This window comes from Vulpes lagopus, chromosome 19, assembly GCF_018345385.1.
Source record: "Vulpes lagopus strain Blue_001 chromosome 19, ASM1834538v1, whole genome shotgun sequence".
NCBI lineage: Eukaryota > Metazoa > Chordata > Mammalia > Carnivora > Canidae > Vulpes > Vulpes lagopus.
The window spans coordinates 21,790,847-22,944,279 of NC_054842.1; the positions used below are offsets into that span (position 1 = coordinate 21,790,847).

At 35.8% G+C, this 1,153,433-nt stretch overlaps 1 protein-coding gene, 2 non-coding genes and 2 pseudogenes across 6 annotated transcripts; 3 read left to right on the forward strand and 2 right to left on the reverse strand.

Annotated features, from left to right (window-relative positions):
• The first annotated feature begins 8,029 nt into the window (after window positions 1–8,029).
• Window positions 8,030–885,528, forward strand: ZNF385D (zinc finger protein 385D). 4 transcript variants are annotated; one of them, XM_041733685.1, is made up of 9 exons: window positions 8,030–8,290; window positions 228,788–229,006; window positions 669,130–669,272; window positions 772,730–772,840; window positions 808,994–809,156; window positions 874,898–875,128; window positions 882,021–882,199; window positions 883,221–883,322; window positions 885,147–885,528. In XM_041733685.1, the coding sequence occupies exons 1-9, from the start codon at window positions 8,185–8,187 to the stop codon at window positions 885,378–885,380; spliced, it is 1,488 nt and encodes a 495-aa protein (XP_041589619.1). In that variant the 5' UTR covers window positions 8,030–8,184; the 3' UTR covers window positions 885,381–885,528. The 4 variants fall into 4 exon arrangements, with proteins under 4 accessions (XP_041589619.1, XP_041589621.1, XP_041589620.1 ...); XM_041733687.1 differs by lacking the exons at window positions 8,030–8,290; window positions 228,788–229,006 and adding an exon at window positions 419,105–419,138; XM_041733686.1 differs by lacking the exons at window positions 8,030–8,290; window positions 228,788–229,006 and adding an exon at window positions 593,695–594,019.
• On the forward strand, window positions 246,441–246,549 carry LOC121479190. Its single transcript, XR_005984691.1, has one exon. It is a non-coding gene; the product is annotated as a U6 spliceosomal RNA (small nuclear RNA).
• On the forward strand, window positions 399,093–399,169 carry LOC121479161 (annotated as a pseudogene).
• LOC121479017 lies at window positions 722,584–727,281 on the reverse strand (annotated as a pseudogene).
• On the reverse strand, window positions 856,656–856,762 carry LOC121479172. Its single transcript, XR_005984675.1, has one exon. It is a non-coding gene; the product is annotated as a U6 spliceosomal RNA (small nuclear RNA).
• Window positions 885,529–1,153,433: the final 267,905 nt, after the last annotated feature.

Consider the following 1,153,433-nt stretch of genomic DNA (forward strand, 5'->3'; position numbering starts at 1 on the left):
CTAAAAAAGTAGCCTTCACCACTCAGAGCTTTCAGAAGTAGGGGGTTTCTGATAGCCTAGAGGTTAGGGTAGAAGACAGAAAGTGATTAAAAATGGTTTTGAGATTCCAAGTCTGACAAGAATGAGATACCACTGCACTATAAGCAAAAGAGAAGTCAGTGGGAGGAGATGTTGCTGAAGAAGACACACAGAGTTTGAGGTGATGGGGATTTATGAGTGACCATGTTCATTTTTTTAAACATTCAGGATAGCAATGCTTTCAAAAAACCAAGAGTACAAATTTCTGTATATCTCCCTGAGATATGAACAAGCTGAAATATACATAATTTATGCATATATATTTGAGAGAAACATCACTCTCTGCTAATTTACACAACTATATAGCAATCAATACATTAGTTATGGAATAGATTTGTGTTTGGGTGGAAAAATAAAAGTGTTTTGAAGCATGATGGATTACATATTTAGCACGTCATGCTTTTATATGATTTTTCTTTTTCTGCAAAATGTTGTGATTTTATTACATACATACCACTCCATAAAGTTCCTTTATGTATGTAGTTCAGGTCATCCCTCCCATTCAATTGGTTTCAATAACATATCACTGTCTCAAGGCTGCGTCCTTGAAAATGGCTCCCACTGTGGGAGTGGTGTGTAGAACATTTCAAGGACAAGGAGAGGATGAGGAGCCTCTGATTGACTGAATCTAGCTCTCAGGTCAATCAGTGGTCACATCCTCTTGATGGCCTCCTCTAATGTAAATTCACTCCTTTGTGAGTTTATTCTTTTTCTTTTAACTTCTCATTCATTGATTGAAAAAGATCTAGGATCCCCAATCACAAATATGTTCTGTATTTGGCCATTACATTGATCTTCCGTAGTTAACATGTACTTAGACCTATTTTCTGTTGACCGTAGTCTCCTCTTCAATATCCAATCTTTAATTATTTTGAGCCAAGATTTTGTTGTAGTTTTATATGTTTTTTTTTCATTAGCACTTGCAGAATTTCACTAGTAATGGGGAAGAACTTTAAAGCAATTTTTTAACAGAAAATATTTTAATCACTGGCCCTTTTCTGATACCCTGTGAGGTTTTTACTGGGTATTTTTGTTTATCTCTTCCAGTAGAATAGATACATTGGTGCTGAGGCCACATATACAACAAATGGAAGGAAATTGGCATTAAAGGTTTTCTGAAAAAAAAATTAGAAATAATCTGATCCATATATCAGCATAGCATAATTCAGTGCTGTTGGGGCTCAGGGCAGGCTACCCCAAGATATGCCACTTTAGTGTATTGATGATTTTGAATTAAAGTTACTTAAGAAACAGCCAGTGCAGGAGGAACACTCTAACTCTCCTCTGTCTGCCTAAAATTAGGAAGTAATTACTCCAGGTGAAGGGTGTTCTCCCTGCACCTGGAGAGTAGAAGGCATTCTTACTACCACAGATGAAGCCAGGGCCCTGAAGCTCTGTAAGGAAGCCTTGTTGCTTCATTAATTTGCTACACCACGCTCAAGCTGCTTTGTCTTCCAGACTCTTCACAAATTGTTTCTTAATCTAAATGGTTTCAAAGCTGCCTGCTTTGGTCAGTTCTTTTGAGTTTTATATTTCTATGAGCACATACAAAAGCAAAATTTGTTTTTTTCTGCTGTTAACCTGCCTTGTGTCAATTTAATTATTAAACTAGCCGAAGAACCTAAAAGGGAAGAAAGGAAAAGTTTTCCCCTCCTGCAGTGCTGAGTCATTTGGTCAGAGACAGTTTGGAAAGATGTTAGTAGACAGCAGTCATACTCTTGAGAGTAGGGAGGAGAATTGCTTCAAGATATTCCCGAAAGATATTTGCTCCAGGAGTAAACTGTGTCACAGAAACACTACAGCAGTGACTCTCAAATTTGAGTGTACATCTGAAACTATACCTGGGGGGGGCTTATTAAAACAAGGGCTACTGGGACCTACAGAGTTTCTGGTTCAGTAGGTCACGGTGGATCCCAAGAATGTGCATTTCTAGTAAGTCCCCAGGTGATGGTGATACTGCTGGGCCAGGGACAACACTTTGAGAACTACTGCCTTACAACAGTGTCTAGAAAGATAGGTTAGTATTAGACAGGAACTAGAGAAATTTTTGCTTCCAATTTTTTTTAGTTGTACACAGGTTAATTTTCATAAAGCAGCACTTCATATTTCTAATTTGCTAAAAAATTTCACTATTTTCTGCTAAATAAAGTTATAATAATGAACTAGACATCAAAAATCATTAGCAGTGTCCCTAACCTTTGACCTATGTTCTTGACATACTAGTTCATTTGTTGGCCCTCAAAATAATTTCAGAGCCTTCATGCTTTACTCACCCAGAGTACCCATCACAGTACCTTGCAAATAATATTTATTAAAATAATTGCTGCATTTGAGATAGATTTCTTTGGGTTGCTATAAAGCAGTAATAAAGAAATACTCAAATACTTGGGCAGGTTTGTTCTATAGGCTTCTCTGTGAACAAAATTCTGATTATGAGGAATGACAGATGGATGTCACAGTACAAAGACCTGCTTCTCTGTCAGTTCAGGATAACTCTGAAGGTTCCATTCAGCCCAGAGCTCTTGTGGAATCCGTGGAGGCCTTTGTTGATACTGCATTGGAATTCAACTTCCCCTTTTTTACTCAGTTCTTCCTTTTCTTTCTCATAGGCTTGACCTCAAGGGCTCTCCCTAGTAAACTTCCTGCACAGAAATTTCCCTGTCTCCAGAGTCTGTTTCCTGAAGAACCCAACTTAAGACAAAAAGCACGGGGACTGACAGCATTTATTAACTCTATTTTGCTGTTTCAGAGACAACATTTTAAAGTGGAAATTTAATGTGCTTTCTAATCAGAGAGATTGAACTTTATTAGGTATCATCTCAGAGAAGTTGCTTTACCTCTCTGAACATGTTTTCTCATCTTGGAAGTGATTTTACTAGGTTGAAGACCATCCCACCGCAGGCACTCAGTACAGGGAGGCCTATAAGTGGCTAAAGCTGAATCACTACAAGGCTAAATATCTAGAGCATATTGTCTGAACTCCTCCCACATGTGCTTTTTATTTTTGCATTGTAATACTGTGTCTTGATTTGTAGTAAAGCTTCCTCTTAAAAGCCACATGAATTCCAAAATACTTAATATTCCAGGGATGAGATTTTTCCCCTCAATTTTGGGAGCAGGAGCAATTTTTATAACACGAGAGACTGAGATTTACAAATCTTCATCTCAGTGACAGTTGTGTCTCATTATTGACTCCTTCTCAGTGGCTTCTAAGGCTGAGAACCTGGCTCGTCGTTCATTCACAGTACTGGTGTTGACCTACTCTTTGCTGTCCTTCCTTGACCCAGTTTCCTCTTTCCATGATCTGATTTCATTGTTATGGTATTGGCATTTTATTATAACCATCATTTAGAAAGTGTTGGGCTAAGCATAAATTGATGTCCAGATTTTGATCTTGAATCTTTCCTACACTAAATACCATCTTTATTTTGGTGAACTTGATCAGACTCTCCCTATAATCCTTGTCCATTATTCACCTTTGTGTTTAATTTATAGCCTTTTAATCTTGAACTCTATATTCAGCTATCATACCTGAGGTGAGTACTAACCCTAAATACCAGCTACTGAGTATTTAGTACTTATTATGTATCAAACATAATATTAAATGCTTTACAACAGGGGTTTACAAAGAGCAGTCTCTAGGCCAGAAGCATCAGTATCCCTGGTAAACTTGTTAGAAACTCAAATTTCTGAGACTCCTCTAAGATCTAGTAATGCACACTCTAGGGGTGAGACTCAGCAATTTGTATTTTGACAAGCCCCCCAGGTGATTCTCCTGAATGCTCTAGTTTGAGAATCACTGCTTTGCCAATATTATTTTATTATGAAGGCCTATAACTGGAAGGAAAATAGTCTTATCCCTGTTTTACAGTTGAGGAAACTAAGAATCCGAGATATTAGGTGAATTGTGCAAGGTCTCACACATTCTAGATGGCAGCATGGCAAACTGACCTCAAGTCTGAAAGACTTTGAGAGTCCATCCTCCCAAGTTCTATTCCATGAAACTCCTCATTGTTTAATCTCATATAATTTCTACTTTGCTGATTACTAAACTTGGGTAAGCCATGCTGCATACTTTGCTTCTGTACGTTTGTCTCTGAATTTCACTAGGCAAACAACAAAAATGCTGGTTAACTTCATTTTAATAAATGTATATATTTTACCCCTGAGGTAGCTTCCCATATGGTAGGATCACTTGGTGATCTTTCTTCCCATCTCTTGTGGGTTCACTGTGTTATCCCTGTCAAAACTTGTTCCAGATATCCTCTACTTTTTTCAGGCTCACAGTGCTATTTCTTCAGTAGAATTCCCATTGCTGTTTTCCTAGAGATCCAGGGACAAGATAATGTAAGCCTTTCTTGTATCCTGCCATTCCACTTTAGAATCTCAGTACATCTTCTTGTTTCTATTCCTGTGTCGTTTCTTCTAAGGAACGGGTGACCCTTTTCTCTGTTAAGATTGATTACCTAAGTCCTGGTTCACTAGTTCTGTTTTTTTTCTTTTCAGATATTGCTCAATCAATTCTCCCCTTCTCTCACCTGGAACTTCTTTCCCACATATTTGGCCCTTTAACTTCATCAAAAAAGTATGTTTGGACTTTCCGTTTTCTTTTTTTTTTTTTTTTTTAATTTTTATTTATGATAGTCACAGAGAGAGAGAGAGAGAGGCAGAGACACAGGCAGAGGGAGAAGCAGGCTCCATGCACCAGGAGCCCGATGTGGGATTCGATCCCGGGTCTCCAGGATCACGCCCTGGGCCAAAGGCAGGTGCCAAACCACTGCGCCACCCAGGGATCCCGACTTTCCGTTTTCTAAAGAGGAACAACCTTACTCAATCCTGCTATCAGCCCTCTCTACCTCCAATCTCTGTCTTTTGTCTTCAGTTGATTGTCATAGTTCTTTAAAGAATAATCTAAAATTCTTCTTTAATTCCTTTGCCACTCATAATAGTGATACTTTTTGGTGAAACAGTACTCTTGAAAGTAATCAATTAACTTTTTGTTAAATCCTCCTCCCAAACAAACCCTTCTCCAAAATAAATCTACAACCTCCCTCAATGGCTTTAATGTTTCTCCTTTAATACCTCCGTCCCATTTGTTATCTGTTGTCCATTCTATCTCTGTAATAAAACTTTTCCCTAACTTGGTTTTCACAACACTGAAATAACAGAGCCCACTTAGCCATCTCTTCCCATCTTTTTCGTTGTGATTTGGTGTTTCTTATTCTATCAAATTATTAATTCATTCAGTGAACATTTTTAGAGGCTACTATGTGTCAGGTTAGTGCAAAAAATATATAAGTGAGAAAACAGTACATTATCTCAGTCCTTAAAACTGCCTTATGCAGAGAGTACTGTTATCCATATTTCATGGATGCTGATTCTGAGTAACAGGAAGTGACATAGTTCTAAGCTTCTGTCCTAAACACTTTATGTTTCTTTCCCTACTCAACTTCACTAACTTTACAGTCTCCAAAAATTTAACTCTCTCTACATTCCCAGGGCTCTAAAAAATGAAAGTGAACACAAGCTCTAACCCGGAATTTATTTCCTCAAAGCAAGGCTTCTATTCCTAACTATGTAATCATCCACACCTGAACATCTCCCCAAACCTCTGACTAAAAGTATCCAAAGAGAATTGATTATCTGATAGGCTTTCCCCAATAAACATAAAAATATAACAAACTGTAAGTTTCGTTTTTGACTTGTCAGTTCTTAATGGTACTATTTCTAGTACTGCAGGCACAAAACCTTAGAGATCTCTTGAATAAATCTCTCTCCTCCACACAATTGCTATGTAATACTGTTAATTATGTCTCCTTTTAAAGATCTTTATGTTTCATTTCCCACAACTGGTATCATTGTTTGTATCTTTATGATCTCTTACCTGTGGCTTCCACTGCCTCCCAAGTGTTTTCTACAAATCTATTTTCTGTTTATTAGTTCATTCCATTATCTTCTTTTAAAATCAAGTCTTCTTGCTGTATTTTTTATTATGGTGGTCCCTTGCTCAACCCTTCTAAAGTGAAGTACGAACTGCTAAGGGTAGCAGTCATAGCACCTGCTAACCTTTCAGGCTGTTGCTTCCACCTTCTTCCATGCAGTGTATGTTTGGACCAAGGGGTCCACTACTCCCCATACTTTGCTGCTCTTACACTTTCACCTTAAATGTTTACTTCTGCCTGATGGAATCATATCACATTTAAAGGTTTGTCTAGACTGACTTTTTTTCTATGAAGTCTCTTCAGACCTTGCTGCCTTTTAAACTGCTAATGTGTTTGGTATTCTCTTGTAGTACCGTAGACTGCCTAATATGATGTTTATTGGTGTATGTCAAATTGTTCTTTCAAAGCAGGAACTGTGTCATATTCTATTCACCCCAAGAAAGGCCTTCATCATGGCAAAGACTTACTAACACTTGCTGAACTGAAATGATAGGATGAGTATTTAAATCCAGACAAAAACATGTGGAGAGAGAGGATCAAACCAAGCTAACATAGTCATGCTAAGTAGTTCTCTTTTTATTTCTTCTAGGCATTTACTCTTCTTGTTTTTTTTTTTTTTTTTATTAGCTTGAGAAGTGATTTAACTTCTTGATAGTACATACTTGACCAGTGCTGCATATCTGCTAAAGTCAACAACTGGCTCAGAGGATGAATAGACTACACTTGAGAGGGTGTTACTTAGGATTTTCTTTCTAAATGTGTTTGTGCAGTGGTCACTGCTGATTATTTTTGAGAACTTATCTTAAGAACATATAGCAAATTACCATTATCTTTATACATTTTCTTCAGCGTTAGTATTCCTAATAATTTTCTCAACAGCAATGATTAATGGCAATAATGACAGTGTTGTATATGTGGCACACTTTATACTTTGCACTCTGCTCATCTTTATGTTATTTGGCCTTCACAGCATGCTGAAACCCCATGAAAGACAGTGTCTCGGTAACTTGTTATTTCAGATCCTCTTACAAATAGTGGCTCAGCTGATATTAGAAAGCAAGTTTATACTGTTTGTGTTTTGCAACTCAAACTGTGGTCCTTGGATCTGCTGCCTCTGCCACACCATTAGACCTGGAGGGAATCTCCGGCCCTACTCCAGACCTACTTATTTGAAGAGAATCTGAACTTTTCACCAGAGTCCCTAGATGATTAGTGTGCACAGCAAAGTTTGAGAAACACCCCTCTACCTCCTAAGAAAGGACAACAGAGGGTGTGTTTTCATCCCCAGGGTACTATAGTTGGGGGGGGGGGGGAGGTTAGGGGTAAGGGTAGAGAGAGAGGCAGGGAGGGAGAAATAGGAGGAGGCATTTGGTCAAGGAAGAAAAAATCCCAGTAGGGCTTGGGTCCTTCAGGAGAGGTGAGAACTGGGGTTTTGTGGAGGAGGGACTTTCCAGTGTATTTTCAGTGTCTTCACCCTATCACTTTGTATCTGCACCCAGGTTGGAGGCTCACTGTTAAAAAAAAAAAAAAAAAAAAAAAAGGCGGAGTGGGGTAGAAGTGAGGGTGGGGAGTGGAGCTGTTTTCAGGTAGAACAACGCAACCCGGGAGGATAAAGGACCTAAGCCAAAAAGGAAAGCCCCTTTACTGAGCCTCCTGGAGCAGCTCAACGAGCTCATTTCTAATCCCTCTAGTTTCTGGGTGCATTTCTCTTCCTCACGTTTGCCCCTACACACCCAGGATCCGCTCACCCCATTGAAGCTAGTTGCTCGCCTCTGGGCTGCTTCCCCTCTCCGCAGTCTCGGTCTTTCCCCGGCACCCCGGGCCGGCCCCTCCCTCCGCGCCCGCTCGCACCTCTCCACCCGCTGCACCTGCGGCTCGGGCCGGGGCTGGGGCTGGGGCTCGGGCCGGGGCTCGGGCGCAGGCTCAGGCTCGGGCTGGGGCTCGGACGCGTGCTGAGCGCCGCGGGGCGAGGCGGAGGCAGAGGCGCGCCGGCAGCCACCCCCGCGCCAGCCCGCGCCTGGGGGCAGCCCGCGTGGCGCTCGCCTCGGGGACTGTTCCCGGCGGCCGCCGCCGCCCACGCCGCGCGGAGAGCATCGGTGCCGGAGCTGCAGGCGGGCAGCTGCGCGCCCCCGGGGCCGGCCAGCCCGGGCGGCCGCTCCTCCCGATGCCGGGGCCGGGGCGCCGGGCGGCTGCGGGCAGGAGGATGAAGGGCTCGGCGGGAGGAAGGAGAGAGAAGCTGCTGGGGCCCACGAAAGCTCAGCCCAGCCACGGTAAGTTGAGCGCAAGAGAGGCGTCTCGGCTCGGGTGGCGGAGTTGGCTGGGCTGCTGGACGTGGTGCTGGGCTGGCGGCCCCGCGAGCCGCGAGGCGCACCAAGGGGCATCTGCCAGGTCCACGCCGGGACGCCCGCGTCCCCGTCCCCGTGCGCCCTGCCCTGGGTCTGCCCCGGTGCCTCTCCTGCTCCGCGCCCAGCAGCGACGTGAGCTGGGTGTAGGGGCCGAAGTGTAGGGCGCAGAGCTGGAGGGCCTCCGGCCACCCACCGGGCGCCCAGGGGACCGGGGGAGGGGGCGACCGGGTGAGCCCGGCTCAGGCTGGAGTCGCGGGCTGGGCCCCAGGATGGGCCTGTCTCCTAGTGGGTGTGTTGGGGGCGCGCTCCCTCCTCGGGAAACCTGGCGAAGTTGTTGGGATAAGAAGGCACAGCGGGCCAGCTTCGTGATTGTCTTTTCTTCTTATTTTCTCCCTTCTTCTTTGCCTTTATCTTCCCACCTTTCTTTTTTGGTTTCTTTTGAAGATCTTCAGGATGCACAGGATTTGCAAGCAGCGTGGGGAGCTGCTGTGGGGTAGGATGGCTTCCTCCAGGGGAATAATTTTAACTCTGTAGGTTGGAGTTGGGAGGTTAAGGGTAAATCCGTGCCCCTGGATCTGATTGCCCTCCTGGTCCAGGAGGCTGAGTTCGAAGAGACGGCACAGTTCGGGGTACCTTGTGACTTCTTGCGTTTGGGGAGAAGTTTTATTGCCTGTACACATTGGGGTCAGAGGAAACCTGCCGTGCCCACGACAGTGCCGCGCCTTGTGAAACGCCCTATTCCCTCTGTCCCCCGTACAGTTCAGGCTTGTCTGCATCGCACGTATTGCTGGAGATGATGTTTATGTCGGCTTTAGCCTGAGCTGCAGCTAAAGTAACAAGGGGTGTGATGTTCCTGGGTGTGTGAGCACCCCCAGATTCTGGAACCTTGGACTGACTTCAGAGACTATGTTCTGTAGTTACACTAAGGAAGGACCCTCGAGCTGGTGCTCTTGTAGGACATTCGTGTGGTGCTTTCTGGGGGATGTCATGGGGGGGGATTTCTCTCTTCTCTTGAGGCTGTTTGCTAGTTGTCTGTTTAAAGTGATTTTCATGTCCAGTCAATTCTGGTTCACCATGTTCTCTGAAACCAACTAGAAAAGTTTCTCTCTCTCTGGGTTTTCATATCACCCTTACTTGCTGGTACCGGTAGTTTAGTCACTATACTCTGGTCTGTAAGCATGAAAGGCAAATATGGGTCATTTCAAATTATGTAGATTGATGCAGCACAGCGTGTCTGGGGTTTGCTGCAATTTCTCCACATTTCCTTCCAGATGTTCCTCAGAAATTAACTTGCACACTCTATCCAGGAAGCTAAAACATAGACTGGGGGAATGGGCGATGTATTATCTTAGATTTCAGTAAATGAAGCGCTGGAAGCTCTCTGTTAGGAGAAAGGAACCTAAGCCAAAATATAGGGTGTCTGGACTATTTTTGCTCCGGGACAAAGTGGCTAAAGGACCTTTGAGGTTATTTGACAGCAACAAGAACAGTAGTAATAATGACATCTAACATTTTTTTCCCCATTCACTGCACACCAAGCAGTGAATTAAGGGCTTTACAGCTCCTGTAAATACCTAACAACCCCCAAAAGGCAACATCTGTACATCTCCATCGTGTAGATAAGGAAAAAGAAACCTTAGAGATGTAAAATTTGGAAAAAATTGAGTTAATGTTGTAGAACTGAGGATTGCAGGACTCCAAAATTGGTTTCTTTAGCCCCTACACAATCTTGTTGAACCTTATTTGAAACGTGTATTATCTGAGTCCTAAACTCGATGAAAAAATTAGTATGGCAATGACCACATCATAGATTGATTCATTCACAGCTATTTAAAATGTTTAATATAACAGAGATGTTGAACTCAGACTTCAAATCAAATGAAAACTGTGCGGCATTTATGTAATTTGGTCTGCCAACTCTAGAGAGAGCTAAATGCTGAGGTCTTGGTGTTCCTCTTGACAGTGTTCCTTCTTTGAGCCCCTTTATTGTAAATCAATAGTGTAGTATAGCCTCTCTCTTAACAATGTGTGATTTATAGCATCCAGCATACCTGGTGCTGACATCACGTTTGTATGACTCTCTAGAGTTATCCTGAGGTCTATCTGGACACTTCTATTTCAGCCAGTTTATAATTAATGCTCAGATCCTAACAAGATGTTGAATTTCTATTAGGAGATACTAGCAGCTTGTTTGAAAATTTCCTTTCTATTTTCAACAGTATTTTCAAAACAATTACACCCCCTGCTGTGATTTGCTATTTACTAGGTGCATCAAAAGTTCAGTAATGAAAAATGTTTGCAATTCAAAAAAACATAGTGTCTCATCTACCATAACAACTTCAGCTAAAAGATTCACATCCAATTTAGGGCTTATTTTATCTGAAGTTTAATTAAGATGTTGCATTTCTTCCTGCAAAGTGTATCAGGTAGTTGGGTATACATCTTCCACTATTTTCTTGTAATCTCCAACTTTATAAATTCATTAGTGATGAGTTCTTCAGATAATTTATGTTAGTACTCATCTAAAGATTTTGAGTTTTTAAAACTAAGAGCAAGAACAACAAATAAGATGCATGTGTCATATTTCTTCACAAGCTGTAATTATGCTTATCTGGGGAATAGTGATATATGTTAAGTCATAGATCTTATTTGCCTGCACATGAATGGAATTATCAGATGAAAGCATATAAATCCATTGGGATTCTAATAATATTCATACCCCAGATGTGAAAACTGCTTTGGAAAGTAGAGAATCTTTGAGAAGTTAAGCTATTTTACTATGTTTCATTGCACTTGCGTTGTATCTAATTGTTTTTTAATGAAACTACATTTCTCTATACTAGTAAACTAGTGGTTACTCCTATGATTTCTTTTGTTTTAGGGTTAAATTGTATTTTCTAGTAGTAACTTAGCATTGCATCAAATATATATTTGCGTCTTTTCTCTTGATATATTTGAAGCCTAAAAAAATAGTATTTTGTCTACCGTAAACACTACATTTCTGAGTACATGTGGGTTTTAGGAGGAATATAAAAATAGTGTAGTAATAACTTGCCTAGAGGTTTTACTTTTTAGAAGTAGATACCGAGGTTGCTATAATCCTTAACATATTTAATCTTAGTAATGAAGTATTGAAGCTAATTATGAATATGAATTGTTGAATTGCAAAATACTTTATAAAGAATGTCTTATAAATGGATTACCCTTATAATCACATGAACATCTGTTCTGTTTTCAAGTTTCATCTTTGCACAATAGGACTACTAGTTTATTTGATATTATTTGGTGATTTGAACAACCAGATCTCTGGAAAATGATTTAAACTCTATAAGCATCTGAGTCACATTGATATCACAAACTGAAGAAACTCATATTGGGGAACAATTTTAAATTTTGAATCTTTCAAGAGCTTAGAACACAAGGTAGGTGAGATTCCTTAGTTTTTTGACAAGTATTCTAAAGAGAGAGTCTGAGTAAAATATGGCTATGCGTTGAACATCAAGCAAGCACTTCAGTAGCCTCTTAGGAAACCTTGATTTGGCTCAAATGGGGTTATGTGCCTGAAATTCATTAGTGTAATTAATCTTTTGAACAAGTGAATAACATATTTGAGATCATATAAAAAATTCCAGTATATTAAAAATGTATTATATATTCTAGGGCCTGCTTAAAAAAATAGCAATAACCCCCCTTGTGGATTGATCCAGCATTAACTAAAAATAAAGTTTGATGACAGAGAACTTTCAGGATATTGAGAGGTAGAGATGAATTAAATTTCTTTATGAAGTTTTTGTCCCATTTTAAATTTGATTTTAATCATATCCAGATATTCTGTACCACTTTTAGTGTTTTACCCAGATTAAAGATGGGATTCAAAGAGTACCTCATTCCTTAACTTACTGATGAACTTGGTAGAGAATGCTAGAACAGCATTCTAGAGTGCAATAGGGAGCTCTAGACCATTTAATGATTTTATTACTTTGTCTATAGTGTCATCCAACCATGATTCTTTTTTTCCATTATCTGAAACTCAAAGGGGCAATTCTCCTGATCTGGAATTACATGTACCAAAGCAGGCAAAATACGCAGCATTCCTAAACTGGTCTTTTAAGTAAGAGGTTTGCAGTAAAGGAGAGTTCTTACTTTGCATGCATGTAGTTATGTAGCCCATCTTTCAGCAAATAGGACTAATCTTGGTATATCTTGATAAACCCTTAGATCTATATATCTCCATGAGAAGAACAAATACTAATACAGTGCAGTGTTAGGGAGGTCCATTTTAGGATTTAACTAAGGGTTTCTCATAACACGGGGTCAGATGTTCTCTGTTTAGTTTTTTTTTTTTTTTTGTAATCTTGTAATGTGTCCTTTTTTTTGTATCTAAAGAGTTAATCGCTGTTGTTTTTATAATTATTTAAAAATTATTAGAGATTTCTTTCTCCTTTAACAACCTTTCATCTACCCTCAATGGAATGGAAATAAAAAAAATAATGTAGTATTTACAGAGGAATACACTTGAAACTCCAGAAGGCATCCTGAAAAATCTAGATTTTAAAACTTTTTTGTGGAGAACAACTTTTATGAATTGGTCTCTGAGTACCAAATCTATCCAGATCACCTAGAATTTAAAGAATAAAGGTTCCAGGTACTAGATTGAGTTCTCAGGTAGTTAGACATTTAACATTCATAGTACAATTTGACATTAAAGTTATCGAGACAAAATTGTAATTTAACATGATGTAGCATTTAAGAATGTGAACTCAAGAACTAGAATGCCTATGTTCGAATCCTTGCTCTGTTACTTATAAACTATGAGAGTTTAGTAAACTTACTGTATGTTTCTTTGCCTTGTCTATAAAATGGTGATGCTATGTGACCTATATTGTAGGTTTATTGGACACTTAAGACGATACACGTGAAGTGCTTCAAATAGTGTCTAGTACAAAGTGAATATGCCATAGATATTAGCTATTTTTAATCACTGTCATGTATTAGTTTTCCACCAGATTGCCACAAACTTGGTGGCTTAAAATAACAGAAATGTGTTCTCTCATAATTCTGGAGGTCAGAAATCTGGCACCAGTATCATGAGGCTGAAATCGAGGTATCAGCAAGGCTGTGCATAGTCAGGAGCCTCTAGGGGAGAATCTGTACCCTGCCTCTTGCAGCTTCTGGTGGCTGTTGGCATTCCTTGGTTTGTGGTCACACCACTCTGATCTCTGTATTTGTCCACTACGTTCTCCTCTGTGAATCTAATTTTCCTCTGCTTTTCTCTCATAAGGACATTTATTTTATAAATTTATTTTTTATTGGTGTTCAAATTGCCAACATACAGAATAACACCCAGTGCTCATCCCAGCAAGTGCCCCCCTCAGTGCCTGTAACCCAGTCACCCCTACCCCCCTGCCCACCTCCCCTTCCACCACCCCTAGTTCGTTTCCCAGAGTTAGGAGTCTCTCATGTTCTGTCTTCCTTTCTGATATTTCCCACTCATTTTTTCTCCTTTCCCCTTTATTCACTTTCACTATTTTTTGATATTCCCCAAATGAATGAGACCATATAATGTTTGTCCTTCTCCGATTGACTTAGTTCACTCAGCATAATACCCTTCAGTTCCATCCACGTTGAAGCAAATGGTGGGTATTTGTCGTTTCTAATTGCTGAGTAATATTCCATTGTATACATAAACCACATCTTCTTTATCCATTCATCTTTCAATGGACACCGAGGCTCCTTCCACAGTTTGGCTATTGTGGACGTTGAGCTATAAACATTGGGGTGCAGGTGTCCCGGCGTTTCACTGCATCTGTATCTTTGGGGTAAATCCCCAGCAGTGCAATTGCTGGGTCGTAGGGCAGGTCTATTTTTAACTCTTTGAGGAACCGCCACACAGTTTTCCAGAGTGGCTGCACCAGTTCACATTCCCATCAACAGTGCAAGAGGGTTCCACTTTCTCTGCATCCTCTCCAACATTTGTTGTTTCCTGCCTTGTTAATTTTCCCCATTCTCACTGGTGTGAGGTGGTATCTCATTGTGGTTTTGATTTGTATTTCCCTGATGGCAAGTGATGTGGAGCATTTTCTCATGTGCTTATTGGTCATGTCTATGTCTTTCCTTTTCATGTCTTTTGCCCATTTCGTGATTGGATTGTTTCTTTGCTGTTGAGTTTAATAAGTTCTTTATAGGTCTTGGATACTAGCCCTTTATCTTATATGTCATTTGCAAATATCTTCTCCCATTTTTTAGGTTGTCTTTTAGTTTTGTTGACTGTATCTTTTGCTGTGCAAAAGCTTTTTACCTTGATGAAGTCCCAGTAGTTCATTTTTACTTTTGTTTCTCTTGCCTTCATGGATGTATCTTGCAAGAAGTTACTGTGGCCAAGTTCAAAAAGGGTGTTGCCTGTGTTCTCCTCTAGGATTTTGATGGAATCTTGTCTCACATTTAGCTCTTTCATCCATTTTGAGTTTATCTTTGTGTATGGTGCAAGAGTGGTCTAGTTTCATTCTTCTGCATGTGGATGTCCAATTTTCCCAACACCATTTATTGAAGAGACTGTCTTTTTTCCAGTGGATAGTCTTTCCTCCTTTGTCAAATATTAGTTGATCGTAAAGTTGAGGGTCCACTTCTGGATTCTCTATTCTGTTCCATTGTTCTATGTATCTGTTTTTGTGCCAGGACCACACTGTCTTGATGACCACAGCTTTGTAGTACAACCTAAAATCTGGCATTGTGATGCCCCCAGCTATGGTTTTCTTTTTTTAATATTCCCCTGGCTATTCGGGGTCTTTTCTAAAAGATTCCACACAAATCTTAAGATAATTTGTTCCAACTCTCTGAAGAAAGTCCATAGTATTTTGATAGTGATTGCATTGAATGTGTAAATTGCCCTGGGTAGCATTGACATTTTCACAATATTAATTCTTCCAATCCATGAGCCTGGAATATTTTGCCCTCTCTCAGTCCTGTCTCTAGAGCTTCTTTTTTTTTTTTTTAATTTTTATTTATTTATGATAGTCACAGAGAGATAGAGAGAGGGAGAGACACAGGCAGAGGGAGAAGCAGGCTCCATGCACCGGGAGCCCGACGTGGGATTCAATCCCAGGTCTCCAGGATTGGGCCCTGGGCCAAAGGCAGGCGCCAAACCGCTGCGCCACCCAGGGATCCCGTCTTTAAATGTTTGATAGAATTCCCCAGGGAAGCCACCTGGCCCGGACATTTGTGTCTTGGGAGGTTTTTGATGACCACTTCAATTTCCTCCCTGGTTATTGGCCTGTTCAGGTTTTCTGTTTCTTCCAGTTCCAGTTTTGGTAGTTTGTGGTTTTCCAGGAATGCGTCCATTTCTTCTAGATTGCCTAATTTATTGGCATATAGCTGTTCATAATATGTTTTTAAAATCGTTTGTATTTCCTTGGTGTTGGTAGTGATCTCTCCTTTCTCATTCATGATTTTATTGAGTCTTCTCTCTGTCCTTTTTATAAGGCTGGCTAATGGTTTATCTATCTTATTAATTCTTTCAAAGAACCAACTCCTAGTTTTGTTGATCTGTTCCACAGTTCTTCTGGTCTCTATTTCATTGAGTTCTGCTTGAATCTTTATTAACTCTCTTCTACTGGGTGCAGGATCTATTTGCTGTTTTTTCTCTAACTCCTTTAGGTGTAAGGTTAGCTTTTGTATTTGAGTTCTTTCCAGTTTTTGGATGGCTGCTTGTATTGTGATGTATTTCCCCCTCAGGACTGCTTTTGCTGTATCCCAAAGATTTTGAATGGTTGTATCTTCATTCTCATTAGTTTCCATGAATCTTTTAAATTCTTCCTTAATTTCCTGGTTGACCCTTTCATCTTTTAGCAGGATGGTCCTTAACCTCCACGTGTTTGAAATCCTTCCAAACTTCTTGTGATTTAGTTCTAATTTCAAAGCATAATGGTCTGAGAATATGCAGGAGATGATCCCCATCTTTTGGTATTGGTTAAGACCTGATTTGTGACCCAGGATGTGGTCTATTCTGGAGAAGGTTCCATGTGCACCTGAGAAGAATGTGTATTCAGTTGCATTTGGATGTAAAGTTCTGTAGATATCTGTAAAATCCATCTGGTCCAGTGTATCATTTAAAGCTCATGTTTCTTTGGGGATGTGCTTAGGAGACCTATCAATTGTAGAAAGCGCTACATTGAAATCACCAAGTATAAATGTATTATAATATAAGTATGTCTTAACTTTGGTTATTAATTGATTGATATATTTGGCAGCTCCCACATTCAGGGCATATATATTGATGATTGTTAAGTCCTCTTGTTGGATAGATCCTTTAAGTATGATATAGTGTCCCTCTTCACCTCACTAGTTTTTGGTGTAAACTATAGTTTATCTGATATAAGAATGGCTACCCCTGCTTTCTTTTGAGGACCATTTGAATGGTACATGGTTCTCCAACCTTTTATTTTCAGGCTGTAGGTGTCCTTCTGTCTAAAATGAGTCTCTTGTAGACAGCAAATAGATGGGTCCTGCTTTTTTATCCATTCTGAAACCCTGCGCCTTTTGATGGGGTCATTAAGCCCATTCACATTCAGAGTTACTATTGAAAGATATGAGTTTAGTGTCATCATGATACCTATTCAGTCCCTGTTTTTGTGGATTGTTCCATTGGACTTCCTCTTACAGAGGAATTTTAAGAGTCCCCCTTAATATTTCTTGCAGATCTGGTTTGGTGGTCACATATTCTTTAAGTTCCTGCCTATCTTGGAAGCTCTTTATCTCTCCTTCCATTCTGAATGAGAGCCTTGCTGGATAAAGTATTCTTGGTTGCATGTTCTTCTCATTTAGGACCCTGAATATATCCTGCCAGCCCTTTCTGGCCTGCCAGGTCTCTGTGGAGAGGTCTGCTGTTAATCTAATATTTCTCCCCATAAAAGTTAGAGATATCTTGTCTCTTGCTGCTTTAAGGATCTTCTCTTTATCTTTGGAATTTGCAAGCTTCACTATTAAATGTCGAGGTGTTGAGCGGTTTTTATTGATTTTAGGGGGGGATCTATTTCCTGGATCTGAATGCCTGTTTCCCTCCCCAGATTGGGAACGTTTTCAGCTATGATTTGTTCAAATACATATTTTGGACCTCTGTCCCTTTTGGTGCCCTCAGTACCCCAATTAAACGTAGATTTTTCTTTCTGAAGCTGTCATTTAATTCCCTTAATCTGTCCTCATGATCTTTTGTCTCTTTTTTCCTCAGTTTCCCCCTTTACCATCAACTTGTCTTCTATGTCACTCACTTGTTCTTCTACCTTGTTAACCCTCGTCGTTAGGACTTCTAGTTTGGATTGCATCTCATTTAGTTGATTTTTAATCTCCGCCTGATTAGATCTAAATTCTGCAGTCATGAAGTCTCTTGAGTCCTTTATGCTTTTTTCTAGAGCCACCAGTAGCTTTATAATAGTGCTTCTGAATTCGCTTTCTGACATTGAATTATAATCCAGATTTTGTAACTCTGTGGGAGAGAGGACTGTTTCTGATTCTTTCTTTTGAGGTGAGTTTTTCCTTCTAGTCATTTGCTCAGTGCAGAGTGGCCAAAAACAAGTTGTTTGGGAAAAGGAGAAAAAGAGAGAAGAGAAAGAAGAAAATAAAACAAAAAAGGAAAAAAGAAGGAAAAAAAAAGAAAAAAAGGGGGGGAGCAAATAGAAATCAAAAAACAAAAAACAAGGGGGAGTATCCTCTGATTCTGTATACTATAAATCCCTCGACTTCCCCTGGAACTTTCCAGTGCTGCTTGGTCAATAATTTGCTTTCCCCTGTCCATCTAGCTGGTCTTCTGGGGGAGGGGCCTGCTGTGCTGATTCTCAGGTGTGTGCACTTGGGGGAGCTGTTCAGTCCCCTGCCTGGTGCAGGGCTCAGTGAATGTTGTTTAACCTGTTTATCCGTTGAGGCCACTGTGAGGCTCAGTGGGGGTTGTTTATCCTGTGAGGCTACCCTGAAGCTCAGTGGGGGTTGTTTATCCTGTGAGGCCCCAGGAGGAACAACCGTGGCAGCGGCCAGCTCTCTAGCCCTAGAGTCAGCTCCCACAGTAGCTACAGAGCTCTCAGTCTGCAGGGGCCTGGATGCTCCGGTGGCCGGGCGCTGATCTGTTCAGCCTGGGGACGCCAGGGGGCAGGAATGTCCTTGCTGTCCTGTATAGTCCTGGCTTCTGCCTGTCCTGGGGGGGGGGGGGTGGCAGGCGGAGGCCGGATCTTGGGTTGTGTCCTCGCTGCCCTGTGCTCCGGGGACTGCGCTGTTGGAATCATGCTCCTGGCCAGGCAGCTCCCTCCCACGGAGCCTCCACCGGAGCCAGTCCGAGCTGCTCCTGGGACCGTGCAGCCCCCTCCACGCGGAGCCTCTGCCCGAGCCGCCGCCTAGCTGCTCCTGGGTCCGGCAGTGCTAGTGCTGCAGCCCTTTAGGGAGCTCGGCCGCGGGGTGTGGCATGCTCCCCCCCGGGGCGCAGGTGCTCTGTTAGTGTCCCTGGGAGCCTGACGGCATCCCCGCCCTTCCTGGGGTCCTGCTCTAACTCCCTACCAGCGTCTTAAGGACATTCATGACTGCCATTAGGGCCTATCCCGATAATCCAGAATAATTTCTTACTTTAAGATCCTTAGTGTAATCATATCTGCATTCTTTTTCCAAATAAGATGACATTATGGGTTATAGGGGTTAGGAACTGAGGGGCTGGAGTGGGGACAGCAGGGTTGGGTGCACATTATTTTGCCTATTATAATCATCATCCTCATATTCTTATACTGTGGTAGATGTATGAAAAGATGGCAGAACCAACATAATTAAGTTATGAAAAATATAGAAAGGATCAGAAATCTTATGTTTTTAAAGCAAATTGTCTTATGTTTCAAATTTTGACCAGATTTTTGGATCAAAGACTTCAGAGCAATTAATTATTTTCTGTTCACTTTAACATAATGTAGTCAGTAAATATTTGATGAGTGGTTACTATGTGCTTGTAGAGTACTGGTGCTTAGGATGTCTGTGTTGATGGGAAAAGCAAGGCCCTGGACTCGTGGAGCATTTAGTGTATTTAAAAGATAGCTAGACAGCTACTATCTTTTAACTAGTACTTTTATGAAGTACGTTTGGCCCTTTATGTTTAACCTCAAATTTTAGGAGCAAAGAATTACTATTAAAATCACTTTAGAGATAAAGGACTAAGCTAAGAAACATATATGCACATAGCTAGATGGGACAACTTTTGAACTATTCCTTCTGGTTGTACTTTATAAGCAACAAAATAAAAATCAGGAACAAATTTAACAAAATAAATAATACATTTTTAGCAATATAAACAGAATTTTGTCAACCACATAGTTAACTAGAATATCAACTAATAAGATATTATGGTTAATTTGACTTGGGTTTAGCTGACAAGAGGTTTTCCTTTGGAATTAATATATTTTACATTTTAAAAAAGTATTAGTTGATTTTCTGGCCTTAGTGAATTGACAGTATTTTAATTCTTTATCTTTTTAAAGAAAATTAATCGTAATAAAATACATAAAACATGAAAGTTACCATCTTAACCACTTCTAAGTGTACACTTCAGTGGCATTAAGAACACTCATATAGTTGTGTGACTGTCACCACCACACATATCCAAAACTCTTTTCTTCTTACAAAACTAAAACTATCCACTTTAAACAATAGCTCCACATTCTCCTTCCTCCCATTCCCTGGCAACCATCATTCTACTTTCTGCCTGTAAGATTTTGACCACTGTAAGTACCTCCTATAAGTTGAATCATATAGTATTTGTCTTTGTGTGACTGGCTTATTTCACTTAGCATAATGTCCTCAAAGTTAATTCATGTAGTAGCATGTATTAGAATATGTCTTTCCTAATATATATATATATAGATATATATCTATATATATATATATACACACACAAACACACACACACACACACCTTTTATATATATAAAATTCCCATTTTCTTATTATATATGTATTATATATCAGTGGGCACTTGAGTTGTTTCCACATTTTACCTGCTATGAATATGGATCTACAAACATCTCTTCCAGGCTGCTTTCTATACATTAGGAATATACTCAGAAGTGGAATTCCTGGATCATATAGTAATTCTATTTTTAACTTTTTGAGGAACTGCCATGTTTTCCTTAGTGACTGTGCCATTTTTCATTCCTAGTGCATAAGGCTTTCAGTTTCTCTGATTCTTGCCAAAACTCATTTTTCTTCTTTCTTTCTTTCTTTCTTTCTTTCTTTCTTTCTTTCTTTCTTTCTTTCTTTCTTTCTTTCTTTTCTTTTCTTTTCTTTTCTTTTCTTTTCTTTCTTTCCTTTCGTTTAAGTGGTAGCCATTTTAGTGGGTATGAGGTACTTTCTTTTGGTTGAGATGGTATATTTTGACTTGCATTTCCCTCATAATTAGTGTTTTGAAATCTTTTTGTGTGGTTTGTATATTGACCATTTGTATATCTTTGAAGAAATGTGTATTTAAGTCCTTTGCCCATTTTTGAGTTAGGTTGCTTGTATTGTTGTTGAGTTTTAAAAGTTCTCTATGTAGGGGTGCCTGGGTTATGCACTTGGTTAACTATCCAATTCTTGATTTTGGCTCAGATTGTGATCTCAGGGTCTTGAGAGTAAGCCCTGCATCGGGCGCTGTGCTCAGTGCAGAGTCTGTTTGAGAGTCTCTCTCCCTGTGCCTCTCCTTCTCCTGTTCTCTCACTCCCAAATAAATAAATAAATAATTGCTTAAAAAATGTTCTCTTTATATTCTGGTTAATCTCTTGTTTGGTATATGATTTTCAAGTTTTTTTCATTCTATGGGTATTTTTTTATTCTATTCATAGTGTTTTTTGATGTGCAAATTAAAAAAATTTTCAAAGTCTAATTTGTTCTTTTCTTGTTGTTTCCTGGACCTCTGGTGTCCTATTTAAGAAAACAATGTCTCTTATATACCTTTCTGGTATTTAGTTTGAGGTGTTTTAAAACAATGTAAAATATTGCTAAATTAAGTTTACAAAATAAGGAACTAGAATGAGAAAGAATAAACTATAGTTGCAGGCTAAAATGAGATTAATCTTACAAATGTGATATTGACCAACAAAGTCCAGAGAGTCCAAAAAGCCTTATTCCATTCACACAGAGTTCAAAACCAAGAAAAGCTAACTTATGAATACATCACAGTTGTCAGGGAGGAAGGGGGAAAGGTGCTGAAAATGTTGTTTCCTGATGTGAGTGTTGATTACATGGACTTATTCACTTGTAAAAATTTATCAAGCTGTACATATGATGTATGTACTTCTCTGTATTTGAATTACACTTAAGAAAGTTAAAAATCAATTTGTCATTCAGAAGCGCATAACAAAGAGAAATTTCCTTAGGAGTAGAAGAGGTAAGTAAAGAAATGCTCCAACCTGTTCGAAGGGTTTATCATTTGGAGGACTTGGTCCATAAATTTGGCCCTAAGTTTTTAAGCAGTAATCAGATCCATATACCCAGATACCATCAGAATTCTGTTCAAGAGAAAAACACCATTTCTGGGACCAAGACTGGAGGGAATTTTTCCCATGAATCTTTATGAAAAGGGAACTGAATTGTGTAGTGAACAACGTCTGTGTTGTTAAATGTGGCAGAGACTTTCATAGGTGTCTTTCCTACAAAGTGCAGAACAGTTTAGTTACTGGGTGCTTTCTGATTTGGCTTAACTTTAAACATTTCAGTTTCTAGAGGAATGGGAAAGCTATGTATCCCTTAGACATTACTTTATAAATTTTGCTCCCTTTAATGACACTTAGCCATAGTTCCATGGTAGTGAGCTTGAGCCCACTTACTCAGACAGATTCCTGGTGCTAATACTCTTTTTGATGAGTTAAAAAATGGCGTCACCTTGACTCTTTGGGGAACTTGAGAAAAATGGATACCTTCCAGGAATGAGAAGGTATGAGCAGTGGGCAAATTCGTATTTGCCTAAAGAATTAATAAGTAGGATACTGTGAACTAATTTGGATTTCTCTTGATAATTCTTCACAGTTCTTCACAGGACTTCCCAAGCATCAATAATCCAGGTAATGATAGCTGAAATCCCATAGAGAATAATTCCATTATAATGGGGACCATGTTGTATTAATCTTTCTACCTCTTCCAATGCTTGACAGTGCTGTGAACAAAGTAGGTATCCCAAAACATTGTTGAATGAGTAAATAATTGAATTTCACTCAGTGGTAGACACAGAATTTGTATAAAATTGAGCTAAATAATGATCAGGTTCTAAAAACATGCTGAAAATGGCCTCAAAAACAGCAAAATAATATATCAAATTTTGATATATTGTGTCATTTGCTCTCTCCAGAGTAGATACAGCTTAGTTATTGGTTAATTAATGGCTTTAGCACCTCATAAAGAAATTTTTTAGCACCTCATAAAGAAGAGCTTGACTTTAGGAAATTGCTTTCAAATTACATTTTTCTGTTCCTATGGATTTTGCTGAGCACTTTGTATTTGTAAAAATTCCTTATTAATTAGTGGCATAACTCTTAATTATTTATTAATCATAAATTATGTTTGATACCAATGCATACTTCTTTGACTCTTTGTAAATAAAAGACCAGAACAAGTAAACCTGAAGAGATAACAAAACTTAAAAAATATTTTCTCTTCTTAGATCACAAATTAGAACATGATTTCTTAAATATTCAAAACTTGAAGAAGAACCATTCAGAATTCTAAGGAAGTTCAAAGAAAGAATTTCTTTCTAAAGAGATTGCCTTTAACAAAGTAAAAATTTCCCTAATTAGAATGTTTTAGCATGCATGAGAAAGTTTGAGAAAAAATAAATACTATTCAGGGTATAAAATGTTGCCATTACAATGGTGAGTTTACATTTTTATGTCCATTTAGAGCAAGACTTCTTTTTCTATTAAAGCACATACTAAAATCTTACATTGAAATAGTGTTTCACAGAATACAGAAATGCTATCTGTATTTTCTCATTTGTTTCTTCCCACAAATTGGGGAGGGGGTGGGTAGATGTTACCATTAGCTACATTTACATTTTTTTAAGATAGGGAAACAAAAGGTCAAGTGATTTTGCAAGGCCAAATAAGTTGGAGGTAGCAAAGTTGGATCATGAACTCACCATGTCTGTCTCAAAGCCTGATGTTTTCTGTGCTATGCTGAATAGTTTCCTTTTCTTTTCACATACAAAGGGAAATAGCTTCTGTTAAGTCTATCATATATTCGAATGAATTACTGGGGACAATGATAGTATATGACTGGAATGGAAATGAGAACAATCAATAAATGACAGTATTAAGGGAGTACTAATGAAACTTTAATTTGAAAATTGCTCTGAAATGTATTCCAAGATAGGTTTTATAACCATACTCAGATTTGATGTGAAGATAAACTAATTTTATGCAAATGCTAAAGTGACTTTAACAGTTATGTTATATACCTTGATGTGGTCCTTAAGGAAATTGTCAGGACCATTAATAAGTTTCTAAATTGATTAGGCTAATTTGGTACTCCAAAAGGCATCTTCCTATAAATTAATGCTGCCTATTACATTCTGATTACAGCAAATTGCTTGCTTTCCATGCCCGAGTTTGAAAGTTTCCAGTCTCTGCATTTTTGTGCTTTCCCAGTCGCTGGCTTTCCATTTTGTCTTGCCACATCAGAACAATGAATCATCTTATCCATTAGCTGAGTTTGGAAATTCTGTGTTATTCAATGAATTTGTTTTTACTCCATCCCTTTGATAATTTGAAACCTGGCAACTTAACTACTTTCCCAAATGTGTTTGTGATGTAATGTCAACGAGTTTTGTTTTGAACAGCAAAAGACTGCAGAGTCGTTTTTTTTTATCCTTATAAATCAAGTGCAATATTTTAATAACTGACATTGTGTGTTTCAGAATAATAAAAGGTTTAAGGTAATAATAGCTAGTGATCTCTAGAGGGGAAGCATAATCAAATAATATTAGAAGGCTTTCAATTTTTATAACCTGATGGAAACAGAAATGTGCCAACTGAGTGATCACTCTGATTATCAGAGTCTCATAGGAATACACAGTTATTCATTTCTATTTCATGAATTTGTACTCAAGGAGAGTCAAAACATTAAAGTCAGAGTGTTATTTCTTTGTTTCTAACACTTAAAGCATGAGGTGAACAGAGGGACACACAGTGAGACAACGTATGTCAACACAATGTGCCTCTCATGCCCCCTACAGTGAACCGGGCATACAAGGACGATGGTGTTTGTTGATTTTGAAAGAATTTTTAAGACTGCATGTGATTGCATTGTTATTAAAATAAACATCACTGGATCTTGGAAGTTGGCTCTTACTGAAGCATGAGTAGAGTCTAGCAAAAATGATGGTAATAAATTTTTGAAATTTGGTTGTCATAATGTGTATAGAGAATACAGTGAAGTATGTCATTTAGGATACTGCCAACCACTGCACAATACTTATTGTGTTTGGAACTAGAATCATGGTGCTAATTCCATGAATATGGCTGTGTGTGTATGGGATTATAATATGTGTCCACAGACTAAAGCAGTTTGGAAGTCATTGAAAGGTTAATTTGAGGATGGCTTGGCATACTTTTATGGAAAGTTGTAAGAGTAGTTTGCTTTAAAAGAATAAAATTACCAGGCATATGTTTCAAAGAAAGAAATCATCCTCTTCCAATAGTCTAGTAAAGGTTTATTTAGCTCTTACTTTATTAGTTCCTGAAATTTTTCAGAAAATGAAACAAGTTGTAAGAGTTTAACTGTGAATATTTTCCAAGATAACATTGGAAATGTCCCCAGAGAGGATATTTGTTAAAGCTAGTCAGGTGGCTGTGATTTTAATAATCATGATAATCCCAACCTCACATGTCATGTTGTTTGTAGCTCTTCTTTTGCTTTATGTTCAGGTAAGAAAGTGGTCCCACAAACAAGTTTGAGAACTTAACTCTATGTCAAAAATACCTCTTCATTGATCATTATGCTGCCTTTAATACATATGTCTCATTCTCTTTGACAACATATAGCCAAGGAATAGAAATATTATACATTCATTTGTTTACACATGATTCATAACTAGTTTTCATGCCAGTGAGAAATTTACTGTCTCTATAGGGCATCATTTCTTGTCCTTTCTACTAGTTTTCCCATTGTCATCTCAAGCTGAGTTCATCAGTTTGCCCTTAAATTCAGCTTCACTTCTTCTTGACTTGACTTTTTCTTTCAACAGTGTTCTTTCAAGCAACACTGTTTTCTGAGTTTAACTATTTATGTACAGTAAATAGCAGATACCAATCTTGACTAACAATGACAGCGATTGCCTTATCATCTTATATAAATAATCATGAGAACCTAAAAAAGATCTTATAGTTAGTATCATTATATTTCTTTTTCAGATCTCACTATTAACTATGACTATTAAATTTCATGAATGTGCCCAAAGTAGCAGAGCATCTGCAAATACTCAAGTTTTTGGTTTATTTTTGAACAAAATGCAAAAACTGTCTATTTTTCCTTCTTGTAAAATGCTAATACCAGCTCATTTTTAAGGAGGTATTGGATTCTGCAAGACAGAAAAATCTCTTGAAAGTTGCATAATAATATTTCTATATATATTTTAAGTTACTTGAATCAATTCCAGCCTTCTCCTAGCATTACCTAATGATGACAGATCTAAAATGGCCACACTAAGAGAAACGTTCCACAATTACATTTTTATTTTATTCCCAGTAATTGGGTCAAAATGGACAAACATAGTTTCCTTTCCTTTCCTTTTTCTTATTTCTTTCCTTTCTCTCTCTCTTTCTTTCTGTTTTTGTACAAGAACTCAAAACATCACACTTGTTGCTAGATATCAGAAAGGGGTCATCTGCTTCCATTTCCTGGTTCTAAGCCTGGATTATGTAACCAGATGGTTTGTAGAATTATGATGTTGGGTCATTAAATCATATAGATGGTCTTATAACTTTGGAGATGAGTCTTTGCTTTTGCCATTTAAAATTTCAGTTCCAAGTGGACATCCATTCTCAATGCCACTCATTCTTCTAATGGTCAGTAGCTGCCTTCTTATAAAGACCGTTCTGAATTTTGTCCTGCCCTTAAGATTCTTGGTCCAGTGCCTACTCTTAAATTCAGAGTCTTATCTGGTTTCTGCTTCTCGGATGAAATAGAGATCATTAGACAGGCATGCCTTCAAATTTTCCTTCTTTCATTACTAGTCACAGCTTTATTTATAGCCATTTTGATTCACATCTTTATCTCAAAAGGATTGCTGTCCCAATGCCCGCTTATTTTATGACCCCACTTCCTCCTAGTACCTCTTAAACATTTTTTCAATTACTCATCCTATCTCTTAAAACTTCATTCTGTCTTTCCATCTACTCTCCCTCCAGATCTGCTGTACTCTCCTTTCTACATAGAATAACTTCCTTCAAGCTGCTGTCCTAAATCTCTCCTTGGAATCATGGTCAAACTTCTGGAAAGGGCAGTCTCCATGCTTTTCTTTCATTTCTTCACCTCAATTTGTCATACTTCTGAGACACTTTTCAAGGGTTACACATGAACTTTATGTCAAATCCAAAGGTCTCTTTTCAGTATTACTTAGTCCGGAACATGCTGAAATATCTGACTCCACTGACTGTTCTTGTTATTCATTCCACAAATACTAAGTACCCACTAGAACATAAGACACAAAACCTGGAAATATGGATAAGATTCAACATTTTATTTCCAGAAACTTAACTGGGATAGGAGGAAATAATTAAAAATGGAGCATATAGCGCTTGTAGTGATTAGATCTGTTTACCAATCACTTTGAAGGATTGTAATACTCCACTGCCCTGAGGTCAGGTTATAACATGTCATTTGCTTTGGCCAAGAAAATGTGATTTAAGGTCATTTGTCACTTTTTGGCAGATGTCTTTAAACACTGGTGTGTGTTATGTTAGGTTCCTATCCTCCCATCACAGAGACTGACAGTGTTTCAGATGGTGGGGGCTTTGATAGCTCATGACCCTGAGTGAGGATAATTTGCAGTGAAAGCCCTGCTGACCTGAGATGAACATGTTGTTGAGCAAAAAGTAAGTCTTTGTTTCCTTAAGTCTCTAAGATTTTAGGACTTTGTTAATGCAGTGTAACTTAGCATATCCTGACTGATGCACTACTACATGAAACGTAAAGTACTATGAAAATAGAACACTCCTCTTGCAGGTTTCTCCTAGACTTCAAGCAGTGTGTCCCAATGTCACCTTAAACTTGGCATGTTAAAAATAAGATTTCTTTAAAAAATGACAGTAATTGCTAAGCAGTTAGTGATGGAATTTAATTGTCTTGCCTCTAACTAAAAAGAGGTGGAGGGTCTTTGAGAAAATCAATTCACAACCAACTATATGCATTTTTTAATGTTCTTGTTATGCCTTTCAGGGCTACTCTGAAGTTTATATTTCCTCCCTACAAACTTCTTGAAACTTACAAACATTTCAAGTTCACTTAGAGATTTGGGGATAATGATATGCTTTGGTCTATTTTTCTTCCTATCTGAAAGCTTCATTGTGTTAAGGCTGGAAAAAGTACTGTGTAATTATGTGTGTGAACTTCTTGATAATCTCAATGATGGAATTTTCTTTTATGTGCAAATGCTTATTCCTGCACTTTTCATATAATTAATGTGCTCACAATAATATAGGACCTATTATAACTTGCTATCTCATTTTCTATACATACTGAAGAGAGGGCATTGTCTGGATGGTAAATGTTTTGCTCACTTAATGGTAGACTCTCATTTTGTTACCACCCTTACCTCTTGTTCTTGATATTTTATATCACCTTTTACTTTCTTATAATATCTCACCCAAAGACCTCACTTTGTAATACATCCAATAATACGTTTAACTGTGGATAACATTAAATGTAGCAAAGCTTTCGAATGGCCTTATCTTTGATTTGTGCTCATATACGTTACATTACTGCTCTGTCTTCATCCCTACAGAATTAAGCCATAACTGTCTCTGTTCTATTAATCTATGTAATCTAATTTTGATACTTGAAAACTATCTTTACATTTCCTTGAAAGTTTTCGTTTAAGAAAAATCAGTTGGGACACAGAATTTCAGCATTGACAGCCTGCTAACATCTGATTGAGACAGGAGTTTCTGTGGCCATGAGGAAGAATACCATGACGTTTGCCAGCTTTTTGCTTCTTTCCTCTTAGTTCCTTAGTCCTCCTCTCTTAATCTGGTGCCCCACCACCAAATATTTACCCCATGTAAAACACTTTCCTTAAGAAATAAAGGTGACACTGAAAAATCCCATATAAGTAACACTCAAAACAGCAGTGTATGTAAAATTTAACTCTCCGTATGCATCAAAATATACCTCCTATGGGATATGCTGGGTTTTTTTTGTGTGGACCATTTTACAAATGCTTAATAATAATGCCAAATAGGATATTTATGATGTATAGACAGATGCTTTGGTTAAATACTAATTGCACGGTTTGGTCTCTTGGTTTCCACCTCTGTCTAGTCATTGGAACTCAAAGTAATTAAATCTCAAGCTGCTTAACGCATGCACATGTGTTCACACAGGCATATATCCATATATGAAATAAGAGTTTTTATTATCCCAAATATGTTTTATACATGTTTGTTCTTTAGAAAGGAATTGGAACTATTTTCAACCTATATGCAGAAAAGAAAAAAATACTAAAAGGATAAGATAAAGTATTTACTGAATTGTCTATTTATTGTAATACAGCTTTTCATGTTTCATAGCTTCTGTACATCATGATTTGGAAATATATATTCCTAGGCTACAGGCTCCACCATTACATTTGTGATGCAGCTGTATTCTGGTACGCTAAAAATCCTTTATTTGTTCCTTGAGTTACACAAATGAATATTCTTTTCTTATATTCCATGGATGATTCAAGGTCATAATACATTTTTGTTTGCTTTATATTTGGTTATGATATTCTTGTGAGTTTAGAAAAAATTTTTTCCTGGAAGCTTCCTCCCCTCCCTCCCTCACTCCCTCCCTCCCTCCCTCCCTCCCCCCCTTCTGTCCTTCCTTCCTGGAGGATCTTTTTATTTGTCATCTTGCTAATGTTGTCCAGCTTTTTCTAATTTCTTGGAATCCATTTAATGATCTTTAGGTTTCATGAATTCACTGGCTTCTTGGTTTCCATTGTGCTCTGGACCTCTTAGACAGCTGCCACTATGAGATTTTATTTCATTTTTGTATTTTCTTATTTTCTTCTATTTCATATATCCCATGTCATCATTTTCCTGGATCTTACTGTCACTTTACTGGAATACATAACAAGTAACTTCTGTTAGAAAGGATATGTGTGATGTAAAATACATCTGAGTCTTTGCAAAATAATTTATAGCACATATTCAATGCTTTAAAAAATATATATCATTTGATACAACAAATAAACATGAGTTTTTTTCTAAAATGTATTTAATGAATGGGTGCCTGGGTGGTTCAGTGGTTAAGTGTCTACCTTTGGCTCAGGGCGTGATCCCGGGGTCCAGGGATCTAGTCCCACATCAGGCTTCCTGATGTGGGAGCCTGCTTCTCCCTCTGCCTATGTCTCTGCCTCTCTCTGTGTGTCTCTCATGAATAAAAAAATAAAATCTTTAAAAATGTGCTTAATGAAAATATTATACTATATGTAAAGACTTTATGATAAATTCATAGTTGCAAATTCCTTGCAAGACAATGAAGACTATATAAAGGACCTCAAAATGCATCTTAGCAACATAATGGGATACATGAGGTAACCAGAACATATCTATTGAGACTGAATTACACCTACTATATTGTGAATGAATAAAAAGAATCACAATCAAATGTAGATTTAATTTTATGTTCATTTTTATCATTATATGTGTAGAAATAAAGGTTATAGTCGGTGTTGTCCAGTAGAATTTTCTTGATTGAGGGTAATGTTCTATATCTGTTTTGTCCAATATTGTAGCCACTAGTCCCTTGTGGTTACTGAGCACTTGACATGTTATTAGTGTGACTGAGGAAATTAATTTTTAAGTTTGTTTAACTTAAATAACCAGAACATCATATTAGCATAAGTATAGAAAACTATTATATTCCAACATGTTATTGGTGATTATTTCTAGTAGGAAGTCATTGATTATAGGTGTTCTTACTTTTTAAAGTCTCATCTATATTTTTAAAATGAAATTTATGTTAAAAACACTTAGGAAGCTTTATTTTGAGGAAAACATGCTTGATAGATATTGTTAATCTATGAAAACCATGGCATCTAAATCATGATTTAAGATTTTAATATATAAACAAATTGTTCATTTCTTTCATATCAACATTTCTGCTATATTTCAGAAATAATTAAATTTTCATAAGGGATCTGCCTCTGTCTCTTGGATCAAGTTTGTGTTTTAAAGGACAGAAAAATATTTTTAATAATAGCAACAACAGCCAGCATTTATCAAGACTTACTAAGTGCCAGGAACTGATTAACATGTACTAACTCATTTAATTCTTTTGGTATATATTTGAAATATAGGATGATACTTTCCCCATCTTACATAAAGGATCTGAGGCATGGAGAATTTAAATAGGTTGTCCTAATTACTCAGGATACAGGGGTGTGGATGGCGAGAATCTGACTTTCAAACCCAGGCAGTATAAAAGCCCTATAATCATAACTCCATCCGTATTTAGCAGAAAGGTTGCTGGTGAGAAGGAGGTGTAGAGCATTAGATTTAAGAAAGAAGGTAAAGCAAGAGAAAGGTAAAGAAGTTGAGAGTTCATGTGTGTTTGTGATTAGAATGATTTTCCATGGTATTTAGGTGAATAAGATAGAAAATGAGAGCAGAGCAGAGCAAAGAGGAACATTGAAATGTGCTAGGAAGGGATAAAAAATCATGTCACTTCTGGTAGAGTGTGACATGGGATCAGGAAAGATAGGAGCTGGTAGTCAGTGGGATGTCAGATTAGATTTAGGAGGGGTTTCATGTATTTGCAGTTAACAGTAGAGTACAGAAAAAAGAGTATGTGGCTGGGGTAGGACAGAGGTAGGATTACTGCAGTAAGTTAAAGAATTGAGAGAACAAGGCTTTGGAAGGGTATCTACATGGATGAAATCACCATGACGTATGACAGGAATAGTTTTGGAAAGAGTGACTGTGAGCCAGGAACTAAAATCTTGCAGTGGTTTGTGGATGACCGTACCAAGGAAGGGGACTGGTGCTGCTAGTGTGCTGCAGTGTGACTCACGGCTACATCCTCTTGTTGATTCTAACACCAGGTTCTGGCACATAGTAAGAGGTTGCATCAGGGTGTCGAGAATTCTAATTGGGCCTCTTTCCCGCACCTGGTGGGGGGCTACCACAGAGACTACAAGGATAAATCAAGGAGGAGTAATTGTATATTTTTTAAAGACTTTTTAAACAATTTATTTATTCATGAGACACAGAGGGAGGCAGAGAGAGGCAGGGACATAGGCAGAGGGAGGAGAAGCAGGCTTCATGCAAGGAGACAGAAGTGGGACTTGATCCCTGGACTCCAGGGTCATGCCCTGAGCCGAGCAGACGCTGAACCACTGAGCCACCCAGGCGTCCCGGAGTAATTGTATCTTATATGCAAATTACTGAGCTGTTGACCTTGTTGAACATGATGCTGCTGGGGCATGGATATGGTCCAGGAGACATGGTGGAAGTCCTAGAAGGAATGCTGTGGGTGCAGCCTGTGTTTCCACTCTTAGCATGGTAGAGATAAATGAATTTCCATGGGTAGAGGGCCATCCGCTGGATGAGGAGACTCTAGCAGCAAGAGGCTTTGGCAGGGCTGATGGGTTCAGGTTTGACCAAATCACCCACACCAGAAAATCGTGTGAGGGGGCAGAAGTGTGGTATATAACAAGTGTAGCCCTTTTGGATGCTGTCCACATAGAGGGGATGAGCAGGAAGGAGTGTCTAAGCTCACTGTTGGCTTGTGAGGTTGTTCAGGTAAGGAAGAAACAATCATAAGGAGAAGACTGACGAATCTCCATGGGCTAGCACAAGAAAAAGATCTCTTCTTCCTCCTCTTCCTTCCTACCCCATCTCCAGCAGCATAGGAAACTTTCTGGAAAAGAAGAAGTTATGACATCAGCTGAGGCCTCATGTTCCTGCAGAACTCCAGAGCTTAGAGGAAGGAGGGGAGAAGGAGAGCAATTAACCCAATCCGAGTCTGAAGTCTTAAAATGGTTATGACTGACTCTTAGTGACTGGAACAAACTCCTAGGTTACAGAATTAGACTAAAATCTTGTTAGAGGAGACTGTTTCCTAAAGGAAAAGAAGACTTTAACAGAGAATATTTGGTAGCAGTTTTTAGAAAGCTGTGTATGCCCCAAATTTTTATTGAGTGAATTTTTGTGGAATGAATAACTCAGACTCTATTACAACTTGATATTATGTATTAAGACCTGAGATTTTTGTACATAGATATTTAGTGACAGGAAATTACGTAGACTTGGTGGCTAGGTCCTCTTCAGGCCAAGATGAAGCCACTCCTCTAAAAATGTGTTAGGAAATAATTATGTTGCAGGAATCAACGATCCAAAGAAATTTTTTTAATTTAGAATACAAGAATCTTAAGACAACTCTCCATCTGGGCTGTGAATTACACTTCTCACCTCAGAAAATGCAAGCCTCAGTCACACCATGTCACATACGGGAACAGGGTCATGTGTAATTGTGAAAATGGGGCTCTGCTAACCTCAATGGATAAAAACTATCACAAACACTTTACAATACTTTGAACTTTGATCCTGTGCATAACTGAATCTTGTCATTATCTTATTAGATGAAGAATGGAAGGAACTCATCATAGATTTTTAAGCAGAACTGGTAACTTCTGTCTTTTTTTCTTTTTTAGTTTTTAGTTTTTATTTCTTTTAGAAGAATGGAAGGAACTCATCATAGATTTTTAAGCAGAACTGGTAACTTCTGTTTTTTTTTCTTTTTTAGTTTTTATTTTGTATATGCTAAGAAAAGTAAAGATTGTAAACTCCCTTTAATTTTAAAGTTACTATAGACTTCTCAGGCTTGTAACAAGAAAGAAAGTCTGTGGTACCCATTGTGCTATGCAGTCACATCTTTCTTGCCTCTGGAAATGTCTGTGGCTGGCTCAGATAAGGAAACATTGACATATTCCTTTTATGTTGGCTACATGAATTATATGAGGTAATGATACAAAATATATATAAAAGTAAGCCCTCCTTAAGGGTCATTGAAAAGAAACAAGTAATTCTTTTCTTTCTCTACAAATTGGCACCATTTTCATTCCATATTTGGAAGGAAAAGTAGTTTAAAATCTGCCACTCATACTTAACCTGATTTTTAAATTACACTCTCCCTCCTTTTTTGGTAGAGAGGGAAGCAATTTAGATCTTTGGACTATGAATTCTGTGAATCCCATAATTGTGTCATTACTTGGAATCAATGTTGAAGATATGAGTTAATGTTAAATGTGCTTTGTGCTGATGGGTATTTATTTAGCCTTAAACCACTACCATTTTTCACTATTGGCTTGTTTGCATTGGATTTTCAGCTTATTCTGATTATATAGAGTTCTTGGATGTATTTGTATTTGAAGTAACTTAGTTATGGCAAACATACTACTTCTATTGCAGCTTGCTGTGTAAAAATCTGATTCAGATTTTTGAAATGACACTTGAAAAAATGTTTAGCCAGTCTGCTCAGGTGTTTTAGCAATTATGCTTGTTAACTTTTAGTAATCATATCTCTTGTGTCTGATTATCTCCATGAGCAGACTACTCATTCCTGGAATACAGATTGTTCTAGAAAGTTCTAAAAAAGAGTCGTCTAAGGACAAACCATAGTGAACATTATATTGCTGTGTTTTTCAGGGGAGGATTTTGATAGAATCTCATAGACTTTAGAATGCAGTATATTTGTTTAGCTAAATTAAAATTGCTATTTTTGTTGTCAAACAATTCTGACTACTTTGCATTTCTGTTTTATAACCAAGGTCGTTATTTTATCAGTCTAATTACTTTTTTAAATTAAACTTTTTATTTTGAGATAATTGTAGATACGTATGAAATTGTAAGAAATACTAATTACTTTTTGCTGATGTCAGTATAGCATTATGGGTAAGAATATGTGCGTAGTCAGAGAGAAGCAGATCTATTCAACCTGGTCTAACATGCCCTAGTTATGTGATCTTGTGCAGCCTCACTGAGAATTTTTTCATCAATTAAATATGAAAAATAATTTAGATCTCTCAGAATGATATTAAATGCACTCAGGGTATAGAGTGCACCTGCCACTCCTTAAACAGTGGTTATTATTAACAGTATCTTTAAAGTGTTGTGATGAATTACAGCTTTTTTTAAACTACAGAATACATCTCCCACATAGCGAAACACAATGGAAAGTATCCTTAGATTTATACACATGTACATTTAAATATTTACGCATTTAATATGGGTACTCTTTGAAGAAATGGATCCATTCCATAAAAGAAGCTATAATTATGGAAAAACTACAAATGTGTCTCTTACATATAAGATATATTATTTCTTGGAGTATTGTTACTTCAATATATGGTTATCTTTTCCACTGAATTATAAGGTCTATGAATATAATGGCTAAATAGGGAAATAGTGTTTGCACACAGTGTGTCTTCCAGAAATATTGATTAAGGTTTTGCCAAGGTCTGTTAAGCCTCAAATCAATAGCTTACACAAATAGATTTGCTTTGAGCTAATGGTTTAAATGCTCAGTGTTCTAAATGCTCTTTATTAATAGACTTTGACTAATTATGGAGAATAATTTTCATATTCAACATTCCATTAAGATTTTATCCACACTTGAGTTCAAGGATGAGTATGTAAACAGATGGGTAATGCCAATCTAAAGAGTTAGGCACAGTGAAATTTTTGCTGAGACATTTCCCAACTACACATGTCTTTCTTGTCCTTTTTAGAAAAAATAATAATGAATTTCAAGTGAGAAGACACTATAATAATGTAAAATGCAGACGCAATCATAAATAACAATTGATATAAGATGTTAGAACGGTTGTACATGTTTTTTTTTTTCTAGTCTAAATCATGAATAAGGAAAAAATAAATGCATGAAATCAGCTTGGCCTAGAGGCATGGGTAAGTGGTATAAGCGTATTGGACATCCAGAACTGAAGTATTGTGAATTCATTCATAGCATAGGAAAAAGTTTTAGTAAGTCCTACTGAATATTATGTAGTTATATCCTGAACAAATGAGCTCAACTTAAGTGAGTTCTCTTTTACTTATAATATATTCAAATTTTATTTCACATTTTACACAGTTGCATTATTATATTTCTAAATTCTCATTTAGTAATCTTATGCTTATATCTTGTGGTTGTATCTTACATTATTAATTGGTTAATGTCCTACTCTATAATTCAGAACACTAAAATAAAAATAATAGCAGTGTCTAGAAGTTTATAGAAGTTAATAGTTCTCAATAAACTTTGGAGCATCTTTTTCATTTTGTTCTTACAATAAGTGTGGTGAGACCCAGACTATAAATGCTATATTGGAAACTATATAAGAACTCAGGTGCCCTTTTAATTTATGGTCCAATGCATTTATTATCTTTCATCAATCCTTGTTCATAAGAGGCTTCTATTTTTAAAAATGAGGATATCAGACACAGTAAAGCATTGGGTTTGATCCCAGAAATGTCAAACCTCATAAAAGATGTTTTTAAAAATAGATGCATTTGCATTCTTTTGTTTATTTCTCACCCTTAGTACTAGCATGTGAGTTAAGAAAGGCAGATATCACCAGTGTACTACCTGAAGAATAGACAGGGAGCTAAATGATTTGCCCAAAGTTTGGCACTGCTATTGGAACTCATAACTTGTAGCTCCACACTGAACAGTCTTTCCACTAAATCACAGTGTTTCCACACAGGGGTTCCAGTTCCATCCATTGTTCACATTGTAACAGAGGATACAGTGAATGGGTAATTCATATCTAATTACCTCAGGTTAACTTGATGTTCTGCTGCTGTTATTCAGCCAAATGAGCATTTGTTCATTCATACAGATCTTCCTTGACCTACAGTGAGGTTACATCCTGATAAACCCATTGTAATATGAAAATATTCTAAATCAAAAATGCATTTAATAAACCTAATCTATGGAATCTCAGAGCTTATCCTAGCCTACCTTCAATGTACTCAGAGCACTTATGTTAGCCTACCGTTGGACAAAATCATCTCACACAAAGCCTATTTCATAGCAAAGTATTGAATACCTATGTAATTTGTTGAATACTGTACAGAGAGTGAAAGAGAATGTTTGCAAGTATATTAGTGGTTTGCCCTGGTGATAGTGTGGCTGCCTGAGAGCTATTGCTGCCACTGGCCAGCAGCACAGCAGAGGACTGTACCACATATTGCTAGCCTGGGGAAGGATCAACATTCAAAATTCAAGGTGTGGTTTCTGTTGAATGCATATTGCTTTTGCACCATGGTAAAGTCAAAAGATCATACGTGGGCCCATCGTAAGTTGGAGACCATCTGTACTTCATGGACTCATTCCACTCTTGAAGCATTTAATGTTTGTTAAACTCCATCCTAGGTACTCTGCCTGCTAAGACTATTAAATACTGTTTTTTTTTTCCTCCTGCAAAATCTATAATCTGGTGAAGGAGTCACAGGCTTCTAAATTTTAAGCAGCTATCAACCTAAAAGGAGATTAATTCCATAAATAAGATGGGAAGATTAATTACTTGATTCTTGAGTGTAGCAATTAGCATTTGCACTGGTTGGAATTATTTCCTCTCAGATAACTACCAAAGTAAACAAGTTTATGTATTTATATTATTTGATAACTAATTTTGTCTACATTTCCATATTAGTTTTTTTTTTTTTAGGACTGCCATAGCAAAGTACTATATATAAACCAGGTGGCTTAAACAACAGATATTTATTTTCTCATAGTTCTGCTAACCAAAACTCTGAGATTAAGGTCTCGGTAGGGTTGGTTTCTTTGAGGCTTCTTCCCCGGGTTTGTAGATATCTGCCTTTTCCTGGGTCTTCACATACATAATCTTCAACCTCTGTGTTCTAATTTTCTCTTCATATAAGGACACCAGGAATCACAGATGACCCTAATGACCTCATTTTAACTTGATTACGTCTTAAAAAAATTCTTTCTCTTCTTATAATCACATTGTGAAGCAGTGAGGGTGAAGGCTTTAATCTGTGAATTTGGGGGGGATAAACCCATAGCAATGTCTAACGATAGGCTTAAATTTTTTTAAAAAAGTCGATTAAAGTAGTTGCTTCTTTTCTCCTGTAAATTTAGGCTCCATGAAAGACATTCACTAGAGTAAAGAACATATATTATTAATGTTCTAAGTGTAGACTTTGTTTAGATTTCATACATGCTGCAATTGTCACAGAATGGCAAAAATAGGGATACACAATTTTCTCTGAAGTTTTTTCTTGTTTTAAATAAAATAAGACACAGCAATCATGTTGAAGGTAAGCTCCACATTTGTACATTCCATTTTACCCAGTTATTCGAGTGGTGGGTGAGTTTGTAAAAAAAAAAAAAAAAAAGAATTTCTTTTATTTATGTGCAAAATTTAAGTTTGAGACTATATACTCCAATATGAATGCAGTTTTAGAAATGTTGGTTTCTAAGATTTTGTGAGAGTTTATGACATCCCTTTGTGAAATCTATAGTATTATGGCACATAAAATTTGCTGGTTTAAAATAATTTTTTAAACTTAATAACAATTTGGTTTAACCTTTGTAGTGTTACTACCAAACAGAAAAGTCTGTTCTCATTTAACTTCCAACTCAGATTTTGATTTTGTTGAGCAGTGAATCACCCTCACTGCTGCTATGTCTCATTGTTTGAAATTGCATTTTTCTCATGTTAGATATCTTTCTCTTGGGCAGCCCGGGTAGCTTAGTGGTTTAGCATTGCCTTCGGCCCAGCTTGTGATCCTGGGGACCCTGGGATCTAGTCCCACGTCAGGCTCCCTGCATGGAGCCTGCTTCTCCCTCTGCCTGTGTCTCTGCCATTCTCTCTCTCTCTCTGTGTCTCTCATGAATAAATAAAATAAAATAAAATAAAAGATATCTTTCCCTCAAATTGACTTAGCATCAACTTTCCTTTTTCTTCTTTGGGGGCTATGGATGAAGTACAGTTTACTATTGTGATTCTAGGAGAGTCTTTTTGACTTCAGAACTGCATAGATCAAAACTCAAGGAGATAAATCTTTCTTCCTTGCAGGGTTTGACCTAAAATAACTGTTCCAATGTACTCATGATATATTTTCCTGTAAATTGTAGTTTTTTTTAACCTATTTTTAAAAAGAATATCTATGGTAAATTTAATTAAATGCATTACTCAAATATAAATGATTAAAATTTGAATAAATACATTGTGGACCAAACCACATGATTTTGGTCAGTAGCTCAAGATGAAGTAGATTTTGGGAAGGATAATAAAATACACTACGTAGTACACAATATACAGTGCCTCTCTCTTTTGTGTCACTTTCCTTTTTGTGAAGTCTTTTTTTTTTTTTTGTGAAGTCTTAATACTTGAAGTTTTACTTCTTGTTTCAACATATTTATATTAGGTGGGATTTAAAGTTTCAAATTGTCAATGCTTCATGTGAATATTTGGTTTTTGTATTGTCTCATTAGTGTATTAACAACATGTGACTGATAAAAAGTAGAACAGAATAAAAGAGAGTATTATAGTGGAGTGTGGCATTCTGGAGTAAAAAAGAAGAATTTCCTTTTTCTTTTTAAAGTAGGAAGAAGTGTCAGGTTGTATTTGAAATTTACACTTTTAAGAACTACCTTGTTGTCTTAGTATAAAATGTACTGGGTTTCTGGGACACCTGGGTGGCTCAGCAGTGGAGCATCTGCCTTAGCTCAGGTCATGATTCTGGGGTCCTGGAACTGAATCCAGCATTGGGCTCTTTGCGGGAGCCTGCTTCTCCCTCTGCCTATGTCTCTGCCTGTCTCTCTCTCTCTCTCTGTCTCTCTGTCTGTCTCTGTCTCTCATGAATAAATTTAAAAAATATATTTAAAAGAACAAAAAAATGTACTGGGTTTCTTTTGGAACCAGGGAAGAGAACGGGGTTTTTAAAATGTCACCTAACCCTTAGAATAGTTCTCAGTGGTACAAAAGACAACTCTAAATGGTCGCCAAGGGTCAAGTGTCCACTGTATGGGTTTAAATTAAAATTTTATCACTGACTGGATTTGGTGTTTTGGACACATTTATTTATACCTGATAAACTTCAGTTTTCCTTTTACTATAATGGGATAATAGTGATTTGTAAATCATGAAGTTTTTCTTAGGATAAAATAAGATAATGAATTTAGAGGCACTTATTTGAATCATAGCAAATGCTCTGTAAATGAACTATTCTATGATTGTTATTAAAACATTTTAGAATGAAGGGAGATTTCCAAGTATAGTGCCTCAAATAATCTAGATTCTCTTTTCTTCTAATGGATGTCATTATTTATATTTTACACAAATATTTTTGAAGAAGGCAATAAGTATTTTTACTATTACAGAGTCTGGCTTATAAATTAAATCATTCTATAAGCATAAAAGCTAATGGGAACAGGAGATAAATTCTGGTATGCAAGAGGATGCCAAGGGAGTCCAGCAGACATTCAATTTATGTTTCTAATACATTGTAGTTGGGATCCATGGGAAGCCGACTCTGGAAGGAGATTAGTGTGCAAAGAGTTTACTGTGTGAGGGAAGGGAAGAAAGAAGGACTGAGACAAGGGAGGAGCTGGATTAAGATGCAGTTACAAAAAGGATTCAGCCAAACTGTGAGCTCTGTGTCTAGGATGGTTCCTTAGGGATGTCCCAAGTTGGTGCAAGAGGCCAGACTTTATATCCTCACATTGACCAACCATTGGCTACAGGCTGTCCTGAAAAGGGGATGTGACTTTGGACCAGGGTGCTCTCTTCACCTGACTGAATAACAGGACAGGTATGACAGCCAGTAGTATTTCTGGAACCTGAAGGATCAAGTCTTGTGGGAATACCTGGGTGGTACAACACAGAGCCCACAACACAGTTTCTATCCTGTACAGAAATGTTTCATTTCTTCCATACATAACTTATATTAAGCATCCCTTTATTTACTTGGTTACTGTCTGTCTTTCCACTGGAATGAAAATCCCATGACAATAGGGATGAATCTGTCATGTGTATTTTCATTGCTTAAAATAGTATGCAGGACATTGTAGCCACTTATTGCCAAAAAAGATAATCCAAAAATATTCATTTAACAAAAGAATTTGAAGCCTTGTTATTGTAAAATAAGACATTTACTTCATGTGTGGTGAGGTGAGTAATTGCATAGCTTTTAATTATTAGACAAGTAGGTACATATATTTTTGAAGCCCAAACAAAGAAATTTATTATTGTAAGACAAATTGAAGAACTTTGGGAACTTTCTGTCTAAATCTATCATGATCTAGTCATGGAATTACCTGGACAGTAAAATAACTGGGTTAATAGAGAACTATCATAAAAGTAGTTCATAATAAAAATGCCTTTAATCATTATTAATATGGTTTGCACTTTTTACTATTATTGTTGTTATTATAGCTAATACTACATCACATAGCCTGTATCTTTTAAGTACCAGTGTGTGGGAAATCTTGTACTAGGATCCATGGTCATCATAAACAATTAAAATACTTGTAGAAACTTAGAGCTAATGCTCCTCACAGTAAGATCCTCAAAGCACCAGGACTGAATGACATAGGAGTCATGAAAAAGTAGAAATTATGATACCAGAGCATTTCACTGGGGTAGGACAGGGCAACTGCATTTTTCAAAATCTCCCTAGGTCATGCTCCTGCACTCAAATACTTTAGACCAATTGCTTAGTTGGTGAATTCATGGGTAGACCATAAAAGGGCAAGAAAAGAAACATAACCATCATTTATTCATCATTTGTTTTGCGTCAGGACTATGTTAGGTGTCATCTTCATTAGCTTTATTTAATTCTAATCAAAGAAAGGCTGAAAGATAGATAGTATTATTCTTGTTTTTAATTTTTCTATTTTTAAATATTTATTTGAGAGAGAGAGAGAGAGAGCGAGCACGCACAAGCAGAGGGAGCAGCAGGCAGAGGGAGAGGGAGAAGCAGGCTCCCAGCTGAGTAGAAAGCCTGAGGTGGGGCTCAATTCCAGGATCTTGGGATCATGACCTGAGCTGAAGGAAGATGCTTAACCAACTGAGCCACCCAGGTGCCCCTATTCTTGCTTTTTAAACATGAGACTGAGCTTAGAGGAATTAGTGATACTGTAGTTAGCAATGAGTGGAGATAAATTCCAATCCTGTTCTGACTTCAAAGCCCAGTTCCTTTCTGCTGGACTGTGAGGTTTCCTTTGTCATGTAATTTAAAACACACACACACACACACACACACACACACACACACACACACACGTATAAACATCCAGCAAAACACACAGAGAAAATAGAAGAGTTTGTTGCTCATCTTCACAGGAAGAGTATATATCATATGCAATAAAGTCCCTGAAAAGAGAAATCTGTCTTTCAGGAGGAAGGTATCATGAGGAGGGAGAGTCAAGTTGGATCTTAAAAATTGAGCGAGAAGTGGATAAGAAGAAAATAGTAGAAATAGTCTTCTTAGTTGTTTAGCCTTAAGGAAAAAATATATGTTGTAAAAGGTTACATAGAGGTTATATATGCTCTGAAGCGCTGCTACTCAAAGTGTGGTCCACAGACCAGCAACATCAGCATTTCCTGTGAGTTTATTAAAAGTGCAGAATCTGAGGCCCCACTCTGGATCTGCTGAATCAGAATCTTCATTTCAGCAGGATTCCTAGGTGAGTTGTGCACAGTAAAGCATAGGAAGCACAGCTCTGAAAGTAGTGGGCCGGTGTTGCTAGAAGCAAGAATATAAATGGACTAAATCAGCAAATATATATCTGAACCAGATTGTGAAGTACCAGTGCTTCAAGACTAACACATCAAGATCTTAATTGTTCAATACCCTATCAAAATCTGAAAACACTTAAGAAAGTTAAAAAAAAAATAGGAAAGAAAATGCTTTTTACTGAGAAGACCATTTAAAGGGAGCATCAGGAATAGTAATTATTTGAATTGTGGTTCCAAAAGTGTGGTCCCAGGAGCAGCAGCAGCAGCAGCAGCACTACCACCACCACCATGAACTTGTTAAAATGCAGATTCTCAGACCCCTTGCAAAATCAGGATCATTCTATATCAGAAACCATAGGGGTGGGACCCAGCAATCTGTGTGTTAAAGAAGTCCATCAGGTGATCTTGATAAAAATTCAAGTGTGAAAATGAATGATACTAGGGGCACTGAATGTAACATTGTTTTCTGCTGAAAAGAAAAAAAATAGTAAAGTATTCCAGATAGATTTTAAGGGTTCATAGATGCATGCATAACTTAAACTGGATGGGAATTTATTAGGAGGATTTTGGATAGCTCACAGAATCCATAAGATTACTAGGGAATGAACTGAAAGAAATAGGCAGAAGCCAAGGGTAGCAGAGAACATGGCCACCGTCAAGGTCAAGTAATGAGTACAATCAATAGGGTGCTTCATTGGTACTGACACAGATACTGTTGCCACTGGACATGTTTTGCTGTTCCCAGCAGGGTAGTCTATAGTAATTAGGTGCCTAGTTGTTCTGTCTCTTCAGTTCCAAAGCCCTGGGCAGGAGCTTCTAATTGGCTAAGCTGAAGGTGTATGTTTAACTCTAGATCCAGAGAATAAAGAGAGGGTGTATCTGGACATTTTTGGTTCCCATAGTGACAAATTCCCTAAAATGAGATAGTAGATATGCTATAATAATCTCTGGGTTGTTTTTTCTGTTTAGTGAATAGTTTTAAAGGTATTTTTTTCTTTGTCTTTACTGAGAAATAATTGACAAAAGTTGTGTATACTTAAGGTGTAAGAGTTGATGTTTTGATATCTATTGTAAAATGATCCCCACAAGTCAAGCTAATTGACATAATAATTACTTCACATATTTTCTTTATTTTTTGTATGATAAAAATCCTAGCAAATATTAAGTATATACAATATAAATTAAGTATATATTGTATTCACATTACTGAACATTTGATTCCATCTCTAGAACTATTCATCTTGTATAATTGAAACTTTGTACCCCTTGACCAATATCTTCCCATTTCCCCTTCATCATAGAAAAAGAAATAACAGGTACTCAAATCATAAAGGAAGAAGTGAAATTATCTCTGTTTGCCAGTGGCACAGTCTTTTATATGAAAACCCTAAGGATTCAAGAAAAAAAATCTTAAGTTTCTAAAGGACTTACTCAAGTAGAAGGAAAGGGAAACAATTCTAGATTCAGGGAGAAAAGTTTAGAGACTCAGAGTCATAAAGTTCCAGTAAATAAGCAGCAGAATTTGATTGTGGGTTTACAGGACATGTTAAAACCAATGATAGGACTGAGATTTTAACCTGAGTAACTGGCGAAATTAAATTATTGGTGGTAATCCGTTGAATGTTTTAACTCATTCATTAATTCAGCATAGGTTTGTGAAGTGTTTACTATGTACTTGGCACTATTCTGGGGGCTGGAGATACTACCATAATTAATAGTAATAGCTCAAATTTGTGGAATACTTATGTGTCTGAAATTGAGATGCGTGCTTTACACAAAATAATATTTTAAGGACTATAGTGTATTTCATACATTAGGAGATAGTGAATAAGTGGAAGAGCCAAGAGTATAACTTAGTTTGATTCCATTGGCAGTTATGAATTTGGTACTCATAACCACCATGGTTTATAGTCTTTAAAAGATAAGATTGCAACTCTGTATAATATTGATTTCCCTGGGACTTCTTCCTAAACAGAAGAAAGAATGGAAAGCCACTTTGCTATTCAGATAATGAATATGTATTTTGGGTTTGGTGGCACATCCAAATCTTGCTTAGTACAACAATTTTTTTAAACCATTCAGTCTAGTGATTTCAATTTTATTTTTTTAAACAATTTTTTAAAGAATTTATTTATTCATGAGACACACACACACACAGAGGGGGGGGGGACAGAAACATAGGCAGAGAGATAAGCAGGCTCCATGCAGGGAGCCCAATGTGGGACTCCATCCTGGGGCTCCAGGATCACTCCCTGAGCCGAAGGCAGACGCTCAACCGCTGAGCCACCCAGGTGTACGTCTTAGCACAAAAATTAGTCAAAGATATGGGATTGACTTCTGGAGAAATCAGAGGAGAATTTGTAGATTTGTTGGTCAGCAAACTATTTTTTTCTGGAAAAGGCCAGATAGCAAATATGTTGTGGTTTCTGAGCTGTATGGTCTTTATTGCAACTACTCAGCTCTCTCCCTGCAACAAAAGAGACCATAGGCTGCATGCCATATGTGGGTTGTGATTATGTTCCAAAATGTGTATTTACAAAAGCAAGTGGCAGGCCACATAGGCTTTAATTTGTGAATTCTGGTAAAGATAGAAATATTATATCATGTTGGAATTTGAAGAGAAATCATAATCATGAGATTTAATTTCCTCATTTTTGTAGGTGAGGAGAAAACAAGTGTAAAGAAAGCTGAAGATTTTTAAAATCATTGATACTGCTAGAAGTAGAATAAAAAGACATTATTTCCTTCACTTTTATCCTAGGTCTCTAACCCCTATACTTTGATACTCTGTTTTGAAAGATGTCAATTGTCACCGTCATGCTGTTGGAGTTATCTGCATGACAGGTCATGGCCTGGACCTGCCATTGACTTGGTAACATGGGAAGAAATAGATTATGAAAGAGAAATATGTTATAGTTGCACAGCAATGAGTTCCCTTATGTAATAGTAGGTAGAAATTAAGGCAGACAGTGGCTCCTCCCCTAGATTAAGGTATAAAAGAGTGTGACTCTGGATTCCTTTATCCTGGTGGGTTCCTTATTCCATGTGGGTACAATTGATCTCTCATTTGGTAGCATATTTGTATGGATCTAGAGAGACACTGAGAAAACTACGTCCTATTATGCCCTTGTATCTGTATCTTTTGCCCTTTTCATGTTTTTTTTTTTTTTTTGGATAAAAAATAAAAGAAAATTTGGATGGGTGTAAATTGACATTCATTCCAATTTTAAAAATATTTGTTTTCAAGGTAGCAACTTAACACCCAAGCTAATAATCTTTAAAATCTATCCTTCAGAAGAATTTGGAGATAAGCAAAATTCTAAATATCTCCCCAAAGATATAGAGTTCTGTCTCCATTCATAGATATTTAATATAGCTTTCTTTTTTTAAATGAAATTTTTGATTGAATTCTTGAAAATAGCTATTTTATGAAGCAGAGAGTGAATGAGTACTAGTACATAGCTAATAACTCAATTTTGAGAAATGTTCACAGAAAGTAGGACACTGGAGAAAGAACAAGAAATAGTATAGAGAAGAGCTCAGGAAACTGGGTACAGAAACCAAATAACTCAGGGAGCCAGACATTCAGGAGAAAGGGCTGGGCGGGAGTGAATGTTGAATAGTATCAAAAGCTACAGAAACTATCACTAGACTTGATACTTCAAGGTGACTGGTGACATTTTAGTGATGTTTCAATATGCTGACGCCAGAAACTAGTGTATAGATGTCTAAGCAGCAAGCAAATTGAGTAAGGAAGCATTAATTTCAGAAATTTGGACCACTAAAGAGGATTATGGAAGAGTAGCATGGATCATCAGATTGGTTGTTTTGACATGGAAGTTTTTGTTTATATCTGAACACTAAATGGAAGGGGCTAGTAGAAAAGTGATATATTAAATACCTAGCATTTACTGAAAGCGGGGTTTTCAGCTCAAGTTTATATAGTGCATATGTACTTTATTCCATATCTTTCATCTCTAATAACTTCTTGGGGGTAGATATATGGTTTATTAATCCTTAGGTATTCAGCACCTAACATGGTATATGGCAGAGAGTATGTGTTTAATAAATATTAGTTGAACTAAAAAGACTACTCACTGTTTACTAAGAAAGTGAGACAATGAGATGATGGAAAATAATGAGCTATACTAATATATTCATGAATAATTTCTAAATTTCCTAACTACATACTTGAGTAACTTCAGTTTCCTGTATTGTGCTTTTATGGTAGTTATTGGGCTTCAGTAAAAACTACTAAACTTTATAAATGATGGCAAAACAAAACTAAAAAGGGAAGGCCGGTTTCTAAATAAGGCAATGTCGCAGGAGCACATACTTTTTATGTTTATTATTTTTTAATATTTATTTATTTTAGAGAGCAAAAGCAGGGAGAGAGAGAGAAAGAGAGAAGCAGATTCCACGCTGAGCCCTATGTGGGGCTTGATCCCATAAACCTCAGATCATGACATGAGTCCAAAGCAAGAGCCAATACTTAACCAACTGAGCCACCCAGGTGCCCTAGGAACTCCTTCTTTCCTTTCTTTCAAGATTTCTACATATTTATTCATGAGAGAACACACACACACACACACACACACACAGAGAGAGAGAGAGAGAGAGAGAGAGAGAGAGAGAGGCAGAGACACAGGCAGAGGGAGAAGCAGGCTCCATGCAGGGAGCCCGATGCAGAACTCGATCCCGGGACTCCAGGATCACACCCTGGGCCAAAGGCAGGAGCTAAACTGCTGAGCCACCCAGGGATTCCCCCAGGAGCACATACTTTAAAACACATGCAAATATAATGTGCATGCATGTATGTGTGTGTACGTATTTATAAGGTATATAGATATGTCTAGATCTACACACATATCTAAACATTGACAATGTTTTCTTTCTTAAAAAAGTCCAATAAACATTGTTTTGTTGCACATTACCTTTGTCTTTACATTCTTTTTGTATTGGGTTATAGTGAATTTTAGTTCTAAAACTCTTGTTATATTCCATTCACAGAAAGCAGTTCTCAAAGTAGAGAGAGTGTACAAGAAACTACATCCTTGTATATTAAACTTATTCCTGAGTCAGCATCCATTTCTATTCACTCTATATTGAGATTTCTGTAATTTTTTGTTTATCCTTTGTAAACATCATACTTTTCACACTCCCTTCATACAGCAAACATGAACTCTGCATGTATACAGATTGTGGATTATTAGATTATACGTGGAATTCTATGTTATCAAAACTAAGATATTTTCTCTCATATGTTTGTCTCTATTTGAATTACTAAACCAGAAATTTATAGAGAAATCATATATTCACCAAACTTTTTCTCAGAAAATAGAATTTTCCCAATAGATAACTTTAATCACATTTTAAGTTTTTTTTTTTTTTTTAAGATTTTATTTATTCATGAGAGACAGAGAGAGGCAGGGGCCTAGGCAGAGGGAGAAGCAGGCTCCCCACAAGGACCCCGATGCAGGACTGAATCATGGACCCCGGGATTATGCTGAAGGCAGATGCTTGACAACGGAGCCACACAGGTGTCCCCCCCCCCTTTTTTAAGTTTAAATTTAAGTTTTTAATTATTTCTGCTATTTATTTCCATCAGTGTTAGTCTCATCCTAAAATCAACAAGCATTTATTATTTTTTTCTGGGATCTATCTTAGTATATTTTTCTTTTTAAAAAATTTTATTTGGGCATGCCTGGGTGGCTCAGCTGTTGAGCGTCTGCCTTCAGCTCAGGGCATGATCCTGGAGTCCCAGGATCGAGTCCCACATCAGGCTCCCTATATGAAGCCTGCTTCTCCCCCGCCTCTCTCTCTCTCTGTGTCTCTCCTGAATAAATAAATAAAATCTTAAAAAAGATAAAAAATTTTATTTAAATTGAATTAACACATAGTATGTTATTAGTTTCAGAGTTAAAGTTCAGTGGTTCATCAGTTGTGTATAACACCCAGTGCTCATCACATCATATGCCCTCCTTAATGTCCATCACCCAGTTACCCCGTCTCTCCCACCTCCCCCCACCAGCAACTACCAGTTTGTTTCCTATAGTTAAGAGTCTCTTATGGTTTGTCTCCCTTTCTGATTTCATCTTATTTTATTTTTTCCTCCCTTCTCCTATGATCCTCTGTCTTGTTTCTTAAATTCTACATATGAGTGAAATCATGATAATTGTCTTTCTCTAATTGACTTATTTCGGCATAGCACAGTACCCTCTAGTTCTATCCACATTTTTGCAAATGGCAAGATTTCGATGACTAATATTCCAGTGTGTGTGTGTGTGTGTGTACCACATCTTTATTTATTCATCTGTTTTTTTTTTTTAATTTTTTTTTATTTATTTATGATAGTCACAGAGAGAGAGAGAGGCAGAGACACAGGCAGAGGGAGAAGCAGGCTCCATGCACCGGGAGCCTGATGTGGGATTCGATCCCGGGTCTCCAGGATCGCGCCCTGGGCCAAAGGCAGGCGCCAAACCGCTGCGCCACCCAGGGATCCCTATTTATTCATCTGTTGATGAACATCTGGACTCTATAATTTGGCTATTGTGGACAATTGCTGCTATAAACATTGGGGTGCAGGTGCCCTTCTAGATCACTTTGTATCCTTTGGGTAAATACCTAGTGATGCAATTGCTAGGCCTTTGGGTAACTTTATTTTTAACTTTTTGAGGAACATCCATACTATTTTCCAGAGTGGCTGTACCAGCTTGCATTCCTACCAGCGGTCTAAGAGGGTTCCCCTTTCTCCGCATCCTCACCAACATTTTAACAAGCATTTCTAAAATCACGTCAAGTCTGTCCACATTTCTGTAACCATTGAATTAATTGGTCATTTTGGGTAGGTTGTAATACCAAGTGAGAATCTAAACTGTATTAGTTATGATAAAATGTGAAACTATCCATTCTTATTGTGAGTGTACACATTTGGAAAAAAATGTCATGGAAAAAGTTAAGCTTTATTTCCAAATGTTGAATGATTCATAGAGCATAATTAGAATGATTTGCAAAGTGTTACGAAATGTATAATTCTTAATGAATTTCTACTCTTCAGCAGCAAATAAATGAATGGGCTTTTAAGACTCAAATTGTAGGTAAAAAAAAAAAAAAGCTGCAAGATGTGTGCATTAATGGTGCATAATATATCCCTTCCCCATTAACATTAGGGTTTTTTTCCTTAGGAAAAAATAAAGACCTTTGCACAATGGTTTTGAGGTTGTCACTCATTACCATTATGTCTGTAAAAAACCATTTTAGGCACAGGTGGTATTTCCCTGAGCACTCTGGTCCTAACATATTAAAGCTTAGTGTGTTTCAAGATTACTCTTCCATATTGTGTTAAAGTTTGGTGTAAAATGTGGCTGTTTTTAGGAATGCTATAATTAGATTCTTTTTTTATTTAAAGATTTTATTTTATTTACTCATGAGAGATACAGAGCGAGAGAGAGAGGCAGAGACACAGGCAGAGGGAGAAGCGGGCTCCATGCAGGGAGCCTGATGTGGGACTCAATCCCTGGTCTCCAGGATCACACCCGGGACTGCAGGCGGCGCTAAACCACTGCGCCACTGGGGCTGCCCAAAATACTTGCTTTTTAAAATAGGTCTAATACAAAAACAAATTTGGTCTAGTTTAGTTTTTGAAATTATTTAATTTTACCAGTTGTAAATATGTATATTTGATGTGTAGTGAAATACTTGATAATATGCTCTGGAAAATAGCCATCATATGTGACAAGATAAAAATACTTCATCCATAGGTCACCAGCCTAACTTTGAAAATAACAACTTGGATTTCTTCAAAAAGTCACATGGAGTATATAAATAGCTTGTGTGTAATTAAGACAAAAAAAATCAGAAGGCACACTAATTTTGAGTTACTGCTGAATAAGTCCATTTCATAAAACTATTTCTGATACAGTTGGATGGTTTTTGAGTTCCAGCAAATAAAAACAAAATTGGGTTTTGGAATTATGCAACTTTTAATACTCCTTTACAGTTATTACCCTAGGAGGACAACTTTAAACATTTCACTTGAAGTTCCATAATATATTACAGTGAACTCTATCTTTGTTTATATGTTGAAAATTTCTGGATTTTACTTTATTCCTTACTATATATTTTCACCTCAAGTCAACAATTTTACCTGATAAGGCTTATCCAATGAGGAGACAAATATATCGTCTCAGTTTTTTTTGTAGGTAGTGTTTAGTTATAAACATTCATATTTCTTAATTAAATGTCTATAGTAATTCTATATATTTAGTCTATAACATCAGTGCTAGATCATTTTTAAGATATAATTGATTTGTTTTAGTGGACTTGGAATTCTGAGCACATGTACATTTTAGAAAATTCAGAAAAACCAAAGGTAAAACTATAAATCATCCAAACACTCACCACCCAGAGACTTAGCATTTTCATTTTTGCAGACAATGCAAAGATGACTACATGTTAAGCAAAAATACGTGAAAAGAGATGCTATGCACATTTATGCAATGTTATTTAATAAAAATTCACAAATTAACAATGTTAAGTCTTGATTTTTTTTTTAAGATTTTATTTATTCGTGACAGAGAGAGAGAGAGAGGCGCAGAGACACAGGCAGAGGGAGAAGCAGGCTCCATGCCGGGAGCCTGACGTGGGACTTGATCCTGGGGTCTCCAGGATCATGCCCTGGGCTGAAGGCGGCACTAAACTGCTGGGCCACCAGGGCTGCCCAAGCCTTGCTTTAATTTGCAAGAAAATATGTGTTTAACAGAAATCTGGAAGATAAAAGTAGAAGAAAAATCTTCAGAAATAATTGTGACAGACCTTTTGATTAATTTCCTTTGGTTTTACTTCTACACATATGCTTATCCAATGTCAGTGCCCTCCAGTAATGACCAGTAAGAACAGACCTTATGGTTTGAGCAAGTTAGATTTATTGCCCATTTTGGTGAGGAAGAATATGTTACATGAGGACTGTTACATAAGATAGTGTTAGGAGTATAACAGTGTACTGGAAAAGACTATAGGATTTAGGTTTTGGTTAGGTGATTTGGAGAAGAGTTTATGGAACTGAGGCTTTGCTTTGGATTGGGTGTTGTTAGGAAACGGGGCTAATGTGATTATGTTAATAAACCTATCTAGGAAAAGGGAAGACTATTGAGATTAATGCTATTGGTGAAGAAGCAACAATGACTCACATTAGCCTAGATAATGGAATGTTCAGTCATTTTTGTGGTTTGACAATGTTCATGATTTGTCTATTCAGGGATTGCAGAATGATCATATTTTTTGTCTGGAACCATCATGATCCTAAAGTAGCCTTTTCTGATGTTGATGTTCTGTGAAATTCTTTATGTTCCACAGGAGAACAAGACCTATCTGTGAAGGCCAGGCCAACTCATGATAACACGGAAGCTCTTTTGCTCCTGGATTATAGGGGCTGCTTTTCTCTTTCTCAGATATTATAATCATATTTTATATCCAATATAAAATATAATACTCTATGAAAGCAATAAACTTATTCCATTCATTATTCATATTTGCTTTTTACCAGTTTTATTACAATGTGCATCCATGGGGGCTTTTCTTTGTATTTCTTAGTATTTACAGTACGACCTGAATCTATGGCTTAATGTAGTTTATACATTTTGGAAAATTCTTAGTCAATATTTTTTCAGATGTTGCCACTGCTCTATCACAAGTTTCTTTTTTTTTTTTTTTCTTATAAGATTTATTTATTTATTTTAGAGAGAGAGAGAGTGAGAGTAGGGGGAGGAGCAGAAGAAAAGGACCAGAGAATCTTCAAGCCGACTCCCTGCTGACCATGGAGCCTGACACAGGGCTTGATCGCAGGACCAAGAGCTGAAATCAAAAGTCAGATGCTCAGCCAACTGAGCCACCCAAGTGTCCCTCTATCATGACTTTCTTACTGAGATCCAATTACACATTTATCCCACCTATTTATTGCATTTCACATATTTCTTATTCTCTTTTAAAACATAATCATGTAAGTTTTAAATATGATTGTGATCAGATTTTGTCATATCACTAATAATGTTTCTTTTAGCAGAATTTTGGAAAAATTAGGTGGATCAGTAGTGCTTCTCAAGTAATTCCTAGCAAATACAGAAAGAAGGCAATATAATTTGATTGTCTATCCCTGATACAAATTTTATTCTCTATTTTTCATTTAACAAATATGCATGCCCATACAATATGTCTGGCATTATTCTAGTGTCAAGTACACATTTACATAGACACAAATCCCTACTTGCAAAGGAGAGCATTTTATAGTGAAAAGCCTAGCTAGGAGAACCAAAATGAGAGGGAAAGTGGGAAGAGAAGTGACTGATGAGAAACAGATTTTATCAACTGATGTAGTTAATTACCAGGTAGCAGAGAAGGAGCTCTGCTTGAATTATATTATATATATATATTCTATATATTCTGTATATATTCTCTCTATATATATTCTCTCTATTCTATATATATGTATAGAATATATATAGAATATATATTATATATAGAATTATATATAGAATATATATAATATATTGTACCAATGTTCATGATTTGTCTGTGTTCAGGGATAATATATATTATATATATTATTATTATTGAATAATATTATATATATTATATCTATTCTTATATATATTATAAGACTTGAATTTCAACTAAGAATCCCAGGGATGGAGACAAACTCAAAAACTATTCTAAAAGGAGAGAATAAGAGTGAAGGTATTAATAAAAATAAACTCCTACTTAAATGATCCTCAAATCCAAATTCTAAATCAGTTGCATAATTTTAACTTTAAGAAAATAAAGATTAAAACAAAAACAAAAAAAAAGAAAAAAGGAAAAAAAAAACCCAAATCTCAACAATTAGTACCTAAATTCACTCCAGATAAAAGTGATGTTATGGAACAGTCTGACAAAGATTTTAAGTAAACATTTGAATGCTTGAATGGATACGTATAGGCTTAATTTCCCTTGAAAATTAAAAATATGAGATAAAAGCAGATGAATGATAAGAGAATAGTTCTTGGAAAGTGAACCAATTAGAAATTTTAGAAGTAAAACATACAGTCACTGACATAAAACTCAACAGTTTGGATAAATACAAGATTAAACTCAGTTTAAAGGTGAATCAGTCAGTTTGCCACCCAGATTGACAGGGAGACAAAGATATAAAAGAGCAGTTAAGGGAGGCCTGGATGGCTCAGTGCTTGGGCATCTGCCTTCAGTTCAGGTCATGATCAGGGAATCCCGGGATTGAGTCCTACATCGGGCTACCTGCATGTAGCCTGTTTCTCTCTCTGCCTGTGTCTCTGCCTGTGTCTCTGCCTCTCTCTCTCTCTCTCTGTGTGTCTCTCATGAATAAATAAAGTCTTTAAAAAAATAAAATAAAAGCAGTTAAGAAATACAGAGAATAGTTTGAGGGGTTATAACTTATGCTGATCTTATATGGTAGCTATTAAGTATAAGGGACAAGTAAGCAATTAAAATGTGGCTAGTCTCAATTGTTATGTTCTATAAATGTAAAATACACATCAGATTATAGGGACTTAGTTTAAAAGACAAGTGTGAGATATCTCTAATAATTTTTATTTTATTTTAAAGATTTTATTTATTTATTCATGAGAGACCGAGAGAGAGAGAGAGAGAAAGAGAGAGAGAGAGGCAGAAACACAGGCAGAGGGGGAACCAGGCTCCTTGCAGGGAGCCCAATGTGTGACTCAGTCCCAGGAACTCAGGATCATGACCTGAGCTGAAGGCAGACGCTCGACCATTGAGCCACCCAGGCATCCCTCTAATAATTTTTATATTGATCTTTAATCATTTTATATTGGTTTAGATTGATATATGGTAATATTTTGGATCTTCTGAGCTAAATAACAAATATTAAAATTAATGTCATATGTTTTTATTTTAATGTGGCTACATAAAATTTTAAGTTATATATGTGGCTTACATTACATTACTGGTGGGGAATGGTGGTCTGTATAGTATTTACTCTTATGCAAGAGTTCCAGGAAACAATATAGAGGAAATAGTGGAGAAAAAAATATTTGAACAGATAATAGTTAAATTTTTATACAATTGAAAAAAGATAATTACAGTCATATGGTACATTAGGCTATGTTAAGGATAAATAAAGACATACTCAAAGTTTATAATGAAGTTGTATAATAAGAACAATTTTAAAATTTGTAGTTTGCACCAATGGGTTACCTATAAAAAAACGGTTGGGTCAATAATAGACTCCTCTGGAGGTCACAGACAATGGAATAACATTCTTAAATTGATGAACAAAAATAGCTGACAATCTTTTTTTTTAAGATTTTATTTATTTATTCATGAGAGACACACAGAGAGAGAGAGAGAGAGAGAGGCAGAGACATAGGCAGAGGGAGAAGTAGGCTCTATGCAGGGAGCCTGATATAGGACTCCAAACTGGTTCCCCCAGGATCAGGCCCTGGGCTGAAGGCAGCTCTAAACCTCTGAGCCACCCGGGCTGCCCAATAGCGGATAATCTAAAAGCATTGTGCCAAAATAGATATACAAGTATAAGGAAAAAAGGAAAGGGGAAAATACATTTTCAAATAACAACATGTAGTTTACCATCCATGGGTCTTCACTAAGAGTTGTGGAGGAATGTGTATCAGCAAGGATAGTGGACCAACGGGAGGCATGGGATGCAAACAAGCCTAGAAAGTGAGAAAATATTAGTGATTTTAACTATCTTTTAGTAACTTCTTTTTGTTTGTTTCATAGCAGGTAAAGTAATGAAATGGATCAGACAAATGTTCAATGTCAAGTTAGAGGATGCTAACACTAGAAAAATAGAAATATTCATTGTCAAGAATATGAATTATGAAATTAACAGTAATCCTAAAAAAATAGAAATATAATGCATAGCTTCCAAAATAGAAAAATTCCTGAATTGCCAACAGGAATGTGAAGCGAAGGAGAAAAAGTGAGTGGGGGGGCGGGGGGGGGGGGAGGGAGGGTAGAGAACAGGAGGGGGAATTGGATAGGAAGGAAGAAATGGAACTTTTTTTTTTTAAGTCCAAATGGATCAGTAATCACATCATATATAAGTTGATTACTGATTAAAATCAGAAATCATCAGATAAAAAGAAATATAATCTAAGTAGAAAGCATTTGTAAAATATTTAGATAATATAAAACAAAAATAAAAAGGAAGAGAAAATAAATGTTTAGAAGAGTGCTTACCACATAGTAGGAATTCAATAAATGTTACTTATCACTTCACAGTTTTCTTCCAGATGATATATGTTTTCATATTAAAATGATCAGATTCTGTATTTCATATACCTCAAAATGTTGAAACGGAAACAATATGAAGAGAAATGCTTTAAGAAATAGGAATCTTCTTTTCTGTACAAGGTTAACATTTACAAAGCATAGGGGCGAAGGTGATAAATCACTGAACTATATGGTTCCCTGGCCTGGAGCTCAGTTTAAATACATGTCAGGGTCTTTTCATCTGCCAAGCAGTATGCAGTCTGCCACCAGGCGAGCAAAATAAGAAAACACTACTACAGCTCTGTGGAGATCATAGTCAGGCAAAGAAATTCTTAACTGAGTAGATGGTTCTAGTTTGAGATTCATGTGAACCTTCAGGAAATCTTTGGAATCTCTGAAATGATAGACAAAATGTAATTTTATGTATTTTGTCAGTGTGATAGGTCAGTAACTTTCATCACATTGGAAGAGTTGATATCTCCACAAAATTTAATATCACCATCCTAGGATTGATTAGCTAACGTGTGCCCATGGAAGTTAAAAGAAATGGAAAGGCAAGCTTTCACATTTTTTTATATTTCTCTTACTTACAATTTAACCTAGGAAATTAGATTTCTCATTTTATAGTAATTGTCCTCTGAAAGACACATTCCATACCCCCTATTCCCCCCCCCCCCCCCCCCCCCCCCCCCCCGCCCCTCTTTGGGCATAAAGTAGTTCTTACATTATTCAGCTTGTAAGGTTTAATGCTCCTGACAGCCAATTTCAAATTGACTTTTGTGGCCCATTCTCAATTATACTTGCAAATTAGTAAGGGTGGTTGAGTGATAAAAAGAAACCCTTGGATAATCTCCAAACCTCATTTTAGCCAATAATTTCTACATTTTTCTCATTCTTTTTTTTTTTTTTTTGCAAGAACTTCTTAAAATAGGTTTCAAAAATAAGTCATTTGGATTTTACTTCCATCTACTGTCCCTCTCTCCCCTGTAGGGAGTATGTTAATGACCCATAGCAAAAGACCTGGAACCTTGTAAATGGCTCAAGGAATTTAAACAGGAGGTAATTTCCTATTTTCTGGCACCCCAGCTGCTTTTATCAACTTGTTTTCAGCATTATGATAAATGTAGACACAGTTGTGAATAAATAATATTTTTCATGTGTTGTGGTCTCATAAGCTTGCTTATTTTCTTAGGCAAAATCAGGATAAAAGTTCATATAACATATATGTAATACATTAGAATTTTACTGTTTTTTTTAACATAATATGATATGTGGTCAGTTTTACAATAAGCAAAAACCTTGACTAAGGGAGGTTCTGTGATATTTATTAACCAAGCCACCCTAGATACACCTCTGAGATCAGTCCATTCTCAAGTTTAACTTTTGGTGATAATTTTATATTATGTTTTAGATTATAATACAGTTTGTTACAAGAAGAGTATCTTTTAGTGAGAACTGCTACTCATAATTAGAGTGACCTTGGGCAATTGACTTCGTTTTTCTAAGCCTTAGTTTTCCAGTTTCTAGAGTGGGTATTGATATCATCATCATCATCATCATCATCATCATAACTTACAGGGTCATTTCAAGGACAGAATGAGATTAATTCATGTAACAGGGTTAATGCAGGGGACACCTGGGTGGCTCAGCAGTTGAGCATCTGCCTTTGGCTCAGGGGTGTGATCATGGGGTCTGGAGTTGAGGCCTGCATCAGGCTCCCTGTAGGGAGCCCTTTTCTCCCTCTGCCTATGTTTCTGCCTCTTTCTCTGTCTCTCATGAATAAATACATAAAATCTTTTTTCAAAAAAAACAAGGTTAATACAGGCCCATTTTCCAGGAAGAGTATTTAATAAAAGAATACTTTTTCTCTTAAACATTCAAGGGCCATAAGTTCCTCAATTTTTCTACTTTAGCACAGCAAGTATAGTAATACTTTATTGGTTCCCTTTTCTCAAGTATTTTTGAGTATTACTAAAGAATGTTTTATTGATGCTGTAAAGCAATTACATGCAAACCAGGAAAAAACCCACAAGCAAAATACTGAGTGGACAGTGCCAAATACAGAAAATTACATACAATCAGATTCCATTCACCCTTTGCATAGGGCAGGTAGTGATTGGAAGACAGCAGAAGGGAAATTTCTGAGGTGCTAAGAATGTTTCTTTTTTTTGAACTGGGTGCTCCTAAGACAAATGTGTTTAATTTGTGAAAATTTATTAAGCTGAAAAAAAAATTTTTTTTTTTAGAGAGAAAGAGAGCTGAGTGAGGGGCAGAGGGAGAGGGAAAGAGGGAATTATTTTTTAAGATTTATTTATTTGAGAGAAAGAGCATACATGCACGAGTGGAAGGAGGAGCAGAGGAAGGAGAGAGAATCCTGAAGCAGACTCCCCACTGAGCACAGAGCCCAATGTAGCACTCGATCCCAGGACCCTGAGATCATGACCTGAACCAAAATCGGGAGTCGGATGCTCAACTGACTGAGCCACCAGCTGCCCCTAGCTGAAAACTTTTGAAAAATACATTTACAAAGGTAGATTTATTCACCAAAAAATTTTAAATGCTTTTTGTAAAAACACACCAGTCCATCTGGGTATTAGTTGTCCTACTTTTTGACCCATCCACGTGATGCTGAATGCTCCATTGTTGACTGATTTTTTTCTTGCCTTGTTACCTTGCCTCTACTTTGCCTGTTCGAACTTGTCCTGTGTGTGGGTTCAGACCTCTCCCTTTAGTCTTAAAGCATAGAGCAGAACAGACTGATAAAACTTTCCTCATGCTGTGCATGGAGCAGAAAAGAGTTGAACCAATGCAGCACATGCCTCAGAGATAAGCAGGAGTTGAAATGCATGGCCAGGACCCTCTGCATGAGTTCTTGGCTGGCTATCTATAAGCCCTTGGAGTCACCTTGTGCTGTGACCCAGACACTCCTTCACACTCCCTAGCTACAGGAGTTTGACATTACTCCCTCTTCTCTAGCCAGTATTCTGGGTCCCCATATTTCTCTGTGACTTGGGGAAAATGGTATTTTCTTCGTCTGAGACTCAAGACTACTACAAAGTCAGCCTAATCAACATAGACAGGAACTTTGACTACAGTGTATACACACTATTATATAAAGGAGAGCATAATAAAGTGTAAGTGTTCATGGCCTTGCCCCTTGTCAGGCAATGAGTGGAGATAAGACTCAAGTCCATATTCAGAGAAGCACAATTGAACCACATACTTTAGGAACTAACTGGAGGGAAAAGCAGAAGGGAAAGCAAGAAGGAGAAATGACCTACCTTTTCAATTGGGAACTAGAGATCACCCAAGGGGAAGGGAGACAGTGGATCGAGACTTTTCATGAAAAGGGGAAATGATTGAATCCCTATGAAGTACTGTGTTTTGGGAGAAAGAGATGAGTAATGATTATTAGGAAATTTTCCCTTGTGTGTCCTCTGTGCCACCTCTTGAGAACACTCTCAAGAACTTTTGGGCCTTTAGAGAAAAATGTGATTTATTTTGTTCCCTCATGATACTAAGATAAGTGTTGAGAGAGCAAGATGGCCCAGTGTAATCAGTTTGCATTAAATATATCAGTAAACAAAGTTGATTGCACAGTATTCCAGAACTTGTCATTTAGGGACTTTTTTTTTTTTTTGGTGTGTGTTTATTGTTGTGTAACAGAATGATCAATTCAAGAGCTTGTCCCACTGGCCCTCTCTCCCCACTAAACTAAGAACAAAGATATTCAATACCCTCAGCACCCCTAGCCAGATTTAAAAGTGCTGAAATTGGAGTTTCAAATTAGTTTATTTTTCATCCGAAATTTTAAAAATTCCTGGAACAGGTTTCTAACAAAATTCAAAACCAAAACACCTGGACTTCCTTTCCTTCAGAATTTGTTACAGTAATAATCATAACTTATACAACACTCTGTGACATGCACTGTACTAAGAACTTTACATTTCACTTATTTAATCTTTACAACAAACCTATGAAGTAGGTACTCCTAATTCTCATCTCCATTTTACTGAAGAAGAAACTGATGCACAGAGAGGGTGATTTGTTTAAGGTCACACAGCTGGTAATGATAGAGCTCTGATTCAAGCTCAGACGCTTTGCCTGTCCATTATCTCAGTTTTATTGTCTCTAAAAAGACCACTTTGTCAGTCTCATACCCAGCATAGATAATAGTGACAGTAAGTCAAAGAGGAGGCAGGATTGAAAGTCACATTTGTGAGTGGAGGTCAAGGTATGAAGGGGGCAATAAAAGATCTTTTTCCAAAATGTTCTTGCTCTATTTTATATTTCCTTTTCCAGTTGCACTTTAGAATTAGCTTGTCAAACTGCATTAAAGAATGCCATTGAAATTTTGGCTGGGGTTGTACTGAACATACAGATAATTTGGGGAGAACTGAAAGTTTTAAGATACCGAAACTACTATAGAATCATGAAATACTTTTCCATTTTATTTCTTTATATAAGTCAGCAAATGTGTATATTTTTTCATCTCAGTTGTACACATTTCTATAATTTCTGGGTTTTTTATGGCCGTGTTACTACTATGAATGGTCTTCCATCATATTATAAATCCTATTTTTGGGATATAGGAAAGTCATTAAATTCTGTTTATTTCACAAATGGACACCTTATTGAAATATCTTAATAGTTCTAAACAGTTGGGGGGATGATTCATATTCATCACTTAACACATTAACTGACTCATAAGTACATAATAAAGGTTATCTGCTATTTTTATTAGCAAACAGATTCAATTTATTATTTTACAAATGATTTTGTGTCTATATCCTAGATGAGATTTTGTAGAATTTTTGTGTTAACTTTGCTTTTTAAAAATTGATTTTTAATCATCTTTAAGAACGAAACAAAATTTAGTACTCCCTTGCTTAGAAATAAGAAATTTAGCCATCTTTGGGTAAATTGCACAGTTTCTCCCTTCTGCCTCCCAATTTTTTACTCTTGAGATTTCAAGTCTAGATGGTTGTTATAACTAAATATGTAAGCATTATAAGTCACAGGCATCAACTGGTGATCAGAAGTCAGACAAGGTCAGGGAATCTTGTGAATCAGCACTTCACCCACTTTTCACTCCATTCCCTAGTCTCATTATTATTAGGATCCCTAGGGGGCCTTATGACCATCAGAGATAATGGGAAATGTCTTCTCAGTTATGAGCTAGGCATCTCCCCATAGTAAAACTAGGACAAGGCCCAGGAAGGGGTATATCCTCAGAAGACCTTGACCCCAGGAAAAGCTGTGGGTCCTGAGCATGGGGATGATTGATAATAACCCCAAATGTTTGTGCCAGATTTCCCTGTAAGCCACAAAGAACTTGGGCATCCTTCTTGCCCCTGAGAGTACAGGAAGACCAGGAACCAAGAAGATACTTCTGCAGAGGCCGTTTACAAATTTTCTGGCTATGAGGGTAGAGACTGCGTCCTTTCAACCATCACTGGGACTATGGTCACTTAACAGTGTTATGGGTCCAGGTGAAAGGAAACAGAACAATAGAAGTCAATTTAAGATGCCCTAGCAATGAGAAAGAAGAGCAGAGCAAAAAGAACCCTTACCCAGGACTGCTGGCAGAGATAGATGGTAACCTGATTAAAAATAATAAAAAAGTACTTATATGAAGAATGCCTGTCTTGAACTTAAAAGAATTTATTTCTGACCTTATTACTTCAGAAGGCTTGAAGGAGAAAAAATAATCATCAAATGGCTGGGCAAATGGAAAGGTAAAGCATAAAGATGGATACTATGTGAGAAAATACAAGAAATGTGGAGAATATGTCCAATGGATATTACATGTATATAATGGTATTTCACTGGGAGAGGGGGGAGAAAACAGATGAAGGAAGGACAAAAATTAAATGATAGATTAAAATATCCCTGAACTGGAAAAATGGCAGATTGGGTAGACTGAAAGAGCAGGGTTGATGAAAAATGTCTGGGATGGGCTGGTAAAAGTCTTATGTTAAAGGGAAACCTTATGAAAATCCAGTCAAGTTTCCTAAAAAAAGAGTCACACTCACTGTACTTCTCTTTTATAGTACTGGGAGATAGAGCAGAGTGTGGTCGTGTCTAGACTTCAGAGAGAAAATTACTACAATGTCGTATTGCTGTACCAAGTCAAGATATCCTTCCACTGTTGAGATGAAAGGAAAAAATAATTCAGATGTAAGTAATTCAAAGAAGCGATCCTATGTCCTGTCCTCAGACAGTCTGAGCAAAGCATTTAAGAAAAGACCACAAAAAACAAACAGCACAGTTTAGGGAAAGATAAGGAAGTAAATAGTGCTGAGAAATGGTATATATGATATTCAGTAAAGATATATTGCCTGGAAATATTACAATATGTAAGTGAAGGACTCTAGAAAATATATATGCTAACCAAGATTAGTAATAGCTCAGACCTAAAGGGGATAAAGTATCTGGGGAAAAGCTATGAGATGGAGAAGGAAGAAAGTTTTCTAAAGATCTCAGTTTAGGGGTGCCTGAGTGGCTCAGAGGTTAAGCATCTACCTTTGGCTCAGGTCATGATTCTAGGGTCCTGGGATTGAGCCCTGCATCAGGCTCCCTACTCACAGGAGTCTGCTTCTCCCTCTTCCTCTGTCCAGCTCATTCTCTCTCTCTCTCTCTCTCTCTCTCTCTCTCTCTCTGTCTCTTAAATAAATAAATAAATAAATACATAAATAAATAAATAAATAAATAAATCCATTTATAGGGGATGTGAGAGGAATGACAGGCAGGGGAAAGTGATGAGTAACAGTGAGATAAACAGTTTTTGTAGAGAGGGGATATAGTAGTCCTAAAACTTAATTGTAGTATTGTCAAGACACTCAATAAGAGTATAGCTAGTAGAATAGAATGAAGACCATTAAAAGAATAGAAAAGCACAGCAGATCTTTCTATTTAGCAAGGGAAATAGTAAAAAGAATAGTATCATTAACATCAGCAAGTCAAAAAGGAAAAAAATGAAGAAACAACATTTAAATAAGTAATAAAGCTACTTGAAAGGAATAAAATACAGTATCAATCATATTAAATATAAATAGACTGAATTCCTGCATTAAAGTTTAGGGACTTGTAGAAAGGGTTAAAAAAAAGAATATATGTTATTTGCATTCCACACACTTAAAATGAAATAATGAAAAATGGGTAACAAAGTGGTGGTAAAAAATATACCAGAAAGTCAGAGGGGGAAAAAAAAAAAAAGAAAGAAGACCAGCAGTGTTAGTGTCAGATAAGGTGAAATTAGACTTAAGAAATCCAAACAGGATGAAATGTGATGTAAGCTATCATAATGAGAAAAGTAAAATTTGTGAAACAGTTATGAAAATCACGAGCTTATGCACCAAAGCAAATAGCATAATTTATTATGTTTTTCCACAAATTGACTTTAATTTCAATAAAATGCTTAATTTTATTATGATAACCAATTTTATTATAGTAACAGACAAATCTAAGCAATTAAAAAGTTATATTCAAAGTGTACAAAATTTAAATATATTTTCATCACAAATTGAAATAAGTGAAAATATTAAAAACTGAAGAATTAATTTACATAGCATCATTAAAATTATTTTCTCTTGAAACTATCTGAAGTTATCTATTAAGATTAAGGGACAAATTAATGATATTTTTTTAAGAGGCCAACATCTTAAAATTAGTTTTTAAAATTTAATTTCATTCTATTAAATATTTTATAAAAATAAAATTTCCCATTCTAGTGTGTTCTAGAATTCCAAGAATACCAGGGAAATGAATCTTGAGGCAGGAATTTATCATATTCATAACAACTGAAAGGAAGGATTTGGGACAAGTTAATTTGTCTTTCCCATTACTGGAGTATTAATCCCATTCAAATCCTCTTTGAGTTTTGAAGCAGTATTCATCTCTGATACTAGCTGAAGAACAACCTTAATGACATTAAGAAAGAGTTACCTTTATTTTTAGCACACTGGTTAGGAAATGTGCAGAAGTGTTTTCCCTGGGACCTCATCAGTAGTAAGTCAAAAGAATGGATGCTGAGGATGCACAGACCATCAGATCTCACATGAGGCACACATGTACTCTTTCAAAAAATGTTTGTGTGCATGTATTTTTGTGAGATGGAGACTCTTCCAAAAACAATGCCCAGGCAGGGGTCCTTTTTGCCTGTATCCAAGGTAGTTCTGATTATAAAATATCTCAAAATAATAAACAGAAAGCTTTTCAGGTTAAAATCTATGGAATAGTAACAGCTGCTCTCAAAGGAAAAAGTATAACTAAAATGCAATCACTTAAAAAATTCTGTCAGAAATTGAGAAAATTTCAAGACCAACTCCTTCATATCCAAGTTAATCAGAGTTGTCTGTGATATCAGTTTTCTGCTTGTGACCTTTTGATCCTTAATCTGCCCTTATCTTTTTGTATTGGATAATTTTGCTGATATTTTCATAAGATATCATCTAATTACTTTTTGGTAGCATAGCTTTTCACAGGAGAACATTGTGAGGTAGTATTCAGGGATTTACAAACTAGACCCAAAAACTATAGGGAAATCTGAGAATGCCCTAACATTGTAAGCAAAAATTTGCATTTATTCTTAATTACATTTTGCTTCTTCTACGTGGAGAAGATGTATGGCTTTTGTCATATTCTTTTAAAAAATAATTCCAGTATAATTAACTAACAGTGTTATTTTAGTTTTAGGCATACAATTCAATGATTCAGCAATTCTATACATTACTCAGTGCTCCATCATGATAGGTGTACTCTTAATCTCCACCGTTTTCACCCATTTCCCCATCTACTTCCCCTCTGGTAACCATTGGTTTGTTCTCTTTAGTTAACAGTCTGTTTCTTGATTTGCCTCTCTTTTTATGTTCCCTGTGATTGTTTTGTTTCTTAAATTGCACATATGAATGGAATCATATGGCATTTTTCTTTCTGTGACTGATTTCATATAGCATTATACCCTATACATCCATATATCCATCCCTATTGTTGCAAATGGCAAGATCTCATTATTTTTTGTGGCTGAGTAACATGTGATACACACATATATAAATAAACGCATCTTCTTTATCCATTCATCTATCGATGGACACATGGGCTGCTTCCATAATTTGGCTATTGTAAATAATGGTACAGTGAACATAGGGGTGCATATATCTTTCCAAATTAGTGTTTTTGTTTTCTTTAGGTAAATACCTAATAGTGGAATTACTGGATCATATGGTAATTCTATTTGTAATTTTTTGAGGAGCTTCCATACTGTTTTCCATGGTGGCTGCACGAGTTAACATTCTCATCGGTAGCATAGGAGAGTTTGTTTTTCTCTACATCCTCACCAACACTTGTTTCTTTTGTTTTTGATTTTAGCCATTCTGACAGGTATGAAGTGATATCTTACTGGTGTTTTTGATTTGCATTTCCCTAATGACAAGTGATGTTGAAAATCTTTTCGTGTGTCTGTTGGCCATCTGTATGTATTGTATGGAGAAATGTCATGGCCTCTGCCCATTTTTAGTTAGATTATTTAATTTTGATGTGTTGAGTTATATAAGTTCTTTATGTAATTTGTATGGTATGTCATTTGCATATCTTCTGCCATTCAGTAGGTTGTCTCATGGTTTTATTGATAATTTCCTGTGCAGTGCAGCAGCTTTTTATTTTGATGTAGTCCCAATAGTTTATTTTTCCTTTTGTTTCCCTGCCTCAGAAGACATAATAGATAAAAGTAGTTAGAGCTGACGTCAGAGAAATTACTGCCTGTGCTCTTCTCTAGGACTTTCATGGTTTTAGGTCTCATGTTTAGATCTTTAAGTTTATTTTTATTTATGGTATAAGAAAGTAGTCCAGTTTAATTCTTTTGCATGTTGCTGTCCATTTTTCCCAACACCATTTGTTGAAGAGAGAGTCTTTTTCCCATAGCAGATTCTTGCCTCTTTTGTTATAGATTAATTGATCATATACTCATGAGTGTATTTCAGGACTCTTTTCTGTTCCATTGATGTTCGTGTCTGTCTTTGTGCCAGTACCATACTGTTTCAATTGCTACAATTCTGTAGTATATATTGATAGCTGGGATTATGATACCTACAGTTTTTTCTTTCTCAAGCTTGTTTGGCAACTCAGGGTCTTTGGTGGTTGCGCATAAATTTTAGGGTTATTTGATCTAGTTCTGTAAAAACTACCGATAGTATTTTGATAGGGATTGCATTCAATATGTAGTATAGACATTTTAACATTGTTTTCTCAATCCATGAGCAGAGAATATCTTTCCATTTATTTGTGTCATCTTTAATTTCTATCAACAATGTTTTATAGTTTTCAAAGTACAGGTATTTCACCTCTGTGGTTAAGTTTATTTCTAGGTATTTTTTTTGGTGTAGCATAAATGGAACTATTTTATTAATTTATCTTTCTGCTACTTACTACTAGTGTATAGAAATGCAGTGGATTTCTGTATATTGATTTTGGATACCAAACCTTACTGAATCCATTTAAGTAGGTTTTTAGTGGAATCTTTAGTATGTTCTATATGTAGTATCACGTCATCTGCACATAAGGAAAGTTTTAGAATTCTAGTACAATATTGAATAAAAGTGATGAGAATGAACATCCTTGCCTCGTTCCTGATCTTAGGGGAAAAGCTTTCGGTTTTCCACCAGTGAGTATAATGTTAGCCGTGGGTTTTTTATATCTAGCCTTTATTATGTTGATGTATATTCCATCTGAAGCTTCTTTGTTGAAGGTTTTTTTTTTAAAAATCAGGAATGAATATTGTAGTTTGTCAGATGCTTTTTCTGCATCCATTGAAATGCTCATATGATTTTTATCCTTTCTCTTGTTGATGTGATGTATCACACTGATTGATTTGTGAATATTGAAACACTCTTGCATCCCAGAAATAAATCCCACTTGATCATGACAAATGATTTTTTTAATGTATTGTTGGATTTGGTTTGCTACTACCTTATTGAGGAATTTTGTGTCTATGTTCATCTGTGATCATGGCCTGTAGTTCTCTTTCTTAGTGGCCTCTTCATCTGGTTTTGCTATCAGGGTAACACTGGCCTTACAGAATGAATTTGGAAGTTTTTCTTCCTCTCCTGTTTTTTTTGGAATAGTTTAAGAAGTATACATATTAACTCTTCTTTAAATTTTTGGTAGAATTCACCTCTGAAGCTCTCTGGTCCCGGACTTTTTTTTTCATTGGGCACTTTTTGATTACTGATTAAATTTCAGTGCTGGTAATGTGTTTCCAAATTTTCTGTTACTTCCAAATTCAGTTTGGGGATGTTATATGTTTCTAGAAATATATCAATTTTTTTCTAGATTATCCCATTTGTTGGCATATGATTTGTATAATATTCTCTTATATTCCTTTGTGTTTTTGTGATGTCAGTTTTTATTTTCCTTCTTTCTGACTTTGTTTGAGTCCTCTCTCTCTTTTTGATATATCTGGCTAAAGGTTTATAATTTTTGTTGATTTTTTCAAAGAAGCAGCTCCTGGTTTCAATAATCTGTCCTATTTTTTTTTTTTTTAGTTTCTTTTACAGTGATTTCTGCTCCAATCTTTATTATTTCCTTCCTTCTATAGGTTCTGGGTTTTGTTTGTTCTTCTTATTCCAGCTTCTTTAGGTTGTTTATTTGAGATTTTTCCTACTTCTTGAGATAGGCCTGTGTTTCTATCAACTTTCCTCTTAGAACTACTTTTGATGCACCCCAAAGATTTTGGAACATTGTGTTTTCATTTTCATTTGTTTTCATATATTTTTTGATTTCCTCTTTGATTTCTTGGTTGATCATTCATTAGCAGCATGATATTTAACTTCCACCTATTTGTGATCTTTCCAGATTTTTTTCTTGCGGTTGATTTCTAGTTTCATAGCATTTTGGCAGAAAAGATGCATGGTATAATTTGATCTTTTTTAATTTGTTGAGACTTTCTTTGTAATCTAACATGTGATCTATTCTGGAGAATGATCCATGCATACCTGAAAAGAATGTGTATTCTGCTATTTTAGGATAGAATGTTCCAAGTATATCTATTAGTTCCATCTAGTCCAGTGTGTCATTCAAAGTTTCTATTTATTTGTTGATTTTCTGTTTGCATGACCTACCCATAGATATAAGTGGGGCATTAAAATTCTTTACTATTATTGTTATTATTATTATTCCCTTTATGTTTGTTATTAGCTGCTTTATGTATTTGGATGCTGCCATGCTGGGTGCTTAAATATTTACAATTGTTTTATATTATTGTTGAATTGTTCTCTTTTTGATTTTATAGTGTTCTGGGTCTTTTGTTACAGTCTTTGTTTTGAAGTCTATTTTGTCTATAAATATTGCTACTTCCACTATGTTTTCACTTCCATTTGCATGGTAAATGCTTTTCTGTCCTTTTACTTTGAATATCTGTGTGTTGTTCAGTCTGAAATGGGTCTCTTGTAAGCAGTATATTGATGGATCTTGCCTTTTTATCCATTCCATCACTGTGTGTCTTTTGATTGGAGCCTTCAGTCTATTTCTATTCAGTGAGTATTGATAGGTATATATTTATTGCCATTTTCTTACTTGTTTTATCATTGTTTTTTTTTAGTTCTCCTTTCTTCTCTTGTGGTTTGATGGCTTTCTTTAGTAATATAGTTAAATTCCTTTCTTTTTTTTGCATGTCTATTACTGGTTTTTTATTTGTGGTTACTACTAGGCTTATATATAATAATTTATGCATATAGCAATCTATATTAAGTTGGCAGTTGCATAAGTTTGAATCCATTCTATACTCCTCTCTCCCATATTTTAGGTATATGGTATCATACTTACATCCTTTCATTTTGTGAAAGCCTTGACTCTTGACTATTTTGTTTGTTTGTGTGTGTGCGTGTGTGTGTATTTAGAGAGGGATAGAGAGAGGAGGGGCAGAAGGAGAGGGAGAGAGAGAATCCTAAGCAGGCTCCATGCCCAAGGCAGAGCCCAATGAGGGGCTCTGAGCCAAAAGTGAGAGTCAGATGCTTAACTGACTGAGCCACCCAGGTACCCTTGCTTTTGCACTTCTTACTTTTCTTACTCCTGCTTATCTTTCCTTTCCACTTAAAGAATCCTCTTTAATATTTCTAGTAAGGCTGGCTTGGTGGTGTTAATTCCTTTAACTTTTGTTTGTCAGGTAAACTCTATATATCTCCTATTCCAAATGATAGCCTTGCTGGGTAGAGTATTCTTGGCTGCACATTTTTTTTTGTTCTTGTTCAGCACTTTGAATATATCATGCCATTCTCTCTGGCTTACAGAGTTTCTGTTGTTAAATCAATGATAGCTTTATGGGGCTTTCCTGTGTGTAACCATTTTATTTTCTCTTGCTGCTTTTAAAGTTTTCTCTTTATTGGGGCACCTGGGTGGCTCAGTAAGTTATGTCTGACTCTTGATTTTGGCTCAGGTCATTATCTCAGGTTTGTAAGATTGAGCCCTGTGTCAGGCTCCATGCTCAGAGTGGAATCAGCTTGAGATTCTCTCTCTCTTCTACTGCTTCTCCCCCTGCTCATACTGTCTCTCTCTATAATAAATAAATAAAATCTTAATAAAAAAATTCTCTCTTTATTGCCACTTTTTTTGCCATTTTAGTTTATATCTATTTGGACCTCCTTAGGATGATTTTACTGGAGGTTCTCTTTGTCTCCCTGATGTGAATTCTGTTTCTTCTCCAGATTTGGGAAGTTTTAAGTTACTATTTCTTCAAAAAAATTTCCAGTCCCCTTCTCTCTCCTTTTTTTTCTGGGATCCCTAAAATCTGAAAGTTATTATTCTTGATAGCATTACTGAATTACCTTAGTCTAGTTTCATTTTTTAACTATTGTTTCCTCTCTCATTCAGTTTGCTTGCTTTGCATTACTCTGTCCTCCAGGCCACTGATCTATTCTGCTTCTTCTAATCTACTATTCATTCCTTCTAGTGTATTTTTAGTTTAATTTATTGGTCCTTTATATATGATTGGTTCTTTTTTTAAGATTTTATTTATTTATTTGACAGAGAAAGAACAAGAGAGAGCACAAGCAGAGTGGGGGGCAGAGGGAGAAGCAGACTCCCTGATGAGCAGGGAGCCTGATATGGGGCTCAATCTTGGGACTTCAGGATCATGACCTGAGCTGAAGGCAGATGCTTAGCCAACTGAACCACCAGGAGCCACTGATTGGTTCTTTTTTATGTTTTCTCTCTCTTTTTTGAGAGTCTCACTGAGGTCTTCTATTCTTTTCTCAAGTCTAGTGACTGTCCTTATGAACATTCTTTAAGTTCTCCATTAAGCATTTTACTTATTACTGTTTTGTTTAGCTCTCTTGTGATTTTCTCCTGTTCTTTCATTTAGGACATACTTCTTTGCTTCTTCACTTTGTCTAACTTACTGTCTGTTTTGTGTAAGGAAAGTAAGTTACATTTCCTAATCTTGAAGAAGAGGTCCTGTAGTGCCTGGCAGTGCAGGATCCCCTGTTCACCAGGTTCTGGTTCTTCAGGGGCATCTCCAGTGTGTATTCCTTTGCCCTACTGTTGTAGCTGAGTCACATTTGCCTTCAGTCTAGTCATCTGCAATGGCTCTCTTTGCCTATTGTGATCAGGGTTTGGTCCCTGTGTTGTTAGTGGGCTGATCTAGGGCTGCCTTGGGCTTGAGTTAGGTCAACCTAGGCACTTGGAGAACTGTGGTTGTATCTATCTACAGGGTACTCTTCTGTGTTATTCCCAAAGGCTTTTGTTGGTGAATGGGGCCAATAGTCAGACCAGCTATCTGCCTCCAGCCTACTTCTGGGGCCACAAGCCAGTGTGCATGGTTATCTTCTTACCCCTGGGACACAAATCACTTTTGGACTGGTAATGGCCCCTGTTGGAGCTGCTTTGAATGGACACCTGCCAAGGGGTTGTGTGTGTATAAGGGAGTTATTATCCTCCAAGATAATGGCGGCCAGGCACTTGACTCCAGCAAGATCCATGCAAGTCCACTGTAGTAGGTGACCTGAAGTCACCCTAGAAAACTCCTGTGGGCCAGGATGGAGGGGGATGGTCTACAGAGTGCAGAGATGGAGTCACTGTTAGCAAGCTAGGTGGAGAGTGCTTGGACTGTGATGGTCCCTGCAGGTGTCAGTGTATCTAGGCTGGGAGAGAAGAGAGAAATAGAACCCTCCAGTTCTTTTGTTCATGGAGAAATTTCCCAATCAACCCTGCCACTCCAGCATATGTTCTGAGATTAGTTAACAAATCTTCCATCTTCAAACTGTTGCATCTATGCCTTATCTCAGCAGGGCTGTTTGTTGTACTGTCTCTTTAACAGTGGGGGCTCAATTTCCTATCACCCTCTAGCTTTCCTAGGGACTAGCTGATGATTTTTAGGGTTCTGGGTATTGAGACTTGTTGATTGTATGAACTCTTGAAGTTAGGCTCCTCTGGTTTTCAAAGCCAAATGTTATAGGGATTCATCTTCCCATTGTGGGTCCCCTATGCCTGCAGTGCCTTGTGTGGGGTCTACTCCTCTCCCTCCTCTGTCCTCATGGTGTCTCTCCCTACTGTGAACAGTCCTACAGTTCAGTTCCTTGGGTCAGTTTGGCTCCTGACTGCATCTCCAACCCTTCCTACCCTCTTCAAAGTGGACTTTTCTCTACATTTAGTTGTGGAGAGTTTGTTTTGCCAGTTTTCAGGTTATTCTCTGGATCATTTACACTGATGAGGGTTTTTTCTTGGTATCCATGGGATGAGGTGAGCCTAGAACCCTTCTACTCTACCATCTTCCCCCAAAATCTTCTATTGTATTCCTAAAGAGATCTATAAGGAGAAGTGCTACTATGAGTCTCTGTATGCATTTTATTAATATATCTTTTGATCCTAGTATTTGAAGAACATCATTCCTAATGTCCAGTATGGTCATTTAACACTTTACCCAAAGTTTATCAGTCAGTAGTCCTCTTGTTTTTAAAGTAATGTTAAATGCTACTTGAAAAAAAATAATTTAATGAAATTTTGGAATTTCTAGTGAATCCCTTTTGTAAAATATTCCTTTAATATTGCTTATTATTCTGTGTTATTTATTGTGACTTTAATAGACATGAATATCTATTCAAAAGAGCTCTTTGAATTAAATAATATTTATGTAACTAATGATAATTAATGTTCCAAATGATATTTTACAAAGCTTTGTAAAGATCTTTACATGTAATAAAGATTAGGTAAAAATATAGTTTTGGTCCTCTTTCCTCCATATGCCCTTAAAAAACTATTTGCCATCTAGTGTTCTCTATGGTGTTTATATTAGGCAGCTGCATGATAGTTATAAATTTAGCTTTTGCTTTGTGCTAATTTTTGGCATATTTTCTGGAATGGAACAATTTCTAAAAGGCTGCACTGCAGGCATTTAAGGTAAATTCTTTGGTCATTTATAAGGATAATACTCATGCTTTTAAAAAGCACAGTATTCTCTCTTTTAAAAATGCATTATAGAGAACTTAACCTCTGAATATTTCTTCTCTGACTAAAGCTACCATTTTCCTTATTTCTAATGATATTTATCTTCTCACCATGACCTCTAGCTCCTTAATCATTTTTTTCTACAATACATCTTCATTTCATATATTGTACTTGATTATTTCAGGAATGTTCAGTCCAGTAGGCTGTAATTCCTTTCTCTCAAAAATTGGAGAATTCCTGGGATCTTTTCCTTTTAGCCTTATGTTGCTGATCCTCAATCTTGGATACTTCCTGCTACTTAATGTCTGTTTTTCTGCTTGCTGCTTCCAGAATATTGCTGAAAAATGTCAGGCAGTGAGCCAGTTTATTTGACCACCAATTCACTTAGTGCTAATTCATCTTGGTTCCTCTCTCCATCAGAAACACTTATACTCAACTTTAATTTCTCTCCTCTTTATTCTTTATATCTCTAGCTCCATAATTTCCTATTTACCTCAAACCTCTGACCTGACTCTCTTCACTCAGGAGATGCACTTGTCTTATTCTTTATTGATTTATCAAGGTTATCTGATGTTTGCACTCTTCATGATTTTCTTTCCCACGTCAATTTTTCCCTGCATCTTCATCCACTTTCTCGATCTGGCCTCTTTGATAAAAAATGTTATTTCATCCTTAGGGCCTCCTTCCCACTGGGGCTCTCAGTGAATCTGTCTGCCTCCATTTTCACTATGTTAGGTAAGTTGTCCTCCTTTGCATGTTCAGTATCATTTTTTTCTCCGAATTCTTCCCTGCGGTTAAAAAAATAATAGCTGAACATTTTATGAGTACTCCTAATGTACTGACACTGTAGGAAATATTTCACATTAATTATTTTATCACGAAGATGATCTTGTGTGGCAAATACTATTAATAGTCCCATTTATAGATGAGCAAGCTGAGTCTTAGAGAATGTAGATCAAGGTCAAGAATGGGACTCAAATCTAAGCCTATGCGACTTCAAAACAAATACTCTTAAGCATCTAGTTCCTATATTATTACTTTCCTCCTTTTATCAAACTTATTGGGAGAAAAAGAATCTACTTTTGATTTCTTAAATGTTTCATTCTTAGTTTCCTGCTTAATCACAATGTGCCTCATGTATTGACATAGCCCACTTCATTTAAAATCCTGTCTTAATGCAAACTACAATGGTGTTTGACATTGTTGTCAGTGAGACAACTTCCACTTTTAATTTCTTTTCCCCCTATCCCTCTCTGATATTGTGGTCTACTGACACCACTGCCCTCACTTGTCTTTCCTTAGTATTTTTCTTTTTCTCTCCCCAGATAGTTTTCCCTAAAATTCTGTTATGTAATCTCTCTTCTGGGTATCTCATTGTCTTCCAAGGTTTCAAATAGCATCTAAAAGTCAGTGTGTCCCTATTATGAACATTAACTTTGAAGTCTCAGTTACCAGACCTGAATTTCCACCTGCCTTATGATCATCTTTAAGGGCAATCACAATATTCATAAACAAGTAATTATGTCTCTGAAACCTTCATTTACTCAGCTTGACTTCCCTTCATCAAAGGCATTGCCATCCACTCATTTGGCTAAGGGGTGTGGCTTCTACTTTTCTTTTATCCTCCATAATCAGTTGGTCACCAAATCCTACTGATTCTGTGTTAGTGAGGTTCAGTTTCCTTTTTCTCCTTTTTTTTTTTTTTTCCCTTTGGTCTCTGGCCTGTAGCCCTGATTTCATTATCTCTCTTTGTGAATATTACCTATCACAATAACCTTGATTGTTTGCCTTGAGTCATCCCCTTATTCAATTCAGTCTTTGCCTTGATAGCTTTGCATGAACAGGCCTTTCTTCAAAGCCTGGATGTGATGAACCTTTATTTTTTTAACCCATCCTTTATATCAGTTCATGTTCCTCTTGATCATAGTACTGTCAAATTCTCTTTGTTGCACAGTCCTTCCAACAATTGTTTTGTTTACCTGGAGCTGACTCTTTCCTCACCTGTAGGAGAGCACATGATTCAGGCCTGGCCAAGAGCAAATGGCCCTGATGATTGATTTAGAGATAAGAACACAGTTAGAGCCACTCAGACTTTGGGAGGAACATTATTCTCAATGGGGAATCTGCCCAAGGAAATGAAAATTGGTTCTTGTGGGACAGATTTTCATCTGTAACTTTTACAATGGTTTGTGGCCTTCTGGAGCTGAACCCTACTGTTAACACTACCTGACAAAATCTTATTTCTTAATTTCCTGAGGATGAGGACTGGGGAATGAGGTATGGCAATTAGGGAAAAAATGTGTTAAATGTCTCTATGGGGAAAGATAATTTAAAAATCTTGAGAAACACTAAACTAGAGTGTTTGAAAGAGAGGTAATCATCTCCTGTGGGACCAGCATCTGAAGAAAATACAGGTTCGATCTTCTGCAATCCTTTAATATTACAAAATAATAGAATGTCTGAGACTATAGCCAAAATGAGGAAGCACACTCAGGGATGAATATAAGAGAGTTGGATCCTGATGGCATCCTTTGTGCCTCTGAATCCTGTGATTTCTGAAGTGAGAATTATTGCTGGACTTAACTATGTAGGCAAATGCCTATTTCGGCTTAAGTGATTTTGAGTTGTTTTTATTTTTACTTTTTTAAAAATCAATTTCCAAGGTAATAGTCCTTAAGAATATTCTGATTCTGCCTTGTATTTATACATACTAACCTGCTATTCATCTTCTCTTTCAATTTTATTGTAAATTATACATTTATGCGTCTATTAGATTTTTTAAATTACAGTATAGTAAACAGTGTTATATTAGTTTCAGGTGTACAATATAGTGATTCAACACTTCCATACATCACTCAGTACTCACCACAGCAAGTGCATTTCTTAATCCCCATCACCTATTTCATCCATCTACTACCTACCTCCCCTCTGGTAACCATCAGTTTGTTCTCTATAGTTAGGAGTCTGTTTCTCGGTTTTCCTCCTCTCTTTCTCCTTTCTCTTGCTCATTTGTTTTGTTTCTTAAATTCCACATATGAGTGAAATCATATGGTATTTGTTTCTTTCTGACTGACTTATTTCACTTAGCATAATTGCTTATATATATATATACACACACACTGCTTTATTAATCTATCCATGAACACTGTTTCCATAATTTGTCTATTAAGTAAATAATGCTGCTATAAACATAGGGGTGCATGTATCCTTTTGAATTAGTGTTTTAATACTTTTTGGTAAATATCCAGTAGTATAATCACTAGGTCATAGGGTAGTTCTATTTTTAACTTTTTGAGGAACCTCCATACATTTTCCACATTGGCTGCACCACTTTGCATTCCCACCAGCAGTGCGGGAATGTTCCCGTCTGCACATCCTGGCCAACACTTGTTTCTTGTGTTGTTGTTTTTAGCCATTCTGACAGGTATAAGGTGATATCACATTGTAGTTTTCATTTGCATTTTTCTGATGATGAGTGATCTTGAGTGTCTTTTCGTCAGTCTGTTGTCCATCTGTATGTCTTCTTTGAAGAAATGTCTATTCATGTCTTCCACTACATTTACATATCTTTACATTAAGTTTTTTTTCTTATCCATTATGTTGTTTGTATTGTAAACTCCTCTTTTTAAGACATTAAAAATGATACCTATACCATAGTCCTCAATGGATTTTCTTCAAAGTATATTATAACAGAAATTTATCTGTAATTTAGTATTTTTGTGTTATATTTTTTTAAAAAATTGATGTGGCTATATTCTAATGAGATTATATGACCTTAGAGTTTTTATGAACATTGTCTTATTTAATTTTTTAATCTCCAGGTTCTAGTAGAGTGCTTTCAACATAAGAACTCCCTAATAAAATTGATTTAATTGCATTTTTACTTGTAGATTACTGTGCATACTTAATTTTTCTTCAGTGCTTCTGAAGAGAAGAGGGAAATTGATTATTAGAACAGTATCTACACAAGTCAAAGAAGTAAAACTTAACCCAAAGGGAAGAGAACCATAATTGCATAAATGATGAATTAACTGAGTCCCTACATACTCGGGCATTTTTGCCACATAGAGTCAGTGGAGTATAAGTGGATAGTGTGAGGACTTCACTACGGTCCAAAATGCTAGTTGGTATTGAAGAAAGGATAATTATAGGACTCCAATGCCCCAAGTGATGTCTTATTGCATAATGCATAAATCAGAGCTAATTTATGTCAGAACTAGCATCCTTCATCAGTCTAAAGGCAAGTATGCCACTTGACAAAATTGTAGGTATTTGGCAATACTGCTGGGAATACTGATTTCATAGCTTGATGGGGATGATAATGGTAAAAATTGGCGTATTTTATTGAAGAATCATTTGATTTTCTGAGACTTAAAAAAATGCCAAATTGTATCATATTATGAGACAGCAAAGCACCAATATTGTCTTCTTTTCTTCTGCTCTTTTGCATCATATCTTCAACCAGGATTTTTTTCCAGCTTTATTAAAATATAATTAAAATATGACATTGTATAAGTTCAAGGTATACAACACAGTACTTTTATGTATGTATATATTGCAAAATGATTACCATGAAAAGGTAATCTCATAAAGTTATAATTTTCTGTGTGCAGGGAGAACTTTAAAAAAATCCACTCTTTTTTTAATTGGAATAAATATAAGTTTAGATATGCCCAGTTTGTATAAAATTCTATAGAGTGTACTTCTATATATTTAGAATTTTTTCCTGATTTTTTTCCATCTGTTTTTCTTGGCCTTTGCCTAGGTTTGGATTTAAAACAAAATTTAGCTGAAAGAATAAGCAGATAAATATACCTGATATTACTTTTGAAGATAAGAAAGGGAAAATGTGCCCTCCTAGAAGTGAAAACACATTATAAAGATACCTTCATTATTAAAGTGATAGAGTATTAGAAATATTAACACCTAAAGCAACCTAATATGGTTTTTAAACATACTATGTCAAGAAGAGAAAAAATATCCTGTTTACATAAAATCAGATTATCTTTCTGTTTTTCATGATGTATAATTTTACTCACAATGAATTAAAGTTTTTAATATGAAACTAAAAGTATTAATATTTATGTAATCTTTTACATCTGGATATAGAAAATCTTTCCAAGCATAAAATCATTTTATGTAATAGAAAAGGCTGATAGTTTTGACTTCATGAAATATAACAACTCTTCAACATGAAAATCTTCATATATAAAATTAAAAGTTGGAACAATTGTGTTTAAATAATATTACGGACAGAACAAAAGCTCTTCTTATATAAATTGTACTTACAAATCAATGAAAAAATATTAATTAAAAGTAGATGAACCACATTATGCATTAATACTAAAATGAGAAGTAAGCCTATGAAAGGACTGTTGGACCTCAACAATACCAAAAGGGCTAAACATGTGAACAACATACTAATTTTCACTTGCAAAGTTTATAAGCATTATAGAAAATCTTTATGGTAAGATGACAAAGATAAATGACATGGAAGTCTAAATTCATTTTTATTTTCAAATAAGTAAGCCATTTGACAATAAATATTAAAATATTTGAAGAAGTTCATTTTTATTTTCTTTGGGTCACTAATTCTCTTTCCAGGAATTTTCCACAGGCAACTAATCAGTGATGCAGCTATGGAGTTAATTGCAGTAGTATTTGTAACAGTGAAAACGTGAAAATCGCTTAAATTTTTGAAGTTTAATAATAAATCAAAAACATATTATACTACAAAATATAAGCTTTCAATATTTTAGTTATGTAGTAATAGTGTTAATGATGTTACTGTGTAAAAGTTACACATTATACAGGAGGCTCTATGATAAGGACTTCAATGTAATAGCTTATGTTCTCACAGCCATCTGGGAAGGATAATTTTTCTGTTTTAAGCATAGTAAGATGAAGCTCAGAGAAGTTAAACTACTTGCTTTTGTTCATACTGTCACCAGAATGGTCAATGATCACAATCCAGTATTGTGAAAACAAATATGAGACTCTGCTTAATATAGTGTAAACTCCAGAGGAGCAGATGTGTTGATTCGTTGGGGTCTTTACTGCTTGCATCAACTCCTATCCCAGGGCAAAGGAACTCTAACTTCTTAAGGGAGAAACTGCTTGTTCAGTCTAATAGAGCATGAAGCCTCTGTGAATTCATTGGGGACTGGCAGGTTTTCTGCAGCTTATTTTGGGTCTTGTAATGTGTCCTTCTGGGGATGTAAAATTCCACCCTGATGGTCATTGGTACCTTATTCTCTGGGATATCAAAACTGGTTCAGAATGATAAGGTACCGAGATGTGTAGTAAGAAGGATATAAAGCTGAAGTATGAAGAGTGAATTTTGAAAAGCTAAAATAGATTAGATGATGACAGAGAAAGAAGGAATAATACTCTTTCCAAAGAATGATTAACCTTTTCAGCTTACCAAAAACAGGACATAATTCAGAAGTGAATTTGATCAGCATAATTTTCAACTCTGACCATTGACATTTTAATTATTTTAAAATATAAGAAAGCTATCTGGATGCCCCTTTAGTTTATTCTTGTCCTGGCCATGACTTATCTGGAAATTTGTCTTTTATGTTTAAACTTTACTTAAATATTTCAACTCTTGAATAGTATATATTTTTGCCCTTATATTTTTGCCCTTATATAAATACTCTCTTTATATATAGCCTAGACAAAAATAGTTCAATGTCCTTATTTTCACCTTTAAAAGTGAAAAACTGGGACAAGGTCATGCCCTCTTAAATCCAAGAAGTGTTTTATTTATACTTCCTTCTCCCCAACCTTTGAATGCTTTATTATAGGAAGGATTACCATATGAATAATTAAAGTTTTAAATGTACAGGGCAGAGATAAGTAAATAGTTACAGGCAAAAACTCATTTTTATTTAAAGTAAAAGCAACTGTGGAGGAGAATTTCAGATGGTACTACTTTCTTAAGAAAGGACAAATACCTTTTTACTTTTCACATTTTAGTGTACTTATTCAAAATGGTGACTAGCCTGGAGATTAACACAAGGACTGCTTTTCCTTTTTTGTTTCAGATCCATTAGTGGAATATCTTGGCACCCTTAGAGCTGCACAGTGTGATTTTCTGGGTTATTATTTCCTTTCTGGCAGTATTTTAATACAAGTACAGAAAATGGAAAAATTATCTGTATAACCTCCCATTTTATTGCAGAAGCAATGCAGGGATTAATCAATTTGCAGTTAGAAAAAAATTCCCTAAATTATTAAGCAAACTTTTGAAATTTATTAATTTGCAATTCACAGAAGGATTTTGGCTATATTTGTTTTCTGTGTTGCTGAGAGAAAATTGGAACCTTACATGAAAAATGGATTGGCCTCAAGTTCATATTCTTCATGGTAATATTTTTGTAAGTCCTTGTTAAAATCTCTACATTTTGATTCTCCAACATCGACTCTATATGTCACTACTTTTTTTTTTTCCAGAGTAATCCAAGTCTGGCATAGGTTCCCCTGTCAATAAATTCTAATATTCATAAACTCTAATCTCAGTTCTTTTTCCCCACACTGCCTCTCTCAGGAAGCCTCACCCATCTCTCTGCCTGTCTGAAAATGCCAGTGAGTGATCCATTGTCAGAGAACTTCTACCTTTTACATCTCTAAGTTTCCTTGGAAATCATGTAATAGAACTTAAGATAATGATGCCACTTTCTTTAAAAAGGTGTGTGTGCGTGCAAATTGTAGTGTTCCTACTGTTTTTTGTTTTAAGAATGTGATTTTCTTTAATTTACTTAGCAAGCATGGTAAACTGTGCTATTAATGCTTTTAAGTTTATATAAAGATAGTATGGAATTTGGAGGCACCTGGTTGGCTCAGTCAGGTAAGCATCTGCCTTCGGCTCAGGTCATGATCCCAGGGTCCTGGGATTGAGCCCTGCATTGTGCTCCCTGCTCAATGGCGAGTCTGCTTCTCCCTCTCCTCCCTGCTTATGCTCTCCCTCACTATCTCTGTCTCTCTTTCTCAAATAAATAGATAATTTTTTAAAAAAAGTATGGAATCCATATGAAGGAAAGAAAAAAGTGTGGGATTTTGTTTTGGTTTTGAATTGTGAAATTCCATTCAGAGAGCTGAGTTATAATCTGAATAAAAGACTAAAATTGAATTTGCAGGAGGGGAGGGGCAAGATGTAGAAGGAATAGGGGTCGGTCCTCAGCTCACCTGGCCCCACAAACTTACCTAGATAACTTTCAAAACATCCTGAACACCTACGAATTTGACCTGAGATTTAAAGAGAGAACAGCTGGAATGTTACAGAGAGAAAAGTTTTCGCTTCTAACAAGGTAGGAAGGTGGAAAAAAGTAAATGAATAAAAAAGAATAAAGTGGGGGAAGGGCATCGCGAATATCCCTGCTGAAAGGGAACAGCGAGAGCCTCTGGGACAGGAAAGCCCAGCCCTGGAGAAGTAGGGACTTTAAAAATCTGCACCAGATTTTTCCCAGATGGAAAAGTGCTTTGCAAGGAAATCCGGCCAAATCCCAGGAGGTGCAGTGAAGCCTCCAGATTCCCGAAGTCACTAGAAGAGGAGGGGCGCCTGGGGGAAGGTGCACTGCAAACGGTCGGATCTTGGTGCAGGGCTGGAGCTGTACCCCTCGGGGGCTTTTGGGAGAAGCCAGTGGGTTAGGCCCAGGGCTCCCAGGTGAAGGTGGCTGTGCCTGGTTTCCTGCAGGAGAGGCGGCCCCAGAGTGCAGATCCAGCGCCACAGGGCCCCGGATCACAGGGCATTGAGGGGACACAGCCCACAATCCTGCACTCGCCATAGGACAGGCAGAAGCAGGGAGAGCTCAGGACAGCAAGGACTCTCCTGTAGCTGGGCGCCCCTAAGCTGTGCAGATCAGCGCACCTGCGGGAGCACCTAGGCCAGTGTGGACTGGGAGCCGACTCCAGGGCTGGAGAGCTGGCCGAGGCCAGTGGTGTTGTTCCTCCTGGTGTCACCCTGTGCCTGGGAGGGACGGGGCTTCCAGGGAACAGGGACCTCACCAGGTAAACAGCAGCACTGAGCTCATACCAGGTGGGGGGCAGGGCACACACTTGAGAATCAGCACAGCAGGCCCCTCCTCCAGAAGACCAGCTGGAAGGACAGGGAGAGAGCAAATTCTTGACTGAGTAGCACTGGAAAGCTCCAGAATGGAGGGGGAAAACTGTGGGAAAGTAGTATAGAGAATTATAGGGTTTCCCCCCTTTTTTCCTTTGTCCATTACAACTCAATTTTATATCAGACTAAAAATTTCCAATATTTTTCTCTTTTCCTGCCTTAACTACAATATTTTACCAGCTCTTCATTTTTAAGTTTTTTCCTTTTTGACTTTCATATTTCTACAATAATATGTCTTAGATATATTTTTCACTTCTGGATTCCCTTCAACGTATTCAGATTAATTTGGGGAGATATACAAGATGTGGGTTTTTGTTTTGTGTTTTTGTTTTCTCTGCCTTGCTTTGTTCTACAATGGCAGAAGTTAATACCTTCTAAAACATGATCAACATACACCCAGAACCAAGTGTAATACTGTGCTGGTTCATTCCATGAGATTATATTCTTCATTGCCATTCTTCCCCCAACTTTTATCTTATGTTTTGGTGGTCAATATGGGGCTTTCTATAACTATTGCTGGTTTACATAAATTTGAGATTGAGCATCTTCTAACATACAGAACAAAATACATTCAGAACCAAGAAGATCACCTTCTAGGACTCCTCAGGTAGACTACATTCTCTCTCCACTACCACTTCTTCACCACCACCATCCCCCAGCACCCCCCTTTTTTCTTTTTTCTTTTTCCACTTTTATTTATTTCTTTTTCTTTTTTCTTCTTCTTTGGGGTTTTTGGCCTTTTACTTTTTACTACTTTGTTTTAAAATTTGTTTTTCACTATAGTGGTCCTTTTGTTTTATTTTGTTCTGATCTTCTTTTTAATTTTCTGGACTCTGACCTATTAAATCATGTAGGGTGGATTTTACTTAGGTCATGGTTGATATTTTTGACTCGACCCGCTCATACAGCCACTCCGTACAAACAAAATGACTGGAAGGAAAAATTCACCACAATAGAAAGAACTGGAAACAGTAATCTCAGCCACAGACTTACAGAATATGGATTTCAATTTGATGTCAGAAAGCTAATTCGGAAGCACAATTATAAAGCTACTGGTGGCTCTGAAAAATGCATAAAGAACTCTAGAGACTTTGTTACTGCAATATTGAAATCTTATCAGGCTGAAATAAAAAATCAATCGTATGAGATGCAATCCAAACTGGATGTCCTAACTGCTATGGTTAATGAGGTGGAAGAAAGAGTGATTGACAGAAGACAAATTGATGGTAAGGAAGGAAGCTGAGGAAAAAAGAGAAAAATAATTACGAGACCATGAGGTAAGCCTTAGGGAAATAAATGATAGCCTGAGAAGGAAGAAGTTACATAAAATTGGGGTTCCAGAAGAGGCCAAGAGGGAGAGAGGACCACAAAGTATATTTGAACAAATCATAGCTGAGAACTTCCCTAATTTGGGGAGGGGAAAAAGGCATTCAGATCCAAGATGTAGGTCCCCCACAAAAATAAACAAAAACCATTCAACCCCTCAACATTTAGTAGTGAAACTTGCAAATTCCAAAGATAAAGAGGAATATGAGACGAGAGTCTTAACTTATATGGGGAGAAATATTAGATTAACAGCAGACCTCTCCACAGAGACCTGGCAGGCCAGAAAGGGCTGGCAGGATATATTCAGGGTCCTAAATGAGAAGAACATGCAGCCAAGAGTACTCTATCCAGCAAGGCTCTCATTCAGAGAGATAAAGAGCTTCTAAGATAAGCAGGGACTGAATAGGTATTATGATGATACTAAATTCATATCTTTCGATAGTTATTTTGAATGTGAATGGGCTGAATGATCTCATCAAAAGACGCAGGTTTCAGACTGGATAAAAAAACCAAGACCCATCCATTTGCTGTCTATAAGAGACTCCTTTTAGACCTAAGGACACCTCCAGCCTGAAAATGAAAGGGTGGAAAACCATCTACCATTCTAATGGTTCTCAAAAGAAAGCTGGGGTAGCAATCCTCATATCAGATGAATTCAAGTTTATCCCAAAGAGTGTGGTATGAGATGAAGAGGAACACTATATCATACTTAAAGGATCTATCCAACAAGAAGAATTAAAAATGATGAATATTTATTCCCCTAATGTGGGAGCTGCCAAGTATATCAATCAATTAATAACCAAAGTAAAGACATACTTAGATAATAAAACACTAATACTGGGAGACTTAAACATGGTAGTTTCTGCAAATTACATATCTTCTAAGCAGAACATCATCAATGAAGCAACGGCCTTAAATGATACACTGGACCAGATGGATTTCACAGATATTTACAGAACTTTACATCCAAAAGCAGCTGAATACACAATCTCCTCAAGTGCACATAGGAACTTTCTCCAGAATAGACCACATACTGTGTCACAAATCAAGTCTCACCTGATACCAAAAGATTGGTATTGTCCCCTACATATTTCCAGACTACAATGCTTTGAAACTAGAGCTCAATCACAAGAAGAAATTTGGAAGAAATTCAAACACATGAAGATTAAGGAGCATCCAAGTAAAAGATGAATGGGTCAACCAAGAAATTAGAGAAATTAAAAAGACTCATGGAAACTAATGAAAATGAAGATATGGGGATCCCTGGGTGGCTCAGCAGTTTAGTGCCTGCCTTTGGCCCAGAGTGTGATCCTGGAGTCCGGGGATTGAGTCCCACATCAGGCTCCCTTCATGGAGCCTGCTTCTCCCTCTGCCTGTGTCTCTGCCTCTCTCTCTCTCTCTCTCTCTCTCTCTCTCTCTCATAAATAAATAAAATATATTTTAAAAAAAGAAAATGAAGATATGACTGTTCAAAATCTTTCGGATACAGCCAAAGCAGTCCTGAGAGGAAAATACATCTTAATACAAGCCTCCCTCAAAAAATTGAAAAAAACTCAAATACGAAAGCTAACCTCACACCTAAAGGAAATGGAGAAAGAACAGCAAATAAAATCTACACCAAGCAGAGAAAGGGAAATAATAAAAATTCGAGCAGAACTTAATGAAATAGAGACCAGAACTGTAGAATAGATCAACAAAACCAGGAGTTGGTTCTTTGAAAGAATTAATAAGATAGATAACCCCTAGCCAGCCTTATTAAAGAGAAAAAAGACTCAAATTAATAAAATGACGAATGAAAGAGGAAAGATCACAACCAATACCAAGGAAATACAAACAATTTTAAAAACATATTATGAACAGGTATATGCCAACAAATTAGGCAATCTGGAAGAAATGGATGCTTTTCTGGAAAACCACAAATTACCAAAACTGGAACAGGAAGAAATAGAAAACCTGAGCAGGCCAATAACCAGGGAGGAAACTGAGCAGTCATCAGAAACCTCCCAAGACACAAAAGTCCAGGGCAGGATGGCTTCCCAGGAGAATTCTATCAAACATTTAATGAGGAAATAATACATATTCTACTAAAGCTGTTTTGAAGGATAGAAAGGAAAGGAATACTTCCAAACTCATTTTATGAGGCCAGCATTACCTTGATTCCAAAACCAGACAAAGACCCCACCAAAAAGAAGAATTATAGACCAATATCCCTGATGAACATGAATGCAAAAATTCTCAACAAGATACTAGCCAATAGGATCCAACAGTATATTAAGAAGATTATTCACCATGACCAAGTGGGATTTATCCCTGGGATGCAAGGGTGGTTCAACACTTATAAAACACCAACGTGATAGATCACATCAATAAGAGAAAAAACAAGAACCATATGATCCTCTCAATAGATGCAGAGAAAGCATTTGACAAAATACAGCATCCATCCCTGATCAAAACTCTTCAGAGTGTAGGGATAGAGGGAACATTCCTTAGTATCTTAATAGCCATCTACAAAAAACCATTGATAATATTATCAATGTAGAAAAACTGAGAGCCTTTCCTCTAAGATCAGGGAAATGACAGGGATGTCTACTCTCACCATTGTTATTCAACATAGTACTAGAAGTCCTAGCCTTCTCAATCAGACAACAAAAAGAAGTAAACAGCATTCAAATTGGCAAAGAACAAGTTAAACCCTACCTCTTCACAGATGAAATGATACTATATAGAAAACCCAAAAGACTCCACTCCAAGATCACTAGAATTCATAAAGCAATTTGGCAATGTGTCAGGATACTAATTTGTATCAGTGGCATTTCTATACACTACCATGAGACTGAAGAAAGAGAAATTAAGGAGCCAATCCCATTTATAATTACACCCCAAACCATAAGATACCTAGGAAGAAACATAACCAAAGAGGTAAAGGATCTATACCCTAAAAACTACAGAACACTTTTGAAAGTAATTGAGGAAGACACAAAGAGATTGAAAAATATTCCATGCTCATGGATTGGAAGAATAAATATTGTGAAAATGTCTATGCTACCCAGGGCAATTTACACATTTAATGCAATCCCTATCAACATACCATGGACTTTCTTCAGAGAGTTGGAACAAATAATCTTAAGATTTGTATGGAACCAGAAAAGACCCCGAATAGCCAGGGGAATATTGAAAAAGAAAACCAATGCCAGGGGCATCACAATGCCAGATTTCAAGCTGTACTAGAAAGTGGTAATCATCAAGATAGTGTGGTACTGACATAAAAACAGACATATAGATCAGTGGAACAGAATAGAGAACCCAGAAATGGACCCTCAACTCTATGATCAACTAATATTTGACAAAGCAGGAAAGACTATCCACTGGAAAAAGGACAGTCTCAATAAATGGTGCTGGGAAAATTGGACAACCAGGCGTAGAAGAGAAGACCATTCTCTTACACCAGACACAAAGATAAACTCAAAATGTATGAAAGGTCTAAATGTGACACAGGAATCCATCAAAATCCTAGAGAACAACACAGACAACAACCTTTTTGATCTTGGCCACAGTAACTTCTTGCAAGATACATCTATGAAGGCAAAGGAAACTAAAGCAAAAACTAACTATTGAGACTTAATCAGGATAAAATACTTCCACACAGCAAAAGAAACTGTCAACAAAACTAAAAGACAACCTAACCTACAGAATGGAAGATGTTTGTAAATGACATATCAGATAAAGAGCTAGTATCCAAGATCTATAAAGAACTTATTAAACGCAACAGCAAACAAACAATCCAATCGTGAAATGGGCAGAAGACATGAACAGAATTTTCACCAAAGAAGACATACACATGGCCAACAAGCACATGAGAAAATTCTCTGTATCACTTGCCGTCAGGGAAATATAAATCAAAACCACTATGAGATACCACTTCATGCCAGTGAGAATGATGAAAATAACAAGACAGGAAATAACAAATGTTGGAAAGCATGTGGAGAAGGAGGAATCATCTTTCACTGTTGGTGGGAATGTGAACTGGTGCAGCTACATTGGAAAACAGTTTGAAGGTTCCTCAAAGAGTTAAAAACAGAACTACCCTACGACCCAGCAATTGCACTACTGGGGATTTACCTGAAAGACCCAGATGTAGTGAAACTCAGGGACACCTGCACCCCAATGTTTATAGCAGCAATGTCTACAATAACCAAACTGTGGAAGAAGCCGTGATGTCCTTCGACAGATGAATGGATAAAGAAGATATGGTATGTATACATATACAATTATCGGATATTACTCAGCCATTAGGACTAATACCCACCATTCGCTTCGACATGGATGGAACTAGAATGTATTATGCTGAGTGAAATAAGTCAATTGGAGAAGGACAATCATCATATTTTTCACTCATACAGGGAACATAAGAAATAGTGAAAGGGATTATAAAGGAAAGGAGGGAAAATGAGTGGGAAAAAATTAGAGAGGGTGACAAAACATGAGATACTTGTAACTCTGGGAAATGAACAAAGGGTAGTGGAAGGGGAGGTGGGTGAGGGGTTGGGGCAACTGGGTGACAGGCCTTGAGGAGGGCACTTGATGTGATGAACACTGGGTGTTATACTATATGTTGGCAAATTGAGCTTCAGTTAAAAGAATAAAATAAAATTCAATTTGCAGTAAATATTTTCTAAAATAATTATATATTTTTCTTCTGTAAGGTTTTATTTAAATTCCAGTTAATTTACAATGTAATATTAATTTCAGGTATAGGATTTAGTGATTAAACACTTCCATATAACACCCAGATGCTCATCACAGTAAGTGTGCTCCTTAATCGCCATTACTTACTTCTCTTATCTTTCCACCAACTTCCCCTCTGGTAACCATCAATTTATTTTTTATAGTTAATGGTCTATTTCTTGTTTTGCCTCTTTTTCCCCCCTTATGATCATTTGTTTTATTTCTTAAATTCCACATATGAGTGAAATAATATGATATTTGTCTTTCTCTGATTTACTCCAATTAGCATAATACTCTCCACATTGTTGCAAGTGGCAGGACTTCATTCCTTTCTTATGGCTGAATAATATTCTGTTGTGTCTGTGTGTGTGTGTGTGTGTGTGTGTGTGTGTGTGTATACACATAATAGCCAAATTATAGAAACAGCCCAGATTTCCATCAACTGTTTCCATAATTTGGCTATTGTAGATAATGCTGCTGTAAACCTTGGGGTGCATGTGTCCCTTTGAATTAGTGTTATTGTGTTCTTTGGGTAAATACCTAGTAGTGCAATCAGTCACTGGATCATAGGGTAGTTCTATTTTTAACTTTTTGAGCAACCTCCATACTATTTTCCATATTGGCTGCACCACATTGTATTTCCACCAGCAGTGCAGGAGGGTTCCCTATTCTCCACATCCTCACCAACACCTGTTCCCTGTGTTGTTGATTTTAGCATTTCTGACAGTTGTGAACTGACATCCTGTTGTTTTTGCTTTATTTTGCTTTTAAATATTTTATTTATTTATTCATGAGAGACACACAGAGAGAGGCAGAGACCTAGGCAGAGGGTGAAGCAGGCTGCTTGTAGGGAGCTGGATGTGGGACTTGATCCCTGGACCTGGGATCATGCCCAGAACTGAAGGCATATGCTAAACTGCTGAGCCACCCAGGAGTCCTGACATCCCATTGTTGTTTTGATTTGTATTTCCCTGATGATGAGTGATGTTGAATGTCTCTTCATGTGTCTCTTAGTCATCTGTATGTCTTTGGAAAATGTCTGTCCATGTCTTCAGGTATGTCCTTTGCAAATATCTTCTCCCATTAATAGGTTGTCTTTTGGTCTTATTGCTTCCTTCACTGTGCAGAAGTTTTTTATTTTAATGAAATCCAAATAATTTACTTTTGCTTTTGTTTTCATTGCCTCAGGCAACATATCTAATAAGTTGCTTTGGCCAATGTCAGAGAGGTTACTGCCTGTGTTGTCTTCTAGGATTTGTATGGTTTCATGTCTCACTTTTAGGTCTTTAATCCATTTTGAATTTATTTTTGTGTATAGTGTAAGAAAGTGGTAAAATAATTATTATTTTGATTTTTTTGGCATGTAAATGTAGATATTTTTTGTGTTTTAAATAATTTGCAATCTTTTTGAAGTTGCAGTAACTTAAGATCACCAGAGCTCTTTAATTACTATTTCAGTGCTTTAAATTGTGGTACTTCCTGCTCTATTCTTCTTACCTAAAAGTAAATAGAACTTTCAAGAGGCCTAAAATATAGCACAGAATTTGATTATACATTGAAAAAAATATGATTCAACTAGCTAAAAATTAAAGATAATTTAAATTTTATTTGACTTTAAAATACTTTGGTTTTATAATTTTCCCCTTAGCAACATATTCTGAGTTTGATATTATTAACCTTCCCTGCAAATAAGCACTTTACTTTTTTGCATATACATCTTATGTACTTGCCCTAAAACTTGCCTAGTTTAAATTATCTTAAGAAAACAATTTTTTTAATAAGCATAGAGAATAAATTCTGGACATGTTGATAATATGCTTTAAAGAAAGAAACAGATACCTTACGTCATACCTCTCGGTCAACACACACACACATACATGCACACACACCATATTCCACAAGAAGGTAAAGAGTCTACCCCAATGCATTTGTCACAGTTTCCCAAAAATACCACATATGTTACATCTGTGTGGTTGGCACATGCACACAGATACATACAGACAACACACACATACATAATATTTGTAAATTTTCCAAATAATCATATCTTTCCCATACCTTCAATTTTAATATACTGATGGATGGCTTTTAACCATTGCAGTCATGAAGGTGGCCAAAATCTATATCTGTATTCCAGTTTTGCTCCCAAACTTTAATTCTTTGATCAAAAACTATTACCTACTTTATTGAATTTAATGTCTTCATTGTGGCACTGAAGGCTTTTTGCATTATGACCTCAGTCTGTCATTAACAGAATTATCTTCTTTCTTTTCTTTCTTCTGCTCATTTGAGTTAAACTGACTTTTCTTGAAACATACTTCCCACCTAGAAGGACTTTTCTCAGGTAGTTACTGTGGTTTTTATTTACTTCTCTGTTCCATGCTCCAGGGTTCAACTCCCATGCTCAGAAGCCTTGGATCTATCCCAAAGTATAAACCCTAAACTCTAGAGGAATAAAAGAGGTTCATTTCCTTTATAAGGCTATCAAAGTCAATCTCTTCCATGGAGCCATCAATGAGATATGGTTCTTAGCTCCCTGGAGCTCTAATGCTCACTTATACAGAACCTCTGTAAACACTTCAAAGAGCTTTGTAGTCATTTCTAGAGTAGCATTTTCCCTTTCCAAAGTGAAGATACCTTGATGATGGCCAGTTCTTCTAAAATATAATGTCTGTTATTTAGCTCATTATCTTTATGTGTACACCTCTGCTTCTCTATTTCTAAAAATTTAGTAGGCCTAGTCTAGAATGCTGAATTCCATTCTTCCCTTATACCCACAACCAGTTATTAGTAAATCCCTTATCTCTGAATTATTTCAGACTCATTCAACTTACATTGCAGCTATATAAAAGATACGTACATGCAAAGGATTTCTCTTCAGTTAAGCTGCTGACACCTCACCATGCTAGAGCAGCAGCTTCCTGATCTGCCCCAATATCAGGCCCTTGTCTTTCTCCATCCATATGGACAGTCTGCTTCTTACTTGGTTCTGAAGGTAGTGTTTTAATGGAAGTGTAGTTTCCCCTCCATTTTCTTAGAAATATTAATGAACACACAAAAGAAAAGATGTGAATATAGACCAACCTTGGTAAAAAGAGTAACAACTTAATAATATGCCATTCTCCTGGAGGGACTTTTACAAATAGAGTGTGCTCCATGTGCTAAACAAGAACAACAGGTACAGAAGAAAGAGAACATTGTTTTTTAACCACAAGGAGAAAAGTTTACCCCACTTGATATCCATAGATCAGAGATTTAGAAGTGTCACTTGCCCCAAAACTGAAAAAGATTTATCTGTGCCACCCTTATAAAATTTATATACATGAGAATTGCTTATGGTAATGTAACACCAAAGGCACATTCTATGAAAGAAATAATTGTTAAGCTGTACTTCTTTAAAATTGAAAATTTTCAAAAAAATAAAATAAAATTGAAAATTTTCATTCTGCAAAAGACTGCCAAAAGAATGAGAAGACAAGGCACAGACTGAGAGAATATATTTGCAAAAACATATCTGATCAAGGACCGTTAACCAAAACATACAAAGAACTCTTAAAACTCAACAATAAAAACACAAATAATTCAATTAAAAATGGACCAAAGACCTTAACAGACATCTTACCAAAGAAGATATATAGATGGCAGATAAGCATATGAAAAGAAGCTCCACATAATATGTCACCAGAGAAATGCAAATTAAAACCATGATACACTTTTTAGAATGGACAGAATCCTGAACACTAACATTGAATACTAACAAGCCTGTGGAACAATAAGGACACTGATTCATTGTTGGTGGGAATGTTAAATGGTACAGTCACTTTGCAAGATAGTTAAGCAGTTTCTTATAGAACTACACATTCTCATATGATTTGATCCAGCACCTGTACTCCTCAATATCTACTCAAAGGATCTGAAAACTCATTTCCTCACAAAAATTTGCACAAGGATGTTTATAGCAGATTTATTCATAATTGCCAAACCTTGGAAGCAACCAAAATATCCTTTAGTAAGTGAATGGGTAAATAAATAAGCTGTAGTACATCCAGATAATGGAATATTGTTCAGCATTAAAAAGAAATGAGCTATTAAGCCATGAAATGACAGGGAGAACCTTTAAATGCATATTACTAAAGTGAAAGAAGCCAGTCTCTAAAGGCTGCACTGTGTGTATTTCCAACTATATGACAGTCTGAAAAAAGGCAAGACTGGCAACAGTAGAAAGAACAGAGTTTGGAGTGGGGCATGGAGGGATGAATAGGCAGGCATAACACAGGATTTTCTGGTCAGTGAAAAAAATCTGTATGATATATATCGTCATACATTTGTCTAAACCCTAGAAGGTACAACATCAAGAGTGAGACCTAAGGTAAAGTGTTGACTTGAGTAATTATGATGTGTCAGTAGATGTTCACTGATTATCACAAATAAACCACTTGGTGGAGAATGTTGATAATGAGGGAGGCCTTGCCTGTGTGGAAGCAGAGGGCATATAGGAAATCCCTGTACCTTCTGCTCAATTTTGCTGTGAATCTAAAATTGCTTTTAAAGTTTTTTTTTTTTTTAATTTCCTTAATGAAGTAGCCCAGGGTAACTTATGAAGACCTCCATCTCCATTCTCATCCTTATCACTAAGTAAGAATAACCTGAATTAAGAAGGAGAAAATATGAATGAGTAGTGGGGAACTTTGTCGTCGTTTCCTTGCCCTACTTTTACCAGGGAACAGCTGTAGACTTAAAAATATTGGATGGAGAGTGGACAGATTTGACCTCAACTTAGTAAAAGAAATAGCTAACAGCTACAAATCTTTATTTTAATCTTAAAAGAGTCTTTATTTCAATCTTTATCACATAAATGTATTACTAAGCTTGACAACCGGTCCTCTGACAACTGGTGACAGTCAACAAGATGGAGGCTTCATCACTCTGAAGTTCAGCAGAATGGTGACATGAAGAAAACCCAGTGCTGACTGTAATTTGCATATGTCATATAAACAAGAAGTCAGCTCATTTTGTTTTAAGCCACTAATATTTTAAGGTTGGTTGTTACTACATTAAAACCTCATATATTTGGTAAACCAAGAAATTTTACCTACCATATTCATGCAAGGATGAATGAATTTAAAGAAAAAAAATCTTTAGAACCTATGATAAATGACTTGAAACAACAAATAGCATAAAGTATCTAGGAGCAGATGAATAATATCATAGTTTGGGAGAAAATAATTATGTATACATTTAGAAAGCATCTGAATTGTATTTCCAATAAAATCTAATAAACTGCAATTCATGAAGAAAGACACTATAAAGAATAAAGTGATAAAAAAGATAAACCTGCCTAAGATGAAAGCTGAGATTAAGAGCTAGATGAGATAGGAAAATATTTGGAGATTAAAATGAAAAGTGAAACAGAAGTCTTTTTGAATACAATAACAAGCAAAATTAACACTGTAAAAAAAGAAAAATAATACTGTACTAAGGACTCGATTTTCTTATTATAAAATAAGTAAATGAACCAATGACTTTTACTAAAATGGAGAGAACTTCAACTGGATGACTATTGAGGCAGATATTAATTGAAATACAGGTAAACAAAGAGTTAGCAATGATAAATAAAATGCTTGGCTGCTTATAAATGAAAAATACTTTTTACATGCTTATGCATGTAAAGAGAGAGAGAATAGGAGATATTCAAAATATCAATAAGAAAAATATTTTAGCCATAATTATGAAAAATTTTTGAAAAGAATAATAGTTATAGTTGGAAATCTCATGGTAATCATTGTTCAAGGAAAGATAAATGATCAAAATTGGTTCTAGAAGAAATTATTAGGTGTGATTATATCACTAACCATGATCAAAGAATTATCTCCATGAGGGCCCCAGCCTCAGATGGATTTAAAGGTTGTTTCAAAATTTCTGTCATATAAAGAGAAAAGTCTCCAATACAGTTTACAACGTCCACACAGCATTGAAATTAATAACAGAAAACAAAAAAGAAAGCTGCACATCAATGTCAGCTTAAATATATGTATTCAAGAATGTTAAATAAAATGCAAATGATTTGAATTCAACAGTATATAAATCATTAACAAAAAGGAATTTGATTTTTTAAATATTGTATCTTAAATCACAAGGTATAATCTTATATTCAAAACACATTTCTGATAAAAAGTCATACATAATAGGAAAATGTATTAATAGGGACTTTGAGAAGAAGACAAGAAAGGCCTCCTCTTAGCATTTTTATTGAAAATTATACTGGAAGATCTATGGAAGAAAGAAATAGAAATAGGTGGCAAACTGGAAAGGAGGAAACAAAATTATTGAGGTTTTATGGTTTTCTACATTAAAACCATCAACTTACAACATAAAAAGACAAAATCAAGGTTTGACTTTAATTATAGAAATATGATTTAGTAGGTAAACTGTAAACTGTCCTGGGACAGAAAAGCTAAACGTAGTGCATGAACTCTGCTTTAAAAAATCACTTCAAGGAAAAAAAAAATAAATAAAAATAAAAATCACTTCAAGGGACACCTGGGTGGCTCAACGATGGAGTGTCTGCCTTCGGCCCAGGGCATGATCCTGGAGTCCCGGGATTGAGTCCCACATTGGGCTCCTTGCATGGAGCCTGCTTCTCCCTCTGTGTCTCTCATGAATAAATAGATAAAATGTTTTAAAAATAAAAATCACTTCAGATGTATAGACTAGCTGATAAATTAAAGAGAATCCTCATAAGCTGAAAAGGAATGAGTCAAGATAAGTGAAAGCACTGTAAAGCTAACAGCTGTCCTGGTCATACAGGCAGATCCTATATGTTTTATGTTTAGAAATTTGGCTTTTAATCAGTTATATACACATAGGGGAGAATTGGGCAGGGGATAGAACAAAGAGTTAATTTGCACTGATCATGTTATGTTCTCTTATCAGAATATAATTAATTTAGCAACATTAACAAAAAAGATTAACTATCACCTTTCAAATTTGGAAATTAGAGAATTAAAATTTTACACCTTTTCATAATTAAAACTCTTCTAATTTCATAATGAAAACTCTGTCATAGGTGTCTGACATTTTACTTGTTTCTTAGAGAAATAAGACAAAAATGTGTATTATTCCATTTGAAATAAAAAAGATATCAGGTAACTAAGAAATTTAATTTAAAAACTTGAGGCCTGGGATCCCTGGGTGGTGCAGCAGTTTGGCGCCTGCCTTTGGCCCAGGGCACGATCCTGGAGACCCAGGATCGAATCCCACGTCGGGCTCCCAGTGCATGGGGCCTGCTTCTCCCTCTGCCTGTGTCTCTGCCTCTCTCTCTCTCTCTCTCTGTGTGACTATCATAAAAAACAAAAACAAAAACAAAAACAAAAACAAAACAAAAAAAACCTCGAGGCCTTTTTGAAAAAAAACTATTTGGAAAGATATTAGAAAATATATAAATAAGCAAAGAGCTATTTACAAGGATATAGTGTTTAAAATTGTAAGGATTTTAATTCTCTACAAATTAATGTAGAAATTCATTGTAATTCAATTAAAAACCCACCAAACATGTTCTGAGTTGAAAATTTTATTCTGAATATATAGAGAAATAAATGCCATTATATATATTTAGTTTTACTATTGATTGGTAGAAATACAAATTAAAATCTACATTAAATTAAATTTAATTTTAAATACATTAAAAGCTTACAGAAAGCAGAATCAAAAATTATCAACTGTGGGGACACCTGGGTGGTTCAGTGGTTGAGCCTTTGGCTCAGGGCATGATCCCAGGGTCTGAGATCGGTTTTTTTTTTTTTTTAAGATGTTATTTATTCATGAGAGTCACAGAGAGAGGCAAAGAGAGACAGAGAGAGAGGCAGAAGCAGGCTCCACGTGGGGAGCCCCACATGGGACTCGATCCCAGGTCTCCAGGATCATGCCCTGGACCAAAGGTGGCGCTAAACTGCTGAGCCACCCGGGCTGCCCCGGGATTGGGCTTCTTATAGAGAGCTTGCTTCTCCCTCTGCCTAAGTCTTTGCCTCTCTCTCTCTCTCTCTCTCTCTCTCTCTGTGTGTGTCTCTCATGAATAAATAAATAAAATCTAAAAAAAAAAGATTGTAAAACTGTGGCAATATTAAGTGTTGTTAGGGACATGAAATAATAGAATCTCTCCCAGAGAGTTGATTATAGTGAAAATTGATACAGCAATTTTGGGGATAAATTTGTTAAGAGATAGTAAAATTGAAAATCTACATTCAATCCAACTGCACAGTTTAGAAAAACTGCTATATACTTTGAGACAGAAGTAAAAATGTTCATGTCACTGTTGTTTGCAAAGTATAAACATGGAAGCAACATAAGTGTAATGAATAGGAGAGTGAATAAAAAAGTATAAACTCTCAATAATGTTACATACCCTAGTAAATCAAATAAAAACCCACATGCTTCTGCACAGATAACAATCTCAAAAACCCAATAAAGAGAAAAAAGGCAAATTTCAGAGAATACATGCAGCGAATACCTGTTATGTAAGTTTTAAAATAAGTGAAACAATGGTGTATGTTGCAAAATAATACATATCTGTACATAATGCCAAATTCATATGCAGTAACTTGAAATGATAAACCCTAAATTCATAATAATGGTATCCTCCAGGTGCAAGAATGAGCAATGAGTCAGGGTAGAGGATTTAGCTTTTATTCTTCTTCTATATTTCACTTCCTAAGTTTGTTAAGTACAGAGACTTTTTTCTTTTTTGTATGCCTGAACTTTTTTACTCCAAAAAAAAGAAGTTCTTGTTTTAATTGGTATTCTTATAGAATTTTTTACTTTTGTTGTTTTTCAAATTATGGTTTGTTTCTTGTTACTCATGTATATTCTTCTGTTCTCTGTCCTTCTTCAAGTAGGGAATATTCTCAGCATTTGAGCTATTCACGGCCTATCCTAAAGTAATGACCTAAAGAGTTATTCTGAGAGTGGACTTCTTCAATTTGGATTTTTGGGTGTCAGTTATAGTAGCTACATTCTGAATTGTAATCATCATATAAATTATACTCTTAAAAGAACAGATAGTAATTTCTACCACAAACTTGTATAGATCTTAGTCATTTTATTGGTTATGAAAGTCACCATCAGCCTCTTTAATTTCCACAGATCCAGTGAACCCTGAAAGCAATTTGAGAAGAGATGCTAGTTCATTATTGATAGAAGCATATTCTTCTCTTGACACAAGCTCATAAAATTTGAATTATGGTGGAAACTGCTCCATAATATGTTTTAATCATAAAAGGACCTTGGCTCTGATAGTGTCCCCTCTGCCAAATCATGTTTTCCTGAAATTAAGTGGAATCAAAAGAATGTTGCAATTCTATTTTTAGAACTATCTAATATACTGTGGTTATAATTGCATGGGTTTGGTAGAAAAATAAAACGAAAGTTAAGCCCATGCTCAAGTATGCTCAGGAAACTTTTAAATAAAGTTGAGAAACATATTTACTGTTTCTCAGAGCCACTTATTGTTTTGACACAATGAAAACTGAATCCTGGAAATGATAATCTGATCAGAGTCTTTTGTTTTATATTTATTTTTTAATTTTAGGCCTGCCTACTAACACTATTTACAGTCAGCTTGAAATGCACTGATGTGACATGCGACGAGAAAAGAGAGCTATAGATGGTCACAGATGCTGCTTTTTCCTCTCTCTCCACTTGCTTTTTTTAAACCTCTGTCAACTTTACACCTCACTACTCTTTTTAAATGGCACACTGCAAAATGACCTTTAAGTCATCAAATCTGATGACCTTTCCTGCATTTTTATTCTCTTTGACTACTGTGTGTCTTTTGAAATCCTTAACAACCTTTTAAAAAATTCTACCTTTAATTGCTTCCATTTTTCTTCACTTTAAATTATTTGACTTAATTTTTTTAAACATGGAGAATTATCTGCGTGTTTTTAATAAATCAAATGATACACATGTGAGAAGCAGCTCAGAAATTCCCTTTTCAATCCTATTCTGTACCATCTACTGATCCCAAAAGTTATCTGTGTTAATAGGCTGGTAATTGTCACTGCTCTTGGCAAAGCCAAGTCACTACTCTTCTCAAAGCTATGGAAACATATTTATAGATGTGCAGATTATTTTTTGGTTTCACTATCTATAAATATTAGACTAAAATATACACTGCTTGTTAAACGTGCTTTTGAAATATTCTGTATTGTGTGCTTCTAGATCAATACAGATAGTCATGGCTATTCATTTTACTATTTATACTTTTATATATATATATATATATTTGTCAATACATTTAGAACTTATTTATATTATTTAAGAAAATGTTCAATTGTACATCCCCCACATGTGTTTACCTAGTTATGCTGTGTCAGAGAGGACTGTGAAAAGGAGACAGGAACATGAACCCACTTGGGGTCACTCTTGACACTTAAAGCTTATCACTCAGTATTGTCCGGATTAAGATGATTTCTACTCTGGGCTTTTTCTTTTGCGGAGCCCTGCTCTGGCAGTAGCTCCTACCTCTGTGAGGTAAGAAGTTTGCAGATCAAGGAGCTTGCTCTTTTATAATCCATGTCTGTCCCTTTAGACTTTGCTCTGGGTAGTCAGAATCCTGGATTCCTCCAGGATCTGTATGAGCCTCTACCCCAGGCCATCTTCCCAGTGGCAGACTCTGCCAAAGATCTGGACAAAAGTCTTTTTTTCAGATAAAGGGAGGGGTGGAGGATGTGAATGGGCTTGGGATAAGTTATCTGAGGTGTCTAGACATATGTGTGAGAGGCCCTACCTACTGGGTGGCCTGGGGTTGGCAATAATGCTGGCTGGTTCCTGTCTTGGAGCTGAGTACTAGGAACCAATTAGTCTCACCATGCCGCCACATTCTAGTGCAAAGATCTGAGAAATACGAGAGTTCTGAATTTGGACCCCGTCTTTCAGGTCCTTAGGAGATTGTATTTGTCAGGAGAATATAATTCATTTTACTAGTTTACTACTTTGATATATAACAGAAATATAATTAGTGGCTAAAATAATTAGGAAATGAGGGCTCCAATTAATATGGGTGCCTCAAGACCTGTGAATGTGAGGATGGGTCTGTCAGTGCTTCAGTGTAGATGGTCACTTTGGAGACTCTCACTGAACAAGGTTTCCTGGTATTTACATTCTTGTATAATCTCCTCCCCTTAAATATGGACTATCCCTTTGGTTTTCTTTCACCAATAGAGTATAGCAGAAGTGGCCCTCAGGAGAAGCCATACACTATGCCTGAGACATTTTCCTGTGGGAGGAAACTTAAGTTACCCATGTGGAGAAATCACATGTGGTTTCTTGTGGCATCCATGGAGGTGCCCATCCTTTAAGAAGGAACATTCTATTCAGCAAAGAGTGCAGTTGGCTGAGAGCTGCCAGCTGATGCTCCTTCAGCCTCTACCTCCATGTTCAAGCTGGAGCTGTGCTTTCTCAGTCAGCCCCCAGCCTATGACCAGGTAACGTGGGCACACCAGGTTCTGGCCACTGCCCAGCATGACAGTTTCTGTCGTGGAGCCCCATGATGAATTGATAAGACTTTGTTACCTGCACTGAAGTCCAAGGCTCTCCCTGCTGGATTGTTTTCTGCCTTCTTCATTTTATAAGCACCAAATCTGCATCATGCCCTAACGGCATTCTCAGCCCATTAGGCCTTCTCCCTCTTTTAACTTTCATGACATCACCCCACTTATCCTCCCAGGAAACTTCTGGCAATCCCAACTCCATCTCCGTATCTTCTTGCTGGAGGATCCAACTGACACAGCCACTGAGGCATGAGCCAGCAGCAAGAACCTAGGATTTAAGCAGGTGACACTAGAGGGAGTCATTTCCGCAGTCCCTAGCCATTCACATTACCCCAGTTCATGTCTCATGGAACAATGACAAGCTGTCTGCACTTAGTGCTGCCCACATTGCAGAATCCTGAACAAACAGGAACACCATGGTTTGAGACCTCTAAGTTTTGGAGTGGTTTGTAGCAATATATAATGAAACAGAAATTACTTGAAGTTAGTGACTTCATGACAGAAAGCTGACACATACAGCATTGGCTTGATTTATAACCTTTAAATGTTTAGATATTTAGATATACAGTGGGTGGACCTCCTTTTGTACTCTTGCTCCAGGCCTGCATATGTTGCAGTTGGGCCTGACATTAGTTACTGTGGAACTTTGCTATTTCTTTTCTTCTCCTTTGCCTTGAATATTCTTATGCACTTTGTCTTGTTTCTTTTTCCATTTTCAAAATGTCAGCCTCCTTCAAAGATTAGCCTTTGTACCTCTTAATCAGAAACCCAGTTTGGAGGGATCAGAAACCAGGGGTGGTGCTTTCTCTGATCACATCTTCCAAAGGTTATGGTTTTCAGCAGTTGCTGAGAGAGTGGTGGAAATTGTTAGATGAAAATTGTTAAGTAAGAGCCTGAGATATTAGAGGTCAAATTGTATGATTTGTAGACAAAGTACTAAAAAAAAAAAAAAAAAAAAGAAAAGGTGGCACATTTTCTTGTGTGTTCATCTTTTTCTAACAACTGAATGTTCAGGTCCATCTCCTTTACCCAGTTCAGTCCTGGGTCATCTCACTCATGACAGAAACTTCCTTCATGAAGGTTGAAATGCTTTCTGTGTGTTCTTACTGTGACTTTTTGGCGATTTGAGCCATACAGATAAACCTGTGTCCAGTTTTAAGTCTTTTCAGAGACTTATTTATTTTCCTTGATATATTTACCTTATGAGTCCTGGAGCCAGATAATAGCCTTTGGATGCATGTAAGTTAGACACATCAATTTCTCTTCCTAGTATGCGAACATTGTGTAGCCTACTCTATAGTCCATGTGTTTATATCAAAATTGAAATATTTTTCCTAGAAGATCACCTTGATTTTGTGCAAGCATTACACCCAAACATATTGGGGGTATTTTAAATACTACTTTACTAAAATTTATCCAGCCTCTAAAAGACTGCCACGTTTAGTTTAAGATTTTTTAGTTTATTATTCAAGTGTAAAGAAAGAATTTATTGTTAACTATGATATGTGATTCCAAACACATGTTACTGTTATTACCAGCAGAATGACTTTTCCATTAATAGGAACACTGGAGTTTTCATACTAATAGTAGAAATTAATGGGCCATAAGCAAACATTTTGAAACCAATTATTCTATAGTGAAAGATGTATGTGAGTATACATATAAATAGATAGACAAACATAGATAGTTATTTCTATGGTCCTATATTTGAAATCAGGTATATATTTTTTCTACTCCTTTGGATTAATTTGTTGAATACTTCTTTTAAGCTAAAGGAAATCTAATAGTATTAGCAGATTAAAGATTTACTGCTTAGTGACTTTGTAATAAGGGCCAAAGGCATTGAATTCCCACCAAGTCCTGATATCTTATTTATTTTGCTTTATTACAAACAAACTGTAATTTTGCATTTTTTTAATAGAGAAAGTAGAGTCTAAGAGATGTATATAGCTCACCCATCAACATACAGTTGATAACTGTTAGCATCAGTATCCACATCCTGCTCTCTCACCCTGAATTTCATGTTGTCTTTTTGTTATTTTAGCCTTGAAAAATTCAGTGGCTCTACTTAAAATCATCTCTTGATTTCATTGTTACTATAGAATTTTGATCCTACGGAGTAATGGAAGTAGAGAAGGGAGTCAACAGCAATAAATACCAGGAAAAGAATGGGACTGTAGCATATCCTTCATAATCTGTAACAATCAAATGTAGAAAAAAAATTATTATAGAAATAAAGCTCCATGCCACTGTTACATCTTACCCTTTTCCTTATCTCTTGAAGCCTTTAGATTTTTAAGTTGGCTGTGTAAAACTATAGATAAATCTAAGTTTTTCGTTTTGACACTCCTATGGACATGTTACTTTCTAATAAAAGTCTATGGAGTTTCTCGTGTACTTCTTTGTAATTGTTCTAGTGCTAGACAATAAAGTGCCATCCTCCATAAGAATGAGAGAACTAACAAAAATCCAAATTAAAGTACATAGTCTGTTCATCTATAAATAGACACAAAGTCTTGAACTTTTGTACTATACTTAATTCCAGACTACCTTGGAAAAGTATTTAAAGAAATATGAGATGAAAATATAATGATCCACATATACAGCATTTTATATGTTAAAAGCAAAATGTGAAAAAAATCTACATATATGTTAGGGCTCCAAGGAAAAACTTTCTGTATTCCCTTCCTGGAAAAATGACAACAACTTTCAAAAGCATATTGTAACTCAGTATATGATGTAATTAAAAATAGTAGAGGTAATAGAAAGTATATTAGATGCTGCAGAATTAATTAGAAACTGTCTAAATCATTTGGGCTATTCTGACACATACCGTAGATTAGGTGGCTTAACAAGTATATATTTTTCATAGTTCCGGAGTCTGAGAAGTCCACGACCAAGACAGTGTCAGATTCAGTGTCTGGTGAAGCCTACCTCCTGATTCATAGATCGATATCTTCTTTCTGTCACCTCACAAGGCTAAAGGGGTGAGGGAGCTTTCTGAGTTTCTTTATATGTGTGCACTAATCCCATTTAGGAGGGCTCCATCCTCATGACCTAATTACCTCTCCACAAGTTGACCTCCTAATACCATCACATTGGGGGTTGGGATATCAGCATATGAATTTTGGTTGGACACACAATTCAGTTTATAGCAGAAAACCAATATTAAGAATACACCCAGCTCTCAAGAAAAAAGAGATGAAAATTAAGGGGAGAAACTTCTCTTTTTTCAGGGAGATAACAGAGCACAAAGTATGATTATCTTGTATGAAGACTAACCAATTGATCTTATGAGTCCAGTGTTATTAAGATATGAAATCTGAGAAATATAATGGAGGAAAATGAAATTACTTAATTTAACATATGAAAATTGAAATTGTAAATAAAATATTAAAATTGAATTTTTACATCTTGAAAGAATGCACACAAATGAGTAGGCTAATCCTTAGAATGCAAAAGTGTTTCAGTATTATGAAATCTGTTATAAAGTACCACATAATTCAACAGAAAGGATTTCTAATAAAAAAAGCAAAGATTCCCATTTTCACAAACTTCACTATATGTAAAACAATTCAAAAAGTTATTGGTGATGCAAAAATGCAGTAAAGAGGTATAATAATTTTAACTATTGTAATGAATAATATAAAACTATCACTATTTGCAAATGTACTTAATCAACAAAAATTTGTTGTAAGTAAAGTTCAGTAGGGTACTCAATTATAGATGATATACAGGGAAGCTGAAATTCTTCTTCTTCCCTACCTATTCAGTGGGGATTAACATCAGGCCTTCAGTTTGGAGAAACTGTCAGTTGTGGTTGGTACAGTAACAAAATTCGACGTGCTCTGCCCAAAGCTGGAACATCAACAGGAGCATTAAGAAAAACATTTAGAGTCACTCACTAGCTAATTTTTACAGAAACATCAGAGATCAAATAAAAGGAGGAGGAAGAAGATAAAGATGGGAGAAAGAGGTACACAAAAGACAGAGAAGGAACAGAAAAGAGGGAAGAAGGGAAGAAGGAAGAAACAAAAGGAGAGAAGGAACAAGAGAAATAAAAGGCAGAAGGAAGGAAGAAAAGGAAAAAAGAAAAGAATTGTCAATTTAGAACTGTTCAGATGAATAGAAAAAAACCCTGGAAATGATTAGACTTTAGAATATGATAGAGAAGCTATTGAAATGAACACATACGATTTTTAGAAAATGGAACATGAATAATTAGAAAATTGATATTAGGAAGACAGAGTTGGAGCCCTATTTCGAGTTATATAGTCAAAGTAAAAAATGACAAAAATTTTGCAAAATATGTGACAAAAATCAGTAACTCTCAACATGTAAAGGCATCTTATAAATCACAAAAAGTCCAAACACTCACTGAGAAAAGTAGGCAAATGTAGTTAGTGTATGATTTGTGAAAGACAAATAGAGTCAGTATTGACATATGTAAAAAATATTTAGACTATAGTAATGGAGAAATGCAAACTGAAGTGTGAGTGAGCATGGTAACTTAGACTTGGGTACGTATGAACACACATGCAAACAACATTTTGGGAAAGATGTAAGGAAATGGGTTTTCATACAGTTTTTTTGCTATTGAGACATTTGTGGAAGGCAAATGGGAAATTTGTGTTGCCTTTGATATTTCTCTTTTAGGAATTTATGCTAAGAACACAATTACAAGGGCACACAAAAATATACATCTTGATTAGTGGAAGAATCATGGCAAATCAAATCATGTGATGGAATACTATATAACCATTAAAAACTCCTGAAGGTTTCAAAATATGAAATGGCCAGAACATATTGTATAGGGAATGGAAGTTGATTTCAAAAGAGCACACATGGGGGTATAGCTCAGGGGTAGAGCATTTGACTGCAAAACAGCACACATATTATATGCAGCATTTTTACTTGGTGCTCTGTGTGTACTCTTTTCATTTAAGAACATCTAGAATTTTCTTCATTATGAAGCTTTAACTTTGCTTCTTTTTTGTTTAACACATGTTTGAAATCTCTTCTCAAAGCTGCTGTAGGCATTTGTCACTTTAGGGATATCATGATGGGATTGTAGGGCTGACCTGAGACTTCTAGAAAGCCTACTGGTGCCTGCCTGAGGTGAATAGAGGGATGTAGAACATATGTGCAGATCACGTAATAATATCATGTGTTATGGCCATTGAACATTATTCAATGAAGGTAACTCTAAGGCTTCTGCTGACTCTAAAATTCTGTGGTTCTCTTGTAGCCTGTTCTTGTCTCTATTTCTAACCAGTTCTTCTTACTTTGGCTGTAGTACTGGAAATAGACGTAGTGCCACATATCCCCTTGCACCTGGTAGCAACTTTATTTCTTAACTAATAAGACCACTTTCTTTCCTGAGCATCTGGTCAGCTGTTTTGATTCTGGTCTTTCACACCTATCTATGATTCCTGTTTTGTTTACTTGCCTAAGAATCTATAAGTTCCTAAAATTGCTTTCATAAGTCTTAAGAAATAGTTCCAAAATTAGGAAGCCACCATACATAAGGTGGTTGGGGAGTTGTGGAATGTAATCTCATGGCCAAAGAAGTGTATGACATTCTGTGGGAAAATTGTAAGCTAATGTTTTTGCTGTCCCTTAAAGGATTTTATTCAAAGTTACCTAAATGGAAGCAACAAATACTCGAGTCTTTTTTTCAACTAGAGAGAATTACCATTTTTAAAAATAATTGCATGCTTTGCTGATGTAATACAAATTGTGTATTGTATGAAAATCATAAGTATGTTTGAATCTTTTCTGTGGATCATTGAATGGATTGTGCTGTCAGAAAAGGAAAGAAAATCCATACTTACAATGAGCCCTTATGTTTACTTTTATGATACTGAGGGAGTTTAAATACTTTGAATCATCAGAACAACAATATCAACCACAAAACTTCATTTATAGTCAACATATTCTTTTTGGGCATGAGAATCTACCATTATATTTTAAAATGCTGTTGACTGAGATGACTGACACAAAATGATCATTTCCAGAAAATTCAAGAATTCAGGACTCTTCTTTCTAGGAGTAGTTTTTAAACATCATTTTTTAAAGATTTTATTTATTCATGAAAGACACAGAGAAAGAGAGAGAGAGAGGCAGAGACACAAGCAGAGGGAGAAGCAGGCTCCATGCAGGGAGCCCGATGTGGGACTCTAGGATCATACCCTGAGCTGAAGGCAGATGCTCAACCACTGAGCCACCCAGGCAAATCCCTAAACATGTTCCATGTCCCTAAACATGATTTTGATTTTGTTCATTATGCTGTGTATAATTGTACAGGTATTAGTGCTTCACACATTGTAGAAGAAGAATTAGAAACATGTCAATTAGCTGATCTTAAACCCAAAATATGTTTCCCAGATTTTATTTATGTTGGTAAGTAATAAAGCTGAAAGCGTCCTACACCTTATAAAAAAAATCAATACATTGAATCAAGAGAGATAAGAGTAAGTGCTACCCTTACACCACTGTAGTTTATTTCAAACCTTTGAGTGAGTGTGTCCTTACCTCCTCTATTTACAAAGGAAATGGGTTTAAAAAGAAATGCTCTAGGCAGGTATTAAGATCTAGATGATTTCTAGGTAACAACCCACCTGAGTTTATGTGTAGCTTCTTTCTGTTTCTTTCTTTTTTAAAAGATTTTATTTATTTATTCATGAGAGACACACAGAGAGAGAGGCAGAGACACAGGCAGAAGGAGAAGCAGGCTCCATGCAGGGAGCCTGATGTGGGACTCGATCCCAGGACTCCAGGATCACGCCCTGGGCTGAAGGCAGATGCTGAATTGCTGAGCCACCCAGGCATCCCTCTTTCTGTTTCTTGATATAAAATTTACTTTATCCTCAATTTACTTTTTCCTCACTAAAGGAAAAATGGAATAAATAAAAACAAACCCTTTACTTACCAATGTGTCCAATATTTTTTAACCAACTAAATATAAAATAAGCATTTCCTATTTGTGACAGTCAGGTGTCTCTATTTAAGAGTTGGACATGAAAAGTTGAAGATAGGAATGTTCTGGAGGCTGAGAGATGGATGAGCCTCTTATCACCAAAAACATTGTGACTTAATCAGAAGCACTTACAGCATAGTCTATTTGAAGATACCTTCTCTAAGGATACTAATCTTTCTTTATAAGCAAATTGGTAATTCAGTTGGTTTGTCACAGAAACACTGCTTATAATCGCTATTGAAAAATTCCTTTTTCTATCTTTTGAGTTTGTGCATGGCCATTTATAATGGATTATTCAGCAACATCTAATTCATTGTTCAGTAAACCCAAGATATATTCTGTAATTTTTTCTCCTCTTTGCTTATTTTCCTTTGCATCTTGTTCCTTCCATATTCACTTTGCTGTGCCATTTTTCTTGTCTGCCCTTTTAATGTGATAAAATATTCTCTTATCTAAAATGATTTTGGCCTGTCAAAATAGTCTGTCTCAGAAAGGATTTTCTTTTTTAAGCATTCCAGATCCAGAATCTTCTCCTTTCCCCTGACATTCTTACATTATGATTGAATTCTCTTATTTCTTTCCATAAGAATGACTGATTCAAAGAATTTAGAATGCTGAAGCTGGAAGTAACTGTATTTGGATACACTATGTGGTTAGTTCATATTTGCTTTTATTTCACATGTAATAAAGAGGTTTTTCAATTTTAGCTGTATCTTTGAAATTAAAATTGGTCATAGCGGCTAATGGCTTTAGAAGCATTATTTATTCTTTGCAGTCTGCCCCACAGAATTTAGAATTGATGTATGATATGGAAAAGATTTGAGGTATTTAATAGTTATATTTACTGATTAAACTTATATATTTATTTATTTTTATTTTTATAAGATTTATTAATTTATTCTTGAGAGACACAGAGAGAGGCAGGGACAAAGGCAGAGGGAGAAACAGGCTCCCTGTGGAGAGCCCAACGTGGGACTTGATCCTGGAACTCCAGGATAATGCCCTGAGCCGAAGGCAGATGTTCAACCACTGAGCCACTCAGGTGCCCCTACACTTATATTTTTAAAGAAGATTCCTTTTGATTGGTGGATGTAGAATGGCACTCTTGTAGTATCTTGCTTCATGTTAGTATAAAAGGATATTGAATGTTAATTTTCTGTTGTCTAGGAATTATAGCCAAGTATCCACATATAATAAAGCCACCAGACATGTCATGAATGTCCTTATTAAGGAGTCACAGACCCAGTTATAGAACTATTAAACATCACTCACTCCCTACCCTTTTCTTAAAGAACAAGATGAATCTGAGGGAGAGAAGACATTAGGAATGCATTATTCCTGTTAAGGGAATTGCTCTCTTCCATATTTGGTAAAAGATAGAAGGTAATACCCGCCACTGAATTCAGGTCCCAAGGGACATATAATAGTAACTAGTATTTACTGAGTATTTTTTTTTTTATTTACTGAGTATTTGATGTGTGCCAGGAAGTAGACTAAACACATCACAGTTATCATGAACTCTTCTGCTGCTTCTCACAGCTACCTTCTGATGTAGGAACTGCTATTATCTCAAATTTACAAATAAGGAAATAGGAATACAGAAAACACCTTGCTCAAAGTTACACACAGCCTTCAGACTCTGGCTTCAACTCTATCCATATTTCCTGTATCCAGATGCTTTACTCATTAAAAGTTCTAGTACCTCTCACTGACAGGGATTTAAATTAAGGTAAGGAAAGAAGACTAGAACACTATTCTTAATTAGACATCTACTTAAACATCAGACTTGCGGGTTGGTGCTCTGTTCCCATTTAAAAAGAAAAGAAGGCATTAAAGAGAAACTCAGAGTGGTTGGAGATAGCACTACATTTCTACTATCTTGCCCAGCATTCATGTGTATCAAGTGAACACCACAGGAAGTAGAAAGTCTGGGTCAATGTTTCCAAAAACCTCTCCCACAGAGTCCCTAATCAGGCAAAGGCACCATGTGTAGGAGACATGGAGGATGCCAGTGCAGGAGGAAACTGGAGGGAGGATTGGGAAACAGCCATATCAATGTCATTTCCCATGCAAAGCTTATTAACCAAGACCCCATCAGAGATTCAGCATTTGGATTCCTGTCTAAAGGAGACAGTTGTTGACCAAGAGAAGACTACAATTTTAGTTTTTTTTTTTAAAAAAAATCAGGCATAATTGACATAACATTCTATTATTTTCAAGTGTAGAACATAACGACTCAGTATTTGTATAAACTATGGCATGTTTACCACAGTGTCTAGTTTCCCCATCACCACATAAAGTTACATGATATGCAGTGCAATATTGTTGACTACAGTCACCATGTTATATATGATGCATCTCCATGATTTATTTATTTCATGACTGGAAGTTTGTCCCCTGAGACCCCACCACCCCACCCGCCTAGCAACCACCAATTTGTTCTCTACATCTGAATTTTATTTTGTTCATTGGTTTTGTTTTTTAGATTCCATATATAAGTGACATCACAGGGTACTTGTCTTTCTCTGTCTGGCTTATTTCACTTAGCATAATATCATCAGGGTTCACTCATGTTGTCACACATGGCAAGATTTCATTCTTTTTTTAGGGCTGGGTAGTATTCTAGTGCATATATCTACCACATTTTCTTTATCTACTTATCTACCAGTAGATACTTAAGTTACTTCCACATCTTAGCAATTGTGTATAATGTTGCAATAAACATAGGGATGCATATATCTTTTTGAATTAGTTTTTGTTTTCCTTGGATAAATACTCAGTAGTGGAATTGATGGACTACCTGGTAGTTCTATTTTTACTTTTTTTGAGGAACCTCCATACAGTTTTCCATAATGGCTGTACCTATCTATATTTCCACAACCAGTGTACAAGGGTTCCCTTTCCTCCGCATCCTTGCCAATATTGTTATTTCTTGTCTTTTTTATATAAGCCATTCTGTCAAGAGTGAGATGATATCTCATTGTGATTTTGATTTGTATTTCTCTGATAATTAGTGATGTTAAACATTTTCACATGCCTGTTGGTCAACTGTATGTCTTCTCTGGAAAAATGTCTATTCAGATCCTCTGCCAATTTTAAAATAGAATTGTATTTTGTTACTAAGTTGTATGGGTTTTTTATGTATTGTGAATATTAACCCCTTACCAGATATATGATTTGCAAATATCTTCTCCCATTCAGTAGGTTGCCTTTTGTTTGTTGAAGGTTTTCCTTCACTGTGCAGAAGCTTTGTAGTTTGATGTGGTCTTATGTATTTATTTTTGCTTTTTGTTACCATTGCCTTTGGAGTCAGATCCAAAACACTATTGCCAAGAGCAATACCAAGAAGCTTTCTGCCTGTGTTTTTTTCTAGGAGTTTTATGGTTTCTGGCCTTATATCCAATTCTTTAATCCATTTTAAATTAATTTTTGTGTATGGTGTAAAATGTACACTTTCATTGTTTTGCACATGACCAGTTTTCCCAGCACCATTTATTGAAGAGACTATCATTTCCTACAATTAAATCTTTTAAGTAAAAGAAAAATTGCCATTTTCTCTGACCCTTATCTAAATCCCATCACTGAAAGTACTAGAGGAGAAACAGAGGTAGCAGGAGGGAAATGAAGAGCACAGATTTGCCTTCTCTAGCCTTTGACTTTAGGAAAGGGGTTGATGCCGGACTGAAGGAGAAAATTGGACAACTAAATTAGACATGAGATCAAATTTTGAATTGGGTTGTTCAATAGTTGAATTATTAGAAAGTTATTGGATTTTCCCAAGTTAATTTTAAGGTATAGAAAACAATAAACAGAAACAGATTATGGAGGGAAAAAGAATTGGGAAAAAAATAAACTCTTTCATGAGGTATATCTATGATTGTTCAGTAAATTAGCCACCTAAAACTCTAATTTCTTATAGTAGATAAGACACTGCTGGCTTCAGATTAGAAATACATTCACATGATCACAACAATGATACACTTGGGGCAGTACTAAATGGGAAGTTTTATCTTCTGTGACTTTGAGTACTTAATGACTACATTTATAACTGCTTTGTTTTTCTATCCAATAATAATATACTGAGTGTTTATCTTTTTGATATCATTGCAGGGAATGTGGTATATAAACACAAATGAGACATGTTCTATGCTTTCTAAGTAAATCAGTTATGCAGTGCAGAAAATGTAAGTAGGTAATGATCACAAAATCTAGTGAAGTACAGTGATGGAGACAGGTCAGGAGGCACAAATAAGGTCAGTCAGACAAGCTGGGAGAAATCAGGAAGGCTTCATGGAAGAGGTCTAGATCAAGATATAAAATGTGTTTTAGAGGTACTACTCCTCATTTTCTACACTGTTCTTTGAGCATATTAAGTCTTTATCCATATCAGGAAACTCCTTCATGTCTTGAACATTCTCAGTCTTCCCAAAATCTAATGCTTAGCCATTCTTAAGATTCAGATGAAATCTATTTTCTAAAGAAAGTTAGATTTTCTTTAGAAAAAAGTAACCTGAGCTGTAAATCTAAAATTTGCCTCCCTGTTATTTTGTCAGAGCTTGTTGATTCCTTTACATATCCTCATAAGTAATGCCTGTGTCAACTTTATTAATACGTTCATACCTCCAGGTAATTATAAGCTTCATGACACTGAGAATTCTGTTTTCTTTACTATTGTACTTCTGGCATCTTGTAGATACACGATAAATATTTGCTGCATTATTTTCATTGCCATTATGTAGTGAATCCTTAATCAGTATGTGATTATTTTGGCCTTTGGCACTCCTTTCTTCCTGCTGCTTCCTTGATTTTGGTGATTTTATTTTTCATGAGCTACCTAGGACCAATCTGAATGGGCCTGTTGCCTTTAACTACAATTTTCCAGACTTCAGCTCAAGTCTTTGCATTGCATCAAGGAATTCTTCTAGGCTCAGCCTCTTAAAGCTACATACTTCGTCTACTCTCAGTCTTTCTCTTTATATCCATTTATTTATCTCCTCTGGCTCCTTGAATCAAAAGCTCTGTATTTACTCTCACCAATGCTAATCTTGTGGCCTTTACACACCCTCCTTCTCTCAGGTCTGTGTGTGTATCTTCTTGCCACTCTTGTAAGCCATATGATATATAAAGACAAATGAGACATGTTCTGTACTTTTTACTTCTGGGCAAATTCCAAGGCAGTTTTGGTATGGAAAGAATTAAAACTGTTGTTTAGAATTAGAATTTTTATCTGCCTCATGCTTTGGAGGATAGAAAAATAAGCACAAATAAATGCAATGCAATGAAATGTGATGTTATATTTAAATAGTGCTTAGAGTTTCTATTTTTCATTACCAGCCTTTTAAAATAAAATATTAAGTGTGACCCCATTTGGTTGAAATAACTGGTCTTTTTGATAATTTTACTCATGCAACCTATTTTTAGGTACAATAACTTTAGAACAGAAAAGGAGGCTAAAATTTTACTCTATTATTTGGTTCCATTCTATATTTATTGCCCTTGACATCTGCACCAATAATTTTAGCTTCCATGAGAGTGCTATCCATATGTATCAAAAGCCAGTACAAAACAAAAAAGGGAGATGCAAATGTTCTGTGGTCTTTTCTGTCACCAATAGTGATACACATGGTAATAACTAGAAATATCACCTATCTTTGCTGTGATTTTCCCCCACATATCCCAAATTCATCTCTGCATTTAATCCATAAAGTAGCATTGTAATATAAGCTAAGAATGCATTACATGATCAATTTTCTTTTTTTTTTTTTTTTTAAGAGAAATTTTTTTTTTTTAATTTTTTATTTATTTATTTATGATAGTCACAGAGAGAGAGAGAGAGAGGCAGAGACACAGGCAGAGGGAGAAGCAGGCTCCATGCACCGGGAGCCTGATGTGGGATTCGATCCCGAGTCTCCAGGATCGCGCCCTGGGCCAAAGGCAAGCGCCAAACCACTGCGCCACCCAGGGATCCCCATGATCAATTTTCAAATATAAAATTTGTCTTAGCATCTTCAAATGCCTTACATGAGCTTATATGGCTAAAAGGTTTGTAGAACTGGGTCTCAAATACAGGTCTAGGTCCAGGCCTGTGTTTGTTAAACTTGTATTGCTTTGTGAGATTACTATGCCAAGTAAAGCATTGTTGAAGCATTTACTGAGTATACAAATAATAGTAGTAAGTATCATAAATTAATATCTAGTGGCAGTTAAAGTATGCACTTAGTGAAGGATGAATCTTTCTAATTAAAATTCTGAACTCCCATGCAAATGATTGGATCCAAGTGCTTCCCCTACTGATATCCCAGAAGTATTGAAATGTACACTACAAACAAAATTGAATTCATAATAAAGAAGTATTCTAATAAAGAAGCAATTTTCTTTTTATATGCCAGTGCCCATCATAACTGTCACCATTTCATTTCTCATAATTCTTTTTTTTATTTTTTTATTTTTATTTATTTATTTTTTTTTAATTTTTTTTAATTTTTTTAATTCTTTTTTTTAAAGATTTTATTTATTTATTCATGAGAAACACACAGAGAGATGCAGAGATACAGGCAGAGGAAGAAGCAGGTTCCCTGCAGGGAGCCAGATGAGGGACTTGATCCTGGACCCGGGATCACACCCTGAGCCAAAGGCAGATGCTCAACCACTGAGCCACCCAGGTGTCCCCATTTCTCATAATTCTTTAAAGAAAATGAGTATGCTAAATATTTGAAAGTGCTCACACTGGAATTTTGCCAGAGGTCTTCTGATATCACCCGATGTAAGGCTGTGGGTTTTCTGTCATTTTTAAAGTTGATAAAAATATTTTTATTACATTTTACCAATTCCAAACACTCATGCTATCAAAGGTGAAATTAAACTATTGTCTTATATAAGAACATTAATCTAACTTTTACCTTTTGGAAATGGAAAGCAAAGGCTACAATCCCAAGATTCGTAGAGACATACTGCTGTATTTTTACCACATCATAAGTGAACTGTGTCTTAAAAACACCTCAATTTTACCTTGATAAAAACAATATAAGGCTCAAATAACCATTGTACTCTGTAATTACCTTGATTAGAGAAGAATAAAAAAGGTTTCACGGCAATCAAAGGGCTCTCAAATTTTTATATGTTAACAGCCATTATCTCCCTGCTTCCAGTGTGCAGGTGGTAGTTGAAGTAAAGGACTAGTTATGCCCTACTGACAGCCTTTGATTAATCTCTCTCTTTTTTTTTATTCTGCAAAGAGCTAATCAAATTTTTAATTTGCTAATCAGGTTTCCTTCTGATTAATGCCACAGTAATCATTTAATGAAATAGAATACAATGTAAAATGTTCCTCCCTGGAAGTATGTGCTCACTAGTATAGCGGAAGCATTTATCTTTACTATGTGTTACTGTTGGGTGTTTGTGAGGCATACTCTTATCAAGTATTAAGAAATGACAATAAGAGTAATAATAGAACCTAGCTGACAAATGTGGCATATTTAATTCTAATTTTTAAATTAGTGATGACCATGGGTTCATGGAATCAACAAAAGAACCATTCAGTATGCATGACAGCTATCCACTGGTTTTATCTTATCTTCTAATTGATTGATTCACGCTGTATACTCATCCTGTTTCTTTACCCAAATTCAGATGTAATTTATTATGTTGATCTTAATAGTCTTAAAGATTTCAACATTATGGTGAGTGAAGTAAGTCAATCGGAGAAGGACAAACATTATATGTTCTCATTCATTTGGGGGAATATAAGTAATCGTGAAAGGGAATATAAGGGAAGGGAGAAGAAATGTGTGGGAAATATCAGAAAGGGAGACAGAATATAAAGACTCCTAACTCTGGGAAACGAACTAGGGGTGGTGGAAGGGGAGGAGGGCAGGGGGTGGGGGTGAATGGGTGACGGGCACTGAGGGGGACACTTGATGGGATGAGCACTGGGTGTTATTCTGTATGTTGGTAAATTGAACACCAATAAAAAATAAATTTACTAAAAAAAAAAATTTCACATTTTAACTAAAGACAATAGGAAGCAAGACTTTCAGAAAAATAATGATCAACTTTATTTGAATCCTAGTTGAACATTTCATTTCTACTAGAGGATTACATAGAAAAGATTATATTAAGTGCAGTGTTTCCTTTATACATGTTTCACTTATTTTTTTTCAAACAGTAAAATGAACATATTGATATCACTGACTGCTATTTTCACATTCAAACATTCAGACTGCTAGAAAGCCAGAGGAATTTAACATCTTGATTGCAATGCACTCTTGACCAACCTTGGTGAAACAGTTCACACATAAATGAAGTTAAGATGGTGAGCCATTAAAAATCATAGTGATTTATATGAAGTTGAATTATCCAGGTTTCCTTAGAGGCCTATACTGGACATTCTAAATAGTCTCTGTTAAACTTATTGTCTCAATCATTTTTTCCAGGCTTATGGTTTTCTATGAATCATTATTTTGTCCTCCATATAGGTTATTATGAGATATTATACTGTCCTTATGGTTATGTTATAATAAAAATGATATCTTCTTACATAAGGTCCATTTAGAAGACAAAACATTTGATTCTGGTTTTAGGGTAAGGGCAGACAAAGGTAATACAGTATCAGATGTCTTTGTTTCTTTCTCAGATGTTCTTTATTCTGATGGAATTTAAATTTTGTTGAGATGGAGGTAGAGAAAATTAAAAGAAAGTAATTTTTAGATGTGCATCTTCTAGATCAATTTGAGGAGATCCTTCAGTTAGAATAAATTTGAAATATTAAGTAAATATTATTCATAGTCTGACTAAATTAATTCTCTTAGTAAATATTACTACAAGGCTGGTAGAATGTACTTGGTCAATGGCACCATTTGATAGTGACCAATGTTTCTCTCTCTCCTTTCTGTAGGGACAAAAATAAAAGTGAACTTCAATGAAACACTATCCTTTGTCCATAGCATACCCCTCTGTCTTACCTGATTCTGCTTCAGTGGGGGGTATATGACAGTTCTGTATATTGTAGATAATTTCTATTGGCCCAATAGAGATTAAACTAAATTCCCTCCCTATCCTGTAGAAATGATAGTTTTACCTCCATTTGCACATTAATTTCATCTTCTTGATTGATGAACGTGTCTGCTTTTTGGAATCTCTTTTAAAACACTTATGATATCTGCTTGGTTTTCTCCTGATTGAAATAAATTCTTTAGGACTTGTATTTTTTATCTCTATCATAATTTTATAGTTTTTTGAAAATTATCATTGATCACTTCTCTCTTTAGAGCACATATTCTCAGTGTCAATATTTTTGGCATTTGGGGCCAGATAATTTTTTGTTGTGAGAGGTTGTTCTGTGCATTATGGGATATTTAGCAGCTTCTCTGGCTTTACATATTAGATGCTAGTAGCACCCTCTCATTTGTGGCAACCAGAAATGTCCCCAGGCATTGTCACATGTCTCATTTGAGAATATTTAAAATCACCCCTGATTGAGAACCACTACTCTAGGGTAAAATGATATGCTATAATCTTCTACAAAAATTAATGTCTTCTATTGATTTATTTATTTAACTAATGTTTATAGAATAACACATGTACACACACACACAATTGTGAATAAGACCAATCACACAAATTTGCGTATAGGATACTGATAGTTAATAACATTTTCATGGTCGTATCTTTTTTTAATGTAAATTCTTATTTTCCTTTTAGACCTTAAAAACATTCTTTGTTACTTCAGGAAAATTTTCTTATTTTACCTGCTTTCTTTGTTAATCCTATCTCTCTCTCTGACTTTTCATTTGTGAGTTAAATAATGACCCTAGTCATAGCATAACTGTATGCCATATATCAGTAAGTCAGCAATAGTTATGTAAGTGAAAATAGTTGCCATTAATTTGGTCATTTATTTTCCCTCAGAGTTCTTGGAAGTTTGCCATGGAGGTAACCCACAAGTAAAAGATTAAGTGGAAAACTATATGAACACTTAGAATATACTTTGGCACATTGTATGTAATAAATGTTAGAAAAGACATAGATATTTAAGACATATCTAAGATACTATAGTTGAGTTTACTGGTGACAGGGCCAGTCAAGGAATGCCATTATTATTTTTAAAGGTTTTATTTATTTATTTATTTATTTATTTATTTATTTATTTAAGTAAAGAGAGAGAGGGAGAGAGCACAAGCAGGGGAAGTGGCAGAGGAAGAGAAAGAAGCAGGCCCTCCACTGAACAGGGAGACCAATGTGGGACTTAATCTCAGGACCCTGAGATCATGACCCAAGCCAAAGGCAGATGCTTAACTGACTGAGCTACCCAGATGCCCCTGCAAGTATTTACACATGGTCTTTTTTTTTTTTTAAATATTTTTTTAATTTATTTTTTTATTTATGATAGTCACAGAGAGAGAGAGAGGCAGAGACACAGGCAGAGGGAGAAGCAGGCTCCATGCACGGGGAGCCCGACGTGGGATTCGATCCCGGGTCTCCAGGATCGCGCCCCGGGCCAAAGGCAGGCGCCAAACCGCTGCGCCACCCAGGGATCCCTACACATGGTCTTTAACAAAGAAATATGTTAGATCCTCAATACAATAAAATTTTGATAATTATCTCAAAAGGAAATAGAAAAAATATTTTGTGAGTTTAGGGTCATGGTAATGACACAGTGATAGATCATGTCTTCGGAATACCCTTACCTAAACCCAATAACAGTTTTTTTTTTTTTTTTAAGATTTTATTTATGAGAAACAGAGAGACAGAGAGGTAGAGACATAGGCAGAGGGAGAAGCAGACTCCATGCAGGGAGCCCAACATGGAACTCAACCCTGGGTCTCCAGGATCATGCCCTGGGCCAAAGGCAGCATTAAACCACTGAGCCACCCAGGCTGCTCCCAATCACAGGTTTTATAAGGTTGCTTCCATCAGTAAGAAATCATAAGGAACTGTTCCCTATGCACCCAGAGAATATGCTTCTGCAGGGCAGCATTAGAGGGGATATAATTATTAAGTTATGTCAGTCAGTATATATTTATTTGAGTGTGTTCTGGGTATGGTCCTAGGTATCAGGGATATAGAATTAAACTTTAAGACAGATATCCAACTCTCAAGGAGAGGATATCCTCAGGGAAACAGAAAGCTAGTAAATTAAATTATAAGATGAAAAATAAGATAATTCCAGCTATTGGAAAGTGCTAAGAAGATTTAAAGTAGGGTAAAATGATTGAGCCTGACTGGTGGTTTGATACATGGAGATGGGGAAATAGGGAGGCCTCTTGGAAATCAAAATATTTAAGAACACTTTAAATGATGAGAAGAAGGCAGACTAGAAGCTCTGGAGGAAAAGTGCTTTAAGCTTAATGAGCGAGTACAAAATTCTGAGGTGAGAATAAAGTTGCTACGTCTCAGGAAACACAAATCTGGAGCATGACTCAGGCATGGAGAAAGTTGGGGTGAATTTGGAAACATAGGGTGGAGTCAAATGAAGTGTGGGTTTGTAAGCCATGTTTAGACATCTATTTTTTGTCCCAATGGTAATTTTTTTCTCTGTGCAATCAGGTTCAGTTTTCTTGTCTTTATCTTCAAATTATTTGAGAAAGTTGTTGAAAGTTTGAAGGAAAAATGTTTGCAAGAGAAAAAAATTTTAGAGTAAAAAGAAATGTCTGTATAGAGATTGTGTGGAAAATGAACCCAAATTCATCTTCCCCAATAGATGTCTTTCTTAGACCTCTTTTCTTTCTCTTTTCTCCTCTTCCTCCTTTCCTTCCAATGCAGGAATGCTGTTACTGAGTATCATGACCTGAGTATCATGAGTATCATGATATGACCTGAGTATCCTGAGTATCATGACCCAAAATACAGTGCCCAGTGTATTAATTACCACGTGTCTTGAGTATCCTGAGTATCATGACCCAAAATACAGTGCCCAGTGTATTACCACGTGTCTTGAACATTTATTTTTTAAATTTTAAGAAGATTTTGTTTATTTATTTGGCACAGAGAGAGCACAAACATCAGGGGCAGCAGAGGGAGAGCGAGAAGCCCGCTCTCTGCTGAGCAGGGATCCCATGCTGGGCTTGATCCCAGGACCTGAGCTGAGCTAAAGGCAGATGCTTAACTGACTGAGCCACCCAGGTGCCCCCATTTTGAAAATTTCATAACAGTGGATATGAAGAAATGAATGAACAGATGATTGAATACATGAATAGATGGCAGGATCTCTGGTTCAGGGGAGAGAATGTCCCGGAAAACGTTTGCAGGGATGGGGCATTTCGGGGAGGTACTTGGGTAAAGAAATTCAAAGAGTGATACATAGATAACACTGAGAATGGAAACTGTCAAGAGGCAGAACCAACAAGGGTCACACTTGGAAATTAACAGAGAAATGGTCCAAGGTTAATACAATAAGATGTGTGTGTGTGTGTGTGTGTGTGAGATATAGGTTCTTTTTTTTTTTTTTTTTTAGATATAGGTTCTTGACTTCAGAATTTTACAGAGCATTTCAGGCTAGAGAAAGAAAATGGAAAAATTATATAAGGAATTCAATATAGTCATTAAAGGTGCATACATTTAAAGTAATTAAATTCTGGGTAAGATTCAAACCTTATTCAAGGGATTATTGGACTACTTTATAGTGAAAAAAATACCACAAATAATATAGGTTATTACCATAAATAATGCAATAATAACCAAGGTTTCACGTATAGCTTTATATTTTCTACATGCTTTCTTACTGTAACAATGGAACATTTAAATTTTATTATACCTGGACAGATATTTATATTGTCACTCATTCTGTATAATAATATGATTTAAAATGAGAGATAGGCATATCTTTTTAATTTAAATATTAGTATGCCCAAATATAAGTATTACATAAACATTTTCAAGTGAGTTAAAATAAAGAAAATTTGAGAAAAAAATGTGTTGTAGATTTTAGCTGAAGAGGAGTGAAACAGATAGGCTTCTCAATATCAAAATGAGAATGAAAAGCTGTATTCGAAAGCCTTGTTGGATAGCTTCAACTTTTTAAAACTCTAAGATACTGTCCTAAAATCCCTAACTGTACAAAATCATTTAGTCATTTGAAGAACAATGGAGATTAGTTCACGAAGAGAAAGTAGAAGGAGTAAGTGGCCACTAATATTCCATTTGAACTGTGAGCAAGAGAAGACCCTTTTCCAGGGAAAAGAACACAACGTTAGGCACAAAAGAAGAACTAAAGAAGAACTACTTCTCTGTAACTTTGCTCCTCAAAGTTGAGGAGCTCGCAGATTGGCAGCTTGTTAGAGACAGTTCTTAGACTACACCTTGTAACTAGAATCTACACTTGACCAGATGCCTGGATGCACTACATGCCTGTTCTAGTCTGAGAAGTGCCCCTGTATACCACGAAAAAAAAATGATGGAAGCTTGGGTTGTCTTGTCAGTACAGGATAAAATATCTCATTGCCAGATATTTAAGAAAGTGATGCAAGTGAGATCAAGCCAGGATTGCCACTTAAGGTTTATTGGTGTTCGGGGTTAGCACTGATATTTAAACAAGAAACAAGATTAAAGAATGTGAAAAGGGATCCCTGGGTGGCGCAGCGGTTTGGCGCCTGCCTTTGGCCCAGGGCGCGATCCTGGAGACCCGGGATCGAATCCCACATCAGGCTCCCGGTGCATGGAGCCTGCTTCTCCCTCCGCCTGTGTCTCTGCCTCTCTCTCTCTCTCTCTCTGTGACTATCATAAATAAATAAAAAAAATTAAAAAAAAAAAGAATGTGAAAAGATGATTCATGGCATTGTGTTTGGAGGTCATACTGACAGTCTACACCTACAAAAAAAAGTTCAACTTTATTTCTCTTTGGAGACTTTGAAGAAGCTGGAAAAATCCTTTTCCTCATGTTGTCATTTAATTCCAGTTCACCTTGCAATCTATGTCTTTTCTTGAAATACGTTTTATGTCTCTAATGGCCAGGGCTCCCTCCCCATTACTCAAAAATGTTCCTGACTTTCCATGCCCTCCAGAAAGTCATTCTGAAGTCATCAGATGGAGTCTGAACTTCCTTGGCTGTATCCTAGCCCTGACATTAAATTCCGTACAAGATACAGATTTGTCCTTGTTCTCAAGACACCCTTAAGTGCTCTAATTTCTAAGAAGTATCTGATGTTAGCACCTCACTGTGTAATCATGCCGCTTGCTTCTAGTTAACTCTCAAGGGCCTCTGTAATCCTTTGCTAACAGAGATGTCTCTGTTTGTTCTTCTGTTCATAGATTCATTCAGGTACTTCTTCCCTCATTCATTGCACATTTCCCAACTCTGTGTTAGATAGAAGTTTAGTTCTGGGGATACAGGATTAATAAGCCTCAGTCATGGCCCTTGGGAATTTAGGATGATTTGATGCATGTAGATTTCTCATATAGTGGCAGTGCATGCACACTTGTTTGTTTATTTATTTTCTAATCGCAAAGAAATGCTGGAAAATATGAACAGGCCCTTTCTTCTTGACAGGCTATATTGTGTAGAAATGAACCTTTATAATAATAGATACTGCTACTTAGTGCTTAGGACTTACCTCACATGCTTCTGAGTGGGTTATCTACCGTAACTCACTTAACCCTCACAGCAACCATATTCTCCTGCACCCCAAATTTTCCAGATGAGGAAGGAGAAAAGACAGAAGTAACTGGCATAGGCCACAAAGCTGGCAAGTGGAAGAGCTTGGATTCACATGGAGGTGATCTGGCTCCAGAGTCTTCACCTCATTAGGTTCACTTTGAAGCATATTGTTACCAATAACATAAAACACCTCTCAGTACCTTTTTGATAGATGAAAGTAATATCTCCCTCATTTTATGTTCCCATTCTCTCCTGTGCCAGAGGTCCACAACTTATGGCCCATGCCAAATTTATTTTTGTAAATAAAATTTTATTGGAATGTAGCCATGCCCATTTATTTGCATTTTGCCTATGACTGCTTTTGTGCTGAAGTGACATGGGGTGCACTATTGTGGCAGTAACCTTCTGCTTGAAAAGCCTAACATATTTATTATCTGGCTCTTCAGAATAAAATTTGCCAGCTCCTGTTCAAGCATAGTATAAAATCAATTCATACCTTACATATTACATAAAACAATTTGAACAGTAATGCTTTCTACACTGAATATAATATTTACAGTGAATCTTAATGGAAGAAAATAAAGGAACTATATTTATTTCAGGTATATAATTTTCAAATAATCTCAGTAAGAATTAAAGGGTTATCTTTCTTTCAAAGAAATGGCTGGTTTATGCCCTTCCTCAGTGCCTCTGTGGATGGCATCAATGACCCTGATGTTGGGAATATGCTTGCCATTTCCTTTTATTCTTGTTTCATGTCTCCAACTTCAATAATATTTTTTTTCTTAGCAATTATTTAGCACCATCTGAAACTGCAGAATGACTTTATGTAATAATTTCTCATGTAGGGATGCCTGGGTGGTTCAGTCAGTTAAGCGGTGGACTTTTGTTTCCGGCTCAGGTCATGATCTAAGGGCTGTGGAATTGAGCCCTGCTTTGGACTCTGCACTTAGAGGGTGTCTGTTTGTCCCTCTGTCTCTCTCTCTCTCTGCCACCTTGCTCACGTGCATGTGTTCTCTCTCCCTCAAATAAATAAAATTGTAATAAAAATAATTTCTTGTGTAGTGCATATTTACACTGCCGTTAGAAACGAGGAGAAAGAATATTTGTCTTATTTCAGTTATTGGAATGCCAAGACTTGTAAAAAAATTAAATCAGATTTATTCTTATTTTTTCACTTTAAGTGGGAATGTAGTCTTTATCTTGTTCCATCAGTGCTTATAATTGCCTTTTGTTTTGTTTCACATAAAATATGAAAAGTATGCTTTTAGTATTTTTTACTGCTTTAATTACTTAGAGCTTAATTAGTTTTTAATAATTTAATAGATAAAATCAAAATAGAGCATTTGATTGTATATGCATAGTTCTAATTTGGGAGTGCATTTAGGGAAGGCAATCATTTGCACAAAATCTTTTACATGACAAAGTAAAAGAAAGTGTAATTAAAATAAAAATTACAATGTTTTAATAAAGTTAAAAGGAATTTTTTTCTTAATCTTTCTGTTACTGTTCATCTGAGGTTGTGAACACATTTCTTATTGAGAAATAGTGATCATTCTTCATCTTATTTTCACTGAAACTGTATCTTTTGAAAGCAGAAAATTCAAATCTTTTCAACATAAGAATTATAATTTGACATGTACAAATTATTCTTTCTGTTTCTTAAAAATGGCTAAGTATGCAGTTTTTAAAATCCTGTTCTTTGGTAAAATATAATAAAAAACAGTTTTGTTAGAATTAGAAAGAGATTGATTATTTAGGTTATGACAAAGAAATAATGTATGGATTTCCATACGCATATATTTTACTTCAAGTGGCTAGACTCTTTGTTATTTATCCTTTGAAGCTTAATTGTTTAATTAATTTATACGTAGCTGCTTCTCAAATGCTTTTTCCCATGGACATTTTATACAAGTTCAACTGTCTTTTTGGGATTTTTATCTGAAAAGAAGCCATGACTTAGATTGGTTCATTTACTTATTTAAATAAGTGAATGGACTTCGTTATGTTCTACTAATTAAAATTCAGAACAGAGTAGCCTAGTTTATTTGTATTTTGCTTTAAATAATGCATGTAAGCTGTGGATATTTAGAATATTGTGTCAAAGCTTTGAGCACTCTATTGTCATTTCATATCCTTGGTAGGAAAATTTGTTTGTTTTGCTTAGTTTTGTGAATGGAATGATAATGATGGATGACATTGCTTTTCCCAGAAAAGAGAACCTGACTCTACTTGTGTATCTGTGCACCATCACATACTCAGGAACAGACTCTCTGATAATATTTGAGCAGCCTTAACAAATAATGATAAAGTTGAAAGCAGTGGCCAAGAAGAGTGCTGCTTTGGGACATGAAATATAAATATATATCAAATTGTAGAAATACTACTTTTGCAATCAGAATAAAAAATTTCCATTGCATACTGCTTACCTGTCCTAACTATCCCTTCTCAAAGAGGATGAAGAATGTTGATATTCAAGCCAGTCCTTTTGATTGCTGCTTCCTTTCATGTTCATAATGCTATCACTCAGTGAGTTTAGACTGCTGACTCAAAGGCCTGTGTCATAATCCTTTCGTGACAAAAATTGATTTGATAGTGTGTGTTAGGTTGATGGTGACAAGGTCAATTGAGTTCGATTTGCTTTCCTCTCTAAGTAATCAACTTTGTTCCTCTAGTATGTGGAGACCTTAAAAGGCCTGGAGAGTTTTAAATGTTTCTACTCTACAAATGTTTATTATTTAGATACAAAAGAGTTCATTTAACCTCCTTTGCCAATAATATGTTTTGCAAAAAGTGTTTGTAATTTTGTGATGAAAGCTTAAGTATTTTTGTTCATTTAAAAATGATTTTAGCACCGGCTTTTTCAAAAATCATAAAATATTTTTAGCTTAAACGTACCTCCACAGAGGTCTTTGCTAATCATATTATCTGAGTACACCACCCTGTAATTCTCTATCTTTGGCTGAAGTTTTTATCTTTCCATGATGCCGAGCATGATTTGCAATTGCATTTGTTAATGCTTACTTCTTTACTAATTTGTCAACTCTACGAATCGAGGCTGGGTCTATTTTGCTCATAATTATATCCCAAGCATCTAGTTGCAATCATGGCACATACATAGGAGATGTTTAATAAAGTATAGATGGAAAGAAAAACATTGTCTATTATCTGAGGAGTTTGGAATAGATAACAAGGAAATCCAGTTTTGATCATGAGACTTTTTTTATTATAATGCAATTCATTGCTATATAGACCTTTATTCATTAAGTCATTCAGCAAGCAGACCCTGTGTACCAAAACACTGTACACAGGTAGAGCTCTTTCTCTAGGAGATTTTATAGTGGGGAGACCCATATTAATCAAACAAACATTTTTGGGACATGTTACACATATGGTGGTGGTAATTATAATAAAGAAATCACATAGAAAATCTAACTTAAACTGTAGGAAGAAGAGTATCCCAGAAGCTCTTCCTGTGAACAGACAGGATCTTCTCCCCCACCATATTATGTCTCACTAGCCATTTTTCTCTGACCCTGGTTGTCATAGAACTCTTACTGGATTTATGCCTCACTGTGGTCAGATGATCCCTGTCCTTACCATATGGATACACTTCTGTCACTGACCCATTGTCTTGTGTCCTAGTAAGCATTTACCTTTCCCAATGGGATTGGTGCCCTTCCCTGCTACCCATCCGTTTTGCCTGGGACTCTGCCAACTTCCTATTTGCCAATCCTTTGTCCAAGGAAAAGCACACTGTTTCCTGTATAGTAGCTATTGGTTCACTTCTGTTCTCGATTAATTGAGAAACACTTTTGCTCTACTATTAGCTTCATCTTATCACACACTTCTTGCATTTCTGTCAGGACTTACCCAGAGTTATCTTAAAGGTGACTTGGATTTTGATCAGTCAAATTCCTCCAGTCTTCTTCCTCTTCGAGTCTTTTGTTCTATTTTCCTTACTCTATTTCTTACCCTTCTGGGTTCCATATTTTTATACTCAACTTGCTGATGATTATGAAATATGCTACACATATTTATATTTTTTAACCTTTCTGTTCAGAGTTTCTCATCCTCAACACTATTGACATTTTATAGCAGATAATTTTTTGCTCTGGGTATAGCCCTGTGCATTGTAGGAGGTTTGGAATCTCTCTCCCCGTTGCAAAAAAAAAAAAACAAACCTGTTTAAACATTGCTAAATATCCTCTGGGGTCAAAATTTTCCCAATTGAGAGCTAAATATGCTTTCAAGTAACCAAGGTATATTTCACTTAACCATTTATTCATTCTTCTACTTATTCAATAAATATTTATTGAGCACCTACGTGGTGTTGGAAGCTATTCAAGGCATTGGAAAAACCACTGTAATAAATGCAGATAAAACCTTTGCCCTTATAGAGCTCACATTTTTGTAGAAGGAAAATATAAAAAATAAACAATATAATGCAAATTCATGAAGCACACAATGAATTAAAGGAAAAAAAGCAAGGAAGTAGAACATTATTCTAGAGAGAATAGTCAAAGTCTTTCTGAAAAGACAACTTTTGAACAGAGACAGAAAGGAAGGGAAGTTGAGAGTTTCGTGAAGATCTTGGACAAAGTCATTGCATAAAGAAAGGAGCAGAAAGCAGAAAGTTCCTGAGTAGAAACAAGTTTGTTGTGATTGAGAACTAACAAAATGCCTTACGTGGTCAGAACTGAGGGAAGAATAACTGGATTGGAGTGACGGTCCTGGGGTATGATGAAAAGTCACTGGAAAGATTGAGCTGAATGGTAATGGAATCAGATTTTTAATCAGGAAGAGACATTCTGACTGCTCTGGGCAGAATTGACAGTAGTAAGGAAGGCAGGAACGGAATCAAGGAGAACCATTAGGAGTTTGCTGCAAGAGGATAAGTGAGAGAAGATGGAAGCTAGAACTGGGCTGATGATACTGGAGGTGGTGAGATGCCATTGTGGTAAGAGATGTCGTTTGAAGGAAGGCTTGGCTATACCTGCTGAGGGTTTGGATGTTGGATGTATGTAAGAAAAAAAAGAAAAGAGCAAGGCTGATCTGTAGGCATGGTGGCTATTGCTTCCATTTTCTGAAATGGCTAAGACTGGGAGAGGAGCAGGCTGGAGGTGATTAAGAGCTCCATTTTGTGTATTTTAAATCTGAAATGGCAGTTTTTGTGGATGCTGAGTATAATTACTTGTACTTGGATTACCTGGGATTTTTTTGTCACCTCAACACAAAAGTGTATATAGGTAGTTGGTGCAGACGTTTTTTCCCCTTTTAAATGAAAAGCTCAGAAATCTTGAGTAAGCCAGGATTTGCACACAAAAATTCAGACTCTAAATTTAAACTGTGAAGGAGTACCATTAATTAAAGCTGCCAGTGATTTTCTGATGTTTTAATGTTCAAACTCAAAAACAGCATTTTTTTACACTTTGCAGCAAATAAAAAGTAAGTGTAAGTCCAAACTGAAAATACATGTTTCTAAGACGCTTAAATATTTATTTCTGTATCTCTATTATTATTAAAATGAAGGATGAATTTATGGCAAAAATACCTGAATGATTGGATTTATATAACAAAATCTGATCAACTTCCTCCAAAGACCATTTTTGGGTCCTGGTTGTCGTCTTTTTTTTTTTTTTAACCTATTAATCAGTGTGTGTTAACTCCAAGGATCTGTTAGAAGGTTTTTATACATGTCACCTTCATAGTTAGTGTCTGTAGTATTAATAGTATTACTAAAAGTAGTTTCCACTTGCATGGAATATTTTTCATCTTTTCCCTTGTGTATGTATTTGTATTTAAAATGAGTCTCTTGTAGGCAGCACATCGATAAGTCTTATATTCATTCAGCCACTTTATATCTTTTGTGTGGAGCATTTGATTTAAAGTAATTATTGGTGGGTATGTGCTTTTTATCATTTTGTTAATATTTTCTTGCTGTTTTTGTAGTACCTCTGTTCCTTTCTTCTCTTGCTTTCTTTTTAGGTGGTGATGTTTTCTTCAGTGGTGTGCTTTCTCTTTTTCTTTTATGTATTTACTATAGGTTTTTGCTTCGCAATTACTATGTTTCTTACATATAACATCTCTATAGCAGTCTATTTTAGGTTGATAAAATCTTGAGTTTCACCCTATCATAAAACTCAACATTATTTCTCCCCTGCCGTGTTTTTTTTTATGTCACATTTACATCTTTTGTCTTGTGTATCCCTTCATTAATTATTGTAATCATATTTTACTACTTTTGTCTTTAAACCTTTATGCTAACTTTGTGATTTATCCACTACATTTACTATATATTTATCTTTGTTGTCAAGTATATTATTTCATATGTATTCTAATAACTAATTAGCACCTTTTCTTTCCTGTAAGGCCAATTTGGTGGTGAGGAAATCCTTTAGCTCTAGCTTTTCTGGAAGATTTATCTTTTCTTCACTTTTGAATAATTACTTTGCTGGCTGGAATATTTTTCGTTGGAAATGTTTTTCATTCAGCACTTTTCTGTATCTTACCATTCCAGTCTGGCCTGCATATTTATGCTGAAAAACTCATTAGTCTTATGGTGGTTTCTCTTTATATAACAAGTTGCTTTTCTATTGATGCTTTTAAGATTGTCTCCTTGTCTTTAACTTTTGACATTTTAATTATAATGTGTCTTGGTGTGGATCTCTTCAGATTCCTCTTATTAGGAACACTCTTTGCTTCTTGGATCTTCTTTTTCTAGATTAGGGATGTTTTCAGTTATTATTTCTTCAAATGAAATTTCTACCCCTTTTATTCGCTCTTCTTCTGATGCAAAGCTCTATGATGCAAATGTTTATTCTTTTGAATATTGTCCATAGTTTCTTAAACTACCCTTACTTTTTTTTTTTTTTCTTGTTCTTGCTCTAATTGGGTGAGTTCTACTCCTGTCTTTAAGTTGAATGATCCTAGATCCTGCTTCATCTAGTCTGTTTTTGAATCCCTCGAGTGTATTTTTCAGTTCAGTTGTTGTATTCTTTAGTTCTGTGACTTATATTTGGCATTTTCTTATATGTTCCATCTCTTTGTTGAAGTTCTCATTTTGTTCCTCCATTTTTCTCCCCAGTTTGGTGAGCACTTTTATGACCATTATTTTGAACTATTATCAGGTAAATTACTTCATTTTATTAAAGTTTTTTTCCCTGAAGTTTTATTTTTTTTCTTTCATTGGAAACAAATCCCCTTGCTTCTTCATTTTGCCTGATGCCCTGTGCTAGTTTCTCTACAGTAGATGAAACTACTCCCTCAAGTCTTGAAGTAGTGGCCTTGTGTAGGAGGTAAACCATGTCATTCAAACCTTCCTACACTCTTGCTTGTCTCTCAAACCATTGTGCTTAGCCCAAGCATCCTATTCTGTTTTTAATGACTCCAAGTAGTTGAGGACAGTCAACACTTGTCCATATCTAACAGAGAGAATCTCAGCTCCTCCAATAGATTCCCACTGACTGGAAGCCAGAGCCTCCAACAATAGCTTTTAAAAGCATACAAATAAAAAAAAATAAAAGTGTGCAAATATATATAGTCCTGTAGGATGCAAGATTAAGACCACTGGCCACTAAATACAGGTCATCAAGAGACATATCCCAGGTTGCAGCTGTAAAAATTAGGGCACCAGACTCATGCAAAAGCTCCCTTCCAGGTGACCCTGGTGCTCTGGAGTATAAAAACATGAAAAGCATGGCACGCACCAGTGTTTGTCCCTGGAGAGTGTTCTAGCAATCTCTTAGAAGTGTGTGTTAAATTACATACCTGTCCTTCAGACTGGTGCTTTAATATAAGCAGAAGAGCTTACTCCCTTTAAATTTGGGTGTGATCACCTCTCTCTGGAATGGGCCCTGGGGTGAGTGAGTTTAAGTGTGTGAGACCTTTTTTGGGGGAGAGGTAGGTGAGATGAAACACTTTTCTTAAAGTTTTTATTTTAATTCCAATTAGTTAACACACAATGGTTTATTAGTTTCAGGTGTACAATATAGTGATTCAACACTTCCATATAACACATGGTGCTAAATGCATGAGCCCTTTAAGAACAGTTTCTCAGATCTGTAGAATCTTGTGAGGCTTGGTATGTGAGTCTTATTGGTTTTCAAAATTAGAAGTTTTGGGGGCTCCTATCTCAAGTTATATCTTAATAATTGGATGCCTCATGTTGGGTTTGAATCCTTCATTCCCCAGAGGAAAGTTCAGGTTTTGAGTTCCCTCTAAGTTGTGGGTCATTGAATTTGAGGTGAGGTGTATGGTGATAATGTATCGAAGCTTCTACCTCCTCTGATGTTGTTTTCTTTTTGTCTAACATGTAGCTGTCACATGAATAGCCTTTAGGTTCTGAGAAAACTGTTTCATTTGTAACTGTAGACTCCTCTGTGGGAGGAGTTGAGTTCAGGATCTTTCTACATTGGGTAATTGAATAATTCAGAATATTATTTTTAAATACTTTATATGATAATCTACTGGAATTTTAAAAAATAAAATAATGGATCAATCTATTGTTCAGAGTTCATATATGGGGCACACTCAGGGTAATTGAGTAGAGAGTTTAATAAAAAGAGCAAGGTTGGGAAGGGAAAAGAAATGTGTGGGAAATATCAGAAAGGGAGACAGAACATAAAGACTCCTAACTCTGGGAAACGAACTAGGGGTGGTGGAAGGGGAGGAGGGTGGGGGGTGGGGGTGAATGGGTGATGGGCACTGAGGGGAGCACTTGACTGGGATGAGCACTGGGTGTTATTCTGTATGTTGGTAAATTGAACACCAATAAAAAGTAAATTTATTATTAAAAAAAGTTACTAGGGAAATAATGAATTTTGCAATGCTTTAAAATAAAATAAAATAAAATAATAAAAAAATAAAATAAAAATAAAATAAAATAAAATTAAATTAAATTAAAAAAAAAAAAAAAAAAGCAAGGTTGGACAGCCCCAGTGGCTCAGCGGTTTAGCACCACCTTCAGCCCAGGGCCAGATCCCGGAGACTGGGGATTGAGTCCCACATCGGGCTCCCTGCATGGAGCCTGCTTCTTCCCCTGCCTGTGTCTCTGCCTCTCTCTGTGTGTGTCTCTCATGAATAAATAAATAAAATCTTTAAGAAAAATAAAAAGAGCAAGGTTGAGATAAATCAGCAGGGAATGGAACACACCATAGGGCTAGAAGGATCTTGCCACTCTTAGACTTGATAGGAAACTGAAGGGATGTGTTTCAGAAACTTAAAGAGAATCCTGTTGGAAGATGCCGAAAGATGTCAACTATAACCTTTGGTAGATGAACACAATAAACTTGAAGCAACATAGCAGGGGCAATTGAAGATTTCAATCTCAATTTCCCCCACCCTCAGTCTCCATTGGGGCATATCATAAAAGTCAGGCTCCCAGGCGTGGAAAAGAGTGAAGAAGGGTGAAAGTCTCTGGAGGGGCAAATCCAGCATACACAATGATTCAGTTATTATTATAATTTTTTTTTATTTTTATTTTTATTTTTATTTTTTTTATTTTTATTTTTTTATTATAATTTTTAAGCAATATTAGATCCTGGAGTACTTCATACATCTTCATCTGTTCCTCTGAAACTATTTTGAATGTTTACTGCACGGACCTTACCAAGCTAATTCAACTACCTCTTATCAAACCAAATATCACTCAGCGTATTTGCATACCATTTTGTGTTATAAGCCTGAATTGTTTTCTTAATGTTATACTGCGCCATTTTCTACCTAGTCTTTAACTGTTACGTGACAGACTCTGGCCAGTTCTCTCTCTCTCTAACTACTTAAATATGTCCGTGGTCTGTTCTTACCTCTTTATTGTTAGAGGGGTGTGGAAGTGCAGGGACTGGAGGGTTATAGAGGTAGGAAGGTAGGGAGATAGAAATAGAAATAGATAAATAGATATTTCTGGGAAAAACACGATTGTTTCTAAATTAATTGCAGTTTATTTCTTATACATATTAATCAAATAATTACCCTCATTGAAATCATATTAAAATGCCATTTTAATTTTTAAATTTGTGAAGGATTCCATAATAAATATGTTTTAATGTAATTTTGAAATAATAGCATAATAACTAGATTTATTAAACATATTGCTTCACTAAAATTATTTCCACAGAAAAATTGATAAAAACATTTCTTTGGAATTAAAAATCTGGCTATAATTTTGAATTTGATAGATAGTAGGTATGTCACATTCAGTTTTTAAAATTAAAACCATAACTAAAAATTTATAGTTGAATTAGCATTTTTATATAGGATAAAATGAGAAGATATTTATTATGTTAAGTAAAAATGTTTCCTTTTTGACAGCAGGCAGATTTATAACCATTTTGCTAATGAAACCTTGTTCAGTATTAAATAGGAATCCTAAAATATCTAACTTTCAAATTTATGCTCATTTTATTCTTCCTACAAGGGATTACAAAATGATTTACAACCTATCAAAATCAATTCTAATGAAATTTTCATTTATTGGATACAATAATCACACCTTTTAATTAGAATATAATTTAATTTTCCATGAAAGTCTGTATTAGCACAGAAGGCCTGAATGAAACGTATTTGAATAACTTACTACTTAGAGTGGAGCACATTGAAAATAACCTGATTAATTGTGTCTTTACATGATTAATTGTACATACTAGTTGCTTATCTCTTTCACACATTGAATTTCTCTGAATTTCCTTTATCATCCTTTTATGCCACAACAGCCTTTCTCTCTCTTATGTGGATTTTAAGGTTCTCAAATAGAGAAGTACGAAGTTGATAATTCTCAGAGAGCGTGAGAAGGAAAAAAAATTACATAATAAAATTATGATTGTTATTTGCCTTTTTTTACTGTGTTGATGATTCTACTGGTGGTGAACAAAGGGAACAGTAGTAAAAATGCTGGCACTTTACACAAATCAAGGCAGTGGCACTAACTGTATTAGTGGTCATTGGCTTCTTCACATTATGTGCATTTAAAAATATATTATTAAGACTTTAATTTTTAGAGTAGTGTTGGGTTCACAGTAAAATTGAGGGGAAAGTTCAGAGATTTTCCTCCTGCCCCCACTTATATATCGACTTCCCCTTCCACTTCCACTCAACAGAGTGGTTTTTTGTGATAATTGGTGAACCTACACTGACACATCATAATTACCCAAAGTGCATAGTTTACATTATTATTCACTCATGATGTTATATATGCTATTGTTTTGGGAAAAATGTATAATAAAGGACGTGTATCCATCATTATGGTGTCATACAGAGTATTTTTACTGCCCTAAAAATCCTTTAGTTTTATTTAAGAAATTCTCTCCCATGAGCAGTAAAACATTTCTTGTATTAAAACTTAAATAATGACTATACTCATCTTTTTAATATTCTAGTGATAAAAACAGGAGGTACACATAAGATGTTTCTGCTACATACTGAAATATGACAGTTATCTCTGGGAAAAGTCTGGTGTGATTGTTTGAATTACAGGCTAACCTAGCAGCTTTTATCATGGAATGTCAATTGTACTTGAAAGAACAACTGGCAAACTATGATTATTCATATGTCAGTAATTGTCAGAATGAAGTGAACTTATCATTTCAAGGAAACTAACTCTCAGTGTTTTCTGCAAATGATAAAATTCAAGCTTTCAAGAGAAAATTAGAATTTTGGAAAACTTGAATCTACTACCATGAGTTTCCTGATTCTTAATGACTTTTCTAATGAGTTCAGTTGTAATTTTAACAAATGATATTTAAATACACACACATACACATATTATACAGTGAAATGCACCAAAATTTAGAAGATCAATATAACTCAGTAAGCCAATAGTTTCTAAATGATCTATGCATGATGTTATATAACCATTCATGAGAGATTTACCAAAGTGTAAGATAGACTATTTATAATACTTTATTGATAACATTTCAGAAACCATATAGCAACTAAGCTTTACAAACTATCGCATATTGAGTTCTATTGTAGAATATCCACCATTCTTTGGAAAAAGACTTTAAAGCCTCTTTACTTGTCCAAGTATATGCATTTAGGAGATGGGCTTTTCTTTGTATACTTAAAGCAGAGCAATACATTTTAACAGATTGAGAACCAAAATAGACTGGCATAATTATAAAACAATGCCACTCTTCTCCCTAATTTATTTTTGTTTTGGTAAATATAGATATTTTTCATATAACATGTTATGTTTTTTTAACATTCAATGGTATTATAATTATTATTTTTAAATGAATGGATAAACAAACTATTTCTCTACATTTTTATTTCTGATATGGAAAGTAACAGTAGCCATAATTCATATAAATAAAACCTCTTTGGGATTTTCAATACTTTTTTAAAACAATATTTTATTTATTTATTCATGAAAGACACAGAGAGAGGCAGAGACACAGGCAGAGAGGGAGAAGGCAGGCTCTATGCACGGAGCCCGAAGTGGGACTCGATCCCTAGCTTCCAGGATCAGGCCCTGGGCTGAAGGCAGTGCTAAACCACTGAGCCACCTGGGCTGCCCCTCAATACTTTTTTTAAAAGATTTTATTTTTAAGTAATCTTTATACCCAATGTGGAGATCAAACTCATGACAATCAAGAGTTACATACTTCATTGACTGAGCCAGACAGGCACCTCAAGAGTCTTGAAATCAAAAAGTTGGAGAACTTCTATAGTCGGTCAAAGTAGTTTGTCTGGTCTTAGATGCCTTTTTGGTGGGGGACCATTTTGAGTTCTGCCCAGAGAAAACTGTTGTTTTTGTTTTTGTCTTTCATTTAAAAGAACAAATTTAGTTGTAAAAGCAAAGCATTTTTCATAATACTATACAGAGTATATTGTGGGTCTCTTCCAAAATAGCAAGAAAAATATTTGTTTCACAACTTACTTTTGAACCAAACTCTATTTAAATATTCACAAATCCTAATTTGAGAAAACTGTGCAGTATTCTTTTTCCTCTTATTCTTCCTAATTTAATGTTGCATAAATGTGGCTGCATCAGCAGTTTCTTTTCTGTTTTTTTGGATGCCCCCTCCCTTTTAAAGCGAATGTTACCTCTAACATTTATAGCTTGTTCACAGTAGTAGACCGCAAGGCTTGCAAAACAAATTATTCTAATTAACTCTCTTTGGCAAGGTTTTTCCTAGACAGACTAAAAATAAGCTGCTTTAGTTATAAAGAGTAAACCTTTTTCCTACCCTGGATTGTAAACTCATCAGTTTATTTGATATCCCATTATAATTCTACAGGAAACATTTAGCACTGAGTCTGTCTTTAACACCTCTCCTTCATGAAGATGACTATATTACCCTTAAGTAGTGCTATATAACATAAACTAATTTCAAAAGATTAAATATAATATAAAATATTTTGTAGCATTTGCTGACCTGATTTTTCTTTTGCAAATATTAGTAGAAATTGACTAGATACCAAAGTATGTGATCTTGAGATGATCACTGTGAATTTTATATTTCTTTAGCATTTCAAGTTAGGTCTCTGATACAAACCTGAGTCAATGTAACAATAGTTGTATTCTCCACTCATTTACTTTATTAGGAGATACATGTTTCTTTCTTTATAGGATTCACTGTCTAGAAGAGAAGACCAATTTGCATAGATATGTGATTATAAGCATGCATGTACATAGTGATTAATTCAATATATAGGTTGTGTACAAAATTCAGATACAGCACAAAGAACAAATGATTTATTCTTTGGGGGATTGGAGGGATATTTGGAATGGCTCACCGAAGATGCTGGATCTTAGCACCATCTAGAAAGGTGAATAGAAATTTGGGAGGAAAATATATAGTGTGGATATTTTAGTAAGAGAAATAACATTTGTAGAGATCTTAGAATTATGAACCAGTATCTTTACACATTGATTTACAGGTTCCTCTGTATTAATGAAGCATCAGTTACTGAGTGAGGCTTGGATAAGAAATGGAGTTGAGAAACAAAGTAAGACCAGATTAGGGAAGAGTTTGACTTTATCCTTACAAGTACCTGTTGAGTCATAGAAGAGTTTAAAGAAAGGAGTGACTGAGAAATTTGAAGTTAGTACTACAGAAAAGAAGCATGGAGAGGTAAATGGCTGCAGTTGTCCAGAGTGCAGAGACAGTCTGAACTGAGAAAGTAGTAGTATTAGTGAAAAGAGTGCAATAGATTTAAAAAGAACTTTGGAAGGGAGATTGACAGGACTCCATTTTCACATCCTTTGCTCAGCTTTTGGTCAGAGTGGAAATATTCTTTATCTTTCTTCATTTCCAACATATACAAGTCTCTTAAAGTACATACTGTACATAGGTGAGAACTGCATCTGAAATCCTAGGAAAAATGTACATTGAAAACAAGAGCATAATAGAAGGTCATAGAGTAGAAGAGACACAGAAGGACTAACCAGAGAGTTAGAAGAGGAAATGACAATACAATTCCAGTTAAGGAACAAGAAAGTGTAAGACACATTGGGCAATTGGACAAAATGTAGAGAGGTCAGCTGTGATGCCTGAAAGGTGTTGATGGCTTTGTAGAATTTCTGAGAGTGATGATGTCTGGTGGTACTTTTCTTTAATTTGAAAAATCTAAAGAAATGGAAGATGTTCATATATTGAGTGTAGAATTGAAAGATTCTATTAAAGGACAGAAGACATGAGCACAGATAGAAGCTGAGCTAAGAAGTTTGTTAAAAGAGATTGAAAATATAGACTCAAGTTTTCCCCTGGTGGTGCTAAGAAGTCTATTGATTGTCATCGGACATTGCCTTTGAAAACTGGGAGGAAGCCTACTGAGGTCATGGCATTTTAATCTCATGAGTCTTCTGTGTGGTCTTGAAGTACATTACTGTTTCTGCTTCCCCAGGAATTTTATTCTTCCTTTTGACTGGAAAACACTTGTTCATTTATGAGGTATCAGGCCATGGATAGCTTTTTTTTCCAAAGAAGTCCTTTTTTTTTTTTTTTTTTTTTTTTCAAAGAAGTCCTTTTTAACCTGATTAATGTTCTTTATCCTTATGAACCTATTCTTTAACTCTTTAGGATCACAAAAATGTGCATTGACATTTACTTGTGTTAAGTCTGTTTTCACTAAGGAAATGTAAACCCCATGAAGATGGCACTGTTTTTGATTGATCACATAAGTCCAAGATTAGTGATAGAAATTGATGCATAATGACAGTCATTAAATATTAGTGGAATGAATACAAATATAAAGATGGCAACTGGAAATTTTGCTTATAGAAATATGGTCTTAAAAGACATTAGGCTAATCACTTATCAAGATGACTGCCACACTACAAACAATAATGACAGCATAGGTTGTGTGACACGCAGTACAGTATCACCATTTTATTTGTAGAAAGAAAGAGGGAAACTATATTATAAATTATATATATTTATATACCATATTGCTACCTTATGACTTATACCCACATAGGTTCTAAATCAAAGAAAATGTAGAAATACATACTCCAATTAGGGAATAATTATCTGAAATCTGACCCCATGGGCAGAAACTCAAAAGAAAATAAAGATCGATAAATTCTAATTTTGTGATTATTAATCATTACATATAGCAGTAACCAATAGCTTCCCCATTAACAAAGTTCAAATGTATGATAAGGCATAAAAACTAGTTGTGATATACTGGGAAGACTTTTATTAATAATGGAAGTATTCCTGTGGATCAATAAGGTGAATGTGCATCCCCCCAAAAAACCAAGTAAAGGATATGAAATTGAAACTCTCAAGAGAATAAATACAAACTAGTAGTCAACATGCATATAAAATCTTTGACTTCTCAAGGGAATGAACACTAAATGGATAAGAAAATACCAAGTGTTCTTATCAGAATAAGTGGCTTTTTAAAAAGTGTGATGTTATGGTATTCTTAAAGGCTGAAGATAGGTATGTAGTAGCATAAAGTGATATCACATTTTGGCAACTAATTAGCAATATTCATCCAAAAACCTTTGACAAAATTATTTTGCTGAGAATTTTTTCTTAAACAAATGAAAGTTCATAAAGAGATATACTTTCAATAATATTTATGTAGCCTTATTAAGAATAGAAAAAAAGAAATACTACAAACGCTGTCAAATGAAGTATTTAGATAAATTATTTCATCTCCATAATATGAAATATATCCTAAAGTAAAACAACACTATACATGTCTTTTTATTGATGCCCACATTATATAAAGGGAAGAGAAAATAGAGGTTTTAAAAACAGTCCGATAATATCCCATTTGTGGGAGAAAATCTTATATAACTGTAGAATCAGTGTCAGCATTGATTTGCTTCATGGCATTGGTGTATACAAAATTTGTTTTTACTTATTAGTATTTTGTTTATATAATGTTTACTTGTGTATTTAGGAAGTGATACATGTTTTATAATAAAAGGTATGAGGAAGTAGAAAAATAAATAACCTTAATATAAGCACAGAAGTGGCTTGCTGGGTCAAAGAAAACTCACAGACCTAATACTCTTGATAGAGATTGTCAAGTACTTCAGAAGGCTGTTCAGTGGAGGGTACATTGTTTATGCTGGGAAATAAAATTAAATATGTGTAATATACATTTGCCAGTTTAATAAGCACATTATCCATTACTTCTTTAATTTGCCTAATTACAGTTGCTAGTAAGATTTGAAAATTTTAACATGTTTATTACTTCTTTTATAAATTGTTTAGCATATCTTTTCTTCTATTTGTTTCTGGAGACTCTTGTGCCCTCTTTAAGTGACCATAAGGGAACTGTATAAATTAAGATCATTGATGCTTTTAGATTATACATATTGTAAATATTTCCCCCAGTTAATTATGTGCATTTAAATTTGTTTATGCTGTTTTCTTTAACATACAGAAAAAAATTAGCTTTTAGGTAGTTATAACTCCCAAAATGTCTACCTTTTTATGCTTAGAAAAGGATTTTTTAAAAGTTTAGTATGTCGGATGAGGGGACATCTAATTTTACTTTAATTTCCTGATAGTTAAACCAGCACAAATGGATAATGTTTTATTTTCCCACTGATTTGAAATGCTTTTCTTATCATATTTATGTTTGTTTCTGGATTTTCTCTCTTGATCTAACAATCTGTTCAGTCATTCTTGTGCCAGAGCTACACTGTTTTGGTACTTATATTTTCTAATATGTTTGCTTATATAATATTTCTAGATTGTTATTGTCTAATTATTAATCCAGATCAAACTTGGAATGATTGATAAAAATCCTAAAGTAACCTCATTTGAGATTTCAAATTAAATAGTATTAAACTATAAAATTTAATATAAGAAAATTGAGATCTTGTCATTGGTAATCTCCCCATATTATGGTAAGATGATGTTTTACCTTTAAGCAGATTTTTATTTCTCATCCTAACCATTATTAAAAGGAAAACTCTTACAATTATTATATTTGTTGCAGACACTCCAACCATTTTTAATTCCAATATAATTAACATACAGTGTTATATTAGGTGCAATATAGTGATTCAACAATTCTATACATTACTCAGGGCTCATCATGATAAGTGTACTCTTAATCCCCATATCCTGTTTCACCCATCCTCCCAAACACACCACCTCTGGTAATCATCACTTTGTTTCCTGTAGCTAACAGTTTGGTTTGTTTGTCTCTTTTTTTTATTTGTTTTGTTTCTTAAATTCTGCATATGAGTGAAATCATAGGGTATTGTCTTTCTCTGACTGATTATTTCATTTAGCATTATACCTCCTTAGATATATCTGTGTTGTTGCAAGATTTCATTCTTTTTTTAAAATTTAAATTCAAATAATTAACATACAGTGCATTGTTAGTTTTAGAGTTCAGTGTTTCATCAGTCTTATAGAATACCCAGTGTTCATTACATCATGTGCCGTTCTGAATGTCCATCATCCAGTTATCCCCCTACCTCTCTCTCCTCCAGCAACCCTCTGTTTGTTTCCTATGAAACAAAGTCTCTTATTTACCCTCTGGTTCCATCCATGTTTTTGCAAATGGCAAGATTTCAATTTTTTGTTGGCTAAGTAGTATTCCATTGTGTGTGTGTGTGTGTGTGTGTGTGTGTGTGTGTGTGTGTGTATTTTTTAATCTGTATGCTTGAGTCCCCTTTCCCGATTCCATGTGAGCCTGGGGCTGTCTCCACTTCATTGTTTTATTATGTACAAACGCTACAGAACGAGGGGAGCAGACATGTGTGGGGTAAGAGGGGCCCAGTGGGGGTAGTTCAGAGGGCAGATGGTGCACTGGGGCAGGGGGAGCAGCACGCAGGCCATATCTATAGGGCAGGGGGGCAGGAAGGGGTTAAAAACGAGATCCAAGCCAGCCAGATCAGAGGGAGTTGCAGGGGTGTCGTCCACCTTCTGATCTCCCCCCAAGGTCACAGTGTGTGTATACACACACACACACACACACATACCACATCTTTATTCATTCATCTATCAATGCACATATGGGCTCTTTCCATGGTTTGGCTATTGTGGACATTGGTGCCATAAACATAGGGGTGCAGGTGCCTCTTCAGATAACTACATTTGTATCTTTGGAGTATACCCCTAGTAGTGCAATTTCTGGATTGTAGGGTAGCTCTATTTTCAACTTTATGAGGAATCTGCATACTGTTTTCCCAAGTGGCTGCACCAACTTGCATTCCCACCAACGATGTAAGAGGGTTCCCCTTTCTCTGCATCCTTGCCAACATCTGTCATTTCCTGACTGGTTCATTTTAGCTGTCCTAACTGGTGTGAGGTCGTATCTCATTGTGGTTTTGATATGTGTTTCCCTGATGCTGAGTGATGTTGAACATTTTTTTTTTTTTTGAATTTTTTGCATTTGAACAGATTGCATCTGTTGAGCAATTTGTATGTCTCCTTTGGAGAAATGTCTCTTCATATCTTCTGCCCATTTCTTGATTGGATTATTTGTTCTTTGGGTGTTGAGTTTGATAAGTTGTTTATAAATTTCAGATACTAGCCCTCTCACTGATAAGATATTTGCAAATATCTTCTCACATTCTGTCAGTTATTTTTTGGTTTTGTCAACTGTTTCCTTTTCTGTGCAAAAGCTTTTTATCCTAACAAAGTCTCAATAGTTCAATTTTGCCTTTGTTTCTCTTTCCTTTGGAGACTTGTCTAATAAGAGGTTGCTGCAGCCGAGGTCACAGAGGTTGTCGTTTGTGTTCTCCTCTCGGATTTTGGTGGATTACTATCTCACATTTGGTCTTTCATCCATTTTGAATCTGTTTTCCTGTACAGTGAAAGAAAATGGTCCAGTTTCATTCCTCTGCATGTGGCTGTCCAATTTTCCCAACGTTTGTTGAAGAGACTGTCTTTTCCATTGGATATTCATTCCTACTTTGTTGAAGATTAGGTGACTGTAGAGTTGAGGTTCCATTTCTGGGTTCTCTATTCCATTCCTTTGATCTATGTGTCTGTTTTGTGCCTGTACCATACCAACTTGATGATTACAGCTTTGTAATACAGCTTGAAGTCCAAAATTGTGATACTACCAGCTCTGGTTTTCCTTTTCAACATTCCTTTGGTATTCAGAGTCTTCTCTGGTTCCATACAAATTTTAGGATTATTTGTTCCAACTCTGAAAAAAGTAGATGGTATTTTGATATGGATTGTATTGAATGTATAGATTGATCTAGGTAGCATAGACATTTTAACAATATTTGTTCTCCCAATCCATGAACATGGAATGTTTTCTATTTCTTTGTGCCTTCTTCATTTTCTTTTATGAGTGTTCTAGTTTTCAGTTTTTCAGAGTACAGATCCATTTCCTATTTTCAGAGTATAGATCCTTTACCTATTTGGATAGGTTTATTTCTAGATCTCTTATGTATTTTGGTACAATTGTAAATGGGATGAATTCCTTAATCTCTTTTTCTTCTGTCTCCTTGTCAGTGTGTAGAAATCCAACTGATTTCTGTGAATTGATTTTATACCTTGCCACTTTGCTGAACTCCTGTGTGAGTTCTCTCAATTTTGGGGTGGAGTCGTTTGGGTTTTCCACATAGAATATCATGTCATCTGTGAAGAAAGAGAGTTTGACTTCTTCTTTGCTGATTCAGATACTTTTTATTTCTTTTTATTGTCTGATTACTCAGGTTAGGACTTCTAGTACTATGATGAATAACAGTGGTGAGAGTGGATATCCCTGTCATGCTCCTGACTTTAGGGGAAAAGCTCTCAGTCTTTTGCCCATTGAGAATGATATTTGATGTAGGCTTTTGTATATGGCTTTTATGATGTTGAGGTATGTTCCCTCTATCCCTATACTGTGAAGAGTTTTAAAGAAAATTTGCTATACTTTGTCAGGTGCTTTTTCTGCATCTATTAAGAGGATCATAGGGTTCTTGTCCTTTCTTTTACTAATGTAGTGTATCACATTGATTTGCAGGTGTTGAACCACCCTTGCAGCCCACGGATAAAGCTCACTTGATTGTAGTGAATAATTTTCTTAATGTACTGTTGGATCCTACTGGGTAGTCTTTTGAGAATTATTGCATCCATGTTCATCAGGGATATTGGTCTGCAATTCTCCTTTTTGGTGGGATCTTTATCTGGTTTTGGGACCATGGTAATGCTGGTCTCATGAGTTTGGAAGTTTTCCTTCCATTTCTATTTTTTGAAACAGCTTCAGAAGAATAGGTATTAATTATTCTTTAAATGTTTGGTAGAATTCCCCTGGGAAGTCATCTGGCCCTGAACTCTTGTTTCTTAGGAGATTTTTGATTACTGCTTCAATTTGCTTGCTGGTTATGGATCTGTTAAGGTTTTCTATTTCTTCCTGTTTCAGTTGTGGTAGTTTATGTTTCTAGGAATGCATCTATTTCTTCTAAATTGCTGAATTTGTTGGCATATAGTCACTCATATTATGTTATTACAATTCTTTGTATTTCTTCAGTGTTGGTTGTGATCTGTCCTCTTTAATTCATGATTTTAATTATTATTATTTTTTTAAAGATTTTATTTATTTATTCATGAGAGATACAGAGAGAGAGAGGCAGAAACATAGGCAGAGAGAGAAACAGGCTCCATGCTAGGAGCCCAACGTGGGACTCGATCCTGGGACTTCATCCAAAAGCACACCCTGGGCTGAAGGCAGACACTCAACTGCTGAGCCACCCAGGTGTCCCATGATTTTAATTATTTAAAAATTATCTTTCTCTTTTTGATACCTCTGTCCTAGGGGGTTATTGATCTTACTTATTCTTTCAAAGAACCATCTCCTAGTTTCATTGTTTTTGCATTGTTCTTTTGGTTTTTATTTCATTTATTTCTGCTCTAATTCTTATGACTTCTCTTTTCCTGCTCAGTTTAGGCTTTATTTGCTTTTCAGTATTTATTTTGGTTTGTTTGTTAGAAAACTGGATCCCAAAATTGTAAAAAAAGAAAAATTTATATATGTATGGAAATAAAATTAAATGCTATGTTAGAATGTAACTGTAAAGGTGAAAATTTAAAAAGACTTAAAAAGGTTGATAAAATAAGAAATTGGCTGAAAAGGAAAGAGAAAAAAAATTAAAACTGAAAGGCTAAAGCATCGTGAGAAAAAAAACGCATGAATTCTATATACTATTTTCTCTAGGACTGGAGTTTTACAGTTCTGTGTGATTGGGAAACTTAATCTTAGCTGGATGTTTTTGCTGATCTTCTGGGGAGGGACCTTTTTTGCTGATTCTCAGGTGTTCTTGCCCTGGGTGGAATTGCACCACCCTTGCCAGGGGGGCAGGCTAAAGTGAAGGGCTCTGGTTTGTTCTATGTGACTTTTTTTACCTGAGGGCTTTCCATAGTGCTTTAGAGGATGAGAGTGAAAATGATGGCCTCCTGATCTCTAGCCCTGGAGCCCAAAGCTTACAACTCCCACTTCTCAGTGTGCCCTCATTGAAAAGCAGTCAATCATTCCTGTCTCCTGGTCTCCAACCATTCTGTACTCACTCAGCTTGTGACTGAGCATTTCCCTCTCAGGCATGCAACCCTGCTTCATGTCTCCAAACCCTGCAAACTCCTGTGGCTCGCTGCGCACTGCTCCTCCCTTGGGAGGCAAGGGTGTCTTGTCAAGAGTTCTGCTGCTTGTTGGGCCCGTGCTCAGAGAGAAGTCCTGCTGACACAATTTGCAGTTTATGGCCACAACAAGCCAAAAGCCCACTCCTGGGCTCACTGACTGCAGCCGGCTTCCCCACTCCAATACCTGGGAACTCTGCTGCACTCAGGCTCTCTCGTCCTTTCTGTGACCCCTGGAATCCTGAGATCACATTATCCTACCTAGATTTTCACCCCTCTTTACCATCTGAACACCTTTCAGGCAGGGTTGCCCCTCACTGGAGCTGACTTCTGAAAAGTTTTGATTTTGCACTCTACTGCTATATCACTTGCTGGTAGCTGGCTTATATCACCTTTGATTCACTTCTTAGTACCTCCTACTTTGTAGAAGGTGGTTGCTTTTTTATTTGTAGACTTGCAGCAATTCTTTTCTTAGTTCTCTGGTTGAATTCACAGATGTTCAGAATGATTTGATAGCTGTCTAGCTGAATTCCTGGGACCAGACAAAACTAAGGTCTCCTACTCCTCTACCATCTTAGAAAGTTGATTTCATTCTTTTTTATGGTTGAGAAATATTTCAGTGTGTTTGTGTGTGTGTGTGTGTGTGTGTGTGTGTGTCTATATCATATCTTCTTTATCCATTCATCTCTCGACGGATACTTGGGTTGTTCCCACAACTTGGTTATTATATAGAAATCATGCTGCAATAAATAACACTTTTAATAACAATATTTTTTTTCATCTTTGCTCCCATGGATTCTGTTTATACTTTTATAATATCACATCATGATATAATGATATACCTAAACACATCCATCCACCTCAACTTAGATTGATAAAGGAATAAGCTGCATCTTAAGCTTCTTTCTGTTGGGTTTATTTCCCCACAGCACAGTGACCCCTTACTCTTTTCTGATTAAAGAAATGAATATCAAATAAATTTCCAATGGAGGAAAGTTCAGCATATTGGTATGAAATCTAATTACCAGTATTCTCCCCTTCAATTTACCTTTACAAGAATAGACTAAAATACGTGCTAAGAAAGCATACAATTATTTAAACCTTCCTAACTCAGTATTTTGAAATTCTGAAGCCAGTAATATAATATCACAGTCTAAAATTCATATCCAAATGGAGGAAAACAAAAGTTTTTAGTTTTGGAAATATATCAGTCTCTTTCTTCCCTGAAATCATTATTTTCATTTTATTGATTTGAATTAGATTGCATTTCAATTGCGGTTTCTAAATAACATCTATTGAATGGTTAACATGTGCCAGGTACTAAGCTAAGCACTTTACACAAGTTATCCATTCAATCTTGACTGCAGTCCTATGACATAATCCTCATAAGCTCATAAATTTTACACAATTTTACAAAAGAGGAAATTGAACTTTAAAGAGGTGTGGATTTCCCCAGTCTATACAACATCCGAGTGACAGACATGGAACTAAAAATAGTATCCATAGGACACCAGGCACAAACTATGAACTCTTGTTCTGTTCACTTCATTGTTAGGCCTACTATAGTAGTTCTCAATGGAAATGTGTGGTGATTTTGCCCTGCAGAGGGTATTTGACAATGTCTGGACACATTTTTTTTTGGTTCATACAACTGAGAATAAGGATGCTACTGACAGCTAGTGGGTGGAAGGCAGAGTTCCTGTCCCAAAATAAAGCCCAAGACAGCTCTCTAAAACAAAATGTTATCTGGTCCAAATCATCAATATTGCTAAAGTTGAGAAACCCTGGTCTACAGTAAAGGCAGAAGAACTTTTAAGTTATGGAGACCCCTTCAGAAAATTCCCAGATAGACTAATGCTGAGGAAGGGGTTGCACCAATCAAGCCTTGCAATATATGTTACTAAATTTTATATAACAGATGGTAATATATGTCTATTTTTGTAAAAGATAAATGTTATGGAAATATGCTGCTGTGCTTATTTTTCTTATAGAATTTAAGAGATCCTTTTCTTAAATTGTTCAGTGAAGAATGATTGTAGTTGACATTTGTGTAAAGATGATAGTTAAGGAATAGTTAGTTTTACTTATGTACTTCAAAATATCAGATTTTCAGGGCTCATTAATTGTGGTCTTGGTTATTTTCACAAATGGCTATCAGTGAAGTTTTTGTAATTTGGTGTAGAAATTTTCTTACTCTGAATTAATATTGAAATTTCAAGTGGCTCAGTAATTGAACAAATCTTTGGGCTTTATATTTTCATTTTGCTGAAGCAAAAATGATTACTTGGCCTTTGCTCTGATCCCAAGACTTACACACTAAGGATCTTTAGATGGGTAAATGGGTATGGAAACCCATTTTACTGAAGTTTTTGGTAGATTTTCAAGATGTAATTAGTAAAGTTCTTGAGGGGTTTTTGGATTCCACAAATTAAAGTTTTCTTGGCAAGAATGATTAAATTTTAAAACGAGTAGGTACCCACAAATGGACACTTAACTCTCCGGTGACAGAACATTTTACCTTTTGCTCACTTAGTAACTGCTCTGTTTTTGCAATATTCTTTAAATACTTTGTGGCCAGGGCTGGCTTTATCTGTGTATGGAGCAGTGACAAGGACCCTATACTTTGAAGGGCTAACCCTATACTTTGTTTAATCCTCTTCTCTCCACATCTTGAAAGTCTTAACTTTTGAATCAAGGACCCACATTTTCATTTTGTGCTGAGTCCCAATATTATATAACTGGTTCTGTACAGCAAGTACATTTTGATTACATATTATTAAGTTGAATATGCAGAATATTGGGGGCAATATTTCCATACTAAAGGATCAATTCAAATAAAAGTCATTCTAATCTGAATAAATAACATTGATTTATTTATTTTTTTGCCAAGAAAAATAAAAGGGGAACAGTGGGGTAGCCTAGAGAGGTAGGTAATTAGGAATACACATGCCTGCAAAAAGTCATCAGTATACTTCATGTATATTAAAATCTAAATTGATAAATCTGTTTTAGTACCCTTTTAAAAATAAGAATTAAAACAATTAAAAGCCTTCTGTAATTAAAAATAAAACCTTGATACAACCCACTCAGGAAATAAAAGAAATTATTTTATGAATATATTTTAATTTTTTTTATATTTTAATTTTTTTCATTGTATCATATGACTGTATAACTGTTTTGCTGTATATAAATACAATTTGCGGAAAATAAGTTTATTATATCCTTGACTTATTCTTTCCAAAATTATAAATTTGGAAGTGAATATTTGTAAATACTTGGAAATTTAACTGCATGATATGAACATTGAGATTTGTTTTTCAGCAGAAGTTGCTTACCATTCTATGTACTTGCTCTGGATAATTTGTATAATATCCCCCAGAGAGAAAATGTGATGCCCAGTTAGCTTAGAAGGGGTGATCAATATCCTTATAGACTATGTGATAGAGAGGTCTCTTTGCAGAAGGGAAAAGCTGACATGGCATGTACATCCCTCTCTCGTTTCAGGTGGACTCTAGTGGACTTAGGTATAAATAGAGGTATGCTATTTTAGCTTCTGCCATTTAGAAATTGAGCATCAGCGTAATTTCAAATAGTGCACATTTGCACATTTCTCAGAGCTTTGAAAGGGTTTGTCAAAAACTATTGCTGTTGCTTTTCAGTTATTTATGGATTTATCTCTAGTATATCAATCTCCATCCTTAGAAATTCCCAGCATAACAAATCAGCCTGCTGACCCCATCCTTTGCCATTCGTGAAAATGCTGGTGGACAGAGTGAATATTATGCTAAGTGAAATAAGTCAGACTAAGAAAGACACATGTTTTATCATTTTACTCATATGTGGAATCTAAAAAAACTGAATAAACAAATAAAAAACTGAATCGGACTTAGATACACAGAGAACAAACTGATGGTTGCCAGAGGGAAGAAGAGGTAGGGAGGTGGGCAAAATGGGTGATGGGGAATGGGAGATACAGGCTTCCAGTTATGGAATAAATAAGTCATGGGGATGAAAGGCACAGCACAGGGAGTATAATCACTGATGCTGTGGTTGTGCTGTATGATGAGAGATGGTAGCTACACTTGTTTTGAGCACAGCAAAACATATAGAGTTGTTGAATCACTGTGTTGTATACCTGACACTAATGTAACATTGTGTACCAACTGTACCCCCCCCCAAAAAAGTTAAAAGAATCCACAATGGGAACATGACAGTCTCTTCAATAAATGTTGCTGGGAAGACTGCATATCCACATGTAAAAGAATGAAATTGGACCCTTATTTTATATAACACATAAAAACTAACTTGAAATAGATTAGAGTTAAATGAGACCTGAAACTATCAAACTGCTAGCAATGATTTTTTGGGAGATATGAGACTAAAAGCATAGTCAACAAAAGCAAAAAGAAACAAGTGAGATTACATGGAACTAAAATGTTTTTTTTTTTTTGTTTTTTTTTTTTTTTTTTGGAACTAAAATGTTTCTGGAGCATCTACTTTTAAATGACTTCTCTACTCATGTGAATGGTGGCTAGGTTGGAGTGTCTAGAGAATTTACAGATGAACTCTCCCAGTGACTTGGGCTTCTCTCAGCCTGGCACATGCCTTCTAAGAGGAAGCATCTAAGAGAGACAGGTATAGCTGTATAACCTTACTGACCTCACCTAAGGAGTAGAGTATCACTTCTACTTCTAACTGCTACACAAGTCCCAGGGGTCACTGCTAAGCTTTAAGTGAGGATACATAACTACTCATAATTTTAATGTTTTCATTCCCTCTCCCTGCCCCAAATACCATTTTAAATTGTAAAATATATATTGCAGTTGTCTCCACCGTACTTTCCTTGGAGTTCAAGGCTTTCCTAAGTAGTATCCGGGTCACCATTACTTAGAGCAGCACTTCACCTTCAGATGCCTGAAACCTCAGCCATAACAAAGGAGGGAGTAACTTGTAAAGAGCATTGTGATGCCACCAGCTCCACTCTTCAGTTTTCATGGGAGGCATGGAGAATACTTTTTCAAGATTGCACTTTGCAGTCCCCCGTAAAATGTCCACAAGTAGGAATTAGTTCCTGCCATAGCGTTCAGGAAGAAGAAACTAAAGAAGGTTGGAAAATGTGCCCAGGTTCACAGAGCAAGTAAATGACAACACCAGAATTCAAATCCAAAAGCCTGTGCCTCCTAAAGAGAAATGCCAGTTTAAAGAGTCACTGTTTATATTGCTTTTCATAACTGTAATTTTAATTTTATACATATAATTGTGTGATTTTTAAAAATGTTTTGTGTCCCCTTCAAACACTTCATGAAAGGTTGAGGACTGTGTTTATCTTCTTCCCTATATTCTCAAAGCACATATTAAGTGCTCAATAAATATTTGTTGAATTAAGGAATGGAAGTTCAGTTTCATCAAACTTGAATAAAACTTAGCTTATCTTTCCATACAGCTGTATGGTCCATGTTGCCATTATGTCCCTTGCAGACATAATTGGCAACTGTTGGATTTTTCTCCCACTAACTACCACGGGTAATGCTTGAGTAGAATAACCTTGATTACGTTGGGATGCTATACGTTGAGGTTTGCCTGATTTCAGAAAACAATCTTCAGAGAGCAAGTTTGTATAGTAATGATCATTGCATCAGCTGGACAGAGGACTATGAAATGATTTTGTCACTTTTTTGTAGACTTTTTTGTAGCTTTTTGTGAGCTTATTTTTTATAGAGTACACAGTAAAATTGTATTTTTTTTACAGATACTCTGGAATCTGTGGGAAGTCTGCCTTGCAAACTGTCATATTAGAAAATTGTGAAAATTTTGGTATATAAATAGCAATCTGTTAAATATTGGGAAATATATCAAGTAAGCCTAACCTGTGTGATTTTCAAAAATAACACTGGTTTCCAAAACATTTCTGAAAAATTTTCATCAACATATGCATTTTTTAAGCTCTCCTATTTTCATTGACATGATTGTTAGTATAAGTTACATGGAGCTTAAATTAGTCATCATCAACAATTATTCATGTGATTTAAAAATATGATTTTAAAGCTTAATATATTCCCATGCTAAACATGCACACTTTCTCCTAACTTTCACTTAAATTTTTAGACTTAATTTAAGGAAAAAATGTTTCTAGTTTTATAATTAGCAAAAAAATTTTCTTTCTACTAATGAGCAACCTAATATGTCAAATAATCAGCACTCTAAAGGACAAAGAAAATGGGAAATAGAACTGCATTTTTGTGTCCCAAGAAATTTGAATGAGATACTCAGCAATTCGAAATCTAACAGAGGGACACCAGGATAGCTCAGTGATTGAGCATCTGCCTTTTGCTCAGGTCATGATCAGGGGTCCTGGGATAGTCCTGCATTGGGCTCCCCATGGGGAACCCCCCCCTCTCCGTCTGCCTAAGTCTGCCTCTCTGTGTCTTTCATGAGTAAATAAATGAAATCTTTAAAAAAAAGAATCTAACAGAAAGGACAAATGAAACTCTGTAATATAAATAAAACTTTGTGAGTAGATAAATGAAATTGTGTATTGTGCATATGAATAAACTGAACTTGATGTGTATATTAATTGAATAGTGTGAGTGTTGTGTATATGCATATGATTGACAAAAGTGTGCAAAGATGTATGCTACAAATATACATAGACAGAGACTGTCAGTTCTGAAAAAAAAAATCAGTTAACCCTAAGAATTAGAATCACAGAATTTTGAAGGAAGCATGGTCATGGTTTATCAAAAAAAGTGGGGGGCGGGGGGGAGAAAAGCTTGAGAATAGGAGTATTTAAAACAAAATGAGAGAATTGGTAGAGTATCTCACAAAGTCATTTCTGAAAGGATTTTCTTTCTTCTTATCTTCATCATAGGATTAAAAAATGCAATAATCTTTTCCCCTCTTTGATCATACATTATGAAAACGAAAGCTACTGAAAGCTTTCTTTTTGTTGAATGATTTAGTGTGCATGTCAGGCGATTGAGAGACTAACCTCAAATTTATATCATAAAGTTAACTACCCTCTAGAGCATTTCAGTTAGTTTTATAACGAAGTATTTCTAGGTTTGAAGTGAGAGAAAAATGTATCTTTGGAGTTCATCAGTGTGGTTCAGAGTATGGCTCTTGTCATTTGAGTTTCCTTTAGCAAATGTGTCTATGTGGTTTTTGAGGACTATCTACGAGTAGTCATTTAATGTCTTCTGGTAGTGAGGAAAGTGTTCACAACACACAAGGTAAACCATTTTAGTTATGGCAGGTAAAATGCTTAAGAATAGACAGCGGTCAGCAAAAAGGTGTGTTTAGTCCTATATGAAAATCAAGGACTAAAAAAGAATTTTGCTAATGGCCATGGAAAGGCATAGATCCAACTAAGATATTCAAGAAAAGATGGAGAGTTAGATTTGAAAAGAAACATATTTCTTCTTGTGTGACCCATTAAAATAATTGTAATCAAATGCTTGAATGAAACTTTACATTTAAAACATTCTCTCATTATCCATGGTTTTGTGAATATGATCATAGTGTCTGTTATGCTATCCAAACCCATGGCCAAATGTTGTGTGTCAGAAAATAAAAGTGGCAGGCTGGTTTCATGGCACTGTCACTATCACTGAGCTTGTTTGGGATGGAGATTTCTCCTTCAAAAGGAGCTCAGATTGAGCCATGACACTTAAATCCAAACTACTTTGCAGATTTTCCTGGAACTGATTCAGAGTGAGTATTACTTGATTAGAGTAGTTCTTCATGTCACCTCCAATCATGTTTCCTTCCAATTCGTGGCAAACTCAGAAAGTTTGTCATCCTCCTGATAAGGCAGGTAGAAACTAAATATTTTCCACACCAATTGAAAAAAAAATTAAAAAAGAGAAAATGAACTCTGCTAAAGCATTTTCTTCTCTGCAGTTATCACTAAACCCATCGTAGTTGCTGTGTAGCACCTATCTCTCCTCTATCGTTGCAAGCTGTTAAAGCTAAAATGAACTTGCAATTTTAAAATTAAAATGCTTTCACCAGGTGGTTTTAAATTTTTTTTTAATTTTTTTTAATTTTTTATTTATGATAGTCATACAGAGAGAAAGAGAGAGAGGCAGAGACACAGGCAGAGGGAGAAGCAGGCTCCATGCGCCGGGAGCCTGATGTGGGATTCGATCCCGGGTCTCCAGGATCGCGCCCTGGGCCAAAGACAGGCGCCAAACCGCTGCGCCACCCAGGGATCCCACCAGGTGGTTTTAAAATGCTGATTAATGAAAATAGAAGAGGAGGAACCCCTGAGTGGCTCAGCAGTTGAACCATTGAAGGGCTGCCTTTGGCTCAGGGCATGATCCTGGGATCAGGGATCCAGTCCTGCATCAGGCTCCCTGTGGGGAGCCTCTGCTCTCCCTCTGCCTGTGTCTCTGCCTCTCTCTCTGTGTCTTTCATGAATAAATAAATAAATCTTAAAAAAAAAAAGAAAAAGAAATACAAGAGGAAATGTACTCTCAAATTTTTTGTTGTTACTTATCCTGGTTTTGGAAAATCAAATAGCTGAGTCACATTGCACGGCTTCTAAATATTTGGTAACACACTGGTTTATATAGAATTTGCTGCTGTGAAGCCAACAGTATGCTTTCCTTGGAACGCAGAAATCATAGCTCTACCAATCTCAGGATACATGTCACGTAGTAGGAATGTTGAGGCCAAAATGGTGGTGAAAAAAAAATCAATATATAAATCCCATCTATTTACTGTGATACCTCTTTATTAAAATATATATATATATCAAGAATAACTTGAAAACAAAGTAAAAAATAAAGTTACTAAAATCAATCTATTTATTATTTAGACTTTCTCCTCAAACTCTGGAACCTTAGTTTCCTTGAAGGCAATATACAATAAATTTTAGTTCAGGAGGCCATAATAGAATACTGTAGACTGAGTGGTTTGCACAACGTATATTTATTTCTCACAGTTCTGGAGGCTGGGAAGTCCAAGATTAAGATGCGGCAGATCTAGTGTCTGGTGCAGTCTGCTTCCTAGTTTGCAGATAGTCAACTTCTTGTATCCTACACGTGGGAACAGAGTGAGAGAAAACCCTTTTGTCTCTTGAATTCCATTAATGGGAGCTCCACCCTCATGACCTAATCATTTTCCAAAGTCCTCACCGCCCAATATCATCACCCTGAGGGTTAGGATTTCAACAGAGCAATCTTGTGGGGGCGGGGGGGGGGGAGGCACAAACATTTAGTTTGTAACAGTGTTTCTAGCTTGCATTGAGTTAGAACCAAAAAACAGAATTTCTTCTATTCACTTGCAAGTCATTTCCTCAGCAGTTTTGATGCAAGTGCAGACAATTTAAGAAGAATTAAGGTAGCCTGCTTTGGATCTGGGATATGCCAAGTTCCTCAAGCATAAATTTTGGAAATCATAGATGGTATTGAGACCTTGGAAGATTTGACAAGCTGATAGTTATTCATCTGGGCACATGGTAGTCCAAGTTGTACAGCGTATGTGCTAAAAAATCTATCACCCTAAAATTACCTAAAAAATAATAGCTATACCTAGAATGTTTTTAATCTTTGCTATTACTTTTAAATATGCCTGCAGGGCATGAAATGCTTGTATTTTGGAAGATCCCATGAAATAGTAAATTCAGCATAGAGTTATAGACTGTGAAGTCATTTGTATTTAAGGGGTATTAAACACACTTTGAAGCCTATCCTATTTCAAACTTATCAATTGTACTTTGGGAGCTGATGTGCCTGAAAGGGACATTAAATATTAATCATTCTGAGCCTCTCATTTTAGATTTTATGATCCTGATTCAAAGTAGTTAAGGGTTTCACTTTGATTGGAGTATTTGTTAAAAGCAAAAGCAAAAGAAAAGATCTAGTTCTTGGATTGATAATAAGAATATACATAATATTTATTATGCTTTTCTGCTTCTGATATGTTCAACTGTTTTCACTTCCAGTTGTCTGGTATCACTTTGCTTCAAAGCTGAGTAAGGAATGTCTCTTGAAACTCTCCGAAGACTAACACAATTTCAAGATAAATCATTTCACAAGTCTAAGGCAGTTATAACAAAGCAACACATTGTGCAAACCACAGGTATTATAAACCCTAGAGCAAAAATTTAATAACAGTTAATTTATTTTTTCACTTAGGAAGGTTCTTGCTCAGAGTATTAACACTTTTTTGAACTGTAGATTTTGTAGGGGTTTGTTGGCTTCATGGAAAAATAAAAAAAAATATCTCAAGAGATTTTTCAATAACTTTCTTTGTCCTGGTGGAGGAGTGGTAAGTCAATAAAGAGATTTACTCAATGAAAGATTGGCTGTTGTCATGAGTTACAAATTTCTTGTCATTATTATGAGAAATATATAACAGCTATATTTCAGACACAACTCTTGCCATTTTCTAAGCTTAAGTTTCATACTTTCAGCTGTCGATTGAATGCTCCATTTGATGGAGTGCTGAGCTCCAAGATCAAAGTTCTAAATATCTCCTCTTAAACTCAAACCCAGTTCTTCACCCCAGTTGTACATTCCTGGTAACACTGTCATTGTTTTGCCAGGCTTAAAACTTACCAGCTGCTTTGCCCTCTCCCATTTCAAACAATGCAGCCAGCCACACAGGTTAGCCTTTTCTTGCCTTTCACATACTCTGAAAACTTTTGACTTTCTTTTTCTTTCTTTAAAGGTTTTATTTATTTATTCATGAGAGACAGAGAGAGGCAGAGGCAGGTAGAGGGAGAAGTAGACTCCATGCAGGGAGCCTGACGTGGGACTCGATCCTCAGAGTTCGGGATCATGACCTGAGCCAAAGGCAGACGCTCAACAACTGAGCCACCCAGGCGTCCCTGAAACCTTTTGATTTTCATTTCCATTGCCCAAAATGATTGGGACAATGATTTATGGCATTTCTGTTGTCAGAGTAGTAGGCTCATTTCTTTTCCTGTTCCCTAACTCAACCTACCTTTCAATACACACTTTTTTTCTTATTCTCTTGCTCAGAAATCTTCAATGGTTCCCTTTTGCTATATAAGTGTATATTTTTAACTTTGAAGTCAGGGAGAGATTGCTTTTTTAAATTCTAATATCAAACCTTTCAAATCTAACCCTTGGCATCTCCCTGTACCTCTTTTCAAAGTATTTGGCCTCAGTAATTCAGATCATGCCAACTCACTAATCTATAGCATGGCCACAAGGTCTGTATATATAGGCAATGTCTACATATCTCACCATGTTAAGTGACCACTTAATGTCTGTCTTTGATGGTCTCAAGAGGGAAAGGCTGTTTTGAGTCATTCAAAAGGTTTACAAGCCAGCTAATATTTCCAGTAATGAGTATCATTCCAGTATCATCTTTGGATGATAATTTCCAGAGCTGGATTGGATGATGTGGCCATGTGGAGTGGGCTGCTGACTTACCTGATTTGAGGAAAGTTTTCAGATTACTTCTACATAGTAATGCTTTAGGCCTATGTTTATTTACTGAAGAGATACAAATTGCAGATGCACCTGCAAGGACTGATAGAAATACACTACTTCACTGAAGCTTTCTGTGGCACAGTAGGAAACTATGCACTTTGCTAATAAGGGACAATGCATTGAACATAGTGTGTAATGTTACTGAATTTATTTTGTACAGTCATGTAATATAGATAAATGATTTTAATGTATATTTTCCTAGTTTCCCAGGCATTTTGTCCACCTTGTAGAATGTTCTTTCTCTTACATAGTTATAAAATTTCTTTAATTTTTTTTAACTCTGTCTCCAAGTTGGTTTCTTGCATAAAATCTTTCTAGATAACTCAACTTGGAATAATTTGCTGCACTTCCACAGAAATTACTGTTTTGTCTATGGTGGAGTATTTGAAAGTATTATTTAGCAAAACTGATGTCTTTCTTATCAGTTGTAATTCTTTCCTTCGCTTTTACCCCAAACATCCCCTTCTTGCACATCTTGCTTAGAGAGTTAAATGTTAAGTGTCCAAATACTTTTCCAGATGACAGTCATTGTAGATAGAGCCACAGAATTTAAATCATGTAAGTATATTCTTACATGTAAGTATAAATGCTGGAGACTTGGATTTAAAAAAGAAATGTGTATACATTTGAAACATGAGTTATCCTTTTCTCACACTGGTTTATATTCTGTGGGCTGGGGAAAAGAGAGGTGATGTGGACTAGAGAGCAATCAGAAGCCCCCCTCAAGGTTTATGTCATTGTCATCCTAAGTGGGTTCTCTTTCTTAAGCAGCTGGCTTGTTACCTAGTGACCACTGGAGGGCATGAAGCCAATTTTTACCTTGAGATTTTTCTTACCATCTTGTTCTTTGAGCAAAATCTCTGTTCCAGTGGCCAAGAATCTAATATAATGATTCTCAAATCATCTGTAGTGAAATACCAGTTGTGTGTGTGTGGTGTGTGTAAAGTTTTCATTTCCAATCAATTACAGACTGATGTTTTGTAAAACATGATAAAAATGAATTACTAGAAAAATTACTAGATAAAAAAAGATATTCAAAAAAATCAAGCCCACATATCTTGTAAGAATCAACAGCTGAAATATTATTCAAATTACTATAGAGGTTTTTTTAAGTATTAGAGTGTCTAGGTTTATTTCATTATGGGCTTATAGCCAACAATGTCCAGACTCATCTGTGGAATACATGGAGTAACACTGTTCTAGTTAGTTTGGGCAGTCAAATGCGGAGCTGGGACAACCAGAGGTAGTAGGGAACTGAGAAAGCCACCACCCAGCACACTTCAATAACTATATATGTGGGAGAGGCTTGGCAAGCTGGTTAATTGAAACAACCCTGTCCTGAAGGAGTGACCTAGCAGATGCTCTATTCCCTTATCCTCGTCTCTACTCCACAGGCCATTTATTTAATAATTAGTCATGAAATAATCTCTTCACGGGAGGTCCATCATATTATGGTCTTAAAAGTTGTTTTGAAAATCAGGATGCCCAGATGGTTCAGTCAGTTGAGCAACTTATTCTTGATTTTGGCTCAGGTCATGATTTCAGGGTTGTGAGATGGAGCACTGCATCAGGCCTGCACTGGGCTTGAAGCCTGCTTATGAATCTCTCTCTCCTTCTCCTTTGTCCTTCCTCATGCTGCTTACACAGAAACTCTCTCTCTCTCTCTCTCTCTCTCAAAAAGAATTGTTTAAAAAATATATTAATATTTATTCTTCTAAGTTTACACTTTTCCCCCCAAGGATATTAAGATTCTTGGGGTTAGACAGTAAATTTTACTTTTCTTTGCATTTCCCACATTTTCTAGTTCAATGCCTTATATAATTGCCTGTAATAATTTATTTGTTCTGATTAAGCAAAAATGCCAATCAATTCCAAGGAAAACATAGCAAAATTTGCATTCTTTAGATAAGTTATAATAGCCCTTATTTTTGATATTCTGGATTGTCTCCTGCATTTATTTATTTTCATTAGGTGGAGTTATTTATTTAGGTTAATAGAGAAATAAGTGAAGTTATTTATTTAATAGGTTAGTAGAGAAATAAGAGGTCAAAAGGGACCTTGATGTTTCTAAACTTTAGTTCGTTTCCTTATCTTATGTATTACGCATACATAACAGCAGCTTTTTTCCTAGGTTACTTTGAAGGTTAAATACTACTTACAAAGTACCTAAACTATGCTTTGTACACAACAGTTACCCAAAAGTATTAGTTGTCCTTCTGTTAGTAGTGATCATTTTAATGCTTTGCTCTTGTTGCAACCAGTATGTAATATAGGATTGCTGATAAAACAACTTTATTTCCCTTTACATATTGATTCCATGTATGCAAATATAGCTACTTAATGGAAGAAAATAGTTCTTAAAATCTTAATTCTAGCTTTAAGGAGAAGTACAACTAGTTAATGAAAATGAGAATATACATTTCTTCCCTTTATTTTTAGTGGCAAGTTTATGATACTTTGCCTACATATATATTCCCTAAAGAATCTTGTATCCCTGAGGAAACTACACAAAAAAAGACACAAACTACACAAAAAGAGACACAAATACTGATTTTGCCTCAGGAAGCACTAGGAATGTGGACCAACATCTTCCCTGGAGGATTACCAACAAATTGCTAATGTTGACTTGCATCCTTAATTTAGCCAAGATCTCAGCATCTTAAAGTATATTTCTCATTACTTACTTGTTTTTAGTAAATAATTGAATTTGAATTTTCTATCTCATAAATTCACAATTCTAATTCAATGCTATGGTAGTGAGAGGGGAAAGGAGTGTTTATGTTCATTTCTTAGCTTTGAATTTGCTCTTAGGAGCAGTTAGACAAAACACAAAATCGAGAAAGTAACCTTCTGTTGTGTCATTGCTCTTTGTTCTTAGTGTTCTTTGTGTTTCACTAGTACTGTGAGTTTGTTAATTTATAGGTGTTGTTTTAAAGCTGTTCTGTATTTGCGAATAGAGCTTTTTAAACAACATATTATCATTTACACATTTAGGTATAATCTGGGGGTATTTTTCACTCATTTGCTTAGTCCCAGTGTAAATTTTCTCTTGTTCATATTCTAATTGGACTCTCTGTTCTAAATACCAATAGTCCTTTTTTCCTCCAAACCTGTGATTTGGCTTCATTACCACAAATTGGTTTGTATAGACTTTACCACTTCTCTTATGTTTTTGGACATAATGCATAATCTTTGATTTCCAAAGATTTTCTTTTGCTGCCAGTTTTTTCTTCTTTTGCTAATTAGTCATTATTTATTCTTTTGGATGAAGAAGCAACTCATTTGTATTTTCTAAGCTGAGGAGAGAGATTTTTCTCCCTTAATGGTGGAACTAGACCATTGCTTAGGCTGCTTGACTACTCAAAATTACTGATTACTTGCCCTGGTTTGCATGATCAGTCACTTTATGAACCATATTTTTAAATACATTTACACAATGTATAACTAAACTTGAAATCAGCAACACGAAATAATTCCCTGACACTTGTTGTTAGCAGACAATGCTTCTAGTATAAATCCTGAATTTTTAAAAAATATTTGAAATAATTTTAGGTTTTTAGAAGAGATATGCAGTAGGAACAGAAAGTTCCCATGTCCTTTCACCCAACTTCTCATATGTGACCATGCTATACAACCATGATACATTTTGGTATACTATTCTTAACTAGATTATAGTTTATTCAGATTGTATTAATTTTTCCAGTAATGTCCCATTTGTTTTCCAAGATCTAGTAGCAAATACTATATTTCATTGTGTTATCTCTGTAATCTCTTCCAATCTACAACAGTTCCTCTTTCCTTGTTATTATGACCTTGGCATTTTTCAAGAGTACCAGTCAGGTATTTTGTAGACTATTCCTTGTTTTGAGCTTGATGTTTTCTCATAATTACCCTAGGGTTATTAATTTGGAGGAGAATACCACAGAGGCCAAATGGCATTTTCATCACTCTCTATCAGGGTTGACACAATATCAATATGCCTTATTATGACGTTAATCTTTATGATTTGGATAATGTGTTTGCCAGATTCTCTACTATAGTTACTCTCCCCACTCCCGCACTACCCCATCCCAATTGTCTGTTCTTTAGAAGTGAATCACTAAGTCCAGCTCATGATCCAGGACAGTATAATTAACCTCTACCTTCTGGAAGGAAATCTATCAAAAAATTTATGAACATATGCTAAAGACACCACAGTAATTAATAATATTTTGGGGACATAATTTTTTTAAAGATTTGTTTACTTTAGAGTGAGAGAGCACACATGAGAGAGAGACCAAGTTGGGGAGAGGCAGAAGCAAACTCCCCAGTGAGAGCAGAGCCCCACACAGGGCTTCGTCTCACAACCTGAGATCATGACCTGAGCTGAAATCCGGAGCCTGCTGCTTAACTGACTGAGGGCCATAGGCACCCCTTAGGGGAGATCATTTAAAGAATAAACAAATATTCTGTTTCTCTTTAGAGTTTTACCTGTTGCTTTTATAATTAATTTGTGAATTTTCCCCACAGAAATTATTTCTTCATTGTTCCAATGGTGATTTTCAATTTTTCCCATTTCTTTTACATTTATTATTTGGAATTCTTCTTTAAGGAAAAGCTATTCCTTCTGCATTTATTCATTAATTCAATCATTTACTAAGATAAGTCTGCACAGTTGGATATCTACTTTATTCTTTGGATTATAGGCAATGCTATCATTATTAGTTTGTTTAGATTATTCCAGTTTGGGCAACAGAAAATTTTCAGGTTGTTCTCTGTCCCTTTTTGATATATTCTATCCTTTTTCATTCCTTTAAGCTTTCGCTTGTTTTCTGACACTATAAGATGCCTTATGATATCCTATCTTTGCCCTGTCCCAGGCCTGGAATCAGTGATTTCTCTAAAGGATCTGCTATAGATTGAATGTTTGTGTCCCTCCAAAATTCAAATGTTGAAATCTAATCCCCAATGTTATAATGGTATTTGGAGGTGGAACTTTTGGGAAGTAATTCGGTCACAAGAGTGGAATCCTCATGAATGAAATTAATGCCCTTATAGAAGGAGGCCAGAGAGCTGGCTTGCTGTCTTTCTGCCACGTGAGGATGTATTGAAAAGTTGTGTCTCCAACCAGAAAGAGGCTCTCACCAGAATCTGACCATGTTGGCACCCTGATTTCAGATTTTTAGTCTTCAGAACTGTGAGAAAAAAAAATTCTGTTGCTTATAAGCCATCTGGTCTATGGTACTGTGTTATATCTAGCAGCCCAATCTCACTAAGCCAGAGTCCCAGAACCTTTCATTGGAAAACACTTGGAAACCAAGATCTGGGTGCTGGGTGTGCTTGTAGTGTCATTACTTTTCGTCCTGCTCAGTGGACTGAGCTCAATTTCCTGGCCTAGAAAATGTATTTATGTATACTGAAGCAACATACATATATAACATCACTATTCATCCATTAAACTAATCTGATTTTGTGTTTATAGATCTGAGTCTAATTTAGCACCACAGAGTTTCTAGTCTTCCCCTTTTCCTTACTTATACCTTCTTTCTCTGATAGTGTAAAATATGTCTCACCTTAGCTACAATTTATATATACTTATTTGTTCAGTCATAAACTACATTAAAAGTAGTGTCAGAATTACTAACCCATATAATATTTATGTATAATTCATTTTATGGTTCGCTTTATTCAGTCAAAATATCATTTCCCAGAATTACTTCTAGCAGATCCTTTTCTTCCTCTTCAGTGAGGTTAGATGGAACATTTGTAATACAGTTAGATTCATTTGTAACATCTGCATCCTGTCCTGGGATCCCCTGCCATCTATTGATCAGAAATAGACTCATAAATACAGACAACAAACTGGTAGTTGCCAGAAGGAAAGAAGTTTGGGGATAGGAGAAATAGGAGAAAGGGTTAAGACTTTCCAGTTATAAAATAATCAAGTCATGGTGATGAAAAGTACAGCATAGGGAATAGTCAATAATATTGTAATAACTTTGGTGAGAGATAGTAACTGCACTAACACCTGAAATGAATATAACATAAATCAACTATATTTTAGTAAATTAAATGCATATGTTCATTCTTTGTGGTGTATAATTCTATGGAGTTTGACAAATATGTAAGCCTGTATTCACCACTACAACAGCATACAGAACTGTTCATTATCAGCATCCATCATCCTGATAATTCCTTTTTGTGGCCATTTTGTTGTCAACAATACTCTCCCAACTGTGGGCAACTACTATAGATGTGTTTTCACTATAATTTTGCCTTTTTAAAATGCCATATAAATGATTGCATGCAGCACCCTTTTGGGTCAGGCTTCTTTCACCTAGTAAAATTCATTTAAGATTTATCCATGTTGTTACATGAATAAATAGGAGTAGGATTGCTAGGTCATATAGTAAATGCGTGTTTATCTTTATTTTTGAAGTGCTTGTCCATTTTGTATTCTTAATCAGGAATGAATGAGAGGTCCTGTTGTTGTGGTATGTCACCAGCATTTCATAATGTCAGTTTTTGGTTGTTTGTTTTTAACCACTCTAAGAGGTATGCAGTTGTATCTCATTGTGGTTTTAATTTGCATTTTCCTAATAAGTGATGATAATGAGCAACTTTTCTTATGCTTATTTGTCATTAATTTATCATCTTTGGTGAGGTGTCTTTTAGATCATTTGCATATTTTCTTTAATTGGAGTTGTCTGTTTTCTTATTGTTGAGTTTTAAGCATTAATTATATATTCTGGATACAAGTCCTTTTTTTTTTGTTTGGTTTTTTTTTTTTTGGATACAAGTCCTTTACCTGGATATAATATGCAAATTTTTTTTTCTGGTTTGTAGCTTGTTTTTCCTTTCTCTTAATACTGTCTTTCATAGAATTGTTACAAAATGTGCTTAATATTGCCAAAGTCCAGTTCATCAATTTTTCTTCTCATGAGACATGCTTTTGATGTTTTATATAAACACTCATCACAATGATGTTCTCTTTCCTTCTCATAGTTTTATATTTTTACATATCACACTTAAGTCTATGATTATTTTTCAGTTAGTTTTCCTATAAAATGCCTGACGTGGGACTGGATCCCAGGACCCTGGGATTATGCCCTGAGCCAAAGGCAGACACTCAACCACTGAGCCACCCAGGTGTCCTCGATATGCTACTTCTTAGGTTGTATTTAAAACATCTGTTCCTCTTGTTTAAGTAAGTTCTTCTATATAAATATCACTGTGATAAAATACAAAAAGAAGTAGTATATTCAGAATATGTAAGAGTTATTAATGTAAGAGTACACTGTGTTTGGGATTGCAAGTTATGCACAATGCTTATAGAACATGTATTAACCACTGTGTAGGGGAAAAAAAAGTTTTCTTAAATATTCTTCATTTCAGCCTCAACCAAATTAAAAGAGTATGAAAGCATTCTTCCCTTCCTTTCTAGAAAAACAATGGATGTGGAAGGTAGCATCCTTTCTCAAGCCAAGAAGCTAGGTGAGTCCATTTAAGGCTAAAGGACTGTAGACTTAGAGATAATCAACTCAAAACTTGAAGTAGGCAAAACTCAAATGTCTGTAAGTGTCTAACGGGAGGGGTGCCTGGGTGGCTCAGTGGGTTAGGTGTCTTCCTTTGGCTCAGGTCATGATCCCAGGGTCCTGGAATTGAGCACTGAATCAGACTTCCTGCCCAGACTTCCTTTCCCTGTCAGCTGCTCCCCCTGCTTGTGCTCTCTTTCTCTGACTCTATGTCAAATGGAGAAATAAAATCTTCTTTTAAAAAAGGTGTCTAGAACACAAAAATAAATCTTGGCCATGTTTGGGAAACAGTCTGGGATGGACCAGTACCTAATCATCCAGACAATACAGAAATCCAGGTAAAGGTGAATAGAGAGCCTACATAAAATAGGCCAATATCAAAGACAAGATAGAATTGACAAGGGGATGAATTATGAGAAATAAGATGAGGAATTAGGGAGGAAGAGTGTGTGGGAACATTGCCCTCTAGAACACAGTTTCATTTATGAAGACCAAAGCCCTAACAACTTCCCTAGGATATTCAGCTTTCTCTCATTTTCAGTGTTGTGGGTGATTTCCTAAGAATATTATTTGGTACTTATTTTGAGGAGAGAGGGTAATGTCTCAGAGCCTTTAGGAGATTTGGGTTTCTTAGAATACAATATATACTGAATATCTGCTTCTCATGAGCACCTCATTGGGTATTCAGGACTCAAAAATGCATAAATTTACTTAATTGAGCAGACATTCACAAATGGCCTAAAGTATGTATGGGGTTGTGGAAGGTACTTATATAATCTAATAGAAACAATGGATGTGGATACAAACTAATTACACTTTGATAAGCAATAATAGAGGCATGCCCTTTATATGGAGGTACTACAGACAAATGATTAGTTCTGTGCAGGAAATGTTAGGGGAGGATTAGTCAAAGAAGGCTTCTGGGAGGAGATGGCATATGTATGTGCTGGTTGTTGATAGAATCTTTCCTGTACAGATTCATAGTCTGGAGACAGATAATCTAGTACTTATTGTTTCAATGTGGTGCAGTAAGGATCCTCGGAAATGAAATAGAAATTCAGAAGGATAAGGGAGAGAAGGAAGAAGGGAGAAAAGGAGGGAGGGAGGGAAGAAGAGAGGAAGGAAAACTAGAGAGTGACTAAAGGAGATATAACAAAATTTGAAAATTATTCTTGATTACTGGATTGTAAAATATTTTAAATATCTATATTTTGCTATGTTTCTGCTAATATGTATACCAGTTTTTGAATTGGGAGAATAGTAAAAGTTATTTCTTTAAAGTTTTGCCAGAACTTTTGCCTTTAAGATAGAGTGAAAAAGAATTCTTATTTTTAGGATGAGGATTATGGAGAATTTCTGGTTGCTTAGAGGAGAAAGGCAATTGACATTGTAATATTTTCTTTAAAAAAATCATAGACCCACATGCATGAATTCCACTATTATGCCAACTGTCAAACTCATCTTCATGATGAGAAAGATTATAGAAAAAATTTTAATCTGTTGAAATTCTTGCTAGGTTAGAGAGTGTAACTTAAGAGAGTTAAAGAAATGATGAAATCTGATTTAAATTGCCATTAAAATTCCTCTCTAAAGTACTAGTGTTGACTGGAGAAATTAAAAGCCAGTAAATGTTTCATCTTTTGAGCTTGGGAAGCCTGAAACTGGACAAGTTAGGTGGCATTTTGAAAATCAGGAAGTTTGCCAAGCCCTGAACACTGTGTACATTTACCAGACATCATTGGTCATGCTCAGTATTTTCTTTTTTTTTTCTTGTATTAGTTTCCTTTGTGCCTCTTATTGGTGTCTGTGTTTACACACACACACACACACACACACACACACAGTCTACAATTTTGATAAGAATAAAATTGTCTTGTAAACAAAACTTTAATTATTCTTAAAATAGTCTAGTTATGTATGAATGTGGAAGCAATAAAAACACAGTGAGGGTATTGAATTTTACTCTTGACTATTTTCACTTTTTGATACATTCTGCTTTTTTGTATTTACTATAAGTAAATATTAATAATTTTTTGCTTTATTGTATTTTTCCCTCTAAATGTAGGGAACGAAATGCTGGTAACTTTTTCTTTTTTTTAAACTCAAACAAAACCAACAACAAAAGGCTTGTGAAATGTTTGTAAAATTGAATGTAGTAAACCATGAAGCTTTGGTAAGAAGAGATAATAAAAATAGGGAAGTAAAATTATTCAAATTGTATAACTAAATATACTTCTTTTTTCATGTTTATTTATATGTTTCTTTTCAAATTAAGGCATAATTGACATACAATATCCCATTGGTTTCAGGTGTATATCATAGCAGTTTGGTATTTTTATATCTTACAACATGATCCTGATGATACATTTAGTTAACATCTGTCACCAAAGTTATCACAGTATCATTGACTATATTCCCCATACATGCTATATATTACATTCCCGTGATTTACATATTTTAAAACTGGAAGTTCATTCCACTTAATCCCCTTGACGTATTTCATCCACCCCCTAAATCTTCCGTCTGGTAGACAATCTTTTTTTTCCTGTGTCTATGAGTCTGTTTCCCTTTTCTTTCACTTGTTCATTTTCTTTTTAATGCAGTACATTCTTTTTTTCCTATTTTTTTAAGTTGAAGTGTACTTGATAAACAATGTTATATTAGTTTCAGGTGTACAACAAAACAACAGATCTGTGTTACGCTATACTCACTACCAGTGTAGCTGCATTCCGTCATCATACAATGCTATTACAATATTATTGACTTATATTTCCTGTGCTGTACCTACATCCTTGACTTACTCTCTAATTGAAGGTCTGTACCTCCAGCTTTCTTTCTCTCATTTTGCCCATCCTCTCCCTGCAATTTGTAACCATAAATTCTCTGTATTTATGAGTCGGTTTCTGTTTTGTTTTGTTTTTTAGATTCCACATATAAGTTAAATCACATGATATTTGTCTTTATCTGATTTATTTCATATAACATAATGCCTTCTAGGTTCACCCATGCTATTGCAAATGTCATATATGCCTCTTAAATATCTTAAAGATGTTGGAAGTAACTAGTTAATAGCTGTTGCCATCTTTAAGGGTCCAAGTGGTTTATTATTTGAAGTTAAATGCCCTCAATAAAATATAGATTTGTAATGTTGTGAAAACCCAAATAATATTATCGTTTTTAAAAATTGAGAAATATATAAATTTATTGAGAAGAATGTAAAATTTTGCGTCATTCTAATATCATTATTAATTGTACCAACCCTGAAGTTCTTAGAGTTAACTTTTGTGACTTTTCTCTAGTTTTCCGAACAAAGTTATAATAATTTATGTTAATCTATTCAACCACTGTTTAAAGAAATTTTTTAAAATAATGAGGTAGTGAAACATTACAAAAAAGTTATAAATATGATTAATTTTAAATGAAACTATGTGCTTGGATAAGCACATAAGAAGGAATAATGAATCCTCCTGGGAAGGCAGGTGTTCTATTTACTACTATTGTATAACAAAATATACTTAATAGTCTATTGCAATATCTTTTATTTTCCTCACAAGTTTTGGGTTAGATATTGGGGAATAGTTTGGTTGGGCCATTCTTTTACAGTCTTGTTTGATGTTGTAGTCAGATACTTGTTGGGGATATAGTAATCTGTATCAAGTTGAACTACATAATTTGTGGAGCCTAAAGTAAAATGAAATGGTGGGGCCCTTTATATAAAAAGTAGAAAACGCGCTGTTAAAGGTAATAAAAATAAAGCCTCCCTTTCTTACAGTCTCTTTCAAATTGTCACAATATATGTTATTTGCTGTTTAATGCTTTTCTAAGTAAAGAAAAATTAAAATGTTTTATTAGCATGAATTGTACCATTCATCTTTATGCTATACAAGTTATAAATACAAATATAAGAACATTTAACTCACATGTAACATCACTGAAATTAAATAATTCCTATTCCATGGTTTATATGTGTACATATATTTCAGTCTTACCAGAAAAATGAAACACTGCACAAAAGCAACAAAATTGCTGTTATTTCACTTCTTGAAAAACATACATTCTACTAATATTGTCTACTTTTGCCTTACTGAGTAAGTAAGTTCTGAAAGGAAAAGGAACTTTGAGTTGCCTTAGTTTCCCCTTTCTTTTGTCATTGTTTTTGTGGTAAGTGGTTGGCAAATGGAGGGAAGTACCATGAATAAGAAAGGATATGATAGTTTTCTTTGTTTGGTAGTGTTTCTGAATTCAAAGCAAATTCTAAAATTTTTATGGAATCACAAAAGACCCAGAATAGCCAAAGCAATTCTTAAAAAAGAAAAACAAAACTGCAAGCATTCCAGTTCCAGATTTCAAGCTGTATTACAAAGCTGTTGTCATCAAGACAGTGTGGTACTGGCACAAAAACAGACATATAGGTCAACGAAACAGAATGGAGAACCCAGAAATGGACCCTCAACTATTAATGGTCAAGTAATCTTTGACAAAGCAGGGAAGAATATCCAATGGAAAAAAAGTCTCTTCAACAAATGGTGTCTGGAAAACTGGACAGCAACATACAGAAGAGTGAAACTGGACCACTTTCTTACACCTACACAAAAATAAATTCAAAATGGATGTCAGACCTTAATGGGAGACAGGAACCCATCAAAATCCTACAGAGAACACAGGCAGAAACCTCTTTGACTTCAGCTTTAACCACTTCTTACTAGATATGGCAAGGGAAACAAAAGCAAAATGAACTTTTGGGACTTCATCAAGATAAAAAAAAGCTTTTGTACAGCAAAGGACACAATCAACAAAACTAAAAGGCAGCCTATGGAATGAAGGAAGATATTGCAAGTGACACATCAGATATGAGTTAGTATCCAAAATCTGTAAAGAACTTATCAAACTCAACACCCAAAGAACAAATAACCCAGTTAAGAAATGGGTAGAAGACCTCCGGATCCTGTAGCGAACTGCCCGCATTCGGATTTAGACAACCCTGGGCTGCCAGGCTGCTTTGGCACTGGCCAGCCCTCCAGGTGGGAGATGCTGGGAGGCAACTGTGGGGCTGGGAGCACGAGGCGGAGGGCTCGGACCGGCCGTGGAGGCGAGGGGCCAGTTTGGATATCCCAGTAAAGGGAATGGCTTGTGGACCAAGAGTAGGATGTTGGAGGATGCTTGTGGAGCTCACCCCAGTTAACCATTGGAAAAAGAAGCCAAAACTGTCAGAAAATCACACCTTAAAGCAGGAGAATAAAGGATGTCAGAGGCAGACACTCCCACCAGCCTCAGACTTAATTCTGACTTGGAAGATCACGCTCAGTGCATATGGCAGCTAGAATCCAGTCTCCTAAGAGCCAAGACCAAAGGATTGGACCCAATCAAAGAAAATAACGCTGCTGACTGTTAAAAGGAGCTGGCCATACATACATCAATGGGTTTAATCCTCACCGTGATCCTGTAAGATTGGGTGGTAGTAGAATCTTCTCGACCATGTTGCTGAGACACAGGTTAAAAACTGTGTTTAAAATCACAACTACTAGTGGCAGAAGTCCCTGTAAATGTTAAACTGGACACAGAGATGGTTTTTCAGGTTGTCTGGAATATTGACATATTGGAGACGCCTAATTCCCCTTCATCTTGGGGAATGGCTGGATTAACTATGGAATATCCAGTTATGGAATACTGTTGTACGAACATGGGAAGTTCCCCAGGACGTATTTTGGAGTGGAGAACAAAATGCATGCTGCAGAACAATATGTATTTAGTCATTCTTTTTGGCAAAAATAGGCCCTCAAAACAAAACAAACAAACAAAAAGAAATGGGCAGAAGACATGTACAGACACTTTTCCAAAAAGACACCCAGATGGGTAACAGACACATGAAAAGATGCTCAATATCACTCATCATCAGGGAAATACAAAATCTAAACCACAATGAGATATCATCTCACAGTCAGGATGGCTAAAATTAACAACACAAGAAACAGAAGGTATTGAAGATTCAGAGATTCTTGCACTATTGGTTGGAAATGCAAACTGGTGCAGCCATTCTGGAGAACAGTACAGACGGAGAGTCTTCAAAATGTTAAAAATATAGCTACTCTATAATCCTAGTACTACTAGGTATTTACCCAAAGGATTAAAAAAATACAGATTCAAAGGGACACATGCAATCCAATGATGTTTATAGCAGCATTATCAACAATAGCCCAACTATGGAGAGAGCCCAAATGACCATGAGCTGATAAATGGAAAAAAGTGGTTACACACACACACACACACACACACACACACACACACACACTAGAATATTAGTCATCAAAAAGAATGAAATCTTGCCATCTGCAATGACATGGATGGAGCTAGAATGTATTATGCTAAATGAAATAAGTCAGAGAGGGATAGGTAGGTACCATATGATCTCACTCATATGTGGAATTTAAGAAAGAAAACAGATGAATATATGGGAAGGGGGAAAAGAAAAAATGAAGAGAGGGTAACAAGTCATGAGAAACTCCTAATGATAGGAAACAAACTGAGAATTGATGGAGAGAGGTGGGTGGGTGGGTGGGCAATGGGCTATCTACATGACAGATATGAAGGAGGGCATTTATTATGATGAGCACCGGGTGCTGTATGACAGTGATTAATCGCTGAATTCTACTCCAGAAACCAATATTGCGCTATATGCTAACAACCTAAAATTTAAATAATAAAAAAAAAAGGACAAGTATGGCATTTTGGTCATGTTAGTCCCCATGCTTACTCAGTTGTACATATAACTTACTTATCTTTATTCACCTTGAGTCATTGAATTCCCATGCTTTGGTCCAACTATCCTGTGCTGTTGGGGAATCGTGAATGCTGTATACAAGTAGAATGGCAAGGGATAGCAGGTGCTCATAACTCTGTCTCCTGTGCTCACTCACATACTCCATTGTTCTAGTGGAATACACACACAAAACATAAGTTCATAGATAAAACCACTGAATTCTATGATGGTGACAGAAAAGCACTATGCCAAGGGTAGAGTTCTTTTAGTAGGGGGCCCTAGGTGATTGCACAAATAAAAAGTTGGTCCTGATCTGAAGGCTTTGCCTAGCAGAGCATCCAAACATGGCTCAATCACACAGCTGGCAGTTAACTGTTATCTAGAGTATTCACATATGGCCCTTCAAGCATGGTGGTGTCAAGATAAACTTATAAACTTCATACATGAGGTCTGGCTTTCCCCACGGCAAGATCCTCAATGAATCAGACATAAGTTGCATGGCCTTGTATGATCTAGCCTCAAACGTTATGTAGAGTAGCTTCCACCATAATTTACCAATCAAAGCAGTCATAATAGCACTCAGATTCAAGGGAAAGAAAAAGGACACCCACCTCTTAACAGAAAAAACATCAAAGAATTTGCATCTATTTTTTTAAAAGCCATTATAGCAGATGACCTGGCAAATTTTGAATGTAATATAGATATGATAATAGTAATAAAGCCTCGTATGATTACCATTAAAATTAAAAATCTCCTCTCTCTACTGGTCAACTTTCTAGTGTAATAGTTATCAATAATTTGAGATGCTTTTATATATAAGCAAAATATATGTGTATACATATTTAAACATGCACATATACAACAATATATACATTTACATATACACACATATATCATAAAATGTTGCTTTCCAAAAGATATAATTGCCTAAATGATTTCTTATGACTTGGCTTGCTTTATTTGCACTTAAAATTTTGTATTATTCTTTGTGCTGGCTGTATATTATTCTAGATATACCATGTACTCCTTTAAGTTTTTCCAGATTCCTTGCTATTACAATTAGTGTTGCAATGATTTCTGATGTTACATCTTGTCAATTTGGTAAACATCTGTCCATAGAAAATTTATGGAAGTGGAATTATTGGATCAAAAAACTTTTGCAGTTTTAAATTTTAATTCACCAATGTATATTTTCCACTTCTTGTTTGCTAGGCATTAAACTAGGCACTTACTTTAATGAATATTTTCATATTACTTTTCAATGAGATTGTACTAATTTGTCCTCCACAAGATTAAGTGTGAAATTATATTTCCTCTTGCCCTTGTTAGCACTGGATGTTGTTAAGCATATTAATTTTTGATAAGTATATAACCATAAAATGCTTTGATTTCCAATTTTTAACTCTGAATTTTGCTATTCCCCCCTCCTTTTTTTTAAGGAATTGCCTGCACGCCTCATTTGGCCACTTTTCTTTTGACTGACTATCTTTAAGAAAAATAAACTTTAAGAAAGTTTATTATGAAAACTTTCTGTTTACCAAAACAGTTGCATATCTCATCTCTAGTTATAACTTTTGCATTGTTTGAGGTATTTTGACCATGCTGAAAATTCTAAGATTTTGGTTATATCCATCTTTGAATGTTTTGCCATTTTAAAATGAATATTATCTTTACTCCTTTCCTTCCTATTAATTGGCCTTAATTTCCTTTCCTTCAAGATTAAATAAATTCACATTTAGTTTTTTCCAGGTTGATTTTTCACATTTGAATTTTTGTTGCAGTTAAAAATGAACAAACACCTTTAAAATCAAAGTACAAGACATGGATATTAAAATATGTGAAAGGCATAGATTTGGGTCTGACTGAAGGTATAATTCTGGGTTCTTATAAAAACAATTTATTTTTAAGTTAGATGCATATAGATTCATACATGTGCACATACACCATCTCATATATACCTAGAGACTGTCCTTAATCAACCTATTGGGAGTTCTTTTTACCAAAAATTGACTCACTATGTGTCTGTTTTTGTGCCAGTACCATACTGTCTTGATGACTACAGCTTTGTAGTACAACCTGAAATCTGGCATTGTGATGCTCCCGGCTCTGGTTTTTCTTTTTCAATATTCCCCTGGCTATTCAGGGTCTTTTCTGATTCCACACAAATCTTAAGATGATTTGTTCCAACTCTCTGAAGAAAGTCCATGGTATTTTGATAGGGATTGCATTAAATGTGTAAATTGCCCTGGGTAGCATTGACATTTTCACAATATTAATTCTTCCAATCCATGAGCATGGAATGTTTTTCTACCCCTTGTGTCTTCCTCAGTTTCTTTAAGAAGTGTTCTGTAGTTTTTACGGTATAGATCCTTTACCTCTTTGGTTAGGTTTCTTCCTAGTATCTTATGGTTGGGTGCAATTGTAAATGGAATCGACTCCTTAATTTCTCTTTCTTCAGTCTCATTGTTAGTGTATAGAAATGCCACTGATTTCTGGGCATTGATTTTGTATCCTGCCACACTGCCAAATTGCTATATGAGTTCTAGCAATCTTGGGGTGGAGCCTTTTTGGTTTTCTATGTGTAGTATCTTGTCATCTGCCAAAAGGGAGAGTTTGACTTCCCCTTGCCAATTTGAATGCCTTTTATTTCTCTTTGTTGCCTGATGCTGAGGCTAGGACTTCTAATACTATGCTGAATAGCAGTGGTGAGAGTGGACATCCCTGTCATGTTCCTGATCTTAGAGGAAAGGCTCCCAGTGCTTCCCCATTGAGAATGATATTTGCCATGGGCTTTTCATATGGCTTTTATGATGCTAAGGGATGTTCCCTCTATCCCTATACTCTGAAGAGTTTTGATCAGGAACGGATGCTGTATTTTGTCAATGCTTTCTCTGCATCTATTGAGAGGATCATATGGTTCTTGTTTTTTCTCTTGCTGATGTGATCTATCACATTAGTTGCTTTACAAATGTTGAACAGGCCTTGCATCCCAGGGATAAATCCCACTTGGTCATGGTGAATAATCTTAATATACTGTTGGATCCTATTGGCTAGTATCTTGTTGAGAATTTTTGCATCTGTGTTCATCAGGGTTATTGGTCTTTAATTCTCCTTTTTGGTGGGGTCTTTGTCTGGTTTTGGAATTAAGGTGATGCTGGCCTCATAAAGTGAGTTTGAAAGTATTCCATGCTTTTCTATCTTTCGGAACAGTTTTAGTAGAATAGGTATTGTTTCTTCTTTAAAAGTTTGAAAGAATTCCCCTGGGAAGCCATCTGGCCCTGGACTTTTGTGTCTTAGTAGGTTTTTGATGACGGCTTCAATTTCCTCTCTGATTATTGGCCTGTTCAGGTTTTCTATTTCTTCCTGTTCCAGTTTTGGTAGTTTGTGGTTTTCCAGAAATGCATTCATTTCTTCTAGATTGCCTAATTTGTTGGCATATAGCTGTTCATAATATGTTTTTAAAATCGTTTGTATTTCCTTGGTATTGGTGGTGATCTCTTCTTTTTCATTTATGATCTTATTCATTAGAGTCTTTTCTCTTTTGTTTTTAATAAGGCTGGCTAATGGTTTATCTATCTTACTAATTCTTTCAAAGAACCAACTCCTGGTTTTGCTGACTTGTTCCACAGTTTTTCTGGTCTCTATTTCATTAAGTTCTGCTCGAATCTTTATTAACTCTCTTCTTCTGTTAGGTGTAGGTTTTATTTGCTGTTCTTTCTCCATTTCCTTTAGGTGTAAGGTTAGCTTGTGTATTTGAGTTTTTTCCAATTTTTTGAGGGATGCTTGTATTGCAATTTATTTCCCTCTCAGGACTTCTTTTGCTGTATCCCAAAGATTTTAAACAGTTGTATCTTCATTCTCATTAGTTTCCATGAATCTTTTTAATTCTTCTCTAATTTCCTGGTTGACCCTTTCATCTTTTAGCAGGATGCTCTTTAACCTCCACGTGTTTGAATTTCTTCCAATTTTCTTCTTGTGATTGAGTTCAAGTTTCAAAGCATTATGGTTTGAAAGTATGCAGGGGACAATCCCAGTCTTTTTGTATCCGTTAAGACCTGATTTGTGACCAGTATGTGGTCTATTTTGGAGAAAGTTCCATGTGCACTTGAGAAGATTGTGTATTCAGTTGCGTTTGGATGTAAAGTTCTTTAAATATCTGTGTAATCCATCTGGTCCAGTGTATCATTTAAAGCTTTTGTTTCTTTGGTGATGCGCTTAGAATATATGTCGTTTGCAGAAAGTGCCGTGTTGAAGTCCCCCTGTATAAGTGTATTATTATCTAAGTATGTCTTTACTTTTGTTATTAATTGATTGATATACTGGCAGCTCCCACATTAGGGTATGAGTATTCATTATTGTTAGGTCCTCTTGTTGGATAAACCCATTAAGTATGTTATTGTGTCCCTCTTCATCTCTTACTACAGTCTTTGGGATAAACTTGAATTTATCTGATATGAGGATTGCTACCCCTGCTTTCTTTTGAGGACCATTTGAATGGTAAATGGTTCTCCACCCTTTCATTTTCAGGCTGGAGGTGTCCTTAGGTCTAAAATGAGTCTCCCCTCAGACAGCAAGTAAATGGGTCTTGCTTTTTTATCCAATCTGAAACCCTGTGTCTTTTGATTGGATCATTAAGCCCATTCACGTTCAGAGTTACTATTGAAAGATATGAATGTAGTGTCATCATAATATCTATTCGGTCCCTGTTTTTGTGAATTATTTCTTTGGGCTTCCTCTTTCTTTTACAGAGTCCCCCTTAATATTTCTTGCAGAGCTGGTTTGGTGGTCACATATTCTTTCAGTTTCTGCCTGTCTTGGAAGCTCTTTATCTCTCCTTCTATTCTGAATGAGAGTCTTACTGGATAGAGTATTCTTGGCTGCATGTTCTTCTCATTTAGGACCCTGAATATATCCTGCCATCCCTTTCTGGCCTGCCAGGTCTCTGTGGAGAGGTCTGCTGTTAATCTAATCTCTCTCCCCATATAAGTTAGGGATCTCTGGTCTCTTGCTGCTTTAAGGATTTTATCTTTATCTTTGGAATTTGCAAGTTTCACTATTAAATGTCCAGGTGTTGAACGGTTTTTATTGATTTGGGGGTGGGTGGGGAATCTCTCTATCTCCTGGATCTGAATGCCTGTTTCCCTACCCAGGTTAGGGAAGTTCTCAGCTATGATTTGTTCAAATATGCTTTCTGGTCCTCTGTCCTTTTGGTGCCCTCTGGAACCCCAATTAAATGTAGATTTTTTTCCCTCTGAGGCTATCATTTATTTCCCTTAACATTTCCTCATAGTCTTTTCATTGTTTTTCTCTTTTTTTCTCAGCTCCCTTCCTTGCCATCAGCTTGTCTCTATGTCACTCACTCTTTCTTCTACCTCATTAACCCTCATCGTTAAGACCTCCAGATTGGATTGCATCTCACTTAATTGATTTTTAATTTCGGCCTGATTATATCTAAATTCTGCAGTTATGAAGTCTCTAGAGTCCTTTATGCTTTTATTCCAGCGCCACCAGTAGCCTTATAATTGTGCTTCTGAATTGGCTTTCTGACAGCGAATTGTAATCCAAATTCTGTAACTCTGTGGCAGAGAGTACTGTTTCTGATTCTTTCTTTTGTGGTGATTTCTTCTTTCTAGTCATTTTGCTCAGTGCAGAGTGGCTAAAAACAAGTTGTACTGGAAAAGGAAGAAAAAAGGGAAAAAGAAAAGAAAAAACAAAACAAACAAAAAACAAGGAAGGGTACTCTCTCGTTCTATATTACTTAAATCCCTCAACTTCCCCTGGAGCTTTCTAGCACTGCTGGGTCAAGAACTTGCTCTCCCCTGTCCTTCCAGCTGGCCTTCTTGGGGAGGGGCTGCTGTGTTGATGCTCAGGTGTGTGCACCTGCCAGTTGCTGGGCTCAGGTGAGCTGTTTACCCGGTGAGGCCCCTGTTTCCTGGCAGCCCCACTCCGTCCCAGGCACAGGGTGACACCAGGAGGAACAACCCCACTGGCAGCGGCCAGCTCTCCAGCCCTGGAGTCAGCTCCCACAGTAACTACCGCAGCTCCTAGTGGGCACTGGCCTAGATGCTCCTGGGGCGGGGGCGCTGACCTGCACAGCTCCGGGGTGCCCGGTGGCAGGGACCTTCTCGCTGTCCTGCGCCCTCCCCGCCTCCGCCCATCCTGGGGGACCGCAGGATCCTGGGCTGTGTCCCCCGGTGCCCTGGGATCCAGGGCCTGCGGCACTGGAATCACGCCCCTGGGGCCGGGCTCCTGAAGGCATCAGGGCGCAGCCCCCTCCGCCCGGAGCCCCCGCCTGACCCACCCGCTTCTCCCGAGGCCCAGCCCGGCGCTCCAGCCCTTTACCGAGCTCCCACCAGGTGTGTGGGGCGCTCTCCCCGTGCCCTCCTCTGCCAGTGACCCCGGGATCCTGGAGGCCCCACTGCCCTCCTGCGGCTCTGCCCGGTTCCCTGCTGAGCACCTTTCCCTCTGGAAGAATCCAGGGCTGGGCTTTCTTGAACCGGGAGGCTTTTACCAGTGGCCCTAGTGGGCTCCTCACGGGGCCCCTCCCCCACTGGAATCTTTTTTTTTTTCTTTCGCCTTCCTACCGTGTTAGAAACACAAACTCTTTTCTCTATAGCTTCAAGCTGTTCTCTCTCTCTCTCTCTTTTTTTTTTTTTTTTAGAATTTTTTTTTATAGATTTATTTACTTATGACAGAGAGACAGAGACACAGGGGAGGGAGAAGCAGGCTCCATGCAGGGAGCCTGACGTGGGACTCAATCCCGGGACTCCAGGATCACGCCCTGGGCCAAAGGCAGGCGCTAAACCGCTGCGCCACCCAGGGATCCCAAGCTGTTCTCTCTTTAAATCTCAAGTTGAATTCATAGGTTTTCAGGATGATTTGAAAGTTCTCTAGGTAAGTTGGTGGGGACAGGTGACTTGGGGACCCTATTCCTCTGCCATCTGGCCCCGCCCTCCACAATATTTTATTATTTTTGATGCAGTTGTTGATGGGATTGTTTTCTTAATTTGTCTTTTTCCTAGTTCTTAGATCCACTATGACTCCTGATCTTGCAAGTGGTGGTCTTGTAGAGCAGAAGTTCTGTGAAGGTATAGTACAGCCCCCTTTGGTCATCAAAACCAGATGCTCCAAGGGTGTCCCTTATGTGGGCTGCATGTGCCCTCTTGTTAGACTGGGTTGTGACTACCAGCGTCTTGGTGGGTGTGACTGGCCCTCAGTCTGGCTGTCAGCAATGGTTGGCCATGACCATTGCAGGGGCACTGGTAGCAGGGCTTGCTTCCATGCAGCATCTGGGAGGACTGGCTATGGCTGCTGCATGTGTACTTGTAGGTGGGGCTAGCTACCGGTATAGCTGACTAAGAAGCCTTGTGGTAGATATTGCAGGCATGCTAGTGGTGGGGCTAACACATACTTCCCCAGAGCAAGAGTCACTCTGGAGGGCCACCAGTCCTGACTGACTGGCTATCAGGTGTGGCAGTGAAGCAATTATTCTGAGGATGCTCAGAGTATGCTCACTGGGCGAAGAAGGATAGGAGCCACTTTTGAGGGGTGCCTCCAAGGCTTCAGTCTCTGTGGGCTCTTTCTGCAAGGAAATGCTGGGGCAAGACAAGCGATATTAACAAGGTAGATGGAAGGCATCATAACTGCCTCCTGAAAGTGTTTGTGCAGCTAGCTTGATGAAAGGCAAGATAAAGGTGCCTGTCAGCACTACTGTTCTGGAGGAAGCTCCCTTCTTCTCTAGCATATATCCGAAAATTGGTAATAAATCTCCATCATATATAACTCAGGCGCTTTTTTTAAACTGCAGTTTCTGTGTTGGGTCAGGTGAGTGACATAGCCTGCTGGCCTCTTAAAAACAGAGACTCAGTTTGCTATAGTCCCCTGGCTCTCCTAGAGTTGTTTGCTATTTCTAAGGTATTATGGGGGCTCCTTTACTTGATGCAGGTTCTCAGGGCCAAGGGTTCTAAGTATCAGGCTAATTCCATTGTTCCTCTATGCCTATTTCATTTGTGGTTATATTTCTCTAACCTTGTGGGTTGGGAATTTGCTTCCCCAAAACATCTCAGTCCTTCCTACTCTTCTTAGTGTGGCTTTGTCTTTATGTCTTTAGCTGTGGAAGATCTGTTGTGCCAATCTGCAGGCCATATTCAGAATGAGTTTCATTACATGTAGTTGCCTCAGTGTGTCCATGGGAGAAGGTGAGCTCAGGATCTTCCTAATCCATTATCTTTCCCTATTCTTTTTTTTTTTAATCATTTATTTATTTGAGAGAGAAAGAGGGAGAGCACAGAGGGAGAGGGAGAAGCTGACTCCCTGCTCAGCAGAGAGCCTGACACGGAACTCCATCTCAGGACCCTAGATCATGAGCTGAGCCAAAGACAGGTGCTTAACTGACTGAGCCACCCATGCACCCCATCTTCCTCTATTCTTAGACTGGTTTGGTATTGGGATTTTAATATAACCATTAAATTGCTTCCAAATGTCAGAATAAAAGTAGAGGAGTACGATTTAGGGGAAGAGATATGGAAGGGATGTTTAAATAAGTAGGAGGATAATAAGCTCTTCCTCCCTGGAAATTGAAAAAAGAGAAAGTTTCAAGACGGTAGACATTGGGACTATATTTGTAACACTAGAGTAATTTCATTGAAGTAGTGTGAGCAAAGGCCAGATATCTTGGGGGTTAGTAATCTATTTTCGAGGTCATATACATAATAAGTGGGGAGTATTTTAAAATCAGCTTTATTGAAGTATAAATGACATGCAGTAATATGCATCAGTTTTAAGTATGCATTTCAATGAGTTTTTATGAATGTATACATACCACTACAATCAAGATATAGAATATTTTTATTATTATACAAAGTCCTTTTATGACCCTTCTCAATTCACGCCCTGACTTACTGCCCCAGGCAATCACTGATCTGCTTTCCTTCACTGCAGATTAGATCTGTCCTTTCTAGAATTTCTCATAAATGCAGTCATATAGTGCATAATCTTTTGTGTCTGGCCTTTTGCACTCAGCATGATTTTGATATTCTTTCATGTTGTTGTATGTGTCAGCAATTTGTTCTCTTTTATTGGTAGGTATGCAAAATATGTTTTTGAGCAGTTTTATTAGTGATATAAAGTATAGACCATAAAAGAGAAATATAAATAAATATCATACTTTTTTTTCAAATAGTGAAAATCTGAGAGTATTTTAAACAGATAAAAGAATTCAACAGAGAAACCAAATAGAGAATACTAAAAAGGAAATAATTTATTTAAAATATTCCAAAGAGGACTATAGGTCATAAAAGGAAAAAGGCCATGAAATGAAAGTATAAGTGGGGAAGTTAGCCTTAGAATTAAAATAAATAAACAAAACAAAGAACAGGTAGAAAATGTTTCTTTAAGCACAGTGAAGGAGATATGGTAAACTAAAAAGAAAAAATGAAAAAGTAAAATGAAAATTTTAAAATATAAAGAATATATCAGGAATTATGGTGGAGAGAAGATAGTGGTGAAAATTTACATCAAATAGCCTAGATTTTCCTCGTAAGAAAGTGAAACCATCCTCTGAGAATTAGAAATATGGAGTTGGAGTTGAAAATTTGAGGAATAAGGAATCTATTTTATTAACATGGCACATGGAATCAGCTGATGACTTCTCATATACTCAGCATATTTTTTATTTATTCTAGCAACAGTTGAAAAGAAGAAAGAGAGCATTGAGTATTGCAGAATAAGAAGGATCTGAAGCTGAGAAAGTGAAGGATTTCATTGTGTGAAGAAGTATAATTTAAAACACTAACTCGGGATCCCTGGGTGGCGCAGCGGTTTGGCGCCTGCCTTTGGCCCAGGGCTCGATGCTCCAGACCCAGGATCAAATCCCACGTCAGGCTCCCGGTGCATGGAGCCTGCTTCTCCCTCTGCCTGTGTCTCTGCCTCTCTCTCTCTCTCTCTCTCTCTCTGTGTGACTATCATAAATAAGTAAAAATTAAAAAAAAATTAAAAAAAAAATAAAACACTAACTCTGGTTATTGTAAATAATGCTGCAGTAAACATAAATGTGCATATATCTTTTCAAATCAATATTTTCATTGGGGGGGGAATACCCAATAGTGGAATTACTGTGTCATATGATATTTCTATTTTTAATATTTTGAGGAACCTCTATATAGTTTTCCAAGTGATTGCACCAACTCAAATTTCCACCAACAGTGCATGAAGGTTTCCTTTACTCAAGATATGGAAGCAACCCAAATGTCCATCGGTAGATGAATGGATAAAGAAAATGTGGTATACATACAATGGGGTATTACTGAGCCATAAAAAAAGAATGAGAAATTGTCATTTGTAACAACATGAATGGACCTAGAGGGAAGGTATTATGCTAAGTGAAATAAGTCAAACGGAGGAAGGCAAATAACATATGATATCACTTATGTGTAGAATCTAAGAAAAAAAACAAAGCAAATGAACAAACTCACAAAAAAATAAACAGCCTCTTAAAGAGAACAAACTGGTGATTACCAGAGGGGAGGTGGGTAGGTCAGATATTCACTGAGGTTTAAGAGGTACAAACTTGCAGTTATAAAATAAATATGGTATGGAGATGAAAAATACAGCATAAGGAATATAGTCAATAGTATTGTAATTACATTGTATAGTAACAGGTGGTGATTACACTTATTGTGGTGAGCTTTGAGTAATATATAGAATTATTGAATCAATGTGTTATACACTTGACAATATAACATTGTATGTCAGGTATACATAATAAATAAATTTTTAAACCCCACTAACACTGGAATCTAGAGTAAGGGCAAAGATAAATGGAGTGAGGGAAAGATGGTTTTGAATGTGAAAAAGTCTAATCCATTCGGCCTTGAGTAAATCTCATGATCCATACATTAGGGACCATTGTGTCCTCTCTTTAATATAAGGTCCTTTCGGTGATTAAGACTAGAATTCTCTGAAGACCCTTTGAACTAAGTAATTGTAATCACATGTACTTCCTCAGAAAAATTCTATATTGCTTTGCATTCTATCCACTTTCTTTTCTTTAATTTGGAGCTCCCAGAATGCCCTATGGTGGTGTGCTTTTTTTTTCTTTTCTACAAAGTCTTTGTAGTTTCTGCTCTAGGATTGACCCTGATCCAGTAATGAAATCCCCTAGTATAAAAATTTAAAACAGCCATAAATTCCACTTATTACCATCTATAATATGTATATTAAGACTTGTCAAGATTTAAACTTAATATGTATATTAAGACTTGTCAAGCTACATATGAATAATGTGAAGTCTTAATTAAATGCAAGTTCTGATTCAGTAGGTCTGAGCTCCACCTGAGAATGTACATTTCTAGCAAGCTACCACAATATGCTAATATGCTTGAATCATACTATCAGTAGCATAGATCTAGCCTATACCTCTCCATCTTGACCTTTGCAAGCACAAATATGTCAAGGAAGGATAATGTCAAAGATATGACTAAACACGTGGTAAGATTGAATGGAGTGAATATTTGAGGTCTTTGGAGTTGTCCGCATTGAACTATTAGGAGAAAACACAGATGCTAACTAATACCATATAATAAAATGACAGATGAAGTAGAGAGAAAAATAAGATAAGTGAAGAGGGTAAAAAAAATGTGATAAAAATAAAAACCTGACTGACAAGGAGGTGGAGAAGATGCTGTAAATGGATGACCTAGACTTTGAAAGAGGCAACTGTTGAAAGCTTGCCTAAGGAAAGAAAGTCATAATAAAGCACATCATAAACAAATGAAATTCATGTTCTGCTTGGTAACTTTAATTACAAATTCCTAAATAAACAAAGTAATTATTACACATGGGTTGCCAAGGTTACTGTTTTCACAATTTAAAAGTGTTTTCTCACCTATAGATGGGAAAACAAAAGAGTTGAGCTTTAGAAGATAACTTTTGATGGTTCTGTAAAACAATAATCTTGATATTCAAGTGTCCTCATCTAATTTCTTTTTTTTTAATTTTTATTTATTTATGATAGTCACAGAGAGATTGAGAGAGAGAGAGGCAGAGACATAGGCAGAGGGAGAAGCAGGCTCCATGCACCGGGAGCCCGACGTGGGATTCGATCCCGGGTCTCCAGGATCGCGCCCTGGGCCAAAGGCAGGCGCCCAACCGCTACGCCACCCAGGGATCCCTCCTCATCTAATTTCTGCTGAACTCTCTTCCCTTGTGCTGTGTAGCTTTCTCAAATGACAGTCCTTCTTATTTTCTGTTTATGATTCCAAGATTTCGTTGGCTGTCATGCTGGGGCTCTGTGCTTCTAAGCACCTTTACCACTGCTGAGAGCCTGCTTAAAATTTTTGTGTCCAGCTGTGGTAAAAGTGAATGTTGTTAAAAAAGGAACTGAGGGAGTTTTCTTTATATATTGATCAAACTTGGAAAAGGGAACATCAATATAAAATGAGCAATACTTAAATAACCTTTTTTCACTTCCATTTACTTTCGGAGAGATAAGTTAAGATTCTATTCCACTTATAGTTTCTTTTCATGTTGGAGACTACAGTGAAGGTACAATAACTATGCATATGGAAGTAGTCAGCAGGGTTTAATTTCAATGGGAATCAGAGTTGGGTTAAAATAGAGGGAGTGGTTTAAAGACTCCTCATGTTCTTTCAGGTACAGTAGAAACTACTGAAAAGTGGTATATGTGCAGAAGTCATTTTAGCTAAACACACTTGAAGGTGTTAGTATTACAGGCAAAGATCATTTGATAAATATTAACAAGATTACATTTGTTTAAGTCTGGCAGATTCTACATTTCAGATGATTGTGAAAATTTGCTTACTATATCTTAGTCTGGGTTCCTTCTGAGTTACCTGTGACAAGGATTTGAGGTGAAGTAGTTTTTGGGGGGTGTTGAATCCAAATACTCCAGAAAGAAATACACATGCTGGTAGTTGGGCATCAGACTCATGCACAGTGCAGTAATAGGGGTGACAAGTTCTGGATTGAGCACTGCCAATGTCTACTACATACTATGGTATATATGTGTCATCTTTTCTTACTAGTATATGTTATTCAATCAGAACTATTTTGAATCTAAAAGATAAAGGGAGTAAATGATTACTATATGAAATCAGAAATTTAAATATGTGAAAGTATGACAGAAGGCTTTTAGAATATAATTTTAGCTATAATTATAAATGTACACCATTGTTAATGGAATTAGAAATGTCATACTTTTTTCTTGACAATGAGTTCTACTAGGAACAGGAGCACCTGGGTGGCTCAGTGGTTGAGTGTTTGCCTTGACTCAGGTCGTGATCTGGGGATCCTGGAATCCAGTCCCACATCGGACTCTCCATGGGGAGCCTGCTTCTCCCTCTGCCTGTGTCTCTGTCTCTCTCTCTCTGGGCCTCTTATGAGTAAATAAAATTTAAAAAAATCTAAGAATACAGTATGTTCATTGAACAGATTTCCTCATGAATATATATGCCAAACTGTAATGAACAGAGGCGTACTGGTGGCTCTGAGAGTGGATTGGCCTGCCATGCCCTGCAACAGGAGCAGTGCCCGATAATTGAGTTTGGAAGTGTCCCAAGCTTCACCTACCTGTGGGTTGATCACATACACTGTGCAGAAATAAAGATTTGTTTCATTTCAGAGCCTTCTTTTTTAAACACTATACACGATAGCTCATAGTAGCTTATTTTACCGGAAGGTGTTTACTATACCTATGAAAATGACCAACCACTTCTGTAACAAACCATCCAGATCTAAAAAACATGAAGAAAAAAATAAGTACAACATATTGAAATTCTGATTAGTTGTCATACCTGATTCTCATTGACCCCCCTTGATTTAAATGAACTGAGGGCATTTATAATTAAACCCTAAATATTTGGTTATGAGATTTGGAGGAGGGGTAATGAGACACCAAAGAACTGAACTTAATATCATATTTTTTATATTCAAAACATTAAATGATATTGTACTGGAAATTATAGAGTGATAAAACTAACTTCTTAATATCTTTTAAAATGGAAATAATACCATATCTAACTAAACTGAGTTTGGAAAAAGGATGATTGCATTAGGGAAGACTTTAGGGATAATTACTAAATGATTAAAACAAACCACATAAAAAGGACAAATATATTAACTGGTTTATATAAAATCAACATGGAATGTTTAGATGAGCACTATCAGCAAAAATAAAAAAAACTTTAATACTCTCAAGATGTTCATTATCATTTTCAAAAGTCTTTTGTGGTTCTTATTTTGGTAGTGATACAGAGCGTTCTAAATTGCTGAATAAGTTGCCTAATAATAGATATAAAACTTACATTTTACTTAGAGCTTTATAATTTCCCAAACCACTTTTGCATCCATTCTTTCATTGGATCTTACACACTGTGAAAAGTGGGTTGCTACTATTTCTGTTTAATAGATGAAGAGGTTGAGGCTCAGAGCAGTAAGTGGTTTGCCCAAGTAGAAATAGCTAATCCATTCTTTTGCCCATTATGCAAGCCCAGTTCAATTCCAGCTTTACTAAAGCAAGTTCAAACTGAAGTTGACTGTCCCACTCCTTGCTGTCATTGTCCTTATGGATACATATGAAGAAATGAACTTTACCCTTGAGAACTCTTAATTTGAATATATTTGATCTCAGAACTTGCTGTATTTTTATGATGACTCTAATAAGTGGACACAAATTTTGTTTACTTACTAGGCTGTCATCCCAGACTTTTTTTCTTTTGTTTAATTTGGGGCTGGCTGGTGAAGACTATGTGATGAAGGACTATGGTTACCAGAGTTGAGGGTGGTTAATGAAATCTTCTGTATATCCAGTTTTGAAAAAGATCCTAGAAAACCAATGGCTTCTCTGTGTATTTATTGAGAGCATTCACTTTGGCTACTGGGTCATGGAGATATGTCTTTTATGGATATTGTAAAGGCTTTTATAAGTAAAGAAGACAAAGCTTAAATTGCATCAATCACACAAAAATGATGTAATTTATATTTAAATTAAATTCAGATTTTTAAAAATCTTTGTTCTAGCTTTATGTATATATACTCTGTAATTTAGTTCCTGTCAGCCATGCACCCTATATGCCATTAAGATGTCTGTATTCAGTTAAAAAGAATAAATGAGTTGTCTTTTTTATTAAAAAAGATAAAAACCACACAACTACAAAGAAATCTATTTTCTCGTAAGCCCTAAAGTGATTATAAATCACTATAAAGTAAGGCAAAATGAAATTAAACCATAATTTTTCAAAATTGCCTCTGTGAATTTGAACATCAGTGAAGATTTTTAGTCTTAACATTCTAAAACAATGCTTAATACAGAATGCCATATTTATGAATGAAATGTGCTGATGTCTAGGATTTGCTTCAAAATAAATGAGGTTGAGGGTAAGGAACTGCATGGGGTATACATGTAATAATATTGACTGTGAATTGGTAAATGTTGAAGCTTGGCAATGAATACAAGAGGTTCATCATAATTTTTTTGTTTCTAAAAAAGATAAAAAAAGAAAATAGTTTATTCTAATATTCCATATATCAAGTTCATATACATAATTTTTTATTTATATATAACTATGCATATATGGATGGTTATATATGCATGTATGGGAGGTAGGTATGCATGTGTATTTTTGCATATGCATGTATATATGCTTATACATATGCCCATAACACTTCTAACTAGAGAACATTCTAACTAGAATATTTGGGTTCTAGTTATATGCTATTGCTGCAGTGTTCTGGAAGAAATTAAGCTACCATATCTGTAAATGAAAGACTATTATTTTCCATTTTAGACATTACTTTGTCTATGTAAGAATCAGTGCTTTCCTAAGGAAAATTGAAAAATGCATTTTCCTGATTATGTCCATATGAAATATATATAATCTGTTTTTATGGTGATGGAAAAATATTAAATATTAAGTTCTGTGAAAAAATATAAGCCCTCAAATAGCTATTATAGTATAGTAGAAAATAGTAAAGTGATACTGGTAGGGGTGGTATGTGGAGGATTGGGATAGTTAAGGGCTTCAGGAATATAATATTAAATGAGTCTAAGAGTTTATGTGATTGAGAGGTAAAATAAAATTTCACACATAGAGAACCACATATGTGAACACCCAAAAGTATGAAAAAATGGTGTATATGGAATGTTTTAAGATTATTATGACTTGGGAATAGTATGTGTATTAAAAAAAATCAAAGAATATAGAAGAGAGATTCAGATGACCAAGGACTTCTATTTATGGAGGATGGGTTCCATCAATGGCTTTAAATTGAAAGACAGTACTTCCGGTTTAGTTTTACATGGTCACTTTTGCAATTATTGCTATGAAATTCTGATTGAAATTGGTTAGATTAGAGGCAGAAATAACTATTAAGAAATCATAACTGTCCAGATGAGAGGGACAAAAGTCTAAATAAGGCAGGAACAGTACAGAATAAATTAAAAAAATAACTAGGAAATGGAACTAACACATGTTAAATACAGTAGAAAAAGAGGAAGAGAGTATTAAAAAAAATCACTCTCAGGTTTCTAACTTTGGAAAAGGACTGTAGAGTACAGGTCCATAATCATTTATCTACAATTCCAAAATCTACATGTTCCTGATCAGAAAATTTTTTACCTCTTTTTTTTTTTAACCAAAATTCATTTAATGGCATACCATTTTTTTGAATTGATACGATTATTTTAAAAACTTTATTCTACTTACTATAAATATTCATACATCTGCTGCAGAAATATTTATAGCAGCATTATCTACAATAGCCAAATTATGGAAACAGCCTAAGTGTCCATTGACTGATAAATGAATAAAGAAGATACAGTATATGTATATAATGGAATATTACTCGGACATGAAAGGAATGAAATCTTGCCATTTGCATGGACATGAATGGAGCTAGAGAATATTATGCTGAGCAAAATAAGTCAATCAGAGGAAGAAAAAATACCATATGATTTCACTCCTATGCAGAATTTAAGAAACAAAACAAATGAGCAAGGAGAATGAAAGAGAGAAGCAAAACAAGAAACAGACTCATAACTATAAAGAACAAACTGATGGCTACCAGAAGGGAGGTGGGTGGAAATATAGGTTAAATAAGTGATGGGGATTAAGGAGTGCACTTGTGATGAACACCAGTGTTGTATGGATGTGCTGAATCACTATATCATACACCAATATTCTACTGTATGTTAACTAAATGGAATTTAAATACCGATATTATACTGTATGTTAACTAAATGGAATTTAAATAGAAACTTGAAAAAATGTATTTAATTATGAGCCATTGTCCTAGAAAAAGCTGAGATTATTATATAATACATGATATCAGCTCCTTATTATCTTTATAAAGTCTAAAATAATCTGAATATCAAAACATATCTAGTCCTCAAGGCTTCTGATAGAGATTATGGATTTGTTGTGCTATTTAATAAGATATAATTTATTAAAATGATATCACTTTGTCTCTTAAAAGGTAAAATAACTCTATAAAATTCAAGCATGACCTTTTGGGGCATTACCTGGAAAACAGGTTGTTAAATGAATGTTGTCAGCACAGTATGATTAATTTTTGACTCATATGTGGGTAGGGCAGAATGTAATGTAATTTTCCCATTTCTAGATTTCTATTGCTTAGCTTCTTTACATTTTCCTGACTAGAGTACATATGAAAACATAGAAGGGGGAACTCTGAAGTAGAAATATAAACAAAGACTAAAAATATCTGAGACATTGCTAGGAGAACCTTTTTTTTTTTTTTTCTTTTTCTTCTTTAATTTTTATTTATTTATGATAGTCACACAGAGAGAGAGAGAGAGAGAGAGAGGCAGAGACATAGGCAGAGGGAGAAGCAGGCTCCATGCACCGGGAGGCCGACATGGGATTCGATCCTGGGTCTCCAGGATCGTGCCCTGGGCCAAAGGCAGGCGCTAAACCGCTGCACCACCCAGGGATCCCTGCTAGGAGAACCTTGAAAGAGGAAGTTTTTTGTGAGCACACTAGTTCCTGATGTACCTTCGTAAAAAATTTATACCAAATTTATTAGAAATTATCAAAGAATAGCATTTTCATAGTTACTTCCAGGTTATATTAACCAGAAAAAAATATCACAGTAAAAAACATAGCCACAGTAAGTGCCAGCTGAACCTGAATTATGTTGAAACTGATGTAACATTGCCTACATGGTGTGTATCTATACATGAGTAATTGAACATAAAGCAAACTATGTAAATTTTCTTCCTTATACAATTTTTATTTTCTTACTTTTACAAATTGTACTAATTTTAAAGAAAAAATATTTTAAAATGTCAACTTTTTTCTCTTCTTCATGGAGCTTTTTACACTCCTTTATTCCCACTCCATTTTCTTCCTTCTCTGAAAACTTCTACAAATAATTATATATGAATATAATTACTGAATGAATATATATTTATGTATATACACATGGTGTATTACAAATAGATATGATGTACACAGAGAGAGACACATACTTCTTTACTTATATCTATAATGATGAGATTTTATTACTCCTTGAATTAAGTCACGATTTTATGGTGTAAGTAAAACCAGACATTAACTTTCACATAACTGATTTTTTTTTTATGTTTGAATTTAGAGTCAAGACTCTATAAATATTTGTTAGTTGGTTAGTAGAAATTTTGGACTAGTAATCATATTTCAAACATATATTCTCATATGACAAAACTCCAGGTCATCTAGAAAAGGCAAGCTAATTATCGCTTTTTTAATGTTTATCTTATGCTTGTTTTCTTCAGAAGTTAAAGAATTATGGAATGGCTGGTTTCATAGCACCAAAGCAGCACTAATATGACTCTATTCCTATATATTACCTTCCTGTACTTTAACATGTTAAAATTGTGTCTCTCTGAAGCCAATGACCATCATTTATGGGTTGCCGTGGAAAATTGTTAAGCATTCCACAGCAAAAAGCATGTACAAAGAGAAAGGAACAAACAGGTCTCTGGGTAACAGAGAGCATTTTCAGATAGCTTGGCTAATGTTTATGTGGTAAACTATAGCATCTTCAGTGCTTTTAGGACAGTGACCATGTCCATTTTATTTACCACTTTACCTCAGTGCCTAGTACACTATCTAGCTAGAAGTAGTCAATTAAAACTGTTTTTCATTGGATAAAATTTTATGTCTGGATAAAATGGGAAAGACTTAACTTATGTAAGTTTATCTGAAATTCCTTGTGACCTGCTTGCTATTGTCATCTTTTTTAGACTCTGGAGGTAGAGCTTTCCCTAGCTGCTGCTTTACAGATGCAGTTAAACCAATACCAATATCACTTACCAGCTGCTTTGGGTCGCTGCTAATTGTCTTAACTGCTATGTAAATAGTAGTCCAAAGAAGGGTCACCCTTCTGTTAAAGTTCCTAGGAGTTACAATTGCACCCACAGTGAGCTTGAAATGAAAATCAATTCTCATTTTGGGCATGCACATGTGTGAGAAAAGTTTTGTACTCCTCTAAGAATTTCATTTTTATAGCCCTGAGGGTCACAGTTAAGCTTTTTAATTCATCCAGCATGTCTAATATACAAAGAAAAAACCCTGCCTGCCCTAGTTGTTAAATATTTTAAATTTCACCTCTTTTGAGTGAGGATTTTTTACTAATTGAGTATTTCCATACTTGGTTGAGAATTTACTGTGCATTAGGTCCAGTTTAGACACCATTACCTTACTGCATCATCACAGCAATGCTGGGCCCTGGGTTTAACTATCTAGAGCATTTTCAGAATTTTCTCAAAGCCACATGGCTAGAATATGGCCAGGTCAAGACCAGGACCCTCTGATTTCATACCCCATTATGCTGCATACCAGAGTTCACCTATAGCCAGCATGTGAGTGCATAGCTTTACAAATTTTACCATACATAGGAGTTCCTTTGTTATATTTTCTTAGGATTTAAAACTGTCAGCTCTAGTGCTCTCTTCGACAGAACATATACTAAAACTGTCAGCTCTAGCATTCACAGAGCAGAAGAGACCAATCATTCAAGTCTAATTACAATTATTCAATAATTAAATAAAACCTATGACCATGACATAATCAGTCCTATTAAATACGCTTAAGAAATAAAGGTCCAAAAAATGTTTCTAACATATATTAAATTTAAAATTAGATTGACATTACTGGGTATTTACCCAAAGAATACAAGAACACTATTTCAAAGGGATACATGCACCCTTATATTTATAGTGGCATTATTTACAATAATCAAAAAATGGAAGCAGCCCAAGTGTCTGTCAATTGATGAATGAATAAGGAAGATGTGGTATATGTACATGATAGAATATTATTCAGCCATTAAAAAGGATGAGATCTTGCCATTTGCAACAACATGGATAGAATATTAAGCTAATAAGCAAAATAAGGCAGTCAGAGAAAGACAAATGCCATATGATTTCACTCCTATGTGGAATTTAAGAAACCAAACAGGCAAAAGGAGAAAAAATGAGAGAGACAAACCAAGAAATATAGACTCTTAACTACAGAGAACAAACTGTTGGTTGTCAGAGCGGAGGGGGGGTGGGTAATGGATTACGTAAGTGATGGAGATTAAGAAGTGCAATTATGATGAGCATAATTGTATGGAAGTGTGGAATCACTACATTGTATACCTGAAACTAACATAACACTGTATATCAACTAAAAATTTAAAATTAAATTTGGAATTAAAAACTTTAAGGGGCACCTGGGCAGCTCAGTGGTTGAGCCTTGGCCTTTGGCTCAGGTCATGATCTCAGGGTCCTGGGATCGAGTCCCTCATCAGGCTCTCTACAAGGAGCCTGCTTCTCCCTCTGCTTATGTCTCTGCCTCTATCTCTATATCTCTCATGAATAAATAAATAAAATCTTTTTTAAAAACTTTAAAATATAAAATAGTTTATAAAAATATAGCAGCTATGACCATAGTGTTTCCACAGTGTTTTTAAACAAATCTACTAGAACCAACACTTCAGAAAACAAATATATTGTAGTAAAAATGCTGGTAAGAGTCTAGAATAATAATGCCTAAAGTGTACAGGGTGTTTTCTAGAGTTTATAGCACTCTCATCTGATTTTCCTGACTTACTGAAATGGTGACATCAGCCTCTTCATCATTGTAGGTGAGGAACATGAGGCTCAGAAATGAGAGTTTACCTCCCAGAAGTCAGAGTTTGTTGCTCCAGAGCTTGAAATGTGGCTATTTGATCTAGGGTGCACTTCATTGTGCTGATTCCCAGGACATGACCAGGAGTTATTAGAGTTTTTGAATTTTTAATGAAAGTTCCTCAAAAAAAGATTTAGGTGTGTATCTTTCCTCTGCCCTTTGAGATGATAAGCTCTGTAAGCAGGGACTCTATGACCCACTTGTTTTTCTTACAACACCTTACACAGTATCTCCTTTGGAGAGAGTAGAAGTAAAATAAATGTTTGCTGAGTGACACCATAGTGTGAAGACATTGGAGGTTGCATTTGTTGGCTGGGACTGGAGTGACAAAGTACCACAACCTGGGTGGTTAAAAACAGAAATTTATTATTTCATGTTTCTAGAGGCTGGAAGTCTAAGATCAGGGTGTGATCAGGGTTCTTCTGAGGGCTCTAAGAGAGAATCTGTTCCATGCAGGTACATTTCTTCCTAGTAGTGACTTTGTAGCTCACCCATCTTCAGGATATGACTTCCAAATGACCATAGAAAGCAAAAGGGAATTGAAGAATCAGGCATAAGAGGTTTTTATGGACGAGGCCTGGAGCTGACTACATATTAGTCACATGGCCGCATCTAACTGCAGGGGTGACTGAGGAGTGTCATCCATCTGTTGCTTTAAAGAAAGAAGAAATGGGTTGGTGAGCTACAAGCAGTGCTTACTACATGACAGCCAATTTTTTCCATAATACTTTCCAATCTACTTTTCCGATTCATACTACCCACACATCCCTTTTATGAACTTGGTGTAAACCAAAATGAGATATTGTTTGTTCTCTATATGCTTACTTTATGTTTTCATATCTGGATGATGCTTAAAATTTCTTCTGTTCCCTACTTCTTCAATCTTAGGTCCCCATGAACAATGTTGCTTATCTTTAAAGACTTCACTCCAGTATCACTGCCATCAAGAAATGTCCTCTATACCTTCCATGATTTAAAATGAAAGGAGGGGGATCCCTGGGTGGCGCAGCGGTTTGGCGCCTGCCTTTGGCCCAGGGCGCGATCCTGGAGACCCGGGATCGAATCCCACATCAGGCTCCCAGTGCATGGAGCCTGCTTCTCCCTCTGCCTGTGTCTCTGCCTCTCTCTCTCTCTCTCTCTCTCTCTGTGACTATCATAAATAAATAAAAAAAATTAAAAAAAAAAAATAAAAAATAAAATAAAATGAAAGGAGGGGGCAGCCCGGGTGGCTCAGCGGTTTAGCACAGCCTTTGGCCCAGGGTGTGATCCTGGAGACCCAGGATCGAGTCCCATGTCGGGCTCCCTGCATGGAGCCTGTTTCTCCCTCTGCCTGTGTCTCTGCCTCTCTCTCTCTCTCTCTCTCTGATGAATAAATAAATAAAATATTTAAAAAAAAAAAAATAAAATAAAATGAAAGGAGGTTTCCTCCTTTTGGATTTCCATAGCAAGTTACCCATGAAGGCAGTGTTATAAACAAGCCATAAAAGTCTCCAGCGTACATTATTAATGGAATGGATGTTTATATTTCTGAAACTATAAATATTTTTATTAAGATTTTTATCAAATTATGAAATTTGGTAAATAAAATATGTTCTTTAATATAGGAAAAGATTATTCTGACAATAAGAATGAGCGATTCTATTTATTTTTTATTTATTTTTTGAGCGATTCTATTTAAAATCAGATTCTACTTAAATATCTAATCTATTTTAGGAGAAATTATCTATGCTTTAAGGACTAGAGGGGATGAGTCAGAGGGGATAAAGGGAGTAAACTCATCTGTTAGAAGGGATATATTTTGCTTGGAACATAAAAGATCCCAACATCGTAGGAGCAGAACTGTCAGCAACTCCTTAGCATTAAGAGTAATTTGCTCTGACTCACAGACTGCAGTTTTTACTCATGTTTGATTGATTAGTTCTTAATAATTGAAAAATCTGACTCAATAAACTAGTTACTCTAAGTCCATAATAAACAAAGAACCTTTTCTTCATAAATTGGTTTCTCATGTAAATCTGCCTGAAAATAGGAAAATCCACATGCCACAAAGATATAAACATTTAACATTAAGTCTCCTATGATTTTATTTAATGTTAATCTTCCTGTGACTTATCTCTGGTGTGCTGGTGAGACTGTTTCTTAAAAGTACCAGAAGCTGCTCCACAGAAAATTTGTCCTCTGAAACTTTTTGGAGTTATAGTGATCTAATGAACAATATGTGTACCACATCAATCACCTGAGTCTTTCCTCTGACATTCATCACTCTCTACTTTGTGTTATAGTTCAGTGGGTATAGTAAAATAAATTTGTCATACTAATTTTGAATATTACACCTAATGCTAAATTACCACAATATCTATAGTGCTTATTCAGTGTTTTGTTGGTGATAAACCATAAATTAATATATTTTTAAAATTAGGAGCCAATATGAATGTGAGATTACACATAGGAAGTATTCTACTTCCAGAGGAAAATTATATCTGGTTACATGAGAACTCAAGCACCATTTGCTTTAGAGTAACAAAGTATATCTTCTGGAGTAAATATGGTCTGTGGCTCGTTTTTGTTTTTTGTTTTGTTTTGTTTTAAAGATTTTATTTATTTACTCATGAGAGACACTGAGAGAGAGGCAGAGACATAGGCAGAGGGAGAAGCAGGCTCCATGCAGGAAGCCTGATGTGGGACTTGATCCTGGGACTGCAGGATAATGCCCTGGGCCGAAGGCAGATAGAACCTCAACCGCTGAACCACCCAGGCATCCCAGTGTGGCTTGTTTTTGTACTGTAAATGCACTAAGAGTGGTTTTTAACATTTTTTTTTAGAGCTTATAAATACAACAAACCAATAGAAACAAGGGAGAAAAGAATGTGAAACAAAGTGTATGTGGCCCACAGAACCTAAAATACTTAGTATCTAGCCTTTTATGGAATATATTTTTCTTCTTTTTTCTCTTTCTTTTCTTTTCCTTTCTTTCTTTATTTTCTTTTCTTTTTTTTTTTTTTTGAGAGTCAGTGTGGAGGGGAGCAGTGCACAGGAGACTCTGGCAGAGAAAGACAGAGAGAGAGAATCTAAAGCAGGCTTGATGCTCAGTGAACTCCATCTCATGACCCTGAGATCATGATCTGAGCCACAACCAAGAGTCAGACTCTTAACCAACTGAGTTACCCAGGAACTCCTGGAAAATATTTTTCAACTCCTCTCCCAGATTACCAAGCCGAACTGTGACATTATTATAATTTTATCTGACTTGTTTCCTGCAATTATATCTATTCCTTGAGAAATGTCCTTTCCAACTGAAAGGAACTTCTGAAAAGAATGTGATTTATAAACCTCCACAAATGAACCTATGTTTTATTCATCAGAAGCTAAAACAATTTTAGTTAGCATCTTACTACCTCCAAATAAAGGCACTCTAATCATTATGTGTAAACAGTCTTTCATTGGTTCCAAATTAACACATTTTGTTTTTTCACTTAAGTTAATATAATTAACTTGGGTGTGCTTCTTAGCCCAGTATCTTACAATTAAGTATTACGTAGTGATTTCTTCTCAGAAAGGCTATAAATAAGAGAACTAGTGAATGCTTTAAGTTTAGATAGTTGTATACTAATTGTAGCTATACCTGTAGCTTTGCCCTAATTTTACTTTTCTAATCATAAAAGAAAAGAAAAAACAGCATTTTTCTTACTTACTTTCGTAAAAAGAAAACCAGCATTATACCTTACTTAACTGTAAGATGTGCTTTCATTTGCCTTCACGTTTTCTCACCTAAGTCATTTTATATTGACATTAGAAATGGCCTTTTTGACTTATTTAAAATAGTCACTTGAAAGAGAAGCATATTAAGGCTGATTTGTTTAATGATGCAGGAATAAAACCTGACATTTTAAAGGCTTATTAGTTCCAAGAAAAGAGACTCTCTTAAGTGAAACATCACTAATGTGTTTCCAAAAGGTCAACAGTTTATTACCTTATAACAGGTGGATCAGAGCCACTTGATCTGGGCTTATCAGTTTCTTTTTTTCTTCCGTCTCCTTGATTTAAAAATCATTACAGGAAGACATGCATATAGAAATGTAGCAAAATGGCATGAAAAGATAGAAGTATAGTTTTGTTGTTGTTTTTGTCCTTGTGTGGAACAGGGATTGATACATGGTTAGAGCAAAGACTGAGCTGTGGTGAGCAGGTGGGATGGTGCTGTGTTTGACGGTCCACTGTCTTCTACCCATCTTGTCATCTTCCGTTTATGTTTTGCAGTCCACTGGGAATAACTGAACAAGAGACTGTCAGGTCTTTTTTTGTATTTGTGATTGAAAATACATATATATATATTGAAATTTTTGAAGGAGAAAGCTAGATATTGCATTGCTACTAAAACACTTTCTATTGCCACATCTTAGGAAATTACCATTTGTGCAGCAATAATCACCTCATATCTAAGAGAGTATTTGCAGGGTAGGGAAAATTGGGTAAGAATTATGAATGAAACATCGCTTAGGTATGTGTTGCCAGAGCCAGGAGTCATTTTGTTGAATTAAAAACAGTCAAACTAGCTTTAGAAAGGAAACAGGAGATGAAGGAATTTGCTGGAAGTATATAGAGTGATCTTGTAGACTCTAGTACAAGAAATTCAATCCTGTCGCTGTAAGAGTGGTCCCCCCAAAAATACATGACACTCAGAACCACTGGAACACTTTTTGCCCACTCCCACTCTGCACCACTATTTTCCATTACCCTCTGTTTTCCCATCATTCCTTCTGATCTTTCCTCCTGCTACTTTCTGCCTCAGAGCAGCATTCTCCTCTCTCTATATATAGATTTGATTTCTTGGTATCAAATACAGGAAGAACATACACAGTTGCTCCTTCTACTCTGTAGCTCCTCCTAGTTCAAACACCCAAGTGAAACTCTGTCTCTTCTCTGAATCTAGATTCCAAATGCTAACATTAGAGAATCAGATTGTCCTTTTTGAGCCAGCTGCCCACCTGTGACATGAATGAACTGCAATGTCTGGGGTGAAGTTACATAATTCACTGCCAGAAAATCCAGGAAACCACTTTATCTGAAGAGTTGGGAGACTAGGGTGAGAAGAGTAGCTACTGAGATTAACATATTTAAGACATTTATTTGGGGCACCTGGGTGGCTCAATCAATTAAGCATCTGCCTTTGGCACAGGTCATGTTCCTAGGGTCCTGGGATTGAGCCCCACATCAGGCTCCTGGCTCAGCAAGGATCCTGCTTCTCCCTCTCTGTCTGCCCTTCCTCCCTGCTCATGTTCTCTCTCTGTCTCAAACAAATATTTAAAAAAAATACATTTATTTGGTTTTCCAGTCATTGTGAACATTGAAGAATATTGAGCATCTGGTATGTGCTCGAGTTTTAACAATGAGTAAGATACAGTTGTTTCTTTTAAGGTTATAATCTGCTAGGAATGACAGCTCTGTAAACACTTTCTACTGAAATCAGTTCTTCTGCTGGGTGCACGCAGGGCACCTATGTGAGTTTTGAAGTACTCAAACAATTTCCTGGGAAAGCGATGAGACATAAACCACCTATTAAAAGATGTATAGAAATCAGGATGTAAGTCCATTTGATTAAAACTGATTTTAAAAAAGCACAATTTATCAAAAAGCCAATTCACCAACACATCAATTTGTCAAATTTGCCTGTTACCAAAACTTATTTTAAGGAATATCATCCTTTTAAAACTAATACAATCAATACATAGCAATATGAATATATTATGTTTATGAATACATAGTGAGTTTTATAATTTTACTTGATTGATTATTTGGTGAAATTGATATTTAGTAAATTTGAAATTCAGAGCATTGCCTTTGGGTTATTGGGGAGGAAAATCCTCCTCTGCCCTTCACAGTGCTTCTAGGTGGACTTAGGATCAAATTGACATGAGACAGATTAACAAGAGAAAATAAAATTTAATAGCATATGTACAGGGAATCTACACAGACAGATTCCAGAGAGAATGAGGCAAGATGAAGCTTATATGAGCTAAGGACTAGGGTAGGTCTGAGGGGAGTGAGGGAAGGAAGGCCATTAGCAGGAAGGTGAAATGATTTGTTTTGAAAAATAAAGATTGCTGTATTTTGCAGTAAGTTTCTTAGAAAAGGTGGAGTCTCTATTAATAGCTCTCTTCCTGGTACAGGCTCTCCTTTCCAATGTAAATTTAGGCTCTTGAGGACCAGGAAGAGAGCTGTTCCTGCATCTGCTGGGTTTTGATTACTTTTAATTCAAAATAATGTTTATGCCAAAGTGGCCCATCCTGGGGCACCCTGCCCTTGGCCCCTACAGAACATATTGGTCTGATTTCAAGCGCATAGATCCAGAGTTTGAGGGAAGAAGTTCTTGTTGCTCAGAGCTAGAGCATACAGTATGAACTGGGCAGAGGAAGATAGTTTGGGAGGGGGGAAAGAGGAAGGGGGGAAATGAATGATCTCTTAGTAAGCTTTCCTGTATTGACAAGAGTTAAAGTCTAAAAAATATGCATAATAAAAATATGCCAGACACATTATTTATATTGATTTTATATTTACCCATATCCATTTCATTCCAATGGATTGTAGGCTTCTCAAGATCAAGAATATTTTTTCTTAACCTAAATAATCTCTGATTTGTTATGGCATTTTAGAACACACACATATTCTTCTTTTTCAAGTTTATGAGTTCTTTGATCAGTAAATACATTTTAACTGACTAAGCCCTTATGCTCATTAACATTAGGTATAATTAGGGATCCCTGGGTGGCGCAGTGGTTTGGCGCCTGCCTTTGGCCCAGGGCGTGATCCTGGAGACCCAGGATCAAATCCCACGTTGGGCTCCCAATGCATGGAGCCTGCTTTCTCCCTCTGCCTGTGTCTCTGCCTCTCTCTCTCTCTCTCTCTCTCTCTCTGTATGTGTGTGTGTGACTATCATAAATAAATAAAAATTAAAAAAAAAACATTAGGTATAATTAGACTTTAATAATTCCCAGTTCACTTGCAGATGCCTCTGTTCTTTCAGAGATATAAGTATAGGACTGTTACACAAATTTCATTATTTTTTTAGTACTTTCTGAAATAGAAAAAAATTGTCCCTATTACAATAGCTACTTAAGATATTAATCATTGTAAAAGAATGACATGTATTTAACATGTGGAGCTACATCATATTGATTATTAATGTGGGTCTATAAATGAGTATTAAGCACAGCAAGCAGTTACCACTCAGTGACTCCTTCCCTTGACTTCTGCAGGATCTTTTCCCAGGTCTTAGTTGATACAAGTAGTTTGAAACTAGCTTTTTAGTTTTCTATAGATTTTTATCTTTCAAAACATCTTGATACTTAGGGAAATGTGATCCAGAATATGATACTTAAATTGAATAAAATGAATATAATTATGGATAAAGGGGTTTTTTAGGTATCTAGAAATTTATATCAGAAATTACCTATGTCCCATCACTATGGCAAACAGTTTTCCAAGGTGAATATGCTTATACACTCTCAGTGGTAAGGCTGAATATATAATTGCCTTATAACTCCACATCAACCTTTAGCTAACTTTTATGTGTGGGTCTGTACTGTTCCTTAGTTAAGTGAAAGACAAAGAAGAAATGATTGTTCTATTAAAGATTAAATCACAAGTGAAAGTCACAGACATCATGGTCGTAGTCTCTTTCTGACTGTCTCTCTCAAAAAAAAAAAAAAAAGGCAAGGGGTGTGTTTGGCTGGCTCAGTCACTTATGTGTCTGACTCTTGATCTTGGGTCAGGTCATGATCTCAGAGTTCTGGGATCGAGCCCCACATTGGGCTCCACACACTGAGGATAGAGCCTGCTTGAGATTCTCCCTTTACCTCTCCCTCTAAAAAATTAAAAGAATAATCAATCAATTAATCATGGTGGTAGGATAGCAGTAATTTGATGTTTTGCTAGAGTTTTCAAAAATAAATGTAAAGGAATAAAATTTTTTCAGGAACACTTCTCATGAATAATCTTGGGGGGAAAAGAAGAATTGCTAGTGCACAGGGAAAAAAAACGTGGCTTGCTTATAGTTTATGTTTATATTTTTCCTCCTCAAACCAACTTTATTATAAAAATATGCTAAATAAATAACATAAACCAGATGTAGAAAAGAGGAATTTAAAAGCATTAATAATGAAATATACACAATAATTCTACTAAATATGAATGCCTTTAGAGTGTTGGTATACTCTACAGTTGCATCAGTACCTATTGTGCTTGCCAGTCTCTTTAATTAGCTTCCACCAGTAAGTTTATTTTAACAGTTTATTTAATTTGTATTTATAAGACTAAACACAAATGTGAGCATTTGTGACATGTCTATGAGAAAATTCTGTTTTGTAGCTGTAAACTTTTCAAGGGAATGTGTCATATCTGTTCTTCTTCTTGTAACTATTCCAAGATATATATAGCACAATGTTTTATTCACATTGTGTCTTGAGTAAATATTATGTGCTGACTGAATGGATCTGAGAAGCAGAATGCTTTCATGTCCTGTACTTCTCCACTATAATACCATTGTCAATGACTCCAGGTGGCCATATCAAAGACTGAGACACTTAACATTTACAGTCTCATAAAATGGGATCACCTTGGAATCCGCAAGTGGAACTATACACTGGCAACAAACATTACAAAACTGGCAACGAAGATTCTCCAGTATCTCTTTACAAGGCCATCACATGATTCTCTGGGAGCCTTTTCAGCCGTAAGGACTGTGATTCAGCCCTGTGTTCTCCTTGGTTTTGCCAGCTTGTAAATTTTAGAAACTGCTGACCATTACTCATCTGGTGGCTGGTAACACCTATCAGAAAGCTATCATGCACAATAAGCAGTTTCAAGGACCTAAAGCCTTCGTTGTTTCTTACCTAACCCAGACACGCTTTCCTGGGTGGCACCAGGAGATTATGCTTCCGTTTCTTTGAAAAGTCCTTCCAACTTGCTTCTGATATGAAGGAGACATGGCTCAATCTGACCTCTTCCCCCCAGGAGATGTGCTACCAACTTTGTCCAAAGATCTTTGTCAGGAACAGTAGCAGAATCCAGGAAAAATGGTTTCAATAGAGTTTATTGGTAGGTTCTTCAGTTTTCTTAATGCTGTATTTTAATTGAGTTAATCCTTACCTGACAGCAGTAAAGTGTCTGTCGTTAACTATTATTGTACAGATTTTAAAAAATAAACCTTGGGGAGAAGGTAAATAATCAGTCTGCAGTTTGTAGATTCCTAGCTTGCTGGTCTTAAGTTGGGAAGAAAGACTTTTTGTATAAAAGCCACTAAGAGAACAACTTATTTATTTATTTATTTATTTATTTATTTATTTATTTATTTATTTTAAGTGAGAGAGATTGTGAAGCACCAGAAGGAGAGGAAGAGAGAGAGAAAATCTCAAACTGACTCTATGCTGAGCACAGAGCCCCAAGTGGGAGCTGAGAGCCCTCATGTGGGACAAAGGGCATAGAACCCAACCACAATCTCACAACCCTGAGATTGTGACCTGAGCTGAAACCAAGAGTCAAACACTTAACAGACTGAGCCACACAGGCACTTCTGTGAAGGCTCATTTAATATCTCAATTTATCTAACCCACTTTTTTGTTGTTGTTCTTTTTTCTGTGTAGTGACAGAGTAATTTTCTTTATACTCAAGTTCAAAGGAAAACTGTAAAAATAATTCCTTGTCATCAAAATTATCAAATTAAAATGATTTTATATTTCTTTTATCAGGGTGACTGCTTCTACTTTTTCCTTTTTCATATATGAATAAAAACTTTTATGGCTAGAAGAGTAGAAAAATAGTGTTTAGATATTATTTAAATTTCAAGAATTAAAAATGAGAAAGCAAAACATTTTAAACATCTCTTAGTTGACTATCATATTGCCATGATTAAAGCTGAATAAAAATTCATTAAAAATGAATATACCTCTTTTCCTTAACTTCCTAATCAAAGTTGTCAATGTAAATGCTTAAGGCTGTGTGGCATATTAGGGCATGGATTCTGGAGGTTCCAGTTCCCACTGTAACAACTTCTAATTGTATGATCTGGGTGGGCTTTCTGTGACCTCTTTCTATACAGTGTTTACCTACAAAATCAGAAAAATACTATTTTGTACTCTGTAGGGTTTCTTTGATGATTAAATGCATCAGGGCAGGTAAAGTCTTAAAAGAGTTTCTAGTATCTAATAAATATCCATAATGTTAATAGCTTTCGTTTTTAATTTGAATTTCCATAAAACTCCACATTTTATCCTTTTTCCTATTTAAAGTATAATCCATAAATCCTGCCTATATATGAAATATATGTATATCTTTGGTTATATATTAATTCTCTATAATTTTTGGCCTTAGAGTTAGCCATATCTCATTTAAGTCAAAACCCTGGCTTTAAAAAAAGGTTTTTTATTTTAGGAAATTTACTCGCAATTTTTGGCTTAGTATTCCCATCTGAACAATAAGGAAACAGTAAGACATGTCTTTGCAGATGAGTATAGCTCCTCTCCAGTTGTCAGAATGTGCATGTGTTTGTTCCCTTCTTCTTTCCCTTCTTCGGTATACATTATGCACTTTTATAATAATGCCAAATCTGAAGTCAGCAAGTCTAATTCCTTGACTATACAGAACCTGCCAAGTGAAACTTTAAACTTTGAATATTACCATGGCCTAGCATCTTATTATTTTTCAGGGACAAACACTCCCTTTTTGGATAGCTCTTGCATTCAGCCTATTGTCAATCATTGTTGTTAATGATGCTGCCTATTTAAGTATGCACTGAATAAAACATTCAAATCATGTTATTTATAACTTGTGCATTTCCTTCCACACATTTCTCTGATCTGAGATGTAAAATGTAATCTACATTGGGCAGACTATTACAGCTTGGTGAAACAAAGGGACAGAAAAGCAAAGGGAAAACACTCTAGACCATAAAATAATAAAAAGAATTGGAGATGGGATTGTGAGACTGTGATTATTTTGTGTAGTCAGTTTTGTTATACTTTTTTCAAATCTCAGAATTAAGAAATTCTAGGATTTTCAGAAGTTGGAGAGGAGAAGCAAGACATGTGAAATCTAGTCAATGAGGAGTGACACGTGTCCTGATCAATAATCATGACACGCGTTGAGCAGTAGATGGTATAAATTCATTTTTTGCGGATGTTAAAGAAGATAGATTTATTAAAATGTACAGCAACAAGGAAGTTTCTACTCTATTTTTCCCTCCATATGTAGCATAAGGACTACGTGGTAAATTTGGAAACCACTATTTTCTATTTCAAAGAAATGGTAAAATCTAACTTGAGAAAAGGAAGTTAGTGGTGGTGTACATTTTCATAAATTAAGACTGAGGAAAGGTTATTTGTTGAATTGTTTACTTTTGTATTAAATGTGTGCTTTATTGCAAGGTCTATCTGCTATGTATATATTTTAACAATAGTAATACAAGTATGTGGCCATTTGTTTAACTTTTGTGTTAGCATGAAATACAAGAGAGAAAAACAGTATAATAAACAGTATAATAAGTCTAAAAGGAAATTTTAAGCATGCCAAGCCAAAGCAATGCTTTTGTTGAGATAGCTTTTTTTTTTATTCCCTTGCTTTACAAACACTTGCAATTCAATAATACGACAAAACCTAACTCCTCTCATTTTCCCTATCTCTTCTCTGAAGGCTTATTTACACAAACAAGGACTCATCAATTATCTCCTATGTATAAAAGACTTAGAACTCTCTTTCACAATATGCTTAGTACCAGATCATTAATTATCCTAAAACTATCTCTCACTGAATGTCCTTTCACAAATCAAGCTTAATATGTCTTTGCTGCAAATATCAGTGATTGCCTCAACACTGTAAATTGAAAGAACTGTAGTCCTCTTGCTTGTAAATGTGAAATCAGTAAGTCTCTTCCTTATCTTTAAACTTAATCTTACTTTTTAAATTTACCAGGTGAACTTGTCAAATCCAGATATTAGGAGTTCTTTGTTCATTCTGGTTATTTTCTGTATCTTTGCTTAAGTATTCTCATATCTTTATGATTCTGTACACAATTTCTGCATCTTTTCCCCAGCCTTTTAATCTGGATTATTAAAACATTTTACTTTCCTTTACACATTGTATATAAGTACTCATGAATATATACTTCTTGAATAGCAACACATAAATATATTGGGTAAAATATAAAAGTAGATATCTTTTTCTATGACAGAGGAGTTAGTATCAAGCTAGTCTTCCCTTTAAGCATACCATGAAAGCAACATAAAGTCACAACAGAAGGCTGTTTGAAATCTGAACACAATAAAGAAAGGCAAGACTTCTGGAGGCAAGTTTGTGGAGAAAAGGAAACCAAAAACAAGTGAGACATATATTTTAAGAAGCCTTTGTTCATCAAGGCTTGTGTCTAATCCTGAACTGTGGGGAGTCATGAGTCCCAGAGACTGAACAGAATAAAGGTGCAGAGGCTGAAATTCTAAGGGGTGCTTCTGGCCACAGAGCTGGGACATAAACATGGGAATTCTGGAGAGAAACTCTGGTCTGGAGAGAAACTTTGGGTAGATCCCCCTACTTTCACCTGAGACTCCTAAAGACTTATACCCTACAAGTAAGGGCCAAAAGTCTGGACTCTCATGTCATTTTCTGACTTAGTCAAGAGAATCTGCCTCAATTCTAGTTGAACGCTGGAAGAGAAGTAATCTCTGAGGGAAACATATAGGACAAAAATGCCCCTATGTAAAAAAAAAATGCCCCTATGTATTTTTATATGCATTTCCTACCATTCAATAAAATTTTTCAGGTATATCAAGAAAAACTACCAAAAACCAAGAGGAAAGGTAGAGCCATAGACCAGAGATTATTCAGATATTGAGGGATAAAATATAACTGAAGGTAGTATGTGGACAAAAATAAATGATGTGAAGTTTCACCAAAGGACTAGGATCTATAAAACCAAGTCAAACTCAAATTTTAGAACAGAAATATATAATCTTTATGAGCTCAATTGATGGATTGACAAAACATTTGGTTAAAGCTTGAAGAGAGGTTTTGTTTTTGTTTTTTTAATTTCATCCAACTCAATACAAACATCTGAAATGGAGCATTGGTACAAAACAAAATTAGAAAAATGCAGGATAAAGAAGATGGAGATATATAGTTCACTGAGAAAAGTTTTAATGGTGGATGTATAGTCCTGGAAGGAGAGGAAAGAGAGTCTCAAGTAGAAATAATATAGATTTGGAGCGCCTGGGTGACTCAGTTGGTTGAGCATCCAACTTTTGGTTTCGGCTCAGGTAATGATCTCATGTAGGGCTCTGTGCAGAGTCTGTTTGTCCCTCTACCTTTGCCCCTCCCCCAGCTCTTTCTGTCAAATAAAATCTTTAAAAAATAATATAGATTAAAAACATTAAATTACTCGGAATATTTGGATCAGAGATCTCTAAATGTAAAATATAAAACTGTAGAACTTTTAGTAGAAATTATACAACATCTCTATGAATTAGGTCAAGATAAATGTTTTGAAACATGTTACCAGAAGCAGAGTCCGTTAAAGAAGAAATTGATAAATCCTACTTCATCAAAACTTAAAATCTTTGCTCTGTGAAAGACTGTGTTAAGAGAATGAAAATATATACCACAGACTGAGAAAATATTTTCAAAGCACATATCAATAAACAGTTCTGGCTGCATTTGCTATGTGGGTCCTGTGTAAAATGAAAACACAGGTCCCTTTTTCAAAAATCAGGAGAAAAATGTCTTTAGGTGTACTAAAAACTTGTCTCTATCTTCCATGGTTTCTCTCTCAATCTTCATAGTATTTTTTAAAAGACTTAATTTTTAAATTTTTTTAAGATTTTATTTATTTACTCCTGAGAGACACAGAGAGAGAGGCCGAGACAGGCAGAGGAGATGAAGGCTCCCTTGGGGAGCTGATGCGGGACTCTATCCTGGGATCATGCCCTCAGTTGGAGGCAGACATTCAAACACTGAGCCACCAGGTGTCCCGAGACTTAATTTTTTAGGGCAAATTTAAGTTCATAGCAAAACTGAAATGAAGGTACAGAGATTTCCCATATACTCCCTGTTCCCACACATGCATCATCTCCACTATTAAGCAATCCCTTCCAGACTGGTGCAGTGGGCTGCAATCAGTGGACTTGCAATGACACATCATGATCATCAAAGTCCTTAGTTTACCTTAGGGTTCACTCTTAGGGTTTAAACAAATGTATAATGACATGTATCCCTCATTATAGGATTATACGGAGTATTTTCAGTGCTCCCAAAGTCCTCTTCTCCATCTAATCATCCCTTCACTACCCCCTCCAACTCCTGGTGACTACTGATACTTATCCTGTCTCCATAATTTCGCCTCTTTCTAGAATGTCATATAGTGGGAATCATATAGTATGTAGCTTTCTAATATTGGGTTCTTTCAGTTAGTGATATGCATTAAAAGTTGCCTCCATGTATTTTCATGGTTTGATAGCTCATTTCTTTTTAGCACTGAGTAATATTCTATTTTCTGGATGTACCAGTTTGTTTATTTATCCATTTATCTACTGAAAGATATCTTGGTTGTGTTCATTTTTGGGCAATTATGAATAGAGCTGCTATAAATATCCACGTGCAGATTTTTGGGTGGACATAAGTTTTCAACTCCTTTGTGTAGATGACTGCTAGATCAAATGGCAAGAGTATATTTAATTTTGTGAAAAACTCTCAAACTTTCTTCCAAAGTGGCTATACCAGTGTGCATTCCCACCAACAATGAATGAGAGTCCCTGTGGCTCCACATCCTCACCAGCATTTAGTGGTGTCAGTGTTCTGGGTTCTGGCCATTCTAGTGAGGTTTTGTTGTTGTTTTACATTTTTTTTTAAATTTTTATTTATTTTTGATAGTCACAGAGAGAGAGAGAGAGAGGCAGAGACACAGGCAGAGGGAGAAGCAGGCTCCATGCACCGGGAGCCCCACGTGGGATTCGATCCTGGGTCTCCAGGATCGCGCCCTGGGCCAAAGGCAGGCGCCAAACCGCTGCGCCACCCAGGGATCCCTTGTTGTTGTTTTAACTTGCGATTTCCTTATGATATGTAATGTGGAGCTTCCTTTCATATGCTTATTTGTCATATTTGTATCTTCTTTGGTGAGATGTCCTTCAAGGCCTTTGGCCCATTTTTAAAACAGATTGTTTAGGTTCTTACTGTTGAGTTTTAAGAGTTATTTGTACATGCACACACATATGTATACATACACCTATAGTACATATATACATATACATGTGTGTGGATATACATAAATTTATACATATATTGGCTCTTTTATTACTTTTACTTATTTAAGGAATAATTGGAGGATTGCATGTAAACAGTGGGATTACTGATAATTATCAGAATAAATCCTTGGGCTTATTTAGAGAAGGATTTTATGTTTTTGTATCTTTCAGATAACAGTTATTTCTCATAATTATCTCTTGCAAATATTTTCATCTAGTCTGTGGCTTGTCTTTTCAATTTCCTGACATGGTCTTTCATAAAGCAGGAGTTTTTAAATTTAATGAAGTCCCATTTATCAATTATTTCTTTCACAGATTGTGCCTTTGTTGTCATATATAAAAATAATAGAGCAGTTTTCATGTATATGAATTTGAAGGGGATGGCAGTGAGGAGTCTTCTTTTCCAGATTTCTGGCAAGTGACACTTCTAATTCTCTTATCTATGGATGTTAAGTGGGGTAAACTCATATCCTTGTGGTTAAAAAAAATGTTCTCTCTTTAGTATCTGTTGTCCTGGTTTAGCATGTCAAACACAGGCTATTTTTAAACATTCCTTCAGGAGCATAGCATATTAAGTTGATATTCTTATTTACCAAGGGTGGTCTATATTCACATATCTTGTTTTGACTGTTCATTAACATTTCTAAGATGACTGAGAGGAAACTATGCTCCCACTAAATACCATCAGAACCAATTAAAAAGAAGCTGCCTGTCTATGTGGAGGGAAGAGGAGGTAGGCACTGATGTTGGAGCTGATCAGGAAGCTGCTGCTCCAACACAGGGAGGTGTCAGGAGCCTAACTGGAGGGAAATCCTTTGCTTGTATGTATCTTCTATATGGCTGCAGTGTAAGGTGAATGAGCATGAATGAGGTGAGAATCTTCTGTGCTCTCCCTATTTGTCCCTGCCCTGCTGTCATAGTAGTTTTATTTGTTAAAATCTCTTGCTCCCTTAGGAACCTACATACTATAATCTAGCTCAGGGTAGGGAAGGCAGTCTCTACTTTTCACAAGGCCACCACCCCAGCCCATGACAGAGGGCAATACCTAACAGATTGTAACATTGCTGGGGCATTCGGTTGAGGGATCAGTGAATTTGCTATGGCACTAGGAGTCAGAGTGGGATGGCCACCAATATTTTTAACTCAAGGTAAATCAGGGTACATGTGCCCAACCCTGACCATAACCTCCTTCAAGAGTTAGGGAAAAATACATCTCTTCCCTGCCAACACAAAATTGCTACTCTTGGTAGAGGGTGATGGCAGATGCATTGTGGGTTCAGGGAGGTGAAGGCAGGGCCTGGGCACCACAGACTGGGGGGTGGACAGCCAAGGACTCATCCTCGGGAGGCACATGGTGGCATCTAAGTAAAGGCCTAAGGTCCTACCTCCTTGACTTATGCTTCATCTCCCTAGTGGAGTTTACTTACAAAACACAAATTCAAAGACATAATTAAGAAAGTCATAACAATGACCACAGAACATTAAACTCCAAAAGTGGCGTCCTCCTGAATGTGAGGTCATGGAACTGCACAGGTTAAATGCCCTTGAAGCTAGACCTCCCAACAAAAGACTTGTTTCCAAAATATGTAAATATATAGTGTATGTGTGCATATTTTTACGTCTAAATTTCTTTTATATAACTCTGTTGTGAATATGATTAAAAAATATTCAGTTTATGAAACTATTGTCAAGTAGATTTAAGAGAGATGCAAATTTTGTGAGTTTTGATAATTACAACCAAATGGTTGTTCAAAGTTAACACAGCTTGTCCTGGGTGCTGACCCCAGCCCCCATCCATTGCTATAGTGGACTTATTTTATTTTCATGTTAGAAACAAAATATATTGATTTATGTCTAAGTTGTCTATTATTTGACATCCTTCTTACATAATTCACTACTCCACCTATCCAGTCTTCCACTTAGAGTTGACCTCAAATCTATAGGATTTTTGACCAATGGATTATGTCTAGTTAAATTAAGTTTAATATTTTTATTAGGCTATAAATAGAGATGACATCTTTTACATTATATACATGTATTCTCGAAACTCCAGACCATAGACTTGAACAGTTACTTCATCAAAGAGGATATATGGATGACAAACACATGAAAAGATATTAAACATCACTGGCCATTAGGAAAGTAGAAATTAAAATAATGATTTGATCTCAATAATTATCTATTAGAATGGCTAAAATAAAAAAATACTGATAATACTAAGGCTGGTGAAGATTTAGAGCAATTGGAACTCTCATAAATTGCTGATGGAAATTCAAAATGGTACAGTTTCTTTAGAAAACAGTTTGTAATTTCCTACACTTGCTTTGATACTGGTTCTGAGTATTTGCTTTAGAGAAATGAAAATATATGGGTGCACAAAAACCTGTACATGAATATTTCTTGAAGCTCTATTTATAATCAACCAAAACGTGGGAAAACCCAAGTATTCTTCAATAGGTGAATAGGTAAGCAAATTGTGGCACAATCATACAGTGGACTGCTTCCCAACAATAAAAAAGGAACAAATTATTGACACATGCAACAACTTAGAAGACTCTCAAAAGAATTATCTTGAGTTAAGAAGCCAGTCTCAAAAGGGTATACACCTTTTTATTCCTTTAATATTACATTCTTGAAAAGACAAAAAGTAGTGACAAAGAACATCAATAGCTGCTAGGAGTAATGAGTGCGACTATAAAGGAGTAACACAAGAGAGTTCTTTTGGAGTGTGAGAGTGTTTTATATGCTGATTATACTAATGGTTACCCAAATTTACATAGATGTTAAAGTTAATGAAATTTTACACAAATGAAATTCAGTTTTACTGAATGCTAAATAAAAACTAAAAAATATCAATGGATTAAAAACTAAAAATATAAATAGAAAAGTAAGATTATTTCAATAAATCTTTTTAGGATAACTGGCTAGTTATTTGGGGGAAAACTTTATTAGTTTAAGTCTTAACTCTGTACTATGCACCAGAAATACATTTCAAATGAAATTAAATTATAAATCAAAAAAATACTTAGGGTAAAATATAGTTTCCTAATATCTAAAATCTGGAAGGAATTACAAAAATGCACCTACATATATGACTACAATAAAACAAAACTTTAACTTTGTAAAAAATAGCTCATACAAAATTAAAATTAAAATAGCTAAACCTAATAGTTAATAGTCACTGAATAAGAGATTTTAAAACTACTTTTTTTTTTTTTTTTTTTTAATTAAGCTTCTTAGGGACACCTGGGTGGCTCAGTGGTTGAGCATCTGCCTTTAGCTCAGGGCATGATCCCTGGGTCCTGGGACTGAGTCCCTCATAGGCTCTTTGCAGGGAAACTTCCTCTCTCTCTACCTGTGTCTCTGCGCCTCCCTCTGTTGTCTCTCATGAACAAATAAATAAAATCTTTAATTAGGGCTCCTAAATTATCAGTTACATATGGATAAGGTATAGCAATATAAATTTCACAAAGGAAATTCTAATAAAAACATACAGAGGTGTCCTACATGCAAATAAAGTAAAAAATTCCATTTGTTATTACTTTTCATTCATTTCATTAGCAAAAAAAAAAAAAAAAAAAAAAAAAGGTATACTCTGGAGACACCATAAGTGATCACAGTAAGCAAAATAGTCCTAAAAAGGCAGTATAATAAACTATTTAAAAATATATTTAACTTAACTAATAATTATTTAACCCAATTAACAGTGAAGAAAATGATTTCTTTTATATGCTGCCTGTGTTAATAAAGAAAATAGAATGCTTTGCTTAATTCACTGTGTAATTAAAATAATTATATCCAATTTCACTAAAATTGGGCATATTTCTTTTTTTAAGATTTATTTATTTTTAGAGAGAGAGAGCAGGGGGAGGGGCACAGGGAGACAGAGCAAATCACAAGCCAACTCCCCACTGAGTGCAGAGCCCTACATGAGGCTGGATCCAAGGCTCTGAGATCATGACCTCAACTAAAATCAGACAGTCTCTTCAATAAATGGTGCTGGGAATATTGGACATCCACATGCAAAAGAATGAAACTAGACCACTCTCTTTCACCATACACAAAGATAAACTCAAAATGGATGAAAGATCTAAATGTGAGACAAGATTCCATCAAATCCTAGAGGAGAACACAGGCAACACCCTTTTTGAACTCGGCCACAGTAACTTCTTGCAAGATACATCCACGAAGGCAAAAGAAACAAAAGCAAAAATGAACTATTGGGACTTCATCAAGATAAGAAGCTTTTGCACAGCAAAGGATACAGTCAACAAAACTAAAAGACAACCTACAGAATGGGAGAAGATATTTGCAAATGACAAATCAGATAAAGGGCTAGTTTCCAAGATCTAAAAAGAATTTCTTAAACTCAACACCAAAGAAACAAACAATCCAATCATGAAATGGGCAAAAGACATGAACAGAAATCTCACAGAGGAAGACATAGACATGGCCAACATGCACATGAGAAAATGCTCTGCATCACTTGCCATCAGGGAAATACAAATCAAAACCACAATGAGATACCACCTCACACCAGTGAGAATGGGGGAAAATTAACAAGGCAGGAAACCTCAAATGTTGGAGAGGATGCGGAGAAAAGGGAACCCTCTTGCACTGTTGGTGGGAATGTGAACTGGTGCAGCCACTCTGGAAAACTGTGTGGAGGTTCCTCAAAGAGTTAAAAATAGACCTGCCCTACGACCCAGCAATTGCACTGCTGGGGATTTACCCCAAAGATACAGATGCAATGAAACGCCGGGACACCTGCACCCCGATGTTTATAGCAGCAATGGCCACAATAGCCAAACTGTGGAAGGAGACTCAGTGTCCATCGAAAGATGAATGGGTAAAGAAGATGTGGTTTATGTACACAATGGAATATTACTCAGCCATTAGAAACGACAAATACCCACCATTTGCTTCAACGTGGATGGAACTGAAGGGTATTATGCTGAGTGAAGTAAGTCAATCGGAATAGGACAAACATTATATGGTCTCATTCATTTGGGGAATATAAATAATAGTGAAAGGGAATAGAAAGGAAGGGAGAAGAAATGGGTAGGAAATATCAGAAAGGGAGACAAAACATGAAGACTCCTAACTCTGGAAAAGGAACTAGGGGTGGTGGAAGGGGAGGGGGGAGTGGGGGTGAATGGGTGACGGGCACTGAGGGGAGCACTTGACGGGATGAGCACTGGGTGTTATTCTGTATGTTGGCAAATTGAACACCAATAAAAAATAAATTTATTATTAAAAAATAATAAAATCAAGACAAAAATAAAAATTTAAAAAACAAAAAAGGAATCAGAATTTAACTGAGTCAATCACTCAAGTGCCCCCAAACTGGCATGTTTCTTGTAGATAAATAACAAGTCATGTAATTGAACAAAAAATCCTTGTTTGAATGTGAATTTTAGCTATTTTAAAACATTTTTTGTAGATTTTAGAATGTCATAGATCATCCTATGTAAATAGTCATTGTAAAATAATAGGTCATGTTCTTATTATTTTAACATAAGTAAATTATACCCAAAGTTACAAAAATGGAAAGCTATCTATACATAGAGAAAAAAAGCCCTGTATCTATGTCTAATTATTTATTATTTCTAATGGATGGATATGTTTCAAGGATTGCAATTTCATGAAAGAATGCCAGAGAAGCTTAAGGTAATTCAGAGAGATCAGTTTTATACATATAAATATTTAATTTTACCTCAATATCAAGTTGCCCCAGATAGTTCTTGCAAGCTTGTTCCAAATTTTAGGTTATTATTTATATAACTTTGATCATTTAAAACTCAGCAACAATTGCTTTATGAACTTGTACCTGCTAGACATTATGCTCAGTGACTACAACAAAATCCTTACCACATATGTTTGGAGAAATTACCTCTAGTCATTTCAAAAAGAACTTTTCACTAATTTGAAATGAAAACAAGGTTACCAATATAAGAATTAAACAAAATAAATTTATATAGAACTTTCCTCAAAAAACCTAATTGCTATACTTCATAAAAGCAACTATCATTACACAGGGCACAAGCCAGAATAAAATTAATACATGGTGTGGAATCTGAGCCCAGGGGATATGCCAAAACATGGAAAAAATGCCAGTCTGAACTTGAAATTTCCTGTTTTATAGATTTGCTTCTCAACTTTGACTGTATTTGAATATTATTAATATATTTGCCCACAAGTAATTGTTTTAGAAATTACTCCTCAGCAACAATATAAAATCTCAAACTGTGATGGCAACACTTGCCAAGAATACTGTTTTTATTGCTTCATTACACCCACTGGGCCATTTTTATTGTTGAATATAATGGGTAAGTGTTCATTTTCCAAACACTGCAAGCACATAGGGGCAAAAGTGTGTTAGAATTAGTAAAGAATAACAGATGGCATGTGATAGTTAGCATATACATAGCTCTGTAAGTAGAGCTCACTTTCTGGGATATCCTAATATCATTTGGAAGGTAGTGTTTGGTTAATGAACAATGGGACACTTTCAACGGGACACAAGGCAATATAGAAAAGTCTTAGGTTCCTGTCTGTTAACTGCTGCTTTTGTAGATTCCTGCAGAACAATTTTAAATTATTTAAATTTGTGTTATTGTCCTCTCCTGAAGAGAAACATGGAAGACAAATCTAAAAATGTGAGGTTCTGGTGGTGAGGAGGATAAAAATTGGTATTACTGCACCATATTTCTTTAGATAATGTGAACCAATTTATTCAGGTCTACAAACTCATGCAATTATCCAGTATTATCACAATTCCCTCCCTTCCTCTCTCTCTCTCTCTCCCTTTTTGGGTTTCCTGGCTTCTGATTCAAAATTCTGCTTAGGTGATTCTTTTCCTTTTATTTATTTATTTTTAAAAGATTTTACTTATTTATTCATGAGAGACAGAGAGAGACAGACAGACAGAGACAGAGACAGAGGCAGAAAGAGAAGCAGACTCCATGCAGGGAGCCCAATGTAGGACTTGATTCCGAAACTCCAGGATCACACCCTGAGCCAAAGGCAGATATTTAAACCACTGAGCCAATAAGGTGTCCTGGTTCTTTCTCCTTTAAAAGGAGGTTTGGCACAGGTCTGTGAAATTAAATATTATTTAGAATATGTAAATATCTAAATATTCCTCATGAGAGGAAAAGTGTTTCCTTCTCATTTCAGTACTTACTCCATTCTTCTTACAAATGAATTAAACATTTATGTAGTATTTAAAAAGTATGTTTATGTGTGTATATGTATAGAGAGACAAAGAGAGAAAGAAAGAGTTACTCTTTTCAAAGTTGATTTCACATTTTAAGAGTTGATTTTTGTAAATTAATTATGGTCTCAAATACTTTTAAGCCATTCAAAGTGGGCCCATTAGTTAGCATGAGCATGAGAAATAAGTATATATTACCAGTTAATTAAAAAACATATGTTGTTGATTAGTGCTTAGCTATCTTATTTTCATAGATCTCAATTAAATAAATGACTACAGTATATTCAGACTACAAGTTGCCAGTTAAAAGTTGATGCTAGAAAAAGGTACTGCACCAAGAAATGAAGAAATTTCAGTGAAGAACAGTCATATACTTTGTTAAGAATTTGCCTTTTCATATGTGAGAGATTGTACATTCCCTTTATTTTTTCAATCTAGATTGAAGATATCATTAGGCATTGGCTCTAGAGCCAGAGCCTCAATTCAAAATACAGCTCTGCTACTTATTGGCTGTGCCTCAGTTTTCTCATCTATAAATTTGGATTAATTATGGAATATAATATAACCCTCATTGCAAGTGTTTTAAGAATTAAATGCACTAATGTGGGATCCCTGGGTGGCGCAGCGGTTTAGCGCCTGCCTTTGGCCCAGGGCGCGATCCTGGAGACCCGGGATCGAATCCCACATCAGGCTCCCGGTGCATGGAGCCTGCTTCTCCCTCTGCCTGTGTCTCTGCCTCTCTCTCTCTCTCTGTGACTATCATAAATAAATAAAAAATTTAAAAAAAATGCACTAATGTTTATAAAGTGTTTCATCAGTGTATAGCCCTAGAAAAAAAGTGTTTCTAAATTATTAGTTTTTTGAAACACTTAAGAAGCCCTGACATTTTCATTAGTGTTGTAAAATACGAATTAATTTTGAGCACATTTCAAATATGATATTGGTGCCAATTACTCTGAACACTTGTTTTAAACAAGGCTTTTTTTTTTCAACACTGAGATGTAGTCCATCCAGCATGAGTGTGAAATGAAATAAGACATCGGGATTTCAGAAGGAATTGACTCCATGTGATCGAAAACATATCTGGTTCCTATGATCAGCTCATTTTGCCCTTATACACATCTCCCTTGCATACATATAAGGAAAGTCAGATCAAAGTGAAAAGGTTGCTTGCTAGTCACATAATTAGGATGGGTAGAGTTAAAGGACATTGAAACCTGCAATAGCTCTCACCACAGATATGATCATACCAGAAGCCAGTTCTTTTCTACAGGCATGGTCACCACTGAACAATGCATTCCTAGGTCCATGTGACCCTTGCCTCTCTGACTCTTTCACATGCTTTCCTGGTTGACAATTCTTGAAGTCAGTATTTCTTCATAAATCTGGATGTGTTTGTTCAAGTTATTTTAAGTTTTCTCTGAATTTATGCTGGCCTGGGAGCATTTTTTCCGAGGTGACTTTGCAGCTCTTTTCTGACCCATAATGTATCGATTTCATACTTTTCTTATTTTCAAGTTCCTGAAGAAGTCTCACTTTTTAACTGCAGCGTGTATTGAGTAAACTTGCTTAATTAAGCCACTGGAATATAAAACTAAGTTGAATTTTAAAATAGCTAGAAGTGTGACCTTTTGTCCAGGAATGTCTCAATTTAGGCCTATTTACAGTTTAGCAAAGTATTATTATTAAGAGTTGCATTAAAATAAGCTAGCAGGAGTTTAGTACAAATATATTCTAACATGCCAACTTTCCACTGTTGTCCTGTCTTTGATTAGAGAGGTAACTTAAAAGAGTTCTTAGGTTAACACATCATTAGATCGAGAACACAGTCAGTGACAATTTTTTTTTTTCCTGGACAGATTTCAGACACTACATAACCAACATCTCCCTTACAAGGGTGTTTTTCCAGGTGGGATAGGAGTCCTTAAAAAAAAAAAAAAAGGTGGGGGACATGAATGCTGAATGGTTTGCAACATATTTATTATTTGTGAATTGTTTTGAGGAAAAAAATGTCACCATGTATGCTTTTTGTACAGAATTGTAGTCTAGCTTGCACTAAGGTTGCAATAATAGTTGTTTTACTGATAAGCATCATTGAGTTAGAAATGAGTATGAGACTGAGAACTATAACATTTATCTATTATGGTGTTTCATTTGGCTAAAATGTTCTCCTAGTATTCTATTTCTTTCCTAGTCCATTGTACCTTCATTCCTCCAAATTTACAATTTTGAAGTTTCCACAGCCTTTTCCATTTTCATCACTGGCACTTTGGATCAGATAAACAGATCACTTTCCTGTTTGGTAAATTATGGTTATAATGAACTGAGGTTGATAGTAAATAATATTCAATGTATATAGCAACATATCTGCTGATTACAGCATCTGAAAGGAAAACCATCTTTATTTAAAACATTTTATTTTAAATATAACTCAAAATATAGGATTAAAACAAGGACTTGTTTCTCCTATTTAATAGCCACATAGCACTACCATAAGTTTAAAAATTAGAAGTATATGGCATGACAAATCTATAAAACCTTGAGTGTTAAGGGACTTCTTGGCAATCTCATGTACTTACCCATTCTTGACTCTTGGGCTATCAAGATTTTGCTTGAGTAGTTTAATTCTGAGATGTATCAATCAAGAGCAATAGTCTTTTGTTTTGAAATTTAAAAAAAATATTTGAGTATAGTTAACACAATGTTATATTAGTTCCAAGTATACAACATAGTGACTTTACAATGTTATACATTATGCTATGCTCACTCCAAGTGTAGCTACTGTCTGTCACAGTACAATGCTATTAAAATATCATTGACTATATTCCTTATGCTACACCTTTTATTTCCATGATGCATTCGTTCCCTAACTCCAGCAACCACTCATTTGTTCTTTTTTTATAGGTCTGATTCTGCTTTTTGTTTGTTTATTCATTTGTGGGTTTTTTTTTTTTTTTTTTAGATTTCACATATAAGTGAAATCAAATGATATTAGGCTTTGTCAATCGGACTTATTTCACTTACCATATTACATAGTAGATCCATCCATGTTGTCGCAAATGGCATAATCTTCTCCTTTATGGCTGTGTAATATTCCATTATATTTATATAATGGAATATATATGTATATTCCATTTTCCTTCATTCATCTATTATAAATGCCTAGGTTGCTTCCATGTTTGGGCTATTATAAACAATGCTGCAATAAACATAGTGGTGCATATATCTTTTTTAGTTAATATTTTCTTTTTTCCAGGTAAATACCCAGTGGTGGGATTATTGGATCATATGGTACTTCTTTTTTAAAATTTTTTTAGGAAACTCCATACTGTTTTCTGGAGTGGCTGTACTGATACATTCCTATCAACAGTGCATGAGGGTTCCTTTTTCTCCACATTCTCACCAAAAGGTGTTTCTTTTCTTCCTGATTTTAGCTATTCTAACAGTTATGAGGTGATATCTCATTGTGGTTTTGATTTACATTTTCCTGATGATTAGTGATGTTGAACATCTTTTCATGTGTCTTTTCACCATCTGTATGTTTTTGGGAAAAATGTCTATTCAGATCCTGTGGCCAATGTTTTAATTAGATGGTTTTTTTGTTGTTAAATTACGGGAGTTCCTTATTTTATTCGAATAGTAACCGCTTATTGGATGTGTCATCTGCACATATCTTCCCCATTCAGTAGGCTGTCTTTTTATTTTGTTGATGGTTTTCTTTTCTGTGTAGGAGCAAAAGCAGTTGTCTTATCAATTAATCAATTAAAATTAGTAGTCTTATCAATTAATATACAACATACATTGCTGAAGATTTGAGATCTGGCACAATTAGAGGAAAATTAATTGAGAAAATCTATGTGAAAATCATTTATCAACTCTTAAAGTCCATATAAGTGCCAGATTTAAAAATTTATTCTAAAGGCAAAACACAATGTTGCAATCAATAATGTGAGATCAATAATGGAAACATGAGTCTAAAATATCACTTTCTCAAACTGAGCTACATTTTGTAGCATTAGAAGGAAACAAATTATTTGCTCACCTCTTTCATTTTACAAATGTGGAAACAGACCCAGAGGGGTGAAGGATTTTTCTGGAGACTACACACCTGAAATATGTTAGAATAAGTATACTTTGATAAGTCTTGATCTTTATACTGTAAATTCATGTTCAGAACTCATTAAAATGATCTTTGGTTCATCAATTAGAATTAATATTTAGGTAAAATCCATGTATTGACAAAGTGAAACTTGTGGTTTTATACCCCATATTTCTTAAATAAATCTTAACCTAAATAAAATTTGGAACTTTATTTTTTTAACTTTTTCTGTATTATAAAAGTAAAATAACAAAAACATGAAATATGTATAATATTGAAAATTGAATTAAAGGAAAAACTCAAGCTACAAAGAAAGTGAAAAAAATCACTAATTGCTCTAAGAGCCAATATTTTGTTAAATTCCATTTCAATTCAAAAGCACATTCAAAGCGAGAATTATAATTTATAAATATAAATTATAAATTGTAATTATAATTTATTTGACTACTAAAATTTTTAAAATATTTTATTTATATTTTCATTATGTATATTATATATGTATACACATATATATGAGAGAGAGAGACAGACAGACAGAGAGTGTGTGCATGCAGGAGTCAGGGGAGGGTCGGAGGGAGAGGGAGAAGCAGATCCCCTGCTGAGCAGGGAGCCAGACTCAGGGCTTGATCCCAGGACCCTGGGATTATGACCTGAGAGGAAGGCAGATGCTTAACTGATTTAGCGATTCAGGTGTCCTGCCTACTAAAATGTTTTTAATGAAGAATACATGTTAATGGTGGAATATAAATATACTTTTAGACTAATTTTTTAAACAGATTTTTTATTTAATCATGAGAGACACAGAGAGAGAGACAGAGACATAGGAAGAGGGAGAAGCAGGCTTCCTATGCGGAGCCTGATGGCAGGACTCAATCCCAGGACCCAGGGATCATGACCTGAGCCAAAGACAGACGCTCAACCACTGAGCCACCCAGGCATCCCTAAATATACTTTTATAAGAAACTTTTCATTTCATAAAGTAACTTTGTTAGTGAAATTTTTCATTCTCTGGAGATCAGAACATTTGAAAAAAGCAGAATCCATCTTTTTATCTTTAAAACGATTTAATTTTAACTACCCTAGATGAATGAGAGTCTGTTAAAAAAAGAAAAGAAAAGAAAAACACCCAGCTAAAGAACTTTCTTTCTTATTGATGTTACTGTATGTAGCCTAAATTATTCATGCTGTAGTTTAAAGTCATGTAGTATTATTCTTTCATTAAGAGAAACGATAACTGCTTTCAATTTAATAATATTCCTTTATATATTTTAAGACTGTTATTAAGGTTCTTTTTAATCTTTTTTTTAGGTCTAAGAAACCTAATTTGTTATAATTTAAATTTATGAATCCGCTAACATTTAATGGTCTTTTACATCTCTTTTTAGACCTATATTCACATCTATCATGTCTCTGTTTGGAGTTCAAATCTGAATATAATGCATTTGAGGAACATGAGTATGATTAAATCTTTACTGAAATCTTCTACACACAAAAATCTCTCTCTTTATGTGTACAGTTATGTTCTGTCTTAAATTTACCACCCTGCAAAACTTTTTATTTATAATAACTGCTATAATTTGACAAAGTCATTTAAAACAGATTATTTTTACGAGTACAATTATTGAGTTCTACAAACTTATTTAACAATCTTCAAGCTAATCGTTCTTGTAATGGAAAAAATATGCTAAATGATACCATAGTATAAAATGAGTACTATTTAGTTTTGTCTTTTTTTTAATTTTTAATTTTTTAATTTTGTCTTATTTCTGAATCAATTTCTAAGTCAAATTTGTTTTTTTTTAAAGCTATCTGGCCTGATTGTGACCTGTCTTTCTTTTTTTTTTCTTAGTTTTTTTTTTTTAAGATTTTATTTATTTATTCATAGAGACAGAGAGAGAGAGGCAGAGACACAGGCAGAGGGAGAAGCAGGCAGTCCCACAGAGAGCCTGACGTGGGACTCCATCCAGGGTCTCCAGGATCACGCCCCGGGCTGCAGGTGGCGCTAAACCGCTGCGCCACCAGGGCTGCCCTCTAAGTCAGATTTGACAGTGATATGTTAGTCATTGTATTTTTATAGCAAATACAGTTTCATCTTATATGGCAAATCTGATCAATTTCTAGATTCCTACATTGAGATGTTGAGTGTGCAAAACCAAATTCAGGCTCAAAAGCCAAGAGTGTCATAATTAATTAGCAGTGTCTGCCATGGTTATAAGTCAGGTGATTTAGATCTTCATGGAGATCTAATCTAATCTAACCAAATCTAAATCTAAAATTATTTTTCTATTTGTTTTACTTGAATATGTTTTGTATGTGTAGAGTTCAGAGACAGCGAAGATATGTTTGTTAAATGGATATATTTAAGGAAGAAATGACTTAAACCTTTTTGAGAAAGCTGTGGTGGTAAGTTGTCAAGGAACTTTTTCTTAACAAACAAATATATTTCCTTAGAAGTTTGGGTTAATTCCTAATTTCACTGATAGAATATAGAAGACTTAGTTGATATATTAGTTATATAATGTTGCATAACATGATCATAGTGAACTAAATGGCTTAAGATAGCACAGGTTTATTATCTCATAGCTTCTGAGCATCAAGAATCCAGACATTGTTTAGCTTGTTTCTCTGGTTTGGCATTCATTAGAAGGAAACAAATTATTTGCTCACCTCTTTCATTTTACAAATGTGGAAACAGACCCTGTCTTCTGTCAGGTTGCAGCTGATGAGCAAAAAGAGAAAAGCTAAACATAAAATGTCTCTGATTGGCTAGTTAAAGTACTCTTACTCAGAGTCAAATTACTCAGTGGCATACCAATTACTTTGTGTAGGCTTATGAGTTTTGAAGCAAAACATCTCTAAACAAAACGTATCATCTGAGAGAACAGATGGCTATATGAAATACTGACTAAGAAAGCCAATGAAAGGAAGTGGTGGCAGATCTTTTGATTCCTTTAAGTTTGTAGGACTTGGTTATCAACTTATCAGCCAGGGCTCTGGTCTCATCTAAGGCTTGACTAGGGAAGAAACCACTTTCTCACTCATTTTGTTGGTAGCATTCAGCTGGTTATCATGGCCTCAGTTTCTCCATGGTTGTTGGTCATAGTCTACCCTAAGCTCCTTGCCAAGTGGACCTCTCCATAGGGAAGCTTATACTCAGCAACTTGCTTTTCCACAGCTACTAAGGGTAAGAAAGTCTCTTCAATTGATGGGCATTACAATCTCATCTCATGTAACATAATCATATTTACATAATTACATACATCCCATCACCTCTACCATATTCTATTGATAGAAACATGTTACAGGTTCTGTCTATACTCCAGGGGAGTCTGCATAGGTCTGACCGACTATGAGGTAGACACCACAGGGACTATCTTAGAGCATGTCTGCCACAGTTGGCATGTACGAATTATTTCAGGGGACTTTCTTGTGATATGAAACAATATTCTTCTGCAGTCTGAAGATTGTCTGAAATAACAGTAATATCTTCTCTAATCCTCTAATACTAGGGCAGGGGTGTATAAAAGGAAACATTGAACTAAAGGTAATTATGTCATTCATAAAACTGCATGCAGAATATCATGAGAAAGTCTGATTTACGAAAAAACTAGACGTAGACAATAGCCGAAATCACACAAATATGAAAATACATATTAAGAAGATAAAGTCTCTGAAAAAAAAGAAAAAAATCCTAGGACTTTAAGTATTATGAATAAGACAAAGGCAAAACTATTTCTTGAAATAAATGAACAACTCAAGCATCCAACTGCTAAATTTGCAAACTTAAATCTTAATTGCAATAAATACCACAGTTTTACTCTTTCTTGGCATGTAACATCATCAGGTTATCCTAAAGTCAGTATAATGAACATTTTCACCCTCTTCTCAAGTCTTCACAGAGGACTAGGATATTTGCTTTTTGGGAGTGCTAATATCCCAAGTGCCTAAAAGGGTGCTGCACACAGAGGAGGTGCTTTAAATATATTTGTCAAATCACCTTTACTGATCTTCTGAGTTTCTGGTTCCTTCCGTCACAGAACTTTTCACCAGATTTTTCTTTTTTTCACCAGATTTAAGCCAAAACAATCTCTCTCTAATTTGGGTGTTCAAAAGTTTTTCTGGGGCAAACCACTCTTAAATTTTATGTAAGCTGCTTTCCATGCAAAGTAGGACACAGATAAAAGCACAAAGCTATTTGGTGCATTCTCTATGGAACAGGGTTAATATTTAGAATAGCATCATAAAAAATATAGCCTGAGAACTCAGGAGCATGGCTCATAATCCGGCCTCAACACTCTGATAGCATGGTGAGGATACCGGATGGCATATATCCAGGGGGTCAGATTTTGCCCTGGAGGCCCTGACATCATGACTGACTTCAAAAGAGATTCTTGAAGTAAAATAATAATAATAGTAATAGTAATAATAATAATAATAATAATAATAATTTTAAAAGGCTAGAATATAGAAAAATGTCCATTTTAAAAATATAATAAAAAGTAGTTATGAAGTGTTTTTCATAGGACTTTGAAACATTAAGGGATGACATTAATTACATTGAAATTTAAGATGCAGGGATGTCTGGGTGACTCAGTGGTTGAGCGTTTGCCTTGGCTCAGGGCCTGATCCCAGCGACCTGAATCTAGTCCCACATCAGGCTCCCCATAGGGAGCCTGCTTCTCCCTCTGCTTATGTCTCTGCCTCTCTCTCTATGTTTCTCATGAATAAATAAATAAAATCTTAAAAAAAAAGAAATTTAAAATGCATCTACTGAATATTGGTTTTAATAGAATGCCTTTTATTAAAAAGACAAGACTTGCCTTTGGTTTTAGTTTTGCAGTTAAACTATGAGCTCTTGCTTGGTCTCAATGATTTTCCAGCTATGATTTCATGATGAGTCCCTTGAAGAGTAAGGTAGGATTTTCTTTATCTGAGAACTCAAACTAGAAATTCTGATTATGAGTTTACAATTTTTAAAGCCCACTGCCTAAGAAAGGGGGAAGAATATATATAAAAGTTTCATTCTATATTTTATCCTGACATTCCCAGTTTAATTTTTGTATGTGAATCCTTGAATATATAGTAAGCCTTTCTTCACCTTGTGAAAACCATAATCTTATTGAGACTGACAAATTTGGTTTAATGCCATGATGTAATAAAAACTGTAATTGAAGTAATAATCCATTAACCTTGACTTGTCTCATGTAATCTTCTATAATATCATTTTCCTATCATAAAAGTAAGATAGTACTAATTAAAATGTCCTCATTTTTAAAGTTCCACCGTGATATTTAAGTCAAAAAGCTATATAAAACAGTTGCTGCTCATTAATAGGGAACCTATAGTAACATGATGATTAGATTGATTTAGATTGTCTGATTTTCTATGATGTTTCTCCAATTTATTTTTAATGTCTTTCATAGCTAAATTTTGGTGAATTTATGTGGAATTAATTAGATGTACTATATATATGCATGCCACTAAAGCTGAATACTGTATATATGAATATGTGTGTGTTATATATTTATAAAGTTACAATAATACTATTTTTATGCCTAGTGATATGGGAATCTCCAGATACTGTAGTTTTAAATTTAAATTCATACTGCACTCTAGTGGGGAATGAGATCAATGCAAAATCGTTCTTATGTTGGTATTTTAAGGTAATTACGTAATTATGGACTCTTTATAGTTTTAAAAATGAAGTGTATAAGAATGTGATCTATAATTTTCTCAAAGGTAAAATGCTATAAATATAATTAATATATGATGCCTATAATATGTATGATTAATATTGGACCATTAGAGTAAAATATGATGTTTTTTAAATTAGTCTTGGGGATACCTGGGTGGCTCAGTGGTTGAGTGTCTGCCTTTGGCTCAGGGCATGATCCCAGGTCCAGGGATTGAGTCCCACATTAGGCTCCCTGCGAGAAGCCTGCTTCTCCCTCTATGTCTCTGCCTCTCTCTCTGTGTCTCTCATGAATAGATAAATAAAATCTTTAAAAAAATGAATTAGTCTTGAAAATAGAGGAAAATTGTCTACTGAGAGCGCTCACTTGATTTCTTGCAGAAATCCTAATTTAAGGAAATATCAAATAAAACTCAATCGCTCATTTTTTTCTACTAAGACGAGAAAAGAATAGCTAACTTTCTTCTATAAATTTCAAAAATGATGATTAGATTTTAAAATATTTGCTTGTTGGGGCATCTTGATGGCTCAGTTAAGTGTCTAACTCAGTTTCAGCTCAAGTCATGATCTCATGAATTATGGGATGGATCCCACAGTATTCGGCGCCTCAGTCAGCAGAGAGTCTGCTTGAAGTTTCTCTCCTTCTGCTCCTCCCTCCATTCATGCTCTTTCTCTCTCTCTCTTGAAATAAATAATCTTTTTTTAATTTTTAAATGTTTTATTTATTTATTCATGAGAGACACAGAGAGGCAGAGACAGAGGCAGAGGGACTTGATCCCAGGACCCCAGGATCATGACCTGAGCCAAAGGCAGATGCTCAACAACTGAGCCACCCAGGTGCCCTAAATAAATCTTCAAAAATATAAAATATTTGCTTGTTATACTTCATTGGTGGTCCTCATTTTAAGAAGCAACTTCATTGAAACTTTGGACAACAATTTTTGTCATCATTAAAATCACCTTTAAGATACCTAATAGCTGTTTTATTTTTTTAAAGTTATTTCAAATTAAATGAGTGCTTTTAAAATCCATTTATAATATTGTCTCTGGAAATTTTATTCCAAATAACCAGTATCCAATCATGTAATAGTAGTATAGTACCATTTTTCTAAGTATTTTGTTCTGTGAATACTTATTCAAGATGTTTATACCTTTCTCTGATTTTTTATTTGACCTTTGAGAGATTTCCTCAGAATGACATCTTACGGTTGTAGTTATGAGATTATATTCTCACAAATAATGATTAAATCTTTGTTGCATTGTTTTATCATCTTTTTTATTGAGTCAGGCAAGTAAAGTCATACAAGAGCAAATTACAAACTCCATTAGGATTTGTACAAATTGTACGAAGTAAAATTTCTCTTCAGTGAAATGGCCTAGAATTTCATGTCTTCCCCCAAAAGTACTTTTTTTCATAATAAAGCAATAGAGAAAGCTATTTGTGACAGACTCTAAAAGGAATTTAGGAACGGCTGGGTGGCTCAGCAGTTGAGATTCTGCCTTTGGCCCAGGGCATGATTCTGGAGTCCAGGGATCCAGTCCCACATTGGGCTTCCTGCATGGAGCCTGCTTCTCTCTGCCTGTGTCTCTGCTTCTCTCTCTCTCTCTTTCTCTCTCTCTGTCTCTCTCATGAACAAATAAAATCATAAGTAAACAAACAAATAAATAAATAATAAAAGCATTTAATATCAGATATCTCTTTTCAGAAAGATAATTTTTTAGAACAAAAGTTGTTTTACATTTGGACAGTATTTAGATGTTTGCTTTTATTTTCTCAAAGAAATTGATTTTGAAAGAAATAGGCAAAATTTATCACCTCTTGTCCTTGTATAAGTATTATTAAAAGTCAAGGAATTAAAGCTGCTTATCAATTGAATTTATGAGTTATATATTTTTAGTATTCCTAGCTGTTATCCACCTGAACAATTCATCTTTCATATCTATAATCAAATGTTTATTTTAATCTAAATGACAAATGACTGCTACATACATGGTCATGCCAAGGTCTCTAAAGGTATTTTTAGTGTTTGCTATTTAGTTATGCGACTATGTATGGAAGCAGGTCTGTACTAAATGTGTTCTGTATTTATAAGTCCCTATCTATTTCATTTTTAAAAATATTATGGCAGGAGAGGCCACTGAAAAAGCAATAATAGTTTATTTATGCCATTTACTATTGTATGATTTTATAGGTCATATAAAACTCTTTTTAGAGTATGGTTTATTGTGCTCTAAACTGCCTGTTGGTAGATGTTATCTACTGTCACTTCATATTATTGTAGACCCTTAAGATACCTGGAGATCTTAAAGCCTTATCATTTTGATAAGGTAGCAGATCCAAGAACAAGAGATAAAGGCAACCAGGGTCAAAACAATGGAACCTGGCTTGTTAACTTTGAAATAAAACACTGAAATTATCTATAGAGAAAGTTTTCCACTCAATCAAATTTCGTTTGTCAAATGATAGACGCTACTGTAAATGCTTCTAATTTTATATTAATGGTTGTTGATTGCTTTGGTAGGGTTGAAATTCTAACCAAAAATGGAGTTTCTGAATGCTTAATTATATGGAGATTGGTTAGATAACGCTGTGTGTGTGTGAATAGCTTATCCTTCATCCTGATTGGAACTTATAAATAGACTAAAGGCCTCAGTTAAGGTGTGCTATATTTTGGTTGGTTAGTTTTTAATAGGCAAATTAAATTTTTTAAAAAATGGCTTGGAACCATGATCTATATTGGATTTCCCACCCTTTCCTGTCTGAATTGCACTTACCTCCCCAGTCATATGCAGGGCAGCTGGAAAATTCTGGGCTTCCATTCAGGAATGTGAACCTTTACATTTTAAGTTAACATATGACAATTGGGAAGATAAGAAAATGTAATTTTTTAAAGTTTTATTTTTATTTAAGTAATCTCTACAACCAACATGCAGCTCAAATTCATGACCCTAAGATCAAGTCACATGCTCTTCCAACTGAGCCATCCAGTCCCCTCCAAAAATGTAATTTTAAAAGAATTTGAAATACCAAATTTCTCCTGAAATTTCACCATGTGTGTGGGCCACACATGTGGCAGTGATCCTTTCCCTCACCCTTCCAATCACACAATTTGTTTTTCTTGCTTGGGGATAAATGAGTGAGGATTGAAGAAAAGAAGAGAAGCTTCTTTCTTAGTTCTTTCTCGGTGTACAGAAGTTCCAGAGAAATTCTGGCTTGATGGATCAAGAAGAAAGAATGGACCCTGACCTTTCCCCAATCTAAAATATATATATTTTAGAAGAGTTCTAGATGTGTAGCAAAGTTGCCAAGTTAGTACAATTCCCATATACCTCATACAACAAGTTTCTTCTATTGTTGATAGGTTAATATGGTCCATTTATCAAAACTAATGGACTTGTAATAATATATTAATATTAATGAAACTGTGTATTTTATTATTATTTTTTACCTAGTGTTCTGAGTTTCAGAACCCTATCCTAGATACTATCTTTCATTTACTTTTAATGTTTCCTTTGGCTTCTCTGGGCTGTGATAATTTCTCAAACTTTGTTTTTGATGACCTTGACAGTTTTCAGGAGTAACAATCAGGTATTTTGTAGCATGTCCTTCATTTTGTTTTTGTCTCATGTATTTCTCATGCTATGACTTGGATTATGTGTTTTTGTGAGGAAAACACATAGAGGTGAAAAACCATTCTCAACACAGCATATCAAGGTTTACATGCTCTCAACATGACTTATCAATGTTGTTAGCCTTGATTACATAGCTGAGATAGTGTTTGTCAAGTTTCCCCATGATAGAGTTACTTTTTCTCCTCTTTCCGTACTTTATCATTTGGAAGCAAGTCACTAAGCAGATCCTGTTCTTAAGGGGTAGGGAGTTATGTCTCATCCCTCCTGAAGAAGGGTATTTATTTAAGTTATTTGGATCACTTCTTTTTAGGGGTTTGCATCTTCTTCCGCATTTACTTTTTAAAATATCAGTATGTATTCATTGATATTTTGTATTTAAAACGTAAAGTATTTTATACTTTGGACTATACCAATAATACGGTATTTAGTTGGTTGTTCCAGCATTGGTCATTAGAAGCTCCAGTTGGCTTTTGTGCCTATTACCCAACTTTTGATTATTAACAAGTTGAGTAACACCAAACTTTGGGTTCATTAGGTTTATGGGCTGTTACCCTGAACGTGGTATGGGGAAGAAAAGATAAGCAATTTTCGGGGCAGTCTTACACTAAAAGGCTGGTGCTGTGGTTCAAGAGGTGACATTTCAGCTTCTACCTCAAAAGTTTCTCAAGTGGGTCAAAACAATGTACTATAAATGAACTTCAAGAACCCTGTTGCTTCCCAGGGAAAATATTTTGTCCACTTTTATTTCTCAAATTATGCTCAGATATACGGTTTAATATAGCTTGTTAAAGATGAGTTCTCTTATGTACAGTACCTTTTATTTCTATGAATCATAGGATTAATTTAAACTTTTTGTCTACAAAATTTAAAACACCCACAAGCTGATACCTAATTCCTACAATAATCATCCCTATGATAACTCTAATCCTTGAACGTATTACACCACGAAGTCTAGATCCACATTATTGTGTAAAGCCACAGACTTTCATTGTCTTCAGTAGTTCTGAGGAACAGAGGTTAGGTGGAAAAAAAAAAAAAAAAAAAAAAAAGAATGTATCTATAAAATAGTTTGGGTTCCAAGCTAGTTACCTAAAGCCTATGTAGGACCACTGAATTTTCTGTCAGTGAAAGTCAAATGAGCAAAATTTCCCCTCCAGAATTTAAATGATAACTTTTACCATATTAGGAGTCAAAATTACCAATGTATATACTGCCTCCTACTTTAGAGAATGCCATTTGAAACATTGCTGTTTTCTTGCATATTCTATAAAAATTTTGCAATGTTACACCTCAGTCACCAAGATCGAGATTTCCTTTTTTCCTAATGTTCATGCCATAGTTAATATATCTTACTTTCTATTTCCTTTAAGAGTTATTTCCTTGCCTCTCCTTCTCCTAGTGCAAAATTAATTGTTGACTCTGGTGACCTAGTCTTCACTTTCTTTAGTGATCAGGGAACCCCTTATCTGTAAGCAAATAAATCTCATAGCCGTGATAGAAAATTTCATCTCCAGTATTTTCCTCTACTAAATTGTTGGCAGACATTCTTATTTTATAGGTCAAGGTGGAAATGTGAATCAAGAAAGAAAATGTTTCCTTCCAAACAAACGCATATATTTATTAAAAATGATGTGTCACAAGAGCTCATGCTCTGGGACTGTCTGTATAGTTTAGCCTAGTTCTGACAAACCTACCATTCATTCAGTAGGATACATATTCTCTTTTATGGCTTATTTCTTTCAAATATATTGATTTTTAAAGTAGTAAGTGTAGTAAGTGATTACCAGGTAAAATTTTGGAAATGAGGAAAAGATATAGAAAAAAAGCCAACTTTAATCTCACCATTCGGAATCAACTATTATCATTTTTTCGAAGTCTTGTTTGTGTTTTACATAGTTGTAAACATTTATAAATTTACATCTTATAGGTTTTTTTAATTATATAGAAAAAATTTCCCGTGTTATAAATTTTTCCAATCTATTTTATTGGCTATACAATATCACAATGATTAAATGTACCATCTTTTATTTAATCTTTTTCATTACTTAAAGATAGTTGAGATAAAAGACTTAAAAAATATAAATAAACTCTAGAAAAAAGTTTTGAAATATTCTGAATACAATCTGGAGTAGATACTAAAATTACTTATATATATATATAAAATAAGAAAAGCTAATATATTTAGTATATATTTTGCTATAACTTAAATTATTTAATCACTTCAAAAAATCTATTTTCTCTTCAATGTGACCACTTAAATTATATGTTTAATATTTTGTTATAGGGTCTACTTGAGTAAGAAAGAGTAAGCTTCCTTCTAAAGGGGAAGTTAATATATTTTAAATAAATTGGTCTTCCCCAAAGCATGATTTATATACTTATAATCTTTTATTCCTTTTGGAAATTAGATACTTCAATATTTTTTAAGAGATTCAAGTATTAGGTATTTGACCTGATTTATTAGGTAAATTTTTATTATTAAAATTATTTTGGCATTTGTTACCTCACTCACTTGATGCCAAAGCCTATCTTGTAATAACCATCTTATCATTATCAATAAGTTGAATAATGGTAAGGATCATCCTCATCTTGCTTATCAGTTTATCTCCAGCACCTACGGAGTTGCCTGTCACACAGTAGGCAGTTAATAAATTCATGCTAAAATAATTGTTGCTTTCGCCTGCCAATATTTTCAATGACAATGCAATAAATCCTTGAGGAACCTGTAAAACTGGAATGGAGAAATCAAATCTGGACCATAAGAGTTAGGCTGAGTCCTATGTAGTGAAAACACAGAAAGAATTTTGAAATGAGCCATTGTTTTAAGTAATTTGTAAATGAATAGCTAAATTTGTATTGCAGTAGTTACTTAATTATTACTATGGTAAAGCCAGTGGTACTGGAACTGTTAGTGGCACTTTTCTCTTGGATTTGAGTATACAAAGCATATATTTATCCAAAAATAATACATTCCAATGTAATCCATAGATAAGTTACACTTTTTGCACCTTACTTACAAAGGTATCTTCGGTATTCAGAATCTCTTTTGTGCTCCAGGTATAAAATATGAAATTTTAGGTACTGAAACAATTTCAGCATTTTTGTATATGTAGGATGTAAGTGACCTTACTTAATTGGCAAGGAATATAAAAACAAGAGAAAGTTATTTAATTGAATCAAAAAGATATTATCTACATTAATACATGCTAGAAAACAAGATGATGAACTTGGTATTTGGAGATTAATAAAATGGAATGCTTATCCTAACTATACCATTTATTTGCTGTGTGACCCTAGGTAAGTTTTTTAACTACTCTAAACCTTAGTTTCTTCAGGTATGAGACAGGAAAATCTATAGTTTCTATTCTACTGTCATAATGATTGAATGAGACAATGCATGCTAGACCTTTGTCAGACATTTGACACAGAAAAAACAAAATGAAATATTTCTCATTTGTATTCCATTAAGGAAGTGATATACTTTCAAAGAGTATGAAAGCAACGTGCTAAAAATGGAAGAAGTAGAAATTTTGAATTCTTATTATCTAGAACAGTGCTTATTTGCTATCCAATTCAGTACTATGAAAGAATCCAGAAGTCTTGATCAGCCTGTTCATTAATTCCTTTGTACCCCTAGATTTCACATGTGCACATGATGGAGAGAGTGAGGCTGAATTTTTACCTGATGACTTTGAAGACAAACCAGAAAGAGAAAAGAAACATACCAATTTCACTTTGTGCAACGTTTGTAACATTCAGCTGAATTCAGCTGCTCAAGCACAAATCCACTACAATGGCAAATCACATCAAAAGAGATTAAAACAACTGAGCAATGGGATGCTGAAAAATGACAATGGTAAGTTTTTCTAAAAATGTGTTAGCAATTTTACATCATCAACCTAAGTTATTTGTGTACCTGCAGATGTAAATATAAAAGAATGGACTAATTTATTTTTAAGACCCAGACAGAACACTACATAAAAGCTTGTCAGCATATCAAATTAAATAATCCCTCACAGCATTTTGGATGAAAACGGGAAATTTTGTTTGTTGTATATACTTAATTGTATTAGCATTGTGATCGTGACCCTCCAAGATATTTGCTATAATTTGAAAAAGTTGACATTAGAGTTCCTTGATGTTTGCCTTTAATGTAGATTTTGCAAATGGACATCCTTTTAAATATTACACAAAATGATATTTAGAGTTTTTGTTTTTGCATGATAGGGGCTTCAATAGGTAAGTAAGATTGCCGTTCAATTGAGAAAAATACATATCTTATGAACTACATGTTTTAACAATAAAGTATGATGTCAGTACTTACAGATTGTTTAAATTTGCTAGTGAAAATTTATGGTTTGCTTAATCATTTTAGAATACTTTTTGAAAGTGTATGCTGAGTTTTAGAGTAAACATTTTAAAAATAGCACTTTTGGAAACAATGGAACTGTTTTAGAAAAAACATGAGGAGTTGAGGCAGGAGAAGAGTGGATTCCTTTGGAAAGCTAAAACAATAGCAAACAAAATGTTACAATACTGAATTCTGGTTGGATGCTTCATGTTTGGTAAATAATATACATTTGTCTAAATTTTAAGGCTTTAATAATGAGACCAAATATTCATCTATGCTAATGTTTGACATCATGAAGTTTTTTTTTTTTAACATAAATTTGTAGTTTACTTCAAGGCTACCAAATAATGAGAAGAAAAACTCTACATTTTTAAAATCGAAATTATTTCTACCTTGCCTTGCGTTTTTATATGGCTAAGCTAAAGTAGTCTACTGGAAAGGACTCCGTATTTATGTTTCTGTTGTATGACTAATTGTTAATCTTGGATGTTGGTGGTCAAAAGACATGTAAAAAACAAAAATAGTCATCAGGGAGTGCCTGAGTAGCTCGGTGGTTGAGCTCTGCGTTCAGCTCAGGGTCTGGTCCTAGAGTGGTGAGATTGAGTCCCATGTCAGGATCCCCTCCAGGAGCCTGCTTCTCCCTCTGCCTATGTCTCTGCCTCCCTCTGTGCATCTCTCATGAACAAATAAATAAAATATTTTTTAAAAGTACTCATCAGAAAATGAGAACTACTAAATTCTACAGGTATAAAATGAACTAGTAAGACAAAAATGTATTTCTTAAGTCATGTTTAAAATATATATTTCACAGCCTCTATTTTGAACTACTTCACCTTATGTTTGACATTTGGGTAAAATCTTTTTTTTTAATTATTTGGGTAAAATCTTCTTAAGCACAGTATGATTAAATTTCAAATTGTTTTTCTTTAAGTCTGTATTATTGGAGGTAATGGTGACAAGTCTGGTGTTTTACTTTACCTACCTTTACATTTATAAAACTCTTTTGGGAGGAGTAATAAATGATATCATACAAGGAAACCAAGACAAAAGTCATGCCTAGCTTAGAAACTCAAATCAGAGCCAATCCCAAACAAAATTTAGAATGGTCAAAGGTTTTCAAATCCTAATACGAGGAATGATTTCCCTCAAATTGGTATTTTAAAATAATTTTATCAGTGCATTTATTATAGGGTAGTATTGTGATAAAATTTTTATGTGCGTTTTCTTGTTTAATTTTTCATTACAACCACAGAGATGTTGCTATCATATTTTTCTTATAAATGTGGAAATTGAGGGTAACATTGATTAAATAGTGTGATGAAGGTCACACAACTATTAAATGGTCAAACTAGCAATCAAACTCAGGTCTTATTCATTTACATACCTGCACTTCTGAAGTCTGCTGCCTCCTCAGAATGAATATTCTGTAGAAACTTGCCTTTCTTTATTCAAAGAGAGAAATCATTTTAGGAAAGATAAAAAAAAATCCTATCATATTTCAACAATGCATTGATCAATATGGTGCTTAACAAAATTTATTGCTACATTTTTCTATTCATATTTTTTTCCAAGGCTCTTTCTAGTAAGAGTCATTAAAAACAACCAAGAATTAATAAGAACACTTGGTTTAGGTCATATTAGTTTGGCCTGGAATGATACTTCAGAGGAAAGCCTCACCTTTTTGTACAGGTGGATGTTACTACAGGAAATCAACTTCGCAACTGACTTAGTTCCTCACATTAATATGGAGATATTATTTCTTATACATATTCCTCCATTTCCCCACTCTCAAAGTGTACTTTTTCAGACTTTTTCAGAATTAGAAAGAAGCCCCATTCCAAGCCTTATAGACCTATTACTTGTGATTCCTTTACCACACAGAAACCAAGCTAAAAATGGAATTTCTAATAATAAAGGATCCAAAAAAATTCTTAATTGAGAATATTATCATTTTTATTTGGAGAAATATAAATTGTTTTATTCTTCTTCTGGAATGTACACACTTGCAGAATGGACTGCTGTGAACTGTTTCCATCTTAGAAAATCTTCTCTTCAATCTAGATTTCAAATGGGGAATAATTTAATATAGTAGTGCCAAAAAAGGAATATGACAATAGAGATGTTTACCTGAATTCATCCAACCTTGTACTTAATTGATTTATTTTTAAGGATGCAAATAAAATAAATAGTAGACATGGAACTAATTATTATTCATTTGAGATTGTCTAAATGGAGAAAAACATACTATCATTTCTGACTTTACTGAACATAGAGCATCATTATAATTATATGCCTAAAGTCATATCCTAACAAATACTACAGAAGACAAGAGTGAACAAGAGTAGACAATCATCTAAAATTTGGTTTCTGCATTTTTAAGCAAAATATTGCATTTCTCATGTCATCTCACTTAATAGAGTAAGTGGTCATCTGAAGATCATAGTGAAAAAATGCATTAGGTGTACTAATTAATAGGCCACTGTTCCCACAGGTAAGACTTTTACATTTCTGATAGTGCTGTACTCTTTGGAGAAGTTGTTATATGGAACATGTGCTCCACACTTGGGTGCATGCTATCCTGAGTCTCCAAAGTCCCTCCTGCTGAGTTGGAAATGCTGCCTGCTGGGTTCTTCCCTAAGCATGCCCTCAGCCAAAGGGAGCTACCTCTCCTCTCTTGAACTTGTTCCTTTCTTGAGGGCAGCCTGAAGAAGCCCCAGCTCCTTGCCTCAAAAGTCGGTATACAGCTCTAAAAAGCTATTCCAGCTTCAGATTGCTGATGGTACTGTGGCAGTACTATCATATCCTTGCCTCAGCCCTTACCCAGTCCTGCTTTCCTCATGCCTCAGAGGTATAGAACCCTCATTCACCACTCGCCCACAAAATCATCTGAGTCTACTTCCTGGAAATCTACCTAAGACACCAGCGATGCTTGTTGTATCTTAAAGTGATATGTATAATATGCTTTGTGCAAAAGCAACAAAATTTAATACTTTTCCCCATCTATATTGTCTATTTGTTGCCTGAATATAAGTTTTGTCATAAAAAAATACAAAGAGAACAAAAAGTGAGCTAGCATTTATTATTCTGGGTGTCTTATATATACCATCTATGAAACCCCAGTCAACAGCTTTGCAAAGCACATATTATTCTATTTTATAAACAAGGTAGCCAAGAATCAAAGGGACTAAGACATTTGCCAAATAACTCAATGCATAAAGTTTCCTATGTCTCCATTATCGGCAGCATACAAATCCCCCTGGTAAACTTAAACTCTAGTGTCACAAAATTATGTCATGTATTTGGATGTATTCTTATGTTGTTGAGTTATGTTATTTTTTAAACAATCTACATTATTGCAGAATATCTAATGTTTCCATAAATTCTCTTTACCAACTGCTGAAAATATTTTGTGGAGAATAGTCATGTAAATAAGTCATTTTATAATCTATCACTATACATTCACTGTTACTCCAGAAATACATTTATTTTTGTTGCACATTTTTTAAGGTGAGAGGTACAGAAATAGCAAAAGGGTATTCTGTAGTAAAAAAATGCTTAAATGTGTAGCTTTATCATATTCCAGAAATTCCATGCCTCACCCTCTCATGAAAACTATAAACTAAAGAAATTTCAGTACAGACTGCATGGCTTACTAAGTTTTCTCTTTGGAAAACATCTTTCATTTTGTTTTTAATTAGAAGTTAAGTTCTGCAGAGAACCATTATTTTTTATGATGATATAAAATAATATTATCTCATTTGGGCTGTTCATAAATGTTCAAAACTAAAATAAAAAATCACAAGGGTTCTGCAAATGTAATTTCTTCTATATTGTCATGGTTCTACCAGGTATGAAAATAAATATGAGTAAGTAAAACTGAATGTACAGTATTACATGTATGATAATATAATAGTGTTTGCACAGTACCACCTTTTTATTAATGCATGCTTTAAAATTATTCTAAAGGAATTAATAATGGAATTGAGATTTATGGGTAAATGTTCAGATTTTGCTCACATTTGGCATTTTATGTTCTAATTATGTGATATATTCTGAATCATACTGGGATGAAGTATGATTGCTTCAAAATGAAGCATACTGGGATGCCTGGGTGGCTCAGCAGGTGAGTGATTGAGCGTCTGCCTTCAGCTCAGGGTGTGATCCTGGAATTCCAGGATCGAGTCCCACATCAGGCTCCCTGCGAGAAGCCTGCTTCTCCCTCTGCCTGTCTATGTGTCTCTCATGAGTAAATAAAAATCTTTTCAAAAAATTAATAAAATGAAGCATACTAAAAATATATAAGTATACTAAAAGTATACTTTTATCCAAAAACTGAAATTTGAAGATTAGTATAAAGATGCTCCTTTGATTGATTCTTAAGAGCATTTTGGAATACATGTAACAAGGGTAAAACTTTCTATGACCAACAAATTTAATTCAGTTCATGTGCTTACTCACCATGGTTAAGCTGTTGTTAAAAGCTCATTAAAGGATTGAGTAACAACTTGACCTATTGTGACAACTTTATTTTATTCAGAATACCTTTGTCATATTTGAGTTATTTTATTAAGCCTGGTTTTCTATTTTTATTGGGTTGAAACTGCTATCAAATAATTCAGTTTTATCTAATAGTATTCTAGAGTCTTTCGGTGCTCATTGTTTTGTAGCACATAAATCTAGAATATTGCCGCCCTTATCTATCCTCTTAGCATTAAATTTTCTTTTATTTAACAGAAAAGCTAAATAAAATTTTGCTTTCGAGCTCTCACTGATCTATTCTCTTTCCTCTTTCTATTGATTGTCCCAGACAAGTTTTAAAGTATCAGTAGGTTTTCAATTTATAAGAGGTGCCTTCTCTTGCAACATTGATAGTTAATAAAAATTCAAAATAGCTTCATAAAATTTTCTGTTATTTCAGGTCTTGATTTTATAATAAATTCCTCCTTTATATAAAAATTCATTTCATCTTTTGATTTCCAAGGACTATTTGTCCACAGACTAGTAAGAATTTACTAGGATATTTAAGGATTATAGTGATGCCTTTTGGGATTATTTTATTAAGTAATAATAACTTTCTTAATAATATTTTATCCATATGAGTATAAGACAAAATGTGATATGGCAATAAGGAATATTGTTTTTCTCAAACTTCTCTCTTCTTGACCATATCCTTTAGAAGGTTCAGTCTAGGGGAAACAATGAAAAAATGCTGATATTAAATTGTCCAACATTATGTAATAAGACATTTTGTTCTTGAGTGATCTAAGTTTCCTTTTTATTACTGAAAGATAAAAACATGGGAGAAAATGACAAATGTTAGTTTTATCATGTTCAGATTTTGAGATGGTTTTAGGCTTTGGTTATCAACTTTTTTTTTTTCTCCATAAAAGGAAAACACATTGATCATTTCAAACAGATGGAATTCTAGCTGCTAGCTACTGGACTCCACATTAATTTCATTGAACAAGCAGCATCTTTATCAACACAGGTATTTTTTTTATCCAGTCTGTATCTCTAAGAAAAATCCTCTTTACTGGAATAATAGTGATGTTTTATAATCTGAGGCTGATAATCCAGCATGACCCCCATCTGCATACCACATCAGTGGGCAACTGTGCCCTAAAAGAAGTATAGTCTAGCTCTTCAGGACTGTTGTCATTCACGAAAACTTAGGTGAAATATTTTTCACCTAAAAGAAACATTAAGAAAAAAAAGAATGAATTAAATACATGCCATTTAGTTTGAGAAAATAATTTTTTAAAAAAAATTTATTAATTTATTTGAAAGAGATAGCATGAGTAGGAAGGAGGGGCAGAGGGAGTAGGGGAAGCTGAGTCCCTGCTGATCAGGGAGCTGGATGTGAGACTCCATCCCAGGACCCTGGAATCATGACCTGATCCAGAGGCAGATGTTTAAATGACTGAGCCACCCAAGCATCCTGAGAATAGAATTTAAAGAGTTTTCTATTTGTAATTTTCTGTATGTATATTTGTGTGTTTCTTTGGGGATATTTGAAAAATTGGGAGCTCCTACCAGTGGTAGCATAAACTGGGGGTGCAGAAAAATGCATTTGTTCATCTGAACTCCAAATCTGTCTAGCACAGGTTGAACTTTCTCTTGTTTCCTCACCTTTGCCCTTTCAGTCAGTAACTCCTTCCACAGCAATATCTTCCAGTTCTAGTATTTGTATTCTCTAGTCTTAGGAAAATAATCACTTTAACTTTTCTATGTTTGAAAGTACATATTTTTTAATTTTCCTATTTTATTTATATTTCCCCTAAAAATAATTTGCTCATGGTAACAGAGCTAGTAGGTAATGGAAATTAGTAGGTAATGGAAATAAATTCCCCTTTCCTAAACAGGTTAGTTTACATGTGGAGGCCCACCATATTTAAATTGGCTTTGGGAAGTTTCTACAGCTTCAACTCAGGCATGGCATGCTTCATCATTTTGTATTTATCAGAAACACAAAACAGTAGTATGAGCATGTGTGTATGTATACGTGTGTATTTTTAAGTTGGCACTGTAATTCGTTAAATAGGCTTCCAAAATATTAATTTTAAGTCTTCAAATAAGAGGTAAGAAACTAATTTTCAAAAATAGCAACCTAGATACATCTATTTCCTCTTTTTGTTTTCAAAATTGCAATGATGTGACACAAGAAATTTGAGAACAAAAGTAAATAAATCCATAGCAGCATGGCACAGTGGAGAAGAATAAAATAGGAATTTCTGGAATATATAACAAAAATGTGATGAAAATTAGATAAAACCCTAAAGCTAAATACAAATACAGAAACCCACAGGGGTAGGAAAAAAGTGCTCTATAATTTTGATTTCCATCCAAACTTCAGAATACCTTTAAGATTAATCTGAAATAGCATTAAAAATGGGGCTCACTGTTAGATGAACATTGTGATGAATTTAGTTATGTTGGTTTACAGTTAGAGATGGGATATAACTGACATGCCCAACATAATTGTAGATAAGTGAAGAGCAAATGAGTTTGGAGACTAGGAGCCAGACAGGTCAGAAAGTGAATGTTGTCTTGGGGTCAGGGATAAGAGGATAGAAGGGACAGACTTCTGAGATTTTAATTTGTTAACTTTGTAATGTGTGCTGTAATTCTCTCTTGCTTCTCACCTGTGGAATCTTCAGTAAAGAATTCTGTTTCTTGACATTTTATATGCATTTAGTTTCTTCTTGGGGAACTAAAATGGGTGTTAAGACTAAACAGATTGAGGCTGACACAAGGCATACAGGTAGAAAGACAAGGGCATATTATATATGCATGTCCATTTCCAACTACTTGTATCAGGTACAATGTTGAAATCAGAAATGTGGGCAATACATATTTATTACTAACTTAAGATTTGCCAATCTTTAGAGAAGAGAAATGAATATAAATTTCAATTCAAGGTTTTACTTCAGAGAGAATATATGATGAAAAACATGATTTTCTGTTAATTTTATTTCGGTGGCTAAATAAAAATAATAGAAGTATAGAGAAGTGTATGAACTAATCAATGACTTACGGGTACAATAAGTGTAGTTTCAAAAAGAGAGGAATAAAAACAATCAAACTAAGAATATTTAAATTCATTAACATATATTAAACAAATGTGTGCATGCAATAGTAATTCTGATAAATAATTCATATTTCCCAATTCCAAAGAAGATTACAATCTTTTAACAAAGAAAATTGGTGCAATATATATAAATAGCAGGAGGAATAAAATAGTGAATACAGCTTGAATGAAGAATTAGCAAGGTTCTAGGTTAGAACTCTGTTGTATGCTGTGTGACTGTTAAATTAGTGTGGTTAAATGTTAAGACTGAACAGAGGAAAAGCTGACTGGAGGGGTAACAAAGATGATAATCTGACCTAGGTACTTATTCAGTTTGTGCTACTAAATGGAATTTTATCTCACTGATAAAAGAACTATAACTGAGGGAGTTATAAAATAGCCAAAAGAAATAAAGCAGTATTAAAATTTAATTCTTGTCCTGTAGGAGGAAGTGAAAGGGTACCCTAAGAAGATAATGAGGGTGTTAGAAATATAAATAATGAATAACATTTGTTTTGAATTTACTTTGTGCTAGATATGTAATTATACATATATTAAATCATATTTTTGTGAGTTACTATATTTTATTTGTGTCCATTATGTAGATCAGTAAGCTGTGACAGAGAAGGTGATTTGCCCAAGGCCTCTTAGCTCGAGAGAGGTGAATTCAGACTCTGAATCCTGGCAAGCTGGCTCCAGAGCCTATGCTTATATTCATGATGTTGAATCACCTCTTAAGCCTGGAGAACAACTAGGATTGCTTCAGGATTCAGATATCAAAGGAGGAAAGAGTTTCAGAAAAAGAATATGGTTAACCAGTGGGTTCTAAAGGCTTTTTTCAGAGAGATTGAGAAAGGTAACCTTATATTGGAGATCTGAAAATTGTAAAATGGCAGATATCTTTAAGGAATTATTTCAATTAAGTGGGAAAAGCTAAGCTGGTGTTTGAAAGGTAATGACTGTTTTTCTGTTGGTCTTTAGAACATGTGATTCAGAATCACCCTGAGTGTTTTCAATAAAAATTCAAATTCCCTGGGTATACATTCCAAGCTCCTTTAATTAGGATTCTCCAGGAACATTTAGTTAGAAGAAATAGAAAATCAGTAAGAGGGAAAGGAAGAGGAAGAGCAATGAGATGGTCATGGCGTAATTTGCATACTTCAGCAGCAAAAGCTCTGCTATAGAGACATTTTAGTGACCATCTGTTTTTATTTTAACATGTGTTGGGAAAAGATGAATTGCAAACCCAAGAGACTAATCAAAGTGTTTTCTTGTTATATTTTCAGCAATGTTTCAGGGCCTCTCATAGATCTGCAAGTCATGAAACCAAATGGCTATTTCCCACTAAATCTAGCTCTGGTGGTTGTGAGTGGGTCCTGATCATTGTAGGTAATTTGAGGAACAGATAATCCATCTGTGCAGGGGCAGGAGGGTTATGTACACCACAGTTTACATCTGGTCTTGCTCTTTTGTTTGGCATTCTCACCATGAAATTTTACAACTTAATCATGAAAAAAAGTCCAAGTGTATATACTTTATCCCAAACTACTTCTTTCAACAATATTTTGTACGTTTTTCCTTTTACTTGTTATATTTTCACTTGTTGAGAATGTTGTCTTCATATGGTGGTAATTTTTTCTCCTAGAAATACATTTACATTTTTACCTGAAAAATACCTATTGCATAATTATCAGTATTTGTTGATGGAAAGTACTCTGTTTTGTCTTTTTTTACCTTTTACCTTAATCAGCCACATATGTGCTAACGTCCCTATCTCAGGATATTCTTGTGCATGAGAGATTTACTGAGATAAGAGGTCTTAGATTTTTTTCTTATTCTCTCGTGTCTAAAATTCAAGGCTTACTTTATAAATTGATTTTTACCCTGGGCTAGGTGAATACTCTTTTTGAATACTGTTGCCTTTCCTTATGTCTAATTCATCTGTTGTTAAATGTAAAAGAAACTCAAATTTAAAAATGTCAATAACAAACCATAGTATTTTTATTTTATTTCAACAAATATGGAGGAACCTCTGCTACCATCGTTTTTTCCCAAGACAATTAGGGGGCTAGACTTAGTTTCTAATCTGAAAATTCATTTTTTAAATGTTGAAAAATCACAATTTTATGAATAGTAGTAGTGGTGTTTTCATTATTTAAATCTTTTAGTCAAGAGGTCAAATTTTGAGATAATAAATTAGAATAATGTCAGAACAACCTAACACATCTTATATAGGTACTCAATAAATATTAATTTGTTATAGTCTTATGAGACACATTTTACTTACTCAGACTATTCAAGGACCCTGTTTGCTAACATGACTAACAAAAGTGTTACAGTGTTTGAAATTCCTGCTATCGGGTTTTTTTTCCCTACTTCCATAAAATATTTTTCCTTCTTAAATAGAATTTTGTTAAGAAATTTCTTTAGTCCCAGAAGCATTTTTTTTTAAAGATTTTATTTATTTATTCATGAGAGACACAGAGCGAGAGAGAGAAGCAGAGACACAGGCAGAGGGAGAAGCAGGCTCCATGCAGGGAGCCCGATGTGGGACTCAATCCTGGGACTCGATCCTGAGCCTCCAGGATCACACCCTGGGCTGAAGGCAAGTGCTAAACCGCTGAGCCACCCAGGGATCCCCATAGTCCCAGAAGCATTTTAATAATGCTTTATAGAGAGAGATAATAATGCTTTATAGAGAATAGTATTCTCACTATTATAAACATCAGAGTCTATTTTAATTATATTGTATTTCTGAGGTGGAAATTTAAAAAAATCAAAGTGGAGATCCCTACATTCAATATATCTGACCCTAAAATGATTTCTTTACCTAACTATCAATTGTCATTGTCATCACATAATAAGATTGATTGAGTTATTTCATGATGCTTACAAATATCTTGTCTTCGATATGCTATTTAATGATTGCCTTTATTAGCTTAATATGAAAGCCCACCACAAATATCATATGCTATAACATAATTTCTCTGAGGTTCATAAAATTGTATAAACCAAACAACATACTCAACAAACAAATAAACAACATATTTCTTTTAACATCCTTGGAAGAGAAATGCTTTTTGTTTCCTTTGGAAATATGGCCTTAGTAATCAAACAGTTGAAGGATTTTAAAATTTAAGGCAGAATAAAGTGACCTAAAATATTTCTGTTACTTATTATTATGAACAATACCAGATATCTGTTTGTTCTATGTGATTCAGGGAGGTATTAAATTAAAAAGGGGAATAGGTATACAGGGAAACTGGAAATGAGGTAAGAAGTCTCACAGCGGGAAAATATATTAGAGGTATTTATAGAAACATCAAGGCTTAAAGAAACTTGGCTCATATTTCATTTAGAACTTATTCCAGAATAGTTCTACTTTGGTGAGTTTGTACCAAGTAAAAAAGATGAGAAAAAAGAGGGCTTGAGTTGCACACTATCGCTTTTCTTAGTTCTCTTCTGATAAGAAGAGAGACTCAGATATTTCCCTACATCTCCACATGGTGAAATCATACATAGCTGAGTTGCTATGGGGTCTGGTATGGTGAGAGGCAAGGAATGCCCACATCCTAGACTGAGTTTTGGTTTGATGATGTAGCAGAGCCTCAGAGTAGTTTGTAGCATTAACATGAATCTTTATAAGGTTGGATTAGCCAGGAAGATATTCTTGTTCCTCTTCCAGATATAAATGAAATGAGTTTTGGCCCAGGACTTTAGCAGCGTATATGGTAGAGTACCCTGAGATGGGTACCCAACCAACTCACCCAGTCAATATCAACCAGCATATTCTCAAAGACCATAATCATGAGGCCAGAGATGACCTCTACTCTGAATTTGTTCCCATAAGACTTGCTCCAACAAAAAAACCTTCTTGGACAGGAACAGAGAAAACAGATTAAGCTGAAAGACAATATTAAAACTGAAAGTGCCTGGATAATGCAAATAGGAACATTTGAATCAACACACAGCGAGAGCTACTGTGATTAGCACATTTAGATATTAATTTGTAACTCTGCTACATCTCCCATATGGTATTTTTCTACCTCTAGTTGTACATTTTTGCTCTCTGCAGTTCTCAGATTGATTTCTTGGGTGTTAAAAATGATTTGATGTTTATGTAGCTATGTTCAGAGGATGAGGCAAGCCTAGAGTACCCCTGCTCCTCTGGCATTTTAACTTTGCCTCCCGAGATCAGTATCATTGACCCTTGAGCAACATGATTTTGAACTGTGCAGGTCTACTTATATGTGGATTTTTTACATTACGGTACTATAAATGTATTGTCTCTTCCTTATGATTTTCTTAATAACATTTCCCCTTCTCTAGCATATTTTATTGTAAGAACATTGTTATAAGAAATATATAAAGCATGTGTTAATCAAATACTTATGTTATCAGTAAGGCTTCCAGCCAAGAGTAGCCTATTAGTTGTTAAGTTTTGGGAAAGTCAAAAGTTATACATAGATTTTTGACTGCACAATGGGTTCATGCCCCTAACCCTTATGTTGTTCAAGGGCCAACTCTATTTCTGTTTGGCTTATTTCACTTAACATAGTGTCCTCTAGGTTCATCCATGTTATCTCAAATAGCAGGATTCCCTTGTTTTTTAAGGCTGAAAAAAATTCCATTCTATATTTATAACCACACATATAATATATATATAATATATAATATATCATATATTACATATACATATATTATATATATCCGAACATATACACAGACATCACATTTTCTTTATTCATTCTTCTGTCTGTAGACACAGGTAGTTTCCGTATCTTGGCTATCATGAATAATGCTGCAATGAACACAGGAGTGTAAATAACCTTTTGAGATACTAATTTCATTTCCTTTGGTTATATACTCAGAAGTAGGATTTTTAGATTGTATGGTAGATGGATCCAAAGAGAACCACATGGAGACACATTATAGTCTAATTGTCAGAAGTTAAAGAGAGAATTTTGAAAGCAGCAAGAGAAAAGTCACTTGTATACAAGGAAGGCCCATAATATTATTAGCAGATATTTCAGCAGAATCCTTGAAGGCCAGAAGGGTGTGGGATGTATACCCTGCTAACCAAGCTGCTATACCTGGAAAACTTATCTTTCAAAAGGGAAGGGAAGATAAAGATAAATAGAAACTAAGGGAGTTCATCACCCCTAGACCTGCCTTACAAGAAATGGTAAGGAGAGTTTACCATAACAGTGGTGGGTAATCATTTTTAAATTTAGTATAAAAGTTAAAGGACAAAAGTGTGAAAAATAACTATAACTGAATTACGTTAGTTATGCTAATATTAATAGATGTAAATCGAGAATCCCTCTTTCCCTTCAGTGCTCCTCAAATGATTGATTTTTAGTCTCCTGTGAGATAAGCTTTCCCAGGAGGCTCACTGTTCAGTCACATCATCTCCTGAGGGACTAACCCCACACATGCTTTATAAGGTCTGCGTTTTTACATGAGTATAGCTGAGATTAAGTTAAAACCTCTGGTAGTTGTATTTACTTAAATTTTGTTCTGGATTCTCCTTTTCAAATGTAAAAATATTTCAAAAACTAATATGTGGATTCACAGCAGGCTTGTTAAGTCATGTTTTAACCACTGTCTCTATCCTTCTGTAGTTGAATGTGTTAGCAGACTAATTGTGTTAGTGGCCTGAAGGAAGAAATTAAAAATATTTATCTCTTACTTAATACACAGTGCAATGGGTATGCCTTCTTTGTAAATAATTCCTGTTCAGAACATAGGGGAGAAGAAAAGTAAGCATGAATTTTCACTACTAATTATTGATCTAAAACAACCTTTTTACTCATTTTTATGTTTCTAGGGATGCTATTCCAAGTATCTAACACATGATTTCTTTAGGTAAAATCTGATGTGAACACAACTCTTTCCAACTGAGAAATGTTTATAAATAAACAATAAAACTATGTGTATATAGAATACCCACACATATAACAATTACTGCATAGTTTTGAGATGTACATAAGGCCCTGTTTGAACATGTATAAAAATGGAAATATAGGGGCAGCCCAGGTGGCCTAGTGGTTTAGCGCTGCTTTAGGCCTAGGTTGTGATCCTGAAGACCCGGGATCAAGTCCCACATCGGGCTCCCTACGTGGAGCCTGCTTCTTCCTCTGCCTGTGTCTCTGCCTCTCTGTCTCTCTGTCTCTCTGTCTCTCTCTGTCTCTGTGTGTGTGTGTGTGTGTGTGTGTCTTTCATGAATAAATAAATACATTTTTTTTAAAAAATGGAAATATGGTTATTCTGAAGAGAGGATCGCCCTAAACTAAACAGAAGCAAATGAAGTAATGTAAATGGAAATATTTCAACAATCTCTTTTTCTTACAAAGATGTGAATTTAAACTAGTTATTTCTTTGAAGCGCCTCCTAGTTATTTGAACATAAAGGCCCCAAGAATTTAATAGGAACTTAATTCCATATTAAAATCTGAAGTAAGAGTCAAGGGAATAAACTCTGAGAGTTGGTGAAATTTCTGGACTGTTTCTTACACACAAAAATTACCCATCACTCTGCACTAATTAGCACTGATAACATCAAAGCCAAAACATTTGAGACTTAAGGACAGTCAGAAGGAGGAGGGAAGGGGAAAAGTACATTGTCTTTTGCAGGTGGCTTAAGAAAAGAGGCAGAATGAGCAGCGACAACTGTGAGAAGAAAGGGGGCCCAGAGAGAACCCCTCAGACTAGATAAATTTTTTTGACAAATAGCCTGCATCTGAGATGTGGACTCAGGTAGTTGAATGGACAGATCCTAATATTTGGGGCTTCTGCATTAGTGGTCCAATCAGCATCAGCTGAGTACTTGGCGAAACCCAGATCTTGGAAGCATATTCAAATTTATTGAATCAGAAACTCTGGTGTGTAGGCTGAGCAAACTGTTTCTTAAAGGAGCCCTTCAGGTGCTTCTGAATGAAGGCTCAAGTGTGAGAATCACTTCCTTGTGTCATAAATACATCTCGTAAGCAATAGTTTTAGGATAAAATAAAGTAATTTATGTAATTTATTTAGTGCAAGCACGCAATAAAATAAGCATTAGCTATAATTATGGTTAGTCCTTGTTATATTTGTAATCAGCTGACAGAAAAGTCAAGATTGGAAAAGTATATAGGCAAAGACTTTAGGAGTTAGTGTCCTTATAAGCATAATTCAGAGACCTCCGCCTATTGTGACCTGCCTACAAATCAACTGTGGATTGCAAATGCAGATTCTGATTCAGACAGGTCCAGGGCAGGGCCTGAGATTCAATATTTCTAACCAGCTCCCAGGTAGTGCTATTGCTACTAGTCCTGGTACCACACTTTGAGTAGTAACGATCTGTTATATGACACCTTTTACTTCTACCTCACAATTCTTTGCAGCCCCCAAAGCAATATGAAGCAGATGTTTGTGTATTCCTAAGAAAGCCAAAGAATAGAAGGTGAGTAGCAAGTTGGGACTCTTTGGGGTTCATGTGATCTACTCTCTTGAATTGTATCTTTTGTTTATCTTTCTTTAGGAAACAATAGTTCTTAGAAAAGAGAGTTTGGAAAGTAACCATAAATTCCTAAAGTTTTATGGTCATTTATTACATAATTTCAAATTGAGACAAATGGTACTGCTAGACTAAATAAAGGTTAGACAGATGTGCCAGATAAGCCATGTATAACTACCACCATGTAGATCTTACAAAACCATCTGGAAGGGCCCATCCTTCAGCTTCACTTAGTAAACCGTACACATTTTATTTTCAAAAACAGCTCCTTTTTTTAGTTTGTTTTTGAAGCTAAGCATAGTTTTAATTGTTGACTCATATCACCAAAAAGAATTTTTTAAAAAATATGTCTAATTGTGGTCATCCCTTTTCTTCTGTAGTTTTGAAGGTTTTCCAAAAATAATAGAAGATATGTCTACACTTTAATAAAGAAAGCTGAGTGGTGTTGAGTAAATGGTTCTGTTCTTTAACCAAAACAGTTCAGTATTTAAAAGTGTAGTATGACCAGAAATAGCACCTCTTATTTACATAGAATCCACTTAATGAAAGACTTTTCACTGTTTCTGGATTCTGCTCTTATAGGTTTAGTAAATTTGTACTTAATTGGATTTGATAGCTCCATTGTGCATGACTGAAGACAAATTTATAAAGCACAATTTCTAATTCAGTTGAGTTTCCTTGAATTATATGGTTTTATATGAAGGTTGTTATACAAATCTTATACAATTGGAATTCTATTCATGAAGCCCTTAGTCTAAAGTGGTATTGAATAATAAGAATAAGCTATATTCAAGCTATTTTTTATAATAAATAGTCATAAAACAATTATCACAGAAATGCAATATTTACTCAATGTCAGCCTCAGAAACTTTGTTTTTAAATCCTTGTCTCTCCGGTCAACCTTCTTCTTTGTTGAAGCCACCATTGCCAATAGCCCCAGGCTTCCATATTCTCAATTCTAAGTCCAATAAAAGAGAGTCCCTTTTGCCTGGGCGGCTCAGTGGTTGTTAAGTGTCTGCCTTTGGCTCAGGGCGTGATCCTGGAGTTCTGGGGTTGAGTCCTGCATCGGGCTCCCTGCTTGGAGCCTGCTTCTCCCTCTCCCTATGTCTCTGCCTCTCTATTTCTCTTTAGCTCTCATGAATAAATAATTTTTTTTTTTTAAAGAGAGTCCCTTTTTCTAGTTATTATAGGAAAAAGCCTCATTTATTACTGATTCTATGGCCGATGCAGGGCTGGGGATATGGTGAGTGGGATCTAAAGTCAACCCTGACTCACTGTGGAGGAAATATTCCCTGAAAGGAGGTACCTGAAAAACTGCAATTTTAAAGCTCTTATGAGTAATTACAGAAATTTAAAGGGTAATAAGCACTAGCTAAGCTCTTGCATGGATCAAAAGAATAAAATCTTTTTTGCCAAAAACTTATGTGAGAAAAATCTCGTAATTTCTACAAACTCAAAAAGGGTAGTTTGGCCTGTAAGAGAATTTTTAAAAATTTTAATTCCAATATAGTTAAGCATCCAGTGTCATATTAGTTTCAGATGTACAATATAATGATTTAAAGATTCTATACATTACTCACTGCTCATTAAGTGAGTGATGTATAGAATCTTTTTCACCTATTTCACCCATTAATCTCTTTTACCTATTTCACCCATCCCCCCACACAATTCCCCTCTGGTAACCACCAGTTTGTTCTCTTTCTTTATTGTGTTTCTTACATCTCACATATGAATGAAATCATATGTATTTGTCTTTCTGTGACTGACTCATTTAGCATTATACCTTCTACCTCTATCCATGTTGTTGCAAATGGCAAGATTTCATTCCTGGCCTATAATAGATTTTAAACATGCTTCTTAAAACATCAAATAACAGTGTTTGCTTTGGCAGCACATGTACTAAAATTGGAATGATACAGATAAGATTAGCACGGCCCCTGCATAGAGAGATTACACCCAAATCCATGAAGTGTTCCATATATATATATATATTTTTTTTTTTTTAAGAAAACAACTAAAAACTCTATCCAGTTATAATGTCAGTTTTATATACTTTGTAGGCAGGATTTGGTCTGATTGTTTGAATTTTAAAATAATTTGAACTTTTGCTAAGAAAATTAATTTTTTGAATATGGAAACAGTATATTGCCTGTTGTCCTTTTGTAAGTATAGATTTTAATATTTAGTACTTAAGAAGATACTTCTTTTTTTATCATAATGGAGAGCCCTACTAATAGGTAGGCTTAGTTTTCAATTTCACATTATTACCCCCACAAGGAATAATATGAATATTGGGATTTGTCATGTTCTGACTGCTTCAAAAATTCCATCCAAGACTCTTATCCAAGTACTTGACTATTAAGGGTGCCTTGGTGACTCAATCAGATAAGTGACCAATTCTTGATTTTGGCTCTAGTCATGACCTCAGAGTCATGCGATCAAGCTACACATTGGGCTTCATGTTCAGTGTAATCTGCTTAACATACACTTTTTATCTCTTCTTCTGCCCCTCCCCCTGCTCATACTCCCTCTCTCTAAATAAGTAAATAAATAAAACCTTAAAAAAATAGTACTCAACTAACTAGTTTGCTATAGTGTAAATAATAGCTAATATTACACAGACATGATCTATCCTATGTTAATTTTTTTGTTTAGTGGGCCAAGTTAGATAGTAGACCTATGTTATCTCAGCATACTTGTTCCTGTTCTCATTAATTACAGTGCTATTATTATTCAGAATTTTAATGACAAATGTAAAAAAAAATCTGACTTAAAAGGGGAGTGTATTGACTCGTTTAATGAAAAGTAGATAGGGATGCCTGGGTGGCTCAGCAGTTAGGTTTAGCACCTGCCTTCAGCTCAGGGCATGATCCTGGAGTCTCCAGATGAAGTCCTACATCGGGCTCCCTGCATGGAGCCTGCTTCTTTTTCTGCCTATGTCTCTGCCTCTCTCTCTTTGTGTCTCTCATGAATAAATAAATAAAATCTTAAAAAAGAAAAGAAAAAGAAAAGTCATAGATGGAGGTCAGAGAATGGGGTATGTGTGGTTTTATGCACAGCTGGATTTAAGAGCACAGCCTCTGTTGTATGTCCTGGTTCCACTGTTTACTAGCTATGATACTGCACACATTGACAGTTTTCTTAGCTATGTAGTGTGTATAATAATGTCATCTTTCTTTGAATGTTGTGTTAATAGACATGAGGTTGCTAGAATGAGACCTGACAGAGAGAAAACATGCAGTATAATCATAAACAGTCCATTTCACAATCTTCATTTTCTGGGGAGCTTTCCTCTGTATTGATAACATCATCCTTACCAGCAGGTCAAGGCTTCCATTTTCCCAACATTAAGTTCAGCAAAAAAGAAAATATCCCTTTCCTAGTTATTACAATAAAAGCTTCAGGATAACTTTCACCAAACTGACTGGGTTAGGGTCAGTCCCCATGGCCAGGAAGCATATGTCCTGCTCTGATAAACTAGCCATCTGTGGGTCACATGCCCATTCTGGGAGCTGAAATCAATCCAGCACAGGGATAGAGTAGGGGCTGGCGGTTTTGCAAGAAAAATTGAGATTCTCTTACCAGCAGGGAAGGAGGTAAATTTGGGGAGGCAGAAATAACTACTGTTTATTTTTAAAGTTCTTTGAACTCTGATTCTAACACTTTGGCTACATTGTTGTATTTGTTCTACATTGCTCGGTCTCTTTCTAATTATAAGCATTTACAAACTAGCAATAGGAATAATTACTACTGTAATTTTAATTCACTAACCATGAATGAAATACAGAATCACTAGCAACTAGCATGTAGCTTCTGGTTATCAAAACTGTCTTGTTTGAAAAGCCCTCTCTACTATTTTATTGTTTTGTCTCCTTTAAACAATGAAAGACAAAATAGTCTCTTGAAAATAAGCAAAAACCCAGAATAGTAAAAAACTTCACACAATGTGCTCGCTTCACAATTTATAAAAAATTCTAAATATACTGGCTTACAGATCCTCTTTATTTTATAACATTATCATTAAAAGGTGTCATTTTGATTTGCTTTGCAGTCTAGTGTTTTATTCATCTAAATTCTGTGAAGGGTTTTTTCAAAGTTGCACACATTTTTAGGTTTAAAGTCTCAGGAAAACCAGAAAACCAGAATCAACATGATCTAAGTGTAAACATAAAATATTTTATGTCACCTGCTATTCGTTCATTCAACAAATGTTATAGAAAACCTTTTATTTGTCAGGCAAAGATCTTTGCCTTCATGAAGTTTATAACTAGGCAAGTACAGAGAGACAATAAAAATCTACATCATAAAAAAGCACATTATAATGTAATGTCGGTATACTATAGAATGGGGACAAGGTAGATTTTATTTTAGGTACTCAGTGTGATTTGTTTCAGTCTAAAGCTTTAAGACAACAGGGAAAGACGTACAAAAATGTATTTTGTCTAACTCATTGTTATAGCCCTTTGGTTTATAATAGTTAATAATATTAATGGAGAACTCCTGTGGACTGCTTACACTTTTAGCATGCTTAATTAATAAAATAATTCTAACTGGAACTATTTCTCAAATATTACTGTTTATTCTACTTAAATGAAACATTTTAGAGATGTTAGATCAAATCCTATAAATAAAGTTGAATCCTTCCTCCTTTTTTTAGTAGACCAGATGATTCTCCCTCGGGCTAATTAATGCTTTCCTTGGATGCTCACAGGGCTTCATAAGCACTTCTATTCACTGTGCTCATTGCACTGCACAGTTTGCTTTGTTTCTGTCATGTGTGCATTTCATGGTCATCTGTCTTGCAGGTCACTGCTCCATTCTCCCTTCACTGAGTAGCCAAACTCTCCAGGCACAGTTTTCTAGCACTACATTTCTTTTACTCTAACATCCATAGCAAATCTCTCTGTTGTTTATCCCAGCTGGGTTGATTTTACTTCTTTATTGGGGAAAATGTTATCTTTTCTCTCATGTTCAACTACCTGGAGGTCTATCTCCCTCCAGCTTTCCTATTGACTTGGACCTAGTGGCCAGTATGGTCAATGACTAACACACAGTACTCCTTGTTGGGGAAACACTAGTCTCTAAATTATACTTTTAGACTATTACTCTGGATCATTATTAATACCTGGTCCAAATGCAGAATGACTGAATCTTTATTCTTATCAATGTGCTCTTTATATCTGAGTTCTTCTCTCCTGACTCCTTATCCCCACCTGATCAAGGCTAGTGTTTGAAACTTAAAACCCATAAATAGCATTTATTTGTTCTTTTTGTCCTATTGTATCTCCCTTGCTGTAGATATAAATCTGGAGATGATACATGAAGTAGGAAGACATAGCCAGAAGAAAAGCCCAAAATTATATTTCAGGAAAAATATTCTGATCTACTTCCCTACTAGACATTGAGTTTCTTTTGTAAGTGAAGAATCTTGCCTAGTGGGGAGGGAAACCATGGTGTAGTTCAAAGAGGAGGGGTTTAAATACAGAGGTCCTTACATTCATATAAAGTTCTATTTGCAAGCTCTGAGGGTTTGGGCTTTTTAATTTCTTAGCCTCTGTGGTTTCAACATTAGATCACAAAATGATAGCTTTATTCCAAGGTGGTTGTGAGGAATAAGGAAAACATATATATGTAAAGAATAAAATGTAATATTCACTCATTTTAAAAGCTATGTCATAGTTGTTAATATTAAAAGAAAATTCTCTAGTAACAGTTCAGATTTCATATACATATACACACTCATATATAATTGTGTAAAGAATAAAATGTAATATTCACTCATTTTAAAACGTATGTCATAGTTAATATTAAAAGAAAATTCTCTAGTAATAATTCAGATTTCATATACACATACACACACACTCATAATTGTGAGTTTAAATAAAATTGTTTAATGAAGAACAGCATGATGTTGAATAGTTTTTTAGAAAGTAACTTATCAGTCATATATATAGATATTCATTGCATCATTGTTGGTAACAATATAAAAGTTTAATAAATCTAAATATCATTAGGCAAATATTTAAAGGCAAGTGACAGATGAATATGCATCATATGATCTAAGCATACCATGAGAACAAATTATCTGCCAGTATGTGTATGCAAATGGATAGAAATAGATCTACTGCATACATAAGTAGTAGTTAATAGTTGCTCTTTCTGGGGATCATAGAAGTTTGGGGTATGGGAAAGTCTTTCACTCTACTTTGTGTTTGTTTTTATTGTTTTAAACTTAATGCATAAAACACATACTATATTAAATGAATTTCTCCCTCTCCATATAAATTTCATTATCACTGTCATCATTCATAACCCCAGAGGAAGCAAGTGACAAGCTCAAACTGGCAGACAGTGAGAAGTGAAATCTGATAATAGTGAGAAAACATTTAATAGTAAGGGATCACTACCACCATTCATGACAGAGTGAGGACACAGATATTTTAGGAACCCAGGGGAGTGAAAATCCTGTGGGGGAGGCTGTTCTGAGACCTGTGCCTGTTAACACAGTTAGACCCAGATGACCCCCAGGGAGAGAACTGGGAAATAAAACACTGCCATGCCCTTGACTGCACCAACCTCATTTCTCTCTCCTGCTCCCAGCTGTTGGGGCTCTCCATTGGCTTACGGCTGCCAGGAAGTAAGGACGCCTACTGAGATGGTCTGCACAGTTAAGTTTCTCAGGCTAGAGACCAGAGTAGAGAAGATGGAAAGAATAGCTACAGCATCAAACAAATGTAATAAATAAGAATTTAAATAAATGTTTATATGTACAGTTGTCCCTTGAACAACATGTGGGTTTTTTAAGACGAACCCCGTGCACAGTTAAAAATTCACATATAGGGACGCTTGGGTGCCTCTGTGGTTGAGTGTCTGCCTTCCGCTAGAGTGTGATCCCGGGTCTGGGGATCTCGTCCCCCATCGGGCTCCCAGCAAGGAGCTTGCTTCTCTCTCTGCCTGTGTTTCTGCCTCTCTGTGTGTGCCTCTTATGAATAAATAAATAAAGTCTTTAAAAAAAAGCACATGTAAATTTTGACTCCCCTCAAAACTTGACCACTAATAGACTACTATTACATGAAGACTTACTGTAACATAGTTAACATATTTTTTATGGTATATGTATTATATACTGTGTCACAATAAAGTAAGCTAGAAAAAATAAAATGTCAATAAGAAAATCCTAGAGAAGAGAAAATACATTTACAGGACTGTACTGTATTTATTTAAAAATCTGCCTATAAGTGGACATGCATACACACAGAGAAATTAATTTATAGATGCATTTTGTTTATAATTTCAGCCTAAATACTACATTTAATGGTTTGATTTGGTTTTCCATCACCAATTTAAATCTGGCATTTTTTAGACTGTAAGGAAAATGGCTATGGAGAGAAAAACAAAGGAACACCAACAGTTAAATTTGAAATGAAATCCAAAGGATAAAATTCATGAAATGTATAAACTTACAATAAAAAACTAGTAAATAAAAAACCCAAACAGTTTAGTTAAAAAAATGCTAAGCCAAATAAACATAGTTTAGTTAAAACAATTACTAAAAAACTTAGCAAAAATCATATTGAAAAAACATTGTATTAAAACCAAACAAACAAACAAAAAAACCCCAAAAACCAAAAACCACCAGCCAACTCACAATATTACTGTGGGCTAAACATTTTACCAGAAAGAATAGGCCTGGGTGTTTTCCAAATTTCCTTTAAGACCGAAGTCTTTTTGTGCCTGGGAATTATAGTGTTCTCATGTTTCAGTTACCCCAAATAAGCTGTCAACCTGATGATGCTTTTTAGCTATCTGTAAAATTGACTGTCATTTAGCCATGAATTCTGTGGATAAATGTTGAAATGCAGTCACTCGATGTCTTTTGATCTGTACATGTTATGAGGCAATAATATTCCACAAGTCAAGGAGTACTAGCTTTGAGGATAGAGATCTGAAATTGGCCTGGCTAATTGTCTGTCCTTGGTCAAGGTATTAACTGTTTCTTTTTTTTTTTTTTTTAAGATTTATTTATTTATTTGAGAGAGAGAGAGATTGAGAGAGAGAAGTGGAGGGACAGAGGGACAGAGAGAGAGAGAGAATCCTAAGCAGACTCTGCTGAATGCAGAGCTGGGTGTAGGGCTGGATCTCTTAATCCTAAAATGGCAACCTGAGCAAAACCAAGAGTTGGAGACTTAACTGACTGCACCACTCAGACACCCCAAAGCATTCACTATTTCTATGCCTTCAATTCCTTAACAGTAAAGCTGAGAAGTGGATGACAACTTGAGCCACTGTAATCTCACTGAGATAGCACATAATAAGTGTTGGGGCAAAATGGTTGCTCAGCACAGGTTGCTTTTCTTTCCTTGATGTGCTGCCCTCTTCCTGTTCCCCCAGGGGTAGTGTCTTCAGTGCTTAATCTGATTCTTCTCTCCAAAAAGTGAATAGCAGACCAGTAAACTATTGCTACTTTTCTCAGAGAGGCCCTGGAAGTCTATGATTCACCGGGCTAAATTTTAAGTATTTTGTACTTTACATGACAGTGCTTCCCTACATTGGTACAAATAATTGGAAATTTTTCTCCTTAATCTTAGAAAGTTCAACAAATTGAAACAAGTATGTAGTATTCCTGCTTTGTTTTTATCCAAGATATAAACAAATCAAGATTTAGAATGAAGTGGGTGGGGGAACTAATTCAGATACTTTAAAAATCTCTCTCTCTCTCTCTCTCTCTCTCTCTCTCTATATATATATATATATATATATATATATATATATATATGTATTAAGTTATTCTGTTTTGGTGTCTTTTTGTTCCATTAGATGATTTCAAAAGAAAGAAAATAAGTTTTTTGAGAATTAGTTTTGCCAGTGGGTTTCTAAAAATAATGATATACTGCTTTGGGACCATTAACTATACTATCCTAAGAAGAACTGGTGACTCTACATTTGTATGTAAAGCAGTCAAGGAAGTTTTTAATTTTCTTGTAAAGTGTTTTTTAATTTCTTTGGAAGTCCAATAAGCATCTCTTGTAGTTTTAAATGATGAAATACATTGCTCTTTAAATATTTGGCTTACAGATGCATTAGAGCACATCTTTTAATCACTGAGTATTTATTTATTCTACATTGCTCAGAACTTGAATCCTGGTGGTCTTGTACAATTTGTGTTTACATTCAGCAATTATACAAGCTTTAGTATGCCTTATTTAATATAAATCAAACTAGTATACCTTATTTCCTATAAACTTCAAAATGTAAATGTTTAAAGAAATGGGACATTGTCTCATTTGTCCTCTGATAAAAATGTAGCTAACAAAACCTAGCACACCCTTCTCTTGCTCTTGGTCTTCAAGAAAATAATTTTAGAAAGAGCAACATCCTATAGTTGCATATTATATCAGAGTTTCTACAAATTTATCAACCAGATTTTATTTTCCTATGTGCATTTTAATTTTTTTGTTTTTAAATAATTCAAGACTTATAACGTGTTGCAAAAATAGTACAGTTTTTATGCACCTTTTTACCAGCTTTCCCCAATGATAACATCTACAACCAGAGTACTTTACTAAGCTGGGAAATTGGCATTACTGCAATATGGTTAAACTAGATTTATTTGGATTGAATCCATTTTTACATGTATTTTTAAAATTTTGCCTTTTATAGTTCTGTGAAAGTTTATTGCATGGCTAGATTCATATAACTGGCACCACAAGCTGATTACAAAATTTATCTAGCCCTATAAAGAAATTCCCAACCTACCTGTAACTCTAATCCCAAATCCCCTTTCTCCAACCACTGATCTATTCTTCATTGCTATATTTTATCATTTTAAGAATGTTATAAATGGCATAATACAGTATATATAACCTTTTCAAATGTCTTTTTTTTGTGCAACATGAGTGTGAGATCCATCTAAGTTGTGTTTCAATAACTCATTTCTTTTTATTGTTGAGATTTCTATTGTACAGCAGTTTATTCATTTAGTAGTTGAAAGATATTCAGCAATTACAAATAATGTTGCTGTGAAAATCTATGTATAGATTGTTGTATGGACATAGTTTTTATTTCTATAGGATAAAGAAACAAAGAGTGCAAATGCTGAGTTGTATGGTAATATATCTTTAACTGACATACTGATTTCCAGAGTGGCTATACCATTATACATTCTAGCCAGCAACATGTGAGAAATAGGGTGTGTCCACATCCTCATCAACACTTGATTTAACTTGTTAGTATTTTTTTTTTATTTTGTCCATTCTAATAGTATAGAAGTCTTTCATCATGCTTTCATCGGCATTTACCAAGTAACAAACAATATTCGACATCTTTTTGTCTACTCGTTCTCCATATATTCTATCTAGTCAAATGCCTGTTTACTCATTTATTAATTAGCTCTTTTCCTTTATTGACTTTAAGAGTTTATATATTCTGAAAACAGATCCTTTGTTGGATATGTCATTTGGCAATACTTTCTCACAATTTGTGATTTACCTTTTCATTATCTTAATAATGTGTTTCACTGAGAAAAAGTCTTTAATTCTGATGAGTCTAGGTTATTGATTTTTTTCTTTTTTTATGGATTGTGCTTTTGGTGCCATGTCTAAAAACTCTTCACTAACCCTAGGTCACAAGGATTTTCTCTTATTTTTTTCTTCTATTAGTTTTATAGTACTATATTTTGATTAATAGTTTTGATCCATTTTCAGTTAATTTTTGTATAAAGTGTTGGATTTAGGTCAAGTTATTGTTACTGTCATTATTCTTTTGCCCATGGGTGCCCAACTGTTGCAAAACTATTTGTTGAGAAGCTAATCACTCTTATTTGATTGTTTTTGCACCTTTACCAAATATTGATTGATATATTTTATTGGTCTACTTCTGGACTCTCTATTTTGTTCAATTGATCTGTGTGCATACTCTTCGCCAATTCCAGTGTCCAAATTACTGTAGCTCTATAGTAAGTCTTACTATTGTGTAATGCAGTGACTCAGATTTTATTCTTTTTTGAAATTATTTTAATGATTAAAGCTTCTGTTCCTTTTCCTTTAAGTGATAGATAGATAGATAGATAGATAGATAGATAGATAGATAGATTATATCTGCAAAAATCTTGCTGGGATTTTGATAGAATGGATTAAATCTATAGATCAATTTGGAGAGATTTGACATCTTTTCTATGTTGTGTCCTCCATTGCACAAATATGGTATGTCTCTTAATTTATTTAGATCTTTGTAGTTTTAGCACACAAATTCTGGATATGTTTTGTTAGATTCATGCTGAAATATGATATGGTAATTTTTGTAATTGTTATGAATTGCATGTAAAATTTCTGCTTTCAATTATTCCTTGTTTGTAATGTGTGTCTGTGTGATGACCTTGCATTCTTATTAGTTATAGCAGTTTTCTTGAATATACCTTAAACATTTCTATATAGGTAATTAGGTCATCTGCAAATAGGCAAGTTCTATTTCTACTTTTTGATTTTATATCCCTTTTGTTTGTTTTTCTTGCTTTATTGTACTGGGTAAGATTTGTAGTATGAGATTGAGAAGGAGTTGGGAGACTTTCCTGTATTCATTCTGTTTAGATTTTTAATGATTCCCTTATGAATAGGGAATATACTTTTTTTTTAATTTTTATTTATTTATGATAGTCACACAGGGAGAGAGAGAGAGGCAGAGACACAGGCAGAGGGAGAAGCAGGCTCCATGCACCGGGAGCCCGATGTGGGATTCGATCCCAGGTCTCCAGGATCGCGCCCTGGGCCAAAGGCAGGCGCTAAACCGCTGCGCCACCCAGGGATCCCGGGAATATACTTTGTATGGTGTTTTAGTTCTCAATTTGTTGGGGTTGGTTTCATGAATGAATATGTGTGCTTTCTGATGAATTTTCCAAGTGCATTTGAAGAGAATGTGTATTCTGCTGTTCGCTGGAGTTTTCTGTAACTTTCAGTTAGATTTGTAGGTTAATGGTGGTATTTAGATCTTTTCTACACTTGCTCATTTTCGTATGGTTTTAACGATTACCAAAAGAAAGGTTTTGAAGCCCTTAACAACATTTATCCTTTCACTTCCATCATTTTTGCTTCATATATTTTGAAGCTCTATTGTTGGATACATATACATTTAGCATTGTCATATTTTCCTGGTGATTTGACTTGTTCTGAATTATTTGTCTAATATTAATAAAGCCCTCCAGCTTTCTTTGATCAGTGCTTATATGTAACTTCATTTCCTATGCTTTTACTATTTTTTTCTTTGTCTATCTTTATATTTGTTTTTTTCTGATTTTTCCGTCTTTCCTCTTTCCTGCCTTCCTATAGGTTTCTGCACATTCTCTTTATATTCTTATGTTAGCCACTCATGAATCTTCTCAGAAGTTCATACACAGCTTAAACAATTCTTTTCATCAGCAATTATTATCTTTCACAATTCTCACTTCACTCTATAGATAGGAGGGGGAGACATACTACTCTTTGCTGTCATTTACTTAGTTCATGTTGTGGATAACCCACCAGACTTCTCCCCTCCTCTGTAACTGTGGTGTCTAAGGAGAAGAGGAGGATGCTGTCTCTACTCTGTTAATGTATGGTGTGGAGGGTTAGAAGGATCATTTCTTGCCTTTTGTGGTCTCTTTCCAGTCTACTTTTTTTTCTCTTTCAGTCATCTGATGGTTGCTTTATGTATTTTGTCCAGGGTTTATAGTTGTACTTAGCAGGAAGAATACATAAAATGTGTTTTTATTTGTCTTACATCAAATCAGAAATGTGATCTGCATCAAATTTCTTAACCATTTTTATTTATTTAATATGGCCATTGTACCGTTCTAGTATAGTGTAAAATAAAAGAGCAGTTTTTTCATTGTCTGGTTCTCTAGCCTTTTTTTCTTGCCTCCTCTCCATCTCCCTCCTCCTCTCCCCACCCACACCGCATATAGAGAGTTCATATTCAGTATTCCGTTCCATAGTCTGGCTGAATTGCTTTTTAAACCTTAGAGTCTTGGTGCTATTGAGTAGAGTGTTAAGCAAACTTTATTTGTGGGGATGAAGAAAAAAGGATTTCAAAGATATGAAGTATTTTCCAAAATCAAAAAATATTATGTTTAAGAATCCAAATCCTTTCTTACCTCTGCCAGGAAAGGATAGAAAGGGAATATTTGAGGAGTTAAAGACAATTATATTAAAATATTATATATTTTTAAAATATATGTTTTATTAAAAGAAGTAAATTAACTGCACTTCCAGCTAATAAGACATTTAAGAGATTTCATAGAGATCTAGAATTTTAGTTTTTGGAAGGGCCATAGAGATTTTCTCATCTGATACTTTCATTTTAAAAAGGAACAATTTAAGGCAACTTCACAATATTTACATAGTTTGAATCTATTATAAGTTAACAGAGTTTTCAGTGAATAATTTGGACTGGTTAATCTCTTCCTTAAGTGTTGAAATATCTTTAACATTTTACACAGGTACATTTTTTGGAATTTCAGAATAGAAAGAAATCATTACTAATTTATTATAAATATACTTTTAGTGCCTTTTTGATAAGTTACTATCAATGACATGGGTAAATTATTAAGTTTCTAAAGTATTCATATTTCTTAGGAATCAAATCATTAAGCATTAAGTTACTACAATATTAATAAATTAAAGGTCATTAATTATTATTACTATTCACCAATGCTTCTACTACAGTTCATCTATAGGATGTGATTAAACAAAGTATATATAATGGAACACTGGTTATACAATATACTCAGGTACATGTTGAAATAAATATGGATTAAGCAATCCATTATATTATATTGGTCTCATCATCTATTCACTGAAACTTTATCTTCTTTGTTCTCTCCTCACCTAGCTTATGTTACGCATTTTACCATTATAATCATTCGCTTACATGTACCCTAAACTTCTTTCTTCCTTTCTTATTTCGTAGACAAAATATCAACTCTGGTTAAATCATGGAACTCTTTTTTCACGTCAGGTCTGCACCCATTCAGGTGAACACACACAGACACACACACACACACACTCATGCTGACTTGTTTCCGTGATCGCTGACTTGCAGTGGGCTTTCAATGTGCTAGGTAATTGTACTATACTTCCCTGGTTATTTTTCTCCTAATCCACTAGATGACTCTTTTCATCCTTTCCCTTACTTCTCAAGCCTTCATAGACTTCTCCCCCTCTATATTATTTTTTAATTAATTAATTAATTAATTAATTATCAAGAAAGAGAGAGAGGCAGAGACATAGGCAGAGGGAGAAGCAGGCTCCCTCTGGGGAGCCTGATGCAGGACTCCATCCCAGGACCCCAGGATCACAACCTAAGCCAAAGGCAGATGCTCAACCACTGAGCCACTCATGTGCCCCTCCCCATTTGTATTCTTGGCTGATGAATTTGCTTCCTATTTCACTATGGAAATAAAAACGTTTAGCAAAGAGCTTCCATGAGCTCCCCCTGTGGCATCTTCTTACCTCCCTCCATCTATGTCCCTACACAGTGTGCCTTCACTCTTCACTCTGGATAATCGCCCATTCTCTGGCAATGGCCAAGATCCTGTCCTCTTTTCTAGTCCACTCAGTCCTGCAGCAGTTCTCCCAATTCTTTCCTGACACATTCATTTTTCATTCTCCGCTGGGTATTTCTCATCACTATTCAAACATCCTATTAATTCTTTCATCTTAAAATTACTCTTTGCTTTATTTTCCCTCAACCCCGCTTATCTCTTTCCCTTCATAGAAAACTTCTTAACAGAGTTATTTATAATAGGTATCTCCAGTTTCTTCGCAAACCTACTCCAAAAAGGCATTGCTTCCTTTACCTGTTTACTCAAACTGTTCTTTTCTAGGTCACCAATGATTTCATGCTGATAAGTCCCCAAATCAAGTATATGTCATCATCTTAAGTGACTTATTAGAAAGAGATCACTGTCTTCTTATTGAAAGGCTGTCTTCACTAGGCCTCTAACATACTGGTTTTTCTCTTTTCCTTACCATACCTTCTCAGTTTGCTGGTTCCTTAGCTCTTTGACCTCTAAATGTTGGGGTGTTCCAGGGCTTAGTCTCTGGAAGTCTTATTTATTCTGATTTATTTTCTTGGTGATTACATCCAATATCATAGTTCTAGTGCTCTCTAAACATTGATGATTCCCAAATTGTATTCCTTGCCTATATCTCTTCCCTGATGAAGTCATATAGCCTTATGAGACCCATGTAATCATTTGCTACTTGAGGCCTGTGTAAATATGTAATAAGTAAATGCATTTCTCAAATGTGGTTGGTATAAAACTGAGCTCTTTATTTTCCCTTTTCAGATTTCCTCACTTTCTGTTATACCCTATCCTATATCCTATTCCATTTTATCTCACCCCATCTATTCCCATCTTATCCCATTATCTGTCTTCATTTCCTACTCCTCTCCCCTTTCCTTATGCATGCCAGTCATACCAGCCTTCTAGCTCTTTCTCTGATTCAAACTAAGCTTGATTTCACCCCAGAGCTTTTGCATTTTCTGTTGTCTCTGTTTAAAGCACTTTTATTTAGAAAACTGCATGACTCATTTTCGTACCAATTTAGCTCTTTACTGATATGTCATCATTTCAATAGGCCTTTTATGAAACTTTCTATATCCAAATCGTGACCCATATACATGTATGTGTGTGTGTATACACATACACTTGCTTTTCTCCTTCTCTATGGGAATTATCGTCATTCAATCAACCATATATTGTGCTTTTAAAATTTTATTTATTTTTCTCTCTTCCCTACTTGAAACCAAACCCCATGAAAGCAAAGTTTTGTCAGTTTTGTTTAGCTGTATTTCTAATACCTAGAAAGGACCTTGTCATATATTGTATGCTCAATAATATTTATAGTGTGAAGAGTGTGATTTGTATTGAATGGAAAAATTATTCATACAGGAAGAGAATCCACTTGATAAAATTGTTACAAATTTATTTGAGAGAATACTACTGGGAAATGACTTGTACAACAAAGTTACTCTAAAATCCAGAATCCACTATTGTCAGAAAAACAAAGAATTTCCTAGGGTAAAAATCAAATCATTTTAAGTCTTTAGGGATTTATATTTCTGCAGGTTTTCTACCTCATTTTTCATTATGAATAAAGGCCACACCATTCAACAACTTTGTCTAAGTTTTTTTAAGTTTATAAACATGACAACTAGTACATATTTTTACTGCTTGTTTTGCATCTGTGCATTGGAAATCCTTAATGCATTGTTCACACTGTTCATCCTGTCACACAAGCTCACCAACTCAGAGCATTTTTCCTTTCTCATTTGAACAGGTTACCATTTTAAGATTCTTCAATCAATACCTTTTTCCATTTGCATCATATTAGGAGGCAATTTAAAAGTTTAATCAAAGACTTCAGCAATTGTTGCTGATTATGCATGCTGAATTAAATCTGGGGGCTGCAGACTGTGAATTGATTCATGTATGAGGTCCTCTGTGGTAGGAAATGAAGGGAAGCAGGATTTCTCTCCATGCTGTAAGCACTAGCAGGAAGAGTATTGATCTATTTGCCTTTGTGCTTCAGTGCTTGCCTGGTCAATTATTTACAGATCACTGAGGCAGTGAGTGTTCAGGAGCAGGTGAAAGAAACAGTTGAATTTCCTGTGCTTAGACTAAGTTTGATGTTAATGAAGAAGTTGATAAAATGAAAACATGCTGTGTTAAAGAAACAGATATGTCACAGTGGGCAACAACCAGTGGCTTCATCAGGGTCTCTTTAAATGAAAATGATTTTGATTTATTTATTTTTTAAGATTTTATTTATTTATCCATGAGAGACACACACAGAGAGGCAGAGGCATAGGCAGAGAAAGAAGCAGGCTCCTCTCGAGGACTCAGATGCAGGACTCATCCCAGACCCTGGGATCATGACTGGAGCCCCTGACCCTAAGGTAAATAGATGCTCAACCACTGAGCTACTCTGAAAATGATTTTGATTTAAAGCAACGTTGCATTTCTATGTGTTATTTTCTAGTGGGCTTTCCAGATACTAAATATGGCCTGGTCAGAAAGAAAGCATAAGTTTGGTGACTCATTTTAGTTTGCAGGTATAAAAATAGATAGTCTCAAAACTCCCTTCTACCTTTAAAAGTCACTGCTTCTAATATTGCATGCATTTTTATAACAAATATTTTTTAAGAACCTGTTTGTTTCAAGTCAAATGTAATGTCTTAGGAATATAACAAGTGAATAAGGAAGAAATTTTAAACTTTTTTTTTTAAAGAACTACCTCATAGGATTATTATGCCTTTTTTATTGTTATGCCTTTTAAGTGAGATTAACAGTAGTATATGAACTAGATTATGTTACTATTTTAAAAATATAGATGAAGAAGTTATAGCAGCTTAGTTTTCTCTTAAAAGATTTGTGTAATATCACACAGCTAGTAAAAAGTAGAGATGGAATTCAAACTTGGGTGGCCTTTATTTTTTTTAAAGATTTTATTTATTTATTCATGACACAGAGAGAGAGAGAGCGAGGCTGAGACACAGGCAGAGGCAGAAGCAGGCTCCATGCAGGGAACCTGACGTGGGACTTGATCTCCGGTCTCCAGGACCACATCCCGGGCTGAAGGTGGTGCTAAACTGCTGAGCCATTAGGGCTGCCCAAAGGTGGCCTTAATTTAAAGCTGGAACATTTATGTGCTATGCTGTGCCCTCCACCAAATTCGTATGTTGAAGCCCTACTCCCACCCTGCCTCAGTGTGACTGTATTTGTGATAGGTCTTTCAAAGAGTTAATTAAGGTTAAATAAGGTCATTAGGGATAGGGCACTAATCTAACATGATTGATGCATTTGTAAGAAGAGGAAGAAATACCCGAGATGTGGCAAACACAGAAAAGGCCATGTGAGGACATGGCAAAAAGGCGGCCATCTCTAAGCCAAAGAGAGCTGTGGCAAGAGAAACTAAACCTCTGATACTTTGATCTTGGGCTTCCAGCCTCCAGAACTATGAGAAATATATTTCTTTTGTTTAAGTCACACAGTCTGTGGTAATTTATTATGGCAGCCCTAACAGACTCAAGCTTTCTCAAGTATACAAAATCCCTTTACTTTTTTTTTTTTTAATTGGCACCAGTGCCTGGTATGTAGTAGATGATGAATAAATATCCACCAAAAGGGGCTCACCAGACACATCCCAAAACAGCAGCATATCAAAGAGATCCTAAATAATTGTGTGACAGCAAATCCATTGGATTAATGATAAGAGCCTATTTTCTAATCCACCACTCCCTGAGAGGCATGTTTCTGGTTGAAGGGGCTATCAGAAGTGCCTGGAAGCAGGGCAAATGATCAGAAGCTACTGGAGAGGTAGTGGCTCAAAGTGAGCAACAACTCTAAAAATGTAGTAGTTAAAGGGCATACTATGGAAGCCAAACCATTTAAAGAAACAAAGACCAATAAAAGTGACAAAATTATTAATAAAAAATCATTTGAGCATGCACATATATAAGCATTCTCCTCCCTCAAAATAATTTCTAACTGAGGGGTTCCTGGGTGGCTCAATGGCTTGAGCATCCAACTCTTGATCTTGGCTCAGGTCTTGATCTCACAGTTTTGAGTTTGAGCACCATGTTAAGCTCCACACCCAGCATGGAGTCTACTTAAAATAATAATAATAATTTCTAAATGAAACATATTTTCAGATTAAAATGGAAGTAAATTACTCTAGAATGAGTTCCAGTTCATATGCCAAAAAAAAAAAAAAAAGATTTTAGAGTACATTTGTTAAAATTTGACATAGATCAATGCCTTCTTTTATGTTTGTTTAATATTTCTTTTGACTTAATTTTACAGCAATAAAGATGTTGACTTATATCCTTAATCCATGTTGAGTAGCTCACTAGGTATTTATCATATATTAAGTTCCAAGTAAATCCCTTCTGAAGGCAGAGCCAATGGCAAAGTTCATCTGACAGGTGGCATTCTTGGCAGCCCCATACTGACATCTCATTGGTGGGCTTTGTAGCTTCCCTAGAACAGTTAATCTGGACCTAATTCTTTGGTGTACAAGATAATTAAAGTTCTGACTTTTTAGAATTAGATAATTACTGAAGAAACAATGCAAATAGGTTACAGTTTCCTGTATCTTGGATTATATTACATGTTAAACAACTATAAGAATTTTTATTTTGGTTGATAATGTTGTTAAGATTTCTGTTTCTAAGAACTTTTAAATAAAAACATTATACTAGAAATCATACATGGAATGCTCATATCTCTGAAATGAACCAAGAAACAGTGTTAAGATACTGTTTATATCATGTTTGTAAGGCCTATGAAACTCTAAACCTGGAATTGTTCCTGTTAGCTGAGGATGTGCTAAATCAAGCCAAAGACATTATACTTTAGAGATACTATATCTATCTGCTCTCTGCTTGTCTTTACAGGGTATAGGCTCACTTCCACACAAGTCCCAATGAATTTTTTTGTCCCAGTGATTTCATTGCAAAAATAAGTTTAATTTCTTAATTCATAGTATTAGAATTCCCACTGGTATAATTTAAATGTGTGCTACCATTTAAAAATACTTATATATATGACACCCTTTGGGGATGTATAGTCTACGACCTGTACAACTGTACAAAGCAATCTTCCTTTCATTCCCTCCCTCCATCCTCATAAGCACAACCTCTTACTCTGAGCACTATGCTTGTATTTTTACGTATATTGCAATTTCCTAAGATTTCTTAACCCTTGCTTCATGAAGGAATTTATCAATGGCAAAACACGTAATCATTTGGAGGGATTAACAACTTGAAGTCATTTGCTCTCTGCCAGTTATTTGAAATTACCAAACTCAGGAAAATAATAGCAAATTTAGAATCATAGGATTTTAGAAGTAAAAGGGACATTAGTAATGCTGAAATTCTTAATACCATAAGTAAAATATATTGCATTTATTTTACTTAACAATTATTGAAAGTGTCAGGGTCTAATAGTTTTCAGGAAGAAAACAATGGTGTTCTTTAAATTTTATGCTGATACTATTACCACAGGCTTCATTTAAACAAATTCCATTTTGTTGATGCTTCTTAAGCTGATGTATTTATCCTTCATGCTGCTTATATAATATCCATGAGAGGGCAGTAAAGCACCTGGTTCAGATGCTAAGAAATTGTGCCTCAGTAAATTCTTTTTAAAAAAACTCTTGACCTCAGAGTGACTATTATCATCGTATTCGATTAAAGAGAATGCTATCTTTGCCAGCTAACAGCTGCAATTTAGAAAAGTGAATATTTTTTCTTAATTTCTTCCTGTTCTGGCAATAACAGATATTCATTCTCTCATATACATACTTTATATTCATTAATAATAGTCAATGGTAATATTAATAGCAATGTTGATCAATTAGAGGTTTATGACCAGTAAGGTTATTTAAAATTAAATACTTAAAATATTAGATTGAGCCTGTTATATTAGTTGAGACAATATCAAGTTTTGGTAAAAAATAAAAATCCAACGTGATAAATCTCTGTGAATTCAGATACCTCTCCTATTTAACCTGTTAATTAATTGTTTAATACCACTTTTGGGTGAACAAAATGTCTGTGCCTAATCTCTTCCTTCTAAATCCAGAGAGATAAGCATTTTCTTAATTTCAAAATCGATATTTGTATAACCATCCCCCATAATGAAGTTGGCTCATAGCTAACATTCCCACATAGCAAATTAACTTAGTTACAAGGAGCCCATTCAGCAACCTGCTTATCTTAAGAAGGAACATTCAAAGTTGTATTGCTCAAAGGATGGCTTATGAGTGGTTTACTGAGTTCCTATTTAATCTTAGGGTACAAATTTCATGATATCAAAAGCATATGTCTACTTGTAATGATTTAAGATAGTTCCATAAGCTCTACATTGCTGGACTTTTTCTGTTTCTCAGTGCTGAGATATCATGACACTGAGCCTAGGCAGCAGGAATTCATAAGACCTAGGTTCTTAGAGCCAGATTTTAGGGTCATCAATTTGAAATCCTGTTTATACCACTGACAGATTATTCATCTTGGACAATGTATGTAACGATCCTAAGACACTTCCCTGATCTGTTGAAAGAGGGTAATGATTTTACCTATTACAAAGGATGGTTATGATGGGCAAATGACCTAACAATTATGGTACATAGTAACAATTCAGTTGATGTTATTATTAGCTTTAACATTTTATATAGTTTCTATGAAGAGGCTACTAGAAATAGCCTTATAAGACCTTATTGCTGTATTTATGGAAAATATATTTTTTAAGGACACTATCACTATATTGCTAGGCCCCATGGAAGAAATGTGTCTCACATTTTAGCACCATCATGCTTTAGATTATGTTGGCAATTTATTTGGCTTTATCTGATAATCACTTTGAATCACCTGTTATTGGCCTTGTTTTTTGCCCTAGTTGTTAGAAAGCTTATGTTTCAAATTTTACTTTATTTCTGGCAAATTTGGGGTTATTTAGCTTTCCACATTTGTAAATATCTTCTCTCTTACATACATGTTTTTTTTCTGTTTTCTTCATCCACATCTATTAAATTTAATGGCGTGTATTATTCAAAAGGCCTTAAATTTCTTACTGGACTAGTTATAAAATGCATTCATCCATGTGGACAAATGAGCAAAGTAAATCTGAGTGGTTGTTGAGGAGCAAACTTTCTAATTTATAGAAAAGGATGGCATTATGTGTTAACTGCTAAAGACTTCCCTCTGTCAGTTGTAGTAATGATGACCTCAACCAAAAGTATTATTTGATATTGAATAGTAAATATAGATGTACAAGAAGCCTGTGTAAATAGATTTAGGAGGTAATGCAAAGGAAACTTTGAGATTTGAGAGACTGATTCCTCAGCTCTCTCACTCTCAGTATCTATTGGTCATAAAAATTCACTGGTTTCATAAGGAATATAATTTTACCTTGCATGGCTGAAATCATACTCATGTGTAAATGCTGACAGTGCTCAATGCTTATAATCCTTATCCCCCTTAGGCCCCAAATAGGCCATTGTTAACCTTCCATTTTTAATATGGAAGTGGTCATGTCTACAGCTTTTAAAATAGGTACAGTGCTATCAAGATCATGCTTTGCAAAGATCATTTTGTTTTGAAAAAGAAAAGCCTCTGCCACATGAAGTTGTAATGCTACCCCTAGAGGTCTTTTCTGATAATTACTCAAAGGACCCTAATGTTTCAGAGGTCATATGACTAAAGCTGCACAATATTGTCTCATCCTTTGAAATATGTTGAGAGTGACTATTCTCTTTCCATTTGCAATACAATTAAAAAAGAGAGACAGAAACCATATGATACAAAATAATTTGGGCTCAGGTATCAGAATTATTTTTTAGGAAGTCTAGGGCACCCGTGCTCCTTTTCTGTTTTGTGCATAAACTTCATTTTTTTTTTGCTCATTTTCTCATTGTATTAAAATCACTTATTTCTAAGGTTTATCAATTCTGCTGGAAACTCTGTGCAGGCAGGGTCCATGTTTCTTTTTTATCTCTGCAAGGTCTAGCATTCTCTCTGGTTGTTGCAAAAATTATCACTGCCCTGAACAACTCTGTTAGGTTTTCACCTTTTACTGATGACTTCTTGCTGCCAGTCACTACAATGGTTTGTTTGATGGATTTCTTTGGCCATGGAAGAATACACCTTAGACAGTCTAGGAATTCCAGAGAATCAATACCCCCAGGATAAACCTTCAATCAACAGCCTGTAGGACTTGGTTGGAAAATACCTCAATTTTCTTACTGTTGGCTAGGAAGACTCTCAGGTATGTTCTATGCACTATCTTCCAATGGCAGGTAGTGGGATTAAGCCCAGTTTGCTCACAATGGTGATATGTTCATTAATGTACCTTCTGTTGGCTTCCTCTCATATCCTATTTTTCTTCCCCAATTTCCTAATGTTTCCTAGAATCATCTCCTAAATAAACTACTTGCATTCAAGTCTTTATCTCAGGATGACTTCCAGGGAAACACAAAGTGAATTATTGTATATACCAGGGTCACTATACATATTTGTTGAATGATGGATGGATAAGCATATGGATGAGTGGGTAGAAATGGGTAAGTAATGCCTTTATATAGTTTATCAAATGTTCCTTTTCAAAAGAAAACTTTAGCTAGATAGTATCTGATTAGCTAAGGCACCAATCTAAACACCTTCTCTCTATTTCCTCAAAGTTATCTTCTTGCTTCATATAATGTCAACATATGAAAATTTAATAGCTAGTTAAAATGTTCTTTGTCACAGTAACTGAGGGGGAGAAATAAGAATTGTCCTTCATATGTAGAAAGACCAGTATAGATATTTTGCACAGATATTTATTGAGAACTGATATTGCACTTTGAGTTTAATTCAGTGGGAAAGGACAATCTGTCAAGATACTGTCACATTAAACTATAAGCATAATAAATCCATTGTAATTGCTATGGTAAGAAGAGAAATCAAATATACTTGAAGGAAAAAAGTTGCCTCTGTGCTGTTTAAATGGTGATATTTCTGGACATTTTCTCATTATAAGGTACCTTTTGTAGTTTATAATTAGAGGCTCCATCATCTTTAGATCATGGAAAACAGTACCATGTTTCAATTAGTATATTCAGACAGTCTTATCACAATAGTTTTTTCCTCCACCCACCTCCCTTCTGGTAACCCTCATTTTGTTCTCTATAGTTAAGAATCTGTTTCTTGGTTTGTCTCTCTCTCTCTCTCTCTCTCTCTCTCTCTCTCTCTCGCTCTTTTTTCTCTTTGCTGTTTGTTTTATTTCTTAAATTCCATATGTAAGAGAAACCATAGGATATTTGTTTTTCTCTGAGTGACTCATTTCACTTAGCATAATGCTCTCTGGTTCCATTCGTTTCTTTACAAATGGCATGATTTCATTCTTTTGAAAAATTCTTCTAAAGATTTTATTTGAGAGAGAGAGGGGATATGAGCAGGGGGAGAGGAAGAGGGAGAAACAGCCTCCCCACTGAGCAGAGAGCCCCACATGAGGCTCAGTCCCAGAACCCTGGGATTGACCTGAGCCAAAGACAGACACTTAACTGACTAAGCCACCCAGATGCCCCAAGATTTCATTCCTTTTTATAGTGGAATAATATACCATTGTGTATATATGCCATCTCTTTTTTTTCCATTCATCAATCAATCGATATTTGGGCTGTTTCCATAATTGGACTCTTAAAAATAATACTGCAGTAACATCAGGGTGCATGTATCCCTCTGAATGAGTATCTTAGTATTCTTTGGGTCAATACCTAGTAGTGCAATTGCTGGATCACAGGGTAGCCAATCAAGGATTAGTATGCAAAATATATAAAGAACTTATAAAACTCAATACCCCAAAAGTGAATAATCTAATAAAAAATGGTCAGAAGACATAAATAGATATTTTTCCAAAGAAGACATACAGATGGCCAACACACCCATGCAAAGATGTTCAACATCACTCATCATCAGGGAAATGTAAATCAAAAATACAATGAACTATCACATCACACCTGTCAGAATGGCTAAAATCAAGAACATAGGAAACAATAGATGTTGGCTAGAATGTGGTGAAAAGGGAAGGCCTCTGTACCATTGGTGGGAATAGAAACTGGTACAGCCATTGTGGAAAACAGTATGGAGGTTCCTCAAAAAGTTAAAAGTATCACAACAGTTTTATATGAAAAAAATCCAATTGTTATAAGTTCACTGTGAGTAAAAATTAAAAAATAAGATTTTAGTATAAAATAAGCAATATATACCCTGATATACTTTAAAATAATATTTAACATTAAATTCTTGATCACCATAGCTGCTGAATAGTCTTGAAGTTCAAGAACAAAATAAAACCAAACAATTTGTTATCATTCCTAGCGTTATAAAAATAATAGCTTATATTTCTAGAGAAACTCATTATATAACAATTTATAGGCTATTTCTTAATCTCTCAAGTACTGTATCATAATAACCGTAGTAGAGTTCTAGAACCTGATTCTAGAAAATTTCCATCTTTTGTGATTTTATAAAAATATTTTATTTATTTGAGATAGAGATAGAGAGAGAGAGAGAGAGAGAGAGAGAGCATGAGCAAGGGGGAAGAGCAAGGGAGAAGTAGACTCCCTGCTGAGAAGAGAACCCCATGTGGGGCTCTATGTGGGGCTCAATCCAAGGATCCTGGAATCTTGACCTAAGCCAAAGGCAGATGCTTAACCAACTAAGCCACTCAGGCCGCCCAGTTTTTGTGATTTTTATAAATTACTTAACCATCTTCTATAATTATTTTAATGGTTATTATTGAAGTTTGCATTTCTTTAGATATTTAAAGAGTTTTGTTAAACCCCCCGAACCCCCATATTTTTGCCTTTTCTTAACTAGTCATTTTCACTTATCCTGGGTCTGATCATTAAAAATATAATTTAGAAGATTAAAAATGGTTTTTCAGTCAGGATTATCCCAACATTAGGACTATGTAATTAGATATTAGAATAGGAATATCACATGAATGAAATCAGTATCAACATTGTACTGCTATGCCTATTGCAGACGTCAGTAATCAATTAGAACATTCTATTAAGAGCACATTTTTAAAAACTTTCTCTTTCGAAAGCTTTTTTAGAAAGTTTGAAATTGACAAAGTGAGTAGTTTAATTTGTCACTTCTAATATAGAGATAACTGACTATACTTTCTTAAAACTACATACCTATATGCATATATGTGTAAAATGTATATCCACCTACATGTAGATACATGTACACTTGTTAATCACATATCACTTCTCATATTTTATATATGCAAATTTATATATGAATTACTATTTATATTTCTAACAATTTAAATATTTACCTTATATAAATCCTTATCTCTAGATAATGTTTTATAAAGAGAAATAAGTATACACAGACAGAAACAGTTATTTTCACTTAGCCTCTAGTACTGATTTGAAATTTGATAGTTTTATATTTTCATCTAATTACTATAAACATGTAATTTTAAATGTTCCTAAAGAATATGATTTATGTTTTCTTATTTCTGTTGTTAAATATATAACGTTTATATAATCTGATATATTGCTCTTCTCAATTTGATTATTTTAAGGGTTAATGAAAACCGTTAACCATTGCCATAGCAGGGACTGGTAATTCTAGATCTGATAAATGGATTCCAGTATTTCCATTTAGTTTTTTGATCTAGATTAGCAAAGTAGAACCATGTGCTTTAACGTGAGTAGTAGAAATGATCTCTATTGATATAGTGATTCTCAAAGAAGACTCATTTTTTTTTTTTAACTTCCTTGAGCAGAATCGTCCCCAAGTAACACTCTAGCCAATGAGCTTTCTTTTGTATCTAGGTATTATTTAATCAATTTCTCATTTCCTATAACCCTGACCTCTGAACACATTTCATTACTGACAATAAGGCAAGTCCCATGATCTTCTGGTTCTTGGATAGCTCACTACATATTTCAGTATATACAACCCTTACTGACTATATTGCCACATACATAAGACCTGTTTCCTTTTTACTTATACTGACATATTTATTACAGACTCCATTTTTTTCAAGCCCTACTATCCTCATAAGTTAGTTTTATTGATCAACTAATTTGAACCAAGGTGTAAATGATTAGTGATAGTTTAAACTGATAATAGCTGCCTTTATTGCCCTAACCAAAAAAGATGAACAAATATAGAAATTTAAACACTGTATAAGGCAATGCAGTTGACGTGACATTTTTAAATATTGGGACCTTTCCTAAAGCTTGTCAAATGATTGCCTGCTTGCCATGCATGTTTCAGCATTATCTATTATCTTGATGTTAAATTATAGAGTCATAGAGATTTAGAACCAGAAATTACCCAGGGATAAACCAATTCATGAGTAGCAAATAAGCAGCACTTGACCTGCCAAGTCCTCACCCCTCACTCCATTCTTACTTGCTGAGCTGTGACACAAGCTCACAATCTATTTCAACATAGAGCACCAAGCAGCTTTTTCCAACCTACCATTATTGGCACTTGATGTGAAAATGATTTGTCATTCTGGGCTTAATCTACTTCATTATTTTCACACATGATACAAAGAGAGATTAATGCAGTTGACCCAGGCTACATAGCTAGCTGAAGAACAGGATAAAATGCCATATTTTCTGGGCATGTTCACTTTCCCTACACATGTATGTAGTATATCACACTATCATTTGTTCATATCTGAATTCACTAAAAGAACATCAACTTGGTAGACAGTTGCTTCTATGATTTTTCCTCATTGGGAAAAGTGACAACTCAGTTCCTGAGGGACACAGAGGCTTAACCACAAATGGATCTGTATTCTTTAACAATCCATTTCTTACCACTTCAAAGCTTTTACCCTTCCTAGAGAATGGGACTCCTGTCTCTCCATCCTCTGTGCATAGCTTTCTCCCTATGTCACCTGGGTTCATTGTTTCAAATTACATCTGTATATAACCAACCCTCATTTATAAAAACAAAGTTAAATCTGAAAGTGATCATGCTAAATCCTAATACTTATATAATTGGTATAAATAATCACATTAATAAATGATTTATATAAATTGATAACATTTCATTACAATTGATTACATTAATAATGATAATTTTATCAATGAGAAACAAAGAATCACTAGTATTATTAGTAAATTTATTGCCCACTCTTATCCTTTTTATGTCCTATAAAAGTTCTATGCTCTATAATATTTTTTTGCATAATTTGTTCATTTTCCTGATGGCTAGAGGAAAATGATTGATCTAAAATTGTTAATTACTGGAAGATTTCTTGTAGTTATCCATTAGTTATTTTAATTTCTCAGAGCATAAACTTTAGAAATTATCCTATTTATAATTTATTCAAAAAAGAAACTTAATTTTGTAGCTATCAACTAATCAGATATAGGAGTAATGAATAATATCCTATTAAACAGTAGTCTTAACTATTTCTGAATTCAGGAAACTGCTACTTTGGTTGCATTTAGATGTTAATTTGCAGTGTATTCATTAGCTCTTAGTTGCAGCATCTTGACTTCTCTTTATCAGTATTTTAGTCAAATGAATTTGGTTGCAAACCTTTGAGATTAGGGTAAATGTTTGACTAATTTAGCTGTGTTACTACAGCCAACTTTTCTACTCTTTAATGACTGAGGTGCATTTGATGGAATTAGGCAAAGCAGCATTAGAACTGAATATAGCATCTTTTGGCACTTTTCATTGGGCAGTAGTGTATATTCTGTCCTGGAAATCTAGCCTGTGTCTCTAAAACCAACAAACAGTAAGTTAACTCCACATTTCACTATTCATATTTTCATGAAAGTCTTAAGCAAAAGCATTTGGAAAATTGTCAGAAGAAATAAAAGAGAAATAAATGAAAGCTTGATCTGATTCCTTCTACTTTTTATGGATTTAAGCTTACCACCTACCAACACAATGTAAGTCTAATAACAAAACCATTTGTTCAATTCACTGAGTCACTGAAAGGAAATATAAAGGGATTCAGCAGTGGTTGAACAAAATGCCAACATTGTAAATTAGGAAAAGCATGAAGTAGTGCCTAACCCAAGAATTTTAAATCACTTCAACGTGGCTTTTTCACAGTCCTGAACATAATGACACTTGGTGATTGCATCATCACATGCATTCTCCAGGAGTTTGACAACCCAGGCAGTGGGGGGCCCTCTTCTGCAGTGTCCAAGGCATCAGTCCTTAGCCCGATTATCACTCTGCTTGCTTCTGCTTGAGCTTACTAAATTGAAGCTCTCATACATATTTAGTAAATTTAGGTGTACCAAGTTCACAGTCAGGACAGATTTCTACCTTGTAGATATTCCTCATCTTTTCTTAAATTATTCCTGAGTAAATAGAGCTGTTTACAGTCTCCTTTTCACATGCAGAATGTTTAAACCAGTCTCCTGGAATTACAAAAACCTCCGTGGAGCCCCAGTTTATCACTGCTTTAGTTTGAATATTCAACCATTTCAGGCTGCATTCTTTCTTATAAAGTGTTAGTCATACTCTCTGAATTTATACCATTTTCATCTGCCTTTAAACATGATACCCGAGGAGCTTTTCCCAAACAACCTGATGAAACCATACACCATGGATTAGGCGTCTTCACACTGCTTTTCAAAATCATCTGTAGAATCCATTTCAGATTCCTTGTCCTCACATACAAGACTCTCAGACAAATCCAGCCTTTCTTGACAGCTATATCATCGCCTGCTCTGATCTCATCAGTACCTCAAGCCCCTTACTGTACCTGTGTTTATCTTGCTGTTATTTCATATTCCCTTTGCCTTCACTTCTTTCACTGGGAAAACCCCTATTAATTTACCTCTAGCCCTATCTATCCGGAGAAGAGCTATTCACTTACAAAATTTGTTCAAAATCACTTTCTCTAAAATGATTTCTCTCTACTATCCAGGAAGAGGCCATAATGGATTCCTCAAAAAGCTCAAGCTGTACTGAATACATACTTCTGTAATTGTAGCTATGATTTGTTAGGGGCTTATATTATATGTCTATATACAGGACAGCATTATATTTACTCTTATATGTTTATAGTTTTGTAATGAGTGGCACATACTAGGAGACCAGTAAATCATTAGTGAGTGAATGGGTGTAGATGACTAAATGAATGAATGAGTGAATAAATGAATGTATGGGCTTGGGTCTCCTTCTAAAATGACTTGCCATCAGGAAGAGTTGATTTTGGTTATCTCTAGCTCCAAGCAGCAAGTCAAGTATAGTTTCCTCCCCCAATGGGTATACACCAATGAAGCAGTGGTATTAAGGATGGAGACAAGTTGTAGTTACCATGTGTGCAAGGCTCCATCCTGTGCAAGGGTCATCACTTAATGCTTTTCATATTAATCTTATTTAGAATTTATAATAACTTTGTGAAGTAATTATAAATTATATCCATTTCACAGAAGAGAGAACTAAGCTCAAGAGGGTAACTAACTTTCCTAAGCCACTCCAATAATGAGTTGCAGAGCTTGAATTTGAACTCTAGTTTGCTCAACTACAGAAGCCTCAGGTCATGCAGAACACACTAATTTGGCAATCATTTCATGGTGATTGGAATCAAAAATGTATCTAGTCATTCAAATTTTCCTATCTCTGTCCCTGTCAAGCTATAGCTTCATTTCACACTCATGCTCCTTCCCTCTTAAGGAATTTTATGCCTTGACAAACCATGCAAAAGAACCTCCATTATACTTATAGCTACTGTTAAAATTCACCTCTTGGGGAAAAAACCACACATTTGACAGCTGTTCTGACCGAAGATATGGATTAAAATGAAAGGGAAATTGCTACTGAATATAGAGCAAGGTAACAAGAAAGAATCCTCTATTGTATCAAGTTTGTGTATATATACAAACACAAATATCATTCATTCTGTATATAAATATCTACATAGAGCAATATTATTAACATTGTACTACATATGTATATAACATACATTCACTTAGTTGGCATCATATAGCACATGCACAGAAGAGAAGGAATTATACCAACCATTTGTAATTAGCTATTGATAGTATTTTTAATGTATATTTTTTGTAATAGCTATATATCATTTTTCTAATTTAAATAAAGTTATAAAATATATAGTCCTTAAAGTAGTTACTTCATGTTAGGTTCCAATTTACATATAAAATCTATTACAATAACTGACCCCATTTTATTTTTTTAAAATTATGGATTTTTAGAAAACTGTTAGTTTCTAAAATTCATTTCCATGTAAAACCTCTGCTTTCTTCTCATGCTTCTTCTACTTATTAGTTCACTTTACAACCTCTACTCTCAGAATCTGGAAAATTTAACATAATTTTCAGTCAAAAGGAGAACTGCCTTTTAAAAACTGTAATTGCACATTTTTTGCATAATTAGATAAGATGGCTGTATATATGAGGCCTGCTGGGAGTTCCTCTCAGGGAGCTTATGCAGAGAGAGAGCAGCAAGCAGCCAGGGCTGGGGGAAGCAGAGAAAGTACTGACCTGTTCTGTGATGAATGAATGTCCAAACCACCCATATAAGGGATCATTGTGACACAGAATCTAAATGATCTTGAACCCAACTGGTCAGGCTTCTCAGCATCAGGTAAGTGAGTGAGTTATTATAGATCAAGGTGGCTCAAGCAAGGTAATTTGAAGGCACCAGAAGATAGTTGTAGTTGCCAGGGTTAGGACCAACCAGTACCAGACCAGTGGTTAGACCTCCAGGCAGCTGGGCTCAGGTTCAGAGATGGGTTTACAGGAACTGATATTGAACCAAGTAAGCAGAAACTGGTGAGAAACTCAAGCTAACAGGGTTACAGAGCAAGCACTCAGAAACTAAAGTGACATTGGAAGAAAGGATAGTAAACACCTTCTGAATACTCATGGAAATTTAAAGTAGAGGGTTCCAATATACTGTGCGTTCAGGTTCTGTAAAAGAATTTTTGGGGATGCTTGGGTGGCTCAGTCAGTTAAGTCTCTGACCATTGGTTTTGGCTCAGGTCATGAACTCATGGGTCCTGGGATTGATCCACACTCATTGTGAAGTCTACTTGAAGATTCTCTCCTTCTGCCCCTCCCTCTATGCTCTCTCTCTCTTTCTCTCTCTTGCTCTTAAATATATAAATAGAAACCTTTAAAAAAAGTACAGTTTTTTTGTTCTTGCACCTGGACGCAGGATTAAGGTCACTAATATAATGACCATATCTCAGTTTTGTCATCTGTCAAATGGGAATGATAATTGTCCCCACCTCACAAACGTTTTGTGTGAAATAACTGATGTGTTAAATTCTTAGGTTTGTTATTTAGAAAACTTGATTATTTTTGATGACCACTTCCTTATAACCTGATGTTTATACCAGTGGCTTTCATTCAGGTAGCTAGGGAAAACAGCCCAAGGAACTTTGTGTAGCTACAAATACCTGGACTGCACTTTAGTCCAACTGAATTAGAATTTCTCAGACTGACATCCGAAGTTCTCTAATTTCCAGAGAATTCCAGAGGTGGTTATATCCTGTAAGGTATGACTAAACATGTGATAGTGACACTTTTTTTTACTAAAAATTATTTATGATTAATTAAAGTAATGCAAAAATATTACTTATGAATACTTAAAGTAACACATTATAACAGATGGATACTGTTCAGTTAGAAAGTTCACAGTTTTAGAACTGAAATAACTGATAAACTAGCCTCTGAAGAAAAAAAAAAGATTATGTAATAATCACTGAGTTTAATTATCATAGATATGTTAAAATGCACTTTTGGGCCATTGTATTTACATATAGACAAGCTTGATTCTAATGATACCATTTCATGATTCTGATATTCAGAAGACCATAATTCTTTCTGCCTTTCACCTACAGCCCTTCAACGTAAATGAAGGAAGGAAGGGGGGAAGCAGTATCTAAGAATAGACTGTGAAAGTGAATACATATTCTAGTTTCCAAATCTCTTTGTGAAAGGATTTCTTTTTATTGTTGAAACAGAGTTCAATTTCAAATATGTCAGCACTTTAATCTTCTGAACCCCTTTGATTCTCTCATAATACTGGGTCAGTGTGAAGATATCGTGGCAAGTAGCAACAGACTTGAGTAAAACATTGACCATTCTTCAGTACTCCTTTCAGTTCTACCAGCAGCCACTGGATGCCCTAGAGAAAATCGCCTTTCGTTAGTTAATTCACTCAAGTTCATAGACTCTTTTTTCTTCCTTTTTTTTCTCCAGACAATATACTTTCAGGCAGTATGCCTTGTGGCACAGAATATGATTCATACTTGCTAGATGGTGCAATTTATCTCTCATAACAATGCTTTATTTTCTACTGCTTTTGATTGGAACAATTTTTCTTCCTAGTGTGGGTGGGAAGAGACTAACAGCTTTGCGGTCATTTTTATGCCATGTCTTATGTTGTAGTTTTTATGTAGAATGGAATAGAATTTCATAATTCTAAACAATGAAGAAACGGAAACATCACCAAGAAGTGCACATCCCCAACAGGAACTGTCTGCCAAACCCAGGGGGTTGTAAAGTATTGAATGAAACATTTACAGACAGTGAAAAAGGAGAAATCACTGTGTTAAAAAAAATGAGTCCAAGCATCATAATGCTACCTGCAGAAGAACGTCATTATTCTTCCTCTAAAGCAGGGCGATGACAAGAATCAACAAAGTAGATTATAGTGAACAAGTAATAAAACATCATCTTTTTTCAAACAGTCTTTGATAGCAGGAGGCACACTCAGTGAATTTTAGTACACAGGAAAGCTGGAGTGATGGCACTCTACAGAGGATGCCATATGTAGGAAAAGAGAAGGTTTCTGCAGATGCATCTGCTGGAATCCATCATAGAAGTGATGGCAATTGCATTGGCAGAAATGCATTTTCCATAAGAGCTAGACCAGTTTGTTTCCAGCTTGAAAATATATGGACACCTTTTAAGGGAAAAAATGGAAAGCTCTCACAGACCCCTTTCCCTCCCTAAGGTAGGCACATTATTTTTCTAATACGATTTTTGTATATAATGTATATGTACATATGCCCTATATATTATAAATAATATATGGTATATATTAATCGTAAACAAAGAATACATTCCTAATACTGCTAGCTTTTATACAATAAGTCAACTGATTTACCTGTTGATTTCAAAGAAGACTTTAAAGCCATACAAGTTAATCATATTAATTTATCAGGATGAACGTTAGTGTTTTCTCAACAAGGGATTATCCCTTTCAGTGTGAAATTACCTCTTATGAATATACAGAGGCATAATTTGCCATTCTAACGTGAGCCATATGAGGACTTAATTTTTCTGTTCTGATTGTAAAAATATTAAGATTTTTATTTCACCAGTGATATTGCTTTATCTTCACATGGTACCAAAATGACCATAAGCACCAACCCAAATATGAGCACTGAAGTTCAGTTTTAATTTTTTAGATCATCAAAATGCAAATAAGACACTTAAGAATAAATTACTGAAGAAATTTCTTGACACCCTGAGATCATGTCCTTAGACTCAACTTGAGAAACAAAGAGACTGAGAAGACAAGTTTATTAAAATTACCAAATCACCAATATTGCCTATAGGGCACCCCTGAGTAGACTGGGTGTGTTGGGTAGAATGTGGGGCAAATATTTGCTTTGAAACACTGTGATTTCAATCTCACTCTTTTCTAAACATTTATTGAACATTTACTGTTCCGGTAAAATGGGAGGCACTGGTGAGATGATAATTTAGATATGGCCCTTGTCCTCAAGAAACTCAAGAGTTTATCAGGAGAGACAAATACATATATTGACAAATGGCTCCAGTGCAAGTGTTAAGTCCTATCACAACCACAGAAATATGTCAAAGTGCTGTGAGGAAATATAGAAAGGCACATGATTTTTCTTTGATCTCATAGCTAGTGAAGACTTAGAGACCAGTCAAAATATCCTCACAGTTTAAGGATGAATTAAGGTGTTTCTTCTTCTCCTTTTCTCTCTTTTCCAGTTTTCCTGAGTCAATGTATATATTTCTCATCTGCCTGTACCTTGTTTGCCCAATGACTCCAAAGGCATTGCTAACTTTACTAGGGAGTTCTGAGTACTCAATAGCCAGCCTCCTGTGGTCTTAAACTACATTTTGAGTAAAAATACTGTACACTGATGTTTTTAGTAAGGTGGGAGATAGGGAATTGGTTTAGCAGAACCATAAAGTACAGGGTCTCCTGGCTCAAAATGCAGGGACTCAGATCCCAGCTATTAGTATCTGATCAACCTTGGACTCATTTCTTCTATTTTTGTTTCTTCACATTTCAAATAGAAATAAAAATAAAATCAGCATACTATATATTATATATGATAACTAGAAGGATGTAATGAAATCATGCACTCTACATTGTTTGCCATAGTTTCTGGCAAATACCAAGTGCTTCAATAAATATTGGCTAATGTTAGGGGTACTGCTAGCCCTTAATGACCCATGGATAAAAGATACTTCCTCTGGGGAAAAATACAGACAATTCAACTCTCTTGACTATCAATCCTGGGGCATTTTGAGTTTTAAAGGAGAACTTACTATGGTTAGTTCTTTTCTTTAATATCAGGACCACACTTTTCCATTGATGTAATGTTTAATTTTTATTCTTTTTGTTTTTTTGTTTTTTTAAAGACTTTATTTATTTATTTATTATAAATTTATTTTTTATTGGTGTTCAATTTGCCAATATATAGAATAACACCCAGTGCTCATCCCATCAAGTGCCCCCCTCAGTGTCTGTCACCAGTCACCCTCATCCCCGCCTACCACCCTTTCCACCACCCCTAGTCCATTTCCCAGAGTTAGGAGTCTCTCATGTTCTGTCTCCCTTTCTGATATTTCCCACTCATTTTTTCTCCTTTCCCCTTTATTCCCTTTCACTATTTTTTATATTCCCCAAATGAATGAGACCATATAATGTTTGTCCTTCTCCGACTGAGTTAGTTCACTCAGCATAATACCCTCCAGTTCGATCCACGTCAAAGCAAATGGTGGGTATTTGTCGTTTCTAATGGCTGAGTAATATTCTATTGTATACATAAACCACATCTTCTTTATCCATTCATCTTTTGATGGACACCGAGGCTTCTTCCACAGTTTGGCTATTGTGGACATTGCTTCTAGAAACATCGGGGTGCAGGTGTCCCAGCGTTTCATTGCATCTGTATCTTTGGGGCAAATCCCCAGCAGTGCAATTGCTGGGTCATAGGGCAGATCTATTTTTAACTCTTTGAGAAACCTCCACACAATTTTCCAAAGTGGCTGCACCAGTTCACATTCCCACCAACAGTGCAAGAGGGTTCCCCTTTCTCCGCATCCTCTCCAACATTTGTTGTTTCCTGCCTTGTTAATTTTCCTCATTCTCACTGGTGTGAGGTGGTATCTCATTGTGGTTTTGATTTGTATTTCCCTGATGGCCAGTGATGTGGAGCATTTTCTCATGCGCTTGTTGGCCATGTCTATGTCTTCCTCTGTGAGATTTCTGTTCTTTTGCCCATTTCCTGATTGGATTGTTTGTTTCCTTGCTGTTGAGTTTAATAAGTTCTTTATAGATCTTGGGTACTAGCCCTTTATCTGATACGTCATTTGCAAATATCTTCTCCCATTCTGTTGGTTGTCTTTTAGTTTTGTTGACTGTTTCTTTTGCTATTTTAAGATTTGTGTGGAATCAGAAAAGACCCCCGAATAGCCAGGGGAATATTAAAAAAGAAAACCATAGCTGGGGGCATCACAATGACAGATTTCAGGTTGTACTACAAAGCTGTTGTCATCAAGACAGTGTGGTACTGGCACAAAAACAGACACATAGATCAATGGAACAGAATAGAGAATCCAGAATTGGACCCTCAACTTTATGGTCAACTGATATTCAACAAAGGAGGAAAGACTATTCACTGGAAAAAAGACAGTCTCTTCAATAAATGGTGCTGGGAAAATTGGACATCCACATGCAGAAGAATGAAACTAGACCACTCTCTTTCACCATACACAGAGATAAACTCAAAATGGATGAAAAATCTAAATGTGAGACAAGATTCCATCAAAATCCTAGAGAACACAGGCAACACCCTTTTTGAACTTGGCGACAGTAACTTCTTGTAAGATACATCCATGAAGGCAAGAGCGACAAAAGCAAAAATGAACCATTGGGACTTCATCAAGATAAGATTTTATATATTTACTATGAGATACACAGAGGGACAGAGACACAGACAGAGACACAGGCAGAGGGAGAAGCAGGTTCCATGCAGGGAGCCCAATGTGGGACTTGATCCAGGTCTCCAGGATTAGCCCTGGGCTGAAGGTGGCGCTAAACTGCTGAGCTACCTGGGCTGCCCTTAATTCTTATTCTATTAGAAAAAGTCCCTGATGCGGCATGATGGAAAGGTAGCAGGATACTAGATCCCACGGAACTTCATCTTTTTATAAACCCAATTTGTCTACTACCTCATTCTGTTATTTTGAGTGAATCATTTTGCTTCAATGGGTTTTAGCTTCCTCATTTGTAAAATGAAGTCTGTAGTCACCAGATGATTTAAAATCTGTCCTTGGTTTCATTCGAACATTTCTAAGAAGTGTACATTTTTTGATAATTGATTTCATCTTCTTTTGGGGTTACAATTTATGGGGTCAAGAACACTGCTGACTTGGTATTATTTTTGCCAGAAGTTCTGGCAAAAACAATGTGGTTTTGTAGCTGAACTGATACTTTGTAAAACTTATATATATCTATTTTCTTAAGAAGCTGTAGTTGGTGAAATTAAATGTCTTTCTATTCCTGTGTTGCTGGTCTTAGCACAGTATAAGTAGAACTTACAGGGAAATAGTTCAGTGTGGAAGTAATAATATGCTATTTTTTTATTTGGATTAATGTTTAAACTCTATATCTTTATTAAAAGTATGACAACAGAGATGTTATTTCACCTCTTTGAGGACACTTGGCTCACAGATTGGCACATGGTATCTGCTCAGTGAACTGACATTCCTTCGTTTTTTTTTTTTTGTTTGTTTGTTTGTTTGTTTTACCAGTGTCATATATATACACTCAAAGGAAGTCTAGATAGATAGATCTATATATATAGGTCATATAGATCTATCTATCTTATTGTTTTGACCTTTGCTATAAGTTAAGCATTTTTATTCATTATTTAATGTTGAATTTTGGTGCTTTTTAACTCCCAAATGCATTTTGAATACTACTAGAAAAGACAGATTATTGATTTTTATATTAAAAAAACTGTATCCCAAATTGAACCTTATCATTTATGAGCATTACAATTCAACAGTATCTCATTTTCTCTAATTTCTTCAAACTAACGTACCTTAGAAACCATAGTATTAAAAGCTCTTTTGTTTTTGGTTTTGTTTTGTGGGGCTTTTGTTTGTTAGAGAGAGAGAGAGAGAGAGAGAGAGAATTCACACAGCAGGGAGGGGTAGAGGGAAAGGGAGAGAGAAGCTTAAGCAAATTACACAGTGTAGAGCCCAACATGGAGCTCGATCTCACAACCCTGAGATCATGACCTGAGCCAAAAATCAAAAGTTGAACACTTAACTGACTGAGCCACCCAGGCATCCCTAAAAGCTTTTGGATAGCCATTTATATTAGGCCCCATGTATTGCACTTTATTTTATTTTATTTTTATAAAGATTTTTATTTCTTTATGCATGAAGATACAGAGAGAGAGGCAGAGACATAGGCACAGGAAAACAGACTCCCTGCGGGGAGCCCAATGCAGGACTCAATCCTAGGACTCCAGGATCACACCCTGACCCAAAGGCAAGACGCTCAACCTCTGAGCCACCCAGGCATCCTTATGTATTGCATTTTAAACCTGAGTATTTGTACTTAATAAAGTGTTGCCCAATTTCACATTTGCTATTACACATTATTCCTTTTTTTAAATATTTTATTTATTTATCCAAGAAAGACACAGAGAGAGGAAGAGACATAGGCAAAGGAAGGAGAAGCAGGCTCCTTGCAGGAGCCTGTTGTGGGACTTGATCCCAGATCCTGGAATCAGGCCCGGAGCCTAAGGCAGACACTCAACTGCTGAGCCATCCAGGCGTCCCCTATTTCACATTTTATTCCTAAAATCTCTAGCATGACCCTCATAGTCTTACCATTTCTGCAAATATCTTAAAAACTGATGTTTAATATTAGAATTTTTTGATAGGGGGCATTTGCCAGAACCTCTGTTCTTTTACCTACCATTTAAGAATTCTACATCCAGACTCTAACATTTTATTCTTAATATTTAATATATATACTTATGGTATGTAGTTCTTATTTCCACTTATTGTCAGTATAATTACTGGGCTTCTGGCATTTCCACAGACCTCAGTCAGGCCACCTTTGCTGGTGTTGGGTTTCCTTACACTTCATTCACCTGTTGGTATCCCTCTATGCTTCAAGGCCCCCTGCAAGTCCAGTGTCTCCATAAAGCCCAGGATGACTACCTTAGCATTTATTTTGTGTGAACACATGAGGGATTATTTCCATTTGTACTTAATTGGGTTTATCGCTTAAATTATTTGTCATCTACTCACACGTTTCCTATAAATTCCATCACTCTGGATAATTCAGTCATCTCTATTCCCAGTTTCTCTATATCAAGACTCTAAGACAAGCAAAAACAGCAAAAAACAAGCAAAAAACATTTCCCCATGTCACCTGATACACCTGATGCAATATTTTTATTTGGTTAGTATTATACTGTTCAGGAATACCGTATTTTATTTAGACTGTTCCCTGACTTTAAACAAGCAGATTTTTTTTTCCTTTTCTTTCTATCATCTTCTATTACAAATAGTACTGTGATCAACATCCATGAGTAACGTGTGCATCACTCTAATTATGCCTTTAATGTGAAGTATTCAAATGCAAACTGTTGGCTTAAATAGTATGCAAGTGTTAAAACTTTTGGTAAATAATGCCAAATTTTCTTCCGGGAGTTTTTTTCCTAACTGAATTATCAGTATCCTCCTCTTGTTCCACTCTGTCACTAACATTGAATGTGATCTTTTTATTTTTATCTTGCTTATTTGGTAGTCAAAAAATATAGTCTTTATTTAGCATGTATTTTTTTGATGACTAAAGAAAGTGGGCAATTTGTTGTGTGCTTACTCAACATTTGACATTTCCCCTCTTGTGATTAGACTCTTCATGTCATTTGTACCCATGATTACATGACAAGTTCAAATGAGGACTATCTGATTACAAACAGAAGTCTTGAAACCCTGTATTTGGTGTTGGCAAGATGACCAATCTCAGAGGGACTTCTAGAAGGTGATTAAACACTCAACACTTAAATCAATGTCCAATTACCCTCATACATTCAGCATGGTTTCTTTTAGTGAATTGGAACAAAATCTTCCCCTGTTTCAAATGATTTCTTCTCTTAATCCCTGAGTTGGTAAAGTATTTGAAAAGCCACTCTCTGTACCTTATATGACAATCCATGTATTTACAGTTCTTGCACTTCCCTTGAAGTATTTGACTTGGTCTTACTCCTCCCAGAATAATTGAGTCAAATGGTCACTTTCTCTCATACTAGTGTTTTCTGGAAGTTGTGGATAAACATATTTGTCCTTGATGCAGGTTACAAATAATATAGTATTTTGTTGCTTATATTCAATATGCTGGGAACTCTACCTTCTGTCTAGCTAGGAGGAATTCTATTTCAGTTGTGTTTTGCGATCATTCCCCTCCAAAGGTTACCATCACCCACACATATACACCCTGAATATCACCCTAGCCTTGGTGTAGCTAGAAGTTTAGGACATTATGGGAAAAGTCCTCTGGTTTTTAATGGCTATTGGTCAACATTGGCATTGTCCTTCCCAAGATTACTTGAGTTTATAAAGAAAGGCAACTCCACGATCTCTGTTACTGGGGGCAAGGGATATTATCGTTCTTTCTGCCAAGGCTATAATAACTCTAAGGTATTCTATCAAAGATCTGATTTGCTAGGGATATCTGTATTAAATTGAAGTTCCTTTATTTCCTGGGGGATGAGTGGTAACATAAGCAAATCCTAGTTCTTCCAATTCACATTTTATCACAGTGAATAGAAGCCAAGTAGAATATCTTTCAATATTCTGGCCAGAAAGCAGCTTATCTGGATTCGAGTTCATCAGGAATATTTCCTATTTTGTATGTTACTGTGGATGATAGTTTTGTCAAACTTTCCATCAATTCCTTCCAGCTTCCAGTAATATTTGCTTGCATTTCTTTATGTTCTAACCAATTTTCTTCATGTCCATGCCTCCTTATGGATTTTAGATTCCCACTAAGATTCTCTTCAGGACCCTTTTACTTGGAGGACTCATCTAATATATGTTTATATTTCTATTGAGAAAGATTTAAAGACAGAAGACAATTAAAATGCCTACACATTTCTGAGTGAAAAAAAAAAGTGAAGCTTAGGAACAAAATGCCTAGCCCAAGTTACCATTCAAGTATAAAGGTCAGATGCATGCATTCTCAAGTATTCAAAAACTCAGATTTTTTTTTGAGAAATATAACCAATAGATGAATGCGATAGTTCATCTCAGAAGGAAAATGATCAATAGAATAGTTAATGACAGAGGACATTAGAGCAATGACTTCATGGGTAAAAACAGATAAAATATATACATTTTAAGATGTGAAAGGACTTAGGGAATTCAATAGCAATAAGCCTTTTATTTAAAAAAATTGAAAATAAAATCCAGTCTATTCCTTTACTAAAAACTGAAAGCATTTATCAATTTAGAAATCAATGTACTTGTTTTCTTGAGATAGGTATGGCTAGTAAATGGAAGGAAACAAATGGGTTTGTAGGTATGTGTAGTGATAGTAATACTCTATTTCTTGATGTGGGTATGGTTGTATGAATTTTCCTAGTATATAAATACTTACAAAGTGTAATATTAGTATTCTGTGTATATATATATATATATTATACCTTATTAAAATTTTTCTTAGAAGCCCTATTCATATAGAACTCAGCCTAAACAGCTATGGGAATTATAGAACATAATCTGAATGTTACTAACCTTGAAGAAATAGAAATAAGATGAATAATGTGAGTAATAAAAATGGGAATTAGGGAAATAGGTAGGAAGGAGGACATAGTTGAATGCTCAGTAACTTTCTCATTTTTTGTTCATAATGGGTTCTCAATTTATATAATGGATGAGAATAAAATTTATTGTTAAAATCACAAAGCTTTACAACCTATTAGTAATTTTCTGAATGTTTTTACTCACAAATGAACTTTTTGATAATATCTTTTGTGGAAAAAATATTTATGTGAAGCTCAACAGTTATATTATTTCACTTTGATTTCCTTTACTTTTGGAAAAATCAAGTAAAATAAATTTAACATATTCTATTCAAATTACATTTTTATTAAATTATATATAACTATTTATGCATCTAACAATTGTATACCCCTTAATTTATGTCTATATGTGGATTAATGTCTAGGTTGATTTATATGTATTTACCAGACTATACTTTGGGAATTTTAGATGGTAAGTGCTTTGTTCTTTTTAAAAGAAGTATGTTTCATTTGTACAAATAGTACAATCAGTCATACTATTTAATTTTTAGGCATGATTTAATGATTTAGTTTCCTGGAGGGTTATTTTTTTTATACTTTTTATTACATGTGATGGATTATAGCACATGGCTCCAATGAGTCACTTCTCCCAGTGTCCATACTTTACACTGACCTCCTACTTTAGAGATAGAGAAACTGTCTGCCCCTAGATACTGAACTCAACTACATGACATGCTATGGGCAATAAAATGTTAACAGGTGTCACTCAGACAGACACAGGATATGAGCTTATGCATTAACATGGCCATAACTAGCAAAGCTCCCAAACCCTGAGCTAACCCTGAAAAAAGTAAACAAAAAATGCTTATGTTTCATGCCTGAAATGTAAAAACTAAACAAAAATTTTACCTTTTATGTAGAGTTGTTGTGGCAATGATAGTAGATGTGTTACTGTAATATGTGTTGTACATTTACTAATTATATTGTCATTGACTCTTTTCTGGTAGAGAGAAATCATTAAAATGATCCTTAATATTTCAGATTAAAGATTAAAGTCTAAACTCTGGGACACCAGTGTCTGCCTTTGGCTCAGGGCGTGATCCCAGGGTCCGGGATGGACTTCCACATGGGGCTCCCTGTGAGGAGCCTGTTTCTCCCTCTGCCTGTGTCTCTGCCTCTCTCTTTGTGTCTTTCATGGATAAATAAATACAATCTTTAAAAAAAAAAATAAAGTCCAAAATCCTTGGCAAATTACACATGCCTTTTGATGCCATGTCTTCCCTATTTTTCCAGTTTCATATCCTACATAACTCTACATATGCTCTTGTTTGTATTCTAAATATGGCACATTCAGGACTTCAAACATTTCTTCTATTATTTCTTCATTATCTACTGGAATCCTACTTGTTCTTTAAGACTTAGCTCAAAAGTAACCTCATTGGTAGCTATGCTTTCTCCTTCGCTTCCTAACAGAATCAGTCCCATTCTTTATCTATGAATTTGCAAGTAATTAGACATTTCATTTGAAACCCTTTATTGTTTCTTTTTATTTTAATGCAAAGAATTTTCATAATAAAATGTAAGCACTTTGAGTTCCAGGATTCTCAGATCATCTCTTGACTCCTGACCCCTAAATGGAATTGGGCCCTTGAAAAATCATAGATGAATGGATACATGAGTGAATGAATGGATGACTTAATGAAAACATATAATGCACTAATTATATTCAGTTGTATTAACATATTTTTAATTATAGTAACAAGTGAAGACAAATATTAAGATCAAATATATAAAAATAAGCTATAGATTGCTAAAATTAAAGGTGTTTACTATTTCTTTTATGATTTTTCCTTTGGTTTTAAATCTTTGAAAATATAACCTGTACTCAATATCAGGTATAATGATATTTGGAGAAATAATCAGCTAATGAAGTGCTTTGATTTCATGCTTTTTTATCCAGGCTGCAATCAAAGACCAAAGAGTAGTATTATGTACTTTAATTCATACTTTTATGTTTTTTTTTTTGGTCTAAGAATAAGGATGCTCATAACTAACAGAATTTTGCAATGTTCCTTATATTCTTAGAATTTATTGTATAGTTAACTATTAATAAATAAGATGAGGTTCCTTACAGAGTATATTTTTACTTTTAATCTTTTTTCTCCCTGAAGAATACATTTTATTTAATTAACCATGAACCTCAATCTAATTGAGAACAAAAGCCCACAAAAAAACAAAAACATGGAGTACTTAAATCTCTTTATTTAAAAAATATACATTTTATTTATTCTTCTCTCTTTCATGAGCAAGCATGAACTTGGTATAATTCATGTTAAAAGGACAACAGTAAGCTTTATAATTGCTACGTGAAGTTAAAATACATTGTCCATCTGTTCTAATGTCCATTTATAGAGGAAGAAAGATAGAAAAGAAGCATGTAAAAGTCAAAATGTTTTTGAATTTAGAATATATATTTTACAAAGGAATTATTAATATATAATTTGATGAAACATTATCCAACCTCATGTTTTAAGTTCAGTTTTAGCATTATTGCCTGGGGAGGCTTTGAGAGCCTGGCAAGTTAGGCAATTGATCAACAAATGTGTCAAGACTGAAAGTCATTTTTTTTTTCAGAAGAAAAAAACATAATTGACAAATCCTCCCTAATTTTCTCTCCCATTATGAAGACATCATTTGCTATGAAACTTAAAATAACTTGAAAATTTTCAAATATCTCATAGTATCAGAACAATATATTTTATTAAATAAAATAGTAAATACACATGGAATAATTATATGTGTGTTCATATGTATATATGATATTAAATTTGAAATTTCAACCAAGGCACCAGGATGCAACAGAAGATACATTTACAAAAATGAGATGTGAGACCAAAGTATGAAGTTACCACACTGTAGATAGCTTCATTACCCTTGCACCTTTAATGTGATAATCCTAAACCAAGCAAAAGAAACAAAAATTTAACAAGAATGACCAAAAACAAAACAAACAAACAAAAAAGATGAAGATTTTGTGAGAACAGGTTTTGGAAGAATAACTGGAATAATAATATCACTCTCATGTTTTGCTAAGTGGAATGGAGGACCCTCTTTCCATTCACTTAATGTATAGTAAGTGAAGCTTGAATTATTGGAGAAATCTTAACTGATATTGTGTTTATAATTAATGAGTGATTTTTTTTCATTTTAAAAGAAATCAAAAAATAAAAATAAATAAATAAAAGAAATCAGCCTATTACCCAGGGGACCTACTGGATTCTACAGTTTCATCCTACATTAAGAGAAAAGTGAACTTCCCTTGAAGTTTAAAAGAATATTGGCTAGACAAAGCTAAAATTATATTTTAGTTATATCCCATTTGATATGTTTGTTTAATCTTTCCATTAGAAATACATACATAAAATATTTGCTCTTAATTTTTTTTAAGATTTTATTTATTTATTCTTGAGAGACAGAGAGAGAGAGAGGCAGAGAAAGAGGCAGAGGGAGGAGCAGGCTCCGTGGAGGGAGCCTGATGTGGGACTGGATCCCAAGATCCCAGGATCAGGCCCTGGGCTGAGCCATCTGGGCTGCCCTATTTGCTCTTAATTTTAACAGACCTTTCCAAGATTTTGTTTTCATTAAACTGCATCTATTCAGTCTTTCCATAAATAAATAGGGCAAAATATAATTTTGCACATTCTTCTCATACAGGCTATTTTTTACTGCTGAGTTTTAACAGATTTACTAGTTTTTATTTTACTTAGGTAACATTCAAAATATTTCATTACATCTAATCCATATTAGATAATTTTAGGAATAGATGAGTTGTAAATGAGAGAAAACTAGAAATTAATTGTTCCTGGGACACTATGATTAAATAAGACCTTAGTTTAGTGCTTTCTTTCTCTTCGACTAAAATATTGAACTTTTAAGAGGTCTATCAGTTAGGATTCAGGAGAAGAGGAACCCATACAGAAATCTGAACATCAAGCATTATTAGCTGTAATAGTGGACTGGCTGGCAATGAATAAACAGATCTATGAATAATATAGTAATAACAAATACAGGAATAGGGCCACTAATTCTAGGTCTTAAATAGTGCACAATCAACAGGACAAGATCTGGAAGAAGCCGCCACATACGTATATTAAGATCTCAACTTCACTGGAGAGGGTTTGGCCATGACTGGACCACAGTTTTCTGAGCCTGTTGAGCTGCTCATGGGGATGCCAGTGGAAGCCATCCAGAAGGTGATGTCATGCCAATGGTACTCTGCCATGTGCGACCTGAGAGGACTCCACAGGAAGCCCTTACCTCAATGCCTGGAGCTGGCCCCGCAAATCTATGGGTGTGGCTAGAGCCAGACATTGCAGAAATTAGGCATGCTTCAGGAAACTGCCTCAAGAAATATATCAGGACCCAGAAGAGAAACCCATTCCTTTTCTGGTTTCCTATAGTACACTCTACTGACAAAGCTTAACATTGTGCCAATTAGCAAAAGAGAAATGTTCACAGGGTCCAGATCCATTATCATAGAGAAGGCAATGAATTGTGGATTTGCAACTGTTGCTATTATTTAGCAACTCATATAATTAAATATTGTGTTTGATTTTCAGTAATATCAGCCTTGTTGCTACAATAAATAAAATATTCTTTCATAATTCTCATGGTAGTTGTCTGGTCCTCAGACTATGACTTACACTTAATGCTTGTCCTTTTTTCTCAATAGGTGTTTAAGTGCCCTCAGAAAAATCTATCCTACACCATAGTCCTTGTAGTCATCATTACTGTCATAACACTCAAGTGCAGCAGCCAGTTGGGCTCTTAAGACACTTCCTTTAGTTGTCTCTTTATCACAATCCACCACAAGTGATAGTTTGATTAATTATGATTTTATTGCATGCCATAGATTCCTAGAATCCCATTTGCCATTAGCAAAAATCTCACCACTGTACTCAAGCCTAAGACTATCATCAGACCACTTCCTGAATCCCATGTTTGCAGTTCTATTGCTTGGGACCACTCCTAGGGCAAAACTCCACAGTAACTTGAATAAGAGAAGTTTAATATGAGGAGTTATTGATTACAACAGAGATTGAAGTAATGGAAGACATGCTAGTAATGTTTGCCCCTTTGGCTGAGGTACTATAACCAAGGAATCATTCGGAACTGAAAGATCCCCTTTCCCAGAGCTGAGATTAAATCTTATTGGAGAAGGTGCTTCTCTGCCTCCCGTTATAGCGAAAAGTTCACTGGTATCATGATTCCACCGGGGAGAATGCCATGGGAAGCTGCCACCAGGGAACTACTGTTTCTGCTAATCACCCAGAGCTGCCAGAAGCACACCTACAGAAGCCATGCATGCTGTAGTAGCCAGAGATAGCAGAAACTTGCTTGTACTGCGGGAGTCTGTCTCTAGAGCTCCCCAGAAGCAGGAAAAGAAACATTTTCTTCTTCCAGTGTCCCATTAGCACCCTCTGCTGACAAAGCTTAACATCATGCCAGCTGACAAATGAGGAATATTTATAGGGTCCATCAACATTATTACCAGATAGGCAATGAAGGGTGGATTTAGACTAGAAAGATAAAAATTAATGGCTATCACAGAATGCTGTCAGGTTAGGACTACAGGCATACCTTGGAGATCCTGTAGGTTCAGTTCCAGAGCCCTACAATGAAGCAAATATCACGATAAAAGTGAGTCAAATGGATTTTTGCTTTCCCAGTGCATGTAAAAATCATATTTATACTATATTGTAGTCTATTAAGGGTGTCACAGCATTACGTCTAAAACTATATATACATATACAACTATAGTTTATAGTTTATATATATATTAGTACTATATATACTAGTTTTGTATATATATCATAAAAATCATAATTTAAAATTATATTATGTATATTATTTTAGAAAATACTTTATTGCTAAAAAATGGTAGCTATCATCTGAACTTTCAGTGAATTGTAATCTTTTTGCTGGGGGAGGATCTTGCCTCGATGTTGATGGCTTCTGACTGATGAAGGTGTTGGTTGCTGAAGGCTGTGGCAATTTCTTGAAGTAAGGCAACAATGCAGTTAGCCACATCACTTGACTCTTCCTTTCATGAACAGTCTTTCTCTGTAGCATGTGATGCTGTTTAATAGCATTTTAACTACAGCAGTAATTTTTTTCTAAATCAGAGTCATTCCTCACAAACCTTGCCACTGCTTTGTCAACTAAGTGTATGAATTATTTTAAATTCTTTGTTGTCATTTAAATAATCTTCACAGCATCTTCACCAGGGGCAGTTTCCTTCTCAAGAAATCACTTTCTTTGCTCATCCATAGGAAGCAAGTCCTCATCCATTCAAGATTTATCGTGAGATGGCAGCATTTCAGTCACATCTTCAGGCTCCATTTCTAATTATAGTTTTCTTCTTGTTTCCACTACATCTACAGTGACTTCCTGCACAGAAACCTTGAACCTTCAATTTGTAAAAAATGTAACAAAGTGCAATAAAGCAAAATGCAATAAAATTAAGTATACTTGTATATTTGCAGATATTATATCTAGCAAGTATGAATAAAAGTTTAAATATAATGTGGAGAATATAGGAGAGTGAGCCATTTTTCTGATGATAAATGGGTAAAAAAATCTATATTCTGATATTGGAGCCATGTAAGATCAATAAAACAACATTAGCATAACAATAATAGAAACTGAAGAGAGAATATTTGAGGAAAATTGAGTCTATTCAATGCATTGGTAGATCACCCAACATAACATTTTAAAAAGTTGTTTATAAAAATAAAGGGAAACCATAAATAATCTGAACTTGGAATAAATTGATAGATTTTTCTCTGAAATTATCTGAAAGAAGTTTCTAATAATTTATTTAGCCTCATTCTAATGCTTCATGTTGTTACAGCTGTTTTAGTCTTTACACATCTCAGAAATAATAACAGATATACACATCAATTATTTTACTCCTTTAAGAAAACATTCTCTTTTAAAGCTCTTCAGTACAATTTTAAAAAATGATGTTTTACATGCCTTCTTTTTATCCCCCAGATGTAGTATGCAATGATATATCGGTTGTGTATAACACCTATTGCTCATCATACTACATACCCTTCTTACGGCCCATCACCAAGTTATCCCCCCAACACACCTCCATTCCATCAACCCTCACTTTGTTTTCTATAGTTAAGAGCCTGTCATGGTTTTTCTCCTTCTCTGATGACTTCGCATTCAGTTTTACCTTCCTTACCTTCTCTTTGAGCATTGTACATATATTGACCTAGCTGGTTAACTCACACAACACTTAGATGTATAAAGAAAATATACATCATTATTGGTTTATTTAGCTATTCTAATCTCCTTATGATCCCTACCCACTAGGTAAGGGGGAAAATAATACAATATAAATTTTGTGTTTTTCAATATTTAATGAAATAATTTTAGAAAGTTCTTTAAACTGAGTCCTTTTATTTAATTTTATTTTAAATATTTTTAAAGTTGTACTTATTGATGAGAGACACAGAGGCAGAGGAAGAAGCAGGCTCCCTGCGGGGAGCCTGAGGTGAGACTCTATATCAGGACCCCAGGATCATGCGCTGAGCCAAGGGCAGATGCTCAACTACTGAGCCACCCAGGTGTCCCAAACTGAGTCCTTTTAAATATAATTCTCATTCTCTTTGATCTCCTCTCTTCCTGATGGTATCTGGTTATGTGGACAAGGCAATTTAGCTGCAGGAGGGAAGAATGAATCACTTTTCACTGGTCACTGTTTTTTGAGTTCTCATTTGATCTTGCTGCAATGTTGTCTGTTTTTCTCCTTTTATTGCTAACATTTCATCTGGGTTTTTTGTTTTGTTTTGTTTTTTTTGTTCTGAAAATATCGGCTTTGTTGTAGTTGTTGTTGTTTTGTTTCTTTGGGTTTCTTTGTGGAGCATTGGTTTTCAACAGTGATGCCTGTGATCCCAGATAAAACCTCTACTTAAGGTTCTGGTCACTGCTCTGCCTCTACCTTGTGCCAGTCCACTAGAGATCTCTCTCATCATTGGTATCCATACTCAGATCCAAGAACATTTTCAAGGCTTTCACACAACAACTGCAGATGATGGAAAACTGGCTTTAGATTCATCCACATACATCTTTGCTCTTATGCCATGTTGGATGGTGCCATGCTAAAGAGATGGACCTGAAATTGCCCAATGCTGAAACAAAGAGAAGGGTTTACCAGATTTAGTGTTGCCAGGTCCCTTCACATTTAGTGAAATGTTTCTAATTGTGTCACCTATTAAGAGCAAGATGGGAAAGAAATGATTCAGAGTCTCTCATATATTATCCCATATTTTATATTCTCACAGAGTCTAGGACCAGGAGAGGCAGTTTCTGGGTTTTCTTTTCACAGCATATATATTTTGTGCCAACGTTTACATGCCTTGTGGACTAACATATGTCATGAGAAGAAAAGTTGTCTCTAATTTCATGGGAGGAAATCTGTGATTTTTGCCCTCCCTTCTGTGCATGGTTCTGATATATTACATTTAAATTGGTAAAATCCTCTTGTTCTAGACAAAGCCCTGCTTTAATGCTATCTACAGGATGTTATTTTGGGTGTTAGAACCTGATTATTGACATTCTTTCTCTTTGCATTCCTGCTGTAACAATCCTGTCTTTCCCAATCAAATAAGCACTACTAGCAGACTAGCAGGAACATTGATAAAAAGAAATAGGAGAGATAAGAGTCATTAATTTAGTTCAAAGATATCCCTCTTGGGAATCCCTGGGTGGCTCAGTGATTTAGCTCCGCCTTCAGCCCAAGGCATGATCCTGGAGACCTGGGATCCAGTCCCGCATCGGGCTCCCTGCATGGAGCCTGCTTCTCCCTCTGCCTGTGTCTCTGCCTCTCTCTCTTCTCTCTCTCTCTCTCTCTCCCTCTCCCCCCTCTGTGTCTCTCACGAATAAATAAATAAAATCTTAAAAAATATATATCCCTCTTAAATAGACTTTTGAATAATCTCCCCTATATGCTACTGTTTGGGTTTTGTTGTTTTTAGATTTTTCTCACTGTTCTATTTCCTTGTTCTCATTAAGAATAAATCACTAATTTTAGACTCATATATCTATTCTATCAAATAGGATTACAACTGACCTCAAATGACAAGGGTCAAAATAAAAAATCATTTTAAAAGTTGATGTTTATTTCTATCTTATATAAAAGTAGGCAGTCTTAGGGTAGTATAATGGCTCAAAAATCTTCTGGGACTTAGGCTTTTTCTCTCTTGCTAAAGCTCATCCTCAATAATGAATTTCTACCTCAAGGTCCAAGAATAACTCCCTTGCTTCAGCCACCATTTCATATTTCAGCAGAGAAGACAGAAGCAAGAAGACCACGTCTTCCTTTTATTTCTGGAATTTATATACTTCATTTTCACTTACTGCCTTTGGCCAGAACTTAGTTACATAACATAGCTATTAGCAAGGAAGAATGGTTAATCTTTTTTTTTTTTCCCTTCTGGACACCCATGTGTTTAGCAAAAAAAAAAAAAAGGCTGAGAGGAGATGGATATGGCAGACAGTTAGCAGTTTTTATGACCACAGTAAGAGGGAAAATAGTATATTGCTTAATTTTACTCTCTTACTTGAAATAGAAGATGTGATTTTCAGGAATAATTTATGATGTTCAAATAATCAGTGTTCAAAGAATATCTCACAATCACTACTCTGCTGATTAATATATTCTAATCAGAAAATTTCTAACAGTGTAGTTCCAAACCATTTATTTTGGTTGTTAGATTAAAAATATAAAAGGAAACAAAAAAGTGACCCTAAAACAAGTAATTACCTCTGACACTATTAGGGGGAAAAACAGACAGTAATTTTAGGAGAATATAGTATCTTTGTGTTAGCTATAGTAATAGTATATGTATGTAATGAGCAAATCTAACAATTTCAGTGGATCTATAGAATAGTGGTTTGTTTTTTGATGAAATAGGGGTTAGCACCATCTTTTGTAAAGGGTCAGATAGTCAATGTTAGGGGGTTTTGGCGATAGAGTGTCTGTCAAAACTACTCATCATCTCTGCTGTTTTAGCTTGAAAGCAGGCATAGCTAATATATGCATGAGTGGTCATGTTTATGTTCCAATAAATTTTTAGTTATGAAAACAGATAGCTGCAAGATTTGGCCCTGGCTTCATGTGAGTATTTCTGGCCAAGAGGTGAATGAAATACTTAATCTTCTAGGACTCCAATCTCCTAGGAGAGCCAAGGCTCACTGTGTGCTCAGGAGGAAGAGGAAACTGCTTTGGGGAATGACTAGCTCATCCCTGCCTCAGCCATTATTGTAACAATTTCTTAACTTTTGTATTATTTCAAAGTTTTAAAATAATGTTTGTACATATAAACCTATGAATTAGATAATTTGGATATTAATTCAACACTTTGTAGAAGATGGAAGTTAAGTAGCTTGGTCAAAGAAACAGAACTGTTAAAGGGGTGGACAAGCATTTAATCTCATGTTCCCAAACCAGTTCTATAGCACAGTACTCTTAGTTTAATTAGGACCCACAGATGGATGGAGTCTAGGAGAAGATTAGGAAGAATTTTGTGACAATAAATAAAAGTTAAGTTAACCCCAGGTATTTAACAAGAATCCTTCAGCATCTACTACATTTTATTCAGTAATGTATTAGACATAAAGAGATATGATATGTTTGTTGAGGGGAGCCTGGGTGGCTCAGGTGGTTAGGCATCTGCCTTTGGCTGGGGTCATGATCTTGGGGTCCTGAGATGAAGCCCCACTTTAGGCTCCTTGCTGGGCAGGGAGCCTGCTTCTCCCTCTTCCTCTCTCTGCTGTTCTTCTGCTTGTGCTCACTCTCCCTTTCTGTGTCAAATAAATAAGTAAAATCTTTTAAAAATTTTTTTAAAAAATGTGTTTGTTGAGCATCAGGGACTTATAATTTAGTTGGAGATACATTATATGTATAATATTTTATATGTATATATAATCATATATATAGATTACATACATGTATTATATATATATACTTATTGATATAGTTGTATATACAACCTATAGCTATTCTAGGTATACTCATAGACATATATATAAAAAGAACAACTGTGATAAATATCCTGAGTGGTAAATAACTGTTATAACTTCAAATTACATTATGTATTTTAGTTTTCCCTAAAGTTTGTGAGTTTCTACCAAGATTCAGGACGAAAGCAGATTCTTTGCTATTTTTTGGTCAAGGACATTGGCTTCCAGAAAGACAAAAGTAGAATGAGTGTTTTCAACACGTGAGTTTAAGGCAAATGTGTCAGCTACATAGATAACTGTGTCAATTGTCTATGCATTAAAGTCTCCCAGGTTCATTGACACAAAATCACCACAGCTTTGGAGTTTTTAGGGCTTACGATGTCAATAACACTCTAATTTGTGTGATAAAACAGAATGAGTTTTCAGGATGCATTAGTGTAAAGAGGTAGACAAGAAACATTATATAACTTCCTAAGTAATTACATGACAAAGTATAATGGCAAAAACATCTTATGAAATGATTCCCGAACATTTTGTGTCTTCATTAACATAGCTATGCGTAGGCTGTCTGCCAGATAAGCATATCATCTTTGATATTCTTCCCCTGAGCATATATTTAAAATGATTGCTCTGATACTTTTAGATGGAATATGTATACATAAATTTTTAGGGGCCTATTTTTAAACATATACAAAAATCAGAATTAATCTTATGCATTTCACACACGTGTTTTTATAAAACCCATCATTCCTATGTCTTTATTTTCTCAACAGAAGTACTATTTGCTATAATTTTGAAAATCAGAGGCAAAAAACATTCTCCAAAGAAATAATGATACCAATAAAGGCATACAGTAATCTAATTTTGGATACCCTATGCTATCAATGAAACTGGAATTATCTTCCTTAGGGCAACATCTCCTTATTATAATAGGATACAGTTACTTTCAAGTAATGAAAAGCTCTTACTGCCTTGAAGAACTGTGAGGGAACACTTGTTATGTTGTGCTTGTGTCTACTAATTGGTAATTACCATTAATTCACTTCAGAAATCTCTTCCCATTCCAGTTTCCAAGCTCTTATTGAACTCTCACATTTGAAAATATGAAAGACTTTCAAAAGAATGTTTCTTCATTAAATATCATTGTTAGTCGCTTGTACTTGGTAGCTTCATATTAAAATGTTTTAATCATATAATTATTAGTTGTGACATGATGTTTTTGCATTAACACCTTTTACTCTGAAGGCTTGTTTATAAAATCAGGTCCAAAGGCTGATCCAATTTTTGGTTTGTTATAAATACTTTTTCATTTATCAGCTCTTTCATTTTAATGGTAAATACTGCAGCTATGTGTATGGTGTGGCATTCAAGTTTAAGATTGGCTAAGCTGGGTAACATGTAACTTCCAGGAACCATGGCCATTCTTTTTATTTGTACCCAGATGTTTGGTCACATCTTGACTAATTGTGATTCCTTTCTATCTTCTATCTAAGTTCTGATTATTCTAAAGACAAGAATGTTAGCTATTAAAATTAAAGTAAGCATAAAGAATTTTAAAGGGGACACTTGAAATAAAGGAATATGGTGTAATTATTCAGAATTTTGGACAAAGCACACATTTTTAGAAACAAGATTGTTTTCGATTTTTAAGGTATGTAACTCTATATATTCAGTTTTATGGTACTCATCTGTTCTATTTGTCCTATTATTTTTAAATAATACTATGTGTATTCTGTACAGAAAAGTTATTTCTTAAATCCTTCTTTGAATTTATGACATTTACTTCTACAACCTGCCACTATTTATGATACAGGTTCCATACAGCCCTGCCTGAGAAGTAGCTTGAAAAGACACTGATTGCCATCTCCTGTCAGTATTAGAGATTTCTGTTTTGAAGATAATGTCAACAAGGTGACTAGGCCTTATGGCTTTTGTTGCTGAATTCTTGCCTTGTTAAACACTGTGACTTCTCTAATTTTCTTTATAAAAATACTGCCAAATTCTCTAATCTATGAACCAGGAGACAAAATATTAATACCATATTCTTGTCCAGTCATCTTTTAACAGGAATAAAATTAATAAACAAATAAAAAGTACAGCTATGCACTTGATGGTAGCACTGCAGTTGGATCATGTTCTCAGTTTTTAAACCTGGCCAACATCATTCTGTTATGATCACCAAATGATGACCACTCATGGTCATATTGCAAATGTATACAATCATTCAGGCTTTTGATTTGTTAATATTTTCTTAAAAATACAGACACCAAACAAGTGGAAAGTCTTTCTACAATATAAAAAAATATTTTTTTTGAAAGAGGTCTATGGTATGACTTTTTTAAAAAGGAGTTTGCTAAACATTTTGGACATTACATATCCATCTGGACTTTTCAGATAATGAGCCTCCAAAATTCTCCCATGATTGCAGCATTCATAGAAAGTCATCCAGAGAAACTAAAATGGTTTCTAAATCTTAGAGGTATTTAAGGTAGATAGTCTTCAGTTTTGAAACTTAATAAAAATGCATGACTATTTTAGGCCAACCTTATTTTTCTCTTTTATCACAGACTTTCCAATTGTCAGCTTCTGATGTTCTGAAGATGTTCCATATTCAGGATTCAGGTCAGAAGTGGAGTTAGTGAGCATTTTCTGAGAAAAATGGTGTCTTACTTGGAAAATGAATAAATAGGAACCTATCACTAACACATTTAATTGAGATACCCCCCCCCCCAATTCTTTTGTTGTTATAAATTGCTTCTAAAGCAGGAATTAGGTTGTAGGTGGCTGTTTGTACTTTGAAACATTTGTGGAAAAGAATTACTGCATGAAAGGATCATTCAGTGGTAACCAGAACAATACCAAATGTGTGCCAGAAAATATAAAATGTTCATCTGATTCTTTGCATTGAGGAAAGGTTTTTTTTTTTTAATTTTTTTTTTTAATTTATTTATGATAGTCACAGAGAGAGAGAGAGAGGCAGAGACACAGGCAGAGGGAGAAGCAGGCTCCATGCACCGGGAGCCTGATGTGGGATTCGATCCTGGGTCTCCAGGATCGCGCCCTGGGCCAAGGGCAGGCGCCAAACCGCTGCGCCACCCAGGGATCCCGAGGAAAGGGTTAAATAGGAAATCTGATTTCTGTTTAGGTGTGGGACCATACCCTCGATGGGCTTGGGTAGGTTAAAGACAACCAACTTCTGTAGTAGTCTACTGAGAAGGAACCTTGCCTATTTCAGACATGGTGGAATTGGACAAAATTACATTCAGCATAGATGATGTAGTCAGTTGATTACCAATATTGCACAGTTTTTTTCTCTGCTGAATCTAGGATTGTTTTTAAAAATTCTTCCACTTCTGGGTACCTGGGTGGTTCAGTGATTGGCCATCTGCCTTTGGCTCAGGTTGTGATCCCAGGGTCCTGGGATCAAGTCCCAAATCAGGCTCCCACAGGGAGCCTTCTTCTCCCTCTGACTATGTCTCTGCTTTTCTCTGTGTCTCTCATGAATAAATAAAATATTTTTTTAAATGAAATAAAATTATTCTACTTCTAATACCAAAGAAGCTCTTTTGAAGGTAGTAGAAATAGGCAAGGAAAGGACAGAACATAAGCAAAATTCTTAATGGGAATGGAATATGATACAAGGGAATTTATAATTATCAGTGCAGTGTACTATGATGAAGCAACAGAAAAAAAATTCATACAATCTTCACAAAAAGCAGATACTGATACTGAACTATATAGTATGGGAAGAGGGAGATGTCTGTTGAGACATGCAAGAGAAAATGGAAAATAGATATTTGAATATAAAGCTCTGACAAAAATCTAAGATAGATCTGAATGATTTACTTAAGTGATATTCAAGGGAATGAATTAAAACTTATTTGGGAAGAGTATAGACAACCCAGGATTAAGTCCTGGGGATCTCCAAGCTTCTCAGTTTTAGTGAAGGACATTCTTACTAAAGAGTGGCCATTTTGGAGAAGGAAATCCAAGGGCATGGAGTGTTATGAAATCCAAGAAAGACTGCTTAGGAAAAGTAAGAGGGGGATGATGAGAGCAGAAGAGCAGCATTTGGATTTGGCAACATGGAGTTCATTGGCAGCTTTTTAAAGAGCACTTTCAATACAGTATTCAGAATTTACATTGCAGTGTATTGAGTGGGGAATGAAGAAGGGGGGTGATTCTATATGGTTTCAAACACATAGGGGAGGGGAATCTTGAGGAAATCTCAAAGGGAAATGTTTTAAAGTTAAGTGATCAGGGTGTGCATATATGTTGATGGGAGTCATTTAGTGGTAGAAATGAAATTGACAGTATAGAAGAAAAAAAGGCTACCAGCACCAGTGGTTTCAACTCCGGTGTCATGTTAGACATGACACCTAGATTTCTTGACATGTTAGACATGACACCTAGATTCCGTGACACCTGATTCCTAGAATCACCTAGGAAGATTTAAAACACATCAGTCGTTGGGCCAATCCCAAACTAGCTAATCAGAATCTCTGGGAGTGGAGCCCTAGAATTGGTATTTTTAAAAGTTTCTCACAAGATTCAAATATGTAGCTAGTGTTGAGGGCCACTGAACTAACTCAATGGTTTCTCAGACTTTAGAGGACATCTGTATCACCCTCCAGAGTTTCTGATTCAGGTTCTAAGTGATGCTGATGTTGCTGATCTGAGGACCACATTTTGAGAATCACTGAACTAACCGAAGGATTATACCTCACATGAAGGTGTGAAAGGAAAGGAGTCCAGAGTTCAAGTGGAAGTATATACACCCTGGACATACAGAAGTTTACGTCTCTCATCACGGGAGGGAAAGTGACAATAACAAATGTTAAGATTGCTCTGTGAACTCAATGAAGTATATGTGAACTAAGTGGGGAGAGGGAACATAAAAGTGTAACAAAAGAGGAAGTTATTTTCTTTTATTGTGGATATTAAGCAAACTGTGGAAATATAGTAGGATTGCCAGACATTCTTCTCTTGAAGTCTGAATCCAAAATTTAAAAGGAGGAAAAAAACCTGCTTATATGATTTTCTCATATAGCAACCAGAAGTGATCAATAGAAGATTCTTGTTCAGTTGCCATTGATTAGTAATCTTCTAGGATTAGGCAATGGGCTAGATGCTTTTTGCTTAGATACATCCAAAAAAAAAATTGAGGATTGGCTTCTTTGCCAAGAGCTAGATGATAGCAATGAATGGAATTATAGCTATTGAAACACTCCAAAGGCTGTTTATGGTAACTGCGTATCTAATTATTCTTGCATTGACATAATCAATGCCTTCACTCCAGCTGATCATTGTGGGATCAGCTTGTCTTTGCCTTTTCTTTTCAGAGCAAACGAACTGGCACAGGCAAGCAAATCAAGCAGCTGTTGACACTTGTTTCTGTAAAACCCTTTGGGAACTTCACTCTAGATATCTTCATCTTCTAGGTACACAGCAACAGGAAAAATTATCTTGGTATCTACCAAGAATTACTTAGGGTACCAGAATACTTAGGAATGAAAATTGAATATCTCTGGAAATGTGCAAGGAACATTGAGCCAAACACTTCAGTACAAGCAGAAAAAAATTAAAGTAATAGATTTTTAATAATGTTCCTTTCAATACACAAGGATAAATAACCCTTTTAAAGGATACAAAACCATTCATGGATTGTATAAAACAATCTTGTTTGTAAAAGGTTTGCTTTATAAAAGAGAAAACAAAAAAAAAATTTGTTGCTTGCTACAAATGTGCATATTGCCTTGAAGAAGTGTCTAGTTTTGGCAGTTAACCTCTTTGTGCACTTTTTTATGATACTAAAAATAGTGTGCTTTTACCTATGCAGAGAGCTTCCAAATGTGTTCTTCAATTCACCAAACAGTTCTTAATCTCTCGTGTCCAACCTCCCCATTCCTTTAATTCCCACTACAAACTTGTAAGACGGAGAAGCTAATATTACTCTCCTTTTACAGGTGAAGAAAAAGAAAGAGCCTGAATTATTTGCCTAGTCCTGTAATTGATGCCAGGAATGGGACTAAGACTCAGGCTTTTTGATATCTTGCCAATGTTTTTCTCCCCAAGAAAGGTTGTAGAGTGTGGCTTTTTATACTTTTTAAAAATAAATCGATTATTGAATTTCAGTAAAGATAGGGTTTCTAGAAATTTAAACTACTTTGACCCTAAGAAATAAAGCATTAGCAGTGGGGCAGTCACGCATTATACCCTTCTCAACCTTTCTCTGTCAGCAGAAATTATGCTCATTTTGTCTTCTCTCACTGCCAATCTCTTTATGCAAAACTAATCTTAATGTAATTGAGAAAATGAAAAACAGGGATCTGAAAAAGGGAAGTATTATTGGACTTGTCTCCAAATTATGATTTTAATTCACAATTTGGGACTTCAAGATGATTGAAGGTCTGGCTTTTGAAGAGAACCTAGCTTTGTTTCCAGCAGGTGTAGAGTGTGCTTCCAGCCTGGCGGAGTCTGTTTTTCTTTGCCCTGAGGGAAGCTGCTTTTTTATGACTACAGAGCTTTCTAGTTCAAGGGTGATTTGAGGTGCTTGGAGCTAAATTTGAACTATTGAAAATAAAGAATGTGCCTGGAAACTAAGAGGCAAGTTCTTCACAGCCTCTCTCCTCTCTTACTGAGAGCAGGGGCTCTTAACTTGGCTCAAGTCTTCCAGTGAACCTCACTTTAGGATCAAGCAGCTCAGCCTCAGGGAAAAATGTGTATTCCAGGCCATTAGGAATCAAATCTAGATGTTTTATTTTCTTCTTACTTTCCTTAGTTCCTCACCTCCAGTCTACTTTTTCTCACCTCTAGTATTTCCTCTTTAGTTTCTCCTTGTAAATTTTCTTGTGACCTTTCCTCCCCCTTCTGTTCCCTCTTCATCCACTCTCCTTGTTCTCCATTCTTCCCCCTGCTCTCTCCCTACCTTCAGATCTAACCTCCATTCCTTTACTTCTTTTCAATTTTGCTTACTTTGTGTAATAATGTATCACAGTTTGGAAAGTCATTTGTTTTAAAATTTTCTAACTCTAAACAAATCCATAGAAAAAAATTAATAAGTATAATACTTCTTTTAGGTACCAGCTCTTCAGCAACTAGGGGATCCTCTTGAGTTCTAGTGATCCTCAATTGTGTTCCTGAGAGAATGCTTGATTCTGCTAGAAGAAACAGAAGTAACTTCCAGGAAGTATAACATGCTCAAGCATAGTCATAGTAATCTGCTGCACATGGCTTTTGTCCATATCAGTTAAGGAATTTCCATGTCCAATTAAAATGTTCTACCCTTTCTCAGACTTTCTTACCATAGGGTAGCTTCAGTTACTATCTATAACACTAATGTGGAATAAGAGTCTCATTTATAATCCCATGATTCAATTGCCTCAGTACTCACATTCATCATTGTCACTAAGATGAGGAAATGAAAATAACAATACCACAGTTTAACCATGAGTGTTACAGGAATAAATTATTATCCTACTCAAGAAAAGAATTTTACAACATATTTTTTTTCTGAATTTTATAGCTTCCTACAGATCTCTTGATAAACAGTATCAGTTACTAAAGGAAGGCCTTGCAGGGCCATTGTATTATAAACAGTCTTTGACTTACTTCAAAGGAGTCTATGATGAGGCCATTATTGACTGCCCCACCTATAAATGGCAGAGTGAAAACAGCATGAGCATGTGTTAGGCATTTATTTATTTATTTATTTTCTTAAAGATTTTATTCATTTATTCATGAGAGAGAGAGAGAGAGAGAGAGAGGCAGAGACACAGGCAGAGGGAGAAGCAGGCTCCCTGTAGGGAGCCCGATGTGGGACTTGATCCTGGGATCCTGGGATCATGACCTGAGCCAAAGGCAGACACTCAACCACTGAGGCACCCAGGCAACCCTGTGTTAGGTATTTAACTGCCCAACCAGAAAGAGAAAGGTTTAGAGCTTGTATGGACCTTCTTTGGGTCTTTGAATAGAAGATGTATTCTGTACTTCAGCTTCCTCATCTGCCAACCCAAGAGACTACGAGCTAACTCATAAATAATCATAGATATTTTCTAAGTATATTGAAATATTAAGCTAATGTTCACTGTCTGGAAAATGAGAGAAATATACAAGAATGAATAAGGTGAACTTCAGAGGTGATTCCAGAAGAGAGGAGGGAGGACCAACGGTAGTAGCTTTGTAATGGGTTTAATTTAAAAAAAAAAAAAAAAAAAAAAAAAAGGTACTATTAGGAGGCAAATACCAGCAATTTCTCTTCAATCACCCAGTGACTTCTAGTGTGAAGGTGAATAAAATCTACCTCAGGTTTGTATTTCATACTTTGAGAGGAATATTAGGCTGCCCATTGTTTAGATAGGTTGCCATCTGCCATGAATATTGTTGAAATTCTTATGTTGAGTGTAAGTTTAAGATGACCAAGAGATACTGAAGAATGGGATTAAAACTTTGGAATATTATGGATCTGCCAAATACTATAAATTTAGGTCTTATAGTGAGTGAGAAAGGAAGGTAATTTGCAGTGTAGACATGTGTTCTTTAACCTCGTGTAAAGCCAACATAGGACCATTCCATTCAGTGTCCAAAATTGAGCTACTTCATGAATATCATGTTGCCCTTCTATTTCAATGTGTTCAGTCCATACACATTTCATATTCTATTTATAGATTTGGAAAATGAACAAGTAGAAGTTTTAAATTTTGGCAGACTTTCAAAAGTGCTGCATTTATTTTTTTTCTTAATGTAAGTTAACACACTATTTTTAAAATTATTATTATTATTTTTTTAAATTATTTCTTAAGTTTCAGTGTAGTAAATGCTTTCTGAAGACACATGAGAAGATCACTTCATAAAAGTGATTGGATTGAATCTTATTGAAATTATAAGTTGTTGCAAATAACATTGAAGCTGACCTTTTTCATTGATTTTTGTGCCTTCTATAATTTCATAACTTACCTGTAAAACTGGAAATGCAGAGGTTTGCTTTGGCCCTACCATTTATCTAGATTCTTTTGACCCTTAACAAAATTTTAAAATTGTAAATATTCCAATTTTATTTGGGGGTTTTGTTTATTTCTCCAGCATCTTTATTCAGTATTTTCTCATGCCCTTTACCCTTGAGTGAGTGTAGGTCTCCCCATGACTAGAATATCTGTATGCCTGTTTGAAAATAGGTTCACTCTTTTATGGTTTCTCATCATAATGTATCCAGGAATGGGAAAAAAAACCTTAGAGAAATCCATTTCATTTTTGAAGTAATGAACAAAGTACAGTTTTGTCTTACAAGTCTTAATAGAAACAATTAACAATGTGTGTACTAGCCAATGACCTGTTAAATATAATGTCTCAAAATTTAGGAACAATTTATCTGGAAAGCAGTTACTTCAAAGACATCTATTTCTTTGCAGCACTGTTGATCCTTGAACAATGTGGGAGCTAGGGGCACTGACCCTCAGCCCACATAGTTGAAAATCCACATTTAACTTTTGACTCCTCAAAAACTTTACTGTTAACCAGAGCCTTATTGATTAAAAAAGCAGTTGATTAACACACATTTTGTATGTTATATGTATTATACACTGTATTCTTACAATAAAATAGGTTAGAGAAAAGGAAATGTTAGTAAGAAAATTATAGGGAAGAAAAAAATACATTTACAGTACTGTGTATTTATTGAGAAAATCTGTACTTAAGCTGACCCAAACTGTTCAAACCTGTGTTGTTCAAGGGTCAACTGTATATTGCTTGTCTTTTTAAAAAATTAATTTCAAGTGGTGCCATTTATAAATTAGTGGACCTCTTAATCCAGGACCTCACTAGTGCTTTAAATGGATGAAACCACTGAGTTTTTTTCAAGGATGTGTGAATAGATAATAATTGTTTTAAAAAATAAGCTCACTTATCTTTAAAGTTCAAAGTGAAACATTTGTGAAAAATTGTTAAATGATGAAGGAAGTCAATGAATTTCCAATTCTAGAGAAGTACCATTATCAATGTGAGGATGCAGTACACAGCTCAGCCAGTTTGTGAGTGGAAATAAAACAGAAAACAAGCAATAACAATGGTAGACAGCATAAAGCTCATTTGGTCTTTCTTGTTCTTTTCTCTAAGTATAAGAGAGCTTAGATGTATTAGATGTAAATTAGATGTAAAATTCATCTTACACCAGATATTAGAAGCAGAATATTATCAAGGAATATGGGAGGACAAAGGAAGGTGCCTGCCTTTAATTGGGGTTCCCTGGGTTGCTGGTTTAGGCCTGGCTGTTTCATGAGCCATGGAAAGGAGGCCCAATTTATTTCCCACTGTTGTATATCCCTTACTGCCGCAGGAAGAAAGGGCGCTAAAATCCTGGAATTTCTTCTTCCCTCCTCCTCCTTGGGGAAAATTGTAGGAAGAGAACACCATTGTGGTGGAGATAATTTATTTCTCCTTCTTTTTTCTTTTAAAGATTTTATTTATTCAGTCATGAGAGACACAGAGAGATAGAGAGAGGCAGAGACAGGCAGAGGGAAAAGCAGGCTCCATGCAGGGAGCCCGACATGGGACTCGATCCCCGGGTCTCCAGGATCACGCCCTGGGCTAAGGGTGGTGCTAAACTGCTGAGCCACCCTGGCTGCTCTAATTTATTTCTCCTTAAAGAACAAAACATTTTACCAGATACCACTATAAACCACTGATAAGTTTGTTCCATTCCTTTGTTTCAAACTCTTCTTGTCATTTTAATTATCTAAAGAATCAATTCCAAAATTTTCAGCATGCCATTTTTATTGTTTATTTTACCTTTTCTCACTTATGCACTATACATCCCAGCCCCTTTGGGGTCTTGCCATATCCTGAATACATCTTGTTCATCTTTTCCCAACTCCAAGGCTCACACTGTTGTCACTTGCTCAAGCATTCATTGTTTCCCCCTCAGAAATTACTTTCCTACTGTTAGAACCTTGATTTGCAGCCTAGTTCAGACACAGCCTTTGCTGTGGGGAGACCCTTCTGCCAGTTCCAAGAAATTATCCATATTAGCCATATTAGCCTAAGCCAATCCCTCCCTGCATGGAGCCTGCTTTTCCCTCTGCCTGTCTCTGCCTCTCTCTATCTCTCTGCGTCTCTCATGACTGAATAAATAAATTATTTTTCTTGTGATCTTATTAGACTCTTATTTGACTCAGTACCGACCAGGGAGATGAAATGAGGGGGTGTAGGAGGGTATTTGTTAAAATATTGAATTTTCTAACACAAGGGCAGTTTGTAGCTAATCTAGCACTTTATACCTTCTTACTGGTTGAACACAGATGTACTTGGTGATCCAATTTCAAATGTGACCTCAGGTATTGTTCAAAGTTTTCCCCCACCCCCCACCCTCCTTTGGAAAATTTTTTAGATGGAGCTGTACTGTGTTTTTTCCCCCTCTTTTTTCCCCTTTCTGTTTTTTTCCCGGGAATCAATACAGGGGAGTAAAGATTAAAAAAAAAAGGGAAAAATCATCTTTTATGCCTGGTAAAAATGAAGGGAAAAATTGGTGACTTTCAGAAAAGATAGCCCATTTTTTTTTTGGTTTTCTTTTATGCAGAAATTTTGTAGGGTCTTTTGGGAATACCCCCCTTTCCCCCCGGCTCCCCCCACATCCCTGGAAATTTCTGGTTTTCATGTATTCCCCCCCAAATTTTTTAGCAATGCATTTTGCCAATTTTTCCCCACTTCCCCCTTTATATTCATACCCATTCCTTTCCTCCAAAATGGGTTTTTTTCTTTCTTTCCTCTTTCTTTCCCTTTTCCCTCCTCCCCTCTTCTTTCCTTTTTCTCTTTTTTTTCCTTCCCCCTTTTCTTTTTTCTCTTCTCTTTCCTCTTTCTTCCTTCTTTTCCCCTTTTCCCTTTTTTTTTTTCCCTTCCTTTTCCCTTCCTTTCCTTTTTCCCTTTTCCCTTTTCCTTCCTTTTTTCCCTTTTCCCCTTTTCCCTTCCCTTTTTTCCCTTTCCTTTTCCCTTTTTTTCCCTTTTCCCTTTTTTTTCCCTTCCTTTTCCCTTCCTTTTCCTTTTTTCCCTTCCTTTTTCCCTTTTTTTCCCTTTCCCCTTTTCCTTCCTTTCCTTTTTTTTTTCCCTTTTTTTTTTCCCTTTCCCTTCCCTTCCCTTTTCCTTCCCTTTTCCCTTTCCTTTTTTTTTTCCCCTTTCCTTTTCCTTTTTCCCTTTCCTTTCCCCTTTTCCCTTTCCCCTTTTTTTCCTTTTTCCTTTTTTTCCTTTTCCTTCCTTTTCCCTTTTTTTCCCTTTCCCTTTCCTTTCCCTTCCCTTTCCCTTTTTCCCCTTTCCCCTTCCCCTTCCTTCCTTTTCCCTTCCCTTTTCCCTTTCCTTTTTCCCTTTTCCTTCCCCTTTCCCTTTTTCCCCTTTTTTTCCTTTTTTTTTTCCCTTCCTTTTTTTTTTCCCTTTTCCTTTTTTCCCTTCCCCTTTTCCCTTCCTTTTTTCCCTTTCCCCCTTTTCCTTCCCCTTTTCCTTTTTTTCCTTCCTTTTCCTTCCCCCCTTTTTTCCTTTTCCCTTTCCTTTTCCTTTTTTTTTCCTTTTTCCCTTTCCTTTTCCCCCCTTTTCCCTTTTCCCTTCCCTTCCTTTTTTCCCTTTCCCCTTTCCTTCCTTCCCCTTTTTTTTCCCTTCCCCCTTTCCTTCCCTTTTTTCCCTTCCCCCCTTTCCCCCCTTTTCCTTTCCCTTCCTTTTTTCCCTTCCCTTCCCTTTTTTTTCCCTTTCCTTTTTCCCTTTCCTTTTCCCTTTTTTCCCTTCCCTTTTTCCCCTTTTTTTTTTCCCCTTTTCCCCTTCCCCTTCCTTTTTTTTTTTCCCCTTTTTTTCCTTTTTCCCCTTCCTTTTTTTTCCTTTTTTTTTTTTCCCTTTTCCTTTCCCTTTTTTTTTCCCTTTCCTTCCTTCCTTTTCCCTTTCCCTTTCCTTCCCTTCCCTTTCCTTTTTCCCTTCCCTTCCCTTTTTCCCTTCCCTTTTTTTTCCCTTCCCTTCCCCCTTTCCTTTTTCCCTTTTTTCCTTTTCCCTTTTCCCTTCCCTTTTCCCTTTTCCCTTTTTCCCTTTTCCTTTTTCCTTTCCCTTCCCTTTCCTTCCCCTTCCCTTCCTTTTCCTTTTTTCCTTTTCCCCTTTTTTTTTCCCTTTTCCCTTTCCTTTTTTTTTTTTTTCCCTTCCCCTTTTTTTCCCCCTTTTTTCCTTTTTTTTCCCTTTTCCCTTCCCTTCCCTTCCTTTTCCCCTTTTTCCCTTTTCCTTTTCCCTTCCCTTCCTTTCCTTTTCCCTTTCCCCTTTCCCCTTTTCCCTTCCTTTTTTTTTTTTTTCCCTTTTTCCCTTTTCCCCTTTCCCCTTCCCTTTCCTTTTCCCTTCCTTTCCCTTTTTCCCCTTTCCCCCTTTCCCCTTTCCTTTCCTTCCCTTTCCTTCCCCCCCTTTCCTTCCTTTTCCTTTTTTCCCTTTCCTTTTCCCTTCCCCCTTTTCCTTCCTTTTCCCTTTCCCCCCCTTTTCCCCCCCCCTTCCCTTCCCCTTCCCCTTTCCCTTTTCCTTTTTCCCTTTTCCCCCTTTCCCCCCTTTTTTCCTTTTCCCTTTCCCTTTTCCTTCCTTTTTTCCTTCCTTTTTCCCTTTTCCTTCCCCCCTTTCCTTCCTTTTTCCCTTTTTTTTTTCCCTTTTTTCCTTTTTTCCCTTTCCTTTTTTTTTCCCTTTTTCCCTTTTTTTCCCCTTTTTCCCTTTTCCTTTTTTTTTCCCTTTTTCCTTTTTCCTTTTTTTTTTCCCTTCCCTTTCCTTTTTTTTTTTCCCTTTTTTCCCTTCCCTTTTTTCCCTTTTAGATGGAGCTGTACTGTGCTTTCCCTCTCCTTTCCTTTCTGATTTTTTCAGAATCAATACAGGGGAGTAAAGATTAAAAGAAAAAGGGAATATCATCTTTTATGCCTGGTACAATGTATGGGTATTGGTGACATTCAGTAACGATAGTCATTTATATTCTGGTTCTTTTATGCAGTATATTGTATGTCTTTTGGGAATACCTCCCTTCCCTGCTCTCCACATCCCTGGAAATTTCTGGTCTTCATGTATTCACCTAATTTTAGCAATGCATGTGCCAACTTCCCACTTACTTATATTCATACCCATTCCATTCCTCCATAAATAGATTTCTTTCTTTCTTTCTTTCTTTCTTTCTTTCTTTCTTTCTTTCTTTCTTTCTTTCTTCTTTTCTCTTCTCTTCTCTTCTCTTCTCTTCTCTTCTCTTCTCTTCTCTTTTCTTTTTCCTTCCTTCCTTCCTTCCTTCCTTCCTTCCTTCCTTCCTTCCTTCCTTCCTTCCTTTTTACCATGCCCAAATAAGCAGCCCTTTTGGGTTGAAGTTGATCAAGTTGGCTTACAGCTGGATGATATTGTACACCCACCTAGCATGGGGAAAACTCACTAGTCCCTGTCATACTAACATGAGAGTGCAGGCCATAAACTCTTGTCTCCCCTACTCTTCACTCTGCCATTGCAGAATAATCCAGCTGCCTCCCACCTTCAAAATTTTCTGGAGAGTCAAGCACCAGTCTTTATAGTCAAGTAGAGAGGCAAGCTCTCACAAACACTTTCTATGGGCATCTGAGTTCTGTGTAGATTTGACTATTTTTTCCCTCTGCAGGCATCTATCTAGCTGGAGGACCCTTTTAAAGGTCCTCATTCTCTATTAGTACTTCTCCCAGCATATTTCTCACAGTATGAGGATGAAGGCAAAAGAATAGCTAAACAGGTTCTTCTTTTAGTCTAAGACTTACTAACTCCAGAACCCTAAATGAGTTCCTCTTTTGCATGTATTTAAGTTAATATTTCTGTTTTTATTTAACACTTCAGTTGATAAACAAATGACTTGTCTTTTTACTTTATGTTCACTGCTGAAATGCTTTCAGAGTTTGTTTATTCCCTTGAAGAAATTTCAGAAAACAAAGTTAGTTTGGGAAAATAGTTCTTTACAACCATCAAGAGATTAAGTTAACATTTTCCCTATTACCCAAGGTATAGCTACATTAATACTGCTCTCAGAGAATGAGGAAATCAATAAAACTTTTAAATATCCATGATTATCAATTCACTATATATTTTTTAAAAGATTTATTTATTTATTTATCATAGACAGAGAGAGAGAGAGAGGCAGAGACACAGGAGGAGGGAGAAGCAGGCTCCATGCCAGGAGCCCGAAGTGGGACTCGATCCCGGGACTCCAGGATCGCGCCCTGGGCCAAAGGCAGGCGCCAAACCGCTGAGCCACCCAGGGATCCCCAATTCATTACATATTTATAGAGAAGTTATTTAGTAAAAATGTCATTAGTTTGGTATGAAATTAACTTTATTATCAGTTTACAGTTTCTTTTTTTTTTTAATTTTTTTAAAATTTTTATTTATTTATGATAGTCACACACAGAGAGAGAGAGAGGCAGAGACACAGGCAGAGGGAGAAGCAGGCTCCATGCACCGGGAGCCCGACGTGGGACCCAATCCCGGGTCTCCAGGATCGCGCCCTGGGCCAAAGGCAGGCGCTAAACCGCTGCGCCACCCAGGGATCCCTACAGTTTCTTTTGATAACATAGTTTATACTTTACTATAAGAACCAAATAATTCTTCATCTTGTGATTGAGTAATAAAGCAATTAGAACTGGAATTCAAACTTTATTCTTTTATTAATAATCACTGTTTTTGTAAAAAACTCTCGTGTATGGCTTTTCTTATTAGATTTTCCCTTATTTTCTAATTGAGAAGTGCTAGGTTAATAATAATCTACTATATTATGTATCTAACATATTTTGAATAATCCAAACCTTATTTCTTCATGTTTGAAGATTGGTAGTTTCCATACATATTAACGTGTTTTTAATGAGAATTAAGGTGGATTGATTGTTTAAATAAGTTTTGGAAATATGAATAAAGTTCAACAAGAAAATTCCTCAGAATTTTCTAGAGCATTTAGTATATTAATATATATTTTCTCTTTCCAAAGAGGAAATACAATTCACAAAATTAAAACTTATTGACCAAGTAATGGCTTAATCTCCCCTTAGAAAAAGACTTGTTTACCCTATTACTTTCATTAATGTTACTATCTTTAATTATAGAAAATTAAAAGTATATATTTATAGTTGGTTGAAATTCAATTTGAATGTAGTCACTATCAATAATTTTTATTTTTAAAATAATTTTTCAATAAATATTTATTGAGCACATGTTCCTGATGCTTAGGCCCAGGAATATGGCAGTAAACAAAATTGACATAATCCCTGTACTCTGGACCTGACTTATGTTCTTCAAAACAGAATCCACATATACATTGGAGGACCCAAAGATAGTACAATAAGCTAAGAGTTTAAAGGAATACATTTCTGGGTTTTCAACTCTGCACATACTCTTCCCTAAAATGAATGTACCTAAAGAAGTCCCTGGCAAATGATTCCTGACCTTCACTCCCACCCATCCTATGACAAAGGACATTTTAAAATATTAAAATAGAAAGGTAGGTCAGCCACCCCTGTCTTACTTCTTCTGTGCATTATTTCACATAAGAACATCTTCCCAGAGCCAACAGTAAGGTTGATGTTGATGTTAAGAAAGTAATTAACCCAAATCCGCTGGTTCTCACATCCCCACCCTCACACTCATATACATTCTCTGTTATTTTTCTCCTTCTTCCTTTCTTCCTCCCCATCTTCCCCTTTTCTTTTGGACACACACACCTGTCATTTAAGTGAGAAAGCTTTTTGTTGTTGTTGCTGTTTAGTAATGCTCAGTGCTGACCACAAGGAAGGTCACCTCCAATAATTACATAGTACCATTGTGAAGACATAACCTCTGATAAGTTAGTTCCTAAGTCAGGTCAGCAAGCAATTCCTTGGCTACTTAGCTGTCCCCCAAGCAGTGTGTCACACCAGTGTCCTTTTCCTTTTCTTCAAATCAGAGCTACTAGGAGGTTTCATAGTCATTAAAGTAAATCTCCTGTGAGTTCAGTTGCACTCTTGGCTAATGAATATCTCTGAAAATGATGTTAAGAGGAAATAGCTTGAGTTACAGAGAGATACCAAGCAAAATTAACTCATTAAAAATTGCTTAATTCACATGGAAAAATTATGAGCCTTAAATGTATATAATGAATTAGTCAAAAGTCAGAAGCCTTCACTATTGGTATACAGAAATCAGGTGAACTATTAATTTACCTTCCAGTTACCGGTATAATTTATCCTCCAAAGTCTTCAGAGTTGGTTAACTGAAAATTAGTGTCAATTTTAGTAATTGTTTTTTGTTTATTCAACGTAGATTTAATCTAATATGGGCAGGTATATCCCAGTTAGTTTGATTGTTGTTATGGAGTATAATCTATTTTAAAATGTTTCTAGTTTCAACTTTTCCTTTTTTTCTAACTGGAAAAGCCTTAAGATTATTCCATAAAATAAATTACTTCTCCCAATACAATTCTAATTAGGAAAGTACTTGCCTTGACTCTTTAGCAATATGCTCCAAATAAAATACTGAGCTGAGGATAAGATGGCATTCAATTCTACCCACTGTAGCTGGAGCATAATTTGTCTTGAATGAATTAGTAAACAGCCAATGAATCTCATAAGTATTAAAAGTAACTCACTGAATCAGTCTCAAGGTATTTGTAATCACTTAAATAAATGAAAATGACAGAAGAAAACAAAGCAGAAAATGTCAATGGAAGAGAAGGACATTACTGGTGGTAGTTCTCTAGACATTACAGATAGCAAATCTGGGGAAAAATGGCTAGTGTATTGTCCAGTTTGATTAAATGACAATGAACTAACTTAAAAGGAATTTTAGTCAATTTACCATGTCTTTTCTATGTGAACATAGACTGTAATTGGCTGTCAAGGCATTGTCTTTTTTAAAGAACATTTCTATTGAGTATTCTGGAATAGTGAAAGAGATAGGAAAAATAGGCTTGAAAACACGGTTAATGAAATTGCAGCAAAGTGAGCAGTTTTAGAAAAGTTTATTTGGTCCACAAAAAAGTGTATTGGTGCTTTGAATTGAAACCCTAAGTGAATATTTTCCTTTGACTTTTTCCTCTTAGTGACCATTTGTTTATTCCACTTAGCTGATCCCCTGCTGCCCACTCCGCTGTCATTTTGGTTGGAACAGTTGTGCTGAGCCACTATCATCAATTTTCCTCCCAGTTGAATCTGCCAAGGCTGACAATTATTATACTAACAAGTGCTTGTTCAGTAATGTTCAGTCATTCAGACTGCTTCCCTCATTATTTTTCTTCCCTGGAGGCATTTGATATGAACAGTCCCTAGCTCTTCACCTGGGGCTTAGAGATAGAGAAATTTGTTTAGATCTCAGTTATAATTTTATCTCTGATTAATGGCAAAGAGATTTGAGTCTCATTTCTTGGGAGCAGCTGTTGTCCTAAGTAGCCACATAGAGAGAAGTTGGTCATGTCCCCATGTCTCCATATTTTATTGGTTTGAAGGAAAGTTCTGAAAACCAAACTGGTGAGGGAAAAACTGTAGAAGTAAGATATTCTGAATAATCTTCAAAAACGATTACACTATTTTATACATAAAAATTGTTTTTAAATATCACCTTACTGCAGCATTAGAAATATAATGAAACCTATAAAGAAGTTCCCATACTGTGGTGTGGTAGTAGAATGAAAAGTTGTACATGAATAACTCCTATCTCTGAATCCCTAAATAAGCTGGCAGCAATTAGAAATTGTGTCAAAATTGAAAGAGAGGTAGGAGCTTAAACCAGCTGATAATGGAGGAGTTCCAAATACTATGGAAGACTAAATTCTGTTTTGTGTTCTGGATTGTACCTTTCTTCTCATTTTTTCAGAAACCTTTCTCCTTTAATTATCTTTTTCTCCTGGGAACTTTCTGTGTGTGTGTATGTGTGTGTGTGTGTTCTATATTAAATCCCACTAAGCAAAAAGAATCCTTCTTTGCATACACGCTCCCCATTCTGAACCATACTTCCAATCTCATTTATAGTAAACCAGTACAAGGACTTTCTACATTCATTATGTCTTTCTGTCATCAAAAGGACTAGTCAATTTCCTTTCTTACTGTCATTCCTCACATTCAGCTGAATCGTTGGCTTTTTATTTTTAATGTTTAAGGACTATTTTTTTTTTGGCCAATTTTTGGTTCACAGAAAAATTAAGAGGAAGTTACAGAGATTTCCCATATACTACCTTCTCCTACATATAATTTAGATACATAGCCCTAAAAAGCTTTTTGCAGTTTCTTTAAAACTGAGTTGATAGTGACTTCTGTTTTCTGAGTGGCAAAAATGTCAAGGAGATAAATGTATGGCAAAGTCAGCCACAGTGGACTTTCTCAGTTTGGAGCCTTGCTCAGCTTTGGAACTTTTGAAAATTCTTTACAGTTGCAAACTATAGCCTTGTCAATAGAGTCCAAGAAATTGAAGAACCACAACTCATCATAATTGTAAGAATTATGATTTCAAACTGGAGCATTGATTTGGTGACTGCAGAGCTCACACCTCTAACATAATATAGAATTTTTTAAAAAGTAGTTGAATAGTTTGTTTTTGACAGAAATCTTCAATTTTCCAAAGATAATCAAACAAGTTAGGCCTCAGACAAGGGAGTTTGTTTTTATTATGAAGCTATATGTTCTTATGTTCTCTTATGTTTATTATGAAGCTATATGAAGGATCTAGATGTTCTTATTTAACTTGGGTCTTCACAGTAACTTCTGAGGGTATATTTATTGACTTCTGGTCAATGATTTTTATAGTGAGAAGATTTAGTCTTTTGATTACTTAGAGGAGTAAAATGTTGGAGAACAAACTATGGCTCTTAAATGGGCTTTTCCAGCAGAGAAATACATTACCAGGGTTTCATAGCATTGCTGAAGAAATGGACTTGAATGATTATGAGCTAAAGGAAATAGTTTGTTGCAAAAGAATTAAATTCCCTATAGTCTCTTTTGCTATAGAGCAATAATTTAAGACCCTTAATTAATTGTATACTTAGTAACACAAAGAACATCTTTAAAAAAAGCTTGGGGAGCCTGTGCGGACCAGTCAGTTAAGCATCCTGACTCTTGATTTTAGCTCAGGTCATGATCTCAGGGTCATTAGATTGAGCCCCAAGTTGAGCTCCATGCTCAGTATAAAGTCTGCTCGAAGATCTCTCTCCCTATGTCTCTCCCCTCCATGCTCTGCCTCATAAATAAATAAATAAATAAATAAATAAATAAATAAATAAATAAAAAATTTTAAAAACCTCTACACAATTATGTATAGCAAATCAGTTCTATAGCAAAGAAAGTTAGGTATCCATAATCAACAATATTGTAATAATGGCTAATATTGAACACATGGCTATATACCAATCTAAATGCTCTGTGGGTATTAACAACTTAACACAGCAGTTCTGAAAGTGATAGGCAATGTTCCTCATTTTATAGATGGAGTAATGAGATTTGTAGAGGGTAAGTGAATTGCTCAAGTCCCATAAATCTTAGACATTGAGATGAATTTGGGTCCTATCAGTGTGATTCCTTACATGCCTGAGCTGGAAGTACCTAAGACCAATTCTAGTTGTGTTTTAACCTATTTGATAATTCCTTTGGTAGCACATATGAGAGGTGGTTACTTAACCTCTGCTTACCACCAACAAAGGTGGAGGGGGGAGGGGCTATTGACTTACATGTTTCTTTTACTTAAACATACTTCTAACTTCTATAAAGCATTGGAATACAGATAAAAGTTAATATTTCCTGGTCTTAATTCTGTCTCCAAGATTTACTTTGTATGAATCTACTTTGGTTCCAGATGGAAGTTCTTTAATATTGGAAGACAGATATTATAACCTCACTGATATGTTCATCCTCTAATTTGAACATCCTTGTTTCTTCAACCATTCATCAAAGATTATGGTTTCCAGATCCATTCTTAAGTCTCAATTCTTCAATATCTTTCATAAAATGTGGTGTTTATCACCTAAAATGATATTCCAGGTGTAATCCAATAAGTGCAGCTGAATATAAATATTGCTTTATTGCTGCAAACAATGTACATTGATCAATTGAGTCTCTGACTATTTTTTAGTATCCACATTATCTTGTTGGTTCATACTGAGTTTCATATCATCCAAAAACCTCAAGGTGGATTACATCAAACGAAAAAGCTCATGCACAGTGAAGGAAAACATCAATAAAACAAAAGACAACCTACTGAATGGAAGAAGGTATTTGAAGAAAAGAAATTTACAGAAGGATTAAATTCATCTGATGACATGTTTTGAACCCCTCCATTCATTTTTATTTATCATCCATTAATCTTTAGTCAGCTGAGTTGATAAATACTCTTTTTTGCTTAATCCTGTGTGAGTTGGATTTCTGTCTCTAGGAAGCAAGACAGGTAACTAATACAAAAATAGCATAATGAAATATTTATTGCCATGCAATTTTATTTCATTTGCCCTCTCTAGTTTTTCCAGCTCATTAACATTTTTTAAATTCTGTTAGTCTTCTGTCCCAACTTAGCATCATTCCTAAATTTAGTAAGTCTGTCTTCTCTGTGTTTCCTTAAGTTGTTGACAAAAATCTAGAAACTCAAATGGCAAATCTCGTAAGGACTAATTAAGACCTCATTTCCATAATTCTTTACATTCTCAAAAAACATAGCATAGGAAACAATCTATGGATATAGTAATCTACCCTTAAAAATTGTGATCAGTGGTATTTCTTCATAGCAGTGTGTGATCTGGATTTTATTTTTCTCCATTTTATGAAATCAGGTTAGCAAATTCCTATCACCCATCAAACCTAGAGTCTTTGGAATCAGATTGCTAAAACTCCAACACAAGGTCCACAAAGCACTATAGAATCTTGGTCAATTTAGTTAGTCCCTGTGAGCTTCAGTTACCTTATCTATAAACTGGAGATAATAATCAAACCCTCCTCCAAGGGTTGCAAGAATTAGATGTGAATAATGCTTGTAAGGAATTTATCTCTGTATGAATTAGGATTTCAGCAGACAGATGACACATTCAAATTAGGATAACTTACAAAGGGTTTAATAAAGAGTCCATTTACAAGGCTGTGAGCAGCATGTTGGGGAAAGATGATGATAATGGTGGAGTGAATACCACCACAGACCTAAGCAGGGAGAGGAGGGGGGCTCTTGCAGGAGCTCAGAAGTGGAGAGTCAAGTAGACACTAAATCTTGAGAATAGTAGTGACCATCCGTGGAAATGCATAGCCAGACTCAGGCAACCCCATAAGAGAGCAGGAGACCAAATACACAGCCTTCTGTTCCTCTGAAAGTCCCATCTCCTGGCAGGAATCCCCCACTAAATCCAATTAAAAGCTGGAATGTAAAGAAGCCAGCTGATGTAATAGCAAATGTAGATTAGTCTCTTGATCACAGAAAAGAGTAGAAAAGTGGGATGCCTGGGTGGCTCAGCAGTTGAGCATCTGCCTTTGGCCCAGGGCATGATCCTGGAGACCCAGGATTGAGTCCCACATCGGGCTCCCTGCATGGAGCCTGCTTCTCCCTCTACCTGTGTCTCTGCCTGCCTCTCTCTCTGTGTCTCTCATAAATAAATAAATAAATAAAAACTTTATTTTTTTTTTAAATTTTTTATTTATTTATGATAGTCACAGAGAGAGAGAGAGAGGCAGAGACACAGGCGGAGGGAGAAGCAGGCTCCATGCACTGGGAGCCTGATGTGGGATTCGATCCCGGGTCTCCAGGATCGCGCCCTGGGCCAAAGGCAGGCGCCAAACCGCTGCGCCACCCAGGGATCCCTAAATAAAAACTTTAAAAGAAAAAGTGGAAAAGTATGGAGAGTGGTGTGGAAGCACATGGAGTACATCCAGCAAAAGCTCAACTCCTAAAAGAATACAGTCTATTAAAAGTAATTTTTAAAATCATTTAGTTAACTATTCATGTTCCCTAACAATCCTAAGGTATAATGTTTCTGGTTTTCATAAAATCTAACATGAAGCTGTGGGTTGTCCTTTTTTATGTTGTCTGTTAAATTGAGCTACATGAAATTGTCATTTTGTAGGTCTTAAATAGCTTACTGCCTATAATTTTATATGGGGGCTTGAATCCCTCTAGTCTTATGGGACTGGCCTTTAGCATATACTTTGGACTAAAGGAAAATGGTAGAAAATTTGACTAGAATGGTAAGCTGGACACAGGTAGATAAGATATATTGGACTCTATACTAAGACATTCAGAACTTAGCATGTACTCATTTGGAAGCCATTGGAGATTTTGTTGTTATTTTGTAGATATTTTTAAAATTTTTATTTATTTATTTATTTATTTTTAATAATAAATTTATTTTTTATTGGTTTCAATTTGCCAACATACAAAATAACACCCACTGCTCATCCCGTCAAGTGCCCACCTCAGTGCCTGCCACCCAGTCACCCCCACCCCCTGCCCTCCTCCCCTTCTACCACCCCTAGTTCGTTTCCCAGAGTTAGTAGTCTTCCATATTCTGTCTCCCGTTCTGATATTTCTCACTCATTTTTCTCCTTTCCCCTTTATTCCCTTTCACTATTTTTTATATTCCCCAAATGAATGAGACCATATAGTGTTTGTCCTTCTCCGATTGACTTAGTTCACTCAGCATAATACCCTCCAGTTCCATCCACGTTGAAGCAAATGGTGAGTATTTGTCATTTCTAATGGCTGAGGAGTATTCCATTGTATACATAAACCACATCTTCTTTATCCATTCATCTTTCGATGGACACCGAGGCTCCTTCCACAGTTTGGCTATTGTGGACATTGCTGCTAGAAACATCGGGGTGCAGGTGTCCCGGCGTTTCATTGCATCTGTATCTTTGGGGTAAATCCCCAGCAGTGCAATTGCTGGGTCATAGGGCAGGTCTATTTTTAACTCTTTGAGGAACCTCCACACAGTTTTCCAGAGTGGCTGCACCAGTTCACATTCCCACCAACAGTGCAAGAGGGTTCCCTTTTCTCCGCATACTCTCCAACATTTGTGGTCTCCTGCCTTGTTAATCTCCCCCATTCTCACTGGTGTGAGGTGGTATCTCATTGTGGTTTTGATTTGTATTTCCCTGATGGCAAGTGATGCAGAGCATTTTCTCATGTGCTTGGTGGCCATGTCTGTGTCTTCCTCTGTGATATTTCTGTTCATGTCTTTTGCCCATATTTATTTTTTAAAAGTTTTGTTTAAATTCCAGTTGGTTAACATACACTGTAATATTAGTTTCAAATACAGTATAGGTATTCAACACTTCCATACAACACTTGGTGCTCATCACAAGTTTGCGCCTTAATTCTCATCACCTGTTTCACCCATCCCCTCCATCTCTCCGCTCGGGTGACCATCAGTTTGTTTTCTATGGTTAAAAATCTGTTTCTTGTTTTGCCTCTCTCTTCTTTTCCCTTTTGCCTCATTTTTTTTTCTTGAATTCCACATATGAGTGAAATTATGTGGTATTTGTCTTTTTCTGACTGACTTATTTTGCTTAGCATAATACTCTCTAACTCCATCCTTGTCGTTGCAAATGGCAAGATTTCATTCTTTTTGATGTCTGAGTAATATTCCATTGTTTATAGGCCACATTTTGTTTATCCATTTATCAATGGATGGATACTTGGACTGTTTCTATAAATTGACTATTGTAGATAATGCTGCTATAAACATTGGGGTCCATGTTTCCCTTTGAATTAGTCTTTTTGAATTCTTTGGGTAAATCACTGGTGTTGCAATGGCTGGATCATAGGGTAGTTCTATTTTTTAGGAACCTTCATATTATTTTCCAGAGTGGCTGCACCAGTTTTTGTACCCACCAACAGTGCAGGAGGGTTCCCTTTTCTCTACATCCTCACCAACACCTGTTGTTTCTTATGTTGTTGATTTTAGCCATTCTGAAAGGTGTGAGGTGATCTCACTGAAGTCACTGGAGATGTTAAAGCTGGGATGTAATGCTCCTAGTCCTGAGAAAGGAAGATAATATTTTTAGGAATAGCATGCTATTTGCCCCTAACAATGAGCCTGCCTTATACTTATTCTTTATTTTGTTTGGGTCACAGCCAAATAGAATGTTTCTATAGTTATTAATATTTTTTAGAAACCTCCATTTATTATTTATATTAGTTTTATTGACATCCTTTGTGGGTTTTAGTAACTTTTTGCAATAACTTTGCTGTATTCTCCTACTTCTGGCTCATTTACATGTTTTGCATAGGTATCCTTACAATTACTTTGCCATTATTTCATTATTAGAGATCAGAACCTCCCTAGATCACTACATAAAAGTTAAGGCATTGTTGAATAGAAAGATAAAACTATACAATTATACTTTAGAGTTTTTATCCATAGGATCATATGTTATTATATCTATTATAAATATCTTTGATATGATGAGTCCAAAAATGACCATATCCATCACTGCAGTGTACATTTTAAAAATGTCCTTAGGGGCACCTGGTGGCTCAGTGGTTGAGTGTCTGCCTTTGGCTCAGGTCATGATCCCAGGGTCCTGGGATCGAGTCCCACATCAGGCTCCCTGTGGGAAGTCTGCTTCTCCCTCTGCCTATGTCTTTGCCTCTCTCTGTGTCTCTCATGAATAAATAAATCTTTTTAAAAATGTACTTAAATATGGAGACTTGAGTATTTATTTCTCTTTTTAGTGTGCATAAAATCTTGATGATTATCATTCATTTTCAAAATCTGAAGGTCTCTATACCAGTATATTGACTTTTTCTCTTTTGGTTATATTCCAGAGAATTAGAATTGAAGCCTCAAATAATGCTAGTTTTTCCCAACTTTTGATTGGTTAAGCTGTCAGAAAAATAAATGAACAGTATGTTTAGAACTCCAGTTGTGTGGAATAAAATTTACTTCCATCTGTAGGTTACAATAATGATAACAATAACACTACCAACATTTGTCAATGTTAATTCTGCTCTAGGTTCCATTCTAACTGTTCCACATACATTATCTTATTTAATTATCTTCAACAAAATTGTGAAAAAGGTGTTACTATTATCCCTGTTTTATTGATGAAAAAACTGAGGCCAAGAGAAATTAGGTAAGAAATGCAAGGGCATGCAGATAGTAAGTGAGACAGCCAGGTATTCTAAGTGAGGCCATTTGATTCCAGGGATCCTGAATTTAGCCAGTAATTTATAAAATCTCCACAGGTAATTTGAGGGAGCCCATCACTAAAACATTTTGTCTTTCTTGACTGTTTTGTAATTTTAATCAAGAAAACTTCCTCCTTCTCATGCATTATTAATTTTGCCATCCCCTATACATTCTAGTCTAGAACTTTGCTTTTGGTTAGTGTCCAGTAAATCTAGATATCATGCCTTGTATCCTAATTTTCATATCACTGCTGCTTTTTCCTTCTTTCTTTCCCATTCAGGTATTCTCCACTATCCCATTCTCCCTTTGGCTTGTGAACTTTTCTATGGGTCAATATTCTTGTCAGTTAATGTTACTCTTTCTTTTCCTATTGGATCATTTCATGTAAAGATGTATTCCAATTTTTACTCTCATTGGACTGAAACTTGGTGATGTCTGTGCTAGCATAGTTACCAGCAAAATATATAGCTATTTGATTAAATAACTGTGCTCTATTGTAGGAAAAATGATTATTATCTGTCTCCTCCCCTGTTGTTTCCTCCTGAGAACAATTGAGTACCTTCTTCCCCACTGATCTGCTCTTTTTTACCTGTGGTCCTCAATTGATTTAGCTCCTGTTGTTTATCTGAATCCTTTTTCTCTAACTCCTTAACCTTATTTAATTTCATGCATGTTGTTTTAAATGCTCATCATGGAGGTGAGACTCTTGCCAGAATGTCCTTGTCTTCAGGGTAGGCACCCAGCAATATATCATTTTAACCCTAGGTATCAAGGTCTAGGAAAAACAAATACATTTTGCTTTTACTCTTTGCTTTCCATTTCTGCTTTTTTTCTCTTACTTATGCCTTTTTATCTGGACCTTACTTTCATTATATCCCTAATTAGTCATTAGCACATCACCTGCAAACTACATGTCTTTCTGGAGTTTTTTAACAGATTCCATACCATTTCTGGATGCAGAATTCTCACTACTTTTCTGCAGGGTGTTCATGCTTTTGTTATCTACATTCTGCATCTTAAAATGAAACACAACTCTGTTTCTTCCAGAAGTTCCTCTTGGAAATAGCAATGGTTTATTTCTTGTTTGATAGGTGTCTCCTTAAGTAGGTGGGATTTTGGGTGCCACTTGTCCTCTCCCTCCTCTGTTTCTGCCACATTCTTACTGTTAGAGGAACTTATCAAAGACAATTACTTTGGTGTATACTCACGGCTGGGTCCCAGTATTTCAAAACAAAAAAAAAAAGTAGTTTTGAAACCAATTTTAAAATGTTGTTTTCAAGAAACAATATGTTTGTACATGCTCTGTAATGCTCTGGGTTAAATGTTGAGTAAAATGTTTTTCTTTTTAGCTGAAAGGGTATTATGTTTGATATAGTGCAGCATATTAACATTCAAAACATCTTTAGAAAAGAAAGTTGTTAGATGAACGCTGAGAACAAAGCTGTCTAGCTTTGTTTCTCATAATTTAAATAGCACTATTTGGACCCATGAGAACAAGGTTGGGAAGTTTTGTCTGTTCTTCTAGTATTTCTTCTTACTCCACCAGTTGTTTTGAACCTGATTGCTGTTTAGTGGAGATCAAACTTGATGATATAAGTGATTTAACACACTTCATTCAGAGTATTTTATGAGCACTATAGTTCATTGATACCCAGGTGTAGACTAACAGTAGACTACTCAATGTTCAATTTTCTTGCATAGACAGCAATATATAAATCTACAGTGCTTATTTTACATGCATATCTTTTGGACATCCTAAAACAATGTAAAATGATTAAGTGGTACCATTTTGTAAATTTTCCTATTGAAAGTATGTTTAAAAATATTTGACATCCAAATCTTGAAATACTGTTTTAGTAAAGGATAAATCCAACACATCTCTGGGCTGATATTTGATATTTTTATTCCATTATCCTATAAATTTATTTTGCCTAGAGTATCAAAGACTGCTTTAAAATATACAGCATTTTCTTTCCTGAGTATTGCTTTAACCACACTTAATGTTACTTATTTTTTTTAACATTTATTGAGTTATTCCTGAATTAAAATATTTGTGATATGCACAACATTTTTGAAAATAACACATCAGGAGGAAAACTGGTGTGAATTACATCCATGATATCACTTATATCATTTGATAGTTTCAACATCCATTTATTTTTGTTACATATTTTAAATCTATGTTACATATTTTTATAGTCTTTGTAGTCAAGTTGACTTCTTTTTCTTTTGACATGACTTTCTGTCAGTCATTTTTAATCATGTAAATCCCCCTTTTGAGATCCAATTCATGATCATTATGATAAGACTTCAACATAATATATTATCCTGATATGATGACCAACCATCTGGTTTGCCCAGAACTGACAGGCATTTTGGGAGAAGGACATTCAGTTTTAAAATTGGCATTGTCCTGGGAAAAACCATACCAGGTTGCCTAGAGAGAGAGGGGGGTTCTTGGGATGCATGATTGTCAATGTTAAAACAAGGAGAGTTCTAGGTGAACTAGGATGATTGATGACCCTACATACTAGTGATTACTATGGATTTTAATTTGGAGCAGTTTTCATCATGGTGCTTAGTGCTGAAGTAAAAAAGATAATCTAGTATAACTTGAACAATCAGACCATTCAAAAAATTTTCCTGGAAAATTGCATATTATGTTTTTAATTACTTTTGATCTCGTTTTGCTTAGCAAGTGTTTTACCTTTTTCCTGTTATTATCACCTTGATTTTTATGATGATAGCCCAGAGGGTGATTTAAGTTTGCCCTTTCCTCTCAGAACACATTCTTCTGGTGGAGTCACACTCTGTACAACACATAACATCTCCTCCTGCAGTCTGTTCATGAATTCAGTGAAACCCAAGTCTTTTCAAAAATGTTCCATTCCCTTTTCTCCCTAGATATTCCTGGTTCTGTCAACTTCAATCATCAACCTATCACAGTGTTCATCCTCTACTCTTGGACCTTTACACCATGCAACTTGAATTGTTTGGATAAGAACTCAGTCTCTGAATTACAGTTCAATCTTTTCCCCTTTGTGTACAGTATGGTGTGATAACTAAGAGTAAGAACTTCAGAATTAGATGGTGTGGCTCAAACTTTAGCTCTAAAATTTGCCAACTATGGGATCTTTGGCAAGTTACTTCACCTCTCTGTGTCTTAGTACTCTCAGCTTCATAACTGGGCCAATAATAAAATCTCTACCTTTTAGAAGATATGGTAAAGATTAAAATTAATGCATCTAAACCACTTAAATTAGTCTACCACATATAATAAGTATTTGATAAGCATTAATATTAATATTGTTTCTTTTTTTCCTGACCACTGTAGTTTATCCTCATCCACTGATTTTACTTAATTTGTTAGTATCTATTGGTATGTTAAATGGGCAGATCTCAAGATCTCTGTTAAATATAAGCATCTAGAACTAAGAAAGTCACCTCTGCTATCAATTCTAAACAGTGCTCAAACCTCCCATATACTGAGTCCCTTATGGACATATCATTGCTCCAATTCTATAGCATTATACCAGCTAGAGCACACTCTTTGAAGTTCTTACTTTGGGCCTTTGTCTGTAATAAACTGTACCTTTTAGCAATGTGAAATTTGCATGACTTAACTTGCAGTATGTTCGATTCCTTGATAAAGTAATTTCTCCTGAAATCACTAAATAATATATTTGATATACATGCATTTCTTTTCCTTCAAATCATATTTAGGATGTCTTTTTGTTTGATCAACTTTTCTTCATCTGTCCTCACCCCCAATCAGCTTTGTAATTTATCTTAAAGTGCAAAGGGAAGAAACATTGTCAAAATGACTCCATTTTATTCTCAGTGATGATGGGTTTTGATATAAAACTTTAATTTGAAAGAAGAAATCAGATTTAGTTTCTCAGCATGATACTTTTTAGTGTTCTATTCTTCTGGTTTTTCAAATGGTAATATAAAAGTGATCTGCGCATGATGATAACAATATAAGTATGTTCCCTCAGTCCTGGTCTTGAGTCTAAAGTATATGGTCTCTGCATAGATTGATTGGTGGTACTAAATATACATGAGTTGGGGTCATTCCAAACCAGACTCATTTGCTACACTGCTGCCTCCTGGTCTACTTTTAATTGATCCTTTAGTTTCTTTCTGCTACTCCCTTAACCATCAGCATTTCAGTTGAACCATATTAATTGAAAGGTTCATGATATTATGCTTGGACAACGTATGATAGGGAAGATAAAAATTTAAAAAGGCTACAACATAAAGGGAAATATTTGTAAAGAGCAGACTAAAATCCATGTTATTTTTGAGGTACAGAGAACTGTGTACTTTTATTTTATCTGTATTTACCTCCTACAGAATCCTCATTTTTATCTTCGGTCCTTAGACTCTTTCCTGATCCTCACAGTATGAGTCCTCACTGCCTTCTTGGTTAAATGAATAAATAATCAAGCCATACTGGACTATCTCTTAAAATATATTAACTTTTCAGATAATTATTTTGCATGTTATTTGAAAGAGTAGTTGTTAATTCTAAACAATAGGTTTTAAAATTTGTTAATATTTTTCTTGATTTTTTTGCCAATTTTTGTTTTCTATTCCTTTTTCATCCTTACAAAAATAATATACTACATGATGTAGAGTCTGTTAAGTTTGCTTAGGACAAATATTCCTTTCTAGAACTGTAGATTTCTGATAAGATCCAAGGTATGCTCTTGGAGTGTCTGTGTTTATTTGTGAATCTTAAGAATTTTCTGGTGTGTCATTTTTAAAAATTAATTTCCTTAAAGGTATATTTGTTTTAGGTACAAAGAGCTGAACTATAATCATTGAGTGGTGGGTTATTTCTTGCTGATAATAGTTTTTTCTGAAGTTTTGCAATGGCAAGAGTAGAAAGTTTATAGAGCAACTTCTATAAAGTTTGAGGAAGTCGGAGTTTAGGGAGGGTCTTTTTTATGAAATAAATGTGGAAGTCAGTAAACCAGTACAGAAATGGGAATGTGCATTTGGCAATTCAACACTTTGTGAAGTGCTTGTGAGTTAAAAATTATGATAATAATAATAATAGCAGTTAACATTCTTTAGAAGTTTAACCATGTGCTAGTTACTGTACTTTATGAACTTTTTAGGGTTATCTCATTTAGTTTTTATAATAACCTTCTGAGACATATAGTTTTAGGTGCCTTATTTATAAAGAAAACTAAAGTACAGAAAAATTAAGTTGCTTTAATTGCAGAGCTAGCCAGTGACTAATATCTTATTCACATACAGTTAGTTCTGGCTTCCAAATCTGGTACTACTAACCAAAACGTAAGATCTTATACTCCTCTCTGCCTCTGCATGTCATAAGTAGGGAAACAAGCTAATTGGGCTTTCATGAGTTTCATCACTTCACATAATAAGTTAGAGCAGAGTCACTAGGTTGTCTGTGCATTAGAACCAGCTGTGGATTTTTTTTTTTTTTTTGGTAATATTCCAACTCCAGTTCACACCCTAGACTTATTAAGTCACAGTCTCAGGGAGAAGAACAGAGGCATCAGTAATATCTGAAGCTCCCATGGGATTTCAGTATGCAGACAAGTGTGGGAAACACTGAGTTGGAGTAATGTTTGAAAAGAGTCAAAATGTCTTCATTCCAGAGCCATTCTTAAAATTATATTAGGCACCTCCAGTTGGTTGGAGATTTCCAAAAGGATCATTCTGCTTTAACTCATTTGGAGTTCTTGTTATGGACTTGGCATTGAACTGGGAAATTTACCTCCCTTAATCCTCACATAGGTATGTAAGAAAACTGAAGCTGAGAGAATCAAAGAAACTTGATCAAATTCATAGACCTATTTAGTGGGGAGCCAGGAGTCAAAACTCAAGTTGGCTTGACCCAGAACCCAAGATGAGGGATTCTGGGAATAACATTGATTGTTTCTATTTTGAGGTCACTTTTCTTTGTTTCTAACTTTATAATACCTGGGGACTTATTTGTGTTATGAGTTTTTGACATTTATTTTCACTGGCTTTGACTCCTCCTAAAGCTTTGAAGTTTGGAGCATCCACATTTAGCATAACTCTGGTTTCTTCCCATGTTGAGAGTCTTAATCATACTAACTGCTGTGTTTAGAGCCTTATCTATATTTAGGTTCCAGCTGTTGTTGCTGATGAAACTGCTGGAGCACAGAAGCTATCTTCATCTTGGGGTCCCCATGTGGTTCAACTTTAGAAAAGAAAAGGAGGGGGGAGAAAAATCTACCAGCATCCTTGAAATCTGTGCATCCAGCATTACCCCTGCACCTGGGTCTCCTTTTAGCAGACATTATGCTGGCTGTCACTCTTGTTATATTCTTAACTTGAAGTCACAGCTCTGTAACTCCACACTACTCAAAGAATTTTCCATCATGTATAGCATGACAAATTATAGACTTGCTACATAGAATCCAGAATTTCCTAAATATCCCACAATGAAAGATTCCTCTGAGAGAATACAAATTAAAGATTTGTGTTGCATTTTTGGAATTCTATGAATTTTGATTTTAAAATTAGCAGAGTTGATAATTTTAGTAAAAGCTATAAAATATGCAGTAATTTAATTACAAAATGTTATCTTCTTTTATTTATTTTCTATCATAGCATTTGGGGCATAGGAAATGAATAAAAGCATATTAACACATGAATTAAGTTTACTTAATCTTAGAAGTATATATATAGAAGCAAAGCCTGCTTTGTGGGTCTGTGACTTGTGCAGTCACAAAGGACTCCATGCTCAGAGAGACCTTATACTCAGCTTAATGCTTTGCTATTATTACCTTGAAATTTTTAATAATTTGTGGAAAAAGGTCCCACATATTTATTCTTCACAAGTTCCCACAAATTATGGGAACTTAGTGTTATGTAGCTTTTCCCACATAGAAGACATATATCTGAGCATAAACTTAGAGTCCACTTCTAGTTCACCTAAAAAACTCTTGGCTATTGTAATGAATATAGAGATAAATACATGAAGAAAAATATTTCCTTTAGAATTAGGCTGAATAGTCATGTTCTTTATATTCATATTCACATTTTTCATGTATATAGTTGTTACTAATAAAACACAACTTCATTTAGTATCTTTATTGAATTTATATGTACTAGAATTTTAGCTATTAGTATGTGAAAAGGTTTGGATATATTTTTTGATATTAAAGGTGTCCTTGATATAATTGATGTACTGACTGAACCCGTCTGAATGAATTAAAATGAATTTCCCATCTCTCCTCATAAAAATAAAAATATATGGAGATATAACATTAATTTTAAAGAATACACACTTGAGCTCAAGGAAATTCTCATATTCCAGAAACAAGGTAAGAATGCCTTGTTCCAGGGGACTTTAGATCCTGTGCCCTAGGGCCTTGGTTTATTACTCAACTATGTATAGGAGAGGAAAGACTAGAAAAGAAATTCCTATACAAAGCCAGGACCCTGTATGGACAGCCCCTTTAAAATATGAGATTTAAAGAACTCTACTCATGAAACTGAGATGTGGCGAAGAAGCTATATATCTATCAGTGTTGTAAGTGTGCCTAGGTAGAGAAGGGAAGGGAAGTAGAAATTGCGCTTCCAAACCTGCGTTCTACAGGTATAGAGTCCACATTTATATGGCCTTTGCCTTATGAATATCATCTCAAAAAATAAGTTTTAAGCTCCATCAAATTCTGTGAAACAGCTGACCACACTGCAAAAGTAAAGGTCAAATATCTTTGTAGGGACGCTTCCACAGTCAGTGCATACATGATTCTATAGTACAAGGCAGTCTAAACTAAGAATAAGCCCATGACAAAAAATATGAGTAGCCCACAATGGAAGAGAGAAAACAAATGTAAGTAGTAGGAGGATTCACACTTGAAACCTGGACAAAAGAGAATATTCTTAAAGAAACTGTAAGTAATTTCTAAAATTATTAAAGTAATAGAGAAGAACTAGAGTATATAATATGAAATGAAAAGAATAAGAAAATTAGAAACTAATCAAATATGACTACAAATGAAAAATATAGTAGAAATAATTAAAATTCAATAAGGAAATGAATAGGCAGATTTCACAATTTTGAACACAGAATTGTTAGTGTGTTGGCAGGTACACAGAAAATAACCAAAAAAAAGTTACAAAGTTATAAAAAGAAGACAACTATAAAAGGAAAGCTAAGGGAAATTGAGTTTAGAATAAGGCTAATCTAAGTTGATAGGATATTCAGAGTGAAATAGAATGAAGTAGAGATAATAAAGGAAAAAGAAAACAATGTTTAAAATGCAAGAATCCTATACAAACAATAATTACACATAGTTTTGAGTACTTGATATTGCAAATCATCAGAAAAAAAATAGAATTAAAGTGAAGAGAATATTTTAAAGGAAAAAAAAGACAGTTTACCTACAAATACAAATAAATTTGGCTAACAATTGAATTATTATCAGCTAGAAGTTAATGAAATATGATCTTCAGAATACTAATGAGCTATAAATATTGTAAAAATTCTGTACCCAGTTAAATATTATTTAATGCTATGTGCACTGAAGACAAGATAAAATCTGAGTTTTCCACTCAGAGAACTATATTGAAATAAGTGCCAAATCTCTAGCTCAGTAAGAAATTAATTGAATTTTTAAGAAACAAGTTAGATGCAAGTTGAAATCTAGTTCACATACTTAGGCAAACATATTAAGAAATCAAAATAAGTATAGATGGTTAAATAATGAGAAGAACATATTAATTTTGGCAGAGTATTAAGAACAAGACATGCTAAAATAGTAGAAAACATAATGAAAATGAGAAGAGAAATATATTAACTTTAGACTTTATTGCCAAGTTTACAACTTAACAATTAAATGTAATTACTAAAAGCATTAAAAGATAGTAAATGTATTTTTTGCAAATGAATGAGGGCGTGAATAAATTAAAATCTCTAAACCTAACAAATTATTAGAAAATGGGGAATCAGGAAAGAAGAAATGGTAAAATATATGTATAAATTTAAATCAGAGTAAATTATAAATATATTAATTTTCTAGTGATAAGAAAAGTTATCTATAAAATTATAAACAAAAACAATAGAACATTGATTTTTTTTTTTTTTTTAACAAGAGATGAAGCTAAAAGACTAGCAAAGAAAATGTTGAAAGCAGAGCTTGGAAGAGATATGCTACAGTTCTACTAACCAAAGGAATACTTGTATAGCAATACTAACACAAGACAAAATGGACTTAAATAAAGGGTTACCCAGAATGAAGACAGGTATTTTATTCTAAAAAAAAAGAGAGTAAGTCAGTATGTCTTCATGTAATCCCAAACAGATGTGCACAGCCTAAAAATATTTAAAGCAAAAATTGACAAAAGAAAAATGAGCTTCAGTTTTATCTGCAGTGTTATGCCTTAATAATACTAATAATATATATAACAAAATGTTAACGTCTATTTAATGTAAATGGTAGCTACACTGATGTTTCTCCTAGTACTTTTTGTACTTTATAATGTTTGAAATATTTTCTAAGAGCATTTAAAATGTTTAGTAGCTTTTTCAGGGGTTCCCAGGTGGCTCAGTGATTGAGTGTCTGCCTTTGGCTCAGGTCCTGATCCAGGGGTCCTTGGATAAAACCCTGCAATCAGGCTCCCCATGAGGAGTCCGCTTCTCCCTCTGCCTATGTCTCTGCCTCTCTCTGTGTCTCTCATGAATAAATAAATAAAATCCTTTTTAAAAATTTTAAAATAAAATGTTTAGTAGCTTTTCACCTTACAAGTTGGGTAACTATTGTTCTAATTAAGCCATTTCAACTTAGCCAGAGTTTTATATATCTCTGTATGTGTGCATGTACATATAAATGCATATATACATATTAATTCATGAATTCAATGAATGTTTATGAAATGCCTTCAGTTTTCTAGCCTTGAAGGCAGGTCAGGAGCGTGTAATGTAAAGATTAATGACAGGGAGATGAGCTAAATTGTGCTGCAGAAAACAGCCAAACTTCAGTGGTTTAATACAAAGTACTCTTTTAAACTTATTAAAATTTATTGCAAGTTCAGGCTACTCTCCAGAGCTACTCCCCTCAGCCTGATTTGGGCAGATAAAGCCTCTATAATTATTGGAAGACAAACTTTTGATCTATATGAAAGGAAAGATAGGAAGATGAAGAATGGCATGCCAGTTCTTAAATGGTCTCAATCTCCCTTGTATTTAATTTACTAAAGAGATTCAGATGGCCATGCCTAACCTCATATAGGCAGTGAAATGACAGTAAAGAAAAAAGAATTAGAATTTTTTGTTTAGCATAGTGTGGAAGAACACAATTTTCCTGCCATCTTGGAACTAACAATTAAATATAGATTCTAGATCAAGATTTTTTAGCCTAGCACTACTGACATTTTGGACTGGGCAATTCTTTGCTATGGGGAACAGTCCTATGCACTGCAGAGTGGTTGGAGGCATCCCTAACTTCTATCCATTAAATGCCAGTGGTATCTCCCAGTTGTGATACCCCCAAATATTTCCAGACTTTGCCATGTACCTGGGGGATAAATTACTCTTGATTGAGAAACACTGGTCTTTTTTATTTTTTATTTATTTTATTTTATTTTTAAATTTTTATTTATTTATTATAGTCACACACAGAGAGAGAGAGAGAGAGAGGCAGAGACATAGGCAGAGGGAGAAGCAGGCTCCATGCACCGGGAGCCCGATGTGGGATTCGATCCTGGGTCTCCAGGATCGCGTCCTGGGCCAAAGGCAGGCACTAAACCTCTGCGCCACCCAGGGATCCCCCACTGGTCTTTTTTTAAAAAATATTTTATTTATTTATTCGTGAGAGACACAGAGAGAGGCAGAGACATAGGCAGAGGGAGAAACAGGCTCCCTGCAGGGAGCCGGAAGTGGAATTCGATCCCAGGACCCTGGAATCACGCCCTGAGCCAAAGGCTGAGCCAGCCAGGTGCCTCAGAAATACTGATGTAAAAGAAATAAAAGAACTATCTTATAAAATATAAGTATATGAGGTTCCATAACAGAAAGTAGAAAAGTGCTAAAAATATAAATAAGTCTATCTTAAAATTTATGTTGATTCACCCATGACTTTTATAAAGTTCCTTTTAACAATATGAGAGACTTTCCATTTTTTATTTGCTCCAAAAGGTTGACAATCATATGATCCTACAATGTCCATTGTTCCCTGTTCCAATGGAAAAAGATGTCTTTTTGACAGGGGTGTGGGCACATTATTCAAGTGTCATCCAAAAGAATGGAGTCTTGGATTGTTTCCCTAGAACCTTGGCATGGTAATTCAAACATCAAAAGCATTAACAGAAGCCTGGAGATGGAGATCAATTACCAGAGGTAATGCTGAAAGAACATACTGGGGCAACAACAATAAGAAGAAGACCAAGAACTAAGAGCCAAATGCTTTCTGTAATAATACACTTATTGCTGGAAATAAGCAAGAAGTGTGATGTTTGTGTTCATTCATAGATGATTATTCACACCTCAAATTTCTGGACAAAAAGATTAAGTACAGGGGTGCCTGACTGGATCAATGGACAGGAATGGAACTGTGAGTCACCAAGTACAAAGTTGATAAACCAAAGGATTGGAAATGAATTCCAGTGAGCAGCCAGGCTGACAAAGAGGGTGGAGACCAAATTCCTCAGCATTACTGCTAGGGAGAGGAAAGGGAGATAATCTTGTGATAAGCTGGGGTGCTTGGGGCCTGGGTTACTAATTTGGTTAAGCATCAGACTCTTGACTGCCACTCAGGTCCTTATTTCAGGGTCCTGGGATTGAGCCCTGCAATAGGTTTCCTGCTTGCTGGGGAGTCTGAGGATTTCTCTCCCCCTTCCTCTACCCCTATCCCCACACGGTGCTTGCTCTCTCTCTTTCATTCTCTCTCTCTTTCTCTCAAATAAATAAAAATCTTTAAAGAATATAAGGTTGTGATAAGCCTAGGTATTTTCTTTCAAGTTGCTTTGGTGGATAATGACATGAAAGGGTTTGTATCCTTTTATGATGCATTATGGAGCAAAGGGAAATAAAAAGAATGCAACAAATGTGTTTGCAATCTATTAGTTATTATCAACGTTTATATGCTAATTCATGGTATAATAAATTGATAAAGTGGTGCTATAAAATGGATCCACAGACATCTTTAATGCTTGACACTAAACCTATTTGCTTTAAATTGAATCCTGTAATTGGCAAGGAAGCAATTCTATAGTATCTTACTCTGTAAATTATTTGCTTAGGTAAATAGCAAATAGACCCATCTTGTGGCCACAGCTATATTTAAATTTTTTTTAAATGAATTTTTTAAACATTTTATTTATTTATTCATAGAAACACACACAGAGAGAGGCAGAGACACAGGCAGAGGGAGAAGCAGGCTCCATGCAGGGAGCCTGATGTGGGACTCGATCCCGGGTCTCTGGGATCACACCCTGGGCTGGAGGTGGCGCTAAACCCGCTGAGCCACCAGGGCTGCCCATATTTAAATTTTTTAAAAAGGAATGATACATGCTCATTATAAATAATTCAAACAATAAAGATGTATCTAAAGAATGGGAATTCTCTTATTCTGCCTCTAATCCACTTCTCAAACCTTTGTAAGAACTACTTTAAACAGTTTTCAGATTAATTTTTAGCCTTTACTTTTAGGTTTTTAAAAAAGAAAAATTCTTCTTTAAAAAAGAAAAATAAGTCTGTTTCTAAAGAGTTACTTTTGTCAACTATTTATTAATTTCTATTTTTATTGCATTATGCTTTATGTTTTGTGAATATTTACACAGAAGTGCAATTATTAAGAAATATATCAAATTAATTACTATTCTCAGCAATTTTATTTGTTCATTATTATTTTTTGTATACCATGTCTTCATTTTCTCTTCAATCCATTTTCCAGTTTGCACACATGTATCATCATATGTTTTAAAGTTCCATGCGTGATAAGTCTTCTGAGTACAGTTGTATGTATAAAAGACCTCTATTTTGAATATTTTGGAGGGTGGGTGACCACTTTAGGTTCAAAATTTTCTTAGCACGTTTTACATAGTACTACACTTTTGTATTTTTGTTTGTTTTGTTAGCATTACTTATTTCTTGATATAAATGAGTTTGGTTCATATTTCTTCATAGATACCAGTTTTCTTCTTCCTGGCAGTTTATAGGATTGTTGTTTTTATCTTTGGTGAATTCACTGTCTAGGACTGTGGGGCTTGAGGATATATTAATGCTTCTGTATTCTATGTTCTGGAAGAATCTCTTTCCTTGCTTTTATACTGGTTTGATCTTTTGTCTTTGGACAATTCTCTACTTCTGTTGACTGCTTTTCTTCTTATTTTCTTTCTCTTTTTCCACTCACCTTTAAACATTTCACTAGCTATGCTTTTAATTTCAAAGAACCTTGGGTTCTTGGTTTTGTTTTTAAAATAACAGGCCTTTCTATTTTTAGTTATGTGATAGTATCTTGAAATTCTTTGAAGGTACAGATTACACATTTATTTTTCGATTATTTCTTCTCATTTCCGGTTTGCTCTACTTCTTGGGTTTACTCCTTGCTTTTACAGACTTAAGGGCCAATGATTTTCCTCAAATGTTTTATGATTTGGACAGTTTGTTTATATATATACACAATTCTATATATACATATATATGCTCACATATATATTTATATGTAAATGAGGTTCTTGGTTGACCAAAAATATTAATAGAGGGCCTTCACTCAGTACTCTTGAAAATCTGTATGATTTGTTAGATGATGTTGCTGAAAACCTGCAGTTCAGTTGGCTTGTTTTCCTAGGACTGTGGAAACACATAGTCCCTGAGGCTCCACCCAGCTTTATCCTACAGCCTTCTCACCAACTTTTTGTCTTCTTGGGGATTGTCCACTTTATTTAGCTGAATGTACTTAAAGCCTTTTTCTGGCTCAAACTCCAAAGCTAACCAGCTCCTTAATAAAATTTTCTACCTATTACTCTTTGGATTGATTTTCCTTCCGACACTGCTACCAGAGTTATTTGGAGCTATCTCAAAGTTCTACTTAGAAAATACACCTATTTTCAGTTATTTTTGAGTGGCAATAACCCAAATATCAAACCCATTAACATATTCCTACATCAACAACAAATGAAAATAGTTTGAGGGGCATGCGGGTGGCATAGTTGGTTGAGCATCCCCCCTCTTGGTTTAGGCTCAGGTCATGATCTCATGGGTATTGGGATATAGCCCCCACAGGGCTTCACTTTCAGCAGGGAGTCTGTTTGAAGATTATCTCTCTCTGCACCTCTCCCCACTTGTGATCTCTCTCTCTCTCTCTCCCTCTCAAATAAATGAATTATCAAAAAATATATATTTGTAATACAAAAAATATATTAATTAAAAATTTTTTGGCCCAAAGTAACTAACTTAATACAGTTGGCTCTGTTTTCTCAGTAATCATCATTGGGGATTCTTGCAAAGTGAAAATATCTAACTTCAGTAAAGAATATAAATAAAATGTTTATATGTACTGTGTCTAATGAGACAATTATTAGAGTTTTAAGTTCTGTGGACATTTAAGCAAGTGTGTTTTTCATCTGAGTTTTTAAATTTTATATTTTGAAGCCAATAGGTTTTTTCAATATTTAAGCATTTTTATAGATCTTAGGCAGTGACCCTCTTTTTAACCTGTATGGTTTGTTTATTTATTAGCTTTTTGGGTTTTACCTTCTGTTTGAGCTCATCTACATTAAATCTTCCATATATTCCTCAAATTTTGTTCTTTTAATAGTCTTTTTTATAGAACTAATATGGATTCATTTTCAATTTTACATTTCTTCTATCATTCTTTTTTTTTTTTTTTTTTTTTTTTTTTTTTTTTCCTTCTTCTATCATTCTAATGGGATTTGGGGAAGTATAAAAGTGAAACACTGCTATTAGTCATCTATCTTTGACCAGAGCCTACAATCACTCTTGATTGAGAAACTCTTACTTTGGACATACACATTTTTAATAAATATAATCTATTGGCATTGTTTAAATTTAGACGGAAGCTAATTCCTAGTTCCTAACAATTCTCTGTTTAGCAGTTCATGGAAAGTATTCTTAACCCTGCACTGCAACACAGTAGGGTAGTCACCCTTGGAGGACTCTGAATGTATCTAAAGACTTGAATAAGTCATTGTCCTTTCTTGCAAGTGAGAAGACAAGTGAAACCAGCTCCAATGTACACCAAGCTGCAGTCACAATAATATTATTATCTTATACTAATTATTTTAACTGTTTGGATGTGATGTGATCTGATCTCCTACTAGACTACACTTTAAGGATCATTATCTCTATATCACTTTCTGGAGCACATGTGTTTTCTGGAAGAGACAGGGAGAGGGAGAGGGAATATTGGAACAAGGGAAGGACAGAGAAAGGGAAGATAAGGAGAATTTTATGAGCAGTGTTTTACAACTGGTAATGCAAATACAGAACTTTAGTTTTTAGTATTAAAACACATTTATGGAATATATTTAGTGTGTTATCCCTTTAGGATTGACCAAATATTTGATGATTGTTAATGGAGTCAATATTTTGGTCAGGTTCAGAAAGTGGTATGCATTTCAAGCTTGTGAATATAAAGACTTTAGGATAATAATTCTTAAAACGTCAAGGAGGAGATATGTCATTTAACCTTTCAAAGTCTAGTACTGAAAACAAGGCATTTATCCCCAGAAGAATGAAAACCAAATTGTGCTAATGATTCTAGAAGAGTGGTGAGCTCTCAAGTCCTTCTATCAGCCTCCACAATTAGGAATTCTTGGCACAGAAAGTTAATATAACTCCCCGTTTGATAATATTATGCACATGTACTGATTATTTTATGTGTGTATTGAGCCAAAATATTTGGAAGAAAGGAAAGGAGAAAGGCGGGGAGAGAGGGTGGAAGGAGAAACCTGCTACCTACACAGTTCCTTTTTAAAAGATGTTTAATTTGTGCCGCTAGACACAAGTGTATTTTAGCAGCATAATTGTCATTAGACTTAGAATTTTGGCTCAACAACTTTACCAAAAGCGTAGTCTTAGATAAATTACCATGTTAGTATGTGTTCAGTATTTCTCTTTTTAAAAATGGTATAATAATAATTTCTTACCTCCTTAATTGAAATAATAATTTCAACCCCTCCAAGGGGTTGTTGTAAATATTAAATGATCGTTTTATAAATTACAGATTATATTATTAAATCATTAGATATTTACAACCATACTTATTAATACAACCCATTTCCCGATTTACTATTACCTAGATTCCAGAATGTTCCTCTGATCATCCATAACTTTATTTTATGCATCAAAATTTAAAAGTTCTTAAGGAATATCAAATTCTATTGTCATGTATATCTCTTTTCTGTGTTTCCATTAAGTGCCATTATAGCAAGAGTTGTTCCTTTCCTGTTGTAAGTTGAATCTGCTAAGCTTATCAGTGTGCAGAAATGAAGTCAATAGACAGTAACCCAGTATTGAGTTTGTTCTTGGGCAGTTTGCTTCTACCTTAGTGATGTATTTGGAAGCAGATGATAATGCTCTAATGATATATAGACATGACTTTTTTCTCTAAGAATAAGTATATAATTTTTCAGTATTTTTAGGTACTTTAAAATAACCATCAAGTCAGTGGTGACTGGGAAGCACATTTGGTTGAGCCTTTGACTCTTGGTTTTGGCTCAAGTCGTGAACTCAGGGTTGTAGGATCGAGCCCCTGTCTGGATCTGTACTCAGGCCTGAGTCTGCTTGAAATTTTCTCTCTTCCTGTCCTGCCTCCCCTCTTCTACCCAAATAAAATAAATAAATGAAATATTTTTAAAAAGTAACTATCTAGCCATAGTTTGTATTTATTTCCATAAGAAACTTTCTTATTGGGGACTTTTTTGCTTACATATACTTATTATAGAAACCATAAACACAGTGAAATTTACTCATAATTTACTATAGTTACATGCAAAAATACATCAAACTCTAAGTAATTATTTATTATCCTTCTGGGAACAATTTAGGGTTGATTCATTAACAAAACTTGTATAAATTCACATATCGTGTCTTCAGTGAGTTATATTAATAATGAAATATTTTCAATTATGATCTGTTGAAATATTCTTTCCAGGATTCTGTCATGTACATTTAGCTCTGAATAAATGATATAGTCACTGGGGTTTGGAGAGTAGGCAGGAAAAGGGGGAAAAGAAAAAAAATCAGACAAAATTTATTGAAATAGCTCTCCTATTATCATTTTTCCAGTTCAAAATATAAACAACCTAAACAACATCTATCAAAATAATTATTCATACAATGTCTTATAAAGAGATAGTGATACACCTGGGAATAAATACAGCTGGTTTTCTTCTGTCTGTGGGGTGAAATTTGGCCCTAAAATTTTTTTGCAGTATTGGGTCCATGGGACCTTGTGTGCAGCTAGACTTAGAGAGTCTTCAATTCTGAATTTCTAGCTTGAAATGTAGTTATTGAAGCACACCATACTGGTCTCCCAGTCTGCACACTGGGCAAGATGCAGGTTTGAGCCTACACAGAACAAACTCAATGGAGATCCCTTTTGTTTGCCCCCTCAACAAATTCAAGGGCTGGCTTAAAGATGAACTGGTATTGGGGAAAAATAATTATTTTTGGAGGTAGTATTTCTTTCTTTGCCAAGGCAGAAAGGATGCTGTTGATGAATTATGTGTATAGAACTCTTGTGAATTTGCTCTGCCCTAAAGTTAATTTCCTAATATTCTGATTCTTGTGACATGGACTAATAAGATATTTATGGCAACAACTGCTAAAATGGCTCCTGATCTTTCCTCCTTTATTATTATGCCTTCTGGGCTCATCTGTTTTTTCATGCAAACTGCTTTCTAAAATAAATAACATATTTTCTTTATATTTTATTAATTATAATCTATTCTTGAAATCTCTCACAGGCTTTCTTGTTTGTTGTTTTGTTGTTGTATCTTCCTTGCAGTAAGTTACTAAAGGCAAATATAGTCAGGTGAATGATGAGCCTAATTGTAGGACTTTCATAACAGTTGAGAAGGAACTATGATAATTTGTTTTCTTCTTTTTCCTTTATGCCCTTTTATCCTCCAGTCTATTGGTTCTATTCCTATAGTTATTACTACTTCTATCTTGTTCCTTTTTCATTTTTCTTCTACTTTTTCTTGGTTTGTAATGCTTTGGTAATATGTTATTTATAAAACGATAGAGTCAATATAATAGAAATCTGTATACTGATAACCAAACTTAGAAATAAAACATGGCAATGCAGTCGATGAACTCTGAATACCGCTTTAAAATTTTCTTGTTTCTTCTTTAACCAGAATTGACTACTATCCACATTGTGGAATTTTAAAATTCTGTATTTGAGGGCACCTGGCTGGCTTAGTCACATGCAGCTCGATCTTGGGGTTATAGGTTAGGGCACCCTGTTGGATATAGAGAATACTTAAAAATTAAATCTTAAAAAATTCCATATTTTAGTAATTTGCATATTTTAAACATAAAAATGTGATATTTGACATAACCATCTGTAAATTAACTTCTCGTTGAATTTATTTTTTCAGGAGTATTTTATACTGTATAATGCTCTGTCATTTGGATATACAGTTTATTTATTCTCTTGTTGATGGATGTGGATATTATTTACAATTTTTCCCTCTTCCAAATGTTACTTGAATCAATATTTTTACAAACATTTTAGTGGATTGCTCACACAAGGATAGGATAAGATTACTGGGGATTGCTTGTTTTAGGGCATATTGTGATTTAAATGAACTAGATAAAATGTTCTCCAAAGTAGTTTGCCAAGTTACCCTCCTGTTGTCAGTACATGGTAGGACTTATACAACTTTGTAACATTTTGTTTTCTTTATGTTATCTCTTTTTTTGTTATCTTTTTTTAATGTACTTTTACCCCAATTTCTTTTGCTTTATTATATGATTTTAATTCTGTCTCCCTGTTTTTTTTTATTGGAGTTCAATTTGCCAACATAGAGCATAACACCCAGTGCTCATCCCGCCAAGTGCCCCCCTCAGTGCCCATCACCCAGTCACCCCAACCCCCCGCCCACCTCCCTTTCCACTACCCCTTGTTCATTTCCTAGAGTTAGGTATCTCTCATGTTTTGTCACCTTCAATGATATCTTCACTCATTTTCTCTCCTTTCCCCTTTATTCCCTTTCATTAATTATTATATTTCCCAAATGAATGAGACCATATAACATTTGTCCTTCTCCAATTGACTTATTTCACTCAGGATAATACCCTCCAGTTCCATCCATGTCGAAGCAAATGGTGGGTATTTGTCATTTCTAATGGCTGAGTAATATTCCATTGTATACATAGACCACATCTTCTTTATCCATTCATTCATCCTTCGATGGACAGACACCGAGGCTCTTTCCGTGTCTTCCTGTTAAGCATGACTTATTCATCTTCACACTATTTTAATTTTCTAATATGAGTTTAAATGTACAATTTAATTATACACACTGATTTAGCTAATTACTACTTGCCTTGTTTTACAGTAGTTTTATAATTGTTTAATTATAAGCATTTTCTGATTTACTCAAAGTATGTGTGAAAATTTCCACACACTTTCTCCTGTGTTTTGTTTTTACTTTTCAACATGATTGTATTGTAACCTACAATACAAAAAATCAAGCCTGTATGAAGGTGATCATGGCTGTTGAGCTTGCCTTATATTCTAGAAAGTACTTTTCTCAAAACATAGGCTGATAAAAGTAAGTTTCTTTGTCATCTCACTATGTTTCCAAGTGACTGTCTAGTCTACCTTATTTTGAAAGTATAGCAATTTGAAGGTCTAAATTTTTATGCAGAGTCTCAGATTCAAGCATCATCAAAATAAATATTTTTTAAAGATAAATAATAATAGGCCAGCTAGATGACATTAAAAAATAAAATTGGACCTTACTTCTCACTGAACACCAGCATAAAGTCCAAATGCATGTAGAGTGATAAACTATACAAGGAGTAGAATATTAAAAGATTCTATTTAAAAGATTGTAAAGTCGCTTTAAAATCAGAATGTGGGAAATCCTAAACAAAACTCAAAATTTATATATAATAAAGAAAATTGGTAAATTTAACCATATAAAATTATTTTAAAACTCCATAAACAAAAATAAAATAAATGATAAACTAGGAAAAATATTACATATTATGTATATAATATATATACAATATATCACTTTGCAATTTATATATAAAGTTATTGATAACCCAATACAAAAGTCAAGAAAATACATGGAAAGTTCAAATTAAACATATATAAATGGCCCTTATGCAAATGATGGTTATTAACTTTTACTCATAAATTTAAAAATGTAAACTAAAAGAACACTGAACTATTATTTCCCACATATTGGTAAGAATTCAAAAGCCAGGAAGTACACTCTATTGATGAAACTCTGAAGAAATATTCTCATACACTGTTGATAGGTATACACAACCCATATGGGGAAGAATTTGTAACATTTATGAAAACTGTAGATGCATTTCCCATTGAGTCTGCTGTGAATACTATTTATAGCTATATACACAGTGGATAAACCTTCATATATACCAGACAACTTATACATAGGTGATGTTATTTGTGATAGCAAAATTTTGGAAACAAACTAAATAAATACCCACAAAAGCCTAATTTGACTACACAATGGTAGACCAACACAAAAGATTATTATTTAGATGTTAAAAAGAATGAAGATGGTCTCTAGGAACTCCTATGGAATAATTTCCAGAATATATTGTGGAGTGAAAAAAGAGTCAGGATGTGGTAAGGTATTTCTTATCTTGCGTAAAGAAACACAGAAAGGTGAATAGAGGGGATTTTTGGGTGGCTCAGCAGTTTAGCACCTCCCTTTGGCCCAGGGCGTGACCCTGAGTCCCATATCTGGCTCCCTGCATGGAGTCTGGTTCTCCCTCTGCCTGTGTCTCTGCCTCTCTCTCTCTCTCTCTTTCTCTGTGTCTTTAATGAATAAATAAATAAAATCTTTAAAAAAAATGAAGATGAATAAAACACTGAGTATAATGGTTCTTAATAGAAGTGGGTGAAGCCAGCATAGATGAGATTGAAAACTTCTCTGTGCATACCTTTTCAAATAGTTTTTCTTAAACCTCATAAACAACCTACCTTTTAAAAACATTAATAAATGAGGATTTAAAAAAAACTAAAATTGAGTCTAACTCTTTGTCAAGCTACACCATGAGCAACTTCACACTTTATAAGACCCACGGTTTGATGTTTTCTTGGCAGAGCTATGAAAACCCAGTCCCCTGTATCTACCATCTCTACACCAGCTTTGCATGGTTTCTACTTATCACACTTTGATTTCAATGGATGCTTTTTAAATACTTATTCTTTTTTGTTGTTTTTACAAAAATTTTTCACAATCTAATTTGCTGTGTTTACAAAAATTAAAGATATTCTTTCTTGATGTCTCTTCTATTCATGTTTCTTTCCCTTTCTTCTCACTTTTCTCTCTATTCTATAATTATTTTTTTAAATCTTATTGCTACTTGGTTTCTCATTTTCTACCTGTGATTCAGCTTCCTTTCTCTCATGTCTACCCCTATTCTCCATTTGTTACTATGGTCAAAAGAGATAATTATCCAAAGGTGTTTTTACGTCAACATAAAAGGTCACCTCTGAAAACACCTGCATTTTCCTAAGCTTCTAAATTTGAACTATTGTGTTGTAAACATTTCTAACTTTACAAGCATTTTATTAAAAAACATAAAGGAGCATAATGCAGATTATCTTGTGGCTAAAAACCCCCAAACCATTTGCAATTGACTTTTTTTGTAATACATATCAACAAGGATGATATTTTGTCTTTCTACAGATGCACCAATTAGTTTTCTTTCCCTCCTCTTCTAAAAAGTTAAGCCCGATGTAAATTTATCTAAATGTTTTCATTTTGGCTCTTCTTTTTAAAAAAAGTGTACTGATGAGTAAAGAAGGATCCAAACCCAAAGCATCATGTAGAATTAGAGCCAGAAGGTGTGTTTCTTAGACTGTATTCAATACATAAAAGTGCTATTCTTTCCCTTTACAGTCAAAGCTCAAAAAGGCACATTCAAGGATGGAAAAAAGCTTTTAGAACTTCAAATGCCTATGAATAGTCAGTCATTAGAGATAGAGATGGATCTCAATGTAATGGCCTTTCATATAATTCTGTTTCTGATTTTAACTACTCTAATGCTCACTCCCATTCCTAGAAGTGCCTGTTGGAACAAAGGAATGGGAATTTTCAGTAAAACAGTGGCATTTTGAAATTTCACACTTAATGTTCTAAACATTGTTTAAAAATATTTTTTTTAATTTTTTATTTATTTGTGATAGTCATACAGAGAGAGAGAGAGAGAGAGAGGCAGAGACACAGGCAGAGGGAGAAGCAGGCTTCATGCACTGTGGGATTTGATCCCGGGTCTCCAGGATCGTGCCCTGGGCCAAAGGCAGGCGCCAAACCGCTGCGCCACCCAGGGATCCCTCTAAAAATTGTTTAATGGGTTCTTCCCTAATTATGTTAAAATTTTCAGAGGGAGAATCAGAGGACCATTCCCTAAGTGAGTAGGGGGCAGGGGAGGGAGCATGGGTGAGAATGTTGAATATTGAGTTGCAGTTGCTTAAACTCACATTATATGACAACCTATCATGTTCAAAGCTTAAGCAATTAAAGAGTGGGCACTCACTGACACACATTAGTTCTCAAGGACATTTTTAACTTTTATTAGTGTAGCTTTACACTTCCATCAGTTTGTTCACAATTTATCTTAAGTAAACTTTTTAAAAAGTCACTTCTCATTCAAAAATATTTCTTTTATCTTAGAAGATATAATTTTATTTGCCAAGGAGAGAAAAACTCCTTAAGAATTTAAATATCATCTTCACCTTAGTTATAAGTGTATTTATTCTACATAAGAGTAAGGAAGATTGGCAGATTCATTCATATTCCTGTTTAAAAAATGATGAATTCATTGCCTGTTTCAGTAATTAACCTAGACATTAACTGTTGCATCACTGTGCATGAATAGCAACAGAGTTTGCTGCCAAATCACAAATCTAAATTTCCATTTCCTGAGAGATTAAGCCAATGTTACTTAAAGTTCATCTCTTAATAAGACCATCAGAGGAATATCATTTCTTTTAAACTGTGATTAATGTTAACCTAAAGATTTTATTTAAGTGTTACTATTCCTGCCAAAGAAATAATCTAAAAAGGAGTGGGTAAGGAGAGAGAGAAACATGTGAGTCTGGCAGGCAAAATAAAAAATAAAGGAAGATAGTGATATTTTTGACAATATGTTGTAAAATTTAAGACAACAAAATATTACTGACATCTTTGGACTTCTAATCACTAAGATCAATGAATGTGACTGATCTAGATAACTATTTCATTTCCATATTTGTCCATTTAGTTTCCTTAAGTAAAAGCATGTCTGTGCACTCATATTTATTATCTTTCAGTTTTATTGAAATATAATCAACATACAGAGTGCTATATGTTTAAGGTATAGGGTAAAATGACTTAACTTACATATATTGTGAAATGATTACCACATTGAGTTTAATTAATATCCATTATATAGATACAAAAAATAGAAATAAAATGGTTTTTCCTTGTGATAATGTATTTTTATTTCATAATTAATTTCTCAGCTTTTCTCTTTCAGGGGATCAGAATTTTGTTTAAGTTTTCTAGGAAATAGTAAATTGTATATTAAAGTAGAAACATTAGTATAGAAATTCTTTTTTTAATATGAAATGCTTCAAGAATTTATGTATCATTGTTGCATGGGGGCTGTACTAATCACTGTATATCAATTTTAGTATATGTGCTGCCAAAGTGAGCACTAATATAGAAATTCTGAACTTTAAAAACTAGTTGTTGTTGCTCTTGTTTGGAGGGCAGGACAGTGTGCATGTGTGTGATTAGATATATAAAAAATCACATCTTTATTTTTAGATATATTTAGTTATATTTTCTCTAGAGGAAATTCTTTCAATTATGAATGTGGATGACAAACCATCTTACTATTGGCAACTCCTATAACTTTGTCACCAATAGACATAATAGAAATCTGTTGTTGTTGCAGTTAATCTGACTTATTTATGTTTATGACCACCTTGAAATAACAGTCATCATTAGACCTGCCAACAAATCTGTTAATGTGTTAACAAGAAAGAAAACATATGGCCTATCACATTTTTAAAGTCATTTGATAACATCATTTTACTTTTTTTTTTTTTTATTTTTTATTTATGATAGTCACAGAGAGATAGAGAGAGAGAGAGGCAGAGACACAGGCAGAGGGAGAAGCAGGCTCCATGCACCGGGAGCCCGATGTGGGATTCAATCCCGGGTCTCCAGGATCGCGCCCTGGGCCAAAGGCAGGCGCCAAACCGCTGCGCCACCCAGGGATCCCCTGATAACATCATTTTAATGTAATTGGTTTGCTTTGTGATTATTTGTGCTTTAATATTTTATTTTAGGTTTAAAAACATCATTATACATGCATAGGTTTAAACAGAGTGCCAAAGGGCTCCATTGCTTGACCATTCACTTGTACACTCTGAAGAGTTTTTTCATTAATTTATGCAATTATATCACAGCAGAAACTTTCTTTTGCAATGTGTGCTCCTTGAAAAAGAATTTCTTTTGCGATATGTACCCCTTGACAAAGAATTTATTTTGTAACATGTGCCCCTTGAAAAAGAATGATATAGACTCAGTTACCTGGGTTCCCTAGGTTTAGTTTTTAAAAGGCCTAGCCATACGTCTTAAGTCCTGTCCCATTGTGGGTTTTATTTTAGCGATGAAGAAGTCCAGTTGTACACATCAATCAAGCTCAATGAGTTAAAGCATTTCCCTTGTGGTTTTATTATTGTTTTTACCAATAAAAATCCAAGGGCATTACACTGCATTAAAATGCTACAGAACAAAGATATTTTCTGAGAGTTTCACTGACAAATAATTTCTGTGAAGTTTACTTGATATTTTAACTATTGTTGCATCCATCTGAAAAGACCGAAAACAAGATAAAGTTGTTTTTCTTCTTCCTGCAATATCTGAACTTAACGTGAACACGTCTTAATACAATCTAAACATATGGAATGAGAATAATTAACTAGTTTAATTGCTAGTTTAATAATTGCTAGTTTGATTTTAATACTTTATGAGTATAGTTCTTCCAAATCAAGAGAAACAATTGGACATACCAACATCCTTGGACCTCCTGTTTTCTATCAGTATTCTCATTAAATTCTTTAATTTATATCAGTATTCTCATTAAATTCTTTAACTTCATTATATTATTGGAAGGCAGAAGCACTATCTATGGAGTCACTCTAATATTCTAATATAACTCTATCATTAGTTTTTGACTTTGAATTTGTTGACTAATATATCTAACGCAGTATTCTTATTTATTAAATGAAAATTAAAGCAGCTAAGTCACATGACTGTTTAAGAATTAAATGAAATTATATATGTTGCTGTATATGTACATATACATATACATAATACACATATATACATATATATACATACACATAGTGTCCTGCAAAGTCTGGCATACAGTAAGTGTACATAGTAAGTCCAAGATAGAGAGCAGACATTGCTATGATTTCTAAGTCCTTCACTCCAAACAATCAACAATGCTGATTTTTGCTTTTTCATAGTACAAATTCTTTTAGAACAACATAATTCCACTACATGACTTTATTCAGTTTATATACTGCCCTATAGCATGTAATCAAATACATTATTGATTAATGATAAATAAATCCATAATTTAAGGAAACAATGAAAATTTGATTGAAATCCAGAGTCATCGTGTTTTTCTGGTAAGTGCTAATTAAATTTGCTTAAGAAATTTTTACTATCTGGCAGCCGCGGTGGCGCAGCGGTTTAGCGCCACCTGCAGCCCAGGGCAAGATCCTGGAGACCCCGGATCGAGTCCCGCGTTGGGCTCTCTGCATGGAGCCTGCTTCTCCCTCTGCCTGTGTCTCTGCCTCTCATTCTCTCTCTGTGTCTCTATGAATAAATAAATAAATAATCTTAAAAAAATAAATATTTACTATCTGTTAGGTCTTGGGGAACTAATAAGTCATAAGATCATGTGTTCTTCAGTAGCTCATAATCTAGAAGAGATAAGAGAAAAGTAAATCATAATGGAATAAATGATAGCAAAAGGCATGTGCATGGATCAGAGAAGGTAACAAACTTTGTATTGAGAAGTTGGGAAAACTTCCCAAACATCGTGACAATAAATTGGGACTTAGAGTTTTAGAAAATTCTGTGAGGGGAAAAGCAAGGATTGAATGCAAGAAGAATGAGGAGTAAAGACAGATATGAGTGAATGTTAAAGTATTGTCCACATGTTTTGTTTTCAATAAATGATACTTTTCTCTCCAAGCACCCAGTGTAGATAAAAATACAAATTAAAACAATAGGAGACTTAGAAATCTGACGTATTGGTAAGAAACTTTTAGAAAAGATACATTGCTAATATTGAGGATTGGCAAGGATGCAGTGAAATGAACCAGCACTAAAATTATGAAAGGGAGAGAAAATTGCTATCAGATTGCTGGTGAGGCAGTTTGACAATTTATATTAAGGGTTTACATCCTTTAGCCTGGTGCCTGTACTTTTTGAAATCTATACTAAGAAACTAATCAAGTATATACTAAATTTATAGATGAAGGTTTGTCTTCAAATAATATACAATATCTAAGGGACTAGAAACAACCTAAATATTTGACAAGACAGAAAGGGGTAAATAAATAATAGTGCAGATGTACACTTTGCAGCCATCAGAGAACATGTTTGTATAGAATATTTAATGATGTGGCAAAATGTTCATAATATCATAAGGATTGCAATAGAGTATAATAATATACACTTTTGCCTCAAAGAGACCTGAGTTCTTGTCATATCTTCATCACTATTTTGTATAGCCTGGGGAAACTTAATGAAGTTATCTTAGCCTCAGCCTCTTCACCTGTAAGATGGGTAAAACAAACAGTGGTTGTTCTACAAAGTTGCTTTCAGGGTTCATTGGAAAAACATTTAAAGAATTTATTTAGTGCCTGGCATCCAGAACAGGGACGGACTGAATAATGATAGCTGTGATGGATGATGATGATATAATTTTAAATTGCTGTTTTGCTTCTATGTCATGAAAATGGTTTTTCTGCTGCCTCTTGCTGCTCTCTGAAGTTATTGTATGCCTTCTATTATATTTAACATGAGCTTGTTTGGGTAATAGCCCTACTGTGTCCTTGTATTTTGCATGCAGAGCAAATAGTAAAGACTTCAGATGCCCAGAGTTATGTCTTCTAGAGTTTTTTTTTTCTGATCTTTGACTATTATTGGATATCTACCTTCTGTAAAATTAGCTATTATGTTATCTAGTAGGTAATATTTAAGGCACTGCTGAGTTGGAGTGGACATAAGATAATAGCAAATAACCTGTATAATACTGACTGCCAGGAATTATGCATTTATACATAGACTAACTCATTTAATTTTCATAGCAACTACATGAGATAGGATTGTTACAATTCTTACTCTACAAATGAGGATAATGGACAGATTAGTTTATCTGTCCAATAACACAGAGATAATTGGTAGACAATGGGATTTAAGCCCATGTGGCCTGGCCCTAGAATCCATAACTCACTAACATGCCAAACTACATTTTTGAGGGACTGCACTGTAAGTCCATGCAGACAGACACAATACTAGACTTCTTAGTACTGAAACTCCTCTTCCTACCACTGTGATTGGTACAAAGTAGCAAAACAATAAATCTCATCCAAAGCATGACTGGCCAAAGTGAAGAAGATGGAAATTTCAAATTCCCAATGCAGTCTGTTGCACACAGTACTCCTGATAACCATTCTGCAGCTGCCTTTTACATCTGGCATTCTCAGATAAAGTATCTACCTTTGGGGCTGTACCATAATACATTTCTTCATTTTATTAGCTGTTATGCTAAAGCATTCCTGTTTGTGGTAGAAACATTATTTGCCAGTCACTTGGCTAATCATTTTTAAATCATGGAAATAATCAACTTAACACAATAATGACTTCCAAACTATTTTCTTCTTATTTTAACTGTATAAATGCTACAGTGTTTTGTCCTTGCTTTTCCAAATGTTTTCTAACAAAGCAAATGTGTTTTTTGTCCCACTTTACACTTAGAAAATTCACGGCTTTGTGATGGCATGTGGCTATAGATCTCAAAGCTGAGAGCATGATTTTGGCTCTTGTTTTCAGTTTGCTTGACTGAATAGTTTATTATAACTACAATTTCAAAATTCTTTAGAAACATGAAACAGTCTTTGCCAGGAGTACAACTGCTTTCCATCTAAAATGCCAGCATTTCAGTGTGTCTTGCAACATTTTAATTAGTTTGCTTATGGAACCAAATACACTCATAAAACACTGAAGGCAAAAGAAAGTCTCCCTCACCGTAATTACTTTTTGCAAAGGATTTACTTACATTTTCATAATTATTCAAGTGTTTTTGTACAGGGAACTTTACAGTTTAAATGGAAAATTATACCTCCATAAAATCCACTGCAAATTAGCAGATTTAATATAAGCATTCTAATTCTCAGTACCGTGTACTGTTGATACTATTGTGGGATCACACATTGGTTGTTTAGAAAGATAGATTTGCTGCAGCAACCTGTTAAATTTGAGTTATTGCCAGAAGATTTGTTGTCCTTTAATGTAGCATTCTGTTTTCAAAGGAAGTCCAAGCTGTACACATTATTTGCTAATGGTTTAAGAAGCTCAGAATTTCCCCATGTGGCTAGCAATCAGTGTTTCAGCTCATAATCTTTCTCTGTTAGAGGATGTAGAGATAGGCCGAGCTCTACAAAAATAAAATAAGAGACTCAATAAGATTTCTGTACCTACAGTTAAATAAATTAGTAACTTTATATATTAATTCTAGTATCAGTGTGCCAGAGTTACTGTCTTTGCACAAAGATGTATTTTATAGTATAGTACATAAATTATATATTAAGTATTAATATGATTACTAATAATTGCCTATTTATATAATAGAGTGGAAATATACATTAATTCTTAAAATTAATGCTAAGGAATATAAATGAACAGAAATGAAAATAAAGATCAATTTTAACCTTATTATCCAGAAAAAGGCAGAGTTAATATTATCAGCTCTTACTAGGAAGTTAGGTAAGTTCATGCTCTGGTAATATACAAAATGGACTATGATTTCTATTTTAAATTTGTGAAGATTTCCTTGTTGCTTCCAATTAGTCACTGGTGTTGACCAAACCTTTGTATATATAATCATGAGAAGAATTATGTCTGTTTCACTATCAATAAATCTCTAAGATGACAGAGTAATTTCATTAGCAATCATGGAATTTTAGCTCAGAACTTCTATTTTTCAAAGAAAATAAGTACCCATGACAGTTATTCATATATGACACATCCCTACAAACTCTTAAGGAAAATAATCTTAAAAAGCTTTTTAAAATGATAGCAGAATTTTGCAAATAGAGTCAGACTAACCTATACCAATTTTTATAACTTCTCATTTAAGATTTGTCTTCAATTAAATGAAAATTAAAAATAAGTGAGAAATTGTGATCTGGTACTGGAAAGGTTACACATAAAGCTTTCACACATGTGAAAGCTCCAAGGCAACTAGAAGTAGAAATAAATTCTCATTCAACAGCTTGATATATTCTGTCAATAGAAATGAGCAAATGATAAAAGTTGGGTCAAAAAGATAGTAAGTTATGAAAGGCTAATTTTGTTTTACCTGGGTCAACTGAGGCATCTTAATGGGATTAAAATGAGGAGAGCACTCAAAGGCAATTACATAGTTACAGATTGTGTGATTGTGTGTGTGTGTGTGTGTGTTTTAATGCAAAGAAAACATGTTGCCCTAAGGACAACCAGTGTTTCTAAGGATCAGAAGAAAATGACTTTTGGTACTTAGGATCGTGTAAGATATTTGAAGCATATTTTATCATTTATTCAAATATTTGTTCCAAGTCTAAAACCCAAAATACCTTTTGCAAGAGAGAATTATCATCATTTGCTAATAATTATATTTTACATGTCTATACTAAGAGGTAATCCACAAATAATTGGTTTCCAGTTCTTGCATCAGAACATTGTCAGAAAGTCCTGACTATTTTGCCATGTGATTATAATTTAGAAAATGACAAACACATTGAACAAATGTGTCCTGAGAGACTGAAGTCCAGTCCAAATCAGGAATGAAACAAGTTGGTAGAGCTCCTGTCCAGTAGGTTAAATCATATGGAATGGCTGATCTGCGACCTACACAAAGAGTGATTTTATATGGCTCACTCCAATAATGGTGTTTTATGAGTTCTGTGACTCTACATTTCACTTCAATGTGACATTATTAGTTATCTATTGCATTGTAACAAGTTACTCCCAAATATAATGGTTTAAACCATAAAGATTTATTATGTCACAGTTCCTATGAGTCAGGAGTTAAAAAGGGGCTTAGTTGCCTGGTTGTAGTTCAAGACCTCTTATGAGATTACAGTCAAAATATTGGCCAGGGCTGCAGTTATCTGAAGGCTTGACTAGGGCTGGTGGATCCATTTCCAAGGTGACTTACATGTTAGCAAGTTAGTATCAGTTGGCAGAAGGCTTAGTTTCTTGCTATTGTGGCCTCTCTATAAGGCTGCTTTACTGTACCCACAATATGGCAGCTGGCTGAACCTAATGAGAGATCCAAGAGAAAGAGAGTCACAATGACTTTTGGGACTAGCCTTGGAAAGCAGGCACCATCATTTTTACCATATTTTCTTCATTAGAAGTGAATCCCTTAATTTAGCCACAATCAAGAAGAGAGGAATTAATTACATCCTGCCCTTTGAAGAAAGAGGCATCAAAGAATTTATGAACATATTTTGGAACCATCATAACAGCAGTAGTTACTCAACATATAAACATATATGATTGATACTCATCCAGTATTTTTAATATAAGTTCCTTTGTTTAAGCTTTGATATTTATTTTTCCACCCTGGTGCTCTCTTTCTCTGACTACTTATCTCCTCTTCATCTTGAATCTTCCTGCAGATTTTATTCTTCTTTCTTTCTTTACTCTGCATATCTGCTGAGGTGGAGCATCTAAATATAGCAGTCGTTTCAGGGGCCTAAGAAACAATTATTATTGAACTTTCCATGTTAGAAAGTAAAGGTTTTACTGGACTGGGGCAAGTGTTTTATTACTTCCCTGTTTATTTTAAACCTCAAAATCACACATTCTGGAAAGAGCTACCCTAGAGGTTTATTATCAGAAAACCTCCATATTGTTGGCCAGAGTAGTTAAATTGTGGTACAGCTTAGTTACTAATTAACTATCAAGTGCTAGGTAAGAAGCTCAATCTCTAGACCTCAGTGTTCCTTACCTCTATGGTAAGATTGCCTCTAAGGTTTTATTTAATAGTAAAAATATTATATGATTATGATTCATTGTGATGTATGGAATTAAATGTACATAGTAGGATGGCATAGAATTTTTTTGTCTCTCTTCTGTTTGGTGCAGTTGTATAGAATAGTAACAAAATACTTATTGTACACCCTTTTTTGTAATGTTTGAACCTAGCCTGGAAAATTTTTCAAGCAAATGAATCATCAACCAGGTATCATTTAGTCAAAGTGGAAATTGGAAAAGAAGATTGGCATGTATTAGAGACAGTCACAACTATTTTCCACTGTTCTCTATCTCGTCATGTCCATTGTCAAACTACTGGAGCTGGGGAACCTGGGTTCTTGGAAGCTGTATCCAAAGCAAATAAGCTTTTAAAACCTAAAGTTATGATTTTGATATTAACATGAAGCAAATATGTTTCGTTTTTTCATATATTTTAAGTTCTTCTCCTTTTTTTTTTTTTTCTAATAGAATTGAAGTCAGTTGTGTAGGAAACATTTGCAGTAATACTGAACTTGTTAAGGTAGATTTCACATGCCATCTAGCCTCACTCCCCAGGAAGACTTTTTAAAGTGTTAATTTGCCAATTTGTGATTTTCTTCCTGATTACATTTGCGGGGAGCCATCTAGAGACATAATTAGTGGGAATGCCTTGTACTCACAAAACAGTAATCGGATAAAAAGGTGTATGGAAATTTTTACTAACACCCACTTGGTCTGGAGACAAATGTAAAAGCTGATTATAAACATATGTGCCAGATCACAGGCAAGGCTTCTAATCTCACAGAAAATTTAGCAAGATTTTAAATTATAACAGGGCAAATACATCCTAAACATATTTGTCAATAATGGCATAGTTCCTGGATTATTTTCTTCTCTTTCCAGGAAAAAAAAAAGCAAAATATGTACCATGGCTAAAATACTATAATACTAGCCCTAATTTAAATCCTGAGTTAAGACTATTCTAGTAATAGAGACTACACAAATGTTTAGTACTTATTCTTTGATAAATCTTGATTAGGAAATGGAGGTACATAACTAAGTAAGAAAGAGCAGTGAAGGAACTTAGCATCTAGAATCAAGAATTCCTAATCAAAAGGGTATAAAAGAGCAAAAGAGGCACCAAATAAGTTTGGGACATTTTATATATAGAAATGGTGAAAAGCAAATAAACAAATAACAAAAAAAAATACAGAGAAAATCATTTGTCTGGAAAGAAGATTGGAAATACTTTTTTTAAAAAAATTAATTCCAGTTTAGTTGGTATATAGTGTATTAGTTTCAGGTGCACAATATTGTGATTCACAATTCCATTACTCAGTGCTCATCAAAATAAGTGGACTGGGCAGCCCGGGTGGCTCAGCGGTTTAGCGCCGCCTTCAGTCTAGGGCCTGATCCTGGAGTCTTGGGATCGAGTCCCACGTCGGGCTCCCTGCGTGGAGCCTGCTTCTCCCTCTTCCTGTGTCTCTGCCTCTCTCTCTCTCTCTCTCTCTCGCTCTGTGTCTCTCATGAATAAATAAATAAAATCTTTAAAAAAAATAAGTGGACTACTATTAACTCTTTGATTTATTATTTGTGTGTAAATTCTATATTATTGTCATTGTTAATATCTAGTATTTCTGATTCATACCTTTGGCTACATCAACTATCCCTAGGTCTGTGGGACTGCTAGAGGAGAAAGAATTTGCTGCAAGTTTACTTGGTCTCCAGCAGGGTCCATTCTGCTCATTTATTTAAGGATATACAAAGCTACTGAGTGGTCATACAGATGTACACACATCCTCCACTCCACCTCCTATTACTTTTTTTTTTCATTTTTTTGATGCCCCTTCTCTTGATTAATTCTTTGCATTCCTTGAAAGTCAAAGGCAATCAATGTCCAAAGATACTTTCTTAGTTGTGGGAGAATGCAAGTGATTCATCTTATCCCTCAGAAATTTAATTTTAATTTAACTTTAATATACTTAGGCTGCAATTGTTTAGAATATTTTTTAATTGAATCTTGACATGCATATACAAAATCACACAAACCGTAAGTGTATTATTCAATGAATTTTCACAAAGCAAACACATTTGCATAACCACCATGGCTCAAAAAGTAGAATACTAATCATCCTCAGCAGCCCCAGTAGTTAAACCCTCTCTGACAACAATAATAAATTGATTTTTACCTCCTTTTGAATTCTATGTAAATAGAATTATGGAGCGTGTACTCTTGTATATGGCTTCATTTATATAATATTATGTTTGAATGATTCAATGTTTTTGTGGTAGCAGTGGTTAATTTCTCAACTCTAGATAGTTTTCTATTACATGAACATACCAACATGTAGTTATTCATTCTGTTGATGGGAAGTTTGGCATTATAAGTAATACTGAAATGGAAAACGTCATACATGTTTTGGAGCTCATCTATTATATGTTTCATGTGCTCCTCTCTGTACTTTCCATTTATTTTGCCCTCTGTGTTATAGTTTAGATGTTAGGTATTGATCTGTCTTCTGGTTCATTCATCTTTCTTTAGCTGTGCCCCATCTATCATGCTGTGATGTGAGTTACAGTATTTTCAATTAAAAATTTTCCATTTGATTCTTATTTTCTGTGAAAATTCTCTACATGGTCATCTATTTGCTTAAAGATATTAATCACAATTATTTTAAAATTTCATGACTGTATTATTTGTGTCACTTTGTATTGCCTGTTTTTCCCACTGGTCTTATTTCTTAACATCCAAAAAATTTTTAGTTTCACTGTCGATCTTTGTGTGGACAACTTTAGCAATGATTTATTTATCCTATCTTCTGAGAGGCCAAAAAGAGACATAACACTTAAGTCCAGTCAGACCTTGAACTAACTTGATCCTAGTTTGCACTCTTGGCATGGTTCAGTCTATCTCTGGTTAACCCCCATGCTATGTCCCTCCAGGGATCCTAATTAGACCCTGGAGTATTTACTATTACCACTTCTTTTTGGAGGTCTTCAAATTTGATATACTGAGCACTATGGGAATGCTGAGAACACCACACACTCTTTAATAGCATTTGGTTGCTTTCCACACAATTTCTGCTTGACTTCATTATATCTTTTCCTGTGTGGCTTAATCAGACACTGACTCAGTGAGACAACAGGTATTGAGGCCAGTCTCACATCTATCAACCTTATTCATCAGTGGAATCTTGGTCAATCAAGTCCTAGATGCCTTGTTGTATCAGAACTACAATTCTTGTTTCCCCAACATGTGAGGTTATGGAAAGCTCTTTTAATTAATTAATTAATTAATTTATTTATTTATTTTTTGTATTTATTTATGATAGTCACAGAGAGAGAGAGAGAGAGAGAGAGAGAGAGAGAGAGAGAGGCAGAGACACAGTCAGAGGGAGAAGCAGGCTCCATGCACCGGGAGCCCAACGTGGGACTTGATCCCGGATCTCCAGGATCCCGCCCTGGGCCAAAGGCAGGCGCCAAACTGCTGTGCCACCCAGGGATCCCCCTGAAAGCTCTTTTCTATTTTAGGATGTATAGAAGCTTCCCTACCCAGCTTAGTCACATCTTGGTATATGCCAAGAATCAATAAATGTCCCAAAGAGAAAGCCATTATGCACAAAATCTGGCTTACCTCAATAAAATTTCCTTCCCTCCAGGATCTGGCCCTTCAAAACTGGCTACTTCAGCAGCTCTCTCATGCTTTCAAATCCACTGCTTAAAATTTCATTATGATATTTTTTATTCTTAGCAGGATTATTAATCTGCTATGAGAAATCTCAACATAATTGGAAGTGGAAATTTCAGGCTTGAATTTTTATGCTATATTTTTAGAATAAATACTCACATGGTAATTAGATAAAACATTTAAGACAGTACATTTGGGAGAAGTGAATCATCTTCACATCATGTAATTTTAAGGTATTTGGGTAAAATAGATGAGATATTATTTCCTTTCCCAATACTGAAACAGGTCAAAAGAGACCAATAATAAAAAAGCTAAGAACTTAAAATAATGACCATTACAGGACCATTACAGGATTTTTACAGATGCCTGCATTTTACAAGTCAAAGGTACATATTTTCTTTTTAAAACAAAAGTATAGTAGTTTTCAATATTATTGAACCTTATTTTTCACATACTATAAACATGTTTATCTATGTATATGTATTTTTTTTTATATTTATATACATGGTTTTCTGCTCTACAATTCAAATATTCACATGCATGTGCATGCACTCTTATTCTAAAAAATCAGAAGTAAACCTGCTAGTTGAATCCAATAGATTTATATGTGACACTATTAATTAGAACAATCAGGAAATGAATATGATGAACAGTTTTGATTATAAAGCCTGTGCTTCACATTGTAAATTTGACAGAGTCCAAGTAATGCTACAGTAACTAAATTAAAAGCCACAGATGTGTCCTTACTAACCTAAAGTTTTTTATTTCTCTCACTTGCTAGGAGAAATGAAGGTGAGGTCAATTCCTTAGCTTTGAAATGTCAATATGCTGTTTGTGTTTGCTACACATTGAGTTTGTTTTCCAAATAAAACACCAGCTTTAGAAGTTGTGCCAGGTGTTCAGGGTTGTTTTTCAACTAATTCAAGTCAGTAATACAATTCTGCCTAAAGTCCTATACTATAAAATTATTGAATTCATCAAATCCATTGGGGTAGAACCATACTACTCAATAGGGAGGACCTACAAAGTGTAACTTTCAATTTCTACTGCTGAATCCTAAATAAGATTAGCAAAATGCACTCTAGAAAGGCAGGTTTCAAAACAAGGTTAAAAAAGATAAAAGTACTTGTTGAGTTACTCTCTACCTTTCTCAAATCAATGTGCCTTTATATTTTTTTAATATAATTTCAAACTGACAGAAAACTTTCAAGAATAGTACAATAAACTGTCATATATAGATTTTATCCAGATTCACTATTATTTGCATTTTGCCCAATTGCTTTATTGTTATGTCTCCCCTTTGGATTCCCCCTCCCTTTTTCCTTTCATATTTTTGAGTCTTTTGAGGATTATTGGAAACATTTTGCTCCATTACCCCTGTATACTTTAGTGTGTCTTACCTAAGAGCAAGATTATCTTCTTACCATAGAATAGTTATTAAAATCAGGAAATTTAACATTGTTCTAATATTACCAAATCTGCAGTTTATATTTGGATTTGTCAATTATGTCCTCTGTAACCATTTCTTCTCTGTGTTCTGTCCAGTCCTGGATCATACACTGCATGTAATTTTCTTGTTCTTTAGGATTCTATTGTGAAACAGTTCTAAGGACTTTCTTTATCTTTCTTTTCTTGGTATCTGTGAAGAGTACAAGACAACTACTCCAAATTATATTTCTCAATCTGTATTTCTGACATTGTATATTTGAAATTGATTTGTTTTCTTCGTTGCCTTCTGTGTGCCCTGATAGAATAGGTCTAGGAAATGTATCTGTTTTATTCAGTTGTGTTTCCTCATCATTAGGACTGTGACCTGGCACATGTTAGGTTCTCAATAAGAGATTTTTAAATACATGAGTGCTTATATGTGGTATAAATTTTATGCATATTATTTCATTTCCTGGCTACAACTTTGAAATTAATTATACTTAAATCTATTTTGCAGGTAGGGAAACTTAGGATCCAAATCTACTAATCACAAAGTTACCCTAGTTATTAAGTTGCAGTGTTGTGATGAGAAGACATGTTTCTCTTATCAAAAATGTTTTCACTTTAAACTCTGCTCACTCTAAGTACAGATATTTTTCATCTTCTGGGCATAGTACTTTCCAGTTCTAGTGCCAACTTTGGAATTCATTATGCTGGAAAACTATTAAGGGATAAGTATAGCTGGATAAAGTAAAATAAACCTAAGCTCTAACATTATTTTATCTGCTTAGTATGTGAACACATGCATTTTCCTCAGTTCACTACCTTCTAAATATGTTTCATGGTCTCATATTGCTAGTCTCCAAATATAGTCTGTAAGAATAGAAATTACCTTTGAACATAAAGCAGAATATTCTGTTGCTTCAAAATCTTTGAAACTGGAGATTCTTCTCTTTTTCTTTTTTTGGAAGACCAACTGTGGAGCAAGTACTTAAGAATTCTCTAAAGCAAGTGTTTACAAAGAGCCCTAGGGATATTTTTTTTTCATTTGTGAAAATGTTTTCACTTTGTCAGACATATAATGATGCCAACTGCAGGTTTTAGTAGATGAAGGAGATGCTGAAAGAGAGAGGAAATGATATTTTGTGTTTAAAACAGTTTAAAATTAACCAATCTTGATTTTTTTCTTTCCTGGCTAATGATATTTCTTTCATTCTTTACTTAAGATTATAAATTGATTTATAAGTCAAATGGACTTACAAGTTTTGGATTATCATACAAAGCAATTAGAAGATTTAAACAGTCACTAAGATGATAACTAGGATTTATATATCCTTTATTATATTCCTAGCACCGCACATAACACAGCCTGCAAGTCATTGAATATCGGTTATTTGTTGAGTATCAATATTATTGTCAGCACCATCATTTTTATTTATACTTTGTTGCTTTTAGTGAGCATTTCTGGAATCTTGGGTATGCATATATCTTTAATTTCCAAGGGAAGAAATACACAAAGCTGTTATAAAGACATCTTTTATGTATTCATTGTATTATACCTTAAAGGCAGATGTAGAGAAATAACCTGACCACCAGGGACAGCAAATTATAAAACAAAATGGTTTTACAAGTGGAGTTCATTGCTTTGACTGCTTTAGATTTTCAGAATGTAAATTCAGGCCAGAAAGCTTTACATAAGTGATACCTGTGTTCAGAATCTTAGGTCATAAGGATAATAATTTGGATACAGGGAGGAAGAAATGAGAAGCAGCAGCAGTCGGAACTTCTCCTTCTTAGCCTTGACTACTGTTCCATATACTACCACGGCTGGATCATTGATTATAATCTGAAAAACTAGATTAATACGGCTAACCCTCCTCCTGAATACTGCTTTCACCCTATGTCCAGACATACCACACCATACACAGAGTCAATGCCACCACAAATATAGATGATAACCTGCCAAACAGATGATAAACTTCTTCCAAATGGTCACTACAATGAGTTATAAGTGGCACACCCCAATTTACTCAAGTTTTAACATTTTTGTAAAGCATATGAACATTTTAAAGTATTTCCACATGAATTCTATGGAATCTTTTGGGAAAGGACCACATGGACATTTTGGTTTTTTAGCCAGGTTAGGACTATTGAATAAAAGATATTGCTTGGAGCAAGATACTGCTGTTTATTTTTTTTTTTAATTTTTATTTATTTATGATAGTCACAGAGAGAGAGAGAGAGAGAGGCAGAGACACAGGCGGAGGGAGAAGCAGGCTCCATGCACCGGGAGCCCGATGTGGGATTCGATCCCGGGTCTCCAGGATCGCGCCCCGGGTCAAAGGCAGGCGCCAAACCGCTGCGCCACCCAGGGATCCCAAGATACTGCTGTTTAATGAAGAGTTGCCCACAGAATAATTCATAAAGTACTAGTTGTAAAAGATGATCTTGAAAGAAGTGTCCATGTTCAGATGATTAAGGAAATGTGTCATTACTGTATACTCCTCACCCATTAGACTAATAGTATTGACTCAAAGATGTGTTGCAAAATCAAAATCAATTTAACTTTGTTCAATGAAACATTTTCCAAGTATATATTATTAGTGCTTCATCAGGAAACATCACTTCAAAACCACAAAACTATGATACCATACAATGGGCAAAGAAGTTACAACACAAAAAGGAAAATTATCATCAGGTACAAAAAAGTATATTTTCACAGAGGTCTTGACACCTGACTAGCTAACAAAAGTGGCCTGCAGCCAGTATGAATATTGTATCAGATATCTCTTCTGGGAGTCAAATTGCTGGATTGTCTCCAAAAGAAATTAGTACTTCCAAGTTTTGAATTCCTATAAAAGAAGTAAAGAACCCAGTTTTCGGGATCCCTGGGTGGCGCAGCGGTTTGGCGCCTGCCTTTGGCCCGGGGCGCAATCCTGGAGACCCGGGATCGAGTCCCACGTCGGGCTCCCGGTGCGTGGAGCCTGCTTCTCCCTCTGCCTGTGTCTCTGCTTCTCTCTCTCTCACTGTGTGCCTATCATAAATAAGTAAAATTTAAAAAAATTTAAAAAAAAAGAACCCAGTTTTCTCTAAGTAATTGATATCCAGAACAAACTTCTTTCTGATTCATATGTTGCTTACTTCTGAAATTCCTACTCATTATTTCTCATTTTGTCTACTATTAGGATTCTAATTAAATCCATTATCATCTCTTTGCAGTAATGAGAAATGAGAAATAAGAAAATGTCAAACATTTTCTGCCTATTTTTTTAATTATCCATAATCTGTTCTCCACATTCAATGAGAAGGATCTCTGAAAGATACTCATATGACCATATCTTACCCTACTTTACACTCTTCCGTGTCTTCCTATTGCCTTTAGGATTGAGGCCCAGCTCTTTCAGCGGGCCCAAAAGATCCTATATGATCTCCCAACTCATCTCCCTTTGGGGTGACCTCTCTTCCTTTTAGTCATATTATTCTTTCAATTATTCATAGGTTCCATGGTCCTTTTCAGAATCCTACAAATGTCCCTCCTTCTTTCAAAATTGCTCTGCGTCCAGTCCACCATGCTCTCCCATTAAATAATGCATGTGTATGTATCCTTCAGAACTGATGTCTCCAAGGAAGCTTTTTCTGACCCCTAAATAAGGTCAGAAACTCCTTCTATAGACAGTCATAGCTCTTGACGTTTTTACATTATGGTATTTAACAGAAGTTTAATCAAATATTTAATTGGTTCATTAGCTACTGAAAATTTGTCTATCTCTCTAGAATTAAAGAAAGATGATACCAGTTTACATCACTAAATCCACAAGGCTTTGCATTTAGTAGGTAATGAACAAAAGCTTGGATGAATGGGATGGACAAGTCAGGAGATGGAGGGTTGGATGGATGGATGAATGGATGGATAGATGGATGGACAGATGGACAAATGGATGGTTGGGTAATTAAATAAACAAATTAAAACACAGATGTATATAGGTGATAATCCCTTATTCTATGAATATATGAACATGTCTGGATGCTAAAAGGTAGCATAATAGAATAATAAAAAATAATAATAAAAATAAAAACCTCAATTTTTATTACTTTCATTATTCAGCAATAAGTTTAAAGGTGGCTTTCCTTACCTCTCCTTATTCAAGTCCATGGAAATATGATCTTTCTGGACTTTGAAACTGTAATCTGAATCACTCCTTTTGTCCACTATTTTCATTTGTATTTAGCTTATATTTTAGTGTAAGGAGAAGTTACTGTCTTTGTTACAAATGCTTTGAATTTCCATACCACACTGAACCAGGGGTTGGCTTTTTTTAGGGGGGAGGAGTAATGTGCATGTTTTTTAAATTATTATTTTCTAATTTTTCTCTAAGTATTTCTATTTTTTTCCTAATTATTATCCATTGTCTGGAAGCTGCAATTGGTTCACTTCCAAAATATTAGGGCATCAGTTATTTATAAAATGAAATGTAACAATGTAAAAGTATAATTTATATGGCCTACTTTAGAAATCTTATGGTTCTATACAAATAAAAGATATTAAAATTAAAATGCAAAAAAATCATTTAATGCATTTAAATGATGAACCATTGCATTTTATTCCAAGGAAGTTTTTCCTGCTTTGCCATAATTTGTTTCATTGCAATTTAATCGATTCTATAGTTACTTAGTAGTTATAATTAAGCTAGAGCTCCATTTTTTAGGATTTTTGACAAAATACCTGTTGTAAACCAAAGAGAGAAGAAAAAAGATATTGACAAAATTTTGTGCAGTCTAATGTTCTTCAAGTGTGATATTAAATTGGCCAAATCAATGACAGAAAAATTATTTCTTAAGTAAATTCCTATTCTTCCGTTCATTTAATATCTAGTTACCAAGACTTTGTATATGCCAAGTAAACTTCTAGATTCTGTAAACCCCAGATAAATAAAAGAGAAGTCTTCTACCCTTTGTAGAGCTTTTGCCCATCCTCATTTCTTCTTTTTTGGGTCAGATTATCTAATTTTTCTGGGTTGGGAGAGGCAGTTAGATGATCTGCCTTCCAGGATTCCCCCCACCCACCCCCACCCTGTACCAGGCAGCCACATTGGCCCAAATCTTTCCCTGTGCCCACTGCAGGGCCAGCCCTGGTGGGTGAGAGAATCCCTTGCATCACATTGATAGGCTACAAGTACTACAACTCCTGTGACTGGGATCAGGGTAAGAACCTCAGATAGCTGTTTCCAGTGCTCTGAATATATCAAGATGAAATTAATACCCTCGTTAATTGCATTCTCAGCTAGATGGGAAGGAGAGACATTAAAATTTTGAGTCTTTCATCAGAAACACTATGATATTTTATAACTTTGTGAATTATTTTCTGTTATCATTTAGTTCTGTCAGATTAAAAAAAAAAAAAAAAGCCTAGAAAGAGCAATGCTTTTCTCTAACTGCATTTAGCATGCTTGTTTATTTTTGACTATAAATTTTGTCCTATTTGAAACATGAGAGACACCTAACTCTGGGAAATGAACAAGGGGTGGTGGAAAGGGAGGTGGGCAGGGGGTAGGAGTGATTGGGTGATGAGCACTGGGGGGGGCACCTGGTGGGATGAGCACTGGGTATTATGCTAAATGTTGACAAATTGAACTCCAATAAAAAACAATTTTAAGTGAAATATGGAAGTTTTCTTTTACCTTTTGGGAGCACTAAGTTTCATTCTGATTTGTTAATTTAAAAAGATTCTGATTGGGGATTCCCAGGTGGCTCAGCAGTTTAGCATCTGCCTTCGGCCCAGGGTGTGATCCTGGAGACCCGGGATCGAGTCCCTCGTCGGGCTCCCTGCATGGAGCCTGCCTCTCCTTCTGCCTGTGTCTCTGCCAATCTCTCTCTCTGTGTCTCTCATGAATAAATAAATAAATAAATCTTTAAAAAATATTCTGATTGATGAAAAGCACAAATTGTTAAAGCAATATAACTGACCTAGATATCATAGGTTATTTGAGATACTATTTGAGCAAAGGCATTTATCTAACTACACCATTTGTTGCAGAATCACGATAAAAGTAACTTTATTAACTACATGGAATAAAACAACAAATACTAGAAGCCTATATCTTATGCTGCAATCCCAATAGGAGTTATCTTGTAATGTTATATCATAAAAATCTCAGGACTTTAAAGGAAGACATTATGGTTTCTACATTTTTCCCCTTATAAAAATATAGTACATTATTTTATTTATCTTCCATGTTTTTCCCTTGGATTATTTGTAATGAAAAAAATACTGGCATATAGTTTTGGTAAGAGAAAAAATAATATTATAAACACACAAACATTCATGCCTTATATTTCACAGATTTTCTGGTTGCTAAACCCCAAGCCATTCTGGCATAATGTTTATTTGGATTTCTTTTTCAATTGTGAAACTTTCTACAATGATTTGGGAAAATAGATTTTATAGTTGTTATATAATTTGGCAACATAATTTACTTCTACCCTGGGATTATATTACAGTGAAAATGTTCATATTCATTGACTAAGAGCGGTTGTTTTATTTTTTTTATTAAATATACAACTTCTTGTCAGCAACAATAATGATAATAGCAATAAAATAAGAGCTACTATTTATTAATTATGTAACATGTACCCAGCAAGGTGTCACTATATAAATATCATCTCATTTGTTCCTACAGCAAAGCCTATGGAGAAGTATTATTATTCCCATTGTTGAGATGAAACTTACTCAAAACCTACTGAGGTTTTGAGATATGAAACTTGTACAAAGTCCAGCAACTGGGATGCAGTACAGTTTTAAGCTTTGTTCTGATGGCAAATCTCATATTCCTTACCTATACTGCCACAATCTAGTGTTCCTACCTACAAAATATAGGTCTTCTTATTATGATCAGCTAACAAAATGATCTTGCATGAGCCAATATTCTTAGGTAGAAATAGAATATAATCTACAAGGCTTAGTTATATTAATTTTAAAAACCAGTAAGAGGACAAAGATTTTCAGGAGGAAGAGACATAAGCCTGCACATGTACATTCCAATGAGTTGTAACAGTTTTATTAAAAGAGGATATCTCCATAGCTACTGTGTTCCCATGACCTCCTTCTCCTTATGTGTGTGTGTGTGTGTGCACACGCACGTATGTGCACTTGTATGTGTTTAAGTGTGTGGAGTAGCACTCACGTGGAGCAGAACTTGGGCATACCAGGGGTGATCTTGAGAATCGGGGGGCTTATTTAGACAGAACTGTTTCATCCAGGATTGAATACTACCTTTATCCCCAAATTGATGGTCAATTAGTACAGTGAATGGAACTAGTCTATTAATGAGACATTTCATTTCCTAATAGAGTAATAGAGGTGGTCCCATGGGCTACAGAATGGAGAATTGAATGGGAAAAAGTCAAACAAAATATTGGACAGGCCGAGTAAAATGTATTATCAGCTCTTTAACTGGGGGGGAGGAGAATCTAGGTAAGGGGAAGAGGCATGAAAAACAGGGGTGGTCAAGTGGTTATGTTCAGAGAAAAAGCGCTGAGCACATAACCCTACAAGCCAAGCTGAGCACCATTACAGCAATATCTTATTTGTATCCTCTGGGTAGCTTTGTGCCATGTGACCATATGGAGATAGAAAAGAGCATAGTTTTACTTTTAAGACCATTGAGTAGGATTTCAGCAGAAATCTCTTCCTTCTAGAAGAAGGCCCTTCTTTTGCGGACATGAATGAGAATTATTATAACTCGCAAGGACACTATTGTTATTAAGGCAAGAAGATTCATGAAACTTAGTAATGGGACAGGAGCTGTGTCTTTGGAACCAGGAAGCCATAAACTTATCACAGTCACTAGCAGAACAAAGTTGCAAAACAGAATTTTAAAGAAAGAGTATAGTTAGCAACAATGATTGCATTAGGTCACCTTCCAGGTAAGGGCAACCTTAATGCAAGAAATAATTAGAGTACCAAGGCTAACAATATGGAATATTCAGAGATGGTACACCTCAAGTAAAGGTTAAATTGGATCACCTGTTTTACACAGGATAAAGTACTATAGGTTTATTTCCACTTAAGGTTTGCTTTCACTGAAAGTCTGAAATTGGCCTCTGCAGCTGTGCATCCCTTTTTCTGAAAGCAGGATCATTTCATGATTATTTTGAGAGACTGTGCTTAGCATAACACTTCCTCAAATTACCAGAATCATGAATCAGTCTTTATCATTGCACAGGCATATCAGAAAGCAGAAGGTTTCATCGCTGTGAACAGGTTTCTCTGACATATCATTTGCTTTTTTTTTTTTTTTTACATAAAGTATTTTTTAATGAGAAAATATCAAAGTAAAAGTCAAATACACTTAATTCTATTTTGATTGCAAAAGTACAAGGGTGCTTTATCAAATCTCACAGGATGTAAGGGAACATTTATTTACATGTAGCTTTCTAAATTGAGATCATATATTCAAACACATAGTTTTGTGGACTGAGATGTATATCAAGATAACTTTTATAAGTATTAAACAACTGCCTGAAATAGGAAATTGTAAACATCTTATTTGTCCAGCTGTCACTTTCCTGTGGTGTAAATGTATTAGAGTAATGCTATTTTTTATTTTATTTTATTATTTTATTTTATTTTATTTTTTTTTTATTATTTTTTTTATTTTTTTTATTTATTTATTTTTTATTTATTTTATTTTATTTTATTTTTAAAAATTTTTATAAATTTATTTTTTATTGGTGTTCCAATTTTCCAACATACAGAATAACACCCAGTGCTCATCCCATCAAGTGCCCCCCTCAATGCCCGTCACTCATTCACCCCCACCCCCCGCCCTCCTCCCCTTCTACCACCCCTAGTTTGTTTCCCAGTGTTAGGAGTCTCTCATGTTCTGTCTCCCTTTCTGATATTTCCCACTCATTTTTTCTCCTTTACCCTTAATTCCCTTTCACTATTTTTATATTCCCCAAATGAATGAGAACATACACTGTTTGTCCTTCTCCAATTGACTTATTTCACTCAGCATAATACCCTCCAGTTCCATCCACATCGAAGCAAATGGTGGGTATTTGTCATTTCTAATGGATGAGTAATATTCCATTGTATACATAAAATAGATCTGCCCTACAACCCAGCAATTGCACTGCTGGGGATTTACCCCAAAGATACAGATGCAATGAAACGCCGGGAAAACCACACCCCAATGTTTCTAGCAGCAATGTCCACAATAGCCAAACTGTGGAAGGAGCCTCGGTGTCCATTGAAAGATGAATGGATAAATATCATTTGCTTTGAATATGTTGCTTTGTTGGCCAGAAACTCCCTCGCAATTATTGAAAAGTTAACTATAATGGAAAATATTTAGTTTTCCCAGGGTAACTTCTTAGTTGTCTCCTTTTTAAATGTTTACAATTAGATCTCTATAAAGAGTAATTTTTTTCTCCCCTCCCCTACTCAAACATTATCATTTTTAAAGTTTCCTATAACCTTTTTTGTGACTATAACACAATTTCAAAATGAGCAAGAATATCACATTTGTAAAAAAACAAAACAAAACATTAAATGATAGGATTGGGCAGAACCAATTCTTAGGGTAAAGTTTGGAACAACTTTATAAAAAAAATATGAAAGCTTTCCCCCGACCTCAATTCATTTTTAGGAATTTAAATCAATTAAATCAGCTTTTATCTTGTATCTCTAGCTATTTATATGTACCCCACAAGCAATGGCTTTGTAAAATCTAGTTTTATAATGTTTCATAATTTTATGACATATTTAAGGTAATCGATACTATGTCAAATCAGTTTCCTTTCAGATCCAAGAAGAAAAATTCACCTTTAGTAAGTTAGCAAGTTAAGCTGAATCATCACAGTATTAACTCAGTGTTTTGACAAACATCTTTTAGAAATTTATTCCATCTTGGTTTATATCCTTACTTCTCACCTATGGTTTGAAAGAAGGTTGAACAAAATGTTTCTTGACAATACCTAAACCAAAGGATGTCTGAAGCCAGCATGTGCTTTGAAATAGTGGGGGACAGATAGGAGGAAAAAAATGGTCAAAGAAAAATATTCCACATGGGTCCTAAATGTTTCTGTATATGTGCAGCAATGACTGTTAGAAGAGCCAAATTTTTCACACCCATTGATCTTCTAAGAGCTGCTCTAATATTTTTCTTATGCCCTAGCAATCTGCTAACTATTTAACTATGACTATAAACTATTCCCACCATTCTCTTCAATTTATCTATGATAAATAGGCACTAATAAAGGATTCTGTCATTTAAATAAATGGCATACTTCATCACCTCCTTTTAACAGTTTCTGCCACCCTTCATATTATCAGTACAGCTGACAAGTAGCAAAATTAAATGAATTGAATCTCATCTCTGCCTTGTAGTCTGCCCACCATCTGGTAGGGTATCAAAGCCCTGACATCTGTGTTTCGGCCTGTTTGTTATTTGCTTCTATTTCAACAGTTTAAAGAAAAATATTAAACTGTCTAATACTTCATGTTACTACAAACACTAGAACTAATTGTTTTTTTTTAATTCTTTTTAACAAGTCTATTCAAATAAGTATCAGTGGTTCAAGTTTGAGTTTGTCATAGTCAGTATGAGGCCATAAATTCAAATATTTGCAATTAGAAAAATAAGCAGTAATAAATACATAGAGAGATGTTGAGGAATGCTACCTGTCTTAAATTACTGTTGTTATTATTGTTATTGCCTTAATGAAGACGGCGGAGCACTATTGAAAGAATTTGTTTCCTGTTGTATTGCACTTTTTTTATGTTGTGGAATGTACTTTTGAGAAATATTAGGCATGTTTTAGATGGAGGCATGCTGACAAAAAAATTGTGTATATGGCGCTAAATGAAAAGGATATATTAAATATATCAATATGTATTGCATAATTTTTAAATTGGAAAATGTTGCCAGCAATATATGTAGTAATACAATACTAGAAGGATTTTCATTATAGTGAGGAATAGTCTAAATTTGCTCACCATCAGTAATATCATTTAAAGTTATTCTGAAAATTCTAGTCACTTCAGTTAGGAGAGGAAAGTAAGAGGTATAGATATTACATAATAAGAACACAAATTTGACAATTATATCCAAAGCACTACTGAAGAGTATTACAAATTCAATAAAATGATCGGTTATAAAATAAATATTGAAAAATCAATGATATTTTTTAAAACTACCCCAAACAGATTCAAATATATTTTAGAGTAGTAAGGTATGTTTCCTACTCCTGGTGAAGACCTGTCTTCCAGCATGACTGGAAAGTTCTATCAGGCTTTCTGAGTTCTCCGAGGTCTGACCTATTGTTGGTAGTTTGGATGCCTCATATTTGGTGCCATAATGGAGCTGGAGACAAGGATATGGCTGACTTATGGTTAAGAATGTGGATAAATAAACTCAGGTTCTTATTTCTTGTGAGAAACCCTTAAAGATGTTTTCTGATTTATGGAAAATTGATTATCTGTATAACTCTGTATAACTCTTTTGTTGGTAAAGAACTTGAAGTAGATATCTAATCATGATATAGGGAAACTCCCTGGCACCATAATTCAATGAGAGGATCCAAAATATTAAATTATGTAAAATGAGAGTTAACAAAATAGCCAGAATGATGCAAAATTTAGATCAGTCCAAGTTCTTGCTTGGTTTGGCACCAACTGGTGGTGTTCCCTTGCCCTGGCTTGCTTAAGTACTGATAGAGATGATTCGGGATGCAGTGGCTGCCAGAGGGTTTCCTGGACAGCATCAAAGCCTTAAAGAATAACCTACTTAGCTCATATTCATTGGCCAGATTTTGGAAGATAAGCATGGGAGAATATTGGAAATGACAGGACCCACCTTCCCTCTCCCCATTTCTCATGGTGGAGTAACTTGGATTTTTTTATCCAACCTTGTTCTCACCTTCAAGGTCTATACCACGCCTCACAAGAAAATAGGAACTTTACCTGCCATCCCCTAAATCCCATCTGTAATCCTCCTTAGCCATTCTGAGAATACAGCCAAGAAAAAGGGTAAGAATCCAGTCACTGATAGTGTTGCATCCAAATTTGTATTATTATGCTAACAATTTTGTGTAATGGGGAGAAGGAAGGATTTCATCTTGCTCTTTCCCTTTGTTTGAAGCAAGAACTTGTCATAGCATTCCATGACACTCCACTTGTAGTACAACACAAAAGCCTCTGTTGAATAAAATACCTTGAATTTTCATGATAAGGAACAATTATTTAAGGTCAGTAAACACCAGGTAAATCACCACATATTTTAAATTTTTCAAAGACAACACAGCCTGTCAGACACAGTACAAACCACTTTATTGAGGATATTCATTTACAATTTCAGCCTTAGATCATATATATTACTTTTTGCAACATCATATTTTTGTAAAGCTTAGTTTTGGTGGTTGCTGTGATAAAAACCAAGTATAGCACAAAATCAGTGAGGAACAGAAAACGACAGTGAATGTGTTCAATCGTACTCTAAAGCTTGAAAGATTATATCAGATTTAACGGGTCTGGACATCTCATTATTAAATTGTGTGGTAATTAAAGAATAAAATAAAAATAATTTATTTCATCAATATATATTGTTTAGTCATTTGGCAACTTATTTTTTAAGACACAAATATATATTGTTTGGACACGCCTGCCTAATAAATAGGACTCACACATTTCTTTTAGCCCAAGAGTACCAAGTAAAAATCACTGAGACACAAAATGAGAAGTTTGGAAACCTCTGGGTTGAGAAGATTCTAATTGCTCTTTAGATCCCTGGGATTCTATTAGATAACAGAAAATCCCCATAATGAGAAATTGCCAAAAACTACAATTCTGAGAAAATTGAACTCTATGTGGTTACTTAAGGCTGAGAGAGAGAGAGAGAGAGAGAGAGAGAGAGAGATGGATAGATTACTTTATTGAGATAAATCCCATCTGCAGTAGGTGAAACATCACCCGGTAAAAATGTGTCCTTATGTTCCTGTGTCTTTCTGTCCTTGTTTCATGTTTTCAGTCAGCTCGTGTTTGTTGATAATATTATAAATGTGGCTCAACAAAACAGATTGGAAAGGGTCTCATTTTAAAACAAGACCCTGGCAGTGTTTTGTTGTAGAAAACGTGTACATTTAGTGTGTGTGTGTGTGTGTGTGTGTGTGTGTGTGTGTGTGTATGCACATGTGTGTGGGTACTACTCTAATTAGAAACCACTTTTTCTATTTTAATATCCAAATAGTGCAGTAATATCTTTGTGTAAGCCTAAATAAATAGCCCTCTCATCCCTCATTTCATTTTAGTTTCATGGACATTTTAAAAAAATGAATGGATGGGCTTATTATGTACTGAAATCAAATGAAAGTGAAAAAAATACTCTGTATCCCTTCAATGTTTAGAAAGTACAGGGTTTATGTCAAACCAAACTATTAGTTAATGTCATTTTCCTGGTAGCTATGTTATTTGAAAATATTTCCTAATAACTGAAGCTATTTCATATATTGCATTTTAACCATTCGGTGAAACTTTTGATAAAAGGTTTACTTGGAAAGAACTACTTAATCTTATTGAAGTTATATTTATTCAGGAGATTTCAAGTATGTCATAGTGGAGATAGTCATGAAAGATGAGTCAGAGGATAATGACAGGAAGAATCACAATGAAATTCAGAGAGCCAGTAATTCCACTTTTTTCCAGATGTTTTACTGCCACTTGAAGTCTAAATAGTTATCCATTGAGCTTGATGTGACTTCTGAGAGGAAAAAACAGTATATTCTGAGCCTCTAGTTTGTAAGTGCTATTGCTTGAAATGTTCGTTTCCCACATGACCTTTACAATGTTTTAGTACATTTCATTAGATAGAGACAGTGGTGTAAGGAGACACTTGAGGAAAATTTGGACAGCAGAGGAGATAGTATTGTAGTGTATTCAGATTTGATAATTGTGGTAGTTTGTAACCCGACAAAGAATATGACGTTAGAAAATAAAGAAGTCAGCCTCCTAAATCTTGATTTTGTACTTGCTGAATGTGTTCAATGAGGGCAGAGGAAGAGAATGTGTTTAAGGCACCATGGGAAGCCTTTTGGGAAGTCTTAGATATGAGCTTATAGATAATCAACATTTTTCATATATCTAGTCATTCTACCCTAGATATCTAAACTTCTTTTCTTTGAGGTTACTTTATCTGTGGGAATGCAAATGGATGTGCCTGCTTTTAGCACTTCTTTGAAATCATCATACAAATTAATATGAATCAGGTACATTTTATCATGGTATCATATAACAAAACTTTTATACCACTCCTTAATAATTACTTTATATTAGCCATCACAGTTTTTTTTCAGCACTCATTAATTTATTTATTTGCATATCCTACAACTGTTTATTAGCTATCTTCTGATGTCCCAGGCACTGTGTTAGCTACTGGATATACAAAAGTGAACAAAATTGCTATGGTCTTTGCCTTCATGGGGACTATAGCAGAGGGAAGAAGACAGTCCCTATCATTCTGCTTATAAGCCAAATTTAGTACAGATGGCATTGATTGGTTTCTCTTTGTCATCTCTTTCTTTTTTTCCCCCCATTTGTTTTTACTGAAGTTCGATCTCCCAACTGTTAACACCCAGGGCCCATCCCATCATATGCCCTCCTCAGTGCATGTCATCCAGTTACCCCAACCCCCCAGCCACCTCCCCTTCCATAACCTTTTGTTCCTCTCCCAGAGATAGGAGTCTCTCGTGTTTTGTCACCCTCTCTAATTTTCCCTCTTGGTTACCCTCCTTTCCCTTATAATCCCTTTCACTATTTCTTATATTCCCAGTATGAGTGAAACCATATGATGATTGTCCTCCAATTGACTTACTTCACTCAGCATAATACCCTCCAGTTCCACACATATCAAAGCAAATGGTGGAATAGGTCCTTTCTAATGGTGGAGTAATATTCCATTGTATACATAGACCACATCTTCTTTATCCATTCATCTTTGGATGGACACCAAGGCTCCTTCCACAGTTTGGCTATTGTGGACATTACTGCTAGAAACATTGGGGTGAAGGTGTCCTGCCATTTCACTGCATCTGTATTTTTGGGCTAAACCCCCAGTAGTGCAATTGCTAGGTTGTGGGGTAGCTTTATTTTTAACTCTTTGAGGAACCTCCACCCAGTTTTCCACAGTGGCTGCACCAGTTCACATTCCTACCAGCAGTGCAAGAGGGTCCCCCCTTCTCCACATCCTGTCCAACATTTGTTGTTTCCTGTCTTACTAATTTTCACCATTCTCACTGGTGTGAGGTGGTATCTCCTTATGGTTTTGATTTGTATTTCCCCGATGGCAAGTGATGTGGAGCATTTTCTCATGTACTTGTTGGCCATGTCTATGTCTTCCTCTGTGAAATTTCTGTTCATGTCTTTTGCCCATTTCATGATTGGATTGTTTCTTTGCTGTTGAGTTCAATAAGTTCTTTATAGATCTTGGATACTAGCTCTTTTTCTGATATGCAAACATTTTCTCCCATTCTGTAGGTTGTCTTTAGTTTTGTTGACTGTTTCTTTTGCTGTGCGGAAGCATTTTATCCCGATTAAGTCCCAATAATCCATTTTTGCTTTTGTTTCCTTTGCCCTCATAGATGTATCTTGCAAGAAGTTACTGTGGCCAAGTTCAAAAAGGTTGTTGCCTGGCTTCTCCTCCAGGATTTCAGTGGATTCTTGTCTGACGTTTAGATCTTTCAACCATTTTGAGTTTATCTTTGTGTATGGTGTAAGAGATTGGACCAGTTTCATTCTTCTGCATGTGACTGTCCAATTTTCACAACACCATTTATTGTCCTTTTTTCCAGTGGATTCTTTCCTGCTTTGTCGAATATCAGTTGACCATAGAGTTGAGGGCCCATTTCTGGGTTCTCTCCTCTGTTCCATTGATCTATGTGTCTGTTTTTGTGCCAGTACCATACTGTCTTGATGATCACAGCTTTGTAGTACAGCTTGAAATCCAGCATTGTGATGCCCCCGGTATTAGTTTTCTTTTTCAGTATTCCCCTGGCTATTTAGGGTCTTTTCTGATTCCATACAAATCTTAAGATCATTTGTTCCAACTCTCTGAAGAAAGTCCATGGTATGTTGATAGGGATTGCATTGAATGTATAAATTGCCCTGAGTAGCATAGACATTTTCACAATACTTATTATTCCAATCCATGAGCATAGAATGTTTTTCCACCCTTTGTGTCTTCTTCAATTTCTTTCAGAAGTGTTCTATACTTTTTAGGGTATCGATCCTTTACCTCTTTGGTTAGGTTTATTCCTAGGTACCTTATGGTTTTGGGTGAAATTGTAAACAGGATTGATTCCTTAATTTCTCTTTCTTCAGTCTCATTGTTAGTGAATAGAAATGCCACTGATTTCTGGGCATTGATTTTGTATCCTGCCACATTGCTGAATTGCTGTATGAGTTCTAGCAATCTTGGGGTGGAGTCTTTGGGTTTTCTATATACAGAATCATGTCATCTGTGAAGAGGGAGAGTTCGACTTCTTCTTTGACAATTTGAATGCCTTTTATTTCTTTTTGTTGTCTGATTGCTGAGACTAGGACTTCTAGTATTATGTTGAATAACAGTGGAAATAGTGACATCCCTGTCATGTTCCTGGTCTTAGGGGAGGGCTCTCAGTTTTTCCCCATTGAGAATGATATTCACTGTGGGCTTTTCATAAATGGCTTTCAAGATATTGAAGGATGTTCCCTCTTTCCCTACACTTTGAAGAGTTTTGATCAGGAAGGGATGCTGTATTTTATCAAATGCTTTCTCTGCATCTATTGAGAGGATCATATAGTTCTCATTTTTTTATCTTATTGTTTTAAGGACCACCCTTGTATCCTGGGGATAAATCCCACTTGGTTGTGGTGAATAATCCTCTTAATTTATTGTTGGATCCTATTGGCTAGTATCTTGTTGAGAATTTTTGCATTCATGTTCATCAGGGATATGGGTCTATAATTCTCCTTTTTGGTGGGGACTTTGGTTTTGGAATTAAGGTGATGCTGGCCTCATAAAATGAGTTTGGAAGTATTCCTTCCCTTTCTAGCCTTTAAAACAGCTTTAGTAGAATAGATATCCTTTCTTCTTTAAACATATGATAGAATTCCCCTGGGAAGCCATCTGGCCCTGGACTTTTGTGTTTTGGGAAGTTTTTGATGACTGCTTCAATTTCCTTGCCTGTTCAGATTTTCTATTTCTTCCTGTTCCAGTTTTGATAATTTGTGGTTTTCCAGAAAAGCATCCATTTCTTCCAGATTCCCTAATTTGCTGGCATATGGCTGCTCATAATGTGTTTTTAATATCACTTGTATTTCCTTCCTATTGGTTGTGATCTTTCCTTTTTCATTAGTCACTTTATTAATTTGAATCTTTTTCCTTTTTAATAAGGCTGGCTAGGAGTGTATCTATCTTATTAATTCTTTCAAAGAACCAACTCCTGGTTTTGTATCTCTGTTCTAGAGTTCTTCTAGTCTATTTCATTGAGTTCTGCTCAAATTTTATTATCTCCTTTCTTCTGCTTGGTGTAGGTTTTACTTCCTGTTCTTTCTCTAGTTCCTTTAGGTGTGAGGTTAGCTTGAGTATTTGATTTTTTTTTCTATTTTTTGAGGGAGGCTTGTATTGCGATGTATTTCCCTCTTAGGACCACTTGTATTGTATCCCAAAGATTTTGACCAGTTGTATCTTCATTTTCATTAGTTTCCATGGATCTCTTTAATTCTTGTCTAATTTCCTGGTTGATCCATTCATCTTTTAGTAGGATGCTCTTTAACCTCCTTGTGTTTGGGTTTCTTCCAAATCTCTTCTTGTGATCGAGTTCTAGTTTCAAAGCACTGTGGTCTGAAAATATGCAGGGGACAATCTCAATGTTTGATATCTGTTGAGACCTGATTTGTGTCCCAGTATGTAGTCTATTCTGGAGAAGTTCCATGTGCACTTGAGAAGTATGTGTATTCAGTCGCATTTGGATGGAAAGTTCTGTGAAATCTATTTAAGGTCCTTGTTTCTTTGGTGATGTTTTGCTTAGAATATCTGTCATTTGCTGAAAGTGCCATGTTGAAGTCTGCTACTATTAGTGTATTATTACCTAAGTATCTCTTTACTTTGGTTATTAATTGATTGATATACTTGGCAGCTCCCACATTAGGGGCATAAATATTCATGATTGTTAGGTCTTCCTGTTGGATAGACCCTTTAAGTATGATATAGTGTTCTGCTTCATCTCTTACTACAGGCTTTGGGGTAAACTTCAGTTTATCTGATATGAGGATTGCTACCCCAGCTTCCTTTTAAGGTTCATTTGAGTGGTAATGGTTTTCCACCTTTTCATTTTCAGGCTATAGGTGTCTTTAGGTCTAAAATGAGTCTCTTGTAGACAGCCAATAGATGAGTCTTGCTTTTTTATATCCAGTCTAATACCCTGTGTCTTTTGATGGGATCATTTAGCCCATTCACTTTCAGAGTAACTATTGAAAGATATGAATTTAGTGTCACTGTAGTACTTATTCAGTCCCTGTTTTTGTGGATTGTTTCTTTGGACTTCCTCTTTCTTTTACATGGTCCCCTTTCATATTTCTTGCATAGCTGTGCTGATTCTCAGGTGTGTGCCCTTGGGGGAGCTGCCCTGCCCCCTGCCGGGTGCCAGGCTCAGGTGAGCTGTTTACCCCCTGAGGCCCCTGTTCCCTGTTGGCCCCACCCCTCCCAGGCATAGGGTGACACAAGGTGGAATGACAAACTGGCGGTGGCCAGCTCTCCAGCCCTGGAGTCAGCTCCTGCAGTAACTACCGCAGGTCCCAGTCCACACTGGCCTAGGTGCTCCCAGGGACGGGGGATCTGATCTGCACAGCTCAGGGATGCCCAGCAGCAGGAGAGTCCTTGCTGACCTGTGCTCTCCTGCCTCCACCTGTCCCAGGGGGAAACACAGGATCACTGGCTTGGTCTGCTTGGGCACCCTGGGATCCAGGGCCCTGTGCTGCTGGACCCACACTCCTGGGGAGTCCAGGAGTACAGGGCACAGCCACCTCCTTCCAGAGCCGCCCGCCTAACCCACTGGCTTCTCCCAAATCCCCCTGAGATTTGTAGATAATGCTGCTATAAACCATGGGGTGCATATATCCATTTGAATTGGTATTTTTCTATCCTTTGGGTAAATCCCTATTAGTGCAATTACTGGATCATATGGTAGTGTTTTTTGAGGAAGCTCCTTGCTGTTTTCTACAATGGGGGTACGAGTTTGCATTCCCATCAACAGAGCAAGAAGGTTCCCCTTTTTTCCACATCCTCACTAACACCTGTTGTTTCTTGTGTTGTTGACTTTTGATATTCTGACATTTGTGGAGTGATACCTCATTATAGTTTTGATTTGCATTTCCCTGATGATCAGTGATGTTCAGCATCTTTTTATGTTTTTATTTAAATTCTAGTTAATTAACAGACAGCCTAATATTAGTTTCAGGTGTAGAACTTAGCAAATTGTCACTTATATACAACACCCAGTGCTGTATCACATGTGCCCTCCCTTAATACCCATCACCAATTAACCCATTCCTCTACCCACCACCCCACCAGTAACCCTCAGTTTATTCTTTATAGTTAAGAGTCTGCTTTCTAGTTTGCCTCTCTTTTTCCCCCTGTGTTCATCTGTTTTGTTTCTTGACTTACTTGTTTTTTAATTAAAAGTTTGGACCTCCTAACCTCCTTCCCCTATTTAACCCCCCTTTCAAGCCCTCCCTGCTCTGATAACCAACAATTTTTTTCCTGTACATATGAATGTCTCTCTGTTTTGTTTTGGTTTTGTTGTTAGATTGCACATATAAATTAGATCATATAGTATTTGTCTTTTTCTAACTTATTTCACCAGCATAATATATGCTATGTCCATATATGTTATCACAAATGACAGTATTTCCTTTTTTAATAACTGAGTAATATTCCATTGTGTCTGTGTATACCATTAATCTATCCATTTATCTGTCAATGGACATTTAGGTTGTTTCCATATCTTGCTTTTTATAAATAATGTTGCATTGAATGTAGGGGTGCATAGATTTCTTTTAATTGTTTTCATTTTCCTTGGAAAAATATTCAGAAATGGAATTATAGGATAATGTAGTAATTCTACTTCTAATTTTTTGAGGAATCTCCATACTGTTTCCATACCGGTTGCATCAGTTGACATTTCCAGCAACAGTGCATGAGTATTCCCTCATCAGCAAATCCTTGCCAACACTTGTTATTTTTTTGTCTTTCTGATACTAGCCATTTTAACAGGTGTGAGGTATTACCTCTTTTGGTTTTGATTTGCATTTTCCTGATGATGAATGATCTTAAGTATCTTTTCATGTGCCTCTTAGCCATTTTTATTTCTTCCTTGGAAACATGTCTATTGAAGTCCTCTACTGAGTTTTTTAATTGAATTGTGTTTTTGAAAAAAACAAAAGAAAGATGTATAAGTTCTTCATATATTTTGAATATTAACACCATAGCAGATTTGCAAATACCTTTCATATTTTTTGTAGTTTGCAAATATCTTCACCTATTTAGTAAATTGCCCTTTTGTTTTGTTGATGGTTTCCTTCACTCTGCAAAATCTTTCTAGTCTGATATAATCTCATTTCTTTATGTTAGCTTTTGTTGCCCTTGCCTGAGGATATTAGTCCAAAAAATATTGCTAAGACCAATGTCAAAGTGGTTATTGCCTATGTTTTCTTTTTGGAGTTTTATGGTTTCAGGGCCTATATTCAAATCTTTAATCTATGTTTATTTATTTTGTTATACCCACCATTTGCTTCAACGTGGATAGAACTGGAGGGTATTATTCTGAGTGAAGTAAGTCAATCAGAGAAGGACAAACATTATATGGTCTCATTCATTTGGGAAATATAAAAATAGTGAAAGGGGAAAGGAGAGAAAATGAGTGGGAAATATCAGTGAGGGTAACAGAACTTGAGAGACTCCTAACTCTGGGAAATGAACAAGGGTGGTGAAAAGGGAGGTGGGCAGGGGGTTGGGTGACTGGGTGATGGGCACTGAGGGGGGCACTTGATGGGATGAGCACTGGGTGTTATGCTATATGTTGGCAAATCTAAATCCAATAAAAATATACAAAAAATTTATTTTGTATATGATAAAATATAGTGATCTATCTTCATTCTTTTGCATGTGGCTGTCCAGTTTTCCCAACGCTATTTATCGAAGGTATTTATCTCCCATTGTCTATTCATGCTTCCTTTGTCATAGATTAACTGACCATGTAACATGGATTTTTATCTCAGCTCTCTACTGTATTCCATTTACCTATGGGTTTATTTTTATCCCTATTACTATACTGTTTTGATTACTAGAGATTTGAAATATACTTTGAAATTAGGAAGCATAATACCTCCAGCTTTGTTCTTCTTTCTCAAGATAGCTTTGCCTATCCAGGGTCATTTATAGTTTCATACAAATTTTAGGATTTTTTGCTCTAGTTCAGTGAAAAATGCTATTGGTATTTTAATAGAAATTGCATTGAATCTGTAGATTGTTTTGGGTGGTTTGAGCATTTTAACAATATTAATTTTTCCAATGCATATGCCTGATATATTTTCATTTATTTGTATCATCTTCAATTTCTTTAATCAGTATCTTATAGTTGTCAGTGTACAGGTCTTGTATCTCCCTGGTTAAATTTATTACTAGGTATTTCACTCTTTTTGATACAGTTATAAATGGGATTGTCTTTTCAATTTCTCTTCAGACAACTCATTAGTAGTGTATAGAAATGCAACCAATTTCTGTATGTTAATTTTGAATCCAAAAACCTTATTTAATTCATTTATTAGGTCTAATAGGCTTTTTTTTTGTCTTTAGGGTTTCTCTATATAGTGTCATTTCATCTGCAAGAAGTGACAGTTTCAGTTCTTCCTTTCAAATTTGAATAACTTTTATTTCTTTTTCTCGATGCATCTAGGGCGTCTTTGAATAAAAGTAAGATGGAAATCCTTATTTTGTTTCTGATCTTAAAGGAAAAGATTTTGTCTTTTCACTATTGATTCTGATGTTAGCTGTTGGTTTCTTTTATAGGGTCATTATGTTGAGGTGCATTCCCTCTACACTCACTTTGTTAAAAATTTTTTTCATAAGTGGATGTTGAATTTTTCAAATACTTCTTCTACATCTGTTGAGATGATCATATCGTTTTTATCTCTCCTTTTGTGGTACATCACATTAATTTGAAAATATTTAGCCCTTCTTGCATACCTAAAATAAATTCCACTTGATCATGGTGTATGATACTTTTAATGTGTAAATGAATCCTGCTTGCTAATATTTTGTTGAGGATTTTTGCATATACGCTTATTGATGATATTTGCCTGTAGTTTTCTTTTTTGTGGTATCTTTGTTTTGTTTTGTTTTTTATCAAGGTAACATTGGCCTCATAAAATGGGGTTTGAAAACTTTTTTTTGAATAATTTGAGAGGGAAAAATACTAAGTCTTCTTGACATATTTTATAGAATTCTGGTCCTAGACTTTTGTTTATTTGGAGTTTACTGATTCTAATTCATTACTCATAATCAGTCTTTTCAGATTTTCTATTTCTTTATGATTCAGTCTTAGAAGATTGTGTGTTTCTAGGAATTTCTCCATTTCTTCTATGTTTTCCAGTCTGTTGGCATATAATTGTTTGTAGTAGTCTCCTACAATCCTTTGTATTTCCATGGTATCACAACTTTTCTTTCATTTCTCTTTTTTTTTATTGGGCACACTTTTTCTTGATGAATCTGGCTAGAGATTTGTTAATTTTGTTTATCTTTTCAAAGAAATAGCATTTGGCTTCATCAATGTTTTTTTAGTTTTTATTTCATTTATTTGCACTCTGATCTTTATTATTTCCTCCCTTCTGCTACTTTGAGCTTTGTTCTGCTTTTTTTAGTTCCTTTAGGTGTATAAATTGTTTGGATTTTTCTTTTTTCTTGAGAGATGCCTGTACTGCTAAGATCTTCCCACTTAAAACTGCTTTTGCTGCATCCTATAGATTTTTAAAAGTAGTGTTTCTATTATAATTTGTATTAAGGTATTTGTTGACTTTGTTTTTTATTTCTTTCTTGACCCATTGATTGCTTAGTAACTTGTTTATTCTCTAAGTGTTTGTGTTTTTTCCAGTTTTTTTCTATAATTGATTTCTAATTTCATGCCATTATAGTCAGAAAATATTTATATGATTTCAATTGTCTTGAATTTATTGAGACTTGTTTTATGATCTAACATATTTGTCTATCCTCGAGAATGTTCTATGTGCACTTGAAAATAATGCATATTCTAAAGTTTTTGGATGAGATGTTCTGTAATATCTCTTAAGTCCATCTGGTCTAATGTGCAATTTAAGGCCAATGTTTCCTTATTGATTTTCTGTCTAGATAACCTGTTCATTAATGTGAGTAGTAAGGTCCACTACTATTCTTATTTATTACTGTCAATTTATCTCTTTACATGTATTACTATTTGCTTTATATATCTAGTTACTCCTATGTTGAGTGCACAAATATTTATGGATGTTATATCTTCTTGCTGGATATTGATCTCTTTATTATTATATAACACCCTTCTTTGTCTTTCCTTATGTCTTTCTTTTAAAGCCTATTTTGTTTCCTGATTAACAACTCAGAAAACAAAAGATGTTGGTGAGGATGTGGAGAAAGATGAACAGTCTTACTCTGTTGGTGGGCATGCTAACTGGTCCAGCAACTCTGGAAAACAGTATGGAGTTTCCTCAAAAAGTTAAAAATAGAACTACCCTACGACCCAGCAATTACACTATTAAGTATTTATCCAAAAGATACAAAAATAGTGATTTGAAGGGCCACATGCACCCCAATGTCTATAGCAGCAATGCTGACAATATCCAAACTATGGAAAGAGCCAAACTATGGAAAGATGTCCACCGATGGATGAATGAACAAAGAAAATGTGGTGTATATGTACAACGGAATATTACTTAGCCATCAAAAATAATGAAATCTTGACATTTGCAATGATGTGACTGGAACTAGAGTATATTATGCTAAGTGAAATAAGTGAGTCAAAGAAACACAAATAACACCTGACTTCACTTGTATGTGGAATTTAAGAACTAAAACAGATGATTTATGGGAAGGGAAGGAAAAACAAAGTAGGATAAAAATAGAGAGGGAGAGAAACCATAAAAGACATTTAACTATGCAGAACAAACTGAGGGTTGCTGGTGGGAAGATATGTAAGGTGATAGGGTAATTGGGTGATGGGCATTGAAGAGGCAATTGATGTAATGAGCTCTGTATGTTATGTGCAACTGATGAATCCCTAAATTATACCCCCATATTAATAATACACTACATGTTAAATAACTTGAATTTAAATAAAATAAGAAAAAATCGAATGTGTTTTGTTTGATAGAATATTGCTAGTCCAGCTTTCTTTTTGTTTTCATTTTCATGGGACATCTTTTTCTATCCCTTACCTTTGGCCTATGTGTCTTTAGATTTGAAGTGAGTTTCTTATAGACAACATATAGATGAATCATACTTTTTATCCATTAACCTATCCTGTCTTTTGATTGGAGCATTTAGTCCATTGACATTTAGAGTAATTATTGATAGATAATAATTACTTATGGCCATTTTGTTCAACTTTTTCTAGTTGTTTATGTTTTTCTTCTCTGTTCCTTTCTTCCTCTCTGGTCCCTTGTTTCATGGCTTGATGATTTGCTTTAATATTGTGTTTGGGTTCCTTTTTCTTTTTTTTATGTATCTATTATAGTTTATGGTTTATAGTTACCATGAGGTAGAGGTGTGTGTGTGTGTGTGTGTGTATACATATATCAGTCTATTTTAAGATGATAGTCACTTAAGTTGAAATGTATTCTAAAAGCACTATATTTGTATTCCCTTTCTTCAACTATTTATGTTTCTGACATGATATTTTATCTTTTTATTTTGTGTATCCCTACACTATTTATTATGGTTATGGTTGATTTTACTATTTTTGTCTCTCAACCTTTATATTAGCTTTTCCAGTGGCTGATCTATTGCCTTTCATATATTTGACTTTACCAATGAAATTTTTTAAAAATATATTTTCTTATGTCTAGTTATGACCTTTGCTTTTCTGCTTAAAAAAAAGACCTTTATACATTTCTTGCAAGGCTCATTTACTGGTGATCAATTCCTTTATTTTTTGCTTGTCTGAAAAACTGGTCATCCCCCTGGTAATTTTGAATAGTAACTTTCCCATCCAGAATACTCTTGGTTGTAAATTCTCCCTTTCAGCATTTAAAAAATATCCTCTCTTCTGGCCTCCAAAGTTTCTGCTGAAAAAATTGAATGATAATTTAATGTTTCCCTTATATGTGACTATTTGTTTTTCTCTTGCTGCCTTTAAGATTCTCTCTTTAAATTTTACCATTTTAATTATAATATGTCTTGGTGTGAATCTCTTTGGATTCATCTTGATTGGGAACTCTCTTTGTTTCATGGACTTGGATGTCTGTTTTCTTTCAGAGATAAGAGAAATTTTCAGACATTATTTCTTCAAATAAGTTTTCTGTCCTTTTTTTTCTTTAAATTCTCCTGGAATCTTATATTATGAATGTCAGTACACTTGATGTTGTCCCAGAAATCCTTTAAGCTATCCTTTCAATTTATTTGTTTGTTTATTTTTGCTGTTTTTATTGGGTGGTTTTTTTAATTATCCTATCTTCCAGGTTGCTGATATGTTCTCAGTATATCACTTCATCTGCTTTTTATCCCTGTTTTGTATTTTTATTTTTCACTTTATTTTTTTCAGCTCTGATTTGTTCTTCCTTATAGTTTCTAATTATTTGTTGATAGTTCTTACAATGTTCCTTCATTCTTCTCCAGATTTCACTGAGTATCTTTATGGCCATTAGTTTGAATTATTATCAGGGAAATTACTTATCTCTATTTCATTAGTTTCTTTCTGGGGTTATTTTTTGTTCTTTTGCTTGGAACATATTTCTTTGTATTCTCATTTTGTTTGATTTTCTGTATTTGTTTCTATGAATTAGATGGAACAGTTTTCTCTCTCTCTCTCTCTCTCTCTCTCTCTCTCTCTCTCTCTCTCTCAAGAGTGGACTTGTATAGGAGCATCCCCCATGTAGACTGCATATTCCTGGCTTTGGCGGCCAGCTGGAGCTGAAGTGGATTTGGGTTAGGGAATCCCTGGGAGTGTGATTCAGTGACTTCCCTGGTAGGACGGCTGGAGATATAATGGGCTCAGGCCAGCAAGTCTTAGGCATGATGCACTAAGGCTGCCTTGGTAGAATGGTGGGATTTGGCTTAAGCCAGGAAAGTCCTAGGGTGTGTTGTGCCAGGGTCTCATTGGTGGGACAGCTGGGGCTCAAGTGGGTACAGACCAGGATGTACCATACCAGAGTTATCTTGGCAATATGGCTGGTAGGAGTTGGAGCAGACATGGGCCAAGAGCATTCTAGGGCCAACCACTGCAGGGCCACCTCAGTAGGATGGCTAGGTCAAGTGTAGGCCAGTGGGGTCCAGGAGTGTGCCATATTGGGACCATTTCGGTGGGATGGCCAGAACTAGGATAGGTACAGGTATGGTCTCAGGACATACCATGTCAGAGCTACTTTAGGGGGACAGATGGAGCTGATATAGGCCAGGACCCAAGGCACACTGAGGTGGCCATAGCAGGCTGGTTATAGCCTCTGCTACATGGACCCTTCTTCTGACACACTATCAAGGTGGAATGGGTAGGGAGATATAAAAATAGCATTTACCAGGGCCTCCAACCTCCAACTAAGCTCCAGTGGTTACCCACATGTTTGTTATTTGCCCTAGGACTAGTAAATGGATTTCTTTATTAATTTATAGATCTAGCTGCTCCTTGAACTGCTGTTTTCTTGCTGTGCTCCAGGACAGGCGAGTCTGTGTGCAGGCCCTGAGTGATATCCATCTCTACTGTAGATTGTTGTGTAGAGGATTGGGTTCTCATCATTATTACTATGTCTCTCTCTCTCTTCTACCTTTCTCTACTTGACCCCTCAATCATTTTGTTGTACAGAAGCTCTTCTATCAGCCCTCAGTTCTTCAGGAAGGACAGCTCTATATCTGAGTATAGACTTGTGTGTTCACAGAAGGAGCTAAGAGTTTTTCTACACTGCTTCTTAGGCCATTATTCCCGCTAATTTTTTTCATTTTAAAGAAAGGATAGAAATGGTTAAGTTAAAAGAGAGAAGTAAGAAAATCAAGAAACCAGTGTACCCACAAAAGAAGAGGTCCTAATTTTGTGGTTCACCGGTGTATGACTTTGGAGAAATCCATGAATATATTTGGTGAACTGATCCATGAACTGAGCAGGGGTCAGCTAAATCAGCTAATTTGCCATATGAATATACACACTCCATTAAGTAAAATTAAGAGATGATTACTGGATTCAGCTTAAATTCATATTACTGTGAACTGATTTCTTAATTTTTAGAGAGCTCTTAAAATTGAGCAGCATAATGCAAAATGTGATATTTATTCTTATTAAAGTGAATTCCTTAAAGAGGAAATGAAGCATAGTTACTTATGTTTCTGGAATAAACACCGTGCCAGGTCATAAACTTGATATCTCAGTGCACATATTTAAGTATCTTTACTTCTAAGGTATTTATACAAAGCTCAGCAATTCTCAACAACATAGTTTTAACATGAGTAGTCTAGTTAAGGGTATGATTAAGATGGTACATCAATTAGGCATGAGATCACAGAGCAAACACACATTCAATATAAGCACAAAATATGTTTTTGAAAGTAAATTTTCACTATTATGTAAAATTATGAGTCCAGGAAAACCAACATTTGTTCTACCTACTTCATGTCTCATTCCTTGCCATGAGCAAAATAATTCAATATTGACAGTCTTCTAGTTATTTTTTTTCTGTTTTATTGAAGTTGGAATTCAGTTTTTAAATGAGTTGACAAAGTTCAAACACAAAGAGGACAGAAAACTAGGCTTAAAATTTTGACTTTTCCTTGCAGAAAACATACAACTAACATGAATCTCACCATAAATATGCATTGTGTATGCATGATCATATAGGTTATAAAAATTTTTGAGGTACAGACAATATTAGGGTATAGAAATATATTCTAAACTCTAGTAAGTCAGATACCATTTTCTCATCCCAGCCAGGGCCTTCATGACATAAAAACAATCCCTTGTCTCTCTCTCTCTCTTTCTTTCTGTAAATATATGTATATTATATAGTCAGTGAATTTATGTGTGCAGTATCTGAAAATTCTTCAAAGTATATTTTTCTAAGAGTCTACCTATGTGTAAAATGAAAATAAAAAAGAATTTCAAGTTACTCATATTAATAGTAATTTGTAACATTTTATATATAAATGAGATTTCTGTTACTCACAAGAAATACTTATCTATACACATTTGTGAAATGAAGGTGAAAGTCTTGACCTTAACAAGTATCTTGCATATATAACTATATTTAAATAATCTGAATTTGACTTCCAAATAATTTCTGAGCGAATTTGGAAGCCATCCCTCCCAACCTCACCTCATAAATGTACTGAACATTTTCTTGTTAAAGATGAGAGTAAAAAAAAATCCACATTTCTTAATGATTCTTTAAACCCAGTTGTTTTCCTACCCTACAGCTGAATGGCTTTGAAAATACAACGTACAAAGTTGCAGATTAATAGTACTTAGATGTCCGGAGCTGATGTAATTTCAGGCTGCTCAAATTAACTATCTCTGACAAGCCTTCCCTTGCAAACTACCAGCAGCAAAGTGCCTCTTTGTCTACAGTTATAAGCCAGGCTCCAATCTCTGGGAGTTTTCACATTGTTTCTAATATATTGGTGCTTGGACAAAGTCGAATCATTCCCTATGAAAGCCTGACTGCCCAAAGGGTATAAACCCAATTGCCAGTGGTTTATTCAGCTTTGACAGTTCTCAGTATGATCCTAACAGCCTTTGGTAAAACAAAAAGGCAAGAGAAAATCTCCAGAAACTTCCTTCTATTCATTTCTTTAATAGTTTTCTTGCCACAGGAGACTTAAGAAGATTTGTACAGCCTGCTCTCTTTTCATTAGCAGCAAGTGCAATGCTGTTGGGTAAGTTAATGTGAAAGACTATTAAAAAAGTAGAGTGCTATATATACAAATTTTTATAGCATTTAAAAAAAAACTGTCCTTTTACTTAAGTACAACAAAGTTGAAAACATAAATAGTAAATATACTTTGTGTTTTCCAAATCATAGACAGCCTTCTGTTTGTTGAATGCAATTCCATGGTTCACTGGTTTTTTGATATGAACATGTTAAAATTATCATTATTGGACTGACAAAAAAATCCTGATTGAATTTTCAGCACAATCATAGTTCTTGTCATAGAATTTAACAATATTTAATGATTTCTTTGTATTTCCATATGCAACAAAATGTATCAGTATTTTCTGGTTTGATTTGGCCATTCCATTAAACCTCCAGAACTAAATTACTGTTCATGTAGCATTCTTAGTTCCTTCTTTGCCAGCTTAAGTGTAACTGGTTAGTAAAATTTCCAACTCTGGCTGAGAAAAAATATCCACATTTATATTTGGTACAGCACATTACACAAATCTATGAATGCATTATATATATTATATACATGTAAAAGCAAGGTACTTCCCCTATAAAGTGGTTTTAATTGCTAGATCCTATATAATTTGTTGGTTATATGTTGCATAATTTTTCTTTTATAATTTATATTTTATTATGTGGGCTAGTTTCTGAATTCAAGAATTGAAATATACTGAATATATTATAAATCATCAGAAGATATACTGTTTACTTGAAGTTATTACTGCAGAAGTCATTAATACTTTAAAGTTCAATATTTTATAAATTGAAGCATAGAAAAAGAAACTAAAAAAAACCAGAATGTGTCAGATAAGGAGAAGTTAGTTATTGCGTTAAGGTATTTTTACCCTATAAGAGAGAAACAAAAGTGAAATGGGTGTGCTAAATTAATTGACTCTTATTTTTTATGTCTTCAGGTATAAAATAGCTAAATTCAGCATGATGTTAAGATTTTTCCTGGTTTCTCTGATCCAATTTTTTATTAGAAATATAAGTGCATATTGGAATTGTATTATAATTATCAATTCTCATGTATTATCAAGAAGATTCCTTTATGGACCTAGCAGGGTTAAATTGTAACATCTCATAAGGCAAAATAAATGATGATTTTAAAATAAGACTGATGAACTTGACATTCAGCTTTTAGTGAAATCCTCATTTTTCAGAAAAGTAACAGAACTGCATGTATTATGTACTTGTGATTAGGGACATCTCAAACAATGACTTGATTAAAGAACTGTAGATAGAAGTGTTCTTTCCTCTCCCCACATCTTTACATTTTTTTCCCCTGACAGTTTGTGATGGTGCGTTGACATTTTGAAATATCAAAGCAGAGAATAACCATTGATACAGCTGTCTGACTTACCATGGTTCCTTATTATAGCAATCATGTTACCACGGGCCATACTTCTGTCAACAGCACTTCATCACGGATGCCCCAATTGCCCATATATGCAGGGAAGCTTAGAGCGTTGCCTGCCAAAGATGTAATAAATCAAGGAACAAATTATGTGGTTGCTTCTACAGTGCTTAGATTTTCTTGTGTCCTCATAGCCATGTGTCTTATCCAAAGTTAGTAAGTCTCTAAACAATGTATTCCTAGAGGATGAGTCCTTGCATTCTGTTTGTATCATATTTTATAGGACAGAAGGATGACTCCCTAGAAATTTTAATGTGGAGCATAATCTTAAAGAACCCTTTACTAGTGTTCAGTTTTAGAAAAGGAACTCAAAACAATTATTATTCCCTTATTCTCAGAATGCTCACAAAGTTGTCATTTTATTTCAAATAGAAGCTACTTGAATACCAAGTAGGTATGATTTCTTTTAAAATGAGAACTTACTAGTATATCAGAAGATTTTTTTAAAATATGGTATAAAATTGTTAATACTCTATTGGTTCCTTGAAATGATATTAACATATTGACTTAGAGTGTTATTGTTTTGTCACGTCCATAGCTATAATGCATACATTTACTCACATATTTGTGTGCTGTATATACTTTATTTAAAAAAAGATGAAGTTTGGCAAAGGAGAATTATCCAAAATCAAAAGGATAATTATATATAACCTGATGGTATCTAGTTATGTCACATTGTAAAAGAACCTAAGTCTGTGAAAAAGAAAGACCAAACATTTTATAAAATTTATTTTTCTTTGTAGTTGTAGATCTTAACATTGTAGTTGCCTCAAATTAGTTGTGGAACAAGGTGGATCATGTTCTTAAAAGGAAATTAAAGAGTCAGAAAAGGTCATAGGAAACATCCAGCCTAATATTATCTATATTTTATAGATCATTATTTTCTTCACTTTTTTAGCTAAGTAGAAAACTGCATTACAGCTGAAATGTGATTCAGCTTAGTATATACATATACCATGACTTTATTTCCAAAGAGATTACATAATTTACCAGAGAGGGTGTTTGTCTTTTCATAAAAATGAAATTTCTACAAAACTGGCATCATCAAAAAAAAAAAAAAAAACATAAAGTTATATAAGGCAGACCACACAACAAAGAAAAATCAGAGCTTGGGAACCCAGATATCTTGTTTCCTGAAGTTTTTCTTCTAACCACCATATAATAAGAAAGTATTTGAGGCACCTGGGTGGCTCAATTAGTTAAGTCTGCGCTCTTGATTTTGGCTCAGGTCCTGATCTCAGGGTTGTGTGATTGAGCCCCACATTAGGCTCTGTGCTCAGCGGGAGTCTGCTTGAGATTGTCCTCTTTCTGCCCCTCCCCCTGCTCTCTCAAATAAACCAATAAAATCTTTTTTATTTCAAGTATGCATCTTATTGGATAGTTTGTTCTTGAAAAAATATACAGTAGATATCTGAAAGGTATCACTAGCTGAAATCACACTTTCAAAGACTATTTTTGTTTTTCATTGATCTTGATTAGTCATGGCTTTCAAATACTTTAGATTTAATATAATTTATCTTTTAGCCATTTATAAAATACTAATTATCCAAAACAACTTGGATGAATCCACTGTGATGTTTCTGAAATAAATTCTAATAAAGTTAATATTTTTACAGTATTCAAGACTATTTCTGAATCGTTATTTGTTGACAAATATTTTGTATAACATGTTTTTGCATATGATATCTTCTGTGTTAAGAACAAATCTATGTATTGGGAATTCCTTGACCACCTTATCTTGGATTGTCCATACCCCTAACCCCACTTGTATCTTCTTAGCCTGTATTTTTTTTCTTCTCAGCATTTAATTATAGGTAAAATTTATTACATGTTTATTATCTGCTTTTTTTTTTATCTCCTAACTCACATGTAAGATACTTGATAGCATGCAGAGTGTTTTGTTTTGTTTTTCTTTATTGCTATACAGTAATAATAAAGTATTTCTGGCATAAAATGTAAACTTTTGAGGTGAATGTTTAAAAAATTGATAATACCCAGAGCTAATATTATATTTACAATGTGTAAGAGTGGTGCTTTGCATATATAATTTCTAATTTTCACATCAATCTTGTCAAGTAGTTACCATTCTTGCCATTTTATAGATTAATAATTGAGAGACACTGTGTAAGTTACTTGCCACTGAATGGCTGAGATTGAATCAAATCTAGCTCTATCTGTTTCAAAGCCTGTGAATATATTTTTGCTGCTTCACATTGTCTGATGATATATTGTACTTGCAAAAAATTTTATTTCACATGTTGAAAAAGGTTTTTTTCAAGGCAGTTTCTTTATAAGGAAGGGGGTGAAGGATAGAGAAATGGAGTGAATGTGATGGTAAACAATGTCACAGTTCATGATTAGCTAGAAACTTATAAAAGAATATAAACAAAACACATTTCCAAATGCCTCCAAAAGAAAGTGCCCAGGGAAGAAAAGTAAAGAATCCAAATGAAGTGAAACATGCACAGAGAAAATTCTTTTAGTTCCAACTTTTATTACCACATTAGTCCAAAAGGACTTTAATTTCTCTTTCTTTGAGACAGCTTTCTTTTTCTCATTTTTTCCCCCTTGAAACCACTTTCCAGCCTTCCATCCATCATGTCTCACTCTTTCCTTTTGTCAAGTTGTTTTTTCAGTGTCACCTGAACCAAGAACTGCACTTAATTCCACCCCCAACTCTGAGGTCTTCCCTTGTTGTGATAGAAATCCTTTCCATTCATTTTCCAAGGTCTTTCTCCTAGCCTACCTAGTTCTATAAGCCTTCAGCCTGCAATGAAAATTACCCCCATATAAATATATAAAACCCAACAGCCAAAAATGGATAATCCAATACAAAATGGGCAAAAATCATGAATAACAAGAAGACATGCACATGGCCAACAGACACATAAAAATCATGAATAGCAAGAAGACACGCAGATGGCCAACAGATCACAACAGATGATCAACATCATTTATCATCAGGGAAATGCAAATCAAAAATATATAATGAGATATCACCTCACGCCTGACAAGAGCTTAAATCAACAACAAAAGAATCAAGAGGTGATAGCAAGATGTGGAGAAACGGAAACCATCTTGCATTGTTGATGTGGATGCAAACTGGTGCAGCCACTATGGAAAACCGTATGAAGGTTCCTCAAATGTTGAAATAGAACTGTCCTGTGATCCAGTAAATACACCACTAGGGATTTACCCAAAAATACAAAAAATACTAATTCAAAGGGATACATGTGCTCTGATATTTATAGCAGCATTATCTACAAATTATGGAAATAACCTAAATGTCCATTGACTGATAAATGGATAAGGAAGATGTGGTAAACACACACACACACACACACACACACACACACACACACACACACAAGGGAATACAACTGAGCCATAAAAAAGAATGAAATCTTGACATTTGCAATGATGTGAATTGGAGCTAGAGAGGATTATGGTAAGTGAAATAAGTCAATCAGAGAAAGACAAATACCATTTGATTTCAGTCATATGTGGAATTTAAGAAATAAAATAAATGAAAAATGATGAAAAGAGAGAGAGGCAAACCAAGAAAAACTCTAAACTCTAGAGAACAAACTAATGGTTACCAAAGGGAAGATGGGTGGAGGATTGGGTTAAATAAGTGATGGGCTTAAGGAGTAAACTTATGATGAGCACTGGGTGTTGGATGGAAGTGTTGAATCACTATAGTGTACACCTGAAACTAGTATTCACTGTGTTAATTAACTGGAATTTAACAAAGAACTTTTTTAGAAAAGAAAATTACCCCCATAAAAACTCATGGCATCAGTTATTAGACACATCAGATATTGCTTTAGAATATTTTTTATTTTATTACATTTATATGTAACTCTTGATTTCTTGTTATTCATATAAATATTCTAGATTTTAAGGATTATGTATTATATTTTATTATCTTTAAAGGTTTTAAACATTTTATTTTTAAGGATTTTATTTATTTATTTATGAGAGACACAGAGAGAGAGGCAGAGTCACAGACAGAGACAGAAGCATGCTCCATGCAGGGAGCCCGATGCAGGACTCAATCCTGGGACCCTGAATCGTCCCCTGAGCCACAGGCATATGCTCAATCACTGAGCCACCCAGGAGTCTCAAGGGTTACATATTTTAATTCCTTGTATACTTTACAATATCTAGGTACTCAAAAAGGCTTGGTTGAATATAATTTTCTAATAATGTATAACTAATGAATTACTTACAGGTAACTTTGGTGGGTGATTCATATTTTAATGAACAAATACGTAGTTTTTAGAAGGCCTAAACTCTTCCTACAATTCTGTGGTAAAGCTTTAAAGTCAAACCAAAATAAATTTATATTCAAGTTCTTTTCATACTGGCAAAATAGTTGTTAGCAATTCCTTACTCATGCTAAGGCTCTTTTACTCATCTGAAAAATGGAAGTAGAAATACCTGCTGAATAGTGTTGTTATCCTGACCAAATGAAATGATGTGTCTATTAAACCCCTGGTTTAGAGCCTGGAACAAAGTAGGAGCCCAGCAAATGCTAATCTTTGTTGTAACTGTGATTCTTGTCATTCTTATTTCATAGATATTTCAGTAGGCACACATGGGGATTTCACCACTCCTCCTCCTCCTCCTCTTCCTTCTTTTTTTTTTTCTTCTTCTTGTATACATTTTTTTTATTGGAGTTCAATTTGCCAACATATAGTATAGCACCCACTGCTCGTCCTGTCAAGTGCCCTCCTCAGTGCCCATCACCCAGTCACCCTATCCTCCCACCCACCTCCCTTCCACTACCCCTTGTTCGTTTCCCAGAGTTAGGAGGAGTCTCTCATGTTTTGTCGCCCTCTCTAATTTTTCCCACTCACTTTCTCTCCTTTACCCTATAATCTCTTTCACTATTTTTTATATTCTCTGTATGAGTGAAACCATATAATGATTGTCCTTCTCTGATTGACTTACTTCACTCAGCATAATACCCTCCAGTTCCATCCACGTTGAAGGAAATGGTGGGTATTCGTCATTTCTAATGGCTGAGTAATATTCCATTGTATACATAAACCACATCTTCTTTATCCATTCATCTTTCAATGGACACCGAGGCTCCTTCCACAGTTTGGCTATTGTGGACATTGCTGCTACAGACATTGGGTGCAGCTGTCCTGCCGTTTCACTGCATCTGTATCTTTGGGGTAAATCTCCAGTAGGGCAATTGGTGGGTTGTAGGGTAGCTTTATTTTTAACTCTTTGAGGAACCTCCACACAGTTTTCCAGAGTGGCTGTACCAGTTCACATTCCTACCAACAGTACAAGAGGGTTCCCCTTTCTCCACATTCTAACATTTGTTGTTTCCTGTTTTGTTAATTTTAGCCATTCTCACTGGTATGAGGTGGTATCTCCCTGTGGTTTTGATTTGTATTTCCCTGATGGCAAGTGATGTGGAGCATTTTCTCATGTGCTCTCTTCTTATCCTGGCAATGACAGCACAAGTTACTCTTCATGTCCTTTTCTATTGTGAGTGGATTTCTATCTTCTGTTCAGCTGACAGCATGAAAAATCAGTTCAGTGACAAGCCTGTCCCTTCAATATGATGTCCAGCACTGCTAATAACCAAACTGGAGGAAGTACAAAATATGGATCATGACCTGGGAGACCTCACAGTTCAGTTTAGATGGTGATCCAGTGGGTTTGAAACAATTAAAAAAATTATGTGCTAAATTTCAACATAATGACAAAAATTAGAGTAGGAATCATGGAGATGGACTGAACTTGGATAAGAAATAGGAGAAGTCAACTAGCTTTTCAGTTTGAAGGATGATGAACTTTGTACTGAGTAAAGGTAGAAATGTAGACATGTCAGATTAGGGTGTTGGGATGGAAATTAGTTTTAGGGCAAAGTGCATATAGAGAGGAATAAATGAATTTAGTAAGAGTCACTAGTGGATGATGAGCAATAAGTATGACCGACATGGCAGATATCTCACACAGTTGGTGAGAAAGAACATAGCCAAACTGTAGAGATAAAATGTAAATAATAATTTATTGTGAAAGAGTAGAGAGTGGATAAAAATGTCTCATGTTTATCATCTGGAGCGGTATATGGTGAATGGTTACCTGACAAAGGATGATTCATATACAGGAAAGGGGCAAGCAATAACTGACAAGAAACATTTAGCCTACTGTCTTTCTCCACTCCCACCTTCACGGGAGTTACATTTAGGCTTGGACTGGTTGGTATGCTATGATATTAGACAGATCGCCCATAGGCATTCTCATCTGCCAGGCTCACCAGTGTCAGGATACAAAAACTTTCTTGGTGATTATTCAGATCTTAGCTTGATTAGGAGAAAGCCCTTGCCAGGTTGTAAAGTCAAAGCCTATTTAGGTGTTATGGTAAAATCTTCAACTTAATGAGTACATTTTAAAATATTTAGTTGAGTAGAAAAATCAAATTAAATTAAAAACTGAAACTGTCCATAATACTCCATGCACTGAGATTTTGCTGTGTTGAGTATGAGTTGAAGCAAGTAAGAAAAGAAAACATAGGCCTTCTTTTTACATAGATATTTGGCCTCTGTTAATATTTCTCGAAATTGCATTTGTGGCATATGGAAGAGTGTGGTCGTTTGTTGCAAGGAAAAGACAGATTTTTTTTTTTAAATAATATATTTTCTACTTTTTGGTCTTTGGCTAGAGACTGTAATGATTGGAAAATATGCTTATTTTATAGAAACTATGCTGTATACATAGTTTACACTGAGTATATATTCAAAGAATTTTAAGATGATAAGAACTTGGAGACTCTATAAAACAGTTAAAATTTCATTCATCATCAGAAGGAAAACACTAATTGTTTCCTCATTAATATCAAACTGTAGGACCAGTTCCATAGGGAGAGTTTTTCCTTTAATTTCAAGACAAAAGAGGATAATAAAGTATGAATTTCCTTTGTGTTTTTATTTTTAAACATAAATGTAAAGGTGAGTAATTTTTAAAATTCAAACAATAGTGAGAAATTCAATATAGTTGAGGATGCTTCATCATCAATAACACAAAACGTCTTTTTAAGTTTCTTGATTAGATTTTACAAACCCTTGTTATAGTGTGACTAAAATACCTCTAGCATAAACAATTATTAATACAATGTCGAATAGGTCCTTAGGTGAACTCAATTACAGTGGCACAATGGGGCAAATAACTGTAAAAGCCATTGGCATTATTGTTCTCCGAAGGTCAAAGGCAGTGGAGTGGAGAATGGTGAAATTAGATGACAGAGCAGAATAAGAGGCTGTGATTGAAGATGTTCTGGATCACAGACCTTTATTGTACTTTGATTTTTTTTAAAGCTTACTTTATTTGGGTCTTTCATCTGTGAAAAAAATTAGTGTATGCTGTACTCTTCTTTGATTGAAGTATTTGAACTTTTATGAACACACATTTTTTTTTCCCATCTCAAGAAGTACTTTTTCTTTCTGGTAGCACTCCAGCTGTGAGGCTAACTTCTGTTAGTTTTCACATAAATCTCCCTGATCTAAACTAGGGTTTTTCTCTCTGCTTTTGGCAATATTTATTACAGCCTTCTATATTCTTAAATATTTTACATCCAAGAACCTGAAAGGTGAAATGTTAATAGACTTTAACCACTTGGAACAGGAATGTTTAAATCTGGCAAATTCACTGATTACTTAGGTTGCTACTATTCCTAATATTTTATTTCTAATAAGAAGCCCAGAAAGTTTGTAGACTTTTTTTTTAAGATTTTATTTATTTTTTCATGAGAGACAGAGAATGAGAGAGAAAGGCAGAGACACAGGCAGAGGGAGAAGCAGGCTCCCTGCACGGGGAGCTAGACATGGGACTTGATCCCAGGTCCCCAGGATCAGGCCCCGGGTTGAAGGCGGCGCTAAACCACTGAGGCACCTGGGCTGCCCAAGTTTATAGACTTTTATTCCATATTTTAACACAGTAAAATGAATAGCAACTCCCAAATATTACCTCAGCTTTTTAATCTTTAAGATTAAAAAGATCTTAGTTTTTAGTGAGGAGAAGAAATCTGGATCATTTATTCATCTTGTGCCATAAACTATGATAATAACTGGATATACATTGCTGTAAAATGAGATAAAGTACATGACTTCATAAACAACTATCTAGTAGAGGAAACAGATACTTAACCAGTAAACATGTAAATGAGAATGTGATTACAAATTATGATAAATACTATAAAGGAAAGAATAGACTCCATGAGAAAGTAACATGATGTACCAAGTTAGACTGATTACCTCACAGAATAGGGCTAGTTATAGTGAGGGAATTTAGTATTGGTAAAAAAGTTTCTCTATATAGACCAGTGCTGACATATCCAAAAAAAAAAAAAAAACCTCAATTGAGATTTTACAAAGCTTGAGCATTTTTAACCTCATTATGCTAAATGATTATCAAAATAAGCCTTTTTATGTAGTCCCTATCAAAATACCAACTTTATTTTTTACATAACTAGAAGAATCCTCAAATGTGTATGGAACCACATAAGACCCTTTTAGCCACAGCAATCTTGAGGAAGAGCAAAGCTGATATACTAGATTTCAAGATATACTAAAAAGCTACAAAGACTATACTTTCAGGGATCATTTCTATAGTTTGTTACTAAAAAGCTACAGTAATCAAAATGCTATGGTACTGGCACTAAATAAATAAATAAACAAATAAACAAATAAACATATAGAACAATGGAATGGGATAGAGAGCCCAGAAATAAACCTGGACTTATATAGTCAATTAATCTATGACAAAGGGAAAGACAGTCTCTTCAATAAATGGTGCTGGCTGAATGGGACATTCTACATTGGAAAGAATAGGACTGGATCACCTTCTAACACCATACACAAAAATAAATGAAATATAGATTAAAGATCTAAATATGAGACCTGAAACCACAAAACTCCTAGAAGAAAACATAGGCAGTAATTTCTTTGACATTGACTGAGGAAACATTTTTTCAGATATCTCTTTGAATTCAAGGAAAACAAAAGCAAAAATAAACTATTAAGATTACACCAAAATAAAAAGCTTTTGCACAGTTAAAGAAACTATCAACAAAACAATAAAGCAACCTACTGAATGAGAGAAAATGTTTGTAAATGACATATCCAATTAGGGTTAATATCCAAAGTATATAAAGAACTTATACAACTCACCATGGAAAAAAAACAAAAAACAAATAGTTTGATTAGGCAGTGGACAGAGGACCCAAATAGATATTTTTCCAAAGAAGACATACAGATGGCCAACATACACATGAAAATATATCCATCACTAACAGTAAGTGAAATGCGGATCAGAAGAAGCACAATGAGACGTCACCATACAGCTGGCAGAATGGCTGGACTCAAAAAGATAAGAAGTAACAAGTGTTGGTAAAGATATTGAGAAAAAGAAACCCTACTACACTGTTGGTAGAAATGCAAATTGGTGCAACTACTGTGGAAAAAAGTATGGCGGTTCCTCAAAAAATTGAAAACAGAATTACTGGGTGATTTTGTAATTCCACTCTTGGGTGGGAGTACCTAAAGTATATGAAACACTAAATCAAAAAGACTAATGTACTCCTGTGTTTATTGCTGCATTATTTACAATAACCAAGGTATGGAAGCAATCCAAGAGTCTGTCAAGAGATGAATGTATAAAGTAGAAGTGATGAGTATGTATATGTGAATTAGAGATAGATGAATACCATATGATTTCATTTATATGTGGAATTTAATAAACAAAACAAATGAACAAAGAAAAAAGAGACAAATGACAAAAAAAAAAAAAGAAAAACAGATTCTTAAATACAGAGAATAAATTGATGATTGCCAGAGGATAGGTAGAAGAGGAATTGGGTGAAATAAAGGGGATTAAGAATACACTTACTGTGATAGTCACTGAGTAATGTATAGAAAAGTTGAATCATTAGATTGTGTACCTGAAATTAATATAACACTGTATGTTAATACTGCAATTTAAAAAAGTATACAGCCGTTTTGCAAGTTGCTCAAAAATTACGTTCATCTTCTCTCTGCTAATTCTTTGCCACCTTACCTGCATTTTTTTTTTTTTTTTTTTGGTGAAGATTCTTCTCACCTGGTGATGTGAGTGAAACAACATTCTTTTAGTTATCCATGCTTGAAGCTCTGGAATTATCTTAGATCTCTTTATCTTTTTCTCCCTTTCTCATCTACATATTCAAATTATTTATAAAATTTGTATCTACTTTAGTGAATTACTTGACTTCATGTCCATGTCTTGGTTTCCTCATCGTATGGGGATAACAACTAATCCTATGGTTATTTTGAGGAATAAATGAGTTAATAAAGCACTTAGAGCAATTATTGTTGCTTAGTAAGTGCTAGTAAGTGTTTGTTATATAAAATAAGTGATCAGTAGGGTTTTTTTTGATATGATGTTCTTTTTAAAAAAATTAAATATTTTTATTTAATTATTCATGAGAAACAAAAACAGAGAGAGAGGCAGAGACAAAGGCAGAGGGAGAAGTAGCCTTCTAGCAAGGAGCCTGATGTGTGATGCGATCCCTGACCTGGGATCACGTCCTGAGCCCAAGGCAGACGCTCAACCACTGAGCTACCCAGGCATCCCAAACCACTCAGGCATCCCTGACATGATGTTCTTCTGCAGACTTATAAGGCATGCATAGCACTAAAAATTGCACTAAAAATTAACTCGTTAATGACTAATGTCAACAGTGTATTCTTTTCATGATCAGAGGACACATACTCTTTCACTGTCTTCTGCTGTACAATTTGTTACTAGATAATTGCACTTTTAACTGGAAAAATATCTAAAAAGGATACTTTTAGACAAATCAGGTAAATTAATGGTGGTGTTCTTTTAAGAAGCATCCTTAATAATGACAATACAATTAAGAGTAAAACAGTGCGCCCAACACCACAGGACAGTGTGGTAAAAACAATTTTTGCTCAACTTTCATTCATATCATTTAAGCTATAGCTAATATATATGTACAGTCAGTCTATGTTTAGGTAGAGGTCAGAATTATTCAGTAGTTAAGAAAATGGTGGATCGATGTGTTAGAAAACAAATTAACTATATTTAACAGATTTGTTTACTCAATTGCTTGCAAAACAAGTTCATCTGTTAGTACAGTCAAACTGCCAGCCAAAGCAGCCTTCCTCGAGGCTAAAGTTGTTTAATCATCCCTTAGCTGGAGGAATTTGATCCCAAAATCTGAATTCCTTTATTGTATCACTGGGATTCCCTCATGCCGTGTTCTCAATCTGTCTCCAATTTTTGATCATTAATATATTTAAGTGTCTTTATGATGTAGTCAATAAAGAGTTTGCCTTATAAGTTAAAGCTACATGTACTTTTTCTATATTTAATTGGAAGAAGGAATCATCTGGTAAAAAGCCAAGATCTTTACCTGCTGTTGGATATTTAAAAGATAATTTATGACAAATCTCAGAATAAATAATTGATGATAAGTGGTAGTAATTTAAAAAGGGGCAACATAAATTTCCTTGGGACTCAGATAATCTATTAACAGTAATTTCTCTTTTTATTTGGAGGAAATATATAGATCATAGAGCACATTTCAACCAAATAAAGCTCCTAGTGTTCCAGGTTTTATAGACTTTCCCTCTAAATATATTCTCATCCAAAAAGAGAAATATAATCAACGATAGATCTTTTCAGTTGATTTCCAGAGTACGATTCAACAAAACCAGTAAAACTTGCTTCTTAGAGCTAAGGAGAAATAGAGGATATATTGAATATTGTTTTTTTTTCTTGTCTGGAAAACACAGATTTCTTTCGTACTGAAGACCAATTTTCAAAATTTTCATTTTCCAATACTTTTTCTGCCCAAATTAGTTTTATTAGCAATGAATTACTGTGTAAATAATAGTAACTAATTAACCGAAAGCCAACTATGCACTAGTCAACTTTGCTAAGAACCTTATATATGTTACCTCATTCAAAATTCCTGGCAATACTATGATCTAAATGGAATGAAGATTACCTTGGTTTAGACTTGGGGAAACAGAAGCTAAGTGTTTTAATGCTATAAGAGACCAGGACATATGAAAGTTGTTCAGATTTTGATATTTGTCGGACTCTTTAAATTTATTTGGAATTATTTTGACTTTTTCAAGATTTAATCTATATGAAGATTCAATGGTAGAGTCATATTAAGATAGGACTCATTCATCAATATTTGTCATGGTGTACAGAAATTAATAAAGGTTCTCCTCCTTATCCCAAATAAAAAATATGTGTTACATTTTTGTTTTCTGTCTCAGTGCTAAATACCAGTAGATTAAGCCCAGTAATACAAAATAGATAAAGCAGTTTTGATCCTAAGATACTAAAATTATAGCTATGAAGCATTGTTTTTTTGTAAAGGAGTAAAAATTCTGTGTATTAATAACATCTTCTTTGATTACTATCATTAATCTCATTATATAGTTATAAACCAACTCACAGTTACATGATTTCAAATGTGCTATGAATTAAGCCATGCATGTTAAATAGCAAAATCTGGAGAAAGTCGCATAAATTCTTTTTGGAAATAGAGAAAAGAAGCTGTGATGATCCTTTTCAGTACTTTACTTTAGGTCACAGATCCAGAGGAGATTAAGATATGGAAGGAAGGAGGGGAAAAAACAACATAAAATATTCTTCGGAAATGAGGAATTGTTCCAATCATATTTTATTGGTCTTTAAATATATAAGTCCCCAAGTCAAGGCAAGTATCAATATTGCAAAGCCACGCCAGTAGCACATGGGGAAATGGTACACAGGAATCAGTTCACAGCTACCAAATCCAGCGAGTTTCCCTCCATTTCCCTTGGGTTCAGAATGTCGATGTCTCCTTAAGGAAAATCTGGTTTGGAAAAAAGCTGTGTATCTGCTGTAGCCCTGTGACCTTCTGTCTCTATTGACAGTTTCAGTAACTACTTTGAGATAAGCTCAGGTAACAATCCATACACAATTATTATTATCATAGATAATATAAAATAACATCCTCACCATGGCATTGAAAAGGAACAAGCATGGTTGTACAATTGTTTTATATGCTGCTTTACACTGTGACATTTTCTAGTGCAGATATGACTTAGATGTGGCTACCTTTTTAGAAGTTGTTCACCTATTTGAGAAAGCAAAAAGTCAAGAAATAAGGTGGAGTGGCTTTCTGTTCCAGCATGTGTATTTTCAAGCTACTTAACTTTCTCAAGAAGAGTAATCCTGACTCCAGCTCAATTGACTGTTAAAGCTTATGGCTCCCCACCTAATCAGCCACACAGAATAACTGCTCTCTAGATACTTGTCAAGGATTATAACGTCAAACGCACTGCTATTCAATATTTAATCAAGAGCTGGGTAGAGAGATATAATACTTATAGCAGATAGCCTGAAGGAGATGCTGCCCATCGCTTAAATGTAAAAAAAAAAAAAAAAAAAACTGTCTCTGTTTCAAGCCAGAGTGCTGTATCATGTACTGAAAACTTGCTTTCACTAATTTCATTTTCACATTTTTTTTTCCATAGGCATAGATGTAGGAAAATTAACCAAGGCAGCTAATTATGGTATTTACTGTTCAAACTATGGTGTTCAAACTATTTTTTCCTATATCACAAATGGCTTTTTTAGCTTTTATTTGCCTTGATCAACTCACATGTTTTTAGCAGCTTTGTTGAAGTATAATTCACATACCATAAAATTCACTCATTTAAGTATACAATCCAGTGATGTTTAGCAGATTTATAGACTTGTGCAAACATCTCCACAATGTAGCTTAAACATTTTCATCATCCTAAAAATATTTCCCATGTCTGTTGCTGTCAAGCCCTGCCCTCATTCCCAGCCCAGGGTAACCACTAGTTTGTGTTCTTTCTCCATAGATTTTCACAAAAATGACATTATATGATGTGTGTGCCTATGCAGCTGGCATGTTTCAATAGTATAGTAATTCGGGGGTTCATCCATGTTGTAGCATGTCTATTATTGCTAAATCATATTCCATTGTATGGGTAAAACAAAAAATATTGTATTCACCTATTCACCAATTGATGGAAATGTTGGATCATTTCAACTTTTGGTTATTATAAATAATACTATAATGTATATTTATATACACACCTTTGTGTGGACATAATGTTTTTCATTTCTATTAGCTAGGTACCTAGGAATGGAATTTCTGGGTCATCTAATAAGTTTATCTTTAACTTTTTACGCTGCCAAATTATTTTCTAAAGTGACTATATCATTTTACATTCCCACTAGCTGTGTATGAAGGTTCTTGTGTCTCTACAATTTCCGCAACACTTGTTACTGTCTGTCATTTTGATTATAGCTGTTCTATTGACTGAAAAATCATATCTCATTGTAGTTTTAATTCATTTTCCCTAATTACTAATTATGTTGAGTATTCTTCATGTACTTATTAATTAGCAGTTTGTATATCTTTTGATATTCAGATCACTTATCCATTTTTAAAAATTGGGTTGTCTTTTATAATTGAGTTGTAAAAGTTCCCTATATGTTCTAGACACAAGTCCTTTACCAAATATGATTTGTGTATATTTTCTCCCCTTCTGTGGCTTGGCTTTTCATTGTCTTAATTTGTTTTTTTAAAGCACAATTTTTTTTTTAAATTTTGACAAAATCAAAATTATAATATTGTAATGGATTGTGATTCTGGTATCATATCTGAAAAATCTTTTCCTAACCAAAAGTTCTAAAGATTTTCTTCTATATTTTTTCCATGTATTTTATGGTTTACCTCTAACATTTAGGCCTATGATAATTTTTGTGTTTTTGGTATGTGTGTAATGGTAGGAGGCATTGGTTGGAAATTATGTTTTGCATGTGGATATCTGATTTTCCTAACACAATTTGTTGAAAAAGGTTATTCTTTACTGGTCTGAATTGCCTTGGCATCACTACCAAAAATCATTTGACTCTAAATATAAGGATTAATTTCTGGTCTCAGTTCTGTCCTTTGCCTCTCTTTATGCCAGCTTCGCGCAGTCTGTAGTGACAAAGCTAATCTCAAGTATTCCTGTAGCAGTTTTCAGGCCCTAATATTCATGTCCATTGTGCATTCTCTGGGAAAGAATATGGGTATGGAAAAATAGTTCCCAAACTTCTGTCACCAAGCCCCCTATCCCCCACCATACCACTTTATTTAATTCTCAAGAACTTTTTTTTTGAGATGTAATTTACATATGATCAATTAAATGAGTCTAAAATACACACTTTAGTAGATATTAGCAGATGCCTATATTCATGTAGCCCATGGTGGTAGCAAGATATAAAATATTCATTCTAGGAAGGCAAGCAGATTCTTAGGGTTATTTTATTTGTGATATGGTAAGCATAATGGCCCTAGAGTTAGGTAAAATTCTGGTCCAAATCTGGCTCTGTAGAGTATCTCATAATCTCCAAGAGAATAATAATCCTCTCAACAATCATTGTCTGATCATTTCCAGCACTATATTAGGTAAGGTGGTGGTAGTTGTCCTTGGTTTTTAGGTAACCAGTATTTTACCAAAACTAGGAATCATAGGACCTAAGGACTTTGGGCTGATACCATGACATTTAAAAAGATATGAGGGATCATTGTAGCATCTTCAGTGAATCTTACTTCTGTGCTTTATATAGTTTAGTTGAGGACTTCAAGTGATCCTTATAAAAGAATGCCACGCTATCAAACATTTAAGGCATCTGGAATCACAGAGTACCCATAATTGTAGGATTGAATAATAAACAATGCAATCAGACTGACTTTTGATAATAGTACATTCTTTCTGATGGACCAAAATGCACACTAAGGACTATCTGTTAAGAAATGAAACCTAATTTCTTTTACTTTTTTACCATGGAAAATATATATAAGAACATAGAGAGACCTTATATTTATGTATTGTGTTATATAGAGGGCTAACAATGTTTCCCTAGATTAATTATTGAATAGTTCTTTATTTTTAGCACTCATCAACCTAAGTGTATTTCTGGGCTCTCCATTCTGTTCCACAACTATTAATCTATCTTATATTAATACCAATACCACATACTCTAAATTACTGTAACTTTAAAAATAACTCTTGTTATCTGATAGGGCAAGTCTTTACATTTTGTTCATCATCAAAATTGCCTGAGCTACTCTTTGTCCTTTTCTCTTCCATACAATTTTACCATCATTTTCTTAAATACTGTAATATACATTTTGAGTTTTAGATCAGAATTGCATTAAATGTATATTTTAATTTTGAGGGAAATATTGATTAGGACATAGATTGCCCTTTGTTTATTTGGGTCCTTGTGGATGCCTTTCAGTATTGTTTTCTCTAAAAAGATCCTATGCAGTTTTGGCTACAGCTTTTTTATAGCACCTTGTATTTAAGTTGCCATGTGGTGCTATCTTGCTTTTCTAACTTAATTTTCTGTTGTTATATAGGAATATAATTTATTTTTGTATTGACCATAAATCTAGCTACACAGATGAATATTTCTATTATTTTTAATCATTTATTCTTATGGTATTCTGGAGTACATTGACAGGCAATAATATTTGTGGTTTTTTTTCTTTTGCAAACCTTTAGGCTTTTAAAGTTATTAGTGTCACTATTGTTATTGCACATAGCTGGGATTTCCATGTTGACTACAAGTAGTGGTGGTGGGGAATATTTGTCTCATTCTTGATTTAAAGGTAATGTTTCAGGCAGCCCTGGTGGTTCAGCGGTTTGGAGCTGCCTGCGGCCTGGGGTGTGATTCATGGGATCGAGTCCCACGTCAGGCTTCCTGTATGAGGCCTGCTTCTCCCTCTGCCTGTGTCTCTGCCTCTCTCTCCCTCTCTCTCTGTGTGTCTCTATGAATAAATAAACAAAATCTTAAAAAAAAATAAGGGTAATGTTTCCCCATTAAATCTAATGATACCTCAATATTATCTTCAATGATTATATTCATGTCTAGCTCATAGTTGAATTTTGATAAATATTTATGAATGAATGAGCCTGAAGTTGGTTATGGTTCTTAGGAAGTATAATACTTTATTTTTAATGATTTCTATTTCTGAGGAGTTTCTTTGTCTCTTTTGGGGATTTGATAATAAGATAACCAAAATGACTCCTTCACAGATTTTATGATTACCTAAAAGCCTGTTCTCTCGTATTTTCTCTAGTCTCACACTTACCAGCATCCACTCCCTCTGTCACAAGCAAGTGGCAATAACATCTTTCTTACTCTGGGCATGTACACAAAGTGAGACTATAAAGGAAAGGACATTTAAAAAGTTAACAAGATCATATGTTAAGTTTCCAAACTTATCTTTGACCAATATTTTTTTTACATTATATAGATTAAAATTTAAAAAGTAACTGTAAGAGAAATAAAATTGTTTGGGGGTATAGGTTGTATTTTCATTTTGAATATTTGAATTTTATGTTGAACGAACATATACTGAAAACACAGTGGGCTACTTACCAAATAACAACTTTGAGTAGATATTATTAGATAAAAGCTGAATTTTCTAATTTTCCAGTTACTTCATGCTCAGCCTAGAAAATTTAGAAAGAACAAATAATAAAACCATTGTAACATAATATAATCTATAAAAATGATAACGAGCTATTTTTGACTTTTTGGTGTATTTTTCTCGGGCTTTTCTCTATATGTAAGATTATTAAGCAGCGACACTTTGGTCTACTATTTAGTATTCTTCTAAATCAATATGGTATTTTTAATTGCTATATATTACTATATAGAATAGAGGTTGACAAACTATGGTCTGTAGTCTTAATCTGTTTTTGTTTTTGTTTTGCACAGCCCACAAGCAAAATAAATGATCCTAATACTTTAAAAGAGTTGAAATATCATAATAATAATAATAATAATAATAATATAATATTTTATGACCTGAAAATTATTTGAAGTTTAAAATTGAGTTCCTATAGATAAAGTTTTATTAGAACACAGCCACATTAATTTGTTTATGCATTGTCTATGACTGTTTTCCCACTACAATGGCAGAGTGGAGAAGTTCCTATCATAAACTGATTCTCAAAGACTAAAACATTCATTATCTTGCCATTTACAGAGAAACTTTCCAACTGCTGATTTAGGTTCACTATAATTTATATAACCATCCCTATTTTGTTAAGTAGCAGCTTGGTTACTGTTTTTAATTATTCACAGGTGACCATGTCATGAACTTTCTGATGGTACAAGCCCCTTAGGGTCCAGTAACCCACAAGGCTGTAATTTCATTTTTTCATAAGTGGTGGCAATGTTAGTAATGAATGTAATTTACACTTGGTGTTTACTATGCACCTGAGTTTATGCTGAACTCTTGATATACATATGCCATTTAACCCTCTCATCAAATCCATAGGTTATGTACAGTCATAATTTCCATTTTACATATTTTACCACTGGTTTAGGTGGAACTAATTTGACCCACATTACCTGACCAGTAAATAGAAGAGGACCTACCAGATGGTCACCTCCAGACACTAGGTTTGTACTTTTTGAAATGCATTATAGTTATTATTGTCTGTGTATGCAGCTATAAGGTCAACCTCTTTGATACTAGGCAATAATGTATATTACATCTTTGAACTCCTAGTGCCAGCCTTGGTTCCTAATAAATGGTTGGCTATAGTAATGCTGAATAATAAATGAATGGAGACTGAATGCTGACATTATTCTCCAACATCCTCTAAATCCCTTGGCAATTTTACAATAACACTATCAAAGACAAGATATGAGGGACAACTATTCAAACAAATGTTATTAGAGAAGACCATGTTCCTGATACTATTTAATGTATTATGAAACCATCTGATAGCAAGGAAGAGATTTTAAATTAAGGCTGTCTTTATTTAATAGGAGTAGGAAGGATTTGAATATTTCCTCTTAGATGTTAGGATCTAGGGCAAGCATTTGAAATAACCTTGGAGCTAATAAATAACAAAGGCTGAACCTGAAGACAAAGACATTGATTAATATCACAAAATCTCCCTGTCAAGAGTCATATCAAACTGGCAATTTAACTTCAAAATTATAGAATGTTATTGGAATAAGGAGGAAGATAGAGAAAATGTCAAAAGAAAAGAATAGTTTTTCTTAAACCATAGACCATGTAATCACCATATGTTGTGATTTCACTTTTCTTATCAGATATGCTTATCACTATAACTATGGACATTAGTGTCAAAAGGACAATTATAAATGTTTCACATACATCCTCCAGTTTGAGGAATAAAAATATTATATTATTCAAGGAAACCGCTTACAATTTTCTGAAATTCAAAGAAGGCAATTTTAGAATTACAAACCCCACTGAAAAAGTCACTGATTGTGCTTGCTGCATTCTCAAATAAAAGAACCAGAACAGTAACAACAATCATAATAATGGCTTCTTCCAATACCCAAATATCAATGAATAAGAGACTGGGTAGATAAATTGTAATTAGACCTTTCCAGTAATTTAGTATGAATTAATTGAAATTGGTTTTGTAGAGAATGTTTAACTATATTTGAAGAGTACTCAAATTAAAAATAAAGTTACAAAGCAGTATAAATGCTATACTGGAAAATTTATGCCAAAGAATATATATGGCTAACCATATACAAGCAAACTATCAGTGGTTAAAATAGTTACTTTGGGTATAGGAATATATGTAATTTTTGTTCTTTATGCTTATTCTCTAAGTTTTATAATAGATGCTATTTGTATAAATGTAAATGCATAATTTAAAATATGCATCAGGAGTGTCTGAGTGGCTCAGTGGGTTAAGTACCTGACTTGGTTTTAGGTCAAGTCATGATCTCAACGTCCTTGTATCAAACCCCATGTTGGGTCCAAGTTCAGCACAGAATATGCTTGTCCCTTTTCCCTCCTCCTCTCCTCTGCTCATACATGTCTGCTCGCTTTTCCCCTCTCACTCAGGTAAATAAATGAAATATTTTTTTTAAATGTGCATCAGAAGCAGCCAAGTATAGAATCAACCCAGCAGAAAAATAATAATCTGGAAAATCTACTTGAGGAACTAACAAAAATATAAAAAATAAGATTCAAATACAAAAAAAGTGTACACAGTATTTGTTACTTAAGTTGATAATATTTATCCAGAAAAACTACATTACTTTCCAAATATTTTAGCTTTCTGTACTACTTTGTTATAAATCTCCAGTTCTGTTACCTTCAGGAAGTAGAACAGAGCCTACAGAGTTTTACCTTTTGATAGATATTAAGCCTTGATGTGGTGTAACATACCTTCAATATTCATGGCCAATTAGAAAGAGAAATCATTTCTGATATTAAAATGAGAAGTTTAAAATCTATCTATTTAAAACAAAATCTAGTATATACCTGGTTGTTATTGGTAATCCTTTTTAGTTTTAAGCTAGAATTTTTGGAACCAGTTGAGCTTTTAAGTTGCCATTGGCCAGAGTAATGAGCACCATTTCCATGGTAGTCTCAGCAAGAAAACCTCATTTCTGATTAACCTCTTAATGTGCATGTTGAAATTCATACACTAGGGACAAAAATCTTCCAACTAGCCCTCTGTTTGCTCTGAGTCCCATTAAAAGTATGAGGTGTGAATAGTATCTTTGCCTTCTGCTGACTTTCTATATAAGCCCTTAACTTCCAACTTACATCTGATGTTCTACCTTCTTAAAACTCTGTTCAACTGACCCCTTTGTTATTTGGGGATATATATATACTTTTGTTTCTCTTATTTTCATTTTTCCCTTTATAGTGGGGAGTGGGAGAATATTTTCACATTTCTTAAATGAACTAGTTGCTTTACTGTAACCACTACTATACATCATCAATACAGACAGCATTTAGAGAGAAACTCATTCATTTTACCTGATAACAGAAAAATACTAGTTAAAACAAGAACATTAAAAGCTGAAAATTAAAGAGATACACCTACATTAAAAAGAAGCATGAGAGCTTTTCTAAAGTTACACAATGCTGTTAGATGTTTGTGCTTACAACTCTATTTGCATTGTCTTGAACTAGCAAATACCTGCAATAATAATACCAATCTTTAAAAAGGAAAAATAACCTCCACCCAAGGTGCCTTTTGGGAAATGGAAAGTAGTGTCAGCAGTTCTGTAGTGTGTTGAATTTTAATCAACTATAAACCCTTTCTCTGAGATTCTGAAAGTATTTATCTTATTCCCAGATAACCACAGCACTGTCAAGGCATAGCACCCACGGTCTCTGGGTAGTAGGAAAAAATATGCCATATAAATGGAATGATAGGGAAGTATGCAGAGTGTTAAATAACATACAAATCTTTTTTGTTGTATTTTTACTAATTCTTAAAATAATTATCACATTCTGGCTTTCTATTGAATATGATTGTGGTGACTTACACTAACCAGGTCTCTTAACTTCTCCCCATATTGGTGGTCTGTACACACATACTACTTTTTTTTTGAACTGGGAATTTTTTTCGCCATTAGATATGTATGTCTTTTAATGTCCAAAGTTATCTGTGTTAAACATCAGGGCAATTTTTCACATAGTTATTGTTAGATTTTATCTGAACTCCAAATAAGACTAAGACTTTATCTTTCAGAATTTCAATTTTTCAATACAACTGAAACAAAGGGTATTTAAGATATTTTAAATAAAGCCTTTTTTTGTTTTAAAAATGCTATATGTTCATAATTTTATATTCCACTTTTAGCAGCAATGCAGTGTTTATTTTTATTGTAACTTCCAATACAATGAAATGATGCAACATAAATAGATGCTTTTCATCATAATCTTCTGTTTCTAGAAATATTCATAATTTAAATAATTATGTATCTTGAGTTCATGCCAATTAAGTTTGTTCATCTAGGGACTGAATTTTAATGAAATATTTGAATGAGTTTTCATTGATATGATCTTTTGGCAGGACACAATCAAATGAGAAAAGGTTTAATCTCATATTTTCATTTCTTCAATATTTGAAAAAGACAGATAAGACACCCCTCTAAAACCAAAAAAAAAAAAAAAAGTCAAATAGAAGTACTGAACAGAAGATGGGCTAGAGACTGAATAGTTTAAGTACATTCGAAGATCATTTACTTACTAACACTTGAAGTCAATATGATTTATCTCAAAAATATAATAGGAAGTGTTAACCCACTCTCTTCAAGAAAATTAAGAAACACAGTGGACAGGTTTTGTCATGCTTGAATTAGTGGGCTAGTTTTAGAGAACCTGTCCACTAAAATTCTGGAGATGACTTCATTAAAAAAAAAAAAAGAAGACAGAGAAAGGAAGGAGGAAAGGACAGAAGGGAAGAAGGAAGAGTGATTTAAAATTCTTCCAGTGTTAACTGTAGGCTACATGTATAGGCTACATGTATCTCCCTGTGAATGGACAAAGCACAGTTCCCTGGAGGAAGAGGATTTTATTAACTAAATGCCTAACAGCTGCCTCACAAGCATGAGCCTGGATAAACCAAACAAGCTGCAAATCTGTGCACCCTGCATGAAAGGCCACATAATACAAGCTGATTACTTTAGGGCCTGCATTAATGTGGCTGTGAATAAAAATAACCAACCGACAAATCTTTGCCTAATTTTAACAACTACTGATGAGGAAATCTAAACAGATGGGATCATTATGAGGTATGGGTTTATGATGAATTAGCATTGTGATCAAAGCCTGGGAGGATGGCCTTTGGAGTATAGTGAGTGGTAAAGGAGGTGGAATTACTAATCCTCACCAAGTAAGAGTTTTAATCTCCCTTTAAAAGGCCAGACATTTGATAATTTTATTCCAAATTGACAGAAACATAATAACCTCTGTAAGAACAGAAGGAAGAGAACAAGTCCTTTGATTTAATAAAGTTTAGTTTAATGAAGACAAGGCTTCTGATGTAGAAGCTTTCCAAAGATAAACAAAATAAACAAGTTCATATGAGTACCTGTTTGTTGAAATCCATCTTTTCTATTGGAATATTAAAAACCATCACTTTAAGGATGGTAATAGTCCCTGAAATATAATAGTCATTTGTCAAATGCTTTTCTGTGAATTAGCAATACAAAACTCAGAAATTCATGTAGGTAGTCTTCTAACATCAGGTTTAGGAAGTGGAATGTGCTGAATTTTTCTGTTAATCATTATTTCCTACAAAAGATACATAACCTGAGGAAATAGTTTTTAGGAGGAAGATACAGTATAAGACTTATTCTGTAGGTTTAGGTGTGACAGTTATAACCAGGACACATTGCAACACTGCATGCATGCTCACTCTCCTCTCTCCCATATTCCTTTCCCCATGCACCTACCTCAGGTGGTCATCAGGATTCATTCTCCTGGTGAGAAGGTAGCACATTACTCACATTTGAAGGAACATTGCCTCTCTAGCCAGAAGATTCAATTTGGTTCAATCATTCTTTCACAGTACTTTCCCAGAACCCTTATCCAGAGTCATTATCCACTGGTTCACAAAAGTGAGAACCCAATCCAGAAAGTGAACAATTTACTCTTTTCTTATCATCATTGCAATTCTGTTTCCACTCTTCCCAAACCCCAGTAAGGTTGTGAGTATTATTTCAAGTTCTTAGATGTGGAAGCCAAAATAGTTTAAGATTTTTCTTTGTATTCTTGGTAGGGAGCCAAAAGCTATTTCAGAGAAGTGTTCGAGAGTAAAATGGCAAATAATAGAATAGGAATGCCTATTCATCTTATTAACAGCATTTCTGTAGAGGCCCAAGTGCAGTAAATGCATTATCTGAATATTGTAGAATATAATTTAATACTTGGATTTTCTCCTTATTTAAGTTCCAGAAGGGTGGTGGAAGTTGTAATGATTGCCAATTCCTACTGATGCACAGTTAGATATCGGTATCTGACTTGCACGAATAGAGAACAATCCACTGGATAGCTTTGAATGGCACACCACCCTAGATCAAAGCATGACAGTTTGTTTAGTTTCCTCAACACATGTTCAGTTTTATCTACACCAGAAAGAAAAACACCTTACCATTTATCATGAAGACGGTAAAAGATATTCATATCTTACCTCTCTAGATACTGTAAGAGATATCATAAAAATGACTGTCAATAAAAAAATCGTCCACTAAAAACATCTGTTTATGAAGTAAAACTAAATTTATTAAACCTACAGCAGCAAAGGAGTACACTACCTAAAGTTAATAATGTCTCAGAATAGGAAATGAGGGCAGGGCCTTTAACCAGTGTTAGGGACTGGACTGGATAATTTTAAGACAGGTCTTACAAGGTAGAGAAATGGTTGAGATAGCAGAATTTATGACATAATTGTTTTGAATTGGTGTGAATAGCAAACAATCTTGAAGTGAGTCTTAATAAGCAACTCAGGGGATCCCTGGGTGGCTCAGTGGTTTAGTGCCTGCCTTCGGCCCAGGTGGTGATCCTGGAGTCCTGGGATCGAGTCCCACATCGGGCTCCCTGCATGGAGCCTCCTTCTCCCTTTGCCTGTGTCTCTGCCTCTCTCTCTCTGTGTGTGTCTCTCATGAATAAATAAATAAAATCTTTTAAAAAAAGCAACCCATTAGCCTTGGTAAATAAGCTTTTTAGTTAGTTCACAGTCTTAGATTCCAAAAACAAATATTTCTTAGTGCAAGAAAGTAGGTTAATTTACTTTAGTCTGAGTATTGTTTAACAATGAGATAGAACCTTATTTTAGTTTCAGTTCTCACTAATTTCATTTTCAATATTCTAAATCCTCTGAAGTTCACTTTTAGTTTGACATATTGATTAATGTCTATTTTACTATCTTTTATGACTACTGAGAAACTAAAGTAATCAAGTAAGTTTTTAGAAATCCATCTTATAAAATATAATTCCCTCTAACCTTCAAGTGATTTCCAGGTATGATAAATACCTACGTAGACATATAAATCCTTCATATCTCTTCAATTTTAATAAAATAATTTGTTGGCAGATAATTAAATAGGGAAATTATTTAATAGCCTTTAATAGCAACACAAATTGTGCAATACTGAAAATAGATCTAAAATGTTCTTACCACACACACAAAGTGATTATGTGATGTGATGGATGTGTAAACTCACCCTTTTGTTATCATTTCATAGTATATGCTTGTATCAAATCATTATTTCATATACCCTACTTAACTTACACAATACTGTATGTCAGTTATATCAAAAAGCTGAAAAAATAAAACTCATTTAAAATGTCAGAAAAAATATATACAGCTTCTGTAATGTAGCTCTTATTTTTCAATAAGAATGTTAGAGTATGTTGAGTGTTTCAAATTTGTCATGTTGAATGAGTTTGAGTGTCATCTTAGATCTTGTGATTCTCAAATAACTTTATGAATTGCATATTAGGAATATGGCCATATTACAAATACAAACCTTAAGAAATTATGTAACTTGCCTAGAGTCACATAGCTCATAGATGGCAAAGCAACAACATGAATTCAGGTCACCAGCCTCCTTAGAGCGTGGTCTTGTCACGGTGGGCATATGGTCACTATGAAATCAGTGATCTACAAAGCACTTTATATTTTCTTTCACTTAGAGTCTTAACAATAAGCTTTACTAATATTTCTTACAACATGAATTAAATATAAAAATGAAAGCCAATGAGATATTATAAAATCCTTTTTAGTTTGTTTAGAAATAACAATTCTACATTTTTTAACTACCCCCAAATATTTGCAGTTTTAGGAGTCATAGGCATTTACAAATTTATTTTGAGTTTTAGAAGTTCTAATATTATATATGAGATTGCTAAATTACATGATTTTGAAAACACACAGATCTTCTTTCTCCTCATAAGCATCCTCTCTAGCACATAGCACACATGCAAACAAATACACATTTCAGGATAGCCCAGGTAGGTGGCTCAGTGGTTTAGCGCCGCTTTTGGCCCAGGGTGTGATCCTGGAGACCTGGGATTGAGTCCCACATTGGGCTCCCTGCAGGGAGCCTGCTTCTCCCTCTGCCTGTGTCTCTGCCTCTCTCTTTCTCTCTGTGTCTCTGTCTCTCATGTATAAATAAATAAAATCTTTAAAAAAATACACATTTCATTCTCAGGAATTTTAGAAAACACCATATTGTTTTTCAAATATGAATTAAAGAGCATTGTGTTTCTTTTTTACTTCAAACAAATGTGTGTAAAAACTTAGTCATCAAATATGATGAAATTCTACAACTAAATTTAATTTTAAAGCCAACTGACTCTATATTTTGAAATTATGAGTCATTTATTTTGTTCCTCAAATGCCATCATTTTATTTTCAGGGAATTTATGCAGTGTTATTTACATTGTCTCTTGCTTCCTCCATAAAAAGCTTTCTCTCCTCCCCCTCCCTGGCCTACATCACATTCTGTATTTCCACATTCGTATTTTGACCTATCAGTCATATCTGTTCATTCTCACATGAATATTATTATACATGAGATGCAACGATTATGAGTTTCTGTTTCTGGATTGCTGGTTGGACTTTTCAAAGACTTTTAATTCATTGTACTGGAGCAGTTATTTTTAAGTGAAAATTTTAATAATTTCCTGAAAGTAGTAAATTCCATTTTTTTACTATTTGCGTTTTAGAAGCAAGCAAAAGAGGCAATATTTAAAAGAGCTTAAAATAAGTGCAAAAGCCCTCCACATTTTGACATTTTAAAAGGTTGTTCATTGAGCTGAGAAATTTCAAGATTATCATTTTAGAAGCTTTTTGTAAGCCACTGTCTCTCCCCTGTTTTAGAGATCTGGAAACTTCATTGAACATATGGAATCTACATGATAAACACATGGAACAGATATAATGCCTAGCGAATGTTATCATTTCCAACAACAATGAACTAAATGGCTGAATGAAGCCCTAGAGTCACATAGCTATTAGGTGGCAGAGTAATCGCACTAGTGGAATGAAGTAGGGCAATAATAGTTTAGGAAAAAGAAAGACAAGTGCTAATTTGTGTATATTTGTGTTTGGGCATGTGTGTTAAATATGTCTAGCCCATAGCTAGTTAGATCTATACACACTTTGAAATGCAGCAGTTAGCTAAATAGTTACTGAAAAGCAGTTTATACTTTTTCTTTAGCCACCTTTAGTTGCATGTTAACTGGCAAAGTCACACAAGCAATTTGATATAAGTTCTTATCCCATACAATAACAATGATACATTGTTCATAAAGATAGGCTTGCAATACTTTACAGTTTATAAGAATTTTGTCATACATATTCCCATTTTTCTTTTGGATGGTATAGTCTCTTTAAGTAGTCCCATTTTTTCATTCAAGAAAACTATAATCTATTGAATGCAAGTAACTTTTTGAAAGCATTCTCAGAATTAGATGTCTGGAATTTGTCTTTCTACTCCATAGCCAGTTCTCTTTCTCCCTACCACACCTGTGCTATTCTTGCTGTATTTATCCATGAGAAATGGGATAATGATTTTGGTGCATTTCACTCAGAGCTTTAAACTGGAGATTCTAAGGGTGAAATAGAATTTGTCCATCTATTAGACTTCTCTCTTTCCAAATTTGACTTTGGAGCTCAATGTTTGCTATATTTAGAGATAAAATGATTGTTACAAAGATTTTATTACCAATAATGATTCCCATCTGCACATAAGCCAAGAGGACAAGCTTTTCTAATGTTATTATCAGTGATGTTTGGTTCCTTTTCATTTCCACCTGACATAATGGAAAATGCAATGTCGCCAAATTCTCAGAATATCAGAGTTATTTTGTGTTGTTAAACTAAATACATGCTGCATAAATAAAAAAAAATGAGGGGGGTGGTTGTGTTTTATGCAGTGACAGAGTTTTGTCAAGTGGTTCCAAAATAGAATATGATTGCTTCCATATGCAGTCCATATTATATTCCGACAAACTTACATCTCATAGGACATGGCCATTCTGTAGGAAGAGAAGTTATTTAAAGAAATGGAACATCTGTGTTTTCAACACTTGAGCTATCAGTGAACGATTAACTCTTTGTTTAGCCACTGAGACCTTTAGAGAAAAAGCAATTTAAGTATTGGAAACTGTATTCTGCTTTGTTTTACCATATTTTTAAAAATACTAATTTAAGGTTTCTGTAACCTTTTCACATAAGCTAAAAAAAACTTGTGGCTTTACACCATGCTAAACAGAGCTAGCCCATGGCTATAAATAATTCTCCCATTCTGTAGTCACACAACCTTTTTGAACAGCTGCAATTGTCATAACATTGACACGTGGGTGTGCATATCCATAATTTGCAAGTTTCTCAGGCAAAGATTTTTTAAGGGCTAAACCGATCCCTCACACTGTTAATAACCAGCATACTAAGGGCTATTGAGTCGAGATGAACATGGATTTGAGAATTTTGCCCGTGCTCTTTCCTTTTCCTGGCATTCCTCCTGATGGTCCACAGTCTGGCCAGATCTGCTAAATTCTACAAATCCTGATTTACAGGTTATAACCTTTGTGAAGACCTTCCTCACACCTGTGGGTAGTTAATCCTTCATTCTGCTCCTGCAGCACTGTGCCCTGCCTCCGTTTGAGAACTCAGCCTCTATAATGTTTCCAATTGGTCTTCCCCTCTGCTGGTGAATTCTTTACAAACTGGAATCCTCAGCATTTATCCTCAAATGTTGCTACACACAGTAGGTATCCAAAATTGTTTCTTAGAATAAACGAATGATATATAGTATAACACCATTCTTAGTAGAAAAGACCTCTGTTTCTCAGTATCATTCAGGCTCTTTCCTATGTCAAATGCCGCTTTGCCTCCTACAATTTCGTTTTTCTTTTCCTTATAATTCTTAATTCACCCTTCTAATTTTTAATTCATCCCCCTGTGTATTGGTTTCATCCTTATTCCTGTGTCTGAGAGTCCTTGTTTTTATAAAACATATTAAGAAAGTAAACAACTTTCCCCCTGCTTTCTACCAGTGATGTTTTAAACATACTTTTTCCTCTTTATCAGATATATACTGGTCTTGGTTCCTTAAATGTTTCACCCTTTCACAAACCCCTTGTGGTTTTCATTTCCACGGTTTGCTTATCCTTTCATGAGTAAAGATCTTTCTGGGCCTGTTGTTTCCACCAGGCAAGTTCATTGACCACACCCCAGTTGGCCTCCCTCATCCTATGCTGGGGTCCTATTGGTATTCCCATCACAGAGCTTAAGCTTGAGGCCACAGTGATGTGTACAATTTGCAGCAATGTTTTCTGTTATTGAGGATAATAGCCCTTTCTTATATTTCATTGGTCAAACCTTATAAAACATTGACAGTACTGAATGTTGGTGAGAGTGTGAGAGTGTACTTCCAGAAGAATAACTGGAAAAACTTTGTGAAGAGTCATGTGTATCAGAAGGTCCCAGAGTATGTATCCCTCTGAACTGATTCCATTGGTAGGAATTTTCCTAACCTGACTAATGTACATTTATGATCAAAATGTCCACTGCAATGCTGTTTATAACAGTGAAAAAAATGGACACTATCTGAATTCCAGCCAGAGGAATTATTCACATAAACATTGGTCATCTATACAATGAAATGTAGCTAGACTATTTAAAAGGATACATATTGACATGGAAATGGATTTTATTATAAGAAAAAAAGATTTTAAGGTGTAATAAATGCCATTTTCATAATAAGAATTAATATTTTGTATTATAGAGGTGAAAGTATTGTTATATACCACAATATTAGTATTGTTTATCTCTAAATGGCAAAATTCATCCATGCTACTTTTTATCCTGTTTTAAATATACATTTATATAGTTAAATATTTAAATATCTAATATGTAAATGTAAATTAAATATAAATATAATTGTATTGTATAAATATTTTATATATGTACTTATATATTTGAATTTATGTATTCTAACATATACTTCAAATATATTTATGTAATGTGTTATATAAACATTTAAATATTTACTATTTAAACATATATATTTAGTATATATTTAAATGCTACTAAAATGAGCTTTATTATATATCTAATGAAAAAAAAAACTAAGCTTAAGAGACCATTGAGTTGCCGATGGAGGAAGTATGAGTTCTGATAAACATTCTTGATGAGCAAGTGGAAAATGTATTTTCAAATGGTCTAATATGAAGGGCCACATTAGCATCACTAGAGATTGATATCAACATGGATCCTGGGTACATGCAGTATGTGTGGCTGTACTCTAAAAAGCATGATGACATTATTAGCTCTCAAGCAGTGGGGAAAGGGGCAGGGAAGAATGCCAGAATCAGTACAAAGCTCAAGGTAACCTGCCAATGGGTTCTGAAGGGCATAAAGGCTGAAGACTGAAGACTGGAAATGCAGGAACCTGGGGTGTGTCCTCTGATCACACACATTCTCTCAGCTGTTCATACCAGTGGCAGCTGAGGGACAGACTAGTGTATTAGATAGACAAGGACCTGGGATGTGAGAACAATGATAGCATCCAGAAGCCAAATACCTGGGAATAACTTTTAAATAGCCTGAGTCCCTGGCCAAAACTGTGGTTTGGAAGCTATGGCTAGGCATAAGGATAGAGTGGCCCTGGTCCATGGGTATGTGAAAGGAGCCCAGAGACATCAAAGAGAGCATATTGGGTGAAGACAAGGTCAAATACAAAATCATAGGTAAGGGAAGGAAGCAGAGGTAGGAATTGGATCCATGGTGAAAATTCTACAGTCTGTGTTCTTCAGGTCACAGGTGGGAGGTGAAGGCCAGGTGGTCCCTGAGGTGATCCTTTATTCAGGATATGGAGTGAACATGAAGCTGAGGACTCAGTAATGACATTTAAACATATCAATTATAATACAAGATAGCTACTTTAAAAATGGATGAGTCAAATGATGTGAAGGAAATAACTGTTTTTAGGGAAACACTAATAACCTTGCAAAAGAAATTTGGCTGAATTTTAAAAGATGAATAGGAGCTAAGCATGTGGTAATGCAGTTCTTTCCAAATAGAAGGAACTGCATCCTTTATATAGGGCTTGCACCACTTTTAAGATATTTCTTTGTAGGTTTTTCTCCCAAGTGTCCATGATTCATAAAACTTCCAGTTACATGGCTAAGCCCTTTTAACATTTTCTTAAAGAAAAAAAAGAAAGAAAACAGCAATTAACAGTTTTCATTTAGCATCTTGATCTCTTGTTAAAATATAATTCTCAAAAAGCAAAATCATGATTGGCAGGCAAATATAAAGTGAATATGTGGAATCTTTTCTTCCATTTAACTTGTTAATCAGACAAAAAGAAAGTTGTTCTCACCAATCCAGAGAGCATTTGAAAAATTGTCTATGAACCATTAATAAATAAATATTAGGGTAAGATGACTGAGTTCTATTGAAAAAAATTGGTAAATATTCAGAAGGCAAAAAATTTGGATGTTTTTAGAAAAGAATTTTACTCCTCTATCAGACAAAAATAATTAAAGAAGTAAACAAGTAACTTGACTAGGTTTGGAATTGGTAATCAATTGTTAACAATAGTTCAGCCTTAAACCGAGTGTATTCTTAAACCTTAAATGACTATTGCTCCTGAATGACACTGAAATGATGGGCTATTTGCACATTATGTCCAAGTGTTAGATAATCTTTTTGAGGCTCTAGACTTCTATCATTTGTTTTCTTTGCTATATTTTTTATTCTCCGAACTGAAGGGTTTAGTTTTCCTTGGGCAAATCCATTATACTATCAGCAGTTCTTAGGTTGAAAAGTGTGCCCCGGTTTGAAATTGAGAAAGATTGCCTGGTGCTACCAAGTTAAAGTTTATGAATAAATACAACCTTGGATAGAATTTAGCCTTATGTGATAAGAGAAAGCACCTGCTGCTATCTCTGAATATTAATCTCTAAAATATTAATCACAGCTTGGCTTAAACATGCAAAGTAACAGCTGTGTGAAATTGTTTTTGTGCCTTTTCCTGTACAAAAGTAAAATAATCAAGACAGGTTTAGTTGCTTTTGTATTTTATGTTAAAATACAGGCTACCATTGGACTCTAAGAGGGTATTGATGACCATTTTTGTTCCCTTATAAATCCAAGATTCTATAATGTCATAATTTCTAAAACATATGATTATTTCCACCAAAGTCAAAGATTATTCAGTTACTTCCAATGAAAAATATTTTAATCTGTTATAGATCTTTCTCGTTAAATATTAGTGAGATGAATCATAGCTTAATTTCTTTTTTATTTTTCCCTTGCCAATAATATTCTTTTTCTTTCTAATATTTTCCTGACAACTTTAAGTTCTAGAACATTTCTCGTATCAAATCCAGTCTTTTGAAATAGGTATATTTAGAGTATCTCATTGAGTAAACTAAAAAATTTCCTCATTTCCTCATCAGCACCATCCTTTCTCCAAATCTAGTATAACAACAGAAAAGTGATAAAAAGAGAGATTTTCTGGTTAGTAAAAATAGAGCTTCTAATCCAGTGTGATTTACACAGTTCTATGTCATAGAGCTTTGTCTGGTCTAGCCTGTTCATTTTACAGTAGCAAAAATAGACATAGATCCAGAAAGATATGGTTTTGTCAAGGTGACACAATCAAAAGTGGTTTCTAGGATATGTGTTGCCTCTCAGTATCTACAATGTTACATATTTAGGAAATTAGCCTTCCTGATTATATTTCTTAGATATATTTTCAATAATCCCAGAGAAGTATGCTTTTATTTTTTTGAAACAAGAATAAGATGTGTTCTTCATAGTTAATATACATACAAGCTTGAGCTTTACCAGGTTTAATGATGAGTTACGTGCATACATGAGGGTACAAACCTTTAGAAATCTGCTGAGAATTCTGACACATTCTATGGTTAGTTTGAAAGAAAGAAGCAAATTTGAGAGTCTCATAGTGAATGACTAGTTTTGTCTTAGTAAGATAAGGTTCCCAATAGATCTTTAATTGTCATCTCCAGTTTTTCACAAGGAAGTTCTTTTGCTCATGACTGCAACAGTCTTAAATGCTATATTTAATCTTTATTAGTGTGCACCCAGAAATGACTTCACGGTTTCTATTGCTTTTGCCAGAGAGGCATGTGTTCATGGTCAGCATGGACAGCTGTCATTTTTTTAAATCAACTTTATTGAGGTATAATTTCCATACAATGAAAAGCACCCATCTTAAATGTATGGGTCAATGAATTTTGACAAATGTTTACACCGGTGTAACTACCATCACAATCAAAATACAGAACAATTCCATCAACCTATAAAGTTCTGCGACAGCCATCAATTTTGATTTTCACAGAATGCTTACTTAGACACTTGGCCTTTTGCCTGTCTCAGATAGTGCTGTTAATCCAGCCTTGCAGACTCGGAGGATCTTTTTAAAATAGAGCACAGGTGTGAATGTGACACAATAGAGCTTGGGTACTATTTTAAATGACTGAATCATTGCATCAAATATTGTATTTTGCTCTTGGCAATAGTTCTTTTTTGAAGTAAGCCTTCTCACATACACATCTAATTCTGTGATACTGTGTTTGAAATAAGAGGAAATGCCTTCCCAAATCCTTTTAATGATCAGTTTCTGCCCTGAGGCTAAAAAGCTTATGCATATTACTAGTTATTAAAACTGGTTATCCCTTTTTAGAAAGATGACTGGGTGGTTTGGTTTATCTGGTCTCAAGACCTCATGTCGTGGGTGACAGGTGCAATCATTTTATAGGTGTGGGGTTGCAGAGCTAGCACTGCAAATGTTGTTTACTTAAAATCACCATGACAGAAACTAAGTTACCCTTCCTTTGGGCTGATGATGAAGTTTGGGTGGTGATCACAAAGACTGAAGTAACAGGCTTGTATTGATGAGCTAGTTAAAGGACAAAGACCATCTTAATTATACAAAAATAAAGCAGCTAGTTATTCCTATGAAACAATTGTGCCACAAATCTTTTAAAAATTCCATTTTCTTTGAGACACATTTGACTTGCTTCCTAGAAAATGGAATTAAAATATTAAACACAAATAATAAATCAAGAAAAATAACTTTCACTGATGTCATTCTGTTGGTTATTGGAAAATCTTCATGGGGGCACCTGGATGGCTCAGTGGTTGGACATCTGCCTTTGGCTCAGGTCATGATCCCAGGGTCCTGGGATCAAGTCTTGCCCAAGGCTCCCCGTGGGGAGTCTGCTTCTCCTCTGCCTATGTCTCTGCCTCTCTCTGTGTGTCTCTCATGAATAAATAAATTTTTTAAAAAAGGAAAAGCTTCATTAAGTGCTACTCCCAAACTCCATTAATTCCTGCTTCCTTTCTTTTTATTTTTCAATTTTTTTCATTGAAGACAACCTTATCCTATAAAAAGAGGAAGGAACAGAACATAAAGTCAGATAACCTGATCTATTCCCATCAAATATTAAGCTATTACGTGTTGACTGATCAATAGTTTAAGACCTCTCTGAGTCATTGAGGCCTCTATAAAAATGGTATATTCTGGAATGTTTTGCACTAATCTTAAAATTAAACTGGAATAGAATAAAGTTTAAATGCAGATAGATAATAATCTTCTACAAATATTTTGATGCGGAGAAAAGCAACTTCTATCTAATTATGTAGGTCCAAAATGGGATTTCACTTGGGCACTCTTCATTACTAGACTCAGCTTGAAGTTGAGCGCTGTGTTTCAGATGATACAAAGCAAAGAATAACAACCTATCACCAGCGGAGGGAGAGACCAAACATCCCTGATATTCTGGAAGCTGACACTGGCAAGCAAACAAACTATACATGCATTTTTAATACCAGGCTATAGACTTTTTTTGTCGTCCTTTTTTTTTTTTTTCTGAGGTTCTTCACCCATTATCTGAGTCTCCCTACCTTCCTTTTTACTCTTAAAATAGCCTGTCACTCTGGGTCTTACTGTACCAACTTGTGTCCTGGTACTTTTTACTCTCACAGCTCTTTACAAAGCTACCTATTTTTCTGTTTTAGCCCCCTGGATGAGCACACATGCTTTGGAGCTAAATAGTCAGGGAACAAAATCCCATTTCTACCAGTCAACAGCTCATTTAACCATTCTAAGCCATCCTGTCACCTAACCATCATTTCCTTTATCTGTGAACTGGAGAGAATGATGTACCTTAGAGGATTATTGTAAGGCTTAACATTTTAATAGTGTATATGCATGTAATGCATGCCAGCCACTGGTATCCTATATGTACTGTTAGTACAAAATTACCTGATGTATATATTGCTGGTGAGAGTACTTTTGGAGAGAAACAGGCAGCTTCTAAATCCATTTTAATTTCCACTTTCCATATTCTTCCAAACTTTAGGATTTAAAACCAATAGGATTTAAACCCATCAAATTTGATGATGAAAATTCCATTTTACACCAGAATTTAGGATTGGGAGGTAAAGGTAGAAATTAAGACTTAAGACAGATAGGGTCTTCTCATCATCCTTAATCCCTAATGAAACAATGAATGCCTCTTTCAAACTGATTAGAGAACCATCAGTGGAAAGTTTGTATCTCCCTTTGGACTTTTTTCTCCCCCTTTCTTTCCTCTTATTAAAAAAGAAGAAAAATATTACATTAAAGAAGAAAATACAAGAAAGACATTTATGTGTAGGCTTTGGAATCATGCGGACCTAGCTTTAAGAATTCTATGACCTTGAACATATCCTCTTAATTTTATCATCTGCAAATGGGAATAGATAACAGGATTATATTGAGAATTAAATGGGATAACACAGGCAATTTGCCTAGCACAGCACTTGCTACTCAATAAATGTTAGTCATTAATGCTATGATGTTTATCATCACCATCCAAGGGCAACACCAGAATTATAGTAGAAAGAGAACAGACTTCGATGCCAGCCAGGACTTGTGTGGTCACTTCATCTTCCTGAACTTCAGTGTCTTCATCTGTGAAATGGAGATAATACTGGTTTCCTGAGAGGGCTATTATGTGCATTAAATTCGATGATGTCTTAAAAAACCACCAGGAATGGAGAGTTTAGTAATCACCAGCCTTTATCCTAGTCACAAGGCAAAGTCAGACCTTTCACCAGGCCTACCTAATGAACAAATGAATTATTTTTCTCTTTATGTGTGTAAATGTGTACATAAATATGTCAACTACAGTGATGCCACCCTAATACCACTATTTTTATTTTTTTCAATTTACCTTCTTGGCTTAATTCCTTATTGTGGTTCATCTTGTGTGACTCATCCATTCTTATTGTTTTCCCATCAGTTGTCTTGTTATTTTTCCTCCATACCACAGGAGCACTTACAAAGTATAAGTATTGCCCACCTCCCTGATTTACTTAAATGAATATTTTTCTAATATCTCTTCCTTGTTTTAGTATGTTAATAAGCAAAGGCATATCATACTCATCCTCATCAACATCATCATTACGAAGTAGCCATAATGCTATTCTCTTGTTTGGAAGCTGGCTATTAATCATGCACAGATCTAGTAAAATGCTGCTATATTACCTGTTTGACTTTTCCATAATTTGATATTTCTTTCTTTTTTTTATTTATTTATGATAGTCACAGAGAGAGAGAGAGAGAGAGAGGGGGGGGGGCGGCAGAGACACAGGCAGAGGGAGAAGCAGCCTCCATGCACCGGGAGCCCGACGTGGGATTCGATGCCGGGTCTCCAGGATCGCGCCCTGGGCCGAAGGCAGGTGCTAAACCGCTGCGCCACCCAGGGATCCCTGATATTTCTTTCTTATTTGATTCTGTCATCCTTCTATAGCAAAATTTGCTAAATAGTGTCCACTGTGCCTTTAGTTGTTTTTCTCTGATCACCCCCATTTAGTGTTTTCCTTGATCTTTGTCCAAACAGAGGAAGCATGTCCTGGTTATTTTAAGTGGCATGTCTTTGTTGGTTAAATTGAACATTTTCTCATTAACAATTCGTATTTCTTTTTTTTTTTTTTTTAAGATTTTATTAACCCATTCATAAGAGACACAGAGAGAGAGGCAGAGACACAGGCAGAGGGAGAAGCAGGCTCCCTACTGGGAGCCCGATGCGGGACTCCATCCCAAGATCCCAGGATCAGAACCTGAGCCAAAGGCAAATGCTCAACCACTGAACCACCCACCCAGGTGCCCCCAACAATTCATATTTCTTGTTTTGTAGATAGCCTCTTCAGGATCTTACTGCAGTTTTTCAAATGCTGTTTTTCACAAAAGGATTGAGATTATTATGTGTGTGCCTTACCGATGTCCAAACATTTAATTTAAACTGTAACTTTAAAAAAATAAATAAATAAACTGTAACTTTAACTTAAACTGTACCACCTGACATAGAGGCTAGCTGTTTTGGTCTTCTACTTAGAAGAAATTCAACTGATCTGTTTGGTTTTTAAGATGCTTCAAATTTTGCTACATCTTAAACAACTTTTCTGATTTTCTGTGATGTGATATGAATACCATAGGCAGCAAGACGTGTTTTTTCAATGGGACATTTGGTCACAGAGGAGTCAAAGCTCACCAAAATATAAAGCCATTTATGTTTCTTATATTGCTGATTTTACCAGTGAGAAAATAGAAGCCCACAGAGGTTACATTAGTAGTCCAAGGTCACAATCTGATAAATGCTTATTCACAATCTCCTGGTGTGTGGTTGAATACAATGGTTCTCAAATATGTGGTGTTTGCATAAGTATCTCCTGAAAACTTTTTAGAAATGCACATTTTTGAGTCCTCACCCCAGAAATACTGAATCACAACATCTGGAAATAGGGTCCAGCAATCTTTGTTTAATAAGCCCTCCAGGCAAGCCCTCTGATGTTTTCTTTGCTTTTTTTTTTTTTTTTTTTTTTTTTTTTTTTTTTTACTCTCTCTGATATTTTCTAAAGGTTGAGAACCACTGATCTCAGTCTTTTCCCCTTTAGGTTCTTGCCAAAAGAACCTTGATTTTGTTCACTTATCAAAAGTCATTCTAACCAGAGAAAGCAAGCAAAATCTTAGGACAGGCTTTCTCAACCTTGGCACTATTGATACTTTAAGCCAGGTGATGTTTTCTGAGGGGGTGAGATGTCATTTCCTTTGTTCCATCTATTATTTTATGCATAACAGCAGTGCTGCCCTATACTTACCAGATTCTAGTAACATCACTGTCCCTAAATTGTGATAATCAGAAACATCTTCAGGCCGTGCAAAATGTCACTTGGGGAGCAAATCCCCCTTCTCCTAATGGGAATGACTGTCCTGGGGGATGAATCATATTTGGTCTAATCTGAGCATCATCACCCCATTCCTAATTATCTGTGATGTAATTCAAAGCATACAACCTAGTTCTGGTCAATGAGACCTGAGAAGAAGCCTTTTGAGAGGTCTTCAGAAATATTTTTCTGCCCACTAAAATTGAAGATGTCCAGGAGGAAACCTTCTTTCTTCCTTCTCTTTAAACATTAGTTTTGTGTATCCATTGCTTGAGCTGTGGCAGAGCTTGCACCATTAGGGGAACACCTATAAGATTAGAGAAAACTTGTCATAAATGACCTACTACATCAATTGGTTCAGATAACAGTTACCATCAGGCCTCCTATTATTTGAGAAAATAATCTATTGTTTTTGTAATCTTAAATTGGTTTATGTTACTTGGAGATAAAACATCCTATCTGATACATGCATTATGACTAGATATATTACATTTATAAATTCTGGTAAATGGGGAGTTAATGTACACATTGGTGCCTTTCAAATAACTAAACTGCAGCAAACTACAATTATAAATAATATGAAGCAATACTGAAGTATACAGTAAAGATAATCTGAAAGGAGTTTATGCATGAACAACATTTTCTTATGTGTTTATGTATGAAGTTTGTCTTCCAATGGCAATGAAAATGAAACTCTCCAGAAATCACATTCAGATGTCTATATTAGGAAAATTCCATTACAATGAGCTATTTTAGTGTAGAGTACTGCCATTATGCTAGATCTCAGAGGGGTTTTGTCAGTGAATATATGCCCAGGTGTCTTTGCTGTTCAGTGATAATGAAAGTTTTTTGTGATATTGAACATCACTGAAATGTAATTTTATCTCTTTAGTGTGCATGGTTTCTTTTTTTGTTTTAAAATAATTGGCCTCAAAAATAATACTTAAATGCTAGAAGAATGGAAAGTTGTACATTTTGATTTAAATACTTCATGGTCTAACATTTGAATGAACAAAAGTACAACCTCAGTGCTTATAATTTATTTAGTCACCTCCGTTTATAAAAAGACCCTTTTGGAGAGTGAAAAGTGAGAAATTAGTTTTGGTTGCTATAAAGATAGAATCTAGATAGTATAGCTTATTTAAAACTAACAGTAACAACAACAACAACAAATAAATCAATATTGTGTATGAATTAGGATGTAGCTTGCTCCTTTCCTGCACACATAGTGATAATGTTGGACTCTCAGACCTAGTTAAATTAACATGATGGTCACACAAATACTTCTCAGTGAAGTTATGCACACATAACTCCATGTTCCTTTCTCCTCTTGCTCAGCCACAATCCCATCTTAATATTCTGAAATCTAGGAAGTAAGTTATAAAGTTAGCCATAACCAGCAAGCCCTACAGAAAAGAGTAAGAAGAAGGAAGGTAGGAGAAAGAGGGATTAACTTGCATAGTAAATAAGCATATGCCACAGTCAGGAAGGAAGAAAATAGCTGCTCCAATCTTGATTTCTACAACTAATCATGAGGCTACAAGTACACAAAAGAATCACAGTGGGTCTCCTGGGTTCAATATATATTCTTTTTTCCTAAATGTTGTAAAGTACTCTATTTTTACTTGCTAGTCAAGATCAATCACCCAGGCAATGTATTAATTCCCTTTTGCCTATTTTCAATGGCACAAGCAGTCTGAAATAGCCATGTGGCAGTCTCAAGAGAACTACTGCTGTAGTCACTGATCTAAGCATTCTTATTTAGGTATTTAAAAACCTCTAAAGCAGGAAAGCCCAAAGTGGCAAGTCTATTGAGGCCTCTACCTAATCAGCCAAACTCTTGCTTTCAATAGGCTCAGATGTCCTTGGATGATAACTGCAGTAACTGTTTTATTACTACTTTTCATGGATTTACCAGTGTTCCATCTTCACTGCCCATAAACATAGCTATCAGAAAACCAATCCCAATGTTCTGTTTCCTTAAGGAGCTGCTGCCTTCAATGACTTCTACTAGCAGCTTGTGTACTGGCCAAAATTCTTAATTGCAGAAAATAGTTGCCTCTATCTCTCACACATGTATATGTTTTAGTATTAGGGGAGACTGGGAAAAGTAGACTTTTTTTTCATTCTACTTTGGGAATTGGTATCTACAGTGTTGGAAACTATCAAATTATGAAGTTTGGGCACAGATATTAATGACATATATCAAAAGCATCAGTACTTCTTAAATGTCATCTATTGGTCACTCAAATTTAATATATTAGTGGAGTAAACTGTTCAGATGCTGGAATTTCAGACTTCCCAAGCTTCTCTTTTTATAGTTTCCATTAATAGTCTTTCCAATAGACACATGGTGTCACAAAATTTATTTTATTTCCTTAAGATTTATTTATTTATTAGAGAGAGAGTACAGGCAATGGGAGTGGCAGGCAAAGGGAGAGGGAGGAGCAGGTCCTAGTTGGCAGGGAACCCAATGTGGGGCTCAATCCCAGGATCCTGGGATCATGACCTGGGTTGAAAGCAGACACTTAACCAACTGAGCCACCCAGGCACCCCGCAAACTTTATTTTAATGACATAGGAGCAGAGATATCTCAGTAACATCACTGATTCCCAGTGTTAAAGAGAGGAATCCCTTACCCATGCCCCAAATTTACTTTTAATATTATTCACACAACTATTCTATTCATTAAACATAATTGTCACTGATGACATTTAATACATTTCCAATGATGTTGTAAATTTTAAAAATTTTACAAATTAATACTAGTTTGAATTTAATGTAAACCTGACTTCCAAGAGCATGATAGACACATTTTTCTTTCTCTGTCCTGCACCTAAGATCTTAACATCTCTTGACTCTATGTACTTACTTCCATTTTTGCAGTCTCTGACATTCACTTCCTTCTTATCACTTATTTTTATCCTAAAAATAAAGGTAAAAATGGCTTCAATCACTGCTCTAATCTGGGCTTTACACCACCACAATTTTCCCACATGGAAATCTATCCATGTCACTCTCTTTTAAAAAACATTTTAGTGGCTCATACACAGATAGGAAGGTAGGAATCTTGTGTCCTCCATAACACCATTAGCTCTTTCTAGTTACCCACTTGAGCTCTAATCAAACAGAAATACTTCATTTTCCATATATGCTCAACTATTTTATGAATCTAAGCATTTAAACATGCTGTTCTCTTCTCCTGGAATGTCTCTTCTTTTGAACCACATATTCCTATTTTATGATTTCTTGTCTACCTGCATAGGATTATTCACTTGCTCTATGGAGTCTCTATTCCTCTTTATGCATGCCACCATTATTGTACTCACCTCACTGTGTTTTTGATGGGTGATGCTTGTCATTGTTTATAAACATCTGTGTTGTCTCTTCAAACTGAGGTCCTAGAAAGAAGTTGTTTCATATCTTGAATCTCCAGAGATTGGCATGATGCCTGGCACATATTTTAAGCTCTACTATTTCTTGCTAAATGAATAAATAGTTGAATGGCTTATGGCTAAATGCTCACCTGATATTATTCTTCCTTGTAAAATTTAAGCTCAAAGATTTTTAAACCATGACTGATCATTGCTTAAATAAACTTAGTAGTAGAAAGTAGCCATTTTAAGAGATTTGTGGATTCTAAATTAGCCACTGGAGGGAGCCCATATACCATGAATTTAGAGAATCATTACCACTTGCAGACTTTGTTAATTAAAGATAATTATCAAGTAGATCTTTAAATTTAAAATAAGGTGAGTTTTACAGTTCTAAAGTAGTAACTAAACCACTCTATAAGCTGGAAGGAGATCAGATAAAAGTCCAAGTTTGTTTTGATCTGAAAGTCAAGTTATGTTATAGTAGGTAAGGAAGAGAGCAAATGGGAAACAAATAGGAAATCCAAAAATTAGCAGTGTTTTTAGCTTGACACATTGGTTCAACATTTTTTTCTTTACATTTGTGACAACATAATCTCTCAACTTGTTTTTTAAGAAGCATGTTTTCCTACCAGTAATATTAGATGACTAGACCAATTGTAACATACTAATCTTAAGATAGTATTATTGATATTTGGAATTATTTTTTTTTAATACAGTGGCCTGAATTTCTTTCATTTTAATTAATTATTGTAGAGATAAAGATGTTGGCTTTCTTATTATATTGTTGAAAGTGAAATAAATCAGAAATTTTCTAGATTGAGGCAATTTTAAAATATTGTTTGATCTACATGATTATGCAAGTTCAAAAATTTGAGAGGTTTTAAGAAATGAGAAACACATATGTAATTGCCTAGAGACACACATACAAAGATTCTATCATTTGATCTCTTGGAACTTACTAAGTCCTGGCAAAATTTTTAAACGTATTAAAAGGTTACTTTTGCGAATCATCTAAGGCAGTGATTATCTTTAGATTGATCTGAAACCCGTATAATTAAAATAATTTTCCTTTTGGATGATAAAATGAAAAAACCAAATTCCATCTCAAGTGATGCTGTTGTAAGTCTGCACAGAGTAGAAACTGATGACTGCCTAACTGCGGTACTACAATGCGTAACAGTGGCTTTCATAAAGTTTGGAATTTTCTAAACTCTGAGGCAGCTAGACAAGGGAATTCTAACAACAAGAGAATTCTAATTGGCTTTCAATTTCAAATTTCTCTATGAAGCAACTTTCAACCTTTGGACTGATGCTCTCTCTTGGCACAGTTAAAATTTCAGAGATAACTTCTGGAGATACGTAATTTGAGTGACTTCAGTGGAAAAACATTCTATGAGCTAAATTATTTGAGGACACATTAAAATATTTAATGAGTTTTATATTTCATATAAATGCTAAGTTATTTATGGTTGAGCCTTTTAAAATATTATTCATGGAGATCATGACTCATTTTTGCATATCTCTTGTGCTAGCTCCCAGACCACAGTGCAGCACAATAAAACAGGTTGATGACTTGGGTATTGATTAAGAGTCAGTTGGCTGATTGCAATATGCAAGACGCTTTTTGTTTGTTTGTTGGTATTTTTACTGATATTTCAAATTTTACACCAGGTCTTCCTAACTTCTGTAAGTTTGTCACTCACATTTGGAATCTGGTATATTTGTGACAAAAGTAGATGTGGATGAGATCTGATGTCAGTTAGTCCAGTTATGTTCAAATTGATTCTAGTCTACTAATATTCTTTCACTTCTCCACCTGGAATTATCATCACCATTTTGTTTATTTTATTTTTTTAAAGATTTTATTTATGTATTCATGAGAAATGCAGAGAGAGGTAGAGACATAGGCAGAGGGAGCCTGATGCAGAACTCCAGCCCAGGACCCCAGGATCACGACCTAAGCCAAAGGCAGACACTCAACCACTGAGCCACCCAGGCACCCCTGTCATCACCATTTTAGATGAGAAATATGAGGTTGTGAGAGGTTACCTACTTTGTGTCACACAGGGAGTGTTATAACCAGCATCTGGGCTAGGTATGTTTGACTCTAAAGTTCATTCTTTACTTCTGTGTTTTTCAAACTTTTCTGATTGGAATCTGCTCTAAACATTTTACATGTGACCAAGTGCAGATACCCACAATAAAAACATTTTCAAAAAATACTTATCTTCACAACCTGTCATTTATTGATATTTTGCATGCTTTTCAATTCTATTTCATTTTTTGAGACATAAAACAATAATTTTACAGTTCACTAATTGGTCACAACCTGTTCTAAGAAAAAAAAGTGATCTTCACCCCACTTCTGGACTTTATCTTGCTGTGGGAATAAATAGTTTCTGGAATTAACTTCAGAGGGTCTTGGATCAGTTGAGGTAAAAGGAGTGGGAAAGTTGATAGAGTCAGTGTCTTTTAAATTAAATTAAATTAAAAATCCATTAGAGACCAATGTTTAGGTACTTTGAATATAAATAAGACTTATTGTGGAAGGAAACCAATAAATCTTAATCTTGGTATTTTTTTCAAGTGTATTTTGAGAGAAGTCATGCTTACATTAATAAGAGTTTTACCAAATTAAATCAGTAAGGATAATAACTATCTTAAATCAATGAGAGCAAAATACAAACAAGTCTATTTGGAGAAGTACTATTAAAGATAAGAGTGCATTTTAAGAATGATTTTTCTGGATTATGACATCCTTAGAGATTTCTTGAGGAATTTATTTGAGCAAACCTAAGGCAGTCATTTACTGTTGTTTTTCCCTTGAGGTTTCTGTGCTGAACCGGCATATACCTGACATTGTAGATTTTCAAGGCTGTAATCTATGGGATCTGAAAAATTCAGGCATCCCTCACTCTCTAAAAATTTAAGTTAATCCATTTCATTTATTAAAATAAAGTTTTATTTGAGGTATTTTAACTTCTCTGCTTTCAGTAACATTCTAATTCAGAATGCCTCCTACCCCATGAAGTAGGTTATTGAAACTTAATTTTTAAAGTAAATTTCAGTTGCCCTTGAAGTGAATAGAAATCATATAAGCTACAGTTGAATTAAAATGGTTATTTTACATGCACATATAGAGACCAACATCTTTTTTTGCTGTTGATAATATTCTTTTAATTTAATATTTTGTGATCAGCTTGGATTTCTATTTCAAGAGACTATTAAGCAAACAGAGTGGAACTTTTGTAAATCACATCAATGATAGATAATCCTTCTATGGATTACTGAATTTAGTGAATTAGTATAGATTTAAAAATAATAGAAACTTACTGTGTCTTCAGAATTTTAGGCATATATCATATAGTGATAATGATGATATCATGCAAACTCTTTAATTTGTGTCTCAGATAATTAAGAAATTTCAAGGCCTCTCAACTTGATTTCGAACTGACTCAACCCCTTGGGTAAAACATTAGCTAGATATTTGCTGCTGCTATGAAGTCATACATTCATTTCTTAATGAACAGTTATTTTTTCCTGTGTGCTAGATTCTCTTTGTTTTTGTTTTTGTTTTTTAAGAGAGAGAGAGAGAGAGAAAGAGAGAGAGCACGTGCATGGGGATGGGGGAGGAGGAGAGGGAGAGAGAATCTTAAACAGGTTCCACACCCAGCACAAAGCCTGATGCAATTTTTGATCTCAGGACCTCAGATCATGACTTGAGCCAAAATCAAGCATCTGACACTTAACTGACTGAGCCACCCAGGTGCCCCTAGACACTCTTTGAAACTCTAGAAACACACATGCAAAACTGACAAAACCTATGCTTCCACTGTTTATCTTCTAGTTAGGAAGAAAGATGACCACCAACCACATAGTATAGTGTCTGGTCATCATGATAAAAGACTTTCAAAAAAATCTATAGAGCAAGGAGTTAGAAAGTTATTTTACATGGAGTTCTTTTACTTGGGATAGTTGGGGAGGAAGAGAGATTTGGACAATCCTACCTTTTCTTGAAAGCTGCACTTCAAGATATAAAAATAGATTTCTTTCCTTCCCCCACCTATATCTCCAGTTCTCTGCTCTTTGTGCCTTCTGTGCAGGAAAGTTACAACACCATGCATTTTAATGCTGGTAAATGGATTACCTTTAGATATTTCTAATTACAGAAATTTCTATTTAATATTCATTGTTGCTTATGAACAATGTTGAAGAACTTCCTCAAGATGATAGGATTAAATAAGAGAACACTAATGTTTGGTTAATCTTTTACATTATCTGCATATTGGCCGCACTGATGCCTAATTTTTATTCTTTTAAGGGAAATAACTTTTTTGTTTGACTTATAAACATACCTTATGGACTATTTTATGTTTGATTATTTTTGATTTTATATTTAATAGGAGGTTGCAGTAAATATCATCTAAATCATGTGTTTTTTCTACCCACTTTGAAGAATAGAGCCAACATGACAAGTAGCCTAAGTGGAGATTTTTATTAATAATTCTAGAAGAATAAGAGAATCTAGTCAATAAATATTGTGAATTGGTTACTAATGGAGGACTTCTGATGCAGATATGGCAGACAGACCCCAAGGTGACCCCCAACTATTCCTACCTGCTGGTGCCCTCATCTTTGCTTAAGCCCTTCCACTGGAGTGTGAGAAGGATCTGTGACTTGCTCCTAACCATAGCATGTGACTGAGGGAATGAGATAGCACTCCTGTAACTGTTATGTTAAAAAAAAAAAAAAAAAGATTCTATCTTAGCAGAATAGAGCTAGAGAATATCCTTATGGACTTGATGAAGTAAATGGCCATGTGGGAGAAGCCCACATGCCAAGGAACTCTGAGTAGTCCCTAGAAACTTGAGCTGGTCTCTGGGAACTGTGGGTGATCTCCAGGAACTCAGGATGGTCTCTAGAAACTCTAGATGGTCTCCAGGAATTCTGCATCAGCTCTAGAAACTTTGGGTAGTCTCTCAAACTGTGGGATACCAGTAGAATCTCATATAACCTGCAACTGATAGTCAGTAATAAGCCAGAGCCCCAAGTTATACAACTGCAAAAAAATGAATACTGCCAACAACCTGATTGAGCTTGGAAGTGCATTCTTCCCTAGTTGAGCCTCCAATAAGAATGCAGCCTTGCTAACATCCTGATTACTGTCTTGTGAGAATCTGAGTGTAAGACCCACCTAAGCATGACTGACTTCTAAACCATGGAAACATTGAGATAATAAAGAAGTGTTCTTTTAAGCAGCTAAAGTTTGATAAGTTTTTACACAGCACCAAAACAACTAATAGTAACATACTCAGCTCCTCCACATCCTTTTATCCCAAGCAACCACCAAACCTACAAAGTTGAAAAATGATAATGATGATGATAATCTTAAAACTAAAAACAGAACAATAATACAAATATACTATTGAGTACCCACTCTTTGCCAAGCAGTGTATTAGATACTTTCCTCTATTATTTTATTTATTTTTCATAAAAACTCTACAAAGAAAATATTATCTTAACCATTTGACAAACAATAGAAACAACTTTCTAGAAAGTTTATCAACTTGTGCTACAATGAATGTCAGAGACAAAATTAGAACCTGTATCTATCCATTTCCAAGTAGGTCTGCGGTTCTGCCATCCTGCTTCAAAAATTTGCTTTCAATTCTCACTCTCAAACACATCTGCTCTTCTTAAGACAAAACAAAAACAAAACAGACCCAGAAACAAAGACACACAACCAATGTGTTTTTTTTTTTTTAATTTTTTTTTTTAATTTATTTATGATAGTCATCAGAGAGAGAGAGAGAGAGGCAGAGACACAGGCGGAGGGAGAAGCAGGCTCCATGCACCGGGAGCCTGATGTGGGATTCGATCCCGGGTCTCCAGGATCGCACCCTGAGCCAAAGGCAGGCGCCAAACCGCTGCGCCACCCAGGGATCCCCCAACCAATGTGTTTTGAGGCCACAACAGCTTCATGGTTTCTCTCCTCTTTTGACCTCTCAGAGGCCAATGTCAAAGTCAGTCCATCTTTACTCTGATCTTTCTTATTTCTCCTTCCATCAGAAGCTGTCATGCTGTTTCCCTTGAGTGCTTGGACCCACTCTAATTCTCTCACCATATAGCAAGCTATATTTTCTTATACTCATCTGTGCCCCTACAGCTTTTCTTATGACTCACGTGAACCTACCACCATTTGTTCTTCCTTACTACTTTCTAGTTTAAGGGAGTTTATTTTTTTCTTTCTGTTTAGAGGCTGATATATTAACTTTACTTTTTATTTATTTAAAAATTTTTTTCATTCTGGTATAGTTAACATACAGTGTTATATTAGTTTCGGGTATATAATATAGTAACTCAACAATTCCATACATCACCCAGTGTTCATCGTGATAAGTGTACTCTTTAATCCTCATCACATACTTAATCTATCCTCCCATCCACCTCCCAACCAATAATTATCAGTTTGTCCTCTACAGTTAAGAGTCTGTTTCTTGGTTTGTCTTTCTCTTTTCTTTTCTTCCTTTGCTCATTTGTTTTGTTTCTTAAATTCCACATAAAATCATATGGTTTTTGTTTTTCTCTGACTTATTTCACTTAGCATTATACTCTTTAGTTCCATACAAGTTGTTGTAAGTGGCAAAAATTCTTTCTAATGGCTGAATAATATTACACACTATATATATATATATATATCTTATTTTTTATTCATTCTTTCATCAATGAATACTTTGGCTGCTTCCATAATTTGGCTATTATAGCCAATAAAATAAACATGGGAGTATACATATTCTTTTGAATTAGTGTTTTTGTATTTTGGGGGGCAGATACCCAGTAGTACAATTACTGGATCATAGATAGGGTGATTCTATTTTTAACTTTGTGAGGAAACTCCATACTCTTGTCTACAGTTGCTGAACCAATTTGCATTCCCACCAATAGTGCAAGAGGGGGATCCCTGGGTGGCGCAGCGGTTCGGCGCCTGCCTTTGGCCCAGGGCGCGATCCTGGAGGCCCGGGATCGAATCCCACATCGGGCTCCCGGTGCATGGAGCCTGCTTCTCCCTCTGCCTGTGTCTCTGCCTCTCTCTCTCTCTCTCTCTCTGTAACTATCATAAATAAATAATAAAAAAAAAAATAGTGCAAGAGGGTTCCTTTTTCTCCACGTCCTTGCCAACACTTGTGATTTCCTATGTTTTTAATTTTAGCCTTTCTGGAAGATGTGAGGTGACATCTCATTGTAGTTTTGATTTGCATTTCTACAATGATTAGTGATATTGAGTATCTTTTCATGTGTCTGCTAGCCATCTGTATATCTTTTTTTGGAGAAATGTCTGTTCCTATCTTCTGCTAATTTTTAAATTTGACTATTTCTTTTTTGGGTATTGAGTTGTATAAACTCTTTATGTATTCTAGATACTAGCCCTTTATCGTATATATCATTTGCAAATATCTTCCCCATTCAGTAGGTTTCCTTTTAAATTTGATAATTGTAAAAAATAATAAAAATAAATAAATGAATAAATAAATTTGGTAATTGTTTCCTTCACCATGCAGAAGCATTTTGTTTTGAAGTCCCAATAGTTTATTTTTGTTTTTGTTTTCCTTGCCTCCAGAGATGTTTCTAGAAGTTGCTATGGCCAATGTCAGAGGTACTTTTGAGTTTATTGTTGTGTATGATATAAGAAAGTGGTACAGTCTCATTCTTTTGCATGTAGTTGTCCAGTTTTCCCAACACCGTTTGTTGAAAAGACTGTTTTTTTCCCCCATTGGATATTCTTTCCTGCTTTGTTGAAGATGAGTTGACCATATAGCTATGGATTCATTTCTGGGTTTTCTATTGTGTCCTATTGATGTATGTGTCTATTTTTGTGCCAGTACCATACTATTTTATTACTACAACTTTGTAATATAATTTGAAGTCTGGAATCGTGATACCTCCAGTTTTGTTTTTCTTTTTCAGGATTGCTTTGGCTATTCGGGCTATTTAGTGATTTTATACAAATTTTAGGATCATTTATTCTAGTTCTGTGAAAAATTCTGTTGGTATTTTGATAGGGATTGCATTAAATATGTAGATTACACTGGGTAATGTATATAAGTTAACAATATTTATTCTTCTACTCCATGAGAATAGAATGTCTTTCCATTTCTTGTGTTGTCTTCAATGTCTTTTATCAGCCTTTTATAGTTTTCAGAATACAGATCTTTCAACTCTTTGGTTAGATTTATTTCTAATCATTTTATTATTTTTGGTGCAATTTTATATTGGATTGTTTCTTAATTTCCTTCCCTGTTGCTTCATTATTAGTATATAGAAATTAAACAGATTTCTGTACATTGATTTTTGTATCCTGTGACTTCTGAATTCATTTATCAGTTCTAGTAGTTTTTTGATGGAAGTTTTCAGATTTTCTATATAGAGTATAATGTCATCTGCAAATAGTAAATTTTTACTGCTTCCTCACCAATTTGGATGCCTCTTCTTTTTGTTATCTAATTGCTGTAAGCTAGGAATTCTAGTAATATGTTGAATTAAAGTGGTGAGAGTGAACATCCTTGTCTTATTCCTGCTTAGGGAAGAAAATGCTCTTAGTTTTTCTCCATTAAGTATGCTATTAGCTGTGGGTTTTTCATATATGGCTTTTATTATGTTGAAGTAAGCTCCCTTTAAACCTGATTTGTTGAGGGTTTTTATCATAAATGAACGTTGCACTTTGTTACATGCTTCTTCTGTGTCTACTGAAATAATCGTATGGTTTTTATCCTTTCTCTGGATTGATGTCATGTATCACATTGATTGATTTGTAAATATTGAACCACTCTGGTAACCCAAGAATAAATCATGGTGAATGATTTTTTTTTAATGCATTGTTGGGTTTGGTTTACTTATATTTTGTTGAGGATCTTTGCATCTAAGTTCTCAGAGATAATGGCCTGAAGTTCTCTTTCTTAGTGGTGTCTTTATCTGGTTTCAGTATTAGGGTAATGCTGGCCTCATAGAATGAATTTGGAAGTTTTCCCTTCCTCTTCTATTTTTTGAAACAATTTGAAATCATAGGTGTTATCGCTTTAAATATGTGATAGAATTCACCTCTGAAGCTGTCTGGTGCTGGATCTATGTTTGTTGGGAGTTTTTGAATACTGATTCAATTTCATTGTTCATATTTGGTTTGTTCAAATTTTTTATTTCTTCTTCAGCTTTGGTAAGTTATACATTTCTAGGAATTTATCCATTTCTTCTAGGTTATCCAATTTGTTGACATAATGTTTTATAATATTCTTTCACAATTGTTTGTATTTCTTTGGTGTTGGTATTGCTCCTCTTTCACTTGCGATTTGTTGATTTGAGTTCTCTCTCTCTCTCTCTCTCTGTCTCTCTGTTTGATGTATCTGGCTAGAGAGTTATATTATTTAACCACCATATATTTGTGATATTTCTAGATTTCTTTTTGTGGTTGATTTCTAGTTTCAGTGTTGTGGTCAGAAAAGATGCATGGTATGACTTTGATCTTTTTGAATTTGTTGAGATTTGTTTTGTAGCCTATTACAAGATCTATTTGGAGAATGTTCCTTGTGCACTTGAAAATAATTTGTAAATTGCTGTTTTAGGATGGGCTGGTCTGAATATATGTGCTAAATCTATCTGGTTCAGTATGTCATTCAAAGCCACTATTTCCTTGTTGATTTTCTGTTTGGATTATCTGTCCATTGATGTGAGTGGGGTGTTAAAGCCCCCTATGATTATTATATTACTATTGCTTAGTTTCTTTGTTTTTAATTGTTTTATGTATTTGGGTGCTCCCTCATGTTGGGTACATAAATATTTCCAATTGTTATGTCCTCTTGTTGGATTGTCCCCTTTATTATTACATAGTGTTCTTTTTTGTCTCATTACAGTTTTTGTTTTAAAGTCTATTTTGTTCAGTATAAACATTGTTATCCCAGCTTTCTTTTGACATCCATTTGCACAATAAATGTTTTTCCATCCCCTCACTTTCAATCTGAAGATGTCTTAAGGTCTGAAATGAGTATCTTGTAGACATCATATAGATGGTTTGTTTGTTTTGTAATCCATTCTCACACCCTATGTCTTTTGATTAGAGCATTTATTCCATTCAGATTCAAAGTGATTATTAATATGTATTTATTGTCATTTTGTTACTTCTTTTGTGGTTGTTTTTGAAGTTTTTCTCTGATCCTTTCTTCTCTTTCTCTCTTTCATGGTTTGCTGATGTTCTTTAGTAATAATCTTGAATTCCATTCTCTTTATTCTTTGCAGATCTATTGCTCGTTTTTGATTTGTGGTTCCCATTAGGTTTGTATATAACATCTTTTGCAGATAGCAGTCTGTATGAAGTTGATGACTGCTTAAGTTTGAACCCATTCTCTACTTCTCTCCCCCTCTCTGTTTTAGGTATATGGTGTCATATTTTTTGCACTGAGATGAATGCTGTCTAGTTGTATCTATGGGATGAGGTGAGTTTATGGCCCTCCTGTTCCACCATCTTCCCCAGAAGTCATAATCTATCAATTTTAAATTCTCTCCCTTCTGCTGTGCTTCAATTGTTCTTTTATGTAATCTACATATTCAAAATTAGGATTTTTCAGGTATTATGGGCTGAATGTGTCCCCCACCCCCTTCCCCTAAAATATGTTGGAGTTCTGTGGATGAAGTTTTAAAAGAAGTAATCAAGTTAAAATGAGATCATTAGGGTGTACCTATTCAATATGACTCTTGTCTTTATTAAAAATGGTGAAATTTAAATACAGAGACAGAAACATACACACAAAGATGCCATGGGATGAATTATTCTACCAGGAGCCAAAGTACTACCAGAAAAGCTAAGAGAGAGCCTGGAACAGATCTTTCCCTAGAGCCTTCAGAGGTATCACAGCCCTCTGAAACCTGATCTCAGACTTCCAGCCTGCAGAACTGGAGATGATAAACTTTAAGTCACTCAGTTTGTTGAATTTTGTTATAGTAGTTCTAGAAAACAAATACACAGTGTGGCCTGAGTGGAAAAACACATCATTCTCTTCCTGCATACCTACTTGCTTTTCTGTATGTTTCTACCTGGAGCCTCTTTCTTTCTCCCCCAAGGATTTTTCTTCTCAGTATTTCCTGAGGAAAGGAAAGAGGCAACCAAATCCTATTTGATTTTGCCAATGCAAAATAGAGTTTCTGATGGCCTGACAGACATTAAAAGCCACCTTCTATTTTTTTTTTACAAGGGCACTAGGGAAGGTTCTGCTCCATTAATTGTCCACAATATGATTGGTTAGGTTTCTGATTCAGGCCAGGTTATCTGGCACTTCACCTCCATTGTCTTGTATCGACAGTCTCCTTGTCCTCCTAGATGGGCCTTTCAGGCAGCAACTATAGCCATATTAGGCCTGATCTGTTTGTCATGTGTGTCCTGGCTAATCCATGGGAAACATACATCTTTCACCTGATATGAGAAGGTCTGTCAGGCAGTGCCTGGGTGGCTCAGTTGGTTAAGTGTCCAACTCTTGATTCTGAGTCATGACCTAAGGTTGTGAGATCAAGCCCCACATCAGGCATGGAGCCTGCTTAAAATTCTCTCTATCCCTTTGCCCTTCCTTCACCCTGCTTGCTCTCTCTCTCTCTCTCTCTCTGCCTTTCCCCCTCTTTCTCTCTTTAAAAAAATATAGGCTGTCAGTATTTTACACATTCTGTGCTGGTACCACTAGCAGCCTCAGCTAGTTGCTTCTCTCTTGGCTATTCTCATTGTCAGATGCTTGCCCACTGTGTCCCCTAAAGTCTTCTTATCACAGTCTCTGAGAAGTCTCTATACTGTGCCTCTTACCAGATGTCTAGAGGACTCACACTACTTACTCTCTTCAAAGAAATCATCTCTAGTTTCCTGAGAAACTCTAGGTCTCCCGCCTCTTTTATTGACATGGGAGGGAAAAAGTAAGGTAGTATTTTTTTATGTCATCCTGCTTACAAGTAATTGGCTGGAGGTGAGTGTTCAGATAAGAGCCACAGATCTGGCCCTCTGCTATCTCTTTGGTACCCCCAATTTAGGTGAACTGGAATCCCACATTGGAAAAACTAACCATGTCTTATTTTGCTAACAGTTTGAGGTCTTAAATGAAATGAAAAACAAGGGACACCTGGGTAGCTCAGTGGTTAAGTGTCTGTCTTTGGCTCAGGGCATGATCCTGGGGTCACAGGATCAAGTCCCACATCAGACTCCCTATGCGGAGCCTGCTTCTCCCTCTGCCTGTCTCTGCCTCTCTCTCTGTGTCTCTCATAATAAACTCTTGATTACTCCAACAATGTTCAATTCTCAGTTCTGACCAATAAAGAAATTCACTAATAAATCTTGATTACTCCAACAATGTTCAGTTCTCAGTTCTGAACACTCTTTATTCCCATGAACCTCTTTGAACCTCTCCTTCCTTCTTACAACTCTTCCTCCCATGTGCTTTGATATGCTGCTCTCTCTTATTTCCTCCATCACCTTCCAAAAGCTCCTCTTCCTTTTTCCTTCATTAAGTGCTAGTAATCTCTGGGGTTCCTTTTTGGCACCCTTTCTTTCTTTCTCTCTTTGCTGTTTAACCCGTATAAAAGTTTTTTTTTTTTCTCTAATCACTTCCAAATCTAAAGGTCCACACTAGTTCACGTTCCTAAATTCCAGATACTTACTTAACTATCAATGAATATATTTGCAGATATACAATTTTGAACTATTATTCTTGATACAAAATTTTTGCAATCTAACAATGGTGGAGGAGTTACCTGGAATTAAAAACCTTCAGTATATTACCTCTCAAAAAAGAGGTGGAGCAATTACTGAGTCTGAATAAAAGCGAAAATGAAAGAGAAATAAATTCTTAATCATTTAATCACTTTATTTTAAATTTTTTAAAATTTTTATTTATTTATGATAGTCACACACAGAGAGAGAGAGGGGTGGGGGCAGGGACACAGGCAGAGGGAGAAGCAGGCTCCATGCATCGGGAGCCCGATGTGGGATTCGGTCCCGGGTCTCCAGGATTGTGCCCTGGGCCAAAGGCAGGCGCTAAACCGCTGCGCCACCCAGGGATCCCAAATTACTTTATTTTAAAAGTAACTTTATTCATTGTCGTATGATTTTATTCACAAAATACTAGAGTTATTTTATAATATATTAACATGCTTTCAGTTGAAATATGTCATCCATTTGGAAACATTTTGTTACAATTTCTTAAAAGCAACATTTAAAATCATTTTGCCAATTTATTAATCATGCTTTTTTTTCCTTCAGTTCCTTATGTTCTTCCCAGTGTTACAGAAAATGGTGGTAGGCATCTTAGAAGTATCTTTTCTATACATTCTTTATTTACAAATCACCAGAGCCTAGGCCAAGTCTTAGCCACTTTCTTAGATGATTTTAAACATAATTTCTGGGATCCCTGGGTGGCGCAGCGGTTTGGCGCCTGCCTTTGGCCCAGGGCGCTATCCTGGAGACCCGGGATCGAATCCCACGTCGGGCTCCCGGTGCATGGAGCCTGCTTCTCCCTCTGCCTGTGTCTCTGCCTCTCTCTCTCTCTCTCTCTCTCTCTCTCTCTGTGACTATCATAAATAGATAAAAATTAAAAAAAAATAAACATAATTTCTGTTTCCTTTGCTGAATGATTGATATTCATACTACTTATTTTATTTTTGCTTTTATCACACTACTTTGTCCCTAAGCAGCTTGCAAAAGAGCAAATGCTATGTCTATTAAGTTTTGCTTCCTGAAATGCAGCAGCTGATGTTTATATAATTGTTATAAATGTTTCTTAAAAACTAAAACAAACTTCTTTGTTTGCTTATTTTCACAGCATTTGCCAGACTTACATAAATGTAAAGTTTAATGTTGCTGTTGTTTTTGCTCTTTTAAATTCTCCATCCACAAATATTTGCTCTTCATTTTTTTTTTTTTTTTACAAACTATGCTATTAAGCTGCATAGGTGTGTTTCCTTGAATGATTGCCTAAATGTTAGAATTAACTATTGGTAGTAGACACCTAAGGTTCACACTCAGAAACAAACCCTGTTATTTAAAACTAAATCCACAAAAATCAAACATCTTTCATGGCATTTTGATATTTGAAGTAAATTGTCACTCTGGAATTGAGAATCTACACATTGCAAAAAACTCAGGTTCAAATTTCATCCTCATAAAAGTTTCCCAAAGGTAAATTTTTATGTAAGCACTCCCAGACATCAGGGAACATTTCTTTCTATCAATAGAGGCATAATGGAGAAACTTAGACATCCCTAAGAAAGAATCAATGAATGCTGCTTCCAGAGGGATATCCTTGAAGAGGAGAGGAAGGGAATGGAAGATTTGCAAGTCTCTTAAAAGTCTGGCATCTGGGCAGCCCCGGTTTAGCACCACCTTTGGCCCAGGGCATGATCCTGAAGACGCGGGATTGAGTCCCGCGTCCGGCTCCCTGCGTGGAGCCTGCTTCTCCCTCTGCCTGTGTCTCTGCCTCTTTCTCTCTCTGTGTCTCTCATGAATAAATAAAATAAAATCTTTAAAAAAAAACTTTTAAAAAAGTGGCATTTAATGAGGTTCCAGATATTCTAGCCAGGTGACCCACACATATAATGAAAGAATATGCTGGAAGGGGACTCACAGGGACACTGTGGACCCCTTCATGACCACAGCTGAAGGTGAAGTTAATGCCATTTGGTAGGAACAACTATTAAAAAACACACAGCACATTGTTAGGTTTGTTTATGTGAGGCCAATGCTAATCATGCATTTAAACTCAAATCTCATCAACTTATCATGGTCTTTGCTAAATGTAAACCAGAGAACATTCCATAAATAACTATCAGCTGTTCATGCCTCTGTATCTTTGTATAGACACACTCCAATTTGATATGGACAAGAAAGCATACTAAGATTTAACGAGACTAGGCCTGCACAGGCTCGTAATTATAACAATTGATATGGCTTTTCTGAGCCCTTTATCCCGCATTCACCTGAGGCCCTGTTTCTTCAGATAGGATGAATGCCAGAGCTAGTCACAAGGACATCGATGACAGAAGGGTTGCTCTCTGTGAGAGGAGGGTGAATGGATGCCAAATGCAGACAAAGCTCACTTCAAAAGGTTGCTCAGTTCTGAATCAAGGTTCTTCCTCCTCCTCTCCACTTCATGCATCAGTCACACCCAGATCCAGCTAGTATGTCCACAGTCATTGTGCAGTAAATTGATTGTGACCTCATCTATGCCATGACTCATAGGAAGAAGGAGTTTCATCCTTCCTCCAGCTGTAACTTTGAAGTTCAAAACTAAACGCCATTTGTTAGATAGGCAGACCACTAAAGGATATTCAGAGTTAGGGGTGATCCAGGGTCCATGTGTGCTGTCAATGTTTAAATGGCACGCCAAGAAAAAAAAAAGCATGTATAAATGTATGTAATGGATAATTTTTTTATTGAAGTATAGTTGACACATAATGTTACATTGGTTTTAGGGGTATAATGCAGTGATTCCACAAGATTATACATTATGCTCTGTTCACAAGTTTAGCTACTCTGTTAGGATACGTCACTATTACAGGATCATTGACTGTATTCCCTATGCTCTCTCTTTTATTCCCATGACATATTTGTTCTATAGCTGGAAGCCTGTGTCTCCTACTGCCTTTCATTCATTTTGCCCATCCCCTACCCACCCCCCCCTCTAATAACCATCAGTTTGTTTTCCATATTTCTGTGCTTTGTTCATTCATTATTGTTTGGGGTTTTTTGGTTTTGTTATTTTAGATTCCACATATAAGTGAAATCATAGTATTTGCCTTTCTTTGTCTTATTCCTTTAGCATAATACTCTCAAGGTTCATCCATGTTTTCACAAATGTCAAGATCTCATTTTTATGGCTAAGTAATATTTCACTCCGAGTGTGCATGTGTGTGTGTGTGTGTGTGTGTGTGTGTGTATGTTGCTTCTTTTCTAACCATTTATCTATCAATGCTTGGGTTGCTTCCATGTCTTGACTATTGTAAATAATGATGAAATGAATACATGAGTGCATATATCTTTTTAAATTAGTGGGGTTTTTTTTGGGGGGGTGAGGGAGGGTGGATACCCAGTAATAGAATTACTGGATTATATGGTATTTCTATTTTTAATTTTTTGAAGACCCCCTATATTGTTTTCCACAGTGGCTCCCCCAATTTACATTCCCACCAACAATGCTCAAGAATTCCTTTTTCTCCACATCCACTCCAACATTTGTTATTTATTATCTTTTTTTATTTTGGCCATTCTGACAGGTTTATGGTGATATCTCACTGTAGTTCTGATTTGCATTTCTCTGACAGTGATGTTGAGCATTTTTTTCTGTGTCTCATTGTCTGTGATAGTTAATTGTATATGTCATGTTATCTGGGCCAAGGCATCCAGATAGTTGATCATTATTCTGGATGTTTATAGGAAAGTGATTTTTGGATGAGAATAACATTTAAATCAGTGGACCAATAAGTAAAATAGATTACCTCCATAATGTAGATAGGTGGGCCTCATCCAATTATTTGGAAGCCTAAGTAAAACAAAGACTGACCTCCCCTTAGCAAAGAGAAATTCTACCAGCTGGCTTTCTTTGGACTCCTCCATGGATCTTCAGATTCCTGGCCTACTCTGTGGATTTTGGATTTACCAGGCCTCCACAATCATGTGAGCCAATTCCTTAAAATAAGTCTCGGTCTTCCTTTTTCTCTCTGTCCTTCTCTCTCTGTCTTCATTCTGATATCTATATCTATGATCTAGGTATCAATTATCTATCCTTTTGGGTTTTTTTTTCCTTAAAGAACTCTTACAAATACAATATACATAAGTTTATTATAAATGTACAGATATAAAAGTTGTGTAGCACAGAATTTTAAAAATAATAAAATATGCAAAATTATTGTAAATTTTTTATAGTAGATTGATTCTCACATGCTTTCTTGGTTTTTGACAAACTATTATATTGGTAGCTAGCATATGGTTGTAATTTAACCAAGGATTGACAAATGGAGTTATTTCCCAATCTGGTCTTTTTCTAATAAACATATTTTTATAAAATCTGATATGTAACTTGTGAAATCCACTATCAGTTTTATATCACAAAATCAGACTACAAATAAATGTTTAATTATTATTCAATTCAACAAAGAAGTCACTCATATTATTGTGAACATACATAATTTGACATGAAATGGTAGTTGCTATTTTAGCTTATTAATAAAGCTTATTAATTTTAGCTTATTAATAAATAAGACAAAAGTGGAAGAACAGTGATGTACTTTGGGGCTTTATTTGACTTCTTTCCTGAATTGAATATTAGTTTTACAATCCTGGAAAAAATGTCCTCAATTTCTGTGCTATTCTCAATGTAACAGGGACACACCTGACATACTTTTAAGTTAATTTAAATTAACTTTTTTTTTTTCATTTTTCTTAAATCCAGAGCAGGAGTTGGTAAGCTTTTTGACTAAATGATCATATAATAACTGTTTTAGGCTTTGTGGGCCACATAGTCTCTGAATTGCAAACATTAAGTTCTGCCGTTATAGTTCAAAAGCAGCCCTTAACATATGTAAATGAACATGGCTGTATTTCATTAAACATTATTAACCAAAATGGGTACCTGGTTTAATTGTCATACTTTCCTGTCCCCCTGCTCTAGATATACAATCAAGTAAGCAAGCCTTGCTTTGTTGTGTTTGCTGATGTCCTTGGTGTAGGTACTCAGTCATGGCTGATTTCAACCTACTAGCATAATTTCCCTGAATCTGCAGCTGGACAGAGATATGGAGTAACATAATATTGTATATTATTTCCAATAGACAGATGCAATATCCATAAGTAACCTCAAGAGAATAGATAATAGTAAAATCCACAAGAAATTAGAACTGATGAGCTGTATTTATTACTTTTGTTTTTAATAACATTTCATTATAAGTGTATATAATCTAATATATAATATTGGTTCTGTTGAAAACTGGCTTGCAAAATTCCTGAAAATTTAAAAATCAGCTCTTGTGAACCAATACAAGTTGGCTCCAACACACCACTAGCTATGGTCAAGAACCAGCTTAAAAATCTGGGTCAAGGCCCTGAAACTATTTCAGGGGATAACTATTGGGTAGAAACATAGGTACATGATGAAGGCATTAGGGGACACCTGGGTGGTTCAGTGGTTGAGTGCTTGCCTTCGGCCCAGTGATTCTGGAACCCAGGATGGAGTCCGAGTTCTGCATTGGGCTCCCTGTGGAGAGCCTGCATCTCCCTTTGCCTATGTCTCTGTGTCTCTCTTTCCATGTCTCCCATGAAAAAATAAATAATCTTAAAAAAAAAAGATGAAGACATTAGAAGGAACACTCAGATAGCAATGACAATGAAGGAATGTTTTACTTAGGCAAAACTGCTTTCAGAGTTGTCTGCTGATTTTCAAGACGCACTCTGTACCAAACACCTGATAATTTCAGTTTAGCAACATTTCAGAATTAAGAGAATTTTCTGATTTGAGTAGAGAAAATAATTATTATTTCAAATGCCACCTCAATGGGAAAGGAAATCTTAGGTTCCAAACAACCAACTTGAAAAGGACCTTTTTAGAACACTGTGTTCATAACTTGTAGAGTACCTGTGCATAATACAAGTAACAGGGTCAGTTTTGCATGGGCAAATTATATTTTGCCAAAATAGTATTGAATAGAATTCATAGGAATGGTTTTACCAGCTGTTGAATTTAGCAATCCTAATTTTTTCTTGCCAAATGGGAACAAGCAATTAGGTAATAAACCCTCAGTTTTCCTTTCCACTCTGCAGACCACCCACATCATGATTCTGTGTCTTGTGTTACACATCAACACTAGAAGTCTTTGCATTCCTTTATTAACATTCAGTAAGGATGCCATAAAATAGTGCACAAATTGATTCCCTTTGAAAGACCAGAAATTTGACTTAGTAGCTATGATTTCCTGCTGTGGATAGAGAAATAGATGAGATGGTGTAACATGTCTCAATCTGAGACCAGTTGTTCTTACCTGTAGTTCAGCCTACATTAGCTGCTGAAGGTACCTCAAAGGCAGTGATAGAAATGCATTGCTTTAATAAATAATCACGTTTTCCACACATATAAATTCTACCCTTATATGTACAACAATTTGATGAAATATAATAAAAATGGAATGACCATTTTTTTGTCAATATGCTTATTTTGCTGTATAGAAAGCATCGTGCATCACTAAAACCCATTTCTCATCATCTCTAGTTAATTTTAAACTTGTGGCATTTTAAGCTTTGGGAATCTTGGGAAAGTCTGCCAAACGGTGTGTATTTATTCGTATTATGAGATTGCATGGCTGAGAATAAATAGTAAATTCACAAAATCATACATTTTTATATATGAATGTAAATCATAAAACCTCATAATCAAGTAAAACTTCCTCATTTTACAGATGGGAAAACAAAGACCTAGAATAAATAGGTGACATGGTCACTTTTAGCTAGATACTGTGGTTAGAAAGAAATATATATTTTTATTTTTCTTGTTATGGGAGGAAAAAGGTTTCTAAGTTTATTTTTAAATTATTTTAAATGATACATGCTTCTAGCTTTAATATCAATTTGACTTTTCCCCCCATGAACTAATTCTTGTAGAACAAATGATTGATTATACAATAACGAATAGGGTTCTTGATGAGAAGACAAACTACAAAGGCATTGTCATAAATCTAGACAAAATGGTGAGATAATCTTATCTACATACAGATTAACTCATGGATGATGTATGTGTTTTCTTATGACATGTCTTTAATGTGGTGGGAGACAGCATGAATTAGTTACCTCCAAATATCATAAAAATATTTATTTTCAGAATAATATTTTAATGAGGATTTTGTTAGTGAGAAGTATTAAGTTGTACTCCATCCTCCTATAAGCCATATGTTCCTAATCACATTTTACCTTTATCTAAAGTCTCTTGAACCCTTTTTTGAAGGCAAAGTGGAAAATCTGGGGAAGTTTCTAACTATCTGTTTTCTTTCTGGAAAAAAAAAAAAGGGCCCAGAATTAGCTAAGCAAAACACTATGTTGCAAGTGCTGCTTGCAGTTGGTCTAATGACAATTAAAAACAAAATTATTACTGTTATAGAAGGCAATCCTCCTCAAACCTTAATGTTTGAGAATCAAGGGATCTTCTTAAAGTGCACATTTTAATTTACAAGTTCTCCAGTGGGGCTAGAGTGCCTGTAGGTCTAAGCTCACAGGTGAGGCTGCTGCTGATGATCCAGACCATATTTTAAGTAACAAAATCTCTCTGGTATGGTCATTTTTGTACTTCTGAAGCCTTTAGAGAAGGCTGGATGAGAGGCCAGAATGCAATTTGAATCACTTTCCATGGCTTGATTTGCATGTGATTTGCATATCAATAGCATTTTAACATTTTAGAAGATTACTTAATTTATTAGCTTTATTACTGCCCTGCAGAACCAAATCATGACGGAGAACTAATTTGGTGGACTAACTTAACAACTTAAGGGAACATGAAAAAAAGGGTTTGCTCTCCTTTTACTTTCCTTCCTTGTAAGGTGAAAACATTAAGAAGGAAGGAAGGAAGGAGGAATGTCTACTCTCCATCATAAGACTAAAGGGATAACATCATGAAATGAAGTAAAGTCTTCTATATTTATTCATCCTCCAACACTGAAGTTTGTAAGCAACTTTCTGAATGAGGGCTTTCTGGTGCCTTTTAAACATAGCACCCTGTGGCTCAGAGACAGCTATTTTTATTGTGTTTAGTTATTCCTAAACCACACGTGAATATTTATTTTTTAATTGAAGTGCTGCTATGTGTTACAGCAGTTGTGAGAAAAGTGTGTTTAGACTGTGTGAAGGACTTGATACTTAAGTTAATAAATTCATTTAATAGCTTCTTGCCTTTGAAGAAAGGTTGGTTTACAGCAGATCAGCTGATACATAAAAGCCTACACCATTTCAAGATTACAGTCCTGCTATTCATACTAGATGTTATGATGACATAGCTATTTTTAATGCAAAACAACTATATTGAGAACATAGACAAGAAGCATCTGTAAAGGTAGCTGAGAACCAGCATTCTCATCCCAAAGATGGTAATAAATGGGTCCCATGTGTACTCTCCTTAGCAGAAGTTCTGTCATTTAGACATTGCTGCAGTTTGGAAGAAATAATTTATGAAGACAAACACTTTGGAGTCAAGAAGACTAAACTCATTGTGCTGATGAAGGAATATAACAAACACAGGACTTTTTTCTCCTATACTTTTTTTTTGGTCCAATAGGGGTAAATTATCATATCATTTGATCCACATTAACACTGTGACAGACAAAATGTTACAGTCCTGATGTGTTTTTAAAATTTGAGAGGCAAAAAAAAAAAATAAAAATAAATAAAATTTGAGAGGCATTTGAATGATGAAAAATAACAAGGGCAACTTTTTTTTCTGGAAGTATATCACAGAACAACTCTTGGTAGCAAGTATTGTCCAATTGCTGTGCTCTTCAAATGTACAAAGTTCTTTATACAAAATATATTTTTAAAGACTATATTTATTGGGATGCCTGAGTGGCTCAGCCGTTGAGCATCTGCCTTTTGCCCAGGGCATGATCCCAGCATCCAGGATTGAGTACTGCACTGGGCTCCTTCAATTTTATTTATTTATTCATGAGAGACACAGAGGGAGAGAGAGGCAGAGACACAGGCAGAGGGAGAAGCAGGCTCCCTCTGGGGAGCCTGATGCAGGACTCCATTCCAGGACCCCAGGATCAAGTCCTGAGCCAAAGGCAGACGCTTAACCACTGAGCCATTCAGGCGTCCCTACAAAATATCTTTAGAGTGAATATGAACCTAAATAAAAATGGTATTATAAAGGATTTTCTGCATGATGCAAAAAAGCACTTCAAATTAATTAGAGAGATAATTGCTGTAATATATAGTTATAAATAATTTGCTGATCTTAGGAACAAAGTGCATATAACAGGCTTGGTATATTATAGCTAAAATATTTAAATCTTCTAAAAAAAAGTAATAGAAACATATCCATGACCCAGAAATTCCAACTCCTAATATCTACTTAGAGAATAATTTGTTTAAATGAGAACATTTAAACATGTATTATTACAGGGCTGTCTATAATAATGTAAATATGAAAATCACTTACATGTTCAATAATGTAATAGAATATTAGGTAGCATTTAAAAAGGAAGTTAAAAAGTAAAAAGGACTACATGCAAAAATCAATGAATGATGAAAACAAAATATAAAGATTGGCACAGTATGATATACTCTTCTGTAAACATATAGAGAATACTATATATTTTCTATTTTTTTATATATTAATTTCTTCTTCATACTGGGGACAAAAATGAAACTGATAATGGTGGCTCCTTTTAAGAAGGTCTTGTTCAAGTGGTGCTTCCGTCTTATCTAAATGGATCCTTAAAACAACATTTCACAGTAATTAAGGATTTGAATCTGGAACTAGATTGCTTACATTTAAACCACTGCTCCATTATTTACTAGATATGTCATGTATAAGTTGCTTAAGATCTCTCCATGCTTCAGTTTCCTCTTCTGAAAGTTGCTTAGATTAACTTAGTTGGCATATTTTACTCACCCATTCTAAGATTCACTATTATGGTACATTATCAAGATGTCAAAATGGGAAAAGTTGAGTGTCATAAGATGTCATAAATGTCATAAGTAAGACAAAATATTTGTATATGTTATCATTATATTCAGAAATTTTCATTTACTACTCATAATAAAATATCAATGCATAAAATAAAGGGAGATAGACTTTATCAAGTTTTCTGTGACTTCAAAAGTGGATTTATTTTGGGAAACCATGAAATAGGGTCTAACCACTTTCATTAGGTATCTCTACAAGCAAATACACCAATGCCTCAGCTCTAAAAATCAGACGGTATTGGCGGAGTTAATTTTCTTAGGTTCATCCATTGCAAATCCCAATTCCAACAGCATCTGACACGGCAGCTCATGTATTCCACTACAGGCCCCTTAAGAAAATCAGCTTTATTAACTAAGTACTAAAAATAGTTTATAATCCAGAGCAAACAAGAACTGTTACACAGCACAGCTGTGTTTTCCTTGAACCATTTCAGAGGCTCTCCAGAATCAATTATCACTAGTAGTCTATTGTGCCTTATAGTTTTAGGGAAAGGTCAGGTTAAATTAATTAACTTTAAATAACTACCAAAGTCTGTTTGACACCACTGTCATCCTTCTAATCTAACACGTTTCTGGGAATTTGTGTGCTACCTAGAATCACAGGCTCCGAGAATGGGTCATATATTGAGGGCATCTGCTCTTGAATTGATTTCCTTAGTGGATCTAAATTCTGGGCCACTGTGCTTTTGAGACTCCAGGCTGCAATAGCCAACGGTGTTGGCTAGGTTGATTCTCAACTTTATAGAGAGTGAAAATAGAGTAGTTATTAGAATTCTTATTCCTATGCAAACAGAGCTTCCAAAATGACCTTGTTTATTGAATCTGAGTGGTTTTGTGTTACACATGATAAGGTTTGCCTTCTTGGTGTACAGATCACTCAGGGCAGGAGGACGAACTTGATCCCAAGGCACTTAAAACTCTCCAGGAACCCACAGTCATGGTGCTTTACTGCAAATGCAAATGGATCATAGAAATTAAACTGAGCTTTAATTATTGTGTTAACAGTTGCTCTTAATCCTTCCTTGGAGTGGGGATAGGGTGGAAAGAAATGCTTCTCTGGTTAATGGGCAAAGGCATAAAGTAAACAATGATTCTTTGGAAGATTAGCGATCCTAAAGAAAGCAATTAGAGAAAGAAAGAACATTTAGACAGAAGCTAATGCTTAGTAGCTTGCAGCAGGATGAAGCTGTGCAGAATTTTATTTCCACATCAGATGAAATTCTTTCAGAGCTTTGGTGTTATAAAACAGGAAATTGAGTTTCTAGTGATTCCAAATGATACTAACAAATTACTAACAAATTACATAAAGTATAAGAAAATTGATCCAAACCCCCATATTATTTTTTCCTTATGACTCATTGTAGAAAACATTTTTGTTCTTCATGTATATCCAACCCTGAGCACAATTCCTGGGATATAGTAAGTGTTCATTAAATGTAGCTAATGTTAGCTGTTTGAAAAGATAAATGAATGAATGAAGGAGTAAGTGAATTCTCAGTAGAAATAATAAATAATATATTTTACCCTCTCATTTTCTTGAAGACAAATGTTTGGTTAATATGTATTGAGAAGTAAAACTTGGGGTACCTGGATGGCTCAGTCAGTTAAGCATCTGACTAAGCTTAGGTCTTGATTTCGGGGTCATGAGTTTAAACCCTATACTGGGCTTCACATTGGGTGTGGAGCCTACTAAAATTTTTTTAAAAAATTATTTGGGCAGCCAGTGGCTCTTTTGTGATCCTAAACAAATTATTTTGTCTACTCCCTTTTGGCCAGGCAGAAGAGGAAAAATCACTGATTGTGTTGTTCCTCTTACTATGTAAGTAGAAGGACAGAGAGGAGGATCACCAGAATTGGAATAAAAAGTTTCTTCCACTAATAAGATATGGGTTTTGGTAAATCACATCCACTTCCTAGCCCTGTTCTTAAGGCTCTTCTTTTTATTTATTTATTTTTTTACATTTGTAAGACAAGTACAGTATTCTTGATACTCAGCATTATTTGAATGCTATATTACATGTGAAAATGTTTATTTAAAAAAACCATAGAGCAATCAATATTTCTCAAACCAACTATGATGAAAGGCCAGCTTTTTTTTTATTGGTTTTTAATTTTAAATCTACTGAGAATTGATACTTTTCAATCTCCATATTTCAATGTTATAGCGATTAAATTGTATCAAGATTTCTGAACGCTTTCTTTCCATTTTAGTCCTTAACTTACTGTGGAGTGGTAAGAACAGGTTTGCTAACTGGTAAGGTCTCCCAAGCTTTAGTCTTTGAGTAACAATGTGCTTAGTGTCTGCAAAATAGAACAAGGTGATGATGATGATGATGACAACAATAACGACAGTAACAATGACCTCACTGCTGCTATTCAGCATTGGTATCAAAGTTGGGTATCAAAGGCTGGACTGGATTTTAGCTGGTTGAGGGGTAATTGAAAATATGCTACATTTATAACGAAATGTGATCATAGGTGAGATGAGAATCACACAGCAGCATCAAAGCTATATTATCAGCAAACAGATTAGATATCTTCAGAAAATAAGATGAGAATGAGATCTTGAAGGACACAGGGGTTTAGCAGGTGAGTGATGGCTTACAGAAGTATTTATAGATGCTACATTTGCCAACTTGAGGAGGGATGCACGGAAGTAGGAATACAGCTTACTATTCAATGTATGAGGTTTAAAAAAAGTCCAAACTAGTGACTAAAGTGGGATCCAAAATAAATGAATGTGAAAAATATAGTGAAGAACTAATGGAACCTATCATCTGTTGGGGAGATGAGGAAGAGAAAGGAATGGGAAATTATGCAACTATGAAAATATAGTATTAAGTCGAAATATAAGGAGCCATCGAGTGTATTATATGTGAGAACAGGTATCAAGTTCAGACTATATCATGGCTGTGCCACTTGCTGGCTACGTGCCTTTGGAGAATCATTTCAACTTTAGGAGATTAGTATTACGCTTAGTAAAACATTGAAAAAATATAAACTAACTTTAAAAACATACCTCATGGGTTCACTGTGATATTGAGTATAACATTCACAAGATATGTAACATACTTAATAGCATACTGTGTATTGTGTGAACACACACATATCTATGTGTCTACATATCTTTTTTTAAAATCAGCTTATTAAGATTTTTTTTTAAGATTTTATTTATTTATTCATGGCAGAGAGAGAGGCAGAGACACAGGCAGAGGGAGAAGCAGATTCCATGATGTGGGACTCGATCCTGGGTCTCCAGGATCACACCCCATGCTGAAGGTGGCGCTAAACTGCTGAGCCACTGGGGCTGCCCGATGTGTCTACATATCTATACTATATTATCTTCCTATCATATAGATGTCTACCTATAACATATCCTTTTTCGTGCTCGCTTCGGCAGCACATATACTAACATCTTTTTTCATTCCAAAATATATTTTAAGTTATCAAAGTCTATTTGATACAAATGTAGATAAACTTTAAAAGAAGGCATTAGATAGATTGTGTGATAAAGTATGATAGAAAATAGTGGTAACAATTGTGTCATTCTATCTTGGATGCACACACACACAGTAGCCATTCAACTGTAATTAAAAGTTAACACTGTTTTGTGGGCACACTTGTTATTGAGACTGACATTATCAGCTGTATACTCTCAATACTCCAAATTATATGCATCTAACTACATCTTTAGAGAAAATATGTTATCAAGACATTATGGTACTGGTTTTGAAATTTGCTGAAGATAATAGACAGCTATGTTTTGTGATGGTCCTTTCCCTTCATAGCTTGATTTGCAATCTCAGTAATTCTATTTCTTTGAGACCACTTTGCCACCCACTGAATATTAAGAATATTCAGAATATTAATATTCTGAATAATAAGAATATTCAGAATATTAAGAATATTAAGAATATTCTGAATATTAAGGCTTTGCAGAGGCATGGCAACCATTTCAAGTATTAAAGGGTGGTATGTAAAACCATATACTTTGAAGACTTCTAGATTAAGTGCTATAACTTAAACTCCTGCTCTAAGTATGTGTTTCTATTGTATGAGACCAGTAGATTTTTGGTTATCTAGAATGCCTTCAGTATTTTCAGTTCAATAGAGTTTTGTTCTTTCAAAAAACATATGAGGTTCCAGTTGTGTTTGGTATTAGAGATATACATATAATGAAAAATGATTCTTGCCCTCAAAGAATTTACAACCTAGTATAGCATGTCCTATGGGAAAATGCAACATCGGTTGCACTGAAAAATGTCAAGGCTCTATTGTGAAAGGCAGTTGTCTTAAAAGCATATTTAATCATGCATCATCTCAGTAAATTTCTATATTGTTTTTGTTATGTATATTGATGTATTTAAAATTTATAAATAATCTTTCTAATAGTAATATGCATAAACATCTTCAGTTGTAGACATTAAATAGGATGATCTAAAAACATATTTTAATATATTGTTAAATTAATGTTATACAGAAAATACATAAAAATTGCCATTAATCAAAAATGACAGTAATTTCAAGGTCTGTTTCTAAATTCAGTTTAAAATAATTATTTGGTTGAAATTACTATTTTAACCATATTAAATCTCTCACAAAGATATATAAATCCAATAAAAAATATAACCATTTGCTAGACTGCTAATTTTGATAGTCACTTATTTCTTCAAACATTGATTAGTTTAATAAATATTTACTGAGTACCTAGTACAAGCCAGGTACTGCTTAAAACTACAAAGATAGAGCAATGATTATAGCAAAGCTGTTGCCCTCAAGGATGAAAAATAAAGAGCAGACATAAGGACTACTCTAAGCAATAGTGTGCTGGCAAATACTAACATCCAGCTTACAGGGGGGAGAATGGTGTATATGTATTCATGGTATACAGATATGTTTATGGCATGTATATATATATTTTTTAAATAAGATTTTTCATTAGGATATTAGCAGGCATTTTAAATTTTAAATTGATGTATTTAATAGAAATGGTAAGGGAATGTGAACTGGTGCAGCCACTCTGGAAAACTGTGGGGAGGTTCCTCAAAGAGTTAAAAATAGACCTGCCCTACGACCCAGGAATTGCACTGTTGGGGATTTACCCCAAAGATTCAGATGCAATGAAACGTCGGGACACCTGCACCCCGATGTTTCTATCAGCAATGGCCACAATAGCCAAACTGTGGAAGGAGCCTCGGTGTCCATCGAAAGATGAATGGATAAAGAAGATGTGGTTTATGTATACAATGGAATATTACTCAGCAATTAGAAACGACAAATACCCACCATTTGCTTCAACGTGGATGGAACTGGAGGGTATTATGCTGAGTGAAATAAGTCAATCAGAGAGGGACAAACAGTGTATGTTCTCATTCATTTGGGGAATGTAAATAATAGTGAAAGGGAATATAAAGGAAGGGAAAAGAAATGTTGGGAAATATCAGGAAGGGAGACAGAACATAAAGACTCCTAACTCTGGGAAACGAACTAGGGATGGTGGAAGGGGAGGAGGGCGGGTGTTGGAGGGGACTGGGTGACGGGCACTGAGGCGGACACTTGATGGGATGAGCACTGGGTGTTTTTCTGTATGTTGGTAAATTGAACACCAATAAAAATTAATTTAAAAAAAAGAAATGTTAAAATCTAATAGGCTATACTTTCTAGAGGTTTTGGATTGAGCAGACAATACAGATAATTCCCATATATCTGTCCCTCTACACATATAAAAACATAATTTCCTCCATTATTAACATATTGTTTCAGTATAATACTTGGTTATATTTAATGAACCAAAATTGATACCCGGCTATAAACTGATGTCCATAGTTTGCATTATGGTTCAATCTGTGCTCCATAGTTCTATGGGTGTTGACAAATGCATATCATGTATCCAACATTACTGTATCATACAAAATAGTTTCATCACTTTAAAAATCTCATGTTTACTTTTTTATCCTTTATGTATTTATTTTTTTAGGTTTTTATTTAACATCCTCTTAGTTAAATCCTCTTAGTTAACATACAGTTTCAGGTCTACCATATAGTGATTAAACACTTCCATACATCACCTGGTGCTCATCAAAACAAGTGCACTCCTAGATCCCCATCACCTGTGTTATCCATGCCCCCACCCCCACCCCCAATCTCCCCTTTGGGATCTTTCATCACATCAATTTGTTCTCTATAGTTAAGATTCTGCATTTTGATTTCTCTCTCTCTCTCTCTCTCTCTTTTCTCCTAGCTCATTTGTTTTATTTCTTAAATTCCCATATGAATGGAATCATATGGTATTTATCTTTCTCTGACTGACTTAGCATAATACTCTCTAGCTTCATCCATGTCCTTGCAAATGGCAATATTCCATTATATTTTTATGGATGAGTAATATTCAATACTGATATTATTCCAGTAATATCAGTAGAGATATACTACATCTTCCTTACCTGTTAATCAGTCAATGGACTTTTGGACTGTTTCCATATTTGGCTATGGTAGACAATACTCCTATAAATATCAGGGTACATATATCCCTTTGAATTAGTATTTTTGTATTCTTTGAGTGAATACTAGTAGTGCAATTGCTGGAACTAGGGTAGATCTATTTTTAACCTTGAGGAACCTCCATACTGTTTTCCACAGTGGCTGCACCACTTTGCATTCTCACCAACAGTGCAAGAGGGTTCTCCTTTCTCCACATCCTCATGAGCACCTGTCATTTTTGTTTTGTTGACTTTAGCCATTCTGACAGGTGTGAGGTAATATCTCATTGTAGTTTTAACTTGTATTTTCCTGATGATCAGTGATATTAAGCATATTTTCACATGTCTCTTGGCCCTCTGTGTATCTTCTTTGGAGAAATGTCTATTTGTGTCTTCTGCAATTATTATTGGATTATTTGGTGTTTGGGTATTGAGCTTTATAAGTTCTTTATGTATTTTGGATACTAACCCTTTATTGCATAAGTCGTTTGCAAATATCTTCTCCCATTCTGTAGGTTGCCTTTTAGTTTTGTTGATTTTTCCCTTTGTTGTGCAGAAGCATTCCGTTTCGATGAAGTCCCAATAGTTGTTTTTTTTTTTTTTCTTTTATTTCCCTTGCCTCCAGAGACATACCTAGAAAGAAGTTTCTCTGGCCAATGTCAAAGAGGTTGCTCTCTTCTTTTTTTAGGATTTTTATGGGTGCAGATCTCACATTTAGGTTCTTAAGCCCTTTTGAGTTCATTATTGTATAAAGTATAAGAAAGTGGTCCAGTCTCATTCTTTTGCATGTAGCTGTCCAGTTTTCCCAACACCATTTGTTGAGGAGACTGTTTTTTTTTCCCATTTGATACTCTTTGCTGCTTTGTTGAAGATTAGTTGATCATGTAGTTGTGGGTTCATTTGTGGGTTTTCTATTCTATTCTGTTGATCTTTGTGTCTGTTTTTGTCCATACTGTTTTGATAACCACAGCTTTATAATGTAACTTAAAGTCTGGAATTGTGATGACTCCAGATTTGCTTTTCTTTTTGAAGGCTGCTTTAGATATTCAGGGTCTTTTATGGTTCCATACAAATTTTAGGATTGTTCTAGTTCTGTGAAGAATGCTATTGATATTTTGATAGGGATTTCATTAAATGCATTGATTGCTTTGGGTAGTATAGACATGTTAACAATATTTGCTCTTCCAATTCATGAGCATGGATTGTCTTTACATTCCTTTCTAGCATCTTCAATTTCTTTCATTAGTGTTTTATAGTTTTCAGAATAGAGATCTTTCATATCCTTAGTTAGGTTTACTCTGAGTTATCTCATCCCTTTGGTGCAACTGTAAATGGGTTTGATTCCTTAATTTTTCTTTCTACTCTTTCATTATTAGTGTATAGAAATGGAACAGATTTCTGTACATTGAATTTGTATCCTGAGATTTTACTGAATTCATTTATAAGTTCTAGTAATTTTTGGTGGAGTTTTTTAGGTTTTCTATATAGAATGTCATGTCATCTGCAAATAATGACAGTTTTACTTCTTCCTTCCTGGTGTGTGTGCCTTTTATTTCTCCTTTTTTCCTAATTGCCATGGCTAGGACTTCCCATACTAGGTTAAATAACAGTGATGAGATTGGCATCCCTATCTTGTTCCTGACCTTCAAGGAAAAGATCTTAGTTTTCCCCCATTAAGGATTATATTAGCTATGGGTTTTTCATATACAACCTTAATTGTGTTTAGGTATGTTTCCTCTAAACCTACTTTGTTGAGAGCTTTTATCATGAATAAAACTGCTTTTTCTTTTTTTTTTAAAGATTTTATTTATTTATTCATGAGAGACACAGAGAGATAGAGAGGCAGAGACACAGGCAGAAGAAGAAGCAGGCTCCATGCAGGGAGCCTGATGTGGGACTTGATCCCGGGTCTCCAGGATCACGCCTTGGGCTGAAGGCAGGTGCTAAACCGCTGAGCCACCTGGGCTGCCCTGCTTGCTTTTTCAAATGCTTTTTTGTTTCTACTGAAATGATCATATGGTTCTTATCCTTTTTTTAAATTAATATTTTATATCATATTGATTGATTTGTAAGTATTGAACAACCCTTGCAACAGTAGTAAATCCCATTTATCATATTAAATTATCATTTTTGCATCTGTATTCAGGGATATTGGCCTGTAGTTCACTTTTTTGAGTGGAGTCTTTATCTAGTTTGGTATCAGGGTAATGCTGGCTTCATAGAATGAATTTGAAATTCATCTGTCCTCAGTTTCCCATGAATCCCTCATAACCACTTTTTATTTCAGTGTCTCTGTAGTTTTGCCTTTTTAAGAGAATGCAAAATTGGAATCGTACAATAGGTAGTCTTTTCAGACTAGCTTCCTTCACTTATTTAAGTTTCCTCCATCTCTTTTCATGGCATAAAAGCTCATTTATTTTATGTGCTGAATAATATTCCATTTTGTAGGTATTATAATTTATAAATTCAACTATTGAGGGGCAACTTGATTACTTACAGACTTTGCAGTTACTAATATATCTACTGTAAAGATCTGGGCAAGTGTTTGGACATAAGTTTTCAACTCAACTGGATAAATACATAAGGATATGACTGTTAAACCATATGGTAAATGCTATATTTAGCTTTGTAAGAAACAACTAAAATGTCTTCTAAAGTGACTGTACTATTTTATATTTCCACCAGTAATGAATGAGCATTCTTATTGCTCCACATACTCATCACCTTTGGTATTATCAAATTTTTGGTTTTAGACATGCTAATAGGTGTATAGTGGTATATTATTGTGTTTTTAATTTGTAATTACCTAATAACATATGATTTTTAATACTTTTCATGTGTTTATTTAACGCTGGTATATTTTCTTTTTGAGGTGGTGTTCAAATCTTTTGTCCATTTTAATTGGGTTGTTTGTTATCCTATTATTTAATTTTTAAAGTTTTTTTTGTATATTTTGGATACAAATCCTTTAGCAAATAGATATTTTTGCAAATATCTTCTCCCAGTTTGTGCTTTTTCTCTTAATGATGTCTTTCCAACAGTAAACATTTTTTATTTTAATATGTAATATTTCTTTTTTCTTTCGTAAATCATGCTTTTAGTACCTAAAATTTCATCTCCAAATCTAGAGTCACCTACATTTTAATCCTGTGTTAGCTTCTGGTCTTATAGTTTTGAATTTTACCTTAAGTCTATAATCCATTTTGACTTAACTTTTGTGAAAGTTTTATACCCTTCACAGTGTCTGTCTTCCTTTTTTTTTTTTTTTTTTTTTGGCATGTCAGATGTCTAGTTGTTCCAACACCATTTGTTGAAAAGACTACCCACTTTCCACTGAGTTGCCTTTGCCCTTCTATCAAAGATCAGTTAACTACCTTTGCGTAGGTCTATTTCTGGACTCTATTGTGTTTCATTTATCTATGTATTTATTCTTTCATCAATATCATGCTGCTTTGATACCCTAGGCTTCATAACAAATCTTGGATTCAGAGGTGGCAGTCCTTCAGCTTTGTTCTTCTTCAGCATCCTGTTTGCAATTCTGGGTCATTTTCCTTCTATGTAATCTTTAAAATCAGTTTGATGATATCTACAAAATATGTTGCTGGGATTTTAATTGAGATTGTGTTATATTTGTAGATCAAATGGGAAGAATTGATGTCTTAACAGTATTGAGCCTTCTTATCCCTGAACATGGAATAGATTTCCCTTTATGCAATATTCTTTGATTTCTTTTATCAGAGATTATAGTCATCCTCTTATAAATCTCATAAATATATTGTTAGTTTTATGCTTATGTGTTTCTTTGCTATTACTATTATGGGTAACATAAATAGTATTACATTTTTAATTTAAAATTCCAGTTGCTTATTACTGGTATATAAGAAATCAAATTACTTTTGTCATGGGACCCTTGTATCCTGTAACCTTATTACAGTTGCTAATTAGCTCTAATTTTGTTGTTGTTCTGTCCGGTTTGGTTTGGTTTCATCAATGCTTTGGGATTTTGTACATGTACAATCATGACATCTACAGAGACAGGTTTTTTTTTCTTCCTTTCTGATTTGTATACCTTTTACTTCCTGTTCTTGTCTCATTGCTTTAGCTAGGCCTCCCAGAATTCATCAATTGAATGGGAGAGATGAAAGGAGATATACTTGCCTTATTCCTAATCTTATTGGAAAAGATCCCCATTAAGCTCACCATTGTTTCTCACCACCAGTCTGATGCTAACTGTAGAGTTTTTGTAGATGTTCTTTATCAAGATACAGAAGTCCCTCTCTATTTCTAATTTGTTAGAATTTTTATGAATAGGTATTGGATTTTTTTTCAAATGCTTTTATGCATCTTGATCATATGATAATTTTTTCTATGGACTATTGTAGCAATAGATTACATTCATTGATTTTGAATATTAAACCAGCTTTGTATACCCAGAATAAATATTTTATTTTGAGAATTTTTACATCTAAGTTTGTAATAAATATTAATATTTATTTTTCCTTTTTTATAATGTCTTTATCTAGTTTGGTATTAGGGTAATGCAGATCTCATAGAATGAGTTAGGCTGTGTTCCCTCTGTTTCTAGTTTCCCGAAGAAATTATAGAGAATTAGTAGCATTTTTTCCTTAAATGTTTGGTAAATTTCACCAGGGGAGAAAAGTGTGGTTCTTTCTTTTTGGAAAGTTTATTATTTATTCAATTTTGTTAATTTATATAGGCCTGTTTAACTGATCTATGTCTCTTTGTGGGAGTTTTGGTCATTTGTGTTTTTCAGTAAATTGGTCCATTTCATCTAAGTTGTCAAATTTGTGGCCACAGAGTTTTTTACCATACCCTTTTATTATACTTTTAATGTCTAGGATATCAGTAGTTACAACCCCCTTTGTTTCTGATAATGGTAATGAGTCTTCTATCTTTTTCTTAGTAGTCTGGCTAGAGGTTAATCAATTTTATTTACGTTTTCAAAGAACTAAGTTTTGATTTGTTGATTTTCTCTATTAATTTCATGTTTTCAATTTGCCTGATTTATTATTGTTATTTCTTTTCTCCTGTATATTTTAGGGAATCACATTGTTCTTCCTAGTTTTTCAAGGTGGAAGCTTAGATTATTAAACTCAGGATTTTTTTGGTTTCTTTAATATATGCATTCTATGCTATAAATTTCCCTCAAAATGCTACTTTTGCCATATCTAATAAATTTGGTCAATTTATTTTGTATTTATTTCATTTTTTTTCTCTTAGGACTTCTTATTCTTTGACTCATGTGTTACTTAGAAATATATGACTTAATCTTCAAATATTTATTATTTGTCAGCTCTCTTTCTGTTACTGATTTCTGGTTTAATTCTATTTTGACCTGAAAGCAGACATTGTGTGATCTCTATTCCTTTAAGTTTAGTAAGTTGTGTTTTTTTGCCCAAAATGTGGTCTCTCTTAGAGAATATACCATGTAAGCTTCAGAATAATGTGTATTTTATTGTTTTAGGGTGGATTATCATCTAAATATCAGTCAAATTCTGTTGATTGATGGTGCTATTCTTTATATTTACTGATTTTCTGCCTGTTGGATCTGTCCATTACTGTTAGAGGAGTGTTAAAATCTCCAACTGTAGTAGTGGATATTTCTATTTCTCCTTGAAATTCTATCAGTTTTTGTCTATGTATTTTGATGCTCTATTGTTAGTCACATAAACATTAAGAATTGCTGTTTCTTCTTGAAGGATTGACCTCTTTATCATGATGTGCTTCTCTTTATCCCTGATAATTTTCCTTGTACTGAATCTGTTTGTCTAAAATTAATATAGCTTCTTCAGCTTTCATTTGACTTTGAAATATGAAATGTTTCATATGTCTTTATGCTTCTCTTTACTGTTAATCTACATGTGTTTTTATATTTAAAGTGCTTTCAATGTACACTATATAGTTGTTGTTTTTTTTAAATCTGACAGCCTTTATCTTTTATTTTGTGTACTAGGCCATTTATTTATATTCAAAGTGACTATTGATACAGTTTTTTATGTAGTTGGATTAATATCTAACATATTTGTGTTTTTTATTCATTGTCATTGTTCGTTTTTAATTTTATGTCTTCTGCCATTTTTCTGCCTTCTCTGATTTTAATTGAGTATTCCATATGAACTTATATGATATCCTTTCTTGCATATCAATTATAATTATTTTTAAAATTTCTTGATGCAATATACATATACATTCACAACTGCCCCAAGTTCAGATTTAAGTAACACTATGCCATTTCACAGGAATATAAGTAACTTGTAACAGAATTTTCTCACATTCTTCCTCCCAACTCTTAAAACACTTTAGCCATTCATTTCAGTTACCCTCAGCCAAAATGACCGATTAGATTGTTACTATTATTATTTTGAACAAATTTTTAACTGACAGAGTAATTAAGAATAAGAAAAACAAAATATTTTATTTTATTTTATTTTCTCTAGCACTCTTCTTTGCTTTATGTAGATCTGAGTGTCTGACCTAAGTAATTTTCTTTCTGAAGCACATAACATTTCTCACATGGAATATCTCCTGGCAAAACTTCCCTTATTTTTTGTTTGTTTCTTTATACTTTTTGAAGGATAATTTCTCTGTTACAGTATCCTATGTTGGTGGGTTTTTTTCAGCACTTTAGAAATTTTATTTCACATTCTTCTTTCTTGTGTAGTTTATAATAACTATTCTGATGTAATTCTTATCTCTTCCTGTACAGGCAAGGTGTTTTTCTTTCAACTGGCTTTTTCAATATTCTCTTTTTGTCTTGTCTGCTGTTTGACATGATGTGCCTAGGTGTGAACATTTTCTTTTTATATAAATATCACGTACTGGTTTCCGAGTCTTCTGGATCTATATTTTGCTGTCTTTCATTAATTCTGGAAAATGTCTAGCTATTAATTTTAATTATGTTCTTCTTTCTTTTACTGCTATTCAAATTATATAAATAAGTAATTACATATTACATATAAATATATATAATATTACATCTTTTATAATTGTTTCATAGTTCTTGGATACTTTATTTTTTCATGATTTTTTTCTTTTTGTAGTTGTAGTTAGGAAGTTTCTACTGGGACATTATTAAATCTCAGTCTACTGACACTGCCTATAAAACTATTCCTCTTTTCTGTTATTATTCTTTATTTATAGCAATATTTTTATTCTATCTTAGAGTTTTCATATCTCTGCTTACATTATGCATCTGTTCTTGCATGCATGCTGTTTACTTTTTCATTTTATAACTCTTAACATATTAATCATGACTACTTAAATTCCATATATGACAATTCCAAAATATGTATCATATATGAATCTGGTTCTGACACCTTGTCTCCTCAAACTTTTCCTCAAGTCTTGTAATATGATTTGTGATTTTTGGTTGTTATTGTTGAAAGCTGGACATAATACTTCAGGTTGTAAGAACTGAGGTAATTAGGCATTTAATGTAAGGTTTTTTATTCATTTGTCTGGAAGCTTGGCTAAGATTAATATTTATCATAGCTGTAGGCTTCAGAATCTAGTTCCTGTGATTTCATTTTTTTCTTCCCTGTATATTTTTGTGTTTCCCTAAGAAGTTCTTCTTGAATAGAATGTGCATCTCTCAGTTATAGTCTTGCTATCCCTGATGTTCTGTTGATCGGTGGTATGGTGTGGGAAAGGAAACACATTTTTTAATCTTATGATTAAATCTGTTTTTTAATTGGCCTGAGTTCCTGGAATGTAACCTTCAAAAGAATTTATTAGCCTTTTCTTTCTCTTTTCATTAGTGGAACCAAAAAAGCTGGAGTGGCCTAGAGTTGTTTTACATATTTTTAATTAAGTTTTTTAAATTTTAATTCAGGTATAGTTAATATACAATGTTATATTAGTTCCAGATATACAATATAATAATTCAACAATTCCATAAATTACTCTGTGTTCATCATGATAAGTCTACTCTTTAATCCCCATCACATATTTAACCCATCCTCCCACCCACCTCCCCTCCAGTAACCATCAGTTTGTTCTCTATAATTAAGAATCTATTTCCTGGTTTGTCTCTCCCTTTCTTTTTCTTTGCTCATTTATTTTGTTTCTTAAATTCCATGTATCCCTGAAATAATGTGGTATTTGTCACGTATTTCACTTAGCATTATACTCTTTAGTTCCACCCAGGTTGTTGCAAGTGGCAATTTTTTTTTTCTTTTTAGTGGCTGAATGATTTTCCATTGTATATATATATGCCATATATACCAATTATTTTTTATTCATTATTTCACCAATGAATACTTTGGCTGCTTCTATAATTTGGCTATTGTAGCCAATTCAATAAAAAAGGGGTACATGTATCCTTTTGAGTTGGTATTTTTGTATTTCTGGGGCAAATTCTCAGTAGGGCAATTATTAGATCATAGGGTTATTCTATTCTTAACTTTTTGAGGAACTTCCATGGTCTTTTCTACAGTGACATTACCAGTTTGCATTCCCACCAGCAGTGCAAGAGATTTCCTTTTCCTCCACATCCTTTCCAACACTTGTGGTTTGTAATTTTGATTTTAGCCATTCTGGCAGGTGTGAGGTGACACCTCATTGTAGTTTTGATTTACATTTCCCTGATGATCAGTGATGTTGAGTATCTTTTCATGTGTCATTAGCCATCTGTATGTCTTCTTTGGAGAAATGTTTATGTGTTCTACACATTTTTAATTAGATTATTCATTTTGGAGATGTTGATTTATATCAGCTTGTTATATATTTTGGCCTAGACTTGTTTTATTGTGACTTTTTCAAACTAGATAAAGCTCTGATATAGTAATTTGAATGGCAGGACTTTTTTATGGTGAATGCCTCAGGAGTAACTCAAAATTATTATCTTTCACCTCCATCTGCCCAACACAGGAGTAGGTTTTTCTCCAATCTTCATTCTTGGAAACCTGATGGGATTCTTGGAGGTAAAACCCATAAGAGTGTAGGGACTCTCTTCTAAAACTCAGCCTCTGGGATTCTAATTCTCTAACTGGCCTATACTCAGCCTCCAGTAAGTCATCAAATTTCCATTAAAATATTCCTATCAGTTACTGGCTTCAGGAACTTCTTCAGGTAAGCTGACTTCAGATAGTCTCTGCCTCCCCAGATTTGGCAGTGGTGGTTTGCCCTGTAGCCTCAATTCTGAAGTAGGTCAAAGAAAAGTGATTGAATTTCAGGTTGCTCAGGTTTTTTTCTTCTTGTGAGGTTGTGAATGATGATTTTCAAGCTTTTCACATGTTGGAGCTGACACAAGAAGTCAATCTTTTGAATTCTATTTTTCTACATATAACTGAATTGTAATTTTTGATGTGTAGTTTTTGAGTATGTTTACCCATTCATCAATAATGGTTAAGCAACCACATTTCTTTTTAAAATTCCTCAATGTTGTATATTGACCAAGGCATTAAACACGTTATGGAAAAGGGTTTTTAGTTTATTAATGTTGTCTGTTGTTTTTTTTAACATATCTTATGACAATAACAAGAATTTTATCAGATTCAGAAAAGTAATTTGAAATAGCCTGAAATTAAATATAGGCTCTATTTGTAAATGAAACTTATTTCGGGAGCCCCTGAGAGTCTTCCACATGAATATACTCTATATCGTTAAAGAAATAGACAGACTTCCAGATAGATATCCTCTGGTTCTGTTGCTCAGAGTGGAACAGCAGAAGCAGCAATACCTGTGAACTTGTTAGAAATGCAGACTAAGGCTTCTACATCAGAAGTACTGAATCAGAATCTTTAGAGGTGGTCTGTTTTTTGCAGTGTGTCAAGTGTTTCTGATGTACACTGAATTGAAGTTTGAGACCGGTAATAGTATATTTGAACAAGAGGTTCATGTGGCAGATCATGCCCTACAAAATAAGATAATACAGAAAAATATATTTTTGATTGTAAATATGAATCCCAAATTGCAAGTTATAAAGTCAGAAATAATATTTATAATAGTGTTACTTTTTACATGAATCACAAACATGAACATGCTGTAGTATTTAGTCATACTAGTAGTACAAATTTCTTTATTTAATGGCAAATTTATTTGCATACTAGATATGAAGGCATCCATATTTTTCTTTTTAAAAAATTTTATTCATTTATTCATGAGAGACACACAGAGAGAGAGGCAGAGATACAGACAGAGGGAGAAGCAGGCTCCATACAGGAAGCCTGACGTGGGACTGAATCCCAAGTCTCCAGAATCACGCCCTGGGCTGAAGGTGGTGCTAAACTGCTGAGCCACCCAGGCTGCCCTGCATCCGTATTTAGAATCCAGTTTTACTGTTACCATGATGAAACCAGAACTAGGGCTTATCCTTTACTTTAGGCTAACATCTAACTAAAGACATGGCAGGAGGAATTGCTCAATTTCTGTATATCCTCTGTATATTTGTGTAGAATGCATGGACATTTTAATTTGTAGCTGATAAAAAGGGATCAAAATATCCAGCCATGTATGCTGAAAATTGTGATTTGAGTCAGGAGGAATGCTTACTTCTTGAGAGCAAATATTTCCAAAATATTTAGCTATTTATATCACTGAAATGTTCTTTCAGTTTGCAAGTGTAATTTATTTAGTTAATATTTTTGTATTAGATATTCAAATGTAAAATTAGGTATGTGTATTATACTGCACATTTGGGAGATTTTGTTTAATTCCACAACAGTATAGAAGTTCAACATCTTTTTTTTTTGTTGTTTTATCATCTTTACCTTATCAACCTTCTTTTACCAATTTCAAGTTTACCAGTTTTCATCTAAATTAGAGAAATATTTGCCCTAATGCTAAGTTGCAACTTTAAGATATTCACATCCACTTTATTGAACTAGTTTTATTACTGCTCTGACAAGATATTTATTTAAATAATATCTTTGATTGACTCTAGGCTTAATGTTCTGTTTTATGGTAGAAGAACCTAATCTGTGCTCAAAATAGGTGGCATTAACAAATTAGTACAATGCATAACATATTTATTTTTCTCCTATATAGCATTAGAAGCTAAGAATAATATTCAGTTTTTTCACCAAGAGTGCATCTAAACTGCATCACTTAAAACACTTAATATTTTGTAAGCCTATATTTAACTTATCAATTATTATTACTGATCCCTTACAATATAGACTGATGTTGCTTATTCAATGTATTTAATACACTTGGTGGATTTTGCCAACCTTCAAACTTAGCAGTATCAGGGTTGCTTTCTGAATATAATACATATCCCACCTTTAGGAAAGATGCCTTTAGGGGAGGTGGGGATGTCACCTGTTGAAGAAACTTTTTATTGCAAGGTTTGTGACAATTTCTATGGGCATTATAGTTAGTAAAAATAACTATAATAATAAGAACAAGCATATCTTAATGACTATGTGTTCGGGAAGCTAGTAATAGAATGTGTGCATTGTCCCTCTGAAGAGGGTTTCAAGTCTTATTTGAATATCATAGTATTTGACATTGCACCTCTACCCTGTGAAAATATACCAATCCATTAGCACTAGAATGATAGTCTTTAAATGAAACGATAAAGTAATCTCTTTCTGTTGGCTTAATCTGTGTGCTAATGAGTTTGTATAATGTTTTTTTTTCTGGATCCCTCAGAGCATTGTTATGCAGTGTACAACTTTGATAGGAGGGAAAACAGGCACTTTAAATTAAAAAAAAAAAACAAACCTCCAACTGAAATAGAGATCAAATGAATTTTTTCCCCATAATTCTTGCCACCTGATGTTGTGGCATTTTAATGCTTCAAGTTTTAGGCAATCTGTAGACTATGAGAAAGCCTAAAATTTCACCTCTGAAAATAGGGTCTTATTCGGGAAGGCACAATTAGCCTCAGACATCCATGTAACAGATGGATAACATGTTTACAATGAAACAAGAATGCAGTTAAAGAAAGTATTACTATAATTGAGAATACTATATTCAGGTATACTACGTTTTACTGACCTATTTAGATGCTAGGAAAATAGTTTTCACTTTCCATTTGATTTATGTATGTGAAGTATTGTGCTTTTTCTCGCCATGATACTTTTAAATATGCATTTTGGATCAATGGTAGTGTATTTACAATTAATTTAAATGACAAAAAATATCTAATAGACTGGCCAACCATTCTCTCAAAATGGCAACATGGTGCATTTATAAGGAATGGTATGAAGGAGAAAAATGAGGGGTGGTGGAGGAGTAAGGAGTAAGTATCTTGTTAATATACTGAAATAACAAAAATATACTGAAGACCATTTTTAATGCAAATAAAAATTATTGTGTTTATCAAGGGATTCTAATTTTTATTTCTGTTCCAATCCTGTTAATGGTTTGTTTCTGCTGTATTGGATCCCATGAGCTTTAGAGCATATATATACCAAACTGGATTTTGTCCCAGCAGTAGTTACTTTCTGAAGACTTAACCATCTTTCATCTCTTCACAGTTAACACAAAAATCTTCACCCTATGCACTATACAGTTCTATCATAAGAGTTCTAAGATTTATATGTTGACTGTACATGTTGTGACAGTAATATGTTTTAGATTATAAAATATTAAAACTTAAAGGTCTGACCCTATTGATTGCTGGGTGATGTTATACCACTTTATTCTAAAATTGTTTGTTTTGGTCAAGTAGAATATTACATGACGCTACACTTTGACATTGCTTCTTGTGTAAACACAAACTTTTTGGCCCTATGCGTTGGTCCTTCCATAGGATGTGAGTCTTCAGAGCCTAATTAGATTTTGTAGTAGTCTTCTTTACTCTTGATTTCGATTAGCTATGTCATATGACTTATAGAACTAACCCCCTTTGAATTTCTTCCAGTTGTTTGAAGAATGTATTCATGCTTTTCTAATAATATTTTAAACCCAAGAAGAGAAAACTTAACATTTTTCTCTTTTTGTTGTTATCTGCCGGTAGCCTAACAAAATTCCAGGCATAGTAGACATTTAATAGATGAACACTAATTGAATTGATTTGAATTCTAGTGAAAAGTGATCTCTAGCTCCTCCGGACCGCTAAATATTTAGCCTCTACCTCTCTTAAGTCAATTTGTATTACAGTGACTTCCTTACTTGAACTGTAAGTTCCCTGGAAAGAATCACGCTGTATTTTCTTGTCTTCCACAATAATACCCAGCATTTTCCCTTGAATATAATAAGCATTTAATTACTGTTAGGCAAAATAATAAACGTGTATAGCAGATCAGCTTCTTATAGCTGTATTTAATAATCTATGTACAGTCATAAAAGTGTTCAACTGCTGTGTAATAACTCTGCTTTCTATCCAGTAGTTGAAACCAAGAATTGCACCATAAAGTCTCAGCTTACAAGCACATTATAAAAGTGGACCTAATAACAGTAAAAAGACATTTATCTTTGACCAGATGACTAGGAAAAAAGGTAGAGGAAGTACTTCTTTTTATGGATAATTCATGTCAAGAAGTTACCTCTTCTGGTTCCAAAGCAATAGAGAGGTGAATGTTGAAGCACTTGCTCATAGTAGAAATAAGATACTTGCCTAGACTGGCTATGCATTCACTTTCTGCTATTATCTCTGCATCTGTAAATTTATAGGATTCTCAGGAATGGGGTCTACAAATTATGCTCCATGGGCCAAATCTTTTCTGCTGCCTATTTTATAAATAAAGTTTTATTGGCACACAGCCACCCCCATTTCTATATGAATTGTCTGTATATACTTTCACTATAGTAGCAGAGTTGAGAATTTGCATTAGATATCACATAGCTTAAAGGCTTAAAATACTTTGGCTCTACAGAAAACTTTAACCAACTGCTTGTCAAAAGAGTCAAATGTAATAATGTATGTCATTCCTTAGCACAGAGTTAGAATTTAGTAAATCTTTAATAATTATCACATATTATATATATGTGTATATATATACATATAATTTATTATTAGAAGTTTAGAAAATAATTACTACTACTTGTTGCAGGCCAGTTTTGTGGTAAATTAAGTTTATTAATTAAGTTTATAATTTAATTCTGTGCTGTCCAATAGGATGGCCACTAGCCACTAATGGCTATCTAAATTTAAATTAATTAATGTTAAACAAAATTTAAAGTTCTGTTTCTTAAGGTGCACTAAGCTGCATTTTATGTGCCCAAAAGTCACACAATGTAGCTAGTGGCTACTATATTAAACAGAACAGTTATAGATCTTTCCATCAACTCAGAAAATTCTATTGGACAGCTCTGGTATAAAGTCTCAAAACTGACTAAAAAATCTGTTAGGTTTTTTCCTATTAAAATATGTTTCCTGTTGGCATTAAGTGAGACATTAAAGGGTATTAAAATAAGCTAATAAAACAACATATTTTATTTATAAAAAGAGTGAAATATGTGTTTCCACTAATACATTTATAAATACCTAAAAACGAGAGATTTAAATGTAAAGAATAAATACAAATATGTGATCAAGATGTAGTCTTGACAGAGAGAGAAAGGAAAGGAGAGAGAAAGAGAGATGGATTTTCATGATTAGTCTAATCTCATAGGAAGGAAGCAATAGAGTCCCCTTTGGAATACAGACTCCTAACACAGAGTTCTCAAGCAGGCAGATTGGTCTCAACTTCGGAAGCACATTGGAATCACCTGAACATCTAGTCCAGGTCCCACCAGCCTGAGTCCCACCCCCAGACTTCCTGATTTAATTGGTATGGGGTACAGCCTGGGTCCCAGAATTTTTAAAAGCTCCTGAGTGTATTATAATAGGCAACAGTGTTTGTGAATCACTGATGTAGAACCCCTGGCCTCACTTCAAGTCTATGGTTAGGTGAGGCCAGGGATTATCCCTCATATTCCTCATATCCCTCATCATCCCTCCACTTAAGTCTGATGCAAACTCATGTTTGACAATAGCTGCCTTGGGTATATAGTGGTGCAGTCATGAAACCTGGGCAGAGGTTTTTGTTGTTGTTGTTTTTAATTTTAGATTTATAAAATCAAGATAAAACTATTTTTTATATTTTGCTACTATATTTAAAATTATCGTATGTGTATATATACATATATATGTATTATAAACGGATATATATTAGTATATGTTATACTATATGTGTATATATATATATATATATATATATATATATATATATATATTATAAATGGATCTAGAGGGATATCTGAGTGGCTCAATGGTTGAGCGTCTGCTTTCAGCTCAAGGCATGATTCCAGGGTACTGGGATCGAGTCCTGCATCTGGCTCCCCGTAGGAAGCCTGTTTCTCCCTCTGTGTCTTTGCCTCTCTCTCATTGTCTCTCATTAATTAATAAATAAAATCTTTAAAAAATAACTAGATCTAGATTGAAATATCACAGTATATTGCCCTTACAATTTGAAATGATGATATAATCTAGTATTATTTTCTTAGCTAGTATTCAGTCACTTGAAGCCCAATGATGTAAATCTTGTGAGTGTTCTTTGCACTATCACAGCATCTGGTTACCCGAACAGAATGGATTATAGCTCTAAGCTACAAAAGAAATATTTATATTTGCACTAAAAAATCTCTTAGTTGTATTGAGGTAGGAAAGTGTACACATTTGAATGAAGTGACTAGTTCAATAATGCAGTATATGAGTTTCAAATACCTTGGTTTATTTTTTTTAATAATTCTTTTTTTAAAGACTTTATTTATTCATGAGACACAGAGAGAGAGAGAGAGAGAGAGAGAGAGAGAGAGAGAGAGAGAGAGATGCATAGACACAGGCAGAGGGAGAAGCAGGCTCCATGGAGGGACGCGAGACTCAACCCGGGTCTCCAGGATCACACTCCGGGCTGCAGGCGGCGCTAAACCGCTGGGCCACCGGGGCTGCCCCAAATACCTTGGTTTAAAGCAAGGCAATTTTAATGGGAAAGTTCAGTCTGTGTAAGTGAAAACTCAGGATCCTCCCATGAAGTAAATTGCTCAAGTTACACAACCTAATTTAACAGTTACCCAATAATGTTCAGCTATCCACCCTACCTTAGCAAGTTCTCAGTAAAGACATTCTGTGTGGTTTTTAAACGTTTATTTCGTAATATTCAAGAATATACATTAACAATATTGTCAGAAAAGATCTGATGAGTCTGCTTTAATGAACTGAAAGCAATGTTGGTGTGTAATTAATACGCTGTATCCACTTACGCCCATTTGAAATGCTTTAATGATGGGGCGGCAGTGGTTGAGCCTCTGCCTTTGGCACAGGTCATGATTCCAGGGTCCTAGGATCAAGCCCCACATCTGGCTCCCACAGGGGAGCCTGCTTCTCTCCCTGCCTATGTCTCTGTCTTTCTCTCTGTGTCTCTCATGAATAAATAGATAAAATCTTTTTAAAAAAATACGTTCATGATAATATATTCTTTTAAAAAGGTAAATGACCTCATTATACTGTTGAGTGAAGGGATTTTTTTCCTTCCATAAATAATACAAAAGCAGATTCCGTCCGATCTATGTCCAATAAATAACAAATTCTAAACTAGTATGAAATTACTTTTTGAGGTTTCACCGTGTATCGATTCCATCTATTTATAAGTTTGTAAAGCAGATTCATGGTGTTTCTTACAGACTCTGGAAGCCCACAATGTGTAGCAAACACTCTAATTACTTGTAGTGTTCTTTCACAGGCTAATCTTATAAATAATAACTTGAAGAAACAACTGTATTACACCAAATGAAAGTGATATGACAAGTGATGGGCTCTTATGAAAATAAAAAATACTGTCCCCAAACTCCCAAAGTATTTGTTGCAAAAGAGAAGGGAAGCATTGTTCTGAAGGTAGGATGGCTCCTCCAGGCTGTTATAATCACACTAACAATGTTTGACTATTTGGTCAGTAGCACTATTAACTCTGAAGGCTTCATTTCACACACCACTTATATTTACTTGACCTACATTTCTGAGTTATTGGCATAATAAAGAATGATATTTTACAAGGACATTTTTAGGCTTGAATACTAAGCTTCTTAGTAAGAAGATACAATGAATAGAATTAAAGAAGGTGACAGAAAGGAATACATAATGGAATGGAAAGCTTTATAGTTATCTGCAGGCACACCCACAGCCAGAAGACTAATTTTAGAGTCATAGCAATAATAGTAAACCTGAATAGTCCTTTAGAAAATGGATAATAGTACTGGCTTACTTTACTAGTTTTTATAACACTAGTACTTAATGAGCATTCATGATGTACCAAAGACTGTACTAAGCACTTTAAATATGTTCACCTTTTTGATCTTCACATGTTCTATTGTATCCATAATTTAAACATAGTGAAACTGAGGTTCATAAGGATTAATCAACCTTTCCAGTTACTCAGCCAGAATTAGAGGAGCAAGCACTCAGAAGCAAGGTAAATAGCCCAAATTACAGATGCTGTAACTGATGATCAGAGAATTTCTAACTTTCCTAAGACTCTTCATCTAATGCATTTCCTTCTTATCATAAATAAGATTGACATAAAACGGATGCATACCTGGCCAACCAATCAGACCCCATGATAAGGATCAAATATCATGTATATTTTCTTTAAACTATCTTGGCTGTTGAGCTCAGGTTTTCAAAATGGCAACAGAAGGACTAGCTGAGAACTAAACTGGGATGAATGCTGTGTGTGCATATGTGTGTGTATACACATAAGCAAATTATAGACACAGCATATATATTAGTGAGGCACAGTTGTTACCTGGATTTTCTTTATTCTGTTTTTTTTTTTTTAATGTATGTCAATGAACCAGCAACATGGGCATCATTTAGAAGCTGGTTGGAGATGTAGACCCTCTCCCAGACACAGTGAATCAGAATTTCCATTTTGAATGAGCTCTCCAGGCTATTCATATGCATATCGACATTTGAGAAACACTGAACTTACTGTGTTCATGTTCTATAGATGTCTGGATTTGACTGACACTTTCTTGTGTCTACACAGATACACTAATAGCTCCTAATTTCTTTCTCTGTTGGCAACATGAGTCTAGTCTTTAAAATTCTGACCTTTCTGCATCAATCATACTGACATATATTGACTGTATGTCTTTGCAAGTCCTTGTCCTTTTCTGAGCTAAACCCTCGGTGAATAACTCTTCCAGTATTCAGTAGACCCTCCATAGCTTCTTATCTTGACTCCACTACTAAATTTCTCCAACTCTTGAGTTAAGTACATTTGGTTAAAAACTGATTTGCCCTCAGAAACAGACTTAAAATGTATGATTTAGTGACCATCCTATGTGTATTAAATGTGAATACTGTTTATTTCTCATAACCAAGAAGGTTGCTCAAAGAGTGAAGACAAATATTTAGTATGAATATTTGACACTTATTAATTTATTCATCCATCCATGCTTTCAACAAATAATGAGTACTACAAAGGCCTAGAAAAGAGAAGATATATTACAAAATATAATCAAACACTGGCATTATTTTAAAAAGAATGTTAATACTTGAACATTTAGCTTGGCAAAATTGAAATAAATGGGGCAAATGAAATACAGAATGAAAAGAAATTAAACTATCAGTATATAGTTTCTACATTTCAAAGATACTACAAATTCAGTATCAATAAGTTATTTTACTTATAGATGAGCTCTAACATGGTTTTCCAACATGATTTTATGCTACTGGCCTCTGGGATTTTGAGGACACTGGAGTCTATGAATATTTACATGTATAGCTTCAAATATATGTATCCTTTTGCAAGAAGATTATTTGCATATATTTTTACATATTTGTACACAAAATGAGAGAAAGTGGGGTGGGATGTAGGACAGCATTAGTCTACCTTCATTAAGCTCCAGAAATCCTGGAAACAATGGAGACCATGTAATTGAGCTAATAGTTCAGTTTGACTTGAAGTTAGATGTGTCTTAGGTCATAACTTGGCACAGCACTCACAAATCTGTAGTGGCAGATGTAACAGGACCACGCAAAGAGAAAAAGGATTTTTGTAAGAAGGGGCAGCTGCCTGCCTGGACAGCTTCATCTGGGCTGCAGGATGATGGTCTCCAAAGGCTTTTGGCTTCTTCTAATTTAATTACCTCGCTTTAGTATAAGCTCTCATGCTGGAATCCCATACACATAGCACAATGAGTACATGAAGAGAATTCATTCAAATGTGCACTATAATGTGGCAATGAAGTTTACCTTTGGTCTCTTAATAAAAATATTGGCATATCTTCAGTCAGGAATGATAAAGGGAAATATTTTGTTCTGTTTCTGTTGTTCATTTTTTTTCCTGTAGTCCTAGTGTGATGTAAGAATCTCAGATTGATTCACATTCCATGCTGATTCATATCACTTTGATCATGTTCAGTAGCAAACCTCTTGTACTTACCACATTTGTCTTGGGCTTTTAACCTCAACTTGCTAAACAGTAGAGATATCCTGCCTTTGTACACAGAATTAATTTATCAATAATGCTTATGTGGTAGCACTATTTCTACCTCCAAGTACTTAAGTACAGAAATGTGAAAGATATTCTGCATCATTTTAAAAAGTTTCTTTAAAAAAAGAATTTGATATCAATATAGAAAAGTGTTGATATTTCCTAATATACATGAGATCCTTGGGTATCTGTTTCAATATTTAATTCCCTATACATTTGAGTACTTTATGATTTAAAAATATACTTTAGGGGATCCCTGGGTGGCGCAGCGGTTTGGCGCCTGCCTTTGGCCCAGGGCACGATCCTGGAGGCCCGGGATCGAATCCCACGTCGGGCTCCCGGTGCACGGAGCCTGCTTCTCCCTCTGCCTGTGTCTCTGCCTCTCTCTCTCTCTGTGTGACTATCATAAATAAATAAAAATTTTAAAAAAAATATATACTTTAAACCTATTGAGGGCTTATTTAGATCATATGACCAGATGGTCTATCTTTATGATTGTGATGTCTTCAAGGCATGGCATGGCTTTCCTGATGTGTGAGTAACTTCTTTTTCATAAAGCTGCTAGGACTTTTCTTCCTGTCTCGCTTGCCCAGGTTTTATATGCAAAGTATCAGGGGAATGCTATGTGCTGATTGGCATAGAACAGGTTATCTCAACCAACTACTGTAGCAAAGAGATGGGATTACCTTGATTGGGTTATACAGAATAGATATTACCCACAAGTTTATACATTTCATTAAATAAGAGAAGGAAAGACTCTTGGGGAGACAACCACAGTATTCACCGCATTCTCCTGTTCTGCTGAAGCCACATCCACCTATGGCTAGTAGAAAGATTCTTTCACCATATGCCATCTGGCTTTCCCAGCTACAGTTTGCAAAATAATGCTGACTGATCAGTGATTTTTGTGTTAAGCTGTTTCAAATCAATTATATATTGGTCAAATTCTCCCCATACTCATTTTAATTAATTGCATTTATCTAAATTTCCACTCTGCACACAAGAGAATTTACCTGTTTTCAAGGTCGTATTAGAAATGTCATCAGAGTACAGCACATTAAGTGATACGAGTGAAAGCAATTAGACGAATGCATTTTCATGAGCAGCAACTGATGCCCCTAAATGAAAAATTTCACTTACTTCTGAACTTGGAATAATTGCAATTATTCAGAATTTTCCAGTTTATGATGACAGACTGTATCAATACCATTGAAACACCTGTACTATGACATGACAAAAAATAGAGCTTGTTTTGAAAGCAGTCTGTTTCCTTGGATTTCCCAGATGCACTGAAGATGAAGCATGAGGCTGTGAGTTGACCAACCTCACTGGCTTGGCTGACTGGACTCAAATATTTTAGTTTGACCTTGAATTAGTGGAGTTTAAATTCTGCCCTTTGCCCCAGCATTGCAAAATATGGAAGTATCTTAATCAAAGCTTTACCATAGATCAGCCATAAAGATAAGCACTGGCAGATGTGCCCAGAGACTAAAAGAAATCAGAACTACTAAATGAGAATTAGTCAGTGAATCTAAACGGATGTTATTACATTCTGCCCCTTTTCATTTGATTTGACAGCAATCTCCAAATGGAACTCCACGTGGGTTTGCTACAGACAGATGTTCAAATTTCCTTAGCCTGGCCTTCCCTGGAGCAGCAGAAAGCCATTGCAGTGGAACTGCCTTCAGTACCAATGGCTGAAATTAATAGATGATTTTGAGGCAGAAGTTAGAGAAATTGTTTGTGAGCCCGGCTTTGAAAACTGTTAAAGATTTTATTAAACCTGATGATGGAAATGTTAAACCTAATACAGACAGGATGCTTATCTATTCCCAGGAACACTTTGATATTGGCAATGTAAATGTCTCCCTCTTTAATTGATGTTGATATGGGGAAATCTGTACCTGTCCAGCTGATGAAAGAGATCCAGGAAATTATAAGAGGAATAATCAACTTACAAAAGTAGGCAGTAACGCTTTTAAATATTTAACTTGCCTCATAAAAATACTAATTATTCTGTAAAAGTATATTCTACATCAGGGGTTGTCAGACTATAGCCTGCAGGTGAAATCTCTTTGACCACTTGTCCTTGGAAACACAGGTTAATTGGAATACAGTTCTGCCCATTTATTTACATACAGCTGTTTGTGCACACAGGACCGAGTTAGGTATTTAAAATAGGGATCATGTCACCACAAAGCCTAAAGTATTTAGTATCTGGCCATTTACAGAAAAAGCATGCTGAAACTTGGTCAATTACAATCTCTTTTGGAGATACTTTTTTTTTACACAAAAAAAGTGTACTTCTGTAGTTATTAATGTGCTATTTCAACATTCATCTTAATTTCATGTATTTTTACCCAAAAAGACCATTGTATTAGTAGAGTTTCTGAATCTGAAAAAGCGAATTCCAAGTTTTTTTCTTTTCTTTTCTTTTTTAAGTTTTGATACTTTTTCAAGTCAAACTCTGTCTGAAATTATTTCCCCATTTCAGCAGGATGCGGAGCGTGACATCCTCCATGTCCCAGGGAAGTACGGCATACATAATGCATGAATCTTAGGGAAGATCTGAGCCTTTGAATACACAATTACACTTTGGGCTTAAAATGGAAAGTGCCACGTTTGGAAGCAACTTGAAGTTTCCCAAAATATTTGTTTGCAGTTCTAATTTCAATAATTAACATACGGATTAAAACATTTTTCTTATCTTCCAATTCCAGCAGTGAGGTCAGCACCTCATAGCTATGGGGAAAAATGCCTTTAGAGTTTCCTGAGTCAAAGCCCACAATAATGTTTCAGTGGCAGGCTCTTTGCAGGAAGGAGAGCTCAGTAGGCTGCTGAAATGATGGGCCTACACCTTGACATGGCATGAGACATACTGTTTTGTTGCTTTTTTTTTTTCCCCCTGAATGCCCTATTTTATGGGCATTTGATGAGAGCAAAGGGAGGACCAGTAGAATGTCCTTTTCAACTACATGACCATAAAAATGGGCAATTATATTTCTCCCTTTATTGTTTTCCAACTTCTTCTATTTCTTTCTTTCCAAACTCAACTACTTAAGAGGTATGATATCCACACACTCATGACCCTGACTTTCTCCAACTTCTGGGCTTTCCACATGCTGGTTTGGCTCCTTTCTTCCTGAACCAGAAGTAAATCTGCAGACAGAGTATAAAGTGTAGTTTTACCAAGGGAAGTTCTTTGAGCTTCTGGGATCTCAGAGCAGAAAGGCTCAGTAGTTGCTTTGAGGCTTTCATCTCTTACCTGTATTTCCTTACTATTTACAGAAATAATAAATTCAAGTTCCAGGTCGCATTGCTACATGAAAGAATCCCTTCCTCAAACGTCAAATATGAAAGTTGAGTTTTAACTTTTCTCTTCATTATATGTAGGGGGTGATGGCTGTGATGTATGCTATTCTGGCTTCCTGATGCCAAATCTGTTCCTAGATTGCTTGACATAAAGCAGAGCTCACCACAAATGGAGTATACAATTAAGAAAAACAGGCACTGCATGGCATTTACAGATTGGCCCTGTTATCTGATGGGTGGTCACAGTGAAGCCATTATGCCTTACCTGCAAGCAAGGTGAGGAGCATAGAGCTGCAACATGGGAAGTTGAATTAATGATGCAATCCATGAAAGCCACCTAGCTAAATGGAGGAGTTACAGGTAGAACATCCACAGAACTATGAAATTTTGGACCTGTATATCTACCCATCCATGTGAACATTTAATTGAACCAAAGGATCGATTGTGTAAATAGCCTTTCCTCCACGGCTTCCGTTAGACCTCCTTACCTTACCCCTCTCAGAATTACATCTTATGAGTTTTATTGTGATTTTATGGTCCTAGCATTCTTAAAAGTTTCTGAGGTAAATAGTCATTTGGATTCAAAATCTGAGTTTCCTCTGAAACCATATTTTAAGCCTTTCATTTGCTCCATGACTATTTATTAAATGCATATTGGTTATTTTCTGATTATCCCTCAAATCCATCTCCATCCCTCTCTGCCTGGCTCTGTGTCCTGAGAGGCTCACCCCTGGTTTGAATTGCTGGGTTCCATTGATTCCAAACTTCCACTGGGTTTGGCCAATGGACAGTGTCACCAGGAGATTCAAACGCAGTAGACAACAGAGGTTAGGGCATATATCCTCTGCTCCCTTGATGTTTCATGCTGTATAACTGGGGCCATTCCCTTTCCATAAAGGACTACAACGCCTGGCAGCCAACTCCTCATCATGACTTCAGCTTTCACTGAGCTCTCATACCTCTTTAGCCTCCCTACTTCTTCTTAGGGTGTCAGGATTATAAGGACTTTACCACGGTTGCTAATTTTGGGCTGCAAATCCCTTATCAGTTTTTTTTTTTTTTTACACATCTCCTTATGTACTTTCTACCTTAAAAAAAAAAAAAAAACAACAACTCACTACTTGAGTAGAATTCTATTTTCTTCTGGGACCTGAATAATACAACTTAATATATGTGAGTCACTGTTCTAGACCTGGGGATACAATGTGAACAAACTATCAAAACAAAAAAAAACAAAAAACAAAACAAAAACCCTACTATCATGCCATTATAGTCTAATAGGAAAAGACCACAATACAAAATATAAAAGTGAATAATTAAATACGTGTTGACAGTACTATGAATTGATATAAAAGAAGATCAAGTGGATAAGAAAAGCTAGTGATGACTGAGATCAAATTATTATGGTTTTAAATACAGTAGTGAGGGAAGGCCTTGAGCCAGGGCGTGGAAATTTTATTTCTGCTATAAATAGTACATTTCTTAGATGGAGTCATGGTAGAACCTGTGAAGGCTGTTTACTTTAACTCCACTTAGAATTGCCTCCCTTGAGTCTTATTTTATCATATCTGTGACTTCTTTTTTTTTTTCAGATATCTCAGAAATGTCAGTTATCAATTACCTTTGAAACCATATTTTAAGGACATTGCATTACATTTGTTGAAAGGAACTTTTTATTGAGCACCTGCACCTATGAGCTGGTTGTTCCTCATGTGCTTTGTTAGAGGTATAGGGGCGAGAAGATAAATGGACTACCTAGTGAGGAAGACACTGCAATATCCAGGCAAAAATGATGGTGGCTTGGACTGGGTGGCAATGGAGAAAGGGATGAGTTGTGGTCAGATTCTCATTTAATTTAAAATGTAGAACGAACAGATTAATTTATAGATTCTATATGGTGTATGAAAAAGAGAAATTAGAAAAACAAAACAGAACTCCAGGACTTCTGACCTGAGATGTTGAAAGGATGAGATAGATGGCAATTAGAGAAGACTTTGAAAGGAAGATCAGGAGTTTCACATTGTATATGTTGTTTCATCACATTGTATATGTTGTATATGAAGTGTTTGTTGTTATCTTACTGTAGATGCCCCATTAGTAATGGCGTTTAAATTTCACAGAAGGGATTCAGAAAAAAGATAGAAATGTGGGAATGTCACTTAAAGCTAAGGAACTAGAAGAGAGTACAAGGGAAATGAATGGATATAGAGAAGTAGGTGGATCTATGGAAATAATCCTGGATAATCTGATGTCTGAACTTCAGTTATTGAAACACACCCACAAAAAAGGGCCATGAAGAAATGATCATTGAATGAAAATGAAAGTTTGATGTCAACCAGTACTATAAATAAAATACCTCATGTGAATAATTTCCCTTAGAAATTACAGCAAGTGTATATATATATATATATACGTATATATATACATACATATATATACACACACACACATACATATATTGTACTCACATAGTATATTCTATGTATATGTATGTGACTATATATGATAGATACATTTTATCCCGTCTTGTGTCTGGTGTTATAGTATTAATAGCTACCTCCTCTCAATACTTTCAGCAAGATGTAAATTCATCAGCAAGATGAATTAACATTGCAATATACTAGAATTATTGGCACAAATTATTACTATAAAGCTTCAAATGCCATTTCACTGAGCTCATAATCTTTAAAGCAATATTTACACTCAACAGAAGTTTCATAGCTATTACTTTAAGTTTACTTTTTTTCTCTGTATTCTCTTTTTTAATTTTAATTCAAATTGCCAACATATAGTATAACACCCAGTGCTCACTATATCACTTGCCCTCCTTAATGCCCATCTTAAGTTTACTTTGAAAACAAGTTTTCATTCTGTATCTTTCGGTGCAAATGGTTAAGAAAAAGTCTTTGAGAAAAACTAAATAGCAATTCTGCAAGTAGAAGTGCTCTGGGTCTATATTAGCGTACATCTCATTTGGACAACTTTTTCTGATATATATGAGAAGAAAGAAAACTAAAAACTGTGCTTTCAAAAGGCTGTGATTAATGCAGTGATTCTAATTTCCTGTGAAAATAGGAAAGAAATGAAATCCAGGCTCACAGGATTAAAACACTAGAAATGACAAGGAAGTCCTTAGTTCTACAGAGGGCAAATGATAGGGAGCCTATAGTACCTTATCTTCATAAAGAAATGCAACTCCCTGGCAGTCTGTGGAGAGTGTGCATCTTGTCACACACCACACCATGATTAATTCCCTAGGTGGTGCAGACACAATCTCTACTAGAGCAGGGCAGTTTGGGATGCCAAAAAGTACAATTTTTCATCAGCTAAAAAATTCTTAAGGGAAGAGAGACAAATTATTTTCAGACAATATGTTAGGACTAGATTGCAAGCAAATTCTTAGAGAAAATAACAATATGCTAAGTTACTTTCTGGGTTGGGTATAGGAATGGGTTTGGAGATATAACTATTGATAACAGCATGGTCAATTTATTAAGAGACCTAGAAACCACTGAGATAAACTCATTGAGAGCTCTAGTGGGTTTTGAATCATGGTGTCTCCAATAGTTACCTTTAGAGAGCATGCCTCCGAAACAAAATGGGTATTGCAATGTATCCAATATAACTTCTCTAATTATTTTCTCTTGTCCTCCATTTCTCATTTCATTGACAGGGAATAAATTGCCAAGTGAGTTGTCAATGAATGCTTTTATAAGGACATAAGATGAGGGGATCCCTGGGTGGCTCAGCGGTTTGGCGCCTGCCTTTGGCCCAGGACGCGATCCTGGAGTCCGGGGATCGAGTCCCGCATCAGGCTCCCGCATGGAGCCTGCTTCTCCCTCCTCCTGTGTCTCTGCCTCTCTCTCTCTATGTCTATCATAAATAAATAAATAAATCTTTAAAACAAAAGGACATAAGATGAGTTAAAGTTTAAAAGAAAATTAAAAAGTAGGCTTGAAAACAATATGGCAGCCTGCCTAAAATTCACTGGTTCTGCCCAACTTTACTTTCAGTTCCTGCCATGGACATTAGGGGCAGATGTGTGGCACAGAGGTATGGTTTTTGTTGCTTTAGCCCAGGCATATGGGAAGGAGGACAGTCAAGTCAGTCAAGGAAGGAAAATGATGGATGTTATTGCCAGCCAATCAAGTCTTCTGGCAAACTGTAGGTACTTAATTTAATGTTTGTTGAATGAATTTACATATATGATTAATGAGCAAATACAATTTTCTGTTTACTACTCAACTCCTTTATCATTTCTTAACTTGCCCTATCAATCTCTTACTCAATAACATTAATTAATTTGTTCTATTAATTAATTCACCCAGTTAATGGGTCAGTTAGTTATTCTATCAATCAATTAATATTCATGCACTACCTATTCAGTACTACAATGTATTCTAGATTCTTGAAATAGAAATGGAAAATTCATAGTCCTGATTAAAGGGATTCTTGGTAAGTTAAAGAGCTAAAGAAGTAAATAACAAATCTCAACAAAAAAGAGGCTGGTACCAGTACAGCAAAGGGTCAGAAAAGCAGGACCTAGTACATAATTTCAGGACCCAGAGCAACATGAAAATGCACATTCCTTTGTTGAAAAATTAAGAATTTCAAGGTGGCTATAGCATAGCATTAACTAAGTGTATAGCCTTTATAATAATGGGGCCCAGTACTATTTCTATGGTTGTGTGTCCATGAAGCTAGCTAGCCCTGAAATGGAGGATTATCTGATTATCTATGTGGGATATTTCTGGGAAGATTTTTGGAATAAGTAGTATATAGGCTCTGTTACGAGAGAGGACTTGTAGTTTGTTTGGCATCGTTGAAATAGAATGTAAGTAAGAAAAGACATGGGCCTTTTACAATTTCTTTTTAACTGTTAAATGGCAAATGTTGTGACCAGGAAGTAATGATTGGTTCAAAAATTGATTGAAACTGGAGAATGGAGTAGTCAGACTTGAGAATAAAATAGAAAAGTAGATAAGGAGCCAGTCATGACTGTCCTTGTGACAATGCTAAAGAACATGGATAAGTATCATAGTAATATCTTCCTTCAGTTTATTTTATTGAGGTTTAATTTGCTACAAGATGCATAAATCTTAAGTGCACATCTTTATGACTTTTTATATTGTATGTAATCTTATAACCACCTAGATAAAAGTATAGTGTATTTTATCCCCTAGAATATTCCCTCGAGTTACTTTCCATTCAATAGCCCAATCTCCCATAATCATTGTTCTGATTTCTGTCACTGTACATTTGTTTTGCCTTTCTTGAACTTCATATAAATGGAATCATACAGTACATATGCTTCCTTTTGTCTTGTACTTGATATTTTAATGAATGACTTTACAGTCATATTTTCAGTTAATCACTATATTAATACTTTCTCTTTTTATAAAGAGAAAATTAATACTAATAGTTATGAATAGCATATTACATTATATGGTTAACAAGCAATACAATCAAGGCCCAAAATCTACTCTTCCAAGTGTAAGCTAAGTTTCTCCACCATTGTTTTTCACAACTTCCTACTTGGGCATTCATAATCTGATAAAGTGACATTTCAGAACTTAAAAAGAACATGAATGAAAATTTTGAAAAATTAAATTCTAAAACTTGAAAACTTCAGCATTTTCATTACTAATATAATGACCTTGATCATCATGATGCTATAGATAAGCAAAGAGATTGACTTACCAAACATTATTTCTGAGCTAATAAAGACAACTACGTTTTTTCCATCAAAACATTTTTTAAACCATCAAATAGGAAAAAATTTTTAAAGTCAGATATATATTTCTAGATCTTTTACTAAAAATAACTGTTGGTATTTCATACCAACAGTAAGAAAGATTTTATTCTCTTATGTAAGTAAAATTAGTCACACTTAATTTTAACATATATTTGCTGTTTAAAAAAAAACATTGCTCTGGATGTATCTTTTCATTGTTTGCTTAGTTTTATCACAAACCACTTTCAATTTCCTTGGAAGTCTGATTTTTAAAATGTATCAGAACTTTAATTGGCTTTTCCTACTGGAGAAGGAAATCTTAGTAATAGGTATAAATGGATTTTGCATTAGTATGTGAAAGGAACAAGTGGAAGAAACTAAAACTGAATTTTGGTCTCCCACAATATATTTGAACATGAATATATAACTTATTTTCTTTGTGGGATTATTCTATTATATTTCATGATGACTTTATCAGGAGTTTGAGGGGGAACATTTTCTCTTTGGATACATTTTTCTTTAGATTGCCTTATCTTTCAATATCCTAACCCCTGCTCTATTCCCTTTTCTATTAAGGTTCAATTATTTCATAATGACCCTTATCCCTTAAAATAGTTTCTCAATTTACAACTTCCCATCTTGTCCATTATTTTATTCATAGTCAATTCTTATTAATTGCAGCATCATTGTGTCCTAAACACTACTGTAGAGATGTTAGAACCTACTGCTCAGCTCAGGACGATAATTACTGCCTAATCTTATCCTATTCAGAATCACAACAATTCTTTGGAGAAAATAATTCCCTATTTACAATCAAACATTTAGCATGATCTTCATTTTGTTTTTGACTTTGCTACCTCAAGAGTAAAAACAATGTAGAAATCAATAAAGCCACAGGTGTAGAGGTGACAGTTTTCAAAGGAATGCTGTCTATTACAGTCACTTAAGGAAGCTCTTTTATGAATAAGACCTAAGAAGAATGTTAGAAATGCCCTCAGGGAAACTACTATGCAATTAATTGAACTTGTTGAAATTTCTACCTTCTCTAGATTGTCTTGCAGTCAAAGATTCCTTAGAGACGTAAAGCCAAATGAGAGACATACCATGTGACTCCTTTAGCTTTAGGAAACAATAAATTTACATCAGAAAATAGAACCTTTTTTTTTTGTTGCTTAACAACACCAACATGTCTTTTTAAAAAATAATCTTTATAAAAACTATTTAGCATTTATTTCCCTATTGGAAAAATATTTTGAGAACCTATCAGGTACAGTTTTAGGTAATGGAGAGGGAAAAAAAGACAAAAGGTTTTGATTTTTCTGTCATAAAGCATATTAGAAGAAGGAGAAGAGCAATAGTGACAGTGATAAATGTTGGGAAGGTGAAACAGAGCAATAAAACAAGGGATGTCTGCTTTAGGTTGAGTAACCAGAGGAAAAAAACCAAGGTAGATGTAAACTTGTTATATCTGAGAAACAGAAAGATGTATATAACCAGAACACAGATATGGAAAAGGAGAAAAGTGCAAAATGAGAGAAGAATCTGGCCTCTGATTTGAGGAGTTTGTATTTTATTACAATTGCAGTGGACACATGTAGGAGAGTTTTGACTGAATAGCAGTGAGACAATTTTTTTAAATCCAATTTTTGCTAAAAATATTGATCACTTAGTTTGCTGCTGTTAAGAGAATGGACTGCAGGAAGCAAGAGGTAAGAATGGAGAGCTGTTGAGTGGAGCTCTTCAGACCTAGGGATGCCTCTCCTAGTAATAGTCATCGTACAGGGTACTCTGTGGCATGATTGTTTTAACAGAATCAATTTAAAACTCCTCAACTTCCGTATATATTCTTTTCTTTTTTTAAAGAAGTGTTTATTTATTTGAATGAGAGTGCAGGGGGAAGAAGCAGAAGGAGAGGAAGAGAGAGATTCTCAAGCAGACTCCCCACTGAGTGCAGAGACTGATCTCATACCCCTGAGATCATGATCTGAGGCTAAATCAAGAGTCGGGCATTGAACTGTCTGAACCACCCAGGCACCCCCATATATATTCATTTCTAAAACTAGCCTTCCTGAAAACACTCTTTGATCATTCTATTTTCTCATAATTCCCATAATTTTTCATAATTTACTAAACAAGGGCTCAGCTCTTACCCATTTACAATCTGTTATGGTATATTGCCATGGTAAAATGTGCTAGGATACCAAACAAAGGGACAATTAGAACTATTGGTGTGGGTACTAAAAAAGTGAATAACTAGTTACAAAGGAAAATTTCTATAACATATCAGGTAAGATTTCGTATTTGTCACTTTACTAAGATTGTTGAAAATACTTTTTTGGTAGATCACAATGTGATGGCTGGATGCAGAGCCAATAATTCAATAATATTACCATAACAAAACATCCATTGCCCATCTACTTATTCAAATTAATATAATGCTCAGTGCTTTTACCTGTAAATACACATAAAAGGAAACATAATTAATCTTGAAAATTGTATCATTATTAATATTTTGTAAAGCTTATTTTATGTTCTTTTAATCAGCTTTGATTAATACTAATCACAACATGGAGTCTTATTATTACAAGAGATTTTCTTCTTTGCTCTTTATGCTGTTTAGTATTCCTTTAAGAGTCTGTGCCACAATTTGTTTAGCCATTAGCACTTTAAGGAAACTTGAAAGATTTCTAGTTTTCAGCATTTTAAATAAAGGTTCCGTGAACATTTACATGAAATATGTTTTGATTTCTCTTGTGTAAACACTTAGGAGTGGAATTACTGAATCATATGTTAAATGTATATTTAATTTTACAAGAAATTGCCAAACTGAAGTGGTTATATATGTTATACTTGCACCAGCAGAGTGTTACCCTCTGGTTGCTCTGCATTCTCACTAATATTGCAATTTTGGGAAGTTTTAATTTTAGCCAGTCTAGCAGAGGGGTGCTGGTGTCTTGCTGCCATGATGACTAATAATGCTGAGAATTTCATGTGGTCATTTATATATGTTCTTTTATGAAGCACATGTTAAAATATTTTGCCATTTTTATAAAAAGGGAGCATTTTCCTTTTGTTATTGAGCTGTAGGTTTCTAAAAAATAAATTTTAGATAAAAGTTCCTTTTAGGTATATGTATTAGAAATATTTTCTTTCATTCTGGCTTGTTTTTTTCATTTTCTGAAGAAATTTTTAAAATGCAAAAGTTTTAACTTAAGTAAATTCCAATTTATCATTTTTTTCCTTTTATGATTAATTTTTTGTGACCTAAGAAATCTTTGCCTATCCCAAGGACATAAAGATTTCTTCCACGTATTCTTCCAGAAATTTTTTGATTTTTTTTTTTTTTTTTTTGGTGCATTTGAGTTTAATTTTTTCTGTGGTACAATGTAGGCATCACAACTCATTATTTTCCATATATTTTCCCTTTAAATAATATTGGCATTTTGAAATTTAATTTGCTATTTATGTATAGGTTTAATTTGGGGCTGTATATAAATCATGTTAACTTGTATGTCTATAGTTTTCATCGAAATACTGCATTTCCTCAATGCAGCTTTACAGCATGTGTAAGTCTTCTGACTTAGTTCTGATTTTTCAAAATTTTTCTTGTTAATCTATATTATTTGAATTTCCACAAAAGTTTTAGAATTAGATTGTCAGTTTCTCTAAGAAAGTATGCATGTATTTTGAATCTGGTGGTATTGAAATTTCCATTTAAATAATATTGAGTATTCTACTCCATGAACATAGTATATCTCCCTATTTTGGTTTCTTTAGTTTTTTTCTGAGGAACATTTTGTTCTTTTCAACATATAGGTCTTCATATTCATATCTTTGTTAAAGTTATCTCTGTGTGTTTTTAAGTTTTTAATGCCTCAAAATGATATTTTTAAAATATAACATGATCATTGATCATATTCAGAAATATAATTACTTTTTTGATCATGTACCCTGTAATATTGCAAAACTACCTATTTCTAGTAGCTCTGTAAATTCATGAAATTTTTTTGGTACATGATCATGTCATCTACAAAAAAAGATAGCTTTACTTCTTCCTTTCCAATCTGTGTCCTTTTATTATCTATTTATTACTTATTTATCTATTTATAATTTAATTAGTTTAATTTTTATTCTATTGCTTTTTCTCTTTTCTTTCACATTGTTTGGGACTTTGATATAATGTTGAGCAGAAGTAGTGTTTTAACCACTGATTTAAAATTTTGAGCCTTGTTTTATGACCCAGAATATTGTCAGTGTTAATGAATATTTCCTAAGTACTTGAGATGAGCATATATCCTACATTTGTTGATAGTATTTAGGTAATTTAACATATGTAATTTATGTTATTCTAATCTTATATATAATGTTTATCATAATGAATATCCACTTTTATCTCTGGTAATATTCCACGTTGGAAATAATTTGTCTGATAATTATATAGTCACTCCAGTGTTCTTAGATTTATTATTTGCATGATCTGACGTTTTCCATCAGATGCTTTTACTCTTACTCAGTCTTTGCATTTAAAGTGAATTTCTTGAAGACTTAAAATTGCTTCTTAGTCTTTAAAAATCTATTCTTGGAGCACCTGGGTGGCTCAGGTGGTTAAATGTCTGACTTTGGCTCAGGTCATGATCCTGGGATCCTAGGATAGAGCCCCACATTGGTCAGGCTCCACACTTAGCAGGGAGCCTGCTTCTTCCTTTCCCTCTGCCTGTGCTCCCCCTGCCTGTGCTCTCTCTCTCTCTTTCTCTGTCAAATAAATAAATAAAGTATTTTTTAAATCTATTCTTATAGTATTTTTCTTTCATTTGGTATATTAGGCAGTTTATATTTAATACAATGATAGATGTACCTAAGTTTACACATATCATTTTGCTATTGATTTTATTTTTGTCTCATCCATTCTTTGTTTCCTTTTTCCTATTTTTGAAAAGGATTTTATTTATTTATTTGAGAGAGAGAGAGCAAGAATGGGGGAGGCGGTGCTAAGGGAGAGGGACAAGCAGACTCCCTGTTGAAGGAGGAGCTTAACACAAGACTTTATCTTAGGATCCTGAGACTATGACCTGAACAGAGGTCATAGGCTCAACCAACTGATTCACACAGGTGTCCTTTTTTTCTATTTTTATTTTGTATTTTTGGATTGAGTATGCGTTAATATTTTACTTCATCTCTTTATTAGTTTATAGGCTATACTTCTTTGTTTAATTTTGTGGATTTTACTCTAGTGTTGACATTTTCTTTTTTTTTTTTAATAATTTTATGTATTCGTGAGAGACACACACACAGAGAGAGAGAGAGGTAGAGACACAGGCAGAGGGATAAGCAGGCTCCACGCAGGGAGCCTGACATGGGACTCAATCCGGGGACTCCAGGATCACGCCTGGGGCCGAAGGCAGGCACCAAACCGCTAAGCCACCAAGGGATCTCCAGTGTTGACAATTTTCATCTGTACCTTGTTATAGTATACCTTCAAATAATTTTATACCATTTCATATGTAATGAGAAAACTTAATAATAGTACATTTTAAATTTTGTCCATTATCCTTTTTTCAGATATTTTATTTCTATAATTGCCTTTAAAGAAATTTAGTAATAGTTATATTTTCTTACATGTATATAATTTATTATGTTCTTCATTTCTTTAGGTTCCTTTCCATTTGATATTATTGTCCTCCAGCCTAAAAAACATCCTTTAACATTTCTCTTACAGCAGCTCTGCTGGGGTCAAACTCTCTCTTTCTATTTTTCTGAAATTTGTTTAAATTTTAGTTTAAATACGTTTTTCTGGTAGTAGAATTTTAGGTTTACAGTTTATTGCCCTTCAATTACTTTAACTGTCATTTCATTGTCACCTGACTTGGATTTAATCTGATGAGAATCCAGCAGCATTATCATCTTTGTTTCCTTTTATTTAATGTATGTTTTCTTTTTTTTTTAATTAATTTTTATTGGTGTTCAATTTACCAACATACAGAAAAACACCCAGTGCTCATCCCGTCAAGTGTCCACCTCAGTGCCCGTCACCCATTCCCCTCCAACACCCGCCCTCCTCCCCTTCCACCACCCCTAGTTCGTTTCCCAGAGTTAGGAGTCTTTATGTTCTGTCTCCCTTCCTGATATTTCCCAACATTTCTTTTCCCTTCCTTTATATTCCCTTTCACTATTATTCATATTCTCCAAATGAATGAGAACATACATTGTTTGTCCTTCTCCGATTGACTTATTTCACTGAGCATAATACCCTCCAGTTCCATCCACGTAGAAGCAAATGGTGGGTATTTGTCGTTTCTAATGGCTGAGTAATATTCCATTGTATACATAAACCACATCTTCTTTATCCATTCATCTTTCGATGGACACCGAGGCTCCTTCCACAGTTTGGCTATTGTGGCCATTGCTGCTAGAAACATCGGGGTGCAGGTGTCCTGACGTTTCATTGCATCTGAATCTTTGGGGTAAATCCCCAACAGTGCAATTGCTGGGTCGTAGGGCAGGTCTATTTTTAACTCTTTGAGGAACCTCCACACAGTTTTCCAGAGTGGCTGCACCACTTCACATTCCCACCAACAGTGTAAGAGGGTTCCCTTTTCTCCGCATCCTCTCCAACATTTGTTGTTTCCTGCCTTGTTAATTTTCCCCATTCTCACTGGTGTGAGGTGGTATCTCATTGTGGTTTTGATTTGTATTTCCCTGATGGCAAGTGATGCAGAGCATTTTCTCATGTGCATGTTGGCCATGTGTATGTCTTCCTCTGTGAGATTTTTCTTCATGTCTTTTGCCCATTTCATGATTGGATTGTTTGTTTCTTTGGTCTTGAGTTTAATAAGTTCTTTATAGATTTTGGAAACTAGCCCTTTATCTGATATGTCATTTGCAAATATCTTCTCCCATTCTGTAGGTTGTCTTTTAGTTTTGTTGACTGTATCCTTTGCTGTGCAAAAGCTTCTTATCTTGATGAAGTCCCAATAGTTCATTTTTGCTTTGTTTCTTTTGCCTTTGTGGATGTATCTTGCAAGAAGCTACTGTGGCTGAGTTCAAAGAGGGTGTTGCCTGTGTTCTCTTCTATGATTTTGATGGACTCTTGTCTCACATTTAGATCTCTCATCCATTTTGAGTTTATCTTTGTGTATGGTGAAAGAGAGTGGTCCAGTTTCATTCTTCTGCATGTGGATGTCCAATTTTCCCAACACCATTTATTGAAGAGACTGTCTTTCTTCCAATGGATAGTCTTTCCTCCTTTATCGAATATTAGATGACCATACATTTCAGGGTCCACTTCTGGGTTCTCTATTCTGTTCCATTGATCTATGTGTCTGTTTTTGTGCCAGTACCACACTGTCTTGATGACCACAGCTTTGTAGTACAACCTGAAATCTGGCATTGTGATGCCCCCAGCTATGGTTTTCTTTTTTAAAATTCCCCTGGCTATTCGGGGTCTTTTCTGATTCCACACAAATCTTAAAATAATTTGTTCTAACTCTCTGAAGAAAGTCCATGGTATTTTGACAGGGATTGCATTAAACGTGTAAATTGCCCTGGGTAACATTGACATTTTTACAATATTAATTCTGCCAATCCATGAGCATGGAATATTTTTCCATCTCTTTGTGTCTTCCTCAGTTTCTTTCAGAAGTGTTCTATAGTTTTTAGGGTATAGATCTTTTACCTCTTTGGTTAGGTTTATTCCTAGGTATCTTATGCTTTTGGGTGCAATTGTAAATGGGATTGACCCTTAATTTCTCTTTCTTCAGACTCATTGTTAGTGTATAGAAATGCCATTGATTTCTGGGCATTGATTTTGTATCCTGCCACGCTACCAAATTGCTGTATGAGTTCTAGCAATCTTGGGGTGGAGGCTTTTGGGTTTTCTATGTAGAGTATCATGTCATCGGCAAAGAGGGAGAGTTTGACTTCTTCTTTGCCAATTTGAATGCCTTTAATGTCTTTTTGTTGTCTGATTGCTGAGGCGAGGACTTCCAGAACTATGTTGAACAGCAGTGGTGAGAGTGGACATCCCTGTCTTGTTCCTGATCTTAGGGGAAAGGCTCCCAGTGCTTCCCCATCGAGAATGATATTTGCTGTGGGCTTTTCGTAAATGGCTTTTAAGATGTCGAGGAAAGTTCCCTCTATCCCAACACTCTGAAGGGTTTTGATCAGGAATGGATGCTGTATTTTGTCAAATGCTTTCTTTGCATCTAATGAGAGTATCATATGGTTCTTGGTTTTTCTCTTGCTGATATGATGAATCACATTGATGGTTTTACGAGTGTTGAACCAGCCTTGTGTCCCAGGGATAAATCCTACTTGGTCATGGTGAATAATTTTCTTAATGTGTTGTTGGATCCTATTAGCTAGTATCTTGTTGAGAATTTTTGCATCCATGTTCATCAGGGATATTGGTCTGTAATTCTCCTTTTTGGTGGGGTCTTTGTCTGGTTTTGGAATTAAGGTGATGCTGGCCTCATAGAACGAATTTGGAAGTACTCCATCTCTTTCTATCTTTCCAAACAGCTTTAGTAGAATAGGTATGATTTCTTCTTTAAACGTTTGATAGAATTCCCCTGGGAAGCCATCTGGCCCTGGACTCTTGTGTCTTGGGAGGTTTTTGATGACTGCTTCAATTTCCTCCCTGGTTATTGGCCTGTTCAGAATCATGAATGAGAAAGGAGAGATCGCTACCAACACCAAGGAAATACAAACGATTTTAAAAACATATTATGAACAGCTGTACGCCAATAAATTAGGAAATCTAGAAGAAATGGACGCATTCCTGGAAAGCCACAAACTACCAAAACTGGAGCAGGAAGAAATAATGTATGTTTTCTATAGTTGTTTTACATTTTTAAAAATTATTTGTTTTCAGTAATTTTCTTATGATGCATCTTGATTGTTTATTTAACTTACCTATTTTTCTGCAGTTCCTTGGATCTTCTTTTGTTATCTTTTGTTTTTTATAAAATTTGAAACATTTTTTGGCTACTATTTCCCTAAATTATTTTTTCTTCCCTTCCTTCTGAGACTCTGATTACATGTATGCTGGACCTCTTGATATTGCCCCACATATTCCCGAGCATTTCTTCATTGTTTTATCTTTTCTTGCCTCTCTTTTCTTCCATTCAAATAGTTCCTAGGGCCCATTCATCAAGTCCACAAATCTCTTCTTCTGTAGTTCCTAACCAGTTAGGTTCCTCCAGTGACAATTTTATTTTAGACATTGTATTTTTCACCACTACAATTTGTATTTGGTTCTGTTTGTAAACTCATAATAAATAATTTTAGAGTTCCATTTAATATTATGCAAAGAGAACAAACATAGGTTTCTTGAATCTAGGAAGAAATATTTAACCAAGAACTTTAGAAGACATACATATTAAAATATATGAGAGTAGTTTGGACTACTGAATGATGGCATCTAGGGTAGTGCTTAGAGTGAAAGTGGAAAAATGAATGGGTTTGGCATATAGTTTGGAAAATAACAATTTTAACTGGGGAAAATGAAAGAAAGTATTAGGAAATGTATTTTTTAATTATTTTAATGCCCCATTTTAGGATTTGTGCTGTATATTTTATACTGTTAGTAAGGAAAAAAAAGCCAGTGCTGAAGAAAGGCTTGTTGAATAATTATTTTTTTTATTCTTGTGTTAAAAAAAGACATAAAATAATATATAACAAGTACTTAAATGTATAATTCATGAAAATATTAGATAATGCTCAAGTATCAGCTCATGCTTTGGTATTATGTTAGACTTCACTTTCTTACTGTGTAGGATATGGCATTATTATACAGAATATGTAAGATATATTAGGTAGATTTATGTATTCTGAAAAGAAATTACATTGACATTTGTGTTTCAGGACTCATAATATGTAAAAAGAGTTAAATACCTTGAATAAAAAATAGAAGTGTAACAGATATGTGCATACGCATACTTTCTAAGTTCAAGTAATATAGTCAACCAATGATATCATGTAGGGTTTAATATGTTATAAAATACAGACATGATGAGAATAATCATAGAGAAGTATTTTTATACTGTTAATAAAGCTGTAAGACAGGAATATGAAATGAGTTTGAGCAATGAAAGTTTTCATAAGAGATAATATTTATGTCCCTGCAATGTGGCTATATTCAAAAATAGAAGAATATGATCTCTAATTATCTATTCCCAAGAATAAGTGATGTCTGTTGGTGCTTTTAGAGTCTATTTTGGACCAGAGAAAATGATCAAAAGTTTAGTAAAGGTAGTATTATTAGTTATGTACTGTTTTCTGATGGGAAAAAAAAGAGAAGCTATATAATGATAAAGAGATCTTTCAAATTTCTAAGCTAATCAGTCAGTTTTCAAGGTTTCAGTCATTTATGACTCATTTAGTGACTGAGTGTATATGAGTTTGGAACATTTTTTATTCTAGCCACTTTGTTACTTGATTAAAATACATAACTTTGTGTATCCAGGGTGGGAACAGATCCTTAAAATAAGATAGCAACATCCTATTGGTGCTTTAAGTGCTAATCCTTATTGATAAGTCTAAAAGAAATCTACTTTATGCCGACTTCAGTGCTTGAAAATCTTTAAATTCCATAGGCAATGTCTAGAACTCATAAAAGAATAGAAAACATTTTAAATGATGCTTGGAAAACTATTTTAAAGGCCCTTTCATATTTTAAGTATTAATTATTTTCAAATTTACTATTATATGAGATCAGGTCATGGAGAAAAGTAGACAAAAAAGAAAACAGCAATTGTCAATTTATTTTGCCTGTCATCTAACAGTATTGTTCTGGATCATAACCATTCATGGCTATAAATAATCTGTCCAAATCTCATGTTATATTGGAGAATGAGATAATGGAAGTCCTTGTAAGGTGTAATCAAATGGACTTCTAGCCTAAAACTTCTACTTCACATGTGGCAGGGACTTTCCACCTAGAATCTAAACACAGTGCCTGAGAAATTTGTCATGCTTTTAGCAGGATTCTAATAGGTTTGCACAAGTTTATGGGGAAAAGTAGAAGGGAGAGGTGAGGGGAAAATTGTTCGTTCCATAGGACTAGAAGATGAATCAAACTGTCTCACAATTCTAAAAATAAAATTCAGCCTTAATTAGGATTTCACCACATTTCTCCAAGTTCCTTCACTTCATTCTCTTTGCTACATATATATATATGTATGTATGTATATATATATATATATATATATATATATATCAATGTTTTCAAAAAGTTATTTGCTTTTTAAAAGTTTTTAAAAGTTCCTTTTGAAGAGACAAACTTTTAACTTTGATGATATCCAGTGTATTAAATTTTTCTACAGTTTGTGCTCTCTATACACTACTTTAAAAGTATTGCCTTCAATAATATTTTCATATATATTCATATATATATATTCCAGAATGTTTATTATTTTATCTCTTATGTTTAAGTCCACAATTCATTGTGACTTAGTACTTGTGTATGATGTACTGTAAGATTGAGTTTCATTCTTCCAATTTTTTATTGTTTTACATATTATTAGATAGTTATTCCAGAACCATTAGTTCAAATGATTATGCTTTGCCTGTAGAATTGCCTTGGTGCCTGTGACAAAAGTCAATTGACCCTATATCTGTCAGGTATTTTTGGATTTTCTATAATAGTCCAGTCAAACATATGTCTGTTTTTATGCAGTACCACAGCATCTATTACTGTAGCTTTATAATAATCCTTAAAATAATGAAGTATGAGTCCTATAATATTGTTCTTCTTTTCCCCAAGTACTTTGACCAGTCTAGGTCCTTTACATTTACCTATATACATATAGATGAATTAGCTTGTTATATATATATATATATATTATGTATATTTATATCTATATACTTATATATAGATATATATTTAGCTTGTCATGTCTAAAAGAATATCCAGCCAGGATATTAACTTGGGTTACTTTTTAGACTCTAAGTCATTTTGAAGAGAACTGGCACCTTAAGAATTATATGAATCTTAGATCCAGTACAAATATATCTCTTTATAAATTTTATTAACTTTTTAACTTTATTAGCTTCCAATGTGTAGGACTTGTATATATTCTGTTAACTTTATACTGAATTATTTTTTGTTTTTATACCTTAGTAAATGATGGCTTTCATGTATTGTTAGCAATATGTTTGTTCATATTCACATATGTGGAAATAAAATTAATTTTTACATATTGGCAAAACTGTACCATTTTGCTAAACTCTTATTAGTTCTAAATGCTTATTTAAAAAATATTTAGTGTTTTTTGTATAGGTGATACCGTCTTATAATTAAAAAAACAGTTGCTCATCTTCTTTCAATCTGCATGGCACTAAGGATACAAGTCTATAATAGAAAGATAAACAACCCACTTAAAAAACAAGCAAACTATTTGAGCAGACCCTTTGCCAAATTTATAGATAGCAAATACATACATACAGAATGTTCAACAGTATTAATCAAAATTAATTAAAATCAAAGTCAGATACAAGTACCCACACTCAAGAATAATTAAAATTAATAAAACTAATAATACAAAATATTAGCAAATATGTGGAGCAACCAGAACTTATGCATTGCCTTTGGAATTGTAAAATGGTGCAATCACTTCATTTTTTAAGTTGCTTATGAATTTAAACTTACACTTAAAATATACCACATAAATCTACATAAAAACTTGCATATGAATATTCATAGAAGCTTTATTCATCATATTCTCAAATTGGGAACAACCCAAATATCTACTAACTGATGAATGGATAAACAAATATGATATATCCTTACAATATTACTCAGTCATAAAAAGATATAAACAATGGGCATTTGCAATAATATGAATGAATATCAAAAGTATTATGCTAAGTGAAAGAAGTCGGACATAAAGAAGTACATCCTGTATTACTCCATTTATAATGAAATTCTAGAAGAGATAAATGGCAAAATAAGAGTGATAGAAGATAAATCCCTTGTTTGTTTTTGCTTTTGTTGCTAGTGCTGTTTGTATTATAACTATGAAATATTTGCGATGATTAGTGCCATGAAGGTTTTCCCCCATGTGTCTTTCTAAGGGTTTTACAGTTTCAGATCTTATGTTTCAGTCTTTAATCTATTTTGAGTTGATTTTTGTGTTGTTATTTTTTTGAGATTTTATTTGTTTGTTTATTTAAGAGAGAGTGAGCACAAGCAGGGGGAGCAGCAGGCAGAGGGAGAAGAAGGAGAAGCAGATTCCCACTGAGCAGGAAGCTTATTGTGGGCCTCCATCTCAGGACTTTGGGATTATGACGTGAGCAGAAGGCAGATGCCTAACCAACTGAGCCACCTAGGTGCCCCTTGTATATGGTATTAAAATAAAGTCCAATTTCATTCTTTTGCATGTAGATATCCAGTTTTCCCAGCAACACTTGTTGAAAGATATTTTTTCCCCATTGTGTATTCTTGGTACCCTTTTCTAATATCGGTTGATTGTTTTTGCATAGATTTATTTCTGGGCTCTCTATTCTGCTTCATTGGTCTACATGTATGTCTTAATGCCAGTACCATAATGTTTAGGTTACTGTAGCTTTATAATATGTTTTGAAGTCAGGAAATATAAGGCCTCCAGATTTGTTCTTCTCAAGATGATTTTTCACTATTTAGGGTCCTTTGTGATTCCTTGAGAATTTTAGGATTTTTTTTTCTATTCCTGTACAAAATACTGTTGAAGTTTTGATAGAGTCCATTGAATTTTTAGGTATCTTTGGGAGTGTGGACATTTCAACAATATTAAGTATATTAAGTCTTCCAGTACATGAGTGCAACATGTCTTTCCATTTGTTTGTGTCTTTAACTTTTCATTAATGTTTTGTAGTATTCAATGTATAAATCTTTCACTTATTAAGATTTATTTCTAAATATTTTCTTCTTTTTATGTCATTGTAAATGTAATTGTTTTCCTGATTATCTTTTCAGATAGTTTTTTGTTAGTGTATGGAACACAAATGATTTTTATGTGCTGACTTTATATCCTACAACTTTACTGAACTCACTTATCATTTCTAGTAGATGTGTGTGTGTGTGTGTGTGTGTGTGTGTATAATCTTTTGTATTCTCTATATAGAAATATATCATTTGTAAACAAGAACAAATGTATTTATTTCTGATTTGGAATGACTTCTATTTATTTTTCTTGCCTAATTGCTTTGGCTATGGCCTTCAATATTATTTTGAATAGAGGTGGCAACAGTGAGCATCCTTGCATTATTCTTGATCGTAGAGGAAAAGCTTTCAGTTTTTCACAAGTATGTTATTAGCTGTGAACTTTTCACATATGGCCTTTATTATGTTGGAGTAATTTGTATTCCTAACGACACCTGGGTAGCTCAGTGGTTGAGAGCATCTGCCTTTGTTTCAGGGCATGATCCTAGAGTCCTGGGATCGTGTCCTGACCGGGTTCCCTTAGGGGAGCCTGCTTATCCCTCTGCTTATGTCTCTGCCTACTCTCTCTGTCTCTGATGAATAAATAAAATCTTTTTAAAAATTCTACTCCTAATTTTAAGAGTTTTTATCATGAAAGGATGGTGAATTTAATCAAATGCTTTTTTTTGCACCTATTGAGGTGATCATATGATTTTTCTATTCTGTATTTCTTTATCTCTATTTTTTATTTTCTTTTTTAAGATTTTATTTATTTATTCATGACAGACACAGAGAAAGGCAGAGACATAGACAGAGGGAGAAGCAGGCTCCCTCTGGGGAGCCTCATGTGGGATTCAATCCCAGGACCCCAGGATCATGACCTGAGCCAAGGGCAGATGCTCAACCACTGAGCCACACAGGTGCCCCTATTTCTTTTTTAATTTTCTACTGTCTGCTCCATAAATTCCATATGTGTATTTATCTAGAGAATGAAAGTCAGAATCACAGAAAGATGTTTACCACTCCCATGTTCATTGCAGTACTATTTACAATAGCCAAGATAAAGAAACAATCAGAATGACCTTTGACAGATGGATAATGAAAATGTGGTACATATATGCAATAGAATATTATTTAGCCATATAAAAGAAGGAAATCCTGATATATGTGACAGTGTTGGTGAACCTTGAAGACATTGTGTTAAGTGAAATATAGAATGAGAGAATACAATAGTGGTTAGCAAGGCCTAGGGGTAGGGCAATCAGGAGTCACTAATCAATGGGCATGAAGTTTCAGATATGCAAGATAAATAAGAGATCTGCTGTACAACATTGTGCATATATTTTACAATATGGTATTGTACACCTAAAATATGTTAAGAGGATATATCCCATGTAAAGTATTCTTGTCAAAATAAATTAATATGAAAATAAAAGAAAAATAATCTGTTGCTGCTGAAGATCAGCCATAGAGGAGAAGGCTGGTTACAAAAGAACAAAGGGAAACTATCTGTGGGTGATGGAAATGTTCTATATCATGACTATAGCAGCCCTTGTAAGCCTTCACATACTTATCAAAACTCATAACATTATATACTTAAAAAATTGGTGAAATTTATTGAGTGTAAAACATATCTCAATAAAATTGACACACACATATCCAAATGAAGGGGAAAACTGCAAAAGCATTATTTTATTCAATAAACTACATTCACTATGTGATTATTTAATTCTTCTTTTTTCTAGTAATCTAAAACATTAGAGCTTAAAAAAGATCCTAATTCATGAAACAATCAGATTATTAAAATTTTTTGCTACTTGTCCTATCAAAAGCTTATGTTTGTATAAACATAAGCTTTTACTCAGCTGATACAGCCTTATCATTTATTATTTTGTTTTGTTTTTTGAATTTTTCATAATAAGTCATAGACCCTTTCTTATTTTTTTCTCAATCCCCCTGCTTTATTCCTCAGCAGCAACTGTTTTGAATATAGATAATGCGATGCTTCCAAACAACTTAAAAAGCCATTTTCATATACAGCTTTTTTACTCATACAGGGTCTCTGGGAAGTTAGTCATAAAAATATAAATTGTTCCATGTTTCTATTGGTGAAAAATAGCTTTAGCAGCTGGATTTCCAGAGGTGAAATCTTTGGCAACTGATGGGGGATTACAATTTAGAATTAACTTCAATTGAAAAAGTTGAGGTTGGAGGAGCAGAAGGAATCTGGACAGGGCTTGAGCAGTTCTGGGTTGTTTTTTGTTTTGTTTTGGTTTTGGTTTTGGTTTTTGTTTTGTTTTGTTTTGCTTTGCTTTATCTTTGACTGGTCACATAATCTTTGTTAAGTCATAAGCCCACGGGATTGTATAAATCAAGTATAGAAATAACCGGCCATCAATAATACTTTCCTTCATTTTTGCCAGGACAGCCTCTGTCTCAAGCCTACAAGATTCCTTTGAGTCCCCCTTGTCTGTGGTCTTGGGCATGGATCTGTGCCTGGTGTATGCTTCTTTAGGTGTACTAATAGGCCACTCCTTTCCGCACTTCCCATTCTCACTTTCCAAATTCAAGGTGTATGTTGGCAATGGATAGTGCCTAGGAGCCAGACCCAAGGACCCAGAGAAATCTGTTACTCTCTATTCTCTCAGTCTCCCCTGCATCACAAGAGTACTCTGCAGTTTTCTGCCCTTCCAGTAATGTGTCATAGTTTTCTAAAAAAAAAAAAAAAAAAATTCTGTTTTTTCATATGCCTTGAGGAAAAGCCTGCTTCACCTTTCAGCCATAGCAAAAGCCCTAAAGCAATACATTACAAACTCTTGCTGCCTGCTAGAATTCAAAGACAAGAGAAAAAAATCAAAAGAACATATACAAGTTACTAAGTCAGTAATTTTGCCACCATCCAGGTTTATGGGAAAGTGCTTTTTAAATCTATAAAACCCTAGCCTAACATTAAGAGACTTTTGAATAATTTGGGTATTACCCTTTAGGGTTGGGCAGAGGTGATTAAATGTGAATTACTATAGGATATATTAATAAGTTTGAGCATCTAGAGCACTCCAGAACTAAGAATCCCTTCTCAAATATGTTTTCCATATCATCTTGGCCTGTTTCCCCAGCTGTACAAATGTCAGTAGGAAGCCTTTCCACAACAAAGGCTAATAATGCAGTTCTTTCCCTGACTCCCATGGCCCAAGTTATTATATAGCCTACATGTTCATTCTCACTTTGGAGTTTTCCTGTATGTTACTAGCAGGCTCATCAGCAATCAGAAATCCAGTGTAGTGTCAGTTCTAGCATGTTTTGGGTGCTTGCTGCATTGTGCAAAGCTACTTCCTGGTCTTTTTCAGTAAAATTAACTTATTTTTGCTCTAGTAACCTCTTTTTGTGTGAATCTCCAAATATTTTCCTATAGTCAGGTGTATTGTCCTAACCTGACATTGGTATTGAAATTGCAGTCAAGCTTTCTCCTTTAAAAGTCAAAGATGTTGATTCATAGGAGTTCTCATTAACCACAAAAATCTCATGTCTAATAATCAAGTCTTTTAAGCCTTTTCACTGAACATCCTGATGTTATAATATAGCAAATGTGGCTGAGGTTATTCAGGGTTTTTTTCAGGGGGTGTCTTTGTACACCAGAAAGCACTTACAGGACTCTATTAAAAAAGAAAAAAAAAAGTTCTTCCTGGAAGATTGTAATGCTGAAAAGTATTCTAGATTAATGGAAACTGACATGGTTTGTTCAGTTCGTCTTTTTAAATTTAACATTGAAAAAAATATTTTCACTTAGAAAGATCTCCATACCAGTTTAGAAGGTAGATTTCCTAACTGAAAAGAAATTTCAAAAAGGAGGTGATGGAGAAAATACAATAGCCCTAGTTGCAGGAGCTACCCTATGCTTGGTTACTTTTATGAATGAATTTATGTCACAGCCAAAATTATCATTCCTATTATATTACATTATACAGAAATTATTTTGTGCAGAAAACTATTGCCCTAAGGCAAATTTAAATCTCCAGATTCTTTTTGTCCCTTATTTTTAATCTCAAGAAGCTGTGTTCTGTTACAACCTATAACCTGGCATTTTCATTGAACCTAACCAAAGATTAAATGATTAATAATTGTTCCTACCATTTTAACTCTAGCTGATTCTCTGGAAGAAAGAAGTTGCAAGGTAACATTAAGACTTGTGTATTAGATATTAGCAAGTTCTGTATCTTTTCATTGTCCTTTGTCTCCATTCATTGTTTAACACTACATCAACACATATTTTAAGGTGCCAGAAGTATAATAGTACTATAAATGAAACCAATATCTATAAAACCAATTCTGAAGTCCGTCAGGATCTCTTAAATTATCTATGCATAGTCACAGTACACTATATGCTGATGCTTATCTGTTTATGAAGTGGAATAAGGCAGCTCTGTAAAATTACAATAAAATTGATCTTTTTTGCCTTTCAAGCTAAATGAAAATACTAGCTCCCAGTAGAATGTGGACAATTTGGTGATAGTGCAATTTTGTTGATTGTGACAAATTCCTCATAGGCCTAAATATTTCAGATTTTAAGCATCTTTCATTGGGATAAATTTTAAAAACGGTGTCATGCCTCTGAATTTGGACTGAATGTTCACCATGCAAAACTTAACACCTTACCTTTGTGTATCATTTTTAAAAGACTTTACTGTTTGATTTTTGTAAATAGGCTTTATTACCTCCCACTTAACATATGGAGAAACTGAGTTTCATACAACTTCAGCATATAGATTGTCAATCATGAATGCCAAGAGCACAATGCATAATGTCCAATCTGCTGGTGGGCAGAAATAAAGCAACTGATTCTCTGGTCTCACAGAGAAATTCACAAGGTGAATTTCCTTTAGCAAGGACAACCTCATGAAACTACTGTTGAGGAGTAAAACCTCAAGAAATTCACAAGGTGAATTTCCTTTAGCAAGAACAACCTCATGAAACTACTGTTGAGGAGTGAAACACAACTACAACAAAAAATAATAACAAAAGCCCTCTTCTCTTAACTGAGTTTCCTTACCTGTAAAACAGAGATAAAAATAAATCTTAGACTATTTTGTCTACCTCTCATGATACTTTTAAGATGAGAATTAGATACCATAGTGAAATATAACATGTATGTGTTTTTAAGTCAGTTGGCTCTGGCCTACTACTATGCCGAGTACTTCTCTAAATTCCGACACAATTCCTAGAACAAGGATCTATATATACAGGTATCTATAGATAGGAATAAATATAGATTATAGATATAGATAGATATAATCTTTATTTGAGAATGTGTCTTATCCCCCTGAGCTCCTTCCTACACAATTCATGTCTGTTTCAACTTTGTTCCACCAGCGGGAAGCATGATGCTTTGAATAGAGTTGTTACTCACTAGAAAATTAGAACAGATTTTCTCCTCTGACTTTTGAGGTACAAGTCCTATTTCCACCCAGGACCTTGGAATTGTTCCTACCTGTCAAAAGTCCATTTTGCCTGACTTTTTCTTTAAGAATGTATCATCTTCTGGGGTTTCTTTCCTTTTCAAAATAGGTAATTCCTTAATTATTCCTGTTTGCTATATCCTGACTTTAATGTATGTCCACTATCTTGGTTTTATTTATTTTGTATTTCCTGCAGTGCCTCATATATTTTAAGGGCTCTAAAAATTTCAGTTGAATTAACTAATTAATGTTTTTGGTTGTTATCACTGAGTCTACGTTTCACTTGCTTGGATTATAGAATATGAGAAACAGAAATGACTGTATCCCTGGAGCCCACTTTTCTAAAAGTAACATCAGGCTTGCATTTTTCCTGGGCTGAAACATAGCCTCAGGGATAATCCAAATAGCCAGGGCCACTAACGCCATATTGGTGATCTTTTTTACTAGGCCCACTTTAAGACCCACAGGAAAAATTAAAGTGACAAAGGAATTAATATTGATTTTCTGGGTGTTTCTACTTCATTCTGAAACCCTCTTCCACACACTGAAGAGCTTGTCCTGATACTATCTTCTAACTGGAGATAGCCCCCTACACAGGGTGGTCCTATTCAGCTTGTTCTCATTCTAGCATTTATCCAGAAAACTACTCTATAAAACAAACCAGTTTCCAAGAAAAGCCAACCCAGCTTCCAAAAAACACTATTCTTGAAAACTTTTACTCCAAACAATTTCAAACAAGGACCAGACATTCTTCGGAGAATACAATGCAGTACAATTTGAAAGAGAATAGATTTTCAGAAGTGCCCCAACAATGTCTGGCAGAGTATTATTTACTTGACATTAATGGGGGAGACTATAATGTTCTTGTTTTGAATTCTGTCTTTAGAAATGGTCTTTTCAAAATAATGCTTGTGCATCAGCTTAACTGCTGTTTGACAGCAGATCAAATGTAGAAATAACCAAAGCTGAAAAGTACTATATTTTGGCATTTGAGAGGTGATGGATTGACTATGGGGCTGAATTTAGCAAGAAAAGACTTTCATTTCACTTTCAACAGTTTTACAATTATAAACAAACTCTTTAGATTTAAATTAAAATTTTTGGGCCAGTAAGTAAACAACTATTCCAAAGATCTAATTACAGCATCAACATAAAGAAGCATCACCATGAGCACCCACCATGGTTTCAAAGAACCTCTGGTGAGCCAAGTTGAGTTTTAAGCCATCTTTCATTCTTACCTATGGCTGCCTGGCCTTTCAAAAAAGGTGTCACATCCAATTCAGAACTGCTGGAAATAATGTGGAGGAAAATCCACTTGAGCAATAGAAATCAGAGCTGAGAAAAATCAGATTTCAGGAAAAAATTCATTCACCTTTCTACCTTATCTTTTTCTCCCAACTCCCTATTAGCACTTCCATCCAAAATAAGAGGTATTCCAAATGACATTCATACTGTTCCAGAGTGTTTTTTCTTTTGGATCCCAGCTGACCTACACTACTGAGAAAAGATATATATATGTATTTAATTATTATTTATATCCAGTTCTTATCATATTTTTTTCTGAAAGATAAAGCAACCCTAAAATGATGGTTCTAAGGTGAAAAAGAAATTTAAATTTTAGAAATAATAAAAGAATTAGAATAAGTTCAAGGTAGGGGAGACTTTTTAGAGGATACTAAGAAACTGAAAAATTTATAAAAGCAAAGAATACATTTGCATTTATGAAATTAAAAATAATGTTATAATTAAATACATCATAAATGATGTTAACAAAGTCATTATAAAAAAGTGAAAAGACAAATAATAGGAAATGTGTGTAACTAAAAAGAAAAATAGCTAACCTAAGTATTCAAAAGGAACCCTAGAAATGCTGGGGGATAAAAAAAAGACAACAGGGAAATGCTCAATGGATATAAACAGGCTAATCACAGAAAAGAAAACATTTACCTCATCAGTGGCTCAGATCTCTTATTGTGCTCATTAAATCAGCAAAATTTAATAAGATTTGTACCTACACTGCTAAATAAGAAGATAAATCAATACCGTATTTTGATGTTTTGGGTTTTTTGAATGAAATATCCTTTGACTCTATAATGTCAAAATGCAGATATGATCTTAGGAGAAATCAAAACAGGTAAGCCTACAGGTATACATAAATGAATGTTTATGACAAGATTGTTTGTAGTAGTGAAACCCTGGAAATAATCTGAATGTCCAAGAGTAAAGGAATAGTTGAATAATCTGCAGCTAGTCTAGAGATTACTGTGTAGCTTTTAGAAAAAGTGAATTAGCTCTTATCACTGATCTGTAGGGATGCTCATGATATGCAGTTTAGTGAAAATGTAAGCTGCAGAGTAATGTGAATGGTTGGTGTCATTTTTGCTCTTGAATTTTCTTGCCTCATTGCTTTTGGCTTGCTCCCCTTCTCTTGCACCATCTATCTCGTCCCATTTTTACGTTTTCTTAAATGTCTCATTCTTACGTATTTCTTTTTTTTTTTTTTTGAAGATTGTATTCATTCACTCACAAGAGACACGTAGAGAGAGAGGCAGAGACACAGGCAGAGGGAGAAGCAGGCTCCATGCAGGGAGCCCAATGTGGGACTCGATCCTGGGACTGCAGGATCCCCTCATTCTTACATATTTCTAAATGCAGCAGGAGCTTCAGCTTATCAGGAAAGCTAAATTGACCAACTCCTGTGGGATATATGTTCATTCCTTGTGCTGCCAAATTATCCTGACCTCAGTCATGGCCATGTATTCAAATCTTGCTTTCTTGTAGACCACAAACTCTTTGAAGTCAGGGACAATATTTTTATCTCAGCATCCCCAGCATGGTATTTAGATATACTACTAGATATAAGGGATGACTTATCAAGCTACATTGAATGGATGAAAAAATAAGTTCAGCCACATTCCAAAAGTCAAATAAATAGTGGTATAATATTAGAATTAGATGGAACATCACCAAATGCTGAAACATGTCATCTTCTAGGTGCTTTCATGTGGAAAGTAGTATCTAGCTTAAGTGTTTTCAAATCCTGAATACATTTGTGTGCCAACATTGTATAAAGACAAAAATTTTCTTAAAACTTCTCAAAGTTGCCCATAAAATACGTAATTTTAGGATTATATATGTATAGTAATTCTTACGCTTGCTAAAGATTGAGTGCTTGGGTTATACAAAAGGAAGAAATGAAATGTCTACATGGGGATGTCTGGAATAGAAAGCACTCGCCTTTTACCTAGTAAGTAAATTCCTTACACTGCCCTCTGATGTGGAAAAGTGAATATGATCCCACTTGCCTGCAGCTTTTCTCCATTCTGCTTTAATTTCAGGTCTTTGAAGTCTTAATTTGTTTTAACCTTTTTGTTTTTGTTAGGGTTATTTGAACAATATCTTGTCCCATGTCTATGACCAATCTATAGGAAAAGCCATAAGGGTTAGTGATTAAAAGTTCAGGTTTTGGTGTTAGACCAAGGATAAAATCTTAGCTTTGTGTTTACTAGCTACATGACCTTGAAGAGGTGACTTAATCTCTTTAGCTTCAGTTGCCTTGTTCATGTAATAGGAATTACAATAATGGAAAGTCCTTCATGGATTGTTATAAGCATCGATGGAAAATATGAAAAATGCTTAGCGTGTTTCTATGCTTATTGATTACTCCGTGCTATTTTTGTTATTATTACTAGCCAGTTGTTACCTCTAAAAAACATGTTTTCTTACAGTTTGTCTCTGAAATCAATGAGGATACATGTCTTTTGTTGTTCATTTGTTTGTTTTTTTATAGAGGGACTGGGTGGGAGGAGGGGCAGAAGGAGAAAGAGAGAGAAAAATCCCAACCTGGCTCCACACTGAGATCCACCCTGCGTTCATGACCTGAGCCAAAATCAAGAGTTGGATGCTTAACCAACTGAGCCACCAGGCACCTCCATCCAGATGCATCCTAACAGTTAGTGGCACATTTGAATTATAGTTACTGACAGAATATAAATCAGAATGCAATTTAAAATAGATGACATCTGGGGATCCCTGGGTGGCTCAGCAGTTTAGTGTCTGCCTTTGGCCCGTGACATGATCCTGGGGTCCCGGGATGGAGTCCCACATCGGGCTCCTGGGATGGAGCCTGCTTCTCCCTCTGCCTGTGTCTCTGTCTCTGTCTCTCTCTCTCTCTCTCTCTCTCTCATGAATAAATAAATAAAATCTTTAAAAAAAATAGATGACATCTTAGATTTGAAGAAACAGATTACTATCAATGCCATTATCAGGTTTCCAGGTGGAGCTGACTTGAGCATTAAGTCTTAGTAGATAGGGTCAGGTTGCTGTCCTACAGCAATATTATAACCTGGCTGTGCCTCTCTTTCTCATCACTTTAACTGTTGTCACTCAGATCCCCAGTTGTTTCCTTAGCAACATTTGAAATTGTGTTTTGCAGTACTGTAAAGATCTAGCATGATATTCTGGATAAAGAAGGTCTTAAATCTGAACTAAAACACTCTAACATGGAAGGCTGGCCACTTTATTGTTGACTCATCCCTACTGTTGACTATGATAGCTTCTAGGAGCTCTTGCTCTTCCACAGTTCTGACTGTGGCTATGACCAAAACATTCCCAGAACTTTGTCTCTACAATTGTTACCATGCATGATGTCCTTTTTCCCAAGTCCTCCACCTGCCTGTCCTGACATGTTTGAAGATCTCACTAGCATTTTCATCCTTGGAACTGTGTTCATCTCCTGCACTGTCTCCACAGGCAATCTTCTTGAATTTTCCATGTTACCAAAATGACAAGAGCCAACACAAACCAATTTGATGGTAGTTTGTTTGGTACTCATTAATTCTCTATTGGACCTAGGCTAGGATCCTGTCTTGCTTGGAAAAAAAGAACGTGGAGAAAATAATGCAGTGCAGATTCTTGAGCCTGGACTTCAAGGGGTTTTTCAGGTTCTACCTATGCTCACTTAGATTGCTGCCCTGAGCTCACATGCTATGAAGAAGGCTGGGATGTAAAGAGAAAGGCCTAGCTGTGCCAGCTATCCTAGATGAGTCCAGACCCCTATCTACCCACCAGCTGAACACAGTTACAAGAATAGAGCTCCATAGCCAAGCCACAATATCACTAGACATAATAAATTACTGTGTTTTGAAGACATTAGATTTGGAATGTGTTTTATACAACAGTAGGTAACTGAGAGAAGCCAAACAAAGGCTTTCAACAGCTAGAAGGAATTTCTCTGAATTAAAGGCAGAAAAAAAGCCTGTAGGAAGATATCTGACAATGAAACATGAAAAAAAACTTTCACTTAACTTTTTTTTTTTTTTTAATATTCCAGTGTTTGTGACATGTGAAAGGCTTTTTATACTTTATGGTACTGTAAAGATAGTTTGAATTTTTTACAACCCTTTCATGAAATCAGCACAAAATGCTCTTCTAACAAGTAACATGTCCCTACTTAATGATTTCTCATCCTGCAAAGTGGCATGATTAGCTCAAGGAATGGGGAGAAGAAGAAGCCTAGCATAAGGTGGACCATACCTCCTGGTTCAGAATAATATCATTCTAAGATATCAAAAATGGGGTAGATCTAAAGCAGGGTCAGCTATCCCAGGAGCCAAATTTGCCACCATATGTGTTTGTATGCCTCTGAGCGAAGAATGTTGTTGTTGTTTTTTTTTTTTTCTTTTTTTAAATTAAAAAAAATACTAATTAAAAGAGAAAAATCAAAAGAATACTAATATTTCAAGATATGTGGAAATTATATGAAATTCAAACTTCAGTGTCCACAAATAAAGCCTTATAGGAGCACAGAAATGCTCCTTCATTTACATATTGTCATTTACGTTGTGGTCTATGGTTACTTTTTCACTATAATGGCAGAGTTGAACAGTTGTGATTGAAACTGTATGTAAAATCTAAAAGTTTTACTCTCTAGGTCTTTATAGAAGAAGTTTGTTAACTCTAGGTCTAGAATGCAGCATTTTTTTTTTTTTAGGCTGCTGTAATATGTTACATCTCATGGCAGTGTTTGTGACTCCGTAAATAAGCACACCCAGCTGACTTCCTCCAGAGACCTTCGCAGTCCTCACAGCTCTTTGGTCTAATATGGAAAGGTGTAAAGGTCTTTGAGTCCTAAATTTACTTAGAGAAAGAATGAGGAAGGGAGAGAGAGGAAGAGAGCAGCAGATCACAAATGAAGTGTTAGGTGATAACAATTGAAAAAGACACTTAAAAACTCCATGTTTCTCTTTTGGTACCTCTTTTAAGTAATGTGTTTGTTTATAAATCAAAGCAGTGTTTTGAAGAGCTGGAACAGCAAGTGACTAACAGCATTAGTCCTAAAAATATAATTTTTTCCTCTCTATGTGCTTCCATCATCAGCAAATTTCTCCAAAAGATCTTATTTTGACAGTATCATTGACAATAGATAAGTAAATATAGAAGTAGAAAGGCCAGGTACATTTTTCCTTACCCGCTTGACCTTCACAGGCTCCCTGGCATCCATAGATTTTGGCTTCTTTCCATTCTTACTCAAAAAGGTGTTCCTAAAGCACCTATAATTTCTTTTATAAATTGTATTCAGAATCCATTAATATACCTTGCTTCTACAACTGTTGAGGGATTATGTAATAAAACATCAGGAAACCAAATTGAAAGAGACATTTGGTTAGAGAAACAATAATTGTTAGGTCTAGAAGAATTTTCTTATTTTTTCTGGAAATGACACATTGTAACTTATAAATGGAAGAAAAGGAAAACAAGTCCACTTTCCTGTAATAATATAGTTTCAAGTATAATTTCTGGTTTGCCAAGAACCTTTCCAAATAACATATAAAACCTTTTCTCCTTTAGGCTGCATGACTCTTTCCCCATGTTTTTTTAGATTTTCCTATTATACCATATGCTAATATTTATTACTCTTACCTTTCACCTTAGTGAACATATGTATTTGGTTTAAGCATTTTTTTTTAATAATCTGACTTTGATTCAACCTCCAAATCACATTGTGTTTACCACATTCCTGGGAGGGCTAAGAGTAGTTCGGCAGGAAACATTATCCAGCTGGAAAATTTTGGAGGCAACATATGCTATTTTAACAACTTTCTGGAGGGAAAGCCTATTCTAAGCAAATTTTACAATGGAAGGATCTTAAGCCATTTGCTATACAGTCTCACAGAATCTATTTAGTACTAAGAACTACATTTTTTTTTTGCTTCTTTACCCCAAACCTAAAAAAAAAAACAAATGCTAACTATAATTATCTTCACTACTTTTATCTTTCCTTCTTAGCTATTGAGCATCTCCTGTTTTCTGGTTAATTCTCACATATGACACTGATTTTATTAAATTCAAATTTAAATAATAAATTGCAAAGAATAAGTGTTCATTTAGGGCTAGTGAACAGGTAGATTTATTTAGAGCTATAACTATTTGCTAGGCCAATCTATCACTTAGGATTTGTGCAAGTGACAAAGTATAATTCAAAATTGCCTTTTAAAAAATGTGAATTTTTATTAGCTTGCTTAACTGGGAAGGCTAAGGTAGGGTGAATCTCAATGTTGGCTGATTCAAAAGATAAGCAATAGAATCATCAACCACTCTTCATTCTGCCACCTTTCTTCTAAAATGTCATAGGATGGCAACAATTGCATTCTTTCTTATTTACATAGGGTAGAGGAGAATTCTCCTAAACTCTCTCCCAGATAAACAAAATATAACTTTCTAAGCAACCCTCAATAGTAATAGTACTTTGTGTCTCATCCATTAAATTGTGGCATATGTTCATTCCTGAGCCAATCCTTTCTTTAGAAAGAGGATAGACTTTGGTAATTGGACTTGGAGCGCAAGATGAGAAAATGATGTCAGCTCTGAGTTTTATGGGCTGTGTGGCTATTTGAACATAACTAGGGTAGTTCAGAAAGGGGGAAAGAAATGGCTGTCAGATAACCAAACATCAGTATCTACTTCAGCCAGCTATATGTGTGTGAAATGCAATGAAACTTTGAGATTATAAAGCAACCCTATACCCCTTTCCTTTATTGTCTTCTTTTTTATTTTGTTGTTATGAGTATCAAAGATCACAGATAGGTAAAACATTTTGTATGTATCTCATTATTACCACAAAAGTAATTCCAAATACTTGCTTATATTTTCAGTTGAGGAACTCTTTTAAAATAACTTTCTTTTATATAATTTTTTAAATGACTACTGGCTGGCATATTCAAATGCATTCCTTGGCTGGTGACCACATCCCTCTCTGTTCAATCTTCACATCATCTTTTTCTATTGTGTGTAGTGTTGAACCTCCCCTCTTCTATATTATAAGGATAGACGTGATTGAATATACAGCACACCTAGATAATACAAGATAAACTCCTCCTCTCAAGATCCTTAATTTAATCACATCTTTTGTCACATAAGATAATAATCACAGGTTCTGGGAACTAGGATATGGACATATCTGTGGGGCCACCTTTTAGTTCACTAAACATACCATGCTAAAAATCTGAGAACTCAGTGATAACAGGATTCCTGTCTATCCTGATCTCTGCTGTGTTCCTAGTATCCAACACAACACAATGTCTGATATAGAATGTGCTCAATAAGCATCTGTAGAATGTGTTAATTAATAAATACATCAGAATACAAGGGTGGAAAGTACCTCAGTTCTGGTAAAATGTGTCCTACCATTGAAAAGAGGCTGTGGGTAAAGAGCACAGCTGAGGAAATGAGATTGGTTTTATATAAGATATTCAGATTTCTCGTGAATAAGTCTGACTACAAGGATGTCCTTAAGTGAAGTCAAAAACATAACTGAATATCTTCTTATTTTTTAATTTTTTCTAAGATTGTATTTATTCATGAGAGACAGAGAGAGAGAGAGAGAGACAGGGACAGAGACAGAGACATAGGTAGAGGGAGAAGCAGGCTCTCCACAGGGAGCCCGATGTGAGACTTGATCCCAGGACCCCAGGATCATACCCTGAGCCGAAGTCAGATGAGCCATCCAGGCATCCCCATAACTGAATATCTGTTGTATTAATCTTTTCCCTGTTTTGGGTAGAAAGAAGAAGACACAAAAGAGAGCAAGCAAAGGAATTCATAAATCAGATCATTTCAAGTTGGGAAGGACCTGAAATGTTATCTAGTTCAAATCCACACTCAATAACAAATAATCACACTTGTGAAACATTGACACTTTCCATTCAAATGCCCCAATGCTGAGAATTACACCACCTGACTGTTCAGCTCGTTTTATCATTGGACTGACCCGGCAGGGTGAAGAGGAATAATACAAAGCTTCAAATGTGTGTTACCGATTATGCAGAGTATTGTCTGGGGCAGTTAGAATTTCTAAGTTTCTAGGAGTTTCTTAGGAGAGAGTCTCTTACTAAAGGGAGAGCAACTTCCTATATTGTAAATTTCTATGATCATGAGAGGATACTTGCTCTCCTAATCAATGAGAATATATGACACTCTATTAAATGTAAGGTTATTATTTCTCCTCAGAAGTAGGGAGCGAGCACCAGTGGTTTTCAGATTATTTCTTGAAAGCAATGTTTATTATTTATCATAAAGCTCTGACAGAATGTGAATGAGTCTCACATATAAAATGCTAAAAGGCAGACAACAATATAGGGATGAGTTGATTTGCTGTAAGATTTGTTACATTAAAGAAAAATTCTGTAATTACTTTTCATATTTTTATTAGATTTTTAAAAATAATTGTAAACATGAAGAAAAGAATCAAATAATACATGTGATATATTAACATATTCAATATTATGAAATTTAATAAAAAGAAAAAATTAAATCTAAGGAGTTTGAAAGAGAAGAAAAGACAAGCAGAAGATAAATTATTTAGCAAATTATATAGCTGATTGAGTTGATTTTTAATGTTTCTAGAACTCAATCTGGAAAAATTATATCTATGCTAGTTAATGGGATAATGTGTTCTAATGTTAAATGTTTATATTTTAAAAGCACATTTATAACCCCATTTCTCACAAGATGTTTAAGTATGAACATGTATGTGTAAACTTTTAAAAATATTTTTAAACTATAGGTTATTTTGGCATGAGCACAGAGTTGTGCAATATTAAATGTATTGCCAAGATAACATAGTTGAAATTGTATGTGCTGAATGAAACCCACCATAAAAATCCAGAATGATCAGATTCAATTTCTGACCTCAGTATTGGAACCGTAGCCTGTGAAGGGGTCCTGTGAACATTTACACTCCAAAAAGAGGAAAGTAATGTCCCTCTCCAATGGTCATGAGGCTTCCCAACTGCCTTTTTCCCAAAGGTCGTGTTCATGGGTGGAATAGAGTTGATTTGAACCAGATTGAAGCTCAGTAAATATTTATTGAACAAATGAGTAGGGAAGTGAAATAGGTGGCCTTTGAACTGAATGTAGAATAGTTTGGATTTAAATTCAAACACTACCACTAACTTGGAACAAAAGCTGAGGTGTTCTTATCCCTAGTCCAGTACTCATTCATCAAGAGCAAAATGTCAGTGAATCAGTTAACTATAAAAGGGATGAAGGAATATAAAAATAAAACAAAATACATAAATCTTTTGAGGGCCTACTAGGTCTGCCACATGACTTTGCATATATATTCTTTATCATAGCATCCTGTGAGGTAAGTATGATTCTGTTCCTCCCCATCACAAGTGAGGCTAATCGGGGAAGAGTCCTGGAACAGTTAAGTTTTGAAGGAAATGACAGAACATAAGAGAAAGGGCATTCCAGGTAGCAAAGGAGAGGAAATTTTTAAGCAAAATGTTTTTACACAGTTATTGAATCGTGCCTCTAAAAACAACCTCAAGTGTTGATTTGTTTTGAAAAGAAATGTCAAGAAAATATTTCCTTTCATGCTTAGATTCCATCTCTAGTCTCACTATTGTACATAAATTCTGAAGTCCTAGAATCTGACACATTTAGTTTTATAGAATTTTACTCTTGAAACTAAGTTTTTTAACAGAATATTTTATACAGCAGTTTTTAAAGCCAATTTATGACATAGCGTCCACCAAATGAGCTTTGAGGATAAATTAGATCAGTTACATGAATATTTTCCTTCAGATTATTCCAGGCTTTCTGTCTTTACAAAGCAATGACAGATACGGACCTGCTTTTTTTTTCACCAAGAATACAAGGTTTCTTTGTACACCTCAAGTAAAATTTCCAGACACAAATATTTGCTAAGGAAAAGAAATCACAAACATAGGACACCTACTTAAAATTTGACAGGCACATCCCACAACTCTGCTAATAAAGATATTGTAAGCAAGATGTTGGCTATAATTCACCTCCTCCTAGACAGCCAGGGCAGAGAAGTGAAGAAAGAAAGCAAACAAACACTGAGTAAGAATAGCTAACCTACTATAGTTTGGGCTACAGAATTAATTTGACGTCAAACAACAGTCACTACAAATTGTATGTAAAGGCATTGTATCCAAGAGGATATCAACTAAGATTACTACTAGTAGTTTTATATAAAAGAATTCAAGTGTAGAACCCAGGATATAGCTCCATCAAGACTGCTAAAATAACAGGTCAATCCAATCCATTCAGCCAAACAGTTCATCAACTCAGTTGAACACGTATCAGTCAAACCAACTGCCAGACCAAATGAGCTAGAAAACAATCCCCAAATACTCATGCCTGTTATGTAAGTATAGACATTGTCAACTTGGTGGATATAAAGATTGCATTTTTGCTAGAGTAACCAGAGTCTTAAATGCAAATATTTTTGGAGCTATTCTAAAATATATTCCAGTAACTTCTCAACATCTCTCCCATTAAAACTCTAATACAAAACACCATTGCAACATGCTAAGTTATGCAACTTCTCCTCCCCACATGTCTCCCTGCCATCAGCTTGACACTCTATGGTCCACATTTTTAAGAAACAAAGTTATTGTCTCAAAAGATAAACTACATCATGTCTTCCCATTGATTATAATTCTTCTTTGCTTTGCCTTCAATTTTGGATCATATTCAATTCAAATTTTTTACTATGATCTACAAAGACCACCTTGGTCAGGGCACAGCCTTCTTCTAATGGAGTCTCCTGACACTGACACTCTAAGCCACTACAATGACCTTTGTCTTGCCCTAACACCCAAGCTTGCTACTGATGCTGGGCCTTTGCACTTGCTATTCCTTCCACCTAGAAATTTCTTCTCTTCTCTCTTATCACTTAGATCTGAAGTTTTAAATCTCAGAGACTTTCTCTTACCACCTCAGATAAAATCTCCACTTCCTCTATATCTAATTACTCACTCTCCTGTGGCCCATTTAATTTTTTTCATTATAAAAATTAATTCCTGAAATTATGCACTTTATTGATTTGGTTACATATTTGTTGTCTTCCCTCTAGAAGATAAGTTTCATGAGAGCAGATACCTGGTATGGCAAATAGAATAACATCCAACTCCCACAGATGTGACCATCCTCATCCTCAGAAACTGTAAATATACTTCCTTACATGGCAAAAGGGGCTTTGAAGATGTGATTAAGGACTTTGAGATGGGAATATTTTTCTGGATTATCCAAGTGAACCCAGTGTCATCACAAGGACTTTTATAAGATGGAAGTAAGAAGGTTGAAGCAAGTAAAAGGATATGTAAGAAGAGAAACAAAGATTGGAGTGATGTGCTTTGATGACAGAGGAAAGAGTAAATGAGTTAAGAAGGCAGGTGGCCTCTAGAAGCTGGGAAAGGCCAGGAAATTATATTCTCTTAGCATCTCCAAAAGAAACTGCCTTGATGGCACCTCGTGTTTAGTCTAGTAAAACTAATTTCAAACTTCTTCCATAAGTATGAGATAATAAATTTGTATTGCTGAAAGCCACTAAATTTGTGGTAATTTGTTAGGGCAACAACTGGATACCAATTCATAGGTTGCCTCATTCCCTGCTGAATCCATCCTGTCCACATCTGCCTGACACACAGAGAAGAGTAAAATAAACAATGGCAAACAACATGCCAAAATTATCTTATGCAAAGATGTGAATGCCAAAGTGATTTAAACTGTATATTAGCAAGATTATAGTTAGAAGCCCCATTTGTTTAAAAAAAAAAAACAATAAGATTTCCCACCACTCTCTTTTGCTTATTTCTCTAGTGGGCAACAAAACACAGTAATATATATGTTGATTATGTCATTCTGAAAATGTCTAAAATATGACCCTTTGCTAACTTCATCATTTATTGGAAGCTGCCTATGAACACACTGGCATGACTGTTTCCTTGGAACTGACCTTCGAAGGTAGCATGTGCAGGATGAATACTGTGACAATATGAACAAATTTTTTCCGCACAGATGAACATGTGAATTTTAAGGGAATTTTTTTTTTTAGGAAATATGGCTCTAGGTATTAGAAATTACAACAAACTCTGGTATGCATAGATTTGTTTCATCGTAAAACACATAGTGTTCATTTATGGTTTATATTTCTGATTAGTGTATCGACGTGATATTCCTGTAGGCTTAGTTACAAGTGCAGGATAGGAAAGAGAATAAAGGTAATCAGAAGAAGCTGCATAAACTATAAGTCAAGTTTTTCTTAATATCCAGGACAGCTGACTCATAATGGCATTTATCCAGGTAAATAAGCTTAAGATTAATTGCCCTCAATATGACGAGCCTCTTACCAATACTCTGAATAGAGAGAGAAACATCGGCTACAAATTCAGTGTGTTTCTTCCTGCACTGTATATTTAACTAATGAAAGGCAAACTTCAAAAGAATCAGAAATTGCATTTGAATGAAGAGCCAAGTATCATGCACATTTCAAGACTTCTTTTACAGAGTTGTAGCTCCTGGGAGAATTATTCTTTCTGTAATTTGTCATCCTTCAGCATTCCAAGAGTATTTGTAATTCTTCAAAATAGAGGCACTCTAGTATTTTAATATAAGGAGGCTGTTGGTATGATTACTGCTCTCTTTCCTATATAAAATCTGGTTGAAATATAAACTACTTAGCATGTGAATTTAGTTCAACAAATGATTTTACTGATCTAGTATAGTAGGTTTCATCTTGAGACACAAGTAAACTTAAACCAGGCTAAGGGGTGCTGTTTGCTTATGTGTGCTAGCTGACCTCTTAAAAATATTTGGAGTTGTTCAGGAGTCCTTGTAAAGTCAGGACTCTGAAGCCTATGATAAAAGGCTAAGAATGATCCAGTTATACACACTCGTATACATATTTGTGCACGTATGGATGTATACATAGTTTGTACAACAGCTGACTTAAAGATGGGTTAATATAAAATAAACAATATTCAGGGAGGTTATGGAATTGCTTTCAAATCTCTTCATGAAGGACTGTCAATCACTGAATCAAGTGTAGCTTAAAAGTATCAATGGGGGATCCCTGGGTGGCGCAGCGGTTTAGCGCCTGCCTTTGGCCCAGGGCACAAACCTGGAGACCCGGCATCGAATCCCACGTCGGGCTCCAGTGCATGGAGCCTGCTTCTCCCTCTGCCTGTGCCTCTGCCTCTCTCTCTCTCTGTGTGTGTGACTATAATAAATAAAAATAAAAAATAAAAAAGGTCTTAAAAAAATAAAAAATAAAAGTATCAATGGTGGTGATAGAAGCTAACAAGATTTGAATATTGACAGTGTGTCTATGTTAAAGGATGTCACATGTACTACCTAATTGTGTCCTCACAATAAACATATGAGGGGGGATCCCTGGGTAGCTCAGCGGTTTAGCACCTGCCATCGGCCCAGGACATGATCCTGGAGTCTCAGGATCAAGTCCCGCATCAGGCTCCTTGCATGGAGCCTGCTTCTCCCTCTGCCTGTGTCTCTGCCTTTCTCTCTCTCTCTCTCTCTCTCTCTCTCTCTCTCTCTCTCTAATAAAGAAATAAAATCTTTTAAAAAATAACTATATAAGGGGAGTATTATTAGAATCCTCACTTCGAGATATGGAAGCAGAGGCACAGAGAGTTGAATTGATCAAAGTTGTTCAGTGGAGCAGGCATCTGGACCAAGTTCTGCACTCATGCACTTGGACCTTGAAGCCAGTACTCATGGCTATTTTATTCAGGTCTTCCCAGGAGTGGGATCCAACTGAGACCGCCTACACCCCTGTCTGCTGGGGAATTTTCTGTCAATTTCCTCACTCTTTAAAAATCCTCTCACTTCTTCTCTGTTTATAGCTATTGCAGAGAATTCTCTAGCTTTCTTTCTGAAGTTGTTTAATAATCAACAGAGGTGTCATTACCATGTGAATCTATTTGTAAAATTCTGGAACTTAAGGAGTGTATCTCCACCCTCGTTACAGTTCCTGTTCTGCAAAGTAGCTCTTGTGTACAACCCCAACCTTGCTTATTTCTTTGTCTGAACAGTGACAGAAGTTACCTGATCACATACACTTTCTGAAGAAAGGGAATAACTCCCAAGTGAACTGCTAACTGAATCTCCCCTAAACTCTCATTACTGTTTAGACATCAATAACATATGGCTGTCTGTGTGCCCCATATTTCTTCTGACCGGTGCCATGTAGGCAAATTCCCAAGCTGATGTTAAGCTACTGGCACTGAACAGGCTGCTCTGCTGAAAACATCTTTGGATAACCCGCAGTCAAGTTGAAGTATTACAGTAGCCATTGTGGTTTCCCACCCATTAGGCATTCTCCTCTCCCATCTTCCTATTGATAGAGTGAGCATTATATAACAGAGATGACAAAAGCCAGGTATCGATTTTCCCAGCTTCATTTGCTCCTGGAAATGATCCTGTGACCTACTTGAAATCAAATAAACATAAGGAAATTCTGCTACAGAGTTTATGGGAAAATTAGGCCGCATGATTTAAGAGAGAGAGAGAGAGAGAGAGAGAGAGAGAGAGAGAGATGGACAAGATGATCTTTACCTTTCCCCACTCTCCTTCTGGCTTGCTCTTAAATGTTGCACTGTGAAAATGTGGTGTTTGAATTGCTGCAGCCATTTTGTGACCATGAGGCAAGATAATGGTAAGGAATTGAGGAATGCAGAGTAAAAATAAAGAGCTTAGGTATTTCAGGTTTATAAGCCACTGAAACAAACCTGGAACAACCTAACTGTACCCTTTTTGTTATTTGCAAACAATATAAAATATTTCATCACTTTTAGTTTCAAATTTTGTTTCTTAAAACCAAAAACAGTTTGGCTAATGTGCTGAGACAAACTGCAAACATTGGAAGTAATTTGAGAAGAATACAAAATAGTGTGCACTCAAGCAGCAAAATAGTTCTGGCAATAAATGCTATAGGTGACAAAGGAAATGCTGCATGAGTTTGATGCACTTCTTGGACCCTAACTTCCTTCTGACATTCCAGTTAGGAATGCTTGTCATTTTAGAACATTATTTAGAAGGAAAATTGTGTGCTTTTTCTAGTTTGCATTAGTGTGTGCATTTATTAGATATTGACAGTGAAAAAATATAAATACTAGAAGAAAGTTTTTCTTTATAAATGACCCGTGTGGTAATGATGCTTATGAACCTTGAAAAATCTCAAATAGACAATTGGATCAGTATTTAAATGACATGGGATCTCTATACTATCTTAAAGTCTGATATATTAATTTCCTAAAAAGCATTTATAGAGAGCATTTTGAATGGAAATAATTTTTTTAAAGATTTTATTTATTCATGAGAGACACAGAGAGAGAGAGAGAGAGGCAGAGACACAGGCAGAGGGAGAAGCAGGCTCTATGCAGGGAGCCCGACGTGGAACTCGATTCCAGGACCCCAGGATCATGCCATGGGCTGAAGGCAGACGCTTAACCGCTGAGCCACCCAGGCATCTCTGAATGGAAGTAATTCTGTTTGAAATGGCTCATTATCATATTATAGTTAAAATCAGCATTATGGTGCAAAAGAGCAAACCAATATCTCTTCCACCATTTCCTTAGAGTATAAAAACAGTCGTTGAGTCTTCTCTGCCGGAAATTTTAGAACAATTTCTGGTTTTTGCCTTAAATTCTCTAAATTATTTGTTAAGATATTAAACTCTTCCATTTTCATCCATATCTAATATTTTTCACATACTGGAGTTCATACACTGATGAAAACACCGAGGGCAATCATTTGTCTCATTTCAGTTTCTTTTTCTTTAAGATTTTATTTATTTATTCACGAGAGACGCATAGAGAGAGAGAGAGAGAGAGAGAGAGAGAGAGAGAGAGAGAGGCAGAGACACTGGCAGAGGGAGAAGCAGGCTCCATGCAGGGAGCCCGATGTGGGATTTGAACCCGGGTCTCCAGGATCACACACTGGGCCGAAGGCAGGCGCTAAACCACTGAGCCACCCAGGGATCCCTCATTTCAGTTTCTATTTAGTTTTGCCACCAATCTGTATCAAGTTCTTATAGGAACTCTTATTAGGCTATACATATATAGTTATACAGATGCAATATAAGACTGTATATAGTTATGTGTGTGTGAGAGAGTGAGAGATATCAGGATACATAAGAATATAGGATCCAGGGAATCCCTGGGTGGCTCAGTGGTTTAGCGCCTGCCTTTGGCCCAGGGCATGATCCTGGAGTCCTGGGATCAAGTCCCACATCGGGCTCCTTGCATGGAGCCTGCTTCTCCCTCTGCCTGTGTCTCTGCCTCTCTCTCTCTCTCTGTCTTTCATGAATAAATAAATAAAATCTTAAAAAAAAAAGAATATAGGATCCAGTGAAGCATAGATACAGACATATATGCATATGAAGGTATAGGTATGTGTGTATACATGTGTATGTACACATACATGCATGTGTGTGTCCTTAGGCTTAAAGGAGAAAATGTTATTTATTGATTTTGTATACCAACAATTTTCATAGATATGTATATTCTTACATTAATGTACTCATGTATGTGGACAGGGGCATCATTTGGAGGGATGGACTTTTTCACTTTTTTTTTTTTTTTTTTTTACTTACCCCAACAGCTGTTTTTATAAAAGCATTGCTATTGGTCTTTTTAATACAAATTCTCAAAGGCTAGATAGATACTTTGTTCTGAATACAGTGTTAATATCAAGGACTTGGGGGGCAAGTCTTCCCTGTTTTGCTCAGAAGTCTTAAGGCCTCGGGTGGTGCACTGTTCTGTGATATAATGAATTTTGAAAGAACTCGTGTTTTAATTAGTCACCTTTTGTCACTGCCTTTCAGTTTTAGGTTTGCACAGATGGCCATGCTGTGTTCGGGGAACTGACAGAAATGCACCATTTTGCATTACTAAAATGCATGATCTATACCCAAAATGCTTTTCTTCACAATTGCATTTTCTTTTCATGCATCATTAAATAGTGTAATAATTTAATGATTTCTCAATAAAGTGACAACTCCACCTCAGGTTTGATATACAGCTCTGTGCAATCCATTAACATAAATTGACTTTCAGTAAACCTAAGCAGTAGAGACCTCTTGGGAGTTATGGAGGCAGATTTTTTTTTTTAATGTTTAGAACCTTATCTGATGTTGTGGCACAATCAGCTTGGATCATATGTAGATATTATGTGCTCCATTTGCATTTACTGGTGTGTTCTTTAGAAAACATACCCTCTGTGGTTAAGGAGTTTTCTGCTCTGATATTGCTATTGAATTTTGTTTCACTGGTTGAGTTTTCTGGCTCACTTCTGGGATATTGCTATTGACTGTGTGCAAAATTATCTCCTTGGGCCAGAAAATTCATCTGAACATAGCAACGCTTGACTTCATCCCCAGAGAGAGCCTGTAATGTCTGATGAAAAGAGAAGTGAATTAAAACAAAATGTGTTTATATACTACATACACATAGTGTGCATTTGGGGGCATAGCAGAGGGCACCTAGGTGCAGGACATGTAATGAATGCAAGTCCAGTGAGTCAATGTTACGGACAAAAACAGGAATTGCCAACACTCAAAATGTTATTAGAGTGAAGATTGGGGTACAACAATTTAAACCTAAAGTTGCCCAAACTGGTATGTTACTCATTTGTATAACAACATATTTGGTCTGAATAAGCAACCACATAAACTATGGCGTAGAAATTTCTACCTATTCTCTATTTATGAAGTCTTTCAAGGTGTTTATGCAACATCATCAATGCCAAAAAATGTTTATAATGCACGTATACAGTATGAATATGACAATAAAGACACCTGTCTATCCCCTCTGCAGCTTGAAAAGTAGAAAAATTACAACATCTTTGAAGTCTCTTGTGTCACTTTTTTTTTATTACAAACTCCTCTTCTTGCTATCCTCCCAGGTAGCTACTATCCTGAATTTTGAGTGATCAATTTCTTTTCTTTTGTTTACAGCTTTATAACATATGCACATATCTCTAAACAATATTTTATGCAACTTTGCCTGCTTTATGCTTTTTGATCTTTATATAAGTGTAAGACTCCACATGTATTCTTTTGTCACTTGCTTTTTTCACTAAAGTGCTTTTTTCAAGATTTATCCATGTTGATATGTGTCACCTTAGTTTCTTCTCTTTCCTATCCTCCAATCTCTAGGTATACCACATTTCACTAAGCCATTTTACTGAAGCTTCTTTCCAGAGTTGCTCTCTTAATAATGCCATGGTCAACTTTCTTGTTCAGGTCATCTGTTGTACCTTTGCACAAGTTTCTGTAGGTTATATACCTAGGATTAGAATCACTGGGTTATAGGATACATGCATTTTTAATATTTCTCAGTGAAATGACAAATTGGTTTTGTAAAATTATTTTTGCAAAATGGACAAATATGCATGCCCACCAGTCAAGTATGAATGTTCCTCTTGATTCACCAACGTTTATGTCTAGTCAATTTCTTAATTTTTCACAACCTGCTAAGTGTGCAGTGACATTGCCTTGTGATTTTATGTTTTCTTTATTAACAAAAAGTTGGACATCTTCTCATAAACATGGTGATAATTTGTTTCCTTTTTCTTCTATGAGGTGCTCATTCAAATCTGCTAAATTTCCCGTTGGGCTATCATCATCCTTTTTTCTGATTATTATTATTATTATTTTTTACCCATTCCCCAAGTCATATCTCCTCTGGAAACCAGCCCTCCAATCTCTGTATTTAAGATCTTATTTTTAATTTTAAAGTGAATATATTTTACATTTTATTTCTAAATATAATGTTTGATATATACATATATGTATATATAGTATATATAAATAAACTATATATAAAATAATATATAAATTAAAATTTATATAATTTATAATATATAACATATAAATTATTTATCATTTATTATAATGTTTATTATTTGTTTATATAAATATTTATATAATATATAAATTAAATATTATATATATATATATATATATAAAAATTCTAAGCGACCTGTATTGGTAAAAAATGCACTCTTCAACTTTTAGTAGGTTGAAGGGAATTTTTGTTTCTATCAAGTTTTTTTTAATTGCAAAATTCTTAATAATTTGCCAATATGTTATAATCATATATAATTTTTACTTGAATTGACTTTGTACTATTGAGACAAAACCAACTTGTTTGTGATAGTTTTCATATTTTATTTGTTTATTTATTTATTTATTTATTTATTATAAATTTATTTTTTATTGGTTTCAATTTGCCAACATATAGAATAACACCCAGTGCTCATCCCATCAAATGCCCCCCTCAGTGGGCATTTGATGCAACCCCCACCCACTCCCACCCCCACCCACCTCCCCTTCCACCACCCCTAGTTCGTTTCCCAGAGTTAGGAGTCTCTCATGTTCTGTCTCCCTTTCTGATATTTCCCACTCATTTTTTCTCCTTTTCCCTATATTCCCTTTCACTATTTTTTATATTCCCCAAATGAATGAGACCATATAATGTTTGTCCTTCTCCGATTGACTTACTTCACTCAGCATAATACCCTCCAGTTCCATTCACGTCCAAGCAAATGGTGGGTATTTGTCGTTTCTAATTGCTGAGTAATATTCCATTGTATACATAACCACATCTTCTTTATCCATTCATCTTTCGATGGACACTGAGGCTCCTTCCACAGTTTGGCTATTGTGGACATTGCTGCTAGAAACATCGGGGTGCAGGTGTCCCCGCGTTTCATTGCATCTGTATCTTTGGGGTAAATCCCCAGCAGTGCAATTGCTGGGTCGCAGGGCAGGTCTATTTTTAACTCTTTGAGGAACCTCCACACAGTTTTCCAGAGTGGCTGCACCAGTTCACATTCCCACAAACAGTACAGGAGGGTTCCCCTTTCTCCACATCCTCTCCAACATTTGTGAAGTACCCTACCAAATTTGGCTTATTCATCCCTTGTTTAAGACTTTTTCAACTAAGCTTACAAGTAAAATTGTCATGTAACTGCCTTCTACTATCCCTGTCTCATAAAATCACTTAGAAAGTTTTTTCTGTAAAATTTTATTTAAGAATAGAATTTTATGTAAGATTGGAATTCTCTTTTCATTGAAATTTGGCAAAACGTCTTTAAGAAACCATCTGTACCTCTTGAAATATTTTAAAATGTTGATTCAAATTACTTCATTATTGTGAGTTTATTGAGGTTTTTAATTTTCTCCTGAGTTGTTCCTAATACTGCTCATTTGCACTGTGTTTTAAAATAATATATATGCCACAATTTGGAAAGAAAGTGTTATATCGATGGGATAAAGCATATTAAATGTGTTATTTATACATCCTATTTTCCTACTGTTTTTTTTTCCTACTGGTTTTTATATTACTAACTTAATACTAGTAAAAATTAAATTTATATAACATAGCCAAATATTATTGTAATTTCTTCTTTTAATTGCTTGAAAATTTGCTTCCATATATTAAAGTAATGATATTTTATATAATTTGTTCCTTGCTGGGAAATTAAGTCTTTATTATTATGTAGAAAATTTTACTCTATTAATTTTTTCTTAAAGCATAATATTTCTTATATTAATATAACTGCAAATGTTTTTTCAAATGATTTATTTTTATTTATTATTGAAATACAATTGACATACAATGTTATATTAGTTTTAGGTGTATGACATATATTTGACCATTTTATACATTACTCAGAGCTCAACACCATAAATGTAGTCACTGACGTCTGTCACCACATGTTATTATAATAATATTAACTATATTCCCTATGCTGTCCTTTTCATCATCATGACTCATTTCTCTGTAACTGAAACTTTGTACTGCTTAATCCTCTTCCCCTATTTCACCCATCCCTTCACCAACCTTTCTTTTGGCACCACTAATTTGTTCTCTGTGTATGAAAATCTGTTTTTTCATTCTGTTCATTTTTTTATTATTTTTTTTAGATTTCATATAAGTGAAATCATATGGTATTTATCTTCCTTTGTCTGACTTGTTTCACTTAGCATTATACCCTCTAATTCTATCCATTTGTCCCAAATGGCAAGACTCTATTCCTTCTTATGACTGAGAAACACACACACACACACACACACACACACACACACACACACACACACACATATATATATTTGCACACACATACACCACATCCTCTTTGTCTATTCATCTATTGATGAACACTTGGGTTACCTCCGTATTATAGCTATTGTAAATAACTCTGCAATAAACAGAGGAGTGTATATATCTTTTTGAATTAGTATTTTCATTTACCTTGGGTAAATACCCAGTAGTGGTATTACTGAATCATATGGTATTTCTATTTTTATTTTATTTTTTTAGGAACTTCCATACTTTTTTTTTCACAGGGTGGCACCAATTTACATTCTCACCAGTAGTACATGAGTGTTCTCTTATCTCCACATTCTGGCCAACTCTTGTAATTTGTCTTTTTGACACTAGCCATTCTGACTAGTGTGAGGTGGTATCAGTATGGTTTTGATTTGCTTCACCGTAATGATTAGTGATACTGCTAATATCATCTTTTCATGTGTCTGTTGACCATGTGTATTTCTTCCTTGGAAAAATGTCTCTTCAGGTCCTCTGCCTATTTTTTTTTTTTTTAAGCCAGGGGAATTTTATTTTTATTTTTTTTTAATTTTTATTTATTTATGATAGTCACAGAGAGAGAGAGAGAGAGAGGCAGAGACACAGGCGGAGGGAGAAGCAGGCTCCATGCACCGGGAGCCCGATGTGGGATTCGATCCCGGGCCTCCGGGATCGCGCCCTGGGCCAAAGGCAGGCGCCAAACCGCTGCGCCACCCAGGGATCCCCCTCTGCCTATTTTTTAATAAGACTGTGCTTATTTGTTTGTTTCTCATTTTGACTTGTATTAAGTTCTTTAAATATTTTGGATGCTAATCCCTTGTCAGATATACCATTTACAAATATCTTCCCCCATTCAGTAGGTAGCCTTTTCATTTTGTTGATAGTTTCCTTTGCTTTGCAAAAGCATTTTATTTTGGTGTAGTCCCTTGCCCAAGAAGACATATCCATAAATATGTTACTAAGGCCAAAGTCCAAAAACTACTGCTTATATTTTCTTTTAGAAGTTTGCTGGTTTTAGGTCTCGTATTTGTCATTAATCTATTTTGCATTTATTTTTGTGTATGGTATAAGAAAGGTGTATGGTTTCATTCTTTTGTGGGTAGTTTGTCCATTTTTCCAAACATCATTTATTAAAGAGACTGTCTTTTCCCCATTGCCATGGATTATTTGACCAAAGAAGTGTGAATTTACTTCTGGTTCTCTCCTTTCTATTCCATTGATATATATGTGTCTTTTTTTTGTGCCAGCACTATACTATTTTGATTACTATATCTTTATAGTATATATTGAAATCTAGGATCATGATACTGTGGCTTCATTCTTTCTCAAGATTGCTTTGGTTATTTGGGATTTTTTTTTTTTTTTTGGTTCCTTACAAATTTTAGGATTATTTCCTCAAGTTCTGTGAGAAATGCTTTTGGTATTTTGATAGGGATTGCATTAAATCTGTAGATTGCTTTGGGATGTCTGGATATTTTCACAAAATTAATTCTTACAATAGAGCATGGTATATCTTCCCATTTATTTTTGTGGTCTTCAATTTCTTTTATTAATGTCATTTTTTTTTAGAGTATGTGTCTTTTACCTCCTTGCTTAAATTATTTACTCTTAGACATTTTATTCTTTTGAGTGCAATTATAAATTGGATTTCTTTCTTAATATCTCTTTCTGCTCATTACTAGTGTACAGAAACACAACAGATTTCTGTATATTAATTTTGTATCCTGCAACTTTACTGAATTTCCTTATCAGTTCTAATAGTTTTGTGATAGAGCTTTTAGAATTTTCTTTATATAGTATCATGTTATCTGCAAATAGTGATAGTTTTTCTACTTCCTTATCAATTTGGTTGCCTTTTATTTCCTTTTTCTTGTCTTATTAATGCAGCTAGGACTGTTAGTCCTATGGTGATTAAAAGTAGTAGGAATGGGCATTCTTTCTTTAGAGGAAAATAATTCAGCTTTTCACAGTTGAGTATGATAGCTGATTCTTTTAATAATGTATTGTTGAATTTACTTTGCTAATATTTTATTGAGGATTTTTCCATCTGTGCTAATCGGGGATATAGGTCTATGGTTTTCTTTTTTTGTTTTTGTAGTGGCCTCATAGGATGAATTCAGAAGTTTCCTTTTCCTTTTTACTTTTTGAAATAGCTTAAAAATAATAAGTATTAATTCTGTTTGAAATGTTTGGTACAATTTACTTCTGAAGTCATCTAAACCTGGGCTTTTGCTTACTGAGAATTGTTTTAAACTACTGATTTGATTTCTTTACTAGGAGTCGGTCTATTCAAATTTTCTATTTCTTCCTGATTCAGTTTTGGAAGACTGTATGTTCCTAGGCATTTATCATTTCTTCTAAGTCGTTCAATTTTTGGCATATAATTTTTCATAGTATCCCTCTTGCATTTCTTTGTATTCCTGTGGCATTGATTCTTTCTTTTCCTTCATTTCTGATTGTATTTATTTGAATCTTTCTCCTTTTCTTTTTTTCTTGAGGAGTCTTATCAAGAGATTTATCAATCCTGTAGAATGTTTCATGTACATTAGAGCTTTTGGATGGAATGGTATATATATGTGTGTATATCCATTAAATCCATCTGGTTTGATGTATCATTCAAAACCATTGTTTTCTTGTTGATTTTATGTCTGGATGATGCACCCATTGATTTAAGTGCTGTATTAAAGGCCCCTACTTTATCTTATTACTGTTAACTTCTCCCTTTATGTCTATTAATGTTTGGTTTTATTTTTTTTTTAAGATTTATTTCTTTATTCATGAGAGACACAGACTGAGAGAGAGAGGCAGAGAGAGGCAGAGAGACACAGGCAGAGGGAGAAGCAGGCTCCTTGCAGGGAGCCTGATGCGGAACTCAATCTCAGATCCCGGGATCATGAATGGAGCCAAAGGCAGGCACCCAACCTCTGAGCCACCCAGGCGTCCATGGTTTTAAACATTTAGGTGTTCCTGTGTTGAATGCATAGATATTTATAATTGTCATATCCTCTTCTTGGAGTGATCTCTTTACTGTTTCCATCTGCATGATGTGTGTTTTTCTCTCCCTTCACTTTCAGTCTCTGTTTAAGTCTGAAGTGAGTGTCTTATAGTCAGCACCTAGGGTCTTGCTGTTTTTTGTAATGTTTGTTTGTTTATCCATTTTGTCACCCTTTGTCTTGTGATTGGAGCATTTAGTCGATTTACAATTAAAGTAATAATCAATAGGTATGTACTTATTGCCATTTTGTTGTTTTCTGGTTGTTTTTGTAGTTCTTCTCTGATCCTTTTCTTTTCCTCTTACTATCTTCCCTGTGGCTTCATGGTTTGGTTTACGATTATACTTGGAGTCCTTTATCTTTATTTTTTGTGTATCTATTAGCAGGTTTTGATTTTTGATTACCAAAGATTCATATATAACATTGTATACTATACAATAGTCTATATTAAGTTGATGGTTGCTTGAGTTCAAGCACATTCTAAAAGCACTAAATTTTTACTCCCCCTTCCACATTTTATATACATGATGTCCTATTTTACATCTTTTTATTTTGTGTATCTTTTCACTAAGTTTTGTAGGTATAACTGATTTTACTAGTTTTCTGTTTTAACTTCCAAACTGGCTTTTTAAGTGATTAATCTACTACCTTTGCTATATGTTTACTTTTACCTGTAAGTTTTTATTCTTTTATAATTTTCTTATTACTACGAGTTCTGGGATTTTCTTCCCACTTAAAAAATTCCTTCTAACATGTCTCAAAAGGCAAATTTAGTGGTGAACTCCTTTAACTTTTCTTCATCTGGGAAATTCAGTACCTCTCCCTCAATTCTGAATGATAATCTTGCCAGGTATAGTACACTTTGTTTCAGACTTCTTTTTTTTAAATTTCCTTTCAGCACTTTGAATATATCATGCCACTCCATTCTAGCCTATAAAGTTCCTGCTGAAAATTCAGTATATTGGATTCCCCTTCTCTGTAACTATTTTCTCTTGTTGCTTTTAAGATCCTCTTTTTATTATTAATTTTTGCCATGTTAATTATTGTGTCTTGATGTCGACCTCCTTGTATTTATCTTATTTGGGGCTCTTTGTGATTCTTGGTCCTAAATATTGGGATTAGGAAACTTTTTAGCTATTTCTTCTTCAAATAAGTTTTCTGTCTCTTCTCTCTCTCTTTTCCTTCTGGAGTATATATTGTGAATGTCATTACACTTGATGATATTGCAGAGGTCCTTTAACCTATCCTCATTTTTATTATTCTTTTTTTTCTTTTTGATATCAACATGGTTGCTTTCCATTGCCCTGTTTACTTGATCGCTGATCTATTCTCTGTATCCTATAGTCTGCTGTTGATTCCCTCTAATGTATTTTTTATTTCAGTTATTGGATTCTTCAGCTCTCACTCAGTATTTCATATATATATATATATATATATATATATATATATATATATATGTATTTTTTCTCTCTCTGTGTTTAAGTTATCACTGAGTTCATCTACTCTTTTCTCAAGTCTGGTGACTATCTTTATGACCATTACATCTTTCAGTGCTTTATTAGGCATATTGTCCATTTCATTTAGCATTTTTTTTAAAAAGATGTTATTTATTTATTCATGAGGATACAGAGACAGAGAGGGGCAGAAACACAGGCAGAGGGAAAAGCAGGCTCCATGTAGGGAGGCTGACGTCGGACTCAATCCCGGATCTCCAGGATTACACCCTGGCTAAAGGCGACACTAAACCGCAGAGCCACCTGGGCTGCCCTCATTTAGCTTTTTTAAATGTGATTTTGTCTTGTTCTTTCATTTGGGACATATTCCTCTGTCTCCTCACTTTTGTCAAAGTCTCTGTACTTGTTTCTGTGTATTAGGCAGCTCACCTATATCTCCTGGTCTTGAAAGTAGTAACCATGTGTAGCAGAGGTTCTGTGGTGCAATATAGCATAATCACCCCTGTTTATCAGAATCAAGGGCTCTAGGGGTATCCTCCAGGGGGGTTGCATGCAACCTTCTATTGTGACTGAGCCACAATTTCTGTGGGCATGGTGGTATATGGGGCTGGCTTTCAGCCCAGCTTCCTGAAATGACCCATTTTGTCTCCTGTAGACACATTGGGCAAGGTTTGTGCCACATGCTATTGAGAGGTCTTGCTGCAGCTGCCATGGATTTGCCGGAGGGTGGGCTGGCACTCAGCCTTGCTGTCTGCAATTACCCTCTGCCACAGCTGCCCAATGACAGATCTTGTTCCCTGTAAAACCAGCTAAAAGGCTTAGATACAGGAAATGTGGGCATGCTAGTATGTGTGGTTATTTGGTCCTATACCCAGGGCGGGAGTCACTTTGATGTGGGACTGGTCCTGGCTAGAGCTGCCTGCCAGGTGTAGTGGGACACAGCTGCTTTGGAAGGATGCCTCCTGAGGCAGGCAGGTTGGGTTGGGTAAGGCTGTAGAGGAACGTAGGTGTGGGCACACGGTGCCAGCAAGGTGGATAAAGAGTGTTAGATCTGGTTGTGTCAAGCGCCTGGCTATCCAGGATAGAGGGCACCAAGAAAAATGGAACTAACCAGCACTTTTGTTTTCAGATAAATATCCTACAGATCCCTGCCTTCTGGTACATATTCTAAGATTAGTCAATAAAACCCCTTTACATATTCCTTAGGCACTTTGCAAAGTGCTGTATCTGTGGTGGTCTCAAGCCAAGTTATTTGGTTTGCTGGCTCTTTAAACGCAGGGACTTTTCTATCACCCTCTGGCTGTCACGAAGTCAAGTCCTCCTCATTTTTGAAGCTCCTGGAGTTAAGCCCTGCTGATTTTCAAAGTCTGATGTTATGGGGTCTCACCTTCCCAGTGCAAATCCTCAATGCCAAAGGGTACCTACTGTGGGGTTTAATCCTCTTGATTCACTATGCTTGTGATATCCCTGCTTGTGATTAGTCTCACCAGGGGTTTGGTTCTCTCTGCTCCTTCTACTTTTTTAATGTGGCCTTCTCCCCATGACTAGCTATGGAAGATCTGTTCTGCCAGTTTTCAAGTCATTTTCATAATTAGATCCCTCAGTCCTGGATCAAGTCCAGCATCGGGCTTCCTGCATGGAGCCTGTTTCTCTCTCTGCCTCTCTCTCTCTCTCTCTCTCTCTCTCTCTCTCTGTGTGTGTGTGTGTGTCTTGTAAACAAATAAATAAAATCTTAAAAAAAAAGAATTAGTTGCTATAGATGTAGTTGTTGCCTCACTGTGGCTGTGGGACAAGGTGAGCTCAGGATCCTGCTACTCTGCCATCTTCCTCCTCTCTGCCCAGATTCTCTTTATGTTTAGTATTTGGCTTAACCCATTGCTTAACTTTCAAATTTTTGGGTTAATTTGTCTAATGTATGAGTCTCTTTTAAAGAGCATATAACCAGGGCACCTGGGTAGCTCAGTCAGTTGTCTGCACAGGCCCTGGTCCCAGGGTCCTGGGATCAAGCCCCATGTCAGGCTCCCTGCTCAGCAGGGATCTGCTTCTTCCTCTCCTTCTGCCCTTCCCCCTGCTCATACTCTCTCTCTTGCCCACTCTCTCAAATAAATAATTAAAAAAAAATAAAGACCATATACATTTTTAGTTCCAATTTTTTCTGACAATCTTCGTCCTTTAATTGTAGTTTAGCCTATTTACATTGATTGTAATTATTAATATATTTGAATTCATTTCTAACATCTTATTGTATGCTTTTAATTTATTCTTTTTTATATTTCTGTTTTTCCTTCTCTTTTTGTCTTTTTTCTTGTTCTTTTTTCTCTATTTTATTTATGTTTTTAGTAGCTACTCCATCCCAGAAAAATATAAGCCCTTCAGAACTACTTAATGTCAACCACTTCTCAATAGCATATATGCAGTTCTCTATCATAACTTTAGTTCTATTTTGGTCTATTTTTACCATGAAAAATTAAACAGATAATATGATAATATTGGTTTAAATTCATCCCTGTGTTCTCAGTTTTTTTGTTCATTACTCCATCTTTAATTTCACTCCTTGTTTCTGGTATTTTCTTCAACCTGAAATTACCTTTCCTATTAATACACAAAAAAATTTAATATATACAGAAAAGAAGAGAATTTTATCACCCAGCTCCCACAATTATCAACATATGGCCTGATAGAGGTCATTTATCTTATTCGATATTACCCTTCTTCCATTTCCTTACTCCTAATTCTCTAATGTATTATTTCAAGCAAATTCTAGCTACATTTTGATCTAGACAAATTGCGAAATATATCTCTAAGAGATAATGACTCTTCTTAGGTAATCACACCTAAATATGAAAAAAATAATTCCTTGCTACCATCTCATGTCAGGTAATATTTAGATTTCACCCAATTGTCCCATTAATATATTTTTACAATTGGTCATTTGATATAGATCTCTTAAGTATCTTTTAAAGGATCTTTTAATCTATAAGAGTTTCCCCTCTCTATTTATTTTTTTAAACAAAGATTATTATTATTTTTAAAGATTTTATTTCTTAAAAAAAAAAAAAAAAAAAAAAAGATTTTATTTCTTCATTCATGAGACCCACAGAGAGAGGCAGAGATACAGGCAGAGGGAAAAACAGGTTCCCTTCAGAGAGCCCAATGTGGGACTCAATCCCAGGACCCCAAGATCAAGCCCTGAGCCAAAGCAGATGCTCAACCCCTACCTAAGACACCCATGCACCCCCCAGATTATTTCTTATAAAAATTTTCATATTCTAAATTTGATTGACTATCTACCTTGGGTGGCATTTAAATTGTTTCTCTGTTTTTTGTGTTTCCTATAAACTAGTTGTTATACCCTCAGACTTGAAAAAGTACAGGATTGATTTTTTTTCCCAAGAATATCTTAGAGATGGTTCTGTGTACTTTCTATTGCATTCTCTTAAAGGTACAAAATATGTTATTGTCTTTTTTTTTTCTGTTGTATTAAAATTCAGCTGTGGATCAAGTTTTGTTTATCCTCATTCATTAATTATATAATTTACCATTAACTAGCCTTTTACTAAATAATTTAGCAACAATTGATGACCATTGCCTGGGTACATAATTTTATTAGAATTTGCAAAATGGTGATTTTTGTGGTTCTATTTTCTGCATTAATTAGCTGGAATTATTTTATGAGTAAGTACCATTCTTCATCAATTAAAGGCAGAATAAATACTTTCCTTGTTTTTCAAGTTTTCAGAATAATTAATTGGTGCCATTTATTAGCAACCTCCAATTATGTTTGTATTCTATTTTATTTTGTATTGTTTTTACTTTGTGTTGTTTTTATTGAGTTTTCATAGTTTAATGTATTATTGTTGTGAAAAGTATACCCTCTTGAGAAGTAGGAGACCATTCCTCTGATTCTTGGCCAATTTGAAATTATCATGATAGTCTTTGATAAGATTTTTTTGCTTTCAAATATGAAAATATAATCTGGTCTCATCTTGAATATTTCCTCTTCCAATCCTGAGATTCAGCGATTTTCCTAAGAAGTCCTGGTTCTTCTAAGAGGAAATATTATTTAAAGACCACAATCTCAGCAATTAGAGTGTTCATTGTTGCTGTGTTTGTAATTGCTTCCCGGATTTTTCAGCATATGAGCTAAGAAATAGCATTTGTGTTAAAAAGAATACATTTGCTGGTATTTTCAATTCAAATTTAAGATTTCAGGTTATTTTTATAACTTTTTTGCTTTTTTGCAATTATGTCCCTTTTCTATATCCTTTCTCCTACATGGAAAATGTGGTCACTAAAGATCTTGACATAATTACTTATTTCATACTAATATATATAATAACATGATTACCATTTAAATAATTTTTAAAATTTATTTTATATTTGAATATACTCAGTAAGAATGTTTCTTTGTTTAAATCCACTCAAAATAATTCTTACCTGTGTAGTTAAGTCCCCAACTTGATATATAACTTGTATTATGATTCATTTTGTTTAATAGTTATATAAAATATTTATATGGATCCAAAACCAAACTGTTAAATAAGATATATTCAGAGACTCCAGATATAATCTCTATTCTATTCACCTTGTTTTATACCTTCCCAATAGGTAATTAATTTCTTTAGTTTTGGTTTACATCTTCATTTTTAAATATAGATATATACATTGTGTTTGTGTGTGTGTGTATGTGTGTATCTATATATACAGATATATATAAACCATTTTTTTTCCTTTTAATAAGGTGTCTGGTAAATGCCTTTTCCACATCAATTTATATAATCATGTGATTTCTATCTATATATTGATTGATTATTTAGGTTGATTTTTAAATATTACATCTGCCTTGCATTCCTGGAATAAATGCCACTTGATCATGGGTTTGTTTGTTTTTGTTTTTCATACATTGTTAAATTTGATTTGCTAATATTTTGATTACTTCTCTGTCAATGTTCACAGGGAATACAAGTCTGTAATTTTTTTTCTTGTATTATTGCTGTCCACTTTTGGTATCGGAGTAATGCTGGTCTCATAAATGCATTAAATTATGTACTTCTCTCATATTTTCTGTAAGAGATTGTGTAAAATGGCTACAATTTCTTTCTGAGATGTTTTGGAGATCCACTGAAATAATCTGTGCCTAGGTATTTGTTTACCTTTTTTCCTATGAATTTAATTTCCTTTCTAGTTATAGTTCTATTCAAGTCATGTATTGGTTTTCTGTTTATTCCCTCTGTGTTTTCTATTCTTCTCTCCTTCACTGCCTACTTGTTCATTTTTTAGTATTTGATTTTAATTTATTTTTAGTGTTTTTGGATATACATCTCTGCAACATGATTTTAGTGGTTCCTCTAGGGTTTTCATATATTCCTAAGTTATCACAATTTATGATCTTGTTTCAATATTTTATGACTCCAAGGAGAATGTAAAAACCTTAACACTTTTTATGTCCCTCATCCTCCCTCACCTTTATAATATAATTATCTTAAATATCACCTGTATGTTCATTGAAAATCATATCAGACAGTATTAAAATTTTTGCTTTTAATTATCAAGCATAATTTTGCAAACACAGGAGAATAAGAATGCCATATCATGCCATAATCTGTTTACCTAGATATATACCATCTCTGTTGTTTTTTATTTATTTACGAAATCTTTTTCAATTTCTATTTTTTTTCTTTGCTGAGACATTCATTTTCCCTTCCTCCCCATCCTACCCCCAAGAATATTTGTAATTACTTGCTGGAGCATTTTATGATAGCTGTTTTTAAGTCTTCATCAGGTAATTCCAACATATATGTCTTCTTTGCATTTGGTATCTTTTGATTATCTTTTCTTATTCTAGTTGAGGTTTTCCTAATTCTAGATATGATAAGCATGTTTGCATTATATCTGAGATATCTTATGAGACTCTGGTTCCTATTTAATTCTTCTGTTATAATATGAAGTTAACCCCTTGCAGTTTAGAATGCATGTCCTGGCTGTCCTTCATGGGCTGTGGTTCAAACCTCAATTTAGGGGATGCCTGGGTGGCTCAGCAGTTGAGCATCTGCCTTCAGCTCAGGACCTGATCCCAGAGTTCCAGGATTGAGTCCTGCATCAGGCTCTTGCATGGAGCCCTGCCTCTGCCTGTGTTTCTGCCTCTTTCTGTGTCTCTCATGAATAAATAAATACAATCTTTTAAAAAATATATAGTTTAGTTTTGAAAGTCTTTGAAGTCTACTATTTATTCTTGTCTATCCCACTTGGGTGTTATCCTGAGGTCATTTGAAACTAGGGCAGTGTTCCATACCATAGTTCGGTTCTCAAGGCTTTTGTGATGTTGATTATGGTTAGTTTTATGGGCTGCTCCAAGGGGTGCCCTGGGACCACACACTGATTTAAAGCATTGCTTTATCTAGCTCATTTTTTTCCTTAGTCCTTCCCTGCCACATTAGGTAGAAGAATGAGGTGATTTGCACCCTTGCTGTCATCACTTAGGTCAGGAGAGGGATAGTCAACAATGTTTCACCCAACAGTCTCAATGACCACAGCATCTACAAAGGGAAGGGCAGGTATGGGGGTACCATTAGTGAAGAAAAGAGCTAGTCAACAGAGTTCTTGTCATACTCTCTGCAACTGCCATGTCCAGAGGAGATGCCATCTCTGCTTGCATTCACTTATGATAGAGTGGGGATGGTCAATGGGCAACTTACCACAGTCTTCAAAAAGGCATCACAAAGTAGCAGGTGCGGAGACTTGGGTTCTGATGTTTGCCTAGAGAAGGCAGGCATATTCAGAAGGGATTTATGTCCCAGGTCCTTTTGTGAAGAGAGTGTGTTTTTGTGTGGTGACTTTTTAATAAAGTTTGCTTGTAGTATTTAATTCAGTCCTACAAGCATCTTCAAATTAACTTTCTCTATGTATTTTAAGAATTGCAATACTTGTTTGTTTATGCTGTGTCACTTTTATTTTAATGCAAGCATAGTAATTAGATGAGCATTTTTCTTTTGAAATTTAAGAACTAACTTTTTAATAAAGTCTCTATGAGTTCTTGGTTTTATCTTTATTGTTTAAACTATCTGAAAAATATTTATCCTCACAGTTTTCGTGTTTTCTGTCATTTAATTATGCTATACAATTTATTTTTAAAAGATTACTGGGACATATAGGTGGCTCATTGGTTTGGCATCTGCCTTCGGCTCAGGGCATGATCCCACGCTTACTGGATGGAGTCCCTCATTGGCCTCCCTGATCCATGGGAGCCTGCTTCTCCTTCTGTCTATGTCTCTGCCTCTCTCTGTCTCTTATGAGTAAATAAATAAAATGTGTTTTTTAATTAAAAAAATAAAAGATTAGTACTAGTGATTACATATGATATATGACATTACGTAGTTAACACATATTAATCCAGTCACATTAAAATAAATGTATAAAATTACTATCTTATCTTTCACCATTGGCACATTCAAGTTTTCATAAATTATATAATTTTTTCATGTATTCTAAAACATTTTATATATTATATATGATAATATATTCATAAATTATATATTTTTCACATGCTCTTAATGTGTTTATTTTCCATACTTATTTGCTTGTTTTTTAGTTCTAAAACTCTTAGGTTTCTACAACTATTTTCCCTTATAAGAATTATCTATAGCATGAATTGTTTATTTTTGAAAGAAACATGGTAGGTTGTAGCAAAGCCTATTTCAGAAAATGCATATTAAAATTGATGAATTGATGACATCTCTCATCATCTTTGTGGAATCCAACATCTGATAAGACTTTTGCATCTGAAGCAGATGGACAATCTTATGTTTTCTTATAATTCAAGGGAAGACAGGACTATGTGCTTGGCATGCAATCGCCATCACAATTGACTTTCTAAGCAATGAGAATATCAGGATGAGCTATGGAATAGACAATTTAGAAAGAACAGATTTAAAAATCAATTTAAAGAGTTTATATATTATATGTAAGAAATTACTTTCTATTTCTTATCAGCACAATGCAGCTCCTGTCTGTGGACACCATACGAAGTTTCTGACAGCATTTAGAGATATTTCGAGCCAAAGTGAACTGCTTTCTGGTTTTCTTAGCTCAGTACCTTAGCAAAGTCAAGATGACCCTATTAATATCTTTAATCCCCATGGACAAATATTTCAAAACTTTCTTCCTATTCATTGTTTTCTACCCATAATTTCATCATGTCATGTATTAATAAGACATAGGCCAATGTCCATAGATACAATTATATCAATGACAAAAGATTCAGGAAATCAGGGGATCATTTTAGCATTTTACTATTTGAGGCAATTGTCATGCAGAAGAAAAAATTGTTATCACCAAGCTACCTTTTCTCTTTAAGAGTGATAATATCACTAATATATTCAGAAGAGTTCTTCAATTTTTTTCCCAAGAGTTTCGTTATATTTTCAGAAGTTTCTGAGTGTATTAATATCAACTTTAGGTGAAAGGAGGCTGGGATGGAAACAGTGATCCATGATGCCAGTTCTCAAGACTATTCTGACTTTTTGGCTCCCTATCTTTATGGCAAGGCACCATCTTCATGCTACTTGATTTGAAAACGAAAGGGCTAATTTATCTCCAGATGTCAACACCACAGTCCAGGCAACAAGAGGAATTGTGAAGGCTAGTGATAAAAGGGACAAACTGACAAACTAACTAGGTCTTTTCTATTGTAAAGGATTTAACCAAATGCCCTGAACAGAAACTTCTGCTTCAATTTGATTGTGACTGTGTCACATGGATAGCCCTAACTTCAAGGTAGGCTAAGAAATATTGACACCTCAACTTAATCTATTTGTAAAGAGAACTAGACAACTAGAGAGTGGAAAGTTATCTAAAATATGTGCCACTATCTTCAGTATGATAAATTTGAATTTCTTTTATATTAGGACCTCAGGAGATTTGTAACTATGTTTTTCTTATTACAAAATTTATATTTATGTGTATATATTTATACATATAAGAAAAAGTAGGAAACACATGTATATATTAACACATATGCAGTGACAACTACAAAGAAAACTGTTACCAGTATTCGTTATGCATAGAAACTTTTGATTTACAAATTATTGTTTTGCCATTACTCCTTAATACTGCTTTTGGCTTCCTATCTCTTGAACATTTTATTGCAGTATCAGGGAAAAATGATAAAAATAGAATCTATATTAAGCTATTCTGTTTTCAAACACATTTGTCCATACCTGATGTTAGACCTAATACAAAATTAAGATTTGAATTATTGGCACAAGGCAAACATCCAGGAAATAATTTTCTTCTGTAAGTTCAGTGTAGGTCCTAAAAATAATGCAGATTTTGAATTTAGGGGAAGAGTGTAGGTAACTGCAAGCCTATAATGTTTCTGACTTTGTCTACCTCAAGGAGCACATTTTTTCCCATATACTATAAGGAAATGGATTAATTTGGGGGCCCCTGTTCTGATGTTTCATTTGGTCTGTGTTCTTACTTTATTTTAACAAAATTACTATGGGAAATTTATCTGGGCTTTATTTTTAAAGGTTACATACAAGGATTTAGTAAATAATCTCAGTCTGAGAGCCTCTTAGAGACATTCTTCAAGCCTTCCTTAGTAGTGGGACCATTTCAAAAACCAGTGTGTTTAGAGATGTCATTAAAAATAAAGAGATTGGTCCTCTGTAAAGCTTCAGAAGTAGTAAAAACAGGGCTCTTATTTTGTTAAAAATATAAAAGAAAAAGAAACTCAAAGATCCTAACAAATATTTTTCCATGATTCCATTCCACTAATACTAAACTTAATTATTTAAATATATACATTAAGTATATGTTTTGTCATGGTAAGGATTAATTCCTAATTACAAATAAGAATTAGAATATATTCTCTATTGTACTTCTTAACTCAATACTATTTTTAGACAATGAAAATGAAATTGTATCTACAGGAAACTCCAAAGCCCTATTATTTGTGTAACCTGTGTTCTTGATTTTCTCTTTACTTTTTATTTTGAGAGTCAAGATAAATCATCATTAAGATGTGTAAAAACTGTTGCAGTTTTTAAAAAAGATTTATTTACTTATTTGAGAGAGAAAGAGGGAGGGACAGTGTGTCTGTGAGTCAGGTGAGGGGCAGAGGAAAAAAATCTTCAGGCAGACTCTCCATCGAGTGTGGAGGCCCATTCAGGGCTTAACTTCATGTTTGATCTCATGAATCAAAATCAACAGTCAGACACTTTACCAACTGAGCCACCCAGGCAACCCTGTTGCAGTTTTTTACAAGATAAATGAGTCGGACAAATTAGAGTTAATGTTTACTGTTATGATACAATTATCATAAACCAATATATTCTAAATTGCACAAGACACAGTGACCACTGAATCCTATATAAAATATGCTATAAAAATTAATTTCTGCTTTTTCACTTTTTAAAGTGTAGCTTTTAGAAAAGTTGCAAATTACATGTGTAATTGGCATTATATTTTTTTTTGAATAGTGCTGTTTGCAATCCTTCAATTCCTCCCCTTTCTTTCTTATAATGTTTCACAGTAGTGTGGACTATGAAATGGGCTAGATTCACATCAGAAAAATAGGAGGGAGGTTGGTATTGATTTCAGAAAAAACACACATAGGTGATGCAGTTTCCATCTGGAGGCACATTGATGGCTTCCTAATTTGGCTCTCATTGTAAAAATTGCTGCTGATGTTTACTGAACATACAGATTCTAAGGTTTCTCTCCTTGAGATTCTTATTTCAGGTCAAGGGGAAGGTTCCAGGGTTTGTATTTTTAACAAGAATACCAAGTAACTTTTCTGACCAGGAAAGTTGGGAAACCATGAGTAGAGGGAAATATAAACACAAAATTTATTGAGTTGAATTGAAAGCTATGTGTCATTACTAGGTAACATATGTTTCCTTGTGCTGACAACAACATCTATAAAAAATTAGTCATTGTGTGGCTTGGATGAAGAAATTCTAGAATGACATTGTGCTCTATTCCCCTATAAAAATAGCACTAGCTTTATGTATACTTTTATTATGACCTCACTTAGCCACAATACAAACTCTATCTAGTCCATGTTGTTTCCTTTGGTCCTGATTAACTAGAATTAAATAGTATTTTATTTAATAAAGGAAATAGATTTTTAAAAATAAAACAAGTGGTACAGAGCACTTGAAAAATAGAATTCTTGGAGGAGGTTGCTGGTGATCCTGATAACATTTAGAAAAGGAGTGAGCAAGTCTTGATAAAATGGTGTTGGAATCCATACCAACATGATTGTTACTACACCTGTGTCATAACATTTTCATTACAGAGAATGCAAAAGGGGTTTAGATTGGTATAACAAACAAAAAGAAAGATAACAGAAGGGAAGGGAGGGAGAGAGTGAGGAAAGAGGGAAGGAAAGAAGAAAGGAAGGGAGGGAGGAAGGGAGGGAGGCAGGCCCCACTGGAGTAATAGGCATATGAGTATGCTTGCTGTTTGGCTACGTATATATTAATTGTGCCAGCAAATGAGAAATAAGGGTATATGCAACACTGTTTATTAAAGTACTACTAATTATAGATACGGTATTTTTATAGTTTCCAAACCATATTCAAAGTGACCTCTTCCAGATTCCCATTATTTGATCAGTGGAGGTAAATGGAAATGATGTACAGCACACATTTCAGCCAAATTCTAATTACTCAGGGAGAAATGTTTCATTTTCTGTGTGATCCCATGCTCCAAGCAGTAGCCCATGTTTTCACCATGTCTGCATTGTGGCCATTTCACTGGTCATTAGCATCTCTACTTGATAGGTGGGAGAGGAGAATATTATAGTGTTGTCAGGAATACTATACTCCTGGCAACTCTGAGGTAAGTTGTGATGGAGAAGGAATCCTAATGTCAGAGGTGGGGTGTTTAAAGATTGCTGAGCTCATTCATATTATAAATGACAAAATTGGTCTCCAGGGGAGCTGCAAGTCAATGTCATATAGTCAGGGACAAATCTCTGAATCTTAGAATGGTCTTCTGTTACTTCACTTAACTTTCTTGTCTATAAGACTCTAAGCTGCATGTTGCCCAGAGCTGGAGTTTTAGCACCATCTTCTCTAATGACAGAAAATATTTGTTTCCAAAATTCTGGGCTTATTTGTCATTTTACAGTATGATTTCTGTGTTATCACATACCTGCCAAAATACTTAAAGATGAACACTGCTATATATGGTTGTAAAAGTAAGCTCAAATACCATGCCTAGGAGTAAGACAAACAAAACAAAACAAAAAACATAAAACACTAGTGACTATAAAATGCAATTTGGAAGTCCCTGGATTGAGACTCTAGTCAGCATTATCCAATAGAAATTTGTGTGATGATGAAATGTTCCTTATTTGTGCTTCCCGGGAGCCATATGTGGCTATCAAGCACTTAAAATATGATTCTTTTAACTGCAGATCTTGTAATTATTTTTTTTTACTTTAAATTAACTTATATAACTACATGTGACTAGTGGCTATCATAGTTGATGGCGTGGCTCTATTTTAGAGTCTTCTGGAAAGTTTTGTTGTGGTTTAAATTTTAATTTCTCCAAGAAGAAATAATGATAATTATAAAATGCTTATCCTTAAGACTGCTTTTGCAAGCAACATTCTTTCTAATCACAAAACACTATGAAAATAGAAAAGAAAATAGGGTAAGATAGTGCAAACAATATAAATATAATAGTGTTGAACCAAGATAGACCCACCTTCATCTTTTATGATCTTGGACAAATTATTTAATTGCTCTGACATTCAGCTTCCTCATCTGTAGAAATGAGTAAATAATATAAATAAAATTAAAAACAATTTAAGTAAATTATGAAGAATCTGAAGACAAGTGAAGTTCAAATAAATTGTTTAGGGATGAACAGCTTTAAGTGGACAGTGGAACTCAAACTCTTGTCATCTGATTGTCCCCATAGTGTTTTCACACACTGGGGGGCTCCACTTTGTGCAAGGCCTGACAAATGGAAAAGAAATACCACTGCCTCTATTTTTGAATCATCTTTTATTCATAGTCATTCTGCATTCCCTGGGGAAATTTAAGCACTTCCTTGGTGATATTGATGATAGATTTACTTAATTTGTCATCTGATTTCTTTAAAACGTTACTCTTCACTAGTAACTGCCATCAACACATGTGTTCATTTTAATTAGAGCTCACAAATAGAGACCTATTTAGCCTTTTCAATTCGAGACAGCATTACATTTTATCATGTAAGAAAAGAAATAAAAAATTCATAGAGGACAAGAATTGTGAAAAATAGGCATGTGTTATAGAAAAATACTATTCTGTTTACTAAAACTACCACGTCAAACACATTTTAATTTAGTCAAAATTGTATGCAAATAGCTTAACTATGGGTAAAAAATGTGCAGTAGTTTTTTTTTTTTAGCTTATACCTTTGTTTTTTTTTTAATAAATTAATTTTTATTGGTGTTCAGTTTACCAACATACAGAAAAACACCCAGTGCTCATCCTGTCAAGTGTCCCCCTCAGTGCCCGTCACCCATTCCCCCCCACTCTCCGCCCTCCTCCCCTTCCACCACCCCTAGTTCGTTTCCCAGAGTTAGGAGTCTTTATGTTCTGTCTGCCTTCCTGATATGTGCAGTAGTTTTAATTTGCCCTATGACTGTGATGATTTCTCTGCTGAAATAATCTATACCTTTATAAAATCCCTTAACTTTGGTTTTTGATGTTTCTTCTAGCAAAGACTCTTTCATTGTCTAAACATGCAATGGAACTCTACAAAACCTGACAATACTCCTACTGAATTTGAAAATACTGAATTTCTCATCCTCAAATGACAGTGCCACGGGTGCTGAGCGCAGTCCCAAAATGAGCAATGATTAATTATTCCCATGGGGGCCTGTTAAAGCATTTTCCCCTTCCGCCAGTTTGCTTTCCAAGACTCTTGGGATAAATAATTCCATACAAACTTTATCTCATATGGAGATATTTAAAAACTACTTGAATTTGTCCAATTTCAGGAAGCCTAAAAAATGGCAAAGCCTGAGTAAAATGCTTTTGTTTCTCTATGTTCTGTCTGTGAAAGTTATATTTTATTTGAATTGTGACAGGAATGGTATATGTATCTTTTATGTACCAGAACAAACAGCTTTGCCTTGAATTGTTTTCACATCTATTCTATGTAGATTTAAATAAAAATATTTTTTCTTATTGTAAAATTAACCTGAAAACTGAAACATTTTAAAAGGCTATTTTATTATGAAATATTTAGGCTTTATGCTGAGTTCTTGATTTTATAATTTTTTTTTATTTATTTGAGAGAGAAAAAGCATAAGCAGGGGGAAGAGCAATAGGAGGGGGAGATAAGCAGACTCCCCACTTAGAGGGAAGCCCCACACAGGGTCTTGATCCCAGGCCCCTGAGATCATGACCTGAACTGAGTCAAGAGTTGGACACTGAACCTACTGAGCCACCCAGGTACCCGCAAAGCATCTTGATTTTAAATATCAGTAACTATATCTATGCTTAGGCAGAACAAAACCTGTGGCTACACAATTTTTTGAACACTGTTAACAGGTGAAAATATGGGAAGAAAATTAAATGTTAAGAAAAATGGTACAGTAGACACCCCTGGCCACCCAATCCTAGCAGATCACTTTTACCATTCAAGCACCATTCCGCCACCCTCACATTTGCTTCTAGGGTGCCCCTGTACCTGTAACCCTCTCTGGAGGACTTTAGATTCTTTAGGCTCTTAGAGCTGCTTTGCTCACACACACACACACACACAGAAAATTAGAGTGGCAAGGGGTTTTTATCCCACAAGGGAGACCTCAGGAATGACTTGCAGCCACCTTGCCTTGAGTCAAGACAAACTCACATAATAACACTCCGAAGATCCCTGCAGGATCAAGATTGCCTAAATTCCCACTCTTCCCTTTTTCTCCCTTTCCTTGTACTCTTTCCCTGACCTCCTTCCTTGTTTCTCCTGGAAGCACTTTCCAACCAATCATTTGCACATAAATCTTTGAAAACTTTTCTTTGTTTAAGTCTGGTGTTTTTCAAAGCATTTCATAAACTCATGTGAGTAACCTGCCAGCATGGGCAGGTAAGTAAGTAAGCATTTGTATCCTTATATGAGACGTGTGGCAGCAAAGGCTCAGAGATGATGTGACTTGTTTCGGTTCACACACATGCCAAGATGGAACTGCCAGCACAGTGTTCTGAGGATGTTACTTCCTCTAGAGCAGGAAAATCATCACCTGATTCAACTGGCCTGTGTAGACTTCCTTGCCTGTCAGCCATACACAGATAGTTTAGGTTATACCTGCTACACTTTATATACCAAAATGTATCAACTCAGAAAATAAAATTCCTTTTCTGCATGGTAAGGTGCTGGTACAAGTGTTTTATTTATTTGAAGATATCTGTTACAGAAACGTTTTGATTCTGTGCTTTTGAAGGGACTCAGAGCCTTCTGAATCAGGGTTCTTAGGCAAAGAAAAACAAGTTGTCTGGGATACAATAATGGAAAATCCTTCCCAAAGAAGTGAGTCCATTTCCCTATGGGAACAGTAATTGGATTTTTCAAAGAAATTTCATCCTCATACTTGAAGCTCAAAGCCTTTCTTGTTCTCTACTCTTCTGAGAAACAATAGTTAACATATGCTAACTCCTTTATAATTATAAACTCCTGGACAATATTGGAATTACAATCTATAGATGCTGATGTGTATCATTTTCATGAGCCATAAATTAGATTTTTATGTGCAATTTCCTTGTCTTTCAGGAAACATATTGATTAGACATTTCTGTAGCCTCTGATTGCCCAGTGTGTGACTTGAGCAATAGCTTTTTAAAAAGCTATCCAGTCTCTTACAAAAGTTAAAGATTATATGCTTTCCTCTTTGTGGAGAGAGGTACTATTTCTTAATTTTTTTATGTTTTCCTGTTAGTGTTCACTAGCAGACATTAATTCGTTATAGGTGATCCATTTTCTGAATTATCCAAGTTTAAATATCTCTAAGATTATAAGAACAATTTTCTATAGCTCCCAATTTTTTGATGGTGAATGACCTGTTCTCCACCTCCGAGCCACAGCAGTTGCATAGGCAGTCCACTGCCATCTCACTCCAGCATTGCCCTTCTGTTTGATGACTTTGCCACAGTAGCTTCACAATACAAGTGTTCTGACCAGAGAAAGGAAGCAGTGCCTCAGTTAAGTTCCAGCTTTGCTAGCCAGAAGTTCATATTTAAAATAGATTAAAAGGTAAAGAGACTGAATTGGTAATAATAATAATAATAATAATAATAATAATAATAATAAATTTCTCAACAAAGAAAAGCCTGGAACCATATGGTTTCACTGGTGAATCTTATCAAACATTTAAAAATGAAGGAACACCAGTCCTTCTAAAATTCATCAAAAAATCTAGGAGGAGGGAACACTTCCTAACTCATTCTATGAGGCCAGCATTACCCCCAGATAAAGACATCAGAAGAAAGCTATAGGCTGATAACCATTTTTAATATCAATGCAAAAATCCTCAAGCAAATGCTAGCAAACTGAATCCAGCAGCCCTTTAACAGTATTATACACCAGAATCAAGTGGGATTTATTCCAAGAATGCAAGGGTAATTCAACGTATGAAATCAATCAATGTAATACACCACATTAATAGAATGAAAAGAAAAAAATAAAATGCATGGTTATCTCAATTGATGCAGAAAAATCGTTTGACAAAATCCAATACTGTTTCATGATTAAAAACAAAACAAAACACACAAACCAGGAGTAGGTGCCAACTTTCTCAATGTGGTAAAGGGGATTTTTGAAAAACTCACAACTAATAGTTTACACAATGGTGAAAGATCAAGTATAAGACAAAGATGCTAATACTGGAGATGCTAGACAGCAATTCGGCAAGAAAAAGAAATAAATGACTTATGAATTAAGAATAAAGAAGTAAAACTACCTCAATTTGCAGATAACATGATCTTATTATAGAAAATTCTAGAGTCCTAAAGAATCTCCCAAAAAAGCTTTTAGAGCTAATAAACAAATTTAGCAAAGTTGTAGAATACAAAATCAGTGTACGAAAATCAATTGTATTTCTATGTACTAGTAATGATTGAACAGTTTGAAAAATGAAGTTAAGAAAGACAATTTTATTTACAATAGCATAAAAATATACTTATCAGTAAATCTAACCAAGGTGGTGTTTAACTTCTGTAGTGAAAACTATAAAACATTGCAGATAAAAGTTTAACACCTAAATAAATGGCGAGAAATCTCATACTCATTTGTTGGAATACTTAATATTGTTAAGATGGTATTAGTACTGAAAGCAATCTACAGATTCAGTGTGATCCCTATTAAAATTTCAATGGACATTTTTATATAAATGGACAAGCTGATCCTAAAATTCATATAGGATTGCAGGGCACCTCAAATACCCAAAGCAGTCTCGAAAAAGTTAAACAAAATTCGATGACTAACACTTCCTAATTTCAAAACTTACTACAAGCCACAGTAATCAAAACAGTTTGATACTGTCTATAGATAGACTTATAGACAATTGGAATAGAATTGAGGGTCTTGAGTGATGCCTTGGTGGCTCAGTGGTTGAGCGTCTGCCTTCAGCTCAGGGCATGATCCCAGAGTCCACATTGGGGTCCCCGTGGAGAGTCTGCTTCTCCCTCTACCTGTGTCTCTGCCTCTCTCTGTGTGTCCCTCATGAATAAATAAAAAAAAATCTTAAAAAAAAGAATTAAGGGTCTTGAAATAAACTCATAGTCTGTGTTGATTTTCAACAAAGGTACTGTATCATTCTATAGGAAATGAATAGTCTCCTCAACAAATTTTTCTGGGATAACTGGTTATCTACATGCAAAATAATTAATTGTATCCTATCTCACACCATATAGAAAAACTAACTCAGAATGAATCAAAGGTGTAAATATAAGTGTTAAATTCTTAGTAAAAAACATAGGTGTAAATCTTCATGAAATTTGACAATGAATTCTTAGATAAGGCCCCAAAGGAACAAGGAATAAAATAAAAAATAGATGATTTGTATAAAATTCTCTTTCAAAATTAAAAATATGTTGGCATCAAAGGACACTATCAAGAAGGTGGCAAGTTTCATTAGAAACGACAAATACCCACCATTTGCTTTGACGTGGATGGAACTGGAGGGTATTATGCTGGGTGAACTAAGTCCATCAGAGAAGGACAAACATTATATGGTCTCATTCATTTGGGGAATATAAAAAATAGTGAAAGGGAATAAAGAGGAAAGTATTAAAAAATGAGTGGGAAATATCAGAAAGGGAGACAGAACATGAGAGACTCCTAACTCTGGGAAACGAACTAGGGGTGGTGGAAGGGGAGGTGGGTGGGGGTGGGAGTGACTGGCTGATGGGCACTGAGGGGGGCACTTGATGGGATGAGCACTGGGTGTTATTCTATATGTTGGCAAATTGAACACCAATAAAAAATAAATTTATAAAAAAAAGAAGGTGGCAAGTTTACCTACAGAATGGGAGAAAGTGATCTGAAAATCACATAGCTCATAAGGATCTAATAACCTGGATATATAAGGAGCTCTCACAACTCAATAACAAAAAGGTAAACAACCCAATTGAAAAATGGCCAGTGGAATTATTTTTTAGATATTTTTCTAAAGGAGACATAAAAATGGCCAAAAGCACACAAAAATATGCCAGCGTTGTTAGTTGTTACGGAAATGCAGATCAGAATCACAGTGAGATTTCACTTTAAACCCACTGGAGGGCAGCCCCTGTGGGCAGCGGTATAGCACCACCTGCAGCCCAGGGTGTGATCCTGGAGGCCCTGGATCCAGTCCCATGTCGGGCTCCCTGCATGGAGCCTGCTTCTCCCTATGCCTGTGTCTCTGCCTCTCTCTCTCTAAATAAATAAACAAACAAACAAACAAATAAATAAATAAATCTTAAAAAAGAAAAACTTAAAAAAAATAAACCCACTGGAATGTCTATAATTACAACAACAACACCTGAAATACCAAGGGATGCTGAATATGTAGAGAAATTAGAACATTCATATATTGCTGGGAGAAATCTAAAATGATGAAGCCACTGTGGACAATAGTTTACAAATTTGTATGCTCTACAAATTCCATGCCTAGGTATATACTCAAAAGAACTGATAATAGATGTTTTAAGTATTTGTACAGGAATGTTCACTGTAGCACTATTCCCAATCACCAAAAAGTGCAAACAACCCAAATGTCCATCAAATGTTAGAAGCCAGGCACAAAAGTTCACGTACTGTGTGATTCCATTTATATAAAATATCCAGAATGACTAAATCCACAGAGACAGAAAGCAAATTAGTGGTTTCCAGAGCCCAAAGGGAGAGGTATTGGGTAGTGACTACTTACGGGTATTGGAGTTTCCCTTTGGCGTGATGACAATATTTTAGAACTAGATAGAGGTGATCATTGCACAACATTATGAATGTATGGAGTTCCACTGAATTGTTCACTTTAAAATGGTTGATTTATGTTCTGTAAATATTATTTTAATAAAAAAAATGGTGTATCGCAAAGAATTCAAAAATAGCCCTCATGATTCCTACCTCCTTGGGCATACTATGTACAATCCCCTCCCCTGAAGTGGTAGCAGAACCTGTGAATATGATGAAATGCCACACCCTTCGTTAGGTTACATTATGTGGCAAAGGTGAGGAATTTTAGAGATGGAACTAAAGTCTAACTGGCTGATTTTGAGTTAGAAAGGAGATCACCCTCGGTGGGCCTGACCTAATTAGGTGAGTCATTCAAAAAAACTAGTTGCTGAAGCAGATCCTCTCCTATGCACCTGGAAGAAGTATGCTACCCTATTTTAAGAGGAGGGAACTGTGTGGTAATGACCTGAGGATGGCCTGAAGAGCTGAGAGTGGTCCCTCATCTAACACTAGCAAGAAAATAAGGACCTCAGTTTTACAGACGTAAGGAAATGAATTCTGGCAACCACCTGTGGACTTGGAAGAGAATCCTAAGCCTCAGAGTAGATAGCAGGCCCAGGCAATGTCTTGATTTCAGCCCAGTGAAGCCATGAGCAGAGGAACCCGCTAGGCTGTGCCTGGAGCCTATCCATGTAACTGTGAGATAATGAATTTGTGTTGTTTTAAGCTGCTTAGTTTGCAGTAATTTGTCACACAGCAATAGAAAACTAAGATGGATAGAGAGATATCACTGCAGTGAAGTTCTCTAATATACTCTGTGTGTAAAAAGCTCCAAAGGACTAGGAAAATCTACCAGAACTTGATTAAAACGTACACACACACACACACACACACACACACACACAGAGCAAACCACAACTGGTCACAGTATTTACATCCAGATGCCAAGTAAGAAAAGGAACTGCATGCCACCTGGGCTTTGCTACTGCTGTTACTGCCCTAAATCTATTTATATGTGACCCCTAGACCTTTCAAATGTATGTCTTAAATATTTTTGCTAGTCTTTGTAGCTACCTGTCTTTTGCATTCCAGGGCTTAAGTATTAATGTTTATATTCTTTTTGGGAAAAAGAGTATTTTCTATTTACCATTGAGGATGGAGAATGGCTTTCTCTTGCATGCTCTTTGATAGTTGTCTCTTCACCATATTTGAAAGCTCATCATTTGAGTAAGTGGTAGATGGGGAAAGTTTTCTGTGTTGTTGTTGTTTTAAATTTGTTTGCCAAATAGCCAGAGTTAGAATTTTTTCTTACATATTCACTGTCAAGCACCTGTAGACACCTTGTTCCCAGCTTTCTTTCCCCCGCATGAGGAGACATCCTGACCTTCCTCTTCCATGGAAATAGCACAATTATTTCAGTTTATCGTTCCTGTTTCAGGATCCAAAAGAAAAATTTTCCCCTAATTTCTTTCAGCTTATTTTTCCCCCCCTGGGTGACACCAAGACAGCATTATCCCACTCACTGTCAATTATTTTCAGACCATGCTTTCCTTGTGCACACAGCTACCACTCCATCAAAGTGGAACAGACGCTAATGGCCATGTGCTCCACCCTCAGCCAAGTGTCTGGCAGTGGCCACTAATAAAACCATCTGTTACTGGGGTGTGAGTCCATAGCCTGCCACTGCTGTAATTTGGGGAGGCACAGACTTTCCAGGCTCCTCTGTTATTAGAGGGCCAATGGGGCCCCTGGGGCCTACAGCAACTGTGTACATAATTACATGAAATACTTTGATGGCTTTTCCATTCACACTGTGTGCTCTTAGAGCAGGCTAATACTGTTGTTAGATAACGAAACCTGAAGGGTGAGCTGAGGACAACCAGGGCTGGAACACTTAAACTTAAGCATTAGATTCTTTGTTTTTTTTTCACACTTCTTCTTCTTAAGTTAGGATCATAAATAAATTGTCGGATACAATAATTAATACACGATGGATGCTGACCAAGAGAGTATGAACTAACAAACTGAGCCTTAGTAAAAAAACACAAGAGGAAGGAATGAATATGTCATGGCCACTCATGATTTGTCACAACTTCATAGTCATTATTTCACTTAATTATCAAACATTATGTGAGATGTGACAATAATTCATCGACTGCAGAGGAAACTCAGAAAGGTTCACTATGGTAGATAAGATGACACAGTAATGGTAAGTGGAAGAACTGGGTTCAAATCCAGGCTTCTATGATGCCAAACTCTTTGCCCTTCTAGGACATTCCAGAATGAGCAGCAGTAGCAGGTTCAAAGGTATCACTTTTTTTAAATGTTATCATTAAATTTGGGTTCTTTTCCCTTCCATTCTTATCCACCATGCTCAGGGGTGGAGAAAGAAAAGATAAGGAAATGCGTTAACCCAGTTTCTAAGGTCTGTATAATTGTACCCCTGTATGTATGTTCTTCCACTCTGAATCCCTGTTGTTCCCTCAGTGAGGCGGTCTGAGTTAGATAACTGAGACGTTGTCTTTCTCTTACGCATTAGCTGAAAGCTCTTGAATGGACTCTGTTTTCTGTCCCTGAGTGGTATAGTCTGGCATCTCTAGCTCTCAAGAGGAGAGAAGCCTCAGGGATATCTAGTGGCCTTAATAGAGCAGGAGTTCCCAGTGGTCTAAACTGCACTCCCTTCTCCTCCCAGTTTTAGCAAAACTTTCCATTTCTTCTAATTTATTTCTCATCCCCACACTCCTGCATCCCTGACCTGGCCAATTGCTCCTGGCGGCAGAGAATGGGAAGGTGGAGAAGGGACCTTCCTCTGTAGGCCAAGGAAACATTACTCCCCATAGATACTCTTGCTATTGTTTTTCTTGGTTATATTATCAGCAGTAGTTTCTGTTGTGTTGTATGTGTGTGCTTTTAAAAATATCCCCAGTTATTCTTTGTTTCTCTGTCCACTTCTTCCATGTATGTCCTTGAACTTGTTTTCTAAGACTAACTGCTCAGTGGTAGGGAGAGTAGCCGATACAGTCTGTATAATTTTCATACTGGTTTTATTTCATCCCAATGAGATGTTACAGAGGAATAGATATGCCATTTCCCATATTTTGTAGGTTAGAAGATCTAGAAATCCACGACTTGCCCTGACAGTGTTTCCATGACCTCATAATAATAGATGTAAACTCTTTTTTGGGTTCCAGAAACCTAAGTCAAGGAGTTTTGAAACTTCCTACAGCAAGTGTGTTTATGTAATGATATGTCTATGTTTCACTAGGCAGTAAGCACTGTGGACACAAAGTTATTTTGAAAACATTTCTAAAACCAAGTATCTGTTGTCCTCCCATCACCTTGCAACTTGACTTGTGCAAAACCTTAGCATGTGCTGTGATTTCTGTAGGCCTCAGTTTCCTTATCTGAAGAAGATGAGCCTTATGAAGTGATTTATACTATGTGAAGAGATTTTTCTATGGCATGTTCCTCAAGCTTTAAGAGGTGCACAAATTACCTGGTGATCTTTTAAAATGTAGATTCTGATTCATTCAAAGAAGTCTGTAGAGGGACCTAGGAATTTGCACTTCTAACAAACTTCCTGGTAATATCTACCCTTTGGGCTGGAGGATCACACTTTGAATACAAAGTAACTAAGGTTCTTCTGTACCTCCTGTGAAATGGGTTGTCAAAACTCCTTACTGCTCCAGTGGAAAGAGCTGTATGGTTTACAAAATCCTCTCTTACACATTACCTCATTTCATTCCTATTGCAGCCTGTTGAGTAGACAGGACATATATTAATTTCACTGTTTAATAAATCAGGAATGAAAAGCATGCAGCACTTTAGTGGCCTGTCATGTCTGGTTAGTAGCAGAGACAATGCATCAACTAGTTCTTCTGGCTCCTCATGGGGTATTCTTTCTGCTAGGTCACATTGGTATTCAGTCCTATATAGAAATCTTGACCTTTATAGAGAGACTATCGTACAAATTATCTTGTTGAGAAACTACAGTGGCTATCTGTTGTAGAGTCTTAGGCTAATGTGAACCAACCCCCACCCAGGAAAGAAAACTGAAAATAAAATCTTGTTTGAATTATGCAAGATCATTTTTCTGGGGAGGGTCCATAACTTTAGCCCTATTCTCAAAAAGGTCAGTGACCAACCAAAAAGTCAGAGATTAATTAAAATGTACAAAACAAGGAAAATTTAGAGCATTTAAAAAAAATGATGGAAACAAGCTTTTGGTGTCAAATAGCTGCATATTCCTTGTCTTTAAATCTTTTTAAGGAACCTGGGTATTTGGTTTTGCCCAACTGGAGGGAGTGGGAAGTCTGCTGGGGACCCTATCTTTGGCTATATGTATAGTTCTGCATTCCTCACCTGAACATCTGTACCCCTCTCAGGTCCCCTACCTCACAGAATGTCCTTAGCAGTTCTGAGATTTTCCAGACCAGAAAATCTTTCTGTGAAGGGCCAGTTAGTGAATATTTTAGGCCAGATGGTGTCTAGTGCAAGTCCTCAATTGTACTCATTGTGGCCTGAAAGCAATCATAGATAATAAGCAAACGCATAGGTGTGGCTGTGTTCCGATAATATGTTATCTACAATAACAGTGGCTGGCCAGACTTGACTGGAGGACTTAAATATACCAACCCCTTCCCTAGAGGAACATTCATTTACCTAGAGGCAGCAAGAGAGAGAGAGAGAGAGAGAGAGAGAGAGAGAGAGGCAGAGACATAGGCAGAGGGAGAAGCAGGCTCCATGCACCGGGAGCCTGATGTGGGATTCGATCCCGGGTCTCCAGGATCGCGCCCTGGGCCAAAGGCAAGCGCCAAACCACTGCGCCACCCAGGGATCCCCAACCCCCATGTCTTTTAATGGACGGTGCAAAGTGCTCTAGAGACAGAAAAAAATCACATCTTAGTCATCAAGTATTAAAGTCAGGAGAGACATCACTTCATTTTACAGATATGAAAATGCAAGGCCTAGAGAAGCTAATTGCTTGAAACAACACAGTTTACAGTTGAAAGAACTTAGAATTTTGAGTCCCTGTCTTTTGATGGTCAAACATCTTTGGCAGAAAAGGACAAAGAGAATATGAAAATGGTGAAGGTCATTTAAATTAAAAAATTAATACATAAACTTTCGCAACTTTGCTTTCGTTTTCATTCTGATGCATAATGTTAGAAATTATTAAATAATGACAACCATTAGGGTTGCTAATGTTTTGTAAAATATTCCTTGCAGGGACTGTAAGCACTGGCAGAGTTCCAGGTTTTTGTCCTCAAAGCAGGACGGGAAGTTGAAGGAGCCAGATTTCTGGTTTGAGGAAGGGAGTTTCTCTTAAAACTTTCAGCTGAAAACCTTAAATTTAAGTGGCCAATGATCTGTAAGAATATCCTTCTGCAATACATCCCACGTTTGTCAGTTTCTCTTGGGTAAATGTTTGCCATTCTCTCCTGTCTACCTCATATACCACTGCACACTTCATGTCTGTTTCTCAGTTTGAGCCACTGAAGGAATGTTTGTATATTGTTAAAAATGAAATCAAAACAACTTGCTGAGCTGGAAGCAAAGCAATTGCTCGACCTACTCATGTTGCAGAAAAGACAATAATAATAATAATAATAAAAACCCAACACCCTTCTATTCTGTTCCTTTTACATGCCTCAGAGAAGGACAGAAAACATGCAATAAAGCTGATAAATTCCACATTGACCTTTATAAAGGCATTTACTTTCCAGGAAAAGTACTTGTGATTTTTAGAAACGTAACCTCTGGTAAATTGAGAATGAAGTTACTTGTTATTCTGCAATGGTGCTATGCCTGCTTGGTTGAAGCACCACTGGTTCTGTGAGGATCTTCGTATTAGCTTATAGTGTTTTGTTTTGTTTTCCTAACCCTTGTTTTAACATATCTGGCAACTTAGGAAACAGAAAAAATAAGTAGGCCTAAAGGACAAGTTAAAAAATGATCCCCACACCCTCACCCATCGAAGCTATCCAAAGTTCACATTCTGTAATTTACAATCTTTACAAAAGAAAAAAATTAATTTTGATAATGGGGAACTCCTTAAGAAAATCTGAGCAGATGCCTAATTCACATATTGGAGAGAGAAAAGTCAAGCATAAAAAAGACCTAGTCTGCCAAGGTTTAAATAGCAACTCGTGCCTCTACAGCAACAATTTTCCTTGAGAAAATCTACCATATGCTTTGTATGAAGTCCATCTGCAAATGTAATACCCAGATGCTCGCTCTTCCCTTCCAGAAAAGCTACATTCTGACTACACATCTTCTTTGCTCTAGAGAATTGATAAAGGAATAGCATTTCCTCCTCTTTCTTGTTTTTATCTTTTTAATATTTTTTTCATTTTTAAAGTAAAAAAAAAAAAACTGTAGAATATTTGTAAACCTCAAAAAACTACAAAAAAAGAAGCTATAATCTCTCCAAATCTTATAACCAAAAGATAACTGTGTTTGTTTTATATATGATCATAATTCCTTTTTCCTTTTGTAACTTGGTTGATCTTTCTATTCTTCAAAATTATTTATTTTAATGGTAGCATGGTAAGGATTGGCATTTTATTTATCTTCATTAACCACATTCTTACTGAAAATAAGCCATATATAAATAAGGTTAAAAAATCAGAGTATTAAGGAGTTCTGAATGAAATATTAATCTTCCCCTGTGATTTCTTCCTGAGAGGCCAGTAGAGTTAGCAGTATAATATGTGTCCTCCTTAAATCAGTCTGTGTATACACAGGCATAAATACTGGGTGTGTATATCTGTTTGTGTATTTGTGTGTGTATGTGTATGTGCATGCAAAAGGAATCAGAATACATGTTCTTCTCTACATCTTGATACTTTTACTCAATCTTTACTGGAGATCTTTTTCATATAGATCTATCACAGCCTAGTAACAACTTCAAAATGTTGCATTTTAAGATATGACTGTACCTAATCAATTTCCTGTTGAAGATTTGAGTCCCTTTAACCTATCCTCATGCCATAATCTAACAACATTGACAAATTAAAAGAAGCCAAGAAGTCATATACATGAAAGTCATAAAATATTCATTAATTATGTCCAAAAATCAGTTACAGTGTATGTGATAAATGCAGTGAAAATGCAATAATCCTGCTAAATACTTTAAGCATTTTGGATCTTTGTTTAGTATTTAATTTATTTTTGTTTGTTTAGTATTTAATTTAATTACCTGTTTTGCCTTTTTTTTTAACATAAGCATGCAAATCCAGAATTTTCTAAAGATAGGCAAATAAGGTTGCTTTCTCACCATGTAAATCTATGATGTCTACCTTTATTTTTCAGGGAGATTTATTTGCAGTAATGCAGTTAAAAGGCATTTTAAAAATTAATTTATATAGCTAACAAATGAAGAAATGCCTATAGTATGAAAGTCAAGCAGTGCTTTAAGATTTTGAGCAAAACAAGACCAACAGTCTACTGTAATTCTCTCCATTCCCACATCCTGCTCACCAGAATCTACCACTTTCAATTCTTCTACATAATTCTTCTAGATTTTACTTTTCCCCCTACTAATATCAATAGTTTATTACTCTTGGTTGATTTATAATTTTAGACAGTATGTCTTGAATTCCTAAATTGGAATGTGTGGCACACACACCCTCCCCATACTCTAAAAATAAGTATATTATGGGTTTAATTAAATCAGTATTTTGTGTTTTCTTTATTATGCCTGTGTATATACTGTTCATGGTGAAGCCAAGTAATGCGCTATAATTATTTTTACTTTATTGTACAGTTTATTTTTGTTTTTCTAGAAGTTAAACATTGTTTTAATTTTTTCACTTGCTCAAGGCATTAGGGATACTTATTTTTCCATACCTTCAATAACACATGGAATAGTCTGTCAGATACTGTATCTTATCCATTCTTCTTTTATTTCTTTTTCTTGATACCCTCAGACTTCCTGCCCTAATTTAGACCAGCAGTGCTCTAGGCCCCCTCTGTGGCTTTTTGGTCTAAACATCCCAACAGCCATCACCCTGGAAATTTCCAAACTTCTAGCAGGTGCATTGCATCACTGATTCCTGTTTCCTGGATTCCGTGTTCCCTCTAGTATGATTCCACCTTAAAAGTGGCTCCTATAGTGGAAAGAGTAGAGAAGGGTTATTCATTGGAAAACTTAGTGTCTCAAAAATATTTTTATTCTAGCCTCATGCTTACATGCTATGATCTCATGAGATCTTATTTCTTCTTTTTAACTCATTTTATTTAGTCCTTATGTATCCTGACACATGTCCTTCCATGTAGGTGATTTTTTTTTCTAATTTGCTGTCCTTAATTGTATTTGTGGATCTCTCATTAGGTAAATATCACCTTGTATAGATCAGTTCTCCAATTTTGTTATCATTCCTCTCTCTCTTCCAGCTAATTGTGTTTTTATTTCTACTCTTTGGAAGATATCCTTAACTTTACCTTCTAATGCTTCTGTTGAATATTTGATTATTCCTATCATGATTTTAATTTCCTAGAGCTCTTTTTATCTGATTGCTCCTTTTTATGGAATCCTCCTTTCTTATGGGTACAATATTAACTCCTACTTCTCTGTGGTTATTATGTATTGTTCTTTTAAAAAGAGATATCTCTTCTGCCACTGGGATTGTCTCTCTTTGAATTTTATCCTTAGTTATCTTGGTCTCTGCTTTTCATGGTGGAGGCTTTCTCCAAATATGTGATCTTTCTGTTCATTCATATTTAAAAATGAGATGCTAAAAAGTTGATGGCAGAGTTTGTGGGCCAGTAACCTTCCCTGTAGGGTGACTGGCTGGCTTTTTCTTGGCAGCTTCCAAAATGTCAGCATCTGAATGACATTTTTCTGGGATCTGTTTCTCTGATGAAGGAGCTTCTAATGTCCTGCAGGACAAAATGTGTGTGGTCGGCAGTGTGCTGGATATTAGTGTTGGGGGAGATAAGGAAGTGGTATCTATTCCCATTTAATTTTCATTTTCACTAAATACTTCCCTTTTTATTTTAGTTTCTCGCTACCTCCCTTCCCTTTGCCTTGTGTCTCCTATTCAAGGAGTCTTTGAAGTCTCCTTTCTTCCACAAATGTTGGGAGGAATGCTGTCTGATGGGCACCCACACCTGTGGATGTACTTTACTCCTTCAATTTCTGAGCCTTTCCAGAGTTCTGGAAGTGCAACAAGCTTATCTCTCATCAATATCTTCTCTGGATACTTAGTTTCACCTTCCACTACTTTGCTAGAGCATACTTTTTCCTCCACTTTCTATCTTCCAAAATGAGTTGATATCACTTATATATTGTCATTTCCTCTTTTATTTCTTTGCCTTTATAGATTAATACTTTTCTCATGCCTTGCAGTCATTTATGTGTATGTGATTTCAGGCAAGAATGAAGATAAACACATATGTCAATCCACTATGTTTTATTATTAGGTTTAAATAAATGTAAATTTTTCTTTTTCTTCTCTTCTTCTTTTATTTTTGGTAGCATAATTCTTAAAATAGCATAATGAACTACTTCATATGGGCTTAGGAAAATATATTTGGAGATTTAGCTTGGGAATTTGTTTCTGGTTTAAAAGATAAGGTTCATTTATACAAAAAATAATTTCATTTCATTCATTAGCATATGTCCACAGACATGGCAAAGCTTACTGCTAAAAAAATTACTTAGCTGCAACTTGGTTTTACGAGTTACCAAATAGAAAAGTATAAATGGCCTTATTATTCTGTCAGTACTGATGCTGTGCCGTTTCAGATCATAGTTTTTGCACAATGGGAGGTATTTGAAAGTTGTTTTTCTCACCGATGGCCCTGCATAGATTGATTCAGAGATAATGTACTGGTGAAGACAGCATATGTGGTTTCAGGGCAGTGGGAATGAGAACAAAATTTCTGATTAAAGCCTTTTGAATAATTCTTGCTGGAGGCTCTATATCCCATTTGCTGTGAATTGTATATGTTCAAAATCTGAAATATACCAAAGCAAACAATGAAGATTAAAAAAACCCTGACTTCCCTAGAGAAGTACAGTACTCCCAAACAGTTCTTGGCTTTCTTAGACTGCGACTGTCAAAAACATTCCTGGCCAGGCCATTAAGTGGCACACCAGGCTTGAAACACAGTGCTCTGTCCTTCCTAGCACAGTCAGTAAGGCCACGCTTAGCATTCGAGGCAGCTTATTAAGTTCTCCATCAAGAATTCTGGAAAAGGAAAGTCAGAAAAGAGTGGAGTTCAAATCCCATTTCTATGACGTATATTTGTAAGGTTGAACAGATTATGAATCTTTGCAAAACTCTTCACATTCTAGAATAATAAAGGCATCGATATCCACAAGGATTTTATGAAGGTGAAATGAAGTCACGGGTAAAAATATCCTGAAGGACTGGCACTTGGGAGAGACTGCATGCTCCCTGCTTTGTGATTTTCCTCATCCTTTCCTCACATCAAGGCTAAGCCCTCCATGGAGATGAAGTATTATTCACTTTGATTCATGGGAGTGGAGTCCAGGCAGGGGGGAAAAGGCAATTGTCACAGTTAATAGTCAAAAAGGGTTATGTGCGCTTTAGCAGGCCATGACTACGCTGAAACTAAACATGTGTCATGTTTGTCTTTAAATCACCATCAAAGTGCCATAAAGTGTGGGTAGGTACCTACTAGGTGTTTGTTGAATTGAATTTGTTATTATGTTGTGATAACCCTGATCAAAGGGAGAGACTGTGTAACAGAGTTGGCAAAATGTGGGGCTCAGGTGTGACCCACACCAGGGTTCACATGCTAGCTGCCTTCTCAACTAGTTTGGTGATTTGGACAAGTCATTAAATTACTCTGACCCTCATTTTCCACAACTACTCTCCTGGGCTTGCAGAGGGCAAGCACGGGTGCCATGATTGATGTCCATAGCACTAAGCCAGTATGTGCACCCTTTTCAGGGCAGAGTAGAATGAGGTGAATGAGGCACTACACTCAGTCACAGAATTTAAGGGATTGACCAAGAAAAAACCCTCAGTAATTGAGATAAATAATATCTTAATAAACTATTTTTCAGAATTAAAATGCAAAAAAATCTATGAGGAATAAAACATGATAGTTTTAAATAAAAATTATAATCAGTAACAGTGCCATGTAGAGTCATATTGGGACCTAAGGCAAGTAGAAAAATGAGGGAACTTGCTTATATCTTTATTTAAAATTTTAATATTTTCTTCATTATGGCTTTTTTTACATTAATTTTGATTTTTTAAAGTGTTCATATACCTTCCATCTTGGTTACTGGGATGTTTGGGGCCCTCTTAAATTTTGTGCATGAGGTGAGGAGAACTCATTCTCCACCACCCTGCCCATTCCCTGCTTCTTTCTCTGTCTCTATACATACATATGTGTGTGTACATTTACACAATACTTAAAAGTAGACTATCTGAAACTTCTTTATAGCTTCCATTTATATAAAATCTGTACATTAAATAGCCGCATTGAAGCCTTGTAGAATACAGGTGCCATCACCTGAGAAACTCCAGGTGCCAACAAAATGGCTAATGTGATTATGCTGTATTTTGAAATGTAACACCAAAAAATAGATCTTTCAGTAAGCAAATAAGTAGCCCACACTGAGAGTTGGCTAGGAAGACACATTTACATTTTTAAGAATACCCATCCTATGGCTGCTTATAATTTCCTTTTAAATATATGGATTTTGAAGCCATAATAACATTCTTCTTCTCTGTAGGCTGATTTTTAAAGTTTTATTCTTGGCAGAATTTGTTCCCAGTAACTCAATTCTAATATCCATGGTGCACTAAATGACAAAGTTCTTACAGGAGGCTGATAAGCACGTGTATGAGAGAACCTGACTGCCCGCTGAATTAGTCTGGCAATGCTGATAACGCCGCACTGTGGTATATGAAGTCTGATAGAGAAAGAGGAATAGGAAGGAAAAAAATCAATGCCACAACTTTCTTTCTGGAAGACTTGCTTATATGCTATATTTTTAGTCTTGTCATAGGAAGTGGGTGTCGATCAAGATATTTTAGGAAAAGCTTAACTTTCTGCAGCTATATTGTAAGCTTTTGAATATTTTCTTATTCAAATAAATAGTAAGGGAAGAGAGCAGCTAGTTTTTTTCCAGTGCTGCTATTTTATTTTATTTTATTTTATTTTATTTTATTTTATTTTATTTTATTTTACTGATTCTGGTGTGTAGCATCGTTTAGCTGGTTCCTTTGTGTTTCTGTACTGGTGCCCCTTTTGCATTCAGAAAAGCCAGGTGAGAAATCTGACGTTACGGGAGCAAGGGTAGAGAAACTTCTGGTCCAGAGTGAAATGAAACAGCTGGACTTTCAAAAAGCTCAGGGTTTACACATCAAACAGTGCTCTTAGAGCATCTGAGGTATTTGAGGATGATTTTTTCGATTCATGCTTAAGATGGACAGTCTACGCACAGTGCTGTCTGAAAAGCTTTCTGCCAAATGGTGACATGTAGCAACATCTAAGTGTCTTCCTTGGAAAAGGTGCTCTTTCTTTTCTCCTACTTGGAAGATTTTCAGGGAAGTTGTCTTCTCAGGTTCTTTTCTCTCCACTGTTCTCATGAAACGTTTGACACTCTGGAAGAGCTTAAGTTTGAATATAATTTAATGGAAACCTTGATCACAGGAAACCATAACCATGCAACATTGTCTGAGTCAGTGGTTTGTTTGCTACCTATCCAGGTTCTTCATTTGTCAGGTTGCTTCAGGTATTCATGTATATAAAACCAGAATATCACAATACATGAGCATTCCTAAATGTAATTTATCAAAAGAATATGGTATTCTCCTAGTATGATAATCTTGAAATGTTGAGCCGAAGATAAAAAAGAGTAGTGATCAGTTACGAATCATGTAAATCAAGCAACACAGCAGGGTGAGGTTCAGGCTGAGGAGGACATGCAGTTGAGGCATAGATGTTCTAACTAAGCCATGTTTCTCTAAGTCTGAATGCAATTATAACCGCATAAGGAATTTTCAGAAGGGTAGCTTAATTATCTAGGATATGAAATGATCAGTTTAAATCAAGTTCCTTTTCCGCCTTCCCTCTCATCCTTCATTCAAATACACCATAACATGCATTTTATCACCCTCATCCAAAGAGTAATGGTAGGAAACCAACTTTTATCAAATAGTTACTATATAAGTAATAGACCATGTTTTCTAAAAGTGTTGTCTAATTTAATTCTCTGAACAATCCTGAGAAGAATCGAGTTCTATTAACCATGTAGATTATGATACATGTTTTTACTCATAAGGAAATAAATTCAGAGAGGTTAAGTATCCTGCTTGTAGTCACACAGATAGCAAATCTGGAGAGACTTAACAGCAAAGAGAGGAAAATAAAACACAAATTAAGTTGATCATCTACCCATATTTATGAAAATGAAAATGGTTAGAATCCAGATGACAAAGGCCTGAGTTAGAGGCTCATCGCCTTGAGTCAAAGGTCAAAGTCAAAAGTTTGACCTTGAACAAACCTCAATCTCTCTAAGCCTCACTGTCCACACACACACACACACAGACATATTTAAAATCTCTGATCCCTAAATTCCCTCCAGGTAACAGATCATTTCTCTCCTTTCCAATCTTGGAGATTTTTGGTTGATGTCTTATCAAGATAGGTGCCCCACACTCTGCCTTCTGTGTGTGGTAGGTACCACTAAGCATCGCCCAGGATACTGAATCCTGACACGTATGTACTCCTTACAGGAGTAGCTATTGACCTCCATGAAAAGCAGGGCAGCATCTTCTCTGAATGAATTATGCTAACAATGCATCAGATGATGAAAGAGCTTCAGTTTTTTATCCAAATCATGAAATGTCCCTCATCGTCGAAGAGAAGGAGCAGAAAGTGTGGGGTAAATGGTACAGGTGAATCTTCCCCCTGGATGGAGATAGAGAAAACCATGAAAGTGAAGTGCCTATTTTATTGATAGAGGCAATTTTCATCAGTTTGAGGAGTGATGGAAGTTGCTAGTTGTTCCACCTCCATTTAGTCTTTCAGCTTTCACTTTATTGCAATAGCTTTTTTCTGGGTCAAATGCCATTGCTGGGATGTCAGTTATTGGATTCATCTTGACCTGTGGGCTAGAGGTCTACTTGTAAGAACTTTTCTCTGGCTGGTAAAGGGATGAGCCTTTAAAATCCATGCCGCTTAGATATTTATAACCTTTGATATTATGAGTTTAGGAGTCATAATAATAATAAGACTTAAGGGTTTGCTCAAGGTGTCTGGCTTATGTCGTCAAGAACAACAAGGAATCTTTAGTCATTCTCTGGCCTGAATTTATATGAGGTATTATTAGAGACTAGACTCACAGAACACTTGCCCCAAATGACTTGTAAATGAACTGATATTCAAAAGGTTTTCTATAAAGAATTATTTGTTTTATCAAAATATTACATATTTCATGGGCCCTCAAGAATTGGACACTCCTTGGAACAATTTTCAATATATTTAATATTTACCATATATTATTTGCTTCCAGATAAAGTCTAAAGGGAGTTGAAATAATTCAGAAATTTTTGGCATGTTTTGTGCATGGTCTCCATTTTAGATGTAGAGAGACTGCCCATTCTACATAGGCAAGGGAGCTTTAGACTTCTACCTCTCATTCCTTCTGACAATGTTTTCTCTTAAAAGGTTCAATTTTTTAAAATTTTCTTTCTTCCTGAAGTTTACTATTTTCTGTCTTCTTTCTCTTTCTTTTTTTCCCATTTGTTTTTATTGAAGTTCGATTAGCCAACATATAGGATAACACCCAGTGCTCATCCCATAAGTGCCCTCCTCAGTGCCCATCACCCAGTTACGCCATCCCCCCACCCACCTCCCCTTCCACTACCCATTGTTCATTTCCCAGAGTTAGGAGTCTCTCATGGTTTGTCTCCCTCTCTAATCTTTCTCGGTCTTTCAAAGAAAGTTACCCTATTCCTAGACTTCATATTTATCTTGTACAACAACTGTTTTTTTTTTTTTTTCATTTTTTGAAGGATTGGTATAGGACCTTACCTATCTCTTCTGGGTTACCTCACTGTTACAATCTCCTAGCTTCTCCATCCTAGTTGGGGGAACACATTAAAACCATTGCCTCAAAATTTCTCAAATATGGTGGATCTAAAACAAATTGCTTCAAATTCTCATGTCTCAAGTACTGGCCATGACATCTTTGGAAATAAACAACCATTTATCATGCTAGATGGACCTCACAGGAAGTTTTTGGTTTTGTCATTGTTGTGTTGTTAATATTTGAATACTATTATTGGTTACCTGATGGAAGAGATTCCAAAAATGTTCCCTCAGGTGAAAGTTAAAGAAAAAGAGTTAATTTGAGGACAATGAGGTAGCTCCCTGTAGGGGTCTTGTGGGTTACTCCATAGTATGCTGTTAGGGGCCCTAATGCTGATTCAGTTCAGTCGAAAGATACAGTGTGTACCTTAGCAGCACTTTTATGTGTTAACTAGTATTGGTTCCTAACCTATCTGAACTATTCTAAGGGAAAGAAAAAGTAAATACAAGTACAGAAAGAGAACATATTCATATTTTCCAGTAAGTAATATCAGTAATTAACGCAAATGTATATATATCCATAATCAGAAGACAACTGAAATGGAAGGATACATAGGCTGAGTGGTAGAAACTAATGTAGGTGAGCAAGAGAGGGAAATGTCGGAGACACTCTAAACTGTGACATGACTCCCCTGGTAGAAGTTGCAAAGATAGTATGGCCTACTTCTAGTATTCATTTTGGCAGTGAGCTCTCTGTTAAGCTGTTACTTTCCTTTGAAATGTGTGAAACTCGTCTCATAGGATTGTTAGGAAGATTAAAATAGTTAATAGAAGTAACGTATTTATAACAGTGCCTGGCACATACATGGTAAATGTTATGTGTTTGTGGTTATTACTATTGTTGGTTCTCCAGAAGTGTTTATTTCCTGTATAGATGGCTGTGTGTGTTTCTGTGTGCCTGTGCGCTCTTCATGAATACACTAGTTAAATTCTGAAAGTCACTTTCACATAATGTAATAGATAAACCCATCTTTCTCTGTTCTTCTTTGTGAAAAGGCAGCCTCTTAAGACAATGCTTGGAAATTACATTTAGAGCCTTTTGAATCTCTTTTTAAAAAATGTAAATTCAATTTTTGGACTAAGTCTAAGGAAATATATAGTGAGGACAAAAAAGAAGAATTGAAGAGTTATTTTGAATGATTAAGTTAGTAGATCCTATTCAACAGAATATAAAAATCTGTTAAATCTAAGGCTACGCTCAGAAACTACTACAAACATTTCTAGATGTCTGAGACTTTGCAGTTCTAAATGGGTATGAGCTTCACATTCTATTGATTCTTTGGTCGTGGATTAATTTTTACTGTACTATATTAAATAAACTTACATATGTAAAGTGAGTGTCTTTCAGGAGGTAGTCAATGTTAATTCCCTACCCCCTTTTTTTTCTCCAAGGTAGAAATTAAAGTCAGGAAAATAACTTTTGTTTCTAATGTTCAGAAGAATAGTTATTGTGTAAATTCACTAATTACAATAGATACTTCAATTGCCTTTTTTTATTTTACTCATAGTAAACTATATTCTTCAGGCATACAGTTTATAAAAAGGCAATAATCAAAGCTTTTTAATGTTTTTTCCACATGTTTTTTTAAAAAGCAGAGAAAAGTAAATATATTTCTCCACAGGGGCTATTTAGACATGTTTCCAAATACAAACGTTTGAAACTTATGATCACTGAGATAGAAATTGATTTGACTTGCAGAATCTGCTCAGTTTTGTTGCACAGAATATAAAGCATTTGGAGTGTTTCTGTCCTGAAAAACTCGGCAGTACTTAATGACACTGATGCTCTTAGTTTTGTCATTGGTGCCGGTACGGGAATGCGTGCAAGTGGCTAATTCCTAGGCAGTTCCAGCCTAGGCTTGTTCCAGCCATGACTGGCTCATTTGTTTTTTTCTTCTCTAGGCTAAAAGTGGTTTGCTTCTGTTCACATCAGCCACCAGATCACCACTTACTGAGGGCTGCTAAAGAATACCTTCTTTTTCAACGTGGTTCTCCATGGGGAAGATGTAGTTCTGCCTAACAAAACAGGCTAGGTTTGTTGTCCTTAGAAAAGCACGGATATTAATAGGATCTGGTCCACATATAGTAATGTTCCAGACTATGTGCCAGACAGTGATTTTGTCTTATTAAAATAGTCTTTTCATCATGATATTTTTCCTTGTTTTTGCTGCCTGTTTATAAAACACTTAACTGCAAGCGGCCTATTGATTTTGGTAAAACTGAGTCACAACATAACCATTGGAGAGTTTGGATTTGGCTTTTTGGATGTATTTTTAATTAAATTATAAAATAAGTAAATATGATCCTCTTTTCTATTGTGAGAAGTAAGAAATGATATAAAATATGGGATGTGATTTCTCAGCTTCATTTGAGGCAGGTGTACATATACTTTTTTCCCTATGATTGTAGATTTTGTTTTTCATGAGCCATGCCCTGAATCAGAATTGTTTCTCTGCATCTTTCAAGAGCTGGCAGTGAGAGCTTGCCTGATTGACTACAGAGTGCTTCAATGTTTAGATTATTCCTGTGAGATGAATAGGAAATGGGAAGGCTTGCTTTATTTCTGAACTCAACCATCACCACCTTTCACTCAGGCTCTTTGCATCTCTGTGTAGGAAAAGAGTGAAGTACTTGGGAGCAGCTTTGAAGAGCAATGACTAGGTGTTTTGAGGGGGGAATAAAGGTGTATTTGTAGTGAGTAATGTTTCCTCAGAAGCCAACAAATAGAAATGCTTCTAGTGGAAGGTACATCTCAGGAGCTGTAAACAAGAATCTAAAGAAGTTGGACATTACTGTTTCTAAATGAAAGGTGCTGCTGGGCTTTCTTTCCAACTAAGGAGTTTTTAAACTTTTTAATTTTTGCATCAAGTGTATAAGTTGTAAGTTGCTAAAACTTCTAAGGGTAATGCATTAATTTGTAATTGCTGTTTAACAAAGCATTCTGGGACTCATTGACTCAAAACAGCAATTGATTATTATCTTTATTTTTTGACACATGCTGCATATCAGCTGGGGTTTAGCTAATCTAGGCTTAGCTCAGCTGTATAGGTTCACTTCAGGCTCTGATTGCCGAGCAGCTCTGTTTCTCGTTGCAGATTTGAAGCTTAGGTGGATTGTTTCTGTTCCACATATCTCTCATTTTCCTTGGACAAGCAGGCTTGCCAGGATAGGTTCTTCTCATAGTGATTCCAGAGGCATAAGAGAGCTAAGTTCAAATATGGCATATCTCACTCTGTTAATTAAAATTGGTCACACAACCAAGTGCAGTGTAAGGAGGAAGTTGAAATATAATATATCTATTAGAAGCAGGAACTACATAGTTACACAGCAAATGGAATGGATATGGGGACAGATGAAAATTTGGAGCCAATGATGCAATCTACAATGGGGGATCCATATGAGCAAGTTCATGTGATTGAACATGATTTGTGAAGTCCATGCATGGAGCCCATGTAGTGATTCCTCCTTCTCTGTTTGATTACTCTGAAAGCCTTACTTCCCTATGCACTAAGAATACTCTCTATTCAGTTGTTGATCAATGTTTTTCAGCTTCTGTGGTGCTGGGATACCTCATGGAAATGATTCTTTTGTCTATCTCCTCTCACTGTCCTGCCCCAACCAGGGTAAAGATGTGGACCAGAAGGAAAGAACTTATGCAGAATTTTTGCAAATATTTATTAAAGAAAAAAAGGGCCACTGTGATGAAAATGAGTTCCTGACCAAGATCAAAAAAGGGTTTGGAGTCAGAGTGGATTTATCAAAATGCAAATATTTTAAACAAAACAGGATGTCGCAATTGCATACAGAAGCTATTCCCTCAAAGCCTACTGGGGACATTTTCTAGTTTACATAATGTAATTAAACTCAAGCCTGATGAATTCAAATTTATCCCAAAGACATTATTGGCAACATGATCCCATGTGGTGAAAAGACTGAGCAAGTAGCATGTTTGGGGCCAAGGAGGAATTAGAAAATCGTATCTAAAGCTCACAGCAATTGTTTGTAAGGATTCCACTGCAACTCTGTTCAGCAGTGATGGAAAGGGACTGGGAACCCTTCTGAATCTTGTCTTCACTCTAAAATCCAACTCCATCCACGGACTGAAGAAAACACCTTCAGTATACACCCAAAGTGGTATCAAATGTGCCTTTCTCGTGGGGTTCTAATAACTGTAAGGGATAATGTTTTTTTTGTGCTTTGTGTAATTATGAATTGTAGGGGATCCCTGAGTGGCACAGCGGTTTAGCGCCTGCCTTTGGCCCAGGGCGTGATCCTGGAGACCTGGGATCGAGTCCCACGTCGGGCTCCCGGTGCATGGAGCCTGCTTCTCCCTCTGCCTGTGTCTCTGCCTCTCTCTCTCACTGTGTGCCTATCATAAATAAATAAGAAATTTTTTTTTAAATTATGAATTGTAAACAACATTTTCATAGTTTAGCTTTATTTTCCCGTTTATGGTAACTGCTGATGCTCTATTTAGAAATTATATTTCTAGAAGCTCAAATAAAGTTTATTATTTTAGTTATCTGTAAATTGCATCAAATTCCTTGGGTAAAGTAAAATGCTAAACATCAATACAAAAATGAGCAAGGGATAGGAAGAGAAATTCACACACACACACACACACACACACACACACACATTTTTCCTATAAAATACATTAAGCTATCTTAATAAAAGAAAAATAAATGCAGCTAATAATGAAATACTAGTTATTGCTTATAAAATGGGATACACACACATATATACACATACAAACATACACATATGTATTCCCGTTTTTAAAGATAATATTCAATGCTGGCAAGAGTGAAGGGAAAATAGATCCTCACATATAGTGCTGATGTGGTTGTAAATTGGTACAATCATTTGATAGCACAATTGAACACTATATACCAAAATTCCTTGCAGCAATTTTATCCTTTAACCCAGTAATTGCATTTCTAGGACTTTATCCAAGGAAGCAATGAGTAATAAGCACAAAAACTAATGGAAGAGGATATCCATTGCCGTTACATTTATAATAGTGAAAACTTGGAAACCATTGAAATGTCCAAAATTAAAATAATATTTAAGTACATATGATACACTCAGAGGACATTGTTCAACAATTAGGATTATATTTTGCAGGATTTTAGTGACATGAGGAACATGTTGATAGTATAATACCAAACATAGTTTCAATACGTAAAGAAATACTATCAAATACAAAATATATGAGCAAAACATGCCATCATGAATATAAACTGTATACTAGTTGACTATCTGAAGATAAATACTATTAATAATATTTTTATATGATATTATGGATACTTCTCTTTTTTCTGAATTTTCTAAATTCTTTAACAAGAGTGTGTCATAATTTTATAATTAGTGAAAAGTGCCACTAAAAAATGAACTTTAGAGAGGGATGTATACTATTTTTAGCTTAGATAATCCAAAACTGTAATATCAGTCAAAAATTATCCATTATTCTCTTGTCATTGAAAACTCCAAATATTTTAGTATGAAAATTTCTGAGGACATGATATATATATGGATGAGGAAAAGATAAACAAATACCAAAAGGATCATGATAAAATTAAGAAGATTTAAATTTGGAAATTAGATAACATACAGCTTTCTCTTTGCTGAAGGAGATAGCCAGGAGTTTAACATCAGATGTAGAAATAGGTTCATTGAGAATTTAGACTACTTTGGGGATAGTAGAGCCATAAAAGCAGTGTCCCTTGCTCTTGTCATTCCCACTTCCCCCTTTTTTAGTAAGGAGAAGCTATTCTTCATTTACTGTCACCTTCAGATGACCTTGTGACCTTGCAGGTGCTGTAGGTGCCAACAATGAAAGCCCCGCCATGATTTAAGGAACAGATGCCAATTCTTCCTGCAACTACTAAGCAACCATGCATGAAAGAGTTCATTAAACAGGAACATAAGTGGGGCTCTTGGGTGGCTCAGTGGTTGAGCATCTGCCTTCTGTTCAAGTCATCATCCTGGGGTCCTGGCATCGAGTGCCATATAGGGGCCCCCTCGGGGAGCCTGCTTCTCCCTCTGCCTATGTCTCTACCTCTCTTTGTGTGTCTCTCATGAATAAATATATAAATCCTTAAAAAAAAGGAAATGCAAGTGAAACAGAAGCAAAAGAGATACAAAAGCTGTCCCTCCTCTAGAGAAATTTACTCCACTTTCCGTGGATACTTACACCTTTGATTACTTCCTGCTTCTTGACTCACCCATTATGTGATGGAGCTGACTTGTAGGAGCCAGCTGTGCACATCCCTTCTGAAGCTATGCTGGTTGTGTTATACCATGAAATTGGAGCTTTGGTGGGAGTATGTAAAACCATAGATATTGGCAAAGGCTACAAATCGGGGCTTTGTTTCTCTAAAGAGACAGTTGTTAAGTATTTACCAGCATACAGAAGTCAGCTTATATCTATTTCTCAGTTTTAGGCCTTTTCTTTAACTGCCTAATGTCATTTCCATTTCCTTGTTTCAAAGTAACACAAAGATCTTACCCAAACCTGTTAATGTTGCTCCTTAAACTGAGCTTCTTCAATGTTCCTCAAATGCCTATATCAAGGACAGTCACTGAACTGAAAAAGTCAAAACCCTAGGTTATTCTTAATCATACCCACTTCTTCTCCAACTGACCACTACCCACCAACATCTGTCTGTTTAGTCAACAAGACCTCTTCAATATCAAATCAGTCCACTTCTCTCCATCTCATACCCACTATGAGATCCTTCTTGGGAATTATTATTTCCTTTTTTCTAGTCCCTGGGCTTTGTAATAACATGGAATTGAAACTCCATGTCCTCTGTCCCCTTGCATGCTTCCATCACAATGTCCCATTGGCCTCTCTTTTAAAAGGTATAACTTCTTTTTGACCCGTTTTTAATGGAAAAACCCACTGTAGGTAAGAGAAGACTAAAGACGCCTGGAATTGCCAGGCATAAAAGCACAAAATCATGCATTTTGTTTTAATATTAATACAACTATATTTTAAATTTAAAGAAATTAATATTAAGACATTAAGATGATGGATGATAATGATGATAGCAGCTATTTATTAAACACCTATATGAGCCAACTATTCAAAACCACAAAGCAAAGTAGGGATTATTATCCCATTTACAGATGATGAAATAGAATCTCAAAAGGTTAAGTGACTTTCATGGGGTCACATAGCTGTTGAGTGGCAATTCTTGGATTCAGTCCTAGGTGAGTATTATTACAAATCCATGCTCTCTTTTCTATAACATCCTACCTTAGCAGCAAGTGCAAGGGGCCCATTGGTCTTGGTGTTGTAACAGGCTTTGTTCAAGCTTATTAGATATTTAAGGTTCGTTTTAATTTTTTAAACATTTTTGACTCTATCTCATTGCTAATTCCAACTTTCAATCTTTTGTTTATCCCATCTAATTCTTTCCTGCATGTGTATGCCTTAACGATCTATTTTTCCGTTTCTCTTTTTTGGAATGTGATTAACACTTAATAAAAACACAATTCTTAGGTTTAAAGTTTGATTAGTTTGACCAATGTACCCTTTAACCAGCACCTTGATGAAGATATACAAAATCTCTACAATTGAACATGATAAAACCAGGTTTGGGAATAAAGCAGTTCCATAGGACTTTTGATGTTAAATAATAATAAATAAGTGCCTCAATCTTGGCAATATCTGTCCAGCGCTGTCCATATGAGCTGGGCACTAAATTTTAATGGCATAAACATTAGGAACATAAGATAGGAGTTTTGCTGAGGATCTCCCTGTGGCCTGGGTAAACCTATATTTTTCCATCGCCCTTTGCTCTGAAGTTATGTATGTTCCCTAAGAACGACTGATTATCTAACTAATACTTCTTTTTTTTTTTTCTAACTAATACTTCTATTCCTCAAACAAATGATATTAGGAAAAGGAGAAGTTCTTAGCTAGGGAACAGTGGCATATCAGTCATTGGATTTTGTAGATTAATTGTACAAACCTAAGAAGCATGCGTAGCTTTAGTTTTGTTTAAAGGTAGTGGTCCAATAGTATTCTAGAATTCCTCTAAGAATTGCAATTTCTGTAAAGCTTTTGACTGACAATAACTACTACCAAATTCTGTTTCAGTGTAGGCTTAAACAATACCCAGGGTGTGTGTGGGTGAGGGAGGCGGTGAGGTGTTTGTATACACATTCTTTACTTTCCATGAGTAAAAAGAAAAGATTGGATTTGAAAAGATTTTGTATATGATAGCTACATTATATATGATCATTGAGCCCATAACTTGAATCAAGTACTGGATTAGGTAAGATTTATATTAATAGAACCTCATTTGGCTGTCCTCCTTACTCATAGCCACAAATCCTTTCAAGTACATTGGTTCAAGTACAAATTATATTTCTAGTGAATACAATTTTAACTGTGTTTTTGACTTCAAGGATCTCACTGCTTTACCCTGTCTTCTAGCTCATTGTATCCTTTCATTCTACCTTTACTCAATTTAATATACTATCTCTTAAATTTCATCTATTCTAACTTGCTCTTCTTGTCTTTACTACTTAATTCTCTGTCATCCTTCATCCAATAACTGATGTTCCATAGTGATTTAATAAAATTTTCTCTGTTCTCCTGCAAGATCTCCCCTGAGATTTGCATCTCATAGCAGATTCATTGTGAACTACCAGAAATTGAAAAAAAAAAAAAAAGAATCAATGAATCCATGTTACTTATGGCCAATGATGTGCTACACTCCTACTCTTCATTAAAACACAAATATATCTCTAGAAAGTTTGCTGACCATGCCTCAATAGATGGGCCAAAGGCATGATTTGGGGTCCTAATACTTCAATAGGCACATCTCTCATCCATAACAGAAAATTATCTGGTTGAGAAAAATCAATGTTCTTCATAATTTTATTAATAAAAGAGGTTTTGATTACCAGGAACACAATATATCAAAATGCAAGGAATACAGCCTACATACCAACATTAAGAGTCAAAATCCTTACTCTTATTGTTTACATGTACATCTTTACAAAATATTAGTGGAAAATAAAGGTTGGAAGAGAATACATCTTTGATTTGAAAAGCCAGAAGCAATTATTTTTTCCTTGTATAAACTATTATTATTAATCCCATAACTACTATTAGGTCATTTCCTGAATGTCCCAAATGCCCCCCAGCATAATCTATTCTCTTTTTTCCCTAGATCGCCATCTTTCCCTTCCTCACAATGCTGCCATCTTGTGTTCACTTGTTTAGGAGAGGTAGCTTGAAGGCTAGTATACAATATTTAAATACTTAAATATGACATGACGTCTCCTGGTGTCAGCTCTACTGAATCTCTTCTAATTAACTGAGGGTGTAATAAGAGATATTACTAATGGAGAAGTGGAGTCCTATTAAAGTTGCCTGGGATGGGGTGTGAGTGGGTGGGTTGGTGAGATTATTGAAAAGATGCATGGGAAAAGAAAGCCATAGAACAATTAAAGCCGAACTATAAGAATGTGCCTCTCTCTCTCTCTCCACCCAGTATTCAGCATGTGAACTCTTCTCTGTGTCTGTCTCTTCCCCTTTTCCACCTTCTTGTGCTTATTCGCCTTGCACATGAATCTGTATGATCTGGATCTATATGACCTTCTAGTTCCTGGACCTATCACCAATTGATAAGTTCCTTCTCTATTTCTTAGTTCGTGTTTTCGAGAATAAACATAATTGTCTCAGTTCATCTTTTCAAGCTAGGTCATACAAGTCATAGGTCTCAGAAAATCCTATTCAGAGGCCACCATAATCAAATCAGTCATGTCCAAGGGTCAGTAAATCCTGCATATTTCATAAGAAAAAAAATTTCCCCAGAGAGGAGGATGGCTTGGCAGATACCCTGAAATATGTCAGAGTACCCTATATTCCCCATCAAGATTGATTCCTGACTTATATTTCTAGGAAAGTAAGAAAGTAAAATCTCACATTACATATTTACAGTGTGTGGGTGCTATACATATATAACCTGTTGGAAATGGCTGCTTTTATTTTTCTGAAATAAATGCAATAACTAGCTTATTTTGTGAAAATATTATTGTGATTAGAAAGACACTCATTTTTGAAACTTTAGAAAAGAAACAAGATGCTTCTGGCCACTGCAAATGTTCAAGGTTTTATTTCTTTGAGGCAACTATAGGTAATGGTAATCTTAGAATACTCTTCAGTTCTCAAGATTCTTCAAAAAACAGTGCTACCCCTAATATGATTGAAGTTATTTAGGAAATTTACAGGCAGGAGAGAATTGAACATTTGAAAAAAAAATTGGGTCTGGGAGCCAGAAATGTAAAATCATACCATGTCTTGGAACATAAAAACTTATGGCATATGCCTTGAAGTGTCATTTCCCCCATTTTCTTACATGAATCATATATATATATATGTATATATATATATATATATATACATATATATATATATGTAAAATTTCAGTGCCAGTGTTTGTGTGGCACGGAATTCAATCTAGCCAATGCTGGCTCCATCATTTGAAGGCTAATCTAGGTCAATAGTCAAATAATCAGCCATTGAGTTGTCATTCTTTTATTCAATGCTCAGCTTTGATGACAGCTAAAAAAGCTGATTTACCCTGAAACTGGTTGAATTGGTGATTCCTGACTAGATGAACCCAGCAGCCATGCAAGACATCTTTTTCTTTTTCTTTTTTTCTTGCCTGCTATGTTTCATTGGGTGACATATAGACAGAAAACCAGAGCAAGGAGAATTGTACCTTGTACTAGAGATTTATAAGCATTACTGCATATACTTTTCACAAAGTCATATGATTATATGGGAGCTTTGCCATATTGCCACAGAATAGTTAGTGTTTAACTCTTCTAGTAGCTTTTAAATATATAACCATATGGTTCATCACTTTCTTGATGAAAGCCTTTGTATTTTTTTGAAATCTTTGTTGCAGGTTCATGGTTGCTTCTAAGCTATCTCATTTTCTACCACTCTCCCCTACTTCTTCTTATTGAATCTCTCTTAGGCTCTTGTCTCCATACCTTTTACTTTTGGGCCTTTTCACATGCTGTTAACTATGCTTTATTTTTATATGATTCATTCCAAATGTTCTTCACTCTTCAACTTAGATGTCTCATTCTCAAATGTCCTTCTCTAACCTCCCCAACTACCTATCTTCTTCTCCCCTTTCTGCCCATCTGCCCATCTCAGTAGATTCTTGCAACCATTGATCCACCTTCCATTACAAAATTTTATTCTCTGGGACACTGTAAGTTCTATGATGCCAAGGACAATATCTACCTTGATCATTCTTATATCCCTAGTCCCAAGCATAGTGCTTGACAAATGAGCGGTAAATGAATATTTGTCAAATTAGTGAATAAATGAAAATATTTAAATGACTTCTAGATTAAGCATTGAACTTGAAAATAGATTATAAACCACTTGGTTTATGTCTTTACTCTGTTGTTGGTAACATGTAGCCAGAGGTTAAGAAGGGTTTACTGTTGATAGTTTCATTAGGGCAGACTCCCCATACATATCTCTACATTGTAGATTTTTCTAAGGCAAATTTTTGCTTTCCTCCAGAAAAAGTGGTCTGGTTATTTATGTAAAAAAATATAATTGTAAAAGATATGTGTTATATATTATAGGCTCTCAAGAACATGATAAATTACTCAGTTTAAGAGGATTTTATACTTCAAAATTATGAAAGTTCCTGTAAGCTAATGTATTTTTTCATGCTCAAATTAACTAGGGTCTTTTTCTCCTTTAGTCTTTTTTTTTTCTTGAAAATGAAAATTTTCCACTTTATAAAAACCCTTTGTGAGACTTTTATTGTCTTTTCAAAGTAATGACACCTTCTAGAAAAGATAAAATGCTGAATGATTACCTTTGTTGAAGAGAAAGAAGAGAGCATCATGATTGAATATCTCCTGGCAGACCTGACAGCTCTGAGCCATCACCATTACTCAGACAGAGTACACGGACCAGGGCATTCATTTAAATTCTGGGCTCTCTTTTCATCACGTTAATTCCAAAATCAATGAGTTTCTGGGTAAAAGGTGGGCTTTCTTTCAAAATTATCCAACACCTTCAAGGCTTCTTGGGGAATGACCCTACTCTCTTCTTTGGGAAATTAGTCTTGTTTGTTTATGGGGACTTGGGACTTAAATTTATACCACCAGGCATTTACTGAGTATCTACTCAATGACAGTGTCACAGGATGGGTTCTCTGGGAAATAGACGGAGATGAAGGTTAGCATGAAGGATGTTTACTAGAGATTAGGTCAGCAATGTGGAAAGGAGAAGAGGAATGGGAATGGGGAGAGGGAGAAGTTGAGCTGTGATGCAGGACTCAAGACACCTTTGGATGCTTCAGAGCTTGAGTGGCCCAACTTGACAAAGTTGTCCCGGGTTGGTCTAAGATGGCCAGGCCTTTCTACTTCTGCACTGATCATTGGATAAGGTTCACCACAAAGGGGTGAAACCTCAGAAGTGCAATTCTCAGCAGACGAGACAATACCTAAAGGAGCCAACAGTTGAAAGACATATGTCTTCACACTCTTAACAGGGAGCAATAGTCTTTCATTTTAGGGAGATCTGGATGGTATATTGCAGATAGACATTGTAAAAATGCTCAGTGACAAAAAAAAAAAAAAACTAATGAGATGTTAATTTTGCCAAATGAGATTTCACATTATAAATAGAAAGACATACCTAATAGGACTCAAGAGATAAAGAGCATTACTCTTAAGGTATATGAAGAGTAATCACTAATCGTGACTGGTAATCAAGCAAAGCCTCCTAGGGGAGGGATGCCATGTGAGTGGACTATCGAGGACAAGTAGCATTTCAACAGGCTAAGAAGGTGTGGGGAAGAGCCTGATAGGTTAAGAAGAGAACATTATGTCAGGCAGAGAGGAATGTGTGCTGGTAGTTGGATGGTAGAAGTTTGTGAGTTACAGAAGGCTAGAGATAGTAATAGGAAAAAGGATGGAACAGATGAATATAACAGTGGAGATCTTAGAATAAAATTCTGAAGATACTGGAAAATGCAAGAGAGAGAGAAATGTTGTTTCAATCATAGTTTTAACCAATGGCTTCAAGTTGAAGTTACATGAAATTTTTATCAAATGTGTAATGTTTTAGTCATAGAAGTAGGAAGTAGAAAAAAATTGAGGAATCTAGCAACATTTCCTCATGGTATACTGTCAATAGAAGTGAAGTAAGAGAATCTCCCTTATTAGTTGATACTCTTCAATCCTCTAAAGTCTCTAATGCTCTCTGTAAGCATATATCTAGCTCAGTCTATGCAGCTGTGTGACTTCCCTCACCTCTCCCTAAAGGATCTTATATTGGTGACCCTCACTTATTCTGATACCACCATTTCTTGGATTAAGAAACCATGACCTTGAATACCTGGGTGGCTCAGTAAATTAAGCGTCCAACTCTTCATTTCGGCACAGGTTATGATCCCAGAGTCATGAGATCAAGCCCAGTGGCAGGCTCTGCACTGGACATGGAGTCTTCTTAAGATTCTCTTTCCCTCTCCTTCTGTCTCCCAACGCCACCCCAGTTCATGAGTGCCTGTGCTTGCTCTCTCTCTCTCCCTCTAAAAAAACAAAACAAAAACAAAAACCAAGACTTAAAGGAACACCTACCTCTTCAAGGAGTGTCTATCTCTATCAAAGCTGAGATCTATGTCATATTTCCATAAGTTTAAGCTATAAACAAAGGCTATAATGCATTAGTTATCTATTGATGCATAGAAGAAAATTACCTCAAATTTAGAAGCTTAAAACAACAATAAATATTTATCATTTCACACAGTTGCTATGGATCAGGAATCTGGAAGTAACTCTGTTGGGTGTTGGAGTCTTTTATGAGTTAAAATGTTGGTCATGGCTGCAGGCATCTGAAGACTTGACCTAAGTTAAAGGATCTACTTCCAAGGTGGCTTACTCAGATATATGCCAAGTTGATGCTAGATGTTGGCTGGAAATCTCAGTTCCTTGCCATGTATACTTCTTCATAGGGTTCTTGATTGTCCTCACAGCATGGCAGCTCATTTACCCTAGAGTGTGTTATTTAAAAAAGAGAAACAGAACCCACCTTGCCTTTTTATGATCTAATCTTGAATGCCATACTTGGTCATTTCAACAACACCCTTTTTGTTACATAGTTCATCTCTATTCATGGTGGGAAGGGACTACACAGGAGTGTGACTACTAGGAAATAAGAATTTCTGGGGACTATTTTGGAGACTGCGTTCCAGAGGACACATTACAGTCTTGTTTTTCTTCATCAGACCCTGCCATATATGTTGACTCTTGGCGAATTTCTTTTCTAGTTCTCAGTGGCTATCCTATAGATGTCAATTGACTTTCATATAGTCAAACTCTGATAACATTTTATAAAATCATTCCATTTTTTTAACAAACTAAACTATGGTCAGCATTGAAAAATAATGCATTATATAAAATTGTATTTAAAATATATGTATATTAAACCCAGTCTTTCAAAAATATGACAGAGAGAGACGGTACTACCATTTATTTATCAGTTCTTTTGTTCCATCATTAAATCCAACTTTCACCTAATCTCCTTACCAGGAATCAGTGAAAAAGCCTAGATTTCTTATGAATTACATTCTCTATTTAGTATAGTTCCAGATAATGCACTAAGCGTCAGTATTCATGAAAACAACATAAAGAAAATTATGAACTTTTATGTCAAATACATAACCTATGCACAAGTTTTAAAGCAATTTCCCTGGTGGGGACAGGAGAGGTATTTAGTTCCTTATGTTTTTATAACTTAAATATAAAATGTGAGGGTTATCTCTATATTAGAGTAGCAATAATAATGTCCATCTGCATAAAACCTCCCTACCACAAAGGTCTTTGTTTACCTTTTGAAAATGCTTTCACAAGAAGCTATGGGTAGCCATTTCCAATACAGAGAAGGCCAGTTGATCAGATAGCAGCAAAACTAATGAAAAGCATCACGGAAGTGACAGCAAGATTAATTAAGTTCCTCCAGCACTATTCACGTGCGGCTGTGCAGAGTTCCTTTGGGTACTGCTGCAGTTAAATGGTATTCATGGTGACAAATATTGTAGATTTCCAGATCTGACACTTTTGAGTCAAGGGTAAAAATCACATTCGGTCACTTATCCACCAAAAGGATCAGAGATGAGCCCTTAGGATTATTATTATGTTTGAGCAAAGCCAAGATTGAAATTGAGATATAATTAAAAGAATGTTGAATCTGTAACATTTTGTTTTCCGTTTACACATTTCCTTTATGTGTTTTAGACATTTTGACAGAGGAAGCCAAACAAATTTCCATCTACTGTATTTGACTGGAGGCACAGAATTATGCACACTTGGAAACACTTTCAATTACTTTGTGAATTCTTACAACATTGGGGTAGAGTTGCACTGTCTCTCTGCTCACTCTATATAGTTATTATCACAGTATATATAAAAATGGAATGTCCATGACCTAAAGCATCCAAATTTACTAGAGCTGTACTCAATTTATCTTGAAGGATCTTTTTTTAAAAGTAAAAGAAGAAATTCAATATGATGCTGTTTTCTTCTTCCATTTTGTTTGCAAGCACGTTTGCTGTGGGGCTGGATGGGGAGAGGGCTGATTCTCAAATTGCTGCCCAGGAACCATAAATGAATTTTATTTTAAGAAAAATTGGAAACCTCTGGAGTGTATAAGATCTTTCAACCTGCTATACAAGATATATTAACTCATGTTATTGTGTCGTCAAATGTCTTTGTAGGAGGCATATTATTATATTTGTGTCCTTGGAAACACTTTGACGCTCATTCATGTATTCATTCAGCAAACAATTCCTACATTATCTATCAAATAAAATTAAAACTTTTAACCTGGAATGTGAGATCACATCCAATACAGCTTCTGTGTTTTCCTCTCCAAATTTACTTTGCATGGAAATCTTTTAAGAAACTTGCTCTTTAATACTCTAATTTGTTCTTGTTCTCTCAGATATATCATTCACATTCCATCCTTGTTTTATATCATTTACCAACTTTTTCTGCATTTCATCAATCTGAACTGATACTGAAGAACAAGTTCAGGTTCCACTTCTTTGTATCTTTCTAGGTTTACCTGAAACCATCATAATTTTATCTCTTACCACACCCTTACATGCATGTCCTACATTGTTCATTTGTCATTTACTTTACATTACCTTTGTTTTTACTTGTATTTTTGGATATGTACTTCATCTCCCTAAATAAGATAACAAATGCTTTTCAGAGTGGGCTGGTAGCTTACGTATTAGAGTTCAGAGCTTTGTTATTCAGGATCCCTACTTTTAATATTTTTTTTTTTTGCTAGTGATGATGATAATAGTTATTATGACTTGGTGCCTTCCTTTTAGGCACCTCTAAACTAGGTGGTATGGGGCTTCTAAACCTATGATGTGGTGTCCATCGATTTTTGGAGATGGTATCTACATAGATGCAAGGCAACTTTATAAAAAAAAAGAAAGCTAGATAAAAATATAAACAACTTCTAGTAGTCTGAGAGCCTTCAGAAAGGAAGCTAGTGATACTTCCTATTTTAAGGGGAATGAGAACTATTAGTCAGGGCAAATGCACTAATAAAAACCACCTATAAGAGCAGCAAGGGGGTTGACTAGTTTCCCCTGAATCACACTCCGCTTAAACTTTCTTCTGTTCTTGGGGTACCTGGGTGGCAAAGGTGGTTGAGTCCCCGACTCTTGATTTCAGCTTGGGTCCTGATCTTGGGGTTGGGAGATTGAGCTCCATATTGGGTTCCAGGTATGCTCAGTGCAGTCTGCTTGAGATTCTTTTTCCCTCTCTCTGCTGCTTCTGTTCTCTCTCTCTCTCTCTCTCTCTCTCTCTCTCTCTCTCTCTCTCCCTCTCAAATAAGTAAGTCTTAAAACAAACAAACAAGCAACTCTCTTCTGTTTTTGATTCTGGTACTTGCCTCCCACATTGGCCTCCTGACTTGCCCACAACAGTTCTGATCTCTTTCTTGCATGAGAGCTGATCAGCCCTTCCGTTCTTAGCTGACCTTTCCTCAGACATTTGGGATTTCTCTAACTTAAGATTACAGTCTTGATTTCTCTTCCTTTTCTGATCCTTGTCTCCTACCACAGCAAAGTTTTCTGCTTCCTAAATCATGGACAATGTTTGATGTTAATGGCTTACCCTAGTCACTAACTCAATAGGTCATGTCCTTGGCATACATTTCTGTTATGTTCTGAAGTATGTTAAAAAATTCAAGGAATTAACATATATTTCACTTTTCATGTGGCCCAAAAGAAACCTTCATTTACTTGGAGGATATTGACAATTGGAAAGGTTACTGAAAACCAATTTGATAAGCACTCTAATGGAGTTCTATGAAGAATGTGTAAGTGCTCATTAGGGGAACACATGAGTCAGACATAAGCTCAGGGAAGACTTCCTAGGAAACAAAATATATCTGAGTAGTTTTGGATTATGAATATAAGTATTTAGACAAAGGGGAATACAAAAGGACATTTCTGGTATAATATAACTATATTCTCAGTAGATCAGGATAGAACATCATCCATACTCTTCTACTCAAAAGTATAAGACTTTTAAGATATTTGCATACCTGCTCTTGTTTAGACAGTAGATATAGCATCAACATGATAGACATGCCCTTTCCCTCATGTCCTTTGTACTGGGGGGAAGAAGCAATAAACCAATGAATAAATGTGATGAGATGAAGGATGTTTTAGCTCCTTCCCTCTGCATGGAGAAAGGTAGAAGATGTTCCAAATTGTAGTAGAGAAGTTGATAGGCAGAAACCCCTAGAATGTAAGCTCTTTATAGACAGAGATTTTTGTAATTTCATCAATGTGCCTTGAGTGTCTAACAGTACTTGGCACCTGAAAACCCTATACCCAATATGTTGAATAAATAAAGATGCCTAGGCCACAGCTAGCTCCAAGGTAAGAAATCTAAGAGGGCTCCCAAAGCTAGTTGCTAAATATTATAAAAGAGTTCCTATTAACTGACCATCAGAATAGATAGGAAAATATACAGAAGAGATTTATTGGATGTCTCCAAAGACAGAGAAATTCAGATAGAATTTTGGAATATTACTGTATTAATAGTTTTTTTTTTATTCTTAGCTCACAATTAGCACTTCTTTTCTTACTTCTTTTCTTGTAGGCAATTCATTTTCCAGACTAAGGTTCTCTGGGCATTAATTTTAATGGAAGCATCAAATGAGAATCTAGGAATAAAAATGCTTTATGAGCAGTGTCTATGCAATCTAAAAAATTCGTAAAGACTACATGGACTAATTGAACTAGGAATTTGTTCTCATATAGATCAAACTGTTTTAATGGTGGGTGGTGATATATAAGACAAAGGCAAACTTAGGCTTAAAATAAATAGCCTTCCATCAAATATCATTCATATGTCAACAAATACTCATTCAACAAATTGTAATCCTTTCAAGAAATATTCAGTCACCAAGTACCCATATTTTTGTACCTGCTCTTATAATGTCCCAGGGCTCAGTGTCGACCCTCTTCTCTTTTCCAAAGGAGTATACTCCCTTGAAGATACCATCTGGCCTCATAAATTAAATTACCATCTATAAAATGATGAATTCCAACTTTTAAAATTTTATTTATTTATTCATGAGAGACAGAGAGAGAGAGACAGAGAGAGAGAGAGAAGCAGAGATTTAGGCAGAGGGAGAAGCAGGCTCCATGCAGAGAGCCTAATGCGTGATTCGATCCTGGGACTCCAGGATCACATCCTGAGCTGAAGGCAGATGCTCAAACACTGAGCCACCCAGGCATCCGAATGACTTCCAACTTTAAATATAAAGCCCAAACTTCTCCATTGAACTCCAGACCTATATAACCAAACTTCTGTAAACATTTTCACTTGGATATATAGATGGATATTAAACTAAGCTGCCCCACATTGACCACTTCCTAATCATCACCCAAAGCATCTTCTTCCACAGCCTTCTCCGTATCAGTGAGTGGAAATCCCATCCTTTCAATTGCTCAGTTCCCAAATCTTTAGTAAGATTTTACAAATTAATTTTTTTTTAAAAAATTATCCTCTATCACCTATCCAACTCACAGGAAACTCTCTTGACCTATTTTGACACATATACAGACTCTGACCACATTTTGCCACTTTCACTGTTTCTACCCTGATCTGAGCCACCATTTCTTTTCTAGATTATCACAGTCTTCCTCAATGGTTACCTTGCGTCTTCCCTTGCTTCCTTTTATCCATTTTCCATGCATCAGTCATAGTAAACCTGTTAAAATATATCAAATCATGTCATTTCAAAGGCATCCTATATAAGTCAGAATAAAAGTCAAAATCATTATAATATGACCTACAAAATCCTACTGAATTAGGCTCCGTGTGACCTATTTGACTTCATTTCTTTTTTTTTAAATTGAAGTCTAGTTGACAATGTTATTTTATTATTAAAAGATAATAATGATCTAATATGGAGATTGGATGGGATCTGGGCAAGCTGGAATTAGAAACACTGGATAAAATTTTATTGCTGCAATATAGTAAGAAATGAAAGTGGACTAAACTAAGGCTCAGGGGACAGCAATGGAAGACACAACTAGGCTGTGCTAACTCAATGCTAAATTACTGCCGCATTCAGCTCTGAGAACTTGAAAGGACAAGCTAGCTCACAAACTGTGGCCTGCAGTACCACCTGGCATCTGTATTGCATAGAATTTTGGAACAGCTGCTGCTAAGCATGGACAAATTCAATTTGTGTAAACACTTTGTATAAAACACCATCAACCTCAAAGAACTGACTGTAGGCACATAGAAAAGTATGATGTTTTACACACAATATGGTTGTATTCAGTATGTTCCCTCAGTCATTCACAAATATTTATTGAGTAGGAACAAGTGCCAGATGCCCTTGAAGGAATGGTGGATACAGCAGTGAACAACAAACAAAAATCCCTGCCCTCATGGAGATTATATTCCAGTGAGAAGAGATAAAAATAAACAGATGTCTATAGTCGTGTGTCAGATGATGACAACTCTTATGGAGGGAAACTATGCTGACAAAATTTTGAACAAGATTTGGAGATGAGGGATCGAGGCAGACAGCTATCTGGGTATTTGAGCAGAGAGAAAGTTCTCCTCCTACCATAATGTTTTCAGTCAAAATATGTAACTGGTTTTAGGGCATCTTTTGTTTTAATCATGAAAGATACATTTCTATTTGGCAAGCAGTGACCCAATTCTGCCTCAGGATCCCCCAGTTTCTCAGAGCAGCTTAGAGACAGATAAAGGTCAGGGGTGTAAACAAGGTCCTTCCTTAAAAGCTGCTGGGTCTTCTCCTGGACATGACACATGGAAGCATCTCTCAGGCACAGCTGGCATGTCCACAGCCCCGTGTGTAGCCTCTATCAGCTATGCTATAAAAATACTTGCATTTTTTCCTTTATAAATATAATGCATACCGATAATTTTAGGGGAAACAATAAAAAGTATACAATTAAAATAAAAATCACTTGTTTTCTATCCAGAGATAAGCACTGTTTCTATCTGAGCCCTTAATATTCCAGATAACTCTTAATTGGAGAAGGGCGGGGCATACACCTTTAAATAAAGCAGATGCCTTCCTTTTTTTGGGTGACCAGGATTCCAATGCATATATGTAACCCTTACTTGGCTCTTGGATGCCATACTCTTCCAGAACCTACATGCTGCTTTTTCAGGAATGATCCTCTATAGACCCAGCAGAGGTTGGAATGTTCTATTACCAAATACTCTCTGCCTGTGTATCTGTGCCCATGAAGATACTTTTTTTTTTTCTTTCTAGAACACGTAGTAACATAATTTGATTGGGAAAGACCTTTACCTGAGCCAGTATAAATGGGAAATTTCTAATTTCTTTCTTTCTTCTTTCTTTCCTCTCTTAAAAGAGAGAGAGAGAGAAGGGAGAGGGAGAGGGCAGAGAGAGAAGGAGAGAGAGAATCTTAAGCAAGCCTGGAATCACCAAGCCTGGAGCCCAAGGGGGGCTTGATCTTAAGACCCTGAGATCATGACCTGAGCCAAAATCAAGAGTCGGACACTTAACCATCTGAGCCACTCAGGCACCCCTATAATTTATTTCTTTGAATAAAGAAATCTGGGGATGCTAACATAAATTCAACACACCAGTAATAAGGCAACTATATGGACTGCACCATTGAGAAAACTGCTTAATGTCTCTGAATCTCAGGTTCATTTGTCCTCAGGTTCAGTGCCCTGTTCATCAGGACATTGATAATATCCACCTTTTTATATGTCAGTTAGTAAGAAAGATGGTATAAGTGAAAGTGCCTTGTGACTGCAAAATGCCATGCAAATGCAAGATGTTATTAATTATTAACACAGTCCTTTAGTGTCTTAAACCTCCTGTTTTAAACTCAACTCTTAATGCTTGCATTTTCAAACTACAGGAACACAAATGGACCAAAAATTGTAGCATTAAACTACAGTGCCCCCTAGCCCATGTAGGAGGTCAGGACAGCTGATGAGCTTCATGAATAAGCTCTACCACAGATGGTTCTTTTGCCTGAGGGAAGGGCCATTAATTGTACTTTTGGATGATTTCCATCTGTCCAAAAGGAAAAACACTTATGTGTTTTATTCAGTATTTTCCTGTAACATTCTTTTTATTTCTAATTTTGAAAAAGGAGTAAAAAGTATTCTTTACTATTTAAATTTTCTTTCTCCAAATTGCTTTCAATGAAGAGTATTTAAAAAACCACACACACACACACACACACACACACACACACACACACACACAAAACCAAACTAGATTTATCCAAAGACTCATTGTAATGTTTCTGATTTAAATGATTACCCATTCACATTCACCAAATTCTTCATAATCCATTGTAAGAGAGTATATTGGTCAAAGTGCTTTTTTTTCAGAGAGGAAATAGGGAGGTTTAGCTTTTTTGCAAGATCGCACAGCAAGCTGCTATTATGAGCTTCAGCCCACTAGTTCCAATATGCATTAAATCTACCAATAGAGACAGGATTGTGCAAGGAAAGACCACTGATTATTTTAATATCACAATGTAGAAATATTTGCTACTATGGCTTATAAAAACCTGTACTGAAAATATATCAACTGTTTCCTTCTACAGGCTACAGTTCTTTTGTTATCCTCAGTTCTTAATTTTATAGATTTTTTTTTTTGTGGAAATTTTTAAGTTTCAATAGTCCAGTGGTTAAGTTGGATCCCAAAGTGATGAGTCCTTAGGAAACTGAACTTGTTTTATGGGTTTATTTTCCATGCTGAGCATTTAAGTATTAATCAGCACTGCTTTCAGGGATTTCTTTCTAACATCCTTTTCTATGTAAGATAAGGACTGCAATTCATTAGACTATTGGAGGAGCCAGAGGCTTTGCTAAGCTTTGCCTTTCTTGACTGTTCATCTCAAATTTAATGTGAGTTTGTGTGTGCTTGTGCGTGGGTGTGTCTATATATTATACTGGTGACCCGACTTGAATTATGACACAATCTTGGTTGCCTTCCAGGCTAAATTGTCTCTCCTCTTTAGGGGTCAAAGACCATTTCAGCCTCAGTGTCCTTTCTACTACCTACTGTGGGAAGCATCAAATGTGATCTTGTGAAACTGAGGGGGTGACTTTTGTTGTGTTTTTGATGGGCGACTTTTATCACGTTCGTTTTCTTTACATGTCTCTACCAACGTAGCTCAGAAAATACTTAACAAATAAAAATAACTCTTCACCAACTACTAGGTTTCTTGTGATCGGCTCGTTTCTAAGTGAAAACCTCTATTACCCTAGCAATGGTCCCTTGAATGTTTTTTTTTTTTTCTTCTTCTGCTCTTAGGCATGTACATCACAAACAGCAAACCCTCAAGCCCACAGCAAAGAGAAGGCAGACACAGGGCACCATTCCTTTCCCCACTGCCTTTTCCACTTGGGGGTGGGGGTGGGGGGTAGGCTACATTTTGGCGAGGATGATGACATTCACGGGAGGGGCGGGATAAAAGTGTGTCTAATGCCACGTTAATGGCAGAGCTCGCCTTAACCACTTCCCCTCCCGCCCCGTGGTGAATCTCCCCCGTGTGCTCCCCTGTGCATCCGGAGACCCTTCTCTCTTTAAGAGAGCCTCGGGCGCCCCGCACTCCGCCCCCTCCCAGGTCTCTGGGCTCGTCCAAGCTTCCCGAGAGCCATGGTTGGTCCAGGCAGGCAATCGGAGCACCTCCTGGAGCCGCTGCTACCCAGGGGTGGGGTGGGGTGGGGTGGGGGGGTCTGTTTGTAGTACTCTCAGCCCTGATGTCACAGGCGCGGCAAGGACATCGCAAGGAGGAGTCGGATTACAGTAAGGATGGGCAGTGCAGCAGGCAGCCGGAGCGCACGCTGCAGCCGCCGGGGCTCGTAGCCCGGGAAGGCAGCCTGCGAGGCGCTCCTCCCGGAGGACGCACGCCCGGCGCTCCTGCTCTCCGCGCCGGGGACGTTCCCCCGAATGTAGCATGAAACGGCTCTGCTCTGCGTGCCAGCCTTGGGTGCGAGCTGGTGCTGAAGACGCCGCGGTGGGGTTCCAGCTGTCTGATTAATGAGAAACATAATGTATTTTGGTGAGTGTGAACTCTGATGATGTAATTCTGGGCTTGTCCAGCTCTCCCGTGCAGACCAGCCCTTAAAAAAAAAATCTTTAAGCCGCAAGAATACATTCCATGAAACCTACCTTCAGTTAGCAAGTGGACGACTAAGCTGGTGCAGCCTTCAAAGCTTCCTTTGTGCTACAGTTGGGGGCTGCTTATTAGTCGTGGATGAGTTTAACTTGGGAAAGAAAGGAACCGGGTGTGTGTGTGGGGGGGGGGGTGGATAAACTTTGCCTTGGTTTGTCTGCATGAAGTTGGCTTTTTTAGCGAGGTGAAGAAGGAGAAATGGTGCGGCGTGGGAAGTCAGGGGCTAACTCCGTGGAATGCAAAACTAAGTTCCTATACTACTGATGCTGTGAAAGCTTAGTCGGTATCAATGTTTCATTAGGCATTTTGGTTTTTCCCTAATTCTGGGCCAAATAGGGAGAACGTTCTTTGGTGTGCCGTGGTTGAGCAGCTGAGGACGCTCCTCCACACCATCCCATTTTCCTTCTAGCTACAACAGCCTAGCACACATTGCATATTATTTTAAACCTTTAGAGGTCTCGAAGCTGTTAAATATTTGTGCAGATTAGTTGTGTGCCACGGTGGAAGGCTCCCTTAAGATTCTCAGCTGAGCTGCCTGCATTTCCAGAAAACATGTTGAGGCTTAGATCAGGGCTACCACTGGAGCACTGTAAGCGGGCTGGGAGCTGTGTGTTCACACTGGAACGCTGCAAGTTACTGCTGGGAGAGAAGGCACAACCCCTTCACTAAATAAGAAGCAGCCAGAGATTGGGACCGAATCTCCTTCCCTCCTCCCTGAAGTTATGCTTTCCTTCTGTAAGTTCCACCCCACCTCATCCTCCCAGGGCATCTATCTGATATTAAAAGGTCTGTGGGAACAGCTGGAGAGGGGCTAGGGAAGGATTCCAAGATGCAAATGCGCCCGGTGATTGCTTGGTTTGCTTTAAATCTGAGATCGAGAGGCATTTTTCAGATTAAAGAGGCGTTTAGCTAAACTTGTGTTGGGGGAGTAGTTTCTTGGGCATTTATCCGTGTGTGTACTATTTGCTTTGTTTTGTTTTCCTGAGACTTTGAAACATATGTGAAAGTATGGAAAGAGCACAAGTTGCACAAGCTGAATGCCTTTAGTTGTCTTGACAGGAGTTTTGATTTTCCTATAATTTTTGTATATTAGAAGTCTTGAAAATAGCTAAAATTGATTTGGGAAGAAACAATCCTCATTCCATAGCCAAATTCAAGCTGAATCCAGAGTTAAACAGCACCTCTTTCCAGGGGTAGTGATGGAGGTGGGTAAGCTTGTTTGTTGGCAATTGATGAAACACCAAGTGTTTATCGTGAAGATGTTCTTGATAAATGGAAAAATCTTGTAAAGGAATATGTCTTTTGGGCAAAATAGAATTTCGGTGTCTGCAATGATATCGAGGGATAGTAAGTAGGTTATAATTTTAGTTTAAGTTTTTAGCCTCTCGGCAACAATTCCTTATGTGATTGCGATGAGGAAGGAGAGTTGGCCAGAGTAGTGGCATAGTCTAAAAGTACTGGTCAGTGGCCATCCATGCTGTACTGGATTATTGTATGGCTATTGGAGAAATGTTCACTGATCTAGCTCATGTTAACGGTAGGCTAGTCCAGCTGTCTTGTAAAGCAGGGTGATTCACAGGGCAATTAGTTTCACTGTGTAATGCAAGTTTTTAATAGTACAAATTGAAATGTGATGTCCTACTTCAGATGAAACTATACTCTTTTAAAGGCAAAGCTAAAGTTGCCCTCTGTGTCCTGAACATGGTTCGGTCTTACCATAATTCCAGCATGAGATATGTTTTTCTATTCTTGGAGGAAATCGTGGGTATTCAGGAATGCCGTTTATTTCAGGTTATGCTATGCAGCCCCTCGCTCAAGCTGTTAGACATTCAGAACTCTGAGAGCCCACCTGTCTCTAATAAAATGCATAGTATAAGAGCTAGGGTGAGAAGAATTGAGCAGAACAACCCAGGCATTTTCAAGATCCAATAGCATGCTAATGTGTGCAAATCCCTGAGACTACATATATGTGTGTGTGTGCCCGTGTGTATTTGTGTGTTTGCATATATTTGTAGCTATCCAAAAATTTAGCTCTTTCAGGTAGTTTTTCAAAACAATACTTTCACTTCGTAGTTTGGTTTCCCATTACTTTCTTCTTCATTTTTGAACTGAGAGGGAACATGGACAAAGAGAAAGTGGGGCTGCATTCCTGGGCTTTTCTGGTGATTTGTGGGAATGGAATAGAGGTGTCAGAAGACTTTTATTTGCATCTCCAGCAGGGAGTGATGAGGAGCATGGTGATGCTGTAAGAGCAGGTAAACTGATATGTAAGCAGGATATTTATTTCCCTTACAAATAATCTAATTTGTCAGTGTTGCTCAATAACCCCCCTTCAAATATAACTGAAGAATCATTGCCTGAGGAGGCTGGCTCAGCCTACCTACTTTCCTGTATAGTTCTCTCGCCTTGGGGACTGGACAACTGGCTCCTCCGTCCTTGCTCAGCTGGGGTCAGTTTCACGTGTGCAAGTGGGTGGAATAGGTAATATTTCCAGTTCTCCGGAACAGCTCATGTTTTGAGTGTGCTGTCTCAGACTTACAAGACTAATGGACCCTTTTAATGACTTAAGCCTCACTCTTATCTCCTATTGAAATTTTAGTGCAGCGTTTTCAATAATTGTTCATTTGCACTTACTGTGCAGTGATTTAAGAGTTTGCTGTTCAGTCACCGTGGATACTTTTGTTACTTACGCTATCGATCTTGCATTCATTACTTGGAGTTAAAAATAAGGTTCACATAGGAGAAAGAAGCGAGGAAAATCCCAGTCAGCAACCTGATTGGGATTTACAGTAAAAGCCAGGAAAAAGAATAAATACTTAGAAAATTCCCTCCCCACCCCCATAAATATTTTACATAGTTAAAAATTACATGTGGCAAGGATGAATAGCCATTAATAATTTATCCAGAAATAAAAGCAAGGCAGCTGGGAGGCTTCTCCTCAGATTAAGGAAGAGAGGCTGTGGGTGGTTGTCAGTACAACAGACCTGAGCTGCTGGGTTACGGTTTGGTTAAGAGGAGTGTGCTGGTATGAAGGGCATGTTCTTTGCTTGAGTGCATCCCGGCTATTTGTCAGAGCCTGGCAGAAGGTTGTAACCATGTACTTTCTCCAGCTCTAAGCACCGTATGTCTGAATCATCTCCCTCTTTCCATCTGGCCCACCACATTTCTCCACTGCTGGAGTGGTGAGTCCTTGCCAGTGGTCATGTCAACCTCACAAATCTTCCATGGTTGGCCAGAGAGGTGCCATGTCTCAATCTTCTGCCATCAGGAGAGAAAAATGGGAGGCTGATTGCCCTGAGGAAATTCTATGTGGCTGAAATGAAAGATGTTTTCGGGCCTGAGTCAACCAGATGGAGACTCTGGGGAGCTTACACCCAATGAGAGGCCAGGGCTTGCTCCGTGAGAATAATCTGGAAAAAGGAAATGATACACCTTAAACAAATGAGCAGAACTGAGAGACAAGTATTAGAGCCTGCGCTAAATGCTACTATTAACGATGTATTACATAAAGCTGGAGAGAGGGGCGAACACAACCCAGAAAGTGTGAGAGAGCCAGTCAAGTTGAGCTTGGTGTTCGTTGTGGATCATCTGTCTTCCTTAAAGTGCCCGAGAAGAATAGAAAAAAATACTTAGCGGTGTGCCGATCATAAAAAGAAATACTTAACTGAAGAAACTTGTAATACAACAGCTAGAAAAAAAAAAAATCTGGTAGGAAAATTCTAGCCCAGAAACCTATTCCCCTGCCTATAATAGACACGTTCGTACGTTGTCATAAGAAGGACTTTTGTTTTTCCCCTGGGAGGTTGAGAACATTCTCACGTCAGCATTTACACTTTTGGTTGTGGCTGGACCATCCAGTTTCACCTCTAAAGCAGTCTGTTAGGAAAACAGTTAAGCAGTAAGGTTATGGAGAAGGAAATGAGCAGAAAACAGCAGGCAGCAGAGAAAAACATTCCTCTTTTTGTATGTGTTTTCAGTGGAAACATTTAACTCGTCCTAATTAGTTTGTACTGAGTGATCTGTTATGGGGAATTAGGTCCACTAGAGTCTCTCTAAATGCTCTGGAGGTATTTCTATCTTCCTGAGGCTGACACTTGGGAAGGTACTTGTTAGCGCACAGTCCTCTTTTTAAAGCTTGAACTCATTACCATTCTGTTTTATTACAAATGAATCTCAATGACATGCAATAAATTAACTACGTAACAGGGATGGAGAATGTGACAGGTGAATCCTGTCAGAAGGAATCACATGCAGGAACCCACACTCTAATAGAAGTTGGAAAACCATAAGGATTCCTTTCTCAAAGCAGGTTCTCTTCTAAATTCATACAAAGCTGTTATTTTAAGGAAACAAATTCCATAATTGATCAATATGCCAGTAGCATGGGATCCCTGTTACACTCTTAAATTCTGAGCAAAAAAAATATTTTTAAAGGATCTTATTAGTTGCTGTAATTATATGGAAATGAGATGGGTTTATTTAAGGGATACGTTCCAAAATTCATGAGATAATGACGATTTGCAAAGTTACCATTTTGTGGGTGGCATAATTGTTCCAAAAAACAAATGAAAAATTTAAATTAGTGGTTTCTGACTTCCATTCCAGAAGATTAGGTCACAGCTGCTTTTGACCGAAACCTCCCCTGATAAGACAAGATGTGCTGGCTTGTGTATGTGTGTGTTTCATACTGGATCATCAAGTAGTGCCTCTTTATGTAAATATCAGAATTTCATTCCTCATCCACATCTTTTATGTATTCTTAAATCTTTTCACATCATTTACAAGGTAAAACATTAAGTATTGGTGTAACAGGATGGATTTTAAACTATTTTTTTTTTAGCAACAGCTGGCTTCAAGTTTAACAACCATTATATACATTAGAGTTTTTAAAAAATCAAGTCATAAGGATAATTTTCAAGCCTTTTTCTGCTTACGAAAGAGTGATGCTGGTACAAGTGGAAACCTAGCTCTACTCTGACCTTGAGAAAGAGATATTTCCATTTGTATTACACTATGAAAAACATGTCAAAAAACAACAAAGGTCATAACTGCTGCCCCCTCTCTCTCTCTCTCTGACTCTCTTTAGAAAAGCCATTACATATCATTTCCCACAAAGATTAGTTTTGCCACAGAATTTCACACATGATTGGTGGCATTAAGAGAAAATACGGCATAAGAGGTGGCTAGAAATATCAAAGCTTAAAGTGGTTGAGATCATGCTTCAACCAAATTGCTAGGGTTGAAAATAGGAAGACGCTTTGCTCTGTTGCAGCGTTAAAATCATTATGAAGCAGCTGGAGGTCGGGCTTCAATGCATGTGAGCTTCAGGTTTACAAAGCTTTGAAAATTTAAGGTACTTCCAGGAAACCTTGTTGACTCCAAAACCTGAAATGCATTCGAACCTCCAGTGGAGCACTGGTTGGGATGCACTGAACATCTTCTTATCAACTTTTCTGTCTTCTTGCTTTTTCTACCCTGGCAGTATCACATTGCTGTAAGTAAGGCGGAAAGAGAGAAGTCACCTGGCCAAGGTCAGAATCCCTTCTGACACTACAGCTATGTCAGTCAGGATTGGTGCCCTGAGCAAATGCTGTCTGCCCCAAAGCATCGTTGTACCTGGTGGGAGGTGAGGGCTGCCCATGGGGTGTGGATGGGGTGGGTGGGCTGAGCGTTCTTTTACAGGATGAATGCTGTTTAATCTGTATCTTCAGGACCCTGTTTAGCTCAGTGACAGGTGCATATAGGCACTTCCAATAGGTGTTGATTGTGCTCCATTGAATGGGTTGAAGAATTAGGGAGGGAGGACGGGAGTCCACTTCCTCAGCAGATCCTTTAAGGCTGTTATTCCCAGTGAAAACTGACCTATGTGTGTTGACAAGAGAAACACTCTCCTTTGCTCCTGAAAACATTTTAGCTGACTTTTTTTTTTTTTAAATTTTGAAGATAAAGATTAGTCAGTCCTTCAAAATTAGATCTTAAAATAAATGTATGTATTTCTACAATCTTTTTGCTGTCTCCATTTACATTTTTCTTCATAGGACTCTGTGGTGTAAAGAGGAACAGATCTATACAATATTAAGGCCAGTGTACAAAAATGTCTGAAGAATCCCTAAAATCAGTTTATAAGGTGGTAGAACTGCACTTTTTATCTATTTCCTTGATCACAACTTCAGTGCTGAGCTTTACTGGGCTTCTGTGAGTTTGCCCCAGATGTTGACATGGTCTTACCATGAGGCTGGGCTGCGCAGGAAAGCCCACTGTGTTCAAGTAGCCAGAAGTGCCCATGAAGGTCACCAGTTCTGGGAACTGTCGTTCCTGAAAGCTGAAGAAAATGGAGATAATTTTGACTACTATTTGCAAGGCTTTTGTAAAATCCTTCTTCGCACTTACCTTTTTCATATTCATGCATTTTGCTGATGAGGGAAAGTGCTTGTGGCAGATTGCTCTGAGGATGAAAACGCCATAACGAATGTAAACGTTCTTTGATAAACACGATCCCTTACACTTGTATGGCAATTTGTATCTTTCAAAATACATCAACGTTATGCTTCTTTTAATCCTTAAAATGATCCATTGCAGGAGGTAGATAAAATATAATTATTTCTATTTTGAGATGAGGAATTTGAGCCTCCGATGACTGAAACAGCATTCTCAAGGTCACACAGCTAGTAAATGTTAAGGCCAAGACTCCAATTTGGTCCTTCTAAGGCTTACTTCAGTGCCCTTTACACTTGGCAGAAGAGTATTGGGGAATATATGTATTTTTTTGAATGGAAGATTATTTGTAACAGTTATGCTAGAAGGAATAATCCAGCTGATAGCTAAAGAAATGAATACAGATAATGGGGAAATAAGGTCTATTTTTGTTTTGACTGGGCGGAATCATAATAACGGAGGTCTGAACATAATTCATACTTTTATTGATTCTGCCTTGTTTTTTATGTCAAATAATAATAATTTTAAAAAGTAGGATATTAGATTAGAATACTAATCGGCCTCAGGCAGGACCCAGCTTTCTATACTGCCTCTGTTTTTCCAAGGCGGTGTTAGATATTAAGGCTTGTATTAATTATATGCTGTATTTTCCTGTTTGCCACTATTTAACTCAATGCATATGAAAAGAAAAAATCCAAGTCATTTGTGCTGCAAACTCTTCGATATTTACAGTGACACCTTCTCCAGTATTTGTTCAAGATGGAGTTCCAGCCTGGTCTTTCTTTACTCCATGACTGATAAAGAGGGAAAAAATGGCCTATGTTAGAATTTATCTGTTCCACTTACTGGCTCTATATCATTGGGCAAGTCACCTCACATTTTTGATATCCAGATTTTTGTAAAAGGAGAATAATGAAAATATGTTTCCCACAGTTCTATTTTGAGGACTAAAATATACAAGGCATATAAAAGTGCCAAGCCCCAGGAAGTACATGGTAAGCCGCCAGTAAAATTTGATTCTTTCTTACTTTCTCCCTCTATATCCAACCTAATATACAAATATAGAACAATTGAAAAAAAAAATCAGCAAACAGGAACCATGCTAATCAACTGAAAACAGGTCAAATCAGAAAACAGGAACCATCTTAACTGATTCACAAAGGGCTTAATGCAGATTGTTATATGGGTGATAGAATTGCAGAGAAGCCACATGGGATCTGGGTGATGCAACCCAGAGATTAGCAATAGCAAGAAACTGGTAGTTGTAAGATGGAAAGACAAGAGACCATGGTCTTGCAGGCCAGCACCCAATGGCCTCCTACTGGGAGCTGGAATCATGGCAGCCCTGAGATGTTGAAGGATGAAGGATTCAGCCTCTCAGAGAGAGACAGGAATTCCCTTGCTTCTCCCTTTTGCCCACCCTCCAGTGCACTGTTTTTGCCTCTCATTGGTGGAATAGAGCCAGAGGCCAGCTGACAAGGCAGCCTGGGCAGTGCATCCTGCAGGTGTCACCAACTTTGCAGTCCAGAGGACGTTCAGGAACTAGACCTCTAGGCAAACTGGCCGAGGACCTGGAGGGAGATCTTACACCTGATATGAGTAGTGCTTTACATGAGACCATGTCTCTGCAAAACCATCTCAATTATCATTAGCGAGAGGTTTGTTTGAGGGAGATGCAAGTAAGAGGGAATGGACCAGAGTTGAAGAGCTCTTAGCAGCCCTTCACCTATCTTCTGGGTTCGCATACCTGCTTTGTCACTTTCTGGTACTGTGACGTTGGATTAATTGGCAAATCTGTCTCTGTGTCAACTCTTTCATTTGTTACAGTGGGTTAAAGAGTCTGTTTGACAGCGAGGTTCAATGAGTTGCTGCATGCAAGCTTCACAATATGCAAAGCACCATGTGAATGGGCCTTGTTATGAGGATGTAAAAAACCGAGTGAATTAGAGAAGAGCGAGATTGAAAAAAATAACAACTTGGAAATATATGTTCAGTTATGCAGTTTAGCATTCCAGCAGAGATTTCTGAGTACAGAGAGAAAGGAAGATTTCTGAGTGCACTGAGAAAGGAAACATTTGGGTACATCCTCACATAGCCCCTTGCATGATGGGGTCAGATGTACCTGTGAAGTCATATCTAATCTGGTCTTTGTTATTATTCTATAACAAAGGGAAATTGCAGGAGCAAAGGCAAGGGAGAGAAAGTGAGCCGGGCAGGACACCCTCTGTAAAGATTCTGTGCCCCATATTCCTTCTTGTCCAAGACTCTAAGGGGAATAGACACGTTGAAAGCTGAGGGAGTTTATTAATAGTTGCTTGGGAAGGGAAGAGGGATTTGATATCGATTTTACCTATCCTTCCATGTGTTGCTGGACTTTTAAAGACTGATTTCTTTGGCTGACTGGCCCTGCTATTAAAAAAAAAAAATAGGGCAAAACATTCTGCCCTTCCTGTATGGAGTTATTAGCATCTATCTCAAAGCCTTCTTGTAAAGCCCCGAGACAGTTCATAACTTATGGTGCCCTTGTTTAGAAGCAACGCCGCAGTAACTGCTCGGAAGCATTGCCCTTGCAGGGCACGATGTGGAAGGCACATGATTACCGCCAGGTGTTTCAATGAGCTGCTCCAAGGGATGGTGGGATATTCCTTAGAGAGCTCTGAGGATTCTTAGGAGACGTACCCTAAGGTTATCAGTTAAAAGGTGCTTTAGAAGGCTGCTTGTTTAAAAATTTTTTTTTTCCTTTAAAAAAAAACCCGTTTAAGATCCTAAACACTAACCTTCTGGTAAGTCACTTCTTTTTTAGCACTGCGGTTTGGTTTTCCCTAGCTTTAAAATGCTTAATAAGTTAATAAGAAAGTTATAGTGAGGAGCCCAAGGCATAGACTTTACGGACCTCTTGGTTTCCTGAGTGTTTCGCAACTCCTGTTTGCAGAGAGCAGTCCTGGCGCTGACAGGTGATGTGGCTCCACTGACATAAAAAGGGGTTTAACAGCCTGAGTGCCTACTTTGTGCCAAGTGCCTGGCATGAGTTAATTCATTGCACTTCACCACCATCCTTAAGAGAAGCTCAGTGGATCTAAATCTTGGCTGCACAAAGGAATCCCGCAGAGAAACTCTGAATAGATGCTGTTGTCAAGGCCCCACTACAATCCAATTCAATCTACTTCTCTAGGGGTGGAGCCCAGGTATCTGCATTTTCTTTTAAAATGCGTCAGTTGATTCTGAAAGACATCCAGAATTGAAAACCACTGAGATGGGTAATTTTAACCACTTTACCGAGTGGGCATGTCTGTGCTCCCTAAGGAGTTGCCAGCTTGCCCCTGCTCACCCAGGTCAGGAATCCAGTGCAGAAGTTGACCTGAGTTCAAAGCCTGTGTTCTTTCGCCCTCAACAGGCTGACTCCCCTTAGGGAAATCAGCCCATGGCATAAAGTCCCATCCTGATTACAACCTTCTTGTGCTGTCCTGTTGCTTCTAGAGCAGAAGTCCCTAGGAGATGGGCCATCTCCCGTCTACTTGGGATTCTTTATAGAGCTGGCTCCCAAAAGAGGTTCATGCTTTGCTAATCAATTCAGAAGCACAGTAGTGTGATTCTGGGAAAGGATTTTAGAACCATACTTCTCAAAATTTCACATTCATACATATCACCTGAGGATCGTAGTAAACTGCAGCTCTTGATACAGGACGTATGGGTGCCGCCTGGGATTCCTCCTTTCTAATAAGCTCCCAGGTGCTATCAGCTCTGCTGGTCCACTGGGCACACTCTAAATAGTAAGGCTTTGGAGGTCATTTATCTAAGCTGCAGCTTTCTGCAGATACAGGGTTTCAGGTCTGAGACTTCCACCTACACCTCCCTGTTTCTATTCTAGAAGATACTGAATGGCCGATGGTGCGAGTTCTGAGTCAGGTGACCAAGCATCCTATTTTGCCTGGTTCCCAGAATGTGGGCTTTCAGTGCTAACACTGAGAGAGTCTCATGCAAATAGTGATGAATCAGTCAGTTACCCTGGTTCCAATAGATCAAGCTTGAATTCTAGGTTCAGCACTCAAGACTAAGTTCCCCATGGAGAACTTGAGCGAGTAACTTGATTCCTTGGAGCCTCAGTTTCCCTGTCTGTGAAGTGGGAAGGATAAATGATCTGTCCTAAAATAATTGTAGGTATTAAATTAGGTGGTGCATATAAAGCACTAGGCACGCTGTCACACATTCATTCTCACTAAATGCTGGCTGTGCCTATTGCCCCGAATTCATAGACCTGACTCAGCACTCCCCTTCATTACTAAAAAGAAGAAGTAACCCAAATGTCAAGTGTCAGTACTCACAGATCATCTGTATTACACCGTCTCTGTGCAGGCAGGGCAACATGTAAATCACCTGATGGGCAAGCCGGGTGGAGGCATTCCATGGTTCAGTGTATAGTTTGCCTACCCTGAATATCATTAGGAATGTTTTTTGTTTGCCGTTTAGGGAAAGAAAGGCCTAGCTAAGGCTTCCCCACCCTGGGACATTCTGAACTGGACCCTGATGTTCCTGTCGACCTTGCTTATCCATTAGTGTTTCTCTGAGCTCTGTAACAACTTATGAGGGCAGCTGCAGCTAATGACTGTGCCTTCCATCTCCTGACCTGTCATTGTGTTAACAATCGATATCCTTAAAACAACACACACACACACACACAGAGATAAGCCTGCCCCCACACCACAGCTTCTTCTAAAAATGCCCACAGAGAGGAAAGAAGAAGGAGGGTTAACGGGTTAACATATGCTTCTTAGCACAGAGTCTGGCCCGTGGACACTGGATTCATCAGTGTTTGGTGATCGCAGTGCCAAGCTGTGGGCACCCCTCTTTCATGCAAGTGAAATTCTAATAGAGACCCAAGGTTCTACTTCCTCGCGTTCAATTGGCTGGTGTTGAGTGAATGAGGCTGGCTTTGCCAGTCCTTACCTAGGAAGGCCAGTCTCCTCACCTCCTGTCAAATGCCATCAGCTTATCAGAGCACTTAGTCTGCCAAATATGTGACTATTATGGGTGAAGCAAGGTGCACTTTTGTTTTTCTATTATGACGAGAGAGTAGGACTGCTACAAGCACCCAATTATTCCACAGTAGGGGTTAGCGGGCCTGAACTGCTGCTGAGTAGCATTTTAGACAAGAAAACAAATGAACAACAGAGCAGAAGCTATTCTTGCTTTCCTCGAGCATGATGTGCAATTGCAGAAAGGACCCAGCACAATCTTACTTTCACTTATATCCATTGAAGAGGTCAAATTGGGAGATTTTGTCTCTGGTCCCATCTCTGCTTACTGTAGTTAGAGCCAAATGCCATCCTGAAAGGGCATTAAACATGCAGAATCAAAGTCTGGGTTTCGAAGACAAGAACATAGAGGCCAACTGATTAATAAATGCATGTATCTGGCTAGGACCACTACTCAAACTAAAAATTAAACCCTGTATCTTTAGTGGTATGAATTTGGGTGATTCGTCCTGGGCCTCAGCCATTATCCAGCTCGTAAATTGGATAATGACAAGTCACCCTACCTCACAAGGCAGCCCTGTAGGTCCTAAAAATAGTTCAGGTTTTTTAAATGCTTAGTCCCTGCCATCACTGTTCTAAGTATATCCCTCAACTCTTCCTCATCACATCCCTGTGGTGGAAGAATGACAAGTATGCCTATTTTACAGATGAGGAAATGGAGTTACAGAGAGTTTTAGTAAGGAGAGTACAGTAAGTGAAGAGCTGAGGCATACCTGAGCTGCCTGGCTCCCCAACACAGCCTCCACCACCATCCTGTTCTGTGTGACCTTGAGTAAATCTTAACCTCCAAAGCCCTGGAGCAGCAGGTATTTGAAGCAGGCAAACAAACAAGGAAACCAACAGAAAAGCAAAACCCCTCTTAGTTTGCAAGCCAACAGCCACCTGGTGGTGGGGCTGAGTCTGAGATCAAGGAAAGATTCCAGTTCCTTTCCAGAAAGACTGCCCCAGGGCAGGAGACAGGAAATCTTGCTCATAGAACATGTTGCACCAATCTCCGTAATGCTTCAAAATCAAGGCTTACAAATAATGTCATCACAATGACAGTTGGCTTCTCTGTGCCAAGAGATGTGCAATGGGCTTTCCCTGCGTGTTTGTGCCTGTTACAGGGACCACACTCTTCCAAATGGAACAGTGGATTTCCTTTCTCCCTGACTTCTTCCTGGGCACAACATACAATGTGCTGTACATGGGCGATCTGTTCTTAGCAGATAATCATCTGAACTTATTTTAGGTCCATGGAGCACCAGGAAAGTGAAAGAGACAATGAACTCTCTCTATTCCCTTAAAAAAAAATGCTATTTTTTGAAAAAAAAATAGTACAGGTACAATTTTTATTATTTATATTATTTTTTAAGATTTTATTTATTTATTCATGAGAGACACAGAGAGGCAGAAACATAGGCAGAGGGAGAAGCAGTCTCCTTGTGGGGAACCCAATGCAGGACTCGGTGCTAGGACCCCAGCATCACAATCTGAGCCAAAAGCAGACGCTCAGCCACTAAGCCACCCAGGTGTCCCTACATGTACAATTTTTAAAAGCAAGTATTATAAGAAGGTAAATAGTGAAAACTAAATCTTCTTCCTTCATTCTTATGCACTTTCTTGCATTTGAGAGACTATGTTCTATGGAAGTCAGGGAAGGGAGGGTGGGAGAAATAGTTGAAGGTGGTCAAGAGGTACAAAGATATAAGATATTTCAGTTGTATCTTCAGTTATATTTCAGTTATAAGATAAATAAGTCCTGGGGATGTAATGTAGAGTATGGGGACCATAGTTAATACTGTATCATATATTTGAGAGTTGCTAAAAGAGTAGATTGTAAAAGTTCTCATCAAAAGAAAAGAATATTGAAACTATTTGAAGTGATACTAACTAAACTTATTGTGGTTATTTCTCAATATATACATTTATTACTTTTTAAAAAGATTTTATTTATTTATTAGAGAGTGCGCACAAGCAGGGGGAGCAGCTGGTGGAGGAAGAGGGAGAAACCGACTTTCCACTGAGCAGGGAGCCCAATGAGGGGCTCTGTCCTAGGGCCTTGGGATCATGACCTGAGCCAAAGGCAGAAGCTTAACTGACTAGCTACCCCGGTGCCCCATACATGTATTAGATCATTATGTTGTACACCTTATACTTATATAATGTTATTTATCAATTACATCTCAATAAAGCTAGAAAAAAATAAATTCTATGGAAGGGTGTATGTAAATACCCACTCTCCTGTTTTACATGGAATTGAAACATACCATGAACTCTGTTTTGCATATTGCTTTATTTAGCATAGCTGATGTTTCTCATTCTCTTTATTTTATAGCTACATAGTATTCTAATGTAGGAACATACGATGATTTATTTTACTGGCCCTTTTAAAAAAGAGATAACTTCTTTCCATTCTTTTACTGATAAAAGCAATTAATATCATTGTGCATACATAATTCTTTGTGTGCATGAACACACATATCTATAGGGTAAATTCTTAAAAGTGGAATTTATGGGGGAAGGCATATTAAATTCTTATACGTATTGCCAAAGAGCCCCTTGGAAATTTTTTCCTTGTTGATTTCCACATATATTCATACCATTAAAGAGTAGAATAACTTCTTTCAAAATGGTAAACTGTTTATGTGAACATTGCCTTGCAGACTTCTCAAATGTGGGTTTTCAGACTGAAACAAAATGAAATGACTTTCCACTTTTTTTGCTCTTGCTTCCCCCTCCACAATCTGTGTCTTCATTTCATTTCCACTGTGCTAATTCCTTATGGATACTAGTTATAATTTCCAAAAAAAAAGCAATGGTGCCATAAAAGGAAAGATGCCTTATGCTTTAGGAATGGGATGCACCTAGTAAATAAAATTGTACCCTACTCCTCAAAACTAGAAGGTTGGTCTTTGAGAGATCTCTGTATCAGATCTTAGGCCAAATATGTATGGAGATTTCCTTTTCTTTGGAGTCACTGGGCATTAAAAGGTAAAGACACATTTGCATAATTTTGTATTTCAGGTTTTTTTCCTTCTATTCCTAACTATGTTCTTCTTTGACTTTTGTAGCCTCTCTGTTTAGAACACAATAAGCTTAGAAATAATCTGGAAAGTCTATAGCATGTTTCTATGGTAAAAATGCCACACTTATTAAAAACAAAAGTTTGGAGCAGCTGAGTGGCTCAGTTGGTTAAGCGTTTGCTTTCAGCTCAGGTCATGATCCCAGGGTCCTGGGCTCATGTTCTCTTTCTCTCTCTCTGTCTCAGATAAATTTTAAATATCTTTTTTTTTTTAATAAGGTGTTATTTATTTGAGAGAGAAAGCGAGAGAGAGCACATGCATAAACAGAGGGAACAGAAAGGGAGAGGGAGAGTCAGGCTCTCCACGGAGCAGGGAGCTAGAGGCAGGACTGGATCCCAGAACCCTGGAACCATGACCTGAGCCAAAGGCAGACACTTCACCTACTAAGCCACTGGCACCCCTACATTTTAAAAATCTTTGAAAAACTCAAAAAACATAAAAACTCCAAAATCAAAACCAAACAAAAAAAACCCCAAGAAAGCACAGAGACTCTAAATAATGATGATGGTTGCTACCATTTATTGAGTTCTTGAGTTCTTTCAAAGTTTAGCTCACTCCCTAAAGAAATGACATTGTTTGTTTCTTTTAGTAATGATACTGTTTTAATGATCTTGAGGTCATACTCTACAAAAAGTGGAAAGGTGTGTTTAAGGTTAAGTTTCTTGTCTCAAAAATGGATTGAAAATGGCAGGCGCAGTATTCAAACCCAAGACCATCTACTAACTGGACATCTGGTGTGTCAAAATGTTAACATCCTTTGGTATTTTCTGTCCAACACATTGCTCTTGGTGCACTTTTGTGGAATCTTGCTAGGAGGAGACATTTATGTTAAGTGGAGGTTTTCATTTTCCTGATCCTTGCTATTGAAGAGTCTTAAGGACAATCGCAGCAATCCCTGCTAAAATATAGACAATAATAAGAGTTCTACCCTGAGGTATCCCTGGGTGGCTCAGCAGTTTAGCACCTGTCTTCAGCCCAGGAGGATCCTGAAGACCTGGGATTGAGTCCTACATCGGGCTCCCTGCATGGAGCCTGCTTCTCCCTCTGCCTGTGTCTCCGCCTCTCATTCTGTGTCTTTCATGAATAAATAAATAAAATCTTAAAAAAAAAAAGGAATCCTATTCTGCAGTAGGAGACCTGAGGAGGGAGGGGAAATCAATCCTCTTTTCTTTCTTCTATTGGAGAGATGGTCTCCTTTGTTACCTGCTGTTTCTTTGGATCCCCTTCCAGCAGTCCCCAGTGCTCTCAAAGCCAAAAAAAAAAAAATTAAGTGAAGAAACCAGTAAATCACTACATTTAATGACGTGCTATTTGCGAGTGCTGTGCAGAATTCATTGTCTGGTGTCCTAATTTATATTCCCTCTGTTCACTGAGGTGTTCGAAGTTCTCTCCCATCCTGGTGATCATACAAACCTGTGTAATATGCAGTAGGAGAATCTGATATTTGGATGCAGGCTTGGGATCTCATCTTAGGTCTGACATCCTTTACTTACAGGTGAGAATAAGGAAGGTATGGGTTTAATTAATTAGCCCAAATAGTCAGTAGTGAGTAGTGGGGCTACCTAGATTTGATACCTTTTGACTGCTTTCCAGTATCATTTGTTCTCCTTGGGATGGAAGGGGGATGCCCATTGTCTCATTTTTTTTCCTTCAAAACAAATCTAGGACATAAGTATTATTCTTCTCATTTTATTGATGAGGAAACTGACATTAAGTCACTTCCCCAATGTGATATAGAAAGTGTGGGAGTACAGAGTTGAATCCAGGCTCACATGCTTTCTACTCCTTCTTTCTGTCTCCTGGACTCAAGGCTCCACTCTGCCATTATGTGCATTAGGTTTGAATGCGTGTGGATCCCTGCATTTTTCAGGGTCTAAATGAATTCAGAGATTCCTCTCAGCTCTCAAATTCCTGGATTCTACAATAGCTTTGGGGATAAAAGGGTAGCACTCATTGGAGCAATAAATCACTGTAGCTCACATGAGTCCCAAACACATGAGCAAGTGTCCCTCATTCTATTCCTCACTGTCTGCAGAGCACATCATTTATCTTTTGTGCGAACTGCCATAATCATCCTTAATGGATTTGCTGACTTGATTCTTTCACGCTTCCATTTCAGCCAACATTTTGCTATCCCAAGGCATAGCTACAGACATGATACCTCCCAACACACACACACACACACACACACACACACACACACACACACACATACTTAAATGCCTCCAGTGATTCTTATTTCCTAATACAGAGCTTCCAAACTGCTTATCCAGGCAGTCAATATGGTCCATGTTTTGGCCCTAATTTAAACTGCCATTTCATTTGTACACAACTACCCTTATCCGAAACCCTGTAGTACCACTCCCTGCATCTTAACCCTTTTGAAACTCTATCTTGCATTGCCTTTCTCACCGGATACATAGTTTGTTTTTGCCTTTAAAATTCTATGCATTCATCATCTTTTTCATTCTTACTCTTTTCTATCCTTTAAACATTTTGTGTAAAAAACATAATCTTTTGAATTTTTCAAGAAGTTCCACCACAAATGCACCTCCTCTAGGAAGACCATCTCATTCTTTACAAAAGGAGTAAATACCCTCTCTGAATTTCCATGTCTCCTATTGACAAAACCTATCTTAAAAACAGCCTGGAGTGCTTGAAACTTCTGTTTCCTATACCCCTCTCTAGATTTACTGAATCAGAATCTCCAGGATAGAGCCCAAGAATCAGGATTTTCGAAAACTACCTCCAAATTTAATACCACAAGATTGTTGACTCTCTGTAAATAAACCTATAAAGGCAATGCAATTGCACTTAAAATACTAACAGGATTTAAAAGTGAACTAGAAAAAAATGACATTACAGCTTATCTGATACAAGAAACATAAGGGAGCACTCCAGGAAATTATGAAGAAAGAGTGGTCTGACAGAGGAAACTTACCCTAAATTATATCACAAAACCATAATAATTAAATTATTTGGTCCTGAATAATAGATAATAAAAACCAGATTAGAATATCTAGAAGTAAACCTTGATATTTATGTATATGAGGACTCAGGCTATGATGAAAATGACATTTCAATTCATTGTTGAAAATAGTAGCTATTAAATAAATGGTTTGGGTACAACTGGATGAACATTTAGACAAATAAATAAAGTGGATTCCTATGCCACTTCTTCTACCCAAATAAATTATAGATTGAACAAAGATTCAAACATAGAAACTGAAGCCATAAATTTATAGAAGGAAGCCTGAGTGAATAAATTTATACTCTTATAGTGGAAAAGGATTTTGTAATCAGGATACAAGTCCGAAACTATAAAATGGAGAAATGGTAGATCTAATTGCATAAAGTTAATAACTTGTGTTTGGGAAAAATTATTCAAAAACTAAGTTAAGAAATGACAAAATTTAATTAAACACCAATGTCAGATAAATGGTTATTTTTTTTTAATTAACAAAGAGCTTGTATAAGAATCAATAAGAAAAGACAAACAATCCAGAACAAGAATGAATATGAGCAAACATATTATAAGAAATATATATTGCCAGTGAAAATATAAAACTACATTCAATTTCACTCATAATTAATAAAACATACATGAAAATAATGGGATATATGTATAGTTTTTCACTTAGCAGATTGATAAATATTTAAAAATTGGGTGAATATTTAAGAATTGGGTGTGGGAAAAGCCATTCTTACACACAATCATATGTGTAGGGAAGTAAATTTTTGCAAACCCTGCATAAAGTGATGCATATTTTTATAGCACATACTCTGTGCTGAGTTTTTTTTACTAGAAATATGTTTTATATTCCCAAAAGGTCACTCACACATATGAGTAAGGATGTTAAATGTAATGTTGGTTTTTAAAGCACAAACTAGAAACAACAAAAGTGAACATCAGTAGGGGAGACATTAAACAAAATTATGGTACATTCAAAGTGTTGGAATGTGCAGCTGTGAAAAAAATGAGTACATCTTTATGTTGTGATATGGAAAAAAATCTAGAATTTAACACCAGTAAAAGAAGGCTCAGAAGGGTAGAGAGAAATCCCAAAAGAGATCCCTTTGGAAGTGAAAATTTATGGTTCTTGAACAGCTATACTGATTATTCATGTGCATTTCCAAAAAAAAAAAAAAAAAAAAAAAAAAAAAACAAAAGAAATTACTAGCAATTCTTAGATTTAGGCAGGATTTATGCTTTTTAAAGTCACTTTGTTTGAATAGAATGCTCCACTGGGCCAAGGATTTATGTCTGTTTTATTCACTTCTTTACACCCAGCTTAAAGACATTGCCTGGCCATCAGACATGCTCAGTAACTATGGAATATATGGAACTATATGGAATAAGTGGTGTGCTCTTCTTTTTTTCCCCTCTCATCAAGGGTGATCTGTCATTGGAAAATGAATGACTTTTGTTGTTCTCTTACATTTCTCTGCATTAACAAGGATAATAAATATATTAATTAAGGATAACAAATATATATCTGTAAAAAGGTAGAGTCATCTTTTGCACAGTGTTGAGAAATGGTTTAGGTCCCACGTTCTGTTGTCAGGTCGCCTGGTTTTAAGCCCTACCTCTTGGGCCTATTAGCTGAGTGACCCTGGTCAGACCCCGTAGTGTTCCATCTTAGTTTCTTCATAGGGTTGTTCTAAATGTGCATAGTGTGCATTCCAGGATCTTGTTGGTATACAGAGTAGCAGTTTGTCATTTAGCATGGAATGATGCAGAGGGTAAATGATTACTGAATGAAAGGAGAGAGAATGGAAGAAGCATGAAGCAGCAGCTCATGCATTCTGAAGGGCAGCTCAGGAGGAAGTTGAGTGAAAAATCCTCTGGTGATTTACCCAGATTGGATATACAGTCCATCCTCTTCTAGTTACAAGGAGATCTTGGTCTCCATTTCTTTTTTTTTTTTTTTTTTTGGTCTCCATTTCTTATACCTCAGCCCAGTCACGATGGGTGTGGTTCCTCGCAGCTTTCCTGAGTGGTATCATCTCTTGTATTATTAAGGCATTTCCTCTGCATTATCCTGGCTTTCTGGGCTGTTGCTGTCCTATCAAACCTCCTTTGTTTTCATTTTGTGCCAGGATTTCCCACCTAGACAATTCTGGACTGCAATCTGAGAGATTATAGAAACTCAGCTGGGTAAGGCACTGGGGGAGCCCAAGATCTTATTTTTAAAGTACTTTGTGGGGAGAGAGAAGCTTCCTTCCCACCGGAGTTCCTTAGACTTGACAAGATTGCCAAAGTCCTTGAGTCACACTGTCTTCCACCGCTTGTGGAAATGACAGTTTTATCTTCAAATATAGTGAAGTGGGAAGATAATCCATTTTCACTCTGGTTATAAGTGTTGCCAGTTCTTAACTTTAAAATAGGTTGAATGAAGGCCTTTTAGCCAACACCTAACAAACCAATATTTAAATAAATATACCTTAATGAGCAATCAGCTTTTAGGGTTTTCTTGCTTTTAAATTCTTATTGTTTATAAATTTTTTTTTTATTTTTTATTTTATTTATTTATGATAGTCACACAGAGAGAGAGAGAGAGAGAGAGAGAGAGGCAGAGACATAGACAGAGGGAGAAGCAGGCTCCATGCACCGGGAGCCCGACGTGGGATTCGATCCCGGGTCTCCAGGATCGGCCCTGGGCCAAAGGCAGGCGCTAAACCGCTGCGCCACCCAGGGATCCCTGTTTCTAAATTTTTTTTTTTAATTAATTTTTATTGGTGTTCAATTTACCAACATACAGAAAAACACCCAGTGCTCATCCCGTCAAGTGTTCACCTCAGTGCTCGTCACCCATTCCCCTCCAACACCCGCCCTCCTACCCCCTTCCACCACCCCTAGTTCGTTTCCCCGAGTTAGGAGTCTTTATGTTCTGTCTCCCTTCCTGATATTTCCCAACATTTCTTCTCCCTTCCTTTATATTCCCTTTCACTATTATTTATATTCCCCAAATGAATGAGAACATACACTGTTTGTCCTTCTACCTCAAGGTGTAAGGCGTACTTGAAGACTCATACCTTTGATGTTTGCCATCAGTGAGACCAGAATGATAGAAGGTCTCTTGCTTACCCCTCCTGAATCTTTAGCAGGGAGTGTGCCATGGCATGGAGTGAAACAGGATTTCTATTTCTGCACTCAGAGGCAGTATGGAGCAGTAGTTAAGAACGTAGGCCGTGAAGGCATTCAGCCATTTCATTAGTAGAATCCTCACATGCACACAGTTCAGCCATGTCCCAGGCACTGTTCTAGATACTAGAGGGGAATCAGCAGACAAAACAAAGATCTTTTCCCTTGAAGAATTTCCATTTTCTTGGGAAGAGACAGATATTAAACAACAAACATAACTAATAAATTAAGTATACAGAATGTTAGGACAAATTAAGTGCTATGGGGAGCAAATGTAGGTCAAGAGATATCTGGAGCACTAGAGTGGTGGGCTGGCTTATGGGAAAGGACCTCGTTGTGAAGGTCACATCTGAATCCAAATTTGAATGAATTGAATCCCTCCTCTGCCACTGATTAGGATGATCAGGATCCCTGACCCCACTGAGGCTCAATTTTCTCACCTGTGAAGCTGGCAAAAATATATCTTATTGTGTTGTGATGGGAATTAAATCTTCAAACTCCAGTAAATTAAATGTTCAAACTGACCTATAAGCAGGTCCTCAGAAAGCTGTAGAGTTTTTATTGCTTGTTTTATTACTATATTTTTAGATAGTCTAAACTTTTGTTTTAAAAAGATAAGTAAAGTAGTTTTTAACTGAATGTTTTTTGTTTTTTGAGTGGATATGTGTGATGATGTCACACATGCATTGAGCTTCTGTGACTTAGTAAAACTCCGGATTTTTTTCCTCCTGTAAACAGAGCCTGGGAAAGAAAATGTCACCATACTGGCTGGGCGGGTATCTGATCTTTTCTTCTTTTCATCTTATATAATAGTATTGGGGAAACCACCCAGGTCCTAACCTGAGCAGGCTTGACAGGAGCAGAAGGTAGCACATAGCTGGGTAGGCAGCAGGGTGAGCCTGGACAGCAAGGGCCTGGGAAACTAGCCAGGGACAGCAAATCAGAGAGCCACTGTCCAAAAGGTGCAGCAAGCTCACAAGTGTTAGGTGGTGGAGGGGAAGACAAGAAATCTGGTGAATGGAGCCAGCTATACTATAGATTTGTAGGCACTTGGATCACTTGAAGGTTTTAAGACCTTTGTTCAGTGCCAGCAGGCTTCAGAGGTGGTTTAAAAACTGGAGGAAAGGATCTGGTCTCCTGAGTACAGAGGTTGGTGAGAAAATTGAGGTCATATCAGGGGATAGGAGATGGAAGGAGTTTGAAGTGTGAGGCACAGAATCCTAATGGGCCCCAGGAGGGGTGGGATGAAGACAATCAAAGCTGCCTGTCAGGGGCCACAGTGGCCGTTAGGCCTTCCCCAGCTTATCTGGGAGCAAGACGAAATTCTAACCTACTCAAGTCGAAGGGGCCCAGGAGCCTGAGAATTCAGGCTCTGTCAGGTAACCCTGGGCCTGTTTCACGGGTACCATTGCATCTTCTGCTGCAGAGAAACTTACAAGGAAAAGCAAAGCAGATAGATAGGGTCGAAGCACCAGATGGTTGAAAGCATTGTTTTTCCAAGGATAAAGGGGAGAGGGAGGGAGAGAAAGAGGAAGAGGGCTATGTATGCATATCATACAAAATATCTGTTGTGCACACACTTTGGTATCTAAGGAGAAGTTTTTATCCAGAGTTGCTTGCCAATTTGCGCAGCCACAGGGAAGTGAACTACTATTGTATAGCTTGTCTGTTAGAGACAGCGAGTTTGCTGGGGGTGGCCATTGACTTAGATTACTAGTCCCCTTTGGGAACCAGGCACCACCCCTGCTGCCCTGTTATTTGTTTGCAAATATCTCTGGAAGTTGGGACAGTATTACAGTTCAGACATAAAATGCCAGGCTGGGCTCCAGATTCCATGCTGATCTTTATACAATCCAGTTGAGAGGCTTTGTGTATTTATAAACTCATCTTTTCCATAAAGTGTAACATTTCACTTGCATAACTTAAAATAGTCTGAATTAATATTACTATCATTGCTAAGGGATTTAAGGATCAAAAGTATTTTAAAATAAATTAGGTACTCTCCAAAATAGGATTTTCTTGTCCTCATTTTCATTATAAAACCTCGAAGAGACTCAGGGCACAAGAAAATTATTTCTTTATATTTAAAGATGGGCATTTTCCTGTTTTTGTGAAGTCTTTTTTAGGATATGACAACTTTTGGTACTCTCTCCTCTGGATTATTTCTTTTTATAACCATGGGAAGGATGTTTCAGACCACTGAGAGACAGAGCCTGTCCAAAGGATTTTAGTTGCTCTTTCTTCCCACAGGATGAAATGTCCAAACATGTTCAGATCTTACCCAGTCTGCTTCAACTCTCTGCCTTAAGGTGGAAATCTTAAATTCTTTACTGGTTCTAGGTCTTAGAACAGGCAGAGTGAGTGGCAATGCGAGCTGAGGTCTTGTAGGGGACTTCTAAGCAGCCATTTAGCAATGGAGGAAAGGTGTGTATGCCTCTTTACAGGAATATAGACCATAAGTTATATTTATATTTAAACTCTGCTCATCAGAAAAAAATTCTACTACAACTTTCTCATGATAATAGGAGTTATGTTTTTTAAAAAAGAAATTCTAAGCAAAGCGTGTCATTTATCCGATGGGCATAAGTTAAATATGCCTTCTCAATTGTGAAGTTCATCTTAGAGAAAAAAGGTACAAATAATTGCATAGTTCTTTTCAAGGATTTTTTTTTTGTCACCATTTGAAAATCTTCCTGAGAATCTCTTCTTCCTTCCTAGCCCCAAAATAGAATGTCTTAAAGTTAAATATCATGGGACTCATGAGGTAAACATATTGTTAACGTATCCAATAAGAAATATGTGCTAAAATTATAGCTACACAGAATAAGGGGCCTTGATGATTTCTCCAGCTCAGTGCTCTCAAAGTGGAACGCACAGCAGAATCACCCAGAGGGCTTGTTAAACATAGGTTTCTGGGCCCCACCTCCAGAGCTTCTGATTTGGTATGTCTGAGGTAGGACCCGAGAATTTGTTTGAGTCTCTAGGTGATGATGATGCTCTGGGTCTAGGGAGCACACTAAGTGTTCTAAGTCAGTGGTTCTCAACCATGGCTACACATTTAAAGCACTGGGGTAAGTTTTTTTTTTTTAAAATCCCAATTCTTGGGCCACACCTCTGACCAGTTTAAATTAGATTCTCTATAGGTGAGAACTGGGCATCAGTATTTTTTCAAGATCCGAGATGATCCCAGTGTACAGCTAACAACTGCATTTGAAATACTACTATTCTAGGTCCGTCCTTCTTTCTTTTAAACGAAGAAATATAGGCCAAGAGAAGTGAAACCAGTCAGGGTCATAGAGCTAGTTATGAGAGGAAGTTCTCCTGATGTTTGGACCAGGGCATGTTTACTACATGACACTTCTTTACTGGTATGCCTGGGTTGAAAATTTAGCAACAGGTGCATAATATGACTTCTGCATAAGATTCGCTTGAGATCTTGTTAAAATATGAAGTCTGATTCACCAGGTCTAGGGCACAGTCTGAGAGTCTATGTTTCTAATAAGCCCTCAGGTTTGGTCCATACAGCTGGTTCACAGACCACACTTTGAATATTGAGGTTGAAATGGGCTTTATCACTATTTTAAATGGAAATATAATTAAAAACATGACTCCAAATGCAAGGTAATAGCTACTACAAGGCAAATTGGCATATCTTAAGTAACTGTATTAGACCAGTTGGTAGCCTTTTTAAATAATTTTCTTTTATTCACTTTTGAAGTTAAAATTTTAATAATTCAAAGGTTTTTTTAAACTATCTGCTGAAAATATAGTTTAAAGGTAAGCAAAGAGCAAAAATTGATTTGGAGTCAACTGACTTCTGCAATGGTATTTGATTTTAAAATTGATCCAGTTATTTTTCAGTTCTGGCTGAACATTCCCAAATCATGTTAGGAAGTAAATAGTTTAATTGTGTTAGTTTTTCTATTTCCTGATTTCATAGTTAGGACAAGGTAGTGTTGCACCTAGTTATAATTTTGGCTTCTGGAATTAGAATATCTGGGCTTAAGTCCAGGCTTTGCTACTAACAAGCTATTTAATTATTAGCACAATACTTAATCTTGATGAGGTTCAGTTTTTTCATCTATAAAATCGAGATAATGATGGCACCTGCCTTGTAGGGTTTTTGAAAGGATTTAATAAAGCAATAGATAGAAAGTTCTTAGCAAATATCCAGGCACTTAGTAAGCATGTAGATAAACATTAGCTCTCATTGTTATCTTACCTCATTGGCTGCTGGCTATAGCTGGCTGACTGATGTACACACCAGTGGTTCCCAGGACTCAGTCTTCTGACTTGGCTGTCAGGAATGTCCCTTGGAAGGCTTTCTCAGGAGACCAAATCAGAACTATTCTTCCTATCAACCCCGGGGGATCAAATTGCAGAGTGTAGTTATCTGAGTAGGAGCCCTGGAAGGATTGGTTAGGAGAAAACTTGGACAGAACACTCCCAGCAGGTTGGCCTAGAGGGCCCCAGACTGCCTATTTATGAAGTATATGATGTAGGTTCATCTGGAGGAGGGACTGGGAGGAAAGCAAATGTGTTCATTTTTTTAGCTCAGTGGTTTGCAAAGTGAGATCTCAACACAAGTAGCAGTGGACTCTGCTGTGAACCTGACATGCATATTCTCTGTCCCCACCTCAGACCGACTGGATTTGAAACTCTGGGGTGGGACCCAATAGTCTGTGTCTTAAGAAGTCCTCAGATGATTCAGTTGCAGGTGAAAATGTGTGAAGCACTGCTATAAGTATAGGCAATCCCTAAAGGCCTTTAACCAGAGGAGTGAAATGATGGAATTTCAAATTTTAGAAAGATTACCTTGGTAGGAAAAATGGAGTGTTGGTTTCAATCTCTGGATCATGACAGCAGAGGGATCTAGGAAGTTACAACGAGGGATCTAAAAATCTCACAAACGTACAAATATTATCTGTAAGTTTGAAGATTACAGAGGGGCCCAGAACATTCTCCAGTGCTTATCCATTCTGTCTTTCCTTGAATGTACTAAACGTATTATGATCAAAAAAGGCAAATCTATTTGAGGGCATAATAATATGTATAAAAATGATTTGCCATGTATTTTCTCAGTCAACTGATAGCTGGAAGTACAGCAGTTACTTGCTTAATATTTAGTATGGATTTGCCAGAAACTTTTTAGGGACTTGCGGCAGAACAAGGAACAACAATGAAAATAAATGAAATTCCTTACCCTAATGTAACTTGAATTCTAGTGGGGATATAGAGATATAACAAGATAAATGAATGAAATATTTCCCATGCTATAAAGGAATATATTTTAAGTACTAGAGTAAAGGAAGGAAGGATGAAGACAAATATTGGGGGATCAGGGAAGTTTTCAATGAAAAGGTGAATCTTGAGCAATATACTTAGGAAACTAAGAAATCAAGCCAGACAGATATATGGGCAAAAACCAGCCCAGGCACGAGGAAGAGCAAAAATCAAAGGCTCGAGAGAGAACAGTCTATGACATGTGAGAGGAATGAAATGAAGACCAGTGTGGCACAAGAGGGGTTGCATGAGAATGGTGCTGAATTGGAGGAGGTGTACTTCTAGTGGTGGAAGGTGGTAGTGGTAGGAATCATAAAGAGAGATAATATAGTGATTATGTAGGGACCTTGGGATACTTTACGACCTTTGATTTTATTCTGAATAAGATGGGAAGATAGCCACTGTTTCTAAGAAGAGGACAAAAGTAATCCAACATAGGCGTAAATAGTATCATTCTGACTGTTTTGGGAATAGCTTGGACATGGACAAGGGTGGAAGCAAAGTAACCCATTAGGAAGCTACAAGAGTATTTCAGTTGAGGCATGAGAGTGCACTAGAGAGTGGTAGTAACAGCAGAGGTGTCTAATAGCAGGGAAATGTCTACTTTTTTAAAGACTTATTTATTTATTTTAGAAAGCAGGGGTAGAGGGAGGAGAGAGAGTCTTAAGCAGACTTCCCACTGAGCCCAAACTAATAGTTGGATGCTTAACTGACTATACTACCAGGGCACCCCAAGGAAATGTTTATTTTAAAGGTAGAGTTGACAAGATTTGCTGAGGGATTGGGTATAGAAAATTATAAATGATTCAGAGTTCTGGAGCTTGAGTAACTGGAAGGATGGAGCTTCTCTTTCCTGAGATGGAGATAATGCTGAAAGGGGCAGGTTTGAAGGGTGAAAGGTAGGAATTTGGTTTTGGACATGAAAGACTTGAAGTGCCCGTTAGATATCCATGTGGAAAATACTGAGTAGGCAGTTGAATGTAATGAATCTGAAGTCTGGGGAAAGCTCTGGGCTAGACATGTAAGCCCAGGAGTCATTAGTGTACACATGATATTTAAAACACACTGGAAAAGATTGCCAAAGAAATTAGTGCAAATAAGTTAGAAATTTAGGAAGTTCTAAGGACCAGACCCTGAGATGTTTCAACATTTAGCAGCCATGGGAGATGAGGTTAAACCAACAAAAGGGAAGATGAAGGAAGAGCCAGAGTGATAGGAGTAAAACCAATATCCTATAATCCAAAGAGAAGGGTACAATTGGTTAGGTAATACAAGGACTGAAAATCGTCTTTAGTGATCTCAGTGAGAGAAGTTTCTGTGGCATAGTGTGAGCAAAGGCTTGGTTGGAGTGGGATTAAGAGAATGGCAACAGGGACTTTGGAGACAGCAATTATAGACAACCCTGTCATGGACTTTTGGTATAAAGGAAAGACAGAAATTAAGTGTTAGCTGGAAAAGGATGTGGGATTAGGACTTTTTTTTTTTTTTTGCTTTTTTTTTTTTTTTTTTAAGATGGGAGAAATAACAACATGTTTGAAGATGAATAGGACTGATACAGTAGGGAGGGAAATTTGATGACAAAGAAGAGAGAGGAAGGAGTGAAGAAGTGATGTTTGTGTTCAGACTTCAGGGCAGGGATCAAGAGGAAGAATTGGTCCTAGCTTGGAATGCAGTTCATTCATAAGCAGCAGGAGAGGTGAGGATATAGGTACAGCTGAGATTTTGTGGTATTTGTTTTTATGGTATTCATCTTTTATTGCTTCCGTTTTCTCAGTGAGATATGAAGCAAGACCATTGGCACAGAGGTGAGTCGAGGAAGTATTAGAAATTATAGGAGAAGAGAAAAAAAATAGAACAGTTGTCTAGGAAAGGAGAAGAGTGAATGAACAGACTCAGAGAAGGTATTTGTTTACTGGGCAGCACGAAGGGCCCACTTGATGTTAACTATCATGAGTTTAAATTGAGAGTAGTCATTATGGAGCATTTAATTTCTTCTCCTGCCCAATTCAGCTGCATGAGTGCAGGCATGAGTAGGCAAAGATTAAATTTAAGCACGGTTTCATTTAGTCAAGGGGATAAAGAAGCAAGAAAGGGATAGGGAATTGAGGATGCATGCAAGAGTATTATGATTAACAAAAGATTTAAACTGAGTAAAGATAGAAAAGCATGAACAAGTTGAAGAACTGAAAAGATGGTAAGATAATTAGATTAGAGGTACTCATGGGATAAAGGATCCTTTGAGTTGATATAATACGAGTGACTTATAAATAAAGAAGGTGGTGTTTGGAGGGCAGAATGTTTAAAACTGAGTTTGTGGTGAAATTGTAGTTACTGTGAATGATAAGTTCTAGTAGAGTGGAAGATAAAATTGTTGGAGGAGAAGAGGCCAAACAGCAGGAACTCCAGTGAACTGGAAGTATTGGCTATGGGTATGTTGAACTCACTACTAAGTATACCAAAAATGTGTACAAAGGTAGTGGTAGAGAAACAGGTGTTGAAACCATCAAGAAAAGAAGAGGAACACCCTTGGATTGGTAGGGATAACAGTAAGGAGATTGACATTATCATTATAATGAATGGCAGTGATACCCTGAATGTATAAAATTTGAAGCTAGGAATGGGAGGGCAAATGCCTGGAGATGGTGGTGAGAGGCAAGGACAAACTATCCCCCCACCTCCATGCTCAAAGTCCAAGGAAAATGGAGGAGAAAATAGCCACCACATGAGAGGATTTTGGGAGAAGTACCCAGACTATGGAAGGAAACATCACAGAATTGGTTTGCAGGTGCGCAGAGTTTGGGGGCTGCCGCTTAAAAAGTGGAGGTTTAAAGAACACATCTCTTTTTTAGAATGGGACTTCCTTTATATCCTTCAGGTGGAGTCTTCCAGGTCTTTGAGAAGGGATTATTAGTACAGGTGTGTAGCTTTGTCCCTGGCTTCTGACAGTGGAATTAGAGGATTAATTTAAGTGTGTGGGTACTCTGTTGATTGTCTCCACTGGAGGTCCCAAGGTTAGTGTAGTTTCATGGTAGCGAAGTGAAAGAAAATTATTTTTACATTGGAAAGTGATACTCATATTTTTAAAAATCTGGTGCCACTGCTAAGTTGAAAATAGGAATGAGTGAGAGAGAGAGAGAGAGAGAGAGAGAGAGAGAGAGAGAGAGAGATTGTGCACGTGCACACAAACACATATGTAGTGGGTTGAAACTGAAAACATCAAAACCAGCTAAGAGTCCATTGTGCTATTTTAAGAAATAAATAGAGAATGAATTAATTCACTGCCGGTAAGGCTGAAAGGATATGATGGATTCAAGAAATAAATTACTCTTGATTGAGTAAAGAAAACTGTATTTGCTCAGAGTAGATAAAGGCAGCTAACGGGTCTTATGTGTTTAGACAACAATAAAATCCATGTTTTCAAGAATTTATATATTTGCAAACCTGAGTAATCTCCATATGAACTATTTTTTAAATATTTTATTTATTTATTCATGAGAAACACACACAGAGAGAGAAGCAAAGACACAGGCAGAGGGAGAAGCAGGCCCCATTCAGGGAGCCCGACGTGGGACTCGATCCTGGGTCTCCAGGATCATACCCTGGGCCGAAGGCAGGCGCCAAACCGCTGAGCCACCCAGGGATCCCCATATGAACTATTCTTATTTCTTTCTGCATGAAATTTTCACACTGATACCAATACTTATAGGGTGAAATTTAATAGGATTTCACAGGGATGTACAAATTATTGAGAAATCTTTTACTTATATTTGTGCTTTTCTGTTTAAAATAATATTATTTCATGATGGTTTAAACTAAGCAAATAGGAAGATGTAACAGGTTGTGGAAACATTATAAACTGAAATATGGGGATAAGAATGATATTCCACGTATCAATTTGCCAATGGGCTATGCTGGAGCAGGCAGGTGAGATGTTCACTGGAGCATAAAGAATGGAGGACACCTGGCCTTAGGGGGCAGAGATCCTGCTCCAAAACATGGGCATTGCATTCCTGCAGCAATGTCTTAGAAACAGACCTATCCAAGGATGAGAGGGGAGGATTATGGCCATCCATGTGGTTCTCAAGAGGAAAGAATATTTTAGGGCAAAGTGACTATAGTGAACAGAGGTACAAAGATGTGAAAGGACACAGCAAGTTTGAGGAGTCATTACTTGTCCATTGTTCTAGAGAGTAAGGGCTGTGGTGGTAGAAGGGTCCAGAAATGGCAGAGGAGCCTTTAAAAAAGACCTCAAATGCTCCATCAAATAAAGTGAGGTATTACAACAGGTTACAGGGAATTGTGGAAGGTTTTTCTTTTTTTTAAGATTTTATTTATTTATTCATGAGAGACACAGAAAGGCAGAGACACAGGCAGAGGAAGAAGTAGGCTCCCTGCAGGGAGCCAGATGCGGGACTCCATCCCTGGACTGTGGGATCATGGCCTGAGCTGAAGGCAGATGCTCACCCTCTGAGCTATCCAGGCATCCCATTTGGAAGGGTTTTAATTACAAAATGACATTTGTGTGATTGTGTGTTTTCAAGACAGTTACTTGGTCTATAATTCTGCTTGTTCATTTTCCTGAGCAGTGATATGGGGAAGGTAGAAATGGGTTTTCCAGGTAGAGTTCCAGGCATAGTGGTATTCTCCATCCCCCTGAGTCTCAAAACTTTCTCTCTCTCTCTCTCAGCTTGGAGGAGATGGGGATTGGCCTTGGATGTTGCTGTTTATTTTCCTTTTAATATACTTGGTAATGTATATGTCAGTAAAGCTCAATAGAAACACCCAAATTACTTGGGTGTGTTTTAAAATTTGAAAAGGCAGAATGAATGAGTGTTCTTTGAGGAATATTTCTGTTCATCTTCTCCATGTGATAGCTCCAGACTGCATGGCAATGATGTATAGGCTCTGGGGCTGTCAGACTGGATTACTTATAACAGAATTGTCCTTTAATTACTCTTGTTAAAATTAAAAAAAAAAATAGGTTAGAGGTGAGCTTTTTCCAAAATCCCTAACCATTTCTTTTATATTTACGAACTTATCACTAATGGAATATGAGAAATTCTGAAATAATTATAGAGGAAGAGGATTATATAGTTTATTTATAGAAAACCTTTGGAGGAATAAGGAATGTAAGGTCCTGAGAGCTTAAGTTGCCCAAGGGCAATGATCACATGGCTATTGTAGAGGAAGGAATAAGAGAATTTCAGAGGGGTTTCAGATCAGCAAAAAAATTTGAATGTATTAGCTCATGATGTATGGCTGAGTGTTATAAAGAATCTCTTAACATCAGGGCTGTGGAAGAATTAATCAGCCTAGCTCCTGTAGTGATGAGTTCCTCTGCCGTACTGGTATCCAAGGAAAGGCTAAGTAACTCCTTGGAGGAAATATTATAGTGAAGATATTCCAGCATCCATGATGCAAAGGCCTTAAATGTCAATTCCAGTACTGTGAATCTGCAGAATTAGCACAGATCCCTTCTTTACTCTAGCTATAATTTAACAAATCCTGTCACAAACATGCCTGAGTGAAGGTAAAAATGATTGAAGGGCAAAATTGGGAAAATGATGTGAAGACTGTAAAACACTGATGTAAAAATGCAGTGCAGATTAGGCATTGCCCACCAGTGTGCATTCTGGAGTTGAACCATTCAATCCTCAGATGATGGAGGAATATGATAAAGATTCAGGAGATAGGGGCACCTGGGTGGAGCAGTCAGTTAAGCTTCCAACTCTGGATTTTTGGCTCAGGTCATGACCACAGGGTCCAGGGATCAAGCCCTGAATCAGGCTCGGAGCTCAGTGGGGGATCTGCTTGAGGATTTTCTCCCTCTCCCTCTGTCTGTTCCCCGCACTCATATTCATTCGTTCTCTGTCTCAAATAATTTAAAAAATAAAGAGAGATTCAGGAGGTAAAAAGAGATTAGAACACATCACAGAAACCCAGAAAAAGCCATGAAGTTGGACCTTGTGAAGAATAGAATGGGTTTCGGGGATGGGGTGAGAATGTAGATGTCTTCTCAGCAGCAGTTTGTGGGGCCCTCATTCTAGCACTTCTCCAATGAATTGACTCAGCTATTGCTTCTCCCACACCATGTGTTCACTGTCCACTACCCAGTTTTGTCATTTTCTAGTTTAATTTCTCCAAAGGAATTCTGACAACCCAAGCTAAAAACCTTGGACAAATTTTCTTTTCTTCTCTCTTTTCTCTTTTTTCTCTCTTTTCCTCTCTTCTCTTCTTTCTCTTCTCTTCTCTTCTCTCCTTTCTTCTCTCTTCTCTTCTCTTCTCTTCCTCTCTTCTCTTCCTTTCCTTTTCTTTTTTCTTTTCTTGTCTTTTCTTTTCTTTTTTTTTTTCTTTGTCAACATTACAATAACTTCAAAAAGCTGTCCTGGCACTGACTTTTCACTCCAGGTCCATTGCACTGTGGCCAGGGAGAGATAAGGCTTAATCATGAGATACAGAACATGCCACTCATTCCTCAGCCTTTTCCCTGAGAAGAAGGCTGTCATTCACAGGACAGAATTTTCTCCTTGTAGTCCTCTTTCAGTATTTTATGACCCATGTCAGCCTGCATCTGTTTCACTGGTCATTGGGTCTGGGAGACCTAATTTACTTTGAAAAATGTTTATTATCTACTTATTTTTATTTTTATTTTTATTTTTTTTAAAGATTTTATTTGCTTATTCATGAGAGACACAGAGAGGCAGAGACATAGACAGAGGGAGAAGTAGGCTTCTCAGAGGGAGCCTGAAGTGTGATTTGATCCCAGGACCTGGGATCACACCTGAGCCAAAGGCAGATGCTCAACCACTGACCACCAGGCATCCCTATCTACTTATTTTTATTAAGATTTAATTTATCCCTTTAGTCTATAGTTCTATAAGTTTGGCAGATATGTACAGCCATGTAACTACTGTCACAATAAAAATACAGGACTATTCCATTTTCTCCCCAATTTCCCTCTGTCTCCCACAAGCAATAAATGTCTACTTCCAACCCCAGTGTCTAAAAGAATTCATGGATTTCTGTCCCTGTTGTTTTTGCCTTTTCCAGAATACCATGTAAATTAAACTATAAAGTATATAATAGTCTCTTGAGAGGCTCCTTTCACTCAGCTTAAAGCCTTTGAGACTCAACTTTATTGTTTTATGTATCAATATTTTGCTCTGATGGATTGATTGATTAGTTCATTCATTCATATGATATTTAATGTATGGGTGTGTTACAATTTGTTAAACCAGTCACTTGTTGAAGGGCAGTTTCCTTATTTCTAGTATTTTTGTTTGTTTGTTTTATTCATTGGAGAGAAGAGAGAGAGCACAAGTGGCAGTGGTTGGATAGGGAGAGAGGGAGAGGGAGAAGCAGATTCCCCACTGAGCAGGGAACCCGATGTGGAGCTCGATCCCAGGACGGCGAGATCATGACCTGAGTTGAAGGCAGACACTTAACCTACTGAGCCACTCAGGTGCCCCTCCTTATTTCCAGTTTTTGGTGATTACAAATAACTCCACTGTATACATTCAGAAGAAGCTAGAACTACCAAGGAGTGAGAGAGCTGGGTCATGTAGTCAGTGTTTACTTAACTGCATAAGAAACTGGGGGAAATGTTCACTTTTAAACCAAATATTGGAAAAACTGTGTACAGTAGTCCTTCTCATCCATGAGTTTCCTTTTGTTAAGTCTAATATATGATAGTAGTCTCTTATAGCCAATAAAACTCAGAGATTTTTAGTTCCAACATCATGCAAGGGTAACTTCTATGGAAAATAATTAGGAAAGGAAGAAACTGATGGTTTGGAAATAGAGAAAGAGGCTAAAGAAAGGTGTAGTTGTTTTTTTTTTTTTCCACAAGCTTATGGAGGAGTCATCTGAGAAAGCTCTGCTCCTGATAAGGGGTTGGTAAGTGAGCTGAGGGCTAGACGGGCTTTCTAGAACCTCATGGGCCTTTCTGGAAACCAAGGTATTAGTGACAAGTAGGTGTAGATAACTCTGGGTTCTAAAATCAGAAAGGCATTGAACGTTTGAAGAGATAATATAATACAGAAAACAGACTGTACCTGCCCTTTTGTATATCTGCTTGCTCTACCAAAGCACAATGAAATGATGTGCTTCATCATTACCAAATGTATATGAGATGCTGAAGGAAATAGGAAATGGAAATAGACATTTGGTGTCCACTACAACTAATGTAAAATGTGTAATGTGTCACTAACAGACATTATATTTGTAATTTGTGCACATTTTAGTTTAAGAAATATGAAAAGAAAGCTTAATAGACCTATGAGAGTTCATCACAATTTTAATGCCAGTCTAATGATGTGGTCTCAGGATTCTGACCATCATAGAACTTTTGGAAACAAACTTCATCTTCTATCATAGAACTTTTGGAAACAAACTTCATCTTCAAAGAAAATTTGCTTTATGACTAAGGACATTATGATCAAAGTGTTGCTCTGTGTGTGTGTTAACACACTCTGTATGTTTTAATTATTGGCCCAATTAAACAGGTTGGGTATGAAAAAAAAAAAGAACCAATGAAAGCTATTGAGACAAAGTAGTTGAAATTCTAAGACAAATATATCGTGTGTTTTTATTTAAGCCTTGAGCAGGGACCCAACCTGGGGCCTGATCCTAGGAACCCAGGGTCATACCCTGCGGCAAAGGCAGACACTTAACTGACTGAGCTATCCAGGGGGCCCCAAATAGATGGTATTTTAATTGAAAGGACTCAAACCATACTCTATTAAAATTATTTTTAACATTTAATACCCCCCATAATCAATGAAGGAACATAAAAAATAAAATGAAAAGGAAGGAATAAAAGCATCTTTTTAATTCCAAGTAATGTAAAACAAAAATATCAGATTTATTTCCATACTCTGGGATTTGGGATGAATAATTTCTTAAAGTAGATTGATTAAATATGAAGGTAGCTTAAATGTCCATAGATGGGAGGAAGTTATGAGATTGTTAGAATATTCAGGAATCCCAAATTATATGGGGAGGTGATAGTGATTATGAGCAGTGGCATTAAGTCAGAATAACATGAGTTTACCTAAGTTTGAATCCTATTTCTGCCACTTATGAGCTGTGCCATTTTGGATAAGCTCTTTTACCTCATTCTGGAGGAAATAACAGCTTCCTCACAGGCTTGTTGTAAGCATTGCAGGAGCTTGCACCCAGCTCAGCTCAGTACCTAGAACATAGAACGTCTTCTGTAGTTACTGCTGCTGCCCATATTAGTAATGGTAAATAAAATTAACGCAAAGTAACTTTTTGTTATTTTTTTTACCTGTAATCACCAGCCATTTTAACCTGATACTTAGGAATTTTTGCCTTATATTAGAAGGCAAGTCACTTGTAGAGGTTGAAAGCTAAGAGGGAGTCCAGATATGTTTTCCAGCTGTCCCCTTGACAGATAAGGAAACTGAGTCACAGGGCAGTTGTTGCTTTCCAAGGTCCCACATGCATGTTGTACCAGAAGCAGCATTAAAACCCAGCTGTCTGTTCCCAGCCCAGAGATCCTCCACATCACCACAAAATAAATGGCTTTAGGTCACTAAGCACAGACACACATACATAATTTTACTCATTCACTTCTCATCTTCTAAAATTTCAAAAGAACTGATGTGTCATCTTATACAATTTGTGTTTTTTTCCAGTCTCTAGGGCTGATTAGAGACTAGATATTACTAATTGGAAACATCAGCTAAAACACAGTTAAAGAGACCAGTGGATTCTCAGATGATCTCACCTTCAGAAGCAATTTATAGCTGTGCTCAGATTGGCTATCCCCTTTCCAAATACCGCCATCCCAGGGGAGCCCATTTCAGGTTTTGCCCATATTAGCATATACTTCCCTAATCTGCAGTTTTTTCTCTCCAAAGCGTTTAGGGGTTTAAATATTTTTTATATGTAAAGATCTTTCCTTTTCAAGGTTCTAACAAAGAAGCACTTGCAATGTCCTTATTTAAGAAGATACCATGAGGGTCCCAGAGTCTTAAGCTTGATCTGCATTGACAGTTGTTTCATATATAAAGTTTCCTACTAATGATCCTAACATTTCAGAGTTAAATGGTATTTACTGCACCGTGAAACATAAATGAAAGCTTGACTTCCTACTGAACCAAAGGACTATAAACAATCCCACACCTGTGCACAATTTATAGTAAATCAAGCATTTGGAATTTCATTTCATGTTGAATATTTTAAGTTCCTTTAATAAAGATGATGTGATTTGTAAGTCACATAATGAAGCCAATCTAAATAGGAGTTATTAAAAAAGAATAATAACTATTTAACTAAGCATCTCTCTCCCTCGGCAGTATGATTCAGATCATCAACTCACTCGATTTTTCTTTAAATAATAACAACAAATACTCTTGGCAAGTAAGGCCTACTCAAGTTTGAATCACATCTGGGTTTTATTAAAGGTAAGCTACTGAAAGCCTCTGAACTTAAACTTCATCATGCTTTTCAAATTGTCTCTGTGGATATGTCTACATGTACAGAAGAATTCAGGCGGAGGTGGCCACTTTGAGGAGGAGGAAGAAAAATAAACTGTCAGCTTTCCAAACCGGATTTTGTCTCTGGTACTAGCATCTATATTATCTATCTATCTATTACCTATCTATGTATCATGGATATAGATGAATCTTTCTACTTGTTTAAATACCTGTCCTCAGAAGTGGAGTATCAGGGGGTATGGCCCTTTGTTACCTTAAACAAAGCTAGCTGCTTTGTTAGCTGCTATTACTTAGCTGCTTTCGTAATGCATGTTTGCATGCAAAACAATAGGTTTTGGAGTATTTATCTTAATTATAGTTGACTCTTTGATATCTAAAAAGATTTGAAACTGAAACAAACCCTACTGGTCTATGATTACTTCTAATGACAAGACTATAAAGCTAATATAGACATGAATTTGAAAACATGTCCCTGGACCCTAATTTCTGCCTCTACTCACAGGACCAAATATAGGCTACCAAAATAAAAAGTCCTAAAATCTTCTCTTTTGTACTTTCACATTATAAATAAGCTGTGACTCATGTAGAATTAAACCCTGGTCTTGCTGTAGTTTCTACTGAAAGATACACCTTTTTGTAGAGATATGTGATACACCCTTTTGTAGAAATATGTTATCTTTCATTGATCCCAGTGTAAGATATTTCAGGTAAGCTATTAGAAGCTGATTGTTTTTAAACAGATGAATTGTATGGTATGTCAATGATATCTCAAAGTGTTAGGAAAAGAAAAGCTGATTGTATGACAAGGAGAAATTATAAGGACAAGAGCTTTGTGATAAGACAATGTGTAGTCATGTAAGTTTGTATGGCCATGTTGAAGTCTCTTCTGGTTTTGTCCTGTGAGGAAAGTACAGTGATTTTTGAGTCATTGCTAGTCCTGTCATAAATGAGTAACTATTTTAAGGACAATCATCATGTGGAAGTGAGTTAGACCCTCAGAGGAGACGAAGCCATGTATCAGATGTTCCACAGTGGACAGAGATGGTAAATTTCCACTTTCCACCCCCCACCTCTGCCATCACTGGTCAAGTTATGTTTTCTCCCTGGTGACTGAGCTCATCTGGGCACATGTCCCAGGCTGAGTCTTTGGCAAGCAGGGCTTGGTGTGGGAGTGGCAGGAATTGGACCATTGAGTACTTCGGGGTCAGGAAGCAGAGAATAGTCCAGAGAGTCGAATCCAAACATGAGTGGTACAGTAAAGTTCATCACTAAAAAGGGTCTAAACCACAACAGAGGCATGATGCAGCAGGTGGATTTAGGAGGTGGTAGAAACCAATGGAACACAGAGTGGGTTCTTTTTCCATCTCTTCCATCATAAGACCTCAGGCAGGTCTCTTATCCTTCTAATCCTTAATTTCCTCACCTATAATGTGAGTGCCCTACCATGCCTGCTTAGAAAGAAGAACCTTATTACAAATAAATTGAAGGTCATAGGATCCTTGAGATCATTGAGTTTTTAGCACAGTAGAATTCACTTTAATTAAGTTTCAAATTAAGTGCTAATTAGTAGTTTTATCTGATAGTCTTTGTGACTTCTACAAGAGAACATTTTTATATATAAACATACAAGCTTTTGCTGTTCCTTCTTAATCTATAGTAAGAAATAACTTTTGATATTTTTAAAGCATTGCAGTAGTCCAGGGTGCTGATATTTGTTAGTTTGTGTTCTTTTATGGATGCATTTCATAGGGCAAAGATGTAGGGTAGAGTTCTCAAACTGATAGGCTACTGGGTGTATTACACTTGAACACATTTTACTTGGGTCCCATAATTATAACATTCTAAATTAATTACCACTTCTAAAAATGAAGATACTGTAACATAGAAAAATCAAGAACCTTGGCTTTTCTTGCAATATGTCAAGATATGGAAGCATCAAGCTTACATTCTCAAATGATAATAAATGTCTAGCATTGAGTCTAAGCTGCTCCTTCTAGATGGTTCAGACCCTCTCCAGTTCACCATGGCTACCTCCACGCCAAATTAAACCTTTTCTTAGAAATATATGAAATAGCCTGTTGCTATAGTGTGGTACTAGAGTGAAGCTCCTCAGCATTCAAACAAGCATTTATTACACATCTCCTTTATCTAGTACTGTGTAAAAAACATAAGATTATTTGTATATTAATTAATATATCATTAACAGTTACTAATTAAGGGCCCATTATGTGTCACGTACTGTTCCTGATATTGGGGATACTGTGATAAACAGAACATGATTTCATGGAACTTAAACTTCCGTGAAAGAAAAGGATAATGAATTCAGAAGCAAATAATATCAGATGTTGATAAAGATTATAAAATAAAGTAAGGAAGGGTGATAGAGAATGAAGAATGGCACTTAGGGGGAATGCAGGGAACCCAACAATGACAGTAAGGTGTGCTCAGGACTCTGATGCAAGCACATACGCATGAAGTAGGACTTCATCTAAAGTCTAGGATTTAGTGGTGGATTTTAGCAAGAAATTGTACCTGAGTAGAAAAAGTACTGAGGGAAACATTGATGGGTAACTGAGTTGACAAACCAACCACAAAGTTGAAGCAGTAATGCAGTGTTACCTCAAAAATAAGAAAAGTTTTGTCCCAGAAAACTTATGGGGGATCAGAATCCCTGGGAAACTCTGTTCTAATTTCCAAATTTGTGCATTTTCCCTTTTATGGTTGAGAATTGTTTTTATTTTGGCACACAATTTCTTTTCAGTGTTTCTAGTTGCTAAAGGACCTGAGCAGGTATAACCATAAATAGAGTAGATATGGGTACCACTTACAAATGGCTCAGTGTGCAAGGCAGAGAGTGTGAAGGGAGTTTGGCATGCTTACTGATCTGGAAGGTATACCTTCCCAGTGCTACAGTGTATGGCTTAAGGAAGGAAGGGGTGGATGGTGGCCATGAAGGAGCACTTATTGCTGTATAAGTGGCTGGGCTCAGTATAAGCCCAGAGGAGGACCTCCAAATAACAAATTTGGCTAGCTCACCATCTAATGCTTAGCCTTGTGGACCAACATGAGAAACAACTCTCTACAGTGGTATCTTAACAGAATAGGATGTATGTCCTAGTTGTTGTTGTTTTTATGAGAGAATATACAGTATGAGCTATTTTTTAAAAAGATTCTATTTTTTATTTATTCACGAGAGACACACAGAGAGAGGCAGAGCCATAGGCAGAGGGAGACACAGTCTCCCTGTGGGAAGCCTCATGTGGGACTCCATCCCAGGACCCCAGGTTCATGACCGGAGCCAAAGGCAGATACTCAACCACTGAGCCACCCAGGTGCCTCCAGTTTAAGTTATTTTTATAAGTTTGCAATAGTTTCTTTCTTATTTAAATGGTTTATTTTACACATACTTACCAATGACAGGACCTAGCAAGAAACAGATGCCTACTAAAGTTGTATAATTGTGAAGGATTAATCAAGGGCCTATTTACAGAGGTTGGGTAGGATTTAAGGAAACCAATAAGGATCGTGCAGCATTTGGACAAGGAGAAGGGTAGTCATCTTTGAATGGCATGGAGAATGCTGTCTCATGAGAGGTTTGGTAGAGGGCCATGGACAACCAATGAAAGTCTATCAGGAAGTAAAACCTCAAATTTATACTCATTCTGCTTTCAGATAGTTTATTGTCTCCAATGAACAAAGTCATCAGAAGCTGGAAGGCTAAGAGCCCATTGCTGTAATCCATTCAGGCCAGCCTTTCAAGAAAAGATGGAGAAAGCTTGAATGTACACACAGGGTGGGGGTTGGATGGGGCAAAGAGAAAATTATTTATTTATATATAGAGAGAGATGGACAGAGACAGTGAGACAGAAAGAATGATATGAAGGAAATTCTTTTCAACATAAAACTGTAGAAGATAGGTATGTATATACATATATAGACAGATATTAATCTGAAGGAAATCCTTTTCAACATAAAGCATGATAGGCAGTTGTAACAGAGATGAACTAGAACTGTTTTGGATGTCTCCACTCTATTTTTCTATTATGAAATTAATACATGCATATCACTTGAGTATTCCAATGTGATTTTTCTTGATTTTATTTTTTATTTTTTTTTTTTATATATATATATTTTTTTAATTTTTATTTATTTATGATAGTCACAGAGAGAGAGAGAGGCAGAGACACAGGCAGAGGGAGAAGCAGGCTCCATGCACCGGGAGCCCGACGTGGGATTCGATCCCGGGTCTCCAGGATCGCGCCCTGGGCCAAAGGCAGGCGCCAAACCGCTGCGCCACCCAGGGATCCCATTTTTCTTGATTTTATATAACTTAAATAACTTTCAACAGCCTCACAACAATTCTCTGCAGAAGCAGAGCAGATATTCTTATTTATCTTTCTCCTCCATTTTACACACCAATTAATGAAGCTCAGAAAGGCCAAGTGAGTTACTGCATGTCACAAGGTCACAAAACCTGTCACATCCAGAGGGCACTCTGGTCTTCTGTCCTGTCCAGCTGTTTTTCCTTAATCCCTAATGACAGTTTATCCTGACTCTTCCTCCTCAGAAAAAGAGAATTCAAAACTAATTTTTAAAATTAATTGTACAGTATAAATGCAGATATATAAATTTAAAAAAATCTATCCAGGAGAATTTTTAAAAATATTTTATTTATTCATGAAAGACAGAGAGAGAGGCAGAGACATAGGCAGAGGGAGAAGAAGGCTTCCTGTGGGGAGGCTTATGTGGGACTTGATCCCGGGTCTCCAGGATCATGACCTGAGCTAAAGGCAACCACTTAAACACTGAGCCACCCAGGTGCCCCTAGCAGTCACATTGTAAAAAAAAAAAAAAAAAAAAGGATACAAGGACAAATTAATTTAAATAATATTTTTAATTTAACTTAATATATCTGAGTATTATCATTTTAGCGCGCAATCAATATAAACCATTCCTGAGATATTTTATATTCTCTTTCTCATATTTAAGTCTTCAAAACTGATACATTTAGGACACATCTGGTAAATACACTTTATTTGTACTTAGAACATGTCTCAATTTTGGACCAGCCACATTTTAAGTGTTCAACAGCCACCTGGGACAGCCATATGGCTAACATATTGATCAGTGCAGCTATATGCCTTTTACTCCACTTTACTTTATTACTATTATTATTATTACTATTATTATTATTATTATTAGGTTTAGCAAGACCAAATGAGTTATTCAAAACAGATCACAAAATTTACTATTATCAAACCTAAGATGGAGCTCAACTTAACACTTTTTGACATATTATATACTGATTTATTGTCTTCTTGTGATTATAAACTTTTGAAGGGCAGATAAATTAATCTATTTTATTCATTGTTGTGTTTATAATGTGTAGAATGGTCTCTCACTCGAAGCAAACACTCAAATCTTTGTTGGATGAATAATAATCTTATGAAGTAGGTTCAGCTTTGACTAACCCCATTTGCAAGAGGAGGAGGCAGCACCAGAAGTACCTCTCCCCAGGCCACACAGTTAGTTAATGGGTTTCCATCCCGGCAGTCTGTTCTTCAAGAGCACATACTTAATCTGAGCTATTTTGCTGAACTTAAAAAATACACAAACACATTGATGAGAATGATAAACTGTCACTTTTTTCATGTCTTTCTCATAATTTTCCTTTTTTCAAATACCATTAAAACAAACAAATATTAACAAGACACAAAATGATTTATAAGGTAATAATTTCATGTCCTTCCTAGCCAGCCAAAGAGGATAGGTTTAGTGGTAAAGCCCTTGCTCCCTTCAGGCCCCAGTAATTGTGTGCTCTGCTGATTTACGAGGAGGTTGACTCAGGAGTAGATTTTTCCCCACAATAAAGCATTGTTTGATAGAAGCTAAGTTCTCATTATTTTGTTGGACAATTCTCTGGAAATGCATTATATGGGTTTGATAGACATTGATCAAATGTTTAGAGAGCTGAAGTTTGATGGATGTGGGTATGATATATGGACATACTTATTCTGATTAGATCAGAAAGCCTATTTATTGATTGATTAAGTGGTTTGGGAGAGAGATGTTTAAATGCTCTGGGTAATAGCTGAATTTACTGTTTTGCTTTCATCATATGGACCAATTTCTACGTGACTGTATATAATGATTATGTGCTGTCACAACACAGTGGATACCATAATAACAACCAATGTTTGCTGTGTGTTTTCTTTGTGCCAGGTATAGAAGGAACCTGGGATTAATCTCAAACATGCTTAGGCAAGAGAGTTTACTGTCTCCATTCTGCAGATAAAGTAACTGAGGGGAGAGAGATTAATTCCCCAAGGTCAAATATCTGCTAAGTGTCAGTGCTCCGATTTGAACGATCTGAATCCAAGCTCCATGTCCAACTTTCCCGTTGCCCCCCTTACATTATAAGCATCCTAACTCACCAGGCCTCTGCCTCTTTCTACTCTCTGAAGGCACTTCAAAGGAAGTGCACTTTGGATGGCTTTGGAGCCAGACATAACTGGGTCCTCATCCAACTCTGACGATTACTAACTGTAGGAAATTGAGCAAAATGATTTACCTGCTGAGAGCCTCACTTCCTTTATTTGTAAAATGGGGCTATAATACCAATAGCACTATTAGAATAAGCAGTCATATATCTAAGCTGCTTAGCACAGGGTCTAGTGTTGAGAAGACACATAATGGCAATTATCTCTATAATTACAAAGTACTTCAGGAGAATAAAATGCTGTTCTTATTTACACTACATCTTTTTCCTCTAACAAGAGGTAGCAGCAATTAGAATTAAAAGGGAGGGCATTTAAAAGAAAGACAATGAAATATCTTCATGGACTCTGTGCATAACATATCTCTAATAGATTTGTAGTTTGACTACAAGGATAAAATTATGAAGATGGCTGTAACATCTCATGCTTCTGGGCAGAACTTGATGACTGGTTGATGTCAAGAATAAATTCTCTCTATGGTATTGTAGAGCATGGTGGGGGTATTTGATGCATTTTGTGCTTTCCATTGAAGCATCTGGCATTATGTGAGGAAGAAGCCTGGTGTTAGCTGGATGGGCTATTGGTCACTTCTACTTAAGCTATAATACATACTATATCCTGCAGCGATGCTTGCTTAAAATCACATGTGGCTGTAACCTTTGAACTAAAAAGTGCTGCAGTGGGTGGTATCTTGCTGATGACACACATTTTGCAAACCAGACTGTTTCCCTTAGGTATTATGCTCTACTACGGATCAGCTTCACTTTCGCTCAGCTCTTGAAAATCACCTGTCTCCAGAGGCATTTGAAGATTAATTTAAAAGGGAAAAGAAAAGTAATTTCTGAAAGCTACTTTAGAAAAGAAAAATAACTCCATTACATTGCTCTTCTTTTGTCCTTTTGGATGCCTGACTCTCTGCTTCTTGTATTCCTCTTTTCCATTCTGGAGCTGATTTACTGCCAATATTTGTAATGATGAGAAGGAGGACAATGACGTATATGATGTCCATTTATGCATAAATCCTATGTTTCAGGTACTTTACATACCCCATATCTGATCTTCAAGATAACGCACTCATTTTATAGAAAAGTTAAATGATTTATTAAACACCAAATCAATTCTGTGGTGGAGCAAGGATCCAAGCCCAGGTTGGCCTTACTTCAAAAGCCAAGCTTATCTTTCTGCCCCTCTTCCCGTCCTCCCTTCTTCTCTTCTTTCCTTTCTCCCTATTGTCTTTCCCTTACTTTTCATTCCTTTTCCTTTAAATTTTTTTCTTTGTTTGTTTTAATTGGACTCAGTGAAACTGAATAACTGGCTTGACCCTACACAGTTAGTAAGAAGTGGATCGCAAGTGAAACAGCAAGATTGCTTAACTGAAATCCATCACAAAATGCTTTCTAAGTTATCCTCGTCATTGTCATATGTTCAAATATTCAGGATCCCATCTTTTGTCTCTATGTACACAAATGAGCACTCAACACCTTCCAGAGAATGAGCTCATCAGTGTTTTGATTTCTCTTTCTCTCTCTTTCTTTCTCTCTTTTTTTTCCAAATTGTCTTCCTCTGTCAAGTATGAGATGTTCCAAGATCTAAGAATCCTTCCCTAGTGCCCAAATCTGGCTGTAAGACCGGTCAGTAGCAGATTAAGCAGACACTGAGTATTGACACCTCCTAATCTGAGCTGCTTCCACTGTGTTCTGAGTACATATCCAAGTAGCAGGTTTCTCCCATGAGCCCTCATTATATCAGAAGGTGCTCCTTAGAAGACTCTACTAAATGATTTCCTAACGTTTTATAGTATCAGTAATTTTAACTATAATTCCTACTCCTTTCTGACCAGATGATACCTCATTTTTCTTATTTTCTTAAATTTGTAAACCATTTATTGTCTTTGTCCATTTGCATAAATCTGTGGAAATACTTTTAAAAACTTTTGAAATATCAATATGGAGAGAATTACTTCTACTATTTCTAATACCTGGTATACTTTAGAAAGTAAATATGTTTTTTCAACCTATGGGTATAATTCTTCTTATTATATTCTGTTTATGGATAAGGAAAACTGAATCACAGGAGGGTCCAGTAACTTACCCAAGATTACACAGCTTATAAATGGTGAAGATACATCATGTGCAAGATTTAGTATTCTGATTGTACATTTGAGATTCTCCCAGAAAGCAGAGCTTGACACAAACTTGACAGTACTGCATTGCAAGTAGTTGGTTTTGAGAGGAGTTCACAGAGAATCAGAATGGATGATTGGGAAGAATGAGACAAAAGGTGTGTTATCACACTCATCACTGCTCTGGACAACTAGGCTCAATCCTTCTGCAGCCCTCTGAGTTGCTGTATACGGTAGTACCAGAAATTTTCACGCAGGAGACTGAAGAAGGAAGCACTCCACCAGTGCTATTTCCCTTTGGGTATAGATGGCAACATGGGATAAATCCCCCAGAAATTTAAATCTGTGTATTTTGTGAACTCAATCTTCCCTAGGCATCGCCCTCATTGAAGAACCAGTGAAGATCTGGGGAAGAAAGCAACAGATACGTATTATCACTGAAGCCAGGAGCTGAATGATTACAGCTATATGAAGCTAGTTGCCAGAAATATAGCTGGAGAAGAAATGGCTAAGAAGTTATGAGGAGGTCACAAGAAATATTCAAATATGTAAATTTTCTACTCTATTTAAAAGTAGTAATTACCTCCAAGATGTTCATAGTATCTTGGAGAATGATAGATATTTGGAGAATGTTAGTATTATGGTGGCCAGTAGCATTAATAATGGTAGCCCAGAGAAAAACATGATTACTTTGTCTGACACAGGTAGAAGTTGGGATGGCCTGGGAGACTCCACAAAAGGGACTTATGACCTGGGTCTAAAAAAGAGTTTGTTAGTGGGAGTGGGAAGAAAAGGACATTGTAAGGAGTATGTAGGGAGAAGAATGGAGCCCCCCTGAGCTCCTCAGGAGGGACAGATGTCCTGTGTAGAGTGCAGAAAGGGTGTCATTGACAGATAAGTCTGTAAAAATACATTGGTGCTGGATTAGGAGGCATAAAATGACCAGCTTTGAGTGGGAGAAGAAGGAGAAAAGACACTTAGAACATCACTGGTGACCTTTGATGGCCAAATTTGGGAGAATGTGGGAAGTAACATTGAGAGCGGGAAGTCAAACAATTATTTTTAGTATTGAGTAGAATTGAATATGATTTTAGAAAGCAGTGGGTAGTGAGGGAGAAAGCCTACCTGACTGAAGTTGAAAACTGATCTAGTACAATCTCCAAAGAATTTCCAAAGTAAATGAGATAGAGCCTGTGGGATATAGTGGGAAAACCCAGAGATATAAAGATTTCTTGATCTGATGTCTCCACCTGCTTAACAGCTGTGATATGAACAATTTAGTTAATCTCTGTAAACTTCAGGATCTTCATCAAAAAAGGAGGTTAAAATTAGAAACCATACAAAAGTTTTGTAAGAATAACCCAAATATTCATTGATGGATGAATGGATAAACAAAGTGTGGTCTACATATACAATGGATTATTATTCAGTCTTCAGAAGGAATGAAATTCTGATACTTGCTACAATATGGATGAACCTTGAAAACTTTATGCTAAGTGAAATAAGCTGGACATAAAAGTTCAAATATTATATGATTTTACTTCTGTGAGATACCTAGTATAGTTGAATTAATAGAGACGGAAAGTAGAACAACGGTTGCTATGGATGAGGAGAGGAGGGCAATGGGGAGTTACTCTTGTAAGTACAGAGTTTCAGTTTGGGATCATAAAAAAGTTCTGGAGATGGATGGTGGAGATGGTTGCACAGCAGTGTGAATGTACTCAATGCCGTTGAACCATATTTTTAAAGATAGTTAAAATAGTGAGTGTTTATATAATATATGTTTTACCATGATAAAGTTAAGTGTTGTGAGAATTTAGATGGGCAGTGCATACAGATAACGCAGTTTCTCAGCAGTGATAATCAGCATGTTCAATAGGTAGGCATCAGGATATAGGATATCCAATATAGGATAGGAGAAAAGGGAGATGGGTGAAGGTGATCTAGGAAAGGAGGTCAAGACAGCTTAGAGGAAGGAAGGGAGGAAAGGATGGGCATAAATATATAAGTCCATTTTTAGTTAGAGGGTAAGAATGTATAAGGAGCTCCTGCCTGGTGACTCTTCTCTGGGTGAAGGAGTGTGAAGTTTGAAGGTGAGGTTGGGGACTTGGGGAATTACAAAGTTGTGGAACAGCTGTTGTGGGTGGGAAAGGAAACAGACTGGGGAAGAATAAAAATAATTGCCAAGTAGCATAGAGGAACCAACCGAGGTTGAATATAATAAATTTGTAGTGGAGCCAAGTGAGCATGGCTATGTCATTTTCTCTAGCAGTACTTGGCAATACAGAAACAACCCAGAGAGAACAGTCAGTTGGATTGATTTAGGGTATGGCATTGGCAAGACAGCTGTGGTCGAGAGTTAAAGAGTTGAGGGAATTGAGAGTACTCATGAGAATACAATTTAATTGGTTGACCATGTGGCCCAGGCTGGAGAGGAAAGAAAAGAAGCAGGAGGGGTTGAGAGACTGAGAGGAAACCTGGAAGTAAAGCCAAGAGGTTGTAAGAAAGGGAACATCTAGTAAACATGGATTGTGATCAGAGGTCAGCCTGAGTTCGAGATTTTGGAAGAGTGGTTCCAGATACTGATCGAGTAAATGCTTAGGCTGAGGCAAGTAGGTGGTTTCGAGCTTCAGGTGTATCAGAAGTACCTGAGGTTCTTTAAAACATGCTTTGCTTGGTCTAACACCCAGAATTTCTGATGCAGTAGGTCTGGGGTGGGGCCAGTAAGTCTGGATTTCTAACAAGTACTTATTTGATGTTGATGCTGCCTGGCTTGAAAACCACACTGAGAACCATTGGAGTAGGGCACAGAAAAAAGTAACATTAGGGGGTAGGGTGGATTTTCAATATAGATGTTGTGCACGAAAGAAGATGAAGAAGGAGTACTCTGTTCCATATGCTGAAGTTTTGAAAGAACATCAGGAAATGACCTGGGGGTCTGAAGATGATCATCAGGAGAGTGTAGAGTTAAGAACATAAGCACGGTGAGGGATAAGCATGAGATTTCTGCTAGGTTGTCCAATTTACCATCCAATGAGGGCTTCACATAGTTTCCAACCCTGGTGTGGCAGGGTCTATAAGCTCAGGTACACTTAAGAACCCCTAAACAAGGCTAAACTGAGTTATATATGCATCCTAGGTGGTTTAGTGGCTTAGTGCCCTTTCAAATCAATATTCTTTGGATTTGTGTTACATGGACATAAATGTTTATCCATATATATTTATTTTGTATTAAAATTATGATAGGAGTGTCTGGCTGACTCAGTCAGTAGAACTTGAGACTCTTGATCTCAGGGTTGTGGGTTCTAGCCTCGCATTGGGTATAGAGATTACTTAAAGTAAAAACAAAAATTAAAAAAATATATATTTAGTGATATTAAAAAAAGATATTTTTCCTAAAGAAATAAAAATTTTATATATATAAAAATTACATACAAATTTTGTGTCTAGCATAAAGGATTTTTTTACACGTACTTTATAATTAGTATATTTAATTCTCAGTCTTTTCATCACTCATAATGTTTAGTGGATCACACTCATTAGGACAGATGTAAAGTCTCATTGAAAATAGATTTAGTTCTCTTTCTTGTTGGCAAATGTTTTCCACTTAGAATAACAACAATGCTTTTTTTTTTCCTTTTTGTTTTTATTTTTATTTTAATTTTTTTTTTTTTTTTGCAATTTTGACCCAGCCAACTTTTTGGTAGATATATTAAAGACTTTCACATTTAGATTTTTAAAATAATGAAGATAATCTCCTTTTCCTTAGCAGCACCAAGGCATGCATTATTCAGTCTTAAAATTTTAGCTGATACTGTGTAGCATTTTCAGGCAATCATGAGCTTGTTGATCTCAGAATTGGTATGAAATGACAAGATCTGTCATTTCAAAGTTGGATGGGGAGAATGCTATCCCTATTTGTTGGAAATAAGTGGGTGAAGATGAGGTAAGACTTTTAATTTCTGATGGGATTAGACAGATTTTATGAGCTTTCCTGGAAAGTCTCAGTACCTCCATTCTCTAGACTTTCAGCTTCTTGCGCTATGTCATCTACTACCAATGTCAAGGAACAGACTCTCAAAGCCATCTAGCGTTGTCCAGTAGCTCGTCTAGGAGGGTCAAGCCTTCCTTTTGGGATGTGGCTAACTGGCTGCTTTAGATAGAGTTAAGCTCTGGATCTCTGGCTTTTCCTGATACTTCCAGACTTCAATGAAATGCCACACCTCTTGAAAAGTGGAATGTGGCATTGTTCCAAAGAGGTCAGATGATGCAACCTGGAAGAGCAGGGGGTTGGCTTCCTATGGGGCACACTTAGGAAAATTTGGAGAAAAGGAGAAGGAAGGTAGCCAAATTTCCTCTCCTTCCCCTCTCTCTCATTGGCTGCTCCATAATAACAGTTTCTTTGCACAGTCCGTCTGGAGACGTCAGATATGGTCCAGCAGAATTGGCTGGGTCTCTTCACAGCTTCTTCTGAAGCAGTGGCCATGTGTTGCCTTGTGTTTCTTTTTTTTTTTTTTTAAGATTTTATTCATTTATTCATGAGAGACACACACAGAGAGAGGCAGAGACATAGGCAAAGAGAGAAACGGGCTTCCTGTAGGGAGCCCTATGTGAGACCTGATCCCAGGACCCTAGGATCATAACCCAAGTCAAAGGCAGATGCTCAACCACTGAGCCACCCAGGTGCCCTCACCTTGTGTTTCTTGCCAGTCTTCCCTGCCTCGTATCCCATTCCCTTACTCTCACTGCCTGGGCCACATACCTCCTCAATATAGCATTAATACTTAGTTCTTGCCTCAGGCTCTGTTTCCTAAGGATCTAGATCTGAGATATCACTCAAGGGCACTATCCACTTTGGTAGGCACAAAAGCACTTACATTTCACTGGGTCTGTGAAGAGTCATGTTTAGAAACCAGTGTAAACTGCCATAACATTCCCAATGTAATCCAAGGGTATTTTAGGGCAGTGACTCTCAGTGTAAGACCCTCAAGTCATTATAGTCAGCATCACCTGTGAAGTTCTTAGAAATGCAAATTCTCAGGTGTTGGGACGCAGAAATCTGTGTTGTTTTAAGCCATCTGATGATTCTGATAAATCTTGAGACTCAATGCTTTAGGGCTTCTGATAAGATTGATGCCCAGCCGACTACCTGACTAGCCTCCCCATAATCTGATGCTATTACAAGAAGCAAGCCAGTTCTCGAAGACTGACATGTATGAACAAAAGGCGTGTAAAATCTAAACCTAAATGACTAATTACTAATATACAGTTGAATATGCTGAATTTCCAGTGACTATATATTTAAAGCCACTTTTCAAATCTACCCTTTCCAGGTGGCTGAAAAGGCCCAAACAATCTGCAGGTTCCTCGGTGAACATGGGAGAAAAAGAAAGTTGATCATTTTGAGTGACAGTTCATTTAGACATTGCAAGGTCAGAGGGTATATGCAACCCTACAATAGAACACACATCTCCAGTGATTGAATACTAGTGGTTAATTAAATTTAGTGTTGTTCTCCTCTTGACATCACTGGAAAAACTGCAAAATTCTCTTTCTGGCATCTTCTTTTTATATAGTATTATATTAGAACACATTCAGCGTGGTATAACTGTTCTGAGATTCAGTTGTTCAGTCTTTAATTGTGGTAGTATCTTTGTGCTTCAGGAAAAGAAAGTAGGGAAGGCCAGATGATTCTAAATATTTGGACATCACAAAAATCCCTGGATGTTGACATTACACAGTCTCAGCCATGGCAGTGTGTAAGGTTTGTTATCTCCAACTTCCCTTTCATTGTCACAGAGATTATTTTTCTTAGCTTATTTAACTAGATAATAGTCTTCTTTGCAAAGGGCATCTCTCTATATATGTATTGAAGTATGTTGTTGGGAACACAAGCACATTATAATAATTTCATAGTATACACATGCTGTTTCCAGATATCCTGGTGTGCTCTTAATTGATCTTTTAAACATATGGTATGGTAAAAAGCTGTTGTGTGGGAACTGAGAAATTTCTCTTTGTCATTTTAAAAATTATATGGCTTGACATTTGGTTTTCATGTTTTATTTCTGGAGTTATTAACAATATTAGAATACTAATTGAATATTCAAATTTCATCAGATGACAATAGTTATAGCATAATTCATAGATTTTAAAAAGTTTATTATTTAAAAATGGCTTAAACAGTTTATCCATATACTTTGGAAATAGAAGCATTGATAAACACACTTAAAGCTGCTGAGACTTGAAAAGAATGTTAATATCTAGCTGTGATAAAGACTTGTTTTTTTAGTTTTATAATATAGATATAACTAATGAATAATGATATAATGATGTGTTTCATGGTATGCCTTATCCTCCCTTCATTTATTGATTGCCTTCTTATTTTGTTTCATTTGAAATAACTTATTTATGATTGTAAAATTATTCTATGTCAACTATATTTATAATGGGAAAAGCTGGACATATCATAATTGCCCAGTGATGGGGCATTGGTTAAATAAGTTATGGTATACCCTAAAGTAAAGTACTTTTCAAAATTTAAAATGATGTTTTAGTAATACATTTACTAAAAAGTCCAATTATTCTCAAAAGAATAAAGGCAGTTTCAAATGATCCTGTTTTTGTAAACTAATGTGTTTGCCCCCCCCCAAATATATATATATATATATTTTAAAAAGGAGCAAAATTGGGGCATCTAAGCAGTTTAGTCAGTTATGTGGCTGGCCCTTAATTTTTGGCTCAGGTCATAATCTTAGGGTCATTAGATGAAGCTCCAGGTCAGGCTCCAGCTCAGCAGTGTCTGCTTGAAGCTCGCTCTCCCTCTGCCTCCTCCCCTCCACACAAATAAATAAATAAATCTTAAAAAAATAAAAGGCAGCAAAATAGTTGAGGCACCAAAAGTAACAGAGGTGACTTTTGGTAGTGAGTTTATAATGATTTAATTTTTTTTCTATTCTTTGCTTATTTATGTTGTCTAACTTTTCTATAATGAACATAAAGCTTCATGAAGCCATTCAGCTATTTCCCAAATGGCACAGATCAATACAGTACATGATTATCATTGATGAACCATTGTGTTTCCTTTTTTGTTTATTCCCTGTGAATTTAGAAGTACTTCTTTTTGCTTTACTCAGAAAACATAATAGGTTTTAGGTTAATAGTTTTGTACTTACCGCTTTCTACTAACTCCCAAACTAACTGACTTAAAACAGCAAAAGTACAGTATTTCTCCTGGTATGTTGGATTTGGGTACTTCTGTTCATTTGGTCTAGCTTATTCCTATAGCAACATTTATTTCAAGAGTCTCTGGGGCTCTAAGATTCAAGACGACCTCATTTACCTTTCTGGAGGTTGATGCTAGCTGTCGGCTATAAAATCTGGTTCTCCTTTTTATGGCCTCCCATCCTCCATTAGGCTAGACTGGCTTCCTTTCCTACTGCTCTCCAGGAGACCTTACTGGATGACAATGGCAAGACTCTGAAACCTCATGAGACCCAGATTCTAGAATGCACATGGCATTCCTTCTGCATATTCCATTGGAAAATCAGATTACAAGGTCAGTGATAACTCACAGGGTGAGAATAGGCTCCTCTTTGTGATGAAAGGATCAGGAAAGTATCTATTAATATCTATTTTTAATTTGCCATAGAAGTGACCAAACCATTAAAGGCAGAACCCCACTTTAATTGACAAAATGTATTTTTGCAGCTATCACATCTTAGGACTATAAGTAATTCCAAAGTCATATAAAAATAGTCTATTAAAACTAAAAAGTATTAAATGTTTAGTAAGTGTGGATTATCTCATTTAATCAACAGAACAACACTTAATGGTAGGGACTATTGTTTTTTTCCCCATTTTACAGAGAAAGGAAATTAAGTTAAGAAATATTAGTTCTGCTGCTTGGGTCACATCAGTTAGCTGGGGAGATAAGTTTTAAATTTAGATTCTGACTCTAAAGTCTGATTTTGTAACTTCTCTCCCTATGCTGCAAAATACAGTAGTTAGTAGCCACAGGTGGCTGTTGCAGACTTTAATTGGCTAGTCTGAATTGAGGTATGCCAGATGTATAAGATATATACATTTTTAAATGAAAACTTAGTACAGAAAAGGAGTATAAAATAACCCATTTTTTTACATTGCTTATATGTTGAAATGCTTTTCTATGTGAATTGAATTAAATAAAACATTATTGTATTCATTTCACCTCTTCCATTCTTCTTTTTTCATGTGGCTACTAGGAAATGTAAAATTATGTATGTGACTCATGTCTGTGACTCACATTATATTGCAATTGGTTAATGTTACTCTATACACTGATGCTTTACAGCTTCTCATAGTTATTTTTTTAATTATGTGGTTGGAGACCATACATGATTTCAAAGCATAATATTTAAATCTCTGTATTCCAATGTATAATCTGTACTTGCCAATAATAATAATAGCAACCTTAAATCCAAACACAATAATAATTTAGTTTGTGTTATGTTACAATAATGAAGAGAACTGTTACAAATTGAATACACGTTTCTTCATGCTATTATATTTGCAACTACTAAAATGCTTGATGCTTTAAAAAAAGTTCATTTTAAAATTTCCTTTGTCTTTCTGTGGAAATACAGTGTCTATATTCTTCATCTTTAATTATTTGTCTATATTGTTTATGTTTGTATATATTATTTGTCTTTAATTATTCTAATGTGGGTCACATGAAAGGTTAGAATGTTTCAATTTGCCTTTATCACTTATTCGTGTGGGAAACCCAAGCTGGACATCTGTGACAGCCAAAGGTCTTGCCTGCTAGTTTACACCATTGTTCTTTCTCTTTTTCTGGTTGACCCATCCCCCCTGCTCTGATTGTCTCAGTTGAGGAATTATTGCCTAGGGAATTCACCTATCTTGCTATCACACTTGGTTTATTGCTTTGCTGGTCCCTTGGCCAAAACCTCAGGGTGGCCGATCATTTGTACTTCTAGCACTTCATTTTCTAAATTAAGATAGGCAGATGTGTTGTTCCATACAAGAAAGGTTCTCTAGAAATCCCATGCTATTAGTAGTTTGGCAATGCCAATTACTAATTTCATCAATTTCTAATGGGTTCGTACTTGGTCTTTTTATGAGCTGTGCTCTTTAGAGCCCTTGAAATCTAACTGGAGTGTTTGGTTTAAACACCCACCAGGTGAAACAGCTCTTTGGACTGATACTTCCTCTTGTTGGAGTGAAATTGCATGTGCCAGCATGTCTGGTTTATAAAGTTCGTTATACACAAGGTTAGAGAAACTCATATGGAAAGATTGAAGAGAGGTACAGAAATTTGAAAATCAAATGCTTAAAATTCTGCCATTTGTGCTTTCTTTTATGAACCATTAGGCTGAGCCAGGTTGTGTGTTTTTTTTCTTTTGTTATACTTTTTTTTTAAAAGATTTTATTTATTCATGGGAGACACACACACACACAAAGAGAGAGAGAGAGAGAGAGAGAGAGAGAGAGAGAGGCAGGCAGAGACATAGGCAGAGGGAGAAGTGGGCTCCATGCAGGGAGCCTGATGTGGGACTCCATCCCAGGATCCCGGGATCACGCCCTGAGCCAAAGGCAGGCACTCAACCACAGAGCCATACAGCGATCCCCTCTTTTGTTAAACTTAAATATTTTGAAAGTGTGCTTGTATTTCAAGGGTAGGTTGAATTCTTGTCCCCAAGGAAAGTGATGTTTCCAAATAGCTAGTAGCCAAAAATCCTCAGGGACACTCTTCTTGACATTTCTTGAATATTAAAACCAAAGAAATCTATTCTTTTCTTACATTCGGCAAGAAGGAATCCAATATCTCTCTTGCTAAGACAAAATGGGAAGGTAATTGTTTGAGAAAATAAAGTTTAATACCTATATGGACCAGAATTTTGCAGTATTTTTTAGTATTAATAGGATATGGTCCTTCCTTCATGTACACATTAGAAAAAAACTATTGTCAATACCCACTGGATTCTTTATGAAGCTCATAGACCTTATCAGTTTCCTTGCTAACTAGCAATGTACCGGCTCTAAAGCATTAGCTTAAAAATTAGAATTTTCCAAATTGCCATACAAATTTGCTGAACTAGCAGAATACATCCGTCATTTATTTTCCTAAGCTACACTCCTGCTTCATTTAAAATGAAGACATCCCTTTGAACAAAATTAATCATTAGTTTTTTTTTCCAAGTAGGCTCTTGAAAAATATGACATTCTTAAGTAGCTAATATGTTCAGAATAAAAATGGGAAATTCTTTGGAAATCTGTTTGCAACCTAGCTTTGCTCTGATTAATAACCCTTGCAAATGTGTGCTTATTATACCATAAACATGACCTTTATAAGAACATTAGAAAAATCAAACTATAGATATGCCATGTCAGAGACTTTTTAAATGTCAGAAAATGTAATGCTTTTAAATTAATATGATTTTTATAATATTTAACTGTTGAGGGTATTTTTGAACTTCTTATGAATTTGGGTTTATCAAAAATTCTTAAAGGGGTTTTGTCATTAAAATAGTCAGGATTGGCTCAAATTAGATGCTAAAGAATATAAATCTATTTGAAAAGATAAAAAACAGGGATCCCTGGGTGGCGCAGCGGTTTGGCGCCTGCCTTTGGCCCGGGGCGCGATCCTGGAGACCCGGGATCAAATCCCACGTCGGGCTCCTGGTGCATGGAGCCTGCTTCTCCCTCTGCCTGTGTCTCTGCCTCTCTCTCTCTGTGTGACTATCATAAATAAATAATTAAAAAAAAAGATAAAAAACAATTAACTACTTTTAAGTTTAGCATGGCTAAGCTTGCCAAACAAATAAGCTATTTATTACCTAAGTTTCTTTTAGCCCCTGACCAGAAGAGAGGACTGAACAATTGAAGAATGTTTTAATTCAAAGAGAGATGCTTCCCAAACACAGTGCTTTGGGGGAGTATGTGTATAAAAGGGGCAAAGGGTGGAACAGAGCATGTCTGGTTTTTGTTGGGGTTGATAATGATGTCTAGAGGTAGATTTATAACTGGTTCAATGTGGGAGGTTTAGGTCTAAGTTGGGGAATACACTTTACACAGTGTTAGATTTCCTAATACTGTGGAATAAGTTTACCAGGAATTTGGAGGCTTAAAATCATACTCCTTTATTAGTTCTCAGTTCTTTTGGTCAGAAGTTCAGCACTGGTGTGACTGTGTTCTCTGCTCAGAGCATCATAAGGCTAAAATCAAGATTTTGGTTGGAGACTTTGGGGAAAAAATAAAAATCTGTTTCTAAGTTCATTCTTGTTGGCAGAATTCAGTTCCTATGGTTGTAGGACTGAGGTCTTTGTTTCCTTGCTCCTGTGAGTCTGCAGCTATTCTGAGCTCCTTAACCATGTGGCCTTCATCTGCAAGCCAGCAACAATACATTGAATGCTTTTGGTGCTTCTTTGACCAGCAGGAGGATGTTCTTTGCTTTTAAAGGTCACATATGATTAGCTTAGGCCCACTCTGATAATCTCCGGATTTTGAGGTCATGTCACTTAGAATAACATAATCACAGGAGTAATACCCAGCAAATTCACAGTCTTGGGGATTGTGCACAGTGTGTACACTGGGAAGCAGAAAATCCATCTTAGTATTTTGCTCAACACACACACACACACACACACACACGCACACACACACACACCCTCGTCTGGACCTTGGCTTGTCAGTTCCTTTTTCTGGCTGCAGGGTTCTTAGTGTATGGTCCCTAGATCAAAAGATCAGCATTGTCTGTCAATTAGTAAAACATGCAAATTAGCAGGCCTTGCTCAGGACTCGGAACCTCTAAGTAGAGGTTGACCTCAAGCATCTGTGTTTTAACAAATCCTCCAGGTACTTCTGGGGCTCACAAAGTTTGAGAACCAACATTTTAGACCAGCAAAATTACAGCTAGTGCCAGAGAACTAAATCTGGCTTGATGACTGTTTTAGTAAATAAAATTTTATTAGATCATAGTCATGTCCGTTGGTTTAAGTCTTTTCTGTGGCTGCCATCACACTACAATGATGGAATTACAGTACAGATCATATGGTTCACAAAGCTTAAAATATTTATTATTTTGCAATTTCCAAAAAAAAAGAAATGTTTGCCTACCCCTACTCAGTAGATTATTTGATTGGTTAAGTCCCATCTTATTCAAACTTGTTCTGATTTTTTATGTCTTCCCAGATGAATCCTACAACATTGCAGAGGAGATTTAGAAGCTCATTTTCTTTTTTTTGGTTTTTTTTTGTTTGTTTGTTTGTTTTTCATTTTCCTATAAAGTTTTAACCCTTGACAGTCATTCCTATTGGAAGGACTGAAAGTGTGCCATTTCCTCCAGACATGGTTGCAACTAAAATAACTTTTTTTTTATCCTTCCTCTGCACTTTCAGTCCTCTGTCTGCTTTTTCTGTCTTAAGTGAAAATGGAGAACATCTGTTCACCATCCTTCCTATATTACTTTTCAAATAGTCAAAGGCTGTTAAGTCACACTGAGTCTCTTACCTGCAGGCAAACATTGCCAATAACTAGCTTCTCCCAATTCCTTTTCTTTCTCTATCTGCCTTCCCTTGAATCATATCTTTTCTGTATTTTGGATATTTGCCAGGGTGTGTACTTCTCTCATAAGCTATTAACCATGAGCATACTTACCCAATCCTTCTGGTTTCAACATTAAAATGAAATAGAACAACAAACAAATGAACCTTCCAATAGTCTAGATTTTAGCTTTTTATTTTGTGAAGACTTCTATGTAATTGTATTTCTTCCGAACTTACCTTTGTTTGAATTTCACTAAATGTGGCCTGTACGCTTACTTTACACCCTTCTCTCTCCAAAATCAGTCCAACAATCAGGCTTAATATGATTAATTCTTATGTTCTGAAGTCTGACTCATTGATGTCAGACATATGGTGTACTGGATGCTTTTCACTGGCATCTGATGTTTTTAGTTGGCCAGCCAATTGGTTCAATATACTCTAGGTGCCCAACAATAATTTACCTGTTTTTTTTTTCATTTCTGCCCATTCTGTGAATCAGTAAATCAATGAAATCTCTATTTTCTCTTTCCCTTAGTCATATTAAGTATGATCCTTCGTATTGGTATCTTCTGATTTGTGGTACTAAAAATATATGCAAAATTCTTTTTGGTTGTTTTGTTACAACTTTTTGTATTTCTTTTATCATTCTTTGTCTGGATTCTTCCAGGATACATTTTTTTTTGTATGGATTGCAAATATACACAGAGCTGTTTTTCTGTCCCTTTTGGTGTCTCTTCTACCCTATTTTATCTGTGATGTACATTTGTGCTTTTGGTATTATGGATATCTTTGAGGGACAGCTGGTTTTCCTAAGCTTGCCTCTCAAGGTACGCCCTGCTATTTCCTTTAGCAGATTAAAGCCTGCTCATTTGAAATATCTCATTACTGAAATAATCACTTTTAGTTTACCAATTGTACCGCCCTTACCTTTCCAGAAACATAATGAATAATATAATTTGCTCCAATCAATCAAATTTGCATCCCATGTGTCAGAAATGTAGGGTTTTATTCAGAGACTATATTCACATAGGATCTCTGAACATATGAATTTTTAAAAATAAAAATAAACATGTTTCAAAGAAGATTTACCTCACCATGTTCTTATGTTATCAGGGAAGGACTTAAGATATTTTTGTAACAGTATATAATACTTTGAACTGTGATGGGTAAGTCTGAGTTTTTGCAAACAGTTCTACTATGCTTGTATCAATAGTTGGAATCTATCAGTCAGTTGAGATCCTACCCAGGCTAGCTAAATGAAAATGTAGCCAAGGACAATTGAAAATGGAAGACAATATTAAAAATGAAAATACAGACTCTCCAAAACATCTACTGGCTTTGTGGTAGTGGCCATTAAAGACAGAGTGAGCATACAACATGGCTGTCTGTGGGGAATAAGAAATAGAAGATTGTGTGTTTGTGTATAAGAATAGAAAAGAAAGGAATTGTATAGCACTCATGATTTGGCTAGGGGTATTTGACAAAAAGAGCCAACTAAAATTTTGGCTAGACTAATTGAATTCTTCAGCTACAAGCAAGACTGCCATAAACAATTATTATCAAGATTTCCCCAGTGCCAATATGCCATCTAAAACTGTTTGCCTGGAATAGTTGGTGAAAATGTAGCAAATGGACAAGAAAGCTACTCATAAAATTAAGTGGCCTTGATTCCAGTCCATGTAAATACCAAATATGTGACATTTTGTTTAAAAAAAAAAAAGTGCCGGTCATATTTGATACTGTTAATTAAACATCACACATGGCTCTTTGCTGGAAAAAAAAAAAAAAGTGGGCTTCAAACTATAGGAAAATATGGAGCAAAGACCAAAGTAAAGCCAACCAATGTCCAGTGAGAAGCTGGTTTGCTTTTGTTAATAAATGCTAATATTAACAAATTTTACTTGTTTTTACTTGATGGTTTAGAGAAATATTTTATTAAATAAGAGAAAACTATTATTCCAAAGGGGTTGCTGAAGAGAATTGGGATGGAAAAAAGAATGTGCTCATTCCCTTGCTATTGCTTTCATTTTATCTTTATTTAAAGGGCTTGGGATCATATTTACTTTTATTAAAACTTACCCAGTACATTCACAACAGTGGGCAACCAATAAATATTTGATGAATGTTTGTGAGAGAGAATGAATGTGCCAAGAAGTAAATCTGAGAGGATAGAGAAGTGAGGGGTGGTAAGAGAGAAGAGGTGACAGAGCAGGCAAGTAATTGAAAACGAAGCTAAGAAGGGATGACTGTGAATCAGCGTGTGTCCATTTTTCCACTGACCAAAAATAATAGTAAATATTTCCATGCTAGATTCTGAGTTGGCTATTTTAGACACAGAGCTGGTCTCTGTCTCAAGTAATACTTTGTCAGATAATGTCATATGCTTAATTACTTTCCAGTTTAAAAGATAGAAATACTTCTGTGGATCACCATGAGATCTTGGAAGAGTGGATATTTCCATATAGGACATCTTTCTGGGTAGTTTCCATGTTGTTTCCAGGTTGTTTCAGTAATAGCTCTGTCTAGGTCAGGTGGGTCATTTGCATATCTGATTTGATGATGATCATTCCCCAGATTACTGTTTTGTATTCCCTCTCCCGTTCCTTCCTTCCTCCCTTCCTTCCTTTTTAATTTATTTCTGTCTCTTTTTTTTAATCTTGTTTCCTATGCCTACCACCACAATGTTCATCCATTGAAAACAAACATTATTCAATAGTTCATGTTCTTAGTAGAAATGAACCACAGAGATTAATGAAATTAAATATAGTTCACCATTTGCATTTACTCTCTTTGGATTAGTTTTCAGAGAAACAATGTCTTATTTATCCATTCACTTATTCATTCACTCAAGAATACTTAAGTGCCCATAAACTTTGAAGCACTTCATTAGGCATCATGGGAAAAAATTAAGGTAAAACAGACATGAACACTTCCCTTCCAAAGCTTTTTAAGCCATAGCCAGATAATTGTACTAGCAAACAAAAAAGTAAGACCCAACATAATGATTAATTATTTAAACAATAACTTTAATGAAATAAAATTTCATAAAATATTGTATCGGTTTATTTCTTATCATTTAAATAAAATAATGAAAATATCAGTAAGAAGAGTTACTATAATTTAGTGTTTACACTGTTAAATATTTCTCCATGTAATCCTTAAATCCTGTGATTTAGGTGTTACTTTCTTAATCTATAGGAGAAGAAACTATATAGCTGCTAATTGCCTTAGGACATGAAAATGTTGGAATTTGGATTCAGGTTTCTGATGACAAAGCCTGTTCTCATCACCACTTAAAATATTCTGTGGAAGTTTGCAAAGGAGAAAATTGATTTTGGTGTTAAATGGACAGGGGGGAGGAGAAATGGCATTTCAGCTAAACCTTGAAGGGCAGGGAGGAGTTAAACAAATGGCATAAATGTGAAAATATTAAACAAGTATTTTCCTTATCTTACTTATATGATGAAGCCACTCAGTGGTATGAATAGGCAAGAAAAGGTCATAATGACATTGATAACATGGGAGACGGATAGTTAGCGCTTAGAAGGCATAATGACTTTTGAAAATGATATGCGGGACAGATCAGAATCATTCAGGAAAATGCAGTGCCAATTTCACAAGAGACGCTTCTTGCAGAATTTCTCTCCTCTCTCAGCAGGCATTCCTGCTCAAAGCAATTTGACTCATTCTGTTTTGTTCTTCCTTTGGGATTAATGTCCTTTCAAAAGCACAAAATAATCTTTACAATTTAAGGCAAACAGGCCCATGAATTTAAAAGGACTCTGTGTCTGTGATCAGAACCCCTTCTCCAGTTTCCTTTTAGGGTTAGTAGTTCTTTTGTTTTCCACAGACCTTTCTCAGTTTACATTGATCAGGTCAATCCACAGGCTTCCACTCTCAGAGACAGATCAATGAGGAAGAATAGCTATGAGGAAGCTGTATATTTTCAAGCCGTTCAATCACGTCTGAGTCAGGAGGGGGTATCACTAAACATACTATGTCTACAGTCACTGTTGCAGAAAGCTGAGGAGTGGAAGTCTCCTACTTACTGAGGAGCAGTGCACATCACCTGTTGTCCTCATAACCTGGGCAAGCTTTGGCAAAAAAGTCACATGCCACTCTTATTCCTCTCACCAGATTCTAACCTACGGAAGGCAGAACAGTTGGCCAAATCGCTTGATATAAGAACACCAATCATGGGGATGATTCTACTATGCATTTTATGTTTATAAAGCATTTCTATGTGTCTTCTAACATGGTTTTTAACTCTGAGAGTTGAGTCTAAGATGTCCTGATGTCATCATGTTTAGGTCGTTTTGAGTATTATATTGGGGATAGCAAACTTTGGTCAACTGGATTAGATACTAGTATGTTGTGTTGGAAGGATTCTGAGGTCAACTAGATTGGTAACTATGTCCCGAGCACTAGAAAGGGAAATAGTGATAGGGATTTGTATCCTTGGCTTATGGGGACAATGGATAGAATAGGATTTTTACCAAGAGCAGGAATACTGAGCCCAGCGAATTAGTGGTTGCCTTCCTACTTTGAATTGGCTGTACAAAGTACTTAATTTCATACATCCTCTGTTTCACTACTACAAAAATTAAATTATTCAGGTTGTGAAAATTAAAATCCTATGTATATATAAAGTGCTCAAAAATTGTGATTGGTTATTATTATTTTAATGTTTATTATTATTATTTGAAATTGAATAATTCGGTGCAGATAGTCCACCACACACACCAGCAGAGTGCAATTTACTTACTGGGACATTTTATCCTCATTGCTAAATTAAATATTTCTCTTCAAAATTTATTTAGACCAGTGATATCTGGATACTCAAATACTAATACTAATACTATTCTAATACTCCTAATAAGAAAATGAGCTTTTAGGAAATTTATAGTCAAAGAAAAATCAGAGACAATTTCTGTGATGCCCTAAATTAGTCAGTTAGGTCTGGTTTGGTCTGAGTTGAGTCAAATCAATGGGTTTTAGTAGGACAAATCCGGATGTGTATGTACCTCACAGCAAGCAAAGAACTATATAATTTAGGTTGCGATTCACAGGAGGGCAAGAAAGTGATTATGGCAAGCAAAGAAAAAAAAAAAAAAAACTTGTGTTCTCTTATTTACCTTAGTCTCTGGTCTTGGACTTTCGGTCAGTGCCTGGTATTCTCTGAGCTCAGGGCCACTTGCAGACTGCCTCTCTCAGACGTCAGTTGACCCTGTACTGCCAGCATCTCTACCAATGTGGCTCCCAGCAGTGACAGCTCCCACTGATTATTTGCTCCCCTTTAATTTTAGTTTCACTTTAATCCTCATATTTAACTGTATTATTTTACGAGGTCTTTTATTTTATCATAATATAGATGTCCCTTTTCATTTATATGTTATGTTTGGTAATGGCTCCATAACCTTGATATGATGACTTTCTCTTCCTTGAGGCTATAAGCAAATTCTGTTTTTTTTTTCTCTCCTGGATTTGTAAATCCTGTCTCTGCCTCTCCTAGCTATGTGAATATGAAAACTTAGATCCTTTACTCCAAGGCATTTTCTATTTCCATCAATACCTCTTTGTGGGCACCGGGGTGGGTCAGTGGTTGAGTGTCTACCTTTGACTCAGGTGGTGATCCTGTGCTTCTGGGATCAAGTCCTGCATCGGGCTCCCCACAGGGAGCTTCTCCTCTGCCTATGTCTCTTCTGCCTCTCTTTGTGTGCTTTTAAAAACAAAAACCTCTTTCATGTGATTCCCACAATTTATTAGGTATTTGAGAGGAAGAATGGTGTAATATGATCAAAGAATATGGGCTTTGATTCAGATATCTCTGATTTCTAATTCTTCTTGGCTCTTCCACTTAACAAGGCAGTTTATCTTCAGTAAATGGATCTCACTAAGCCTCTGTTTCTTCACCTGCATGATAAGAACAAGGATATCTTTGTTGTTTACATAAATAATGTATATAAAAAGCCATCTAGCACAGAATTTAAAATATAATAAGTGCTCACAATGACAGGACTTCTTAGAAAAATAAAATATGGCTTGTGTATCTTCTCACTTGCAATCACTTATAGACATTTTATTTCTCTTCCATTTTAAAGCCAGTCATTTTCAGAACACCATAATTACTACAATTCCATTAGTAACTGATTTTACAACACTTCCAAGGACCAAATGTTTCAGAATTAAAAGAAAATATAAAGTTAGGTTTGTTTTAAGCAAAACCTGCCAGAAGAAACAATCACATTGAGGCCGAGACTAAACAGAGCACATGTCAGCTCCACAGGGAATGTTCTTGAGGAAACTGAAATCTGAAATTTTTTTTTTCTATTATAGGATTTGTAAGAATGTTCACCAAAGTACTGGAAAACAGAACTTACATTTCCTACACCTCAGAAGCTAATAGACACTACAAATGGAATGTGCTAAGTGTAGGCCCCTTAAGATGGCAAAAATGTGATTGTCACTCTTTTTGATATATTTTATTTTAATTTGGCGATGGTGATAGTGACATAGTCTCTTCCATGGTTATTTCTAAATGTTACCCACTGCTAACTCCAGTTGCATTTCCTAGGAATTTTGTGTCATGACTATTATGAAAGAAGATTCCATTGAAATGTGGGAAAAAAAATCACAGTGAAACATTGAATGAAAACATTCACAATCAAGTGAATGCTGTAGCACATATTAGTTTTAAGTTCAAGAGAATTAATATTGATGGATGTAAGTTTAACTTCTACTTTACTCTTCTGGACTGTGTAGATGCATTGAAAGGGAAAACTAAATCAATAACAGAAATAAACAGAACTGAATTCAAACAGAAAAAATTGTCTCTTTGGATGAATGCATCTGCTTAGTTAATTTGGGCTACTCTAATAGAATACCATAGACTGGGTGGCTTATAATTAACAGACATTCATTTCTCACAGTTCTTGAGGTTGGTAAATCCAAGATCAAGGCACAGGAAGATTTGGTATCTGGTAAGTCCTAGCTTCTGGTTCATAGACGTTAGCCACACTTGTGGAAGTGGGTGAATCTTTCTGGGGCCACTACTATAAAGGCACTAATCCCGTTCTTGAGGGCTCCAACCCTCATGACCTAAACAGCTTCCAAAGGCCCCACGTCCAAATGCCATCACAGTGGGGGCTGGATTTCAACATACTAATTTGGGGAGGAGGGCATGAACATTCAGTCTATTGTGTAATGGTATCTGGTAGAGTCAATATATGCATAATATGCAATATACTGGATTATAAGCACCAGTGGAGCAAGAAACTGAAATTGCTTCCTGAATATTCCATTGCCTTAAAAAATGAGTCCCGCTCAGTATACATTCATTTGATTTGCTTTGGCAAAGTTTAATTGAAATCAGCCTTTTGTTTATAGAATTTGTTGTTCTCTATTACACGTCGTCAACAAAATGGCAATATCTGAATAAAATGTAGCTATAATGGCTTAGACTCTGGAAGCAGAATGTTTGGTGTTGAATTGTGGCTCTACACTTTACTAATGGTGTGACCTTGAGCAATTGTCTTTAACCTCATCATTTCTTTTTTAATTTTATTTTTTAAATTCAAAAGGCTATGAAAGGACAAAGGAGATACACTACGTAGAGTTCTCAGCACACTTCCCTTTGTGCAGAAGTTGAAATGTAATTGCTTTTAGGCTGATGGAGAAGAAAGGGGAGTTGTTTAAAAGATAGAATAAATTCACACCTCAAAATGAAATCCATGGTTAAGAAACTTACGTTGAGAGAAAAAAATGCTAATAAAATTTGTTATAAACAGATTAGAGCGTTTTATATTTGGACCATGTAGTTAGTTCTTTTTAAAGAAAAAAATCAACAATGGAATCTTAATTGGACTAATTATTGGACTAAATTGGACTAAAAATATATGATAAAGTGTTCCTCGCCTTTTAGCAATACACACTAATATACTCTAATAGGTTAGCCCCCGTTTCTGTTCTCTTCCTCTAGGAAGTTGCTGTTTAGTTTGCCTCAGGGCAGGCACATTCTCCTTCCTCCCATCTTGCTCTTTCCAGTCCTTCTGGGTCATCTTGCTCTTTCCAGTCCTTCTGGGTCTTTCTCACTGGGCTAAGGATCATCAATGCTCAGGCGGAGGCCCAGGCCTTTTCTACACTTTTCCAAGGAAATCTTTCTCATGTTTAGATTTCTTCTCTGATGACTCTCCAATGTTTGCTCAGAGTGGAATTTGCCCAGAACTGGCTTCTAAGCAGTAGACTCTCTTATCCAATGGCTACTTTTCCATTTATACCTCTGACTCATCAGGTCTAAAACTTGTCTTCTTCTCTTAGACTTGCTCTTCTTGTCAACTAATAGCTTTCCATTTACATAATAAAAATACTACTTAAGATAATGAAGGTGGTGTGTAATTTTGATTTAGCTCATTTGAAGGATACTGGGAGAATTACACTAAACCATTTAAACTCAGGAGGTGTTTCATTAATACCTTGGATCACATTTGGTACCTACACAGATTGGCAAGGGCTTGGAGATGAAGCAAAGAATGCGACACAGTGATATCATGTGGGGAAAAAATGAGATAAGATATTTATCAGGCTATGGAGGAACTGCATGCTCTGTTGGCATGGCAAAGTTCATGCAGGTAAGTCCCAGTTCAAAGGCACAGGTCATAGAAAAACAATGCCAAGTAACAAGGCTTCAGTGTGGTATTTTGTTTTTTGTTTTTTTTTTTCTCTTTAGAGCCAGGTGACTAAAGCCTAGATATGAGTAAAATTACCCTAAGAGACAGATGTAGTTAGGCAGGTTTAACTGCCTACATTAGCTGGATTTAAACACTTGACTATTAGTGAGACTTCATTGTGACACACTTTGTTTCATGAAATAAAAGCTTGGTGATAGCACTCTCAGAGAGTATCCGATATTAATAAACATTCATTTGCCCTAGGACTGGCCCTTCTTGCATCCTTGGTTTGAAATGTGGTATCATTTTTATTCAAAGCACTCATTATTCATTAATATTGATTTCAGCATTACACATTTTTTAAATTAGGTTTCGCATTGAGTATTATCATCATTGATGACACAGATGAAGATTCATATTGGCCATTGTCTTCTCCAGCAGTGGACAAGTAATCCTTTCTCATATGATTCCAATAGTGTCTGCCTTCTGACATTGGCCTCATTTGGCTCTTGGAAGACTCTCTTCCTTAATCTCAGGAGGAGAAGAAACCAGGAGAAAGTAAGACTTTCTCTCTTATTAGCAATGCATTCTGAAACAGACTATATCAGGCACCTTATCTGTAAATTACTTAACACTCAAAAATGGTGGCTTTGCATTGGAGTTGTAATGGCCAATAGAACCTTCTGTGATAATAGAAATGTTTTAACTGCTGCACATACAACATGATAGCCTCTAGCCACATGTGGCTATTGAGCATTTATATGTGGCTAGTGTGACTGAGGAAATGGAATTTTTAATTTTACTAATTTTTAATTTAAAGGAGCCACACATGGCTAATGACTACCATATTGGACAGCTTGGTATTAGAGCATTTTTATTACTACTTGTAATTTATTTTGTGAAATTAAATCTTGGGAAATTCCTCTGGAGGAAAATTGTACATTTTTATGTTTTATATCACTGGTATTGAGTTGAGAGGAATTTTCAGGCAAAATCTTTTGACTTCTTGTGAGGGGGTACTTATCCTGAGTTTTGTACCCTTTGACAGAGAATGCTGAAGTACAGAGGTAAAAGTCTAAAACCTTACTCCGGCAGTGCTAACAGAATGTTCTCCAGTGTTTCCCAGCACCAGAAATTGTCATGACAGTTAAATAAATGAGAGATTCTATTTCTCTTCTAGTGAAGACTTGACTCAGAATATTGGCAAGTTCTAGATAATAAATAATAGCTTTTTTTTTTTTTTTTTTTTTTTTGTTTAAGTTTTGGTTATGGCATTCACTGACAGTGACAGAGAAAACAATGTTAGCTAGCTCTTCTTAGGTTCCTTCCAAAATGAGTTTTGAGGTGATTTACTGAAATGCGAAAATACCATGACTTAAAATGAAAAAATACAGAATTCGGATAGGGGAAAACATGGCTTGCTCACATGTGTTTTCTTTCATGGTTCAAGATGGAGGCCTGACCATTGACTTAGGCTAATGTTTCTGAATCAGTGTTTCTACAGTGATGCTCCAGTTGCCCTGACTCATACTCCTATTCTCACCTCATCCCTCTCTGTGGTCAGGAACAGAATGTGAGACAGCAGCCACCCTCCTGTGTGGCTTAGTGCTGCCATTTGCCTTGTGGATTAAATCTTGCTTTCACGTTAGAATTGACCTACCAAGGGCAAGTTACTTTAGGCCAATAAGGACCCTCATCCAGAGGGAGAAAGCCCTGGGTCACCTTTCCAAAACCTAGTAGGTAAGCCAACAATCTAAAACAGGGAGGACATGAAAGTAATAAAAGAAAAATGGTGACCAAGTCACAGTAAATTCAGATTTTTATTTCAAAATAAGTATCTAGTTTTATCATTCAGTTGGGAGCAATATTTAAACAAAGATCAGAACTGAATAGGAGTTTGGATCCCTGGGTTTAAGGAAATATGGTAAATAAGGTTTCTAGCCAGAAAGTTGAAAAATCATCACAACGTTGAAGTACCCAGCCATCAACCTTGAGCATGTGAGAGGCAGTCATGCAAGGGAATACAACAAACACATATTTGTTTTTCTGATTTGGCAAGTAGATGTCAACGAATGCAAACTTGAGGGCTTTTGAAACATGTTTGATACAATATGCATGTCTTTCTGGATTCTTGCTTAAATGTAGGGCAGTGCCAGGATGTTCCCATGGTAGATAAATATCTGTGGTAAATACTGAATATTCCTTTATCATAGCCTTTACAAGGAATGTGTGTTTGTTGTTTTTTTTCTTTTTGAGCAGTAATAAAAATTTCTAGATTTCTCATTTTAGTACATTATGTCTGACTGCAAAGGAGCTGCTTGCTATATATGGCAAAACTGACTTTGTCGAGTGTTCCTTTTATTGTTGTTTGGTTGGTTTTTGTGGTTGTTTTAATTTAAAAGCTATTTGCATCAGTGCTTTGAAAATTCTTAAGGTCACTTGGATTCACAACAAATGCCATTTCTTAATTGTGTGATTTTAGGTAAGATATTTTGCTTCCTAGAGCTTTGGCTTTTGAGTTTGTAAATTGAGTATTATTGTAGATATATGGCAGAATTGTACATTTTAGTATTTTTTAATTTTATGTATATTTTTCAAGTTTTACTTTAAAGTCCAGTTTGTTAACATACAGTGTATTTTTCGTTTCAAGTGTGCAATTTATTGATTCAGTACTTAAATCCAGTGCTCATCACAAGTTCCCTCCTTAATCCCCTTCACCTATTTCACCCATCCCCCACCCAACTTCCCCCTGGTAACCATCAGTTTATTGTGCATCCTAAAGGATTTTAGGCAGCAGCCCAGGTGGCTCAGTGGTTTAGCGCCACCTTCAGCCCAGGGCCTGATCCTGGAGACCTGGGATCCAGTCCTACATTGGGCTCCCTGCATGGAGCCTGCTTCTCCCTCTGCCTGTGTCTCTGCCTCTCTCTCTCCCTCTGTCTCTAATAAATAAATAAAATCTTTAAAAAATAAATAAATATTTTTTAAAAGTAAAATAAAATAAAATAAAATAAAATAAAATAAAATAAAATAAAATAAAATAATTTAGGGATAGCAGACCTAGTCCGTGCAGTTACTCAGTAGATTTATAAAATTTAGCTGTATTCTCTACACTCACTCCCACCCACCCTGGCTGGTTGATCTCACTGACTACGGCACTCTATGACTAGTATTTTGTGTCAAATCAAGTTTGACCCTTCTGCCCCCAATTTATCATTTGTTCTCTACTACGTGTGAGTGGTATCAGATCTAAATTTTTTATGTCTGCTATCGCATAGACCAAATTCTAACTGAAATAGTTAGAAATGGATGTGAGTAATGTTTCGTGTGTATCAAAGTAGCTGCTTCACAAATAACTACTTAGGACTTGATACTACTTAAAATGCTCTGGATATTTTCCTCTTAGGTATGAATATTCTAGTGGTTTACTAGTTTAATTATAGCTCACTATTGAAACATATATATTATACATATAGATAAGCAGGTATATAATTATATACGTATTTAATACATAAATAAATATGTATATATTTAATAAAAATATATAGTTGAATTTATATGTGTGTATATGTTTGTGTGTGTGTGTGTGTGTGTGTGTGTGTGTGTGTGTGTATAAAACTAACGGTTGGGGATCCCTGGGTGGCTCAGCGGTTTGGCGCCTGCCTTTGGCCCAGGGTGCGATCCTGGAGTCCCGGGATCGAGCCCCACGTCGGGCTTCCTGAATGGAGCCTGTTTCTCCCTCCTCTCTGCCTCTCTATGTCTATCATTAATAAATAAATAAAATATTAAAAAAAAAAACTAATGGTTAAGGAAAGAGATACCATAGAAATTACTTATCTAATCAGGAAATTGGGAATTTCTGCTGCTTTTTATAAATGTAGACTTAACAAATATTTTTAATATATATACAGTATTATATGTTATATTTATATGTACATATTTATACATGTTTATATAACTATGATATACTTGATATATATACATATACATATGATTCTCAGTTCTAAAGCATATACTCTTTTGAATATTAAACAGCTGCAACCCTTGATTATTTCCAACTTTGGTTTTATTATTCAGAGAAATGAAGGATTAAGTAGTAGGTTAAGCCGGCAGGCTGTCAGACAGGACATCTGTGACTGTTTGATAAACCCTGAATGGATCCAGTGCAGAAGTTCAAGGTTAAAAGTGTCATATTACAGAAAGAACACTGTTGGACCCTCAAGGAATATTTCAACATATTGATTTACAAAGCGTCCTCTTTGTGAAGACTCTCTTTCTGCAGGGGTTAAAATAAAGTGAACAATATGAACATGCTTTTAAAATTGCCTTGATTGACTACTTTCAGAGAACCCCAATTTGTGTCTGCAGGAACTTTAACAGCTCCTTTGCAATTTATTAAGTTCATTAAAAAATACATGCCTCACTTATTGAGCGCGAATTGGCCAGGCATTTGTGAGGCACTGTAGATACAGTATCTCTAATAAGGTAAGTCTCAAGTGGCAACCACTGGCTTAGAATTCCTATTTTTCTGTATGAATTATTAAAACAAATATTTCCAAATTTATATTTTAATTTGATTTTCAAAACGCAAACTTTTAGAGTGAATGTATCTTATTCTGTTACATAATCTTTATTAGCAAATACTCTATTAACAAATAAGTTACTCCTGTACTTTTGTGAATGTAGAGCTGTCTTGTGAATAGACCAAAGTAATATTTAATATTTGCGCTATAGTTCCATTCTAAATTCTAAATATAGACTAGCAGAAATAAACATAAAAAGGGACAGAGAAATTTTGTAAGCTTTAATAAGTATCTTATTTACTCTGTTAAATTATTTAATACCTTAGTGTCTAACATTCTGTACTAAATGATTTTTTTTATTTGTTGACTTTCATGGTATATTAGAAATTTGTAACTGCTCTGAAATCAGAATAATTTGTTAAATTTAATTTGTTAAACCTGTGCCTGTTAAAATCACATAGTCTATGAAGGGGTGGTACTAGACATATGTAGGCAGGGTTTCAAACATAAAAAGTATAAAATTACATTTTTTTTTCCAGTCTCCTGTCATGGAGGCTTCAAAATGCTTTCTTCAAATTAAGAATACCAATACTTACAGAAGTGTAACATTCCAAAGAGTGAAGTGACACTGTTGGAAAACAATAGCAACATGGCTACTCTTTTTAACATAGAGAAATGCCTACAAATTAATTATGTGTTTTGATGTTTATTATTGGTAAGGTAATTTTATAATAAAGAAAATAATAATAAACATATATTTATATCCTAAATGCCATAGTTTCTATTAATAAAGTTTTTTTTTAATTTTTATTTATTTATGATAGTCACAGAGAGAGAGAGAGAAAGAGAGGCAGAGACACAGGCAGAGGGAGAAGCAGGCTCCATGCACCAGGAGCCGGATGTGGGATTCGATCCCGGGTCTCCAGGATTGCGCCCTGGGCCAAAGGCAGGCTCCAAACCGCTGCGCCACCCAGGGATCCCACATAGTTTCTATTAATAAATGAAGAAATGAAATAGCTGTTTTCTCAATGAGAATACTTTAATCTGCTTTACAAATGAAATATGTTTTATTTCCTGATTTTGATTTTGCATGATTTTGCAAATATTATTCTTGCTGCTGAGCATGTACAGACTAGTGCAAGGAAATATTTCAGGACTTAACCAAATTTTAAAAATAGAAATGTTAGTTACAGATAATTTGTAAGAGGTAGCTTCAATTTTGTACCTCAATATCAGCGCTATGGATATAGTGGCAAGTATCTATTTTAGAATAAAGCAACTCAACATTTCACATAGAGTCATGAATAGTTAGTTACACCCTGCTTTCAAGTACTGGAAGCAGGCTTAGACTTTATTGGAGAACATCTTCTATGAGTGAGACCATGTGGGATTGGGCAAAGAGAAATATTGAACTGTGATGCAGTTACAACAGAGGGCTCAGTCTATCCTAGATCTTAAGGGGAGGTCTAGAGCAAAAATAGAGCTTCAGAGTTGTCCTGCCTTGAAGCAAAAGTGAGGAGCTGTGACACTCTGGTATTAATTAGTCTTTGCATTCAGGAGGAATTTGACCTTAGGTGAGGCAGCACCCTTTGGCCCAAGGCAATTTATGTGGAGAATCTCAGGTGTGAGTCATTAGCTACCAGGGCTATCAGCACTCTTGGGAGCTGGGGAAGGGGGCTCTGGAAGCACACTACAGCATCCACTACCCCTGTATTTGCATAGCCAGTAGTGAAAAAGTATGTAGTCACATGTGCTTTGCTTTTCAACTATCTTTTTTGGTTTATCTCTTCAAATAGGTAAGAAGAGATGGACTCAAATAGTTTTGCTTAGGTTCCCCAAATTTTATGACTCTTCTTTCATATTTTGTATCCCCTAGTAAGGAAAACCCAGGGGCAACATGGAGAGAAAGTCTTGAGCTGTGCATATAAGTGTAAATGAAATACTCATCTTGGAAGAAGAGAGGTGGGAATTCACTTTATCAAGCAATCAACTTTGTGCTTCTCATTGTACTGGATAAAATAAATAAGTTTGAACTATCTCTTTAACCTTTTTGGTCATCCTGAACCTAAGGGGGACTTATAACTAAAATAATTACAGAATATGTTCCTGTTAAATTGTATTCTTTTAATTATAAGAATGGAATGTTTCAATGGAAACTACATTAACAACTCAAGAGTTTTCCAACTTATTTTTTTCTCCCATCATATTATGTTAACCCTTACCTAATTTCTGATATTTTAGGCTCAACCAAGGTAAAGGCTATATAGGTACACCTTTTGGAAAGCATGATGTGTGACAGATAAAAATAATATAAAATTATTTATTAAAGCTCACTATTATTTGTGGACATGTTTAAACCTTGTCATTAATTTTCACCCAGATATATTTTACTTTGAGTTTTCTAAAGACATACTGACCAAAATTTATTTTGGTTCTTTAACTTTTTATCAAAAGAAATTTTTAGTAATACTAAACTCAAGACATATCATCAAAGTTTTATGGATGCTCTAAGAAAATTTAGACACCCACACTCAATATACTAACAGGTGGACAATAAAATAAGTTTACTATGTGCTCTGGTGAATGTAGACTTGTGTTTTTTTGTTATTTGTGTTTTGTTTTTATCTATGTTTATTTTAACATCTGCCCTCATTTTCTGACTTATACTACTTTTTATTTCAATTGGTAATAATTAAATTTGGTTTAATTATTTAAACCAAATAATGGTTTGCTGATTCAAACTTGCTGCCATTGGCCTTTGCTGTTGTTAAGAAATATTTTAAAAGGGAAGTGAAAAGAGTGGGAAAAATACTGGTTTTGTTAATTTGGCTCCAGCTGATTTTATACCTAGAAACAGGAGAGTTAATGGTTTTTTTGTATGGTTAATTACATCTTGTGCTGATGGCTTCTGTTGTAGGCATTAAGTCACCTTGTTAGCAGATCTATTGGTCTAGTAGTGTTAGATTTGCCTTTGGGAAATCATTTTTAGAATGTTTACCTTGTTTTCAGGTAACTGATTGAGGGCAGGATGATGGTTGTGTCCAGTTTCCAGTGAGATTTTTAAAAGTTATTCCTATGAGTCTCACTCTGCTTTGTTTTGAAAACAAAATGGCAGGCCAGTGAGTGGCACAGACATGAGCCTCTCTTCTCTCTTCTGTCTCTTAGAGTTCTTCTCCGTGAGAAAGGAAAAATCCCACTGTATTTTGTTTTCCTAATGCTTCTTGGATTTTCACCAGCAGGTTTTTACAGTCTGTTGCTTGCCTCTCAGATTAGAAGAATGCTGGCATATTTTAACGGTTTCCTAGGATTCAAACAGCCTTTAATTAACAGCAAATTGATGTTTTGGAATGTTACCAAAATATGGGAGACTGAACACTGAGATGGGCTTCTTTCCTTCCAGCTTCTGAGTGCAATGGAGTCCTATAATGGGGAGTGGGGGAGAGGGATGGGGGTGCTCTGTTGCAAACAGCTGGTTGCCTTCTAGTATGCAAAGGGTGTTTTTGTTGGCATAATATTCCCACTGCTTGCTCATTGGTGGCCTTCTAAATTCCACCTACTCATGACTGGGAAAGAGGCAGGTAGTCATCGAATGCTCAAAGCTACTGGGGTGCTGAACAGTTCAGGGATTGCTTGGCTTGTAGCTGGGTTCACTTGTTTTAATCTTTCAGTTGCCAAGGCAGTAAGGTATGGCTGCCTGTCTTTGTGGTTAAGTTTCTTTTCCATGCCAAGTTTGTGTCATCTTGCTGCCAGAGTTTTGGATGTGGTAAAAAAGAGCAATTCTGTAAAATAATCGCTTAGACTTGATGCATAGTCTGAGTAGAAGTTCGTTTTCAAAGAGGGATGGGAGTGCAATGGAGGGGTTTTCTTTTTGAATCAATGGATCTTAGTGAAAAATTTGTTGCTGATGTAATCCAGAGCTTTAGGCCAGAAAGGAAGGATAGACTGGGGACTATGCAGTGTATGAAATGGTAACTGTTACTTAAACAACCATACAGTTATAATCTGAGGAGGGAAAGGGAGCAGTTTAACTAGCTCCCTCTGCCTAATGGCAGATCTGCTCATTGGCCAGCTCCTAGCTGAAGCCACTATACTCCATGTCTTGTTTTTTCCAGTGACCCATAAAGCTGGCCTTTTGGGCTCACAGGACACCTTGATGGTTTTTTGTTTTGGTTTTTAACATGCACAATGTCCCTGATTGTTCCCTTTGCTCTCCTCTGTTTAGGTGGTACATGCCAGAGCCCTGCTCTCCCAGCCCTGGTCCGTCCACCAGCCCCTCCTCTGCAACCTTCGCTGGATATCAAACCCTTTCTTCCCTTTCCTCTGGACACTGCAGCAGCAGTCAACCTCTTCCCCAACTTTAATGCGGTAAGTCCCAAGGTCATATTTGCATATGCCAGAGTGGTAAGTGCCAGGAGTACTTTGTTGTTATTGTTTTTCTTTTTTTGAAAGGATTATTTTAGCTTTTCAAATTTAATGCTCATGTAAAATGTTTTGTTGGTTCTCAGAGGAGAGTCCGCTGCAGGGTTGTTTCAATACAGTATTGGAGGTCATAGGGTTCCTTTTGTATAGCTGAGCCTTTGGGACTTGTTATGAACAATAAATTCATTTGCCCACAAGATTGTAACCCTGGTGCAGAATAGAAAGGGAAGTTGACCCAAAAGAAATAAGAGTAGTCCTGATGTGCCAGGGGTGAGTTGGTCACTACCCGTGTATTGTCAGAAAGCTACAAGGTAGCTGGTTGTCTGGAAATGTGAGGTCCCTAGAGCCAGGCTCCTTCAAGAGAAAATGAAAAGAGATTTAATCCAACTGGGTTAGTCTTGGGTTTATGTCTCTCATTTAGTGTCTTTCTGGGTAATGCTAATGATTCCTGTATTTTGTTGGAATATATCTGAATTAAAACTTAATGATTTTTTTTTAAAGAGAACATTAGAATTCAAGTAGATGTCGAAAAACTTAACCATGTTTCTTCTGTCTGGGTTTAATACTTTTTCAAATTTTCAAATTTGTTGCTTCTTTTCTAATTTAATTTGTTGCTTCTTTTCTAATTTAATAAAGAGAACCCTGATAATCACAATAGTGATTAATTTCCTTTGGGAAAGCACTTATTTCCTCCTTAACTTAAAGCAACTCAGCATTCTGGTGGTAGGAGGCTTTTTTTGTTCATTTTACTTTGTTTTGTTTTGTTTCATTTTCCCTTCTTACCCTGTCACAGTTGCTCAGATTGTCTTTCTTAAATTACATTACTTTTTGGGCTTTGTTAATGGCCTTCTCAACATAGGTTCAATTACTTCTTTGCTTCTATTTTCACTTTTAGCATGTCTTTGTAAGTAGACAGATTCCTCATATTCATCATCATCTCTTCTTGTACAAGCAGTGAAGGTATTCTTATGATGAAAACAGAAATAAGGGTTGAAAAGGTTAGAAACCAGTGACTTTTTTTCCTAATATCATCTGATTCAGATTTCAGCAGTTTACCATAATGGAAGTCTGAGCTTATCAACGACAGGATGTGTCAACACAACCAAAGCAAAGAGGATTAATATGGGAGGTCACTGAATGCCTAGTGATCTACATAATACACATTTCTTATTGCAACATCTTGCTCCCATGTTGGATTTTTAAAAATCTTCCCACAGTTAGATCAATCTCTTTCAGGAGACAGAAGTGGGTCTTATTTTCTTTAGTAATATTTCATCATGGCAACATTGGTAATGCCAATGAGATGATACAGTTATAATGCTAGTCTTCGCTTAAGAGCAAGGGAGAATCAGAATGATCACTTTGCTCTTTTAGGGGTGAGGGATTTTCCATGGGAATCTTGTTTTGAAATTTATGGAGCATAAGTGGAGGGGCATAAAGATTATATTTTCAAAGTAAAGGTTTCTAATCCTAGGCGTTTCAGTAAGAGTAGAGAAAAAATTGCTCAGTATAAAATTCTCTGATTTTAAAATGACCACACTAAAGTCCACTGGGTTCCCTTTATCTGCTCCTCTGTTAAGTGGCTTCCTGGCACGGTCTTACTTCCCAGATACCCAGGGATGATCCATCAAGGTGTGTTACCTGGCCTTCAAGACCACTTGGCATCCTGTCGGTTAGATCTCATGTTAGTCTTAGAGCAGTTGAGGTGAAATTCCTGGAAGGCTGTAAAAAGCTGGGTTTTATACTTTCAATTTATCATTTGAGAAACATTAAAGGTAAAAAGATTACTTTGATTGACAACAAGTATTATTGGTCATAAAAAACAAAGATGAGTGATATGCTAAGCTGTCGGACACTCAGAAAGTCTCTTCACCCTCCTTGCTACTATTTACCCCTCCTTAAAATCACAGGAGTGGACCTAATAATCTCTTCCTGTGGAGATTATTTCATTCAAATATTTGAATTTTTGTGGAAAAAAAGGCAGCATTGTGTGATGGTCAAGCTGGACCCTATTACTAGACTGACTGTGTTCAAATCTCAAAGTTGGGGTAAGTGACATGACCCTTATGTATCTCAATATCTTCATCTGAAAAATGGGTCCAATATTAACCTACTTCTTAGGCATGTGGTAATACTTATGTGTGTTAAATAATATAAATATAAAAACAGCACTTAAGAAATAACAAACACTATTTAAGTGGTAGCTATTATGTTCATGCATAGCCTGTAAATTCTTTTTCTGAATGTGGCCATCCATTCATTGACTGATAGCAAGAGCTTGACTTGATTCTTTTTCCTCTGTGATGAATTCTGACTTATGTTTGCACTTGTTCCATTTAAATTAGGAGACCCTCATTGCTATACATATTAAGTTATTTCCTTTCAGTGCTAGTCAAGCTACAGCAACCAAGGATTAAGCTGTTCCTTGTTTCATACTGTGGGGGGTGGGGGGGGGTGGAGGGGGATGGTTGCAGAGCCCGTGATCAGGTGGGTTTGGACTCAGAGAGAGTTAGCATTTCTCTAAATAATGGTCTGACTTCTTGATTTTGTAGCAGGTGTGAATCTCAATCTACAAATTCAGAGTGTCTGAAGCATAGTTTTTTATTGCTGTAAATTTATTTTATTTCCAATTCTAAAGTCCATTTTATGATGAAGGGAAATGCAATCTAATTCTGTTTCAGGGTGTGCTAAAGTTGTGGCATCTAACAGTCCTATCTATCCAGCTCTTGGGGGGAAATTCCCTCTGTTCACTAGGTTATTTATCTACAAAGGTATTTGTAGATAGCACCTGGTTACCATGGTTATTGAAGCCCCTAGCTCCTGACTTTAGACACACAAACTTTGCAAGACTGTTGGTGGTCCCTTCTGCCTAGATGTGCCAAACCACTATTATCTCTTTGCCAAGAAAATGTTGAACCATCTGCCACCAAATAACCGTCCTGCACCTGACCTTTTTGAAGCAAGTTCATGACAATCACAGACTGACTTGCCTGTTACATTCCTCCACTGAGGATATCTGTATGGAATCATCTGTCTATTGGGGGTGGGGTAAGGCAGAATGGTGAAGGAAAAAAATACATGAAATAAAATCATGAAGACATAAATGGATATCCCTGATTATTATCCTTCTACAAGAGTATAAGCCACTGGGTTTGGGTGTAAGTTAAGTAGAATAATGAAACATCTGTAAAAATATGCATAGTTAGAAGGAAAAGGAAAACAGGTGTAGAATCTGAGCTTGGATATGGATATAAAAGAGGACAATCAATAAAACCATTAGGATCCCTTGCTGTACTCAAAGTCATTTTTTAAAGAATAGCAACAGAAACTGTTCTCTTGACTTAGGGATGTTGTATCTTGTATGTTTCAGTAGCTTTCAGACAAGAGAAAGCTTTCCTTGATTTCCTCATGAACACCCTACCCTGCCTCTCAGTCTCTTAAGACCTTGGAGTTTCAGTGCTTCATTGTTTCATTGATCAGTTTCATTCTGATCCCAATGATCCCATTCTGCATCAGTATTTCTTGAAAGAAACCAATCCTAGAAGATGATTAGGAAAGAAATATTACAAAGTAGTATGAGCTTGGTCCATTCAATCAACTGATGTTTATTAAGCATCTACTATGTGGCAAGAATAGTGGTAATAAAAATTATATTGTGACTTCTGCCATGAAATAATTCAATTTAAAAAGAAACTGAACAAATAAATATACGTAAATATGGGTGTTTTGATAGAGAAAGATGCATAAGGTAGAATGGCAGGTTGGGGACAAGAGGAGAAGGCTGTATGGTTTTCTTAGGGAGGTTTTGGTGAGAAAAATAGAAACTATTCTAGGCATGCAAACAGGAAGGGACTTAATATAAGGATTTAGGTGCTTACAAAGCCTTTGGAGGTGCTGGGCAGGCAACAAAGGTCAGAGAAGGCTATTGTTGGCTCTCAATTTTTCTGCTTACTTTCATGGAATCAGGAAGTTGCAGAAATACAAGATGCCCAGTAATCCCAGTTACTTTCATCCAAATCCCATGAAATGCTTTTCTTTATGAGATCCATGCTTGAATACTGCTGGCAGAGACCTGTGGGAATGTAACCCTAGGGCTTCCAGTCCTTGTGATGTAAGGGAGAGCACAGAAGAGGGAAAGCAGTATTGAGTTGCCAGCAGACTTGACATGATGGCAGAATGGGAAGGTTTATGAATAATCAGAAAACCTGAGCATATCTGCAACCATGGACAAGAGGCTAAATCCTTTGGAGCCTCAGTGTCCTGTTCTACAAAATGAGAATGAATAAATTTCTCTTAGGTTTGTGGTCCAAGAGATTATATGTATGTATGTATGTATGTATTTGTTTTAAAGATTTTATTTTATTTATTTATTCATGAGAGACACAGAGAAAGAGATAGTGAGATAGGAAGAGGGAGAAGCAGGCTCAGTGCAGGGAGTCCAATGCCAGACTCGATCCCAGCAACCTGGGACCATGCCCTGAGCTGAAGACAGATGCTCAACCACTTAGCTGCCCAGACATCCACTAGGGATAGCTTTTAAATGCTGAAGATCGCAGCTGAGAAGTGGCTTGGTCACTTAGGATGTTGTTTAGAATGGGAGCTGATCATTAAAAAATGCCTATATACTTCTTGACAACTTTCTTCTTGGGTCACGCTTTCTCTTTGTTTTCATTTCTTTAACATATTTTCTTCAGATCAGATACTGATCAGTAGTTATGACAGTAATGAACCTTCAGAATTTTGTTAAAAATATGCAACTTTGGGGGAATGTGTTCATGGGGACTAACAGTAAGCCTGATCTTATGCCTGGCTTCCGTGGCTGTGTTTCCTGTTGGCATAAAGATTAAATGAGTAGGGATGCCTGGGTGGCTCAATAGTTGAGCATCTACCTTTGGCTCAGGGAATGATCCCGGCCTGGGTCCTGGGATCAAGTCCCATATCAGACTCCTTGCAGGGAGCCTGCTTCTCCCTCTGCCTATATATCTCTGCTTCTCTTTGTGTGTCTCCTATGAATAAATAAGTAAAATCTTAAAAAAAAAGATTAAATGAATAAACTGACCTAATGTGCCTGCATATGCCAGATTCTCAGTAAATATTGACGTCTTCTTTCTTCCAGAAGATGCATAAAAAAGAAAAAGGTCACATAGAGGGCCAAAGGCAGAAAAATGGGCATATAAAGGAGAGTAACTATTTTGTTTTCAGCTAGCTTGGGCTAATATTCTTTTTTTAAGTTTATTTATTTTTCATAATCTCTACACCAACATGGGGCTTGAACTTATGACTGTGAGATCAAGAGTCGTATTTCTTCCGACTGAGGCAGCCAGGCGCCCTATATTCTTTAACATTCAAAAAAAGTAAACTAATATAGAAATGTTGACTCTTGTGTTACTCCTTTGTATAATATGACTTCATTTGGGGAGAGGGAGCCAAGGGGGATGGATGGGGAAAGAGATACTGAGAAAGAGAGATCATACATTAGCATCCAACTCTACTCTAATTCTTCCTATTTCTCAAAAAAACAAAACAAAAAACAAAAACAAAACAAACAAACAAACAAAAAAACAACAACAGCTACCCTAGACACTTAAGAGTGGTGTTAGTTTGAGTTCAGAAGTGTTATCAGTTCCGAGGAGTGGGACAGGAAGGTGAAATTTAGGTGATTTATAGCAGTGCCTCTCATACTTTATGGTGCATGTGAATCACTGGGGGAATCATGTTAAAATGATTTCTAATTATGGTGCCTGTGAATCACTGGGGGAATCATGTTAAAATGGTTCTAATTTAGTAGTTCAGGTTCTGGACCTCAAATTTTGAACATATATGGGTATTGGGAGAGGAAGCCAGGAGAATGAGTAAATACACTGGACCATTTTTATACTACTAGAGCATATTTCTTCATTCATTCAACAGAAGTTTATTGAGGACTGACCATAGGCCAGTCCCTTCAGAATCAGCAGTAAAACTATTAGGCTAAATTTCTCTCATTCTGAAACTTTCTGGTGTTTGTGTGGTGAACTGTTAGAGAAGTTTGAAGTATTGGAAGCTACAGCTGCATGTCAAGCATGATTCTTCTGTGGTTGTGTTTTATATCCCAGGCATACTATGAGCCTTGCTTGTAGGGTGACACTGTGCAGGACTTTGGCTACAGCTGCCACTTATTAAATGCTTATTATGTGCCAGGCATCTGACACTATCATCTACTACCAAACTGGTTAAAAGCAGAACTTTTCTATGGAACTTTAAAGCTTTTATGTGAGCCACTGTCTCAAAATTGTTGGTGAGAAAAACAGATGACTGAGTTTTTTATTCATGCATTCATTCAATAATTTATACATTCTAAAAATTTTTGAGTCCCACTAAATAATACTATATATTGAAACATGGGCCTCTTAAAAATAACAGCTCTATCAAAGGCATCTTATATAAAAATAACCCAAATTAATGGAGACTCTGAGAAAGAAGTAATTAATGTCTCATGCATTGATTGCTTATTAGACATTTCCTAAGCACTGACTATATGTCCGACACTTTGGCAGACAATAGAAATACAAAAGAAGAATGAGGAAGAGGAAAAAGAAGAGAAGTGGAGAAAAAGGAATAAGAGGAAGCAAAGGAGGCGAGGGGCAGATGGAAGAGGAGGAATTGTCCTTGAATCTGTAATATTGAAATAAGTAGATTAGTTGCTTCTTAAAACACTCTTCTATCAGCTACTAGTAAACATCTAGATGCTAAAATACTGCATTAGACAGTAAGTTTCAGGTAAACAGGAACCCTATCTATATAGTTTGGTTCATTTGTTGAAAAAAATGGGGTGGAGTAGTTAACTCACTCTATAAAGGACTCTGTAATGCTTAAATAAAGACCTTTGAAAGTAAATGCTTCCTAAATTCAAGGGGAGGTGAGGTTACTTGGAGATGGCCAAGGAAAGCTATATGGTAAAAGTTAAGGTTTAATTTAGGAACTGAGATCAGTACCATATTTATCTTGTTTGGTAAAGTAACCATAGCACAGAGCCTGGAACATTGCAAAGACTTAACACACAATTCTAGAATGAATGAGTGGAGGACAGATGGGTGCCGGGATGGATGGATAGAGAGAGAGAGAGAGAGAGAGAGAGAGAGAGAGAGAGAGAGATAAACAGGGGGAAAATGATAGATAATAGAGGAGAAATAGCCATTATAGTTGTGCCATAAGAAACATAATTGATGGAAATGCCTCAATAACTTAATCTAAGTACCCACTGTTTTCATACATTAGGTTATTTTCATCTCAGCAAAGTTATTAATTTAAGCAATTATTAGGAAACCTAAGCAAGCATAGTATCAAACCATCCCCTTCACTTACATTCATAATTTTATGTTGGCTTATGCATTTATTTACACTGGTTATATAAAAGAACAGTGATGTTAAAATCACAGTGGTTATTTATAGAATGTCCTCCAAAATCAGTATTTTATAATATGCATCAATTATTTCATGTGAATCCAAAAGGACTTTTACCTTAAGATATTGGTGAAGCACTTTATGACCCGAAAAGGACAACATTAAGTGTGTATACCATATATCCTACAGCTTTGGTCTAAATATGCATTTATAATATCATAATAGATGAATGACAGAAATACAGAACCCTGATTAGGAAATGTCAGATTCAACTTCTTGTTGTCTTCAGATATATGCCCTTCAAGATCTTCATTTTCTCCATCTTTAAAAAATAACAATACTACCGTGTTTATCAGCACACTGTGTCTCCTTTCCTTTCAAAAACTATTCTTTACTCTTGCTTTCCTCTGAGGTTCTGTATTTTGTTAGCTGCTCCAGCTATGGAGATGCTTCCCATCCCTCAGCTAGTGTAGGAGTTAGAGAAACAATAGTTAAACACACTTGCATTTTTTTTTTTAAGAGATATTAATTAAATCCAGTTTATTTATTTATTTTTTTAAAATCCAGTTTATACCTTAGTAACTGTTCTTACTAAATGTTTACGATTGCTGCTGTCACTAAAATAGGTAGGCAGCCAGCTGGAAATTATGAGTAGAAAAAAGTAAGACTGTCTTTCTTAGTCACAACTGGTAGAGGGGGTGGAAATTTTTCAGGTTAAAAATGCCTCAGTAAATACAATATTGATTGCTAAGTTCCTTGTCCTTTGAAGACAGAGGTAGCAGATTGCTAGCTAGTCCTGTGCATTAAGTATGTCATATTTGTATAGCAAAAGCCTCTAAGAAACATCTGCTTATAAAGTCTTCTTTCATTATATGTTTTCACACTGAAACAAATGCGTAAGCATGTTTGCCGAACCCTGTAGCTTCCTGTGAAGCCAAAAGCTGTAAAAGTCAAGCCTACTTATAAAGACTCCAAAACACAAAATGACTTAAATATAGAATATCTCCCTTTGAAAGTAAAGGGCTTGGGCAGCCCCAGTGGCACAGCGGTTTAGCGCCGCCTTCAGCCCAGGGTGTGATTCTGGAGACCCAGGATGGAGTCCCACGTTGGGCTCCCTGCATGGAACCTGCTTCTCCCTCTGCCTGTGTCTCTGCCTTTCATTCTCTCTCTGTATGTCTCTCATGAATAAATAATTAAGATCTTAGGGAAAAAAAGGAAGAAAGTAAAAGGCTAATAAACAAATGCACAGCACACAAATACTTTTCTGTTTTAATACATGCTTACTCTTTGAACAGGTACACATTTTCCTGTGATTCAAAATGTAAAAAGAACAGCAAAAAAGTTTCTCTTACTGTTCTTCCCTTGCCACTCAGTTCTCCTAAGTGACAATCAAGGTGGTCAATGACTCTTATAGCTGTCTTTCCATAGATGTATGTATGAATATTTTTATTTTGTTGAAGATTGTGGCATAATACACATCATGCGCTATTTCCCCTCATCAGTTAATCTAATCATAATGAGCTGAAATTTTGGTCTTGCAAAGAAAACATTTGATCTGTTTTCTAGTCTGGGTTTCTTACTAACTGATACTGGGAAAAGAGGGGGTCCCCATGAGAGCTTGTCTAAGCTCAGGGTTTATGGGATCCAGTAATTCTTTTGGAGATCCTTCCTTCACACTTAGGTAGAAATGAAAATGAAATAAACTTTTTAGAGTTAATTTGTTTCTACTCCAACTCCCCCCCTTTTTTTTTTACAGATAAGCCTAGGATATTTGAGACACTTTCAGTTTTTTGGCTAGTGAGTGGCAGACATGAGAAAAAACTAAAATTTATGTCTTCTGTTTCGTGAGGATGCTAATCACTGAATCATAATATCATGGATTGAATTGTGTCCCCCCCAAATTCATAACCCATAGTGCCTTTGAATGTGATCTTATTTGGAAATAAGGTCTTGAAGATAGATGCAATTAGTTAAGACGAGATAATTAGAGTGAACCCTAACCCATTATGACTGGTATTCTTATAAGGGGAAATTTGGGCACAGAGACACACATGGAGGGAAGATAATGTGAAGAGACACATGGAAAACACCATTGACAAGCCAAGAAGACAGGTGTAGAATAGATCCTTCCCTTACTGCTTAAAGAAGTACTAACCTTGTTGACACTTTGATTTTGGACTTCTAGCCTCCAGAACTGTGAGGCAATAGATTTCTGTTGTTTAAGCCACCTAGTTTGCACTACATTTTTATGGCAGCCCTAGCAAGAAAAGCTGTTTAGAGCCATGTGATCTACGACCCACCAGACTCCATATTAGCGTTTCTGACAACTTGTAATCCAGTTTTTTAATTCACCATCCACAATGATTGCAGATAAGTCTACCCCTGGGGGAGAGAGACCCAACATCATAGGTCACCTACACTATAGGGAAGTTTTCCTTTTGGAGCTAGTTCAGGCTACCTGGAACTCCTATAAACAAAGGAAAAATATATCATATGATATATTGCCTTTTAATATATATATGTATATTGATCACAAACTGAGTGACAAGGGCTCTTAAGAAAGGCAATTTTACACTCACCTTTTAAGAAATCTAATTTCATAAGAGTCTTGTGTGTTAAGCTTTTACCTGAATAACATAGGTAAGGAAACCTGTAGGTAAGAGAGAAAATAATTTGCCCCAAATCACACAAATACTGATCACCAAATCATGGGTAGATTTAGGTTGTTACCCAGGTTCATTGCAATTTCGTCTATAACAAGCTAACTGATCTCTTGTCTTAAACAGTTGTAGTTTCTTGAATTAGCTATCAGAGCCTTGGTTCTATATTAATTAATTAATTACATAATCTGTGATTCCTTAGAAGACTTAACTCCAAGATAGTAAGCTATTTCTTGAATAATATTCTGGCCATGACTGGACAAGAATGGAAAAGAATATTAGATCATAACTAGGGGCTGTATATTATGTCACCCTCACTAGCATTTATGTTGTACATGGGCAGTCATTGTTAGAGGGATAACTTACTCTAAATGGCAATAAATTTATTTATTTTTTTTTTTTTTATTTTTTTTTTTTTTATTTTTTTTTTTATTTTTTTTTTTATTTTTTTTTTTTTGGCAATAAATTTAAAAAGAAAATTCACTCCTACTCCAGCAACAATTTAGGCTTCTTAAGACTCAACCCATGTGCATGCATAGGGGAAAAATACTAAAATTAGAATCTAAACGGTTTGATTTTTGTGTTTAGTTCTTGCCCTATTGTGAAACTCTCAAATCCAGATTTTCTCATTTGTGGAACTAGAATAATCATGTTGACCTCATACAAGTGCCTAAAGGTGTTAAAAATTGATAGTAATATAGAAATAGTAGATATTAAGGAAGTCTATTAAATCAGAGGTTCTGGTGTTGGGATCGTAATAAGCATTATTTATAATCTCCCCAAAGTGTTTCCTTTGCACTTAAGCGTTGAAAGTCAGTGTATTCTATACTGTGGTCGAAATTGGTTGGAAAAATCCATTTTTACAGCTCAGTACATGTGTGAAAATAACCTTCTCAATCTTTTGAGGAAGGTTGTCTCTTCATATGTCCCCTTCAACACAAATATAAAGAACAATGCAAATGCTATTTCTCATTACTCCTAGTCAAAGGAATGAGAATTTTTTGCCAGCAAGACAGTCTGTTTCATGACTCAGTACTTCTCAAAGTGTGGTTCTTAGACCTATCCTGGTCCAAAAACTGTTGACAGGTTCGTGATATGTACAGAAATTGAGAGTGAACAGCGTTTGGAAGCTTTTTTAGCACCTTAGAGCAATTTTACATTTGTTGAAGCCAATGAAGAATTGTGACTTAAAATTTGGTATAATTTTTTTCACTTTGTTTTTTCTAGTAATACATTTTATTATATTTTATAAGCACTTTGCACTGTGATTGATGTGGGGGATAGCTGGTCTTTAAGCCAAGAGAATTGAGAAGCACTGCTCTACTCTTCTTGTAAAGATTTGAGTTTCATCTATACATAGAAAGTGGTGGGGACTTTGAAGTCATTATTTAGATAATTTGAATGATGTATAGTTGAGAAAGCCACAAATACAATTTTACCCAAATTCCTTTAGTGCTATCCAATTTCCCTTATCCTGGTGAGGTATGGCAATGGTAAATGGCTCTCTCTGAAACTCATAAATCAGGACTATACTAGAGTCAAAAGTAAGATAATATGCATTTTGCCTTTCTCTGAAGCTTAACCCCTTATGGCACATTTTATCTTGAGTTTAGATGAATATGAAAGGGGTAAAGTTAGTAGTTAATTCTTGAGCTTACTTTCTTGAATACTCTAAAATGGAAAATTTACTTCAAGGAAATTCCTGAGAGATTTTAAAGAACTAAAATTTAAAAAAAAAGAAGAAAAAAGAATTTTAGGGGATCCCTGGATGGCTCAGTGGTTTTGCGCCTGCCTTCAGCCCAGGGCTTGATCCTGGAGTCCCGGGATTGAATCCCACATCATGCTCCCTGTGTGGAACCTGCTTCTGTATCTCATGAATAAATAAATAAAATCTTTAAAAAAAATAAAAAGAATTTTAAGTGAATAGAGATGAGGATAAGAAGCTAACTTTATTGCTTAGATTTAGAATTTTTTTTTAACTAGAAACTAGTATAATTGATTGTCTGGTAGTACATTAGGTTGGGGACATTAAGAAAAAATTGTTCCTAAGTAATTTTTCAAAGGAAATCACACCCAAAAAACAATCAGATTTACCAAAACATCCTTGAGCTCTTTAGAACATCTGTGCATACCTACTGTTTTAGTACTTCTGTGACTTTTGTCACCTGCTACATTGAAAAGCAACAGGCCCTGCTTTCCTAGGAACTTGTGATAGGAAGTATATAAAAGAGAGGTAATCAACACTTTTTTTTTTATAATACAGAATGTATATAATCAAATAGTGCCTGTGTATGATGGTGTCTGTGGGAGACTACCCTCCCCTGCCCCGATAACCTTACTTATTTTTTTAATTTAAAAAAAAAAAGGAAAGAAAATATTCATTTGGTTTTGAGACTCAACTTAATTAGGTCTTAGACTATTTATCAGGTCCTGTTGGCATACTCTGATTTTGAGATCTAGTTTGTAATGAGGGCAGAGAGATAAACTAGAATTGTTTTGAGCTTAGAATTAGTTTGTTTTTAATTCTATTTATCCAAAATCATAGTAAAACATTTAGAATTTTGAACAAGGAAAAAATATATATACATATATGGATATGGATATCTATAGTTCTGCATGTATACATGCTTCTTACTGGGGATAATGGTTTAAAACATTGAATCTAAGTATATAGAAAAAACTCTTGCATATGTGTGTCAAGAGGCTTAATTCAATGATGTTCATTGCAGCAATGTTTTTATTAGCCAAATGAAACAAACAACTGCATGACAAGCAATATGATTATCAGTATGAAAATGAATGAACATTGAGATCTATTTAATAAATGTATCTTAAGAGATGTTTGAAATAAAAGAATTGTTTTTACATGGAAATACCATAAAAGTAAACGGTGGGATGGGGAGGAAACACAACTTGTACGGTGTATACAGAACTATAGAATATATGTGCCTGTGCATATTTTTAAATCACATGGCAAAGAGAGAGAGAAAGAAAGGTTGATTTATGGTATATAACAATGTGGATAACAATGTGGATCAGAAGAATGCACATCAAATTGTTATTTGCAGAGAGTTCTAAGGAGTGAGAAGGAGACAGTAGGACTGGTGAGGGGAACAAAGGAGCCTTCAACGTGTCTATAATGTTCAAGTTTTGTGGTTGAAAAAATATATATCTGTAACAAAGAGTTGTTAATATTTATTCATTCTAGGTGATCAGTACATGGTTATCATATTCTATACACTTTATGTATTAAAAAACCTTTCAAATTTTGTAAGTTGCAAATGTCTTTGGCAAAATACTTGCAATTTATACTACCTATAATATATGATTAGTTCATGGCTCAGCTGATATTAATACTTAGATGCGCCAGCTGTAGACACAAGTCTCTGTTTTCTGATCAACATGTTCCCAACTCTGAGATCTCTATATCATGCTTATGATTAGGCTTGCTTAAAGCCTTCTACTAGAACTATTTAGAGTAATACCCAAGTAGAAAGGTTATCACATTGCTTCTTGTAACCTTCTATTATTTAATGAGATTGCATAATCAGAAAGTTTGTTGACCAAGCTTGACAACTTACTCCTAAAATCCAATTCAAATCTACTTGTTAAAGATGTTACCATGTAAACACTTCCATATTCATTGGAGGTTGAAAAGATTAGGAAAATTTTGGACTCTTGTTAATAATATCAATTGTAATGGAATTTGATTGAGGTCATGCTCTAGCTTACATCGGGTTTCATAGTATGGGAGGGAAGTTATCTAGAGTCTTGGGCAAATTAATATCACCATTCAAACACTGCCTTTTGATTATTTCTCAGAAGTGGTCAACTTTATTCACAATTCCTTACATCTGGTCCACCTAGCAAATTTAAAATGTCAAGTTGATACTTAATTTCCTGTTGAAACGTCTGTATTTTTCAAGGAATGGCTGTAGTTTTTTGATAATCAGTGGGTTCTGAGTATTAGAAAGATTTTCATTTTAGAGGTAAGGATCATTGAACCCACTATAACCTATCTATCATAAAACTCCTGAATGAGGTTAAAAAGGCCAATTTAAATTTAAAGTTGGTTAACTGGACTTATCATTACATTCAATTTACTATATAAACACCCATTATTCTAAATAGTTTTAGTAATAACTTAAATGCACCTCTCCCTATCACTCCCTCCAAAAAATCCAGACTGCTATACTTACTAACCCAAGTAGAACCATAGAACCATTTCTTCCACACAGTAGAATTAAGTGATCACAGATATACTATGTGGTATACTAGATGAATATACTCAATTTTAGATGAATGAAAATAACATGAGCTCGGGCAGTCCGGATGGCTCAGCGGTTTAGCACCACCTTCAGCCCAGGGCGTGATCCTGGAGTCCTGGGATCGAGTCCCATATCAGGCTCCTTGCATGGAGCCTGCTTCTCCCTCTGCCTTTGCCTGTGTCTGTGCCTCTCTCTCTGTGTGTCTCTCATGAATAAACAAATAAAATCTCTTAAAAAAAGAAAAAGAAAAGAAAAGAACATGAGCTAAAATGTAAATGAGATAATATTTTATAGGCCCTTAGATTTTTTACTTTATAAAAATATTTAATTTGTCAAGGTAATAATAAAAGCCTGGAAATATATTTTTTGTCAAAAATAAAAATATAAATATTAGCATACTCCTTAAAAAGGAAAACAAGCCACATCAACATCAACAAACTTTGAACCAGTCGACTACTTAATTTTAATTTTGCATGATGTCTTTTATTATATTCAAAGGCAATGCACTCTTCTCAGAAACAGTGAGGCCACAATGAGAAGGACAGACTCCCTGCCTTGTGTTACACTAGTTAATTTCTAACTTTATTGAAAAGTTTTGAGAATCTGTGAGAGATGAACATGAAGAACTGCAGAGCCTATGTTGCTCTCAGAATTCTTTTGAAAGCATAATACATGGTATGTTTTATGTTAAATAGTGTATCATTTGCAGATATCTATAAGCTGTTTGAAGGATTTTTAAAAATTATGTTTTGAAGATTTTCATACCTAATAAAGTAAAAAATAAATGTAGCCACTTCTCTCTTTTTTTTCTCTTTTTTTCTTAAAGATTTATTTATTTTAGAGAAAGAATGTGAGCAAGTGTTCAAGTTGGGGAGTGGGGCAGAGAAAGAAAGTATTGCAATCAGACTTCCTGAGCCTGATGCATGGCTCCATCCATTCCAAGACCTGGAGATCATTTCCTGAACCAAAATCAAAAGCTGGTTACTCAACCATCTGAGCCACTGAGGCGCCCATAGCCACTTTACCATCTGCGCATTGTGGTGCCTGTTCTGTTTTTAACTGGTTAAGAAGACCCTTACAATAGTTGGCAAAGAGAGGGGTGTTAGCATTACTCTGGATGGAGCCACATCTGCCTAAAAGTACACCCAGAAAAAAAAAAAATCACCACAGGAGTGAAGAAAAAATGTTCCAAGTTGAATATTGGCTCCTGAAATCATTCCAAAGATTTAACATTGACAAAAGATGAAATTTGTTTATATTTAATAAAGAGTTCCACAGGTTTTTGAGAATGTTGATTACATATGTAGTTCCTCATATTCCACATTTATTTTGGCCACTTTTCCCACATTCTCAGTTTTTGAAATACTAGGACTCCAGGATGCTTGACTTCTCATCACATCTTTGGATCTTCTTGCCAACTTTAATGTTTGACTGTAAATATGGTAATTAGTTCTGCAATTACTATCTAATTCCATATTTAGTCCATTGGCCTTCTTCAATAGAAGCAGCTTTCTTTCTTTACATCGCTGGTCAGTGGCCATTATTATTATTATTATTATTTGTGGCCATTATTTTTAACTGACATGGGCAACTTCTGTTTTTGAGTAACTAAAGTGGAGGAATAAATGGCTCTAGATTTCTCCCCATGTCCTGAGGATATTAGTTTCTTCTTTTTCTTATTTTTTGAGAATGACACAAACAAAAATCTTACAGATGTGAGATGTTCTAAAAAATACTTGTTATACTAAAAACCTGTATTTTATCTGTACCCTTTTTTAAAATTGTCTTTCTATGGCGCATTGATGGTTAAAGACCTGCCTTAAGGAATTCTGCTACTAAAATCATTAATGCATGTTTTATAATTGTGAACTTTGTTCTCATAAACTTTGGCCTTTGATAAAGTGAATATTAAATAGGAGCTAACTTTGGGAAATAAAAAACATAAATGTATTTATTAACTTGATTGCTAGCAGGCAATACTGAATCACAACATATATGAGCTAGTAGGAAATGAATAGAAATTGAAAACTGACAATAGCTAGTTTTATTTAATTGAACTGATAGGTATTTGGGACATAGGGGTTCTGTTAGTTTATATTTTAAGATATTAAATATTCACATTATTGCCATAAAAATGGGCATTATTTACTTGTTGGAATTAACATGTTTCATGGTACCCTTCAAGAGCATGGAAACTTCCTACTTCTCTGCAACCGTTTACTCATTAATTAATTCAGTAAATATTACTGTCGGGTTTCTAGTATGGTAGATACAACAGTGACCAAGAGTCAGGTCTTTCCTTCAAGAAACTTAGTCTTTTTTTTTTTTACCTTTTTTATATTTATTTATTTATTTATTTATTTATCTTTTTTTTTTTTTTAAATTTGTTTATGATAGTCACACACACACACACAGAGAGAGAGAGGCAGAGACATAGGCAGAGGGAGAAGCAGGCTCCATGCACCGGGAGCCCGATGTGGGATTCGATCCCGGGTCTCCAGGATCGCGCCCTGGGGCAAAGGCAGGCGCTAAACCGCTGCACCACCCAGGGATCCCTTTTTTACCTTTTTTTTTTTTTTTTTTTTAGATTTTATTTATTTATTCACGATAGACAGAGAGAGAGAGAGAAGCAGAGACACAGGCAGAGGGAGAAGCAGGCTCCATGCAGGGAGCCCGATGTGGGACCCGATCCCGGGACCCCAGGATCACGCCCTGGGCCAAATGCAGGCACTAAACCGCTGAGCCACCCAGGGATTCCCCCTTTTTTACCTTTAAAAAAAATATTTTATTTATTTATTCATGAAAGACACATTAAGAGAGGCAGAGACACAGGGAGAGGGAGAAGCAGGCTCTATGCAGGGAGCCTGATGTGGGACTCGATCTTGGTACCCCAGGACTAGGCCCTGAGCTGAAGGCAGATGCTCAACCGCTGAGTCACCCAGACATCCCGGAACTTAGTCTTAATCCAGAGAACCTGAATAAATTTTATTTTAATTCTTGAATCAATAAACATTTATTATGTGACTAATACAGATCTGTACCATACCAGGTACTCTCAGATGTGCAAGAAACGGACAATTCATAAATGTTTGTAGAATGTTGTTGAATAAATGAATAATAAAGCTCATAATTTAACTGAAGAGGCAGGCATAAGAAATCAACATATTTTAAATAATTTAAGTTGTAAATTCAATACTACTAATTTGACAGATTGATTCCCTTTAATGAGCTGGCTCTTGTTTGAACAAAGTCAAAGAATTGAAAAAAAAAAAAATTCTGTCCTATCATTGTTTTTTAGCTAACTCACATTTATTATAAAAGAGCTATATCCAGTTTTGCATTCAATACAAATTAATTAAATTTGGTCTTTGAGTTATTTAAAGCATTCAATGAAAGAGACTGGAATTCTAAATATTTTCTGGTTCTGAACAGTTGTTTTTGCCAAGATTGCTTCTTATATTAATGGAAATGGGTTTCTTTCATTATATTCTCAGAAAGGACATTTAGTGTCATTTCTGATGTGGTTGGACAACCCTTCCTAGGTGAGTTCAGCAGATTTCCATGACGTCATAGTACTAAGTGGTTTCTGGGGACATGAATCCATGAACACTCCCCTCATAATCTTCCAAGGATCCAGTGTGTTTGTGTTTTCTTACAAACTGCGAGAAGAACATCCTCTGGTGACATCTAAATAGCCTCTCTCTCTTTCTTCTTGGGGTGCCAGTGTGGCTAAGTCAGTTAAGCATCAGACTCTTGATTTCAGCTGAGGTCTTCACCACAGAATCATGAGTTCAAGCCCCATGTTGGGCCTACTTTGAAAATAGAAATTCTTACTTGCTCTCTCACCTTGTCTTGCCCATGTTTGAGTAGTGTATGTGCACATACCTTAAATATATAAAGAATTATATAATGTAATTTATGTTATTATTCATATTATTGTTATAGTGTAGAGCAGTTCCTGAGTATCTGTATGCAACTAGATCAGAAAATGCACTTATAACATATTTATAGGGAAAGCTGATCCTGCCTGGCATGGATCACATATTGAGGAGCAAGACCATGGAGCTGCAGACAATGAGTTTTGGAATCAGAGTCTAAGGTTTATATTCTGCATTCACTACTTACTAAATATATAGAGAGTGGAAGAAGTTACTTGGTTTCCCTCCTTTACCTCTGTTAAGTTACCTCATCTGTAAAATGGAAGTAATACTACTCACTGCCTCATGGATAATTTGTGGGTTAAATGAAATATCACCTGTTTCTTATTTTCTGAAATACACCTAACCTTAAGAATATGGTACTGACTTTGAGCAGTTGGGAAAGTAGCAAGGATGATTGCTCCTTTGCTATTTCCTGACAGATCTTTGACAGTTCTTTTGTCACCTACTAGCATCCTCTAAATTTGTTGAATTCCTGTTGTGGAATATTTTAATTAAGCAATCATAAGAGATGTGTAAGAATCACGCAGGTTTTCATTGGGAGTTACTCGCATTTCAATTTGTTTTTGATATTGATAGAAAACTAAAACGATGAACAAGATGTGATTCCCTGCTCTTCTTCCCACCTTGACTTGTGTAAGAAGCAATTTGCTCAGCATGTCTGTAAGAAATAATCGCCCACAGGTACCAGCAACTCTAGACCGCCTGAGTCTTTCTGGGTCTCACAGTCCCACAGGCTCTTCTTTGCATGTAAAACATCCTCATAATGGAGATTAAATAAAGTACTCTCCAATTTTGTCAAGTCTTAATGAGAAAAATTGCTTTAAAATAAGTTTTAATAAAGCATCTTAAGTAACATTTTAATCAGTTAAAGTTTACATCATTTTTCTTAATAGCATTCATATGAAAAAGATCAATGATTATTTTATTCTGCTAAGCCTATAAAATTGGTAGTGGATGACATATAATATTATATAGCACATAAAATCTACAGTTAAATGTAGGCAGTTGTTAACCTGTTTTTTAAAGCGGCATTTAAAATGAAAAGTGATGTACATTACGAAATTATTTGATTAAGCTGGTCAGGAATATAGAGGGAGAAGTACATTTTACCAACTACAATTAATTCTGTGGGTAAAATAAACAGACTTATAGATAATGAAAATGGAACAAAATCATTATTTTAGGAATTCAGCTGTGTTAATGGGCATCATATAATTAGCTGTATTAATGGATGTTCTTCAGAACTGAAAGCACCCTTGTAAAATAAGCATGGGTTTACTGTATCTGTGTAGTAAGTAAACGGAAGGAAGGAGAAAAAGAGAAAAGAAAGGAAGTAAGAAAGGGAAACAAAAAGAAAGAGCAAAAGAGGAAGGGACAAGGGAAGAAAGAAAAGAAGAATTGATTCATCACTATCATTTCAGGATATTTTGCCAAAGAAATGTAGGGCTGAAATGATTTATAGTAGGACAATAAGGAGACTCTCATATTGAGATTTTGTGTTGTTTTTATTACATGTTATTTAGGGAATCCCTTTAAAAGATCAGTACTTAGAAAATGACTATAATTTACTTAACAGTCATATCAGAATTTGGGTAATAAGAATTATTCTGGACATTTGGAGTATCTGTAAATTTAATATTGAAAGCCTCAGCTCTGTCTATCCCTGCTGTTTTCTTTGAGTATCTCTGTCTTGCTTAGAAATGAAAAACTGCAAATGTCACTAAGAAATTGATTGCCAATTAAAAATATCATTGGTAGCATGATATAAATGACATATTACAAGATCACTTTGGACTGGCTCTCCATACTGTCTAGCCTTAATTTCAACAAGCCATAGATTCAGACAAAGACAAGAGCACCTGGATGGCTCAGTGGTTGAGCATCTGCCTTTGGCTCAGGGTGTGATCCCGGGGTCCTGGGATCAAGTCCCGCATCCGGCTCCCTACAGGGAGACTGCTTCTCCCTCTGCCTATGTCTCTGGGTCTCTCATGAATAAATAAATAGAGTCTTTAAAAAAATATTGGCTGAATGGGTTAATCTAAGTTACCACTGAAAATAGTCTGTGGCTGGTAAGTCCTTTTTTAAATTTGTAGCTTACCTTTGAAGATAGAGATCTGGGTTCAAATCTAAGCATTGCCACTCAGTAAGTGTGGCTCTGGGTCCATTTACTTCACCTTCCTGGGCAACTAATTCCTCATCTAGAAAATAAGGCTGATAATGTGTAACACAGTAGTAAGCAACATTTACAAAGTAAAACTTTATGCCATTCAGCACAGTCCCAGATAAGTAGGCATTCAGTGAATGGCATGTACCTTCCTTCCTTATTTTCCTAACCAAATCCATGTCTCCATTTACTTCTGTGGCTTACTTCTACACCCCAAAATTATATATATATATATATATATATATATACCCTTCTTCATCCATGTTTGAAAAGAAAAATAATTTTTAAAACTTTTCTTGATTTTTTTCTTCCTTCTTAAAAAATTATTTGGCCCTGTTAGATATTTTAGATCTTTTCTCAGTCCCTGTAAACTGGGACTGCATTTCTCTGAGCTTTATAAGATGCTCGTTTAAACTGAGTTGCTGGAGTCCACTACCCTTCCAGATAGAAGACAAATTTGCAATTCACCCTTAAATTATGAACTAATCAAATGCAAAAACTAAAAACACCTTACCAGTGAAAGAGAAAAAATTTAAAAGAAATTCTTAAAAAAGAATTTATTTATTTATTCGTGAGAGACACAGAGAGAGAGGCAGAGACATAGGCAGAGGGAGAAGCAGGCTCCATGTAGGGAGCCTGATGTGGGATTTAATCCCAGGACCCCAGGATCATGCCCTGAGCCAAAGACAGATGCTCAACCACTGAGCCACCCAGGCATCCCTGAAAGAGACATTTTTAACGTTTTATTAATGTAGTTTTTCTCTGTGCCTGATGCTGAGCATAGACCTAAGAAAACTAAATTTAAAACAAAACCCAGCCACTGTGACTTAGTGATGAGGAATAAAAAAAAATGGGATAGTTGGAATGAAGTCTCTTTATCTTTGTCCAGTTGCCTTTCTTTCTGACTTTCCTTCCTCCATGCAGGGGCTGATGGTGTGAAACTTGGCTGACAGGGAGGGCTGGTGGCTGGCTGCCTTGGAAGTAGGTGGGGATTGCAGGGAACTTGTGCTTTTCCAGAAATTCTTAAGTCATACACACTTCTGTAGAATTTGTACCAACTAACTAATTTATTTATTTTTCTCAAATCCCCCCAATTTTGGCCTGCCAGTAGATTTAGAGGTTTATTACTTCTTTCTAAGCCCTTCTCCTACCTTCAAAACAGAAGCTATACATCAGGAGTATTACCCCTGAGGTCCAGTTATTCCTTCATCCTGTCAATTTCAACTGTAGTTAAGATCCCCCTGTATTAGATGGGTCAGAGACAAAAGGGTTAAGAAGTTAGTTCTACTGAGTCTGCAACTGTGTAGGTTGCAAGGCTCTCAACTGACCGCTGCTTCCTGTCCCTTTTCATTCACACCCCAGCCCCAGCTGTTAGCGAGATCTCACCAGCTTGCACCATCTCCCTCTCAACAACTGTTTATTTTATCAACGACTCTAACAACCTTGGCTGCAATTTGATTTGGACAACTGTTAACTGATTAGTGTGAGTTTGACAGCACAGCTGTTGCCAGTTCCGGTACTGCCAGTGGGTGCAAGAACCTGGTATATTCCACCGTTTGGAATGCACAAAACTTTCTCAGGGCCATTGCATCAAAAACATGCCAAATTTTCTGACTTAGAGGACTTCACGTTCTCTCAGCTCTTATTGGCTGCTTTTTCTCAAAGATAGTTTTTTTTTTTTCCTTTTAGATATGGAAGTTTTGCTTCTCAGATACATAATTTTGTGTGTCCACAATACGATGTGTTTAGGGAGTAGTAATTAGAAAACCTACCATTTTTGAGTGCTATCTATAAACCAGTCCTGTAAACCAAACTAGGCACCACGTTGCACATTTGATAGAGGTGGTGATAAGAAGACAACCTTATCCTGAAAAGGTTCTGCAGTTACTTTCACACAAGAGTGTAGCCTATCTTTTTTCAGGAAAGTGTGATTTATTTGTGATGTGGTACAAATCTTGATTCATAAGACTATGTGTGTAGGAAACTTTACTTTTTTTTTTTTTTAACTGAATTTAGTATCTATTTTGATCTTTAATTCTGTGTGTGGTAAAAATACCATTTTAGGGGATCCCTGGGTGGCGCAGCGGTTTGGCGCCTGCCTTTGGCCCAGGGCGCGATCCTGGAGACCCGGGATCGAATCCCACATCAGGCTCCCGGTGCATGGAGCCTGCTTCTCCCTCCGCCTGTGTCTCTGCCTCTCTCTCTCTCTCTGTGACTATCATAAATAAATAAAAAATTTAAAAAAATACCATTTTAGTTAATCCAGAGTCTTTTTACTTTCCTGGATTATATTTATATTCTGGGTTCTTTAAAAATCCCAGGGGTCAGGAGACATCTGGTTCTTTATCCTTCCTGTTCATGCTGGCAAGAGGTGAGAAGTACTGTGGTCTATTCCATGTGATTCTTGACTGTTCAGCCACACAGATTGCTTTTATAGCCTTTCATTCTAAACAAGTATCATCCAACTAAACTTTTGGTGATGTTGGAAATGTATTGATCTGCTCTAATTGAATAGCCACTAGCCATGTGTGGCTGTTGAGCACCTGAAATGTGGCTAATGCAACTGAGTACCTGAGTATTTGATTGTATTTAATTTTTTAAAAGATTTTTATTTATTTATTCATGAGAGACACACACACACACAGAGGCAGAGACATAGGCAGAGGGGAAGCAGGCTCTATGCAGGGAGCCTCATGTGAGACTCGATCTCCAGACTCTAGGAGCATGCCCTGAGCCAAAGGCAGACACCCAACTGCTAAGCCACCCAGGCCAGGCGTCCCTAATTGTATTTAATCTTAATTTATTTATACCTAAAGAGTGGGGGTCCCTGGGTGGTTCAGTGGTTTAGTGCCTGCCTTTGGCCCAGGGCATGATCCTGGAGTCCTGGGATCGAGTCCCACATCAGGCTCCCTGCATGGAGCCTGCTTCTCTTCCTCTGCCTGGGTCTCTGCCTCTCTCTCTCTCTCTCTCTCTCTGTGTGTGTCTCTCATGAATAAATAAATAAAATCTTTAAAATATATATACTTAAAGAGTGATACGTGGCTTATGGTTACTGCATTGGACAACCAGTTCTAAACCATAGGGTCTCTGCAGGTTCCTTCACGTCTCTGACTGTGTTGCCCAGAGAGTGCATGAGAAAAATGACTCTTAACATGAGCTTGCATTTTTCTCAATCTGTCTAGTGGGGAACTTTATATGCTGTGGTCTTTGGAACTTATACTCAAAAGCCCAAATCTTAGAATTCAAAAACATTGGCTTTAAAAATCAAATGGATTTTCTCTCCTTTGTCTTTTTTTTGTGTCAAATATGCATAATATAAAATTTAACATTTTAGCCATTTCTAAGTGTATAGTTCAGTGGCATTAAATATATTCACATTGTTATGCAACCATCACCCCCATCCACCTCCAGAACTTTTTTATCTTGCAAATCTGAAACTCTGTACTCAGTAAATAACAATTTGCCATTCCCTCTATCCTCTCCCAGCCCTTGGCAACCACTTTTCTTTTCTTTTCTTTTTTTAAAATTATTTATGATAGTCACAGAGAGAGAGAGAGAGAGAGAGAGAGGCAGAGACACAGGCGGAGGGAGAAGCAGGCTCCATGCAGGGAGCCCGACGTGGGACTCGATCCCGGGTCTCCAGGATCGCGCCCTGGGCCAAAGGCAGGCGCCAAACCGCTGCGCCACCCGGGGATCCCCGGCAACCACTTTTCTACATTCTGTCTCTAAGGGTTTGAATACTCTGGGTACAGTGTTTGTACTTTTATATCTGGTTTATTTCATTTAGGATGTCTTCAAGGTTCATCCATGTTGTAGCATGTATCAGAATTCCCTTCCTTTTATTTATTTATTTTTTTAATTTTTATTTATTTATGATAGTCACACACACACACAGAGAGAGAGAGAGAGAGAGAGAGAGAGAGAGAGAGAGAGGCAGAGACACAGGCAGAGGGAGAAGCAGGCTCCATGCACCGGGAACCTGATGTTGGATTCGATCCGGGGTCTCCAGGATCGCGCCCTGGGCCAAAGGCCGGCGCCAAACCGCTGCGCCACCCAGGGATCCCAATTCCCTTCCTTTTAAAGGTTGAATAATATTCCATTGTATGTGCATACCACATTTTGTGTATCCATTCACTTATTGATGGGTATTTGGGTGATTTCCACCTTTTGATTATTGTGAGTAACCTGCTATGAATATAGATGTACAAATATCTATTCAAGTCTCTGCGCTAAAATCTTTTAAGCATATACCCAGAGGTCTCTTTTTTCTCAACTAGTGAGGGCTGCTGACTAAGTGAGGGTAGAATGAAAATACCACAAAATGCATCTTGACTTATAAGGAGATTTTAAGAAGACTGCTTCAAAGAAGAGCTTATTTGTTCTGCATAGTAAAGTGAGAGAATTTTTGGTTGGAGAAAGTGGAAAATATGTGAGAATAGAGAAAATAGATGAAATAATGGTTTAACAAGAAAGAGGAGTCTGAGAATATGGCAGGAGGACTAGACAATAGAGGGATTGTAACCCATGAAATTCTTGTAACAGGAGATAATAATGGTAATAATAATAATAATAATAATTTCCTTTTGCTCCCTCTTGATTTCTCTCTTCCCTCCTTCCATTTTCTCCTCCTTTTCCTTCTCTTCCCCCTCCTCCTCCTTCTTCTACTCCAACTTCTCTGGTACTTTACATCATTCCTCATGCTAAATTGTACTCTAGGTACCTCTTGATCATTTATGACACTCTACTATACACAAGAGCTGTAGGGAAATTGAAGATAAGGGATAATCTACAGTGTGAGCAAAAGCTGGATCAATGAAAAAGGATATTCATTGTAGGAGCTAGCAAGGACTTAGTTATAGTGAGGGCACATACAGGAAGACTCTAATTCTACTTACAGCTTTTGGAGATATTGCTGATAATCTGGAACATTCCACCACCTTAAGATGGGCATTGAGATGCTTGCTTATGAATGAGTGGACTGAAAGATTAAGTGACTTGGGGCTACCTCAACTTGAACTTCTCAGTTACATATGCAGTTAGAACAATTTTGTGTAGTTTAATTATCCTAATTTTAGAAAAGAATATTAGACATAAAGGCAGAAATTAATTTACCTGTGTTCATAAAGCTAGAAATTAATAGATACATGTTTCAGACCACATTTTTCTGATTGGATATGTGGATTTATAGCAGAACCATTTAGAAGTCAATGTATGGTTGTCTTTTTTATGTGGACATAGATGCCTATAGCCTTTAGCCCGTTAAGATCTAGAATTCTTTTTTTTTAAGATTTTATTTATTTATTCATGAGAGTGAAAGAGAGAGAGAGAGAGAGAGAGAGAGAGAGAGGCAAAGATACAGGCAGAGGGAGAAGCAGGCTCCATGCAAGGGAGCCTGACATGGGACTTGATCCCAGGTCTCCAGGATCAGGCCCTGGGCTGATGGCAGCACTAAACCCATGAGCCACCTGGGCTGCCCTAAGATCTAGAATTCTATAAATGTTTTTATAGATGGTGAATTTAAGGGTTAGAGTAATTAGGTGATTTACCTGTGCTTAGTGACCACGTCAGAATAGAAGCCAATACAGGCTGAGAGTCATCAGGCTACAGCCTGTAGGCCAAATCCAAGGGGTCACCTATTTTTGTAAATAAAGTTTTATTGAAACACAGACATACTCGTTAGTTTACATATTGTTTATGGGTGTTTTCATGCTGCTACACAGTTGAATAGTTGAGACAGAGACCCCATGGCCCTCAAATCCTGAAATATTTACTATCTGGCTCTTTAGAGAAAGTGTTGCCAATCCCTGGTCTAGACTGAGTCCTATTCCAGTTCTCTTGTATTAAGATAGGACATATCAAGTGTCATTTTCATGGTTCTCAGCTCTTCATACAGCCAGTTTATATACCAATTAATTTAGTTAGCACTAGTATGAAACACTTAAATTTAGTGTGTTGGAGTGACTTTGACCCTATGGCCAAGGAAACAGAAGGGACCAACCAATGATGGCCTTTGTCATGAAGAAGCCCTAACTTCTTGTAAGGGCTTTTCTCAAAGCTTGTAAGTAAGCATTGAAATCTTATAAGTATTAGAGTCATCACACCATTCCACTCTTTCTCTATGTTTCCTGGAAGGCCAAACTGTATGTTCTCACATGTGCCATCATACATACCAAAGAATACATTCACAAAAAATTCTGGATCATTGTTACAAGTATATACTTGGTAGTTCCCAATCATAAGAGGCACTTTCAATAGCCATTAAACTATGCCTCAAAAATATATAATAGGTTTGGAAAACAGGACCTGAATTTCAAAAGTGGTGAATCCAAGATGGCCTGTTATGTGGAGATGGATTTCAGGAACATGGGTTCCTGTGGAGTGGCACAATCTTTCATACTCCCCACTCCATCACTACCATGGCATAGTCAGAAAGTGGAAAAAAAGAGACAAAACTACAATGATAAATTACTGGGCTTGTCTTAATGTGTGTGTGTGTGTGTGGTGTGTGTGTGTATTTCAACTGGAAGACCCACTTTCGACCATGTTAATTCCAGCATAATGTGTGAATCAGAAATATTGGGAGGATCAGTGTATAACGTGCAAAACTCTCACAGTACAGAGTGAATTTCAAGTTTCTTTTCTTTCTCAAAGGTTTGCAAAAAGAAAGTAAGTTAAAACTTTAAACAAAGGGAAAAAATAACTCCAATTTTAAAATCCAAGATAATTTTGAGTTAACAATTTAAATTTAAATGTTTAATTACTTAGCTGTTGCAAAAGGGAAATAATTACACTTTATCCAAAGTTTTTAAAGTAGGGCAGGTCTAAAGCACAATTGGTTTTCATCAAAATTGTATGTATAGGCATTCACTGAAATGAGAGTACACACTTAGCAGTAGGATAGCCAAAGATTAATATTCACGGAAGTATAAGGAGGATCATTTATAATATCAAAACACTGGACAAAAGCCAAGTGTCTACCGATTAGGAAATATTTAAGTTATGGTAGATGAGTAAAATGGAATTTTATATAGTCATTAAAAATAATGGCTTGAAAGAATATTTTAATGACATAGGGAAAGGCTCATAATATTTTAATTTATAAAGCAGAATATAAAACTCTTTCCAGTAGTTTCCTAATTTTGTTTAAAAATCAATTAGCATATATATTTAATGTATTTATTAATTCACTCAATATTTATTAGGTACCTACTATGTATCATATTCTGTTATTGCTCTAGTGATCACACTGCTTGACTTTAGTGGAGAAAGGCAGATAATAAATAAATAAATAAATAAATAAATAAATAAATAAATGCTATATAAAGGATGGTAGGCAGTACTAAGTACTTTGGAAAACAAAGTGGAGGAGAGATATAGGTAATGCACAGTGGTGTGTGTATTTCTCTGTTGTTGTAGGACTTAACTATAAAAATATTGTATGTAATAATTATTTTAATGATTCTTAAATAATTTGAAAAATTGCTCTCCAACCAATTGAAATTCTGAGATTCTAGCCTCAGAGTGGTAGTTAAATTAGATGGGAATATGAGGTTAACTTTTTCTGAAATTGGAGTGTGTGTGCCTTTATCTTTTTCTGTTGAATTTGAGAAACTGTCTTTTGTAGTGTCTATCAGACCTGCCATGTCTTTGTGGTTTCATACCAAGGAGTATGTATGTATGCTTCAGCTATTGAGGAAATTTCTCTAGATAAAAATTTCATATATGATTGCCATCGGGTCATTTCTTGTCAAGTTCAAGTACAAGCTTATTTCACATTTCAGATTTCACATTTCTGTAATCTGAAGATTATAACAGGTAGATGAAGATTTAAATAAAGGATAACTAAAATAGCTTTCTATACTCAAAACCAATGTACCTCCTATTCAATTGGAATGTGTTAAGAACAGTAGAATATCTGAGATATATACACTACTTGCAAGCTAAGCAAGTCTACCACAAATTTATACATGTTGGCAAAAGACATAAGACTCCTAGATCAGAAATAAATGACTTTATTACTAGAACCGTTGAGCTTCATGTTCACATTGGTTTGCTTTGCCTCCCAAGTCCACAGGGTGATGATGCCATTCCAGGCGCAGATGGACACTGCACATATAGTGGCTTTGTATCACAGCTGAGGAACCTTGAGCTTGGCAAAACCACAGGCTTTTAACAGGGACTCCTAGCAAACCTGCATAACCTTTGCTGCAGAGAAAAACATTATCTTTATTTCACTGGTCAGGAAACAAATCTGTCCTTTGCCCAGAGGGAGAGACTGTCTAACTTACAAGGCTGTTTGCTAAACAAACATCCTAGAAAAGGTAATCTGGAACAAAACTGTGAAGTCCCTTTGATCAGAAGTGTAGAAACGAAAGACTCCTGAAATTTTCCTTCCAATTTTATTTTAAATATTAAATTTTCTGGTGAGTTATTTGTAATTTCCTAGATTTTATCTCTGTGTTTGAGTTTGTTCATATTTAATATGTTTAGGAAAAGTGCAAGCTAAAACTTTTCTGTTAATGCGTGCACACTGTAACGTAATGACTAGTATTACTTTATTTTTTACTGTTATATTTCTTTTAATTTCCTGTGGTTATTCTTTGGAATTTTTGTGGATGATGTGTGTTCAATAACAGAGAAGGATAGGAAAGTAGAGGGATGTATACATTAGGACTTAATTTTAGATCCAGCTTAGATCCAGAGTCAGTAGTTGAGGTTTTGAAATTGTGGAGATAACCAGGAGTATCTTAAAATTCTATTTTTCTCCTTCAACAACAACAAAACAATAATAGCAATTTCCTCTGAGAGTGACCCATTAAAGTCATCTAACATCAAGAATCTAGATTTTTGGGAGAGAGAGGTTGGAGAGGGAAAGCATGCAAACGGGAAGAGAAAATTGGACCACTTGCAGACATTACATTTTTGAACTCTGCATCCAAGGTTACTTGTCAAATGTGGATTGGTGGCACTGTGCTCACAAGGTCTGTTACCAAAGTTCATGCAGTGTTTGAGAGCATGGGGCCTGGAGCAAGACCACCTAAGGTAGATTCCCATCCCAGCTACTCTAGTCACTAGTTTGGGAGAAGTCATAGAAATTCCTTGTGCCTTAGTTTCCTCATTTACATACAGGAGATACTAATGAAACATAACTTGTGAAATTGCTATGATGGTTAAAATAGTTCATATATAGGCGTGTGGTGGACACTAGATACATTTTAGTATTTTAGATATCATCTAATTGTTTATGATTTTTTTCCCCGTAGGAAACAAGGACATTTTCTGCATCCATTTGATTCTACAAGAATAGGAACCAAGCCTAGCTCGCTCTCTGTTTTATTTTTAGGCAACTACCATGCCTCATTTGTGCTTGATCAAAATTAATCAAATAGGAAAATAAAATAAATACTTTTTATCAAAATTGGAAACAATCTATAGGGATATAATGAATGTGATTTATTTTGTATGTTTGAGTATGTGTCTGTGAGTTTCTATGGGCATAAAGATCTGCTTTGACTTTTAGGGAAGTGCCTCTTTGATAGCACAGTTGGACCTAGATAACAAAACCATGATTTATTCCCATTGAAATTGTAAGCTAATGACACAAGTTTCCCTGATGTGTATGAATAGATTTTCTTGACTCATATTTTAATCACATTCTCCTAAGTGACAGTTTTCTTCTCTGTGTGAAATGAGATAAAAAAAAAAAAACTGCAATCCAAAAATTTGTAAGCTTAAGTCCTAGAATATACTGAAGGAAAATAACAGGTTTGAGAACGTTGATTTATTTATGTGTAATTTGATTAGATAGATATTTGTATACGTAGGAAGCCATCACAATAACATAATATACATGCAGTTGATTTAAATGTTATTATGTAGTTGGAAAAACTAGAAGGATGTTACTTAGCCTTGATGTCCTCCTAAGCTAAGTATATCATATATTCAGCTTTTTATTGACTGGCAAATGAGAATTAAATTTTGGTAAGTACCTCTCAAATTTAATATTACAAAAATATTAAATATTTAAAAATGACAGAGATATGTAGAATACAATGCTGTTTAGAGCTAGAAGATCATGAATTTCCTTTATGGCTGATTTTATGGTTTATTTTTATTATGAAAAAGAAAGCCATCTTTTCCTTTTATTTGCTTTGTGCAGCCACCAGTATCACTGGTTAAAACACTAAGTATGCAAGTGTAAGATCATATATTTATTAGGTTTATCCATATGTTATGAATAATGCAATCTGTACATTAATGAAAGGCTACAGTTGGAAGAAATATGCAATTTTATATAATGTTTATACTTGATTACAAATTTTCTGTTTACTGGAATCATTAAAAGAACACAATGCTAAAAGCTCCATCTCTCAGAATCTTAATGAATTTATTGATTATCAAAATAGCTTAAGATATGATTCAAAGTTTCCTCAGTGAGGTCAGGACATCCAGACTAATATTTAGAACAGTCTGTGCTGTATGACTAGAAAATAGTCATACAGCACAATAGCTGCATACAGGTAAATATATTAAAGTTTATTTTTTTCCTGTCCTACCACACCCCCTTGCCTTCCATTTCTTGTTTTGTTGCTAGTTTGTTTCATTTTTCTGCATTTGCATGTGTACTCCAATTTAAAGATATGTCATTTTGACATACAACTCATGTGACTTTGTATAATTCAAGTGCTACAGCAAACTCTTATTCAAGGAAATTGAATAATCATGAATAGTAGAGTAAAATAAAGATAAAATCATACAGTGAAATAAAAATTGTTGCACCTCTAATGATTTCATTTTAATTTCACTCTCAAAAGATAAGGAATCAAAATGAATGATTTTATACTCCTTTTCTTTCTCTGCCTTTAAATATCAGCTTATGACAGCTAGAAAATTGATATTTTTCTCTTAAATCTCAAGAATATACTGAATTTTAGATTTTTTCAGTGTATTTTAATTTCAGCTAAGTAAACATAATTCATTCTAAGAGCATCATATTCTTCAAAATAAGTGTATTGAAGTAAACATGTAAGAATAACTTGCCTATGAATTAATTCATCAAATAAAGAAATAAAATAGTTATAATGCAAATGTCTCACTTATTTACATTATGATATTTGACTAAGATACTTGAAAAATAATTTCTCAGGACTTCATATTGCCTGATGACAATGTAACTTGATTCCAATTTTCACACAAAATGATGATTTCTATTTTGTTTCCCCAAATTTTGTCATATCCAATCCAACAGAGATGATGTGTGTTCTACTACAAATTAGGGAGAAGCAACAGTCCATGTCAACTGAATCTGAAAATAGATTTGTTATGTCTCCTTTCTCTGGTGTCTTTCATTAAAGAATACACTCTGTGGTCCAATTCATATCGCACATTATTGTTCAATCTCCCAGAGCAAAATGCTATTATATTGCCTTTTTTCCCCTTAACTACATTCTTTTGGAAATTAACTTAATGCATTTCATGCAGAATTGTTTTGAATTGACAAAAATCAGCATGAGAAGTGAGTAAAATTTAATATATTTCCCAAGGGTTTAAACTAATGTTATAAACTCAGCAAATGAACAAATTAAGAAAGCCAGTCTCAGATTGGTCGCTTTTAATTAAAATTTATCAGCTACCATTTCCTCACCAGTATGCCCTGCCTCCTTTCCAGTATTGGCTTTCTATATAATACTTACTAAAATCTGACATTATTTTATATATTTTTTTAGTATCTTTTTCTTCACCACTAGAAGTAAGTTCTCTAAGGGTAGTAATATTATAGTTTCTGCCCATTTTTTAAAAGATTTTATTTATTTATTCATGAGAGACAGAGAGAGAGAGAGAGAGAGAGAGAGAGGCAGAGACATAGGCAGAGGGAGAAGCAGGCTCCATGCAGGAAGCCCAATATGGGACTCCATCCCGGGACTCTGAAATCACGTTCTGAGGCAAAGGCAGATGCTCAACTGCTGAGCCACCCAGGCATCCCAAATTTCTGCCCATTTTTAATGGACTATCTCTCCTACCACTAGATTGTAATCTCTGTGACAATGGGGATTTTTGTTTTTTGTTTATAATTTGTCACTGATACCTAGAATAGTGCCTGGCATATATTAGGAATTCAATAAATATTGGTTAAATGAAAGAAACCTCTATTGGACATCCATAAATAGGCATATACATAGTACCAATAAGAGTTATGTAAATTTGGATTTTATGTAAGTTCCAAATTAATAAGGATCCACCTCTGAAGCCTTAAAGGAAATGCTTTAATTTCCAGTAACATGATGGGAATATATCCTTTAAAACTTTACCTAGATACTTACCAGAACATTTGCTTATCTGATGCTCAAGTTTGGGCATTAAGAAGCCTCCCCTCCCTATCTAAAATATCTTGAGAATATTTATTTGTGTAAGTCTTAGGACTTCCCTGGTATCTAGCTAAGAAACTCAATAGACTCTTTGGTGTTTTACATTATCTTCATCACTTACTAATTATGTGGATTTGGTCAATTGTTTTACCTCTTTAATCTCTTACCTCATCTTTACAATAGTGAAATGAGTAGTACCTAGCTCACAAGGTATGTGAGAGAAGTAAAACTCTACACAATGATGAACCCATACTATGTGCTCAGTAAGTAATAGTGATGGAGGTTATGAGGAAGATGGTGATGATGATGCAGAGAAACTTGAAGTTCACATTCCTGAACAATTATTAAAAATTTATCATAATATCCAAACAGGAATATATTTTGGAGTTCGTTTAGTCATGTCTCCCTATTTTATAGATAAGCAAAGTGAGGTTTACAAAGATGAAGTATTAGTGATACTGAAATATGGGTTGTATTTTAGAAGTGCAGTGTAACTTTTGAGAATAATGGTTGTGAATTTGGAAAATGTTGACTTTGAATGCTAGTCCCTCTACCTATCTATCTAAAAGATTTATTTATTTATTTATTTATTTAATTTATTTATTTGAGAGAGAGCATGTGCGTGTGTGCATGTCTGTGCTCCAGTGGAGGTGAGGGGCAGAGTGAGAGAATCTTCAAGCAGAGTGAGCATAGATCCGGTTGGGGAGCTAGATCATATGACCCATGAGATCAGATCATGACCTGAGCAGAAACCAAGAGTTGGACGCTTAACCAACTGAGCCATCTAGATGCCCCTATTTCCACTATTTACTAGCTTAATAATTATGAGGAAGTTTTTTTTTTTATAATCTTCACTTCCTCATCTGTCAACTGGTAATGATGACAATAAAACCTGTTTTACAGAATGATTTTTTTTCACAAAGAGAATTTTCTGCTTTATTAGGAAGATCTCGATTGCCTATCAGCTCATAAACAACAGCATTGAGGAAAAATACACAGAGGGACAATTTCTCCAAGAATCCTCCCTGAGAAAACACCATCATTGTGATGAATATTTAATCACATCCTTGCAGCAGATATTGTGATGGGTTTCCTCAACTGTATTTGGCAGAGAGCAATGAAATGATGTCAGAATACATTCCATCAAAGCAATTCTAGGGTACAGTGTGGGTTCCAGTATGAATGTATTCTAGTTTTACATCTTTCTGTTTAATCCTTGACTAGAGTTTCAAAAGCTTATATAATATATTGCATCTTAGATTCTCCTTTCTGATAAATACTGGAAACCAATTGCTTATAAAGCTTAAAATAGTAGCCCATGTGGGAGGAGGCCACCTTTCCTTTGAGAAAATGCTGATGGTGGGGAAAAGAAGAAGGAGAGAGAGGGAGGAAGATGAAGAAGAAGAAAAAGGGGAAGAAGAGGAAAAGGAAGAGGAAGAAACGACTCCACATGTGTAGAAAGAAGTGTGTGCTTGATTAAGTAGTCATTAGCAGCAGTTCCCATACCCAGGCAGGTGGTCATTTTTCATGTATATAATCTTTTTATTTTCAAAGTGAACAGTAGAACCTGGACTATATGTATTGTTCTGAGTTTTTATTCCCTTTTAAGAATGAGCCTTTTTACCTGATACGAGAGGAATAGCCCTGGAGAAAAACAGATGGAAATCAGAAGTAGATTTTCATAGGGTATTGTGTGGGGAGGAACTACTAGCTGGATGCTCTTCTGAGGGGCCCCCAATGTTCACTCCTAGCTTAAGATAATCTTAACCAGAGACCTGATAAAGAACTCTATACCTTTTTTGTTCTCCTTCTTGTAACAAATAGCTTTGACAGACCACAACTTTTAGCAAGTCTACAGATAAAGGGCAACTTCCCAGTATAACAGACTCATTCTCCCCAGAGTTGACTTGGACTGGATCACAAGAAAAAGAGATGTTAGGCTGATTCTCTGAATTTTAACCAACACTTATTAAGTGTTTGTTAATTGTAATGTATGGGCTGGCTGGGAGACTTTCTCAAAAAAATATAATCTTGCCCTTAATAAATATTTGCCAGGCAAAATATGAATGGGGAGGTATATGGAGTCATAAAAACATGGAATTAGAAAGGTCATATTTGAAGAGATATATATGTGTATGTTACTTTATTAGGGCCTCTGGCACATAGTCAATGCCCTAGAAAGCTAACTATTGTTATTGTTATTATTTTTATTATTATCATTATTATTATTACTAAAACTACTCCCACTTTTGATTGTGTGTCTGAATCATTGCCTGTAACAATTCGAGTTCTACAGCTCCTCCTCATACTTACTAAGACAGAATTTTAGAAGAAATTTAGAACTTCTTCTAAATCTAAGAAGTTTAGATCCCCAAGAATCTGTATAATGAAGAAGATCCTAGGCTATTCTGATGCTACAGCCAGCCACGAAGCCACAGAATAAAATTCCACAACCACTGATAAACTCATCTGCCTTTTTTAGACTTCTAAATCTAAGAAGTTTAGATCCCCAAGAATCTGTATAATGAAGAAGATCCCAGGTTATTCTGATGCTACAGCCAGCCACGAAGCCACAGAATAAAATTCCACAACCACTGATAAACTCATCTGCCTTTTTTAGAAGACAGTAAATGGAAGCTTGGAGAAGTTAAGCAATGTCCCTGTGTCTTCTTACTTAATTGACCTTTATGTCTTAGCTAGGTTGTCCACATAATCTACCTCAGATCCTTTTTCTCCAAAAGTACCCTTTAAGAAATGAATAATAATGACTTGCCTAAAGTGACCAGTTGCTGGCAGATTCGGGAATAGATCTTCCTTTTTCTCCACTGCCAGTTAATGTTTCCTCTGTTGAAACCACAGCCTTCCTCAGTTAATGTCCCTTCTAACAGCAGAGTTGTTGATTGTGGATCAGTTGTTCAGCTGGATCCTATCTGACAATGGCATGTTTCTTAAAGCCCATGATGTCAGAATGAAGACTTTTTGCAACAGCCTTTACTCAGCCCCAGCCTCAGTTTTTCTAAATGTATTGCCCCCTTATGTGCTTTTCAGACTCCCAGAAAGTAGTAAGCATCTATGCAACAAGCCTTTGTCACAGTGTCAGGGGTGAGTGGGGAACAAAAGAGTTGATGGGAAGAGTAAAGTCTTTCAGGTCATTGCCTAATTTTTTTGTGCAAATTACAATCTGTCATGCAAATTGTTTTGCAAATTGCAAGCAAATTATTAATATACCCCTTCCTTGTTTTAGAATATATTTGCAAAGAAAACACTTGACAGTTTGGTTTGCTCTGCTTGTTGTCTGCACAGCAAAATTTAAAATAAGCTCTTTAGATCAGATTCTATTTGTGGTATAAATCAAAATCTACCAGTATTGTTGTATGATTCAAAAGCAGTTAGATGACCAGCAGACCTCTTTCCACATAATGATACTTTTATAGAAAATTTCCTTCTGCTCCAGAACAGTAAATACTTCAGAGATATGCTTACTCCAGCACCACACATTTTGATGGGTTGTTTCATGGGAAAACCATGTCTGCCCCTTAGTACTGTGTATCACCTAAGGCAGCTGCCTTTAACTGTTTTGTATGTTTATTTTCTTTTGTATCTATTCTGTTGTTTGTGATGTGCACAGCTTAGAAGCCCCAACAAACAAAGGAGGTGAGTATAATTTCAGAAATTGGAATTGGGTTGGATGGTGAGAAAAAGACACTTGACCTATCACCTGACTCTCACAGCATCTTTTGTCTTAAAACTTTCAGCTTCCCTCATAAAATGTGACACACTGATTAAAAGATAACTCTTTAAAAGGTTCAGGATTCAGTATAAACTGCAACATGTGGAGGACCTAAACAGATGGAGTCTGAGTTTAGCTTTCTCATTAATTGTCCTATAGCAGAGTGGTTCCTAGACTTGGCCTTCACAAACCAGTAATAGTTCTCACACACACACACACACACACACACACACACACACACACAAACACACATCTTTTTGAACCAACACAAGGTTGCCAGTATTTAATTTTGATAAGTTAGTAAGGGCATCAAAATGAACAACCTAGCACGTACTATTGATGGTATTTCATTTAAAATAAGTATTTTAAAATCAAAAGATAATCTTGAGGGGAAGAAAGATAATTCTGTAATTGTAGTTATTTATGAAAAAATATAAAGAAAAAAAATCCCTAAAATGTCCTAATTATTTTACTTTATTTTGTTTCATTTTTTAATTTCATTGAACAACAAAAAAACCCAACCCATTTGCTAGGCACCAAATCCCAAATTTGCTTCTTTCTTCTTGAGCCCCTCAATACCAGATCTAATCATGGCCACATCTATGTGCGCTGAAGCATATAAAGAGCCCACCAACCCTTGACCCCTGATTCTGAGATCCATTTAGATCACTGCCTATTTACAAATTCTAATGTACTTGTTTATCTCTCTTTCTCCCTGGTTGTCTCTCCTGTTCTGCCTTCTAATACTATTTGGCTTAGGTTTTCTTATATTGGTTACTATCTGGACTCACTTTTCAGGTTCCATCTTGATACTTCCCATCACTTCCAGGCATCTCAACCAGAGGTGAGAGGTATTCTCATTACCTACCTACACTTCTTTTCAGGGGAAGGGAGTATGTGCAGTGGCCAACGTTGCCACAAGGTGGTGATAGCCATAAAGCTTCTCTGTGCTTTATCCTGCTGTAGCCACGCGGGATCTCTACCTCAAATCAGATAGGAACATCCCACAGGAGAGAAAGGAAATGCCACATATCAGAAGCAGATATGACCTCAGGAGAGGATGTTTCATCCTCTTCAATAAATAAGCCAATTTATTACTTTGGTTCAATGACCATCACTTTCCCTGTCTGTTATTTATATACATTGTATGAGCTTTTTGTGAAGATTGAGACAACATACCTGGCATAGTTCCTGGCACAGAGGTGACTCTTAGACCATGTCAATTTCTTTTCTACTTTCTCACCCTGTCTCAATGTGAAGGGCATTTGGGTGGGTTTGCCTCCTTGTCTTGTGTCTCTGAAATATCTTGACCAGTAAGTACAAACTCCAGAACCCATAAAGCATTGTGCATAAAGTAGGAGCCCTGAGGTAGGCAGATCTGGATTGAGTGCTAGGGATTTGACCTTGGGCAATTTGTTTAACTTTCCTCAACTCCAGTTGCCTCATCTATAAAATGAGAATGTATCATCTGTCTTATAGGGCAGCCCTGAAAATTCAATGGAGATGAAATGTAGGAAGTACCTAATCAATAGTATGATTTAAATGAAATGCTAACTAAGAAATCTGAAAGGAGAGAGGGCTTGAGTGACAACCTCAGATTTCTTTGACTACCATGGAAGTGCTTAGTGTCCATTAGAACTTCCCGTGATGATGGATGTGTTCTGTTTCCATTCAGTGTGGTAGCCACTTACCACGTGTGACTGTTGAACATAGAAAATGTGGCTAGTGAAATTGAGGAACTGAAATATTAGTTTTAAGTAGTCACATTTAACCACATTTAACCAGTGTCCATGATATTGGACAGCACAGGAAGAGAAACCATATGACTTTTTTGTGTCTCAATCACTCAATTTTAAAAATGGACAAGACTGAGTACTTAACACTTGCTGTTTTCCAAGAGCTAAATTTGAGGCCAAAGTTAAAACTCTCTTATGTAGCCAAGTAACATTGTTCTCTTGAGTTGTTCGAATTTAGTGGATATGTGTGTTTCTAGAGCTACCAGCAAAGGTAAGAGAAAAATGTTGCTAAATATTAATAAGAGGACTAGATTCAGAAAAAGATTCAGTGAACAATTTTGAAGTGAAGTCCCAAAGGCTTCACCATGGCTTAGAAACTTTTCATTTGAATGTATCCTAGAGAATTCTCAGGTAGGCTGCCCTTCCTGGTTATTCCTAATTTGGATCATTTTATATTCTGACTGTCAATAGGAAGAGCAAAAACATGTAAAATGCCTGCATCCATGAGAATATGAACCTTAGGAGGACTTAGAAGGTCCTTTGCCCTGAATTTGGAATCATTAGGAAATGTTTTACTTGCTTCTTATTTATAGAGCTAATTAGATTTTTTCTTTACTATTTCATTTGACAATTGAGGTCCAGCATCAAAAGATTTTAAGTATGTTCTGAAAATCAATTCTGTTCTATCTTGTTACATTGTAACTTTAACACATTTATCCTTAAAACTAGTTCAAAGAAAGTACATAGTGATAGCCAAGAGGTAGATTAATTAAGAAGTATTAATTAATTATTAATTAAGAATAGATTAAGAAAATATTCATGAGTGAACAGACGCTTACAAAGTCTAATTGTTACAGAACTGTAATCTTTCTTTCACAGCCTGTTTGAGGGTGGAATTGAGTAGGCTTGGCAGGTCACTCTAAGGAGAAGGAAATTTTTACCTTTGCTCTTTCAAAGAGTCAAATTTGGCTTGCACTAGGAGATAGGAAAACAGTCTGGACACTACCGTGTGACTTGAGTTGAAATAAAATGTTCTTCCCCACCTTGCAGGATTCAAATTGCAGTTGGCCCAAGGTTTTCCTGGAATAATCAGCATTAAAACTGCTTGATGCCTGAGTTGGGTCTTCTGAGGCTGGGGAGTGATGATTTCCTTCCTGAGTTCTGAGTAGGAACTAAAGGTTTCTCTGTACATTTCTCAAGCCAGCATTTTCCCAGCTGCCTGGATTTCTACCAATCTAATTCTTGCTGGTAGTCATTATAAGGTCTCAAAGTATGATTATTTCCCAGATTTCTGTTATTTTAAAATAAATCCGTTCCAATTCAGGTAATGTATCTTTTTCATTTTTTATATGTATCTGTCTAACTGGAAATAGGGTTGTTATTTTTATTGCAGCACTTTTTGAAAAGGAAAAAAAAAAGAATTACTTCCGTTAATGCCAGTTTTTAACATCGTGCTAATTTTGCAGGTCACTCAGGAAAGCTGATATATGACAGGGTCATCCTCTGTGTAGGGGAAGACTGGGCTCCATTCTAAGGTTTGAGGGCAACCTAAGGAGCTCGAAAGGAGAAACTAATTTTTAAACTGGATTATAATGTCTATAAAAAAAACTTTTATGAATAGAGGTACCTTCTGAAATAGTGCTTTTGGTTTTCATAAAATAAACAATGTTGATTGGTTGTATGTGAAGTAGGAATAAGAAGTGGAACTGAATACTTTTAACATTTTTTCTCACTCTCGTTCCATCTCAGATAGATGCATTTACATCTCTGAAACAAACAGGCCACCATAAAATACCTTAGGGCCATTCCTTCCTTTCTCAATATATCCTAATGATTTTAATATATTCAAACTCAGTGACATGCATAATTCAAGATTAATTTTTGTCAACATTTTATTGCTTTACTTTTGCAAGAAAAAGAACCTGAAGCTCAAATAGACAGGTCATACATGATGGGGAAAAGTAGTTTAAAATCAGCCTTATCAGGCCATGCTTTATTAAAGAGATAAAACTGCTATGGTACTTGCAATTATATAATATACGGTAATGATTTAAGGATCATGTGGAAGTTACTTTTTTCCTGAAATTTGTTATTGTGCAATAGAAGTGCTAACTGAAGGAAACATTATTTTATGGTCTATGATAAAATAATAGGAAGTTGTTTTTATTAAACACATTCTAGGTTCTGGGTACTGTTACATAATTTCTTGACCAACATCATTTATTGGAATCCTTACAGCAACCTAGTAGAGTGGGAACTGTGTTGTCTTCATATACAGTCAAAGAAACTGAGAGCCAGATCACACAGGCAGGACAGACCAGAGCTCTAATGTGAATGAGGGCAGCATAAAATCTGTACCTCTGTTTTCTTTTCTTTTTTTTTTTTTTAAAGATTTTATTTATTTATTTAGGAAAGACACAGAGAGATAGAGAACCAGAGACACAGGCAGAGGGAGATGCAGGCTCCATGCAGGGAGCCTGATGTGGGACTGGATCCCCGGACTCCAGAACTATGCCCTGGGCGAAAGGTCGCTAAACCTCTGAGCCATCCAGGTATCCCCTGAACCTGTTTTCAAACATGAGGTTTACTGCCTCTATTCTAAAAAAAATGATAGCTCCTCTGGTTGAGAATATTATTTTACCATCACTTTGTTTCAGTGACAAATTAGAAAAGGCTGGGCAGCCCAGGTGGTTCAGCAGTTTAGTGCTGCCTTCAGCCCAGGGCCTGACCCTGGAGACCCGGGATTGAGTCCCACCTCGGGCTCCCTGCATGGAGCCTGCTTCTCCCTCTGCCTGTGTCTCTGCCTCTCTCTCTCTCTCTCTCTCTCTCTCTCTTTCTCTTTCTCTTTCTCTGTCTCTCATGAATAAATAAATAAAATCTTAAAAAAAAAGGCTAATAAACATTTTCTTTTTCATTTGGGGGCAAATTTTTAAATTGTTATTTCCCTTTACCATTACATTTTGCTTGGAACATCTATATAAATCATTTTGAAAGAACATAGGAATCAGTTTAAAGATGCAAGTCTTAGTTAAAATGAGCCTCGGCTATACAAGTATTATGGCTGTCATCAAATAAAGTAAATATTAAGCAAAATGCACCATTTACTTTACATTAAAAAGCAAAATAATAATTATGGCCAAGAGAAATTAAAAATAAGCCCTCTTGAGCTATATAGATGGACTGAATTGAAGACAATTAATTTCACTGTATAGATATATAGACTATATGTATATCTATCTCCTTTTTCTTCCTATAAAATAAAGAAAAAAACAAAACAGGATGTGCAACAGAATTATATCTAGCATGTGTAGAGCCTGACCAAATACTGTTTGGTGTGGGGTTCCTGTCTATAAAACAATTTGGTTACAAAATGTATTATAATATCCATGGGCCTATATGAGGCATAGTGACTTATTGAAGAAAAATTAAAATAATGGGTAGAGAAGAGCTACCGATGTATTTATTTATTGTCTAGTCAGTGCACTTTTTCTCTGCAGGGCCCAGACACCATCTCTTCCTGTTCGTTATTGTCCAATGCACCATTCCTTGTGGACTTAGTCTCTCCACACTGTAAGGAGGAGGGAGCAGCATTATTACAGTGCCAGAGTTCTTGAAAGTGGGTTTATATTGAAGCAGACTAGATCTTGTTGCTTCTGATTTTCCCTAACACCATTAATTTAAGGGTTGTTATATTATTCCATCTGGTGAGCTGCCTTATCCCTTGTGCTCGAGGGGAAGATTGGCTCCCAGTGACCCTCTCAAAGCTTGTTACTGTGTTTTCCCTAATGATGAACAGAAAATGCAAATCTTCGTGGGTATGCCAGAAAGTGCGAAGGATAATTCTTTTTGGTCACTTCAAGTTTACTGTTTGAAATTTTCTAGCCTAAATGTAGAATATCTTACAGTATGTTTCAGACAATTCAGGAGGTTAATCACTGGCTTTCTAGAAGGTGATCTGTGTCATAGGGGCCACCCCCTTGCCAGCCACACAAGGCCACCAGCCTGGGAAGTGATGGCCTGCAGGAAGAGTGACAAGAGCAGTTCCATCCTGGCAAAAAGTGTCCACCCTCATCAGGCCCTGCCTGAGATGACAGACCAGCCCAGGGCTGGTCTAAGGACATTTCCCAGGTCTGAGGCACGTTTTGACTCCTGGCCCCCACTAGGAGAATCTGATCTACGTGGCCTGAAGATGCTTCTGTATTGAGAGCTACATAGATGAGCTAAATTCAACACAGATAATTGATTTATATTTATGAACATTTTCCTATCTGTAAAACCACGTGAAGCCTTTAACATCTTAATACCCCCCCCCCTTAGTAGGAAGGAAGATCATGTCCTATTACTCTCTTGATGGATGAGAAATCTAAATTCTAGAATTTTTTTCCTAGTAAGTGCCAAAGCTACAATGTCACCTTTGATCTTTTCCCTGAATATTTAGGACTCAGTTTATTCTATCTCTTGACTTTTTAAAAATTTGCCTTCCCTCTGATTTGTGAGGTTCAATATGAATCTGATTGAAAAAAAAAACAAGTTTTGCACGTCTAGAAAGTTTACAAACAAATGATCTCCTCAGACTAAGTGTTAACTGTTGTGTCAAGGCAGATTTGTGATATTGAAAATTTGAGGGCAAATTCTCTTAACGTTATTTTCTAAAGCATTTTTTTTAAAATTTCTTCCTCCTCAATCACATTTTTCCTATTGAAACAGATTTATCTTTTATCTGTGACAAGACCTAAGGGAGAGTTTATTACATCAGAGTCTCAAATTGTGAATTTGTAAAAAAAAAAAAAAGTGGAAACTCTTGGTGCCTTTGTAAAAGAAACTACCCTTTAAAAAAAAAAAGGACTGGGCAGACCGGGTGGCTCACCATTTTAGTGCCGCCTTCAGCCCAGGGTGTGATTCTGGAGACCAGGGATCAAGTCCCTCTCTCTCTCTGTGTCTCTCATGAATAAATAAATACAATCTTTAAAAAAAAAGAGAGATTGTATTTATTTATTTGACACAGAGAGTGTGCACGAGCATAAGCAGGGAGACCCAGAGAGGGAGAAGCAGGCTCCCCGCTGAGCAGGGAGCTCGATGTGGGGGATCAATCCCAGGATCCTGGGATCATGGCCTGAGATGAAGGCAGACTCTTTTTTTTTTTTTTTTTAAGATTTATTTATTTATTCATAGAGGCACAGACTGAGGGAGAGGCAGAGACACAGGCAGAGAGAGAAGCAGGCTCCTTGCAGGCAGCCCGATGTGGGACTTGATCCCGGTTCCCTGGATCAGGACCTGAGCCAAAGGCAGGCGCCCAACTGCTGAGCACCCAGGCATCCCTGAAGGCAGACTCTTGATGGACTGAGCCACCCAGGCAACCGGAAACTGAACCCTTTATTTAAATGCAAATTGAGTTTCTTCTTGACTGTAAAGTAACAAAGCACATGTTCCTGCTAAGAAAATAAAAGCAACACAAAAATGCTAAAGGATTAAAATCCAGAGGAGCAATCAATTTCCCCTTATGTGCTAAGGACCAAACAAAATACACACACACACACACACACACACACACGCACCCGTAGTGGTAAAGGATTGGAAAGGATACTTCAAGTTAATTCAAGAACAGAAGACATAAAATTAGCAATCAAACTGGGAGCTTTTTGTGATGAGAGCAGCAAATGTGCTCCAGTATCTCTTAAGATAACACACTACATTCATTTGTCCTCGGTAGCTAATTTGACTCTCCCGTTTTACAGCTGGTATGCCTCTGTTCCTGCATTATTAGCTGAAGTCCATGTTTCCTGCTGAAAGGTTGTCCTTTGTGGTGATCATTTGCCGCTGCATAAAACAAACAACTTTACACATGCACACACGTGGTCGCCCGCACGCTCGAGCATGCACACACAGGCACACAGATTTTTTGAAACGGATGGCACAGTGAATTGGTAGTTTCGTGCTCACTGTATCGTGAACGCTGTCTGCATTGTCATCCCCAACAGTCACTGCTTTGGTCTGCCTTTAATGGCTCTACTTAAGCTTTACCCCAGCTGCTACTAAGGTATGTTTTATTTTTTCCCCCACCACAAACTATTTTTTACAGAAGAATGTTAATTAGTAACTGATAGATATAAAGATTGCCAGCGACAGCCCATTAATTCCATTTAGTTTAATAGGACTTAGAACTTAGCTTGCAGTACAGCTGTATTCAGACTGGATTATAAATGTAATTTTTTGCATCATTAACTTCCCTGATTAATCTTAGACAGCAAATGCATAATTATCAAGGGAAAAAGCCACCCAGTGTTTGCAGCAAAGAGTCCAGCTCTCGAAGTTGTGCTTTTGCAGCCTCCTTATTAACATCATGGTAGGTAGCCCAGGTTTTTATAAGGGAACAATTGCTTTCCATTGCTTAACATTAACCTATGCCAGGTACTTATTACTTCAAAAAATAAATAATGTATTTGTGGTACTGTGTATGTGTGCGCATGTGCATGCATGTGCACAGGACACATGCACACTGTCACACTGCCTTGCTTACCTACTGTGTCTGGTTTGTGATGAGTTCCCTTACAAGGATTTGCAAACTAGTCTCACACCATTAATAGTTTGCATATGTAGCTTTCCAGTTTTGGACTTAAAGTCCCTTGTCAGCTCTGCCTCTCGAGCCCTTTATGGAAAACTGCCTCCTACAGTGACATTTCAGGGATGACATGTAAAGAGGCAGGCCTCATGTCATAGCCACCCTAGTTTGCTGTTGCACATGTGACTCTGATTCAGCATATTGGGCAAAACCAAAACACAGACACCGATAGGCTGAGGGCATTCAGATGAGGAAACCAGTGGCCTGAGACTGAAATACTTTGTCGTTCTGTGCCTCCTGAAGCTGAAAGGACAGGCCTAGGTGCTAAAAGAAAGAGGCCCTGGCAGAGAGGTAGCCTGAATCAAGGCTGTAGGCAAGGGCTGCTTTGGAGGAGACTAATTATCGGCTTGTTAGTATAAAGTGGCACTTTATTAACATAAAGTTTGCTGCTAAGGAAGATAGAAAACATCTCACCCCAATCATGTGTTTATTCACCACCAAAAAGAGCCACTAAGAAGGGAATGAAGACTCTCTCTCCGTGTCTCTCATGAATAAATAAATAAATAAAATCTTAAAAAAAAAAAAAAGGAATGAAGAGCTGAGGAGGGAGGGAAGGGAGGAGAGAAGGTTTTTTAAAATTGGCAAAAAGAAGACTCTTCTCTAATGAGTTCTTAATGTTCATTTGAATAATGATCAGCCCCATTTTTGCTGTTTTTCCTCTGTTTTGAACATAAGAGGTAAGGGACTCAGGGCTTTGATCCTTTGTGGCCTCAGTTTTAAATGTAAAGTAGCCAGACATCTCTGACAAATGTAAACTTCCTCATTACTGGATTTCTGGTGTACTGATCATTGCTTTCTAAAATAACTTTACCTTACCCTGAAATACGTTCCAATGTTTGGTTAGTAGGCTCTAGAATACTTACAATGATGATTCTGATGGGCTCTCAGTCAGGTGATACATACCTTTGCTTTATCTTTGTTAAAAAGCATTGAAGAGCAAAGCCTGGTTGGTACCCAGAGCAGGCTGTGGTGTCCATCCACGTGAAGTGATCGCCTCCCCTCCTTCTTTCTCAAGTACAACAACACAGTGGTGCAAAGGCTGGTGAGGGACTTGGGTGGGAGTTATAGGAACAATTTAGGGTTATAATTGCTAGAGTTTCTATCTTCTCCTTATTAATGGGTTCCCAGAATCTCCCTTTCAGATTCAGAATATTGTGGGCTCTTCCTCATCATGACTCCCTCAGTAAATCTAGGCTGAGAACATTAAAGCAGCCACAGGTTTTGCAACCTTACTGCCATTCCCTAGAGAAATAGAGGCTTCGGGGAATTCTTAATGGAGTAGAGTCTGGCTTTTACAGCATTGCTGGTATTAAGCAGGAGAACAATGTGATCATCAAGTTTGTTTTTGTGTTTTTGTTTTTTAAAGATTTTATTTATTTATTCATGAGACACACACACACACACACACACACAGAATAAGAGAGAGGCAGAGACACAGGCAGAGGGAGAAGCAGGCTCCATGCAGGGAGCCTGATGTGGGACTCGATCCCGGGTCTCCGGGATCCCGCCCTGGGCCAAAGGCAGGCGCCAAACTGCTGAGCCACCCAGGGATCCCCAGGTTTGTTTTATCACTGTTGTTTTGCCTAGATAGTAAAGTATGAATTTCGAGAGGAAACCTACAGGCATGCCAGGATGGATCTGAATATGTGTGTACTTATATGTATTTGCATCTTTAATCACACACACATAAAGGTTAAGTACAGAAGAAGACAGCTTTGAATTTCAAGTTTCCTCAACCGCATTACTGTGTAGTGGGTAGACCTATGTTCCTTTATTGATGGATGCTTTCCTTGTTTAAGATTATTGTCCTTGGTAGTGATTCTCAATTTAGACTTAAAAAACAAACAAAAAACCCTAAGGTATATTGATTTGTATGATGGGATTTTATATTTATTGCTCACTTACTATGCAGTAACTAGGATATAAAGATGACTCAGACACCATTCTTCGGCTTACCTACTTCACCCTGTATGGGGGTCTGTATTGGTTCATGGGGGCTACTACAACAAATTACTACTTAATGGTGTCTTAAAACAGCAGAAAGTTATTTTCTCATGTTTCTAGAGGCTGGACATATAAAATCAGGTATCAGCAGGGTTGTTTTCCATCTGAAGGCTCTAGAGAAGGACCCTTCCTGGTTTCTGCAGGCTCCTGGCAATCCTTGACCTTCCTGGTTTAGAGATGCATCATTGCAATCTCTTCTATGTATCATGTGTGAAAGCTCCCTTTGACTCTGCTTTATACGTACACTTACATAAGCTGTTTCTAGTCTGTTTTTTGGTAGAATTGGTTAGATGTACAGAGGAATACTGTAGTTTGCAAGCTTAACTGTGCCGTTTTACAGAGGTCTTTTTAGGAATAAAGATGTGTTTTGCTGTGACTAGTTACATAGCATTTAGGGCCCACCTGGGAAATCTTATCTCAGAATCCTTAACTTCCTTACATTACAAAACACCCTTCCCCAACCCCCAGGAAAAAGGCAACATTTATTCTCTTGTTATATAAAATAATATTCACAAGTTATCGGATTCCAGGGATTAGATATGGCTGTATCTTTTGGGAGACCGCCATTCAAGAAATTCTTGCCACTATAGAGGTGGCAAGAAATCATTGTCCTGGGAATCTAAGCTTCTATTCACAGTAAGAGACATGCCATTTGTTAGTTCAGAATTTAAATCCACAAATGGAGAACCAGAGGGGACTTTCCTGGCTGCACACAACCTCTTAAGAGTGCAGGAGGGAGAGAAAGCCAGTTGGCTGGTTCCTGGTCCAGGTTCTTTCCTTATGGCATGTTACTTGTTTCAAAAAATTTGTCAAGAATACTAGATCTAAGTTCCTTGTAGGAGAGTTTGATGTAAATCAGAGCACATTAGTGCTTGGAAGAACCTTAGCAGGATAACAGGGTGGCTAAGAGCATTTATTCCTGGTTTGAATTTGCTTCATATTCACTTGCTGTTTTGACCGTGGGCAAGATTCTTAACCTCACCAAACCTTAGCTTTCTACATCCGTTCAGCAAAGATTCTCAGAGTACCTTCCCTTGGGGTTGCTCTGAGGAGGAAGAGAACTAATACATATAAAGCACAGGGAGGTATCTGGGTCACAAAAACAGTGTAACACGAACTATTTAGCAAGTATCTTGTCCATTCAGATAATAGATACAGAGACATAATAGATTACGCACATACCTTGATCTATAATGTGTTTCAATGAAAAATAAAAAATATTTAAAATTCTGAAAAAATAATAGAAAAAGAAAAAAAAAATCTTGTCCAAATAGCTGCACACAGGAGGTCCTAAGAGTTGTGACTTGTTCGGGGACACACAGCTATTGAATAACGGAGCTAGATTCAAACCCAGCTCTCAGGACCCTAGTCCGGTTCTCTGTACCCGGCATTACTATGCCCCAAGTGCTTACCAGAATGCTCTCGTGAAGAACTTAGCTTATTGTTCTGAGCACATGAGAGTTGAGACACTTTGCTCTTATTAAATGGAGATGAAAGTTTGGTATCCTTGGTGGCTAGGGAAGCCAGAGTTCTCTATTACTCAACTCATTAAGGTTTATAAATGTAGAAATTGTTATTGATGGAACAGGTCTCAAGGACAGAGAGGAGATTGCTGAAATTCATGCTTTTGCAAAGAAGGAAAATATCAGGTTTTTATTTTTAAAATATGCGGTAGGGGCAAAAATCAATGTGTTCTAGTAATTTAGTCAAATGGTTCCTTCTGACTTTGTTGAGGCCTTCAAAAAACAATCAGTGAACACGAATTAATAATTTGGCTATTTTCTGCAATAAAGAACTGTATTGCAGATTCAGAGGTGATGAAAATGTGTATATTCTTTTCATGACACATTGAAGTTCCAGCTTCAAAGTGACCTGTATTAGTAATTTCTGTCTTATTTGTCAAAAGCATACAAATAGCATAAAAAGCATTTTGTCCTACACATTTCGACACCAGATACTACACATTTTGAGCAGACCTTGCACGCACACACACACACACACACAAGTTGTTCCAAAGCAGGTCACCGTTGTTTGTAGACATTTGAAAAAACCACTTACTGAGTGTAACAAGCAATAAGAAATAAGCAGGAGAATGTAAGTTGTTTTTAATTTTTTTTTAAATGGTAAAACTAGTTGGATTTAAAGGCTAGAGAAATATTTGTGACTTGCAAGAGTAAATATGCCCTATTTGGTAGAGGTCATTTTAGGAATGAAAGTGTGTTTTGCTGCGACTACTTATTTAGCATAATAGAAGTTCCCCAGCCTCCTTCAAAAACTCTCCTGCAAGGAAATTGATTTTCTGATGGAAGGTACTGAAGGGTATCTTTAGCATCAGTGGAGAAGCAACTAATTTAGCACTATCAGTGAGTCAGATGTCTGTATATTCCCAACAGTAAACAAGAATTAAGCCATTCCTTACCCTGTTTCTATTACCCAGATTCCTTTGCAAGGAAAAAGCATGAATTGTGGCCACCATGAATTCTCAAATAACCTGATAATATATGCTCTCATTTCTTCATTTTGCCATTATTTTTATCACATTGTGCATATTATATGATTACAATTAGATATCCTTTTCTTTTTTAAGTCTTTTATTATATTCATTTGTTTTTTTTATTATTATGGAGAAGGGTAGTCTTAAGGTGATTTTATTTTTAAAATTCTAAGAGATTTCAGCTTGTTTAAAGAGAACAAACTTGATGCTTGATTACAGTTTTTCTTTTCCTGTTTTCTATGCATTAATTCTATTCCTTAATTCTTCTATTCATTAATTCTGATTAGCCTTTCAGAAAGTTATCTTTTCCTGTCCTACGTAAATAAAACTACTCAGATTCCTGAAGCCTCATTTGAGTTAGCTTGTTATGCCTTTTCCTCTCTTTCACTGAATAATGAGGTCTTTTCAAATTGATTGGTTTCTTTAAATCTCTCTCCAACACATACGTACTCACATATGACTGCAAAAAACAAAATGTAGTGTTTTAAAGTTGAAAAAAAAAAGGTCAAGGACTTGGCTAGAGGGGAAGATTAATAATATTAGGAGATGAGAGCAAGAAAGAAAGTGAAATAAAATTCTATTTGTTGAGTTCTTGTTATGTGAAACTCCGTGTTTCATTTGAATAAGGAGCCTACAGGTTTAAATATGGAGCTGTGGCAAGGATGCCTACCTGTCCACCAAAAAGGTGTTCCAAACTTCCATTGTGTGAGCTTTTGCTGGGAGGAGGATACTCCGGGACACTAAATTTCCCAGTTCTCCTTGTGAGCACAGCCATATGTCCAAGTTTACCTAAAGGGGGGACTGCAAGTGATAATTTTATACTTCAGGCATAGCTGAAGGAACACACCCAATGTTATTTTCCTCCATAATTCTTTCCACTTCTGTGTGACTGGAATCAAAAAAAACCTCCAGGATGACAGTTTTGGATTGAATTGTGCCCCTCACACCTCAAAATGTATGTTGAAGCCCTGACCCCCACTACCTCTGTATTAGGAGAGAGGCCTTTAAAGGGATAATTAAGTTAACAGGAGGCCATTAGGGCGGGCTCTAATCCAATTTGACTAGTGTCCTTACAAGAAGAGAACAGTAGGACACACAGGCACTGCACACATACAGAGGAGAGGCCATGTGAAGACACAGCAGGAAGGTGGCTGCCTGAAAGTCAAGGAGAGAGGACTCAGGAGAACCCAAACCTGTCAACACTTTGATCTTGGACTTGTAGCCTCCAGAACTGTGAGAAATCAAATTTCTGTTGTTTAAGCCACTTATTCTGTGATTTTTTTTTTTTTTTCAGATAGCCCTAGCACAAACTCATACAGGGACCTTGGAAACCACCTGTTAAAGCTGGTATAACCATTGTCATCTAGGATTCCTGAGTGACCAGAGTGGTTAGAGTCTCACTTCAGACCTGCTCTTGCTCCCTACATTATCTTGTACACTATAAATAAACCTTCCCTAGGGTCACCTAGCTGGCTCATTTGGAAGGGCATGTGACTTTTGATCTTGGGAGTCATGAGTTCCAGCCCCACATTAGGTATAGAGACATCTTTAAAACAAACAAACAAACAAAAACAAAAAAACAAAAAAAAAAAAACCCCACACACACAATAAAACAAAACCCCTAAACTTCTGTTCACTTAAATTATTGTTATATTTGGAGTCTAATTGTTAGAGCAGTTTGCCTCTCCAAACTAGCAGAGGTGGTTTCCATGTCCAACAAATTATAAGGGCAGAGATTGATTGCTAAAATAAACATGGATGTGGCATGCGTGGAAATGAGTTGTGTGTTCATTCCCTCCCACAGCAGCTTTTCTAGGATTCATTCATATGCTTGGCTACAACTCCCAACCTCAATATTATCACTCTGTCCCTATCTGATAATACAAATCTGCCTATTTATTGCTTCAAGAGTTTAAAGGACCATTTAATGAATAAAGAACAGAGTCTATGTAATTACATTGGAAAGTTCACTAAGGGTCTTGACAAAACTTCATGAGATGTGAGGTTTTCTTTATTATCAGTAACGCACAGAGTAACAACAGAAACGTAAGGTCTGTGGGTTTAGATCTCAATATGAACCAATTCTAAAAAGACTAGCACTAAAGGTATGTGTATAAGAGAGGAGGGATGAGATTTGAAATCTATGGAGACAGAAACTGGTCTATGGAATATACCTCTAAATCTTATAGCTCAAGTATAGAAGAAACTTAATAGAAGTGTCCCAAATTTGACAAGAATCCCAAAAGTTTACCTTATAAAATATTATCTTACAAACTTAGTCAACCAAACCAGAAGACTGATTTTGCTTCTTTCATTGTCTTCATTGAAAACTATAGTATAAAATCACTGCCATTGAAGAAGTCATCAAAGAGTATGCGAGATGTAGAGGGCTGTTATCAAGTGGGTGAATTAAACATATATAATTTTTTTTTCCTGAATTTTATATTTGTGTTGTCTGTCAGATTTTCTCTTTTTAGGTTTGAAGTTTGTTATACATCTCCTCATTATAAAAATATTATTTTTCTAATCTACTTTTTGTACTTGATAGTATGTATTCTTTTTCTTAAGATACTAAAATTGTATAAATTTCATCTGTAGGCCCCACAAAACCTTGAATTTGTGCCACTAATAAGCCTTGACGTGAACTCTCTGGTGACAAGAGCCTCCCACCCCACCCTAGGGCCCTCCTTTCAGTGCAGGGAAGCCTACCCATGACTGTGTTTATTATGCTGTTAATGCTGTTATTATCTGTTTGTTTGTTTTGGCTTAACTCCTGAAATCAGTTGCAACCTGGCTCTGCCTGGGACATGGAGACAATGTTCCATTTCAGTTCCATGTATTCACAGATACACAGTGGTGTTATAAGGAAGTAGGTGTGAAGCTCAGCATTTTTTCTAGATTGTTTCTATTAAAAACTATAATGTTTTTAAATGAAACATGAAAGATTTAGGGAAGGGATGCCTGGATGGCTCAGTGGTTGGGTGTCTGCCTTTGGCTCCTGGCGTGATCCTGGAGTCTGGGGATCGAGTCCCACATTGGGCATCCTGTGGGGGGGCCTGCTTCTCCTTCTGCCTGTATCTCTGCCTCTCTCTCTGTGTCTTTCATAAATAAATACAATCTTTAAAAAAATAGAAAGATTTAGGGAAAAATACGTCTCTTTAAATAGGATGCCTTTATCTTTACAAAGTTTGTAAAATTGTATCACCATTTCTGAAATTAGTTTACTTGTAGGTATATAATGATTAGAAGCCAGTTTTTTAATTCAGTTCTTTCTTGTACATATTTTACATTTACTATTAAATTCAAGAGGCTTCAAAGTTGTTCTTATGAATACAGAGTACTGTTAGGTACTGAGGGTTGGACTGTAGAATCTAAATCAGTTGACTTGGACACATGGTGAGTTAGCAGTACAGTTAGATAAGGAGAGATGTTTTTTGAGTCTCAACTGAGTCATTTCTCTTTCAAAATACTGTGACATTTAATCTGACTTTCCATTGCCTTTATGTATCTGTGACTGATATAAGAGCTCATTACTCCTTGGTAATTTGATAACTGAATAAATGAGTGAATTCCACCATGATGATGTTTTATATATATATGTATATATATTATATGTATATGTATATGTATATGTATATTATATGTATATGTATATATATATTATATATATAATTCCACCATGATGTTTTATTTTTTTAAGAATTTTTAAGGGATCCCTGGGTGGCGCAGCGGTTTAGCGCCTGCCTTTGACCCAGGGCGCGATCCTGGAGACCCGGGATCGAATCCCACGTCGGGCTCCCGGTGCATGGAGCCTGCTTCTCCCTCTGCCTGTGTCTCTGCCTCTCTCTCTCTCTGTGACTATCATAAATAAATAAAAAAAAAAAAAAAAAAAAAAGAATTTTTAAAATTTTAATACAGTTCAAATCAGTGGGCCAGGTTCATTTTAGCTCCTTCACTGCCAAACCTGGGGGCAGAGAGTTTCTCTGCCTTCTCTTTGTCTGTAATGACCAAAGTATAAAGATATCGGCTGCATCGAACTTTAAACTTCACATTATCCTTATTCTTCTTGATCTTGATGGATTTGGCGTCCTTTCACTGGGCGGTCAGCAAGAAGTCCTTGATTTCCTCTGATTTTGCGAGGCATGGCAACGGGGGGCACGGGGGTCAGTGCGCGGCCAGCACCCACTGGCGCATTACCCCGGATTGCCCCCCAGGCTCCCCTTTACTGGCAGAGACACTCACCACCATGATGTTTTATATATATTTATGTATTTCTCCTATGTGTCCAACTTGAATAAGTCTTAGGTTTAAATCCTACATTGTATAAGTTATATGACCTCCCTGATCCTTAGTTTTTTAATCTGAAAAAAGAGTGACTATGTCACAGAACTTCCTGAAGGTTAAATGAAATAACATCAATGAACTGCCTAGGACAATGGTAACTTTTAGTAGCTGCTCACAAGATGTGCATTTCCTTCATTTTTCCATCCATCATTACCTAAGACATTTAAGTCCAGCCTTTATGGAAGTATTATAAGGCATAACATGCAAAAGAATATGAGTGAATTTGTGGGAAATCATCTGTCGTGCTGTCTGTTAATGTTCTCAAGTATGATGTCTTGGTGATGGTGAAGCACCATGTCATCCTCAGATACTTCTCTCTTTATCTCCCTCTGCCTAATACAACTGAACTTGGTATAACACTGCAGAAAGCAATGGATGATTTATTGGCCTTTGACCATGTATGTAGGTGCATATAATTGCAGCCAACTTAGAGTATATAGAATGATTTATTTGGGGAAAAAAATTTAGAGCAATTTAGTTGATAATGTCTTCATTCTATATCATAGGAATATAGGGTAATATTTTTAACACAATAGAAATGTCTTTATCATTTCTGCTTTACAGAAGGCAAAATGTGAAGAACAGAGAGGTTAAGACATTGTCCCAGCTCACACAGGTAGTGAACATTGGATCTGAGACTGATATTGATCTTGCCATATGTAGTTTGCTTTTCTTTTTCCATAGAGTAACATAGTAGAAACAGGCTGCCTGTATTTGAAGCATAGCTGTGTATCTTATCTTCTCTCTGAAGAAGGCTTCCATATCCTCATCTGTAATATGGGAAATAATAATAAAATATACATCTGTGGCAGATAGACCCTAGGGTAGTTCCCATGAGCTGCACCTTCACACTCTTATGTAATTCCTCTACTTAAGTGTGGGGGGACTTATGATGTACTTTTAACTATGGAATATGACAAACATGGTGGACAAACACAGTTATATGTATATAATTATGTTGTGTATGATTAAAACACAAGTCTTACAAGGAGATTTTCTCTCTTACTGTAAGCTTTGAAAAAGCAGGTTGTCAAATTAGTGAGTTGCTTATACAGAGGTCCCCATAACAAAGAACTTGGGGCAGCCTCAGGCCAACAGCTAGCAAGAAAATGAGGCTCAGTTCAACAGCCCACAAAGAGCTGAATGCAGGCAATAGCCAAGTTAAGTAAAGAAGCAGTACTTCCCAATCTAAGCCTCAGATGAGACTGCATCCCAGGCTGACCCCTTGCTCTCAGTTTTGCAAAGGATGTAGCAAAACTGTGTCTGAACTCCTAGCCTACAGAAATTTTCAGATGAAGGAATGTTGGTTTAAACCCCTAAATTTGCAATAAAGTTGTTGTATATTGGTAGATAACTAATTCACCCTAATAGAACTATTGTGGAATTAAATCTGGTAATAATGTGAAATGCTTGTATCTATGGCAGACATATTAACTCAAAAGCAGCATTGTCATGCCTTATTCTTTAATCCAGTAGCATAGGGACATTTGTGTTCTTATATATATATTCCTGTCCTTTGTTACAATACAATCTCCAAAAAGCTTCCTATGAGGGCTTTCTAAAGACATATTTCTATGTTTATGCATTTTTTGCATTTTTATGTATTATTTATGCATTTTAAAATGCATAATTTTTGCATTTTAATTAATTTATTATTTATTTATTTATTTATTTATTTATTTTTTTGTAGATATGACTACTTCTGAATTGCCCCTATATTTCTAGGGTCTTTGAAATAAAGCAAGACTCAACAATATTTAAAGAAAGTAACCATGGGGTACCTGTGTGGCTCATTCAGTTAAGCATCTGCCTTCAGCTTGGCTCATGATCCTGGGGTCTGGGGATTAAGTCTCCAATCAGGGGATCCCTGGGTGGCACAATGGTTTGGCGCCTGCCTTTGGCCCAGGGCGCGATCCCAGAGACCCGGGATCGAATCCCACATAGGGCTCCCGGTGCATGGAGCCTGCTTCTCCCTCTGCCTGTGTCTCTGCCGCTCTCTCTCTCTCTCTCTCTCTCTCTCTCTCTGTGACTATCGTAAATAAATTTAAAAAAATTAAAAAAAAAGTCTCCCATCAGGCTCACTGCTCAGTGGGGAGTCTGCCTCTGCTTCTCCCTCTTCCTCTTCTGCCTCTGCTTCTCCCCCCAGTCTGCCTCTGCCTCTTCTTCCTCTTCTGCCTCTGCTTCTCCCCCAGCTCGTGCTCTGTCTTGCTATCTTGTGCACTTTCTCGCTCTCAAGTAAATACATAAAATCTTTTTAAAAAATAAAAAAAAATTAGTGGCTTGCTAATTAAGACATTTTGATTGCAAACGACAGAAACCCAAGTTAGATTAGTTTAAGAAATATAGGAAGTTTATTAGCCTGTATAATTGGGAATGGTAAGAGTAAAGGTAGGGACAGATGGAAGAAGGGATTCAAACACTATAGGCCTCTCTACTCATCTTTCCATAAATCACATCTGTTTCTTCCACATGAGGGTTTCATTTGTCTTTGTGTGGCTTCAGAAATGGCTACAAGCCAATCAAGCTTATATATTAACAGTTCTAAGACCAGAGTGTGAAGAACACATCCTCTCATAGCTTCTTTTCTGACACTTCAGACCAATGAGTATGACCACCATGGGGCAAGCTACTTCAGGGGGGCTCAAAGTAGTTTGTGAGTCTACTCTCTATTTCTAGAGGCTGGGTAGAACTATTCCCATAAGAAGGGTGGGAAGACATGTTAACTAGACAAAACAGTGGTGTCTAGAATTGATTTAGCAACATTTTTCTCAAGTGCCTGGAATTTAAATATTTACTACTGGAAAACCTGATTTGGATAGCATTCTCCATAAATGAGCCATTTGGCTTGCTAATAGATGATTATGAAGCATAAATTCACTCCATACTTCTGAGCACTTTTTTTTCTTCCCTGTTTTAATTAGTGATTCTGGAATGAAAGGCCCAGAGATTGAAATCTGAAAACAATTAATGGTAATTCTATCTATAGCTGACCCTAATTATTTAGCTCAATTGGCTAGAGCTGTGTGTTAATGAGGCTAATGTGGTGGGTAAATCCCTGTGTGGACCAGTCGGTTTTACTCATTGTGGAGTATGGGCTCTCCTCTTCCCCTAACCTTCTTCTGAAAACACCAGCTTTGGGATGTGCGACAGATCAAATGAAATTATTCAGCACAATTCTATTTAGCTGAGAAAACAGCTTCTGAAGAACATGGTTGGCAATCATTTACATTTGTAAAAGATGGCACAATTATTTTCATATTAGGTACCTGATTATATGCCATAGTTGTCTGACTTAACCATTGCCAAGTTGTTTAAAAAGATTTTTCCTGCCTTTTTCAGTGAGATCTCATCACCCCAACACCTGCTTATGATAATGAATGAAACTTATTGGAAATTTAAAGATAAAGGAAGAACCATAAATGTTAATACTAATGGCTATGACAGATCTTGGTTTTATTGCACAACTGGATTTGGCACTACTTTTATTTGTTAATAGAATTTTGATGCTTCTCCATGAAACCCCAAAATGAAGCTTTATCTAGAAGTAGGACAGGGGAAAATAGCTGTGGAGATGATCAGAGTAAAAATAACACCAAAAACAACAACTGACTTTTTTTTTTTTTTTTAGCACCTCTTTGGGTCAGTTACTGTGGTTATTTCTCTCCATATACTACTAAATTTCATAACAACCTTTTCAGGTAAATTCTTTTATTTGCCATATTCTATAGCAGAGGAAGCAGAAGCAGAGTAGGTAAAAATAACTTGTTTTATGTTATACTTATGCAGAGATTTGAACCTAGGCATTCTGAATCCAGAGCCCATACTTTTACACTAGCTGCTAATTCTACATTTTTAGTTATCTGACATTCCACTAATGCCTGTGGTTTGATAACCAGCCACACTCAGAATTCATGTTCATAGCCACATTCCTAAGACATACATAATTATTAGAAAAGATTATAGTTTTGCATTATGGGTCACTTGGTTGCAAGTAATGCAACACTATTCAAACTTGCATATGTAAATTAAAGGAAGAGGCAATTTACTGGAAGAAAAAAGGGACATCCCATGGAACTCAAGGCAGGACTGACCATCACACCCCTTGAAGGGATGAGATAAGATAGACATCAGGGATTCTGATTATCATCTCTCTCTCTCCCCAGAACTAAGTGGTCTCTCATCTTTGTTTTTCTCTGGACACACTCACTTGTTCTCTGTCTCGTAACTAGCTCGCTCTGGTCCCACATGCACGTGGCTACCAGCTCATGCTCCCACAGGATGTTTCCATTTAACCATTAACGGAACCTAAACCAGTATCTGCAGGACCCAAAGCTAAACTTCCAGAAGAAAGAATGAGATGTGACCAGAGGGGTGCTATCCCTTTATGAACTAGAGGGCAGAAAGGTATTCTGAGAAGATGTGGGTACTGGAAAGAAATGATTGGCAGAGGACATCATTTGGCCTCATCAATACGGTTGTTCTCTGTGGATCAGTGTGATGATGGTATTGATTATAAACCACCAGAAAATGGAAAGAGTGTACACTGCTTATATAGAGAAGCCTCGGTTCAAATTTGCAGTTTTCTACTTACTGACCTGTGGCAGTTTAGGCTGATTTTTATTAATTTAAATATGCTTCGATTTTGTCACCTATTAAACAACAATAAAAATGCTACCTTAAATTACTGGATAATTCCATAAAGTCATTAATGCAAAAGTTTCCTCTACTAAACAATAAATGCTATTCATTCTTTATTAAAAACTTTATTTTGTATTAGTTTTTAAAGACTTCATGCATGTATGTTTGTATGTACTTGTTATATCTCTGTGTGTGTGTAAGTTACTATCAATGGTACACAATCAATTTTAAGAATAATTTTTGGGAGAACAAAAAGCTAGGAAGTTAATTTTGATTAATATGAATAAATTCTCTGTTCTGTAAATGCATTTGAAATAAGGAACTGTTTTAATTAAAGACTGCATTCCTCAATGTTGCCTGATAATACACGATATGCTATAAGTATACAGGAGAGGGAGAGAGAAGAAGATAACCCCTCACACATCCCAGAACAAGAAGCAGGTAAAAGAACTTCATCCATTTGCAGCAGAATTGATCAGAAGAAAATAGTTTTGACCCTTAAGTAACATCTCTTTTTGAAAGCTAGCAGCTTTCTGCCTCTGACACGGAGGTTAAATCCTAATTATCTCCATGGAGAGAGATGGTAGGACTCTTCTTTCAATGGGGTGGAAAGGTTTGACGGTGGAATTTATTTAATAGAAGCCGCAGTCACTGTCTTGCAGCTGCTTCCTTTAATCAAAACCTTTTGTTTTCCAGTTCAGGTCCCCCTGTGAGGGAGACCACAGGATGGAGCACAAATTGTCTGTTCTGGGAGTCAGGAGACCAGCCCTTCTCCGTTTTCACTCTTACTTGCTTTGCAGCTGGGATCCAATTTATTTCTCCAGCCCTCACTTTTTTCATCTATTTCAAATGCATTCTAAAGTCACCTGAAACTAAAAGTTATTATTGATGTTCCATTTTGTACATAAAATATATGGTATTTCCTATACCCTCCGTGAGTCAGTCAGGATACTGGTGGGAAAAACACCTACTCAACAGGGTTTAATAGAATTCATAAAAGGACTGTGCTTGGAGGTGAAGGCAATGATAGAGGAACTAAGTTGTGTGGTGGCCCCCAGAGGTGGAATCATGGCCACTCCTGGGCCCAAAGGGGAAGGGAAAGGGAATAACAATGCTGGAGCCCTGGGAGACCTGGGCGGGGCAGAGGGACTCGGGACTGTCCCCGAGGCTGACAGTAAAAAGAAGCAGTTTCTGTCAGAGTAGTGTGGACCTTTGGAGAGGGCTGGGAAAGGTACACTAGGCTCTCTGATCTCCATCCCTCAGTTCTCCTGTTGGTGCCTCTAGGGACCAAACACAACCAGAATTCAGGAGGAAGGAATCCAGGTGATGGAGTGAGACCAGGATGGAAGAAATCCAGGTGATGGAGTGAGACCCCTAGGGAACAGAGGAGGTTAGAGAAAGAGAGTGGATGGAGGTGGTCCAAAGACAGTAACTGGTCCAGTCTGCACATCGTGTGGTGTGCATTATGAGGCTTTCCTATAGTAGTATACATGAATCATTTTGCATTTGACTTATCAAATGTTGGATGATGTTGAGTAGCGTGAGCCTTTACTTTGAAGTGTTTATGTTCAAATATTTTAATAAAATCATTAAAGATCGAGGTAGGAATCTTTTAATTTCTTCATCTGTAACCTTGTAATTAGTCCCTAACTCACCAGATGGTAGTAATGATTAAATGAGATTAAAAATAACAATTAGTGGGGATCCCCTGGTGGCTCAACGGGTTAGTGCCTGCCTTGGGCCCAGGGCATGATCCTGATGTCCTGGGATCGAGTCCCATGTCAGGCCCCTGGCATGGAGCCTGCTTCTCCTGCTGCCTGTGTCTCTGCCTCTCTCTCTCTCTCTCTCTCTGTGTGTGTGTGTCTCTCATGAATAAATAAATAAAATCTTAAAAAAAAAACAATTAGAAAAAATGACAGTCTTCAAATTAACCCTATGGATACTGCTATTATTTCCATTTTAGAGATGAAGAAACTGAGGCATGGGGAAGTTATCAGTGCCACGGGAGTGAGTAGGCAAGTGTTGAAAGACATCTGAAGAGAGAATAATCTGTTTTCTTTATGTGATCTGGTAAAGGTGAGGGGTTGTTTGACCCCTCACCTGTGATTGACACACTTGTATTTTCCTACCCTGGCTCACATCCGTTGCTGGGCATTTTGTAAATTCATTGGTAGATGCCAGGATTCATACGTTTGCCATCATTTAGAATTTTCAGTGATAGACATTCACTCCTTTGACTTACTCTTCTCTTCAGTTTAAGCCCAAGGAGACCCCAATTCTATTTTCTCTGTGCCCAGGCTGCTGTGCCCAGGCTGCTGTGCCTAACTGGAGACATTTACCAGATGTCGCTATTGTGTCCAATACAAATTCTTTCTCTTTGTATCTGAACCCACAGTGGGGCTCACATGTCCTTACACTTCTTCCTTCCCTGTCTATTCCTGGAAATGAAATGTCCTCAACCCCCACACTGTCTGGTCCAGTGATCTCACTTCTAAACTGCTTGCAGCCTCCACACTCTTATGGAAAGGGCATACCTTTTGCTTCCTCTACCGAGAAGTGTTAGGACTAAGGTTAATTTCCCGTGAGCTCCGTCTTCATTTCCGAAGCTCGTATGGGTTTCGCCCACTTTCTCATGCTTCCTGCTGGAGTCAGAAGGATGCTCAGGGTTGTTCTCTGTGACTTCACCCTTTGCTACCACATGTGGACCATTGGTTACAACCCTCTAATTCCCTTTCTACCTTCCTAACCTGACTCCTCTATGGCCACAAATATCTCATTACTTTCTCTATCAAAAAAGAGCTACATTTTAAGGAGGAAAAAATAACTTTTTTTTGCACTTAAAAACATTCCTGCAAGCTGTTCTCATTTCTCTCCTCTTTGCATATTTCTTTAGAGAGTTTCCTATACTAAGTGACCCCATTTTCTTACCACCTACTCACTGTTCAAACTTTTACAACCCAGTTTCTTTCTACCTTACTCTACTAAATTACTTTCTCTAAGTTTATCTGTTAATCACCAGAATCACTTAATTCTCAGGCCTTACCTTGTATTACCTCCTTGGATTTTACATTGTGAACCACCCAATTCTCCTTCCTTTGTCCTTGGATTCTAGAGCACAAAATATTCCCACTTTTCTCTTACTCTTTTTTCTCTCTTGGTTGCTGAATACCTCTCTTCCATTTCCAAAACTAGATATCCTTCTTAGCATAACACTGTCAGGCTAATTTTCCCAAATAATTATTCCTAGACTTTGAGCATGGCACTATACAGCTTAAAACCAAAAAGCCAAGCAACCAAAAAACTTTTGGCAACTTAGTAAGTCCAAACAAATCAAATGTTAACTCTTCATTTTGGCAGGCAATTTCATTTCCTTTTCTAATCCAGGTCACTTTCTGAGTGTGTGTGCATATATATGTGTGTATATAGATATAGATATAGATATAGATATAGATATAGATATAGATGTAGATATTGTTATTTCCTCATCCAAGGTCACCTACATTAGTCAGGCTGGGTTTGGCTCTAGTAACAAACATCTCTGACTCTCAATGGGTTTGCAGTGAAAGTTTCTTTTTCATTCTTGAGGATTCACATGACAACTGAACATCTGTTCTTGTCACCATCTCAACATAAATTCCTTTCTATGATTGAGTCAGAGTACACAAGGGCTTTCTCTTCCTCAGCCTAGATATAAGATCTGCCACTTCCACTAACGTGTCACTGGCTAGAACAAATCATATGGCCATGCATACCTGCCACATGCTGTCCACTCTGTATAGAAAGAATCCTTCCACCACCTCTGCCTCCTGAAACACTACCTACCTTTCAAGGCCTGTATAAAATATCAGTTTCTTATTTAGTCTTTCCCCAGTATTCATACCACTAACCTATCAACTACATAAATATCCACAGATGTTTAAAAAATAAGTAATTATGAATATGATAATTGTGTTGTTAAAAATTCAAATACCAAAGAATAAAAAATGAAAGACTGATCCCCACCCACACCTCCAATCCTGCTTCCTTAAGACATTCGATCATTACTTATACTTTTTCAACTGTACTTTGATAATTTTAATGTGTATAAAGGCATATTTGTGTAGGTATTTTTAGACAAATGGAATTGTATTAGACATTGTCCTGTACTTGGCTATTTTCATGTCTTATGTTTGAGTTTTTTCTGTGTTAGCTTGTAGCGAACTAGAACATTCTTGTTCACACATATTTTCTGTATAGATAACAATACAATTTCTGTTACCACATCCTACAAATGAACACTAGTTTTACTGGTTTTGGAATCTTACAAAAAGTGCTATAGTCATTAATGTATATAAGAATTTGAATGCACATAGGAGAGTATCTTTAGGAGAAATTACTAGAAGCAAGATTGTTGGGTTTGAGGGGACAGGTACTTTTAGCTTGGAGAAACATTGCCAAATCCTCTCCCCTCAAAATAAAAACTGTGGCACTGATTTATATTCCTACCAAAAGTGTATAACAATGGTTTTCCTCAACCTATTACCAACTCTAGATATTATCAGTCTTTTCCTCACCGAATTAAATGGTATGCTTCTTTAAGAGAGGCCATTTTTTATACATCTTTTTTTTCTCCTGTATTGGTTGACATATAGAAAGTATTCATTGTTTTATTTAATTTCTTTCTTATTTTTGTAATTGAAAGTGATAGTATTTAAGCTGGACCTTGAATGATAGTAGTTTTGGGATAGAGGCAGAGAATTCCTGGTATCAACAGAGGCATCAACAACAGAAGCAGGAGGAGGTAAACAGGCATTATCTAAACCTAGACCTTTTTGTGCAGAGGTGTAAGAGTAGTGAAGGAGAAGTAATGGAGGAGATGGTTATAATCATTTTTGGTGGCTCTTGAATGTGGGCTAATGAGTGGTTTTAATAGTTTAGCAAAAGTAATAAGTGGGAAGCAGGAGATCTAAATTTTGCTCCTGTCTTTGCTACTAACCTGTTTGGGGCTAGTATTTGGGTCTCAAGTGCATTTTCTCATTTCTAAAATGAAGAGTTCTGTTTATTTCTTCACACTTGCCTTCAATATATATATTTTTCAGATTTTTACTTATTTATTCATGAGAGATACAGAGAGAGAGAGGCAGAAACATAGGCAGTGAGAGAAGTAGGCTCCCCGAAAGGAGCCCAATACGGGACTCGATTCCAGGACCCCGGGATCATGCCTTGAGCCAAAGGCAGATGATGCTTAGCCACTGAGCCACCCAGGTTTCCCTTTTTCCTTCAATATTTGTGCACCTGCCAAGGTATGCAAGGCAGTTGATTAGTAGCTCTGTGTATAAATAACAATGAATAAGACTGCCTGGTTCCCAATTCTCTCTGAAAATAAAGTATCATGGAGAACAGAGGCCAGATGAAGGCATCATTACAATATTGTGCTAAGTGATCCAAATGGAGATGTGTCGGGTGCCTGGGTACCATTAGTTGGATCACTTCACCACCACAGCATGAGCTGATCTTCTAAAGCTTCCTGCAGCTTCGGGGCAGCTACAACCATCTGAGGGGTGAAATGTGCCTTCCAGATCACTAATGAAATGCAGTTATCTGGCCTGATAGGGCACAGGGCATCTGTGTATGCTTGTGAGCAAAAGTGACGTGATCTTTTGTTTATAAAATAATGGTAACGTTCTAGAAATAATTAGCATTAAATTTTGTTTACCTTAACCGATTTCACACTTAGCAACCTTATAAAAGTAAAGCATTTGCTCTAATCTAGGCTTGGAAGTACTAGAAGACACTGCTTTTTAAGAGATGTTCATTTCCAAAGGAGGCCAGATGCTTTTCTCAACTCCCCAGTGCCTCCTCCCCAGGGGTTTTCCCCATCTTGGGAGAACAGACTCTAATCTTATGGGTTATTTTTTACTCTTGAGGTTTCTTTGTAACACTTTGTGCTAATCAATTGGAAGTATTCATGCTAATGAATTTGCACAAATGGCCTCATTAGCTGGAGGGTTTTTCATTTTATTTCATTTTTATTTTATTTATCTTTCTTGAGGTTTTGAATGTTTCATTTCATTCATGCAAATGAGTCAGCAGGAAGAATTCAGATCTGTCTTGGCCTATAGTCTATCTTGTGCTTTCTAAAGTGAAAAATCTTTTGGGTTCACCCTCAAGAATTAATCTCAGATATGTACTTTGTAAATAATTTGATCACCCATCCAGTGATGTATATGGATTCTACTCTGTTTTGGAAAATTGTTTTGGGGTTTTCATATAGTAATGATTATTTTAATTTTTTTTAAAGATTTTTTATTTATTCATGAGAGACAGAGAGAGAGGCAGAGACACAGGCAGAGGGAGAAGCAGGCTCCATGCAGGTAGCATGATGTGGGACTTGATCCTAGGACTCCAGGACCACATCCTGGGCTGAAGATGGCACTAAACCACCGAGCCACCCGGGCTGCCCTAATTATTTTAATTTTTATCAAGATTATTTGCCTACATGGTAAAAGTAATAATGATAAAATGCTCCTAAAGAATAACAACAGTAAGGGCAGCCCCGATGGCCCAGCGGTTTGGTGCCACCTTTAGCCCGGGGTATGATCCTGGAGATCCCAGCGAGTCCCGTGTCGGGTTCCCTGCAGTGAGGCTGCTTCTCCCTCTGCCTGTGTCTCTGCCTCTCTCTCTCTCTGTGTCTGTCATGAATGAATAAATAAAATCTTAAAAAAAATTAACAGCAGTAAAAATAGTAAGTGTTCCCGAGACTTCTATAACTTTCTATGCAGATTTTCTGAGGATTTTCTTTTTTTCTTGGATTCCACTAGTTAGATATGGGTTCTCTAGGTTGAATATTTAATTTTCATATATTTTCATCTATTGTACATACTTTTGGTTTAGTTTTTGTCTTTAATTGTGAAGATATTTTCTTAAGTTTTTCTTTAAACTTTTCAATTACATTTTGCATATGTACTTTCATATTTATAATTCTCAGAGCTTTTTTGCATATGAATATTTGTTTTTAACAGCATCATCTTCTAATTTCATGCATGAATATATTCTGTTATCTGTCATGGAAAGTTTTTTTTCTATTACTTGCACCATTCCTGTTTCCTCTGCATATTGTGCGCCTCCGTGTACCTGCGTATGCGTTTTGTTTAGGTCTTTGTCTTCCAATATGAAAGGTTTTCTTGAATGTTTTATGATTGATCATCAGTTTTAGAAAAGGAATATTTGATGTCCTGCATGAATGGTGGTAGGATCAGCAATGTAGGGTGAAAAGATAGAGCTATTTTTCATTAGAAGACTCTAAACATTATTGAATCTAGGTCTTATTCTGGGGCTTTCAGTGTTTTGAGAGGCACCATTTAATCTCTGGTGGCCTGTAAAAGTTGCTCATTTCTTTTCTTTTTTTTAAGATTTGATTTATGTATTCATGAAAGGCACACACACACAGAGGCAGAGACACAGGCAGAGGGAGAAGCAGGCTCCCTATAGGGAGCCTGATGCAGGACTCAATCCTGGGACTTGGGATCACATCCTGAGCTGAAGGCAGATGCTCAACCCCTGAGCCACCCAGGCAACCTGAGATTGCTCATTTCTTTAATGCTGTCCAATCTCTCTGTTCTATGATGATGGACATATCCTGCACCAACCTATCTAATATAATAACGATTAGCCACATGTAGCATTGTGCACTTGGAAGGTACAGTTGAGGAACTAGGTCTTTATTTTGCTTTATTTCAATAGCCACATCTTGCTACTGGCTAACATATTGTCAGCACAGTTCTAGATTTTGGAGGGAAAGAGGGGACTGGGAAATTTTACCAGTTATTTTTTTGACCTTTACTAAATTCCCATTTAGTCAGTCACTCCCCCCAAATAACTACTGGGTTCGAACATTTCCAAGAATATACCTCTTGCTACAATCAATCATGGACCAAAAGTGAGCATGAAATATAAAATGGCAGGACCTGGGAGTCTAACCACTCCTTCTAAAGCATCCCCTGCTTTTATAGCCCTAGGTGTCCACCCCCAAGGTGCCTCGTGGCTCAAGTCCCTGTAGCTCACTATTACTCTGAGGTGGAAGTGAGATTTTGTTGTTGTCCTCTCTCTTGAAGTTTCTAGACTTCATCTTTTTCACTTTGTTCCATCCATATTTATGTTGTCATTCCATGTAGGGATTTTGATTCTGGTTCTTGTGTTCATTGATCTTTTTTCAGGTCCCACATTAAAGGAGAAAGGGGCAGAAACTTGTTTACTTCCCATCTTGTTATAGAGTTGTTTTACCTTCCATTTGAATATTTGTGATTCCATAAAATAATGCATTGTTATCTGACTTTCTTCAAATATTCAATGTAGAAATTGTGCCAACCACCTTAGAAATTCAAGTTTTTTAAGAATTTAATATCCCTATTATCTTTTAATATCTTAAAAACTTGATCATTTAGCAATATGCTACATAGGAATTCATGATGTTAGTCCAGACCTGTACATAACAAAAATTCAAATGTTTCATTAGAAAATTTTAATTGATTACCATGTCTTTCTTTTTTTTCTTTACAGAAGCACTAAAATAAATGATTGATGTCTTTATGTGTTTTATGAGTAAATATAATCTAGGTTATTATGACATTAATATTTTAAAATTTTGCATTAAAAATTAAAATAAGGCATATTAGAACCAATAATTTGCTCTTTTTAAAAATGGCATATCATAATGGCATGACTTTGTATCAGTTGATTTTGTGCAGCTGATACTAATCAATACAGTTGTTATTATCTAGAAGAAAAAAATCAAAATCAGGTTAGGAGATCTTATTTGGAAAAACTTAAAAATGGCAAAAGGCATGAGTACATATTAAAATAAAAATGTTAAAAAAATAAAATAAAATAAAAATGTTCTACTGTTAGAAATTTTAAAAATCCCACAGACTATTATTTTCTTTCAACTACTTTTTGGTCAGCCTTAAACATTTGTTCTACATACCCTATGACTTTAAGTAAATAACTTATCTGAGCATTATTTTCCTCATCTCTAAAACCAGAATAATAACACAAAACTTCAGATTTGTACAGTGGATCAGCATTAGAGTCATCAAAAGGCTTAGCACATGGGAGATTCTCAGTAAGTAGTAACCATTCTAGTTCACCGGTAGAAATTGTCTCCTATGCAAACCCTGGAGGAAATACTTAGGCAAATTAGGAACAATTTTGATTTTAAAACTATAAAATGCAGATTCCTCATGTTTAATGTTTTTGTCTTTTGATACCACACAAACTCACCCACTCAATAAATGTGTATTCAGTATTTTGTATTTGCAAGCACTATAATTAACCCTTAAAAAATCCTTTCCAGAATCTTTACTCAACTTTCTCTTTCTTACAAATGGAATAACAGTATTTCAACCAAATCCATAAAATGGCTTGCCCTCTGTTTGTTGTGAACTGTCTAGATATTTGTCTGTAAAAAAATGGAGCTAGCCTACAATGAGAACCAGCACTAACTTTTCAGTGACCTTTGTAGAAAAGTTTATATGTGACCCCAGATTCACATTAAAAAATAGTTAAAGTTCATTTGGAAATCACTACCTTTTTTAGTGGAGTTCTCTTTAGCCATTTTTATAAATATGACATTAGAAATAGTTTTAGGCATGACTGGTAGACTCAAGGACGCCTTGTTCCATTCAGGTCAGCCATGTAGATAATCCCTATTTAAGATTTTTCTGAATGTTAGAGAACATAGTGAACTTGTCTGGAATTATTAAAGAAGTTGAATAAATAATATATAGTTTTGAAATGAAATAGATCTATATTTGACTGAGAGGCCAGGATAAACTCTGGTGACACTGGGTTTTTTATATTAGAAATTTGCATTCCCTTTTCAAGTCCAAAAATATTTATGTAGTTTACCTAAGTCATAGTACCTAATTTGTGCTTTAAACTAACGCACATAAATTCATCTATTCATAAATTAATAAAAGGCATAAATTGGTGCTTGAGACTTTTTTTCGTTCAGGATCCAAGTCAACAGGAATTATTTGAGACTCTCGTCTCTTGCCTATTGGACAGAAATCTCACTTTCTTCAGTTTTGAGCAATGACATTGCTTCAGTGTCATTAAATCCAATTATAGTATTTGGTCCAGTTATTTTGCTTATTCACATATAAATGATCCAGTTGGGAATATGTTATATAGTGCTTGCCAATTCTTTCTCCTAAATTTCCCCCTCTTAATGATCAAGCTTAAAATGTTTCAATGTTTTCTAAAATTTTTATTATGGATTTTTTTTCCCATTAAGCTAAAAGCTGTGTGTACATGGTTCTCTACTGCTGCCTATTCTTACTTCTTTAAAAAATTCTTTTAAATCTAGAATTCTTTGAAAAATAACTTAATGAGATATATATTTATAAATTTACCCATATAAATATTAAGCTAAATATATCCAATAGATATTGTTTGAAAAGGGTGAAAAAAATCACTTATATCCAAGACTGCTCTAAGACCTCATGATTATCTTCTTTTATGAATATTTCAGCCCCTTATGAATTATTACAGATGTATTTGGTAATAGGTGTTCCATAAAGTGGGTTTTCCTTAAGGTGGTATGTGAATCAGTAGATATCTCACTAATTACATTTCATTCTTCTCTTTGGCAGTTTCAGGCATCTGTACAGTTCACCCTTTGTCTTTCGTCTCTCATTAAATGTTGCCTGGATCATCGTTCAGACATCTCAGGTTTCTGTGTCTTCTCCTCTCTTTCCTGTTCAACCAGCTCTCCATATGTTGGATTAAAATTTTCAAGGACTGTTTGTGATACCATTTCCCATCTATGCAAAAACACATTCCAGGTCTTTGGTGAGCTCATCTTGCAACAGCCTTCTTAAGTTTATCACCCATCTCTACCCAATGCTTTTTCACCTATCCCTACCCCATACGTTACCAGGTATCCCTACCCATTGCTTTGTTATCTCCATGCCTTTTCTATTCCTTCCATTCTGATATGTAGTTGGCTTGTCTTGATGTGCCTCTCACAACTCCCATCCATTTTTATGGCCCTACTCAACTATCAAACTTAAGCTTTAAAGCTATTTTCCACCAAATCTTCCTAATTTACTCCTGTTAGAAATTGCTCTCATTCTCCCTTTCTACCCCCTGAACTTCTTTGCCATTTTATTTGTATATTGTTTGTTACTCTGTGTATATTCTAAGGTGTTTTTTTTTTTTTGAGAGGCAGTGTGTGTGTGTGTGTGTGTGTGTGTGTGTGAGAGAGAGAGAGAGAGAGAGAGCACAGGGTAGGGAGGGGCAGAGGGAGAGGGAAAATTTTAAGCAGGCTCCCTGCCCAGCACAGAGCCTGGCGTGGGGCTCAATCTCATGACCCTAAGGTCATGACCTTAGCGGAAATCAAGAGTCCTACATTTAACCACCCAGGTGCCCCTATATTTTAAGTTTTATGGAACTACAGTTAATATCTCATTTTTCTTTAGATCCTTCCCTCCTCTTCTTTAATAACATAGTTTCTAGCTTACATAAGCTATGTACAGCTTCAGGAATTTTGCTTGTTTCATTTAATAAATATCAGTGTGGTGTGAATTGCAGGACTTTGTGAGTCACTTGATAACAGTACTTAAAAATAATCTCTATGAGTGCTCCCACTAGAAAAGAAAATGAAACCACTAATTAATTAGGTTATCTATTATAACTAGTTGATTAAACTTTGAACTGAAGCATAGCTTTATTTTTAAAGCAAACCCCGTTTAATTAAAATGCCTTGTTTTTAGGTCAGTAGTCAATACTTTTTTTTTCAAATCTACAAATATGCCAATTGTTGGGTATATTAACCAGCATCAAGATACCTAGCAGTATTTGACACTCACAAAAACATGGGGGAAAACAGCATAGCTATCATGAAAGTAAAACTTTCAATTTCTTAGACTACATTAGCAGAGGGATGCATTCTTAGGGCTAAATTCATTGTTTCAGGTCTGGAAGTGGGGGTTATATCATTATACTCCCTTTTCCCCTATATCATTTACTTCCTCTGTATTTTTTAGCTATGAAGGAAAAGCAAAGATGAGGGCAGCAAGTACTCAGTTCCTCACAAGCACGGAGGGTAATGAAAACTATTCACAGATGTACCTCTGATTATGTTAGCTCTCATTCCCTCAGAGTATCACCTCAAAAAATCAGAAGATGCCTGACTGATGAAAAATTTGTCTTCTGACTGCATCAAAATGCTTATAGATTATTTGAAGATGAGACCAGAAGTCTCCAAAGAATACTAAATCCCCACCCTTCTAAGGCTTTGTGGCTCTGTATACTGAATCGTGTGGTTTGTAACTATCTGGTGTTTGCTTTATTTTATTTATCCTCTTAATTTTGCTACAAAATTATTGAGGCATTTGGGAGTAAATCACTCTCAAACTCAAGTTACCCTCTTCTTGCAGCTGCTAAAACTGAAATTCAGAACCATTTTGGATAATTTTCTTTCCTATATCATCTTTTCTTTTAATTAGAAGATGATTTTGAAAGAGTTTCTGGGAACTTTTGCAGTTAAATGGCCATTATGTTTCAGTCAAGGCTGTCAAATTGCTGGTTCTTTGAAAAATAAAAAAGCCTTTGCATTGTGAAATCGCATTGATGTCAATGCCTCTAGATTAATGTTTTAGAAGAGACTTGATCTTCAGTTAGGTCTTGTGCATGTTTTTGGTAGAAAACCACCATAGAATGAAGGATTAGGGGCTGATGTTCCATGTTCATTTGTATTTATAAAAGATCACTCTAAGATTTTCATGCTTATCTTCCTTACTTTGTCTTTCTTGGCCTGGAAGCTTTGTGTCTGCAGACAACTTTAGTTTACTTCACTAAGGGAACTTTGTCATTATTTCTGCTGCTCAAAAATCATCTTGGTTGATAAAATGAGATTCAACTGAGAATAATGTGTTTCTCTATAGTGAGTGAGTACCATTAGGTGGCCCACACTGATCAGAGTTCTGGGATAGAAGAGAAAACTATAGAAATTAGAAGCTGAGGCTTAGTTCATTCCAACTTCTAGAGTTGGTCTGGTGTTCAATATTGGTCATGTAATAGGTGCCCTATTTTCCTCTTTTATATGTACATGGGTTCCTGTCTTGAAGAGTGCTAAAGTGAAGACCTGTACACAAATAATAGGGCTTGGAAGATGAAACAAAGCACTGAACAAAGGTGAGAAGTCTCATTCTTAAGAGGGTCTGCAAAGATCGACCACTACAGGCATTTATAGAGCCTGGAACAATGAAGAACCAAGCTTACAATGTGCTGATTCTTGTCCCTGGGAGAAATATTGGGTGTGGTGCAAGTATATGACTATCTGTTGGAACTCACAGTAGCCCTGGTGTAGGTGAGCTGTGTGATATGCATGCTTTTCAGGATTCCTTCTGGTCTAAGTTCTGTTAAGACAAATGTATATTTTTAAGCCTGAACTAGAGAGTGTCACAACTACTTGTTATTTAATACTGGTTATGAAATGTCAGAACATTTAATTAACTATCTGTTTTACCTGTGGTAGCAAATGAGCAGTTTTATTTTGTACTGTATTGATTGATACATATTTTTAAAATATGTAAGTAATTAGCATTATGGCTCAACAGCTAATTGTAAAAGCAGCTGTATCCTAGGTCATGAGTTTATTTTGCATTTTCTTTCTAGCCATGGGTCATGGCTAGAGGATCAAAATGTCATTATAAATGAATGTAGGATTAAACAGGCTGAGTAGCTTAAAAATACTTTGTTGAGCATAAGGCAAGATGGGGGAATCCCTCAGTTTAGTATTGGCTTAAATTTTCTCCAATTTTTATTCGTGTCAGACTGATCACTAAACTTAAAATTTCTAGTCACTATGTCATGGTGGCTTAAAGTGCCTGTAATGGCTATTATCCATTATCTACCCAGATCACCTTGATCCTCCTGGCTGTATCTGTGTGCCCTTCCCAGCTTTGATATGCTTTTGCTTCCAACACTTTGCTGTTGGGCTACTAGACCACATTGCCAACCTGGGCAGAGAACCAGAAGTCTCTGAAATTTAAGATGCCCAAGAAAAGTCCTTAACAATGATTGACAGATATGGGAATATGTAAGCCTAACTTCCTCACATCGAGTCAGAACAAACAATGGCATAATCTACTCCAGACACCCCTACAGAATCAGGCTAAAGCCATTCTCCACAGGCAGGGCCTAAAATCACAACATCCATATTCTTCTGCCTCTCTCTGTCCTGCTTCCCCATAAGTTTCCTGGTCTCTCCTAGAATCATGTCATTAAAAATCACTGTACAGTGTGATCTTTATCTCAGAGTCTGCTTCTGGGAACCCAGACCTAAGCCAGGTCTGTTCAAAAACAAAGATGCACAGACTTCATCTGTTAGCTAGCTCCATTCCTGTTTGTCATCCCACACCTTCATGAAGATGTGTTACAGTCACAGGAAATACAGAAGACAAATGCACACTTCAAAATAACTAAATGATTTGGCAGTTCTGGCATGACGTATTACATAGAAACCCCCTTGGTCTTCATTGATAAAGAACAGCTTTTGAGCATTGCCTGAATGCACTCATGGCATCATGCAAAAGCCCTAGCTGCTAGAGTTGCATCTTTTCTTCCATTACCAATGTTCTTCTGGGACAGCAATTCTAGTGAAAAATTATCCATTTTCTGCCTGGTTGGAGTTATACTACTTTAGCTATTTCCTGTCAACTCTCTTAAGGTTAAGCTCCAAATTGGGAAGCCAGATTTGGACAGTGAGCTGCAGTGGGATTAGATCTTCAGTGGTATGATAAACCCATCAGAGATCCTCTTGGTTCTGGTCACTGCCCTAGCACTTTTGTTTTCTCCTCTTAAAACCCCTCTTTTCCTTTTTTTTTTCCTGCAGTTTTCTGGGACTAGCTTATCTTTTGGCTTCTCTGTTTTCATTGTAAGTAGTTTCAGATCACATTTTCTTTCCTATTGCCCACTGTAATTTGAGACAACATTTGTAATATACAACTAGGAATCCAGAAGCAAAAATAAGCTCTGTTTACATTTTTAAAAATACATTGTGTGTACATTGTGTGCACATGCACTTATTTCTGGAGTGGGGTGCAGATTATGTTTAGAAAGAAAGATTTGCTACCAGACGCCAAAAGCAAGAAATGGTAGGGGAGAAAAAGCTTTGCCTTACTTAGGTGCCCCTTCCCCACCCTTCTCTTTTTCAGTTAAACTCATGGAGAAAATACAGAACTTTGTCCATAAAAGATGGCATAAGAGTCCTTTACATATCAGAAATTGTTTGGATATTTTGGTCCAGGGCTGGGTCTAGTGTAAGGATGAAGAGAGGAAGACAAAAAGATTTATCTGGGAAATGAGACAAAGAGAGGGGAAGCCAGAAATATAGCTAGTATCATGGGCATTGGAGTCAGGGGAGAAAAGTCAGCTGACCCTTGATCACTACATCCCCACTATTGCTCCCTCAGCCCTTTTTTAAAGAGATATAACCAGAGTCCCCGTTGCAAGATACAAAGTAACATTGGGTTGAGAGATCCAAATGGGACTAGTTGGGAGTGACCGGACACATGCTTCGCAGCAGCAGGAGAGAAGGTGTTCTGTGACTGGGGTTGTTGACTGTCCTGTTGGGGGCTGTGTGCCAAGAGACTCAAAGATCATGTGAGGATGTACATTTCCCTGTCAGCAGCTTCCTGTGCAAGCCACATTCGAGCCTTTGTTTTCCCTTAGCCAGTGTAGGGAACAGAGCACATTAAGAAAAGCGCCTGCCTAAGACATCTACCTTTTCATTTGATTTAGATCAATGAATGGCTTTATGTTCTAGAATGCTTTTCCCTTGTGGAAGTTTTGCACTTTGATTGACAGATTCTAACTGCTTTCTACTTAGAAGAAAAAGGAATAGGTTTTATTCTTGAAAGGTACCTGTTGATGGGATTCGAAATCTTAAAATAGAAGTTGCCATTCCTTTCACATCTAAAAAGATCTGATTTGAGAACAAGAATGTGAGCAAACCAAAGCTTTACTGCACATGCATCTTTTTTAAGTTTTTGCTTTTTTCTCAAAGAGCAGAAAATTGCACATAATTCAATAATTAATTGTGTTTTGCCATGAAGACAAAGTTATGAAAGAGGAAGGCTTTATAAGGAAACATAAATCCTATTATAGAGGACACAGTGAGACCAGAGAACTACAGAGCACATCAATAATATTGCTGTCTGTGGCGATCATTGACTTGTTTCTCTTGATTTTGTTTACAATTTTTAAGATAGTATCCTTGTATAAGGACACTAAATCATAATAGATAAATAATTCATCAGGTTAGAATACAAACAGAATACTGGGGAATGGTATCATTTAAGGGGTAGGCAGAGAAATATCCTGTAATAGAATTTACAGAGAAGTTGCAAGAGTGTGGAAACCAAGTAGGAAATCAACATGAGGGTTTCATTTATCACAGATAAGTCGGGAAAACTACTAATAATCACAAGTGATAATTATGAGAATATCTTATGTGCCAGAAAATATACTAAAGTCCTTTGCAAATATAATCTCACCTGATCTCCTACAACATAATTGTATGTCACATGTTATTATTTTAATTATAAATACTCGGGCTTAAAGAAGTTAATTAACTTGTCTTAACATCTCACCACCAGTAAGAGTTAGGAGTTGCTACTTGAAAAGATATCAGACTCCACAACTGGTAGTAACCAAAAGGGCTAGGAATTCAGATGTTTGATTAATTTGTGATGGGAGTTTTTAAGAAAAAAAAAAATGTTATGGAAGCATAGTGGAAAAACAGGCATGAATATCACTGATATGGAAGGCTTGATACTGGAGTCAGAATTACAACTGAAAAGAACTAGTGTTCTGAAGGAAATTAAAGACAGGAAATAAGGGGGGGAAGGAAAGCCTGTGGACAGAGTGAATGATGCATTTGAGATTTCAGAGGCAAGGAAGTTCCTAGTAAATCAAGGTTCAGGGTATGACCCTAACACAAGGCAAATACATGCTAAATTAATTGCATATGTGTGTCTTCTCTATGTAAGGACAGCATAATAAATATTTATGAATACCTAGTAAGTTAATCTTTGTTCATATTGGACTTAATATTGTTGGCTTTTAAAAGTAGACATTGGTTACTACAATGTTTAATCATGTAATCAACTCATTAAAGGTAAATCTGGGTGAACAATGATTTTGTAAATTTATTAAATTTCTTTCACCTTGTTCTGTTTCCATATCTATTCAGTGATTTATCCCTCTCCCTAAGAGGTTTTTAAACTATATAGGAACAAATAGACTCTTCATTTCCTTCTGGTTAGTTAAGAGAGAACATCATAAGGTAGTTTTGTTTATTGAAGAGGCAAGAGTTGCTTACGAAGAAAGAAATTATAATGTGGAATTGTAGTTTATTACAATTTAATTTAAAAAGAACAGGAAGAAACTTAAGAAATATTTATCCATATGTATTTTTCTGAGTTGCCACATCTAGCATGTGATTTTAAGATTCTGTATACATATTTAGGGGTGCCTAGATGGCTCAGTTGGTTGGGTGAGTCACTCTTGATTGTGGCTGAGGTCATGATTTCAGGGTTGTGAGATCCAGCCCTCAATGGGGCTCCATGTTGGGCATGGGACTTGCTTGGGATTCTCTCTTTCCCTCTCCCTTTACCCCTCCTGCCCTCAAGGGCACTCTCTAAACAAACAAATAAATAAAAAAATTTTTTTTTTAAAGATCTGTATACATATTTAAATTTTTAATTTACTTTTTATAAAATATAATAGAACTCAGATGCTTTTGAATATTTTTGCTTGTTTTTTTTTTCTTAATTAGGTAGAGATATATAGCTAGCCATTAGAGTGTTTTTTGGGGGGAGGGGCGCTCCATTGCAACATTGCTACTATAATTCTTCAATTTCCTGCTCCTCTCCCACCACTTACCACCAAATGGAGAAAAAAGTAGGAGAAACAGAAGAAATACTCACTACCTCCATTTAGTTAATTTTAATTATCTTAAATTCCTGGTAGTATGAGGCATTTTTCAGGATGCTCAGGATGAAAATTCAATTGATAAAGATTTGTTATTTTTACTTTAGAAACAGGGAGACAGAGGTAGAGGGAGAGAGAATCTTAAGCAGACTCTGTGCTGAGCCAGAGTCTGATGTGGGACTAGATTTCAGTACCCTGAGACTACGACCTGAGCTGAAACCAAGAGTGAGACTCTTAAGTGACTGTACCACTCAGATGTCCCAAAAATTCACTCGATAAAACAATGTAATTCATTTTCTCATCATGCATTTTTGAATACTCATTATAAGCATTATTTGATAATGTTTCATAAACTTTCAACTCTCTTTTTATGAATTCTCAACTTTTTTAGTTGAAATATTTCTGTCTACAAGTATATGTGGCCATATATGTAAATTATGAAGCATAATATAGTATGAACACCATGTACCTCCTATGCAGCTTAAGAAATTGAACATTAGCTTTTAAGGTAATTTGTTCTTTCTTCCACTGATCTTATCTGCTTACTTCCCTATCAGAGGTAATCAATATATAAAATGTTTTATTCATTATTCCCATTTTTATTGTTTTAGTCTTTAAAAATATATTCTTAAATAATATATAAGGAGGTATATGTCCTCTGTCATTTATTTTCTACTCAGTATCTTGCATCTGAGATTCATCCATGTGGACACATTTAGCTGTACTTCATTTCTTATCATATTGCATGGTCTATCCATTGTATGAGTAGACCATAAGATATAAGCCTAGTCTACTACAGATGGATAGCTGGCTCTGTTTTTGGTGTTAAGGAATGTTCCTATAAACACTCTTGTACATTCCTCCATGCACAGCTGCGTAGTTTCTCTAGAGCCTATTGTCTAGGAATGGAATTGCTGGGTCTTATAATACTAGGATCTTAACTTTAGTAGAAGTTACCAAAAAGTTTTTACTTCCATAAGAGTGTGTAGGAGCTCTTTTCATTCCATGTCTGTATCAAAGATTGGTGCTGTTGTACATATAAAAAAAAAATATGTCAATTTGTTGGATGAAGAATACAATCCAAAAGTACTTTTGTGTATTCAAAAATTACCCTGTCTACTAACAGGGTTGACCAATTCTTCACATGTTTATTGGCTACTTAGTTTTCCTTTCTGTGAAATGTCCATGTTCTATTAGATTAGGAATTTTTTTATTGAATTGCTTAAGTTCTTTATATGTCAAGGATATTAATCCTTTATAAGATTTATGACTTGTCATTTTGCTGTATTTACAAGTGACTTTTAATGAACAAATGTTCTTAGTTTCAAAGTTGTTTCAACATTTTTTATCTTAAATAAAAAAAAAATTCTACCATTGAAATATTCTCATGTTCTTTATTTTTTCTTTTTTCCCTTGGCTTCTAAAAGGTAAAGATTTGTCTTTCATACTTAAGTCTATAATCTACTGGGAATTAGTTTTTATGTATTGTAAGCAATATGAATTCAATTTTAATTTTTTTCCATAAGGATAAACAAATGTCCCAACTCACTGATTTGTCAATTGTTTTTCCAGCACATGACAATGACATATCTGGTTCAGGTAGCATCCCATTTCAGGATCTTTGCACTGACTTTGCCCTCTCATTGAAATATTTCCTCCCTCACCTTCTTCAGGCTTTTCCTCTAAAGTCACTTTTCAGTGAGATCACATTCATTTATATTGAACGTTCAACACTTCCCCCAAACTTATTCTATCTCTCCTGTCTGCTCTTTCTCCATCACTCTTATGACTGTTTGAATTTGTGCTATTGTTATTTTATTGTGTATCTCCCCACCATAACATAAATACAATGAAGATAAAGATTTTTGTCCATTTTGTTTACTGTTTTGTTTACAGCACCTAGAAATGCCTCGCACATAATCAGCATTCAGTAATACATATTAAATGAGTGGATAAACATATTATATTATAAAAATTTATCTCTTCATGGACTTCAAGCCTATTCATTGGCCTATTATTTCTTTTTCATGGCTGAATGTCATTGTCTTAATCTATGCCTTTATAATAAAGTTTTTGTCTGATAGGACATGCCTCTCCATGTGCTCATTCTTTAAGGACAGTTTGTTTATTCTGGATAATTTCTTCACCAAGGTCAGTTTTAGAATTATTCTATCAAGTCCCATGAAAAACCTCACAGCTATTTGATTCACATTGCATTGACTATAGTTTGATTTGGAGAGAACAAAGAGATATTTTAATTATTTTTCTGTCCATAAATATGATGTATCTCTCATTTATTAGGTTCTTCTTTAATGTCTTTCAATATATTTTAAAAATTATCTCTATAAGGCTATACATAGTTTGATAAATTCTTTTTATTCTTGCAGACACAGTTAACCTATCCATATATTCTTCAATTATGATGTCCTTATCTTTAACTAAACATTGACACTATACATTCTAATAATTAAATCATAAAGTAACATGGATTTTTGAATGAAGTAAAATTTTGAAAGAAGCTAGTAATTCTAATTCATCAGAAAGTTTCCATTTAGCTAAGAGATGAGAATCTAAAAAGAAAAACCTAATTAAAACTGAGAAAGCTTAAAGGAAAAAATACTTTACTCTTAACTTACAACTTTTCTTCCACTATGAAGCCTTCTGTGACCCATCCCTGACAAAATTCATTAGTGTCCCCCCTGTGTTTCTAACTATGACCCTGTTTTACAGCAATTATCATAATATTATCTTGTGTTGCAATTATCTCCATATGTGTTAGTTTCCCCTGCCTGCCCTTACACCCCCACCCTGGATGACACATTTATCAAGACCAGGAACTTAATCTTGTGTTTGTATTACAGGGTTCAGTCCCAGTGCCTGCTATGTAGAATACAGGGTCTGTAAACTTTTGGACATGAAATGTGGGCATCCAAAGGAGATAACAGAATCTACTCTTAGTGAAGTCTTCGAAAATGACACAGAAATGAGCCTGTATGGTAATTCCTTCCTTCTAGACCCCTGCCCCTTAGACACTATTGTTCCATTCTTTCCTATTTCTCTTCCAGGACTCCCCCAGAAGTCTCTTTGTAGTCCCATCTCATGTAGTCTCACTCCAAAGTCTATAGTATATCATCCACTCCCATTCTTCAGTTATACCAAGAATTATTAAATTTGTAACTTCAACACTAAGTACACTTAAACTCCTGAGACTTATTTCTAATTTCCTACATATTTATGACATATCTCAATAAAACCTGCTGTTAGCACATAAAATTTAATATGTTCCCAATAATGAACTCTAAGTTTTGTACCCACACGTACACCTACGGATACACCTTTCTGAAATTTGCCCTTCTTCCTTTATTCATGTGATGGTTAATGTCACTATCTATTCTCCTACTCAAATGAGAAGAATCAGCCATTCTTAGGACTTACTTCAAATAGATAATGCTGACTTAAAGCCCATCTCTTAAAAATCTACCCAATCTCTTCCTCAATCTTCTAATTGCTACTGGCTGATTTATGACCTGTGTTTTCTGCTAGATTAGTGCAACAGCCTCCTGATTTGTCTTCCTGACTTCAGATTGATTTTCTCCCTTCAAGTTCTTGTCTAAATTATTTTTCTAAAAATACAAATAACATTACGTAAACTTTGGAGCTGCATGTTTTCTTACAGCTTAACATTGATCAAATGATTTGAAGCCCAAATTCATCAGTGTAGCACCCAATTATGTACAGGCCCAAACTGACCTTGTAGTTTCATCTCTCCTACTCACACTGTGCTCCATTTATACCTACATTTTAAATGTTTATTGACAATATCACAGTCTTCTATGCCTTCACATGGTTGGTTTCTAATTGTCATTTCTCCTTTGCTATCTAAATAATACTTAATCATTCAGCCCAAATATGGTCATTCATTTGGCATCTTCAAGGACACCCCCAAACTGAGTAACTGCCTCCTCTCTTCTGTTCCCATGGCATTTTCCTCATATCTTTATTTCAGTACTTGCTAATTTGAACTACAGTGCATTTATATGTTTTTCTCACTTTTATTATTCTAAGATTTCTTTCTGGAGACCAAAACCATTTGTTTTACATTATTGTACCTGCCCCAATGGTGAAATTACATATCCTTTCTTGCATAAAAAGTCTGCAGATATCTAGAAAACACCTTGATCTATTTGCAGACATCCCTCTGTCTCACCAGCACTGGTCAGCTACCATCCCTCTTGTAAAGCCTCTATGTTTGCTCGATGTGTTTAATTTCTTCCTAAAACCTAATCAAACTGATCAACTCTCCCAGTTGGTCTTCAATTTGTTGCTTTCCCTTTATTATTGTATTAACCAGTTTCTCAGTCAACCATCAGTACAGAATATTTTTTAATGATTCTATATTTAAGCCCTTAAAAAAACAGCATAGAAATTACTATTTCTTCCACTCATTTGGCCCTCAATATCTGGAAGAGTATGATGTCTGAAAACCACAATACCACTATGGATCTATGACCTGCCTGGCTATGTTTTGAGTACTTCCCATATATTATCTCATTTAATCCTTCCAGTATTCCTTTCTTGTCAAAAAATTCAGAGGAACTCATTTCTGAGTGTAAACCCAAGTCTACCTGTCACAGAAGTTGTATTCTAGGATACCTTGTTAAACCAATTTCATCTCGCCATGTTCCAACGCTCAGCTTTTAACCTTCACCACATTTTTGAGCCCTATGTCATCTTTATTTTATTCATGTGTAGATTTATATCAAAAAGTGCAAATGGTTACAGAAACTCTTGCCAAGCTGTGTCTTACAGTGCATGAGCTTTTCCTGTTTAATGCTTTGGAATTGCTTGAAATTCAGCTTAGCAGCCTGACACTTGATCTGTGATGTGCTTTTCTTTTTTTTTTTTTTTTTTTTTTTTTGGTGATGTGCTTTTCTTAAGACTTAACATCGCCATCCCAGAGGTACTGAGGCAGCCAGATTGTAATTAGCAGAAGTCTTTAGTACTAGAACATTTTCTTCATTGTGATTTTTTTTATGTTTGCTTTTCTTTAGCCAAGATTTTTTTTTAATGTAAATCGTTATCAAGAAAGATCTGGAGACTTGGTTTAGAAATTCACTTAAAATACAAAGTATATTCAGTAACCAAGTAAGGAGGAAAATGTAGTTTTTAGCTGTCATGTATTATTTTCATGATTGAAGGAATTATTTATTCTAAGAAGTGGAGGAAAGCAACTTTCACAAAGAGTTCCCAGAAGATTTCAGAGGAAGTGACATGATCTTAAATCATGTTCTTGATGTTAAAATGTTGTTTAGAGGAATTATTTAGATGGAGTAGTTTTTTTCTAATCAAATATGAGCAATGGTAATCCTTTACCTACAACTATAATTTATTAATAGCAGATATCAGGTATATTGGACTAATGTACATTTTTAGGAGTCAAGGTTACCTCTCTACAGATTTTTTATTTAAAAATACATTTAGGGTGCCTGGGTCGCTCAATGGTTAAGCATCTACCTTTGGCTCAGATCATGATCCTGGGGGGCTGGGATTGAATCCCACATCAGGTTCCCCAAAGGGAGCCTGCTTGTCTCTCCATGTCTCTGCCTCTTTATCTGTGTCTCTCATGAGTAAATAAATAAATAAAAATATTTTAAAAAAATAAAAATAAAACACATTTAGAAATAACTTCTACTTTTATTTTAAAATGGGACAAAGATCATAAAATAGGTTTCCTTTTCTCCTAAGATTTTTGAAGTAAATCTGAAGAAATACAAAAAGGAGACATAGCTGCAAAAGAACAAAAGTGTTTGGGTCTCCCCCAAACCTCAAAAGATGAAGGTTTAAATGTTTTTGGAAGCAGATGGATGCACACAGAAAAATAAAGTGGAGAAATGTATAAAGTCAGACCTTGAAGATGGTCTGAAATTAGGGCTTGTATAAGGTATAATGATAAGTGAACAAATCAGCATGAGACGGTAGGGCTAAAAACATGGGTTCTGACTGAAAAGAAGAAAATGCATTTTAAATTATGATAAAAACACATTTATAGAAAAAGGCATAGAAGAAACAATGAAAAAGTATGGCTTATATATGTATTAGTTGAAAATAGGACAAAATTTCAATCAATTGATGGCTGCTTTGCTCTAAGCTAAGATACTCTTTTTTTTTTTTTTTGTGGTTCTAAATACACTTTATTTGGATTTTCAATTTACTCATTTTATCTCTTGTGTGCACCAGTGTCATCAATACTAACAATTGTTAAAGTTTTACTTGAATTCCTGTTTGTTAACACAGTATAATATTAGTTTCAGGTGTACAAGATAGTAGATTATTTTTATTTATTTATTTATTTTATTTATGATAGTCGCACAGAGAGAGAGAGAGAGGGGGGCAGAGACACAGGCAGAGGGAGAAGTAGGCTCCATGCACCGGGAGCCTGACGTGGGATTCGATCCTGGGTCTCCAGGACCGCGCCCTGGGCCAAAGGCAGGCACTAACCCACTGCGCCACCCAGGGATCCCCAGGTGTACAAGATAGTGATTCAACCCTTGGATTGAAAGCCTAGAACTCATCCCAGGTGCCCTCTGTCATCCCCATCCCCCATTTCCCCATGCCCCCCTTCACCTTCCTCTGGAATTTATTAGTTTATTCTATATGGTTAAGAATGTGTTCCTTGGTTTGCTTCTTTCATTCCGCCCCCTTTTGCCAGTTTGTTTTGTTTCTTAAAATCCACTCTTTTGAACAGGCCAAGATTTATAGCTTTGGAACATAGAAAAGAAATCTAGTCCTATGACATTACCTCATCAGCAGAAAAAAAAAATATTTGATAAAGCCAAAAAAATGATAATGTTTGTTTATTAGCTTTTAAATTTTAGAGTTACCTTTGGACAAAGGCTAGAAGAATGAACTATAGTTAGAGAACAAAATATTTCAGATAGAAATAATTTTGAGCATTTTAAAGGGTAACTATAGTTGAGAGAATTTGGAAATTGGCAATTGTAGAAAAGATGTAAGAAAACAAGTAACTTCAAGCAGGGAATTTGAGATCCTGACTCAAGTTAACAAAACCAAATGTAAATATGGAGACATATTATGTATAATTATAAAATAATAGAATATTCAAATTAATAGGACTTTGAAAGTTTTTGTAAAGGAATATGGAAAGAAAAATTAAAAAGTACGAGGAGCTCCTGGGTGGCTCAGTTGGTTAAGTATTTGATTCTTGATTTTGGCTCAGGTCATGATCTCAGGGTCCTAGAATCAAACCCCACATTTTGGGGCTCCCTGTTTAGTGAGGAGTCTTATCTCCTTTTCCCTCTGCCCCTCCTGCTCTTTCCCTCTCCCTCTCTAAAATCAATCAATCTTTTAAAAAAAGTATGATTGTGTATAAATGTTAAATTCTCATCTTTATGAGTATCTAGAGATATGAATATGTTAGTGTGTTATTAAAGCTATGATGTCAACAGGCAGTCTTACTTTTCCTCTGAAGCTCTTTTGTACTATTTGGTTTGTTGCCATGTATGTAGTATTTGGTCAAAATGAACAAAAATAGAAAAGAATCATATAGCACAATATATTGTGAGTCCCTATGAAGAAACCTGGAAGTGCATGGGAAATACAAAATACACTAGGTAGTGTTCCAACTAACAAATAACCTCTTAAATCTATGGTTCTCCACTTGCTTGCTCCTGGGAATCCATCTGAGATTTGCAAACCCGTGGTTTAAGTGGTTACAATTTGTATTTTAGCTTATACATTTTTGCTGTGGTTTATCCAGGAAGCTACCAATAGTCCGACAGCACTGTATTTGGGGTTTTTCAAAAGTTTATACACGTTTCCAAATGGTAGACCCCAAAATTATTTAAAACACAAACAAAATGTAGCTGTACCTTCATGGTTAAGAGAAATCCTTAGGATTGATTACCTTTACTCTAGGTTCAGGTGGGTTTGATCTCTTGAGGATTTCTGGGGGTACAAGATAGCCTCATCTTCATCCTTCCTTAATCTTTACAATTGAGAACATTCTGCTCACCACTTGGCCTTCATAATATCTGATTCAAACTTCTAACTAATTCACCTTTACCTTAGTTTCTTTAATTTAAATCCTTAAAAGATTGTAAGTGAAAAACAGACATAGAGCAAGATCTAAAAAGAAGTGAATCAGTGCTTTAGCAACACTTTGGGGATTAAAAGCAGCTTATAATAAAAGTAAATCAGTTGTTAGAAATGCTTTATGATAGCCTTTGTTCTGGTGCATTTTCTTCCTCAGTTCCTTTTTCTTTAATGTGTATTTGTTCCTGTCCTTTGCCAATGCCCAAGAACCCCAAATTCAGAACCAGTTTTTAAATTGAGTCCAGAAGTTTGTTGCACTATTACACGTTTGGGAGTCCATGCAATTTATAGGAAGAACACTAAATTTCAATAAAACTGGATTTCAATCTTGGAGCTGCCTGATAATATAAAGGTTACTGTGGTAGATCATTTATTCTGACTATTCCTCAGTTTCCGTTTCTGTAAAATGAGGATAATACCACGTTATTTCACTAAAAATTATTTGTTAGTGGACAAAGGACATTGGTTTCCTGGGATACATGTGAGGATAACATTTTAATCACTGGAAGTTGATTCTATTACTGAGGTTTTGACTAGTACTTAGCCACCCACCATATGGATCCTTTTAAACACAGAATGAATTTGGCTTGTATTAGGACCATGTGTTGAATACCTTAAATATATGGCGAGCATTTTAAGAGGCATATTGTTATTTTTACATTCTAAACATGCAGTTTATTTTTGAATATTTACATCAAAGCTCCAAACACAATTAGCCTCAGAGAACAATGCAATTTTTCTGTAAAATTGAATAATGTGACTTTAGTCAAGAATAATACCTTGGGCCACTTTTTTCTATTTAAAGTGATTGACAGTTGACTAGAATGGCTACTTTTACATATCTAATTACTTTGACAGTAAACCTTTTTTGAGCATTTCTATGCTTAGACACCTTTTTTCAAGGATTAATAACATTACATCTTTTGCAATTTGAGGAGGGGAAAACTAAAAGCAGAATATTTGAGTGGTAGTCGGTGATATGATGCTAGAGTGTATAGGGTATTGTGAGTACTGGGAGGAGCCCTTCATTGTAAGAGACCAAAAGGGATCCTCTTCAGAAAGATGACATTTAGAGCAATAGACAGGAATTATACATGTAAGAAATAAGTAATAAAGGGAGAGTGCCTTACAAAAGATGAGGAGATAATAAACCTCAGTTGGATTATGCAAGATATTGCCAATAGATCTGCATTAGTGGAACAAAATATCAGAGGCAAGGAGAAATAGAAATGAATCCAGAGACAGGTCTGTGCTAGTTTGTGGAAAGCAGTGTTTGACAATACAAAATGCCCTTTGTGGCTTGAATTCCATATTACTGGCTAAGATAAACAGGTACATAGGCAACCCATGGAGAAGAGGGAAGGAAGTGTATGTAAATTAGTGAAAGAATACTTCAGTGCAGGGAGAAGTAGAATATTTCAAGAAATGATCAAGTCCAGCCAAAAACAGAACAAAGGAAATGGAGTCATGAGAAATTCCAAGCAGTGAGAGACTTTGCATAGGGAGTTGGTAGATAAATACTGGTACATAAATTGATACATAAATAATATGCATGCATGCCTGTATATACACACCTACAAACATACATGTGCACAGACATATATGTATATTTATGTTTTAACAAAACAAAACCAAGCAAGGATATTCTCACATGTTCAATTTTAACGTGGGTAATATCTTGGTACTTTCATACTAGGACAGACCACATAGATTACCTACAGAGATGGAATTTATATAAAAAGAGCCCAAACATTATTGTACTTTCTCAAAGCATTAAATGGTATTTAAGCAAAGAAATAAACAAAGGAGCAAGAAAAAAATACAATGCAAAACATGTAGCCACAAATATATATCATTTGTAATTTAACCAAATAATTAAAATCAGGATATTCACTTACCCAGATCATACCAATGTACCACTGTTTAATCTTTCTGTATACTTCATTACTTTAATCTTGGACATTTCAAAAATGCCGCATCTAAATTATTTGCCGGCTGGCTAGTAAAGATCAACACTACCTCTTTCAATTCCATTCTCCTCATCTCTAGTATCTTTCAAAACTTTATTTCTTCTTCCCAGATCATTGTGGATTGCAAAACTCTTTGAGGATTAAAGTGATCAAGTTAATAAGCTGTTAGGCAGGAATGGTCTCAGTGATCCACAGTTTGTTCAGATTTTCCCTTCTAGCCACTGAGACAAAGAAACTGATTATAATTCCTATTTTTCCTTTAACCGAGAAATCCCAGAATTCATGCTTTAGTAAAATTTTACAGTGATTTCTAGATTTTCACGTTGCCCAATACATTTGTTATGGATTGAATTGCGTCCTCTCAGAAAAATATGTTGAAGCCTGCACCACCAGTACATCACAATGTGACCTTCTTTGAAAATAGGCTCTTTGCAGAGATAATCAGGTGACAGCAAATTCAGTAGAGTGGTCCAAAATCCAATATAATTGGTATCTTTATAAAAGAGAAATTTGGACACAGGCTCACAATGAAGAATGCAACATGAAGGAGGAGGATTATAGCAATCCTTGACATCTATAAGCCAAAGGTTGCCAGACATGGCTAGGAAAAAAACAGAAGCCAGGAATAGGCAGGGAAGAGTCTCCTTACGAACTTCAGAGGAAGAATGGCTTTGCCAAGACCTCAATTTGCGATTCTAGCTCCCAGAAGCATGAGATCATGAATTTCTGTTGTTTTAACCCATGAAGTTTGCAGTATTTTGTTATAGAAACCCTAGGAAACTAATACACTGTTAAAATATTAAAAAGAAAATATTATTTTTTTAAAAAAAGAAAATATTAAAAGACCAGTTAACATAGGACTTCCTCATTTTGATTTTTTCAAGCCAGAACTACCTAATGAACTAACTAAATTCATCTGATTGCACCATGATTTTGTAAAAGCAAGGAGTTCAACAGAAAAGTATGAAGGACATACTTTCAGAATAAGAGAAATCCTTCAATTTAGCCATTTGTAATTTATGTACAACAATGTGTTTGTCCCTGCGTTTTCATCTCAGAGTACAGCAGATTTCAACACCTGGCCCATATTTTAATGACCGCAGGAACCAGTTGTGTTTGTGGACTTCTGGTACAGCTGGTAATAGAATGGATTTCTAGAATTTATTTTCTTGTTCAATCAATAGTGCTAAGCTCTCTGGGGCATTCCATGTAAATGGAATCCCAACTCTGGAGTCGCTGGGTTTAATTATTTTAGATCTTATTCAGACCCAATCCTGAAGAGTATTGAGAAACCTGACTTCTTGTACAAGCAAGCACCCTAGGCATTCATTGTCTTTGGAGGAGATTTTGCAGAAGCAGGAAGTCTGATCAAAACATTTGAGTTAAAAAAAAAAAAAAAAAAAAAAAAAAAAAAAAACATTTGAGTTAAATTAAGTCCCTGTAATGCTGATAACAAAATTTCTAAAGTGTCCAAATTAAACACTGGAATCTTCTCTATGGGGAATTATTAGTATGAGCAGGCAACAATCATTCTTTTTTTTTTTTAAGATTCTATTTATTTATTCATGAGAGACAGAGAAAGAGAGAGAGAGAGAGAGAGAGAGAGAGAATGAGAGAGGCAGAGATACAGGCAGAGGAAAAAGCAGGCTCCATGCAGGGAGCCAGACATGGGACTCGATGCTGGGTCTCCAGGATCAAGCCCTGGGCTGAAGGCGGCGCTAAACCACTGAGCCACCCGGGCTGCCCAACATTCATTCTTTTCAAAGAAATTTAATATTCTTTTGGTTAGAAAAAAAAAAATCATGTTGCAAAAAAAGGAAGCCTATGAATGGAATGAAATCACCTTCCCTTCCTTTTTTTCTCAGACTCCTTCCCCCACCTCAGGGTATAGCTTTTCTCATTTATAAACTGATAGGTTTTAAATATATTCTGAGTTCCAGAGAAAGGAATGAGAACCACAGGGCATATAAACATGTGTGAAACTTAGGCCCTACCCACTGAAAATACCAAAGAGATAATTTCAAACATTGTAACCAGAACTGACTTCCATGACTGATTAATTGTGTTGGTAACAACTTCATATTTGCCGTTCCAAATCTCAAAATGCATGTCCATCTGTGGGCATTCCATGACAGGGCCATGATACATTGGTTAAATGCAATTTGCATGTTCATATCAATGATTCTAAGAAAAATAATGTCTTAAGATCCCCTCAGGCTAATCCATTCTTTACTTTTAGCTTTCTATATTTCGTTTTATTAGCCTACTTACAGAACATTATGAAAAGTAACCATGGCAGAGAACTACTGACAATGAAATCTCGGACATTTGGACATGTCTTTGCTTACTTAAGGTCAAGGACTGGTTTTCTGAACAAAATCATCTTCTCCTTAACTGATCAGGGGGCCAGTATGGCTGTTAGCCTTTGTCTAGGAGAATGCCTGGTGGAAAAATGATCTCAAGTTAACACCTAACGGGTAGTTGAAAGAAACTATCAACAATGACCCTATTGCTTAGATGGTGATAGGTTATATGTGAATTCTGCTTGGTAGCTTAGAGTTCTAGATTTTACTCCCAGAGTCTATATCCTACATCCTATATTGTATCACGGAGTCATTTCTCATGTAACTTTGTCTCTAATAAGCTCACTTCACCTCCTATGCTTAAAGTTTCTTTGTGAATCCATGTTTTCTTACTCCTTTTGTTAATACCATTCCAAGACCGGTATTGTGTTTTTATATTGGGTTCAATATCATTCAGTTTACCAACTCAAAAGGCATGTGTTAAGCCTATGATAATGGGAACCATTCTACTAATTGCTGAGACAAAGAACAAGTGGACCCAACCCTTCCTTGACTTGTTATCTGTTGGGAGAGACAAACAAGTCAAGGGATATCGTTGATGGTACAATAGAGTGTTATGCTGGATAAGTGGGAGGACTTAGCCCATTCGAAGGAGGTCCCAGCTAAGTGTCCTGAAAATTAGAGTTCTGAAAAATGAGTAGGTGTTAGTCAAGAGAAAATAAACTAGAACATGTGGGGAAAGAGTTTTCAAGGCAGAACAAGTAGAATGTACGAAAGAATTAAAGGTTGATGCTTTGAAAAATGGCTATGCCTTTAATGTGCCTATGTGACTTTATATGTGTTATATTTCTTTTTAAAATATTTTATTTATTTATTCATGAGAGACACAGAGAGATAGAAAGAGAGAGAGAGAGAGAGAAAGAGAGGCAGAGACACAGGCAGAGGGAGAAGCAGGCTCCATGCAGGGAGCCCGATGCAGGACTCGATCCCAGGTCTCCAGGATCACACCCTGGGCCAAAGGCAGCGCTAAACCACTGAGCCACCCATGCTGCCTCTATGTGTTATATTTCCTACTTGATTTAAATAAACAGATTTGGGCATGACCTGATTAATGAGATTGATGGGAATAAGTATACTTCTAGTTGAATGAGTTTGTTAAATGAACTCATGTTTGTCCTTTGCTATTTGAAAAAGAAAGAAACTATGAGACTTAATGTGTATCTGCATTCAGCACCCTCATATACCCCACTCAGAACTGTGTCTTGATCTTGGGTGATTGGTATTCCTGTTAAATTCCCTACTGGCCCAAATTTCAGAGAAAGAAGGGTAAAGACATTATCCCTCAACTTATTTTCACTTGGGTATGATCTACTGAGGGATTCACATGTGATATTTACTTTTTGATCTTTTAAAAGAAATAAAAATTATGATAAATATTATAAGAAAACCTATAGTCACTCATAATTTTACATCTGTTAATATTTTGTTGCTTTTGCTGCTAGTTCCATACTGAGAAGCAATGTTCTGGATGTAGCTCTAGTGCTCTGTAGCCACTGTCCCAGTCACATTCTGAGATCCCCAAAAGACAACTGCTGTGAGTTTGGTATGCTCCCTCCCTTCATCTGTGGTTCACACTTAGATACATATGTATGCATCCATAAATCACTTACAGATTGTGTACATGCATGTGCATGTGATTATTGTTAATTTTGTCTTATGGAGTATTTCAAGCATGTATAAAAATAGAATAATATAATGAAAATTCTCATAGGCATGTATAAAAATAGAATAATATAATGAAAATTCTCATAGGCAGCATTTACCTTCAGTAGTTTTCAACTAAGGACCAAGTTGGGGATCCCTGGGTGGCGCAGCGGTTTGGCGCCTGCCTTTGGCCCAGGGCGCGATCCTGGAGACCCGGGATCGAATCCCACGTCGGGCTCCCGGTGCATGGAGCCTGCTTCTCCCTCTGCCTGTGTCGCTGCCTCTCTCTCTGTGACTATCATGAATAAATAAATAAAAAATCTTAAAAAAAAAAAAAACAAAAAACTAAGGACCAAGTTTCATTGATATCCCCACTCATCCCTCAAATATTCTCAATTATTTTGAAGTAAATCAGACCCATAATATCATTTCCTCAGTATATATTTTACTGAGTATTTCTAAATGATAATGACTTTTTAAACACATAGCTACACTACAATTATCACAACTGAAAATAAAAAATAATTCCTTATTATAAGTACCCGATTTTACTTCCCCCTGACTATCTTCTAATATTTATTATACAGTTTGTTAGAATCAAGATCCATGTAAGACCCATTGTTTGGAATTGACTGCTATGTCTCTTAAGTATCTTTAAAGTTATAGATCTTATTCCTATTATATTCTAGCTACTGATTTGTTTAAAAAAGCCTGACATAAATTCCTATTGGAATTTATTGATTTTATTAATGTGGAGATTTGTTTTTGTTTTGTTTTGTTTTTAATATTTTATTTATTTATGATAGACATAGAGAGAGAGAGGCAGAGACACAGGCAGAGGGAGAGGTAGGCTCCATGCCGGGAGCCCGAGGTGGGACTCGATCCGGGGGCTCCAGGATCGCACCCTGGGCCAAAGGCAGGCGCTATACCGCTGAGCCACCCAGGGATCCCCTGGAGACTTGTTTTTAATTGAAGTATAGTTGACACATATTATTACATCAGTTTCAGGTGCACAATACAGTGATTCAACAATTATGTGCATTATACCACACTGAGCACCAGAGGTGTGGTCACCATCTGTCATCGTATAGCATTATTACAGTCTTCCCTATGCTGTACTTTTCATCCTCATGACTTATTTATTTTATAACTGGAAGTGTGTACCTCTTAATACCCTTCACTTATTAATTGCCTGGCCTCACTTCCCTCCCTCTGGCAACCACCACTTGGTTCTCTGTATTTATGAATTTGTTTCTGTTTGTTTGTGCATTTCTTTTGTTTTTTAGATTTCATATATAAGTGAAACCATATGGTATTTGTCTTTTCTGTCTGGCTTACTTTTCTTAACATAACACCCTCTAAGTCCATTAGTATTCTTGCAAATGGCAAAATTTCATTGTTTTTTTATGGCCAGTAATATTCCATTATGTGTGTATATGCATGTATGTGTATGCGTGTGTATGTATATATGTATGTATGCATATACAAACCACATCTTCCTTATCCATTTGTCTATTGATAAACACTTAAGTTGCTTCCATACATTGGCTATTATAAATAATGCTACAATAAACATAGGGGTGCATATATCTTTTCAAATTATTGTTTTCATTTTCTTTAGATAAATAGCCAATAGTGGGATTATTGAATCTATGGTATTTCTATTTTTTTATTTTTTTGAGGAACCTCCATACTGTTTTCCATAGTAGCTGCACTAATTTACATTCTCACCAACAGTGCACAAGGATTCCCCTTTCTCTATCCATGTAAAGACTTTTACCACTTTGTTTTGTCCCTGTATTTCCTAAGAATGGGTAATTACATCTAGAGGCTTGACCAGATGCAAGGTGGTTTGGTACTTCTTCAAGAGACACCTACTGTCTGGTTGTCTCTTTTTGTTCAACAGCTGTAATTGATGGCCATTTCACAGACACATTACTTTTTTAGAAGGTATAACATGGTGATCTCCTAACCATTCCTTCTTACTTATCTATTGACTATGAATGTGTGATTTTTTTCTTAGTATCTGATGTCATATTATAGATATTCTGATGCATTTTATCTATTGCCAATAAAGAAATATTTGATTAATTCCTTTTAACCTCTGTGTAGTATTCCATTTTATAGCTCTTTGACTATTTACCATTGGCTCTTTAGGTTGTTTTAGTTTTTACTGATAAAAACAAAACTTCAGGGAACTTCCTTGTGAGTTTATCTTGGCAATAAGCTTCTCTAGAGGGTGAATGCTTAGATATTTTTTTTCCTAAGATTTTATTTATTTATTCATGAGAGACACAGAGAGAGAGAGAGAGAGAGAATGGCAGAGACACAGGCAGAGGGAGAAGCAGGCTCCCTGCAAGGAGCCTGATGCAGGACTTGATCCTGGACCCTGGGATCATGCCCTGAGCCGAAAGCAGACTCTCAACTGCCAAGCCACCCAGGCATCCCAAGTGTATAGATCGTATGTTCAGTTAATTTTCAGTTTTCCTAGGTGATGCCAAATTTTTCTGTACTTTTCCCAAATCCTTGTCAATACAAAATGTCAATTTTTGCCAACTGTCTCCTTGTTATTTTAAGCTTTACTTTCAGAATAACCAATACATTTTATTTTTTATTGACCATTAAGATATTTTCTTCTACAAATTGCCTTTTACTATGCCTTGAACATTTTGGCTTTGATACGTTATCTTGTAGAAATCATAGTGATTTCTAGAGCTCCTCTATGTCGCCAGAGTACATAATCTTTGATTAGATGTTGCAGACATTGTCTTCTCCCTGCCCCCTTTTGTGTGTGTATGTGTATGAAGATATTTATTTTTTCTTTTGCTGATGAAAGAAAAAAATGGCAGTGTTTTTAAGCTGTGAAAATGACAGTGTTAGACTACCTGAATTCAAACCAGAGCTCTAGGACTGCCTAATGTGAAAACCTAACCCAATTAGCTTCATGTCTTTATACCTAAACATTTCATATGTAAAATGGGAATTAAAAAACATAAGATACTGTTGTATCTTAGACTCAATTTTGCTGTAAACTTCTAACTGCTATAAAAACGTTAAATTTAGAGGTGTCTGGGTGGTTCAATCCATTACGCATCTGCCTTTGGCTCAGGTCATGATGCCAGGGTCCTGGGATGTATCCCTGCATCAAGCTCCATGCCCAGCGGGGAGCCTGCTTCTCTCTCTCCTGCTCCCCCTGCTTATGCTCTCTCTCTCTCTGTCAAATAAATAAAATATTTTAAAGAATAAAGTTTAGTTAGGTTAATTCCTAGGAAGCTTATGGTTTTGGGTGCAACTGTAAGTGGGACTGACCCCTTAAATCCTCTTTCTTGTGTCTCATTATTAGTGTATAGAAATGTATCTGATTTCTGTGCATTGATTTTATATCCTGCCACTTGGCTGAATTCCTATATGAGTTCTAATAATTTGAGGGTGGAGTCATTTGGTTTTTCCACATAGAGTATCATGTCATCTGCAAAGAGTGAGAGTTTGACTTCTTTGCCAATTCAGATGCCTTTTATTTCTTTTTGTTAATTTATTGGTGAGGCTAGGACTTCCAGTAGTACTATGTTGAACAGCAGTAGTGGTAGTGGACATCTCTATCCTGTTCCTGACCTTAGGGGAAAAGCTCTCAGTTTTTCCCCATTGAGAATGTTACTTGCTGTGGGATTTTTGTATATGGCTTTTGTAATATTAATATGATATGATATGATATGATATGATATGATTGGTATGTTCCCCAGATTTCTACTCTGTGAAGAGTTTTAATCAAGAAAGGATGCTGTACTTTGTCAAATGCTTTTTCTATTTTATCTACTGAGAGGATCATATGGTTCTTGTCCTTTCTTTTATTAATGTGGTATATCACATTGATTGATTTCCTGAAGTTGAACCACCTTGTAGCCCAGGAATACATCCCACCTGGTCATGGTGACTAATCCTTTTAATGTACTGTTGGATCCTATTGTCTAGTATCTTGGTGAGAATTTTGCACCCATGTTCATCAGGGATTTGGTCTGTAATTCTCCTTTTTGGTGGGATCTTTGTCTGATTTTGGCATCAACATAATGGTGGCCTCATAGAAAGAGTATGGAAGTTTTCCTCCCATTTCTGTTTTTTGAAACAGCTTCAGAAGAATAGATACTAATTCTTTTTTAAATCACTGGTAGAATTACCCTGGGAAGGCATCCGGTCCTGGACTCTGGTTTGTTGGGAGATTTTTTTTTTTTTTTTTTTTTTTTTGTTGGGAGATTTTTGATGACTGCTTCGATTTCCTTGCTAGTTATGGGTCTGTTCAGATTTTCTGTTTCTTCCTATTTCAGTTTTATTAGTTTATACATCTCTAGGAATGCAACTATTTCTTTCAGATTGTCAAATTAGTTGCTCATGCTATGTTCTTATAATCGTTTGTATTTCTTCGGTGTGGTTGTGATCTCTCCTCTTTCATTCATGATTTTATTTATTTGGGTCTTTTTTCTTTTTGGTAAGTCTGGCCAGGAGTTTATCTTACTAATTCTTTCAAAGAACCAACTATCAGTTTAGTTGATCAATTCTATTGTTCTTTTGGTTTCTATTTCATTGATTTCTGCTCTGATCTTTATTATTTATCTTCTTCTGCTGGTTTTAGGTTTTATTTCTTTAGGCTCCAGCTCCTTTAGGTGTAAAGTTAGGTTGTATACTTGAGACCTTTCATGTTTTTGTGAAAGGCTTGTATTGCTATATACTTGCCTCTTAGGGCCACCTTTGCTGCATCCCAAAGGTTTTGAACAGTTGTGTTTTCATTTTCATTTGTTTCCTTGAATTTTTAAAATTCTTCTTTAGTTTCCTCATTTACCCATTCATTCTTTAGTAGGATGCTCTTTACCCTCCATGTATTTGAGTTCGTTCCAAATTTCCTCATGTGACTGAGTTATAGTTTCAAGGCTTTGTGGTCTGAAAATAGGCAGGAAATGATCCCAATCTTTTGATACCCACTGAAACCTGATTTGTGACCCAGTATGTCATCTATTCTGGAGAATGTTCTATGTACACTTGAAAAGAAAGTGTATTCTGTTGCTTTAGGTTGCAAAACAGGATCATAGAGGAAGAGAGGAAAAAATACAAGACAAACCAGAGAAGGAGACAAACCATAAGAGATTCTTAATCATAGGAAACTAAACAAATTGAGGGTTCCTGGAGGGGAGAGGAGATGGGATATCCAGGGGATGGATATTAAGGATGGCACATGATGTAATGAGTACTAGGTATTATAGAAGACTAATGAATCACTAACGTCTACCTCTGACACCAATAATACATATTAATCAATTGAATTTAAATAAATTTTTTTAAAAATAAAGTTTATTAAAAGGAGAAAACAAAAGTGTCTCCCTTGTAGGGATACTATGAAGACCTAATGAGACATGTAGGCGTTATTAACAGTGCCTCATGTGTCAAAGTGTTTATTTAAAATTAGCTATTTTGGGAACACCTGAGTGGCTCAATTGGTTAAACATCTGTCTCTTGATTTCAGCTCAGCTCATGACTTCAGGGTTGTGATATTGAGCCACACATTGGCTCTGCGCTCAACATTGAGCCTGCTTAAGATTCTCTCCATCTCCTATTCCTCCCCACCTGCTCTTTCTCTCTTTTAAAAAAATTAAAAATAAAAAATTAAATTCATTATTTTTTCAAATATAAAGTTTATATAGTTAAATTTATTTTTTCTTGGATGATCATGGATCACAAGGACCTTTTAAAGCATCTTTCTACTCTTTTTTTGGTTTTCTGCTTCTGGAAAGGAATTGTGATATTTACTATCATTGCTATAAAATAATAATAGAAGAAGCATTTACTTTTATTGAGTGCTTTCTATGTTACAGACACAGTGCTGTGCTCTGTATACACTTTACATAGTTTATTAGTCATAATAACCCAACATGATTATCACTCCACGTAAAGGTAAAGATAGAATTTAGAAAGAGTAAAATAAAACAGCCAGCAACTAGGAGCAGCAACAGTGTAGACTACATCTTAACCATTTGTTATTTCCTATGTGGGGAGAAAAAGGAAGGATTATACTTGCTGTCATATGTTATAGCTGCAAGAACCTGGAACTGGGATATGGATAATTGGTTTGTTGTCCATTTTCTACTACTGATTGAAACATTTCTGGTCTTCAGTGGGCTTGTCAATAGAATGAGAAAGCAAGATATGATCACTCAAGATTCGTTCCAGCTCTAAGAGGCTGTAGTTCTTAATAAAAGTTGCACCCATACAGATGATATTTGCAGTGGTATTTAAAACTGGGACAGCTTGGGATCCCTGGGTGGCGCAGCGGTTTGGCGCCTGCCTTTGGCCCAGGGCGCGATCCTGGAGACCCGGGATCGAATCCCACATCAGGCTCCCGGTGCATGGAGCCTGCTTCTCCCTCCGCCTGTGTCTCTGCCTCTCTCTCTCTCTCTGTGACTATCATAAATAAAAAAAAAAAAAAAAAAAAAAAATTAAAAAAAAAAAAATAAAACTGGGACAGCCTAAATATCCAAAAACAGAGAATAAACTAAGTAAATTGTGGTATAATTATTTAATATTAGTATGCCACCATTTAATTGGTAAAGATGAAAGCTGATGTTGAAAGTATTCTTAAGATGTATTTTAAATGAAAAAAGAGAAAATATTCTATATTATGCTTACAACTGTGTAAAAATATGCATTGAAAGATGTGCATAAAGAATTTGGCTATCTTTGTCCTCAGATGTTAGATTTTAGGTAGTCTCTAGAATCTTGGAATTTCCTGAGTGATTAGTAGCTTTGTGAATCATTCCCATGTTGGATCACACCTGAGTTTATGCGAAAGCAATGACTCAGGATGGAGGCCAGTCACCAGAAGGACTGACCATGTGATTAGAGGATTAGGCTTTGGGCAGGTGATATCAGTCAGGACCTCCAGGAAGGGGAAAGGGGCTAGAGTTTGAATTCGTTCACTTTGCCAATGATTCAGTCAGTCATGCATATGTAATGAAGCCCCAATAAAAATTCCAGAGAGCAAGATTTGGGCAAGCTTCTTAGATGTGAGGGTGTTGCAAGGGCCATGCATCCTAATTTCTTGGGGAAGGGACATGGAAGCTCCATGTTCACGATTCTAACAGATCTCACCCTCTGGGACTCTCCATTTGGTTGGTCCTGATTTGTAGCCTTTATGATAAAACTGTAACCACAGATTCAGTGTTTTTTTTTTGAATCCTGTTAATCATTCTAGCAAGATATCAAACCTGCAGGAGTCATGGTAAGCCCCAAATTTGTAGCCAGTTTGTCAGAAGTGCAGGTGGCTTGGGGACTCCCAAATTTGTGGCTCCGTTCCGGGAGCCATCTAAATTGCTGAAAATGTTCTATATGTTTATCGGGATGGTGATAACCTGGAAGTATGCACAAGGCAGAGACACAGGCAGAGGGAGAAGCAGGCTCCATGCAGAGAGCCTAATGTGGCACTTGATCCCAGGATTCCAGGATCATGCCCTGAGCCAAAAGCAGACGCTCAACCGCTGAGCCACCCAGGCATCCCACAAGTTTTGTTTTTTTTTTTTTTTTTAAGATTTTATTTATATATTCATGAGAGACAGAGAGAGAGAGAGAGAGAGAGAGAGAGAGAGAGAGAGGCAGAAACCAAGGCAGAGGGAGAAGCAGGCTCCCTGCAGGGAGCCCAATGTGGGGGGTCCTGGCGTTACAGCCTGAGCCAAAGGCAGACACTCAACCCCCGAGCACTGAGCCACCCAGGTGCCCTTAAGTATCACAGGTTAAAAAAGTCAACTAATGGTATACTTAAGATGCATACACTTTTTAAATGTAATTTATGCAGCCTTTTAGAAAGTTAAAGAAAAAGGTCAACATTGCATATGTTTCAAGTGAATAAATTTGTTGCAGGATTGGGAGAATTAGGTTTTTTTATTAATGTTTTCTAATGTATGAATATAAGTCATATAAACTCAAACTTTGCTAATTCATAGTTGATGTAGTAAATCCACCCAGTGTCACCTAATACTACAGAGTCACAAATATCCTGGACAATGGACATCACAAAGCTTGATGGTGGTACCTGAGAGAGATGGGAGCAGAGTGATGGTTGTGCCTCTTAACTGGCTCTGCTGCTTCGTAGTAGTGTGATAATAGGCAAGGGGCAAGGAGAGTTCTCAGTAAGTTGTCAGGATGGAAATGATGCTTATCAACAAAACAAAACAAAACAAAAAAACACACAGCAAATTCCTCTGAGTAACCTTTAGAATTATTGTTACTGGCCATTGTTACATGGAAATACCAGCTGGAGGAGACAACCTTTATATTTCTGAACTTCTAAGCTTCCTGGCATTTCAGTTTTGTTCTTTGATTTTAAAACTGGAAGCCACAATAATAATAGGAACAGAAAGAGAGGAAGTCTCTTAGAGCAGGAAATGTAAACTCAGGACTAACCCAGCATCCTCAAAAAAAAAAAAAAAAAAACCAGTTCATCCAAGAGAAGGGAATCTCAGCTCTGGCTGTCCCTCGTACACTCATTTACAAATCAATTTAACAGAATGCCCAGAGGGGAGGTGAGGGAAAAAGCAAGACATGAGATAGAAATGCAAAGATCCTTAAGCCTGAAATGAAGAAAAACATATTCATTTGGCTTTAAATAAGGCCATAGGCTGAGTTTGAAATTGAATTTTAGACTAGAGTTCGGGTAAGCATATCAATAGGTTCGTGTATCATCCTTCACTTTTTGTTTGTTTGGGGGCTGGATAATGTATTTAGAATATCCCACTTTAGAAATTAGATAAATATGTATTAAAATATCATGTAGATTTTACCATTTAATTTAGTTTTTAATTTCATGCTGCATGAGTTAAGTGAAATGTATCAAAGCTCTTATGGATCTGATTTCTTTGTGTTACATTTTTAGTGTCTTTATTTACTACTGAAAGCTTTACATTTCATTCATATTTTTATGTTGATTATATTCCCGGATCATTATTTTCTAAACTATATGCATTGGGGGCACCCGGGTGGCTCAGTTAGTTAATGTCTGCCTTCAGCTCAGGTCATGATCTCAGAGTCCTGGGATCAAGCCCGGCATCGGGCTCTCTACTTAGCAGAAGGCCTGCTTCTTTCTCTGCCTCTGCCTGCCACTCTACCTACTTGTGCTCTCTTTCTCTCTGTCAAATAAATAAATAAAATCTTAAAAAAAATAAAAAACAACCTCTATGCATTGAACAAGGATGTTAAATTTAGAAACAAAGAAAACAAAAGTTTGGTTATATTATTTTAGAAATTACCTATTAAAAACTTGTTTTTGCTGCAGGTCACCCCAGAAAATTTAATATTTTATTGTGCACTATGAATGTCTAGGCTGTAGTATCAGGGTTTCCTACAGTTTATTTGACCTAAAAAAACCTTTTCTTGCCTCAACACATTGGCATCTCTTGAGACTGATTTTATGGAGAAACTCCTAATGATACTATGTTTACACACAATAAGATGTCATTGTTTTGACAGATCACACCTATTGTAGGAAAAGTCAACACATGCGACTTTCTTTTTAAACAAAATGTTTGATTATAATGGTAAATAATAGTGTATTTAGACAAAATGATCTAAGTGGCTGTGTGTGTATCCCTATGGTTGATAATAGATGCATGCTACTTTTAGTTACATACCATGTGGTATCATTTAATCAACTATTTAACAATAGAACTGGTTATTATTTAGATTTTGCCCTTTCATGATTCTTTGCTGTAAATGGCTTTAGTTATAGATGTATATATGAGAGAGGTGAATATGATTTATACTCATTAATAAAGGTATTAAGTTTATCATTTTGTTGTATTAGATTTCTAAAATGATAAAGATAATTCTGTTGGTGTAACTATATTTTGTGAAATCCATCTTCGAAATATACTTAAGTGGGGTTTTTTTAAGTATACTGGGAAATAAAATTGTCTCTGAAGAAGAATACACTACTTTGCATTTTGAAATTTGATTTTATAGTCACAGTGATCAGAACATCATTCAATTCAAACAAAAGAATTAAATCTAGAGAATATGCCACATTTGCATTAAGTGTCTAGTTCCAAAACACCTCCTACACAAATGTGGATTGAATGTGGTCACTGCTTTCCCAGTGTTACTGAAAAACCAAAATAATATGCTGCTCACTAATATATGATAAAAATTCAGTATTGTTCATTTTCAGAGAGCATCTTTAATATAATTGTGCAATTTATTTTTATTTTATAATATCATTATAAGAAGTCTTCAGTATTTCTAAAAAGGTTAGAGGCATAATTCACCTTATCCCCAAATAGAAATGGGCCCCATTTATACACTGAACAGATGCAGTAGCATATGATGAAGCAACTACCTCTAAGTCAGAGACCTCTTTCTGCTTTTAATTTTTCTTTAGCTGTTGGCTAAAAGGCAAATTAAATTATCGCCGAGTGTTCTCTGTGATTATTGTTGGAGAAGCATTGTGATAGCACATTTAAACTAGTATAAAAGTGATCTTAGGAAGCAGAATGAAGGCTATTGAAGTAGCCCAGATTCACACATTTGTGTGGCTGTTGGCTTTCTCAAGAACCTCCATTTGGAAGATGCAAATGGAAAAATACATTTTCCATTTTGGGCTCTAAGTAAGTGGGGTGAGATGGCTTTGAAGAAGGTTTGGAAGATTAGCTGGGGTAAGGGAAGGGACATGAAAGAAAAATATGTAGAGAGAGAAAAGAGCCCTATACTATGCTCTGTTACTTTTCATACTGTTATTCATACATTGACAGTAGTTCTAAGCTAAGAAAGAGAGTGGAATTTTAAATTAGTTTTTAATGTTTGGATTAAAATGCTGAACTGAATTTAGGAATGAGCTTTAGATTGTGTGTTCAGACTTGAAATGGTAATAGTTTACTGGAAGCAATTCACATGTTCATCAGCTCACAAGTGGATAAACACATTGTTATATCCATACAAAGAAATACTACTCAGCAATAAAAAGGAATAAGCTATTGATAACATGCAACAGCATGGATGAATCTTAAAAGAATTATTCTGAATGAAGGCTGTCAGCACACAAAAAACCCTACATGCTCTATGATTCCTTTTATATGAACTTCAAGAAAGGGACAGAAAGCAGACTAGTGATTTCAGACTTAGGAGTGGGAGTCAGGTGTTGAGAGGGGTAAGAGGAAACTTTCCCAGGTAAGGGAAATGTTCTGTGTAATAATACTACTGTATGTACTTGCCAGATACCATCAAATTCTACACCTAACATTCCTAAATTTTATTATATGTAAATTATACCTAAATAAAACTGGTTAACAAGAAAGTATGATATGGCTAAAAAAAAAGGATGATAGAATTCACTAGTAAGGAGAAAGGGGATCCTAGAATTTATTAATACCTGGAAATGACTGGAAAAATCATGGGATAGCTGAGTTTCCTCCAGAATCTGGGAAAGGATTAACATCAAATAAAAAATGTAAAGTAATGATGGAAGATAAAAATGATTACACCTGTGAGTTCTTCTTGATCATCATAACTATTTAATATTTAAACCACCTAGCCTGGTGCTTAGCACATAGAAGACACTTAATAAATGCTGAGTGCTATTATTTTTATTGTACATTAGGAGTGCCTAGACAGCCTAATAGAATTGTGGCTATCTAGACAAAAGCTTCCTCCTACCTACCTATGAAGACAACCTATGAGTTAACTCATTCTGATAATTTGAAATACACAAAATGAGATGGAATTTATCAACGACTTGCTTAGGATAATTAAGAACTACAGTGTATCAGAGAAACTGACTATTAGAACATCATTTCACAGATACATTCTTAGCTTTTTTGTATGTGTCAAATCATTTCTGAGCTATCTGAACCCATTGTGAGGACTTTCAGAAGAACTTTCTATCTGATGAGAGTTGAGAGTTCTAGTTTGCAGGTATTCAGTGGAAGTCATAGCCATATGTGTAACATTTGATTTATTTTTAAATGTTTCTTGGCCATCTAAGAAATTAGTAGTGTGACAACAATGATTATGGGAGTATAAGACTCAAATTAACTCTGATCCTCATATGTGCTGTAACAGAGAAAATATAATAGCCAACATTTACTGATTGTTTAATGTGCTTAGCACTGAATGTGCTAATTACACAAATTATCACTTTTGAACCCTATCACCACCTTAGGAGACACAGATAAGCAAAGGGGTTGCACTAATATTAAGAAGCAGATCAAAATTTTTATCTGACTCCAACAGTTGAAAACCACTGATGTGGATGGTAGGACAAAGCCAACAAATTTTATCAGAGCCAGATTGCTGACATTATGTCTTTGGTGTCGCTTGACCTATCCTGGGAATATGGGATGGAGAGAGATAACTGCCCTGATCCAGACTCTCTGAACCTCAAATAGTAAGTCCATAGGATAGCAGTCTACATCAAATGGTCAAGAGATGGTTTTTGAATGAATAGATAACTCCATACATTCAAATTCTTAGAAAATAGGATTTGTACACTATATTTTAACATAGAAGAGATACCAAACATAGCATAAGGTTAATGTTGGATTATGGTGCATAATTTATTTTCAGAACTGCTCATCTGACCAAGTCTATTTACAAGTCCATTTGGGGGCAATGGCATACATACTTCTGTTTGAGATTGCTGGCATTTGGAATAATTTGAGTTTTGATAAACCTTTAATTATATTTTAGGATTATCAAACTGAGACAATTGTTGATCGTAAATGAGAAAAACAGTTAGCATGCAAACTCTAATGGGTACATTTATCATTTTCTTATCATACTGAGCTTTGAGCTTATTGTCTATTTTCCAAGAAAGTAGAAATGCTGTTTCTTAGAATAAAAATGTTTTTTTATAATGTGAGCAGTAGATTCAAGCTGTACAGATTGGCTCTTTAATGAAATAGGCAACATTCCAATGGAACTGACAAGCTTTATTTCTATTTGTTGTATTTTCTTTCTCATTACAGATGGACCCGATTCAGAAAGCTGTAATAAATCATACATTCGGGGTTCCTCTTCCTCATCGAAGAAAGCAAATCATATCATGCAACATTTGCCAGTTGAGATTTAATTCCGATGTAAGTTTACCATTTAGTATTCACTGAAAAAAATGTATTATGCTGTTCTAATCTTGCAGAAGAGATTTCTTCAACATTTTTCTCCAATAACTGAGCATGTCAAAATTCAAAGATAACATTTTAACTCCTTATGTCCTTTAAATTCGGAGTTTATTATATTATTTTGGGGGGTTTACTCTGGAAACATCATACATTAATAATATTTTATCCTTGCAGTTTAAAGGTATGTTTTTAAGTCTCTTAGGAATACTAAATTTAGCTAATACACTTTCCCTTTGGGGAATAGTCAAATAGCCTTTTAATAAATTATACTTTTGATATAAGATAATTCCCAAATTATATTTCAAGGCCAACATCTTGCTTTGTAATTTTTTTATCTGCCTTGGTGGTCCCCAATTCCAGATCAGCCCATTGTGTTCTTAATGATATTTGTGTTAGAGCTCTCAAGTTATTATCCTAGAAGTATTAGCATTTTAATAGGGAGTCCTAAAGGCCTCAAAGCACTGGAGCCCTTGATGAATAAAACTTAAGTGGAGAACATGACAGAAATGAGACATTTATGGACCTGACCAGTGCTTTGCAAAGTATTCACAGAGAGCTATTCATATCTTCCATACCTTTTCTAGGGATCAGAAAATCTCTGGTTTCATCACAATGAAGCTAATTGGCTCATGGCCAATGTGAAAATTACTGCCTGCCTTCCCCAACCTCCTTGGTGTGGAGTTGGTCCTGAGAGATACAGAAAAGAGAAGGGATGTTGGTTTGGAAGGACTAGGAATAGAATACCTGTTGATACTTTAGGAAAACAGAGGACCCCAGCCTGTCAAAGTGGCTCCTGCACAGTGCCATTATCTTACAAGGTGATCTGTAGTGTGGAGATGACCAAAATGATCTGGATTTTGGAGAATGTTAGGCCTTCCAGTATTTAATCTTTCTAGGCAAGTAAGTCCTTTAGGTTCTCTGATAATGAGAAGAGCATGTGAGATAATCATGCAGAGAAAGCAGATGTGACAGAAATAAAGTATCTTTTTTTCTTCTATCAGAACATCTTATTTTGCATAAGGATTGCTACTGTCTTATGAACTCCTACCTACTAGTATGATCATCAGATAGTTGTATACCATTTCTTTTGTTGGCTTAAAAAAAGAATAGATTGCCTGCATAGACTCTAAATGGTATTTGTTGATATAAAAAAAGAATACACTAAACATGTGGCATTTTATTGAAAGAGAGGTTTTTGGTTTTTTGTTTTGTTTTGTTGTTTGTTTTTAAATACTGAGTGCTTTGAATTGATTTGAATTTTAAGAAATTTGCCATAGTTTAATTTATTAACAAAAAAATCTTTTCAACTGAAAAATATCATATAATAATCTCTTCCAGCGGTTGTAAAAAAGAGGCGGTCCTCTCAACATGTAAATTTGAGTTCTGAACTCAATAGTTGCAATTTGGTCATTTCTAAACATTTAGTGAATAATCATATAGTTCTGTAATTGTTATTTAAAGTGATTCTTTCTTGATTTCATTCCTTCTTAAATGGTATTGATATTTCACTTTGGAACTGATCAGATAATGATGCAAAAGTCTCCCAGGAGCCATGTTGAGAGCTTCTTACAAATAATGGGGGCTATTTCAATATTTCCTCCTGCCAGCAATTTCACTGTCAATATTTTCCTCTGTGTTAATTTCACTTCCTGTAAACTGGGAATCAAAAAGAGACTTCAAGCTCATTGAACCCAGTCTCCCACTAAATTTATGAAAACCGTCTGCCACATCCAGGCTAAATCCTTGGTTGGTTATCTCCAGCTATGGGTCACCACTTCAAGACAGTTGTTCCTTTTTTTTAAAATGTTTCTAATTCTGTAGATTGGTATCAAAGTCATGTTTAAGGTATTTAGAATTATTACCAGGTATACATTAAAGAACATTTACATATTTTATAAAATGTATTCTTGTTTTATTTCCTTGATAGAAGAGAATAGCAATTTATATTGCTAATGAAGTTTCAAGTTGATATAGAAATCAATATGTATTCATCAGGGACCGTTGCTTCTCATTCTTATAATTTCACTTTCAGGTGTGTCTGGCATGTGGCACATGGAAAATAGCTGAGGTATTTGGAGAATTTAGACTAATTGGTCTGGATCATAAGTATGCAACTGCACACTTGACCATTCACTAGATGCTTACTGCCTTAATCTTCTATTGCTGCTGTAATAAATCATGTAAACTTAATGGTTTAAAACAACATAAATGTATTATCTCATAGTTCTGGAGGTGAGAAGTAAAAAATGGGTATCACTGACTAAAATCACAGTGTTGGCGGGGTAAGGTTCCTTCTGGCAGCTCCAGGGGGGAATTCAGTTCCTTGCCTTTCTTGTCCAGCTTCTTGAGGCTTCCCTTTTGTTCATGACTCCCTTCCATCTTTAGAGCAAGCAATGGCTAGTTGAATCCTTCTCACATTGAATGATTCTGACCCTCACTGGTCTGCCTCCCTCTTCCACTTTTCACAACCCTTATGATCACAGTGAATTCATCTGGATGATCCAGGATAATTTCTCTACTTTAAAATCAGGTGATTAGCAACCTAACTCCATCTGCTAATTTAATCCCCCTTTGTCATATAATGTAACATATTCATAGTTTCCAGGAATTAATTCTTAAATATCATTTTTTTCTCCCTACCACAGGTAGTCATTTGGATGTTTGGCTTAGATTTGAATCGAATTCTATGACGAATTAAATTTATCAGATAATTACCCAGTATAGCTTCATTCCTCTCTATATAAATTGGACATATGTGAATTCATTGCTTTTACATTTTTATCTTGAAACTTGAATGTAAATTCACTATGCAGTCCTAATTTTTTAAATTGCGGTTTAAAGAAAATAGGAAATCCCAATGTTATTGAGTTTACAAATCACATAGCAACATTTTACCATGAGTTACAAACAAAATATAATTATCGTGAAGTTGAAGTACAGGAGCAGAAACTCCTATAGAGACTTAAAGAAAAGTCTCTGTAGTATTATCATGTCAATAGGGGAACTAATGTGCTGGAAATATGAGATTTGTTTACTATTGACTGGTCATGTCCATGAATATTATTTTCATAAAATATTTAATAATAAGTGCCAAGATCAATTGGATTTATCACCCCTTCATCCACATATAATAAAATAATCTTCACACTAAGAGAAAATACAAATATTTTCCAGATAGATACATATAGATATATCTCATATTTGACCATTTTAATGCCAAGAAAAAGTTTTATAATCCCAAACAACTGCATCTACTCCCTCCAGGTAAATCTGGAATTTATCTGCCTATTTCCATTCTTAAACCTAAAATTATTCTGGAAAAGTAACACTGTAATTCATGTGTATCCTTAGTTGCATCCTCAATCACATAGGAAAGTATTTTTGCCTTATGAACCTTTTTACATTTCAAAGCTTCTTCCCCTTCCAATGAAAATAATAGCTTGTAGTTCTTTTCATCTTTGCATCATGAAAATTCAATTTTCTTTCCCTCTATGCTTTTATTTATTTATTAACCCTTCATATTATAATCTGTGTAGTTTGGTGTTATGTGATACCTGTTTCCTGTATAGTACATTTTCTATTTTGGGCCCCACAGAAATCTTTTTAAATGCATATTATACTATATTTTTATTTAAATGAGATTGCTTTCTCCTGATACAGTCTTTTTCTTTGAAAAAAAAAAAACTTAAAAAACTTTTCTTGACATTTACATGAAACACAGATAGGGGTTACGTAAAAAGTTCCCAATTAATTACCAAAAGTTTATAATTTGTCCAGTTATTTTATCAGCATCTTGAAATAAGTATAAATTACCATTGGCTTGGGCAAGTTAAGTGTGCCTTTGAAAGACAGCTTATTTCAGGATCAGCATGGATATAAGATTATTGAGATATCAAATGATTTCTTGATTACTGTTTATAGAGTGGAAAGTAAGATCTCAGGCCCCAAACTAAAAATTACTAAGTTGTTGCATCAAAGAATCACTATGATTAACCTAACAATAGTGTTTCATGTTAGAGACAGAAGAAAATTTTTGCTAATTTCTCATGTGGAAACTGTGATGCAGAGAATGTGGGAGACATACAAGGCTACCTGGCCAGTCACTGGTCATGCAGGTTCAGTGTCTACTCTTAATCCAGTTACTGCTCTGTCTGGCCCAGGCAAAGTAGAAAGTCCATCAAAGGCTCCAGCCAATCCTACAGTAATGGTGTGGCTAGAGATCTGTGAGTTCCCAGAGAGGGGGCCTGGGGGCCCCTTCCCTCACGAATCTAACTGAATATGTCAGCTGCTGTCGAAAGTCATCTACAACTTGGGTGAGGCCTTGCCCTCCAGTGCTTGTGAGTACTTTCAAATGGCATCATCCATATTCAGTCACACAACTTATCATAAACATGGTGAACACTTAAGTAAAAATGCAAATTACCAAGTGATAATATAGAAGCAACATGTCCTTTATGACTTTATGACTTTATGACTTTATGATAGTTCTTATCAAGCATCAATTACCTCAAGGTGCTCTTTTGTAAAACAAAAGGGAAAGCCACCTCATTAGAAGGTCCATTGCTTGAAGCCCTTAGGCCCCTCCAAAGGGGATCCTTGGGACTATCATAAATATAACTGATATATTTCCCAATGGTATTATAAAATAGAAATCATTATTGTTTTTCTACAATTTAGAACCCACGAATGTAGTAAAATTAAGCAATATGTTTGAATTTAATTTATATCTCTGGGTTAACCTCTGTAACCAAATGAAGCAAGATAGTGCTGAAGTTGCTAAAAGGAACATTTTTTCCTACCAAATAACCAAATTAGATAATTATACTTTTGTATCATCTCAACCTAAGATATTTCTTTTAAATACTTAAATCTGCATTATTTGTGCGTGTTGATATTAAAAGGAAATACTACTCAGAGGGAGAGAAAAAAACTGATCGTGGTTGTACTGAAGTTAAGAACTATTCTTATTTCTTTCCAATTTTATTTTCCAAATTTCCTGTATAATAATGCTTAAATTTTATAAAATAAAAAGGAATTGTTGCATCTACTACCCTACTGAGGCTTAAAAAAAAAAACCCACACATATTTTATCCTGAATTATAAATTGCTTTTTGGAGGCCTCAGTTGCAGTTTTCTAAACATTTCCTGCCTCTTTCTGACAGTATCTGCAGCCTCAAAACATGCCCAGGAGAGTTAATAGATACAGTTGCCTTATTCTGATTTCAATATTTTATTGCATATCCTACAGTAAGGGTTAATAAAAATCTGTTCATGGGGATGTACACCTAACCCCAAATCTGAAAACAGCATCTAAGGAAGCTGAGTGTAATGGTAGGAAAATCATTGGATCAGGATTTAGACAACCTCTTGTCTAGATCTGCCACTTTTTTTGATTGGCCGTATGTCTTGGGGCTCTTTGTTGAATTTACGGTTTCCATAATCACCTTATTTAAAATGAAAAGCCAGGGATGCCTGGGCGGCTCAGATGGTTGAGAATCTGCCTTAAGCTCAGGTTGTGAACCCGGAGTCCTGAGATCAAGCCTGAGTCTAGTCTTAGTCCAGCTCCCTGCTCAGCAGGAAGCCTACTTCTCCCTATCCCTCTTCTTCTGCCTCTCCCCCCAGCTCATGCGTGCTCTCTCTTGCTCTCTCTCTCTTTTTCTCCCTCAAAGGAATAAATAAATAAAATATTTTTTATTTTTTTTAATTTTTTTAATTATTTATTTATTTATGATAGTCACAAAGAGAGAGAGAGAGAGGCAGAGACACAGGCAGAGGGAGAAGCAGGCTCCATGCACCGGGAGCCCGACGTGGGATTCGATCCCGGGTCTCCAGGATCGCGCCCTGGGCCAAAGGCAGGCGCCAAACCGCTGCGCCACCCAGGGATCCCATAAAATATTTTTTAAAAAATTTTAAAAATAAAATGAATAGCCATTCCGTATAGCCATGTTCTAAGGATTATAAAATAGAACACACAGGCAATTGGGTTGTAAACCGTATAGCAAATGAAATGGAAAGGTCATTTTTATGTTATGGAACAAATAATGGGGTTATCATTGTTTTATTCTCTGAATGCTAAATTACTTCTTCAGAAATATTGAAGCTGGAAAATATCTATCTTTCAGAAAAGTGCTTAAAGGGATCTACACTGCTGAAAGTGCCTGTGTTTAGTGTATTTCTGTGTTGATTTGAGGTTCTCACTCCTCATAAATCTTTACCTTTTACCTTTTAAAAACTGCAGGGTCAACTTGTCCCTGGCAGAGCTGGATTTCTTAGAAACTCTCCACCTCTCTAAGCCTGTTGCCACTGCTGCTAAGTCCCAGAGGATTTTCTGAGGGAAAATCCCAGTTAGAAATTGAAAAAATTTAATTTCTGAGGGAAAATCCCAGTTAGAAATTAAATTTTAGGCAGCTTTGAAACATCTCTTTCATAAGAGAGTGTCTCCTGTTTGTCTTCAAGATTCACAGAGCTATTTAGAGCTTTGGCCTGCGCACTCTGGCCTTCACACTTAGTGCTTTTTCTTCTTCAAAAGCATTTCTATGACAGGGCCATTCAGCTTGTGTACAAAGAGGCATGTCTGGGGCCTAATGGGGTTTAGTTGCAGTCATGTCACCCTTGTGTGAGGAGCGAGGTTTGAGGCATGTGGTGATGGGACTATAGGTTTGGATGTATTTGAAGCAAGTGCATGGCACATCCCTTTTGGACGGCTCATGCTCTGAGTGTGCATTTGGGCCCCATTTCCTCTCTCAGCCTCACACCCATCTACTTCCTTAATGGAGCCTACAGCTCTGTCAGGAATTCTCAGAAACAAAACTTGGAACAGAAGGACTAGGCAAGAAATATTGAGTCTGGCTGTTCGAGATTTCAGGAGAAAATGAGCCAGTTAAGAGCACAGGAACCTATTTAAGCATCGTGCTTCTTTGGCAGGCTTTTAAAAATAAAACTTCAACATTGGGATATTTTGGGACTCTCTGAATCAGGCTTTGATAGTCCAGAGTTTCATCTGTGGATGGAATGAAGGGTAAGGGACTGAGAAAAGAGAACTCTTTGTAAAAGAGTCTATCTTTCTCCGTGCTTTTTTTTTCTCTATAAACAAAGAGAAACATAATAATAAAATTCACTTTTCTATCATATTCTCTTAGACATAGAAAATTTTACCATCTTCTCTAGAAAGAGAAGTTGATGTAAGATATCATGAGTAGATGTGTTATATAACTTCTGGAAATCAGAATGATATTTGTTATTTCTATGGACTACCTCAGAGAACTGTTGTGTTTTAGGACTTAGTTATATCTAAGAAGTCATTCTCTCCATTTTAGAGATTGTAGAGATGGAAAAACCAAAGGTGAGCATCTCAGCTGACTTATCCAAGGTCACTAAGCTGTTGAAACAGCTGAAACAGGGCTCTTAAGTTCCAGCATAGGGCTTTTATTTGTCATATCAGGTGACATGCCCTAAGAGAAATTTATTTTGAGGTTTGCATTGGCATTAGCTGACAGTTTTCAGCTAAGACAATTGGTCACTTGAGTTCTACACACAATACGGAGGTTAATCAGGGTGGATATGCTCATTACTAAACTTCTAGAAGTACAAATTGCTGGAGTGTAGAAATACTTTTCAAAATTGAGAACCACTTAAAGGACAATATGATCATACTAAGTGTTGAAGAGGGGAGGAGAGAATCTGTGCTGAGAGTGTGTTTCATCCAACACCTATTGAAAGCAGAGTTTCCAGAAGAGTAGGCAAAGCATGGAAGGACACAATGAAAGGAAGGTAGAATGTGGTGAAGTAAGAAGTCTGTGTGTGTGTGTGTGTGTGTGTGTGTGTTTAAGATTTATTTATTTGGGGATGCCTGGGTGGCTCAGTGGTTGAGCATCTGCCTTCAGCTCAGGTTATGATCCCGGGGTCTTGGGATTGAGTCCCACATCGGGCTCCCTGCAGGGAGCTTGCTTCTCCCTCTGCTTGTGTCTCTGCTTCTCTCTCTCTGTGGCTCTCATGAATAAATAAGTAAAATCTTTTTAAAAAATAAATATGATTTATTTATTGGAGAGAGAGAGAAAAAAGCACATGCAGTGGTGAGAATGGGGTGGGGAAGGGTGGGGAGGGCCAGAGAGAGAAGTAGACTCTCCACCTGAGCATAGAGTCTTAGGTAGGTCTGGATCTCAGGACACCTGAGATCACAATTTGAGCCTAAACCAAGAGTTGGATGCTTAACTGACAGTGATACCCAGGTGCCCTTCACTTGCCCTTTTTGTTATATGTCATATAGTTTATTCAGCATTTAATAAACCATAAGTTTTGCCATGGCCATGAAAACTAGGACAGTAGAAGAATTTGTTCCTGGGCAGAGGAGCAAAGGAATTTAAGAAAAAGATAATTCATGTTAGTATCTATTCTTTTGTCATTTTGGATTTTGTGTCCCTTTGTATCCTGGCTTTCCTAGCTCTTGCTATGTGTTGTCTCTTTTGTTGAGTCCTAATATCTGTATAATTAACTAGAGTCATTTTACCTTTTCCAAGGGTTCACATGGCCAAAGATTATAGATGAAATGAACATACCCATTCAATTTACCTCCTTCACACTAAAAGTTTCTTGTGATGACTAGTTTAAGACTGGCTATTTGGTTTTATTGCGAGTTTAAGGAGATTGAAATTGTACCAGGCATGCTATAAATTGCACACTGCGTTGGATTATGTTGCTAGAATTTCTTCGAAGACATTAGAACCAGAAGTTGAGAAAATGGATGTATTCCTTCATACTCTCTAGATCTCTGTATGAACTGTTTTAGAACACTGTAGTACACCAAACATTCTGGCCCAGATTCACCTTTTTCAAGCCTGCCAAACCTCATTTTAAATGCAAAATACTGCCTCTGGGATCTGTTGTCTCAGTCCAAATCTATGTTTTGATGTTAATTGAATGTGATAGTGGTAAAGGTTGCAGTCATTTGGGGAGTTTATTCCTTGTGAGGAGGGAGCTGAGGAGGGCAAATGAAGGCATGGTGTGCTATGAAAGTTTAATTTTCTGTGTCCATGTGTGATTTTCAGTAATACTTTGAGAAGCAGAGAGATAACTTTTAAGAATTGCACAGGTAACACTGAGTGTATGTGGTTTACTTTTTATTGGGCCTAAATGAGCCTTTAAATTCCTTACATAGGAAATATGTTGAGGTCCAGGTATGGCAAATTTATTCTTATCAGGTTTATCGGAATATCAGATCCCTCTGTATAACTTACACCTTCTCATAGACGCCTTTATAAATAAGGTTTCAGAAGGTAGTCTCTTAACAGGTTTTTTATCCATTTCCCAAGCAGAGCTTATTTTCTCTGCATCAGCGAACTTGTCATGATAATCAACTTTTTTGTCCCAACCATCAATCACTCTTGATTACAGCTGGGTAGAAGTTCTGTTCTGTTGATCAGCTCATCAGTGCACATGATATTACACCTGGAGGCCAGTAGAAATCATCCCTCGATGGGGAAAGCGTTTCCCTTCAAGGCTTTTGTCGATGGTTTTATCATTTACATTTGGGTCTCATTGAGTTGTCATGTCTATCTTTAACTCTTCTCTCTCATATGAAATATTCTCCTGAAATAAATAGCTCTCAAGGTTTGGTTGGTAATTTGCACTGTATTGTTATTATTATTGTGCTTTTGCCTTCTTAATTCAAAAAGGTGGCTTATGATCTATTTTCCTATCAACTTTTTCTCATTCTTAATGCAGTTATTGTAGAAATTAAAATCATGTGAATTATAATTCAATGAATATTCAGTATTTCTGTAAAAAAACAGTTTAGCATATGTTTTAGTAGAATGTTTGCAAGTCTAATTTTGTTGATTTTTAATGGTTTCCTAAGTTAGTTTTTTTTTTGTTTGTTTTATGTTTTGGCTTGAGCTAGGGAATATTTATCTTTAATTTTCATCTTATTTTAAGTAACACTAAGTAGCTACCTTCATGGCTTAAAAGACATTGAGAAGTAAATGTTTTAAAATCAATTGCCCAAAGTCAGCATTATTCTTATTTATTTTTTTAAAAGATTTTATTTATTTATTCATGAGAGACACAGAGAGAGAGAGAGAGACAGGCAGAGACACAGGCAGAGGGAGAAGAGGGCTCCATGCAGGGAGCCTGATGTGGGACTTGATCCTGGGACTTCAGGATCACGCCCCAAGCCAAAGGCAGATGCTAAACCACCGAGCTATCCAGGGATCCCAGCATTTACTCTTAGCTGTGTCTGTAATATGTATTATAAATAGTAAAACTATTTCTTATCTCTCTAAGCCAACTCATATTTCTTAAAACAGGAGCATTTTCAGAGCAGTACTAGAGCAATGATAGAACATTATCATAATAAAATATTTATTGACTTCATAAAGTATTTAGAATAAATATATGATTAAATAAACATTTAATATGTCCTTTGATACTTTCTCTCTTTGTTGCATTTTGTCATATTTTATTACTTTATAAAATCCAGAACAATTCAGGAAAGCATAAAAGATATTTTAACATTTAGAGTGCAATGCATAAAGAAAACTGAATGGAATATGAAATTATAAAATAGTGTGTATTTGCTTGGAATTCCTGCCTTTCCCTTAGAAAGGATTAATCAGAAAAGCCTGAAATTTCTTCTATGGCTGGACTTCCTATGATGGCAATATATTTCTATTTTTGAATGAAAGAGGACAAAGAGAGACTGCATTTTTCATTTGATACCAACATTTAAATGTTATTAGTTCTTACTTTAATCCATGAAACAAAACAAGGGCACATGGCATCAAGTAGTAAGGAAGTGATCCATGTAGAAAAGTAAACCTCACAACACTAAATGGGATTTGGTTTTGAGAAGCTGGGCTAACAGCTCAAACTGGTTCACTGATAGATGTGTGGTCTTGACTTTCTTACCAGGATAGGAGCTTATCACTTCAGGCAAGAGATGCTTTGTTATTATGTAGGTTTGACAAGTAACAAGAATATTTGCACCCACTTTTGTGGATCCTCATTAGAAGTCAGCAGACTGGATCTTGTAATGAAGAATAGGTCAAGAAGGTTCATCTCTTCTTAGCCCAGAGATGCTGCTAGTCAAATAGTTTACCAGAAGGAACTTGTCATCTAGGCTGCCATATGATTTTTATACTTTTAAACAGTAGCCACAGTGGATAACCTAATGCCGAACTTTGAAAATCAGCCCCACGTAAGTGGCCATGTTTGTATATTCATAAAACACGCAGATTGGCTGAAAATTTATTACAGTTTATTGGAGACTGATATGAAATGACAGATCTTTATTTTGAATAATTCGAGGAGAGGTTTCTTTCTTTTTTTCCATTGTTTCCCCTGTGGAGATATTTAGTTACATTGTAGTTCTTTAGCACATTTCATGTTGGCAGAAAATTTAATGCAGATTCTGGAAAGTGAGACATTTGTGGTGGGATCTAATTACTTAAATTTTACCATGTAATCCCCTCTAATTTAAAACACATTTTCAATCTTTACATTTAAAAAAATGCTGAGAATTAAAACCTCAGTGGAAAACAGAGATTCCACCAAAGGTACAGAAACCAAGGGGATTTTTTTGTTGTTATTTTTAAACAAACTCCTAGACTACTGAAGAGTCTTGAAAGAGTAGACACTAACATAGTTCTATCTCATGAAGACATGTATTCTCTATAAAGTTCCTCAATTCTAGTTTACAGAAGATGACTTCAGTATCTGGGGGTGGAGGAGGTGAATAAGTTAACTATATAGATTTCAAGATGGAATCCACATTTATTTCTTCAGCTAAAATCTCTTCTTCAACTTCATATTTGAATATCAATGGCTTATATAGTATCTTCAGTTGGTCAGCTAGTAGTTACCTCAGATCTAAAATGTTCAAAACTATAGACCGTGGCTCGTTCCCTAAACCTGTTTCATAGATAGCATTTCTCAGATAATAGCATCTCCATGTTTCTGGTTCATCTGGTAAAAATATTGGAATTATCTTTTCTTCTTCTCTCACACCCTATATTCAATACTACGCAGATTATGTAAGTTCTACCTCCAAAATATATCTAGAATCTGATTGCTCTCCACCACTTTCACACTACCACACTGGTCCAAACCACCATCTATTACCTCTCATTTAGATTACTATAAACATCCTCTTAATTATTCTCACTGCTTCTACTCCTTTTACTCAACATTTAAAAAATGTAAGTTCAGACCAGATGTTCTTCTCATTTAAAAACCTCCAGTGTGGTATGTTTCACTTAGGTTAAAAGGAAAAGTCCTTAGAATGGTTATATAGCCCTATATAATGTGGCCTTCAGAGGTCTTTGTGACCTCATTCCCTCCCATAGAGACCCTCTCACTTCCTCCTTTACAGCTTCACTGGCCTCTTTTGCAGAGCTGGGACTAGGTAAGGCAAGTGAGGAGCTTAGGTGCAAAATTTAAGGGTTGCTGAAAAACTGAGCAATCAGAACAAATATTAAATGCAATAGTAAAAAGATAAAATTGGCAAACTGTGGCCCACATGCTGGCCACCTGCTTTTGTAGGTAAATTTTACTGGAACCAGGTGAATGAGGCAGGGTTGTTTAAGTACAGGGTCAGATTCTATCTTATGTAAAATTTTGCTATGTTGTCCACCATGGAGTTTTTGGTATTGATTTTAATTTAAAAAATATATTGCATGAAAATGTTCATTTTGATCATGGAGTTTTTAGTATCCCCTTAAATTTTTCTCCTGAAGCAAGTACTTCGTTTACCTCAAACTAGTTCCAAACCTGTCCTTACTATATCCTGAATACACCAGGCTTGTTCTTACTTCTAGATTCTTGCATGGACTCTCTCTCTCTCTCTGCCTGGAATTCTATTTTCTCAGATTTCCACATTTATTTTTTCAAACTTTATTCAAATGTTACCACCTTATGATGCAACCACTATGTTTAGGATTTCAACCCCCGTCATTCCTACTCCTTACCTATGGTTTTTCCCTAAGAATTAATTATATCCTAATATACTTCACAGTTTACTTATTTATTATATTTATTGTCTACTACTAATTAGAATAGAAGCTCTTGGGACACCTGGGTAGTTCAGTGGCTGAGTGTCTGCCTTCGGCCGAGGGTATGATCCTGGAGTCCCAGGATTGAGTCCCACATGGGGTTTCCTGCATGGAGCCTGCTTCTCCCTCTGCCCGTGTCTCTGCCTCTCTCTCTGTCTCTCATGAATAAACAAATAAAATCTTTTAAAAAAAATATAAGCCCTGTTGGGGCAAAGATCGTTTTTGTGTTGGTTCATTGTTTTATCAAGTACTTACAGCAGTGCCTGACATATAGTGCTTAATAAATATTTATTGAGTGCGTAAGTTGATGGCTAAGTGAATATCATGATGCTTACCTCAGATATAAATATGTCTTGAAGCTTCATTTCACCCAAGGTTTATAATATGCCAGTCCTCCCCCAGTTTGTCTTCCTCTTCTTTCATACTCAAACCAGAAAAGCCCACACCCCATGACAAGGAATGGAGACATTCTTAGGAGAGATGGAAGAAACTCCCTCTGCCCTAATTCACCCTTAGTGAATGAATATGATCTTCCTCCTGTGAGCTTGATTCATTTCCTGATATCAAAATATTTGGTCTGTCCATGTACATTAGATGGCTTCACAGTGGATCCTGGCTTTTCTTGGTATCTTAATACCAAACATATCGTTAGGCTCTTCTATCATGTAAAATATCCATATGTCCATTGAGGGCAATAGTAAATGAAAAAGAAGGGCACTGTATTTCCAGATGAGTTGTCAGTGTTTTATCCCCAGAAAGATTTAGGATGATCAAGGGCTCTGGCAGCACTTAATCTTAGAGAACATAAGTGAATATTGAACTTTAATAGCTCCAGCTCCCTGTTGTGATTGCAGAGAATTCGTGGTATTTTCCTAATCCCAACTGAAACCCTATCTTCTCTACCACAGACTCATGTTTATCAATAATATAGATAGCTATGTATCTAAGAAAACTAAGGGTTGACAAGCAATGACCTGTGGTCAGGGAAAAGCAAGATTACAAATAGATATGAGTGGCACAATTTCATTTTGTTTCCTCTGTGGATATTAGCTCATGTGGAACAGTGAGCATAAGTCAAAGTGACTAGTTAGAGGTACATCATGGGGGGCACCTGGGTGGCTCAGTGGTTGAGCGTCTGCCTTTGGCTCAGGTTGTAATCCCAAGGTCTCGGGATGGAGTCTTATATCAGGCTCCCCGCAGGGGGCCTGCCTCTCCCTCTGCCTATGTCTTTGCCTCTCTTGCTGTGTCTCTCATGAATAAATAAATAGAAATCTTTAAAAAAGAGGTACATCATGGGTTAGAGAGTTTCTAGTTTAATATTCAAAGTCAAATAACTTAGACTACTAACTTTTCTCCACCGTATACAAAGCTAAGCTCAAAGAATAACAATAAAAAACCCAAAGTGGATGTATTCTAATACATCCTTTTCTAATTTTTTACCTATTAGAACAATTTCCCTTTATTCTTATTCTAATAATTCTTTGAATTGATGCACAGTTCCACAATAATCGTTCTCCACGCCTAACAAAACAGGAACAGATAGACATACATTTTTCTATTGCATTAACTCTGACGGTTGCCACAGATGAGATCTTCATAGATACGGCACAAGCCCAGGTTCCTTCAGTAACTCAATAGAATTCTAAGAAACTACCTAATAACCAGGAGTGAATATTTTCTAAGATTTTGTTCAACTGAAAAGATGGGGATCAAAGCTGTGGAATTATTCAGTGAGTTCTTAGGTGTTTAGGTATTCTAGAGGGGCACTGTTCACTGGCAGTTAAATGAACAAAAAGAAAAAAAAAAGACTATCAACTTTATTTAATAATTCGTACCTAGATTAACAGAATTGTTCAGAGGCAGAGGCAGTGATTAGTGCTGACCTTCCTCCTCTCTTGATATGATACAAAATTCCAGGCAAATTATAACATCCCCATTGCCTTGTTCTTTAGATGACTTAGCCTAAAATCCAGGAGTCCTAGATACTAAGAAGACATTATCTGAACCTTAGTGTACACATGTGTCTTCTGATCTCAATTTTATTTATGTGGAAAAGAGAGTTGAGGCAGATTTAAACACCTGGACCCTCCTCCATGGGGCTCTAATTCCCCCTATAGAGGCAATTGCTCAAAAGAAAACAAATAAACACAAATGGCAGCTAAATATTTCTCCTTCCATAATACTAGAGGCACAGGGGTGTCTTTCATGAACTATTGCTTCAAAAACCATCCATCACTGCAACAGTTTTCCCATAGATTAAGGACTAGATTTGCATTCTAAATTAGTTCTTCCAACAGCTGCGGTAAGATAACTTGGCTGTAAGTTAAGAGTTTGTATTTGATCATCTGCCAGTGAAGATCATAAAATTCAGCTTGGCAACAGAATTTAGGAAAAGAGGTCTCCTCAGCCCAGCTGTGCTTATACCAGTGAGTGGTGGGGGTAAAAGCACTGCTCCAGCTCTCTCCTTCTCCGGTCAGTATGTGAGTGATTTGCTGTTGAGGAAGGTTGAGTTTAGTTCCAGTTTCTTTGTGTCAGATTGCTGAACCACCTTTTGTTGGAGTTTGGAGAGTGGCGGAGGAGGGAGGATTATATTAAGCCTGCTATAGTAAACATTCTAGAGTGTTGATGCGGCAATCTGTTCAAATCTTTGGATGATCCCTTGATAAATCACCACGACCATCATTTCAGCTTTGCACCTAGTCCACACAATGCAAGTTCAGGTGAGAAAGGAGTTATTTTCCAGGTTACTGTTTGCTCCAGATTCATGAAATGGAAAGACTTAGGGACTGGGATCAGGCTAATCCTGTCTCAGCACATATTCCCTGTGTGATTTTGAGCAAGTTTGTTTAACTTCTACAAATCTCAGATTCTCACTTGTGCAATGAAGGGGGTAACACTATCATGCGAGACGTTAAGGGGAGTATTGTAAGCAAAGCAGCAGATTTACAGTAGGTATTTAGAGTTAATTTTATTTCCTTCTTATATTCAGTATTGGCATAAGAAATGGTCATGTTTTTCAGACTCGGTGTCTTTCCAAAAATCATAAACTACATATCTGTGACAAGGATCTATTGATGTCCAATTCCTCCTTTGTCTTTCTTCATCAATTAAATAATTTAATGTTAATTGGGCTCTGCCAGTGTTTTCTCTCGTTTTGTCTAATTCTTCCTTCCAATAAAGCTTTGAGCATGCATAGTCACTAAGTTATTTTTTTAAAGTATGGGTAGATGGTAGAAATTAATTCTAGGAGCAATTTATAGCTTGACTCAGTAACTGACAGGTTGATTCTGGGTTTTCTCTTTCTCACTTTCTAATCCTAAACCACAAGATCTTGTATAATAAATGCAGGTTGGTCCTAACATTTTTCAAAAATGATATCCAGTGAACTGCTGTTCAGGTATCAGACAGTTGGCATTTTGTGTCAGATGGATGGATAATAGATGTACAGCTATAGTTATAAATAAATTTATATGCCATTGACAGATGCGTGAAAGGTTTGCTGCTGCAGGATTAGGGGAAGATGACTGGAGTTCAAATGCTCAAATGCTTAGTGCACCAAAATGTTTCTCAAAGAGAACTGGCCTTTATTTCCAGATATGAGACTGTTAGTGGGAGTAGGGGCGGGGTGGGGGTGGGGGGGACCAAGCATTTTCTAACTGATAAGTAATCGCTTGGTACTTGTGGTTTTCTAAGTAGGGAAAAGTTTCTTATGTCAGCAATTCATGCGACAGACCAATGACGAAGTGACTTCCTCTGCTCATGTTAAATGGTGAAGTGCTTATTTCCCAGTCCATTGTAAAGATTTAGAGCTGCAGCCTACAGGGCGAGGGCCACCTGTTCTTTCACTCACTGAAGGTTTGGTACTACATCAGTAATTTCAGGGACCTGTGATGGCTTGTGGCCTTGTTTGTCACCATCGTTTCATGCATAACTCGTTAGTTGATGGCAGTGATTATATCCATCTTCACGGAATACAGACTCAGGGTTTGAATCACAACATCTGTAACCCTTGAATTGCAGGACCCTGTGTGAGGAGGCAGTTGCACAAACTCCAAAATCAGAAGTTAGTGATATTTTGGAGTGCCACACAATGAATTTTACAGGCTGTTTTCCTTTGTAAAATGCTTTGATTTACCACCTTACATGTGTTCTTGAATAACAGCACTTAAATAATTTCTGGCTGTCATAAGCATTCAGTAACTGTTGAATAAACTCAATATGTGCTGGAATGAATTGGTGAAGGATAAACAGAAATGTGAAGAAGAACGTGACCCTGGAAGTTGCTGCGTATGTTTCAATTTGGAATACTCAGAATATTATACTGTGTACAATTGACAGATACAGACTTCTGTACAAATACTGCCTGCACTTGTTTCAGATACGGGGAACAGATGATTTCATTTTAAAAGTATTTTCCATTAGGCTTGGTAATTCATATTGGAGCTATAGCCAGAAGGAAGCCAAAATGTTCCATTTTTGAGAATATTTTAAAATCTAATTATCAGAAATCTATATTTAGTTAAATATGATGTTGAAGAGTGTGAAACTTTTGCAGCATGTACTATTCATCACCGTGTTCTCCTTCCCACATACATCTTTTCACACAACCCCTTTCCCCCCTGCTGACATTAGAACGGGCATGTGAGATTACTGATTTTATAGGTCAAAAATAGTCACATGTTGGCATTTTAATGTGATTCTTACATAGCGCATGCAAATACATTTTGGTTGTTCTAACAGCAGTCTAGTGTGGGAGAAGCACACTTCATCTGAAAGCAAATTGCTCTTTTTGCTGGTTTTTTTTTTTTTAATAGAAATCTGGAAATCCCCTAAAAGCCTCATAACCTGCACCAAGATTGGTCTATGTGTCATAATAATAACAGTGTCCTGAGTAATAATAGATATAACTATCATGTATTGAGCATTTAATGTTTTTAAATTCACTGAGTCCTTTAATCCTTATGATAATGTCAAGCTCATCAAGGACAGGGACTGAGTCTCCCTCTTTCCCTCTTCTCTACCTCTCTGTCTCTGTCTCTGTCTCTGTCTCTCTTTTTTTCTCCACCAACACAGCCTTAGTATTAATCACAGAGTTTAGTGCATAGTGTGGATTATAGCAACATTTGGTAGAATCATGATGAACAGATAATCATGGATTGTTACTCCTGCTTTGCCAATGAGAAACTTAAGCTTTAAAAAGGATGCATAAATTCCCTGTACCAGCATGGAGTGGGGCTAGGGTTGGAACCAGGTTGTCTGAACACAGAGTCTACACATTTCATTAAATACTGTGCTTTCCTGGAGCTACCACAAAAAGCTACCCTGTTCTCTTCAAAGGTCTTGGGGAAAATGTGACATGGATCTGAATTATAGAGCAAATGAGAGAGAGGAGTTGAAACTAAGTATGATGGTCGTCAAAAGGACATCTAATTAAAAACAAACAACTGACCATTACCAAAGTGGAGGCAGTTTAAGGGGAGTGGGTGAAATAGACAATGGGGATTAAGGAGTAGATTTGTGATGAGCACCAGGTGATATGTGGGAGTGTTGAATCACTATTTTGTGTACCTGAAACTAATATGACACGATATGATAACTAACTGGAATTAAAATAAAAGCTTAAAATAAAAAATACAGTTATGAGAAGAAACATTAAAAAATAAAATATAAGAATTAAATAAATAAAAAATAAATACAAACAACAAAAATACTGTTTATTGTCCCACCAGAAGGTAAAAGAAAAAAATAAACCTAGAATGTGTCTTTTCAAGTAATTTTAACAAGAATTAATATGAGAAAGAAAAAGGAATGTTCCCAAAACACTATATAGCTTGCTCCCTATTTCTTTAAAATGTACCATGAAGGCAACATATACTATCTTAACTAAAAGGTACCTCTAAGAACATCCCACCCCTTCCTCTTGAGCCTTAAGGGTCGCAAAGAAAGTTCCCAGTAAGTATAAGAAAGGGAATGAACTGGCATCTGTAAGGAGGAAGACCAAAAAGTGAGGGATTGTTTTCTACTTCCTTCCAGGAGCAAGCAGATCCTCTGTATTCTATGTTACATGCAAGTAAGAATGACTTCTTTACAACAAGTTTTAAGCACATAGCTGTGGGGGCACCTGGGTGGTTCAGTGGTTAAGTATCTGCCTTTGGCTCAGATCATGATCCTGGGTCCTGGGATCGAGTCCCACATCAGGCTCCCCAGAGGGAGCCTGCTTCTCCCTCTGCCTATGTTTCTGCTTCTCTCACTGTGTCTCTAATGAATAAATAAATAAATATTTTTTAAAAAGAACATAACTGTGCTACAGCCATAATATAGCCACAATATGAGGTTGGGAAGAGCTAGCCCCTTGCCAGTAAGGAAATCCTATATTAGGTGACCAAGCATGTTCACAAATTAATTTACCTCTCCTGTCTAGTCATCTGTCAGTCCCTAAAACGATCCATTACTCCCCTTGGATGAAAATTGAGGATTCCTTCCCCCCTCATCTCCTCACCTTTGTTTCCTATTTTACCCTTCTCCTGGTCTAAGACGCTGATCAGTTGTTCTCTGCATTTCCACCAGCTGACTCTCCATCATCAGCTTTCCTTTAGGGGAAGGGCACCTTTTTAGATCTTGCATTCTCTGGGCTCTGGAGGGGTACTTAGATTTCTCAAGTTCCTTCGGATGAAATACCGAGCAAACTAACATTTTTTTTTTTGCTCATACTGAGGGTGTATTTTTGCATAACTTTTCTAAGTTATTATAAAAACGTTCTTAACGTCTTTCTTTTTCTATCTTACTGAAACTACTCATATTCTCTCCTTCCATTTGAATAAGCTTGGAACTGATGGGAGCAGTTAGTTGAGATTTCCAAAAGCGGTTAAATCTGAGAGTTGGAAAAAGCTCTGCCTTCCACAAAAGGGTTCTAGTGTAATGAAAAGTAAGTTAATCAAAACCAGGATAGAGATTCCAGAATTTTTCATTCAAATTTAGTTTTTATTCAAGGCACTGAAGGTTTGCTTTTCTAATCTGACCCTCACAAAGTAAAGAATAGCCTTTCCTATAATAATTTTGCAAATGAAGACACTGAAGTTTGGAGAATAGTAACTTGCTTAAAGTCACATAGGCCATGAGTGGAAAGCCAAATTTTAAATTCAGAACCATGAAATCCAAACTTAGTTTCATTCCATTTTACTAAAAGTAAGGCTTATGCTGACTGCTTAGCATATAGACCTGGGACTATGATCTTTTGGGTTTTATAGTAACATTTATACAAAGATTTATGTACTTTTTTTTTTTACATTTACACACCTATTGCAAAGCAATGTTTCTTATGTTTATCACTTGAAGATGGTGAAAATTAATGGATGTTTCTGGAAGGAACTTGAGGTCGGTCTATAGATGAAATTCATGTTAGGATTGAAAAAGAAATCACAAGACTATCTTGGTGTCTGCTGAAAAGATTTTTTTTTAAAAAGGCATGAGTAAATTATTTTACTTTTTTAAGCTTTCTAAGTGTGTGATGAGAAAGGACAGCCAGGAAAAATGAAGACACATGAAAAGCTGTGGATTTGGAGGATTCCTGAAATAACAGTAATACTTATTTTTGAAGTGCATGATGTTAAAATTTGGGGGAGTTTCATCAATCACTTGTAGGAGTCTTTAAGAAGGAGCAGGATCTTTTGATTTATTCTGTCAAAGCCAAATAGGATAGCAAAAACTGAAATTCCATTGCGCTGTGGTTAGAGCATAGCACCTGGCTTCACTGAAAAGACTGAGAAAGCCCTCAATCATGGTTCCACCTATTGACTTAGTAAGAATTGATTAGGAAATATATGGAAAGGGTGATTTGGGTCTGTCCACATCTGTGGTTTAACACCACCTCTAGGTCTTTACTTACTCTGGGCTACCCAAAGAAATACCCAAAGAGGCCTAAAGAAAGATACATCATATTCTTGCTTCTTTTAAAAATCATGTAACATGCAGATTTTCAGAGTCCTTTGGTCTTCATTTAGTCAAAGATTAGCTAAAAAAAATAAATTTGCAAACTTAAATGTGTCCATCTGCTCACATATTGGCCCTTCTTTTCCTTGACTGGGACCCCTATGTTTATCCAGATTTAAGGCAAAACGAGAAAGTAGATGCATTTGTTAGTTTAATGTAAGTCTGGTTGTTGTGTAAATCAACCAAAAGATATGTAATAGCTCTAGGAGTGCCTGAGTGTCTCAGTCAGTTAAGCATCCAACTCTTGATTTCAGCTCAGGTCATGATCTCAGGGTTGTGAGATAGAGCCCTGCATTTGAGCTCAGTGCACAGTCAACTTGAGATTCTCTCCCTCGTAGTCATCTCCTACCCCTATGTGCTTTCTTGCTCTCTCTCAAATAAATAGATAGATAGATAGATGATAGATAGATAGATAGATAGATAAAATCTTAAAGATGTACAATAGCTCTAATAATAGATATTTTAATTTTTCCTGTGTAATATCCAAAATAGTGTACTCCATCCATTGGCACATCTCTTCCAAGTGGTGATTCAGAAATCCAGGCCCTTTCATCTTGTGGCTTCAACATCTTTAGTGTGTGGCTTCCAAGGCTATGCTTGTTTGCATTCAACAGGCAGAAGAGGAAAGAATCTGGAAAACTATGCTTGGGAAGTTTTAGTAAACTGAGGCAGGACATATTGCAGGTCACTTACCTTCACACTCATTGTCTATCACTCAGCCACATAACCACTTAGGTATAAGAGAAGTGTAGTCTGTCTGTTTGCCAAGGAAGAAGAAATAAATTTCTTCTATGAGTCCCTGACATTATACCCTAGAAAGTAGACAATATATTACAAGAAACATTGTTTTGTTTTTATGGCAAAGGTAAAGGGCCATAGGAGAAAGTAGGAAATCTTTTCTATCAGAAAAGACTTTTTAAAAATTGTAATCTTGGGATCCCTGGGTGGCGCAGTGGTTTGGCGCCTGCCTTTGGCCCAGGGCGCGATCCTGGAGACCCGGGATCGAATCCCACATCGGGCTCCCGGTGCATGGAGCCTGCTTCTCCCTCTGCCTGTGTCTCTGCCTCTCTCTCTTTCTCTCTGTATGACTATCATAAATGAATAAAAAAAATTAAAAAAAAAAAAATTGTAATCTTTTCTGCCCTCTGGTTAGATATTTTTTCACTTTCCTAAATATCTGCATTAAAGATAGAACTATTTGAATTCTTCTTGTTGTCATAGAAGGATCATGAGTTTTAGAGATAGGAAAACCTGTCTTCAGATGTTTCCTCTCTGGCTTGCTGGGCAGGGCACTTAGATATTATGAAGTTCAGTTTCCTCATCTGTGAAATGAATATAATCTAATTTTGAGAGAAACTATGAACCTTATGTAAAATATTCAGTAGTACATAGAATATATTCATTGGCAAATATTTGGTAGCTATTACTATCATTATCAGGGCACTTTTATGTTCTTTGTTCCTCACCTGAAAATCTGTGGAAAGAATTTGATTGTGTTCATACCAAGCAGCTGTAACAAATAGAACTTAAGTAGGAAAGACTTGAGAACATAGATGTTTATTTCTCTTTTACCAATATTTTTGTATTGAGCATTTCTGGTTGTTAGGCATCTCTGTTCCATATGATTTTGGTGATGTAACAAGTCATGGCCACTGCAAACATTGAAGGATATTGAACACCAGAGAGTAGCCAATTTAAAATAGTAATCTATAGAAGAAAGCCTAAATTTAATATCTCTATGAATAATTAAGATTAGTTCCTTATTTAGACTTTATCTAAAAATTTGCTTTCAAAGCAACAAATAAATCATTTTACTCAGTAACTTGATTATAGCATTTTGTACCATTGCTCTATTTTAGAGATAGGGAAAACTTCAGGTGAAATGGTTCAAGTTGGATATATGAATAAACTTAGGGGACTGGTGGGGAGGTCTGCTTTCACTGTTCTAACTTGCTGCTTACAAAAAACAAGCTACATCACCTCTCCCTAAGAGTGGCAATCATCATGAGGGTGTGAATGAAACAGTCTTGATCAAATACAGAAATGTTGAAGCTATGTTAATAACTAAATATTTTATATAACAGTGAAGAATGTGATCTCACTTTTTATATAATGATATGTAATTATAATGCAACAAATAGTTATTGAACATCTACTACATATCTACTGATAGAAAAAATAATTCTTGAAAATCTGAAAGGGTTTATTATACTAGGTGGTTTGTTTATATGTTATTTTACATTATTCTTTCTTTTTATTTAAACTTTCAAGATTATCTACTCCAAGGGCTTTGTTTTAAAAAAAGTGAAAGTATTTTAAAATAATTCATTGATGTTATTGAAAATATTAACTCCTCTTTGTGCTTTTATGAATGGTAGAATTAAAATGCAGGTTTGTTTCCAGATATCTACTTATAACTTGGAAACATGCATTAGTAGAATTCAATAAGATAATAGTGCTTACTTAGTTCAGAATGATGGCATCAGATGATAAAGTTTGCATCTGGAGACAACCTACATTGGCAACTCCATGACCAAGCATTCAGATCCTTCATGTAATCCAGATCTTTCCAAAATCCATTATTCCAATCAATTGATTAAGCATTGAATTACCCTTTCCTGTGTTACAGTTACCAATAATATATATAAAATCGAGTGGACACTTACATGCTCTCCTTTAAAAAAATATGTATTTGAGAGGGAAAGAGAGAAAATAAGTAGGAGGAGGGAAGAGGGAAGGAGAGAGGCAGAGGGAGAGAATCTCTAGCAGACTCCCTGTCTGCTGCCAGGCTCGATCTCAGGACTCTGAGATCACAATCTGAGCCAAAATCAAGAATCACGTGCTTAAGTGGCTGAACCACCCAGTTACCCCTCCATGCTTTTCCTTTAATCTGGCATAACAAATTCAGTACTGATAACCATTCCCTTCCAGAAGCTGTTATCGCTCTTGGTTTCCATGTACCAGATTCTTCAGGGTTAAAACCTTTTCTTGGTCCACTTCCTATGATACCTGTCTATATTTGGAATGCCCCACAGCATAAACACTTGTTGAATACATAAATATTTAAATGAACAGAGGCACACATAAGTAAATGTAATCTTCAACCTTAAGGAGTGACACTGAGAGCATTTCAGGAAATAAGAGCACTGCGAGCAGAGGAGCCTGTGGAACCCTTCCACTTGGAAGATTGCAGGACATACTATACAAAGGTGAAAACACATCCTTGACCAAACAACCTCAAAGAACAGGGGCTTCACAATTCCTTATCAAAAGCTGGATTTTGGAACAATTTTGCAAACTTCATGCTTGATTTTTCTCTTGGTTTCCATACAGCTTGAATCACTGACTCATTCTTGAAGTTCTTTTGTTGTTTTAATACATTAAATTAGCTCATTACAGCTGAATATGTAGTGGAAAATAGCATCTGTTTACACTGTAATAATATAAAAATTACTTACTAGTAACAGAATAAAGAGCAATTTGCAAAAGCTAATCATATTTGTGCACTTGTCTGCAAAAAGTAAATTGTTAACGTATGCCCAAGAGGGGAATCACTTGCTGGTTTAAGCATTGGAAGCAGTGATATTAACAAGCATCACTTAAAACAACTCCTGTATTTAAGATTGAATCCAAATATTCTAACTTGTCATGAAAATATAGATGCTTATTAATTTTGCTTTGACCCTGGTAAATTCAAACAATATGGGGATTCAGATAATATTATGGAAAACCCAATGGTTAAAAATTTCTTAATATTTACAAAGTCAAATTCTAACATCTTATTTAGAGGACAATCTTTTTGACTTTTCTTAGTACTAATCACAAATGCTATTGAAAAACAATGTCAAAAGCAGTCCTCTGCATCCCCCAAAGCATTAAAATTAAAGATCCGTTCAAAAATTGAAAATTAACATTTTAATATATTTTAAAAAACTGTAGACAAGAATCTTAGATGTAGTAATCTCACGAAGTTGTGGCTTTTTACTTCTTCACGTATACAAGCCAGAAAGTACTTAAGTTTTATAATAACTGACTTTTAAATGTTATGCATATACAAATTTAAAACATGATTTACAGAACAAACCCTTTCTCCTTTGGTCATGATAGAGACAGATAATGTCAGGTTTTTGCTTTGGTTTTGTTTTTCACCCACATTTATCAAGAGGAAAGAAAGAAATCTAGATGAAGTTAATCTTTAAATTTCCTTTTTCCAGATGCCAGGATGAGACCTATTCAACTACGATGGTCTTACTTCAGACATGTTAATAATATTCATTAAGCACAGTTCTCTTTTACATTTAGTCAGCCTTTGATTAGTAATTCTCTCCTGCCTTGTTGCTTTTGACCTCCCCTTTATTAAGGTTTCTGTAAATGGCTAATTCCATCCACTACAATTTTAACGGCGAGAACAACTTACTGCTGTATCTGGAATCCACCTCATTGTAGCCTTCAGTAGTTGGACTTTACCAATCCTCATTTTGCTGCTCTAGTGATACAATTTTTATCTTTATGAATCAAGCCTCTAAAGACCAAATGCTGAGATAAGATATGCTCTATAGCAGAGAGAAGCGTGTCATTTATTTCTAGTTAACTCATGTTGGTGTGAAGATTAAAAAAAGAAATGATTCACTCTGTGGCTGAAACTTGAAGATTTTAAACACTTTAAGGAAAGACTTTTTTTTGAAGCTAAGTGATGAAGTGTACTTTAGCTCAATGAAGGATTTGGAAATATGTTCTCCCGTACAGTACCAGTTGCAGTCTTCATTCACCCATTCAAATGTTGCAGCTGATTAAGGATTGTGTTTCAGTGGTTAAACAGAAAAAAATCTTTTATTTGCCTTTCAAATGGCATTTCCCAGTGGCTTCGTTTACCATCTGTTTCTGATAACTCCCCAGTGTAGCTCCAGCCTAGACTTCATCTCTCGGCTCCAGACCACATAGCTAATTGCAGAGCCCACACTTTACTTAGATGTTTTAAAGACTCCTGAACTCAATGTATCCCAACCTGACTCATCCTCTTCCCCAGACATTTGGACTTCTTTCGCTATCAACAATTCTAGGTTACCTCCAATCATGTGTTTGAAGAAGCGGAAATCCATGAGACCACCTCTCAAAGTTCATTCATCAAGTTCTGACATTTTTAACTCATATATTAAGCAAGTCTGTTTTTGCTTTCATCATTGAATTCTTCACTGTGGCCATCTCTTCCTCGGGCCACTGCGATAAGAATAAGAATCTACCCCCCTGCTCCTTTCCCACTCTGGCCCTCCTCCTCCCATCCAGTGTTCTCTGCCTCCTGCAGGAGTGATCTCACAAAAATGTAAAATGTCAAGCAGCCTTTCTTTTGAACAAAGAGTAAAAAATATAATCTTAACCAGGCCTACAAGACTTTCTCTGCAAGAGCTGACTTATGCCCAATGATACTTTTTGATGCCTGAAGGCTTCATATTTTGGGATATAGATAAACATCACAAAGTTTTCCATACTTTGTTTAGAACATTAGCATTGCTTTATTGGAGCCAGTATGGAAAGAATTGAACAAGGTAGACCTTCAAATGATGCTAATAGTAGTATTTAAAGCATGAGCCTAAGACAGATTATGAGTAAAATTGTATGACTTAATGGCCACAAAACTCAAGAGTAATTTCTTATTCATAAGCTTTGTATCTATGCACTATTTAGCCTTACTTATGTTCTTTGCAAGGTGAACCACTATGAAATTTTGAAATAGGGTTGTTTTCCATGTTTCACTCTCTTTTGGACTGGCAATGGGAGCTACATGTGTGGTCTTGGCGTTAGACAGATAGGTACACACCTTGCACTGGCCTTGCTATGTGGTTGAATGGCTCTAGCTTTCAGAATCTCAGTCTCCTCATTTATAAAATGCTCATGGTAAGTATGTAATTCCCTCATAGATCTTTGCAGGGAATGGGTGAGAATGTTCATATAAAGCCTTTAACACACTACCTGGCATAGATTCCATAAATGCCTCATAGAAACATCCACTGTGCAAAGGGACAGCAGGATCTCCTTAGTACATTCATGACACAGTGAGCTTTTCTTCCAAGTGCATCATTCAAGAAAAAAACATAAACAAAAACAAAAACAAAAAACCCTCTGGCCAGAATTCCACTAAGGATTACTGATTGCTCAAGGGGGGTGCTATGCTATTAACACCTCATCATTTGTGGAAGCTTTCTCTAAGCACTAAACTCATGGGATTCCAGTTGCTAATACAACTCATGTACCCCCTGGTCAATCAGCGAAAATAAATACTTTTTAATGCAAGGAGAAGAAATTTTGGCATAACAAGAAAGCAGGCATTTATGCATGCCCAGATAACTGTCTTTTAAAGTCATTACCCTTCCTCCAAAACTTAATCCAGGGCCAAACCCATTTCTTTCTGCAACTTTTGCTATATGAAATCATAAACAACAGCAACAAACACTTTTTTTCAGCCCACAAAATATTTTCCTAAGTCTAAGAGACCATTATTTGAGAAGTTGGGTGATTTTGCGGAGTTTTGCCCGCAAACTGTCTTACCTCAGACCTCTTTGGTCAAAGGAGTACCTTGAGGTGGGGTCCCGTTGGCATAACTTGTCTCATGTAAAAGTATTTTCATCTTTTTCCTAAACCCACAGTTTCCACAAAATAACAGTTTATTTATAATTTTTTTTAATTTCCAGAGTTCTGACATAGGCACCAAATTTATACATCTGAACACTAGTTTTCTTTTATTTTGACCAAACAAATGGCCATTTATTCTCATTATTGAGCCCTCATTCCATCCCAAGAAACCTTTAGGTACTTTGAGATAATTTATCTCATTGAACGGCATGAAGACTTTGCCATTTTTTTAAATCATTGGTGTGTTTTTTTCTCCTGATTTTCTAGATACTCTTTATGTAATGTGGAATCTAACCTCTTTGCAATAGGATTTACAAGTATTTTTTTTTCAAATATCTTTTACTTTGCCTTTAGAATTTTTTTTATAAAGATGTATCAATATAATTTATCAGTCTGACTTGTCTCTGCTCTTATTCCCATTACTACAATAATGTCTGGCTACAGCTCTGTGAGTCCTTTGTGAATGAATGGACAGCAGCTGGATTACAGGTTGATTATGCCTATAAAGGTCTAGGTTCTTGAGGTTATTTGTGATCTCACTCTTCACCTTTTCCCCCTATACCCAAACTACTCCAGAAAGCTGTAATAGTGCTTAACACTGACAAAATATCTATCTCAAATATAAACAATTATTTTGTGAACCCAGTGAATTTTATAACAGCTGCATATCTTAGAGGTCATCTTTGGGACAAGTTCATTAGAGTTGCAATCAGAACAATTCTCAAATTTATGAGTTAAAGATTAGAAATGCTACAAAATTTTAGAGGGAAGCCCTTCCCTGGTTTATGGAAAAACAGGAGATTTAATAGTTTTTCCCCAATGGAAGGTGTTCTTTTTCAGCAAATACAAGGTATATATTATTATGTGTGTTTTCAGGGAGCAAAGTGGGTTAACAATATCATAATTAATTTCTCTGTATTGTTTTAGAGCATAAAATATTCCATTTTGAAACTTTAAAAGCCGTGTTAACAGAGAAACAGCATTCTCCAAGTATTGAAAATTCTTATATAAAAATTTAGTCTTTCAGATGAATCTTAAATTCCAGAGTCATCACTGGAATAATTCATTACATTTCCCAGATTTAAAAAAAAAAAGTGTTTGTTATTCATCAAAAATTTTAAAAAATGAAACAACCTCCATATTATACCTTTGCTACATTCCATGCAAAGAGAGCTTCTGTAAATAGCACAATTTGCAGTTGATGATAAGCTTCTTCCTGAGAAAAAATAATAGTTTGTGTTTGTGCCAGATGCTTTTCCAGCATTAAGTGCCATAAAAATTCCCTAAAGTGTGTTCAACAGATAAGGTAAAGTGCCAAAGAATGGCAGAGAATTAAGTTGAACCCTGTTCACATACAAAATCCATTGAGACACCATATGCATATTTCCATTTTAAAATCAAAATGTGAAATTAATTCAGTGTGCATTTAATAGGCACCTATTTAGAGCTCCATACTAGGTTCTAGGGACAGAATGATGAGTAACACCAGGTCTTTCTCTCTCCGTTGAGAGATTCATTCTCTATGAGAAGAAACAGACATTTAACCCTTCTTATGACAGTGACATAAGTGTTAAAATGTAGGCATACCCAGGACCCCATGGAGGAGGTGACATGTGATGAGTGGAAGTCTGCCAAGCAAGTAATGGTTCTCCAGACAGAGGTTTGAAAATCATTTCTTCTTATTCTCCCTTAAGAGAATAAAAGGGAGGGCTATGCCTCAGTGATCTACACTCCAAGCAGTTGTTCTCTATAGAGAGCAGACATGGTAACTGTGAGGGTCATGACTGTAGAGTTGTACCAGGGGGCAGGTAGGTTGCTTGGAGGAGGAAGCTGGGGGTTATTTAGAGGATGCGTGCATGTCAGGCAGGAAAGAAAGCCATTTTTCTGTTACTGATACCAATACCTATGACAGCTTGACCCTCATATATAATTAGATTCAGCATTTCTATACCCCCCCACACACACCCATTTTAAGTGGTATGAGACAGTCGCAAACTGAGCAAAGTGTTGTGTTAAGCTATAGGCATTGTGAAAGGATATTCAGCACTGGTTGAATAGTTAGACAAAGTGGTTTTTCTGATTTTTCTTAGTTCCATACAAAAAATTTTTGCAATTATATCACTAGTTAAAACTCATTTGAAGTATTGGGCTTACAAAGCTGCCATCAATATTGACCAAACTTAGGCAAAGCCAGATGTTCCTTTTGACTTCATCACATCATATATGTTGCATACATATATACATAACACGTACATACCAGAGCCCACTGTTAGCCAGTGTCCCCCAATTGGGACCCCACACAGGAGGTCAATGAGGTTGCTATCGGGATTCCAAATACAACACAAACAGATGCCCATTTCACGGTATGAACCAGGAAGAACCTCTCAATTAGCTTCTCTCCCTCTAAGAAGTACCACACTTTATCACTCACATTAAATACTTGAAAACGTCAAATACTTAATGCATAAAAATCATGAAGTTTGTAGATGCACTGAGATGTTTTGGAAAGATAAGTGAGGCCATCTAGATTACTTTTTTCACAACTACCTAAGTACTTTGTGACAAGATATTTTCTTTGCATATAAAATCAAAGAGTTGCCTAATGTATCTGAGACACTGGGACATGCCTCTTCTTTTTCTTTATGTTTATTTAGAATTTCTTTATTCCAGTGGGTATTGGTGGTGTATAAAAATCATTCCACTCTTATGGCATTATCTCTTTTCTTCTATTTTTTTTTTCTATTTCTGTGTCATACTGTTCATTTCTGAATTGAAAAGTACAGAAGACAGGAACACATTTAAAGTAAGGCATCAATCACTTGAGCTCAGAGAACACGCTTAATTGAATCGCATTTTTCACTTTGGGACTCAGTGCAAGTGAATTTTCATTTTTATCATAATGCAGTCATCTACTTACGTGTTAACTACACAATCACATGTTAAAATAAATTATTAAATATTCTTTATAGGACATGTAATTAAGGGATGAAAATATCTGTAGCATGTAATTTTCTTCATTATGTAAGAGAATTTGAAAGGTACGTGTATCCACAGCAGTACGGCAAGTATAAAACAATGAATATTCTATCTTTAAGTTTCTTCTTCAAATATTTTGTTAAATGGACTAGCAGAGAAGGCACTCTTCAAGCTTACCAGAGTGGTCTTTATTTATCTGCTGGCTAGAAGTTTCACTCAGTGAAAGAGCCCTAACTACATAATAAAAGAGGCTAGACCTAACTAACACTAAGTCAGTTTGATGCATATAAAATAGTGGCTTGTTATAGTAACACTGTAGTGTTGTGCACAGGGCTTAACTTTTATTTATTTTTTCATAAGGCTGGGGATGTCCCCACACCCCTGAAAAAAAAGTCATAGCAAAGCATTCAATATTAAGGTAAAATAATGGGGTCAGAGGGCCATGCTGCAACAATAATTAGCTTGAAAGGAAAGGAAAAAACTGGAAAGAAAAAATTATAAGGACAGGGTAAGCACTTCTGTGGGGTTTTAGAATTATTTGGAGATTACTAAGATTGATTTGCTCTTCTATATCATCCCTCTTTGATGGAAGTTCCTCAACTACCTATGTATCAGTTATTTTTTATTTCTTGTTATGACTTGTTCTTAAGGAAAAAAATTTTTGGTTTTTCTCAAGTGATACACATTATTCACATTTAGTAAATGTTAAATCTTCAAATGATTAAATGTTAATCATAAAAAATCTAGACTTTGAGGGGTGCCCGGGTGGCTCAGTTGGTTAAGTGACTGACTTTTGACTTCAGCTCAGGTCTGATGTCAGGATTGTCAGTGTGGCCTACATGCTCGGGAGTCTACCTGAGACTCTTTCCCTCTGCCCCTCCCCTCTGTAAAAATAAATAAATAAATAAATAAATAAATAAATAAATAAATATTTTTTTAAAAATCCAGATTTTTGGCTATTTATTAAAGAAGGGCTTGGAAGAAAATGCTCTAATATATTTAAGATGAGTGGTTCTGAAACTTTAGTATGCATTATAAGCACCTGGAGAGGTTATAAAACCTGGATTGGTAAATCCCCCAGCTCCATTATTTCTAATTCAGTAATCTGGGATGGAGGTTGATAATTTGCATTTCTATCAAAATCCCAGCTGCTGCTGCTGCTGCTACTAGTCTAGGAACCATATTTTGAGAACGAATTATTTATATCAATATTAAATGAAGCTGAGAGTTGATAATAAATACAATAAGGATAGAATAACAATAATAAAGATAGAATAAGGTAGAATAGAAATCTTCTATTTGCATATACAAAAGAGATATTTGAAATATTTAATAAACTGCTGAACAGTTTAAAATTCACACTGGCCCTAACTGATAGGGCTGAACCTGTGCATTGTGCTTCAGTATTAAACTTAAGTGAATATATACAACATAAAAACAACTATGCATAGATAAATCAAAATGTTAAACTTTTTCCTGGAGTAATTTTTTAATAATCCTTAAATGTAAATCTAAAGTAAATGTAGAATTTAGGATACTATATCATGCTTTACCATTTTGTTTTCTTTTTTATCCAAAACTACAATCTAAGCTAAAATTAAAAATATCAGATAATTTATAAGAAAGAAATAAAGGAAGGAAGGAAGGAAGGAAGAAAGGAAGAAATAATTCCCCTGCCTCAAGTATTATCTCTCTACTCCCCGAAAAGAATTACAACTTCTCTAATAACTATTCTTTTTCTTTCTAGTGTTGCCTTTTAATATGATAATGTTCATTTAATTTAATACAGTTTCATATGTGGCAAAATTACATGATATTGCACCCTAACAAAGACTACCATGTTCTTTTTGAAGTCCCATGTCTTCTTGAAAATTAATTGGTTAAAGGAACTAGATGTGTGTGCTAACAATAAACTTAGTTTTTAAAAATCATATTACGACACCTTATATTAAAGAGAGAGTAAAAATGTACAATGTATTGGTGCTAACAAGATAAAATGATAGGTAAATATTAATATTAATGAAATTATTCAGGGATTTTCATAAGATAAAAGTGATTTAACAATTAGCCTCTTAGAAAAGTAAAATAAATGTGTGTGTTTCCAAAGAATAAGATTCCTCTCCCAATTTTGGCCATTTAACAATTATTTTTGTCTACTTTGGAACTTCAGTTGCATTTAAACTTGAAGCCATTTTGAAATACTAAAGATAAAATTTGAAGATGAGAAAATCTGACTGGCTACTGATGACTAGATGTGGTGATGACATTTAAAGTGGCATCATTCTATTCTACAGAAATGTGTGTGCATATCCTTAATGTCAGCACTTGCCTCTGGGATGACACTTGTTAGATTTCATGCTGTCATGTGCTATTTCAAGGTCAGTAGTAGTGATGTTTATTTTACAGTACCTTCATATTACACTCATTATCTAAAAGGAAGTTGTCAAAGCCCAGTTTCTATTGTTCTGCTCACTTCGTGTATACTATGATCCTCTGATTCTGTTTCAGTTTTAAAATACAGAATGCTGAAATGTGCCATCATGAAGCAGTACACTTATTTAACCTTAAAATCATTCCTGTGAAAAATAATGGTTTGCTTCTGTCTTATGGTTCCCAGATTTCTGGGAGTGGCTTGATTCAGAGACTGGCTAATAATAGGAAACCACCCCAGAAGGAATATGAGGTGGAATGATGCATCCAGCACCTCTCTGCCCAAAGGAAAAGCAGCTGAGGTCCAAAGAAACATCTCTGGCCACTGCTGCTTTTAAAAAACCTCCCAGTAGGACTGTAGCTTTGTCTACAGTAATAGAAATATTAGATGGGGCTGAATAATTTATTCAGTCCAAGAAATGGCCAAAAGGGCTAAAGAGAGCTCACTGGATATACTTCCTTTACACAAAGAACACACTTTTATATAACACACCTGTGTTAAGATGGATCACCTGTGTGATCCTGTGTCAAGATGTGTCAAGATGGATCAAAAATTATGGGGTCAATATGCATAGACTAGAAAAATTTATACCAGTATAACCCAAGGGCAGTCCAGTAAATTCTACAAGCATTAAATAAAGGTCTATGACAAAGAAAATGTGAAATACCCAGAAAGGGTTATCTGTTTCAATTCGGTTTCCAACTTGTATGCCCACCTTCTCCTCAACACATATGTCCTGCACCATCATAATCATGTTAGTGTCACCTCCAGTACTGTCAACTCCTCTATACTTTATCATTTCCCCTAAATTTTACATGTCCTAATCTCTCCATAGCACTTTGGATCTTCATTTTTTTTTTCAAATTTGGAGAAGACTTAGTTAGCTTTTTGTAAAAGTCAGATAATTTTTAATTAAAATAATTATTATCAAGATGCTTTGGAACTACAATTAACAAGTGAGTATGCATGTTTTATCCTGTTTTAATGGATCAGATGTCTCCCTTGGGTTGGAGCCCACCAACTATTGCTCATTCTTTCACCCCCTTCTCATGACTCGAGCCATTTCACTGGTTGGAAGCATTGGCTTAAGCTGTACGTGTGCAGAGAATGTTTTTGGGAGGTGTAAGTACTGTCTTCATTTGCAGGACTTTTTGTGGGGTTTTTTAGTAAGTTTCTTACTATCCAAAATAGTTACATTCACCTGGTCCTTTGGTGTGTTAAAACAAAGTCTTGTCTGATTTGAAATACTACTGAGAATGCAGATTTGCTGGGAACCTTAAAATGTATATTTTGGAGATGTAAGTGGAGATAACACTGTTAATCTAAACTTTGTCTTTTAATATGTATTATATATAAAACATTCACTTCTATGTCAAGGATAGGAATGCTGACAGAGAGAAGAGAGGAAATTCGCTTTAAGGGAAAGTATGTAGCCAGCTGTCTAGAGAAGGTGACTGTCTAGAGAAGATGACTGTTTATATTGTAGATTTAATTGAATATAGCATATTGCCCTCAAAAATATGGCCAAAGGACTTGATTTATTAAAAAAGGAGAACTAGGCAGGGAAAAAAAAGAAGGAATGCAACTTGGTCCATCAAAGTGGCATTCTTTATGTAGAATCAACCCAACCCAATCTATCACTGGTTCTTCAATTAACTATAACAAGTCTTAGTTTCACATTTTGGCTCACACTATGTCTTTTGATGTTATGTGTTGTTGGAAAACTTGTAACTGATGCATGAGTGTCCTCTCTGTTCAAACTGTTTCTAATATAATTTCCTTGTCCAGTGTTCTTTCAATAAGGGTACCTAGACCTTTGAGAATACTTGTCAGAATGATGCAAATGAAGGTGTGGATTATTTACTTACCTATTTATAAAAAGACATTATACTGCAACCCTACCTACCAGTTACTGTGACAAAGAGAACAGTGTGGTTATTATTTTTTTCTGGCAAAATGGAGCCAAAACATGGAGTGGAACACAGAGTTTAAATAAGTAATGGGAAGTAATGGGTAGTCTAACCAATAGAGTCCTCCACTGAGATTTCTTCTTTGTGAGGTGACTTTTTTAAGGGTGTTGAGCTGGGAAACCTTCAGATCTAAGAATCTCCCTGCCCACTCCCATCCTACCCAAAGCCACACAGCCTTCTTCTTCTCCCCCTAATAAACATTAATAAACATAGAATTCTTTGAAATGATTTTCTATCTCAATTAATGTGTCTTTCTAGTAACAACAACTACAACAACAAGAAAATCATGTTAAGAAACCATAAACTTGGGAAAATGTATATTACTATTAAAGAATTCTCATCAGTCATGAGTAAAATAATTGTGTATGGGCCCCATTAAGTAGTTAAAATACACTGGAGTCTCCTGACAAGGGACCAGGGCATGAAAGACCTGCGTGTTTATGGAATGCCACTCCCTTGAATTTCTCAGACTACCTGTTTAGGAAGCAAGGAGAAAGGAAGAATCAGGAAATTGCCCAGCTTCTGCATACTTCGTCTGGACTTAGGCAGTGCCTTTGCTTTTGAACTCCCAAACTTCAATCTTAGTCCCCAGGGTGCCCACTTCCCATGTTATATGTGAACTTTTCCTTGTAGACAGACACCTGTTGGAGATCATGTTAATAAGACCCATTGTAATAAAGAAAACATATTTCCTGAGCCAAGGTGAGAGCTACTGTTTTCTGGGACCCTCGTTACTCTTTGGGAGCCCAGCATCTTCTGTGGAAGAATAAAAGCAATGTGGGTATAGATTCTTAATTTTTCCCACTCCACCAAGAAAAATGTTGACATGTTAGTGTCCAGCTACATTTCTCTTTAGGGAAATGATAGAGTATTTCTTCCTTCCATCCAGAGGTTTTAGAACTTGATTTCCATTGCTTTCTAGCATCATTCTAAATAGAACCCTACTGTTTGGCCACTGCCAGAATTAACTTGAATGGTACCTATTATTGAAAGGGAGTCTGTATTTGCAGTAATACAGAGAATGCCAGTTTAGAAATGAGCCTGATTGCATGGTTCATTTTGTTCTCCTTTGTAGAGCCAGGCTGCGGCCCACTACAAAGGCACGAAACATGCCAAGAAGCTCAAAGCACTGGAAGCCATGAAAAATAAGCAGAAATCTGTAACTGCCAAGGACAGCGCAAAGACTACCTTCACCTCCATCACTACCAATACCATCAATACCAGCTCTGACAAAACAGGTTAAGCGATGATCTTTGTTGTTGTTGTCATCATCGTTGTTTGGGGGTCCCTTCCCTTGTCTAGCCCCATGTCTGTTTCTTTACATTCCTGCCGCATTGATTCATGCTTGATCCATCTTTTTGTGTAATGGTAATTGTTTCTCCTCATTTTACCAATACCCTTCAGCGATTAATTAAGATAATCACTAGTTATATTGCAGATTTTATGTTTGAAATGGTCCTGTGGCTGTTTTAGAGGAACACGACAGCATAAAGGCACTTGAAGCCATGTTTTTGAGAAGTAAACCTTTTCAGTGTGTATCATTTACATCTTATATGCAGCACCTTAGCCTGTAACCACATGGCAGATTTGATTTAACTGTGAGTACACTGCAACGTATGCCAAATGAATCGAGAAGGCCCTGATAAGGGCATTATTACTGACAAGACTTATTCTCATAAATCCCAAACACCGCATTGTTCTAAGTAGTGGCTGTGTGATTCTGGGATTGTTATGGCTGGGTAACCTTCCCTCTGCATACACAGGTAAGTGTTATTGATACCAATTATTCTTTTTAACAGAGTCTTCACAGTGAAATAATGGCCTCTGAATGGCCTCTTGGGGTAGCTCCTGCAAACAACCAGTTCTTTCATGGCAGAGGAAGCAGAGGAAGCCAGTGGGGTTCCCAAGCTGGCGGTTTTAAATATAAGACCACTGGTCCTCAGTATTTACATAAAAATGACACACAGGAGTGATTCACAGGTGTATCGTTAATAAATCACTTTCTGGGACACAATGGGTAGTACATGTCAGTTGTTTTCTAATCCCTGCAAATGACAGTAGTCAGGAAGTACTTATATCATCATCATCAATAGTAGTATCTTTTTTTTAAGATTTTATTTATTTATTCATGAGAGATGCAGAGAAAGAGAGAGAGAGAGAGGCAGAGACACAGGCAGAGGGAGAAGCAGGCTCCATGCACGCAGCCCGACGTGGGACTGGATCCCGGGTCTCCAGGATCAGGCCCTGGGCTGAAGGTGGCGCTAAACACTGAGCCACCCAGGCTGCCCCAGTAGTAATATCCTAACTAGAAGAGAAATTCTAGCCATAATTATATTTTCTGATGAAAATATAAAATGCTAGAGTAAACAAAAAGAACAGATTAAAGCAACTTTATTACATATGCTGGCATGGATTAGACACATATATGCTCTTCAACGGATCTGGGGAGATGCTTGCTCCCATATGAATTGGTAAGGGATAATGATGTTTACTACGAGCTCCCATGACACACGTCCTGTCCTTTACCTAAGTATTATTGGTAGATGCATTATGCTTCCCACTCCCTGAGAACTCTGTGTACTACTCTCTGAGGGTGAGTGCACCTGTCATCTGTGTACCTTGGAATCTGGTCTAGCATGGTGTAGGTACTTAGTAAAATGACTGTAGAATGGCAGTATTTTCTCTCACTCTTGGTTCTCTGATTGATCCAAGTTTTTGTCACAACATACTGAAAAAAAAGTGCTTGTCATGTTCAATTCTTTGGTTTCCAGAGCAAGAGCTGGATTGTGCCATCTTATTAATTCAGATGTAAAATCTTATCAAGAAAGCATTAATCTGTTCTCTATTAACTGAAAATTCACTGCCTTATATTGGGGCTGTAGGGGAATGAGCAGTAATGAAGCAGGTGAGTGTAATTTCTACTCCTAGATATCAGGGAACAGATTGGGATTCCTAAAGCCATACTTGGCATAAAGATATATATATATATTTTTTTTTTTACAAAAAGGTAGGTAGGAAAAACAAAGAAATTAGTTTGATATAAAAAGATGGGGATTGATGTAAAGTTTTTTGCTTGTCCCGAGTCTTTTTTATTATTAGCTATTTTTTATTAATAATGAATATTTGGATTACCATGATTCCTCTTTAAAATGCAAAAAATCCATGTGAAATTGAGGATTCTCATCATTTAAAAACATATTTGTAAATGGTGAGTAAAACTGCTAACTTCAGTTAGGAAAGGCTCCCATGTGTGTAGTCTCTGGATTATTTCTACTAAGAATGATTTTGTAAAATTAGTAAAATGTGATTTAGTGGATCTATATCTTTTATGTATGAATAAGTCCATGAATAACAAAACAATCTTGCATATGAAGCAGGAGGGTTTAAATTTTTTATTGTTAAAAAACACATGATCTTTGATTCTAGAGTCTTATCCCTCTCTCTTTCAGCCTCCAAGTATTTATTTATTTATTTTAAAGATTTTATTTATTTATTTGTGAGAGATACAGAGGGAGAGAGAGAGAGAAGCAGAGACACAGGCAGAGGGAGAAGCAGGCTCCATGCATGAAGCCTGATGTGGGACTCGATCCCAGGACTCCAGGACCACACCGTGGGCCAAAGGCAGGCACCAAACCACTGAGCCACCCAGGGATCTCATGCCTCCAAGTATTTAACAGTTCTAGGAAACTAGAATACTAAATGAGTTATGAATACATACCTCCATCCCTCAACCTTAGAAACTGAAATGGAAGGGGTGGAAGTCATCAAGGCTTTATCTTTTCAGAAGTAAATGGAAACAAGTTTTGGATTAAGTAGTAGGAGAGAACCTACATAAAATAAACAGATTCCCAGTGGAGATGCCAGCACTTACCTAATGGTTGGAATGGTGTTGAAGTATACCTTGCAAGCTGAAGCTAAGAAGATTCCAGAAGGATGTAAGGATAGGAAAATCTGTAAAGTTAGCATAAATATCCTGAAGCCAAAGGAAGAAAGTTATGAGCATCAGAAGTATGTCGCCTTCCTAATCCATGGGGACATATGCCCAGAAAAAAAAGTCATATAGGTTGAAAGGCTAACAATTTCAGCACACTTACCAGGTATTTTAAGCTGAATTCTATCCTTAAATTGGGATTTCCACAAGACTATCCATGAGAAGCATGGATATCCATGAGAAGCCTCCTTACCCATTTATACTGAGATATAAATCATATGCACTTATGCTGACAAATTGGAGTTTTTAAGAAACTATAACTTGTTCTTTTTATTACTTTTTCTTCATATTGATTAGGAAGAAATACAATCCTGAAAACAAGATGGGTCTCTGAGCTAGTTCCCTAGAATTGTTAAATATTTGGAAACAAAAGGAGAGAGAGATAAGACTCTAGAATCAAAGATCATGTATTTTTTTACAATAAACATTTCAACGCTACTGCCTCGTATGCAAGGTTGTTTTGTGATTTGTGGACTTACCCATACATAAAAGATATAGATGCATTAAATCACATTTTACTAATTTTACAAAGTCATTCTTAATAATCTAGCCATATAAAAAAAACTAATTGCTTTTCAGAAAGCTAAGTATACAATGGTTTGGTAGATGAGAACCTTAAGGGTAGACAATAGTGAAAAGGACAAGAAGCAGTGTGGACTTGAATTAGAACATTGATTTGGAGGTTTTCCTGGGATTCTCTAAAATACAAGAAATAGAATAGTCATAATCAAAGTTTCACTGCAGAAGAAAATAATTTTGACAGACAATTTCTCTTAAATTCCTAAATCATATATTATGGATTTTAATTGTTGCCTTGGGATAACAAATATGTCTACATGACCTGCAGGGTAAGCTCTAATTCACTAACTATAATTTTGGGATTTTTTTTGTCATTGTTTATGTCAGTCAGTCTGCCTGCTGGCATGGTGAGCAAAAGATAATATTCTGTGATCAACCACCAACTGCTCACAGAAAGCCTAGTTCCCCTATCTCTAGGCTGGATGAGACTCCCTAACATTAAAGCATAATTTTATTTCTTACAATCTAATGAAGAGTGTTAGGTTAGTGAATTTACTCAAAGAAAAATTTCCAGACAAAAATAATATTTTTGAAAATATATTGAGCACTCAAAATTGATGGTATGTAAGAATGGTTGCTAATCATTAGAGACTAATTCAAAGAGCAAACATTTCCAAATATGGACAGAATCATTTTATCTGATCTAGTAAGCTTTTTTAAATCTGAGTTTTTTATACAGAAAAAGTAATGAGAAAAATTAAGAATTCCCAAAGTAACTTAGCAGATGGAGCTCATTCTTTTTCCTGTGAAATGATAAATTCACAATCATAGAATTATATCCCAGGGTTGGTCATCCTCTGATGTTTCTTTAGTTTTCCTTTTTGGGTAATATTATTCACTCCCATGGTCTATCAGTTAAGTTAGGCTAGTTTATAATGCAGTCATAAACAACCTCCAAATCCTAGTAGCTTTTACAACTAACTATTTCTCAGGCACACTATGTACTAGCTGTGATTTTTTTTTTTCCCATACTGCAGGCTAGGCTAATGGAGGAGTCACTAGCTGGGCATTACCAAGTCTATAGCATTGTGACGGGTAGGGGGAAGATAGTGAATCAATAGGCACTCAAAGCTTCTTAATGGAAGTGACATATAATATTCTTCTCAGGGGATCCCTGGGTGGCGCAGCCATTTGGCGCCTGCCTTTGGCCCAGGGCGTGATCCTGGAGACCTGGGATCGAATCCCACGTCAGGCTCCCAGTGCATGGAGCCTGCTTCTCCCTCTGCCTGTGTCTCTGCCTCTCTCTCTCTCTCTCTATCTGTGACTATCATAAATAATTAAAAAAAAAATATATATATATATATATATAATATTCTTCTCACTTTACTTTGTCTAGTTCCATGTTCAAGCTTGATTATCATGGGCAGGGAAGAATAATCTCCTCTAGGGAGGGGAAGCAGAAATTGGTGAGCAGTAATACAGCATTCCTACATGGCTTCAACTATGACTTGTGCCTACATGTCTCAGCATTCCACACTTCTAGCCTAATATCTGATCTGACTTTCCATGATTTATTGGTCACTCACTTGGGTAGCTAGTCAGCACCTCTGTTTTACAGGTTCACACACAAAAAATAGGCCTAACCTTGACCACCATCCCCAACTTTGTCCCCATCCTATCTTTCCTAGTTTGTTTTTGGCCCTTACAGTTCACAGAGTTGGAACTTTCTAGGTGTCTCTGCCTCTTCTATCTCAGTCCACATGTCTATTTAGTTGTTGGAATCCACTCCCCTCCCATCCCCAGAAAACATCCTTTACTCATTCCTTCTTGGTTACTATGCTCATCCTGGCCTCATATGTCTGTGCCTTGCCCTAGCCTCTGTGCAGGTCCAGCTGTCTCCATTCTTGTTTGAGAATGAAGGATACTTCATTCTCCTGACCATTTATACTATACAGGGCAGATCATAGCACCTACCCATTCAGAAACCTTTAATGTACCTTCATACTGAGCCTTATGGCCCTCTGTAGTTTGACTACAACCTACCTTTCCATACTTCTCTTCTGTTGCTCATCTGCAACATTCTCCACTAGAAACACCTTGTTTTTCTCTCTTTATTTCTTACTATTTTTCTAAATTTCTCTCCTTGTTTTTCTCTCTATTTTTCTAAATTTCTCTCTTAAAAGTATATTACCTATCTCTTATCTCTGCATCTCAAATCCCATAAGAATCCATTCCTAACCACTCTTTCATATTACTCTTAAAATACAATTTTTATTCCTTTACCTCCTATTGAGAGTATATACTTGATTAGTCTGTTTATTTTTTTTTGCAGAGTACTATTTATATGAAGATAATAAGAAGTTTTAAAACTTGAAGCAATCAGTTTTGTTTTTGTTCTTGAATGAAGGAGCAAGCAAAGCTTTAGACTTTTATATTTGTGTATAGATGGTTCCATAGAAGAACAATGGTTCTCGTTAATCTAAGGAATTCTGAGATATTACTCACCAAATTTTAGAATTTTCATAAAGGTTTTCAAATCTAACCCCTAAAGTTTGTTTATTTGTTTAGAGAGTCTCTAGTTGCACAAGTAAGGAACACTTAACATTTCTAATAGGCTCTCAATGACTATCAATCAGGAGTTAATTAGCCTATATAGTGAATATATAGATATACCTTAGTCATCTAATTGGTAAGATCTCAGAACATTTCTTTGGGTTCTAGTACATAATTCTCTTCATCAAGTCTCAGTGAATTGCAAATATATTCATTAGATAAAGGCACTATGTTATTTAAATTTCCACTATTCATCCTTATGATTTATTCTTTGTATCCATTTTTCCTCTCTTTTTTAAATTTAAAATTATAATCCAGGGATGTTGTATTCATCTGACTCAGAGGTGCTGAGAGTGAAATGTTTTTGAATCTACTGTTGAGAAGTTCTAGGAACACAAAGGAGTATTTACTTGCTCTGGGTTATTAATTGACTCTAAGTCTTTATTGGAATTCACAGTATTTAGTCAGGCACTTATAAAGAAACTTTTCTAATGATAAAAAAGATATTCAATGTAAAACAATAGCCGATGACTGAAAGCAAATACATCAGGAAACAAAACCTCTTTGGGAAAATCAATCAGTTGTAAGGTCACAGAATCTGGATTCTTTCCTTTCTGGGTTCTTTCCTGAGAATTACTCTCTAGAGCCAGCTGTTTACAGTAGGCCCGGTGCCAGGCAAAGCTAAGCAAAAACATTTTTCCCCCTTCTATTTAGGTAGAAGCCAAATTATGAGAATGGTAAACTGGAAATAGAAGTGGTAGATGAATAGTTTGTAAGGAAACACTAATTCTAATGTCATTTAGAAAATAGATATACAGTTTTTAATGAAGGACAAGTGGGAATTAGCTTTGTACTTTTTTCATAAGGAAGATGGGGAAGGTTTGTTTTTCTTGACACAGTCTTCAAACAAACGTCCCAAATGTTGAAAATAATAACGAAATACAAGTTGGGGTTGATATCAGAAAGCTATGTATCTTTGATACTGTATTATATATTTGTATATATGATATAGTATAGTATATATTATATATAAATATATCTATTAAGCATACATTTATTTATATGCAAGATTCTATCTTTCATAACTGTCCCTGAAATATCCCACTATGCCAGGTCCTTTAAAATCAGCATTGCACATTTTCTTTAAGAAGAGAAACAAACATTTTTGTGGCTTAGAAATCTATAGCTCTGTTGAAGTTTAAGAAGAAATATAAAGTTGTTTGAAAAGGGACACATTTCTATCAGCACTTAAAGATCTGATGCAGTGATGTACAAATGCCCCTCTTGGCTTAGTGGAAATCGTGCTAGCTCCTGAGGTCTTTCTTTTCTGACCCATCCTTCCAAACAAAACCTCCCTGGGACAATCAGTACTGTGATAAAGGATCCCATTGCATGCCTCTTGGGGCAGGAGTTGAAGTACCATTGTGAGAACATTTATACCTAAATTGCTTTTTCTTTTCTTAGCGCTGGCTCATGACATGCTTCAGATTGGTCAAGGATAGAGACTTTTATCAAGTGTTCCCTTCTCAAGATGTGTGATAAGTGCCAGCAGAGTATGATGGTAGCAGATCTCTAGAGAGGTTGAAAAAGAGAAAGGAAATTCAGAAGAAAAAAAGTCTAACACTTATTTGAATATTGTGGTTCTAGGATCTTTGCATGTGGATCAGTGATGGCAAATTGTATATTAGAGATGACACGGAAATAACACAAAATATTCTATCTTGTTCTTCTGCATGGGAAAATCCCATGGTATTTTGCTGGTCCTATTCGGCTGGTAAAGGTTTTGTCTTAGATCCATTACATAAAACTGCTTCTTGAATCACAGAAGAATTTCACAATGAATTACTCTTCTGGACAAAAACATGTTGTCTTCCTCAACATAATGAATGAGTGAAGCAGTTAGAGACCTAAACTTTCTAAAGAACCTGTCATAACAGCTTTGTTTGGATGCAGGTGTATGGTGTGCAAGATAAGAAGTGAATTAAGGAACTTGAAAAGCTAGTGGATAATTTTATGTTAAAGCCTAAAGCAACTGAGTTGCTAACTTGCATGCATATATGTGTGTATGCATGCATGTGGTGTGTATATGTACACATGCTGTATATGTGATTGTCTTTTTTTACCAGAAATATCAAATCTTAAAATAAATGATAAACTAAATACCTAACTGGTGTCTGTGAAATAGCAGACATCTGGATGAATTTTAAAAATTAAATTAAAACTCCCGGTGGCTTTGCCTACAGATGCCACACTTCTAGAAACATCTGTGTCTCTGTGTGTGTTTGTATGTGTTCTTCTTTTTTTTTAATTCATGGAGGGATTTTTTTCCCCTATTTTTATGTCCTTCTTAAGAATTGAGTAGACACATGCTTATACAATGATAAACTATTTCAATGGCAAGATAATAATTCTTAAAATTAAAATATCTACTGTAACAAAAAAAGTTGAACAGTGATCAAATATGACAGAATGTGAAATGAGCACCGGTAAGAACATGTGGACCATTAGAGAACTTTGTCTCCAAATTGGAAAAGTGAAGAGTTTGCTATCTAATAGTGATAGACAGGAACTATGAAACAAAGCATGTCAATAGCATTTTTTTTTTTTTTTTTGCAGTCAGGACACATAAAGCTTCTACTGAATTCTTAGTAAAACCCAAACTGAAGCAGATACTTAAATTAAGAATTACACTGTTATGTTCTATGAAATCCAAACTCTTAAACATAGCATCAGAACTTGTTTTTGATTTAGCTCTTGCTTACCATTCTATCAGTCCTCCATATCTGTCCTTAATTCCAGCCCAACAAAATCATTTGTGTGTTGCAAGCAAGATGTATATGTTCTTTTGCTTAGAAAAACCCTTTCTTCTACCTCACCCTATGCACAGAGGATGTGCATGTTATTTTGTCAATGCATACATGCATGGATGCATACAGATGCATACCAATGCATTCACACTTTGCCTGATTGATTCCTATTCCACACCCAAGGTAGAGCCTACTTAAAAGGAAAAGAAAAGAAGAAGTATATCAATAAATAGTGCTGTATTAATTTTATTTTCGGGAAGATCATCCTAAGAATTCTTATAACAGTAAAAACTAACACTTCAAAATATTTAGCAACATCTTGAATGCATGTAGTCAATAAGTTTTACTAATTGAAATCTATCACATTAAACTACTTTATAGTACAAATCAAATATGTTAACTAGTGTAACTCAGATTTTGAATGTGCAACCCTTGGGTTGAATGTTTCCTAAAAACAGTATAAAATCAAGTTACTGGGATCCCTGGGTGGCACAGCGGTTTGGCGCCTGCCTTTGGCCCAGGGCGCGATCCTGGAGACCCGGGATCAAATATCACATCGGGCTCCCCGTGCATGGTATCGTAGATTTAAAAAAAAAAAAAAGAAAGAAAGAAAAATTAAGTTACTATTTTAATGATCATAATTGTAGTCAGATTCATCCTGAAATTACTTTGCTACTCCAGTTTCTAATGAGAGTTGAGAACATTTTAAAAAGCTCTGGAGAATCAGATTGACTATGTACTAACTTCAAGTTCTGACATTGGTATCAGGTTAAATTTGAGGGCAGAGAGCATATTTAACTACATGGGATAGAATCTGTGCCACTTGGCCAGCACATAGCCAGTGCTTTAGTTTCTTTTGCTTTTATTATGACTCAGTTTAGGGGTAGCCTTGATATTTTACACTTCGGTGATTGTTCAGATCAATAACTCTCAAACTAACAGTTGGTGCCTGGCCAAACTACAAGGTGAAGGTCAAGATGCAGAATGTGTAGCAGTAATGATACTGACCCATTTGGACCTTTTTTTTTTTTTTTGGACCTTTTTTTATTTATTGTCCTGCCTTCTGTTTTCCTGCCAACTCTCTAATGGAATTAAGTAAAACAAGAAAAAAAATATATATTTCTTTCATGCTGCCAAAGTAGAAAAGCTTGTGTAAAAGGAAAACTCCCCACCCCTCTCTGAAATGGTCAGATATTTAAGAGTCTGACTAGGTTGTTTATTTGTTCTTTTTCCATCCATTCAGTCATACTTACGCATTCATCTACAAGTATTTTTGCAGTAGGCAAAATAAGGCAGGAATGAAAGCTAAGTTGCAGAATCAGAGTTCTACCTTAAGGTGTCTTCAAATCAGTTGGAAAAGCAAGAAATAAGCCCAAAATATAATCCAGGATAGTATATGATTTTTCAGGAGGAAATAGCAGATAATGGCAGGTAGCATGAAAATCAAGAGCAGTTGGAATGACCCTTTCATCTGAGGGAGGTAGAAGAGGATAACTATTAATTGGCATTATGCTAAACTTAATGTCAAGAGTATGTAATCTCTAAAATGACTCCTTTGATGAAATGCTTCATTTAGCCAACATTTAGCAAGTACTCAGTATTTGCTGTCTTTAGATATAACTCCCATACTCTAGTGACTCATGTTAGTGAAGGAGACAGAACAAAAGGTTCTCCCAAGTGGTTTAGAGTGTCTGTGCTAGAGGTTTATGAAGATTATGGGGAGTACCTAACTCAGAATTAAACATTCTTAATTTGCAGATAAAGAAACCATGTTCTAAATTGAACAACTTCACTGAGGTCAACAAATTTGTAAGAAGTAGAGCTAGGGCTTGAACCCAAGTTCTGACTCTTTTTGCCTGTCTTCTCTTAGGCAGCAAAATACGAAATCCTCCCATAATCCTTGTTAGCACTAGCCCCAAATTTGGTTGCTAATTGATATCATTGTGGCTGTAGATCATCCAGGGTAGTTCCACTTATTTTGCAGAACACTCTTAATACCCCTAAGAGTGCTGCTATAAATCTTTGCCAATGCATATCAGTCCTTGGACCTGTTAAAGGATTCTAATATGTGTGTCTGCCTACATTTAATCTCTTCACATCTTTTGTGTGTGTGTGTGTGTGTGATTTTCACCTGTATGGAAGCTGGTAAGATAAAATAAGATTAAAGGCCAAAGCTTTTGTTGGTCTACATTTTGTTAATGAAAACCATACTGTTATTTTTATTATTTTTCCAGACAGAAAAGTTTCATGTGCATTAGAAAGTAACATCTTTTATCTCTCTATGTAAAATATATAGTAGATAATTTAGGAATTGTGTGTGAAACCATTGCAACCTTAGTTTTTCTGTGTGATTTTTCGGTGCTGTCTATACAATGACAGGATTCTCTGTAAGAGCAAAACTACAAAAGAAACAAAAATGGGGATTTTTGCAGTCAAATGTTAATATTTTTCAAATGAATATAACAAAATTAATCAAATAAAGATATGAGATCACTCACATTGTGAGAAATTTGAGTCTTATAGGACATTTATCATCTCCTAGGAATTTGTACTTTGAAAAAGTGCCTTATTTCTTTCAGGCAACTAAGGTGATATTTAAGGCAGTAATTTTGGTATTGAAAATCCAGTAGCAGGGATCCCTGGGTGGCGCAGCGGTTTGGCGCCTGCCTTTGGCCCAGGGAGCAATCCTGGAGACCCGGGATCGAATCCCACGTCGGGCTCCCGGTGCATGGAGCCTGCTTCTCCCTCTGCCTGTGTCTCTGCCTTTCTATCTCTCTGTGACTATCATAAATAAATAAAAATTAAAAAATAAATAAATAAAAAATAAAAGATATAAAGTATCCGAACACAGCTCAGAAGATAAACTTAATAACACTTGGATGAGCAGTAAAATCTTTAAAAAAAAAAAAAAAAAAAAAAGAAAATCCAGTAGCCCAGAAAGGATTAGTCTAGGGCCTATAAATACAAGGTTCCTACTATGTTATGAAGACATTTTAGATAAGCATATAGTGATGTTTAAAAATAAAGTAATGTAATCTAGAATTCAAAGTCATAAATACTTTCCCCTATAAAGTTGGCAACTTTCTAAACAGGAAAAATAGGGTAGTTTTTATTAAATACCTTTTAAATTTTTAATACGCCATCATATAAATTATAACATTTTATGCTCATACAGAAAAATTAAAAATGGAAAGAGCTATTTCTAAGGTATTAGTATCCCTATTTTAAATAATTTGCTTTGAAGAAAACTATATGTATCGGAAATGGGACAGAATTACATTTATCTCCCTATTAGTAGAAACATTTCATAAATCTCTCTTTGCCAAATACTATGGAAAAATATGTTAGTGATATAGTATCTGTCTTTGTTTTTTCCAGGTACTAGTATGTGTAAACCTTTATTTCCTAGGAAGGTGAGGTGGGGGAATACTCATTACCCTAAAAGATGAATGGATTTTGGGAAGGTTTTTCAAACAATAGGTGAAAAATAGTTTTCTATGTTAGAGTAATTCAAGATTCCAACCGGATTATGTGCCTTTGTGTTAAAAAACCATTAATCTAATAGCTATGGTTGGAACATTGATAGAATAATTTACTTGCCACTGTTGTCAAATTCACTGAGTATTTCTGTCCACTATTATTTCTTTTATTCAAAAGGGTAAAGGTAACATCTTCCATTAAACTTGCAATTAACAGAGGAGGGTAAGATAGGTTTATTTTTAGTTGTATGCTGCAAAATTTAATTTTTATAATGCAAGAGTAAAGAAGGAAGCATGCCAAGTTGGCCTTGATTGACAAAATAATTTTTTCACATAGAACACATTTAAAATCCATAAAGCAGGTTCATTTAGCTTGTGGATATTTTGTCATCAGGTAATTTAAGTTTAGATGTTGGTTTTTTTTTTTTTTTTAGATGTTGGTTTTTAAGAATATTTACCTTTAGTAAAAAACCTGATAAAGCCTTTGTTCTATTTTCATCAAAATCCACCCAATATAAACTTCTGCAGTCAGGGATTGCCAGTATTATTAGCTGTTTTCTTATTCCAGAAAGAAAAATGAGACATTTTACCATAATGTGTCACACTCCCTGATTTGGTCAATGAGCATATTTACTTTTGGGTTCCTCAATTCATAACCAATTCAACATTACCATTATGAAAACTACACCTATGACTATTTAGAATATCTGTGTTATATTTGAGTTTAATGAAAGTTTTACCTAAATACATGAGTGTGTATGTGTAGCTCTACTTTTAGTGTGCAAATTAATATAAAATTTTTACATAGCCAGATAGGAAGTAAGTATATTAAGCAGCAAAATGGTAAAAATCTAATGTCAGAAGTTTTCTAAAAAATAGGAAAAAGGGGCACCTGGGTGGCTCAGCGGTTGAGCATCTGTCTTTGGCTCAGGTCATGATCCTGGGGTCCTGGGATCGAGTCCCATGTCTGGCTCCCTTCAGGGAGCCTGCTTCTCCCTCTGCCTATGTCTCCGCCTCTCTCTCTCTGTTTCTGACACAGAGAAATATTCATAAATATGAATATTTATTCATATTATTCTCATGAATAAATAAATAAAACCTTAAAAAAATAGGAAAGAAAAGCCATGTGTCTAGATCCAGGATTCAGCAAACTTTTCCTATAATGGAGCCATATATTAATATTTTAGCCTTTGTGGGCCATGCACTCTCTGTCACAGCTGCTCAACAATGACACTGTCACATGAGTGCAGCCATTGACCATATATAAATAAATGAGCTATGTCCCAATAAAACTTTAAGTGGTGGGTGGTGAGGGGGGTAGAGAGAGAGAATCTTAAGCAGGCTCCATGCTGAGCAATGCAGGGCTTGATCTTATGACCCTGAGATCATGACTTGAGCCAAAATCAAGAGTCAAATGCTTAACTGACTGAGCTACCCAGGTGCTCGTGATGCTGCCTATTGGCTGGAGCCTCAGCTGAGGTTATCTGCCCGAGCACCTACTGATGGCCTTTCCGTATGTCCTGGGCTATTCACAGCATGGCACTGGGGTACCAAAATGACAGCCAGAAAAAAACAAAAAAAAACAAAAAAAAAAACAAAAAACAAAATGACAGCCAGGCTTAAGCTTAATTTCCTTTTATGACCTACCATCTACAGAGACAATATCCTTCTACCATACTCTGTTGGTTGAGACAGACACAAGGAAGAGAGCCTAGATTCCACTCAATGATGGCAGAATGGCAAAGTCACAGTGTGAGATGGTCCTGTGAGATGAGAACCAATTTTGTGAATAAAATCTTTCACAGTGATATTCCATTCTATTCCATTCCATTTCATTCCATTCCATTCCATTCCATTATCTATTAAAACAGCTGCAGTAGAAAAGGCAGGACAAAATTTGGAAAGCAAGAGAGAAATTGGGACAGACAATTAAAGGAAGGACATATTGATCATGGTGACTGGCACAAGGAGGAGCTAAATCAAACTTAAAATGAGATTCAAAACACTGGAGCCATGTATTGAAGGAAAATAATTTTAGGATATACATATAAAAAATGAGTGGATAGCCTCAAGTTTTCCAAGGGAGGTGGTGAATCTAAATACAAACAGGGAAGGAAATCAGAAAGTGGTCTCCATAACCATAAGAGTGAGATGTCCTTAACATCATGACTACATTCTGACCAACCAAGAACTTCATCATCTTCTGGAGGTCGGGAACCTCTTGCAGGTCAAGGATATGGGGGGAGACAGGCAAATGAATGTTCTTAGGAGACAAGGGAGAACCAAGTGTTGACTGAAGTTTCATTGTGACAGCCATCACAAAAGCAGAAAATCTCACCAAAATGAGTGCATCACTGGGTTGGTTTGACATCACAAATCCAAAATAGATGAAACAGCCCATCTGGGAAGTGAAAGAATGAGCAAAGTCTTTAAATGCTCATCCCCTAACTTCTCTCATTTTTGCGCTCAATAAGCCATTTCCCCTATTAGAGCCCCCGGAAGAGCCCTTCTGAGCATGCACCTTGATATGAGAGCCCCGAGACATCTGTTGTGCCATTTTAATCCTCTCTCTGCTATACTCAGCTCTCTCTGTCTGTGGACCAAATGTGCCTGTTTTTTGCTCCACTGATTTAATAGCCCCAGGAAAAGTTGATAATGTAATCATAGTTTGGTCTGAGTGAAACATCTCAAGTTTCATCTCCCGACTGCCTGTAGGGCTCCTCAGACCCTCTAGACTCTAGGTTTTGCTCCATTCTGGGTACTTTTGGTGTCAAGTCTTTGGAAATGAATTTCTCAATTGTGTGTGTGTGTGTGTATGTGTGTGTTCATGTCCCTCTATCAACTGCAAGAAAATTTTGTCTTATTATTTAGCAGCATTTTAACAGGTTTCAGTCCATTAAAAGCAAAAGAGAGCATTAAATAGCATTCTTCAGCTTTTAACTGGTAAGCTTTCATCAATTTATTAATAGACTCTAACTGCAAATGTGCTTATTACATGCTAGGGCTTTAGGCCGACGGTAGCAGCAACAGTGGTGTCCCCTGGGACCAGAAATCCAATTCTAAGTTCTGCCTTCAGGTAATGCTTTTGGACTGCTTTAGAGAGATTAAACAAATAAATGCTGAAACTTTCCTTCCAGAGAACTGAAGCTGACTGGATTTATTCATGTTCTAAAAACCCTGGTCTAACAAAATGGCCAAGTCTTTGCTTAAATAGCAAACTGCCCATTGGGTCCAGGCCTATTCTACTTGCTATCTCCTTAATGCCATTTCTGTCCTGTTTCTACGGCACTTGTGCCATTGGATTAACAGAAGGTTGGGAATCAGGATAATCAGAAGGATACATCTGAATTCCTCTACAGACAGTCAGATGTACTAGAATAAGATTAGGAGTTTGGCCTTGGTAGTATGCTGGAAGATTCTGTTCTAGATATGCAGATATATGCAGGTGCCAAAGATGCTGAATTATTATTAGCTCTCTTTGGAACTGGCATACTTCTTGCTTTTCCATAATGACTTGTGTTTCCCTTCTTGCCTTGACTGTCAGGAAAATTAGAACAAATTTTATGAACAATTATAATCCTCCTGAAATTAATGGAAGAGAAGAGGTAGAGGTAGGTCAAGCACAGGAAGAGAAAGAGACATAAAATTTTAACTCTGGAAGATAGACTTAAAAGAAGTCCAACAGAGGTTATTCAACCTGTAAAAAAAAATCATTTATATTATATGATAACATAAATACGTAAGTTTGGTGTTCTAGTAGATTATTCTACCCCCTTACAGTTTAGCATGGGGGAGTCTATTTAGGAAGACTGACTTGGCCTTAGCAAATAAGGAAATTATGTTTTCATTGCATAATTTATTATGACAACAACAATAACTTATATATCTCTAGCACTTACTATGAGTCATGCAGTCTACATGTTATGGATGGACACTAATTCTGATCTTATTCTCATTTTGTGATGAAGATACTAAGGTTCAGAGAGGTTAAGTATTTGTCCCAAGTCACAAAGCTGGTAATAATAGAACCAGAATTGGAATCCAGGAAATCTAGCCCCAGAGGCCTGATCCTGAACACTAAGCATGTTACCTCTGCAATGCAAGGTTGTGATCCAGCTATATGTTATATTTTCAGTAAGCATATTATTTAATTCCCTTTGTTAAATAAAGTCTTCTCCATTTTATTGCTATATTAATATTGTTATATGTTGTATATTGTATGGGGTATTATATGTTGTATATTGTGTGTGTGTGTGTGTGTGTGTGTGATTACATTTGAAAATATAGGTTTATGCTATTACAAAGAGTTTATTCAAAAAAATAAAATAAAATAAAAAAGAGTTTATTCTTGAGCAGTTTTGCTTATTGTCTGCCACCTCCAGTAGAATAGACATTCCTTAAGAACAAGAATATGTCTGTTTTGCTCATAGCTATTTTTCTAGTTCCCTGCATAGTCTTGGCTCAAGCAAAACAAAACATGATGATTATCAAATGAATGAATGAATGCATGAACTTGAAAATATCAACAGAAGAACTTTCTATCAAACAAAGCATTTCAGATATTTTCCTGACTCTGGAGGAATTCTGATAGAGGCCATATAACTAGTTGTTAGGAACATTTTGGAGCAAGTTCCAGCTCTGGATTATGGCTATACTAGATGTGATGTAATGTCTATTCCAGTGCCCAGATCCTCTGATTTTTATTTCTTTACATTTGAACTTTCCTGATAATTAAAGCTTTTTGCTTTTCATTCTGCAGGAAACAGAAAATGCAGACAAGATGTTTGTTGTGGCAAAACCACTGAGAAATATTGCAGGCACTTCTCTTAGCCCTACCTGTTTGTGAGGACATTTATCATCTTTTGATAACATGTCATCATGTTCAGAGAAATGGGCAATGTGTACTTTGTAATCAAGACAGGAGGCTATGGCATGACTGATGTGAGCTTTTATCAAGTATCATCGTCATATATGAGTCTCTGAAATGTGTGTATTTGAAAGGTCTGTACTTGCATTTATGACACTTGGCTCACTTTCTTCATATGTAGCTATAAATTAATGCATACGGTGACACCTCTTTTCAAGTTGGGTGCACATATGCATGCATGGTCAAATTTTGATTATCAATCAGATTAGCCTCATTATTCACTGAGCATCCCTTCCACTCAGCTAGTCATTGGCTGGATTTGTGACTCTCTAGATAAATTCTTTTAATCTCTCTGCTAAGTCAGTTGCTAGAGAGAGACAGCTTCTAAATTGGCAGCTATGAAAATCAGCAGCCACTCAACATCTAACAGGATTCTATGTCAGTTCATTGTTTTAAGACCTAAGGTAATTCACTTCCATCAAGGAGCATTCAGTCTTGTTTAGTTGATAAAACCAAAATGGAAATTACAATGTATTACCTGCAGGTACAGGTAAAAAAAAATGATATAGATGTGGCAGTAGGAGGTTAGAAGTGAGGGGTTGATTTGAGAAAGGTAGCAGAAATTTGGAATCAGACGAGGTTTCTCATCTCTACCATTTATTTTCTTCATCTGTCAAATAATAAATTGTCGTGAAGATGATCAAAAATGCAGTTAAGACAGGTATCATAATGCCTGGCACAGAGTAGATATTCTGAAATGATAGAAAGGTTACTATTACCCTTTATTGTTGTAATCATTATTGTTATAATGTACTGTAATTTTGAGACAGGAGTGGAATTTTCTCACTCCTCTGTGTGTCTCACTCCTCTGTGATCCTCACAAATAGAAAAAATGGAGGAGGAGAGAATTAGAAAGACAGCATCTATCAAAAGGAAACCCCAGGGCGCCTTGGGTTAAATGTCCCAACTCTTGATTTTTGTCTCAGGTCATGATCTCAGGATTGTGAGATTGAGCCCTGCATAGGGTTCCATGCCCAACATGGAGTCGGCTTGAGATTTTGTTTCTTTCCTTCTCCCTCTCTCTGCCCCTTCCCCCAGTCACACACACTATCTCTCAAATAAATAATCTTTTTTTAATTATAAAATAATTTTAAAAAAAAGGAAATGCCATGGAGGAAGCTGATAGCCAGCAAAATCAGAAATGATGGTATAGCCAAAAGAATACCAAGGCATTCCTGGACCTTTGATGTGCTGCAAAGGTGAGAATTGATGCCAAATGTGCATTTGTCTCTACCAGCTGATAGTTTAGAACAATTCAAATTCTTTCTTCATCAGTTTCAACATTTAGTAAAGTTTGCCCTTTATAATGACCTGGGTGTCTCTTTAATGCCCACGTTATAGTCCATCTCCAGCTTTAGTGAATAAGAAAGCCTTGCAGATCAGGATAAGAATTTTTTTGAAAGAATTTTCCTGAGCCAGCTGATCATGACAACACCATGGCTCAGAAATACCTACATATGGAACAAGCTTTGACATACTATCTAAGGAAATACATCAATTTAAACAAAGACTTTGGAGAGTTTCTGGTTCCAGAGAAGATGGAGTAAGCACATAACATCCTATCTTCTTGCTAATTACAGCTCTAAACCCTGGGCAGAATTCATGGAACCACTATCAGAAGTAGGATAGCCTGGGGGTCAGACTTGAGAGATGACTCAGTGGGAAATTCCTTCTCTTTCCAGTCCCCTTGTAAATTGCAAGATGGTAGCCCTATAGGATGGGCCCTTTCTGGCTATACACAATCTCCTATAGGTGAACAGAACAAAGAAGCTTCTTCTCCTCACTGGACCCTTCAGAGACTATAGGGTAGTGTCCTGCTTACCATCCATGTTCAACACTGATACAAGCAGAAGCAGTACCCTTCTCCAGCAGGCAGTGTGAAACTGTGGGGCAGAGCCCTATTACCAGCCTCACTTTGTGAAAATGGATCTGGGTGGGCCCTTCTAAACTATCCTTCTTTTTACCAGCTGACATTATGTTAAGCTTTGTCAGTAAAGAGCACTGGAGAGACACTGAAGGAGGAAGGAGTTTTTCTTCCTGGTCGGGTACTCACTGGCCAGACTCTGGCAGTATGGTCAGTTTCTGCCATAGATACCCAGGTCCTGCCATGCATGGTGACCAGAAGCATACATAGGCCAGCAACTTCTCCCAACTCCCTAAATGGCAGTTTTGTAGCTTTGTATCTCCAGTTTGATACTTAACCATGAATAGCTTTTCCTGGCATTTTAGAAGCCAGATTTCCAGCAAGTACCACCAGGGAGGCCATATAGCAACCTATTCAGTGAACCATGGTCACACCCTATCCAACAAGGTCTTGGAGCTCAGCTCCGTGAGGGATGGGCTCTTCCTTAGGCACATGACCTCAGCCTCAGGGGTGTTAGCTGCTTTGTATATCTGTTAGTCTTACATTATTTAGAGATCTCTTTACTTTTAACTAGCCAATTGTCATAAAGCTATCTCCTGTTAAGAGTTAATAGTGAACTTTCTATGTGCACATTACTGTGTACTTATCTTTCTAGATTGGACCTTGACTGATACTGACAGCAAATGCATGATCCATACAAGAAAAAATTGATAAACTGAGCTTCATGAAATTTAAAATTTTTGTTCTATGACAGAAAAATGTTAGTCTAGGAGAAAATATTTTCAGTTCACAAATCTGGCAGATTCTGTATCCAGAACATATAAAGAAAATGTTAAATTCAGCAGTAAGGAGATAGACATTCCAGGGGCACCTGGGTGGCCCAGTCAGTTAAGCCATCCTCTCAGGCCATGATATCAGGGTCCTGGGACTGAGTCCCACAATAAGCTCAGTGGGGAGTCTGCTTCTCCCTCTCCCTCAGCCCCTCCCTCCTGCTCATGTGCAATCTCTTTCTCTCTCTCTCTCTCTCTCTCTCTCTCTCTCTCTCTCCCCCTCCCTCCCTCTCTCTCTCAAACAAAAAAAAAATAACATCTTAAAAAAAAAGACAGACTTTCCAATTAGAAAATGGATAAAAAGCTTAAATAGATATTTCACCAAAGAATGCACAAATGATAAATAAGCACACAAAAATATATTCAACTTTTTTTTAGTTAGTAGGGAAATGCAAATTAAAGCCATAAGAGAGCACTACACACCTACTAAATGACTATAATAAAATAAGTAACAAATACTGGCAATACTGATACTGATGATGATGCAAAGCAACTGGAACACATTGATGGATGGTGGGAAAGCAAACTGGTATAGCCACTGAGCAAAACAGTTGGCAGTTTCTGTAAAAGTAAATCGTACTTACCATATGACCCAGCAGTCTTACTCCTGGGTATTTACCCAGCAGATCTGAAAACTTATGTTCACACAGAAATCTGGGTACAAATAATCTCTATAGCAGATCTATTAATGCTTACCAGATATTGGAAACAACCCAATTGTCTTTTCTTTTACTGGGCAGACAGATTAACAAACAATGGTACACTGATACTATGGAGTGCTACTCAACAATAAAAAAGAATAAACTATTGATGCATGCAACAACTTATGTGGACCTCAGAGCATCATGGTGAATGAACAAACCCAAACTCAAAAGATTCCCTACTTTATTGTTCCATTTATGTAACATTCTCCAAATCATACTCAGTCACAGTTTTTAAGACTTGGAGTTGCAGGGAGGCTGTAAACACAAAGGGGTAGCATGAGGAAGTTTCTTTGGAGTAATATAACAGTCTGTTTCCTGATTGTGGTAGTGATTACAAAAATATACACCTGTGATAAATTTCAAAGAAATAATACACTAAAACAAATTGTGTGTTAAAACTGCAAAATCTGAATAAGATCTATAATTTTTTTTTAATTTTTCATTTATTTATGATAGTCATACACAGAGAGAGAGGCAGAGACACAGGCAGAGGGAGAAACAGGCTCCACGCACCAGGAGCCCGACGTGGGATTCGATCCCACGCGCCCTGGGCCAAAGGCAGGCACCAAACCTCTGCGCCACCCAGGGATCCCAAGATCTATAATTTAGTTAATAGTATTGTCCGCAGTCTTTTTTTCTGGTTTTGATAATTTTGTTAATGTTCTATAAAATATTCTCATTGGGGGAATCTAAGTGAAGACTACATGAGAATTATCTCAATACTATTTTTGCAATTTCTCTTTCGGTCTAAAGTTATGTTAAAGTAAAAATTAAACAAATACAAACAACCACATCAATAATAAAACCAGAAATAAATGAAGGATGTTAGAATAGGGCTAAGGCAGGGGTGCTGATGTCAGGAATGACTCAAAGCCACACCCTTGAGTTTCTGAGTTACTTGACCTAGTTTGAAACCCAAGAATTAGCATTTTAAAAAAAATTCACAGATAATTCTAAGTATTACAGAGGTTAGGGAAACACTTGAAAGAATTATAAGACAAATAGTTAGTTTTGCATAGGAGGGAGTAGTTTCCTTGGTTCCCTGGTGTTTATGGTCTTTAGTGGCACTGCTTATGTTGGCCAGAACTTTTTTTTTTTAAAGAAGGAGTGGGGAGCCTGGATGGTTCAGTGGGTTAAGCATCTGCCTTTGGCTCATGTCATGATCTCAGGGTCCTGAGATCAAGCCCTGCATTGGGCTCCCTGCTCAGTGAGGAGTCTGCTTCTCCCTTTCCCTCTGCCCCTCCACTCGGCTTGTTATCTCTCTCTCTCTCTCTCTCAAATAAATAATAAATAAAATCTTTTAAAAAGAGAGAATGTACACATGAAGGGGGTAGCGAGGGAGAGAGGCAGAGAGAGAGAGAGAGTCTTAAGCAGGCTCTATGCTCCTTGGGGAGCCTGATGTGGGGCTCAATCTCATGACCCTGAGATCATAACATGAGCCAAAATCAAGAATTGGATGCCCAACCAACTGAGCCACCCAAATGCTCCTATGATGGTATGTACTTTAATTGACGCTGGACAAGGATCAGCAGACTTTTCTGAAAAGGACCAGATGGAAACATTTTCACCTTTGCACGCCATACAGTCCTGGTCACAGCTACTCACTTTTGCCTTTGTAAAGTGAAAGCAGCTATACGTAATACATAAAAGAATGACTGTCCCTGTATTCCCATAGAACTTTATATATAAAACAGATGTAGAACAGAGTTGGCCAACAATTCAGTGGCCACTGATTTAGAGGATTGAGTGAACCACACACTTAGTAGAAGTGAACCTACTCATGGTCCTAGACCATGAGTTTTCGCAATCCTCCTCAGAACAAATGCGTCCCAGACTTAAAGAAACAGTGGTTCTACTTAAACTGTGCTTAGTGCATTGCACTTAGTTCTTATCTTCTCACTTCAAAGAAAGTCTGTGGAATTGCTTGAGGCTAGAACAGATCCCCTCAGAAGGTAAAAGTTCTACAAACTACACCAGGAGAGAAGTACCTGAAGTAACTGGATCTCTGAACCTGATGAAAATGTTGAGAACAGCGTCCAAATACTTTATTTGGAAAAAAATATGAAGTTTATGACTTCTTAAAAAATGAGGGTTGTTAATACATCCATTCATCCTACAACCGAATATCAAACACTTACTACATTCATGTGCTGTTCTAAGCCTCAGAGACAGAGCTAACTGGTCCAGAGCTAACCAGACAATGAAAGTCAGTTTCAGAAAGATGGGTTCCAATTTGATGAGAAAGCCTCCAAAATGTAAAGCTATCTGCAAGTGGACTGGGTGACCTTGGGAGGTGATGAATTCTCAGTCTTTATAGTTGTGCAAAAACAATCCCACAAATAGAATAAGCTTAGCCTGAGGCATTTCATTTGGAGGTGTGATTGGGGCAGTGGTTCATAATCTGCCATATGGACTCCAAGGCTCTCACTGAGTGCCATAAAGGATCCAATTCATGGACTAAGCTTACAAATTTGAACAAGCCAAATAGCAAATATCATCAGTCAAATAACTTACTAGGGAATCAAGCCATATGTGCTATGCTTTTTAGTGATCATCAAAGTGAAGAGGAAATCCTTCTTCACCTCCTGGGTCTTTCCTTATTGAAAGTTGCTGCTGATCTGGATGAATGTGGTGAGGACAAGGGAGCAGTTAAAGAAAGGGACTTCTGGAGGATGAATTGATATCAAGTGACAAATGGCCTTAATCTTAACAATGATATCAAGTGGCCCATCCTCCTTGGATCCTCCTTTTTTCAATACAAGTGAGGACTTTATCCCTTTTTCCTCTCTCTTTTTTTTAAATAAATGAGACCCCACTATGTTTATTATATGCCATTATCTCTGCATATGGCTCTTTTAATATGAGGAAATGATATTAATCCAAAGCATATCTAAAAAGTAGATATTTCTAATTTCTGGGGACTGTAAATTTTATTTCCATTTTAAAAAAGAAGACCAGAAGGAGTAATCTGTATGTTTAAATAGCAATAATTAGCATAGATTCTACTTGCATTAATACTGTCTGAGTACATTATGAAGCATTTGTCATAGCTAATGCATTTCTGTCAAATCAAGTAATATTAGAAAGGAGCTTTTGTAATGAATATTAATGTAAGAGACAGCTGTAAGTAAAGCAAATTATAGAGGCAGGTAAATGTAGAATTAGCTGCAACTGCAAAGTAGCCTTTCATTGCAAATTAAGTTCTTATGATTTTAATAAAAACACAAGGTTCTAGGTAGTCATCTGGAGCCTGCTTAATGCTGATAGTTTGGAAATGCTTTTCTAGTACTCTTAAGTCTAAATCAAAAGCCTTAAAAAAAAATAAATAAATCAAAAGCCTTAAATAAATTTGTAATGCAGAAGAATATTTGCATGTGTTAATTTTTTATTCTTGCCCATAAATAAATCTTATTTTATAGAAATCTATTCTTTGGTGAAGTTAATTTATTTTAAGTCCAAAGTTAGTTCCAGATGCATATGTTTAGAGAATAAATTAAGTAAATAGAGTACTTTGTGTTCATTGAAGCTAGATGCTGTATAAATAAGAGATCATTAACACATCATTACATGTGTTAATTACACATGCTAAATTATGGATCATGTCTGAGAAGGAAAATTTCCACAAAAGTTACATAAAGCAAAGATAAATTTCTCAAGTGGTATAGATGAAATTATACAGCGAAATAGGCATTTCCTGCATGAATATTGAGCTAAATGAATTTACAGTTCTAGAATCTTCTAAAATTTCCTATAGAGGGAATAATACTGATACTTGTAGGCTACCCATTTAGGTATAAAAACATTAACTTGACATGTTTTGATCTTAAGTAGTTAATATGTTCACAAAAATATTTCTATCTGGGCAGCCCAGGTGGCTCAGCAGTTTAGCGCGGCCTTCAGCCCAGGGCGTGATCCTGGAGACCCTGGATAGAGTCCCACATCGGGCTCCCTGCATGGAGCCTGCTTCTCCCTCTGCCTGTGTCTCTGCCTCTCTCTCTGTCTCTGTCTCTCTTGAATAAATAAATAAAATCTTTAAAGAATATATATACATATTTCTATCCAAAGTTTACATGAAATTTATGGTTGTCACTTTATCCTCTCATATACTTATTACTAATATATTAATTACACATAACACAAGCTCATTTTACACATTTTATAAGATGTATATGGTTTTAAAGGTAAAAAAATCAAAAACAAAAAAACCTCCCATAATCCCCTCTTCCTCAAATTTCTCCTGCTACCAAATTTGAACAAAAGTAAAGAGAAAAAAAATAAAGTCTCATCTCTTTTTCTGTCCCTTCAGTCATCTGTTTACTGAATTGCTGGGGATAGTGTTTTTGTATTAAATATATTCACAAACTTCAATTAGAAGAATTGTCCATTCTTTCATTCCAAGACAATAGCTAGTTCTAGGAGAGAATAGTCCTACTTCAAATATTTGATTTCTCTCTTATTGAGACATCTTAGGCCAAGTTATATTATAGTAAGAGATTACCCCCAAATCTCAATGGCTTATAAAAGCTAAGATGTTCTTTGCTATGACTTTACTGAATAAGCCTTTGTTTCTGGACATGGTCTGATAGAGTAGGTATTTCTGGATATTGCTTGTCTTATGCTACAGGGGAAAAAAAGAAATGGTAAGCCATACATTATCTGTTAAATTATCTGCTAAGAGATAACATGGGTCACTTTTACTCATGGTTTGTTTTTTGTTGGTGTTTTTTGGTTTTGTTTTTTTGTTTTTTTGTTTTTTTGTTTTTTTGTTTTTTTGTTTTTGGTGGGGGAACAAAGTCGGTCACATGGTAGTCCTTGCATTGTGAGGCATATACAGTTCTCTAGTAGGGAAGAGCACTGTGGAGAAATGTTTTGGGTATTTTGAGCAATGATGCTATCACCCACAGTAAATATTTGTCTATATAATACATATTCTGGGATATCTAATCTCTGCTAAGGTTTGTGCTATGGTTTAGGCTAGAAAAATAAATAACATAGATGTATTTTCTTCTTTCATTGATACGGTGTCAAATGAAATTTTATATTACTTTCATAGAGGCTGCAAATACTACTTTCTGAAAGTAATTCCGTTAGGGATTATGGAGCAAGAAATGGACCAAAAACATTTTCATACACATCCCTGGAGAATTATCAGTTCTGGAAGATGCCCCCTCTGACTTCATTGTGATAATAGAGAAAGTCACTGTCACCCATTTGTGTCTTTTGGAACAGGGTTGGTAATTTATAGGGCAGAAAATTGGTGGCCATACATGTTTCTGGTTTTAGATTCTGGGGGCTCCAAGAGTGATACAAAATTTAAAGGGAAAATTAGCTTGGATACAGATTTTTGGGATGTTAGAAAAAAAGCGAGACTGATGGAAGTGAGCATGAATAAAAATGGGGTTGCAGGAAGGAACATGGTGCTGGTTGATGGGGAGTTAAAATGCCAGGGCTGGGTAGGGAGGATGGGACCTCCAGCAAGAAAAGACAAACACAGTACATTAGGGACTCAGGGTTTGACATTAAGGAGATTAATCTGACAGTTGGTAGCTTATCTGGGTGCCAGCAGTGACTTGAAGAAGAAAGTACGTAGGGAGATTTTTGCTAAATTGCAAATATAATACAATCACTTCCCAGAACAGTGCCATTAAAAGGACAGGAATGGAAGGAGTGGGCTGAAGAAGCCTTTAAAGTGTGGTGGATTCCGTCTTTCATAGTAAAGGAAGAGGTAACGGTGCCTTAAAGACTGTGGTCTGGAAGGTCTTAGAATTGTGGGCCAGTTAGTTACAAGGATGATTGGGGGCTCTTCAAGGGATAGGGACGGAGAGAAGGCTGTGAATATGGATGAGACTGCATCTAGGAAGACAGTTATCCCAGAATCTCTTCCATACAAGGGAAAGAATGAGCACCCCCTAAAACTGTTTTTTTTGGGGGGAGAATTAGGTTCTAGCCAAAGTAAAAGATGAAAGGAGATAATAGATTTTGGATAAGGAATTTTTTCTTTGCTAGAAGAGAAGTGTTCTATTTTAATTCTGACCTAAATTCGAGTTCTGTAATCTGAGAAAGATAGCCATCCTCACCTAAAACCAGGTATATTTTATATGCTGCAAATACAAAGTAAAAGGGTATAGGTCTTCTTTCAACCCACATATGCACACACAGTGTACCCTGAGCATCTTACAGACATAATTCAAACAAATATATGTGATCTGATCTACTGTAAAAAGAAGATTGAGCTCAGTGACATTTTAAAAGTTTCAATTTGTGTGTGAGAAAAGTGGATGGTCTAATTTTAGAATTATTAGGTAAATAATAAATTTGGCAATTATTACTTTGAGCAGTCCCCTTTTCTGACTACTTTATCGGGTCTGTTTTAGAGGCTTTGTAAACAAAGAGTGGCCTTCCTTTATGGAGGCAGTATTTAAATACAGCCTGAGACCATGACTGAAGTGGTTTAGTTCTGTGTTTCAATGCTGTGTTTCAATAGAGTAAGGCTGCCTCACACACTATCATAGTTTGCAGCTTCTCTGCCCAAAAATATATCAATTATTTAAATGTCTAACACTGCAGTTGGAGTTGAGGAATATTTACAGAGCTATGTTCTAATAATCAGGAATATTTAACTATACTCTTATCTCTTAATCCATATGACCAGCAATTGCTAAGAAAGCAACATGCTTATGTGTTGATAATTTATTGCACACGCAAAATGCATATACACATAAGCTGTATCTAAAAGATGAGGTCTTTTCCATACATAATACACTGGAAATGATTTTGTATCAAGCCATAAAGGCCAAGAGAAAAGAAATAGATTTTCCCAAGTGTCCCAGTAGAGTCTACTTTTAAAATAAAAATTTAAGTGCCTATAATAAGTAATCTTTTTTTTCTGTCTTAAATTTTATTTGCACTAGTGGAAGTCCACATTGATTGTTTCCTAGGGGTACTGAAAGAGTTAATAATGGGCCTGATATTTGAAATGTGTATGTCTGTAGCTTTGAGCATAATGGAAGCAGTTCTTTGGTGCATAAGAAAAACAAAGATGTTTTGAAATTTTATACAATTTTAGAATGTTGGATCCAGGAGGGTCTTTCCTCTTGGACCTTTTCAATAGTAGTGAAATCGGTCTAAATAAAGTCTCTGGATTTTAAGAAAAAATAAATCTTTTGTTTTAGTAGCTATGAAAGATTTAAAAATGAGTATCAAAGCCCTAATTTTCTGAAGACAAAAGTTGAACAAAAGAACCATTAGATATTTTAAATGAACATATAATCTTATTTTATAAATGACAGTATTCACTAAACATCAGAACTGAAGTTGACTGCTCCAGATTTGACATAGATGCCTTCAGACATATTAAAGAACATATATATTAATTTAAAATATTTAGTCTAATTATATTACCTAATATAAATATCAATTCAACTACTAATAATGATAAATGAAATAAAACCTCCCCCAACCAATTTTTTAGATATTTTTTCTTTTAAATTTCTATCTCAGTAGCATTTTATCACCCCATATACCTTATGAAAAGAAATAGCACATCAAGGATTTAATTCTAAAACAAAACAAGTTTTTTTCTTGATTTATTTTATATTTTCTGTATCAACAGCTAGAAAGAAGTGTTCTTATCTATTACACCAAATATATCTCAGTCATAATTAAAATATAAAACTATTCAAGGAAATATGTAATTAGGAATATAATGAATATGAGGAATATATCATTTATGCATGATTTTGTTAGCAAAGACTTACATATGGGCTTCAAGCAGTACAAAATCATTTTGGCTTTTGAGATCAGCAAGACACGAGAGGGCTTTGATTAGAAAATATTCTGTATGTTTTAAAGTTCAGTGCCCAAAATTGTTCTTTAATTTTCTTTCTCAGAATTTAAAATAAATATATTTCAAATGTCAAAAGTAAAATGTGAGAAATCTTCAAGACATGACAGCTTAAACTGTAAGAGAATGGTGTAAGGAAGGAAAAGGATAATTTCTGTTGACCTTGAGAAAGTGATTTAACCTCTCATACCTCATATGACTCTCAAAAGTAAGGATGCAATGAGATCAGTTCATTTGCCAAATATTTCTTTTTCTAGTACCTATTCGAATTCCAGAGGCCTTGCAGATACCTGGGAGATAGTACAGCACTGTGACACAATCCCACACTTGTGATCCTCACCATCTCTGACAGTTTTGCTATGATTTGCCTTGATGCAGTGGTCTGGGGAACTTCCTTTGCTACTCTGAATAGATACTCCCTCTTGGTTTCCCTAGCTAAACCATGGTCAACAAAAAGCAATGGAAGAAGAATGGGCTGGTTGAAAAGTTGGAGAACTCCTAGAAGCAACAGATTTATTTTAAGTATATTTTTGCCATGCACTCTCCAAGGTACGAGGTATATACCAGGTATATATTGTTGAGCAAGTGTCAGAACTTACAACTTTGTGGCTAAACATGATAAGCAAGGTTATATAGATACATTATATGCTACAAAATATCTGATATTTTATATGTGTTTATATATTATAGCTTATGTTAACTACTGTTATATTAAAAACAAACAGAGTGTTTAATGGGAGAAAACTGGGGAGTATCTAAGTTGGGTTGATTAACCAAGAAAAGTATCTCTGAGGAGTTTACATTTACATCAAGAAGTAAGGTATGAGAAAGACCCCCAAAGAAGGCCAATGCAGTCATGGAAGAAAGTATGTGCAAAGACTTTTTAAGAAAGAAAAAGTTTGGCATATTAGAAAACTGAAAATAAATACATCATTCAAAATTGAACAGCTGAATTTAGAATTCATCTTAGCTAGCTTTAGTAGGAAACATAAAATGGATTACAGACTCATTAGGAAAGAAACAACCTGTAAAATTGGTCCAGTATCAGGGAGACACTGCAATCAGGAAACCACCCACATGGGGAAACTTCCCAGGACAAACAGACCCTTCCATCATACTACTTGCCAAAAAAGGAGGGAAGAAGAGACAGTAATGTTTTCTCAATCCATATTCCAGTTTTATGCAATCTAAATGGTTGAAAACAAACCTTAGCCAGAACATATTGGGTGAATCTAGCTCTCTGGCCTATGGCATGGATGCTGAGCTGAGCTACCCTGTCCTCTACCAAAGAAGAGAGGAAGATAGGAACCAAATCATGTTAGTTTTGTAAGCTATGACAGCAGTTGGACTTTTTTTTTTTAAGTAAACCCTACACCCAACATAGGGCTTGAATTCACAGCCTGCCAAGATCAAGAGTCACGTGCTGTACCAACTGAGCCAGCCAGGTGCCCCAGTAGCAGTTGAAGAGCAATGGGAAGCCATTGCAGAGTTTTAAGTAGGAGTCATCTTATTCACGTTTCAAAAATGTTTACATTTTTATAGTGCTGGGAGTGGGTCAGAAATTAGGAATAGATGCAGGGAGAATGAATAAAGGTGGCTCCACCAGTCTAGGCAAAAGTGGTGTTGACTTGGGGAGAGAAGTGGTGGAGGGATTTAAAGTACATTTTGTTTTGAAACAAGCAGACTTGTTGATGGATCAGAGGTGAGAGGTAAGGGAAGAAGGAAAACATAGGGTCAGATTTAAGCACTTGGCTGCATGGTATTGCCATTTGTGGCTGAGGATCACCTTTTCTAAATGGGAGTCATCACTTTCCCTTTAGTGTTCCATAATATACTGTTTGCTCCTATGTTGTAGACTTCTTACATCCTCTTGTAGTGCCATTGGGTGAAGTTCTTATCTGCTTCCTTTTCTTAGTTTTAAGTTTTTCAGGAGTAGAGACTTCTTGTCATACTTTTAAATTAAACTTTGTATCCCCCTAAAGTGCCTAGCACAGTTCCTTATGTCAACAAATGTTAAAAATAGAATTAAATAATCCTTTGGTCACACTCCAACCCTTAACAGCATGGCTTTATTATAAACATGAGGAATTATTACTTTAAAAGCTTACGGAAAAAGTTTTAACCTTGAGGCTTCATCAGCGTGTAGCACGAGCTAAAGTTTAAATACTTAGGTCATGCTGTCTTGAACATATTTCAAGATGACAATAGTACAAGACAGTTCTCACATAAACACAAAATTTCTCTCTAAATTAAGCAAAGTAATTTAGCAAACTTGGCATTTTGTTCTCTGAACCTATGTATGTAATGAAATGGGAAGAAATAATTAATATGTTTCCCTCCAACAGGGAGGGAGAAAACATAACCAACAGTAATTGACTTCTTTTGTCTCTCTGAGATTTTCATGCACAAAGACTTTCAGAAAGACCTTATAAATATATTCAGAAAGAAATCATTTTTCCAATTGTGTCAAAACTAAAGAGCCTTAAGGGAAATGTTACCCTACATACTGCAGGCGATTTCAAATAAGACAAAACTGATTATAATAAAAATATTTTGATGTTTTAACTTGAGGGATAAAAAGTATTCTCTGTACTCCATCCTCTGGGAATTTTTGATTATTAGAAGATTTCATATAATAGATTAATTAACAGAGAAATATTTCCACCATAAATATGAGGGGCTGACATTTTATTGCAGAGAAATGAGTTTGCATACTTGCTCTGGGTTCTTTAGAGACAGTATCAGAGCTGCTTTAGGGGCTATGTATTAGCAGAACCTCTGCAATATCAGCAGACTATGGCTTTGAGCTTGGTTCATAAAAATAATGGCCTTGTATAAATAGATCCTGCCAAGTAATGCTAAGAAAACAACCCAGAGTTTAAGTGAATGAGGGAATGAGGGTGACAGAGAGAAAATGGTGCCATGGAAGAAGCCCTAACTCAGAACTAGAGAGAATTTGGAATTGACCCTGGCTACAACATTAGAGTAGTGTGTTATCTTGGGCAAGGCATTCATACTTTCTGGACACCTACTTTTCATATTAAATTTACAGAAATATAACATGAGGCCCACCATCTAACTCTGAAATTCAATAATTTTCTCTGTGAATCACTAATCTATATGGTCTTTAATGAAAAATTGGCTATAGAATTTGAATTAGGAGTCCCATTACTTGCTTTAATCTACTGGCAGATTCTGGTGACTGTGTTGTGTTGCATGTAATTGCAAACCTTCCCAAAGTGTGTACCACTAACATAAAGGGAAACTCAGGCAATTGGTGGCTGATGGTTGGTAACAACAATGCAAAGACAATTTCACCACGAAAAGGTAGTCAACTCCAGGCCCTTTCCTTAGAACTTATCTGTGTACTATATTATTCATCTTCATCGTCAGTCCCAGAAGACGTGTCTTCTCTCTGTGGGAGTGGTTATCAAACTGTAGGTCTGGCTCAATCAGGGTCTGAGATATGATAAAAGAACATTCTCTAATCAGATGTTCAGAAAACCATTTGTTTCTGCTTTCTCAGAAAAATTAAAGATAGAAATCATATTAAGCACATATCACACTAGTTTTGCTCTCCCTTTATATATTTTCATGTCACTAATTTATTTTTGAATAATGCCTTCGTTGTTTTTTTTTTTTTTTTAAGATTTTATTTATTTATTCATGAGAGACACAGAGAGAGAGGCAGAGACACAGGCAGAGGGAGAAGCAGGCTCCATGCATGGAACCGGACAGGGGACTCCATTCTGGGTCTCCAGGATCACGCCCTGGGCTGAAGGCGGGGCTAAACCACTGGGCCACCTGCGCTGCCCTGAATAATGCCTTTGATACTAATTCTATGAAACAATTTATTTAAATGTTAAAAAGGTTTATGTAGAAATTTCTGATAAGAGGGGCCCCTGGGTGGCTCAGTCAGTTAAGCGTCTGCCTTCAGCTCAGGCCATGAAGCCACGGTCTTGATATCAAACCCCAAATTGGGCTCCCTGCTCAGTGGAGTGACTGCTTCTCCCTCTCCCTCCACCTGCCGCTCCCCCTGTGCTTGTGCTCCCTCCCTTCTCTCTCTCTGTCAAATAAATAAATAAAATATTTTTTTTTAAATTTCTGATATGAAACACTATTTTTATTTTTATTTTTTAAATTTTTTATTGGAGTTCAATTTGCCAACATTTAGCAAACACCCAGTGCTCATCCCAAGTGCCGCCCCTCAGTGCCCATCACCCAGTCACCCCAATTCCCCGCCCACCTCTCTTTCCACTACCCTTTGTTCGTTTCCCACAGTTAGGTTTAAACAATATTTTTAAATGTTAAAAAGGTTTTATATAGAAATTTCCAATGTCCTTCCTTAGTCATTTTAGACTCTGACAGCTTTATAGAAATTTGAGAATAATATAGGAAGAATACATCCAGCCCCATCACATTTTGCAATAACACTAGTGACTGGGTCAAGAATTTTAAAGCTCAACAGCTGCCTACTTTCCTCAAGTTACCTAGACAATTACTCTGTATCAAGCACATTTTAATATAAACCCTTTTATAATGTGCTCTTAATTCTTTAGTTGTGTCAGCACACATTTGTTAAAGAGTTGGTTCATGTAGCACTGCATGAGGCAAAACAAGAAAACAGAGAAGTACGTTCCCTTATGATACTGTGATGAGCCTATATTTTCAAGGCGGGGGTGGGCAGTGGGGTGGAGTGCTCTGAGTGCCTAACAAGACCCACAGCAAGCAAAGTGCTGAGAGAAAAGCAGTTATCCTTCGTTGATCAGACTTCCATTTTATCCAACTTTAAAATCAACACATTCCATTAGGAGCTATATTCTTAGTCCTTACCCATCGTTTTTGTCTTAATGCATCTGCTTTATGGAGTACTTTGCAAGAAATGAGAGATTGCTTTGGATCTCCAGTATTAAATGTCTAGACCACAAAACAATTACTGACTTCCCCCCCTCCCTCTTTAAGTCTTCTTTGTAGTTATTTAATACCTTGAGTTCCACTTTAATAATTCTTTCTTGAGCTTTAAGTGGCATTGCCTATGTCAAATTATTTGTTACACTGAAATAAGGAAAACTTAAAAATCTTTCTCAAGTAATTGCACTTCCATCAGTCTATATAGTTATTTTTAAAAAGAGAGAATAGAACCTGAACATCAGTGGAATAATTTATAATAAAAACAACTAGAACACTTTTCCTTCAATGTGAACCAAAATCTACTCTTTTATCTGGTATATACCCAAAGTATACTAATTGTTATAGTTCAAAAAATTCCACTTATTTTTCCCTACATTTCTTAAATTCCTTTTGGAAAAAAAAAACTGTTTAAAAGGGCTACTATAATGTGCTTATATTTTCTCCTCAAAGCAAAAACAACATGTACTAAGATGTGTTCCATGAAGCATGGGGTCAGCTGGAGGTGAACTCAAATTTTGGCCGGTTGCAGGGGGAGCTCAGGGTGGCATTTGCCTCTGTTAAATCACAGTGCAACTATGATTATTTTCCAAGTTCATGGCAGAAATGTCTGTGGCCTCCTCACATATTCCATTTACAATATAGGAATCAGTATGAGTGAACAGATTTCAGTCCCTCTACTATTTTATTGTGGCATACTTTACAGATGAATCTGTTCACCAGTGAAAACATCACCCTGGGAAAGATACAGGACCTTACCATCACCCCAGAAATTTCACTCATATACTGCATTCTGGTCAATGCCTTCCCTACGCAGACGCAACCACTGATCGGCTTTCTGTTGTGGTAGACTACTTTTGCCTTTTCTAAAGTATGATATAAATGAAATCATACTGTATACTCTTTAGTGCCTAGTGCTTTTTGCACAACATAGGGTTTCTCAGGTACATACGTATTGTTTGGTACCAGTTAATTTTTTTTCTTTTTATTGCTGAATAGTATCCCGTTTTATGAATATACCACAAATTCTTCATTTACCTTGTCATGGCTATTTGGGTTGCTTCTCAGTGGTGCTTTTTTGTACAGAGCTGCTCTGAACATTTGTGTATACTTATATCCCTGTGGATATATTTTTATTTTTCTTGGTAAATACCTAGTAGATTGCTGTGTTCTAGAATGGGAATGCTTGACTTTATAAGAAATTGTTAAACTTTTTTTCAAAGAGATCATACTATTTTACATCTCACAGGCAATACCTAAGTCTCGTTTACTCCATATCCTTGCTAATGTGGAATTGTCAGCCCTTTAAATTTTAGCCTTTCTAAGTAGGTGTGATATCATATCTTGTTGTAGTTAATATCCCCATTCTGTGGATGTAGAAGCTGCAGTTTAGAAATGTTAACTTGTTAAAATTCACACCAGCCATGAGAGGCAGAACAACATTTCCAATATGCCCATATATAACTACTATGCATATTCTCATGAGTAGAATTTCTGAATACTGAAGAATATGGCACTCATATAAATTATTCCTCAAATGGCCATTGAGGAGGAATATGAGTTTAGGACCAGAATATTGTGAATGACCAGGGAGATCCCACAAAAAGATGTTACTGACACCAGACATCTACAACTGGACTAAGCAGCCACAGTGGAAATGAATTGAACTGAGATTGGTGCACTTGTTTGTTGCTAGCATCCTCACTTTCTCCTTATTCCCTAGGCCAGCTTCAATGGGAAATACGTAAGATTGGCAACAACAGCAACAATAACACAACCTCGCAAACAATTTTGGAAAACTTTTGTACCCCCAAATACTATGAAGTCTTTATGCATCAGTAATAATGTCTTGAAGAAACTATTTGACTAGGTCTTTCAACTTAAACATACTTAGAATGCTGTTTTGGCTCTAAGCCTCTAAAAATAACTACAGCACCAACAAAAACAAAATTGTTCTTGGTTTTTATATTTTATAAAAGCTGTCAGGTGCATTCAATAGAAAAGTAAGTGTAATGTGTTCAAGTTTTGACACAGAATATCATTGTTTCCTTCTTAATTCTGCTTTCATATGTCATTGATGAGTACATTGATGAAGATCCATTAATCAAATAAGCTGCCTACCCCAACCCCCAGCAACATTTGGTATGGATAAGAGTGTAAGTGGTAGGGCCAGTGGCAAAGAATCCTGTGGGAAGGAGTTGATGAGAAAGCCTTGATAATCTGTAAATAGCTTTGCATAGTCAAGAGAGTATAGACCAGGGATTTAGATTTGCTTTCTGGTCTAGAACCTGCTCCTCTCCGGTTCAATGTCCTGGGCAAGTTGTTTTATAGGAAAGTACTAGAAATTGTCCTAAGTTTCCAGTCCTCTGAGCTTTTCTATATTTGCTTATCAAGGCCAATAATTCATGAGGACCTAAGGTGGAGAGAAAGAGGGCATGTGTAATTGGGAGAAAAGATGGAATTAAAGGAGATGGAACATTAGCATTAATATAACAGATTTTTGTACCTAACAAATACTTGAGCAGGACTCACAAGACCTAAAGGAGAACAAGATGGATGTTGCCATTTCTTATGGAGCTTTCAGATTAGTGAGGCATGCAACCAGTAGACAAGAAATTGAGATACAGATATTGAGAGCCATGATTGAATTGTTAACAACAGCATGCAAGAGAGATTGACAACCCATTTTAGAAGATCCTGAAAGACTTTCTGGAAAAAGAACTTTCTTAGCTGAGTACAAATACGCTTTACTAGATGATGAGCTGTAATATTGAAGCCAAAGATGACATACTGTTTAAAGCCTTGAGATAAGTGAGAATGATTTCCAAGGAAATGAAAGAAATTCAATGTGACTAGAGCAAAGTGGATATATGTAGGAGTGGGCAAGGTGAAAGAAGAGTCTAAAAAGTCAAACCAAATCCCTAGGGACTTATAAGTCATATGAAGGTCATTGGATTGCTGAGCAAATTAACATGTTATAAGGTAAATACTGGCAATAGATTTGCATATTAGAATGGATTGAGGTGGTGTAGTAGAAGGTATACAGGCATCATTTACAGAGCTATTTCATTGATGTAGGGAAACAGTATTAGCAGAATATTCTGAACTTTACTGTGGAAGTAGATGGAGACAAGAATTTTCCAAGACCCTTGCAAATCCTAGTAGAGATGCCTGGCATACATTGATGCAAAGAAGAATAGTAGTGTTCACAGTAGTCTCTGTAGCCTGAAGTATGATGGAGAATGAATATTCTATAGCCTGAGAGAGTAGGTCAGCCTGCAAGCCATGAGTCTGGTTATGTGCTAGATCCTATCCCCAGTGCCTAGGGTAGGTCTACTGTGCGATTAATCACAAATATTAAATGGGTGATAAAGAAACAGATTACAGGGGTGTTATGAAATTCTCACAGGTGGACTCTGAAAGGCTTATTTTCAGTCAAGGAAGAAGCAGAGTCAGGAGAGAAACAAGACACACGGAGACTCTCACAGATGTGAGACAAGAGTGCCAAGAAAACTAAATAACTGTAATACATTCTTGGAGGAATTATTTAAGAATGCGAGCTTAAGCTCTGGTGATAATTGACAGTTTTGGCTTCTGATTCATTCATTCTTGTATGGCTTTTCCTGGACTTTAAAATATTTTGTCTTGTGTTATCTATCCTTGCCAGGTGATGAGAGGCTGTGGCCCTCTTGGGGCCAGGGGTGCTTTGCAAAAACATGAATAAGAAAAGAGAGGCCCATTAGATCTAAGCTCTACATGAAATATTTCAATACATGATTTTCCCCACTGAGGAAACAGAAAGTACTTCAAACTAACAGATTATATACGATATTTGTAGACAAATTTCTAGTACTTCCATAATCATAATCATGGTTCCAAATATCCAGTGAAGAGAACAATGTTTAAAAATTAATGGGTTTTTCATTAAACACTTAATGGGTTGCATAAAAATATAATCTAAAGCCACAAAAAAATTGGAAAGACTCTAGGTATAAATGCAGTTGCTTACATGGAAATAAAATTTAGGTTTTCCAGGTGGTCAAGAAGACAGTAAAAACATATGTGTGCAAAGAAATATTTAACAGAACATATCCCATATAAAGAGAGATGGATGGAAATCTGTTAAAACACAGGGCAGAGAGTACTTGGATGTAAAATCTTCCTGTGAAGATGACTGAGTATTTAATGAGAAAGAAATTTATAGCTTCTTACTTTGTAGCAGAGTCTTTGGCTGACACTGGGATCACATGACAGCCTCATAAATTTGCTTGGATCTCTCTGCCTGTACCCCACTGAAAAAGTAGAGAGTAGCCGAGTAATGTTTGGTAAGCAGGGGTACCAGCTCATTTTCACATGGGTGATATTTCTATGAACATTTTAAGATGCTACACATTTGCTGTTATTTGTTTTTCTTAATCCGGAAATTACTGCAGAAATGGTGTTCATGAGTTGTGTATGTGAGTGTTTAAGTGGTTACACATGCATGAGTGTGTATTTTATTTTCTGGTGGCTGTAAATAATTAAGCATGTGTGTCTGTTTTTTTTTCTTTTTTTCCAAAGGGAGATTTTTTTTTTTTTTTTTGGAAACTATGAGTTGAAAACAAGGCATAAATATATTAACTTTGGACTCCAGCTTCTAACAGCTGTGATTTTAAAAGTGCAATTCTAGAGCCTATTCTGTTTGGAGAAGAGTTGACTGCTGTTGTTTCTGAAGCTAATACAGTTTCTCCAGAGAGGGAAAAAAAGCAATCAGCATTTGAGTTTGAGGTTCTCTGGGCAGGTGTGTGTGTGTGTGTGCGTGTGAGACTATAAGGAGAGACACAGAAAGAGAGACAGCATGGGAATATATTTTTGTGTGCTTTTAATATAAGATTGCATTTTATTAGCATTAAGACTTATATGCTTCAAATCAGTAGACTCATTTAAAAAATGTTTTTTAGTTTTCCATTTGAAAATTTAAGATTACATAGTTAACAAAAAAGTACATGTGACTAATGTATTATTCTACATTAATCTTCCAGTCAGTAATTATGAAGTTATTTTGAAATCTCTACAATTACTTTATCAAAGTCTTCTTTATGTGTTTGAAGCAAATACTCTGCAAATATTATAAATATTTGCTTTATTTTTTAAAGATTTTATTTATTTATTCATGAGAGAAACAGAGAGAGAGGCAGAGACATAGGCAGGGGGGAAAAGCAGGCTCCCTGTGGGGAGCCCAATGTGGGACTCGAACCTGGGACTATAGGATCATACCCTGAGCCCAAGGCAGACGCTCAACCGCTGAGCACCCAGGCATCTGAAATATTTAAGGTACAGATTTAGATGAGTTTAAGGATTATTTAACCTTTGTTCCTTGCTAAGCCAGAATTGTATGTAACATTTACTTCAGCTGAGCTCACTTCAGTTCATTGCTTTCTTCCAATTGTTTCATTTGGATGTGTGCAGTACTTCCTATAAATAACACAGATGAGACATACACTCATTCCTGTTGCATATGAAAAAACTGATGCTAAGTGCCTCTCCCAAGATACACTATATAAGAGTATCAATTTTGAAAGAAAAATGTTATCTCTAAAACGTAAACATTTAACTCTCTAATTTTGATTTTTTTTCCAGTAAGGTCTGTCCCTGAAAAATGAAAAAGACTTCAGATCTGAAGAGGTTTCTCCTGATTCCCAGATATTTGGTCTCTAGTGTAACCACTTGGAAATGGGCATGTTAGCATACCTGCAGGCATCTGTGGAGAAACTAGCAAGTCTGGAGTTATGAGTGAGAAAAAGCTAGGCAGCTGTTATGGAGAACTGTATCTTCAAGGCCAGATCTGAAGGGGCTTAGCTGTTCTTCACTCCACCATGGCATTCAGCTCTGAGCATGCCCTCAAGACTCTCAGATTCCTCTGTGTGCTTCTCAGACTCTTTGTGGGACTCACATGCTGGCCCACTGCGCAATGCTCTCTCTTCATTGTTTTAAGTAATTAGTATTTTTTTTATTTGTGAAAGCAATAAATCATATATGTGTTTTAATACAGAAAAGAAAGGATTGTGTCGATCACTTATATATCCTTCTAGACTTCCTTTAAAAATATACAGGATAAAAAAACAAAAAAACAAAAAAAAAACAAAAAAAAATATATACAGGATACAAAAAAAAAAAAAAAAACCAGGATACAGGGGTACCTTGGTGGCTCAGTGGTTTAAGCATCAGTGGTTTGGCTCAGGTCATAATCCTGGGGTCCTGGGATCAGGTCTCATAACAGGTTCCCACATTGGGCTCCCTGTGGAGAGCCTGCTTCTCTCTCTGCCTGTCTCTGCCTCTATCTCTGTGTGTCTCATGAATAAATAAATAAAATTTTTAAAAATTAAAAAAATATATGCGGGATACATTTTTTTATAAAAATGGGAACATATTACATATAATGTTTTATAATATTATGTGATTGAATATTTTGTTCTCGTAATTTTTCCTCTTTATTTGATTTTTCTGTGTTTACAATTTTAGTTAGCTAGACTGATACAATTATACGTATTACCTTTAATATCATTGTAGCTTAGTGTACTTATTTAATCTTTCACATCTGTATGTTTTTTCCATAAAACAGTATTTTAAAAATTGTTTCACTTGGTGCTGCCTGCTTAGCTTTTTAGCTTTGCATGTAAAGCATTATATAATTATTATTATATATGATTATGTGTAGTTATATATACATTATGTAATTATTTATAATGTATAATTATAATGTTGCCATATATAATTCAAACTTTATAGCATTTAAAATTCATTTTAATTTATTTTGTCTTTGCCTTCATTATCATTTGTATTCTTAGACTCCTAAAAATTGCTGTTTACTTCTAGCATAATGTTACAGGTACATATTTTAAGGTCTTTAATTTTATTTAATGAACATATTTTAATGTCTTAAAATAATATTTAACTACTTATCTACCTACCTATATACCTATCTGACCCTCTTTACCTAATTTATTTTGTCTTTGCCTTCATTATCATTTGTACCCTTAGACTCCTAAAAATTACTGTTTACTTCTAGCATAATATTACATGTACATGTTTTAACGCCTTTTACCCTTAAAATAATATTTAGCTACTTATCTACTTACCTATATACTTATCTCTCTTTACCTATGTTTTCCCTTGACTTACTTATTTGCAAGCAACCATTTTAGGTGTCAGGATCAACTCTGATGGTCTCTCTGTTTACCATTTGGTTCTATGACATGTGCTCTAGATACTCATTACAGAACTTTTCTAAACAAAACTAAATTTTTAGTATCTCGTAGTCTGAGAAATCTTAAATACTAGAGAATTCTTGCATCCTATGTTGGGGTTGGGGAAGAGGTAGAGATTAAATTAACAGCCACAAAGTTTGTTTGGATTTGAACATAACAATGCCGACTGCCAAGCCACTATGGGGTACTCTTGGAGTTTTAAGATTAAGAGATTTGTTGTTGATTGTTGTTGTTACTGCTGCCATTGGTCATGCAGATGATGTGTCGGACCATCAAATTTCAGTTATGAAAATGTAGGAACCAAAAACATTAGCTTATTCAGAAAATATTTATTTAGCAACTACTATATAGCAAGTACCCTACTCTTACCTATTTTACTAAAACCTAGAAAGTCACAGGGAGATCTAAGCCAGATATGAAGTGCTCAGAGGCTGAAAATACTTGACTATGGCTGCAGATGTGTTTTTGTCCCAGTTTATACCAGCAAGCAGCGTTCCTGGACATCTGTAGTTATGTGGAGAGCATGCTCACAGAAGAGCATTCAACACACCTCTTTACAGCAAACAATTGAAATGTACAGCTATAACTCGATAATGTGTGATTTCAACTGGCTGGAAGTCTAATTAGTGCTGTGCAAATTTGAAAACAATTAAGATATTATTTAGCATTTGGCCCAACATGAATAATGATATAAATATGAATCTATAACATCTGTACCAGAATTGCTCTTACCCTGTCCTCTTCAAAATTAGAAGTTAATTCCAAAGAGTAGTTTTAAATTTAAAAAATTCACATAGCATTTAGAATGCAAAGACAAAAAAGGGAAAATGAAACCTTGAGAATGATTTTAAAAGGTGACAGACAGAGAGTCGGTTTTCACTTTGTATCCTTTCCTTAACTCAGTTCCCTACAATATCATAGGTGATGGGAAAGGTACACCATAGTCATGGTCCAGCCGGGCAGAGCTTGGGTCTTTAGATGAGTAAATTCAAGTCTCCCTACTTTTATTTTTGTGGGTTTTTTAAAATTTGAGTTTTATTAAGGTATAATTGACATAAGAAATTTTAAGATATTTAAAGTATACATTGTGATGAATTGATACATGTATTCATTGTGAGATGATTCCCCCCATCTAGTTCATTAACATAACACATCCATAACCTCACGTATCTCTCTCTCTTTCTCTCTCTGATGAGAATATTCAAAGTTCTATTCCTTAAGCAAATTTGAATTATACAGTAAGTATTATCAACTATAGTCACATTTTAAAGGAAGCAAAAATAGCTTTTGTTCTGATTTTAAAGAATTTTGTAAGAATGGATGGATATAAAAGCATTTAGCAAATTGCACAGTGCTAAACAAAGCTTAGATGTTATTAAGGCAATCAACTTAATATTTTTTTCATAACAGAAAGATAAGTCTTGAGTTTTTCTGGAACTAGATTACAAATCCAGTTGTCCTAATTAATTGCTCTTTTCTTTAAAAAGTTCTACATCATTGGGACGCCTGGGTGGCTCAGCAGTTGAGCACCTGCCTCTGGCCCAGGGTGTGAACCTGGAGTCCCTGGATCGACTCTCACATTGGGCTCCCAGCATGGAGCCTGCTTCTCTCTCTGCTTATGTCTCTGCCTCTCTCTGTGTGTCTCTCATGAATCAATAAATAAAATCTTTATAAAAAAGTTCTACGTCACGACTCTACATCAAATTATAAAATCATCAAATTTAGAGATTACAACTGCTCTGATAAGTAACTTTGTTATATCTTTCCTTAAAAATTATTGTGGTGAATAGAAAATAATATAAAATACTATTTCTTACAGCACAAAGACCACACACATAACCACTGTGTGTTTATTAAAGGACCTGTTTGTTATAGCTTCATCACAAAATTATATCCAAAGATGTAATTTCTAAGCTGAAGGAAATATAATATTTTAAAGAAGAATCGATTGGTTTGTCCCTTTTATCCCCATTGAAGTACTCATTTTCAAAGCATGCTGTTAAAGCTTTATACTGAATATAATCTGGTATAAACAAAGTTAAATGATAAATACTCAGTAGACACCAACTCACATGATCTGATATCTATGAAATAGATACACAGAGCATTAGGCTGAGACATATGGATTTCAGGCAAATACAGAAACCAAAAGCACTCTACTCCAAATCTACATTAGTTGTTCATGCAAGTTAGAGCAAAATAAACTATATTTGAATTTTATTTTGTCTAGCACTGGAAAGAAAAAAAAAAGGTATTGTAGAAAGAGCATCTGACCATGAAACCGAGATCAGGCCTGAGTCTCTTGGGAATCCTTACGTAAACAGCATCAACAAAAACATGAACACGAAGAAACAAGCTTAACATTCAGAATAAATTGAGAATTCAGAAAATTTGACAGGTGATTTAGCAACAACCAATAATATTAGTGATGTATGCCAAGGCTTATTGAAGCCTAGGGCATGAAGCAACACTATGGAAGGTCGTAAGGGGTTAGCCCAGGACATGGAACAGAATCGTGTCTACACAGACTTAGAGAATGGAGTCCCATCGTATGTGGGAGCTGAGTTCCACAGTCACCATCAAAGGGGAAAATAGAATATTATCGTAGTTATCCTTGAAAATATCTTAGGAAGGTGGCAATTTGGCATAAAGATTCCATCTTTCCTAAATGCCCAACTTACTCCATTTTCATCAAGCAATAAAATAGATTATGGTACACTGGGCAAGTTGAGGTAGTTGACTTGTGTTTATGGGTTGTTTTGTTTAAAAATAAAATACCTTTAGCATGGTGGAATGTTCTCTTTCTCTTTTTCAATTTTAGTTTTTAACATAGAGCATTATATTAGTTTCAGATGTATAAAATAGTGATTCAGCAATTCTCTACATTGCTCAGTGCCCCATCATGATAGGTGTACTCTTAATCCCCTTATCCTATTTCACCCATCTCCCCACCTACCTCTCCTCTAGTAACCTTCAGTTTGTTCTCTGTATTTAAAGGTCTGTTTCTTGGTTTGTCTCTTTTTTCCTGTATCCATTTGTTTCATTTCTTAAACTCTTAAACATATGAGTGAAACCATATGATTTTTGTCTTTCTCTGCCTGACATATCTCACTTAACATTTCCCCACCAGATCCATCCATGTTGTTGCAAATAACAAGATTTCATTCTTTTATATGGCTGAGTAATATTCCCTGTGTGTGTGTGTGTGTGTGTGTGTGTGTGTGTGTACACAACGCATCTTCTTTATCAGTTCCTCTATCAATGGATATTTGGGTTGCTTCCATATCTTAGCTTTGTAAATAATGCTGCAATAAACATGGGTGCGTGTATCTTTTCAAATTATTGTTTTTGTATTCTTTGGGTAAATACCCAGTAGTGTAATTACTGAATCACATGATAATTTTATTTATAACTACCATCCCATGTGCATGTATTCATTTATAAATCTCAGCCTCCCAATATAGCATCCTTGGGGCTTCAATAGCAGGGGAGCCTGCTGCCTCCTGATATTTCTGAAGTTCACCACTGCACCCACATGAGTGTTGATATAACCCACTCTCCCCTCTTATCCTCCAGGTAATAGGAGTCAGTATTTGGTCATGCTTCCTTATAGGAAAACCGAAAATGAAGGTGCTAGAATTTAAAAGGCATTTTCACAGCTTATTGTGCTTTCTTAATAACTGCCTTATTGACATATCATTCACATACCATACAATTCACTCATTTAAAGTGTACAGTTCAGTGGTCTTTAGTGTATTCACAGACTTGTGCACTCACCACTACAATCAATTTTAGAGCTCCTCAGAGAAAGTCCATACCCATTAGTAGTCACCCTTCATTTCCTCCCACCCTCCAGAATATGTTTTCTGTCTCTGTAGATATGCTGGATATTTCATAAAAATAAAATTACAGAACACTTGGTGTTTTTACTTAACGTCATATTTTCAAAGTACATTCATTGATGTCATATGCATCAAGACTTCATTCCTCTTTATTTTTTTAAAGATTTTATTTAGGGGGGATCCCTGGGTGGCGCAGCGGTTTGGCGCCTGCCTTTGGCCCAGGGCGCGGTCCTGGAGACCCGGGATCGAGTCCCACGTCGGGCTCCTGGTGCATGGAGCCTGCTTCTCCCTCTGCCTGTGTCTCTGCCTCTCTCTCTCTCTCTCACTGTGTGCCTGTCATAAATAGATAAAATAAAAAAAAATTTAAAAAAAAAATAAAATAAAGATTTTATTTATTTGTGAGAGACACAGAGACATAGGCAGAGACATAGGCAGAGGGAGAAGTAGGCTCCTCTCAGGGAGCCCAGTGTGGGACTTGATCCTAGGACCTTGAGATCATGACCTGAGCCAAAGGCAGATGCTCAACTGCTGAGCCACCCAAACATCCCTTCATTCCTCTTTAGAGCAATTATCCATTGTATGGATATACATTTTATTTTTCCTTTTATCAAGTGATACATGTGTGGATTTTTCTATTTTGGGGTATTATGAATAATGTTGCAGTGAACATTTGTGTACGGGTTTCTGTATAGACCTAAGTTTTCTTTTCTCATGGATATGTGTAGAATTGGGTATGATGGGCATTGCTGGGTCATATAGTAACTCTGTTTTTAATGTTTTGAGGAACTGTGTTGAAATGTTTTCCAGCAGGGTTGCACCAACTTATTAGGCTTGAGATCACTTATTCTTAGCTACAAGGTCGAAAGTTACTTATAAAATTTCCCTGGATTCATACTCTTAGGAAGTAGGCTCTTCATGGAACTAACTACCTGGAAAAAAAAATCAGTTTGTGTTTTTATTTAATGATAGTGTTTCTGTAAAAACAAAAAGCACATAAAATGAACAAACAAAGTATACTAACTAGTCTTAATAATACACATAAAATTCATTTAGGTTTAGAGTAAGATTCAAAGAACCATAATATTTAGTAGGGGTGAACTTTTTTCATATTTTTACCTATAGTTTTAAAGAGAGATCCTCAATCAGTTCCTTAACAGTATCACATTTCCTAGGTTTTATGCATTTGAGGCTTGAAAGTTCAAATTTTCCTATTCTTTTTTTCTTGCATGCCTGGCTTTTATCTAGATCTATTTTTCAGCCTCTTAATTTTTTTTAAGATTTTATTTATTAATTAATGAAAGAGAGAGAAAGAGAGAGGCAGAGTCACAGGCAGAGGGAGAAGCAGGCTCGGTGCAGGGCGCCTGATGGGGGATTTAATCCCAGGACCCCAGGATCATGCCCTGGGCTGAAGGTGGCGCTAGACCACTGAGCCACCCAGGGATCCCTTTTTCAGCCTCTTAAAAAGTTAGTGTTGTTTTTTTTTATTTTTTTTTATTATTTATTTATGATAGTCATATATAGAGAGAGAGGCAGAGACAAGGCAGAGATAAAGGCGGAGGGAGAAGCAGGCTCCATGCACCGGGAGCCCGACATGGGATTCGATCCCGGGTCTCCAGGATCGTGCCCTGGGCCAAAGGCAGGCGCCAAACTGCTGCGCCACCCAGGGATCCCAAAAAGTTAGTGTTTGCTCGTTTTTTTCCCCCAGAGTCTCAGAAACTCACTCTTCTCGACTATATAATCCCTTTCTTCCTGATCTAGCAGATTGGGGGGTGGGTAGGGGGAGGCATAACAGTATTGCCTTGATATAATTCCTGGCATAACTTCCCAAATAGAGAAAATAATTTCGTACCTAAACTCCATCTAATTTAGCTGTTGGCCTTTGGTAACAGAAGGAATAGTGAAGAATTAGTTGTGTGTAATTCTCAAATTAACTTATTAATCACTTCTTTAGAAAATCTGTGGATCGTATAGCTAAATTTTAATAAACATCCTGTTTTTCAAGGTATCATTATTTTAGAGCTGGAAGAGATTTCAGAAATCATGTAGCAAAATTCCTTGTTTAAAAAAATAACCACTTTTTAAAAAATCACCTAATTAAGTTGCCTGTGAACAAAAGAAAGTACACATTTTACTTATTTATTTATTTATTTATTTATTTATTTATTTATATTTTATTTATTTATTCATGAGAGACACACAGAGGCAGAGACACAGGCAGAGGGAGAAACAGGCTCTTCAGAGGCAGCCTGATGCAGAACTTGATCCCAGGAACCCGAGATCACGCTCTGAGCCGAAGGCAGACACTCAACTGCTGAGCCATCTAGGTGTCCCAAAAGCAGATATTTTAAAGAGATAAACAATGACTTCCACAGAAATGCAGTCACATACTGGTGTTGGATCTTCCTCTGCCTCCTCCTACAATTCATTCTTTCTCTTTCAAGAAACATTTTATTTCCTGGGGTGGGTTTTTTTGTTGTTCATTCATTCATTCATTCATTCAAGAAATAGTTGTTGGGAATCTATTATGTTTCAGATACAATTCTAGATGCTAAGGATCAGCATAGAACAAAAACACTAAAAACCACTGCTCTTGGAGAGTTTATATTCCACTGGTGGAGAATAATAATGAACAGCCCTCGGGCTTTTATGTATTTCCTAGCATATTTGAATGTGATAAGCTTTGTGGAGAAAAAGCAGGGAAGAGAAAGAGGAATCACAAGCCTGGATGCAGGGATACATTTTTACCCAGAGTAGTATGATAAAGCCTCACTAAGAAGGTGATGTAGACCTCAAGTTGGGGAGGGAAGGGGTAATGTGATTTTCTGATATCCTGGATATACAGAACAGCAAGCTCAAAGTTTCTGAGGTGAGAGGCTGCAAGAAGACCAGTACAGTACGGTTGTTAAAGAGGAAACAAGAGGGAAGTGTAGAAAAAGATAAAGTCAGATAGCTGATGGAGGACCAGGCACAGAGAGGCCTCTGGCCATCGCAAGAACATTGGCTTTTAAAAAAAAAACAAACAATTATAAGATTCACATAACAATTCACTGTTTTAACCATTTTATTTTAATTTATTTTTTAATAAATTAATTTTTATTGGTGTTCAATTTACCAACATACAGAAAAACACCCAGTGCTCATCCCGTCAAGTGTCCCCCTCAGTGCCCGTCACCCATTCACCCCCACCCCCTGCCCTCCTCCCCTTCCACCACCCCTAGTTCGTAAAAATATGGAACGCTTCACGAATTTGCGTGTCATCCTTGCGCAGGGGCCATGCTAATCTTCTCTGTATCGTTCCAATTTTAGTATATGTGCTGCCGAAGCGAGCACTGTTTTAACCATTTTAAAGTGTACACTCTAGAGGGTTTTAGTATATTCACAATGTTTTGCAACTATCACACTCATTTCAAAATTTCCATCCCTACAAAAAGAAGCCCTAATACCTCCTAAATTTCCCTTTTCCCCATTCTCTGGCAACCACTAATACTTTTGTCTGTATGGATTTGGCTATTCTGGTAAATATAGGGTGTTGTGTGACAGACTTATTTTAATTAGCATAATGTTTTCAAGAGTCATCCACATTGTGACCTGTATTAGCGCTTCATTCCTTCAGTTGGGTAACTAGTGTTACATTGTACAGACATACCATATATATGTCCACTCATTAGTTGATGAACTTTGGGTTATTTTCATTAATTGGCAATTGTGAAATGCTACTATGAGCATTCATTTAGAAGTTGGTGTGTAAAAATATATTTTCCTTTATCTTGGGTGTATATTTAGAAGTAGAACTTCTGAGTCATAGGTTAACTCTATATTTAACTTTTTGAGAAACTACCAAACTTTTCCACAGCCACTGCACCATTTTTAATTCTTACCAGCAATGTATGAGGATTCTAATTTTCCCTCATCCTTGGTAAAACTTGCTATTTTCTGGGGTTTTTTGAATTTAATTTCTCATCATTATGATAGCCATCCTAGTAGGTGGGAGATGGCATCTCATTTTATTTTGATCTGCATTTCTCTAGTGGCTGATGATGACAAACATCTTTTCATGTGTTTTTGGCCAATTTTATATTGTATCTGGTGCAATGTCTACTTAAATAATTTGTCCACTTCTTAATTTGTTTGTCTTTTTCTTGTTGAGTCTGTGGTTTGTCTTTATTACTTTTTTATAGTGTCTTTGACATGCAAGAGTTTTAAATTTTGATAAAGTCCAATTTATTTTTTCTTTCTATCTTCATGCTCTTAGTATCATTTTTAAGAAACCACTGCCTAATCCAAAGTCACACATATGTACAACTGTGTTTCCATATTAGAGTTTTACACTATTACCTGTCACATTTAAGTTGTTGACCCATTTTGAGTGTATAGGATATGAGCCAGGGGTTCATAGTCATTCTTTTGCATATATCCATATGTCTCTTGAAGAGACTATTCTCTCCCCATTGAACAGTCTTGTCACCCTTATCAAAAATCAGTTGACCATGGAATGTATAGTTTTATTTTTGGACTCTCAATTTAATTCCTTTTATCTATATGTCTGGTATCGTTATTCTTTATTCATTAATGTAGCTTTTTAGTAAGTTTTGAAATCAAGAAGTGTGAGAACTCCAACTTATTTTTCTTTTCCAATATTGTTGAATATTGGGATCCCTCCATTTCTATATGAACTTAAGTTTAGCTCATCCATTTCTGCAAAAAAGGTCATTGGGAATTTGATAGCTTTTGAATTTACACTGTAGATCACTTTAAGGAGTATTACCATCTTAGAATATTAAGCTTTCCAATTCATGAATAAGGAATGTCTTTTCATTTATTTAGATATTTTAAGTTTAACTTTAGCAATACTTTGTAGTTTTCAGCATACAAGCCTTACTCTTCAGTTTACATTTATTTCTAAGTATTTTATTCTTTTTCTATGGTAAATGAAATTGTTTTCTTAATTTGATTTTCAGATAGTTTATTGCTAGTGTATAGAAATACAATTGTTCTTCACACATTGATCTTGTATTCTGCAGATTTGCTGAAATCATTTATTAGCTCTATTTTTTTTTTTTTTGGATCCCTAGGGTGTTCTATATATAAGATCATGTCATTCATGAACTGAGATAGTTTTACTTTTGCCTTTCCAGCCTAGATCTCTTTTATTTATTTTTCTTGCTTACTAGTCCTGTCTAGAGCTTTCAGGACAATGTTGAATAGCAATGGCAAAATGGGTATCTTTGTCTTGTTCCTGATCTGAGATAAGGAGAAAGCTTTCAGTGACACATTGGTCTTTACTTGAGATGAAATAGGGAACATTCTGGTAGTTTGAGGAGAAGAGTGATATGATCTAACCCCTATTTTAAAAGCATATCTTTGTTTTTTTGATGTTTTAAGTGATTATAAGTCCTAAAACTAAAGCTATAAACCTTAGTAAATATAATAAGTAGGTATTAAAAATCTGACATGGTTTATTAAATTTAAATAACATAGTAATACTACTATACGAAAACGTTTAATATATACATATATCTCTTCTAAGTGCAATGAAATTAGTTGAAAATTAAATATATAATGTGTTCAAGTCATACACATGGTCTTAACTATATCTCTATCTCTCTAGCCATCTATATTATTGTGATTCTGTAATGTCCTATTGATAATATGCAATTTTTTTATACTTCACTCTTGATAATCAAAGATAGTATTTTCTACCAGTTGGCAACAAGTCCTAAAAAAACTCTTGGCACTGATAATGGCTTTCCTAATTAATATCTACATGGTTCTAACAAGTGCCTTTATATCAATAAGGCAGTTTTCTCTTTAATAAAATAAGAACTCTCATGTCTATCTCACACGAGATAGGATAAAAAGGATAAAAAGAAGTGTCTAGAAAAGTTATTTGAAAACTAAAAAGCACTAAACAAATGCTGAGCATCACTATTATCTTGCATCTTTTAAATGTTCTTTATCACACATTTGTTTAATTTTATAATTATTTAGTTTACCTTTGAGTGAGTGCATTGTTATACCTGATGGCTTATTCATGTGACAATAATGGCATTTAGAATAAGAACCTATAAAGCTAGACACCTAGGTTGTTGGACTTACTCGAGAGAACCACTCTATATCATGCAAAGTTTAAAATAGCAAAAAAATAATGAGGCCTTAAAGTAGTTGAAGAAGCAGTCTATCTCATTTTGAATGATGCATTATCTATCATCTTGGGTATATTGTGTAACAAATATCTTGCAAAAATCAGCTGTAGACTTCTTTGGCATTTACCATTCATTTGCGTTTCAGTGATATTCACATGAGAAGTCATAAATCATCATATTTGGTGGCACCTTTTCCATTAGCATCTCAGAAATTGTAACAGAATATAGCCTTAAATAGAAATGGTGCTTTTGTGGTGATGTGAGCCTCAAAGATTGAAAGAGAATAGTTTTATCCAAATCCTATGGATGGTCCATCATATTGATCCATCTGGACTGACTGATAAAAATATCCTTTAAGAGGAGAAACTCACAAAAGTATTCTCCCTATATCTGTATCTTAGAAGGGCAAATAGGACACAGGTCTTTCTTGCCCTCCTCTCTTACTTCTTTTCTCTCCCTTTCCCTCTTATCTTGCAAAAGAAAAAAGAAAGAAAAAGAGAGAAAGAAAGAAAGAAAGAAAGAAAGAAGAAAGAAAGAAAGAAAGAAAGAAAAAAAGAAAGAAAGAAATAAGAAAGAAAGAAAAGAAAAAAGGCAAACAAATAATTTCTATCTCATTCACATCTATTCAACTTAAGTTAATTAAACTTCTAGTTTGAGGAAACATTTATTAACCCAGATTGATAAGTCAAGCAAAGAAGAAATTTTTATTGGCTTTGGAATTGTACTTTGAAGGTTAGGTAGAGTGGAATTTTTCTGAAGTGTTAAGTAAAAGCAAATGATTACTGAAATCGTGGCTTAGCAATGCTAAAAATGAATATATCACATATGGAATGAAAATAAAGTTGTGTGAAAATAAAATACGTGATTTAAAAAAAAAATCTCTAAGCATTTTTCAAGAATTTCCAGATACTTACAATTATTGTTACATTTAAATTATCTAGGGAAATTCATTTTGTGCTTTGATTTTGGTAAAAGGCATTGTATTTTTACAAAGCTAGGCCTAAGCTTCAATGTTCTCTAGATGAGCTGATGAGAAAAAAATGATTTCACTGAACTCTTAAATCATACAACTCAACTCTTAGCTAACCTGCCCAATCCTTGGTCACTTTTTCTTTTCTTTTTCCCAGCCAACCTGGAAAGTTTTTTACTTTCTTTTCTAGCTATGTCCTCAAGTCCAGAGAAGCAGCTCAAGGGAGCAAATCGAAATCTCAAAGGGAGAAATATGTATGTACGTACATGCGTTATTTTATTTAGTTATTTTATTTTGGAAAATGTAGGAAATAGGTAAATTGAGCAAAATAGGAGGCAAGAGAGGAGCTTGAGCCCTAGCCTGGTGCTTGCCTGTCTGTTCATCCCAGTATCCTACAGTGTCATCCAAGGGCACAAAGCCAGAGGTCTTTAGACACACAGCTACCATCTCTTCCTTTGCCTCTTCTCCCTGTTTCTAAGAGGTGCCAATTGTGGCCATGAATACTCTTTCCTCAATAAACCACTACAGTGCTGTCCAAGAGGTAAAAGCCTCCATGCTAAAAATAACCTCACAAGGTCACCACCTTGTCTGCCTGCCATAGTCTTAAGCCATGTCCTTAGATCCCCGAGAGCTGTTTCTTCTCACCCAGCTTGCCTTCTGGCTCTGACTTCTCTCTCCAGCCTTATGAAGTGGACCTGGCTGTGATGTTGACTGGTTGGCAACAGCCTTCCAAGTGCCAGGTTTGGATGAGGTCTCTCTGCCTTGCACACTCCCCGTGCACTCAGACTTTTGACTTCACACATCCAGCCCTGGATTGCTGGCATCATCGCCTGGCTTCCTCCCTGAGCAAAAAGACATGAACATGCCAGTAAGGACATGGACAAAACTAGTCACATGCCACAGTAAGGCTTTTTCCCCATTTCTAGAGAAACAACCATAAAAGAAACTAATGTTGATTTAAAACAGATTTATAAAAAACAGGATACATAGAAAAAATCTTCTGTCACAAGAAAATTAATTTTCAAAAAGTGATCTATAAAGCAAAGTGGTTGACTCTAAGGGCTGGCTTTAAATTTTAATTGTCACAGTTGGGTTTGGTGAAAGTAATAGAAATAGCACTTGTTAAAATCAGCTATACACATATGTATCCTAAATAAAATCGTGAGTCTTTTCTAAGCCTTGATTAAAAATTATATTTTAAAATTATTTTATCTAGGGACGCCTGGGTGGCTGTCATTTAAGCGTCTGACTCTTGATTTTGGCTCCAGTGATGATCTCAGAGTCATGGGATTAAGCCCGGCATTGGGCTCTGAACTCAGCAGAGTCTGCTTAGGATTGTCTCTCTTCCTCCTCACTCTCTAAATAAATACATAAATACATAAATACACAAATAAAATGTTTAAAATTATTTTATCTAAATTGATGAAATTTCAGAACTTTTATTTATATCAAATGGTTTCTAATCTGTTGTTCTGATTTGACTCATGAAATGAGATCTCACAAAGTGAAATGGAATAGAAATGCCATCATCCTTTAAGAGGTCAGGTCACAGGGGATAGATTTCTATCCTTTTGTAGCTATTAAAATATTTAGCATTCTACAGGATCAGAATGACAGTACTTACTGTCAGAGATAATACGAATTTACTTTGAAATTAATTCTCAGACAGCATATCCTTTATTAACACAGTTCTTTAAAGATATATTTATCTTAAAGTATTGAATGAAATCTTTGTAGATAGAGCTAACCTAAAAGTCTTTTTTCCCCAAGTATGTACTCAAAATAAATAATTGAATTTGAAGCTATTTAAGTAATGCCAAAATAACTGGTCTCTTAAGTAAGCCCTAAGGAAAATCAAAATGGTTATTGTGCATCATTTACACAAAAAAAGAGACTGGCTTTTTTTTTAATGTTTCAGTTAATGTTTTGGTGAAATGGCAATGCAGTTATAATGAAGGTATTCTGAAAAACAAAAAAGAAGAATATATGATATGGTAAATTTTTGTGTAAGATACAGTCTGCTCTAGCTTAGAATTTCTGAAACAGTATGATAGTGTATGGGAATAATAGGAGAGTTAATTTTATAACTGGAGTTTCATGAAAATGTGGTTTATGTAGCTTCTGTAGATAAATAGGATTCTTACCATGTTGGAAAAAAGTCTGTTGGCTTTGCTGGAAAAGAGAAGCATTAGCTCCAGAATTTTATTATTTTTCCAAGCAGTTCTGTTAATTTTTCAGCAGCCAGTCTTTCAGTAAAGGAGTAAATTCTCATTTCTTTTGTTCTATTTTGATGTGCATACTTCCCCTAATTTTTATGTGCCTCCCCACTCTTAAAAACTTCTATATTAACATTACAAGGAAACAATTACTTGAGGAGGGAAATTCTATCAAAAAGTGATTGTATTATATGAAGACCTCTCTCTTCTTCCACTTCCAGCACAGGGGAAAATAATAATAAATTGCTATCTTGAGTGAAATGACTGGAGTTTTTGCATCTTGAGACAACATAGTTTAAATGGAATGCTCAGCAGTTGTTGAAAAGTTATTAGAAATATATGTTATAGATTTTCTTGACATTTTTAAGTCTTCTTTTTCTGTGTCTCTTATCTTTGCCAAGCTTATTCCATAATTTGTCCAATAGAACTTACTTCCTGAAAATATGTTTCCTGGTCTCTTGAAATTTGAAAAAAAAAAAATCCTTTAATCCAGATGTTTGAGTGTGGCATGTTACATCATGTTATCTTTCTGATGATTAAAACATTGTCTGCATAGTTAATCCATGAAGCACTAACATTGTAATGAAAACTGTTAAGCAACTCTCACACATACAGTAAACCACCCAAGCCCAGATGGGATAAAGTCCTAAATTATATCCCTGCTAAATATTTTATCAGTATGCCAAACATTGTAAGAGCTTGTTTTCTTTTCTTTTCTTTTTTTTAAAGATTTATTTATTTATTTATTTATTTATTTATTTATTTATTTATATGAGAGAGAGAGAGAGAGAGAGAGAGAGGCAGAGACACAGGAGGAGGGGGAAGCAGGCTCCACGCCAGGAGCCTGACGTGGGACTCGATCCCGGGACCCCAGGATCGCGCCCTGGGCCAAAGGCAGGCACTAAACCGCTGAGCCACCCAAGGATCCCCAAGAGCTTGTTTTCTTATCTTTAGGACAGGTCTATGGTACAAAAAAACAAACAACAACAACAACAAAAAAAAACCCTGGAAACTGAAGAGCTGACAATTATTACTTCCTTTTTATTATATGAGCTACCTAACAGAATTCTACAGCAAAGATTTGTATGCTAAGTGGCTTTGTGGAAATGTCTCCATGTCCCCAATTCTCTACACATTCTAAATTCACTAATCAGAAGGCATGATCTCTCTCACTTTGTGTTCACTTTCAATTAGTAAAAGCTTTCAGGATTCATGATTTATCATGTCATAACATTTAATAGTTAGCTATTATGGAAGGACACAAGGCAAATCCTTACTTTTTACCTAAAGCACATGGCCAGAAGGAAGACTATTGCCATATACATTAAACAGACTACCAATGGCAGTTGCTTGAAAATTATGCCTTGACTTTTTGCGAGATTTCAGATCGAGTTTTTGAATATACAGACCTTCTCATTGATGAAATGGGCACTGCTACCGTGGCGTGCAACACTTCTGCCTTTGGAAGTCTTGGAACAGGGATACTAGATTTCATAGATTTGGAAAGATTTTTTTCTTTCCTATTCCTTTAGAAGCTTAAAAAGGCAGCTTCCTAATTGAGTGACATCCAAGTCACTTAAAATGGCTTTGAAATAAACTGGTTTTCTTTTTGACTTCCTGTTTTTTCCCTTCTGTAATATTTATCAGAAAGTTCACAAATTCTGACAAAATTCACCCTTTTGTTGGTGCTTGCAATTGTAAGTACAGTGGCCAGACCCACTCTGTTGACTCTGCCAAGTCCTAGCAGTCCTACCACCTTATTAATTTAGTTTTCAATTGATTTACTTTAGATTAATCTGTGTTTGGAAGGGATGAAACATACATCCTATGAGTGATATAGGAAATGAATCCCCTTGGAAATGTACAGACTGTGAGTTAGGGAGAGAAGACTATATTCTTACAAAAGAACCCCTGGTTTAACTGCTAAATGGAAGGATAATTAAGCCCTGTAGTTATTTTTCTCTGTTTCAATGATCTGAATATGTCTCCATCCTCCCTCACTTATTGTCACAAATATCTAAAAATATGTATCTTTCAATAGAAGTGTTCATTGCTTGCTTTAGGTAGTGTCTAAAATATATATTTTGAGTTGTTTTCTATTTTATCCTGAATTCCCTTATGGGATGATCAACTTGTCCTGACTTGCCAGGATTTTTCCTTGTTTTGGTACTGGAAGTCCCATTTCAGGAACTCCCTTCATCACAGACAAAACAGGACAATGGTCACTTGATCCCTCATTTCCCTTTTTCACATCAGTGACTTTCTATTTAATTGATAATATAGCTCTAAAGCTGAGCTAACCTAATTGACAGATCTGCCAATTGTGGTTTTTGGCTTGCTGGCCTCAGACCAGCGGCAACAACACCTGGGTACTTGTTAGAAATGCAAATATTCAGGCCCCAACCCAGACCTAAGTAAAGCATAAACTATGAGGGCAGGAATCCACAATCTGCTTTTATCAAAACTTCCAGGTGATTCTGATACACATTTTTGCAACCACTAAGCTTCCAGGAAGAGGATTATTTTTGATTCACAAAGGTTTCTAGCATCTTGGCTTCATCATTGTTGGATATTGTGGGAGCCATAAGACTATAGAGAAAATAGAGTGAAAGAAGCAGTGTTTTAAGAATTATAAGATGAAAATGATTAAGGATGAAAACTTAGGTTAGCAGGTCAGAGATTTGCTATTTTATTTTATGCCAGTTTTCAATCTGGTGCCTTATAGGGATATGACCTCAACTTCTGAAAGAAAGGCAAGTGCCTAATGACAAATTTCTTGATGACATCCTCTTTATCTATCAATTATAAAATATCCAGCAAGCTGTAGAAAGAGTTGTGTTATGGGGTACGGATATATACTATAGGACTATAATATATCTCCCTGACTTTAGAATCTAAGGCTCCAACATGATAAGACATTGATAGAGATTGCCAAGGTGACTATTACCAACCAAAAATATCACTAAGATATTACGTTATGAGCCCTTACACATAGCTGAAAGACATGTCAGGGTTTCTGCTCTGGAACGAACCGCTTCTTGTGAACTCGAAGGAAAGGAATGGAGGCAGATTTTCTGGTAAAGAGGAAAAAAAAAAAAAGGACCAACTCTAATCAGCTTATCTTTACTTCAAGTAGAGACCTTGTCTTCTGAGAGAGAACCTAAGTCAAACCATATGATCAGCATATCTGAACCACTGTAGAAATGAGCAGCAGCTGGAAGTACAGGCAGTGTGTCCCAAGAGAACCTTGTAACACTGGCAGCCCACAGCTCAGATAGAACACAGAAGTTTTGGGCCCACACAGGATTTTTTTTTTTTTTTTTTCCCACACAGGATTTTTATACACATCCACCCCCCCCACCACCACACACACACACAGTAATGCTTAAATTTTGGAAATTTTATATTAAACTTTTTGGATTTTATCAAAATAATAATCAGAGCATCTGGTAAAACTGGACACGTGTTTCTCAAATGACAGGAACTGACTGAAGTGGTATCATGGACTATGCCTTTTCTATGGAGTTCCGGGCTCTCCAGTTTACAGCAGCTAATACTATCATTGTCTATTGCCCTGCTTCACTCATTTACATCTTCTGCCTTCCTTGGTGTGTGTGTGTGTGTGTGTGTGTGTGTGTGTGTGTGTGTGTGTGTGTGTGACTATCGCCTAGCTTTATGCCTCTTTCTACTTGGTGAGATCCCAGGTCAAACTAGAGAGGTCAAGGACATTTTGGAGACATGTGGTTTGGAGATATAGGTAGATTTCAGCTTTGGTTGGCCAACTGTTCCATCCTGCCTCCTTCCCCAGAAAATTGCTGGACAATTTCTCCTGAGCTTCAGAGGACTCTGGTATCCCTCCTCTTGGCTTCATCCCCCAGTCCTTCCCCCTCCTCATTAGCTGCACTTATAGGTGCCCCACCTAAATCAATCCTTCTTTGCTCTGGTCCTAATTAGGACTTCCTTCTGAGGGCTTCTGCAACTATATACTAACCTGGCAGCCTGATTACCTAGCTTCTTACTCCAAAATTCTAATCAGTGATAGGAATAACCTAAATTTCTGAAAAAACTATCCCAGGAAAGTTAATCTAACATTACTTTCTCAAATCATAGATGTTCCTAAAAATGGCCATTCCCAATGAAACTAATTGATTCCGGCTCCAAGAGGCAAATCCAAAAGTTGAATCACCTGCTTAAAATAAAATAGGCTCTGTCTCAAATACATTTCATCAAAATAATTTATATTCTAATCTGCATATGATATATATGGCACAAATGAACTTAAGTGAGGTCAACAGATAATACTATTATGAATATGAATACTAGTATGAATTTACTCCTAATGTAATTGCCTCTAAGAGATCATAGATTGGGCAGCTTTGAGAAGCATTTCAAAAGTTGCAGTTTGATATTTTTGTTTTGTAAGTTTTTGAAACCTCTTGCCTTTCTATAATTTCTAATACGTGCAAGACATGGGAAATCTAGTTCAAATATTGTAAGGCAGAATGAATCATTCACCCAATCAGTAAGAGTTTCATTGGATATTAAGAGTTTCACTGAGGTCACTACCTTACAACAGAATATGTCACATGACTTAAAAAGTGCAAGGAACCACTTTTGACATGGCACTTGTACCATTGGAGGCATGATGAAATCAAAGTTTGAAGTACAACTTAAAAAAAAATTAAATTAAAAAATTAAAAGAAGTACAACTTATTTTTCTAATACTTTCTAGTGACACTTCCTCATGTTCATCCTCCTCAAAGAGAGAAACTCCATCGTTGCCTTCCTTCATCATATTAGTGCCAAATCACTCTTTAGTGTAAAAGTTATATCATGCTTATTTCTTCACCTCCAGTGAGTAGCACAAGATCTGACATATGAGGGTTCATTCAGGCCCACCCCAAAAGTTCCAGGACCAGGAAGACCATCTGTCATCGAGGTAAATTCAGACACGACCTACCTCCAGCTTTACCTACCAGCCCCACAGCCTGCATCCCAGGGATGGCCCTGGTGACCTGAAGGATGAGGGAACTATTCCCCTGAGTCAGACCTTCTGAGTCGTAACACAGATCTACAGGGGCAGGGAAGAAGCTGCTCCCTAAGCCAGGACTTTTGGATGGTGATTGGACCCACCCAAATCAGGTAGCCAATCTTGGGGGGTACCCTTTCTCCTCACCTTAATTTTGTAAACTCAGGATTGTAGGCACTTTGAAGCCCTTCCTACTCCATTCCAGCAGAGGGGAGGGAGAGAATTTGTGGGGGCAGGGACTTTGTCTGTTTAGGTGACTTGATGTAGCCAGGTATGAACAAACCTCTTCCTCTGGTTTCCAGATACAGGCTGTGGTCTCCTCTCACCTCTTTTTCCTACCCCCCACCGCTTATTTATTTATTTATTTATTTATTTATTTATTTATTTGTTTGTTTGTTTAAGAGAGAGAGAGAGAGACCCAGAGACAGAGACAGAGAGTGCGTGCACGCGAGAGAGAATAGAAGGAAAGAGAGAAAGATAATCTTAAGCAGGCTCCACACCCACCCTGGAGCCCAATGTGGGGCTTGATCTTACAATCCTAAGATCATGACCTGAGCTGAAATCAAGAGGTTGATACTTAACTGACTGAGCCACCCACCCACCACACATAGACACATGCACACACAGATACAGACACATACATACACACATAAGCTTGTGAGCTCTGACTTTGTATGCTGGCCCCTAAGGCACCCATTCTAGCTCTCACTTCCCTTTCCTATAATTCCCACTTGCTCAACTGGTTATTAAACTCTCTAAAAACTTTTTTTTACAAGATCAACAGATTTAAAAAATAGACTTTTGTTTCAGTAGCTTGTGATATGTGGAGCCTTCAAAAATACAGTCCCCAGTGCAGAGGCCATTCCCACCTGGGTCTAATGGGGTGGTACTGTGCTCAATGAATATTCATTAAATTAAATTAAATCCATGGGAAAGAAACCACTAGTAATAATTTTTAAAAACTTGTGATGATTTTTTTTTTGTCACGAGGCACCTTTTTATACTTCAGAATGTCAGCATATTTAAGAGGAAGCAGCTGTTCTTCTGCTCACTTGCTAGCAAGCCTGGGTGAGACTTAAATTCACACATGGAGGAAGGACATAAATTGTATATAATTCTGAATCTCTAATCTACAGGAAAACAAGATGAGCATCTTTAGGTCATCATATTAATTCCTATCACCTGAAAGAAACTTAAGTAACTTAGCTCTGGTTGTACTACTTGGATTATGAGGTCTGTGTCTAGGTGAATAAATTTCCTACCCAAACCATGTAACTTAGCTGCTTTATTGTGTTATCTGGAATTCAAGTCATTGATATTTTTTGGAATCTTGTATGCTTTATGGATTTTTAAAAAGTATTTGGAGTGTTTTTTCACAAGGATGAGGGCCACAAGTGGGCCACTCTGAATACTGACAAGTTTTCTTTTGTTCTCAATTAAAGCCCCATTCCACTAAGTATTAGCAATCTGTTTTGATGCCAAAGCGAAATAGTGACAGTTGCAATAATGAATATTTGCTACAGGATGCTGGCAGAAAAACTGCACAGAAATACAAACCCAAACCATCTCAAACCTTTTTCTTCCCTCTGAATAGCACCCATTATTTTACATATTTATATATATATATATATAAATATTGTTCTTAGAGGGTCATTGGTTGAAGAGTAAAAAGAAATCTGAGTTCACCTTTGGGGAACATAGGAAAAGTGAATCACCATTCCAGTTTCCCATATTTTGAAAAGAGAGAGAGAGAGAAGGAGGGACAGGGAGGGAAAGGGAAGGGAAGGGAAGGGAAGGGAAGGGAAGGGAAGGGAAGGGAAGGGAAGGGAAGGGAAGGGAAAGGTAGAAAGAAAGAAAAAGAGAGATGAAAGAAATATAAGACCTGTAGTTTACTACAGAGAGATAGGGAAGGAGGGAGGGAAGGAGGGAGGGAGGGAGGGAGGGAGGAAGGAAGGAAGGAAGGAAGGAAGGAAGGAAGGAAGGAAGGAAGGAAGGAAAAAAAGAAAGGAGGGAAAGAAAATAAAGGAAAGGAAGAAGGAAAGAAAGAAGAAAGAAAAGGAGAAAGGGAGGGTGTGGGGGAAGGAGGGAGAAAGGAGGAAAGGAGGGAGGAAGATGGAGAGAAAGAAAAAGAAAGAAGAAAGAAAGAAAGAAAGGAAGGAAGGAGAAAAGAAAAGAAAAAAAGAAATGAAAGAAAGATAAGACCTGTAGTTTAGTTTTACCATTTTGCACAGAAAATTTTTTGAGAGCTGTTGCTTTTTTTTCCTCCCCTCCTCCCAAAAGTAACTTAATTATTCAGCATAAAATGGATGATTGGACATACATGGCTGACTCTAACTCAGGCTATGTTTAGTTTCTTTTAAAGTCAAATTTTGAAGATGCTATCTTCAATTGTGCATAATAAATCACAACCAACTTGAATTAGCTGAAGAGGAAAAATAATGAATTAGCTGAAGAAAATGTAGTCAGCTCTTTTATGAAAAAAAATCAAAATTGTAGCAGTAAAAAATAAATGAAGAGCATGTGCTTCTGAGCTGGATTGAGTTCAAATCTTTGTGCTCCACCTGGCGGTTCGGGCTTTGGGCAAGTTCCCAAATCTTTCCATACTTCAATTTCTTCTCAAGATACAGATAAAAATGCCCCTCTTAGGCATTTATAAGAATTGAATGAATTCATACCTGTAAATTCTTTAAAAGTGATTCAATAATCATTAGCTGTAATTGTTTTTCATTCATTCATTGTTTTCTTTTAATAAATATTTGAGTATCTTTTTCATGCCAAGTGTAAGAATATAGCAGTGCACAAAACTGATTAAAGATGTAACTTTTATCGTTTCAAGCCATCATGAGATATGAAGGATATTTATTAGCCTTTCTTTTTGTTTAAAGATTTTATTTATTTATTCATGAGAGACACACAGAGAAAGGCAGAGACATAGGTAGAGGGAGAAGCTGGCTCCATGCTGGGAGCCTGATGTGGGACTTCATCTGGGGACTCCAGGATCACACCCTGAGCTGAAGGCAGATGCTTAACCGCTGAGCCACCAGGCGTCCCACTATTAGCCTTTTCATCCTCAGTGCTTTAGTATATATAGAACTTAGCACAAAATAGCTGCTTAATAAATGTTGATGGAATGAAGTTTGAATATGTGAGTCATTGCAACACAGGATAATAGCACTTAATTTAAAATTGGGAGATGCAATATCAAGTCCCAGTTTCTACCCTAGAGCACTATATGTGACCTTGAGAAATTTACCAAAAAAATTTTAATCTGAAAACTAAGAAAGCTATACTATGAAACCACTAAGATCTCTTTTGATTATGATTCTACAAAGTAACAGAAATGATGCACTCTTTGTTGACTGATTATAATTCTGTTTTTCTTAAATTTAATGAACTTTTCATTTTAGAATAATATTAGATTTACAGAAAAGGTGCAAGAATATTATAGAAGTTCCTATATACCCTGCATCCAGTTGACCTTACTGTTAACATCTCACATTATTATAGCACAATTGTCAAAACCAATGAACCAATAGTGATATATTACTATTAACCAAAGTCCATGTTTCATTCAGATTTCCTAAGTTTTTACTTAATGTCCCCCCCTTTATTTTTTACTCCAGAATCCCAACCAGGCTACCATATTATATATGATCATCATATCATGTCTCCTTAGATTTGTCTATATTTGACATTTTCTCGGACTTTCTTTGTTTTGATGACCTTCACAGTTTTGAGGACTATTGGTCAGGAATTTCATAAAAATTCCCTTTAATTCAGGTTTGTTGAATGCTTTTCCCATGGTCAGACAGGGGTTGTGAGTTTGGGGGAGGAAATACAGAGGTAATTCGTCTCACATCTTATCAAAAGTATATGCTATTATCATGAACACCCATTTAAGATTCTATCTTTATGACTGGATAAGAATTATGTATAATTGGTCATTTAATGTACCATATTAAGGAAAATCTCCTTTCTCAATGTAATTTTCTAGGCAAATATATAACAAGTTGATTCTCTTTAAATATGACATAATCATAAAATATATTTACCTTACTTTTTCATGAAAAAGTTCCTTCACCAGTGACAAATGAAAAGTAAATGAATAATCCATGTCTTGTTATAAATTAATAGTAATCCTACTTATGGACACAAGATTTACATACTAAATTTAACATGAAAAATATGACTGCTTGTATTTCCTTCAAATTAACTGCAAAATTGAGAAAATAACAGATTTGTGCTCAGCTATGAGGTCTAAAGCATTAAAGTAGAAGTGCCAGAAGTCAAGCATTTTGATAATAATTCCACTAAACCTGTCTCATGCAAAGGACTTGCCTTAAGAGAAGTTAATACTTCACTAAGCCGTAGGCATAGAGAATCTGGCGTTTCTAATCTTGTGGCATCCTTGGTCTAAATGTACGTTATCCTCTGAGGTTAGAAAAAATACTAATGTAGCTGTCACAGGGATTAGAAGATCCATGGTTTTGTTTGTTCTATACTTTTCTTATGAATTTCACTATAAATAGGGAAGTTGGTTTAGGATTAATATGATCTATGCTAGGCACAGTTTTCAGATCAAGACATAGAATAAACATTGTCAATCCAGAGGAAACGTTGTTAGAAGTAGGATATTACTAGGGATATCCTTACTTGGATTTAAATGAAATAAATAGCCAAGAATATCACACTCTGGCTCCAGCAGGTAGCCACACTAAGTTTAACTATATCTATATTTACGGTTGTCACTCCTCATAATGCTGATCACAAAAACAACTTAGTAGTTTTGGCCTGAGTATTTATTATCCTACTGCTGTCTGTCGCCTTTTTGAACTTACCATGTGTCAACAATCATGACCAAGAGTATTATCTGCAACGTATATTTTTAAAATCCCTGAATTTGGGTCCCTGGGTGGCTCAGTCAGTTAATCCTCTGCCTGCAGCTCAGGTCATGATCCCAGGGTCCTGAGATGGAGTTTTGCATCATCTGGCTCCCTGCTCAGCAAGAAATCTGGTTCTCCCTCTCCCTCTGCATCTCTCCCCTGCTCGTGTGCGCATGCTTGCTTGCTCTCCTCTCTCTCTCAAATAAATGAATAAAATCTTTAAGATTTTTTAATTAATTAATTAAATCCCTGATTTTTTTAATCTATAAAAAACTTTGCCCTGACTCACCATATTCTGTTTGTGTGACCTTGGGAGATTTCCTTAACTTCTGGAAATTCGTCATTTGTAGAAGTTTCTGTGAAGGTTAAATGACATTATGTATACAAAAGACTTAGCAAATTAACTGGACATTTGTTATTTATTCATAGGCACATATTCATATGCTTTCAATCATTTCTGGTTTGTTGGAAGCAATGAATAGCAACTAGACCGTTTTAAAGTAGTCATTGCATTTCATGCTGTATCTAGGTTCTCAGAAATATTTTCTATCTATTACCTGATATTTTAACATTGGTACCTCAGCAGATAAGTAAAAACTGATCAGCACATGGACTTGTCAATGTTCAAGGCAATAAATATATTCTGGTGGCAAAACTTGGTGTTAGAATGATTTTATTGCTTTTTCTTTAGCCATGAAAACCTGATGAGCAGTATGACTTTTTTTACATGGTTGGAGGAAATTCTTCAAAACACTAGAGGAGGCTTGCTTGATGATGTTAGCAGCTAAATAAGTGATTAAACATGTATGAAGTGTTGAGCAAAGGAAATAAGATCCAGATGAATTGTTTTATATAGCAGCCCTCAATAAGAGTCCATTTTTCTTCTTATTGACTAGTGCTTCTGATGCCATATTTGGGAAAGAAGCCATAACCAATCTCACCTAAACTCCCACCTCTATATCGGGATCAAAGGAGGTATCCAAGTTAAAAGGCATCCTGTAACTGCAATCAACTCTTGAGAGTGTGATCTAACAAGAAGTAAGCACTTATGAAGACAAGACTGCATTGCAGGCAGAACACTCTTCCTTATAACAACTGCCTAATTCATTTATTATGAACTTAGTGTGGCATTAGTGACCACAGCAACATATGGAATGAGAAACAGTTGCAAGAGCAGCTGTAGCTAGAAAGACAGCCTGGGAATATTTTTGAATAGGAGGTTAAGAACCATCCAGCTGGGAGGCAGAGTCAGTAGTATAAAAGTAGAAAGGATAGGAGCATAGAACTCCCTTTGCAATTTGTTATTGGATATGGCAAACATCCTAATTGTAATTCGTAATTATCATATTCGGAATGGGAGCTCTGTGTACCCAAGTGAAGTCAGGATAAAGTACTTTTGCTTTATAGGTTGACCTCTCCAGATTTAGAATCAGGCTTTGAAGCCAGAAGGGTTGTAGGGTTCCAGTATATCAACACTTGGTCATCAGACTTTTAAAATGATGAGGTGACATTAACATGGTGTTACCAGTCTGTGAGTTTCCTGTGGAGTGGTCATTGATGCCTGAATACTGTGTAACAAACTCTCTGAACACAGCCTGGCACAAAACATGCACTTAACAAATATGCCAGACCAGAATTTTTGTACCTGGCATTAATATACTACTCTTTGTAAATAGAACAACAATTTTCTAAATTGTTGATCTGAACAAACCAATATGTCATCAGGGCTCCATTTTCCCCCCTTTTTTTGCACAAGCAAATACAAAAGGATCAGTACTTATATTTTAATTAAAGAAAAAATATAGAAGGAAAATTGATAAGTAATAAAGAAAAGTAAAAAAACAAAAGTGTTTATTTTTAAAAAGTTGTCTGTGTAGAAATATATGTATACAAAGTACAATACATTGTAAAGACTATTCTACTAAAGCCATATGTTAACAAGAGAAGTCTGTGGGTATGTTTATTTGTCCCACAGAAGGAAAAGAAAGTAAGTATATTTGGGTGTATTTTTAAGAATCGTCCACATGTTTTATATCAATATAGGCAACTACAAGTGGCCATCTATGTGAATTTCTTCATGAGATGAATGACTCATAGTCGACAAACAACAATTGCTGGCTGCTCTTATCATTATTAGCAGAATGTAATATTGGTGATACAATTCCAAATAGGGGAAGATAATACCACTGTTTTTCCCTTTTTTCCTATGCTATTTTGAATGCAGACAGTACCACAGGGACACCAGCAATATCAACGACAACTGTGGAAATTCGCAAAAGCAGTGTTATGACAACTGAGATCACCTCCAAAGTGGAAAAAAGCCCCACGACAGCCACTGGCAATAGCTCATGTCCTTCCACGGAGACTGAGGAAGAAAAAGCAAAACGGCTTCTTTACTGTTCGTTATGCAAGGTTGCTGTCAACTCCGCCTCGCAGCTGGAAGCGCACAACAGTGGTGAGATGCAGTGATTTCTCTTCTGTCTCAACAGCTCTGCAATTATCTTCCTTTAAATGGATTAGCTCTTTTGCAGCAGGGGACAAAGGGGTGGTGGAAAACTGGCAATTATTACATGGAATTCATTAACAATTAAAAAACATAAATGACATGCAAAGTGTCATTTACATGGGCTCAAGAGAGGACTTCCAGGGCTCCTGTGCCTCGATGTGCATGTGTTTTTGTCTATGGATGTGTGTCTGTATATGTGTGTGTGCACGTGTGTTATTAGATATTAGGAGATAAAGTGAAATATAATTCTAAAGTATAAGCTTTGCATTTATTTGATTTTGACACTGCTATGTACTCCCATGCATTTGCTTCTAAATGAAGTTTAGAATTTCAAACTTCTAAAGTTTGGTCAATAACAGCAGCTCTTTCTGCCCTTAGGTCCCGTCCCCATGTTTTAATAAAATGGTCTTTTTGGACCAAAGGAAAAAAAAAAAGTTTGTCAATAATGCAGTTGCAAAATTTGCTTCATAACTCCATGTGCTTTTAGCTAAAACCTCTCCATTTTGGTTTTTATGGCAAATGACTTTGAGCTAAATCTTTATCACACTGACAATTAAACTTAAGCGCTTATTATGGGCAACAACTGAGGTATGTTCTCTACATGTAATATTTTATTTACTCTTTGTGACAACCTAAAGATACTATTCTTGCTATTTGATTGAGGCTCAGACAAGGCATATGACCAACTAAGTGGCTGAGCCTCATTCAGCCACTAAGTTTAGCCTAAGATATAAACTTAGGTCTAACCTTTTTTTTTTAAGATTTTATTTATATATTCATGAAAGACACAGAGAGAGAGGCAGAGACATAGGCAGAGGGAGAAGCAGGCTCTGCAGGGAGCCTGATGTGGGACTCGATCTCCAGACCCAGGATCACACCCTGAGCCAAAGGCAGATGCTCAACCACTGAGCCACCCAGGCATCCATAGGTCTCTCTAACTTAAACACTAAATTTGAACATAATCAAAACAGAAAATACTGATAAACCAGGATGAAATGCTTCCCTAATATATTTCAATTTCATCCATCTGCTCTCTATCTATAGGAAGGCATTATGTAGATATTATATATCCATACCTATACCTATCTATCTAGACAAGCATATACAAAGAGTCTGTATCTACATATCTATCAATAAAATCTAGATTATATTTGTATATTGATATAAAGATATATTGACATAGATAATTATACATAGCCTGCTTGAGATGTTAGCCGGCCCTTTGGCCCTAGATTAGATTTTCTCTAAAAGGCTGGATTCATTGCCAGGATCCTGTCAGCAATCACAACAGAAACAGAATCATTTGTAAATCATACCCTGGGTGAATATCGCAGCTTTATGTTGCTGTCATTGGCCAGTCACTATGCTGCACAGTCATGTTCAAATATCGACTTCGATTTTCTAAGGGAGTAATTACAGATGGAAAGCAGTTCCTTCGGCACATATCCTCCCCCTGCATGCAACATTAGTTGTCATCTGGGAGTTCATGAGTTCAGAGGCTGAGGAATACAGAAAAAGACCTGGCCCCAAGTCAGAATCTATACCATGCAGATGTGCCTCATGTTTTACTCATGTAAATACATTATTCAAGGATGCCAGATAATTGAGAGAGCAAAATCATCATTGAAAGTCCATCTATTTCTCAAGAATTCTTGAGCATTCTGCATCATAACAGAGAAATACATTCATTTTGGTGGGGGATCAACTCTGACAAATAAACAAACCATACCCTTTGAGGCTGAAGTTAATTTATCAAGGATGTGGATGTCCTTCCTGAATTCCTATCAGAAACATCAGATTAAGAAGCAAAGAATAATCAGTTATTTCATCATATCACATCAGGTCAACATTTTTCATATTCTAATTCTACAATCCTCATCTCTGCTTTGTGTGTTGGAAATGCCCACGAAGCTTAAAAGCCTATTTACCTGTGTCACTTTAAGATATAGATGCTCATATAAATAAATATATATATATATATATTTCCTATATCCAAGGATTCTAATTTATTATATATTCAGGCCTCGAAGCTATAGTGTTTGGGAAAAGAAATGAAGTGAAAACAATAGACCTCACAAGCATTGTGCAGGCAGCGCTGAGTTATTATTATTATCTGGGAGTTATTATTATCTGGGAGTTATCTGGCTGTAAATGTGGTGTAGCCTTACATGAATCACTTTATAGGAATGTCCCCTCCAAACCTTCAGCCTCATCAGGGGACTATATACCCCCTCAGCTTAGATTTCTTGATCCCTTCATTTCCCTTCTTAGATCAGAGATCATTTTCCATGGTCCAGTTATGGTGCTTGTTTTAGGCCTCACACTAGATATGTATCAGCCAGTTGAGCCAGAACTGGAAGTGACAAAGGAAGAAGAGAGGATGCATGAATAGATTATCTTTAACGCCCTTTGGGCACCATTTCCAATCTCCAGATTCAGCTCTCTGATTTGTAACTGAAGTGGTGGTGGGAGGCTCGTTGTATCTGGGACATTCTCTAAATGTGGATGGTGAATGCAGTTCATTCCCATATTCAAACAACTGGTCCTTGTCCACTGGTTCCTTCATCTTTCCCTTAGGATCCCATATGGGGAAACCCAGGGAAGGGGAGGGTAAAGGAGAGAGGATCACCCTCTTGTCACAAAAAGAGTAGTCATTGTAGGATTCATCGTAGGATCAGTGTGGTGTGTTTTAGTTTGGGTTCCATTAGAAGCAGACTCTGTACAAGGATTTAAGAGCAAATAATTTTTAGGGGAGGCCAAGGGCACAAGTTAGGAAGTGGGAAGAAGGAACAGGCAAGGGAAGCAGCCAGTGCAGTGAGCCATCATGAGGCAGTTACCAAGGTAGGCAGCTGGAGCTCACCAAACCAAACTGTGACACTACATGGTTTTACAGTTTTAAACATAAACACTTCCAGTGGTCACATAGAATAACAGAAATGAATTAACACAAATTCTGCCCCTTAATCTTTACAATCACAGTGCTGTCATCTCATTGTTCACTTATGATCTACTGTTTGCATCAAAAATACGGACTTCCATGGGGGTTGAATGCACAAACTGCAGCCTTTGTGAGCTTGAATAATTCCAAACGGACTTGTTAAGGGAACGGGAGCATGTAGCTGAATTCCTTTGTGTCTGTGGCCCACTGTATAACACAGAGGTCTACAAATTAATTTCCATGGAGCATATGATGTTTGGTATAGAATAAGTTAGACAATGGGCTAATTGAATATATGCTAAATCTCAACAGTAAAAACACCAATGGTTTAGAATATAGACAAATTGTTTTCTAGGAAGCAGTCCTTTATCATGGACATTATCGAGACTTGCCAGTTCATGGAGCTGGTAGAAAGCAGACTGTCTTCTTGAGTCCATGTAATCATGTAATTTCCATGTAATTTCTGATTCTCTTTAATGTACCTCTGTATTACCTGCACCCACAGCAGACCACAATCACTGCCTTAGTGCTCCACTGCCTTCACACACACACCCTCACCCACCTCTCTAGTATCACTTTAAAAGAGTTCTCTGCTTTCTTTCAGAGCTAGGTATTAGGAAACCACTGTTAAAATTGGGCTGTTTGTCAGGGAACCAGGTTTGAAGGCCAATTTGATCAGAAACAGATTTTGAGACTATTATAGCTTCCATCAACTACTGCCTCTTGTATGTTACAATAGAATGAGCTAGAAGTGATCAGACCATTTTTACCTCAGATCCACACATAACAATTCTGTGTGAACCTGGGCAAGTCAATTGTCCTCTTTGGACTTCTCACGCTCTCTCTTTCTTTCTCTCTAATGGAGATAAATGGCCATATGGCACTTTGTAAAGATGAATTACTATGGCATGATGCTTAGTATGATCACAGTTGCTGCTGGCATTATTTGGGGTTAAATTGTGTTATTTCATTTGTTTTCTCTGTCTATTTTTTCACTAAAGTTGCAGTTAATAGATTTATATTCCATAACATTGGAATGCAGGATTTAAATATGGGCATTCCTGCTTTGCATTTATTTTTAGAATTTGAAAAGAGAAGGAATTCTCCTAAGCTTACTAGAATGATTCACAAAACAGTCTAAGAATGTTTTAAACAATTTATGAGGACACACTCTTTTCAAAATATCTGGAAATCCCCTTTTAGTCAAAGTATGTTACAGACACAACACACACAAAAAAAATGTTTCATCTTTTTCTTCAAAGAAATCCCCCCCAAACATTCTACTAGGTAATGCTTTGCTTAGCTGATTGTGATTATTTTCTCTATATTATTAAAAAAAAACTTTGAAATGTTTTATAGTCAATGCTTATTACTAATTTGGGCAAATTTTTCTGGCAATAACTTGAAGTGGCAACATTTGATAATTTTCACTAAGCTCATTTGAGCTATCCCTAGACAGAATTTATTCTATTCTTCACTAAGTTTTAATATACAGAAAAGGCAGTTCTCAAAGGATAGACTTTACTAACTTTTAAAGTGCTTAGAGGTTTCTAAATTTTTGCTTAAACAAAACCAACACTGTTAAGAAGGAGAAGAGGATTGACTAAAATTTATTGAGCACATGGAAGTGCCAAAAGTAATCCTTAAAACAATAAATGCATTTAATGCAACACTTCAGTAGAGCAGATAATTTCCTTTTTCACAGCTGAAAACACTGAGGCGCAAAGAAATGTAAACTACACAGCTCATGGAGGCAAACTTTGATTCACACCATTCCAGAGTCTGAGCTCACGGTGCTCTTCACAAATTTGTTCATTGCTTTTTATTAATATCTAATGCTTGAGCTGTATCTACAATGTGTCAGGCACTGAGAATACAGTATAAGCAAAACCCAGGAGTTGCCTTCAGGAAGCCCATGTCTAATCTGTGCTTCTCTGCTCAGGAAGAGAACTGGGTAAAGACTTGCTTAAGACATCTGTTTCACATTTCAAGTAAAAATTCATTTAAGTCAATCCCCTGGGGTCAGTGTTCATGGCCTTATTATTATTAAGGCCCAAAGATTATCTGCCACTCCTATTCAGCATCTTCTAGGATAATGGTAAGACTCCCAGTTACAAAAGATATTAACCAGAGTGGATCAAGCGTCCCTACAGAAAGTCAGAGTAAGAGTCATTCTCCTACTGACTACTTCCTAGGCATTGATAAGCCAAACTGGCCCAGGAATGCTTTTCAGTTTGATTGAAGAATCTGCTTGGAAAAGAAATATTTTGATAAAATCACCTGTTTAGATAAAGAAGGTTGGATAACCATCCAGACCCACACACACACACACAGTGACACAAAGTGTGTGTGTGTGTGTGTATGTATATGTATGTATGAATGTATATATATCTTACTCCCTAGAACATTGTTTTGCCCTACATTGACTTACACCACCTGCAGAGTACAAAGGATGTCTGTTTTATAAGGGGGATGGGCTTGCAAGCTGCAAGAAAAAAAAAACTACTGCAGGGAGGTCTCCCCGCCAGCACCTCGGAGCAGTGCTATGGTTCCGTATTTCAAGTCCTCCAGTCTACTGACAAGATGTTGACCTTTTTCTCTTTCCTTAATATGTTGGGATATGAACATTTTCAGAGCTGTACATAAGAATATGACCTTCATATTCTTGGAGTAAGGGAATCTACATTGTAAGAATTTCCTTTTTTTTTTTTTAATATTGGATTCAGTAAAGTTGCAATCATTCTGAAAGAGAGAACTGTGACTGTAAACCTGTTTTGTGTACTCATCACCTCTTATTTAAGGAGATGGTGATTGGCGCTGACCTAGTGCACCCCTCAACCTGTTTTCCTCATTAATAGTCAATAGTCTTAGGAGGCCAGTCCAGGAATCTGAAGTTGAGAACCTTATTTTTTATGCTTCCAGAACTGATAACAATTTAATAAAGTCAATTAGGAAAGGGAAACCACTAAAAAAGGATTTAAACAACTAGAATGGCCAAAAGGGCATAAATGGTAACAAGAGAAAATTTCATAGCAAAACCATGTAGCTAAGTGAGAAAAATAAAGAATAGTTATCAACACCAACAAAAAGAAAGTTGTGAGCCATTTTTTGAGAGGAAACCCCCATTCATGAACTCTGAAAAAAAAATTTAAAAAATAGAAAACAATGTTAATAGCTTAAGTTACACTAGTTATGTGTAAGAATAGTCAGAAGATGTTATTGGTTTATTCAAAAATAAGCTTTTATTTATAGTGTATTTGCTTAACCTTTCACCCCTCATCTTTTTGGTCATTTGTATTTACATTTGAAAGGACATAACCAATCAGTGTGGGCTTTACTACCCTAATAGGGCTTTTTTTTTTTTTTTTTTTTTTTCAGTAAGATCTTTATACTCTTGCTCTTCCTTTTGGGACCTAAAACACATAGCCAGGAAAGCTTGTTTGTATTCTATTTAGAAAGTGAGTATTTAATTAGTGCCACTTCTATAAACACACCATGTTTAAACTGAAGACATTTGTTACACATCACCTCCAACTATACCTTTAGCAACTAAATCACTCTTCCTCATCTGCTATCATTCTTCCTCATCTGCTATCATTTCTGTCTTATTAGCATCAAGAGGAGATAAAACTAAGTCACACCCATTTAATTTCACCTTAGGACTCTGGGGTGTAGGTGCTATATTAATGGTGCCGGTTTGTTATATGGGACGTTGTAAAAACATGAGTAATGTAATGGAAGGTGGTCAGAGCACATTGTCTTCTGAGTGAAGCATATTTCAGTCATAATCCCCGGAAGAAATGCTCTACAACTAGACATCACATTTTATTAATTGTACCATTTCCTAAAGGCATAAACCGGCTAATATTTTTTTCTTTCTTTTTTTCTAAATATTCCTGGCAGGTACTAAGCACAAAACCATGCTAGAAGCCCGGAATGGAAGCGGGACCATCAAAGCCTTTCCTAGGGCAGGTGTGAAAGGCAAAGGACCAGTTAATAAGGGAAACACAGGTCTGCAAAACAAAACGTTTCACTGTGAAATCTGTGATGTGCACGTCAACTCGGAAACACAGCTTAAACAGGTAGACAGCACATATTCTAGAAATGAAAACAACAGATAGGGGACATCCTTACGAGCAGTGTCCTTCCTTTGTTCCCTTTCTTTCCTGTTTTCCTCTCCCATCCATCCATCTATCCACTTACCTTCTCTCCACTGCCCTTATTTATGCATATTTTAGTTTCCAAGGAAATACTAAAATGTAAGATTTTCTAAGTCCTTTCAGAAAACGCCTAAAGTGAATTTGTACTATTCTTATATCTGAAGAGTGGGAGGAAAAGGGGTATTAGATCTTTTCTCTACCAGGTCTCCCACTCAAAAGTGTTGATTTTTGTTAAAGGTCAAATTACAATGTTCCATTTTTACTTATTTAGACTATTTACACGTTACAACTAATTTTATACTGTTCTATTCTTTTATTTTATGTACTTTATTACATGGTGTTGTACTGTATTTCTAAATCCTGCAGCCACCTGCTAAAGGGATGACTAATCCTGTTGCATTCACTTTTACTGTGAATAGCCTTCCAAAGAGATCAGTTTTATGTTGCCAATTGAAGGCCCAGCCCTCATATTGTGTTGTATTTTATGTGCATATGTGCAATATTGTACTCATTTATGCACCTTAGTTATTTATCTTTAGACTTTAAGGGGTTGACATTTGGCTGTACAAATGTGAGGATAAATATTAGTATGGAAATAAATTCATGCCTGCCTGGGCATCTTTGTTTATTTGCACATGAAATTCCTTTAGACATTCTTTTCCTTTGTACACTTTTAAAAAGGAGATCTGTGCAGCGATAAAGAGAAAGGCTCAGAAAAAGAAGAGCCTTCTATTTGTTAAAAATATACTAAAATGGGTAGCATAAAAATATATATCCTCAAGCCATCAGAATCCAAGGACAAAAGTGCATGCTCTTTTGTTTTTATCTTTCTGCAACTTGTATGAAATAATTAATATTCTTCCTCAGGTTAAAACAGTATTTACGAGGGAGGGTTTGGGGATGATTTTTTTTAAAAGATGTCATTTTTAATTGCTTTTAATAGCACATTAGCAGTAGAAGGCACAAAGACAGAGCTGCTGGGAAGCCCCCGAAACCTAAATACAGTCCTTACAACAAACTACAGAAGGCAGCACATCCACTGGGGGTGAGTGTCATCGTTGATTCATAATGATCTTGAATGTCCCACAGTCCACTGACCTTTTTTTTTTTTTTTGTCAATTACTAAATGAAATCAATGGAAAGTACCTAAGTCATGACAAATAATTGATCGGAAAGTCCAACCCCTACTCCACCAATAGAATTTTAGTTTCATGAGTTTTTTGGGTGGTTTACCACTTTTAGCCACAGTCCAGTACCTTTATCCTTTGGAGTTGGCCTCTGGTTAATGACAGAGCATGGTGAAGAGAGGAAAGCCAAACTCTTGAGTCAGGTAAGTAGTCATGAAATCTGGTCTTGATGTTAGTGGATAATTTTAGGAAAGGTCAGTGAAAAATAAGCTCTCACATGTCCTTTTTAATATCTTTAAGGGACCAAGCATTGGTTTTGTTGATACCCCCAACAGTTTTGGGTTTTGAATAGCACAACCTCAAAGGCATGGCTTATTTTATTTAATTATTCAGCCAAGAATCATGTCGAAGGCTTGGTGAAATTCTTCCTGGGAGATGCGTTCTTCCCATTACCCCAAATATACCTTTTAGATTAGTGAACATACTAGTACTAATATCCTGACCTGGATTTTTTTTTTTTTTTTTTTTTTTTTAGGAATTTAGCAGAAACCTGTGAAACCTCGTGATAATCCCAAACTAATATTTATGATCCTGTGGTGTTTTTTATTGTTTGTTTATTTGTTTCCTGATTGTATTGACCATCACTTTCATCAGGGAGACCCAGGGCTCAATGAAAAGTTAAGAACAACTGATCTACAGTATATGCTGAGTTGTGCATTTCGAAATCTGTTTTCTTCAAAATAGATCTTATTAATAATTGGTGCTATTGTGTGCTGCTGGCACATGAAAATATAGTTAAAGGAAAACTGCAATCATCTATTATGAGACCTCAGTAGGAGTTGACCCAATTAATTTAGTAGCATCACCCATTTTTATGCAAATGAAGTCACTCTACTCTTGAACAGAAGCAATTTTAGCTGCATTGAAAGACTGAATTCTGCACAGAGCTGATGTTTCAGCACCACTAGTCATAACTTTGAGTGCTATTTCTGACCAGCATAGATGCAGCTTTCAACAATCAAGTGAATGGTTCTTAAATAAACAGGGAAGTCAAATTGTGTTAGTTTTACCATCCAAAGCCTCCTCAGGTCTCACTATGTTACTGTTTCCATAAATGGGAACATTCTTTCTGTGAGAACAGCCATCTTACTAATGCTACTAGCCAAGGAATGAACTGGTTTGAGTTGAGAGAATGTTGTTACCATTTGCATAAAGAGGAAGTAGACCATGTCAGATTTGGGGAGAGATAAGTTTCTTCCCTGAAGTGGAATTTGTTATTTTTATTTCTCTTCATCAATACCTCACACCTTGCTGTGCTCCCCAGTTTACACACTTGGATAGTCTAATAGTAGCTGACAGCATTAATAAATCTCTCTTTCGAAGTATCTATTCCATGACAGTTAACATGTGTGTGTAGAGTAAAAATTCCATACTTCTTTTTTTCTCAACATGAATACTTTCCTCAGGAGGTATATTTATGAAGAAAAATAAAATAAGGTTGCCGAGTACTTTTCTAGAGGACTTTTCAATATCCTAGGTTGGTCGTCTTCAAGGGATGTTCTAGCTCTTCCAAAGGAAAGTTGTTCTACACTTTCCATTATTCTTACTGACCCTTCACAAATGTGATTTTATCTTTGTGGTTGTTTCCTGCTGCATTTTGAAAGCTGCCCATCATTTTGGAATCTAAGTGTGATGCCCAAACTCCTGTCCTACTGCTCTTTTCTTTTTTCTCTCCCTTGCAGGTAAAATTAGTATTTTCAAAAGAACCTTCAAAGCCATTGGCTCCGCGAATTCTACCAAACCCACTGGCAGCTGCAGCCGCCGCTGCTGCAGTGGCTGTGAACTCCCCCTTCAGTCTCCGAACTGCTCCAGCGGCCACACTGTTCCAAACCTCTGCGCTCCCTCCAGCACTCCTGAGGCCAGCTCCTGGACCTATCCGGACCGCCCACACTCCTGTGCTGTTTGCTCCTTACTGAATTCCAAATGGGAGTACTTGTACTGCAATAATTTTTCAAAAAACAAAAAAACAAAAAACAAAAACAAAACAAAAGAGAACTATGCAGTGTTTATTTATAGTTTAAAGTCTATCTGAAGAGCCAGGACTTTTGATAGTGAATTGAAAAGATTATTTAAAAAAAAATGGAGGGAGGTTTTGGGGGTGGGAAGGGAGGGGTGGTATTTTCTCCAAATTAAAGCATTCCTCTTGAACATTGATTGTTTTAGAAGTGATCTCCAGCATTGACTTGTAGTGGTATCTAGAACTTCTGAAGCCTTTGTGACTGTGCTTTTGGGCACCTATTTCCCTCTGCATTGTCTTTCCTGCTTTATGAAACAACTATACATTGTAAGGGCATTAACTGGTTCCAATGTATATATATAAGAATTTACTCTGTAGATTAAGATAATATGAAAAAAAAAGAAAAACAAAAAACAAAACAAAAAAGAAAAAAAAAAACAAAAAAACAAAAGCAACACTGTGAATAGTAGTACCCGTGCTGGTCCTCTTGCTATGACAGCAATCACTGGGTATTTATCCCAACAAAAGTAGATACAGTAGATGTCTTGTAAAACAATAGTGCTGTGTCTCAATCTATGCCACTAGGTTTTAAAGAATTGCAAAAGGTAGAATGAACAACTATTTCATGCCAGTAAGCAGTCAAAGAGTACGCAAACACCGGAGAGTTTAGTGGAGGTCTTTCTGGTCCACGTTCTTCCCCTCCTATCCAGCTCGTATATGACTTTAAGTTGAGGACAAGAGAGCAGGGCTGAGCATAGAGGTGGAGGAAGATATCATTAAAGGTAATTTCCTACAAAGTACTGTTTCCCCACCCTGAAGCAGTATTTCTGGAAAGAGGGAAGTCTTTGTAATGAAACTATATCTGAAAATAAGTAAACCCATGCATCATGGGTGTTCAGAAAGAAATTAGTACAATTGTTCTATTTCATGGATAAGGAATGATCATAACCTAATATGAGAATGCAAAGTAAAGTTTTTCATGTTAGTACATATCCAAGAAAAAAAAACAGAGAATATTGCATCTCCGCAATATCCCTTTTATATCATACCAGTAAGATTGTCTCTTAGGCAAAGGTTTCTGCTTTGAACATGATGATAGATGTTAGCTATTGTTGTGGGCTTTTTCTTGTGTTTTAGATCTCCTACTGACATGATATAAACAATTAATATATATATTTAAATGTTAGTAAAACAAGAAAAAATGAATCCGAGGTGATTGCAGACCAAGGATATAGTGTTGAAAAAAATTCTGGTAAGATGCACTTGACCATCATTTCTCTAGTGGAGTTATGAAATACTGGCAGCCTTTGATAGTCACCATAAGGCTGAAAGGAGTTGATGTTTTACCTTTAAAACAAGATTTATCAGGGGTATATATAAATACATGTATATTGTATATATGTTAGAAAGATTAAGAGAATAACTTATAAAAAGAAAATCTATATAAAATAATTATATAACCATCCCATGTTACATGTTATCATTAAGTTGGTAACAAATGGCATAAAAAATAGCTGTGCCTTTAATTTGTGATAAAGGCTACTTGCTTTTTCCCATAGAAAGCTATCCTATACCTGTCACTATGATGGGATTCAATGCAGCCAATCTGTTACATTAATAAGAACAAGGACACTCAAACTTAGAACAATGATAAAACATGTACAAATCAACCCTACATGATTTAAGTTTAGAGAAAAAAATATTTTTGAAAAGGTTTTGTAAAGATTATTTAAATCTATAAGGAAGGGCTTGGTATGGCCTTCCTGAAACTGCTCTTATCTAAATTGTAGTAACCTTTGAGAGGTATAAAGATTCAAGATGAAACCATTTGAGAGATAGGTATTTAGCATTTGTCATTTTATATTTAAGAAACACCCATAGCGTGCTTGGTGCTCAACATTGAACATGGTCTTTGGAGTTCTTCTCCACCATCTAGCTATAGACATTTGTCATATAAACATATCTTTAAAGCAATTGGCTTTATATATCTTTTGTTAAACAACAAATTAAGGAGGAAGAAATAAACGAATGAAAAAACAAATCATGGAAAAGGGAAGAGGGTAGGCAGATAGAAAAAAAAAGTATTTCATTAGTCTTTGGAAAAAAGAATTTCAAACCATACATCTCTGGTTAAACATGTTGGTTAGTATTAAAATTTGTTTTTTGAGAGTATCTGGTGATTTTACACTTACCAATACCTCTACTCTCTGGTCTCAGTAAGTGTTTCCTTTTTTCACACACAGACTGTGCTGGTTTAACCAGATGGAAAGATGCTCATGAGTGTGTTGTTTGGGGCTCTGTCTGTATCCTGTGTGACCAGCTTCTAACGGATTTGAACTTTAGTTGCTTTTTTCTGCTTTGTCAGTATGTTGATCTTTCACTATAAATTAGCCTGAATCCTTATCCAACAACCTTTACACCTGATAAAACCTCTTTCTGTTGGAGAACTTAATGTTAATTGATGCAATCTCACTACTTTGTGCTTTGCTGTTCTTCCCCATTTTCACCAAAGTGAATTAGCCAGTCCACTAGAAGTCAGGGCCTGTGGGATGCAAAGAGTCCTGGATCACAAGGTGTTACTAACTTTAATGATTTGCTGGGAACAAACAAATCAGCCATATTTTCTCCATCAGCCATATGAGAAAACTCAGAAATACCTAAATCCCTTCTGCCTCACTTCGCTATGGAACCATTTTTGTTTAAATGGTCTCTTAAATTGGAGTTGTAATCATCAGTTGTCTTTTACTCACTACCTAATAAAGGATGAAGCCTAACTCTAGAACTTACAGTGGGTTTTCTGTGAATTGCTTCCCTTCACTCCACATATTTATCAACACCAGATCAACATCTATTACAATTTAGACTACTATAAAACTATATCCTTTCCCTTAGGAAACTTTTTTCATGAATAAAGATCAATAATTCAGATTGGTCACCACTGGTGCTCTGAAAATCCCCAAGGGTGGTCTGACTTTATGGTTATGTATCCCTTCCCATGCATCACACCCATGGCAAGGAAGTCATAGAGAAAGCATCTCTGATTTCATTTGAAACAAATATAAATGCATTGCAAGAGCCAAATGTCTCTGGAAAAAGCATTGCTGCACCTCATCCAGGTCGTCCAGACAAATGGGAAACAGTCTTGGGGAGGTACTGTATTTCTCTTTTGAGAAAAGATTACATATGACAAATTGCTCCTCTCACTGGTCCCAATCTTTGAAGAGTGGTGTTCTATTCACATAAGCAAACACAATTGGCTTTTGGCATTTTATATCATCACTGCCTCATCCGTAAAGATTGCAATCTTTAGGTACTATTAGGCTTCCCTTCATCTAGTACAGTAATTCACTGCCATTATCATCAGAGCTATAATTTGGGTTTTTTTGAAGGTGCTACATATTTTACTGCCAAAGAACTATTTAACCAAGAGAGGGTTTATACTCACAAATTAAAAGAGCAGGAAATCATAAAACAATTCAAAGAAGAAAGTTTTTAAAAATAGGATTATTCAAATTTATTGTGGATGTGCCTATGTAAGTTTCTAAGGCATAGGATCAATGCATAGCAGACATGGCATTAAATTTCACTTACAATTAAATTTTAAATTAATACTTTGCCCCCATACCCATGTAATGTTCAACTTTCTTGAAATCAGATCATAAAGCTAAATGATTCAAGTGGTCTAGATGTCTCCTTTCTTCAAATATGAATTAATGTAGAGAACTACCTTTCTGTACATTAGCATGGATGACTATATTAATAACTATTTGTATACAGGAAAGCAACATAAAGTGGTGGGGAAAACAATGAACTGAAGGAAGACAAAGTCTATTGTAGACTTTGTCTCAGACCGGACCAGCAGGATAATAATTAAATGGTCAACTAATGCTTTGTCCTCAATTTCTTCATCGGTAATGTGGCTGAGCTGGTTTACCATTTTTGCATTAAAAGACCACTTCTCCCATCCTGTCAAAAATAAAATTGCTTTCTTATAGTGAACCATATAGCTACTCAAATATTTGTATGTATCCAGAAATGTGTTCTATATTCCTCTCTATCCTGAGTATATACCACACTGCAGGTCACTCATCTAATCGATCAGAATGTAGACTTCAACAATCATCAAAGGAGTTGCTAATTCACACCGGACTTTCAATAAAGTCATAAAGGATGGACTGCATCTCTTTTCTCGATCTAGGATATATTTTGAACAGAATAAACTGCAATAAAAGCAATAAAAAGTTGGCAGTGTGAATGTGGAGGGAGCAATAGCTATTTAAATTCCTCATCCTTATTCTTTTTTTGTGCCTTCTCCCTTCAGCAGAAAGGGTCTCCATCACTAATCTGGGTTTACATGCGTTTTAGCTAATGGACACCTTATTAAGACCACTTCCTCCACAGTCAAAGGATTCGTGATGCTCTCATTGTTACAGCAAAAAAAAAAAAAAATTATTTGAACTGTATCCTGACAGCGAATATTTTACATATTTTTATTGGTTTTCACTAAAACAGATAGATTTATTTCTAGAGCATCTCTTCTGCTCTTTCTATGCCATGCTTTAATAATGACAGAAGCTACTACCAGAAAGTGAAATGGATCATTTATCTGGCAAGTCTTCCTTGTCTACTTATGAGTTCTGAGAGTGGTATCAGGGCTTCCAATGAAAGATGGCTATGTTGATATATCATCCTGAGGTGGCCTACAAAGTTGTTACTCTCTGGAATGGTTTATAGCTTACCAGAATTATGAATGGTGATGGAAGGCCAGCTCTGCACTGTAAAAACCTCCTGTGTACTGCTCTTTTTAGTAGTCCACACAGGTTACAAAACATCAGAGTTTGAAGAATGCCTTGGCTTGCACAGGTGTGAAAGGACAAAGAACTATTCAATATGATCATCTTTTTCCTGTTTTCAATGACAGAAAGCCATCCTTCATAGATGGTCAGGTTGATTTTACAAATGGCCAAAATGCATTTCAGGTCAAACCTGATGAATAACATGTACGATCTAAGTGGAGTATCTTAGAGTTCGGTCAAGTTTACTAAGACTATAGAGAATGGGGTCATGTTCTTTTGATGACTAAGAAGTCAACTCTTCCAAAGAGTAGGGCTAAAATGGTTTGTAAACAAAAGAGTCTAACTAAAAATAAGTACTTAAACAGTGACCAAATCTAAGGTTAATATATATATGATATATATTATATATATTAATGTGATATATATATATATGAAGTGATAGAGAATTCATCCTTTTTCAAAGCCATCGCAATATATTTTTCCCCAGTGATCAAGTTGATTTTATTTTAAGAGAGACTATAATTTCACATTTGGGAATCAATAAATTTAGGGCATTAGAGAGGTTGACATAGAGGTGTTATGCTCTCTACTAACATTATTATGCTAGCAGTTTGAGTTGAATAATGTAACATTTCATACAAGCTACTGACTTTCCATATAGAAGTAGAACCTTTATCAAATCTTCTTTAAATCCAGGTGTGTAAGGCATGGTAAAACAGGACTAAAGAATATTATCAAGGAGAGAGTCCTTTATTGAGGGCCTACATTACATTTTTCTTCAGGAAACAAAATTTGTTAAAGTTATTTGGCTATTTGATTATCTAAATCTAGCAAGATATAAATCCATTGAGAAATGTTGTTATGGCATCTTTAAGCCATAGTAATAGAGTACAGATTTTTTTTTATTAACTGAAAATAACAATGTGAGTTTTATTGGATACTTGTCAACTCAATTTAAAATATTGAATAATCTCAACATAGGACACAAGGATGAGGCAAGGCTAATATTGGATAAAGACCCTCTACTAAATGCTTTGTGTCTATTATGACTGTGAGTTGATATTATTAGATACACAAAAGAAATAAATGTCTTGAGATTCTGAAAAGTTTAGCTTTCATGAAATAGTCAAGAATTTCCTGGGATAACATCTGGTTTTTAAAGTGATTATGGAAAAAAAATGTGTGGAAGTGCTAGATATTGAGGAAATCTTTATGTGGAAGGTTCTAGGCATAAGATGGATCATCACAGAACAATGGGGCATGTTTTCTGGTTTCAACACAAATTTTCTGTGAGGAAACTGGGCCAGTTTACTTGGTATTTTGAATACCCCTCTTCTGGAAAAAAAAAATAGGAGCAACAATGTAAGTACAAAACAAAACAACCCACACAACAACAAAACAAACAAAAAGCACCTGAATTTAGTAAACATAAGTCACTTGCCTCTCAAAACTGGTCCCAAAAACTAAGCTTACTTCCTAGAAATCTCAATAAAGTTGTTTTAAAATGCATCTTATACTTACGGTGTCCATATTCCTACATATTTGAAGTGAAATTGATCTGATGCCAAACCAATGTCATTTACAGCTATGTTAGATCCTCAATTTTTGTCCCCCCCCAAAAAATTGATAGATTTTATTTGAGACATCTAGTCTTAAATACACATGGAATTCTATGCTAAGAACATTGTTTTTCCTGGGAAATTTATTGGTCTTAGTTTTTTTCCTTTGATCAGTGAAATCTTATGTCAGTTCAACTAAGGTTTCCTTACTTACTTGTAGTCCATCATTCCTGCTAGTAATATTTCATTTACTGGAATTTTATGATGACTTTGAAATTGCCTCCTAAAAATGGTCAAAGAAAAATTTACTATTAGCTAATATATGATGAGATATTCAACTCTCTTGGAAACTGGAGGTTTGGTGATTTTTAAGTAGTTATTCTTAATAAGAGAATTTTAAACAGATTCTGTCAAATAAATTGAGTGATGACTCTGCCTATTTACTGACAGCCAATTTGAGCCTTAGTCTCAAGTTCTAAAAATAGCAAATACACATGCATTTAGTGACCACAAATTGAAGGCAGTATTTGTTTTTGGCAACCAGACTTCTGATTGGAAACCTTGGCATTAACATTCAAAAAAATTGAATAAAATTTTGAAATTTTAAAAATAGGTTATGGCTTGCCCTACATTTTTGTAACCCTGCAAAAAAACTATTCAAGGGAAAAAGCTAGGTGATTTTTTTTACACCTTACAGTCTCATAGTTTAGAAAATATAGGCAGGGCTTTGTCCAATATCAACCACTTGGTAAAAGGTTTGATAAAGTTTTACCCAATGACAATAATACCTCATATTTGAAAGAGCATTGCCACAAGCACTAATGAGGTACAGTAAACATAGTTTTCTTGATTTTACAAAAAAGAAAAAGAAAAGAAAGAAATCAGGGATCCAAGAAATTGCCTTGCCTATAATCACACAGACATTGATGTTAGCTAAAATGATGCTGTGGTTGTATACAACAAGCACATTCTTCATCTGCACATTTAGGATCTTAACTTGAGCAGCAGAAGCCAAAATGCTTAGGATGCAAATTTGTGCCACCTTATAGCCCATATGTTCGGTAAATCACTTTGTTCTTTTTATCTTGCCAAAGCATGCTGAATAACCGTTAAGAGATTCTAGATGTCCCCAGGGGGATTTGGACCGTTGAGATAAATTTTTTTGTGTGTTTTACATTTTGATACTTGAATTATGATTAATGTGTTATTGTTATTTATTTTAATTGAAGACTCAAATAACTGCCTCTTGTGTGACAGTGAAGTCTTAAATTTAAAATAATGCTAATCAGGACAATTCACAGAGTTTGTATCATGCCATTCTTCTGTTTTAAGTCATGTAATAAAATCTCCCCATATGCTAAAAATTTCCCCAACGTGAAATGAACCTGCTATCAATTTTATTGACTTAGAAACGTAAATGTAGAACATTTTACCCAGTCTCTGGTCTTGTACGAAGTCAGACTTTCAGCTGTGACCAAATTAACCTTTATTTTTATCAGAAATTCTATATGAACTTTTCAGTTTCAATAAAGGAAAGACACTAATAATATTTTTATGTGACGAAAGCTCCTTGGTTCCTTCAACAGCCCTAGAAATGTCCTCAGCCATTATCTCTCCCCTCCTTGACAATATCAAAATTGTTCAGGTACAAAACATTTCAGACAGTTTCAGGAAATCGGGACCTTTAACTCCTTAGTCTTCACTTACTTCATGAAATAAAGATGGTTGCTTATTTTCCTCTCATTCACAAATAATCCATAGGTAATGTATCCAATTTAGGAGACATCTTTCTTAGTTTAAGATTTAAGGTTCTTTGGAAGAGGAATATTAGAATAAAGTCAATGTGTATTCTGTATGTTCTTCTCTATTTGTTTGTAACATCTTACCATTCAGAGAAATGCAAAAACAAGGAACAAAAAACCCAAAGAACAAAAAACTGCAAAACATGATCGTTTCAAGCATCAACTAAAACTTTCAGCAACTCACAGAACATGTGTCTCATGATTGCTTCTCAAAAGACGTGTTGTTTGGAGGGAGGTGGATAAAATATTTTGTTTCTGTCCATCTCTGAACGTTGCCTGTTCCATTGGCCCCTTTCTCCCTTGTTAGAAAGATAGGAATTCTTATATTTAAACTGACCACTTAGTATATTTCAGCTAAGTATAAAACAGAACAACCTTTTTTTTTTTTTTTTTTTTGTGATGTTGAAACCTGTGGTTGGCCTTGATGAAATAAAAGTTCGGTGCAGTCAAGCAAAAGGGTGCATGTCTCCATAGGGCTGAAAAAAGTTTTTGCCTGAACAGTGTTTTTTAAATAAATTTTAATTAGTTCCCAAACATCTCCCCAAAATCTTTTTTCTTCTAATTGGAAATTCTGATTTATCTTAACAAATCAGAAAAATCTAAGAGCTGTAGTACTGTATTCCCACTATACTATTAGTTGCAATTGAACCGTGGCTGCCCCCTTTGGACAAAGCAGAGTTTTGCAATTTATTATGATGTACACTGGGAACCAATAGTAATTGTTTCCCGCCAGGCCACTGTAATCATTTGGTTTGCAAACTCCAGCATGGCTTATTGATTCTCAATCACCAACTACTCTTTTGCCAGCTAGTTTTCAGGTTTCTCTTCAACCTGTAAACTGGTCCTACAATTTGTCATTTCTGAGTTCATCTTGCGATGCTTTTGATTTTCATTTTAGAGAGGTAGTTTCATAAGGATGAAGGTTTTGCAAGCATCCATTTCAATAAAGGCTCCCTTCACTAGAATATGATGATGGGAGCATGTGGGATTTTCTAGAGTTGACACCCAAGAAAGATCTGATTCAGGCAGTGAGTGGGTGACTGCAGTCAAGAAAGGATTTGCTTCACATTTCTGTAAAGGAAGGTTTGGCTTCAACTAATAGCAGAAGTCAGATTTTAGGAAGAAACGCCAAGCATATTTCACATGAAAACAAGTCCTTATCTCTTCTGTTCTTTCTTCAAGCAAAATATGAAGAAAAATTCAGAAATAACGTTACTGAACATATCTTTGCTGAATACAGGTTGGTTCTTTTTTGGGGGGGTGGGGGTGACCATAGACAACTTTCTTGATATGAACTGCCAGATAGTTTGAAAAAACAAAACAAAACAAAACAAAAAAACCCATGCCAAAGTATTTTTATTAACTTTTAAGATAACCTCCATTCTTTCCTGCATTTAGGGTCAACATTCAAAACATGGAAGCAGCCATGGCATACAAAAGATCTATCTTTAAATTCTTTTTGACCCATTGACATGAATATTAACATTTATGATTTTTAAGTTGTTAATTATCTAACAGCAAATGTCTCTTCATGTTGATTTGCTTAGAAATAAAATCAACAATGATAATAACAACAAACATGGCTGATCATAAGTTTCTGTTGGATATTCCAAGCCAGGAGCCTAAGCCAAAACTAGATTTGGAATCTTGACTAACATACAACTTCACATTTTTCAGAGTGTGTAATCCAGGCATTGTGAATAATTTCTGGCCAAGTCCTAGGAAATTGCTCACTGTCTTTCTAAACATAGACAGGGAATTGTTATGCTGAAGCTAAAACCAAATGTCAGCTAAGGTCTAATGCTGGGGAAAACAATTAGAACCTTACTGAATTACCTCCTGTTAAAGAGTTCACCTTCAAAAGCTAATTATCAGTTTATCATGTTTTATTCATTAATCAGAATTATTTTAAAGAGTGTCAGAGCATTTCAGGTGGGCTAGGTTGGGTTATAATAGGAAGAACTACATAAACAGACCTTCTGCAAGTTTGTGATTTATTTAGATGCAATGCTTAATGGGAGCAAAATTCTTACAGTGTAGGAGAAAATGTAGCTTATTTTGGCCACTGTTTCCTTTTCTCTGGATTTCTTCTAGATGAGAAGTGGCACAGGAAGGGGGGCACAATTGCCAGCAACAGCTGGTACAGAAATGGTTCCATCAGATTTGTGATGAAAAGCCCAGTTTATGGCAACTCACTGCCATTGTATACTTAGTTATATGAGTTTCCTAGGGCTGCTGAAATAAATTATCATATACTTTGATGGCTTAAAACAACAGAAATTCATTTTCTCACAGTTCTAAGGGCTGGAAATCCAAAATCAAGGTGTGAGCAGGATTGGTTTCCTCGTAGGGGCTGAGAGAATCACACTATTTTGTGCCATCTCCTAATTTCCTGTGGTGACCAGCAGTCCTCAATCGATGAATGTACATCCCCATCTCTGCCTTCATTTTCATGTCGGGGTTCTCTCTGTGTGTCTTCACATAACCCTCCTTACAGGATTTTGTCTCTTTTCTTTTTCTTATTAGGAGACCAGTCAAGTTGGACTTAGGATGCACCTTCCTCCTGTATGGCCTCATCTTAATTAATTACATCTGCAAAGATCCTATTTCCAAATAAGGTCACATTCTCAGGTTCCAGAGGTAGGACTTCAACATATGTTTTTGAGAAGAGAGATCAATCAGTCCTCTTTAAGCTTACCTTACCTTTCCCAGAAAGCTAGTAGCCACAATTTGTACCTTTCCCTTAAGGGGTCATGTATTATCTTAGGATTTGCCTAGCTTGAGCCAAACAAGTACCACCAAGGCCTCCACTTTTGTCATCAAAGTTTGAAGTGGTACAGAAGCAGAACAGGACCCTGAAAACTTTCTTTGCCACCATCTTTTCTATTTCTGGAATACTGTACACCTCGCTATCCATAATCAATCCTACTGTCTTTAGTTTGGGTCCTAGAATCAGAGCCTCAAATGGGATTCTCATGAAAGGTTTTTTTTGTTTTGTTTTGTTTTTGTTTTTGTTTTTGTTTTTGTTTTTGTTTTTTACTAAGGGTTGCTCTCAGGAGCAGAGGAATAAGGGAAGCAGGGAAGGGCCCGAAGGGAAAGCTCAGGACGGGCTTTAGCCTGGTCTCCGGAAAGTTGTGAATATTTTCAATGATTCTTTAAGAGAGTATTTGATCATTAATATAATTCAAGGATAAGGTATTAAAAGAGGCAGGTTGGTCACAAAGAATGCTGAACTGAGTACAAAAGAGTTCTTAGGACCACTGACAAGTCATTAGCCATCTTTGAGTGTGTGATTAGAAATCCCAGTTTGCATGAACATCTGCAATTTATACTAGCTGCACTGGTGTGATCACTATTAGTGTTCCATTGCAAGCTCCAAAATGTCCTGGTTTGGTCAATAATTGTATGGACAGTTCATTTTTTACCCTGCTTTTCTCAATTTATAAAATCAGTGGGTTCAAATAGGTGATATATAAGTACCCTTCCAATAATAAAAATTCCTGCATAGTACCTTGTGTTTAATAAAATGCATTGCTTTTTGATAAGGGGAGGTAACTAAAATATATTCAGCACCAGGTTCTATGGTAAATCCCATGCTTCTAATTTTTAAATTTTATCTTTACAATGATCACAAGGGCAAAAATATTACTAGCCCCATATTATAAATGCAAAATAAGAAGATCAGAGAAGTCAAGCACCTGCCCCAAGATAAACAGTAAGTAAACTTTAGATACAATATTTGAATAAAAAATTCCAATGCCTAACTTTTTTTGTACTAAACACTGCAAAATGTTTCATTAGTGTCCTTTGTAGAGAAAATAACAAAACTTCATAGAATCTAAAGAATAGATAACCAGAAATCACTTGTACTATAGGCTGAAGGTTACAGCTTTTAATTAAATTTGTTGAGGAATAATAATGTTGACTATGATCACAATGATAATGATGATGATGGTGTTGATGACTCTGAGCTCATTTCAGATTCAGAGCACTTCACTGTTCACTCTTCGCTGTCTTTCCTTTTTCAGTAAAGTGATCTAAGATGTTCAGACCAAAGTGCAAAATCTGTGACCAGTCATCAACCCTTTCACTGCTCTTGGCAACACCTGCTGTATTCAAATCTCAAGTTCCTTTTATTTAGTCTTCAGTGTGTTGTAGTCACTTTAATACAGCAATAAGATTGATGTTAGAAGGATCGTCAATTACACAGCAACAGAAGGGGCCCTTCTAAACCTAATGAATTCCTTAGCAGCAGTCAGAAATTATGGAAAGCCAGGAATTCTCCATAAGGCATTTAGCCCATCTCCATTGTCTATAAGCAAAGGTCCAACCACTACATGTGAAATGTGTGACAGGAAATAGGCATTTTAAATACGGTAGAAGAAATCACAAGGGCAAAACTGCCTTCTTGATGGCACCCTGAAAGCTCCGAGGACTAAAATATCTTTATCACTTAATGAAGGATCATTTTATAATCTACAGTGTGTCTGAGACTAATCGCCTTCCAAATTTTTGTATAAGAATGCCTGCATATCTTAGGATCTAGGGTAATGACACAAAGGGTCAAGAGATAATTTTCTATAATTTTTAACAGTTTTTGAAGCATTTAAAACAAACGGTATCAGCTATTAAACAACTAAAGATATCCTCAAACAGTGTTTGCTCAAGTGTAGTACATAGACCACCCCTATCAGAATCACAGGAAAGCTAGCTCATTATGCAAATTCTTGAGCTTTAGCTAAGAGAGAATCAGGACCTTTGAAGCTCTGTGTTCCCAACTTTCATGGTGATTCTTTTGTACACTAAACTGCTGTCTAAAAGAGGTACTTTATAATTATATGTATAATTATGTATTTATATTTATATATATTTATATTTATATAAAGCCCTCCCTTATGATCCTTGGTATAATAAATAACATCGGAATAGTGTCACCACAGTAACTAGGCTTTTTCCCAAAAGGAACTTTTCCATTTTGGTATTAATCTTCAATAGATACCTGTTTATGTGATTACATAGCTGAGGCACCTTCTAGAGAGTTTATATGCCCCAAGTATCACTGTATACCACTTCAGGGATAAGCCAAACACAATGTATTTCAAGTTCCAAATTCAAATGGCACTCTGGGTGCCTACACTGAGTGCTCCTGCCTACCACCCACCATACCTAAAAGTCTTGCAATTCCGGGTGTCAGTAGACAGCTGACAATAAAAGGACTCTCTTCACTTGGTGGGAACCTGAACCTCTCTTCCAACTTAGACTAGCATAACATGTTTCTGTAAGTCATTCTTCCTTTCCATTATATTTAGCTTAATAAGGTTGGGTATATTCTGTTCTATAGATACTGAATAGCTCCTGTTTAGCCACTTGTTTCATAATGAGGTAACTTCATGTCATTGCTACCTTAACCAATTTGCCCAACTCGTGCTGTTTACAAACTGTAGGAGCTTGGGCCAGTTATTTAATTACTCTGTGCTCGTGTCCATAAATGAACCTAATATAAGTGAAGTGCTTAAACAGCACTTGGCACATAATAACCACAATATATATATATATGTATATATATATATTACTATTATTGCTATTATTATTATTCTGCATGCCTTGTATACCCAAGCAAGAGTTCCTAAAGTGTATTTTCTGAGAACAATAGATATTTTGTACTCATGATCATGTGTATATGTGTGTGTGATAAATTATCTCTTGATTTGAACATTAGTGTTACAGAGGAAATGTAGGAGGTCTTCAATAATTTTTATTTAAAAACAAAAATAGGTTTTAAAGTATACAGAGGTTCTTAGGCTTAGAAATAATAATAGTTACCATTTGTTGAGTACTTATAATTGACCAGACCCTTGATTTACATAATCTAAGTTTTGTAAAAATCCTTTGGGATAAACACTACTAGGCTCAATTTGTGCAAGAGGTAGTCTTTGATCTAAGAAATTAAGCAATAAGAACAAGTCCAAACAGCAAGTAGGTACTGTCATAGGTATTTAAACCCAAGCATTTTTGTTTTTAATACTATTGATCTTTTCACTCAAATTGATCATCTAAATCAATGAATGATTAGTAAGTCTTCAAGGTAGTGATGCCGAGATTTCTACTAAGTCTTATCATTTAATTCATCCATCCAGTCATCCAACCATCCAACAAATGTTACTTGAAACAATTTGGTAAACAATTTGGATTAAAAACAACAACAAAAACCTAAACATAGCATCTGTCTTAAGAAGTTCACACTGTAGGGCAGCCCTGCATTGAGCCTGCTTCTCCCTCTGCCTGTGTCTCTGCCTCTCTCTCTCTCTCTCTCTGTGTGTGTTTGTGTGTTCTCATGAATAAATAAAAATAAAATCTAAAAAAAAAAAGTTCACACTATAGAAAGTAAATGAATGTGCCGACAAATAAATGTAAATTATGCCAGTGGGACACATAAAATGTTATGCAAACCAAAAGAGAGGGTACCTAAGAAGCTTATAGATGAGAGAGAATTTCAGAATGGTGAAAGATGAGCCAATGTCTAGAGCCATGGAGGAAGGGATGTCATGATTTTTTAAATGATGAAATTCTTGTTTATGAAGCCTGGGCTGGTCCCACAGGTAGAGACATTTGTATAGGAGGGGTCTTTGGCCTACATAGACCACTCACCATAAACCATACAGGACAGAAGTGGAGTAGGATGAGTGGGGTTGGATATTTCATGCCAATAATAGAGATATTTGGCATTTCAAGAGCAATTACTTGGAACTTAGCAAGATTTCTTTGGTTCAGTTGCATAATTCCTCAAATAATTATGTATATAAAAATTATATAATGTTCTATCTTATAGTGTATTTTTTCCGTTATTCCACTCCACTTTACCCTTTACCCTTCCCCCTAAACTTCAAGATTCTTCAGAAGAGCACTGTAGGCATGCGCTGACTGGAAATGAAATCAGAATGTCTCCTTTGCCAAGTCAGTGTTCTAGCAGCAGATACAGAAATGATATCTGATAGAGATTCATCCTTTTTTTTTTTTTTTTTTTTTTTTGAGATTCATCCTTTTAAATAAAACTCTCATCCTTGATATTGTTTCTCCACTAACTCTGGAGAATTCTGAAAAACAATGTTTTACCATCCCCTGAAAAACCAAAGTATTTTCCACTTGTGATAATAATTTACAGAGGGGGAAGAAAGTTTGTGTGGTTTTTAGATTGAGCACAGGAAGAACAGAACATCAAGTGCTATTCAGACTGAGAGACAAGAACCTGAAATCTCTCCTCAGTGAATAAAGTTATTTGGAGAATCATTTATTTATTAAAAATGTGCATGTTGCTATGATACAAATTTGCAACAGGCATATAACTGCTCTAAAGTTGCTGATTCCTGAAAGGCAGTCCCCGTGCATTGTGGGTGTATGATAATGTGAGCTGCCAAGCCAGAACCCCCATCCCCACTGGAGCAGAGTAAATTTGGACATGCATGCCCCTCTCTTGTTGGCAAAAAAGGACACAGAACTGCCTCCTCTCAGAGAATAAGCTGAGAAACTCCCTGATACAATGGATTGCCCCTATCATTATCTTCCATTGTAAGAAAAGCATTGATCCTTAAATTGATCTTATTTGTTAAATTTAAGACTTGCTTTTGGTCAAACACATTATGAAAGTTGCTTTCTAGTTTTGGGTTATGTATATTTATTTTGAACATTTTCCCTAGGATATCTTAACAAATTACTTGTGTTGTGAGGTTAGTGAAGCAGGATTGTTGAGGTGGGGTGGATGAGAAGAGAGGTGGAGCGTTAGATGGGAGGAAGGAAAAAGAATGTTCTTGTGGTTCGGTGATGTGCATAAACTATTAATAACAGAAACTAAGATCAAGGGGTTAAATTTCATTCATACAGTTTGGCTTCAAATAGGAACATGCTTGTTAACCAACAGTGTTGCCCAACAATAGCCAGAGTATCAGCTGCTGACATAGCAGGCTTCAGAAACTAATGCCTAGGACAGGATCCTGGCTCTGCCACCATTCCTCTGTATCTTTAAGAAAATTATATAACCCCTCCAGGCTTCATCTTTCTTAATTGTAAAAAAAGATAACCATAGTGCATAACTCAGAATTACTAAGAAGATCCAGTGCAATAATGCAGATGAGTTGCTCAGCACATCGCCTTGCATGCAACAACTAAAAACAACCTAACAATATAAATTTTACTGAATTTACTGAATGCTTCTTAGTTGCAGTCACATTCCCGAGAGTTACATGTGTATCACCTCATCCAATTTTCACTACAACCCTATATTAATGGGAATATTATTTCCCACTTTATAAATGAGAAAACTGAGATGTTAGGAAGTTAGGCCCAAGATCTCACAATGGCAGAGTAAGAATTCAAACCCTGGCAGTCTGACTTTGGAACCCACGGTTAGAATCACTGACCATGTTAAGAATGTGTCTGGTACATTGCAAGTGTTACATAAATAGTAGCTATTCTTCCTCTTAGTATTAATAATGGAATAGATGCCTTGGAAGGCAGGGACTTGGAACTATTCAGAGTTTGGTTAATTACCCTCCAAGAATTCTGAATGAATGATGACTACATTTTGTAAAAAATGATCCATTTTCCTTGAATGACCCTTTGGGTTTTTTTTTTTTTTTTTAAATTTTTTTAAATTTTTTTAATTTTTAAAATTTATGATAGTCACAGAGAGAGAGAGAGAGAGAGAGAGAGAGAGAGAGGCAGAGACACACAGGCAGAGGGAGAAGCAGGCTCCATGCACTGGGAGCCCGACGTGGGATTCGATCCCGGGTCTCCAGGATCGCGCCCTGGGCCAAAGGCAGGCGCAAACCGCTGTGCCACCCAGGGATCCCCCTTGAATGACCCTTTGAATTATGTGTTGGCTTAAACAAGCCAATACACATTAAAATACTCTTCCACTTTCTAGTTATCTATAAAATCAAGACAGTAGTATCAGTATTGTAAAGATTAAATGAAAATAATGTACATACAGTTTAGTCCATAGTTGACATATGGTAACTATTTCACAGATGACAGCAGTAATTTCTAATATTGTTATATTTATATTTACTTAGGCTTATAGTTCTCTGATCTGTTTTATTCTCTAGTCTCACCTTTTTATGTTGGGCTACTTAATAATATCTTATAGGAGATGCATTTTTCAGATGGCTCTGTTATTCTGTCAAGGGAAAAGACAGAATTGGAAACCCCAGATTAAGAGAAGATGGAAAAAAACTAGAAGGAACCACTGGAAGTGAAAGAAGCAGAGCTAAAAACAAAGAAGGGAGGAGAGGTACGAGACCTGTATTACTAAATTTGGCCTAAATCTCATCCTACTGCTGAGCACAGTTAATTCTAAGAACGAAGTAAAGCAGTCGCTATCCACTGGCCCGTGCAAAATGCCCATATATATTCAGCAATAATGAGAAGAGGAAATGCCCTTCCACCACGAATCAAGCAGAGTCACTGTACCTAGTTACACCTTCAGAAGTATGGCCCACCCCAGTTATCCCTGGCTCCACTGTGAAAGAACCATGCTGAGTTTTGTATTGGCCAATATGACAGAGTTATGATACTTACTCAGAGTGCAGAGAGAATATTCTAATAGAGATTAATGACCCTGATTGAAACAAATCAAGGTGAATACCCCCAAATGCAAAATATTTAGGTAAGTATATTACGTTCAAATTATACATTTAACTCTTTAAGATGACCCCAAAGTCATATTTTTAATAAAAACATTTACCTGATCCAGATAAATTTAACACCCTTTCTTATGGGGGGAGGTTATTAATAGGTCTATTTTAACTCTGAAGGGTTTTTATCCCTTTATAGGTTTCAGGCCATTCATAGATAGGGAGGGGGAAGGGCATTGCAGGGCAAACGGAGTATCACAAAAAGAATGAAATAGATGTAGAAAATTCCATGTGCTTCTCACACTATAGTTAGGCTGTCACTAATGTGGCTATTAACTTTTCATGTTCAGATTTATTATGCTGTCATTACGGCACTTTTCTTTGCTGATGTATCAAGCCACTATTACATATTTGTTGGCATCTCATCTATTTAAGGGAAACAAGTGATTACCCGTTGCCAAGGAGACTAATAAGGAGTGTGCAAGCAAAGAACTGCAGAGTTCTTGTTGGAAGATAACAAGTCACTGGTATTTTATTTTCGATTAAATCATAAACTACCTCATTGTTTGAAGAGAAATCACCTTCTCCCTCCCATTTAAAAACTAAAAACAAACTAGAGTACTTTTTCAGAGGATGAGCCTATAGACTGGGGATCCCTGGGTGGCGCAGCGGTTTGGCGACTGCCTTTGGCCCAGGGCGCGATCCTGGAGACCCGGGATCGAGTCCCACCTCGGGCTCCCGGTGCATGGAGCCTGCTTCTCCCTCTGCCTGTGTCTCTGCCTCTCTCTCTCTCTCTCTCTCTCTCTGTATGACTATCATAAATAAATAAAATTTTTTTAAAAAGCCTACAGAGTTTTTAAAAAGCAAAATAAATGCACATAAAATATTTTGTATAATAATTTCTAATAATATTCCCTAGAAAGGAAAATTACTTTTCTAGGATTTTTGAGACTTTTCACCTCCACCAGAGAACTATGGAACTGAAATATGACCAAAGTGTTTCTGAAAATGAGAAGACACAAGGTTACAGATATATTGCATATTTCTGCAGATTTCATGACATGTGTCAAGCAAGTAATGTGGGCTTTAGAGTTAGAGAGATCTGATTGTCATTTCTCATGTTGGCTGTCAACTTTGCCCAAATTACTTGCCTTCTTATATTCATTTTCTTGCTTATAAAATAGAGAAAATGATTCATATCACAAGCAATGTTGTGATAATTAAATGAAGTAACTTTTATAAATTACCTAAAATATGTTATTCCCATGAATATGGAACTTCAGGTCATCATTCACTAAATTCAGGCATTCATTGAATACCTGCATTAACTTAGGATTAAAAATATGAATAAGACACGGCACTGTCTCCAAACTCAGAATTGTTACAGCAGTCTAATAAGTGATTCAGATATATAAATATATAATTTCAATACAATGTTTTTAGTGTTATTGCAGACTGTATTTACTACAATAATGCTAACTGCTATGACTGATAAATCCCTAAATCTCAGCAGTCTAACACTTTGTATTAATGATCTCAACATATGTGTTTCAAATGGTTAGGTTGATGGGCTTCCCAGGTTCACTCAGTACTCAGGATCCTTTCATTTCATCGTCTTCTGAAAACATTTGTTTAACCTTCAGTATGATGGACAGAGAGATGGAGGATTGTACTAGAGAGGTTCTCCAAGGCCAGAATTAGAAGAGTCACAGGTCACCTCTGCTTGAACTCCATTGGCTAGAAATCAATTATATAGCCACACTTAACTGCAGAGGACACAGGAATGCTACTGAGTTATGAGCCTGGAAAGACGAAAGTGGTCTATGAACATCAAACAGTCTCAGTCTTATCTGAAAATTTGTCATTCTTACCCGAATCCACTCATTGGTAAAAGTTAGAAAATTATCAGCCTCTTTCTTAAGGGCACAACCTTAATAAGTAGTTAAGGAGATGTGTTAGATATACTGTAAGGCATTCAGTCCTGGAGATCTCTGCATCACTACATGTAAGTTCCTCTTAATATTTTAATTCTTTCCCACTTTTTTTTTTTTTTGGTCTTTTCCCACCAAATCCCTCTTTCATTCTTGGTTCAACTTCTGTGTTGTACAACTCACTAATGTTATGCGGAAGGAAATTACATTCCAATAGCTGACTGTCAAGTATTTTGAATATTCCAAAGCAAATAGAATACCCAAGGGAACATTCTACCCAAAACAACAAATGAAAACTCAATATGCTTAGTCTGACAGATAATTAGTTTTTCTAATTATGAATTATTTACATGAAAAACTTAGAAATGCATAGAAATAAATATTTAATTGTATAATTAAATTGTCTTTAATAATCATAATATTTATATTCATTTATTGTACATTGGAGAATTTTATACAGGTTTATAATATTATTTCTAATTCTAATAGAAATAGTGGAGATTTTTATCTAAAACTTGTATGAAAAACATACCTGAAACTCTAAAGTTTTTTAATATGATCAAAGTCTCAAAACTAAATGAAGCCTATGACTTTGGCAAAGCCATAATTCTTCAACGAGGCCAGCAAAATTATCATACATTTAAATATATAATACTCTGATATATATATATATATATATATATATATATATATATCTTTATAGATAATGTATACAGTTTACTAAAACTGTTTAGAAAAGATTTAGGGTCCTCTCACAGTAGAAGCTGAATTTGCTTTTTTTAATAGCAAAATATACACATATAATGGAATATATTCATATGTTATACACAGAATGAGCTATATACATATTTATAATGAAAAGTAAAAAATCATAATGGATTTGGTAATTTTAAAAAGTTAATTGATTTTGTTTTTGTTTGTCCTAACACCATCCACATCCACATTTGACTAGTCGATGTGGATCACTTAGTTTGTTATGACATGTGACATATGTATGGTTTGAGGAAATCTCATAATACCATCAATATCCCTAGGTGGTAGGTGTTCATTGCCCTATATTCTTCATATCACATCCTGTTTCTGAAAAAAAAATATTGTTTGTGACTCCTGGTAAAATTAGTGGGATAAGTGCAGGTTGCCAATCTTGTCATCTACTACCACCTTATAGCAACTGGCCAAAAGAATAAAAAATAAAAATTGGGAAAAATTTATTTAATTGTCATTCTACCTATAGAATGGTCAAAACAAACTTCTTATTTAGAGGAATTTCTGTATATATAGAACTGATTAGACTATTTTGAAAATAGACATCAAGGGCCAAAACATGTGTTTTTCCTCCAAAAGAATAATAAATCATTGCTGTGATTGCATAGTTTGAACCAAACATAATAAAATCCCATGATTCAAACACATGTGCTGAAAGATTCTAGAGAAGTAAGGAGGCAATTATTCTGAGTCCCCTTTCTGGACACATTCTGACAAATATTTTGTTCTGAGTCAGATACTGTTTGAAGGTGCTGGTGACATCAGTCATCAAAGCAGACAAAGCCTGGGCTCTAACAGATGTTACATTCTAAAGAAAAGACAGAAAAAAAGAGAAATAAACAGAATTATAGCTAGGATGCCAGGTAGTGAGTGATTAGTGCAATTAATAAAAATGACATAGTCTAAGAAGTTAGAAAGGAAGAGAAAATCTTACAGAAGGAGATACTTGGGAAGAAGTCTCTGAGAAAGGGACATTTTAAAAAATATTTTATTTATTTATTCATCAGAGACACAGACTGAGAGAGAGGCAGAGACACAGGCAGAGGAAGAAGCACGCTCCATGCAGGAAGCCCGATGTGGGACTTCATCCTAGGACTCCAGGATCACACCCTGGACGGAAGGAAGGCACTAAACCGCTGAGCCACCTAGGGATCCCCAGAAAGTGACATTTCAACATGGCTGTGAATAAAATGAGAGAGCAAGCCATGTAAATATTAAAAGAAAGAAAATTCAAAGAAGTAGGAACAATAAGTATTAAAGGTGGTATATGATTAATATAGTCATGGAAATCAGTAATAGTACTTCAAGTTTATATTTGCAGAGTAGAAGATAAAGTGTAATTCTATGTAATTTTTCTATAATTTACATTTCTTAATAATAACATATCAATTCCCAACTTAAGTAGATTAAAAACAAAAGGATGGAAGAAATTATGTCATGCAAACTTTTATCAAAGGAAAGCAAGGATGGCTATATTAATATTAAACAGTCTTTAAAACAAAGAAATTACTAGAGAAAATGAAGCACATTATACAGTGATAAAAGGTTAAATCAACATGAAGCCATAGCTATCCTTAATGTGTATGCCCCAAATAACTGAATTGTCAAATACATGATGCAAGAATTGATAGAACTGAAAAGAGAAACAGAAAAATCCAAATTTTTGGATAGAGGCTTTAATACCCTTCTCACTACTGATAAAATAATTTAAACCAATAATCATCAGCAGGGTATAAACCAATTCAAGACCATCTCCTAAAAGGATTGAAATCATATTTATAAAACATTCTACTCAGCAATAGCAGAACATATATTTTTTACAAGTGTATGATACTGTGATTATAATGAATATATATTTGGTCATTGTCCCTGTTTCTGGCACAGAGCTCCTAAAACTCTTGGAATTTTCTAAGTGATGGGGCCAATAAAAGTGTCTTTGTTATATTAATGTGATTTTGGACTCTACCATCTAAGGGTGGGAGCTGGTTGCCAGTGGAGCCAACCATGTAGTTAGAGGGTTAGAAATTTCTGTCCCTCTAACCCTCCCACCCCCACCACCTTTAGAGACAGGAACAGGGCTGAAGATTGAGTTCAATCACCAAAGGCCAATGATTTAATCAATCGTGTCATTGTAATGGAACTGCCATAAAATCTGAAAAGGATGGGGTTTGGAGAGCTTCTGGATTGGTGAACACTTGGAACTTTGGGTAAAGTGGTATGCTCAGAGAGATCATGGAAGCTCCAAGCTCTGTATCTTATCTTATACACTTCTTCCATGCTGTTTCTGCGTTATATCCTTTTATTATAAACAGGAAATCTACTAAATCAAATGTTTCTCTGAGTTCTGTGAGCCACTCTAGCAAATTAATAGAACCCAAGGAGAAGATTGTAGGAACTTCTGATTTATAGCCATCTGTTTAGAAGAAGTACAGAAAACGACCCGAACTTATGATTCACGTTTGAAGTGGAGAAAAGGGTAACAGTCTTGTAAACTAACTGCTGAACCTGTGGGATCTATCTCTAAGTAGATGGTATCAGAATTGAGCTAAATTCTAGAATTCCCGGGCAGCCCCGGTGGCCCAGCGGTTTGGCGCTGCCTGCAGCCTGGGGTGTGATCCTGGGGACCCAGGATCAAGTCCCACATCAGGCTCCCTACATGAAGCCTGCTTCTCCCTCTGTCTGTGTCTCTGCCTCTCTCTCTGTGTGTGTCTATGAATAAATAAATAAAATCTTAAAAAAAAATTCTAGAATTCCCCAACTGATGTCACATCCACATTTGGAAATTGGGTTCAGAACACTTTTAAAGTGCCCATGGAATAAATACCAAGATAGGCTACATCCTACACCAAAAACTAAACCTCAACAAATTAAAAAGGTATGATTATAAAAATTGCATTATTTGAATACATTGGAATCAGAGTAGAAAGTAATAATAGAAACATAAGTGGAAAATCTCCAAACATTTGGAAACTAAACCAAACACTTCTAAGTAACTCTTGAGTCCAAAGGAAGTCTCAAGGAAAATTAAAAATACAATGAGCTTCAATTTAAAAAAATACAAAATAAAATTTGTGGACATAACTGTAGCAGAGTTGAAAGGGAAATTTACAGCAACAAATATGTATATTACAAAAGAGGAAAGCCTCAAGTCAGTAATCTAAGCTCACACCTCAAGGGCTTAGGAAAAAAAGAGCAAAATGATTCCAAAGTGATTAGAAGGAAGGAAATAATAAAGATAATAGAAAAAAATAAAATCCCAAATGGAAAACAATAGATAAAATTAATGAAACAAAGATCTGGCTTTTTAAAATATCAATAAAGTTGTCAAACCCCTAGCAAAACTGAAAAAGAAAGAAGAAAAAAAGAAAAACAAATTATCAATATACAATTACCAATGAAATAGGGACTATCACTACAAAATGTATGGGCATCAAAAAGATAATAAAGGAATTCTACAAATAACTCTACACTCATAAATTCAACAACTTAAACAAAAAGGACCAATTTCTCAGAAAATGTAAAATAGTATAAATCACGCAATAAGAAATAGATAATTTGAAATACCCTATAAATGCTAAACCAAATTTGAAATTAATAAATTCTGCCAAAGAAAATCTCTAAGTCCAAATGGTTGCATAGGAGAATTCTACCAAATGGTTGGTTAAATAAGAATTAACAATTCTTCACAAACTCTTTGAGAAAATTGCAAAGAAAGGAATACTTCCTTTAGTTATTTATTGAAATTTATTTATTGAAATTTATTCCTTATCAATTTATTTCATGAAGTTAATATTACTCTGGAAACAAAATCAGACAGATAGTACAAAAAAAGAAAACTATAGACAAAAGTATCTTTTGAATATAGGTTTAAAAATTCTTAACCAAATGGTAGTAAGTAGATTTGTTAAAAAAACACTGAAAGCAAAAAAAACCACCAAAACCAGAATTTTGAATCATAACCAAGTGAGAACCATAAATTAGAACAAATGACAAACCTACCATAAGTAGGTCATGAAATAATTGAAAATGGAAGAATATAATCAATAAACATGAACACACAATTACCAGTTTACATTATAAAACAAAATTCAATATTGAGCTGTCTATGAGAGATTACTGGAAAATTGATTTAACAAGGTTGACATACAAAAAGGATGGGCAAAACTATAACATTTAAGTATAAACAAAAGTAATTGAGATTCTTATTAATATAATACAGAGTTCCAGGTTGAAAAAATGAAAGGACACCTAGCAGAAAGTTTACATGGAAAATATTATGGCCAACTTGCAATCAGATATACACAGTTAAAACTTTTTTAAATCATAGCAATAAATTGAAAAAATATATTAATGTTGCAAAACTTTAACATCTCTATTTGTCCTTAATTATTTAGATATAGAGGATTGTGTTATAATTCTATTGTATATAAAGTGACAGAAATTAGTTAAAACTTAGTACTTCCAGTAAGGAATCCACTGATGAAATTCAAGACATAGGATTCAGACATCTGTTTTTCAATATTACTATTGAGCACCTATCTCTCTCAGGGAAAAAGTTTTCTCACTTTTTCTGTCTCTAGGCTCTACCTTCCTGTATTTTGGCTTTGGCTCTCTACAAGTAGCTTTAGGTTTACATCATCGGTACGACTGGCAATACAAATATAAAAATAACTTATCTTTTCTAACAATTCTAGTGAATAGATATGACTATCTTTGCCAGTTAAAAGTCAAGTGAACTTTTGTGGTTCAGTCCTGGTAACCAGATAGAATGTTCTGTTTGGCTAGTACAAGTTACATAATTAACTCTGGGGCTGGCTTAGGGTCAGTCTCACTCAAATCGCATGGAGAGTGATTCATGTAGGGGAAATTAAGCTATTAGTTTCCAAAGAGGAAAAGGAAGCTGAGTAGGAACAAAAAAATGTATGTCCACTACAAGGATTTGAATAATGTAACATTAAGGTCAACCTTACAGATACAGACACTTGCATGTCACCAGGCTTCACTCTTTTCATGTGCATAAGGTCATATTAATATGTATATCATATTTTTGCTAGCTTGCAGCAGCTCCCACTTTTATAGCAATCTATTCTCTATCCTCAGGTCCTGTCCCTTCACGCGCAAGTTCTTTAAGCTTCCTTATTCCTGCTAATAGTTCTAGGAGTCTGTAGAGGTCTCACATGTTCTGACAGGTAACTTTTAAGCTATCACTGTTACTGCCACCCTAGCTGTGTAAAAGCCCTCCTTTGTCATCCTAGTTGGGTAATACTCTTGACTTGTTGCCTCACCTATGATTAACCTCCTGGTCTATACCAACCTGTCTTCAGCAACCTGTTCTTATCATTTCCTTTGAGCCTCAGAGCTGACAAATGCCTCCTCCTGATTTTCATCCTGGGGCACTGTGTATAGAGTATATATTCTCTTTTCTACCATTTTCCCACTATGCATATAGTCCTTCCCCTCTGTTTTCAGCAGTACTGCAGAAGCTAATAATATTTAATGGATTTTATTACATATTTGAAAATTACATTAAAAAACAGTGATTTATGGTATATACTTCATGGGCTTCGATGGGCTCTTGTCATTTACTAATAGGATGTACTACATGCTTCCTTGACTGGCCATTAGCCAGTTACCTCCTGCCTACTAGTTGCCTTCAGAAAATCTATACTTAGAATGAAGTCATGTAAGATGACCACAGTTTAGAGAGCCAGCCCAGGATTCAGACATATCAGAACAAAAATATCATAATAATATATTAAATGATTATCTACCATGAATTATTATTTTAATATACAAATATGAAAAATAGGTGTTTGTTTGAAATTATATATTATTCTGTGTCATTTTTCTGTCACACAAATGCTATTTTCTAAACACAGCAATGGAACTAAGTAACAGTGGCAATTAGTAGTAATTAATAGTGGAACTCATGAAATAATGTGTATGAAAAATATAACAATAATTTTATGTTCCTTTGTTGTTCTTTAATATAACAGCTTAACTCTTAAAATTCTTTATTGAATGTTTATATTTTATAGGCTGTACTATTGTATATTCTAGAGATCCATAAATTTAAGAACTTTTTAAAAGAGAACATAAATATATTAGGACTAATTAAACAGATATTACCTATATTCAATTTTTTAAAAAAAGTTTTGCTTTTTCTGTTTGATGATAGGATACTTATTCTTTCTGTTTCTTTGCCCAGTAATACTTCTCTGAACTTCTTGTAGCCTTTAGGATAAACTCTTTTTTTTCTTTTATGTGGCAGCAGAATTGAATTTGGTTAAGTGTAAAATACATTTTGACTTGCAGCTTTGCTCTTATTAAAGCCACAATACATTGATTCTTGGGGCCAGTCCAATATGATAACATCAAACTAAATATACTCTTAACAAAAGCATGTAGCCATAGAGTACTTAGGATTTTACTTATTAAACTCAACACCAAAGAAACAAACAATCCAATCATGAAATGGGCAAAAGACATGAAGAGAAATCTCACAGAGGAAGACATGGACATGGCCAACATGCACATGAGAAAATGCTCTGCATCACTTGCCATCAGGGAAATACAAATCAAAACCACAATGAGATACCACCTCACACCAGTGAGAATGGGGAAAATTAACAAGGCAGGAAACCACAAATGTTGGAGAGGATGTGGAGAAAAGGGAACCCTCTTACACTGTTGGTGGGAATGTGAACTGGTGCAGCCACTCTGGAAAACTGTGTGGAGGTTCCTCAAAGAGTTAAAAATAGACCTGCCCTACGACCCAGAAATTGCACTGTTGGGGATTTACCCCAAAGATTCAGATGCAATGAAACATCGGGACACCTGCACCCCGATGTTTCTATCAGCAATGGCCACAATAGCCAAACTGTGGAAGGAGCCTCGGTGTCCATCAAAAGATGAATGGATAAAGAAGATGTGGTTTATGTATACAATGGAATATTACTCAGCAATTAGAAACGACAAATACCCACCATTTGCTTCAACGTGGATGGAACTGGAGGGTATTATGCTGAGTGAAATAAGTCAATCGGAGAAGGACAAACAGTGTATGTTCTCATTCATTTGGGGAATATAAATAATAGTGAAAGGGAATATAAAGGAAGGGAAAAGAAATGTTGGGAAATATCAGGAAGGGAGACGGAACATAAAGACTCCTAACTCGGGGAAACGAACTAGGGGTGGTGGAAGGGGAGGAGGGCGGGTGTTGGAGGGGAATGGGTGACGGGCACTGAGGTGGACACTTGACGGGATGAGCACTGGGTGTTTTTCTGTATGTTGGTAAATTGAACACCAATAAAAATTAATTTAAAAAAAAAGGATTTTACTTATCAGAACCAGCAATCCTTTTCAGTTTGTAGGTATTCATTTTTCAGTTTTCAATAATGCCATCCAGAGACTTCTGGTTTCTGGTGTTCTATGTAAAAATATTAGTAGTTGTGAATCCCAGCCTTAAAATTCGAAGAGGGCCAAACTAAAAATCACCAACTCTTCCAAAACCCATCGAAGACTTGAGGTCATAGTTCAAACCACTACTTTAATGCTGGAGAAACAGTCAGATAAAGAGATCCAAAGTTTATCTGGAGCAGAAGCACAAACTAGAACCAGCACCTATGGGAACATGTAAGCCATGTTTGATGAACATCTGGAAATCTAGCATTAACTAGCTTAAAATTTAAAAAGCTCCAGGATCCCCACCAGGTTTTCAGGGTAAAGATTCAAGAAACATCCATTATGCTTCTGGAACAGGGAGGGAGAAAGCAACAATTTTTAAGTCAGTTCAGAACATTCTGTTCTCCTTAACAAAAGTCTATCTTAAAGGTCAACTATTTTGCCAGAGCCTAAGGGACCTGGGTTTTATCAGAGGCTAACACACACAGCTGGGAAAAGTGAAATACTAAACTCAGGTCTCCTCTAGCTCCTTATGTTTCCTAAGAAAGTAAAACTAAAGGCAGAGAAGTACTTGTAAAAGTTACATCTCAGAGGCCTAGGCTCACTAAAAGATTAGGACCTAATAGAAGACTATGGAATGCTTCCTCTTCCCCCACAATTTACCACCACATAGATAGGGCTCTTGTATAGTAACAAATGATTATGGCTGAAAGAATATCAAGCCTCAGGCCCTATTTAAGGTTTCTCTAGGAAAATCCAAAGACCACAGGAGAGACCAGAATGGAGAAAATTTAGCCTATGACACCTTCAGCTAGAGTAAGAAATTACATATTTTCTCCTTAAAACCAGAAGTAAAGAAGGATGGCTTCTTTCACCATTCCTTTTCAACACTGTACAGAAAGTCCTAACTAACGCAATAAGACAAGAAAAGGAAATAAAAGGAATATAAATTGGGAAGAAAAGGATATAATTGCTTTTGTTTACAAATGTCATGACTGTCCCATATATTTAACAACAAAAACAAAAATTTCTGGAACTAATAAGTGATTATAGCAAAGCTGCTGGATACAAGGTTAAATACAAAAGCCAATTCTTTCCTACTTACCAGTAGTGTACTTTTGGAAACTGAAATAAAAAATACAATAACACTTATATTAGCATGCTCCAAATTAAATATGCAGGTGTAAATCTGACAAAACATGTACCAGATCTATGTGAAAAAGAGGGGATCCCTGGGTGGCTCAGTGGTTTAGTGCCTGCCTTCAACCAGGGGTGTGATCCTGGAGTCCCGGGATCTAGTCCCACATCGGGTTCCCTGCATGGAGCCTGCTTCTCCCTCTGCCTGTGTCTCTGCCTCTCTCTCTCTCTCTCTCTCTCTCTCTGTCTCTCATGAATAAATGGATAAAATCTTTGAAAACAAAAGATTTATGTGAAAAAGATACAAAACTCTGATAAAAGGAATCAAGGAAAACCTAAATAAATGGAGAGATATTTCCTGTTTATGGTGGGGAAAACTCAGTACTATTAAGATTTCAGTTCTTCACAATTTCATTTATAGATTCAACACAATCTTAGTCCAAATACCAACAAGTTATTTTGTAGATATCAACAAACTTACACAAAAGTATATGTGGAAAGGCAAAAGACTCAGAATAGCCAATATAGCCTTTTGTAAAGGAAACAAAAATAGAGGAGCGATGCTCCCAAGCTTCACTTATTACAAATCCACAATAATCAAGAAAGTTTGGTATTATTGAAAGAATAGAAAAATAGATCAATACAACAGACTAGGGAATCCAAAAATAGACCCACATAAATATAATCAACTTATTTTTAACAAAGAGGCAAGAATTCCTGTGAAGACACTGCTAAGAGAATAAAAAGGTAAGTTATAGACTCAGAGAAAATATTTGCTGAAAACATACCTGATAAATGACTTGTATCCAAAATATATAAAGAATTCTTAAAACTCAACAATAAAGAAATGAATAGCCCTATAATAAAATAAACAAAAGATCTGAACATTAGAAAAGATATACGGATGACAAAGGAGCATATGAAAAGATGTTCAGTATTATATGTCATTAGTGAACTCCAAATTAAAACAATAATGAAATACAACTCTACACCTATTATAATTAAAGTTATGGCTTAAATAAAAAATACTAACAATAATGTTATCCATTTGTATCTATATACTTGTTTTGGTAGATTAGATGTTTGTCAATAAGATCTTCTGTGTGTATAAATTCATCATATAAATTATCCATATCTAAAATGTCCCATCATTTTTGAGCATTTGGAAGTACATTAGGTTTCAGCAGAATTTAAATCTCTCCAGGAAAGTGGTTTTAATATATAGAGATAATATGAATTTGTGAAATCGAAATTGGATTCCAAATAAGTTATGGTTTTAGTAAAGATATTGAGAAAGTCCTATTAAATTTGGCCTTCTTTTTCTGCAGACATACTTTTGGATTCTTAAACAGTCTTATTTCCAAAAAATGAGTCATATTTTTCACTGTATGAGTTTTGTTGCAACCTACACATAACATTAAGTAATTCGGATACAATCAGTTCATCCTTTTCTTGACTCATTATGGCCCTTCATAGATTATCAAATAATTTTGGAGAAACAGCATATTTGTTTCTGTCTTATTGTAATCCTTTTTCCATCTCTCGTCTTAAATGTATGTCTAAATTAGAGAATATTTTTCTTGTCCCAAAATTTGAAAATGTAATTTTACAGTAGGCCAACATTTTAATGTCTTTCGTATGACTGACCACGACCAAAGCCATCCTGTAGACATATGAAAGGTTATCTTATTTTATTTAAACAGTCTAAAGTGCCATTAAGTGTTTATGCACATTTCAAGGAAACTGAAAACTGATAAAAATTTTTCGTTATGAAAACCTTAATATCACAGATAAACAAATCACATCCTTTTCTGGCACTGTTGTGTATAGGTTCACAGGAGATTTAACAGGCAAAATCTCTCTTTTTTTCTTTTGTAAGAGGTTTATAAACTGAATGGAGTTTTCCAAAATTTACATTTGCCTCATTGCTGAATTATGCAGATAGGGTAGGCAGAGTATAGTTTGTAATTTGGTCAAGATAGTAATAATCCTATTATAATAATAATATTAAATAATTAATAATCAAGCTATTAATAATTAATAATAATAGCTAGGGATAATTTTCTTTTTCCATGATTCAGTGTTTCACTTGATATACGGTAGAAAGTATGACCACTTGTAAGTTTTTTTTAAAGCTTTTTAGTTTTTTTTAAATTTTCTTTTAAAATTTTTATTTATCTATGATAGTCACACACAGAGAGAGAGGGGGGGGGAGAGGGGGAGGCAAAGACACAGGCAGAGGGAGAAGCAGGCTCCATGCACCGGGAGCCCGACGTGGGATTCGATCCCGGGTCTCCAGGATCGCGCCCTGGGCCAAAGGCAGGCGCCAAACCGCTGCGCCACCCAGGGATCCCCCCACTTGTAAGTTCTGACAGAAAAAGCTGAACACTCTAAAGGAGCCAACATAACTATTTTTTAAATTTCTTTCTTTCTTTTTTTTTTTTTTTAACACGTTTTAGTTGCAGTCTCTGAACCAGGAAATTTTCACAAAACAAAAAAGGGAACAATATGATATTGTCAAGAGTTTAGCTAAGTGAATGACTGGTGGCATTGTCTTGGCATTCATTTCATTTGGCCGAGGGGGCCTTAAACTAACATTAGCCCCTCAGGGTAGCTCATGCCCTTGTCAAGGTGATTAAAGCGATATACTGGGGCGAACCCAAATTACCAGAAATTGAGTTTGTTTGGAAATAGCTGAGGAATTGCAATTTGGGAAATGTAATCTGTAGCAAGCTACAGGTGAATCCATTGAAAGTCTGGGCAGCCTGTATTTTGCTCGAGGAATACAGACAAAGGGGGAACAAAAGCTTGGCTAAAGTCCAAACAAGAAGTTCATTGGCTTAAAGATAGATAGATGGTCATGGAGGATGTTCATTATTAGTCAGGACGTAAGTTGTATATTCTCTAAGTAGGCATTTACAGGAAATCGTTCTCTTCAGACTGTTATTATATCTTTGTTTTTTTTGAGGGCACATGTGTGAGATTCTCCATTTCAGGTCCTCTGCTTCCATTTTAGATTGAAATCCTTTTACACTTTTTATGTAATGGCCTGCAGAGTCCACAGGTAAATATACGTTTTTTTGTTTTGTTTTTTTAAGATTTTATTTATTTATTCATGAGAGACACACAGGGAGAGAGGGAGAGACACAGGCCGAGGGAGAAGCAGGCTCCATGCAGGGAGCCCGATGTGGGACTCGATCCCTGGACCCAGGATCACGCCCTGGGCTGAAGGTGGCGCTAAACCGCTGAGCCACCCAGGCGTCCCTCTAAATATAAGATTCTGATGTGATTTTCCCAATTGTCTTTGTGATAAAGTTTCCCCTGCTTCCCAGGGCCCTTGTGTTGTATGCTGCTTAGATATAGCCTCCATGCAGCTTACTGAAACTTCACTCTTTTTGGTTTAAATTGACCAATGCGTCCCTAGCCTGGAGACCCCAAAGCACTCCACCTACTAACCCCAACAAAGGCATGTGCCCTAGTGTGTAGGTCTCTCTGCCTGTACCTTGCCTTGATGGTTTACTACATAGTAAACCCATAGTCCCCTTAACTTCCTCCAGGACCTGTGTGTATTACATTTCTCCATTACAATTCCTTTGTCTTTTGTTGAATGGAGGTTCACTATCAGATATTCCAGGGTTTCACTTACCAAATGTTAATTTAACAAAGTCACAGCAAATGTGTGTTCATTTGTAAGGAATGTCAAAGCTAATTCAGTGGCTGCTTTTTTTTTTTTTTTTTTGAGCATTCATATCTTTTTGGGAGATTGAAAAAAAAACAACTTTTAATTGATTTAGAAGTACTTCTCTATCTCTTCCCAAACTGGTGAGATTCAGTATCAGTATGTGCTTTCATATTGCCTTTTCCATTTTGCCCATTTTCAAATTCATTCCAGCATATTATTTAATATGCTCTGTTGTGATAACAGAGCCCAATTGTACTTCCATCTGTTATTAAAATAACACAGACATTTAGCCTTCTTTTTTGATGATGTCTGGGTCATGCTAACATTGGAATTGAGATTGTTCTTATTTTTACTATCTAAACTCTTAGAAAAGATGATCATAATATTTACAATGTTAAAAATTAAATTTGCTTTATCTTGATACAAAGCACAGTAGGAATCCACAAGCAAAGTCAAAGATGGGCTGTTAAAACTCATGATTATGATACACTTTATTAATAATAAAGGTATTTTTTGTATTATCACATTGTTTAGGCCTTACTGCCACAAATGCCCTAATATTTGAATTTGTATTATGGACATTGCTCTATGTTCCCATAAAGAAATGGTTCATTCAGGTGGTTTTGTAATACCTGATAAACTGGATGCCCAAAATTGTCTTCAAATCTTCAGGTCTTGTCAGTTCTTTCAGTTTCTACTCTTCCAATGAATAGTTTCCATTTTTTAGTCAGGGTGAGGCCTCAATTCTCTATTTACTGTGCAAACTAAAAATGTATCTGGAAATTCTATAGGTTGCAAACTACTTGATACAGTATAACTGGGATTAAACTGATTATATTTAAAACATTTAATATCATATGATGGTGCAACAAAATGGGAACACAGGATCCAGAGATGTTAATGAAATTTAATAACCATCGGATAATTGCATGTCAGTCAGTCAAATGGCAGGAAAGAGAAGGGAGTCATATAACAGCTAGGTTCAGATTAAATAATTATATTGCAGAGGATTTCAGACAACTCTCTCTGAGTTTGTATGAGCAGGAACAAGTTTATAATTTTCCCCCCAGGAATAGTAATAAGAATTTCAAAGGCTCCTCCTGGCTAAATGTATTTTACATAAATACATAATGCAAAAGCTGAAGTCAGAGACAGGTACATTTTAGTGATATTCAAAGGCCAAATTATGTGGCATTTGAATCTATAAATATATACAAGGCATTTCTCTCTCTCTCTCTTTGTACTCTTTCTTCCTTTTTTTTTTTTTTTTGCTTTTATCTCTTATACTCTTCCTTTCTGTATTCCTTCCTCCTTGTTTCCTTCTTTTAGTTCTCTGATGAAAAATTTCTTGCTTTTGTGACTGCAGGGGAAAGCTCTCTGATTTTTGTCTACTCAACATCAATGGAAACCCAGTCCAACCTGTCAAAGCCAAGCTGGGGGTCTGGTTAGTGATTCACATTAGAAAATCCTATAGGCTGATGGGTGCCTACTTTAACTACCTCCACATATCAATGGTCAAAGGTCTTCCAGACCTATTTGGAGACAAATAATCTAACGGGCAGGAGTATGAGAACTCCTTAGAATAAGGAGGTGGGAACTCAGCCAGCTTGTGAGGTCACAGAGCATTGTCTCTCTCTACTGTTTCTATCTGCAACCCTGGAACCACTTAGTGCCTGCGTCTGCAGTCCCTCGATGAAGGCTTGTGGAATTGAGATAAATTCCAATGCAAGAAAGAGGGCCATTTGTGCCCAGTGTATAGTAGAATTCAATAAACATGTGTTAATTCCAAAGGAGGGAAAAGCAATGGATTTCCTAAAAAGCTGGATGAGCTTTTGTGAGTTTTTTCTTTTTGTGTTTACCACATAGGACTATGGGACACTGCCTTTGGAAATCCACAGCCCAAAATATGGTTCAGTCATTTTAGAAATCCAAAAAGGACAGGAGGTTCTTAGTTTTAAATAATATACTTAAAAAAAAAAATCTGGAGGAGCTCATAAAAATATTCTGGATATAAGCTAATAGAGCATGTGTATTCCACTCAGCATTAAAGCACTTGGTGGGTGACAGGAATTGTTTCCTCATTGTTTGAATGTGGGTTATATTTTCTATTGAAGGCAGGGACTGACTCTATGTGGTAAATTTATTATTACTCTTTCATATGAAGGTAGTTTCTACTCAAGGTAGTGAACTTGCCTAAGATCTCAAAGCTATAGGAAGAACTCGAAGTAGAACTCAATGTTGCTGTTTTTTTTTTCTTCTCAAACCTCTACTCTTAGCATTATACTGTTTTTTTTTTTTTGTCTCATTTAATGTTCCTTATTTTGTTTTTGTTTCTTGACCTAAATTTAACTTTATCTGGCTATTAGGATTGCAATCACTGCTTTCTCATTTTTTTTCTTATGCCTTTGTCCTTTATTTTTAGCATAGAGGTAAATTTTACTGTATGAGCCAGTTTGAAAATGTCTTTCCTTTAAAAAAAATTTAACTGTGACTGATATGTTTGCTCACAACTATATATATTATTATTTAATAATCACTAGATTATGTTATATTTACTGTTTCTTTTTTTAAAAAGATTTATTTATTTATGATAGACAGAGAGAGAGAAAGAGGCAGAGAGAGAAGCTGGCTCCATACTGGGAGCCCGACGCGGGACTCGATCCCGGAACTCCAGGATCGCGCCCCCGGCCAAAGGCAGGCGCTAAACCGCTGAGCCACCCAGGGATCCCAACTCTTTCTTTCTACATTTGATGTGTCTTCCTTGCTTTAAAAATTTCTTTTGTTAGGGGTGCCTGGGTGGCTCAGTCAGTTAAGCATCTACCTTCAGCTCAGGTCATGATGCCAGCATCCTGGGATCAAATCCTATATCAGGCTCCTTGGTCAGTGGGGAGCCTGCTTCTTCCTCTCCCTCTGCTCTACCTCTCCCCCTGCTTGTTCTCTCTCTCAAATAAATAAATAAAGTCTTTAGCAAAAAAAAATTTCGATATTTTGAAGATTTGGGTTTTTGCTTTTGTTGGCTTTCAAGTGCCTTGATCTTCCTTTCTCTCATTTTTTGCTATCTTGTTGGCTAGTGTTCATTAGTATTCTTACACAATAGCCTAAAACTTATTCTACGTTTTTCTCTCTGTCTCGTATCTTCCCATTTTTATTAAGTTTTTAAATGTTAATTCCTATGTTGTTAACATATAGTGTTATATTAGTTTCAGGTGTACAATACAGTGATTCAACTATTCCAGATATTACTCTGTTCATCATGGTGAGTGTACTGTTTCATCCTACATATCCTCCCATTTTTTAATTGCATCCTTTTTATTTTATCAAAGCACATATATATATATATTACTCTTTCACCTTTTGTTTTAGACTCAGTTCTATAATTAAATACATGAAACACTAGTGGTCTGTTTGTCAAAATTTTCTCAGCCGTCCCTTGGTTGGATAAAGCTCTCTGGTAGACTGCTCAAGGAGAGCATATGAGCACAGCATTCTCTGAGTGGTCCTGCGTTGTGGCTGTTTTTGTTGTTGTTTAATATTTTATTTATTTATTCATGAGAGACATAGAGAAGTAGAGAATAGGTGGAGGAAGAAACAGGCTGTCTGTGGGGAGCCTGATGCGGACTTGATCCCAAGACCCCAGGATCACGCCCTGAGCCAAAGACAGATGCTCAGCCACTGGGCCACACAGGCATCCCTGATCCTGTGTTTAAAATTGTTTTCCATTAGGTTTGGTACTCAATAGAAAGGTTAACTGACTTTTGAAAATGCACCTTGCAGAAGTGGGAAGAACCTCTGTCTTGAGGCTATCCATCCAGTGCATTCTTTATTACACATGGAATTGATTCTCTGTTGGTGTTCATTTTGATTCTTTGAGAGCTTTGGAGGTTTCTATAATCAGGGCCCTTCCTATTATATAAAAAACTGTACCATAAGCTTTATGCTATGAAAGCAGCAGAGTGGGGAGGGGGGTAAAATTGTCAGGTGATAACAGAATATAATTACTGAAATTAAGTTGACATAGCATGGATATTCCTCCATTACTTTCTGTCTATCACCATCATGTCCCTTCATTCTCCTTCCACACTTACAGCCTCCTTCTTCTTCCTTCTAATACTGCTCTTGATGTTTATTTAAATTGAAATGACATGGTCGTTTCTAGTTTCTCATGTTAAGATTCTCCATGGTAGCAAGTATGGCTACATTTTTTCTCCACCTATGGTTCCCTTTCCTTCAGAATCCCAGCCCAGAAATACTTGAAATGTGACAGCCTCCTGTTGGATCAGGTCATGTTTGAAGAATCAGGGAAGTAAGTTCACACAACTAGTATAGTTTAAAATAAAACAGAAAAAAAATCTCTTTTAAATTTATTCTGCAAAGCATTATATGATAGCTTAAAGGTTAACATAATTTAGCTGCATAAATATACTCTTCTGAGCTGTGGCTATTTGTATACATTTTAGTTTGTCTTAGAAACCAATGTTATTGTAAGAAAAATAGAATTTAACTTAAAAAATTCAATTTATACTCGTTCTTGTCAAAACAATTGGGGAATCTACTCAATGTCTAAATTTTAGAAATCTACTCTTGATTTTAAAATGTTTCATTTGCCAATTTATACATGGTTATATTTGTCAGGGTTCTCCAATGAGAAACAGAACCAGTAGGAAAGATGGAGAGAGAGTGAGGGAGATTGATTATAAGGTGACTGCTTATGTGATTATGGAGCCTAAGAAGTTCCATCATCTCCTGTCTGCAAGCTGGAGAACCAGGAAAGTGGATGGTGTAGTTCAGAGGCCTGAGAGCTGGGAAGATGATGGTGTAGATTCTGCTCAAAGTCTGATGGCTTCAGAGTTAGGAGCACTGAAAGCAGATTGATGTTCTAGCTTGGGTCAGAGTGAATTCAGTCTTCCTTTGCCTTTTGTTCTATTCAGGATTTCAACAGATTAGATGATGCTTACCCACATTGGGGAGGGATATCTGCTTTATTCATTCCACCAATTCAAATCTTAATCTCTTCTGGAAATACCTTCAAGAAACCCCCAGAAATAATGTCATCCTGTGGTCCAGTCAAGTTGACACATAAAATTAACCAAGTTTTTAATTTTTAATTTTAATTTTTTTCAGTTTCAAATTTTAAATACAATGCTTATAAAAATACTATATTGGATTTATATGATGATATTTATTAGCACATACTTCTCCCTCCCCCTTCACAGGGATTAATATCAAAATAGATTTACATATCATTGTATCTCTTCATTCTATTCTCAGCAACCATCTAATTTAGAAATCCCAGTCTAGTTCTGGGTGAACTGAGATGCAGAAGTTTTGTGATTTACCCAACGTCTCATATTAGGACAGAGAGGGAAGAAAATAACTGAGATTTTGCTATTGGTGTACTTTTAACCTTGGTGGTTTGAGATTTTAGAAGTCCCAGCATGTGTTTACCAAATGGTACACATTTAGAAACAGCACATCCTTTTACACTGGTAATAGGATGAAACAAAATTTTCCACACAACTACCCATTTATGCTAGCTGAGAGCTTACACTTATTTTTATTGAAATAATTATTCAACCAGGGTGGAGTAGGGGCTGGTGAGATCACAGTAGGATGGGAGGAGTGAGTGGACTTCCTGGCATCAGCTGAGAGCTTACAGATCATACACAGTAGATGTGCAAACTTCACCCAAACATATAGTTGATGGAGGAATTAAAATACCATGCCTTCATACTTCAGGCAAAAACATAGGATATAGAGCCAAATTTGAGTATTAAAAATATACAAATAGTTAAAGAATTCCAAGTGTTTTATAGTACATGGATATTAAAGTCAATTTACATGGTAAACTAAACACCGGTAAATGAATATTAACGCTCTTACTGTGCAAATGCAGTGGACTGTGGACTGTGGATCCTATTCTCTAAATAGAAAAAGAAATTTCATCTGTTGAATTTTCATTTTAAAAAATAACTAAATTTACAATTTTCCACATCATTTTCTATTCTTGAGAATTTCCACTGACACCACAGAAATGGCATGTCACTGACATTTAAAACAAACAAATAGGAAATAATTTAAGCCATGTCATGCCCAAACCCTTATTTTATATTGGAAAGTACTATTATTACCTTCAGAGAAACTTTCAGTTTTGAGCCAGAGAAGAGAGACAGGGACTCTGAGCAGCATTTCAATGGAAAAATAGTTCCTTTGCTTTCACACATACCTGGGTCTTTTAGCTAAGGGGTCATACAAGCTCCCTGTTTCACCTATCTTATGTCACTTAATGACTTAAAACAACTGTGTTTTTGTTTACTCTTCTGAGAATCAGTAATTGAGACAGAGCAAAAGATGGATTGTATCTTTCCATGTTGTTTCGGACTTCTGCTGCTGAAGTGCATAGTTGGGACTGTGTCTGGCTCTTCCATTGACATCATATACCTAGGGCCTTAGTTCTGGCTTTTGGCTAATTTCTTTCATTCTTTGTCACTTAGCCCCTCTATATAGTTAAATTGAGCTTCTTTATAGTTGTGATAAGAACTCTCAAGAGGAAATGTTCTAGGTAGGGAAATATAATGAGCAAGTGCTTATCAAGCCTTATCAAGCTTGTGTCACACTTACTAATTGACCAAGCAAGACATGTGACCAAGCTAAGAGCTTGGGAGGGGACGATACAAGGGATGAGTATGGGAGGCTTGGTTCATTGAAGGCTACCAGTTTAACAGTTTTTCTCAACTTCATAACCTCTGGACTGAATGTCTGTGTCCCTGAAAAATTCATATGTTGAATCCTAATTCTCAATGTGAGGGTATTAGGAGGTGGGGCCCTTAGGAAATGCTTAGGTCATGACAGGAAGGCTCTCCTGAATGGGATTAGTGCTTTTATAAAAGAGATCCCATACAGCTCCCTAGCTTTTTCTACCATAGAAGGACACAACAAGAAGTCAGCAGTCTGTATCTGGGAAGAGGGCCTTCACCAGAACCCAGCAATGCTGGCACTTTGGTCTTACACTTCTAGAGAATTGTGAGAAATTCATTTCTGTTACTGATAAGCCACCCAGTCTGCAATATTTTGCCATTTAGCTATAGCAGCCTGAACAGACTAAGACAGAAGTTAACTCTAGCTTGGGGTTAGAACAGTGTCACTCAATCTATAAAATCACAGAATTAAAAAAAAAATGAGTCTACTTGGAAGAGCCTATATGCATGTCCTATCCTTGATAAGTATATTACTTGATGTACCTTGAAGAAACCTCTAGGTTTGGCGAGCAAGGCTGGATAACCCTTATTCTGTGCAATGTCAATGATGTAAATGCACCCCAACACAGTAATCATTTACTCCTGACCTGCAATCAGTATCTTCTCCTTGGAGGGCTCCACATTTACTTCCAAACCTGAACTTTTATACTTTGTCTTCTGCCTCATAATATGGCAAATTTTTAGAACACCATGATGGTATTTTGCATTTTGTTAAAAAAAAAAAAATCTATCTTTGGCTTTGGGCATTATCTCCCGATTCTCAGAGAAGATTCTTAATCTATCCGAACCTTAGCATTCATTATTCTAGGGGACTGAATATAAAAATCAAAAGAATTCTTAACAATTGCTTAAGGATATTTTTTGAGTCTTCCAATTTTCATGGCATTGTTTTTCAACCATTTATGTAGATAGAAATGCCTTTAAAATTGAATGAGAATCCTCTCCACATCTGGTGTCCAGGACCTGAAGCTTTCATATAATCTGATTGATTAGTAGCCAGGACTATCAGCTACACCGCTCCCTTTGCTAACAAGTACTTTGTAATGTTCCTTTACTATCCTGAAATGAAAATCATATATTTACTGAATTATCTCTACACATTTAAAATTAATATAATTCTCAGGCCCCCTTGGTGGCCCAGTTGGTTAAGTGTCTGATTTCAGCTCAGGTCATGATCTCAGGATCCTGAGATCCAGCCGGGCATCAGGCTCTGCACCCAGTGAGGAGTCTGCTTCTCCCTCCCTCCCTCTCTCTCTCTCTCTCTCCCTCTGCCCCTCTCCCTGCTTATGCACTCTCTCATATAAAAAAATCTCCAAAAAAATAATAGAATTCTCAAATTATAATGTAAACTTAAAAGGAATGTAATTTGGAGTAAAGTAATAGGTTTTTCAATACACAAACCCTGAGGTACTTCTGAACTAGAAGATAAATTAACCAGCCAGATGTTTCTACCTAATTGTAGAATCCCTGAAATGCGGCAGCTACAAATACAGATTAATATATATAGGAGTTTGTACTGAAGCCCCAGATATCATGAACAGCATTGCTGTTGTCATGTACTTTTCTGAAATAGCTAACAATTCTACATAAAATTCCTTATGAAACAAAGCAAGATCTTGACTCTATAAATACAGTAGTTACATTTCTTCAGCTTTCAGCATACATTTAAATAGTGTTAAAATATTTATTTATTATGAAAAGTTGCTAGTTTTAGGCACAGATAAATACAATCAGGCTTTTTACAGACTTGACTGGTGAGTAATTCTTCAAAAGTCATGCACAATATAGAACATTTCTTTATTGTGCCAGTGGTTTCAAAAATTCCAAGATGTCCATCGTCATAGCCTCCCATCCAATAAATGCCTATTTGTACCCACCAATCAACATACCAATAAAATGTCTGATTTCCATGCAGAGAATGATACCACTGTACTAAGGACTACCTATCAAATTAAATTATCTGATTGCCTGTCAGATCCAGGTTGGTGCTTCCAAGGGAAGCTAGGTTCAGCACAGATAGAAGGAATTCATCTTTTGAATTGATCTAATAGGTCAGTTCTTAGATAGCTAAATCTCCTTATAATTTGGAATTGTGTAAATATTTTCCAAACATGCATCCTATTTTCACTGTTTAATCACACTGACAAAAACACTTAATTATGTTTAGCCTAAGTCTTGTTTTAGATAAAAGCAGAGTTCCTCCTGTAGAACTAAAAATCATCAGTGGCATCTTAAAACCCACATTCCTATATTTAAAGGTGGATTAATTTCTTAGCTTTTACTTCACCAGAGAGAAGAATGTGACTATACAGTAGTAGGCCCCATTAACAGTTGGGCCTTCTTTATCACTATTGCCACACTGGCAAAACAAGAGCTATTTTACTAAAAAAAACTTAAGAAATCCATTTTTGTTATTTTAGTGTCACATCATGTCTTTAAAAGGTCTGTGTCATCTAGCTTTTTTTCTGCATTATTGAGAAGGAGAAAAAGATGATGGGAGCTGAATATTATTGGGTACTTATGCCTCCAAGACTAATACAAGATTATCAACTTCTGTGTTGCTATAACCATTCCTACCTCAAAGGTTAACACAAGTAGATAACTCTAAGGGAGAGGGGATTTGAAGACATTGTTAGAGTCCTGAGTCATTTGTCCAGAAAGAAGTACTGGCTTTTCTTTCCTCTTTATAATGGAAGAGTTTGTCATTTTGTGTCAGGGCATGGCATGAGTACATGGGTTTCTAATGGGTTCAGTGAGTATCTTGGATGTAGCTATGTCTTGCTGTGATGAGGGATAGCTTTGTAAAATTGTAGGGCATACCCGTAGTGGCAGAAGAGACTGCAGGCTTGGCCCAGAGATTGGAAGAACAGTGGAAAAGGTTTATTTAGAGTGGAAAGATCTAGAATGGAAACGCAAATCAACATGGCTGAAGTCAGTTTTGGTGAACAATAAAATGTTTTCATGTTTGTATATCCCTAATTTCACCCTGCTTACTAAATTGGCTGTGCATGGATTGACACATTGAAACAATGTTGGTAGTAGTAGGTTTTGTGTGGACTCTGGGGGCATTTACTTCAATAAAATGTTTCTGTTATATACCTTTCTTCACTGAAATACCATGAATCTATTTTTATACTAACATTTATGTACTCTTCATTACAGAATAGCATGCTTGTCAATAATTGCTTTGTTGAACAGTGATTCATAAAAATGCCTAAATCATCTTGCCACGCTTTGTGGAAAGTCTAATACCATCCCTGTTTTTCTGTCAAATTTCATGGTAATTTCTGTCTCTGATGTTCTGTGTCCAATAAATATTTGTTTTCCATATCTCTGTCCTACTGTTATTTCTTTATCTTCAATATGACATTTGCTCAAGGGGACTTGGCTCTTTTTCTTTTTTTAGGTTCATGTACATACACACACACACACAGTCACTGTGTGTTTAACAGATATTTTTTTGGAAAGTTTTGGGAGTAGAGAATTTTTATATTGGAAGTGCAAGTAATTTAAAACTGAGCATTTAAAATCTGTCTTTGAATGTCCTTCAAACATTCTACCAACTTGTTCTGCCATTTACTTTTATGCAGTTGGCTCTTCTGTTCAGAAGTTAAAAGAGACCAAAACAAAGATTCTCATTTTCATGTTCAGAATAGTTCAGCCCATGATAGAACTTACCCCTAAAACTCCTTTTCTGAACTTTTTTGTATATATCTAGTTATTCCCTGTGGATCTTAGCCTGTACCTATACCCATCCCCTGAACCACACACACACGTTATCACTGGTATTGGCAAAGGGCCTGAGAGCAGTACATTTTATTTTATCACTGATATTAGGCTACTAATATCAGGTTTAGGTAAAAATTAATATCTGCCTAGAGCCTATCCCATCCTCTAAGCAGATATTAATTTTTACCTAAACCTTATATTTAGTATATAATTATCATTACTACTCATTAATATAAAAATGGAAAATTCTTGAAAATTAAATTAATGTTCTTTCACTTGCAAATGACAGAAATTCCAAACTATTATAGATATTTATTGATATTTTCCTATTTTAAGTGCCAGTCACATAGTTTGACCCTAAAAGCTCTAGCCAACATTTTCTTGTTTCAGAAAGATTCCTAAAAAACTACTGCTGTTCCGGCAGCCCGGGTGGCTCAGCAGTTTAGCGCCGCCTTCAGCCCAGGGCCTGATCTTGGGGACCCGGGATGGAGTCCCACGTCGGGCTCCCTGCATGGAGCCTGCTTCTCCCTCTGCCTGTGTCCCTGCCTCTCTCTCTCTCTCTCTCTCTCTCTCTCTCTAGGTCTCTCATGAATAAATAAATAAAATCTTAAAAAAAAAATTACTGTTGTTCTTTTCTGGCCTTTGAATCACCATCTACAAAAAGAACATTTGGATCTCCAAGATTCTTCTGTGTCTGTTTGTGATACTATGACTAATACATTTCCCCCTTCCCTTTAACTATGGAGTTAAAGGCTGTGCACTTCTTAAACTGTGTGTATCTTATGGCGAAGCAGCTAAGGGAAAATTTCAAAGGGCCGTAAGTAACTCTAAACTCTCCTGTAAAGACAGACCACAAAGACTTATCCAGCTATTCCCTTACTGGTCTTGAGTAGAGTTTGTGCAAGTCCTGAGGCAGTCTGTGTTCTTGGAAAATCTTCATATCTTTAATTATGATGATGACAATGGATCCTTCTCCTTTCCCTCTTTAATTATCGCATTATTCAAAATGCCAGACGTTTCCCCTCATTCATTACACTGAGCACCATAAACGTCATATAGAGGCTCTCGTGTATTAATTATCATTTCCTTTATTTGTGTTAATTAGGTTAAACATAAGAGATTAAAACAAACTTACAAACATTATTTTGGAAAGGTTTTACATTTGACTACCAGGTTGAAATAACAAATCTTTTATACATAAAACCAAAGAGAAAATGAATCATTACCTATTTCCACTCCATTCTACATTTATTATTTGTTAATTCATTTATTTAATACTCATTAGTGTATGTCCACTTACTCCTAAAAAAAAGCATTTGGTGAAACTCAACAGATACATCTGTATCTATCTATTTACCTATCTATATTTAAGGAGTATTTAAAATGATTAAATAAGAATTCATCATTAACAACTTGCATGGAACCTGCCTGCATTTGGTTTGGGCAACAGGAATTTGGGTAATACATAATTGCTTACAAAGATATGACTTTTTCATATGGGATTTTCCTATATTTTCAATTCTCATTGTGATAGGACATGGATTGTATATTTTGTTGGCAAATTTTCCAATGACCTCATCTTCCATGAATGCCAACATACTATGGATATGAAATAAATATTCCTCATTGGTAGTTGTCTCTTCCTAGTAACCATATCAAATCATAGAGCTGAAAAGGCAAAACCACTTACTTTTGGCAGCAAGTGGTTGATTCCCTACTGATGTTACTACCTCTATTGGCTTTCTCTCTTACTTAAATCCTATTATGATTTCAGCCTTTATGTAAATGAAAATTCTCATTAGATTAGGAGTTAATTTCTATAACATATTTTGAGATGCTATTCAGCACAAGATCAACCCTTGGTAAGAACGAGATTCTGACCAAGCAAAACAGAATTCACTGTAATCAAGCTGTAAGATTGTGTCAGAACATCTATGCCTATGAAACGTCTGCTATGCACACCCTTGTTATGTGCTGTGTTTTATACACATTAAAACTTTTAATTGAAAATTCTACAAAACTGGTATGTATGTGTTTATTTCCAAGATTTTGTGTTTTATTTTGTGTTTATTTCAAGATTTTATTTATTTGAGAGAGAGAGAGAGAGAGAGAGCCCAAGTGGGGAGCCTGACATGGGGTTCGATCCCAGAACTCCAGGATCATGACCTGGCATGACCATGGCCTAAAGGCAGACATTTAACCAACTGAGCCATGCAGGTGCCTCTAAAGCTGATATTATTTTAAAGCTGAGGAGAAGAAGGCTCAGAAAAATAGGGGACTCTCTAAGATTACATATTTTATAAATTAGTAATTTTTGTTAGTTATTAACAAATATAACAAATAATTTCACTCACAGTTTAAAAAATTTATTATTGGTGTATGGAAATGCAACAAATTTCTGCACAATGATTTTATATCCTGTGACCTTGCTGAATTCATGTATGAATTCTAGCAATATTTTTGTGGAGTCTTTGGGTTTTCTATGAAGTATCATGTTTTTTGCAAATAGTGAAAGTTTGACTTCTTCCTGGCCAATTTGGATGCCTTTTATTTCTTTTTGTTGTCTGATTGCCTTGGCTAGGATTTCTAGTACTCTGTTAAATAGTAGTGGCAAGAATGGACAATCTTGTCTTGTTCTGGACTATAGGGGAAAGGCTCTCAGTTTTTCCCCATTGAGGATAACATTAGCTGTGAGTCTTTGGGATATGGCCTTTATAGTGTTGAGGTATGTTCTATCTATCCCTACTTTATTGAAGATTTTTATCAAGAATGGATGCTGTATTTTGTCAAATGCTTTTCCTGCATCTATTGAGAGGATCATATGATTCTTATTCTTTCTTTCATTAATGTGGTGTATCGTGTTGATTCATTTGCAAGAATTGAACCACCCCTACAGCCCAGGAATAAATCCCACTTGATCATGGTGAATAAGTTTTTAAATGTACTATTGAATTCAATTTGCTAGTATTTTATTGAGAATTTTTGCATTCATATTCATCAGAGATATTGGCCTGCAATTCTCCTTTTTAGTGGAGTCTTTGTCTGGTTTTGGAACCAAGATAGCTTCACAGAATGAATTTAGAAGTTTTATTTCTATTTCTAGTTTTTAGAATAGTTTGAGAAGAATAGACAACCTTTTTTAAAAATGTCTGGTAGAATTTCCCAAGGAAACCATCCAATTCAGGATTTGTATTTGTTGGGAGATGTTTGATTATAGATTCAGTTTCTTTGCTGGTTATGGGTCTGTTCAAATTTTCTTTCTCCCTGCTTTGGCTTTGGTAATTTGTAAGTTTTTAGGAATTTGTTCCTTTCTTCCTGGTTGCCCAGTTTGTTGGCATATAATTTTTCATAGTATTCTTTTATAATTGTTTATATCTCTGTGGTGTTGGTTGTGACCTCTCATCTTTCATTTGTGATTTTATTTAGGTCCTTTCTCTCTCTCTCTCTCTCTTTTTTGATAAGTCTGGCTAGGGGTTTATGAATTTTATTAATTCTTTTAAAGAACCAGCTCTTAGTGTCATTAATCTGATTCCACTGACTTTTGTTGTTGTTGTTGTTGTTGTTTCTATACCATTTATTTCTGCTTTAATCTTTATTATTTCCCTTTTTCTGCTGGCTTTAGGCTTTATTTGCTGTTCCTTTTCTAGCTCCTTTAGGTGTTAGGAATGCCTTGCTGAATCCCAAAGGTTTTGCACTATCATGCTTTCATTTTCATTTGCTTCCATGTACTTTTAAGTTCTTCTTTAATTTCCTGGTTAACCCACTCATTCTTTAGTAGGATGTTCTTTAATCTCCATATATTTGAAGTCTTTCCAACTCTTTTCTTGTGGCTGACTTCTATTTTCATAGCATTATAGTCTGAAAATACGTTCAGAAACTTGTCACATTTCTATAAAATACGTTCAGAAACTTGTCACATTTCTATACACCAATAACAAAGTAGCAGGAAAAGAACTCAAGGAATCAATCCCATTTGCAATTGCACCAAAACCGTAAGATACGTAGGAATAAATCTAACTAAGGAGATAAAAAATTTGTACTCTGGCAACTATAGAACATTTATGAAAGAAATTGAAGAGGATACAAAAAAATGAAACACCATTTCATGCTCATGGATTGGAAAAACAAATATTGTTAAAATGTCTACAATACCTAAAGCAACCTACACATTTATGCAATACCTATCCTAATACCACCAGCATCTTTCACAGAGTTAAAATAGACAATCCTAAAATTTGTATGGAACCACAAAAAGAACCCAAATGGCCAAAGCAATGTTGAAAAAGAAAAGCAAAGCTGAAGGCATTACAATTCTAGTTATATTGCAAAGCTGTAGTCATCAAGACAGTATGGAACTGGCACAAAAAAAAACAGAGACATAGATCAATGGAACAGAATAGAGAACCCAGAAATGGATCCACAATCATATAGTCAACTAATCTTTGACAAACCAGGAAAGAATATCCAATGGAAAAGAGACAGTCTTTTCAACAAATTGTATTGGGAAAACTGAATAGCAACTTGCAGAAGAATGAAATTGGACCACTTTATTACATCATACACAAAAGTAAATTAAAAATGGATGAAAGACCTAAATGTGAGACAGGAAACCATTGAAATCCTAGAGAAGAACACTGGCAGCAACCTCTTTGACCTTGGCCAACTTCTTATTAGACACATTGCTAGAGGCAAGGGAAACAAAAGCAAAAAATGAACTTTGGGACTTCATCAAGATAAAAGTCTTCTGCACAATGAAGGAAACAATCAACAAAACTAAAAGGCAGCCCATGGAGAGGGAAAAGATATTTACAAATGACCTAGCTGACAAAGGTTTAGTATCAAAAATCTATAAAGAACTTACCAAACTCTACACCCAGAAAGCAAATAATACAGTAAAGAAATGGACAGAAGACATAAATAGACACTTAACAGAGAAGACTTCCAGATGGCTAACAGACAAATGAAAAGATGCTCAATGTCACTCATAATCAGGGAAATATAAATCAAAACCGCAATGAGATACCACCTCACACCTGTCAGAATGGCTAAAGTTAACAACACAAGAAACAGGCGAAGATATGGAGAAAGAACACTTCTGCACTGTTGGAGGGACTGCAAACTGGTGCAGCCACTCTGGAGAAGAGTTTGGAGGTTTCTCAAAAAGTTAAAAATAGAACTTACCTGTGATCCAGCAATTGCACTACTAGATACAAAAATACAGATTCAAAGGGGCACATGCACCCTAATGTTTATAGCAGAATTATCAATAATAGCTAAATTATGGAGAGAACCCAAATATCCATCAACTGATGAATGGATAAAGAAGTGGTATACACATACTCACAATAGAATATTACTCAGCCATTGAAAATAGTGAAATCTTGCCATTACTAATGATGTGGATGGATCTAGAATGTATTATGCTAAGCAAAATCAGTCAGAGAAAGACAAATGCTGTATGATTTCATTCATATATGGAATTTAAGAAAGAAAACAGATGAACATAGGGGAAGGGGGAAAAAGAAAAAAAGAGAGAGGGAAACATGCCATAATGGACTCAATGACTGAGAATAAATTGATGGTTGTTGGAGAGAAGTAAATGGGAGATGGGCTAGCTGCGTGATGGGTATTAAAGAAGTCACTTGTGATAAGTACTGGGTATTATATGTAAGTGATGAATCACTGAATTCTACTCCAGAAACTAGTATTGCATTATATGTTAACCAACAAAATAAAAAAATTTCAGGAGTAGGAAGTGTGATTTGTATAGAGCCTTCAATAAATCATCAATGGACTCATACTCTTTCTTTCCCTGATCTGCCAACCTGTATACTTGACATTCATCCTCAGGTTTGCCTACCTACCCAAAATTTCTGTGAGTTATGGAATACCTATATTCCACTCAGAAATTAGGAGAAACTATGAGGGAGGATAGAGCTGGTTCTTTGCACTTGTGTGTTTCTCTCTTAAATTCTTTTCTTGGAAGCTTCCCCTCCCCCCCGCCGCCCTCAACTCTATAGTGCCATTGGTTAATGATAGCATCATAGGAATGAGCACAGTGCTACTTGTAGGGAGAATGGGAGGAAGAAAAAAAATCTGTTTCTAAAGCAAAGTCTGAGATGGATTTGAGCAGACAATGAATAATCTCTGCCACACACAGATAGAAAGCAGTATATTCAGGATCTTAATCCAGATCTCACTGATTTACTGACTCATATCACACAGCCTCTCACACATAATAAAAGCACCCAGAATTAAGAAACCAATCTTCAATCTATTTCTTTGTGTGAATATTACAATTTCAGCATAAACTGAGAATAATTAATGTCTGTCGACTAAATGAATGAATATGGAAGTGCAAGAAAAAGAGAAGGTTGGATTAGTGGAGTTGCACCTACTAGTAAGTTAGGTGATATTTATTCCTATATATACTATTTTTATTTTATAAATAATTGAGGTAGAGCTTAGGAGGGATTGGTACTTGTGGTGAGAAATGAAGAAACAAACTGAATTCTCAAATTTGAATGTTGTGCATTTGCTATTTTTAACCATTATCACTTTTTTTTTTTTTTTAATTTATGACAGTCACACACAGAGAGAGAGAGAGACAGAGACACAGGTAGAGGGAGAAGCAGGCTCCATGCACCGGGAGCCCGATGTGGGATTCGATCCCGGGTCTCCAGGATCGCGCCCTGGGCCAAAGGCAGGCGCCAAACCGCTGCGCCACCCGGGGATCCCTAACCATTATCACTTAAAGCATATATGTAAAAACCTTTGAAAGCCACTGAAAAGCTACTGGCTTCATTTCATATTCAATGTTTCACTTATTCATCTGTTTTTGAACGATTCATCTACTGGTATGCAGAAATCTATTTCTTCTTTTAATGATTATGCATTTGATAAGTTTTTGATAGCTAAAGTCTCAAAATCTCTAGTGTGAAGTGCAAAATGAGATGGATAAGTAAAACAATTACTGATTATTTCAGAAACATTTTTTTCAATTGCTATAAAAGCAATTATCAGGATTGTCCCCTTGATTTTCATTTCAAACATGTTTGTCAATGAAATTAAATCAACTGTTCAGCTCTTGATTATTCTGTATTTTAAGTTAAACACACACATACACAGAGTCATATATTTAACCTAATCTAATTATTTTATGAACTTTTCATTGTCTAGTGAGTTCAGTTACTCTCAACAAAAATGCTGAATTTGGCCTTTTTGCAAGTAATAATTAGATATGTGGTGAATCTGCTCCTTCTTGTTTGGAGAAAATTATTTATGTGTGAAGGTACACCTAAATTTGGCACACAGGGCTGAAAGCAGCAGACTATTTCAAGCATACTCAGCTCTAAGGTGTTTGTACTTGAAGCAGATTCCAGAATAAACCAATACCTTCTTCACTTAGTTAAATCCATCACAGTCAGGAATGCCATAAGACTGCCCACATGTCTTTGATGCAGTAACATTATGCTGTGTCAAATATTGCTGAAAATAGATGAGCTGCTGATTAGGACTTGGAAATGATTTTATGATGTGGAACCTCAGGTTATACTGACATTTGTTGAGTAATAATCTGCCTCCTTAATTTGTTGGCAAGCTTTGTCCAAAGCTTCAGGTTTCTTTAATGGCTATATATGCCATGCAAGTTATTAGGCCAGTTCTAAGGGTTGGGTTATTATTTCACAATAATAACTAAAACTAAATGTTACAAATACAAAGGTAGAAATGAATTACCAAAAGCAAGGCAAGCATGTTTTCATTTCTGATAACAAATGTCACATGCCTCATTTTCTATTTGCTGGAAAAAATTTGATTTTGCTGGAAGAGAATTTAAAAAGGGAAATGAACAAAAGGAATGGAATGCATGCGGCTGGTTCTGGGTAGCATGACACTTGCAGAAATCATATGAGTGTTAGGAAATATATAACAGGGGTGAGATTTACCTCCAAAACACAGAGCCATCTCATCTTAAAGTGGTAACAAGAATAGAAAGCTCGTTAATGCCTCTATCTTGCTGCTCCTGTTACTGCTGTGTTGCTATATTCTCATTCTTGAGACCACAGTTGTAGGATATTTTAATCCTCTTCTTTCCTTGCTTCATTTAACAACAGCTGGCAGTAGATGCCTATTTCAGTTACCTGGTCCTGTCAACCTGTATCAGTCACTAGTGCCAGCACTCAGAAGGTAATCACTTAACCAGGCATCACATCAACTAGTCATTCAAAATAAAGGATCTTTCCAATTTAGAAGAAATCAGCTCTTGAGGGAATTGGTTGTTAAAAAAGTTAGCACCCTGCATCTTATACAGACACACACACACACACACACACACACACATACACACACACACAACACCCCTCTTTTTCAGCTGACTCTATTGCTCTTGGTCCCAAGGTTAAATAGCAGTGCTGGAGAACTGAGAGAGAATAATAAATTCATCAGATGAAAATGACTTATGGGGATGCTGCATGTAGTGTGAAGGCATGTAGCTTGAAATTGGTAACTACATAGCATCCCTGATAACCATCTTTAGAAAGTTTCGGTCCTAATGGTCAAAAAGTTAATGCCTGTGGATTAGGTGTTTTGTCACCTAAGAACAGCAGTTTGTGCACATACACATTCTCTGCATTTGAGCACTGAGAAGTGCAATGTGCATACGTTGGTCTCTTATCCTAAAGACAGGCAAGTCAGAAGTTAGGCTGGGAAGCCCTCAATGGGATTGTACACTTGAAAATAACAATTGTTCAATATTTCATCACAAAGAAAGACAGAGAATATAGCTTCACCATTAAGAATTACATTGGCTAAAATGAAGAAGCCCATAGCTCCCTTAAAATGATAAATGGAAAAAAAGTCATCCTAGCTATGTGTAAAAATTACATTGATAGCACAGTTTCCTAAAATGTATTGTGCTGTCAGATCAAGCTTTGAGATGTCAACTAAAATATTCTTTTCTAACTAAAAATCAATACCTATTAATTGTGGAGTGTTCAGAAACACAGAGAAGTACAAAGGGGAAATTACCATTTTTCTTTTATTTTTTTAATTTTTATTTATTTATTTATTTTAATTACCATTTTTCTTAAGTCTAGATAACCTATACAAATATCTTGGGACATTTTCTTTCAGATGTCTCTCTCACTTTGCCTCTCTCACATGTCTTCATAATCACATTTTATACCTTCTTTTTCACTCAACATTAAACTTTAATGTACATTACCAGGTATTCTTCAAAATCATGATAGTATGTGGTTGTAAAATATTGATTCCATTTTAAAGAATAGAAACAACTCAATCATCTTTCATCTTTGGACAATATTGCAGATTGAATTCCCTAGGAAACCAACTTTGAGACAGAAATTAGTATTCAAGAGACTAATTAGGGGATGCTCTCTGAATTTACACTAGTGTAGAAAGGAAGTAAAATAGGATTGGGCAGAGTAAGAAGTTGGTCCATGATGCAATCATAGCAAAAGACTCAAATGACACCAAAATATTGTGAGCTTCAATTACAACTTCATAGTTATTCCCAGATTACTTAAAGGGACTGAGTCTTCATACGCACATTTCATCAGATGCAGGCTACCCAAAATAGTGGTGAGGTGTTGTTGAAGCAACTTTCTTCAGCTAAGGGCAACTAAATAGCATCTGCTATAGCAATTTTAGAAAGCTCACACTATTATGTCGAGATAGTTTAAACATTTTGGTTAAATGTTTTGCATAGACCAAATCCAGTCTATCTGCCAGCAGTACTCCTAGAAGCTAGGGAAATATGTTAGTTCATTCTGAAGTTTATCTGGATGACACATCATGCCTTCTAAGTCCACATCTTGCATTGTTCAAATATACTTCCTTGTTTAATTTCTGGAAGCAATTCTTTCAAAATTATATTATCTTACCTTCCTGGAGTAAATTTATAAAAGGAAGATTAGTGAGATAAATGATCATTCCTGCCATCAAAACTGGTCTTTTAAAACTGATATTTAATCATTTCTTTCTTTTTTTAACCATTCCAGTTTCTTCTCACCTTCTCTGCTGGTTGACCCACATCCTCATTCCTAAAGGATCTAAGTCTCCTTTCTGCACACCTTAGGGAATTATCTAGATGCTGAACATATTCAGCTATACTCCTTGTAAGAGTAGCCTACTTCCTCCAGTTGATTAGGGTCAATTACTCCTATTAGTTGCCAATAGTCCCTAAGCACCTTAAGAATTCTGATGTAGCTGGTAGTAGTCTTACCTTAAAGATCAATAGAATTCCTTCTGGTAGAAGAACTACCATTTGGGAGTGAGGACCTGTAAACCTCCAGAATCTGGAATGTGGGAATGGAAAACAAAATTTTCATGAATGGGTTATTCAGTGATGGTTAGTGAAGCTGCTCCTATTTGCACCCTTTGGTTTATGGGACCGTACATTCTACTTTTGGGGCCAGAGCATAATATAATACAATTGATTTAGAGTATACCGTGCATAAAATCTCATCCTTATAGGGTATTATTTTTAAACTGTTGATTCAACCATATTTTTAGCATGGGGTAAGGACAGAAGGCAACCAAGCAGAAAGCTAGAGAAGTAAGAGGTGATAAATTGCAATGTCATCACAATAAAGTCTTAACAAACCATAGGGGATCTCTTAGGTTCTAAAAGTGAGACAGCCTTTCAATGTGGTCTCAAAGAGAGACAAAGAGGTTGGCCCTTTATATCCTCACATCAGCCAGTCAGTGGATATAGGATGCTTCAGGGATGAAAGTATGCTGTTGGACAAGATGACTTTTTTTTAGATGAAGGCAATTCTTAAATGGAGCTGAGGGCTGTCAACTGGCAGTACTCTAAGCAGTTGGGAGAGTAAATAGATCTTCTATTCTACATAGATGGATGGTGCAACACAGTGTCACTACATATAACTAAGGCATGCACAATTTTGATAAATGTTTTGATAAATATTCATAAGTAGATATCCTGGTGATATGATTTTTTTATTATATAAGCTTTATTTTTGCTAGTTTTCAATTTTTGATTAAAAGAAAACCTGCCATAATAAACCCTTTAAAAATGAAATGTTGACATCAGAAGACATTCTTATATTTAGACTCTGTCCTCCACTCATGTGTTTGAATTATCAAATTTCGAATGTGCTCTATCTGCTTCTACCTTGAATGGTTATACATTTTGATTGGCTTCCATCCTAGAGTAAAACAAATTCTTGAATAAGTAAGACATGGATTCTGTTTCAAAAATTATATCTAGTACCTGTCTTTGGTTTGAGACTATTACCTTGATTTTCTTGATCTGTCAGTTGCTAGCCAATAGTATGTGGTTGGTTACCTGCTTCTATCTAGCATGCTTTGTCCATTGCCTCATCTTGATGTCTGACATCTGCAGACTTGTTGATTTCATGCTTTAATACAAGTTCTTACCATATTCTACTTTCTCTCTATATATGGATAGATGGATGGATAGATAGATGATATATAGATAAATAGATAATAGGTAGATAGAGGATATAGATGTAGATATCTATATAAACCAAATAAGGATATTTATTATAATGAATTGGCTAATGTAATTATGGAGGCTAAGTCCCAAGATCTGTAGTTGGTAAGCTGGAGACCCAGGAGATCTGATGGTGTAGTTCCAGTCTGAGTCTGAGTCTGAAAATAGAAGAAAGACCAATGTCTCAGCTCTAAACAGACAGAGAGAAGTTTCTTCTTGCCTTGACTTTTTTTTTTTTTTTTTTTTCCTATTTGGGTCTTCAGTTGATTGGATGAAGGCTACTCACATTAAAGAGGACAGTCTGCTTTACTTAGTCTCCCAACTCAAATGTTAATCTCATCCAAAACTCCTTCACAGACACTCAGAATAATGCTTGACCAAATGTCTGGGCACCTTCCAGTTAGGTTGAGAGATAAAATTTACCATTGTAGACATATCTTTTGAGTTTTTCTCAGACAAATGCTTACTTTAATATGAACTTAACATACCTTAAGGGACATAAAACTAAACAAAACTCTATCATAATGGGTTAATTGCTTTTCCCAGGCAAGGTATGCCCTACCCCAATTTTCAGCATATTTTTAGAATCAATCAGAAATTGAAACATAAACTATTAGAAAATGGCAAAAAGGAACTCTTATGTTGTATCTGCCCTATGTTTTCTGCCCTCCACAGTCCAACCAGAGGAATTAATATAATGAAGAGACCAGCAGAGAAATTTCTTCTTTTGTCAATTTCATCTAAGGTGACTTTTTAAAAATAGTGTTTGGATTCTGAAATTGCTTTTTGTATAATGAACAAAATTATTATTATATATTATGAATCAGAATATTATAAATGTGTTCTCTATCTTTGTACTAAATTCCAGTAACATCTAAGAAATATGTATATATAATATGCATTTCTTTTGAGGCCAAGAAGTACATATACAACTACCTACTCAGTATCTCATTGGGATAAAGAATCATAAATTCAGTATGTCTCAAACTGAAGTTATCTCCCTCTTCAGTACTGCAGCTCTTGAAAACTGACCTCAGTGTTTTCTTGATTTGATTTAATTTAGCTTTCTATTATTAAATCCCAGGATATGCTCAATTCTTTTGATCTGCAGATTCAGTAGTTTTCTTCTATTATATTTCTAATGTTTTGTTTTACTTAGTTCTGATCTTTAGGAATGTAACTCTCCATTGTCTTCTATCATTCAAATTACAGCAATTTTATATCTTAGTTCTTTAACATTTTGTCCTGTATTATTTTCCCTGATGTGTGCAACATGTCACCAATTATATTTCAACTTGTATTTATTTTGTTGTCTTTCATACTGTAAAGTTGCAGCTCTGTCATATTTAGATTTTTCCACAGTTTTTGTATTTTGTGTTTTGAATACCTTCTTTTAATATTTCTATCTTTTTCGTGAGCTATTTATCTAGAGAAATTATATTTTCAGGAATTTCTTGGAGGAATGAAAAAATATTTATTAGAATGTCTCCACCTGGGATCCCTGGGTGGCGCAGCAGTTTGGCGCCTGCCTTTGGCCCAGGGCGCGATCCTGGAGACCCGGGATCGAATCCCACATCAGGCTCCCGGTGCATGGAGCCTGCTTCTCCCTCTGCCTGTGTCTCTGCCTCTCTCTCTCTGTGACTATCATAAATAAATAAGAAAAAAAAAAAAGAATGTCTCCACCTTTCCTTGGCTAACTCTTCTTGAGGGATAGTCCTTATTTATATTTTGCATGTTCCTTCTCTTCCTTCCCATTTCTTGTCTACATTTCTGCAGCCAGAAACTCTATGTGATTTCAAATCCCATGTAAATCCTATCATGAGCTAGAATTTCACCCAGTAATGCTCTATCCACTACTCTTCTTTATCTTTAATTTTTGTTTCTCTTGTCCCTAGTGAAATAAACTTGTAAAGATTGTTCTCAGGTTTTCAGAGATCCACAATGACAAAATTCTCTCCCCAGTAAATACAAATTGTCCCTTAGTTATTCATTTGCAATGATTGGTCCATCTCTTTTGCAGGAGAAATAGGCTTGATGCTGGAACATGTAATGGAAGACTTTCCCCATAATGGTCACATCACTGCGATCATGATTATAGGTAAGAAAACTCAATGTGTGTCAGTGAAGACTGTGATTTTCAACAGCCAGGTTGTGCCTGTGAAATGTGATCCTGTATCTCTTTGGAACATGTAATGTACCATGTGCTTTGGTTTGTAATTGCAGGTGTAAATATCAATCTGGTCTTGCAATTTGGCCTCTGAACATGCAATTTGCCATTTTATGATTCTGCTTGTGTTTGTGTTCAGGTGCAGTAGTAAATGTGCCTCCGAGAGGCAGTCACTCTGAGTCTCACCATGTTTTCACAGTCCATTAGATGACAGACTCCAATTCAGAGAATGTGGAAAACCAGCAAGGCTGATGAATCTCTATTATTAAATTTACTTCTGTTGGTTACTTACAGATCAAACACGATTCATCTGCATATTAAAGCTATTTATAGTTTGATGTGGTAACTTATTTTTCAATATGTTGCTAAAAGTCTAGTGGATTTAAACGAGTTCTCTTCAAGGAAAGGCAATTTGAGTCTAATTCAGATTGTAAGAGTGAAAATGTATCTTCTCAAAAAAACAAATGTGAGAAATAATCAAAATAGTGCACATCTATCTAAAGATATGTCAGAGAGCCTTAGCAAAGCAAACTAGAAAATAACCATTTTAAATGATAATAGAGAGCTCTTTAAGATTTATGTTGTTGTAAATAAACTAAATTATATAAAATATGCATATATATATACAGAGACTAATAAAAATAAAAAGTTGGTGTAGAGGAGTCAATGAAAAGTAAGGCTTTTTGTAGATCTAACATTCTAGCAAAGGATAGATAATTTATAACTTTGAAACATAAGAATTTGACAAGTGACACTCTATTTGAGTTTTTAAAATCAACTTTTTATTTGAGAATAGTTTTAGATTTACCAAAAAAAAAAAAACATAAAGAAAGTAAAGAATTCTCATATACTCTACACACAGTTTCTCCTATTATTAATATATTATAAAGGAGTGTCACAATTAATGAATCCGTGTTGATATAATATTATTAACTGAAGTCCATACTTAATTCAGATTTCCTTAGTTTTTATGTCATTTTTCTGTTCCAGGTTGTCATCCAGGATACTACATTATGTTTAGTTGTCTTGTCTCCTTAGGCTCTTCTTGGCTGTTGACTTTTTGAGACTTGACTTGTTTTTGATGACCTCAAAAGTTTTGAGGACTGCTGGTCAGGTATTTTGTAGAATATTTCTTAATTAGGATTTATCTGGTGTTTTCTCATGACTAGACTAGATTGATGGGTTTTTGGAAGAGAGGTCACAGAGGTAAAATCTATTCTAATCATGTCATATCAAGGTAACATGCAATTAACATGACTTCATTGCTGATATTAAGCTTGATCACATGGATGAGGTAGTATTTGCCACATTTCTCCACTGTAAGTTTTACTTCTTTCCTGCTTCCCAGTATGTACTTTGTGGAAGGAAGTTACTATGTGTAGGTTATATTTAAAGAGTCAGGAGATACGTGCCAATTCCTTGTGAGTGGAGCATCTACATGAATTATTTGGAATTCTTCTTTAACAAAGTTAGTCTATTATTCATTATTTACTCAACCAATTATTTATATTAGAATGGATTCCTAGATATTATTTTATACTTTTAGATCATAATATAATATTACTTTATTTATTTTCTTGCTTAAATTATTCCAGCTCTGGCCATTGGGAACTTTTTCATTTGACTCCTTTTGACATACTTCATCATTGTGTTTTTTATTTTGTTTGGCTTTTTTTTACTTCACTACCAAATGCCCCAGGCTCATCTTAAATATTTGCTGCTCAGTCCTAATACCAATCACTTCTCTAAAGATCCTTAGAGAATTTCCTTAAGAACTGAGATCTAGGTACTAGGTATGCACATTTCTACTGGGACATCGTGGCTTCTAGGCCCTCTAAGCTGACATAGAAGGAAATACTAACCCACACATAATACATATATCTACAAATATTTCTATCCCTAATCACTTTACCTATATTAGAGCTAAACAGGAATTCATACTGATGTCCCCTACTCTAATTCATTACCTCATGGATTATTCTGGCCCCATCCCCTAGATTATTTTTAATCCCTCACTCTAATACTGGGAAACCTGCCCCCATCATTTACCACCCATTTACTCAATTACTTAATTTCAGTGTACATGTAAAATGATCTCAGAATTGTTTACCTGTATCCCCATGGGACATAACTTTATCAACTAGAGTAGAATGTCCATGTTCCTTTTAGTTTTGGTTTAGTTTTGGTTTAGTTTAGGTTTAGTTTTCAATTACTTAAGTCAGTTAACTTTCACTCCAGCCCCTTTGGGGAGATTATTTGATATATTTATCATACAGTTATATTCTTTTGACACATTCTGAATTCTGTAATGGAATATACCAACTTCCTTAAAATATTTTTTATTCTTATTTTTTTTAAGATTTTATTTATTTATTCATGAGAGACACAGACAGAGAGGCAGAGACACAGGCAGAGAGAGAAACAGGCTCCATTCAGGGAGCCTGATGTGGGACTCAATCCCAGGACTCCAGGATTATGCCCTGGGCTAAAGACAGGCACTATACCACTAACTCACCCAGGGATCCCCTATTTTTTAAATTTATATACATTAATCATCATTCTTTAAAGTTCCATGGATTTGAAAAATTGAGTATCATATATCCACTATTAAAGTATCATACAGAGGGGCACCTAGGTGGCTCAGTGGTTGAGCATCTGCCTTTGGCTTAGTTCATGATCCCAGGATCCTGGGATTGAGTCCTCCATCAGGCTCCCCACAGGGAGCCGGCTTTGATAGGTTTGTTGGATTGGACACAACTGAGGAAAAAAAAATCAGTGAGCTTAAAGACATGTTAGTAGAAACTGACATTACCAATTTCCGACAGAGCAACAGGAACTCTCATTTGTTATTGGTGGGCATTTTGGCAATTTCTTACAAAGATGAACACAACAGTCATCCTTCTAGGTATTTACTTAATTGATTTGAAAACTTATATCCACAAAAATACTTGCATGCAAATATTTATAGCAGCTTTCTTTATTATTGCCAACAAGTGGAAGTGCCCAGGATAGTATTCAGTAGATAATTGTATAAAAAACTATAGTACATCCATAGAACAGAATACTCTTTATTTATTTATTTCTGTTACAATCTTTTTGATTTTCATCATTTATCATTCATTCTTTCTTAAAGTTTCCATCTATGTTACCTATTTATTCTTGCATATTTGTCTATTTTTTAACTTAGAGCCCTTAACATATTAATTATAGTTACTTTATTTTTAAAAATATTTTATTTATTTATTCATGAGAGACACACAGAGAGAGGTAGAGACATAGGCAGAGGGAGAAGCAGGCTGTCTGTGGGGATCCTGATGTGGGACTCAGTCCCAGGACCCTGGGATCATGATCTGAGCCAAAGGCAGATAGATGCTCAATTACTGAGCCACCCAGGTGCCCCAATAATAGTTATTTTAAATTTCCTGTCCAATACTTTCAACATCTGTCATATCTAAATTTGGTTCTGATCATTGCCTTGCTTTTTCAGACTGTTGGTTAGTTTGTTTTCCTTTTGATGTGCCTTGTAATTTTCTTATTGAAAGTCAGACAGGTTAATGTTTTGGGCAATAGGAACTGATTGAAGGATTAAATAGGCCTTTAGCATCAGGCTTTGCATTAATCTAGCTAGGAATAGGACTGTGTTTAATATTTGTGCAGCTGCATGTGCCTAAAGAATAAATTCCTGTAGTGTCCTTGTGATTGTCTCCCCTCAGGACTTCAGGCTTCCTTAAGTACTCCTTCTTTTGAAGAATCTGTGTCTTGTGGCTCTTTGAAATTATAATCCACTGTTACTATGCCAGAGTTCCCTTGGTCTGGTGGTAAGGTATTGGGATGGGATGTATAATCTAATAGAATCTTTATGTTCTAATAGATCAGTGATAGATCTGTGAACTTCACAGATATTTCTCCATTGATAGAGCGCTTTCTCATCCTGTTCCCCTGCACCCTTCTCTGGCTATAGTAGTCCTAATTTATTTCATTGAAGCCTAACTCTTGTTGACTAATGTTTTTTTCCTCCTTCAGTAAGACAGAAAGGCTAGATAGGCTGTAATGGAAGGGATTTCCTTCCTCAAGCTGGGATAAGGTTCTGGCAAGCTCTTTACCCCCTGGAAACTGTGCCTTTGTTATAGAGAAGGCTCTGTACATATTTCACAATGATTTTTCTACTCCTCACTTTGGCAGAGTCCCAAGAGAATCTTTCTTAGTTCTTCCCTGTGAAAATCCAGTGAGGCTCCTATAGGTAGCACTCATCATAATGTGGGAGTTCCCCTGATACTGTAGTCCCCAGGAATTTATCACTTTACCAATGCTACTCCATACTCCAGCTCCAGCAATTTACCGAATTATCTTTTAAGCATTCTTACCAGTAACTGTATGTTTCCTTTGTATAACTGAGGTTTCAGATAAGCAGATCTCAGTTGCTGTATCTCACAGATGTGCCTATCTCTCTTGATTTTGGAGTGATGGTTTACCTGCAAACCTCAGTTCTCTGATAGGTCCAAAAATAGTGCTTTTTAGTTTGTGAAACTTTTTTTGTTTTAGGGATTTAAGTGGCAAACTTCCAAGCTCTTTACAGGTTAGTACTGAAACCAAAAGTCACCTATGTGCTGTTTTTGATACAGAGTTCTGAAATTTTATTTTTTTTATTTTAGTTTTTTAGAGATTTTTTATTTATTCATGAGAAACACACAGGAGCAGGCTGTTTGTGGGGAGCCTGATGTGGGACTTGATCCCAGGACCCTGGAATTATGACCTGAGCCAAAAGTGGACACTCAACCATGGAGCCACCCAGGCACCCATGAGTTCTGAATGAGTTCTGAAATTTTAAACCTTCCCAATAAATTCTGGGGGGAAGTCAAACACTAAGATCTGTGAAATCTTACAGTGATTTGAAAATATATCTCAAAATGGTCAGAATAACAAGGTTAAATTAAATTTGGTAAGTGATATTAGTTAAGGATTAGTGAGAAGGAAATTCCATTAAACTAAAATGTCCATTTCAACTGAGATGCAGAATTCTCTTAACTCATTAACTGTAGCTCTTTTTTTTTAAACTTTTTTTTAAAAATTTATTCATGATAGTCACTGAGAGAGAGAGAGAGGCAGAGACACAGGCAGAGGGAGAAGCAGGCTCCATGCACCGGGAGCCCGATGTGGGATTCAATCCCGGGTCTCCAGGATCGCGCCCTGGGCCAAAGGCAGGCGCTAAACTGCTGCACCACCCAGGGATCCCAACTGTAGCTCTTATGAGAAGAGTCCTTCGTTTGCTTATTTTTAGGATAACAGATATTATATATACATTTGTTCTCTTCATTAGTAATTCTATCAAACCTAGCTATTTGTTTACTCTGTTACCAGATATCAGTCGCCAGCTGGTTATAGTTTTGTGTTACAAAATATGGGCAACATGCCTTAAGAGAAAATAGCCTTTAAATCTTAAGTTATAATAATTCTAAATATACAGACAGATAAACACATGGCAGGCACTGTTACTCTTTAAACAAGAAAATTCTTTATAAAAAAACATTTTACTTAACGTCTCCTTGTCTGAAATGGCTTTATATTTAAATGGACTACTTTGCTGTGGTTGAATTTTTACACCATTTAATGAGCACAGCTCTCAATTTTGTTGTAAGAGTCTCTGAATTTCTCAAAATTATAAATGTAATGATGATGGGACTCTTGGCTGGCTCAGTTGGTAGAGTGTGCAACTCTTAATCTCAGGGTTGTAAGTTCAAGTCCCATATTGGATATAGAGATTACTTTTAAAAATGTAATGATGAGCAGTTTATCCAGAGAGAGCTTCAATGTTTTTTATTAGTTTGTAAAGGAGGTATATAAGGTAAAAATATTTAAGAATATGACATAGATTTAAGTATTTGACTAACTCTGTGATCCTAATTTCTGAATTCCATTACAAATAACATCAGTGACAAAATATAACTCAGGATCCTAACATTCATTGAATTATTACTTATAAAGATATTTTTGCAGTGGAACATATCTACCAACAAAAGAGATATAACTTTTCTTTCTGTTTATTTTTGGTATAATATCACTAATTTATTAACAATTAATCCCTGCATGACAGCAAATACCGTATTTCAAAATTCTTTAACAATGGCATTCAGCAATAGGTGTTCTCATTATACAGGGATATTTCCTCAAATTCAGTTTGTATTTAGATGTGTTTCCTCCTACCACTTTGCTACTGGCTCTAATTTCAAAGTAAAGTAAAAATTTTCAGATTTCAATAAGCTGCTCTCCAGGAAAACTAAGGTTCAAACAATGTTTGGAATATACCACTATATCAAAAGAAAGGTTTATTAATTTGAAATGAAAAAACAAGTGCTATTCTATTTCCATTACTTTGTAGATAGGTAGACTTGGACAAGTCATTTAACATCATAAAAACTTATCATAACATCATAAAACATAACATCATAAAAACTTATTTTCTTCATTTGTAAAACATGGGTGGTGGTTTTCCATTCCATTTTGCTGAGTTGTGACTATAACAAAAGTACGTGTGTATTTATTATGCATGGAATATATATATATTTATATATAATATATAACTTGTGTTATATTGTAATATATTATATATATAAATGTTATCTTCTAAGTGAAAAAGTACTAGAGTAATTTTAATAATCTCACTTTATTGACATAGATAAACTGCTTACATAAATAATGTTTTTAGAAAAGAAATAATAAATCTCAAAACTAAAGCCTTGTCAAAGGTACTTCATGTTTTCCCCTAGCTTTACTGAGATACAGTTGACATATAACATTGTATAAGCTTAATGTGTACAATGTGATGATTTGATACACGTATATATTGTGAAATGTTTACCACAATAATGTTAGTCAACTCATCCTTCACCTAACATAGTTACTATTTTGTTGCTGTTGTTATGGTAAGAACATTTAAGATTTACTGTCTTAGCAACTTTCCAATATGCAATACAGTATTGTTAACTGTAGTCATCATGCTGTATATTAGATTCCTAGGTTTTATTCTTCTTACAACTGTAGGTTTGTGCCCTTTTACCTACACAGTTTGAATTTTCATAGCTAAATCAATTTATTTTGAGAAGTGGATTGAAAACTAAAGAGTAACTTGTTACCAATATTCAGAATTTACTTAATTTTAACAATGGAATGAGTCACCAACCATTTCCAGTAATTCCCAGTTGAGCTTTTGGTTGCTAAAAATGAAAATGGAACTTTAATCATGTTTGAAGATATTAATACCTTGACATAGAAAGACAAGCTATGGATTCTGTTAATTCTTGAATGGTAATAGAAGTTTCTCAAACCACAGACCAATCTGGGCTCAGATGCCTGCATTTATGAGACAGCTGGACATAATTGGAAACCTCATTTCTGAGAATTAAGGTTCTGAATCTGGTTGCCCAGTGAAATCTAGGAAGCTTTTAAAAGTCCTGATAACCAAGACAAAATACAGGAAATTTAAATCTACATCTTTAGGGGTAGGACACAGGCATCAGTGTGTTCTAAAGGTGAATCCAAGGCAATTTCCAATGCACAGCAGTTTGAGAACTATTGTGTGTGTTAAACGTACAGACATGAACTGATCATCACGTAGCCAACTTAAAATAATGCTGCAAAGTTCTTTAAAACTATGTGTAGATTTCTCCCTTCATACCCAACAACTGAACCAACCAACAATTCACTTAAACAATTAATCAAGCAACTATAAACTTTATAAAATATACTTGACTTTCCTTATTCCTAATTTACCCTTGGACTTTCCTTTCTGATTATCACATTGTTTTCTCAGGTGGATTGCTTATTTTAAAGCAGTGTTGGCAGAACAACTTTTGAACAAAAATCCTATTACATATGTGTGAATAACTATGCATTTGATACTGAGTACAAAATTTTCTCTTTCTTCAGTTTAAAAAAATAGTCGATCTCTAGTAGGGTATAAGCAACCTTAATAATAACTCTAGCTAATTGTATAATAAACAACAACAAAAAAATCACATACCCAAATACAGACAATAGTAGTAGTACCAGACCCTAAAAAATCCTCCATCTTACCATCACGATACATTATTTTCAAACATTAAGGAATGACTGAGTCTCATAAGTATCTCTCTTTCCTTCAAGCTGGCCTGACTCTCAAAAGCCATTTCAGACAAGCTCTCAACCCAGGAACTCCTTCACACAGGAAGCACATATGAATGTTGGCAATGAAGCCAGCATATGTCATCTCATCATTGGGCCAGACACAGAGACTCACAAGCTGAACACCTTATATTTAGTTCACTTATTCCACATTGAGAGCAAATTTATGTTCCTATCCATTAGAAGGGAGATATGATAAACCACCGCCATTTTTTTTTCTTTTTAAATCGAGAGTGATATAATGGCTACAACAGAATCAATTGCTTTGAAAGTAATGGGGTGAGGCTGTCCACACCATTACTTTCAGCTTCGGCTTCTTGCCAATTCCATCCAACAGACATTGTAACTGAGTTCAGTGATTTGCACATTCTGTATTTGCAAGTTTGCAGAGTTTTTGGATTCTTCCCCTTTCAGTGCCAACACACACACACACACACACACACACGGGAAATAAGGAGGGAAACTGGATTTCAGCAGTTTCTAGAAGGAAATTCAGGCCCCACTGTACCTTTTGGAGCTTATGAGTATTATTTATAATATTATACAGTCTTTGTGCCTTTGCACAAAATTTCTCATTTCACAAACGACTACCTTTTAGTCAAGATAAGTTGACAGTTGTGTCTCAGAAAACCTTTTCCTATGGTTCTGGTGGGTCACTCACCATGGCTGAGATTTAATTACCACTCCACAAAAAAAATGCCATCACTGGGGAGAAACAAACAAAACATCCTACTAGTTTGATTTAAACAGGAATGAGTCTGAAGAATACGGAGGATAGTGTCTAATTATTTTTCCATTTTTATTTCCATCAAACCACATTAATTCTGAAATATTTATTTATTTATTTATTTATTTATTTATTTATTTATTTATTGAACGTATTTTAAAAGATGAACATTGATTTTCAAATTGGGACTTGAGATATGCATGTATGTTTCCTTTTCTCAGGAACATATCTTGCATCAGGTCTTGTGTTGTGAGGACACAGGTGTTCATACTTTTATATAATTGAAATGTACATCTAGGTCTAACTTTATCTATATTAAAAATCAAATATAATGTAACAAAATAAAATGCCTACAGTCATTTATCCATTTAGAGAAAAATTCTTTTGTGTAGCAAACTTTTTAGAGATGCAGATATTTTAAGAAGTGACAAAGATTCCTGGTCTAAGAAGGAAATGGGAAGCAGTGCCACTTTTAAGTTATTTCTGATTGGCTAGATCTGGAAAACAATATTTGGCATGAGAAAGAGGAGGAAATGTAGATTGCCTCAGAGCTTATTCTTAAGTGACTTCAAAACTTATTTGGGTCCATTTAATGAAAATCCAAAGGTAATTACTATATTATATTAGTTTTGACTTATTTTTAATTCCTTAATGCTTCAAAGTTTTGCCATATTCACACATTCTTAAAATCTCCTAAGAGATAAGCTCTGGGTCAATCAACATTTCTCTCTTCTTTCTTCAGGTTCAAAGGCTATCTTAGCAAAATTAAACAACAAAATGATAAACAGGTAAGAGAAGCAAAGGAAAAGTGCCCCTAAGAGCATATCAGATAAAAATAGATCATTATCACTGTAAGTCCAAGGGATAGAGATAGAGGACCTTGAAATTAATCTTTTCAAAAGAGACTTAAGAGGATAAGAGAAATCCTAAACACTACCCAATCATTCAACAGACAGTCATCAGAGTCAACATTTTTCTCCCTCCTTGAATTTGGGAAAGACCTTACAAAACTTCTTCATCTGTAGTCTTCAAACTTTTCAGCATCTGGAATTCACATTTTTGAAAGAATTGATTCAATGATAAGTAATAATTCATTGTGATAGTTCATTTTATGTGTTAACTTGGCTAGACCACTGTAACCAGATATTTGATCAAACACTTGTCTGGAAGACTTTGTCTAATATCCCCATTTTATAATTTTGTTCATCAAAGGACATAATGAATTATCATTCATCAAAGCTATAAGTGTTAGAAGATGGAGAGAATACATCTTCAACAACTCTTATATTAGTTTGAAAAGAAAAAAACAAAACTGAAACAAGTTATGTAGGGTGCAAAAGGAAAACTCAAGGACATAATAAAGTTTCAAAAAGTAACAGCTAAACAGTCTTATATGACAGTCTTATATTTTGCTCCATAGGTGGAAGAGCAAAAAGGAGAGGAACAAAGAGAGGGAGAAAATGAAGGGGGAAGAGAACTGCCCAAGAGATGGTAGAATGTTAGCCAACATGCTATCATCATTTATCAACTGTTTGGTTTGGGAGGATTTAATGGACCCAGCATCAAATGTTCAACATGGTCAACATGGTGGGGAGGTGACAGAGATGTGGAATTGCCCTGGGTGTGTGAGGGCATGGGGGAGATGGGAACGATCTCGGCAACTCTCAATAAGTCAGAGGGCCTCAAACTGACCTTTGCCTTCTGATCGTAATTGTTATACTTAAAATTTAGGTTAGACTTAAGTCCAGCTAATAAAAGAAATGATGATTAGCTAGATAAGCATCATTTTTTTCTGATATGAGGACAGTTTCCATTAGGTTTTTGAATCATCGGAAATCCCTAGAAATCTAGAGAGTAAAGGCTAGGAACATTTGCCTAGTCCAGCATCTCTCATCTTACAGATGAGGAAATGGAGGCTATATAGAAGGTTAATGATGTCTTTGACTGAATGGAGTCATAGAATCACTAAACAACACTGACATTGATTTTTGGGTTTTGGTCTGCGTTTTTAAGTTTTAGATTTTTAAAAAATATTTATTTGAGAGAAAGAGAGAGCGTGTGCATGTGCATACAAGTGGAGGTAGGGACAGAGGGAAACAGAAAATCCTCAGACTCCCTGCTGAGTATGGAGCCTGATGCAGGGCTCTATCCCAGGACCCTGAGATCATGACCTGAGCTAAAACCAAGAGTTGGACACTCAATAGACCAAGCCAAACACATGCCCCTAGATTTTTTTTTAATTCTGTACACTTTTAGTACTCCTTCCTAAGGTAAATCTTCATTCCTAATCAGATGCAGGTACACAAGTTTCACATTCGACTTGCTCCCAGCTTTCCCCATTCACTTTATCATAATTTCTTAGAAACTTTTAAAAATGGAAGACATATGTTGTTTTAAAATAAGCCCCCAAGAGTACACTTGAGTCCAATTATGTTCGTGACTACTAGAAACACTTACATACCTGCCACCTGTCCCACCAGCTAATATGGTAGATTGGCTCTCTTTCTCTCTTCTCTGTGGTCCACATAGAAATTGGTAACCATAAAACAAATTCTTGGTAGAGAGTATTAAGATGTGCTACAAATTGAACATTGTGGCTGAAACAATAACTCAGTAGTCCCACAATGTGTAGTTTGTCCCTGAGATCAAAAGTAAAAAAGTTAATTATCTTAAAATTATTTTTCTTCTTTTCTCTTGAAAAACAGCACAAAGGCAATGCACTCATTTGGAAATTAGAGGCCAGTCTGTGATTAAGACAATGATTTAATCATGCAGAGAAGGATGGCCAGAACATTTATTTGTGTTCAATGAGCTGAGATAATTTCACCCTTCTTTCTAGATCTCCCAGGAAAAGATTTTTTAGGGCCATTCAAAAATGGAATGCCTTTAACACTCACCCTTTATTTTAAGGACCGAGAGGAATGTTTGAGTCATCCTAATTTCACAGAAATTTTCCTGAAAGGGGAGGAATGTGTCTCTTTGCTTTGCATGTCCTTGGCCTTAAATGTACTGAGTAGATGGGGGAATTTGACGGCTTTTGTTCTAAAGTTAGCCCTCATTCTCTATTTCAGACTCCACGGGGGAAGGACTGAACTTTGTAATTAATACTCAGGAAATTAGCAATCAGCAATGAGAGAGAGAAGAAATGGGTAAATGGACAGATCTCAACCGCCCCTTACAGGCAAAGGCCAGTGAGCTGCTCACAACAGCAGAGATTCCAACAGTAGCAGAACTCTCTTTTTAGCTTGTTTTGATTCTTTTAAATGTACTCCATTCAGTGTCCCAGAAGTGTAAAAGCAGGTCTTATTTTTGCCACTGTGCCCCTGGCTATTTAGCTTACCTTTTGCTTTGTTTTGTTTTGTTTTTGTTTATAAGGGAGTAGTTGTTTTTGCTGCATTGAGAAGTACTCTGATGAGCCAAAATTAGATTCTTCACCAGAATTCAAAGAAGAAAAATATTTTTTTCTTCTCCTCTTGCATAGAAATAATAGTACCTTAGAATTAGCTTTTGATCCAGCAGGACTTGAGAGGGCAGGCTGTTTATCTTTATAATAAAGAACTATTGAAAAATGAAAATTGAAAATTTCTTGAAAGGAGTGCCTGGATGGCTCAGTCACTTAAGTCTATGCCTTCTGCTCAGGTCATGATCCCAGGGTCCAGGGATGGAGCCTGGCATTTGGCTCTTTGCTCAGTGGGGAGTCTGCTTCTCCCTCAAAATCTCTGCCCTTAAACACATATACTCTCTCTCCTCTCTCTTAGATCAATCAATCAACCTTAAAAGAAAAGAAAATTTCTTGAGAAAGCAGGCTGTTTATTAGAGGAGTCATGAACAAGAGTCAGCAGGGATCCTGCTCCTTGGGGACTACTAATGTTGACCTTTTTAAAAGGAGAACTTATTGGGAAGAATAACAAACTTACTTGATTCCATTATATACAGAAGTGAGAGAATGTCCATAAAATTAGATTCTCAGGGAATTGTTTGCATATGAATTCTAAAAGAATTGTTTCTGTGCGTACTCAAAAATATAGGGGGAAAAAAGAATATTCATCTACATTAACAATTCCCTGTGTGTCTTTAACTCAGTTTCAGGTACTTCCTGAAGGTCCTGAGATCTAATTTCTCTCACTCAATCCTGCCTTTTATATAGGAAATGTTCAGCAAACATTTTTGCCCACTAAAGATAGCCAAGGTGCAAGGATATAAGAGCCCCTTGCTCCAGGAGCCCCAAGCAGACCAGGTTTAGCCAGAGATGAGTATTGGTGAAAAAAGAAAGGAATTTATTTCAGTGAGGCCAACACCAGGAAGTCAGAGGACTAGCATCTCAAAGGCTATCTGCAAAGGGCAGAAAACACTTCTCGGTTTATAGAAGGAAAATGTGGGACCGAGGTGGGTACTTACAGTTGGGCAGTGAAAGTCAAGTTGATTGTTATTTTGGAGTCAATCATGGGCAGAGTCTTGCTGGCCCATGCAGTCCTTATTGCCTGAGGGGCAGTTTCCATTCCCATCAAGGGATGCTTTGCCCTCAAGGTCCTTTGACTCAGTTAAAGAGACAAGCTAGAAAGAACTTAATCAATTAAAAAGTTTGAGGTCAAATGAAGGCAGTTGAAGTCAGCTTTCATAAGTAGAATGTGAGGCTCTGGAGCCATCTTTGAGCCAAAGACAATTTAGGACCTCTCTAGGATTTTCTGTTCTTCTGCCATTCTGTAACCTTTGTACTGTAGTGGTCATGGCATTTGCCTTGTTTCCCAAGCCAACTGATCTGGGTCCTGAATGAAACTTTATCTTCCTCTAGTTTCTTTGATCATTCATACTGTTGCCAGTTGATGACCTTTCCCTGGTTTCCTATTTTATTGTATCTTATACCAGCTCTGCCACACTTGTTTGTACCACTTCCTTGCCCCTGTAGTCACTTGGGTTTGCAGTGCTGCTTCTTGGGCTTCTCTTTATTATCTTAATGATAGAGATCATTAAGAAACTTGTTCTTAATAACTCAGCAGTAACACAGTCCCAAAAAGAGATTGAAAATAGCATATGTAACTCTGTTCTTGGGAAGACATTAACTTCACTAGTTATTTTTCTTCTTTGAAGCAAGAGAGTTGGATTGGGTAAGTGGTTCTTAAATTTTGGGATGCATAAAATCCACTTGAATAATTTGTTACAAATGTGTATTCCTAGGCCTTGATCTTAAAGTTTTAAATGATATATTTCTCAACAGGTACCTAAGAATCATCATTTGATCATGCATGTCAGGTAAATTTTGTTGAGATGATATATGTACTATACGTTGAGACATACTATTCTAGATGATTTATATGGTAAACAGTATTTTTAAAAGAAGCCTTCCACATTTTATTGCATCTTACCTATTCATTTTTTATTCTTACTTTCTTCTTTCTTTCTTTCTTTCTTTCTTTCTTTCTTTCTTTCTTTCTTTCTTCTTTCTTTCTTTCTTTCTTTCTTTCTTTCTTTCTTTCTTTCTTTCTTTCTTTCTTTCTTTCCCCCCTCTCTCTCCCCATCATCCCCCTCCCTCCATCCCTCTCTTCCTCCCTCCCTTCCTTCCTTCCTTCCTTCCTTCCTTCCTTCCTTCCTTCCTTCCATCTGCAAAGCAGTTTAATGAATGGCCAAATGAGTACGGAGCAAAATGAGCTCATGAAAGGAGAGGCTAAGGAATGAAGAAAAAAGAAAATTTAAAAAAAGTTTTTTAAATTATTAGTTATTCATGAGAGACACACAGAGAGAGGCAGAGACATAGGCAGAGGGAGAAGCAGGTTCCCTGCGGGGAGCCTGATATGGGACTTGATCCCAGGACCCCAGTATCACAACCTGAGCCAAAGGCAGATGTTCAACCACTGAGCTACCCAAGCACCCCAGAAAAAAAGAAATTTGAAACAAATCACACTCAATTTTAAAGGAGCAAGAAAAAAGGGGTATTTTTTCCAAAAGTATTTTAAAATATTGTAAAACAGATGAAATGCAGGAGCAGTTTACAAATTCTAAACACTGCAATGGTAAAGTTTCAAAACAGCTTGCTTATAGGTTAGTCACCTGTTCCAAAATGATAATATCTGTCATTTAATTTGAATGTTTATATCCTTTATATTTGATTTTTATTAGTAATATGATTAGAGTAAAATCTTTCTGTTTCCATTTATGGTATTGATACTTTGTTGGGGATTTTTTGAGATATAATTGACATATAACATATTAGTTATAGGTGCACAATATGATGATTTGATATTTGAATACATTGCAAAAGGATTACCACAATAAGTATAGTTAACATCTATCATCATACATAGTTACATTTTTTATTTTTTTCTTATAATGAGAATTTGAAGGATTTATTCTTAGCAATTCTCAAATATGCAATACATCATTAATTATAGTCACCATGCTGTAAATTCTATTCCCATGCCCTATTCATTTTATAGCTGAAATTTTGTACCTTCTGAGCCTCAATACCAATTCTGCCCCCCTCCTCCACTACAACTGTTCTCTGTATCTATAAGCTTGTTTTATGTTGTTGTTGTTCTATATATAAGTGAGTTCATACAGCTGTGTGTTTCTGCTTGACTTCTTTCACTTAGCATAATGTCTCAAGTTTCATCCATATCGTTGCAATTGGCAAGATTTCATTCTTTATGGTTAAGTAGTATTCAATTGTGTTTAGGTACACTACATCTTTATCCATTCATCCATCATTGGACACTTAAATTGTTTCATGATTTGGCTATGGTAAATAAGGCTGCAATGAATGGAGGGTGATGCATATATCTTTTTGAATCAGTGTTTTCATTTTCCACAGGTGAAGCCCAGAGTGGAATTACTGGCTTGTATGGTAGTTCTATTTTTAATATATTGAGGAATCTCTATACTATTTTCCATAGTAGCTGAACCAATTTACATTCCAACCAACAGTGAGCAAGGGTTCCCTTTTCTCTACATCCTTGCCAACACTTATTATTTCTTGAAATTTTTATAATAGTCATTCTAACAGCCATGAGGTGACCTCACTGTAGTTTTGATTGCATTTCCCGGATGATTGCTGATGTTGAGCATCTTTCCATGTGCTTATTAGTTATATGGATGTTTTCTTTGGAAAAATGTGTATTCAGTTATTCTGCCCATATTTAAAATTGGGTTATTTGATTTTTTTCTATGGATTTATAGTTCTTTATATTTTCGGGTATTAACTCATTTTCAGAGATTTGATTTACAAATATGTTCTCCTACATTGTTAGATTGCCTTTTCATTTTGTTGATTTCCTTTGCTGTGCAGAAGCTTTTAAATTTGATGTAGTCTCACTTGTTTATTTTTGCTTCTGTTGAATTTGCTTTTCCTATCAAATCCAAAATAGACCCTCACCAAGACCAATATAAAGGAACTTACTGCCTATGTTTTCTTCTAAGTGTTTTATGGTTTCAGATCCTACAGTCAAGTCTTTAATATATTTTGTGGTAATTTTTTGTCTATGGTATGATACAATCAGTTTCCTTATTTGCATGTGGTGGTCTAATTTTCCTAACACAATTTATTAAAGAGACTGTCTTTTCCCCATTGCATACTCTTGCCTCTTTTGTTATAAATTGAACGTATATGTGTGGCTTGATTTATGGGCTCTTTATTCTTTTCCATTGATCTATGTATTTGCTTTTCTGTCAATATCATAATGTTATGATGACTATAATTGTATAATATAACTTCAAATCAGGGAGTATGATACCTCCAGCTGTGTTCTTTAAGCCTGCTTTGACTGTTTGAGATCTTCTGTGGTTCTATAAAAATTTTCAGATTGTGTGTCCTATTTTTCTGGAAAAAATGCCGTTGGAATTTTGATAAGGGTTGCATTGAGTCTGTAGATTATTTTGAATGCTATGGAGACATTAACAATATTAATTCTTCCAGTCCATGAGCATGGAATACTTTCCCATTTTATTTGTCTTGTTTTTAGTTGTTTTAGAGGTCTTTTACTTCTTCAGTTAAATTTATTTCTAGGAATTTTATTTTTTTTAATGCAACTGTGAATGGGATTGTTTTCTCTTTCTGCTACTTTGCTATTAGCATGTAGAAACACCACAAATTTTTGCATGTTGATTTTGTATCCTGCAACTTCACTGAATTTGTTTATGAGTTCTAACAGTTTTTTGGTGGCCTTTAGGGGTTTTCTGTATATAAAATCATATCATCCACAGAGGGACAGTTTGACCTCTTCCTTTCTAATTTATGTTCCTTTTATTTCCTTTTCTTGCTTGATTGCTCTTGTTAGAACTTCCAATACTTTGTTGAATAAAGTGGTGAGAGTAGGCATTCTTGTCTTATTCCTGATCTTGAAGGAAAAGATTTCAGCTTTCACTACTGAGAATGATGTTAGCTATGCACTTATCATATATGGTCTCTATTATGTTCAGGCATTTCCCTCTACACCCATTCTGTTGAGAGTTTTTAACATAAGCAGATGTTGAGTTTTGTCAAATGCTCTTTTTGCGTTTAGTAAGATGATCATCTGATTTTTACCCTTCATTTTGTTAATCTGATGTATCAAATGATAGATTTGCAGTGTTGAACCACACTTGCATCCTGGAATAAATACCACTTAATCATAGTGTATGATTCTTTTAATATATTGTAATACTCTGTTTGCTAATATTTTGTTGAGGAATTTTGCAACTATGTGCATCAGGAATATTGGCCTGTAATTTTTTTTTTTTTGTGACATCCTTGTCTGATTTTTGATCAGGGTACAGCTGGCCTTATAAAAATGAGTTTGGAAACATTCCCTCCTCTTCACTTTTTTTTTTGTGTGTGTGTGGGGAGCATTTGAGATGGATTGGTATTAATTTGTTTTTGAATGTCTGGCAGAATTTGCAACTGATACTGTCTGGTTGTGGACTTTTGTTTGTTTGGATCAGTAATCAAAAATCTTCCATCTCTTTATTACTGTCTGGTCTGTTCAGAAATTTCCATTTCTTCTGATTCAGTCTTGGGAGTTTGCATGTTTCTGGGAATTTATCCATTTCTTCTAGGTTGTCCAATTCATTGACATATAATTCATATATTGTGATTATGATCCTTTGTGTTTCTGTAGTATCAGTTGGAACATCTTACATTTCTGATTTTATTTGAGTCCTGTGTTTTTTTTCTTGGTGAGCTAAAGGTTTGTCAATTTTATTTATTTTTGTAAAAACCAGATCTTCATTGTATTAACGTTTTCTATTGTCTTTTTAATCTTTATTTCATTTATTTCCTCCCTGATCTTTGTTTTCTTTCCTTCTACTAACTTTGAACTACTTTTTTTTCTTTTCTAGTTCTTTAAAAAAGTTATGTCATTTATTTGATAATTTGTTGTTGTTTCTTAAGGTAAGCATTTATCACAATGAACTTCCCTGCTGAACTGCTTTTGCTGCATCACATAAACTTTGGTATGTTGTATTTTCATTTGTCTCAAGATATATCTTTTATTTCTACTTTGATTTCTTTATTGACTCATTGGATGTTCAGTAGCATTTTGCTTAATCTCCACATATTTGTGCACTTTCTAGTTTTCTGCCAGTTGATTTCTGGTTTTATACTGTTATGATTGGAAAAGATATTTGATATGATTTCAGTCTTCTTAAATTTATTGATACTTGTTTTCTGGTCTAATATATGATGTATCTGGGAGAAAATTCCATGTGCACATGAGAAGAATGTGTGTTCTTTTAAACGAAATGTTCTGTATTTATCTATTAAGCTCATCTAGTCTAATGTGTCCTTTATAGCCAATGTTTCCTAATTGATTTTCTGTCTAGATAATCTATCCTTTGATAGATTTAATACCTCCTTTGAGGTATTAAAGTACCGTATTACTATATTGCTGTCTATTTCTCCCTATAGGTTTGTTAATATTTGCTTTATGTACTTAGGTGCTTCTATATTGGGAACATAAATATTTATAAATGTTATATCCTCTTCTTTGATCATTTTATTATGTAAAGCCCTTCTTTGTCTCTTATTACATTATTTTTTTAAAATCTATTTTGTCTGATAAAAGTATAGCTACCCCAGTTTTTTTTTGTGTGTGTGTGTGTGTGTTTTCATGAGTGTGTTTTGTTTGTTTTTGGTTTCCATTTTCATGGAAGGTCTTTTTCTTTCTCTTCACTTTTAGTCATGTGTTTCCTTACATCTGCATCTGCAAGTGCCTCTTGTAGGCAGCAAATAGATGGGTCTTGTTTTTGATCCATTTAGCCATTGTATATCTTTTGATTGAAAATTTTAGTCCATTTATATTTGAAGTAATTATTGATAGTTATGTACTTGTTATCATTTTATTAATTGTTTTTTGGCCATTTTGTAGTTCCCCTCTATTCCTTTCTTCTTTTACTTTCATCCTTTGTGGTTTAATGACTTTTCTTAGTGATATGCTTAGATTCTTCTCATTATCTTTTGTATATCTCCTATAGGTCTTTACTTCCAGTTACCTTATGGCTTAGATATAAAAATTTATATTTCTAAAAGTCTATTTTAAGTTGATAACAACTTAAATTTGAACACATTATAAAACTCTGCATGTTTACTCTCTCCCCCTTCCATGTTTTATCTTTTTGTTGTCATATTTTACATCTTGTTATCCTCTGTGTCCCTTATCAGATTATTGTAGCTCTAGCAATTTTTACTATTTCTCCCTTTAACCTTTATACTAGCTTTAAAATTGAGTACTTTACCACCCTTACTAGATATTTACCTCTCTAGTGAGATTTATACTTTCATGTTTCTTGTTATTAATTAAAATATTTTCTTTTCAGCTTACATAAGCCCCCTTAATATTTCTTGTAAGGCTGGTGTAGTGGCAATGATCTCCTTTAGCTTTGGCTTCTTGGCAACTCTATCTCTCCTTCAATTTTGAATAATTACTTTGCTGGATAAAAAGCATTCTTTGTTGGAAGTTCTCTTCTTCCAGTACGTTGAATATGGCATGCCCCCCCTCTTTTGGCCTGTACAGTTTTGCTGAAAAATCTGATAGCCCTACTGGGGTTCCTCTGCATGTAACAATTTATTTCTCTCTTGCTTCATTTAAGATTTACTCTTATTTTCTTTAACTTTTAACCTTTTAATTATATTGCAACTTGGTATAAATCTCTTTGAGTTCACCTCTGGGCTTTGTGAATTTGGATATCTGTTTTCTTCCTCAGGTTAGGGAAGTTTTTAGACATTATTTCTTCAAATAAGTTTTCTGTTCTTTTCTCTCTCCTTTCCTTCTGGGACTCCTATAATATGAATGCTAGTCAACTTGATGTTGTCCCATACATATATTAAGATATCTTCATATTTTTAGTTTTTAAAAATTTTTGCTACTTTGATTGTATGAGTCCTGTTGTCCTATCTTTAAGATCACTGAGAATTTTTTGTGTTTCATCTAGTTTGCTGTTAAAATACCTGTACTTTATGTCTCAATTCTATTATTGGATTCTTCAGCTCTGTGACTGTGTTTGGTACTTTACTATATTTTCTGTTTGTTGAAGTTTTTACTGTGTTCATCCATTCCTCTCCCAAGTTTGGTGAGCATCTTTATGACCATTACTTTGAATTTCTTATCAGGTAAATTACTCACCTCAATTTCTTGTTTGTATTTTGTCCCCCACCCCTGAGGTTTTATCTTGTTCTTTTATTTGGAACATATTTCTCTATTTCTTCATGCTGCTTGACTCATTGTGTTTGTTTCTATGTATTAGATGAAACAGCCACCTCTTCCAGTTTTGGAGAAATGGCCTCATGTAAGAGATGAACCTTATTGTTCAAACTTGCTCTAGCTCTTGGTTGTCCCTTGAACATTCATGATTGTACAAGTGGCCTATTTTATTTTTAATAGCTCCCAGCTATTGAGGGTTGCCAGGACCTGTCAGTGTCCCAAAGAGGGGGATTTCAGTCAGCACCTAGTTTCACACTGACTGGAAACCAGACCTTCAGGCCTGCTGTCTGTGCAGTGCCCTGGAAGTTGTAGTCTGCCAAAACCTTTCTCTATTATAGTTTCATGCTATTCAGGAATGCAGGCTTCCTTGGCCACCAGAACTAGGCAACCAAGGGACTGAAAGATACCAGTACTCTGGAACATAATAGAGGAAGAACACAAAGTGCCTATCTTCTGAGATCTCTGGGAATGTTTACAGTTGCCTGTTAGGTATATGTTTAACTATAAATCTGCCTCTCTGGTTACAGCTATGATAATAAGCCTATAGGCTTGTTTCACAGAAAGGCTGAGCTACTCTTTTTGTTGCCTCTTGCTATACCCTAAGTGTGGTAGCTGTTCAAGAACTCTTAACCCACTGGTTACAGTCTGGTGGGACTGGTGAGTGTAAGCTGTACTGGCTACCTGAGCCACGTGATACAGAAGTATCTCTTGGCAGCTGCTGAAAAAAAATTAGGGAACCAGACCAGGGTATAAGTTCCTTTCTAGAAGATACTGGCAAGCTGGAATGAGACAGAGGGTGAGCACAAAATTGTGTCCAGCAGCCTCTGTTCCTGAGAGCCCCTTGGTTCTTTTCCAGGAGATACTGGCACTATGGGGCATAGAAAAGGACGAGCATGCAGATGACATTTGCCAAGGAATGAAAAAATGAAGAGATGGCAGTTGCCAGCATTAGCAAGGCAGGGGAGCTCAAAGATGGTACCTGGTTATTGGAGAGTAAAGATGGCAAGCCAAGGAAAAAAAACAAATGGCTTTATCAAGGTAGAAGAAGAGTATAAATTGGTGCCCAGCAGTGCCTCTATCACCAGAGAATATCTCAACAAGCCCCTTCCCCTCCAGCAGATACTTTAAGATTAGCAAATCTTTGATCTCCTTTAAATCTCCTTCTCATATAGTTTGGGTGCTTTTCAGACTGTTTTATCTATGAAGGGCCCTATGACAAATGCACCTGTGCATTAGCTCTTATAGCACAGTTTTTCAGTTTGCTAAGGTTCTTTAGATCTTATGGGAGTGAGCCTCATTGGTTTACAAGACTAGATGTTTTGGGGGCTTGTCACTCGGATGCAAGTATTAGAAGTTGAGATGCCTGATGTGAGATATGAACCATTTGCTTCTCAGAGAGAAGCTCTGGGTTTGTGAGATCCTTCCGATTATGGGTTGCTGTGCCAGGGGTGGAGAGGGTGGTTATGGTAAGTGCATCTCAGCCTCTTCTACTTGACTCCATGAGATCCCCTTTCTCTTTTGCTGATGTGAAGGATCTGGTAAGCTGGTTTTCAGGTCTCTTGAGAGGGAATTTTTCCATATGTAGTGGTAAATTTATTGTGTCCATGGGAGGAGGCGAATTAAATATATTTCTGTATCACTATCTGGTGCCACCTTCACTACATTATTTGCTTTTCCTTCTTTTTTCTCCCTTCTTTTGGATTAACTGTTTTTTTTAAAATAAATATTTAATTTAAAAAAATAAATATTTAATTTTTTTTTGCCTTTTTGCTATACTTCTTTATATTGTTTTAGTGGTCTCTTTAGAATTCATAGTATATATCTTTTTTTAAGATTTACTTATTTATTTGAGAGAGAGAAAGTGAGAGAGAGAAGAGTGTGTGTGTGTATGTGAGAGAGAGAGACAGAGTATGGGGGCAGGGGAGGGGCAGAGGGAGAGAATCTTCAAGCAGACACCCTGCTGAGCATGGAACCTTACATGGGGCTCAATCCCACGACCCATGAAATCATGACCTGAGCCTAAACCGAGTTGGACGCTTAACTGACTGAGGCTCCCAGGAGCCCCCATGGTATACATATTTAATTATAGTCTATTTCCAAGTGATGATATATTACTACACATATACTATAGCAAGCTTACAATAGTATAGTCCAGTTTTTTCTTCTTGACTTATATGCTATGATTGTTGTAAACTTTGTTTTTATAAGTATTATAGAACCCAAAGCACATTGTTACATACCAACTAAAATACAGGGTGGAAATGGTAAAATATTAGAATCAGCATTATACAACTATAATGTTTTGTTTGAGCCAGGAACATCCAATAAATGCTAAAATATCTGGATAAAAATTTATTGGGAAACAATGTTTGTTTGCCTTTGTTTCATACCATATATCCCATAGACCCTTTATTGCTCATAAGGGGAAAAAGGCTCTTCTGTAAGTAAAAAAATGCAATAGACTCCATCTTAAACTCAGAGACAAAACTTAGAATCTCTGGGATCCCTGGGTGGTGCAGCGGTTTGGCGCCTGCCTTTGGCCCAGGGCGCGATCCTGGAGACCCGGGATCGAATCCCATGTCAGGCTCCCGGTGCATGGAGCCTGCTTCTCCCTCTGCCTGTATCTCTGCCTCTCTCTCTCTCTGTGTGTGACTATCATAAATAAATAAAAATTAAAAAAATTTTTTAAAAAAACCTTAGAATCTCTATTTATGGAGCAAACAGATATTATGTGCCTCTAGTATCATGCAACGGAAAGTAAATTACCTCATGTATATACTGTTCTTGCCAAAAACCCACAAAAACACTTTTTCCCTCATCTGTCACAAAGAAATAAGCATACAAATACTAATTGTGGGATACTTTATAAGACAGAGAGGGAGAAGGAATGATAGGAAAATAACAATAGATAGGTGAAGTGAAAAAGCTAGTGTGCCAACATCTTGACAAGTATTGAATCTAAATGAATGGTATACAAGTGTTAATGTATAACTATTCTTTCAATTTCTAGAAGTTAATTTTTTTGAAATTAAGTTTTTTTAATAAAGGGTGGGAGGTAGTTCTGATTATATCCCTGCAAGAATGTTCCTAACTTTGAACATTACTTGCCATAATAAATGGTTGAGATTGCTTGCTTTAGGGTATTATGTTATAATGAAGTGGCATCTTCATTGCATAAATCCAGCAATTTCATATTTTTTTACTTCAGGTTTCAGTGCACAGAAACCAGGTTGGCATCTACAGATTTTAATTAGTGACATCCCCCAGAGGTCAATTATATTCATTTTGTGTATCCATTTTCTCATGTGAGGTAATATCTACTTCACAAGACTATTGTAGTAATTAAATGAGAAAGTATATACAAATCAGTTAATGAAGTGCCCAAAACATAGTAGGTGCTTTATCAATAGTATTTGCCTTTCCGTTGGACACTTTAGGTCCAGGTTTAAGCTCATGTGGTCATAACACCCTTTCTGGGTACTGCAGTATTCACTGATTACCTTGAAACTTGGATTATCCCTTTACCTAACGTGAACTTCTAACCTAGTTCCCTGCCTCCATCTGATCACTTATATAGCCCATGTACATCAAAGTAGCACAATAGATCAGAATTTTTAAAAGTTTATCCATCTTTGTAGTCCTTATGGTGCATAGATCTGTGTCTTTTAGTTAGCAAAAGCTCAATGAATATTTTAGACTAAAGAATTGTAAAATTTGGGAAAGTATTTTAGCATCCTACCTTTCCCAACACTAGCAAATCTTTCCTTGGAATACCTGAAAGTGCCATGATTTTTTACTCAATAATGAGCATCTACTGAAGCCTGGAAAATCTTCTGACTCCAAGCATAGACCATGAAAGGAAATGAAAAGGAAAGCAAAGCAAAGAAAGTCATTTATCAATATATGTGTCATCTTTTTCTGATCCTTAATTAAAATTAATCTCTGTTTGGGGCTAACTTATAGGCTCTTTTTTAAAAAACATTTTCTCTTTGATGAAGAAAAATGTGCTTGTGGATGGTGAAATACAACCTTTCATTTCTTTCTCTCAATCTATTTTGGAGAATTCCTCTCCTATTTTGAAACCTTGCCATAGTAAATAATTATCACCTGTAATTTAGCACTCTGTCTACAGAAACTTCACCAAGGAGCTTTGGTGCATTGCCAGGTCAGGCAAAAAAGAGAGAGAAAAATAAAAATGTATATTTAATCTCTTCTTAGTTTTTACAGAGTAAGAAGAAGAGTACACAGGCCTCTACAAAAGAAGTCCCCAACTTCAGGCTGAATTTGTTTAAGAAGTTTATATGTAAACAGAAACATAAATCACATGGAAGAGAAATAAAAATAAATATATGTTTAGTTCTTTATAAAGTTGAATTTTCAGCAATGGTACCACTTCCAGAAATTATTATAAAATTAAATTGGAGATATAATTTTAATAACTATATTCCAACTAATTTTCTGTATATTTTGGCTCTAAACAGCTGCAATAAACATTATAATGTCACATAATAGTCAAACATGGCTTTATTTTTCTGAGCAGAGAGGGAAATCTTGAGTACGTTTAGACCTTGTCTCAAGTTCCCAAATACAGAAAAAGCAGTAATGACTAAGTGTTTTTTTTCTGCTCTTACCAGGACAAAGCCTAAAAGTAATATTGATGAAAAATGAACTTATTCCATGTTGCCAATGTGGGAATAAGAGTGCCAAGAATGGTCTTAATACAAGTGACAAAGAAAGCACTACATTTAACTGTTATTTCTATTCCACCAGAATTCAGAACTCTACCAGGTGAGGTTCAATACCATAATTTATCAACTTAATGACAACAAACCTGAATAGGAGGAATCTGTACCTACTGAGAGCTGTGGTAGTCAATTATTATCTTCTTCATCGGACCTTAAATTATCAATGCAATATCACCACTCTTTTTCTGTGTTGTCTTCCTTTTCAACAGTGGGATTTAGGTATAAGTACTTTATGTGACCACTTTCAAAGTCTGGTTGGCCAGCAACCTGCTACCTAATATTTTTCAACCATCCTACTACTCTATTTTTTTCTGGTTTAAATGCAGATACCTTTGGAAGGAAATAATTGTTTAAGGAAGTTAGGTAATTTATTATTAAGTGTAAATATGTTGAAGATGCTTTTGATAGAAGAGAGATGATATTGGAAGACAGAAATATCTTTGGAAGCTAGCAATGAAGAAGTATAGCAAAAGATAAAGAGGGGGAAAACACCAACATGATACTGAGATGTCATGGAGGAAGTGAGAGGACAAGAAGTTTATGTCATGATTTTCCCAAATTTTTCCTCTGTTTTCCTAAAATGGATTGTTATTCTTTGATGGGAGTTTCAGTGGCTTATGTTCAACAAAGTTATTCTCTTCCTTCACAAAAATTACAAATATATTTTTAATCTCCTTTACTCCCAGAGAAGAATAGAATTTTAGTTCAGCCTGTGTCTATACACAATTTGTAGGCAAGGATCTTTTTCTTATTTACTTTTGTGTTCTCACACATACTTCAGTAAATTCTGGTAAAATGAACAAATGAACGAACTTCAGTTAATTGCTATTTGTCAACATATTTCAATGCTAGTTCCCTCTATTCATATTTCCCAAGAAGATCTTTGTTTCATTGCTTTCCAATTACCAGAGCAGACATTTCTTACCTAAAGCCACTTTACTGTACCTGTATCATCCCAGCCAGTTATGCTCAACTCCACGAATCAGGGCATAATCTCCAGTTCTTTCCAACTGATTTTTTTTTACAACTATTCAGAGGCAATCTTTCAAAAAAGAATGAAGATGCAGCCTAAAGAGGGGTCATGCTAGATATTTTGCCTCCTTTTAATTTTTTTTTATTTTAAAGATTTTGTTTATTTATTCATGAGTGACACAGAGAGAAAGGCAGAGACACAGGCAGAGGGAGAAGCAGGCTCCCTACAGCGAGTCCAATGTGGGATTCAATCCGGGAACTCCAGGATCATGCCCTGAGCCAAAGGCAAATGCTCAACCACGGAGCCACCCAGGTGTCCCCAGTTCCTTTTTTAAAAAAACTTTTCCCTTTTATATATTGTTTTTAAATATTTTATTGAAATTCAATTTGCCAACATATAGCATAACATCCAGTGCTCAATATTTTGCCTCCTAAATCATGAAATTAGCTAAATTTGTGAGGAGTTAGTTTTCTAATGCCATAGTTGATGCTTATGCATAAGTTCCCTTTCATGTCTTACCAAATATGAGATTTTTTACATTAACATCAATTTTTTTTAGGATTTATCTTGGAAATGCAAATTTCTAATTGATGCGAGTTGTGAGCAGAAGTCAAGGAAAATAGGCTATCATTTTGCAAACAAAATCCTTCAATGATTTATGTTTGGCTCCAACTTTGGATTACAATTACTAAAATATTTGAGCTACAATAAGCTGACCATTAAAGTCTTATCAACGACTTTTAAATTGTTAACTAGATCTCTGGCTAATTTGTGAAATCATGAAATATTATCAGGAAAAAATGGCAAAAGGTAGTAGGGGAATTTTTGAATTGCTAAGTAATGTTTTAAAGAAGGATAGTTAATTCAGAGGGAGGAGTTAATGGATTAGGTGGGTCATGGGTTTTAAAGAGGACACTTGTTTTGATGAACCCTGGGTATTGTATATAAGTGATGAATCACTGAATTCTACTCCTGAAACCAATATTGCATTGTGTGTTAACTAAAATTTAAATAAAAAATTTTAAAAAAGATAACCAAATTGATTAAAGGGCTTAATTGTGTGACCTTAACTTGAAATTCAGGAATATGGTTGTCTTATGGACTCTGTGTATAAATTAGAATGGTTATATGAATTTCTGTCAAGTATATGTAAGAGTCATTACAATTGTGATTTAAAGAGAATGTTATTCTTGGGTAATGTTCTGGCAATGTGTATTGCTATCATTCCCAATTTACTGTATCATTTTGACTGTATAGTATTTGAACACGGACATTTAAAAATATACTCAACTATTTGAATAAGGAAACAACTCTAAATATGAATTGCAATAGCATAATCAAAAGGGGTGCCTGGGTGGCTCAGTTGGCTAAGTGTCTGCCTTTGGCTCAGGTCATGATCTCAGGATCCTGGGGTCAAGTTCCAGATCAGGCTCCCTACTCAACAGGGAATCTGCTTCTCTGTCTCCCACTACTCCTCCCCTCTTCTCCACTCACATATACTCTGTCTCTCTCAAATAAATAAATAAATAAATAAATAAATAAAACCTTTAAAAAATATTAAAAACAAAAACCACATCAGGAGGAACAACCATACACACTTAGGTAGCTATCTCAATTGTAGGGCAGAGTTTTAGCTCTGGGAAAAAGACTTTATAATAGTGTCAGTGAATCCTCTATATTACCTTATGCAAGAAAGAAAAGGTGGGTGGGAGATGTTGGTTATCTAAAATCCTGTAGATAAAACTTGAAAAAATTCAGAGAATAGGGCTATTAGCAACCTAATCTTAAAGAATAAATACCTGAAAAATAGCCAAATTTATCGTTAATATATCCTTCCATCATTTACTCATCACACACACACACACACACACACACACACACACACACACACGGAATAGGAAAAACTGCCCTACCTCTCAGTAATAGAAAAGTAGAGTTTTCTCTTTGGTAGAAAAGATGTATACATCAAAGGGATTAATAGAAAATGAAACAATTACTACAAAATGTAATGCAAGATTTCTTGATGTGTTGGGTTTAAAGGATAGAAAGAGAGAAGGGAATTCTTTCAGAAGCAAGAACTCAAGCTAAGCTCTGGTTGCTTTCATAAAAACAGAAAAATAGAAATAAGTAAGAGGTTTGGAGATAAGAGAATGGCCGGCATTGATTTAATTGAAAAAACAGTCTGACATGAAAAAATGTTTTATAGAATTGTACAAGTTACTCAAATTTGAATTTTGAGTAGATTAGTATATTTGTGAAATAAAAGTTTGTATAGATTTACAAATAGATTTAGACATAAAATATTTCAAAACTCTTCACTAAGAGAAAAGGAAGAAGGAGCAAGTGGGCACAAATCTGTATCTGATTTTTCCCCCCAGTTTTACGAAATATTTGAGATACATCACTTTTATAAGGTTAAGGTATACAGCAAGATGGTTTGACTTACAAATACCGTGAAATGTTTACCACAGTAGGTTTAGTCAACATCCATCATCTCATATGGATAAGATAAACCGAAAAGAAGAAAACCAGTAGAACTCTTAGGATCCACTCTCTTAACTTTTCTACATATCCTATAGCAGTGATGAATATACTCATTATGCTGTACCTTATATGACTAGTACTTACTTGTCTGATAAACAGAAGTTTGTACCTTTTGACCACCTTCCTCCAATTCTTCTTGCTCTCACTCTTATCTCTGATAACCACAAATCTGATCTTTTTTCTATAAATCCACTGAATCTATGAATCCACTGAATTTAGATTTCATATATAAGATCATATAGCATGTCTTTCTCTGACTTTTACACTTAGCATAATGCCTTCATGTTTCATCCGTGTTGTAAAAACGGTAACATTTCCCTTTTTTTTTTTTTTATTTCCTATGGCTGACTAATAGTTTATGGTGTATATGTGTGTGTGTGTACATGTATATACCACAACTTCTTTATCTATTTATGCATTTATTGACACTTTGTTTCTATGTCTAGTTACTATAAATAATGCTACTATAAAATATGGAGAGGGGAAATGCATTATCTTTTCAGTTGTTTTCAGTTCTTTTGTATACATTCCCCAAAGTGGAATTTCTGGGTCATATGCTAATTCTATTTTTAATTTTTTGAGAAACTTCCATTCCATTTTTCATAGTGGCTGCATCAATTAATAGCCCCACCATCAGTGCACAGGCTTTCCTTTCCTCCATATACATGCCAATGTCTGTTATCTCTTGCCTTTTAATGAGATCCATTCTTGTAGGAATGACATAATAGTTCTTTTTGCTTTTAATTTGAATTTCTGTAAAGCATAATGATGTTGAGCAACATTTCTTATGGAGTTCCCCATTCTTATATCTTCTTTAGGAAAAAAAACACAACTATTCAGGTCCTTTGTCTCTTTTTAAAATGGATTATTTGGTTTTTGCTATTGAGTTGTATGAGTTCTTTATATATTCTGGATATCAAGCTCCTATCAGATACATGGTTTGCAAATCTTTTCTCCCATTCTTTGGTTGACTTTTCACTTTGTTGTGTAAAAGCTTTTTAATTTGATGTCATCCTACTTGTTTATTTATGATTTTGTTTCTTATGCTTAGGTATGATTTCCATAATATCAGTACCAAGACTCAGGTCAAGCTATTTCCCTATCTTTTCTTTTAGGAGTTTTATAGATTCAGGTCTTACATTTAAGTCTCTAATCCATTTCAATTTAATTTTTGTTAGTTGTGTAAGATAGGAGTCAAGTTTCATTCTTTTACATTTAAATATCCAATTTTCCCAGAACCATTTACTGAAGAGACTGTTTGCTCTCCATTGAGTATTCTTGGCTCCCTGTCAAATATTAAATGGCCAAATAGACTTGCTTTTATTTCTGGGCTCTAAATTCTGTTCTCTTGGTCTATTTTTCTGTTTTTAATGTCAGTTTCAGACTGCTCTAATAACTACAGCTTTATACTATAGCTTGAAGTCAGGAAGTATGATGCCTCCTATTTAAGCTGATAACAACTTCAATAGAATTCCTAAATTTTATACTTTTACTTCTTCTCCCTCTCACATTTTAGGTTATTGCTGTTAAAATTTACATATTTTTAAATATTGTGTAACTAATAACACATTTTTGTGGATAAAGTTATTTTTACTACATTTATTCCTTAAAACTTTTAAACTAGAATTGTAAATGAATTATGAACCATCACTGCCATATTACAGATTGTAACTTTGATCCTATGTTTACCCATACTAGTGACTTTTTTTTAGTGCTATTTTTTAATGTTTTTATGATGTTAATTCGTGTATTTTTACCTCCACTTAAAAAACTCCCTCAGTATTTCTTATAAGACTGGTCATGAATGAACTAATGGTAATGAACTTCCTCAGGTTTTGTGGTTTTTTTTTTTTTTTTGGAAAATCTTTATCCCTACTTCATTTCTAAAGGGCAGCTTTGCTGGGTATAGAATTCTGGATTGCCAGAGTTTTGGTTGTTTTGTTTTAATATATTGAATATATTATCACATTATATCCTAGCCTGAAAAGTTGATGAAAAATCTGCCTATAGTCTTATGGGAGTTTCCTTGTATGCAACTTTTTTCAACTTGCTGCTTTTAAAATTCTTTGACTTTGATAATTTAATTACAATGTGTCTCAGTATAGCCCTATTCAAGCTATTCTCTTATTGGATAGGACTGCTAGTTCAGTTTCCTACCCAAGTGAGAGGCTGGGCTCTGTATTTGTCTGGCTTTCCTGGTCAAGCTTTATATCATCAGGTTTGGGTACTACAGGTGTCTCTTTAACAACATAGGTTTAAAATGCACAAATCTTATATGTGGATTATTTTTGATAAATACATAACTATAAATGTATTTTCTCTAATGATTTTAATAGCATTTTCTTTCTCTAACTTACTTTATTGTAAGAATACAGTACATAATACATATACAAATAAGCATTAATTGACTTATCAGTAAGAATTTCACTCAATAGTATGCTATTCATAGTTAAGTTTATGGGGAGTCAAAAGTTACACATGATTTTCAACTTATGGAAGATTTGCCCACCTAACTCCTACATTATCCAATGGTAACTACATATTCATTAGTAGATAGGGTTATGAATCCATTTTTATGCCCTGGTGGAACAGCAGGATAGTACCAAGAATCTGTAAAGCTCATACTTGGGACCTGAATTAGGAGAAAGTGCAGAGTTCCGTGGATGGTGAGACCAACAATTTTGCTATGGCAAATGGGGAAAGTTGTAAACGGTGTTTTTTTTTTTTTTTCAAGTAACACTATAATCAGGGCTTTTGTATGAACTGTGCATCTTCCTATGTTCTGTGTCCTAGTCAGTGAAGCTGAAGGTTGTGTTCAGCACTAAGAGGGGCTATGGATTAGTTTCCCTACTTTAGCACAGTGGAAGGAGTTCTAAAGATGGTAAAGCTCTTTGTTTATCTTAACTCAAACCAACCGATGCCCCAAATTTCGTACTGAACAGAGCCACTTGCTTTGCACTGTAGACTATTAGCTCTGTCTATGCATCCCAGCTTGAGCATTGATAGTTTATGCAGCATCCAGGTGTTCTCACCAGCCCTTCTGTTCAGATGGGACTGGGATACACTCTCCACAACAGGTAGAGCTATGTCTCCATTCCCTTGCCTGAGTTAGCTACATCGAGCTTCTCCCAGTTTTTCCTAAGTAGGTTTTCTGGTCACAGCGGTCTGGGAGCCACCCTCATCCATAGCTCTGAATTACTCCCAATGCCCAGGCATACCAGAAGAATGTTCTAAACCAGTACTGACTTTATTATAGGAGCTAACAGCTCTGCCTTGATAGAGTTCTTGAACAGCCTTTCTAGTTAGATGGAAGAATAGCTTCTAGGTCTTCTTGCTAATACTTTTGGTCAGATAGAGCCCAGGAGCTATAACCCTCTGTATTGGCTATGAATTAATCCTCCTTTATGGGCTTATCAGGGGAACATTTCATGCCTGGTACTGGTTTTGCACAAGTGGTTATTGGTTCTGCCTACCCACCTCTCAGCTTGAGTGTTGTGAGGCTACACAGCTTCCAGATATTCTCACCAGGCCATACCAGCACATAGGGCTTTGACTCAGCTCCCTGCTTTGGTATAGGCAAACCAGATTCCTGGACCATAAAAGCTTATTTGAAGACCTGAATCAGGCATTTTGCATCCCCATTGAGTTCCCAGTTAGAGGGTGCTCTCCCCTTCCAAACTTTGTTCTGCAGATGAGCAAAACTTTTAGTTGGGATTACTACTTGGGTACTGCAGGTATGAAATCAATCTTCCAAGATCCATGTGCTGATTGTTGCAAGCACCTTTCTCCTCTTCTGTCATAGTAAGATTCTCAGTACCTGGGCCCTACAGATTCTGCTTTAATCCCCATCAGGTGAGACCAGAGGATGGGCTGGAGGATCTGATTGTCCCTGCCCACACCCTGCTTTTCCACTGGAGGAAACAGATGTCTGCATGGTGCTGCAGTGGCCTGGGAGGAGGAGCAACTTGGCCAGGATGTAGCCACTCATTTTACCTTTCTAGTCTGTCTTGGTCTCTATGGTGCAGGGGAGTCCTTCAGCTTCACTCCTATGTTCTGGAATTCACTCAGTGATATCTTGTTCATGAATAATTGTTAATTGTTTTTTTCGTGAGGGAAAGACAAGTCAGGAACAACTTAGGTCACCATCTTGGTGATGCTACCCTAGGTATCTAATTTTAGGAATAGATATCCAAGATGAGAAAAGTTCATGAAAGTGCCAGGACAGTGGATCATGGATACTTGCTAGAGCAATGTCTTCAACAGCTTCTTATAAGTGATTATATTCTATCACCTGTACTGAATGATATAATGAAGTGATACATCAGACTCATATATGTGATGGAGGAAACCCAAATCCATCTATATCAGAACTTGGAGTTATGTATCCAGCCCATGGAAGACACAGACTTCTTTCTGTTACTTTCTGACTATCACATGTAGATATCTTATCCAAATAATTTAGGGGTTCTGTAAACCCAAATGTGGATCTGGAAACATGCCCCTATATTGGTATGAATGTGTTTTGGAAGGTTTGGGAAGAATACTTAGGCAATATTGAGATTCCAGAGCTGTAATATTTAGTATCACATAAAAATGCTATTATAAATTGTGATAAGTGCTATGAAAAAGAAGTACAATGAGATTGGGAAAAAGGTACCAGATTTAGGTTAGAAGAGTTATAGACGTTTTCTTGAGGAAGGGAAATGTAAAATAAGTCAAATGGGGGAGGAGTTAGTTAAGAAAATAATGGAGAAGAGAGCCCTCTTGGCATTGAGGCTAATATGGGTAAGAGTTCTAGGGGATAAATATCTTGATGAGAAAAGTGGGCAAGATGAAGCTGGAGAAACATAGAGTCCAAATCATATAGACTCTTGTAGAGCAGGATGAAGATAAGAAATTTTATCCCCAATGAAATGCCATTGAAAGGTTCAAAAATTATTGGTGGTTCTCATTAAATAATGAGATTCAATAAAAATCTAACAATTTGTGATTTAAAAATATCACGTTGTCTTCTGTGTGGAGAACAGTTTGGTCAAAGGGCAGAACTTAAAATGATGAGATATGAGGAGCAGTTAGAAAACATTGCCTAAATCTAAGTGGAGATAATGGTAAGCTGTATTATAGTGATATATGAAAGAAAATTATAGTGTAAAGATTTTTCTGTGTGTGGCAATGACTAGGATTTGGACTCAGTATGCATATTATTGGGGTAAAAGTGAGAAGGAATGTGTCCTCAATTATCTCCCAATATCTGAAATGAGATATTGGAGGGATGAAGGTAACATTCAGATATTAGTCAAAATAGTCACTGCTTATTAGTCTCTGGGGAATATTTGCTGTTTCAGCTTTACCTTATATTTTATCTTAGCATTCTATAGATAAACATTGAGATGTATCATATTTTTTAAAGATTTTATTTATTTATTCATGATAGACATAAAGAAAGAGAGAAAGGCAGAGACACAGTCAGGGGAGAAGCAGGCCCCATGCCGGGAGCCCGACATGGGACTCGATCCCAGGACTCCAGGATCACGCCCTGGGCCAAAGGCAGGCACTGAACCGCTGAGCCTCCCAGGCATCCCCAAAATCTATAATATTTAAGATTTCCCCTTTTTATGCATGCAGATACTAACCCACACATTAATATGTACATTATATAAATATCTGAACAATTATAGTAATTTAAGAGCTTTATTTCCTTTCTTTCATCCCATATACTTCTCTATGTATCTCTAGCCACTGAAGTTTTACACTTAGGAATATAATTTAGAGTTTTTAAAGGGCATGCAATGTCCAAATCAATTTATGGTCTTGGAGAAATTACTAAATTAAGCATCACAATAACAGTAGTAAAGCATGCCTCTTATATTATGGGGACTTAAAATAACCAAATATAGCATTTACTGTTAGTGTTATTATAATATAGCATGAATAATTTGTAACACTGATCTAGTAAAGTTCTTTTTCGGCTTGGCAATATTTAATCCAAAACTTAAGGAAAATTTCCTATCAGCAAAAGCAAATATTTAGATAATTTTGCATATTTAATGTGACTTAAAAATGCTACATTTATAGATTTTTATGACTCAAGAAAAGACATTTAAGAAATAGTAAAGAAAAAAAAAAGAAATAGTAAAGAATCAAACAAATTCCATAATAGTCTTGTGATATTTTCTATCCATATACTTTCTCTATTTTTAAAATCTGTTATACCAAAAACTGAATAACAGAGTTAATTGGAAAATCATAAACATTCAATGAAAAAAAGGTATAGCTTTCAGTGGTTCATAGTAGGATAGCTCATAGGCTCTACCATTGCATAACTTCAAATAGAGTCAAACTCCCTTTATAAAGAGACCTTTGTTTAACTGGATCAGAGAATGGAACAACTTATGTCGCTGGACATTGTGAAAAAGTAAAACACTCAACTGCAAATAGTGGTTGAGTGTGATACCAAACTGGGAAGATAGTGTAACAAAGATCAGGGAAAGAAATAAAAAGCACTTTGCTAAAAGCACTGTCATTCGGGGTATCTGTTCACATGTTTAAAGCTGCACTGTAAGATGAACAACTGTGGGGGGAGAATAGACATCAGTAAAATGATCCAACGCAGTTAATAAGATAAAGAAAAATTTATAGCACTTCAAAGAAATGAAATTTTTAAATGAAATTAATGAAATAGAAAATAGAAAAGCAATAAACTTAAAAATTGGTTCAACAAGACTGACAAATTTTAGACAGATTGACAAAGCCAAAAAGAGATTAAAATTATTAAAATAACAAAAGTAAGAGGAGTCATTACTATTGAACTTAAAATATCAAATGATTATAAAGAAATTTTAATCTATGGTAATAAAGTAGATAACGGGCATAATAGACAAATTCCTAGAAAGATATAAACTATAGAAATGGAGTCAAGAAGAAATAGAAAACCTGAAAAAGACATAAGAAGTGAAGAACTTGGATTACTAATAATTTTTTAAAAACCAACCATAAGGAAAAGTCCAGGCCAAGATGGCTTCACAAGTGACTTTAGACTATTGAATGAAAAATTAATACTGATTCTTCCAATGCTCTTCCTAAAAATGGAAGAGGAAGGTATACTTAGTGCCTCATTCTGAGGCCAGTATTCCCTGATAGAAAATCCACCACTATGGACACTTGACGGGATGAGCACTGGGTGTTTTTCTGTATGTTGGTAAATTAAACACCAATAAAAGTTAATAAAAAAAAAAAAAAAAAAAAAAAGACTCCTAACTCGGGGAAACGAACTAGGGGTGGTGGAAGGGGAGGAGGGCGGGTGTTGGAGGGGAATGGGTGACGGGCACTGAGGTGGACACTTGACGGGATGAGCACTGGGTGTTTTTCTGTATGTTGGTAAATTGAACACCAATAAAAATTAATTAATTAAAAAAAAAAAAAAAAAAGAAAATCCACCACTAGAGAAGAAAATTAGATCCTCTCAATAGACCTGGAAAAAAATGTGACAAAATCAACTTTACATTATAAACATATTCAAAAACTAAGAAAATTTTAAACTTCAAAGAAAGGAAAATTCCTCAACCTGATAAAAAGTACCTATAAAGAACCTTTAGATGCATCATAGTCACCTTCTGATCAGGAACAGAACTAGAATATCTGCTCTCACCATTTTCTTTCAACTTTGTACTTGAGCTAGGGCAATTATGCAAAAATTCAGTTAAAAGCCATTCATATTTGGGGTGCTTGGTGGCTCAGTTGGTTAAGCGTCTGACTTGATTTTTGGCTCAGGTTGTGAGATTAAGCCCTTTGCTGCGCTCAGCAGGAAGTCTGCTTGAGATTTTCTCTTTCCCTTTCCCTCTGCCTCTCCCTACAATCCCCACCCCGCAACCAGCTGGTGCTCAAATAAATAAATCTTTTTAAAAGGCATTCATTCCTACTGGAAAGAGAAAGTAAATCTATTTCTATTTTTAGATGATTAGGTATATGTATATGTGTGTGTATAATATATATATTATATATATGTGTGTATAATATATACATATATGTGTATATATTCCAAAGGAATCCACTTAAAACCTATTAAAACTAATGAATGAGGAATACCTGGGTGGCCCAGTTGTTTGAGCATCTGCCTGCTGCTCAGGTCATGATCCCAGGGTCCTGGGATCGAGTCCTACATCAGGCTTCCTGTGAAGCCTGCCTCTCACTCTGCCTCCCTCTCTCTCTGTCTCTCATGAATATATAAATAAAATCTTAAAAAATAAAAAATAAAATAATAAATAAGCATACCAACTTTTCAGTTTAGAAGATCAGTATCAAATATCAATATTTCTTTTTTTATCAATAACATTTCTATCTGTACTAAAATATACAATTAATACAATTATATTTATAATCAAAATATGAAATATTTGGGATTAAGCTGAAGGAAAAAGTACAAATCTTATACACTGAGAAGTATAAGGAATTATTGTAAAATTTAAAGAAGATCTTATAAATGGAAAGACATTCTTTGATAGAAAACTCTATATTACTAAAAATATCACTACTCCACACATTGATCTATAAATTCAAAGCAATCTGCCACCATTTCATCAGGTTTCTTTGAAGAAATGAACAAACTATTCCTAACATTCAGATAGAAATTTATAAAGAAGTTCAAGGTAAACACCCAAAAATATCTTGAAATAGAAGAAAAAGTTGTAGTATCCACTTTCTTATTTCAAATTGCTACAAAACTGCAGTAAACAAGACTATGTGGTACTGCCATAAATATAGGCATATAGATAAATGGAATAGAACTGAGATTTATGAAACAAACCTATACATCTATGGTCAGTTGGTTTTTTGTTTTGTTTTTTTTTTTTAATTTTTTATTTATTTATGATAGTCACAGAGAGATAGAGAGAGAGGCAGAGACACAGGCGGAGGGAGAAGCAGGCTCCATGCACCGGGAGCCCGATGTGGGATTCGATCCCGGGTCTCCAGGATCGCGCCCTGGGCCAAAGGCAGGCGCCAAACCGCTGCGCCACCCAGGGATCCCTGGTCAGTTGGTTTTAAACAGAGTGCCAAGATCATTTATTGGGCAAATAATAGTCTTTTCAATGTGTAGCATTGGGACATTTGGAGAGCCACATGCAAAAAAATGAAATTGAACTCCTATCCCACCTCATATATAAAATTTAACCCCAAATAGATCAATACATAAATGTATGAGCTAAGACTATAAAGCTCTTAAGATAGAGATAAATATTAATGACCTTACATTAAACAATGGTTTCTTATATATGATTTTAAAAATACAAGTGACAAAACATATAAACTTCATTAATAATAAAAATGTTTACATTTCCAAGGACACCATCAAGAGACCTTTCACAATAGGAGAAATAGTTGCAAATTATATATATGGTAATAGGCTTATATCTAGAATATATGAATACATCATAAGTTATTAGGAGAATATAAACCAAAAGTATTCTGAACATTTGGGCTCTTTTCATAATTTAGCTATTGTTGATGCTGCTGCTATAAACATTGGGGCGCATGCATCCCTTCAAATCATCATTTTAGTACCCTTCAGGTAAATACCTACTTGTGTACTTGCAGATCATAGAGTGGTTCTATTTTTAACTTCTTGAGGAATCTCCTAATGTTTTCCAGAGTGGCTGCACCAGTTTTAATTCCTCTCAACTGTGTTGGAGGGCTACCTTTCTCTGTATCCTCACCAACACCTGTTGTTTCTTGAATTGTTAATTTTAGCCATTCAGACAGGTGTGAAGTGGTATCTCATTGAAGTTTTGAGATACCACCTGATGCTCGCTGGAATATCTATTGTAAAAATACAGATAATAACAAGTGTTGAAGATGTTGAGAAATTGGAATCCTCATGGATTGCTGATGAGAATGTGAAGTGATGTAGCCTACTTGGAAAACAGTTTGGCTGTTCCTTAAAAGGTTAATACAAGAGTTATATGACCTAAAGCACTTCTACTTGTAAATATAGACCTAAGAGAAATGTAAACATATTTCTACACAAAAGCTGTACACAAATCTACATGGTGACATTATTTATAATAGTCTAAAAATAGAAATAGTTTATATGCCTTTCATTTGATTAATGGATAAAGTGTGAGATATCCATACAATGGAATATTATTCAAGCATAAAAACTGAAATAGTGATACATGCTAGTACCTGAATGAACCTTTAAAATATGCTAAATGAAACAGATAAAACACAAAAGAACACATGCTATGTAATTCCATTTCCATGAAATATCCAGCATATATAAGTATGCAGGGAAAGAAAGTAGATTAATAGTTGCCTAGGCCTAAGAGAAGAATACATAAACCATTAGCCAGCTTTATTAAAAAGAAGAGAGAGAAGACTCAAATTAATAAAATCATGAATGAGAAAAGAGAGATCACTACCAACACCAAGGAAATACAAACAATTTTAAAAACATATTATGAACAGCTATATGCCAATAAATTAGGCAATCTAGAAGAAATGGACGCATTCCTGGAAAGCCACAAACTACCAAAACTGGAACAGGAAGAAATAGAGAACCTGAACAGGCCAATAACCAGGGAGGAAATTGAAGCAGTCATCAAAAACCTCCCAAGACACAAGAGTCCAGGGCCAGATGGCTTCCCAGGGGAATTCTATCAAACGTTTAAAGACGAAACCATACCTATTCTACTAAAGCTGTTTGGAAAGATAGAGATGGAGTACATCCAAATTCGTTCTATGAGGCCAGCATCACCTTAATTCCAAAACCAGACAAAGACCCCACCAAAAAGGAGAATTACAGACCAATATCCCTGATGAGCATGGATGCAAAAATTCTCAACAAGATATTAGCCAATATGATCCAACAATACATTAAGAAAATTATTCATCATGACCAAGTATGATTTATTCCCGGGACACAAGGCTGGTTCAACACTCGTAAAACAATCAATGTGATTCATCATATCAGCAAGAGAAAAACCAAGAACCATATGATCCTCTCATTAGATGCAGAGAAAGCATTTGACAAAATACAGCATCCATTCCTGATCAAACTCTTCAGAGTGTAGGGATAGAGGGAACATTCCTCAACATCTTAAAAGCCATCTACGAAAAGCCCACAGCAAATATCATTCTCAATGGGGAAGCACTAGGAGCCTTTCCCCTAAGATCAGGAACAAGACAGGGACGTCCACTCTCATCACTGCTATTCAACATAGTACTCGAAGTCCTAGCCTCAGCAATCAGACTACAAAAGACATTAAAGGCATTCAAATTGGCAAAGAAGAAGTCAAATTCTCCCTCTTCGCTGATGACATGATACTCTACATAGAAAACCCAAAAGCCTCCACCCCAAGATTGCTAGAACTCATACAGCAATTTGGTAGCGTGGCAGGATACAAAATCAATGCCCAGAAATCAATGGCATTTCCATACACTAACAATGAGACTGAAGAAAGAGAAATTAAGGAGTCAATCCCATTTACAATTGCACCCAAAAGCATAAGATACCTAGGAATAAACCTATCCAAAGAGGTAAAGGATCTATACCCTAAAAACTATAGAACACTTCTGAAAGAAATGGAGGAAGACACAAAGAGATGGAAAAATATTCCATGCTCATGGATTGGCAGAATTTATATTGTGAAAATGTCAGTGTTACCCAGGGCAATGTACACGTTTAATGCAATCCCTATCAAAATACCATGGACTTTCTTCAGAGAGTTGGAACAAATTAATTTAAGATTTGTATGGAATCAGAAAAGACCCCGAATAGCCAGGGGAATTTTATAAAAGAAAACCATAGCTGGGGGCATCACAAAGCCAGATTTCAGGTTGTACTACAAAGCTGTGGTCATCAAGACAGTGTGGTGCTGGCACAAAAACAGACACATAGATCAATGGAACAGAATAGAGAACCCAGAAGTGGACCCTGAACTTTATGGTCAACTAATATTCGATAAAGGAGGAAAGACTATCCATTGGATGAAAGACAGTGTCTTCAATAAATGGTGCTGGGAAAATTGGACATCCACATGCAGAAGAATGAAACTAGACCACTCTCTTTCACCATACACAAAGATAAACTCAAAATGGATGAAAGATCTAAATGTGAGACAAGATTCCATCAAAATCCTAGAGGAGAACATGGGCAACACCCTTTTTGAACTCATCCACAGTAACTTCTTGCAAGATACATCCACGAAGGCAAAAGAAACAAAAGCAAAAATGAACTATTGGGACTTCATCAAGATAAGAAGCTTTTGCACAGCAAAGGATACAGTCAACACAACTAAAAGACAACCTACAGAATGGGAGAAGATATTTGCAAATGACATATCAGATAAAGGGCTAGTTTCCAAGATCTATAAAGAACTTATTAAACTCAACACCAAAGAAACAAACAATCCAATCATAAAATGGGCAAAATACATGGGCAAAATACATGAACAGAAATCTCACAGAGGAAGACATAGACATGGCCAACATGCACATGAGAAAATGCTCTGCATCACTTGCCATCAGGGAAATACAAATCAAAACCACAATGAGATACCACCTCACACCAGTGAGAATGGGGAAAATTAACAAGGCAGGAAACCACAAATGTTGGAGAGGATGCGGAGAAAAGGGAACCCTCTTGCACTGTTGGTGGGAATGTGAACTGGTGCAGCCACTCTGGAAAACTGTGTGGAGGTTCCTCAAAGAGTTAAAAATAGATCTGCCCTACGACCCAGCAGCAATTGCACTGCTGGGGAATTACCCCAAAGATACAGATGCAATGAAACGCTGGGACACCTGCACCCCGATGTTTTTATCAGCAATGTCCACAATAGCCAAACTGTGGAAGGAGCCTCAGTGTCCATTGAAAGACGAATGGATAAAGAAGATGTGGTTTATGTATACAATGGAATATTACTCAGCCATTAGAAATGACAAATACCCACCATTTGTTTCAACGTGGATGGAACTGGAGGGTATTATGTTGAGTGAAGTAAGTCAATCGGAGAAGGACAAACATTATATGTTCTCATTCATTTGGGGAATATAAATAATAGTGAAAGGGAATAGAAGGGAAGGGAGAAGAAATATGTGGAAAAAGCAGAAAGGGAGATAGAACATAAGGACTCCTAACTCTGGGAAATGAACTAGGGGTGGTGGAAGGGGAGGAGGGCGGGGGTGGGGTGAATGGGTGATGGGCACTGCAGGGGGGCACTTGACAGGATGAGCACTGGGTGTTATTCTGTATGTTGGTAAATTGAACACCAATAAAAAATACATTTATTAAAAAAATAAGGATAAAAGTTTTTAAAATGATTGTGGTGATGGCTGTACACCTGTGAATACTTTTAAAAAATTGAATTGTGTACCTTAAATATATGTAAATTATATGAATTATAAAGATGTTATAAAATTTTTAAAACTGATGATACAGGAGGTTGGATAAATTAAAGAACTTGGAAAAACGTTATTTTCTTTTCTTTTTTTTTAATTTATTTTTTATTTTTTATTTTTTTATGATAGTCACAGAGAGAGAGAGAGAGGCAGAGACACAGACAGAGGGAGAAGCAGGCTCCATACACCGGGAGCCTGATGTGGGATTAGATCCCGGGTCTCCAGGATCGCGCCCTGGGCCAAAGACAGGCGCCAAACCGCTGCGCCACCCAGGGACCCCAAACGTTATTTTCATTATAAGTTATGACAAACCCCTGGAATTAATTTGTGATAGCCATATGTGATAAGGAAGAAGGAAAGAGTACAGAAAAGTGAGAGAATTTTAAGGTTTTAACTTACTGAGTTTATGGGAAAACACACATATGATTTAGACATTAAAAATAAAGATAATGTGTTTATTTTTTTGATAATGTGTTTAAAATAATATGTAATCCCTAGGAAAAAATAAACATTGAAAATAATTAAAATTTAAGAAATTAGTTAGTAGAAGGCAGGATAGTAGAACAAAAGAATAACAAATAGTTGCAAATAGAAAAGTAGAAACAAAAGCAGAAATAACTTCAAACAAAATCTCAAATAAAAATGGGTTATCTTCATGATAAAAATATATAAAACCATATATTACAATGAAAAATAATATCCTGGAATATGTTATTTATAAGAGATTTACCTAAAGGAAAGTGTTACAAAGATTCTGAAAATAAAGGCAAGAAAAGTTTAATCAGGTAAATATGGAATAAAAATTTTAAAAAATGATATCAGAGAAAATAGAATAACAGAGGATAGAAACATAACTTCTGAGCAACATAGTAAATATATATATAAAACAACTAATATACCATAAAGAGAAATTTAAATGTAACTATTAAACTTGTGTTCTCCAATACACCCTTCATGGTTACAATTTTCAGTAAGCCAAACAGACCAGGTAATCAAAAAATAAGTTAAATAGATAGAATATTTATTTAATCATACAATGACTAAGCTTGACTTCTTGTGTGTATGTGTGTTTGTTTATCTAGTATTAGGATCTACAAATTCAGAATACAATTTTTTTCCTATTACTTATGAAAAATGATACTATGCCACAACCTAAACTGTACAAATGTGTTAATATATTCCAAAACAATATCATAGAAACTATGAAGAATGAACATACAATATATTAGTAATAAAAAATTGATGATGTGAAGATATTAAATATAGCAAAAAAGACACATTTTAAAATAGTAAGACAAGACACCCCTAGGTTTAAACATGAACACACATGAAAAACTATGAGAGTTGTAGAGCTGGGTATTAATGAAATCATTGAGTGTCATTAATGTAAGGATGCAACTTCACAATTTGGCAATAAGATGAACATTTACAAATACAAATGCATATATAAGAAAATGAAAAAAGTTCAGATAAGCTCATTATTTAGTTTTAGAATCTCTAAAGATTCTGATAGAAACAGAAAGATGCAATAAAGACAACACTAATGAGAATTTTAAAAACACACAGTGATCTTAAACCTAATATTAAGGACTTAAAAAAGCTAAAAGCAGGCTCTTTGAAAAGCCTTATAATATCATGAAAACTTTTGACAATGTTACATCATAAAACAAAAAATGAAAATGCAGTGAGCATGTAGAAATAAGTATTGTTATAAATTATGTGGCAAAAATGTTATGGAATGTTAAAAATAAATTTAAAATCTGGTTATTGTGCAAAGAAAAAATGGAACATTACATGGAAAAATAACACAAAACTGAACTGCTACTCAGAAATTTTTCCATAGTTAATACCTACCCTACCTTACTAGCTTAATGAACATGTTCTAACAAATTTGTAGTGCCACATAACTTTCATTTTATTTAAATTTTGTCAGAAAACAGAATAACAAGACAAGCTTTCCAACTAATTTTATGGACCTAGATAATCATGCAATCAAATTCAGCTAAATCTAATTCAAACTATGGGCAATTATGTCTGTGGATTTAAAATTTCTCAGTGAATATCAGTTGATTGAATAAAAATAATACCTAAAAATTGATGGTTACCAAGGGTTTGGCTGAGAATTGCAATGAGATATGTAATTTCAAAAATCAAGCAATGCAATGTCAAATAAACTAAATTTTTCAAAAACCATCGAATGTACCAGTAGAAATGGAGAGGCACTTGAACATTTTCCAAATATTTTATGATTAAAAAATAAGCCTAAGCCTATGAAACAACGTGGAAGAACCTTAAATTATTGTGAACTGAGAGAAGCCAGTCTGAAAGGCTACATACTATATGATTTCTGACATTTTGGAAAAGATAAACCCTAGAAACAGTAAAAAGATCAGTGGTTTCCAGAAGTTCACAGATAGGGGTCCAGGAATAAGTGGGTAGAGCACGGAAGATTTTCAGGGCAGTGAAGCTATTCTGTATAATACTATCATGGTAGATACATTAAATTATTCATTTGTTAAAACCTATAGAACTATACAAAAGAAAGTATGAAACCTAATGTAAACTATAGGATTTAGTTAATAATGTAACAATAGTGGTTCGTCAATTGTAATGAATGTACTGCACTAATGCAGGATGTTAACAATAGGGAAAACTGTCTGGAGGGGACAAGGATTATATAAGAGCCAAGCAACAACAACATAAACCCAAGATACATGAACTTTTCAAGTGCACATAAAACATTCTCCATGCTAGAACATATGTTAGGCTTTAAAATTCTCACAAGAATGAAGTTGTACCAACTATGTTCTCAGACCTTAGTGAATGACACTAAAAACCAAGGAAAACTGGGAAATTCATAAATATGTGGAGAGTAGTCCACTTTCCAAAAACCTATAGGTCAAAGAAAAAAATCACAAGAGAAATCAGAAAATGCTTTGAGATAAAATAAAAAGAAAACTCAAACTTGTGGAACTCAGAGAAAGCAGTGCTCTGATGGGAAGTTATAGTTGTAAATGCCACCGTATCAATATCCTAACATTTTGCTATAAGTAACTAGAAAGGGTACAGAAAATGAAACACAAAGTTAACAGGAAGAAGGAAATAATAGACTGAAGTGGAAATAAATGAAGAACAGAAAAAAATAATGAAAATCAGTGAAATAAAAAGTTCTTTGAAAAGATCAACAAAATTGGCAAACCTTTAGCTAACCAAGTAATAAAGGAAACTATTACAGCTAAAATCAGAAATGAATGTGGGATCATTACTCTTGACTTTATAGAGATAAAAGGGGGAAACTAGGGGAAACATAGGGTAAAACTATGAAAAGTTATAGGACAGCAAAATTAGACAAACTACATTAAATGGACAAATTCCTAGAAGCAGAAAAACTATTAAAACTGACTTAAGAAAATCCAAGCAGATCCATAACAAGTAAGGACATTGAATCAGTAATCAAAAACATGCCAAGAAAGAAATGTCCAAGCCCAGATATGCTACCAAATATTGAAAGAAGAATCAACACTAACTCTTCCAAAAAAGATAGGAAAGGATAGAACATTTCCTATTTTGTTCTGTGAAGCCAGCATTACCCTGTTATCAAAGCAAGACAAAAACATCACAGGACGACTATAGACTAATAACTCATATGAATGGAGATGCAAAAATCCTCAACAAAATACTGGCAAACTTGAATACTAGCAAACAAAAACCTAGCAGCATGTTGAAAGAATTATATTATCACATGGGATTTATTCTAGAACTCTAAGGGTAGTTCCACATATTATACCATATTGGCATAATAAAAAAGGACCACCTCAACTGATGCCCAAAAGACATTTGACAAAATTTAATACACTTTCATGATAAAAAAAACATTTGACAAACTAGGAATAAAAGGTAAAGTTCACAATATGGTGTAGAACATCTATTAAAAACGATGCCCTCAGAGCTAACATATTCTATGGTGAAAGACTGAAACTTTCCCCTTAGATGAGAAAAAATATAAGAATGGCCATTTTTGCCACTCTAATCAAAATTTTACCAGAAGTTCTAGTGAGAGGAATTAGAAATGAAAAAAGAAAAGGAAAGGAAGAAATAACACTATTTCTATTTACAAATGACACAATCTTATTTATAGAAAATCCTAAGGAATCTCCAGAAAAACTCCCAGAAAATATCAGGCCCAATAAATAAATCTAACAAAGTTGCAGACACCATTCACAAAAATCAGTTGTATTTCTATACAAAAGAAATGAACAACTGAAAAAAAAAAAACCCTAAACATTATCATCAAAATAATATAATATACAGGAATAAATTTAACCAAGGAAGTCCAAGATTTGTATCCTGAGATGTAGAAAACATTGCTGAAATAAATTTAAAAAAGACCTAAATAAAAGGAAAGACATTTCTATTCATGTGGGATTAGAAGATTTACCACTGCTAAAATGGTAACATTCCCTGAAGTGCTGTATACCTTAAGTATAATCCCTATTAAATTTCTACTGCTGTTTTTTTTGTTTTGTTTGCCAAAACGGAAAACGTTTTCTTAAAACTCATAGAATTACAAGAGTTCTTGTGATGGTTAATTTTATGTCAGCTGGGTCATGTGAGCCCAGATACTCGGTCAAACATTCTTATGCATGTTTCTGTGAGGTTGTTTTTGGATGAGATTAACATTCAGATTGTTACAATGAGTAAAGCAGATTGCACTCCCCACTGTGGGTGGGAATCATCCAGTCAATTAAAAGCCTGAATGGGGGCTGCCCCGGTGGCTCAGTGGCTCAGCGGTTTAGCGCTGCCTTCAGCACAGGGTGTGATCCTGGAGACCTAGGATCAAGTCTCACCTTAGGCTCCCTGCATGGAGCCTGCCTCTCCCTCTGCCTGTGTTTCTGTGTCTCTCATGAATAAAAAATAATAATAATAATAAAAATTAAAAAAAATAAATAAAATAAAAGCCTGAATGGAACAAAAATCAGGCCTTTTTCCAAGTAAGAGGGAATTCTTCTGCTTTCAAACTGGTATATCATCTTTTTCCTACCTTCAGATTTAAAATGAAGCATGTATTCATGAGTGTCAAGCCTGCCAGTCTTCATTCAGACTGGAAATACACCACCAACTATCCTGGTCCTCAGGTCTTCAGATTCTAACTGGGACCACACCATTGGCCCTCCTGGGTCTTCAACATGCTGACTTACCCAGCAGATCTTAGACTTGTCAGCATTCATAATTATGTGAGTCAACTCCCAACATATAAACATGCATCCTATTCGTTCTGTTTCTCTGGGGAACACTGAATAATACAGATGTAAAATAACCAAAACAATCTTGATAAAGAAGAACAAAATTGGGAAAGTCATAGTTCCTGGTTTCAAAATTTACTACAAAGCTGCAGTAATCAAGATGCTGGTACTAGCATAAGAATAGGTATACAGATCAATGGGATTGAATTGGGAGTCTAGAAATAAACCCATATATTTATGGTCAGCTCATCTTCAAAGAGAGTGCCAAAGCTGTTCGGTGTGCAAAGAATATAGTTTTTTCCACATATGTTGCTGGAACAATTGTATAGCCATGTGCAAAAGAAGAAAATTGGGCCTGTACCTCACACCATATATAAATATTCATTCAAAATTAATCAAAGATTTAAATATAAGAGTTAATATTATAAAATCTTGGCAGAACACAGTGATAAAACTTTGCAATACTGGATTTTGCAATGGATTCTTAAATATTAATTTAAAAAGAACTGTATTATATGTAATACTGAATTTTAATAAAAGTCAAGACATATCTTTTGATTTATTCAAATATTTTTAATGTCCCGAGGTTAGATTTTTATGGATGTAAACATAAAACATCCATAACATCCATAAAACAATGATTGATTGAAAAATCATTAAGAAGAGCCAGAAATCTTCCTTTCTTCAAAAGATATAAATAAACAATAGAAGTTAGGCTGATGAGTTAAAAAAAAAAAAGATGAGCTAGGCATATGAGCATTAATATGAGTTACAAAGCAGAGCATATGGGGCAAAGTTTTCATAGTTATATTAGTCAGGGTTCCCTAGAGAAATGGAACCAATAGGTTACACATAGATACAAAGAATGAGATTTATTTTAAGGGTTGTGCTCCAAAATTATGGAAGCTGAGAAGTACTTTTGTCTTAATTTGGACTGCTATAGTACAAGGTGTTTATTGATGATTAATTTTATGTGTAATATTGACTGAGCCAAGGGGTACCCAGATAACTAGTAAACCATTTCTAAGTGTGTTTGTGAGGATGTTTCCAAAAGATATTAGTATTTGAATTGGTGCACTGAGTAAAACAGATGGCCCTCCTCAGTATGACTGGACATCATCTAGTCCATTGAAGATCCAAATAGAAAAAAAAAAAAAAGTGGAGGAGGGGAAAATTTACTCTCTCCTAGATCTCAAACATCCATCTTTTCCTGTACTCTGATATCAGTGCTCCTGTTCTAGGGACTTTTGTACTTAGTCTATGCCTAGATTTAGTGTTTTGCGTGTTGATGTCCAATTATTCCAGCATCATTTGTTGAAAAGACTATATTTGCTCAATGGTATTGTCTTTGTTCCTGTGTCAAAGATCAGTTAACTGTGTTTATATGTCTCTATATCTGGGCTCTCTATCATTTTCCATTGTTCTATTCATTTATTCTTTAAAAATACCAATAAATATTCATTTATTCTTTTGATTACTATATAGTAATAAATTACACTATAGTATATCCCAATGTCTGGTAGTATCAGCCCTCCAACTTTTTTCTTTTTCTTCAATATTGTGTTGGCTACTCTGAGTATTTTACCTGTCATCAACTTTGTTGATATCCACAAAATAAGTTGCTGGGATTTTGATTGGGATGGTATTAAATATAGAAAGTTGGGAAGAACTGACATAATGTCTCAAAACACAAAAACTCAATAATGAGTTTGCCTCAGTATTGTCATTGAATATCTCTTCCATTTCTTTAGCTTTTTAGAGTTTTGTGATTTTCCTCATATAGGTCTTGTATATATTTTGTTACATTTATACCTAAGTATTTTTGTTCGGGAGGGGATGCTAATGTAAATGATATTGTATTTTTAATTTTAAATTCTGATTGGTCATTGCATGCATATAGGAAAGAAATTGAGTTTTGTGTATTAACCTTGTACCCTGTAACCCTGATATAATTGTTTTTTAGTTCTAGGGGTTTTTTTGTTGATTATTTCAGATTTACTACATACACAGCCATGATATATATGAATAAAGACAGTTTTATCTCTACGATCTTAATCTGCAAACTTTTATTTTTTTAAGATTTTATTTATTTATTTAATGAGAGATATACAAAGAGAGAGAGGCAGAGACACAGGCAGAGGGAGAAGCAGGCTCCATGCAGGAAGCCAGAGGTGGGACTCGATCCCGGGTCTCCAGGATCAACCTGGAGCAGGAGGTGGTGCTAAACTGCTGAGCCACCCGGGCCGCCCAATCTGCAAACTTTTAATTTCCTTTTTTTTGTCTTATTGCATTAGCTAGAATTGCAAGTATGATGTTGAAAAATAATAGGGCATATACATACTTGTCTTGTTCCTATTTTAGAAAGCTTACTGTTTCTCACCATTAATTATGACATTAGCTATAGATTTTTTGTAGATATTCTTTTGTTTTTTAAAGGTTTTATTTATTTATTCATAGAAACACACACAGAGAGAGGCAGAGACACAGGCAGAGGGGGAAGCAGGCTCCATGCTTGGAGCCCGATGTGGGACTCGATTCCGGGTCTCTGGGATCATGCCCTGGACCAAAGGCAGCACTAAACCACTGAGCCACCTGGGCTGTCCTGTAGATATTCTTTATAAAGTTGAGGAATTTCACTTTTATTACTAGTTTACTGAATTTTTATCATGAAGGATATTGGATTTTGTCAAATTCTTTTCCTGCAACTATTGATGATCATGTGATTTTTCTTAAGTCTCTTGATATGATGAATTACAGAAAATGATTTGTGAATGTTGAACCATCCTTACATATTTAGAATATATCTCCCTCAGTTGTGGTGTATAAAAGTTTTTATTTTTATATTCAATTGGCTAATTTTTTGAGGATTATTTGTGTTAATGAGAGAGATATTTGTAGTTTTCTTCTAATGTTTTGGTCTGGTTTTGGTATTAGGATAATCCTGCCTAATAGAATGAGTTAGGAAATATTCTCTCATCTATCTTTTCAAAGAGATTGTGGAGGATTGGCATAATTCCCTCCTTTAATGTTTGGTAGGAAGCACCAGTGAATCTATCTGTGACTGGTGCTTTCTATTTTGGAAGGTTACTAATTATTGATTAAATTAGATATAGGCCTATTCAAATTATCTATTTAGTCATGTATAAGTTATGGCAGAGTATATCTTTCAAGGTACTGGTTCATTTTATCTAGGATATTGAATTTGTGGGCATAGAATTGTTCATAGTTTTCTTTTATTATCCCTTTAATGTCCATGAGATCTCTAGTGATATTCCTTCTTTCACTTCTGATATTAGTAATTTATGTCTTCTCTCATCTTCCATAGTCTGGCTTACCAATTTTATTCTTTTAGAGAGCCAACTTTCTGTTGACATTTTTTTCTCTATTGATTTCCTGCTTTCAATTTCATTGACTTCTGCTCTACTTGTTATTTCTTTTTTTCTGCTTACTTTGGATTTAATTTGTTCTTTTTCTAGTTTTCTAAGGTAAAGACATATGACCAATGTTATATTTTTCTTGTTTTCTAATATATATACTCAATGCTATAGATTTTCCTCTAAGAACTGATATCAATGCATCCTATAAATACAGGTTCATTATATTTTCATCTTCATTTAGTTCAAAATGTATTTTAACTTCACTAAAGAGTTCTTCTTTGACTTATGTGTTATACAGAAGTATGATGTTTGCTCCCCAACTATTTTAGCATCTTATGGCTGTTTTTCTGTTATTGATTTCCATTTTTCATTCCACTGTGATCTGAGAGTCAACATTTTATGCAATCTATTTTTTGTGAAGGTGTATTTTATGGCCCAGAATGTGATCTTTCTTGATGAGTATTCCATGTGAGCTTGAGGAGAATATGTATACTGCTATAATTAGTCTATAAATATTCATTATATCCAGTTGATTGATGGTGTTGCTTAGTTCAACTATGTCCTAATAATTTTCTGCCTACTGGATCTGTTTATTTCTGATAGAGAGGGTTGAAGTCTCCAACTATCATGGTGGATTGATCTATTTATCCTCGTAGTTCTACCAATTTATGTCTCATTTATTTTAGTGCTCTGTTAGGTGCATACACATTAAGACTGTTAGGTTTTCTTGGAGAATTGACCCTTTTATCATCATCTAATGCCTCTCTTTGTCCCTGATAATGTTCCTTGGTCTAAAATTGGTGTGTCTGAAGTTAATATAGCTTCTATTTTCTTCTGATTGTCATTAGCATGGTATATTTTTCTCCATCCATTTACATTTAATCTTCTATGTCTTTATATTTAATGTGGGTTTCAAAAGTAAGTCAGTAGACTTACTTTTTGGTCCACTCTGACAATTTCTGTGTTTTAATAGCTGCATCTATCCTATTTCTGTTCAAAGTGATCATTTATAGAGTTAGATTAATATCTACTATATTTGTTACATTTTGATGCCATTGTTCTCTGTTGCTATTTTTGTCTTCTAATCTTTTTTGTTTTGGTTTTGTGGTTTTATTTTTTAATATTTAATGATTATTATTTTGGCGTTTTTAGAGAGAGAAAGTGTGAGTGAGTGGGGAGGGACAGAGGGAGATAGAGAATCTGAAGCAGGCTACACACTTAGCACAGAATCTGATACAGGCCTTGATCCCATGACCCTGAGAGCATGACCTAAGCTGAAACCAAGAGTTAGATGCTTAACTGACTGAGCCACCCAGGTACCCCTGGTTTTATATAATTCCATTTATATAATTCCATTTTTATATAATTCCATTTTATATAATTCCATTTATATAATTCCATTTTTTTTCTCCTTTATCCTTATATCAGTTTTTTGTTTGTTTTACTTTTTATAATGGTTGCCTTAGAGTTTTCAACATAAATTTACAGCTAATCCAAGTCCACTTTCCAATAACACTGTATCACTTCACAGGTAGTATGAAATATTTTATATTGACAAAATAATCCCAATTCTGTCCTCTCATTTTTTGTATCATTAGTGTCATTTATTTCACATATACATGTATACATAGACATATATAATCAAATACATTGTTATTATTTTGAACAAACTGTTTTTTAGATTAAGAATAATAAATAAAAGTGTGTCTTTATCTTCACTTATTCCTTCTCTGATGCTTTTCCTGTTTTATATAGATCTCAGGTTCTGACCCTCATCATTTTACTTCTCTCTAAATAAATTATTTTAAACATTTCTTGCAAAGTAGATACAGTGGTAATGAATTTCCTCAGATCTTGTTTTAAAAAGTCTATTTCTCTTTCGCTTTTGAAGGTTAATTTTTCAGTGCACAGAATTGTAGAATGGTGTTTTTTTTTTTCCCCTCAATGCTTTAAATATTGTACTATACTCCCTTCTTGCTTCCACAATCTGAGGAGAAGTTAGATGTGATTCTTATCTTTGTTCCTCTGCAGGTAAGATATTTCCCTTCCCCTTTCCCCTCTGCTTCTTTCTGGATTCATTGTTTTTCTTTACTGGGAAAATTATATACCTAAGTGTAGGTAATTGTTTTCTTTACATTTATCCTACTCCATGTTCTCCGAACTATTGGATCTGTGGTTCGGTGTCTGACATTTTGTGAAAATTCTCATTTAAAAAAATTTTTTTTCTATGCTTTTTTTCTTTGTGAAATTTTCATCATACACGTACTATAATTTTTGTATTTGTTTCAGATATTGGAATTGTGTTCTAATTTTTTTAGGCTATTTTCTTTATGCTTTTTAGTTTTGGCTGTTTCTTTTGAAATATCCTCAAGTTCCAAGATTCTTTCCTCAGGCATTTCTAATCTACAAATAAGCACATCAAAGGCATTTTTCACTTCTGTTACAATGTTTTTGATCTCTAGTATTTATGTTCGGTTCTTTCTTAGAACTTCCATCTCTCTGCTTACATTATCCATCTGCTTTTTCACCTGTTTTTTACCAATCCTTCTGTTTTTTACCTCAACTCCAGTTGAGCCTTTAGCATCTTAATTATTGTTGTTTTAAATTCTTGTTGTAATAATTTTAACACTCTGCCATATCTGAATCTGGTTCTTTTGTTCTCTCTTCAAACTGTGTTTTTTGCCTTTTAGTATGTATTGTAATTTCTTTTTCTTGATAGCTGGAGGTGTTGTACTAAGTAACTGGAACTGCTGTAAATTTCCCATCCAAGTACTAACCAGGCCCGACCCTGCTTAGCTTCCGAGATCAGAGGAGACCTCAATGTACCTTTTGGTGTGACAGGATAGCTAAAGTAGACTGGAATTGAGTATTTCCCTACCCCTAGGTCAGTTAGTTTCTGATAAAACTCTAGCAAGTTAGGCTCTGGTTAAACAGTTTCTCCTGAGGGACAGACCTTAAGAGAAAAGAGTGCTCTAGCCTATTTCAAAATGGTTCCTTTTCTCATCCCCTTGCTGGAAGCATTAGGGTTTTTTTTTTTTTTTTTTTTTTTTTCCTCTGATATTCACTGTGAGAACCTGGTTGAGCTACTAGGGGTAAAATTCACAAAGTTTGAGGACGCCTAAAGACTGGGTCCCCTGGAGTTTTATGTCTCATACTTGTTTGCTCTGAGTCTCTAGCAATTCATCAGTGTAGCTCAGGTTTTCCTACCCTGGCACTGGTTCTGGAAGAAGTTTGTGCTTGTGCTAAGTAATGATTCTCTGTATTTGCCTCTTGGTCTCCAATCTGGGAGGTAGCAACTTGCTCTGTGACTTCATTTCTCTGATGGATCTAAGAGGATTGTTGATTTTCAGTTTAACTTTATACTTGTTTAGAATGAAGTGTCGACTACTGGCTTCTTATGTGCCAGACGTATTCTCTTGTTTATAAATGTACATTACCCTTATGGGGAGAGTCAAACTGGACTCTCTGGCTTCTGTCATCTTAGTCTCAAAATTGTTTCATCAAATTAATGTTTCCACAAGTCCATGCCATTTTGTATTAGTCCTTAATGAACTACAATGGATACCAGATAAAATCAGACACTTTTACCTTGTGTTTTTGATATCATTACTCTACAGGACATTATTTTAGCAATCCACCCATATCCCAGAGTACTCTATTGTTCATATTATGTGCCCATGTAGAAGATGTCCTTCCTTCTCAGTAAAGGGTATCATACTTTTTATTTGAGATGTGTTTAATTATTCACTGAAAAATTTCCATACTTGCTTTAGGGAATAACAGTCTTCTGTTCTCTACCTTTTCTTACTTTATATTGGCACACATATTCTAGCTCTTTCTCTTCTCCCTCTTTTTCTTACAGACAGACAGGCACACACACACACACACACACACATATACACATATACATTTTATTCACACTTAAGTTAACTTATGAATGAATATATTTACAGCAGTAGCTTTTAATCCTTTTTTACAAAAATAATCTTTGAATGACATTTATTGAGCAAATATTTACTGACGCTCTATTGCTTGCCTGACACTAAATTATACATTGAAAATATAATGGTGACGAAAGCCTATGCAATCTGTGCCCCAGGAGTTTATAGACTAGTAAGATTTGCAAAACTTTCCTATTTTATAAAATAATCTCCTTATAAAACATGTTATATGACTTGTCACTCTGTCCTATGACACTCTAACTTGTCCTAAATAGTGCCCCAGGCTTAAATCTTATAAAGCATAGTTCTGAGCATCTAATTTTCTTAATTAAAAACCTTCAATATCTCCCTGTGTTTTATGATTGAAGACTAGTTCCAGCAAAGTCTGAACAGCATATTTGTAAGTTGCTTTTCTAGGTACACCTCACTGGATGGTGAATTTCCTGGCATATCTCATTAGACTGTGAATTCTATGAGGAAAATAACTATATCTCACACTTTTATTTTCATGCTACATGGCTGGTAACCAGCTGCTTCCTGTATCTCTCCAAATACTCTGGTTTCTACTGTGATGTTTCTTCCTCTAATTGGAATACCTCCTTCACCAAGTATCAAGTTCTATCGGAGATGCCAACTCTTCTATAAAACATGTGTTGATCCCTATATCCAACCAAAAGTAATACTTCCCTCACCTAAATCCCTATAATAGTCCTCTGTATTGCTATGTATTTTAGTTTCAGGTTCAGAGCTTTGCATTCTGAGGATCTGCAGAATGATTAGTTTCAATGAATGGCACAGTGATTCAAGGCAAATAAATATATTATTAGGCAGAGATTGGAAAATAAAAAACAAAGAAAAAACTCCAAAACGCTGCATAAATGCATTCATACACATTTGATAAAAATGTTATCTCCCTGATTTTTTAGTTATTTACAGTTGAAACAGAGTAAAAAATTAGTAGTGGTTCTGGAGTAATTTGAGCCTAATTCTGAGGCACATTATGAGGTCAAATTCCCCATGGGTTTAATGACAGAATTGCATGAATAAGAGCTTCAGAATCACCCTTAATTAAAGTGATTGATTGGAAAATGCTATGTAGAAGACTCCTTTACAATAGCCCCGAAAAGAGCACTATTAAAATAAAACATTATAGTTACCATTGGAAAGGCCAAATTAAAGCTCATTCATTCCTTCATCTTTAGTAAATTTTTGTTCTTATAATGGAAAGTATGGAACATATCCCTAAGAATACCACAATTCAGTGAGGACAGTGAAGAACTATACAACTGAAAACTTCTGTACTTTCCCTGGAAGCCTTTCCATCCCTCTCACTGTAGTTCATCATTTCTTTTTTTTTTTTTTTTTAATTTTTATTCATTTATGATAGTTACACAGAGAGAGAGAGAGATTGAGGCAGAGACACAGGCAGAGGGAGAAGCAGGCTCCATGCACCGGAAGCCCGACGTGGGATTCAATCCCGGATCTCCAGGATCGCGCCCTGGGCCAAAGGCAGGCGCCAAACCGCTGCGCCACCCAGGGATCCCCATCATTTCTATTCTATGCCATCTTAGTGGCCCTGCATGACTCCAATTGATATGCTTTTCAAAGAAAATCGTGATGTGTTTGTATGCATGTCACTTCCACTAATATGAGAATGTGTTAATTTCTTTTCATGTCTTCATCTTGAGTATTTAGCACAAGTTGATCCTGATAAGTGATCATTTTTTAAATTATATAAATGAATTAATAAAAGAATTAAGATGTGGTTCAAGAGAGCAAATAGAGAAAGTGATATTTGAGTTGATATAAAAGGCCTGAAGATGTGGTGGGGAGGAGAATATTCCATGAAAGAGAACATTGTTTTTTCAGTATCTAATAGACAGTTTACCTATAGTTGGTCCACAAAATAGGAACAGGATCTTAGGAAGAGCATCAAAAGACGTAAATTCTAAATCTAGATCTACTACCATGTTACTGAACTGGCCACTTACAACCTCTGGTTTTTTCTACCTATAAATACCTCTAGAGTTTGTATTTATTTTATAAGGCTAAAGAAGGTTATATAGATAAAGGGACTTGGTCAGTAAAATTACTATTGGAATGAATGAATTTATAAAGTGCTCCAAGTCACACTGTGTCTAAAGAGAGTTAGCTTTTGATAAATCGGTTATACACATTGAATTTAATAGCTTACTAGGCAAAAAAGAAAAAGAACAAGAAAAAAAGTCACTGCAAGTCTGAACTGGTTGGATGACTTATTTCTTCCCTTGGCATTTATTATGCACCTGGCTTTGAGTCATGGTTAAATACGTTTTCTCAAATAATTGAAATCCAGCTGACACTGAACCAGATCTCCATCCCAAACTGAAGGTATTTTAAAACATACTAAAGAGAACAAATAATGTGTTATTTTGAAAATGAGGGAACAAGACATATTTTGAAGGAGTTATTACATTCTTAACAGGCGAAAATATTGCCTTATCATTTAATTGAGAGCTCAGAGATTGTTTATACCATGGAGGTTCTTAGCTAAATGGTACCAAAGGCACTGTCTACAAACAAAATGGGCAAACCCTTATTAGTGTAAAGAATTGGGTAGGAAGTTTTGTTTCACTTTGTGTTGTTTTCAATTTTTCTATTTTGAGATATTTTCAGAACTGCAGAAGAGTTGCAAAAATAGTACAGAGTACTTCATTTTGACTCTCCTAATAATACCTTATATAACTGTAGCATAATTATCAAACTAAGAACTCAACCTTGTTACAATGCCATTAACTAAACCATACAGCTTTTTTTATATTTCACTTGGTTCCAGGATCTAATTTGGGATTGCACATTGCATTTAGTCTTCTTGTCACCTTATTTTCTTCCAGTCATGAGAATTCCTCAGTTTTTCCTTGTCTTTCATGACCTTGAGAGTTTTGAAGATTATTGGATGGTTATTCTGTAGAATATCTGCCATAGGATTGTTGCTGTTAATGTTTTCTCCTAACTACACTGGAGTTATGCATTATAAGGAAGAGAACTAGAGATGACGTGCTTTTCTCAGTGCATTGAATCAAGGGTACATGAGGTCAAATGAGGTCAAAATGTCTTATTTCGGCTAATGTTAATCTATTTTCTTAGTAAAAATGGTGGCTGCCAGAGTTTTTCTACTGTAAAGTTGGTAGTTTTCCCTTTGCCATTAATAAGTATTTAGAGTAGATGCTTTGAGACTATGCAAATATCCTGTTCCCCTTAAACCTTGTCCACCAGTTTCAACATCTGTCAGTGGTGCATGTCTGCAGCTACTAAGCTATTATGTAATAATTAGAACTTTCAGGGATACCTGGGTGGCTCAGCAGTTTGGTGCCTCCCTTCAGCCCAGGGTGTGGTCCTAGAGTTCCGGGATCAAGTCCCACATCAGGCTCCCTGCATGGAGCCTGCTTCTCCCTCTGCCTGTGTTGTGTCTCTGCCTATCTCTCTGTGTGTGCCTCAATAAATAAAATCTTAAAAAAAAAAAAAAAACTTTCTATTTCCCTCATTGCTTTTACATTTGTTTGTTTTCATCAGTTGGACTCAAAAATATTTATTTTAAGTCTAGGATTATAATCCTATACCATTATTATTTATTTTGTTGCTAAAATTGCTCCAGCTTAAAGACACTAGGTATCTAGATTTTGTTGTTCTTTTAAATTTATTTTTATGAATAGTTTTAGATTTATAACAAAATTAAGAAAATGGTATATGGAATTCCCACATACCCCTAGTTTCTCCTATTATTAACATCCTAATTAATATAGTATATTTGTTACAATTAACAAATTAATATTGATACATTATTATTAGCTAACATGTATAGTTCATTCAGATTTCTTTGGTTTTTAACCTAATGTCCTTTTCCTGTTACAGGATCCCATTAAGGATACCATATGACACTAATTTTTTGCGTCTTCTTAGACATCTCTTAGCTCTGATAGTTTCTTAGACTTTCCTTCGTTTTGATAGCCTTGATATTTTTTGAGAAATTCTTGTTAGGCATTTTGTAGGATGCCCTTCTTTGGAATTTGATGGATATGTTTTTCATAATTAAAGTGTAGTTAAGAGATTTGGGAAGAGGTAAAGTACCATTTTCATCATATCATATCAAGAATACGTATCATTAACATGACTGGCCACTGTTGATGTTAACTTTGATTACCTGGCTGAGGTGGTATTTGTCAGATTTCTCCACCATAAATTCACTGTTTCTTTTTTTTTTAATCCCTTTCTGTCCTTCAGTTTCTGGAAGGCGGTCACTATGCACAGTACACACTTGAGAGGAGACTTAGGTTTCTTCTTGAAGGCAGAATATTTACATAAATTATTTGGAATTCAGTGAGGGAGATTTGTCTCTTCTTTCCCCATTATTTATTCAAGTATTTACATTATTATAGAATCATATATATTTATTTTATATATTGGGTTATATTACAATACTACCTATTGTCCTCGAATTAGTTTGGCTTTGGCCATTGGGGGATCAGAAAGAAGTGAAGCTAAAAGATGGCCCTTTGACATATTCCCTCAATGGGGTTTGTTTTTATTGTGAAACTTCCTAACTTTCTGGGACTTTGGGATTCTCTGTAGTCATCTTATGTATATTTTGCCCCAGTTCTAGAATCAGTCCTTTTCCCCAAGGGGCAGTTCTGATTCCTTTAGAAAAAATTATGATCTGAGTTGTATGCTCATTGATGTACTCATTGTTACTGGGTTTCACTGATTTTATTTTTTTTAAGTTTTTATTTAAATTCTAGTTAGTTAACATACAGTGTAATATTAGTTTTAGGTGTACAATTTAGTGATTCACACTTCCATACAACACCCAGTGGTCATCACAACAAACACACTCCTTAATCCCCATGGCAATAATCAAGAATTTCCCCTCTGGGCAGCCCTGGTGGCTCAGCGGTTTAGTGTCACCTTCAGCCCAGGGTGTGATCCTGGAGACCCGGGATCTTAGCTCTGATAGTTTCTTATCCCACATAAGAAACTATGTCCCACATCGGGCTCCCTGCATGGAGCCTGCTTCTTCCTCTGCCTGTGTTTCTGCCTCTCTCTCTCTCTCTGTGTGTCTCTCATGAATAAAAAAATAAAATCTTAAAAAAAAAAAGCTTTTTATTTTGGTGAAGTCCCAATAGTTTCTTTTTGCTTTTGTTTCTTTTGCCTCAGGAGACCTATCTAGTAAGAAGATCTACAGCCAATGTCAAAGAGGTTATTGCTTGTGTTCTTCTCTAGCATTGTGATGGTTTCCTGTCTCACATTTAGGTCTTTCTTCCATTTTGAATTTATTCTTGTGTATGGTAAAAGAAAGTAGTCCAGTTTCATTCTTCTGCATGTTGCTGTCCAGTTTTCCTGAGCCTAAAGAGGCTGTCTTTTTTGCACTGGACATTCTTTCCTGCTTTGTCAAAGATTAGTTGACCACATATTTGTGGGTCCATTTCTGGGTTCTCTGTTATGTTCCAGTGATCTATGTGTCTGCTTTTTTTGTGTGCCAGTTCCATACTATCTTGATGACTACAGCTTTGAAATATATTTTGAAGTCCAGAATTGTGATGCCTCCAGTTTTGCTTTTCTTTTTCAACATTATTTTGGCTATTTGGGGTCTTTTGTGGTTCCATACAAATTCTAGGATTGTTTGTTCTCGTTCTGTGAAAAATGCTCGTGCTATTTTGGCAGGGATTGCATAAATGCATAGGTTGCTTTGGGTACTATAGATATTCTAATCATATATTTTCTTCCAATCCATGAGCATGGAACGTTTTTCCAATCTTTCCGTTATCTTCAATTACTTTCACCAGTGTTTTATAGTTTTCACAGTACAGGCATTTCATCTATTTTTTAAGTGTTATTCCTAGATATCTTATTTTTTTTGGTACAATTGTAAATGAAATTGATTCTTTGATTTCTCTTTCTGCTTTTTCATTATTGGTGTATAGAAATGCAGAATATTTCCGTATGTTGACTATGTACCTTGCAACTTTATCAAATTCATCTAGCCATTCAAGCAATTTTTTGGTGGCATCTTTTGGGTTTTCATATAAAATATCATGTCATCTGCAAATAGTGAAATTCTTACTTCTTCCTTGCCAATGTGGATGCCTTTTGTTTTTGTTGTCTGATTGCCTTGGCTAGCACTTCCAGTACTCTATTAAATAGCAGTAGTGGAGTGAACATCCTTGTCTTGTTTCTGATCATAGAGAAAAGCTCTCATTTTTTTCCCCAATAAGGATGATATTAGCTGTTGGCTTTTGTCTATGACATTTTTTGTTGAGGTATGTTCCCTCTAGCCCTACTTTGTTGAGGGATTTTATCAAGAATGGATGCTGTACTTTGTCAAATGCTATTTCTGCATATTGAGATGATCATATGATCCTTATCCTTTCTTTTATTAATGTTTCAAAGTATAGGTCTTTCATCTCTTTGTTTAGATTTATTCTTAGATATCTTATTGTTTTGATGCCATTGTAAATGGGATTGATTCTTTGATTTCTCTTTCTGCTTCTTTATTATCGGTGTATAGGAATGCAATCAATTTGTACATTCATTTTGTATCCTGCAACTTTATCAAATTCATTTATCAGTTCTAGCATTTTTTTGGTGGTCTTTGGGTTTTCTATATAAAATATCATATTGTCTGTAAAAAGTGAAACTTTTACTTTTTCTTTGCCAATGTGGATGCCTTTTTATTTCCTTTTGTTGTCTGATTGCCTTGGCTAGGACTTTCAGTTCTATGTTAAATAGCAGTTGTAAGAGTGGACATCCCTGTCTTGTTCCTGATTGTAAAGGAAAAGCTGTCAATTTTTTCCCATTGAGGATGATATTATCTGTGGGTTTTTCATATACAGACTTTAGTATTTTGAGGTATGTTCCCTTTAAACCTACTTTGTTGAGGAGTTTTCATTGCTTTTAGGACTGAATGGAGCAAAAACATGTATCTGTGTAGTAAGTTGCATATATTCATATATCTATAAATATTTCTATGTGTAGCCATCTGTATTTACTTTAATCTAAACATGAATTCATACTGATGTTTTGAATACTCATCCGTTACTACATAAATCATTTTAGCCTTCTCCCATTTACTTACTTATCTGTAATCACACACTCATGTAGGGAGAAATCTGGCTCCTGTCATTCCTCATTCACTTACTTACCTATTTAATTCCAGAATACATCAGAGTTGTTAATTAATATCCATGGAAACAACTATATCACCAAGAGTACAACTATATCAACAAGTATAGTAAAGGTACTATACATAAGCACTGTACTATAATATAGCCTTAAATTTTACAGAATTTGCTAATTTCCCAAAGTACCTCAGTCAACACTATTTCTCCACAGTATGGTTGTTTCCTTCATTTTTGATGTTAGATTCTTTGCCACAGTCTTTATTTCTTCCCAGATCCATTGAACTCCTTTGTGTTTTCTTTTTTAATTTGAATACATTAAAGCTTATAATTAAACTATAGTGTTCTATGAGCTTTGACAAATGCAAAATGTCCTCTATCCATCATCACAGCCTCCTACAGAATAGTTTCACTGCCTGAAAAATTCCCTGTGATTCACCTATTTAATTCTTTATCTCGTTCCCCTCCTCCTAGCAACTTATGATCTTTATGTCAATTTTATAGTTTTGTGTTTTCCAAATTGTCATTAATTGAAATTAGAAAATGTAGCTTTTTTTTCAAGCTGGCTTTTGCAGTTAACAATATGTATTTAGGTTTCATATCTTCTTGTGTCTTGACAGGTCATTTCTTATCACTGAAAAATAACCCGTTATATAGATTCACTATAGTTTATTACCATTAACCTATTGAAAGACATGTGGGTTAATTTGTTTTGGTGATTATTAGTAAAACTGTGATAAACATTCACATGCAGGTTTTGGCATGCACATATATTCTACAATTAGTTGGGTAAATACTTGGGGTGAGATAGATGCATTCTTGAGTAAGAGTATATTAACTTTGTAAGAAACTGCCAAATTATCTTCCAAAGTGGCTAGCCCCATCACATTTTGCATTACTACTAGCAATAAATGAGTGTTCTTGCTGTGCTGCATTCTCACCAATGTTTGGTATTGTCAGTTTTTTTTTTTTTTTAATTTTAACTCTTCTAGTAGGTGTGCAGCAGAGTCTGGTGGTTGCTTTTCTTTTCTTTCTTTTTTTTTTTTTAAGATTTTATTTATTAGTGAGAGACACAGAGAGAGAGAGAGGCAGAGACACAGGCAGAGGGAGAAGCAAGCTCCATGCAAGGAGCCTGATGCTGGACTCGATCTGGGACTCCAGGACCATGCCCTGGGCCAAAGGCAGGCGCTAAACCACTGAGCCACCCAGGGATCCCCTGGTGGTTGCTTTAATTTGCAGTTTCCTGATGACAAATTATGAGAACATCTTTTTACATGCATTTTTCCATGTGTTGGTTTTCTGTTCAAATCTTTTGCCCATTTTTAAACTGGATTCTGTTCTATTATTTCATCTTTATAGGTTTTTGCCACAAGGCTTTTATCAGATATGTATCATAAAAATATTCTCTCCCATGTCTGTAGTTTGTATTCTTGTTCTTTTAGCAGTGTCTTTCTCAGGATATATATTTTTTTAACTTTAATGAAGTTCAACTTAAATTTTTTGTCATGTGTTGTGCTTTAGATATTGTAGCTAAAAATTCTTTGCCAAGTGTAAACTCATTGAGATTTTCTCCAATGTTTTCTCCTAGAATTTTATACTTTTTCATTTTCTATATAGGTTTATAATTTATTTTTGAGTTAATTTTTGTGAAAGATGTAAGGTCTGTGTCTTAATTCATATTTTTGCATATGGAGATACAATTATTCCAGCATGAATTGTTGAAGAAAACTATACTTTCTCTCCTGAATTACCTTTGTTCCTTTTTGAAAGACAAATTAACTATATTGTGTGGGTTTATTTCTGGGCTTTTTTGCTCCATTGATCTATGTGTCTAGCTTTATAGTAAGATTCTTGAAGTCAATTAATGTCAGCCCAACTTTATTCTTCTTAAGTATCATATTATTCTGATTCTTTTTACTATATATATATATATATATATATATATATATATATATATATATATATAATCTACAAAAAAAGCTTTCTGGGATTTTGATTGGGGTTACATCAAATTTGCAGATCAAGTTGGGGACAACTGACATCTTAAAAGTATTAAGCCTTCCAATCAATGTACACTGAGTTTCTCTCTATTTGGATAATCTTTGATTTCTTTCATGAGAGTTTTGGAATTTTCTGCATGATGATCTGGTACATAATCAGGTTTAAAACTACTTTATTTTTGATATTATTGTAAATGGTACTGTGTTTTAATTTCACATTCCAGTTGTTGGTTGCTGGCATATAGAAAAGCAGTTGACTTTTGCATAATAATCTTGTGTCCTACAATCTTGCTATAACTGCTTATTAGTTCCAGGAATATATTTATTGATTCTTTGTGCTTTTCTATATAGATAATCGTATCAGCTGTGAACAAGGATAGTTTTATTTATTTCTTCTCAGTCTGTATACCTTCTATTTTCCTATTGCACTAGCTAGAACTTCATGATGCTGAATAATAGGGATATTCTTACTATCTTGATCCCAATTTTAAGGGAAAATAATCTAATTTTCAGCCGTACATAAGGAATTCTCATTCCTAGACATAATTTTTCTAGGCATATTTTTTTAACAGATGTTCTTTATCAAGTTGAGGAAGTTTGTCTTGAGGTGGTTTGTGGGATTTATTCATTTGATCATCTTGCTTTTTAATAAAATTATGGGTAAAGTGTCATTCCTGAAAATAAACAACTATAGGAAGTTTCTCAGAAGAACTTTAGTGGAAAGTTACTCCATTTTTATGAAAAAGAAAAAGTTCAAAAAAATTATCTCTTAAAAACTCACTTACTGCCCTCTTTCCCCATAAAGCTCTTTATGAAATGATAGGCTGACTGGCTGACAGCCCCTCTAGTTTCTGTTAGATTTCAAGAAGATCAGTTACAGGCAGGTTTGCTTAAGGCTCTTATTTTTTTTTTTTTTTTAGCTTCTTTATTCTTCGCAAGCTCCAAAAACTTTATATAATATAAAACACAAATCCAGTCATATTTTAGCATCATGCTCCTTAAATATATGCATTTTCCCTCCATTTCTCTTGAGACCCCAAAATAGTGGAACTTTATACAAAAAAATGGCTTTAAAATTTGTTATAACCTTTACTAGCCATATAACGTGGACTATTTATTCTTTCTGATCTTAGGTTTCCTAGGGGATGCATATTCTCTTTCTGTATTATTCTCTTTTTACCTTTTGCTACTTTTGAATACAAAGGTAAAACATATAAAATATATGATACATAGTAACTTTTCAGTAAATATTAGTTTTCCCTTCTACTTTAAAATAATGGTTTAATCTGTCTGAATTTAATTAACAAGTAGTACAATGATAGAAATTTAGATTCTATGGCAATTTTCTGAGGAAGTCTCATCACTGACTAATTTACTCCAATAGATATGAGTATCTTTTATATAAAATATGATATTTTACTAAAAAAAGGGCCATATTGCTCTGAAAACATATAGAAAAATAAAATAGAGTTTGATATATACTAAAGCAATGAGGTCAGTGATGGGGCAAAGTAATTTTCACAGAGAGATGGAAACACAGAAAAACAAAAGGGTCCTCTTTGAAATTGAAAATAAGCATATTATATATTATATAATGTGTATAATATATATGTGTGTGTGTGTGTCTATAAAATCACTTTAATGAGATTGTCACTGAGTCAGTACAGTAAAATAAAGTATAAATAAAGGTAAAAATATAGATGAAGAGAGAATGTACTGGTCACCTATGGATGTAAAGGACATGTGAATTCAGAGAGGACATTGACAGAGTCCCTGAAAACTCTGCTCAAGGAGTTGTGTTGAACATAAGTTTCACCTGTGACTTCTCACTGTAGAGAAGAGCTGAGTTGACATGGGGACATTAACCTCATCAATGTCCTAACACTCTGTTCTAATCTCATACTACCTGGACCACCTTCTGATTATAAACTGACTCCCTAAGTATTCTACTTACAGGGATAATATGTACTGAATTGGAGAACTGAATTGGAAAATTCCTCTAAAGGAGGGGGGGATGCAGAAAAGATTTTGCATTCAAAGTTTACTCATTACTATCATGAGCTGTTTAATAATGAATATGTTCTTAAGAGATGGAGATAGTCTTAGAATGCCAAGAGATGAGGCTTTCAAGCTCTCAAAGACTAGGTATTTTTATGAAAACTCATTAAATTAAAGCTATTATTGCTTGGATTACTTTCTTGAAGAACTGGGCCAAGGAGGCAATGCTTTTCAGTTAGAGTTGATGAACAGTATGACACATATTTGGGGGGTACTGGCATGACTGGGGAAAGGAGTGTGAGAGTTTAAATGTTCTGAGGTAAAATAGGGAAGGGGAGTGGGAGAGGGAAGTTTTAAGAGAAATGGAAGCTAGCAAGGTAAGCTGGAGCCAGAGAATAAATGTATGTCAGGTAAGAGATTATAGACAGTAGAGAGTTTTCATAGCAGTTTATGCTGAGGAATGATCCAACCAATGTTTGTTATCTATTGCTAGATAACAATGGCATTAAAATGTATTGGCTTTAGGGGATCCCTGGGTGGCGCAGCGGTTTGGCGCCTGCTGTTGGCCCAGGGCGCGATCCTGGAGACCCGGGATCGAGTCCCATGTCGGGCTCCCGGTGGATGGAGCCTGCTTATGTCTCTGCCTCTCTCTCTCTCTCTGTGACTATAATAAATAAGTAAATAAATAAAGAAAGAAAGTTGAACAGCTGGAACTGTTCCTGGGTTCCTTCACCCCACAGACTGGTGAGTCTGGGTGGCCAGCTGAGAAGTTTAGAATTTACACTCACTGGGGTCTAGACCATCTTCTCTGATAGAAACACATTATGGTGAGCCACAGACTAATTTAAAAAAAAAAAAAATGTATTGGCTTTAAACAGCAACCATAAACACTGGGAGATGTGATTTATTGAGCCATCAAAGTCTACCATTATGAGCAGTCCTTTGGTTTGAGGGAAAAAAAAGTCTAGTGACAAGATAGAAAATATAGTGGATCAGAGAGAGACCTGAGAATAAGAGATCAACTAAAATATACATGTAGTGTAGGCAGGAATTTGGGTAAAAATTCTAAACCTGGACTGAGAACCACAGTCCTCAGAGAATTTTATGAGAAGAGGAAAACAAAAATAGGAATATATTTCTTTTGACCTTTAGTAACCAAATGTCTCCCCTTTTCTAGATCTTGGAAGTATAGGGAATCAGGGTTGTAAAGAGAATTGGTTAAAGTTAAACCATACATTTTACTTAAGGAATCCTAAAATTTCTTCAAAATATTATTTTTTATTGCTTATTACTTTGCTTTACCCTTGCTACATTTCTGTTCCTTTCTGTAGCCTAACCCACTAAGTTGTCTACCTCACTTCCACCTAAGCCAAGACAGTACTTATTGACCTCAAGTCTGAGATATTCTTTAAAAGTAGAACAGGAGGTATGAAGGATGTTTATAATGGTATTTTCTTCCACATTTTCATAGCCGTTACTACCTGTGACAGATGCTCAACCACTGAGCCACCAAAGCACCCCAATCTGAACTTCTTATGAGATCTTTGATTATTCCTGATTTGGGATTTCTGGCCTGATTAGCCTGTAAAATCTGGATTTTGCTGATTCTAATACCAATAAAACAAGTACCTTATATGAAAAAGGAAAATGAATCAAGTAAATGAAATGAACATATGGGAAAGGTATTAACTAGTTGTCCAAGGAGTGTCAATGCTTATAAAAGATATAAGAGCTGGAAGAGATTTTTAAATATAAAGTCGGACCCATTTATTCTGTAGATGAGGAGAGCTACTACTTGGCCAGAGAGGTTAAGTGGCTACAAATTACTAAACTACTATTAACAGAGATAGGTTTGAATTTGTTCAGTTACGAGTACTTTCTGCTCACTTATATGACTTAGGAGAATTTTTGCATAAAGTTTTTGGGGGCTATAACTTTGTTTTCACCAAGGATGGTCACTGATTACTAAAATAGATTCACAGGAGCAATGGATTGATCTCACATCTCCCTCTCCCTCTGCCTCTCTCTGTGTGTTTCTCATGAATAAATAAATAAAATCTTAAAAAAAAAACTTCAGATTGATGCCAAAGATGCTAGAGTTACCCACAATCAGAGAAGATTTTGGATGAACACCTAAGGGGCCAGAGCTTTTTGGATTTGAAATTCTTGCCATTATCCCAAATAAATTTTCCATAATAAATCTGTTGTATGAAAAAATGATAACACTTTGCATTCATATGAAATATAAATATGAACCAGATGTTATTTTAGAACTTTAAAATTTATTTATATTTTCATATACCAGGGAAAAATCATAAGAGGTCTTAATATATGTCTTAATATAGACAAAAAATTTAGTATATGTCAAGTTTTGACATAGATGAAACATAAGGTGGGTGATAACATATGTATTCATTCATTACTTTATTCATCACAAATTCTTTGAATGCTTACTGCATGCCAGGCAATGTGTTAACTGCTATGAATAGAAAGGTAATTAAGTTCCTGCCTTCACAGTAATAACATTTCAGGAAGAAAAACTTCAAAATCATATAACAAGTTTTATGAGATACCTAGAGAGAGAACACCTAATTTGGACCTGGTATGTTAAGAAAGCTGTCTGGAAAAGTTACATCTTAACTGAGGCAAACTGGTATATAATACAGTGTTTGAAGCAGAGAAGAAATCATACAAAAGTCGAAAACCCAGGGATATGATAAGGAATTGGATCTCTATCAGCCTAGGCTGAGTATAGAGCACAGTGAGGGAATTGTTAAATAGAATTAGGCTGGAGAGGTCAGTAAGGAATACCCTGTAGATACTAATGTTATTCCTATTTTATAGATAAGAAACAAAGGCAAGGGGAGGTGAGTAAGGGACAGAGCCAGGATGGAATCCAAACAACTTACCCCCAGTGTCAGTACTCTTAAACCACTAAGGTAACTGAGGCCATAAGAAGATTAATATGTGACCCAAGGGAAGTAAGCAGTGATGATGGAAGCAGTCTCAGAGAGGACCTAGGTCTCTCCACTATCACCAATATTTCAGAGATTGAAAGAAAAAGAAGAAAACATACAAGAGACATGTTAAGAAGTAGAGGGTAGAGAAATAGCGTCTGTATTATAATGCAAAAAACCCCCAGTATATTCTAAGTTGTAAGGTGTAGTTAATCCTATCAAATTCTGTTCAGAAGTCAGTGAAGATCAGTTCTAAAATGCACTCATTGGGCTTGAAACATAATGAACTGAACCCAATTGTGAAAAGTTTTATATATCATGCTAAAGGGTTTGGCTCTTGTTCTGTGGCCCAGTGATTGCCTGAGTTTTGTACATCAGGAGTAAAGGCCAGACAATAGCTAAGAGATGTAGATTGCCCAGTATTTTGGATAAGCTCCTAAATCTACACTGAGAAGTGTAGTTATTCTGAACTTCTCATACTGTTTACTTTCTTGAGGAAGATTCTACGTTGTAACCTAGCCCCTGAAACACTGGTATTTGCAACATGAAAAAGCTTTTCATGATGAGTTTAAAATGACTCAGTTTGGCAGTTATGTTCAGTAAGAAACTAGCAACTCTAGGACATAGTTGGAAATAAAGGGCTTCCCTACACTTTGCTGTTTAGTTAGAAATGTGCTATTTTTTTCCTATTGCTTAGAAACGATACTTTAATATGCCTGTAATTTTAAAAGCATTGGAGGAGGGGTTCCAATTGAAAGTGTTGGGTTTGTGTGTTTGTTTATTTATTTCAAAGAATTACAAAGAATAGAGGGGAAAAGGCATTGTTTTCTGTCTGCTACTTTTCAAAAAGCCATAATTGAGCACAGCTGTGATATGACACAGAACTAAAACAGGAAATGAGTGTTTCGATAATTCTACATTTCCAAAGCACTTCTTTTGAATGTCTTGGTGGAAATACCAACAATAATACCTTTTGAGATTAACTGTGAAGGGATGAATTTAACTTAGCAAAGTATTTCAGAAGACCCCATTTTCAAAAAGGTTCTGAAAAAGATGTCTTTTCTCTAAGCTGTCAGGATACACCAAACATAATGATAAAAGCAAGAAAAAAAAAAGTGAGTGTAGAAAATAGAGAAAAAGGCTGTTGTTCCAAGCAGAATTTTCTTCCATGCATTGTGGCTGCCAAGTACAATTTTGCATTTTTTGATTTAAGAGCAATCTTCTCTAGATCATTTCTTCACTGGGAATGTGGAATATGGCCAGTGATGAAGTGCCTGGACTCTTGAACCAAGTTTTTAAGCACTTTGCAATGATGCAGTTCAGGAAGAGATTTTTTTTTTTTTTTTTAGGACTTCCATTGTCAACAAATTTTAAAGCTAATAGCAGCACTATGTCACACACATCCTCTCCCACCACTACCTCTACTTGTTCTCTGTATTTATTTGGATTACTGACAGATAACTCTGACCCAGTGGCCTCATTGCTGGCTGCATAAGAAAACCTTTGCTTTAGATCATTTGACTATAATACTTTTGGTCATAGATTCTTGGGTTTGAGTTAGCTGTAAAGTGTGCTCAAAGTAGTAATATTTGTAATTCCTCTTTTTCCAACAGGTTTCATTGAGAAACCAAAAAATTAGAACCATTTTCATCTTGTTTTTTTTCTTATGAAATTTATCAGTCTCTTAACTAAGTTTGAAAAGCATTTATTGAGCACATAGGGAGTCCCAAGCACTGTGCTATGTTGGTAACACAAAGATCTCCCCCAAATGGTAATGGTTTAGCATTAGAGTCTGCAAATTTTTCTGCAGATGGTCCAGTTATAAATAATTTAGGCTTTGTGGGTCACATATAGTCTCTACTATGTGTTCTTTCTTATTGTCTTACTACCATTTAAAGTGTAAGAACCATTCTAGGATTGACAAATTATACAATAACAGATCCCTGGTTAAATGGGTAAATAATACATAAAAGATGGTTTCTTTCAAAAGTGGAAAAACAATACATTGGGCCATATCATAGTGCCAATAGTTGACCTTTTTTAAAGGCAATTTCATGTGATTCAACCTATTACATAAGTAAGTTCTGTGCAGTTGTATATACTCGTTATAATATTAAATATAAATGCTTAAGTGAAGAAATTAATCAATGCTACCAGGCAATATCTAATCAGAAAGATGAATTTTGATTTACATTTTATTTTAACTTTTCTTATTTAGGCACAATTGACATACAACATCATATTAGTTTTAGGTATATAATGTAATGAGTTGTTATCTGTATAAATTGTGAAATGATCACCACAATAAGTCTAGTTAATATTCATTACCATACATAGTTACAATTTTTTTCCTTGTAATGAGAAACTGTAAGATCTACTCTTTTAACAACTTTCAAATGTGCAATGTAGTATTATTAACTCTAGTCACCCTACTGTACGTTACCTCCTCAGGACTTACTTATTTCATAACTTTTGACTTTCTTACCCATGTTCCCCACACTCTGCCTCTGGCAACTACCAATCAGTTTTATGTTTCTATGAGTTTATTTACTTGTTTTTTTTTGTTGTTGTTGTTGTCCTTTCATCCTTTATTTTTTGGATTTCATGTGTAAGTGACATCATATAATCTTTCTTTTTTGTGACTCAATTCACTTAGCATAATGCCTTTAATTTCCATCCATGTTCTTGCAACTGGCAAAATTTCATTCTCTCTTGAGAATAATATTCCAGTGTGTGTGTGTACATATGTGCACATTTATCCATATGTCTGTCACTTAAGTTGTTTCTATATCTTGGCTATAGTAAATAATGTTGCAGTGAACATGGGAATAAATATATCTTTTGAAGGTGCATTTGTTTTATTTGAATAAGTACTCATAAAAGTAATTGCTGGATCACTTTTACAATTTTTTAAAGAAATCTCCATACTGGCTGGAGTAGCTGTATCAATTTACATTCTTAACAGTGCTCAGGGTGCCCTTTTTCCCCATATCCTTGCCAACACTTGTTATTTCTTGTCTTTTTTGATACTAGCCATTCTAACAGGTGAAGTGATATGCTGTTTTGGTTTTGATTTGCATTGCTCTGATGATTTGTGATGTTGAGCCTCTTTTCCTGTACCTCTTAGCCATCCCTATTTCTTTTTTGAAAAAAAAAAAAGGTCTATTCAGATCTTCTGTCCAATTTATAATCAGATTGTCTTTCTGATATTAATTTGTATAAGTTATTTATATAGTTTGATATTAACCTCTAATATATAAGTTGCAAATATTTTTTCCCATTCAATAGGTTTCCTTTTCATTTTGTTGATCTTTGGTGTGCAGAAGCTTTTTAGTTTGGTGTAGGTCCACTTGTTTATTTTTGCTTTTGTTGTCTAATTGATCTTTTGATAAATAGAAGAGAAGAGATAAAGAAAATTCAAGTAGGCAAAATAGAGTTATGACAACAAATCTTCACTGTGGGCCTGAAGTAAGTATGAGGTTAATAGGAAAAAGGTACTTCGGTAAATTTGGACTAGTATCTGGGACTTTGTACCATTTGCTAAGAAGTTTAGACTCTGTCTTATAAGAGGAATTGAAGACCTAACTGGAGAAATGACATGATTCAATCAGTGTTCTAGAAAGCTAACTTTATTCAGGGCCATTTATTCCATATGGCATCATGTGCATATTAGTAAAGACATTGTTTTCTTAAGTGACTTTCCTTCCACACATTACAAAAATTGTTTTTAATATACTGATTTTCTTAGAACAAAGCATTTTGTCATCTGCTGGAAATTTGCCATAATAAACAAAAAATTATAATGTCTGCTCTGTAAATGGTGCTCACGAGATGTGGCATCTTTTATATGAGTTATATGCATGGCAGTTTTATCTTGGAAATAAGTATGAGGTTAATAGTAATGAGGAGAATAGTAACATTGAAGTAAATTTGGAAACTTTAAAAAAAATTAATAGCCAAGGCAAGAAGTGATGAACCATTGGGAAGTGGAGGTCATGGATGTTGTAAACACAGTAGCTATATGAGTTATTGAGTGCAAAGATTAAAAAAGAGACATGACTCTAAGAATTGTATGAGGCACCTGGCTGAAGAGCTTTGCCTTTAGCTATGAGAGGAAATGCATTGAGGAGTGGCAGGAAAGAGAGAATTTGGAGTTAAAATTTGGAGATATTAAGTATTAAGTAAGTGTGAAACATACAAGCACTTTCTAATAGATGTCTAGCACTCAAGAGAGGGGCTAATGATGAGGGGATGAGCTAACATTGTGGAGTAATAGGAGGACCCCAGGCTTGCCTTGTACCTCAAACACAGCTAGATAAATATCAAATCATTCTGAATACCCAAGAAATTGATCTAAGGATGGACAGGAACAAACTACACAACAAGAGGGAGAGAGGAGGCCACTTTGTGGAAGGTAGGGAGTGTGGAGACATGACTTGTGGGAGAAATGGATCATAAGTGCTACAGAGGAGAGGGAGCCCTGGTTGTGGAGAGAGAGGAGAGAGAGAGAGAGGAACATGTAGGGGATTGCACAAGAAAACATTTCCCCAAAGCCATTCACTGGGAAACTGAGAGAGGCTAATTTTTGTAAGTTTTCGGAACCAGAGGGGGTCAAAAACAGGAGTTTTAGAAGTACATGGCATAGCAGGTATACAGCTTTGAGGACTCTGCCGTGCTCCTGTAAAGAAGGCAGGCAGAGGGTAAGGTCTGTGGATCACTTGAGACACAATAGGAGACTGTTCTTCCTTCTTGGAGCACATCTGAAAGATGTGACATTGGGTCTCTGGGGACAAAGAAGCTGGCAACCACCATTTCCCTCCCTATCCCTCAGCATAGATGTGAAGACATCTGCTGAGGGTGGCTAACCTGGACATTGGCTCTTTAGTGCACTTTGCTCCAAATGCTATACTCTTGTGTTTTGGTGTGACCACCCTTCTAGGTCAAACCTCAGAATAAGCACATAAAATATATGCAGAAAACAGATGGCTCCCAAGAATCTAAGTAGAGATCGTCCTCTGGTGATCCACAAACCACCTGCAGGCAACATATATGGTTTTGGTGACATCCTCCCGCATCTCTCTGTCATAGTGCTGAGATGCTGAAATCATCTTGAGAGTCAATGAGTTATAATGCAAATGGAACTCATAACTTCACAGAGTGTCTGCTGTTAACGTGAGGGCACTGGTCAGGAAGGAGTGAAATCATGAAAGGTCTAGAGAGGCACCAAAAATCTACGTCTATCTCTCAACTCTGCTTTCTTTCATGTTGACTCCATTCTTAGGCAAGCTCTCCCTTTTTCTTAGTAAAGATGGCAGCTCCAGGTAATACTCCTGCTAGGTTAGCATCCCAGTAGTTCCGTCTTACATCCCCAAATAGAGTCTGATTGGCTCTGACTGGGTTACATGGTCATCCTTTGGCAAGAATGGTTACATGGTCAAACCCAGCATAGCAAGACCCTCCACCAGAAGATCAGTGCATGTTCCTGCCACACCAGGCCTCTAATGTTTGGAGTTTTAAAATTGGCTGGGATAGAGCTACTCTGCCTGCCTTGGTCCAGGCAGGCAAGCAACCCAGACATTGTGAAAACAATGATCTGAAAATCACCTATGATGCATAAGGGGATATTATTCACTCTGCTGGGAAGGCTTCCCTGATGGCAGCAAGAACTCCCTTCTCTGGGGATAAAGGATCTGACTGGCACCATCTCCCTCCCCTTTACTCAGCATAAACTAACTTCATTAAACAGAACAGTGCCAACACTGGCTGCCTAAATTGCCTACACCAAGCCCTGCCCCCTGCACTCTTCTGATACTGCTTTTCCTCGAATAAGTATGCCTGATAACCAGCTCACCAGGCCCCTCTCCCAGAAGATCAGCATAAACCCTGCACTTACCATGTCTACTGACCACAGAGCTCTGTCAAGCTTCAGCTCTAGTAAAAGTAGCAGCATGTCTCTTTTCACAAGAAGTTAAAAGCATACCTAGTTAAAACTCACCTCACTCTGGCCAAAGTCTGAACACTCCCCACTGTAGGCAAGGAAAAACTCTGCAGAGATCTGACCTGAGGGATAGAGCAGCCATGACACAGCTAGATGAATTTGATAAAGTTGCAAGGTACATAGTCAACATATGGAAATATTCTGCATTTCTATACACCAATAATGAAAAAGCAGAAAGAGAAATCAAAGAATCAATTTCATTTACAATTGTACCAAAAAAAATAAGATATCTAGGAATAACACTTAAAAAATAGATGAAATGCCTGTACTGTGAAAACTATAAAACACTGGTGAAAGTAATTGAAGATAACGGAAAGATTGGAAAAACGTTCCATGCTCATGGATTGGAAGAAAATATATGATTAGAATATCTATAGTACCCAAAGCAACCTATGCATTTATGCAATCCCTGCCAAAATAGCACGAGCATTTTTCACAGAACGAGAACAAACAATCCTAGAATTTGTATGGAACCACAAAAGACCCCAAATAGCCAAAATAATGTTGAAAAAGAAAAGCAAAACTGGAGGCATCACAATTCTGGACTTCAAAATATATTTCAAAGCTGTAGTCATCAAGATAGTATGGAACTGGCACACAAAAAAAGCAGACACATAGATCACTGGAACATAACAGAGAACCCAGAAATGGACCCACAAATATGTGGTCAACTAATCTTTGACAAAGCAGGAAAGAATGTCCAGTGCAAAAAAGACAGCCTCTTTAGGCTCAGGAAAACTGGACAGCAACATGCAGAAGAATGAAACTGGACTACTTTCTTTTACCATACACAAGAATAAATTCAAAATGGAAGAAAGACCTAAATGTGAGACAGGAAACCATCACAATGCTAGAGAAGAACACAAGCAATAACCTCTTTGACATTGGCTGTAGATCTTCTTACTAGATAGGTCTCCTGAGGCAAAAGAAACAAAAGCAAAAAGAAACTATTGGGACTTCACCAAAATAAAAAAGCTTCTTTTTTTTTTAAGATTTTATGTATTTATTTATTTTCATGAGAGACACACAGAGAGAGAGAGAGAGAGAGAGAGAGGCAGAAACACAGGCAGAGGAAGAAGCAGGCTCCATGCAGGGAGCCCGACGTGGGACTCATCCCCGGGTCTCCAGGATCACACCCTGGGCTGAAGGGTGGCGCTAAACCGCTGAGCCACCCGGGCTGCCCAAAATAAAAAGCTTCTGCACTGCAAAGGAAACAGTAAAGAAAACTAAAAGGCAACCTACAGAATGGGAGCAGATATTTGCAAGTGACATATCTGGTAAAGGGTTAGTATCCACAATCTATAAAGAACTTATCAAACTCAACACCACAAAAATGAATAATCCAATTTATAAAATGGGCAGAAAACAGGAATGGACAATTTTCTAAAGAAAACATACAGATGACCAACAGAAACATAAAAATATGCTCAACATCACTGATTGCCAGGGAACTGCAATGAGATATCACCTTGCACCTGTCTGAATGGCTAAAATTAACAACACAAGACACAACAGATGTTAGTGTGGATGCAGAAAAAGGGGAAGCCTCTTGTACTCTTGGTGGCAATGCAAAGTGGTGCAGCCACTCTGAAAAACAGAAAATAGAAATCCCTCAAAAAGTTAAAAATAGAATGATCCTACAATCCAGCAATTGTACTATTATGTATTTACCAAATGGACACAAAAACACGGATTTGAAGAGAGACCTGCAATTTAATGTTTCTGATAGCATTATCATCAGTAGCCAAATTATGGAAAGAGCCCAAATGTCCATTGACTGATGAATGGATAAAGAAGTTGTGGTATATACATACAATGGAACGTTACTCAATCATAAAAATTAATTGAAAGCTTGCCATTTACAATCATGTGGATGGAGCTAGGGAATATTCTCCTAAAGAAAAAAAAAAACTCAGAGAAAGACAAATACCATATGATTTCCCTCATATGTGTAATCTAAGAAGCAAAACAGATGAACACAGGGAAAATTTAAAAAAAAAAAAGGAAGAGGCAAACCATAAAGTAGACTCTTCACTAAAGAGAACAAACTGAGGATTGCTGGAGGAGAGATTGGTGATGGAATGTGTTAAGTGGAAGATGGTCTTAAGGAGGGTACTTGTGATGAGCACTGGGTGTCATATGTAAGTGATGAATCACTGAATCCTATGCATGAAATAATATTACACTGTATATTAACTGGAATTCAAATAAAAACTTGAAACTACAAAAAAAAGAAGGCCCACTGGCATGCATATGATTGCTCAAAGTGTAAAAACATGAGGAAATCTGAAAGCAAAATGAGGAATCTAGATAAAAGAATGAACAGAGAATAAAATATACAAAGTTTGAATAATAATTCCAAAGAAAGGCCAGATGAAATGATATCACAGATTCAAAAAGGAGATGATTTATGCCTTATTCCAGATGGCATAAATATCACAATAATATCCACCTTTCAGAGTGAGAATAAGTCAAATGGCCAGTAAGTTAAGATGTCAGTAATTACAATTGTAAGAACAGTTTGGCAAATAGAGTTAAGATTTCTGGATACTTAGGAGATATGAAAAGTAAAGATCAGAAGATAGTAAATATCAGATGCTTTTGTTACTATCATTTCAAAAATTCTGACTGCATAGTAAAGGAGAAATAAGAGTCCTTATGAAATAAGTGTGTGTGTGTGTGTACACATGCACGCACATACATTTATAAGGACCAGAGGGAAACAAGAAAAGATTAAATATACAATAAGTAATTACATACATGTATAATATATGAAAGATGAGTTATAAGGAAAAAAGATAGTGAACTAACTTTATTTATTTATTATTTATTTATTTATTATTTTTATTTTTTTAGTGAACTAACTTTAAAGTTAACTTTAAAGATCAAAAGAAGAATGTGTGAAGGTACATAGCAGTCAATTGTTAAATGGGCAGCCTGGGCAAGAAGTATTATGAATTTAGGTATTATTAGAATTTGCTTCAGCCTCTGCATCTGAGCATCTCTTGCTGGGATGGCAAGATTACATTTTCCAGCAGGATTACATTTTCCATACAGCTTGGAATGTTTGGAAGAGATTGAATTTATGACTTGCTACAGTTTGACCTTTGTATGCTACCTCCATATAAGAGAGAAAAAAAAATACCTGTACTTCTTTTCAATTAGCTTACCTTGGATCTGAGAATTAAAGCTAAACTTGGAAATAAAATCAGTCATCCTAAACATAGAAGCTCTTTTCTACACACGAATTCTGGAACTCAGACAGCTTATTGAAAATTTAATGTCTTTTAAAAAATTGTTGTTGGGTCTCTTTTTCTTCGCTCCATCCCTCTGATCTCCCCTCCCCATTAAAATTACAGTCATCAGGATCAATTTGGTATGTTTAGATTTTCCAAGGCAGTGGATTTGTTCTGGGGCCGTTGTGTAAGCACATTTCTCTCTATGATTAAATGGAACCAGTATACCTTCTGCCACCCAAGAACATGAGCTTTATTTTTCTGAGATGGATCAAGAAGAATAATCTTTGATATCTATTCCTCATTTGTGCACAGACAACAGTCTCCCTCTGAATCTCAAAGCGGATTGCTTTATATTATTCCTAGCAAATACAGCTGAATCATTTAGAGTTCACTTGGGCTCCGAGAGACACAATGATCCATCCAGGAAGAACACATCAGAGACCAGATGGCATATATCATCACAGACCTATTAAGTATACCTTTAGAATCAAACGCTATAATCTCTAAATGTTAATAGACTAGTGAAATGTTCTTTTTCTTCCTTGTTGGTAAAGAGCTTGGCAGGAATATATAAAAGTCAAGGTATCCAGAGTGAATGTTCCTAAGATTTAATTAGACAGGTAGGGGGACACCAGCGTGGCTCAGTGGTCAAGTATCTGCCTTTGCCTCAGGGTGTGATCCCCAGGTCCTGGGATCAAATCCGACATTGGGCTGCTTCTCCCTCTGCCTGTGTCTCTGCCTCTCTCTCTCTCTGTGTCTCTCATGACTACATAAAAAGAATCTTTAATCAGACAGTAGGGTGGGAGAAGTTCAAGTGTTGTTTTATTTTGGTGAAGTGATATGAAGGGTTGGAATGACATCTTGAAATCTCCAAAATCTATCTACCTGATTGAAATTTGTAGCTAAAATTCACTGAGGTCAAGACGACCTAGTCTCAAGGTCATGGTCAAGAGAACTTGGAAATTCATTATTGCATAATGATAATGTGATATCAAAAAATCATTAAATATATCAAGTGAATAGTGTATAGAATTAAACTGTAACATGCTCAAGATGTTTGAGGGAGCAAAGATGATGGAGTTGTAGATTTCAGCCAATACAGTGTTTTTGTCTCAGAAATTTTTAAAACTTCGAATTTCTCACAAAAGTAAATATTTTGTAACTTTCTTACTCCCAGCAAGTTGGAAATATTTGATGTTGTGAGAAAGTATCTGCATGTCTGTCTGCCTAGAAGGGATTGAGACTGCCACAGCTAGACTGGAAAGTTGTTCGTGCTGTCAACAGGATGTTTGTGAAATCTGAATTCAGATAACATTTCTGCTCTTATTTATTCTTTAAGCCATTGTAAATACTTATTTCTATCTCTAGAAATAGATTAATAGAATATTTGCTAAGGTTTCAGATACCCCAAATATATAACATTTTTTTTATCTACTATCCTCCAATTTTTCCTCTTCTGATCTCCTGCCTCTGGTAACCACATATCTGATCTCATTTCCTACCAGTTTTGTGTGTGTGTGTGTGTGTGTGTGTGTGTGTGTTTATTCCACATTTAAGTGAGAGAATACTGAATTTGTCTTTCTCAGTATGAATTATTTTATTTAGCATAATGCCTTCAGTGTCAATCTGTGTTGTCCCAAGTGGTAGGATTTCCTTGCATTCTATAGCTGAATATTCCTGTGTGTGTGTGTGTGTGTATGTGTGTGCCTGTGTGGAATGCATATAATCATAACTTCTTTATCCACTCATCTACTAATGGACACTTAGGTTATTTCTATGTGTTGGATATTATAAATAATGTTGCTTTGAACATGGGGGTACAGATATCCTTTTGAGCTAGCAATTTCATTTCCTTTGGCATTTACAGAACTGAAATTACTATATCACATACATATACAAGTTCTATTTTTACTTTTTTGAGGAATCTCCATACTATTTTCCATAGTGACTATAACAGTTTACATGCCCCAAAAAAGTGTGCAGAAGTTCCTTTTTCCTCACATTTTTGACAACACTTGTTGTTTCTTGTCTTCTGGATTTTATCCATTCTAACAAGTGTGAGGTGATATTATGAATTTTATTTGTATTTCTCTGATAATGAATGATGCTGAGCATCTTTTCAAGTGTATGTTGGCCATCTGTAGGTTTCCTTTGGAAAAGATCTACTAGGTCCTCTGCCCATTTTTAATCAGATTATTTGGGATTTTGTTTGTTTGTTTCATGTTGAATTGTATAGTTTCTTTATATATCTTGGAAACTAACTCATAATGGGATATATCATTTGTATATATCTTCTCCCATTCATCAGTTTGATGGTTTCCTTGGCTATATAAAAGCTATTTATTTTGATATAGTCCCAACAGTTTATTTTTGCTTTTTTTCCTTTGCCTTAGGAGACATATCTAGAAAAACACTGCTATGGCTAATGTCAGAGAAAATACTACCTATGTTCTTTTTCAGGATTTGTATGGTTTCAGGTCTCACATTTAGGTGTTTAATCCATTTTGAATTTATTTTTGTATATGGTATGAGATTGTGGTCTTGTTTCATTCTGTTACATGTAGCTGCCCAGTTTTCTCACGGCATTTACTGAAAAGACTGTCTTTTCCCCATTGTATATTCTTGCCTCCTTTGTCATAGATTAATTGACCATTTAAGTATATGTTTATTTCTGGATTCTCTCTTCTGTCTCATTGATCTATGTGTCTATTTTGGTGCCAGGACCATACTGTTTTGATTACTGCAGCTTTGTAATATAACTTGAAACCTAGAATTGTGATACCTCCAGTTTTGTTTTTCTTTCTCAGTATTGCTTTGGCTGTCCAGAGTGTTCTGTGGTTCCATGCAAATTTTAGTATTTTTGTTCTAGTTTTTTTTTTTTTTAAGGCTCTTGGTGTTTTGATAGGGATTACATTGAATTTATAGATTGTTTTGACATTTTGACAATATATTTTTCTTCCAATCCATGAGCATGAAATATCTTTCTTTTTGATTGTGTCATTTTCAATGCCTTTCACCAGTATATTACAGTTTTAGAATACAAGTCTTTGGTTTAGTTTATTCTGGGTTTTTTACTTTTGGATTTTTCTGTGTTTAATGTCATCTGTAATATTGACCATTTAATTTCTTTACTGATATGAATGTCTCTTATTTTCTTCTTTGATTTCTGTGGCTAGTACTATGTTAAATAAAAGTGGTGAGAGTGGAAATTATTGTCTAATTCCTGACCTTAGAGGGAATGCTCTCAGTTTTTCACCATTGAGGATGATGTTAGCTGTGGACTTTTCACATACATCCTTTATTATGTTGGCATATGTTCCCTTTAACACCATTTTGTTAAGATTTTTTTTTTTTTATCATGAATGGATGTTGAGCCTTGTCAATGCTTTTTTCTAGTTAGTTTCAGTGTATGGTTAGATTGTTTCATTTTTCTTGCTTTTTGAGGTAGGCATGTATTGCTATATACTTTCCTTTTAGAACTGCTCTCACTGTGTCCCAAAGATCTTTGACCATTGTGTTTTCACTTTCATTTGTCTCCATGTTTTAAAATTTTCTTCTTTGATTAATTCATTGACTTTGTTTGTTTAGTTGTTTAGTTGTTTAGTATCATGCTATTTAGTCTTCTAAAGTTTTTTTCCAGTTTTTTTCTTATGATTTATGCTTACTTTCATACTGCTGTGGTTGGAAATGATGCCTGGTATAATTCCAATCTTCTTAAGTTTATTGAGGTTTGCTTTATGGCTTAATATGTGATCTATCCTGGAGAATATCCTATGTATACTTGAAAAGATTGTGTATTCTGTTGTTTGGGGATAGAATGTTCTGTATATATCTGTTATGTCTTTCTGGTCCAATGTATCATTAAAATACATTATTTTATCTCTGGAAGATGTATTCAGTGATATAAGTGGAGTGTTAGTCCCCTATTATTATTGTAGTACCATCATTTTCTCTCTTTATGTATGTTAATATTTGCTCTATGTATTTAAGTGCTCCAGTGTTGGGTGTGTAGATATTTATAATTGTTATATCTTCTTGTTAGATTGACCCCTTTATCCTTATGTATGCCTTTCTTTGCCTTTTATTACAATCTTTGTTTTAAAGCCTACTTTGTGTGATATAAGTATTGCTGCCTTGGCTACTTGTTTCTTTTCTCTTTTGTTTCTATTTGCATAGTGAATGTTTTTCCATCCTTTCACTTTCAGTCTCTATGAGTCTTTAGATCTGAGGTGCATTTTCTTGTAGGCAGTATAGATGGGTTTTCCTTTTTTAAAAAATTTTATTTACTTATTCATGACAGACAGAGAGAGAGAGAGAGAAAGAGGGCGGGCGGGGACAGAGACACAGGCAGAGGGAGAAGCAGGCTCCATGTAGGGAGCCTGATGTGGGACTGGATCCCGGGTCTCCAGGATCACGCCCTGGGCTGAAGGTGGTGCCAAACCACTGGGCCATCAGGGCTGACCTGGGTTTTCCTTTTTTTGACCTGGGTTTTCCTTTTTTTGGGAGGAGTTGCTTTTTTATCCATTCTACCCCTCTATGCCTTTTAACTGGGGACCTGTCTTCCAGATTGCTGATACATCCCTCTACATTCTCTAATCTATTAATTTTCTCTAATGTGTTTTTTATTTTAGTTATTCTTCAACTCTGAATTTTTTTAAATTAATTTATATCTCCTTATTGAAGGTCCCACTGAGTTCCTCCATTCTTTTCTCCAGCCCAGCAAACGTCTTTTTGATCATTACTTTAAATTCTTTGTCAGGCACATTGCTTATCTCTGTTTTATTCAGTTCATTTTTTGGAATTTTTTCTTGTTCTTTCTTTTGGAGTGTATCATCTCATTTTTTCAACCTTCTGTGTTTATCCTTGTGGATTAGGAAAAGTGACTACCTCTCTTAAAGTTGAAGAAGTGGTCTTGTGTATGCAAGCTATGGGTACTTGGTGATAGGGTTGGCTTACTGGAGCTCTGGCAATATATATTAGTTACTCTTTTAAACCATAGTTTTTACAGAAAGAATAAAGAAAATAATAAGAATGAGAACATACACTGTTTGTCCTTCTCCGATTGACTTATTTCACTCAGCATAATACCCTCCAGTTCCATCCACGTTGAAGCAAATGGTGGGTATTTGTCGTTTCTAATTGCTGAGTAATATTCCATTGTATACATAATGTTCTCATTCATTTGGGGAATATGAATAATAGTGAAAGGGAATATAAAGGAAGGGAAAAGAAATGTTGGGAAATATCAGGAAGGGAGACAGAACATAAAGACTCCTAACTCTGGGAAACGAACTAGGGGTGGTGGAAGGGGAGGAGGGCGGGTGTTGGAGGGGAATGGGTGACGGGCACTGAGGTGGACACTTGACGGGATGAGCACTGGGTGTTTTTCTGTATGTTGGTAAATTAAACACCAATAAAAGTTAATTTAAAAAAAAAAAAAAAAGAAAATAATAAGAAGAAAAAAGAAATAAAAGAAGAAAAATTTAAAAAGAGAAAATAAGATTGAAAACAGAATTAAAGAAGAGAACAAGAAAGAAAAGAACAAATCCAAAAAGAAATTAAGAAAAACAAAATTCAAAAAGTAAAAAAAATATATATGTTTTTATATAAAAAATATAAAAATAAATATATTAAAAATATATATATATATATCCCCCACAAAACTACCTCTTGTTTCCTATGCCCCAGCACCACAAGGCAGCTGGTATAGGCTTATGGAGCCTGGGCTTGCAAGCTCACTATGAGCCAGACCCTACTTCAGTCTGGGCTTTTATGATGGAGGGGGAGAGAATATTCCCACAGTTTCTCAGTTATCTTAAACCATAGTTGTTGTGTTTTGTTTTTGTTTTTGTTTTTGTTTTTGTTTTTGTTTTGTGCCCCAGCATAACCAGGATATGAGCTTAAGGAATGGCATGAGCTTGCTGAAGGTGAAAGCTTTTTGTTATAATCTGACCTACCAATTTTGTCATGGGGATCTGTAATTATGGTATCTGAACCCACCCCTTGTGGTGGCCAAACCTGCTCCAGTCTGGGCTTTTATGGTGGAGGCCGAGAGGGCATTCCCACAGTTCCTCAACCCTTTTAAACTATAGCTTCTTTCTCTGTGATCTGACATGACTAGGGCTGATGTAGGTTGGGATGCTAGGCTCACTGGTCTCAAGTTCACTGAGATGACTGGACCCACTTATTATGGTGTCCAAATCCTGCTCTAGTCTAGGGTTTGAAGGTTGGGTGGGAACATAAACTGACATTCTTCAGTTTCTCTGACCTGGAGAGATTTCCCACAGCACCTCCATTGTTTAGCAGAGCTTTAGGGTTGTCCCTTTCATAAGTTATTTGCTCTTTAAAAAATTTTTTTATTATTATTTCAAGATAGTTAACCTACAGTACTAGTTTCAGGTATAAAATACAGTGATTCAATAATCCATATATCACCCAGTGCTCATCATGACAAGTGCACTCCTTAATCCCCATTACCTTTTTTGTCCATCTCCCCACACACCTCCCCTCCGGTAACAATCAGTTCTCTATAGTTAAGAGTCTCTTGGTTTGTTTTTATCCCTTTGTTTGTTTGTTTTTCTTTAATTCTACATATGAGTGAAATCATACGGTATTTGTCATTGTCTGGCTTATTTTGCTTAGTATAAGATTCTCCAGCTCCCTCCATGTCTTGCAAATGGCAAGATTTCATTCTTTCTTATGTCTTAATAATATTCCACTGTATGTATATCTTCCACTTCTTTATCCATTCATCTATTGATGGACACTTGGATGTTTCCATAATTTCAGTATTATAAATAATGCTGCAATAAACATAGGGATGCATGTATCTCTTCAAATTAGTATTTTTGTATTTTGAAGGGTAAATACCCGGTAGAGCAATTGCTCAATCATAGGGTAGAGCTTCTTTTTTTTAACTTTTTGAGGAACCTCAATGCTGTTTTGCATGATGGCCGTACCAGTTTGCATTTCCACCAACACTATGGAAGGGTTCTTTTTTCTCCACATTCTCACCAATACCTGTTGCTTCTTGTGTTTTTAATTTTACTCATTCTGACAGGTGTGAGGCGATATTTCACTGTAGATTTGATTTCTATTTCCCTAATGGTGAGTGATTGTAGAGTATCTTTTCATGTGTCTATTGGCCATCCGCATATCTTCCTTAGAGAAATGTCTGTTCATATCTTCTTGTTTTTTGATTGGATTATTCATTTTGGGCGGGATTGAGTTGTATAAATTCTTTATATATTTTGTTTTATCTTTTCAAGATTTATTTACTTATTTTGTAGGGGTAGTGTGGGAGGCAAGCATGCACAGAGGAGAGGGGAGGGAAAGAGAAAATGACTCCTTACTGAGCATGGAGATCAATGCCTCCACCTTTGCTTTCAAAATTGCTTCAGCTATTCAAGGTCTTTTTAGGTTTTAGGATTGTTTGTTCTACTTCTGTAAAAAATACTGTGTTTCGATAGAGATTGCATTAAATGTGTAGATTGCTTTGGGTAGTATAGACATTTTTTAACTTTATTTGTTCTTCAATCCATGAGCATAAAGTGTCTTACCATTTCTTTGTGTTGCCTTCAATTTATTTCAACAATGTTTTACGGTTCTCAGAGTACAGATTTTTCACCTCTTTGGTTAGGTTTATTCCTAAGTATCCTTTTATTTTGGATGCATTTGTAAATGAGATAGTTTTCTTAATTTCTCTTTCTGATGCTTTATTATTAGTGTATAGGAATTGCTACAGGCTTCTGCACATTTACTTTGTATCTTGTAACTCTCCTGAATTCATTTATCACATCTGGCAGTTTTCTGGTGAAGTCTTTAGTTTTTCTTGTATCGTATCATGTCATCTGCAAATAGTGAAAGTTTTACTTTCTCCTTACCAATTTGGATGTCTTTTATTTCTTTTTGTTGTCTGATTGTTGTGGCTAGGACCTCCCGTACTATGTTGAATGAAAGTGGACTTTTTGTCTTGTTCTTGATGTTAGGGGGAAAGCTTTGTTTTTCCCCAATGAGTAAGATGTTCACTGTGAGTTTTCATATATGGCCTTTATTGCATCAGGGTATATTACCTCTAAATCTACTTTGTTGGAAGCTTTTATCACGAATGGTTGTACTTTGTCAAATTTCTTAATCTATTGACCTGATCATATAGTTTTTATCTTTTCTTTTATTGATTTATCACATTGATTGATTTGTGAATATTGATCCAAACTTGCTTGCATCCTAGGAATAAATCAAACTTGATCATGGTGGATGATTTTTTGTAGTATATTTTGGATTCTACTTGCTAATATTTTGCTGAGAATTTTTGTTTCTATGTTCTCATAGATATTGGCCTGTAGTTCTCTCTGTGTGTGGTGTCTTTACCTGGTTTTTGGTATTAGGGTAATACTGGCTTATTGGCATCATGGAATGAATTTGGAAGTTGTCCTTTTTTTTTTTAATTCATTGAATGGAATAGTTATTAACTCTTCTTTAAATGTTTGGTAGAATTCATCTGTAAAGCACTCTAGTCCTGGACTTTTGTTTGTTGGGAGTTTTTTATTTTAATTTTTTTTTTATTACTGATTCAATCTCTTTGCTTATAATCAATGTGTTCAAATTTCCTAATTCTTCCTGCTTTAGTTTTTGTAGGTTATATATTTTTAGAAATTTATCTATTTCTTCTATTTCTATCTATTCTATCTATTTATCTATTTAGGAATTTATCTATATTTTTAGGAATTTGTCTAATCTTTTGGCATATAGTTTTTGTAATATTTTCTCACAATTGTTATTTCTTTGGTGTTTGTTATTTCTTCTCTTTCATTTGTGATTTTGAGTCATTCTCTCTCTCTCTCTCTCTCTCTCTCTCTCATGAGTCTGGCTAGAGGTTTATCAGTTTTGTTGATCTTTTGAAAGAACCAACTCCTGGTTTCATTGATCTGTCCTTTTTTTTAGTTTCCATTTTGTTTATTTCTGCTCTAATCTTTATTTCCTTCCTTCTACTGCTTTGGAGTTTTGATTTCTTCTTCAAGCTCCTTTAGGTATAGGGTTCAGTTGTTTATTTGAGATTTCTCTTGCTTCTTGAGGTAGGCCTGTATTACTATAAATTCCCCTCTTAGAACTGATTTTGCTGAATTCCAAAGGTTTTGTTAGCATTGTGCTTTCATTTTTATTTCCATGTACTTTTTGATTTATTCTTTGATTTATTTTTCTTTTTCTTTTTTTATTCCTTGATTTCTTGATTGACCCATTCATTGTTTAGTAGTGTATTATTTATACTCCATGTATCTATGGTCTTTCCAGATTTTTTCTTGTGGTTCATTTCTAGTTTCATACTATTGTGGTCAGAAAATATGCATGGTATGACTTCAGTCTTTTTGAATTTGTTGAGGCTTATTTAATGACCTAACATGTGATCTTTTCTGGAGAATACTCTGTGTGCACCTGAAAAGAATGTGTATTCTGCTGTTTTAGGATGGAATGTTCTGAAAAACCTGTTAGATCTATCTTGTCTACTATGTCATTCAAAGCCACTATTTCCTTGTTGGTTTTCTGTTTGGATGATCTGTCCATCAATATAAGTAGTGTGTTAAGTCCTGTACTATCATTATATTATTATCAATTAGGTTTTTTTTTTCTATTTGTTATTAACTGTGTTATGTATTTGGGTGCTCCCATGTTGGGTGGAGATATATTTACAATTGGGCATATTTTCTTGTTGGATTGTCTCATTATTATATAGTATCCTTCTTTGTCCCCTTTTACAGACTTTGTTTTAAAGTGTATTTCATCCAAAGGAAGTATTAGCAACCCTGGCTTTCTTTTGACATCCATTTGTAAAAAAATGGTTCTTTATCTTCTCACTTTCAATCTGCAGGTGTCTTTAGTTCTGAAATTAGTCTCTTGTAGGAAGCAGATAGATGGGTCTTGCTTTTTTTTTAGCCACTTTGTCACTCTTGTTTTTTGAATGGAGCATTTAGTCCATTTACACTCAAAGTAATTATTGATAGGTATGTATTTATAGCCATTTTGTTACTTCTTTAGAGGTTATTTGTGCAGTTTTTCTCTGATCTCTTCTTCTTTTGATCTCTTTCATGATCTGCTCATTTTCTCTAGTGATACACTTGGAATCCTTACTCTATTTTTTGCATATCTTTTACTGTTTTTTTTTCATTTGTGGTTATCATTTAGTCTATATAAAATATCTTCTGCATATAGCAGTCTATTTTAAGTTGATGATTGCTTAATTTTGAACTCTTCTTTCCTCTCCACGTTTCAGATATTTAAATATTTAGTATCATATTTTACCTTCTTTTATCTTGTACTTAACTAATTTTTACAGATACATATAGGTGTTTTGTTTTGCTTTTGTGCTTTTTTTTTTTTTTTTTTTTTTTTTACTCTTACTTATGGTTTTTCTTTTCCACTCAGAGTCCCTGTTAACATTTCTTGTAAAGCTTGTTTAGTGGTCATGAGTTCTCTTAATTTTTGTCTGGTAAACTATCTCTCCTTCTATTCTGAATGATAGCCTTGCTGCATATTTTACCCTTTACTGTTGGCTGCCAATTTTACCCTTTCAGCACTTTGAATATATCATGACACTCTCTTCTGTCCTGCAAAGATTCTGCTAAACATTCAGTGGATAGCCGTATGCTGTTTCTTTTGTCTGAAATGTTTTTTTCTTGCAACCTTTATAATCCTTTTTCTCTTTCTTTCTTTCTTTCTTTCTTTCTTTCTTTCTTTCTTTCTTTCTTTCTTTCTTTCTTTCTTTCTTTCTTTCGACATTTTAATTACTGTGTGTCCTGGCGCAGACTACTTGGGTTGAATCTCTGTGCCTCTTGAATCTGGATCTCTCTTTCCTTCCCCAGATTTGGGAAGTATTCAGTTATTATTTCTTCAAATACATTTTCTGCCCCTTTTCTCTCTCTCTCTTCTCCTTCTGGGATCCCTATAATATGAATGTTATACTTGATGGTGTCACTGTGTTCTTTGTTCTCATTGTGCAGTATTTGTGTGTTTCTTGCCTGTTCAGTCTGATTGCTTTCCATTACTCTATCCTCTAGGTCACTGATATATTCTTCTGTTTCCTATAAGCTGCTCTTTATTTTACCTATTATATTTTTAATTTCTTTTATTGAGTTCTTCATATTTGAATTTTTTTTATCTGTCAATGGTTTCACTGCTGTCATCCATCCTTTTCTGAAGTCCAGTGAGTATCTTTATGATCATTACTTTAAATTCTCTATCAGGCCCATTATTTGTTTGTTTTGCTTAGGTTTCCTGCTGTGGTTTTGTTTTTTCTCGTCTCCTCATGTTGTCTACCTCTTTATGTCTGTTCCTGTGTTTTAGGAAAGTCAGCTGCATCTGCTACTCTTGAAAGTAGTGGCTTTATCAAGAGGTTTTATAGTGCCCTGCAGTGCAATGTTTCCTGTTCGCCAGCACCTGGCACTTCATGGGAGTCTCCTCTATGTGTACTGCTTGCATCCTCGTATAGTATCTGAGTCATTTTTCCTTTCAGTCCAGAGATCTGCACCTGTCTACCTATTATACACTGTGTTTGCTATCTGTGATGTTAGTGAGACCTAAGCAGATATGCTCTGAGGAAGCATGACTACAGAAAGATTCAGGGATGGGGTGGCAGTGTTAACAAAATCTGCACTCAGCTGCTAGTCCTAGGCTAGATATTTGAAGCATGGTGGCAGCCAGGGGCACAGCAGCCAGGAGCAGGCACCATCTGTGCACAGGATAGCTGGGCAGTATGTACATGGCCCTAATAAAATTTGCACTGAGCCACTAGTCCCAGGCCAGATCCTTGAAAGTGCAGTGGTTGCCAGGGGCATGGTACATGGGGTGGTTGGCTGGGAGGGGTGTGTGTGGCATTAAAATTTGCACTGAGTCCAGGGCCTAGGCCAACATACTTGGACTGGCTCAGTCCTCAGGAGAACTGTGGGCAGGGCACACTGCTAGCAGGTTAGGTAGCAATTGCCACCTCCTGCAAGTGGCTCTGTGTTTATGCTGGGGGTGGGGGAGGAAAATGGTACCTGACAACTCCTTTGTTCCAAGAGAAGTTCCCCAACAGGCTCTGAAATCAATATAAACAGATCTTTCTGACCTTTGCCCCAGTGTTGTGTAAATGTGCAAACTATGGCTTCTATGTTGCCCTCCTCTTGGCTATTCTCTCTTTCAGAGCAGAGACCCAATTATCACTGGCCCTCCTGGCCCATCCAGTGAGGACTCAGCTTAATTTTAAAGCTCTGGGCTCCAAGTTACCTGTTTATGCAAACTCACAGAATCCATCCCCTCTAGTTTTCAAGGCTGGAAGTTATGGGGATTTGTTTGCTCTTTGTGGTCCCCCTGGTGCTTTCCCCTCGCACCTACAGCTCCCTCCCTCCCTCCTGGAGATAGCTCCTAAACACTGTTTCTGTTCTTTCTAACTTCTCTAGTGTGGTTTCTTCTCTACATTTAGCTATGGAATTTGTTCTGCCAGTCTTGATTGCTCTTTGGCTTATTCACTCACATGTGAGTGCTATGTAGTTGTAAACATGGGATAAGGTGAGCTTAGGGTCCTCTTACTTCTGCCATGTTCCAAAGCCTCTTGCTAACAGCTCATTTAAATCATGCCTGCTTTTCTGTGCCCAAGGGCAGAGGGATCTGTTCCCGGTCCCACAGTACTATCCCTCTATATTGTGTTCTTAACATGGAGGGCAGGTGTTCCTTTTGTAACTGTGTCTTTGTCTCTCTTGTTCTCTTGCCATTTTCTCTATCTTTGGTTGTTCAGTAACTATTCAGTCAGCCTTCAGTTCTTTTTCATTGTTACATTAATATGTGTAATTTAGTGTGTTCTGTGGAGGAGGTGAGTTCAGAGTCTTCCTACATTGCTATCTTGAGAATCAAGTTTTATTCTTTTATAAGTGAATAATCTTCCCAGCACCATTTCTTAAAGAGGCTATCTTTTCCCCATTGAGTATTTTTGACTCTCTTCCCAAAGATTAGTTGTCTATTTATGCTTTGGTTTATTTACAAACTCTTAATTCGGTTCCATTAGTACATTTGTCTGGTTTTTTATGGCAGTACCATATTGATTTAATTACTATAGTTTTATAGCATAGCTTGAAATCAGGAAATGTGATGCCTCTAGCTTTGTTATTTTTTTTTCTCATGATTTCTTTGGCTATTCAGTGTCTTTTGTGGTTCTATATAAATTTTAGAAGTATTTTTCTATTTCTGTGAAAAATGTCATTGGTATCTTGATAGGGATTGCACTGAATCTGTAGATGACTATTGTTAGTATAGGCATTTTAAGAGTATTAATTCTTGGGCCTTCTGGATGACATAGTTTCTTAAGAATCTGATTTGATTTCAGCTCAGGTTTCATGATCGAGCCTGTGTTAGGCTCTGCACTCAGTCAGAGTCTCCTTAAGATTCTCTCTCCCTTTGCTCCTCTCCCCACTCTCTCTCTCTCAAATAAATTACATCTTTAGGAAAAACATATTAATTCTTCTAATCTATTAGCATGGAATACCTTTCCATTTATTTGTGTTGTCTTTGATTTCTTTCATCAATGTCTTGTACTTTTCAGAGCAGAGATCTTTCAACTTCCTGGCCTAGATTATTCCCAAGTATTTTATTGTTTTTGATGCCATTGTAAATGAAATCAATTATTTCTTTTTCAGAAAATTGTTAGTGTATAGAAATACTATTGATTTCTGTATTTAATTTTTTACTCTGGAACTTTACTGACTGATTAGTCTCACAGCTTTTGCTTGAGTCCTTTGTATTTTCTCAATAAAAATCATGTCATCTGCAAATAGAGACAGTTTTACTTCTTCTGTTTCAACTCTGATGCCTTTTCTTTCTTTTTCTTGACTGATTGCTACAGCTAAGGTCTTCAAGTACTATATTGAATAGGAGCAGTGAGAGTGGGCATCCTTCTTATGTTCTTATATTAAAAGAAAAGCTTTCTGGGGAGCCCGGGTGGCTCAGTGGTTTAGCACAGCCTTCCACCTGGAGCATGATCCTGGAAACCCGGGATCGAATTCCACGTAGGGCTCCCTGCATGGAGCCTGTTTCTCCCTCTGCTTGTGTCTCTGCGCCTCTCTCTCTCTCTCTCTCTCTCACTCTCTCAAATAAATAAAATCTTAAAAAAAAAAAAAAAGAAAAGAAAGCTTTTCTTTCTTTTTTTTTTTTTTAAGAGGAAAAGCTTTCAGCCTTTTATCATTGAGTATGATGGTAGCTGTGGGCTTTTCATAGATTACTCTCATTATGTTGAAATATATTCCTTCTAGGAGACAGAACATGAGAGACTCCTAACTCTGGGAAACGAACAAGGGGTGGTAGAAAAGGAGGTGGGCAGGGGGTGGGGGTGACTGGGTGACAGGCACTGAGGGGGGCACTTGATGGGATGAGCACTGGGTGTTATTCTATCTATATGTTGGCAAATTGAACACCAATAAAAAATAAATTAAAAGAAAGAAATACATTACTTCTATATCTTACTTAAGTGGTTTTTATTATGAACATGTTGAATTTTGTCAAAACTTTTTTCTGTATCTATGGAGATGATTTTTTTTTCTTTCATTGTATTCATGACTGATTCTTTGTCATATAATGACCTTGTCTATTTTTACTATTTTTAGCTTAAAGTCCATTTTGTCTGATACAAGTATAGCTATTTCAGCTTTTTGGTATTGCTATCATTTGCTTGAAATGTCTCTTTGTATTTATTAATTCTATATGTATCTTTAAGGCTAACAGTCTCCTGTAGGCAGTATATCATTGGATCATGTTATTTATTTTTCTTATCCATCCAGCCATTGTATATCTTTGGATTAAAGAATTTAATCCATTGATGTTTAAAGTAATTGGTGATAGATAAAAATTTCTTTACCATTATGTTAATTGATTTCTGGTTTTGTAGAGTCATCGTTCTTTATTTCTTATCTTGCTGTCTTTCTTCATTTTTTGATGTCTGACAGTAGGCTTTGACTTCATCATTTTTTTTGTGTAATTGTTTACTCAATTGCGCCATGAAGCTTACATTAAATACAATTGTAACACCTTATTTTAAAGTAATAACTTCAATAGAATGTCTAAATTTTATACTTATTTTTATCCTCTCACATTTCATGTCTTTGCTATATTTAACATTGCATAATTATGGTTATCTTACATTTGTTTTAACTTTAGAGTTATAAGTAAATTATGTGCCACCATTATCATATTGCAGAATTTAATTTTAACTATAATTTAGCATTAACAATGAGTTTTATGCTACCATTTTTATATTTTAATGATGTTAATTACCCCTGTCCTTTTACTTACACTCAAAGAATTCCCTTCAGTATTTCTTGTAAGGCATATCTGAACTCCCTCAGCTCTTGATTTTTCAGAAAGTCTCTATCTCTCCTTCATTTCTGAAGGGCAGTTTCACCAAGTATAGAATACTTAGTCAACAGTTTTTTTTGTTTGTTTGTTTTTTCTTCTTCAATATTTTGAATATGTCAACCCATTCTCTTTTGGCTTGAAAAGTTTCTGGTGAGAACAACAGTCTTACAGTTTCCCTTGCATGTAATTTTTTTCTCCTGATGCTTTTAAAATTCTTTGTTTTTGATTTTTGACAATTTAATTATATGTGTCTCATTGCAGCCTTATTCGGGTTTACCTGTTTAGGGTCTTTTGACTTTCATGGATGTAGATGTCTATTTCTCTTCCCAGTTTTGGGAAGTTTTCAGACATATTGTTTAAATACTCTTTCTGTCCCTTTCCCTTTTCTTTCTGGACTTTCCATCAGCAATTATTGTTTCTTTCCATGTGTCACACAAGTTCATAGGCTGTATTCCACTTTTATTTTTTAATCTTCTGACTAGATAATTTCAAATGTCTCATGCTCCAGGTTGCTGATTCTTCCTTCTGCATTATCTAGTTTGCTTTTGAAACTCTATTGAATTCTTCAGTTCATTTACTGTATTTTGTAAATCAGGAATCTTTTTATGGCTTCTGTTTATTAAATATTCATTTTGTTAATTAAATGAAATTAAGAAAACCTTTAATAATCAGTCTGTGTGTTCTTGTAGATCACTAAGCCTCCTAAGAGGGTTATTCTAACTCTTTGTCTGACAGTTTATGGATCTCTATTTCCTTAGGGACAGTTAATGTAGCTATATATAGTTTAGTTTTCCTTGGAGGTAATGTATTTACCTGATTTTTCATTATATTTGATTCTTTACTCAAACTCATGGATACCAATGTAATCAGGTTCCTCTTCCAGATTTTATATGTTACTTTGGCAGAACAGATCTTTATAAGTCAAGTCAATTAAGTTTTTGGGTGTGTCTGCTGTTAGTGTCTTTAGGATGGGCCTGTTATTAGAATCTATTTTGGGTGAGGCAGCTGTTCTAGTTCTGAGGTCAGGGCTGGGTGGTGTGCCACTGGCTGAAAGAAGTTGGATAGGAACCCTGGCTTGGTTTCTTATCCAAGTGAAACTGTAGAAGTGCTATACAATCGCCTGGTCAGGCTTACTAGATGGTTGGTACTGAGTATTATAGTTATTACTAGGTGTTTCTTAGAGTCAGCTTCCTTGCTCTGGTTGAGCAGCAGGGCAGGACCTAGGGCCTGTGTATCTTATTATTTGAGAACTCAACTCAGTCAAGAATGTGCATTTAATTACCTTATCAGGTGAGGCCACCATTTTTTGCTGTGCAAATGGGGAAGCCATGGGCTGTATTCTCCATTTAAGTAAAACTTTAAGAAAGGCTGTTGGATGAATAGCGCAGCTTTCTGTGTGCTGTGTTTAGGCTCCTTGCTCAGACAGGCTCTATTCAGCAATAAAGGAGACTATAAATTAGTTTCCTGCCTGGGCACAATGGGAGGTGGGAAAGCTTTTTGTCTTAACTCTAGCCAACTGCACCTCAAGCTCCTTGACTAAACAGAGACACTGGCTTTACACTGCAATCCATCCCCTCTGCTTGCCCATTTTGGCTCAAGTTGCTCACTTAAATAGCTTACAGGTGCTCTTACCAGCACTTTTGGACCAGTGGGACCTAGAAATCACAGTAGATGTGGTTATGTTTCAGCTTACTTGCCTGGTAACCAGTCTTTTTACTGCATTTTATTCCTATTTTATCAATGACTCTTCAAACCATGAGGATATCTGTGGATGTTTGCAAAAGCTTATGGTTTACCTACTTTGACAATTTCAGGTTTTTTAGAAACTACCTCTTCTGTCTAGGGTTTCCCACAGGCTGTTTCAAGCCCCTTTCTTCCTTGGCCTGAGTTAAAACTATTTGTTCAATTGCATTCTTACAAGAAGTTCAAAGAAAGGAGAAAGGAAACAAAAACTCTCCTTAGCTTGTATGACATTAGATCTGGAACAAGATTTGGAAAGGGTAGAATTTGAAAATAATCCGTTAGGCTTAGCACCAAAGCTTGTGTTTAGATGTCTTCTCTGTCATGTGAAATGCTCAGAATTGGTTATCTTATTGAGATAAAAGGGATAAATCTGAATAAGGTATTTTTTGTGGACACCAATAAATATATAAGTGGCTTTACTTTTTGGATGGATATGACTCAGTTAAGACCCCAACTCAAAAACCCTATTACCCACTTGCTAGAAAGGCAGTGAAACAAGAAAGAAGAAAAAATGATGTATCAAAAATTGTGACTTTTGACCAGCTGGATTTACTGATGGATTTTAAGGGATAACAATACATTATAAACACAAAACTATATTTTAGAAAGTGATTTAAATGATTGCAGGAGCTGTTCTCTCAGAAGAGGTTTCAAAATATTATCATTAAAAAAAACCAAAATGTGAACAAAAGTTTTAAATAATGGGACTGCAGCAAAGATGCAGTCTTAGCAATAAACATTGATATTCTCCAAATGGCTTAAATTTGTGCCGAATGAGTAATGCTCATGAATTAATGTAAATTATTTATTGAAATTCTTATGCCTCCCCTTCAGCAGAACCTTGTCAGAGAAGAATAGATCCCCATAGTACTCTACCCTGAGCTTTCTGTCAGGAACATTTTAAATTACTCACATAATGATGCTTAAGCATCTATTCGTAGGAACATTTGGAGCCTCAAAATGCCCTATAGTGAATAAATACCATGTGAGTAACTCTTAAGTGACTCATTGCCTTCAGTGGACATTTGCACTGGAAGGCAGGGAGTGAGACTTGGTGTGTGAGGTATGTTTCCAACTGATTAGAGTTGAGCTTTGTTTCTTGTTTATTTTCATTCTCTCTCTTGTTCTAGTTCTCCTTCAACTTAGACTTGTATGTAAAAGGCTGATATCATGACCAACTGATTTTGTCACTGCATCTTTATCATTGATGTTTTAAGCAAACTGCAGAGCTCACTATAATTTTTTAATACTTACCAGCATCAACTAGATGGTGCCACTATTTGCTATGATATGGAAGAATTTATGCATTAATAGGTTAAAGAAAGCAAATTAATGAAAACAAAGATATATACTGTGAAGTAGCTGATTTTTACCTTCTAAATATACTCATTTCAAATAATGGAAAAAATTAGTAAGTTTAACTTTAAAATATACATATATATTGGGACACCTGAGTGGCTCAGTGGTTGAGTATCTACCTTTGGCTCAGGTCTTGGTCCTAGGGTCCTGGGATGGATTCCTGCATCAGGCTCCCCACAGAGAGCCTGCTTCTCCCTTCTGCCTATGTCTCTGTCTCTCTCTCTCTATGTCTCTCATGAATGAATAAATACATCTTTTTTAAAAATAAAAATATGTATATATATTGCAAAATCCAAACAGAAGAACAAAAAGAGCAATAATAATTTCCAAGTACAATAAAGTGATACATCTATGAATTCAGTAAATTCTACTTTAGTTGCAAGTAAATTCTTCCTTTTACAAAGCTCTAGTTCCATTTATCAACTTATTTTCAGGTTTTAAGTTGTCAGTCTCATCTGTGGTGGCTGTATTAAATTTTTTTTGCTAGAACATCATACCTGTCCTTGCACATTTACTTGGTCAGAGTGCTGTCTTATGTAATGTCATGCAGCCTCATGTATCTCCTACAAAAACGTCTTAATACATCCTAAAATAACTATCTTTGAATCTATTTTTCCTTCTATAGTAGAAGCAAATGGTGGCATTGTGGCTGTTCTAGAGGTTTTCATTGCTTCTTGTTAACTTTCTCTGAGTCAAAGACTCAGAAACTTTTCCAAGAGTCAAGTTCACTGTAAAACAGATGTCTTTATACTCAGTGTTCTACATTATGAGCATGAGTTTCTTATTGGAGTGAGAGCCAAATGGATTAAGTATATTTAATCTGCCCCCACCCCTCTTTTCTCTCTCTCCTTTGATTTGTAGCTTTGATTTGTAGCTTCTATTGATGCTACGAATAATGAATATAGAACAAAAAGATGCTGGAAGCAAATAGGCACCATGGGTATTATTTACTTCATATTTATTAGAGAACTAAAAAATAAGAACAACAGATATATTTGAGGTGTTAAATGCTTTGCTATATAGTATATACAACTGCATACATAGAATTTGAGAAACACTTTCAGTGGAAAGAAATTGGATAAACCTTTGAGACAGTTAACAAATGTTAAATATCTAGTTAAGTAGTTTTCAACTTTGGAAGACACATTGGTCCTCTGAGGTTCAGTGTCTTTATATAAAAATTTTTTAATAAAAAATAAAAATAACCTGATCCACAGAGTTGTTGGAAACATTGTATAAGAGTAATATGAATAATGCATATAATATATTCCCAGTGGACATTACTCAATTAAAGCTTCAGAAATGTCTTACTAAAACATTTTCTGAAAAATGTCTTCATTTTTTTTTTACATGATAAAATTTGATTGTCTTTTTTCGCTGGGACATCCAGTGTGTTCTTGACATCAGTGGACAGGTGGGAGGAGTTAAAATTTGGATTGAGGAGTTAGGATACATCTTTTTAAAAATTAACATGTACTGGGTGGTATTAAATCAGAATTACAAATATTTTCAAAAATTCTATGTATTATATATATTTCTTATACCTATTTCAGGAGTGTGTAGGATTACTCCTTTTTAGATGAAGAAATGGAAGCTCTAAGACAACTCAGTTTCAAGAAAAGCTCTGCTCCTCTTCAAGATCTGGTATGCCATTTTAAAATTTATGATAATAAGAATTGATTTGGATTCTTTTTCCCCCTTAAGATTAGTTTAAGAAACATATAGAGTGATCATCTAATAACCTGCAAGAGCTGGCTGACTGTATTCATGTGGCACGGACACTACTGATAACACTACTCTAACACAGGACCCAAGTATATATTTGACTTGCTATAATGATTCCAGGCCTATAGTAAGACTAGATATTTATGTTTGGAGATTTTTGTTCTTCACACCAGTTAGTTTCAGAGAAGTTTCATATCTTCTTGACAACATAAGTATATAATGTTAAATATTTACTAAAAGATATATCACATTTTTAAAATTATTCTGTGAGGTATATTGGTTTTGATATACACATATTAGCTTCCTGTCTAAATAATTAAATTTGTAAGTTAATTCCCTCACTTTATTGAAAGTGAAACTAGATTGAAGATTGTCAAGTAAAACATGCTAAAATGACATGACCAATATCACTCATCATCTCTATAATTGTGTTAGTTTAAATATTGGAAATATCTGGTTATCTTTTATGACTCTGTAAGGAGGGTTCTTCAGTTTTCAGAATGGAGGAGTCACTAAATCTTCCCTAATCACTTCCATGATGCTGCCTTCTTACTGAAGCTGAGTGGCCAGCTCCTAGATTGATCTACCTGCTGACTGCTTTGTGAGAGGCCACCTAGAGGGCTGGTCTGAAGTAGAAATCTATCCACTGTGAAGTACAAGAAAAGGGAATTACCTTTAGAGATTCTTAAGTACTGACACAGAGGAATAGAGGGGAAAAGAAGGTTTACTTTTAAATTAATATTAATAGATGTAAACCTGAACAGCTATTGTGACCTGCTGTAATGTAGTAGTCTTCAAGGTGTAGGAATGATGCAATATCTAATGCTCTCGGGGACAATATTTAAAATTTGTCTATAGATATTTCAGGATCACGTATCCTTTGATGCTTACCTGCATTTGAAAGAAGAATGGATTGTCATAATATCTCTTTGCCCAGTGCTTTTTATTGGATTGTGGTTTCTTAACTATAAAAATTGACAGGTAAGCAAATTTATGTAACTGTGAGATGCAATACTTTTTAGAGGGACAGAAAGATGTTATAGGGAAAACTATCAGAAAAAAAATGGAATAATCAATCTGGCTAAGACAACAGTTACAATATTGGTCATAGAGTTGAGGAAAATCACAAGAAATCAGGCTTGATTCCTATCTTGCCTACTCTCTCTGAGCACTTGAACAAGTCATTCGACCCTCTAGGCCAGGGTTATCCAATCAAAACTCCAGCAACAAATTCAAGATTTATAGGCAGTTTTCTCATGGAAAATAGAAAAAAAAACTTCTCATAAAAATTTAAGACTTAAATGAGATAGTATATATCAAAGCACCTAAAATGATAAAGCTTAATATACTTTCTACATATTTAGAATGAAAATATATAACCATAAAAGCCAAGATAGTGGAGATGTTCTCAAACTGGGACAAATCTGTAACTTACAGAACATAGCATTTTGCCAGTTCATAAAAATTGACATCTGTCATTGGTTGTCCTTTTCTTCTGGTGGCAGCCCCTAGAGTTTTCTTTCAGGACTTTCCCTGAACCAGGAGTTCCGTGTGATCCAGACCAGCCTGATCATCCACACTTGGAGTTTGAATTTAGGGCAGAAAGCTTCAGGAAGGAAGACAGTTGGTGGAATCTTATTCTAATAGAGCATTCCAGAAGAGACTGTCTATTTATTCCCAATGCCCATTTCCCTGGACCATCTCTGGCTTTTGTCATTTCTGAGGTCTGCTTACTCAATTTTTTCCACAAGATTCCCTAGCTTCTACAAGATTCCCTAGCTTCTACATAAATTCCCCTCTTTGATTAATAGAGTCAGTTTCTGCCATTCTGATTGGGCTAGGTTAAAAAAAAAAACTGGACTTCTAATCCCCACAAACTTCTGATTTGAACATATCACATCCCCTGTCCAAATATCTAGGTCAACAGTTTGAACAGATTGTTTTAAGCTAACTGGGAGATAAACAATCACTCACATTTGTTAGGTATATACTGGCTCGTTTTCTGATCTGTTGGGCTCCAGTGACCAATAAGGTAGCCATAAGCTAGTCTCATGTGGCTATTTGGTTTATTTGCACTAGCCAACTTTCAAATTCTCAAAAGCTACACATGACTAGTGGCTATTAAATTGGACAGCACAGAATTAGAATATTCCCAGCATCTCAGCAAGTTCTATTAGACAACATTGGTCTAAGGCCTTTTCAGAATGCGTGTTCAAAAGTTCACTAAAGGTTAAGACACTTCTTTTGAAAGTTGTTGAATAAAGACAAAATGAAGTTTGCAGTAAGAAAAAAAATTATTTGAAGATGAAGATTAACGTCTTGCATAAGAATAAAACTCAGTTAAAAATTATGGTGAGGATAATTACAATGCTTTAAGAAAAAGTACATATGGAGATTAATAGACATTCAATATCTTAATTTTTCCTTTGATGATTAGGGGATCCTTTCTCACAGTCCTCCTTTAGGACAATGAGGAATTAAATTATAGAGTGACTTCAGACTCTAGTCATTCTCCCTCATTTTAGAATGAAGACAAATGTCCAGAATACATAGGTCACTTTCTAGGTTACACAGCTCAGTTACCTGCAGAAACAACATAAGAACACACATCTCCTGAAGTCTTAATCTGAACAGTAGTTCTCTGTTGGACAAGGTATATTCAGGAAATCTATCTCAAAATAATTTCTGTATTATTTTAACCAAAGATATTCAAATCACAGCTCTCCTGAATTCAGCTTTCCCTGCCTCCTGTGAAATGGATTATTGTGTAGCTGCCATTTAACTTGTACCTGGATTTCTTTAAAGACCAGAAAAAGGGAAGTCAGCCCCCTAAAGTCAATAACTATGCTTGATCCTGAACAGTCTAAATCTCATCCTCTGAAATCAAGTCCCTATCCACTTTCCCAAGCAACTGGGGAAATTAAATCATCTTTTACAGGTGAATTTTGCTTAGGTAAGGGTCTTCAGACCTAACATGTGTTACATATGATGGAAAAAATATATATTTGTAGAATTTTTTACAATGTATATTGTAAGCAGGAACAAGAGAAAGCATTTCCTATTTCATATGAAAGGTTGTAGGTGAGGAAGAGAAAAATTGTTAAGCATATAAACCTGCATTTAATTAGGTCTATTTTGGAGAGTCATAGTCATATATATGTAAGTGAATATATATTTTTGTCCTTGGGGCCTAAATCTGCCAGGTCTTGAGTTCCGGGACTGACTCAGGACAGTCTTAAGTTTTACATTTCCTTAAGTGGTTTAGTATTGGCTTGGCCAAAGTCTCCCTGCCTGCCTGCCAAGTCTCCCTGTCTGTTACACATTTGATGGCTTCCTTCTGGGGCTTGCTACGTTTTGCTGTCTGACAAATGAATTAACAACAGGATATCATCAGAGTGGCTCCTAGATAATTAATGTCCAGTTGACATTTCAGTGAGTTTATGCACTGAAAGACATTTGCTTTTAATGTATATGCCTATCCTCAGCTTTGCTTGGAATTTTTTTCAGCTACTCTTTACAACCTTTTTGGAATAATACTCATGTTTCCTTTCCCAGGCTAAATCAAATTTCATGTACTTTGCTTACCTTCTTTCACGATCCCTTGTCTCTTTTCCCAGTGTTCTCATTGATTCTACCCTGGGTCATTACTGGCCTTAAAAAGCTACTACCCTCTTCAATATTTTACCTTTAAAAAAAAAAAAAAATTAACCTTCTCCTGAGTGGGTTAAAACGAATGCTCCATGCTGTTAGAGACTGTCAGCCTTGCCACAGACTGGAAGTCATTCCTTATAGGGGACAAAAGATCTCAATTCTCAGAGAAAATCATAATACAGGGATGATTTACTTTCTGAGGAATGGTAGAATCAAACCGAACACTATTTTTTTTAATCATGGTCTTCTGATTCTGTGTGTGTGTGTGTGTGTGTGTGGGGGGGGTTATTGCTGTTTTATAGACTGCACAAGCATATATTCTTTCATTTTTAAAAATTTAAATTCAAGTTTATTAACATATAATGTAGTATTTGTTTCAGGAGTAGAATTTAGTGATTTATCAGTTGTATATAAAACCCAGTGCTCATCATAATAAGTGCCCTTCTTAATGCCCATCACCCAATTACCCTATCTCCTACCCACCTCCTCTCCAGCAACCCTCCATTTGTTCCCTATAATTAAGAGTCTATTCTGGTTTGCTTCTCTATCAATTTTGTTTTCCTGCTCTTCCCCTATGTTCATCTCTTTTGTTTCTTAAATTTCACATATGGGTGAAATCATATGGTATCTTTCTCTGACTTATTTCACTTAGCATAATACACTCTAGTTCCATCCATATCATTGCAAATGGAAAAAATTCATTCTTTTTGATGGCTAAGTAATATTCCATTGCATATACACACCACATTTTGTTTATCCATTCATCAGCTGATAGATATCTGGGCTTTTTCCATAGTTTGGCTATTGTGGACATTGCTGCTATAAAAAAAATGGCCCCTTTGAATCACTATTTCTGTATCCTTTAGATAAATACTTTGTAGTGTAATTTTTGGGTTACAGGGTAGTTCTATTTTTAACTTTTTTGAGAACCCACCATACTGTTTTCCAGAGGGACTGCACCAGTTGGCATTTCCCCCAGCAGTGTAAAAGAGTTCCTCATTTCTCTACATCCTCTCCAACATCAATTGTTTCCTGAGTTAATTTTAGTCATTCTGACTGGTGTAAAGTGGTACCTCCTTGTGGTTTTCATTTGTATTTCCCTGATAATAAGTGATGCTGAGCATTTTTTCCTATATGAGTTAACCATTTCTACATTATCTTAGAGAAATGTCTGCTCATGTCTTCTGCCCATTTCTTGACTGGATTTTTTTTGTTTTTCAGGTGTTTAGTTTGATAAGTTCTTTATAGATTTTAGATACTAACCCTTTATCTGATAAGGCATTTGCAAATATCTTCTCTGATTCTGTAGGTCACCTTTTAGTTTGACTGTTTCCTTTGCTATGCAAAAGTTTTTATCCTGATAACGTCCCAAGAGTTCAGTTCTGCTGTTGTTTCTCTTGCCCCTGGAGATGTATCTAGCAAAAAGTTGGAGCAGCCAAGGTCAAAGAAATTCTGCTTGTGTTGTTCTCCTCTGGGATTTTGATGGATTCCTCTATCACATTTTGGTCTTTCATCCATTTTGAATTTATTTTTCTGTATGGTATAGGAAAGTGGTCCAGTCTCATTCTTCTGCATGTGGCTGTCCAATTTTCCCAACACCATTTGTTGAAGAGACTGTATTTTTTTTCTATTGGATATTCTGTCCTGCTTTGTCAAATATTAGTTGACTACAGAGTTGAAGATCGATTTCTGGGTTCTGTATTGTGTTCCATTGATCTATCTGTCTTTTCTGATGTCAGTTCCATGCTGTTTGATCACGATAGCTTTGTAATATAATTTGAGGTCCAGAATTGTGATGCCTCCAGCTTTAGTTTTCTTTTTCAACATTACTTTGTCTATTCAGGGTCTTTTCTGGTTCCATTCCAATTTCATAAGTTTGTTTCAGCTCTATGAAAAATGCTAATAGGGATTACATTGAGTATATAGATTGCTTTAAGTAGTATAGACGTTTTTACAATATTCGTTCTTCCAATCCTTAGGCATGGAATGTTTTCCCATTTCTTTGCATATGCCTCAATTTCTTTCATAAGTGTTTTATAGTTTTCAGAGTACAGATGTTTAACCTCTTTGGTTAGGTTTATTCCTAGGTATCTTATGGTTTTTAGATAATTGTAATCAATTCCTTGATTTCTCTTTTTGCTGCTTCATTGTTTGTGTATAGAAATGCAACAGACCTCTGTGCATTGATTTTATGTCCTGCAACTTTCTAAATTCCTGTATCAGTTCTAGCAATTTTTTTGGTGGACTCTTTTGAGTTTTCTACATAGATTCTGATTTTGTTAACCACCTTTTCAGAACAGAAGCCAGGTTAGATAACCCTTAAATTCAGTATAACAAAAGCCATCCCCTTTAATTTGCCCATAAACATGTTTTCCAAACAAATGTAGATATTTATATCATTGGGACCCAAGCCTGGGTTTTGAGAGGTCTCTTAATAATTCTCCTTAGCATCTGTTATTTAGTTTTGGATATATTAGTCGATTTCCTAAAAATATGGCTTTTCCTGCACATCCTTGAAATATACTGGATATAGGAGAAGCGTAGAGTGTTGTGGTTACAAGCCCAGACTACGGATTCAGATTACTTGGATTCTAATCCCCATTGTGATTTATCTCTCCACTTTAGTTTTCTCATCTGTAAATAGGATTAATAGTAGTATATCTTTTATAGGATGTTATAAGGATTGCAAATCAAAATATAAAGCTTAGAAACATTAAATATTTTGTTATAAAACTTAATGAGAGACTTCTCATTTATAATCAACTATATTTAGTAGCCTTGTCAATAATTGATGCAAATATTTTGTCTTCCTAGGTTCAAAGAGGCTAATAGAAAGCCTAGAGAATTATAAGCCCATTTACAACTAACATTTTCCTCTTCGAAGACAAGGTAAATCAGGTCCTAGAAGTTTAAACTCATGACTCTATGAAATCTATTCTTACTATTCCTTAGGATACTAGCTAAGCAGCCAAATCAAGGACTCAGATAAGAGTGTTTTAAAAAGATAGAGAGGTATCTGTTTTCCTTTTCTGTAACAGTCCAGGCCAGTCCTAAGTTGTCATGCTAGTCAGCTCTCACAACCAGGAGCACATTCTACTGCTGAAGGAAGAGAAAAGGACAAGGGAAGATACACCCATTTTCCTTAAGGGCATAAACTATTGAACTTATAATTTTTGTTCATATACATTTAATTAGAACTCACATATATTCCCATATTTATGTTGAAAGAAGGTTGAGAAATGTCTTTAGCTGGCAGGCCATGATAAACCCACATCCCATCTAAAATTTAGGGATGCTCTTACTAAATTTAGAAGAATGTGAGAAGAATGCATATATATGGACAACTAGTTTTATCTTCCAGAGTCTACTTTTCTTATACTTATCATTATTTACTCCTCCCCAAAGAAGTCAAAGTTCCAAGGTCCTTGGGCTAAATGAAATATTTTCCTTCAGTTATGTGTGTGTCCATTCTTTGTCTTGCAATCTAAAAAGTAAAAGTATTTTACTGCTACCTCAATCCCTACTATTCCTGATAAAATGATAGAGAATGGAGTAATAAGCACAGAGTATCTACAACAAAAAGTTCTCTTGGAGAAGGCTTAGAATGGGAAACACAAATTAGTTGTTCTTCATGACAATTATTAAATCTTGCTGGGCATTCTCAGTCCTCCTCATGGATTAAGTTCCTGGTTTAGCACATCCAGTAGTTGTTAGTTGGGGGTCTATTTTCGTCTATGGCTCAGGGATTTTCCTCTTGGAAGTTTTCCCTTATATTTTAGCAATCATGTCCACCTCTGAAATGGGCACTGGGGAGAATTCCCTTTTGGAGGCCTATGCAGTCCTGGGGTTACTTTAGGTATTAAACAGCCACAGACTTTGGCAGTCAGGCTAGTGGTTCCTTTAGGAATGAAATACTCTTACAAACCTGGAAGGCTTCTAGTCTATTTGCTTTTAGTCAAATTTCTATATGTCAGAGAGATGGCCAAAGATATAAAGTAAGCATTGTGTTTTTATACCTGAAAATTTTTCTATTTTGTATCCTAGCCTCAATGATCTGCCCATCTCCATCTTTTTCACCTTAACGAAGACCCATGGAATTCTATTGAAATAAAAAGCTTGGATGATATCTTCGGTTGGATTCCTAGGAAATAAAACCTGAGCCTCACAAGTGCAAGTACTTGTGAAAATGATTCAAGAGCGTTATCAAGGAAAATCAGTAAAGGACTTGGAAAGTGGGACAGGATATTAAGGATGGCAAGCAATGCTAATGGATGGTAATATTACCTCAGTTGCCCTGGAGAGGACACAGCAGTGGACCTCCTACCTTTAATGTTCTAATCAAGTCACAACGGAGCTATTTATACTTCTGTACTTATTGGTCATTGTTTTGGGTTAAATGAAGGAATTTACATTTACAATCTCTTCTGGCTTTCCCAGTTTGAGGCAAAACAGTTCCAGCAGTCCAAGGGCAGCATGCCCAAAAGAGATGCAGGTGTTGGCTGCAGGGAGAGGAAGCAGTCCTGGAGTTGGTGTGCATTAGAATGGTAAAGAGATCACAGTAAATAATCTAAGAGCATTTCTACATAAAGCCATGATTCACTGAGGCCAATGTGGTCTACCAAATTCAATGTGGTTTTAATTTGCATTTTTCTTATTAATGAATTTTAGGAATTAGAACATCTTTTCAAATGTTTAGCAGCATTTTTTATTTCCTTTTATATCAAATGTCTAATAGATATTCAGCCAATTTTAATTCTCCATAGTTTTGTTGGGCTTTTCATCTAGATTTTCAGAAACCATTTATTAGGGAGAATGTTTACTTTTCTATAGCATGGATTACAGATATTTTACTTTTTTCAAACAATGGCTTCTTAAAAAATGGACTATGTTGACATTTTACTGGTAGGCATTACTTCCTTTTTTTCCCCCATTTTTGAGGTATTTTGTGTGATGCTCTGGGAGTACTCTTTTTATTATCAATTATTACATTAATTAGATTTTTCTAAACTGTAGAGTTTCCTGTGGTATTTGGTTTTTATTTTTAATTAATCCATGATGATGTTTTTCTGGCTAGTATTCTTCATTGATGTTAGTATGATTGTCTTTGCACATTTTAAAACAGCATCTCTGCGTCAAACCCTGTTTAATTATTACTTATTTATTGAAGTCTCCTGGAGTATGGGGAGATTGCAGGAAGGCTGCCAGAAACAACACAACTGAAAACCTTTTTTCCAAGTTTGCTGCCAATGATTTAGCCTGCTTCCCACAAAAACTGCTTCTCTGGGTGATTCCTTGAGTCCATGTTGACAAATGGAAAACATGGCATTTGTATTTCAATTGTATTTCAAAGCAATCTCTTTCCAAAAGGAAAAATTTATCCACCCCCCCCCCGCCCGCCCCGGCATTTCTAAGATCAATTTTTGCTTGGTCCTTTTGCCACTACTATGCCTTATCTCTTCACCTATTATTTTGCGTAATTGACTACTCTCTAGGCTGCCTCTTTCACTAAAATTAAGTTTATAGGGATTTTCCTTTTATTCCCCCTTTTGCATATGTTCAGTTTAGGTTTGGTGCTTATTACCATAAACATAATAGAAATTTTAGTCTTATGGAAAATAATTTTGCGAAGAACTCATAATAAACAACAACCACATTTCTGCAGAATTAAATAGGGAAGACTTACAAAGATAGTTCTGAAAGACCATGAAATAGGAAACTAGTAGAAAGAGTAAGGGCTTTGGAGTTTAACAGGCTTGGATTTAAGGGTATTAAATTGCTAGTTGATTTATCAGAGGTACATTACTACAACGTTTAAGCTTGTTTCCTTCTTTTGTAAAATAATAGTAATGTTTTCTTCATTGTCTTCTTAGGATGATTAACTACAATATGTTTTTAAGTCATCTAGCCATAGTATACCCTTAATATGTGCTCATTCTTTTTTTTTATTACATATTCAAAAACAATTAATACAGGCAGAATACGAGACAGAAAGATGGCTTGAAATAAATAGCTTAAAATTACCTAAAATGTAGAGAAGGTAATATAGATGGCTGTTAAAATTGGTGAAAGGACTTTTACCTAAATAATTGGAAAATGCTTGTTGATTTTGAAACATGGTGAAACTTACTTTCACTTAAAATCAAAATATAGTGGTTGATGGTTGTTAATCTTATGTGTCACCCTGGCTAGGTTGGGAATCCTCTTGTTGGGTCAAATGCCAGTCTAGATGTTGCTCTGGAGGTATTTTTAAAATGTAATTAAAATCAGTAGACTCTGTTTTACTCACTGTCCATGGATTGCATCCAATCATTTGAAGGCCCTAAGAGCAAATTCTGAGGTCCCCCAAAGAAGGAGTCCTGTCTGAGTTTCTAGCTTTCAAGCTCAAGATTGTAGTATTGTGGTAAAGGAAAAATAATTTTCCCTTTACCTCACTGAGTTCTTCATTGAGACCTCCCCGTAATAACTTATTTTTATTTTTATTTTTTATTTATGATAGTCACAGAGAGAGAGAGAGAGAGAGAGAGAGAGAGAGAGAGAGAGAGAGAGGCAGAGACACAGGCAGAGGAAGAAGCAGGCACCATGCACCGGGAGCCCGACGTGGGATTCGATCCCGGGTCTCGAGGATCGCGCCCTGGGCCAAAGGCAGGCGCTAAACCGCTGCGCCACCCAGGGATCCCACCTCCCCGTAATAAAAAACAAACAACAATGATTAAAAAGGGAAAAACGGTTTTTTAATAGCATGCATCGGGACACCTGGGTGGCTCAGCGGTTGAGCGTCTGCCTTTGGCTCAGGGCGTGATCCTGGAGACTCGGGATCGAGTCCCGCATCAGGCTCTCTGCATGAAGCCTGCTTCTCCCTCTGCCCCTCTCTCTCTCTCTCTCTCTCTCTCTCTCTCTCTGTGTGTGTCTCATGAATAAATAAAATCTTAAAAAAAAAAATAGCATGCATCTCCCCTGTATACATGGGAGATAACCAGAAAAACTAAGATACTCCCCAAAATGGCCCAATATTACCATCAGCTAAAGACAAAAGACCCTGGGTTAGAGGGGACCAGTTTTGGGAGGTTATCAGGTAAAACACAATAAATAAGAATATGGTTGCTATGCAGATTTAAGTTCCTGCCTTCTTCATTGGCGAGGAGTTTTGGAGACTTCCTGGTACAAAGAGAGAAAGTCATCCTTAGAAATGGAAATTCCCCTTATACATCCAAGTGTCTCTTACAAAAAGGTGATTTCTATCTGGTTTTCAGAGTATTTCCTATGTCTGCTGTATCTTAATTATCAGCTCACAATAATCCTTATTACACAGGGGCACATTTTAGGGTTATATATTTGGCTTCCCTTTAGTCCTACCTTTGAAACTTGAAGTAAGTGAAAGTTCAGAATCCATACACTGAATTGATTTCTTCCTATCTCACTGAGCCAGTCTCTTGGTCCTGAGGCTGGTCCAGTTAAACAGTACAGTCCTTGCACATGGGCTTTCAGAGTTAGGCCTTTGTAGTGTGAGCCATTTTGTATGTAATATGAGGCATTGCAATAGTAACAAAAGACACACAGGTAAAAGGTCATAGCAGACTATAAACCCAGTATGAGTCCCGAGGACAACCAGTCCAGATTTCTAGATGCCTGGTTCAAAGCATCTTTGGCTGTTTGAAAGTCTCTGATGATGTCATCAGGTGAGCAGGTACACTTTGTGAATGAACAGGCATGAAGGTTGTACATACTAGCAGTATTGTGGTTATTCTTTGATCTTCACATGAAGTTGTTCCCTTTCAGTTTGCAGAGCATAATGAAAAAATGACCAAGAATAAAAAGTGCACAAGTCAAAGGGTGGGAGAAAATTGCAAACTTCAGTTTGGAAATTCAGTGCTAGAGTTTGAAGGAATTGGAAGAATTCAGGATCCAGTCCATAAGTGGAAAATAAAACCTCAGAAACAATAGCACTAGAATCTTATTATTTACAGAGAAGCAAACATAATTTTTCTCTCTCTCTCTCTAATCACCCAGATTTCTATTAAAAATAATCACAGTAAAGCTAATTTGTTTGCAAATTAAGTCAGTTTGAATAAATTTGGTTTGATTATTTACATAAGTGGAACAAGAATAGCTATTGATCATGTTGGCCCTTTTAAATCTGCTTTGCTGGAACTTTTCATAAGGAATTTCATTGCACTTTTTTTTTAAGTACAGTTGACACACAATGCTATATTAGTTTCAGGTGTACAACATTGATTCAGTGAGTGAGTCCGCATGATATGCTTTGCTCACAAGTATAGCTCCTCTGTCACCATGTATATGGTATTATTTACTATATTCCCTATGCTGTACTTTTTATATTCATGACTTATCTATTTCACTCATTCTCTCCCCTCCAATCTTTCCTCTGGCAACCACCAGTTTGTTCTGTATATGTAAGAATCTCTTGGTTTGTTTTGTTTTTTAGATTCCACATAAGTGAAATCATGGTATTCATGTTTCTCTGACTTATTTCATTTCGTGTAATACCTGCCAGGTCGATCCATGCTGTGACCAATGGCAAGATCTTACTCTTTTATGATTGAATAATATTCTAGTGTGTGTGTGTCTGTGTGTGTCTATGTGTATATAACACACCTTCTTTATCCATTTGTCTATAAATGGATACTGGAGTTGTTTCCATTTTTTGCTATTATAAATAATGCTTCAATAAACAAAGGGTACATGTATCTTATTGATTAGTGTTTCTCTTTTCTTTGGGTAAATACCAAATAGTGAAATTATTGGATCACGTAGTATTTCTCTTTTTAATTTTTGGAGGAAAGTCCATACTGTTTTCACAGTGGGTACACCAATTTACATTGCCACCAATAGTACACCAGGGTTCCTATTTATCCACATTTTCACTAACATTTATTTCTTATCTTTTTGTGATACTACCCATTCTCACTTGTGTGACAGGATACCTCACTGTGGTTTTGATTTGCATTTCCTGATGATTAATGATGTTAAGCATCCTTTGTGTATCTGTATGTCTTATTTAAAAAAAAATTTTATTCAAATCCTCTGCTCATTTTTAAGCAATTTTTTAGTGTTGACTTGTAAGAATTCTTTATATATCTTGGATATTAATCCCTTATCAGATATCATTTGCAAGTATTTTCTCCCATTTAGCAAGTTGCCTTTTCATTTTGTTGATGATTTCCTTTCTGTACAATGTGCTTTGTTTTGGTATAGTCCCAGTAGTTTATTTTTTATTGTTTCCCTTCCGGAGACATATTCATAAGCCCAAGACTACTACCTGTTTCCTCTTAAGGGTTTCATGGTTTAAGGTCTCATGTTTGGGTATTTAAACCATTTTGAATTTATTTTTTGTGTATGGTATGAAAAAGTGGCCAGTTTCATTCTTTTGTGTATAGTTTTCAGTTTTCCCAATACCATTTATTGTTTCATTGAATTTTAAAAAATTTCTTTTCTCCTACTACTTTTGGCTTTGTTCTTTTTCTAGATTCCTTACCTGTAAGTTAAGATTTTTCTTGTTTCTTGACAAGGATGGCCACTCTCTCTTCTTTTACTCAACATAGGACTGAAAGTGTTAGCCATGCAATGACACAGAAAAACAAATAAAAGGCATTCCAATTGATAAGGAAGAAGTAAAACTGCCACTATTCACATAGTACATGATATTCTATACAGAAAACTATAAAACCTCCACCAAAAAAAAAAAAAACCTATTAGAATAGATAAATGAAGGAGTGCCTGGCTGGCTCAATCAGTTGAGCATCCAACTTTTTGTTTTGGCCCAGGTCATGATCTCAGGGTCATGAGATTGAGCCTTGCATCAGGCTCTGTGCTTGGCAGGAGGAGTCTGCTTAAGAGTCTCTCTTCCCTTTCCCTCTGCCCCTCCCTTTGCTTATGCTTGCTTATGCACACACACTAAAACTACATAAATCTTTACTGAATTCATTTATCAGTTCTTTTCTTTTTAATACCATAGGATATTAAATCAATGTACAGAATTCCATTGCATTTCTATTCACTAATAATGGAGCAGCAGAAAGAGAAATTAAGAAAACAATCCTATCTACAATTTCACCAAAAATAATACATAGGAATAAAATTATCAAAGGAGGTAAAAGACCTATACTCCAAAAACTATAAAACATGGATGAAAAAAAATGAGAATACAGTAACAAATGGAAAGCTATTTCATGCTCACAGATTAAAGCAATAATGATAGTTAAAAATTTCCATTCTACCCAAAGCAATCTACAGATTTAATGCAATCTGTATCAAAATGCCAACAACATTTTTCACAGAAATAGAACAAATAATCCCAAAATTTGTAATGGAACCACAAATAACCCCAAATAGCCAAAGCAAACTTGAAAAAGAAGAACAAAACTAGAAGTAGCACTATTATTGTAAATAATAGCTAAATTATGGAATCATTCCAAATGTCCATCAATACATTAATGGATAAAAAAGAGGTGGTATGTATATATATATATATATAATATATACATATAATATATATATATAATGGAATATTATATATAATGGAATATTACTCAGCCATCAAAAAGAATGAAATCTTGCCATTTGTGACAGCATAAATGGAACCAGATAGTATAATGCTAAGCGAAATAAGTCAGCCAGAAAGACAAATACTATATGATTTAATTCATATGTGGAATTTCAGAAACAAAATCAACTAGCAAAGAAAAAAAAGAGATAAACCAAAAATAGACTCTTAATTATAGAGAACATACTGATGGTTATCAGAGTGGAGGTGGCTAGGAAAATGGGTAAAAAGATGAAGGGGAATAAGAGTACACTTACATGATAAGCACTGAGTAAGGCATAGAATTATTGAATCACTAAATTATACACCTAAACCTAATATAACACTGTATGTTAACTATACTGGAATTAAAAACAAACAAACAAAAAAAAAAAACACTCCTGTGCTCATCCATAAAAAGCTACTTCTCGTCCATTAATATTTTATCATGAGATTATAGAAATTCAGTCCCATCTTCAGGCCCCACTTCTAATTATAGTGCTCTTGCTGTTCCCACCACATCTGCATTTACTTCCTCCAGTGAAGTTTTCTACCCTTCAAGTCATCCATGAACATTGGGATCAAACTTTTTCCAAACTCCTGTAAGTCTTGATTTTTTTTTCTCTTCCCATGAATCAAATGTGTTCTTAATAATGTCTCAATAGTGAATCCTTTCCAGAAGATTTTCAATTTACTTTGCCCAGATCCATCAGAGGAATTCATATCTATGATAGCTATAGTCTTGCAAAATGTATTTCTTAAATGGTAAGATGTTAAATTCAAAATGACTTCTCTATTCATATGCTGCAGAATGTATATTGTGTTAGCAGGTATGCAAACAACATTAATCTTGTTGTACATCTCCATCAGGACCTTTGGATAACCAGATGAATTGCCAATGAACAGTAATATTTCTAAACAAATCTTTTATTCGGAGCAGGTCTCTACAGTGGGCTTAAAATATTTAGCAACCGTGTTATCAACAGATGTGCTATAATCCAAGCTTTGTTTTCCATTTATAGAGCACAGGCAGAGTAGATATGACATAATTCTTAAGGGCCCTAGGATTTTTGAAGTGGGCAATGAACATTGGCTTCAATTTTAAGTTAATAGATACATTAGACCGTTTTAAGAGATTGGGCCTGTCCTTTGAAACTTTGAAGCCAGGCATTGACTTCTTCTACTCTCTAGTTATGAAAATCCTAGTTGACATCTTCTAATAGAAGGCTATTTAATCTACATTAAAAATGTATTGTTTAGTGTAGCTACCTTCATTAATGATTTTAGCTAGATCTTCTGCATCAGCTGCAGCTTCTACATCAGCACTTGCTGCAGCTTCTACATCAGCACTTGCTGCTTTATCTTGCTCTTTTAGGTTATAGAGATATCTTCTTTCCTTAAACCTCATGAACCAACCTCTGCTAGTTTCAAACTTTTTCTGCAGCTTCCTTACCTCTCTCAACCTTCATAGTATTAAAGAGAGTTAGGGCTTTGCTCTGGATTAGGGTTTGGATTTTAAAAGTTTGTGGTTGGTTTGATCTTGTATTCAGACCCTCAAAATTGCTCCATATCTGTTTTACTTTCTTATTCATATGCTCATTGGAGTAGCAATTTTAATCTCCTTTCAAACTCCTTTAAGAACTTTCCTTTGCATTCATAACTGGGCTAACTGTTTGGGATATGAGGCATAGATTTTAGCCTATCTTGGCTTTTGACATGCCTTCCTTACTAAGCTTAATTATTTCAATTTGATTTAAAGTGAAAGATGTGTGACTCTTATGTCATTTGAACATATTTGAGGCCTCTGTAGGGTTAATAATTGGCCCGATTTCAGTGTTATTGTGTCTCAGGGAATAGGGAAGCCTAAGAAAAGAGAGATGGGGTAATGGCTGGGGAGGGCAACAGTCAGAACACATAAATATTTATCAGTTAAGTTCACAGACTTATGTAGGCATGGTTTGTGGTGCCCCAAAACACAATAGTAACATCAAAGATCACTGATCACAGATCACTATAATGAATATAGTAATAAAAAAGATTGAAATATTTTGAGAATTACCAAAAATGACACAAACACAGAAAGTGAACAAATGCTTTGGAAAAATGAAGCCACAGACTTGCTTCAACACTGAGTTGCCACCAACTGCATTTATAAAAACTGCACTATCAGCAAAGTGCAATATAGAGAAGCACAATAAAACGAGTTTGTCTGTGATAGCCAAGATTATAAAGAACTTACAGAACTCAGTAACAATAAACAATCCAATTAAAACAGTTGGCAAAAGACACGAATAAACATTTTTTCCAAAGACAATATATAAATGGCCAACAGGTACATGAAAAGATGTTCAATATCCCTAGTTTTTAAAGAAATGCAAATTAAAGCCATAACAAGGTATCACCTCACATATGTTTGAATGGATATTATCCATTCAAACAAGAAAGACAAGAGATCACAAGTGCTAGCTTGGATGTAGAGAAAAGGAAGCTCTTGTACACTCTTGACAGGATTGTAACTTGACACAACCACTATGAAAAATGGTATATAGATTCCTCAAGAAATTAAAAATAGAATTAACTATATGAACCAGCAATTCCATTTCTGAGAATACATCCAAAATATATGAAAATGCTAAATCAAAGAATTATCTGCACCACATTCATCCCAGCATTATTTACAATAGCCAACATCTGGAAACAAGCTAAGTGTTTATTGATAGATGAATGGATAAAGAAGTTGTTGTGTACATATACAGTGAAATGTTATTCAGCCATAAAAGGAAACAAGAAAATCATACCATCTGTGATAACATGGATGGAACTCGAAGGCCTTATGCTAAGTAAAATAAGTAAGACAGAGAAAGACACATAATGTATGATCTCACTTATATGTGGACTTTTAAAACAAAACAGAACAAAACCCCAATAACTCAGAGGAAAAGAAGTCACATTTTTGGTTACCAGAGGCAGAGAGTGAGGAAAGGGAGACTTGGAAGAAGGTGGTTAAAGGTTACAAACTTCCAGTTATAAATAATTATTAGTCATGTAATGTACAACATGAGTACAGTTATTACTGCTATATAAAGTTGTTAAGAGCTCTCATCACAGGAGAAAATTTCCTAGTTTTGTATTTTATCTATATGAGATGTTGGTTGTTAACTAAACTTTTTGTGGTGATCAGTTCAAGATATATGCAAATGGAACAATTATACTGTGCATGTTAAACACAGTAATGTATATCAATATTTCTCCGTAAAACTTGGAAAAAAAGGTACCCATAACAAATCTTTTTTTTTTTTTTTTTAAAGATTTATTTATTTATTTATTCATGATAGAGAGAGAGAGAGAGGCAGAGACACAGGAGGAGGGACAAGCAGGCTCCGCGCCGGGAGCCCGACGCGGGACTCGATCCCGGGACTCCAGGATCGTGCCCTGGGCCAAAGGCAGGCGCCAAACCACTGAGCCACCCAGGGATCCCTCATAACAAATCTTTATCAATGTCACTATATCGAAGGAAATAGTTCACACAAATAGCTTCTTCTGTTTATCTACAGTTGGAAAAGAAGGGATAGCTTAAATTTTTACCTTCTGTTCTCAACTGGGCCCTACAGAGTGAGATCCCATAGAACTGACTTTGGTAATAATTCTTACCCTTTGCCAGCTTCTGCCAGTTTTCCAAGTTCCTGTCTATAGGCTCTGGAACGAGTACAGTGTCTCTGCAGGCTCCATCATGGGTCACTAAACCGTAGGTGAGGAAAAGTAATTTTTTCTTTACCTTAACAGATTTTGGGCTGAGACTTCCCACAATAAAAGACATACGAATAGAAAAATAAACAGAAGGTTAATAACCATGTGTTAGGTTTTCTTTTAATGATCAGCGGAGAAAATTAAAGACAGCAGAGCCAGGTGGTAGGTTGGAGAGTGCTTTAATGGGGAGCACTCCCAAGGGGGGTTCCCTGACTCTGAGCGGAGGCCCGAGCCAGGGAAGTCGCACCCAGGCAAACCGCAGGGGGGTTTATAAAGAGTTTTTGGCAGGAAGATGGGGACAGGGCGGCATTCGGATTAGGGGAAGGGTTACAGGTCTTTGTAAGCTAAGTTAGGGTAGGGCGGCAAGGCGGCATTGTTGGGAGGTTGCTGGCCTGGGGTCGGCGGTTTTGAGGTCCCCAGTCTCGCCAGCCCGACAACATGTATTCTTCTCATGTACATGGGAAATACCCCCCAAAAACTGAGTGACTCCCTGACTTGGCTCAAGGTACTACCTTAAATACCATCTTTAGTTAAAGACAAAAGATATGTATGGGGAGTCTGGTTATGGTAAAGCACAGGAAATGAGGGTATGATTGTTATGCAGATTTAAGTCCCTGTCTTCTCCAGTGGTCAAAGTTTCTGGAGATTTACAACTCCCCTTCTCTATAGGGATAGGGAAACACTTTTACAAATGAACATTTCCCTTTTAAATGTAAGTATCTTACAAAAGGGAAACTTCTATTCAGTTTTTAGAGCTTTTCCTGTGTCAGCTGTTTTTTAAAAATAACCAGCTCAAAAAATCCTTATGCCAAAGAGGTGCTTTTGGGTGTTATATTTGCTTCCTTCAATATGCACTCTTACTAAAATTTTCAGCTTAATGGATGCCCTGAGGATTTTGGATCTGCCATCAGCCATGATTGCATAAGCCAAATTCTTAAAATAAATCTCTCTCTTCATATATATATATATATATATATACATTTACAGCATATGTATTCTGTATTTTTTCTGTTAATAAAAATTAAAATAATACTATTGTCAGTATTAGCTTATGTGTGATGAAGTAGGAATTATGATAGCACTGAAAATTGGATTGACCTTTTCTTTAAGATATTATAGTGGCTGATAGCTTTTTTCTTAAGTAAATTGACAATGTATTACAAGTGCTATAAAAATGCTTATATCTTCTAATCCTGTGGTAAAACTTCTTGCTCCTGATAAGGTCATTCAAAATATAGACAAATATCAGTATACAAAAATCTTAGTTTCAGTGGTGTAATAGTGAGAACTTGAAAATAATATAAATGTTAAATTATGGAGGAACAATTATGGTACTATCATTTTTGGGACATAGTATAGAAATTAAAATTATGCCTATGAAGCTATATAATTCAAGAATATAAAAATTTTAGACTAAAACAGGTAATCTTTTACATATAGTTTTATTGCCAATTATATGTGACAAAAGACTAGGGAAATAATTTTAAACAGATAATTTAGCAATGGCAAAACATTCAAATGAGCTTGGCTATTTTTGTTTTTGTCACGATTTTCTGAATTTTCTGTTCAGTGATTGAATTATAATTTTTAGAAATTATAATTCAAACAATTTTCTTTCAGCACATTTTTAACACTCTTTAAAGTCCAGTTTTTTATTGTTTTATTTTTTAAGATTTTGTTTATTTACTCATAAGAGACACAAAGAGAGGGAGGCAGAGACATAGGCAGAGGGAGAAGCAGGTTCCATGCAGGAAGCCTGATGTGAGACTCAATCCTGGGACCCCCAGGTCAGGCCCTGAGCCAAAAGCAGATGCTCAACTGCTGAGCCACCCAGGTGTCCCTAAAGTCAAGCTTTTTAAATTAACATTTCTATATTTATAAAAATTATGGAAAATTATTTTTAGTAAAAAAACACTTCTATAATTTATGTCTACTTTTTAGTATACTGGGCCATAATCAAGCTACTGAAAAAGAAACAAAAAACCTTAAATGGTAACTGTAAATAAAATAAGCAAAAAAAAAAAAAAAACTAGTAGAGAATTTCAAATGATTAAAAAATGCATTTAAAAATTCATGGAAAATATACTGTATAATAAACTACATAGATAGCAAAGGTAATTTTCTTCATGCATATAACCTTGAATTTATTCCAATCTATTTTCTAGAAAGTTTGCAACGTAAGCATATGCTAATCAACCTTACTTGGGGTGATGGTGTTCCCTAACTGAGCAACATAGTCAATTAATGCAAAAAGGAAATGAAGTCTGGACCAAGGTCAGAAATACATGAATCTCCATAGTACAACCTAGGTATGGGCAGCTGAGGAATTAATTACACCAGAATTTGAGAAGAAGATGAAGGTCAATCACTATTTCAGTTATTTAACCTCAGAGAATTTTCTCTATCTCAGATCATTCTGGAAACTCATTAATAGACCTAGAGGATTAATCTCTTCTCTGAAATTTAGGTTGGAAATAATGTACTAACAAGCAGAAGCTGTGACATGGCAAACTCCAATTAAAGGAATTGTTTCTATGATGGGAACTAGAGAATTGATTTTGAAACTGCTCGGTCTTATTAACCAAAGGAGGTGATGAGTATTTTGGTTTTGGGGTATTTTTTTTCCCTCTCCTAACTATGGAACTAGCCAATAATATTCTGGAAAGCTTTCAACGTCTCTAAGAGAAGTGGATGCTAACATCAAAATACAGCTTTCTTTTTGTGAAAATTATGAGTTTAAAAAGAAATAAAATATATAGTGCTTCTTATTAGCACTATATTCACCTGAAGCATCAATATGGTTTTATTTAGAAATATAAAATTTGGTTAAGTATATCACAATCCCTATTCCCTTCACAATCCCTATTCAAGAAGTAGAACTAGTGACCATGAATTCTAGGATTAAACTCCTTTCTAGATTATAGAGAAATAAAACTAAAGTACAAAAAAAGAATCTGTAATCATTCCAAAGTACTAAATATTCACATAATACAGAGCCAGAACCAGAATATAGCTCTCTCAGTATTTAACCTTGCACACTAATACCTCCCTACCCCCCACTATACATATTACCATATTGTTAAGAAACCTACCTGCTTATAGTAACATCTCACTAAATGAATAATCTATAGAATACATACCAAGTATACAGTTACTAGAAGTCTTTTCAGTGTTACTGACAATAGATATATTTTTGCTACAAAAATCTGAGTGGCTCAGTTAAGCACATAACCTATCTCTGGTTCAACTGGCAATAACCAAGGGAATAGTCAATAGTGGAAACATGATTTCTGGGCTCCAGAGGGTCATTTCTAAAATGGAGTTGTCTAATAGTGATATTCATACTGAGAGTTGCTGACTTCAATTTTGAAAGACAAGAAATATATGGATAGGGAGACAATAAAAAAGGAAGGCATTATGAAATGAGAGGGGAATACATTTTATGAAAAGTGTTTGTGGAGGAAGCAAAAGGAAGACATAAATCGATAATCGAAACTAAAACTTAATGTATGTTTAAGTGTGTTTGGAAAATTAGGAAGAAAACATTATGAAGTTTACTATTATAACAATAATTTACATTTATCCACTGGTTAGAAGAATTAGTCCTCCATTTTATGTAGACTAGACTGATCAAGGCAAAGACTGGCACTCAATTCATTAATTATGGGTCATGCTCACTCAAGATTTGTGCTCTTCCCTATTTTTCTTTTAAGTGTAAATGGCCACTTGACAAGTTCTGGTCAATTAGCTGTTATTAGAAATGTGTCACTTCCAAGTTGACTATGAATAGACTATAACTCTCCAACATGTTTTCCTTTGCCTGGGTGATCTTTAGGGTCTCATGTTGAGATAGTAGAAGGAACATAATGGAAAGTTTGAATTTGTGAATCACCATTTGTGAAGGTGCTGCACTGAGAAGGTCATCCTATTGGTATGAGTGATACTAAAATACATAGGATATATTATACCTCTGAGATATAGGGGGATTACTCCTAGTTTATAGCATAAACCAGTTCAGTGATTCTCAAACTTACACATGCATCAAAATCACCTGGAAGACTTATTAAAACATGGATTGCTGATCCAATATTTAGAGTTTTTTCTTCAATGGGTATCTTTTTTTGTATATTTTTTATTAGAGTTCAATTTGCCATTATATAGCATAACACCTAGTGCTCATCCTATCAAGTGTCCCCCTCAGCGCCCGACACCCAGTCACCCCAACCCCCCCACCTCCTCCTCCAACCTTGTTCGTTCCCCAGAGTTAGGAGTCGCTCATGTTCTGTCACCCTCTCTGATATTTCCCACACATTTTCTCTCCTTTCCCCTGTAATCCCTTTCACTATTATTTATATTCCCCAAATGAATGAGAACATATAATGTTTGTCCTTCTCTGATTGACTTATTTCACTCAGCATAATACCCTCCAGTTCCATCCACGTTGAAGCAAATGGTGGGTATTTGTCGTTTCTAAAGGCTGAGTAATATTCCATTGTATACATAAACCACAACTTCTTTATCCATTCATCTTTCGATGGAACCCGAGGCTCCTTCCACAGTTTGGCTATTATGGACATTGCTGCTATAGACACTGGGGTGCAGGTGTCCTGCGATTTCACTGCATCTGTATCTTTGGGGTAAATCCCCAGCAGTGCAATTGCTGGGTCATAAGGCAGATCTATTTTAACTCTTTGGGGAACCTCCACACAGTTCTTCAGAGTGGTTGTACCAGTTCAGCTTCCCAACAACAGTGCAAGAGGGTTCCCCTTTCTCCACATCCTCTCCAACATTTGCTATTTCCGGTCTTATTAATTTTCACCATTCTCATTGGTGTGAGGTGGTATCTCATTGTGGTTTTGATTTGTATTTCCCTGATGGCAAGTGATGAGGAGCATTTACTCCTGTGCTTGTTGGTCATGTGTATGTCTCTGGTGAAATTTCTGTTCATGTGTTTGGCCCATTTCATGATTGGATTGTTTGTTTCTTTGCTGTTGAGTTTAATAAGTTCTTTATAGATCATGGATACTAGCCCTTTATCTGATATGTCATTTGCATATATCTTCTCCCACTCTGTAGGTTGACTTTAATTTTGTTGACAGTTTCTCTTGCTGTGCAGAAGCTTTTTCTCTTGATGAAGTCCCAATAGTTCATTTTTGCTATTGTTTCCATGCGTTCATAGCTACATCTTGCAAGAAGTAACTGTGGTCAAGTTCAAAAACGGTGTTGCTTGGGTTTTCCTCTAGGATTTTGATGGATTCTTGTCTGACATTTAGATCTTTCATCCATTTTAGTTTATCTTTGTGTATGGCGTAAGAGAATGGTATCGTTTCATTCCTCTGCATGTGGGTGTCCAATTTTCCCAGCACCATTTATTGAAGAGACTGTCTTTTTTCCAGTAGATAGTCTTTCCTGCTTTGTCGAATATTAGTTGACCATAGAGTTGAGGGCCTATTTCTGGGTTTTCTATTCTTTTCCATTGATCTATGTGCCTGTTTTTGTGCCAGTACCACGCTGTCTTGATAATCACAGCTTTGTAGTACAACTTGATTTCTGGCATTGTGATGCCTCCAGCTCTGTTTTCTTTTTCAATATTCCCCTGGCTATTCAGGGCCTTTTCTGATTCTACACAAATCTTAAGATTATTTGTTCCAACTCTCTGAAGAAAGTCCATGGTATTTTGATAGGGATTGCATGAAATGTGTATATTGACCTGGGTAGCATTGATATTTTCACAATATTAATTCTTCCAATCCATGAGCATTGAATATTTTTCAATCTCTTTGTGTCTTCCTCAATTTCTTTCAGAAGTGTTCTGTAGTTTTTAGGGTATAGATCCTTTACCTCTTTGGTTAAGTTTCTTCCTAGGTATCTTATGCTTTTGGGTGCAATCGTAAATGGATTGACACCTTAATTTCTCTTTCTTCAGTCTCATTGTTAGTGTATAGACATGCCATTGATTTCTGGGCATTGATTTTGTATCCTGCCACACTGTTCAATTGCTGTATGAGTTTGAGCAATCTTGGGATGGAGACTTTGGGTTTTCTACGTACAGTATCATGTCATCTGCAAAGAGGGAGAGTTCGACTACTTCTTTGCCAATTTGAATGCCTTTTATTTCTTTTTGTGTCTGATTGCTGAGGCTAGGACTTCTAGTACTAGGTGGAAAAGCAGTGGTGAGAGTGGCCATCCCTGTCATGTTCCTGATATTAGGGGAAAGGCTCCCAATGTTTCCCCATTGAGAATATTTGCTGTGGGCTTTTCATAGATGGCTTTTAAGATGCTGAGGAATGTTCCCTCTATCCCTACACTGTGAAGAGTTTTGATCAGGAATGGATGCTGTATTTTGTCAAGTGCTTTCTCTGCATCTATTGAGAGGATCATATGGTTCTTGCTTTTTCTCTTGTTGATATGATCTGTCACATTGATTGTTTTATGAATGTTGAACCAGCCTTGCATCCCGGGGATAAATCCCACTTGGTAATGGTGAACAATCTTCTTAATGTATTGTTGGATCCTATTGGCTAGTATCTTGTTGAGAATTTTGCATCTGTGTTCATCGGGGATACTGGTCTATAATTCTCCTTTTTGATGGAGTCTTTGCCTGGTCTTGGAATTAAGGTGATGCTGGATTCATAAAACAAGTTTGGGAGTATCTGTCCCTTTATATCTTTTGGAACAGCTTTAGTAGAATAGGTATTGTTTCTTCTTTAAACGTTTGATAGAATTCCCCTGGGAAGCCATCTGGCCCTGGACTTTTGTGTCTTGGGAGGTTTTTGATGACTGCTTCTATTTCCTCCCTGGTTCTTGGCCTGTTAAGGCTTTCTATTTCTTCCTGTTCCAGTTTTGGTAGTTTGTGGTTTTCCAGAAATGCGTCCATTTCTTCTAGATTGCCTAATTTATTGGCATGTAGCTGTTCATAATATGTTTTTAAAATTGTATTTCTTTGGTATTGGTGGTGATCTCTCCTTTTTCTTTCTTTCTTTTTTTTTTTGATCTCTCCTTTTTTGTTCATGATTTTATTAATTAGAGTCTTTTCTCTTTTGTTTTTAATATGGCTGCAAATGGTTTATCTATCATATTAATTGTTTCTAAGAACCAACTCCTGGTTTTGTTGATCTGTTCCACAGTCTTCTGGTCTCTATTTCATTGAGTTCTGCTCAAATCTTTATTAACTCTTCTGCTGGGTATAGGATTTATTAGCTATTCTTTCTCCAGTTCCTTTAGGTGCAAAGTAGACTTGTGTATTTGAGTTTTTTCCAATTTTTTGAGGGATGCTTGTATTGTGATGTATTTCCCTCTTAGGACTGCTTTTGCTGTATCCTAGAGATTTTGAATGGTTGTATCTTCATTTTTATTATTTTCCATGAATCTTTTTAGCAAATTTCCTGGCTGGTTCTTTCATCTTTTAGCAGGATGCTCTTTAACAGTAATGTGTTTGAATTTATTCCAAATTTCTTCTTGTGATTGAATTCTAGTTTCAAAACATTATGGTCTGAACATATGCAGGGGACAATCCCAGTCTTTTGGTATCAGTTGAGACCTGATTTGTGATCCAGTATGTGGTCTATTCTGGAGAAAGTTCCATGTGCACTTGAGAAGAATGTGTATTCAGTTGCATTTGGATGGAAAGTTCTGTAATATCTGTGAAATCCATTTGGTCCAGTGTATCATTTAAAACTCTTGTTTCCTTGGAGGTGGTGTGCTTAGAATATATGTCATTTGCAGAAAGTGCCATGTTGAAGTCTCCCAGTATAAGTGTATTATATCTAAGTATGTCTTTACTTTGGTTATTAATTGATTGATATACTTGACAGTTCCCACATTAGGGGCATAAGTATTCATGATTGTTAGGTCCTCTTGTTGGATAGATCCTATAAGTATGATATAGTATCCCTCTTCATCTCTTACTACAGTCTTTGGGATAAACTTTAATTTATCTGATATGAGGATTGCTACCCCTGCTCTCTTTTGAGGACCATTTGAATGGTAAATGGTTCTCCAACCTTTCATTTTCAGGCTGGAGGTGTCCTTCTGTTAAAATGAGTCTCTTATAGACAGCAAAAAGATGAGTCTTGCATTTTTATCCAGTCTGAAACCCTGCATCTTTTGATGGGATAATTAAGCCCATTCACGTTCAGAGATACTATTGAAATATATGAAGTAGGGTCATCGTGATACCTATTCAGTCCCTGTTTTTGTGGATTATTTCTTTGGACTTCCTCTTTCTTTTATAGAGTCCCCCTTATTATTTCTTGCAGAGCTGGTTTGGTGGTCACATATTCTTTCAGTTTCTGCCTGTCTTGGAAGCTCTTTATCTCTCCTTCTATTCTGAATGAGAGTCTTGCTGGATGAAGTAATCTTGGCTGCATGTTCTTTTCATTTAGGACCCTGAATATATCCTGCCAGCCCTTTCTGGCCTGCCAGGTCTCTGTGGAGAGGTCTGCTGTTAACCTAATATTTATCCCCATATAAGTTAGGGATCTCTTATCTCTTGCTGCTTTAAGGATTTCCTCTTTATCTTTGGAATTTGCAAGTTTCACTATTAAATGTCAAGGTTTGTATTATTTTTACTGATTGGGGGTGGAGAGGGCGACCTCTCTAACTCCTGGATCTGAATGCCTGTTTCCTTCCCCAAATTAGGGAAGTTCTCAGCTATGATTTGTTGAAATATGCTTTCTGGCCCCCTGGCCTTCTTGGTGCCCTCTGAAGCCCTAATTATATGTAGATTTTTCCTTCAGAGTCTGTCATTTATTTCCCTTCACCTTTTCTCATGGTCTTTTCATTGTTTTTCTCTTTTTTCTTCAGCTTCTTTCCTTGCTATCAACTTTTCTTCTATGTCACTCACTCTTTCTTCTACCTCTTTAACCCTCATCATTAGGACCTCCAGTTTGGATTGCATCTCATTAATTGATCTTTAATTTTGGCCTTATTAGATCTAAATTCTGCAGTCATGAAGTCTCTTGATTCCTTTATTCTTTTTTCCAGAGCCACCGGTAGCTTTATAACTGTATTTCTGAATTGGCTTTCTGACATCGAATTGTAATCCGAATTCTGTAACTCTGTGGCAGAGAGTATTGTTTCTTTCTTTTGTGGTGAGTTCTTCTTTCTAGTTATTTTGCTTAGTGCAGAGTGGCTGTATGAGTGGGCTGAGTCAAGAAGATCAACCGTGACCTAAGTAAATTTCACCCTAGATAATTCTGCCAAGGTCAGAGACCAGAAATTAAAAACAAAGATCAGAACAAAATAAAACAAAAGGACCACTAAAGTGAAAAACAAATATTAAAACAAAGTAGTAAAAAAATAAAAAGCCAAGAATCCTAAAGGAGAGAAAAAAGAAAAGGAGAAGAAAGAAAAAGAGAGAGGGGTACTGGGAGATGGTGGTGGTGACAAAGTTGTAGTGGAGGGAGAATGTAGTCGACCTGAGGGGTTCTGTAGCGTGATCCTCTTGTTTCTGAGTACATCAAGTTCTGTATGTTAGAAGATGCTTAGTCCCAAATCTGAGTACATCAAGTTCTGTATGTTAGAAGATGCTTAGTCCCAAATTTATTAAACCATAAATACTTGTAGAGGACCCCAACATTGACCACCAAAACATAAATGAGATAAAATAGGGGGGCAGAATGGGAATGAGGAATCTCACAGAATGAACCAGCACAGTATATCACTTGGTTCTGGGTGCATGCTGGTCATGTTTTAGAAGGTATTAACTTCCACCATTGTAGAACAAAATGAGGCAGAGAAAATAAAAAACACAAAAGAAACATATCTTCTATATCTCCCAAAATTAAGTTGAGTATGTTGAAGGGAATCTAGAAGTGGAAAATATATCTAGGACCTGTAATTGTAGAAATATGAAAGTCAAAAAGGAAGAATCTTAAAATTGAAGAGATGTTAAAATATTGTAGTTAAGATGGGAAAAAAAAAAGGGAAATTAACAATCTGATATAAAAACGAGTTGTACTGGAAAAAAGGAAGATAAAAAAAGGAGGGGTACCCTGTGGTTCTACATACTGTAAATCCTTTGACATCCCCTGGAGCTTTGCAGTGCTGCTCTGTCAAGAACTTGCTCTTCCCCCTGTCCTTCCAGCTGGTCCTCTGGGGGAGGGGCTGCTGTGCTGATTCTCAGGTGTGTGCAACTGCGGAGCCTCCTCCCTCCCACCCCCCAGGTGCTGGGCTCAGATAAGCTGTTTATCCCGTGAGGCCCCTTTTCCCTGGCAGCCCTGCTCCGTCCCAGGTACAGGGTGACACCAGGAGGAACAACCCCACTGGCAGTGGCCAGCTCTCCAGCCCTGGAGTCAGCTCCTGCAGTAACTGCCGCAGCTCCCCGTGGGCACTGGCCTAGGTGCTCCCAGGGGCGGAGGGTGCTGATCTGCATGGCTCTGGGGGTACCCAGCAACAGAGCATCCTTGCTGTCCTGTGCCCTCCCTGCCTCCACCCCTCCTGGGGGACCATAGGATCGTGGGCTGTGTCCTCTTCCAGTGCCCTGGGATCCGGGGCCTGCGCTGCTGGAATCGCGCTCCCAGGGCTCTGGCTCCTGAAGGCATCAGGGCGCAGCCCCCTCCGCCGGGAGCCCCCGCCTTACCCACCTGCTTTTGCCAAGGCCGAGCCGGTCGGCTCCAGCCCTTTACCGTGCTTGGCTCGCAGTGTATGGGGCGCTCTCCCCCAGGTGCCCTCCTCTGTTAGTGACCCCGGGATCCTGGAGGCCCTGCTGCCCCTCCTGCGGTTCTGCTCGATTTTCCTGCTAAGCGCCTTTCCCTCCGGAAGAATCCGGTGTGGATTTTTTTTAAGTTCCTGTTTCTCTGGGGCTGGGCTTTCCTGGACCCTTAGCCTGGCTCCATGTGGGGCCCTTCCCCCACTTGATTCTTTTTTTATATTTTTTTCCTGCCTTTCTACCTTGTTAGAAGCACAAACTCTTCTCTCTGTAGTGTTCCAGCTGTTCTCTATTTAAATCTCAGGTCGAATTTGTAGGTTTTCAGGATGATCTGAAAGTAATCTAGGTAAGTTGGGTGGAGCCAGGTGACTTGGGGACCCTACTCCTTCACTATCCTCTTCTTCAATGGATATCGAGTGGAATTGGAAATGTCGCATTTCTAGTATGTTCTCAGGAGACGATGAGCCTGCCATTGAGAACACACTGGTCTAGGCAAACTTGAAAAATTGGGTATCTTCCACAAAATACACTCATTTTTGAATTAGAGTGGTATCAGGAAAAAAACTTTAAGGGTATACAAAGAAGAAATTCTACATCTTATATAAAATTTATATTATTTTGTGATTAATTACAGAAAAGCAAAGTCTCTGCATGACAGTATTTTGAGCCTAGGTGATTTTGGATGCTCTTTTTGGTTAGGTAACCATCTATGATTTTTTTCTTCTTTCTACTTTTCAGAACATCATTCTTCTCTGTCTCTACCATTCTGTCATGGGTTTAGCCTATCTAGCCACTTATGTAATCATCTTTCTAAATTACTGTGACATTATCATGACTGGTTTATCCCACACTTGTTCAAGATTTGATTATTTACTATCAGGAACAAAATGATCATCTTGTTGGTTTTCTTGCTTCTTTTACCTTTAATACTTTATATCTACCAAGTGAAACATGAAAGAACAGTCACCTCTGCAGAAGATTTGAGAATCATGGGGTTCCACTGCTTTCTGCCAGAAACTGAGAGGTGGCTGCTGCCTATGTTTGAAGTAGAGCAGAGCTAGAGGACTCTAGTTTCTGCCAAGTAGGCACTGATTTCTCAGCATGTGAGGGTCAGTCCTCTTTGTACAGTGACTCTTGACACTTGTTATTCACTGGTTTTCCATCATTAATTATAATTATGGCTGTCTACATTGCTGACACCTTTGATTAGAAGGTTGGAGGTGGTAAGCTATGATGAGGTTTAGTGGCTAAGTCAGCAGAAGTCATTCCAGAAACAATCTTAACACTGGGATGAATGCAATAGCTGTTTTTGCCCAGAGCAACTCTAGCTATGGGAGAAAGGTCTTATCTTGGTAAATGACAAGTAGCTCTGTAAGGAAGTGTCTTCTTGCACTCTGATCATAATGGAGCCTTCTGTGTGTGGAACCATAAGCCACAAACCTTATCTCTAGCTCCCAGCTCTATAGACCATTTGTGGAAGACAGGGACTTTCCATGTAGGATGAACATCCTTTAGTAATCTAACGCACAGATTAGACCACAAATGAAAGAGAGAGCTACTTCTTTTCCTACAAAGAGTTCTCATAAGTCGTCCTTATCAGAATAAACCCACTGGAAGTTTTGGGTTGGTAAACACATAGAAATCTGGGGAGAGTAGTCACTTAGAGCATGGAAGTTCCCTGCTCTTTCCCACATACCTTGCCTATGTATCTCTCCCATCTGGCTGTTCCTGAGTTATATAACTTTATAATAAATCAGTGATATACCTTCTAAATAAGAAAATTATGTAGGAGTGATATCACCACCAAGATAGTGACAAATGTTATTCCTGATTTTGCTTCCTCCCTCACAAGAAGAACAACTAACAAATATTCTTGGACATGACACCACTGAAAGAATTTTAGAACACAGAGAAGAGATTGAAGCAACCCCTCCTCCCCTTACCACAGAGACCAAAAATGCCCACATCAGAAAGGTAAAAGAAGTGCTATACACTGACTGCATTTTTCCTATCCTGCCCAAGTCAATGTACCACCACATGGAGAGGTATCTTATGAGCCTCCGGTTCCTCCACTGGAAAAAGAGCCTGGGTAGCTTCCAATCCCCCAGTGTTGTGGGTTGCTTTTTGGGAACCCCTAATATGGTCTTTCTTGACAGATATTTCAGGAAAATCTGAAGGACCCACACACTGGGAACCTGGCAGTGATGGAGAAATGGAAAGGGCTTTGCAATAACCAGCATATAGATCTTGGCAGATCAAATTCATAGCTGCAATGTCTAATTATAATACCAATCAGTGGTTTTGCTCATTTACAGAACCAAGTTGGTGGTTCTGTCTGAACAGGAAATTTGTTGAGGTATAAATCTGCTCAATTCAGGTCCTCAAATGAGAAGTTTTGCTGGTCTTAACCCCTGGTTTGCCTATGCTCAGACAAAAAGCTAAGTCATAGCTTCCCTACACTGGGGACTATCTTCTGGCTGCATCTGGCCAGAAGGGCTGGTGACAGCACCTGAAAGCTGTGTAATCAGTAACTCTTCAGCTGAGAATGGGTAAAGTTTATTTCCTCTGAGCAGAGCCAGTACCAGGCTTCATGTGTTTTCCTATACCCTGGCAGGGGGATTAATTTATATCCAAAGCTCTGGGTCAATCTGAACCAGAAACCTTGAAAAAATCTGAAAGTTTCCCTGACTGGAATCTGCCTAATACAACTGCACAAAAAATCTGAAACATAGCCCTACCCACTGTGACTCTCAGAACCCATCTGACCAGAAGAGGTCAGTGAAAACACCTGGAAACTGCATATGCCGTAAATACTGGTGCCAAGAGATAGGCAGGCAAAGCTAGGAGTTGTGTTCATTCAGAAAACTTGGGCCACACAGGTCAGCTTAAGACAAAAACCATTACCAACTTAAGATCTGCTTCTCCCACTATGTCCAGGCAATTAAGCTAACTTATAGTCTGCACTCATTTCTGAATACAGTCTTTAGCCTACATGACAAGAGAATACAATCAAAGCACATAGAAGCTGCATAGCCCATCCAGGGGCCCTGTTTACAAAGAGCACAGCCTGTGGCTTTGCCCACCTATAAAATACAACTTGTTGCTCCACCTGACCAGGGAAGTTAGTGCACACTGCTGCTTAATTTGTATCCCCAAAGAACTGTATAAGCCCTGAGTCCCATCCTGCTTTCCTACCAGGGCAATAAAGGTAATTCATAGTCACACCTGCTACTGACAATAATACCCAGTTCCAACTATCTAGTAAGTCTCAATAGAACAATCAGGGCCATGGAAAATTGCAGAGCCCATCTTATAGCCTTACTGTATTAGGAAACCATGCCAGTGGTCCTATCCAACTATTCTCAACCAGCGGCACACCCCAGAACACTCCAGATGCCCACCATTTCACTCTGGATGAATTGCTATGGCATCCCTAGTGCAGGGCACTCTAGGACCTCCTGGCTCATGCCTGATGTGGCTCCAGGAAAACCATCAGAGTGGTCTCCTGTGGAACACCTGGGACCACTACGTGAACCTAGGCTCAGCTTCTAGCCATCTGGTTAGAGTGCCCTCTGCTGTATGAAGCACTCTAGAACCATCGAGCCAGACCCTGCGCCTGCATTGAGCATACTCAGACACCCTGGCTTATATACACTTAACCTTCAGCTATCCTGCCAGTGTGCCCTCTCTGCAAAGCAGCTTTGAACACCCCTGCCTAGCACACTGCTTTGGCACCAGCTGCCCTTCCGGTGCACCCATACACTGAGTGCCCTGGGACTCCATGCCCATATCCCATCTAGGCTCCAGCCATCAGTGTGCCCTCTGCACTGAGCACATGGGGACACTTTAGCTTGCACCTGCTTCAGTGTCAGCTCTCCTATAGGACATTTTTTGCATAGAAAGCTCCAGGACCAACTGGCTTGCATCCACTTTAATTTTGGTTGTCCTACTAGGGTACACTTTGTGCAGAGAGCCCCTCAGGACATCTCAGCATGCATCCACCTCAGCTTTAGCTATCCTGTCAGGACAACCCCTTTATGGAGAACCCTGGGACAAACCCAGCCTATACTTTGGCTCTGGCTATTCCAGTGAGGTACCTCTAGCACAGAGTACCCCCAGGACTCCCTGCCCACCCCAGCCACAGCTCCAGTCAGCCAGCCAAAGTCACCAAGTACACATACTCTACACAAGGAATGACCATATACAAGATCATTCCTTCAAGTTTATGAGAAGTAGCTTTCTGTCTAGTTTATAGAAAAAAAAAAACAGAAAGTCAAGCAAAATGAGGAAAAACAGGAATATGTTCCAAACAACAGAGCAAGACAAAACCATGGGAAAAAAAAACTATATGAAATGAAGATAATCAATCTACACGATAAAGAGGTCAAAGTAATGGTCATAAAGATGCTCATCAGACTAGAGAACAAAGTAGATGAACTTAACAAGAACTTAAAGGAGAAAATATTTAAAAATAACTAATCACAATTGAAGAATAAAATAACTGAAATGAAAAATACACTGAGGGAATCAACAACAGGTTAGAGGCTGCAGAAGAATGGATCAGTGATCTGGAACACAAGGTAATGAAAAGTACACAAGGTACACAAGCTGAATAGCAAAAAGAACAAAAAACTAAAGATAGGTAAAGAGATCTCTTGGAAAACATCAAACAAGTAAACATTCACATCACAGGTGTCCCAGGAGAAGAAGAGAGAAAGGGGCAGAAAACTTATTTGAAGAAATAATAGCAAAAAACTTCCTTAGTCTGGAGAAATGAAACAGATATCCAGGTTCAGGAAGTAGAGAGAATTCCAAAGATGATGAGCTCAAGATGTCCACAATAAGACCCATAATATTTAGAATGGCAAAGAAAGAAATTTTAAAAGACTTAGTAAGAGTGAAGCAATTAGTCATATACAAGAGAAGCTGTGTAAGGCTATTAGCTATTTTTTAAGAGAAACTGAAGGCCAGAAGAGAGTGGCATGATATGTATTCAAAATGCTGAAAGGAAAAACTTACAACCAATAATAGTCGACCTGGCAAAGGTATCAATAAGAATTGAAGGAAAGATAAAGAACTTTTCAGACAAACTAAAATTAAAGGACTTTATTACCACTAAACTAGCCTTACAAGAAATGTTAAAAGTATTTCTTTAAGAAGAAAATAAATAGCCATATTTAGAAGAAAATTACAAATGAAAAAAAAATCATGAGTAAAAGGAAATAAACAGTAAAAATAGTAAAATGATCATTTTGAAAGTGAATATGAAAATTATATCTAAAAAATTAATTTAGGAGAGTCACTAAAGAAAAAGATGTAAAATGTAACATATTCATAAAACATGGAAGGAATAGTAAAAATGAAGTTCTTTTAAGATATGTTTAAACTTAAGTGACCATCAACTTAATATAGACTAGTGTATACTTAGAATGTCATATGAATTTTATGGTAACTAAAAAACCCAAAAAGCTACAGTAGATATATAACAAAAATATAATGAAACAAATTTAAGCGTAACACTAAAGAAAGTCATCAATCACAAGAGTGCAAGAGAAAAAGAAAGGAATAGGGAAGAAACAAAATAGGAATATATGCCTACTTATTAATAATACTTTTAATGGAAATGGTCTAAATGTTCCAAACAAAAAACAGAGTAGTTGAATGGATTAAAAAAAAAAAACCTCATCTATATGCTGCATACAAGAGACTTACTTGAGACTAAAGATACGTATACACTGAAAATGAAAATATGGAAAAAATATTTCATTCAAATAAAGTTTAAAAAAAAAGCCAGGATAACAATACCTACATCAGAAAATATAGACTTCACAACAAAGACTGTAAGAAGAGGCAAAGATCATTACATAATGATAAAGGCATCAATCCAACAAGAGGATATAGCATTTTAATTATCTATGCACTCAATATTGGAACACTTAAATTCATGAATCAAGTATTAGACAAAGGGAGAAACTGACTATAGTAAAATAGTTGTAGGGGACTTTAACAGCACATTTGCCTCAATGAATAGATCATCCTGGAAGAAAATCAAAAGTGTCTTTGAATGATATGCCAGACCAATAGACTTAATAAATATATACAGAAAATTCCATCCAAAACAAGACAATGCACATTCTTTGCAAAAGTACATGGAGCCTTCTCCAAGATAGAGCATGTTAGGCCACAAAATAAGCCTCTATACATTTAAGAAGATTGAAATCATATTGAACATCTTTTCTCACCACAAGAGTATGAAACTAGTAATAAATTATAATAAAGAAACTGAGAAAAAAACCCAGAAACACGTAGAGGCTAAATAACATGCTCCTAAACAACCAGTAGGTCAATGAAGAAATCAAAGAGAAAATTTTAAAAAATAAATGGAAACAAATGAAAATAAAACAGAAGGGATCAAATCTGGGGTGTAACAAAAGCTATTCTAAGAAGGAAACTGATAGTAATACAGGCCTGTCTCAAGAAACATCTCAAATAGATAATCTCACCTTAAGCTTAAAAGATCTGGACAACAAAGAGCAAAAAACCCAAAGCCAGAAGGAGGAAGGGAATAATAATGAACAGAGTGAAAATAAATGAAATACAGACTAAAAAAAGAAAAAGGAAAAAAGAAAAGAAAGAAAAGAACAATGAAATCATGAGATGGTTCTTTCAAAAGGTAAACAAAAATGAAAAACTTTTATCCAGACTCATCAAGAAAACAAGAATAGCCAAATGAATAAAATCAGAAACGAAAGAGGAGAAGTAAAAACCAATACTGCAGAAATACAAAAAACTATGAGATTACTATGAAAAAAATTATATACCAATAGATTGGGTAATCTAGATGAAATGAATAAGTTCCTAGGAACATACCATCTTCCAAAACTGAACCAGGAAGAAATAGAAAATCTCAACAGACTAATTACTAGCAATGAGTTTGTTGGAAGTTTTTGATACTGATTCAAACAAAAGTTCAGGACCAGATGGATTCATAGATGAATTCTATCAAACATTTTATAAAGAACTAATACCTATTCTTCCAAAACTATTCCAAAAAATGGAGGAAGAAGGAAAGCTTCAAAATTCATTTTATGAGGCCAGCATTTCCCTGGTACCAAACCCAGACAACAGCATTTCAAAAATGAACATTACAAGCCAAGATCCTTAAATGACCATACATGCAAAAATCCTCAAAAAAATATTAGTGAACCACATTCAGTTACACATTAAAAGAATAATTCATCACAATCAAGAGAAAGTTATTCTGGGGATGGTTCAGTATTTGCACATCAATCAGATATTCCACCTTAAAAAAATGAAGGATGAAAACCATATGATCATATCAATAGATGCAGGAAAAAATGACAAAATTCAACATCTGTTTATGATAAAAACTCTCAACAAAGTGGGTTTAGAGGGAACATACCCTAACATAATAAAGGGCATGTACGGGATCCCTGGGCGGCGCAGCGGTTTGGCGCCTGCCTTTGGCCCAGGGCGCGATCCTGGAGACCCGGGATCGAATCCCATATCGGGCTCCCGGTGCATGGAGCCTGCTTCTCCCTCCGCCTGTGTCTCTGCCTCTCTCTCTCTCTGTGACTATCATAAATAAATAAAAATTAAAAATTTAGAAAAAAAAAATAAAATAAAGGGCATGTACATAAAACCCACAGCTAACATCACATTACTTTTGAAAAACTGAAAACTTTTCTCTATGATCAGAAATAAGACAAGGATGTCCACTCTTACCACTTTTATTCAACATAGTACTGGAAGTCCTGGCCACAGCAGTCATACAAGAAAAAGAAAAGAAATGAAGGACATACAAATTGGTAAGGGACAAGTTAAATTGTAAGCATTTGAAATGACGTTTACTACGTGTAGAAAACCCAGACTTCACCATAAAACTATTAGAAGGAATTAATGAATTCAGTAAAATTTCAAGATATAAAATTAATATGCAGACATTTGTTGAATTTCTATATGCTAATAATGAGGTAGCAGAAAGACAAATTAAGTAAATATTTCCATTAACAATTGTTTCAAAAATAGTAAGATACCAAGGTTTAACTTTAAAAAAGAGTGTGAAAGATCTGTGCTCTGAAAACTATAAAATATTGATGAAAGAAATTGAAAGACGACGCAAATGGAAAGACACATCATGCTCATAGATTGGAAGAATAATATCATTACAATGTCCACACTAACCAAAGCAATCTACAAACTCAATGCAATCTCTATCACTATATTACTAGAACTAGGATAAGTAACCTTATAATTTGTATGGAACCACTAAAGATCCTGAATAGCCAAAGCAATCTTGAGAAAGAAGAAAGGTGGAGGTATCACAATCTCAGATTTCAAGATATAAAGTTGGAGTAATCAAAACAATATAGTAATTGTACAAAAATACTAGGTCAATGGGACAGAATAGAGACCCCAGAAATAAGCCCTTGCTTTTGTCATCAATTAATTTACTACCAAGGAGGCAAGACTATGCAGTAGAGAAAAGATGGTCTTTTCACTAAAGGGTGCTGGAAGACTGGACAGCTGCATATAAAAGAATGAGATTGGACCACTTTACTACACCATACACAAAAATAAACTCAAAATGGATTAAGACCTAAACATGAGACCTAATGCTGTAAAACTCTCAGAAGTAAACAAACAGTAATTTCTTGGATATCAGCCTTAGCAACATTTTTCTAGATACATCTTCTCAGAAAAGGAAACACAAAAACAAAAAAGTACTGGACATACATGAAGATAACAAGGTTTTGCATAGCATAGGGAAACATCAACAAAATGAAAAGGCAACTTACTGGATGGGAGAAGATATTTGCAAATGATATAGCCCATAAATAATTAACATCCAAAATTACTGTAAAGAACTTATACAAGTTAACACTAAACAAAAACAACAATCCCATTTAAAAATAGGCAGAGGACCTGGATAGACATTTTTTTCAAAAATGGCATATGGACAGCCAACAGACCCATGAAAAGATTCTGAACATGACTAATCATTGGGGAAATAAAATCAACTTCAATGAGGTATCACCTTATGCCTGTAATGGATAGAATAAAAAAGACAAAAAATAATAATTTAGAGAGGAAGTACAGAAAAAGGAACCCTGATATACTGTTGGTGGGAATGTAAATTGGTGAACCTACTTGGAAAAGAGTACGGAGTTTCCTCAAAAAGCTGAAAATAGAAATACTGTAGGATCCAGGAATTCCCTACTTAGTACTTATATAAAGAAAACAGAAAAACTAATTTAAAGTGATTTATGCATCCCTATGTTTATCATAGCATTATTTACAATAGCCAGTATGTAGAAGTAACTTAAATGTCCACTGATGAATGGATAAGAAGATTTTTGGGGGGCGGGGGGGGGGGTTGGTGGTGATGGAATATTACTCAGCCAAAAAAATTAATGAGATCTTGCCATTTGCAACAACATGGAAGGATGTAAAGGGTGTTATGTTAAGTGAGATAAGTCAGACAGAGAAGAACAAATACCATATGATTTCACTTATATATGGAATCCAAAAAATAAATAAACAAAAAGATTAAAGCAAAAACAGACCCATAAATATGGAGAATCAACTGATGGTTGCCAGAGGGAGTGGGGCAGGGAAATAGGTATAATGGGTAAAGGGGAGTAGGAGGTAGAGGCTTCCAGCTGTGGAATGAACAGGTCATGAGGATTAAAGGTACAGCACGGGAATATAGTCCATAGTAGGTATTGTAAAAGCATTGTATGGTGACAGATGGTAGTTACATTGTGGTGGACATAGCATCATATAGAGTTGTCAAATCATGGTACTGGACACATAATTTAAAAAAAAACTGGAAAAAATGTTTAAAAAAATTTCCAAATGACATCTCCACCTACGCATTTAACAGTCTAGCAATTGCAGTGTTTCTAGGGAATGATGTCCCCTTCTAACTATTATATAGGATGAAGTTATTTCAAGCCCTTGTTTGTTGTCAAAGGAAAGATCATTCATCCATATTTAGCAGTTTTTAAGAGTACTTGTTATGATAAAAGCAACAATTAATGGCTGTTTCAAGAGGTGTGTGGCTAGATTACTGGCACTCTGAAGAAAATAAATGGAAGACTAACTTTCTCATTTACTCCAGAGCCTTCTAGGTATTCACATAGCAACAAAGAAGGATTCCTTTTTATTTTTATTTTTTGAAGTATTCCTTTTGAGCTCTACTCTCAAATAGGTGATCACTCCACAGTTATAGTCTTATCACCTCAAATTATGGAGGCAAAATTTTGGGGGATCATTAGAAATATGTGGGAAATATTTTTGAAACTGTAGATTATTCATAACTACCCTGAGAAATTCTTATTCACAAAATGTAAAGTGGTGGTTGAGAATACATACACATTTAAGAAAAATATCCTCCCCACCCAAAAAAAGAATTATATTCCCCAAATGAATCTAATCATTAGACAGATTTTAATAGCACTGATGTAGAAGAAGCAGGAAGCAAGCAATAGGACAAATAATACCAGATGCCTAGCTTTGTAAGGCTCTTGGTCTTGAAAACAGTCCCTTCGGGATCTCTGGGTGGCTCAGCAGTTTAGTGCCTGCCTTTGGCCCAGGGCGTGATCCTGGAGACCCGAAATCTCGTCCCACATCAGGCTCCCTGCATGGAGCCTGCTTCTCCCTCTGCCTGTGTCTCTGACTCACTCTCTCTCTCTCTCCCTCCCTCCCTCCCTCTCATGAATAAATAAATAAAATCTTAAAAAAAAAAAAAAAACAGTCCCTTCTACCCAAAGCCTCCATCAGCAGACATCTTCTTGTGCTGCCACCAAATATCCAGATTGTCGAAACTTGATAAAAGAGATGTATGCCTAATTAGTCCTTGACTGTCTTCCAAAGAAAAGGACCACACAACCCCAGCTCTGAACAGGAGGCTATGTGATCATTTTATTCAACCAGTATGTGACTAAGACATAAGTATTCCACGGGGGAGAGGAGGAAAAGAAAAAAATTGGCAGAAAACTATAAAATTAATTCTCTTTGAGCTGTGCAGTTCCCTGTCTGGGATATTTAACCCTGTGTTTTCATAAGCTAGCTGAAATTATTTTGATATTTGCTTTTTGGCAATGATAACCCAGAAAGAAAGGAATTTTTTTTCTCTTTTCTCATAGTCTCCTTTGCCTGACTTTTGTTCTCCCAGGCAAGGGTAGATGGTCCTGACCATACAAAGAATGTGTCTGCCCAACTTTCCTGATGACTATCTGTAATTTTAGGGCCTCTTAATCTCTAAAAATATAACATTTATGGGTTCTATTGTCTGATAAGTTCCTCTGAGATATCCAGGATATATGTGTGAACCACTCTGCATTTGGGCCTTGAACCCGATGTAGGAAAGAATGTACTATTCCCCTATAGTACTGGGAGCCAACAGAGCCTCAGGTCAAACATATGATCAGAAATAATTTTCTTTAGGTGCCCCTTCTCTACTGCTCTGCATACCCTGGGTTCTGCCCTGTAGGACTATACCCACTAATCCTACAATTCCTTCCTGGCTAGTAGCATCTTGGCTACTATAAATGATAACAACCATTCATAAATCACACCTACAGACTTCAGTTCCTATTCTAAGAAGCTAATGCTTGATTCTGTGCCACTATGATTGTTGCATTCAGGGAAAAAATCTAGATGTTAGGCATTGTTAGTTGCTAGTAGGTTTGTGCTTTAGCTCTTATGGCATGTTCCAAGGATCAGAGAAGGTATCCAATTAACGTTCACTGAATGAAGGAACATGTTTGCATTCAAACTGAAATCCTCTGGAAACTGCTTTAATCCTAGAGAGTAGCTGGTTATTCTAGAGGTTTTCATCTGGCTCTAATTCATATATGATTTCTTACACTATTTATGCATGAGGTGGCTTCAAGAACTGGAACTGAAATAGAAACCGTGAATTTTCAGTAAAGTGTCAGGATATAGCTAACATTTTATCTCCATCTGCTACAGAATCCATGAGAGGAAACTATCCCTGGAATGGAAGCAGGGGTAGGAAAAAGGTAGAGAAGGGACACCAGAATAATCCAAGATTAGAATTTGGGACACTTTCAGCACAATTTCGGAGAACTTTCTACACACTTCAATCTCAAGAAAGTGCTGACAGAATCTATGGAAAAATTTGTCTTCTTATGACCTTAAAAATAAATTCAAAGAAATTCTAGAGTAACTCTTCCAAAAATTATAGTTTTCAGGTACTCAGCTGCTTAAGAACCCATTTTTACTTTTCTCTTAACAGGCCCACATCAACTACCCAACTCTATCTCCAAGAAATTACTAACAAAGTAATATTCTTCACAGATTAGCATTCTTTATTCTACTAGGCCCAATTTATTTGATGATATTCTACTTCATGCACTGAATTGCTCCCTCTTTTTCTCCACTTATTGATAGCTCATTCATTCTTCAGGACCCCAGCCCTATTCTCTTTCTAAATACATCCCTTCCAATGGCTCTGGCCCCTTGTTATTTTTTTTATTCACCTCCTGGCTTCGTGTAATTCCTGTCTTTACCACTTAGGATGATTTCATATTATTTTATAACTGTTTCAGATGCATTTTAAATTATCAAGTAAGTTGAGAAACTTTGAGGGCAAGATCCTGGTCTTAAGTATCACCATAGCTAGCAAAGAAACATAATTGACAATAACTTTTTAGTTGAATAGTATCAAATTCATCATTTCAACTCACAAACCTCATAGCTAATCAAAATCATTGTAAAACTCAAGGATTAGGGTCACTTAGGGAGCATCCTTCTTTTACATGTCCCTGACTTTGGGCCTGTGTGATCAGATATTTTCCTAAGATTCCAGGGGCTTCAAATGACAATCATGAATCCACAAAAGAGAAGTTACTCAGTTTCAAGTCTGTATAGTATATAACTCAGGTGACTGCTAGACCAAGCTGATTTACTCAAGTTTTTATTGGGAAAGGGAACTTATATATTTTGAGCATTCACAAATCCTGAGAGGCTTTGTATGAACAAATAAAAATGTGTGCAATTATTCAATAAATGTGGCTAAATGTTACATATTGGCCTATTTTTGTCTAGAATATATTATTTCTTTCAAGTGGACAACACATATCATTTCGACTATTAGCCTCTGTAATTACTCACTCAAATGTCGGCCAATACATGTTATCTGATCCATGAACAGTTTCTTATCAGAAAATGAGGAGTATTTGAGATCTGAGCATTTTATAAAAATGTATTAGTTCCTCTAAGGATAAACCCCTTTATTTGTCCTCAGTAGGATTTGCCCAGATTTACTATTTTCTTGAAATAGTTGGGACACTTGATGACCTCCTGGGCTTTTATGAAAAAGAGAGAGTGCTTTGCATCTTCTCCCCATCCATCATAATTAGAGCAAGTGAATTAAAAACATGGATTTGAGCTTCCTTTGATGGCAGGATGAGAATTGCTCAGGGCAGCTGCTCTGCAGCATTAGCCCATCAGCTGCACTTCATTAGGGGATGCATTCACCTTCCTAGAAGAGTTCAGGGCTGTGTGGCTTTGCCACAAAAGCCTGGCTTCCTGCACAGTATTACTTAACCCTTCCCTAGAACCGAAATGTCCCTCCCACGAGGAGCATCTTCACTCAGAAAACTGGCTGAATGTAGGGGCCTCAAAGACAATTTTCAGCTTGATTTTTTACCTTTGCCAGCAGTGTGCAGATGGAGAGGTTGGGCAGGGAATAAGGTGGGTGTTTTAATGTGAATTTTTTGGATGACAACAAATGGAGATGCTAATAAACACATTTGTTCCTGACTTCACTGCAGATTTATGGCTGCCCTACAGACGGTTTAGCACCTGGTGGAGCACTGCATGGGTCAACTGCAGATACCATGCACTAGTCATTACAGAAAAATTGGTAGAAATCAGAAGAGATAAAATACATATAACCACTTCATTGGAGACTATTTTGTAGCACACCCACCAGCAAATTTATTATTGTAGATCACCTCTTTCACAATGATTCAAATTTTCTTCCAAAATTTTTTCTGCCTGGTTTCAAAGTTCCCATCAATGCCCCCCTTTTTCCTCAGCAGGCATTCAGAGAAAAGGCTAAATAAAATTGTCTTGAAATGTGTCACTATAACTTGGAGTTCTAAAGGTAAGAAGAGAAGGTAGTTCTATCAGTGTGCTTTATGCACTATTTTTAGTTTACCCTTTTCACTTTAATCTCATAACTAAAAGTAGTGCTCAGCATCTATTTCATGTATACCAATACATTTTGGCAGAATTTTAGGTTCAAGTGAGTCTTGGTAGGAACAATTACATTTGTTGAAAGGAAGCCCAAAGCTACAATGCTTAGCTATTTCCAAATACAGTGGCTCCCCCTTATTTGTAGTTTTGTTTTATCTAGTTACATAAGGTCAGCTGTGGTTTGGAAGCATATAATCCTTCTTCTGACTATTGTCAGAATATCATTAGTGGCCTAATGCTGCATCACACGCTTAGGTCATTCACTTCACTTAATTTCATCATGTGGCACTTTATGATCTCACATCATCACAAGAAAGGTGAGTATAGTATACAAAGATATTTTGAGAGAGACCATCTTCACATAATCTCTATTACAGTATATTGTTTTAATTGCTCTATTTTATTATTGTTAATCTCTAATTTATAAATTATAAATTTATAATGTCTAATTTATAAATGAAACTTTATCATAGTTATGCAAATGTAGGGAAAAAACCTCTATAGAGTTTGTTACTATTTGTAATTTCAGGCATCCATTGAGAGTCTTAGAATGTATCTTCTGTGGATAAGGGGGACCACTGTACATAGCATGTTCTCAGTATATGATAGTTATTGCCCCCCCCCCCCACTTTTTAAGAGAAACTTAAGCTGGAGTTCCAAGTAGCATCATAAGAATATTGTGACTTTGGTAAAGTCATCGGGCTTTTCTGGCACCAATTTGCTTACCTGATATATAAAGTCATGGTGCTGGAGGGTGGGATGAACAAGAGAATTCCCAAGGTCCCTTTCCAATTGTATGCTTGTGGGGGAGAGACGTCTTAAAGAATGCTGATTTGTGTCTGTTAATAGTCTTAAATCTAGTTAAAGATGGAATAAATATTAAAAGGAGCTTTCAGAGGATTTTTTTTTCTCTTGTTAATTGTTTTTAGCATCCAAGCCATGAGAAGTGAATGTTTGTTGAATTCTTGAACATTTGCAAAGAATCATTAATTTTTCAGGGCAATTGCATAAGCCCGATATTCTCCTGCTTTCATGGAGTAATTTCAACAATTCCCAAACCCAAAGACCTGCTTTCTTATGTTGATATTGGTATTTATAAAGAAAGTGACTCTTGAGCAAAGTTTATATCAAGTATTTTTTCTTGGTACAAATTTTTCATTTATTGTGTATTCACTTATTATTTCATTCACCAAACAGTCACAGGACACTAACCAAATCTTGGGCTCTGTGAGAAATGCAAAAGTGAATGAAATCTCCTGGCAATCAGTAATACTAAAGAAACCAAGAACCACACATTGGGAGACACAATTATCAAGAAAGTTATAAACCCACTATTGGTCTTTTGTCTATTGATTACTCAGAAAAGGAATACTGGGGGGAAAAAAAGATTTGATTGAATATGCCCTTTTACAATTCATGTGCTATGTCCAAGAAGATAGGATGGAGTAAAATACTATGAAGCAATCATTCAGAGTGAAAAGAGCAAAGATATTAAAGGATGCTAGGGAAGTCATCTGTGTCCCCCATGGATGACATGGAAGTCATTCATGTCTCCCTTCAATCATTTATCCATTCACTTATTTAAAAATATGAAACATCTATTAAGAGCCACATATTGTACAAGAAAGGGGAAAAAAACTGACAAGAGCTTATATTTTAGAACGAGATGATGAGAACCTAAGATAGAGAATGCTCTCTCTTATGACAGATTGAGATGTAAGGGTACTGGGGTCATCTTCTTGGCTAAAGAAACATAATTCTGAGATCTAAAGTATAAGTAAGAGTATTCATGTAGAGGGATCCCTGGCTGGCGCAGCGGTTTGGCGCCTGCCTTTGGCCCAGGGCACGATCCTGGAGACCCGCGATCGAATCCCACGTCGGGCTCCCGGTGCATGGAGCCTGCTTCTCCCTCTGCCTGTGTCTCTGCCTCTCCCTCTCTCTCTCTCTCTCTCTCTCTCTGTGTGTGTGTGTGTGACTATCATAAATAAAATTAAAAAAAATTTAAGAGTATTCATGTAGAGAGCAGAGTAAAGAGTGAAATAAAGGAGAGAACTAGGGATATGTGCCACCCAAAAGTAAAAGCAAGCCCCAAGGTCAAGAAATGAGAGATAACAGGAAATGGAATTAATTCAATTTTATCAAAATGGTGACATCCAAAGAAGGAAGGACGTGGCATGGAATTTGGCTAGAAATATAAGTAGAGGAGATCATATAAGTCCAATAGGAGTTGTAGGCAGAACAACTGCCTGTGACCAGATATGATGTGACCAGATATGCATAGTATGACAATCACTTAAACTGCAGTGAGGAAAATATATTGAATACAATGAGAACTAGAAGACCGATGCAGTATTCCAAGTGAAAGATGATACCTTGAACTAGGTAAACATCAGTGGGTTCTGAAAAGGAGCAACTTTGAGTAATCTTTACTAAGCAGAGTAGACCTGACTTGCTGACTAGATGTAAGAATGAAAGAAAGCTTTAATAAGTTTCTGTCTAGATTGTGATTGTTATTTCATTCATTGGTTAAGATATAGTAACTATGATGCAAGATAAACGTAGTTATTGAGAGGAGATAGAATGACTTCTATTTCTGATGTTCTGAATTTTAGATACGCATGGTACATCCAAGTGAGGTTCTCCATTGGGCAGTTTGTTAGGTTTGAATCCAAAGCTCAGCAAAAATAGATTAGAGAATCATCATTATAAAGAACAGAATTGTTGGCAGAGGGATCCAGGGAGTGTATATGAAATCATCCACTAGATTTGGGCCTACAAGAGGGAAAGGATCTGGTATAAAGACTTTGAAAAATAATAATACTTAGTTTAACTTTTCTTAAAGGTCAATATATTAGTGAGATAAAGAATAGCCTAGTAAGGAGATTGAGTGTTAGTGTTCAGAGAGGTAGAAAGGTATTTTCTATACTGAATATTGCTAGAATGTTCATATTGTCAATTACTATTTGTAGTCAGTTCATTCCTATACTCTGTGCTCAGCTCTGTGTCAGGTTTAATCCGACTGGTAGTGAAATGAAATAGAGAGGCCAGGCAAAAGTTGGTTGAGGCAAGTTTTTAATAGAAGCGCTCTTGGGCGAGGTTCGAGGCCCTGCGAGGGAGTGAAGCCAAGGAAGTCTCGGGGCCAGGGAAGTCACTCCCAGGGGAGTACCAGCAGGCTTTTTAAGAGGGAGGGGTTAGGGGTTGTGTGTCTGTGATAGGTATTAGGGCATATTACTGGTGGAATTGGTGTGGGACGATAACTGCTTATGCCCTTATATGGGGTTTGGGTAAGGTGCGGTTCAGGTTTCCTGCATAGGTCCTATCTCCCTCTGAAGATGTGCCCTTGGGTGGTCTGCTGGTGGTGGGAAAGTTCTGAGGCAGATGTACCAAGATAGAGGGTCTGCTGTCATATTGTTGGTGCCTCCCGATCCCCCTTGATCCTGCTGGCCCAACACTGTGAATTGTGGAGGAGTGGACCACTCAAAACTACATCTCCCAGACTTCATTAGTTGACTTCCACTTCAGTTTAGACAATGAAAGATGCCTACTAGAAATTGGAAGATGTAAGGAAGGGAGAAGCTATTGAATTTTTCTGTCACTCTTTCTAGTAGATGTCTCTAGCAGTAGAAATCATGTCTTCCAGAACCTGTGAGCTCTCCCAATGTCAAAGGTTCCCAGGCAGTAGTTTTAATAATAGCATCTGCTGCAAGTGTGCTCCTGAGTTGTGGAAGAACTATCTCTTGCTTTACTTACCCTACTCTAGGGATGATTATTAAGGTTTCCTGTAGCAACTTCCTATACTAATTTGCTTTCTCTTCTTGCTCCCTAAGCTCTTCAAATACTCAAATTTCTAAATATGATTTGTAAGACTCTGTATCATCTTTCCATGAATAATTTTCCAGCTTCATTTGTTCCATTCTATTTCCTCTTTTAAAATTAATACTCTGAACATATTTGAGATATTTTAATTTTTCCATCTTTGTAACAGACTCCTTGTGTTAAATCTTCTCCATTTGAAACACCTGGCATGGTACTTGTGTTCCTGGTTGGATCTTAATTGATTCAGAACTCTGCCAAAGAGACGGGACTGGTATTTTATGTGGCAACAAAGAAGTTGTTAAGGACTTTGGTAAGAATCATTTCAGTGTAAAACTGGGGCAAAAGTCAGACTGCTCTAGTTGAAGATACTGAATGATGACTAGGTCCAGAAAGCAAGGACAGACATGCTCTAGAAGTCTGGCCATGAAAGTGAGGAGAGAGGGAATAGGTAGAAAGAAATACTAGCCTTGTGCTGTTAAATATGGTAGCCAGTAGATATATGTAGTTATTAAACTTTTAAATTATTGTGAGTTTGAATTGAGATGTGCTGTAAGTAAAAACAAAACAACAACAACTTACTGTATTTCAGATACTTAGTATTAATGGAAAGATTTCATTAATATTTTTTTCATTGATTATATGTTGAAATAGGAGTATAATAGACATTAAATTTAATAAAAATGCTCTTCAAATTAATTTATTTGAAATTTTAATATAGTTACTAGAACATTTAAATTACGTATATGGCTTGCACAGTGCTGTTCCAGACTAAGAATGAAATAGTTAATGGTGTTATAAGCTCCCTTTATATGTTACACTCTACAGGGTCGGTGGTTTAGAGTTAGGGCCTAAGACATCCAATATGCACATGAAACAATGTTACCACCAAAACAAACTTCAGTAAAATGGAAAAATGCTGATTGTTCCCAATCGCATAATTAGAAAAAAATATATAATCTTCTGCGCTCAGAAGACTCTTGAGAACAAATGGTATTTGTAGGATACATGATCAGATTTGCACTAATTATCATGGCAGTGCACAAGGTAAAATTAGGAAATACTGAAGTCAGGATCAGTTAGAGTTCTGGAGAGATGGGATGGAGGCCTGAATTAAGATAGTGTAGAGGTGCTAGAGAAGAAAGGGTCATATAATGCATATTATGGAAAGAAAATTGTCAAGTTTGGGATAATGATTAAATATAGATGTTTAGAGTGAAGCCACACCACCTATAAACTTTGAAATGCACAATGAAGTTAGATTGAGTACTCACATTTCAGAGAGATTTGTTTAGAAAGAGGAAATGTCATCACTTCGGAAAACAAGTTTACTTACGTTGCTGTTTTGCCAAGGACCAGAGACATCACATCATGCCCTGATGTTTCAACCAAACCTCCTTATACCAGACATTATCTTGAAATTGACAAAGAGCAATTCTGGTGGTGATAATGTTGGATACGACTATCCCAACTCTCATACCCAATCAGGCATTTAATTGAAACATCTGCTGGATATACTAATGTGATATTCTCAAATGATGCTGAACAGCTACATGCAGTGGAAACTATCTTGGAGGTGGAGACAGCAGGTAAGGGTTCAAGGCCTGGCTCTATCAAAACCAATTATGAAAGTGACTTTACCTGTTGGAACCTTAATTCCTTCACCCATACAATAAAAATAAAAACATCTACCACCAGATACTTTAAAATTGCATAAGGCCATGTAAGTGAATGTACTCTATAAATAAGGAAAATTTAGATAAATATACATATGGTACATTTTTTATGGCTTATATTTCAAACTTACAGATTTTTTTTTAGTGTAAATGTGAACATTTCCACAAGTGAACTTTTAATGATTAAGCTCCAAAACTGTGGAGAAATGAAACTGAGCTAATGTATCTATTAATAGGGATTCCAATACTCAACCACCCCCATAGTAAATGTGTTGGTATGTGTAAGCTTGTGTGGGGAGGGGTTGGTGGGTGTGTGTTTCAGAGTGAAGATGTAGAAAGAAAACATCACAGCTTGAAAAAGCTATACTTGAATGTTTTGCAAAAACAGTTTCTACAATTAACCCTGCTGATCTGTTTATAAACCCAAAATAGTATAAACACACACAGTTGCTCTCATTAATTTTTGATAAGCAATAAGACTCACAAATATTTTACTTCTAAGCATATGTTATCTGCAGTTGGCTACAGTGGCAGGCATATGTTTTGACATACGATATTCCATCTTGTACCAAATGCACATGACTCACATCTATAACAATAGCTGAACTACATGTAGGCATCTCATTGGCTGTGTGTTTGGCTCATTTATATTTGGGCTTCTTTGAATAAAATTTTAAGCCAGGGACATAGGCAAATACCTAAACCTGGGACACTTCAAATTTTATGAATGTATATTCCCTTATCCATTCTTAAAACAGTAATAGAAAATAGTGGGCTAGATGTCTATGCAGTGCAATTTGAGTTTGTGATTTCTTTTCCTCCTACAACATCCATTCATCCTCAAATAACCTATAGCAATTTTTTGAGCCCTTTCCTAAAAATATAATTCTCAAAGTTATTCTTTTGTTTTAATCAACCCAAAACTGAATACCTTTTACATGCTTAGCAAAATAGTTACTGTAATGTTTTCTAAAAGTTCAGAAGATCCAAATAACAACCCAGTAGTTAGTCAATATATTTATACATAAATCAATAAGTCACTATTGCATAGAAAGTTCTATATTATTCAGTGAAAATGAATAGGTTCTATCATTAATATTTATCAAACTGGAATCCTGGAACACTTAAGTTAAAGGATATGATAAGAAATGATATAATAAAGAAACAATGGATGACTTGAGTATAAACCACAGGTAAGTTAAGAATGTCCAAAGAGGAAAGGCATTCCAGTTGCGGATAACAACATGAACCAATATGTGAATATGTCAGTTTTTATGCCAATTGCAAGGGCAAACTGGTCTTAACAAGCCAGAAGCATTTGAGGAGAATTTGTCTAAGTTAAAAGTATCTAGAGGTCAGAGTAGAGGAAGATGGTAGTGGGGTAGGAAGACCATAGGCCCAGATCATCTGATGAACACAATGAGGTAACGACTAAATCATCCTAAATACCCTAAAAGCAGACCTGAAGACTGAAAGAACAAACTCTACAACTAAAGGGAGAGAAAAGGACACATGGAAAAAGCTAGGAAATGCAGAGATGTGATTTAGGGGAGAAATGGATCATAGGTACTGTAGATGGGAGGAAGTTATGGTTACAGAGAAAGGTGAGAAAGAGAAGAATATGCACATGGAGAATGTTTCCCCAAAGCCATTGGCTTAGAAAAAGATGGGCTGAATTTTGTGAGTTCTTGGAATGAGCAGGGCTTAAAGCCTAGAGTTTTAAAGGTCAGCAGATGTGGCTTAGATAGACTCCAGAGAGCACTGCATTCCTCTAGAGAAGGCAGGCAAACAGCCCAGGGGCGGACAGCATGGAAACAGTGATCTGAACAGCACCTAGGGCACACACAGGGAGATTATTCACCTTGCTTGGAGCATGTCCCTGAGAGGAAGCATTCATGCAGATACCTCTCTGGGAAGAAAGGAGCTAGCTAGTACCATTTCCCTCCTCCTCCCCTCACCATAAACACAGAGCCATTTGTGGCAATCTGCACAGCAACAACACTGGTTGCCTAACTTGCATACACCAAGCCCCATCCTTCTGTACTCTGGTAGAACTGCCCTTCTCATTCACACTTGCACTGTTCCAGTGCAGTTTCTCCCCAAGAAAACAAGCATAAACTCCTCCCACACCATATCTCCCAATCAAAGAGTTCTGCAGAGTATCAGTTGCAGTGAAGGTGGCAACAAGTCTCATTTCACAAGCAGACCAGAGCACTCCTATTGAAAACTCACCACATTCAAGCCGGGGACCAAACACTGCCTATAGCAGTAGAGGGCTTCTGCGGATAACAGACCTGAAAGAGGAGCCATAACACAAAAGCATAGTGCACGGAGCATACACCAGAGATACTCCCTGAAATGCAAGGCCCTGAGCAATACATGACCTCTTCATAACACTATTACTTTCAGAATCAGGAGACATAATTAGCTTTTCTAACACAGACAAGAAGGAAGACTTAGGCAACCTGCAAAGATGGAGGAATTTATCCCAAGTGAAAGAGAAATATAAGGCCACACCAGAGATCTAAGTGAAACAGATATAAGTAACATGCCTGATGGAGAATTTAAAACAATGATCATAAGGTACACACTGGGCTTGAGAAAACAATAGAAGACATAAGTGAGACGAGACCCATACCACAGGGAGGAGTTAAAAAAGAATCACAGAAGAAGAGTGCAATAAAGAGATTAGAATCATGCTTGATGTAAGGAACAGCAGGCTGGAAGAGGCAGAGGAACAAACTAATGACATACAAGACAAAGTAATGGAAAGCAATGAAGCTGAACAAAAGAGAAGGCATTATGTATCATGAGAATAGGCTTTGGGAACTCAGTGATTCCATCAAATATATTAACATTAATATTATAGGAGTCCCAGAAGAAGAAGAGAGAGAAAAAGGGAAAGGTAATCTATTTGAAAAAAAAAAATAGCCGAAAGCTTTCCCAATCCAGATCCAGGAGGCACAGGAAACTACTATCAAAATCAACAAAAGCAGGCCAACCACCAAGACAAATTGTAATCAAATTTGAAAATTATAGTGATAAAAAATCTTAAAAGCAGCAACACAAAAGAAGTTCTTAACTTACAGGGAAAACCCACAAGCTTAGCTGGAGATTTTTCAATAGAAATATAGCAAGCCAGAAGAGAGTGGCATGATATATTCAAAGCACTGAATAGGAAAAATCTGTAGCCAAGAATACTCTATCCAGCAAGGAAATCATTTAGAACAGAAGAGATAGAATTTATCAGAAAAACAAAAACTAAAGTAATTCATGATCACTAACCAGTCTTGCAAGAAACACTAAAGGTGCCTCTTTGAGTGCAAAGGAGAGCCAAAAGTGTCAAAGACAAGAAACAATCAGAGAAATCTCCAGAAGCAATGACAAAACAAGTAATAAAATGGCAGTAGGGGATCCCTAGGTGGCTCAGTGGTTTAGTGCCTGCCTTCAGCCTGGGGCATGTTCCTGGAGTCCCGGGATCGAGTCCCACTTCGGGCTCCCTGCATGGAGCCTGCTTCTCCCTCTGGCTGTATCTCTGCCTCTCTCTCTCTCTCTCTCACTCTCTCATGAATGAATAAATAAAATCTTTTTTTTAAAATGGCAGTAAATACATATCTATCAATAATTACCCAGATTGTGAATGGACTAGTGCTTCAAAAGACATAGGGTATCAGAATGGATTTAAAAAGACCCATCTATATGCTGCCTGCAAGAGATTCATTTTAGACTTAAAGACACCTATAGATTGAAAGCGAGGAGATGCAGAAACTTACCATGCAAATTGATGTCAAAATCAGAGTAGCAATACTTCTATCAGACAAACTAGGTTTTAAAACAAAGATTGTAACAAAGACAAAGAAGGGCATTATATAATAAGAAAGGGGACAATCCAACAAGATTGTAAATTTTTACACATGCAACATGGAAGCACCCAAATACATAAAACAACTAACAGTAAACATAAAGGGCCTAATCCATAATATAATAATAGGAGGGGCCTTTAACACCCCACTCACATCAACGGACAGATAACCTAAATAGAAAATCAACAGGGGTGACATCTGGTACCCCCAGCATTGTGGGTTGCTTTGTGGGACCTCAGGTCATAATCTTAGGATTGTGAGACTGAAACCTGTGTCAGGCTCCACACTCAAGAGTCTTTCTCTCCTTTTGCCCCTTCCCCATTTTTGCTGTCTTTTTCAAAAAAAAAGAAAAAAATCTCAAGGAAGAAAGCCTAGGACCTGGTGGCTTCACTGGTGAATTTTATCAAACATTTAAAGAACAATTTACACCAATATTTCTCAAACTCTTCAAAAATCAAAGAAGAGAGAGCACTGCCAAACTCATTTTATGAAGCCAACATTATCCTGACAGATAATGAAACTAGTAGAAAAGAAAACTACAGGCCAATATCCATGATAAATATAGGTACAAATTTTTTTACAATAAAATAATACCAAACCATATTCAAAAGGATCATTCACCATGATCAAGTTGGGATTTATCTCTGAGATGTAAAGATGGTTCAATACATGCTTATGAATCATTTTGATATGCATTAATAAAATGAAAGAAAAAAATCATATAATTATCTCAATGGATGCAGAAAAAACACTTGACAAAATTCAACATTGGTTCACGAGAAAAACACTTAACAGAGTAGGCATAGAAGGAACATATCTCAACATAATAAGGGCTATACATACAAAGCTCACAGTATCATTTCTCTAAGATCAGGAACAAGACAATAGTGTCCTATTCAATACATTGCATAATGTATTGGAAGGTAAATAATGGAAGATCTAGCTAGAGCGATCAAGTGAGAAATAAGAGACATCAGAATTCAAAAGAAAGCAGTACAGTTGTCTGTATTTGCAGGTTACATGATTTTATAAAGAGAAAATTCTAAACATTTAATGGAAAAACTTAGATCTAAACAGATTTCAGTAAAGTTGCAGGATACAAAATTAACATACAAGAGTTGGTAGCATTTGTATACATTAACAATGAATTATCTGAAAAAGAAATAAAATAATCCCATTTACAATAACAACTAAAACAGAAATAGACAAGAGCTTGAAAATTATATTGGCAGGATACAAATGGCTCTAGATCTATACTCTTCAAAACATTGGAAGAGGTACCTGGGTAGCTCAGTTGGTTAAGCATCTGACTTTGGTTCAGTTCATGATCATGGGGTTCTGGGATTGAGCTCTCCTCACTGGGTTCTGTATTCAGAGGGGAGTCTGCTTCTCCCTCTCTTTTATTCCCTTCCTTTGCTGTACTCTCTTTCTTATAACTAACTAAGTAACTAAATAAATAATTGGCACAATTATTTCATCTTTCAATAGCAATTTCATGCCACTTGTATTGAGCTAAAAAAAAAATCACTATTCCATATGTATTCTTTTTAAAAAAATCCTCTTTTTATTAACGTCCTTGGACACTATTGGGCTTGTAAAGTTCTCTTATTCTGATTCCTTCATATTTCTATAATTTCAGGCTTCATTTTCTTTAAAACAAGCTGAACATACTGTTAAACCATGAATTTTCATGACCTTTGATTTTGGGCAGTTTTGAGGTCAGGGAGAGATTACATAAGAATATGGAATATGTTATGAATAAAAAGCTAGTGCCTAGTCTTGGTAACTACAAGAAATTTAAAAATATATTTAAGTTTTCTTGTATTTAAAAAAACCCTATTATTGCCTGTTTTATATTCCTATTAGTAGATCAATTATATTTTTAAATCATTATAATTTCACATCATTTTGAAATTTTCCCTACAAATTTTGTTAGGCTTGAATTTAACAGTAGGTGCAAGATTTCTACTCTGCAAACCACATATACTGATGACAAGAATCAAAGAAAACAAATAATTGTAAAGATATCCCACACCCATAGATTGGATCAATATGGTTAAAACTTCCATACTGCAAAAAGCCATCTAGAAATTCAATGCAATCCCCATCAAAAATTCATTGGCTCTTTTTTTACAAAAGTAGAAAAAAAATTCTAAATTTATATGTGACTGCAAAAGACCACAAATAGACAAAGCAATCCTGAGAAACATAATGCAGGAGATATCAAACTTCTTAATTTCAAATCACATTAAAAAATAATAATTAGGGCATATGGGTGGCTCAGATAGTTGGGCATCTGACTTTGACTCAGATCATCATCTTAGGGTCCTGGGATGAAGCCCTACAGTAAGCTCCTAGTTCAGTGGGGAGTCTGCTTCTCCCTCTCCTCCCTCTGCCTCTCCCCCTGCTTGTGCTTTGTCTCTCTCTCTCTCTCTCTCTCAAATGAATAAATAAAAAGAGAAAAAAGCTATAATAACCAAAACAGTTTAGTACTGGCATAAAAATAGACAAATAGAAAATAAGAGAGGAGATTCAGAAAAATAAATCAGAAAGTAACCACTGACACCACAAAAAAAATACAAAGGATTATGACACTACTATAAAAAATTACATGCAAATAAACTGGACAATCTAGAATAAAATAATAAATTCCTAGAAAAATACAATCTTACAAGACTGGATCAGGAAGAAATAGAATATCTGAATAGACAAATTACTAGGTATGAAATTGTATCAATAATTAAGAAAACTCCCAAGAAACAAAAGTCCAGAACTACAGGACTTCATAGGTGAATTCCAACAAATATTCAAATGGTTAATACCTGATCTTATCAAACTAGCCCAAAAAATGGAAGAGGAAGGAAAGTTTCCAAATTCATTCAGCAAGATATCACCCTGATAACAAAACCAGATATAACCTAAGAAGAAGAAGAAGAAGAAGAAGAAGAAGAAGAAGAAGAAGAAGAAGAAAGAAGAAGAAAGAAGAAGAAAGAAGAAGAAAGAAGAAGAAAGAAGAAGAAGAAGAAGAATACAAAACAATATTCTTGATAAAGATAGATGTTAAAATCCATAGCAAAATATTAAGAAAACAAATTCAACAATACATCAAAAGGATCATTCACCATGATCAAGTGGGATTTATCCCAGGGATGCAAGGAGACTTCAATATCCACAAATTAATCAGTGTGGTATAATACAGTAGCAAGATGAAAAATAAAATTTATATAATCACTTCAATAGATATATATATATATACCTATATCTATATATCTATATTCAATAGATATATAATTCTTCAATAGATGCAGAAAAAGCACTTGACAAATTTCAACAACCATTCATGAAAAAGAAAAACCCTCAACAAAGTAGGTATAGAGAGAACATACCTTCACATAATTAAGGCCATATATGACAAATCCACAGCTACCATCATACTCAATGGTGAAAATCTGAAAGCTTTACCTTCAATAATCAGGAACAAGTGAGGATATTCCTTCTAAGCACCTTTATTCAACATAGTACTGTAAGTCCTAGCTAGATTAATCATACAAGGAAAAAAAATAAGAACTCCAACTCGGCATGGAAAAATAAAAGTGTCAGTATTTTCAGATGACATGATAGTGTCTATGTATCTAGAAAATCCTGAAAACTCCATAAAAAAGTAATAGAAATAATAAAAGAACTCAATAAAGTTGCAGGATACAAAATTAATATACAGAACTCTTGTATTTTTATACATTAATAATGAAGTAGCAGAAAGAGAAGTTAAGAAAATAATCAGATTTACAGTTATACCAAAAACAATATTTAGGAATAAATTTAACCAAAGAAGAGAAACCTGCATTGTGAAAACTGTAACACCGGTGAAAAAAAGTGAAGATGACATAAATAAATGGAAAAGTGTATCATGCTCATGAATTGGAAAGATTAACATTGTTAACATTTTCCTACCATCCAAGACAATCTACAGATTACAGGCAATCACTTTCAAAATACCAATAGTATTTCTCACAGAAGTAGAACAAATAGTACTAAAATTTATATAAAACCCAGAGGGCCCTGAATAGCCAAAGTGATTCTGAGAAAGAAGAACAAAGCTCCAGATATCACAATCCCAGATTTTAAACTATACTACAAAGCTATATCAATCAAAATAACATGGTACGGGCATAAAAACAGACATTAAGATCAACAGAACAGGAAAGAGAGCCCAGAAATAAAACCATGCTTACATGGTCAATCTACAACAAAGAAGGCGAGAATATATAATAGGGAAAAGAGAATCTTTTCAATAAATAATGCTGGGAAAACTGGACAGCTACATGCAAAAGAATGAAACTGGACCACTTTCAAACACTTTATACAAAAATTCAGAATATGAGTTTAAAAATCTAAATCTGAGACCTGAAACCATAAAGCTCCTAGAAGGAAACATAGGCAATAGTCTCTTTGATATTGGCCTTAGCAAATTTCTCTAAAAATGTCTCCTCAGGCAAGCTAAATAAAAACAAAATCTCTTGAGAATCCACAAAAATAAAAAAAAAAATAAAAACTTTTGTACAGTGAAGGCAACCATCAACAAAATGAAAAGACAACCTTACTGAATGGGAGAATATATTAATAAATCCTATATCCTATATTCCATAGGGGTTAACATACAAAATATATAAAGAATTTATAGAACTCAACATGAAGTAATAAACATCATAATTTAATTAAAACGGACAGAGGATCTGAATAGGCATTTTTTCTAAATAAGACATACAGATGGCCAATAGACACATGGAAAGATGCTCAACATCACATACCATCATGGAAATCCCAATGAAAATCACAACAAGATACTACCATATACTTGTCAGAATGGCTAGAATCAAAAAGAAGTAACAAGCATTGGCAAGGATGAGGGGAAAGGAGAACTCTTGTGCACTATTCGTGGAAATATAAATTTGTGCAGCCACTGTGGAAAACAGTATAGATGTTCTTTAAAAATTAAACAACAAATATCATATAATCCAGTAATTCCACTACTGAGCATTTAAACAAAAAATCCACTAATTTAAAAAGATATATGCATTTCTATGTTTCTTGCAACATTATTTACAATAGCCAGGATATCAGAACAATCCAAGTATCCATCAATAGATGAATAGATAAAAAAGTACACACGCACACATACACAGTGGAGTATTAGTCACAGAAAGAATGAGATCTTGACATTTGCAACAACATGGATGGACCTAGAGAGTATTATGCTAATAAGAGAAAGAGAAATACCATATGATTACATTTTTAAAAAGATATTTATTTATTCATTTGAGAAAGAGAGCATAAGCAGGGTGGAGAGGAGTAGCAGGAGAGGGAGAAGTAGACTCCCCACTGAGCAGGGAGCCTGAGGCGGGGCTCCATCCCAGGACCCTGAGATCATGACCTGAGCTGAAGGCAGATGCTTAACTGATTGAGCCATCCAGAGAGCCCCAATGATTACATTTTTATGTGGAATCTAAAGAATAAAACAAATGAACAAACAAAAGCAGAAATGCACTCATAAATACATGGAATTACTAGTGATGGCGAGAAAGGAAAGGATTGGGGGAATGAGCAAAGTGGGCTGATGGGAGTGGGAGTTATAGGCTTTCAGTTAAATGAATGAGTGACAAGGATATAAGTTATAACCTAGGGAATATAGTCAATGGTATTATAATGTTACATGGTGGCAGATGGTTGTTATACTTTGTGATGAGCATAGAACAACATATAGAGTTGTCAAGTGACTATATTGTAATCTGAAACTAATGTAACATTGTCAACTATACTCCAAAAAAAATATTTTAAATAAAAAAATAGGCCAGTGGAACACAACTGAAAGTGTAGTTATTAACTCATGCATATATTGTGAACTAATATCTGATAAGAGAGTTGATAATACTCAATAGAGAAAATGTAGTTTCCACAATAAATAGTATCATAAAATTGAATATTCATATACAAACAAATAAAACTAGACACTTATCTTTTATCACCCACAAAAATTAATTCAAAATAAAGACTTAAACTTAAGACCTAAAACCATAAAACCCCTAGAAGAAAATATAGGAAGATAGTTTCTTGACAGGAGTCCTGATAATGATTATTTTTAGGTATGACACCTAAGGCATAAGTAGCAAAATAAAATAATAATAATAATAATAATAATAAGCAAGTGGGACTATATGGAATTAAAAAGCTTTGGTACAGAAAGAAATCAACAAAGTGAAAAGACAATCTACAGAATGGAGTAAAGTATTTGCAGTTCATATTTCTTAAAACAAATTTGCACCAAATACATAAACTTGTGTATCATACAACTCAATAGCAAAAATACAAATAGTCCAGTTAAAAATGAGCAAAAAACCTGAACAGATATTTTTCCAAAGAATATATGTGAAAGATATATGAAAAGATTCTTGGGGATCCCTGGGTGGCTCAGCGGTTTAGTGCCTGCCTTAGGCCCAGGGCGGATCCTGGAGTCCCGGGATCGAGTCCCACGTCGAGCTCCTGGCATGGAGCCTGCTTCTCCCTCTTCCTGTGTCTCTGCCTCTCTCTCTCTCTCTCGTCCATCATAAATAAATAAATCTTTAAAAAAAAAGAAAAGATTCTTTTTTTTTTTAATTTTTTTTTTTTTTTTTTTTTTTTTTTATTTATGATAGTCACAGAGAGAGAGAGAGAGGCAGAGACACAGGCGGAGGGAGAAGCAGGCTCCATGCACCGGGAGCCTGATGTGGGACTCGATCCCGGGTCTCCAGGATCGCGCCCTGGGCCAAAGGCAGGCGCCAAACCGCTGCGCCACCCAGGGATCCCAAAGAAAAGATTCTTAATGACATTTGTCATTAAGGAAATGCAAATCAAAACCACAATGAGATATCACTTATTACCTGAAGAACGGCCCTCAACAACAACAAAAAGAGAGAGAGAGAGAGAGAGAGAGAGATAAATCTAGCAAGGATGTGAGGAAAAGAAAACCCGTGTGCACTGATGGTGGGATTGTACACCTCTATAGCCACTATAGAAAACAATATGGAGACCCCTCCCCAAGAAATTAAAAAAAATTAGCATATTATCCAATAATTCTGCTTCTAGGAATATATTCAAAGGAAACAAAAACACTAACTCAAAAAAAAAATTTGCACCTTTGTGTTCATAGCAGTGGTTATTTACAATAGCAAACATATAGAAACCACCTAAGTAGTTATTGATGGATAAATGGATAAAGAAGTGGCATGTATATACATGGAATATTATTCAGCCATAAAAAAAAAACAAGAAAATCCTACCATGTATGACACCACGGATGGGTTTTGAAGGCATTATGCTAAGTGAAATAAGTCAGACCAAAAAAGACAAATACTGTAGGATCTCACCTGTGGAATCTTAAAAAAAAATAAAATAAAATAGAATCATAGAAAAATAAATCAAATTGTGATTACTAAAGGTAGGGACTTGGGGAGGAGGAACTGGAAGAAGATAATCAAAAGGTACAAACTTCTAGTTATAAAATAAATAATAAGTCCATAACATACAGGAGGACAATGGTTAACATTGTCATATGATACATATCAAAGTAGTTAGAGTAAATCTTAAGAATTCTCATAATAGGGAATTTTTTTTGCTTTCTCTTTTTGTTATACCTATATGAGATAATAGATACTAACTAAAGTTAATGGTAATCATTTTACAAAATATGGAAACCAAACTATTTTACTGTATATCTTAAACTTGTACAGTGATGTATGCCAATTATATCTCAATAAAACTGATTTGAGGAAAAAGACCAGAAATAGGAAGACAATGTAAATTTTAGTTATTCAAGACTCTGCTATTCACTGCTTGAACTAAGGTAATAACAATGCAAAGAATGAATGGAATAAAAAAAGCTCATTCTTCATGGGGAAAAATGGCTCTTGTCAACATATTTTCTTCCTTTCTTGCTCATTTGCTTCTTTCTTTTTTTTCTTATTTCATTCCAATAATTGAGAACTTGCCATATACCAGGCATTGTGCTAAAACCCTTCACATCTTTTGATTTATACATTAATTTTAGGTGGTTATTTTTATGTCTACTGTTTAGATGAATAAACTAAATCTTTGAGAGAAGTGGAAGTAGTGAGCCCAAACCCCCTAGGACAAAGTCAGGATTCCATTCCAAATACATTCCACCCTGAAGCCTAAGCATACAACTGTTAAAAAGTTGTCAGATCTAACATGTGCAGTCAATCTTTGATTATCCTAATCTTCTGTTTTCCTTTATTTTTAAATCTTTGTTTAAATTTAAAAGTAAAATATACACATTGAAAAAAACAAAACAAAACATGGGTGGCTCGGTGGTTGAGCAACTACCTTTGGCTCAGGGCATGATCCCAAGTTCCTGGAATCCAGTCCTGCACCAGGCTCCCCAGGGAGCCTGCTTCTCCCTCCGTCTGTGCCTCTGCCTCTCTCTCTGTATCTCTCATAAATAAATTAATATCTCTTAAAAAAAAAAGCTCACAATGAAAACAAATACTATAAAAGTTCGTGAAGTACAAGACAAACATCCTGTTCACCACTCTGCCCCACCCCTGTCTCCTCCCTGAAGACAACTGCTATACTGTAGCTTTCCATGTCTTGTTCAGTGGTGAAAGTAATTTTTTTTTCCCTTAAGAATTTACCCTGCTTTGAGTTCATCTTGATATGTAGATGGGGATCTTATATTCTCATTCCCCTTGGTGTGGGTGTGAGTAGATGAGGTGGGGGAGAGAAGAGGATACTCAAAAAATATGGCCTATGTAGTGGCATAAATATTCCTTCATTTTTTGTAAGTTATTTTTTTATTTCTCATCAAATTCAAGAAATATAAAAAATAATCTTCCCTATACACTTCAATTCAGCAAATATGCATTGAGATCCTACAGTGGATTCATACACTGATGTTATAAACATTTATAAAACAAGGCACCAATCTTTTAAAATGTTCATAGTCTAGTAAGGAAGACAAACATCAGGACCTGGCGGGGGGTGGGGGGGGGGTCAAGGTGGTAGAGGACTAGGGGCCTCAACTTGCCTGGCCCCACCAGCTTACCTAGATTACTTTCAAACCATCCTGAAAATCTATGAATTCGACCTGAGATTTAAAGACAGAACAGCTGGAACGCTACAGAGAGAAGGGTTTTTGCTTCTAACAGGTAGGTAGGAAGGCGGGAAAAATAAAGAATCCAGTGGAGGAGGGGCGCCGAGCGCCAGGCTAAGGCCTGTGGGTGAGAGCCTCAGGACAGGAGAGCCCGGCCCCGGAGAAGCAGGAAATTTTAAAAAATACCCACCGGATTATTCCCGGAGGGAAAGGCCTCAGCAGGAAATTGGGCAGAACCGCAGGAGGGCAGCAGGGCCTCCAGGATCCCGGGGTCACTGACAGAGGAGGGCAACTGGGGAGAGCGCCCCACACACCCGGTGGGAGCTCGGTAAAGGGCTGGAGCGCCCGGCGGGGCCTTGGGAGAAGCCGGTGGGTCAGGCGGGGGCTCCTTGCGGAGGGGGCTGCGCCCTGATGCCTTCGGGAGCCCCGGCCCCAGGGGCGCGATTCCAGCAGTGCAGGCCCTGGATCCCAGGGCTCCGGGGGACACAGCCCAGGATCCTGCGGTCCCCCAGGATGCGCGCAGAGGTGGGGAGGATGCAGGACAGCCAGGACGCCCCTGCCACTGGGCACCCCCAAGCTGTGCAAGTCAGCGACCCCTCCCTGGGAGCATCTAGGCCAGTGCCCACTGGGAGCTGTGGTAGCTACTGCGGGAGCCGACTCCAGGGCTGGAGAGCTGGCCGCTGCCAGTGGGGTTGTTCCTCCTGGTGTCACCCTGTTCGTGGGAGTGGCGGGGCTGCCAGGGAACAGGGGCCTCACTGGTAAACAGCTCACCTGAGTAAACAGCACCTGAGCTCCCCCAGGTGCACACACCTGAGAATCAGCACAGCAGCCCCTCCCCCAGAAGACCAGCTGGAAGCACAGGGGGAAGAGCAAGTTCGTGACGGAGCAGTGCTGGAAAGTACGAGGGGAAGTTGAGGGATTTACAGTATATAGAACCAGAGGATACCTCTCCTATTTTTTTTTCTTCCTTTTTCCAGTACAACTCGTTTTTATATCAGACAGTTAATTTCCCATGTTTCTTTCTTTTCCCATCTTAACTACAATATTTTACCACCTTTTAATTTTAAGATTCTTCCTTTTTGACTTTCATATTTCTACAATTACAGGTCTTATATTTTCCATTTCTAGATTCCCTTCAACATACTCAACTTAATTTTGGGAGATACACAAGATATTTTTTTGTTTTGTTTTGTGTTTTTTGTTTTCTCTGCCTCATTTTGTTCTACAATGGCAGAAGTTAATACCTTCTAAAATATGACCAGCAGGCACCCAGAACCAAGTGGTATACTGTGCTGATTCATTCTGTGAGATTTCTCATTCCCATTCTGCCCTCCTCTTTTATCTCATTTATGTTTTGGTGGTCAATGCTGGGGTCCTCTACAAGTATTTCTGGTTTATATAAATTTGGGACTGAGCATCTTCTAACATACAAAACTTAATATACTCAGAAACAAGACAATGACCCACTAGAACCCCTCAGGTAAACTACATTCTCCCTCCACTACAACTTTGTCAACACCACCATATCCAAGTCCCCACCCTATTTTTCTCTTCTTCTTCTTTTTTTTTTTTTTGTCTTTTTTCTTTTCTATTTTTTTAAATCATCTTCTTTAGGATTTTTGGCCTTTGATTTTTAACTACTTTTTTTTTTAAATTTGTATTTTACTTTAGTGGTCCTTTTGTTTTATTTTGTTCTGATCTTTGTTTTCAATTTCTGGTCCCTGAACTTGGCAGAATCAACTAGGGTGAAATTTACTTAGGTCATGGTTGATATTCTTGACTCAGCCCACTCATACAGCCATTCAGCACTGGGCAAAATGACTAGAAAGAAGAATTCACCACAAAAGAAACAATCAGAAATAGTACTCTCTGCCACAGAGACACAGAATTTGAATTATAATTTGGTGTCAGAAAGCCAATTCAGAGGCACAATTATAAAGCTACTGGTGGCTCTGGAAAAAAGCATAAAGGAATCAAGAGACTTCATGACTACAGAATTTAGATCTAATCAGGCTGAAATTAAAAATCAATCAAATGAAATGCAATCCAAACTGCAGGTCTTAATGATGAGGGTTAAAGAGGTAGAAGAAAGAGTGAGTGACATAGAAGACAAGTTGATGGCAAGGAAGGAAGCTGAGGAAAAAAGAGAAAAACAGTTAAAAGACCATGAGGAAAGGTTAAGGGAAATAAATGACAGCATCAGAAGGAAAAAATCTACATATACTTGTGGATCCAGAGGGTACCGAGAGGGACAGAGGGACAGAAAGCATATTTGAACAAATCATAGCTGAGAACTTCCCTAATTTGGGGAGGGCAACAGGCATTCAGCTACAGGAGTTAGCCCCCCCCCCAAAGCAAATTAACAAAAACCGTTTAACACCTCAACATTTAATAGTGAAACTTTCAAATTCCAAAGATAAAGAGAAAATCCTTAAAGCAGCAAGAGACAAGAGATCCCTAACTTATATGGGGATAAATATTAGGTTAACAGCAGACCTCTCCACAGAGACCTGGCAGGCCAGAAAGGGCTGGCAGGATATATTCAGGGTCCTAAATGAGAAGAACATGCAGCCAAGATTACTTCATCCAGCAAGGCTCTCATTCAGAATAGAAGGAGAGATAAAGAGCTTCCAAGACAGGCAGAAACTGAAAGAATATGTGACCACCAAAAACCAGCTCTTCAAGGAAGCCCAAAGTAATAATCCACAAAACAGGGACTGAATCGGTATTACGATGACCCTACTTTCATATCTTTCAATATTATCTCTGAACGTGAATGGGCTAAATGATCCCATAAAAAGATGCAGGGTTTCAGACTGCATAAAACAAGACTCATCTTTTTGCTGTCTACAAGAGACTCATTTTAGACCTAAGGACACCTCCAGCCTGAAAATGAAAGGTTGGAGAACCATTTACCATTCAAATGGTCCTCAAAAGAGAGCAGGGGTAGCAATCCTCATATCAGATAAATTAAAGTTTACCCCAAAGACTGTAGTAAGAGATGAAGAGGGACACTATATCATACTTAAAGGATCTATCCAACAAGAGGACCTAAAAATCATGACTATTTATGCCCCTAATGTGGGAGCTGCCAAGGATATCAATCAATTAATAACCAAAGTTAAGACATACTTAAATAATACACTTACACTGGGACTTCAACACGGCACTTTCTGCAAATGACAGATATTCTAAGCACACCATCTCCAAGGAAACAAGAGCTTTAAATGATACACTGGACCAAATGTATTTCACAGATATTTACAGAACTTTCCATCCAAATGCAACTGAATACACATTCTTCTCAAGTGCACATGGAACTTTCCCCAGAATAGACCACATACTGGGTCACAAATCAGGTCTCAACCGATACCAAAATATTGGGATTGTCCCCTGCAAATTTTCAGACAATAATGGTTTGAAACTAGAATGTAATTGCAAGAAGAAATTTGGAAGAACTCAAACACATGGAGGTTAAAGAGCATCCTGCTAAAAGATGAAAGGGTCAGCCAGGAAATTAGAGAAAGTTTAAAAAGATTTCTGGAAACTAATGATAATGAACATACAACCATTCAAAATCTTTGGGATACAGCAAAAGAAGTCCCAAGAGGGAAATACATTGCAAAACAAGCATCCCTGCAAAAATTGGAAAAAACTCAAATACACATGCTAACCTTGCACCTAAAGGAACTGGAAAAAGAACAGCAAATAAAACCTACACCAAGCAGAAGAAGAGAGTTAATAAAGATTTGAGCAGAACTCAATGAAAGACTGTAAAACAGATCAACAAAACCAGGAGTTGCTTCTTTGAAAGATTAATAAGATAGATGAACCATTAGCCAGCCTTATTAAAAACGAAAGAGAAAAGACACTAATTAATAAAATCACAAATGAAAAAGGAGAGATCACCACCAATACCAAGGACATACAAACAATTTTAAGAACATATTATGAGCAGCTACACGCCAATAAATTAGGAAATCTAGAAGAAATGGATGCATTTCTGGAAAACCACAAACTACCAAAACTGGAACAGGAAGAAATAGAAAACCTGAACAGACCAATAACCAGGGAGGAAATTGAAGCAGTCATCAAAAACCTCCCAAGACACAAAAGTCCAGAGCCAGATGGCTTCCCAGGGAAATTCTATCAAACGTTTAAAGAAGAAACAATACCTATTTTTCTAAAGCTGTTCCAAAAGATAGAAAGGGACAGAATATTTCCAAACTCGTTTTATGAGACCAGCATCACTTTAATTCCAAAACCAGACAAAGACCCCACCAAAAAGGAGAATTATAGACCAATATCCCTGATGAACACAGATGCAAAAATTCTCAACAAGATACTAGCCAATAGGATCCAACAATACATTAAGAAGATTATTCACCATGACCAAGTGGGATTTATCCCTTGGATGCAAGGCTGGTTCAACACTCGTAAAGCAATCAATGTGATAGATCATATCAAGAAAAAGAAAAGCCCATATGATCCTCTCAATAGATATAGAGAAAGCACTTGACAAAATAAGCATCCATTCCTAATCAAAACTCCTCAGAGTGTAGGGATAGAGGGAACATTACTCAGCATTCTTAAAAGCCATCTACGAGAGCCCACAGCAAATATCATTCTCAATGAGGAAACAGTGGGAGCCTTTCCCCTAAGATCAGGAACATGACAAGGATATCCATTCTCATCACTGCTATTCAACATAGTACTAGTAGTCCTAGCCTCAGCAATAAGACAACAAAAGGAAATAAAAGGCATTCAAATTGGCAAAGAAGAAGTCAAACTCTCCCTCTTCACAGAGGATATGATACTGTACTTAGAAAATCCAAAAGACTCCACACCAAGATTGCTCGAACTGATACAGCAGTTCAGCAGTGTGGTAGGATACAAACATCAATGCTCAGAAATCAGTGGCATTTCTATACACTAACAATGAGACTGAAGAAAGAGAAATTAAGGAGTCGATCCCGTTTACAATTGTACCCAAAAGCATAAGATACCTAGGAATAACCCTAACCAAAGAGGTAAAGGATCTATACCCTAAGAACTACAGAACTCTTCTGAAAGAAATTGAGGAAGACACAAAGAGATGGAAAGATATTCCATGCACATGGATTGGAAGAATTAATATTGTGAAAATGTCAATGCTACCCAGGGCAATTTACATGTTCTATGCAATCCCTATCAAAACACCATGGACTTTCTTCAGAGAGTCGGAACAAATCACCTTAAGATTTGCGTAGAATTAGAAAAGACCCTGGAGAGCCAGGGCAATATTGAAAAAGAAAACCAGAGCCGGGGGCATCACAATGCCGGATTTCAAGTTGTACTATAAAGCTGTGATCAGGGGATCCCTGGGTGGCGCAGTGGTTTGGCGCTTGCCTTTGGCCCAGGGCGCGATCCTGGAGACCCGGGATCGAATCCCACATCAGGCTCCCGGTGCATGGAGCCTGCTTCTCCCTCTGCCTGTGTCTCTGCCTCTCTCTCTCTCTCTCTGTGACTATCATAAATAAATAAAAATTAAAAAAAAAAATTAAAAAAAAAAAAAAAAGCTGTGATCATCAAGACAGTGTGGTTATGGCACAAAAACAGACACATAGATCAATGGAACAGAGTAGAGAACCCAGAAATGGGCCCTCAACTCTATGGTCAACTAATATTCGACAAAGCAGGAAAGGCTATCCACTGGAAAAAGGACAGTCTCTTCAATAAATAGTGCTGGGAAGATTGGACAGCCACATGCAGAAGAATGAAACTGGATCATTCTCTTACACCATACACAAAGATAAACTAAAATGGTTGAAAGGTCTAAATATCAGACAAGAATCCATCGAAATCCTAGAGGCAATACCCTTTTTGAACTTGGCCCCAGCAACTTCTTGTAAGATACATCTATAAAGGCAAGGGAAACAGAAGCAAAATGAACTATTGAGACTTCATCAAGATAAAAAGCTTCTGCACAGCAAGAGAAACTGTCAACAAAACTAAAAGTCAACCTATAGAATGGGAGAAGATATTTGCAAATGACATATCAGATAAAGGGTTAGTATCCAAGATCTATAAAGAACTTATTAAACTCAAAGCAAAGAAACAAAAAAATCCAATCTTGAAATGAGCAAAAGACATGAACAGAAATTTCACTAAAGAAGACATATACATGGCCAACAAGCACATGAGAAAATGCTCCTCATCACTTGCCATTAGGGAAATACAAATCAAAACCACAATGAGATACCACCTCCCACCAGTGAGAATGGCAAAAATTAACAAGATAGAAAGCAACAAATGGAGAGGATGTAGAGAAAGGGGAACCCTCTTGCACTCTTGGTGGGCACGTGAACTGGTACAGCCACTCTGGAAAACTGTGTGGAGGTTCCTCAAAGAGTTAAAAATAGATCTGCCCTATGACCCAGCAATTGCACTGGTGGGATTTACCCCAAAGATACAGATGCAGTGAAAAGCTAAGACACCCCAATATTTATAGCAGCAATGTCCACAATACCCAAACATGGAAGAAGCCTAGGTGTCCATTGAAAGATGACTGGATAAAGAAGATGTGGTCTATGTATACAATGGAATATTACTCAGCCATTAGAAAGGAGGAATGTCCTACTTTCCATTAGAAAGTGGATTTACTTACCACTTCAACCACCATTTACTTCAACGTGGTTGAAACTGGAGGGTATTATGCTGAGTGAAGTAAGTCAATTGGAGAAGGACAAACATTATATGGGCTCATTCATTCAGGTAATATAAAAAATAGTGAAAGGGATTATAGGGGAAAGGAGAGAAAATGAATGGCAAAAATCAGAGAGGGTGACAGAACATGAAAGACTCCTAACTCTGGGAAAGGAACAGGGGATAGTGGAAGGGGAGGTAGACGGGGTGATGGGGTCACTGGGTGACAGGCACTGAGGAGGGCACTTGAATTGATAAGCACTGGATGTAATGCTATATGTTGGGAAATAGAACTCCAATAAAATACATATAAAATACATAATCCAATAAAATACAACATATGAAGAAGACACATGCAAAAATAGAAGTCATCAAAACTAGATAAATGGCATTTTAGTTTTTATTTATTGGTACATAACAAGCCACCTCAAAACAGTGGTTTAAACAATTTACCATTTTCTCTCATGCTTCTACAATTTGACTCCACTCAGCTGGGTACTTCTTTCTTGGACTCTTCTATTTGACTTCAGTCAGATAACAGCTACAGCTAAAGTCATCTGCAGAACTAGGCTGGCTACCAAAGATGGCTTCCTCATTCACATGTCTGGCACCTCTGTGCCCTTCTTGGTTGTAGCTCTGTGTGTCAGTGTGGCCCTGGATTTTATGTGCTAGTTCAAAACTGCGAGACGAAGGAAGTTGAATTTCCAGGCTGGTTAGGGTTGTACCTATAAGAGTTTAGCATCATTTCTGCTGTGTTCTGTTGGTCAAAATAGGGCCTGATCAGATTCAAGGAAGTGGAGAAATACATCCTACCTCTTGATTGGGGAGGGACAATGGCAATATCCAAATGCAGAATTGCATTTGGTGGTAGCTACGATTGCACATTTCTTTGTAAAATACAGTCTCTCACAAGCAGTAAAGGAATTGGAATAATGAAGTGTTTTGGGAAGGGGAAGCATCATGGGAAAGGCAAAACAGAGCCGAGTTTTGAAGAATAAATCAAATTTTCATAGGTACAAAAGATGACACAGGTTAGGTGGAGTATATTTCAGGGACAGTGGAGATGTTGTTCCAATACATAGAGTGTTAAATTGTATGTTGAGTGCTAGAGAGAGTATAAAGGCATATGTATGCAGAAGAGTATAAAATACAAGGTCAGGGCTTTGGCAAATAGGTCTGGAGACTTACACATGGATGGAATAGTGAAAGATCATGTCAATTATATTCAAGTGATAAAGGAAAGAAGGGTTCCAAGCAAATGAATTGGGTCAGGTTCTTTTAAGAAAGCTCATGCTAGCAATAGTGTGAATTAAAGTTTCTCTCTCTCTCTCTCAGTAGAAACTCAGGTAAACTTGTGGAGTGCTATTACACCAAAGGGTAGACCACCTTCATTGGATTTGAAGTCAGTCTATCTGGGTTTGAACCCTGGTGCCATTTACTAACTGTGTGACACTGTGCAGGTTACTTGGCCTCTCTGTGCCTCATTTTCTTTATCTGAAAAGTAGACTAATATACAAGGAGTGATTAGCATCATTATATGAACTAATCTATATGAAGCATTTAGAATAGTACTTGGGATATAGAAAACATATTTTCTGGAATTCTGTTTTACTAGGCTATTAATGTAGCTGGAGCTTACCATGTACCTATCACAGTATCTCGTTTAATATCTTTTCTTAACCTTTTTAAATTTAAATTCAATTTGCTAACATATATCATAACACCCAGTACTCATCCCATCAAGTGCCTTCCTCATTGTCCATAACCCAGTTACCCCATGCCCCCACCCACTTCCCCTTCCACACCCTTTGTTTGTTTCCCCAGAGTTAGTCATTTAATATCTTAACAACTCAATGAGGTAGGTACCATTATCAGCCCCTTTGATAGATGAGGACACCAAGATACAGAAGACTACATAACTTTCTTGAGGTTAACCATTTGCAGTGGGGACCAAATCTAGCAAAGAGAATAAAATCAGAAAAATGTAGGAGCAGAATCAGAGTTTTCCACTTTATATTCTACATTGAAATAACTGTATTTCTACTTAGAGTACCAAAGCATTTCTTTGCAATGATGAGGATTGTAATTTTAAAAACATCATCTCCCAACCAATGATTTTAATTTTTGCCTAAGTGTAAGGCTTACCAGTTGCTAAAATTAAACTTATTAAAAACTACAAATAACTATTTGCTTAAACAGAGAGACCAATTGTACTTTCTATCTATCAGAAAGAAAATAGCTGACAAGCTAACTTTGCAGGAAGCATCAAAGTTTGAGCTTGCCTTTTCTTGGTTAGCAGCCCTACAAAATACTTCTATGATCTAGCGTAGTAGCTTCTCCTACTCAACTCACTCTGATATACAGACAACTTACTCCTCCCAGAATACACAGCCTGGAGTAGATCAATCAGAAATTGCAACCTGAATACAGAAGTAATAAGGAACTTGAAAGTATGACTTCCTTCAAGTGATGAGTATTATTTCTTATTCCTCTCTTTATTCAACTGTTGTTTTGTGTTATGCCATGATACAGAAGACATTTTGTGAGGGCAGAAATAAAGCTTTAGGAAACCTCTCTAGGAAAAAAGGAAGAAGAAGAAGAAAGAAGAAGAAGAAGAAGAAGAAGAAGAAGAAGAAGAAGAAGGAGGAGGAGGAGGAGGAGGAGGAGGAGGAGGAGGAGGAGGAGGAGGAGGAGGAGGAGGAGGAGGAGGAGGAGGAGGAGGAGGAGGAGGAGGAGGAGGATAAAAAAAAAAAAAGAATAGGTCTGGGCCAACAACTAGTGTCCATGGAATAAACACTTCCCTTTCTCTTTGAGACATGTTTTGTGAGACACATTTAAATGACATGGTCAAAAACCTTTCATGCTCACAACAGGGAGCCCTTGGCTAAAGGGCGAGTTCTTGTGAATTCTTTGGATAAGCACTATTTGAGCGGTTCCCTTAAATCCCTTGTTGCTTCTCAGTGAGCTAACACTCATTAGCCATTGGAGAAGGAATCTGTGGGAAAGTTGTCACATTCTGTTCACTCAGCCTCCAACTAACTGTTTCATGAGCTCTTTTGTTGATTGATACTGCACCCATATGAGTTAGCTGGAAGGTTGGTTTTCAAAACAGCCTGGAAACCATGGGAAACACACTGGCTAAAAGCTCTTCACTTAAAGGGGTGGGGGGGAAGTCCTTTACATTCTCTCCCTTTTTCTCTGGTTTTATCCTAACCAGATGGATTCAGTGACTGGAAAACCAAAAACTATAAAATAAAAATATGCCTTTCTTCACAATGGGAAGTTCATTGCCAATACATGGAGGAAGAGACATTCCTCAGCTCTAATACTTGGGGTTCTAAATGGCACCTGGGGAAAGAGCAGCCTTATCCTCACCAGTGGCTACCTCTTGAGCAATTGAAGGGCAAGAAGCAGGATGAAGTACCAAAGAGTTTTTTTGGCCACATTCCCTTTCTTCAAAAATTTTAGCTTGGTTTTTCTATAAGTGACTCCTGTAGGCCAAAAAAAGGAAACAGAGTTTTCTCCTTTTCTAAAGTCAGGAAAATTGAATTACTTTAGGATTACTTAAAATTCTTAGCATCCTTTCTAGGGACCCTCAAACCAGGAACCTGTATTTTTAACAGTGGAACTGAATTCTTTGTTTTACTCTATTTTACATTATGTTGTTCAAGCCATAAAAAATGTTAAGATTGGCTTCTTAAAGGTTGAGAAAGAGCAGATAGAGGAATCTGAAACCAAAAAAGGCACGGAAGAGATGCCATAACTAATTTGAATGCAATTTAGGGTCATGTTATTAACAGTGTTAAACATATTGGTTGTGTTTCCCACAATCAGGTTAAGTGTCAGGGTCTTTTGAAAATTATCTGTACTGATGCAAAACATACTGAAGCATGGTCTGGATCCAGGATGGGAGAAGGAACTGGCAGAAAAGAAAAAAAAAAAAAAAGGCAAGTGAGAGAAGATTTCATTTGACTATGCTTAAACTGAGATACTGTCCTGATGGTCATTGGAAATCAAAGCAGAAAGCAACTATCCATATCAAGTGAAGTTTAAATACAGAGGCCGCACACCTGGTGTTTATCTTATACTGTCGGCCAGGTTCATTCATTTAACACATTCTATGGAGAATGAAGACTTTTCAAAACCCCAATTTAGTGTCAGGAGTTTCCCCCAAATATTTCATTGTCCCTGGGCCTGAAGTGACTAAACATGTAAAGAACTAGTGCAGGCAAAAAGTAACAGATACAGTCATCTACATTAAGCATTCTACAAGACTAACTGTGGAAGGAGCCTCGGTGTCCATCAAATGATGAATGGATAAAGAAGATGTGGTTTATGTATACAATGGAATATTACTCAGCCATGAGAAATGACAAATACCCACCATTTGCTTGGACGTGGATGGAACTGGAGGGTATTATGCTGAGTGAAGTAAGTCAGTTGAAGAAGGACAAACATTATATGGTCTCATTCATTTGGGGAATATAAAAAATAGTGAAAGGGAATAAAGGGGAAAGAAGAAAAAATGAGTGGGAAATATCAGAAAGGGAGACAGAACATGAGAGACTCCTAACTCTGGGAAATGAACTAGGGGTGGTGGAATGGGAGGTGGGCGGGGGTTGGGGGTGACTGGGTGACGGGCACTGAGGGGGGCACTTGATGGGATGAGGACTGGGTGTTATTATGTTGGCAAATTTAACACCAATAAAAAATAAATTTATATAATTTTTTTTTCTACAAGACTATAATGTAAGGTCTGGCAAAGTACTAGATTAAAGCACTGTTATCAACCTCAGATTGAATGCTGGTAAATACATCTGTTTCAAAGCCAAAAGTATATCTTTATTTGCTTTTCTGACTAATCTCAGTCTCACATTCTATAGAGCAGAAATCAAAGGAGAGATATTTTAACTATTTTGCCTAGGATTTTGGTCAAGCATTGTCAGTTTTTATAGCTATTTTTAAGCGACCTACTCTAAAAGCAAACTTTGAGAACTTAGCTGGAAATCGTTATGAGAATTTCAGTGAGTAGAAGAATGAGGAATTACTTCTGATGAATGGTGCTTTATATTAGAAAGTGCATCCCTTGTAATAAAGCTATCTGCTTAAGTCAGAGGGAGCTGAAAACATGAGGCTAGTCAGAGACTCCATCAAGCCTGGAAGTCACTGGAGTCAAGCACTCAGCCAGTTTATTCTCAAAGCCTTAAAGAGACTTAGCTTCTGGTGTCTGATGAGCCCCAAAGGCTAGGCCTCCTGTGACTGGTCTATGTGGGTAGGGTAGCAAAGTGCCAAAGACAGTCCATAATAGAGAGCCAAAAGAAAGTTAAGACAGATTCAAGGAGTATAGTAAATACTTTTTATGCCAGTGGGAAGCCTATAATTGTGGTTTGGAAAACGGCAGTTTCATGCTGAGCAGCCTGAGGTGCAGCTCCTAGAAATGCGGGAGGGAGGAGTTTTTTTTTTTTTGGAAGCATGGGCTTAAAAATGAAGTTAAAGAGGAGAGTTCCAGTCCAAGATGGTGACACAGGAAGACCTTGAACTCACCTCCTTCTTGAACATGCCAAATCTATACGTATTTATAACGCAATTCCTCATGAAGAACTAAGGGCTGACAAAAACAGTTTCTGCATAATGTAAGATAGAGAAACCACATAGAGAATGGCAAGAGAGGCAGAGACATAGTAATGAAGACAGAGATATAGTAATGAAGGGAAATCCCCACCTCTAATGCTGCAAACTGTTGTGGAGAGGAATAGTAGTGGGGGACTGTGAGCCGATTCATCTGCCAGGGGCACATAAAAACAGCTGTGGTTTAAAAGAACAACCAGTATATAAAAGATCCATCCTTAGAGCTCCACCAAATACCAGAAGAGCTGCAGGAATTCTCTCCAGGTCACAGAGGCTGGCAAGCACCATGGTTTATAGTCACCCTCTATGTTGATGGTGTAGGCAGGAGCAGGGTTCTGGGTGTTGTAGCTCACCTTTCAGTGAGCCTGGGCCTCTAGCCCAGACTAGCCCCATCTCATGCAAGGTTGTCTCAGCATGGCACACACTGGGATACCTCTGGTCAGCACACATTAAAGCTCTCCAGCCGTCACACCAAGGTTACACAAGTACAAAGCACCCAAGAAAACTCCAGGCCAGCACCATTCTGGATCCAGACAACTGGACAGGGCATCCCCAGCACAGAGTACTTGGGGACATCCAAGTTCACATCTCCTTTAGCTGCACCTCTGCCAAGGTTTCCCCTGCACCAAGCATCACAGGAACCCCCAAGCCCATGCCTATCATGATTCCAGCCATGCTTCCAGAGTATTTTCCATGTGGAACACTCTAAGACTCCTGGCCCACAGCACACCTTGGCTCCAGCTGTACCATCAGAGAACCCCCTATGTGGAATGTGCTGAGACACCCCAGCTTCCATCAACCTTGGCCCCAATCACTCCCACAAGGCAACCCCTGTGCTTAGATGCCGGGACACCCCAGCTTGCACCCATTTAGCTTCACCTGCTCGACCAGGGTGATCCTTGTGCTGGGCATACTGAAACACACTGGACCATGCTCCACCTTGACTCCAGTTATGCCACTAGGATGCCCTATACACAGAGCACACAGAGATACCCCAGCTGGCATCCCAGCTTGTACCCACTTCAGCTTCAACTGTCCTGCCAGGATTTCCTCTATGCAAAAAGCCCCTGAACCACTGTTTCTTATAACCACTTCAGATCCAATCATCCCAGCAGAGAGTGCCCCCATGGACCTTCTGCCCATACCAAACACAGCTTCAGCCAGGAAGCCAAAATCACTAGGTATACCTAGCCTACACATGGGATGACCACACACAAGAGCATTCCTTTAAATTTAGGAGAAGTAGTTGTTCTGACTAATTCATAGAAACAAGTACAGAAAGTCAAGCAAAATAGGGAGACGAAATATGTTTTAAACCAAAGAATAAGACAAAACCTCAGAAAAAGAACTAAATGAAATGTAGATATACAATATGCCTCATAAAGATTTTAAAGTAATGATCATAAAGATGCAGATTGCAGAGAAGAGTGAAGGAATTATATGAGAATTTAAACAAAGAGAAAATATAAAAAGAACCAATGATATTTGAAAAATAAAATAACTGAAATGAAAAATACACTAGAGGGAATCAGCAGTATATTAGAGAATGCAGAAGAATGAGTCAGTGATCTAGAAGACAGTCTAATGGAAAACATACAAGTTGAACAGGAAAAAGATTTAAGTGAGGATAGGTCAAGGGATCTGTTGGACAACATCAAGCAAACAAACATTTCCATCATATTGGTCCCAGAAGAAAAGAGGAAGAAAGGAGTAGGAAACACATTTAAAGTAGTAATAGTTGGAAATATTCATAAACTTCTTAGGAACCTCCATACTGTTCCTTAAAAAGTTAAAAATTCAGCTACCCTATGACCCAGCAATTGCACTACTAGGTATTTACCTCAAAGATACAAATGCAGTGATCCAAAGGGTCACCTGCACCCCATTGTTCATAGTAGCAATGTCCACAATAGTCAAACTGTGGAAAAAGCCAAAATGTCCATCGATAGATGAATGGATAAAGATGTGGTGTGTATTAATATAATATATATTAGTTCTTATATTCCTTCCATTATACACACACACACACACACATATACATATATATATTCCAATATTTATATTGGAAGGAATATAAGAAACAGTGCAGATGATTATAGGGAAGGGAGGGAAAAATGAATGGGAAGTCATCAGAGAGGGAGAAAAACTATGAAATAGTCTTAACTATAAAAACCAAACTGAGGGCTGCTGGAGGGGAGGAGGGTGGGGGAATAGAGTAATTGGGTGAAGGGCATTAAGGAGGGCATGTAATGTTGTGAACACTGGATGTTATACACAACTGATAAATTATTGAACAATACATCTGACACTAATGATGTACTAGAGGTCGGCTAATTGAATTAAAATCTTAAAAAATTTGAAAAATAAACTGTTATTGACAAAAAAATCCATACTGGAGAAAGGAATAGATATCTGATTTTAAGAATCACAGAGATTTTCAAACAAAATGAACTCAGGGATGGTCACATGAAAACACATAATGATTAAAATGTCAAAGCTTAAAGATAAAGGAAGAATTTCAACAGCAGCAAGAGAGGAGGAAAAAGTTGTGCACACAGGGAACTCTATAAGCCTATCAGCTGAGTTTTCAGCAGAAACTTTTCATGACAAAATAGAGTGGAACAATATACTCAAAGCGAAGAAAGAAAGAAAAGAAAGAAAGAAAGAAAGAAAGAAAGAAAGAAAGAAAGAAAGAAAGAAAGAAAGAAAGAAAAAGAAAGAAAGGAAGGAAGGAAGAAAGGAAGGAAGGAAGGAAGGAAGGAAAGAAAGAAAGAAAGAAAGAAAGAAAGAAAGAAAGAAAGAAAGAAAGACAAACCTACAATTAAGAGTACTCTACCTTGAGGGGCACCTTGGTGGCTCAGTTAGTTAAGTGTCCAACTCTTAATTTTGGCTCAGATCATGATCTCAGGGTTGTGAGACAGAGCCTTGCACTGGGCTTCACATTCCGCAGGAAGTCTGCTTAAGATTCTCACCTCTCCTTCTGCCCCTCCCCCCTCTAAAATAAATAAATCTTAAAAAAGAAAGAATATCTGACAAGATTATAATTCAGATTTCAAGGAACAATAAAGCACGTTCTAGACAAATAAGAGTTAAAGGAGCTCATCAACACTAAATCAGGCTTAGAAGAAATATTATAGGGACTCCTTTAAGTGGAAAACAAAAGATCATAATTAGAAGTAAAAAGTTATAAAATATGACAACATATACATAAAATGTGGAGGAAGTATTAAAATGTTCTTTCAGAACATGCTTGATTTAATTAACCATCAAATAATGTAGACTGCTATAGCCTTAGAATATTCTATATGACCTCATGGTAACCACAAACCCAAATCTATAATTGATATACAAAAAATAAAGAGAAAGAAAACCAAGAATAACAGTATAGAAAGTCATCAATCACCAGGAAGAGACCAAAAGAAGGACCAGTGAAGAACTACAAAAATAACCAACAATTAACTAAATGAGAATACTTAATCATTATTTTATTTTAAAGAGATTTTATTTATTTATTCATGAAGAACAGAGAGAGAGAGAGAGAGAGAGATTGAGAGGCAGAGACATAGGCAGAGGGAGAAGCAGGCTGCATGCAGGAAGTCTCATGTGGGACTCGATCCCAGGACTCCAGGATCACGCCCTAAACCAAAGGCAGGCAGACACCCAACCTCTGAGCCACCCAGGCATCCCCTTAATCATTATTTTAAATGTAAATGAACAAAATATCCCAATCAAAAGACCTGGGATAGTGGGGGCACCTGAGTGACTCAGTTAGTTGAGCATCTGCCTTTGGCTCAGGTCATGATCTCAAAGTCCCTGATTGAGCCCTGCATTGGGATCCCTATTCAGTGGGGAGTCTGCTTCTCCCTCTCCTGTTACCCCATTCGTGCTTTCTCTAGCTTTCTTTCAGTCTCTCAAAGAAATAAATAAAATCTTTAAAAAATAAAATAAATAAAAATAAACCAAAAGACCTAGGGTAGTGAAATGAATAACAATAGCAGAAGACTCATCTATATACTGCCTATGAAAGACTCATTTCAGACATAAGGACATGTAGAGATTGAAACTGAAGGGATAGAAATATACATACCATGCAAATAGAAGCAATAAGAAAAAGGAGGAGGAGGGGAAGAAAGAAGAAAGAAAAGAAAGGAAAGAAAGGAAAGAAAGGAAAGAAAGAAAGAAGCCAGGTAGCAATATTTATGTCAGAAAAAAATACTTTAAAACAAAGACTGTAACAAGAGACAAAAAAAAGCATTATATAATGATAAAAGAGTCAATCTGGCAAGAGGATTTAACAATTGTAAATATCTATGTACTTAATATTGGAGTATCTAAGTATATAAGGAAATAATAACTGACATAAATGGAGAAATTGACAGTAATCCAAAAATGTAGGAGATTTTAACATCTTGTTTACATCAATAGATTCAGGTAGAAAATTAGTAAGTGTCTGTGATGACACATTATACCAGATAAACTTAACAGATATACACTGAACGTTTTATCCAAAACAACAGAATACATATTATTTTCAATGTGTATTGAACGTACGAAACATTCTCCAGGAATAGATCACATTTTAGATCTCAAAAAACATCTCAAATAAATTTAAAGAGATTTAAATAATATAATGTGTCTCTTTTGAAAACAATAGTATAAAATTAGAAATCGATGAAAAGAAAAAAACTGGAAAAAACTCAAGAAACACGTGAAAGCTAAACAATATCCTACTAAACTGGGAATGGGTCAATGAAGATGAGACAGGTAATGACAAAATACATGAAGACAAATGAAAATAAAAACAAAATAATTTAAAATACTTGGGACACAGTAAAAGTAGTTTTAGGAAGGAAATTCCTAGCAATATAAACACACCTTTAAAAAAAAAAAACAGGAAAAAATCTCAAATACATAATCTAACCTTACTCCCAAAAGAACTAGAAAAAGAACAATGCCCAAGAAAAAAAGATTAGAAAAGACATGATTAAAATAGACTTTTAAAAAGGGCAAAAGAACAATTAAAATAATAGTAGGGTTCTTTGAAAATATTATAAAAATTAATAAGCCTTTACCCAACTCATCAAAAAAAGACATAAATAAATAACATTATAAATTAAAACATTTGACTAAAAACCAACACCACAGAAATATGAAGGATTATAAGAGAACACTATTTAAAAAATCATGCCAACAAATTGCTCGTCCCAGAATAAATGGATAAATTCCTAGAAACATAAAATCTTCCAAATCTGAATTTGAAAGAAATAGATTTGAACATATCATTTGATGGTAATGAAATTGAATGTTTAATTTTAAAAACTCTGAAGAAGAAAAGTCAAGACCAGATAGAATCACAGGTAAATTTTACCAAATATTTATGCATCACTTTTCTTTATTTGTATATTTTTTATTGGAGTTCAAATTGCCAACATATAGTATAACACCCAGTGCTCATCCCGTAAGTGCCCTCCTCAGTGCCGATCACCCAGTCACCCCATCGCCCTGCCCACCTCCCCTTCCACCACTCTTCATTTGTTTCCCAGAGTTAAGAATCTCTCATGTTTTGTCACCCACTCCGATATTTCCCACTCATTTTCTCTCTTTTCTCCTTTAATACCTTTCACTATTTTTTATATTCCCTATATGAGTGAAACCATATAATGATTGTCCTTCTCCCATTGATTTATTTCACTCAGCATAATAGCCTCCAGTTCCATCCACATCGAAGAAAATGGTGGGTATTCGCCCTTTCTAATGGCTGAGTAATATTCCATTGTATATATAGACCACATCTTCTTTATCCATTCATCTTTTAATGGACACCGAGGCTCCTTCCACAGTTTGGCTATTGTGAACATTGCTGCTATAAATATTAGGGTGCAGGTGTCCTACCGTTTCACTGCATCTGTATCTTTGGGGTAAATCCCAGGTAGTGCAATTGCTGGGTCATAGGGTAGCTCTATTTCTAACTCTTTGAGGAACCTCCACACAGTTTTCTGGAGTGGCTGTACCAGTTCACATTCCCACCAATACTGCAAGAGGGTTCCTCTTTTTCCATATCCTCTGCAACATTTGTTGTTTTCTGTCCTGTTAATTTTTGCCATTCTCACTGGTGTGAGGTGATATCTCATTGTGGTTTTGATTTGTATTTCCCTGATGGCAAGTGATGAGGAGCATTTTCTCCTGTGCTTGTTGGCCATGTGCATGTCTCTTTGGTGAAATTTCTGTTGATGTGTTTTGCCCATTTCATGATTGGATTGTTTGTTTCTTTGCTGTTAAGTTTAATAAGTTCTTTATAGATCTTGGATACTAGCCCTTTATCTGGCAATGACATTTCTATACACTAACAATGAGACTGAAGAAAGAAATTAAGGAGTCAATCCCATTTACAATTGCACCCAAAAGCATAAGATACCTAGGAATAAACCTAACCAAAGAGGTAAAGGATCTATACCCTAAAAACTACAGAACTCTTCTGAAAGAATTGAAGAAGACACAAAGAGATGGATAAATATTCCATGCTCATGGATTGGAAGAACTAATATTGTGAAAATGTCAATGCTATCCAGGGCAATTTACATGTTCTATGCAATCCCTATCAAAATACCATGGACTTTCTTCAGAGAGTTGGAACAAATCATCTTAATATTTGTGTGGAATTAGAAAAGACCCCAAATATCCAGGGGAATATTGAAAAGGAAAACCAGAGCTGGGGGCATCACAATGCCGGATTTCAAGTTGTACTACAAAGCTGTGATTATCAAGACAGTGTGTGGTATTGGCACAAAAACGGACACATAGATCAATGGAACAGAATAGAAAACCCAGAAATGGGCCTCCAACTCTATGGCCAACTATAGTGACAAAGCAGGAAAGACTATCCACTGGAAAAAGGACAGTCTCTTCAATAAATGGTGCTGGGAAAATTGGACAGCCACATGCAGAAGAATGAAACTGGACCATTCTCTTACACCATACACAAAGAGAAACTCAAAATGGATGAAAGATCTAAATGTGAGACAAGAATCCATCAAAATTCTAGAGGAGAACACAGGCATCACCCTTTTTGAACTCGGTTACAGAAACTTCTTGCAAGATACATCTATGAAGACAAGGGAAGCAAAAGCAAAAATGAACTATTGGGACTTAAGATAAAAAGCTTCTGCACAGCTAGAGTAACTGTCAACACAACTAAAAGTCAACCTACAGAATGGGAGAAGATATTGCAAATGACATATCAGATAAAGGGCTAGTATCCAAAATCTATAAAGAACTTATTACTAAATATTTTATTTTATTTTATTTTATTTTATTTTATTTTAATTTTATTTTATTTTTTTATAATAAATTTATTTTTTCATTGGTGTTCAATTTACCAACATACAGAATAACACCCAGTCCTCATCCCGTCAAGTGCCCCCAACTGTGCCCGTCACCCATTCACCCCCACCCCCCGCCCTCCTCCCCTTCCTCCACCCCTAGTTCATTTCCTAGAGTTATTACTAAATATTTTAAAAAGAGTTAGCACCTATTCTCTTTAAACTTCCCAAAAAGTAGAAGAGGAAGAAAAGCTTCGAAAGACATTTTGTGAGGCCAGCATTACCCTGATATTAAAACCAGAGAAAGACACTATAGACAAATATCCCTAATGAATGTAATACAAAAATCTTCAATAAAGTACTAGCAAACTACATTCAACAATATATTTAAATGATCATTCAACAATCAAGTGTGATTCTTTTTGGTGACACAAGGATGGTTCAATATTCACATTTCAAGGTGATGAACCACATTAACAAAAGGAAGTATAAAGGTTTCATGGTCATCTCAATAGATGCAGAAAAAGCACTTGACAAAATTCAACATCCATTCATGATAAAAACTCTCAACAAAATGGGTTTAGAAGGAACATTCCTCAATATAATAAAGGGCATGTATCACAATGCCACTTCTAACATCATAAACAATGTAAAAAGAAGGAGTTTTACTTAAGATCATGAACAAGACAAGAATATCCATCCTGACAACCATTATTCAACATAGTACTGGAAGTCCTACTCACAGCAATCCAACAACAAAAAGAAATAAAAGCATCCAAGTTGGTAAGGAAGAAGTTAAACTCAATATTTGCAGATGACAGGATGCTATGCATAGAAAATCCTAATGACTATACCAAAAAGCTATTTGAAGAAATAAATGAATTCAATAAAGTTGCAAGATACAAAATTAATGCACAGAAATTATTTGAGTTTCTATACACAGTGAAGTGGCAGAAAGACAAAGAAAACAATTCCATTTATAATTGTATCAAAAAGAACAAAATACAAAAAAAAAAAAAGAGAGAACAAAATACTTACAAATAACCTTAACTTAAGAGGTGAAAAATCTACTCTGAAAACAATACAACAGTGATGAAAGAATTGAAGAGGACACAAATAATGAAAGATTTCATAGTCATGGATTGGAAGAATTAATGTTATTAAAATGCCCATACCACCCAAAGCAATCTACAGATTCTATGCAATCCCTACAAAAATACTAAAAGCATTTTTCACAGAACTAGAACAAATAATCCTAAAATTTGTATGGAACCACTCCATACAAATAGCCAAAGCAATATTAAGAAAGGAGAACAACTACAGTTATCACAATCCCAAATTTCAAGATATAATACAAAGCTATAGTAATCAAACTAATCAAACTAATATGGTATCAGTACAAAACCAGATACATATCAATAGAAAACATATCCATGTTTACATGGATTATTAATCATAGCCAATTAGTCTATGATAAAGGAGAGAATACACAGTGGTTGAAAAGACAGTCTTTTCAGGAAACAGTGCTGGGAAAACTAGACTGCCATATGCAGGAGAATGAAACTGGACCATTTTCTTACACCATACACAAAAATAAATCCAAAATGTATGAAAGATCTAAATGTAAGGTCCAAAACCATAAAACTCCTAGAAAACATAGACAGTAAGCTCTTTGACATTGGTCTTAGCAACATTTTTCTAGATATAACTCTTCAGACAAGAGAAACAAAAGCAAAAATGAACTATTGAGCCTAAACAAAAAATAAAAAGCTTCTGCACAGTGAAAGAAACCATCAACAAAATGAAAAGGGAACCCACTCAATGGGAGAAATTATTTGCAAATGATGTATCTGAAAAGGGCTAAGTATCTAAAATATATAAACAACTTATACAACTCAACATGAAAAAAAAAATCAATTTAAAAAAAACAGAGGACCCGAACAGATGTTTTTTGAAAGAAGACATACAGATCAAAACCACAATGAGATATTATTACCTTACAAACTGTCAGAATGGCTAGAACAAAAAGACGAGAAAGACAAGCATTTGTGAAGATGTGGAGGAAAAAAACCCTTATATACTGTTGGTAGGAATATAAATTGGTTCAGCCACTGGTAAATAGTATGGAGATTCCTTTAAAAAATTAAAACTAGGGATACCATATGATCCAGTAATTCCACTACTGGGTATTTACAAAAGAAAACAAAAACAGTAATTTGAAAAAAATATATACTCCCCTATGTTAAAAATTGCTGCACTATTTATTTAGACAATATATGGAAGCAACACAAGTGTATATCAACAAAGATGTCATGTGTATGTGTATGTGCACAAAGGAATATTATTCAGCCATAAAATAGAATGAGATCTCACCTTATGTAATAATGTAGAAGGATCTAGAGGGTATTGGGCTAAGTGAAAAAATAAGGAAAAAGACAAATATCTATCATTTTTACTCATGTAGAATCTAAAAAAATGAATAAACAAAAAAAAGCACAAACAGAATTATAAATATAGGAAATGGGCTAATTGTTGCTAGAGGGGTGGCGAATGGGGGGGAAGGGCAAAATGGGTGAAGAGGAGTCAGAGATACAGGCTTTCAGATATGGAATGAATAAGTTATGGGGATGAAAGCTCCAGAATAGGGAATATAGTCAGTGGTATTGTAGTAGGGTTATATGGTGACAGATGGTAGTTACACTTTGTGGTAGGCATAGCATAAGATAGGGAATTGTAAAATCACCATATTGTATATCTGAAATTAATTTAACATTGGGTGTCAACTGTGTTTCAATAAAAAATTTAAATATTAAAATTTTGTAAAAGATGAAGAGGCCATTGCTTAGAGGATATCAATCATGATGAATGGCCTCTGTCACAAGAGACTAAAAGAGACTTGGCAACCATCTAGGCATAAGTCTTCACAAGAAATATACATATCATTCCTGAACATTTTTATCCATTTATTTAAAAGATTTATTGGTACTTAAAATGAGTCTGCCTAAAGTAACAAAAACTATGAAAGATACAGAGTAATCAAGGTCAAAGTCAAATAAAATAACACCTCCTTTCCTAATGCTTGAGTAAGAATGCCAATCTGTTCCTTATATTAGTATTTTAGAGAGGACCATGAGGGCAGCCAGGGTGGCTCAGTGGTTTAGCGCCACCTTCAGCCAAGGGTGTGATCCTGGAGACCTGGGATGGAGTCCCACATCAGGCTCTCTGCATGGAGCCTGCTTCTCCCTCTGCCTGTGTTCCTGCCCCTCTCTCCATATCTCATGAAAAAATAAATAAAACCTTAAAAAAAAAGAGGACCATCAATAAAATTTAAACTCTTTTACAACAAATTTAGGATCCAAATTATATATTTTACAGACAATGTCACCACTACTTCAATTACTACAAGAAATATTCACTTAACCCCTCCCAAGTGAGTTATAATCTGGACAATTTCAATATAATATTCATTATTTTTTTCAATTAAAAAGAACATTTTCTTGAATTTCTTTCTATTTCCTCCCTCTCTTCTCACTCGAACATAAAATTTCACAAAATGTTTTGTTGAGTACTTGCTATATGCCTGGTGAAAATAGTTAAAATTATGTAAGATACAGAAAGGATCTAAACTCTATGCCAGAAACAAGACATTCTTTTTCTATTTTCAAGGTCTTTCTTCTTTATATTTATAAAAATCTCCAGAGATTATAAAATGCTTTTAATATATCATTTAATACATCATTATTATATTATTATTTATGAGGACTTAGTATGTATTAGCCTCTGTTTGTTCTAATTGTTTGTGCAAATTACTTCCCTAAAGCCAAATAACAACCCTTGAGTAGTTGCTATTATATTCCAATTTTCAAATAGAAATTTAAAAATCTAGGATCCAGAAAAAGATTAAAAGAGAATAAGCCTTGAGGACAGGGAAGCAAATCTACTCCTCTTTTCAGCAATTACTGATTTAAGATAAAATAAATCATGAAATTGATATTTGCTTACTTGGGAACTTCTCCAACACTAAAGAGCTAAAGGAAACCTCATATGTTTAAGAGTAAACTTCTATTAACATAAAGACAGATATTGAAGATGAAAACCACTGCTTAACTATTGTGGTTGCCTGCCATTGGTTTCCTGAGCTCACCCAGGACATATTATTTCAATCACCCATTTAATCCCTACCATAGAATTACTTATTCATTAATACAGATAGCCCATATAATCAAATATACTGAAACCATAATCTTTTTGAGGTCAGAGACTATTTCAGGTCCTTGCCACAAAACAGTGGGTGCTCATATCATTCTTTCACGTCTACATATATCTAACAAAAACCCACCAAAATTTTGCTCACTCCTTTTATAAACATTGAATTCTTATTTTGTACCAGGAAATCTCCTATATGTTAGGGATTTAGTGCCCAAAAAGACAAAATCTCACTCAAAAGGAAATTTCCAGGCAAGAGTAATAGCAAAGCCAAAAAGCCTGAATTGGAAGTAGGCTTTGTGTGGACAAAACTAAACAGAAAGGTGAATGTGGAAGCAGGCAAGTGAGTTAGGAAGTGGTTGAGAAACACTTGTTGGCTTTAAATATGGCAAGAGAGATGGTGAGATTTGAGCATAGTTTTCAGATCTAAAATTAACGTGATTGGTTGATAATGTGAGTATAGCATCTAGCCAGAAACTGTTGTCATTTGTTTATAGGAGCAGGCTACTGCAGAGTGGAGATGACCAACAGTTCTCTGTGGGCCATAAGCATGAGATGTCTATTAGAGTAGAAAGGTCGTATGAGCCATTGGATACATTAGTCTAGTGCCCTAAAGTAAAGTTAGGGCTTGACTGTGCTGCATGCTGAAATTACAAACATGAATAAGCACAGTTTCTGATCTCAAAGGCCTCACAATCTAATGTGTTTTGTTGGACATGTTTTGGTTAATAGAAACTGAGCTCGTATTTATTCCTTGACTAGTCAGTTATCTTCATGAGGACAGGGATGTTATCTCATCCATCTCTTTAACATATAGTAGAGGTTCATTATATTTGTGTTAAGTTGGACTGAATATAAACAGCCCAAGCAGAGAACCACTGGTCTGATACATTGATAAATGCAAGAACAGAAGATGCTATAAATGATGGTTTCTGCTTTCTGTGAGCATAAACTTTAGATGAGAAAACAAAGTACATTCTTGAAAATAAAAATTTGAAAGCACATATATTCAGTGACAAATGTGTATAAATAGAAATATTTATAGGTTATGAGTGGAAACATCTGAAGTTTTGGGTGATCAAGGAAGCTATCAGGGAGGTATATATGCAGGTCTGAGCCTTGGGGGATAGGTAGGATTCAGAGGACTGGTAAATTTTATGGTAGCAGGTACCATAACACATTCTTATAAAAAGTCACCTATGTGGGATATTAATTTGAACAGAAAGACTGAATCTTTTTGAGCAAAGCTTTAAATGTTGGTTAAATACCTAGAACTTAGGGACATCTGGGTGGCTTAGTGGTTGAGCATCTGCCTTCAGCTCAGATAGTAATCCTGGGGTCCTGGAATCAAGTCCCACATCAGGCTCTCTGTGGAGCCTGCTTCTCCCTCTGCCTATGTCTGTGCCTCTCTTTATGTCTCTCATGAATACACAAAATTTAAAAAAAAATGGAACTTAGTATGTACACAAACCACTTAAGTGGGGGCTCTCTCCAGAGTTTATACAATTTGAACTTAGAATCCACCAACTCTCCCTCTCAACTTTTATAGAAAAAGCCTCTAATAATGCAGCAGTAGAGTTGATAGGTGCTAAAGTGCCAGAATTCAAGAGGACTTGGAAAATTACCCTCACACCCAAAATGCTCTTCTATCACTTTTATCACCTGCCTCATTGCAAGAAATGCCACCATTAAAGGAACGTCCCTCTAAGCACAGACAGCTCATTTGTCTTCCATTTAGGGTCTATATTCTAATGCATTTGGTGTTAATGCTTTAAGAGACATAGGTTGATGGTTTGAAAATATCCAACATAAGATGGATAAGTGAGGTTTCAAATGTTGAAAGGGACATTGAAAGAGGTTGCAAAATAACCAGTTCCACTATGCTCTGGGGTGATTTTCTAGTTCTTTCCTCTGAGTTTTATAAACACATTCTTTAAACAATTGGAGAAGAAATCTCTTTAAAAAATCAAAGGACTATCCAAATAATGTCCACATTATATTTTAAGAAGAATATATTTTTATCATTTCATTTGTTTTCAGGTTTTTTATAAAAGACATTTGGGGAAAGACTGGGGAAAAAAGATGGATTTCTTTCTGCACCAGGAAAAGCCTGTGTCCCCAGACAATGGCTATCCATATCAGAATGCTGGATGTTCTCCCCTTTTCCTTTCCTAAGACTTCCTATCCATTTTCCTGTCACTACCTGCCTTTTGCTTCCATATCTCCTCCCTAGAGTTTTCAGCCATAATTTTTTAATATTCACTAAGGGAACTTGCTTACGCTGCTCTTCACACCTGAAATGTCAGACCTAAAGCAAGAGAGCTTTTGAATATGAAACTGGAAGCACATGATGAATCGAGTGTGGGCCACCTCTTGTCCCCTAAAGCCATCAATTGCACATGTTTCATAGCTGCCACACTATTGATCAAATTCTAGTTCTGTTCTAATGTCAAAATGTCTAGTTGGCTAATAGAGACCTCACTCAAAATGGATGAAAATTTGGGGATCTGGGGAACTAAATTGAGAATTCCTAATAAGAATTTTGGAAGAAGTGTCACTTTTTGCTGGTTGCTTTTCTTGGGGCTTAGAATATTCACATAATATTTTAGATACACTAGGTTATTTTATAATAGTCCACCCCCTCATCCATGGGAGAGATGTTCCAAGACCCCTAGTGGATGTCTGAAACCACAGACTCTTTTAAACTATATTTACATACCTCTGATATAGTTTAATTTATAAATTGGGTATAGTAAGAGATGAACAACAAATAATAAAACTATAATATACTATAATAAAAGTTATTTGATGTGTCTCTCTCAGACTATATTATTGTACTGTATTCACTCTTCTCGTGATGATGTGAGATAAAATGCCTACATGATGAGATGAGGTGAGGTGAACAATGTAGGCATTGTGACATAGTGTTAGCTAATATTGACCTTCCGATGATATGTCAGAAGAAGGATCATCTGTTTCCATACTGTGACTGATTGTAGTTAACAAACCACAGAAAGCAAAACCATAGATAAAGGAATGTCACTGTATAGGAGTACTGACCATCTTTGGTACAATTGTTACAGACATCCCTTCCATCCTGTTCTGCAAAGATATCAAGCATTTGTTATATAAGTTCACTTTATTTGGGATTGTAGTGTTAACATTTAGCCTTTTTTTAAAAAAAATATTATTTTAATGAAATGCTTGACTTAAGCTTTTGATTGTTGAAGCATCTACCTCAAAGTCAGATATCTGAAACAGATTGCCAGCCACAGTGCTACATAAAGAGTTTAGGCCTCTTCACTTTTATCCCCTCCCCCCTAACCCTCACGCCCTCAGCAAAGTTTGCTTTTCTTTTAGGGATCTCTAGTTGACTTATATAAATGACCATTTGGCTTTTTTTTTCTCCCTTCCTTCACTTATTTCCTGATATTATGTTTTAAATACACCAATAAAGAGTGAACCTATAAAACTCTAAGTTTTTTTCCTTGACCTCAATACAAGCAGAATCCCTGGCCTGTGCTCTTTCTCCTACTTGTGCATGCTATCTCTCTCCTCTATCATCGCTCTCCCCATAAACTCGATGTGTGGTCTCAGGTGTGTCTTGTACCCTTCGGAGTACATGATAAATAATCATAAAAATCACAAATGCCAGTCCAGCCACAACATTGGTTCTGAAAGAGGAAATGTCTCTGGGGAGTTTGCCGTGGGCCCAGGTAAGTGCTCCCAGGCATTTCTGTACAGTAACACATCATTATCAAAAGGCTGAGGATGGAACAAAACAGAAATATAATCACATTTTCCCCCAGTACCCTGAAGTTAATACTTCCCAAATATTATCATAATGATTTAGAGTGTCTGTTTATATGTTTGTATTCTTCACTATACTAGAAACTCCATGAGGACAAGAAATGAGTTTTTCTTGCTTACCATTTATACCTAGCAAAAAATATAAGAGCTCACATTCATTCAATGAGAGTATTTATTACTGGATGCATGGAATGAATGAATGCCTCCACAACCAGAAAGATGAGTAAGGCCCCATGTTCTAACAGAGCATCTAGCCTAGAGGAACAAACAGTCACTCATAAAGATATTCTGATATTTCAGTATAGGCATGTGTTCTATTCTTCATTTTTGAAGCTTTGAATTCAACAAGAGATTCTTGTGCAATTATATGTACTTTCTTAAAAAGGAGGCTTTCTTGGTTTTAATTATTGTTCTAGCTTAAAAATTACCTGCTTTTGAGTGATGGGCAACAAAATGGCAGAATAGAATGACTTAGGTCTGCATTACCCATGGAGGTACACGTTAACAAAATATGGACCAAATTCCTTTTACAAGAACTTTAGAAACCAATTAAGAGATTGAAGCACCACAGGATGAGTACAATGTGAGCACAAAAAACAAGAAGAGTCATATCCAAGTGTCAGGAAGGTCTATTGCATTTGCCCACCCTAGTCCCTCTCTTTCCCTGGTAGTGTAGTATGATTAGATAAAATTCCATTCCCAGCCTTTCCTTGGAAGGGAAAGAGTAGAATATGTATCTAACATTCTGGCTTTTCAGGGGGCTTCCTAAAAGACTGGTTTCTGTCTCACCTAATTTGGACCACTGAAGGAAATTATAATTTGGATGCCAGGGTGGGGACTTCTGAGAACAAATGCAAACACTAACACTTGTCAGAGCACCAGAGAGACTACAATACAACAGACCCCTACTTAGAGGTAAAGAAAAGATTATAGGCCCTTTAAAATAAATGGGGAAACTGCTGCAACTGGAAATTACACACACAGTCCAAGAGCAGATACATTCCCAGAAAAGGTTTGAAAGGTCCCAGGAATCTCTAGATGACCTGATTGGTGAAAGTCTTCCCCTGCACCTAATTCAGATCCTAAAAGTTAGGAGAACTGGTTATTTATTCAAATGCTCAAATATCATCTAGAGATCACAAGGCATACAAAGAAATGAAAGCATGGTCTGATCAAAGGAACAAACTAAATATCCAGTAGTCAACATTAAAAAAAAAAAATCTGAGGGATGCCTGGGTGGCTCAGTGGTTGAGCATCTGCCTTTGGCTTAGGGTGTGATCCTGGAGTCCCACGATTGAATTCCATATTGGGCTCTCTGCATAGAGCCTGCTTCTCCCTCTGCCTATGGCTCTGCCTCTGTGTGTGTGTGTCTCTCACAAATAAATAAAATCTTTAAAAAAATCTAAATTATCTGACAAAGAATGGAGAAGAACCATTGTAAAGGCACTCAATGAACTAAAAGGAACTACACAAAGTAAAACAAAACAAAACAAAACAAAAAAACACGGATGAACAAAATTCGAGGGTCAAAAAAGACAGAAACTATTGGGGCACCTGGATAGCTAGTTGGTTAAGAGTTTGACTCTTGGGTTTAGTTCAGGTCATGATCTCAAGGTCATGAGATTGCCCTGTATTGGGTTCTGTGCTCAGTGGGGAGTCTGCTTAAGATTCTCCTTCTCCCTCTACACCTCCTTTTGCTTCCTCTCTCTGTCTGTCCCTCTCTAAAATAAATAAATCTTTAAAAACAATGAGAGAGAGAGACAGAAACTATAAAAAAAAACAACTGAAGAAATTCTGGAGCTAAAGAATATACTAATGGAATTGAAAGGATCACTAGAGGGGTTTGACAGTAGACTAACCAAGCAGATGGAAGAATCAGGGAACTTGAAGACAGGGTATAAAAATTATTTAGCTAGAGGGTGAAAAATAAAACTAAAGTGAAAAGAGCCTATGGGACTTATGGTACTGAACAAACAGATGAATATACTTATTGTGGGAATCCCAGAGAGGAAGAGATATAAAGCGCCAGAGAACCCATTTAAAGAAATGATCCTGAAAAATTCCCAAAGAGGAAGTAAACAGAGAAACAAACTCAAGGAGATCAACACACTTCACAGAGACCCACTTTGAGACACATTATAATCAAACTGTCAAAAGTCACAAAGACAAAAGCTGAAAAGCAGCAAGAGAAAAGTGATTTCTCATGTATAAGCAACCCCCCATAAGACTATCATTGAATTCTCAGCCGAAACTTTGCAAGTCAGAAGGGACTGGAAAGATATATTCCAATGGTAAAAGAAAATAACAAAACCAAAAACTTCTAACCAGGAATACTATATCAGGGAAAAGGGCAAGGGTAATTAAAACTTTCCCAGATGCATAAAAGCTGAGGGAGTTCATTGCCTCTACACTTATCCTATAAAACAAAAAACAACAATACAACAATAACAGCTAAGAAAGTCCTTCAAGGTTAAAGAAAAGGATGCTAGAGCAACATGAAAACATACAAAATAGGGAGGCAGGGCAAGATGGCAGAAGAGTAGGGTCCCCAAGTCACCTGTCCCCACCAACTTACCTAGAGAACTTTCAAATCATCCAGAAAACCTATGAATTTGGCCTGAGATTTAGAGAGAACAACTGGAATGCTACAGAGAGAGTTCATTCTTCTAACAAGTTAGGAAGACGGAAAAAAATAAATAAAAAAGAATCCAGTGGGAGAGCGCCCCGCAAGGATCCAGGCTAAAGCCAGGCAGCAGCGAAAGCCTCCAGGACAGGAAAGCCCAGTCCCAGAGGAGCAGGAACTCTAAAAATCTTCCCAGATGGAAAGGCACTTGCAGGGAACTCCGGCAGGATCCCAGGAGGGGCAGTAGAGCCTCCAGGTTCCCGGAGTCACTAACAGAGGAAGTGCGGTGAAGGAAACCGTGCCACACACCACCTGCAGAGCGTGGTAATGGGCTGGAGTGTGAGCTTGGCGGGGCCTCCAGAGCAGCTCAGGCAGTGGCTCTGGGCAGAGGGTCCTGCGCTGCCCGGGAGCACGATTCCAGTGGTGCAGTTCCTGGATCCCAGGGCGCCAGGGGACACAGTCCAGGATTCTACACTTCCCCCAGGATGGGTGGAGGCGGGGAGGGCACAGGACAGCAAGGACACTCCTGCCACTGGGTGCCCCGCCCCCGAGCTGTGCAGATCAGCACCCCTCTGCCCCCGGAGCATACAGGACAGTGTGAACTGGGAGACTGTGGGAGTTACTGTGGGAGCTGACTCCAGGGCTAGAGAGCTGGCAATTGCCAGTGGGGTTATTCCTCCTGGTGTCACTCTGTGCCTGGGAGGGATGAGGCTGCCAGGGAGCAGGGGCCTCATAGGATAAACAGCTCACACTGAGCCCTGCACCTGGCAGGGGCCAGGGCAGCTCCGCCAGGTGCACACACCTGAATCAGCACATCAGGCCCCTCCCCCAAAAGACCATCAGGAAGGACAGGGGAAGAGCAAGTCCTCCAGCAGCGCTAGAAAGCTCCAGAGGAAGTTGAAGGATTTACAGTATATAAAACCAGAGGATACCCCTCCTTGTTTTTTGTTTGTTATTTGTTCTTTTTTTTTGTTCTTGTTGTTTGTTTTTCCCCATTTTTCTTTGTCTTTCTTCCTTTTTCCAGAACAACTCGTTTGTAGCAACTCTGCACTGAGCAAAATGACTAGAAGGTAGAACTAACCACAAAAGAATCAGACATAGTACTCTCTGCCACAGAGATACAGAATTTGGATTACAATTCAATGTCAGAAAGTCAATTCAGAAACACAATTATAAAACTACTAGTGGCTTTGGAAAAAGCATAAAGGATCCAAGAGACTTCATGACTGCAGAATTTAGAACTAATTGGGCTGAAATTAAAAATCATTTAAATGAGATGCAATCCAAACTGGAGGTCCTATTGACAAGGGTTAATGAGGTAGAAGAAAAAGTGAGTGACATAGAAGACAAGTTTATGGCAAGGAAGGAAGCTGAGGAAAAAAGAGAAAAACAAAAGATCATGAGGAAAGGTTAAGGGAAATAAATGACAGCCTCAGAAGGAAAAATCTACATATAATTGTGGATCCAGAGGGCACTGAGAGGGACAGAGGACCAGAAAGTGTATTTGAATAAATCATAGCTGAGAACTTCCCTAACTTGGGGAGGGAAACAGGCATTCAGATTCAGGAGATAGAGAGATTCCCCCCCCTAAAATCAATAAAAACCATTCAACAACCTGACATTTAATAGTTAGAATTGCAAATTCCAAAAATAAAGAGAAGATTCTTAAAGCAGCAAGAGACAAGAGATCCCTAACTTATATGGGGAGAAATATTAGGTTAACAGCAGACCTCTCCACAGAGACCTGGCAGGCCAGAAAGGGCTGGCAGGATATATTCAGGTACTCAGTGAGAAGAACATGCAGTCAAGAATACTTTATTCAGCAAGGCTCTCAATCAGAATAGAAGGAGAAATAAAGAGCTTTCAAGATAGGCAGAAACTAAAAGAATATGTGACCACCAAACCAGCTCTGAAAGAAATAGTAAGAGGGATTCTGTAAAAGAAATAAGATGCCCAAAGAAATAATCCACAAAAACAGGACTGAATAGGTATTATGATGACCCTACATTCATATTTTTTAATAGTAACTCTGAATGTGAATGGGCTAAATGCTCCCATCAAAAGGTGCAGGGTTTCAGACTGAATAAAAACAAGACCCATCTATTTGCTGTCTACAACAGACTCATTTTAGACCTAAGGACACCTCCAGCCTGAAAATGAAAGGTTGGAGAACCATTTACCATTCCAATGGTCCTCAAAAGAAAGCAGGGGTAGCAATCCTCATATCAGATAAATTAAAGTTTACCCCAAAGACTGTAGTAAGATGTGAAGAGGGACACTATATCATACTTAAAAGATCTATCCAACAAGAGGACCTAAAAATCATGACTATTTATGCCCCTAATGTGGGAGCTGCCAAGGATATCAATCAATTAATAACCAAAGTTAAGACACACTTAGATAATAATACACCTATACTGGGAGACTTCAACATGGCATTTTCTGCAAATGACAGATCTTCTAAGCACACCATCTCCAAGGAAAAAAAGAACTTAATTTTTTAAAAAGATTTTATTTATTTATTCATGAGAGACAGAGAGAGAGAGAGAGAGAGAGAGAGAGAGAGAGAGGTAGAGACACAGGCAGAGGGAGAAGCAGGCTCCATGCAAGGAGCCCGACATGGGACTTGATCCCAGGTTTCCAGGATCACGCCCTGGGTTGAAGGTGGTGCTAAACCGCTGAACGACCCGGGCTGCCTGAAACAAGAGCTTTAAATGATACACTGGACCAAATGGATTTCACAGATATTACAGAACTTTACATCCAAACGCAACTGAATACACAGTCTTCTCAAGTGCACATGGAACTTTCTCCAGAATAGACCACATACTGGGTCACAAATCAGGTCTCAACCCATACCAAAAGGGTGGGATTGTCCCCTGCATATTTTCAGACCATAATGGTTTGAAACTAGAATGCAATTGCAAGAAGAAATTTGGAAGAAACTCAAGCATGTGGTGGTTAAAGACCATCCTGCTAAAAGATGAAAGGGTCAACCAGGAAATTAGAGAAGGATTAAAAAGATTCATGGAAACTACTGAAAATGAACATACACCCATTCAAAATCTTTGAGATACAGCAAAAGGAGTCAAGAGGGAAATACATCACAATACAAGCATCCCTCAAAAAATTGGAAAAAAACTCAAATACACAAGCTAACCTTGCACTAAAGGAACTGGAGAAAGAACAGCAAATAAAACCTACACCAAGCAGAAGAAGAAAGTTAATAAAGATTTGAGCAGAACTCAATGAAATAGAGACCAGAAGAACTGTGGAACAGATCAACAAAAACAAAAATTGGTTCTCTGAAAGAATTAAAAGATAGATAAAGCATTAGCCAGCCTTATTAAAAATAAAAAAGACTCTAATAAAATCACAAATGAAAAAGGAGAGATCACCACTAATACCAAGGAAATACAAACAATGTTAAAAATATGTTATGAGCATCTACATGCGATAAATTAGGCAATCTAGAAGAAATGGATGTATTTCTGGAAAACCACAAACTACCAAAACTGGAACAGGAAGAAATAGAAAACTTGAACAGGCCAAAAACCAGGGAAGAAATTGAAGCAGTCATCAAAAGCCACCCAAGACACAAAAGTCCAGGGCCAGATGGATTCCTAGGGGAATTCTATAAAAGTTTAAAGAAGAAACAATACCGATTCTACTAAAGCTGTTCTGGAAGATAGAAAGAGATGGAATATTTCCAAACTCATTCTATGAGGCCAGCATCATAGAACCTTAAATCAAAAACCAGACAAAGACATGATACTGTACGTAGAAAACCCAAAAGACTCCACCCCAAGATTGATCGAACTCATACAGCAATTCAGCAGTGTGGCAGGATATAAAATCAATGCCCAGAAGTCACTGGAATTTCTATACACTAACAATGAGACTGAAGAAAGAGAAAGTAAGGAGTCAATCCCATTTACAATTGCACCCAAAAGCATAAGATACCTAGGAATAAACCTAACCAAAGAAGTAAAGGATCTATACCCTAAAAACTACAGAACGCTTCTGAAAGATATTGAGGAAGACACAAAGAGATGGAAAAATATTCCATGCTCATGGATTGGAAGAATTAATATTGTGAAAATGTCAATGTTACCCAGGGCAATTTACACGTTTAATGCAATCCCTATCAAAATACTATGGACTTTCTTCAGAGAGTTGGAACAAATTATTTAAGATTTGTATGGAATTAGAAAAGACTCCGAGTAGCCAGGGGAATATTGGGAAAGAAAACCAGAGCTGGAGGCATCACAATGCCGGAAATCAAGTTGTACTACAAAGCTGTGATTATCAAGACAGTGTGGTACTGGCACAAAAACAGGCATATAGATCAATGGAACATAATAAAGAACCCAGAAATGGGCCTTCAACTCGATGGTCAACAAATATTCGACAAAGCAGGAAAGACTATCCACTGGAAAAAGGACAGTCTCAATAAATGGTGCTGGAAAAATTGGACAGCCACGTGCAGAAGAATTAAACTGAACCATTATCTTTTAGATAAACTAAAATGGAAGAAGATCTAAATGTGAGACAAGAATCCATCAAAATCCTAGAGGAGAACCCAGGCAAAACCCTTTTTGAACTTGGCCACAGATATTTCTTGCAAGATATAGCTATGAAGGCAGGGAAACCAAAGCAAAAATGAACTATTGGGCCTTCATCAAGATAAAAAACTTCTGCACAGCAAAAGAAACTATCAACAAAACTAAAAGTCAACCTTCAGAATGGGAGAAGATATTTGCAAATGACCTATCAGATAAAGGGCTAGTATCCAAGACCTATAAAGAACTTATTAAACTCAACAGCAAAGAAACAATCTAATCATGAAATGGGCAAAACACACCAACAGAAATTTCACCAAAGAGACAAACACATGGCCAACAAGCACATTAGAAAATGCTCCTCATCACTTGCCATCAGGGAAATACAAATCAAAACCACTATGAGATACCACCTCACATCAGTGAGAATGGTGAAAATTAACAAGACAGGAAACAACAAATGTTGGAGAGGATGTGGAGAAAGGGAAACCCTCTTGCACTGTTGGTGGAAATGTGAACTAACTGGTACAGCCACTCTGGAAAACTGTGTGAAGGTTCCTCAAAGAGTTAAAAATAGAACTGCCATATAACCCAGCAATTGCACTACTAGGTGTTACCCCAAAGATACAGATGCAGTGAAATGGTGGATCACCTGCACTCCAATTTTTATAGCAGCTATGTCTACAATAGCCAACCTTTGGAAGGAGCCTCAGTGTCCATCAAAAGACGAATGGATAAAGAAGATGTGGTCTATATATACAATGGAATATTACTCACCCATTAGAAATTACAAATATCCACCATTTACTTCAACATGGATGGAACTGGAGGGTATTATGCTGACTGAAATAAGTCAATCACAGAAGGACAAATATTATATGGTGTCATACATTTGGGGAATATAAAAAATAGTGAAAGGAATAAAGGGGAAAGGAGAGAAAATGAGTGAAAATATCAGTGAGGGTGACAGAACATGAGAGACTTCTAACTCTAGGAAACGAACAAGAAGTAGTGGAAAGGGAGGTGGCCGGGGGGTTGTGGTGATGGGTGATGGGCGCTGAGGGAGGCACTTGATGGGATGAGTACTTGGTGATATGTTATAGGTTGGCAAATGAACCCCAATAAAAAATTATTTAAAAAAGCTATCTTACCAAAAAAAAAAAAAATGAAAACATACAAAATATATTCTCTGATAAAGTTAAATATATAGACAGATATAGAATCCTACAGCATTGTAATATTGACGTGTAAATCACTTGTAAGTGTAATATAGAGTTTCCAAGATCAAAACAAAAAACTACAAAATAATGTTAAATGATACACAATATAAAATATGTAATTTTTGATATCAGTAACTAAAGGGGGTTAAACATACAAAGAAATAAAGTTTGTGTATGCAGTTGAACTTGTTAGCAGTTTAAAGTAACTTGCTATAACTTTAAGATATTTTACATAAGCTCTATGGAAACCACAAAGAAAATCCCTATTAAAAATATAAAAATGAGAATGAGAAATGAATCTAAGTATGATACTACAATAAGAAAGAAAGAAAGAAAAATAGAAAGAAAGAAAGAAACAGAAACAAAGAAAGAAAGAAAGAAGAAAAAGTCAGCAAGACAAAGGAAATCAATAATAAGAAAAAAGAGACAAAATGGATACAACATATATAGAAAATTGTTATAACAAAATAGAAACTCCTTCTCTATCAGTAATTAATTCAGATTTAAGTGGATTAAACTCCCTGATGAAAAGACATAAATTGGATGAATGGACAAAGACCCCACCAAAAAGGAGAATTATAGACCAATATCCCTGATGAACACAGATGCAAAAATCCCCAAGATACCAGCCAATAGGATCCAACAATACATTAAGAAGATTATTCACTATGACCAAGTAGGATTTATCCCCGGGATGCAAGGTTGGTTCAACACTCGTAAAACAATCAATGTGATTGATCATATCAGCAAGAGAAAAAACAAGAACCATATGATCCTCTCAATAGATGCAGAAGAAGCATTTGACAAAATAGAGCATCCATTCCTGATCAAAACTCTTCCAAGTATAGGGATAGAGGGAACAATCCTCAGCATCTTAAAAGCCATCTACAAAAAGCCCACAGCAAATATCATTCTCAATGGGGAAACACTGGGAGCCTTTCCCCTAAGATCAGGAACATGAAAGGTGTGTCCACTCCCACCACTGCTATTCAACATAGTAGTAGAAGTCCTAGCCTCAGCAATCAGGCAACAAAAAGAACTAAAAGGCAATCAAATTAGCAAAGAAGTCAAACTCTCCCTCTTCCCAGAGGACATGATCCTGTACTTAGAAAACCCAAGACTCCACCCCAAGATTGCTCGAACTCATACAGCAATTCGGCAGTGTGGCTGGATACAAAAATCAATGCCTAGAAATAAGTGGCATTTCTATACACTAACTATGACACTGAAGATAAAATTAAGGAGTCAATCCCATTTATAATTGCACCCAAAAGCATAAGATACCTAGGAAGAAACCTAACCAAAGAAGTAAAGGATCTTCTCCTAAAAACTACACAATGCTTCTGAAAGAAACTGAGGAAGACACAAAGAGATGGAAAAATATTCCATACTCATGGATTGGAAGAATTAATATTGTGAAAATGGCAATGCTATTTGTGTGGAATCAGAAAAGACCCCGAATAGCCAGGGGAATGTTGAAAAAGAAAACCATAGCTGGGAGCATCACAATGCCAGATTTCAGGTTGTACTACAAAGCTGTGATCATCAAGACAGTGTGGTACCGGCACAAAAACAGACACATAGATCAACAGAATAGAGTATCCAGAAGTGGACCCTCAACTTTCTGGTCAACTAATATTCAACAAAGGAGGAAAGACTATCCACTGGAAAAAAGACAGTCTCTTCAATAAATGGTGCTGGGAAAATTGGACAGCCACATGCAGAATGAAACTGGACCACTCTCTTGCACCATACACAAAGATAAACTCAAAATGGATGAAAGATCTAAATGTGACACAAGATTCCATCGAAATCCTAGAGGAGAACACAGGCAACACCCTTTTTGAACTTGGCCACAGTAACTTCTTGCAAGATACATCCATGAAGGCAAGAGAAACCAAAACAAAAATGAAGTACTGGGACTTCATCAAGATAAGAAGTTTTGCACAGCAAAAGAAACAGTCAACAAAACTAAAAGTCAACCTACAGGATGGGAGAAGATATTTGCAAATGACATATCAGATAAAGGGCTAGTATCCAAGATCTATAAAGAACTTATTAAACTCAACAGCAAAGAAACAAACAATCCAATCATGAAATGGGCAAAAAACATCAACAGAAATGTCACCGAAGAAGACATAGACATGGCCAACAAGCACATGAGAAAATGCTCCACATCACTTGCCATCAGGGAAATACAAATCAAAACCACAATGAGATACCACCTCACACCAGTGAGAATGGGGAATATTAATAAGGCAGGAAACAACAAATGGAGAGGATGTGGAGAAAGAGGGACCCTCTTGCACTATTGGTGGGAATGTGAAGCAGTGCAGTCACTCTGGAATACTGTGTGGAGGTTCCTCAAAGAGTTAAAAATAGACCTGCCCTACGACCCAGCAATTGCACTGTTGGGGATTTACCCCAAAGATTCAGATGCAATGAAACGTCGGGACACCTGCACCCCGGTGTTTCTAGCAGCAATGGCCACAATAGCCAAACTGTGGAAGGAGCCTCGGTGTCCATCGAAAGATGAATGGATAAAGAAGATGTGGTTTATGTATACAATGGAATATTACTCAGCCATTAGAAACGACAAATACCCACCATTTGCTTCGACGTGGATGGAACTAGAGGCTATTATGCTGAGTGAAATAAGTCAATCGGAGAAGGACAAATATTATATGTTCTCATTCATTTGGGGAATATAAAAAATAGTGAAAGGGAATAAAGGGGAAAGGAGAAAAAATGATTGGGAAATCTCAGAAAGGGAGACAGAACATGGGAGACTCCTAACTCTGGGAAACGAACAAGAGGTGGTGGAAAGGGAGGTGGGCGGGGGATGGGGGTGACTGGGTGACAGGCACTGAGGGGGGCACTTGATGGGATGAGCATTGGGTGTTATTCTATATGTTGGCAAATTGAACACCAATAAAAAAAATAAATTTATTTTTAAAAAATTGGCTGAATGGATAAAATAACAAGTCCCATCTACATGTTGTTTACAAGAGACTCATTCTATACCTAGGGTACACATATAGGAAATCAAAGAATGGAAAAGATATTCCTTGTGAACGGTAACCAAAAGAGAGCAAGTTTGTTCATACTTCTATCAGACAAAATGGACTGGACTCAGGAAAATAACTTGTCATAAGATCAAAATAAGGAAATTATATAATGATAAAGAGTCCAATTCATCAGGAAGATACAATTATAAGTATATACTAACTTAACAACATTAGAGCTCCCAAATATATAAAGTAAACATTAACATAATTGAAGGTAGAAATAGACAGCAACACCACAATAGAAGAGTTCAATACCAGACTTTCAATACTGGCTGAAATGGATAACCACAAGATGAATTTAAAACAAAAAAAGAAACAGAGGAAGTAAATAATAGTATAGATAAGTTACATTTATTTGACATATACAGAATTCTCTGTGTAATAAGAACATAATTTACATTCTCAAGTACACATGGAATATTCTCCAGTATAAACCACATGTGAGGCTAAGATGATTGAAATCATAAAATTATCTTTAACAACAAGGTATGAAATTAGAAATTAATAGAAGGAAAACTGGAAAATAAATACATGAAAATTAAACACTTTTTAGGTAAAAAAAGAAATTACAAAGGAAGTTAGAAAGTATCTTGAGACATTTAAAAAAAAACAAAAACATATCAAAATATATGGGATTCAGTGTAAGCAGTATTAAGGGGAAAGTTTATAGTGATAAATACCTATATATAAAAAGATGAAATATCTTAATTTAACTTTATGTTAACTTTATGCCTCAAAGACCCAGAAAAAGACAAACTAAACTCAAAGTTAGCAAATAAAAGGAAATAAAGATTATAGCAGAAATAAAAGAGAGAATACAAAAATAGAAAAGTGAAACTAATAGCTTTTTAAAAAATATATCAAAAATTAGCAAAACTCTTAGCTAGATTAAAAACAAAAGGGAAGAGGGGTGCCTTGGTGGCTTAGCAGTTGAGCGCCTGCCTTCCGCCCCGGGTGTGATACTAGAGTCCCGGAATAGAGTCCCACATCAGGCTCCCTGCATAGAGGCTCTTCTCTCTCTGCCTATGTCTCTGTATCTCTCTGTGTGTCTCTTATGAATATATAAATAAAATATTTAATTAAAAAAAGAGAAGAGACTTAAATAACTAAAATCAGAAATGAAAAAGTAAACATTAAAACTGATGCTGCAGGGATCCCTGGGTGGCGCAGCGGTTTGGCGCCTGCCTTTGGCCCAGGGCGCGATCCTGGAGACCCGGGATCGAATCCCACATCAGGCTCCCGGTGCATGGAGCCTGCTTCTCCCTCTGCCTGTGTCTCTGCCTCTCTCTCTCTCTGTGACTATCATAAATAAATAAAAAAAAAAAATTAAAAAAAAAAAAGAAAAGAAAACTGATGCTGCAGAAATAAAAAGAATTATGAGACTACTAGGAACAATTATATGTAAACAAATAGGATAACCTAGAAGAAATAAATTCCTAGAGATACACAACCTACCAAAACTAAATTGTGAAGATACTAACTCAACAGAATTATAATTAGTAAGGAGGAATCAATAATCAAAATCCTCCTAACAGAGAAAAGCTCAGGACTAGATGACTTCACTGGAGAATTTTACTGAACATTTAAAGAATTAACACCAACCCTCTTCAAACTATTCCATAAAATAAAGAGGTGAGAACACTTCTAAGCTCATTTTATAAGACCAGCATTACCTTGACTTTAAAGACAAAGACAGTATAAAGAAAAAAAAAAAACTATAGACCATTACCTCTGATAGTGATGCAAAAATTCTCAACAAAATACTAGCAAACCAAATTTAACAGCATATTAAAGGGATAATGTGCTAAACCAAGTGAGATTTACTCCTGGAATGCAGGAATAGTTCAATATACAAAAAAAAAAAAATCAATATGACACATCATATTAGCACAATGAAGGACAAAATTGCACCATCATCTCAATTAATGCAAAAAAAAAAAAAAACTTGACAAAACTGAACATCTTTTCATGATTAAAAATATCTCAACCAGTTGGGAATAGAAGGAAATTATTTCAACATAATAAAATCCATATATGAAAGCTGACAGCTGATATACTCAATGATAAAAGACAAAGCATTTCTTTTAAGATCAGGAACAAGGCAAGGATGCCACTCTCACCACTTCTATTTTACATGGTACTAGAATTGCTAACACAATTAGAGTAAAATAAATATATATTCATCAAATTGAAAAGGAAAAATTAATATGATCTGTGTTCATATATGACATTATCTTCAGAAAACATAGAAGATCACACACACCTACATGCCTGGTAGGACTAAAACTCAAATTCAGTGAAGTTGCCAGATACAAAGTCAACACTCAAAAATCAGTTGTGTTTCTATACACTAACAACAAACTGAAAAATAAATTTTTAAAAATGCTATTTACCATAAGATCAAAAAAAGAATAAAATACTCAAGAATAAAGTTAAGAAGGTGAAAGACTTACACACTGAAAAGTACAAAGCACTGCTGAAAGAAATTAAAGAAGGCAAATAAATGGCAAGTCATTTCATGTTTGTGGATTGGAAGACTTGATAATATTAAAAATTCCATACTATTCCAAGTAATCTATGGATTCAATGCAGTCCCTATCAAAATTTCAATGGCTTTTGGGTTTTCTTTTGCAAAAATAGAAAAAATAGGGTTTTTTTTTTTTGTTGTTGTTGTTCAGATGAAATTCCATAGGATCCAAATAACCAAATAAATCTTGAAAAGGAACAATAAATTTGGGTCTCATATTTTCTAATTTCAAAGCATATTACAAAGGTATGTTATAAAAACAATGTGGTACTGATATAACGACAGACATGTAGACCAAAAGAATAGAATAGGGAGCCCATAAATAATAAATAAACCCTTGTACGTATGGTCAAATGATTTTTGACAAGGGTGCCAGGACCATACAATGTAGAAAAGATAGCCTCATCAACACATGGTATTAGAAAAACTGGATATTCACATGGAGAGAGAGAGAGAGAGAGGAAGGAAGGAAGGAAGGAAGGAAGGAAGGAAGGAAGGAAGGAAGGAAGGAATTGGATCCTCACCTTATTCCATTTTTACCTCATCTTATTCCATTTTCAAAAGTTAACTCAAAATGGACTAAAGACCTAAATGTAAAACCTAAAATTGTAAAACTCCTAGAAAACAACCTAGAGGAAAGGCTTAATGACACTGATCTTGGCAATTATTTCAATGATTTTGCTGCACAGGCAACAAAAGTAAAACCAACAAATGAGATTACATGAAACTTAAAAACTTCTGTACATCAAAGAAAACACAGAGTGGAAACATAACCTAAAGAATGGGAAATAATGTTTGCAAATCATCTACCTGTTAAGAGGTAGATGGATACATATATCCAAAATATATGTAGATATGGATACATATATCCAAATTATGTAGAAGTCCTGTAACTTAGTAATAACAAAGAAGTCCAATTTAAAAGACTTGAAAATCATTTGGGGAATATAAAAATTAGTGAACGGGAATAAAGGGAAAGGAGAGAAAATGAGTAAAAATATCAGTGAGGGTGACAGAACAGGAGAGACACATAACTCTGGGAAATGAACAAGGGGTAGTGGAAGGGGAAGTGGGTGGGGGGTTGGGGTGACTGGATGATGGGCAATGAGGGGGGCACTTAGTGGGATGAGCACTGGGTGTTAATGCTATATGTTGGCAAATTGAACTCTGATAAAAAAAATTTTTAAAAATTAAAAAATACTTGAAAAGACATTACTCTAAATAAGATATACAAATGGACAGCAGTATATGAAAAGATGCTAGTGTCAGTGGCCATTAGAGAAATATAAATCAAAACCACAATGAATGGCCACTACCAACACACACACACACACACACACACACACACACACACCACCACCACCACCACCCCACCCCACCTCCCCACGACGACCACCACCACCACCACCAACAACAAATGTGGCAAGGAGGCAAGAATTAGGAGAAAATGAAGCCCTTGTACACTGTTGGTTAGAATGTGAGATGATACACTACGGAAAGCAGTATGGAGATCATTCAAAAAGTTAAACATAAAATTACTATAAAAGTCAACAATCCTGCTTCTGGGTATATATCCAAAATAATTGGGGTGCCTGGGTGGCTCAGTGGTTGAGTGTCTGCTTTTGGCTCAGGTCATGATCCCTGGGTTCTGCGCTTGAGTCCTACATCAGGCTTCCTGTAGGGAGCCTGCTTCTCTCTCTGCCTATGTCTCTGCCTCTCTCTTTCATGAATAAATAAATAAAATATTGAAAAATAATAATTGAAAGCAGAATATTGAAGAGATATTTGCACATCCATGTTTACTGCCACATTAATTATAATAGTCAAGAGGTGGAAGCACCCTAAATGGCTCAGGGATGAATGGATAAAGATAATATAGCATAAGTGGAATATATACTGGAATATTATTCAGCCTCAAAAAAAAGGAAACCATGTCACATGCTACAACATGGGTAAATCTTGAGAAAATTATGCTAATGTCTGAAATAAGTCGGTAACAGAAAGATACTATATGATTACACCTACATAAGGTATCTAAGATAGTCAATCTCACAGAAACAAGGAGTAGAATGGTATTTGGCAGGGGCTGAAAGGAGGAGGGGCATAGATTTTTTTCCCAGTGGGTATGGGTATAGAGTTTCAGTTTTACAAGGAGTTCTAGAGAACTGTTGCACAATAGTGTGAATATAGATAACACTATTCAACTGAATACTAACAATGGTTAAGATGGTAAATTTTATGGCTTTTGACCACAATTAAAAATGATAAATAAAAATTACCTGCTTGCAGATAGAGTAGCCTCATTCCTCCCAGCTCCTCCCTCTTAAACTAAAATTGCTGGGCACAACAAAATATGTATAAGAAATCTCCGAAAGTTGGAAAGAAATAGGTAGACTAGGACTGGCAGGACTTGAGGAACAACATGATATTGAGCTCTGAGGTTTCCTTGCCACGCAGTATCTCAAACAAGGTACTGCAGAAGCCTCCATCCGAAAACTGCTAATAGGCACAAGCAAGAAAAGCTCTAAGGAAAGCTTATTCTCTTCTGCCAATACTACTACCATAGCCAAACAGATGGAAAAATCTTACCACCACCCTGTCCCTGAAGTTTCAGCAGACTCGGTTGATACTTTATTCCCATTTACTCTTGCATACCATAGAAGTAGATGGCATGCTATGATTCTCCCAGCTGGTGGTGTCAGCAGGATTAGGTAGCAGTTGATCTTCATCCCCTTCCAGGTATAGTCAGGAGATGCTGACTGCCCTGCCTGAATAGTGGTGACAGGGATCTGATCTTTCATTCTTTGCCTAGCTAAAAGAGGCAGTATTCCAGTTCCCCCACCAGAATAATTTCAGTGGGGTCAAGCAGCTGGCTGAGCTTTTACTTTCATCCTGTGGATTTAACAAGGTATGGTGAGACAGGCTAGTCACAACTAGGTTTTACCGAGCACCTGGCATCGGTGGGGGCTCAGTGGCAAGCTGAACTATTACTCCACCTAGATTAAGCATGGTTATAAAATTCAGGACTAGTAATCACTCGACTTTATTACTACCCCTTCTGTTAGCAAGGCCTAGTGGATTTCAGAATTTCCACACTGATGCGGCAGCAAGGAGACTTAAGGAGGCAATAGGAGGACAGGCTAGTCTGCACTCCTATTCCCTTTTGCTGGAATGTATGCAGCCTGATGAGGAACTGAGATACAATTCTATTCAGTATCAATGGGGCAGAATAAGATTAAGTGAGGTTCTCCATTTTTGCTGGAAAGGTATCAATGGAAGCAGTGAAAAAGATGAAGTTACACTCCACCCTTCTTCAATGAGTCAGTATAAGTAAATGTTCCATGTTTGCTGGAGTGGTATCAGTAGGATCTAAGGAAAATTAAACACACACAGACACCCAGCTCTTGCATGTATCAATAGGTGGGCTACTGACTTAAAAAAATATTTAAATGGGCTCTAAAGTCTCATAATACCCAAAATGTCTAGAATACATTAAAAAAAATCAGTTGTCATACTGAGAACCAGGAAATTCCTTATATTAATGAGTAAGGCAACAGAGTCAATATTAATGTAAATCAGACGTTGGAATTATCTGACAATAATTTTAAAGTAGTTATTATAAATTATTTCAGCAATCAATTGCAAATTCTCTTGAAACAAATTTTAAAAAATGGAAACTTAAAAAAAAAAAAAACGCCAAAACACCAGAATTTTAAAAGAACCAATGGTTTCAGAAAATCCAGGGTGGTGATACAGATAGGCCCTGCATTCACCTCCTCCCTGGACATGCAAATATGTATCTATTTATAAAGGAATTCCTCCTGAAGGACTGAGGGCTGACTAAGCAGCTTCTGCACAAAAAAGAACACATAGAAAGGTTAGAGAGACAAACTTGGTAATGAAAGGAACTCCCTCTCCTATGCTTCAAACTGCAATAGGGAGGGATAGTAGTGAGGGTTTGGCAGATTTATTTGCCTTTGGGGGCAGAAAGAAAGTATAGTTTAAAGGGGCAATTAGAATATAAAGCTCTAGAATCCTAACAATTGCTGGTAGCTGCTGTAACTCTCTCTGCTTCCGAGAGGCTGGCCAGTACCACTATTTACACTTTCCTTTCACCTTTTACAGCCACATTGCCAGAGCACCCCCATGCAAAGCACCTTGAGAATCCCCAGGCTGCAATGCATTGGCTCCAGCTACCCTACCATGCATCCCTTATGCAGAAGACTCCCTGCCCTAGGATATCCCAACTTGTACCCACTTCAGCTCAGCTGTCCTGTCAGGGTACCCTCTATACAGAGGACACCAGAAACCCTTGGCTTATATCTACACTAGCCTCAGCTATCCTGTCAGGAAGCCCTCTGCACAAAGAACCCTGAGACTGCCTCTGCCTATACTCACTTTAGCTCTGGACATCCCATCAGAGCAGCCACAGCACACGGTGCTCTGGGGTCCCCATCCTATGACAGTCACAACTTCAGCCATTCAGCCAAAGTTACCAGGCATAATACATAAGACCATTCCTTCAAGTTAAGGAGAAGTAGCTTTTTATCTTTAATTCATAGAAATAAACACAGAAAGTCAATCAAAATGAGGAGACAGAGGAATATGCTCCAAATGAAATGACACAATAAAATCTCAAAAAGAACTAAATGAAATGGAGATAAGCAATCTGATAAAGTGTTTAAATGGTCATAAAGATTCACACCAGACTATCGAGAATGAATGACTCAATGAGAACTTCAACAAACAGAAACATATAATAAAAGAACCACTCTTAGTTGAAGAATACAAAGTTGAAATGAAAAATACAATAATGGGAATCAATAATACAGGATGCAAAAAAAGGAAGTGGTGATCTAGAAGATAGGGTAATAAAAAGCATCCAAGATGAACAGCAAAAAGAAAACAAAAATTGCAATGAGGATCTTTGGGCAACATTAAGAGAGCTGATATTCACCTTATAGGGGTCCTGGAAAGAGAAGAGAGATAAAGGGGAAGAAAACTTACTTGAATAAATAGTAGCTGAAAAAGTCCCTAAGCTGGAGAAGGAAGTAGACATTCAGGTTCAGGAATCAAAAAGAGTTTCAAACAAGATGAACTCAAGGGGGTCCACACCAAAACATATAATAATTAAAATGTAAAAGATTGAAGATAGAGAATTTCAAAAGCATCAATAGAAAAGCAACTAGTTACATACAAAGGAAACCCCATCAGGTTATCAGTGGATTTTTTCAGCAGAAAGTAGCATACCAGAAGTGTGTAGAAGGATATATTCAAAGTGCTGGGGCTACAACCAAAAATATCTAGCAAGGTTATCATTCAGAATTGAAAGAGAGATAAAGATTCATACACAAGCTAAAGATAAAGGAGTTATCCTAAATTGATCCTTAAAGAAATGTTAAAGGGGCTTCTTTAAGTGAAAACAAAGGCCATAATTAGAAGTTAAAAAGTTATGAAAAGAAAGAAGTTCCATAAGTAAAATCAAATGTACAGTAAATGTGGTAGAGCAATCACTTAAAAGTTAATATGAAGATTAAAAGAAAAAGTAATAAAATTAATTATATCTAAATATTAATTATGAGGGCTTGTAAAGTTTTCTAAAAAGTTAAATATGACAACATATATATAAATATGACATATATTATATGTCATAATATGACAACATATATAGTTATATAAACACTTATATAACTATAAAAAAGTTAAATATGACAACATATATAAAAGTTAATATGACAACATATAACATATGGAGAGGAGTAAATGTGAATTTTTTTTTTAGAATGAGGTGTTCTTTTTGGTTTTGTTTTGTTTAGAGAGGGAGGGGGGAAGAAGAGAAGAAGAAGGAGAAAGATAATATTAAGCAGGCTCCACACCCAGTGGCTTGATCTCACAACCCTGACATGACCTGAGCTTAAATCAAGACTCAGATGCTTAAATGACTGAGCCACCCTTGTGGCCCTAGAATGAGTTTTAACTTAAGTGACTATCAACTTAACATAGATTGTCACATTCTAGAATGTTATATATAAACCTCATGGTAACTACAAACCAAAACCCTGTAATAGATACACCAAAAAATAAAAATAAAAAAAGAAACCTAAGCATAACATTAAAGAAAGTCATAAATCACAAGGGAAGAGAGCAAAAGAAGATACAAAAATAAACCTCAAACAATTAACAAAATGGCAGTAATTACAGACCTCTTAATAACCACTTTAAATATAAATGAACTAAATGCTCCAATCAAAAAACATAGCATAGTGGAATGGAATATACAAATCAAGATCCATTTGTATACTGCCTATAAGAGACTCACTTCAGACCTAAAGACCCATATGGACTTAAAGAAAAAGGATGAAAAAAGACATCTCGTGCAAATGGAAGCAAAAAATTGCTGGAGTAGCAATCTTATATCAGACAAAATAGACTTTCAAACAAAAACTGTAGCAAGAAAAAAAACTGTAGCAAGAGAAGGGAACACATTGCATAACAATAAAGGGATCAATCCAATAAGAATATGTAACAAGAATAAATATCTGTGCCCCCAATTTAGAAGCATGTAATACATATAGCAAATTAAGACCCATAAAAGGAGAAATTGACAGTATTGCGATAATGAGTCTTTAACATCCCACTTCATCAATGGATAGATCATCCAGGCAGATAATCAATAAAGGGACATTATCTTTGAATGACACATTAGACCAGATAGAATAGATATATACAGAAAGTTTCATCCAAAACAAAATGTACATTCTTTTCAAGTGCATATGAACACTTGCGAAACATTCTCCAGGATATACAACATGTGAGACCACAAAACAAGTCTCAGTACATTTAAGAAGACAGATATATCAAGCATCTTTTCCAAGCATAAAGGTATGAAATTAGAAGTCAATCGGAAGAAAAAATCTGGAAAACACATAAACATGTGGAGGATAAATGACCATTAAATAACCAATGTGTCAAAGAAATTAAAGAGGAAATTAAATAATGGAGACAAATGAAAATAAAATACAATTGTTCAAACTCTTTGGAATATATTGAAAACAGCTCTAATAGGAAAAAATATAGGCCTATTTCAAAAAAAAAAAAAAAAAGGAAAGAAAGAAAAATTTCAAATAATCTAACTTTACACCTAATTAAACTAGAAAAATAAAGCCCAAAGTTAGAAGAATATATTAAAGATCAAAGGAAAAATAAAATAGAGACTAAAATCATAGAAAGGATCAATGGCCAAAAGCATTTTCTAAAAAATACTCCCAGCAAACCAAAGTCCAGGACCAAAAAGACTCACAGTTAAATTCTACCAAACATTTAAAGAAGAGCAATACAGGGGCATCTGGGTGGCTCAGTCAGTTAAGCAACTGGCTTTGGTTCAGGTCATGATTTCGGGGTCCTGAGATCAAGCCCTGTGTTGGCAATCCTGCTCAGCTAGGAGTCTGCTTCTCCCTCTCCCTCTATTTCTGCCCCTCCACCCAGCTCATGCTCCCTCTCTCTCTCAAATAAATATATTTTTAAAAATAGAGTTATACCTATTTCCCTCAAACTATTCCAACAAATAGAACAGGAAAGTAGCTTCCAAATACATTCTATAAAATCAAAACTATCCTGATTCCAAAACCAGACAAAGAAACTGCAAAATAAACTACAGACTTTTATTCTTGATGAACATACATGTAAACATCCTCAACAAAATATTAGCTAACCACATTCAACATGATAAAAGGATCAAATGAAATTTATTCTGGGGGATGCAATGATTGTTCCATATCTGCAAATTAATCATGTGATACCCCAATTTAATAAAATACAGGGTAGAAATTATATAGTTATCTCAATAGATGCAGAAAGATATTTGACAAGATACAACATCTGCTCATAATAAAAACTCTCAACAAAGTGGGCTTGGAGGGAAAATACTTCAACGTAATAGAGGCTGTATATGAAGAAACTCAATGGTGAAAACCAGAACTTTTTCTCTAAGATCAGGAACAAAACAAGGATATCAACTCCCAACATTTTAAAAAAATTTTATTTAAATTTAATTTAGTGGGATCCCTGGGTGGCGCAGCGGTTTGGCGCCTGCCTTTGGCCCAGGGCGCGATCCTGGAGACCCGGGATCGAATCCCACATCAGGCTCCCGGTGCATGGAGCCTGCTTCTCCCTCCGCCTGTGTCTCTGCCTCTCTCTCTCTCTCTCTGTGACTATCATAAATAAATAAAAAATTAAAAAATAAAAATAAAAAAATAAATTTAATTTAGTTTACATATACTATATTAGTTTCAGGGGTAGAATTCAGTGATTCATCAGTTGCATATAATACCCAGTACTTACTACACCGAGTGCCCTCCCTAATGTCCATTACCCAGTTACTCCATCCTCCCTCCATCCCCCCCCTCCAGCAACTATCAGTTTGTTTCCTAGAGTTGAGTCTTTTATGGTTTGCCATCCTCTCTATTTTCATCCTATTTTATTTTTCCTTCCCTTCCCCTATGTTCATCTTTTTTTCTTTCTTAAATTACACATGAGTGAAATCATATGATATTTGTCTTTCTCAGACTTATTTTGCCTAGAATATACTTTACTTCCATTCACATTGTTGTAGATGGCAAGATTTCATTCTTTTTGATGGCTGAGTAATATCCCTTTGGATATCTATGCCACATCTTCTTTATCCATTTGTCTGTTGATGGACAGCTGAGTTCTTTCCATATTTGGCTATTGTGGACATTACTGCTATAAACATTGGGGTGCATGTGTCCTTTTGAATCATGATGTTTATATTCTTTAGATAAATACCTAGTAAGCAACTGGTGGGTCATAGGATAATTCTACTTTTAACTTCTTGAGGAATCTCCATACTGTATTCCAGACTGGTTTTCCTACCAACAGTGTAAGAGGGTTATCTTTTCTCCACATCCTTACCAACATCTGTTGTTTCCTGAGTTAATTTTAGCCATTCTGACTGGTCTAATGTGGTATCTCATTGTGGTTCTTATTTGTATTTCCCTATCAGTGCTATTGAGCATTTTTTCAGTGTCTGTTGGCCATTTGTGGGTTTTCTTTGGAGAAATGTCTGTCTGTTCATGTCTTCTGCCCATTTCTTCACTGGATTTTTGTTTTTTGGGTATTGAATTTCACAAGTTCTTTATAGATTTATCCAATAAGTCATTGCAAATACCTTCTCCCATTCTTTTAGTTCTGTACAAAAGCTTTTTATCCTGATGAACTCCCAGTAGTACATTTTTGCTTTTGTTTCTCTTTCCTTTGGAGATATGTCTAGAAAGAAGTTGCTGCCGCTGAACTCAAAGAGATTGTTGCCTATGTTCTCCTCTAAGATTTTGATGGATTCCTGTCTCATATTTAGGTCTTTCATCTATTTTGAATTTGTTTTTGTTTTTGTGTATAATGTAAGAAAGTGGTCCAGTTTCATTCTCCTGCATGTGGCTGTCCAATTTTCCCAACACCATTTGTTAAAGAGACTCTTTTTTCCATTGGATATTCTTTCCTGCTTTGTCAAAGATTAGTCAACCATAGACTGGAGGGTCCACTTGTGAGTTCTCTATTCTGTTCCACTGATCTATGTGTTTGTTTTTGTGCCAGTACCATATTCTTGATTACTATAGCTTTGTAATAAAGCATAATGTCCAGAATTGTGATGCCTCCAGCTTTGGTTTTCTTTTCAACATTCCTTTAGGTTTCAAGATCTTTTCTCTTTGCATACAAATTTAAGGATTGTTTGTTCCAGCTCTGTGGAAAATGTTGGTGTTGTTTTGATAGGGAATGAATTGAATGTGAAGATTGTTTGGGGTATCATAGACATGTTAATAGTATTTGTTCTTCCAGTATATGAGCATGGAATG

What these genes read in the sequence shown, in the direction of transcription:
- ZNF385D (XM_041733685.1), top strand. Translation starts at nt 8,185, where the DNA reads ATGCCGGGGCCGGGGCGCCGGGCGGCTGCGGGCAGGAGGATGAAGGGC. An exon ending in AGTTGAGATTTAATTCCGAT is followed by an intron (nt 772,841 to 808,993) that starts GTAAGTTTACCA and finishes TCTCCTTTGTAG; the next exon opens with AGCCAGGCTGCGGCCCACTA. An exon ending in GCTGGAAGCGCACAACAGTG is followed by an intron (nt 875,129 to 882,020) that starts GTGAGATGCAGT and finishes TATTCCTGGCAG; the next exon opens with GTACTAAGCACAAAACCATG.